Raw genomic sequence first — 940,302 nt, forward strand, 5'->3', positions numbered from 1 at the left:
GAGATGCCTTGTGGTTTGCTAGATTGACGGGCAGTAGATGGTGTGATCGGATACACGAGCCGGGCTCAGGGCGCTTAAGCAAAAGCTCTACGCGCACCCGGTTACTTAGGTGGCGATCTGGTTGGTCGCGGTACAGATACTGGGTTTCAGAGTCGGAGAAGCTGCCAGGCGAGCTCTACGTACTGCTCGCCCATCCTGCACAACCCGAGTTTTCTGATATTTAGTTTTCTGTGGGGGCTAGGCTGGCACGGCTGGGCAGCGCGGTGGACCGGTGTTGGTGAATAACACAAGATTATCCAGCCGAGAATAGGATTTTTGCTGCTGGGTGTCTTCTAGTTTACCTGACTCAGCGGAATATCAGCAGCCGATCCAAGACAAGGTGACGCTTGAGTGTGGCGCCGAGCTTTCCAATGGAACTTGTCCGTCTAAGCTAGCCCCTTACACCACCCGAGAAAGTGCGAATACGACTAGAGTACGAAGGCGTCCGCGGGTTGGATGCAGGTTATGCGTCCCCTCTATTAATCAACAGCCGTATCTCTCTACGCTGCATCAGGGCGTAATCAATCTATCGCCGGAGCTTGGCCAAGAGCGATTTGTCTCGTCGATTCTGTTGTCATGGCGGAAACGCCGTGGTGTGATACCTACTTAACGAATCGTTGTTCACCGACTCGATCCGCCGCGTAGCTGTCATCGGACAGCACCGAGTACGAACATGCAACCAAACCCGTCACGGCGGGCGCATCCAAAGACTCGAACAGGCTGTAAGACTTGTAAATCGAGGAAGATCAAGGTAAGCATGTTTGGTACTACGGCTGCGTACGGCTTGAATGCACGCGTGATAGTGGGCTGCAGTACCAGGATCAGTAGTCCTGGTCTAGAAGCCGCCATGCTTGTCCAGTGTCTCGTCCTTGGGGGCCGGGCCGGTGGGATTAAAATCTTCACTCTTCCCTCAAATGTTTAGAAACCGGAAATTGACTTACGAGACTCCTCTAGTGTGATGAGCAGCGACCAGCCTGCAAAAACTGCCTCAAACATGGCGTGGCTTGCGGCTTTCTATCCTCACCGTCACTCGACCCCATGTTGACCCTTTCTCAGCATGCGGGCGAGTTGAACTTTCTCGACCTTGAACTCCTGCATCATTACTGCAACTTCACCGCGCAGACTCTATCTGACAACCCGCTGCTCGGGGACTTCTGGCGGCTGAATGTCGTCAAACTCGGGCTGGAAACCGACTACGTTATGAGGAGCATTCTCTCGCTGGCAGCATTGCATCTCGCGAATCTAAGTCCCGACAGGAAAGACCAGTTACTGGAGAAGTCGATGCTGCATCACGAAATCTCCTCGAGAACAGCTGTTGGCTTGATGGAGCACGTCCAAGACGAGAATAAAGCACACTTGTTCATCTTCTCAGTCTTGACTATCTACATCGGTAAGAGTTCTCGTTCTCGGTCTCGCTGCAGAAAGAGTATGCTGACCTGTTTCTCCACTCCCAGTTCTAGCCAATTCGCAATATCTACACGAATCGCCGCTAGCCAGTGCAGGCCAATCTCCCGACTGGATAGTCCTATTCTGCGGGACCCGGTATCTTGTGGGGGAACCGAACGACAATCTTCTAATCTCACCAATTATTACGCGGATTACTGCACACTTCCAGTATCGAGAAGGACCATATCACCACACGCATCTTGGAGACCTGGAAGCAAATATCAACGCATCAGAGCCAGATAATGGGCTTCTGGAGATATACAACAGGGCCATCAATGAGCTCTACAAGTCTTATGGCGCTTTCTATGAGTCCGCAGAGCCTCAAGACATCACTGATGTGTTCATCTGGATTGCCATGGTTGTAGACGACTTCCTCCCGTTGCTGAGAGAGAATAGACAAAAGGCGCTGGTGATATTCTTGTACTTTTGCATGCTTCTCAAGCGCTTGCGAAGTCGCTGGTGGCTGGACGGTTGGGCAAATAACCTCTATGCAGAGACGTATGGTATGCTAGACCACGAGCATAGGTCGTGGATCAGAGATCCAGCAATGGAAACCCATGAACTTTGTCTATGAACAACACGTCTACATCTTCCACTACCCAGTGTCTATATAATTTCACGCATCGATACAGCGGGCGACGAATGTGTCAAGCCTAAAGTTCTCTCGTGTGATGCTTCTCTATCGTACATGGTCCAATCTAGCAACGCTAGACACTGACGGACAACCAGCTTTGCTGTTCTTCACCACCTATTTCCGGCCATTATGCCTTCTAGAAAGCTCTTCCAACATACAGGCACTATCGCTGGAGCCTAATGTATCTCGATCTTTTCTTGATACCTTCTGTTCCAGGTCTTCAACATACCAAACCAGGAAAATCGCCATGACCGCGACCATAAGAACGGTATCGAAGATGTAGAGAAATATTTCGTGTGAAATAAGGTACCCGCGGTTACCTTGAAGGTATTCGATGACTCGGAAGACGCTTCGTACGAGAATGATAAGACTGGTGCTGTAAAGGACCCAGAGGTATCTTCGCCAAGGGACGATCCCTTCGATGACGACCGATGTAGGCTCCCGACTGATTCGATGATGGAATAGGATAGTCGTGATGATGAAGAACCCGAAGACAACAATCTGAACTAGAAGGCCGACAATGATGATCTTCTCGCCAATATCGTAGAGCTCCAGGGTTCCCGCTGCTTGAATCCCGCCTCCTCCAGCCTGCATTGTAAACGAGACGACGTCTCCAGTGACGAAAATCTTCGTGACCCATGGCACAGGCAACAGGGAAAGGTTGTCGGCTCGGAGAGTTCGAATCAGCCGGCCGAGTATCATGTAAATCGAAGCTGCGTACAAGGCCGGGGCGACAAGGATCAGGATGGCCTGCACGACGAAGCCGCCGATGGCCATGGTATCAAAGTGTGACCATATTCGTCCGCAGTAACCTATCGTCTGAACTGCAAAGTCAAAATCAGTATCTTCAGTCCCGGCAGATGGGAGGGCAGTTCTGCAAAGCCTTCAATGGAACAAGAAGCCTCGGGAGTCCGAGTAGGGGGCAAATTCTCAGCAAGGCCACACTCACAAATACCACCAAGAGCAAAGGCAGTAAAGTAAAAAGCTCGGGCTCGATACAGTCGCCAGAGATGAAGGATGGTCAGAACTGCAAACACGGCAGCACTGACTATGGCGGCCGGAAGAGATGGCGTGTAGCGGTAAAGTCGGAAGTCAAATGCTTCCCCGGCAGCTGCCTCTGCACCCCCAGCGCCTGTCGTCGAGTTGAGTCCGTCCATGTCAGCCCCACCTTCAGAGCTTTACTGTTTTGGGGAGGCCAATGAAAGTGTAGGTTGTAGCCGATTGCTTTGAGTTGATGATCGTATGCTAGCCAAGCTCCCACACCGAGACACAGAACGACAAGTCTCTTAGAGTTGAATGAGAGTGATCTAGAGGGAGAGAATGATATTGGAACCGTTATTCTGATTCGAAATCAGGCAGTCTTTCGGGACTTTTAGTACTTCTGCCGTAAAGGAGTGTGCCGGCGGGAGATACAATACTAAGCTTGGGACCTTCGGACTCCTCGCACACCTCGTACATCACCCGAGTCCGACGTCCTCGGACTGATTGTACTACTTTGGTCACGTGAAGTCAAGGGATGCATGAGGCTTAGATATCCATCATCATCAATGATTTACGAAAGGACTCCTGCGCCACATCACAGAAACCCGAAAAGTCCGAAGATTCCGAGTCACTCGCATCTTTTCAGTCGACTGAGAGTTTAAAAGCGCGAGGGAACCGCAGCTAGATAGCCTTAAGAGAGAAATATTTTGACCTCATGATTTCACTGATCACCTCCTATAGCATACTGTTGGACGTTATCGATAATGTTACTTCAGGTCAGTGGCTAAGTGCTAACTTATCCTCATATTGTTGGTAACTTGTTTAATCCTCTGAAATCAATGCCGAGCCTTGTTCGACATATTTTCAACCACTCTATGTCTTTGGTAATTCATTCTGAATACATCATCTATGCGTTTATTTATTTTTCTCAGGGCTTGATCTTGAATCAAGTATATTAAACGTTGTTATACCGTGTGAAACGTACTGCCTCTATTTTGCAGACCCACGGTTCTAGGAATGGATGATAAGGAAGTTGGACTATCATTCGTTGCTGCCCAGCATAGAAAGATAGTATATTGGAGGATAGAATACTCGATTCGGTCAATCTATGTATGCATGTAAGCCAAAACCTTGACAGAACGGCTGGATAATTGAGTACCATACCTTAGTTCAAGACATTATTGATCGTAGGTTGTGTTAGTTGATGTAATCAAGTCATTTGAGAAATCGGTCAGGAAAGAAGTTGACTGAATATTATCAGTCAATGGAAGATGATGACCAAAAAGCGAGCGATTGTGGTAAGTACCCATTCAACAACCTAGTCTGTGTCGTTCAACCATCAACAAGTCGCGCATGAGGTTAAGGTAGTGAGCCTGCGTTGTTACGTCAGGTATTCAAATGTCGATGTTGGCCTCTTGAAGTGGAACATAGCCATAAAATCTGCCCCGCGATCAGATATGGGTATTGAACTCGGTGACTAGCACTTTGAATCCTTCGCTGTGATAAAGGCTCAAACGAAAGCTTCGTTTAATTATTCTCACAGCCGTAAGTAAATTATTTACATTTTCTCCAGGTACAGTTGAATGGTTACTTGCTGGAAAATTTCGATTCAAAACATCGCAAAATATTATATAGACTGCTCGAAGCTTTTTTTTGCTGCCTTGTCAACCTGAACTCGAGCGAACTCGTGAAAAGGTCGTCGCATTAGGAAGATACGTTGCTTACTCATTAATTAAATGCACATAAGTCGGTCTGACTTTGATTTCCTCATTAGAAGTATCATATCGGAAAATTCCAGCAATAATTTGTAGGCTGGAGGTAGTTGCCTGTGATTTCCCTTGCCAACATCGTTACCAGTCATCCGTCTCCGGGATTGGGTGTTGGCAAGGATGACTTGTTTACCATGGATTGAGTTCCAAAGGGGGTTCAAATGATTGACGTCAAGATCCGACGTGGATCGACAGTAGCACGGGGAACCTTACCTCACGTAGGGGCACAGTCGGAATTCGAAGTGTGTCGCCGCCGACTGCGTGAATGCGGGGTCAACCGTCCGAAGCGTTAGCTCCGATCCGGGGGACATCTACCTAACAACACAGATGCATCACAAACAACGCCTTATCACATACATACACTACTCTTCACCGTGGAACCATGGAGTCGAAAGAATTCATACATTTTGAGGGCTTCCCCACCGAAGTGCTCCTTCAAATACTAACGCAAATCGACGACGTTCACTGTCTTTGGAACCTCCTTATCTCCTCGCCGATCGCAAGCCGGGTCTTCAACCAATACAGTGACGACATCTTTTGGCCCGCAGTTACAGAGACCAATATTCCGTCACAGACACAGAAAGTCATACGATGTATTATCTCAATACGCTCAGGCGCGTATAAGAACACACCTCATCTCACGCTTGCCGCTAGAATCAGTGATCGCGAAGCTGGCATCGTGCTTGGCCAGAGCTCGGATTCAGACTACGTTCTGCCGACCATGGATACAACGAAAAAGCCCGATCTTCCCGTCATGCGGTCGGTACTTGCTACGGCCAGTCGATTACACTCCTTGAGCCGACTTTGCATCAGGCACTACCAGGACAGTCTGATAGCTGCGAAAAGGGAAGGCCGACTGGACGCTCCGGAACTTTCAGCTCACGATAAGCTCTCATGGTGCGAAGAACAGCGGATGATTCGAGCTTTCTGGAGAGTTCAAGTTGTACTCGAAATGAACTTGGCGGCGCGCAGATCTCAGCTCCTCGGGGCAAAAGTGGAGGGAACAGAGCCAAAGGACTTGAAAACAGAGGTTCTTGATATTCAGTCTTTCTACGACAGCACTAGTACCAACTTTAAGGCCGCTTATCACGAGGTGATGACAGCAGTTGACTATCTCAAGAGCCTTTCTACCTCCAAGACTGATAGTGCTACCGCACTCGTGGACCGGATGCCATCACCCGAAAGCTCTATCGAGGACATCTCACCTTCGTCCCGAGGAATGCCTGCCACTCCGGATACTCGTAGGTCCGCGTTGGTGTTGCCTGCCGACAGTCTATGGATCGTGGATAGCATGGGGAGGAACGCGCATTCGCCCATGAAGTTTGCCGGTTTCGAGCCGTATAGGAGAATGGGCTTCGCAATTTGGGACAGAAACAGACTTGCGAGATTGGGATTGGCTAGTCCGCCAGGTCATGGCCGTGTCACAGGATTGGGGTCGTACTTCTCGTCGTGGGTGAAGCTGCTAGAATCTCAGGACATGGCTCGAGCGGAAGGCAAAATGAGAGAGGCGGAGTGTCGAGGCGGGCGGTTGGATCCTTTACAACCCATGATCCAGGATAATGCATCCTAGGGGAGAATGAGGAAAGGGAGAAAACCAAGCTTTCATCCACAATCTTTATTCAATCGTTTGGTTCTTCAGTTAGATACATATTGCAGTGTACTTTCCTTGTACAATTCTTCCGTATTTGTTACCTGGGCTTATAGACTGTTTAGAATGAACCTTCTCTCTTGCAGCGGTCCTTGTGAGCCCCAACACGGCGTGTTTGCTGGCGACGTAAGCCGAAGCGCCGTGGCCAGGGAAACTTCTCAAATCGGGAACACTCGTGGCATTGAAGATGAACCGCCATCACTGATGCGCTTCAGATCTTCTCGCAAGAAAAACACTGTTCCCGAAAGATTGATTCCCAGCAAGAACTCCCCCGGTTGGTCAGACTGGGCCTCAAGTGGGACCTGGCTTGATGCTCCACTTCCGTCAATATTGGGCAGCGGTACGATCTAGGCGCCCAAATACTTTCTTAGTATCTTGGAACCAGTCCCGGACCTTCTCGGGCTTACTGATGTCAACTACTGCTGCTTCAACGCGTATACCAGGGATGGATGTCTTTAGCTTGTCGGCAACGGCTTTCAGGGCTTCTAACCGGACGTCAGATATCGCCAATGATGCTCCTCTGCTGGCGAGGTAAACAGCCGTACCTGTGATTGCGATGATCTTGTTATTAGATGACATTCTGACCGAAAATATGGACCCCGTACAAGTGGTTTGTGAAGAGCAAGGTAATCTCAATTCAGATGAATGCTGCCCAGGTTCTCGTCAGATGAACAGAACTTCTTTTCCCGATGGATAATACCTTTCATTTATACGAAGATTAATGGTCTAACTATGACGGTCAGGAACTGCAGGCAACATCAGCTCTTCATCAATGAGGCAAGCAACGCATACTCGTCTTCATAGTCTCTGAAGGTGTGGGGGCCACAAGCTTGGTCCATCATGTCTGCAGAATGCCATTACAACGGCCAACAGAGTGGCGGTAGAGATTCCTAGGTGATTTGGCCCGTACTGCCGCCGGCTACGGGCCGCCGTCGGACGCACTCGTCAGTCCGCGTCCGCTTCTTTTCCAGAGACGATATTTCCTGATCCGGCAGTCTAAGCGCGGAGTAAACCCACAACCCACCGGACCGTGGAGACGACAGCGGGGACTTGGGGGCGGCACTCAAGGGCCTCGACCTATCCAGTCCCAGGTAAATCGAACGTATAATCTCTATTTTTCCCCCATGCAACTGAAGTACCATCGTCGGGTAGTTGTCGCAGGGTCCGCAAACAACGTCATATTCTTGGCTTAAGAGAGTGCGGTCTCCGCGGCCCATAGCTCCGCAACGTTGTCCATCGTACCCTGTGTCGGCACTCCGCGGACGCGGTCTCATGTGCCGATCGCCCTTGTTGATATAAAGTCGCCAGTCTGCAGAAACTTCGAATGAACATGTTTTTTGACTCTCATGGTCTAGTCTTAGCCTGATATTCATTGCATCTTTGGAAATGTCAAATTTTACAGCAACAACTTCGCCCATGGACCAAATTCCGTCCTTCAGCATACTGGCTACGGCTGGCTCCACATTGCTCGTCGGCTTGCTTTATGCTCTTTACAACTACCTACTTCCCAAGCCGATCCCAGGAATCCCATACAACACAGAGGTCGTCAAGTCCCTTCTCGGAGACATCCCCAGGCTCCAGAAAGAATCACCCGAAAACCCTTTCAGATGGATGATTGAACAAGCGCGTCGACATGACAGCCCCTTGTCTCAGTTCTTCCTCCAGCCCTTCCACAAGCCGACGGTTTTCATCGCCGACTTCCGCGAGGGACAGGATATTCTCATGCGTCGCAAAGAATTCGATCGTTCCGACTTCACCATCAGCCTATTGGGCGGAGAGGCCCCTAGCTTCCACATCAACTTGAAGACAGGGCCGGAATGGAAAGCCCACCGACGCTTGCTCCAGGACCTTATGACCCCCAACTTTCTCAACAATGTCGCGGCCCCGAACATATACAAGAGCGCTAGAAATCTTCTGGACCTGTGGAAGATGAAGACGGCTGCCACTGATAAGCCTTTTAGCGCCGAGCAAGACATCTTCTACACAGCTCTCGATGCAGTCTTCGACTTTGGATTCGGTTCCAGCGTGGAACATCGAGCACTGATCCCACAGATTAGGATGCTTCAGAGTGGCAGCGAGAAGAAGGCTGGTATCGATGAGTCGAACACAAAGGCGGCCAGCTTTCCTATCGCAGCCATCCATCCAACTTTGGAGACGGCTATAAAGACGGCTGACAACGTCACCGGAGTTGCTGCTACAGGATTTCCCGACATCGCGTGGTGGCTGATTGGCCTCAAGCCCAGCGTCAAAAGCATGAGAACTTTCAGAAAAGCATTCTTCAAAGAGCAAGTTCAGAAAGCTGTCGAAAGATATGAAGGCCAGGCTCAGGACAATGACGACAGCTATGTCAAGTCTGCAATTGATCTGATGATCCATAGAGAAACTGTTTTTGCGGGCAAAGAGAACCGCAAGCCGATATATTGGTCTGATGCAATGAATGACGAGGTGAGTACTTTTTCTGGCTCTTCGCAAAGAAGTGTTGTTTGCAGAACTGACTGACGAATTTTGATGCAGTTGCTTGGTTTCGTCGTAGCAGGACATGATACCACAAGTACAACCCTTTGCTGGGGAGTGAAGTTTCTGAGCGATAATCCTGCTTGTCAGCAACAGCTTCGCGAGAGCCTTCGTGCTGCTCACCCAAACGCCATTAGCGATGACCGCCTCCCGTCCCACGAGGATATAACAGGAGCTAGCATACCTTACTTGGATGCCGTTGTCGAAGAAATGCTCCGACTTTCGCACACCGCTATCGGTCAGGAGAGACAAGCCAAGGAGGACACAATCATCCTGGGACACCATATTCCCAAAGGCACTTCCGTCTTCATTCCCAACCGTGGTCCCAGTTTCACAGAACCAGGTTTCGAAGTCGACGAGAAACTGCGCAGCGCTTCGTCTCGGATGGCAGCAGAGGAGCGCGGCTTGCGGGTGTGGGGCTCTGACGGCATGGACGACTTCCGCCCTGAGCGCTGGCTCACAAAGAACGAGAACGGTGAGGTCGTCTTCGACGCGTTGGCTGGGCCGACTTTGCCGTTTGGTCTTGGTCTTCGAGGCTGTTTCGGTCGCAAGTTGGCATATCTGGAACTTAGGCTTTTGGTGACTCTGCTAGTGTGGTCGTTTGATTTCCGGACTTGCGATGAGAGTCTATCCGACTATGATGACATTGAAACATTGACGCGAAAGCCGAAGCAGTGCTTTGTGGATTTGGAGATTCTGTAGTTAGCCATAGGGAGAAGCGAGAGCGTTGCATTGGCATCAGGATTGGCATAGAGGAGCAGGATTTGTACCTTTTCGAGTCGAATTGGAAGTCGCAGCTCAATATCACCTACTACAAAGCAGTCGTATTAAAGCACATAGTTTCTTGCAGTAGAAAGGAAATGAGTCAGGTGAGCATGTAGTGCGAACTCCTATGAAAACCGCCGCTTTTCGCTCTGGAGTCTAGATAATCGCAGCAAAGACGCGTGTGTCCATGAATTGATCCTCCTCGACATGATGCATAATGCATGCCTGCGGATCAAGCCGTTGAGAGAATCCGTTCGTTGTCTCTCTTGCATTCAGGAACTAGATCGCCTAGTTGACATGGGAAGCATGAGCCGCCCATGTTTTCAGTAAGAATAACACTCCTAAAAGCAGTATCTGAACGCCCCTCAGATGCTGACCTTAACAAGAAGCAGCTGTCTCACCGTACGAAACTGTTAGTACAGGAGTCCGAGCGGACAAAAGCAGCGATAAAGCTAACTTGTCGGGACTCCAATGAGGCGCAACGAGGCGCACCGCGGCAACCTAGGGAATGCTACAGTGTTGAAATCAGCCACGTTAAGCGCCCTGTATTTGGCAAAGTGGTTCCTGAAACCAGCCACAGTCGGCATCTGCCTAGCTGACAGTGCAACGTATTCCTGGTGACGGACGGACTGAAACTTCGTGTCTGACACGCTAGGAACATGCCACGCCTCAAAGTCCCCATAAACACTCACTCGGAGGCAGCAGGATTTCTGTTGCTATATAGGTTGCCTTCTAATCCTCCTCCCCAAAAATCATCATTTGACGCACAGCCTTCCTATCTTTTGAACGTAGGAAATACACGAAACAAATACAACGAAGAACTCTGGTGACTCCTCCCACATCCGTATCTGCCAACGTCGAATCCGCAGCTAGCCTATCGCAATCCCGCGACAATGGAACCCATCCGCGCCCGTAAACGACCCACTCCGGCGCCGGCAGCAGAAAGGTCGCTCCGGTCTGCCGACAAGGAGGCCTCCGACCGCACCCAGCTCGCCGGTTTCACAGATCTGCCCGCAGAAATCCACCTTCTCATTTCCAAGCAACTCATCTATCCCGACGCCCTCTCACTGAAACACACCAGCAGCTACTTCTACTACCTCGTTGACACGGGCGTACGACTCAAGGTTGAGTGGCTGATGGAGCGCCGCATGCTTCATCTTGAGTGTCCAAATGATAAACGGTGTGACCTTGGCAGCGACCTACGCTTCTGTAGAGGCAGTGTCCCGTATGTTGTTCCAGAATTCTATCCTGATATTACTTCTTTGCCTTTCATCGTCTCGTACCTGCTACTTCTATCTAACCTTTGGACCAGGCTTCTGATGCAAAGGCGACGTGAACACATGGAGTGCGAGTCAAGGCCGGGACTTGGCTGCCTAGTTTATGGCACTTCCGTATGCTCTCATCGACGAAAGATTGGCGCGAGGTGTTCACGCTGGTTGAGGCGGCGGCTGACCGTAGAGTTATGGTGGGTATTGATTGCCCTGATACCGATTGCTTTCTGTTGGCTTTGGATGGCAGAGTTCGCCACGTGGGCCGCGAGTGCATACAGAGTCTCTTCTTCTTTCACAGACTCAATGACGCGATGACATACTGGCTGAGGACAAAGAACGTGTCTAGTTCGGTTCTATTCCAAGTACATTTCCACTTATATAGCTTGTCAATAATGTCTAATACCTACGAGAAGGTCTGTCCCCTACGTTGGAACCGCCTGAATGAATGTGCGTGCTATCATTAGGGATACCCAAACTCTACCGAAAAGGATTCGGGAGTGCCATTACATGTTGGTGACAGGCCGACGGCAATTTTACTCTTGTTTGATATCAGAGACATTTGAGACTCATAGACGACTTCAAACAAAAACACAACACGCCCATCTCAGTTGAGAGGTAGATGATATGCGTGTATGAAGGCATCATGCTTTGAAGGCTCACATAAGAAAGAATTCTCTCTGGAGAATGCTTTCAGCCTGACAAAGAGTTCTCGGGCCAGTCTCTTTGGGGTGGAAATTTTAACATCAGGTCGGCGGCATACGATTTAGCTTTTGGTACTGTTTTCAAAATAATTGATGGCTTGGCATGAGGTTTTCTGTGGATCAATACGCCCAGCTATGCCCAGAGTACTAAGTCCGGGAATCTGACGTGTGATCCATGCTTTGCCTTCGTAGGCGTCACCATCACCAAACACTTGATACTCGAGGAGGGTCTCAAGCAAAACATGTCCATATAGCATTCAAACGAGCGCACCATTCGAAACGGAATGCCAAAAGTTGCCAACTTCATATTCAAGAGCGCCTTCCCAGGCCTTGAAGAGCTGTCTTCACGCTCTCCCAACATTTACAATCACCAGTGCATGCTAACGGAGATCCAAAACATCTTTGTCGACGAGAGCAACACTCGGCTCACAGTCTGCGACAGTGAAGGCCACGAGATATGCAGTTTATCAGGGGCTCAGTTAAAAACAACATTGACAACTCCCTCAGATCCGGCCATACCATCGCCATCTTGTATCTTTTCTGCAATCATACAGCTGAACTCTCAAGGATAAGCGCCCTTTTGTTGATCAAATTGGTATCTTTTGTGAGGGTTTCAATCCGGAAAAGTAAGACGGAAGACTGGTTGCCAAAACCAGAAGGCTACTTGTCTTATTGAAGAAACTTCTTTTCACTAACACTATGATTCTGTTGGTCCTTCCAATCAGTCATTCTCAGCTCATCTACCTGAACTAAGATCTTTGTAGACACGCTGGCCAGTGAAAGACCTGCTACACTTGCAGGAAGAATACCCAAGACTACCGACACCAACACTAAGTGCAACTGATGTCATTTACCCGTCTACTGTCATAAGTTGTGCTGAAAATCTTCACAATTAACGAATCTAAGCACTGTGGAGAGATCCCCAGACTGACTAGTTGGTGTGCAGATCTGCGCGAAAGCAGGGCTCAAAATGGGCCAACACGGAGCTTGTTATTTGTTGCAGGATACGCCATGATCTCGATAGAACAGATAAAAGATCAAATTCCGGGATTGAGTCAGAGGATTGAGGCATAGTCATAGCGTGAGGAGCTCGTACCAGCTATCGACCATGTTTCGCTATCAAAGTACGATTGCTCGCGAACGAATCAGTGACAGGTATCGATAGATTACAATCTTAAGCCCTTACGATGGTCCTGGAAGTTTCAAACTCCACATGTATGTTTGTGGAATCTGTCTCTGGCGACGCGTGCATGAGGCGACTAGACTTTGGCATCTTGCCTTATTGGCCAGAGCCCAATCAGACGACGTTGTTTGCTTGCCCTTCCGAGATGATCATATGAACCGTTGGCCCTGCCTTCAATTCTTGCTCTGAAGTCAGTATGATATCTCTCCGATAAAACACGGGTAGTCCCATGTCCATCCTCTTGTTATCGAAGCGTAGTGCCAGATGTTCCATGTCGACTTTCGTGACACACTGGCCTCAAGCAAACCTCCCCCGCTGCTGTGCGCCGACCTGCACCTCACAACCCCCACAAACGTATCTCTTAAGTTACATAGCATTGGATGTTGCAATTGCCAGCAGAGGCAGGCGAGAATCTCATATGTATCATATATAGAAATGTGTAGTGACGATGAGTTCCAGTCCAAAAGTGAAGTGCAGGAGGAACCTTCGATCCACTCAAGACAGCGAACAAGTAAGGCAAGATTACTAAGGACATCCTAGAACGAGCGGATTCAGGTGTCTATTTCGAGGAGTCAAAGAAAGTCAATAGAGCTATAGACACCTATACGCTCTTCAGCACCACCCAAGCCGGTGACTACGGCATCTTATTGCAGGGCATTTGATCTAAGATCGGCGATGAACCTTGATCCGTCGCCAGGCAAAAGTTGTAACACGGCATGGCCGCAAGCGGGGGATCTACGAATGGCAAGGCGAGAACAAGCTCATGAGAAACGTGGAAACTAGTACGAATTTGAAAAGGCCGACTTCAGAGGAAAGAGATGCTATATTAGGCCGACTGGTTTACTTTCCGTCACCGGGCAGGTGTGACAGAACCACAAGGTCAATACTGGGTTTACGTAGGTTTTCTTAGTTCCCGACGGGATGATCAATTGGCCGATCTCTTCGTGGACAATCCGCAAAATTGGACTGAGCTCTACCGCCCCCAAGAGTGGCTCATTCATTGAATAGCATGCGATCCAGCTAACGCGTCTCTGGCTAAAATATTAACGAGTCTCAAGACCAGCCTGTATTTTAGTGAAGACATTTCGAAAGTGGTATATCCAATTCAGGCGAAAGTCGGCGTCTGCCGTCTACCGAAACGGTTCAGGTTTGATAAACAGAGAAGCTAATCTGTGTGCACCTTGTATCACCCTCCAGCAGAGACAACCATCTAATCAAGCCGATTCACCGGTCATACATCAAGGGTCTCCCATCCTTATAGCCTTTCAAGCTTCAGAACCTCCTCGTTATTTCCAATTTTCGACTAGCTCTCCCCAAACCTAGCGGCCCGTTGCCAAGTGAATTAAGCTCGGGCGAAACCGAGTTGAGGTGACACTGATGTGCGTTTCCCTTCATCGGGATCAGCGTCCAAGCTTGATCCCCTCCAACAGGACCCATCTTGAAACACGCATCGCGCCTTTCCGAGGAATGCTTAAATGGTGGCACCTCTTTGTTTCTCTTCCTTAAAAGTCCGGTGCAGAGCCGCCTGGCCTTTCCCCACATCTTGCACGACCTGCTTGACCGTTAGACTTGTCGAGGGTGATGCTGTAATCATCAACGACAAGCCAAGAAGGGTATCGACGAACCCCGAATTTCCGCCCTTCCGATATATCTCAATATGCACTGGCTCCGTGCGGCTTTGCTGCTTCCTGTGGCTGTTTCTGCGACATTGAACTTGAAACAGTACAAACCATCGTTGAACCAGCCCAAGTACTCAAACGCAAAGGCCGACTACCAGCAAAATGTCGTGAACAAGGCTCAAGGGGAACCTAAGTTCCTCACAGACAAGACTAAGAGTGCGTTGATAAATGTCACTCACTGTTCGACGTGGTCTATTATCTAACAATTCTGCTCTTAGAGTTTGTCGTCAATGGAACAAAGATCCCCGAAGTTGACTTCGACGTCGGCGAGTCTTATGCAGGATTACTCAACATTGACAAGAACAATGACACAGCCGGGAAGCTGTACTTCTGGTTTTTTCCATCCGAGAGTCAGGCCGCCGACAAGGAGATCATGATCTGGTTGACTGGTGGTGTAAGTCTATGCTATATGATAACCGGGACTCGAACAGAACTAACTTGTATGGCCAGCCTGGTTGTTCATCTACCGGAGAACTCCTCTCTGAAAACGGCCCAATGCTCTGGCAGCCGGGAATGTTCAAGCCCATCCGCAACAAATGGAGTTGGCATCGTATCACCAACGTCGTCTGGGTAGACCAGCCTGTGGGTACAGGCTTTTCGCAGGGTACACCCACTGCCAAGGACGAATTCGATGTCGCCCGCCAGTTCCTCAGCTTCTGGCGTAACTTTGTCGACACCTTTGCCATGCAGGGCTACAAGGTCTATGTGACCGGATCCTCGTACAGCGGCATGTACTGCCCCTACATTGCTAGCGCCATGGTTGACAGCAATGACAAGGACTACTTCAACATTGCCGGTATGCAAATCTTTGACGGAACGTACTCGGTCGACAGCATCGGGGAGGAGATTCCTGCAGTTCCCTTCGTGGATCGATGGGAACATGTCTTCGCCTTCAACGACACATTCAGGCAGACGCTAAAGGATGCACATGAGAAGTGTGGCTATGCCGATTACATGCGCAAATGGCTCGTCTATCCTCCTGCCGGACAACAGCCTGCGACAATGCCGGGCCTAGATGAGGATGGCAACGTGAAGACAGAGTGTGACACCTGGACCATGATTCTGGAGGCTGCGACAGAGATCACCCCTTGCTTCAGCGTCTATTCTATCACAAATCTCTGCCCGTTGAAGTACGACCCTCTTGGATTCAGCGACGGCTCTATGTACAGGCCAAAGGGGGCGGGACCAGTCTACTTCAACCGAGAAGACGTCAAGAAAGCCATCAATGCTCCCTTGGACAAGGAATGGGTCTTTTGCACCGAGACACCCGTGTTCTTCAATGAAACCGACAACTCCATTGACGAAGGGCCGGGAAGTCAACCGGTCTTACCCAACGTCATCGACAAGACACGAAATGTCATTCTCGCACACGGCACCAAGGACTTTGTGCTCATTGACGACGGTACACTTCTCACGATCCAGAACTTGACCTGGGGAGGGCAAATGGGTTTCCAAAAGAAGCCCACCGCACCGCTCTATGTGCCCTATCACACCAACACTGACCCCGAGACGCTGGCCGGCGCTGGTGTGATGGGTACAGTGCACTCGGAGCGAGGCCTGACATATCTTGCTGTATCTACATCAGGTCACTTCCTCGCACAGGATGCCCCTGCCGTGGCGTTCCGCAGTGTCGAAGTATTGGTCGGGAGGCGTGAAGGTTTCGAGTCGACGAACACGTCGTTCACTATCGATCCTAACACAACAGCTCCTGTGGGAGATGCGGGTAACGGTACAGTCTTGATGTTCCCGCAATCCATGGAACCTGGGAGGGGTCAACTTTCAGGCGCCCAACCGGTGAGGAGCAGGGGGTCAGAGGTTTCTGCAGCTGGGGGTCAAGCAATGTTTGCGATGGCTTTAGCAACTATTGTCGCAGTATACATGGAGTTTTGATGGTTTTGAATGTTGGTGTTTTCAGATTTAAGAAAAAGAATAAACGTAAGAAGAATGAGCTCTAAACCCACAATACTAAATGAAACTTGGTGGGCCTACACAACACATGCGGTGTTCGCAATGCGTTTCAGCCAGCCGATAAATATAATTCTAGTTGTTCAAAGTCAGGAAAGTCAGAAGTTTCAAGAGTGTCGGATTGCTAAATCGGATCTAAGTCTAGCACATATCCTTCAGGTATGAACCCGTGCGGCCATCATTTGTCTAGTACAGGAGACCAATCGTTCTTTTTGGACCATTCTTCCCAAGTCGTCATGGGACAATCAATACCAGCCTATGCAATTAGCAGTCAATTCTCTGGCCTTAAAATAAAGCACCTCATTCTTCACGGGTTCGAGGGTTGCAGCTCTCACCTTTTGAAGATCAGCTGCGGTCAGCAAATCCATGCCGCCATCGTAACCTGGGTCCGAGGAATATGAAAACATGTATGCGACTTCGAGACCAGTGTCGCGCTCTCCAGTCGCCTCAATCATCTCTTCTGGCGTAATTTGCTTATAGCTGGCTTGTACTCCATTTACCTTTGCCCATGTCTCTAGGAACTGGGGCCAAGTGGCAGTTGTTCCTTCGGCCATGTAAGCCTTGCCGGGCGGCATTTGGGAAACGGCGTAGGTGAAGTTGCCCATATCATCGACAGGGGAGAAATGCGGGACAGGCTTGTCAGGAGAGGTTGTGAACGCCATGGTGAATGTGCCATCGGAGTTCTGATGACGCTTTAGAGATGTTGATGGTCACAATAAAGGGGAGTGGCTCACCTTGCCAAAGTATGAGTTGGGAAGAATGTTGTAGCTTGTGTAGAAGTACCCAGTATGGATGCACGACATCTTCGCCGCGAGCTCGGGATACTTTTCGTTCACGTAGCCAGGAAACACCTCAGCCTTGGAATCAAAGTGATACAGCTCTTTAAATTTCCCACCACTGCATTTCTCAGCGTGACTCAATGTTGAAACCAAAAACCCGTTCTTGTCAAGCGAGTCCACTGTCTTGGCCGCAGCATCGACAATATTCCGTCCCTGGCGCAACTCGACATCATACGCGAACTTCCGGCAGGAAATGCCCTGCTCCTGTGCCTTCGTGCGACAGTCTGGTCGGAAGAAGGGTTCCCAGTAGTTTGTGACGCTGAAGATGACATTTGCACCCTTGAAAGCTTCTTCGATGGAGGCGACATCTTCAAGGTCTGCGATCACGAGCTCCACATCGGACCCGAGAGTGGAAAGGGCAGTAGCGGATGGGGATTTGGTGTCGCGGGTGAGAGCGCGGACGCGGTAGCCAGCGGCCAGGAAGCGGCGAGCAACGGAGCCGCCTTGGTTGCCCGTGGCGCCCACGACGACGATGAGCTTTTGGGACATTGTCGTCAGTGTTGATCCGTGGCAAAGACTGAGAGGCGGTGAGTTGACCGGTGGGATAGTAACGTGATGAAACGAGGAGAGACTTTTAGGTTGAGTGTCTTGTTAGATGTAGTAATCGTTCAGGTACAAAAAAAAAAACTTCCGGCTACTACAGCATCAGATGAGTTTGCTGGAGTCCGACGTCCGTGAATTACTTCTAGAAAATGTTAAGATCGTGGGATCAAAAGTGGTCAAATTCTGCTTCTAGAGGCTTCAAAAGATAATCATTGACCCCTCTATTGCGGCCCATTCCCCGCCGCTTTCATGATGGGCCAGAAACATGCCGCTTCCCCTCGGCTGGAGGAGAGACTAGTGTGAGATAAGTGTCACTAAGAGAGACTAAATCAAGGCCACTAAGTCAGTCTCATACTTAAGCGATGTACGGAGTACGGATACATGAGGTGATATCTTAGGGTCGATATGAAGGTGGAGCTCCTTGTCACGCAAAACTCCTCAGCTATTGGCTCATCAAACTGCCATGAAGCTCACAACGTGCTCACAAGCCTTACCGAACATGGCGATGGCGATCGGGAGCGGATACCATGGTGGGTTTGGCAGCTGAGAGGAAGGGGTCGTAACGTACGGGGGCGGCACGGACGTAGCGCTCGAAGCGGAATAGGGGACGACCCCGGCAGCTCATTGGCGTGATGATGGAGGGGGCTTTATGTGCAAGGCTTTTCCCAGAATTATTCTTCAGCTGGGTTCCCGGGCGATCCGCATTCATCCATCATTTCCCACCGTGGGGTGACATTTTACTTTACCGCTTCTCCATTCCAAGGGGGACACTTAAAGTTTGGCCCTCGTCTGTTTCTCGAACAGAGTCAAATTGTCCAGGGGAAAAGCGAAACCGTTGTTCTCAAAACTCCCGTCTCTCTTTTCACTTCTCCCACCGGGAACGAACGGCTGACGGCAGACGGCCTGCCGATCACGCGCTCCCTTTTCCAATGACGTCGCGTCCGTCAACTACCGGCGGTTCCAGTACCGCGGACTCGGGACCGGCCACCGGGACCCCCTCTAGTGCCGGTCCAGTCCAAACACCAACCCCTTTGACTAGCAGCACGGGAGCGACAACACCTCCCCGTACCGTAGCACCGACCAGTATCCAGTATTTGCTTAATCCGGCGGCAGATCAGACCTTGACGCCGCTCCAAGTCGACGTAAGCTTATCACCGCCAGGGTCCCTCTCCCTTAGGAGACTCCCTTGGGACTTGAGGCAAGGCCATGTGCACTAACGTTACCTTGTGCCCCCGTATTACAGACCGAAATTACAAACCCCGGCGAGGATCATGACTCGGCCTACGGCTCCGATGCTGGCAGTGCTTACACGGCCTCCATAGCATCCTCCATCTTCCACTACCAGTACGAGAACGGGCGGCGATACCACGCCTACCGTGAGGGGCAATACGTGCTTCCCAATGACGACCAAGAGCAAGAACGACTCGACCTGCAGCACCACATCTGGCGTCTCCTCCTCGGAGGCCAGCTTTACACCGCGCCACTCCCCACACCAGAGGATCCGGCGGCCTCTGGTATGAGGATCCTCGATCTCGGTACAGGGACGGGAATATGGGCCATAGAGATGGCAGATGAATTTCCCACGGCTGACGTATACGGTGTCGATCTCTCGCCCATTCAACCGGAATGGGTTCCCACGAACTGCAAATTCCATGTCGATGATTACGAGGATGAGTGGACATACCGTGAGGAGGAGCACTTCGACTATATTCACGGCCGCGCGCTCAGCGGAACGTCCTCTGATTGGGCAAGATTTTACGACCGTGTAATGGGTGGCTTGAAGCCAGGCGGGTGGGTTGAAATGCAAGAGTACGATGCATGGATCTTCAGCGACGACGATAGCTATGAGAGAGCGCCCTGGACGAAGGAGTGGGTGACCAAGCTAGACGAGGCAAGTAAAATGTACGGGAAGCAAATCAACGTGGCGAGATACCACAAACAGTGGATGATTGATGCCGGCTTCGAGGATGTCCAGGAACTTGTATACAGGGTAAGTGTTTTCAGCCAACAGCTAAGCCCATACCTTAGGAGACGTGCTCACGCTGTTCACAGATACCTATCGGTCCATGGGCGAAAGACCCGGCATTGAAGGAGCTTGGTCGCTGCGAACTTGTCCATATGCAGATGTCTGTCGACTCTCACACTCCGGCCTTGTTCACGAGAGTACTGAACTACTCGCACGACCAAGCCAGAGTGCTTATGGAGGGTGTCAAGCGAGAGTTCCGTAGCAAGGACTACAGGCTTATCACAAGCTATCGGTTTGTCACCGGAAGAAAACCGATGGCATGATAGTAAGTTGTTGACGTAAAGATATCATCGACCACTTGCTCCTTGCAGCATTGGTGAGCCGATTGAGGAGTTGGGGTGACTTTGGTAGCGAAAACCATGGGATTGGCGTATCATAGCTCATCGATGTATCAGCGAGAGCGTTCCTTGGAATGAGAGACATATCCAAAACAACAGGAAGACTCTTTTTAATGTCCCCTTAATTCTCACCGCTTGGAAGGGTCAGAGAGTGAGTGAGATGACTGAGATCTGAGGAATAGCTCTGGGTGTTCCCCTGACTTTGAAGTAGTGAGTTATCCAAGTGAGTTATCCAAGTGAGTTATCCAAGTGAGTTATCCAAGTGAGAATTTCTGGCCGACGCAAATGAATGCGACTAGGCTGACTTACTGCCAGTGCAATGACTATCTTAGGTACTGAGTTGAGGAGCTCGCAGATTTCAGATCACTGTCCTTTCTTCTTCCTTCGAATCCTATGAAACTACGAATAGAGGCTTCAAGTTCTGTCGACGGTCCACAAATAGGGCTACTACTATCAGCGCAACAATACGCACGGGAGATCGGTATAACGACCCAAGTCACTACATGTAGTAAACGAGTGTCCGACAACCCGGTCGATGTTTCTCTGAGGCAAGCATCTGATACTCCATCTTACCAAATGGTCGGATCCGTGAGCCAATTTTCTCATGAGGCCCCGGTGCACAAAAAGAGGGGTTACACATTACGTTTTCCCAATCCGCCTTCTACGCCGCTCTCCCGCAGGACGATCTTACCCAAACCCGGCGCGTGTTGCGCTCGGCGCCATTCCGCAATGCTCCAACAGCTTCCGTATGGCGTCCAACAGCATCGAACGCTCTGTCTTGGTTGACTAACAACATCCAACAATCAAGCAACCTGAGCCCGATTCATGTACTCAGAGCCAACGCGAGAGCAAAGGGATCTTTGAGTCGCCGGGCGTGGGCTGGACACCTCGTTTCAATATGCAGGATGGCTGTTTGCCTAACAGGGGGTCTTTCACGGCCAATCAGATCTCCGCATTTCCTCTCGTTGTTGGTGCGAGTTGTCCTGTCAGATATCAAAAGCGTGTTGGTTCGCCGTTGGGCCACAGGGACGGACATTCCTCCGAAGTCTCCACGATTTCCGCCTTTCCATCGGTTCTCCCGCCTCCGTTGCGGAGTTCATTCGACCTAATGTCATAAGAGAAAAAGAAACACTTTCGCCACAACAGGCTCTTACACTTGATAAAAATCCTTGCAACCTTCATGATTTAGCTTTCGTCGCATTTGTCTACCCCGAATTTCCAGCAAGGTTCGCCATCCTCGAAGATTTAGTCCGCTGATCGACTATCTTGCCACCCTTCAACGATGTCGGCTCCAGCGGCACCGCAGCCTTCAACGTCTCTGGAGGCTAACGAAATACCAGACGATGTCTCCATGACAACATCCGTTGATGAGGAAAGCGAGCTCGAGTCCGACGGCGAGGATTCGGACCTTGACTCGTCCCTGGGCGCTGAGGTGCAACCTTCCACGATGTCTCTGCGCAGCAGCATACTCCGTTACCGAGAGGAGAATGGCCGCACATATCACGCCTACAAGGATGGTGCCTATCTATTTCCCAACGACGACCTCGAACTCGACCGCCTAGACCTCCAGCACAATCTATGTCTACTCACCCTCGGCGATAAGCTACATTTATCTCCGTTGAGTAAAGAACGGCCACCGCAACGGGTTTTGGATGTCGGTACAGGGACAGGAATCTGGGCGATTGACTTTGCCGACGAGAACCCCAGCTCGACTATCATTGGCGTGGACTTGAGCCCGGTGCAACCTTCATACGTTCCGCCTAACGTCTACTTCCAAATTGATGATATAGAAGACGAACCTTGGACATTTTCGCAAAAGTTTGATTTCATTTACAGCCGAATGAACACGGGTGGTATTCGAGACTTCCCCAAGTTGTTCCGGCAGTCATTCGCAAATCTGAATCCGGGAGGCTGGTTCGAGTGTGCCGACGGAGCGCAAGCCATGTCTGATGATGGCACACTAACAAAAGAGTCGGCACTGTATCAATGGAACCAGTTTCTTTTCCAAGGGACGGGGGAGCGGGGGACGCCGTTTGGTGGAGCTACACATTATAAGCGACAACTTCGTGAGGCGGGGTTCGTGAATGTGAAGGAGGTCGTCTTCAAATGGCCGACAAACAGATGGGCTAAGCACCCAAGGCACAAGGAACTTGGTAAGTGAAGCAGACTCTCTACATCTCAGCCCGTCTGGAAACTAGCTTTTCGTACCGCATCGCGTTTTCAACTTGCTATTTAGTTATGAACCTTTTTTGATACTAATAATGTGGCTAGGTTCATGGAACCACGAAAATGTGATGATGGGGCTGGAGGGTCTCAGTGTTGGGCTATTTACTCGGGTTCTCGGATGGCCAAGAGAGAGCGTTGATGTCTTCCTTGCCGAAGTTCGAAAGGATTTGAGCAACACGGCGATTCATGCATACTGGCCAGTGTACGTATCAGATCATCAGCAATCTGTAAATCTATACTGACGTCATTTACAGTCATGTCGTGTACGGACAAAAGCCATCATAGCGAAGGTGTTGCATTCATTGATAATGATTTACGCCATTTAGAAGTTTCCCGCATTCTTCCAGCTGGAGTTGTATAACGACGGCATTCTCATGCATGAGACTTCCCTGGAGCTTATTCATTTGTATGTACGGGTATATATGTATATATATGCGGATGTATACGGTGGTTCTTTCTGCTCTTTACCACTGTTGCTCTCGACCGTCACCACTCGGACTACATAAAACAGAGATATCTCATGGGAAAACGCTTGTGAACCTCATAGTCCCGCTTGCTGCTCTAGCCGATATTGCTAATCCTCTGAGACTACCTTCAGTAGGTAGGCTTGGGCTTCTGGTCATTGAGAGGATATATGTCATTGCCTCGCTCCTAGTGAATCTTCTGAGTTGAGTAAATTAAGGACACTAAATACGTTAGAATGCAACCAAGTTGGAATTTGCAGCAAACCAATGACCTACACATTCGACGAACTAGACCATAATTGTCAGCTTTGGTTCCATCACACGAGCAAGTTAAAGATAACTTACACCTCTTCCACCAAGGCACGATTGTAGAACTGGACGTCCGTTGCCAGGATACGAACAAGTTCGGGGAATTGGAAAGTTGCTAGATGTTTTGATGTTTTCACCCTCTTGACACTGTGTGGATGTGGTGAGCAAAGGACAAGGTCAAGGCTTCAAAAATCTTACGCAGTATGTGTTAGGCTGCAAGTCATTATTAGTGCTGCCTCCCAATGATCGACTTGAGGATCTTGAACTTACGTAGGCTCCAGGGCATGTTGATCCCGCCGGCTTGCCCCATCCGTAATTGCAGACAGCGGCGTTGGAAGACGTGGCAAGGGCGACGATGACGGCGGTGAGGTACTTCATTTTGAGGTTCGGCGGGCCTTGAATCAGCAGGAACTGTGTCGTTAGAATTCGAATGCTGCAAAAAGGGAAGAAAGATCTCGGATTTGTGAATCAAGAAATACCACGACACGTTCAGTACATACACTGATTCTAAACCTCTTTTAATTTTGATTGAGGCAGAAGATCTTCATCATATTGTAGTCTCATTAACTTAATTATATTAAAGCCTTCATCAAACCGTGGGCCAAAGCGGGCGGGCCCCGAGTCAGTTCATGGCTGTAATGCTCGCTCTTTCCACATTTGCTTCGTTTTCGGCTACAACGGTCCGCTGCCTGAGTCCGAACCAAGTAGGTAGCTATCATTTGTGCATTGCCGATGGTCAGTAATTTCAGATTATGGGCAAGGCCTGATGACAAAGGATGCCAGATCACGTCCTTGTAGCGGTTGTCTATAATCCAGTGATCGATCACACCCATCATTATCGCAGAGCACGTACGACTAGTGGGTTCCCAATACCTGGACACTGCGGATTGACACTTCGGGGCATCTACTATTAGTACACAGACCAAAAACCGATGCAGCCTCATTCATGCTCGCGTTCGCACCCATGTCTGACCCGCCTTCTCAGTGCATGCCACGATAACGAAGAGGGCTGGCCGGTCGCAACCCACCCGCGTATCGGCGTGCGAGCGCGCTCCCCGTGAATGGATTGCGCGGCCGTTTGGCGTCGGTGTAGCGGGCTTTGCCAAGCTGCCGTCCTCGTTCCTAATTTGAATTTGGATTGGGCCAGCAAACGAACGCCGATCAGAACCTCAATGGATTCTCTTTCCTACAAAAGCAGCGCCTCTCGTCACATGAATTTTGTTTTAGATCTCATCGCTAGAATTTCTTCTGGTCGAGAAAATTGGTGCAAATCATGACCAGGATGGCAACTCTTCAGTAGGAGGTTCCAATGAGAAGTGATGGATCGAATCGTTCGGCGCGGAGGCTGGAATTCAAACCACATCACGATTTAGGCAGTTGAACACTTCGGCCTGGTAGCCTGGCAGCCAATGGCATGGTTGACATTTGACAGAATGGTTCGAGGTGGGCGGAGTACATGAGATAGTAGAAGAACAGCGAGTGCGATTTTAACAATCTGCTTAGATAAACCCCCCAGGCCAGCACTAGCTTTCATTCAGTGCTTTGTGGACCATGCGGGCCTTGAAGTTTTGGAGCAGCCCAGGCTCTGCACAATGGGGGATTCCAGATTCCTGGGGTTTCCGACTCATGTTTTCATGCCAGTCCATCCATCGAAGAATACGGATATTTCGGCAAAATGGGGAACTAGTTTGAGCCGTCATATCCACGTACAGAGGCCTGATTTCACCTTATGCTGGACATTCGCATAGTGAGTGAAGCGGATGACTTCGTTATTGATCGAATCACTCTGAGTGATACATAAGTTCCGTATTCTCGAGGTCCTGGTTGCCATGAGTTCTTCTCTCTCGTCTATCGCAACCGCGCCACCACGGTTGACATCTGACGGGTATTCTGTGTACAATAGTGTCAATCTCGACATAGATTTTCATGCCCAGCCGCGACTTACATCACTGATCGGATACATTAAACTTTTAACTACTTATCCAAGTACTTCGACGCACAAAATTCGAGTGGTTGTTATGCTTAACTTCTGAAGTCATCAAGTTCGCTCTTCAATCTCCGAGCCAGGTTACGATCTGTGGCCATAGGCAGAAAGCGGGAAGCTCTTCCAATCCGTCTGCCATGAATGCCTCGCTTCTGGTCCGCTGCCTTCAGCTCGCGGCCAGATTTCGCGGAACACCTCGTGCAATAGGCCTTCTACCAAGCCAGGTACCGTGCCAGCTGTAGCTCTCCAAGTGTTAAACTTGTCCCCAACCAATAGGGCAGACACCTCCGATCTATGATCGAACCTATGGTCGCGTCGAACATTCCAAGGTCGACCAAGGATGCTGCAGAAAGCTTTGACTTCTTGCCCTTTCCCCTGCAGCTGTCCCGCCCACGACCAATCGTCAACCCGTAACTCTAGCTTTTCCAAGTTCTGATGCTGGAAAGTTCCTCCCTCTGTTGAGATGGCGTGGAAGATTTCACAAGCCAGCGTCTCATCCACCGCAACGTTGATGAGTAGGTCCCGGTACTCTTCTCGATAGTTTGGGTTCAATCTGTCCACAGCAGCATCTCCAATAACTTCCCCAGGCGCCACAGTCGCTGATAGAGATAGTGTCCTACGGTCCTGCGGAAACTGCCATCCTCGTTGCATAGGCATGAGACGTAGAGATAAGTTTCGAAGTCGTCGCAATTTACCGAGCGCCACGTAAGTAGCCATCTCTTCTTCATCTCCCCTGGAGCGCCGCACTCTTATGGCTAGGTCCTCGATCAAGGGCCAACGCTGTGCGATGAGAGCAATGACCTGGGCGTTAAATGGGTCTGTAGTATACCGGTTGCTCTGCAAATCCAAAGTTCGCAACGCGAAGCTACAAGACGGGCTGAACAGTTTTCCGAGATGAAAACTATTCCAGCCAATCACCTCCAGCGTCCAGAGCTTCGTGCGTCGATCGATAAACTGCGTGATCAGTCTTTCTCGCTCGTATTCCGGGTCGTTCATCGAAGACAAGTTGAAGATGTTCAAAACCAGGTTCTTGAGGAATGGAAATGAGTACGTGTCCAAGAGTTCGAGCCCTTGTGGGCCCAGAGGCTCTGGCAGTCTGAGGATTCGTAGAGCGTCAAAGTCAATGAAGCGCCCCCATTTGCAAAGGAGGCTGTAGTCTGACAACTGCGGATCCCATGTTAAGTGGAAAGTTCGCAATGACTTGCGGTGTTGCGGAAAGCATGAATCTAAACCCTTCGCGCCGCTCCAGGAGATCTCATGTAGCTCATAGGGGGAGTCCTGAATAGAGTCGTATGCGACGCGCACTTCCTGTAGCCCTGGTGCCGTCCTAGTAAGCATCCGCATCACGGTCGTATTGAGCTGGTTCACAGCTGGATAAAGATGAAAATGCGAGCAGTCGATGCTGTAAAGGTTCGGAGAATGCACAAGTTCAAGTTCGTATTCGTCAGGACGTGAATCCCGTAGAGAGAGTAGGTTGAAAGTGGGGAGATGAATTCTGCATCTAGGGTGGTACTGTTTCAAGGTGGCGAACAGCGAGGGAGGGAATTGAGTAGGACATGTGAAGAGGATGTCACTCAAGTTCGACAGTTCTTTGATGAGCCTGGCCATTGGTGACCAAGCCGAACTACTATCGTAGGTCCACTGGCAGTTGGCATATCCTTCCAAATAGTCACGCGCACCCACTAGGTTGCAATCGTCCATCTTTCTTGCGTCGTCTTCAGCCACCTCGGCGGCAAACATGCGACCTTGTTTCCACCCGGACTGACGTGAATCGTAACGGTTCTCTGTCAAGTAAGGGCCGTTCGCATAGTCCTTTCCGGGTGTCGGTGGCTCGCCCCAGATGGAGATCTGGCGCACTTGAGACAAGAGATCGTTTTTGCGAAGCATTAGTTCGCAACTCAGGGTATTGAGGTGCAGGCTGTGCCAGACGCCTGGAAACTCGTCATCGTCAAGGATGAAATCGATGTTGCGGACCAAGATGCCTATGGCAGCGTCACGGCATGTCTTGTTGACCGCAGAGAACGAAGCGAGACTTGGAGCGCGATCGTCATAGTATAGAATCTCGCAGATGTTGACTAAGAGCTCTCGCGGTAAGGTATCCAGAGTCCATTTGAGACGAGACATCTTTGCAGATTGAAAAGGCGATAGTTAAACTACTCAAATGACACACGAAACAGATTGCGACGTTATGGACAAGATATCTGCTCTAAAGGGAGGCAAGTTTTGTTTGGTGAAAAAATGCGACATGTACGTACGCTGAATCAGATTAACCTTCTTCCATCATACTTATGAGGACGGACGGCGCTTGGCCTAAATAGGTTAGCCCCAGCATTCGAGGTTTGACTTTGATCAAGTCACCTACCAAGTACCAACCACCTGGTAGGTCGCCACACCGCCAGAAACCACAACTTAAGTGCAGCAAGCTCATCACTTTACGACTCAAAAGTAGGACAGTCACTCTTCAGAACGAATTGAAGACTCGCTGCATTTCTTTCATTGAAGCAAAGGGTCTATCTAGGCAAGAGTTCGTATCCGCAAGAGGCGTCATTCTGGCATGCTATCGAGGCACAATCAACACGCATACGAGGGTCAAAAACAACATCAACACTGAGGGTAGACAACTATCACCAGAGACAAAAGTAAATAAGGTCCATCCAGGATTCGAACCTGGGCCTACGGAAGGTCCTGAGAATCAGAATCCGACGTCCTAACCAACTAGACTAATAGACCGAACGAAGCGAGATTGAAACCCACTGGTTGTGTGGGCTTCGGGAGCGCTTCCGCAATCCAAGTTTGATGGTGGATAGGCGAATCGGAATTGCAGCTATGGCGGAGACGGGGACAACTGTCAATCCACATGAGATCACTTCAGATAAGCCATGACATAGTCTTTTGGTCCTGTTAAGTCAGTCGAAGCTTTCTACATCAACTAGATCGACTTCAAGCAGGGGGTGACTATGGTGGGTGCGTTCATGATGACAATAAGGGTTTCGGGATTTCGCATGAACCTAGCTACGTTTTCTATGCTAAGGCGCCTTATACACCATCGGAGTTCGCGCTGTGCAGGCCAACAGGATCTAAATTATCTCATGCCAGAAGCAAACCGATAGGAGCCGGTTGCTGCAGTAAGATACTAGGTCCAGCCACGACCGTATCCAACTCAGGAGCCCCCGGACAATCTGCCAGCACCGCAATAATGATTCCCTTGGTTTCGAACTCGGCTGGAATTGTCACGTTAACGAAGTCGCCAGCTGCCCATTCGGATACATCAACCGATACACTGGTGTTCCCTACGCCGTGGAAGAAAACCGCGTAATAGCTCTTTCCATCGACAAATTTGGGCTGATCAGCCGCGTTGGTGAAGTTGAACGAAACTTCGGACCCTGGAGCAATAGACTTCGTCCTAGTCGCGGCCGACATAGCCGGCAGGTGCTGACTCGGGCTGGGATACTCCGGATTTGCTGACGGACAACTTCCCGGCACAATAAAGGCCTTTGTAAGATCGAGAATCTCGTTGGCGTAGGGGAACACGGTATCGCTCGGTCCAGAGAATGGGTTAGCCCCCCAGACATCCAGCAACGACCATGTCTCATGCCTCGACTCTACTGTCGCAATAGCCACCATGGCGCCGCGCGCAGCTTCGCTCTTAGGTTCCTGGACCAGACCAGTCAAGAAGGCCATGCTAGCGACTTCGAGATAAGTTGTCAACGCCAAGAAGCTCGTGGCGTCCACAAATGGGTACTCGTATTTGCATGATCCCGGCTTGACACTAGTGTTGGAGATCTGGTTCTGGAAGATGCGCAGATGTCCAGCCTCATTATTTCGGATCTCCGTGATGCGATCATAAGTTGTGTTCGGGAAGCCAGCAGCGACGAAGGAGGAAGTGTTGAAGGCTTCAACGCCTTGTTGGTAGAAGCTGAAGATGGCCCACTCGGCTGCCAAAAGATTTTGCCAGACTTGGTCGTCCGGGCCCGGATCTCCCGATGCTGTAGAGAGGATTGGGGCAGTGATATTCCCGGGGAACGGAGGTGCCTTGCCCTTGTAGTCGCTAAAGAGAGTCGACTGTCCTGGGATGGGGCCATATGTTGGATCAGCGAGTTTCTGAGCTTCGGGATCCGGTGTTGGTGCAGCTATGGCAGACAAAGGTAGCATTGCTAGGCATGAGCCAAGTAGCATTGAGTGGATAGATGTCCGCATATTGAGTAATCGGAGGTGAGGAAGCGTAGGTAAGAGAGGTGTGGCGTAAAAGTTGCTTGTTTACTACCGCAGAAGGTGATACTGTAAGAATGACTACATGATGGTCAATGGAGGTGTGTCGAATTTATATAACTTTCTCATTGAGCTCATGGCTAAGAAAGATGTTGTCTTCCAAATGATTTCGGCACTTTCGAGGAAGATCTCTCCTTCAATTCGACGTCAGATTTGATGTCCAAGGTGACAACTTGACTTGCTATCATTAATTCTTAGAGTTGATTGGATCACGATGCAAGAGTCAACGGTCTAGGAGCTGTCAAGACTAGCTGTAAAAGGTTGTATTCTCGAGCTCAAGGCCGGGAAGCTGGATAGCCTCGAGAAATGCTACTATTCGGGAATGGTTTCAGGACACTTTCAGCTTTAGCTGCAAGCCTACAGTGCTAAGCCTTGCCAAGCTAGCGGGACGAACGCTGATCTGCTTTGCCCATCTTGGTCGGGCTCATTCGACTAGGGCTTATCGTCCGGCAAGCCGGCACACATGACGCAGGTAGACGGCGAAGTCGCGGTTCGGCCTCGGCCAAAGTTGCGGCACAGTGTGTCAACAAGGGAGAGGTTAATTGTGACGAACATGGGCGGCAGTGACTTTGGCCACTGCCCATCTACCCCACCATCCAGTCACTGGCGTGGGCGCCCACTGCGTCTAATGCCTTCTCGTGAGCTTCTCGTTCAACACTTACTCGACCTGGTCCTGCAACTCACAAGATATGATGTTGGAGCACCGTTCTGCGGGTTTGCCGTCTTGTTTCGCAACGAGGGCCAATCACCTCCATCATGCTTGCAAATCGAGTTCTTGTCGCTGGTTCAGAACAATGGAAGAGAGTCCAAGCTTATGAACACTCAGTTTCGCCCACTTCACGGGCAAATATCCCTTGGGGGAAACAAAGTGGATTGAATCACGCAAAAGACCAAAGATCTCCAGTTTTTCTCCAAGAATACGGAGAGACAAAAAACGTTGATTGGCAAGAAACTGAGATGATCCCTGGCTAGATATTACTCCTCACTCTCTCGACCCCATCCAGGCTGTCACCCACTTGCTACCCGGTGGGATACGGGATTCCGCTGGGTGCCTTTGTCAGCCATTGCAATCTATGTACAGTACATACACAGAGTGACAACACCTTTCACAAAAACGAGATAGCCTCGGAGGTAGGGTCGGCTCCCCCACCATCGGATCAGATAAGATGCATCAGATTAGATAAACTGGATCTGATTCGAGGAGGTGCATCATGTACGAAGAGTTTTCAGTCTTGGCATTACGCTCAATTAACCGTAATTAGCTAGGGGCGGGCAGCATGAAATAGCTCGACCTTCCCCCAGTGGACGGTGATGGGCTGTTCCGCGCACCCATTCAATCCACCCCGTCCTCCGGATGCCACACTACGCAGTACATGTAGTCTCGCGGGCCGTCTTGAGTGCTGAAGATTTGCTGAAGAGGGAAAATCTGCGGATCCCCATTGCGACATTCCGTCATGGTGTACTGATGGCCTACCATACTCCGTACAAGCAAGGAAAAAAATAGGTTTACAAGGGTGGTCAGCAATATATACCGGCCGTTCCCAGCCCTCGTGAAAATGGCGCACATCTTCGCGCGAGCGAAAGTCTGAAAAGTCTGGGTGGTTTTGTTTACTTTCTGTTTGGAAAACTACGCTTCGGTGTTCCTTCTCACGATCTAGAGGCTAGTTGAGGCGGTTTCACCCCTCAACCCCCGCGCGATCGCAAAGATGGCTCTCCTCAGCTTTGTCACGTCGCAGAATTTTGAGAAGCTCAGTGTCTTCCTTCAATGGAAGCTTCTCGTGTTGGCCGCGATCCCCGTTGCCGTGGTATACTACTTCAGACGGACGAAAACCACACCGGGTATCGACATCAAGCAGTACTCTCACTTCCCGCAGCCTGAAGAGGCCGACCCAGTGAGGGGTCATTGGCCGTGGATTGAGAAGTCCGCCGGTCTGGGTGATCCTAGAAGGGCTTTTGGTACGTTTCAATCTCGGAAATCAGTAGTGAGGAGGTCCTGGCGGCGTTGCAATTGGATCACGTTGCGGCTTTTCGGAAACGAGACACAAATTTTACGACGTGCTAATGCTTTGCGACTATGTAGATGAGATTCTCTACGAACAGGCCGAGAAGCTTGGATTCCCTCCCGTTTTGCTGGTGGACTGGCGACCGATCGAAAAGTTCCTTATTCTTTTCATCCTCGACAACGAGGTTGCCGAACAGGTCACCAAGCCCTCGAAGCAGTACAGTACTAGCGTGCCGAAGCACCCCGCCATCCAACATCTGGCCCCTCTGGTCGGCGCACGATCTCTCGTAACGACGGATGTAAGTCCATCGCATGGTGCTGCTGTAGTTAGGTAGGATCGTGAGACTGACAAGACGCTTGCACTTTAGGGTGAGGAATGGAAGGGACTGCGAAAGAGAATTCTTCCCGGCTTTGCCCCATCACATCTTCTCGGTCTAGTGAAGGTCATCTTGGATAAGTCGGAGACCTTTATCGAGCTTATGGAGCAGAAGGCTGCCACTGGCGAAGAGTTCACTATTGACGAGTACACCACAAACCTGGCCTTCGATGTTATCGGTGAGTTTGAAAAGACACCTACGGAATTTGGAGTGTGTACTCATTGTTAATGCCAGGCATTGTCACTTTTGATATGGATCTGAACGCTCAAATCGAGGGCAAGCAAAGCGAGGTGTTACTTACATATCGCGCCCTATCGCAAGCCTTCAACAAGCGTATCCCCGGCAAGAACTGGATGCGCGAATACTTCACCGAGAACGAACGCACCATCAGACGTCTGGACAAGAAGCTCGACGGCATCCTCAAAGAAGAGATCAAGAAGCAGCACAAGGAGCTCCTGGCCGGTGCCGACACCACATCCCGCAGTGTCGCCACCCTCAGTTTACAAGGCATTGACGTTCTGACCCCCGAGATCCTCCAACAGACCAGCGACACTCTCCGCGGTTTCCTCTTTGCCGGCCACGACACGACGAGTATTCTCCTGCAATGGTGCTTCTACGAGCTTCACAGACGGCCTCAATCTGCCAAGGATCTGAAGGATGAGCTCGACGAGGTCTTTGGCCCGGATCAGAGCCCCAAGTCTGTCATTGAGCAACTCAAGGGCCCCGAAGCTGGAAAGCTTCTGGCCCGCCTGCCTTGTAAGTTCAAGATCTCTCCACATCATCTCTACCCTCGGAACAGCTAGCTAACGGCCGCGCAGACACCGACGCAGTCATCAAGGAAGCCCTGCGCCTGCACCCTCCCGGAACAACAGCCCGCGTCGCGCCCCAAGGATCCGGAACGACCCTGACTCTCCCCGACGGACAAAAGCTGGTCGTCGACGACCTCTGCGTGACCCCCAGAGCCTACATCATCCAACGCCACCCCAAGATCTTTGGCGAGACCAAGGACGACTTCATGCCCGAGCGCTGGCTCGGCGAGGAGGGCGCCAAGATCCCGGACAGCTGCTTCAGACCCTACGAGAGAGGACCTCGTCGGTGCACCGGATCCGAGCTCGCCAACTTGGAAGTGCGCATCATTCTGGCCTGCATCGCGAGATACTTTGAGTTTGTCAAGGTCGGGCAGGGCGAGCTGGACCTGGATGAGAAGGGACAGCCCCAGCTTGACGAGAAGGGTTTCTACAAGACGAAGTCTGTCATGTTCTCTGTGAGTAGAACCCCACTGCCCTTGCCATTGAGACGAGCTACTTGTACTGACATTCCCCCTCTATAGACTCACTTGGTTACCGCTAAGCCTGTCGATGGCATGAAGGTGAAGGTCCAGATCAAGGGGCAACAAGCGTAATCTCTCTCACATGATACCACCAATGAACCAAAACGCAGGTCCGGGATACGACGACTCGACGGTCTGACGCGTTTGTCTAGAGACGGCTGGTGGGGGGTTATCTGGGGCCGTCGTGCCCCATTTCAAACCCCATCTACCTTGTATCATAGAGAATGCTTGACCCTGACGACGATATGTTGGATGCGATGAATGTATATAGACGTTAGTGTGTTTATGACGCTTCTGGAAGAATGCTTGACTGGAACGTTACCGTGTAGCATAACATTGTCATGATCCGCGGCTCATTCGACTGTCGTCAAAGGAAACATATTCACTAAACAGACTCTCTGGGCCAACCTTCTCCGGGCGAACCCGTCATGGGTCCGGCACTTGGATTCGCAGCCTGTTTCTCTCGCCCACCACGTCCATTATTACAGAGGGGTTGGAGGGGTAGAGGGGCATTCTGCATGGGTCGTCCGTTGTCGGCGAGCTAAAGCGGACTAATGCAAGTAGATGGGGTCTGCAACGTTCCCATGTCTGGTCACTGCTTTTATGGAAAGTTATGCAGGCCCGCTCGCTTGTGATAGCGAGCGACGTCGATAGCTTCCACAAGCTAATTCACACAGTGCTTGCAATTTGCTAGCTGGGGCTCACGATCATGCATTCATCGTATGAGCTTCGGGCTCGTCTACGTGAACGGAATGAGAAGTAAGTCGACATCATCCCTCATAATTGATTTCAATCGTGTTCGCAGAGTTGGCATGTCACTTTGCAATAACAGCTGAAGAAGACAGTGAATGGTGTGTTGTACCTTCAATTGCTAACCTCTGAGGATGGTATGTGTATTCTGGCTCTCCACGAAGGTTAAGCAGAGGCTTTACAACTCTACTCTCCATGTCGACAATCTTGAAAAGTTGCCCGCGACTCCATATTATCTCCGATGATTCCTCACATCTTCCTCCAAACCGGCCACTTCCAACGGGTATCAACCATATCCAACAATCTCTGCAACTCTAGTACTCAGAACCCAAGGCTCAAAGCCTCTAGTCCATAGTCTCAATTGCCAAACCCAACGCCGCCATAGTATGGTCGCCAAAGGCATCATCCATAGGAACGCATTTGCAGACGCCGTTGCCCCAGTTGAAGATGGAAACGCCCTCCTCGTACGGCGGCAGCGGCTCGTCGGACTTGGCTAGACGGTCGTCCTTGTTCCCAAAGATGGCGCCGATGGAAACGCAGCGACAGAGCCTGTTTCTCCAGGAGAATACGCCAGGAGTCTTGTATTTGGTGTCTCTGGGTGAAATCTGGGTGGGCTGGGTTTCAGGGTCGACATCGTAGTCGCTGGTGGCGCCGTTGCCGCTGGGGTCCGACTTTGCGGCTTCTTCCTCTTCGCGTAAGGTCTTCATGTCTTTCGGGGAGGATGTTGTAGATGACTTAGGTGCCTCTATTTCGACTGGTTTTTCCAGCTCTTTTGAGAAGTCATATGCTTCGGAAACAGTGGCTGGCGAGGAACATGAAGTAGAGGCGGTGGCGGTAGGTGAGGTGGATAACATAGTAGGTGTTGCCACAACGTCAACAGCGTCATTGGCACTATCACCACTACTCGCAGTCCGCTTGACGATGATAACATTCGTCTTGGGAAGCTTCTTAATTGTGACTGAATCTGAGCCGGCAATGGCGAGCAGACGCTTGAGGTCATCCAGGTCGTTGTGGAAGAACATAACATCGCCGAGTTCTACCTGCTTGGTGTTGGTGGTGGTGATGCGGCCGTTTGCGTGCTCTTCAGCCTTCTCCACCTTATCGAAGAGGTTGTTAAGGAGCATTCCGGCAGGAAGGAGGTCCTTGAGCTGCATTGTAGCGGTGGTGGTTGCTTGTCTTGATAAGTGGTGATTTCTTGGGTTGTTGACTTCAAAGGCCTTGAGAAGTAGGGTGTGAATGGAAGACTGGGTAGTATGATGTATGAACTACGAGTATGATGATTAGTGCGAGGCCTTGGAGGGATGAAGACTGGCATCGGAGAAGAAGAGGAGTCTTGTACACTCCATGAACTGGACGTAGCCCGTACAGGTTCTTTCCGGAGATACAGTTCCATGGCTTTTGAAAAGCTAAAGAATCGCAGTGCTGAGGATTCCACGATGCTGGAGAACCCGGTCATCCAAGGTTGAGCAAGTTTCTAAGCCTCGAAAGTTGCGGACCACAAACGGGAGAGGGCGCAATGGCTCTCAGGCACGAAGCCATGATGATCGTATATAGGTAGACTTCAGGGTTCGGTCCTTGCTATCCAGAACCCTTAGGGATATTTCGAGAAAGCCACGTTATGCCCAAATGATTCATAGTTCCATTGATTTCACCACCAAAACAGTTCTATTATATCATAGTAGTGGCAATGGCAAGACTTCATCACGGGTTTCCCGTATCATGGTTGCCAGTCTAGGCGTCTAAGGAAAATGGCTGTGGTATACCCGAGGAAACGTGCGAGCCACAAACTTAGTTACTTAACTCTGAGGAAGGGAGCCAGGTTCATCAGATCTACATCTTCCCTGATCTCCAAAGACACTAGGCCTCCAGATGATCAACTAGTACTCAAACCCCTCAAGACACCTAACAAGCTCCCTCTCTGCAACCGCCCTCATCCCTTCAATCTCCTCCCTCGTCTTCCGCCTCAACATGACAGGATGCTCCAAAGCAAAAGGACACGCCAGCGCCTCCAGCCTCCTCAACCCATCCAGCGCAGCCATGCCCCTAATCTCACTAGGCCGCACCGCACCTCTCTCCCTCAACGCATCATCCCACGCTCGAGCCGTCGTGAGCTGTCCCAACGCTTCTTGCGGTAGACTCCCCCTGATCCCGTCAAAGTCGCCCGTCAACATCGCTTTACCGAGCAGACCCCCGCTGAGATCCGGATCCCGCCCCGTGCCGCCGCCCGTGTTGCCGCCGACGTCGCCTAGCGACGTGAAGAATTCGTGACAGGGGTGGGAGACGAAGGCGAAGTCGAAGTCGAGGATGGAGGTGAGTTTCTTGGTGGTCGTATCGTAGAGGGTATTGTTCGTAGCTGGTAGAGGAATGTCAGTAAGCTGGATCGGCTTGACGACGAGACCAGACTTGACCGGGGCAGTAAATAACTTACTAAGATCCCCGTGAATGAGAGCCAACCTCCCAACATCAACCCCAGACCCATCAAGATAGCTCTCCAGCCCAGACTCCAAGAACCGATCAACACGCTCCCGCACACCGTTCGGCCTCCACCCTTCCAGTGCCGGACTCGCATCCGCATCCTCCAGCCGAATTGCCAACCTCGCCTTCCAGAAATCGCTATATCGCTCCCAAGGTCCGCCTTTAACCGTCGTCATCGCACCACCCACGATTCTTCCCGCTTCGTCAATCGACAGCCCCCCGTGGGACTTCACACTCTTCGGCAAGGAAACCCTCTGGATCCCCGTAACCAAATCCGCAATCTGGCCCAGCACATCGCCCTTCTCTCCGTCGTTCATGTCGCGGAAGACGGTATCGAGAGGCACGCCCTTCTTGAACTCCATCAGACTCCACCCGTAACTGCTGCTGCCACCATCGCCCGGCACCCCCGCCTCCATCCCCGTGATCTCGGAAGGACGATAGGGTCTCCAATCATACAACGCCGGCACGAGCCCCGCAATCTCAGGCTTATACGACCCCAAACCCTCTCGCGCGAGGTGAACCGCCGCGACCTCGTTCTCAACGCGGTTGTCTTGGACTACGCCTTCTGCTTTCGGGTTCGCGATGCGCATCACCACAGTAGAAGTGCCTTGCCCAGTGGGAGGCTGGGTGTACGGGCGGCGGCGTTCATGAGGGATGGAGGATGGTGTGAGGGGCGCGGAGAGAGTGATTTTGTAGATGTAGTTGTTGTAGGCGAAGGGTGCTGTTTCATCGTAGTCTATGGGGGTGATGTCGACGGGCTTGAGGGGGTGTTAGATAGAGGTGGGTGATGTAAGGTAGGAGGGAGGGGGGTTTCTTACTTCGAGGCCGTAGCTGTGGATGACGCTCGTGACGAGGTTTAGGCGTTCTTCGTATCGCTCGTGGTTCATGATGTATGGTGAGCGAGATGAGTTCGAGTTGCGGGATAGAGTGAATGCTTTGGAGTAAGGTGATGGTTCGGCCGGTGTTGATACCTCTCGACCAAGGCAACACGAGAATCTCATGGCTTCTTTAAGTATATCCCCAAGTGAGACGACTCCATCCAATCCTCGTTACACCCTTGCCCAAACAAGAACAGTTGACTCATAAATCTCAGAGAGGAAGGAGTTTAATGCTTATTTCTCATCAAATCTTGTCTTTCTTGTTTTTCTTGTCTTTCTGTTGCAAGTTTCAAGGAACCGCAGGAAGCGAAACGATAAAGCAAACGCAAGTCATCATCGAAGCTTTCCACACATGGATGAACTTAGGGCCTTGCCGCTGAGATGATGCTGAGCTAGACAAATCGGATCAAGTCCGAGACCACTAGACATGTTTGCTCCATCGGCCGCTGATCTTAGTTCAGACCATGACATGCAGCCGTAGACTTGCCATGATCCCTGCTAGACCTTTGCTGCCTGGAGGTCATGTCCTGAAAACGTTGCAAAGCACGCGTTTCTGCCTAAGCTGTGCCGTAAAGATGCATGAGATAGCGTTTGAAGTCGTTGAACCCAGGGACACACACGGGAGACATTACGAAGTATGCGCCGAACGTCAGCTCTCGGCGGTAAGAGGAGGGTGATGGAGAGGCCGTGGTGGGTATGCCCCGCTAATAGATCGGCTCAAATGGGGACTCGCCGGCCCGACCTCGGACGCGGAGGGTCCGGGGGCCATCCTTGCCACGAGCTGCCGCGCGAAAACTCAGGGCCTGCCGGTTACGGCCTTGATAAATTAATACAGCCCCACATTGTCCAACAATCACTGGTTTCGTGGTGTAGTTGGTTATCACGTCAGTCTAACACACTGAAGGTCTCCGGTTCAAGTCCGGGCGAAATCAAACTTTTGACTTCTGGAAGGCTGTCCTGCTTTTTCCGACCGTGGGGTGAAGTTTCACTATCCACGTTGTTCTTATCATGTAGTACGGTGGCATCCCGATATCCATCGTCTCGCTGTACACACGTTTCAATCACTTTTATGCCTACTAGCTTGTCTCTATTTTTTCTGGTTATGATTTGAATAACCTCCACCTCAGCTATCAATTACACCCACGATCCGCCCAACGACGCGATCCCACTCCTCATCCCAGCGTAAGCTTCCCTCCTTGATGGCTCCCGCCTTCAAGGTCTTCAGCTCGTCCTTGCCACCCTCACTTAGAAGCCTGATCAGAACGTCGGCCAGCTCAGTAGCCGTCTCAAATCCGCACCCATTCTCACCCTCCTTAATCAGCTCGCCGAAGCTCTCATATGCCGAGTAGGCAGCCACAGGTAGCCCCGAACCAAACATGTCAACCACCTTCATAGGTAAATCAACACCAGAGCTGGATTTGTGGAGGCAGACACCGAGGTCGGCGCATGAGAGCAGCGTGGCGTACTCGCGGGTTGATAGCCACGCAGTCAAGATGGTGATGCCGGGGAGCTTACCCTCCAGGCGGAGGTTCTTGATCTTCTCCTCGTACTCGGCCTTCTGAGGGCCCTTGCCGGTGATGATGGCCAGTATCGGAGGTCGGCCAACGCCGGTCTCTGTGACGGCCTCTTCGGGGTGCGCGTAGGCCACCAAGGCGTCCAGCAGCAGGCCGAAATCCTCGTCGGGGGTCCATGATGTGCTACTGACAATGAGACGAGTGGTCCCGGCGATGATACTGTCGGCAACGTCCTTGGTCTCCTTGAGATGCGAGAGAAAGTCTTGCCGGGCTTTGGTCGATGCGATGGGCTGGAACACTTCGGCTGGCCGATCGTGCAGGGTGAAGATGGGCTTCTTGTTGCTATACGGCTTCTCCTTGAGCTGCCGTGCCATGGCGTCGGTGACGGTGAGGTTGGCCGTGGGGACTACCCTTCCAAAGTACATCTCATACTTCTTGTAGAGCCATACCAGAGGGTTCTTCTGGCTGCGGCCGGTGGCCATGATGGACCAGCCATAGTTGTGCCAGTCAATTAGCAGGTGGCTTCCTCTCAGGAGGGACACGAGCAAAGCCAGATGCAGCGTCGGGATAGAAGGAGGGTTCTGCAAAAAGTTAGACTGTGGATTCCACAAAGTAACGGCTCACTTGCCTGAATGACAATCCATCGAGCTGGGGGTGCAGTATATGCCAAAACGTAGAAGATGGAATAGGCTTGCCAGACAACTTTGGCCGGCTTATTGATGAGAAATGGCAGGGTGTTCCATTTGAAGACGGTAGGAAGAGGTGGCAATGGGTACAAAGCCACTCTTTCATTGCCAACGAGATCCGGATGGCGGGCAGTCTCCTTGTAACCAACGAGATCGACTCTACCGCCGTGCTTCATGATACTCATGGCATGGTACTGCATGCGAGGGCTCCGGCCTATATCGCCGAGGACCAGGATCTGGATGTGGTCATCCTTGGGGTTCTCAGCCGCATGGTAGCGAGTGGGCAGCAGCTTTGTGAGAAAGTTGATGCCGAGAGCAGCGACAAGAGTGGTGCAGATGCCAGCGATGACGGATAACACGAGAGGTATCAACGACATGTTGGCGATGTGCGACAGCTCGGCACCAATGTAGCAGGGTATTGACGGCGTAGGCCAAAGTGAATCTTTGTGTCTCCGTTGCCGTGAGTTGTTGAGGTGAGAAATGCGGTGGAGTTTGGGGATGGATTGTCAAGGCCTCAGATGTGGTGGTATCGGTCATGCAAAGTATCCCGTCCTGTCATCTGAAGTTGCAATCAACAGCCTTAGCGCGTGCGCGCATGGAGAGGTCCGAGTTGAAGGCTGAGCGGTGGGGGGGGGGGGGGGGTGTCCGTGAGTTTCGCTGAGTATCCTTGGAGAGGGAGGGGAGGAGACACGAAGTTGAAGTGTTTTGGTAGGTAGCAAAAAAAGGCCAAATTGCCCAGACTTGCGTGACCTGACGATGGCCTCGTGGGGAACAAATTGGAATCGCGAGAGGCCTACGAAGCTTCTTTACTGGGCTAGACTCGCACACCTTCCAAGACTTTGTCCTTGTTGGCGCCTTCCAACTTGGGCAGGCCTTTTGGGATGTTGCAACGGTGGCGCCAATGAGGGGCCGATGTGGGCGCCATGATTTGATAAGCACGATAACCGCGATAACACGGTGTCACGTGGAGAAACACGCTGAGTACCTACCCAAGGTACCTTAGTCAAGGTAAGGTACCTAGGTACACACCCTTCTGTTCCAGTCTCCTCGATAACCTCGCAACTGGATCATCAGAAAATAAGGTGATGAGGTGCGGCAGACGGTAGCTTCATCACTCTGCAGATCCCCTGCGTGGGTCTGGATCACGATTCACCAATTGTCTAAATTAGAAATCTCCGAACGAGACTTTTCGTCACCCAATTAATGGAAAACCAGCTGCTGCACATGCAAAACCGACACAGACCAACTCAGCCTCAGCACAACAAGAGAGAAGAAAAGACCATCATGCCTGTCGACTGTCTTGCCTGTGTGCCTGTCACCCGGCGACATCTGAACTCCTCTCACAGGCATTGGCTTGGCCCAGAAAACATGTCGCAACGGGGCTGGCCGCGGATAGCATTAGCAAGTGTTAGCCATCAAACCGCCTTACCCGCGACCGTCCCATCAGAGATTATCCGCCCAGACATGCCAGGCAAGCCAGGATCGAGGGTATTGCGTTGTCTTGCTCTTTGCTGATCCGTATTCATACTCTATCCCCTGAACAGCTTTATGCAGCTGCCCAGTGCCCCTCCTGATGGACAATTGGATGGCATCTTTGATGTGTCACCCAGCGAATCACAGACACGACCGCCCTCCTCGACCTGCACCTTACGTACCCGGCGCCCGGCCTCTCCCCACACGGAGAAATCTGCAGGGGTTGACGGCTGGATTCCCCTTTAGGTTCAGGTCCCAGAAGTCCACGGGTGCGAGAGATTCATCTGAAAGATTGAAAGGAGGCAGCACCCGACATGCCATGCGTCCCGATGGTTCAGCCCAAAAAACAACAACAACAACAATAACGCTGCTCCATCCTCCATCATCCATGCTGGCATCTGCTGGCCCATCCCGCCTTTTTGACGACCTGCCGTACCGATACCGATACCTTGCAAGTGGAGGCTTAGGTTGATTGCCTCTGGGAGGTAGCATCGAGGACACCCTTATTGTTCCTCTTCTTCTTCCTCCCCTCTGCATTCAATTCCTTTGCTCCCCTCCCCGCTCCTCCTTTCAGCCACACTTGGTCCTCTTTCATCTTATTAGATCTCCAAGTCTCAGCATTCGACAGCACAAGCGAACCAATCCATTCGTATCTGTCTACCTACTCTCGCCGCTTCCAGCATTGTCTGTGCGAGGCGCCGGCACGTCCGTCGACGATCAAATCTCCCGTCCCCCTCCAGCGCTCAGCGTTGAACTGCGGCGCGCAACGTCATTGACGGGGCGACTCCATTCCGGCCTTTTTAGCCTGTGCAGGTCCCCTGAACCACCACGCACCGCCATCAACTGCCAGCTCCAGGTCTTCTCAAGGTACACTGGCCCGAACACACACACGACTCTTGCTCCATCATCTTCCAGCTCCACGGTTCTGGACGTTCCACGACACCTCAATTGCGACGCTTTTCAACATCTCGTACCCGTTGTCGACCTGTCTTCGACGTACCCCAGAAAAAATTAGCGGATGCGGATAACGTCCGGCCCATGACTCAGGTTAGCACGAGATAGGGGCATCTTCGAATAGATCCCGACGCAACGGGCCCTTGGTGGAGAGGCGAACGAAAACGACCCAACGAAAATACGACAGAGGGGACACTACACAGGCCCTTTTCCTCGCCCATCCCCGCCGATACCGACACCGACAACGATCCCAGTCCCGGGTCCCAGACCGACCGACGACCGACCTCGACAACGCGCGCCGCGGTCAACATGGCCTCGTCCTACGCCTTGCCATCCTCCGCTCTACCGCACGCTCACCATCACCACATGCACTCCCACTCCCACTCGCCGCCGTCCCTTCACGCATTGAAGTCGACAATGTCCACCGGCGGGCTGCACTCCCACAGCCAGAGCCAAGACTCGACCGGCAGCAGCCACGCACATAACCACGATCATTCACACAGTCACAATGGCCACGCCCACGGCGGTCACTCACATCACCGAGCGAACTCGAGCCAGTCGTCCATTCCTCGAGAAAGAGCGGCGCCTCGCTCTCTCGCTTCAATGGATGGCTGGAAGACGGACATCACACCGAGCGGTCGTCAGTTGTTGACGCCTACAAATGGGTCCTTTTCGGAAACGTTCCAGCCTCTTGACGGCGCAATGACGATAGACGAGCATTCTCACGATCATCACGATCACGATCATTCACACTCGCACGACCACGCTCATGGCGATTGCCATGGCCACGACCATCACGGCCATTCACACGCCCACAGCCACAGCCACTCCCACTCTCACGACCATGCGAAGCCGTCTCTGTTTACGAGGGTTCTCCTGAAATATACGCCGGCGGTTCCGGTCCTCCACACCATTCTCGTGGAGAAGGACTCGAGAAGAATCTTTTACTTCATGACGTGAGTCGGACTACGAAACACTCCACCTTGAATATCACTGACATTCTGGTTTTCGCAGTCTCAACTTTGGCTTTATGGCCGTACAAGCGTTTTACGGCTACGTCACCGACTCGCTCGGTCTCCTCAGCGACACGATCCACATGTTTTTCGACTGCTTTGCCCTCTTTGTTGGTCTTTGCGCCGCAGTTACTAGCAAATGGCCTCAGAGCCAGCGATTTCCATTTGGGCTTGGAAAGATCGAGACGCTGAGTGGTTTCGCCAATGGCATCTTGCTGATGTAGGTTTCCCAAGCTGCAGCACGAGTCACAACGCTGACAAATGATAGGCTTCTTAGCGTTGAGATTATCGTGGAGGCGTTTGAGCGAATTTGGGAAGGTCAAGAACTTCACCGATTGCGGGAGCTTCTCATTGTTAGCTTCCTCGGCGGTGTCATCAACCTGCTGGGCCTTTGGGGCTTTGGACACCATCACCACGGCCACGACCATGGTCACGGGCACTCGCACTCACACGACGACCACGACCACGGGCATGATCATTCGCACGGAAAGAAGCATAGCCACGGGCACTCGCATCATAACGACAACATGGAGGGTATTTTTCTGCATGTTCTGGCCGATACGATGGGAAGCGCCTCCGTAGTGCTGTCGACAATCTTGACGTACTACACGGGCTGGACGTTTTGGGACCCCTTGGCCTCTTGCGCCATTGCGATCCTGATTTTCCTCGCGGCGATTCCGCTCATCAAGTCGTCCGCGCGCAACCTACTTCTCAATATCCCCGACGACATTGAGTACAACCTGCGTAATACGCTCGCGGGGATTTTGCAGCAAAAGGGTGTTGTCAACTACTCGGTGCCCAAGTTCTGGATGGACCACCGGAGCAGCGAGGACTCAGGGGACAAGCTGCAGGGCATCGTGCACGTCGTGGCGGGGAGAGGTGCGAGCCTAGACGAAGTACGGGATCGCGTGCGGGAATACCTCTTGAAGAACTCAATGGACATTGTAGTCCAGGTTGAAAGAGAAGGCGACGGCAGCTGCTGGTGCGGCGTTGGAAGGTCGACGGGATTGGCCACGACACCCCTCAAGAGGGCATTTTAGAGAAGCGGACAACCGACCCCCTTGACGACGATTTTTGAGATATTGGCAATCCCGGACGAACGAACGAAGCGGGAGTGAGAGTAGAGTGTCTGGTCTATTTTTCTTGTGTTTCTTCTTCATTGACTAGACAGCGGGACAGAAAGCGAAGACGAACCGCATAGAGGCTTGGTGCTAGAGAGACCCCCGATTTTGGAGACGGGGTGTTACGCGGTCGGGCTCTTTCTTCTTCTTCCTTCTAGGAGTCACGGAACGTTTATACATCAGGCAAGTCGCATCACGGAAGGCATTGCGAAACGGCCATTCAAGGAAACATTTTTTGTATGAGTAGAAGAAGCAAGTGCATACACATGGTTTTGCGCGAGGGGTGGCGATGGAGAACATGGAGAACAAAAAAAACTTGATACCCTTGAGGCTAAAGTTATTGCGCACCTATCTTACTTGATGAAATCTGTGAATGCTCCGCCGACCCGAGATGGCCTGTAAGAAGTATGCTATACGAGCGTGTGACGTCTCGCAATGAGGGCAGTTCTCCGGCCGCCCGCGTGGGGGTTGAGCTGTCACTTGTTTACTTGGACGAGACGAAATTAAGAATTCAGGCGAGGGGTTTTGTGCGACTCTGTAACTCGTCTCGGGAATGTGGTCTCACATCAAGGTCCTCATAAGGCGGGTGTATTTCAGGGAGAGGGAGAGGGGTGTTTTATGCATGCTGACCGATGATGGCATTGGGACATCGGGAAATCACATGAAAGTAACACCAACTGTCTGTGTGTGTGTGTGTGTGTGTGTGTGTTTATGGGAATTGACTTTCATCCCATTCTTCCTTCAGACCGTTCACACGATTACTAGCCAGCGGGTTCACATTATAGTTTGCATCACATAAGCATCTCACTAGCATCAATTTAGAAGCCACCTATGATTATTCGTCATCGCCATCTTTCTGCATGCGCGCTGGTCTAATTATGTACCGTTGGTAGGTGTTGCTTTGCAGGATGAAGAAAGTAGCAAAATACAGAGCACCCCGCTAGAGCAAGGCCCCGATCTAGGCCCAGGTCCTCCCCCCATTTCCCCCTCCTTTTCCCTCTCAAGTTTCTTCCTTTCCCCCAGAAAGCCCGCCCGGACCGGAGCAGCCCTTGGTAAGGTATGGAGTAAGTACCTGAAAGTAGCGGGATGGGCAGCTCATGTGGTGGGAAAAGTTGGGGGGAAAAGGAGCCCTGGCACCACAATGAGCCGAACGACCGAGGCACCCAACCATTACACCGCACTACAGTACCTATCTATGTACACCGCACCGCTGTGCCGCCAGCGCCAAGTGCCACCTCAAGAGTTGGAGGTTGCTGCAGTTTCATCCCGCGCCGCTGGGATGAGCTCTCGAGTCAATTGCCCGTAGGAACTTGAAGAAAAGACGATGGTCTGTCCTCTTTTTGGATGCAACCGGCCACTTGTCACGTCCCTCTTTCCTTGACGTTTTCTTCATTGAACCTGTAAGCAAGTCATCACCAAATAAAAATCATCACAAGCCAATTCAAGAAAAGAATCTGGGGAATTTACTACTTCGAGTGGATAAGGTACCTCCTCCGTAAGGTACACAAAATTCCCCATACTCCGGCTACAAGTGGAGACTCCCAAACCCCCCAATTGGAGTGTTGCCGAGGCTCAAACGACTGACGTACCGCAACCGCAGCGAGCTACCTCAAGGTACCAGGTCTCCCGCCATTGAAGTGATCTCGCACTCCCTCTCTCCGATCCGACCGCGCACCGCCCTCTCCAACGGACGACCGAATCCAAAACTGCAACTCCAACTACTAGTTCCCGAACGCACGAATAGTTGCAAAAAAAAAGAGCTAGCAACCCAGAAACTGCACCAGGAACGGACCGCACGGTGGTAAAGGCACACATTGGATCGCATCACAGCTTCGCGCCTAGGGCAAGCTACCGGACATCAGCAACAAAGCCAGAGAAGACGGGAAAACCCAGAGCACGTGAAAGCTCCCCCTTCCTCTCCCCAAACACTCTTCTCACCCACGACAACAATCTCACGACAACCTCCTTCTCGCCATCCACACAAAACCTTCCCTCCTCCCTTCTCCAATCCTCCTAATCAACCCAGGGTCCCCTCTCCCCCCCCCCCTTCTACCCTCCCTCAAAATGGCACCCTCCCCGACAGAAGCAACAAAATCCCTAAACCAAACCCTCCAAACCTCCCTCCCGACCCCCGTCGCCGACGCCATCCCCCGCCTCCCCGAATCCAAAGACGAGCTCAAAGCCGACACGAAAGCGGCAGCCTCGGGCCTCGCAACCCAACTCCGCTCCCTCGCGGCAGGCGGCTTCGGCGGCGTCTGCGCCGTCGTCGTAGGCCACCCCTTTGACCTCGTCAAGGTCCGCCTCCAGACCGCCGACAAGGGCGTCTACTCCTCCGCCATCGACGTCGTCCGCAAGAGCGTCGCGCGCGATGGCTTGCGGAGGGGTCTGTATGCCGGCGTGAGCGCGCCGCTGGTGGGCGTCACGCCAATGTGTATGTTTCTCCCCTCTCCTCTCTTCATGCCTCTCGGCTAACAAACCCACCCCAAACAGTCGCCGTCTCCTTCTGGGCCTACGACCTAGGCAAGACCCTCGTCCGCACAACCTCCTCCGCCCCCGACGCCCCCCTCACCATAGCCCAGGTCTCCGCCGCAGGCTTCTTCTCCGCCATCCCCATGACCGCAATCACCGCCCCCTTCGAGCGCGTAAAAGTGATCCTCCAGGTCCAGTCCCAGCGCCTGAAGCCGGGCGAGTCCCCCAAATACAAAGGCGGCACCGACGTCGTCCGCCAGCTCTACGCCGAGGGCGGGGTGCGGTCCGTCTTCCGCGGCTCCGTCGCCACGCTCGCGCGCGACGGCCCCGGCAGCGCGGCGTACTTCGCCGCCTACGAGTACATCAAGCGACGGCTCACCCCCAAGGACCCCGTCACGGGCAAGCCCTCGGGCGAGCTGAGTTTGCTCGCCGTCACGGCTGCCGGTGCGGCGGCGGGCGTGGCGATGTGGATCCCCGTGTTCCCCGTCGACACGGTCAAGTCGCGCCTGCAGACGGCCGAGGGGAACGTCACGCTTGGCGGCGTGGTGCGCGAGGTGTACGGACGGGGCGGTGTGAAGGCTTTCTTCCCTGGTTTCGGACCCGCGCTGGCGAGAGCTGTGCCCGCGAACGCGGCTACGTTCCTTGGTGTCGAGTTGGCGCACCAGGCTATGAACAAGGCTTTCAACTAAGAGGGCGAAAGGAGGTGTAGGAAGGGGGATAAGATGGTGTGGTTTGAGTTCGTGAGAAATTGAGCAGGACAAAGATGAAAAGGGGGCCTCGGTGGTGGAATACGAAGAGGGAGTACACGGGGGGGCGTTTCTAGATGGAGGCATACTCGTCATAAAGCTCTTACACTGAATAGTCTCGAGATGTTTTCCCTTGTGTCATGCCTAAACAAGACTAGAAGCGAATTATTCAATATTTCACTCATGACACAGCCTCGAACTCCTCTCGCACAGATATAGACACACACGTAAACGAGCAACTGCAGTTTGAACTTTTTTGTGTAATTATTCATCTATGCTATCCATCCATGCCTTCATAACAACTATTTGGTGGCTGTTTTTGGGGGGGAAACTTCAAAAAAGGCAAAACCCTCCTGCTAATGCCCCCCTCCCTACTGCGCTATTAAAAATGATATCATGCTCTGGAGCCACTCCAAAACTTTTTGTCCCTACGCAATGCCATAATGAAGATGAAAAAAGTAGAGATTTGTCCTTTTGCCGCCCAGATGCAGGCGTAACAGCGCTGTTGTGATTGTGTGCGCTTTTCCGCTGTAAGATAAACCTTCCATGCTGTGTGATGCCATCCTGTCCTTTGAGGATGTTCGTACGCTACATTCCATGAGATAGTCCAACGCCGCGTTGCAATGCAATCGTCTCTTGAAGCAGCCCATCAACCGCGCTCGTTCACGGTCCAACGCCGCTTCGAGGTCGTCATGTCGCGCATAATTTCAGTCTCCCCCAAAGGGCGCGGCGCTCCCCATAGACCCCCGCTGGCAAATGTCCCCAACTGAGGAATCTTGTTCTCCTCGTCCGTGCCGTCGCTCGAAGTAGGACGAGAGATCTCTTGCAATCTGAGGGGGACCTTTGCCGGGCCACCCAGCTGCGGCTCCTTTCTCTCTGGAGTCGGAGGCTTGACAATCTCCTGGCCGGGCTTGGAAAGGGCGGCCAACTTCTTCCGGTGGTCAAAGTCCGGAAAGATGTCGTCCTCCTCATCCTCCTCCTCTTCCGTCTCCTTCTTTGGTGTGATTGGCGACCACAGCCCCACGGACAAGGTCGGTGATGGCTTCGTAAAGTTTGTTGCGCCGCTGCCGACCGTGATCCCGGTTGTATTGAGCGCGGGCGTCCTGGGAAGGGAGTATGTGTTATTCGAAACCCGGCGCATGCTGCCCAGATTTGCGTTTGCCGAGTTGCTTCTACTTCCAAAGTCAAACGAGTCGGGGTTGAATGTGATCGGCGTCGGCGTATATGTGGTCGATCCTACGGTCGAGATGCGCCCTCGCGAATATGACTGTCCGTTTTGTGAGTGATTTGAGGCTGTCGAGGGAGCTCTGGATAGATTGTGGGTGGCCGAGACAGGCTGGCGCAGATGCTCGGTGTTTGCAAATAGTTTGAGATCGTAATAATGATGGACGGGGATGATTCCTTTCGTGCCGGACATTGGGTCGACGTCAGGTTCCGACATGGGCGTATCCAAGCCGGAGGGCTCCGAGTCGCGACCGGGCTTTCTGGCGGCCACGGTCAAAGAAGCCATCGCCACGTCCATCAGGACCGGCTGGTGCGTGATGGCGCCGATTAAGGCGTTGCAACCGGCACCGTGAGATACCAGGATGACCACCGGCTCTACATCGTCGTCTTCCTCATCATCGATAGCACACTCGGTGTCACCATTTTGGGAGGTCTTGACGACCTTGGTGACCATTTCCGCGGGACGCTCAGCCGTAGTGTACCAGTCCACCAGCTTCTGAATACCCTTCCTAAATCGGTGGTGCATGGCTGTCCACTCCTCACCGTACTTGCCACCATCGCCCCAGTCCAGAGGCTCCCGCATCGAATCCCATTGGTAATCTACTGACACGCAAGCATCTCGCGCGTGCGCAACATAGCCGTCGGGGATGGTGTGGTTTGGTGAAATAGCGTAGTGGGGACTGGGGGCGACATATCCGTCATTTGGGTTCGCGGGCTCTGGCAGTGTGAAACGAACGCGCTGGCTTGAGGTGCTAGCCGTACTGCCAGCCCGACTCCGCGGCAGAGCACCAGCCACGGCAGATACGTTTTCGAGACCCAGGATGGAAGGTGAGTTGGAATCCGAAGATCCAGACCTTTCGGGGGCGGGAGCGGGGGTAGCTCTGAACTTTGGGCTGTTCCACAACTGACTCTGGGCTTGGCCGACGGAATTTGCGTGGTGATGGGAGTGCTCTTGGATGTGGTTGTGGGCATGAATGTTCTCCCGTCTGAGCAGATCGGCCTTTGCTCCAGCCAGCATCATCGCGGAACCCGGAGGCGGCGTAATCATTTCAAAGTATTCCGGGGACAGCCACTCCCCCAAGAAGGCATCCAGGCGCAACGTCGATTTCTTGATCATCTTCTTCTTGGCCTGCTCGGGCTTGGTACCGTTCGCGTCGTTCGAGAGGGGATCGACTTCCTCAGCTACGGACGCTGGGAGAACAAAGGGTGAGGCTGAAGGGTTCGCGCTGGGCGAGGGCATCGAGTACGAGGGCGTACCGGGCGGAGGCGCCTGGGCCAGGCCCGCGCTGATGGCGACGGAGGTTTGGACGCATCGCAAGAACGGGGAGCTATGGAGGACAACCTTGAACTTGCGGCGCCTCTTTTGCGAGTCGACAGAGCCATTGCGGCCGTTGGAGAACTTGGAATCGGCATTGACCTCTGCTTCGGCCTGTCTCAGTATGTTTCCAATGCGTATGCCGAGTGCTTTGGCTTGCTGCCAGCCGCCGTAGGTCAGAGGAGGGTCGTAAGGTGTCGGGGACGTGAGATGCCACTTCTTGTCGGCGGCGTCGAGACGTGCGCCGTGCCTAGTAGTCTCGTCAGCCTTCCAGAAGCTTGCAAGCGTGGGTTGTGAGTAGGTCCTCTTACCTGACGACGAAAATGTACGCCGGTGGGCGCCCCATGTTGTCGGCGACGCAGGTGAGAATGCGAAAGCCCACTCAGGATATGTGCAGTAGTCGGCCGGCGTGGGGAGGATTAGGTGAAAAGACAACGGCGTATGTGACAACCTCTCACAGCGTAAGAAATACGGACGGAGGATCAAATAACGATGGGTGGAAATGCGGCTAAAGACACCATCCAAGACTTTGCGGACCTAAAGGATCGGATGGCTTGGGTAGGCGGAATAAGCTTCGATGTGCCGGCGGCGGAGGACCGAGAGGGCACGGGCAAAGGTAACAGACTAAGTTGCAGATGGCCGGGACGGTTTTGGTAGTTGATGCACTTGGGACCGTTCAAGTTGTGATATTTCGGGATGGACGGAGTTGATGTGAGGACAAGCTGGAAAGAAAGACAGGTTGAGTAATCAGAAAGACGGAACGAGTCGAGAAAGTAGAGAAGGCAAGAAGGCGAAGAAGAAGCAGCGAGGTACTGGCAGAGAAGTAGTAGGCAGGCAGGCGGACGAGGTGGAGGGCCTGGCAGGCGGATTTCAGAATTTCTGCCACGAGTTTTACGTCGGTCATCCGGTGTTTGGGTGCCCCTCTCTCCGTGTCCGACCAGTTGGCACCGACTTCGCAAGCGCTAAGATGATGGGACTATCCGTAACAGACTAACAGCAAGTAGGCAGATGGAGACCGTTGACGAGCATGCCATCGGTCGGTCAGCGGGCGGTGGAGATGGAGGGAGAGAAGAATCAAGGTGGAGCGGAGCGGTCGTGGAGAACCTGCCTTAAGATGCAATCAATCGGCACCGAGTCGCGACAAACGAGCCAGGCTTGGGGAGGGTCAATAAATGTATTAATTTGCGATCGGATCCCGCCCAGGCCCAGGTACCCAAGTATCAAGCCAGGTATTGAGGTAATGCCTCCAGGTACGGATACAAACAGGGGATGTATTTATGTACGCAGAACGTACGAAGATGTATGTATGTATGGTCCAGGCGCAGGTGCAGTCGCAGCCGCAGTCAGTCAGTCGTGCAGGTTGCAGAAGGCACAAAAGAAAGCAGCCTCAGGTACGAAGCATTTAAAGGTACATGACGGATATGTAGAACAGTGACAGAGGGTAGGTAGGTTTTTCAAGGGTTGTCAAAGGCGGGGCAGATTCTCCTCTTCTGCTTTTCTGCCTTTCTGCTTTGTCTTCTGGTCAGGGTCACATACACAAATCGTAAGTGCAAAGACACAATGATGCAAGGACTCGGAAGCGACACATCTCAGAGACTCACACCCTCGCCAATACGGATCATCGTGGACAGCCCACCGGCTACACAAGAATCGTCAAGGGTCAGACGATGGTCCTATAGTGGTGTGGTGATGCCGGGTGCGTCAGTGAGGGGGAGAAGAGTTGGAGGAGGGCGAGGTACCTTACTGAGGGTTGGAGGGGTAGCAGAGGCATAGGTAGGTTTGGCGAGTGACAGGCCGGGAAGACACTGCGAGCCGGCGAGGGAGGGGGTTGGATTGTCACTGCCATTGCCGAACATATGTCTGCGCCCACCTATGAGGTACCTATGAGGCACCGCTGCTGATTTGAGCATCTCGGAGACGAACCAGAGACGAGACAGGGTCTTGCATGTCTGTTACGCCAGGCGCGTCAGCCGTTGCTACCTTAGCTTGGGTAGTCTTTACTCTTCAGGAGGGGTCGCTGCCATGGATGACGGAGCGGTGCAGAATGCAACGAAAAAAGATTCATTTCCTTGCCTCTTTGCTCTCTGTCACTCACTCTGTCACTCTGCGGTGTGGAAATGTGCATGTGATTGTCCCGCTCTCGCTTTTTAGCGCCAAACGTAATCACGGCACGTGGGGAGACAGGAAAATTTTAAACGAGCAGAAGACGAAGAAGACTTCCTTCCTTGCTGGCAATATCCGAAAATGCTAGGTGCTAAGGCCCGGTCTACGAGATGAATAAGCTTAAGTAATCAGACTCCGACTGCCTGACACTCTCGTACCTATGTCGTCCTTCGTCTTTTCTCCTCCATTCCCAAGCAAAAAATGCAAGAGGTACCTACCAAGGGCAATCAAACCATGAGCTCTGAGCATTCCAGTGCCCCCAGATGCCTTTGTTTGGCCCATTGGTGCATTCTTTGTGTTTGATGCATTCTTTGTACTTGATCACGAGTATCCCGGCCCGTATGCAAACAGTATAGCCGCCGTGCATGTTTGACTCAAATCACACGATGCTGACGCAACTCATCAAGCTGACCATGATCAGCTTTCCCTTGCCAGCTGCCAGCTACTCCCGGCGACCAGCCCGAAGCATGAGCGGCACCGCGGCACCGCGGCAGAGACTCACCACCTCGGACATGAATCCTCCGAAGCTATCCAGGTTCCGCTCGCCGCTCGGTCCAAGGCCCCGTCCAGATCCGACCTCCTCCACATTAGCATCTCATGGATAATTAATGGATCTTTTTACCTTGATCCCTTGTCCGGAGAAACCCCACCAGCCATTTCTGGCGGGGGCCATAGGTTCTCTGGTTCGACAGTCAAACAGCACTTCGTTAAGCCCTGAGATTCAGATGAGCTAATCCCCGCAAAGCAAGAGTGGCCTGTGCAGGGCGGCCGCCAGAACATCTCCCAATTGCCTAAACTTCCAAGTACCCCAAAGTACTGAATAAACCATCATGCATGAATAGACCGGGTGACTCTTCAGAATGTCGCCGGCCAAGTGACTCGAATATACAAAAGTTCTTTTTGGTTCAGCAAGCAAGTAAAAATGTCTCCGAGCGCAGATAACCTTAAAAGCCAATATCGCATTGGAAGCTGCGGGTAACTTGGAGGGATACACCCAAATCTGATACACTTCACTCTTCGTTACCCCAGATTCCAGATCAAACGAACGCTACTACACCACCTACATCTCATCCCCACGCATCACCAGAGTGTCGGAACACAGCAACTTGCCCTTGAGTCTATAGTCACCACCTAGGAATTGAATAGAGAAACCCAATCCAAACCACAAAATGGCAACTGCACCCAAGGACCTGCAGGACTCGGCAGACATCAAGTCACGCCTCAAAGAGTCCTACGACGCCATCGCCACCGAATACAACGAATGGACCCTCCGCCAGACCTTCCTCCGCATCGAGTACCTCGAGAAGCTCATGGAGAAGCTCCTCACCGCGAAGCCCCTGTCAGGCCAAATGTCTCTCGTCCTCGAGCTCGGCTGCGGCTGCGGCCTCCCCGTCACCGAGAGGCTCCTCACCGCGCCCGACACCTACGTCACCGCAAACGACCTCTCCACCACCCAGATCGACGTCGCCCGCAAGAACCTCGCCAAGCACGGCACCGACCGCGTCTCCTTTGTCGAGGGCGACATGATGAAGCTCGAGTTCTCCGAGGGGTCGTTCGACGCCGTCATTGCCATGTACAGCATCATCCACCTGCCCCGCGAGGAGCAGACCGAGATGATCCGCCGCGTCGCCAAGTGGTTGAAGCCCGGCGGCCTGCTGCTCGCCAACTTTGCATCAAAGGACTTGCCTGCCGTTGTGAACGAGGAGTGGCTTCATGAGAAGGGATGGATGTACTGGAGCGGTTGGGGCGCTGATGCGACTGTGGAACAGCTCAAGGAGGCCGGGTTGGAGGTCATTATCAGGGATATCGTCGATGACAAGGACGACGCCGAGTTCCTCTGGGTCATGGCGAAGAAATGAGCAGTGCCTATTCACATGACTTTTGTCGTTTCAACTTGGGTTCCGGAAAATTCAACATCAAGCGGGCATCAGAGGCATCCTCCTATCATGTCAGTATACCTCTGTAAACTACAAGACGGGATATCAAGGGTTGCCCACGTCGAGGTACCTTGTACCTTGAACTGGTGGGGTTTCGCTTCTTTAAGCAAGTACTTTTCGGTATCTTGCGGTTTCCCAATGTCCTATATAGCAAGACGTTGATGGTCTAAAAGTACACAAAGTCAATTGAACATTTACTCTACTTGATGATTATTCTTCGGCTGCAGTCTACACATCATGAAATCCTAGATTGCTCGGTGGCACTGTGAGGTACTAAAGCATGGTAAAACAATCAGATCGCTTCCAAATGGCGGGGAGAACTGGTACCTGAGCCACACTGCGCTACCCCGGTCAAAGAGGCAACGGCAATGGTCTGTGCCCCAGAGAACCGATCGGCTTACTAAGGCCAACTTTATCAGGGCGAAGCTCCGTGGCGGGCCCCCTTACCAAGCTGTTGGTTGATCATTTCGATCCGTCGTGGGAATCTCTCGTTTACACTCGTCTCCCTTGCGACGACAATTCACGAACTTGTTATACTTCCCCGCCATTCACGACTTCATTGATTTGAATCACCATCATCATGAAGCTGTCACGATTTCTCCAGTTGCCAGCCCTCCTGGCTGCCTCGACCCTCGCCCCCGCGGTGCTCGCCGAGCACACCAGCAACTGGGCCGTCCTCGTCTGCACATCGCGATTCTGGTTCAACTACCGCCACCTCGCCAATGTGCTCTCCATTTATCGCACCGTAAAGCGTCTTGGCATCCCCGACTCTCAAATCATCCTCATGCTCCCCGACGACATGGCCTGCAATCCGCGCAATGCCTTCCCCGGAACCGTCTACAGCAACTCGGACCGTGCTGTCGACCTATACGGCGACAACATCGAGGTGGACTACCGCGGCTACGAGGTCACTGTCGAGAACTTCATCCGTCTACTTACCGATCGCGTCGGCGACGAGATGCCCCGCAGTAAGCGCCTTCTGACGGACGACCGAAGCAACATTCTCGTATACATGACAGGCCACGGTGGAAACGAGTTCCTAAAGTTCCAGGATGCCGAGGAGATTGGTGCTTTCGATCTGGCTGATGCCTTTGAACAGATGTGGGAGAAGAAGAGGTGAGAGGATACCCAGGTGCACATGCGCTACTGCGACGACATTTACTGACTGCTCCTCCCCCAGATACCACGAGATCCTCTTCATGATCGACACCTGCCAAGCGAACACAATGTACAGCAAGCTCTACTCCCCCAACATCATCGCCACCGGCTCCTCGGAGCTCGACCAGTCCTCCTACTCGCACCACGCCGACAACGACGTCGGCGTCGCCGTCATCGACCGCTACACCTACTACAACCTCGAGTTCCTCGAATCGCAAGTCCAAGACCTGAGTTCCAAGAAGACGGTCGGCGAGCTCTTCGACAGCTACACGTACGAAAAGATCCACTCCCACGCCGGCGTGCGCTACGACCTCTTCCCCGGCGGCGCCGACGCCGCGCGCAGCCGCCGCATCACCGACTTCTTCGGCAACGTGCAAAACGTCGAGGTCGACGGCGCCAAGAACATGGTCCTCGACGAGGAGCTGCTGGAGCTCAGCCAGAAGATTGCCGCGCTGAAGCAGCGGGCCCAGGAGGCTGATGCGGCGGCTAAGAATGCGTCGTTGGCGGAGGGTGCAAAGGGCCAGACGCCGGATGTCAAGACGAGGGCTAAGAGGGTGCAGATGGCGAAGCCGCTCACGAATGAGAATTGGTGGGAGAAGAAGATCATTGGACTCACGGCCCTGATCGGTTGCGCGCTTCTCTGGGCTTTGGGGTCGTATTATGAGGCGCCAAAGAGGAAGGCCGATGATTCTAAGATGGCGACGGGGCAGAATGGCCGATCCACCGTGAAAGCGTAATCGTGTCGTCCTTTTTTTTCTCGTTTTCTTGTACTTTATGTCTTTAGTCGACTTGCACGAGGTGCATCAAGCATGGCGTTTCTTGGGATATGGAAGGGAATGGTTCATTCATAGCTTGGGAGCTGGTTTAGGCTTTATCAATCATCAGCAGTTATAATTGCTTCAAAAACGAGAAGAAATTCTATACATTGTTCTGTATGCTCATCCTTCATTTTTATGTCAGTTGAACAGCACCCCTTTTCGATGTTTGGCTGTTGTTTGTGTTTACGCATTTATCCGAAGTATTTCCATGCAGGTCATTCCTCACATCTCCTCACCGAGCCTTTCACCGAGGTGTTTTCATCCACTCTAAAATCTTGCTGGGCAAAGTCAATGCTTTTGACGACAGTCCATCAACCCCCATACATCCTTCATGGAGAGACGTAGACATCCCGTAATCTGCGAAAATGGATAGCTCAAAGGTTTGTATAGTAATCTCCTTCCGTTCTGGTGCTTCTAGATTGGTCCTTCCGCGGCATACTGTGCTCCTTCTCAACTACATCCCGCGCTTACAACGGGTCCCCTCACCTCACTGTGGCCTCGTGTAAGTGGCAGATGGAACACTGTCGTTGCTCATTCCATCATCCCCTAAGTGCTTATCATATTGCCGCGCTTCTCTCACTCACCGGCACTACGTACCTTGTCTTCTTGCCCACCCCAGCAACCCTCTCGCAAGTTTAATCATACACTCACCTCAACATCGTGATCTTTCATCTCACACGAAAGCTCGTCATTTCCCTTTATAAACCATTATCAGCCCTCCATGAGCGGCAGGCTAGTCATACAAATCCTATCTGCCCGCTGAAGTCAGCGATCATGGACGACATCATCGCCCTTTCCAAAACCCTCACCCTCAACCCCAGAAACCACAACCAACCACTAACACCCTTGGACGACGACCAGATCCCACCCCTTAAAACCCTCACCCTCAAATCCAGGCCCCTAGCAAGCCACGCTCTCACCTTCTCCTGCGACGCCGAACTCGCCGTCGCCGCAGACGACTCAATCCACGTCTTCCTCCCCGAGTTCCCGACCCCAGAAGAACCGAACGCCAAGCAGGATCTATCCAAAGACAACAAAGAAGATGCTCAGGCAACAGCACCAGCAGATGAAGACCCCGCAGGCGTAGCAGCAGCAGCCCTCGCCGCCGCCGCCGCAGACGCCAAAGACGGCGAAAAGCTCTACCGCCAACAATTCTACACCTTCCAGCTCCGCATCCCCACCTCCCGCAAACCCGACCCGCGCATGAACGCCGCGCTCTTCGCCGCCCGAGGCCTCCCCATCCCCTCCTACGACGACGACTGGGCCGCCGGTGAAGCTGCTGCCGGCGGCCCCGGGGAAGCAGCAATCCTGGACCCCTCCTCCGCATTCGAGGGCGTCGGATCGGGCACGGTAACAGGCTACGGCGCCTCGCTGAACCAAGTCGTCGCGATAGAATGGTCCCCCGGAAACCTAGGCCGGAATCTGAGGGCGGTGTTGACCGTGATGCTGACCAACGGCGCGCTCCTCGTCATCGGCGAGGGAAGTGGTAGCGGAGGCGGTAGTACCAGCCACGGCCCCGTCGACCTCGGCGCGCGGATGAGGAATTTTCGGGACTGGCGGATTCTATGGGGCGTCGGCGCGAATCTACCGCTGCCGGACCCGGATGCCGAGGAGGGCGGCGACGAGGGGGCGCATCTGCCGCGTGATAAGGTGAGGTCGTTTGCGTGGGCGAGAATGGTTGGGGCGGGGCAGGCGCTGTTGGCGTACGCGACGGATCTGGAGGAGGTTGTGGTGTTGAGCGCGCAGTATTACCTCCCCAACGAGATGGACGATGCGTCGGATGCTGGGTCGTATGTGTGGGAGGTGGAGGAGGTTGCGAGGTTTGATGGACGGGGACCGCATCCTAGCTTGGGCGTGAGTTCTCACTCTTCTTCCCTCCCCTTCCACGATGTCCCAGAAAATTTTCACCCCTGAAGTCATGTTTGCTAATGCTACATAGGTCCTGGACCCCGATTACATCCCTTACACCTCAGCCTTCTCCCTAAAATGGAGTCCCTGGCTACACTCAGGCGACACCCGAACCGCCATCCTGTCCTACTGCGCGAGAAACTACGTCGGCTTCCGCCGCATCACGATCCCGGCGGACTGGAAGCGCGGCGCTGCCGTCGAGATTGCCGTCGAGGAAGCCGACGTCACGGGCATCTGCACGAACCTGCTCTCTGACGCGTTCGTCGAGTGGGAGGATGCCGTCTGGGACCGAAACGACGTCAAGGTATGCCGGGGCGTCATCGCGTCTCCGTTCAAGGCTTTACCTTTTCAGGTTGCGCTCAACGGGCCCGAGGGCACGGCCAAGGAGCCTCATGGGACGGGGGTTTGCAAGACGACATTTCCTGAGGATACGACGTCTCTGGACGCGACGAATCCGATTACAAGTATGTCCCCTTCAAGTTACTCTAATAGAAACTGAAGCTGACACTGCTGATAACCTAGGTCTCATAATTCACCCCCCAAACCTCTCCAAACAAACCAAAGCCCCAGGCTACTCCCTCATCCGCCTCTCAGCCACAGCGACAAACGACAATTGGTTCCAGCAAAGCACCGCCGACGGCGCCGCCTCGCCCTCTTCAGACTCCCTACCCAAATGGGCCGAAACAATCTCCTCGACCGTCAAACTCTCCGTTCCCGTCACCATGCTCGGTCGCGGCGGTGGCGCCGGCGCCGGCGCGGTAGGCGGGGACGGCGAATCCGTTGCCTCGGGAGACGACTCGGACTCGGAGGACGACGACGACGATTTCGATTTACCCGAGGACGCGGGTGAGCAGATTCACCCGCACCGCGTGCGCATGTGGGGTATGACGATGACGCCTGCGGGCGGGATGAGCGCTGTTTTAGTATCGCAGCATAGTACGCAGAAGCCGGAAAAGACTGTCAAGACGAAGGTCATGTTTGGGGGACGGGTCGGACATGGGGCTACGGCTGCGTTGACAACGGCGGCAGGTGAAGGCGATGAGATGGATGTTGACGGAGCAGACGACGGTGGTAGAGCGAGTAGGTTACAGTACTGGCAGAAGCAGAGCACCGAGGCCAAGATGTGGGATTGGATGTATGCCGGCGGACCTGCTGTTCCCGGTACGCTGTGGGCTGGTACCGGGGAAGAGGCGAGGGCGGGGAATGATGACTCGTTGAAGAAGAGATTTGAGGAGGTGAAGAGGAAGCAGACGTGTGTGTTTTGTCATGCTTCTCTTGTTGACGAGGGGAAGGAGTCGATTTGCGAAAAGGGGCATATCTTTGGTGAGTCTTGCGTTGATTTCTGTTTCAGGGGTTTTCGTTCTCCACTAACGTCGATGATAGCTACTTGCGCTTCAACCGGCCTTGCCATCCTCGCGCCTGGCATCTCGAGAGCTTGTGCTGTTTGTGGTCTGCGGTGTCTTGTGGCTAAGGAGGTGGTCAAGATCGCGCAGGAACACATGGGGCCGGATGCCAAGGTTGATGCGTCTGAGGAGGCGTGTGGTGGATGTGGCGGCAAGTTTGTGGTGTAGACAGGAGAAGCGTGCTTCTCACGATACCAAGGGAGACCGAGGTCCAAATAGAGGTAACCGGTGTAGACAAACTTCAGCCTCGCTGTATCATTGAGGCCCAGAAAGACGGGATGTTCTCCTTGGACCCGCGTGACCCAAGCCAGCTAACCTGGAGGCATCTCTGGGTTCACGTCAAGCCTCACAATGACACATTGAGACGGTTAGGCGGAAAAGGAAAGACTGAAAATAGAAAAAAGAGTCACTATTCATGATTCGAACTCGGAACCTTCAAAAGTAAAAGCCACCGGGGTCAATTACCTAGCGCTGAGGTCGGGAGTGGGCAGTCCCAACTATTACGCCAAAGGCATCTCCTCATCCGATGGGTGACAGTTTTAGCAATCTTCTTACTTATAGACCATAGGTACCCGGTGACCGTATGGCCCCTTCTGTTAAGTACCTAAGGCAGGCAGTTACTTCTCGTTCCTTCCTCCTTCCCGCCTCCAGTTACATCCACTCACGATACGTACCTACCTTACCTTCCTGACCCTTCATCCGATAACCTTTTCCACTGCCCAGTACCTACACAAGAAGCCTTCATATACGCCCCCAAGTCCATTCCTGTCACCAGCCAGCAGGCGCCCTCCTAGGTCGGGGGGTCAGGTCAAACTGGCTGGGTGGTGGAGTGGTCCATGGTCAACAATTAAAATCGCCACCCAGCCTACTCGACGACAGGCTTAGCGCATACGAGTATCACGAGTTCGAGTCCCGGAATGAGCACTACTACAAATCAAAAATTTCCCAGCATGAGCACCAAGAGATATAGCCCCCAGTTCAGCACCGGGGGGGGGGGGTGAACTCTTTTTGGTTCTTGCTTTGATTTTTTGGTGACTCTGAGATTAGGAGGTGAGGTAGCTGGTGTCGACGTTGTGATATCGTCACCTTGAGTGTGAGCTCAGTATTCTCTCGTGTACTTATTCAAGAGTGTTTCATAACAATACTTCTATATCATTGTGTTTGTTGCTGCTAGCTACTGTATTAATTGACATGAGTTTCGGCCATGTCTGCTCTCGGTCTACCTCCTAGGATTGTCGACGGTCCTCAAGCTTCGACACTTTCGTGACAAGGCGTGAAGATGACTGGCCGATCTCCTTCACCAAAGGTAGATTTAACGGCCCCTGAGTACCCACCCCATCAGGAGCACCAGTGCGCATACGATTGCCTCTCTAATAACCCCTACTGCCAGTGTTGCCATAGCAGCCTAGATTGCCATTGGTATCAACCCAGACCACGTTGGCTTGATAGAGAAACCCGTCAAAGTCAGTCGAGAGTGAGCGTATAACCAGACAGAAAAGTGCGCTTACAGATGCTGACCTGCTTGAACGCAAGGAGTTTGTCTTCCTTGTGGGCCGGATCTCCGCGCATCCAGCACTGCAGCGTGATATTCGCTGAAGGTTCTTTCCCTACCGGCACGGGCGGCGGGTTCGATATCGTGCAGATTTCACCATTTGAACCGCCACTTTTCGTTTATTCACTTTGCGTTAGTCACACATCATCTCGCGTCTCGTTGGAATAGGTTACTCGAGGATCGGTCAGGACTTTGGGTTTTGACTCACTTTTCGCGCGCGACGAGTTCGCCTTGATCGTTGGCCACGCATTTCTTGAGATCGAGCTTGCTCGGCACAATAGTGTTGTTCAACGCTTTGCTTGGACAGTCAGCGAAGAGCCAAGTTTCGTTGAACTGGCGATAGTCCACCGCCGCTCTCCACTGATTGTTCAGGTCGAAGTGGGTGCAGTTGCCCAACACCGTGTGCGCGCAGGGAAATTCTCTGTGACAAGCTGACTTGTTGTCTTCAGCGGTCGCTGCGGCAATGACGGCGAGACTGGCGATGAGATTGAAGAGTTTCATAGTTGCGACGGACTTTGTTGATCGAGCAGGATGGCTTGAAATCTGAGAAGCAGAGGCAGCTTGAAAGTTGACAAAGGCTCGTATGCGTAGCGTGGAAGTGGAACGGAGGTTTTAGAGGTCAGTAGATGTGCGCGTCCTAGAGAAGGTTTGATGGCATTAAATACTGGATTCGCGGAGTCTAGACGGTATCGACTTAGATACTCTATGCGTGAACCAACAGCGAGAGACGTCAAAAGGAGGCTGATCATGAACAGTAGATAGTCGAGAACTGGCAACAAGCAACGATGAAACAGCCCCCGACAGCTTGGGGTCGGTCTGGGCATCGTTGGCATAAACCGACCAGCCAAAGGCAGGGCAAACTGCGAGTAGGGGCATTTGGCCCTTCGCGACAAGGCAGTTGACCACTCTCGATCACTCGTTCTAGAGTGCCAAGATGGAGCGTGAACGTCCAGATAACTTCAATAAAGTAATAGCAGCATTTTCTGGCAGATGATCATTGCGGCTCATGTTTGCTCCGTATCTCCCCGGCAAGGACCGTTGAAAATGATGGGTCACGCGCGCGTCTATCCTTTCCGCCAAACTGACCAATCCCCCAAACTTGAAGCTTGTTCATACATAAAGAATCTATGTTGAACAACTTTATTACAACTTGTTTGTTAAAAGTCTATAATTAGCCGCTCGCCAACAAGGGGGCTCGTTTGGCGTCGAATGTTCCTTTGTCTTTAAAAGTGTTGCTTGGGTTGCTTCGAAAGCTCTCTTCTTTCCACCTACTTTATGTGATTGTATCTCGCGATTTGGGACTGAAAGACAATTACTCGAACATGCTTTGATGTTTCGAATTTGTGCTTAGCAAGTATGCAGTCCTCGGATACCTCTTACAGGTACTCTCGCGACACCGGCCTCATGCTTCAATCATGAAGTCTCTGAAATTCCACTGTATTGGATGAGATATGAACTTTCTTACTTGGTCCAACGAATGTGAGTTCAGCTTGGCGCCGCAAAGTAATTCAACGTCTAGATATGGCTTCGTACTTGGGGTACATGAATCGACCCCCAAACTCGTGATAAAGCCATGTCTCCCCTCTACGAGGCAACAATCTTCCAAGGACTGCGCGAGAACCGGTTCTCCGGATCATACTTGCCCTTCAACTCCACCAACCTCTTCGCATTCTCTCCAAACCCTTCCTTGACACCTACATCGCTGCTCGCATAGTTGTTGTACTGTCCCACACCGCCCCTCTCACCAGTGTGATTCTCCCCTTTGATCTTTGCCGCCAAAGACCGGTTCCAGCCCCTGATCATGCCGTCCTTGGCTGGGTCCGTCCAGCAAGTCAAGACCATGCAGTCAAAGTACGTTCCGCGGTTCGAGTACGATGTCGCCCCGAACGGCACGCTCACCACCTTGTCCTTCCTGTAGATTTCCACAGCTAGGATACTTCCCCGCATGTCGTTGCCCTTGGCCGTCTCCTCGTCGACGCGCGAGTAAAACTCGCTGCTCATCTCTTCCCATTTGGCTAGCTCGAATGGCGCGGTGAGGTTCGTTCCGCCCATCAGCCGTCTTGCGCCGGGACCCTGGAGCTCATCAAGGATCGTGTTGGCTGTTGGGTAGTCCATCTCGGCCGCCATGTTCACCAGCGGTCCAACGTCAAGGAGTCCTTTGAAGATGCCCTCGGTCGCCTCCTGTGCCGTTCCATTGTGGAACGGCTGCACAATAATCATAGGCTTCGCATCTGGCCCCGGCGGACCATAAGCAAATCCCATAATGACATACTGCCTCCCATCCATCCTCTCCACAAACTCATTCGCCCAAGTAACCAGCTCAGGCAGCTGCGAGCTAGCAAACATCAACGCCCCATACCACACCTTCCCCTGAGGAAACACCTCGGAAGTAAACCTCGTAGCAACACCAAAACTCGCGCCCGCGCCACGCAGCGCCCAAAACAAGTCCGCATTCTCCGTCTCGGACGCAGTAACAATCGAACCGTCCGCGAGAACAACCTCAACCTCCACGAGACAATCGACTGCGAGGCCGTGAAGCCCGCTCAACAGCCCCTGTCCGCCGCCAAGCACGAGCCCGCCGACGCCCGTGTGCGATACCGTCCCGCCGACGGTCGCGAGGCCGTGCTTCCAGGCCGCGGCGTCGACGTCCTTCCAGGTGCAGCCGCCGCCGTAGGTGACGAGGCGTTTTGCGGGGTCGACTGTCACGTCGCGGAGGTGGGATGCTAGGTGGATGACCATCCCGCCGTCTGAGGATGAGGTTCCTGCGGTGGAGTGGCCTCCGCCGCTGGTGGTGAAGGGGATGTCATGTTTCGTGGCGAAGCGGATTGCTGCTGAGACGTCGTGGGCTGACTTTGGCTTGACGACTATGCCCTATGGAGGCTTCAGAGGTGTTCTATACGTGCTGGGCCGAAAGGGAGTTAGGGTGGAGGGGCTTACCGCTGGTTTGATGCAGACGATGGACCATCGCACGAGGCTGTCTTCGTATCCCTCATCGCCGGGCAGGAGAACCTCGCCGTTGATGTCTGCCCTCAGGGCCGGTACTTCTTGTTGCCACGATGTCATATTTCTTGTTTATGATTGTGGATGAAGAAGTAGGTGAAGTGTGTTGTATCTTTGAGAGTTGTGGTTGATTTTAAGTGTGAGACCCTCTCAGTACTCTGTGCAACAGACGGGTATGACAACGCCAATCACCTTACAAGTTCCTCGTTCCGATAAATTAGGCAGAGAACGAGAAACACAAACACCATGGATCAGCATGATTCTGTCAAATCATTGGATGCAGCGTCAAGCAGGCCACGAACTCTCGCCTGTCAGCACTAAAAAGGGAACTAAACGGATCCTTTGTGGGAGGTATATTAGTAAGCTTGCGGACGGAGAGATGTTGTTCACTTGCGGATGCTGGTTTGCGCCAATGACTCTTGTATAGAGGATATGCTAGATAGACAGATGTCCCTAACTATCAAGCAGCTAGATTCCAAAGTCGAACCCCTAAGATTAGAAGATCCGTCTGTCCAGTTTACTTCAGAAGCGCGGGTGTAAGTCAGGAATGTCAGGTACGGGGAAGAGTTGAAGTCTAAGAGACTCTTCGAGTTCGTGAAGTGTTTGACAGCTGGCCATGGCATTTGGCAATAGCACCTCATATCCCGGATTGCTAGCCTTAACGATACGTTCCACATGTTAACGTCGATAATAGCGATGGTATTGATTCTTTGCACTGATTTTGTAGCCCAATGTATCATCAATCAAGCTTGTCTGTACGAGCAACTTACAGCTCAGCCAAACTCTCCCCCTTCACATTCACAACCCTCACCTTACCCCCACCTCTTCTCCCAGAAACAACATTAGCCTCACCCACAACCCCCTCCGCATCCCACCCGAAATCAACAACCCCGCCACCCCGGATCCGCAACCCCTTCACGCTCCCGCCGCCCCACCTCGCCGGGATAGCGGGCCCGAGCACCACCGTCCTCACCTCATCCTCCCGGGACCCATGCGGCAGCGGCAAATCCACAACAAGCATACTCAACACCGCACCGCTCAACCCGAAGTTCGCATCAATCTGAAACGGCGCTCCCGTCCCAGAATACATACTCAGCCCGTTCTGCGCAAAATTCACGTCAATCGCGTACCGGAGCTGGTCGTAGGCTCTTTCGGTATCGTTCAACCGCGCCCAGCACGCCGCCCGCCAGACTTTGGCCCAGCCTGCGTTCGCGTCGGGCGCGTTGCCCCTCCCGCGGGAGTTGAGCGTCTCTCGGACGGCGGACTGGATTGTAGCGTTGGAAGCGTAGCCGCCTAAGAAGGAGGAGATGGAGGCACCCGGGTACCAACCAGTCAGGTGGGACAAGTGACGGTGCGTAGACGGTTTATCCGAGTTATACGGCGCCGACTCGGGGAGTTTCCATTCTTTGAGGCCGCCCCATGTCGCGACGTGGACGCCTTTATCCAATTTCGCGAGGGACTCGGAGACGGAGTCCAGGAACGTTTGATCCTCAGCAGAAGCAGAGGGGAGGACGGATGCCCCGAGGAGGACGTACTCAAAGACTTGGTGGATCATCTGGTGGTAGTGCGCGCAGCCGAACGTCGTGGGGCCGGTCTCCGGGCTGTTGCAGGGGTTCACTACCAGCGTTCCGTCGCGGGAGAAGGCGTCGTCTTGGAGCTGGGTGAGCCAGAAGGCGGCGACGCCCTTGATAAGGGGGTAGCCTTGGGAGGCGAACCAGGTTGCGTCGCGGGTGTAGTCGTAGGCGTCGAAGACGTGTTGCATCATCCAGGCTGCTGCTGCTGGGTCTTTGGTGGTGTTAGTCGGTTCAAGTCTGCTATATAGGGAGGGAGAGAAAGAAAAAAAAAAGGGCGAGGGGGGATAGCAACTTACAGTTCGCCCACTCCGCGCCCTCCTTCAAAGCAGTATGTCCAAACACATTCATCTCATTATGCACAACCCATCCACTGGCATTATATATCAACCTCGCCGTCTCCGTGCCCCTCGGAACCCACGTATCCTCCATATAATCCCATAGCGCCCCCTGCGTCGCCTCCCCCAACCCCGTCTGGTCCGCGTGCCAGTAGTTCATCTGCAGGTTAATATTGGCGTGGTAATCCGCGCTCCACGCGGGCCAGAGCTGCTCCGTCCAGCGGCCCTGGAGGTTGGCAGGTAAAGAATTTGCGCGGGAGGAGGCGATGAGGAGGTGGCGGCCGTAGTCGAAGAGGAGGGCTTCAAGAAAGGGATCGCCGCCGTTGGGTGTGGTGGAGTCGTAGGAGGCGATGAGCTGGGAGGTTTCTGTTGTAGTGGAGGAGTTGAGGGGGTCCGGGAGGGTGAGGGTGAAGGCGGATTGGAGGGTTTGGTAGTCTGCGATGTGGGAGGATAGGAGATTGGAGAAGGACTTTGACGAGGCGGATGTGGAGATGGATTCGACTTTGGGGCCTGGGTCTGCGCCTTTGAAGGAGTAGGAGGAGGCTGCGTTGCCTTTCTTTTGGTCGTAGTTCGTTTCGGCGCTGATGATTACTGTAAGGGTAGTTTGGCCTGGTGATGGTGTCACTTGGAAAAGGCCAGAGGACGTGCAGTTCGTGACGGCGGCGGATGAAGACTCGGAGGTGAGCTTCGCGATGGAGTCAAACTTCATGCCCTCGGGCGGGCCGAGCTGCGTGACGCCGGTGAAGCGAACGTGGTCCGCGCCGCAAGTTACATTATAGGTATCTGCCTCAATGAGCTGATTCTCGAGACCTATCGTGACGGCGGGCAAGGTCGTTGTGCCATTGCTTGCGGCAGAAGAGGTGGCGGCGATGTGGTACACGCATACTTGATCCGGGTACGAGCAGAGATTGGTGATTTCGTAGTCTGCTGCGTTTGCAGTGAACGTCGTCGTGTGGACGCCTGTCGTGAGATCGAGGGTGCGTTTGTACGAGGTGTAGTTGCCCACGCCGTCGATCGTGACTGTCAGGTTCGCGAGAACGCGGTTGCCACCGTAGTTTGCTCCTGAGCCGAGGATGGCTGAGACATCTTTGTTATTGAGCGTTAGCAACACGGCCCTGACTTGGTTCTCAAACGAGGTTCTGTCTTTACCTCCGGTCCCATTCTCGAAGATGAATGAGCGGATTTCAGGAAGAGCGTCGTACTTTGGCTCTGTAGGGTTACCGCCGGTGTAGTTCTGACAGGAATCAACTTTAGTGAGATGTTTACTTCTCATTCGACGAGTTCGAAGACTCACCGAGGCCTCAAAGGGTCCGCCAGCCCAAAGAGAGTCAATATTCAGATTGACCTTCTCCGCATGAGGCGGACCAAACGGAATCGCTAGGAGCGTGTCAACATCATGGTCACGGATGAAGATAGTAGACTCTTAAGTCTAGACTCTAGACTCACCCCCAAGTTTGCCATTGCCAATAGGATACCCAGTCTTGAGCAAATACGTATCCGAACTCGAATCTCCGTACGTCGCAGGGCTCGAAGACCAGAGAGACCGAGCCTCACATACCGCGAAGCTGGCGCACAGAGCCAGCGCTGGGCTCGACGTAACCTTCATCGTAAATAACAACTTGACGTTTGGGTCCAACTTAACCTACACAGCTCTCCATGACTGAGACTGGCCTTGGCCTTCTTTTAAAAAGGCCATTGACCAATCCGACCCCGCATTTGAACCATTACATCAATACCACCGAGATATCGCGTGGCTGCGTAGTAAACAGCAACATCACCTCACTGCATCTCGGGGAACGCGGTTGCGTGAGGTGAAGCGGGGAGTAGCCTTGGTGTGGGGTTCGATCTGCCTGGTGCGCGCATGCATACCCGTTGTCCGTGATTTCCCTCCAATGAGGTTATAAGTTCTCAATGATGTGCAGGTTGCAGTTTTGCTCCGCTTTCTTTCTTTCTGTGCCTGGTTCAGTCACAGTGATCTCCTTACTACGTGACTTGGCAAATCTATTATGCTTTGGGGTATCCGGTGAAGGGGGTGGTTGACCGACCCCGATTCGGGCCGTTGGGGGAAATCGCTTGCTGCGTGGTGAACTGCGGGGTTGCGAGCCGAGAACAGGAATCTTGGCGCGGACTGCTCCAAGCTAGACATGAGCTGAGCGATAAAGTTGCGTAGCGAGTGCACAAGTTGCCTAAAGGCAGTGAGTGTTTCCGCAGTGTTGTAAATTGCTCTGTTTTACCCCTTCAGTCCTGCTAGACTTTGCGGGTTTCTACCTCGTATGAGCTAGGCATTGCTGGACCTCAAGCCAAGCTGGGTCGAGGATGCCACACTTGGCTCACGAAAGAGAAGCACATAGATGGAGAGCCGATCTAGTAGTTGACTTCAACTTAGGTTTTAATAGTCTATAGACCACAGCGACTAATTCTAACTAAAATTCGAATTTTCAAGTGGGGAGGGAGGGAAGGGGTGAGAGCTGCATACTTCCGCAGTCAAACCTGACCAGGGCATTCCTCGTTAATCTTGGACGCATGCAGGCGGGATGATCGTACCGGACTCGATACATTAGAGATCTACTACCTATCTGGCATGGATGACCGTACCGAATATCGACATCATCCCACTGGCTGACTGAGGTCCAACGTAGGATGGCAGGTTCCGCCAAACGTAACATATTCAAGTCGGACGAGCTGCCCAACGGCTGGTATCTACCAACCCACAGAAAAGTGCTCAAATTGTTGGGACTTTTCTTCATGATCATGAGTCTCATCTACCTCCTACCTCGATGACGAATAGGCACAGGATCAACATAGAAACGTTCTGGTGAGAGCATGTAGGCTTGAACTTGGTTGTTATTTCTTTTCGAGTACTCTCCATCTGGCAGCATGTACATGCCGATAGACTCATGTACCTCACTCTCGTCTCATCACTCTCTTTCCTTCACTCGCACACACACATATCCTCCCCTTCTCCGTGGCTTGCAAAGCCCGTGGTCTAGGTAAATACCCAAAAGGGGCGGATTCAATGTACAGTTCCTCCAAGGAATCCCGCACGTTTGGTCTTATATGTACACATCAAGAAAAGGGCGACCCTTCCTGAAGAAAAACAAGACATTATATGAATAGAAAAATTGGCACACACGCTCGAACAAAGTTTTGATGAAATGGAAAATGGTCGTAACAGGACAGTTGGCTGGCTTAGCCGGCAACACCAGTGGCGGGGTACCCTATTCGTTTTTGTCAGTATTTGTTCTTGTAGTGAAATCCGCAGCGAGTATGACTTACACCATGAGCATGTTGCGATAATGGCATACAGACAAATGAGCTGCAGCCCCTCGAGCCAATGACTCTTGCCGTCGGCAATCAGGTAGTTGACCAGAAGAACGGCGACGAACAGAACAGCAACCTGGAAAAGGTCGAAGCTGAGCGTCATGGCATCGTTGCCCATCCCCCAGCCGATGATGATCAACAACGGAATCAAGAACAGCGCAACCTGCATAGACGAACCGACGGCGACACCAATGGCGAGATCCATCTTGTCCTTGATAGCGACAGTGACAGCAGTGGCGTGCTCAGCGGCATTACCAACAATGGGCAAGAGAATGAGACCGACAAACTCCTCGCTGATGCCGCCCTCCTTGGTGACGTAATCGATGGAGCTGACCATGGCTTCGGCGCAGAAGGCGATGAGAACAGTGGCGCCGGTGAGAGTGCCGACGGCGACCAAGAAATGCAACTGGGGCTCCTCCTCTTCGTCCTCTTCTTCCTCGTGACGCTGCATCATCATGCGGCTCAGCTCCTGTCTCTCGTTCTCATTCTCTCCGCGGACACCGGTCTGAGCCATGCGCGCTCCAGTGCCGGCCAGTCCGCGAGCGAGAGCGCCCTCCTTTAGGCCGCCGCGGCTCCAGGGCTTGGCGGCGACCTTTTGTGACTCCTCGTTGAAGACAGAGTTGTGCGTCTTGAGCTGGAAGAACAGGTACGAGGCGTAGATAATGAGCAAAATGACGGCTGTGCCACGGGAGAGAGCGGCGACATGGACCGTGTTGTCGGTGCCGTCATTCTTGTCAAAGACGGTGGGGACGATGACGGAGGCAACTGCGAGAGCCAAGAGTGAGGCGGCGGTCTGGGCAACGGTGGTGTTGAAGTATTGCTCGGGTCGGTTGATTCCGCCAAAGAAGAAGCAGAAGCCCATGACGAGCAACAGGTTGGAGAGAATGGAGCCAATGAGTGACGTCTGCACAATCAAAACCTTTCCTTCGGCCAAGGCGAGAATGGCGACAATGAGTTCGACGGCGTTTCCGAAAGTTGCGTTGAGAAGTCCTCCCAATGTCTCACCCGTCCTCAGTGCGATTTCCTCGGTTGCGAAGCCCAGCATGGCTGCTAATGGGATGATGGCGATGAAGTTGACGACGAATACAGCAATCTTGTTGACAGAGGAGACGTAGCTGATGGCGATACCGGCGGGTGCTGCTAAGATCAAAATGTTGATGTATGAGCTGAGCAGGGTTCTTTGAAGCTGGTTGGCGACGGTGAATGGCGTTTTCGGCTGGACGTGCCGAATCAGACCGGACTTCTGCTTCTTGGCTTTGGGCCTCTCCTCCTCATCTTGCGGCAAATCCTCGCCTTGTGCGTTTTCCGTCTTTCGATTCCTTACTCCACCGTCCTCGGGCTTGTTCTCAAACATTGTGTCGCCGCTGCCGCTTCCTGTTCCTGATCTCGTTTCCTTGCCCAAACTGTTGCGTACTGTCTCAGAATCTCTGGGTGCGGGCTCGCTCTGGACGTGATGTATCGCCTCGTCGGTTTCCCTCTCTTCCGCGGGCACCTCGCGCTGTGCCTCAAGATTGGCGCCATCCCAGGTGGATCGTTTACCGGGTTGGTTCTCCCATGATACGTGACGGAATGGGTTCCATGTTTGCTCCTGACTCCGGCGGCTGAGGCCGTGAGCTTTGCGTTTGATATCGAAGTGGTTGACTGAGCCGATGAGTGACGGCATGGTCAGTTATGTGTTTGCAGCGGGCTGAGCGCTGGCGCTTCGTGATTGACGTGTGGAAGGGTGAGGTAGGAAACAAATTGGTTAGGTGAGGTGAGGTATGGTCAAGGGAAATGGTTCGTTAAGTGAAATAGGGTAATGACGTGAAACTAGCTGTGTGGAGTGCAGGTGGGAATGATTTGTGGAGGCGACGGAGAGAACGGGGATAGATAGTGGTGTGGATGAGAGACAACTGCTCGAGGTCACACTTGACACTCGGCGGTTGCACAGGCAATTGGCGGGAGAGAAATGAGACTAGATTGGTAGTCTAGAAGATAGTCTCCCACCTGCGAGTGGAAAGGGATGGGAATTGGAGGTAAGGGGCGGAGGGATAGAAACAACAATAACAACAATAGTCCGTCGAGAAGGGAAACAAATTAACAGAGCGATGATATGGGAAACGGAATGAGAGTGTGTAATGTGTTTTGCGAATGTTCCTTTGGGCTGCTATCCTGCCAAGAAAGACGATGCAACGGTGACTGGGGGCAAGATGGGGGGATAGGGGACGGGGGTAGGCGGGTAATGAATGGGATTTCGGTCTTTTGGCTCAAAGTGAAGACTTAGGTAATAAGGGAAGAAAGGTACTCACAGGTGTTCATGCTGTGCTGTGCCGTGCCGCGCCTGGAGGTGACGACGGCTATTCGGATGGTGGATACGAATGTATTCGTAAGGTAAAGGTGGTGTGTTGGTGACTTGGGTGTTGGTGGAGTGCTTGGGCTTGTGCTTTTTGTGGCAAAGATCAGATCGCTTCAGATCAGCGCCCAGATGTTGAGACGAAACGCGAACCGAGCTGTGAGTCGGGGTTCTTGTAGTGGCCTTGTTCCGGGATTCCTCGTTGGGGCGGATGGATATGTCAATATTGAAATGCTGGATGAGAGAAGATATCGACAATAATATTGTTGTTGTTGGTCTTTCTTATGGCGCAGATGAGAGCTTCGCGCTTTGGAATTAGATGATCAACTGTGGCGCGGGAGAGAGGCCTCCTTGGCGCAAGTCTTCCGCGTCTGGGGGCCGGGGTGCCGGAGATGAGACGGGTCCAGTCCGATAGACGGTCGGTACTTTGGGTCAAATGTGAAGGGATTGTAAAATCTGCTAAGCCAATCACCTGTGACCGCAGAGAAGACGCGCAAGCCAAGACCGGTTGCCGCCGCTATAGAGAAGAACGGTGCAGCGCTGCAGAGAGCAGGAGAGCCTAACTGACGACAACGACTGGGCTCGGCCGGGCTGTGTGAGGTACTGCGCTGTCGGTCGGCGGTGTGACGGCGGCGAAGGAAAGGTGAACAAGTGGCCGCGAGTGCGAGCTGTCTGGTTTGGGCCTTGCGCAACGGCGGGTGTGTCGACTGGAGTAGCGTATATGCAACTAGGTGAGGCAGTGCAAGTGCTTTTTTTCTCTCGGAAAAGTGGGAAGTAGAGCTGGAGGGTACGAGTGCGAGTCGTGTACGAATATCTGTAAGGTCCCTTGAGTCTTGACTCGGTTGTCGGATGACCTTAGTCAGCTCGAGATGGGACGGTTGATGGCTGAGTTCTCAGAGTTTATGTCTGATGGTCGAGGTGTGAGACTCGGTGGTGAGGGTGAAAAAAGGTGTGAGAGATGGGAGGTGAGAAGAACGAGGGACGGTTCGGAAGAGAAGAAAGGGGAGCGAGGGAGCTTTAGCTAGTTCTTGGCCCCTGGATGGCACTAAGATGAAAATCGTCACGGTCCCATGGCGACCACAACATTAACCATACTCCGTACTCAATGAGAGGCGGGAGGAGAGACGAGTGAGAGACGGGAGATGAGAGAATGGCGTTGAATGGGCTGGGGTCGTTTCACAGTGGCAGGCCCTACGTCAGATCCAGCTGTGTGTAGTGCGTCCTACCTAACCTTACCTTATTTTGTTTGCATATGTACCACCTCACCAAAGGTAGTGACCACAGCAATGAGGTACCAATAGTAGGGAAGCGCCGTTGATTGCAGCCATCCACCGATGCGCAGACGCTAATTTCCCTGAATCGGCGGCACCTTCCATTCTCATTTGAACATTTCTCATTCATCGTCCCTGCCCGATGCCACACATCAAGTGACCACCTAACGAAGGACATGAGAAGTAAGGAAAGTAGCAAGCGAATAGCAGCTTCTTACTGTTTCTCACTCCTTCCCAATCTCAGGTAGAAGGTGATGAATAGCAGGTGCAACTGCTTGATGAGTGACTTCCCCAAGTCCCCTTTCACGTCTGTAAAGCGGGGCAACGGGTCCCGTCCCTGCCAGTTGTAGCCCCCCTTTCCTCGGTGCCTTCTCAACTTCTCCCACTTCCCTTGCCATTTACACTAAGGCAATGCCCCGTCAGTGTTTATAGCCATTTCATCGAATAAACTCCCTGCGGGTGAAATCCGTCCAATTGAGCCATCACGAACAAACCATCCAAACAGCATCCAGACACATCTTCAGGACGTCGTTGATGTCGTCACAACCCCCGGTGACGTGCCAAGCCGACGCCACGCCTCTCGAGTCTCTCCCCAATCCTCCAATCCTACCCTGCACAGCAAAACAAGACACGACAGCACCAAATGCGCGCCCAAAACAAGCTTCTGCCAAGCCCCATTTTTGCCAAGCATCAGAACACAAGACTTGCCAAGGCGGTCACCAGTCGATCGCATCGTCTTGGCTATTGCTTCTTCATATTCATCAGTCTGAGATTAGAAATTGTCTTTCGTCAATCGCCAGTCTGCCACTTTTCTCGAATCAAACTAGAAGGAGGTTCAAGACAAAGCAGATCAAGTCCACCTGCATACATGGAATCACTCATTGAGTCGCATCATCGTCAGGTCAAATCCAATTCAGACTTTGAGTGTGGTGTGTGGGGCGCACAATGACATCAGCCACCTGCACTCAATTCCCGACTCAAATCGTTCCCCAGGCCAGCCACACCTTTCTTCCTTCTACCTCCGTAGTAGACTCGGGACTGTCTGACAGTCAGACCGCAACACCGCTTCAAATCAGGTAAAACCACCTCATACTTTCCCAATACCCCATCCGTGACAAGGGGTGGAACAGACAGTTAGGTAGACAGCTGGACCACCAGCTGCCACTTAACCTTTTGCCTCATCCAGGCACGCTCGCCCACCACACCAAGAATGACGGGTTCCAGACCAAGGTAGATCCCATCCCCATCCCAAACCTATCCGAGTCTTTGGGGCTCCTGGATATGTGTCCGAAGTGTGTGCTTACTATGCGCCCGCCGCTCCCCTCCGGCATCTTCCACTCTCTGCTTCTGCATCCGTAATCTTGACCCATTCGCGATTTCGAAATCGTTACACGCCCACAAAGGGAAATGCCCCGGTATCGAAATTAAACTTCACACAGCCCCCGTAAAGCCACACCTCGGTACGGAACCAACCCGCACGGGAAGTGGTGTGTGGCTGGGGTAAGGTACATCTCCCAGCATGGAACGTACCGAAAGTCAATTGGCGTTGCCGACAAGCCACCTCCCGCTTCCCGAAAGTCACATGACGCCTTGTCGACGCCACCTAGCCGGTAATTAATTCTCCGACCAGACGCCTCAACGTGGCGCAGCTACACCTGCAGAGTGCATTTTCCAGATCCCAGGCCTTTGGTCTGCACAGCTGAGCCACACATCACCTGCGCAAACTGTCTGCACTTGATTCGGAAGCAATATTGCTCATCATATCATAAGGGGCGAGGAGCGTACTATCATGACGTTCTATAGCCCCCGAGTCTTTATGAGTCGTGTTGTGGAATAAGAGATCGGTCATCATAGAAGCCACTAGGTGAGATCATGACGCTGAAAGTGACTGGTGAGCGGATGGCCTCCTTGCCCAACCATATCGCATGACTTACATGATGATCGTTCACTTTGGCAGAGTGGTCACATAGCAATTGACTCTCAAAGTAAGATCAGAGCCAATAGACTTCCTCAACAACAATGATGGTCGTGTAAGAGAACATGCAAGCCCCTCAATTGGGCAAAATATAGACAGATATCGTGAAAGATCACTGTATCAACGCTAGTACTATGTTCATTAGCTTCATAATCATCTACACAGAAAGAACACCAGTATACACTATCCACACAACCACATCCCTCCCACTCCCACCCCCACCCTCACAGTATTCTTCCACCATCACTCTCTCTCCCTCTCCCTCTCTCTAACCTCCCTCCTAGGCCCCCCACCCCCTAACCCAAGCCCATCCTGCACACTCGCCCTCCTCAAAAACTGCATCCCCGCCGCCGGACTACTCATCAAGCTCCTCGGCCCCGGGCTCGGGCTTCCACCACCAATATGCAACCCCCGGAGCCCTTCCGGTCCACCTCCACCTCCACCTGCACCTCCATACCCAAGCCCACCACCACCGCCGCCAGAATGCAAATCTCCAAGAACACCCGCCGGCAGCCCCAACATCGGTATACTCGCCTCCGGCACAGCCTCAAGCCCAACGACAGTAGGCCTCATCGCTCCGGGGGTAGTCATGGCCTGCGGCGGGCCCCGCTCCAGCGTCTCCTTGTAGAACGCCTCCAGCCCCGGCCCGTCGTTGCAAAACGCCTCGAGCTCCTTGAGGATCGGTATCGGGTCCACCGCGGCCGTTGTGTTTGCTGCCGATGACGCCGTCGCGCCAGAAGGCCCGCCAGACGCGCTGGAACTCGCTCTCATGTCCGAGGCCCTCACCGCAGGCGACCCACCACCACCTCCGGCATAGAAAACGGGCTTCACCATCGGACTGCTCATCGGCGTCGGCTCCGGAATCCCAAAGGGCGTGTACGAGCCCACGGGTATAATTCTGCCCCCACGCTCAACGACATTATTCGTACCACCACCACTGCCGCCGGCGCTACTATTCGCCTCTCTCATATCCTTGAGCTCCTTATCCCGCGCCGTCCAGGCCCGATTACTAAAAAGTCGGTTGGCCAGCACAAGGAAATGTCCCTCGTCCGTAATCTCCGCCAGCAGCACCCCGGACCGGTGGATATACTGCGAATACTTGAAATCCGGCCGACCCCACGAGTACCTCACCTCGACGTCGCGCGGGAAATTCGACGCGGCCTCCATGTCGAGCACGAAATCGAACTTCCGCATCAGCACCTTTTGATAAAAGTGTTTTCCCGGCGCCGTCTGCGGCGAGAACGAGTTGGGCTCATAGTACGTCACCGGCTGCTGGCTCGGCGGCGGAACCGACAGCTTAATGAGGTACGGCCTCCTAAACGGGTTCACCTCCGTGATGGAGCACGCCTCCTTGATGGGCACCTCGACCAGCCGCAGGCCGTACGTCGCCGCCTCGCGCGCCCAGCCCTCCACCACGTCCTCGATCAGCTTCGCCGTCACGTTCATCCAGTCGATGCGGATGTGGTAGCAGTTGTCCGGGTTGTGGAGGCGGTCGTAGTGCAGGTCGACGCGCTCGGGCCGGTACGACCGCTTGCGGTGGTCCACGTCGTATTTGATGACTTTGCTAAGGCAGACCTTGGGCACCTTTTTGTTGCTAAACATGACAGAGTATGCCGTCGGGGTGGTGGCGCCCGAGATGGGCGAGTTTCCCTCGTTGATAGACGTCGGCCGGGAAATCATGCCCGGCCGCGGCGAGTCGCGCGGGACGTTCTCTGACATGGGCGTCGAAGGCACCGAGACGTCGCGGCCCCGGCGCGAGTTGAACCAGCCGGGAGGGTGCGGTTTCGCGTACTCGGTGGCAATGGTGTAAAAGTACTGTCCGTCCCTGAACACGTGCCGGCGCTCAACGTGCTCAAACAGCCCGCCGCGGTCCTTCTTGTCGTCCGACGGCCGGTCGTACGTCTTGACCATGAGCATGTTTCCCAGCTGCTCTGCCTCCTCGCGGCTGTCCAGGTCCTCAAAGTTGTCCATGAGCCACGTCGTCATGTCGGACCCGATGAAGCAGTTGTAGTGCAACCGCAGATGCCACCGCCGGTTCTGCAACTTGACGCCGCCGTTCTCGACGGGCTGCTGAATCGCCTCGGCCAGCGCCGAGAGGTTGAGGTTGGACTTGCGAAAGTGCTCCCGGCTCGTAATGAGCTGTCCCTTGCGGTTCTCGCCCAGGCCCTCCACCAACGGTAAGTTGTCGAGCTCGGCCGCGATGACGACGGACGGGTCTTCCGTCTTGTACACAATGTCCAGGGGGTTGGGATCGCGCTTCGACTTGGCCGTCTGGTATCTCCGCTCAAAGGGCGGGATGTACCGGTACTTTTGCCATGATAATGAAAGCCGTCTGATACCCTCTAGCCGCACCTCCTCGGCGTTGTCGCCGGCTTGATTCCTAGGCACCGCCGACGACCGCGACACCATGGGGATGAGCACGAACCGCGTCCGCCAGAACCTCAGGTTTTCAGTCATCTCATCGTGGTGGCCCGCAAGATACGAGTCAATGTAGTTCCAGTTCCTCTCGGGTTTCGGCGTCGAGATGTCAACCTCCTGCGTCCGATACCCGCTTTCCATCAACGTACGGATCGCCGGCCTGTATAGCGGGCCGGAATTGGAGTTGCCCACCGTCAGCTCGGCCGGTTTGCGTATGTAAATATTAACCTCCACCTCCGTGCCATTAACACACGAAAGCTGGTGGATCGTGTTGCCCACCGAAAGGAAGATGCTCGTGCCGTCCTCCATCGCCTGGTCGCGTGAGAAAATGTCGGCGATCCGCAGCAGCCTCTGCCCAAACGCTTTTGCGACAGACGGGCCAATGACTACTTGGAAGCCTTGTGAGAAACGGAGACTGATCAGTTCCCGTAGGAACTCCTCTCTTGATTTCGGCTCCTCGGTGAGCTCGTCATCGGCATTCTGTGCAATGACATACGGCTGTCTCTGGTACTCCGTGTCGAACTGTGATTTTGAAGGAAAGTACTCGGTCGTGAGCGGCACAGCGGCCGGACAGCACAGGGCCTTCCACTTCATGACCTTCATCTCCGAAGTCCGGGGGAAAACATGCTGCCACCTGCTGTAGAGCACCGTGTCGTCCACTTTGTTCCTGTCCGGATTCGACGGGTTCAGCACCGTGAGCCAAGGCGAGATGGCCGTCGTCGGCGACAACGTGGACGGCAGTTCGGGCATAGCACCAGCGCGCAGCTTACTATTGAACATTTTCTGATTGTCTTCCTCTGCCCTAAACACGTGAGAGTTCCTCTGGTCGGGGTCCTCCCGGAAATGATCCTTGCGCGCCAGCGACGACGACGGCAGAACGGTCCCGTATCTATGCTGCTGGCCGACCGAGCTCTCGCCCCGCCGCGAGGAGGATTTCATGTTGATGGGGATGCTCGGCGTTGAGGGCAAGTCTTTGAGGGTATCCCGCGAATCCGACCGGAACAGCTGCGGCGAGAACGAGGACATGGCCGTCGAAATACTCGGCTTGATGACCTGCGGCGACGACGGGCGCGGCATCGTCGACATGACCAGCGGCATCGTGGGGTTCGTCACACTTTGCTCCGTTGAAGCCTTGACCGTCTCGAAGCTCGCCTCCGCCGCCACCACCTTGGGCGCCGCGATGCCGAAGCCCCGCAGGCCGAGACTGATCTGTCGCATAAATCTAGGAGGTTTGGACGGCGATGCTACAGACATCTTACCCGCCACGCTGTGAGAATCGGGGGTCGTCGACGAGGAAGTGGAAGACGATGTCTGATGAGATGATGTCCCCGCTGCACCCGCGGATGGTGCCGCCGGGGGGTGGTTCGCAGCCTTCCTCGCAGCGGCTACAATCTCCGCCTTTTCACTATCGACAATGTTGACCGATAACTTGCGCCCCGCCGTGACGGCCGCGAGGCTCTGGTTCGGCACAATCTTTTTCTCGGGCAGCGACGTCCCAAACAGCCCCGCGTCCTCCATCAGCTGCCGCCTCGTCGTCTCCTCTAAGTCCCTTGAGGCTCTTGCTTGCGCAGGCCGCCGCGACCTCGGCAATCTCGCCCTAGTCTCGTCATACTCCTGCAGCTGCTTCCACAGCGACTTCTCGCCCGGCTTCACAAGCCTGTCGGGCATGAACTTTTGGAACCCGTACACATGGTCCACGAGCGTGTCCTGGTGGCGCTTCAGGGGTATCATGGCGATCTCGTCTGTCCCGCTAAGCCGCGACCGTAGCGAGCTCTTAGACTCGGTCGTCGTCACAGGGAACAGCGGGTCAGCCTGAAGCGGTGTAGTCTCGATCTCGTTCGTCTCCAAGACGCTGCGCATCTGAAGATCATACATCCTCGCGCGGATAGCAAAGTCTTCGCTCTCATGGCCCTCCTTGTCCTCGGACACCGAGAGGGCGATGCCTTGATACGACAGCGCCTCTTCGGATGTCCCGGTCCAGTAGGAGACGTGCAGCCATTGTGGCACCGCATACGACCACTCGTCCTGCGGATTCGCAAGCCTGTCGATGCGGTGAGCGAGCTCTAGCCCCTTTGTCGGTGACAGCGACTCGGCCATCGACTGGTAACTGCCGATGATGGGCGTGGCCTGCTGCTTCGGCGTGCTCTCGCGGCTCCGTACGGATCTCGATCTCGACAGGCCGTGAGAGCCCTCCGAGGTCTGCGGGTTGCGGTACCGGAAGAGCGGGACGGAGTGGAGCGGCATCTTTGGCACGCAGATGAGGTCGATGCCGATTCCGTTGCCGACGAGGGCCTCGGTGGTCCGGCGCAGAGACTCGTATTCAACCTCGAATACGCCGGGCCCGGGACTAATGACCACAATCGAGATGCCCGTCCGCATGAGGTCGCGGTCCACATAGTCGTGCGCGAACTGTGACGAGGCGAGGTTGATGGCCTCGAGGAAGTTGCCGTACATGGCCAGCGACGACTCAGCCTTGACGCGGTTGGACGCGATGCCCTTGCCTCCGTTCTCCTCGGCCAGCGGCACGAACGCGCTGTTGGCCTTTTGGTGGTGCAGGCTAATGTCCCGCCGGAAGAAGTTGAACTCGCGCTTCAGCTGGTTGAGGATCGTCGTCCACTCCCCGCTCGCCATCTCACTGACAACGACACGGTAAAAGTCCTTGTACGGCCTGCGGTCGCCCGATATTTGCACGCCTGTGTAGTAGTCCCCATGCAGCGTGCTGCTCGCCAGCTCCGTCGTCAGGCCCGTGTCGTATTCCACCCTCGCGAAGAGCACGATGCTCACGAGGTGCTTGGCCTTGAGCTTGGCCCATTTCTTGAACAGCGCCGGCAGGAAGCCGTTGACGACCTTGTTGAAGAGGATCTCGCCGGACCCCTCCGAGTCGAAATCCCACATCTCCCGCGCCATCTGGATGAACAGCACATACCGCGCAGACTCGCTCCGGAAAATCGGTCTCGTATTCCTCGTGAAGAAGGCGGAGTGCGTCTTTCGCCCGTCCACGAATACTGCCGTGACCTGCGCTTTTATCGTGCCCATGAACAATATCGACTGGCCCTTGTAGACTGTCCTTTCCGTAAGTTCGCCGATGGCCAGGCGCCACATGTCGGATCGCGAAAGGTACTGGTCCTTGAACGAGAGCTCAACGTGCGAGGCGGCCGTCGCGGGGTTGTCAGCATCCACCGGCGTCAAGAGTACCTGCGTGCCCTTTTTCATGCCAAAGGCATCTGCGATATGTTTGACAACGTAGATGTCGACGTTGGGCAAGCGGCTCTTGAGCTCCTTGGACATCTCCTTTGCGACGCAGAAGTACTTCTTCCCTAGCGTCGCTCCCTCCGGCGCCGCATCGCCTTGTCCCGCTCCCGCACCTGTGTTGTTCGCAGCATTCCCGCCGCGCGCCGTCGCATGGTCCTTTATCGCAGTCTTATCGCCCTCGGTCTTGATCACGGTGATGGCCACGAGGCTCCCAGGTCTGACATCGCCCTTGATCACTTCCGGGCTAAGAAGCACCTCGTCGCGCGAGTATCCCTCGTTGACTCCGACGGTGCACCTCCGCTCAAGTCGGCGCTGTTTCACGGAGCTGGACGAGTTGTCGCCGCGGATGGTCGAGGCACTGGAGACGGTATCGGGGGATCGGGGCGAGTCGACGGACGATGTCGCGGAGGGCGGTTCGAGACTGCTTCGGCTGAACTGGCGGAGGTGGGAGGACCAGTTGGGTCCCTTGCGTAGAGAGGGTGCCGCACCGGCATTGCGAGGCATCGTGGGAGCAGAGCGTCTTGGTGGTGATGGTGTTAGTGGGGGAGGGGGGAGAGGGCTGCTTGTTGCGCGACGAGGGAGAGGCTCGTCAACGGTGGCCTGTGTGGAGGTTTCGCAGTAGCATTTCGTTGCTTGCGTTCAATTCTACTGAGTCTATTCGTATGTTTCGTTGGTAATGGGATCGTGGACCTTGCGAATGGCTTCAATCGGCTGTAGTTGAAGCTCCTAGATTGACCGTAGTGGCATCGTCACAGGGTGCAGCTCCGTCGCAACGGCAGAATTGTGGCGCCGAGCTCTCACTACGCCACACCGCCTGCCTCTCTGGCTTAGACAATCCCCAGGTTTTCGACGCTCGCATCTTCCAGGGTCTCACCTGGTCTCAATTGAGCCTATCCAATGTGAGACCCACGGCCTGTCATCGTGTTAGCCGCACGGCACAATGCATTCTTTTTGAAGGGACTTCGTTTCTGTATCAGACTCAGCTTGTGATTTTCAAGAATACTCTCAAATCAGAAGTTAATTGAACTAATAATACTCATCCAGTATTTAGAAACTTGAAATTGACTTGACTATTAGTATAAGTCAAAACTACGAGGAATGGCCTCTTTCCAGACTCCCCAACTCTGTTTATGTGACCTCGCTGCCTTAGAAGTCTTGATCGCGCTGACCTCTTTCGGTTCACCGTCACACGCTCTCGTACTAAAGCAGTCAGCCACGTCAACTCAACACCATCCAGATATACAACGAATCTTGTTCATCGTGAGCAACTGACAACCAACTTGTGACACCTTTAATCACCCCGAAGCAAACACTCTGATCCCCTTTAATTACCGCCAAGGAGGTGCATCGCACAGTGACAACGCAGCTATCCGAATCGATGCCACTAAGTCAACCACCAACCTTTCTTCCTACTCGCCTTCCTCCAAAAGTCTCAATAAACATATTCCATGATCCCAGTAGGAACGGGCGAAGTTGCGTAATATCTAAAACCTACGAGTCATCAGCCCCAAACTTTGTTTATAGAACAGAAACAACTTCCGTGCTTCCGTTTCCTTCCCGTGCCTGTATGTGCCAACCCGGGCCGGGACAGAGACACCTTTCTCGTGTCTGTGTGTGTCCCGAGTCTTGGGGAAATGACCCGGCTGTACGAGACTCTCATCCGTCGTCTCTTGTGGCCGTACGACCGCTGTCCAAAGCTCTCTTCCGTTGATGGAAAACAAAAAGATCTTGACTATAGCGCGATTTAATAGTATCCGCCTTACGCATGTCGACGCTTCCTCCTCCTTTTTGTCCTTGTTGAAGTTCAAATCAAATCTTGGTAGTGGTTTCACGATAACTTCTCCCGAACGTGGAAAAGCCCGACGAGTATGTCTCGCTTCAGGATCAACAGAAAGCGCCGTATAATCGCCGCAATAGCGATATCTGGCGGCTTCTTCATCGCAGAGCTGGTCGTCGGGTACCGCACAAAGTCTCTCGCTCTTATAGCAGACGCCTTTCACTACGTAAGACGGCGAAAGCCAATCCCCCTATTTCTTAATGTTAGTTCAGTCGGTGTATCTGACAAACGATCTAGATGAATGACCTGATAGGGTTCGCCGTCGCCTTGATAGCTTTGGTAGTAAGTCCTCCTTCTAAAAACCTGACCAAGCCGTACTTGGCCTGGAGACTGATATACCAAAAAGGTCTCAGAGAGGAAAACCCCTCCGCCTAAATCCCTACCCTTTGGCTGGAATCGCGCCCAGGTGCTGGGAGCCTTCTTCAACGGCGTGTTTCTGCTTGCGTTGGGTGTCAGCATCCTCCTCCAAGCGATTGAGAGATTCACTCAACTTCCAAGTGAGTTTTGGGCCTTTCTTGCCTGCCAGTCCTGACGGGCTTGGCCTTTGGCAAACGATAGTAACGAGCTCAAACCTTTTGACAAACATTCACAGACCTCAAAGACCCAATACTGATTCTGATCATGGGCTGCATCGGCCTCGGCCTCAACATGATAGTCCTAAGTTTCCTCCACGGTCAGCAAAATCTTCAACCAAGCCGTCTACAACGAATCTGAACTCAAGACACAGAACCCCATCATCAGGAACATACCCGAGAAACCACACACCCCGCCGAGGAGTCAAGAGACCCCCTCTCGCCCACCAATACGCCTATACCAACAACATCATCTCCCAAGCACCACAACCACACCCACCCCCTCAACATCAACATGCTAGGCGTCCTCCTCCACGTCCTAACCGACGCCCTAAACAACCTCTCCGTCATAATCGCCGCCCTCATCATCTGGAAATCTCCCTCCCCCAACCGCCTCTACGCCGACCCGGCAATCGGCATCTTCATCGCCCTAACAATCACCCTCTCCGCTGTGCCCCTCTGCCGGCGCGCAGGCCAGATCCTGATGGAGAGCGCGCCTGCGGGCGTTGACGTGGAGTTTGTCCGGGGGGAGATGCTAAAGGTAAGGTAGTTTTCCCTTTCCATATCATTATGCATTTTACCCCAAAGATTCAGAGACAGGCGGCACAAAATGCGTACATGTATCTTAACGTGTATAGGGAGGATGTAGATGTGGATGTTGGAAGCAGGCGATATGGAAAGAGCAAACCGGAAAAGACTGACAATACGTCCTCAGGTCCCCAGGGTCCAAGAAGTTTCAAACTTACTCGTCTGGCAACTAGACCAGACAACAACCCTCGCAACCGCACACATCACCATAACGGAAGACAGCATAAGCAGCTTCGCGTCTACAGCCGATGCTATTGGCTTAAGATTACAGCAATTCGGAATTCGCTCCGTCGCACTGCAACCTACCACCACAAAACGACGACCGTACCACGAAGTCCAGGAAGGAATGAAGATATCTTGATATTCAATGTTTCAAGGTAAGGTATAGAGCTGAACGCAGCTAGTTTGATACGGTCAGTGAGATGGTGCTTCAAGCCATGGGAAGGTCGGACTGGACTGGAGTGCGTATGCCCAGTCATCTATCCTCCTCTAAAGTTTCACATCACTGGCCGGGAACCATCTTCGCTCACGGCCTACTACAACTCCCCCTAAGCCTCACCAAAAAGAAACCACCTAGTCCAACTCACATTTCACATGATGACAAGAAAAACCAACGCCCGCAAAACGCTGGAAAGTAAGACTGCTGCCTGTATGCATACAACCTCCCACCTCCGTCACACAACGGAGGAACCGTCATCGTCACATCAGAATACTGAAGCCCCCCCCCCCCCCCAAAGATGATGTGAGAAAAGAAAAGAAAAGCCTTACCACCTTTCCAACTCCCAAAAGAAAATCTTGGCACAGCCTCATGTGTAGGAACCTCTTACCACCACATCATATCAAATCAAACCAAATCAACTAAGATGGGTCTCACTGCTGAAGAATCGATACGACCACGTCCTTCCGGGCAAGGTCACATCGTTAGTCCCTCCGTGCCGCCTCTTTGCCTCGCAAGTATAAGTAAGAAAAAAAAAACCCCCCCGTCCGACTCGTCGTCCAGCCAGTCCGAGTAACAAGACATGGATAACATCATCACAGTGTTTTTCCTCACCGAATGATTGGTCATGTCCGGGGGTCCAGGGAACAGAGTCACAAGACGGAGACTTGTAAGACCAGGGTAGCAATAGCAAAACCGGCACAGGAAAAAAAAGCTACGTCTTTGAGCGGAAGTGCCTCACCTCACTCAGCTGGCGTTTTGCAGTCGCCATTCCCAAGTCCAAGACGAAAGAAAGGCGAACCAGCTTACAAAATCTGATAGAGTACCTTATCAAAGATTCCAAGGACACCAAGCTGAGCTGAAAAGGAAGGACAAAACATCTACCCACCTGACCACGCCATCCACCACATAGCATTACTTGACTAGGGCGGCGTGGGGATGTGTCAAACTCGATGAACAATCACGTTGAAAACACATTGGTCATCGCCATTCTGCAATGCTATCGCCTCATCACTAGCGCTATCTCTCACCGTGGAGATTGAATTGATATCGCCGTCCCGATACCGTGGTAAGCAGTAAGCCTGGTCTCCTCTGCGGGGGACGGGAACCCGCCCCTCGGACGCCCCCGAAATGGCGTGGGGGGAGGGAACCAACAAATTTGCCGAAAAGTGGGATGATTGCATCCATGACATTGATCCAGAGGAGGGAAACGTTGCAGAATAATGCTGCATTTTCCCAAACTGCAGAATTGCAGAACCGAGATCGACCTTAGCGGCAATGGTTCCTTGGAACGATGCGAATCCATGGATCCGAGGTGTCCTCGGTTGCTACATTCCCACCTACGAGCCTGTATGTGTACGGTGTAAGTGGCTAGGGAACCGAAATCATAGGCTGGACGCTTCCAAGGTCAGCAAAAGTGCCGGTCTGTCCTGCACCCTCACATCGGCCTCGAGCTATAGCGCCGCACCCCGGGCCGAGTACAACGGGACAGTCCGTTGCTGACATCCATCCAGTACCTTTCGATTCCTATGAGTCAAAGATTAGTGCGTAGGTCTGTTTGGTTGGGCACACGAGAGGAAGCGAGAGTGCGACAGAGGAACAATAATGTGTGGCCCTATCAGCCTTTCGGCTGCGCTAATCCTAGGCATGCAGAAGCCGACCGCCTATTGCCTACGTCCCGATCATGGCCGCTCTTCAAACTTGTGTGAGCGCGAGATATGTTAGCTCCAAAAGCCGTTGTGATAACCGTCGGGAACACTACCATGATCCATGGCTGCTGACATCCCTAGACATGTAACCGACATGCCACTTTGAGGAAGATCGTCGCCATCACCGCCGTGCGTAAGCCGGGCTGGCCCGGCCCGTGGACTGAACTGACGGGGAAAACCGAGCCGGACAATGATACCTATTGGCAAGCAAGAAGGATGGTGGGAGCTGGCCGTCGGTCTCCAAAAAGGCAAGGTTGGAGAAATCATCGGAATTATCAGGGACAAACCATCGACCGTTGAGACACGGGACGATGGTCGGTTGTTGCCGGTAGGTGTGGCGAACACTATGCGATAGATGCATGGAAGATAGGTACAACCAAACTTCTATCCCAATTTGCGGGAATTCCGAGTAAATTCACCGGCTCTTCTGGATAAGTGGCGAGTTGCGAGTTCTGGATTGCTACGAGACCATAGAAATCGCAGACTTCGGTGAGATATAGCCAACGACAGCAACGCTCGCAAATTGACAAAAGCCCGAACGGGAGAAGACCACTTCACGGCTGATGTCACTGGGATGGTGAATACGGGGAACCGTTCCGCTGGGTGTCCTCAGTCGCATGGTCATGTCTGAGAATTAGGATGGCGAATAGACCGATAGGAGGTTCCCTTTACCCTGGCGCTGGACACACTGCTGCCTCTTTGCCGGGCTTGGATGGCCAATAACGGATAGCTTATTACCTGGCATGTTGGATAATGAGATCATACCACGGCCTTATTGATCAAGAAAGTTTGTAGTGTAGCTTCGCGGTCTTGGAGTTGGATATCGGTGAGGCAGGTTGCAGCTAGACTTTGCGCGAGAACGCCCGCTTCGCCGCGTGAATGCTTCCGGTTCCCGCTTGACATCTGCGGCTTGTCCGGGAGATGATAGAAGCAAATCAGGCAGCAGGACCATAGCATAACCCAGTCGAGAAGCCAAGGTGAGGCTTGCTGTATTAATGAGCGTTTTGCAAGGACAAACCGGCTGGCGACGGAAGACTACATACGACCCCCGGTGACCCGTGCGTTTGCGACTTGCTGAGCAGCGAGTGGCCCAGGAGCCTGGGAATTGGGCTGAACTTTGAAGCGGCCCCTGAGATAGACAGCCCCGAGAGAACTTGTTTGCCCGATTGTCGAGGATATACAAGCAGTGCCTCAGTAAAGGTGAGGATCATGAGCATCACGCGGGACAGTTCCGGGATGCATGATCGAGTGCCTATTGTGGAAGGTGTATCCAGCATCGCGACCTGATCAGCGGGCCCTTGATTGGCGCAGGTAGGCCGCTTCGCTTGGCTGGGAGTAACCACAAGCAATGAACCTCTGGAAAGGGCCGATGTGTGTCAAGATGGATGGATTTAGCGAGGATGTCTGCTGCCCGGCGGGGCGGTGCGTGTGTCCATACTCCATGTCCATGAATCGGTATCACGTCGTATAGGAGAAGCTCGGTTCGATTTGCGCCTCGCGTCGCAGTTGGAGGCGTGGTTTGAGGCTAACAAGAATAGGTGCGCGACGGGTGCGACTTAGAATGCGATACATGGTTATGACGCTGTTCAACGATAAAGTGCTGGCAGTCAAAACTTCAAGCGAACACATGGCGACTAGGACATCTACGCCGAATTCCCGTAGGAGACGCAGCTGTTAGCTTGCAGCCGCCCTACGTGTATGCGTCTCATCTGCAGCTTGTGCTGCATTTCAACTTGGCACTGGCGCATGGGAGGCGGCGCCTCTATCCGTAGGGGTCCCGACACATCGCCGTGGCGGTGCTACTCGAGACCAGTACGTGTACCAGGCGGGTATTCTGGTGTCATCTGGTGTGTGACTCAAGACGTAGACGACGTGTTTCCATAGTAGATGGTCTCTTTCAAGACACAATCAACAATGATCACGATGGCCACGGCACTGGCCAGAAAAGAAGCTCCCGGGGATGACCGTGAGTGACAGTTATTCTAGGTTGCGGTTCCGAAAGCCGGACAGAAGGCATATACCCTGCTGAGTTTGGGCAACGTTGGGTCGCTGGTCTGTGAGGAACAATAAGGGAAGGTCGGTGAAGCAGTCGCGTGTCGGAAAGGGACGTGCAATTAGGCTGCTGGACGCACCGAGGTCCTTGGCCGGTCGACAAAAGCGAGCATGGGAAAGCTTGATCGGAGCATGGTTGGGCGACCGAGGCAATACGTAGTATGGCGGAAAAAGACGCGGTGAGTTTGTCGGGATGATGGTGCGAGTGACAACCCCCTGTGTTGATGGCTTGTCGCAGTGACACGCTGGGAGATGATGCCTGTCGTATGGAGGTACATACGTGCCTCTTGGAGAAGATAGGTATATCCTGGAGTCTTGTTGTCGAGTGTTGCACCGATAATTCGAACTCCAAGGTGTCGGTCTCTCACCGAGGAGGATAATCTCGCTGAGTGACTGGAATCTGGAGACTGAAGCTCCGCACCGTGCGGTGCCGTTGTAACCTGATGTATGTTTCTTATCGGCCAGACGCTTGGTCATCCGCCTCAGACCGAGCCACTTTTAACCAGCACGATGGGATTCCGCTTCTATCTGGGACTTGCGGTGCTGCTCCACGCTGCAGTCATGTCGAACAGCAACATGGTTAACGTTGACTCGCATCGCTTTCCCCTCGTGCCCCTCCATTTCTGGTTTGTTTGGACCCGTGAGCATTGTTTCCTGTGGTATTGGAGGGGCTGGCCACAGCGGGGTGGGAGAGGACAACTATTGAGCTGGAGTAATTGCGAGCGATGAATGGGGCGGTGGCTGGCAGACGAGGACAAGACGAGCAGTCATTAGTCGGGAACAGGACGCTTTTGTCAGCGACTGATGTAATTTGGGGAACATTTATCGGCGCAGCAGGGGTATGCTAGGCCTCGCTGGCTGCTCGTGGTGGGTATCCGTAGAGGAGTGACAAGCAGGCAGAAGATTTACGCCTTGTTGCCAGGGAGGCGTGAGCGCAGGGATTGGGGGATGATCGACGAGGTCCGTCGGGGTCGGCTCCGAGAACCAGATGCTGACGGATAAGTGCTGGCATGCATTCGTCGAGTGACCTGATGTTGCAGGTAAGACTCTATGCCCTGTTTCTATCAACTCTGACAGTCGCACGGAGTTTCTGAGACGAGGTATCGTAAGGAATCCATCTCTTTGACGTAGTCGGTGCCCAAGTGAAGTTGAACTTGGTTGTGTATGTTTGAAGTCGGGCTGTGCCATGGGACAAGATGATGAATGCTCCCTCGGTGGCCTCAAATGACCGGGGGAAGAGGCACGGACAAGACGACGGGCGCAAGAAGATGACAAGCGAAGCGAGAACAGCCCAACATGCTCCAAGTTGATTGACATCAGCGTCGGCCACGAGGGTATAAACTTGAGCCAGGGACAGACGAATGCTGACGCTGGTTCGGGGAGTTACGGTCAGCAGTACTGATGGTTGTCGTCGTCGTCTTGGAGAGCAGGGTCACCAATGATGTTCTTGTTGCAGGGCAGTTGTTGACGAGAGTGAAACCTCGAGGTGGGATTAATGCAAGGGGTAGCCGATGAAAACAGACAGGGCTGACGAGGCAGAGAGGAAAAGACTGGTGCGCAAGAGAAAGAGAAATTCGACATGGGATATTGGAGACATCCAGAATGGTACGTACTGTGTATTGCCGTATGGACAGGAGAGGAAGTCACGGGGACAATGGAAACTCGGAGGAAAGAAGGAAGGAAGGAAGGAAGGAAGGGGTCGCCCGGGGACGGAATTAGAGGGCTGCGGATTGGATGACGGCAGGCACGGCTGAAGACGTTTGGGGCTTTGGGGACCACCCGTGACCCGGGATGCTCGATGCAATTTACCATTTGAACGGGACAGCACCCATCCTGTCACCTGTATTTTTGAGGCTATGGTAGGTACTTGGCACGATAAAACGGAATGGAGCAGCAACACGGACGAGGCGCATTGCCACTCGTGTGTTGTGATGGTCACCGCCCGTTGTTGTTTTGGATACCTAGAATCGGTATGGTGAGGTATCGCGGTATCCTAGGGATGAGTGTAATAAGAGAGGAGGGCAATAGTAGAACATGGGGAAGTGAGGGAAGAGAGATCACGAGACACCAGTTCGCCCCAAATTCAGGGTCCTCGAGTCACAAAACATGGGAACATGGGGTGCGAGTGTCAAATGGGGGCTAATTACCCCGCCGCTGTTCAGAGTGGTCGAACTAGCTTCTACAATTGAGTCTAGGGAATTAATTGCACGAGACTTGAGATTCGCTGATTTGGACGAGTCGGTTGAGACATTACCTAAGGGGACCATTCCTCTACCGGGTCTACCCCGGCTTGATACACGTTTTTCCGTCTTCTTTTCCTCTTCTGTTCGTCTTTTGTATTTTATTTTCCAATCTCAACTCTGCTCTGTATCTCACGCCCTCTTTCCCGACCCCGTGATACGACTTTTGACCTTCTCTTATTCCAATCAGCAAGCAGCATATTTTCCCAATTCGCCTCCCAGGTCCACTGTGTTGCTCGAATGCTACCCAGTTTTAGAGGGGCAGAGTGAGAGACGTCAAGTAGACGTAGCGCTAGAGCAGAGATGCAGTAGCGGACGAGGCGACACGCGCAAGTGGCCTACGCAGTACCTATATAAAAGATACGTACCTCGGATAGTACTGGATGCAGAGTGGACGCAGTGTGGTAGTGGGCGGGTTTTAATGCAGTCGATGCACGGCAGAGCAAGGGCTGTTTTGTTCACCGCATTTTTGAAGATACATCGAAAGCCCAATTACACAGCATCGGCAGGCGGCAGCCCCCTACCTAAATGTATCTTAGACTAAGGTAAGGTAGGTTTCCCCCATGTTGTTATGCCCTGCTGCCGCTCCCCATACCAGTATCAGCTCTCGGGAAAAGACACTGCGAGATGGGAGGCGGAAAGAAGGAGGGATCTTCACGACGTCCAACGACAAGCCATGCACAATGAGGTTTTGGCAGGAGGGGATGAAATGATGTGGCTGCTGCCGCCGCCTCTGCCGTTGCCGTTACTGCTGCCGCTGCCATAGCCGCTGACCAAGCCTGACAGAGTCAGAAGTCAGACATGCATCATCTTGCCGTTCACAATGTGCCTCGAGCTAAGGTACACAAGAAGGGCAGGGTCAGGTACCTCCACCACCTACCTTGCCTAAAGTGAGGTATTCTCGGGATGTGCGAGCTAAGGTATCGTAGTACGTACCGGCCGTGCCACATTACTTACATGCCTCTTTCCAAGTTTCTCCGAAGAATACCTCGGGGTGTAGCTGCGATGGGAGGGAAGGAAGTCAGAATGCAAGAGTCAAGGATGGAAAGAACGAGATACTGCCGGAAAAAAGACGGCGAGAGAAGTGACGACGACGCGGAAAGAACCCAATGGCAGACAACCTAACAGCGAGTCCATATTCTGATAGATACTTGACACAAAGTACTGTCCACTTACATAAGGCACGGTTACCCACTGCGTAGTAATCCAGATGCTATTAGTGTACCAGTCCCAGGGCTAGGCCGCCAAAGGGCAGATGGAAAAAAAGAGAGCACGATCCAATGCTCCATTCCAGCTCCACTACCCAAAGATAATCCACCTCAAAAGGTCCCAGTCGTTGGGCCGTCGTTGTGGGCATCGCCGCGTTATGAGCGTGGCGTGGAGCGGGCATCGGGGATGAACCGTGAAGACCAGGTTCCTCTCACTTGCAGTATGGAGCACTGCGTAGTACCTAAGGTAGGCTTGAAGTACCTTATGGAGTAGTACCTTACTGCATAGTAGAAAGAGAGAGATATGGAAGAAGAGAGACTTGATACTCCAACGAGTACGTACCCCACAGCTGCCGCTCCACCCACGATTGCGGCACTTCCGTCCCTCTCTCTGCCCAGTGCCATGTGCCCGCAATTACAGCTGCTGCTCTGCTCTACCTTACCTTACTCTCTCCTCCTCTCTCTTGTTGCTTGTGCTTGTGCTTCTGCATCTTCCTCCTACCAAAACACCATCATCATCATCAACGCTCGAGTCCCTCGTCACAAAACATCATGGACGCAGCACCATTGACCTGACCGCACACCCCCTTCCCGGGCCATGTCCATGTCCATGTCAATCTCTCTGCCGTGAGGTACCGACGCTGAGATTCCGGAAACCTTACCACCCTCTTCCGCACCATCATCCTCGCCGCCCTCACCACCACCACCACCATCATCCAAGTATCTACCACCACCACAACGGAGCAAATCGCACTTCACCCGCCCTCGGCCTATCCCTTCCACCCTCTCGACGTACCGCTTGCACCTGCGACTTGCGGCCTGTCTTCGTTTCTTCTGCCTGTTGACCAGGTTTTCCCGTCCACGACACATCAACTAATCCCCGCCAAGCTAAACCCGCCCTCTCTCTTTACCACGTCGGACACCACACAACTGAAATCGACATTCCGCCCACCTCCGACACTGCCAATCCTCCACCACTAATTACCACAAGTCCACAAGTACACAACCCTTTCTTCGCCTTACTTCATACCGACCTCGTCCACTTTCCGACTTCTACGACGACAATCCCGATACTATTCCGTCCAATCCAAATATCACCACCACCATCCTCGCTCCCACGCTTCACCACAATTGCACTCACTCACTCCAACACCCAACTGTTGCCACAACACACTCTCTCTGCCCCGCGTTCAACGGAAACCAGGTCCCATTCAGCGAATATTACAGATCACTTCTGCCGCCTTCGCTGCTCTTCGCCAAAGTACGAGACCACCTGCAGTCGGCACTGCTCACCCCAGATACCGAGTTCTCAAACCAACCCCCCGGCCCATCTTGATCCGCCACTGCAATCGCCGCCGCCTTTGTCCCGACCATCTGGTTCTCTTTGACTGCGTCACATTCAACTGCCTCTCACACACACACGCATTTCTCCTTCCGTCTTCGACTCAACTTTTTAACACATCCCAACCCTCTATCGTGCCTTTGCGCCGCCAACGTTACCCCCCTTCGCGCCAGCATTCCTCAACAATCATCGACGCCCGCCCGAACGCGCTCGCTCCCCCGCCCGCGGCTTCGACGTAGGGTTCCTCTCGCGACCTTTTACAACCCTCATCCCCGCAATCCAAATCGGAGCGGCAGCCGCCCAAAGGGGGAAAAAAGAAGACTCCAATTCTGCTCGCGTGCGTGCGTCTCACAGACGCGGAGAGCCTGCATCGCAACACTTCAGCCACTTCCGATTTGCCCAACCTTGAACGAACGCCGTCGACTCATCGCCATTAAACTCCGGCCCCCGGCTACCTAGACCTCTCCAACTCCTGTGCACCCCTCAACTCTGTTGGTCTCAGCCCGCCTCTAACCACCATATGCCGACTTTGGATTGAGCCTCACCCTCCACCATCACGGTTCATCGCGTTACTCACCCTCAATCACATGGAATTCCTTTCAGAAGCTATGCTTTTCCATCTGATCTATCAAAATCGTGTGCTTCGCTGAAAACATGGCACACTCCCCCAATTTCTAATCAACAAGAGTCCAGCAGTCCGTTGTAATTGAATAGTTTCCCAGTCATCTCACCCACGATGTTAGGGAAGCTCTTCAACTTGGGCACGCCGAGTGCTTCAGGTGCTTCAGCCTCATCACAATCAAATAACAACTACAACACCATCACTCACAATGAGGCTCCTATGTCTCTCGAATCCAGACAGGAGGATATCCATACCCGGAACCTCTTGTTTCCCGATACCGACGCCCTGTACCAGCACCCAAACGAGAACCTCTTTCCCTTAGGCTCTGGTCTTCCCATGGCATCCCTCGCAGGTGCTTTTGACTACGACGGAGACGTCGACCTCGACACTCGACATGTTCGCATGCTCATCATGCAAGATGCCGTTGCCTCCTTCCCAGCACAGCTGCTTTTCGATAGTCATCCTGGTCCTCCAAAGCCGACTTCCATGGCCGCAGCAGACCGTCCGCCAACTGGCATGGGAACTGTGCAGGACTCATACAGAGGCCCAACTTCGCCGCGAAAGAGCAGTCTGAACCAGTCATCGCGACCTCTGGTAATCCAGCCGGACAGCCCCCAACCCCGCCAAGGAGCGTTCGATCGCAGGGCCTCGATGCAAGGCCGAACTCAATCTCAAGCTGAGACGGATCTCCAGCGCGCACGAAGAGAGTACGCCGACGAGATCCATGCCTTTGCGGGCTCCGTATTTGGAAATTCGGAATTAATGGCCTACAAGGGCACTTCGACAAAGGTCCACATCGTCCCTACCGAAAACCGCCCTGAATACGGTGGCTCCTATCTTGGTGACGGTCGCGGCTCTATAGGTCGGTCGAGCATGCGGTCCAGCAGGCTAGCACAGTCTTACACATCGGACAACGTTTCGCCTCTGCAACCGCAACAATCCTTCACGTCGTCTGCACCAAATACACGAAGTCTTCCTGAGAGGAGGAAGATTCTCATTACCCGATTATTCCCTGTACTCTTGCCTAGCGATGACGAGGCACAGAGCGACACACCTTTGAGCCGGTTTTCGGATTACAACACCGGCTTCCCGTTTCCGCAGTCTGCCGAAGACGCGAATGCCCCCAAGAAGAAGAAGTTGCAGCCCAAACAAAAGCGTACACCAATGTATGCAGTTGTATTGGTGGTCCAGCTTCCTCCCAGTTCTGCGCAGATGGTACCTCCCTCCACTATTAGGTCAACATATCGTGGTGCCAGCTCGTATACAGAGCAGGACTCCTTCCCATCCTCCATGAGCTCCGCCCGCCGCTCAGGATGGAACATGTCTGGGTCCAATTTCCCCATTGACTCCATGGATTCCAGTTGCTCAACAGACGTCGACGACAGGATGGACACCGTCACTCAGCACTGGGACATCATTATGCGAACTTTGACGCACCTCCAAGGGGTAGTTGCCACTACGCTCGGTGTGCTACTAAAACAGGCCGATATCTCTTCGCCGGACCCATATCCTCCTTCGGCATCTTCGTACGCCAGCAGAGGTCCATCCATGGGTGGAAGACGAAGCGACGAACCTCACTTTGTCAAGCCTCCCAAGACTAACGCAAAAGTCATAGCTCTACAGCTTCACTGTTTACAGAACGATAACACAATTGTGCAAGAGGCTGATGCTGCCAGGATTCGAGTGGTGACGGGCTTGAGCGCCCAACGGGTCATCACAGCGCAGGGGAGATGGGGTATCTGGCGGGACGAAGCTAGGTGGATGGCAAGAAAGGCTGGCGAGAAAGAACACGGCTTCTTTTTCTTCAATCTTTTGACTGGCTTTCTTGCTACGCACACCGATTGGCTAAACGCAATGAGTCCAGCATGGTACCGCAAAAAGCACTATCAGCAACAAAAGGCCAAAGGCGAGGATGATCTATCACTCCCAGCACGGACTATCATCATCTCGTCAGACAAGATGATGGCAAGACGTCTCATCTTCCTTCTTTCTGCCTTTTTGCCATCCCACCAGCACCTTTCTTCCACCAGAGCTCACCGGCCGAGTACTTCAACCTCTTTTGGCGCTTTCTCCCAATCGCCACCTTCGCTGATTATCCCAATTCTCCGCGAAGAGTCATTGCGGCGCAAGATCAACCGACGAACAGGGCCAAGGAGAGTCTCGCATTCCCGTACTGTTAGCCAAAGTACACGAGCCTCCGGTGTTCCACCTCAGCTTGCGCACTTGAGTATGGAGAGCCATCATGAGAGGCGCGTTTCGGATGCTGCTTCAATCCGATCAAATTTGCCCATCCCTGGAAACGACCAGGTCAGTCGGAAAAGTAGTGCCGCAACGACGACTACAATCACCCCAGAGACGACGATTCCACACTTTGCAACCGCCCAAAGATTCGAGACCCGACGAAGTCTAAGACCTGGTAGTAGTGGCAGTGTTGCCGCGGACGACCTCAAACGGACACTGAAGCGTGGTGAAAGCTCGGGGCACGTCAGCTCGGCGAGCACAGATTCTCGCATGTCGGGGTCGCGTTGGGGTAGTGTTATTAGCACGCTGTGGAACGGAAAGAGGAGGGATTCGACAGGCTTGACCACTCCTAGCCAACCCTACAGCAGCAACCCTACATCCCCCACCAAATCAGGGTCGGGAGGACGTCGAGATAGATTGGCAGAAATGGTCAGGGAAGTCGGCCCTGAAGGTTACCGCCGAACAGACATTCACAAGACCGAAAGCAATGGCAACGGGCCTACAACCCCGCGGGGATTCGATGATCAGGCTGTCGAGGATGCTCCTGAGAGGGCCCCCTTCCCGGAGCGAGTTCCTGACCCTAGCGGCGACTTCCGTTCTCCGGTCAAAACGTCAATCAATGCGGAGGACGGTGTTATAGACGTTGACATTCCTTTCCCTGACTACATCACCTCTTTCGAAACCGCGGTCAGCTCACCGTCGAGCAGCGGCTATCTGTCTACGCCGGGCATTGGCAACGGTTTAGAGGGCTTCGAGCAGTTCTCCCGCGTTACCATTGATGGGGATTCGCCGATGAACGTTGCCGGATTCCTCCAGCGGTATCATCAGGATTTTATCCTCCAGGCAGTTCCTCCCCAGGATACCCTCATGGATGACATCAAGAGGTCTATGCGCGCCGAGCCGACCCCGTTCATCACGCAACCCTTCTACTCTGCCGAGCAGCCTGCCGATCGATGGGTCGACGTAAGCAGCGCTCTAATTGCAGACACGACGACGCATACGATCAAGCGAATTCGGTACCGCCGACTCATTCGGCCGAAGCCATTCACAGACAGATCAGTACCTCTGGGATCTGCGGGTTCGAGCGCCTATGGCAATGCTCCTATGACGCCGTCCATTCTTCCCTACGAAACGCAGCTGGACGATGAGTTCATCGAAGAGCCGATTGCAAGCCTCGATGAGGTGCTCATTGACGCCGTCGAGAGAGTCATTGCGCAGAGCAACGAAGTGAGCAAACAGAGCTCATCAAATTCGTCCCGGTCAACGAGCAAGCGGCGAGATCGAAGCAATAGCGAAGCATCGGTCTCTGTGGATTCTCGTCACACCACTCGCATGCCGGTTCCATCACAAGAAGTACCTCGAGACCAATGTAAGACGGTTGTCTTGTCCGCCCTCGATGAGATCATTCGCGATGTCATTGGGGAGCGAGACCATGACACGCCTGATGCTACCGTACACGCGGTAGATAGAGACCGCGAGAGCACTCTCAAAGAGGCTGTTCGGGTCTGGCTCGAGGCTGTTGACCCAAGCGAGCAAGATTGAACCGCACCAAACCAAAGCAGGATTCCTGCAACTACCAACAACAAGCTGCAATTTGCAGCTTTCATGATGTTATGACATCTAGCAGACAAGACTGGTCTGCTAGTCCGTGTATCACCACCAACCACCACAAATTTCCTTGGTTCGCAGAAAGACACATAAACTGAGTTGATACCCCAAGCGAGTAAGCGATGCCAGCTTCTCGAGAAAGGCACCTGCACCGGCATGGCAAGGTGCAGACGATGCGAAGGAGGCATAAGCGGCATAGGAAGCAACGGACAACATTCGAGTTTCCGTTTGGCGTTTAGGAAGGCATAGGTTTTAGACGGATGGGTTTTTTACCACTTTGTTTAGAGCGAGGGGATTAGGTATGACGAACAGTCACGCCAGGGGAGTTTTCAAATTTCGTTCAAGGTCAAGGGACCTTTTAGCTAGCGTATACGAATGAATAGGGAAATGAAATCCCTTTTCCTTGGCAAGTCTTGAACATATTTGTGTGCAGTGAAAGTCATTGTGAGACCAGGGACTGGCCATCGATGATGTCCAAGCTTGCAGCTGTAAACCCACATCGTAACTCAAGAGCACACACACATCCTTCACCATGGCTATTCGATACGGCCTCGTTGGTTGGTATTTATTGACGTTGTATCTCAAGTAACTTTCAATCCCTCGCAATCTGACTAGACGGGGGAAAGAAAGGGAGGTATCATCTTGTAGCAAAAAAAAAGAAAGAAAAAAAGAGGCAGCAGAAAATAAAAATCGAGTGGTAAAGATAAACTTGGGCATCCCCAAAACCGGCCCCCATTCAAAGAGGAACAGGACGCAGAGAGACACGTCTTTCCCCATAAGCCTCCCGCGTTCTCTTTTTTCTCATTTCTCGCTTGTCGTCAAGACATAGGAAAAAAACGCCCCTGATTTTTTTGTAGTACCCGGCCTCCTCCCCTCCATCCCTCCCGAGGTTGGCCAAACACCTCTCTCAAATGTAGTGGAACGAACGGCAAGACCGAAAGAATTTGCAACATGCCTCGCCCTGTAAATGTCTTGCCGTTCTTCATGCGACCGACCCTTCCTAAACCCATTGATGCTGTTATATGTGTGCGAATCGAAGATGATGTACATGTAAATTGTGAGAGAAAATCATGCTCGTTGCTACCCATCTATAGCAGTGGTCGCATACGTCGTGTTCGATGAAAAGCATGTTTGCTCTTAGTAACGCAGTGGTATCGTGTATGAGCACTCAGGCAAAGTCCATGTCGTCAAAGTCGCCCTCTGCATCGTCCTCGACAACTTCCACCGGATTTTTGCGAGGTCGTCCGCGAGGTCTCGGTCGAGAGGTGGAGCGCGCGCGTTTCTTGCGACCACCAGCAAGTGCGCCAGCTTTGCGCTTGCGGCCTCTTCCGTCACCGGTGGGGCCATCGTCTTCACCCTCACTAGGAGTTTCGGCTTCTTCGCCGTCCATATCGTCCTCATCGACAACCTTGAACTCCTTGTCGACGTTCATTAGTTCCACGAAGGCCTTGCATTTCTGTATGGTGGATTCCTGTGTTGCAAGACCATTCATATGAGAGTTCACTTCCTCCCAGAACTTGTCTCCGGTGACACCCTGCACTTTTGTAGGTGCTTTGCTGAGATCTTTTGCTGCCATCTTGGTCTTGGTCTCGCGTTTGCTGCCTAAGCCGTACAGACGTCGAAGGTAAGTTCTTGCCTCCCAGAGACAGAGAAGAATGATAGATCCGGAAGTGAGCTGCCGAAGCCTCTTAGGAGAAATGTTGAGCTGAGGTTGTTGCGGCTGCTGCTGCTCGCCATTGGCTTGCGGGTCCTCTGGCTTATCGAGGTCCATGCGCATGTTGAAGATTTCGGACTCAATGACGTGCGCCATGCTGGATCCAGTTGATGAGAACATCTTTTCCATCGCATGTACCGTGACCAGCACCTCTCCAACAGTTACATAGTCGAAGAATGCAAGATTCTCAATCATGAAGCGGGAGAATTCGACATGCGCAGGCAGTTGCTTGGAGACATCGAGCTTCGAAGAGTCGAAATCAACTTGGCCCACAAGTTTCTCTAGGAACTTTTGTCGGTTCTTTGACTTACTCACTTTCAGCACCTCCATCAGGAGATGAAGCTTGGATTGGAAAGGGTTCGTCGTTGCGCCACGAGTATCACCCACGATATCCCGCTGGTATTCGTAGGCTGCTTGGATGGCTCTGGCATACTCGCGTTCAATGACAGTTTCGTGTTTCTCATGAAGCGCCCGATGTTCCATGAATGCGACCTCGGATATCTTGGTCATCGATGACGTTTCGAGGGTGATCAAAGTCACTCCCGTTTCTTTGGGGTGCACAAGACCTTGTCGATTGATGCTGCCAAGTACCTCTACTGCGAGGAATGCGTGCTCGTCTTGCGACGACAGAGCGATGCGAGTGACCTCCTTGAGGAAGCGTTGAGTAGTTGCACTCGCCACATCGTCGAAGCTCGTTCCACCCATTACTGTCAGCTCGCGCTTCTTGTCAGTGTCGGCGCCGGCGGCAGCAGCGGCAGTCGCAGCCTCTGACCGCTTTTCTTCGGTGAGGAGGAATTCCTTGAAAGACCGGAGAATAGTACTCTCGAGTGCCGGAACCTTGGCTTCGAAAACTTGTTGGAACTTGGTGTACACGTTCGGTGAGACGTAGTTTCGGGGATGTGCCTGGCAGATGAGACCGATGGCGTCGAGGGCGTGCTTCCGGGCCTCCATGGGCTGTGAGGCATCTGCCCAGGGAGACAGGTTGTCGACCATGAGCTTTGCCACGGATTTGCCAGAGTACTTGGGGAAAATCTTGAGGAAGACAGCAAGCTCTGAGTCCAAGTCGCAATGCTTGCCGACCATTCCAACAATGATCGAATATCTGGCAAACTTCATGAGTTTGGTGGCGTCCATCTGTGTGTTGCGCATGCTGGCAACCCCGCGCAAACTAGAAGCACCTAGATGAGCTAGCTTATCGCGATTGTCCAAGAGAGTTGCGATGATCCATAGACATGCGACGACATCATCCAGAAGGTTCTTGTTGAGTCTGCCAACAGAGTTCTGAAGCTGTTCTCTCACTTCTCGAAGGAAGTCAGCATACTTTGCAGAGAGTTGCGGCAAGATCTGGCGATAGATGATTGTGACGGCTTTGAAGACAGCTAGATCATCAGCACCACTAATGCTAGCGAGATGGGGCTTCAGCAGCCTGATCTCTTCAAAAGTGAAAAGCTTGGGGTCTGCCTTGGCGAAGATCTGCAATACTTGCAATGCATCTCTTCCGGAAGGGATGTTAGGATCGTCAGAATCAAGATTATCGATAAGCTCGAACATCTTCTCAACCAGCTTCATGCTGACACCAAAGGGGCCACTGTGAGATTTGTTCTGCCCGCCTAGAATGGACTGAAGAACTTTGTCGAGGACTGCGCCAACATTACCAGACTTGACTGTCTGAATCATCAGAGCAACGTGGTCGGTGAGGGATGTTTTGAAGGCTGCTGTGTCGTCGACTTGGTAAAATGGAGCGAACCAGACCTCCTCAATCATCTGGCGAGCAAGCTCTCGAACACCTTCGTCAGGGTCTTGCACACGATGAAGCAAGCCATTGGCGATAGAGCTGCGTATCTCCCTGCTTTGGTTGCGAAGATAAATATCTTTGGCCAGTTTCATTGCCCTCTTCCTTACGCCGATACCGGAGTCGATAAATCTCTCAATGATTCGTTCCGCCATCTTGTCTTCAAGTCTCGGACGCAGGCCAATGCACTTGCCCATCAAGCCAATTGCCGAGTCGCGTACCTGAGGGGACGAATCACTTGAGCAGTTGATGATCAAATGGACCACCACGGAGTCTCCGTCCAGGATGGCCGGATCTGTCTCCAAGAGCTGATTAATACTCTTGAGACTCTTGCTGCGGACGGTGGCCTGGTCACTGGCCATGGCATTGAGCAGAACATTGAGCATTGCTCTAAAGTGTTCGCAGAATGGTGACCGGAGAAGAATGATGGAGTATGCCAATTTTGCGTGGTTGTTGTTGACATCTTTGAAAGTGTATTCGTTAGAAAGCCATCGACGATCCTCAATCATCATTCTGAGGCGGAAGGCAAGTCGTCCAAACTCGTGGTCCAGCGAGTCGCTGGTCTCTTGCAAGGCATCATAACCGGAGAAGATCCTTTGGGCCCAATCTGCAATCAGGAAGGAAATTGCGCCTTGTAAATGAGGGTCATCGCCACACCGTTGCTGAAGGTGTTCAAGAGTTGTTCGAAATGGTCCTGACCAAGAGACATCATGTTCGATTCGACTTTTCTGCTCCAGCGCAGAGGTTGCCAGCTCAGACAGGTACCGCGACAACTCGTTGGAATCGCTTCCATCCATGGAATAAGTGACCTTACGAACATGTGAGCGGAGTTTAGAGACTGCAGCACTCATGACACCGAGAAGTTCAAGGGCCATATTCTTGGCAGGCGCGGCTGTCCTGTCTCCCTCCCAGAGCTTCATCATGTAGAAGGTCATTTGGCGTAGAATAAGCTCAGCAGACGGCCAATCAGGTGAGTCGAGACATTCCGTAAAGTCTTCAACGAAAAGGTCAAGAAGATTGCGATATGGAGTGTCGCCAGACTTTGTGGACTTCAGCGCACGGTTGACCATAAAGTTAACCACGTAATTTGCGTTGTGTGTCGAGCCTTCAGTCAAAGGTAATGCCACAACCTTGAGCTCCTCCAAGGCGAGCACATGCTGTGAAGCACCTGCATCCTCAGACTTGACAGTGGCAGCCACCGTCTGCTTCGTAGGCTGGGCCAACTCATCCTCATCCGGATCTTCTTCTTGCATCATGGCTAGGCGACTGCGCGTGCCCTTCTCATCAACCTTGCCAGAGCTGGCCTGGACAAGGCGCATGATGAGGGCCGATACGGGCTGGATGCTACCGCCATTGGAGAGGCGAAATTGGCGAGCACTCTGTTTTCCAACCGGAAGCTTCTCCAACGATGTGAGGATGTCGTCAAAGATGCCACGGCGCTGGTCGGGCTTGGCGAGAAAAATCTGGCAAAGCATCTCCATTGCAACCAAGCGAATGCCATCGAATCGCTGTACACCAACGACAGAATCTTTCTCTAGGTAGGCATTGTCGACGAAAAGTAGGCTCGATGCGGCAAATTCTAGCATGCCAAGAGCAGTATCTGAAAGCTCTATGCTTGTGACGAGTTTGGCGAGCAGCGCGAACAGCTTCTGGCAGTTCGTGAGAATCGGGCCAATCGCCTTTTTGTGAGGCTGTAACAGCTTGAATAGTGCAGATGTCGGGCCAGTGCCCCTCATCTCGACTACGGGGATGACGATACCCTCGACAACCCCCTTGAAGACATCTGTCGACTTTTGAATAATCTCCTCGGAGTAGATTTGCTTCTCTTCCCTACCACCACACATTATGCGTAGACAAGTGCGCGCAGTCTTCAGGCCCATCTCAATCTCTGGAAGCTGATTCAGCCAGCCGGAGACTTCAGATTCACCCCAAGATTCCTCAATTCGATAATCGAGATTGAGCGTATGCGCCAGACCCGGCTCGCTCAGCTTCTGAATGTACTGAAGTTCTTCGATGGGCGCGTCGCCGTAGCTGCCTAGCTCGATGGACTTTTGGATGGCAGTCTGCAACTTCTGCTGCGTGGCCCCCGTCAAGACAGCCTCGTTGTCGGGGTTCAGCGTAGCGACCTGTTCGTAGCCAGGTTCGTTTCCGAGCACACTTCTAGTGGCATCGAGTACGCTCTTGATTAGTCGCTCAAGATCCTGGAGGGCTGCTTCCGCCCGTTGCTTCTGGTTGAGGTTGGTGCTGATATCATCCTGCCGGCTTTGATAAGCACCGTCCTGTCTTCGCATGGACAACCCCGTTGGCTCATCAGGAGAGTCTGGAGCGGCCATCTCAAGATATTCATCCTTATTGAATTCAGGAGCGCGAGGCAATTCTATTGCAAACTTCGTCTTCTGAGCTTCAACCGCGGCCGGTGGCCCTTGTGCAGTGGAGGGCGTCAAAGGCTGCGTAGGGGTCGCTTGCACGGGGACAGCCTGTATAGGGACCGGTATCGCCGAGAGCTGAGGTTGAGTAGGCGTCAGCTGCTTCGGAGTAGCCTGGCTCGGAGTGACAACTCTCGTGACGTCGGATGGGTTGACGGTAGCAGGCTGTGGAGCGGGTTGATCGGGGACCTCTACATATGCGCTAGGGTCGAATTTTTTGGATGGGATCGCTACTTCGAAGCGGAAGTTGTTTCCATGATGGCTTTCTGCACTTGCCGACGGACGCTTCGGCGGCGGTGGGGCTGATTTGGGTGTTGATGGAGGTTGCGGCTGCGGCTGTTGAGCAAGCTGGCCGTTGGCAGAGGCTGAGGTAGTACTCGTTGTTCCCGGAGGCTTGATGAATGTGGGAGCCCTATCGAACACCATCTTCGCCACCGGGGAGAGACCAGCACTCAGACTCTGGGAAGATCCAGCTGGACTATTCGCCATGTTCGGGTTCGCTTTAGGGACAGTCTTGAACTTGCTGCAAAACACAGATGTTAGACAATGATCGGCTCGGAGAAGGGTTCAACTCACAAGTAGGTCCGTTGATTGGGTTTCAAATCGTGAAGTACATGATCCACCGCATATTTCAGGTGCTTCATCCCATGGTTGTGATTTTGCCCCGTTGCTTCCTTGTTTAGACTGTCGAATTCCTGACTGCTGAACATTTGCGATATGCTCGAAGCAAGCGAGCCAGAGCCAAGTGTTGGATCGGGGATGAGATCTGAACCAAGTCAATTAGAGACAAGCGACCATATATTCAGAAAAAGACAGCCACCCACCTGAGGTAAAGGGAATGACGGAGGTTTGAGGAGAGTAAGGCAGGGCCTCAGACAGCGTAAACGGTCGCGCCATCGGACGTTGTTCTGCAGCTTGCGGCTGCATATAGCCGCCATTGGGTGGACCGTTCTGGACGGTCCCCTGGCTGTTGACCATTTTTTCTGTCTCCTCGGACCTAATCCGGGCCTCAAGACATGTTATTTCGTGAGGAGGACGGAGATTCGAAGCGACTGGCGAAGCTGATCGGCAAGGGTGTCGGACGTGGAAACGCGCAGCGGAGGAAGTATCGTTTGTCGGTCGAGGAGTTTGCAAAGGAGGGAGACTAGAGGTCAGGCAAAGGAGGGAGCCGCCTGTCGCATAGTCCCAAGCCGAAAAGTTGCAAATAGGAAAGGACGATGTGTTGCGATCGGGCGTCGTCGTTGTCGTCGTGGATGTGATGAGAAGGTCGGAAGGTTGCGACAGCCTCGCGTGGAAAGACCCTTGTCCAGTCGCGTGGTCCGTGCAGAAGCTTTAGGCGGCAGGAGCGGCCAACCAGTGGCCAGTTGTTCCGTTCTTTCCTGTTTCCCCTGGCACTTTCAAGGTTCTTTGTCTTGCGCACCTCGCAGTCTGCAGCAAGCCTGAGTCGGGATTACATAATATGCCACCAGGGTGGAGACGACCGCCAAGACAATCGATAAGATCAAAGATAACGATAAAGAGATAGCGATTGTCCGAATTTCTTGGAAGAAATATTTTGTTGGTCTGTCTGCCGCGATACTCCGTCGATCACCATACACCCCGAACGCCTGTAGACACTCGATACCGTCACACACCGATCCCACCGCAGCCATGTCCGCCATTGGAACTCTCGTCTTCTGCACCGATTGCGGTAACCTTCTACCCGCGTCAATGGGCACGGAGAAGAACACCCTCACCTGCGACTGCTGCGGTGCCGATAACAAGGGTAGGCTCATCGCCGCTGGCGTACTTGGTTGCAATAGTTTGCAAGAATTCAAACTAACAAGATCAACACAGACACTGGCGCCAAGACGATTACTACACAGACCAAGCCTTCCGATTTCCCCTCCCAACTCAGACAGAAGCTTCAGTCCAACGTTCAGGCTGTCGACAGAACCAACGTCAACACCGAGGCCACGATCAGGGAGACATGCCCCAAGTGCGGCGCAGAGGAGGTCCGCTTCACCGCCGTGCAGCTTCGCAGTGCAGACGAAGGCAGCACCGTCTTCTTCACCTGCGAATGTGGTTTTAAGTACGCCAATGCCTCCTTTTATTCCGACCGAGCTAGCTATTTCCCAACTTCATACTAACCGACTTGTTTTTCCAGGTGGTCTCATAACAACTGAAATGCACTAAACTTTTTGCCCGTCGCTTTTAAGTACCTAATACCACCCGAATATTTACCTGCCCGACCCAACTTTCCCAAAACCAAAAAGACCACCTCGTGTTCAAGCAGCCGCCTTGGCCGCCTCGGGAATCAACGCATACTCCGTCTGGCCGCTTGACTCGAACTCGGCCATGTCCAGCGCCACGATGACGCTCTCGCGCACAACCTTCTCCTTGTCGTGCAGGAACTTAAGGAGCGTCGCCTCGACGCCCTCCTCGTCGCCCAGGCTACCCAGCGCCTCGGCGGCCTCGTGCCGCACCATGCTGGCCTCCTCGGTGTTGCTGAGCGCCTCGGTCAGCGCGGGGATGGAGGCCGGGTGCGACAGCTGGCCAAAGACGAAGGCGATCTCGTGGCGGAACAGGGCGGAGGAGTCGGCGAGGCCCTTGGCGAGGGCCAGCACCGCGGGGACGGCGGTCGGCAGGTCGGGCGGTGACGCGAGGTCGCGCAGGGCGAACATAGCGCGGTAGCGCAGGAAAAGGGGCAGGCTCGAATCCATGAGAGTCTTTTCGAGCTCTGGCACGGTGCGCTGCGACTCTTCCATGGGAGGCGCGGGATCGACGGACGTGAAGTCGCTGTACAAGCACGAGGGCATAGGCGTTAGCATAGTGAATTAAGATACCCCCGTTTCTGGACTCCATGGTAGCAATGCAAGTCGTACCTCTTACGCAACTTCTCCAGCTTTCTCTGCTCAGAGTTCTCCCACTCGAGACGGTCGATGGCAATCTCGCACGTCTCAACAATGCAAATGTCCTCGCCCTCGCGGTCTCTGTACTCCCTCAGGATGTCCAGCTGGCTAGCGTCACCCAGCGCACCAAGGGCCTCGGCGGCCTCGTGGCGGCACATAGGGTCCTCCTGGAGGTCGGTCAGGACATTGCGCAGGTAGGGGACGGCGACGAGATTAGCCGTCTGGCCGAGGCAGTAGGCGAGCTCATGCTTGAGCAGGGCCGAGGGGGAGGCGAAGCCTGCGGCGATGGCCTCGATGGCGGCCTCGCTGTCGGCGCCCTTGCTATTGCAGGCGACGTGCTTGAGGGAGAAGAGGGCGCGGAAGCGGATGGGGAGAGGGGTCGTCTCGGAGGTGAGCGTCTTGCGCAGCTCGGCGATGGTCTGGGACTGGTCGGCGGCGGCGATGGCCTCGAGGGTCTCGCGCGTCTCGGGGAGGTCGGCGGAGGGTGACATTGTTGCGTTTTCTTTTTGGGTTGTGCGTAAACGGAGAGGGGTATCTTTTATTCTAGAGACTGAAAGAAACTGACAATAATGCCGTCAATGGAAGTTTGTGGTGACTCAAAGTGAGGCTTGAATGGAAAGAAAAAAAGAAGAAGGGCGTGGGCCGATTGTATTCTAGGAGGGCGGAATATACTAAGACTTACCTCCGAGGGGTGGTCTCTTGCCCGTCGGATCTGATAAAGTCGGGCTGGCTGTAGAAATTTTGCGAGGGGCATAGCGGGGTGATTGGCACCCGATAAGATCTGCCCCTCACTAGAAAAGGGAACCCTGCAGCCCCGTCCACAGCTGCATTTCCTGCAAAACACAGGCACTTCAGCTGAGAGGGCCTTCGCCGTACGTAATGCTACGGGCCTTGCAGCCCAAAGCGCCTTCATTCATAGGCTATCATCTTCATCCACTCCTTCAGAAGCCAATAGCTCTGATTGGTCTATTAGTCTAGTTGGTTAGGACGTCGGATTCTGATTCTCAGAACCTTCCGTAGGCCCAGGTTCGAATCCTGGATGGACCTCACCTTTTGCCATTGTCACCTAGGATGCGTTTCTGTATCACTGGATGTTTGTAACAACTTTTTGTTGATAATCTGTGTCCTTTTGGCTTCCATCTAGAGCAGCTGTCAAGTCCTGCAAAGCTTAACTTTTGGTTACATCAGCAAAGTTAGTGTTGAAAAGTGACTCTATTAAGTGGGGTTGCAACCGCGGCGAACTTCCAGGGCGCCATTGCCACCACTCACAGCAACTCATTTTGTCAACCGCTCTTCATCTTAGATATTTACCTTATACTTCTACCTTCGTACGATCCACAGTGAACTCTGGCTTCTCCAAGCAGCAAACGAACTGAAACTCACTTGTCAGTATTCCCCGTATAAGTCTTCAACTTGTGACGAGTTCGATCTTGACTGTCGCCATAGAACAGCTTTGCAATCTGGCTTATCAATCAACTTCACCTCACTTGGCCTCACCCCATCGCCGGTGCCGGACCTAAAGACAACTCATCCATCTCATTTACGCGCCTTCAACTTTCACTATAACCTATAGGATCTGACCGCACATCACTCGCAATCCTCCCCGGAATTCCAAACACCACTCATCTCACGAGCAAATCACAGCGCGCACACAAAGATGGCCCCCTCCCTGGAGGCGGACCCCGACTCAGCGGTCCAAGACGTCCTCGCCAACCCCCTCAAACAGAAACCCTCCCTCGTCGCTCCAGAACCAGAACACTGCCCGGGACCAGAATCCGCCGCCGCCGGCACAGCAGACTCCTGCGCCGGCTGCCCTAACAAGGAAATCTGCGCCGCCACCGCCGTAAAGGGCCCGGACCCGGACATACCCATCATCGCCTCCCGCCTCTCCGGCATCGCCCACAAGATCCTCGTCCTCTCGGGCAAAGGCGGCGTCGGGAAGTCCACCTTCACCACCCTCCTCGCCCACGCCTTCGCCACGAACCCCGACAGCGCCGTCGGCGTCATGGACACGGACATCTGCGGGCCCTCGATCCCCAAGATGCTCGGCGTCGAGGCCGAGACGATCCACGTCTCCGGCGCGGGCTGGTCCCCCGTCTGGGTCCTCGACAATTTGGGGGTCATGTCCATCCAGTTCATGCTGCCCGACCGCGACGCCGCCATCATCTGGCGCGGCGCCAAGAAGAACGGCCTCATCAAGCAGTTCCTCAAGGACGTCGAATGGGGACCCCTCGACTTCCTCCTCGTCGACACGCCCCCCGGAACCTCGGACGAGCACCTCAGCGTGAACACGTTCCTCCGCGACAGCGGCATCGACGGCGCCGTCGTCGTCACCACGCCGCAGGAGGTCTCCCTCCTCGACGTCCGCAAGGAGATCGACTTTTGCCGGAAAGCGGGCATCCGCGTTCTCGGCCTCGCGGAGAACATGGCGGGCTTCGTGTGCCCCAAGTGCACGAACCAGAGCGAGATATTCCGCGCGACGACGGGCGGCGGGCGGGCGCTGGCCGAGGAGATGGGGGTGCCGTTTTTGGGGAGCGTGCCGCTGGACCCGCGGATCGGGATGGCGTGCGACTATGGCGAGAGCTTCTTTGATAGTTTCCCTGATAGTCCTGCGTGTTTGGCGTTTAAGGAGGTGGTGAGGAATGTGAGCAAGGAGATGGGGCTGAATGAGAAGGATGTGTTGCCCGAGGATTAGATGGGAGAGGAGGGGGCTAGATATTGCTCTCCTGATCACGATTCAGACGCTACTTAACGAAAAAAATAATAAAAGATATCCATCAGCATATTGGGAAGAAGCTGTATCGGCAAAGCACATGTATTATGTACGCGAAACGCTGCATACTACCGTCCTGTTCTTCATCATGAACGGGGCCAAGCCTGTGGTCCCCTCTCCTTCGACTGTCTATGTAGATGCTCACTCCCCGCCTCGCAAATGTTTATGCCTCACATCATCTCTTTTCTTTTCCTTTTCTCCAAACTCGTATTGCCTCTTTTACTCAGCGCCCAACTTCTCCGGTATCTCCTCCAGATCCTCAGCCTCTCGGATGTCAATCACGCGAATAACCTCGCTCGTATTCCGCATCAGCTCCTTGGCGCCGGCGTAGAGCATCCGTATCTCGCTGTTGCAGGTGGTAGGGAGGTAGTAAATCAGGACGTACGGGACCGACAAGCGGCCGGAGGCCTGCAGGGAAAGACAAAAGTCATCAGCCATCAGGTTTCCCCTTTCTCCTCAACATGGATGTCCCAATGAATCCTGAACATACCAGTGTAAGCGGGTAGCTCAGCAGAATGAAGCGCGGGCTATGGTCTGGGAGGTCGTCGCTAACTTCCTCGAGGGACTTGTACACGACCTTGTCGTCGTCTTGCTTGATCTCGTGCGTGTTCTTATCAATGTAGTCTATCAAAGTAGCATCAAGTCAGCATCTAGGATATACACTTTATTGGTCCGGCGCGCAAGGTATCCCGTCGGGGCTAGTGTTTGACATAAACGAGACATACATACAAATGACAGCTTGAGCGCTGCTAGACCGCGAGGTCCCGAGGCGGAACTTGCGCAGGTGGTCCTTTGTCTCCTGGGAGAAGGTGTAGAGCCGCGATTCGGAGGCCTAATGGTGCAAATACAGCCAGTCAGTCTGGATGTTCTAGTGACAGCTGCGCTTGCGACTGGAAAGCTTGCTTACGCACCATGGTTGGTCTTCGAGGAGGGGTTGGCCAGGGAGGAGCACTTTCAAGTCTCGTTCGAGATATGCAGCGAAGGAAAGCGAGCAACGAAGTTCTCGAAAGCCCGGAGGATCGAAAAGCTGTCGTTTACAATACTGTTACGATATCCCCAAGGGTCCTTGAGGTTTATTTGGTAAGGTAGGGTAGCTTTCGTTGTCGCAAGCACTATGCACTAGAAACCGTCAGGCCGAAAGTCAAGCCACCCCTCCCCCGCCTCCGACGGAGTTGAGACCAGCGCAACGAAAGCCCCGCGCGCGCCATCTGGGTGGGGCCCCACCGAAGTGACCTCACTCATCCTCCCGCCGGACGGGAGCTTTCAAGTCGTCCAGTCCTTCCGATTATTTGCCGATGTAAGCAATGCACTTCCCATATACCTAAATACCTAAGGAACCTTAACTTGGGTTGTTCAGATATAGCATGTCTATTTTTTTAGCTGGTGATACTATCTCTGGAGGTTTCTTCCTATACTGCTATATGAGGGTTCTCTGGAAGTAATCAAGTCGTTGACTGTCCAACTGATTGACAGAACGCGGAAATATGTCAACAGAAAAGATTAAGCATCTTGCAGTAAGAGCTGAGAGTGGGATGAATGTCTGGGATTTACCTATGTCTCTGATTGATCATCTCAAAGATCAATAGAGACAGCCCAATGGATAAGAACCAGTCACAGCAGTCGCGGCAGTCTTCTAGAACCCATTCATCATACCAATAACGGGAGCAAACAGTCACGTGATGGCATACACCACAGGACCGTCCTCCGCTCACCCCCGAGCCGGAGCTCGGAGCCTCCAAAGGAGCTCCCGCACCTCAACACTTGCTTCGTGTTTTCTGACGCCTTACTCTCGATTCCGCTCTCCTCCTCCTCCTGCCCCGGCCCGTACCCAAAGAGAGACCCTGCATCGCTCTCTTCCGCCCACTCTAATCAGCTCATGGCCCCATTGCCGTAAACCTTCCCGTTTGTCGTGACCTTTCCTCTCCTTTTACCGAAACCTTCGATTTCTTCCCAACATATGACATCATCGATTCTTGTGAGACGAAAATCCACTGGTTCGAGATAAGTTGCGTAAACAGAGTTGAGGTGCACACACACATACACTTGCACCTCATTCCGTATTTACACAACACTTCACGTCGGGTATTGTTTTCTCATGTTCGCGCGACTCACCCAGCTGTCTCGGCATCTCCCCTCGGCCCAATCGATAACACAAGCCGTTAAGCCCACCGCTTTCCCAGTCTCTTCCGGCATCGCCCGCAGCAGCAGAATCATGGTTTCGGCAGACGAGCGCAACACCCGCACGATTCACACGGCGGCGTGTCTTATTATCGGAGATGAAGTCCTCGGCGGAAAGGTGAGGAGAAGTCTCAACATCGACACCACTTGGCGTCACACATTAGATGAATGGCTAACATCTCATCGTAATTCGTAGACTGTTGATGTGAGTAAACGGCACTCTCCATCTAGACTGTCAAGTAGGCTTGTAGTGGCCAATTCGTGTTAACTGATCGTCACAGACCAACTCGGCTTACATGGCCAAGTGGTGCTTTTCTTTGGGCATTGTGAGTTATTGAACATGTATTGAGTGCTTCATAGGAGTGTGGCTGATCCCGAAGGCAGAACTTGAAGAGAGTCGAAGTCATTGAAGACGATGAGAGCGAAATCGTCGAAGCCGTTAGGCGCATGAGCGATCGTTACGACTTTGTGGTAACCAGGTGCGTCCCCTCAAAATCTCAATGACACCAAGGCCCCAGCTAACATGATATTCTCAGCGGCGGCATCGGTCCAACGTAAGAAACGTGGAATCCGACCCTTGACGTGAAACTGGATGGTTGACTAGGTAATTTCACAGACACGACGACATCACATACCAGTCAATAGCAAAGGCCTTTGACCTGCCCCTCGTCCTGAACCAGGAAGCCTTCGAAAAGATGAAGAAGCTCTCCAAGCCGCACCCGGGCCAGCCAAATTTCGACTGGGACGTCGACTCGCCCGCCCTGCAGGCGAAGCTGCGCATGGTCATCCTCCCCACCGACGAGAAGCGCGACCCCAAGAAGCAATTCGTCTTCCCCCACGAGGACCTCTGGGTGCCCGTCAACGTCGTCAACGGCAACATTCACATCTTGCCGGGCGTCCCGCGACTTTGTAGGTTCCATCTTTCTGCCCGGATATGGTTCTGATCTAACATTGCTGGGAAACAGTTGAGAAGCTCCTCGACGGGTTGAAGCCAGGCATCGTGCCCCGGCTCACCGATCCCGAGGGCAAGGGCCTCTGCCGCGTGCTCATTTCTACTCCGCTCCCGGAGAGCGCCGTCGCCGGCTACCTGACGCAACTCGCGGCCAAGGTCGAGCCCAAGGGCGTCAAGGTCGGCAGCTATCCCCGGTGGGGCCAGAACGGCACCGTGACGTTGGTTGGAAGGTAAGTCATCAAACTGCGCAGAAACGTGCTCGCAGATCATAGCTGTGGATATCTCCAACATCAAAGTTCAACTTCGGATGGCTGACTTTTTTTTTTTCGGCTACAGGGACCAGGCTTACATCGAGAGCATCGTGGCCGAGGTTGTCCAGGGTGTCGAAGGAAAGCGTGTAAACGCGGAGGGTGAGGATGATACCCAGGGCGAAGCAGGGAAAGATCTCGAATAATGTCAGCAAAACCTAAATCTCAAATCAGATAGGAACCAACCCTCACGATCCCGAAGGAAGTGGCTCCGTTGCGGCAATAACAATCTTGTTCGGGATATCCGATTGTAACTCTATCATCTGGAGTATAAAGTGTTGCGGATCAATTCTAGGATGGTGTACTTTCCGATACTGGAGCAGCCTACAGCGATTTGACCACCGTGAGATCGGTTTTCTGTGAAAAGTATTCAACCGTCCCAATGTCTTTTCAATGGGATCAGCTGTCAACCTGCCAACATCATCCGCCAGCTATTAATGATGTGTTTGAGCTGTCGAACAAACTCTTCAAGAGACTTCACGACCTGACTTGTGGAGGCGCGGAGACCGCACTCGGGCACGTGGTGGAGCCCTTTCAATGGGCCACAATTTGTGACTATGGCAGAGCTCTCAGTAGAGATATCGCACGAATCCTACATGGCCTGATTCGCAGACACACACAAATCGTTGCGTGTGCATAATCAATCCCATCACTTCAGCCGCGAGCCTGCGACCAACAGCCAACCCGCGATGCGAGGCGAATGCAGCTAGAGAGTATTCGTGAATTGCAGGCATCCTAACTCGAATAAACCAAGAGATCGTTGTTGGACCCATGTCGGACGGAGACGATGGCGGATTGCGCTGCTGCAGGCCAGGGGTGGATCAAAATGATCCTCCAGGGCTTCTAGAATGACAAGCTTCTGCTGCAGCTGTTCAACACACCACGGGCCTGCAGTTCTCGGATTGCTAATTACTGCGTATGATGGCGGCCCGCGAGCGAGATATGCCAGCACGGTTACCTACCGATTGGAGACTGGCTCCGTTTCGCCAGGAGATGAGCTGTGGATTGGGGCCCCGGTGCTATCTCTGACGGTGACAACGTTTGGCTACACCTCCGTCTCGTGACGGCACAATGGGGCCGTCGCTCGCGGATCCTTATCGACGACGACGACTCTTCCCCATGGCTGAGGAAACCTCTTGAGACTCCCAGCAACCACTTCGGCCACGCTATGCCTGTTGCATCGAGTCAGCCGAATGTCAAGACTCGAAAATCGATGGAAGGTCAGTTCATGCTCCACAAAAGCATGTCTGCGACTACAACCCAGTCGTCGCATTGTCGCCCTCCGGACATGGATTTGCCATCCATTAAGTGGCCTGTCCGGAACTTCATCCATCCATGTCATGTCGCACTGTGCGACTGGCCGAGATTGGGATAGGTTCTCTAAAAATCTCGTGGAAATCAAATCGGTTTGATATATCCAAGGTGAAGCACGGTCCGAGAAGAGACCATTGCTGGAGAAGATAGCCTCGCGCGGATGAAAGGACGACACGGGACTATCGTCGCCGCCTCCTGTCTAATGGCCTCATGAAGGCGATAGTGCAAGGTACTCCTGACCAGTGCCGTGCTTATCCGCCGTTCTACCCTGGTGGCCATGCTTGCAGAGGCCAAGCTTCTAGAAACCAACGTGAACCCTCGCTCGCTCGAACTCCTTTTGGACACTGGCAGGACTGGTATGGCGATATGGAAATTTGTGGCTGCGCCTAAACCTGGGGTATTGGCAGCCTGCTATCCTGGGGTATCCCTAATGTGGATTAGATACTGATGTTGATGGCCACCGAGCATCTCTCCAGTTGTTTGAGCAGGTATGCGCCGTGGAAAGAATATTGTTCGAAGCCCTTCAGCGTGCGATAATGGCGGCTTCCACCAGCAGATCAAAGTGACATGACTTGCATCTTTGCTTCGGCAAGTGGCTGTACATCCAACAGCCCAGACTTCAGAAAGCCAGAATCCAAAGATGCAGAGAAACATGGCCCGAGAACACCCCAGCTGCCTCCACTTGAAGGCATGGAAACACGCGGAGGGACGAAGAAAAAGCGATCTGAGCGCAATGTCGCCAGAGATCAACCAAGTTGACGGTGGTGTTTGTGGAAAGATGATCGGCGCTGTCTTGCCAAGTTGCTGGTCGGGCCATGCAAGCTCGGGCGGCGCAAGAGCCAGTATGAGTTTGGGCCGGTGCGAATACCGCGACTACTCATGCGCTATGGCCTTGAAGCGTTACCGGTCAACGAATCAAAGCTGCCTCGCGCCAGAGCCACCAGTCGCTACAGCCTACCAAGCACTGCCAGGGGAAGGATTCTCTGTCTCTCGATCATCAAGGAGTATGTCGTGGACTGGTCGCTCTCTGTGCGTTTCATGGTCAAGACTCGTGAGATCTGACGTGGGCCACGCAACGTGCCTGGCGGTTGTCTGACTAGAGGAGGAGTCAAGTCAAGGCGTTGAGTTATGGCAGAAGCAAGTAAGCCAAAGTTCAGATGTCAGGGCTAGGCGTCTTGGCTCAAACCCGGGATGCAAGGGATGTAGGTAGAAGCAACATCGTTTCGGTCCGTAGTTTTGGGTGTGGTTGCGGCTAAAGTTTAGTTATATCGATGTCGGATTCCATGGCATTGAGAAGCTTCAGAATGCTTTGGACAGATGCACGCTCGACCCATTCTGTCATAATGACAGAACCTCTCTAGCGACTTTGAAGGCTGGGGTGCAGTAGTCCCAGTTGCGCCGTAGAAACGGGAAGCTTGAGGGGTTCAAATCGAGCGCTGACTGTAGTCTGGCCCCAGTACGGCTTCATTGATCAAAGTGCTCCGTACGAAGTCGGACAGGGGGTGGATCGTAACCATTGGCCCCTCATCTCTTCTTCACTGAGGACGGCGTTCCATATTCAACAAACCTTTGCTGCGAGGTGCCGTGCTGAAGTATTGGACGTAAAGTTGAGCATGTTGTTCGAGCTGGCTGAACGATACTGATCAGGACAGTTGACTCATTGAGCTCTGATGTCTGCAAGTGTGGCGCAAATCCTCTCAGTACGTAAGATACGATCATGATCTGTTGGTCTGTTTCGACGAAAGATCTTTGATGAACGTGATTCCCCTCGCGCTCCTGTTTGAGTTGTCGGGTGTCACCATTACCGCGAGGTGGTCGTCTTTCTTGGTCTACGTTGGCAAGGGTTTAACTGCAGTAGTACTGCGTAGTCTGGCACCTGGTAAATGCGCGTGTACCGTTGTACGTGGATCTGCAATGGCTTGCTGAAGCAAAGCCGCATGAGGTGGGCCTTTGTATCCGTTGATTATAGCTGCGTTCAACCCCTGGCAGGCATACGTACATCGTGGTGGCAAGGGGTTCACAACGTCGGTTGAGAATTGCCGGATTGTGACATGGTGTCCAGCACGTTTTCCCAGGGTCCTGTATCTCGACAACATGTCCGTATGCGTATGAAGTGATCAGCGCCGGCTGGTAACTTCAGACGATGTCGTGTAAGCTCAGGTGAGAACAGCCAAGGTGCTATTCTACATTCCAGCGCGTCGTCCCTTACTGCTGTCATGCGTAGGTGAGGGCGTCTTTGATGGATATCTTGGGGTGACGGGTGCGGTGGAAGGGAGCATGTGCTGGGAACTCACGGATTCTCCGTGACCTCCGGGCCGAAGTTTAGTTTGGAATGGGATTTGTGCAAGTTGAGCTGAGCCAGCCTTTGCGCCACGAACTGGCATAGAGATTGATCGATCGCTATCAGGCTGCTAGGCTATACATGTGCGGAGCAACATGATCGTTCTTTCAAGAGCGGGCTATACGACGAAGATTCACGTGGACGTGGAGACCCCGAAGAGGCTCAAGTCGGCGCGAGGCGCTGCCGCAAACAGACAGGCTCGTAATTACCTAGTGGAGAGAGTTTAGGAGGTGGCGACTTCGCTTTTGTCGCGTATGCTCAGCGCCTGGGTCATGGTGAGGCGTCGGAGACTGCAGCCTGCAGGCAGCTCACCAATTGTTGTTGCATTGGATGGGCAGGCTTTTGAAAGGTGTTAAATAAGGTTTGGGTGCTAGCAAGTGAAAGAGGTTATTCGCAGATATTCGGGTGATGCTGGACAACGGGAACCGTAACAAAATGGAATAAATGTACGTACCTGGATGTTGACCACTAATTATCAGCTGGCTCGATGGATCTCATTCAACCTCGGATCAGCAAAGAAGGTCGTCCGAGTCGGGTTCTAGACCGCAAAACCAGTATCGTACGCAGGTAAAGTGAGGGAAGGCCTCTCTGTAAGGTTGTGTAAAGTGCAGAGTCTATCAAGCGGATACGGAATACGGAGGGCGTAAGAGGTGCAAGGCTGGAGACATGGCATTGCACCTGCCGTCCAACATACGAATCCTCCCATCCTTCGTACCTGCCTGGTGTCGTAAGAATTCGTACAGTGCGGAGTCAAACAGTAAAACATCAGGAAGCCCACGTGGTCAAAGCTCTCTGCTCGCTGGAAGGAAGGAACCACTCACGCCTCGCCCTCTTTAACTACATACGGCCTCGTCTCCGAGGAAGCTCACTTTGAAGCTCATTTCAGATATGACGACGAGACGGGACGGAACGGAGACATCACAACTTGAACGCATCCCATGTTGACCATTGACTGAAGGATACGCATCAACTTCTTGTCACCAGACGCATGGCTAGGGGTCGTTCCAAAGTGGTAGATTGTCTTGAAATGTGTGAGTGCATTGGTAAGACCTAGGTGTATGTCTTGGTCCTACGCGTCACCATCGGCCGCAGCAAGCCGCGGACACAGTCGACTTGAGCATCTTGACAATTCTTGGATGAGGTCTCTTTCCTGTTCATCTATCTCATTGAGGGTAAGACTGTAGCAGGCTTCCCGCCATATGGCAAGGCAGAGCGCGTAACGGTGACAAGGAGTCTAATCGCTAAGGACCAAACCCATACTGCGTACAATGGTACACGGGTATGTAAGGAGGTAGACTCTACTATAACCTATCCTGCCGTGTTCTGCGCCGTATTATTACTGTAATCAGAAGTGTGGAGCTGTCGAACCGCAAGATGCGATACGTCCTCTCACATCGGGCTTTCTGCTCTGATGAGGTGACCGAACAACCGGGGCTTATATCCGGACATTGTATTAGGCAATACGACATGGCACCACAACGGGAGCGGTGAAGAGACCAATGATTGCGTACCTCATTCGTTCAGAGCAATCCATGCTCTTATTGACTCGGATAGGTTGGACTGCACTCATTTCTGATAACAAAAAGATATTTGTCTGCTGGTTTCCCATCTAGCTTTTTTCGTGGAGACGGTGACTGAAGTATTTCCTGAATGCGATCTTGATAGATTACATAAGGAAAAGAAAACTTCGAGCTTGACGCTTAAGTGCATCTCTACCCCACCTTTCCCTCTGGTTCTTGCCCCTGTCAGCACTTGGGAATTGCCGCTGGGGGGGTCACTCACTCGCATTTGCAGCTGTTCCTTCCTTTCCCCTGTCTGATAGATACGCAGTACGTACCGTTTCCTCCTGGTGCCTGAGGTGGGACCCCCCATCTCGCTCCCACTCGCTTCCCACAGTTCCACTCTCGCTCGCACGAACCATACACGACGCCACCCCTCTTTTTTCTTTCCCTTTGGTCCACTCACCAATTTATTCCATCGTTTCTGCGCGTCTTCTCCCCCCTTGCGCTCCATCAATGGTCCTCCCACCCTCGGCCGCTTTGCTGCTTTGTGGGCATCTGCAGGCGTCTGCACCAGGCCTCTTTTTTATGGTTCCAAGGGACCCCCCTGCTGCATCCAACGCTACTGCACCAGAAGGTCGCCGCGATAAACTCCCACTTGCAAATCCCTCTTTCCCATCCCCGGTCAAATCTCACCTTCACTCGAGCCCTCGGTATCGTCTAATTTTTCTGTCAATTCCCTTTGTCTGATGGGATTGTTCACCTTTGCCGCTGTTTCCATACTCAGCGCAGTGCGACCAATGGAGGCATGTATTGAATAGTATCACTATCAACTCTCATTGCGACCCCAGGTTCTTGTAAATGATTTGTATTGATCTTCTCCTATCCTTCCAGATGGGCCCCATAGAATCATTCAAGTGATTGGTAATGGGAGGCGCCTCGCTCGCAAATAGCGCTTCCACGTCGTTATCGATCTGCTTCCACCTGGCCCGACATGAGCTTCGTGTATCCGTAGCGCACGTCGCGTACCTCAAAGTTCGCACAAGGCATGGGCGGACGGAGGCAGTGTGAGCGACGTTGGTGAGGGTGTGTGCCTGTGCCTTCTTCGATCCAAGTCTTCCAGGTCGTCGTCAAATCATGGACCCAGCGCTAAACGCCAAACTGGTGCCAGCCAACCGTTCTTGTCCACTGCGGAATAGAGGGGTGACGAACCAGACACAAGATATCGAGATGTCTTGGCTTACCTTAGATACATGGCATTGTCGACCGCGCGATCTCATCGAAAGAGCGCCTGGTGTGACAGAAGCCGCGCGCATTGGGTCCCTCGTCTCATGAGAAGGGGGGGGGGGGTACACTTGGAAAGAGTCTAAGAGACGAAGAACAAGTGCGTGACGGACGGCAAAAAAGGACCTGGCTAGACCTGGTGGCACGCCCGTGTCGACTTGGCCGGGCACGGCAGACGAGACAAGGCCGGCGGAGGGCAAGATGGGCAAGCAGTCCTGGTGTCCCGTACCTTGCTGTGAGCCTCGAAGTGACCAAAGCAGACGGAACCAGACGTGCTCACTGCTTAGGACTGAGATGGATGGAATGGAATCTTTACAACCACACCCTGGCCAACCCAAGCCAGGCTTCACCTCGTTCTCTCACTCACTTCTCACCTCTCCCGTCACCTCTAATTCCGTCCCAATGTGTGAAAGAGACTGAGAGATGAAGAGAGAGTGTGTGGCATGCCCCCTCCCCCAGTGCGATGAAAGAGGCACTTTACTGTCTACCCTAAAGTTACGTACCGTTTCTGGACGAAGGTGGATGAACGGATACAGCACCTTCCCTGCCCTGCTTGTCTGGCAGTGGGAGAATGGAGGTGAGTGTGGAAGGAGCCCAGAGGGAAGAGGAAAAAAATAAAAATAAAAAAGGCAAGGCGCGGGAAAGAGCGAAGGGGAGCTGGGAGGGAGTGGACACGAGAAGGCAGGGACGGCAGGGAAGGCCGATGTAAGGAAAGATACAACGTGTGGAGTGAGTGGGTGTACTGCGATTTCCGCTGTGCAGCAGCTGCAAGAGCAGGTACCCCGGTATGCTTAATCAGTACCTCAGCTTCGTACCTTACCTTCCGTACCTTCCCTTCCTCCTGTCTACCTAAGCACCTAGGTAGGAACCTTAGCAGGAGAACAGAGCAGAGAGCAGAGCAGAGAGCAGAGCAGGAGCACACACACGCACCCGCACCTGCCCCAGCACACATACCTAGCACCCAGCAGCAGCGCCAGGAGGCAGGAGCAGAGGCAAGGTGCAGGCAGGTCCTTCCTTCCCTACTACTGGACCGACCCGTTCCCCCATCTCCACATTTTGCCAAAAAGCCCCCCTTAGCAACAACGAAACACCACCCCATTTGTGCCCATTCTCTCATTCTCCTTCTCGAAAGACTGTCTGCTGTCAGTCCCGGATTTCTGCCATCTACCTCGTCGTTTCACCTTTAAACTTCGCAATCCGGCCTGTGCCGTACCAGATCCAGATTTCCACCCGTCGTTTCGCTCGCTGTCAAACCACTCCTTTCAATCCCTCCCTCACGCTCACGCACCTCGCCAAAATCAACCTCGCTGAGCCCTTTCCGAATCCGTCGAGACGCCAATCGCCCGGCTGCTCCTGACTGTTTCCCGGATCTCGCCCGTATCTTCACCTCAACAGCAGTTGCTTCAAGCCATCAACATTGCGCGCGAACAAGACCTGTCGAGATTTCAACCATCAATCAACACATCATCACAGCACAATGGCGTCCAAGGTTCGTCGTCTCCCTCGCCTTCGCTCTCGTCCTCGTCCTCGTCCTCGCATCGTCGCGCGACGTTCCACTCTTCGATCCTTGTCTCGTCTCCGTCGCTTCCATCAACGCATTGCTAACCCGTCATTCTTTCGCAGTTCTTGAGAGAGTACAAGCTGGTCGTCGTCGGTGGCGGTGGTGTCGGTAAATCTTGCTTGACCATTCAATTGATCCAGAGCCATTTCGTCGACGAGTATGACCCAACGATTGAAGGTACGCTGCCTCGATAATAATCAAACTTCCTACTGCTGGTCGATGCGACCGCGAATCAATCGCTCAAATTAACCTGGTTCTTCTCAACTACAGATTCCTACCGCAAGCAGTGCGTTATTGACGAGGAAGTTGCCCTGCTCGATGTTCTCGATACCGCCGGTCAGGAAGAGTACTCCGCCATGCGCGAGCAGTACATGAGAACGGGAGAGGGATTCCTGCTCGTCTACTCCATCACCTCGCGCCAGAGCTTCGAAGAAATCACCACATTCCAGCAGCAGATTCTGAGAGTCAAGGACAAGGACTACTTCCCCATGGTTGTCGTCGGCAATAAGTGCGATTTGGAGGGCGAGAGAGAAGTCACACGACAAGGTATGTTTTTTTTTATTTGCTGCGCCGCATTGCTGCATGATCGTGCCTCCAACATATAGGCCTCTTGTCTGATGGTTGATTTAATCGATTGAATTGATGACTGATACGTTTCTTACAGAGGGAGAGGCTCTTGCCAAGTCATTCGGATGCAAGTTCATCGAGACATCAGCCAAGTCTCGCATCAACGTCGACAAGGCTTTCTATGATATTGTCCGCGAAATCCGTCGATACAACCGAGAGATGCAGGGCTACTCTACCGGCAGCGGTGGCGCCTCTGGCATCAACGGACCCCCGAAGCCCATGGACGTTGAGGGCGGCGAGCAAGAGGCAGGCTGCTGCTCCAAGTGCGTAATAATGTGAGCGGTCTTTTTTCGACTTCGACCTGGAGAAAGAGAGAGCGCGCGCACAATGGGGAGAGGGAGCGAGAGAGCAAGAGGGAGGGGTTGTGGCAGACCAAGCGGCTAGAGAGTCGTGAGATACCTTGAGCCTTGACTGGGCTGGTGGATGCCGCTGGTTGTTGCTGAGCGCACGGTTTCTTCCCCGTCTGGACTTTTGAACAGGTCCAAGCAGGCCCAGCAAATGTCGTTTGGAGAAAGACATGTTGACGTGGGGGACCAATGATCAAAATCTTGTTTGTGCTGCATCGGACGGGGAGTCGGGTTCTGACTTGCTGCACTTTTTGGAACTTGTTCTTTTCAGGGCAACTTCATGGACATGGTCATCGCACACGATTGTACGTGGCAGGGGACAAGAGAAGAGAGTCCTGTTCACAAGGCTGTCTGGCAGTATCCTCATCGTGTGGTGCGGCGGCAGAGAAGAATGGGTTGCAGACTGGCTGGTCTGTCAGCCAGAGACTGTTGGCCGCAAGACCTTGTGGAGGGTGGACTCGAGATTCTTTACTACACACACTGGGAGGGTTATTTGAGACCAAACATCGGCTTGTCTCTGTCTCTTCTTTATATCGGTACTCCTTTTTTCTTTTCATACTGTAATTTCTTCTTTCTTCTGAGACACCGCAAGGTCTTTCTGAGGTCAGAGTCAGTCGCCAAGTCATACAGATTCCCTTTACGTCAGTTCATCTGAGATGTGATATCCTGCCCTCAATGTGATTTTTAACGGTTGAGCTGTAGTTGTGTGAGGATTTGTCTACTCAGGCTTAGCGTTTTTTCGCACTCATGGTTGTTGTTCAAGATGCTACTGCAACGTTTTACGACTTGTGATACCTCAAGATGTTGTGGCTGATGATGAAACGAGGTTATCTAGGAACAGGCTAGTCTGCTTGCTCAAGAAACCGAGTGACGGTAAACAGGTGAGCTTGAATATGGTTATTTGGATTGATGGATCACAAAGAGAAGACAGATCTCTGTCGGTAAGCGTTCCACCTTCCGAATTTCCGATGCCAATGGAATAAGAAACTCCCAATATCTTAGTTCATCGCTAACATGTCACTACATTAGGGCACAAAATCACAACCCGGAGCATATGCAACTTGCTTATGACATCCCTCAACAAGTTCCCCCTCGCGACTGCAACCCACCACGGAATACATAGCCCGAGGCCCTGAGCCGCCCTGTTGCCCCATGGGCCATGGCTCCTATCACCTTACATCACCTTAGACATGCAGATGCGAGTCGCTCAGAAACATCGCAGCCATCCCTCAAGTCTCAACGGTGTACCTCTACGTTCACTCGGCCAACATCTCACGGCCCGGAGCGGAAATGTCAGAATCCGAACATTTTCTTCTTCTCTCCATCAAACGAAACACCTGTAATGCGCCATGTATGCTCCACCGCTACCGTGGTATCGACCCAACCTCATTTCTATCCGAATCCAAAGCCAAATCGGAGCAAGATACCGCCAACCAGTACTCCTCCTTCACTGTACCCAGCTTTCTTCCATGAGACATCCAGGGCCATATTCGCCTAATCAGGCGTCCCATTCTATGTCCTGCATAGGCGCCTGCAGCCACGGCTCCGAGTAGAGGGAAACCGGATGACACCCGCCAATCCACTCCTCGACGCCCGGAACGAGCTCCTTCGGGCCGTTCACGCAGACGATGCCCTCACAATTCAGGCACACGTACAACACATCATCCATTATCCCGTTCTCCGACTCCGCCATGCTCCTGGCGAGATGGCCACCCTGCTTACAAAACAAACACATGTCCGGTCCAAAGTTGGTAATCGCCCACTCGATCACCATGGACACCTGAATCATGAGCCGCTGCGCGAGCTGGTACCGGTGATGCGAGCACAGCCGCCGGCCGAGCAGCTTCCTGGCGCAGAGGCAGCCAGTCACGGGGTGCAGCGGGTTCGCGAGCTGGCCGTAGGGCATCCTGCCGCCGAACCGCACGTCGGCCTGGCGCGTGTGGGAGCAGCCGCCGCAGGCGTAGTTGCGCATGTTGAGGAACTCCATGCGCGTCAGGGGTTGCGGGCCCTCGAAGAGGTGCTTCTTGGAGGTCAGGTCGCAGCCCTCGCAGACGACGTGCGGTTTAGGCTGCGCGGCGGCGTGTTCTAGGTTTTCGCAGTGGGCGCCGTCGGGGACGTGGGCGTTGCAAATGTTACCCGGTGCGCCGGGCTTGACCTCCTCGCAGGGCTGGTTGTCTGGTTGGGCGCCGTTTAGGAGGGAGGCGTCGGGTATGTCGTGGAAGACGTCGTTGGCCGGGCGTTTCCATCGTGCGAGAGCGGCGCGGAGTTGGGGGTAGTAGGGGCCCGGGTTCCATGTTGGCGGTCCTGGTGGCTCGCGGGGCGTTTCGGCCGCGTCTTGGTCTGTGAGTTCGAGGATGACGAGGGCGGGAGGGCCGATGCGGGCGGCGGCGGGGGTTTCGGCTACTTCGGGGGGTTGGAAGTTGCGGAGCTCGATGGGCACGAAGCGGCCGTCTCGAGCTAGTTGGGCCATGAAGTCACAGATTCCGCGGGCGAGATCGGATTGTTCGCGTTGGGGGTCGACTTCGAGCTGTGGGTGAATGAGGACCGGCTGTGCCTCTGTCATTTGGACCAGGTTTTCGGGGTTTATGTCGTACCCATTGCCCATCATGTACTGGATATCACCCTGGTTCTGCGCCTGGCCTTCGAACAGAGGTAGTTGGGCGTTTTGGTTTGGGCCGGCTTGGTTGTTGCTTGCGTTGTAGCCGCTTACCCAGTCGGAGAACCCTCCGCCCGTCTGATTTGCCGCGACGGCCGCGTTGTTGTCGCCGTACAGCATGTTGTTGTGTTGGTTACGGATGTGGCCCTGGTTGCGGTAGGGGAAGCCCGGGTCGTGGTACGCCATTGGATCGGGCGGTGCGTCGAAACCTTGCTGTCCGGCCGCCGCCATGGGCCGCGGCAGTGGGGCCACGCCGCAGCCGCCGGGCCCGTTGCCGACGACACCTCCGAACTGACGTGGTTTCTGTTGCGCCGCCATGGGAGCATTTCCAACTTTGAGGGGGCCAGGACCCGGAGCATTAGCCGGGTTGGCACCGGCAGCAACGGCGGCAGCTGCTGCAGGGTCCGTCATAACCGCGTACCTCGGTCTATTTGGCCCGAGGAGATTCTGCTCTAAACACAACGTCCGATCATCGTCAATACCCTTGGGGCCGTACCCGAGAGCCATGTAATACTCTGGCTGCTCCACGCCATCCGTTCCGTTGCGTCTAACCAATTCCTTGTTCATCACCCACGAATCGCAGTCCGCCTCCGCTCTGTCGTTGACGCACCTATCACACGGCCGCTTCCGATCGCAGCTATACCCCTTCTCACGACACCGCCGGCATCCGCTAAACTTCATACCCTTGCCGTTGGCAGTGCACTTCGTCCATCCAGACCACCCGATCCTCTTCTTATCGATCCAAGGCAGTTGCCGCGACGGGTGCCGGCTCCCATTCCCGGGCGTCTCGCACACCAGGCCCCACGAGGTACACCGCACGCACGCAAAGTCTTCCTCGTCGGTGAGGGACCGGCACATGGCTTGGTTCGTCGCGCAGTTGGTGCACCGGTGCCTGCCATCTCGGAGTTTGGTCCCCTTGTCGTAGACAATCTTGTCCCCGTCCCCGGGGGCCCACGTGTACGGCGTATCGTATGTGGCCGCCGTCCAGGGGTCCACGCATGGTATGTTCTTCTCGACGCACGACGTGCACTTGTACTCCCTCAGCCGGAAGTCCCGGATCCAGGAACACGGCTTCGTCTTGCCGGGCTGACACCCCTGACACATCTGCCGCCACCACGGCCGCCGACCCGCGGGGACGGTGCCGTCTCCGGGCATAGGCCGGTTCCACATCACCTCCGCCGGCTGATCCACGTCCGGCTTCTCGCCGCTCACCTTCTGCTCGTCGTACACCCGACATAGCGCCTGATCATTCTTACACGGCGTACACCCAATCTTGACCCGGTCGTCGATATCGCACAGCACGATCCGCCCGCTGCCCTGGTGCGTCTTGCACCGCTCGCAGACGCTCGAGCTCGTCTCGGTGATCGGGTACGACGGCCGGGAATTGGCGAAGCGCTTCTGCCAGTGTTCCCGGCAGAGGACTTTGCAGATGTGGTTCGGGTCGACGAGGGCGCGGTAGCGGGTGCAGCGGTGGCACTCAATCTGGTTGGCGAGGTCGACATTGCAGCCCTGGTTCTCGTGGGGGCGGGCGCGGCAGTGGTCGCACGTGTTGTCGATGGGGTTGTGCTGGCCGACCTGGGGGGAGTGCGTGATGCGCATGAGGGGCGGTTGCCAGGGGGTTTGCTGGAGTCTGGGCCTCTTTGATGCTCTTTGTCCTTCGTCTTGGTCTTCCTCGTCGAGGTGTTTGCGGGGCCGCCCGCGCTTTGCTGGCTGGGATGGGCCCGCGGGACGGGGCTGAGCCTGGTCTTGGGGCTGGTATGGATTGGCCCAGCGGAGCGGTTGGTTGTTGTTTCGATGGCTGTTATTCTGGTGGTTGTTAGGGTCCATGAACTGCGCCGGCGGCGGGTTGAAGTTCTGGTTCGGCATCATGTTCGACACCGGTAACTGGGCTTGCTGTTGGCCCATCTGAGGAGGCACCGCATTCGATGGTCCCACCTGGACAGGCACGTTGAAGCCGTTGTTTGGCAAAGCCGGGATCCGCGGGACGGTATAGTCCCATCCGGGCCCGAAATCACGGTCATGTGGCTGCTGTTGTTGCTGCTCCGGTGGCTGTCGGCTTGAGGAGCCATTGTTTGACCTTAGTGGCATTCTCTTTGGTGAATGAAATTTCTCAAGAAGTTTTGAGCAGCTTTGATCCCAAGTGGGCTCAATTGATGTAAGTCAGCTCGTGAAGATCCGAAGAGAGTGTTGTCTGTACTTGAGATGAGGTACGTCTTGCAGAGACTTGTTTCCGGACGAATTGCGAGAGTTTCTACCGAAAATTGTACAATGTCTGTTTCATTTATGTGGATGTGTCTTTGCATTTATCTCTTGTCTTCTGTCTTCCGCGGTTTAGCATAATCTGCCATCCCCCCTCTCGTTGAGGACAAAGAAGAGAGCCATTCGCAAGTCTCCCTTGCCAGCGATTTTCTTGCAGTCCCTTGTTGTTGCCGAGGCAGCTTGGGAATCATTGAGAAGCGCTTTGTGCTAATCTAGGCTCGAATCCATCTTTCTTCCTAAACTCACAATAGTCTCTCTTCACAATTATTCGAATGAGTCGAAAAAAACGATGCATTCGGACCGAGAGACTTCTTTGATTCTGCGTTGAGGAACAACCGCCCCCAAGCCGATTCCCTCCACATCTTCTCTTATTTCCATGCTCCTGTCGTGGGCAGTGCACACTTGGATTGGTGCTACCCGTCACGGCGAGCATTCGAATATTCGAGCTCGAATAGCCAGCACTCAGGAGAAATAGCAACGGAGCATGTGAAAGAAGAAAACACGGCACCAAAGTCGTTCGCAACCCGTAAGGCAACCTGCGAGGCGACGACTGGGGGCTGAGTCGATTGCCTAGGATCAATGCAAGCTGCGGTCATATTAAGCCACCCATATTACACGGAAAGGAGCGAATGCTATCTCATTGGGACGATCAGCACTGTAGCGCAGGAGATGTGCTGCAGTCGCCACATGTATGGTGCTTGGCAGTGGTGACCATCTTGCTGACCGCAGCCATGGCCCATCGCTCATAACCCCGCCGTCCCTCGGTTTCCAGACCTATGTATGCCTGAGTTTTGACAAAGCACCAACTTTTGCAACATGGAGGTAGTTTCCGCAGCCGCCAGCGTCGCGGGCCTGCTGTCTGTCGCTGGCCATGTCCTCAATGGGCTTGTCAAGCTCAATGCCTTTATCCAGGACTTGAAGGAAGCAGATGCACGTGCGCAACGGCTGACTCTGGAAGCTCAACTACTCTCGCAGACAATAATTGACTTCAAGTCTCTGCTCAACTCGTTGGACGAAAAGGCGCTGGATAAAAACCAAGTCTTTTGGGTCCAGCACTTTGCCAATCTCTCTTCCCGTCTCGAGGATTGCGATCAGGATTTGAATACCTGGACCGAATCTTACCGACCCGGAGATGGGCCATCTTCAAAGCGCCAAAAAATAATCGAGAGAATATCAAACAAGAGAAGCCGGGAGATTTCTGAGATGAAGTCTAAGTTGGCGCGCCATCGGTCGCAGATTGTTCTTAACATGAGCACTATCAATGGGTGAGCTAGATCTGCCGTACGCAAATGAAATTTTGAAGCTAAGCTATCCTGTTTCAGATGGATGTCTCTCTCAGGATTAAGAAGAATTACTGCAGTCCATGAAGATGTAAGGAAGCTCACGGATACCCATATCCAGATGGAACACCAGAGAATAGATCGCCATCAGCTTTTCACGGAAGAAACAAGTAGAAGACAACAAGATCTTCGAGATATGATTTTGTCCGCTTCTCAAGCTACCAAGGAACATTTTACATCGGAACAACACGAAACTCGGAGTCAACTCTCTAGACTGAGCGACAGTGTATCAAGCATGGCCGAATCTCTTCAACAGCTCGTCACTCCACCCTTATCGCAAGTCCTCCCACGGCGTGGGTCGAACAATCTCCCGCGGAGACCGTCCTTATTTTTGACCTCCGAGGGGACTAGAAAACGGCGATATTCAGGCCTTGAAACAGTTTCTAGCAATGAGCATCTGCAGTCCAACTTCATTGGCAGTCCGATGGGCTGGACATGTGCCCAAGCAATAGGCATTGACGATTACTTCATCGAAACCCTGGAGGACCAGCATTTGGACCAAATGAGATGTGCCTTTTGTGACCAAGTCTTTGCAAATACCGAGTCATTCGAACGATCGAAACACGTCGTCGATTCCCATAATTTCGCAGGGTGCGATCAAGGAGTATGCTATAGGTTCGGCATAAGCTTCGGTTCTCACTTGGAGAAACACCATGCAGCCAACCCAGAGGCATTCTCCAACAACATTGCGCATTTTGAGCAAAGATTCCTCCAGTCAACATCGACGGTTCAGGACGAGAGGATAAAGTCCCTTTATGGTGAACCACAACAACTAGAGACGTCCACGGCACCCCTCATACTCGAAACCCAGCTGCGGTCTTTGATAACCGGCTTTGTTGGGCTGCAAAGGTCGACCTCGCATGGACTTAATACTTTCCATGACATGCGGCAAAACCTGGAGACGCTATCGAATGCTGCGTATTCTCCAGGGTCTTCCCTCGAACTTGCTGTAACTCTGTACCAGGCAGCCAACCTGGCGGAAGAAATGTCTGTCGGCTTCGACAGGATATTCCGGAGTAGATGGCTACCGAAACCAAAATTCTTTTTCCGAAACATTCCTCCATCCGAGGAAAAAGATGGCAGACAGCGCCCCGTGCACCTTGGTAGCTGGTTTCTTTCGTTTGACTCTAGAGAAAGGGCTTCAGTCGACTCATACAAGTCTTGCACAGAGTGCCAAAGCGGGACGAGGTACTCTAATCTGAAGAGCGCATTTCAGCATCGTGGCAGATGCCACCGAGGAAAGCACTGCATCGTTGAATTTGAACGGGCGTGCCCAGACACATCTACTGAGTGGTCTATGCTTGACCCTGTATCGAAACCTTTCCGCCTGTTGAAGAAGTTGGGAGCTAGTACATCGGGTAGAGACAGGGTCCATCTTTGGATGTTGAACACACTTCACAAGTCGGAGCATCTCCTGATCATATTGAGACATAGCGCCTTCTTCGGTGAATCGTCGATATGCTCGACAAAAACTGATGACGCGACACAAGTGGACCGGTGTTCTCCATCGTGGGGTGACATATGGAGTCGTGATTTGCTTGGGGCTTTCGACAGAGAGGAGGCAGCTCTCGACGATCATGTCAATTCAACACAGTCTGATGGGGCAGTATACAGCCGTGATTATGAGGTCTCGTCGGAGGGTAACGACCAGAATGGCGTTGACGTAGAGACTAGGAACCTACCTCTGCGCTTTCTCGATGCAAATTCGCCAGTGCTTTCTATAGAGGATGAAACTGAGCTCTGAATACATCTTCATTCGAATCGAACTCGGCTCGTAATCTGCGGACTAAGCCCGGATGAGCCCAGTGATGTTGTTGACATGTACCTATTTAACGAAGGCGAAAAACAAAGAGTTGAGATTGAACGGTACCCAGTTGTACCAGTAAACCACAGGATCTTGATTCTGACTGTAAGCATGCAGGGCACGCCACAAATCGCCATGCACCAGGATGCTTGCTCTAAGTGTCTAAGGCCGAGATGTAGAAGAGCGGGCGGCAAGATATTCTACTTCATAACGCTTCTCAAGTTCCAATTCTGCCTCTACCGCTACCTCTACCAGTGCCATTGCTACTGCCTCTTCTATTCCCTCTACTAATGCTCTTATTATCGCTTTTGCTTTTTCTATTGCTACTCTTTTTGGGTCGCTTAGGGAGTATGTTCTCTGGTGAGTATGAATTAAGTAGGTAGCTAACGAAAGTATGGATTAATGATAGTAGCAATAATAGTTATAATATGAAGCAGGAGCTCATTATGTGTATACTATTAGTGACGCTTAATTTGACTAGTTAACAGATCTCAGAGATAGGTGATAAAAACTTTTGGCCGTCTTGAAGAGTGGCATTTAGTTATTTTAGGCCAGGTGAACTCGTAAAGGTATACCTAGTAGTTCTTACCTTAGAACATATAGTCTTTCCACTTTTTGCCTCACAAATAGAAAAACTCGTTACAAGATATGTCTAGGAACATCTCTATAGCCTCTGTAGGATATGGTCACAGTCTCTTCCCTCCTTCAGTAAATTTATTATGGATTCAGGCTTTTCTCTGCCCTTCAAGTCAGCGTTAATGCATGGCATGATGACGCCACGCACTTATTTTATCCTGCTTACACGACACTTGGTGAAACGACTTGGCTCTCGCACTCAAAGGCATGTAAGGATGCATGTCTTAAGCCGATCTGACTGGTGCCACTTGAGAGCCACGTAGGTAAGACAGGGACGCGTAGGCTGGCGCGAAACGTGTTCAGATAAATGCTCGGTATTTTAGGACAAGGCTAGATGCTTGGCCCTCTTCATTTGCTATTTAATTCAGGATGTATTCACTCGTTTTATGTTCAAGTATTGTCTGTAGTATCGATCGATTCTCCTACCGAGGCACTCCATCAGGATCTCACGGATCTCTGACTCTATTCTTGATTCAACTTAGGCTTCAGTAGGCATGAGTCTACAGAAACCGACCGGCTTCCTGCCGCGGTCGACGTGGAACTGTTCTGCTGAGATAACTGCAAACCCTGATGTTAGTGGAATTGGAGTAAGAGCTGCGACAAAATTTTGGTGTTGAGACATGAAGGCTAACACCACCAGGTGATCGTCGGTTTTGTTGGGACAGGTGGACTTATCATCCTGCTTCTTACCGTTCATTATCTTTTTGCATACGATCCTACATTGGATCCGTTCCGCACTCTCAAGCAAACAAATGCAAAGACGAGCCGACCTAACTCCATTGATGTCGCCTTCTTGGGATGGTTCAGGGGACATATGACGCATTTTGGGTTCCAGCTTACTTGGCTAGATGACGCCAGACGTGCTAAAACCTTAAGAGACGCTTTTGACAAAGTAAGAGTCTCCCACTCGTGATGAAAGCACAATGTCTGAGCCTGTAATGTGATACTAATCACGGAATCAGTCCGTCCTAGCAATGAGTGATATCCAAATCATCACTGGTCTTGCGATATTAATAAGCGGAATCAGTGGACTTTTCGGAACCTTGTCAGGCTACCAGTGGCTAATTCTCACCTACACGGCGTGAGTAGTTATTATACTCGTGGTCTAAGGCTCAAGCAGAATGCTGACTGGCTCTTGTAGATGGTTCTCAGCAGTCACACATCTAGGAGCCCTCACATATCTTCGAAATTACTACATCAATCGCGCAAATCAATGTATCTGGAGACTCGCTCTAATGACTGTGGTTCTGGTCATGCTAATAGCCGTGATGATCATTGGAGTTCCCATCAGAGCAGACCTGGAACAAGGTCATGCCCCAGCTATCTGTGTCTTGAGTCATAGAAGGGAGAAATACGTTGATAATCTTCCTGAAGTAGCATTATCAACATCAATCTCGGTCTTGATGATGGCTCTAGGTTTCGCATTCCGGGTTTTGAAAATGGGCCGCTGCACATCTGACCGATTCCAGATATTCCGGGACAAGTACCGAACAAAAGTTATCAATATCGTCAAGTTAGACAGAAAGCCTCCTCAAATATGTACCGGACCATGGGTACACATGACATTTGTTGCAAAGCCGTTGAGTGCGTGCTGGCTGTGTGGCCGAACGTATTTGGAATTCTTCAACTCAATTTTCGGTGAGGTTCGTGTGGTCGCCCTAATCTCTCCTTCAATATTGTAGCTGCAGCAACTGACTCTTGTAGCTATTTTGGCTCACCTTTATGGCTTCTTGGGGGCTTACCCATCTGATTTATTTCCGGACAATTGCGGGTCGAGAGGCGATCTGGGCTATAGAACCTATACAGGATGGCGATGCTACGAGCATCCAGGACGCTTGGGGATTTGGGCAAGTGACAGCCGTAATCCTATTCGCAAGCCCGATCATATTCATTGTGGAAGCATTCTGCAGTATTGGTAGGTCTTTGAAGTCTTTGAAGTTTTCGATGTTCATTCTATTCAGGCCTGGAATTCATTAACACGATTGGCATTGGTCTTGGATCACATAGGCTCACAAGAACCGTCTTCACTGCATCAAGATGCTGCTACATCATTTCTACAATCCTCACCAGGAGGGTCACGACGAGTCACCACTGGGTTGCCTGAAGACACCATGACTAGATCTGGATCTCTGGAAACTGAGCAAGTCAAAGAATTGGCGCGGAGTCTGCAACCAAAGTCGCACATGGAGTTGGCTTCCACACGAATCTCTTCCTTAACCATTATTATCTTCAACATTGTGTTTGTGGCTCACTTACTCGTGTTCTTCTTTTATAGCCCTAAGACCGGCGGGGTAGTCATGGCATCTTCCAGGCTCGGTGCATGGTATTTATTATATCAGCCACTTCTAGTTCATCTCATCTACCTGATGGGCTTCGAATTGGAGCCTAGGATCAAAAGATCTGAACTAAGGAGATGGATTCACGTTGCTTGCTTCATCATCTTGATTTTCTTCTCTTACTTGGTCACGTCTGGAATTTGGTCGGTCGGGTCGTGGCTCAACACGTTAACTCCATTCGACTATGTTTCATCTTCAATTTTACTGGCCTTTTTCTTTGGATATGTTCTATACGTTGGTTTATCATTCGCAAATAGTAGATGTGCAGTAGCTTCTTCCCAAGGGGTCTAATCTTGAGCTTTGAGATCTCTTTGAGTCGGAGTTCGACAACTTCAGGCATCCCCACATAAATGAAACTGGCAAGACTCTTCAGAGGGCTCTCTTTCGGTTTTGCTCTCATTTGGCAGAGGTATGAGCTCGCTTGCTGTGAGACCTTTAGAAGTTTAGCTCTATCAAATGACCTAGCTAATTATCGGAGAGAAGCATAGGCGCACCCTGCGCGTCCGATGCCCGTTCGAAAGTCCAAACGCCCGATACTTCATGTCACGTCAACTGGTTTTCATTGCCCATTGTGCATAGCAGACTTTTGGACATAAGACAGTTTACTCGAAGTAGGCTAACCATGGTAACTAAAAGGAAACTCCATGTGGAGTATAAGTATGGGTCCCGGCAAGACCTATATGAGGCAAATTGTGTCCATCGTCACCAACCCAGCAACTGTCACTGGATGATCACATCCACCCATCCCCGATAGTCTAGTGGTGAGGATATCTGCTTGTCACCGGGAAAATCCAACGATTTACAAACGTCAATGAGACCTTGTTTTTTTTTTTTTTTTTTTTTTTTTGCCGCCGTGTTGTTGGTTTAGTGCGAACCATGGCATTGTTGGCATGTGCTGTGACTCGACTCCCCATCGAGATGCAAGATGGAAACCAAAATCGAGATGCTCCCCGACGAGAACGTAAGCTGAACGAGAAAAAGGACAAAGGCGATTCCCCGTCGAGGAGTTCTTTTTGCTTTTTGAGCGATGTATTGACCATCCGTACTTACCTCGATGTGGTTCCGGGCTTTTTGGCTCATGGGATTGGACAAATGCCGCAATGAGCCTCTGGGAAGAAGACACTCGGCCTTGGAACGACCACCTAACATTGGAAGGAACTAAGAACATTGCGTTACTTGTATGATCGCGTGAGGGCTTATCTTGGAACTGCTCTTTCTGGAATGTTGTTGATATTCAGCTTCATCTCGAGTCTCGAGACTCGAGAGTGGTCCAAATGGGCCGTGGCATATCCACATTGCTACAGAAATTCGACAGCAAGCTCGAGACCAATTATTGTCACGGTTAAACAGGAAAGAGCTCATCGGTGGATCAGGTTGCGGCTCACACCTTCTTCATCGCGAGGCTGGCTCTTTGGCCGGGCATATGCGAAGCTATTCGGCTCTTTTCTAGCAGAGGTACATCACACGCACACTTTCAGAAAGCTTTGGAACGTGACTCATTGAGATCGGGCGTGATCTTCTGACTGCAGGTGTTCCAGGTACTCGTGACAACATTCTCAGGCTTGCTCCACCGCTTGAGAAACGTTGACCTCTAGCTTGATTCTGCTCTTTGATCTGACTTACATCATATGGAAAATATCCAACACTGCAAGATCATCTGATAAAGTAGTTAAGATAATTCGTTCCTTGGATGACAGTTTCAGCCTTTCCGTTCTGACCCTTATCATACTTGCGGCGGAGTATAGCTTGCACAGTCTTGTCGACTATGTTGTGGGTTGTGTTCTTACCCGCCGGTGCTCACATAGAAGTAGTTCCGTCGTCTCAATAGAGTATATGTCATCATTATGTTCATTCAAAGTTAAAAGATAAATAGCCCAACCGAAAACAGAGCCTTGCCCGTAGAGATAGTTTACTTCCTGGACCCAAGATCATCCTCACTCTCGTGAAACATACTCCTCCTCAAAGTCGCAGTACCAGCCGGACTAACCGGCAACATCCTCGCACTAATATAATCATCACCATCCGATGCTCCAGTCGGTGGACTCAGAGGACTCGGATGTCCGGGCGTCGGCGTCTCCGGCACCGTCTCCGGGATGCTACGTGGCTGTTCCCGAGCAGCCGGGCCATCTTGTTCGCCACCCGACGAGGCAGAGCTGACGGTCGCTTCGCTGATATGCCGCAGGTGCCGTGCATCCTGGTCGCTGAGGCCGGAGACGTCGGAGCCGACTCGTCCGGTAGAAGTAGCGGGCGCAGCGTTGCTGATGGGCGGCGATGGCGGACCTGGGTCGGGGGATTGGGCGCGGGTCTGGTACCCGAGGACGCCCGAGGAGCGGGAGAGCGATGAAGCGTTCTCGTTGGAGGAGACGGAGGCGTAGTAGGATGACTGGTGTGTTGTTGCGGGGTTAGATGTGCCACCGGTGCCAAAGTGCGTGTGCTTGTTGATGATCTCGATGGGCGTGAGACCTGTACCGTGCAGTTCTGGCGGCCGCGAAGTGTCTGTTCTTGGTTAGTACTTGTTCAGGTAGAGATTTCAAGAATGTCTTACCCGGTAGCTCTGCAATCTGATTGTCGGCCATCTCGTGATGCACCTGTTGGGGTACAGGCGATGCCGCTGGGGCAGGGGGCGGCGTCCGGACCTCAGCCATATCTTGGGAAGAGGCTTCCTCGGTAGTGACGGTAGGCGCCTTGGCTGGTTCGCTGGGCTGGCCTCTGATCCAGGAGATGATTCTAGATCCATTGTCGTCCGTGTGTGTCGCCGTTCCATTGCCTCTTCTGAGTATTCTGCGACGACGCCACAGGCAGAAGCCGACGAGGATGGCAGTGATGAAGACAAGGCCGAGAACGACGCCGAGGACAGGGGCAACCCATTTCGGGGTTCCTCCGCCGCCGCCGCCGTTGTTGTCTCCGCCACCTGTGACAGTTGGCCGTCCGGGGTCTTTGGCTTCTGTGTATGGGTACCATGTATTAATCTTCGAGGTAACATACGGCGTCGCAAAGATGGATGCCAGTCCTTGGTCAGACCAGCCGGACGGCTCTGGGTTCGTCTTCGTCGCCGAGCCCTTCTCATTGCCTCCAATCTTGCTTCGTACGGCGGTGGGGATGGTGTAGTTTGACCATTTCGTCGGACTGTATCCATCAAGCCACTCTGCACTTGAGAGATTGAAGACCTGCATGATGCCTCCTTCAAGGCATGGTGGAGCTCCGCTTCCAGCCATCGCCGCATAGCCGCCGACGACCATCATCTGATCAGGGTAAGGCATTACGCACTGATGACCGGCACGGGCGTGCAGAGCTGTCCCCTCGTAGACCTTTGTCCACTGGAATGAAGGAATTGAGAGAACCCAGACGTCGTCACTAAAGTCTTCTTTGGGGTGGATTCCATCGTAGCCGCCGTAGTAGTAAATGTTGAAACTGGAGTAATCCTGAGCGGGCGCAAGCACAGCGCAGCCTCGAGTAAGGGCAGGCGGTTTTGTCCCGTCAACCTTCTGTTGATACCATTTATCACCGGCTACGTCGTAAATGTCAATGGTTTCCATGAAAGCAGGACTTTCACTTGCCTATGAAGGATGTTAGATGGATAGAGTAGAAACTGCAACCGCAGGACTCACGCTCTTGACAGCGTCGTCGGATTTATGACTGGAATTGACATATTCGGGATAGGTCACCCCGCCAAGCACGACAAGGATACCCTCTGCGCCAACTGGAACCCAGACGACCTCAGGATTTGCCCTGGCCTTGATACTACTTGGCAGTAAAGTCTTGTTGGAAAACTTCTCGAACATTTGGGTGGACATGTCGAGGGTGATGAGGGTATTGGAGGCGTTGACAGCGTTCAGAGAACGATTCGTAGTGCTCTGATACATGTCGCCCCATAGAGGCGACCGCATGCCGCCAACGTACCAGGCCTTATTCTCCGAGGGAGCACTGGCAGCCCCCCCATGGGCAACATATCGAGTCACGCCGTTGTCCAAGGTTCTCTGATCACTTCCATTGTTGAAGGCGGCCTTTTCTGCGCCGTACTCGTAGAGACGCCATACTAGTGCCTTGTCGCCGGGTGGAGGATCGTAAGCGTCCGTTGGTTTGGCAAAGACACCTCCGTACAAAAAGAACTCGGCATCATTGTGAAGCAGGGCACCATCGATAGTATTTGGGGCGAAGCTGTTGGCATTACCACTACCTGAAGGAGCCTTTGGGTGAGTTTCGATGAGCTTAGTGATGTTTGTTGTCTTATCGAAAGGCTTGCTGAAGTTGAGTGAGTACATGAGACCCAGGGGGTTATCTGAAGATGTCAGAAGTCGATCGCAAGTGATGCCAAAATGAACTCACCTAGGGTCGTTGGATATCCAGTCGACCCGTCCCCATATGTTGGGGTCCAATACAGACTTCCACCATCTAGCCATAGCGTATCTCGAATGACGGCAGCTTCAGTCTTGTCAGATGTTGCTAACTCGGGACGATTCGATATTGCAAACCTCTTGGTGCGTACCAATAACACATGGACGAGCTCACTTGGCCTTTCTCAAGATCCCACCCATCATATTGGGCAGTCACGAGGCCCGCGACGGCCACCAGCAAGGCGGTATTCACACAGACCATTCTCTCGACAGCGCTGTGATTTGGCTGATGCGGAAACGCGTTAGGAAGAAATTCAGGCCGCCCGCTACTGTCTCAGCGCATTGCGGCTGGAGGTGGTGCTTATTTGGGGGAACCGCACTGCGTTACCAGGAGCGGTGGCAACCTTTCTCGAAAGCAGTGGAGGGAAAGTGTCAGAGTATGGGAAACATAAGCCCGGCTGGTTTGGGGCGGTAATGACTGGCGAAGAGAAGGGCACACAATCCGGAGGTAGGGGTGTTGAGGCTGACAGTGTTGGCCGTGCCTATAGTCAAGGGAGGATACCACTGGAACAGCGAAGTTGACCTCTTTGTTCGAGAAGAGTGTGTCGAATGTTTGAGGCGGATGTTGAGAGAGCACATACACACTTCGATCGACCCCGCAATGTCGCTAACTCGGTGTGCTCAAAAAGACGAACCGATACGGTGGCAACAAGGAACTCTATGGGACAGGGCGGACAGAGCCAACAAGTCGGCAGGAAAACTGATAAGATGGTTGCCACTGCAGGATTTTGCCCAAGTGCTCACTAGAACTATGTAAGGCTGGGCCGCTGGAATACCATGGCTGGAGCAATGCCTGAGATGGAGGGTGTATGCAACTCATCGGACACCACTCTAGACCAGGCTCGGCGGTCCTTTGGAAGAACACTTGCACAGATGGGAAGCTCGTACCGACTCATAAGAGGATGGGAGGTATGTGACGAAATGATTGGTGGACAGAGAGGGGCATTGGATATCTTCGTCCGCGGTAGAGAGTTGTGCATCTGACAGAAGAGTGCTCAGCCTCATCACCCACTAAGAGCGTCGTTGTGATTTCTAGCTACATTCAGCCCAGAATATACGCCAACGAACTACAGGGGAAAACAAGGTCATCGGAGAAGACACTTGTCTTACCGGCGCAACCTCTGATTGTCAAAGATGCTGCTCCGAAGTCCAAACCTCGTATGAATATTCGGGGCGAAGGCAAACTGCACAATTACAAAAACTAAAGGTGTGTTGCAATCAGGCTACGACTTGGAACACAGCAGCAACGGGGCCACCATGTGGGCAAGCAATACGGTGTTCTTGGCATACGGTGCATACACCGTCCAGCACCACAAGCCTTCCAAGACCAGACTCGGACAACAAACACAACCCAAACAATGTGTTATGAAGTGGACGACACAACAAAGACACGCCGAAAGGAGAATTCTGGGTGCCGAATTGCCCCTGTGATGTTTGCTCAAAGTTGTTGCAAAGCATGCTGAACCTTATTGTCAGCAAAAGCCCGTGTCTTTACTCGTAGTGGTAAGTACGCCGAGGCGGCAAGGTGACTCGTTGATAGTCCGGATAAACTTGCGGTTCCAGCGGGACACTACATTGACGGAGGTGACATGATTCGAGAAGGTAAGCTACGAGTAGGTGCGTAAGCGGGAGAAAAATTCTAAATGCAAGTTGGACGCAGTAACGTGCCGTCTGTGGCTCTGATCACCACGTTGGGTACAGCGGTCCCGGCATCAGCTTGCATAGGAAATGGTGTGGTGGCAGTGGTCATTGCAGGGGTTGAGCATCTGCAAGTCAGTCAATAGACGGGTTGCCAAGTTGAACCTGCGAGGTCTGGATGGGACCAGCACAGTTGGATGCGGGAGCGGGCCAGGATCGGGGACATGGGCGTTCGGATGAGCTGCTTCGTTCGAGTCTCCAGCCTCCCAGTCCAGGCACGGATGAAGGGGACGGCTCATTGAAAAGAGAGAAAAGATGACGGTGTCAGCCCTGTGGGATTGACCAAGTAAGACTGATCCTTGTAATATCGACTGTCGGTGAGAAGGATGGTTGGTGTCTGAGCCTCTAAGGGCAAACAACGACCCATCATCGGATGGCCCGAATTCGAACGAGTTTTCTCATCGCACAATCAAAACGACGACAGTAGAGCATGAGAAAGCTCCTGGCTATGCTTTTCACCAAGGGAGCTTATCAGGAATGGAGTTGTAGCCTAGAGACATACACGATGCCGACTTGGCCGTTGGATGGAAACATTGTTGGTGTACGGAGGGGGAGGTGAAGAAAGAAAGGTGGAAACGAAATAAAGTGCCAAACGGCGTCGAAGGAAGGTGGAGTGAAAACTAAGTCAAAATGGTTTAGCGTTGATGAGGTAATGTACAATCAGACCAATCGCAGCTTCCATTCTGAGAAGGCTGGAGGTGTGGATAAGCACGGACGGAAGCGACCCACTGTTGTCCTTTTTACCCCTCTTTCCCTCCTCGGGATTAGGTCATCAAGCTATACCTTAAATGGGATGACTGCCATGAGCAGTTCCTCCCATAGGGCGGGAGCATGTTTCCCCTGTTCCTGAGCTAATCTCCTTCCGCCTTAGCTCATCTCTATTGTCACTCACTCAATCACTCATTCACTCGCTCATCCCCCTTGTTCCTGGTCATCTCATCCTTCTGTGCTGACACCTCCGGGCCTCTCTTCATGCTCACTCACACTTTGTCACCAGGCTTCAGTATTTCTCGGTCTAGCCACTCAGATGACTTACGACTACACAGGGATTGCACAATGCGGGCGGTGGCGAGTAGAAACTTTTCCTCTTCAGCAGCAATCAGATGTGCCGTGATGAAAGACCGGCCAAGGATCAGGTCCCTGCCGGAACCAAGTTCCAATCCTTCAATGACACTGAGATATCTCACCACGGGAGGCTGCTCGTGCTGACTAGCTCTCAGTCGCGACTTTCTGCTCGTCGGCAATACGACCGTAGAGTTGGAAACAGTTCTACGAGGATGAGAAGTATCTGATGTTAATGACTTGTTCTTGATTCGGGCGCACCTCCAAGATGGTACCGTGAAACCAGCCATCGAATCAATAATCGGACGGCTCATCAGACGTCTCTACCTAGACACACAAAGTCCAGACAAGATCGTCATCCATTTACACTCTTGAATCGTGCTGCAAGGTTCACCAGTGGCACCTGCTGTGCTACCCGGGCTTCTTTTCGGTCTCACCCGCTGCAATCGACCGGGCAATCACCATCCCAGAAACAAAAAGGCAAGATCGTTGCTCTGTCACTGGCGACCGAGTATCCGCAAGGGGCAGGCGGAAGTTGCTTCCCAGCTTTTCATCAGTCGCACATTGATCGGTTTTCCGGTTCATGTTTATATCTTTTGCCACAGGCTGTCACTCGACCAACTGGATTTTCGTCGTACCTGGCGTGCTGGTTATCCGAAAGCAATATCGTCTGCATATCTGGGTCGATGATCTTCAATCTTCTTCCCCCATGCCGGACCTCGACAGTTGCAGGCGCTTCGCATCCCGCATGTCTGCCACCCTCCCGCTTCCCGGCCATGCTTACTTAGTAGGCTAGGCTTTAAACTTACGGAAATCTGCCCGTTACGTTACCTTTCATCCCACCACTTGGTGATGCCCAAGACCTGGGCCCATCCGACGAGGCAATATTGCACACAGTTTCGGGGGTACGATCCTGGCGTGCAGCTCGACGGTCAAATCTTGCGCAAGAGGGCCACAGGCCAACCGCTCAGGACCTCCATCTAAGCAAAAGTCCCTTGTATGTGCATCGGTCTTGGCCCTTGCCAATGCCACCCGCCCCCCTCCCAACCCAAGGACGACAGAAACGGCCGGCCGATGCCGCCTCACGGCCGCCCGACCTCACCCCATGTGGCTCAGGCGCAGATGGGGACGAAGTCCGACAAAATGTGCGCAACTTACTGTGAGATCAATCTGTTTTACCCTACCTCACTCTTCGAGCCAGACTCTCGGCATTTCTGTCTTTTCTCGGGCCCTTCTCTGACCTGCAGTCACGCCTGTTTTCCCCGCCACGCCTACATGAATTGGGCTTACACAGTCAGGCCATATCTTCCGCTAGTGACATCTAGTGATGCTGCCGCAAGAATCTCGCAATGATTTTGCGTCGCGTATCTTATACTTGGCACACATACAGGAAAGTCTTTCTGTGAGCTGCATGCCTAATTCCTCCCGGGACGCGTACCCAAGCAGCCAAGTTACGAGCATCATAACTCGCACCCGCTTGGTGCCAGTCTTCTTGGAGCCGGAACTGTTTGCCGTTGTTGTAGCGACCTCTTTGACCGTTCATATGGCCTCCGCCTGCCTTTCGAGGAAACAGCTTGCCAACCACGGTCAATATCCCTGCCGTCATCTCTGCAGGCAGGACCAGGGTCCTGGTGGGCCGTCACACCCCTCCTCAAGTGTCCACATCCATCGGCTCTCTCGCCTTCTGTGCTCCATTGCCCTCGTCCCGATCTTGCATTTGCCAATGGCCATCAAGCGAAGCCTCATGGCAGATAATATCGTCCCCATTCACTCCGACTGCCGTCTGAGGCACGCCCCTCCGGTATGTGGCACATCGATATACGAGAGGCGACGGGGCCTAGAGCTTAGCTCCCCATGTCGCTGGGTTCCTTCGTCATCCTGTTTTCCTGCCTCCTCATTGTGCTGTTTACTTGACCAACACCCTCCCTCCTTGCCTCGAGAGTTGAGCTGGCGAGATGCCCAGCCTATAGATCGCCCACCTTTGTCAACACCATCTCGGACGGAGGTCCCGCGGAACGGACACTGCGCTACGTAGCTTACGAGGTACGGACTGCTCTCTCTGGCTAGAGCTTGCGGGGAACCTCATCCTGCTGTTGACGGGAGCCCTCCTCATCTTGATCCTGAGCTCAGGTAAGGCTGCCTTGCCAACTCAGCTCTTCAGCCTCCCGTCTTCCCATTGTACATACATATGTGCCCCCAGGTACCATCCTCAGCTTCTTTGAGCCTGTTCTGCCCCCAATCTCCAACTGGCACTCGTTCATGTGTGTTCAGCTTCGACCTGCGGCTCTCCCACACTCGTTAGTCCATTGTCGCAACGCGACCAGCTTGCATGCTGCATTGATATTGGGCACTTGGGATACCATAGTCTCTCGTTCGTCAGAAGCTCACGGCAATGCGTTGGACATCACTCCTGGCCTTGGGTGCCTTGGCCGCCAGTGTCACGGCACAAGACAGCGGAGCAGTATTTGCGAGACAGAATGATTCCTATGCTGAGCCGTCTGGCGCATACTCGGTTGCCTCTTTGCCAGAAGCCTCATCTCCGGCTTCACTTGAGCCTTCACCCTCGCCATCGCCATCGCCTGAACCTCAACAGTCGTCGGAACCGGCAGCGACGCCCTCGGCCTCAGCTACCAAGGAGCCCGTCGCAGAACCAGCTTCTTCAGTTGAAGCCCAGCCCGCTCCCACAACGACCAGCGCCGACAAGAAGTCGCCAGACTATGGCACCGATACCGATGACTGTAGCCACTGGGCCTCGAAGTGCCCCTGGGGACAGACTGTGACCGTCACCGAGAAGCAGGTTTCGACTGTCACTGAGAAGCAGGTCTCGACTGTTACGGAAAAGCAGATCTCGACCTTGACCGTTGAGAAGCCGGTCGTTTCCACGTGAGCTGCCTTCTCCCAAGGAATCCTAGGAAGGATATCTCTAGATTCTGACTGACCTCAATTAGCCTCACGATCGTCTCCAAAGAGACTGTGTACACCACGCAAGCCTTCACTACGACAGATTACGAGACCAAGACAATTGTGAAGGTCTCCTCCTACCCTGTGACTACCACGGTGGCTCTGTAAGTATAGGAAGCTCCCGCGTACATCCCAAACATTCTCAACCCACCAAGCCATACCCGGCTCCTTATCCTCTTCTATATCCCCTACAAAGATTTCAACGTCCCGCCTTCTCTATTCGACAAAGGCGCCTTGTTGAAGAGAGATGAGGAGAGGGCGCCGAGACAGAATGTAGACGACATACGGATCGTGGGTCCATGGCTTGCGATTCTGCATTTCCGAGCCCGCTATTGATTTCATCCCCCGTCTATTAATTTCATCCGGCGTCTGTTACACAATGCGGTAGAGCCTGGGATTACATGAGCTAACTCGTCTCAGTTGCGATCCTGTAGATGCCTCTGGTCCAACCACCTCCCCCGTCCCAACTTATGGAGGTGGCTATGGCAGGAAGCGAACTCCTCAGCAAGTCTGCAGGACGACCACAACCACAATTTGGAAGACGAGCACGACAAAGGTCACGGAAGTCGTCCCAGTTCCCACCACAATCGTACAGACGCAGAAGCAGACAATCCAACTCCCTCCATCCATCGAGACGCAACAGGTCACGCAGACGCGAGAGGTCACTGCTACTCGGATTCATACTTCCGTCTCGACTTTGGTATCCACCGTTGTGTCGACCGAGATCATTCCAACGACAGTGATCTCAAGCAAAACGCAATACGTGACCACGACTTACACGACATTGAAGACCTACTATATCACGGACACTATTACAGAGACTCAGAAACAGCCACCAACAACGATCTTCGAGACCAAAGAGCGAACGGCAACAATCACTCAGCCTGTGACTCGGACGGCGACTCAGATTTCAACGACCACAATCATCTCGACCCTTGTGTATACGACAAGCATCCCATACACTATTACCTCTGATCACACAATCACCAAGACTTCCTACTCTGTGTCCACTTTCACTAGTCTCGTTACTTACACTTCACCAGTGACCATAACTGCGTCTTACACGGAATTCCAAACAGCAACGGCAACGGCCACAAGAACCGCAACTGTCACGAACAAACAGACAGAATATTTGACTTCTCTGACAACGGTCTTCGTCTCAACGACTCTCTTCGAAACTCTCACTCTTTCGACGAGTTATCCAGTGACTATTCCCATAACCGTCACCAACGACAGGACGATTCGAGAAACGTTTTACTCGACTGTCGTGGAGACTTCTGTGAGAACGATAGTTTCTTCCTATCCAGTCACTCGAACAGTCACGCAAACCTCACCTCCTCAGACCGTTACTCAGCCTGCTTCAACAGTGACTCTTCCGCCAGTTACGACTACGACAACGATTTCTGGGGAGGCCATCACGATCACCTTGCCTGCTTCAACCATCACCATTCCTGTGACCGCCACTATTACAGGACCCGGGGAGACAATTACTCGTCCTGGTGAGACGATCACTCGGCCTGCTTCAACCGTCACCCTTCCGCCAGTCACAACTACGACAACGATTTCTGGGGAGGCCGTTACGATCACCTTGCCTGCTTCAACCATCACAATTCCTGTGACCGCCACTATCACGGGGCCCGGAGAGACGGTAACGCGTCCCGCTGAGACGATTACCCTGCCGCCCGAAACGGTTTTCACTACGATTGCCGGTGAAATCACGACTCTCACCCTGCCAGCATCTACAATTACTCTGCCAGGAGTCACAGATGTCATCACCGTCACACCTCCTCCTGCAACCATCACTCTTCCCGGATCGACTGTAGTTTCGACAATTGCAGGCGAGCTAACGACAATCACCTTACCCGGAACCACGTTGACTCTGGTTACCACTCAAGTAAACACGGTCACTCTGCCTCCCTCTGTGACGACTTTGCCTGGTTCAACAATTGTGACTACGGTCGTCGAGACTGCGCCTGCATCGACATTGACCATCACTCGCGACGGTTCGACAATAACCAGCATCGTGCCAGGGCCAACATCTTTCGTCGTTTCGACCTTAACGTTGCCCCCGGTCACCGTTACCTTGCCACCTTCAACGGTCACAGAGATCACGGCTTGCCCGGCCCCAACGAACACTCCCGGATTAAACTCTGCGGCCGAATACAACCCGAGGTCCAACCTGACGTGGGGCTGTCAACCCGGATACGTCTGCAACCCTCCCAAGCCGGCCGGCTGCAACCTATGGGCAGACCCGCCAGCAGACAATTATATCTGTGCCCCGCAGAACTGTATTCCAGCACCGCCTGTCACTCTAGCAAATTGGAAGGAGAATGAGACAAGCTACTATCCAGTGAATGAGGGATACTTCAACCTGAATCCAAATGCCTTTGGTCTTCCTTTTGACATCTTTGAGTACGAAGTCATTGTGACCAAGGTGAAGGGTAAGAAGGGACACAAGAAGACAACCATCACGACCGGAAACTGGGCTTCAGCTACGGAGCTAACTCACTATCCTCCGACCGCCCAACCCACGATCACGTCTTCCCCTATCCCTACATCCTCTGCTGAGATTGGCAAACACGCCTACAAGCATAAGCAGGAGGGCAAGGTCTACGAGCGCCGTGATTTCTTCGGCAAGCGAGATGTTACGATCGCTCCTGCCATCTGCTTCGACAATTGCAACAATGTTTATATCGAGGTTCAGACCGTGGGCAAAAACCCTCAGATTTGCTTAGCGGGCTCCGCCTTCCAGATGAACCTCGAGACTTGCAGGCAATGCGTGATAGACAACGCCGATGACGGGAAGGAGACTCTGCGTCTTTACATCGAACCACAATTCCAGCAGTGGCTAGTATACTGCACCGGCGAGGCACCGCAGACTTCGTCTTCCGCAACTATCCTGCCACCCCAGAGTCAAGCAAGCGGCACGGCTACACTCACGACAGCAAGCCAAGGGGCCGGTTCCAGTGATACTTCGGCCGTCCCTATTCCGGGGTCAACCACAACCACCACTGCTGAGGTGTCTACCACGATTACACCTACTCCCACTCCCACGCCGTCTCCTAGCACGAGCGTGGCAGCGTCTTCTACATCCTCGACTGCCAGCACAGCAGAAAGCTCTCAATCTTCATCCAGCTCTAGCCCTTCGGTCTCTCCCACGCCATCTGACACGACCTCCACGGCCACGATTAGCTCCGGATCCACTGCCGTGACTTCCAGCTTTTCAACAGCGACGTCTGCCGCCGTTTCGACAAGCTCGACTTCTGCTGGAACTCCTACTCCGACCGGAAGCGTCTCCTCGGATTCTCCAAGCGCTTCGAGTGCCTCAGGTACTTCAATTGCTTCGAGTCCCGCGAGCGGGTCAAGCGCTCCAAGTCAGTCGAGTTCTCCAGCAAGCGCGTCATCACTCTCCACGGCAACTTTATCTTCGGTATCATCAGCACCGTCCGGAACAGCGACAGACGGTCCCGGCTCGAGTCCGTCGGCTTCAAGCCCCTCAGAATCCGTGTCTGACGGTCCAACCACCTCAGCCGGATCAGCATCTACAGCAACTGGCGGGGCTGGAGGCTCTACATCCGAAACCTCAGCGCCATCCTCGACTGTGTCTTCTCCAAGCACCACTTCGACAGGCCCCATCACAGCCGCAGCAGTCAAGCCCGCCACCTCGACCATCCTCGCCATACTGGCGCCGCTCATGGTTCTTCTACTCCTCTAATTCGTATCCGATCCTTCTGAACATTATATAAGATTCTTCTTCGTGGGTTTGTACAATTGGCGGTAAAAGTTCATCATCCTATTCTGCACATTCCTTCCTGAGGTCTTGGACCAACATCATGTTTGGCGTTTTATGAGAAAGTGACTTATGGTTTGGCTTCTTTACAACGAATTCACGACACTCTTTTAGACTAATGAGTAATTGGGATCATTTGGCGGGCATTACTTTTTGGGCAATTTTGCATATTTAATGGGGGATACGTTTTGTTTTTTGTGGTTATGATACCCTTACGCTCCTTAACGACGCGGCTTTGAAGGCTATGAGCCATCACCTAGGTACGATGAGAAGCTTGGCGCGTCTCGATGCGACTTGGGAAATGATGGATATGGTATTTGCAAATGTTAGAATTCTGATTTGGGAGGGAACGTAATGAGCCGGGGCACTGAATAAGGCAAGGCGGCATCCTCAATACCCGGATTGTGCTTGAGTTATCCAATGCAATAATTTGTGCTTTTCTATTCCACGCGTTTCGGAGCTGCTTCTTTCAGGTCCTCTTATTTGTGAATCGCGGGTGGAACGGCCATGTGTTTCAATTTGGGAACTGTTGGTCGTGTCCATGTCTCGCTTGGCATGGCTAATGTAGTGCCCTACGATGTGACTAACAGTACTCGTTGCCTAACTCCCATGCATCTGCTCTCGCCTTCGACGTCATCCAGATCTTTTCAAACAACGTGCTTCCGTACTCCAAAGTTAGACTTCGTGTTTAGACAGAACATATGTTATCTACATATACACGTATCGAGACGTACAAGTGACCGCTGCCCAAGACTCGAGCAACCGGGCCCTCAACGATCGAATCAGTACCACAAACTCCAGACGACTCCGGAACAAAATATCACGAAAGTACTGTCCACAACTTCCCTCCCCTTCGTCCTCATGTTCTTTTCCCAAAGTCTCGCGTCAGCCTGGGAGCTCACGTTTTTCCAGGTCCCACTCATCATCTCCTCGTGGCTAGGCAGCAATGCGACCCCGCGCGTCCATCAGTTCCTGCTCGACACGGGTCATCCGTGGCTCACCAACCACGCCCGCGAGCTCTGAAGACTCCCGGACGCGACAGACTCAATGAGATCAAGGCGTGCCCGAGAGCACTCGCTGAAGCCCGTGAGTTGACGGTGGATGTATATGTCCAAACCGGAATGGGGTGGCAGACCTTGGGTGATACCTGGGACACCATAACCGCGGAATCGACGCTTCCCCCTAAGTCCTTGCCGGCGCTGTTTTTCGACGTCATGGGGAAGATGAAGAATTTGAGCAAGATCGAATGGATGGTAAGGGGCGTCGACGAGAATGCGGCCATCGGCAGGGCCTTTATCGAGGACGGGACACGGTTGCCTGGTGTGAAGCACCTTGTCTCGACCATAAATGCGCCGTGGATTGTCGGCGCTTGTCCTTCACTGACCTCTCTCGAAGCGAAACGCGATGATTTTGTCTGGGGAGAAGCTGCGCATAAGAGGGATGTGGCCTGGTTCGCTGCCGCAGGGAGACTCAAAGGCCTGAGGAAGCTTGATATGGGAGAAGTCGAGTGGACGGGCACGATGACTGATTGTGAGTACTTGGAGCGGGATATGTATATGTCAATTCTGTTTTTGACTAACTCACAAACTCATAGGCGTACTTCGAGATACCCCTCACATTGAAGGGCTCCATATAGGTGCGCCAGCCCAAGACTTCAAACATAGAAACATCAACCGGGGAAACTTGCTGCGGGTAAACCTCCCTTCAACTTTTCCCCATTCTTAATCCCTCGAAGGTTGATTCTGCCACGTGCTGCTGACCAAATGGCATATTGCGTAACCAGGATCTTATAAAATCCCTCTCTCTTCTTCCCAGCCTCACGCAGCTTCACCTCCCGCGGTCCTCTCAACTGGAACTCAGCTATGACGGGGGATCGATGTGCGGAAACGCATACATGGGCCAAAACGGTGCCAAATATTGGCGCAGTAACATGGCTCAAGACCTTGAGACAACGGAGTTGGATGGGAAGATTGTTCGGCAGGAGTTCCCGGGGTTGCATGGAGTCCACGTCGGTGGGTTCTGCGGGAACTTCACGACGGGTGCTGAGGCGGAGCAGGTCATTACCTGGGATTGGACTGGGAGTATGTACGAGTGGTTGGATGAGAAGCAGATGGCTGTCAATTTTACCGAGGAGCCTTAAGCCAGGCTGTGCAGTGTCAGTCGCATTCTAATTGATGAATCTTGCAAGAGGCGGTTCATAGGACCGTTCCTCTTCTCTCGATACCGTTTCTGACAAGTTGAAATCCACAGCACCGTCACTTCTTGTCCAAGATGAGTTTTCATCTTCTTCGTCAATGTCCATCTTGCTCGAAGTGTCTGGTATAGAATGTACTAAGCCGTCCCATGGAAAGGCATCCTTGAGGATCGTCAGGAACTTGCCTGCCCCATCGATCGAGGAAAGAAGCATTCTTTTGCGATTGCCAACAACAGCTTCGTGCCACAGCATGGTGATAAAATGGTCCGACCGGGCGAGTATTCCCAACTTCCACTGGTATATCTTTTGTAGGCTTGGCGCCCTGTGGTTCAAACTAGCGACTAAGGGCACCAGATCGTCTCTCCATTGAGATTCGAGCCATTCGTTAAATTTGTTTGGCTGATACTGGTGGCAAAATGCTCGCAAGTCAGCCTTGGTAGGCGGAAGTCCTGGAATTTTGAAGTGCTGCCGTTGCAGATGTGACGCTGCCTCTTCAAAGGTACGATAAGTTGCAGCGCCCCGACATTCGGTACACGAGGATTGTTGCTCTTCACTGTCAAGCTTACGCCATCCTGCTTGGCGAATCGCGGTGTCTTTGACGAACCATCGTAGGTTATGATGTGGGGTGGAACACAAGCTCTCTCCGGTCCACCTAGTACCCCCTCTGATCATGTCTTCGGGTATAGGAGCCCAGCTTCGGGGGAATGGCCGATTGAAGTTAACGTTCAACTTCTCTTCTAGTACCGCTGCCTTATAAAGCACCTGGATTAGCTGCTGTGGCGGGTCTTGCACCCAGAAAACACGATGAGCAATCCTCTCAATAACTTGATTCATGTCTCTGAATGCATGTATGCACGATCCCGGGCGTTTTTCAACGTACTCGGTTTCCGAAAGCAGTTGACATATCTGTTTCTCAACATACATTGAGGTCGGCTGCGAGTCCAAAGTTTGAGGTAAGCCCTCAAGATCTGTAAAGCGTTTATCTCGTGACTTGCTGGTGTCGACACGAAAGAGCTTTATAGACTTATCGTTGTGATCCAGCGATGGACGTTGGGCAGAATGACATTCGCATAAATGAAACTTGAAATATGATAAGGAGATATAGAGCTTTCCCTGATTACAGGCAGCTGGTGCGTGAACGTTTACGACATGCATTGCTTGCTGTTGCGATTCGTTGATGTCGAAGCGTTGTAGACAAAATATGCAGTGGACCAAATCCTCGTTATGGCCGGCAACAAAGTAGTCGTCCATTCCAATTGCCGAGCCGCAGGACCAAAATGTCCTTATTGGTCTGGATGTTTTTGAAGTACCCAAGAAGTCTTGAAAATCACCGTCGTGACTGCCATCCGTTTGAGAAGAGTAACTCAATCTTCTCAGTGAACCCGTCTGAGAATGCGGTTGACTGAGCTGCTCAATAGAGCTGCTGATTGAGCTTGCCAGGCCATATATACTGTCGCTTATGGCCGTGAGCGACTGTCGAGTCTCTAAACGATGCGCTTCGATTTGGTTCTCAAGCTGCCTTAGTCGATCACTCGCAGCGGTTGAGATATGGTCCCTCAATTTTCGGTTCTGAACGGCTGATTCCTCTGCCGCGGATGCCAATGACTCGTCATTCGTGGCGTTTGATTGTAAGTTGAGCTCCGTGAGCTGATGTAAACCTTCTTGAACAGCGTCAATCTTCGCCAGCCCTGCCATAGAAGAGGCGCTGTGAACCAGGCGATTAGCTGATGAAGCCTGGTTGGCTAAGAAACTCACGCATTCAAAACACTGAGGTCAAAAATCAATTGGGAGCGGTGAGCCGTCAATTTAATTTCCATATCCGAGATGCCCCGAAGGCGCTTGTTTTGAATGATGTCTAGGAACTTCCGTCGCTTCGATGTTGACTTCCCGACGCTCTTGTACGACTTGGACCATTCGTCGAGGTCCTTTCCGCAGCGAACGAGATGTGATCGGAGTGTAGAAATGTTCGGCTCCCAAGATGTCTCGATAATCGAGGCAAGGTTTTTTTCATAGACCTGGAGAAAAGCCTTTATGTCTTCTAAGGTTTCAGAAAGAAGCCCAACTTTGGCATTCAAGGACTCGGTTCGAATGTCCATTTCCTTTGCAGCCTGGACGAATCCATTGAGTTTGATGAGACCATTCACGACATGGCCGGCGACGGAGAGAAGCCCAGCGATGCTGGCCGCCGCTGAGACTGCCTCCATTTTTCCATGGGGTGTTTTGAGAACGTGTCTTTGAACCAACGGGGGTGAAGGGAATCAGCTGTTATGTAGCACTTAGAGGCCTAGACTACTGCAGCACCTGCCATTCGCTATGCATGCACGATCACGCAACACAGCCAAGGAAGGACAGTTCAAGAGACTTAATTGGCTTGACTGCTGCGCCTGGAGGAAACTTGTAACCAACTAAAGGGGCTCGTCAACATGCTCACCATGGCGAACCAGTCAGCCTCAATATGCTACTTTCCGTAGTTCGTCACAGCCTCAGGAGGGCTTCACATGTCCCCTTGTTGAGTGGATGAGGATTGATTGGACAGATGCTAGCACTCCAAGAGGCGGTCAGCTACGCAAGGATAATCGGAAGTGAGGTCGCGTTGCATCCAAATCGAACCGGCGTTGGCCATAATTTGGTGGGGGAGGGGAGGGGGCTTTCCCGAGAGACACTAAGCTATTGCGATCATCACAAGAGATTGAGGAACAGACAAGTGCACGAGAATTATCTCAGTTGCCAACAAGGCTCCTCAACTATCCTATGGGAAGTTCTTGAGAAGCATTGCTTACACTGAGACTTCTCAATCATCAATTTTTGCAAAGCGAACCGGAAGACGCAGGATGAGGTGGCGAGCGGGGAGAAGGTCATCTGCTTGCCATCTGGCAACTGCTTCTAGTCAGAATGGGGAAGAAGAAGGCGATTGACGCGATTGGTTCCTTACCGAATGGATGGTGTTATCAGGGACGTACTCATTTACTCTGAGTCACCCAATGGTACGTAGATATCTGGACAGCAGGCTTGGGAAAGAGCAAGAAACTTAGAATCCAGCTGAGCTCCCATGGGAAGAAGTCTTAGGGAATGTAGGTACTGTGGCAGATGATGAGTATTCCTTGTCATTGACGAGAAAAGGTCCAATTGTACTCACATTAGGTAGGTAATTTCGTAGGTAAGAGATCTCACTCGTGTCAGGTTGCCTAGCCCCTCTGTCCACGGCGGAAGAGCGCGTCGCGTGGCATAGAGCCTATCTGGTACGTCCGATAGGTGGGAAAGGGAAAAGTTCGAGATATGCTCGATGACTGGTGCCCAGGATTGACGGTCCTACACGACAGGCGGAAAGATCGATGTTGCTGCATTGGGAATAAACTGTGTTGAGGTGGTTCGAGTGACGATCTAAGACGTGTCAATGACTCCGATGTATCGAAAGGGAATATTCCATAGTTAGTGAATTGAAGTTTGATTTTTTGGTAAAATAATGCCTTGAGAGGCTAGGCTTTCTGACTACGAAGTGAGATGGGGGGAGAGGAAAAAAAAGGAAGGATGGAAGATCGAGAGGTCGGCTCAGAGAAAGAAGTATCGAGCCGGAGTGGCCAGGAGCGGAGTGGAGCCGAGCGAAGCAGTCACGAATGCGCGTTCTTCCGATCTGCCTGACAATTGATCCGAATGGTGTAAGTTTGGGAAGGAGAGAGCCACAGAAATGAGGCAGGACCTTGAGCGAGGAGGCGAGGAAGGCGCGAGTGGCCCAGGAAGGAACCAAGGAAGGAGCCAGTCTCTGGGTTCAGTGCTCACATCATCTCATAAAATTATTTGGACGACCTCGACGACGAGATTCAGACTGATGGCGGTTGATAAGGCCATACAAGATGGATCAAATGGTCAAGCCTCATATTCATCCATGAATCCAGGTGGCCTTCATAAGGTAGGCTCAGATTGCCACCACCACCAACACCAACCAAGCAATCAACCACCTCCAAGAAACAGGAAATGGTGTAGAAACCCTTTGGAGAAGTGCATGTATAACATGTTCATTGATCATCTGTTCGCTTCTTCGCTTCGTAAAGTACATTATTATCCCATGCAATCACGACTCGCTAGCCTTCCGCTGCTTCTCCCGAACCGAATTGATGGACGAGCTGATACTAGCCTTGGACGAAGAGTGCCTCAACGACCTCTCCGCCACAGACTCGGCACCGGAACCGCTATCCCCGCGACTGATACTTCCCTCCCTCGCCAACGGCGACGAAATATCAGGCGTGACAGATCTCGACTCAATATTGGGACGCTTCGCCTTGGTCAACGTCTTCTTCCTCCGCTTCTCCGACGCATTGGACCCGGTGCTAGCCTTCCTACTAACAGTACCATCCCCGTCGTCGCTCGTCGCGGCCAAGGACGGCGCAAGGCTGCGGCTCGAGCTCGTCGAGCTGCGGCGGTGGGCGCTGGTAGTGCTGCCACGGCGTCTATGCTCGCGCTCGATGGCGGCGGCGCGGGGGTGCATCGTCGTCTTCTCTGGCGACTGCTGGCGCGCGGGCGGCGGGCCGGCCTTGTCGATGCGGTGCCACGGCAGCCACCAGAACATGCCCCACCGCTGCTTGGCCACCTGGCGGTCGCGTGCTGCGAGCTTCTTCTGGATGAGGGCGCGACGCTCGTTCTCCTTCTCCCAGTATTCTGTGCGGTAGATTTCCCAGTTTTCTCTAAATGTAGGCGTGAACGGCTTCGCGAGCAGGAGGAGCTTGACGTAATCTCCGCCCGGGGCGAGATCCTCCTCGTGACCACCTTTTTCTTCGTCTTCGAGCAGGACCGGTAGCGTTGGGTGGCTGTCCGTGGTGAGGCTCAGCTCCTTTTCGACTTCGCGCAGGATGGATGGTTCGACGTAGCGGTAGGACGAGCTGGCGGTGTGGGAGAAGAGTCCGTAGGTCAGGAAGAAGCCAATGGTGGAGAGAAACTCGGCCCACCAAGGTCGTCGGATAATAACCAGCTTAGAATTGAAACCTCGAAGGCCTCTGTTGGAGATGGCGAACCAACGGCGTGGCCACCTGATGCCTCGCTCCCATATTCCTGTAGCCCATACCAGTATCGCGGTCATGACACCTCCCATGAAGCAAATCTTCTCGAATGTTTCGACGCCCCAGTACACAGAGCCACCAACTCCACGTCCATCCTCACGCGGGGCGAAGAAGAGAGCGTACCCAAAGCCGCTGATCCATGCGGTCAGCAAGGTGAAGAAGAACGTGTGATGGCGGCGGCGGGCGCGAAGCTCGAGGTACTGTGCGCGTAGAGAGGCCTCGAGGATGAGGAGGTTCAGGTAGATCATGGACGGAGAGCTCGGGGTATGGATCAACGGGTCGCCTTGCTTGCCAGAGTCGGGGACGACGCCGGTGGTACCGACGGCGGCCTTGGGCTCTTTGCCCGGCGGCGGGGCGCCCTTGACCAGCGAGTCAAGCTCGTCGGCCATGGTTGCGGTAGGGAGACCTGTCGTCGCTCAGAGGGGATTTCAAGCTTTTCGGTAGTGGTGATGCGGCGGTCAGGTCGCTTTGGGACGGAGGATTGAGAATTGGAGGGGCCTCGGCAGCCGCAGTCAGCAGCGGTCTGCAGACATGCGCGGTGGTCGAGGGGCGGGGGATGGAGATGCGAAGCTGCAGGTGGACGGGGCGCAGGTGTGCAGAAAGGGGTGAGCAACAAGCAAAATAAAGCTGCTTTAGCTGCACTGCCCTTTGGAGGTGAGAGCTTTCTGCGTGTGTGCGTTCTGCTGGTGTTCGAAGCAAGGGCGGAACTGGAATCTGTCGGTGGTCAGATGTCAATCCAGGCCAGCCGGGTGTGCTTCAGCTGGCGGGTTGGGGGTGGAAATTCCGCTCCGCCTGGCAGCAGGTGTGGACAGTGGGACGTCATAGGGAAAAGAGGCGGGGTGGCCCGAGCGCGGGGTGTCTGGACCATTACGATAAGCGATTGCGATTGCGATAAGGCTTGTTGGGGAGCTGCGCATCTCAGTGAGAGCTTGACACGTGCAAATCGGTTGAAGATTTCACGATGAACAGGGCTTGATTGAATATGAAGCTCGAAGAGCCAAGGCTGATGAGCTGCTCAGGGATATAAAGGGCCCCTGCGGAATACAGAGTACGGAGTAATACAAGGTTGCTCGGCTCTGGCTTGTCAGCAAAAGGCGCATTTCCACCTGTTTCCCACACAATTCGCAAAGACCCTGAGTGCATTGTGATTGATGCCCCATTGTGTGGGAGACACTGCACAGAGAAAAGACGTTTCCTCGTCCATGCTTTTGTTTTGAGCCTCAGAATCGAAACATATTCACCAAGCTAGAGAAGGAAGTTTCGTCTCTTCTTCAACTAAACTCAATTACTTTCTTCATGCAGGTCTTATGCAAATATTGACAGCATATACTAGACAGATGCTGGGTACGGAGTACAGTTGTATGGTCATGATCCGGCCACGATTCCACAGCCACGATGCTGTCTTAATTGACAGCTCCATTCAGATTGTTGCCTACATCGAGTTAGCGTGTCTATGATTGCGTAAGGTCCTGGAGAGAAATTGCACCGTCAGCTTCAGGCTTCAGCCTTGAAAGCATCATCTGACTGGGCCAACTACGGATTTCTCCAAGTTACGACTTAGTAGTCAGCAACTTAGCCACATGTCCACCGGGAAATCGGAGGCTTGTTTTGTCTCTTACCGCCGACACGGCTCAATGCAACAGCTGCCCCCACTCTTCTACCCGCCAAACTCCGAGTGCTAAGTCCATGAACCGATCCGCATCCCGCTTCTGGGGCACGTTGTTGTCCCCTTGGTGCCACCTACACAGTAGTCTTTCTCATGTTCCTCACACAATGACCCCTGCCTGCTTACGCCCCTGTCGCTCAACTGCTCAACAAGCTTGTCGGTTTTTTACGGAGCCGTTGACATTCCGGCCGGGGCACCTGGCTTGCTTGTCTCTCATCGAACCCTCCCACCTTTTTGCCCACCGTCATCTTTTGTCCACCCCTCTGCCACATCTCCGCGTCACCACTGCCCTGCACAACGGCGTCTCCGTCCTTCTTTTGTTACTGCACCTGCCTAGAACTCGGGAGGATTGCTAACCCGGCGTTAACTGCATCTATCTATCCCGCTCCGTCTAGACTGCAGCCCCCGGTCCGCATTCTTTGCTGACTGATGAGTCGTCGCAAGTTTCAGAACATCCGCGCTCCGGACACACACCTCCGCCGCCCGCGGCCACACTGATTTGACGCCTTGCGCTACCCGTACTTTATTTTGCGACTTTTGTATATAGACGGTTGGCCCCCGTCGCCACCACCCACAGCAACATCCGGCATGATACACCAACAAACCGCTTCTTCTCTAGTGAACGGGTCGCGACTCAAACTTGCTTCCTCACTAATTACGTCGTCCTCTGCAACTGTCAAATCTCCCGCACCTAGCGTACGGGCCTCTTCTGAAGACTCCGTCCCTCGCCGATCCCACCAAACAATGGCTGCCGCCGCCGCACCCCCCGCCGCTCCCAATGCGACAACTCGTCCCCCGGGAACCTACTTCCCACTGGGATACAAAGATGCCGTCTATCAATGGGTAAGCAATCCAAGAAAGTCCTTCAAATCGCGGGGTAACGTTGCTAACAAAAAGTCCGCAGTGGACAAGTGTAACTCCGCAAATGGCCGAACGCAACGTCCTGTCACACATCCCTTACCTCAAAGAAGCCCGCGAAAACGCCTCCCTCGACTCGACCAAGCCAGACCCCTTTGGCCAGCGCGTATGGAAGTCCCAAATGGTCGAGCTCTCCGGCAAGAACCGCGCCCTCAACGAATACTCCATCGAGCGCGTCGGCGAGGAGGTCGACAACAATCTCGTCATCGTCCACGGCTACGGCGCCGGCCTCGGCTTCTTCTACAAGAACTTTGAGCCCCTATCCCGACCCAAGGGATGGAAGCTCTACGCCCTCGACATGCTCGGCATGGGCAATTCCACAAGGCCGCCATTCAAGGTCACTGCCAAGGACCAGGAGGGCAAGACTCATGAGGCCGAGGCCTGGTTCATCGACGCCCTCGAGGAGTGGCGCAAGAAGCGCAACATTGACAAGTTCACCCTCATCGGCCACTCACTCGGCGGGTACCTCTCCATCGCCTACGCACTTAAGTACCCCGGCCACCTCAAGAAGCTCATTCTCGCCTCGCCTGTGGGAATCCCCGAAGACCCATACGCAGTCAACGCAGCCATGCCCGAACCCGAAGAATCGACCCTCCAAAACGAGTTCACACAGGATCAAAACGAAGTCACCAGCAACGCCTCCAACACAACAGCATCACGAAACGCCAAGCCCAACGCACCCAAGCGTCCCCTCCCGGGCTGGCTCGTCTGGCTCTGGGACGCAAACGTCTCCCCCTTCAGCATCGTCCGCTTCACCGGCCCGCTCGGCCCCCGCTTCGTTTCCGGCTGGACATCCCGCCGCTTCAACCACCTGCCCCAAGAGGAGTCCCAGGCGCTGCACGACTACGCCTTCTCCATCTTCCGCCAGCGCGGCAGCGGCGAGTACGCCCTGCCGTACATCCTCGCCCCGGGTGCCTTTGCCCGCAGCCCCATGGTCAACAGGATAGACGGCGTCGGCCGCCAGGTCATTGAGAAGAGCACGGGCGAGAAGCTTAGGGAGACGGGAATCCCCATCGTCATGATGTACGGCGAGAACGACTGGATGGACAAGAAGGGTGGCGTCGCGGCGGCCGAGAAGCTAAAGCAGGCTAGGTTGCAGGCGCTGCTCAACGGCACGGAGGAAGAGAAGAGGAGGGAGAACGGGTCAGCAAAGGTTATTGAGGTTTCCAAATCGGGTCACCACCTTTACCTCGACAACGCTGAGGAGTTTAATGACTACATCCTCAAAGAGATGGAGGATGTCCAGAAGAGCAAGCTCTAGAACTTTGGCTTACGAACGTTTCGAGAGGGGCGTGATTGGTGAAAATATGGGCAAGCTTCACAGCCTTGCCAGCCAGAGCAGCATGTTTTTGAGGCGTTTTTCGGGGGATTGCATTGCATGACAACAGATCGAGCCTTGAATTGGCCGACGGGAATATCCAGTGGGAGCGTTTGGCTTGGTATAATAGAGTCTATTCAACCGGCTTATCTAGATGAAGAATTCAATTACATGACAATCTATTCGGATATGGTTTCAATTTGCATTGCACAATATATATGCCTTTCAGAATTATAGAATCAGCGATGTCTCTTTGTCTTCCCCCAAGGCATTTCAAAGAGAGACCGGGGCCGGCTCCCGCACTTGATCGGCCCCGCGTCCACCGGCCTGCCGGACATTTGCGCAACATCGGCCTATGTCAACTACTTATAGAGGGAAGAACATGACGAAGAAACTCACTTGTTTTTTTAGAAAACATGGCTATATTCTTAAGGCGAGCTTCGCAACCTACTTCCAATTGTTGCTCATGTTCATGCTAGCATGTCTTCGACGTGCTCAAGGCTCACAACTTTAAACACTTGACACAAGTCTCGATTTCCTCGAGCAACCTACCCCTATCCTCGAAATTGTCATACTATTCTTGATAGAACTAAACAAGAAGCGGCATCTTTGACAGCCATTTCCAAGTTACACGTGATCCAACACCGCCAAACTGCCACAATGAGTCTCGAAACCTCTCTCCGTCCCTCACGATCGTCGTGCCGACCCCGTGATCCGCCCCGTCGTCTCAACTTCTCAACTCACGTGTTGACCTAGACGAGCGAGGCTCAGAATCACTTTTCGAATTCTTCAATAGCTGCATGACCGTTCGTCTGATATTGTTTGCTCGCTTAAAGGCGTCTAATGGGCGGCCTCTGAGTAGGCGGTCGAACGACCGAACAACCGCCCTCTCCCCCTTTTCCATATAAACCACCCCCCCCCCCCCCCCCCATCACCCACCCGTTACGATACTTTCACTCTTGTTTTCCTGACCATCATTTTCTTCACTCAAAACACTCTTACCAGTTTCATCGAATTCATTCTCTTCGTTCAGTCACGCCAGTATCTGGGATACTCCTTGACTAGCAAACACCCTTCACTTCTCTCTCCGCGGGCATCGTGACTCTTCGTCGTCCAGAGCAAACATCACGACCAGTCATCAGTCTCACAGCCTTGCGTGTCCCAAATTCGTCCGAACTCAAAGCCTTCATAGCTCCCAAAGATCCGTCGCAGAATACTGCTCAACAACTTCATCATGTCCGGCCCGTACAGCCAGTTCCTGGATCTCGACAACACCCGGGATCCGTACGCCTTCGAGGATCCAGACATCTTCCAGGACCCAATCCTCAACGACATGTCTCTCTTCGGACCTGATGAGTACCAGCAGTCATACAACCCTCAGTCGCAGTACCAGCAACCATACAACCCCCCTCAGTCGCAGTATCAGTCGCCATACACGAACAACTTCCAGCAGTCGAACTACCAGTCTCCATACAACAACAACCCCTACCAGCAACCCTTGAACAATAACGCCTGCATCCATCCTCCCCCTCCTCCCCAACAGACGCTCACCGAAACCGCAGAGCCCCTCTCCAAACGTCTCCGATCTCGTCACCCAAAGCCCATCCCCGTCCCCGCTCGCTCAACGACACCCGACGGTGAACCCCCCTACCACCTAACCCTCTTCTCCTCCCACAACCTCCCAGGCACAGTCTCCTCCCTCCTAACAGCCCACCTCCAAGTCCCCCTCTACACAACCCTCGAAGAGCGCACCCGCCGCGAGAACGAAATCAAGCACCTCTTCTCCGCCAACACAAACACAACTCTCCCCCCTCCCTCGCCGCGCGTGAAGAATCTCCCAGACCTCACCGACTCCTCCTCCTCGGCCACAAAGATCTACAAAATCCGCGCCGCCCCCTGCCCCCCCGAGATTACCTCCCTCCCCCCTCAACCCGACCTCGGCAAATTCATCAAAATCGACGATTCTCTCGGCCCCAAAGACGACCCCCGGCGCATACAGGCAATGGACTACAACAACCACCTGGCAGCCTTGCGCCTCCGCAACCTCAAGAACCGCAACAACGTCGCCGCGATGCGCAGCCGGAACCGGCGTGACAGGGCAGCGGTGCTCCGCGCCGAGGAGGCGAGCTTCGCGAAGGCGGAGTGTCGGTACTGGAAGGCCAAGGCTATCGCTGCTGGCGCGGACCCAAAGGGTTGGGAGTATTTGCCGGATGTGGCCAAGGAGGCCGTCGCTGCGGATTACCGTATTGACGCGTTGGATTTCTTCCAGGATGTGGGCGAGGTTGCGCCTGCTACGCCCAAGAAGGTCCTCAAGAGAAAGCGTTGAAGAAGGAAGGTCGAAGGGGGAGTAAATCGTTGAGAGAGAAGATTGTGATTTTGCTCCGGTGGGTGCTGTTGGATTATGAATGGACAAGGAACGAGGTTGCGTGGTTTGACTTTTCTTGAGAGGACTCCTTGTCATTGCTTTGCTCCCCTTTGCGAGTTTTGCACCAGCAGGGGGAATCTCCTTTCGGGGGCTTTTTGACAGAATATTGTATTTGCAAACACCGCGGGAGTTTGATACCCAGTTCTAGGCGTTTACCTGTTTGTTTCCTGCGTAGCTCTCCACTCAATACTATAACTTCAAATGAACCTTATAGTGACACCTAAAATATTCTTGACTTGAACAACTGGTCTCACTTGTTGACCTTGTGTAGGAGCGTTCAATCACACGGCTGTATCGAACAAGAGTCATGTAAGGAATTGAGGATTTTTGAGATAATGTTGCTATTGGCTCTGGGGCAGTGTAAGAGTCGGCTTTAATGTAGGCTGCCATACATGAAAAGCCTTCCCGTGGTCTCGTGAGAGTATCAACCACAAATAGGAAGGAGGCCAGGCGCACGTAGTGTCCAAGGCATGAAGCGTGTTTGCTAGGGAGTATCTCTTCAAGCAGCATTTCAGTAACCCAGCTGGAAGTGGAAATTCAGACGGAAGGCTGGGGGGTAAGACAGACACATCACGTTCAGACTCGCAATTGTAGGAGTTCACGCAAAAATAAAATTAGCTACTAATTATAGCCAGTGGTATCTCATCAAACCATTCAAAGACCAGATCATGACTCTCCCTCCAGAACCATCTGAGAGGATTCCGGCCGCGTCGATGTTTCCATCTAAACCAAAGAACTCCGTTCATTATCAAGTCCAGATCCAGCTCAAAGATTATCGCGAATTCTCCCCTTCCCGAGTCTGTTCAGATGGAACACCATCACCTCACGCTTGTGACACTTGCAGTCTGTGGAGCTCACGGCTCGTGAACGGAAGGCTGAGACCGCGACTTGCTCTCAGCTTTGATGCTCCCCATCTCCGACCCATGGCCCGTAGACACCCCATAGCAATCCGGGTCAGAAAGGCATCCCTTGATGTAATAAAACAACACAATCGTCATCAAGACCCTGAACGCATCTCGTTAGCAACTACATCACAATCCCACAGCCGAGAACATGAAAAAACGAGGAACATACCAGTTCACAGCACCGACGGCAGCAGCACCGGCCATACTACCCCCATAGCGCTTCTCCTCCGTAGTCGGCCCAAAGCACGTCCCCTGCACGCACGTATCACCCAGGAACAAGGCCGCGATGCTCGCAGACCACGCCCAGCCTGACAGCCAAAACAGGCAGTTCGTGCCGTAGCCGATGAGTACGGCGATGCGGAAGTAGAGGTGCGCCGCGAAACGCTCGAGGATCATGGCGCCGCCTAGGACGAGGAGCGTGAAGAGAGACTAAACCCGGGTGCGGTCAGTAAAGTGACATTACTTTTTGACATGCCTGGTCGCTGGGGCTGAGGATGAATAGCCGAAGGGTGAAAAGGCCCGGATCAGACGTACGACGAAGAGCATGAAGCCCGGCGGCCCGGTATAGCTGCTCGAGTAGGCGCCCAGCAGCGACAGGCAGTACGCGCACGCGGCGAGCACGGCGAGAGAGAGGACCAGGACGGCGACGCGGACGATGGAGAAGAGGGCTGGTGTTGGCGGGGCGCCTTTGCCCATGAGGCCTCTGATGTTGTTTGCGCCCGTCATTTTTGCGTTTCGATTTCTTAGTACCGTCTTCCTGAGTTTCTGACTCCCTTGTTTCTAGGTAAGGTAACCCGGTGTGTTGGCTGCGGTATGGTTTGAATGCTTCGTGATAGCTTCACTTGTGCGGCTCTTCAGATTGGGTAGGTATAAGGCACTTTAGGTATTAAGCACTCAAAACGTCGAAGCCAGCAAAAAACAGACACAAGCGAACGTGGATAGGATACACCAAACGACCAAGTGGACGGTTCATAACCACGCGCGCACCAAGGGGGAACATCCGTTTCCTTATACCTCCTCTCTCTCCAGCAAGCCCACGTAATAAAGGAGGTGTTCAAACTGCCTCCTTCAAACACGCCCAGTCCGTGGTCTTGCATGACAACGGCCCCAACCATATGAGATTTGATCCAAGATCCAAACAAGCCTGCAAGGCCTGCGCCACACAAAAAATACAGAGACCACAGACAGACACCCAGCGCAATAACGACTGGAGAACCCAACCTAAGAACAGGGAAAGTCTGATCACAGTCGGCTGAACGACGCTCGGTTGCGGTCCTCGACCACCATCACACTGGCACACCTGTGGATAGAGGACCAGAATGACGGATGATCGACAGATGGAAAACGCACTTAAAAAAAAAAAGGGGATGCATCGATGCATAAACCACCTTCATTCCCAACATGCAGGGGCCTCTCCAGCTTTTGCAGCATATAATTGGCTGACACGGCTGGTTCCTGATTTATGCTCCTTTCGTCCACCCCAGTCATCGCGGCAGTGCAAAAGCCCAGACACCACCACCAACAAGCACACGCTCGTCGATCACTGAGCCGGGATGAGAGCCGGGAGCCGGCAGGAGCGATCCAGTGGTGGGGGTGAAGCCAGCTGCGACTTGGGGATCCCATTTTCCTCCCCCTCCTATTAACTGTATTGACCTCTTCGGAGGCGGCGAGAACGATTGGAGTTAAACAGGCTTACACGAGTTTCAAATACTCACCAGCCAGGGTTCCTCGTCGCGGAATTCAATGCAAAGAGACCCAGTTGGCCCCTATTTTGAACCAACCCCTCATAACCCAGCAAGAGATCCAACAAGAAGAGAACATGGTCTTTGTTCGGCCCATGTGTGAAATGTTTCTCCCGTCAACGTACCGTCAATCCCAAAAGAAAGCGACAGAAAAACAAAACATCTTCACATCAGACGAACCTCCCACCTCTTAAAGAACTTCACGGTCTCAGGTGGGACAAGATGGAAACAAGAAACGCAGAGCAGCACAGGCAAACGCTGAAACAAAAAGAACGCGCAAGCTGAAGGTGCACCACTTCCTTTGCTGAACACTGAACAGCACTTCGTCGCATCTGTTCATTCCTTTCTTTTGATTCTACACGTATCGTTCAAAGATAAACCCACCAACGCGTCAAACACCAGACGCTGCACGTCTAAGCCCGTCTCCTGCCTCACCATCGTGCCGCCCACCACCCTCTGAAAACCTGCGACGACTCAGCCCTTGGTCAGAGACCTTCTGAACTGTCCCAGCGCCAACGCAGTCGCGATTACCATAGTACCAACAGCACGTGAAACCCAAACTCCATCCCTTTACCAGAATAGCATCTCCTCAATTCTCAACTGCCAACATCATTACCACTATTGCCATCACAGTCAGATTCCGTCTCTCCTTTTGACCCCCTTGTGCATGCCAATCCAACAGTCGCTCGTTCTCAGTGCAGTGATGTGACTGCTGCACCCCCACCTCACCAGTTCGTCCCATTTCATCAGACTGGCCATGTAACGAAACCAGGATCATGTTGCATTCCTGGCATCCTGATCGCCGCTTTTCGCCCGAACAGGTGGGAAAGGGAGTCACACAACCTGATAAGCGTGTACATGGCGGGGTAAAACTTGTGTCTGCTACCCAAGGTACTCGGAAAAAGATGATGTTGGTTGGGTTGATGTCACGTCAAAGGCCGCACCTGGCATCAAATCACGTACACGATTCAAATGGTTGATACAGATTCTATTGTGGCATCGAGGAACTAGCTTCTATCGTTGTTGCGCCGTTCCCAACATGTGCATTAACTCGTCAATTCATCCGACGATGATGATCATGCGACTACACTCCTCCCAAAGTGTACCCGCAGTCTATACTCCCAGGCTTGTATGATGTCAAAAACGACCAAAGTGAACAAGCAAGATCCCATGCCTGCCTATATCCCATGAACTAGAAATGCATTGTACAGTCTACCCGCTTTTTAAAAGTTTGCAACAGCCACCGCAATCGCCTGCGTCTCAGAGTGTGAGATGGAGACGCTAATGTCTGAAAGGCCAACCTTCTTGGCAGCAGCAGCAGCTTCGCCGTGGAGCTATCATCAAATTAGTAAACAGTCTCAAGAGTAAAGTGTATGCTGAGTGAAGCTTACCTTGACAGTAGGGGCGCCAGACTCGTCCTTGGCAATCTCAATATCCTTCAGCGGCGCACCGGCACCCTTGCTGGAGACGCCAAGAGACTTGAAGACGGCCTCCTTTGCGCTCCACCGGCCAGCGAACGAGCTCTGAGGGCTGGGCGCGGACTGGCAGTACTGGATCTCACCGGCGGTGAAGTTGCGCTCAATAAACGTCTCGTTCTCAATGTTGATGGCGGAGATTTCCTCAACGTCAACACCAACGTTGCTGTTCTTGTTGGCGACCTTCTTGGCCAGACCCTCCATCATGTCCTGGGTGGCCTTGGCCGCCGTGGAGGTGACAGTCTTCTCAGACGCCTTCATGAAGTTGGAGGGGTAAGAGATGGTGGAGGTCTTCTTGTCCTCGGTGACACGAGCATCGGGGTTCAGAAGAACCTTGCTGAGCTGCTCGTCGGTGTAAGGAGCGTTGGACTTGGGCACGAAGAGCGTGTTGTTGACCAGGCCCTTGTGGAAGAAGCTGTAAGCCTTCTTCTGGCGAGCGTTGACCTTGGCGGAGTACTCCTCGTACGTCTTCTCGTCAAGGGTGGCGAAGAGGTACTTGGGGTGCACACCAATGGCCTGGGCACCCTTCTGACCGAAACCGAAAGAGGTGACGGAGAAGGCCTTGATACCATCGGTCTGGATGGTGCGGCTGGGGTAGACAATCATGTCGAACTGCTCCATGATGGGGTCGACGTTGTCGGCGTTGCGGTTGCCCGGGACCAAACCGGTGTTGAGCACCTGCAAGCAGCCGTTCATCATCCAGGCACCGGCGGCACCCTTGGGGTGACCAGTAAGGTACTTCTGGAAGATACCCATGACGGCGTTACCCTTCTTGCGGCCAAGGTGGCGGAGCTGCTGGCAGATGACAGAAGACTCGTTCTTGTCGTTGGCCTTGGTGGAAGTACCGTGGAAAGAGGCGACCTCGAGGTCGTCGATGGTGAGACCCCAGGTAGCGAGGGCGCCACGAAGAGGAGCAATCTCCGGGTTGTTCTTCCAGAAGTTGTTGCCGAGGCTGCGGAGAACATCCTTCTCCTGGCGTTCGGCCTCCCTCTTGATGTGCTCGGCACGGTCGTGAGCGTACTCCTTCTCGTTGACCTCCTGGCCCTGAGCCTTGATAGCCTCGACCTCATCGTAGAGGTACTCGAGCTCAGACTCCTGCCACTGCTTGATCTGCTTCTTGCGAAGCTCGATCTGGCGGCGACGGTAGTTGATGTCGAGCAGAGGCGAAGGGAACTTGCCGGCGTGCTCGCGAGCAGTGGTCAAGACACCCTGGCCAGGAGCGGGAACGGATCGGCCAATCTTGTCGGTAGCAGTGGTAGTCAAGGCCAGAATACCGTGGATGGGCATGCCCATGTCAAGGGCGAGCTTGGCGGTCATGATAAGCTGGACACCGCAACCCTGGGACTCCATGAATCCGTTACGGGTGGTGGTGGTGGGACGCGACATCTCGGCGGGGGTACGGCCGTGGGCAAGCTCATCGACGGCGTTGCTGGTGGCCTTCATGTTGGCGAACTCGTAAGAGCCCTCCTCACCGAAGTCATCGAAACCACCGACGAAGACGATACGAGCCTTGCCCTCCATGATGGTCTCGTAACCAATGTCGACGGACTCGACAGCGGTGGCGCAAGCACCGACAGGGGTCTTGATGGGACCGGAGGAAGAGATCAACAACATGTTGACCCAGGCGGCCATGGTGTTGATGAAAGACTCCTGGAGAATGTCGTTCTGGACGGGCTTGTCGAGGTAGCGGTCTCTGTGCATGCCACGGAGAGCGCCAGCACCACCCATACCGGATCCGATACAGTTGCCCACCTCGGAGACGTGGACATACTTGTAGAACTCGTAGGGGTCGGTGATACCGGCCGACAACAGAGTCTCGGCAACGGAAACAAGGACGAAAAGGGTGACTGGGTCGACCTGGGAGACAATGTCCTCAGGAACACCGTATCTCTTGGCGTCCCAGCCGGTGGGAATCTGTCCAGCGACGAGTCTGTCGAAGCGAAGAGCCTTGGGGATCAAGAGAGCAGCTCCCTTCTTCATGCGGACAATGTACTCGCCAGACTCGGGGATCTCAAAGATCTCGACCTTATCGCCGTGCTCGCGCTTGAACTCCTCGGCAGTCTCCTTGGACGCCTCGAAGGGCTCGAGGTCCTCCTCGATGACAACCTCGTGAAGAAGCTGCTTCTGCTCGGGGTCGTAGCCGCCGAAGAGCTCAGGCTCAATGAGACGAATACCCGAGTGCTCGAGGATGTACTTCTCGTACTTCTGCTTGATGTCCTTGTCATCGACGGGCTCGCCAGTCTTGGCGTCGACCCAGCCGGAGTAGGGAGCAGGCTTGCCCTTGATGGGACCGTTGTGGTTCTTGATCAGACCCATAATCCAGGCCATCTCAACGCAACCCTCGAGAGAGAACTCGCCGTGAGCCTCCATCTCCCAACGGGTACGGGAGTTACCCCAAGGACCGACCTCGGCGAAACCGGTGACGACAACGACCTTCTCCAAGTCAACCATGCCCTTGAGGCGGTCGTTGAGGGGAGCAATCTCCTCCTCCCAGTCGGGAAGGGTGGGGAAATCGAACTTGAGGTTGGCACGGGGCTCAACCAGGGTCTTCTTGTAGAGAGCCTCCGAGTTGGGGCCGTTGACAACCTTGTTCTCAATGGCAGTCTCCTTGGTGACAGCGCGGCGGACCTCGCTAGTCTCCATGATGTCCTTGCGGAGCTTGGTCATGGTCTGGTTGAGGTCTGGGATGAACTGAAGACCACCGTTCAGGTCGGCGAAGACGGGCTCGCTCTGGCAGAGGTCGACAACAGCAGGAGACATGAGACCCAAAAGGTTGAAGGCCATCTCCTGCTGGGAGAAGGTACGAACGCCGAAAGCCTCGACGCCCTCGGCGACAACGTTGTTGCCGCTCATGAGACCAGTACCACGGGTCCAGCCAATGACGGCACCGCAGATGGTGAGGTACTGACCCCAGTCCTCAGAGTGCCATCTGTTGAACAGAGTCTCTAGGGCAAGCTTGGACTCCGAGTAGAGACCATCGTTGCCGAAGGTACCGTGGTTGGGGGACAGAGGCAGGACGACCTGGGCGGGACGGGTCTCGAAACCACGCTCAGCCTTCTGGGTCTTGACGCTTCCGAGAATGCGGAGCAGGTTGGTCAACATGATGCGGTGAGCCAGCTCGGAACGAGAGTCGATCTGGTCGATCTGACGTCCGTTCTCAGGAATGGCAGCGAAGGGCACAATGAAGTCCAGATCCCAGCCGAGGCCGTTCTTGGGGTCGTAGATGTAGTCAATGAGAGCCTCGCAGTCCTGCTTGCTACCCTGGTTGAAGGGCACAACAACAAGCTGGGAGCCACGAGCTCCGAAGCGGGTGTACATGGACTGGTAGTACTCAGTGACCTCGCGAGAGAATCTGCTGGTAGTGACGACGACCTTGGCACCACCGCTGATGAGGCCCTGAAGGACCTCAGCACCGATGGAACCGGCACCGGCACCAGTCATGAGGGCGTGCTTGCCAGCGAAGGTGACACCGTCCTTGGCAGCCTCCTCAAGAGACTGCAGGTAGTAGCCTGTGAGCTTCTTGCTGTAGTCCCAGCCGTGGAGGCTCTTGCGCTTGAGGTGCAGGAAGGGGATGGTCTCGACCTTGCCGGGCTTGGCCTTCTTGGAGGGGCTGTCCTCGTTGGGGATGATCTGGTTCTCGTTCATCGCGAGAGAACGCAAGACGTCGCCGTAGAGGTTCTTGATCTCGAGCTGCGAGGTCTTGGACATCTTGTGCTGCTCCTTGATGAGCTTGTAGATGCGGCGCAGATCGTTCTGAACCTTGGTGCGGTTGCCGTACTCAGAGATCTTGCCACCCTCAGCCATCTGCTGGACGTAGTGCTCCAACTTGCGGCAGCTGGCGCGGGGGACCTCCTCGTAGTTGAGGTTGCCGCGAGCGTCGACGGTGGTCTGGGGACCGGTGGGGACAGCAACGTCCTTGTAGACGGGGTTGGCGTTGAGAACCTCCTTGCAGTTCTCGATGAGCTGCTCACCAAGCTCCTTGGCGAGCTTGTAGGTCTCTCCGCGCTCCGCAGGGCAGTTGTCAATGTGGTACTGCATGAACTCGACGAGAGTGGGGTTGGAGCGGTTCATGATGCGGATGCACTGGCTGACAATCTCACGGTCAACAGCCTTGAGGCGGCCGAAAATAATGTCGTAGTACATGTGGAGGGCATCCTGGCGCGCCCAGTTCCAGGATGAATCGTAGGAGCGAGCCTTGAGGGAGCTGAAGACGGGCTGGATGCCGGCGGCGTAGAAGTCACCGTGCTCGGCAGTCCAGAGGTCGAGCTGGGACTGGAGGACCTTCTCGGACTCCTGGGAGTTGAGGTAGGCCTTGTCGCCGGCACGGAGATCCAGCTTAAGGTATCTCGCGAGGAGCTCAAGCTGCTGCTTAAAGAGGGCGCGCTGGTCCTTGGTGAGGGCATCGATGGCCGCGGGGTCCATCATCATGCCACCGCCAGAGCCGCCGGCGGCGGCACCAGCCTGGGGGGTGCTCAGGCTGATACCAGCAGTGACGGCGTACTTCTGGGTGACGTCGTCCAGGAAAGCCTTGGCATCAACCTCGGATCCCAGACGAGCAGGGGGCTCCATGGTGAGAGCGAGCAGGAGAGTGCCATCCTGTCTTCCGGAAGCCAGGCCCCATCTTGTCTCGAGGTATTTTCTCGCGGCCGTGATGTTGAAGCCACCGGGCATCTTGGAGGAGATCAGACGGGCAATAAGTGCCTGAGATTGCTTGCCAAGCTGGCCGTCGAAAGTGGCCTGCATGGAGGAACCGAGCTCGTCGAGAGGAACATCTTCGGGCTTCTCTGGTGTTGAACCGAATTCCTTGCCGAGGTCACCAAGGATTTCGTTCTGAAGGGTAGATTTGCCTGTGGAAATAGGGGATCAGCAGGTTGCTACAATGGGTAGTGGGGAGTTTTGAAAATTTCGCTACTCACCGCCAACAAGGTCCTTGATGGCCTTGCTCAAGGGAACCTCAGCCAAGGGCTTCTTGAGCTTTTGGGCAATAAGAGCTCGCAGGATGTCGATTGCCTGGACGGGGGCATCGGCAACCTGAGCGGCAGGGCCGGCGCTGGGCGCGGGGGCAGCCGCAGCAGCGGGAGCGGCAGCAGCCGCAGGGGCAGAGGAAGAAGCAGCGGCCGGCGCGCTCGATGAAGCGGCAGCTGGCTCTGGCTCCTCCTCGATGGGGTCGGCCTCGTAGTAGATTTCCTTTGCGTCCTTGTTGTAGCAGAGGATTTGACGCTGGACAGACTTGGCAGCATCGTAGGCTTCGTACTTTGAGGCGAGAGTGCGCTTGGCCATCACACCGAGGGTATCAGCGGGACCGATTTCAACCACCCTCTCGGCGGTCTTCTCGGCCAGGAAAACATCTTGGGTCTCAATCCACCGCACGGGCGAGGCGAATTGGTAGGCAAGCAGCTCCACAAGGAGAGTGTGGGCAAGCTCTTGCTCGACTTCGGGACGCATTATGAACAGCTGGGAGGAGCTGGAAAGCTCAATGACACGGAGCTGGGAGGAGAACCGAGAAATTGAGGGTATCTAGAAGCCGTCGTCGAAGTTTTGACGATTTGGAGGGGTATATGCTGTTCGTGGGAGTCCGTGGGAGAGTCGGAATCCTGGAACAGTGTGTAATGGCGTTGGTGTCTGCGGTGAGGGTATATGTGAAGCAGACAAAGCTCGCAAGACTTTTTTTTTCTGGACAGTGGGTGGTGGCTGTTCAAGGGAGAATCAAGTCCGCGCCAGAGAGAGGGAGGGACAAACTGGCGAAGGCGAGCGAGGGAGATGTAGAAGTGGTTTGGAAGTTGGGAGGACCACGGATGAAGGGAAGATGGTTGGATTTGATTGAAAAAAAAGAAGAGACAGGCTCAATGTTGATGGCTCTGGCCCCTCGATATCGGGTCACTGGCACTTGATTGACTTTCTTGGGGGGCGTCTACTTTGTGAGGAGAGGACACCAACTGGAAAGGGAGGGGATGGGATTGGGAACAACAGGTCCCGTCAGGAAAAAAGATGAATGTTGAACCAGGCAAGGGCCCCCACCGGCTCAAGGAAGATGAGCAGAGTGCGTGAGAGTAGAGAGGGAGGGAGTGTGTAGTGTACTGCGTATGGAGGGTTTTCCCAATGTCGAGGTACCTCAGGTGAGGTCAGGTACAAGGTACATGCAAGTAGGTGGTGGTGTACATTCACCAGGGACAACACTCATGGAAGTGAGGATGGATGGATGGATCCATGAGGTGAGGTGGACGGCGGGGGGGTAATGTCTCGAGACATTCGACTGGCCATCTTCTCTCTGTCTTTTTTTTTTTCTTCCTTTCTCTCTTAGCCTTCGTCCTCCAGTTCTGCCTCCCGAGGGGGTACGTGGGAGGAAAGGCGGCAGGGCCCTGGGAAAGGAACATACAAGTGGGCCCGTCTTAGCCTGCTTTGCCTCGCGATGGGAGAGCCGTGAAATCCCCGGCACCTCACGCGTTGTCCCCTTCAAGTTCCCATGTTCCCCCCATGCAGGTGGGAAGAAAGCTGCTGGCGTGTAAATTGCCTGGGAGGCGTGTGGTCACTTTTGGTTTGGTGTGTGTGTGGCTTTACCGCTGCTGGGTGCTGGGTCATGGCTTCCATTCTTTTCTTGGGTGGTTTGGCTGCAACGCCTGGTCGGTACGTACCTCGCTGTGTCGAAAGCTCCTCAACCATATTCAGACGCTTTCCCCAATCGAGCATGGTTTGATCAGGGGGGCTTCCCCACAAAACCATTTCATTGGGGGAATGCAGGGTGGGAACCGTGGGACGGGTGGAGCACATCTTTTTGGGAGGGACGGCAGGGAGGGCAATCCGCAATCCGTCATTGATGCCAAGTTGACGTTGGAGTTGAGGCGTGAGGCGTCACCTCTGCGAAAAAGGTTTCGCGTACGGATAGGCAACATCCATCCATCTAGGTATTCATGATCCAGCAAAAACCAGCTCATCAAGAAGACGTGATGAGGGTGTCACTGGTTTCAAGACTTCCAACCTCACCCATACCGATACTTTCTATACATTATACCAATTCGTACTTATTATGTGTAAGCTACCCCAACCTCACCTCTAGAGGTGATGTTTGTGTTTGATTCTAAGAGCTTCTTTCTCAATTCGGATCATCGCATCCAACAACTTACAAGCCACGTAAAGCATGAACTCTTTGGGACCAAGCTTTTCTCACCATCGCATACTGATACGTAAGATATCTTGTCACCTGGCTAGACCGAAGCCAGTCAGTGCTCCTCGTCTTCCGTGCGAGTGAACGAGCAAAGTGGCAGCTGCCGCATCATCGTCCTGCATGCATTATCCACCAGTCTCAAGTGACTCCTTCCGTGCGCCTCCTCGCTATATTATCGCTTCTCTCTATCAAACGAGGCTTTGCGCCTTGTCTCTTGTCTGCCACCTCTTCAAGCCAGCCTGTCGTGTAATGCAAAGTGCGGGTACGTGCCATGTTGCGAGGTGGGATGAGACAAGACCAAGCAAAGTAGCTGTACCTGATTTACAGCTTCACATCGCAAGGCTTGCCAGCTCTCGGGCTCTTTTCCTTGGGCTAGGCTGGCACGGCTGGGCGCTGTCGTTAGCCTCGTGTGGCGCGCATTCAATGTCTTGACTCCTTCTCGTCGTCTCTCTGCCCGACTTCTACTTCCTCGCCGTGCTCGCTGCCCTTTCCCGAGCTGCCGGAATGTTGAATTCGGGCTAGTGGCCGCCGTACCTGCCCCTCGAGTCCTCGACTCTACTTAGCGCCTGCAGCACTAGCCCTTCGCGAGGCTCTGGGTGTTGGTGATCTTAGTCTGAGACCTCCCAAGCTTCACCTCACCTTTGGCCTTGAGATGTACCCGTTCCGATGACCCTTAACTCTGATTGTGCCTCTATCAGCTCACCCTTATCGCAGCATTCCTGTTGGCTACAGTCTCTTGCGACGTTCAAAGACTACCCACACACTTCCCTTTGGAGGGGGAGAGAGCTGGAAGCTTGTTGGAGCTTTGATGCTTGGCGGGGTGTTGATACCGATGCCGATAAGAGATACGGATAGAGCTACGGCTCTTCCCAACGGCCAACGACACACACACACACATATAGCTCTGATGTGAAAAGTGTCATCAATGGCATGGCTTTTGTATACGTGTACAAATTCAGTACGACTGCGGCAAGCTGTGGGAAAGTGGTGCCATGATAAGATATCTTCTGCTCCGTCACCCAACGGGGATCCGGAAAGTAACAGCCGCAACTCCTCAGCAACAAGCCAAAAAAAGCCTCCATGTTGCAAGCAGAAGGCCATGGAAGAGTGGAAGAGGAAATGGGAAATGGAGGGCGAGGAGGGGCAAAAGTGGTCTCTGCTCCAGGAACCCGCCACGGTTCGATGGGGGTGTAATGTAGCGATACCTCCTTGGCGACTGGAGTTGTACTCCGTATACAGTAGACGACGGATTGACCCAAGCTTTTCCTGTCGAGGCTCGAATCTGCTGTTTGAGGGGCAGAAGGGGCTTGGTTTGCCTCAACTCCAGCCCTGGCCAGGCCCAGGAGGACCTAATCAGTTCGAAGTTGACTAAGCTCTTGCTGACCTTTCGGTTGCGTACGACGGGTTGCTCCAGTTCTTCAGTAGACGAGCCACGAAAGGTGGGTGAAGATGCCCAGTTGATGGAAGCCTCAGTCAACAAGCCATTGTGATGCGCAACAAACCACAAAGTGCGACCTGTGTTTGACCGCTCATCACCAGGAGCATTCTTCAAACACTCAACTCAGCTCGCCCGAGCTAACCGAGAGACGTCGATGAACAATCGGAGACCGAGTGAATGAGCTCGGTGCAACACTTGTCGATATTCGAGGATTCCAGCCCTGTGCCTCATCAGTTCATGCTTAAAAGCCTGGGCTTGGCTGGGCAGCGGGCAAGCAGTATGTCTTACTGAGATGGTGCCTAGGTACGAATCTCATCGCTATTCGTTACCCCTCCACGCATGGCAAGGGAAGATACACAGGGCATTGTGGTACGCAGATGCTAGAGCTTGCATTCCTGGACGACAGACCGCCCGCCCGCGTGGGCGGCGTGGCATGGCAAAGAGATAGCTCCCGCCTCAGCAAGCCAGAGCTGCGAGTGCGGTGTGGCGGCTGGTATCGGTACATCAAACATGTACATGCCGTTCTCCCTGCCGGATCCTCGTCCTCAGGGTCCCGCGCATTTCCCATCCTCCCCAGCATCGAGCCCCAGGCGTGGGGTGAAAGCGGTGGGGAGAAGGAGGCGGCAGAATATCGGCTACGACGCTAGAGATGCTGACCGCCTTTCAACCGGCCAGGGAGTTGCGGGAACGTAACGGGGGGCCCGGGAGTACATTGTACTTGGTGGGATCCCGCATATCAGGATCTTTTAGGGTCCAAGTCAAATTGGGCGACACCTTTTTCGCAACTCCCGGTCAGCGAGGCGACTCGATACAAGGAAGAGGCGAGGTTGGAAAACTTCTTTTCCTTTCCTTGCAAGAGCTGCTCTGAGAGGCAACTCGGCATCGAGCGATGTCGCGCAGCAGAACCCGAGATGGCCCGCGACGGCGCCTTAGTTTTGGGCTCGTTATCGTCCGTTTGTTGCATCCGGGGTAGCAACTCGGCATCTTATCGGCGTGCGCGACAAGTGCGATTCGCCTAGCATCAGCACTGATGTTGAAAAGTATGGTGCAAGTCCAGGCCCAAGAGCCGAAATGATGCCATTTGGCCGAGGATTCGTGCGTCCATTGATCCAGCACCTTGAAAGAGAGACGAGACCGGTCCGATGAGCTGAGAGTTGGCGGCAAAGATCCGGAGGCAAGATTGTGTAGACACGATCCGTTGTGGTTGCGGCGTCCCGCCATCATCCAAGTGTGGCTTGGGAGGGAAACTTGGGAAGAGGATGCTTGGATGAGTGGAAGAGAGGTTGAAGGAGGTTGCGAGGGCATGTACCGGTACATTGGCGCCCGTTCTCCAACAGCGGAACCCTTGCGGATCACTCGGGCTGCATGAAGTCAAGGGTGGAGCTGGAGGGGTGGATTGGGGTGTACGACCATCCCCAACAGAACTAAAAAATTTGGCGAGACATTGAGATTTGAGACTTTTGGAGAGATGCAAAGGCAGAAAAAGAGACGGGAGAGACGATGCTCCATACGAATGCCTACAGTACCGTGAGTACCTACCTTATACACACAGACAATTGGATTGATTGGCATTGACACACGTACCCGTAGCAATTGGTCACTTGGCCGCGCGACCAGGCAGGCACTGCTTGACGCCAGCAAACGGCCAACTGCCACCTCCCCTGTTCTTTCCGCTCTTGAATAGTGAGAGCTGTGGTGCCTCTTGCCTTGAGCCGGGAAAAGATACAAAATACGGAGTACAGGTAACGGGTACTTTCCACCCGTCAAACCGTACCTGCCTTGCAAGCGCAGTGGAAATGAACCAGATGGGGCCACAGCGTGGCAGGGACGCAGTACGTACCTACTCAGGATGCGGTCCAACGTGCCTTTCCTCCGTCAGCCCGAACCAACTGGATTCATTCCAATCCAATGTCCCAAAATGACCCCGGCCTATTTTTTTCTAATCGTTGAGTTCCATCTCGTCTTCTCTGCGTATCGGGGCCATGTACCTGTCCCTGTCCTGGGTACATCCCCTTTCTACCCCTCGTAGACACACCAAAGTGACCCAAACTGGGCCAGATACCTCCAATTACGTTGGTGGGATTGACCTCACTCTCACGAAAAGAAAAACAGAAAAAAGGGTCGAGAAGCAGGCGGTACTTCGTACGGACACTTGGCCCAAAGGTTGGATCCATCAAATTCATCATCCACTTGAACATCCACACACCGCACACCACAGCCCATGTACCTACACACCACACCCGCCATGCTTCTCTGAGTCTCCCTCCTCAATGATGGCGTGAAAGTACCGAGTCCCGGTCCTCAATCCCACAATCCCAATCAATCCATGTCCACTTATTGAGACAGACCCGGGAAGACACACACACACATACGCACACACAGACGCTCCTCACTCAACTCAACTCAACTCCCACTCCCCCAAGAAAGTCAGCAGGGACCCAGACCAGACCCGGGCCGCAGTAGAAAAAAAAGTCCAAAGGGATACACTTCAATTGCCTCGCCTTCCCATCATAACCTCGTCCAAGAACCCTCCCAACCTTCCCTTGCTCACCATCCCACTCTTCTTTAAGCTGCCATCTGCCACTCTCTTGCTCTTCCCTCCCACAACTCCACGTCAAGGACAGAACTTGCAGGCAGTCTTCTCGTTTCTTTTTCTTGTCCTTTATAGACCACCAATTGCTCTCGGATAATAGGAGAGAAAGCTCTAGACGACCACCCACGCTCAATACCTAAAGACACGACATTACTGCCGCACACTTCCTCCCTCTTCCCCCGCCATACCGGAGCATCTTGAACTAGCTGCCTCCTGCTCTTTGCTGAGTTTACGGAGTCACACACAAGGTAAGCCATCTTGCTGTTTTCCCCATCTCCCGCTGGAGAAACATCTCTGGATCGGCAGGGGAAAGAGGCGGTAAAAAAACAAGCACTCCTCGGCTAACAAACGTGGCGAGCAAAGCTCCATTCATAGCACGAAAAAAACTTCTCACCCATTCTTGATACCCCCCAAAACCGTCATCACCATGTACGGCACTGGAACAGGCCCTCAAACGGGCGTTTCTACCCCTCGATCCAACGCTTCTCTGCGACCTCTCACTCTCCGCCACGGTTCTCTCGAGACCTCCCTCCTCGTACCGACCGCCCTGCACTTCCACGCCTCTCAATTGAAGGATCGCTTCAATGCCACTCTCCCCACCGCCACAGATGAGCTTGCTCAGGATGACGAGCCTTCATCCGTTGCAGAGCTGGTCGCAAGATACATGGGCTTCGTCGCCGACGAGGTCGAGAAGGGCGAGGATGACGAGTCAGGCTCTTACGAGGAGGTTCTGAAGCTTGTCCTTAACGAGTTCGAGCGCGGCTACCTCCAAGGCAACGAGGTTCACGCCCTCGCTGCCACGCTGCCCGGCATTGACGCCAAGAAGTTGGTCGTCATCCGCAGCTACTACCAAGCCAGACAGACCACTGGTCGCTCCATCAAGGCCTACGGATCTGCGCTCTTCCGCGCATCCGATGATGGCTCCGCCGATATCTACACCATTTTCGGCGGTCAGGGCAACATCGAGGAGTACTTCGAGGAGTTGCGCGAGATCTACAAGACCTACAACCCCTTCGTCGGCGAGCTTATTTTGAACGCTGCCGAGCTCCTTCAGAACCTGTCCAAGCACCCCGAGGCTGAGAAGCTTTACCCCAAGGGCTTGGATATCATGAGATGGCTTGAGAGCGAGGACGCCACCCCTGATGTCGACTACCTCATCTCAGCGCCCGTCAGCTTCCCCTTGATTGGTCTCGTTCAGCTTGCGCACTACGAGGTCACTTGCAAGGTGTTGGGTGTTCACCCTGGTCTGCTCCGTGACCAGATCAGTGGTACGACTGGTCACTCCCAGGGCATTGTGCTCGCTGCCATCACTGCCGCTGCCGAGTCCTGGGAGTCATGGAAGGAGCTTGCCCCTTCTGCGCTCACCATTCTCTTCTGGATCGGTGCCCGCAGCCAGCAGGTGTTCCCCCGCACCTCGTTGACGCCCACCATGCTGAGAGAGTCGGCCGACAACGGCGAGGGTACCCCCACACCCATGCTTAGCATCAGAGACCTCTCTCAGGCTGAGGTCCAGAAGCACATTGATGCAACCAACAAGTACCTGCCCGCCGATCGCCATATCTCCATCTCCCTGATCAACAGCCCGCGCAACCTGGTTGTCACGGGTCCTCCCATCTCCTTGTACGGTCTCAACGCGCAGCTCCGCAAGGTCAAGGCTCCCACGGGCCTGGACCAGAACCGTATCCCCCACACCCAGCGAAAGCTCCGCTTCGTTCACCGCTTCCTGCCCATCACTGCACCCTTCCACAGCAAGTATCTTGCTGAGGCGACGGAGCTCATTGACGAGGACTTGAAGAACATCAAGATCCCCTCCAAATCTCTGGGCACTGCGGTCTTCGACACCAATACTGGCAAGGATCTCCGTGAGGCCGGCGACAGCAACATTGTCCCTACCCTCATCCGTCTCATTACCAGAGACCCCGTCAACTGGGAGAAGGCCACCGTCTTCCCTCAGGCCACCCACGTCCTTGACTTTGGTCCTGGCGGTATTTCTGGTCTTGGTGTTCTCACCAGCCGAAACAAGGAGGGTACTGGTGTCCGCGTTATCCTCGCTGGCTCCGTTGATGGCTCCATCACGGAGGTCGGCTACAAGCCCGAGCTCTTTGACCGTGACGAGGAGCACGCGGTCAGATACGCCGTGGACTGGGTTAAGGAGTTCGGTCCTCGCTTGGTCACCACATCTAACGGCGATACCTACGTCGATACCAAGATGAGCAGACTTTTGGGTCTTCCTCCCATCGTCGTCGCTGGTATGACTCCTTGCACGGTCCCCTGGGACTTCGTCGCTGCCACCATGAACGCTGGCTACCACATCGAGTTGGCCGGTGGTGGTTACTTCGACCCCAATATGATGACCGCCGCTTTGCGAAAGATTGAGGGTGCCATCCCGGCTGGACGTGGTATCGGTGTCAACTTGATCTACGTCAACCCCCGTGCCATGCAATGGCAAATCCCCATGCTCGGGAGACTCAGAGCTGAGGGTGTTCCCATTGAGGGCCTGACCATCGGCGCTGGTGTTCCTTCCGTCGAGGTTGCCCAGGAGTACATCGACACCTTGGGTCTCAAGCACATCAGCTTCAAGCCCGGCTCCGTCGACGCTATTCAAGCTGTTATCAACATCGCCAAGGCCAACCCAACCTTCCCCGTGCTTTTGCAGTGGACTGGTGGTCGTGGAGGTGGTCACCACTCTTACGAGGATTTCCACCAGCCTATTCTCACCATGTACCCTCGCATTCGTCGCCAGGAGAACATCATCCTGGTTGCTGGCAGTGGTTTCGGTGGTGCCGAGGATACCTATCCGTACCTCACTGGTGAATGGTCCAAGAGCTACGGCTACCCTCCCATGCCCTTCGACGGTACTCTCTTCGGTAGTCGCATGATGGTCGCCAAGGAGGCCAAGACCAGCCCTGCTGCCAAGCAGGCCATCATCGACGCACCTGGTGTTGAAGACAGCGAGTGGGAGAAGTCCTACACTGGACCTACCGGTGGTGTCGTTACTGTTCTGTCTGAGATGGGCGAGCCTATTCACAAGCTTGCTACTCGTGGTGTCCTCTTCTGGGCTGAGATGGACAAGAAGATCTTCTCCCTCCCCAAGGAGAAGCGCGTGGCTGAGCTGAAGAAGAACCGCGACTACATTGTCAAGAAGCTCAACGACGACTTCCAGAAGGTTTGGTTCGGTCGCAACCGTGCTGGCCAGGCTGTCGACTTGGAGGACATGACCTACGGCGAGGTTGTCCGCCGCATGGTCGACTTGCTTTATATCCGTCACGAGCAGCGCTGGATCGACCCCACCTTCATCAGGCTCACTGGTGACTTCATCCGCCGTGTTGAGGAGCGCTTCACCTCCAAGCCTGGCCAGGTCGCTCAGCTGCAGGACTTCAAGGACCTCCAGACTCCTTACGAGACTGTTGAGAAGATTCTCTCGCACTACCCTGACGCCGAGACTCAGCTCATCAACGCCCAGGACGTCCAGCACTTCTTGATGCTCTGCCTCCGTCCCATCCAGAAGCCTGTCACGTTCATCCCTACCCTGGATGAGAACTTTGACTTCTATTTCAAGAAGGACTCCCTGTGGCAGTCTGAGGACCTCGGCGCCGTCATTGGCCAGGATGTTGGACGTACCTGCATTCTCCAGGGACCTACTGCTGTCAAGTTCTCCAAGGTCATTGACGAGCCCATCAAGGACATCCTTGATGGAATTCACAAGACGCACGTTGAGTACTTGACCAGAGACCTTTACAAGGGCGAGAAGAAGGCCATTCCTGCCATTGAGTACTTTGGTGGCAAGCTCATCGAGACTGAGATCCCTGTCGAGGATGTCGATGGCCTCACCGTCTCCTACGATGATGCCCACAAGAACACCTACCGCCTCTCCACCTCGCCTTCCGCGACCCTTCCTAGCCTCGATGCATGGCTGGCCCTGCTTGCCGGTCCCGACCGCAGCTGGCGCCACGCTCTTTTGACCTCTGAGGTTGTTGTTCAGGGCCAAAAGTTCCAGACCAACCCTCTCAAGCGTATCTTCGCACCCACCCGCGGTCTCTTCGTTGAGATCCACAACCCCAAGGATGCGAAGAACACCAAGATCATTGTCAAGGAGCAGCCTCGCCACAACCAGTACGTTGATGTCATCGAGGTCAAGCTGGAGGGCAAGAACGAGATCGTTGTCAACATGATCAAGGACACCACTGCTCTTGGCAAGCCCGTTGCCCTGCCTCTCAAGTTCACCTACCACCCTGAGGCCGGTTACGCCCCGATCCACGAAGTCATGGAGGGTCGCAACGACCGCATCAAGGAATTCTACTGGCGTGCGTGGTTCGGTGACGAGACCTTCAACCTCGATGCCGATGTTAGCAGTAAGTTCGACGGTGGCAAGGCCACCATCACCGGTGAGAGCATCAACGACTTCATCCACGCCGTTGGCAACACTGGCGAGGCCTTCGTTGAGCGTCCCGGCAAGACTGTTTACGCTCCCATGGATTTCGCCATCGTCGTTGGCTGGAAGGCCATCACCAAGCCCATCTTCCCTCGCACCATTGACGGTGACCTGCTCAAGCTTGTTCACTTGTCCAATGAGTTCCGCATGAAGCCTGGTGCTGAGCCTCTTAAGAAGGGCGATGAGGTCTCCACCACCGCTCAGATCAACGCCGTCATCAACCAGGAGTCTGGTAAGATGGTTGAGGTCTGCGGTACCATCTACCGCGATGGTGAGGCTGTCATGGACGTCACCTCCCAGTTCCTGTACCGCGGTGCCTACACCGACTACGAGAACACCTTCCAGCGCAAGATGGAGACGCCCATCCAGCTTCACTTGGCCACCAGCAAGGACGTTGCTGTTCTTAAGTCGAAGCAGTGGTTCAACACTGATGACCTGCCCCGCGACCTCGACCTCCTCGGACAGACGCTTACCTTCCGTCTTCAGAGCTTCTACCGCTACAAGACCAAGACTATGTACAGCAGCGTCTCCACTCAGGGCCAGGTTCTTCTTGAGCTCCCCACCAAGGAGATCATCCAGGTCGCCAGCGTTGATTACGAGGCCGGCCAGTCCAATGGCAACCCCGTTGTCGACTACCTCGAGCGCACTGGTGCCCCTCTTGACCAGCCCCTCCACTTTGAGAACCCCATCCCTCTCAGCGGTCGTACCCCTCTGCAGCTTCGCGCCCCTGCCACTAACGAGAACTACGCTCGTGTCTCCGGTGACTACAACCCCATTCACGTTTCTCGCGTGTTTGCCAACTACGCTGCCCTCCCCGGCACCATTACTCACGGCATGTACTCCAGTGCTGCCGTCCGTAGCTTGGTTGAGACCTGGGCTGCTGAGAACAACATTGGTCGTGTTCGCAGCTTCCACGCTTCTCTGGTTGGCATGGTCCTCCCCAACGACGACCTTCAGGTCAAGCTTCAGCACGTTGGTATGGTTTCTGGCCGCAAGATTATCAAGGTCGAGGCCAGCAACAAGGAGACTGAGGAGAAGGTTCTTCTCGGTGAGGCCGAGGTTGAGCAGCCTGTGACTGCCTACGTCTTCACCGGTCAAGGTTCCCAGGAGCAGGGCATGGGTATGGAGCTCTACGCCAGCAGTGACGTCGCCAAGGACGTCTGGGACCGTGCCGACAAGTACCTCCTGGACAACTACGGCTTCTCCATCACCAACATTGTCAAGAACAACCCGAAGGAGCTTACCGTTTACTTCGGTGGCCCTCGCGGCAAGGCCATCCGCCAGAACTACATGGCCATGACCTTCGAGACCGTTGCCGCCGATGGAAGCATCAAGTCTGAGCGCATCTTCAAGGAGATTGACGAGAAGACCACCTCTTACACCTACCGCTCGCCCACTGGCCTGCTGTCCGCCACGCAGTTCACTCAGCCTGCCCTTACCCTCATGGAGAAGGCTAGCTTTGAGGACATGAAGTCAAAGGGTCTTGTTCCCCGTGACTGCACTTTCGCTGGTCACTCCCTGGGTGAGTACTCTGCCCTCGCCGCCTTGGCCGAGGTCATGCCCATTGAGAGTTTGGTGTCGGTCGTCTTCTACCGTGGCTTGACCATGCAAGTCGCTGTCGAGCGTGACGCCGCTGGCCGATCCAACTACTCCATGTGCGCCATCAACCCGAGCAGAATCTCCAAGACTTTCAACGAGGAGGCTCTGCAGTTCGTTGTCGACTGCATCTCTGAGGAGACTGGCTGGCTCCTTGAGATTGTCAACTACAACATTGCCAACATGCAGTACGTGGCTGCTGGTGACCTGCGCGCGCTCGACACCCTCACTGGCGTCACCAACTTCCTCAAGCAACAGAAGATTGACATTGAGGAGATGCGTGGCAACATCGATGAGGCCAAGGGTGCTCTCAAGGAGATCATCAAGGGCAGTGCCGAGGCTACCCTCAAGAAGCCCACACCCCTGGAGCTCCAGCGTGGCTTCGCGACGATTCCTCTCCGCGGTATCGATGTGCCTTTCCACTCGACCTTCCTGCGGTCTGGCGTCAAGCCTTTCAGATCGTTCCTTCTCAAGAAGATCAACAAGACGACGATCGACCCTGCCAAGCTTGTCGGCAAATACATCCCCAACGTGACAGCGAAGCCTTTCGCCATCACCAAGGAATACTTTGAGGATGTTTACAAGCTGACCAACTCGCCCAAGATTGCTCAAATCCTGGCGAACTGGGATCAGTACACCCAGGACGGCCCTGGCCCCAACGGAGTCAACGGTCTCGCTGGTGAGCACGAGGGCCCTGGTGCCGCAGCATAAGCTGTGTATGCGCGCTTGACAGAAGGAGCAATCGGGCTACGGTATAACGAATGATAAAAAGAAGGAGGAGGGCATTGAATGACTCTAGACGGCGTAAGCGTTGTACAAATTAGGGATGTGGTTTCTTGATGAGTGTTTTATCATGCTGCGTTTTAGAAAGCTTTGTGTTTGGTCATTCCATGAAATGTTTGGGGCGTTTATTATTCTAGAGTTTTAATTGTGGCACAAGAAGAGAAATAGAGCAACCAAGGTTCAACAAGCTGTGTAAAGTTTCCGAGAGGCGTGTGATAAAATGTCCGATGGCATTGCTTTGTCTGACGGGCAAACAAGGCAGAGGGTGATACAATGACTGATGACTGGAAAGCTAGTGGCAGCTGGCAAGCACAGCAGCTATTTTGACAGCGGGGATCTACGAAGAGTGACTGCAGGGACCCGGAACACTGATGCTTCTCCCGACTGGCGCAGCATGCGGACGGAAGGGCGGGACGGATTCGACTACCCGTCTCGAGGGGAAGATGAGAACATTATGACTTTGGGAAGAGTCGGAATGGCGGTGGAGGACCATGTGGTTTTGTGATAATGAGCCTATCCAAGAGTGTCCCAAGAGTAAGACATGGCCATGCCGTGCCGCCCTGACGAACAAAGGATGCTTATCAAACTTATCAGACGGTGGCTTGAATAGATCGAGGCGTGACTTGGAAGGGCTGAGGAACGGGGGTGATGTGGATTGGAAGAGCTATGGTGGGAATGCTGGAGAGCTATCCGGATGGAGTCAAGCCGAGGGGGATGAGAGCTGCGGTCGGCCAGCGGCGAGCGCCGTACGACGTGCGGCCGGTGCGTTGCGAAGTGGGGGGCGGGGCGCGCATTGGTGGTGTTTGGCAGCAGTTTGGGGTCGCAGTTCCGTACCTCGAGAAGACTGGTATGCAATTGTAACCCAACAAATCCTTAATTCCAGACTTTTGACTAATGCAGTTTTGTTCCTGTTGTTGGTTTAGGTAGTCACATCCAGCTACGCTCAGAGAGGAAAGCTTCTTTGCTTTGACACTTAGTCCCGTTGAGTCGGGCCCATCCCCTGTCAATCAGTCCGTCTCCGTATTCCGCGTCTTATCTCTTGGAGGGGTAAATTGGGGGGTAGCATCCTGGGGAGACCCGAACGTGGAAGGAGACGGCCGCCGGGCGAACTACGTTTACCTTGACCTTGACAAAAAGGACGAAGCACATGCTTTCTTTGGCTTCGCGTCATCTGTTGCACCGCATGTATTTACCGTGGTCCCCTTCTCTTCCTTTTCTTTCCCCCTTCGCTTTTTTCTTGCTTTTGAAGAGAGGGGTTTTGGGAAACTCGAACCGAAGAGACGATACCCATCTTTTACCTTTTCTGCCTTACCTCACTTACCTCATCCTCTCCGTACCACCTTTTGCAACGTTCATCCCGTGACTGCTGTCCTTTGAGGGAATTGACCCAGCAATTGCCATTCCGGTCCATCGTTCTGTGGTATCCTCGGTGAGAGGGAATTGTCAGCGTTAGCGATCACCTGCGGCTTTTGAAGCACACGGGGAATTGGAAACAAAGAAGACGGAGAGAGCAACGTGGTGGGGATTTTCGTTTCAACCGCCGCCGACTCTGCCGACGACAACCGAAGACCGAAGACAGATTATCCCGACGTCACGGCCACCTGCGATATAGTCTACCACCGAACCTTCATTTGGACACTTTTCTTAAGAGAGTCTCAATATCGACTCTGGTCAAAACAGTAGACGAATAGCAATAGTATAATGGGCGACATGATCAGGGACCTATCGCCCGCCGGCGCACCAGCAACGGAGACTCCCACGCAAGCGCAGTCGCAGCCGCGCAATAAGCTCTTCCTCGGCTCTTTCATCCACTCCAAGACAAAGGAGCAGCTCGAGTACCTCCACGGCGCGGCCGTCTGCGTCGACGCCGCAGGAACGATTGTCGCTGTTGAGGCGGAGTGCGATTTGAAGAAGGCCGAGGCGGAGGTTCTGCCGCACTTGGGCTGGGCAGCTGGCGATGTCGAGGTTTGTGTTGGCAAGGAGGGGCAGTTTTTCTTTCCTGGGTTCATTGGTATGCTCAGATTCTTTCTTTCTCTTCGTGCGCCCGGGATAATGATCATCTGTCTCGGGATGCTCTCCCGCCCGTAGTGAGACATCGTACCCAGAGCTAACCAACCCCACCACCAGATACCCACGTCCACGCATCACAATATCCAAACGTCGGCATCTTTGGCAAATCAACCCTCCTCGACTGGCTAAACACCTACACCTTCCCCCTCGAATCCTCCCTCGCCGACCAGAAAAAGGCAAAACGCGTCTACACGGCCTGCGTGAAACGCACGCTCGCCCACGGCACCACCACCTCGGCATACTACGCCACAATCGACGTCGCCGCAACGAACCTCCTCGCCGACATCTGCCTCGCCCTTGGCCAGCGGGCGTTCGTTGGGCGGGTATGCATGGACCGCGAAGGGTTGTGCCCGGACTACTACAAGGACGAGTCCGCGGCCGACTCGCTGCGCAAGACGAGGGAGAGCGTGGAGCATATCCGGCGGATCGACCCGGGCTTTGAGCTCGTCGCGCCGGTGCTGACGCCGCGGTTTGCGCCGGCTTGTTCGGGGGAGGCGATGAGGGGGTTGAGCGAGTTGCAACGGGAGTTGGATGTCCTCGCGCAGACGCATATTTCGGAGAATGAGGGGGAAATTGAGCTTGTGAAGGAGTTGTTCCCCGAGGCGGAGAGTTATACGGATGTGTATGATAGCCATGGGCTGTTGGGGGAGAAGATGGTGCTCGCGCACGCGATTCATTTGTCGGAGAAGGAGGCGGATACGATTGCGGAGCGGGGCGCGAAGGTGTCGCATTGTCCGTGTAGCAACAGCTCCATCACGAGCGGTGCGGCGAGGGTGAGGTGGTTGTGGGATAAGGGGATCGATGTCGGGTTGGGGACGGATATGAGCGGTGGGTATAGTCCTAGTATACTCGAGGCGGCGAGACAGGCTGCGTTGGTGTCGAGGCATGTTGCGATGGGGCTGAAGGGGGAGGAGAAGGAGAGGGCTAAGTTGACGGTTGAGGAGGTGTTGTATCTCGGCACGAGGGGCGGTGCCAAGGTTGTTGGCTTGGGTGAGAAGATTGGCGGGTTTGAGGTTGGTTTGCAGTGGGATGCGCAGCTTATTGGGTTGCCTGTTGTTGACGAGGATGGGGAGCAGGAGGAGGATGGGAATGTTGATGTGTTTGGGTGGGAGAGCTGGGAGAATCGGGTTGCGAAGTGGGTGTTTAATGGGGATGATCGGAATACCAAGATGGTTTGGGTCAAGGGGCGGATGGTGCATTCGAGAAAGTAGATGGAGAGAGCGTCGTTATGGTAGAAGGAAGGCATGAGATATATGGCGTTTGGTTACCTAATTATTTGCTGGCCGGGTTGATATCGCCTGGAGTACTCGGTTAGATGTATAATGAAGCTCAGAGCTGCTCCTCAAAATCTCCAATCACGAGTTTCTCGTTGTGAAAATTGCAGTGCACTTCACCTCGTCCAATCCGGCAATGCATGAGCAACTTGAACTTGATTGGGCGTGTCTGAATGCGCGTCAGATCACGAGGGAGGCGCGGTTCCTCCAATGCAGTCGAACTTGCCATATCACAATCAGGCTGCGTCTTGCCAAGTAAACGCACCCGACCAACGCCCCTCCCAAATTCCCTGCCACGTCAATCTTCCCTTCTGCATCGTCTCGTTTTGCCTGTCTCTGGGTGCCTCATCGTCGTCTGTTGCCTCTTTGCTCAAATCCCTCAGCGTAAACCCCACGGATCGACAACTCAGACGATCCTGGCAACCGACAACCTTTTGATTTTACCTTGCTCAAAAACTATCCTACCTCACCTACTGGGCTGGTCACCAGAAACGGCCCGCCATGTCCAGCCTCGAAGGCATCGCGGGCCTGAGCCTCGCCTGCAACGTCATGCAGCTCATCAGCTTCGGCCACGAGGCCATCTCGATGTGTCGACGTGTCTACGAGAGCGGCTCCCCCGAACCTGGTCTCTCTGAACACGCCGAGAGTCTCAAAGCCGTGTGCGATGGTTTGGAGAAGTCCATGGGCAAACGGCCGACGCCCGTTGCTACTACTGCTCCCACTGCCGCTGCCACCAGAGCACCGACAATGGAGAAGCGACTTCTCGAGCTTGCCGCCAAGTGTGTCAAGAATGCCAGAGATTTGGAGGAGGAGATGAAGTTTTTGTCTCCTAGTCAGCCAGGCAAACTTAGAGCGCTGGTCGCTGCGCCAAAGATACTGTGGCGGAAGAGGAGACTTGAGAGACTCAAAGGGAATCTGGATGACGCGCAGAAAGTCATGGACACATCGATTCTCGAGCGACTGTTCGCCAGAGTAGAAGCACTCTACCAAGCGAACAACAAGGGCTTTTCAGATCTGAGCCAAGAGCTCCAGCAATTCATCACAGACCATGCGGCTTCGAATAGCATCCTTCGAAATGCCATTGAGACACAAACGAAGGGAATTCAAGACCACGTCACCATGGAATCATCGAAGACGCAGAACGAAATCAAGTCACACGTGTCCCTCAAGCTTTCTAATCATGAGATTTCTATCAAGAATCATGTTTTATCATCTGCCCAGGATGTCCAGGATACTTTTTCACAGAGGATGACGTCCAGAGAGGACTCAAAGGCCAAAGAGCAGGCCTATCAGCAGCTTTTGAAAAGTCTAAAGTATCCTGGAATGAATGAACGAAGAAATCAGGTTTCGGAATCGCATCCAAGAACCTTTCGATGGATCTTCAGCGATTCAATGTATCTCAGCGACTCGGAGTCGGAGTATTCTACGGAAGGCAACTCTAGCGCATACAGCGATGAGCCCGTCAACGTCGAAACGTCTAGCATCATGTCCGATGAGCCATCCGAATTATCGGAGGGTTCTGACGGTGTCAGCTACTCCGTGCCTCGTCCCTGGGATAGCTTCGTCGACTGGTTGAAAGATGACACCCAGAAGACATACTGGATTAGTGGCAAACCAGGTTCGGGGAAAAGCACACTCATGAAATACATTGAAAAGAATAGTAAAACCATGGAATGCTGTAATTCAGCATCTCACTGTATTTCTCATTATCTGTGGAGACCTGGTACTCTTATGCAACAAAGTATCAAAGGCGTGCTCTGCTCTTTGCTTCATCAAATCCTGGACCTTAGGAAGAGCCATGCAATGCAAATCTTGGGAAGACAGCCGAATCTATCAACGAAGGATGCAGACACAGACTGGACTGCAAAAGAACTTGAGAAAACCCTTCTGGATTTTATACGAGAGTCAACCTGCAAATACGTGGTGCTTTTGGATGGCTTGGATGAAGTTGCTGATACACCGGACGACGGAGTTGATCGACTTCTGGACCTAATTGACCAGCTTGTCTCCACAAATCAAATCAAAATCTGCGTCTCTAGCCGCCCTGAGCCAACCTTGAAGCGCTTCCTTGAGAAATATCCGATGCTCAAGATCCAGGATCTGACCAGTCGAGATATTCACTTGCTTACGCGAAAACGCCTTGAGGCTATGGAAATTGACCTTGGATATGGTGGAACGGATGATTTATCCGAACTTATCTGTGAAAAAGCTGAAGGAGTCTTTGTCTGGGTCGTTCTTGTCTTGAACAGTCTCAAACGAGGTCTCGACAACTACGATGATGTGGACACTCTTTACAGTCGCGTGGAGTCCCTGCCCAAGGACCTGACGAAACTTTATAAGGAGATGTGGTCCCGAATGAAGGAAGACAGCGACCTCTATCGAAGAAAGACAGTACTTCTTTTTTATATGGCTATGGAGTTCAAGACACAACGTGATCGTTTTCTTATCTGGGAACCCAACGCCAACCTTCTCGGACTTGCCATTTCTACAGACGACGAGATGCTGAAGTCCTTCATGGCCGATCGAGAGCTACCCGATATGGAATTACTCTGGCAAAAATGGCATCGCTTGGGGAGAAAACTACCAGCGATGTGTGCCGGGCTACTGGACATAACTGATCCCGAAGAAGCTTTCTCGTCCCTTAATGACTACGAGCATAAATTCAAGCCTTGGGGCGAAACAGGCATTGGTTTCACACACCGGACAGCTATCGATTTTATTTGTAACAGCGAGGAGGGCAAAGAACTTTTTGGCCCTTATGTTCCGAAGCAAGACGACCTCCTTTCACGGGCGATAAAAACAGACCTGATGTTACGGCGTATCATCAATAGAACGTATAGCATAACCACTGCCACTGCTAACAAAACCCATTTGTCACTAAAATACGACACAAGCGGAGGGTTACTCCCGAGCTTTAGGCCCTTCCAACATCTGGCTAAGATCTCATCACACCGAAACACACATAATCTGCTTTCGTTCACATATCAGTGTCTCAAAATCATAGGGCTAAACTTGAAAAATTGGTTATCAACACCAGACTTAGCGAAGGCGCATCATCATTTTTTAGCAGAAGCATTCCTTTACACAGCAGCCGTCGACTGGGCTGAGGAAACACTGCAGGCAGCCACGGCAGGTATCGAAGAAGTGACTTTAGTAGAGTCGCTTGCTCTCCGAGCTGGGTGCGAAGCCATCTTGACTTCTTCTGGCTGGATCGAAAACGATGAAGCTGTTGGTCCGAAAGTCTTACAAGGAGGCAATTCTTATCGGCTTTCGATGATTCAAAGAGTACTGAGAAAGTACTCGAATACCCGACGAGGGTTGAATGATAGTATCATTCGACCACTTCAGCTGGCCTGCTACAGGGATGTCTCAACGGCGTGGCGTTGTGTTTTGAGTCACACTCTGGGCAAACTTTTGGTGTGGAAACTCTTCTCCCACCCTGCGGATGATGCAGAACGGCCGCGATGGTGGTCAAACATAGTGGAGGTCATTCAGTCCTTCTTGTCGGCAAATGTGCTGGAAGACTTGGAAGGCCAAAAGTACCTTGTTTCCATCGTACCGTCAAGCGGCAGAGTCAGTATCATATCGGAAGATCGAACTACAACTATGCGAACGAATCCAGGGGAAGTTGTTTTTGAAGTCAACGACGCTGCTATGCTAGCAGTCATCACTGAGGCGGCTGAAAGCGTTCTAGGCTCAATTTCCCTGACGAAACTTCTGCTTACGCCAGGGTATTGTCCAATAGCAGCACCAAAGCTTGTTTTCAATCAACAAGAATGGTCAGGAGGTTGGACAATTTTCAACGAGATTTTACAAGATGGAAGCATGGATGGGCAGCGACTATTCCGGCTGGTGTTAAGTGGGGAGTCACCAACATTTAATCACTGGATGTCTGGATATGGTGGGCCCTCCATTCTACGGGTACGAAACATAGGTCCTCACCGGCTATATTCATCGGCGCTTCGAGCCATCGGTCATGAGCTCAGCACCGTAAATAAGGATTATGCATGTTACTACGATGATCTAAGAAGATGGAGGGAGAGAGTAATGATAGGATGAAAGTAGATTCTTACCTGAAGACTAATGAACGGTTCTTCACTTACTATATTACCTTCTGCATTTTTCCGGCATTAAACCCGGGTAAAGTTTCCATTCCCCTCGTGTATAACTGTGCATAGCGATGCTGGGAAGATACGGCTGAGGAAGTCTAAATTAGTTAGGTAGTAACTGTGGCTCGGTTTCTTTGCACGCCTGAGTGTTGACCATTTCACAATCTTCCACCAGACTAAGTGCACATGTTACACATTTCGTAGTAATAGATCCCTCTGAACTCACTTGTATCTGCCCCCCGGGGACCTTGGTAAGGATGACCTTCTGTCTGTATAAGCTTCACAGCCACTGGAGCTCTTGAACCCGAACTCACGTGTGTCGTTATTGAATTCTGAGAATGACGTTCAAGTTGTACGTTATCTTGATCCTCAACGTGGACCACATCGCTTGTAAACTGCATTAGGGTTGCTCTGGTCTGATCAAGTAAATCATATCCAGTTTGCACATGGACGTCGCTCAATTTCAAAATGAAAGAAACTCTCAGCGTACTCACTGCGAGACTTGAAAAATTTCCGAGTTCGATCTGCCAGAAATATTTCAATGGAGGGATGCAGCAGAGAAGAGGACTCCTGCAATCGGCTAATAATTCCTTCGCAACTGACCACAGGCCGCAGTAGGTCTATCCACCCTCAGAGCCGCAGCTGGTATGTTGTTTCTATGCGAATCAACACCGTTAGAAGAAAGTTTAGGGTTTAATGAACACGAGTGGATTTCCTTAGCCCTCAGCACACGTATTAGATTCAGCATCGTGCCCGTGTGATGCGGTAAGCTGACGGCAGGAAATCGAGTGACACAAATGCGCCAGCCCCCATACAATAAGTCTGTGGCATCTACGAACAATAAATCACATGGACCTTCCAATATTGCTCGATGAATTAGCTAACATGTGGGATTCGATTATCGAGCAGAGTGCTCAATCTCCATCACTCGTACTCCCCTTCATTCTGCGATGACTCGCATGAGGCAGTCAACACACCTCTATTTGCCAAGCACACCCGAAATAACAATGCCTAATAAGCTTTTCAGCTCGCACCTAGAAGTGTCCTTTTACTACGTACCTGGAGGCAGCTCAGCGGGAAAGCCTCCAACGCAACTTGATCTCATACAGCAAGGTAACGACGAGAGCTACAACTGAATTCGCACGCTCCTGTTCGTATTTGCTATACCTCAAGTACCTGCATCAAGGGAGTCACACGGGGCTGGTGACCAGGATCTGTTTGGCCATGTTACGAACGCGGGGTTCTTACACTTTGCCTCCTCGTGCGACTTCCGCATGTTCGTCGAGAGCAATGGGGCGCAGCTTGGCGAAAAGGACGAACGCCTTGATGCGACCAATATTGGGGTGATTGTGAGGTAGTTGACGGTGAGCATCAAAGGCACGTACTTTACCCAGACTCGGCTAGTCTTGTGCCTTCGTTCGACCCTCCTAGTCTGCTACGTCGTTAGACAGTAACATTATTCAAGTCATGTCACCCCATCTAGCAAGTGATGTCTAAGACTATTTGAGCTAATTGTTTGGGAGGGGTCAGACCCGATTGCAACTTCATCACAACCGCGATATGGATTCCTCCGGCAGCAGCTACTGGCGGCCGGGTCCTCGGGGTAGGTTTTGAACCTTTGGCTACTGCAAATCAAATTTGGAAAATCGGGCGGGTAGCAGCGGTGTCTACAGAAATTTTTGTAGAGCGCTTGCAGTCAAGTGTCAGAAGTAAACGGAGACATCTGCGGCTTGAGGGAACAGGAATCATCCTGCAAGGCACTCGAAGCTCTGAGCACGAATGAGAGTCAAGTTGCAGTCGTTCAAGTAAACACGCTATGAGCCCATGTTGTGACGATCAAAGGCTAGAGTCATGAGTGAGGCAGTTTGTTTGAAACCCTTGAACCTGTCCAATGTCGCCGTTCTAGTTCAGGACTGCACGGCTTAAAGACCATAGTCTTAGACAGATAGCACCCATCATCTATGCGTTGCACAATGTCGGGTGATGAATGGAAAAGAAACCGATCTATTGAGACATTCGGGTGAGGATATGCGGGTTGCAGTTGCACAAACCACACGGTAGCATGCTTGCGATGCGGCGATTGGATCAGCTGTGCGGAACGATTAGCAATGGTCGGCGTAGGAAGGGTTGCAATGTGCAATGGGAATCGAATGCAGCCCTTTTGGAACTTTTCCTTGTGGAGGTATTCCTTCCAAGTAACATTATATAATTGCCAGAGTCTGAATAGGTTGGAAGTGAATTTAATGGCCTTTATGTTCGGCAACGACATTGCGGTCTATCAGTTCAGCTCTTCCTATGGCGCCCTATTCTCAATAGACATTCGACATTGATCACAAACATGAGACTGTATTTCACCTTCAGCATACTGGTGGCAATTGACAGTGTCAGCGCAGTTAGCAGCCAGTCACCCTCCGTCACAACTGCTCTCAGCCCGACAACTGTGTCTACACAGCAGGCGGCCCCGACTAAATATACTCTACCTAACGAAGATAATGACCTTTCCTCAAGGGCAGAGGAAATCAAACTCAAGCAACAGGTAATCACCTATGGAGAACCATTGATAGGAGATACATCCTTCTTCCCCAATGGATCGTTGGGGACCCAGATTTCCTTGCGCGATCAGAGCTTGTGGTTGAAGGATTCGGAACATGTTGCTCGATTTGCGATCAATGAAAGTGCCGCGGCGCTTGAAGACATCACCAAGGTAGTCCAAATTATGTTCATTAATGCTAATAATCGTCTGGCTAACACCTATGGTTCAAGCATGGTGGCCTCAAGCGTCTCGAGGACTTCAAAATCCTCTACGATGGTCACTGGTCAGGATCGGTCCCTGGCGGCATCGCCAAAGGCCAGTTCAGCAACTTTACATCGGACCTTTTGTTCGCTATGGAGCGCCTCTCAACCAATCCTTACATCATTCGCCGTCTGACCTACAGAAAGGACAAATTACCTTTCCCTCTTGACGATAAGACAGTCAGGAAGATTACTGGAACAACGCTCGACTCACTTCATAGGGACGGTCGTCTATTCTTGGCCGACCACAGCTATCAGAAAAAGTACTTCGCTCAACAAGGCCGATACTCAGCTGCGTGCCAAGCGCTGTTCTACCTTGACAAGCGCTCCGACCACATTCTTCCCCTGGCCATCAAGACGAATGTCGGCGCTGATCTTACATACACACCCTTGGACACGACTAATGAGTGGCTACTGGCCAAGATCATGTTCAACGTCAACGACTTTTTCCACGGCCAGGTCTATCATCTCCTTAATTCCCACGATGTTGCTGAGATTGTCTACCTAGCTGCCCTTCGCACGTTCAGCAGCCGTCACCCTGTCCTCAACCTCATGGAACGACTCATGTATCAGGCTTATGCTATCCGACCCATAGGCGACAGAGTGCTCTTCAACCCAGGCGGTTTCTTTGACCAGAACTTTGCCTTTTCAAATGTAGCCGTACGCCAATTCGGTGCAGAGTTCTATCCGACTGTTGCCGGTCCGTTTCAAAGCAATTACTTTGAGGATAACCTGCGATTACGTGGTCTGTTACACTCGCCTTCTGGCCCGAAACTTCCTCATTTTCCCTTTTATGAAGATGGGAAAGAGATCGTTGGAGTCATTCGGAAATTCATTGAAGCTTTCGTCGAGGCAACCTACAAGTCTGATCGAGTGCTGTCCAAAGATTGGGAGTTACAAGCTTGGATTACCGAATCCAATGGTCCTGCAGAAGTCATCGACTTCCCATCAGCGCCGCTGAGAAGCAGGAAGCAGCTGGTTGATATTCTGTCCCACATGGCATGGTTGACAGGTGTTTCACGCCATGTTCTGAATCAAGGTGAGCCCGTGACGGCGTCTGGCGTGCTACCACTTCATCCCCTTTCTCTGTACGCGCCTCTTCCTACGAAGAAGGGACGAATCGAAAACCTCCTCCCTTGGCTCCCCAACGAACAAAAGTCGGTCGACCAGATTACTCTTCTCGCACGTTTCAACAGGCCTCAGGTTGTCGAGAAGAACCAGACTCTGCGATACATGTTCAACGCTGAAAGTCTTCTCGCCGGGACCAACAGGGCTGTTGCGGTGGCAAATGACCGGTTCATGAAAGACATAGGTAGTATCAGTAGGAGGATCAGCGGGCGGCGGTTTGACAGCGAGGGTTTAAGTCAGGGCATGCCATTCATCTGGACCGGCATGGACCCTGGAGTGATTCCATTTTACTTGAGTGTTTAGAAACTGTTTGCACACAATTGGCCAACTTCTATGGTACCTTTCTATATGGGTCACGCAAACGATTGGGCATGGACAATAATCAGGTTCAATCCCTGCGAGGAGATGTGGGCGAACGTCAACAATTAGCAATCGGCAAGTACGACCCAGGTAAAGGGGACGCCGATAGGTTTAATAATACAACTCTAACCCATGGCACTATCTCCCCGACATCTGAACTAAAGGGGGATGAGCATGGGGACCCAACGTACCTAAGCTTTTCGAACTGGTAAAAAAATCGATACTCCAAGCACATTTGTGAGTATTCCCTAGCCTCTAGATAACGACTTGAGGTGCCCTTCTCAACGTCATGAGCGCAAAATTCTCCAGTCTGATTCAAACATTCAAAGGTGGAACCGTCGACCTTCGGACTTTATCAGTACAGAGCCTCCGCGGATCTAGACAGCTGCTGGGGACTTGGCAATCGTTGAAATATCATGGCAGCTGCCGCCGCGCCGCCGACTCCGGGACGGAGAAGTTATGACTTTCCTAATTAAGATGGCAAGAGATTCCGGGTCCCGAGTCAAGCTTCTTGGCAGATACTGACGTAATAAGGAACAGAGATGCGTATGAGTGGGTGCTGTGACTGATTCCACGGGAACGATATGAGTCGTGTTGCTGTGAATTCGACTCTTGGCTCTGCCGGACCCTTCTCGAAAATCCCCACCTTACAGAAATGCTCTTGTGGGCTGGCAAGAGGTGAAAACTTGTTAGAAATAAAATTTACCACTTACGGCTCTTCTCGCGGACTCCCAAGCTCCCTAGTAGGAATTATGGTACATGCAAAGTCATCATAGGCTCTGCAGGCCAAAAAGGACTGGCTGCCAATAGTTGAGAGATGAAAAGGGTTCTTAAGGCTACTGATATCATACCGCGTCGGCTCAAATCCGACGCGCCACTCGGGGATTCTGCATAATACACTGCCGCTCCTCTAGGGGTCAGTCACCGGAAGTAGTCTGGAACTCTGGAAAATTCGCAACCACTTCGTCAGCAGATTTAACAAGCGAAGGCTCTAGTTGATGCACCTTCTAGATTGCAGAACTTCTGGTAACTGTCGAATTGGACAGCTTCCGATTTTTTCGACGCCCGCATTCCGGTCTTGGGTTGTAATCGATGCGGATCTTGCAATGGCATTTTGCCAAGGCGAAAATCTCCTATCCACACCCATGACAACATCGGCGACACCACATCAGTGATCTTTCGGCTCGGGTCAACCGCGGCTCTCATCGGTCGCCCAATGCCTCCACTGATTATGCTTGGTCGTCGGGTCAAGGTTGATTCAACGTGCAGTGACCAGGCGGACCGCCCCTGAACTTACGCGGCCAGGAGTCTTGGCGGCCCGCCGGGGATGGCGTCCGGGTGCGGCTTGGGGGCTTCGGACCCCAGAAGTCAACCGTAATATCTGGGCCGTGATTGGCGAATCGCCTTTTACTATGCGACGAACTGCCGAATGGGGAATTGATCAGAACGTGGTTCTTCGGGATGTGGGAGCGACCTGTGGTGCGAACCCGACGTCAGTGGAGAATTGGAGATCGTGAAAGGTGGACTGCAGCTTGGTTTGGCAGTTTCACGGATCTGAGCGTGATGAGAGGGGGGCAATGGCTGACAAAAGAAACGTCCTGATGAGATGAACTTGTTTTCTGGATCCTCGTCAGGGGTCATACGGGACGAAGCAGGGGAGATGATATTTTTCGTCTATTCGTGGAAGGTGAAGAACAATCGAAAGAAAGGATGAACGTATAAATGAAGGATCAGCTCCCTCGTTGTTGATCAGTTCTAGCTTGATCAGCAGCTTAGATCTCGGTAGCTTGACTTTGACAATAGGTCCCAGACATTCTCTCGTTGAACAGTCTCTACAACACTCTTTCTCGACTTACACTCTTTTTCAACCTACAATATGCAGTTCCAGCTCCTTGCTCTCGCTACTGCGCTCCTCACGGGAGTGGCCGTTGCTCACCCGGGTCATGACCACACTCTGAGCCACTCAGAGATTGCCCGCCGTTCCAACCTCGCCAAGCGTTGCTCGGTGCAATCCGGCCAGTTCCAGGAGGTTCGCAGGAAGCGTCAGGCCGAGAAGCGCTCGCTCGTCAGCCGCTCTCTCGTTCAGCGCGACAGCAATGTCACTATTCATACTGAGGGTCCCCACTATAACACCCTTCAGAACGACACTTGCGTCCTGACGCCCGAGGTCACCAAGGGACCCTATGTCTGGCCTCAGTCTCAGACCCTGCGCCAGGATATGAGCGAAGATCAACCCGGTGTTCCTCTCTATCTGGATATTGGTGTTCTCAACGTCAATACCTGCGAAGTTATGAGCGACGTCTTAGTCGTAAGTACCCCTAATCCCAATCTGAATCATGATATTGAGCGCTGACCATCACCAGGACCTTTGGCACTGCAACGCTGTAAGTAAATCGAAAGGCTTCAACCCTCACACGTTGACTAACTGGATTGCCCATAGACCGGATCTTACAGCTCATTCACGGGCCACAGCCCCAACACTCCCTTCGAAGAGCTCCTCGACCAGCTCAACGTCACTATCGGCCCCGATCTGGACCTGCACACCGACGCCACCACCTGGCTCCGCGGCATCTGGCCTACCGACTCTAACGGCATCATGGAGATGAAGACCGTCTTCCCCGGTTTCTACGTCGAGCGCACCATTCACATCCACGCCCAGGTCCACACCGACTGGTCCGTCCGCAGCAACGGCACCGTCGTCGCTTCCAACATTGTCAGCACCGGCCAGCTCTTCTTCGACGAGCCCCTCAGCCAGCAGATCATGGCCCTCGAGCCCTATGTCAGCCACACCGAGATCAACCGCACCACCAACGACATTGACAGCATCTTTGCGGATGAGAGCAAGGGTAACTGGAACCCCAACATGGTTGTCGAGCCCCTCGACGGTGAGGATGTTACCAAGGGCATGCTCGCCTACATCACCATCGGTGTTGAGGCATAAATGGCGCAAGACGGACTATGAATTTTGTATCGGATATTCTAGAGAGGCCGGCGTCTGGGTTAGTAGATGCTTAGAAGTTCGGAGATGACAAATAGATCACCAAATTATTGGGAAATCCTCACCTTTGCCGACAATAAGACAAGCTACATATTTCTTTCACGTGAATGGGAATTGCACTTGAAATTATTGTACATTGGTATCGTTCATGTCATTATGTACTTTAAGTACACGTCGTTGGTAGTCAACCTTCGCAATGCGTGCTCATAGCAGCCTACTTCGTACTTATACCCCTTTAGCTGCGTTCACACTCTTTGCTGTTCAAAGGTTTTTGGGCTCCAATTGCTCCTCGGGAGCTTCAATGACGCGACGTCCACCCTTGGAACGTCGATCGGCGTCCAGGGATTGAGCAAACTTGGACCTCTCTCTAATGACGGGCCCCTTCCAGTAGATGAGATATACTGGAATGGTGACCATGAATGCCAGACAGGCGAGGACAGTGCTTGCATACTCAGTGTGTCGTGAACTTCCAATGTTCTCATACAGTGGAGTAGAGTACATCGCTGCAATGCCAGCAAGGAAGTCTCGTGCAAACCCATTACCACCGGTAGCAGACGCAGAGTAGGGTCCGTATGCGGCGATCATGTAATCGACCGTGCTCATGTAGATGGCAAAGTTGGCAATGGCGATGAGGCAGGAGAAGATCATGGGCGCGATCCAATGAGATTCGGGAGGTCCCATGGAGGTCCAAGCGAAGCCGAAGAGCCCAATGGTTTCGAGGGGTGCAAGATACAGCAACCACTTCAGGCGACGCTCAGGTGCGAGTGCATCAGGACCTTTCGCCTTGATGACACGATGGTCTCTGATGATCCATGGCACATAGGAGATGTAAGCGAGGATATAGCCGATATTGATTGGGATGAAAGCCCAGGCCTTTTGCAGAGTCCCGAAACCCCACTTGTTGAACACCGGCGTGAAACCTTCTTGGAAGGTGAAGATAAGGGCATCGGAGAAACCTGAAAGCAGAGAGCAGGAGAGAACGATGGGCTCTCTAAGGAACATCTCAAAGGGACGCATCCACGTGATGGCAAACTCGTGCATCGAAAGCCGAGGCTTCTTGACCTCGTTGGGTCCGTAGATATTGGTATCTTCGCCGGATGTGCGTCGCCGCTTTGCTTCCCTGTCCATGATTATGGTGGAGCGGCTCTCGGGCATGAAGAAGTGGACGGCTTGGACGACAACGCCGAAGATCATCTGAATCCACAGATTCCAGTACCACGGAAGAAACTTCTGAATAGGTCCTCCAGCGACAGGGCCGACGGAAGTTCCGAGAACGGAAGACAGAACGACGAAGAGGACTGCCCACTGCTGCTCCTCGGGCTGGTAGAGATCAGCAACCATGCCGAGAGTCACACTACCTCCAGCTGAGCTGAGACCGCCCTATTCAGATCAAGCATAGTCAGTTACTGGCTCACTAGCATAGAAAGATCTCTGACTTACTAGGGCTCGAGCGACAACTATGCTGCCGAAATTGGGAGCCAGTGCAGCAAGGATCTGCCATATGTTGACGAGGAATAGGGAGCATCTAGACTTAATATTAGTTGTGAAAAGCTAGAGTGGCCTCTCAGTGCTTACTGCAAGATCTTCCATCGTCCGAACTCCTCACTCCAAGGAGCCCACAGCTCACATCCAAAAGCGTAGAGAACTAAGAAAGCACACTGTGCACTACGTGCCGCCTGCTCACTGACATGGAACCCCTCGCTGATAGGAGTAACAGCGCTAGGAAAGACACTAGTGTTGAAGTTCATAGACACCTGAACGGCAAAAATAGAGGAGAGAAGCATCCACTTTTTCCATGCCGGCCACGAGTATCCCAGCAGATGATAGCACTCATCCTCGGTGATGACACGCTTCCCATCGGGGGTGTACTCAGGCTGCTTGCTGCTCGTTGCCCTTGCTAGGTCTTCCTGCCTGCGCGTGCCTTCAGCCTCTTCGTCTCGGCCCAAGCCGCCTTCAAAGAAGCCCCCGGTTGGCGCATCCTCGGACTTTTCGTTGAGGGGCTGTTGTGGTTTCTCGCCGTCAAAGCTCCGGTCGACGCGTGTTACGCTGCTGTCTCGGGTCGGAATCGTCTCATCGACGTTGCTTGGTCGCGAGGCCCGAGAATTATCACCAGGAGGCGCTGAAACCATGTTGACAATACTATCTCTGACGAATAGCTGCCTCGACCCAGACGGTAGGTGTGACGATGCTTGCCTTTGACGTCAGATTTAGGTCAGAAGAACCCCAAAATATTGACCCGGTGTGCGTCGCGATCGTCGATGTGAATGTGATAGGTGTGCTGACGGAAATTCATAAAATCAGGAACAACCCATCTCAGAAGTCGATGGCGAATGCTATCTAGAACATCTGCCCCAGATCTCCCTTCCCCGGGTCTTCGGGCTTGTTTATCAACTTCCAGATTTTCCACACGGAAGGCAAAGTTTCCTGCGTTTAGTTGGAGATATGACGCTATCCTGCCAAGAGTCTACTTGCGATGTTACTGCAGCGTGTCTATCGGTGAAAAAGAGGATCCGAGGTAAGGTCCAGAAAAGTCTCCCTTTCTGAGTTGAGGTTCTCCCGCATCCTCCTCTAATTCGGCTTTCCTATCCAGCGGAGCCGAAACACTGGGAACCTTTCTGCCATTTTTCTGCTCATCTCTGGGGTTTCAATCGAAGAAACGGTCGCATATCTACTGCAACCTGACATCATCATCCCGTAGAAATACTCAGATTTGCGGGTCGGCGGTGGAAACAATGACGGAAATCTGGAGCCGGTGAAGCGCGGGCCACGCAGTTCATCGGCGATACTCGCGGTGTTGATGTGGGTTTCGTTCATGTCGCCTCAACCGAACTTGGAAATTGCACAATTGCGATGGTTTTCAGCTCTCCTAACACGGGCGAAATCCCAGGTCACTCTGATGTTGTGGGATGGAGACTGGCTTATGGTTGTTGTTCAAGCGTAACCGTCTAGCTGGAGACCATGCTGCGCGATGATGTATCCAGAGAGTGGGCACAGTTGGCTCACTCTAAGCGTCTAGTAGGGTGCTTTTGCCAACGTCTGAAACAATGCGATGAAACTACAAGACTCAGGAACTAAGCTTGCGTAGATAGGTCGAGCATCAACTGATCCTGTCTTATCTTTTCCACTCGAAAAGCCTTCCGGGATGCAAGAGCTAGTATACGAAGGACCGGTCGCTCAAAGCGGGGCCGCGTCCGAAGGTGGGGCCGTGGTGAAGTCGGGTTTGTCCGTACCAAGTCAAGCCGAGTAAATACCGGATTTGGATCCTAGTCCCTTCACAAATGCGATTTAGAATGTGATTTACCTCACCTGTAATCGCGTTTGAACTCGTTGCGAAAGAAATTGGGGTGGTCGGAAAACATGTTATACAATAGGGACAGCACGCAATTTTTGGCTGTGGTCGCGAGCGATCACAACTAGAGGGACTTGCTGTAGAAGATACTTGTTCAAACAAGCAAACTTTATAAGAAATAGATACTCAAGATCTACGATAGACTGGGTTTACAGAGAGACCCTCCTGTCATGGATTCGAAAAGGTACATACGCTGAGAAACTTGTATTTCACTTGTCCCACAGACTGGAGGCATTCTTCTGTGGTCGGGATGCTCCGAAAAAGCCAGCTCAACCAAGCCAGCCAAACAGTCTTGGAAATTTGACTGGAAACTGTGGCCCTATGGCAGGGCCAGCAGAGGATGGGTCCAGCAAGTTAAACAATAACGCACACTAGTATGTACAGACTCATCATTCCAACCATGGACAGGCTAGACATTCACAGCGTTTTCGACGACTGGTTGACATAGAGGGCGGTGAAAGACCGTGAGACAACGTGCATCAGTCTTGACATGTGAAAGACAAACACGGAAACAAGCTTCAAAGATAGCAGCAACCACAAGTTCAGGAATGCTACTGCAATTGGTTGCGGAAATAGCATTAGCCGGTGATAAGGGTTGTGATGCGCTGCGGGTGCCTTGCAGCGCATGGCGTGGTGGCAGCCGGAATCACCAAGACGTGGCGGCTCAAGAGAAGGGTTCCGGATCGACATCGAACACACATTGACAGAGCCGATAATCGCCATTAAAGAACCAGAGGGGTAAGTTGGGCAAAAACTCATCTGTATTTGCTGGGATCGGAAAACGGATCCCGAAGCAAGATTGATTGAAGAGCCGGGGGCTCGTGGCTGAGAATTGCCTATTGAATCTAGATAGGAAATTTCAGTGCGAGACAAACAGTGGCGCAAGGGTCTGGACCCCTGTGAAAGTCTTACAAGTGGAGCCCCGATGACGGATCTTGGAGGCGGAAACTGCCCGGTTCTATCTAAAATTCTAACTCTCTTCTTCGAGGCATCGAAATGTTTGGTGTTCTTCAGCCCTACAGATAGACAAAAACAGCGACGGCGTAACGAAACGGACCCCCATGCCAAGATGTCTAAAAGTTTTCACTCCGTTGGGTTGAGATTTTCGGCACCACCCCGCCGGTGGCCCCCTCACGAGTCACACACTCACTTAGACCCGGCTCTTAGATTTTACCCAACAGCGCTTGCTTGACAAACATTGGGGAAGGTTCAGTGACAAGGGACACTTGTGGTGTCCGGCGTGAGATTGGCGCGCAAACAAGCCTGTGGAAACCTGTGGAGCATCGCGACATGAGAATCGCCTGAGGTCTGGGAGATGAACATGACAAAAGTCTGCCATGTGGCAAACTCTGCAGCCACTGCCCAACTGATAAGGGGTTATTAGGTTGATATCATTGCAACCCTTCTTTCTCAAGGACCGAGTCCATCGCGAACACTACATTGTTCACCGCGATTTCATGTATTTCAATATCGTGAGACGCTGATGAATCTCGAAATCGTTTCCTGTGGTTGACGTCCTTCCACATAATCTCATTTTCCCTTCTAATCTTCACTCTTTTTTTGCAACAGAGACAACAAAAGATGCCCCACGACAAGCACTCTCTTGACCACCGGGTCTCAGCGGACGGTGACGGCGAGCCTCTCGGCCGCCGCACCTCGGCGCTTGAGGAAGCCCCGACTTTCGTTCCACCAGCGGGTTACCCAGGCATGCCCGTCACTCGCCGCCGAAGCACAGTCTCTCAAACCTCGCGCGTAACATTCGAGCACGACCAGTCAGAGGACCTCGATGAGCTTGTACGAAGCGCATCTGCCATCAGCCGGCACAGGTCAAGGGATAGGCGCGAGTCCAAAGACAACGTCTTTGAGTTGCCCGCCTTCCCCAAAGCCGCGAAACCCGGCCCCGTGAGCACCATTCGCGAAGTCCCTTCCCAGTTCACTACCCCTCAATCAACACGGCCGCCGTCCCCCGTCTCCGGCTTGAGCTCGGGCCCGCCCTCACCCGGAGGTGGGTCCGGTACCCAGACGCCCGCTGAGTACGAGATCGGCGCAGGGCAAGCCTACCCGGACGTCGGCACTGTCGCATCGTTCCGAGGAGCCATCGTGCTGCTCTGCACCTGCGGCGCTCAGCTCATGGACAACATCTTCATGACGGCCGTCAATATTGCGCTCCCCGCCATCCAGAAAGACTTTAAGGTAAAGAATGCAGAGCTGCAGTGGCTGATCTCGGCATACACCTTGACCTTTGGTGGCTTCCTTCTTCTCGCCGGCGTCTTTGCGGATCGCTTTGGTCGCAAGATGATCTTCTGCGCTGGGATGGCTACGCTGAGTGTATGGACAATCGCCAATGGTTTTGCGACCTCGTTCATTCAGCTGGCCATCTTCCGAGCTTTGCAGGGTATCGGCGCTGCCATGACCGTGCCTTCGGCTGTCGGCATCATCAGCAACTACTTCATCGCCAAAGACCGCACGCTTGCACTGACAATCTTTGGTGCTGCTGGTGCCGTTGGGTTCTGCCTGGGTCTTATCTTTGGAGGCTTCTTGACTTCGTCGCTTGGCTGGCGGTACATCTTCTACATCCCCACTGCCGTCACCAGTATTCTTGGCATTATCGGCTGGGGTCTTCTCCCCAAGGACAGACTTGAGGGCACCGCGAAGCCCAAGCTCGATTTTGTTGGCGCTGGCCTGTCGACTGCTGGCCTCATCCTGCTCAGCTTTGTGCTTTCGAGTGGTGGTGAGTACGGATGGGGCAAGGCCTTCATCATCGCGCTGCTGGTCGTCAGTATCGCCATGATTGTTGCCTTCACCTACGTTGAGAAGAAGGTTGCCAACCCCATCATGCCGCTGTCGCTATGGAAGCTCGAGAACTTTGCTGCTCTTTGGATCGGTGGCTTCGGTAAGTCATACACCTTTCTTCAATACCAAGACCATGTGCTTACCCTTGAACAGTTTCATATGGAGGATATCAGACCACGATCTACTACACCACTCTCATCGCCCAAGAGGTCAACCAACTCAGCGCAGGTCAGACCGCCCTCCGGTTCCTCCCCATGGGCGCAACCGGCTTCATCTTCAGCCTCTCCATGTCCCGCATGCTCGAGATCTTCAACACTAAGCTCCTCCTTGTAATCGGCATGGCCATCTGCGCTATCGCGCCTATCCCTTCCGCGCTCATGCGACAAGACGACCTCAACTTCTGGAAGCACGTCTTTCCGACCACCGTCATGGGTGTGGCGGGCGTAACTATCGTCTACTGCACTATCACCGTCGTGCTGCTGGCTTCGGTGCCGGTCAACGTCAAGAGCCTTTGCGGCGGCATGATCAACACGGCTTTCCAGATTGGCAGCGGCGTCAGTCTCGCTTTGGCAGGTGCTGTTGTCCAGGCTGTTGACACTAGCAAGGGACATAGTGACCTGCGGCAGTACAACACTGGTTTGCTGTGCTGCTGTGGTCTCGCTGGCATCGGCATGATTGCTAGCGCGTTTGGAGTGAAGAACATTGGCAAGGCGGTGGGCGGGCCTGTGATGGCACATTAATGACTTGATGACGAACTCAAAGACAATAGAGGCATAGAAAAAGCGGCCATAACGGAACATCTGAATGTTTGCAAATAGACTGCTGCTTGTTTAGATGCATAATTTCGTATAGACTTAGACTTGGTTCAGTTAGCGATTATGATATGAGGAAAGAGCGAATCCTTTTGCGGTAGTTGACTCTTGAGCGTTGAAATCTGAAGTAAGAGATCTTGATGGCTATGCGGAGTTATTACAATGTGTTTTTCTCTCGTAGAAAGATACCTTTTGGGGTGCGAGGAGGGTTACTTTGATTCCGAGGCGATTTCAAATGACTTAACTTACACAGGCAATTGGGCCATCTATGAATTAGGTACCATTAGAGCGATACTGTTTCGCGTACCATCGATGTCATACTCAGATCGTGCCTATATGCCTACACTGGAAATTCTCATGATGCCTCAGAGACCGTTCGAAGATGTGACGGAAAGAGTTGGATCGATTCGCCGTTGCTTGCGTCACCACGAAAGATCCGAATCCTTTCGGGTCCATCCCACTCGGCTCAAAGAGTCGTCAGCAACAGTGAAATGGTGAGCAACACAACCAGCACAATCCGAGTCTTCCATCGATCGTTAGAGCAGAGAAAAGGATGCGAAAAAAAACTATGAAACCATTGCATATTCTGTAAACAAGCTATCATTCTCACAATAAGATCAACTTAGTATTGGCTTGGATCGTCCGGGCCGCCGTAAAGTTGCCGGTTTGGGCCTACCCTTGCACTCAATCAGGCCCCACTCGGCGTCCGTTTTCTTTCCGAAGGTGCTCGGAGCTTACGGATGTGGCAGAACACCGCATCCCGTCTGCTTGTTTCAGCGGCATCAATGGTTACTATATAATCTGATATTTGGATATAGGCTAACGCCTATCAATTGATCGAGTCAATTTCGTACTGAATCTCTCAGTACCACAATGGCGTTCGGAATTCCTTCAATCATGACAACCCTTGCTCCCTACCATATCATCTCTTATGGGACACTACTCGGCACGTCACTGTTTCAGACGTTTATCAACACCAAAATCTGCTATCTCGAACTTCCCAAGTCCGCATTCACTACATTACAGAAGCGCCTGTTTCCGATATACTTCCGATGCCAGGCACTTCTCCTTGTCTTGACAGTCATCACGTTCCCCCCTCATGGCCCAACATCCTTGTTCAAGGTGAAGAGCAACTGGATCCCGCTCACGGTTGCGGGGGCAACATCCTTGGCGAACCTGCTCGTCTACGGGCCGAGGTCTAGACAGGCGATGATTGATCGCACGCATCAAGGTGAGCCCGGCCAACACGTTCCTACTATCATTTCTCTCTTCATATCTAACACCGAAAAGAAACACGCGATGCGAGACGTTCTGGGGATGTCGATGAACCGAGTCCAGACATGCTTGCTGTAAGAAGACGGTTTTCAAGAAACCACGCAATGAGCATTCACCTCAACCTCGTCGCGGTCATTGCGATGTTGTGGTACGGTTTCAGCCTGGCATCTCGCATCCACATTGAAGTAGATTCATAAATGCGGCTTTGTGGGTACTACTGCTAGATTTAAGATTGATCTCCTTCCCTGTACCTCACCATCTCAGCATGTACACGTGCGCCTTACGTAGACTTAACCCGTAGCCACGAATTAACGGTCTCTCAACTCCTTTGAAATGTTCCTAGTAGCTGGATGATTTGATCGTTAGTTGCGCAGACCTGGGGTAAACTGGGTGTTGCTACGGAGTAGTGCCCTAGAAAAAAGCACTGTAGCGCATGAGTAATGCTTGCCACAGCCGAGAGCCCGCGGCGTTTTGTGACTTGCTTCTCCACATTTCGGTAGTAAAATCTAGTCACCTCGGCTTCTTCAATCTTCAAGCTGGCGACGCCTCCGAAAGAACACACCGTTGACATCGAATAACCTCGCCGACTTGCGAATTCCGTGCGCTCATCCACCTGAGATTTGACTCTGGGATAATGAGCGGAAATTCCTCTTCGACTAGTGCTGTGAAGCCTGGGATTGATCGCGCTCGCGTGGCTTGCAAAGCGTGCAGGTCCAGACGGGTCAAATGTGACGCAGGGGACGCTCATCCCTGCTGGCAATGCCGGACACGCCAAATCCCTTGCGAGCTTGTAGAATCTAGGAGGGGCAAGTAGGTGTTTCCGCCAAGCCCGATGCAAGTCCTTTATTGAAAAGAAGCTCACGACGCGCCAGATATATACGTAAAAAGCGCAACTTGCAACGCAATGAACATGAACCCCAGGCTCAATATTCACAAGTACAGCCCGGGAGAAATGAGCAGGGCTTAGTAGAGCAAGAGACAGAAGCCCCGACCGAAGTTTTCATCGAAGACAGCAGCTTCACTAACAGCCCCGTCACGTCCGATGGAATTAGTAACGATGGCCAACTCCAACCAAGTCAAACACAGAGGAATCAAAGGCAACATCCTTGTTCGGTAGATTTGAGTCTATCTTACATCGTCGAGGTTGTCCACAGACCAAAAGATGGCTCAACCGAGCCCGTCAAAGTCCACTATCCTATCCCGGCTTGCATCGCAGACCAGTCTGCCTACAATCATGTACCCAAGGTCATAGAGACGATTTCTCTTCAAGAGGCGCTCACAATGCCGGCTCCACAAATCGCGGACCAGCTCATCCGTCCTTTCTTCGAGATCATGCATGTAGCGTACCCCGTGTTCGACCGAGAGAACTTCTCACGACAGTACCGTCAAGGCCAGGCATCGCCTCTAGTCCTGCAGGCTATGTTCCTCCTCGGTTTCACGGTATGCGATGACAGTCTCATCGAGGAAGCTGGCTTCACTGATCGAGCTACGGCGAGGAGAACGCATTATCTTCGCGCCAAAGCTCTTTACGATGCGGAGTACGAGAGTGATCACATGAATCTTGTGGCTGTTATGCTGCTTCTAGGTTTCTGGTGGGCTGGCCCAGAAGACCAAAAGGATAATTGCTACTGGGTCAATTGTGCCGCGACTATGGCTCAGTCTCTCGGCATGCACAGGTCGTATGTTGCAACTAGCCTATTGCCTTTCTCTCAATCAACAGTGGATGCTCATAATGTTCAGGGTGTCACACTCGGCCTTGAGTCCACGGATACGATCACTTAGGAAGAGGATTTGGTGGGCCATCTACGTAAGTCCAATACCTACATAGGTTACTTAGCAGACTGAAGTTGATCATCGTATTCTCTTAGACCCGCGATAGACATACCTCTGCAGCATTCGGCCGACCATGTCGGATCCGTGATGAGGACTGCGATATAGAGCCTTTAACCGAGGAGGACTTTGAGTTCGATAAGAACGGCGATGAAAGACTGATACCCGCTCAGCACAAATACCACGTAGCATATGTCATGGAGATGGCAAAACTGACTACGATATGTGAGCGTCTGCCCTTGGGTCTAGACTAATGACCTCTCAACCTATTCCGGTGCGAACCTAACACACACCTTCATAGTGGGGGATATAATAGTCGCTGAGTTCAGCCCACGTCGTGCTATGATTGAGAAGTACGAAGCCAAGTCGCTGAAGAAAGAGCTCCGCCGATGGAATTCAAGTCTGCCGGCGCACCTGAGTCCAGCGCCGCTCGATGGCTCGCTCGGCGCTTCATTCTGGGCTAGCATGGTTCAGTTCACTTACCAGTAAATGCCCTGAAATCATCTTAAAATCGAAATCCTGGGTTGACGCTCTATAGATACTGCCATATCCTCCTGTTCAGACCGAAGGCTATCGACAACCTCACGCCGGCAGAGTCAGAAAGAGACAAGCAAGCTCGCATGGCAGCGGATGCCATCACTCGCAATGCAGAAGACCTACTCGCTGCTGAGAATATCAGATCCGCACAGATACATCTGTGAGAAATCCTTAAATGAGGCTTGGAATGCCGACTTCTGACAGTATCCAGTGTCCCGACATTATTTGGCGCTCTTTCCATCCATACCATCGTCATTTGCCGCAAAGACCCAATCCGCCGGCAACTAGCCGAAAATAAATCACGGCAATGCTTGCTGGCGTTGAGTCAACTGTCGAAGTCCTGGCCTGTCAGGTTATGGATATCAAAATCGTTCGTCAGTCTGATGAGGAGACTTACCGGTCAGGGGTCCATCGTCAACGTGACATCTAGCATCGTGAGTACTCTCGGTTTTTCCTCGGCACTACGTCATTCTATAGCGTGCAAGTCCTAACGGGAGTCGAAGCATGGCCCAAACTACCGAACATTTGCCCCGCAGTACGCGGGCGAAGAAGCCAATCCAGCTGTATTAAGTTCGTTCCGTGGCAGTGACGGAGTCTTGGATTCTGCAGGCCTCAATCCATCCCAGTCCGAGGCACCATCGGGAACTGAGAGCTTTCATCAGGCAACTGATCAGATGTTTTATGACACTTTCTGGGCGGACTACCTGGATAACACTTTTGATGTTGATCTTCTCATACATTCTCATTCGGGCTTTCCTAGCAATCCTTCCGAGCAGCAATGAAAGGTTATTGATTAGGTAATTGAGTTGAAGAGAATCCACTGGAAATTCTGGAGTACTACCAGACGACAGTTTATTATTAAGATCAAGCACAAGAAGTAAAGTGTAATCATCCGTGTCCGTGCATTAGACGAACCAATGCTCCCTGGTTTGGTTTGGTGAAAATCCACGCTTAACTATATTTGGGTTCCATCAAAGGGTGTTCCTTTTATGTACAAGTTCATATCTTGCTATATCGAAATCGAAATGAAGGAAAAACTGCTGGGTCGGTTTATGTCCTTGTACGGGCAATTATATACTCTTGACGAACGGCGCTCTACATTGGTTGAACGTAGCACTGAGTAGGTCGTCTGATCTGGGCATCTGTCGACCCATATGTGCTCAGGCGACTCTCAAGCTCAGGGAACTCGAAGCTGAGAAGAAGCATGCTTATCATAAACTTCATTTCCAATAACGCAATTTTCCTTCCGAAACAACCTCTCGCACCGGTCGAGAACGGCAAGGATGGGCCCGCAATGGCGTTGAATGTGCCATCGGAGCGCATCCATCTTTCTGGCACAAACTGATCTAGGGGTGCCAAGTTGGTGTCCCAGCGTTTGGATTTCCGCTCACTGCCGTACTCTGTATAGTATTCCTGTAAATGAGAGGGTCCACCTGTAACTAGGAGAACGGGGGTCCCAGCCGGGATGTTGACTCCTAGGATCTGGCACCCAGTGATCGTCTCTCTGAAAGCCACAGGGCCAGGGTACGATACACGGAGGACCTCGGCAATGAACGCATCCAAGTATGGCACATCTGTTGAAGCGATATCAGAAGCAGTTGGGAGTCCAGGTTTATCGAGCCCGAAAGCGTCAACGAGGGCGCTTCTCAGGCGTGCTTGTACAGCCTGGTTGTCTGCCAGGTGCTTCAACGCCCATCCGAGCCCGGCACTTGTTGTCTCATGGCCAAAGATGAGGAACTGGAACAACTCGTCCCTTATCTGGCCTTGAGTTGATGGGTCGATGTAGAACATCGAGTTTCTTTTCAAGACTTCCTGTAAGCCACATCTCGGATGTCTCTGGTCTCCATTTTGACTCTGAATGCGAACAAGCGCAGCATTGATCTCATAGTTGAGGATGTTTGTGACGGCAGCCTGGGCACGGCGAAAGTATGAGAGCTGACCTATAACCCACTTCGACAGACGCACACTGATGCTCGTCGTCACCCAGTTGAGACATTGGAGCAAAATTTCCATTGAGTGAACCAACAGCGGTCCATCCCTGCATGGTCCAAGATCTCCTTTGTTTAGTGATTGCGCTTTAGGGTTTACTTTTTGTATCTCTTGTTGGAGCATGCCAAGGTCTAAGCCCAATGAGATTGCGCCAATGGCGTCTAGAGCGGTTGATTTGAGGTCATCTGTAGCTCTGAATGGCTGTTGGTTGTTGGCCTTGGACCTGAGCTTCCACAAGTCGATGAGTCGTGATATGGACTCATGGAACCTGGGAGCAGCGACCTCATGGAGGAACTGCGATGAAGAAACAACGCCCCATAAGCGTCGTTGAGACTTCAACTTGTCATTTGTCTTCATACTGAACGTTGCGTTCGGCATGATGAAGCCAAACATGTCGTGGATGAGCGACGCCCTGTCCATCTCACCCAGTTTCCTCATGGCGATTTCCTCGATTTCTGGTAGGTCGGCCAGAATCACAGTGGGTCTCCTGAGGGAGAAGGTCGGGAGGAATATCTGCACGATCGGTGACTTGAGATCGAGTGATTCCCGAGAAAACCAGCTGAATGCTTCGCCGCTCAGGAGCCAGTAAGTGCCGAGGGGGGCGAGGTGTCCCGCTGGCATCCATCGCCATCTCCGTTTGTAAGGGATGCCCGGGATTGGGGGTGGTACCGTCAGGTGGATGATGAGAAGGTAGAATGAGAGTGAGACACCGAAGACCAACGCCAAGGTTGTCTTTTGGATGTCGATAATGGGGGTCAAGCCCCAGAATGCTCCACTGCCGGGCATTTTTGGAGGATGGAGATGCTGGTATCAAACATTGTGAAGTTGGAAGAAAAGTGGGTGTACGACCACCTGAAATGGAAATACGGATTTCCAGGTTGATAATGTGCAACTGACTTGCTGCAGACAATCACAAAGGAGCAAATTGTCAGTGGCGTCCTCGGCGAAGGCCCCAAATTGTGACTAGGCAACAGCAAACTCAATAGAGGGGCTCTTTAGCGGCTGCGCGGTGAGATAGCGATGCTGTCAACATCATAAGCGCTTGTCTTAGAGTGACAGCACGTAGGCTGAGCGAGGATTGTTTCATTGGTTAGTTTTGCCTAGCGATTGGCTGACACGGACTTTGATGCTCAATATAGCAAGCTGATGTTTAGTCGACGCGCCTGAGTTGTGCAGCTTGCATCCTGCGCCGTAAGACGGGGTCTGGATTCGAATCCTTGTCAGCAACTTTCACAAGATTGCCGTCCGCGTGCCGAACCACACATAGGATGACCGCGGTGGTGCCCCCGCAATCTGATTCCCGCCATCCGGATTATGTGAGACCGATGGTCGGAAAGGAATTTAGCTTTTTCGGTATTCTTACTTTGTCTCCTCTGCCCACCTCAACTGTGTCGCAAAGTCGAAAGGCGCTCTAGGATTGAGAGTACGATGATCAGCAGCATCGCAACACCACAACCCATCGCACCTAGACCCTCTCACGATCTCAGTCCACAACTCCACATGAGTCGATTTTCAGCGTCGATGGTTTAGTGGTAAAATTCTCCGTTGCCATCAAGCAGCGTCGGGGAGCCGGGGGTTCGATTCCCCCTCGACGCAATCTTTTGTACTCCGTAGTGATTTTAGAGAGATTCTTGACTCTTTTACCTTTCGTTGTAATTGCTATCATTATTTTGATTTTGCAAAGGCTTTGAACAAAGTGGATTGGAAACCTCAAAGTCTTGCTACAGAGTCCTCAGTTAACATATGCTTTTGGACCTTTCCTGACCCTGTACGAGGAAAGCTCCCGAGAAAGACAGTCTCTTTCGGAATCTTGAACCGAGCAATTAGTGACTGACAATGGCTGACTAGATCTCTGTGAGTCAGCTGAGAGTTTGGCGCTACAATGACATAGGCACGCCCGGCTTCGCCCCAGAGCTCATCGGAAACGCCCACAACTGCAACATCTAATACCCCGGGATGTTCAGCCAGTGCGGCCTCAACTTCGGCGGGATACACATTCTCTCCCCCAGATATGAACATGTTCTTGCGCCTATCGATGAGAAAAATGTAGCCCTCCTCGTCGACCCGCCCGATGTCCCCAGTCCGAAACCAGCCGTCCTGGGTGAAGGCAGCCATATTATCGTCTAGTCTATTCCAGTAGCCCGGCGTGACGCTCGGGCCTGAGACCAAGATCTCACCAGGCTCACCGACGGGAACTTCCTGGTCACCTCCGTCCACAACTCGGACCGCCGTCAACGGTCCCGGAAGACCCACTGAACCGGCCTTACTGCTAATGAGCTCTGCTGACAGCGGCATCCCAGAGCAAGTCCCCATTTCAGTCGATCCATAACCATCCACCATTCGGACCCCACGACCCAGCCACCACTTAATCCTAGCTGGAGGGTTGGGCGCACCACCAGTAAAGAGGGCTTTCAAGGCTGACCATGCCGATGGGTTGAAATTCGATGCGCCGGCAAGAGCCTCGGCCATCTGAGGCACGCAAAAGTAGTGAGTGACGCCGAGTCCGGCATCGCTAAGGCGGACATTGGTTGTTTCCGGTTGAAATTTGGAAGAGACGATGAAGGTGCCACCTCTCATGAGCGAGGGCCATATCTGGGCGACGAGCCCCATGAAGTGGAACATGGGACCGTCGCACAAGAAGACGCTCCCCGTATCGACTTCTGTCAAAATGCTAAAATTGAATGTCGTCGCCAAGATACTCTGACCGGTCAACATAACCCCCTTGGGCGCCCCAGAGGTTCCGGATGTGTAAAGAATGATGCACGTCTCGTGCAAAGGCCGCGCTTCCAGCCGAGGGCCAGGCTCTGCGGCATCCACGCTCGCACAGAATGTCAAAAACCCAATGTGGCGACAGCCAAGAGGCAGTTCTGGTGGATCGTCGTGATCTGTGAAGAGAATGGTCGGAGTGCAGTCTGCCAACAGCTTCGCGAGCTCGGGCCGGGCGAGGCGCCAGTTCAGCGGGACATGGATTGCGCCCAGCCTCATCAGTGCTTGTTGCAGAATGATCTGATGGACATTATTGACCGATACTGTCGCCACTCTGTCACCGATCTGGACCCCATGCTCGGATAGGATCGCGGTTGCGCGTTGGATGTCGGCGTTGAGTTCCGCATACGTCCACCGGCGGTTGGTTGCGAGGTCGATGCAGGCCAGACCGTTCGGCCGTAAGCGTGCATGCAGTTGCACTGGGTCTGGAGCGTGGAATTCCATCAGTGCGCTGACGTCTCTGTATCAAAAGCTTGAAAGTCTAGAAAAGGTTGAATAATTAGAATGGGGTATGTTGTACGGCGTTGGGCTTTTATTGACGAACCGTAGTTTCGGTGTAGATATCTTCAGCGAGGATTGCAATGTGACTTCTGAGAGGGAGTCGCCGCGAATGAACGTCACTTCGTCAACAACCCCTGCCGTATATGATGGTGTGTTGATGATTGAAGCGTCAGATACAACAGCCGGTTTTCCACAGGGTGAAGTCAGTATGGAGGGGCGTTTTGACACAGAAGAAAACGTGTCGGATTGTGAAGACTTTGCCGAGAGTCCTCGTTGTTGATTATATTAACAATTTGCCGTTTACCAATAGTTAGTTGAGACAACGAACGCCCGGTGATGTTCGGAGTTGTTTCCAGGTTTTTGTTCTTCAACTCCGGTGACAGTATCTGCCAACGTGCAGGAACCTATCTGCTCCATATCTTGCAACCCATTCGGTATGCGGACACGGGGAGTCGGATCCTCCCTCGCCAGCATGCAGGTCGCAAATGGTGTGGGTGGGGGACAACCACCAAGACGCTGTGCCGTACAACTCTTGATCCTTCGCATCCTACCGATGTTGTGCTGCAGCTCGACAAACCACGCATTCCTCCCATTTTGGAAAAAATGTCATAGGGGTTCATCCCGCAAGAAGATGGTGTGTTGACGTATTCTTTTCGACACTTACCACCAACAAGTCTGCACAGTGCATATTTGTGGACTCAGCAGCCAACGAAGGGGCAGATTTCACCTCAGCTTTGGTGAGAACTTTGAAGGATATCCACCACACTGAAGTCCCGTCTGACCTAAGATATGGAACGCCGTCGGGTTGTAAGCTTAATGCGGTTGGATCGTTGGGTCAACCTCGTGTTCCTGCTGTGCCGTACCTCTCCCGACCGAATCAGCTTCATGAATATCACAGGCCACATGAAAAGATGTGCGGACCTCGGAAGTTTCCTTTACGTACCGATTCGCGATGATGACTGTAGGGAGCCCCGGACAAGAACCAATGTAATCAAATTTTCCTGAATTAGCCGCCAACTCATTGCATGCCTAGATTGACGCTATTGGAATGTCAAAGGCTGATTCACTCTTGGACTCATAGCCTCGAAGTAAGCCATGTCTCTTATTTCGGTAACAATCCAGCAGATTTTGTCACGACTGAACCACAGAGTTGCCAGAAAAGCCCGCATATAATCAAGCATTGTGCCTGTTGTCGCTTTTATGGGTAGGACGCAGTGAGTATGGAAAGGGGACTGTACTATCAATCTCTACACATCGACTTGACACCATGACCAATAGCACCAAACCCCCAATGAATGGTTTTTGCAATGAGACCCATCAAGAACCCTGTCTGTATGAGCCCATCGCAATCATAGGCATGGGCATGAGACTCCCAGGACGCGTCCATAACGCTACCGACTACTGGGACCTCCTTGTCAACGGCAGAAGCGGACGTTGCCGAGTTCCAAAGAGTCGTTACAACATCGACACCTGGTATGGCAGTGGAAAAGCTGCCCACGTTCCCAGCGAGTTTGGCTATTTTCTCGATGACATCAACCTGGCCCATGTAGACCCTAGCTTCTGGTCTTTCACAAAGCAGGAGGCCGAACTCATGGACCCCCGGCAACGTCTATTCCTCGAAGTTGCTTATGAAGCCCTTGAGAATTCAGGTTCCACGAGATGGAGAGGTTACGATGTTGGGGTCTACGTTGGAACCATGGGAGAAGACTGGAGTCAGCTTGAGTCTCGCGACAGTCAAAGCCTCCAACAGGTTCGCCCTGATGTGTATGGAGACTATATCATTGCCAACCGGGCGTCGTATGAGTTTGATTTTACAGGACCGAGGTAAGTCTCTTACCATGGTTTATCTCTTTATGATTTCTCACAACATCTCCAGCGTCGTTGTTCGAACTGCATGTTCCGCATCTCTTGTTGCACTGCATCAGGCATGCCAAGACCTCCACAGCGGAGACTGTTCATCTGCCATCGTTGGGGGTGTCAACCTCATCCTCAGCCCTAAGGACACCGTTATCATGCAGCAAAACGGAGTGCTGTCTCCGTCAGCAGCATGCAAAAGCTTCGACGCCGAAGCCGATGGATTCGCACGCGGTGAAGGCGTCTCTGCCATTTACATCAAGAAGGTGTCCGATGCAGTACGCGATGGCGATCCTATCAGAGCAGTTATTCGGTCAACCTGCACTGCGGGAAATGGCAGAACCCCAGGACTGACGACGCCGAACCCTGAAATACACGAAAGGCTCATGAGAAGGGGACACAAGATGGCTGGGATCACCGACTTGTCCAAGACCGCGATGGTAGAGTGTCACGGAACTGGTACTTTTGTAAGTTTATTGCAGGAACTCTCGAAGACATGTCAACTTGGCTAAGTAAACGTTTTCATGCTTAGGTTGGGGATCCCCTGGAAGTCAGTGCAGTGGCCAACATCTGGGGTGATCACGGCATCTATATCGGCTCAGTAAGCAATTGAAAGCCATGTAAAATCTTTCGAGATCGGTTACTTACAAGATCTATTAGGTCAAGCCAAACATCGGTCACGGCGAAGGGGCTTCTGGGCTCTCCAGTGTGATCAAGATGGTTCTGGCATTGGAGAACTCCACCATACCACCAAACATCAACTTCAAAACTCCTAATCCTCGAAGTAAGCTACATTGAAGTGCAGCACCACTGGAAGCAGTCACTAATAAAATTCTGACTTAAGTTCCATGGAAGAGTGCCAAACTCAGAGTTCCCACAGAGCCTGTACCCTGGCCAGCTGATAAAGATCAGCGGGTCTCAATCAACAGCTTTGGTATCGGTGGTTCGAACGCTCACGTGGGTTTTCGATTTGATGGATCTGGAATTTCTATCAGCTGACAACTTGGTTTCTGTAGGTGTTGCTGGAATCTGCCTCTTGCTTTGGCCTATCAACTTCCACCCTAACAAACGGCCTGAGCTCAGGGACTAACGTTCCAAAACACCAACTCTTGCCACTTTCCGCCACACATCCTGAGTCAATCAGTGTTATGGGCCGCAAGGTTCAGAATTATTTGAGTCACAAACCTGCAAGCTTGGGCGACGTCGCACACTCATTAGCATCTCATCGAGAGACACACCCATATCGAGCTTTCTGTGTGACCGACGGCAGCAGTTCCTTTCAGATTTCATCAGTTGTCAAAGCAACAACGGCCCCGCCAGATGTAGTCTGGGTCTTCACGGGTCAAGGGGCCCAATGGGCTCAAATGGGCAAAGAACTTCTAGAGCAAGAGGGGTTGTTCAAAGACGGGATCGATGCCATGGATGGAGTTCTTGCAGGTCTTCCAGATCCTCCACCATGGACACTACGAGGTTGGTATATCTACGAAACTTGCTGGAATCCCACTGATAATCTGAACCTCTCAGAATTACTATCTGCCCCGAAAGGAGAGAGTCGCCTCCATGAAGCAGAGTTTTCGCAGCCATGCTTGGTTGCGATTCAAGTCGCGCTCGTCGATTTGCTTCGCTCATGGGCCATTGCGCCAGCTGCAGTAGTGGGACATTCTTCGGGCGAGACCGCTGCTGCCTATGCGGCTGGTGCAATTACAGCTGAAGAGGCTATCTTGATCGCCTATCACCGTGGTCAGATCACTCGTCTCATAAAAGCTGCACGCAATGGCAGCATGGCAGCAGTTGGTCTTGGCAGAAAACAAGTTGGGCGGTTTCTTCGCCCAGGTGTCATCATCGGCTGTGACAATTCTCCGTCAAATGTCACTCTGTCGGGCGAGAGCGATGTTCTTGAGGAGATTCTTCTGGAGCTCAGCTCTAAGCACCCAGATGTTCTCGCCCGGAAGCTCCGCGTTGAGTGCGGATACCACTCTCGTGAGTTCATGTTACACCGCTCCTGGTTTCGTATCGTGATCGCCCGACTAATGTCTACCACAGATCATATGAAGACTGCCGCCGCAGATTTCACATCCCGTCTGGAGGGACTGCTTCAGAACAAGGAGCCACGAATCCCGTTCTATTCGTCTGTGACAGGAGAGAAGAACACAGACATGTCTCACACATATTGGGTCCATAACGTCATCTCGCCTGTTCTGTTCAATACAGCGGTACAAGGAGTCCTAGACGATTTCAAATCCCCAGTTTTCGTCGAGATTGGCCCTCACTCCGCCCTTGCCGGGCCTATCCGTCAAATCCTGAACTTCAAAAACATGCCTGCCCAATACATACCGACGCTGGTGCGCAATCAGGATGCCATTTCAGCCGTTCTGAAGACTGGAGGGGAGCTCTGGGTGGCCTGCATCAATATTAACATGGCTGCCGTCAATCCACCGGGACAGTTTCTAACAGATCTTCCGACATATCCATGGCGCTACGATGAGGAGTATTGGAAAGAAAGCAGAATTTCTCGCAGTTGGCGCTTCAGGACATTCGATCATCACGAACTTCTCGGCTCTCGCGTCGAAGAGATTTCGGACGCCTGCCCCGCTTGGAGGTGTATTCTACGGCTTGAGGATGTTCCATGGCTGCAAGAACACGTCATCCGGGACAACATCACACTTCCTGCCTCTGGTTTCATTTCTATGATAGGAGAGGCTCTGAGGCAGCTTCACGGGTTCGTGGACTTTACACTGGAAGCTGTGTCCATGGAAGCAGCTTTGGTTCTCGATGAAAAGCCAGTCGAGGTTGTGACGATACTCAATCCGTCAAAGTCAAAGACTTCGAGCAAGAAGAGCGTTTACGATTTCTCAATATCCTCACTTGCAGATGGGAGTGAAGTATGGGTCAGCCATGTCTTTGGCCAGTGCAAACCCGGCTCAGATCGGAGGCATGCTGTCCCTGACATGCCTATCCTACCACGTAAAGCTTCAGCAAATTCATTCTACAACACTTGGAAAAGACATGGTCTGAACTACGGTTCCAACTTTAGGGGCTTGTCCAACGTCATTTCACATGTTAGGGAAGCCAAGGCTTTTGCAACACTGGATGGCAAGCTCGCAGGCTACACCAATTCGCCCTATTCGATTCATCCAGTTACTCTCGACACAAGCATGCACGTGGCAATGATATCCGAGGCCCATGGCCTGGAGCGAAACTTCCAAGGTCTAGTTGTTCCCACTTACATCCAAGAGGTGTATGTTGCTCGACCAACCGGACAGATCAATGTTGTCGCTAGTGCCGATAATGAGGCTGAAGTAATTGCCAAGAGCAATATTGTTGGAATTTCCGATGGACAAGTCGTGATCAAGATCTCTGGCTTAGAGGTCACTCAACTCTGTGGAGTTACCAGTGACCAAGAAGCAGATGATCCTCACGCTGGTGTCGTTTTGAAGTGGATGCCAGACATTAACTTCACGAAGCTGACTCAACTATTCCGCCGTCGGGAAATGGATGCCAGTTTCAACATTTTGAATGAACTGGTTTTGGCCTGCATCGTTGATCTGAGAACTCAGCTTCAGTTTCTTCCTGCTACGCAACCTCACTTTGTGAACTACAAGAGTTGGCTTGATGCGTCATATCGCAAGGCTATGACTGGGCGGTACGCAGATGTCCTCAACGCTTTCGACATCGCAACGATGAATCACAAGGCGAGGCTCGAGTCTATCGGTAAAATGGCAGAGTCTTGCAAGCGGACTCCTGCGTTGAACGCCTCTGTGTCGATCTTCCACGTGCATACCTTTGGCGCAGACTGCTTCTCCGGATTGCCCCATGCGATGAAGCCACTCGCACAGCCCAGCCATTTCGATGGAGTTGCCAACCTCATAGCTGACGTAGACTTCACCGACTTTGTTCGACTTCTAGGGCACAAGAACCCAGGGTTGAGAGTTTTACACATAGGCGCGAGAGAGAGCGATGACTTGCTATCGAAGTTATTGTGTTCCTATGACATCAACTTTCCATATGGTAGCTACGTTTATACCGGGGCTTTCTCAAAACCGCCGAATTCTTTGAGAAACCGTTTCGAGTCAGCACCGGCTGTTACCTACAAGCAGTTCGTGATGGACGTAGATCTATCATTGCAGGGCTTCTCGGAAGAATCATTCGATCTCATCATCTCCGAACCTACGCTATCCTCTTTCTCGAACGTCTCCATAATCAACATGCGAAGACTGCTTAGTCCGCGAGGTCATCTGATTCTTCAACATGCGAACCCCGAATCCAACCTTCTTCGATTCGCATACGGGCTATCTACTAACTTCGATTTCGGCTACGGCTCCCTGGGCAGTCCTGACATATTGCTGAATCAACTAAGTCACGCTGGCTTCGACAATGCCTCAACCTTTACCTTCGCAGGAGAGCATGGTAGGGTCACTGTCGCCACACCATTTGCTGACTTCCCAAAAATGAGCAAGGCCAGCATCATCTGTCAAGACCCAAGTCATCATCTGGTTGTTGCAGCAACAAGCAACTTAGAATCCCGCGGTATTTGCCCACAGTTCTTTTCCCTTGGGCAGGAGCTGCCCCATGGTCAGGCCGTCGTGTGTTTGTTAGATCTGGAAGGCCCCTTCCTTCATGACATGGATAGCATCCAGTGGGAAAACCTTAAGAAGTCTTTGTCTTCTGCGCAGGATGAGAGATTCCTTTGGATCACTGCAGCCTCTCAAATTCAATGCAAAGACCCAAGGTACTCTTTGACACTGGGTGTGACCCGCAGCATCCGGAGAGAATTGTCGATTGACCTGGTCACCCTTGAACTGGAATCTTACGACGGTAGCGGATGGAATGCCATGACCACTGTCTTCGAGTCTCTTGGCGACCGAAGCAGCATTGACGGCACTAAGGCGGATTCTGAATATGTCAGCTCCGGGGGGTTGATTCAAATATGTCGGTTCCATTCTGTCAAGGTTTCCGACGACCTACGCCAGCGATGCGAGGGTGCACCCAAGGTCTTGAGAATGAAGAAGCCCGGAATTTTGCAATCTTCAACATGGGAAGAGTCAGAAGCCACGACGCTGAGCGACGATCGTGTGGAAGTCTCAGTGAAAGCTGTTAGTCTGAACGCAGAGGTACGTCAACTGAAAGATCCAGAAATGACTTGAAAGGCTCAGAACACTGACCAGCATTTTAAGGACTCAAAATTCTCATCGGGTCACTTAAAAGACAGCAGTAGCGCTTGCGCCAAAATTGGCCTTGAAGGTAGTGGTGTTGTGACAGCTGTCGGGCCAAAGGCCTGTCGATTCCGAGTGGGTGATCGTGTTGCGTTTAACCTCTGTAGCTCCTTGGCCACCACAATCATCGTCCCGGAGTCTCTTTGTGCAGATATTCCACACGAAATGACATTTGAAGAGGCTGCTTCGTATCCTTACTCTTATAGCACGGTGCTTTATGGACTTATGGAGCTTGGCAGGTTGAGGAAGAACCAGGTAGGCTCTTCTTGTCGAGATAAGCACATCGTTACTTGGGCATCTGCTGACTCTCTAGACTCTTCTGATTCATTCAACGCCAGGTGCTCTTGGTTTAGCTGCTATCCAAGTCGCAAAAATGGTCGGTGCAGAGGTAAGCTCCATTCGTCCATCCTCGCGCGGACCTATTTGGGATGAAAGCCTGACTGAACTCTGCCCCAGATGTTCTGCACGACGGAGAATGCGACACAAGCCCGATATCTGCAGAAGTTGTACGGTATTCCGAGCAACCGTATCTTAAGCTCCGATATCACCTCATTGGTGCCTGAGATCCTACACGAGACAAATAGCCGGGGTGTGGACATCGTCTTCAGCACGCGTCCTGAATCTATGCAGGAGAGCTGGGCATGTCTCAAGCCGTTTGGAACGATGGTACAAGTACGACATGGTGGAGATCAAATGGCGGATACTTTGAAGAGTTGCCGCAACCGAACTTTGGTGAACATTGACCTCGAGGAAATGAGAGTTCACCAGCCCGAGGAGAGTACTCGGTAGGTCCTTGTTCCAAGACCTTAGTCTTGAGATCTTCCACATCCAAAGTTTGACTCACTAACATGAGACCTTGCAGTCTTCTGGAGCAGGCATTCTTGTTCCACAAGTTTGGACTCAATAAGCCCTCGCAGCCCATTACAGTCTTTCCAGCTTCTGACATACTGTCAGCTTTCAAGTACTTGCAAAGTGAAGGGCGTATCGGCCAAGTTATTATCAAGATGCCCGAGAGCAACATAGAGCTCCAAGCTCTTCCCTTACGACGAAGTTTATCTCTCCGTTCGGATAGAACCTATGTCATCGTCGGCGGTCTTGGAGGATTGGGTCAAGCCACCGGAAGATTCCTCATCGAAAAGGGGGCTCGTCATTTGATATTCTTTTCCAGATCTGCCAAAGATGTCGCCCACTCAGCATATTTCAAGGAGCTTGAATTTCTAGGCTGCACGGTTCAAGCCGTTTCTGGTAGTGTCAACGAGATGACGGATGTGGTGAGGATGGTTGACTCAGCAACTACTCCAATTGCTGGGGTGTTACACGCTGCAATGGTACTTCAGGTATGTCCTATTTCTGGCATTTTCTGATTTCTGGATAAATACTTACTACGCCCCAGGATGTTCACTTCGCCGACATGACTTTTGAGCAATGGCAGACTGCCGTCTCACCAAAAGTACAAGGAACTTGGAATCTCCACTACGCTCTCCAAGCACAGAGAGATCCTCTTGACTTCTTCTTTCTCTTCAGCTCCCTCTCGGGTTTGGGAGGACAGATTGGACAGGCCAATTATGCTGCTGGGAACGCATTCCTCGATGCGTTTGTTCAGTACCGGCATTCTCAGGGTCTAGCATGTTCTGTACTTGATATTGGCATCATGGAAGACATCGGTGTTCTTGCCAGGGAGACCAATCGCCTCGAAGCTCTTCGCTTAACTTCTCAGCATTGCCTTCATGAACAAGACCTCCTTGATGCCATGGAGTTGATGATTGAGAGATCTCAAGCGAAGAAGAGGACTCATACGCAGCCCTTATTGCATTCGATGGAAGGCTACTCAAATTCGAGTCAGCTTGCCATCGGAATGCGGTCTTCGTCTTCCATAAACAGAACTGGTTGGCAGCAAGATCCACGGGCCGGATTCCTAGCAAAGACTGTGTCTGTAGACGGTCCTATCGATCAGCACACATCAGAAAGTATTCTGAAAGATTATCTTCAGAGATGTGTGTTAGATCCCTCGCAGCTGGAATCAGACGAGGCGAAACACTTCCTGGCTGGGGAGATTGGTGCAGCATTGCGGGGCTTCATGATGCGACAAGATGAGGACTTCGACCTGACAATGCCGCTGCAAACGGATTCCTTGGTCACAGTTGAGCTTCGAAACTGGCTGAGACAAAAAGTTGGTGTAGTCCTCAATGTTCTCGAGATGAAGAGTGCAGCGAGTGTGATTGCGCTGGGTGGCTTGGTGGCGATGAGACTTTCGGCCGTGTACAGAAATCGTGTGCAAGATGTGGGCATCAGTTGAATAACGAAATTTATTCAAGGTTGAGGTTGGGCTGCTTCAGGAGGGTCTCCTATCTCAGGCACGGAAAAGAAAAGTTACTCCGAAGTTTTTGTTCGATTGCAAGACACTCTCGTTCTAAGATGAGAGTCTCTGCCAGTTACTTCAAATGATTACCATATTCCGTCTAGTCACTGCAAGGTGAGGCGGTCATGATTATCAAAGTAGTTGATGTTGAGATTTGGGGGGCATGGGGTCGGGAGCCGTGCCTAGACATCAACGCTTCACTACAACGAGAATCGACACTCGCTGTGGGTAATGGCGTAAATTTGTACGAGAATTGTTGCTCAGATTCCTACTTACAAGTGATTTTGATCGTGTACACCGCCCCCGGAGAGACCGGGACGGCGGGTCGGCCCTTTGGGAAATAATAAAATAAACTTCCACACTTGATAGAAGATGCCTGAGAATCCATTGCTCGTCACAAAGTTTGACCGGCTGATGGTTACAATTGAGCTCTGGCTATTAATCTCCCATCTCCATAATAGACTTTGTGATATGAGTCTATGAGTGATGTGGCGAATCATACGGTATACTACTTGATCATTGACCAATACGACGCTCAGCCCTTCGTAGGCCCCAGCCGCTCACTTGAAAGCAAATGCTATGAGGCCGACTGATTATATAAAGTACATAGACTAGTCGCACTGATCAGTGACACCAGTCTGCTTCGATCTTGAGAGAAGTGAACATTGACATAATCAAATGACTCGTCACTTTTTATTCTTTGCGGTCCTTTGTTGGATCGCTACCCATTCGGCCATGGCGGCTAGGGTAGCGGTTGTCTTAACGGATTCGAAAATGGACGACAAAGCCGGCATTGCTGTCGCACTTATGAAAACCGATATCAAGAACCCTGTGAAACCTCAATACGACCGCGTTATCTTAGTCTTTACAGGCGCTGAAGAACGCAGCAAGATGGCCCTTGCGATGTCCGATTATCTTAACCGCGCTGAGAAGCATCAGCCTGCCTTACCAGCTGGGTGGGAAACACGAACTGCATGGTTTCAGACAAAGACCAACGTTCTGGGCCAGGCAGCGCCCCACGAAAGCTGGTACAAGAACCTTCGACCTACCAAAGATCTCCCCGTGGCAACTGGAGAGTCTTTAGCAGCAGAAGTCGCCAGGGTTGGCAGAGGTTCTTTCGTGGACGTCTTCCAGGTCGCGCCCTGCGAAGATAATGATGTCTGGGATTTCATCAATGCATTACCCAATATCAATGTCTACCATCTCTTCTTTGGTTATAATTCCCGACAAGGTATCGCCACCGACGATATGACCCGAGCGAGTAGACTAGCTCTATCACAGAGGCAAGTTCAGTTTCACAAGACCCTACAGGCCCGCCTCAGCGACAAACATCCCAGCGCTCGGGTGATCTTTACCCAGAACGTCCCATCCTTCGCCAACGCCGGAGCCGGCTCTCAGGATCTGTCTTGGTGTAGGAAGTATTTCCCTGAGGAAGACATCTTAATGGCGCTGCGGGATCCTTTCTGGACCGGCCTCATCACCCTAGCCAACAAGTACGCAGAAAAAACGACGAAACTCCAGCAGATACCCGCTTCACCTGAGGAATTCATGACTCAAGTCGTGTCTGCTCGATTGAAGGAGACAACTCTGCGAGTACAAATTCTGAAGATGCTGGAGAGTGCTGTTTCAAATCAACAGTTTGCACAGGACTCGCCAAGATGTAAGTTATTATTAGTCGTCTTTCGAAAGGACTAGATCACTAACACTCTTCTGTTAGCTTATTCTCGTGTTCGCGACATCTTAGTTGAGGAGTTCACCGGAAAGCCAGCACCAACTTTGGAACTGGGAGACGCAAATCACATGGCGATCGTCTTGCAGTATCTTGACAACGAGACCAAGGACCACAATAGTTACGCAATGAGACTTCTGCCGGCCTTGTGTGACACTAGTGAGGAAAACCCCACTCAACCTCCCCGGGTCTCAGCAGGAGCGCCGGCTGCTCAAAGTCCAGATGGATGGGTTCTTGCAGGGTGTGATATCCAAGACACGAGAGGATATATAGAGGGGCTATTCCAAGAGAATGCACTGCCGTGAATGACTTTATGGCGAGGACATAATACTAAGGTAGCATGGAATATTATTCCCACGACAAATCCAAAACCAGGAATTATAAAGCCGCCAATGCGCAAGTGTGTAACATCCATATATATATTCTAGGACTTTCTCTGAGACTCTACATCTTGTCATGGAGCGCGAACTTACTCTTCCCCCTTAAAGCATTGCCATACTTGAAGAACAGCCATGGGAAGGGCATCATAGCAACTGTAAGGAATGCAAGAAGACTTGTTGCCCACTGGTGACCGAGTCTGTCATACATCTGCACGCCAAATAATGGAAACGCAGCTGAAATCGTACAGAGTTAGAGAACTGGAAGGCTCGTGGCTTATTGAGAAAACAAGACTTACCAGAGAACAGGCACCTAGTCAGTCCATTAGACGCCAGTGCCGATGCAGAATACTTTGCATACGCATCAATCTGAAAGTGTGGTCAGTAAAAGAAACTCTTGAGATAGAGGGACACATCTTCAACGTACGAGGAAGGTATAAATACCAGTAAAGGCTAGAACCGTTCTGTAGCATTGGACCGATTAGCTTTCATCTGACAAAGAACTTCCTTGTCTCCGATGAGATGATAAGTGTGAAGGAATGAGAGAATTTAGGCCTCTCCAATAAAATTTTGCATGTTCGTTGGAGTCAATAGACTTACCCGCAGCCGAAGACGCCGGAGCCGATGATTGGTACTATCCAATGGATATTGGGACTTATCGTCCAGCCGAACCAGAATAACCCGATCGGTATCAGGAACCCGCCCAACATAGCCGGCGGTAATCGGAACTCCGGCTCACTAGTCCCGTGCTTCTCCACAAGTCGCGTGCGGATGTTGGACCAGACTGGTGATGATGCTGCAGCCAAGCACATGCCTACAATAATGCCAAGGAATGTAAGACCACCTTGCCATAGGTTCATCCCATACTCCGTTCGGAAGAGGCGCGGGAACGCCAGGAAGAACAAGTACAGTATAGCCAGTAAGATTGCCGAGTATACGTTAAGGCAGAGGCACATAGGTTCCAAGAAGTTGAACTGTAAGGGTCGTAGCATGGAGGCTGCTATGATGGAAGCCTTCGACGGCTGAACATCTCCGCTCTTCTTCTCCATCGGCGCTCTATACCGGTCATCGCCAGTTTGCTGGCGGAGGTGCTTGGCCTTCATGTATAACCTGATTGGATGAAAGGTCTCGGGCGTGAAAAATACAATAATGGCCATCAAAATCGAAGACCAGATGATCATGATATAATAGGTCCATCGCCAATTGATGTTGTAGTTGATGAATCCGCCGACTATTGGGCCCACGCAAGGCCCCATGAACGGCACTAGCGACACAAGAGACATGGGGTGTTGGATTTGGTGTGGTAGGAAGATGTCGCCCACGGTCCCTCCTGACACTGAGAGGAAGGTACCGCCAAAGGCACCACTGAAGAATCGAGTAACCAGTATGGTTTGAATGTTCTTTGCAACTGCTGATGGAATTGTCGAAAGGATGAAAAGAGACCATGTCCCGAGGTAGATGGGACGTCGTCCGTAATACTCACTCAAAGGACTGATCATTGGTGGCCCGAAGGCAATACCCAAGAGGAACGTTGACAGTCCGAGAGTGGAGACAAGAGATGATGTGCCAAATTCGGCATTCATCTGGGTGTATGTGGATGTGTATGCTGAGCTAGTGCAGGTACTGGATGATCCGATGGTCAGTATCAGCTACATTTGGAATAGACTAGAGGCTGCCTTCGGGGCGTTCTACTTACACGCAAATCGTTACATTGCACAGTATTGTAACGATGGTCCACTTCCGAAACAGTGACATGCTGTGTGGGCAAAAAGGGTCGTCGATCCCATCAAAAGATACCTCGAAGGAATCCCGGTCGGTGGGTGGCCATGCCGAAGGCACGGAATACTTCTCGGCGTCATCGCCCGACTGGGAGTCGTAATTATCGCTGTCCATCTGAGCGAGACCTGAGAATTTCGTGGTTGTCAATACTGGGAAGAGAGTTCAGACGCAAGATATTCAAGCCGCTGATGTTCTGAACTGAACATAGTATGAATCGCTAGATAGGGCAGGCCCGACGGTCATTGCTTCGGTAGGACACGGAGCCTGCTTCCTTTTGAGGACGAGCAACCACGAGAACAAATTTACAGCGTTTTACCCTAATGACTCTTGAGTAAATCACAACGAATAATGTTGAAGAACGCGAAGCAGCTAGGTCTTTTATCGAGATATTGACGGCTTTCGGCATTTGGAGCAAAAGTGCGGAGAGCCAATGGGATTATACGGATTTGTCCCATCTCCCAAGACACCTCGGTGTCTTAGGCGATCGGCACAAGACGCCGGACCGAGGCCGGGCTCTTAGCATGGAAATAGTGCCTTTTTCTTACATTCATCACACTAGGCCTCAGAGTCTCATGCAATCCACCGACCTATACGGAATGCAAGGTAATATTCCTGTATCTGATTCATGTTGTCGGTATCAATATGCACGGCTCCTCGGGTGCAAAGCCGATCAGCAGACATTTACTTGAAGGCCCGAATACTACAGCTCTTCCGAAAGCGATGGCTTGTCCAGAAGACCTTCATCCAACATCGCACTTCAACTCACTCAGCACCCATCCTCAGTCATAAATATTTCTAATTGAGACTCACGGGTCGTAATGGACCAAAGTATCCTGCGCTCCCTCAGAAGCAATGTCGTAGAAGTCCTTGCAGTCTGAGAAGGAAATCTTGGGCTGTCCGGCGTAAAACTCATCAAACTTGGGATCAAGTGCATCCCGGAGGTTCTCGACGCCACCTTCAGGGTGGATGTGCTTCCATGGAAGCCTGCAAGTCTCGGCCTTGCAACTCTTGAGGACCAATAAAAGGGCATCAAGACGGTCTTGGACGACGGACAAGGGACGATCGAGAAGCTGACCTGAAGCGCTTCCGGCAAGGTTGTTCATTTGACCTGGGTCCTTCTATAACAGGAGTGAGTAACTAGTCATGATTTATGAACATCCACTCCTGAAAATCAGACTTACCTTCATGTCGTAAAATTCGCGTTCGTTGCTGCACCAAACTGAGTAGAACAGGCTATAATTGTCGCCGAGAACACGCATAGCCTTGTAAGTGTTGTTCGCAGATGCTAATAGGACGTTAGTGCCAAGTTGCTTGGAACGATCCAATATGAATTAAATGAACTGACCTCCGCCAAACGCGTCATATCCGCGTTGAGTACCCCAAAACTCAACATTGACGTGATCATGCTTAGGGTCATTCTGGGCCTTTTGGATCCCATTCTCAGAGAAGGGAATAGGAGAACCATCAAAGTCGTCACGTAGGGTGATGTTGGCCAACGAGAAGATCGTAGGAGCAATGTCGGTGTGGGTTGTGACAAAGTCCACAGTCTTGCCCTTTGGCACGCCGGGGCCGCGGATCAAGAAGGGCACGTTGATGTCTTCCTCAATCGCGCAAGTCTTTCCTGGCTTAAGACGATGCTGTCCAATGTGGAAGCCATTGTCAGACGTGAAGATGACATAGGTACTGTCGAGGACACCGGCTTGATCGAGACGCTTGACGATGGCGTCAACCATTTCATCAACGGACTGCAGTGTTTGGAGACGGCGGCGGTAGTAGTTATCACCATATGTTATCTCGGTGGCGTTCAGCTGGGGGATGATGAGACCCCAGTTGGCCATGCTCGGCTATAAAAGTAGCGTAAGCGACCAACGACCTGGATCAGCAAGTCGATAGTCTTACCTTGTCAGGGTTAAAGTTGTAAGTGCGAGGAACAGTCACGTTTGAGAAGAGGTTTTCGTGCCTCTTCGCGGGGATGGGTGGTGTCGCACCAGCACTGGTCTCGCCGCCAAGTCCGTTGTTGTGAGGACCAATTGGTGCAACACCCAAGAAGAAAGGCTTGCTGCCGTTGAACTTGAGAGCATCATCCAAGAAGCCGAGAGCTCTTTCGGCAACCAAGTCGTTACTGTACTCGCCCGGGAAAGTCTGAGGTGGGCTCTGGTTTCTCTGGAACGTTGCATTCAAGTAGAGATAGGTGTTGGGATCTAGAAGGACTAGGCTAGAGTTAGCAATGAAGCCCCGAATTCTAGGTGTTGTCAATGACTTACAGTCACTCCCAGTCCAGCCCTTGGGGAAGGGATTGTTCCAATTTTGGGTAGAGTGAGAGTTGAAGAGCTTGCCGGTGTAATACGTGTTGTAGCCAGCGTCCTGAAGCCAGACAGGAAGATACTTGTCGTTGTAACCTTGGGAGACAAATTTCGGGTAGCCACCTATGAGAATATTCAGACTATTGTCACTCTATTGGCAGTAGATGCTTAACGACTTACCGTGAGGGGGAGTAACATATGTGACATTGGTGTTGTGCGCCGCTTGCCCCGTCAACAAGCTGACACGAGAAGGACAGCAAATTGCGATCGTGCAAAAGTGTTTGCGATAGTATGTTCCCTGCTGAACAAAATGCTTCTGAACATAAGGCATGTAGTCAAGGGAACCGAGTTGCTCGTCCTGATCATCAGTCAAGATGAAGACAATGTTCGGCTGACGCTGCTGCACGCTCTGAGCGATGACAGCGGAGGCGCCGAGGGCCAGTGTCGCCAACGTTGACAGGCTAAGAATTGGCAACATGGTGAAATGTGAAGCCTGTGATCTTGCAACTTCACAGATATCTACTCCAAAACCAAGCAGGAACAGAAAAGCCGCCTTGAGATCGAGATATGTGCTTCCAGGCACTGCAAAGTAACTGTTATATGTCGCATGGAAGTGTTATGAGTGACGCAGCACCTCCATTGCCGGCTCCCACATTTCAGTAGACTACAACGGCAGGAACCTTCCCCTAAAAGCTAGTAAGAGAATCAAGCCTGAGCGTGTTGCGGTGTTAGCCCACGGGGCCCCGGTAGCTCGGTGGTATCGCTGGTGGGTCGTCGGACGGCGCCCGCTCATCGGTCGACCAACCGGCTGGGCTCCAGGTCAGCGAAATGGGTATTTCGACAATGTCAACGGCATTCGCAATCGGGTCTTGCGATTTCGTCATTTCGTCCGCTAGCCTATCTGAACCACGATCACCACCTTATCATCATTAAGAAGACCATTTTTTCGGAGCTGGTTCCAGTTCGAGGTTCAGAGCAATATGTCGGGGCTCCGCTCTAAACCGAAGAGACAGCATGGAACGACATGGCAGACAGCTGTCTTAGTCAAGGTTCTTCACATAAGGTAGGTAGTGAGACGCCATCACCTAAGTGCAGTCAAGTAACATACACTACTTTTTATCACCAACAAAGTGGAACAGGGCGAAGATGAACTTGACGATGAACATGACCTCGATTGGTGCAAATGGGCTCAGCGATTGAGAGATTACATCATTCACCCAGTAAACTAAGTCTATGAGCATTTTGCCAGAGCAACCGAGCAAGGCTCATTGGCTGTGAAACCACCTATGAATAACCTTAAAGGCTTCCCGACTCTTCGGGTCACATTTCAGAAGCGGGTGGTAAGCATTTGCTAAGAGGGATTCATGAAGGTAGGATACCTATCAGCAGTTTTGGCTCTTGTTCCTGTGTCTTGCTCTTCGGCGGCACAGGGCTTGAGTCGGGGTCCAAGCCAATCCAGCTGAAGCAATCGATCTCGCAAAGCTGTGATTGTTGAAAGCCCAAGAGGGGTTGCAGAGCGTGTACTTATATCCTGTGAAGTGGTAAGTGAGTCACTACACTGATACCCCAATTGTTAGCATATGCTGGGACTTGGAAATTCCATTGTCTTTTTACAAGCATGGCCACAAGAAGAAAAGTACATGCACACAGCTAGAATGATTCGTATTACTGCAATCCAGTCTCCTGCCCAGACCCCAGGGAATCGTTAGCAAAGCAAATGTGGGGTAATAAGGAAGATGTTGAAAGCTTCTTCACCAACCCCAAGTAGCATCGGAAGTTGGTGAGGGGAAGAAAACTTGATGCGCACTTGAAGCTTTGTCAAGCTTTTCCCCATAGAACATTGTAAAGGTTTAGATTCAATGAGAGCTTTTTGGCTTCTATGAAAGTCTTCCTAGGTAGCATTACGAACTTCTAAGGCATTTACAAACCATCGCGATTGCCCAGGACGCATTCTGATTGCGCACGGGGAAGCGTTCATCAGACGAGATGTAGCTTCCGCCGTCAACCTGCCCAATCAGCGATTGGTCAGCAGATCGGGCCGGCTGGCGCAATGGTAGCGCATCAGACTTCTATCTCGTCCGTGACGTGTGGTTATCTGGGGGTTGTGGGTTCGAGCCCCACGTTGGTCATCCTTTTGTTGTTCGGCGTTCTAAAAGCTGTTTTTGTGAAGCGGACATTCAGCACACGTGGAATTTTTGAGCCAGGCATGAAAATTGCTTTGTCATTCTGTAGAAGAACTCCTCAAAGTGTTCCCTGCATTTCTGAGAGTACCGAAAGTCAATTGGATCGAGGCGAAACTGAATTGGTGCTTGCCCATACGGATAGTACCCCTGCTTGCAACGCAACTAGGATAACTTGATAATTTGTCTTAGGATGCTTAGAGGTACATAGCGATGCCTGTTCAGAAGCTTTCGAAAGCCGACAGCTTGCAAATTGTAATAAGAAAACAGTTCAAGTTGCGGATCTCAAGTGTTGTCTTTTCTATTGCTTAAGGTAGGTACCCTGGTACGAGTTGCCAGGTCAGGGACTGCTTTCCTTAGGTACCTACCTGTGTTCAATGTTATCGACGTCATGCCGATGTACCCTGGTGTGTCTTCTCTCAGCAACGTCCGCGTCCGGCGCTGGTGGTGCGGGTGGCCACTCACCGAGCTCTCACCGAACTGACCCACTTAAATCTCCATTGTCGCATAATCGTCAACCGTCCGCGTCAAGCTCCAGCTCAGCTTCCTTTCCCACGGCAAGCTCCAGAGCCCGAATCACAAAATGGTACGTCCTCATGCGCCTCCTCAAATATGCAACATGTGGCAATTGTCGCGCAGCTGTCTCGTGCAATGAACTGTAAGCGTGCTGGCTAACGCAGCTGTCACAGTTACCCCTCGGTCTCTTGAACGCCGCCCAAGGGCACCCTATGCTCGTCGAGCTGAAGAACGGCGAAACACTCAATGGCCACCTGGTCATGTGCGATACCTGGATGAACCTCACATTGAAGGAGGTTGTTCAAACGAGTCCGGTACGTGCCGCCCGCGTCGATGCATCGCCCCCATACCCCGCGCCAGACCACTGACGAGTACATAGGAAGGCGACAAGTTCGTCAAGATACCCGAAGTCTACGTCAAAGGAAACAACGTACGAAAACTCAGATAGCGCAAGTCCCAATCACGAGCGACATGCTGACGAAGCCCTAGATCAAATACCTACGAGTACCCGACGACATCATTGACGTTGTGAAGGAGAACCAACAGAACCAGCAAGGAGGATTCCGCGGTGGCAGAGGTGGATCGAGAGGAGACCATGGCGGCCGCGGAGGTGACAGAGGTCGGGGCAGAGGCCAGGGCCGTGGAGGCAGAGGAAGAGGTAACCGTGGTGGTGGTGGTGGTGGTGGTGGGCAATGATGATATCCCGGACACGATCATGACGAGCCCAGTTGATACACGGCTCCCAGCGGCTACTTTGCACGACTTGCAAGAAGATCGACGGCCATCTGAAGGCTACAGACATCCACATTGGACGTCTCGCACGAAAAGAAATTCGAATGCGGATGCCATTCGGAATTACAACGCCATTGGATCAGCATTGCGTTATCGGCCTTTGGCCGCCCGCCTCGGGAGCACGCATATCAACATAATCATTTTACGTTCAAAAAGCAAGAAGATACTCTCATGACGCGATGCTTATCCATATGCCAGCCGTGATGCTTGTGCATGCTCGTCGTCTATCGCGAAGCGCATTCAATGTCGGGTGAGTCACGTGATCCACTTTTGCACCGGGATTAATTCGGTGAGAGAAGCTCCGAAAAGTGCAAGCTGCAGCTCTCCAGAATTTGTATCCCCCGTGCCCAGTCGCATTGCCAGCTCCATGTCGGGCACTCGAGTAATTTTCGACGGCTTATGGCGCTGTCTCTGCCCCTCTGTCGATACGCAAGCTGCGGCCAGGCTCCTCAATACACAGATTGTTCCCAGAACATCGCTTGCGACGCGCCAACGAAGTCACCTTGTCCCATCAACCCGCCATCCTGCGAATCGTACACGATGTCGAAAATACACAACCGCCACATCTTCGGCCGTGCAGGCAGAAGGACACCCGAAGCATCACGATAGCGAAGAGCTAGTTGAAGCCGACGCAGCTCGACAAACAGAAGGGTCGGAATCCGTGGACGACAATCTCCCCGCCGTGAACGAGCAGCTCCGAGCAGCCTCGCTGCCTGCAATCCTGGATGCCTTGGAGGTCCTCCGGGGCCAACCCAAAAGTTTTAAAAAGGTCGCAACAATCATCACATATCTAGTGCGGGCTAGAGGCGTTGAGCTCAGCCCAAAACTCTACGAAGACTTGATCGTGGCTACGGCCGATGTTCAAGGATCGGCGGCGTTCCTAGCACAGCTTTTTGCGGAGATGAAACGACTGCAGTTCACAACTTCGCCTTCAATATCCCATGCCGCGTTAGCTGTATGTTTCCTCAAGACGAACCGAATTGCCCCTTGCGCTGACGACGATAGGCTCTCGCGATACATCCTGATTACTTACTTCGAAACGAGATTCTTGCAGCCATGAAGCAGTCGTGGACTGAGGTCGATATCCCAGGACAGGCCCACGTTGCCCTTGGGCTACTCCGCGACGGTCAAATCGAGCTGGCTTTCGACGCAATAGAAAACCTAATTCACAAGCAAGTACCGATGGCTTCATGGGTCTTTGACATCTTCATTTTCACCCTCGCCCAGCGCGGTTTTATAGATGAGGCGATCAAGCTGGCGCATAGCAAGGTTCACTCTTCTGATGGCGAGACAGACGTTGCGTTGTGGTATTCACTGCTCGACAATTGCTCCGAGGCGTACCACTACGAGGGCACGCGATACATATGGGGTAGGATGCTGGAGAAGGACAAGGAGCAACTTTCGGACGGGGTGCTTCTCAACATTATCAACACGGCTGCCAGGCAGAACGACTATCAGCTTGCCACAGGGGCTGCGCGGCTCGTCACGCAGAGGGGTGGAAAACTGGTTGCGCATCATTACGAGGCGCTGATCGAATGCTACGGCGGAGTCGGAGATATCGTGAGCGCATTGCGGGTCTTGTGCATCATGTTCAAGGCCATCTCAGTTGCGCCATACGCCAGCACCCGTCCAATCTACCAGAGAATCAAGAAAGAGCCAGAGAGCATCGACCCGGCTCTTAACACTCTTACTGAGCTTATCCGCAGCTACAAAGTCCCCATTGCCGCGCTCAATGTCATCATTGAAGCCGCTGTCGAAACACACGGCTTCGTGAAAGCGTTGGAGATCTACCAGAATGCGCACAAGTACACCGAGGCCAGCCCTAATCATGTCACCATTCGCTACGTTCTCCAAGCGTGCGAGGATACGGAAGCTCTCAAGGCTCTTGTTGCGCAAAACCCAGAGTTGGCCCTCAAAGGCGATCGCACTGTCTTTGCCAGGGTTGTGCATGAGTACGCCGTGGCTGGTGAGCTGGACCTCGCGTACAAGTGTGTGAGATTATTCGGCGAAGCTCCTGCGCCGGTTGAGGGGCAACAACCCGAACTGGACAGTTTTTGGATAAACAGGAAGACGCTACTCACCCTCGTCAGGAAGTCCCTTGACGTGCAGGACGTGCGGGTTTGGTGGTTGATCGAGCAGGCCGAGAGACGGAATATGGACGTCCAGTCGGGCTTGTCGAAGGTGATGGCATCCGTTGCCGACGAGATCAAGAGAAGTTCCGGATTGGACCGAGAGGACACCGAGATGACATATCGCTTCCCATCATAAAAATGGCGGGTTCTTGTATATGTTGTATTACCAAGAGCACTCGCATAAACACCTCTTAAGAGAAGGTGTGCCGCACCCGGATTTACCCGCGGCGGCTGTATACTACACTTTGGCACAAGCCAGTCAAAATTGCGTTGCAGAAGCTTGCTATCATCGACCAAGTCTTGAATGCCATTTGTACTCATACGGAGTGACTCATTGTCAGCTTATAGCGTCGCAACCTTATCCCGACCACCTTGGAACACACCGAGAGGCACCGGAGGTTATCTATGTAGCCGATTACATTAATTTGGATCCGGTCTACAACCCAGCATGCAAGCCCACCGGGCCAATGTTTGACAATTTCTCAACGCGCTAATCGCGAACACCAGCATCCCTTCGTTACAAGCCTCCTCCACTGTGTTAAAGAAGCACTCGCTGTTCCATTACATCATCATAACTTGGTTTTCATTGTCTCATCAGACGACGCAAGCCATTCAGCAGTGCATTAGGAATTAAAGCTGGCACCCTGCCGAAGGCTTTGGTGCCGCCGACTGCAAGGCACTCTTCAACGGCTTGGCAAAAGCCATCGATTAATTAGTCAGGATGTGGCTCGGAGAGAAGACATGCCATCTCAAACACAAGGATCGTGCAGACCAAGTGGCTGAATCATCCGTGGGATGGCATTCAGTTCAAATTTCGATCCAGCTAGACTTAAGGTTCTTGACCGGGCAGCCAATCAGATGCTGCATGGACGGTGATCATTCAAGGGTTCCGGAGCTCGCTGATAAATCGACCAAAAGCCGGACGCGGATTAGTGATAATCTTGAGTATTGTCTGCTAGCTCGTCTTCTCCCATTCACCTCCACGGAACGGACTGGCACTAGCAGCGAGTACTTTCGCGATGTGTATGCAGAGGCTATCTCCTTGACTCTAGCTCCTAATTCCAAAGCCCGCCAACTCTGCGGCACGCCATCTTGTTGTCCCTCAACGTCATGTCAGCCCTAGCACCATGTCTCCCTATCACTCTGGTCGGCAGAATCGACGGGGACGCGCCAACTCCAAACGGACGAGAACGGACAAACCAATACCCTGTTGACACGGCACGCACGTTTAGATCTTACCATGCCCCAGGGAGAGACAGAGATTTACGACGCCTGCTTCCGCGGGCCCCCCCACCCCCTTCTTCTCTCTCAAACGAGATAGCCATCTGCACCAGACGGCTGGTTCGCGCCTATCTCATTCCGGCGCATTCGAGAAACTTAAGCCCGGCTGTGATTCATAATGCCATACGTGCTAGAGTCGCGCCGCATCGTAGTTATCGCTCGTAAGCCCGATGCCGTGGACGGACCAAATTTTGGTCCTGATCGGTCATCAGGCTAGTAGTCATGTTGCTTCTTTGGCGTTTGAGTGTTGTCGACGCCAATGTCTGCTTGGCAAAGGTTGAGATGATGGCCAGTATATTAGAAGACGTGATGTCGGTATCATCATCGTCTGTTTTCCTGTCAATCCACACACTTATCTTTCCAGGCTTATACCCTTAGCAACTGAAGACATCTCGACCGCTTCAGGCACAAGTTAATCCCCAAGTACTCTAATATCCCAAAGCCATCAACGTTCTATACATCACACAATCTCAAGCCACATCATCATCAGCCGTTTCAATGGCGCAGTTAATTCGAGATGCCCCTGTGGGCCAAATCATCCGCTTCATCACACGGAACAAGTTCCTCCAATACCCGGAAGAGAAGACTGGCTTCCAACTCCCGCAACAATGGCTTGACGTCCTCAATTCTGAGAAGTCCAGCCCGGCAGATGCAACCCCAGCCGACGCCGGCGCATCACCCCGATCCTCCGAATCGACCCACGCCGCCGATGAAGAAAATAAGCTTTCACAGAAAGAAGTCGAAGACGCCGCGCCGTACGGCACCTCGCTCCAGCGGACTCGGAGCCGGGAGGAGACGATCCCATACACTGCGGACCGGCTCGAGGTCGACGAGATCCACGAGATCCAAAAGACCAAGAGCATCCCCATCGCACCGAGAAAGACCAAAGATGGTGCCATCTTGGTGGACTGGTACTTTAGCGACGATGCTGAGAACCCGCAAAACTGGTCCAATGCGAAGCGCGGACTCATCGCTGCCATTATCTGTATCTATACCTTTGTCGTCTACATGTCTTCAGCGATTTACACGCCCTCCATAGAGGGCGTCATTCACGAGTTCGGCGTCGACATGACTGAGGTTTCCTTGGGTCTGGCGCTCTTTGTCTTGGGCTATGGTATCGGCCCTCTGCTCTTCTCGCCGCTCTCTGAGATCCCCCGCATTGGCCGTAACCCGATTTACATCGTCACCATGTTCCTCTTCGTGATCGTGTCGATTCCCGCCCCTTTGGCTAGCAACTTCCCCGGGTTGATGGTTCTCCGATTCCTGCAGGGTCTCTTCGGCTCGCCGTGTCTGGCATCAGGCGCTGCGTCTCTGGGAGACATGTACAGCCTTCTCAATCTTCCCTACGCCCTCATTGCTTGGGTAAGTGATTCTCAACTTTGACACCCATCATACGATACCATCCATCATACTGACTCTTCCGATAGGTGTCTGCAGCATACTGCGGTCCAGCTCTTGGGCCCCTCTTGTCAGGCTTTTCCGTCCCCGCCATGGGCTGGCGCTGGTCTCTCTGGGAAATTCTTTGGGCCGCCGCCCCAGTTTTCCTCGTCATGTTCTTCTTCCTCCCCGAGACCTCGACGCCCAACATCCTCCTCCGCCGCGCTCAGCGTCTCCGCAAGCTGACGGGCAACGATCGCTTCATGTCTCAGTCCGAAATCGACCAGCGCAACCTGAAGACCTCGGCCGTCGTCATTGACGCCCTCATCAAGCCCCTCGAGATCACAATCAAGGACCCGGCCATCCTCTTCGTCCAGGTCTACACCGCCATCATCTACGGCATCTACTATTCCTTCTTCGAGGTGTTCCCCCTCGTGTACCCAGTCTACTACGGCATGTCCATTGGCGAAATCGGCCTCGTCTTCCTCTGCATCCTCGTCGCCTGCCTCCTCGGCATCGCCGTCTACGTCTCCTACCTTGCCTTTTACATGGTGCCCCGCATCAAGAAGTTCGGCTTCCCCATCCAGGAGAACCGTCTCGTACCCGCTCTCCCCGCCTCCTTCGGCCCCACCATCGGCCTCTTCATCTTCGCATGGACCGCATCCCCGGCCATCCACTGGATCGCACCCACCATTGGCATCACTATCTACGGCGCCACCGTCTTCGTCGTGATGCAGTGCATCTTTGTGTACGTCCCACTGTCCTACCCCCAGTACGCCGCCAGTCTCTTTGCCGGTAACGACTTCTTCCGCTCCGCCTTCGCCTTTGCTAGCATCTTGTTCGCCCGCCCCATGTACCAGAACTTGGGTGTCGCCCGCGGAACGAGTTTGTTGGGTGGACTTAGCACAATCGGTATCCTTGGAATCTGGCTGCTTTACTTCTACGGCGGTAGACTTAGGGCGCTGAGCAAGTTTGCGGTCTCGTCTGACTAAGGGGGTTCGGGACGAAATCTGGTCCTTTTGAGTGCAGCGTGGCTTTTGATGATGATGGCATAGCATGGCCTCGTTTCTTGTTTCCTTTTGCTTTCTATGGTCGCTATAATTTCGGGAAGTAGATCGATCAAGAATTAATAGAGTAATCTCGCGAGCAAAAGTCCCATGCAAATGCCTTTGACGATGCGAATTGACTTTACAAATGGCGGATACCGGTCTTCCTATTGGATTGTACTAGTGACCACGCGATAAATCAACAGTCCTCGGATCACAAGGAATTCTTCAACCAACTTTGTAACTACAAGCCGGTACCGGATCTGAGCGACCCGATTCATGCCGAGTTTCTTCCGTCTCATCTATCTAGACCCATCAACCAGTCTGACTCCGCAACCTTATCATCGCGCAAGGGCACTAACCGAATTAGGGCATTATTTTGAGAAACTTGACAGTGCAGGGTTCCTGGCTATTGTGGCCAGCTCCGAAATGCTCTTCTCTGAGACGAGCTCAATTGCTATCGGCGTGTTCAATGCGATGTGGTGTTCCGCATACTTTAGGACTTGTTTCCTGATAAGCCAGACTGAATACAGGCAATACCTAGAGAGATGACGACTGAGACGTAATATTTGATCCCGACACGAGCAGGGGAAGAGCAGGTGTTAGCAAGATGGACTAGAACGACGGCGGATATAAAGTAGGGTGACCGCTTTCTAAGAGGAATGGGGTCGCAAGAAGCAGCGCCTGGTGCAAGCACGAATAAAGAATATTGAATTATGGCGAATCCCGAGGGAGCTACTTCCCGCCCATCCATTACCCGATGCGATGCAACGGATCCATCAACCACAACAGAGAAGCTCGTCGAGATCATCAACCGTGATGGCGGCGTGATAGTGGAGAAGTTAATCGATCTCCATCTCACCGCAGAGATCAAGCGAGACCTGAAGCCGTACTTTGACGAAGACATCCCAGACAAGTACGGCTTCTTCCCAGCAACGACGCAGAGAGCATCCGGCTTACTGGGTATCTCAGACGCCTGTGTGGAGCTCGCGTGCAACCGCTTGTATACTGATGTCGCGAATGCTATGGTCTCTTCATCGTTCACCTTCTGGAGGGGCGACAAACAGAAGACTGTCAGCGGGAAGCCCATCATCTCATCGACAGTGGGATTCCGGGTGAATCCGGGAGGGAAGCAACAAGTGCTACACCGTGATGACAAGTGAGCGTCCGTCTTTATGTCGAAGCGGAGATTCTCTGACCTGAGGCTTGCAGTGATTATCATCCCCATGACAAGCAGATGCCCGTCCTGATCGGTTGCGTCACCGCCTTGACGAAAACAACGGCAGCGAACGGCGCGACTGTCGTGATTCCGGGTTCACACCTGTGGGGTCCCGAACGTCGTCCGCTCGACGAGGAGACCATTCCAGCTGAACTTGAGCCCGGCGACGCCTTGATTTTCCTCGGGAATCTGTACCATGCGGGCGGAGGAAACGTTACTACGTAAGTGCATTGCCGGCGTATAGCAAGTAGGTATTCTTTGCTAAATTCTCATCGATAGGGATGAATACCGGGAGACTGTCGGCATCTTCCTGTGTCAGCCGACACTGCGTCCTGCAGAGAACCAGTTCCTCATGGTGCCGTTTGAGCGAGTGAAGAAGATGAAGCCGCAGGCACAACGTCTGCTGGGATATGGTTTATGCGAGCCGGGTGTTGGTTTCATGAAGTATCAGGACCCGATGCGAGTGCTCTTCGGTGTGGAGGACGAAGAGACAGTCGATTTCTAGTAGTCTCCAGTCTCAGTTGGTAGGGCAGAATGAAGTTTCCGCCCTTACTCAAAGGACGTTGATGTTGCTCATACCACAAGGACTCGCTGCCCTATGGCTTCTCTCATACGAGCGAGAGGACGCCAGTCGTTATTCTCTCCGGCCCAAAACTCCTTGAGAAAGTTCACCGCGTCCAAGTAATAACTGAAACGCGTGCCCTCATGAATTTTCATGAGAAAACCCGCAATGATTTCTTGTCGATGCCGATCTCCATGGCATTCGGTACCGGCAATGAACGTCGGCCAGGCTAGATTCTGAACGAAGGCAGCTAGGTCCTTGAATCCAGTCAGTTGGTCGAACAGACTGGCAACGGCCACAATGCGCTCCGAGGCGTGCTCGGTGGCGTAATCGAGGCACCTTAACGAGTAAAGTAGCCCCGCGTTATGATAAACCTCGACTAAGCGTATGAAGTCAAGAGACATGCTTGATCCTGCCAGTCCGAGTCGTCCGGCCGCCATCAACGTGGCGCCTCTTGCCTGCTCAAACTCGGATTGGATGAGAGGCATCGTGAGGCCGCTGCGTAAGTGCGATATTGAAGGATGAGAATCAACAGCATCTGCCGAAACTAGCGTGATGCGGTGCAAGAAAGTCAGATACCTCGAAAACAGGAGATGCTCTGAGCCAGGTGCTGGTGTGACGGCGTTGCGTATGAGGGGCAGGTCACACGATGTCGTAGCTGCCAGTACATCATCTATAGCTAGTTGATTTCGCAAGAACGCAAACAGATCTCGGTTGTTGATTGAGCTCTGGCATTTGAAAAGGTTGACAATCGTCCTTGCCGCACGTCTGTGATCATCGGCGATTTGGAGGCGGCGACGGGCATTCTCGTAGTTGCACATGATGAGAATCGAAGCCAGCATCCATTCTGCATCAACCACGTCGCCATGGTCGTTCAAGTCATCACCCTTAATAAGCCGTGCCGTCATATCTTGGGCGCGGGTTTGGATTAGACGTAAGCACCTATCGCGAGCATTCTCAGCAACGGACTCATCAGGCACCGTCATGGCGCCGTGTTGAGCCGCGAACGCCATGATGGCGAAGCCGACTGCTGGTTGATTCGCGGCTAGAGGAACAACCTGTGTTCGGTAATGGTTTTCGTCTGAGTCCATCCATACCATCAGACCGGCTAAGTTCAGTCTATAATAGTCCATGAACACGCTTGTCAGGGAGTCGGGATACTTGCAAGGTCGAGTTGCTTGAGCGATTGGCGCATTCAGAACGACAACCGAACTCATGAAGTCTTTACTTTTGTCTAGCTGGGATCTTTCAGTGAAGATGTCTTTCGAGTCCTCTTCTCGAAATGCGGCCTTATCTTCAGAAGACGGCCTCGTTGGGACGGTTCGGCCCCGCAGGTGTCCCCTTGCGGCAACCCCTTCCACCCATCGAAGTCGGCGGTCAAAGCCAGGACATGGAAGTCCTTTCTTGTCACACTTGGCGCAATGGGGTCGCCGTCGATCGCAGCGAATTCGACGACGCTCACAGTTGGCGCAGCCTGGGGGGCTAATCAGCACAGGGCATTGGCGATCGACCGAAGGAGGGGACGAGCAATTGACGCACCCTTGAGTTGCTTTGGGGGCACTTCCACAGTAGACTCAGCAGCACCTCTTTGAACTTTCCCCTCCAACATGCTGCCGAAATCCCATGGCTCCGATAATCGTGATATGGATTGTATGCGAATGAGTGTGCAATGCTCAGTGAAGCTAGCCCGCGGTTGAATAGGATTTATCAACTAATTGCGGGGTTCCTGTCCCTCGACCTCGTCTGGTGTCTGGCCACGTGCCGATTGATCAACGGAAGGGCGTCCGATGCTTTGAGTTGCGAGGCTTGTACGCTAAAACAACACCCTAAGAACAATTCAACGAACAGTACATATTCACGATGATCTAGAATTCCGAGAAGCAACTGAGACGTCCTGCCAAATAAACACGCGCTCTACCATGGCATTTGTGAGCACATAGCGTTCGAGGCGAGTCATGTTGACTGGCCACCGAAGAGGAGGATTGAATTACCAAAGAATTACTACAGTGTCTCTTACTCCGTGGTAACATTGTTCCAATCGTTCGTTTATCCCGTCGGTCCAAGTTTTCCTACCCCTCACTATTTTATCTATAAGAGTAATAATAGGCGTTGTATCCATGCTTGCCATGCTGACTCAAAAAGAGCTGATCAATTGCGGCGTAAGCTGGCACCGCGTCTTGTCGCCTGCAGCTACCTTACCTCGCGCAGTTGCCAACTGCACCAATGACCACTTAGTGCTGCCTAAAGTCTTGCATTTCTCAACCTCCTTCTGAGCTGTGCCGACCCCTCCTTATTCTCCTCTTTCAACAGACGAGTGTTCGATATCCTGCTATCTACGTTCATCCAAGCTTTGTTTCAGCGAGCGAATCGCCATGGAAGATGACTACATCCAACAAGCCAGAGTCTCCCCACACTGGGTGTCCGAGGGTAACACCTTCTGGTATCGCCAGAACCTCCCAGCCGGTAAATTCGTCTTCATATATGTTGACGCCATAGAGAAGCAGCGACGTCCAGCTTTTGACCATGACAAGCTAGCAAAGGCGCTTCAAGAGGGAACCGACCAAAAAGATGGAGAAATCGACGCTTTCAAGCTGCCCTTCACATGGATCGACCTTGAAGCCGAGTCATCCTCCGTCCGATTTCTCTATGAGGGAAAGAAATGGCGTTTTGACACTGAAGCAAACCTCAGTGAATGGGAGGGTGCGCTCAATCTGCCTACGACGCCATTCATCTCCAAAGAACGTGCATCTGTGCACTCGAACCACTCCGTCACTATCACTTTTGTCAACAACAGCAAGGCAGACTTGAAGAAGTATTGGATAGACTGGGAAGGCAAGCCAGTGCTTTATGGAGGGATTGGAAGTGGGTTAAGCAGCACTCAAAGAACTTATGCCGGCCATGTCTGGAAATTTGTCGATGAGTCGGAGACTGTTAAGGCAATCTACACCACACCCGAAGAGATTGTCTCCTCTGTGATCATTGATGAAAACACGATGGATGAGCTCGGTCCTCGGGACTCAGAAGACGGTGTTAAAGAGAGAGATGGCGAGGAAACAAGCCCAAAGTCAGACTTGAGCGAGAAGGGCCCGCCCCACCTCTTTGTGCGAGGTTTTGACCTTTGGTGCCGGAATGCAGACAAGGAAGAGGTTCGTCTTTCAGACAACGGCGCCGAAGACAATCAGTATGATGATTCAAACATCTGGATATCTTCAGACAAGAAGTTTTGTGTCGCCTGGCAATTCGTCCCTGAGGAAGAGCACAAAGTGCACCTTCGCGACTCTGTTCCGAAAGATCAGCTTGAGCCGAAGCCTAAAAGCATCCGGTACCTGAAGGCTGGAGATCGCGTCAGAGTTGATCGTCCTCGTTTGTTTAACCTAGAAACGAAGAAAGAGGTCGTTACAGACGCTACTTTGTTTCAGAGCCCCTACGAACTTCGGAACATAGGATGGAGCCGTGATTCTTCGGAATATCGCTTCATATACAACGAGCGTGGCCATCAACGTCTACGTGTCATAGGAATCAACTCAGACGGCTTTGTTAGGGCTCTAGTTGAAGAGAGCAGTAACACATTCATTGACTACTCCACGAAGCTCAATCGACGTTTGATAAAAGATACCGATGAACTCATTTGGGCTAGCGAACGAGACGGCTTCAACCACCTTTACCTTTTCGATCTTCAATCAGGGAAGTTGAAATGTCAGATGACAACAGGAAAATGGAATGTGAAAGAGTTCGTTCGTTTCGACGAGGAAGCGAGAGTGGTTTGGTTCTCAGCTTGCGGAGTAGTCCCTGATCAAGATCCGTACTATACGCACTTGGCTCGCGTCAACTTCGATGGGACGGGATTCAAAGTGCTGACCGATGGAGATGGCACACACCACTGGACAATCTCTCCGGGGCAAGGATACTTTTTCGACACATGGTCGCGGGTGGATTCGCCCCCACGCACCACTCTGCGAAAGATGGAAACTGGAGAGCTGGTCGTACATCTCGAAGGTGACGAAGGGGATTCTCATCGTTTAGAATCAGACGGCTGGGTAGTACCTGAAAGATTTAACTGCCCTGGGCGGGACGGCGAAGAGTCTATCTACGGTATGATTGTTCGCCCTCAAGATTTTGATCCCAAGAAAAAGTACCCCATTCTAGAATCCGTCTACGCAGGCCCGCATGGGTTTCACGTACCAAAGGAATTCAGTGCCCTGCGTTCGCGCCGACAGTGGGCAGAACAGGGGTATGTTGTCGTTCAAATTGATGGCATGGGAACGAATTGGCGATCAAAAAAGTTCCAAGACGTTAGTTGGAAAAATCTCAAGGATGCCGGGTTCCCTGACCGCATAGCCTGGATCAAAGCTGCAGCAGAGACTCGGCCATGGATGGACACGAACAGAGTTGGGATCTTTGGGGGATCGGCAGGCGGACAGAATGCCGTGGGGGCACTTCTGTTTCATGGCGATTTCTATAAAGCAGCCGTCGCCGATTGTGGATGCCACGATAACAGAATGGACAAGATATGGTGGAGCGAGCAGTGGATGGGTTATCCAGTCGACAAGGCATACGAGGATTCATCGAATGTGGTCCATGCTAGCAAATTGACGGGAGCGCTGTTACTAATCGTTGCAGAGATGGACGACAACGTTGATCCCGCGTCGACTCTGCAGTTGGTGAATGCTTTGAATGATGCAGACAAGGACTTTGAGTTACTCTACATGCCTGGAGCTTATCATTGTTCAGGCAGGACCAAGTATGCTCTGCGGCGGCAGGAGAAATTCTTCAGACAACATCTGCAAGCCTCGCAGTAGCAGCACGATCCTTCCAACTCAAGAGTCTGTTGAGAAACCCACTAGTTAAGAGGCATGTAGAATCTGCCACAGACAAGCGGTTACAACCCGAAGTCCAATCTTCCTGAGCTTGAAATTGGAAGACATTTCCTGTGATATGGGATCTCCCAACGCTAATTCTATTACGCTACTCTACAAATTATGATTTCCATGCCGGGCTCTAATACAGATGAAAGTCGAAAAGCTGCCGATGATGTCGGTGCAGATAAGCTCAGGTCGCATTCTTAGAAAGCACCCTAATGATCTCAGACTTTCCGTGCTCGAATCAAAACCTGATGCTCCGGATCTGGGAGCACGTTCACTCCAAATTCCACATTCTTGGATCGGGGCTGTCCATCTAAGTTTTTGATCTCATAGTTCAGAAGGAACTCCGCAAACATGAGCTTAATTTCGACATCGGAAAGGAATCTGCCCGGGCACGCATGCCTGCCGAAACCCCAACCAAGTTCCGTACGAGTGACGCTGACAAATGAGTGCTTGTGTGCCATCCCGTCTTGCTGGCGTTGACGGTACGACCGCATGCCATCGAACTTATGCGGATCGGGGTAGATGGAAGCGTCAAAGTTGATAGCGCTGGTTGGTAGTTCCATCTTCGTACCGGCAGGGATGTAAGTTCCGTCTTTTAGGGTCACAGGCTTCGTGGCCATGCGCTGGAAGGTAGCTTCGAACTCGTAAGAAACCGAACTTGATTCTGGTGGGAAGACGCCGACTTACTCAGATCAGGTGCATTCATTCTCAAACTCTCCTTCATCCAGCTGTCAAGCTTCTTCATCTTAGCAAGTGACTGCTTGGTAAAGATGCCACCAGAACTCTCCAAAACCTCCACCACCTCCTGACGAAGCTCCTCGGTGTACTCAGGGCATGCGGCAAGATCGTACAAAACTTGGACCATGGAAGACGAGGTTGTGTGGATGCTCGCCACGGCGAGAGTCATCTGCAGCAAGAGTTGTAGGTCCAGGTCACCGGCCTTATCTGCGTGTTCCCCGCTAGACAGGTGATCGAGCATGGTGGGAGGGTTCTCCAGAGGTGCACCACCCAAGGCACTTTTCCTGGCCATGGACTTTGCGACGATTTCGCGCCCTTTGGCCCATTGTTTCTCCTTCTCTAGGCGTTCCGGGAGGAAGTAGGTGACGAACGGACGCAGGAAAGGAGGCCACTGCTTGAGAGCCGAGCCGTATTCGATTGCAGTGTGTACGAATGACATTGAGAGATTGGTCCATGCGGGATTTCGGGCTGCTTCATCGCTATGCATGATTCTCGCAGACAGGATCGCCACAAGCTCGAAGAAGTGCTGATAGGGTTTTACTGGTGTCCAATCTGGAAGAAAATTAGGCAAAGTGATGTATGATAGGACCATGGATCTCACCTGTCGGAGATCCAAGAAATTTCGGAAGGTGTTCTTGGATCATTCCATGGAAGACAGGAACGTAAGCACCTTTTGCCTTGGTTAGAATTGCGCTCCTGGAAGATTATAAAGAATTCAACAAACCCAAGCTGGGGTTCATCTTTGCTAGAATCTGATGTACCCCCCAAGCGTCGACACCTCCAATGCCTGTGTAGTTGACCAAGGCATCCTAGAAAGCAATGTCAGCATACATCATGACTTATTGATAATGAAATGAACTTACATTGTCGATCGAGGCTTTGAAGCTCAATGCCGGGTGACTCTTCAGCTCATCGACACTTGCAAGGGGCAAGACGACTTTGACACCTACACAAAGTCAAAAACTTTTTCTCCAGTTCTGCAAAAAGTAGACATACCATCCATGGTGTCGATTCCAAAAGGCTTGCTTTTGAACTGACCAGCGCATTAGCTGTGAGACGCACTGCAACTGTTCTGTAAGTCTACTTACCCGCTCATAGTACTTGTCGAGTAATTTCCTGGCGTTTGCCCCGTATGACCGTTTTCTGTTGAGAATATCGGACACCTCTTCCGAAAGCGGCGTAGGTACTTTCAGTCTCCGGCTCAGGACTTGTGACAGTATCCCCAAAAGCAGCGATGAGAGTAGCAAAAAGCTTGCTGTTGAAGACAGATGATGCCAATTCAACAACGAAGCATCGATGCGAATCGTCGTGGGTAGTAGGGAACCCATTTTTCTTCGAGCTTGGGGTCTAAATACTTGAGGTTAGGCAGAAGGGATACCAAAAGTACTTCAAGGAGAAAAGAACGCAAAATTGACTTCGAGCTCTGGCCGTCTTTGAAGCGATGAAGGTTGCAGGTTCGTCTTTACAAATGCTTAAAAGTTGAGAACTGGCTGTAGTTGATTCATGAAGACACCTTTGGAAATTTTAATAGACCTTAAATAAGACCTTGGTGCAGCATGAACATCTTGCTACCAGGCGCTAGCTTAGACGATGAAGCACGTCGTGGACTGGGTGGATCCGTGAACCGGACTGGCGCAGATCGACACCGCCCACTTCGAGGCGGACTCTCGGCACGCACCGAGTCCTCCATGCCAAGTAGCGAGCGCGTCATTCAGTTTCTAGAACCTCGAGTCTCAAGCATTTCTTATCTTGGTGGACTTCAGTGGATTCATAGATACTCCGTGTCTCAGTTCGGTAGCCGGCGGGAGAGTGCAGGTTTCATACGAACTCGAGGAAATGTTGGCACGCGCCGTTAAGTCTACTGTCAGCACTGCTTAGTGTCCATGTATGCCACAATCCAATATCTAAATTTCCACCGGTAAGTCTTTTCATGGGTTTGGTAGGCTGTATGAGCATACTGCTCACTCCGAGAGCTTGCTCCAAAAGCAGCTTCCCAGGCTTCCAATAAGCGAGTGTGTTACTTCCAAATGCTACCTTATACACGCAGTTCTACAGAATCTGGGAAAAATTCTTACTGCCTGCATGGTTGATTTTGGAGTGTATGGCCTCTGTTCACCGTCCCACTGATCTCAATTACAGATAAGAACTAGGCACAGGATTCAATGATTTTGGTGCACTCCGTCGGGATTTGAATCAATACAGGTACATATAACTACAGAATGCTTGTGTTACAATATCTCAGGCTCTACGCCTTCCTGGACAGCATTAGAGATACTTGACCTGGAAGCGGATCTCACTTCGAAGGTCAGTGATTGTTTCTAGTTGTTGGTATCCGTATCACAGGATATTTGGTTCGAACCGTGGGTTGACGAAGAGATCAATTGAACTATATGAATTTCTGCGTGTGTAAAAGGGAGGTTCCAACCGTAGGTTGGGCAGGCCGCGATAATCGGAAGTATGGGCCGTAATTGGCCACTGCGCGGCCGGCCGTACGCCGAGGTCGAATTGGACTTCCAATCCGACACTAGTACTTGTAACGTAATGCCTGTAGGCAGTTGAAGTATGGGCCATAGCGACCGACAACTTAGCCACTGGCGTACTACTCTGTCCAAAAAGAAGCGGTATTAACACGTTTACCGAGCTCTAACTCACCGCTGTCAGCTTTGACTTGTTATTTTCTACGGCGATGCGGTGTCGTGTGTTTAAAGGCAAAGTGTGGGAGCCGTTACAGTGACATTGCGGGATCTGCATAGCCGTCAATGTTACGGAAAATAAGAATATTGGGTTCATGAAGCCGAACGGGGAATTTTGAACCTTCGCGGTACTGTGCAGGAAGCCGCCCCCGGGTATTGATCCCACTCATGCCGATGTGGAGTCTTTATCGGGTCTTGCTGTTCGGCAGACGGCGCCTTCGGGCGCCGGTTAATCACAGAAGACTCATAAGTGCATGCGTCAGATATTGACATCATTACCAAAGTAGAGTGTTAAGCCAAGGCTGAAATGCGGCTGGTGCTACGCTCGTACAACTTGGCAATTGGCGCAGCTTGGCTGCCGGTCCTGATGCCTTAAGCCTAAACGACAGCGCGGGTTTTTCGCTATGTGGAAGTCCGAGAGTCCGAGGTTCAAGCATAGTGTACATGATTTCTTCACCAAGCTTGTTTAGCACTTGTAACACTCTTGCACCGCATTCCATATTTTTCCTCATTCTACCCTCCTGAACCTATTTATCTTGACGCAGGTTGCGGCCGTCATGTCAACCGTGGTTTCTACCCACTCATCAACGATAAGATACCAAGTGAGCGGGAGCTAGGGTTTTCACATGGTGGGCCTAGCAACCAGAAGCCCGAATGTACTTAGTCTTAGGTATCGGCGTTCTTGGACTCTCATTACTGGAAGTCACGCCATCCATGATAGAGCTTTTATATCTTCGACGTGTTTTGCTAAATCGTCCAGATCCTATCCCAGGCCCCTTTACGCTCGCTTTTGTAGTGCTTGTTACTAAGCAAATCACCCCAAGAGCTAAGAGCCGGCGGCCTGTTCCCCCGCAAAGCGTGGTCAAGCTCTTGCGTAAGATTTTCTTCACGCCCATGCAATCAGTGGATCTAACCGGCACCCAAACTCCGTCTTCAGGACCACAATCGATCTCTCCGCTGACTCTCTGCTCCATCAACTTTGCGGGGAGGAAGATTCGCATGTTCAGAGTACGTAACGGCATCGAAACCACAACCGGCTCCGGCTCGATACCTTCATCGCTTTCATGTATTGCGTGCAGTTTTATTACCAGACTTGGAGTAGCGCTGGATCATGAGCTTAACCTTAGTAAGGGTGCCCAGCGACTGGGTTCAGTGACATTCCCGGATAAGTGTCCGGCACTTGAATGGCCAGCCTAGCCAATTCCTCCCCCTGACTGGGAGATATTTCAGGGATCTCTGGTTTCTAGTGGCGATACCGATATCAAAAGGGATGATTCCCCCGCGACCCAAGTCGCACCATCAGACCATTGGCACATTGAAAGAGTGCCGCCGGGCATCTGGAGTATAACAAGTTGGGGGCGCCGTCGGCGAAATTGTTCAATTGAGCAGCAATTGGAATGACAAGACTGCCGATATCGAAATTTCGTGGATGCCGCTACTGGATCTCTCGGGTACTTTCAGGTAGCACCGGGCCGGTCGCGTTTGGATGTCTATCTAGAGAGGCCCGCCTCGACTTTCCTCCCCAGAACTTCTCGGAGACCAGCAGCAGGCTCGTATGCACCTTCCTGACTCTCAACACGCTCCGAGCATGGATCGCGATACGAAACTCCACGACGAAAGCGAGGCCACGGCCCCCAATGTCAACAAGACACGATCGGCCGACCAACACGATGTAGCCATCAACGCGTCTGGCCACGTCCAAGAACTTGAGCGCAACTTCAATCTACTCTCACTCGCCGGTGTTGGGTTGGTAGTCGGCAATGTCTGGCCAGCTATCGGCGGCTCAATCCTCGTCGCCATCTTCAACGGCGGTCCCCCGGGCGTCCTATACGAGTTCATCGCCGTGTCCGTCTGCTACTGGACAGTCGCGGCCAGCATCGCCGAGCTAGCAAGCGCCATCCCTTCGTCTGCCGGAGTGTACCACTGGGCCTCCGTCACACCCGGCCGCCGATGGGGCCGCGTCGTGGGCTTCTTCGCCGGATGGTGGAACTACCTTGCGTGGATTCTCGGCGCGGCCAGCATGGCATCAATTTTCGGCAACACGGTGGTCCAGATGTACGCGCTCAACCATACGGGTTTCGAGGCCAAGCCCTGGCACGTCTTCATCGTCTACATCATCGCGACATGGCTTGCATGCGCCATTGTCTGCCTGGCTAATAGTGCTATGCCGCGGATTAACGATTTTGGTGTCTTTGCGATTGTAGCAGGTTTCCTCATCACCGTCATCACTGTAGCCGTCATGCCCGGTCGAGACGGACGGCCGCCGCATGCATCATCCTCCTTTGTTTGGACCGAGTGGACCGCCGACATCGGATATCCGAACGGCTTTGTCTTTGTGGCCGGAATGTTAAACGGAGCTTTCAGTGTCGGTGCCGTCGATGCTACGACCCATCTAGCGGAAGAGATCCCGAACCCGCAGCGTAATGTCCCCATTGCTCTCGGGCTCCAGCTGGGCATTGGCTTCATCACCGGGTTCTGTTATTTGGTCACCATCATGTACGCGATCAACGACTATGATGCCCTCTTTGAGTCTCCGTATCCCATCGCCGAAATCTACCGTCAAGCCACCGGCTCCGCTGCTGGCGCGACTGGGCTGCTCGCCCTCGTACTCATATGCATCGGTTTGACGCTCATGGGTCTATACATCACCTGCGGTCGAACACTATGGGCCCTTGCCCGTGACGGCGCAAGTCCCCGTCCCTCCCTTCTCGGACATGTGAGCCCAAGGCTGGGCATGCCCATGTGGTCTACAGTCTTGTCAGCCATCCTAGTCACGGTTCTTGGAGCAATCTATGTCGGTAGCACGACAGCTTTCAACGCTTTTGTCGGGAGCTTCATTCTTCTCTCGAGTAGCTCCTATCTCGCTGCCATACTACCTAACCTCCTTTCAGGGCGGAAGATGGTCGCGTACGGACCCTTCCACATGCGTGGATGGATTGGGTTCGCCATTAACGGCATCGCATGTTCCTACATGTTGGTATGGTTCGTCATCTACTGCTTCCCTTTCGCTCTGCCGACCAATGCCCAGTCGATGAACTACGCATGCTTGATATGGGGCGGCTTCACCATTTTTGTTGGTCTATGGTGGTTGCTGGGGGCAAGAAAGGGGTATGAGGGTCCGACAACGACGGGCGGTGCCGTGATAGAGGCAGCATCTCACCACCATGCGGCCTAAGCTACTTTATATTCAAAAGTATGAATGTCTTTTCAATGTCAATGACTTGTACCAGATACATGTCTACAGCTCATGCGTCCCTGCGTGCAGTAGCCTTCTTGTGACTAGCACCAACTACTTTACACAGATATGCATGCCCCATGGAGAGATACCCGCTCTATTGAATATTCAAGCGATTTGAGCACAGATCTCTCCGCTCACTCAAATGTTTCCGCCGTTATGAGGAATAAAAGTTTCCGGACAAAATGTTGTCCTGTATCGATACGGGATTGATTCAAGGCAGTCGTGGCTTGGCACTACAGCGGGAAAGTATCTAGTTCGTGAGACACGTCTTATGACACCTCAGCCGACCGTTGTGGCAGCGCAGAATCGGTTTCGCTCGGCTCGTGAAGTCGTCCAAGCTATCAACCATGTCATAGAAGCAGGAAGCTACACCACAGCCCGTGTGAGATGCACAAGACTCCTCTACCTTTCGACTATCACTAACACGTAGAAGCAAGCGTTCAGATGAATATGTGCGTATCAGTGCTTTGACTTACCGGGGTTTCAGCAATGTTTCCGGGCGGAAGGTTTTTAGGTTCACGACATGGGACAACGGGAACGGTGGGATTGAGGGGGGAAACTACGCAGGCGGCGAAATGATAGTCCGACGCGGAACGTCTACTAATACATCATTGACGGCAGTTGTCTCAACCAATCGACACCCACCCCAACATCCCGTTCCTCCCCCAGCTCTTGCACCCCCGGGCTTTCACCGGTACGATTTGATATAGGCAAGATCTCCCGTCAGCCAGCTAGCGCCAAGCATCTGCCAAAATGAGAAGCAAGGCTACATCGTCTGCCCTCAGCTCATATAACGACACCGCCTATGCGTACAACCTCGGCACATTCCATCGCGCCGTGAGTACTTCAAGCCAAGATGCCCAGGTCTGGTTCAACCGCGGCCTAACGTGGGCGTATGCTTTCAACCATGAGGAGTCAGCGAGGTGCTTCCGGAAAGTCATTGAGTATGATCCCTTCTGCGCCATGGCTTATTGGGGGCTCGCATTCGTCCTTGGGCCCAACTATAACAAGCCATGGAAGGTCTTTGATGGAGAGGATCTTGCCGATACGACCAAACGCGCACATCATACGATCATGCAGGCAAAGAGCCACTCAGGAAAGGCTACGCCGGTCGAGATTGCGCTCATCGATGCACTGTCTTGCCGTTATCCGCAAGAGAAGCCGGCGGAAGATTGCTCTAAGTGGAATGAGGATTATGCCCAAGCCATGGACTCGGTGCTTCAAGCCTACCCCGATGACCTCGACGTGGTCGCCTTGTGGACAGATGCCACGATGAACGTCACGCCTTGGAAGTTGTGGGACTACAGGACTGGAAAGCCAACGCCAGGCGCCAGGACGTTGGAGATCAAAGACGTGATGGACCGCACATTCAGGCTAAGAGGCTCTTTGCAACATCCAGGCCTACTTCACTTATATATCCATCTGATGGAAATGTCGCCAACTCCGGAAGCCGCCCTGACTATAGCTGATAATCTCCGCGGGCTTGTCCCAGACGCGGGGCATCTCGAGCATATGCCCACGCATCTAGACATCATATGTGGAGAATACCGTCGCGCCATCGCTTCCAACTCTGACGCGATCCGTGCCGACTCTAAGTTTCTCGCTCGCGAGGGTCCTCTCAACTTCTACACGCTGTATCGGTCTCATGACTTCCACTTCAGGCTATATGCCGCCATGTTGTGCGGTCAGTCCCGGGTAGCCCTCATAACGGTGGAAGAGCTCGAGTCGACCATATCCGAAGATCTACTACGAGTCGAGTCACCACCAATGGCAGACTGGCTCGAGGGTTTTCTCGGTATGCGAATGCACGCTCTGATACGCTTTGGACGTTGGGAAGCTATTCATGCTCTTGAACTCCCGCGAGACCCCAAGCTTTACTGCTCAACCACCGCCATGACACATTATGCAAAGGGTATAGCCTACGCTGTGCAGGGCCGAATTGAAGAGGCGGAAAAGCAGCGCGTATTATTCGCCGAGGCAGTTAAACGGGTACCGGAATCGCGCTCAGTCTTCAATAATACTTGCCTGTCAATTCTCTCCATTGCCGAGGCTATGCTGGATGGAGAGTTGGCGTACCGAAAGAAGGATTACGACGTCGCTTTCGCCTATCTGCGCAAGGCCGTGGAGAGAGACGACGCCTTGCCCTACGATGAGCCTTGGGGCTGGATGCAGCCAACACGACACGCGCTCGGCGCGCTGCTGCTGGAGCAGGGTCATGTCGAGGAGGCAGCGGCTGTCTATAGTGCAGACCTGGGAGTTGACGAAACCTTGCCCCGGGCTCTGCGGCACCCCAACAATGTTTGGGCACTCCACGGATTCTACGAGTGTCTGATGAAGTTGGGCAGGGTTGACGAGGCCAAGATCCTCAAGCCGCAGCTCCAGCTAGCTCTAGCCGTGGCGGATGTTCCTGTCAAGTCTTCATGCTTCTGTCGCTTGAAGACGGTCGATTGACAGGTGCGGTCCCTGAGGCCTCCATTCCAGCGTCGCCTCAGAGACCTTGAGAGAACACGTGCCAGTTTATGACACTGGTCCCTGGGCGAGGAAATGGACGGTGTAGTGAGATAGATCATTGAAACACACATCTTTAGACTGACAAGAGCATTGGACGGAACGGACATGGCCATTATCGGAAGGGACTGCATCTACGGAAAGCATTCGTTTCGCGCTTTAGCAGAACAAGAAGAGACTCCTCTTGCTTCACTGGGATTGCAATTGCTATGGAGACAGGTAAGGTCACATGAAAGGTGTTGGTTTGTGAATGCTTTGCGCGCATGCGTGTGGGATCCGTCTTCTCTTAGTCTTACCAGTTCCGTGATCAAGTCTCCCTGTCTTTAAGCATTCCAAATGATGGATACACTTCAAGGGTGTTGATTTCACTGTTTACTTCAATCTAGAGAAAGCTATAAATTTTACACAACACAGGGGTCTCAGTTCTATACACGTAGATTCCAGAGCAGAAGCCCAACTAGTTCATGGCCAGTGAAAGTGGGTCAAGGCCACCGTCTTGACGATTTACAGACTCTATTCTGCCCATCAGTCTTGCAAGCTCCAAAGAAAATATGACCTCGCATCGGCGTTTGTAACTCGCGCTGCTGCAAATGTGAGGCCACTTCACAAGTTTAGAAGATAAGGGAAGCCGGTGGGCAGCGGACTTCCGACTGCCTAATTGGCAAGTTCTAGGCCGACGCCAAGAAGAATTGCCAAGTGATGCAAGTCTGAACCTACCAATTTACTTTGAGTTACTCTCGGGGAGGAGCTATTGTGAAACACCGGTAGTCATCAAATGAGAAATCTAGCAACGCTGTACAGTCACAAAGAGTTTCGGGTCGTACCTGCAAAAGTTGAGTAGCCTGGATGAGCCAAACTGAAATTATTCGAGAAACAGAGGCAACACTTTCCATTCCAATGGTCAGTGTGAATTTTACAACTACTTGGAGGAATGAATAGTGCAAGTATATACGTGGCCTCCCGGTTGTGTATGTATAGATATGTACAAGAAGTCAAAATGGACTAGATCTAGCCCAATGTTTAGTTTTCCAAAGTTCCCGGTGTGGTCTTACAGCCGCCGGGGCATTGAACAATGAAGTCTACAAGAAACCGTGCCTTGTGTGCTTAGCCGGAGCAGGTGCCAGCCTTGGAGGGTTCGCATCCACCAGCGCAGCCGTTGTACATCTGGCACTTAGTCTTGGTGTCGGCGCAGACATTCTTGAGGGTGGCGGTGTCCTTGTAGGTCAGGTTGATTCCGGCCAGCTCTCCGCCGTTCTTGGCGGTGACGCCCTCCATGTAGACGTTGCGCTTGCACTGAGTCTTGCACTATGAAGGTTGAAAGAAAGGTTAGCTGGTCTTGTCGCGGGACAAGAGGTATATATTCCAGGAATTATCAACGTACGTTTCCGCAAGAGCGGTAGAGCTTGCCGTAGTCCTCGACGTAGTAGTTGATCTTAAATCACTATTAGCAGTGCTTATTTGAGAGCGAAGAGCAGTCGATCGATACTCACCACGTTGACGGTACCGCAGCCGTTGTGCTGAATGACCTTGTCAGAGGCGTGGTACGCACCACCACCGACAATCCAGGTCTGGGTTCCGGCCTTGTCGTTCTTGATGGAGATGGCGTCCTCGCAGACGTCCTCGAACCAGACGAACTCAAGAGTGCAGTGTCCATTGCAGTGGACACCCTCAGCCTGGTTCTTACCAATGATGGCATTCTTCAGGGTTCCGCCAGCCTGAATGTAGAAGACGGAGTCCTTGTAGTCTTGGAGAAGGGAATCATGTTAGGTACCTGCCCTCGGGCACAGCTAGTATGCGTATGATAAAACGTTGGCTACTCACCACCCTCGGACTGGCCACCGCAGGCACCGGAGCCGCGGTCGAAGCGCTGCCACTTTCCGTCGTAGACCTGACCAGCCTTGATCTCGATGTAAGACTTGGAGGTCACGGTACCGGTAGCCTTGGGAACACCGCCAGTGTAGCCGTTGCAGGCGAGAGCGCCGGGAAGGGCGGCCAACAAAGGCACCAGGCCAAACTTGAGGAATTGCATGATGAACAAGAGTATATACACTTGCAGAAAGAAAGAATGAATGTAGCAGTTGGTTTAAAGTTGAAAGAAGGTGAGAGTGATGGTCAGAAAGAACTGGATACGAATAGGCTGGACAACCCAAGGACTTATATGCAAACCTTCTCAAGACAGAGGTTCCTGGTTCACACAAATTCTGCCAAGGCTGGAAAGCTCACACTATTCCTATCGCAACTTGGCCACTCATCATAAAAGTCTAGGCAAACGGGCCATGTATTGCCTGTGTCAGGACTAGTTGAGGGGGGGTTCCCCAAACCCGCGGCTGAAGAAACGACGGATCGCACGGGGATTCGGACCATTGGTGGACATATAAACAGGCGTGCCTGGGAGATGCCTGCATGGTTGCTTCTGCTCGATGCTTGTAGTCGCTGATGGAGTCACTTTGGAGATTTGCCCCGCGTACCGGCGTCTGCGTTGGAAACTTGGTTGTGTTCTGGTCCCGCCGAATGCTGTACCTGGCAGTCACTTGTTGTCAACACGGCATGTAAGGGGCGGCACAGTACATGTAATGAAACTGCTGGGCTCAGTTGAACCCGAAGGAGCCTGACTTAATGGAAGAAGAAGCGTCCTCCACTGTCGAATCACAGGATTCTGCCATATTGTAGATTGCCACCAAGCCCTGAGTCTACGGTGTACCTGCAGATATGTGAAATACTTGATCGGATCACGGATGACGGTGTGACGGTAAGTTGTTCATCTCTTCGGCGTTCGGCCAGAGGCGACCCAATGAGACGGCAATTCCGACCTCAAAAAGAGATTAAGCTAGGTGGTAACGAATCTGGGAGCCCGACGACCAGGTTCTTTGCGCAAGGGGCTCCTCTGAGTTGGCCTCTTCCCGAGCAGTAGACGAATCAAGCGTGTCCAACGAAGGTGATACCGTGATCCTGCTGACATCCTGTCTCGGAGGTCACAACAACAGTGGTCTGTCGGCGAGGATGGAATCAACGCGAAAAAAGAGTCCATTCCATCAAATGGGTTGTTGTTGGTGGTGGTCTGTAAGGCGGAGTTGCCAAGACTCTTGTGTGCACAATGGGATGGATTGCCGCAGCTAACAACCCAGTCCGGTGCTGGATGTTGATTAATGCCAAGAGTCGAAGGCTCTTCTTCGAAAATTGCCAGGGGAACTTTGCCCCGCACACCGTTCTTTTGGGCGGTGTTTTTCCATTATTCGTATGACAATCTTGCAAGGAAAAAGAACTCACCGATCCAGTCGTCGTTCAGGACGGACTCTCCTTAAGACTGGAGTATCATCGGAAGCGGACGCCATTCATCGGCCCCACCGCGATCGAGACCGAGGACCTATGATCTGTTCTCCGGGAGTCTGTCTAACCATGCCTAACCTTATGAAGCACCCATGTCGCCAACAGTGTTCTACCAGCACGTTTGGCGGCTGTCATCTGAAGTTCTGAAGCAGCCCCGCCTACCCTTGCTGCCTTTTCCTTATTCCTAAGAATCCTGGTCACCTGTTATCGAGGTAATTGGACCAACATTCACGCTTCCCACGTGCCCAGCCCTTGGGACCTACCTGTTGCCTTTCCTCACTTCAAAGTTCAGGGGCATTTGGGGTTATCTCCCGCTTTTCCTCCATCCGAGGGTCCGTTTCTGAGGCTATGCTGGATGTCAATCCGGCTTCTCTCCGGAACCCACAGGCAGCCGGGCGAATCGTTCTCTTCCCGCCGCCTTGTGGGCGTTGGAAATGGACATGTTTGCCCAGCTCACCGTATGATGGTATCCATCACCTGAAATTTTCAGACTGTCAACGGACGCTCCGTCAGAAGCAATGATCTTGAGAATGGAGAACTGGCAATCACACAGTTCTTGGTATTTCCATCAAATACTTACTTGGCGTTTCCAACTGAGCTCATCCCCGATAGTTCCCCCAGGAGCGTCTTCTGTAACATGGCCCGACATTCCATATCAGGGAGAGGGGTTGAAGTCTGTCTTTCCAGGCTGGGCTCCCTCCTTTCCACACGCCCCACAATCTCTCTGTGCAGACCCAAGGATATTTGAGGCTATCACCCGCATATGGCTTAATAGGATTAAGACTTCGGCCGACTTTGTTAACAACGGATCCAGACAAGGAATGGTCGGACACCCTCCCCATGAGCTTCGTCCACACGATATCACTTACAGAATGGGGGCATCCACTTAAGCTCACGGGCGACCTTTGTCAAATGTGCGGAGTCCGGACCAGCGGCATCCATGCTTTGGTCACATAACCAACCGTGCTCGGAAGACCAAGAGAGAGGTTTTGAGAGGCAAAAGACTCATTCTGGCTCTCGAGCGCTCCCCACGTTTGTTTGCCGCTAGAGAAAAACCTCCTAGCTTGACCCGAGCGAAAATTGACACCACGGAGTTTGGCAGAAAAAGTCGGATGTTGTCAGCTTTCGTTATCAGTCAACACCAAGCGCCCGTTTCACGACGACCTTCCCTGCTGGGCCTGTGATTGTCTGGCCAAAGATTCTAGGTGAACTTTTCAAGCAAGTACACTACCTCCCCACGGGATACATCTTCGAACTCATATGCCCATCCTGGCGTACCTGGTAATTAACGCCGTCTGAAGACTGCTTTATGTGGTGCGATCCGAGAAAAAAGATGAGGGCCGAACTTCACACATCCCTTTCTGAACCCTGCCGCCAAGCTTTCCGCGATACCACCACCATGGATACCAGAGTCTTGGCAAATCTCAATTTTCTGCTTTCATCTGGTTACGAGCGCTCACTGCAGCAATGTCACCACGTCTTTTTCTCAATGCTGTCGCTGCCAGTAATCTTTTTATCATTTGCTAGGCCCACCAATCTCCGTGGGCAACATAAACTGGAGGAAACTGGGCCAAAACTTCCTCCTAAGCCGTTTCCCTTACGTGTCATTCCCATAGAGTTCTAAGATCATAACCTACAACCCACCCATTCGGATTCGGCCTTCAATAACTGAGCTAAATAACACTTGCTTCAGCACGAAGGGCTATGACAGATCTAAGAGCTGAGTTACTCGCTGACCAGAGGCCGGCCCAGAGAACGGAAATGCTCGCCGCGTTACCGACAGTACCGTCGCATCGTGATCTAGTTCACATGACACACAATTTTAATATATATGGAGGAGTTCTCGGTCGAGGTCTCCCTAGGATGCCTGTGATCCACTGCCTGGTATTTGACTTCCAATTGGATCTTCATCCGATCTAAACTCTATCGCTCGCCACTCTGGTGTTAACGTGTGGCCGGATCATTCGCCGCCCCCAGGTCTGGCGACCTAGATGAGTGAGGGTGAGCAGGGTGAATTAGGCATATGTGCAGAATATATGTAACTTTTCCCGCCGCGGTGTTTCCGTTCACTGATGGCTAGTCATGCCCCACCCGGGCTGAGGCTGGCTTCGCTGTCTTCCAATTCCCTGACGCTAAGTCTCAAAATATGATTGTGGCTGCTTTGAGATTGGCGGCATTTTCGTGTTGAATGATCGGAATAGACACATCATCAGGCTCTTTCCTGGAACCGAGCCACTTCATAAAATTTCATCACGGACATTGACAGATGAATCGAAATAATAGCCATAAGTACTTCTCTTCATACACGGTAAACCAATCACTCCATGATATCCATGATCCGTCTCATCCGTTCCTTGATCGTGGCGATCTCTTGTTCCAAGCGGCGTCTCAACTCGGGGTTCTCCTCGCTTTCTGTCGCAACATTGTCATTCCTGATCAGGTCAAGAACCGACGTAATCGCAGCCAACCCATCACGGACGATAGCCTGTAGCTCGGTTTGTACGTTATCCGCTAAAAGCCTCATTCTGCTCTTGAACTCAATCATGTGGTTCTCAAATAGATCCACGCGATCAACAGCATTGCGGATAATGTCTTTACGTCTCCCATCACTCCCTCCTCCTACATTCACTGCGATTAACAACATACTCCAAGATGTGGGCTGTATGATCTCAACTTACCATGTTCCGCGTTACACCTCCTGTAAGGGGTCTCCATCGCTTGACCAAGTATGGACGTTCGAATGCCGGTAAGTACGTCAATACGTAGCGAGCTATTTCGAAGATGAGTTTGAGACCTTTCTCAGAAGATTGAGCTGCTTACTTCAAGTCAGCGCCGGTTTTATCCGTGAGATCCTCTACTTGGGACTCCATGATTTTCTTGTGGCAGATCAAAGTTTCCTGGAGGAGATCGGTGACTCCAGGAAAAAGCTCAAGCTCATTTTCTGACTAACATTAGCGGAGTGATCCCAGTATGGGATTGGAAGTTCCTCACCAAGAAATTCCAGTGCCCAGTCCATCTGGCTCTGGATCAGACGACAGCTCTGCTCCAGTCTGGCCCTGCAAGATGTGCACACCGAATCCCACTGAGGCGTCACATCTCTAGCCATGGTGCAAATCAACTCCTGATTCCAATCATGCCAGCCGGCAATTCTGGTACGATGGTTCCCGAAATTGCGACAGAACGCTGAATAGGTCCCTTCAAACAGTTTTGAGCAAAAAGTCACGAGGCATCACTTGCAAACTTTGACCTACCAGGCGCCCACTGAAATCTAATTAGCTAGACACATGTGGAAACAACTCAGGCGACGTACAGGATCCCATTCCAAGGCGGCATTCGCCGCTGCAGTCCTCCATGTATTGTTGCGTCGATCTTAAACATTCGAAGTCAGACAGATTGATCGTCTGAGGAGCAGGTAGACCACATACTATCATAGATTCGTATCCTGAACTCATCTTTGATCGACGTCCCAACGAGGCTGAGATCTGAGTTCCTTCTTGTCAAGTCCTGATTACCCACTATCAGTCAAAAACTCCAAAGGTAAAGAGACATTGTGTCATTGTCTTGCGGATTCCCTGACCCTCTTCAACCGAGACTCGATCAAATTCAGCGTGTCGCGAATATGGAGCTTTTGTTCAGCACCGGCGCTTCCTGCACCAGACTCAACCCACAATGCAGCTTCTCCAAGCATAGCGGGAATGTCGTTATTGATATATCGCTTGGCAATACTCAACTGACTGTCCGCAATAATGCCGAGGCAGTGCTTTCGTAGAGCAAGGATACCGCTGAGCTGCAGTGATGGGAGGGCCACGTCTCTCGGCTTATGTCGTTCATCCCAGTATAGGATGTTGCTAACGCAGAACACCGCCAGATTTCCGCCTGCAATCTTGTCTTCGTAAGCTGTTCGAAGTTGCCTGGTGACAATGGCATTGCGGGTCTTCATCAGATACTCTTTTAGTCTATTGTGAAGGATGACATGTCAGCTTGCACTGAGGCCAAGTTTTGTGTACTTATTCGACAATTTTGAAGGCCGCGTAACTTACTCGAATAAATTCTTCTTCAAAACCGCACTGTTCAGCCAATGCGAGTTAGCGATACGCAAAAGCCTCTGTGCAGATGGGTCTCACTTGGTTCGCCTCTGTTCGTTGTGGAGTCGAATCGATTCTCTTTGTTCCTCGTCTGTCAGTTCCGTCATCTCCAACTCGTCAATTTCCGCCAGGTCAAGATTGATATTCTCAATATCTGCCTGAGTGGTTGAAACTGCATTGCTCAGTTGCTGGATACGATCTGCGTGTCGGCCTCGCCAATCTTTCATGGCTTCTTCAACTCGAATGTCCTGTGGCTCAGTGGTCAGCAAACCGCAGAAACATTATAAAAAGGTGGGAAACTGGAGATTCTAAAACGTGCTCACATCAGACTTTGTGCAGACGATCCCAACTTTGGACAACCCTGCCTGTTGCGCAAGTTCAAAGACACTTTCCACACCGACATCTGTAGTCGCCCGCCCAATGTTACATATGGCAAAAATCTCATCACATTCGACCAGATATCTTTCGGTGATAAGTCTCCGTGCCGAGTTGGAGTCACGCAGTCCTGAGAGTCATATATTAGGGATATTTGGGCCGTAACAAAGGATGCTGCACCTTACCAGGAAGGTCGACGAGGATTAGACCCTTGCTCAGAATATGTGAGGGCAAAAATACCCTGGTTCTTTCTGTTAAAAGACTTCACTATACGACCTCTGAAGTGAGGCAAGACTTACTTGATCTTACGGACGAAAGGCCAAACAGCTGGCGTTCGTGTATCTACCGATTCGGATGTCAGATACATCAGGAAAGCAGCGCAACTATCCCGCGAAGGCTTCTCATGTCTTCCTTCAAGCGGTAGGTCCACTCTCCGCAGCCAGGAACGAAAGGTTCTTAGGACAGTGGCTTCCTCCTCATTGATAAGGAAGTCTTCTCTCGCCAGCTGACCGCGGAACATGGACCGGAAAGTGTCCCGAGCGACGTTTGCTTGCTCTTCAATATCGACAACCGTTGCCGCCTCATCATTTCTCCTCAATTCTCCCGCGTTCAGGTGAAACATTCGATACGATTGAAGCAGTTCCTTCATCTGATCCATGAGCTCATCCTGACTGAATAATTCCACGTCAATAGTGAAAGCATCCCCGTCCTTATGGTGATACTCGGTGACAACGCAGGTGCATGCGGCCCCGCTATTGCTCTAGCATACGTTAACCGACGGCTGCGATGCTACGCAAGGTCTTCCATAACCTACTGTTCTAGCGAGGTTCTTTTGATCCAGAAGGGAATTCAAGACGCTACTTTTACCTGTGCTCGTAAGATAAGGTCCCTTCGATCATAGTACTAGACGCTCACCAACGCCGGAATCTCCAACAAACCCAACAGTCCGCGTCGAAGGTCCTTCAAATTGGGACAGATCCAGTGCTTGGCCATACAGTCGTCTGATTGTTGAATCGGGGTTGATGTGAAGAGGGCTGTCTTCGAGAACACCTGCCAACTGAGTCATCAATGCCTTGGCGTCCTTGATGGCATTTTGGACCGCTGGGTCGTAGAAACGACTCTCTGGCAGCTCCTCGTCCTTGACATCATGATACACCAGGGCTGCTTCAGAACGTCCCCGCGATCGACGAGGAGGGCGCGGGCTCAAGGAGTTTTGCCTAAAGGCAGGCGTAGGATTGCTTGGTTGAGGAGTCCGTCGCCCAGCATCGTCGAACAGGTTTGACAGTGCGGCTCTAATATCAGACAACCCCATATCTACTGGTGTGCGATCGAGGCGTTCGATAATCAGCCGATTCAGACGATCAGTGATGCTTCCAATCTCGGGGGAGTCCCGAGCTGGATATCGTTCCCCAGGGAGACTATCAGCAGCCCTATAGGAGAGTGAAGAGTGCGGAGCTGATGTCAGCGGGGAGGTTGATGCTGGAGCAGGCCCTGGGCGAGTAGTCGGTGTACGAGGAATCGACGCTCCAGATATTGCAGACTCTGTCCATGCCTCGGTCTCAACTGATGGAATAGGCTCATCTGGAGACACTCGTCTCGGCAATATTGGTTCCGGAAACAAGGTGTCACTTCTGACGATAGATGGAGAGCGACTCGACTCAGGAGTGAAAATTGGTGCAGACGATCCTCGAGACGTCGTCGATGCTGCTACCGACTGGTCCCTGTCTGGAAATGAAACTCGTGGAGAACCCGAGAGTGCTTGTTCCTGGGGAAACAATGCGGCCCAAGGCGGGGGTTCAGAAGCCGTGGTCCTTGGGGGACCGGCCGTGGCCGAGGATCGCTGATGGTAGTATTCCAACGTTAACTGAGTGGGCTTCTTGACGGAAAGGATTGATATTGGGGTTTCGAGGAGAAGAACTCACAACTCTTGACATCCTTTAGAACTCGGCGGTGACAGGAAAGAACCACGAAAAGCTGCGAAATCAGGCGCTTTAGCCTGGTGAGCGTGCTGCCCGCCTCTTCAAATAAGTTGGTGCTCCATTCCTCCCAAGCCGTCCCATTCACGCTAGCCCGAAAGACATAGCCTCATTGCGGTTTTGTATCCTATTACAGAGACTGATTCCGTTGGAGATATCTATTCTGGTAAAGCAAAAGCGCCCTCGCGGTGGGGGGATCATGCGGGCGAGGGCGGCGCAGACCTGTCCTGTTGGTTTCAGCTGCACACCCTGGGTCGTCGACCCAACCAACACAGATTGGTTAAGCGGGCGAAATAAGCGCCAACAGATTCTTTGGACCATGGTATGTATGCCACTGAGTCAGTCACTTGCAGAATTCTGATTCTTGGGTTGGATTCGGGCTCATTGTCACATGAACGAGTCGAGAAAGCCGAATTAGACTTGCAATCGCCAGGGCTGTCAACTTTTGTTTTAATACGCGGCCAGAGGGTCATCAGCGCTTAATAACATCAAAGTTTCTGAAGCTTGCCCGTGTACACAAGGCCATCAGGTTGCAAGTACAACCTTGTAAGTCCATGAACGGAAAAGTCTTAGGTTCGTTGTTCGGCTTATATTTCTATGATGAAGAAACCACACCTCGGCATTGTGGAAGGAGAAATAGCCATAACTAAGGCCAGTGCCATTTTGTATATGTTCTCTTTCGAACTTATCAGCTCCCCGTCTCCAAGATCTGAAATGAAAAATGTCCCAGTGATTGAAAAATGTCTCTAAGACGCGTGACTTTCCTATTTCTCTGCTCATTGTGTAGAATCCATGGTTTATAAATGATAGTGGAAATCGACCCGTAAAAGTAAACGTTGGAAAACATCATATAGAAAAGTAGAATCATGTAGGAATACCTTTTCTGAGAAAATCCTTTCAACTTTTGAGAACAGGCGGTCGCCTGGCTTTGAAGCCTCGTCTCCGGCTCCGCTAATGACTATGTCAAAGATTCATCAGCAGTCGGTGTCCATAAACTCAACATATGGCGTCTATCTTCCAAATTCAACAAGTGCAATATATTTGCCTTCCGATTTGGCGTAACATTGTGACTCTGAGGGTTTTCAAACGACCTAACTTGTTTTGCCTTTCGAAAGTTAGTGAACATCAAGCTGTCAACCAGCGAAACCTGAAACGCCTGGATTTTGTGTCAAGGAGTTCGAATCACTGTTCAGAGGATATGCTGTACCTTTTAATTGAGCTTCAACCTCTTTGATCTTTTGAAGGCGCTCTCAATAGCCAGCTGGTTTCATGAAATGCAAGTGCTCAGTGACACGAAAGTAAGCGTTGGCAACGTGGTTTTCTTTCTTCCGAGTTCATCGCCTTCAAAAATGTGTATAATTTTCTTTCGCGGCTCTGGGATTTTCTTTAAGGAAGACTAGATGCCGCCAGAACCGGTTACTCTAGTCTCAACACCCGAGACTCTAAACTTGCTCATTGGACTCTCATCAAGTTTCGCAGTGAGCAGATCCATCCTGAATTACGGCATATGGTTGGCAGGTAATGTTAGAAGTACTTGACGCAGAGACGCTCTCCTATATCACACTTTCCAACGAACTCATTCAATTCCTTAGAAATATTCATGCAAATCGTGGTCTGTTGGCTACAGACACTTTGCAGCCGAATGTCTTGATAATTGACTCACTACCCCATAGTCCTTAGCAAGGAAGTCGGCGCTTCGGGAGTTGAGAACATTGAACACCACATGGTTCAAGTATTATGTCTGACTGCTGATGTGAACGTTTCACTGCATTTTTGTCTATCGATCTGGATCTCAACCTAGTGTAAACATACAAATGGACCAGCAACCTTGGTGCTGTCAGCCATGAGCTCTTTGGCAGAACTTCACCTCTGACAACTGTCTCGGCATGACTATGTGCTTGGCAAATCTAGCCTACTATCAATTTGCTAAGTCTACTTATGTTTCCCTGGAGAAAGTGTGATGACTGACAGGTTCTACGCAACCCAGATGGAGATACCGCTTTGACTAAGAGAACATATGCTCCAACATTCCTGCATCATTCCTCACAGTCAGTAAATCTAGGTTGAGTCCACCTAGAAGACTAAACATCACTTATAAAGCTTGAACTACATCGCCCCGGAGTCAGGAAGACAGTATCAAACCGTCGCTACCATTAAATATACCAAAAAGTGGTCCAAATGCTTACACCAGACATGATTGTATCGTTAGCAATTCCTTTTGGGGAGACTATCACTTCAAGTAAGGTAACTAACTACACCTACCTCGTTGGATAGTGGATCAACTCACATTTTTACGTAGAGGCATGAGGATCTCATTATTCAAGGCTGCCCTACAAGTAGAGACTCGAAACAGTACATTCTGGGACACCTGAGTTTTGTTTGAATCGCATATTTCACTTCGGCAACAAGACGCATCAACCCACGGTCCTGCTATGAGCAACAGACACTCGGTCGTCTTCAAGTTTTCTACTCACAATTCGAAAACCAGATCGATCGGCCAAACAGCGCCGTACGTACATATTCTATCAATTGATTAAAAACAAAAGACCACGAGAACACAAAGCCCCCAGTAGGCTCATCTCTCAACATAGACACCATCCTCTATCCGGCATACAACCTACGTAGTATCACCTCTATGACTGAGCTCTCAAGTACAGAGCAACAGATCCAACCCGCTACTACGCAACCGACCCGATGTCGACTCAAGATGTGCATTCTCACCCCCAAGCCCACGTGATCGCAAGCGCCCTCATACCCCGTCCGTGGTGCCATCTGGAGATTCGCTCCTCTTCAGTGATCTTCTGAAAGTACTCTGCCTAACAAACTAGGCAAGAACAAAGCTCCCTTCTCGGGCCTGACGCTAAGAGAAGGGGAAGAGGCGGGGAGTGTCTTGCATCAACAGCTTTGCTCGCGCCAAAAACTCGGCAATCGGACTCGGTTCTCCCAAGCTTCGATCTTGGCCGACGGAGAGCGATGTAGCTGAGCATGATGGGATTGAGCTTAGAACCGAAGAATAGGTTCCATCAACGATAAACGACATCAATCAAAACTCCGCTCTAAAGCCACAAGTTCCTCGATCGATCCGGTTTTCATATTGGGTTCCAGGCCATTCAAAGTTTTCCATCCCCGGGGCTAAGAAAAACGGTGTACGGAGCTGTCCATGAAGATCGTCCCTCAGCTCCGTGTGCGTGGCTACCATAGGGGTTCTTTAAGCACCGAGGATGGTGCGGCGATATCCACGTTCCTGACGATCTCTAGTCCCACGAGGTAGAGCCGCAGAGGGCTTGGTGAAAAATCACGACCGAGAAATGAATGAAACCAATCACCATCGAAAAACACAACCTCGACCACAAATTACCTACCATGTTCCGTTTCTCTGAGCCCCAGCAACGCCAACAAATGGGGAATCCCAAAAGGCCCTCAAGCTGGTTTGGCAGCTCGGGAACGCACACAAGCTGAAACCGCCACTTGCGTAGTTGGCGTCGAAAAAACGGCTACCAATTGTGGGGGTTTAGGGAAACACCTGATGAGAAATGGATTAGCCGAGGTGGGACGGCGTCAAGGAAACAACACGTAGTAGTCGCTTGCGTTTAACAGATCGAGATCGAGATGGCGGGAGAAATTGACGCATATCCGACCGAGGGTTCTCCGCAGACGCGTCGGCCATGTCGTTGATGATGATGATGAGCAGTCGACACAACCGGCGTCGACAACGAACAAAGAAGAGGGTGCCTCCGCTCTCTGTAGCTTGGCCCGAATAAAAACATTCTCAACCGAGAGGATCTCTAAACGCGCGTGTGTCCTGTTTGCCTTCCAAAAGGCCCGAATCATACAGATAGATGGCAAACAGGTCTAAGGGGTCATCAGTACCCTCAAGAACCCCCTATGGTCCCTATCCAAATCTTGATTCGCGATGAGATCTTATCCGCTCAATCAGCCAAACTAATTAACCGAAAGGGCAAAGTCACCGAAAGGAACAGATGGATCTTGCGTCGCCGGCCGGCCGGGCAGAAAAAAAAATACACCACCGAAAAAGTAGAATGCGTAATAGGTCTTCGTCAAACAACTCCACATCAAGGCCGGCGCCGTTTCGGGCTGCGCGGATCACCCGGATTCCGACGCTAGTCGTTTTCCCCGGCGAAGATCCTCATCTCGGGCGGGTCGGCGAGCGAGAAGGAAAAGGAGCAAGGGGAAAGAAAAGTGGAGCGAGACCCGTCAAGCAAGTTATCGTTTGGTTCAACCGTTGCCGTGGCTCATCGTCTAGACAAGTATGAACCAACCACTGAACCAACCCCTTACCAGCATCCATAGTGTTCTTTTGAGGATTCGAGCCTCTGACGTCCAAATCCCGCTGTTTCCACTCCGCTTCGCTATTACCAACGTCTCGAAAAGCTGGCGGTCTGGTAGCTTGCCCTGGGAGACGAGAACGAAAACGAGGCAGTCTTTTATGAAGCTTTCGGTTCGGGCATTGTGATTCTGTCTTGCCTACGTGGAAACATGGTCTACCTTAGTTTTCGCAACGTGGAAGGGGCGTGTATGCTGGAAACGCATGAATCGTGTAGAGCAGATAGACGTAACGTTCGAAGACCGCGCTAATCATGAAGAGGGTAAGAGACGAGCAACGGTGAAGTATCAAAGAACAATGGTATTACGCTTGATATACGACAAACTTCCGCCCCGGGGGTGAGGTCACACTTCTAGCTCTACGTTCGGACCTCTCACAACTCGGCACTCCGGTCCGTCAGCGGTCTATTCCGCGCCAGTACCAGATCCACCAGCTCCTTGCCGGGGAAGTCGATAATCACGATACCCGTCATCCCGCTGTCACCCCGGTCCGCCGTCGCAGCGAGCCAGTCGCCGGTGCGGTCGTTGATGCCGGCCACCGTCCGGTTCAGGTTCCCCGCCGCGGCCTCGATGGGCAGCACGCCGACGCTGGCGCTCAGGTGCGCGAGGTAGAGGACGCGGTTAGCGTGCGGCTTCGCGGTGGCGGCGCGGCGGAGGGCGTTCTCGACGGCCTCCCACTTCATGTAGAGGTGCTCGACGCTGGGGATGATCCAGAGGTCCTCCAGGACCATGTCGGCCGACTCCCAGATGACGCCGTAAGGGCTCTCGGGGCCCTTGGAGGGGAAGTTTTGCAGCAAGAAGATCTTGCCGCGGAGGGCGCCGAGGGTCGGGTAGGGCTTGCGCGGGTTGTGCTTGCGGAAGTGGGATTTGGCGCCGGGGGAGGTGGCGGTAGAGTTGTGCAGGTAGTAGTTGAAGGCGTCCTCAAAGGTCATGCTGTTTGTGCCGAGGGGCCTGCCCTCCTCCTTGAGGCGCATGACGATGGTCTCGCTGGGGTGGTCGTCGAGGAAGTCGAAGAGGGTGAGGAGGACTTCCGTGTAGGAGTGGCCCGTGTACATGGAGGCGTGGTAGATCTCTATGGAGTCGTTGACGAGGCGGCCCCGGATGTCGAGGTAGCGCATGCCGGCGTGCAGCTGGGCTGAGAGGTTGTGGTTCTGGCATTGGAAGACCTGGTTTGTGAGGTCGTAGGTGAGGGTGTCGTGGGTGCCCGGGATGGAGAGGGAGGTGAGGTTGGCCTCGTCCGGGATGGCCTTCATCCATTCGGCGTGGTCGGCCTTGTCGACGTCGAAGGAGTAGTGGGATTCATAGCCGCGGTAGCAGTGGTTCTTGGACTTGACGAAGCAGGGGGCTAGTGAGAGAAGGACGGAGAAGAGGGCAGAGACGAGGAGGAAGAAGGAGAGGACGTAGAGGAGGGGCATGCAGTGGAAGCGCATCTTGTGAGGCTACACCGCGGTCTATAAACCGCGGGGGTGTGTGTGAGAGTGTGTGATACAGGGCACGCGTAAGTGGGTGAGTGAGTGATACACACACTGGTTTGAAGTGAGTGAGCGAGTGAGCGGGATGAGTGAGGTTGTACTGAGATGCAGAGACGCGGACGGGGGGGTGTGATCCGAGAGGTCCGCGATGCACGGATGAGGTTCCTCTCTCGGGTGAGACGCGGATGACGGAGCTCCTGGCACCTTGTTTGGCTCGCTCGCGGTGCGGTGCTCTGCAGGACTCCGGCACGGAGAGGGTCCCCACCGCAAGGCTCGGCAGCAAAGTCTTGTTGGAACCGTTGAAGAAAAGGGGGATATGCCCGAGACTCGGTTCTTTGAAATGACGTCCAATTAGGTACACAAGAAGAAGAAACGATGTACAAACAGCAAAAACCGAGTCTCCCACACGTTACTTCTCCCACACACTCTCTCCAAGGGAGTAGTCAGAAAAAGAGAAGGTTTGGGGAGGGGGACGGGGCGCGGACATGTGAGGTTCAGCTGCTTTTACTGTTGAGGGAGACTCGAGAGTGAGAAGTGAGAATGAGAGTGAGAGTGAGCGTGAGCCTCAGAGCTTAGCCGAGCGTCACGTCACTGGTTTCCTCCCCGTTGGACGTCCGCGGCGTGGCTCACCTTTGGAGGGCCCACGTGCGCCGCGTGAGAATGAATCGAAGACCGCACCAAAGTTGTTCCGGAACTGCCTTTGCCTCCGGGCGGGACGCGGGCGGCTCAAAGCGCTCCACCATCTTTTTTGCGGGTTGCCCCTGAGATTATAGGGGTTATCCTGACATTGGGGGAAGCAATCTGTGAACTTGAAAAGAGGTTGTAACGTGAGGCAAGTCGTTTGAATCCATCACGAAAATATCAGCATCGTGTACGACTGTGCCAAGCTTGGATACTGGTCCCGTAGGTACGGACACCATATCCCAAAGCCACTAGATAGGGACAGGCGATAAGACCATGGGATCAGCACATAAGTCCACTGTCCAGGGCCCGTAGGTCACGGCGGCACAACCGTACTATTACAGGGCAACGCTCTGCCCCCGCGTGCGGCATCGGCGGGAACAGCACGCGGCCGATCCTGGCCCGGCCACCGCCGAAACAACGACAGCTCGGCCCGCCAACCAATCCTCAACCGGCAGTCGGATAACCTTTCGAGTGCTCGGCTATCATGGGTTATGTTCTGCCGCCATGTCTTGTGTTCTCATGATCCCCCCTGTTCTCAGAGACAGCTTCGCGAGACGACTTCATCTATCCAGAACTCGAAGAGCGTCGCACGAAAGGACATGGTGAAATGGTGAAACCACACGGGGGAACATGCGGTGAGTCGGGCGTGTAACATCACACAAGATAAACAAGAAACAAGGCCGAAAACAAGTTGTTGGAAAAAACAGACATGCAAACGCAGCCAGCCGGCATGCTGGCACCCCGGCTGGATGGTCACGCATCTCGTTACTTCTGCTCCTCCCCCCACGTTTGCGATGGGCAAGGTGGTTGGGACCTGGGACCGTTGATCATTGATGGAGGTAGTCCCCCGCGCTGCATTTCCGACTCGTTCGGCCGGTATACTCTCATCTGCGAGTCCTTTCGAATCGCAAGATAGTCTGAATCTGCGTCTCGCGACATGTCTTACCTGGTGCTGCTGCGGCTTCACACTCTCAGTCCATTTTATGATTTGACTCTTACCGCCGCAACCGCTGTCGCCCGACTTGATTTGTTCGTAAACAAGAACCTCTCCAACCTCTCTGTTTTCATCAATGAACCAACCATATTCCCTAAAAGCGTACATTGAACCACAAATACCCCCCAAGGCCCTGTCCTGTCAACGCACATTTCCGCTGCCTGGTGCTGGGCCCCGCACCGAGCATATCTCCACCGAAAGCGGGCAGTCACGCTGCACCTGTGCGGATGCGTACATGACGTGACCCGCCGCCTTACGCTGTGATAAAGCTCTGTCCACTTGAGCGTTCTTGATATTCTATGGATGATAGAGTTCGTCGAGCACAGGTTGTGACCTGGGTTCGACCATTGACGATCTTACATCGTTCGGTGTGGCTGGATAGCGGGGGTAAGGCGTCGAGTAGCAAACCGGAATAGAGGCGTGGATGTCCGTTCTCGCGGTACACTGAAGTCAATCATGGCACCATGATGCACAAGTATTGTTGATGCAAGGAATTCTCGCATTCTTCATGAAGTTTTGGTACGGCTTATCACGCTGGCAGGATAGTGCTTGATATTGAAGTACTCTCCAACCAGTGTTCAACCATTTCAGAGGGTTACAATTGTGAGGCTGAAAGGGAACCAGAAATAGCTCAAGTCTGGATTACTATCAAGAAAAGCCTCCTCGTCCCTGGTCAAGCGATAACACCCTCAGAGTTTTTGACAACGACTGAGGAAAAGGAGGCTCAATCACACCGTCTTAACACGAAACGACGGGAAGTCTGGAGGTAGGTTAGTTAAGCTATATGCCAAATTCTTATTGGATTGCCAGGCGGTCGCAATCTCGACAGTGACAGTGGCAGTTCCCATTGGCACCTCGTAACACGAGTCCTTTCTTTGACACTGACAGGTTAGCATCGGGTTTCAGAAAAGCACGCCTTCAGCCTGGTGGTGGTAGCAGCAGCTCGTGCGATTGCCAACCTCGACTGTGATCCTTCAGGTTGATGACTGGGCAGTGATGAAGGTGGTTCGACGCTGACGAAAGACACTCGTCCACGTCGAGGAATCCTTCCATCATGACAGCGTGAAGCGAAACATCCACTGCCATGAGAGCAAAAGACTGTAACGGCCTGCAATGTGACGGCCAAGACTCCTTTCTCGCCACTTGTATACTGTACTGCGTATCACGGGCACGGCAGAACGTGCCGCGGACAGCTTGCCATCCAAGAGCCACAAGTCGAGCACGTCAGGACTTCCGCAGTCATAGCTCCTCCTCCAGCTTCAAGGCTTACCACTCAACTACTGTAGAAGCACAGCTATGGCCCCGTACAAGTCCAACTGGCAAGCCCGGCATCGCGTATCTTGGTCCGTGTTCATGGCCTGCATCACTAGTCCCCGTGGATAGAGGGGGGAAGACTGGGAGAGGAGCTCGGGAAAGGTTGTAGCCAAAAAACTAGTGCGGCGCACGAACCCGATGAAGAGGGTTTCCATCTCGAACAATGGGATGGACAGGCAGTGTAAAGTTGGAGGGTGGAGTAGAAAAGCGAGAAGCAGATGTTAGACAAGAAGCTCCCGAAATCGCCGCCGACGCCGACGCCGTCCCTCTCCGTGAGTATTCCCCTCTCCTGCCGCCGTGGTATGGTAGCGTTGAGCATTCATCCCCCAAGCTAACGAGACTCATCCAAGAAACAACAACAAGACCATGTGAGAGTCAAAGTCTGCTTCCCCCAGAAACATCTGATTCCCGAGGCCTTTTGCCGCCCGCGGAAACAAATACAAAAAAAAGATGAGATGACTTTTCTGGGTGAACCGCCCGCATGCTCCCAGCTCTCAATCCCGCCCCCCGACGGCTTCATGTGATCCGAATCGCGCCTCGTATCCCCTCAATCTTTCCGGCATCCAACCCCCATCCCTTTTCGTATGCAGGCGTCGCGCTGCATACAACCCACCATCAAGTCTGCAACCACCACCACCACCACCAACAGTACCTCCACCACAGAGAAGAGAGGAGGGAACTGCTCGTCGTTCACATCATTAGGAAAAAAAGGCCATTCGCCAATCGCGCGCGAGAGGGTAGGTCCCCTGCGATTTCGACAATAAGAGCCTCCAAGAAAGATCGTCCCCCTCCCTCCTCTCTACAATGTACATGCATACATGCAGTCACGATATGAACGGCGTCCCGCGTCTCGCTTGGCGGGTTACACCGATTTGCGGAAGAGCCAAGAAAACCCAAGAGGAGACCAGCACTCGGGACACTGAGACTCCGGGGTCCATTAGTGCGGATGAGTCTGCGATCTTCTTCGCGCTGCCGCCATTCGTTTCAATGCTGCAGGTGTTTGAATAGTGCGAAGGACTGGGATTTGAAAGGTTCAAGAAAATCAGAAGATAGAAAGAATAAAAAAAAAAGAGGTAGGCCAAAACCACCTTGTTCCTTGTACGGAGGAAACGCCGCACCTATCGGGCCTTTGGAAACCAAATCTTGTTTCTTTGCTGCCATCGGTCGATGGCAGGTAGGACCTTGTCAAGTTGTCATTTTTTGGTTACCTACCTTACCGCAGACAGTAGCCTGCTCGCTGCCGATTTTGCCCCGCAGCCGACTCCGCATCCATTGGAGATGGTTGAATTGACTTTTTGGATTTTGGATTTTTGATTATTTATTTTTTCGAGATCCTCCCCGGGGGGCCGGAGCAGATGGCTCTGTCTGCGGAAGCGATTCGGCCTTTTTGGTTTTGACAACTCCGTCCGTCACCAAAGAGTTGTAATGCGTGGGCAAAGTGTAGAGCACACACCCAAGCTTCTCGCATCTTCCAAGCAAAAGTGAAGTCATGAGCAGAAATATCGTGCAAGAAACTATGCCGCGGATTTGCGACCCTCTGTGCCAGCCTGGTGACTGTGGAGGCAAGAGAGAGAGAAACCAGCCCCCGGATCCGGCACCGCGTTCACGCATACGATTTTGCGGCATGAGGCCCGATTCGTGCCGAAATGGCGTGGCATCTACGGCAGGATTGGTCCCCTCTGTCTTCCGGGAGGCCTTGTTTATCAGATGCAGATGCAGATGTAAACCACGAGGTTGGTGATACGAAGTCGAAGCTCGTCGTGTGGTGGTAAATCGTACCCACGCTTTGTCATGGGGATGTCAGACTAACATGATGAATTCTCGCCGCATGGTGTGCCGGACTGTCAATATCATGATGCGACGCAGGTGAGCCTTGTCAGAACAAGTTGTAGCTTGTAAGGCAGTCTGGGCAGCGCATAAGATTGAGCTCTTGCCGAAAGTCGGCGAGGTTTGTGAATATGGGGCCCCGGTCTCCGATCGGAAGCTTCAGGCGGGCGTGAACTTGAAGGTTTTCGGCGTTCCGGGGGTGGTGGGATGAATGAGCGGCGGGGAATATCGTGGCACACCTATTCCATCGTCCCCTAGCCACCCGTCCTTTTCTTCTGTGAAGCATTACTGAACAGAAGCGAGTAATTATGTCTCCGGGATCCTCCAAAACAGTTGAACCAACTACTGCTTGTGGCGGGGTTCTGGAAAACAAGTGCCGCAATATTCTGCCTCTTTGCCCAGGTGGCGCATCTAGGCTGATGTTTCGAGATAACCATGGTACCAGAAGGTAGAACTTGGAAGCTTGCCCGCCACCCCTGCGGCTCCGGTTGTTTGGATGCATGCGACCATTGCCTCGAGCGTTGCCGAATGGGGCCTAAGCGCTCCCCGACGTGACCACGGTCATGGATTCGCACGGTTTCTCTACAACTTGCTGGTGCTGATAGAAGCCAGGATGCTGAGGATTTCGTCCAGTGTTCCTTTCTTTGCTGGAACGATAGCTTCGATTTACCGGACATGGGATGTGTTGAAGACCGGGATGACAAGCGTGTGTGTCCAAGGCAGAGCAACTCGGAGGGTGACAGTGGCAGGCACACACACAATTAACAGAAAGCGGCCCAAGAGCCAAAACAGCACGACCAAGTCAGTAAAGCACTGCCGCATGTGTTTGGCGCCGGTGCTCCTGCCCTGGGAAGGGGAAGGCTCGTCGATGCTCACAAATCAAAATCAATGGTTCCCAACGAGCAAAAGGGGACATACCCCTTTGCAGCAAGAGGGTAAGGTACGGTAGTCAGGGAGAGCGTTGAGGGTGTAACCTGATGCGGCGGCTTAGGCCATGATGGGGGAACTGTAACGGGGGGGCTTTTCCCATCGTAGCAGCAACGCTAACACGCATTTTGTCGCGGTGCTATGCTGTTATCGGCGCGCCAGGCGAGTGCGTGTATGGTGAATTTGAACTGGTGTGTTTGGTGGGTGTGAGTGCGGGTGAGAACGTGGGAGAGGAACAGTTCCATGACGAGAACAACAACGGACGCGATCCGGCTGCTGGACTGAATGCCTATGCAGATGGACGTGGCCTGGTATCTGGTGTAGATGAATCATGGACGTGAGCCGAGAGAACCGTGCAGAATGGAGTGTAATGGACCAGAAATGACTCGGCGTGCCAGCGGGCTCTGGCCTCCAGGTAACCCGCTCCGGGACCGTACTTGTCTATCATCGTCAGCCCGTCTGGGCGGGCAACGACACCAAGCAAGAGATACGAAAAATAGGCCGGAAAGCGGTGCGAGTAAAAAGGTATGTATTCGAAGTCCGGGGCAAGATGAGAGCAGTCGCTGACAGCCCGGCAAACAATGGGATATCCAGGCGCCATGTCCACGGCTAAGTGAGGTAAAGTATCATATAGTAGACATGTTATTAATGTCGTTTGCGCCCCCGAAACAACCGGCGACCCCGGCCATGGTGTTCCTGACCTCGTATAGAGCGACTACCTCTCTGCAAACAATATTGTTGAGGAATAGCCTGTGAGAGGTGACTGAGAGCCAACTCGTAAACAGAGAACAAGCAGGACTTCAATGCCGGATGGGGATAAGACGAGGAGAAGGTAGCAACCGGCCAAAAGGATGCGAGAAGAACCGAATGCTGGTGAGATAGACTTGGTGTCATTAGTATGAGAGCGAGTGAGTACGAGTGACATGAGGTGTTCTCAGCACAGCAACAATGGCCCCAGAGACCGAGAGGCAGGATGAGACGGACGAAACGTGGCCGCCTTGCACGTAAGAACAAGCGAGTGTGAAATGTCCGTAAAACAAATGTCAATGTGGAGGTTTCTGAATGTGGAGGTTTCTGTCTGATGGTGGATGCATTCACGACTCAGACATTTTTTGGGAACAATCAGCAAAGTGGGCGGAATAAGATAAGCAACAAGATTGAAGGGGTTGATTTAGACGTCGAAATGTCCAACCACGTTAAAGCTTTTGGATTCCCCGGAGCCGCGGGAATTGGACTGCAGTCAAGGCTCAAACATGACGCTGCAGCGCGCATCTCCGACATCGTATTCACTACGGCATGGTGTGTGTTGTTCTGTGAGTGTGTTGCCTCACTCGAGGCGGATCAATTATCCATCCACCCACCCATCCATCCATCCCTCACCGATTGAATGAGCGAATGGGTGACAGCGAGGGCGGGCGGTAAAGCAAAATAGCATGTTCCAAAGTTGGCAGTGTAAATTGGATCCGTGGAGGCGCCTACCCTTGCTTGTGTCTGGTATTTTAGCGACGAGATCATCGCTGTGGGGGAGAACTCTGTCGCTGTTCCAGCGCTTGACTTCAGCTGATGTTGTACCCGGGGGTTTGGGGTATCGGAGTTGGGGGCCTTTTGGGGAGAGCTTGAAGGCCTTGGGTGAGGGGGAAAGGGAGAGAATTTGAGTGAGACAGAGACAGCCGCTGAAGGCAGCTGAGAAGACGTCGGGCTACGGCAAGGAATGCAGGCATCATGCCTCCCGGGTACGCATGTCTAGTTTGTGTTGCCAGGCACGGCACAAGCGGCCAGAGAGACAACGTATCCATCCGTATCCAGCTGTTTTTTATGTTGTTTTTGTGCCATGCCAGATCCACCTATCAACGAGCATAGAGACAAAAGAAGTCAAGCGCTTGCTGGTCTGTGCTTTCTGGAGCTTGAGAGTGGAGAGTGACGACATTCAACATGGGCTCAGGGGATTAGGGGTGTGAAAGGAGCAGGGGTAAAGTAGAGAGGCAGCAGGGGGTTCTTGAAGGTGCATCTTGGGAGTGACAGATCATCCATCATTCATTCGAGTCTCTCTCTCACTCAAGTCCGAGACCCATACTGCGTAGATGGAGAACAAAAGATCATGAAGAAGAAGAAGGATGGAGTTGGCGGCGGTGATAAACATTTGGCTGCCGCCGCGATGCCTGCCGCTTAGACAGCATTGATGGGATTGACAGACTCTCAGTCATTTCGACACGGCGGCGGGAGGAACGCAAGATTGAGATTGACGGACGCCGCGTCTGCTCATCCACTCACACAGCCGCATCGTTGGTTCGTTCTCGGGCACTTCTGTCGGTCCGTCCGCATGCTGCGTTTGATTTGGATGTTCGTCGAGACCCCTGCAAGCTCGACTAACAGTGCGCTGCTCACGACGCCACAGCCGGTCTAAGCTACATCAGGCCGAGCTCGGGATGGATGCGCCGGGCGCGCGCGAAGCGGGACTCCTTGGGCCATCCTGCTGTGACCGGGATGTCGTGTCGACTTCAGTGCCAATGGTGGGGGGTTTGTGGTTTTGGCACCTCTCTCGCTGATTGTCCGTCGGCTGGAGATAATTAACTCCCCTGCCGTAGGGCAGCTTGAAGAGTCAGGGAAACCAGGTCCAAGATGGCGAGGACGGCGAAGGGTCGGCGAGCATTGTATAGGCAGGGCGAAAAGACGAAAGGGTCCTTTTGGTGCTGACTGAAGTACGAAGTATTAACTTCCGCTTGTTGCACTTGGTTATCTTTATGCAAGTTGTGTCGTCGTGAGGAAGGGCTTGTTATGCGGTTGGTCACAAGTGGCATAGCCGGTATATCTGCTGTGTATACGGAGTATCGCTCTCTGCTGTATCTTTGTTAGCTTGCGGCTTTCACAAGACAGGCAGGAGGCGCACTTGCTGCTATCCCAATCGCAGGGCTCATGGCCGGCCGGCCGTCCACTGACCCGGATTGGATGCGAATGCAACGGTAAAGTTGCAACGTCGTTACACACATGCTTGGGTACCATGTGCGTGGTGATGGTCTTCAATATTTCTTCTGGCGTCTCTTATTAGGACAGTGCTCCTTAGAGTATTCGTAGCTTGAGGTACTATGGGCGGCACGCGTCCACATATCGAGAGGGTTGTGGTTTGTCGCTGAGCGTGTTCCATCGACCGCCACCAGCACCGAGTTCGTCTCTGGCGGGCCATTCGCAAGCTCGCACGCGGACGAACGCACAACATGCGTGAGGATGATCCAGCGGGTCCTGCTGTTGGGTTTCTCAACTGTCGTGTTCCACTCTGATACTTGGAGAGAAGAGCATTGGCATTGGCACGTCCAATCGGATGAAAGATGCGATGGCCTGTTATTTTCTTGGGTGCAATTGGGATCGAGGAGCATTGTAAGAAACACACAGAGAAACACACAGAGCGAAGAAAGAGCCCAGAGAACGTGATCGAGGTGAGCTGAGGAGAGAGTGTGTGTGGACTTTGGACTGTTCGCAGTATCTATGTACATAGTACACAGCAGAAGCAAGAACCACCCACCCCCGTCCTGGTTCCTTCCTGGCCCTGGTCGCAATCAAATGGGGTCGTGTCCTTCCTGCCTGGTCCTGGTTTGATGGCCCCACTCCAGTCACGTAAAACCCACTTTTTCTTTTTTTCTCTCCTTCTGCAAGGCAAGTTCCAACCACCCGCTCATTGGGCTTTCCTTCCAATTCCAATGTTGCAACTTTGCTGGTGCTGGTTGGCAGGTGCTGCAGCCTGTCAGTGACTGCTGCTGCGTGCGTCGTTCTTGGCTTTTGGTGGTCGTTGCTCGGCTCGTGCTCGCCTCATTCGTCTTCCACACACGGACAGTTGCCATCCCATCATCCCAAGAAATCCACTCCATCACCGTCTTGTCTCTAGCGTCTAATCCTCCTTCCCCCCGTCGTCCTCCTCGGATTTCCCAATTGTGCCATTCTAAATTTCTACTGATACTCCTCATGCCCATGCCAATTCATGATCATCCATGGTATCCGTAGCCACCGTGACACGCCCCCCCCCCTCCATCCACGATCCCTACCTCTTCTCGCTCCCAGAAAACAGCCCGCAGCCGTGACCTGGCTTCTGCCTCTTTACCTGTAACTCCTCTTCCTCGATCCACCTTCTTTTTCGATATTGGAATCTTCTCTCCTTCTCTCTTCTTCCTTGCCTACCTAGCTAGACCTCCTTCGTTTCCCTTATCCTTTTCTTGTCATTATCGTCAACTTTTTCTTCTCTACGCTATTCCTAGTGTTCCCACCCGTTCTCTGCCTCCGCCTTCGCGCCTTTGTCTCTGTTGGTGAACTTGGTGAAGCAAGCATCCCCCGGCAAGACCGACAAGAGACACACTCATAAATCTCTGTCTTCGTACCTACGCAGTATTCGCACTCCGTCCAGATACAGAGGGGGAATACACCACCACCACCACCACCACCATCACAATCGCTTCGCTGCAGCTCTTGCCTGCACCCAGTCTCTCGTTTCCCTCCCCGGCCCTTGCTTGCTTGGGTCTTGGGCCCTGGGTCTTACTCCCAGCTAGCTACCTTAAGGTGCTGTCGCTGCTAGCCTGCTGCATTTGCCCTGTTGCCGATGCCGTTGTAGCTGCAGATACCGGTTAATACCTTACGAATTGCATTCTGCTGCTTCTGCTGCTCGGCACCAACCACCAATTCCACCTCGCTCGCTCGCTCGCTTGTCCACTTTCTTCCCTGCTCTTGCGGCTTGTCTCCTTCCCTTCGCTTCCTTCCTCTTGGCGCCTGCCTGACCATCACCACTTCTCCAACACCACCCTCACTTCACCTCTTTCCTCCACACCTTCTCCTCCTTCCCTCCTCCTCACTCTCTTCCCCTCCCCTCCGCCATCCGGGCCACGACCACATCACAGCAAGGCCGACAACCTTCTGGACGACAAAGACAGCATCGGCCCTGACTGATTGACAGACCCTGCGCATCCCTGACCCTCAGGCCACACCTTAATCGAGGGAACAAGGACGCTGTTCATTAATAAAAAGAGGGAGGACCATAATTATACTCGGACTCTTGCGCACCCGGTCGTCTCGTTGCTCTTGTCTCAAAAGGTCCCCAATTCTTATCCTCAATCATCGCGCTAGTTGTCTCTAGGGGCAATCATCTCAGTCACTGATCCATCGGTGCTTGGCTACTCTCGGCTGCCAGTAATTATTCGCCGCGTTCACTCTTGGGTTTTCACATCCGAACCCTTTCGCCCTCTTTCCCCATTCACACTCGGCGCCAACAAATCTCGTACCAAACGCCACGGCCCGGCCTACTTGCCTTCCCATTCTCCCTCTCTCCCACCTCCCGGCCTCAACCTCATTCGAGTCGGCACCTATCTTGCCGCCTTCACCCTTCCAGTTTCAAGCAACGATAGTCGATACTCGAAATTCGGACCAGCTGCGGACGACACTCAAGGTCATCGTCAACGACTCCTGCGGTCTCTCGCTTGCCTGCGTGGTCGCGTAGGACAGGCACAGCATCTTACCTTTGGGAGCACCTTTTAACCTTTCCTCCCGCCGCCCACCGACCGATCCAGACGTCAGATGTCAGCCCCGTGAGCGTCTGACTCCAGCAAGTGTAAGTCCAGAGTCCTGAGAAGTCCAGCCATTGGTTACGAGTTTATTTTGTGAACCTAAAATTACTTCTTCCCCCTCAATCTCGAATGTCTATACTGACCGAAAATCTCTCAGTACAATTGTCTATCGGGACCGATCCATCATGACTTTCACCGAACGAACGACGAGATGCTTGGGCATCTTTGCCTTGGCGCTATCATCATGGGCGACAATGGCACAGGCTGCGCCAGAACCCGAAATCCTCATGCCTCGACAATTGACGCAGAACCTCTGCTCTAACACGAACACGGCATCCATGAGCGCAAGTACGTTGGAGTCCTCCCAAGAAGACATGACATGGCAACGCTACTTGAGGCTTTCAACATCTTCGGCCAGCTCTGCCTTTGCCTTCCTCTGCCCACGCGCATGCAATGGCTAATTCACATCTATAATAGATCTCAGCACATGGCAGACGAATGGACTATGCACCGACTTCTGTCGAGACAAGAACTTCGCCTTTGCCATTGTCCAGTGGCAGTCCTGCTGGTGCTCTGATGTCGCGCCGGCCGCGTCCAGCGAAGCCGAAGTGAGCGACAAATGCAATGATATCTGTCCCGGCTACGATATCGAGCACTGCGGCTCAAGGCCCAACTACTACGGATACCTGACGCTGGCGAAGACTCCTACCAGCACCGCCGTCAGCGGAGGTGACAGCTCGTCATCGTCCAAGGCAGCAGCCAGCACTACTACACAAGTGAGTACAATCCCCTCAGCCATGTATCGTGAAGTGCATGCGTGATTCTGCGTGATCTCCATTCCCTACACGATCCCGAACCTCATCCCCAGACTCCATCGTCTCACCTCCACCACGTGTGATGCCTTGGCTTAATCGTCTGGAAACCAGGCCCCTCCGGCCCCGCCTGCAACAACCGTACAAGTCATCACAACAGTAAAAACTGAGACAATTCAGAACACAGTCACGCCCGATCCGGAAACGACGACTACGTCAACAACATCTGTATGCTCTCAAAAGTCCCAACAACATGCCGTGCCCGTAAACCTGCATTTGTCAAATGAGGGGGTGTGTCACTGACACGAGCAAACGCTGACTGAGAATCCAGACTTCGAGTAGTAGCAAACCGAGATCGACGGTTCAAACGGTGACAGCCGACGGAACCGTGAGGACCATCTTCGTTACGCCGACTGCCACGGGCACCGAGGGAGCAACGGGCGCCTCCGAACTGACGCCTGGCAGTCAATCGTCGTCGAATGGACCCAGCACCGGTGCTGTTGTTGGAATCGTGGTTGGTGTTATTGCCGCTGTTGTGGCCATTGCAGGACTGGGACTCTTCTTGTTCTTCAGACGTCGGAGACAACAGCAAAACGAGAACGACAAGTACGACGAGCCTAGCCATCGTGGTAGTTCCGCCGGCATGACCGGCTCGCCACGAAACCCCGAAATGGTTGTCACTGTTGATGGAGGACGATGGGATCCCGACGCCTCAAGCGATCATCGCCGGAGCCGCCTTCTCGCTCATGATCCTCGCCTGGATCCTCTTCCGAGAGGCCTCTACGTGCACAATAAGAGTGCAGAGAGTATTAATACCCTACGCGACGACCAAGATTACTCCCGCAAGGTTCATCAACCAGTCTTGCGGGCGACCAATCCGGATCCTGACACTTGAAGGTCGATGGAATGATCGGGCGGACCAAGACAACGAGATGTCATACACTCGTTTACGACGTACACGAATTCGGTCCAGGTACCAATTTTCGGTCTTCGCATTGCGTTTTTGAGATACCAGGACGGCGTTTCCATTCATTTAACGACTCTGCATAGAAGAATTCTGGATTGGGTGGCCCTCACGGCAACACCAGGCGTGATAAGGTTGATCAGTTAGGATCGACATCCGCCGCAGTACATTATGGGCATAAGGCCACTGAACACGAACACGAACACATCACATGGGCAACACGAACGCAGAGGACGACGGCTGCCATAATTTCAATTCTCTATCTCCCCTTTCGACTGGTGGTTTGGGAGTCGTCGACAGCCCAAAGGCGATCCTCAACATCGGCGGGGTTTCCTTACAAGGCCGAGCCAAGTGATCGTAGACGAAGAGCCCTGCCTTCCCAGTACGAGAGTCGGGCTACGATTCTTAGGGTATGACGATGGCGGCATTTGTACATACACGAGCGGGCCATGAGCCAACAGCGAAACGACTTGGACAAATTCACGATGGATGGGTGAGATTGGTTACAAATGGTAGCAGTTTTGGCACCATGCCTCTTTCCATGGGCACACACTTGTGGGTGACGATGCATCCACGACACCTAATAGAGTGACCCGGGACTGCGGAGGTTGCACGAAGCTGGTCGAGCTGAGCCCAAGATGGAGGCCTCGCGTCGAGGTTATAGGCTGTGTAGCCCGTCACCGGATGTCTTGGGGGACCGAACAGCAGACTGTGCACAATGGTCACTGGAGCGGAAGAAAAGTTCTGTAGCTGGTTGCGACAATCATAATATCAATCGAACGCGTACAAATGATGCATGTCTTCGCCATATGGTGTACAATGAGTATGTGATGATTATGAGTATCGCGTCAAGACAAACGCCGCAGTCTCGGGCAACGCTTCAAGAGTCCTTCTCGATGGGTCGGACCGGGGCCGGCGAGGAAAAGGCTCGGGGGCTCGAGTGCGTATGTGTGTGCGTATCGGATACGGGAGTACGGGGGATGGACGTTGCAACGATGGACGGGGGCACATGTTGGATGAATCATAGATGGCACAGGGCACAGGGTTTCAGACTCTTTTACTGCTTTGATTGTTCGCGTAGAGCCTTGCTGTTGCAAGGATTTTGTTTGTGCGTTGTGAGGAACCCTGAAAACTTGGAGTTGTGTACTTCGTAGTTACTTGTAGTGTGGTAGAGAGAGGGAAGAAGATGGAGGGTCGGAAGAGGTACGGATGGGTCACGGCCGGGGAGGGGGGATGGGCGGAAGCAAGGCGCGGTCGATCGCAACTTTTCGATGTGGGGTGGGTTTTGTGCTCTGAGCCTCTGATGGAAATCTCGTAGACGATAGCCCTGATGAAGATGCATGTTGGGTTTTTTGTTTACGGATACCTGACTCCAATGTATGTGTGTGTGTGTGTGTGTGTGTGTGTGTGTAGGTGGTGGGTTGATGTCATTGGTGATTTGGCCGCAAGGGGAATTTTGGGCAGCTGGTGAGCGTGATTAGATGCTGCTGATGTTTCATTCGAATTTTAGGGGGTGTTTTTTGCGGAAAAGCTTAGCGTTTAGTTTTGGATGCGAGGACAAGGAGAGAGCGGATTTCGGAGGTGGGTAATATGATCTGATTATCTGGATTCGGGGTGTGGATGGAATGAATGGAGACAGAATGGATTACTGTTCATACGGAGATTGTGGGTGTACATTTCACATGCCTAAGCAGCTACCATGTATGCTGACTCCCCCGACGGAGTTGACGATGGTAAAGTCCATTGTTCCATGTCCCCTTTTTCGTCGTAAGTTGCAGTTGGTAGTTAAGAGGGAGGTCGGTTGAGTGAACTTCTTAGCAATGGGTGATCTGATGATTCCATGTGTTGTTGTATTTGGGAGTTTGCCTCGTCACTAAGTCATTTTCCGTGTACTGTAGATCATTCCCCTTTTCCTAGTATTGTTGAGCGGAGGTTCGAGATGAGGCTCAATCAAGCCGGACGGACTGGCGTCATGCGCAAAATACTTAGGTATGCAGGATTCTTTTTGGAGCGGACTGGCAGCACTAGGAGCCTTAGTGTCTTCTTGATCGGACGCGTTCCTCGGTGGACGGGGCTTCCAAGGAAGGAGGCGTCGATGGTGGCACTATTTCCCCCCCTCACCCCTATTTCACGACCAGAATTACCTACAATGCGTTTTTGAACCGCTCTGGGGATCTGATGGCGGATTTGAGGCGTCCGTGTTTAAGTGGCATAAGCATACTTTCATCGACCGTGGGAGCCGTGAGGAGCGAGGGAAGGGATTGATGGATCGATGGGAGGCTGCATGTTTCGAAACAAAACTGAATTAGATGACGGGGGAGGGGGAGGTCATTTGGGGCTGAAAAGTAATGAGGTTGTTGTTCGAGATGGGGGCGCGTTTTAGGGTGGTAGTACAAAGTCACAGCCGAAACTGAGTTTCGGAGGTGAGAGACAATGAATATGGGCAAGGTGAGATTGGAGGGGGGGATACATACCGAAACAAACAAAGTATAATGAACAGCACACGAATGATGAATGGCAGGCTGCACTTATTCTGTGTTTGTACGGAGGAGTTGAATATGTTGTGAAGAGACTGGGCAGATTTGATGGGAGAGAAATACGCGGTCAGTTTTCCGTATACGAGTAATACGAATAGGTAATGTTGGTTTGACTCGTATTTTTGATAGAAGAGGAGCGCAAATGCCAAAATGAGATGGGCCTGGAATGCGAGAACCAAGGTACTGTCGACCGGGGCTGTATGGTATACGACGACCGCGCCTCAATTGTGGCTGACGATGTGGGAATAACCTCTTTCTGGTTGGCATGGACAGAGAGTATTTTTGAGATGGGAACTTGTACGGATATCAAGTTAGGGTATCCGTATGGCGGAGAGGTGTGCGGAAAGTGGGATGTCGTCGCGTCTCTAGGAACATAAAAAAGGAACATGGGGGCAGGCTTGGCACGTTGGCATTGACTTTTTCTGCTTCGTCGTCGTGGTCCCGGGGCCGCGGTAATTAATACATAGTATGAGTGAGGCAGAATCGCGATGATGATTTGGTGGTATCCCTGAGGAGATGGTGAATGTGCTTCTCTTTCTCACTAGTGTCTTTTTCGTGCATCGGGTTTTCCCCCGTTCTTTGGGAGGCCTGTGACGTCGCATCTGTCAGTCCGTCCGGTGTTCGTCTCATTGCGATGGGCCGTGTGTTTGATCAGCCGCCTGGCGGCTGCGAGGAGGAAGGGGGAGAGAGTTTTGCTGTGCAGGAGACTGAAAGATTGCTCGGACGAAAAGAATGACGTTGATTGAATGTGCTCGAGGTTGATCGAGGCCGAGTCCCTGCATCATCAAAAGATCAGTGCATGGCGGGCGAAATCCATCGTGCCGCTGTGCGTGCGCACCCGCTGCACATCCCATCCGCGGTGGTCATATCGGGGATTTTAAACAGCCAGTGAGAGTCGGTCTTGGTCTGCAATTCGTTCATAGCTTCGAGTCTTGGGTCGCAACATAAGTAGGGATCAAATTTTTCTAATCTGCTCTCCTTCGTTTCCGAATTCTAAAACGCCGCGCGGGAGGGACAAGATTTGAGGAAGGGGCCCAGGGAAGGGGGAGGAGGGAGCCCGGCTGTTTGGTGTTGGATCCCTGTTCATAGCCCGTCGCAGTGCTCCGTACGGCGAGGAAAAAAAGATTGAAATAAGAGATGGTAATGAGATTGCCCCGTACGAGTGACGCGTTCACATTTGCCCATACGACGTACGAGTAAATACTCTGATGATGTTGATTTCGCAACGGTGAGAGTGTGGCGTAGATGTACCCAGCATAAGGCAGACGATGCTGCAAATAGATGTCTTCGGTAACCGGCACTGGTCATAGCAAGGCGGTGACGCTCTTTTGCATTGAGCATCCGATGTTGGTGGATTTGAACAATGATGCTATTCCACGCGCGCCACGGCTGTGTACTGCGTACTTTGGTACGGCTGAGCAGCCCCAAAAGTCGAGACACAGAGGGCCATGTGAAGGGGAAACCCCTGAAGGGCGGCGCTGCGTTGTCCCGGAGGCGGGAGGGATCTCGCTGCTGACTGGATGCCGCCGTCGTCAGCGGCCCTGTAATCTTAGTGCGTCCGCTCCGTCGTCGACCCTTGGCACTCAGCCACTTGGCAAACGGCCCCGGACTCTTTCCATTGCCTTAGCACCCACTGGGCCGCTGCACCTTAGGTAATGCACCTCGAAGTACCCGGTACCCCTGGTCCCCTACTAAGTTACGGAGTACCTCCTACAGCTTGAGGAAGGAAGCATGCTCATTGCTTTGGTGCTTACCTCCTGAGTAACGGGTTGTATGTCTCTCGCCAAGTTCCCCCCCTCCAAGTCTTGCGCTTTCGTCATTCTTCTTCCCTCCTTCCAAACCCTTCACCACAACGGCCGTCTCCTTGGTGCGCGTCTGTCTACTCTTCCGATTCTACCTTGCTCTTTTGTTTTTGCTTCTTGGCCGCGGGAATCCTCCATCGATTGACCGAAACTACCTTCTTCATACCAAACTGCATTTTGTTCAACGTCACACTCCCGATAACGAAGACCGAAACGATACCCCGAACCCCGACCAACGACGAAAAGGAAAACCCCCAGCTCTGTAATTGCGCGCGACGGACCGTTAATATTTCTGTGGAATCTTGCAAGAGGAGGATCGACGTGCGACTACATTACTGGGCGCGGACTGGGGAAAGACAATCCCTTCTGAACCACTCGGCCACGATCTTCTAGCACCCACAGAAACCCACAACACAACCATCCTCGTCTCATCTCAGAGGGAGAGACACGGCGCGAATTGAAGGGAGAAATTCACTCTGAACCGGTAGAATTATAACGAGGAAGCCATCCCGAAATACGAATCCGTCGTTTTGAATTCGAAATTCGACCTTTTCCTTCTCCTCTGCGAGTCCGTTTGCGACCACGCGACCCGCCCCAAACGCAATCCAGAGCCACCAGGCGACCAAGCTCTGCCAAGACCGGCACCCGCTCTGTTCCTGCAGCGCACCAGTCTTGGCACAACCGTTAAACCCCAACCCACCAACCTCATCTACACCGACATCGTCATCGTCTGCTCCTGCCACGCCGCTTATAGTCCTCCCGTAACCCGCTGCCATAGTTTGCGGGCCTTCCGTTCCGTACACGATACCCCGTCCTCCGGAGGTCACCCCTCGGCACGGTGCTGAGCTGTCGTCGCCATGAATTTAACGTGTAATTCAACGCTCGAAGAGCTGAGGAGTATGTCACTCGACCCTGAAATCCCCTAACCCTATCCCCGTGAGACATCCGCATCGTGCAAGAAAACTAACAAGCCCTCTTCTCTCTCAGTCCTCCCCGGCTCCGAGATCCTCATCGCTGGTCCCCTGACCTTCCACGACCTCGCCCTGATCATTGCCGGCTCCTGCACCATCATCGCAATATGCCTCTCCTTCTACCTCGTCTTCATGCACTCGATCAACTATACCAAGCCCCGCGAGCAGCGTCAGATCATCCGTATCCTCTTCATGGTTCCCGTCTACGCCGCCTCCTCATTCCTTCAACTCTGGTACTACTGGCACGCGGTCTACTTCCAGCTCATGAGCGACTGCTACGAGGCTTTCGCCATCGCATCCTTCTTCTCGCTCATGTGCCACTATCTCGCCCCGGATGTCCATACCCAGAAAGACTACTTCCGCAATCTTTACCCCATCAAGCCTTGGGTCTGGCCTCTCGATTGGTTTGCAAAGTGCTGTGGAGGACAGAGAGGACCCTGGCGCACGCCCAAAAGCGGCTTGACCTGGTTCAACGTCATCTGGATTGGTGTATATCACTACGTCTTTATCCGCGTCGCCATGACTGTCACGGCCGTCGTCACCCAATACTTCCACCGCTACTGCGAAAGCTCAAACAACCCAGTCTTTGCTCACATTTGGGTACGTTTTATTTGCCCCCTAGGCCATCTGGAATTCTTCATTAACAGAAACAGGTCATCTCGATCAACTGTGTGGCCGTCACTATTGCCATGTACTCCGTCATTCAGTTTTACGTCCAGATGAGAGAACCCCTCAAGGAGCATTCGCCCTTCCTCAAGGTCCTTGCCATCAAGCTTGTAGTCTTCTTCTCTTTCTGGCAGGTCACCTGCATTTCCCTCGCCACCTCGACGCTCGACCTTGTCCACCCGAACAAAGTACTGGCCTACCCGGACATCAAAGTCGGCATTCCCGCCCTTCTTCTGTGTTTCGAAATGGCACTATTCGCCCTCCTCCATCTTTGGGCCTTCCCTTACGCCCCTTATGTCCCGGGCGCCAAGACCACATACTACCCGTCCGCGGACTCTCGAGATAGCCACGCTCCCCTCCGCGAAAACGTCCATACGGCCCCCGCCGGCGGTTGGATGGGTCTAAAGGCTGTCGGGGACGCCCTTAACCTGTGGGACTTTGTTAAGGCCTTTGGTCGCGGTATGCGCTGGCTGCTTTGCGGTGTCAAGCGCCGCCACGAGGACCCTAGCTACAAGACCGCAGCCAGCCTCGACATGGACGACCTCGACAAGGGCGGAGACACGGGGTACCATCCCGCCGGTGTCAAGAGCACCGATCACCTTCCAATCGCTACCGAATTCCGCCGCAGCACATACCTGCAACCCTCGCGACCACCTCCACGACCCCAGCGCCCTGGTAACGAGAGCGACAGCCTCATCGCCCACGCCCAACCGAATCCCTCGCAGATGTCTCCGCCACGCCGTCCCGCGCGCCCGGTGTCCCCCTTGTCGCCCATGTCGCCAATTTCGCCCTACCAAGACCAGAGCTTCCAACAGCAGACGGGCATGACGCCAGTACACTCGGCACACCCGGGGCCCAGCAACGGCGAATGGGGGAGAACGGGGCCGGCAGCACCAGCAAATCTGGGTGTCGCAGGTCCCCGCGACTTGACGCAGCAAAGGGTAGGAGAAGCGCTTTGGGGACCACCACAAAGCCCAGCAGCCGCCTCCATCATGCCAGAGAGTCCCGTTCTCGGATCGCCGATGAACGGCGCCTACGGACATCCGGCCCTTCAGCAACAGGCGTACCAGCAACAAGCATACCAGAACCAGGCGTTTGGCAGTCAGCAACAACCGCATGCCAATCACCCGTACGGGAACCAGACGCACGAACAGCAGCCGGGGCCTGGTCAGGCTTTTTAGGCCGAGCCATGTATATAAGATTTTTACTCTTGAACAAAAGTCACAGATCGCGACGGTTCACATGTTGGATAATAGTCAGCGGTCTAAGAGAAACTGCTGGAACCCTTTCACGACTATGAGGTTTGAGGTGATTAGTTTAGTCTTTTTAGGGGGGTTCAAGGTGGGAGGCAATGCATAGGAAAAATCGGCGTTTACTTGTTTTTCTTTACGAGATACCACATCATTTAGCTAGGTGGGAATGAACATACACATTTACAAACAATCTTGAATGGTCCTGGCGCCGTCAACTTGGCTATGAAATCTCTACCGTGATTGATGCTCGTTGGCTAAAGCACTGATGTATCCACACGCTTTAAAAGTAAAAGTAATCACACGCTTGCCCAGTTTTCTACATTCAAGATCCAAAAGTCGATTTGGTTTGTAACATGAGCGACAGTAGATACGCTTTCACATTCGCCGTGGTAAACTAAACACAGGATACAACAAATTTGCCTCTCCCCTCCAATAAAATATCCCATGATTTGTCCGTCCCTCAATATCCAGATCCCCGTCACGCCGAACGGGAAAAGGCCAAAAGACTCCCAGATATTTCCATTGTATACACTGTTTGAAACCCCCCTTCCCATTTCACACACACGCACACATACACAGGTCCGATGACTGGGGGCCCCCCCTTCTCCCTCCTAGATTCCTTGGAACGAACGGCGGTTGATATCCAGCAAAAACCCAAAACGCCTCGAGAAACTCCCAACGCAGATACGCTTTAGACCAGCGGGACAAAAAAAGACAAAGGCCCCCGAGTGATTCACGACCAACAGAGAGCCCCCCATGGTCCGTCTAATCAGACATCGGAAGTACCAGATCCAGACTCCGCCAACGCAGCAGCAGCAGGTCCGACGGCAGAAAACGAGTCAAACAGGGTAAAGTCCCCACGTCCTTTGTGATCATCACCCGGCACCTAGCCGAGCGACGGACTGGTCTCCCTGCTCCTCGACTCGAAGCTCTCCACCATCTCGAGCACCCTCGTCCTCGGCCTCGCCACGCTCACGACCTCGGCCGTACGAAGCGTCAGCGACGGCCGGGGCTCCGCAGAGTCTTCCCGGCTCGGCAGCGGGTGGTCGTGACCATGAGAAGACTCCCCAGAGTCGTCCTTTGGCGGGGGGAGGTGTAGTAACCTCCGTCCGCGCACCGGCGACCCCGTGCTCGGTGACTCGGGTCTCCGCGCATACACGCCCCTATTCCGGGATCCCAGGTCATCTTCGTCATCGTCGTCGAGAGCAATCTCCTTGCCCTTGCCCTTATCCCTATACTCCTCCGCGAGAGCCCTCTTCTCCAGATCCGCCCCGTCGAGCCCCTCCATCTCGTCCTTATCCGGGTCCACGAGGATCGCCTCCTCCTCCTTTTCAATCTCGGCGTTGACGACCCGCAGCCGCTCCTTGGGCACCGTGAACATGACCTGCACCAGCCGCTGCTCAATCGCCTTTTCGATATCCCACTCGTCGAGCGACTTTTGGTCAATGTCCCAGTCGTGCCGGCCCTGCTTCCTGCGCAGGAGCTCGGCGCCGCCGATCCCGGATAGCCCGACCAGCCGCGGCTCGTAGTCCGAGCTGACTTGGTCGAGGGATAACCGCCGCGGGCTCTCGTGATCGCTCGAGTCGGACGAGTTGTTGTTGACGCCGCTGCTGAAGACGCGCCGGAGACTGCCGAGCCACCCGAGTGATCGACGGGGCTTGTGCTTGCTGGGGCTGCTGGGGATGTGTACAAAGTCCTCTTCGTCGTCGTCGTGCTCGTTGCGTGGTCGCTGGCCTTGGAGGAGCAGCGAGGGACCCTCGGCTTGCAGGGCGTTGAAGGTTGTCTTGGCGGTGGAGTATGTGTGCCCGCTGCTGCTTGACGACGAAGAGGTGCCTACCCGGTTATCGGTGATGATGGTCAGGTTATTCGGTCCTGTACTATTTCGTCTCGCAGACGCCGAGCGCGTGGGTACGCTGATAGCACTCCGCGCCGACTCGGAGACGTTGCTGGCCGTCCGCTCGTCATCTGCCATGGACCGCGCCGAACGCATAGACGCGCGCCGTGTTGGGGAGACGCGGCTATTGCGGCGCGAGGGCATTCGAGCCAGGAGGGCTTCTGTAGCGTCAATGTCCGACTGCCAGTCCTGCACCTCAGTGTTGCGGCGCAGGAGGGCCTCTGGACTGGGCGTCATGGAGTTGCGGTTGCCGGGGGTCAAGATCGGGACGGAACCCGTCGGCGTCATGAACGGGTCGGCGTGCCCCGGTGTGGTAGGTGTCGCGGGCTCCTGATCCTTCCTTCTGTTGACGTGCTCGGGGTCATCTTCATCTGCTTCGTAGATTGGGTGGATGTGGCCTGGCGTGGTGAGATTCGCTGCTGGTTGGTATGCGCCTCTTGCCGCGCGAGGTATGGGTTTGCGCGGAATGAGCAAACCGGGCGGCTGTTGATATACACCTTGGTTGTTGCCCGGACCATGGCCTGTCCTTAACGATTCGTAGCCGAGCGATCTGTCGATCGTCTCGTAAGGATCGTGACCTCCCGTGTACCAAGAATGGCTCGTCCAGGGGTATGCCGATCCGCCATCCCGCTCCAACATGTCGTCTTCTGGATGCAGAAATCGTGTCGCATCTTGCGCTAGAGACCTCACCGTCTCCTCTCTCATCTCCTTCTTCTTCCTTAAATGTCTCTTGTAACAATAGTAAACCAAAAAGGCGCCGAGAACTGCGGCAAGCCCAACGCCGAGGCCGACACCCAGTCCAATCTTCTTGATGTTGTCGTTTCCGGTGGAGCTATTAGATCCACTCGACGATGTCGCATGATTTGGGTTCGTGTAGCTCGAACTCCATGCCATAGAAGTCATGTTCAGAAACCTAAGCCCGGTCCCGCTTGACTGTCTCTTCGCCTTGGATCCTGAAGTCGTGATTTCGTATCCTCCGTAAACCATCATTACATTGCCAGGCAAAATCGCTGCCCCGTGGCCATATATGCCACCATCCGGTTGCTGAGATGGAATCGACCACGTCCAGTCTCCGTACGTATCACCCATCTTGAGAAGCGCAAGCTGCGGAGAAGCAGCTTGAGATACACTGCCAACCCAGCCGCCAAGAATAATAAGCGCAGTTCCATCTTCGTTCAGCACCGCTGTGTGCCCGGACCGGCTCTCCACCTGCGTCGACGCGCGCTTCTCGACGTTCTTGACCGCGAGCTCGCTGCTTCCGACGCGCGTGGCGCTGACTGTCGCAAAGTTCCACGACTCCTCTGGCAGGTTCCAAATGGCGGCGGAGCTCATGTTGATAAAGGCCTGCTGGGTGTGGCCGCCGAGCAAAACGTAGCGGTTCTGTTGCGTGACGATGCCGGACCGGTTTGAGATTGACGGGCTCAGGGGCGTGAAGGAGAACCCCGCCTCGGCGTAGGCGGGGCCCTTGCCAGAGATGAAGCTGGCTGAGTACCCCGAAGCCACAGAGTCTGAAGGAGCCACTCTCAACATGGCTTTCGTATATGTCCCGTTTCCTTGCCACGTAGATTCGTCCGTTGTCGGCGCCAGACACATGCCGCCGAATGAGTACAGTACAGGTTCGGACATGGTCGGCGCGAGGGTCGACGAGAAGCTGATACCTGCACCAAGAGCATACGGACCTGCGTCCGAGTCCGCGCTGCTAGGTAGTGTTGCTGAAGTCTTGTACCAGGATCCTGAAGAGCTCGAAGACCCTGATGCCGCCCCTGGAGTATATGTCCAGATATCGTAGCCCTCCGCCGTCTTGCAATCCCCCGCCTGAACCACAATGGTCCCATTGTCCGCCATAGTGGGGAGGAAAGCCGTCGTCTTGGTCGCATCGTCGAGGAACGGCAAGCTCGTCGATATCGTCTGCAGGCTGGCAGCGCCGTCGACGGTAGCAGAGGCATTCACCGACAGGAGCTCGACGCCGGAACTACCCTGGTGAAAGATGTATGCAAGGCCATGGTTGCTGTTATTGCCTGATGATCCCGGCAAGGCGGAGGAGAGCAAGATTGTCGTCGGAACGTATGGGAACGTTTGTTGCGCCGAGACCAGGGAAGTGAAGAGCAGCGCGGCGGCGGCGAAGGTCGTCGTCTTGCGGATAGCTGTTTCTGGCCCCGACAAGGCCCACCGGCCGGCCGTTGCGGTCATGATCGTTCCGTAAAGGATCGTCGTTTGCGGTCCGGTTTTGTGTATTCGTATACGCCAACCGCTGAGCGGTGGTCAATTCATGTTCTTTTGCCCCCCTCTCTTCTGCGCACTCTGGTTGATCGTCGTTGTCCTCTCAAATGTTGATGCGATGTGAAGTCGGGAAGAGATCCTGGTTCTAGAACGGATGATTCCTCAGTAGGCTGGCATTCCCTCTTTTCTTCTTCCTTCGTCACTCCTTCTCGCTTCGACACTCTCAACTAGCTAGCCGGGTCGGAAAATGGGCCTTGAGGAATACGTCGACGAACCGAAAAAAAAGTGATAGGCAGGGAAAGAATAGAGGAAGGAAAAGCACGGGGCATGCGGGAAAGAGGAGGCCAGAGCTGGGTCAGGATGACCAGAGATGGAGAAAGACGAACACCCCGGACAAGGGCGATGGGAATTAATCTGGATGACGAGCAAATCGAGGGGTTGGGGTGTGGCCTGGTTTGCGGATGCAGATGCAGTTTGGACAAGGGTAGGTTTCTGTACACTAAGGGAGAAGGACAAAAAAGCAAGATGTCAACAAATCGAACGGTTTCGATGTGCAGGGGGGCAACGGAGGAGGGGTCGTTTTGGCGGCGCGCCGCGGCGGTTGACTGGCACCGGTGGGAGGGAGACGAAGGCTGAAAGGCAGCGAGCCGTGTGAGCGAGTCGCCTACAAGACCCGAACGAACGTCTATCAAAGGGCCGCGCACTTGGGAAATCCGAGAGCCAAGGATGAGCGGGAAAAGAGGGGTTGGTTAGGAAGCCTAGAACCAAGTCTTCAATCTGCGCCGCAGGCTTAGCACCGATGGATGATAGGCAGATGGGCCAATTAGTGTCCGCGGTATGGCATCATGAGGAACCCGCGGGCAGGTCGGCCCCGATCGAGGATGCTAGACCGGTCAAGGGTTGCCTGCAAATAGGAAGTGCGCTGGGTGCGTGAGTGCGACTGCGCGTGCGTGTGAGTGTTTCCAAGCTTTAGAGGGTTTTGTTTTGGCGGCGGCAGCGCAAACTGTCAGACCGTCGTCTGGGGCAACGCCCCGCTGGGTGGGAGGGTCTCGGCTACGGCGGACCCCTGCTGACTGATGTGCGTCATCCCCAATCGGGACTAGGTGTATTGTACATCCCTGCTGCCGTTCTTTGTTCGACTGGGGGGCCATCGGTGATTCGCGAACGACCGACGGACGGTTTTATCTCTCGAGTGTCTGTTTCAATCTTTCTGTCGATGCTCGGTGGGACTATTGTCACTTGCAGCAATATGGCCACATGAGTCCGGTCTGAATGGAAAAGTTAATAAATCACATGTTCAACGTGACAATGCGAATAAGTGGTTGTATGAATCATGCAAGGGTCCCCCTTACGTGCGTCCATCTGTCTTACATTGCCTCATCAACCAGGCTAAGGTAACTCATCTGAAGCTACACTACCGCAAAAACAGAAGACATCTCCGTCCAACCTCCAGCCTCCAGATTGCGCGACTTTTGCATCTCGGTCCTATCTCCGCGTCACCTAGACACTCAACTGGGTGGCAACATGATCTGCCTCTCATTACATCTGGAGGTCTTGCGTATACTTCCCTTCCCTCAGAATCACTATCACTACCAATGCTTCTGCTGCCACTGCTTCTGCCGCTCTTTTTTAGCTGAGCTTCCATTGCTACTCCTACTGCTATTCAAATTATCTGACAACTCTATATCCGAAGTACTTGATCTTCCCTTCGCATCACCATTATCCATGCTGCTCTTCTAGGTTGAGTTTTCGTAGCTATGTTTGTTTCACAAGAAAATTCATTTTGCTCAAAGATACGTTCTCAAAGCGTTGGCTTTCCCAAAATCCAACCAGCTCTGGTCAACTTAAGAGAATTCAGACCTCAAGTATCGTTGGTACCTTACCTACCTTGGCGAAAAAAAAAGGGTTCTCATTCATGTGGCAACTGGCGGACCTTTGAGTAACATGATGCTCAACGAGGTCACCTTACCTCTGTATCACCACGTATTCAAGAAAACACCATCTATCAAACTCCATACTTGTACAACCCCGTCCATGTATTCATCTACACACTTTACCACCCAAACATCAGTCAAACCACATCTTCCTCAGCCGCCTCACCACCCGCATCAGCAGTAACCTCCTCCTCCTCCTCACTCAACTCCAACAAATCATCAAACAACCCCGCAAACTGATTCGGCAACTTATCCCTCACCTCCCTCACCATATTCAACAGCCCCGTAATCTCATCCGCCTTATCCTTGACGTCCCTCTGCAAGATCGACACCGCTCTCTCCAACATCCTCGGCCCCTCGGCCACCTCGGACCGCCCGTAGTACTTCTCAAACTGCTCGTTCATGAATCTCGCCTTATCGAGCTCTGTCGCCAACATCTCATTGTGCTCCTTCATCGCCTCGCCCGCACTAGTCAACCGGTGATTCTGAATCTCCATCCGCGTCGCCTCGTCCAGCTGGTTCTTGTACTTGCTCTCCCAGTCCGACACCCGCGCAGGCCACGTCGGCGCCACCACCGACACCACCGTCGGCGTCACCTCCAGCCGCCGCGTCTGCTGCACGGCCGGGTGCTCCCCGTGCGCCGGCAGCACGAAGATGGTGCTCTTGCTCCCCTTGCCCGCCAGCCTGTAATACCTCGTCTTGACGTCGTAGAACACCAGCCCGCGGGCATAGAGATCCCCGCCTCGCTGCTCGTTCCACATGCGCTCCCCATGCGTCCCGTTCGCCGCCCACACCTCCCTCTTCTGCTCAATCTGCGCCTCCTGCCTGTCCAGCACGCGGTGCAAAAAGTCAAACACGTCGTCGCCCGCGTTGGCGAGGATCCACTTGTCCTGCGGATACGCCACCTCGCGGCCCGAGGCGGCGTCCGGCCCCATCCTCGAGAGCATCTGCATCGGCACGGCGGCCTCGCCCGCGGTGACGTCGAGCGCGTTGGCGTAGCCGAGCTCGAGGTCGTGCATGCGCGCCACGAGGTGCTGGGTGTAGAGGAGCCACTGGCCGAGGAGACTATTGCGCACGGCGGCCATCTCGTCCGAGTCGCGGTCCTCGTTGGTCGGGAGGAGGGAGAGGAGGCCGCCCGTGGCGCCGTACTCGTGGTCCAGCATCTCGAGACACTCGTTTGCGTGGGAGGCCAGAGCGGTGTGCGTGGCGTAGGGGCGGGGTTTGGTCCGCTTGTCCTTGTCTTCGTTGAATTCGTGAAGGGGGCAGTGGTGGACGGTGCCCTGGGTGTCGGACTCGTGCTGGATCAGGTTCATGAGGTCGGTCAGGGGCTTGTTGTGCCACTCGTCGTCGTTTGTGTATGGTTTCTGCAAGTCGTTGAGCCAGTCAAAGGCCTCGTTGTCTCTAAACGACTTTTGGATGCGGCCCTCGTTGTTGTTCTCATTGTCCACCTCGGCGTACTGAGATGTCGGCGCGAGCTGGGCAATCAGGATGGTCAGCGCTTGCGCGTGTTGCTTGAGGGCGAGCAGCGTAGGCGCGTGTCCATGTGTTGAGAGATAGCTGCAGTTGACGTGACCCAGAAGTTCGGTATCCATCTCGGCATATGGACCGTTTGGAGCGTCTTCATTCCCGCCACCTAGGCAAAGGATCTCCTCAATGTAGCGAGACTGGTAGGCGTCGGCATATGGTGTCTTTGGCAGGCGAGCTTGGAAGGAGGCCATGATGAGAAGTTTGGTCAAGTGTCAATCTCAAGAGAAACTCCGGTGTGCAGTGGGAAAGCCAGCTGATGAGATGGAAGGTTGAACAACGTGACGATACCGGTAAAGGCCATCTTTGAGGCAATGAGTTATTATCAATGCTATCGATTGGAAGGAATGGGCTTTTCAAAGTGGTGGCACCTGATGGAATCATTGGAACAAAGAGACTATGGAAAGGTTTCCAATGGCAAGTTCAACATTGATCAGACAAACAATAGCTGCGCTTGGTTTTCATGTTGGTCTAAGTCGGGAACAATGATAGCTCTCATTCATGGCATATGAATGCGACTTTCCTTCATTGCCAGAGTATGGAGGTGATGTCTTGTCTGAGACGACAGCCTTTATCATCCTCTAATCTAGGGGAAGGCGGCATCCTTCCTTTGTCCCAAGATCGTCACTTGTCTACAATGTCTGAGCAAGGATGAGCAATAAGAACTGAGAAAATGAACCATGAAACTTCAACCGACTTCGTTGAAAAGGCAGGCAACAACACCTAGACAATGTCATCTTGGAGCAACGTGACCATCGTCCTGCAGATCGAGATGCCCAAATGTTGGCGCCCTTAGGCACATGCATACTTTAGGATTCAGTAGCAAGGCATGTAATGTACTCTTGCTCCGGAAAGACAAGCCTCGTCACTTCAGCAATATGGGAAAGTGTATTTTAGATCAGACCACATATCTGAAAGTGTCGAAGGGATCGGAACTGTAAAGCCATGTGCAGTCAACGGCCTCTGGATAGCTTCGACCAGGCAGCACTAGCTGGACCGGCTCTAGGCGTAGTCATGAGTCTAAAAACCAGGCTGAAGTTCGTCTCATTCGGTCATCGGCAAGTGTGCTTTCCTGTCGCTTAGCAGTATCGCCAATGGTTGTTTATCGGGCGTAGTCCCGAACGGAGCCTTCAAATAGAGTTTAGAACGGCCGCCTAGGTTGGCGTTTCTCATTTCTCAACGGAGAGGTCCGGAATTGAGGCGAAGTCGTCCGGGATGTTTGATGAAGGGGTCGAGTGCGGTATGGGGGCCTGGGCCGGTCGAAATGCGGCTGGTCAGCTTGCGGGTGCGCACGTGGGAAGCGAACCTGCAAGAGGTGCAGTAATGTCCAGCTATGCAGGCTGATGAGTTGTAAACATGCAGATGATGCTGAGGACTGCAGATTGCCCTGATCGGGCTGATCACTCTTCGGCCAGGGAAGATGCCGCATAGTTGGCGGCATTGCCTACCTGTCATCGGCGTCGTGGCATTCCAGAATGCGCGTCCTTGGCCGTTTGGCGCGCAAGCTGGAAACAAATAAAGATGTCTCGGAACGGTGCAACCGGCAGTAGGCCGTGTTTAGAGGGCCACGGGCGGCTACTGTCGTCAAACGTTGTACAGAGTACGGAGTACAGTGTACGTAGATATAATGTTACAGTAATGGCTGGTGGATTGTCTTGATTCTCAGGCGGTGCGGCTTTGTCTCTCGTGGTGTTGTGGCTCACCGGCCCTGGGCTCGACTGGCCGCTGGTCCACCATGAGCGTTTCTCCCGGAGACACAATTTCCTTCGTCAGCCGAGCAGGGATCTTAGAGGTGATGGTCTGTCAATGGTAGCATGGGGACGGGTGTCAAACTGTGGAGGATTTGAGATTTTCTGGTTGAGTAGCGCCGATGTAGGTTGATAGGACGTCCGGATGCGGTTTGGGGTGGGCGACCATCGGCGCTAGGGAAGAAAACATGGGTGGGCGTCCAGCGAAGCGTTCCAGAGCAGGAAATTGGCAGCATTCGTCGAGACTCGAGAGACGGTAAGTGGCACAGATCCCATCATTCATCCTTCGTCTCGGTGCCCCGACTTCCAAGACCACCGGTGCGTTGGGTCACAGAGCTATAGCGATTTGGAGGTGCGCGAATACCAAAGTCCATACGGGCATGGCATTTTCGATGACGCCTACGAAGGGCTGCCCTGCCGGCCGGTGTGTAAACCGTCTATTCTGGGGTATCTTGAGGGCTGTCATGTTATCGACGTTTTCGAACGGGATGCGCAAGAGCCGCGCGGAAGTGGATGCTGGATTGTGCGTAGCTTGTCGATAGCATGGACAATCATGAGGGCATTGCGTCAGTGGGCGCAGCGGAATTGGGGTATTTTCTGGTAGGTACGTCGCTCACTCGGCCGAGGAAGCCAAGCCAAGCACGTTGATGTCACTCGGTAGGTTTGGTGCCGGGTGGCTGCCGTTACTCGTGCCGCTCGCCGTGTCGCCGGGTCAAAAAAGGCTTCAAACGTTGGAAAGGGCCAAGAACTTTCGAGGAAGAATTGGCGGTGGTCGGGGAAGATGCCGTGAAGGATGATAAAATGGAGGTCTGAATATTCAAGAGTTGGCCGTCTGAAGGCCAGTTTGATGGGGTTTGATGTGGCACCGCCCGCAGCAATTGGCCGGAGACCCTGCGAAACCGCGACGAGCCCTGCAGCGGGAAGGATAAAAGTCGAGATTTTAAGTGGTGAAAACCGGGAATCTCAGCCAGCGTACTTTGGGTGTCTGCCGGGGGTTTCATTTGTTGGCTGCGACGCTGTCGGCGGACGGCAGGGCTGGTGGACCACGGTGTTTCCGGGTAGTGAGCCGCGTGAATCAGGACAGGTCGGTAGCGGTAGAGAGGAAGGAGGAAATGCGACTTGTAAGGATTAGAGTGAAGACCATACCAGACCGTTTGAAGTCAAAGAGATGAACGCATCCAAAGACAAGCGACGAATGTTTGGGTGCGTCAGAATGAACGGACCTTGATGGTGTCTGAGCCTCTGGAGGTCACCGAGGGAAGGTGCAGACGGGAGGGAGCCAAAACCACAACTGTGTAGGTATTCATACTTTGCGGACTTTTGTTACTGGATGGCAATCTAGACCCTCGAGTTCGGTACAGAATTTGAAGAATACGGTACCTAGCTTGAGAAGAAAAAAAGATTTAATCAAAAAGTAAGCAAAAAAGATTTGGCAGTGCCCACAAACCGGCAACGGCATCGTTGAATCGTGAGAGATGGTTTCCAGTTAGAAAGACGTCGGCCAATCAAGAAGCGTCGCATGCGGTGTTCAGCCGACCCACTTCACCTCGAGTGGCCAGGAATTGTCGATAGGCTGTAAAGGGACCCACCGGGTGGTAGGTGCGTTTCTGTTCCCAGGATGGCAGGCGCATCGACACCAGGAAGCTGCCAGGGGATCCAACTTTCCATGCCCAACTTTGAGATGGAAGTGGGGCCAGAAGTTGGGAAGGTGCAGGTTTGCAGGTTTGGCTTCACCTCTTCCTGCCTCCAAAATGGCACATTCACATTGAGCTAGCCCCTGTCTGGACGAAGGGACTCCTATGTTTCTTACCACGCTTACGCAGTAGTGCAGTACAGTACTTCTCCCTACCTGCAGTCCTGGTGTGCACTCAGAGAAGACAATGCACTTGCAAGGTGCATGGGCTTGGTCGAGTTGGATTGGCGCTGCGTGTCTGCGTCATAGTTGACATTGGCTGGCATTTTGCTAGCTACTCCAAACCCTGCGGCGCGTCCAGCGTCCATTGAGACGGTGGCTCTGCCGACAGCTCAACCTGGAACACACCACCTCCGCGCCTCGTTTCCCCTTGCCCGCGCCACCAACACGATCTGTCCCGGCACTGTGAGGGAGCAAGCTTTGCATGTGAGGTGAGGCTTTACTCGGTTGCATGAACAAGCAGTACCCAGTCGGCCTTCACTGCTGACGGTGGTCCAAGAGGAGGGCCCAATGTAGCTGTCTTCAGCTGGTGTGTGTCGTGCACCAGCGGCATACCAGTGTGGAATGGGTGACAACCCGTTCTAGGCCACGCCGAACTGGGGGTCTCAATTTGAATCTATCGGTGGCCTCCCTCTCATGCTTCGTCCCTGTGTGCCTCCTTCCTGGTCAGTGGGAGGGCTTGTTTGAGAAGAGAGAGGACCCTTTGAAAATAAGAATAAGGGACGACGACGACCCCTCATCGGATCAAGGGTATTATTATTCATCTCAAGCTTTCGGATTGCATTGTCCAGATAGAGACATCGGACTGCAGACATTCGATAGTCAAGAGGCATTACGACTCGTGGATCACTTCCTGCCACAGACTTTATCCAACGACTCCATCCATCTGTCGGTCTGCCCATCATTCTCCACCAAGATCTGCTTGTTATTGCGTCGTGACCAACCTCTTTCCTGCCTGCAGCCCTTCATCGCTTCATCGAAGGTAAGCTCCCTCGGCTCGATCGACAATTCCTTCTCTCATCCCCAGAAACCCTCCATGCTCTACTCCCCCATCTCCATCGTTCTAGCTACACTAGACTCGACTTGAGCTGGCGCAACAGTCGTGACAGCAACAGCAGCAATCATAGGCAATAGAAGGGGGCACGAAAAGATAGACTAACACTGCCCCTAGTGCTGTCTTGTGGCGTCACCTCCTTTCAGCACAACGGGACTGAGACATTGGGAGACGCGCCCAATTTCCCCCAAGCTACCATCACTTTACGGTCACGTCACTATTTGCTTCTTCTGCTCTGCTCTTCTCTTGCGGTTCGACGTACCCCCTTTGCAGCTTTGCACCAAGTATCCAAAGCAGCAGCACACCGCACCACCAGAAGGCCAGACCACAGCAAACCATCGCCCGCAAGCGCACCGCACTACCTCACCTCACCAGCGCGCAATCAGTTACCTCAGAGCTCTGGGCACCTCGTCGCTTGTGTAACTGATCGACGCTCGGCCTGGCCCATCCCAGCATCCTGACAAGCTACGAACCCATCGTCTCATTTCCCAACTCCCGGTTTTTCAACAACGCGCACCACACATATCATCCCCCACCCTTCCCCCCTTCCACTGCTTCTTTTTTAACCCCCTGTCCCTTGACCTTCTCTTCTCTTCCCACCCGCTGCTCAGGTTCAGACTTCAGTGTCCACGGCCCTTCGCCTGTCTGAGTTTCTCCACGATCGCACACGACCCTCGATACCCTTACCTGTTTAATACCCGACTTGGCCCCAGGGACCCCCACCGTATTTGACCTCGCGTCTTCTCTCTCGACTCAACTCTGTCCCAGCACACACACAAACACCAACAACCGAAACGACCACCAGGCGTCTCAATTCGCCTAGACGCCATCATGTCGGGTCTTGGCGATGCCGAAGGCGGCCAGTCCAACCGCGGCGAGGCTCTCGACGATACCTCGGGCAGCTCCATTTCCGGCCTCGTCAGTACTCTAGCCGTCTGCGCTCCCATTGCCGGCGTCTACCTCGTCATCTTCTTGATCCTTCGCCGCAGCCAAAGGCGATTTTATGCCCCGAGAACTTATCTTGGCAGTTTGCGTGAGAGGTGCGTGGGAATTCTTGTGTCTTGATGAGTCTCAAATCCTGACTGCCTCACAGCGAGCGATCACCAAGTCTGCCCAGTGGCTTGTTCAACTGGTTTAGTCACTTTTGGAAGATACCTGATGTCTACGCCCTCAAGCACCAGTCTCTCGATTCCTATCTCTTCCTTCGATTCCTCCGCATCTGTGCCACCATCTGCCTGGTCGGCCTTGTTATGACATGGCCGGTCCTCTTCCCCGTCAATGCTACCGGCGGAGGCACCGCCAAGCAGCTCGACATCTTGACCTACAGCAACATCGACGTCGCATCCTCCTCTGGACTCAACCGCCTGTACGCACATGCTCTCATTGGCTGGCTATTCTATGGCTTCGTCATGTACATGATCATGCGCGAGTGCATCTTCTACATCAACTTGCGTCAGGCTTTCCTGCTTTCGCCCACCTATTCTAAGCGAATCTCGTCTCGCACTGTCCTTTTCGTATCAGTCCCCGACGAGTACCTTGATGAAGCCAAGTTCAAGAAACTCTTCAGCGACTCGATCAAGAGAGTTTGGATCACTGGCGACACTGAGAAGTTGGACGATCTCGTTGAGGAGCGTGACAAGGTCGCCATGAAGCTCGAAAAGGCCCAGGTGAAGCTCATCAAGTTGGCAAATGCCGCTCGTCTCAAGGCTGCCAAGAAGGGTGGTGCTCCTGAAAAAACTCCCTCGGCTCAAGACACCGAGGCTGGCGCTTCCGATGCCGCTGCTCGTTGGATCCCCCAGAAGAAGCGCCCTACCCACCGCCTTGGTCCCCTGGGCCTCATTGGAAAGAAGGTTGATACCATTGAATGGTGCCGTTCCGAGCTCCAGCGCCTTATTCCCGCCGTCGATGCCGCTCAAGCCGACTACCGTGCTGGAAAGGCCAAGAAAGTTCCGGCTGTGTTCGCAGAGTTCTACACTCAATCCGACGCCCAGGCTGCTTACCAGGTTACCACTCATCACCAAGCTCTTCAGATGACGCCCAAGTACATTGGTATCCAGCCTACTGAGGTCATCTGGAAGTCTCTCAGAGTATCTTGGTGGCAGCGCGTTATCCGTCGCTATGCTGTTATTGCCTTCATCAGCGCACTTATCATTTTCTGGGCTATTCCCGTCACAGTGGTCGGAATCATCTCCCAAGTCTCGTATCTCAAGAAGGTTTCCTTCCTTACGTGGCTCGACAAGATCCCCGACGTCATCATGGGCGTCGTTTCTGGCCTTCTCCCCAGTGTGGCTCTGGCTGTGCTCATGTCCTTGGTGCCGGTTATCATGCGTCTTTGCGCCAAGCTTTCTGGCGAGCCTTCCAACTCCCGCGTCGAGCTTTTCACCCAGAACGCGTACTACTGGTTCCAGCTCATTCAGGTCTTTCTTATTACGACTGTCTCCTCGTCTGCTGTAGCGACCATTCAGGCAATTTCCAACAACCCGGGCTCCATCTTCAGCACCCTGTCCACGGCGATTCCCAAGTCCTCCAGCTTCTACGTCAGCTACTTCATCCTCCAGGGTATTACCCTCGCCACCGGTGTTTTGACCCAGGTGGTTGCATTTGCCATCTTCGTGGCCATTCTGAAGTTCCTCACCAACACGCCCAGAGCTTTGTACAACAAGTGGTCCACTCTTGCTGCTATCTCGTGGGGAAGCGTCCTCCCTGTTTACACTACCATTGCTGTCATCAGTAAGTTCCTCCACTTCATCTCAATCCTAGTTTTCTTGCTAACTTTAACCAGGCATCACCTACGCTCTTATCGCTCCTCTGATGCTGTTCTTCTCCACCATTGGCATTGGCTTGTTCTATCTTTCTTACCGTTACAACATTCTGTTCGTTACGGACACCAAAATTGACACCAAGGGTCTCTTGTACCCCCGCGCCCTCAAGCAGCTCTTTGCTGGTGTCTACTTGGCAGAGATCTGCCTTGTGGGTCTGTTTTCCGTGTCGAAGGCTTTCGGACCCCTTGTCCTCATGATCGTCTTCCTCATCTTCTCCATCCTCTTCCACCTCACTCTGAACAGTGTCTTGGACCCTCTCTTGTACACTCTTCCCAGATCCCTGCAGGTCGAGGAAGAGTCGCTGAGTGCCGACATTGAGGGCATCGACCGCAAGGATTCCGGCAGAGGTGTTTCTGAGGAGCAGAACGGCGATTCGAGCGGCTTCATGAAGAAGATCCCCAACATCAAGAAGTTCGCCCCTGGAGGTGACGAGAATGTTGTTGAGAAGGGCGGTAACATTGTCACTCGCTTCCTCAAGCCGTGGATCTTTGCCGACTATCTTCACCTTCGCAACCTTGTTCCGCACGACCCCACACAGATCGACGAGATGTACCCTGGCAACATTCAGGATAACGCCTACTACCCACCTTCAGTCTCAAGCCTGCCTCCTCTTCTCTGGATTCCTGAGGACGCCGCCGGTGTTTCCAAGTACGAGATTGCTCAGACTAGCAAGATTATCCCTATCACCGATGAGGGTTGCACGTTGGATGAGAAGAACAAGCTTGTTTGGGATTCTGAGGGCGCCAGACCTCCCATCTGGGACGAGAAGATTTACTACTAAAGCTCGTGCTTTACCTGTCACTTGTATACCATTGATACCCTTGGGAGTATGAGCTCTCTCTAATAACTCAATGCCTCCTCGGTATTGGCCCTTTTTTACGTAGTCACAAATGAGAATTTTATAATCCCACTCGTCTGCTTCCGCCTGCCTTGCTAGTGAAATTACGTAGCACGATTGAGATAGAGGCTATAAATAAAGGTTACGGCTCTGATATGAATACACTCATGGCCAAATCTGTCATACACATATCCTTGACAAGACTCATGATCGCACGGTATTGAATTGATAATGAGGCGGCAAGATCCAGGTAACAGAGACGAACGATGCATCCAGGCCGATGTTTCTTCTGAGGGAGGTGTGTGTGCGTCGAATCACTTCTTGTCTAGAAGTTCAGGTGCTTATTGCCTCAGTGGTAGGTGCCTCGAGGAAGGAGTGGGATATGAATAATTACTGGATTGTCGAAGCCTCGCTGATGAGGCTGTACGATCATTCAGGCTCCCTTATCCACAGAGGGCTTTGCTGAATGACTTCAACTTCAACTTGCGAGTGTCAGGCTTTCTGCCTACTTACCTACGTTTCCCCCACTTGGCGACCTGCCATTTACACTATTCGTCTCGCATCACCAACGTGAGGCTTTCGCGCCTCCATATTCTCAAGCACCCCAACCTTTCTTCCACGGTCACCTTTCCCTCGTCTGTCAATTTTTGCTCTTCAAATAGCTCTAGCAAGAAAAAAGAGAAAAAGGTTCCACGAGCCACTTCACTCGCCCTTGGCCGCCCCTTGTCCGCAGCATCATAAAATGGCGGCGGTATCAGGAGATACTCCGTTGTTGGCAACTGCTATCGGAGCTACTCACCAAATGGAGATTGACGACGAAGCGACTAATAAGGTATGTTTACGGGAACCGTGCCTTAAGCTTTGCCAATGCTAAGTGGTCAGCAGCCAAGTCCAAGTAGCAGTGCTGGAGGTGCTACGTGCACCCCATCCCATTATCCACTCTGGGAACCCCCCCGCCACTCTTCTGAAGGACGCGGAACCGCGCTTTCGCGCCCCCAGCCTCTATACCAGCCAACGACTCCAACCAAAGCGTCACTCGGCTCTCTCCAACGTTGTTCCGTCACAACCCAACAATCGCCCACTGCGAAAACGCGACTTTGCGGCCTTGCCGCGTCGATCCATAGGGATCAAAGACGGAAGCCGCAGCCGACCATGGCTGAGGCCCTGCTGGGCCTCACGCCCTCATACGGAAGCGCGTCGAGGAATAAGCCGTCAATTGCGCATCCCGATGACATCCCCGCCCAACTCCGTCGCGAACTCGATCGAAAGAAGACACCCACACGATGCGAACATCTTTCCGTCACACTTGAAGTGCCCTCTACCCTCGAATTCGCCATTCGCGATGGCGACAGCGATGCGCAGGAAAATATCGACTCAGCGCTGAGCGGCCTCCGAACTCAGGTCGTCGAAGGTCAAACCGTCAAGATTATACGCGCCTACGACACCATCATCAGCCAGCCCCACGACAACCCCGTGATGCAGAGAGCCGTGGCGAAGCATATTGTTGGGCTTCTTTCTGTGGTGGATGAGAGCACATGGGTCGTCAGAGAAGTTTCGCGCGGCCAGTACGGGTGGTCCTTCACCTACAACTGCAAAGACTCTCTCGTGACTTGGAACCGGCAACATCAGAAGACACCAAATAAGATTATCATAGGAGAGTATAGTCAGAAGGAGCTTGAGCCGGAAATGCAGGGTAGGATATTGCGTCTTCGAGCGCGCATGTTTTATTTGCTAACAGCCACCTAGCCCGACCAGCTTTCGACTGTCGCGGGACGCTTACCGTTGCGTTTTCGAAGAATACCCGAACCATCAACGTCAAGTACGAACACACGCCTCTGCACAAGACTTTGGGCGAGATGATCGAGCACTTCAAACCCCTTCCTCCGGCAGCACCTCCAGCACCTCTCATTCCCGCGGGAGAAAAGTCCAAGAAGGCGAAAACGCCGCGGAAGCGAAAGAGCGAGGCCTTGAATGCGGATGGGACGCCTGTTGAGCCAAAGCCAAAGAGAAAGAGGAAGAGCGAGGCGTTGAATCCAGATGGGACGCCTATTCAACCGAAGAAGAGGAAGAGGAAATCTGAAGCCGCAAAGGACGCACAAGCAGCTGGAGACACTACCAACGGCGAGGCAACAACCACTGTTCAGACCAAGGCGGATGCCGCTGTTCAAAGTGGAGTGCATTCACATGCGGTGCTGAATGTGCCCCCCGGCGAAGCGGCTAGGCGCCGCGAGGTCGCCATCAGACTCCTCAGCGACAGCGGCTTAGATCCCGAGAGTCTTTCTACGGAACAGTTCAGTATCTTTGCCAACCAATCTCCGGATCTTCAAAAAGAGTCACTTGCCATGCTGGTCAAGTATGGTGCTGAGCGACTCCGCATCGTTCATCCCAACGATGCCGCTGCGTCCTCGACCAGCGCGTCACCCACGCCTCAGCAGGAAACAGCACAGGCCGCTGTCACGACAGCCACGTTGGAATCTCCAGCCTCAGGAAAGAAGAAGAAGCGGCCTCGAAAGTCGAAGGCCGCTGAAGATGCGGAAGAAGTGGAGTTGTTTCCGGCACCCCCAGGCACGCCGATGAAGCTGATTTCGAGAGGTGGATGCATTGCTTGCAGAAGAGCAAAGGCCAAGGTACGTGAATCTGTTTCGTTGAGCTGTCTAGTCAGAGAGACTAATGTGTTCCAGTGCGATCGCGCCAAGCCTGAGTGCGCTTCTTGTGAAGAGCAGGGTGTGGAATGCCAATATCCCCTGATTAATAAAATGCCACCAAAGAAAAAGGAAGAAAGGTCTGCAGATGTAGTGGAGGACGAGGAGGACGATGACGACGCCGAGGCCGAGGTTGAAGCCGAGCCCGAACCGGCGGAGCCTGAGATCGAAGTTGAAGAACAAGAACCGGACGACATTGAGACGATCGACTACACTTCAAACATGCCAGTTGCCAATATGCTCACTCCTGCTGCGCAGGCTCCCAGTCAGGACTACTTCAATGATGGGCCAAACGAAATGACCTATACCCATTCCGCTTCCAACGATATGAACATGTCACACGGTGTCTCATCATACCCCGAGCCTTCTGCCACCGCAACTTACGCAGAGCAGCAGGCAGTCTCCACGAGCTTTTCGCAACCGTCTCCTACCGGCACGGCAACGTACACTCAACCGAGTACAGATGCGAACAGTTATACAACCGCCAGCAATGACACAATGTCGAGTCTCAATTACTCCCAACCCTCGGCTAAGAGCCCGAGAGCGACGAGGATCTCTTCACGGCGCAGTTTGCCATCCGGACCAGGACAGCCGCATCAGCCCACGGCCGAAAGCCCTGTTCCTCTTCCCAGTTACGCACAAAACTGCCAAAGCATTTCTCCTCCCCGGACAGCGAACACAGTTTCGCCTACCATGACGACTAAGCAACACAGGCCGCGAAGTTCGACCCAGATGCCGGCTGCGACCACGGTCGCTCCCCAGGAAACATCCTATCGCAACACGCAACAGGCTGTGGCTCATGTTGCTGCACAGCAACAACGGCAACACCGTCGTTCCCCGACTCAGCAAGCAGCTCAAGTAGTGCAAACAGTCACCCCGGCCCAGGTCTCGCCATTCCAGGCCCCTGTACAAGCAGCCCGAACTAAGAGTCGAGCTGGACAGAGAGCCTCCACTCGTACTCCCGTCAATGAACCCCGTGCAACACCGTCCCATCATACCGTCCAACCATTGACTTCAGCGACGATGGACTCAGCAACTTACAATGATACCCAATCCTTGAGCAACTACAACAATTACAATACGAAGCACTCGAGCCAGAGCAATAACTCGACAGAGTTGGACACCACAAGACTCGCCTACCAGCCTTATGCGGCACAGAATACATCTGCAACAACATCTACCTACCCTTCGTATGACTACGACAGGACCGGCACCACTGCGCATACATCCAGCAACAACACGCGGTCCGGGCAGTTGTATAATAACCAATCCCAATCGCGCAACGCGCAATCATATAATAATGCCAACACCGACACCGCAGCGGTAGCGAACACTTACGCTCAACAGCCGTCGACGAACCAGCAGCAGTCGTCCTCCCTGCAGTCGTTTAACATGCGAAGTTCAGCAGCGAGCAGCACTCAGCCAAGATCGTCCTCTCGGAACGCAAATCAGCAGCCTCAACAGCAGCAGTCACAGTCGCAGCCGCAGCAGACACAATCGTATGGATCTTACGCAAACCAGACGCAACAGCAATCAACTCAGCCGGACCAACACAACTGGTATGGGTTTGGCTCGGGACCTAACACTTCTTTCACGCCAGCCAATGTCGCTGGAGGCTATGCCACGAGAGGTGCTACTTCCGCCAACTACGGCAGCGGGTCCAGCACCTCCAACCAAGCATACCAGCAGCAACATGGCTCTCTTAACATGACGGGCCATAGTTACTCTCCCGGAGACAATGAGATGTACGAGTTGTTGAAGAACTCTCTTCACGGCCCAGGTCGCTAAATGAAGGCGGGTGGCCGACGGCCTTTTTGTTTGTGTTGTTCTGCGGTACGCGGTCAAGTGTACATACCTACTCTACTACTTCAGCGACCTGCTTCTAGCAAAGGACATGGGCGTGCGTGGGTCGGAAAAGCCTGAAGGACAGGCGGTCGGAATTTTACGTTCAGGGAAAAGGATTTCAGTTTTGGTGGCACATCACCCACAGGTAGCCCACGGGCACCTTATTTGTTATTAGTAGTTTATCTGGCCATCAGTCAGTGTCTCGTGGATGAGCTCGACTGGTGGGGTTGCACTTGGACCAATGAGTGAACATGTGCTCTGATCTGGAACCAACTTTTTGTGACGTACCTGGTGTGCAGAGTCTGCGGCGCAGACTCGTCCCTGTGGAGATGCTTGAGGTCCCATGCCACCTCCAACTGGCACCTTTCATCCGATCCCGCTAGTCGGTTCACTGGTCGTCTTGTTCAGGCTTACGATGAGAGCAAGCCCAACAACTTGTGGATTTGCTTCCGAGGATCTGAGAGTTGTCCAGTGCCTTGCAATCCTGGCTGTTGAGGAAGTGATCACCGTGAATCTTTGACTGTCGTATCATGTCTGCCCGTCTGAAAGCTTGGGTGGCTCCTGTTGTTTTGGTTTCGAGAGGGGGACGGTTCATCTATTCTCTCTGAAGCGTTCAGATTGTTTTCCGTCAATCCCGTGTGGAGGTTGATAGATGAGATCATTTATCATCTCTCGGGTAGGGATGAATCGAGAGTTCATCCTTATTTGGAGCCCAACCATCGGCACGTGTCTTAGGGGGCTAACCCCTTAACGGGGAGCGCCTCTACTCGCGTGCCCGAGCTGAACGTACACCCAAGTAGGTATAATGTTCGGATCCTTAAGATTTGAGTCTCTTAAACTAGCGACTTCCTCGAAGTACCTTATGTTTTTGATTGTTTTACATTTTAAAATACAGCCTTTCTCTTATTAACTACTAGATAATATCATATATCCGTCACTAATAATACTGTCTCTAGTATCAATATCTCTAGTATCACTATCTCTAGTATCACTATCTCTAGTATTACTATCTCTAATATCGCCGTCTCTAGTCTTTCTCTAATCCTGCTCTATTTAGAATTCATTCGTGGGCGAATATGAGGGAAATAGCGCCGGGTTAGTATATAATCCCTTAGTATTTGATTTGAAAGTACGTATAGAGGATATATTAATGCCTTCTAGCAATTGAGGGAAAATACCGGATGGAAACTTCCTAATACACCCGCTCAAAACGACTTCGTCTAACTCCTAGGCCATGTACCTAGCCCCTTCCTCGACTTCGCACGGCTGAACTAGCCTCCGATGCAGGAGAGAGGATTCGATTTGCCACTCTACTGCGGTGATTCGGTTATGGCACATGCTCGTTCTCACGCACAGCTTTCCCGCCGCTTCGCTGATGGACGTGGCCTTGAGAATCCTTACTCCGCGGCCAAATTGGCAGAGTGTCACAAGCGTTTTCAGCCAGTCAACAGGTCAGTCCACTATCTAATGGCAAAGATGTACCAAAAGCCAGAACAAAGACAAGGATAGAGCGGAAGGCGGAATGATACAATCTTCTTCATCTCGAGCAGTTATTCTCAACATACTTTGATCACATTCTAGAGACGGAAATTCCTAAGCCGCAATTTTGTCTAGCTTTCCTCTCTTCACCCTTGGACTGTGGCTGTGCATGGATCTGTTGTGCTACCCATCGTTTAGTACCATATTTCTATGAGTTCAAGATCGAGAAGGCTGTGTGCCTGGAGTATTTCGCATGAGCCATTGTTTCTTGTGCCCCAAATTGGATAGGGCTAGGCGTTTGGTATCTTTCGCGAGCGGCCACAGACGTCATAGAGCCTTGCGGCCGGTGGGAGCACACGGAAATGGGCGGGCGTTGGACATAAGACAGATGTCGAAAGTAGACTGGGCAGGTGCCTGGAGCGGAAAACGGGAAAAGGACGAGGTCAAGTTCGCCCAAGGTATCTGCTTGAAATTGGAAAGTGACAACGTGAGATGGTACGGATGGTCAGGCTCAACCCATGCTAGGTGGCTGATGCAGGGGAAGTTTCTTAGCAAAACTGAGAGAAGCAGCTAACATCATCAAGCAGGTGCTAGTAAGTAGAGAGTCTTGGCCTGCGTATACGGGCACGAGGGGCAACACACTCGGGTGCTAAATATGAAGTTCTCTTGCCCTGGAGTCATGACAGATGACGAGTTTGAACTTGTTGAGACTTTGTAGGGCTGGTAAATTTGTCATCCTGCCAGGGGTACCGGAACGTAGCGTTGGCTTCCGAGCCTAACTCCAGCCTTGGAGACAGTCGCTATGTACGCGGTCACTTGCTTGTTGACTGACGGCTTTAACGCCTGCCGTTGTTCCAGCGTTGTCGAAAAGAATCGACAAATTGACCAATTCAAACCCAATTACCTATCAAATGAGTCTCGGGGACGGCTTGATAGGGGCAAGTCTGTACGACAGGAACACCGGAGTTGTCTCGTCTCAGTATGCGATAATGCCGAGTCCCACACATGCAGTCCACGCAATACCTATTGATCTATCTCAGCTGCCAAGTCTCCCTACTCCTCCGCTCCGCCCGTCCTCTCCGCCCCGGCGGGCTGTGATTGGACCTATCTCGACAGCAAAGGGCGTAAATCCTGCGGGTTCCCTCTGCTCTGTCTGGAACGTCGAAAAAGAAATTCAAGGTAGGAGGTGATATTTTGAAAGTGCTTCTCACGTCAGCTGCGTCTTCCTACGTTGTTTTGTGCGACGACAATAAGTGTATTTTTGGCCCGAACTTGACAACTTGGGCCAGCCTGCCTGCCTCTCCTCACGTCAACAGGTTGCCACTCTTCTTGGCGACAGCTTTGCGTAAGCTACTTGCCTGTATCAACCATCACCAGCTGAGTGGCTGGCTACCTGCTTTGTTGCCGGCGGCTGCAAGTTGATAGACCCACTCCGGCCGCAATGTTCGCACCTCTATCGGAGACCAGGAACTGACCAGTATCGCCGGGCGCAGAGGAGAGGGTGTCGGGCAGGATCAAGTCTTAGTGTTGTTCGTGTCGTAACACACCCTTCCTCGATCCTTGGCCCCTTTGGTGAGGCTGTCTCCTTCTATGACTTGTAAGGGGGGGAGTTTCTGATTATTGAGTGATATGCAGAGTGGGCGACAGAATATGGCCCGGAGCAGAAGGCCAGGCATGCACCTTGGCCTGCTTATTTGGGTAGATGATTCTCAATTGGCCGTCTCAGGGCAGATGCTACCTCACTCTTTGGTTCGTGGTAACGTACCTTATCCGAGGACCTTTGAAGCCAAATACTGTAATTGGGGTGGCAACAGACTACGTAGCGCGAGAGGAAGATCGTAGCCTGATTCTCAAAAGTATGGAGGCCGCCCAGAGGAGAGGAGGACATAACTCTCCGTGGAACCCTCGCGTAATGGTAGCCGGGCTATATTTGATTTTATCAACCATCCCTTCGTCGGAATTCTTTTCTCTCATACATTTCACAAATCAACCGCAACTCCGTGGAACTCAAAATCGGCAACCATGTTGTTTTTCAGCAGAGGGAAAGGGATCATTCCTCGAAGCCGCTGGAGAAGGAGTGCACTTGTCTTCGCCGCCGCCGCACTCCTCACGTTCATCATCAATCTATCCTTTGTTATCTGGGCCACGACACACTCGAGCGATGATCCGAGCGGAGTCGTACGCCCTGGTATTGGCATTATTGCAAGCGGGGAGTGTCAGAGAATCAAAAGTTGGAATACAGGCGCCCACGTCGCAATCAACATCATCAGTACGGTCTTACTAGCTGGAAGCAACTACTGTATGCAATGCTTAATTGCGCCGACACGGAAGGAAATTGATGCCGCACATGCCGAAAATGATTGGCTCGATGTTGGCATTCCAAGTATCCGGAACTTTTGGAGGATTGCTTGGAAGAGAAAGATTGTCTGGAGTCTCCTGGCAATGTCCTCCTTCCCATTACATCTGCTGTATGGTAACTTGGTGACGTTGCACTTGTGTATTGGCATATGGCTGACGGTTCCGCAGTTTCAACTCAGTTGTTTTCACCTCAACTTCAACGAATCTATACAACGTTTACGCGGTCAGTGTGAAGAACTTCGATGAAGACGACATGTCTTTAGCTCCTGGCTTCCTACCGTCCCATCTATATCCGAGAATATATACAGACACCACGCAATTTGTTTATTTAGACACCCGAAAATGCCTCGATGAATACGGAACTGCGTTCCAGTCTTCGCGTGGTGATCTAGTCGTCGTGGTAGACAACGGAACGGCTTTCCATGGTGTAGCCCGTCTCGGACTTGACTATGGTGAAGTAGAGCATCCATTTGACTGGATCTGTGGAGATTCACAACGTCAGTGGACTCGACCTTCCTGCGATGAGAAACTCTCGAAGATCAAGAGCGATGCCACCTGGACTGTGGGAACCAATAAAGTAGTAAAAGGCTGCTACAGTGAGAAAACAGATGAGCATTGCAAGTTACTTTTCAGTAGCGTACTATGCTGGACTGTAACTGCCCTTAATGTGATCAAGGGCCTCTTGATGCTTTTTGTAGCATATGGAAACACCGAAAGGCCCGTCTTAACCATAGGTGATGCTATAGTGTCTTTTTTGAAGGATGGAGATGGACACACGAAGGCTATGGCCCTTTCAACGAAGTCAAGCCTAAGGAAGTTAGGCTGGAGCTGCGATCCGCAAGAATTTCACTCGACGCGACGACGTAAATTCGCTGCGGGAAGCCTCTTGCGATGGATGACCACGATAGCTTTGTAAGTATTCCACATGACGTATGTCTCTACCAACATGTTACTAATGATATTAGATGGTTCTTGGCCATCCTCGTCTGCACATCGCTGCTAATCATAGGATTGCGTGCCAACGAATATCAAGTCGGCGATTCGGACATAAAAAAATACGGCCTCGGGAAAGCCCACGGTGACACAATTCTGGACATCGGCACGCTAAGCTACCAATCCGAAACCCTCATTACCAACGTATTAGTTGCCAATACCCCACAAGTCATCATGTCAATGATCTATTTCAGCTACAACGCCATCTTCACAAGTTTATCTCTCATCACTGAGTGGGATCGGCTTGGAACAGAATTGAAAGGTCTGAGGGTTTCTTCCCATTGCCAAGGAGACCAGCGACAGACATATTTCCTCCAACTCCCCTACCGGTACTCTCTTCCGCTCACTATATTTTCTGGCGGCCTACACTGGCTTATTTCCCAGAGTATTTTTCTGGTGAATATTGAAACGTGGCCTCCTGGAAGGACATCCTACGGTAACATCATGTCCTGTGGGTGGTCACCAATCGGCATTATATGCGTTATTGTGGCAGGCACGATTATGGTTGTCTTTCTTCTTGCGTCGGGGTTTCGTCGTTTGCGCTACGGGGTAATACCAGTGGCGGGCAGTTGCAGTGCTGCAATCTCCGCGGCCTGCCACCCGGCGCTGAATGAGGAGCCAGAGATGTGGACAAAGTCATTGCGTTGGGGTGTGGTGTCTAAGGGCAGCTCTGAGGCTGGCTCTGAGCTGCCACATTGCTCTTTCTCAAGTAGAAAGATCGGCGCCCCCATTGAGGGGGAAAGATACAGATGAGAAAGGGCATAGCGGTCCGTTAAAGTCGAGATTGGGAGAGACATTAATGAGAGAATGCGAATTATTCGGATTGATTTAGCTTGAGAAGTTACATGGCAGGTGGAGGATCACGATTCCGGGATCTAGGAATGAGGCCTTGAGTTTTTGTTTCATCTTGTAATGATAACCGATACGCCTTGAACTTTCGACAACGTGAAGTAGTCTTCAATATACCTAGTTCTTTTATCAACGGGGCGCTTGCTTATTCGGTAAGCGACTATGATGGAGTCAAAATTGTAAGGGGGCTTAGGATACTGAAGGGTGATGCGTACGTTAATCAACAGCCTTTCTCGATAGCCACCTTGGGCTCCTTTGAATAATAACTGGTCCAGTGACATGATGCGGGGACGGTAGATCAACACCCCCGATGGCCGGTTCATGACAGTTTTCGAGGCCCGAATTCAATGTTATCTCGCTGTTCTTGATACGAATTATTAACTTGCTCTGATTCGTCAGGGAAGAGACCGCTTAAACCAGCAGCCGCATAACTTCCGAGAGTTTCAAACTCTGACTCTTGGCCATGATGGCTGAAGTGGAGAAGCCCATTGTCAGGCCTCGCCAAATAGGGGATAGCATAAGGGGCATTGGGATGAGGGCCAAGCAGCAAAGGAGCAGCTCAGGTATATATAGAGCGCTGAGAGTACACTTCGAGGGAAGGGCAGATTTCAGTAATTCATCTTCTAGACCCTAACAGCAGTCGGCCTCTGTGAGCTTCTTCCCTGCGTCGTACACCTATTGACAGCCATATGGACGGCCACTGGCTGTATCGTGTTGATGTGAGCTACGAGGTACGCCTCGGCAGCCCTTGCCCCTGGCAAACCTCAGTCCTGAGTCCTGAATCTCCGGTTCGATTGATGTAGCAAGCGCAACGTACACCGCTTTCTTCTCCTGCGCGTTCATCTACTGGAAGTAGTTCCGGATGCTTCATCTGATTTGTAAGCTGAGATACAAAGCCAGAAAAGAGGCTCGAGCCATTTCTACCTTGTGGATATCCACATTTTGATGTACATCACGCTTGAAGCCTGTGATAGCCTGTCAGGGGAGGGTTGTCTTCATCCAAGTCGCATGTAGCGAAATTGACCCTCCATCACTATGTTTGCAAAACACCCGCGAAAGATTTTCGGTCGCTTGAAATGCCTGTATTTGTGCTAGAGCCTGCCCGCACTATTCTAGCTCTCCACCAATGCGGCTCGGATTTCGGTACCCGGAAAGCTCTTTACATCCAGTAACCCAGTACGCTGAGACTACCAAGTCAACTGCCCCAGTCGGAAACCTAACTGTGATATTATTCCCCTCGTACTCTAGGCAGCAGTTTAAGGCCTTTTCTTACCAATATTTCGCTTCTGATGATGTGGGGATATGGGGTGCGAGTTGCTCGGAGTTCCTCGGATAGTTTCGCGATCAACTATCAATTTCTCATCTGGAAGAGTATGTTCTTCCGTCGGATTGGCAACTCTTCTCTTTAACCCGAAAGAAAAGAACCCGAAAGAAAAGATGGTTTATGAGATTCTTAATCAGTCGAAGTTCAAGATGAACAGATTGAATCCCCGATAACAAAGTTAATCAGATCTTTTGCTCGTATTGCGCCCTTGAACTGAAGTTTTTGGCAAACTCGGGCTAAGCCACACAAGCCGCGTATACAGGGTTGGGTACGCTTCGTGTTCTGTTATCAATCTAACCCACATTTTCAATGGCGCATATTCCCATCCAAAATAAGAGATCTTCCTGATTTGATGGACGAGGCCCTTGGTCTATTATTGATGTGGTTGTTACTCCGCCTTCTCCTTCGGTTCCGTCCCATCATGGTATCACACAGCTGACCAGAGAGCCCATGTCGAGCGAAGAATTCTCCGGATAGGAAAGAAAGTCGTGTGGATGGCCCTCTCCAAAGTCAATTCGGAGCGATCCGAATCAAAAGTCTTGCAACGTAATAGCCTTGTTATCCTTCCCACTAGACCCTTGTTACACGTGTGTCTCCACGCAAAAAGGAGCAGCATACGAGAAGGACCTGGAAGGGATTTACGGTTATTTGTGACTCAAAAACTAGGCCTAAATACTTGACGCAGAGTTTCAACGGGCTGGTGACAGGGATGAATCTCTAAATTCTCCGAAAGAACCAACTTTACAACCAACTTTCATAATGTCTGAACCTATCATAGGTGGGAAATCATGGGTCCTGAGGCCGGCGAGTTATCCCACCTAGAGCCGCTACAAAGCATCGAAGGGCGCTATCGTGGAGAAACACTCGGCAGATGACCGCGCGGATGTCGAGAACACGAGTTCTAATTCAGGCATAGACTAAGACGCCATGTATCGATCTCGAGAACATGGACCGACACCGCGGAAGCTGGGTGATCTATCGTAACAAAGTCTTCGGTGATGATGTGATATAAAGTAGAGAAAGTTCAGGCTCAACAATTTTCTAGAGTATCGACAGAAATCAAATCTACAATGCGCTCCTTTCTCACTATGTATCAGCCGAAAATTCTTTCCTTTGTACTGTCTCCCATCTTCATCAAGACTCTACTTGTCACCGTCATCATTCTTACTTCTATTCGTACGATCTTTCTCTACTATGAGGTGTCTATTACCACAGCTCTCGAACACGCCGCCGCCACCTCGCCTCTTCGACCTTCAAAGGAGGCTGGCTGTCTCCCGCAGCTCTCCCCAGACCTGTCAGAAAACCTTCAACTTCTACAGTCATCATGCCGATCTTCCCTCCACGACCCAAAATCCCACATTCGAATCACCACCGTGACGGCACAATTTGGAAACATTCGAGAACACTATCAGAACGCGTTACAGTCACATGTTCTACATACCACACTTCATGGCAATGGGCTCGAAGTCATGTGTACGCCTGTTGTAGATGACCTATGGAACAAGCCAGCCTATATTTTGTCTCTACTGCTCGATGAGATGCTCAAACTACCAGAAGAACGGACCGAATGGCTCTTCTGGGTCGACCGCGACACGATAATCCTAGACCAATGCCGTCCGATATCGAGCTTCCTTCCACCCCGAATCCTTAATCGAGTTGCTGCCAGCACGAAGGCCCACGAAGCAACTCCGAAAGACGAAGACGTACACCTCATAGCGGCCGACGATTGGAATGGTCTCAACAACGGGGTCTTTCTTCTGCGCGTCGGCCAATGGGCCATCGAGCTCTTCAGCGCCATCATGGCCTTTCGCCACTTTCGACCTGGCACCGAGCTCCGATTCACAGAGCAGAGTGCCATGGAGATACTGATAAAGGAGAAGAGATTCAAGAAGGGGGTGCGAATGGTACCTCAGACCTGGTTCAACTCGTATCCTGGCAGCCTCAAGGCCTCGAACTATCTCGAGGGGAATGACGAAAAGGGGCTCTCGGATTGGCAGACGAGACGCGGCGACTTTCTGATCCATTTTGCTGGATTCGGCGAGGACGACCGTGCCAGAAGTATGAATAGCTGGCTGGACATGCTGGGGAAGACACACTTTACACTGGAAGCTGGGAGGGTGCAGAGGAACGCCACACCGGACATCGAAGCATACTGGGAAGATCTAGAACCGATAGAGATACAATAAGCGCTGGTCTAGGATTGTTGATGGTATGGAGGACCGACATACTTCGTACAACTCGTAATAAAGATTCAACCAACTTTCCTGCAAGTCTTCTGGAACATGTGCTTGTCTTATTACTGTCATCGGAACCATGTTAGTCGCCCCGCATCCCGAATCCGCGCCATCCCAACGAGAATCTGAAGTCTATCTGTCCTATTTCATCTGATGAGGGATTAAGAATTCGCTACTTTAAATAGCGGGTAAGCTTGTTCTGAGCTTATTCTCGTCCTCTATTCTTGTGTGCTGATTTTCTCAGTCGCATCCGTGCACAGGTTACTAACGAGCACATCGCTGCTTACCGAATGACGCATAAAGTTCACCACCGCGAGGTCAACGGTTTCTCGAGTGGTAAGTTCTAGAGAAGACTGCGCTAGGTTTCCCTCTATCGCGTCCAGCGTTGATTAGATTGTAGAGTGGTTGAATACGCGGAAGACGGTACTGGTTTCTAGGGAGAAAGACATTGAGTCCGTTGATCCTCTCCAGTTCTTCATCAAACTGCGAACGCTACGCACATCACCATATTCGATCGCATGCTACTACCAATTACGGATGCGTCCTGGCTCATCATGGCAATTCACTGTCGTGACCACGGATGGTCAATACGGTAAAGGGAGGACACTTAAATAGTTGAGTTGGAGTCATGGTATTTGAAATGCATTAATTCAACGCTATCCTGACTCCAAAATGGACACCAAAGGTGTCGAAGACCAGTATCTAAGTGTCTATATGTATGATTCAACTAGGCGCAGCGGTCCGATCCCCTGCTTAAGCAGAGCAAGTCCACTTGAGGGGGTCGTTGAGGTTGACCGCCTTGGTCTTCTGCTCAGGGCAGATCTCACGGTCCAAACCGCAGTTGGTGGTGCCGCACCAGTTGTTGTTGTTGCACAGCCAGACGCTGTAGCTCCAGACGTGGCGGTCAAAGTCCTTCTTGCAGCGGTTGACCTTGACGTTGTACTTCTGGTCGGGGCCGAACTTGTCCAGGGGGACGTAGGCCCAATTCTCGGTGTTTTGAGCCCACACTATTAGGGAGGTTTTGTTAGAGACTTTGGTTCAATGCAGAATTGCATCCGGCCCAGGGGGTTGGGTAAGGATGGAGGACGAGAATCAAACTTACTTCCAAAGGGACCACCGTTGGAGTTGCAGTGCTGACGGACACCAATCTTGGTGAGACCGGCCTGCGCGGCGGCGGCCTTGACGCCGGCGTCGATGGTGAAGGTGTAGTAGGAGAAGTCCTTCTCGGCGCTCAGAGGGGCCTTGATGCAGGCGGCGCCGGAGGTCTTGGGCACGCGGCGCTCCAGGCCGGTTCCGTGGGCCTCGAGCATCGGGGTGGGGTTGGCGACGACGGCGGAAGCCATAAGCACAGCGGCGGAGAAGAGCTGAGTGATCTGCATGGTTGCGATGGTTCTTAAAGAGAGTGTTGGGCTTTGAAGTTGAAGGTAAGGACTGGAATGCTCTTGGTAAAGACTGGACTGTGGTTTGGATAGTGAGACTATTCATGTTTTCATTCACATACAGGCAGGCTTTCCTTTATAACAATACAACATGACCGCAATGTTGAGCCAAAGGAACTTCGCTCGGAGTAAACCGAGAGTTGAAGAGTGTGGCCGCTTGGCGCCAAGACTCACGGGCACTGAAGAAAAGTGTAGATCAATCTGTAAATTACACCGATCATGGCGGCGAGGCGGTGCGGGTGCACGTACCAAAGCCTGCCAGAACACCTCGTGTCAGTACTCTACTCCGTACTCATGCGGTAGAAGCAGTAGAGACGCCAAATACTCTCAAAAGTTTCGTCAACTATCCGTACTAAAGAACGATCCCTTTGGAAATAAAACCCGTTCCGGCAGCAGAGCTCCAAGACCATCTACTCGTTGCCTCTTGAGCGATAACCCCCAACGTCGAGCAACTCCATTGCAATCGCTTCAAAGTTCCAGTACTCCATAGCCTATCCACAGCACGATAAACTCAAAGATTAAGTAGGTCATGTGGCACGTGCAGTGTGGACTCTAGAGGACATAGAGGTAAGGCTTCAGATGAACGCATGAATGATTGCCAGTGGTGAAATTTGGTCCTACTATATTACAGCTGTTCGGCGTCCCCATAGCTTCCAGAACGGTTGGGCAGTATGTTTGCCAGCTCAGCCAATCAGACACTAGAGACTCGTGCAAACTCGCGCTCGCACCAACTCAGTACCAGTCAGCCTCAACCAGCTAAAACTCGCCGGTTTTATTTTTGACCACAGGGTGATCGACGGCTATCAGGTGTCATGTCAAGCAAAAACCTGACTCAGAGATGAGAAGCTCAAGCCCCCAAGCAACCCTCCCCAATCTCCGGGGTGGGCAGCCCAAGCTTCTAGAAGAGTGAATCCCTTCGCTTGATCCGACGAACGATTTTCCCCAGCGTTGACAACCAACCCCCTTCAACCTTGTTCCCAGACAACAGGGCTTAGAACTCTACTCAGAGACTCTGTCAGCCCTTTTTGCCGCTCTAGCCTCTTCAATCCGAGGCGGAACCAATTGAACCTCTTCCTGGGTGTTCAGATGCTCTATCCGTATGGTACTACTCCATACATCTCGGCGCCCACGCGCCCTGGTCAGCCCTCCCACAAACTGTGGGGTGATCGACAGCTTGAAGTCTGGACCGAATAAACTGCGCCTTTCTCTTGGAGCCGTGAATGACACGAACCAGCCAGTCCCTCTTAGGAAGTGCTATCTGAAAAAAGTGCATAGTTCAACGGCTGAGAATGGATGCCAACTTCGAGTCTCCAGTTTCTCAAAGTGCAGAGGGAAGAGGGGCAGCAGAGACTCACGTCTCCCTCTACCGCCATCACACAAGACGACCAAGTGACAATGTTATTCTCAAACGGCAGCCGATTATTACACATCGTAAACATCAATCACAGTTGCAAGTCGAGTTCATTCCCAATGAGATGATCAAAATTGGGGCAAGTCTAGCAAAGGTTTTGAGCCCAGCCCGACTGAGTCCATGAACACGCTATGATGCTAAAGCCCTCCTCTCGTCACCACCACGAACGCCGCCGATGGACATGAAAGACATTATTACTCGCTCTGATATTACAACCCTTTGAGCCATGAAATGTTTCCCTTCCCATTCCCAAGAACCTTTCTCATGCCCCTTCCTTTTGTTACCAATGCCCAAAAGGACTGATGTACACTTCGCCCAGCGCGTACATGTTCGCGCTGGGATATTCACGAGTTTGCCGTCTGGTGCCGGCGTCAGGCCCCCCTTTCGTCTACTTGAGGGGCCCTGTAGCATATAGGAAAGAGACGTTTGAGGGGTATCATAGAAAAGCAGATGCTTCGGTGTCGAAGGTATAATCATAACGTGCGCTTCATGTGCGTTGGCCGTGTGCCGCGTCATGTCTAAAGTGCCGCTGCAGCAGGCTCAACCAACCGAGACTGGCGTAGCCAGCCATCCGGTGTTTCGCCTCGGTACAATGCTGATGGCGTTCCTTTTGTTCTGAACGATGTTGTGTTTGATTTTGATACAGAGTGGATTGTTTTGTGTGTGTATCTGATATTGACTTTGGTCTCCCTTCCTTTGGACCACTGGCGGTCGTGCAACCGGAACCCTCCAATGCAGTACTTGTAAATAATAGAAGCAATTGTAAAATAGTGATAATGAATGTTTCTTCTTTCGTCGGGGGATGCGGTTCTTCTCTTCTCCATTCTACGCGAATTGTCGACCAATGGCATTTTCCGTTCAACATAACTTTCTCTCGTCGCTCATCCCCTGATAGTGACTTCGCTCGCCTTTGTTCCTTCAGAAGATCAGCTCCCGCTCCTAGCGTCTCTGCCTCTTTTCTCGGTCGTTGGGAAAGCCTGCTGCATCTTCGCTTCGACGCTTTCGGCCCCGATCTTCGCGTCGGTCATCGTTCGGTCGTAGACCTCCCTCGCGAGGTCCTCCTCTGGGCGCGCCCCGCGGATTTCCAGCCCACTCTTCGTTCCTTGGCCCCGTCGCTGCATCTCCACGTCCGCCATCTCCGCGATCGGTCCGATGGCGAGTTTCGCGACTGCTTCCTGCGTTCTCCCGGCTACTGCCGTGGGTAGGGTTCGCATGCGACTCCCTAGTGCTGCCGGACGGCTCTCGACCAGAACGCCGGGATTCACGTTCGTCTCGACCAGTGGATGACTGATTTTGAGCCCCGGACCTCCTCTCCCTGTGCTCACGGGGCTCCTTGCCCTCCCTTTCGCGACCAGGACTGCGTTCTCGTTCACGACTGCTGCGCCTCGAGTGCCGACCACGCTCTGAACGATGCTCGCGACGGCTGCGATCGTGTTCGGTTTGTGAATGATCCTCACCGTTTGCCTGAGCCCTTTCTTGTCCCACAGGGTTCGGACGTTCTTGGACTGGCGTAGACACCGGTGATGCACCTGTCAGAACTTGAGCATCGGAGCCAGCGATACTACCTCTGGCAACCCCACGCCCGCGGATACTTGTGCCTCTGTTGGTCTCAGGCATGTTGGCCTGTGCTTGCTGCAAAGTGCTATTGATACCCGCAAGCTGTCTACGACTGCCGCCGCTGCGACCTCGATCATTCGATGACGGTCCTGATGGTACCCCATCGGTAGGAGCTGGGAAATTGCCTGTCGGTGTTCGGTTGTTGTTACCTTGGCCTCCTGACGGGCGGTCTGGTGTGTTGATAGGGGGCAGTGGCGGCCGAGAGTGACCGTGACTAGGTGGCTGCCCAGGAGGCGGAGGCGGTGGTGGCGCAATCTGTGCCAGTCGATCAGGATGAATACCAGGAGCCAAGGTAGGTCCTCCCGAGGCTGGAGTTGGTGAGCCTGCCGGGCCCGAGTTGATAGCACGTGCGCGATCGGGGTGTGCTGCTGGGGTCGGCGTCATGGCAGACGGAGAGTTGACGGGCGGATTAGACTCGTACTGATTACGACGTCCTCTGCCTGAGGCCGGACCTGTGGGTGGATGCCGTTCTTCAGGCGCCGCCGGGCTGTCTGCATTCGGGAAACGACCATCAGATCGTGAGTTGGGGGTGCCCGCGGATCCACCTCGGGCAGCCGCTCGACCACGACCACGGGGTCCTAGTGGAACCTCGTTCGGGGCAAGTACCGACTGGATTGGGTTCAGACGACCGTAGTTTTGGTCCTGGTGAGCAGTGCGGCTGTGGTCAGGTTCAGAGTTTCGACCAGGACCCAGGAATGCGTCTCTACCCTTGTCTTGGCCAGAACGGTCACCGTCCCTGTCGCCTATCCGTTCTGTTCTGGGGTTATAGGCAGGAGGCTCCGCATGCGTCTCTCTTCCAGAGGATCGATGATCCGAGTGATGGGAGCGGCCGTGTCTGTCATCCCTCGCAGGCTCTGCTGGTGCTTCTGGATTGAATCGCCCGTTTCTTCGCGGCGAATGACCTCGTTGGGAATTTCGGTCTCTGGGCTCATCCCTTGTCGGCCTGGCTGGCGCTTCGGCTTGTGGCTCACCGATCAGGGCAGCACGCTCAGGGTTGATCAATTCAGTACGGTCAGGCTCCGGAGCACGCTGGTCAAGAGTCCGCTGCTCGTGGCTCTGAGTCTCCTGAGTGCGCGGTCCCCGGCCACTCCGCCGGTCTGTCTCTGATGACCGAGACGGGCGGTCTGAGCGGTTAGACCTACCAGGTTGGTCTCCTTGGATCAAGGCCAGGCGAGCAGGGTTGACAGGAGGATCCTCCGCTGGCTTCTGCGTAGGTTGAGATGGCGGGGTGGCGACAGCAGGTTCTCTAGACAGTCTGCCCGATTCAGACACACGTCCATTTGTTGGAGGCACTCTATCTCGGGAGGGACGACCTTCGCGCTCATGGGGCCCGTGATCGCGGCGAGGGGGCAGCGAGTCTGGTCTCGAGGGCCAATCTTTCTCGGAAAGGCGACCAGGTTCTCTAGGTGGAGCATCTGGACCTCTCCTGTCTTGTCCAGAAAAGTCTCGACTGCGGTCGGGCCGCGATGGCTCGGCGAATCTGGGTTCTCTTGAGGGCTCGCGTGGGTCCCTGTGATCTCTGGTATCTCGAGACTCTCTTGTATCCCTAGGACCGCGAGGTTCTCGTGCATCTCTCGGTTCTCGGACCCGGTCTGGCAAAGCGTCAGGAGTGAAATGAGTACGACCGAAATGGCCAGGGATAGGGACGTCTGGTCGCTTGGGCAGGTTGTGCGCACTTCTGTCTGGTCCCGTAGGTGTAGGAGTCGATCTAGGCACATCCCGGTGGTTCATATTGTTCGGCAAGGGCGTTGCATTCGCCGGCTTTGGTGTTGGCGGCTTGCTCGAAGTGGCGGACCCGATGTCGCCACGCGGGAAGCCTCCCTTTGCTGTGTCCGGCTGGGAGGCCGAGGGCTTGGGAGGCAAGTTGGGATCCTTTTGAGTAAGTGTAGCTGGTGCCGAGGGTGCTGCTGATCGGGATCCAGCATCTTTGCTGTCTTTGACCTCGCCGTCCTTGACTTCGCCGTCTTCCTGCTCTGCCGCGGTCCTACGAACAAATGTTAGTTTAACCCCTGAAATGGGTCCTCTAGGCAAACCTACCTGGCTGATCGAGGCTGGAATTCAGTCGCGGTCGGGCGCAAACTGGTTGAGGTCGACTCGTCCTTGGCCTTTCCGCCATTCTGCACACGGGTTAGTAAGATTCTGAATCTCCGCTTGTCTTGTTGCCTTACCATATTCGGGCGGAAGCCGGCGGGTATAATCCATTTGTCTTTTCTCCTCTGTAATTCCGACAAAGCACCCTGCGCCGCGACTGACAGGTCCACGCGGTGTCCCTCCTCGCCAGCAGACGCAGTCTTCGAAGCTGCCTCACGATCTGTGATTGTCTTTAGTTGATCGATAAACTGTGTGCCCATGAAGGTGATTGCTGGGAAGTGATCGAGAACCGCCTTAAGAATCGTCATGGCGTTACGGATGTGCATCCATTCCATGCCGGCAAGGCACGACTTCAATGCCAAATTGAGCTTGCTGTGCCAGCCGTACAAGATGTCACGGAATTGCGCATGATCATAATAAGATGATGGCTGTCCCTTGTCATCGAACTCGGTAGCAAACCCAAGGAAGAAGCTGCGCTTGCCGACCGCTTCTCTGTCGTAAGCGTTCGTGTCACGATGCCACCTAGCCAAGTCTTTGAGGATGCAGTTGAGGAACCTGCCCAGGTGCTCTGCCTCGCGGACTGTGCAAGTGAAGATCATGGCCCGCAGCCTATTGACGCAGAATAGCCGATCATACAATGCCTTCAGACGGAATTTGGGTGCGCCAAGCATGTGGAGCTTCTTGATAAACACGTAGCAGTACTCAGCGTCGCTAGCGGAGAGCACCAGCCGGGGAAGTAAGCATTGCTCGAGGATCGCATCAGACAGACCATTCAACTTCTCCGCTGAACCCGTGAACCAGGTTTCCATGTGATCCGTCATGTAATCTCGTACGACTCGCGCTCGCTTCATCTGGAGATCCGCTTCCTTCGGCAGTTCGTTACTGATCTTGAGCAGCTCAGCCTTCTTGGCCTCCTTCTTGTTGATACCGCTGCGACTCATGTCGGAGCGATCTCTATCGAGCTCTTTCTTCAGGTTCGAGAGTCGCTTGTGAGCGTTGTTGTAACTGGCAGCTGGGACCTCGATGTCACCGAGCTGTAGAGCCCAGAAGAGGACATAGAACTCCGGGCTGAGCTTGGTCCATGAAGTACCTGGAGTTATGGACTTCATTGACGTAACGATGGGGTCGAGCGCCTCGTGGATTTGGCGTCCGGCGTCCTTCTTTGCCTTCTCCCGAACCTCTGCTGGCGTCGGCTTCTTCTCCTCCGCCTCAGGCGGCTCCTCAGTGGCTTCCTTTGCTTCGGTTGCGTCTTGGGCCATTGACAAGTCTCCGTCGGAGTCGATGTTGACTGTGGAGTCTTGCTTTTTGGTGAACATGTTGTATGCAACACCCTCACGACCGATGAGGAACGCCAGGCTTGCGTCAAGTCCAAATTCGTCCATGAGGATAGTGATTGCAGGCACCAATGCCTCGAACTCGTGAGGCTCAAGGTTGGTTCGTAGAAGATCGAGATACTGAACCAGAATCTGATGGCTGTCATCGATGACCGAGCCGATGTACTTGATGTGCGCCTCATCGTCGGGAAGCTTGTAGATGGCAGCTTGTCGGTATTGAGCAACGTTGATAAGCAGACGTCCAGCGAGTTTCGAGTCGACGAGAGACTGCATGAGGCGCTTGGCGCTGCGAGTCGACTCAAACCGCTTGTCTTGGAGGCTGAGCAGTGTCTGGCGTCGCAGTACCTCTCCTCCAGACATGGCCAAGATTTGATCGTCGGTAAAGTCAAGAACTTGCACAACACCTCCCATTGACGACACGAGCTCTTTGAGAATAATCAAGTCGGTCGAGTTGCCCTGGAAGAGTTGATCATTCACGTATTGAAGAATGGGTGTCGAGTCTAGAATGGAGTACCGCTTGAAGACTTTGCCGGCGAACTTGGAAAGAGCTTGAAGCCATTTGCTGGTCAGCAGGATGGAAGACTCCTGAGTACGGCTTCGCTTTCCACCCATGGAGCTCACGAGAGACCAGATCAGGACATCGTAGGCCAGATCAGTGAAGTACTTGGCGCACTCAACAAATGCTTCGATGAGATTTGCGTAGGCCTCGATCTGGCCCAGAGCCTCCTTGAACACAATGCCTGGCGACGAATAGCTGGTCTTGGCTAGCGACTTGGCCATCTCGCTGAGATTCGTGAGAGAAATGCGCTTCATCACACCTCTGGTCTCCACGCGAGTGCGAGTGAAGGCTGCCTTCATTGCCGGCAGTCGGGAAATCTGGCCTTCAAACCACTCGGCGTAGATGGAGTATCGGGTTGTGACAGGGTAAAGCTTGAGCAGGTCCCAGACGGAGTTGACAATAGCCGCATTGGCGTTGGTCATGCTGAGAGCAGGAACCAGAATGCGCCGCAAGAGGTCCTGCCACCGGTCCATGTTGTGCTGGGAGCGGTCTTCCGCCAAACTCTTCGCACCGATGCTGACAAACTTGGCCAGTAATGCAGGATCTTTGCCGATGCTTACGCCGGAAAGATTCAGGAACGTGTCGCATAATGTGAAGATGTCTTCGACAGTCTGACACACTGGGACGTTGTCTGCCCATTCGTCCCAGTAAAATCTGTAATGCTGATCTCTGCCGTCGAATCCGTCGGGGAATGGCCATCTCATAGACTTCTTGGCTGGTAAGGTGGATAGCTTGACGGAACCCTTGGGTACACCGCTCTGATCAATGTCGGCAATTGGTTTGGAGGCGGGCTCAACCGAGCGGGCGGGAGTTGGCCGACTTTCTTGGTAGACCTTCTCCACACTGTAGTTGAGAATGCGATGAATCCTGTCCAGAACTTCAGGATAGGCTTCTGGTAGCCAAGGGAAGCGGCCAAGAATGAAAAGAGATTCAGGAATGGCGCCAATGGTCAAAAGGCAGATGAGTAATGCAGCCTTCTGCTCCATGGGCTCTGGTAGCTTTTCTTTTTCGTCTGCAGCAGCGTCTACCTTGGACTCCGCATCTGCTTTTCCTGCAACGGCTCGAGTACGAGTCGTGGGGGGCGGTGCGCTGTCGTCAGGCAAGGCACCCGCCATAAGAAGGGCGTTTTGTGCGGCGCCAGGTCGGCTCTGCCTCTCCTTTTCGTCTAGCTCCTTCATCTTCTTTTCTCTCATGGCTTCCATCTCCTCGTCAAGAGGCCAGAGATGTGGGTAGATGTCGACCAGTGACATGAAGCCAACCTTGACGAGAAGTGCGACAAGGTAAAGCAGATTAGCTGGCAGGACGTCATCGGGATCTCTGGCATCGGAGGCGTAAAATCGTAGCTTGAAACCAAGCAGCTGGGCAGCGGTTCGGTTTCCCTGAGGCGGGAGGGTCTTTGTCAGCTTCATCCATGCCGATGCAGCATTGACTTCGGCCTCGGATGCAGACTCTGATTCTTCAAGCAACTTGAGGTGGTCGCCTGTGACTTGTCTTCCTCCAAGCTGGAAGAATGCATCGAGGTGAACCTCACGAGCGCGGTCCCAGAACTCGATATCGCGTTGGCGCTTTAGCTCGGCACTCTCAAGTTCAACTTCTTGGCTAGTCATCCAGTGTGACGAGTCGGGCAAAGCCCAGGGAGGTAGGCCACCTGCGTATGTTGACGAAGCAGGGTTCTGATTGCTCGGCCACCAAGAGCTGACTCTGAGAAGTTTGATGAAGAATCGGAACTGCTTGATGAGGACTGCTGCAAAGACGTCGAGTGTAACGTCGAGGACTCTTCCAACATCAAGATCGAAAGTTCCGATAAGGCCCTTGAGACGTTCAAAAGCTGCATGTGCCGTTTCGGCAGACGGGGGCTCCGAGCTACTAGTTGTGAAGAGCTCAGTCATGAGCTTGGAGTAACCTTCGCTCTCCTCGCGGAGTAGATTGTAGTTTGCTTGTCGGTAAAGAAGATTCGTCGCACGCCTGATACCAAGCTTGACGAAGGTCTCGCGGATCATGCCCAAATCTTGAAGAAGCTGAGCATCTAGAGTTTGGCGCACAAGCTCGGACGAGACGCCTGTTGCTTGAATGAAGTCGCGGAGCTGAGGTCTGAATAGACCACGATCATTATCGAAGATGATGGACAAAGTATCGAGAAAGAGAGTGTGAGGCTCGAACGAGAAAGACTCCTTAATCATTTCTTGCGATTCCGAGCCGAGGATCTCTTTCATGCAAGCGCCAGCGTCAACAGGTGATAGCCGCCCCTCAATAACGGCATGAATAAACTCTTGATAGATGGCGGCCAGTTCCTCAATGTCCACATCCGACCGTGAGTCGACTCCATGGGTGACTAGCTTTTGCCTGCTGCCGGTTTCCCATGAGGTAATCGCCTCGTCAGTGAGATGCTCATAGCAGTAGCTTGTCGGTACTGGGGAGGGCGGATGCGAAATTGGTGCCGAAGGCGGTCCTGTTGCAATCGGTGCAGGATGTTGCGGCTGCGATGGGGTAGGAGGCGGGCGAGGGACAGTCGGGGACGTGACGCGGGAAGCGCTTGCCGACTGGGTACCAGGCTGTGATGGTTGTCCCTGGGCGGAATCCCGGCGATCGTTTCTTCTAGTGTTTCTGCCACCGCGGCCGCCTCTGCCTCCGCTCTCTGAAAAATCTCGTTCGCGCTGGCCCAGCGGCATGTCTCCGGGTCGATGGGGCGAGGGTCTGCCGCCTTCGCCTGCAGGGCCACCACGAGCCTTGCGTTTAGGAGGCATCGTGCTCTCGTCGCGGGTTTCTTCAAGGTATCATTTGGGTATCGCGCTATCTCGATGAAGCCAGTCTGTAGGTCGCCAGAGTCAGTAAAAATGCAGACGATAAATTTGCGCGCGCGTTTGGAGATGGAGAGGGAGATGCCTTGCGGTTGAAAGGATTCGGAAGCTTGTCGCGTGTAGCTTGTTCAGCGAATGCTGTGCACAAAGGAAAGTTGAGGTAGCTGGTACAATCGGTTGGGTCAAGCAATCGCTTCGACGAAAAGAAATAAAGCTGCTGCGATTGCGGGAAAGAGTCGCGCTCCAAAGTTGGAGATTTTCGGGGTTGGCGACAGAAAGGTGACGATGAACGATTTCTCGCGTGAAGACGCAGTTGCAACTCCAGAGTCGAGCGAGCTTGAGATCCACTTCACTGAAAACGGGTAGCAGCCTCACGGAAGAAGGCTGTGAGGTGGAAGGTACCGGAGGAAGGTACTAAGTACCTGGGTAGCTTTTCTTTTACGGGGCATTCACCAACTGGGGGTTCTGGATTGGCTACGCGTGAATGCACGGGGGGTGATTATAGCGTACCAGCCCTGGAGACCTGCCAGCTGTCTGACTCCCAATTGACCGGATCTCGGCTGACTCATCGATCCCCTGCGGCCAATTATTCGCCGTAGAAATAACGGCTGCGATTAAGATACCGGCAAAGCTGCCAGTCATTACGCCATTTTCGGTGCAAATCTTTGGCTGCCCTCATTGAACATTGACCAGTCACACAGTCACATCGAGCAAGTGGAATCCCCAGACTCTTCATATATCTCGCATATCTCGCCATCGCGGAGGGGCTTTACTCCCAGTAACATTACCCTTGTTCTACCTTATTCAAGGCCCGTTTGTATCTTCAATTGAAGACATCCAGACCCCAGTTCGCATCCCGAACGCTGCCCCTCGTTCATTCCGAGATCGGGATGGCTGCACAAAATTTACAGAACGGCGCTCAGCCGAAGTACGGTCAGTTTATCCTCAGCCTGGGAGTGTCATTTGCCTCTCGATTCGTCTCAATCACATCATATATCTCTTCAATGCGAGCTAAGTGGCTCACTTCTTGTTCTATTGCTCGTAATCCCATCTTGAAATGTCATGAGAATGTTCTTCTTATCAAGTAATGAGACCGGTTGCTGAATACCCGCAAGAAAGAACCCAAACGCAGCCTGAGAACCCGTTTGCTACCCTGATTCCGGAGCAACAGTTCGCCATCATCCCTGAATTCACCCTTGAATCGGGAGTCACTCTTCACAATGTTCCCGTCGCCTACACGACCAGAGGCAAGCTCTCGCCCAACGGCGATAATGCCATGGTCATCTGCCACGCCTTGACCGGCAGCGCAGACGTCAGCGACTGGTGGGGTCCTCTTCTCGGAGGACCTGGTAGGGCGTTTGATACATCGCGGTTTTTCATCGTATGCATGAACGCCATGGGAAGCCCGTACGGCACGGCGAGTCCTGTCACGGCCAAGGATGGAGATCCCGAGAAGGGCATCTACGGACCCGAGTTCCCCTTGACCACAATCCGTGACGATGTCAAGTAAGTCCACCCTCTATCACCATGGCTAGATGCCCAGGGCTAACATATTCACAGCCTTCACAAGCTACTGCTGGACGACCTCGGCGTCAAGCAAATCGCCGCAGTCATCGGCGGCTCACTAGGCGGCATGTTCGTCCTGGAATGGGCCTACCTCGGCAAGGACTACATCCGCTGCGTCGTCCCCATCGCGACCTCGAGCAGACACAGCGCCTGGGGGATCAGCTGGGGCGAGGCCCAGCGCCAGAGCATCTACGCCGACCCCAAATACGACGACGGCTACTATCCCTTTGACGACCCGCCCTCCACGGGTCTCGGCGCCGCCCGCATGTCGGCCCTCCTGACCTACCGCAGCCGCAACTCCTTCGAGTCCCGCTTCGGACGCAACATCCCGGACCCGTCGAGGCGGCAAATCATCCGCGAGCGGCCCAGGCCCAGCACGCCGTCCGAGGCGCACTTCCACATCCACAACGACGGACACAACGTCAAGCGCGTCGGCCTCTCGAGGCAGAACAGCCAAGGTGGCAGCACGACAGAGGGAACGCCCGTTAACGGGGCGGCAGCGGCGGAGGCAGCTGTCCCGGAGTCACTGGACCCCCAATTCCACGGACCCCAGACGACCACAGCAACAACCACAACAGACAGCTTGACCGGAGGAGACAAGCTTCCGACATCAACCTACTTCTCCGCGCAATCCTACCTCCGCTACCAAGGCCAAAAGTTCGTCAAGCGCTTCGACAGCAACTGCTACATCGCCATGACCCGCAAGCTCGACACCCACGACGTCTCCCGCGACCGCGCCCCCACCATCGCCGAGGCCCTCGCCCTCATCGAGCAGCCCACCCTCGTCCTCGGCATCGAGTCGGACGGCCTCTTCACCTTTGCCGAGCAGGAAGAGATCGCGGAGCACGTCAAGAACGCCCGCCTCGAGCGCATCGACAGCCCCGAGGGTCACGACGCCTTCTTGCTCCAGTTTGAGCAGGTGAACCGCTATGTGCTGGATTTCCTCAAGCAGACGCTGCCGGATATCATGGAGAAGCAAGGGGAGGAGGTGGAGGAGGTCGGTGTTGGACAGCTGACTAAGAGCAGCACGTTTGGCGAGGCCGAGGTGGAGGATATTACCGCCTGGTAACGAACAGGGGGGGGGGAGTGAAAAAGGGTGTGCAATATAGGTAGAGAGGGCCAAACGGGCAGACTCTCACAATCTCTTTTCATGGGTTATTTTTTTGTTTCAACAGGTCTGGAGTCTTTTTCAACAACTCAGCGATCAAGGAAATAGATGGGGAAAATTTTGGGTTTGGATCATGCAGTGTCTTGCAATCGTACCTCTGACGTGATTGTGAAATCTGGACTACGGAGTGGAACATGAATGTAATGAATCTCATGCAAACGATAATGCCGCATTGCCTAATATTACTTGGCCCTCCTCGGCCGTGTACATAGCTTGGATTTGATTTCGGGACTTTGGTCCCTGCAGATGGACCGGAAAGATCATTCTCACGGACTACCTCAAAGCACAATATCGAGCCCATCGATGTTGAAGCGTCTCACTGGCATCCATGCTTCTCATCTCCTCGAGTGAGCCTGGCGTGAGATCTTATGAGCTAGGTATACGTTCCCTTTCTCTGAATGAACCACAAGCCATACTTTGTGGGATGCGGTTCCGCAGCTTGGCATTTTAAACTCCTTAAGCGAGCTGCCGACCGGGCGCACGAGACATACTCCTATCTCGTTCTCGGGGAGGCTCGCGGAAGATTTCGCAACCTTGCTTCCCAGGGAGCCTCAAATCCCAATCATTGCCGCTCCCCCCTCCCGAACGTCGCCGGAGTAGTTCCCATGAGCGGGAGTGCAGCAGTAAACTCTAGGCAGCCTGAAAGCTAAGCAGGAGTTCCTATTTGTGGCGTACGAAGGGCTTGCAAAGGACGAATGACACAGCAAGGAGGTTGAACGGCTATTGAAGAGACGATGCACGGTAGATGACTTGTCCATACTAAATACCTTAGCCGGCCGTAAGGGAAGAATAAAGGTACTGAAACCAAACTCTATCGCCACAACAAGAGACGATGAGCTTGTCTGGTGGTGAGGGTGGTGTGCCAAGAATACTGCTGTAAAGACGGATAGATCGTAGTCCGGATAAGCGGCATTTCGGGGGACAGTAGAAATCAGGTGAGTGTGTACGGTGCGGTGCGGCAGCTTCGTCCAAAGGCTGACCGGCATATCGCCGAAAGACGCCTTGGCCGCTCGGCGGTGATGAAATGCAGCCTTCTCCTCCCCCCTTCTTCTTCGAGACTCTCTCTACTTCTGAGGACGTTGAACGTGGCCAGAAGACTCTACAGAAGACTCTACAGAAGAGTCGCTTCGGTGTCGTGGGGTCCACGTGCGATAGGGAATCCCTAGTATTGGCTCGGGGAATCCCTGCCTCATCCCCTGCCCAGTGAGCCAAGCGAGTGCACTGGCAGATCTGGAGGCCGTGGGGGGCTATTGAGTAATTAAGTGTCGTGAGTGAGGCGTGCGGACTACCGGTGAGAGAGGGAATTATTAGGGGAGCAAATTGGCAGGAGGCCTTGTCAGTACGTGTTAACCTAACAGCCGTTGCTATACGCGAACCTACCTAAGGTAGGCGTCTGTCTGCCCGCATTTCGAGCCTCGGTGTGCCAGTCAGGTGAGAGGTGGTCAATGGAGAGACAGAGAGCAGCATTTGGTTCGTTGATCTGGGCCGAAAGAGACTGGACGTGTTTTCAACGTGTTTGATGCGACGTCGGGGATTCCTGTGCGGAAGAGATGCACAAAAAGGAATGGGACATTGGAGGTGCCGTTTGGGTGACTGCGTCAAAAGAGTTCCGTGTGGTCGGCGTTCCAGCGTCCTTCTAGAAGGAGCACCCCTGCTCTGCCGAGTCGATGTCTGGGAACCTGGATGGATCGCGGTGGGGGCGACGTTGATTCTTGGGAACTTGGCTAAGGTAAGGTAGGGAAAGAGCCACCCGCATAAAGCGCGTCTTCCCTGCCAGATCCGTCGCGCCCAGCGTCGCCCAATGCATGCGGAAAGAGTCAGACACTCATCCAGAACCTGGAAGGTGGAAGGTGGAAGGCACCAGACGAAAGCTGTTAAACGGTGGAGAGGGAAAGTGGATACGCTGGGCTGCACCTGCCTTCCCAGGTTGCCTAGAAATGACCTGATAATGCATCGTTCAGTGAGCCTGGCAAGAGCGCCCGTCTGTCGTTTGGAGCCAACTTTCCTCGTGGATGGATACCTTACAGTCCGTCATATCGCTCGCTCTGTCCTTCGTCCCAATTGTATACATCGCTATTACCCAAAATTATCCTGGTAAGCTTTTGCTGCCTCACCTTTTCCGTCTTCATCACCAGCCGCGTCCGCATATGCAAAAGCTTTAGCACTCCAGCAAGGAGGGCCCAGATCAGAACACAGGCCAAAAGGCAACTAGCAAAATGATGTGCAAGTCTACCAACGGCTGGGGGCCTGTTTGTTCTTCAACGTTCTCCACCGGCGCCCCACCGAGGCAGAAATCCGTACCGGACGGCTATCGACAGCACGTGGCATCGCATCGCAGCCTGCAGCTTGCATCCGTCGTCTGCTGCCTGACCATTGGCAACCGGCTTCCCCCTTTTACAGGCTCACGAGGTGCCCTATTGCAACCATGAGAAATACGGCCCTGGTCTTGACTGCTTTTGTTCATCTCGTCGCCTATTCTGACAGAGACAAAAGTATGATTCCCCAGTCCTGCTTCATTCGATGTTTCTTGTTAGCGCCGTGAGTTGAGACATTGTTCTTCGGGGTCGGACTCTTGCCCTTGGCTTAAAACGCAGACAAACTTTCTTCTGCCCGACCACCCATTCACACTCTATCTTATCCCTTTTCCCCAGTATCCGTACGGATACAGTACACACCCACACACACTCTCTCTGTCTCTGTGACGATTAGCTTTAGGGCTCCCCTTCCTTTGACGATGTTGGCTGCAACCGGATCCGGGATCGGTTTGACAAACAGGACGTGACACGGTGACAGATGCGAACCATTCCCTTGTTTAACATTACAATCGTTCCATCCATTCCGCCCCCATCTTTGCTTTCCCCAGCATCCGACCAATCCCCTCTTGCGTCTTTGCAAACTCTCCAACTCTGTATTCAAACGGCTATTCTTAACACGCTGCTGCGTACTGTGAGGTCAGAGGAAGGAATTACTAACAATATAACACGGACATTCTTCAAGTCCATGCCCATCCCTTCCACTCATCCAATCGGCCACGTCGCGGGCCCTCCCCCCCTTTGACTAGCATCCCCCTGCCATTTGCCTGCCCTGCCGAGCCCCTGTCACCCAACTTCAGCCCCTCGCCCCATTGCAGAGGTCTTGTAAGAACGGATCAGGCGGAATATATGTGTGGTATGCATGTCTGTGGCCCTCGGGCGTTTCCCTTTAAACTCTCCTACGCCCTTCACGCCCCGCGCAGTTGAGATCGAGTCGCCCAAACCTTAGCCGAGCCTGTGGTTATCCAACAAATTTCAGCCACGATCGCGTTGACTCTCGATACTCGAACGTCAGAGATTCCCGGTTCAAAGACACACCAGCTACGGACTTAAGCGACGACATACGCCTCGACGACGGAAGGACACGAAGTTGCGCATTGGAGAAAGGAATTGGGGAGTTATCGAGAGCTGCCCAGCACACGGATTAAGGCACTCCACAATGGCATCTGGGCGGACGACGGCGACATAGACCGGGCAACATTGCCATTGCGACGACTTTTCCATCAAACTCTTGCTTTCAACAACGCTACTTTCCCAAGATGGACGAAATGTTACCGCCGCCGATGACTCCGTCCACGGAACGGATTCATCGGCGGACGAATGGAGGCAACAAGGCCTTTCACAACTTTGCAAACGACTACTCTCACATTACAGACCCCTCGTTAAGGAGGCGATTAGCACTGAGCGAAATTGACAAGGTTCCTTTTGGCTTGTACCGTTAGTCTGCACCGAACCTTTTGCGCTTTGCGCTTCTCAACCAAGACTGACATTGGACCGCAGATGTAAGGGCTATTCTGGTTGCGGGTGTTGGTTTCTTCCTCGACTCGTACGACATCTTTGCCATCAACCTCATCACTACCCTCCTCGGCGTAGTGTTTTGGCAAGGGCCTCCTGAATCGAGTGCGCATGGCTATGGCGGTAACAACGGCGAACTGCCGGGGCCGGTAAACTCGGCTCTCAAGGCTTCAACCAGTGCTGGAATCATTGTTGGCCAAATTGTGTTCGGCTGGTTGGCCGACGTCTTTGGCAGAAGAAGGATGTATGGTGTGGAACTTGGAATCATCATCTTGGCGACGTTAAGCGCCGCGCTGGTCTCTCCGAGTCAATCGGTAAGCTTCACTGGACTGATGATTTTCTGGAGGGTTATCATGGTAAGTGCCTTGTATGTTGTTGTTGTTGTTCATATGCCATTGCTAACGACACCAAGGGCGTCGGCATTGGAGGTGATTATCCGCTCAGTTCAGTCATTACATCAGAGTAAGTCGGGTCTTAGGCCGTTAATTTCAAGAATTGGGATTGACGCGGTCCACAGGTTTGCGCCAACCCGATGGCGAGGAGCCATGATTGCGGCCGTATTCTCGATGCAAGGCATGGGTCAGCTCGGTGCGGCCGTCGTGGCTTTAGTCACTGCCGAAGCCTTCAAGGACTCCTACCTCGACGTCCACACTCTCGGCGACTGCCACGCACGATGCCAGCTTGCTGCCGACCGCTCATGGCGCATCATCGTCGGCATGGGCGCCGTGCCCGCCTGCATAGCATTGTACTACCGAATCACGATCCCAGAGACGCCTCGATACACCTTTGACGTGGAGCAAGACGTCGAGAAGGCCGATGCGGATATCCGAGCGTACATGGCGAGCAAGTCAAAAGGTGATTACGATACGGATTTACAGTTCAAGATGAAGAAGGAGACCGGTCCCGGTTACAACACTCCGGCGGCATCCTGGCCTGATGCCTGGGCATACTTCACGCAGTGGAAGCACTTTAAAATGCTTTTGGGCACTGCCTTTTCCTGGTTCTTCCTTGTGAGTCACACAACACTCGAAGAAAACACTTGGTCTAGTCATACTGATGTGCGGAACAGGATCTGGCTTTTTATGGCCTCGGGCTGAATAGCACCGTTGTGTTGCAAACCATTGGCTATGCCGACGGGGCCAACTTTTACAAGAGACTACACAACCAAGCCGTAGGGTTGATCATCTTGGCGTGCGCTGGTGCGATCCCTGGCTATTGGGTTTCTGTCTTCACCATCGACACCCTCGGCCGTAAACCCATCCAGATTATGGGCTTCTTTATGCTCACCGTCATTTTCTGCGTGCTCGGCTTCCTGCTCCATCAATTGACCGATGCTGTCTTTCTCACTTTATACATCACTGGCCAGTTCTTCTTCAATTTTGGCCCCAACACTACCACATTTATCGTTCCTGGCGAATGTTTCCCGACCCGATACCGTTCTACTGGACACGGAATTTCTGCAGCGATGGGCAAAGTTGGTGCCATCTTGGCGCAGGTTATCAGCATCCCTTTGCTCGCAAAAGACGTCCCTGGCGACTGCCACGGCGACCACTGCGCGCCCTGGCTCGACCGTCTCCTGGAGCTGTTTGCACTATTCATGTTTCTAGGCATGCTGTCATCCTTACTCATCCCGGAGACCAAGGGCATGACCCTCGAAGAACTTGCCGGCGAGACACCAACATCCTACAACCGCGGTCGCAACGGCAGTATATCGCACTACCCACGCCCGCAATCGAAGTGGAATCCCTTCGGCGGTGGCCACCCCGCAGGATTCCACTACCCACGTACAAGCACCGTCAAAGCAGCACGTGTCGGTATCATGACGTCGCCCGACCTCCTCGCAGAGGAAGAGCGCAGGAGAAGGAGTCAGACCCGGTTCTGGCGCAAGAGGCGGAGAGAAAGGGGCGGCGGCGGCAGCGGTAGCAGCATTGGCGGTGGCACGGACGAGTACCCGATGAGCATACGAAACAGCGGTGTATCTTCCGCATACACTGGAAGAAATATGGGCGCCGCTGACGAGCAGATGCCTGCCGATCCTGCGGCTCCGGGCGTTTTTCCGACATGGGGCGCTGGGTGGGGCCGGGTGGATCGCGGGGCGCAGCCGATGGAGAACGTCAAGTTACACGACGTAGGAAGCCTTCTGAGGCGGGATTCCCGCGCGTGATGGGAAAATAAAAGGCAATTAGCGGGCGTCCGGTTTTTTTTGGTTAACCCTCCTGAATGGAGAACGGGGGATTTTCATGATGACGACCTTTCGCTGGATATGGATCTGTCTGGCTACCGTAGATAGTGTATGATTATAGCATCAAGACCGCCCACGCGGTGATTCAAGATTCGCTCTACAAGCATTATGAGGTGACTTTTGATCTTTATATCATTCACTCATGTTCACATTCATGCCATGATACGCTAGGGATTGCTTGGATTGCTCCCTCTGAGGGACGTAAAAGTCGACTGAAATATACAACGCGAAACAGTCCAGCTGTTTGCCATCGCAATGAGCAACTTTATATACTTCGTCAAAGATCAAACCGGCCATGTACGGAAACCGCTTCCCCCAATCTCCAAATCACTTACCCTGACTTAATGGCCATACTTGGTCCTATCCTACATAACCCCCCAAATAGCAGCCGTCATCTCCAAACTCGCCCTCGCACCAACAAAAAACCTCAAACTTCCGCTTCAACCCTTTGTCATTCGCAGAAAGCGTCAAAGCCGGTGTGCGAAGGGAATCCTCAGTCGCCTAATGCTGCAGCCTCCGTCGGATGATAGGGTAGCGCTCGACGGCGGAGCCGAGGGCCTCCCAGATGTCTCTCTGTGATGAGGTTTGAAGGAAGATATTACATTACTTTACTCGAAGCCTCATAGAATTGATACGCGATCAAGAATGGAGTAATGGACCGACCGTATCAGTGAATCGTGTCCTTATGTGAAATCAAATTCCATCATATGTATTGTGGAATATGCAAACTCACGAGACGTGGTCCGCTGATTTGAGCTCATTGATCACAACGGGTTGTAGTAATCATTTACTTTATTTTGAGATTAAGGTATCCCACTTCAGTGAATTCATGTAAATTGATATGGCTTTTTACCTGGGGGGGGGGGGCCACAGTCTAACAGTTAGTCCACGAGATAGACTTGGGTGACTTGCGGTTTTATTAAGGCATACCGAGCTATAAAGAAAATGAAGAGCCGACGCCTAAGTCGGATATTCAATGGTAATCATGCTCAGATTCCTTGACTTTGTGTTGACCGCCTTGTTTCATGGAAGACAATCCAGCCGTTGGGAAATTGAAGACCGGTCTTCAGCATGAACTAGCCACTAGCTTCTCCCTTCTTGTCTAGAACATCCCTAAAGTTCTTTCAGATAGATCGAGGCATATCAAAAGTGTTCAAGTCATCGTTGATACATCGCAACAATGAGCTTCTTCCAAGTTGTCTTGTGAGTGAACTTCCCCTTTTGTGCGGACTGAGTTGCCAGTGCATGGTTACCAGGACAATTGAATTATTTTGTGAGTGTCTAAATTCTCCAGTGGGTCCATGAAGTAGGAGCGTTTTGCTGCGTTCGAAGTGAAGGTGTATTTCCAGAGCATCTCAGACGCGTCCGACCTTGTCAACAGTCCCAGCAACCACACAACAACTTACCCTACTTTTTCCCAATTTTCATCCCTCACTGCACAAGGACAATCTTCCATCTGCAAATACTTTTCAGCTTTTTTTCCTCTTTTGCCTGAAGTCTTCCACACACACACTTTGCGGAACCTTTCACCCTCACGCTTCCACCACCACAACAAAGCATCTCGACAAACACACACTCACCAAATCACAGTCGTCTTTCCGGTACAACCCCTCCGACTAGCATCAAATCTGCATTAATGCATTCAGACTAATACAAAGCTAATTATGCAGTACTACAGTGAACTGGGATTGCAGGGCGCCATGATTGCCATCGCAGGCCTAGGCCAGCTCTCAGCCTCACAGCAGCGCATGTGCGACGACCTCCTGCAGGCCCTCATCCCGCGCAACTACCCCGTCGACCCCGAAACTCTCGACAACGTCCGCCGTGAATTCTGGAACCGCGTCTTCGCCAAGGGCTGGACGACGAACAAGGAAAATAAGGCCCCGGGCCAGCTCCCCAAGCGCACCAACGACGAGGCCTCCCTCACCATCGGCACCCTCAACCAAGATGTGCCCAAGAACGGCAGCGTCCCGGGATACCGCCGCGCCGGCCAATCTGTCCTGCTGAAGGTCAGCATGAAGGTCGGCGATCGCTGGGAGGACGTCGATGCCAGTTTCTTCTGGGTCGATCAGCAGGGTCACCGCGGCTCCGAGCTCTCTAACGCTTCGATCAATATCGAGGGCGACCTCACTCTCGAGGAGGCCTCGGTCGAGGTCGGAATGCACTACGACAGCAACGAGAAGGAGCGCGTCGGCAGCTGGAACTGGGACAAGGTCGTCTACTGGGGCCGCCTGCGTCTCCTCAACTTGGCTCTGCAGCTTAGAGTCGCCAACACCGAGGATACGAGTGAACTGAAGCAGGTTCGGCTGGTCGAGGAGCATTGGTTGGAGAAGGAGGAGCTTCGAAAAAACTTCTTGGTCCACGAGCAGCTTTTGAGGGGTGATTAAAGGGAGATGAAAAGACTGATTGATACCCGGATTATGGATGGAGGCTGGCTTTGCTTTTTTTGGGCCACATGGAAAGGGATGATCGTAAAAGCATAGCATGAACTCTTGATTTCGCCAGAACGCCTCAATACACGTACCCGGAGGTGTTTTCATTTGTGTTTCTACTGCAAGTACTTATCTAATGATGTACTTCGTAAGATGGCTCCATTTGACGGAGGTCTTTTTCGATATCGGCCTAACATGATGATTTCATATGGAAGATGCGTTACACGTTTTGCTCCTGGACAAAATCCCAAATATTTAATCTTTTGTTCCATTGAGTTTGCTGTTCCTTCAATTCCATTTCAAACATCAGCAAACCTGCCTTCCTGACTTCCAACTTTGGATCACATCAAAGCAACACGCTTGTTAGGCGCTGGGACTGGTCGCGCAAGGGGGACAGACTCGATAAGGCGCTTTCACGACGTACCATGTACTCTATATATAGTATGGACCATCTCTTCCCTTCTTCTTTGAGTTTTACTTCTTCAAGTGGAACTCCCTAAAATGGCGTATATCATGCGACCATGGTCTTTATTTGATAGATTGGATAATGGAACTCGTTGTTCACCTAGGGATTCTTTGATTCACCCAGGTTTTCACACCATAAAAGCTCTCATTTCATTCTTCTCTTCCCATGTCTGATCATACAAACTCACGAAGAAGAATTCATTCAAATTTTCTGCCCTCCAACTTGAATAACTTTCAAACTTTTGCTAGTCAAACGCCATTGCTTTCTAACTCAACGTCAATATCACACGTCGGACGCAAGTAAGAATCTTCTACCAACGGATCTGAAGTCTTGGACTTTGGCGCCCGATTTGCTTTTGCTGAGAGGAACATTACCTGCTACTTCTCATCACAACACCTCTTGATTTCATCATGGCTTCTCCGGAACCACCTCGGTTCGTTGTCTCTGGGGCCCACCAACTCGACGATGTCGGAAAGAGGATTTTCGACAGCCTCATTGCTTGTGTGCTACTCTTTAACGACCCCCGACGACCGAATCTCGAGCTAACCATTAGAGGCTTCAGACCGATGCCAGAGATTGATGACAATATCCGCGACAACTTCTGGAAGAGAGTCTTTGCTGGTGGTTGGGCCACCGACAAGCCCAATGTTTTGGAGCCTAGGTCGAATATGAAGGGAGAATTTCCTCGCCGCATGGTCAAGCACGCCATCGTTGGCGAGTTATCAGATACCATAGAGTATGACGAAACAAAATCCACGTATCAGAGCACTGCTATTCTCGTGGCAGCCAAACCGGATATCCAGGACGACTTGGTAGACTTTGCATACTCTTACCAAAGCGGCTCAGTCTTCTCGGACTGTGAGAAGAGGCCCATTTTCAAGGAAGACAGCATGAACCAGCCCTCCCGAGTTCTAAAAGATAAAGCCGAAGCCATACGCGCTTGGGACGAAGCTCAGATGGAATGGCTTGGTAATTTGAATTACGAGAGAGCAACATACGCGGCCCGACGCCATCTAGTTGATCTGGCTCGCTACTATGGTGGGGATTATAACGGTGTCCTCTGTTGTGGAGAGCGTCATCCGCTGGAGAGTCTAGTTGGGATGAAGGAAGAAGAAACGCGACTCTTGATAGCGATCCAATCGAGCCGCGAAATTCTGAAGAGGACGAGGCTCAGACTGCTCGACAAGATTGCTTCATTTCGTGGCGAAAAGGGCGAGGATGAAGCGAAAGGCACCAGGAGGATAGCCTACGGTCTTACACATGAGTCAAAAGAGTCTGACGAGAACTCAGAAGAGCTGACCAGTCAGCTTCAGTGTCTTAAAGAGTTGGCAGACACGACTGAACTCCTGGCCGAAGTCGTGAAATATCCTCCTCCGCCTAACATTTGGTAGCGCAACTTGCAAGTAGCTCACTGGAACAACTTTTCGGAAGAGGCTAGATTAGACTTACATTGAGTGGTTTTTACCCAAGTCGTTATTTTTGATTGGAAAGATCCTGATGGCCGGACTAGAGCGTGCAGGCTGTTACATCGTAAATATCCCATCAACTGCTAGAAGGCGTCAGTATTACATCCAACTCTAATCCTTATGTAAATTTCCTACTCCATCTCGAACCTATTCATAGGCGAATGTAAGTGAGTCAGGGCTATTTCAAGTCTTCTGTTCAAGATTAATCCGAAAACGTCATTCCATTTTGTTCACAAAGTCTCCAAAGTCTAAGCTTCTGTCATCCCAAACAGGAACTCATACAACGCCCAAGCGCCAGGGTCGGGCAGCTCTTGTCCCGCCGCGTCTCCCACATACGTCGCCCTGCCAAATCTTGCCTTCAAATACCGGGTGGCCTCTGCCTTCTCAGCAGCGACCTTGACAGCAGCACCAAAGTCCCCTGACTTGACAAAGGCATCCGAGAACGGAAGCAGCACATCCATAACGGTCCGGTCACCTTCCCGTGCCGGAGTATGAGACTTGAGAGACTCCACCGCTGAAGCTAGAGACGAGGCATACAACATCGGTGAGAATGATGTCGTGGATGCGGAGTTAGCTTGCGCTTCGGATCGAAGTGACGAGGAGAAGGCGGAAAGAAGGATTCCAAGAATGGCCCCAAGAGTTCCCCCCATATCGTCGACAGCTTCGATCGTCGATTCCAAAAAGGCGAAGACGGAACCGCTAGCCGCTGAACCATTGTCGAGATTGCGCAGCAGTGACTCGCACAGGCCCTTGACCGCTTCACCACAATCGCCGTCGCCCATCACCATGTCCCATTTGGTCAAGCTCGGCTCGGCGGCGATCGCCCGTTCGCAAGCTGATCTGATGACTTTTTCCAACAGCTTTGGATCGACTTTGATGAGATCTGACTTCTGTTCGTGACCGTTTGTAGTACTAGCTTTATCTGTCGTCAGACTATTCGTCTTCTCATCGCCTGTTACTGGTCGAACCGTATTCGGCCAGTAAACTGCACTCGTGGGACGATCGAGAAGCTGGAGCAGCTCGGTAACTGCTGACTTGCACTGCCGTGCTGCAGCCGAAATGTTGCAGAGTGAAATGGAAAACCCAGGCGCGTTGAGAGACGTTTCAAAGGTACCAACTTGTGTTCGTACGGGGGTAATTGACCAGGTCGACGCCAGCTGAGTCTGTACTTCATCCGTGAGTGCGCCCAGCTCCAAAATTGAGAGACCGCCGTAGTTGTTGATGAGAAGAGTGACTTCATCTCCGTTCTCAAACGACACGAAGGCTCTTTCCGTATCATTAGGGTCGCATAAGAGCTTCAGCATCCTGTCCACGAGATCGTTTACTGATGGAAAAGGGGTAATGAGCTGTTGACCTGGCTCATTGTGGATGCCAGCACCAACAACGCAGACATCTTCTGCAACAGAGTGATATTGACGTCCTGGAACATGGCAGTGATCTAGAGCTGAGCCTATCGAGACAGTCTGGTCGTTGACGGCCTTGCCGATCTCTACACACTGTTCAAAAGAATACTTCTCAGCCGCTGCCGCACCGAGGATCTTCATAGCTGGTACCGGTTAACAACATTCCATATGGCAAGGTGATTGAACTCACTGAAAATATGACCTGGCATTCCTCTTCTTCCCACCCTGCTACTCTTGCTCCTGCCAATGGAAACATCGTCCGTAGCAGGGAGAACAACGACTTTGTCGGACAAACCAGAGGCTTTTGCCCTCTCCGCAGCGAGTCCAAAGTGAAGCCTATCACCAGTGTAGTTGGTGATGAGAAGGATAGTCCCCGCATCAGAAGGCGCCAGTCTCATCGCCTCAAGAACTTGTTTTGTACTCGGCGAGGCGAAGATGTCGCCGCATGCGACTGCTGAGAGGAGACCTTCGCCGACGAACCCACTCCATGCCGGCTCGTGACCTGAGCCGCCACCGCCGATGATGCTTACGGTCGACCGATCATTGTGAGAGTTTGCAACGACACGTTCTACCTCACTGAGAGTGAGATGAGGGTTTGCCGATACAAGAGCACGCAGAGCTCTTGGAACGAGCGTATTCGCAGCTGTGTCGGGGAAATAATGTTTTGTCGCCATATTGAATGTCTTTGAACCGAGAATATTCAGATGTCGCCTAGAAGCCATTGCCATGGACAGGAATCCGGATATATGGCACGGGTAACGTCTTCCGTATTAACCATAGCTGCCAGTTCCCCTCCATTGTAACCTCTTCATCTTCAGGTGCAACCACACATAGATCCTCATCCTCGTACTCAGAACGCCAACTTGACGCGCCTCGAGCCATGCGGGTATCCCGATGTCTGATTAATTCCTACAACACTAGCCTCACTCAGCTCTTCTCAGGCTCCGAAGCTTCGTAAACAAGAGGAGCTACAAGCGAGTCAGTCCAGGCCCCCGAGACGCGCACCCGTAGGCAAACAAGACTGGAACTAATACAGGGTACGCTATCTATCTAGCTCACTTATCCCTGCCCCCCCGGCGCTTTGTTGGGGAAATGGCAATGGTTCGTTTACCCCCGCGAGTCCCCGCACAAAAATCCCGCTCAAGTTCCCAGCTCGGCAATGCAGCTCATCAAACTCCACGGACAAGTCCCGACATCCAACTTCTTTGCAACCGAGTGCGAAGGGTCGGCGACGCTCCGCTGCTCCTCACAACTCGGAAATAGCTGTGACAGCTCGCACTCCGTACCTAGCTCTTTCCACTAGGTCACGTAGTGGTTCCAGTCCCATGGGTTGCTAGCCCCCGCATACCGTAAAGTCTTAACTCAACCCTGCTCGAACCGCGTCTCGCAGTCCTTTCATGCAAGGAACCGAGATTCGTACACAACCGCAAACACGACGATAGGCCTGCCATGACCTCATGGATGGAAGACGAGCTGCATCCGCGCTTCCCAAGAAGCGCGTCAGAAAGCCTCGGGGCCGTGGCCTACGCACCAAAACGGGCTGGTGAGTTCAAGCCTCCCCGAGCCGCACTACCCTCGACGCGCGGGTTGCTGACCTGTTGCACATAGCTTGACTTGTCGTGAGCGACACAAAAAATGCGACGAACAGCAACCTGTCTGTGGGCCGTGCAGCATCTCGTCTCGTCACTGCGTCTTCCCCCGTCTATCTCAGGACGCGGGCAGAAGAGCGAGCTCAGCTACTTCACATAACGCCCGCCCGACCACGCGTCTCGGAGACGATGGCGGTCATTCCCGGGTTGATGAGCTCCCACAATCGATCGGCTCGACAGGGTCCATCAGCCTCGAGTCGCAGACGTCGATGCAGCACGTCTCCCAGCCTCCCGGGACGTATGACGCAGCCCACGCGCCCTACGCGAGCCAGCCGCGCGTATCGGCGGGAGTTACGTTCGGCGATGTGTACAGCTACTCTCCCGAGACCGTCGCATCCGAGCTTTGGACCACCGATCTCGCCTCGACGCGATGGCTCGGTCTGCTCGCCACCGACGCGGCGCAGGCAGACAGCGGCTTCTCACTCGCACCGAGCCCCGCCCCGGAGGATGAGGAGCAGAGGCGTGCGGCGGACCTGCATGGCCCGCCCGATGCAACCAATCTCGAGTCCCGGCTTAACGAGGTATCAGATCCAGGGCGGAAGACTTGGCAGGCGGATCGGGATATCACGCTGTCCAACCGGGAGGCCGTACTCTTTCGTCACTTTACGGAACGATCGGCTCGTTGGTTGGACTTCTTGGATCCGCAGAAGCTCTTCTCCACCTATGCAGTCCGGTTGGCATTGAGAAATGCAGGTCTCATGAATGCAATCTTGGCATTGTCGGCCAAACACCTCTCAAAACTGGAAGGAGGAGGCCACCGGAACCCCAACGTGAGCAATGGAGACACGGAGGAGGATTCCAGCGGAGAATGGGTTCGATACTATTACGAAACCCTCCGCTACGTACAAGAGGCATTAACGTATACCAGCTATACTGCTTCAGAAGAGCTCAATGCCACGGCCATTGTCATCTCAGCGTACGAGATGCTGGATGAGTCAGATGGTAGAGGCAATTGGCAACGACACTTGAAGGGCGTCTTCTGGATCCAACGATCTCAAGACGTCAACGGGGCGTCCGGCGGACTGCGACAAGCAGTCTGGTGGGCTTGGCTCCGCCAGGATATTTGGGCTGCTTTTCGTGAGAAGAGACGTTGCCTCAGCTTCTGGGCCGCGGATAAAGACTTCTCTGAGCTTGATCCGCACGGTCTAGCCGACAGAGCGATCTACCTACTCTCACGAGCCGTCAACTACTGCGCATACTCTCGACTGATGGAGTCATCGTCTTTGACCGAGGTTTCAGCTTCGGGGAATAGGGCGAGGGCAGGGAGCGAAATGCTAGCTGAGATGGAGCGATGGAAGTCGTTTTTGGGGACTGAGTTTAAGCCCCTCCCGACTCCAGGAAGTCCGTCCGATGTCTTCAAGCCGCTTTGGATTCACCCACCCGAATTCGGAGTTGCTCTCCAGGCTTATTCATTCGCAAAGATACTCGTTCTTCTTCATAAGCCAGTATCATCTGGGTTTGACGGGTACATGAAAATGCAACGATCTCTCTCAGAGGCCGTAGATACGATCTGCGGTATTGCAATGCAGTCGACAGACGAAGGCTGTCAATTACTCTCAGCACAGTGTCTGTATGGGGCGGGCTTGTGTGTACAAGACTCGCTAAAGAGAAACACCATTCTCTCTCTGATTGAGAGAAGCGAAGAAAGAGTCGGATGGACGCCGATGGCGACGTGGCGAGATGACTTGAGGGAGGCATGGGCAAGTGCCGATAGTCAAAGTCCGGATGTGATGCGTTGAAGGTTCTATTATTGACTGCTATATACCCCTGAGGGCAGAGCAAATTGGACTACTTACACCTCATGCCTTGCCGGTAGACTTACACACATCCATCTGCCACTCCGTTAACTTCTGGGCTTCCTTGACCCCTTCTTCCATCAACGTTGTCAGATTCTGACTCGGGGCGTTCTTTTTCAGATGAACCAAGTAGTCATCAAGCACAAGCTTGTTCACATTGACCTTGGAGACGCCACCAGCAATACAGCGCTGCATCAGGTCCTCGGGGAAGTCATTGGTTCCGTGAAGTACGACCCGAACTCTTCCATCCACCTTTTCGCGAATTTTTTGCAGCCTGTGCGACACATTAGATAAGTAACGCCTCCGACTGAGTGTCCAAGGGGGCGGATCTTACCGGTCAAACTCCAACACGGGTCCCCTGGCGCCATACTCACCATGCACATTACCAAATGCCGGCGCCAAAAAGTCGATACCAGTAGCGATGAAGTCCTCCACCTGCTCTTCCGTCGTCAAAGCTCCCTCAAGGTCCGCCGTATCCGCGATACCATCCTCGCCGCCCTCAATACGCCCCGGCTCAGCTTCGGTCGCGATACCTCTCTCATGGCAATACGCCACCAGCTCCTTTGTCTTGGCCAAGTTCTCATCCATCTCGTAGTGGCTCATGTCCACCATGATACTGTCAAACGGCAACGTATCCGCCGCGTGTCGGATCATGGCTTCATCCTGTGCGTGGTCGAGGTGAATGGCAACAGGTACTGAGGCGGCGCGGGCCGCATGCGCTGCCGCATGGACAAGGAGCCCTGATGAGAAGGTGATGGCCCATGGGAATACTTGGATGATTAGAGGGCTCTTCTTTGCTTCGGCGGCGCGGATAAAAGCGAGAATGTTCTCAATATTGTAGGCGATGGGCGCGACCACGCCATATTGGCCATCTTCGGCAGCTTTGAGAATTTGATATGTCTTGTTCTTTGAAGGATCCCACGATGCCATATTGATCTTGATGTGTATATGCACGTAAGTGTTGCGTGCTAAAGTTATGGAGGTTCAAGTAAATCCGTGAATAAGGCGGCACTGGGTAATTTTCCCGACAATGAAGTTTGAGTTGCTAGAAAGCCTCATGTAAGTCGAAATAGCCTCCTGTCTATATGAAGCGATTTCACGCTTGATACTGCCTACCAGTAAGCGTCGTGATCCGGTGCCACTGCCTCGGTGCCCAGAGAATTACACCAAGCTAGGAGAAGTCTCGAGCCGGCGTATGCCCACGACTCGCGGTCGCCAGCCCCACTGGCCCCGAGGCGCGGACTGATGACCCATGCACAAGCTTATGTTAATGCCTTACAGACATCAATAACATCTGGTTGCTGTCTGATCAAGTGCTAGGAATGGTGAGACCTAGGATTCAGTCTGTTTCAATCTCGCGACATTAGAATCAGTCACCGAAACCCCGTCGTTTGCTAGTCGCTTCATCCGTGAACGCGGCTTCATTCTTTCTTGGTACTCCTCTGCAAACCTCTTCGTCTTACCGAGCTCTGTTTGACACCAAGCAAGCCAATAATACTTCTTCTTCTGCAGTACTCCTCCTCAAACTTTGAAAATGGCTGTAACCAACGGTCTCCGTATTGCCGTGGGCGGAGACGACGCCGGCTTCGACTACAAGGCCACAATCTCCAAGGACCTGGAAGCTGATCCGCGTGTGAGCACAGTCGTAGACTTTGGTCCCAACTCTGCAACAGACAAGACAGCATACGCGCACTTCGCTCTTGCCGCTGCCGAGGCCGTCGCCAGCGGCAAGGTCGACCGGGCCATCCTCATCTGCGGCACGGGGCTTGGGGTCGCCATCTCAGCGAACAAAGTGCCCGGCGTCCGGGCAGTGACGGCGCACGACAGCTTTTCAGTGGAAAGAGCAGTCAAGAGCAACAATGCGCAGGTGTTGTGTCTTGGTCAACGCGTTATTGGGATTGAGCTCGCGAGACGTTTGGTTGGTGAGTGGTTGGGATACGAGTTTGATCCCGTAAGTTGAGACTCCGGCTTCTTTTACACTTAAGGACCTTTATCAGCTGACATTATCCTCTAAAGGCGTCTGCATCAGCAGCAAAGGTGAAAGTCATTGATGACTATGATCTGAGGCAGTCGGGTGGGATCAAGGCATGAAGAAGGCATTGGGGGTGACAGCCCGGACAGAAATATCTAGAGAGGAGGCTTGATACCTTGCGGCTGGTCACCTGATATAGGAACCAAAGGTCTTGAGAATGATCAAAAAGAGTTTGCCCCCGGTGCTGAATTGGGGCTACATCTCTTGGTGCTCATGCTGGGATTCGAACTTGGGTGCTCGCTAAGCCTGTCGTCGAATAGGCTGGTTGGCGTATAAATCAATTGTTGACCATAAACCACTCCACCACCCAGCCAGTTTGACCCGACCCGTCGACCTAGACGGGCGCCTGCTGGCTGGTGTGAGGATTGGACTTGGATGGGTATATGAGGCACTTCACCTTCTCTGTGTATTCCGATTCTGGGAGTATTCGGCTCAAAGCTTACGTACAATTTACATGCCCCAATACCACAAAGTAACTCAACAAAACAAACTTCCTGTAGCTCTGATGCAACATATTTACAAAGGAACTGCCACCTCTCGGCGCTTGCAAATAACCTTGAGGTCTGGGTCGGCTTCCTCCGCAAATCCGTGCTTCCGCAACTTAATCTTGTACGAGTTATCATACTTCCAATCGTACTTCAGGAGCAGATGAGCGATGATGATCTTTGCCTCACTGGCCGCGAAGAAGCGTCCCGGACAGCTGTGCTCCCCATGGCCGAAACCAAGATGGTTGACGCTCGTGGTCACCAGCTGAGCAGCCGCCTCCTGCCCCGGCTTACCGCTCTCCCGCATACGTAGGAAACGGTAGCCGTCAAACTCATTGGGGTTCTCGTAGAATGCCGGGTCCCTCATTCGTTCCGTCGAGACTGCGACAGTGTGACCCTTTGGAATCTTGGTGCCGTCGGACAAAGTAACATTGGCGGTGGCTTGCCGGAACATTGAGGCTACCGAAATTGTTGGTCAGCCAAATACTATGTGCTGGTACCGAATCGAGTCTCGGGATATTTTGGATCACTTACAAATCTGGTTGGGCTTGAGGCGTTGGCTCTCATTGAGAACACTGTCGAGAAGCTTCATGTTGTAAAGCGCCGTTTTCTTCCACCCCTCTTTCTCGAGACATCCTGTAATCTCCTCTCTCAAAGGCTCAATTAGCTCGGGGTGCTGGAATATATCGACCAAGGCCTGCGTGATGAGATCAGACGTCGTGCCGATGGATACGACCGCCAGCATCAGCTGTGACGCCCCAAAATTGTACGGCTTCCCAGCAGCAAGCTCCTCGAACCAGTAGATGGTGTCGTTGTACTCCTTGCCGTCATTCTTAGCGTGACGCGCCTCCAGCTCGGCAGCGACGAGATCCCAGGCCTCCTTCACCTGAGCTTTAAGGTCTCTGCATTCGGGAATCCAGTTGGTGGCCATGGTCTTAAGAAAACTGGGCCAGAGGCGCAATTTGCGCATGCCCAAGACGCTATTCTCGCCGTAATTCACGACGAGGTCGAGCCAACGCTCGTTGCGGCATAAGTTCTCGCCGGCAAAGACGCGAGCTGACATTCTTGAAATGAGGCGGATGATCAAGTCTCTGAGAACAATCTCTTGTGGTCCTGTCTTCAATGTCAGTCTTTGCTCCATTTTTGACCAAGTCTTTAGATGTTTGCAGCACCTTTTGTATCGCCGAGAAACTCTTGAAGTGTCACTGAGCATTCATCTGACAAAGGCTGGGTGACCTTGGCTACATATGTGTTCTCTTGTTAGTCACGTATTCATCAGCAGAGCAGGAAGAAGGCACCAGCAACTGACCTAGAGACTTGGTGACACGCAATTTAACCACATTTTGCAGAGGCTTTGTAGGAATGGCGCCCTCCATGAAAGGTTCGAATCCAGGATATCTCGCCTGGAACAGCTGCACGGGGAATATGTTCAGCAATACGACACGAAACCTCATCGCCACTGACACTGACACAGCCAGAGTCACGATAATGATGATGACGAAGGATATAAATCATGAAGCTTACTTCGATAATAGGCTCGTCAACGCTAAAGCGAGGATCGTTGCGGATCTCCTCACCGTGCTGCGGCAGAAGCATGATGAATTTACCCTGGTCCGTCAAGACGCGAAACGGCGTAGCCCCGAATCTTCGCCTGGCCTCTTCGAGAAGTTCGCGCCCAGCTAAGGCAAACGACATAATAGACTCAGAGGCGGTCAGTTGAAACCATTTCTGTGGGTTGATGATGGGCAGTTTCTTGGCGTCGTCGTTGCGCAGGAGGCCATATAGTACAACGACCAAGGCAAGACCCAATAGAAAATGCGATTGATAGTCTCTGAAGCCTTCATATTGGCCGGCTACGGCTTGCGTGCTCGAGGTGGCGTTGTCAAGGAGCGTCATTGCGCAAATATGTGACTTCGAGATGTGGGAACAGCTGTTGGCTCGAACGGTATAATGAGATGATGGAGATAGATCTGATGCTGACCTGCTGGAGAAAGGGTTGACATTCACTACGGAATTGGAAGCATTTATATGGATTTTGGGCTCGACAGATGATTACCATCATGATATGAGTGTTCAAACGGCCAGACAAAGAAAACGATGGGTTTGACTAAATGCTGAACGGACTTTCGGACATGATATGGCTCCGCACTGTAACTGAGATTCAACTGAGCTGCGATCGATGTTACAGAGCATTTTCCATTGAGGGGCTAAGTGAATACTAGCGTAAGTAGCAGGCGTCCGGGCACCAATCATTTTACTGGCATTTCACCGCAGTCCATAAATGGTACCGTGCAGATCATCGTGAAGCCGGTGGGATACTTCAGGTTCAAGAACTGTCTGAGATGACGTGGAAGCTCAGAAAGAGTTTGTAGGAACTTCGGAACTTAGGGAATCGCCGCTCCCTGAAGACTATTTTGAGTTGTAAGGATCAACGACGGCTAAATAGTCAAAAGTTCGCATACTACCACAGTATATATGTTTGTATTGAGGAAATCCCTTCGATGCTCAGCCGTCAGGAGAAGACTCCACATTCCCGAGCTCCTCGAATACATCAACTATTTGCACATGCATCAATCTGCTCATTATACGTCATTGATTCTCTTAACATTGGGACCGGGTATCTTTTCCATCTCTCTTTTTCTACCAAGCACCAACAATGCCTGCTATGGGAATATCGATACCTGTTGTGTACGAGGCCGTCTCGCTCAACAAGTAGACATACGCGCCGCCCAGCTCCTGAGGCAGTGCTAGACGCGGCATCCCACCGTAATACTTCATCTTGGTGTCCCAGTCAGGAGAAGTCTCAACGTAGTACGTCAACGCAGTCTTGACGAAGCCAGGCGAGATTGAGTTGACCCGGATGCCATGCTCGGCCCACTCCATGGCCAGCGTATGTGTCATGTTGCGGATGGCACCCTTGGTCGCACCGTATGGTGCAGAGGGAGCGGCCTGCAAAGCAAAAAATGGTCAGCCAGTCAGTCAGGGAAACCCCCTCATCATCCATCACCTCAACCATTACACACATGCACACAAGGACTTACCCGGTTCGGTCTGTACGAAGTCATGCTCGCAGTGAAGACGATGCTCCCCTTGCATCCGAGCTTGATAAACGCCCTCGCGGCGGCCGTCGCACAATTCCAAGACCCGTTCACGTTGAGCTTGAAGAGCCGGTCAAACTGCTCCGGCGTGAAGTCGAGCGCGGGCTGGTGCTTGGTCGCGCCGGCGTTGGCGACCATGCCGTCGAAGCGACCCGTCACGGCCACCACGGCGTCGACGGCCGCCGCGACGCTCCCGTAGTCCGTCACGTCGCAGTGCTGGAACGCAAGTTTGCCGGGGAACCGCTTGAGCAGGGCGGCGAAGTGCTCCCCCGGCTCGGTGATGTCCAGGCTGTACACGCACGCGGCGTCGTTGGCGAGGCAGACTTCTGCGATGCCTAGGCCGATGCCCTGGTTTGCACCCGAAACTTTTCGTGGACGGCGTTAGTAGGTGAACAGCCTCCCTGCTTTATATTGCATGAGGGCACTTACTTGCGATGACTTTGTCCTTGAGAGAGACCTTCCAGTCAGCGCCGGCTGGAGGCAGTGTGCTGAGATAGGCCGGAGCATCGTTTGTGCCGTTGGTGGTGCCGTTGGTGGGGATTGCGGCGGTCCCGTTGCCGTTTTGGTCAGATGAGCCAGTCATTGTGAAGGTGTTGATGTGTGTGATGCGCAGAACAGAACGATTGAAGCCGGCTTTGATTCAGATGCAACGACTAACAGAGCTGGTGAATTGACTTCTAGATGGTATAGTAAGCTGAGAGATACAGAAAACCTTTCCTTGCCTTAAGTAAATAGAGGAGCGGGCGAGGAGAACGTTGATGAACGCAAGACTCGCCGGCGCCGTGGGGTTCGTCAGAGATCGAACAACAAGAGGCTCCCGACACGCGGTCCGGTGCGGATGCAGCTTCCGGATCGGCTGTAGACGGGTCATCGCGTGGTTACTCCGGACCGTGTTTGTCACCCACAGCCGCATGTTCCTCAACTTCTTACACATACGATAAAGACACCACGAGCCGGTGTTCGCATTGCAGGTTGCAAGCCACTCCCGGGAAGCCGCTTGCCTCGAGACGCGGTCCTCCTAAGAACTGGGCTAGTTTCGATTATTCCCAGCCCCATTCTTTTTCACTGTCCCCGAGTCGCGGCAGCACGCCCTCCCTCTGACTTGCGCTAGTTTGCTAGTTGATTGCTCTTCCGGGGTCTCCCTCCCCCAGACCCCGCAAAATTCGGAAGATTCGTCTGAGGGCCCCCGGTTCCCCAGATTGGGGGAGAAAACATGCCAAATGACTTAGTTCAGATGATCTACGAATCCTCGTTGGTCGTACGACCACCATACGAAACCAGGCTGCCTCTAGGCAAGTTGCGTGTAAGCTGGTAAGGGCGGCACGCCGCACTCAAGACCGAGGCAGGTTTTCCATCAAAGCTGACAAGTATTACTCGGACGCTATCGGTAACAAGTCTCGTTTTGATCATTCTCTTGTCTCGGCCGAAGCAAATATACGAGAGTTAGGGAGACAGTTGTGAAATACATAAGACGCTTTTCCTTGCCAGTTGCTCTCGGTTGGCTTTCGGTTGGCAACTCCGGGCATCTGTTTGGAACTCTGCTTCTATACTTCTTTTATCCAAAAGTTCTCTTGAAGATTTCAAGAGTACCAAAGGGTCTTGTTACCAAATTCCGAGTCAACTCACAGAACGTTGTCGACAATGGAGAAGAACGAGACTGCAAGCAACGAGCATGAACATGCTCTCTCCAAAGGCGTGGAGCTGGTGGGCGTAGACGACTATGTCGCCAACAGCGATGAAGAGAAGAAATTGGTCCGCAAGATCGACCTCTACTTGCTCCCTCTAATCTTCGTTATGGTTCGTAACTTGATCAGAACAATTCTCTCGAAAACACGCCCCTAACATCGATGATTCCTAGTATCTCCTATCTTACATGGACAGAACAAAGTACGGTCTCACCAAAACACAACCTCGAACCCTATGAACTGACAATATCCGCAGCATCGGCAACGCCAAAATCGCCGGCATGGACCGCGACCTCGACCTCGACTCCTCCCGCTACTCAATCGCCCTCGTCGTCTTCTTCGTAGGCTACGTCCTCTTCGAAGTCCCCTCCAACATGGTCCTAACCCGCACCCGCCCCTCCCTCTACCTCCCCGGCATCATGTGCCTCTGGGGCTCCGTCACCATCGGCATGGCCTTCACCCCCACCTACAAAGCCCTAATCGGCTTCCGCGTCGTCATGGGCGTCCTCGAATCCGGCTTCGCTCCGGGCGTTTTATTATTGCTCTCGTCGTGGTACAAGAAGGAGGAGCAGAGCAAGAGGTTCGCCGTCTACATCTCGGCCGCCATCTTGTCGGGCGCCTTTGGCGGGTTGTTGGCGGGTTCCATCACGAGCGGGCTGGACGGGGCGCACGGGATCGCCGGGTGGCGGTGGTTGTTTGTCGTCGAGGGGGCCGCGACGGTGGGCGCTGCGTTGGTTGCGTTCTTTGCGCTGCCTGATTTCCCGGCGAATACTTCGTTGAAAAAGTTTAGTGAAAAGGAGAGAGAGCTTGCGATTCGGAGGCTCCAGAGTGCGGCGGAACATCTTAGGACGGAAGAGGAGCCTCGCCTGGGACATTGGGCTGCCTTCAAGCTCAGCATGATGAGCTGGAGGACTTGGCTCTTTGTCGTTGGCTACATGGTGAGTTTGTTTTGCAGACCAAATAACCCCTTTTTTCCACGATCAAATAAAGCTAACACCTTCCCTTCCATCACAGGCCATCGTCGGCTCCTCAACACTCTCCTACTTCTACCCGACCCTCGTCTCAGGCCTCGGCTACAAATCCACAGCCGCCCAATACATGACCATCCCCATTTTCGGCATCGCCTTCGTCTCCACCGCCGTGACGGGCTACTTCGCCGACCGCCACTCGCGCTTCCGCGGCCTCATCCTCGGCGCCTGGATGACCGTCGCCATGCTCTGCGCCGTCGTCACCTGCGTCGTCTACGACTTCAAGGCGCGCTACGCGCTGCTCGTCATCATGGCCTCCGGGCTCTGGGCCTCCAACGGACTCGCGCTGTCGTACGCCTCGGTGAGCTTCGGGTCCATGCCCAACGAGACGAGGGCAATTTCGCTGGCGTTTGTGAATGCCATGGGAAACCTGGCGCAGATTTACGGGGCGTACCTGTTCCCTTCCAAGGATGCGCCTAAATATCTGATGGGATTTGGGGTAATTAGCGGGTTGTGTTTTACGGGTGTGGTGTCGTATGTTGCGCTTCATGTCTTTTTGAGGAGAGAGATGAGGTCGGCATGATTGCTCTTGCGTGGACTGGGTCGCAATGTAATAGGATTAATTAAAACATGTCTATTAAGATTCTCCTTTCCGGAGAACTCAGACGCTTATTAAAAGCTGACGTTACACAAAAGCAGCTGAATGTGCCTTTCTTATGCGGAATTACGCCACACTGAGACATCAGACAACATAGCTGACCTATAGGGTGCAAGGTCATCTTCGTTCTCTATTCAGCATGGAAACTCAGAGACAGATGCGTGTCTTACTGTCACAAGCACTACTAAGAAAAACAGGTCCGTGTCTAGACTCCATGGCGTCAAACCTCCTCATCTCCCTAGTCGTTATAGTCAGACCAGCCGCATCCGAATCCATTGTCTATTCCACACGAATTTTTTTCACCTTCTGAAAAAATTAAGTATCCCTTTCCTTGTACTTATTCATTAAACTTACAATGTTTCATTCTACGTCTCCCAAAGTATATTCCGTAATGAACACAAGGCAGAGAGAGCGGAAGAATCTATGTGACTGATTTATAATTTGCTTCGGCGGCCCGCCACAACAGTGCTAGATCGCGACACGGCGATGACTTCCGGCGGTTGCTCGCGGTGGACTTAGTACGGGCCCGGATATCCTCGTCGAGTTCCTCGGGCGCGACATCTGCATTGTCCGGCGGCATCCGTCAAGACCGTTGGCAATCAGACCAAGTAGTAAGCAGGCTGCGGGAACATAGGGCTTTACTTTTGGATTACAAGTTGTGTCTTGCTTTGTGGTAGTCTCTCTCTCTCTCTCTCTCTCTCTCTCTCTCTCTCTTCGTTATTCACGATTTATAGCAACGACAAGATGTACTCCAAGCAAACCCTTGTTGAGCAGATAGGCATTCCCAGAACATGATGGTCGGGCCGAGCAGAAGCTATTTGGGTCTTCGCCATCTGTTACACATAAGATAATTACCTAGCGGCAAGATACCTTGTCACATCATTGGCTACTAGAAAGCCTCTTTGGAAGATTGACTTGAATATGGAAGAGCATACGCTCGTTTCACTTGCATCGGCTTTGTTGTCACAAGGCTGAAGTGATAACGGACGAAATCCATAATTTCTTTTCTGTAACTCTACGAATCAAGGTTGATGATGCACACCTGATACGCTGGAAACCCAGAAACTCTGGAAACCAACACAACTTGAATCCCCAGGGAATCTTACTTGGTATTTTCCAGGTCCTGCAGCGCGAGCTTCAAGTTCAAAATGTTTTGAGTGAGAACCTCGCGTTTATCCCGCGTCGCTGCGTTCTCTCCGGCAATCATCTTGAGCTGCGTGTCATCCAGGCTCATGACCAGGTCAGGTGTGAAAATCTTGAGAGGGCTGGTCTTGGAATCGAGCAAGAAGTGAAATATGACCTGCTGCAGCACAACATCAACGAATCGCCTCCGAGCGACCATGTAGTAGCTACGGAGGGCGTCGTGGATATCCTCTCTGACCTGCTCAGCGTTGGAACGATCGGTTGTAAGCTTGGAGAGCATTGACTTTGGCACCCACCAGCCTGCAGCTCCGGAAGACCCGTCTTCTTGCTGAGACGCAAAATCGAAGGGGCTTCCGTTGTTGTTGTTCGCCCCCAGCGTGTTTTCCCCGGAAGCAGGACTTGCGTTCGTGCTCGGGTTGCGTGCAGTAGCGCCATCGACGTTTCGGACGCTCTCCGGGCCAATGGCCTTGTTGATCGCTTGCTGAAGTCTGGTGGCCTGTGAAACTTGAAGATTGCTGTCAAAGTAGTGGTTCATGGTGTAGGGCTGTCCACTAAGCTCGACTTCAAGGAGGAACTGAGCATGATCCAAAGCTCGCTGATAAGCTGCACGGAGCTTCGGCAACAGAAGATGGTCATGCAACATCTCGAAGGTGTTGCTGTCGCCTTCACATTTGCGTTGCAGTGTTATGCGAATGAACTTATGAATGACCACGATAACCTGACTAACATGCTTCAAAACCAGGGGCGCCCACCTCTGGGTCTGCTCCTTGAAGGTCTGTGCTAGCAATGAGCCTGGAAACTAGACTTTTGTTAATGCTGAGCATGATATGTTGTCAGAATGGTACTCACCGAGCCAATCTCGGCAGTGCGAGATCTATGAAAGAGAAATTCAATACGGCCTAAAAGTAAGCCTTCTACTGGCTTGGGGCATTTGAAATCCATATGCTTCAGGATATCGCCGAGACAACGAGCTGACTGCTCGTCCATAGGCACTTTGAATCCAGGAACAGGACCGACCTCCTCCTAGCTTTGGCCGTCAAACTCATGTGTATGGCCATACGATGTGAGGACCTTATTGAATGCCTCATTCAGATTGACGACGCATGTGATGAGTCGAAAGTGTACGTCGTATTGGAGCATGCCCATTCCGCTGTAATTTCCGTCCCGAGCTCGAATACAAACCTCTTGGAAACCTGATGCAATATTGGCAAGGTATCGTCGCTGAGCATCTGCTCGAGATCGTGAAGGACCTAGGCGACTGAGCAAAGTTTCAGTGTTATTGAGTCTACGATGTATATTGGCCTCGATGTTCTTATGATCCTTCTTGAGAAGGTCGCCAAGCAAGTCTCGCATACGGGTACCGAGGCCGCTAACACCAACCCGAAATGTCGATTTGATCCTGTTCCACGGACGAGCAGAGAAGAACGCCTTCTCCGATGAGTTTCGATCTGTCTTCGTTGAGGCTCCTTCGTCCTCACTCCGATTCTTCACCACACAGTATCCGAGGCGGAGGGGATGGCGTTTGCCCTCAATAAGTTCGCATACGATCTGCTGAGTGACGCGCTCGGTGGCAAGGTCGGGCTTGGTGAGAACACCTATAGTTCGAAGCCCCTCTGGGTCGACTTCTTTGGCAAGAGTCAGAGCCTCCTGGGTTGATGCGTCGACATTGCAAGGGATGACTGCCAGAATGATGGTACGCTGATCTTTGATGTATCTGTTGACTATGTTTCTGACGATAGCAATGTCATTGTTGGTGGTCAGGCCCTTTGTAGGCGTGCGGAGAATACCCGGCACATCAATGACGGTCAAGTGATATTGCTGGTGTTCCAAGGTCAGCAAGTTTCATGAATCGACAACGTCAGACTTGAACGTACGTCTGGGCTGTTGATCTCAATCTTGAGAATGTCTTCAGCAAAGATCGGTAGCTTTGAAGCATCCCCATCGTTGACACCGCGAAGTTCCATGGCTTCGTTCGCCTGAGGGAGGTCGTACTTATCAGCATCAAGACGTTGGCCTCCCAATGCGGGCTTTACTTACCTTCATAAAGACATCCGCCAACGCCAGGTCGTTCTTCTTGACAGAGAATCCAAATTTCTTCAGTCCCTCCATTCGATCCTCGTTGGAATCCTGGCTCGGAATAATAGAGATCTGGACGCTCTCATAGGCATCGCGGCGACAAGTAATTTGGGTCGCGTAACGGGTGCAGAGCTCAGGACCGCGGGGGAAGGCCAAACCCGTCATACACTCCAGGACAGAACTCTTACCCGAAGACGGGTCACCTACCACGACAACTTGCGGCAGTGGAATAAGGTCGGCGACGCCGAGATTGCAGAGTTTGTCAATAGTTCGCATGCAGGCATCGTCGCGGAGCCACACACGGGCAGGGTTGCCGTCGTTGTGGTTGCCTGACATGTTGATTCTCCCTCCGTGAATTGTCTACGATATCAAGGACCTCGAGTAGTGGAGAATTAAGGTGATGGAATAGTAGACAAAAACATGAGGATACGAAGAATAAACTCGAGACAATGTTGGATAGTTGGCAGAGGAAGACGGGTAATGTTGTCGTGTTCGATAGAGGCAAGCTGCGTCTTCGAGGTTTGTGAAGTGGCAGAAGAGAACAAGATCGAGGTAGGCAAGCACCTGCTGCTCAAAAGGAGGGAGGTGGATAGAGGCGTGCCTTCCAGTCCGCTTCGATAATAATGTGAGAACGAAGCGCGGTTTCTCTAGGGTCACGAAGAGATGATCCTTCCCGCCGTGCCCCTGTTGCCGGCAAAAAGTAAGAAGGTCGAACGAACATAGAGAGGCCAAGAAGACGCGTCTCTTCTAGGGTAGGTACTGCCTACTCGCTTATTTGGTGTATTCCAAAGCTCAGGAGCAGGCAACGGTTCTCTGTGCCTGCCTTTCAAAAATAAGTAAGATAAAACAGCCTTTGTCTCTTGAATCCCGATCAAGAAACTGGCTCTCACAGTAGGTAAGTTAGCGAATTTGACTGGCACTGAAGAGGATTGACCATGCCACAGCTTCGCATCTATCGCCATCGTAGACCTTGCGGCACGACTGACAAGTGGGTTGTCGATATAAAATGACATTGCTGATGCTGATCTACTCAAGCCCTGATTGCTCGTCGGCATCGCTACTGAATATGCTACACAATAAAACATAGAAATGAGAAGACACGTTGTGTCGTGCCGTAACCTGACTCGCTGCACTTTTCCGCCTCCCGTTCCTAGGGTATTTCCTCAACCGGATGTTGGCTTCTTCTTGTCCATGACGCCCTTCAACACCTTAAGCTTCTCTTCCGTCACCTTGATTGCCTCTTCAATCTCACGCTCATCCATACGATCCTCTCTGGCCCTCTCCTCCACAGTACTTGGCTCCATTGCTCGCTTCCGAATGGGCAAGCTGCCTTCGTGCAAGCGCTCCAACCCAACTCTTTCCTCCAACCACTCCCAAAGTTCACTCTCTTCGCGCCTCCACATCTCGTCGTACGCCGCAAGACGATCCGGATAACCATACATGCGCATGTCTCCAGACGCTTGTCTGCCAGGCAGGCCAAAGCCAAACCACGTAGCAACGAGAAGGCCAACTAGGAGGCCATACATCATGTTGCCCGTGAGTAGTGGTTTGGCAATGTCGAGAATTGGCTCGAGAATGCCGCGGACAGGCTCCAATGGACCCCAATTCGTCTTGGGAACATGTCTTGGACGAACCTGCTCGTCTTCGGCGTCTGTTGTTGAGCCGGCCGCCTTGCTCTTCTTGCTCTTCTTCTTGCCCTTGGGGCCTGAGCCCGCTCCCGCACCGCCAGCGCGAGCTTTAGTAGACACAGCTGATTTCAGACTAGCAAAAAGGTCTTTGCAGTACTGGGTCTGGCCATCATTGGCTCCCTTTTCGATAGGACCTTCATCATGTTAGCTCATGCCATCGACGTAGACCAAAACTTCAACTTACCCTTCAACCAACTCTTGCCCGTCCACTCAATAGTGCAGTTGGATTGTACTCTGGTAGAGTTGTTGTCGGCCCACGTCAAACAGTACTTGGTCTTGACGCTGAAAATGTTGCCGTTCGGTACATCTGGGGTTTGTGTGGTGACGCTAAAGTTGATGGCTTTCTCAAAATCAAGATGATCCAAGGTCTCCGTTACAAGACATTTTGTCTGCTTCGGACCGATGGCACCATTGAGAGGCTTAATGTAAGTGAAATACCGAGACTTATTGTCGAGAGTCAGCCCCTTCTTGTCCTCCATGGTCAACTCTGTACACTTGGCCTCAACAGTGAGCCATTTTGTCATCCAGGTGACCGAGGCTGGGCCGAAGAGCAAGTTATACACCTTGCCCAAGGGCGCAGGAATGACATCGTCGCCGACAATCCTGTCGTAGTGCGTGTCGGAGTCTCCGCAGTCGGTTGGCGCATGAGTGGCCGGACCAGGGAAGTCATTGCCGCCTGGAGCAGCACCGACAGCCTCCTTGACGACATCGGCGACAGCGCCATTAGCACCTGCACCAGATACCTTGCGAGAGACGGTCTTTCCACCTTCGGGTTCAGCGTTGACTTCTGACAGTTGCGTGACATCTTGCAAGTCCTCTGCGTCGTCATCTTCGTCGTAAACGTCGTCGTCATCGCCAGAATCACTTTCTTCATCGGTGCCGGACAAACTACCATCATCAACATCTGCTACCACTGCACTATTCGCGTCAACCTTTTCTGTCTTGTCACCACCAGTACCCTCGAGCTGCACTCCGTTTAGCGAGCTTTGCAGGGTCGGGTGACCAAGTTTCCAAATATTGACAATTAGGTCGTAAGTCGAGTCTCGACTGGTGAAACTGGCAAAAATATGCTTGGCATGTAGGGTCGTGATCATGAGTCCGTTCTTGAAAACCAGGGCCGTGCTGCGCTTCTCAACGCTTACTATTTCGTCAAAGCTCATGACAAGCGTGGTCGACCAGCCGAGGATGTTGCTGCTAAAGCACAAGTGGCCTTCGGATACGTACAGGCGGCCGTGCGCCAGGATCTCGCGCTGCAACGCACAGCTGTAGTCTTCGATGAGGTAATCGTCGTCGGGCACGCTCTTGAAAAATCCATGGAAATCTCGATTGCGCTTCTTGCTCGCAACCGCGAATCCCGTAAGTTTCGGTACGCTCGCGTTGGCTTGAGGGTGAGCAAGAGACGCGTTAGCCGCAGCAATGGCAGCGCCAATAGTAGTAGCCGTACCTCCCGACACAGCTGAGCTTCCTCGCTTGCGATGGCGTCCAATGGCGCTTCGAATACTTCCACTTCGTTGGACTCCTGAAATCTTGTCTTCGTGTATGCTGCCTTGCGGAGGGGTTCGGTCCCCGGCACTTCCTGGATCGTACAGTGATTGAGGTCTCGCCGCGTTTCGGCCGTCGTCTACTCCGAGGTCACGCGTGGCAGCGGCATAGGCAGCGTCTGTCGGGGCTGACTCGCTTCTAGCTCGTGCGTCCGATTCGGGGAATTTTGCTGTAATGGGCGTTCCTGCATTGCTGGCTGTGTCCGTTATACCTAATTGACTGAGGCTGAGCTCGCCCGACCCAATGGTCTTGACTGCTGGCTCTTTCTCCATGGTCGAGCCTGTTGCGGATGGAGGTGGCGGCTCGACCTCGGGCTGCTCGTCGATCTTGATATCGGGGGGTTTAGCTACGTTCTTGTTCTTGGGAGGGGTCGGTCCTATGCCGGTATTCTGGATGGTACTTGTGAGCGAGGTCGCGGCGTTTTGCGCAGCCGAAAAGACGGATGAAAAGAATCCGCTTCCGCCGGATGGAGTTCCTGGGTTGCTTGCGGTCCCGTTCTCGGGGGTGGGCGTCAAAGGCGCGAGGGTTATGTTGGACAGTTTGCTAGGCCCTATACTTCCAGATCCTGATCTACCCCTGCGGTGAGCAAGCATAGTACCCGTGGCAGAACCACCATTCGTGTTGCCTGAGGCAGTGACAGAAACTTCGGGAGCGGGCTGCGGAGCTGGGGCCGGCGGAGGAGATTGAGCGTAGGGTGCGTTGTGGTCGGTCGGTGTCGGAGGGGTGTTGACGATGACGGGCGTCTTGTCGGCGTTGGGCGGGGTTTGGGGTACGAAAGAGGTGTCGATTCGAGATGTGTTTGTGGAGGCCCTGGAGCGACGTCGCTCAGGTGAATGCGTTGTTGATTGTTTTACGCGAGATGCATCTGCGTCGCTCGTCGCATTCGGTTGTGGCGGGGTCGGATTGTCTAGAAACGGCTTTGTGGTTGTGGTGAGGTCAGAGGTGGAAGCAGTGGCTCTGCCTCGGTCTCTTGTTCTCCGCGTGTCTCGGTCGTGGTCGGGGGTTTCGTCACCGCCCAGGGACCGGTCGGGGCTTGTGGCGGCACTGGGAGTCTTTTTTGACTTTGTAAAAACACCTTTGAGACGGCCAACGGGGGATGGCGATCTCGTGGTGTTTTTCTTTGGTGGCACAAGACTTGTGAAACTGCGTTTGGAGCGCAAAGAAGAATCTGTCGACGACTCGACGGATTGCGTCCGCTTGGCAGAGGAGAGAGTGGATCGCGCCGAGGCGATCTGGGAGAGTTGGTCGTCCAGTATCTGTGGTTGGGGTTCAGGCAAATGAGTTGCCTGAACGATAGGGGAAGAAGTAGTCAAGTAACCTATTTGCGAAGGATGTGTCGATATGGCACTTGGTCGAGAGTGCTGAGAAAGAGATCTAATGAGAGGGGGCGGAAATCGTCGTGGTTAGATAGTTGGTATTGTATGGATGGTTACATGGAGAGACGAAACAGTAGGAGGTGGTCGGGGGAGACATGGACGACCCTGACCCCGTTTGTTCGCACTCGCTTGAAATGGAACATTCGTCAGGGACACGAGTTAAATGTGCTGAAGGGACCCCCAGGCAGCTGTCATACGGCGATTGCCGCAGAGAGTGGATGAGGGGGAGCTGAGACCCATGGACCACGGAGCAGAGAGAGAGGAGAGGAGAGCGCATCAGCCCCCCCTCCTCTCCGACTCTGCTAGTCTCCCAGTCCCAGAACCCCCCGGACCAGTGAGAACTGTCAGACCAAGGATGGCCAGAGCAGCCTACTACGGACGCTAAGCCCGCTGTCCTTTCTCTGTCTCTCCACTTGATATGCACAAAAGAGAGACGGCGCCGTTGCGGGTTGTGCCAGCAGACTGGGGCCGAGTTGCGTAGCACCCGCAGTAATAGCAGCTAGGTACTATTCGTAGCTCGCCTTGTCATTCGATGGAGACGCCAGTGACGATTTTGAACGATGGGGGGGAATGCGCCACGCGAAAAGACGTGGCCTTGTGAGGTGGTGGTGAAGAGCACGGAACAAGTGCGCTCGGATGCATACATATGTAAGGTGGTGGGAAGATTTGAAGGATGAGGGTGCAGAGAAGCCAGCCCCAACCGTGTGCATAGGTAGTGTAAGGTAAGATAGGTAAGGTAAGATGGTGGGTGGATAGGTAAGACGGGGTTAGGGATAAGCAGGAAAAGGTGAACATAACCAGTAGAGATGAAGAGAGACAAAACATGCGGGAAAGCAACACTACTCACTGAAGATCGTCAATATCAGGTTCGTCCAGCGACAGCATGCTCGTGGCTTCCTCGGTGCTGGCATCGTCCGCGTCGTGGGCGGCGTGGCCGTGCTCGGGGTAGTGGCCGTAGTCGTAGTCGGGAAACCCTGTCGAGCCGTCTTTTTCCAATCCAAAGCTGTCCGTGTCATGAACGTAAGAGCCGCTGTCGCGTCTGTTAGATAGATGGCTGGCATCGTCGTCTCTGAGTGCTGGAGGCGTAACAGCTGGAGCGGTAACTTCTTCCCCCTTGACCCCTATCAACAAAGCGGCCGTGGCGGCAGCGGCTTCATCTTCTTGGGCTTCTTGTTTTCTGCGGCGGCGCTTGGCAGCGATTGACTTTGGTAGCAGCTTGCTCAGAGCTCCTCCGCTTTCATTGGCGGTGTCCATGGTTTCTCGGGCCAGGGTTCTGGTGATTTCCTAGGATCGTGAAGCTCGCAATTTTCGTACTCTTTTCCGAGCAATGTGTGTCTGCAGTCTGGCGGGTTGTTGCTGTCAAAGGCTATACGCGCATTGGTTGCGAATAGTGGGCACGATGATCATGGTCCGCGGGTGCAGGGAATTGGCAGTATGGAAATTAAGGTCGAGAAGGCAAGACAAGCCTGGAGAGGACCCGTAGGGAGGTGCGATGCGAGGTAGGGGTGTAGACGGTATCTGTAGCTGTAGACCTTGTGTATTGTTTGTGTATGACGGTGAATTATTTGGAAACGAAGCCGCGGGTGTTGTGTCGTTTTCCGAGTTTATGCGATACAGACGGGGCCCCGTTTAATGTTGTTTCTTGTTTGTGAGTCTGTGAGGTGGTGCAAAGTGCAAGCGCAAGCATGAAAAGGTGAGTGAATGAAAGAATGAATGGGTCAGGCCATGGGTGAGAGCAAAGATGGGTTCGCAGTTCGCAGTTCGCACTTCACGGAAAATGGGTAAGTTTGCAATTTCTCTGGAGACGGTGCCGGAGCCGAAGGACCCAAAAGGAAGATGAAGATAAAAAACCCGGCAAGGAAGGAGGTCCAGGTTCTGGTTGCCACCTTGATTTCTATTCGCACCAAAGGTAAGAGGTTCCCGTCGCACTCCTCAAACCCAGGTCGTCAGTTTCAACTCTGGCCAAGGCAAGAACCACCAAGCCGGAGCTCTCTTTCCACGAAGAGCGTCATCGTCACTGGAGGCGAGGCAAGTTCCTGGGCCAGGCGGGTTCCTCCTTCCTCCTTCCTCCTTGGCTTGAAACGGATGGGGTACCTTGATTTGTTAGTGCAACCCCATTACATAAGCTCATCTTTCTCACCTCCTCCTGTTCTCCCCCGTCTCCTCTCCTCTCCTCATAACCCTCAAAATAACCAAATGCAAACTCACACGGGCATAACAGCCGATTGCTTCTTTCTGCCCGCTTGCCGACAGCTCTCCATTATTACGAGCGGCCTGGAATCCCTCAGAATCGGGAATCTGGGGCCGTCGATCTGGCCAGCCTCCATACACAGTAGACCTGAGCCACCCATAAACCATGTTACTGCTGCATTATATGATTGACACCCGCCACCCGTGATCCGGGAAAGACACTGCGCTGCTATTTTGGTTCAGTGAAGTGGGCAGTGGCATCTCTTTTTTGGTGGATCTATTGGCGACTGCGCAATCCCAATATGCAAATCTCCATTCCATCTCCACGTCAGCCAGCCAGCCAGCCAAACATGCCATAAATTTCCACCTGCGAATTGCACCTGGGATCTGGGACCTGCATCGGGATGATTCCGCCAGATGCACCCAAAGTCAATCTCTCCAAGGCCCCGGCAAACTGAAGAGTATGCACGGAGTAGTTATGTGGCTGAGTGTGAGGCGTGCCCCCTTAACAGAACCAAGTAGCATCTCCTGAGTTCCCGACTTCCCGTCTCGGCTCACTGCTCAGATCACATCTCACCACCGGCCGAAGAGCTCCATTCCACTCTAGCCGGATGCATCAGCACCACATGGTCTCTGGCGTACCTTAGGTAGGTCGAACCAGAGAGACCAGCAGATCCCAACCAGCGTATCAACGGCTGGCCCGGAGCCTTTCATCCCACCTTTCTCACCTACCTAGCCCGAATCAGTCCGCCAGTCCGCACTCCTCCTCCTGGCGATGCATGCACGTCTGGCAGATTTGCAGATGGTTTTCCCAGCAAGGTTTCGATGACTGACCCGATTCGGGACGGTTGTGGCCGTTGGGTTGCCCTTTTGGATCAGGTGCTGGCTCCGGGGGGGAACCATAGCTACGTCAGGGGCCTCCACAAGTGCGAATCGTGTCTCGCGGGTTACGGTCTGCGGCTTGCATTGGTGCTTCGCCCTTCTTTTTCCTTCGTCGTGATAGGCTCGTCTCTGGAGCGACGAGACACCGCGCAACTGGATATTGGACAAATGCCGTCCCCTCTCGCGATTGTCAGGGCGGGGAACAGGTGGCAGCCACAGCGCAGCCAAGTTCCAACACTCGCAGACACGATGCCCAAGTTTCTGGGTTCCTTTGACATGCATTTTGCGTCATTCAGAATCTCTCAAAGTGTTGGCCTGTCTCAGTTCCGGCACTTACTGTCATCGTCACCGTCTGGATTGACGAGTCACTTCCTACCGACTTACCTTCCAGACCTTGCACCGCTGTTACTTGACTTTTCATCAACATGTCAAATTTGGCAATGCAAGTGACGACTGGTGGCTTGAATACTTTGATAATCTAACGTTTACTATAGATACAGTATCATGATCTGCTCGACTGTCTCGGTGCTTTGTATAGCGTGCCCTGCAGTGGTACAGCGGCACCAACTTCCCTTCACAAAAGCCGTCCGAAGTCTCTTTTGAATTTTCTAGCAACATCATCGAGATGTCATTAGTCGGAGTAAGTAAAGCTAGCTTCCAACAAGTCGCTTGAGGCAATTACTAGCACTTGGTGACGTGGGATCGGTCTCTTCGCTTCCTTTGGACCTTGACGATTTTGGCAAGGTGCGTGGGTGGCCGCCAGCGGGAAGACGACGCTTTGACGAACGGAAAGCTTACGTACTCCAACCGCCCAATCTGGGCCCCTTTAGCCCCCTTCTAACTGGAAGCGAACCAAGCGTCGTCCCGCGTGCTCCTGCGCCTATTGTCCACTGCCCACCACCTGACTGCAACCGGAGAAGAGAACAAGCGGGGGCCATCTTCTAGCGACTCTGGGGAAACCTCCGCGACCGCAACACCCCGACCCAACCACCGGTCACCGAACATCAAAGGCCGGTTCGTTGGACCTCCTCCGTACCTCCATCGGCGCATATCCGTACATCCCTCCACCTCCCCTCCACTACCACCGTCTGTATCGGTCTGAGGCGGTCGCGTGATCCAAGAGCAAACGTGCGGACAGCCGACTTGGAGCAGGAACCAACCCCCAACCGACCTCCGAAACCGAACTGGCACCAGCACCCCGTCCCTTGACACATCACCGGCAGCCCACCTAGGCAGCCCTACAGTTCTTTTTCTACGCGATGGACGAGTCTTCGCTTGTCAAGGTAACCTCAGCCCTAAAAGGCACCTGTGAAACAATGTCTCTAGCAACCACTGGTCTAACAGCAAATCACCCAGGCGCATGACCATGCCAAAGCAGCCTCCAACGCCCAGCATCAATCCGAGACGACGGTAGCAATCAACGAGCACGCCCTCGCCGCCGGCGAGTTCGCCAACGCTGCCCGCTCCACCTCCAGCATCGAGGCCCTCCGCACCCTAAAGCTCCTCGAAGAGCACCACCAGCGCCTCGCCGAACTCCTCAAGATACCCTTTGACCGTCGCGCCGCCGCCAGCCAGAACCCCTCCTCCGAGACCATCGACGAGAAGCAGGAATCGCAAGCCTCCGATGCCACGAGCGATGTCTCCTCACCCGATGATGGCCGTACCAAGTCCAGATCAGGTCAACAGCAGCAGTCCGCTGGCGGAAGCCCCGTCGCCACGGTGAAGGGTGTTCCGTCTCTGGCGCAGCAGCGCCGGTACCCGAGCCGCGAGATGACCTCCTCCATCGCGAGCAACCTCGCCTCGGCGCGAGGCATCCGTGGGAGCAGGAACCGCAGCCAGCCCATCCCGCCGAGCGTCACAAACGACCAGGCGCCGGGCAACATGGAAGTCCAAGCCCGGCGGGACGGCTCGAGGACAAAGATGCAAAACGTCCTCGATCAGTCCGGCAAACCGGGATGGATCCCGCCAACGGCCGACTCCCCGCGAAGGGAGACAGAGCCCAAAAAGACGGAAGAAGTCGCCTCGCCCGCCAGCGACGACGGATACTCCCGCTTCTACAGCACCTTTGGCAACATCATCAACCGCCTCTCCGCGCCCCTGGCCTTCGCAGGCCTACCCCTCATCACCGAGGAATCCTCGTCAATCACCTCGTCGTCATCCGTCCCCGAACCCCACGCCGAGACACCTCCCGAACCTGCCTCGGCAAAGCGCAGCAACAGACTCAAACCCTCCCCAGCGGCCCCCGCCGAACCGGACCTCTCCAAGATCTACTCCCGCGCCACCCTCCGCGCAATCTCGGCGAACAACCCCAACGACTCCTTCTACGTCGTCCCAACGAGCGGACACACAATGTCCTACGCCAACATCCTCAATTTTGCAGACAAGGAGAAGCGCCGCCTCGAGGCCTCGCTCCACAGCGGCGTCAGCGGTGGCGGAGGGGGCGCAGGTGACAGCCTCATCGAGGACGACGAGGACGACTTCGTCGACGCCCGCGAGTCTCCGTCCTTGATGATGGCGGCACCAACCTCCCCCGGCGTATCCCGACGTCGGGGAGCCGCCAGCAAGCCCAAAACAGAGCAGAACCTCAAAAACACCGTCGAGGAGCTCTACCTCGAAAACAGGGGGCTCAAGGACATGCTCGACAAGCTGAGCAAACGGCTTCACGCGTTTGAGGCCACGGCGCAGAATTCGAGCCTGGCGCTGGCGGAGAGTATTCGTCTAAGACGGCCCGGGTCGCCTGCGACGGTCGGGGCGTCTCCTTTTACTACCGGTGGTGGTGGTGGTGGTGGTGGCATGTCGAGCACCGACGCCGTGTTAAAGGCGCGGAACAAGGAGCTCGAGGAGCAGATGGCCATGGCGATGCAGCGCATGGAGGCGCTGGAGAAGGAGAATCGCACCATGGCGCGGACGCTGGAAAAGTATCGCGAAAAGTGGGAGAAGTTGAAAGCTGGGGCCAAGGCGAGGCGTCAGGCGCAGGGGGGCGCGGGGGAGAGTGCCGAGGCGGATGAGGCTGCTGCTGCTGCGAGCTGATGCCGTAGTTGATGAATACTATTTAACGTAGATGACATGATGGAATGAAAACATGACCGAGGCTTGTTATACATATACCTCTTATTCGAGAGGCTCAAAGTTATGAAATCACTCGTCTCCCCTCCCCTGCGGCCCAACATAATGATCCCCGTTCCACCAAAAGCTCACGCTGAAACTCACACTCAGACTGCGGACGTAATGCCACCACCCGATGGGAATATACAACACTTCTCCCGGGCCGAGCACACAGTCCCAGTACCGCAGCCCCCGAAACTCCTCGAGCTCCATCGGATCCCGGCCCTCCGTGTCCGGGTCCCAGCCCTCCACGGCGCCGACGTCAAAGGCGCTAGTGTTGCTCATGTCCACCTTTTTCACCCCCTGACCTCTCTTTCCATCTCCATCTTCACCCCCTTCTTCTCCTTCGTTTCCATCGTCGGCGTCGAAATCGTCATCACCATCAAACCCCCTCGGACACAACGCCTCCGAATCCCGCGGCGCGTATAACCGCACGTACTTCTCCCCGACAACCTGGCACAGCAGGTTATGATACCCGTCCGTATGCAACGGGGTAATCGTCCCCGCGGGGCCAAACCACGCATTCACCAACGGCACGTCGAGCTCCGGCTTGTCGGCGGCCTTGTTGAGCGGGTGCGCCGGCGGCGAGGTGAAGCAGTGGTCCGGCGTGAGGATGTCGTTGAGCAGGTGCGGGAGCTGCGCGAAGAGTTCGTGTTGGGCGAGGTACGTCGTGCCCTTTTCTGTTCCCTTCTCTGACCCCGTTGTTGCTGTTGTTGTCCTCGTCGTAATTGGTGTCGCTGTCGATGCTGCAGTCGACGGAGACCCAGACGCAACCACGCGCGCCAACAGCTCCCGGAACGTAATCAACTCCTGCGTCCACCCCTCATCGACATAACTCCGCCCGACCTCCACCGGCACAAGCCTCCGCCCGCCATGCGTCCTCGACATCAAGTACCCAGGCGACGACCACGGTCTCGTAGAGAGCGCAGGCCACTCCGTCATCAGCGACGTCAGAACCAGCGGCTCCGGCCCCATGTCTACGTCTTCGCCCACACCTGCCTCCTTGTCTAGACGAGACCGACCGTCCAGGTACGCTTGAAACGCCGACATCGACAAGTGATCCACGGCACGAATAGGCCGGGTCACAGGCGGCGTAAACGTCCGCGAAGAAGGAAACCTCGCCGGGAGAGGCGAACGCGGTGAAGACGATGGCGCCGCGTCGTCGAGGTACCCGAGTAATCTCGAAATCGTCCTCCTCCCGCGCTTCAAGCCCGCCCCGCCGGCGAGGATGAGCGCCTTGTCTAGCACGGCGACGAGATCATCCAGCACTTCTCCTTCATCGTCTCCCTCTTCCTCACTCTCTTCCTCTTCATCTTTCTTCTCCGTCTTCCCGCCCCGCGACGCCCTCTTGGCAACATACAAAAACGCCACCGCCGAAAACTTGAGCAGACTGAGCTCCGTATACAACAACCTCCAACAAAACGGCAGGTCCGCGTAGACATAGTCGTAAAACCGGCGGTAGGTCCGCTCAATCTCTCCGTCGAGACGCTCAATCACCGACTCCGATCCTCCTAACAATGGTGACGGCGGCGGTGGTGCTGCTGCTGCTGCTGTATAGTCGCTCAAATCCACACTATAGCCCGCTGCCGCGCACAGCCCCAGAACCTCAAAAGCCAACCCCTCTACAATCCTCAAAATCTCCGGACCAACGGGTTCCAGACTGTGTCCTTCGGTAATGCTCTCAAACGGTCGCGGAAGCCGGGGTAAATCGGCGGTGAGGTGGCCGACGACGTCCGCGTAGATTGAAGCCACTGCACCGCTGCACTCTTTGATGAGGGCGGGGTTATCAAAGACGGACATTTCGAAGCTCCCTCTTCCCCCAGAGCCCTTCTTCTATGCCCTCATACACACGCCCCCTTTTACTCTCTTGGAACTTCTTGGTGATGGTATAAAAGGCTCTCATGGAAGCCGGATGCTGGATTAAGTCTGGTGGGTTTTGGCGTGGGTAATTGATGCAAAGGTACGAGAAAAAAAAAGTTGGAGATGTTTGGTTGAGCGGGTCTCCCTCCGTCTGATATGGCAATTACGTCCTGCATTTTAGCTCGGGAGCATGTCGGATGAACACCCCTACATACGTAGCTGCATAGCTTCAACGGCTGCGTTCTCAGAGTCGAAAATAGGGGGTTTTAGACTTTAGCATTGCTATGTCTAAATGTCAATATACCCGGGTCACCTCATCACATCTCCTCAGCGTTGCATTGCTTTCCCATCCTCTGCCTGTGTCATAATCGCGTTGTATTCGCTCTGTTGAAAGGGGGTTCTGTATACTCTAACATGTCCATACTCCTACAATACCGTCCTGTCGTCCCTCCACCAGGTAGCCGTCCTTGACACGTACACGCTCCACGACGGCAGGCGTCTTGCCCTCCTCGGCATCAGAGATGCCCGCACCGCAGTCCCATTGGCGGCCTTCCACCTTATCGTACACCTTTACAACGTCCTCGCCTGCTGCGCTGACGATTCTCCGCTCATCAAACATCATGCTTGTGATAGCGTTGTCGTACGCGTAGGCGTCGTAGATAGATCCTGTACGGAGATCCCAGATCTGTTGATGATTAGCAATGCCCTAGGTTGAATGAAGCAGGACCAAACTCACTCTGATGCTCCTGTCCATGCTGCCAGTCACAAGGTGAACGTCATCGAATTGCAAGCACGTCACCGGTCCTGTGTGTCCCACTAAGCTTCGGTGAACCTGTCCGCTTCGCAAATCCCACAACCGAACCATGCCGTCGGCAGTACCGCAGGCAAGAGCAGTCTCGAAGACTTGGAGGGCACCGATGAAATCGGCTTGCTGCGCGGGTGCCCGGTTCGTCTGCCTCCAGGAGCTTTCACTGCCGAGAGACGCGGATGCCTGCGCTGCAGCCCACATAACGTCCAGAGTCTGAACGCATCGGCCCTTTTCGAGATCCCACTGTCGCAATGTCTTGTCTGCCGAGCCGGACACGAGCGTATCGTTTCTGAAGTGGAGTGCCGTGATTTCGTCAACGTGAGATTGCAGGGTGTAGAGGTGGCAATCTCTCATGCTTCCTTCAGGAGGCTCAACCGGTCCATCGTCGGGGTTCTCAAATGCGATGCCATCTTCATCTTCGTCCCTTCCGTACTGGCTTCCGTGGGGGTCGTAGTGTGCCTTGCTCAAGTCCCAAAGTCGAATCGTTGCGTCCATGCCACCGGTCGCGAGGAAGTTGTCGTCAACCTGCAGTGTGCGAACTGAGGCCGTATGCCCATCCAGCAAACCGATGCATCGTCCAGCATTAAGATCCCAGACCCTGATCGAGTCGTCCATGGCCGAAGTCACCATTGTTCCGAAGGGTGCGTCAAAGTCGAGAGCCGTAATCGTATCCTGGTGCGCGCGAATTTCCCTAATAGCCGTGCCTGCTTCAAAATGCTCGTGCAAGATTGGCATCGATTTCCGGCGGACCACTCTTTTCTTTGCCTTTGATGCAGGTGTGCCAGCTGTTGTTGGGAGCTTCTCGTACACCGACTGTGACATGAAACCAGAGTCATCCTCACCAGCCAGGTCTTCCTCGGTCTTCGTAGGTGTGTTTATCGCAATCGACTCGGCTTCGTCGACAAGCTCCTGAGCGTCTTCTAACCGTGTCTCGACATCCATGACTGGAGCTAGTCAGTACCGAGCAAGTCACCTAAGAGCTCAGATGGTTGTGCAACTCACGGTCATGTTCCAGCAATGTTTCCTCCTGCTCCAAGTTGGCCAGTCTGTCCAGGATGATCCGGCGCATACCGTGCAGATTGGCAATTTTGTTGTCGATGTCACGGATCTCACTACTTGCCATGTTTTTCCGAACACCCAGCATCTCGAGCTCGTGCATCATCGAGGCCTTGTCTTTTTTCAGATTGTGCAGCGCTTGCGGTGTGCCGGCAGTGTTTTCCGTATCCTCCAAAAGCTTCCTGCCCCTCGATACCCGCCGTCGGTGCTTCCTACCTTCTTCGGTCAGGTCCGGGAAGCTCGCTTTGAAACCCTGGAAGAGGGAGTAGGAATTGTCACTCTCGGGAATGTTCGCTAGCAGTTCGTCGGGTAAATACGTCAGGGCGCGATGCTGGATCTCCGTCGTGGACAGCTTGGACCGGACCATGTCTGTCGGCGTCGTTTTTGCCATGGAAAACATGCTTCGTTGGATAGTTGGCCGCCGGAGCTGCTTGTGAACCTCGGCCAGGGCGCCATGGTAGTGGTGATGATTACTGTTCCCTTGCTCGGACAGAGGACCCATCAAATGGCTTGCTGTTGTCGTGACCTTGCGCCCGAATGCTTCTATACCGCGAGTCTAGGCAACGATACGACACTTTGGTCAATCATCCAAGTTACGACGGACAAAGTGGTCACGCGAGTGGCAAAGGTCAACTTACAGACAAGACGGATTGGTCGTCTCCGGCGGCCGCATCGTCGTGGAAGCCATACTGGTCGTGATCCGAGGCGGCCATGCGTACGTGTGCTCTCCCGTCCGATGTGCGCGACAATGAGTGGCACAAAGGGGAGGAGGCGAGGGAGGACGAACGGGGCGGAAAAGGAGGAAAGGTGGTGATTTCGCAGCTGGGCGTTGTGGGAACAGCTCGCTCCGGGTTTGTGCTTCTTGTCGACCGGATCGAGTTTTGTCGTCTCGGTCGAGAATCAGATACGTATCCACACTCCAAGCAGTGATCCCGGCAAGAACCCGGTTGGGGACGCCTCCTGTTCTGGATGACGCGCTAAACACCCGAGAAGCTCCCTGCACGGGGCACACGGGCACACGGGACACCTGGGCACGCTAACGAGGTACGAGGCTGCAAGATTTGGGGGGGCCACTTCAACTGTGAAGGATGGCAGGGGCCACTGATTGGTGCCCGCTTAAGCCACCCGATCTCTTGGGGGCAGCGACCTGCAGGTGCAGTGCACGGGGGGTCGGAGACGGGCAGCCTCGCGCTTGTGCTGCGTTGGGACGAGTCTTTTTTTTTTTTTCTGTTCTGGAGTGCCCGCCGGGGACTTGTCCCTTTTCGCTGGGAGCGTCATCGGCCTCGGTTGTCACCCGCCCGCACCCAGCCAAATCCTCACGACCGTCAAGCTTTTTCCCCTTTACGACCCGACAATAAGCAGTCCGAATGCGTTACCCGCCCCAACCCGTCGTCCAAACTCCTTCTGCGCACCAGCATCACTCCCAGGGACTGGTCTACCAATATCCAACCGGCTTTCAATCAATTGACGACGAAATGGACTCTCTCATTGACCTATCGGACCCCTCCAAGGCGTTGGATTTGTCCCGCATTCGCTACCAGTTGATGTCGGTTCCCCCTCCAACCTCCAATGTTGGTTGTTGACTCACAACTAACTACAACGACCAAACAGTCGTCTCGAAGATACCATCACTTTTCACCTTATTGAACGGGCCCAGTTTGCTCGTAATAAAACGATTTATGTCCCCGGAGCGCTCAACATACCAAACAGCGAACTGAGCTTCATGGACTGGTACCTCTGCGAACAGGAGAAGCTGCAGTCCATCATCCGCCGCTACGACTCTCCCGACGAGTACCCCTTCTTCCCCTCAGCCGTCCAGAAGCAGATCCTCAAGCCCCTGCACTACCCGCGCATCCTGCACCCCAACGACGTCAACGTCAACAACCAGATCAAGGACTTTTACGTGGACAAGTTCCTCCCCGCACTCTGCCCCGATTTCGGCCGCGAGGACCGCGGCGAGTCCCAGGAGAACTACGGCTCCTCGGCTACCTGCGATATTGCCTGCCTCCAGGCCCTCTCCCGTAGGATACACTTTGGCAAGTTTGTCGCCGAGTCCAAGTTCCAGTCCGATCCGGAAAAGTACACAAAGCTCATCAAGGCCGAGGACCGCGAGGGCATCGCCGAGGCCATCACCAACGCCGCCGTGGAGAAGAAGGTCCTCGAGCGCCTTAGGCTCAAGGTGTTGACCTACGGAACCGACCCTTCCATTGGAGCAGGCCCGGAGAACCAGGCCAAGATTGACGCCGATGCTGTGGTGGCCATGTACAAAGACTTTGTGATACCCCTGACCAAGGATGTTGAGGTCGAGTACCTCATGCAGAGATTAGAGCCTGTAGAATAGACTACGAAATGAAAGACAATTGCTTAAAATCATATTACTTCTTTTTAGGGGGGATTCCCTCCTTCTATTGAGATGCGCTCAGGTATTGCTCCACCGCCTGCACTGCACCCTCCCACTTGCTAGCCTCAATCAAGATGAGGTGGCCGTGCGACTTGACACCCATCTCCTGGAACGCGCGCTTGCTGTCCGCCACCGCCTTCTCCTCATTCGTGAACTGGAATGAGCCGTGGGCCACCGCGTGCTTCACAAACACCTCGTCCTCGGGGTGGAAGTGCCACAGCGCCGTGTCCGCCTTGGCCTTCTTCCCCTTCCTCTCCGTCTCGGTGAGTGTCGACTCGATCTCCTGGTACGTCTTGGACAGGATCAGGTAGTGCGTGAACTCGTAGGGCTCCTTGTCCTCGACCGCGGCCTCGATCTCGTCGACGAGCATGCGGTACATGGGCGGCGCGATCTCCGAGGGCATGTTGATGAGCCGCTCCGTCAGCACCAGGCCCACCTGCGCGCCGCTGTCGTTGAGCACCCGCGGGACGGCGGCGGCGAGGGCCGGGTTAGTCTGCGACTTTTCAATCATGTATTTGGCGAGATCCGCCATGGCGGGCTTTTGGCTGTGCTCTTGGACGTTGAGCGCCGTCATGAGCGCGTAGGCGTCGTTCTCCTTGCCGTCGACCTTGACTGTCGAGCCGATGGTGGGCTGGGACAGGATGAGGTCGGCGAGGCCTGAGATGTCAAAGAGCGTGGAGTCGACGTCGAGCAACTGGCGCAGGAGCGTCTTGGTGCCCTGGAAGTCGACCTCGGGGTCGAAGTTGAACCACTCAAAATCGACGTTGACAACGTCAAAGTCCTTGTTTTCTCAGTAAGTAGGATGGTCTCTGGTGTGGGAACGTGAGTGATTCGTCTCTCACCTCATCGTCGGAGCTCTCATCGGCCATCTTGACATCCTCCGCAGGCTTGGCCTCGTCTCTCTCTCTCTTCTTTCCCATCTTGAGATATGGCGTTGTGAGGAAGGGGTGTATTGAGTAAGTGGTGGTTTTTTTCCTTTTCTTTCTTGCGAAGAGGCTCGACCTGTAGACAAATGTTTAAGAGCAAGACTTTTGGCAATTAGATTGTCACTGCACCCAGCTAACTTGGCCAACCCTCATCGGTGAAGACGAATTTTTTGGTGGGGGTGCCCCTCACTAGACTGATTTGGGACGGGCCGGCAGACGGCCCTTATCGATAAGAGCGCCGCAGCCGCCGCCCGGGCTCCCGGAGCGGGTCCCGCTCCATCGCACTGTCAAGTCTCGGAACCTCCGCTTGATCAAGATCCTAATGTGGTGACGCATTCCCAATTGAACGATTGAAATTATTTTACAAAATAATCAGAAGTGTAGAGGCTATCGGGTTGAAATCCGATGTCATTTGTGTAAAGCAGAAGACTAACAGAAAGTAACCGGGCGGGCTCAGTCATGACAATGAATGGCCTTTGCCCTTTTGCCCTCCACTTTCCTTACGCCGAATCTTCCGTTTAGTATAATTCTCTTACGAGCTGCTCCTCGACCACGATACCTCTTGGTTTGGTTTGCATCACCAAAGGTCGGTCTTATCCAGGGGGTACCGTCTGCTTCGGGGAGCGATGCGGATGTCCCATGGCGTCCCACGGGTGCTCCAACGCCATATTCTTTCTTTGCTTCTCTCTCCATCTGTTAACCTATTTCCTAGCCCTTCCTTCCACCGGTCTTCCCTTCACCGCTCTCGGACCGTATTCATAACTCCCGATGAAGGCCCGCAACACGTCTCGCTCTGGTGAAGTGGAGAATCTTCTCCTGGGTTAGTATGCCTAAGCATCCCGGGATGAGCCGATTGCTTACTGACGCCTTTTAGGCTTGGTTTTATCTATTCACCATCGTCACATTGTCGGCCGTCTTCAGCGTTGAGGTTCGCTGAAATGGGGCATACTCGCAAGAAGAGAAAGGGGCATAAGAAACGAACTTCACAGAAAGAGAAGGTAAGTTTAGTGCGAATTTCCTCAGTTGCAGAGCGTACAGTGGTAAAAGTGTCTAACGAGTATTTAGCCAGATAATGAGGTCTCGACCTCGTCATCAAGTGCTCGCCGGCACGAGGCGCAGGATGACGAGGCATCTGCATCCGATTCCGACTCGGACTACGCCAACAACCTGGACCTAATTCAGGTGAACCTCAAACGCTCTCCCGCCCGTATGGTTTACCTCGTCGACCACATTCCACACATGAATCCTCCGCCAGACGTCGTTGCCACCCAAGACCCTCCATCAGAGTTCGCTTGGAAATCATGTCCAGGCTATAACATTGAGTATCTCCCAGCAAGAGAGCTTTTGGAAAAAGACAGCCCAAAAACGATAGAAGACCCTGTTCCAGTCAAGCTTGTCGGTTTTTATGTTACCCAGTCGATCGATCCAAGCGACTGGAGGATCGATTGGCGGGAACATGATAATGACCACTATAGCTCGGTAGCTTCCTTGTTTCTCAATACATCCTGCGGCGAGATAACGATTCATAACATCTACAACAACAAGCAATCCATCTCCATGTCAAAATTATTGACAGATTCAGATCATCCTGTCACTGACGAAAGTGCCATATTGGTTGGAGAGTTCAACCTCCACCATCCGGGATGGGGTGGAGATGGGGTTGCGCAAGTTGAGAAAGACGCCGAGATTCTTCACCAGGCAACAAGCATGGCAGGCATGCGATGCTTGTTACCACCCGGCCTAAGGACTTAATTACGGTCGGCTACCGACTCCGGCGATTTCTCAACCACGATTGACTTGGCCTTTGCCGGTCAGAGGCTTGAGTCTCGGGCTCATCCCACTCGAGCGCTGTCAGTACCTGGATTCGATTCAGACCACCGGCCGCTCCACACCAGGATCTCCTTTGCGCCCAATCGAGACAAGGAGCCACGCTTCAACTGGGACAAAGCAAATGAAAAGAAACACTGCATAGAAGCCAAAAAGCAATTGCTCATGATCGGCTGCCCCACTATCCGAACTGCAGCTTAGGTTGACGACCTAAATAACGATTGAGCGCAGTAATAGGATACATTACTACTTACTCAAGCGAGGTCTGCATCTTCCAAGTCAGTGACATCCTCCCAGTGGTTTTTTTACTTGTTTGTGTACTCATTCTTCAGGTACAGTAGACTAGCTGATCCCCGTCTTTCAACCCTTCCAAAGCCACAGCCAATGAATCGAGTTCATCACATTTTGTTGCCACATCAGCATTGCTGGGTAGGTCTTATCTTCTGAACGCATCACCAGCATCTAATCGTTTAGCAGTGTGTCGAAGAGCTCCAGGTAGTCGTTTGTGTTTGGTTGCCCTGTATTGAGTTGGACCAGGATACCTTTGAGGTGATCCTGTATGTCGACGATCGATCTACGGCCCGGTGTATCTTCCCCACACCGGCTCATCTCAGTGTCAAGCCATTCGACGCTGCTGCTCTCACCAATCCAATAATTCTGCCAGTGGGACTCTGAATAAAGCTCGAGGAAACTGCTGATCAGAGAAGATCCAAAGAAGCATTCACTGTCGCAACCTCTTCTGACTCAACGCCATTGGCAGCAGTGGGTGTCTCCTTTAACTTTCTCGGCCTCCCACGGGAGCTACGAGATATGGTCTATGAGCATTATTTGGAAGTCGAGGGAGGATACGTGTGTGACTCGCAGGCCTTCATCGATGGAAAATTAAGGGTAGGAAACCACGGCAGCCCCATTGAGCTGAACCTCATTTACGCTTGCCGCCGAGGGTTGCGACGGCTACTTTTGTGAAGACTTTCCCCGGGCCATGGCAGATATTGCTGACGGGGATGCAGGCTCCTCCGTTGTGCAGTGCAACTTTGACGTCGGCCAAGTATGGGTTGTAAAAAAGATGATCCACGACCACCGATCGTGGCCGCTCGAGAAGTGAAAGGCAGAGTGGCCCACACACGAACCAGCTCTGTGGGAGACTGTGCCCCCTTTGCCAGAGTGGATGGCTCTGTTGGAGAAGAACATATTAGAATACGATGAAAAGGCCAAAAACAGTGGTCGAGGAGCAGCGGTACGTACACGGCGATGAAATCATAACGACCGGCACACTTGGTACCGTCTCAATGACGACGGCTGAAAGGGTAAGGGGACACCATCCTTTTTGCGTAATGTAGGTCAGGAGCACCGTGGACTTTGATCCTTGAAGTGAAGGGGCTAAGTTGTCTGAAAGATGGATGATGTATAGAGCCCAAGGGAGACTTCCTCGTGTCTTAAAGCTCAATTTCAAGCATCTTACATGCCGTTGGCCCAGTCTCGTCAATGGCCCTACTGATTCTACGAATCCTCGCGTAATTTATTCACATCTTGTCAGAGCCAGATAAAAGATTAGGAGATGACAGATTCCTTCCACCCATGACGCCCGGGGTGGTCTTGACGTGGATCATTCTCAATCGCCTCACTCTCGCGAGAGACACTCACAAGCATGGAAACCGAGTCACATCTAGATTCAATACGTCAACCCTCTCACCAAATATGTTTCAGAACTCTCCTCTCCTCTTTACGCACATGCTTGAATCGATCGTCTTCCTCCTCGGTTCTCATATGCTACTGTACGCTCTGGGTCCGGCCAGCCTGCGAGACACCTCCCAGAGCACAGAACTCTTCAGACTATACGAAGTTCGACGTGGGTACTGACGGTCGACAAGCAAGTGCTTAGTTATGCAAGTGTGATCATCTGCATACTGGAGTTCGCCTTGCAGGCCTCCCTTGCTCAGCTAGATAATGACTATCTTCATCTCACCACCCACTCTCAAGACATCGCACACCTAAAGAGCAACAACCAAGAAAACTCACACGCGGATACTATGGAACATCTCCCTTTCTCCTTGCCAACACATGATCATTACAGCCCCTCTATCTTCTTCCCCTGGGCCCCCTTCTCGGCTTCCTCCTCATCAACCCCTCCTACGCCAGACTCCTCCAGAGCACCAGTGCTCTTCGTCACCGCCAACACAGTAGGCAAGGCAAACACCAGAGCTCCCATGCTCAACCCCCAATTCATCGCAAGCTGTGCCATGGCGCTCGCCCGCTGGGCGTTGATCCGCCACGCCATGGCCCCGCCTGCCGCCTGGAACGCCTTGTACGCGCCGACCAGCACCGCCGCCCGCCCCGTCGAGTTGGACTGCGCGCCCACGAGCCAGTAGCAATACGATTGCCACAGCGAATCGTAGGCCCCGTATAGCACATACAGCACCATGGGTCCGGCGGCTGACGTCCTCGCGCCGCTGCCCGGCGCGCCCTGCGCGTAGTCGACGTCCTGCACGTGGCCCCGGGCCCGCCGCGCGTCCTGCCACCGCTGGAACCGGTACCCGCCGCCCCAGATGGCCATGCCCGTGACGAAGAGGACGGCCCAGCCGAGGCGGGCACGCCCGGGGCGATCGAGCGCGGGCAGGTCGAGGAGGAGGCCGATGAGGAGGTCGCCGACCATTTGGGCGAGCCAGTAGAGGGCGCCGTTGAGGGAGCGGGTGCGGAGGGTGAAGGTCATGCCGTTGACTTCGTTCTGCTGGTACGAGTAGAAGACGTTGGCGCAGAAGAAGAGGGGCAGCATGCAGGCGACGCGCCAGGTGCATAGCGTCGTGGTCGTCATGGTCACGAGGCCCTTGGCCCTGGCGGCGAAGCCGGAGGCGGAGCCGTGTGAGCGATTGCGAGTCTCCTCCGCCTCGGTCACGGCGCTGAGCTGCGCGAGACGGATGCGTTTCGGGGAGCAAATGAAGAGGCCCAGGGCCCAGCCGAAGAGCATGACGGCCATGAGGGCGATGTACGTCGCGTCGTTGACGGTGCCAGTGGTGGAGGAGAAGTTTAGGCCAAAGGCGGCGAGGCTGCCGACGCCGCCGCCGAGGTTGAAGATGATCCAGAAGACGGCGATGGCGCGGCCCTTTTGCGACTCGTGGACGTAGGTTGTCATTATGGCGCCCTGGACGATCCATATGAAGGAGGAGCCGATGCCGAGGATGGCTCCAGAGGCGATAACGAAGGTTCCGTTTGCGGTGTCTTTGGGGCGGTTACATTTTGTAAGTATTGTCAAGGGGGAAAGACGGGAGAAGGGGGGGAGAACATACGGTTGAAGTTCAAGAGGCTTCCACTATAGAGGGCGTAGGTCCAGCCTCCGATGAGGAAAGCGATCTTCGGGCCTACGAGGGACAGGATTGGGCCCACAAAGAAGAGGGACGCCACGGCCGTCGTCGAGAGGAGGGCGACGGTTGCGTTGGCCGCTACTGTTGAGTCGACTTGACCGGAACCTCCTAGGCCGGTGAGGGCGTTATACATCTGGATAAGAGTTTCTGCGTCAGGATTTTGTGATCTCTCAGTCACACGAAGGAAGGGTTACTAACTCCAGGTAGACAGAAACAGATGAAGCTAATGAGGATGATTCTGCGGGCACACTTTAGCTGTTGCGACGAGGGTAGTCGGACTCTAGACGGATCCTACTGTGTCCACGGATTCGAGTACAGACTCATGAGCTTGGAGTTCTTCCCACCCTCGAGATCATGCTGGACGCCGGTTCCGGTGTGTGACGCATCGTCAGGCAGCTCTCGAGGTTCATCGGCAGTCATTGTCGATATCCTGGCTCGTTGATCGATAGGGTGATTGTCTTTCTCCTCGTATGCTGTGAACCCGAGCTAATCATGTCTCTTTTATTGCAAGATGATTTGACCAATACCCTCTATGGCTTATAACTACTGTAACATGTCCTCGACACCTGGTACTTCCAGAGGCAGCATCGAGATAGGGAGACAGGCACGAAAACATGGCAACGTTGAAGTTGAATATCTTGAGAAAGCTTGGCTTGCCCCGCCCTTCCTATCTTCGAAAGTTTTCCACTAGAGTACCATATTACTAACAAGCTTCCCTCGTCTTCTTGTTACCAAATAGGACATAGTAACAGCATGTTCTGACAGAGCGGGGAAATCGCACATGAGAAGATAAGCTGAGGATCCTCAATATTCTTCTCCACATTATCCAGTTTTTCTCCCTCGCTGGAACAGGAGGAATTCAAGTGTATCCCACAGTCATGCTGAGAGGAGGGGAAGGAATCTAGCAATAGTGTGAGTGAGTGCCTGGTCTAAGGACCTGAGGTCAGATTCGTGAAATGTGATTCGTTCATCCGCCCCAAAGAGGAGACAAAAGGAACCTGGGTCTGCCCCAGCTTTCTTTATCCGGCGCCACCCGCCGGCACGGTCCTCAATGACAAGGATCTTCCCTGAGGCTCCGCTCCGGCCCTCTTTCTTCTGACGTTGTTGTATCCGTGCACCCGTGGGATGCCCTGTTGCCGCACCGATGTCTCCGATGGAACGTGACATTGGGTCTCGGAGGTACGGACAGCACACGGCTCCGATCCAAGGCGGGATATTGCGGTAGTCGGATCTGGCGTTGCATCGAGATCTTTCATGGCCGGTGAGATGGCTCAGAAACTGAGATGACATCTGGTAAAAGTCCTATAACTACCTAATAATGGATAAAAAGTATGCCTTTCGATACCTCCTTCCGTCGCAAATTACAACATTCAACTTTATCAAAAGCTCGCACAAAATTCGAACGCTACTTGAACTATTGACGATGCACCCCGTAAAAACTCCACAGGGGAGGTTTCCTTTGATGTGCGACCACATTTGACGCGACCAGGAAAGGGTAGTCCACGTTCCATGCGGTCTGGCGTGGCAGCGTGAAACAACATACAACATGAGAGGGGGAGCGATATGGACCTTATTAAATCACCAAAGGCAACCATGCGTCATCTCAAGGCCCTGAGTGGGCTTCTTAGACCGGACGGGGTTTACTGGAACGTTACCTAAAGAAAGATTGATTGGAGATCTCATACAGGCACGGACACGATCTCCCCTCAAGAAGCAGAAAATTCAGAGAAAGAGGCATCACTCTGATGATGTAGTAAACCAGGTTCATGACTCTTGCTTTCCCCATGGGGAACATCAACGTTAACTCCAACGTCACATTTGGAAACACCCACCCCACATTCTGTACATTGTCATTCAGAGCCGAGCTGCAAGTCAATGACACTGAGCTAGTTGTACCCGAACGTTCGTTGAGACCACCCGCCCGTGTTCCCGTCTCACACCGGAGTCCGGAATCCTCGGGTCCGAGCACCCCCACCAAAGATCAGAGCGCCGCTCCGTGGGGTAAATCTTCACTTGACGTCAAGTCACGGTGCTCCGAAATAAGCGGCCGGGTGAGACTCTAGCCGAAAAACGGCGAGGAAGCCGGAGCCGTCTAGGTCGGCAGCCTGGGTGTAGGCTAGACCGGGGTCGCGCTTGTAGCATCTTGTAAGTTCGATGAACTCGACATCCTTTTGATTTCGGATCCCTCTCACTGAGTAGACTTCAGTCCGCGGTAGAACACACCAACGCCTGCATAGTGTGCTGCAACCTCACCAGGCCCCGTATGCGAACTTCTAAGCATGCGAATCATCAGGTCAGTAACAAATTCATATCTTCTTTCCCACACACCTTCCACCGTCAAAGCAAGAAATGGAAGGCTCCCTAAGACAGCGGGGGATTTGCATCGCGTCATGGGGTATATCCTCAACGCATAGCTCCCCCAAGGACGAGTTCGCTAGACGTTGTGAGCATCATTCCATGTACATGCATACAAACGGCGGATATACGCTTCGCAAACATCCCTCACCCAAAAACACGCAAAACCACAGGCGCCGGGCCGACGGCAATCTCCAGCCGGTATGGAGTACTCCTTACTGTGTTGCTTCTACCTCGTCACCGCTCATTGGTGGGCAAATATTGACTCTCATGGGGCTGTTTCGGCAAGCGATCCTATTCGCTGATAGACACAAACAACCTTGATCAATCTTGCCACCGTTTGAGATATCTGGGAGCGGGAAAATAAGTTGCGCTCTTTGCGGAAGCGAGATGTGTGCCGGGTTATCAAGGGACGATATCTGTCGTACCCATGAACAAGATTGAGTTTGTAGTTTTGGCCGGCTAGAAATGCCGATGTGTTAATTACCACGTAACCGTTTTAGGCCTTGGGATGTTGGATCCCGTGGTTCGAAATGGGGGTTTGCCGCGCAGGGGGGAAGACTTCATCCCTGCGTCCCTACTACACATGGGGAGGTCGCCACGAGGTCCCCTGCCAGTTGCGAGCTTCAGGCTCCTGCCACTGCTCAGACAAAGAGGAAAAGCTTTCGCACAATGGATTCTGTTCAACATCCAAGTTCGTGAGCTGGAACAAAGAACGCGCACTGAGAATAGCTTCCAGATACCGACTGAACAAGAACAATGAAGAACCATAACAGTGATACAAATAGCCCATGTCCTCCAGCTGAGAACCAGTAGCTTCAAATTCCAATCGATCAAGAATTCCTAAACGTAAAGAAGCGCGCCTCCAAAAGAAAGACCAAAATGTGTCAAGGTATCCAAACTACAATGTCCTGCGGCCACACAATTTTCACTCACTCAATCAACTGCGACAGCGTACACTGCCAGCAGCAGCAGCAACCCCAGCTTCAGCCCGTCTTCCTCAACGACAGCTGCTCCGCTTGCCACCGCCCCGCAAGCTACGCTCAGAACCGCGCGCGGCACGAGGCTGAGCACGCCGTGCTGATGGGTGAGTACATGCGGGCCGATGCTGCCGGTGACGAGGACGGCATGCGGCGGGCTCGGCGCGCCATGCTCGAGCACACGCTGCTGCTACGCCAGCGGAACTTTGTGGTGAGTTTGGTGAGAGAGAAGGCGGGTGGGGATGTCGAGTGGCCTGGTCTGCCTTCCCGTGAATGAAATGGTGAGGTTATTTGTGATGGTATGCATGGAATGATCTTGGAAGTGAGACAAGGTCAGGAATTTGAAAATAAAATTGAACTGAAATTGCAAATGGGGGTATAGATACAAAAATCTCAAGATGCCTCCTACACTAAATCCCCTCTTAAGCCTCGGTATGAGCTACAAGAATCAAAGACTGCCCTTCCCATAAACCAGGCGGCCTCTTGGTGAACATCCATCTCTTTCATCACCAAGGCGGGGAATACTTTGGCAACGCCCCAAGACGCACATCGCTCGGCCCCATGAACTGAGCAACATCCCATGCCGAAGGCATATACGGCATGTGACTCAGGTTCTGGTTTGGTGAATCCTGCCTCATCTGCTGCTGGCCAGCGTTCCCCTTCTGCGCCTGCACTTCCTTCTTCGCCTGCGTAAACTCCTTGACCCTAGCCGTGCCCAGCTTGCCTGCCCTTCTCTTGTCTGTGGGACAACGGAGCAGCGGGACCTGGATGACGGCGGAGAATATGTCCCGTATCTTCTGTTCCGGTTGGTTATGTCGCTTCGCCACCTCTTGGAATGGAAACATGTTGAGGCATGTGTCTGCGATGTCGACAATGATGTGTTTGGTCGTCGGTTGCATGTCGGGGACTCTGGTTGACTGAGGTTTCGAGAGGGTTGCTGCTTCTGGTTTGGCTGCTTGGGTAGGCGGCTGTTGCGTGACGTACGCCGGTGTTTGCGGGGCTGGGGAAGTAGGTCCGAGATGGAACATGTGTCCCGCCGGCTGTTGGGGAGGAATCCCGGCACCGAGATGCGGCTGTTGCGGATGGACTGCAAAGTGGCCAGCTGGTCCAGCCATCAAGGATTGTTGCAAGAGCGGGTTGTACATGGCCCCAGCCATCGCGTTATGGTACGGATTGAGTCCCAAGAGGTTTGTCCAAGGTTGCTGCAGAGACGACGGCGGAAGGGGAGCCTGACTGGGGGCAGATGCATTTGTGCCGTTTGGCAAGCCTGAGTTGACTGTCATGTTGGCAGCCTGCTGCCTCAACCTCGCCTCCACACATTGACGGCATGGTGCCTTTGCTCCCGACGCAGGGCGATCAGCGCAAGCCCCGGTCTGGATATCCGACGCGCCATGAGCGGTGTTGTGAACATCGGCATTCAGCGGTTTTGACGTATGTGTGTTTTGATGAGTATGGGTATGGAAGGGGAAAGGGGGGTCGTTGATCTTGGAACTGTGAAGGGATACCTGCTGATCCAAGAGAGTGCGAAGGTCATTCTTCGACTCCGTCTCGGCATTAGAGTGGTTCAGCGTTGACACAGACTCAGCTGTCTGTTGTAAGATAATTATGCCGTCTGCTTCTGATGCGGGCATAGAGTTAATCTTGCCCAGGTCAGTGATACCAGCTAGCATGGGAGCTGTGGGAATTGAGGGAGCCGTGGGTGTCTCCTTTGCAGTCTCAGCGTGGTTCTCGGTCTCTGCTTGCATCTGACTCGGCGTACCTTGTTCTCCTGATAGTTGCGCTTGATACACATGAGGTGAAGTCATGGTCGACAGCATAGCTGGCGGGATCGGCGCGGGAACATCAACCACCGAATCGTTGGTTCCGCTCGTGCAAACAGGTGCAGATCCATCATTCTTGTCAATTCCGAGCATGGAAGGCGAAATATGTTCGGGAAGTGATTTGGGAGACACCGGTGGTGAGCACTGTGGTCCAGTAGACGGTGCAGTCCAGAATGATTCGGAATGACAGGCCCTCTCTGGAGTCGGCATGGAGCATCCTCTCATCGGGTCAACGTCCGGCAAACGGGCCGTGGTTGAGTGATCGACCATGCCCGTGCTTCCCCGTCGTTCCGGCTGAGAGATTGGCTTGGCGGGCTCGGACGGCTGGTTGTTGATGGGGGCGGGAGTCCCCGCCGCCGGTGAGTCTGTGGTGGAATGTGGCGTGACCAGCTGATAGCCCCCGATCTTCCTCTTCTTGACAGGATTGGAAGATACGAATTGGACGTCGTCATCCTCTCGTTTCGCTGGTATCACAGGTTGTGGGTATGGTGCAAGCCCTGTTGGATAGACTGGGGGAAACATGCCCAGATAGTGGTGGGAGCTTTCCATATCGATGAGAGAGTGACAGTGATGGAGGGGAAAAGAGGGAGAGATGAGTGTGTCTTGCGGATGCGGGAGCGGGAGCGGATGCAACATCGATGAGATGAGGGAACGCCGCTAGCTGATAAGAAAACGGCCGAGCATCCATATTTGAACCCTGTGCCAACCAACAACGGGCTCTGCTGGGTACATGTTGGAGTTGACGGGGGCAGCTGAGCACATCCAGTAACAGCGAGCCATGAACAGCAAAGAAGGAAGCCAAGAGAAGAGTGTTGGCATGCTGCACAGTTTGCCTTTGAGTCGTTCTCTTTGGTACGGTGGGATTCCATCCCAGCCTGGTGTGCCTGGCAGAAAGAAGAGGAAAATCACAATGTTTTGCGTACCGTGACGAGCACCTTGATGCCACTTTTCTCGGGTCCAGGATGCAGATTGCCACTTGGCAGGGAAGGCGGCATGTGGTGCCCAAGTGAGTAAGGTACCATGACTTCAAGGAGGTGTGCAGAGCTGCCAGCGCTCTCATCAATGCTGCTCAAAAGTGAAAGACCTTGAGACTATTGGGTCGGTCTCTTGCTTGTCTATAAAGTTACAAGCTCGGACAATGAAAGCGACCGGGGTCGTTCTCATCTGAGGCACTTGCTCCATTGTCCAGTTATGGACTCATCTAGTGTCTTCGTGACCTTATCAAGGCAGGGGTCAATGACGCTGATTGAAATGGGCAGCACATGACAAGACATCATCAAGCCTGGCCTCCATGATAGTGCAAGTTACTCCAAGCTGGAATGAATTTGAACAGAATACCTCATCGCAATGAATAGTGCTCATTCTGTCTACACCAAGAATGCTGTTGATGAAGAGTGGTACATTGGTACAGAGGTACAGAGCACCTCACCTCAGTTCATGAAAATTACAGTGAGCAAAGTAGGCCCCACCATAGCTTCCAAGCTACCCGCCTTGCTTTGATTGGTCACAGATTGGAACAGTCAGCATGTGGCTTGACTCTTTGCCTCAGCCTCTCGTCATGTTAAGCTCCCGTTCGGTCTGTGGACCATGCCTTCCCCACATCGCGGGGCAGCCTCAAGGCAGCTTCACCTCCACCACCGACACCTTCCCCGAGCGACGAACCACACATCTGCAACTGTACCTGCAGCAACAACAGCAAGCGCCACTGACTTAGACAAACACCAAGCAAAAGGTCTTCGATCCAGATCGTCCCTCCCTTGACCGCCTCGTATGGTCTCAACAATCGAGTAGAAAATCCGACATCCTGTGGCGACGGCCAGAGAAGCGTCAGCCATGGCTTCCTCCGACGTGAACCCTCTCATTTCGAACCAAAAGTCCTCGGAGCTCCAGGCAATCCTCCACCCTCTGGTCCTCCTCACAATATCCGACTACATCACCCGTCATACTCTGCGGTCGCAGCAAGGACCCATTGTCGGCGCCCTTCTCGGCCAGCAGAATGGTCGCGAGATTACTGTCGAACATGCGTTTGATTGTCACACAATACCGGCATCTGAGGTGGAAGGAGGCTACCTTCTGGACTCCGGACGCTTCGGCGCAAGACTAGAGCAGAGTAAGCTCATCTGTTTCTCATTTTATACGCCTTCGTTGGACTAACACTCCCTAAGTGAAGACAGTTCACAAGGACCGAAGCCTAGACCTGGTCGGCTGGTACACTCTACTCGCAGTGACAGGCCCGACACCGACCATCCTCCCGATCCACCACCAGCTCCTCTCCGAATTCAACGAGTCGGCTCTCCTCCTCGGCTTCCACCCTGAGGAAGTCTTTACTCATTCCGTGGGCGGCAAGCTGCCCATGACCATCTATGAATCCAACTATGAGGTAGACGACCCGAGGGCTGCCGAGGCTGAGGGCGAGGACAAGAAGATGGATGACGGAGAATCAAAGCTCAAGCTACGCTTCCGCGAGCTGCCATACACGGTAGAGACGGGCGAGGCTGAGATGATCAGCATGGACCATGTTGCGCGCGGTGCCGGCAACGCGACCGCCGTCGAAGCTCCCAAGGAGACTGCGAAGCCCAAGGTTCAGCTCGTTGAGTCGGGCGGCAAGCGTCGCGTCGTCGTTGCCGACAGCGCAGATGGCGACGATACAGAGGCCCAGCTGTCTCCAGAAGAGGAAGAGATGGTGGCCGCCCTCACGGCCAAGGCGAACGCTGTCAAGATGCTTCAGGGCCGCATCCGCCTCATCACAACCTACCTCGAGCGCCTGCCGGCCGAACCTCTTGTCGGGGCGGACCAATCCGACGCCGCATCCGCCACCACAGGTGCAAAAACTACACCATCTCACACCATCCTCCGCCAGATTCAAGCCCTCGTGAACCGGCTGGATCTCGTTGTTCCCTCTGACGCGGAGGGCTTCGAAAAGGAGGTACTCTGCGAGGAGAACGAGGTCGCCATCACGTCACGTCTCAACGACCTCATGCAGAGTATCAGTGGCATGCGCGACCTAGGCAAGAAGTTCAGCATCGCCGAGTCCGCACGTGTCAGGAACCGCGGCGGTGCGGCGGCGGCCGACTTCTCCAGCTACGGCCCTTCCGGCTTCAACCTCCCGGGCGCGGGAGACATTATGATGTAGAGGGGATAACGGTCGACGACTAGTCAAGGGAGCGAAGAGTCTTTTATGGCGGCGGTTGCGCGCATCATCAGCCTATCTGGGATTCATGGGGAGGCGTTTCGGGGATAATGTAGACATGACGACACTTGCAAGGGGCATGAAAACCCTCGAAAAAATACAAACTCTTTGGTCAAGATACACCAATGTCAGTGGGTTCCTTGAACCTCCAGTTCCAGCTCCATCAGTGAATTTGCATGAGCTCAGATTTAATCCGTGGGTAGTCCCGGATGTGGAAGGTACTGCCTTAGCTACTGGACCACCGGGGCCTCATACCTTAATGTTTAATCACAATCGCCGCCACCGGCGCCTTCCCACGTCCACGCTCCCTTCCTTCATTGACGTACCTTCCTCATGTATCTCAAAAAGATAAATCCTCTCCTCCCTTTTGATTTTCTTGTTTGACTTTTTTTTTCATATGTCACAATATCATAGTTTATCATGTTATCCGTTTTTTATTTTCAGCCTGCAGCCTACCTATGCTCTTTTCTCTTGTTTTTTTTGTGTCCCGGTAAACCCAACGATCCTTCTTACTCTCTAAGTAGGTATCAACTTCATCATCATCATGACCACCTAGTCAAACTATCCAACGCTTGCTTTCCAAAATATAGTAAATGGAGAAGAAAGAAAAGAATCTATGGTACTATCTATAATCAAACCTGCATACTTGCAAACCACGAACCCCAAAAAGAAATGCAAATTTGGAATTACGCATCAAGAGAAGAGGGGCTCCAACTCAAGCCTCGATAACAACCTTGAGCACAAGCTTCCCCTCGTCATCAAACGTCCGACTCGCCAGCTCAAACGCCTTTGACGCGTTCTGCAACCCCTTGAACCGGTGCGTAACCATATCATCCAAAGGCGGAAGCCCGCCGTTGCCCTTGGCGCAGAGCAGACGGACGCCCGTCGGGTAGGTATTCGCGTACCGGAAGATGCCAAGGATATCAATCTCCCGCAGGTGCGCGACCGACAGCGGCAGAGTCTGCACGGGCGTGCCCATGCCGACCATGATGACTTTCCCGCCGGGCCGCGTGGCGTACAGGCTGGTGTGCATGCAGACCTCTTTGCCGGTGCACTCGAAGGTGACGTCGACGCCGTCGTCTTCGGCGTCCGAGTCGAGTTCTTCGGGCACCTTTGTGAGGGCCAGGATTTCCGCGGCGAGGGACTTCGCGCCGTCGAATTTGCTCTGGACGCTCTGGACGGAGAAGATGCTGGCGGGCGTCATGACGCCCGGGTCGGCTGGCGTGGAGGTGCCGGAGTTGGTCTTGACGACGTGGCCGTGGGTGGCGAAGCCCTTTTCGACGGCGTAGTTTACGCGGCCGGCATCGACGTCGGTGATGGTAACTTCGGAGCAGCCAGCTTGCCGCGCCATGGCGGCTGTCAGAAGTCCGACGGTTCCTGCGCCGATGACCAAGGCCGTTGAGCCGGGGTCCGGCGCGGCTCTGTTGACGGCGTGAATGGCGACAGAGAGCGGCTCGAGGAGGGCGGCCGCTTCGTAGGAGACGTGGTCGGGGATCTTGTGGCACCACGCCGCCGGATGGTTGATTCGTTCCTGGAGGGTTCCTTGGTAATGGGGCACGCTCTTGGCGCTAGACCGGAACTTCATCTTCTTGCAGAGGTTGTATCTGCCTTTACGGCAGATGGTGCACTGTCCGCAGGGGACGCCGACCTCGAGAGCGACGCGGTCACCCAGCTTGAAGCCCGTGACCTGGGGCCCGATAGAGACGACCTCTCCCGAAGATTCGTGGCCTAGGGAGAGGGGGTGACACGCACAGAGGTCGCCGTTGGCGAACTTCTTGTAGTAGCTGACATCAGACCCGCAAATACCGGTCCGCTTGATGGCAATCTGCAGCTCCCCGGCGACCGGTTCTTCGATGCTCCTCGTCTCCTAAGGGGTACGAGTGTCGTTAGAATTAACATGTCCAAGGCGGGGCGGCTTTTGACACATTCAGGTATAGGGATGCAATAGGATCAACGTGGGGGAACCCTCGTGTGACGAACGAGCCCACATTCTCCACGTCACAATCCATGACCATGAGCCTAAGAAAGTTGAACTTACCAATCGCAAGTCTCGAGGACCATACAAGACTGACGCAGTGACTGAACAAGACTTTGACTTGTAGACGGGTAGGTGCATTGGTGCCATCTCACCCGTTGCGACTGGGGCCATGATGGAAGTTGGATGACGCCGGCGGCGTGGGGTGAAGCGTGGGATGATGGGTTAGGGTGTCAAAGGGGGCTTGGCCTAACTTCCTAATAGGGAGGGCTCGATGAGTGGGATTGGCCCAAGTGCCGGATGAGGGGTGCCGACAACACAAAATATGCTGAAAGACACGAGGGCGAGGGTCCTGGGAATGAGGGACGGGAGGGGACCGGCGCGGGGTGTCTCGAGGACTGATAGGTTCGCTTTGGTATTTGGAGTTTGGGGGTAATTGGGGGGCCACAAGAGGATAGACAGGGTTATTTCGTGGGATGAAGATGTAAGGAACCCAAGCTAATACGATTCCCGTGCGAAAATGGAGGTGAGCGAAATAGATTATCACTTGACAGAATGAAATGATAACCGGAAGAGCAGGAGACTCGAGATAAAGGGAATTATGAAGAAACTTTGGCGCGAGGGGCCGCTGCTCCCCACCACCCCTTAAATAGGCTTGCGTGCTTGCCCGGCCCCCGGGCACTCTCAACGTCCTGATGAATGATGCTCTTGGTGGTGTCAATCGGTGATAGACCAAAGTTGCAAGGGGCTATCTTGGGTGAATGGGGAGACGGATGGACAACGGGCCATGAGCATACCTATCGAGGGTGACCATGATGGGGAGAGTTGGCCAAGTTCGCCCAACCAAACATCGACCAGTTATCGGAGCCAAGCTAAGAGCTTCGTACATGTAATCTCGGGAAATCATATGCAAGAGACATCTAGCGACGGAGCCACCTCAGCGTTCGGCAGCAGCACAAACCTTGGCCGGTATCGTACTGGCTTGCGAGGCGAAGAGATGAAAGGGAACAGAGTAGGGATGGGTAGGCAATACCGGGCGGTAGTGTACATGGTTCGGCAAGGAACGAAGCATGTCGGGCCAGGACGTGTCCGCATTTGGGCAGCAGCTGTACGCACTGGGCGTGAAATTGTCGTGGCATTGGTTGACGATGCTGGACAGGTGGAAAACAGGACGGCGGATGGAAGTAACTTTTCGCCTTTTGCGGTGACTAGGTAGGCCCCTGTTGAGCCACTTCCGAAACTCTCCAAGCATGGCACAGATGGAGGGGGCTCAACGAGCAAATGGGGAACTAGCGGCTGGTGATGGGACGGCTTGGATGGCATCAGTGCGGTGACAGATATCGGCATGCATGGGGCTTCGACATGATAGTCATAGATGCAGTGCCTCGCCTGCATGTGTCGCAGGTTGCGGTGACGGGCTATACCTGTCCTGGGTCGTGAGGCTAGTCAGGAGCCTGAAGGTAAACAGAGCGAGCACGAAGACATGACGATGGCGAATCGCAAGAGGAAAAAATGTAGGTTTGCCTCCCTCTCTGTCTCTGTCTCTCGCTCTCTGTGGAACGGCCGCATGCGCGGACTGGGATATTGAGCCAAGTGGACAGTTAAGGTATGGTCGGTGAGGTACCCGGGAGTGAGGGCCCGGAACAGAATGGACCACGACAGGGGTCAATGGGAGGGGTAGGAGGGGAGGGGAGAGCCGGGAGGGGGGACAGTTGTGGCAACGGGGATGCATGGCTCTTGATGGAGGGTAGGAAATGAGCAGGTGTGGTGAACAAGGAAGATGCCGTAGGCAAAACTACTTTGTCTGCGCCTGTATCCGTACCATGATCTTGCGTGTAAGGGTTCCGAGGGACAGATGGGACGGGACAATCGCGGATGAATTGCGACAGATGATGGACAATGAACCCAAGATGAGGCGATGAATGCCCTGGTTAGATGTGCCAGAGTTGCAGGAAGAATGGATATGGAGATAGACGGTGAGAAAGAGGAGACCTCTGACCAGGGCAGGGCACTGAGAAACGACATAGTTGGCTAATTGAGGTTCGAGTTCCGCACGAGATTCGCAACGAAGCACCGATTCGTGGCCCTCGTTGAGTGCGTAGAATCCTGCCAGGGGGGGGGGGGTCCAGTCGGATGCTCGGCGGTCGAAGGATTGAGCATCTTTGTGTGGCCAATGAGGCGACATGTTCCATCGATAAAAGTTCAACGCAATTTGAATAAGTAAAGAGGTAAGGTAAAGGCTGAGTGACATGCGAATTTGGTAGTTAGAACTAAAGTAGAGCAGGCGAAATGTCGTAAACTTCGAATTTGCATCGACGGAGGCAGATTAAGGTGTGATCGAGTCCAAGATAGCTTAAGTCAAGTAGTTGGTAAGGAAGAATTGCAGAGAAATCCAAAGATTGACTTTTTAGGTTTCCCTCTTGCCTCTCACGATCCCTGGTTGCCTCTCTTCCAAGTTTGCACTTTCTGATTTCTGTGCACCGATCTTCTGATTGAAGGAAGAGAAGGTTCGGATAAGGCGCCTTCGTGATTTCCTCGAAATTACATAATCACGCAACAGTTCGGATGGCGGGGTGCCAAGGCAGGGACCTTCCTTGTCTACTTACATCCTCTACTCCCTACGGAGTACCTCTTTCCATTCCTCTGCTGCACATTTTCAGTGCCGCCCGCCTTCATCCGTCCGTACTTCAGCACCTTCGGTTCCCCTCGAAGACACGTTATGGCATTCTGTCAAACCTTTCGTCCTGAAATGGAGCGAATCTGCAGCTTTGGCACATTGAGCTTCCCTCCCTCCGCGGCCACATACGTACGACGCTGCATGGTTGTTGTTGCCGCCTGCATTCCATCGTCTTGGCCGAACCGTCCTATCAACCAGCCGTCGGATACGTTCTAGAATTAGAGCTACCGCCTTTACAAGTTACAACAGCTTTGGTGCTCAAGACCGCCCATCCCTCATCACTCTCTTCTGGCATATGTTCTACGGCACGGCTGCGCATCTATCGTTCCCTATCCTAGCCGACGGTGGCGCACATCCCGTTCGTTCCGCGGAATGAGGACGCTGCCGGTCGTTGAAGGCCATCACCCGTCCCAGCTAGCGAAGCGCCATGGTTCGCGACATCGAACCATTTTCTCCGTCGATCGCTTAAGAAGACCAGCAAGTTAACAGCTAGAGAGACACTGCTGAACAGCCGCTGTTGACCAGCTGCTCTCTCTTGTCATGGATATGGGAACTTCATTATTGCGCCTTGCTCCCAGCGGTTGCAAAAACCTATTGAACACCAAGTATCTTCACAGAGCTCATATCCTCAGATTGAGCTGCGCACTCAATCCTGCACGTCAGGCTCCGCTGTGATGGTATGCCCTCCGGTCCCCTGGCCGCGGCGGCAAAGACCCCCAGTGGATTCCTCTGAGGGGAGGGACATGGACCGCAGGCCCCATCTGGTGGACCCCGGCTTAGTTGACGGGGCCTTCAAGGGCCTTGCCTACACCTATCCTTGCAACAATGGATTTTAGTATCAAAAGACGGCACAAGAACACGATGCCGAGGCTCTAACCGGCCGAACCAGATCATGTCGGAAGCAATGCGTCCTCCAAGAATTCAGTACTTTCTTGAACCGGTCCCGGAAAGGCCTTCTCATCGTGACGCCCTCGGTGCCAGAAAGCGTTCCTCGGGCCTCGACTTCAGTTTGATATCACTGCATCGACCAAAACGTCTATAACAGCGTATATCGAAGGCACTGCAACTGCTGCTCCTTTACCTGATTTCTGTTAGCGCTCGAGTCTGCGCCAATCTGATCGAGTGGTTGGGTCCAAGTTCTCCGACTGCTGGTATGCGGATACACTGCATGTGCACCTCCATTTTACCGGTCCTATAGCGAGGCGCTGCGCATGGCTGGTCCTGACCCCAGCCCTTGTAAGTCCTCGAAAGCCCATGACTACCTAAAATACATGGATGACCGTACCTTATCCTGATCCGCAACTCCTGACGCATCCGCAGTCGGCACGCAAAACCCTGCCCGGATTCCGGCCACTGCATTTATTTGTCAAGTCAGACTAATGATACAGACTGCGGCCTTCTAACTTGCATAGGCTGTATTGCCTCAACGGCGAAGCATCTGCAAAAAGAGAGTTGGCATATCACAGTTGGTGGCAATGCCGCCTGTTCTGATATGGCGTAGTAACTGAGTCGCAGCCCCTGGCTACACCTCGCCTGACCAAAAAGTCATGGGTATTGGATAAAGTCGTTTGAAGCTGATCGACTCAAACTCAATGCCAATCGTACACATTTTCCTGCATGGACGCGAAAGTGGTTCTCTTGATGGCAAGGACCAGTGCGAGACATCAACGTCATCTTCTGGGCTCAGCAAACTTGGAGATACATTCGAGAGCTGCAATGATCACCCAGCTACTGTTCCCGTGGATAGCACTAGCATGTACGGCGCCCGCATCTCTGAGGCGCGCCAGATGTTTGAAAGCACACTCACTACTCTACTGAACCCCAAACGAGTGATCTCCAAGTGTACTATCACACGGAGAGCCTGAGCCGGCATTGCAATCCTCAACACGGCAAGATCTACTTCTCTGCTGTGAGGCAGATGCGGGATGAATCAGGAGCTGGTTTGTCTGACGACTCAGTCAGGGCTTAGTATTGAAAGAGTCAAGAATCTCGCATATCCGCAACCGCAGGCTGCTTGGGTATCACATTCAACGGTGGCCAGCAGATACGCACTGCGAAACAAAAATTGGAGACAATTTTCCAATTCGGAGAAACCCTGCATGCTCACGCAATCGGAACGCATGGCATTACCCAGGGCCTATGCAAAGGAGTGTCGAGTGGAGCTCTTCGTCATGTCTGCCTGAAGAGAACCCATGCGCGAGGCTTTACCTGGGTGTACGTGATACTGATGAGCAGGCCGTCCTCTTCTCGGTATGCGAAAGAAGAAGAGAGAAGCCCGTCACGTCATCTCATGGGAAGGTGTTGGTACAATGATGTCGCCGAAGACGAGCGTGAGCAGCCTCGGGACGAAAGTCTGGTCAGTCCTCTGATATCACCAGGGAGAGCAGCTATAACAACTAACACGGTCCACGGAATTGTTGTCCGATCTACCAATGGACGGCCTTGACATATCTAAGACAGAGACTCTTCTCTTCTGAGCCGCATGGAATCGAGTCATTGCAGTATTGACGATGAGGGTCACTTGCCAGCGGCGCCTGGAATCATTCCATTACCGGCGATTTTCTCCAAACCTCAGGCTTCAGCTCCAGGGCAGACGGATGTCTGGATTGACACCTGCCGACGTAGTTGCCGAGTAATGACCTTGCTTCCAGACGGCTATTGATCTCGATGGAAGTTTTCCATCCCAAAAGCCGAATGGGAAGACTGGGGGGAGCATAGCTCGATACGACCTCACTAGGCCATGGCCTCTCCGCATGTACATCGTCTGCTCAGGCATATCAGCGAGGGTGTCTACCGGATCTCTGGAATAAAGTGAAACACGGCTCGCATCGCTGACAAAAATGCCAGATAAATTAGAAAGAGAGAACCGGCTGACGCCTCCGTTCCAGAAACCGACGCTGACAGACAGCGTCTGTCAGGCCGCCGGATTTTCGCCGTAATTTAGTGAACAGGAAAGTCTAGCTGGTCTGGCAACGCGGAAACGCTGCATATTTCGGGTAGGGGGCAGAAGTACCAATGCCCAAATAAGCTGAAAAGCACTATGAGACCCGATCAGCTGCATTCAGCTTCCTCGGCATGCCTTTAGAGTTTCAACGGTCAACTACATTGCATAGGGATATCGCCATGGCACGATACATCCAAGACAATTCTCAGACCGCTGGAAAGGACTTCATCAGCCAATGTAAGTTCCTTGAATCCAGACAGCGATTGGTTCTCTACCCCAGAGAACTAAACACAAGCAAATTTCTTTCTGAAGAGGTAATTAGGTCGTGGATGATGCGAGGAGGAGGAGGGGCCACTCAAAATGGTCGGAGGCGTCTGGGTGCCCAATAGAAGAACAACCTACGAACAGAACACCACCATCAAATCGAAGACATCTTACCTGCAGCCACCGCCTCAATCGTCGCTCAATTACCTTATATCAACGAAGCAACATGTGAATCTTGTCCCCCTTTTCCAGTGCGAAGCTAGCATGTGCATTTCAGCCAATCTACCACCCATTAGCAGCAGCAGCAGCCGTACTATAATAAAACTCACCTACACACACCCACATTGCGCTTCCGCATCCGCATCCGCGTAACTCCCCCGGGCGTATAATATAGCCTGCCTTTCATACCTTGACTCACACACCTCACCGCCAATCGATCAAATCCAAGCCAAGCCAACAGACAGCAACGTCCACTTCCCGAGCATTGGCAGACCAAAAAAAGACACATTGAGACCCCCCGGAAGCCGAAATCGGGGGTGGAATCGGGATCTGATTCATTGAGTCGGTGAGCGAGGGGAAACACGACATCTGCCACACGCATGTGTTTTTCGCAGTTTATATACGATTTTACCATGTGCCTCTACTGCAACCGCTACAAGACGGATGACGACGACACAGTAAGTGGGTGAAGGAGAAAGATATCGCATGGGAAGCACAACATGCCCTGGTGCATTTCTCGGTGTGTCTTTTATGTGAATGGCTGCGAAAAACGCACCCACCTTCAATTACATGTTGCTCTTGCTCTGCTTTTGCGTCACAATCAAGATACTTTCCTCAGCCTACCTCAACCTCGAGGTGCACTCAAGGTGCCTCAAGGTAGGTAGAGTCACGTTTCACCGCCTACCGCCACCGGCACACGCACGCCGAGTCATCCATTAAGAATTCCATCGTGACGCTGCGTCCTGTCAGTCATCGCCATATGCCACCCCCAAACGAGACCTTTCTCTCCAATGTTGTCTCTCACAAACAGCAGGCGAATCAAGCTCGCGCCGGATACAATCGCGCATACCTAGTCAAATGCAGAGGAGAGAATCAAGAATTACAAAAAAAAGGCAAGGCTCATACTTTGGGAATCTATGTGTATGGGAGCACAAACAGGACGGATACAGCATTACACATCATACGAGCTTTTTTGGGAGAGAAAAAAAGTGCCTGCCCCGAAAGCCCCCCCTCCGTACAAAAAGGTCTCGGTCCAAGGATCTTTCCCCCCCTCCTCCCTCCCCTCCCCTCCCTCCGAGGAGCGGCATCGCCCGTTCACCCGCACCTCGCAAACAAAGGTCGACGCGATCAGAAAGTGCTGGTCGCCAATCGGCTCGCCGCGTTTCTCGCATCCACTCGGTCCTCGTCGTCCTCCTCTGCCACACCGGACAGGCTCGCCCGGCCGCCCGCTGCGCCGAGGCCCTTGTTCTGCCCCGCACCCTGGCTGTCGTCGCCCTCACCGTCCTCGGGGACGCCCATAAGACTGCCAGACACGCTGCGGTTGAGCGTGTCGGTACGTCGTGGAACACCGCTCCATGCATCACCCTTGGGACCTTGGCTGGCTGCCACGCTGGCCCTTCTGACGGGAGGGTGAGCCTCGCGTCCCAGTCGACTCAGACCGCCAGATGCGTCAATGGCGCGGATGTCTGGTCTTACGCTCTCGAGGACGGCGAGAGCACGTCGCTCAGCTTCAATCTCGCGAATGACATATTCTCTGATGCTGAGCCGAAGGTCCGCTGCAGTCCTCGCGAACCACTTTCGGCGCTCCTGTACGAGATTTTGCGTGACACGAGTCGTCTTTTGGTAGAGGTAGGTCTCGTTTTGGCGGGCGTCATCGAGGGCCGTAATGGCCTCATCGACCTTCTCGCGCCTTACGTTGGAGCTCGCCTTCAGACGATCGGCAGCATTGAGCTTGCTACGTGTGTTCTCTTGTGCCTGGAGGAATTCGCGAATGAGGATTTGGCGATTTGTGAGTGACTCCTTGACCACAAATGAGTCCTGGGAGTGGTACTGGAAAGGATCACCAATGGTGGTAGCTTCCGCAGTAGCTTGCGCAGCGTGGTAATCACCGACGGTCTGTACGATCTTGCCCAACTTACGATAGGCATTGGCGAGACCCTGATGGGGCTCTTGGATATGCATGGAGCCGAGCTTGACGCCAAAGTCGGATTCAGCCAATCCCAGACCTAGATGATATCAGACCTGCAAATGCCCGCGCGTTGTTGGGAAGGATTGACGTTGGACCTACCTCGACGAGACTTGACGAGCTTATCGACCTTGTGGCCGGCATCCATGGTTCCAAGGTAGAAGAGCTTCACAATCGGACGAGCCTCCTGGAGCTCTGGAGTGTCGTCAGGCGGGGGAGCAAACTGCTTCAGGATCTTTCTGCGCACACCCGTCGCCGGCTGCTTCATCTTTACCATGGGGCTGTAACCGAAATCGCTCTCAACGAAGAGGACCATCTCATCGTCCCTCATAAGGACTTCGTTGCTGCACACGTAGTTGAACCACCGTTGTAATAGAGCCTTAACACGGGCTTCGTCCTCGTCCGTGCCAGCGCCGGCCGAAGTTACGGCGGGCGGTACGGTAGGTACCAGGCATTCCGGGTTGGCTGAAATCAGGTGCTCCGCAAGCTTGACGAATTCGGAATGGAAACGACGTACGTCGCGGTACTGCGTAGTGCGGAACCGTGGGAGGTTGGTCTACGGCGTGTTAGGCAATCACCTTCCAGCGCACAGGGGGGTTTGCTCCTTACATGAACATCGAACCGCAAGATGGGGTCCTTCTTCCCGGTGCGCTCGAGACCGGTGATCTTGGCCTGTAGCCTGAACTGAGGCTGCTGAGGCTTGCGCGGCTGTTGTTGAGCCTGACCGCCCGCGGCCGCGGGGCCACCCTGTTCCTGCGACTTTTGAGGCAGCTCAGGTCCCGGACCATCGCCGCTGGAGCGGGCTTCTGAGCCTATTTCGGTCCTCGACTCCTGTGTTTCCACCTCGGTGGTCGACTGGGTGCTGCTTGCGGTGTCTGGTCGTCTGTATTGCTGCTCGCCGCCAAAGCCCTCCTGGTGGTCTTGCGGCGTTGCGTTGCCGGGACTCGGTGAGTAGTTGAAGGGGGATCCAGCCGGGTCGCCGCCGAGGTCAGCACCAAGAGATGAGAAGTTGGTCTGGTTGGGCCGGGGCGAGGAGCCTGGGGAGTTTCCCCAGGGCGATGCGCCGCTCTCTTCGTGGATAGAGGCGCTGTAATCCATGGCTACGGCGGTCTCGTTGTCGTCGTTGTTCGTCGTCTGCGAAGGCGTGCGATCGATGATGTCGTCGGGTTGCGTGGACGGATCACGACTGGCCGACAAAGCCGATGCGGGGAAGAGGGAACGGGTGTAGATGGTTATTTGGGGATTCGGCACACGAGCCCATCCATTGATCGGTGTCGGAATGCAACAGTGCTTGTCGTGGGCCGGAGGATAGTGGTCCGGGTGTGTAGATGATGGTCCGTATAATCGCTGTCGTGTCGTTCGCAAGCTGAGGCGGGATGCGAGCGTGATGTCCAGAAGGCCGGGGGACCTTTTCTCCACGCAGCTGCCTTGAATTGGTTCGTAACCACCGCAGTTCAAAGCCTCAGGTACGTCGGAGGGCCACAGAGCCTACCCAAAGCCCGCGAAGCACCGCAGCCCCACTCATCCTCCGCTTCGGCTTAGCGTCCCCACGTCCTCTGGTCGCAACCTGGAAGAAGAAGCTCGGGCCAGCGCACCTAAACACAGAAGTAAGGTACGCCTCCAGTTGCTTCCGGCCGGGTTCTGTCTCTCCTTGGGAAAAAGTGACGACACACGCGCGGCAGACATCGCGCCTAACTTACCCTGACAGCTCTCAGCTTTGACCAATAGGGACACCGGAATCCCAGCAACCTCGGAACTTCAACACTCTTTTTCAGCCTTGCGACGACGGTTTTTTGACGATTGCTATCTTTACAAGGTGAAACGGCCACCGAGACGACGGCACATAGAGGGCGCAAACCATGGCGCATATGACCAACACCTTGGCGACGGCCGAGCAGCTCTACAAGCGCAATTCCTTCAGCTCACTACCGGCCGACCTCCAGGATGTCATATTCTATGCGACGCAGTGCCTAACACAGGCTGCCGGTGTGCTACTCGACCTGCCGCAATCGACAACGGCACAGGCCAACGTCTTGCTGGCGCGATACTGGCTCGTCGAGTCGCCAATGGCAGGAGAATTCAGCGTGAGTCGCAAGCAACACATTCCATACAACATCTCAATTTCCACTAACAAGATCTCCAGGACGTCTCCGCCGCAGCCCTCTACCTAGTCGCCAAAATGGGCCCCGTCCCACGCTCAACGCGAGACGTCTCAAACGTATACGCCTACCTCCTCTCCCCAGCCTCCACCCTCTTCCGCGGCGAGCCACCAGACGACGACCCGAAGAAGCGCCCCCGCCCGGATCCGACGACGTACTACCAGACAGAAGGCGAGTACGCCGCCTTCCAGACGCGGATGCTGGCCGCCGAGGCGCGGATCCTCTGGGCCCTGGGCTTCGACACGGCCGTGGCGCTGCCGCACGCGCTGGCCGTGACGTACCTCCAGGCGCTCGACTTCCTCGGGAAGCCGAGGGCGCAGGTGGCCGGGCGGGTGGTCGCGCACCTCAACACGGCGCTGTTGAGCCCGCAGATGCTGTATCTTACGCACCAGCCCAACGCGCTCGCGACGGCGGCAGTATATATCGCCGCCCGGGAGGCTGGGGCTAAGATGCCTGAGGTGGCGTGGTGGGAGGTTTTCGATGTCGAGAGGGAGGAGCTCGGGTTCCTTGTCGTGGGGATGAGGAGTCTTGAGGGGTGGGTTAGAGGGGTCAAAGAGACTGGGATGCTTGCTGGTGGTATGATTACCAGAGTTGGGATTGAGAGGGAGGCTAGGAGGAGGGCTGGTGAAGGGGATGAAGAAGACGAGATTATGGCGCTTATGGATCAGAAAGCGGCATAGAACGGTGATGAACTGCTGGCGGCTTCGAGGAGAGAAGATTGATACCCAAACAAAAAATTGACTTACTATGTCTTCCCTAATCCATACTGCATGTTGCCTCATCTCCAGTGTCACTTAACAGCTGATGGGGGACCGAGGTATCGCGATACGACAGTGGTAGCTTTGTCCCTCTCCACACTGCTTGTTAAAGAAGCTGAAAATGCGATTCGATGTAATGCTTTTTGGAGAAGCTTTACAAGTGAACAATACAAAGGGGCAAGTTGTTCTACTTAAGTAGTTACATAGCCGTAAGTGCTGTAGCTCTAATGGCGTCTTCAAGATTACCAGCTATGTGTACATTCCGGTTATATCGTGCGAACATTTACTGCTCGAATGGCAGTAACTTAGGGTGAGGGACGTGGTCTTGTGTCCATACGTATATTCACCCTAGTGAACACAATACACTGCGTAAGCGAGGAAGGTACTTGGGTCTGTTTCCATCTCTACTCACCATCAATACAAGTGAATTGAGACACTTGGCCGAGGGGCTAAGGGGGCGCCAGTGGAGCCCGTTCTTCCAGAGTCAAGTTGAACAATTGCTTAATCTTTTGTTCGGTTCCCTATGATGGAGTCTTTTTTCTCTTGCCCTCCCCCCCCCCCCTTTCCAGTACCTCAACAAAAGGCCCACTCCTAGGTAGGTCGGCCAGATTGTAGGATGTTCTTCGGTTCTTTGTCTTCAGGTTGATGTCACAATGAAGACATCAAAGGCATCCAGGATACCACCATTTGGAGGCAACGAGTATAGAGCCTACATACATCTGCGATTCCAAAACTCTGACGTCTGTTCAGAGGTACTCTGGTACCCAGGCGTGCCTGACAAATAAAAGGCATTCACCATAGAGTTTTCCGAACCACATACCTTTCCCTCAGCCCACCTTTCCCCTAAAATCAACTCAACTCCAGTCTCCTACCTCTGTTCTCTCAGTCTTCATTACCCCCAACCCTAATCTCATCTACTTAGATTTCCTCTCACTCACACATCCCTCCTCTCATCAACAACCTCCACTGTCCCCGATCCCTACTCAACGCACAACGCACAACTCAAAACAAACCTCCCGGACCTCACCACCACACTCTTCCAAAATGACCATCATCACCGACCTTACCCAGCTCATAACTAAACCCGTCATCACCGACCTCATCAAAGGGGCCGAGTAAATCTTCACCGATCCGTACAGCCTCGAGGTCCACCGCATCTAGTCCTCGCATGGCGTCCTGCTCACCTGTATCTACATAGTCCTCTCATATAAAATTAACAAATTCATGTCCTCATGCAAGTCTCGCATGTCCAATGCCGACATTGCGCTTATGGAGAAGGATTTTGAGAAGATCGAGCAGATGATCAGTAGTACTAAGATTGATGAGGTAAGTCCTTGGCGGGAGCTAAACACATGAGAGAGAAAGAGAGAGAGCCTGACTCTCGATATCGAGGTGAAGATGGATTCTGAAGAGACGGGTCGGACTTAGAACAGAGCGCTTGGATACTGAGATGTATGCACGGGCTTGCGATAGGAGACCGATATGTCAAAGCAAACTCTACACACATCTCACAAATGACTGGTCTATAATATGAACATGGCAAGGGGGGTAAATACAAGCCCGCCCAATGATGCTTTAAAAAAAAGGAGGTCGCTACTTTACGCCGTGGGTAGATTGGGACAACCTGAGGTTATGTCTTCCTTGCCCCCTAATACCCCGTTTCCCGTACCATACTGCGCCAGGCTTTGATTTCCTTTAGTGCCGGGTATTCCCCAGATGAACCCCATCCAAGTAAGTGAAACCAATTAACGCCGTTTCGTCTGCTACATATTCTTTCCAAGCCCATGGGTTTTCCACCACTCTTTTCAGCCCCGTGTCTCTCTCCTGCTCTTCGTTGACAACTTCTCCCTCAACGTTCGGGGCCTTCGTTCACAGCCTTCCGGCCATGACTTCCTTCTTGAAAATACGGACGTCCCAAACATCATAAAAATGGACGCCTTCAACGGTTTCCAGCTTGGTGTTGGCAACTATATCGGTGTCTTCATCGTCGCTGTCGCTATCCGTTTCCCATCCCGGCATGGGCAGCGGTGGGAAGCTACCCGGGGCACCTGAACCAGTGGAGGTGCCCGGGCCACCAAAGGCGCCAAAAGCAGAGCCAGCAGGCTTACTCTTGCCCTTCTTGTTTCTCTTCTCGTCGGCTTTGGCAGCCGGGGTCTGTGGTGGTGGGCGGATGATGCGCTCAACCCGGTCATCGTCGATTGAGATCCACTCGAGCTTCATGTGGGGGTGGTGGCTGAGGTTATCGACGAGGAACTTGCGGGTCTCGCGCATCACCCAGACACAGGTATCATCATTTCTGAACGAAATTACGTTCAGAGCTCGAAGGTTTACCAGCCCTCCGAGGTGCTGCATGAATGTGTGCTAAGAGATTGATTAGTTTGGAACACGCACAACATCTCAGATAACGTACCATGGCGCGAATGCCAAGCGAGGCCGCAAGCTCTTCGAGTTGCTTCCCGCGGTTGCAAATGAGCAGCATGGCCTTCTCATCCAGATCCCAGCTCATTTGAGAATCGTTCTTGATCATCAGCCGAGTTAGTGTCGGCATATGCTTCTTGAGAACAAGACGGCGGATCTGGTCCATGACGACATTTGTCTTGGGCGCGAAGCTCTCGGGCTTGTATTTGGACGACCGCTCGAGCATGAACAGTTCGGTGATCTGCTCCAATTGCGATGCAAATGTCAGGAAAGGCATGGACACGTTATCCGTGAAGATCTTGCGTAAGGGGAGCGGCTGTGCCTTGTTTTCCTTAGTCAACATGGTCCAGATGGGAGCTTGATTGCCGACATTTAGCAACGTCAGCCTCTTTAGCACTCTCACGTCAATGGCTGCCTTGAAGACAGAGGCCTTGACTGGGATGAGGTGAACACTAAAGGATCGCAGAGCGACGCCTCTGGTCGCCCGGATATACTCGCTGATTCTTTCGTCCTCGCCATGTGCTGTCGTGGCTATGCCGTTGACTTGCTTCTCCACTTCACGAATCTCGGCTTCAGTCGCATTCAGCTCGGACCGAACGTTCTCAATATCGCGGTAGAAGCCCTGCAACTGATTCTCGGCATATCGAATGTGGTCCCGGTCGAAAGCGCTCGTCGTGTTTCGCAAGTCCTCAAGTTTCTCCTGGAGACTTGTGGCTTCGGATAATAGGTGCTGTAGACGAGCAACCAATGTTTCAAAGTTTGCCTTTTGAGCTTCCAACGCGGCCTTTGCTCGCGCCGTGGTAGGCGATGCAGGTTCTTGAATTGACGAGCTCGTCTCTGGAGCGACAGCCTGAACCCGCTCGATCGCCTCAGCCTCGTCAGCAGCAATGGGCTCTTCCACGTTGATATCCTCGGGGTTAGAATCGGCTGCTGGCGTGGTCTTGATTTTGGCGCTGATATCTGCACCGGTAATAGACGCTCCCGAAACCTCGACGGTCGTAGCCGGCTGAACGGTTGTTGTCGCGGCGGATGACGATCCTGCACCAGTGGAAGAGCCCGCTTCAGCTGATGTCGTGTTTTCTTTCTCTTTCGCTGCCTCCGTCGCCGCTTTCGCCTCCTCTGCTTCCAAATACTTTCGACTGGCTTTCTCGATCATCTCTAGGATTTCTTGCTTTGACCCGTCATCCGCATCGCCTTCCGCCACGCTTGCCATCAGTTTACCCGAGACCTCTCGCAATCTATTCATGAAGGCTTCGGCAGGTGAGCCAGCCTCTTGCGTATTAGCCGGGTTATCGATTTTGGCCTTTCCTTTCAAACTCTTGCGATGCTGTGACTTCTTTGCCAGGAATGGCTCCACGTCAAAAATCCTGCCCAAAACCGACTCCTGACTTTTCCTCTCTTCTTGCGCGCGAAATGCTTTTGCCGGTCCACTCGCTTCATCCCAACCGGGTGCTGATGGAAGAGGAACAACTTGGAACTCGTCATCCTGGTCCGAGTCATCAGGGTCGGTGTCCGGAGGTGGCTTTCGCGATTGCAAAGCAAGATACGTCGAGAAGGACAATTTCAGTTTCGTCAAGGTAGACGCCGAATTGCGCACACATGACTTGATTTCTGTAACAGTATCCAAGGTATCAATGTCGAGAACCACCAAAGAATTCAGCTTGCGGAACCCGCCCAGCGTTGCGGGCTCGTTGGCGGATATCCTACGCCTACTTCGGGGCGTCGGCTTCAACGCGGGCGGTAAGGGAGGGTGAGAACCAAGGGAAGATGGGTTGTACGGCGGCGGGACGTTCAAAGACATGCTTGCGAAAGGAGGAGGCGGGGGCGGTATCGAGGAAAACGCTGGCAACGGGTCCCAATGACCTTGAGTGGATGTAGGCGGCGGTAGATTCGTCGAATACGGTAGCGGAGGGGGAATCTCGAAGAGGGACGGCCCGGCTTGCATTCGGATGTGGAGGTTCTTAAGGGTCGCAATCTGGTGTAACGCCTTGTACACAGGCCGGCTTAGCTCGACTCGGATGTTCCACCTGGTGTCCGAGCTGTCAGCGGTGACGATGCGCAAATGGAAGCCAACGCTACGTACCTGAAGGTCTCGAGGGACTTTGCATTCTTGAGAGTGAGAAATAGTAACGTGTTCATGAACTTGCCGCAGCTGGCGCTGTACAAGTACGGCTTATATGCAGCTTCGGCCTTGTCGCCAGCGCTGAGGGTATCGAGAGAAACATCGCGAAGATGCTGGGCGTAGTCGTATTCGCTCGATACGAAGGTGTCGAGGCCACCAGCCAAGCTGTCAATAGGTGAATCGAAAGACGGATCATCTTCATCGGGAAAGACGATGTGAAAGTTGCGGTATAGCTGGGCGGCAGCGAGTTCGCGAAAGTGTCTGGAGACGAGGGAGAGGCAAATCAGGTCGCTTTGGCAGCACTAGAAGGGGTCAGTTGCATTGCGACATGGGCTGTAGGCTGAAGGGGAGGGCATACATGGCTGAAGATGTCCTTTTGGGTCTCGGGAGGAAGGTCAAGAAAGCCGAGAGGTTTGGGTGCGGGCTCAGAGGCGGTGGTGGTAGCCTTGTCGCAAGACTGGGGTGAATCCATCGTGGGCGAAGTGTGGCGCATAAGTAGGAAGAGGAGTACGGATACGCCAACTCGATTCGCGATGGGTGGAACTTGGAAAGGTCGTCGGAGGCGCAGTGAAGAGGATACCAGAGACGGAATTAAAAGTAGACTGGTGAGGACAACAAGCGAGTTTGTGGAAATGGACAGAAGACGGAGACGGGTCTACGTCTGTCCTTGTCCTCTTGTTGCGTGAGGAAATGTAAAAATAAAGGTATTGGCTTGTGCCGACCTTATGTTGGGGAGGGTGAAGAGACAGACACCCTTGAAGACATGGAGACAACGAATAACGGGCAGCGGACAATGGCAAGCTGCAAGTGGACGGGAAGGAACTTGGGAATGGAATGGAAGGCGAGGCTAGGCGCGGGTAGGCGAGCAGGGGCAGGAACAGAAGAATAGTTGCGACTTGCAGAAGACTGACTGCGTGAGTGACTGGGAGTGGAGGAGGGGCGTCTTCGGAGGCGGAGGGTGCAGCGTCACGGTGGGAAGTGGTGGTGGTGGTGGGCGTTGGAGGCGAGGGGTGACGGGGCGGGCCAGCCAGACAGTGAACGATGCGCCCGCCCTCGGCCCACTGACAGCGCAAACCTACTGTGTATGTACATACCTTGGGAGCCCAGGGATGGGTGGCCCATGGGCTCCAGCCTCCAGCCTAAGGGCGTGGGGCCTTACTGCGCAGGTCACTGGCAGAAAAGATGCATGGAACCTGCAGGTAAATGGGTGGTCAATGATCTCCCCGGGGTCCCTTCCCTGTGCACGGGGCCGTAGGTCGCAGCAATGCTCCACTGGCGGGCGAGCAGCTTCCCTAGAATCCCCATCACTACGGAGTACCTACTGCGTACGGGCACTACCATCCGCCTCGGTGATGACTAAGCGTTCAATGACAGGTTCGCTGTCTTCTTGGGCGCTTCCATTTGCAGGTTCCAGAGGGAGAGATGAAGGCTTAGCGTCTCGCCTATGTAAGGTATCATCCTGACGTTCAAGGGCCACCGTATCGTGGGACTCAAGGATGGCTCGCAGCAGCACGCACAGCTCGCAGCACTCTAATCCGGCCGGCTCCACCTCCCTGCCGTTGCAACTCCCGTCCAAGGTACGGAGCAGAGTCACCGTCGTCCCCTTCTTTCACTTGTCACGTCAGGTCTTTGAGGAATCCCCACCGATTGTATTCGAATGGACGGATATAAACACATACCCTTCATAGGCATGTCTCGTCCCCCTCTTTGCCAACGTGTCGCGGTTCCGGTTCCGGTTCAACTGTCCCAGCTTTCGTCTTCTATCTCTATGCCCTTTGCCGTGCGACTACCAATTGAAAGAAAACCACACACTGTTGTCGCATACATTGTTAAATACCCTGCGCGTAACCATGATCTCAAACTCATATCCAGGCCTCTTCTCCTCAAAAGAGTATTTGCTCTGCAGCTTCCCGACATGATAACATTGGCAAATGAGACGGCCATTGAAAGAGGCTGAGAGAAACATAAGCGATGTAGTCTTGGCTACGGTAAGTTTTACGGCAGCTTACGTTTGCCGTCTGCTAGTGTCGCATCTCCGCGGTAGACATGGTTCTTTACGGGGCGCAATGACGCCCATGTGGAGAAGGGGCAGCATCAGGAAGTCTCAATTCCCTGGATAGGTACTCATTTTACTTTAGTCACTTGTAGAAACCCGGTATTGGGGTTTGAAACGGTCTTTTCAACGGCGTACCTGCTGATGGAAGACGCCTTATTCCAGCACAATAGACGGGATGCTGATGGTAAGGTAGAGAGGTAGAGAAGAGAATCCGATACCAGGCAGCCGCCATGTAAGACAGGTTCAGCGCTAGACTTGGCGCAAGCGTGAGGCGACGATCGGCCTTAGCGCATCCGCTCCAAGGGGAAATCCCCACAATCCCCCACTAGCAGGGCTGGGCTGTGCCGACTGATCCAGCCCAGCCCGCCTTCTTACCTTCTTACTTCTTACTACGTAGCACCAATGCTGCGTATGTACTCTCCAATCTCAGGTACCATTCTCCTCACGAGATACTTGTGACCCTATCTCTAGCTCGTACATAGTAGCAGAGGCCAGACCTTCAAGTTGAAGTACTAGGCTGAGCAGAGTGTCAGCCATGTGCAGATGAATTTTCGTCTCTTAGTGTAGGTACTGGTATCCGTACCTTGAAGTCTTGGACAAGAACTGCAAAATTCAGACGGGGCGAGGCATGGGTATGGGTGCCGTGCCTGGCCCTGGCGTTCCCAAGTCTACCATATCTGTGGCCCCATGCTCCTTTGTCTTTCCCATCTCTGCTATTTTAAATAAAGCAGATACCCGTCACTCTCCCTCAAAGCTCATCCCACCCCTTGCTGCTTGCTGTTTTCTGATCTGTGTTTGCGCGCTTGTGCTGCTTTGCGAACCTGGAAAGAGGGACATACCCTACCTTTTTACGGATACTTTGTACAGCTGCGTCCAACCAACCTTTGGGTCGAGTCCGAGTTTGGCCCCGGTTCCTGCAAAACCTTGTTGGGCTTCTCTTCTCACGCCTCTCCTTTCCCCATTGCCCCTCTTCCTCCTTCTCGTCAATTCGTACTTTGTACGGCTACCGTAACTTAACTCATTCATCCTTCTCTTGTCCACTATCGTTCCCATCCCCGTCCCTGTCACGGCTAAGCTTCTCGCGTCCCGCGCCTGCCAGCCTCCGACCTCCGACCCGGTGGGCCTACCAGACGGCCCCGTTCCTGTTGCCTGCCTGGCCTGACCACCAGTGTCACTGCCTGAGGCGAGCTTGCGTTCCCATCCTCGCCTTGTTTGCACCGGCAATCAACCCGAAGGCTGAGAGCTTCGCCACAATCCAACATCTCTCAACTCCCCACGTCCATCTCTGTACGTATTGGCATCAGCTTGCTACAGAGGTACAGAAACGCTGTACCATTACACTTGTCCGTGGCCGAGCCATCTTCCAGCCAATCCTTCACTGGGCTAGCATTCGTTTCCGCTCCACGGCCACACCAATAGCCACACATTTAGCTTACTGTCTTTCGTACCTCGAGTACTATTACCGTGGCAGCAATCACATTTATACAAAGCTTTCTGCAGTACCCCTCCAACTCATTTATCTGTTTCGTCAGACCACTGGTCGATTGCTCGACACACTCGCCCGTTCTCTACAGATCCAGCCCGGCAGCGATATCATCACTTTGCTCTTGACAACCCCGCCGCGCAAAAGTCCCAATCGCCTCTAGGGCTCCGTGACTCAGTCACAAAAGCCTGCCTGCTGCCTATTGCTCAATTGGGACATCGCGCCGCGATCAACACGAACTGGATTGGTGGGGTAAACACCAATAATCGACAGTCGTTTGTTTCATCCATCATTTATACAAACCACCTGTTCGCACTTCTCATCCTCTTGAGCTGCGGCACACCACCAACTCTCGCCTTTCATTCGGGCCCCCTCATTCAAGTCCCGAGACGCAACCATGGCCGACGTCGAGGAGCCCAAGTTCAACTCTTTGGCTGAAAGAATTGCCGCCCTCAACCAGCAAAAGAACTTCCAAGCACCAGAAGCGAAGGCTAAGAGGCCACCTCCTCCACCGCCGCCAACAAATCGTCCTGTTCCACGCAGTCAGACGCTCCCCGTCACCCAGAGGAATGGACTTCCCACGCCGCAGAAAAGTCCCTCGATCCCTCCTCGACCGAACAAGGCCGCCGCACCGGCAAAGCCCGCCCCGCCACCGTTACCGCGACGAACCACCGATTCATCCCAAGTCGAAACGTCAACCTCACCAGCCCCCAGGGATCGTATTGCACCTCCACCCCTGCCAACTCGTTCTTCGACCCAGCAAATCTCACCAGCTCTACCCCCTCGGAGGCCATCTACACAACAATTGACGGTTCGCCGTAACTCAAATGCCTCCGAAATTTCTAACCTGTCGTCTCTCTCCCTGAACCAAACTGTATCGTCGGCAACTAGCGTTCACTCGATTGATGGCCCAACACGAAAGCTGCCTCCCACCCTAGATCAGGCAAAGCTACCACCCTTGCCACCGACCAAGAGGGAGCGAGAAGCTGCCCAAGCAAAGGAAGCCGCTGCTCAGCAGCCCAAGTTCCCTCTGGTTTCGGTCAAGTCATCGCCCGCAATCCGACAGATTGAGCCTCCTCAGAGACCAGTACTACCCCCACGATTAACCTCAAAATCAACCACCCAGCAAGTCCACCGACACACGCTGGAGGAAGAAGAACCAGCAAAGCCACGAAGATTACCACCACCGCCAGCGGCCTACGTTAAGCCACCGCCCCCGACGACAAACCAGGATCAACAAGCCAACGACCGGCCGCCACTGCCAGGGAGACGACCAACTCCGAATGATGACGCACCTCCTCCTGTTCCTCTCAGCTCCCGGCCAAGCGCTGCGCAAATCGAGGCGGTCTCGGCCAGAGTGGTTGAGCGTGCAAACGACTGTCTGATTTGTCGCGACTTTTCCGGGCCGGATGGTGTCGCCGCCCAATACCCCATACACGTACTCCCTCGGAACGATCCAGTAGGCTACTTGGCTCAAATGCTCTGCGGTCCCTTTGCATCGCTCACAGACAAGGCGCGGGCAATTTTCACGTGGTTTCACCATAATATCGCTTATGACTGCGCAGCCTTCTTCGGTAATAACATCAGGGGTCGCTCGGGGGCTGAAACGATTCTCATGGGCAAAGCGGTCTGTTCAGGATATGCAGACACATACAGAGAAATCGCCACTCGCGCGGGTCTGGAGTGTATTACGGTGGTGGGCCACGGGAAAGGATATGGATATACCGCGCTGAGGAAGGGGGAGCGTCCGCCGCCGAAGAAGGCTGACGGCCATGCGTGGAATGCGGTACGAATCGACGGCGGGGAGTGGAAATTGCTCGATGCCTGCTGGGGTGCCGGCAACGTGTCTGATGTGACGAAAGAATACACCAAGTCGTTCAAGCCGCACGAGTTCACTCGAAGGAACGACATTTTTGGACTATCGCATTATCCAAGCGACGACAGACATTTCTTCCGACCCGACGGCAGGGTACCCTCTTGGGAGGAATACTACATTGGCCCAGTACATGGCGACAAACCCATCGTCTACACGCACGCGTACGAAGAGGGCGTTTGGGACCACACCGTCGAACCCAAGGAGCTCCAGATCCCCGTCCACAGCGGCCAGGTCGTGCGCTTCCAGTGGTCCAACAAGTGCGAGCACTGGACCTCGGAGAAGCACGGCAAGGGGAAGCCCCCGCTGCTGTTCCTCAGCATCAAGGGGCGGGACGGCCGCAAGGACGACATGGTGCCCATTCAGACGGACGGGTTCTGGCACTGGGCCGACGTCAACGCCATCGACCTCGGCGCGCCGGGCCAGAGCGTTAGCGTGGCCATGATCACCACGATTGATGGGCAGGACGCCAGGGGCATGACGGCCGACTACTACTTTTCCAAGAAGGGGAGGTGCGGCATGGCTTGGACGTTCCTCATGAAGTGGGAGCTCATTTGATGATAAAGGGGCGACCGACGCATGAGAAATGAGGAGGGGGTTTCTATTGATGACTGTGACGGCCGAACATTACATCGTTTATAAATAATGATAATGGGACTCTTTTGGATCACACCCTGTGCCTTAGACTTTGGCTTTCTGGGGGTTCTATTTTGGACCCGTCTACTTTGGTGCTGATATGCAATGTAGGTCAACTCCATTCGGGGGTCAGGCACGGGGATTATGTCTTGAGCTCAGCACTGCTAAGGTATGAGACGAAACATGGCCAAAGTGACACGAAGCGATGATTTTATCGATTGATTACAAACTCTACATCTAATGGGTATCTTGCAATTTTATCACACACTTTGTCTCACAAAGCCCAGTCTATCTAACTGACCATTTATCCCTACACACTCTCTCCGCCTCATCAAAGTTCCAACTTTTGCCACTTGCGCAAGCGGCCTCCGTACCGGTATATCAACGCCGGCACGGGGATGAGCGCAATGGCAATGAACCCCAACAGACTGTTGCCCCACCCGAGGCCGAGGGCGGCGTACATGGACGGTCCCGCCATGGGCAAAAAGGCGGCGACGACGCTGCGAAACACCGTAAAGGCCGCCATGCCGGAGGCGGCGTAGGCCGGGTAGGCGTCAATGACGTAGGCCTGGATGGGCTGCCAGATGCCGAGGATGGCGATGCCGAACGGCAGCAGGCCGACGACGGGGGCCGCCCAGTGGGTGTGGAACTGGGCGGTCCAGCCGTACCAGAAAAAGGTGACGGGGAGGAGGGCGGCGAAGTAGATGCAATCGGGCAGGCGCATCTCGGGCTCGTAGACGCCGTTGTTGGCCTTTGTCATGCGGACGACGGTGCGGTCGGAGAGGAGGGTGAAGCAGGCCATGCCGATGAGGTAGCCTAGGCCGAGGGGGATGTAGACGAGCCCCGTGGTGCCGACGGAGAAGCCGTAGGTGGAGGAGAAGACGAGGGGGATGGTGCTGAAGAGGAGGTAGAGGACGCCGTAGGCGAAGGCGCAGTAGAGGCTGACGCTGAAGAGGATGGGGGAGAGGAAGAGCATCTTGATGGGGCGGACGAGGCCGCGGAGGAGGACCTGGGAGGTGGATTTCGGCGCGGCGCCCGGGGCGGTGTCGTCGTAGACGCTACGGAGCTCGGGGCGGTTCAGTTCTTTGCGGAGGCGCGCGACTTTGCGGTCGATGAGGACGCGGGGGTTGGTCTCCTGGTTGAAGACGGCGATGACGAGAGCCATGGGCGTGGCGGCGATGAAGGCGATCCACGAGCACCAGCGCCAGCCGACGTCCTGGGCGACGAAGGCGCCGACGATGGGAGCGATTGTCGGGCCGACGAGGGGTCCCACCATCCAGATGGAGATTGCGGTGCCGCGCTCGGCGATGGGGATCATGTCCGCGATGACGCCGCCGCCGATGGCGAGGCAGCCGGAGCCGCCCATGCCCGTGAGGAAGCGAAACACGATGAGGGAGTTGAGCGTGGGCGCGAGGGCGCAGCCTATGAGCCAGGCGCAGAAGAAGAAGTTTGCCGCGGTGAGGACGGGGCGGCGGCCGTACATCTCGGAGAGGGGCGCGAGGATCAGGGGACCGACGGCGTAGCCTAGGAGGTAGATGCTCACGGGCAGCGTTCCGAGGGTGAGGTCTGCGTTGCCGTAGTCCTCGTTGAGGTACTCGATGGCAGGGGCGAGGATGGACGAGGCGAAGGGGGTCATGAAGGTGATGCCGGCCAGGAACCAGATGATGATCCACTTGCGGCGGCGGGGGAAGTTCATGGGCATGGCCGGGTCATCTTGGGAGTCCCAGCCGACGAGGCCATTGTCGAGGTCGGAGACGGGGTGGATTGTGGGAGGGAGCTGCTCCTTTTCCTTTTTGCGGCGTGAGGAGGCCAGGCTTGCTATGCGGGAGAGGCGACTTTTCGCGCTGGCGTGGGAGTGTCCTGTATGTATGCGCTCGACGACGATGTCCTGGAGATGGAGTTAGCGCAGAACGAGTATCACGAAGTATGAATGACATTAGGTTGTAATGGAATTGGGCACTCCCGGAGAAGTCATAGGAAAAGACAAATAAAGTGCCAATGGCCATTGAGCCTTGGCAAACTCTTAAGCAGGCGCAAAAGTCTTGCCAAGGAACATCTGCAGAGAATATGGAAACTCACCTCCTGGTACGGCTCGCTGTCGGGCGTATCCTCAACATCGTCGAAGCTCTTTCTCTCTTCCATTTCAGTCTTTTCACCCTTTTCCAAATCGCTTGATGCGTTGAAGTTTTGTCGAGTGTCCCGTTCCGTCAGGGTGCCCTGCTCCGAAGAGGATCCTCGGTGCCCGTGGGCGCCGGCCGGCGTCTCCACGTCCTTCTCGGACGTCATTCTTGGCTGACAAAAGTGGATGATGCCTATGAATGAGCAGTCGGTGAAAAGATTGATCAAAGTAGTTGGATGTGATACCACTTGAAATTGAAAAGTAGGAAGGAGGGGGTTTTGTAGGTGAAAGGAGAATGAATGGGAAATTGAGAATGAGGATGGGAAAGAGCAATGGGCCCGGAAGTAGTAGCCGGCGGGAGGAGCAAGCACGTATCCGCGTGCCTGGCGTATCTATCCACTTAGCAATAATACCTACTCAGTTGCGCTGCCGTGACTCTACGGCGTGAGCAGTAAGGAAAACTGCTTTAGTAATTCTAACCCGAGACCCCCCCTCTCCTCTCCTTTCCTTTTCCCCCCAGTTGCCGCATCTACCCTTGTGTACTATGTGTAGGGAAGGGCGCGAGGGCGAGGCAAGGGCGACGATCAGTTGAGGTGAATGGTGTAACGTTATTCGACCAGTACTGTCCAAAGTCCCCATCTCCATCATCTTTCGGCCGACCCCCCCTTGCGACTTGCAGGCTAAACCTGCAGGAAAGTGCGTTTTAGCCTCTCTTCCGCCGCCGGGGTTTTCGCTCCCCTCTGCGTCCTCTGAGTCGGGGCTAGTAACTCCAGATTTTTATCTCCGTACCCGCTTCGAGACGGGCATAGTTGGGGTCTGGGGGATCGGGGATTGGAGGGGCACATAGTATGGATACACAAAGAACGAGAAGAATGCAGGTTGACTCTACCTTGGGTAGGGTGTGGTGGACCTCTGAGACTAAGGTACACACTAAGGACAAGCAACCTCGGATCTTGTTTCTCAGTGATAGGCGGTGACGGCGACGGGAGAGTCTAGGACGCGGGGTTCGTTGGAGACGGAGCCGTGGATTATCCATGGAGATCCGCAACGGAACAATGGGATTGAAGCTGACCACCAATACGGCAAACCGGCAGTGTTGGGCATTCCGTCATCTCTTTGCCGTGGCATGCTTAATTCCGCGTTTTCTGCTTTAGTTTCCGCAGCTGGTGGTCATTGGTTGCGAGCTGGAATAGTGTTTGTAAGCTTCATGTACTTATCTAAGGTAGATAGCTGTCACGGCGGAATTGTGAGTTGTATCAAATGCGTATACAGCTGTAGTGTAAGTACCTAGAAGCGAGAAGACTGCTAGGAAATAAAGGATGAAGTTCCAGTTACCAATGCAACAAGAGCCTTAGAGTTTGTAATCAATCAACTGTAGAGATAGAGTTCATCTAGAATTGCTAGACTATGGATACTACAGACTCAACCACTGGTCAATGCGCCGCCTCTCCAGTACTCAAGAGCCAAGTCTCGCACAGACCAAAGGCTGCAACAGCTGCAACAGCCTGCAAGCGCAATGAGGTGGAAGGTTGTAACTTGTAACCGTTCCCCGGCTCCACTTCGGTTGCTGATTCCTCGCCTTCCTTTCCTGACGCTCCCTGAACCTCCACAGCCCACTACCGCACTGCGTATCTGCCCCGCAGCCTCCCGAAAAGCCCAGTGCCCACATGGGAAAGTTCAGCGTGGTTTCCACACTCTATCCGTCCGCATACTCCAAAAAAAGAAGACAGGAAAAGGGAAAGCCACCATCCGATTACGCGCCCCCCCTGGAAGTGAGTGGGGACCTCTTCCTCCAAACTGACGAAGCCCTCCTCCACCTTCTGCAACTGTGTCCCATCGCAAAACCTTTGACGTTGCGATCTTTCTCTTCTTTCCATTGTTGCAGCTTCAACCACTCTTTCCCGAAAACAAAACCACCTGCGCACCTGTCTACTCACCTTGCGCACAGGAGGACGATGCAATCGCACCACAGCCAAGCCTAGGCTCCTACAAGAAGTAAAGGAAACGCTACCGGAACTGAACAGAGCTGCTGGTACCACAACCACCGCGGTGGGCGCGTTCTTGCCTGCAAAACCCGACGATACCACAGCCCAAGATGGCTTCCTCTTCAACCTCCTCTCCGACTCTCACCCGAACCGAGACTCTGAGCCTGGGGGCCCTCTCCTTTGCCGCAGTCGCAGTCCTCCTCAATGCCTTCCAGGGCGAGGGCGAGCCCCTGATAGCGTCACTGGCACTCTCAGTCCTGGCCTTTGCGCTGGCCTACTCCATGATCCGATGGCTTGGCCCAGTCTTTAAACAGGCCGGCTTCAAGGGCCGCGACCTCTCAAAGCACCACCGCCCTGAGCTGCCCGAGTGCATGGGTGCCGTCTGCGCTGCCGTCTACTTACTCGTCGTCATCGTCTTCATCCCCTTCCCCTTCTACAAGGACATTGTTGCCGCCACTAGCGGTGGTGGAAACAGGGACGTTGTATTCCAGGTCGAGCACGTACAGCAGGGACGATTTCTTCATCGCTTCCCCCATAGCAAGGTCGGCCTAACTCGTCTCTCCTTGAGCGCAACGCCACGAGAGATCATTTACTGACACATCCCAAACTGCCAGCTCGCCTCCTACCTTTCCGCAATCATCTCCCTCCAGACGACCGCCCTCCTTGGCATCGGCGACGACCTCTTCGACATCCGATGGCGACACAAGTGGTGGATCCCAGGCCTGGCCTCGGTCCCCATCCTCGTAATCTACTTTGTCGACTTTGGCGTCACCTCCATCGTCATCCCGATCCCCCTCCAGCCCTACCTCGGCGAGCTCTTCGACCTCGGCGTCCTCTACTACATCTACATGTCCTGCATCGCAATGTTCTGCCCTCAGTCCATCAACATGCTCGCAGGCATCAACGGCATCGAGGTCTCCCAGTGCATCGTCGTCTCCCTCCTCCTCGTCCTGAACGACTGCCTCTACCTCTTCACGCCCTACCCCCACCCGGCCACCGACTCCCACCTCTTCTCCCTCTACCTCCTCCTCCCCTGGCTCGGCGTCTCCTTCGCTCTCGTCCTGCACAACTGGTACCCTGCCAAGGTCTTCGTCGGCGACACCTACTGCTACTTCTCCGGCATGGTCTTCGCCACCGTCGGCATCCTCGGCCACTTCTCAAAGACGCTCGGCCTCCTCCTCGTCCCCCAGCTCTTCAACTTCCTCTACTCGACGCCCCAAATCTTTGGCCTCATCCCCTGCCCTCGTCACCGCTTGCCCCGATTCAACGCTCGCACCGGCCTCCTGGAAACGAGCAAGACGCCTTGGAGCCCCGAACGCCAACCCCGCCCCCTCGTCGCGCAAGGACTGCACCTCCTCGCCAAGTTGCGCCTTCTGGAAGTAACGGTGGACGAAAAGGGCCGCTTCGTGGAGACGAGCAACTTCACCCTGCTCAACCTGTGGCTCGTCTGGAGAGGTCCCCTGAGAGAGGACCGCCTCGCGTGGGAGGTCACCTTCCTCCAGCTCTTTGTCGGCCTGTTTGGTCTCTTTGTTCGCCATCGCCTCGCTCTGCTCATCTTTAAGGAGGATAACTGGGGTATGACGACCAAGAGATACTGAGCAAACCTGCCGTGTGTTATGGGCCTCAGAAAAGAACTCTGGACCTCGCACGTTTAACAATTTTCACCAATCCTGGAACCGCATTCCATCCGGGGTATTTTGCCTCATTCTCTTGTCTGGATTTCGCATCGCAATGGGGGACGGACGGCATGGTTAGAAGAGCCGTATGTCTGTACTATACGAAAAGAGTTGGTTGGAGGTTTGAAATTGAGATACCCTGTAAGAGTACCTGGCGGGTATGTAAGACCCGAGATCGACACTCTTGAGAGATGGTCGATAAAATCAAGATAGAATTGCAAAAGTCACATCACAAGTATGGCATCAGGGAAACATGATATTGTGAGCGAAAACTTAGGCAGCCTGTTCCCAGCTGCAAAAAAAAAAATGAGCCCTCCATTTGTCATGGGAGGGGTGTAGTAGTCCCGCACCGAGGCGACTTCCACTTCGCCCGGCACAGCTAACAAAGCCTAGAAATACACACGAAAACATGCCGTTCGTGGCGAGAGTAGTTGGAACCTCCTTTCCCGGTCTTTTCATCTCGTATCGGTCGATACCCGGCTCTTCACTGCGTCTGTCCGTGTCCCCCTTACGTTACGCCATAGATCCCCCATCGAAGAAAAGATTCAGCTTTCCTGCCAGACGACAAAAACAAAATAGTGTCGAAATGGGCTTGTGTGTTTTTCGTAAGACGTGCATTTTCTTTTTGCAGCTCCTCCCAAAAACAACAGTAAAACGAAGTTCATTTGAAGACATTCCCGAAAAAGCGCTGACCGAACCCGATGAACCCCTTCCCCTTTCCCATTCCCATTGTCCGTCGCTGCCCAAACGCCAAAGTCAATCACCAGACTGTCGCCGCCCCGAAACGTTTTTGATAATATTTAGAGGGGAAATAAAAGCCGCCGTGTCATCTTCGGAACTCGTGAACCCCGTTCTATGTTACAGCGTGTTGGCGGCCGCAGCCGCAGGATTCGAGTTGATCGTGTTGCCCGTAACGGGTGTAAGAACATCCGCACTCTTCTCAATCACTGGAGAATCGACGATAGCATCGAGCGTTGGCTTCGTCTCCTCAGTACCAGAGAGTGAGGTCTTCAGAGTGCCAGCAGGCTTGGCCTTGTTCATCCTGCTCTTGGTGTAATCGCTGAGGCTCAACTTCTTCTTGACCGGACTTGGATGTGCCCCAACACCATTGACTGCAGTCGGAGCAAATGGACTGGGTAGACTGCTTGCGGAGAACGGCGACTGAATTGTCGACGGTGTTGAGGCACTGGGAGTCGCCGATGTGGGTCCGTTGAAGGCAGGGACCGGTGGCATCGTGACCCGTAACTCCGGTGATCTCATCTTCAACGGGCTGCTTGAGCCATTCGCGGGTCCATCTGAAACGCTGTCGGTCTGCAGGGGCGATTTTACCGTGCTTGGCGAACTTGTCGGAGCATCCGACATCACGACATCGCCAGCAGGAGGAGCGGCTGGCGATGTATCGCGGGCTTGATTGCCGATGTCCTTGGAGGGCGGAGGAGATTCAGCACTAGGCTTGACCTCAGCTGGTTGATCCACGTCCATGGGTGTTGGCTCCTGAGCGGAGAGAGAAGAGAGTGACTTGCGTCTCTCGACTTCATCACAGCGTAGGCGGTGTCGATTGTTGAGCAGCCGTTGCGAAAGAGATATGATACGGCGTCGTGGCCTGGGTGTTTGAACGGGCTCACTGTACCACTCGCCCTCGACAGGGTCAGTTTGTACACCGGCATCGCAGTAAACGGGACGAGGTGTGGATGATGTTCGCCCGGACTGGGAACCGACCGACTCCGCTCTGGAGGCAGGTGCCTTGAACGGATTCTGTGCCGTTGGTGACACGCCACTTGAAGGGGAATTCGACTTGCTTCGAGATGTTCCCGCATCGACGTAGTGTGTAGTGCCGCTGGATGCGTTGCTGGTTGAGCTGCGTTGTTTCGTCTTGGAAGAACCGGAAGTGGATGCCGTGCCATCGGATGTTCGCTTCTTCTTGCGTGGAGGTTGTTGCTGTTCCATTCGTCGGAATGAGTCTTCAACCATTTGAACCTTGCGTTTGTCCCTGTCAGTCGGTTCTGTGAGGATACCTGGCCGATCCAATGAACCCTGGCGTACGGGCGTGCGATCACGACTAGGCGGTTTGCTGCGCTCAGAAACTGACCGACCGTCGTTGTCGGCGTCGTCTTGGTGTCCCTCGCTAGCTGCGCGACTGTTTGTAGCGTGACCGGTGCTGGTGGGAGAGATGGTGTGGGTTTTTGGCTTTCGTTGTTTCTTCTTTGCGGGAGGCCGAGACTGAACCTTCGCTTGGTGTTGTCTGTGGAAGCGAGCAAAGGCACAGTTCGCACCCAAGTCACACGCACAGCCGCCGTACTCGGACAATATCCGATGAATCCAGCCCGATAGTGTTTGGTACTCAGCCTCGTCCATCTCAGACTCGTTCTGCGTATTGGTGTCGTCGTCAGCGAGGCCCAGCAGATGCACTAACCGTGCCTGGAACTTCTTGGGTAGCCTAAAGTCCCATGGTAGAGTAATTTGCTCGTTTGCCGCGATATATCTGTCGCTCATGAGCCAGAAGTGATACTCGGATTGGCCTGACAGGTACGTATCCAGCAGGGCGTTGGGCTTGCAGCTTCTTCGAACGAAGCGAGCCATCGATCCTTCTTTCCTGGTATCAATGTACAAGGGAAGCATGGGGTGGAAGAAAACAAAAGGTAACGGGGACGAAAGTTCCTCCCAAAGGTTTTCGGGATCTGCGCAGTAGTCCTTTTGGAATCCGATCACGCCGTTGAGTTCAATCAAAGGGACGTCTTTCTCGATGGCGGCAGGGGTAGCAAGATATTGCCATCGTAATGTCGTCTCTGGCGAGACAGGAATCTTCTTGCTCTCGACGTGAAGCTGACGCTTGCGAGCGTCAATGTCTTTCGGCAGCTTGGCAAAGACGTCGTTGAATTCCTCGCCCGTCTCTTGCCTCATACGATCCGGTTCCCGAAGCCAAACTGACAAGGTATTGGAAACGAAGAGGCTCGCAAAGGAATTGATGCGAGTGATGGGGATGTCTGCTTCTTTGCTCATGGACAAGAAGCCGTCCGAGTAATTGTGTATTTGAAAATCGCTCGGAAGGTCCGGGGGAGTAGTTGCTGGGCTTGGGGGGTGGCCGTTGGGTTGTGATCGCCCACCATTGCCGTACGAAGGACTTCGCTTTGCGTTCTGAGAACTGATCGAATGGGATGGCCGATGGGATGACTTCACCTTCTTGGTTGGGTGAGGGTGGTCGCTCGGACTTCCGTGCTTTGCATTCTCCTGGCCCACAGGGTGGCCATTCAACTGCAAGTCCGTTGGCTTTGGCTTCTTCTTGTGGCTTTTGGATGGCGGGCGTTTGGCCTTCTTATCTGGTATGGTTTCTGTCGTGGGACCATTCTTTAGTCGCCGGGTTCGCTCGATGGCCTTTTGTCGATCTAGGGGGCGCGGCTTGCAATCAGCGCACGAGTGGGCAAAGTCTTCGCGGAGGGCCTCCTCGCGACTGTGAGGGTAAAAGCAGTCGATGTGCTGCCACGTGTCACACGTCTCGCAATAGATCGTGTTTCCATCATCGTCAGTGAAGTTGCAAATACACTTGATCGTGTACGGCTCTTCTTCCTCTACCGTCTCGGCCTTGCGTGGCACATTGTGTGTTGAGACTGGTACGCTCGGGGCGAAGAGGGTCTGACTAGGAGTCGCGGTCTGCGTCGACAGCGGCTGGGGCTTTTCGGTCATAATCTAGGTTTGCCTCGTGGTGCGAATTGAAGTCGAGGTATTGGGTGAGATGATTACTGTTGCGGCCTGGGTAGCATGACGACGCCTGTCTAGACGTACAGCTACAAGCCGTCGAATGAACCACAGAAACAGCAGTACGCAGGGCCGTCGTCATCCGTCGGCGGGAAGGGTATGGTCGAGTCGAGGGTTCTCGACGAAGCTGGGTAAGGTAGGACTCGGTGGGATTGTCGAGTCCGGCTCACAAAGGACAGGTCGTCGCAGAGGCGAGGAACGGTCCAACAAATCGCTTTTCACACACCGCGGTCGTCCCGAAACCAGGAAAACACCGTTAGGTTGTCACAAGCGTGTGTTGTGGGCGTCGTGAGGTGGAAAACTTTTCGAATTGTGATCGCGAAGAGCGTGTCCACGGACCGATCGAAGCCAGAAGACGGATCAAGTCGAAGAAAGGGTTGAGCGGTTGCGCCTCGTCGACGGGGAGGGATGGAGCGTTTCGAAAAGCTGGGCCGAGTCGGGAGAATGTAGTATGAGGAGGAAATCGAGTGTTGAGGACCGGAGGTGAGGTAGAGAAGGGTATTTTGGGTCGAGCAAGTGAGGGTGGAAAAGAGATTGAAAGAGAAGAAGAGAGGGGGGCACGACACGAAGGAGAGAAAGATGGATGGGTCCCCCAAAGGAGCGTAGCAGACACCAGCGGTGGTGGTGGTGGCAGCAGCAGCAGCAGTACCTGGGTAGGAGTAGTAGGTAGGAGTGCTGGTGCTGGTGCGGTGCGGTACGAGTTGAGCGAGACAGGTCCCAGTGCAGGAGCGTGCAGGCCGGAGCCTAGGCCAAGCCGAAAAGAGAGAGAGGGCGAACGAGCAGGAACAGTGACTGCACTGCTTAGGTCGGGGGACTTGGATTCTGCGGGCTTGGGGACTGACTGGCACCTTGTGCTTCGGTGCGCGGGTTGCGGACTGGAAGATGGGGGGGAGGGAGGGCAAGGGAAGGGGGGGCGTCTTCGAAGATGGGATTTTTTGGGGGGAAGGGCGATGAGGACTCAGGACGGGTTGCTGGGTGCTGGGATGCTTGGGGAGCATCGCACCTGCTCAGCTTGAGATGCCCTGGCACCTGGCCCGCTGCCCGCTGGCTGGGGGGCACTGGCTACCACCAGCCAGTCCGCCAGCCGTCACAGCCTGGTATGGCCGGACATGCGCTGGAGGGAAGGGCGACGACAACAGGACGGGGGGAGACTAGAGACGGGAAGACAGACGAGGAAGAGAGTGAGAGAGAGAACGGGAGACGAGGGCAGAAAAGCCAGAGCCCGTGTGTAGGGAAAACAGGGTACAGAGGTACCGGTACTTACTTGAAGCTAAGCCCGAAAGGCGGTGGACACGCTGATATGAGTGGCTCCAACTGTCCAATCAGATGTCTAGCGCAGATCCATGATGCCTCAGGCAGAAGAGGTTTCAGGCCGCAACCAGACACAGAGAAAATGGGAAAGTGTGTGATGGTTCCCGTCTGATGAAGGACTGGTGAGTGCCTTGTTAGCCCTCCGCACCAGACGCGCCTGAGAGGTCGACCAGGCAAAGAAGAAGGCGGAGATGGCGAAAGAAAGAAAAAAATCCAAGTCTGCGTGATAAAAGAAGCAAAATGTTGGAGAGAAAGTGGAGTGAAGACGCTATCCGCAATAAGTGTACCGAAAACAAAATCAAGGAGGCATTCGACTAGAACAGACTCTCATCATCTTGATGAGAGCAGCTGGCGGCCACGGAACGTCGGTTTGATGTGAACAAAAACAAGAGGCAGACTCGTCTGGTGGGAGTGGAGGGACAAGAAGCGGCATGCAAAGATTTAATGAGTAATAAGAGAGAAAGAAATGGGCAGGCAGCGTGGTGTTGGTGTTTGGTGCGAGTTGGGTGATGGATCCTCTCTGGCCCTAGCAGAAACGCCGGGCGGATGTGACGGGAGGAGCGAGAGGTGGAACGACCGAGGGCGAAAGGCGACGGCAGACTGGTCGAGGACTGGTCGAAAGAGGGGTGACCCGCGCGACGGGAGTGACTCTGCGTGCGCCATACGGATGGATGGGTTCATGGATGCCTTGCTTCGCTGGTTTCTGCCTGCAAAAGAGAGGACATCCGCGTGCCATATGCGTAGACGAATAAGATATCCGTCAGGTAGGTAGGCGTGGAGGGCGTAGGCGGAAGTGAACAGCTGTGAGCACTGAATCCCTATTGCCGTAAGCCAGGAGGGGAGAAGTCGACGCCAGAGACACGGGAGAGAGAGTATGTGACTGGTATCTGGCCGACGGAAGGCTAGGCATAAGATAAGCGTAGGTTTGATTGCCTGTGTGCTCCGTACTATGAGCGGGAGAATGCCGGCGTCGCGTTGATCTCCTCGTTGAGTTCCAGTTGAACAAGCGTCGAATTCGATGCCTTCAAACATGGTAGCGTCTTTGGAAAACCAAACCAGCGAAATTCAAGACTGAGAATCGGGGATGACCATGGCTTTCATCCCATCCCGAGGGAGACGTGAGGCCCGTCCAATTATGCGCAATCTGGGTTTTCTTAAAATAGGAGGCCTTCGAGCGACTTGCCGTTGGCGCGTCGTTTCGCAGGAAACCTTTGTACCCTTGCCCCCTATTCTGCCTGACTTGTGAACAAGTGAGTGGTTGCTCTTCTCTGATTTGTGCTAGGTAGGCAGCTAGACGACGTGGGCGGGTGGCAAGAGTCACTTTCCGGTTGAGGGCAGCCCAAGTCCAACCCGCCATGGCGCCAGGGGTAGAAGAAGCCAACGGGACTGGAGAGACACTCGGGGGGCCCTCCGCTGGAGGTAAGGTGGTGAGTGGTGAGACTGAGAAAGAAGGCCGACTTCGAAGGCGCCGTCATCCACTCTGGACTCCACTGCTTCGAATGCTCTTCGCTTCCAAGCCCAATATCCACTTTCGTCTCTCCCTCTCTCTCTGATCCATCATAGAAGAGCTTCTCACTTCTCGTCGCAGAATTGTGTGTCCAGCCGAAAAGGTACGAATACGGCAGTCGAGAGTTCATCGCGTCGAGGGCTACGGAAACGAAGAGGACGCTACACCAAGGTCAGCCACCCATAGTTACATGTACGTACACACCTCAACGAGGACGGGAGTGACTTACTGGATAGATAGGCCGAGGTACCTTGAGAACTTCAAAGGAAGCAAAAGGAAGAAAAGGTACATCTCTATACGTCTCTGGCTCAGCGACTCTTTTCGGCTGCAGTGGGATCGGGTTGTATTGGATTTCCATTGGATAAAGTGGGGCTTGCCTGCGAAAGGGCAGCATTTCTGATGCTCCTTCTAAAAACCCAAAATGGTGAAGTCCCTCCTCCCCCAAGCCGCAAGTCCCACGGCGTAGCGTCGCGTCCTGCCGATTCCCACTTGTCTGAGGTCTCAACTCAACATCCCTCTCCCTTCTCTCATTGGTCAGTAGATCAATCTGGGAATGGCCGACCGGGTCTTACTGCCAGGGCCTAATATTATCGTGCATGGAGCCGGTCTTTCGCTCCCTGCAACAAGTCGCTCTTCCCCCTGGTCAAGCTGGAGACCTGCAGTTTTGCATGCGACTTTGCGTTGGAGTTTTGGAGGTGACAAACAGCTCCGACTCGGATGCGCAAATGTTGACTCTAGAGTGAGAGAGAGTCGTCTCTGCTCGCCCACGCTCACGGCTGACGGAAGCTTTCGCTGGTTGTGTCGCAGAGGTAAGTATCTTCGCCGTAAGGTCAACCGCCCGCAGAGGCGGCCCTTGATGACTGCAGCTGGAGCTCTTCCACCATCACACTTTCCGTGAAGCCTCTTGCACAGCTCGTCAACCCAAGGCGACAGCAGCATGCAGGTTGAAGTCATCATCACCGCAGGCTGATGCGAAGCTTCCCCTCTCGGCACTGGAACTTCATCCCACCCTTTCGTTCGACACTTCGGTACGGAGTAGCGTAGCTGACTCTCGCCTCCAGTTGCTCTCCTTTTTTCTCCAAAATCCCACGCCGTCGCCCGATGCCCCTTCAACCATCTGCGCCAAATGGCTCGACCCCTCACCAAGACAGACTAGGTTGGCCTCCAAGAGCTCGGTAAATGGCACGCTGCGTTGAACTCTACTGCGAACTGTGACAGTGTACACAGAAACGGAGGCATGGGGGGCGGCCCTTTGGGTTGCTGAGGTGTCATCTATCTGCCTCACCAAGCCATAGTTGCAGAAGTATCGGTACTTTGACCACGTTCAGTCAATGCTCCTCAGGTCCAGCACAATTGCGCGCCTCTAAATGCGACCACGCGCGGCGCCTTTGCGAGCAGTTGTGGTCCTTGTTGCCCTTGGGTTGACTGGTTGCCCAGAGCGCCCGGGTGCTCCAAGTACAGTACGACGTAGGGGGGGAACATCAGTGCCCGCTGCCGTCTCGAAGGCTCGTCGAGCCTTTGCCGTTCATAATAATGCTTCCTCGGTGATGGGATCGACGGGAGGAACTGCGCTATCCTTCCGCTTTCTCGCCCCGTCATCCTTCTCCTCAACTGGAGATACCGAGTAGACAAACAAAACAAAGAGTCGCGGTTTCCCGTCGTCCATCCGCACCCAGCTGGCGTAAAGGGCCCCGGCATGATTCGCGGCCGGTGTCCCTGTAGCTAGGATCTCCCTGTCCTATGATCGCGTCCTCGAGACTTGTCCAAAAGTTTGCGACACTGATAGCCAGGGCTGCAGCTGAGTTGTCGAGGTGCCCCGTACTTGTTGACCACGGTCCCCAATCATCGTCCAAGCAGGTTGGCCACACTTTCCGGTTCACTCGAGCACTTGTTTGTGCCAGCTCCCTGCACTCGACGCCGGACTGATTGGTACAAGCCGACGGACCCGTGCACCACGGTTTTCCCACCATGAAAGACGCATGAGATGGTGTGGCTCCTGGTGTGGCTACCTTTCTTCTCAGGTCATCATCCATGCCGTAGCACGACTTCTTGAATCGCGGACGGAGTTCTGTCCAATCACGAAACCTGCGCAGTCGAGACCTCGAAGATGCTTGGATCGAAGTGCGCACCAAGCAGTTCTGGCTCCGATACTGAAGATCTTGGAGGAGCCAGCGGCTTGTGATGATGGAGAGACCCTGAACAGTTTGGCTGGCACTGGGCTTTCAATGCTGAGGTTGCTGTCTGTCTGCTTCGGTTCTGTCCACGGGACCAGAGTTCCAGGGATCTTCCAACAAAACCTGGGCCGTCGAAACAGCCCAGCTGCTCTGTGTGACAAGGCTCCAGCCGTCGCATAGGAGTGAGCACAGGCGGAGGCGAAAAGTCAAGTCCATTATTGTGGCTAGAACGCCGACAGCTCCTTCCTCGTGTGGCGCTCCGTCTTGTTTGCGCATGGACGGCTCCCTCAATGCGCAAATGGTGATATGGCACTCGCGACGCAATTCCATGGTCGCAGCTCGTAATCGAAGGACTCGGCCGTTTCAATCTCCAAAAGACGAAGGCGGGAGGTAATCTGGAGCTGGGAAGTCGATAACGAAAGTGGGATCTTTGGAGGGGAACGAAGCAGAAGAGTGGGAATTTTACGGTGGCCCGTGCGACGCCGACGACAGGATTCGATGTACCTTTTGGGACATCATTCAAGAGGCTCTGTCGTTGTCTAGTGTACTTGCTTTGGTCCAGCAAAAGCATTATTTCGGAGGCTCCTTGTGGTTGTTACTTCTGCAATGTGAGCTTCCAATCAAATAGCTATACTTCAATGTACAGACCTATACAAAGGGCACTGCTTGCTCTACACCAAAGATATGCAATGAAAGGTACCTCCAATGTCGCCATGGTCGCTGGGGAAGGCAAAGGCGCTTGTCCCGACCAAGGTCCACCTAGCTCCATCCAATCAGATCGATTTGACGTTGTCCCCATGACGTTCTCCCTCCGAACCCAGCCCCGTTCGTTGCTCACCACCTACCAACCAAAGCCACTCGCAGGAACCACTTCTCTATCACCTCCCATCATCCTCACGCTAAACATCGAACCTCGGACGCCGACGAGTACACACCGAGCATTATCAACGACATCGAGACCGCCGTTGTTCGAACCGCTCATATCCCATCTTCCTAATCACTAAACAACCTCGACCTCTATCCGCGATGAGGTTCGCCACAGCTGTCATCGCCTTCCTCTCCGCCGGTCTCGCACCGGCCGGTGCCAGCGTCCTGGTCCAGAGAGACCAGTCCGTCATTGTTAACGATGACCTCAAGGTCCCCGGCGACTCGCCTTTGGAGCTCTGCCCCAAGTCTCATGATGAGGACATCGTCACAATCGACAGCGTAGACCTCTCTCCCAACCCTCCTCAGGCGTAAGTTTGTTTGCAGTAGCCCCCAGTCTATGACGATGCATACCGCGGTATCGTGAAACGGGAGCCAGCTAACATGGCGTTTCAGTGGCAAGGAGCTCGTCATCAAGGCTTCCGGCACCGTCAAGCAGAACATCGAGAAGGGCGCCTACGTCCTTCTCCAGGTCAAGTACGGCCTCATCCGCCTTATCAGCACCAAGGCGGACCTCTGCGAGCAGATCGAGAACGTCGACCTCGAGTGCCCCATCGAGAAGGGTGTTCTCACCGTCACCAAGTCTGTCGAGCTTCCTAACGAGATCCCCTCCGTAAGTCAGGCTCATCTATATGAACCTTATAAGGTTATTGACAATATCTACAGGGCAAGTACACCGTCTTTGCTGACGTCTACACCGCCGATGATGTCCCCATCACCTGCTTGACCGCTCAAGTCGTTTTCTCGCGCAACACCAAGAGCTTCTTCAGCTTGGAGCTTTAACTTAATTACAAGCATACGAAGGTTTACGATGATGGGGCATGGGTTACAGTCACACGTAGCGATACATCCAGATTGCTGTTGGGGTTTCACTTCATCTCATAACACTGGTAGCATTAGGAATTTGGCATAACGCAGTTCAACTTCGCCCGTGTGATGGATCCGTTTGAGGGTCCTTTTAGGTGTTCATTCTGCGTAGGAGTATCGGCATAACAATGCGTACGTACATAGGGTAGCGGTGCTAGGCATGTAGCTCGCAATTTATTCATGATAGGCCGGTGCGGTCCATCCAAACTCCGAATACGCTGCCGGCGTACCATGCTTTTGCCTCTTGGCCCTTACTATCCCCATAATCTGTGGAATTACATGCTTATTCGCCAAACAACCGGCGCACTCTGCGCAAAACACTGTCCTTCTCGGGGTCGTACGGGTGGTCCTTGCTCGGAATTTCGAGAACGGTCGGGAAAGCAGCAGTGTAGGTATCGACCCGATGTCTTATGCGATCGGCAATCTGTTCTTTCAATCAGTATGTGTTCTCTTGGCACAAGGCCTCCCCCCCTCCCCCCCGGGATCGCTACTGACGTGTTGGTTGATGAGGATGATGCCAATGTCCTTCCTCGAAGTGAAGGATTCAAAGGTAGACTCGATCGTAGCGGTGTCCGTCTTGCTATCCACCACCAGGAAGTTCTTTTCTTGGTCGGCACCCGTGCTGACATGCTGTGCACTTGTTAGTTATCTCGAGCCGCAATCGGAATCGTCGTGGAGTCGAAAGAGCGCACCCCAATGCCAGCGAGGAGGAGGCCGGTGACCGAGTCCTAGTTCTCAAGTTTTAGCCATTTGTAATCAGTCATGGTGTCGAATACGCGAAGTGTCCTACCTCGTCGCCAATAACGGCGAGGAACTGGCGGTCCTTCATATCTGCTTGTGAAGCCATCTTGGATGACTTGTGCGGTTGTTGGAGAGCTTGCGATGGCCCAGGAGGTCGGCGGACGGATTGACGTACTTGCCTTGATTACCTGTACCCGACCTGGCGGCGGGCTGGCAGCGCTCCACTCCAGCACCTCACTGTGGCTGAAGTGCTGTTAGCGCTGTTCTGCCAGGTACCGCCTGCTGGAGCCCGAACTGCTAACAGGCTCGGATGAGGTGTGGGCTATGCGACAGAAGCCAGTGGAGACCCCACTTGCAGCATTCCGGTACGTATCTCCCAGGTACTTTCAGTTTCCTTTCAGTTTACGGTCCATGCACATAAGGAAGGTACCCCTGTCGAAAGCTCCTCTTGCCTAGCAGCGGGACAATGGCCCAAAAATCAATAGACCCAGACTTCTTTGTAAACAATTTCACCTAGCGACGAAATCGACGACGACAACGACGACAAACGACACCGACGCACCACTCGATCCCGCCCGTCGACCACGAAACCATCGCCTTCGAGGCTTCCAGAATTCCATCCGCCCAGAAGTCGCCTGTTGATGGCAAGAAGCGCAATCTGACGAGATGCCGCGTCTAGTGCGAAAGAAGCCGCTCTCTGAGCGCCTGAAGGCCATGCTGAACCCTATGGACTTCTTGCTCTGGCTATCGGAAGAATTGGAGACGAGAGATTGGGATTCAAAGGCACTAGGAACACAGCTCGGGCTCGGCTGCAACTTCGTGTTTCTCCTTGCTAGAGCTAACTGCGTAGCATCGGAGGTCGAGGATGATGTGTTCAGCGATGGGAGCTCCGGGGGCATCGTCACCTACATTGTCAGTAGCATCGAGTCGCATGGGTTGCGCATCATGGTTGCTAACAAGTCCTCAGGTGCGGCCCCTCGTTTGGATTCTTGGCCTCCTATCTGTCGCCAACGCCTTCTATACCATGTCGAGAACGAGGCAGTACCGATTATTCCAAGTCAACGTTGAAGACAAGCCGCACACCCCCTCAGCCCAACGAGTCAAAGCCAGGTCCGACCCGGCCGTCTCTTCGCCCCTGAGACTCTTGAATAACCTCCTGTCTTCCGAGACTGCCGAGTCGCGAGCCCACCCCGACAGATCACACGACGTCTGGGAGCTAAGTGTCTGGGATCCTCTCCCGGTCTCTTTGCAGCTCTTCTGCCTCTTCAGCCCTGGCCACGTCCTTGTCTATATGATGTTCCTCCCTCTGGTGCCCTTGGATCCCAGACCGAGTGTAACAGTTTTCAACTGCATTGTGCTACAACTCATTCTTTCCGTCCAGCTGATTTTCGTCCAAACTCGGTATGCTCAGCAGATCAAGGATACGGCTATCATCCACAAGGAGGTCCTCCACGAGTACGACACCAAGTTCGTGCGGCCACGTCTTCACCCGGTTGTTCGCGATGTCGGCACACAGTGTTCGCCTGAAGAGGCTAAGGATGAAGAGTCCTTTGTCGAACTGGGAACGCCTACGACGGTCATCAAGAAAGAGTTTGTGGTTACACCCAATCCTCACGTCAAGCAGGAGGACCCGGTCCACACTCCTCCAATTAGCAGCTTCGCGTCCCGTCTCTTTACTCCGACGTCTAACAGGCGATCCGAGTCCTTCACCCCTGTGCCCAGCACTCGCTCGGTCCGGCAAAGTCTCCCGCCGGCACCCATGTACCAGTCGACCTCAACGTCCACCGCGAACACCGGAGGAACGAGCTTTGGCGGAAACTTGGGTGTATTCAACCACGCGAACTCGCCACTCAAGAAGACGTCGAGTCTTAATGAGATGAACCAGGGCTTCATGTCGCCCCGGAACTCGAGAGAAATGGCTGCTCGGGAACAACGTCGAGGAAGCCCACTGAAGCAGTCGGAGATTAGAAGATCGACTGGCTCAGATGCTCTCGACCACACGAGTGCTCCCGATTACAATCCCTTTGCCAGCGCGAAGAGGAACAGAAGCAATCAACAAGGGGAACGGTACCCTTCTAGATGGTCGGGTTTCCACTGAGAGGGCTTGACGTACGTGGCATGAGAGATGGGTGACATTGCTCTGGGAAGACTTTTTGCTTGATGGCTTCAAACTTATTTACAGCAGCATATGGCGGCGTTGGGCTGGTTCGGGCGGATGGTCGATTCCTGGGCCGGCGTTCTTCTTTGTTAATCAACTATTCAAGTCTCAAGACTGAATTTGTATTCTCTTCAATCAATCTTTCTTTGGTGAAGGTGCATTATTCCCGGCACAGTTCTCGCGAAATCCCTGCAACTTGGCGAATTGGTGACCTTGTACCTTGCGATCCTTGGATATGTCTTCAGGATATAGAAGTGACTGTATCTGCCTCCTGATGGTGACTGAGTTTATTTTGTTGTTACTGACGTTGGCTACCCAGCCAACTAAAGTCTGTCAATTCCTTCATCCTGAAGACTAGTCTCAGTGTTGCTAAATCTAGCCTCGTCGGAGATTGACGACCCTTTGGCTCGCCAGACTTAGATTTCCTCTGAGAACTTTCACGAAGACGCGTCTCATTGCCGAGGGAACAAGCTTTTCCCGGTTGTCTGACCTCTGCGATAGCGGGAGATAAAGATATGCCTCCTCGTTCCGTTTCGTTTGACACTTCTTATCCATGGAAAATACTCGCCGCGCTGTCGAATATGGTCATTTCAGTGTCTAAATATTCGCATGGGTCTTGGGAAGTCAGATGCCCTTGATAAGCCTCCGCACACATGAAAACGAAGAAAAGCAGAATAAACAGTTGAAGAGCAGATAATGCGAATTCCACAAGCTATGCTGATTCTTTCCTCCCAGTAGAATAACGAGCAAGGTTGTCAACATCGACACTTGATGCCTTTCCTCGGATGATGTTTTGCCAATCTCTAGTTCCTGTCTTCACCAAGCCCTTTGGCTATCACTCCGTTGCTGTATGGATTCCTCACTACGTCTTGCTCCATGTTCCCGCATCGTACTTCAGAAAGTGCAGGGCAGTGACATCTAGACCTCGGAAGCATGAACTTTCCTTGACCCAAGCTTCCCCACAAGCCTCCATATCGATCGCCTCGCCTGCGGTGGCGAGACGGAAGAAAGGAGAAAGGGTCATAGGCGTTGGAGGGACGTTGTGGACGGAGGTCAGTCTGATGAGGCAGGAAGGTACCCTGGATGCTCGACGAGAGCCTCAAGAGAAGGCAGGTACATTGGAGGCGCTGCACCTGCTCTCCTTGAACACTGCTCTGCCAAGAAATACCGTAGCGCATTCAAGAATGTGCACCTCATGTGATTGATAAAGTACGTTCGGTTCCTTAGAAGGAACTGTCTAGTGATGCCAATTGGAACGAACCATCTATCATTCATTGCTACCCGAGCCTCATTAACATGCCTGCGCTACGAGAATGTGGTTTCCAACCGGAATGTACTTCCTGCTTCGTACTGAACAAAAGTCTGGGTCAAATATTGGACTCTCTTGAAAGTCTTCAATTCACGATTCCACCAGCGATGAGCTCTTCGTAACGTTCTGTCCATGTCGTTGAAACACTCCTCGATGATCTTTTCGAGCTCTTGTGTGTACTCCGTCATGCATCTCGACAGGTGCGACGGGTCCAAGGTTTCGGTTCCGTCAAGATCTCTTACATCGATGTTGCATATCTGTGTATCTGCCGCAGATATCCGGCGCAGCTTGCAGCGTGTCTTTGGTGCATTGAGGTAGGAGCCAAAGCAAGAGCCATTTGAGATGTCTCCGACAACCACTGACAGAGTCTCCAGTTTCGGAAAGTAGAATGTGAGTACCCAGGCTACCAGATCCAAGAATTCTTTCTCGCCTGGGATAGCCAGATGCCTTGTCTCTTGAATGACGTGTTCGAAAGCGTCTTCACTGGCAATGTCTTCCAAAGATGCCGGACCTTGGTTCTGGCAGAACAGGGTATCCAATTCCGGCTGATAAGATCGAAACGGCACAGGAAAATCAGTCGTGTCAATGGCCGAGCGCGGACGCATAAGATGAATTCCACTCAGTCTAGAGTTCTGGACGAATTGGCGAGACTCGCGGCAAACATGCATCAGCACCGGAAAGGCAGTGTACACCAGCAACGACTGTGGTGTGTCGCATGTCGACGGAACGATGCAAACTTCTGACTCGACTTCAGGAAGTGACAGCTTCCAGATCTCAGCTCGAATTTCTGGAGGCAATTCGCCAAAGAGGGGGAAATCCATTGCGCAGGCGTGGGTGACGGTTGCTCTGGTTGACGTCTAACAATGGAAGGAGGAGGGCGAAGCACAAAAGGAAAAGGGATGGGAAAGAGAGAAATTCAATTGAGTTGGATTATATGCTGGGAAGGAGTGTCGCCAACTTACAAGCAACTGCCTTGTTCCTTGAGTCAGGGGTTGACAGCAGCAGCAGTTCGTCGAGTCGTTGCGCCTCTTTGACATTGACTGCTCAAACCTGTCGTCCCTTCCTGCGCAAGGATCTCCCTTTCCAAACGCAACCCATCATTTCCGATCTCTTACATCGCCGCCGGACACACACCTGGCAACGGGTTCCTGAGTTCTTTTGCCGGCATCGTTGTTTGTTTACTCTCTATTTGTCGTACCATGCAGCATTTCTATCCCCGCATCTCCTCGAATTGAATTATGTCAACCCACTCAGCTCCAGCCACCGGTCGACCGCCCGATGCACCATCGTTTCGAGTCTTATCTCGACGTCCTGGACAGCAAGTCTCCGAAGGGTTTGGCCGGAAGTTAAATCTAAGCGCGCGTTTGAGGGCCGTCCTCCCAAGCCGCCGGGCTGAGAAGGGTAGCACCCATCGGAATCAAGGGTACTAGGAAACCGCCGAAAACCCTCGTTCGAGATCTAGACACTCTCCGACAAGTCCACCACGAATAGGTCGAAGCTCTGACCGCATCACACGCTGGAACACGGCCAAGGAACTGGGCCGTTCTCGGAAAGCCCGATCTTCTGAACCTGAGCCTCTTCTCCGAAGAGCTAACACGATCGCTCATACACCGGCAACTAGATGTTCAAGAGAAGAACGAACACTGGAAGAACGTCGATTGATCCACCGGGAGCGCAGAACTCTGAAAGAGAGTGGAGATTACCTTGGCGTCACAGGAATCAACCCAGTCACAGGAGAACTAGACGTTGAGACACCGTCTACAACCAGCTTCAGCTCTGCTTCCTTGACTCTCGACCAAAAGCTGGAAGCTAGACACAAGTCGGAGTCTCGACGTACGCGCCGCGGGGCCGAACTCCTCACAGAAGAGGTGACCAAAAAGCTCCAGCAACGAGAAGAGCAAAGATTTGCCCGGAAAGATCGGGAAAAGGAAGCCATACGACAAGCACAGCGCAACGTTCAGTGGCAACGCCATAGACAGCAGTGGTCTTCTGCCAAAGAGCCTATACTTAGCCCGATTGCGCAGTCAAACAAGAGCGTATCGACTCGCGGTAAGCTAGCTTGTGTCGACATTGGGCTCATGTACTGACCAATGAGTCAGGTTCTGAAGCGAAAGACGTCCGATACCTGCCTGAGCAACCAAACGCTCATCGTTTGGGGATGGGCCATACTGATCCCAAATCTCATCTGCCCAAACATATCATCTCGGAAGAAAACGATGCTGATTCATCTGACACTGTGATACGAACCCCTCAAAGCAGACGATCATCCATGGCATCCACCGCGGCTCAGGAACTCGGAACAAACGTTCGAAACTTAGGCGGAGATCGACGACCTACGCAGTTGCCGCTCCCGTTGGGAAACTTGAACTCTCCTCAAAGCATCAGTGAGAGAAGCCGGCCTGGTCACTTCGCCCTCCCAGCACCAGTCACCAAAGGTCAAAGCCAGAAGGGCAAAGCCATGGAAAAGGAGCTACCACCCATACCTCAAGGACCTCAAAAAACGGTGTCTTTTTTAGGCCAGCGACGCCCAGAGACAGAGCCGGGAGGCCGGCAAGCTCTCCGGGACGTTTCCAACCCAATGGTTCTACGGAAAGCAGACGATCAGGATCCGCTGGGATACCACAGCAGGGAATTCTCAAGAAACATGTCTCTAACCTCGGGCAAAATCCCCATCCGCCATTCGAGGACAGTATCAGCAAGCGCAAACCTGACGCCTACAAACCTCTTGAGAGATCATATCCTGGGGGAAACATACCTACACCCAGCCCTGGACTACCAGCAGCAGGCAACACTCAACCGCTGGGAGGCAAGACAACTTATCCCACTGATCCGAGATATGGAAGCCCTGGACGACGAGGTGGAATTGGCAGTAGCGCCGCTAGTAGTGGCTTACCGTTCATTGATGCAAACTCACGAACTCAACGACCAGCAGGCAGCCAAGACTCGTGGCCCACCAATCACAGCGAACATATCCCCATTCGAGTCATTATTGACATCCCAGATCGACCAGAAAAGCCCGCCGCTTCAAGAGAACTTGTTGGCCCGAGAGCATATCCAGGCGCTGGAGGACAACCTTTGCAAGGTGACCCAAGAGCCGCCAATCCCGAAAAGTCTCACCTTCGAGGACCGAGCAACATCTCCAAGAAGGATGGAGGTTCGCGAGGACGTGATATGCCAGCGGGAAGTGGGAAAGATGGAGGCTCTAAAGACAAAAGCTGCCACCACACCCATCACCACCATTATTGGCTGCGGCCAAGGTCTTTCACAATCGAGCCTATGCCAAGAAGAACCCAAGAGAAGAGTCAGCGAAAGCTGGAGCATGTTGCAGAATCGACGTGTGAGTCGACAGTGCGACGAACAGATGTCAACGTCAACAGAGGACATCTCGACCGAAAAAGTGCGACATCTAAGGACCGTCAAAATAAGGACCCAGGCTTTGGCACCAAAAGGAAGCCAAACGCTGACCCTCCAGCATCGAAACGATGCGATCCACAAGGTGGTCGAGAAATACTCTGCGAGAAATTTGGCAGACAGCGACAAGCAGGAGAGCCAAGCCGAGGACCCTGTCACACTACACATGTCCACGTCTACATCACCCCTAACCGTGTTGGAGCCAGCCACTCAGCAGGGCCAAAGCAAGATCGCATCGACGGGGGCGGCGCGGGCCGCATTGGCCAATTCGGGCAACAGGACGGCGGAAACTCGGAAACAGAGCCTCCCGGCCAGCGGAACGCCCAGATCGCTGCCTACCAGCCTCAGGAAGCCTCCTCCCGACTCTGTTCCGAGTAGGAGATTGCGGAACAAGTTCAAGATCATGAGGTTCTCGAACACGAGCCCGTCAAAGTCAACAAACACCATAGCAGACGGTATAGAGGCGATGAGCAGCCGCAAGAGTTCAAAGACGTTTTGTGCCATGAAAGGGAGAAACGACAATCTACAGGATACACCAACGGAGAGCCAGCAGTTGTCAGCAGCAAGTCAAGCCAGGTTAAAAGCTGGCTGCAGCACGTCAACGACCCTGGTGAACAGCGACTCCGAAGGCGGCGACACCGGAGGTCGTTTGAGAAGAGGCGTGTTGAGTAAGCGTGTGCTAGAGTGCGCCACCGACGGCAAGCAGATTGCGGGGAGCGTGGCTCGATGGTATTGGAAAGCCATATCACCTTGCTTTGATCCGACATCGCCAGCCAGAAAGCGACTTGATGTCAACAAGTCAACTTGGACGGACGTTGGGAGGTTTCTCGTTGCGCTGAGCAGCGGCTTCGCGTTATTGGCGACAGCGGTCCGGATCGCGCAGGGGATTGCGTGGGTGATGCAGATGGTGCAAGGCTTGCTGGGGGGTTTGATTGCGATTCTCGGTTCCTGACAGCCGGTGGTGACGAAAAAGGGAGGTTGTGGAGGAAAGCTTGGCGTTGGAGCCCGACCAACCGCCGATCGGCGCTGTAGGGACTAGGTCGGCTGGGTGAAGCGCGACGAAAGCCATACTCCGTATATCGGCTGGGTTGGGGGAAAGGAATGTTTGATAAGACGGAGGCCGAAAGCGCAGCGTCAAATGCACATGATACGAGTCGAACGGGCGCTGTTTGAGCTTGTGTGGGGTAGTGGCAGGCCAAGCATGCAGCACGAAGGAGATCAACCCTTTCGAGACTGGATTACCTTGCTTCTCGAGTGCTCGGACAAGGTTGACAATGGCAGCACGAATGCAATGGCAGATGGCCCGGGTTGTTGATGGAGTTGACGCAGTATTGATATGCCGGTATGGCTACGGATACAGACATTAATCAAACAGAGTTGCACCACAGAGGGAGCAGCCCGGGTATACTTTTGCAATGCATGGTGAAGTCGGCACCTCGGGCTCGGGTACGGTTACGGGCAGTGGTTATTGGGGAGGGTAGATGTTCTCCGGATTAGCCTGGGAGCGCTTGTTGGGATGACCGCAGGAGGGCCGGCCGATGCGGTGAAGCTGCCTCATGCTGGACATTGCGTTTGCGACAGCAGTAGCGACGGCGATCGAGGCCCTATCATGTTATCGCGTAGTTCTGCAGCGTCATCATCGAGTAAGCCTCGGCGGGCGGATGTTGCATCCAGCTCCAGGATGGGATTCAGGGATTATTGATTTACGAATCACTGCCACTTCTGCTTGGGTTGAATGAACGGGCGATACTCCGTGATTCCGTAATACGGTACGTACTCCTGTTCTCGGAGGTCTTGGGAGCTAAGGTGGTAAGTGCCACTATTCGTACTGCGTATGTGAGAAGATTGGACAGGTTGGAGTCATTCTTAGTGCACAAAAAAAAGTGCCGGGGACTGGAATAAGATTGGAACCGTTGAGAGGCAAAGCGAAGTGAAATGCTGCAATGTAGCTTCGGCATCGCGTCAATTACGTACATGAGGGGGTTATGAATGATGCCGGCGCCAGCATTCGGTGTTCTGCTACGGATCTCGCTGGCGCATGTACTTGGATTGAATCTGGCATGTATATCCGTACTAATTACACAAAAACAGTTTTAGGGTCACTGGTGACCGAGCAGGCATCATAGTGAGGGCGAAAGAGAAGACCAAAAAAAAAGTCAGCAACGGCAAACGACGGAACAAAACGGAGACGGTACTGGACCCCCCAAGTAGCAGAGGGTACTTGTTGGACACATGAGAATTCAACGAGTTGCTGTTTTGGGCGGCGCTGAGCCCATTGGAGCCCATATTACTCGTCAGATTGCGGGCTCTTTGCGTCTCACGTGCGGGACGTGTAGTCAAGCGGTGGAGTATCAAGTGCCGTCGTATTCCATTATACTAAGGTAACGGTATCCTCTCCGAAAGTGGGAGAGATTTTTCCCAAACATCAACAGAGTCATACTTTGATATGATCCACGGTGAATATGGGGGGCCCCCCCTTTTTGAATGTTTCCAGTTTTTCCCGTCTCGCCAAACACCCAACACTCGAAGAGTTCTCGTCCGAGATGATTGAGGTATTACGCATAGGTAAGGTGCCAAGGTAAGGTAGTGTGGCGTGTGTTGAGGTCTCGTCCATGGAATGGCCCGAGTTCAATGTTCATGGCAGCATTTGGAAGGTTCTCAGGGCGTTCAAAGTGGGATGCGGGACCCCCGGGCCAGGGCACCTTGCGGCAACGGGCCAATCCGCGGGCGTCATTTGCAAATCAGGGCGCTGTACCCCGCGTTCACAGGTCTTCCGTCGCCAGGACCCACTGCTGGCTGGAGCTGGCGCCTCCGATCATCGGACACTTGGGAACTTTTTCGTCCCAAAGCCTCACCCACGTAGTAGTCACAGTTGATTGTTTCGTTTTCTAGGTACCAGTAGCTTTGTAGCCAGATTGATGTATTTGGTGTGTTGTGCGTAGTGGGAAAAAAGGGTTCGAGGTACCTGCGGTTTGCGGGCACTTTTGCAAGAGGGGCGGGCGGGCGTAAGTGTACCTACGTGCTTTCTCTTCCTTGTCGCCCTTGCAAGCTGGCACCTCTTTCTCGCTCCGATTTCGTACCTTGTTCTTTTTTCGCTCTCTCTCTCTCTCAGTCACTAGGTCTCTTATTACGGAGCAATTTGATTCAGGTGTTCCCAACTCTAAGCAGAGGCAAGCACCGACCTCAGACACAACAGAGGGACGAAGGCCTCCTGGTCCGGCAGATACATATTGAGCTGCTCTTCCCCCACACCCCTGACCACACCTCTCCTCCGACCCAGGATTTTTCTACGTTTTCTACTTTTTTTTCCCTCTCTTCCCTTTCCAAACGCTTCTCTTCCCAACGAACCATCTTCTCATCTCTCTCACCAAACCCTCTCCCTCTCCGTCATCCACTACCTAGACTCCCAATCACCATACAAACAGAGTCACACACGCACGCACACTCGCAGACACTCGCATCCATCGGCTGCTCTCACACCAGCTTGATTTTACAAGGAAGCTTGGGAACCACCACCCTCGCAACACCCAACCAGGTCCTTTGAATTGAGGCCGACCTGACCTGCTTTTGAAATTGCATCGCTTTTCCTCCCCGTCTCCCCGAGTTGCACAAAATGCCCGTTGCCGAAGGCACCCCGCAAACTCTCTACGACAAGGTCCTCCAGGCCCACGTCGTAGACGAGAAGTTGGACGGCACGATCCTGCTGTACATTGGTAAGTTCTGCGTCATGCTCTTCCCCCCATTGCGAACGATCTGGATCTTGGATCTGCGCGGAGAAAAGGGAAGGAATTCATTTGCTAACAATGAGACGCAATGCAGACAGACATCTCGTGCATGAGGTCACCTCTCCTGTACGTTTGACGCTTGCTCCTGTTTCTGGCTTTTTTTTCTCCTGCTTCCCCTCGTAACCCCTTCGCTATCCGCAGCCGCCGCATTCGCACTCCGGCTCGGATGACGTCGGTTGATCGACCCCACCATGACATCTCGCTAACAAAGGGCTGCAGCAAGCATTTGAGGGTCTGAAGAATGCAGGCCGCAAGGTCCGCCGACCGGACTGCACTCTCGCGACCACCGATCACGTAAGTTTCTTGTTCCACACAATCTCTCACACGCGCGCACATGCGAGAAGCATCGCTTTCGCCCGCCCAATCTCAATTCCGTAGTGGTGGTCCAATCGCTAACATGTGGCTGGCCAGAATGTCCCCACTTCGTCACGGAAAGGCATGAAGGACATTGGCTCCTTCATTGCCGAAGATGACTCCAGAGTCCAGTGCATGACCCTCGAGGAGAATGTCAAGGACTTTGGCCTCACATACTTTGGTCTCGGCGACAAGCGCCAGGGTATCGTCCACGTTATCGGTCCCGAGCAGGGCTTCACCCTCCCCGGCACCACCGTCGTCTGCGGTGACAGTCACACCTCGACCCACGGCGCCTTCGGTGCCCTGGCTTTCGGTATCGGCACCAGTGAGGTCGAGCACGTCCTCGCCACCCAGTGCTTGATCACCAAGAGGAGCAAGAACATGCGGATACAGGTCGACGGAGAGCTTGCCCCCGGCGTCAGCTCAAAGGATGTTGTCTTGCACGCCATTGGCAAGATCGGAACGGCTGGCGGTACCGGTGCCGTTATCGAGTTCTGCGGTTCAGTCATCCGTAGCCTCAGCATGGAGGCCCGCATGTCCATCTGCAACATGTCCATCGAGGGCGGCGCGAGAGCCGGCATGGTCGCTCCCGACGACATCACCTTCGAGTACCTGAAGAACCGCCCCCTGGCCCCCAAGTACAACTCGGACGAGTGGCACAAGGCCGTCAAGTACTGGAAGTCTCTCCAGTCCGACGCCGACGCAAAGTACGACATTGATGTCTTCATTGACGGCAAGGACATCATCCCCACCATCACCTGGGGCACGAGTCCCGAGGACGTCATTCCCATCACCGGCGTCGTCCCCGACCCCGAGACCTTCTCCACCGAGAACAAGAAGGCCGCCGGCCGCAGAATGCTCGAGTACATGGGCCTGACCCCCGGAACCCCCATGGAGGACATCCCCGTCGACAAGGTCTTCATCGGTTCCTGCACAAATTCCCGTATCGAGGACTTGCGCGCCGCGGCCCACATCGTCAAGGGCAAGAAGATTGCGGCGAACATCAAGCGCGCCATGGTCGTCCCCGGCTCTGGTCTCGTCAAGACTCAGGCCGAGGCCGAGGGCTTGGACAAGATTTTCGAGGCCGCCGGCTTCGAGTGGCGTGAGGCCGGTTGCAGTATGTGCTTGGGCATGAACCCCGATATCCTGGCCGCCAAGGAGAGATGCGCGTCCACCAGCAACAGAAACTTTGAGGGTCGCCAGGGTGCCGGCTCCCGCACCCATCTCATGTCCCCCGTGATGGCTGCTGCTGCCGGTATCGTCGGCAAGCTGGCTGACGTCAGAAAGCTCGAGGGTTACCAGACGAGCCCTAAGCTCCAGGCCACCATTACCCCCGACAGCGAACCCCAGGTTGACGAGCGGGTCGAGGAGAGCGACGCCGAGAAGGAGGCCATCGCCGACCAGCCCGAGGACAACGAACCCCACACCAACACTATTTCTGCCGGTAGCTCCGCTGGTCTTCCCAAGTTCACCAACCTCAAGGGTATCGCCGCTCCCCTGGAGATGTCCAACGTCGACACCGACGCCATCATCCCCAAGCAGTTCCTCAAGACCATCAAGCGCACTGGTCTCGGCAACGCCCTCTTCTACGCCCTCCGCTTCAACGAGGACGGTTCCGAGAACCCCAACTTCGTTCTTAACAAGGACCCCTACCGCAGCTCCAAGATCCTCGTCGTCACCGGTCCCAACTTTGGCTGCGGTTCGTCGAGAGAGCACGCCCCCTGGGCCCTCAACGATTTCGGCATCCGCTGCGTCCTCGCGCCCTCGTACGCCGACATCTTCTTCAACAACACCTTCAAGAACGGCATGCTGCCAATCATCATGGAGGACAAGGAGAAGCTGGAGAAGATTGCCGCCGAGGCGCGCGCCGGCCGCGAAGTCGAGATCGACTTGCCCAACCAGCTCATCAAGGACGCCGACGGCAACACCCTCGCCTCTTTCGACGTTGAGGAGTTCCGGAAACACTGCCTCATTAACGGCCTCGATGATATCGGCCTGACCATGCAGCAGAACGACAAGATTGCTGACTACGAGCGCCGCATGTCCCAGCTCACCCCCTGGCTCGACGGCACCAACTACCTCAAGAGAGATCCCAAGACCGGTCGCCTCCTCGCCAAGGCCGTCCCCGTCCCCAAGACGAACCGGGGTGAGACCAAGAAGGAGCCTCTTGAGTGGTAAGGTACTCGGAGACAGAAAGAAAAAAAAAGAGCAAACAAAAACACAAAAAACTGGATTGGCTTTTCAAAACTAGGAAACTAGGGAGTTTAAATCATGTAACGTGTCTACGATACGAATCTGGGTTACGGCTTTTTTTTTTTGCAAAGGGGCAATCTTATCTTGTCCAGAGATGACATTTCTCATCATGCTGGCGGCGATTTGGGAATTATTCAAAGAATAAGGGAGGGATTTGGTTATTACGTGGCATTTTGTTTTCTCTTCCCGAGATAAAAAAGCTGCGGGAAAAAGTTTTCAAGTTAGATGCGCAGTTCGTCACAATAACGGAGCTTTCGCAACACGTCATTCTTCACTTGTGAACCATTCGTGGGACCCGTTCTACAAGTCTGCATAGCTTCAAGAGGATATCGTGATGATGCTAATACGCTGCTTGATATAAAGCTACGCAACGGAGTATTTAGAAATCCACCGTAGCCTCCCTCAAAATCCCAACATGCACCACAAACCCAGCCTCGATCCTCAACCCCTCGGGGAGCAACGCATCCGGTACTCTCCAGGTTCGAAAGTCGCGGTGGAACGTGCCGATCCATTCCTCAAAGACGTCCGGGCTGCGGAGCTGCTGCGCCACGATGCAGACGCACGGCTCGGACCGGGCCGTTGTTGAAGAGGAGGAGGGGTTGTCGTCCTGGTCTTGGTCCTCCTGCTGGGCACGTACACGTAACCGAGCGAGGTCGGCGGTGGTGGAGACGAGTGGCTCGACGAGGGCCTCGTTGTAGATGCAGTCGCAGCAGACGACGACGTCGAAGCTGTTTGCGGTAGAAGGGGGTACGCCGGTGAGGGAGGGGTCTGGGGTGTCGAGTTCCCAGTCTAGGGGGTGGAAGGAGATTGTTCCTGGTGACGACGATGTTGTTGCGGAGGTTGCTGTTGATGAGCTTGCTGCTGCTTTTCGTGAACGGCGAGAGGTTGACGAGGACGAAGAGGAAGAGGAAGAGGCGGACTTGGGAAGGGGGTTCGCTTCGAGGTTCTGGTGGATCATGCGCGACACGTAGGGTTGGTCTGTGAGGACGTAGCGGGCGACGCGCGGGGCGAGGAGGAGGGCTGTCAGCGGGGAGATGCCGCAGCCTAGTTCGAGGATTGTTGAGGATGGTGTGAAGAGCTGGGTGAAGGGGGAGGTTGGGGAGGAGAGGTAGGTTGCGAAGAGGGGGGTTATTTTCCAGAGGACTGGTTTTTGTTTAGTCAGTTGCAGTTCAGGGGGTTGGAAGATTTAGATGAGTCGGGTTAAGCGGTTCGGGAGGTGTTACAAGGTGAGGGTGGGAGGGTGAAGTTGAGAGTAGGTTGTGGGACTACCTATAATGACAAGGGGGGTTCAGGATTGACATGGAGAATGATATGAGTGAGGTTGAGAGTAAGTTTTTGACTTTTATGACAAAGGGGAGATTTGATGGATGGAAGGATGGGGTACCGCGAAATAGGGCCGCGAAATGAGGGAGGTCTGTGATGGTTGATTCGGAAGGGGGGGGGGGGAATATAGAAATACTGACCGGCCCCGGTCGTGCCTCCGGCGCGGGTCGATGAGAGGACCGTGGGGGACTGGTGGATCGTGAAGTCTCTGCCCGCCAGCGTCAGGGAGAGTTCGGTGGCTTTCGGGTCGATGAAGCCCAGGTTCGAGGACGGGATGTTGTGGGAGAAGAGGAAGAAGGTCTCTGTTTGGCGCATACGTAGGATCTCCCGTGTAAGTCGGTTGCTGCGGGGTGCCTGTTAGGTAGTAGGATGGATGAACGCACCCTCTTCTGGGTCGAGAATTTCATCCTCTAGGGTTGAGATGAGAGCTTTTACGGCCATTGTTGCCGGCTTCGTCTCTGCGCGAGACGGGTGGGAGCCCCGGAAAGAGTTAGATGAGGGTATAGCTGGAGTGAGTAGATATGTTGGTAGGTCTACACCTTCATCTTAGCGTGTCTGTTTAGAGAACTGATGTGGTTGTACTCCGTAGTCAGGACGGTCGTAGGAGGTTGCGGACGACGGACGCACGGGCCGAAAGTGGACAGGTAGGGGGCAGTATTTTTTCTTCGGCGGAAAAAAAACATCGGGGCTCAAATCCGACGACATGTCTTCGGGCCGGGGTCCCCAGCTTAATCGGAAACCCGCGTCAGACCGTTCAACCCGATCTGCTAAACCTCTTCAAGGAAATATTCTGAAACAGAAACAAGCTTTACAAGGACGTTTTTAACTGTTTCCCGAGATACGCGTATATATCGGATTCGTCGCATTAAGCTCGGATTTGATCAATTGTCGTGAGCGTGGATCTCAAATGGCTCAGAATCAACTTTCACACGATGAAGTTGAAAGATAGTTGGAAAACCATGGTTGTTTGATGAATTCACAATGCTTTCTACCGCTATCACTCTAACAAGTTGTGGAATAGAGTAACAGAAACAGCAACTCTGCTCTCAGAGATTACAGGCACGTCAATCCTCCTAACAGGCCAAAGTCTTCTGCAGAGCCTCTAGCAGACTGTCGGATCAGCTCGCTTCCCGTCATCCCGAAAAAAGAGAAACTTCGTCCCAAAACTGCCGTGTTTGTACTTTTTGACAAGAAAAGCTCAGAATCCGTTAGCTACATTGTCACAACTCGGAAAAAGGTAGCCAAGCTCTTACAGTACACCGTCTAAGCAACCCATCCCCAAATGTTCTTGATGCTCTTGCAGACATCAATGGGCGCCTCGTTCTGCTCAAACACGAGGTCGCAGACCTGGTTCTTGGCGGGGGTGACCCAGCAGGCGTAGTTGCCGTCGAAATCGATGCAGATCGTGGCGGCGAAGGCGCCGCCGCCGCCGCCCTGGTGGATCTGGCAGTTCTGGTTGAGGGTGGTGACGACCTGGAGTTCGCGGGACTGCCACTTCCAGTTGGCGTTGTCGACGCTCTCGAAGCGGAAGCCCGTGTTGGACTTGCGGGTCTCCGGGTCGAGGGCCTGGGTGCAGTAGTCTGCGGCGACGGAGGAGGCGCCGAGGAGGATGGTGGGGAAGAGGGTGGAGAATTGCATCTGTGGGAGATGGGATGGTCAGCCTTTTGGTGATCTGAAGCGGGGACAGTTGGAGCGAGGGCTTTTATCCTACCTTTGCGATGTTGAGTTGAAGAAGTTGGGGATGTAAGTGATTGGAATGGGTGTCAGAGACTGTAAAAGAAAGTGATGATGAGATAGTGACTGTGATAGTGAGAGACTGTAAGATGCAGTGTGAGCTGTGTGATGAGGGAGCTTTTGACCGAGTGACGGCGGCAATCTTGTCAATACTTATACTCTTCAAATGAAGGCATCTCGACCATATACATCTTGGCATCACCGCATCAAGTCGTGTAAGTCATTTGCGAATCCGACAATGCCCCCAAAATAACACTCTGTTTTGAGTTGAGTGAGATTACATCTCAGAGTCCTGAACCGAGATCTCCGACCTCCGAGTCACTTGTTCACTGCCTCAGTCAAAAAAAAGAAAGTAAACTACAGTTTTGGATATTTCGTCGTCGTTCACCGAGTCAAGCAAAGGCTTGGGGGAGCCTCGAGAGGCGCAAAAGTCAAATTGATTATAGTATTTGAGTTGAGAAGGATTACTGAACAACCAGTTTGAATAGCGTAAGGCACCCTCGCCCGCAAAATAGATTCCGCATAATGCATCACCCGCCAGACGCAAGCCGCGGAGTCGGGGTTTTACCCCACTATTTAATAACGGACGGAAGACGGACTTTTTAGATACTCGGCGATGATGGAACGTGCTTGGATCCATAGGTAGGGCAGTGAGGGTGCACGATCGGGGGCCAAAAAATGATTAGAAGAGTTGTACGTGTAAGAAAACCCTCCTTAATTCATAGCCTAGTTGCGAGAGAAGATGCCGTGCCAAGATCTCATCACCTAATACTCATGCGTTCCAATCTAATAGACTCAAGGCGCCTGCTCTAATTTACAACCCAGCACCCGACGAAAAATCATAGTCACCATGTCTCTGGCCTCCTGCTCGCCGACCTGTACAGGACCGTCACCCTGATCCCACATAATCTCCGTAATTTCCGCCCCGACGTCAGCCCCCTCTCCCGCCGCGTCCGCGGGTCCGGGCCCATCCGAAACTGCTCGGGTCGATGCCCTGATCTGAAACCGCTCGTGGCCGGTCCAACTCCGGTACACATGGACCACCATCGTGCCCTGCGCATCTGGCCCGTCCGAACGACTCATCCAGCGATCGTCCATCGACGTCGGCTGGTAGCCGAGGAGGAGCTTGGCGGCGTCTGTTCCTGAGATACATAGGTGCCAGGCCGCCGTGGCGGGATTGCCGATGGGATGCAGGTCGCCCCAGTTGGAGCCGGTGACGCGTTTGGATGTTGACTCGCTGGGCGGCGGAGGGGAGGAAATGGAAGTTGAAGCGTTGCCCATGATGAAGAGGTAGAGTTGAGAGAGAAAGATAGGATACGCCGGGTACGTTCTGGATGGATTGGTGGATTGAAGGAAATTGGGATCGTGCAATGGAGTTACTTGATTTTGTATCGATGTGATGTGTAAGTTTGGAGCTATTTGGAATGGGGATATTATAAAGATGAACGTGTATTGGACCCAGTCTTTGTCTGCTGTTCGGCCCGATGCATACGAGGTCTTTGTAAGTTGGCGATCCCAGCATCAGCCTCAGGAGGTTTCTGAGATTTTTTTATTTGGGCATTTAAGACTCCATCTGGGATGGACATGCGCAGCCTTAAACCCTATTTTGTCTTTGTACGGGTCATTCGGGCTTCATCGAAGACCTGGACAATATCAGATGAATTATCGGGGTCTTGGCAGTGTACCACGAACAGTATGTGATCGCCACATTGTCAAGGTTGGCTTGCCATGACACTCGGAGGTCATTGTTCGAGAAGGGAGTTGTTCCTTTGTTCTCCCAGCAGTACCCGAAGCTATCTCCTCCCTCGACTTGGGTCTTGCCATTATAGATTATATTGTTCATTCTCCAACTTTATCGGGATGGACAAGTGCGGTTTTACAAATCACTCCGATTCCGTCTCATAACCGACTCCGGCTCCGTCGGTTTCGGATTCCATCGCCCGCAGCAGAGTACAAGCTGACAACCAATAAGAGTAGTCTTGGCAAAGATGTAAAGAGTATTGTAAGAATACGAATACCCGTAAAGCCTCTGAACTCTTTGTATACAACCAATCTATTTGTTTTTTCATGCGTCTGCATTCATACTAGACTGGTCTCGACATGACTCTCCAAAGTTGAAGTCATCGTGTAATTGTCAGCCGTTCCACGCGAAACAGCACTTCATTGAACGCCTTGCGGAAATACCGGATTCCGCGACCTGTATCTACTAGATTTCTTGTCAAGCGGGGTTGACTTATAAGATCAAGACTCAAGATATAAACCAGTCAAAATCCGTAGTCATGTCCAGATCGGAATCAGTACAGATCCAGTCCTCTGACCTGACACTCTCTTACAATACAATCGTTTGAACAACAATTTCACATTCTTTTGAACCGTCTCCCCTTACCATTAAACAATGGCTAGACAACAACCTCTTATGCTTGGGCTGACGCTCATTGCTTTCTGGGCCTTCCTCTGCAACGGTCTCGACCTCTACCGCGCAGATTCGAGAAACTATGCCACCATCCAGGCCTCCAAGGGCTTCTTGCCAAAGGGTCAGTCCACCTTTGGCGTCGCCGCCCCAGACACCAGCCTGTGGAACCACGTCAAAGGAGCCCCCAGCGGCGCCAGCAAGGACGAGGACGGCTACGTGTCCACGACCTCGGACCCCAAGCTGGCCGAGTCCTGGGTCAGCCGATTCCTGGGCGGCAACGGCTTCATCTACCGCATCCACTCGGCTCCCAACATGATTGACTGCCAGGCCACCCTCCAAAAGTACAACCCGTACCCCGAAGAGGCCGAGTTCGCCGCCCTCGGAGGCATCAAGGACAACCAGATCATCGGCTGGACCCCCGTCCGCGGCGGCGTCAAGGGCAAGGAGGAGCTGAACCCCTTTTACCAGGGCAACATCTACAGCAACATGGGCACCGGCGGCGCGCAGTACAAGCTCGCCGCATTCCCGCCCAACCACCAGGCCTGGGGCGAGGCCCCTTGGTCGCAGTTCGCTTCGTGCACGCGCAGACGTTCCGCCAGGGACCTCTTCCGGATCGAGAAGCGCGCTTGCTCCGCGTCCAAGAGCAACGTCGACTACGCCAAGGAGTACCTCGAGTACGTCGAGGCCGTCTGCCCTGGCTGCCAGTAGTGTCATCAGTCACTATGATAGAATCTCTCGGTTGGCTCAAAGCACGAAATCGACTTGGAATTGGAAATGGATATATTCATCGTCTGCTTCTGGCCAATACTTTCTGGACTTTCTGGACAACAAGACTTCCTTGATTCTTAGATATTGATTTACTATCTGTATAACCCTTAGACAGCTTGTCACGCAAAGAATGTTATTAGACTAAATAGGCGACATGTCTTGACAATTCAAAATACAGAGAATATGCTTCCCCAAGTCGGTACGAACATTTTCCCATCCAGGAACTGTCTTCTGGCAGCATATGCCCTAAACAGTGTAAGTCTGAAACAATTGTAGTTTTGTAGTCGTCTGGCAACAGCAAGAGTAAGTAAGACTAGTGCAACATATGACTTGGTTGTAGTTTCTTAGCACATGCTACTGTTCATTCCCTGCTGCCATATGTAAAATTCGTGAACTTGAAGTGTTGCACGGGAATTGGAATTGAGTTGACAGAACTAAAACATGAATCATGAGGTCAAGTGATTCAAAACGCCGAATACTTAGAAATAAGAGTATAGCCTGAATGGCTTAGTGAACAAAGCTCTCAGTAGGTCACAATGCTAGCAAGCTTTCATCGTCACTTAGGATTCCACTTTTCAAGAAAAGCTCATGCCTCTGTCTGCATGGTGGTCCTGCGATCCGGTCTGTGTTTTTGATGCTAGACTGTGATCAAGAGTACCTAGTCGACTATCATCGCCTTTTCTTTCTTCCTCATAGTTGGTGCTTCGACTTGAAGTTCTCTTGTATGTGGTTCCCAACGGTTATGCGGCTAAGAAGCTCCACTCAAGGGATCTACAATGCAGTAGCAAAAATGCGCAAGCAAAAGCTTTAACAAGAAACTTGAGAGCAGTCAACTCCCTATTACGTACCGAATTGACAGCTCAGTCTGTTCGCTAAAAAAAAGAACTATACCCAAACCATTAAGCGATACATTAGTGAAATTGCCCATCGAGTAGTTGCCGAAGCCTTTGCCGGGGGGCCATGACTCACTTGCGAATAGAAGCGAAGAGCTGTGGGGCTCTGCAATGTCTCAACCTTTCAACCCGTTTTTGATGTCGAACACGTCAGACTAGCGAAGGGCGCATCTTGAAATATTTCAAGCATACGGATGGTTTCCTAAATTCAATGGTATTTGTTAATCTGCTTTTTTGTTTTCGCTGCCAATTGGCTCTTCTTAGTATTTTAGTCGCGATCATCGTCTGAGAGAGTCCCTAGTTGGTCAACTCTCTCCAAGTGTCGACTCAACCCCCGCCCTCCTTCTTTAGACAACAATGGCGTCGAATAAGGACGAGTCAATATCAAACAACCGTTTGGAAGCTGGTCCTCCGGAACAGAAAGACACACAATATGATCATAGCAAAGGGTAGGCTAAAGGTCATTGCTCCCTGTTGCGATCACCACACCAATCCCACCCTGATTCGAAGACATAGGCTGACCTCACCTAGCCGTTATATCAGCGTTGTTCTTGTTGCCTTCATGATAAGTTTCATGACGGGTGGCCTGCAGTTCGGCTTCGGCATCTATCAGGCGCACTACGAGACGATGGCTCTACAGGACAACACCCCATTCACCGGCGCCACAGCCGCCCGGCTCGACCTCATCGGAACCCTCGCGATCTCAATGATGACCATCTGCGCACCTGTTGTTGTGGCATGGTCGAAAACGATTGGCCCTCAGAAGGTCATGTGCGCCGGTGGTCTGCTTGTCGGAGTGGCCAACGTCCTGGCAAGCTTCGGTCGGGAGCTGTGGCATTACCAGATTACGCAGGGGTTCCTGATGGGAGTGGGATCTTGCCTCTCATTCGTCCCGTCAATGGTCGTCGTCCCGACTTGGTTCGACAAGCACAGAGCGCTGGCCATGGGTATCGTCTCTGCGGGCAGCGGCGTTGGCGGTCTAGTTTGGGCCCCGGTGCTCGTGGCATGTATTGAGAAGTTGGGCTACAAAAACACTCTTCGCATGACTGGTGCCCTCGGTGCTGCGGTTGTATGCGCAGGTGGAGCAGTTCTCACCTGGGAACCTGTAATGGCGGCCAAGATACGTCATGAGAACGCGACGACATCTAGGCTCAAGAAGATGTTCAAGGTCCCGCTGCCTCCATTGAAGACTGTCACGCAACGCAAGTTCATTGCGCAAAGTCTCAGCATGTTCTGCCAGAGCGCGGCTTACTACACACCCGCATTTTTCTTTGCGTCATACGCCAAGACCTTGGGATATTCTGACAGCGATGGTGCCAACCTGACTGCCGTCAACAACGCCTGCAACGCTGTGGGAAAGATTGCCATTGGGCTCGTGGCAGACCGCATCGGAAGACTCAACGCGTTATTTCTCACAACTGTGATCTGTGCCGCCGTTACTCTCGGGCTATGGGTTCCTAGCATAGCCATAGGAATGGGCCATGAGTCCGTGGCGAGGTCGCTACTCGTCAGCTTTACAGTCCTGTACGGCATTTTCGCGAGCGCATACGTCAGCCTGTTCCCACCGGCTCTGGTTGAGCTGTTCGGTATGGAGTTGATGCCGCAGATTACGGGGATCATGTACATGATCATGGGAGTTGCTTCCATGATTGGAACGCCAGTGGCTGGTGCCCTGGTCAGAGGGCACGGTGAGATCAAGGAATCGGGTGACTACATGGGGATGGGTGTCATGGTGGGCACTTTAATGGCTGCAGCAGCCATCTTTGTGGCTTGGATGAGATTAGAGGCGACTGCAGATCGCGCTCAAGGGGGAAGGAAATGGGTTTGGAAACTGTAGGCATTGATGACTTGAGAATGGTGACGGTGCGGCTTTGAGCAGATACTCCTTTAATTGAAAGGCGCTTGTCTCCTCATGACGGGAGTTACTCACTTATCCAAAAGCAAGAACGTTGTTCAATGGAATCAGAGGACCTCATGGCATGGTCCAAGACAATGAAAGCAGCCTTTAGCTTGTCGCGTGACTGTGTTCAACTATCCTGATTCCTGGTAAGCAGAACATCAATCAAGGATTACACTCACATGTCTAGACTCCATACCCTTGAGCTTCAACCTCAGTGGACCCTCACTCACGTTGACGGAAAGCGTTTGTAGCCGAGTTGCTCCACCGCTAGGAATATTACCCGTACATAGTATCTCTCAGGCAGCCATGTCGGAATATTCTTAGGCGAGCTGAGCAGATACCCGTGGAGCCTAATTGTGGACGGCTTTGCACTTTCACAGTCATTCATAGAGCTTTTATCTTCTGACGCCTGCGTTTGTTCCCAGCCGCTTGAGCTATGCCTCAGGCAGTTCCCTTTTTGCGAAGCAGCTTGTGGAAGATATTGTGCGACGCTGGTGGAAGACAAACGCAGTAGGAACATCTTACAAAATCTTTCCTGGTCTCCAGAAACTTCCTCTCCTTCTTCCCCTCATACAACGTCTTCATTCTCAAGCTTCACGGAAAAACTCCTGACATCATCGCTGACCGCCATATTCCTCCCATTCCGACGCCATGAGACCTGCTCATTCCAAGACGCAGGCCATTGGCTTAGGAAACCGAAACCTCTTGGACAAGATAGACAAGTTGAGAGAACTTGGAATTTCCAGGCAGATCGCCCTCCCTCAGGTACCTGATCTTATGATTCTGATGACGCCTCATGCTGACATATGCCGCACGCCAACAGCTCGTCGTCGTCGGAGACCAGTCCTCTGGAAAGTCCAGCGTTCTCGAGAGTCTCACTGGATACTATTTCCCCCGATCGGTCGGACTCTGCACACGTCATGCTACCGAGATCGTCTGTCGTCGAGAACATACACCCAGCATCGTCGTTACCATCCAGCCTGACGATGCCACCTCGGAGAGAGCCGACCTTGCTAGGTCGTTCCGACGTGAGCTGAAGGACCTCAAGGGCCAGACGTTTGCGGATGTTCTCCGCGAGGTATGTTGCTTGTCTATCTCATTATTTGCTCTTCAATTCATCTTTGGTCCATTGTGTAGACTTCTTGCGTCGTCTTCTCTATCTACAGGCTCCAAGTCATAGCCGAGTTTAGCTAACCGTTACCATAGGCTGCCGGTGTGATGGGTTTGAAGAGTGCCGAGAACTCCGAGGGTGCTGCCTTCAGCAAGGATGTTCTTCGCGTTGAGATTTGCGGCCCCGATGAGGAGCACTTGACAATCATTGACGTTCCTGGTAAGACCAATCAACATTGCTTATGGCGCCCACAGCTGACATGCGTCGCAAGGCATCTTTGAGAATGCTCAAGATGGTATGAGATTACCTGTGCTGTCTCTCGCCTTTATTCTTCTTCTCTAACCTCGTGCCCAGGCGTTTCGACAGCCAGAGACGTCGCTTTGGTCAAGTCTATGGTGAAAGATTACATCAAGGATTCCAGAACCATGTGAGCCCCCTTCTCGTCTTCCCAGGTCTATATGATTGATAACACGAATCACCTAGCATACTTGCAGTCATCCCTTGCAACGTCGATGTCGCGACTCAGACTATTCTGACCTATGCCGCTGAAGCTGATCCCGAGGGCAAGCGCACTCTGGGTGTCCTCACCAAGCCTGATCTTGTAAGCGAGAACGCCACCCGAGAAGCAGCGATGGACCTCGTCCGAGGTAAGAGACGAGATATTCAGTTGGGCTACTACGTCGTCAAGAACCGAGGCGCCGACGACGCTTCCTCTAGCAAAGAGGATCGTGATGCAGACGAGAAGACGTTCTTTTCTGAAGAGCCCTGGTCCCGACTCGATAAGTCCCGCTTGGGAATCCCAGCGTTGCGCGTACGGCTGCGTGAACTGCTCATGGACCGGACCAAAAGCGAGTTCCCAAAGGTCAGACGTGAGATCAATGAGCGCCTTGCCGAGGCGAAGACCAAGCTCAAGGACCTCGGACAGCCCCGAAGCACCGCCGATGAGCAGCGAGCCTACCTCGGCAAGATTGTGAGTCGCTTCACCGAGTTGAAGAACTTTGGTATGGATGCATACTACACTGGCGATCCCGTCTTCGACAAGCGTTCAGAACTCCGCCTCGCCACTCGAATTCGCGAAATGAATACGGCTTTCTCTTCCATGTTCTTCAAGAAAGCGCACACTCGCGATTTCGATGACCTTGTTGAGAAAAAGTCGGATGACACGGAAGGCTCTCGATCCGAGGATGATGATGACTATGGCGACTCTCCACCCAAGGACTCTTCAGACGACGACGAAGATGACAGCAGCGAGGATGAGGATGCTACAAGAGATGATCTCTACAGAATCGCATTTCCAGTGCCATCTGATGAGTACGGTGAACTCGATGCAATTCTGTCGGACCCTTGCAGATGCCCTGCGCCTCTAAAAGACAGCATTCTGAAGCATCTCGAGCAGCTGTATCTTAGGTCCCGTGGCTTTGAGATGGGCACTGTAAGTAATCACTGACATCTAGTTGTCCCATGCGTAATAAACTAACAGATCAATAGTTCGGCAGTCACATGTTGCCCACAGCCTTCAAGGAGCAATCCAAGAAATGGGAGTCCATCACCTTGGGGCATGTCAGCAACGCCATTCTCGTTGTTCACCACTTCATCCACGGTGTGGTCAAAGAGTCTTGCAATGATGAGCAGGTCTTTGACGCGCTCTGGTCCTCAATCCTAGAGAATCTGATTGGCAGATATCAGGTGGCAATGGATCAGGCGAAGTTGTTGATCCATGTGGAGAGGGAGGGTCGCTCCATCACCTATAATCCTGCCTTTGACAGAGCTCTGAACAAGATCAAGGCTGCGAGATCTGCCAAGAAATTCGAAAACCTCAAAGTCTCCCTAAATCTCGAATACGCACCGGCCGATTATGTCCGATACGAAGACTTGAAGAAGCAAGTCACCCACGAGAAGGGCACCAGTGCGACGAGTTGTGTTATCCATGATGTCTTGCAGAGCTATTACGAGGTTGCGAGTGCCCGCTTCTCGGATATGATCTGTGCTCAGGTCGTCGATTACTTCCTTCTCGGCGCGGAGGACGGCCCTCTCAATGTTCTCTCTGCAAACCGTGTCTTTAAGATGACGGCCGAGCAGTTGGAGATGGTCGCGGGCGAAGACGCTCTGAGCAAGTCTGCTCGTGAGATCTTGAAGAACGACATCATGCTCTTAGAGCAGGGAAGAAAGGTTCTCCGCACTTGAAAGCAGGGTATTAGGTTGAGTGTGGGGCTGAAGCTGGATTCGTTCTGCTTCCTTAAGAGACTCATCTTCATGTCGGGTAGTTGGCTGCTGGGAAGGACCCGTAGGTAGTTCTGGTATAGACTGCCATCACAGTAATCTCGGCTTGTCTCTTCTGCTGTCCCTGTACTTTCATGGTTGAGTTTAACCTGAAGCCTACTGTCGTAATGTCTGTCAACTGAACTGATGTCAGGCCTACAGACGAGATCGTATTCCCAGTCAGGGAGATAAGTATCAGCGTAAAATGTCAAGACGTTGTGAGCAAATAAGGATGGCGCTCATGAGACGACGTGTTGAACCCCACCTCAGGCTGATGAGCTGTATTTCATCGTAGCATTGATGCAGTGTATGAGTAAGGATGATTGGATGTCACTGTATCAGGCGGGCTGATCCGTCATCGACTTACTCGTCATACCTGGTGTCGATCAACGAGCTCGCTCTCGTTTCTTGAGAGGTCGGTTGAAACATGTCGAAGTTGGGACAAGCTGCATACGTAGGTAATCAAACATCCCGACGTTGGGCAGTTGAAGCATATGGGTCTTGCACGAATCATCCCAGCTTTCAGATTTCACGTGGTCAGCATCGTCGGCATGTGGGTTGCGAACGACACTCTGTCCCGAGCTGTATGGATTGTGCTTTTGCTCTGGGACCGGGTCACTCAATCATATCAGATTATCAATCAGTTGATTCAGACTGAGGCCCCCGGCGAATTTGTGCCTCCTATGTTCTCATAGAGGCTCGGTCCCTGATCTTAGCTGTGAGTTAACCTTACTGGGAATAGACAAGTCAACCTGGAAGGTCGTAACACCGAGTCAATACCAAACACGTATTATTCATTCAACCACCATTTCATCCACCTCTTTCGGCCCCTCTAGCTCGGGGTGGCCCCTCTCTCCCTGTCGATAAGATGCGGCGAGTAAGACAACCTGAAAGCCCTCAAGGAAAGGGAAGGGATCCGCCGTGCGGTATTTTGGGGGTGGAGCTGGCAGGGAAGAGAAGCTCGACAAGGAGGAGATCAAAAAAAAGCTTATGGAAGCTTGTTCCAATTCCAACGTCGCAACGACCCACGTGACTGCGCTACGATCCTGCGAGCCAGTGACAGGAGGGCCAAGAGGGGCAGTGGCACCGCTGTGGCCCGCTCCACGTTTGGGGCTAATGTCCGCCCGACATGCCGCACCCGAGAGGAGCACGCCGTGGCCCCGACTGGGCAGTGTTGAAACGTTCTCTCTTCGCTTAAGCCAGCACAGCAAACGCAATCCCGTACCTTATTCCTCATGCTTTTTTGGCATACAACGTGGGCAACGGAGAAACGCCCAGCCAGCTCAGCCAGCTGTAGTACTCCGTACTGCACCCGCAGACATACCGCAGACATAAAGCAGAGGTCCAGTCTGATATACCAAGGTTCCCACGGACCATTTCCCCTGAAAGAAAACCAGGAGCGGACATCTGCCGTTGTTTCCAAACTACCTTCTTGCATACAACGGGACCAGTCAACCAGGCCACACGAGACGAAAGCACATCCCTTTCGACAGCTCCTCATTTACCCGTACCTTGCAGATACCTCACATCGACATCACATCCCCATACCACTCACCCAGACCAGACCCCTGGAACCTGGGAAAGAGAGGGGGAGGAACAAGGGTGTGTAGTGTTGCAGCGGGCGGACCCTTTTCGCCGTTACATACGCAAGCACGCAGGCTCACTCATTGACCCGCGGAACCACTTGGCGGACCTTGGATCCCTTTTCCTCAGTCTTTTGTCTCCTGCCAGGCTAGGCTGGTCTACCTGTCTGCCGCCGCGCAACTGCCGCGATGGGTCGACTCGCCGACGTCGCTACGTCGGCCTACGAGTCCGTGAGGGGCCTGCTGATGGGCAAGGCATATAAATACAACGCCATCCCTGACGAGGAGGGGGAGAGGGATGAAGTCGATGAGTATCGTGAGAGCCACGCTCCAGACCCAAAACGTCGACTTTGCTACCTCACAATCGCCGCCATGGCTTTTGCTATCTTCCTCTCATTAGCCTTGGGCTTCAGGTAGGTTTTGTCTGATCTAAACGATTCGCATGAATCCGCCACATATCAAAGACTTCCCGAAACTGACACCACAAACAGTCTTGTCAGCGGCCAGGCACCGCGCAACGGGCTCGAGTCCATCTCGCAGTTCTGGGGCCAGTACTCGCCCTTCTTCCCCGTGCCGTCCGACATCGACACCGCCACCCCGCAGGGCTGCGAGGTCACCTTCGCGCAGGTCCTCTCCCGGCACGGCGCCCGGGACCCCACCGCCGGCAAGACGGCCACCTACAAGGCGCTCGTCGACCGCATCCACGCCAACGTCACAAACTACGGCAAGGGCTTCGAGTTCATCAAGACGTACCAGTACACCCTCGGCGCCGACGAGCTCACCCCCTTTGGCCAGCGCGAGCTCGTCGACTCGGGCGAGGCGTTTTACAAGCGCTACCAGCCCCTCGCGGCCGCCAACGACATCTTCATCCGCGCCTCGGGCCAGAACCGCGTCGTCGAGTCCGGGCTGAACTGGACCGAGGGCTTCTTCGGCGCCAAGCTCGCCGACGGCCACAGCGGTCCGGACGGCGGCATCGTCAGCCTCATCACAATCATCCCTGAGGAGAAGGGCGTCAACAACACCCTGGACCACGGCCTCTGCACCGCCTTCGAGGACGGCGCCTTCTCCAAGGTCGGCGACGAGGCGCAGGTGCCCTGGCGCGAGGCCTTTACGCCGGCCATCACGACCCGCCTCAATGAGAATCTGCCTGGCGCGAACCTCACGGCCGAGGACACCATCGCCTTCATGCAGCTGTGTCCCTTCAACACCGTCGTCAACGGCACGCAGTCGCCGTTCTGCGACCTCTTCACGTTGGAAGAGTGGAAGGACCTAGAATACTACGAGACGCTGGGCAAATACTACGGCTTCAACGCGGGCAACCCCCTCGGCCCGACCCAGGGCGTCGGCTTCACCAACGAGCTCCTCGCGCGGCTGACGGGCCAGCCTGTAGTGGACCGCACGTCGACCAACGCGACGCTGGACGCCGACCCGGCCACGTTCCCGCTCGACAAGAAGCTGTACGCGGACTTCAGCCACGACAACGACATGATGGCGATTTACGGCACGCTGGGCCTGTACAACGAGACGGCGGCGCTGTCCAAGACGAACCGGACGTCGGTGGCGGAGACCAAGGGGTTCACGGCCAGTTGGACGGTGCCGTTCGCCGCGCGCATGTACGTGGAGAAGATGAAGTGCGGCGGAGGTTCGGACGAGGAGTTGGTCCGGATTCTGGTGAATGATCGGGTGGTTCCGCTCGTCGGGTGCGGCGCGGACGGGCTTGGGCGGTGCAAGCTCGGGGCGTTTGTGGATAGTATGGGGTTTGCCAAGAGCGGAGGGCTCTGGGACCAGTGTTTTGTGTGATTTTGTTTGATTTAATACCCAGGAGTGTAAGGTACCTTAGACGAAGGTAGACTTTGCATTGCATTACAGTACGGAGTAGCAGATGGCGGATGAATTCTACAAGGAACGCATTTCTTAGTTCACTTTGAAGGTCACGACCTCTTGGTACCAAGGTAGATTGAGGGTTGTCAAAAAAGCTTGGGATCAAAACGTGCCGAGTGTCAGTGTCAAGTAAAGTGTCGGGCTTAGGGTGGTGGCACCAAAGTTTCAGTTGACAGGGGCGCCTCAGGGTCCCGGCCCCCGGGTCCGGGTCCGGGCCTGGCAGATGGTGCGGCGGGAACGTTCGTGTTCTTTGGGTACGTGAGAGCTCGAGCCATCTGGTGGTAAAGTCGCTATCGCAGTAGAAAGTCCCATCCTCTTCATCCGTACGGGAGACTGAAGATGCAAAAATCAAAGCAAAACGAGGAAGACTTCCTGTCGAGGGGGTCTTGTACAGCCTCAGCTAAAAGGTAACCGCCTGGCTCATCCGTCCACGTTGCAGCATCTCCCTCCAAGAGCCAGACAGTACCCTTTTGCCTGGATAAAGGCAAAATTACAGTAGGTGGCATCTGCGATAAGGACTCGGCCGGAGAGATATTTTGCTGTCTCAGCTACCTAAATGCAAGGGGGTAATGGTCGCGTCCAGATACAGCCTGCGCTATGAATAGCGCCGGGGGGTCGCACGAATGCCACGTTTGGATCTCGAATTTGGCGCCAGCAAGGAAAAAGCAGGGGTTTTTCTGTATCCGCAAAGCTGGTTTCGTTCCCGGCAGCTCTCCAAAGGAACGTCATTGGATCCTCGCCTGTGGTTCAATGGCATGCAGCACCTCCAACTCCTGCGTTCAGCAGCAGGTGCGTAAACTTGAGGTCTCCGACTACTGCTGTTTATATGTGTAAGGTATGCATGGGTCAAACGTCGACTCGCGGGCCCTCAAGTTGCCTTTGTTGGAAAAAGGTCCCTGCGAAGTGTGTTGGATGGAATGAGTGCACGCATCCTGGCACTCAGCCCGCGCGCAGTCTCTCCTTGCGTTGCCCTGTCTAAGAAACGAACCTCGAGGTAACCAAGTTGGAGGAATCAAGGTATAGATGATTGGGCAGCAACAGCAGCCCTCGAATGGCGTTAGGCAATCTACCTGAAGAGGGCCCCAAGCTGCCGGGTTTTCTTAGATTTGCGAGCAGCAAGGTAAAGTGGAGGATGAGCTAGAGATTGCCCTGATCATTGGAGATGGAGATGGAGAGGGAAGAATGGAGAGGGAAGAATGGAGAGGGAAGAATGGAGACTGTGATGCGGGTGCGGGCGGGACGCTGACGGAGCCCGCGGAGCTAAAGAGGATTGGGGGCCGTAGGTACCGCGCGAGGGCCGCTTTCATTGGCAGGTGTGCCATTGGAAGCTGCAACCATGAGCAAGTTGGGTGCACCTTCTTCATCCTTGTGCGCCAACTTTGTTGCATTTTCGTACGGAAAACGGAGTACCTAAGATACACTAAGGTAGATAGGTAGCTGCCTTGCATTTGTCCTGCCCCAATCCTCCACCAAGGAAACAAGCCGCTCTGCCGAATTAGCTCAGGCAAGGTCGACCATTGTTGGAGTTGGTCATTCTTGCCAGGCTACTACCGAGTACCTTGGAGTATCCGTACGCTACCTTACCTTCAGGTAAAGCTGAAAGCTTGGGGGCTACCTACTGCTTTGCTGACCTCACCTGCCTGGTCTTGCGCGACACCTGCACCTGCACCACCACCGGACCACACTGCGCACGCTGCCTCATCAAACAAGGTTTCGCCGGGCCTGGTTTGTCTGCTTTCCTCTCAATCCACCTTCACCTCACCTCATCTCATCATACTTTTGCTGCGAAGGTTACCGGGACTTTCCACTCTACCGTCTCTTTCACTCTCTTCCCCCTCTCTACTTGCCCTGTATCGTCTGCTTTCTACCCATCCTCTCCCGGACCGGGTTCTCACTCAGCAAAGTACCCGATCTACGTCTTTGTTTCCCAACGGGCGTCCGTGTCCGTGTCGCACACACAGCCCAGAACCAAAGCTTCCCGCGACCAAACGAACAGGCGGCTCAGCGAAACACACCAATCACCAACACCACCACTGCTAACGGTTGGTCCATCTCACACGTCAGCCTTCCCATGAGCCGGACCTCCATCATTCGTCGCCCGCCTTCAACCAACATCACCTACTCTTCCATTGCCGTTGCCGAATCGACGTCTTGCTGGTGAGAAACGCTGCAGTTTCCCCCGCAACGCCAAGCGCACTTTCCTTGCATCGTCGCAATTGAATCGCAACCATGGTGTCAGCCGCTGGAGGTATCGTCATCGCCATCCTGGTCCTCGCCATTGTTGGCGGTGCCGGCTGGGTCATCTTCACCCAACTGCGCGCCCGGAGACTAGGTGTACGTAACAAGGCTCTCCCATTTCCTAGCATCCTATTCCCATCATGCTCTGTCTCGCGACTAACCTGCGTTGCACAAAATAGCTTCCACCCCCATCCCTCTCTTCCTACATACCTTTCCGAAAATCCGATCCGCCGCCGTCATACGGACCCCCGCGCCCTGCGCCGAGCGGCATCGCCGGCTGGATCAACGACAAGATCACCTCCTTCAAGAACCGCAACAACCGCTCTGCCGCCGGAGCCTACGAGCAGCCCTCGGGCGGTGCTGGTGCACCGCGCCGGGGCTTCGGACCGCTCGATCCGGATGAGGCGTGGGATGCGCGCGTGGGCCATGAGGCCGAGACCTACGGTCCTTATGGAAACTACGAGGAGCAGGAGCTGGGGTACCGCGGCGGCGGCCACAACGACAACAGCTACAGCATGAACCTTGCCTCGACTCCCAACCCCCACGATGAGCCGGCGCGGGGCCGCAGCCTCAGCCGGGATGACGACGGCGGTCTAGGTGTCCACAAGGCTGGCGGCAGAAATCCGTTCGAGGACGACGCTGAGCCGAGCAACATCAGCTTGCGCGGCGTCAGCCCCCGGCCGATTGTCGATACGGGTGCGCCGCAACAGCAGCAGCAACAACAGAAAAAGGACAGCGGCGAGAGCCCGACAGAACGGAGGTCGATCTTCCGGGAGAACGTATGATACGGTAGCGCAGGCTCGGAAACCCGATTGTGAAATTTCCCGTCAATGAGACCGCAAAGCACAAAGATGAGAAACTAGACAAGAGTTTTTAAAGAAGCAGCGGAGGGAAGTTGAAGATGAAGTTGAAGAGGGCAAATTGTCTGTTTTCTTCGGGAGGGCAACGCGTAACGAGCATCCGTACGGAAAGCGGGCCGGGAAAGTGGGAGGAACTGGGTCTCCGGGACATGTCACGATTGGGAAATGGGCAAGATATGGTTGTCTTGTGAGAATTCAAAGGCGTTTGGGCTCTGCTTTATAACCTCTATTCTCCATGTTTTCTCGCCTGATTCCATCTTTTTTGGCGCGGTAGAATATATGAACAGGTTGAACCGCCAGGGAAAAACCCTCCCAATGTGTACTACTAACCTTTGGGGGAAGAGAAAAGTTAGCATGCCCGTTTCCCGGTATCCCGCCGGAGCCGTCGGCCAAGAAATTTGATGGAAAAACCTCCGGGGGAAATGATGAGTCGACCGGGTCTCCACCAGTTGATTAGGTGACGACTTTACGAGACATGACCGATACTGAGAAATCCCTCATATATGGTAAGGTCAGGTAAAGCGTGGATGGCCTGCGCGTATTATGTCGGTCGTTCATCTAATGGGAGCCCCCCGGCCGCATACTCCGTCGGCGAAGCGCCATTGTCCCCCGCTGCGGTACATCCGCTCCTCGCTTACCGGCGCAGTGTCCCGCCGAGAAAGCCCGGTCGGTGGGAGACCGCCTTCCGAGCTCTATGGGAGCCGGAGTGGGTCGGGAATATCGGTGACCACTCAGCTCAGGTGATATAAGGTATTTTGGTACCGTACGGAGTACCTGGGTGCGCTCCAATCGCGCCGAGCTGAAGAACACATGGGAGTGGGCAGAGAGTGAGATCCGCCCGCTCTCCCCACAGTGAACCGTTGGAACTTGGACCAACTTTTTGTGACCTCATTCCTGTCTTTCCCCTCCAAACCACCCCGCCATTCATTCCGATTTACCCCCTCCTCCCATCTTCTGCCCCTCCAAAAAAAGACCTCCCCATTTGGAGCTTGCTAAAACATTGATCGACAACCTCCATCTTGTAAAGCATTCCTTTTCAAAGTACACAAGACGTCTACAAAGTCGCCAATTGATTCAGTCCTCAATTGGATTTCTTCATACGTCCCGATTGCTCTTCACTAGGCGATTATAGCTCGCTAGCTGTACAGATCCATAAAGTCACCACCAACGACAGGACACGATGGCGGACCTCAACCTCCAAGAAATCCACGACACCCTCCTCGAGATCGCGACCGAGGCGGGCAAGATGATCATGTCCGCGAACCCGGCCTCGATTGACCAGGACACCAAGCTGAACTGTATGCAGTCCCTCATCCTACCCCTTCACCCCTACATCCATTGAAACGCGTCCTCCCCCCTACCCTCAATACTCTCAAACAAGCCGCAAGATCTGGACTAACTTCTTCCACCACCTCTCAAAACAGCCGTCGACATCGTAACCGAAACAGACCAAGCCGTCGAGAAAATGGTCTCCACCCGCCTCTCCCAACGCTACCCCACCATCGCCTTCATGGGCGAAGAAACCTACACAAAAGGAACCCGCCTCGGCCCCGAACCTACCTTCGTCGTCGACCCCATCGACGGCACCACAAACTTTGTCCACTCCTTTCCCGATGCCTGCATCTCTCTAGGTCTAGCCGTCAACCACATTCCCGTCGTCGGCGTAATCTACAACCCCTTCCAGGACCTCCTGTTCACAGGCATCAAGGGAAAGGGGAGCTACATGCGCCGCGCCGGTGGTCCAGCACAGAAACTGCCACTCGCCAAGAACCCCATCCCCCTGAAAGGCCTGGACTCGGCGCTGCTGGCGTGCGAGTGGGGATCTACCCGCGACGGACCCAACTTCGACCTGAAGGCCGAGACGTTCAAGAAGTTGGCGGCGACGAAGGAGACGGGCGGTGCGATGGTGCATAGCATGCGCGCCCTCGGCTCCGCGGCGCTGAATCTTGCTGCCGTGGCGGCGGGACAGCTGGATGCGTATTGGGAGGGCGGGTGCTGGGCGTGGGACGTGTGTGCGGGTTGGTGTATCCTGACCGAGGCGGGAGGCATCATGGCGGGCGGGAATCCGGGGGTGTGGGAGCCTGCTGTTGATGAGAGGGTGTATCTTGCCGTGAGGGGGGCTCCGGGCGGGCAGAAGGAACTTGTGGAGGAGTTTTGGGGGGTGATGGGGGATAAGAAGTTGGATTACTCTGTTTGAAAGGTGGGAGATGGGAGGGGAGTTTGATGATGGATGAAGGAATGAATGAACGTGAATGAGGTTTGGATAAGGTACCTAGATGAGGAGCAAACAGGTCATAGATTTGATGGGTAGATCTACAATATAGACCATGTCTTGGAGTCTCAAATACCAAACGTCTATCCCCTTACATCAGCTGACTACAATTCCAATGTAAGATACCGTACAACCATGCTAGCATCAAAGCAAAGTAAGTTTATTAGCCACATCTAGTAAAAAGAGTTCACCCCCCCGGTGGCGATTGGGGGCTACATCTCTTGGTGCTCATACCGGGACTCGAACTCGATCGCTAAGCCTGTCGTCGAGTAGGCTGGTTGGCGTTTAAGATTGTCGACCATAAACCACTCCACCACCCAGCCAGTTTGACCTGACCCGTCGACCTAGACGGGCGCCTGCTGGCTGGTGACGGGAATGGGTTTGAGGGGGCGTATATACCCTTCCAGCCTCGTGACGGGCGGTGAGGTGGTGTGTCACGTGTAGAAGACACCTTGTGGTTGATGAGGGTGGGAGGGGGAAGGTACGGTTGCGGGAAGGTCCGGTCAACGCCTTAGGCGAGGAAGGCGTAAGGTAGGCGGGCCATGAATGTGTGAAAGGCACGTACGGTTAACAACACACGTTTGTTTCGTCTGGCCTTATTCATGTGTAACTACCTTGATTGACTTTGCCTCACTCCCATCTGGATGAGAATAAAACGGCGATGAGGCCTGGTGGTTGTGATGAAGTAGATGAAGTCCGCACCGTCTTCCCATATCTACTTGGCAAACTTGGTGTGGGTGTTCGTCCGAAGGCTATTTCCAACTCACATTAACCAGGGAGTGTTGCCACATGAACGATTTCAAAGATGTTGCATTATTTTCATCTTCAGACGATTGAACATATGTAATGTAAGACGTACCATGTCTCTTTTACTAAGAAGTTCTATCCGGACCCGGGCCAAAGCCGGCAACCCAACAGCTCCTTAGCGCCACGTGGGGGGCCGTAACCGAACGCCGTTGGTGGTCAATGCTGGATGCGAACCCCCGAACACAAAAGGCCCAACAACCCCCGTCGCAGCGCTGAAGACTACGCCCTCCATTATCGTGGACCGAGACCAGCATATTTGTGACGGCGGCGATTGGTGTCCACACAATGTCTGGCTACGGCACTGACCAGATATGAAGACCAAACAATTTACAGTCTGCGATGAGTGCAGAAGACGAAAACTTGGCGTAAGAGCCCCGCAAAAGTATGATGACGACCTGACTGACGCTCTGCTTGGCAGTGCGACGGAAAGCAGCCATGCTGCTCTCAGTGTGTCTTCTCTGGCCTCAGTTGTCCAGGGTACAAGAAACACATTGTATTTCGTCAACCCTCATCACCAGGCTCGGTCGCTTCCGGTCAGCGGAAGAAGCGGACTCGTCAAAGCAGGACACCCAATCCCGCAAGTCAGAGGCCGAAACCTCCGACTCGGGCCTTGACTTGGCCACTCAGCGACGTACTCTCAATGTGCATACAAAACTTTGTCCCTGCCAACGAGTTAGGTTCGATGTCCAGCACTTCAAAGCCTTCACAGTCTCGAATATGCGGAGCATGGGTGGAAGTTCTGCCGGGGATCGTCGGTACAGATGGGAGGCATGACGGACCTCTATCCTCCGCCATCAAAGCTCTGGGGATCTCACTGATGGCCAGAGGCCCCAAGGGGCGAGCTCCTGTCCACGAAGCCATTGAAGCGCACTCCTCGGCGCTCAAGGCTGTAGGGTGCCTCATTCCACGCGCCAATGATGATCCGAACAACTATACCGAGATATCTGCAGCCATTATGTGCTTGTTCCTGTCAGAGGTAGGAGATGCTTCGTCTCTATTCGGTCTCTTGTAGGTACCTTTACTCACACAAGACCGTCCCAGAAATTCTTTCCCACATCGAGCTCTGCAGCGACAGTCCACGCAAGGGGCATCGGTGAGCTAATTCAACTCCGCCCGCCGCAATTCTACGCATCTGGAACACCCCACAAACTCTTCGTTGGCTTCAGACCAATTCTAGTACGACAGCCTGTATTCATCACCTTACCTGTGCTAATATATCCCAGATTCTCCATGCTTTTGAAACTCGGAAATCGACCTTTCTCGGGGCGCCTGAGTGGAAAGAAGAGCCGTTTAGGCGTGTAGTCGAAGACCCGCTCCAAGCTCTCTTGAGTGAGGCCTGCGCCATACCCGCTATTTTCGAAATGCTTGATCACTGTAACGACGATAGTGAACCTGCCGCCCGCGAAGCCGTGATCCGGTTTGTGGACGTTATCAACCGCCTGGACCTTTGGCACAAGTCAGCAAACATGATGACTATGAGAGGCTTTACAAATTTACAAAAGGTCTCGCCAGCCGATACCACCAGCCTCGATTTCCCAAATATCACCGTGGCCAACTCATTGAGTCACTACTGGGCGTTCTGGATCATTTGCGTCACCCAGATCCAACGATTAACAGCACACCATCCAAACATCTCACAAGATTGTCTTCTGAAAGTCGGAGAATACCCCGCAAGTGAAGCGGCGACCCAAAAGGTTCTCCAGCTCGCAACTTATATCCTTGAGAGTACAGGCTATTTGATGCAGGAGGACATGAAACTCTATGGCACAGCATCTGCGTTCTTTCCTTTGCACATTGCGAGGGGTGCGTTGGAAATGTTTGGGTGCAGTGATGGGGCCATTTGTGAGCAGTTGGCAAGAAATGCTGAGATTATACGCCAACAAGGATATGAGGATGTGTTATTGCACAGGCGGACAGTGCTTCTTGGTTAACATTTGGTCTACAGTAGACCTCATCAGCTTATGTTATGGCAGACGTAATTATGGTTGCATAGCAAGGACGACAATGGCAGCACAGCACGGACGACGACGGCAACGACGAGAGTAACGGTCCAAGTGATATCCAATGATAGGAATGAACAACGCGCTGCTCGCCCTACCAGAAATATCTGGCCTAATGGCAAAGCGCTATGCAATATCTTTGCTCTTCACCACAGTACCGAATGCATCCGCAATTCCAGCCAACGCGATCTTTGTCAAATCCTCAGCATTTGCCCCAGGGATATCGCGGTCACCGACGGCGTCTTCCACAACGATCACGTCCCACCCCTTTTCACTCGCCTGTCGAGCAGTAGTCGAGATACAAACGTGCGCCTGCCGAAGGAAAAAAAAGTTAGTCTCTCGTAACACTTTCTTCCACCGAGCGCCTTTCTCGTCCAATAACAAATCATCGTACCATGTATCCAGTCAAAACCACCTTGTTCCTTCCAGTAGCCTTTAGCAACTCTTCCAGGTTCGTACCCGTGAAGGAGCCCGGAAAATTCTTGGCGACCACACTTTCCCCCTCGAGCGGCTTCAGCTCTGAAAATTCCTCGGCGAGCTCGGTGCCGGGAGTAAAGAGGGGGGCACCGGCCGGCACTTCGTGGACGACGTGGATGACGGGAGCCCTTGCGGCGCGGTATTTCTCAAGCAGAGAGGCGATTTTGGTTCGGGATGCTTCGACGTTTGAGACTGCTAGCTTGCCGGTTGCGTACTCGTTCTGAGCGTCGATAATGACCAGGATGCTGTCGCTCGTGGAGGTTGTAGACGCTGGCACGCCGAGCATGGAACGCATCGATACTGCTGCAGACGCCATGGTGATTGTCTCGTTCGCCGCGAAACTCTGGAAAGAAATCTGAAGAAGGCGTTGTACGAGTGGTGATGTGAGCGGATGATGTTGCTAATCGTCTGGCGACTTGTATTGTCGCTGGCTTCTGGGTCATATATTCGTACAGAAAGGTTCCGGGCTTTCGGTGTCTTAGTGTACAAGGGGTCTACAGTGGATGGCGCTAGGCCAAACAAGGTATCATAAGCCGCCAAGACAAGAGATCCCCAGATGATGGAGAACGATCGAGGGGCCTCGAACAGATGAGGTATGACCAATCGGAAGCCACCAATGTCTGCAATGACGCCGGATTAGAGATGTCTTGGCGAATTATGAATCCTATTCTGGTCAAGCGCAGAGGTGTTATGGAGGAACGCCTCGTTTACCGCTACTCGTCCTGCAACTACGATGACAGTCAAGCTCGTGACTCAATGTCGGCCCATCCGCAATCAAGGATTATTGTTTCTAAGCTTGATCATCTCCAGGCTTCTACAACTGACAAATCCTTCCTGCTGATTAGTGATGGAATGTGACCATGATTCCCAGTTGATGCTACAACAAACAGACATTCCAAATAGTTCGGCATCAAATTCAAGTATTCCGCCTTTTTGAAGTTTCTCCCTACGCATCTCAAGATGAACTCATTCCAATGAAAGGAAATTGACTTTAGCGTTGTTGTTGTCAAGCCCACAGGCCAAACCATGTCAAAAGTGCTATCTACATGTATCTCTGAAGGGACTACCTTACCAATCATTGTATGCATTTAGGTTGGTAATCGGCGTCTTACATGGATTTGTCAAAATGTCTACTGCTGAATCGTGTTTGCCAGTTGTAAATCTTGGGTTGATCAGACGTGAGAAAGCCTTCTTCCCAATCCCCGAAAGGCATCGGAACTTATACAGCATATAGCCTTCCACATATAAGGAAGACTTTGAAACACTTATTCCAACGAAGATGAACGACAACGACACTACGCAATAGCTTCTACCTTCAGTCGCATCATCTACCAACAGCCCCTCTCGAGACGTTACAACGACCGAGATTTCCATCAAACCTTCGACAATGTCTTCCAGAATCAACTTCAAGCCCAGAGTGAGCATCACTCACATTGGAACTGCGACGGCCATCCTTGATATCGATGGCGTGCGCTTCTTGACCGACCCTTTCTTTTCCCCAGCAGGCACCACTTGGGACATGGGTATCACTATCCTCCAGAACACCGAAGATCCTGCCCTCAAGCTCGACCAGCTTCCTCCCATCGATGCAGTGCTGTTGAGTCACGAAGACCACCCCGACAATCTCGACGAGCTGGGCCGCCGGCTCCTCGATGGCCGGCACGTCTTCACGACCGTGGACGGAGCCAAGAACCTCGCTCCTCGCCCGGCGGTCGTCGGCATGGAGCCATGGACAACCGTGGAGAGACGTATCGGCGGAAAGGTCTTCCGCATCACGGCCACCCCGTGCCAGCACCTACCCGGCGGTGAATGCATTGGATTCTTGCTGTCGTCGGACGACTTTGGGATTGGACCGAACAAACTGCCGAACGCCATCTATTTCACGGGCGACACGGTTTACATGGACGAGTTGACCGAGATTGCCGACAAGTTTCACGTTCCCATTGTCATGATGAATCTCGGTTCCGCCCACGTGCAGTTTCCGGACAGGCACGCGCCGCTGCAAATCACCATGGACGGCAAGCAGGCGGCTCGTCTTTTCCGAGAGATCAAGGCAGACCATTTAGTGCCCATGCACTACGACAAGTCGTGGGGTCACTTCACTCAGTTTGAGGAGGGACTAGCGAAGGATTTCAAAGATGAGGGTGTTAATGACAAGGTCAGGTGGTTGAAGCCAGGAGTTGCAGTTGAAATTATCTGACTAGCAACAACGAGTCCCTTCATGTAGTAGCATATTCTGGATAGCTTATAAACTTTCTATCACTTGAAATGGTCGAACAGAACCTGCAACAAGCATTTGGTCATCTCTCGGTCTCGACAGATGTTGACGATGCTGTGAGTTCGAAACGCCGGTATACATCATGAGGCAAAAACGCCAGTAATTTAGAAAAGAAAAAGACGGACTGTAGTGATCAATTTGAGTCTGTCACCGTATCTTCCACTCGCCGACATGCTCATGTTCCGGACTCAATTCTGGCTTGTACATAGAAGTTCCTTGATCCTACTGACCACCGCATGGAACATAATGCAGTCCGTCTTTACTCATCGCCAAAACTTTCACTCAGGAGCACCGTTCATCGGCACGAATTTCAATTCTAACCTTCCCGTCTAGGTCATTCGCACAATCTTGGGAAACCGTGTTGGTTGTTAAGTGCTATGGAGCATGGATACCATAGATCGCATACACGAATCGGGTCAACAAAGTCCGGTTTATGAACTCAACCTACACGAGACAGCCACGGATCCTGCTTTGGGGGCTACTCCCTATGCCACCAACACCAACAAGACACCGCCGTTCAACCGGTGTGTACCCAACCTCGATCGAGCTCCCGAATTGAATTTGAAGTGAAATGGGACAGTGGAGAAATGCAGGGCCCTCGCTCATGGCCTACATGGTACAAGGCCTTTACCGTCACTACGGTTAGCCTCGATGCCACCGTAGTCAGCCTGTTCAGCACTCTTTATACCTCTGGGATCCCCGGGCTGCAAGCAGAATTTCACGTCTCCAAGCTTGTCGCACTCCTAGGTCTCACCACATACCTGCTCGGAATGGCTGCCGGAAGCCTGGTCGTCGCGCCCATGAGCGAATCACTCGGCCGGCGACCGCTCTACATCGCATCCATGGCAGCGTTTCAGGCACTCGTCTTGCCGAGCGCCCTGGCTGAGAGCATCGCGACCATTATCGCCACTCGGTTTTTCGGAGGGTTCTTTGACAGCACCATGATGTCGAACTCGCCCGCCACCGTCAACGACATCGTTTCAGACAAGCACCGCGCACTTGCTTCAGGGTTTTGGTCCATAGGCCCGGCGAACGGGCCCGTCTACGGGCCATTGATCGGTGGTTTCGTCTATCAACATAAGGGTTGGAGATGGACGCATTTGGATCGTCTTGATCATTGGAAGTGTGGCCTTTGTCTTTTTAGACTCTTTGAAGAGACTTACGCTTCCGTGTTGCTGAAGAGACGAGCCGCCGAAAAGTCTTAGGCAACCGGAGACGATAGGTGGTGGACACGCTACGATCATGGGCAAGGGCTCTGGCCATTGCTGAAGATCAATTCATACCGCCCACTCAAGATGATGTGCACCGAGCCGATCTGGTAAGTCGACCTATACCGACTTCTCAGCGATTGAGAAATTTCATCTACGTCTTGATTGGCTTACTGTCAATAGCATGTTTTGGAACACATACATCGGCATTGTTTACGCGACTCTCTATCTCTGCTTCGTCGCTTATCCGATTGCATTTCAGCAGGAACGAGGCTAGGCGCTAGGGATCGGCGGACTGGCGTTTCTGGGGATTGGATGTGGCACTCTCATTCCCATTGCGGCAGAGCCTCTTCTTCGCCGCATCGTCAACCTTCATCCGAAAAACCCGGCCACGGGCAATGTCAAGCCCGAAGCCAGAGTCAGCATCGTATGCATAAGTGTCGTCCTGCTAGCAGTTGGCCAATTATGGTTCGCCTGGACATGCCGACCTGGAACACACTGGATCGTTCCCATTCTTGCTGGTGTTTCATACGGTGCCGGAAACGCTTGCACTTTCATCTACGCAGACAATTACATGGCTCAGTCCTATGGCATCTACGGAGCATCAGCGTTAGCAGGGAACATGGTGCTCAGAAGTATAATGGGCGCGTGTCTGCCGCTTGCTGGGCCATCAATGTACGGGACGCTGGGATTGAGTTGGGCTGGGACATTGCTGGGTCTTGTTGAAATGGTATGCGTCTCTGTTCCGGCAGCCTTCTACTTTGATGGCTATAAGATCCGCCAGGGGAGTTCTATGATGCAAGAGATTACTAAGCTTTAGACAACTTGAGATTGTACAATAACTCAGGAAACAAAGCAGATCTTAACGCAGTTAATCACAAAGTCAGCCATATTACCTACTCGACCACTCTGACTCTGGATCCATATGGAATCATAGTATGAAGTAGTGGGGAACTTGATCTCGGTGAGCAGCTCATCGCACTCGGGGCCGTCTGGGCTATGTATTTGGCGAATTAGACATGAACACGAGATACCACGCATGGGCAGCTGAAAAGTTGGAGACGTCGCGATTATCCAATTGGATTATGTTGCACTCGGCGCGTAGATGCATATGCAATAGCCTCCGTGGACGGCAAGGATGACGGGGATGAGCCCTATTTCGTGCTGCAACAAGGCTATTTGGCGATTGGTCGTATTGCAATAAAATCATGTGTCGAACAGTGGCCAAGATTGGAATTTTTGGGGGACTTTACATTTCCCCGCAGGCAGCTTGATGCTTCGACTTTCCCTTCCAGACCGTAACAGCCATCAACGAGTTTCACCGTGTTCAATTTTGGTTCACGCCATATCTTGGCTAAGAGAAATCGCCAGTCGTCATGTGTCTCGCTTGTTTCAAGTTCTGGCACGAGGGCAAAAAAAGGGATGTTTCCTCAACTCATTCGGCTCAGGCGTCCAATCCTCTGTCGGCATCCAATCCTCTATCGGCATCCGATTCTCTGTCGGCAGACAGCCTGCAGGAGCGCCTGTGGATTGAGGCGTATGATGCCCTTGAGGCCGGGGAAAAAAGCATAGTGGAAGCATACGAGAAACTCCTTGTACACAGGCTTGAAAAGGTCTTGGACAAAACCGAAATTACCCCGGCAATACTGAAAAAACGAGATCAAATGAAGAGATTTGTTGACGCCGGGCTCTCAGAGTCGCAGCAAATTGCAGACATTAAGGGAATTATTGAAGAATTCGGTCGAATCTTATCGCCAGTAAAGAAAGTGATGGACGTCGTCGTTCTGGCGGCTCCCCAGGCTGCTATCCCATGGTCTTGCGTCTCTTTCTCTCTCCAGGTCGGTCGATCTGGTTATTTGAAACTTGGCTTACAATCTCTAACTTCACCAGATCCTTGCAAACCCTCTGACGGAGTCCAGTATCAACCGCGAAGGCATTACGTACGTTTTGTCGACGATGGATTGGTATTGCAAACTTGTTGAGCTTCTTATGGACGGCGAGGACCGGTCGAAGACGCTTAGAGATGAACTCGAGAAACAAATTGTCGAGCTGTACAAAAGGCTTCTCCTGTACCAAATGAAGAGCGTCTGTCGTTACTACAGGTCTCAGATCCTAGTCTTACTTGGAGATGTCTTCAAGATCGATGACTGGACGGGAGAACTCACTGGTGTTAAGGAAGCCGAGGATCAGGTGCGGACCAGGCTGGGTCAATATCAGAGCTCGTCGATTTGTGGCGCGCTCAAAACCCTGGCTCGTGCCATGCAGGATCAAACCGACCAAATTCAAGATCTGTCATCTTTGATTCAGAAGCAGTATCAAGCGCAACAAGACAGAGACAAGCACCGGGATAGGGAAAACTGCTTGATTGACTTTCGTCAGAAGGTTGACCCCCATCACGAAAAGGACCGTATACAGAACGAGAAAGGGGGGCTTCTTCGAGATGCTTACTCCTGGGTTCTGGACCACGATAGGTACGGGAAATGGCACAAGGAAACTCATCACAAGATACTCTGGATCAAGGGCGATCCGGGTAAGGGGAAAACCATGCTCATATGCGGCATCATTGACGAACTAGAGACGGACCCTACTCACACCCTATCATATTTCTTCTGTCAAGCCACCGAGACGACACTCAACAATGCCACTGCTGTGCTACGAGGGCTTATCTATGGACTTGCAAAGAGATATTCGCAGGTCTATCGGCACATCTACGACAAATACAAAGATGGCGGCGGAAAGGCGGCATTCGAAGGAGACAGCGCGTGGGGAGTGATGTGCGGTATTATGAACGCCATACTAGGTGATCCACTGATGAATGGTATGCTGTTGATTGTAGACGCTCTCGACGAATGCGTGGAAGGTCGCCAGAAGCTTTTGGATTTCATTTGCGAGAGATCAAACGATTCTCGTGCCAAGTGGATAGTGTCCAGCCGCAATTGGCGGGAAATCGAGACAAACCTCGAGAGGATCACGGAACGGACGTCGGCGTTGTCCCTGGAGCTGAACGGCGATCTTGTTTCCCATGCTGTTCGCATATACATTCGAAGAAAGGTTGACAAGCTCGCTGAGAAACAACCTTATCATGACGACTTAAAACTCCGCAACCACGTCGAGAAGTACCTCAACGACAACTCGAGCGACACATTTCTATGGGTGGCATTGGTCTGCAATGCGCTTCGTCAAGACAACATTATAAGACGAAACCACGTCATCGGACCGAAAGGGGTTCTGCAAACATTCCCTAAAGGGCTCGACAAGCTATACAAGCGCATGTTCCAGTACATTTCTGGTGCGATGGATGCAGATCTATGCAAAGATGTTTTGGCCGTCACATCGATCCTAGAACGCTCTATCACATCTCTTGAACTTTGCTCCATCATGGGCCTGTCGCAGCATTTTGACGGTAAAGTTGAGACTTTAGAAGATGCCGTGCGATGTTGTGGTTCTTTCTTGAGTCTTCGAGATGGAACTGTTTATTTCGTACACCAGTCAGCCCGAGATTTTCTACTCGACAAGGAGGAAGACACCTTTGCCAATCTTTTCCCGGGCGGAGTCGAGGGTTTGCATTGGGCAGTGTGTTTGAGATCATTGGATGCCATCTCCAAGGTCATACGTCGCAACATCTATGAACTAGAAGATGTCGGCATTGCCCAAAAGGATATCATCATGCCTAAACCGGATCCTTTGGCCTCTGTTGCATATTCTTGCGCTTTTTGGATGAAACACCTGGGAGAATCAAGTACTGAGAGGGACATCAAAGACTATGAGTTTGTCAATGAGTTTCTTCGAACCAACTTTCTGTACTGGCTCGAGGCCCTTGCTCTCATCGGTGAGCTGCCGCAAGCAGTACAAGGCATACAGAAACTTCAAAGTGTGATCGTAAGTTAAACTGCAACTTCCATGAAGTTACGTTAAGATCATAAGCTAACAATGATTCAGAGAGGAAAACCAGCCTCGAAAGAGGAAAGTCTACCAAACTTAGTCCATGACGCAAATCGTTTTCTACTATATCACAGAGAAATGATTGCCGAGTTTCCCTTACAAATCTATGAGTCAGCCTTACTATTCAGTCCTGAAGAGAGTGTCGTCAGAAAGCACTTCTTCGAGGATCACGCACCCCAATGGATCTCGATAATGCTAGGCTTAGACATGACGTGGGATACGCGCTTGCAGTCTCTTCCCGGGCATAAATCCAACGTTTGGACTGTGGTATACTCACCAGATGGCCAATGGATTCTTTCTGGCTCTGCAGATGGCACTGTGAAGCTCTGGCAAGCAGAGAGTGGACATTGTGAATACACATATGGTGGTTTCGGCGAAGAACTTTACGATCGGACCAAAGGACCCCGAAAAGCCGGTGTGCGGTCAGTGGCCTTTTCAGGGGACAGTCAAACATGTACCGCCGCGTCCAGTAACGGAGTCATTAAGGTCTGGGATCTGAAAACCAATCAAGTCGAGAGTTTCAGAGGCCACGAAGAGCAGCGGTTTGTCACGACGATGGCCATCTCGCCAGACGGTCGCACTTTTGCATACGCCCTGGATAACAAAGGGGTTCATATATGGAGCATGGACAAGGAAATCTCTACGCGCACAATCATGGCTGATATCGACAATGAAGTCTCGCTAAGCTTCACGACAGACGGTCGATGGCTTGCTTCGTCACATAAAAACGAAAATATCAAGATCTGGGACACTTTGACAGGAGAATGCAAGCGAGAAATTGACAATGGGCGGTTTGGGGGGGTGAAGATCTCGGGCGACGGACAATTGATCGCGTCATGCAATTTTCCCGTTTACATTTGGGAGACAAAAACTGGGCGGCTAGTTCGCAAACTCGAAGTCGGCGGCAACAGATGGATCCGGTCTATCAACTTCTCAAAAGATGGAAGGCTTTTGGCTGTCTTGACCATTAAAGAAATCTTCATATACAACACGGCAACGGGCGACCTTACCTGGAAGACTTCACATGATAGGGGCTGTGACGCTTCGTTGGCATTCTCACCGAACAACGAAAGACTTGTGGCAGGATGGTTTGATGACACCGTCAAAATGTGGGATCTAGCAAAAGGCACTAAAAACATGGCTAGTGGTGGTTTTGCGCAGAGTTTTTGCTACTCTGATGAATATCACTTCGCAGCTTACTACCCCGACTGTCAGGAGATTGCAACGTGGGGCAGGTCGGCCGGACATGATGTGGAAGTACAGAAATTCCATGCGGACAATGTGAAGTTTATTGCCATGTCCAAGGATCATCAGAAACTTGCGTCAACTTCTTTCAGCGGTCAGGTTACTGTGTGGGAGACGAAAACCGGTGCCCATACACAGCTATTTGGCGCAAACTCAGCGAATGCCAAAGGAGATAACATAAGTGACGACATAGATGACGAAACTGGCGGCCGTTTGGAAAAGATCACGTCTTTGGCCTTTCAAAACAGCTTTCAGCTTGCCTGTGGCGGCTATAAGACGATCAGAATTTTGAACACATCTGATGGTACCATCGCGCAAGAACACTACGAAGCTGAGGGATTTGTTGAAGTCATGGAATTTTCGACAAATGGCCAATGGCTCGCCTACAGTTGTTCTCCCCTGCACGAGCTTCCTAGCCTCAGAATTTGGAACACAGCGACTGGAAAACATTTCTTATTATCCGTTCCCAGCAAGTTTGGTATGCCCACCTCTTCACTGAGCTTTTCCATGGATGGCCAGATGCTTGTGTCGACTTCATGGGGCAAATTTATTTATCTGTGGGATGTGAAAACTGGCCACTGCATACGTCAGTTGGAAATCCACGGGGCTAGCGGTATTCAGGCATCTTTTGATGCAGGCATCGAAAGACGCCTGAACACTCAATTTGGATCTCTAACCATCGAAGACCTAGGGTCAGGCTGCCTGGGCCCAGACAACTTGAATGCAAAAATCTGTGGAGATGCTGGAGCAGCGGCCCAGGGCCTTGAAATAGCACCATCTGCAGAAGTTTCAAGAGAAAATTTACTGCCACCCTTTTGCGGGTACGGTTTCAGTTTCGAGCCCGACTGGCTGGTGCTAGATGGGCGTCGATTGCTTTGGATACCGCCGGACTACAGAACGACAATTTATTCAAGACAACTGACGCCGATCATCAACCAGTCAGCAATCACATGGATAACCAGGACAGGAAGATTAGTACGACTGTCCTTTCCATCACGACACTAGACTTCGAAAGCACTGTGGCGAGGCAACATACGGTCACGATATGGATTTGAAGCCAACCAAAAATGAAAAGAACGAATGATTCCGTAGAATCGTGATAGAGAATGATAGTGTAGACATTGCAATCTTATCCAGTGCCGCGTGCCTCTCAAGGATTAAGGGGCCATTGAGTCATGAACCACATCTCGTACGGCAAAGTACATGTTTTCTCCTCTTTCTTCTTCAAACCATGAGTTTCTCAAGTTGAAATCCTGGCCGACATCGATCTCGACACGACATCAGGCAGCATAGTACCACTACTAGGTACCTCGGGCGCAGCCTGCCGGTGGCGTCGGTGAGACAACATAAAGTAACACCAAAACACGAAAACGCACAGGGAGAAGATCCGTACGACCTATTCAGATGCCTTCTCTAACCGAGAAGAAGTTAACATACCACCCAAAGACGTGAATTCTTAACCTGGAGCCAATTTGCCAGCGGACGAGAACAAAATCGAGATCAAAGTCACATACCATCGAGCGACAGGAAGCCGCACACTCACCATCGCGCGTCACACGACACAAGACCAACGCGCATCACTCCCCCACACCGGAAACCATCAAACAGCATCAACCGCATCAATCACAGCAAAGACAAGAGACGTCGTCAAAGGCGGCTCTGTTCACGACGTCGAACGGGCGTGGGGGTTGACGAGAACGTCAGCGCCCTATAGGATGGCGTGCGCGGGGTGGGTGGGGCGCGCCGCCAGGGACCATGGCACACCCTTGTCTCTGGCCGTTGAAGAGTCTCATTTTGAGAATTAAACATTTGATATCGAAGGATGTCGATGTCAAATGCCGCTAAATCATAATCCCATCAAGTTTCGAGTGGCAAACGTCGAGGTGGCCACCTTGTTGGACAGCGCAAAGTATCACGTTGATAGGCAATCATGGCGGTGTGTGGTTGCCACCTCGTGATGTGATAGGCGGAGATCAGCGCCGTTGGACGTTTCCCAGAGCGGAAAACTCCTGGAACCTGGGGGGAAAGACACAACAAAACATACACAACAGGGTGGCTAACTCTTCTAGCGTTCGCCACAAGCGTTTCCCTCCAGGTAAGCCAGCTTGTGACTCAAGACTGTTGATCTCTACACGTGTGAAAGGGCAACGATAGTCAAAGAGCGTCGTTAGCGACAGAGTGCCACCCACCCCACTCCCCACGGCTTCACACCCCTCCAAGGATTCCAAACGGGAACTAGCGCAAGTTCCCATGAGGAACCCTGTCGTGGGGCCAGCCGGAGGACGATGCCTGCAGATGGGGATGCGGGGCGGCGAAGAACAGATTCAACGTCGCTGAAACGGGAGTTATTTGATGATATTCTGGGTTGAAGGAGCGGTTCAAGAGAATGAGAAGAGGGAGGGAGCTGTGGCGAAGCAGCTATCGAGGTGGGAGACGCACTTGGTGGGAGGACAGGTTGGTCGAAAAAGTCGGTGGAGTTGGATGGCGGCCCAGCACTCGTGTTGGGACTTGGGAAGAGGATGGAGGTTCGGCGAGCTTGTTACCGAGTACTGTCCGTACGAAGAAGGATAAGCGGTAAATGCATTTAAGCCGTATTCCGGGATTCTCTAGCGGCGTTGCATGTGGGCGGTGGAGAACTAAACACGGAGCGTAGCGGTGGGTACGGGCTTGCGGGCGGCGCTAACGATCGTGGTGGTGCGTGTCACTCGAGGTGAGTTGCGAAAAGCATAATTTCATGCTGGCGTAAGAATGAGATACCTTAGCTCAGATGTGAGATAAGCTTGCAGGCAGTGCCATCAGGGCGCGAGGACGAGGAGCGTTATCTCGCAGCCGGGTAAAAGGACGACATACCACCTGCGACCTAAGGTGAGGCCATAACAACCTTGGGTTGACCTCTCTGTCTCTGCCACCGGGCAGGACGCACGCAGGCACGCAGGCACGCAGGCACGCAGGCATGCAGGGTGCACTGCAGCTATTGTTGATGAAAGAGGTGCAGCTTGGGAGATTTGACGAGCGTCGCGTCGCATCGGCCTCGAAACTGTGTGCAGCGAGCACTTGTCAAACCCGACCTTCCGTAGTGTACGGATAAAAGGGAACGTTGATGCAGAGAGCAGAACAAGGCAGGGCAAAGGCAGGGCAGCTGCGTGGTGCTTCCTTGCCTGTCAACAAATGCATCGACGGGGGACTGGGGACCACCGAGGTCGGCGCTGGGGTTGATTGCGCTAAGAGGGCCTGCAAGGTGGATGAACGGGCTTGCAAGTTGCGACCTTGTGCTGGCCCTGGTTTGACTGCCGCTCGTCCACTTTCTGTGTTGCTATTCGCTTTATCCGTACGGAGTATGTATCCGTAGTGTACGATTGTTTTGAAGCTGGGGCCAAGCTTGACTGGGGATGGCTTCTGTTCAAGATCTGCTACGTTTTGAACCGATCGCTTCACTTGTGAGCCCTTGGCCTCGGACAACCTGAACCTTGAAAGGTTCCACAACATCGTCATAGCTATGGCCCTTGCACACCGCATCTTGTCAGAAAAAGACTGTAGGAGGGCTAATCAGAGTCACAGTCCTTGGAATGGGAAATTGGTATAGTCTGGAGGGGTGGCTCTGCTCGACCCCAGCCATAAAGTAAGGCAGCAGACGAGAAGTAAGTGTTGGGTGGCATAGCGGTTTAGACTCGTAAAAAATGACAAAAATGGAATTGGTGGTTGTCAGGCGACGTGGTCTTCGTGGACGCTCCATGTGGGTTCGCAACAATGGTCTGGTGTCGTCTGAAGTGCGCACATGCTGAGTCGCAGTAGCGCATAACACACTCCAAAAGTGGTTGTCGAGGTTGCTGCCCAGGAAATGTGGACGATGCAGTCCATGGTGGCGGAGAAGAAGGAGGAGGAGGAAGAAGACTGCGAAAGACGGCCAAAGGTGGGAACTTGGAGAGTCAACGGGAGTCGGGAAGTGCTGGTGCGACGAGCCTTTGGTCCAATGAAGAGGCCCAATGACTAACGAACTCGCATACAAGGATGCGGCGCACGCTAGACGATGAGAATAGCTAGGGCTTTACACAGTGCAGAGAAAATTGTCCCAATCAGCCGTCCCAAGTGCGTCGGAGCCGCCAGCCAATAGCACCAGCACCCATGGCAGAATTGGGCCATGAATTGGAGCAAGGAGCAAGGAGCATGGAAAGTTGTGAGAAAGTGGGCGACAATGGGCAGGCATCGGCCGGGTATGTAATTTCGCTGTGCAGACGAAGCCGCCCTTGGTGCTTCAATAGACACTCTGGACCGGCCCAAAACTGATGATCCGTGGAGCTCTCAAGGCTTTTGTCGGTCGATGCTGGTCGTGTCATGCAGTATCTTGTGTGCTTGTTGCAATCCTTGCGGTGAAGTCGTTGCATTCAGCCAGGGGGACCGGAAACCAGTCCCCGGCACTCGCGTGGGACAATCGGTAGTCATCCGCTGGTGACGGGTTTCGGTGACGTTGACCGAAATCTTTTGACTGCTCATGATGATGACCGCCGCGGACTGACATGAAGAGAGGAGAGAGGAGGCGAGGTGTGCGTTGGGGCTGGTTGTTGGAGGACGAACCGGCTTGTTTTTCGGTGAAGATGAATTTCCTTTTTGAGTGAGGCTGTCGTGGTTTCGAGAACTAACAACTCATCATCCAATGTTCCAATGGAGGGAGGGGTGCAATGTCAATGACTGGCGGCCGGCAATAGTATGCGGAGTGTCAATAAGGTAGGCGCAGATTGCTTTCTTAGTTGCAGGCGGCAGTAGGTTTGGAAGATCCTTGGAGCAAGCGTGCGTGTGATGTGGTGGTGGTGGTGGTGCTGATGGTGGTCAGTTGGGTTGGAGACAAGAAAGCAATGGAAAGGAAGCCGTCGCAAGTGTCTAGTTCGTGCTACTTCCATCCGAGGAGCCGAAGACCGACAGCCGGTCTTCTTTCCTCCACCTTGATGCATCGCACTTCACCTTGATCAGCCGCCGTCAAGTCAGAACGAGCAAGAAAACCCACCACACACGACACACTCCCGTCCGAGTCTCTCACACGACACGACAATCGACGGAAGAGCTACTGCATCGACAAGGAATCGTAGTGCAACTTGTAAGCGGATATTCCTCTAGAGCCCGTGCACTCAGCATCCTGGACTCTCTGGAGCTGTGTGGTGGAGAGAACATGACAACTTGGGAACTTGCAACGAGAAAGTGACGGGAGCATAGAAAGAGAGAGAAAAAAACAAAAAAGGACGCTAAACTAGCGCAAGATCCCTCCCCCGTCACCTGCATGGAGTATCCGTAGTCCTTAGCGGTAGCGGCAGCGGCAGCGCCACTTATGTAACTATCCCAGGCCGAAATCCGCTCTTCTTCCGCATATCTGCATACCCTATCCGTACTACGCAGTAGACTGAGAGTCTGAGGTGCGGTACCCTGGCGCATGAGCTGCGTGAGGTGCATCGTTCAGTCCGTGCAGGCACAGTCCATCAGTCGAAGCTCCCCCCTCCATGGCTCCTTCCCTGTCGTCGCGCGGCCAGACTTGCTGCTTTCCTCGGATGCCGTCGGTCTGGAAACCGCAATTCCCCTGTTCTCTCCACCTGGCTGTCTCTTGAAGTCTTGCGATCCTTGCAATCCGGATCACTTAGGATGCACTCCATCCATCCCACTTGAGCAGAGAGCCCCGCCACACTGTGTCACTGTGTGCTGAAGGACGGGACGGTGTAAGTCGTATCAGACGAGGAAAGAAAGCGAGACGGGACGAAAAAAAAAAAAAAAAAACATCTCGCTCACGCCGCCCGTCATATGCATTCCTCCCACCAGTGACCTCCCGCAACTCTCTTGCATCCCACCGTGCAACTCTACTGCATCCGCCGGCTTCCTCTCCCGCTTGCATCCGCCAGTCTTCTTTTCTTCTAGCTCCATCAGGCACTCCGGGTTGCTGCAAGCGCTTGTTTCCGCCCTCCCACCCTGCGAGACTCGGGAGAAGGCCGTTATCGTACACGGATCCACGTCCAAGAACCAATATTTACCTCCCCTCCTCTCCTGCTTCCGCTCTTTGCCAACATTCCTCTTCTCTCTCCCTCGACAACATCTCTTCTGAAGACGGACGAAACATCTTCTTGTGTAGTCGCATCCTACAAGACGTCACCGCCGCCGGCCAGGACAGGAGGAAACGTGTATAAGCGTACACGCATCCCGACATTTCATTCTTCAAGTTTCCTACGTTCCAGTAGATTCTTCGTCGAGTGTTCTGTCGCATCGTAAGACTTGAACCAAGTCGAGAGACAATGGCCCTAACCATGCAGAAAAGCCCTCGCAACCCAGACGACTTTCCCACCATTCAGCTCTTCCTCCTTGGTACGTCCATCCACCACTGCATTCCCTACTGCCACAACCACATTCCTTCACCTGGCATTCCCTGTCTTGCCGCGTTCCAACCATACACATACACACCCACATACACACCCAACACCATCTCTTCTCTCCAGCCACGCATACTAACGCCGCACTTTCAGCGATTGTTCGTCTCGCCGAGCCCATCGCTCTCACATCCATCTTCCCCTACGCCTGGGCTCTCGTCAAGAGATTCGAAATCGGCAACGCTGAAGATGCATCCTTCTACGCCGGCCTCCTCATCTCCTCCTTCTCCCTCGCGGAGGCCCTGATGGGCATGTACTGGGGCGGTCTCTCTGACCGTATCGGAAGAAAACCCGTACTTCTCCTGGGATGCGTCGGCACAATGTTCAGCATGGTCATGGTCGGCTTCGCCTCCAACATTTGGATTGCTCTGGCTGGCAGAGCTATCGGCGGTCTTCTTAACGGCAACATCGGCGTCATCCAGACCATGGTTGGTGAATTGGTCACCAAGCCTGAGCATGAGCGTAAGAGTCCTCTCCCCTGACCACCAAGCCTCGCATTGTGCTAATCTTGTAGCCCGCGCTTTCTCGGTTATGCCCTTCGTGTGGTCTATTGGCACAATCATCGGTCCCTTTATTGGCGGTACCTTTGCCGACCCCCACGACGCCTTTCCCAGCATCTTCCCTGTCGACGGCATTTTCTACCGCTACCCGTACCTTCTGCCCAACCTCGTCTGCGCCGGTCTCCTGCTCGTCAGCATCATCCTGGGTTACTTCCTCCTCGAGGAAACTCACCCCGACATGCAGCCTCGCGTCTTCATGCCCGACGACACATACGCTTCCGAGGAGACTCCCCTACTGGAGACCTCGGATGCCATGAAGAGACCTGCCGTTGACCTGAGAGATGACAACTATGGAACTGTCCGTGGTCACAGCGCGCAAACCCCCGCGAAGAAGGCTGACCAGTCCTACAACATCTACACCAAGCCCATCATGTCGCTGATTCTGGCGCTGTGTATCTTCACCTACCACTCAATGACCTACGACCATCTCTTGCCCATCTTCTTCGAAGACGACCGCGCCACTTCCCCGATCACCGTTCTTACCGACGCTTCGAGCCCCTTCTACACCCCTGGCGGCTTGGGTCTCTCGCTCCGCGCAGTGGGCATGATCATGGCAGTGAACGGTGTCATCGCGCTCTTCGTACAGGCAGTCATCTTTCCATTCGCCGCCGAGAAGTTTGGTGTCTACCGACTCTTCATCATCGTCACCGTCCTCCACCCGATCGCCTACGTCATGGTCCCGAGTCTGCTGTTCCTCCCCGAGTCGCTTGTGTACACCGGTATCTACTTCTGCTTGGCTGTCCGCAACGTCCTTTCCATCATCTTGTACCCTCTGCTGCTCATCCTGATCAAGGAGGTCACGCCCACTCCAAAGGCATTGGGCAAGGTCAATGGTCTCGCCGCTAGCGCCGCCGCTGGCTTCCGCATGATCGCTCCGCCTGTTGCCGGATGGCTGTACACTTTCGGAAGCAAGGTTGATTGCACAGCTTTGGCATGGTATGGCAGTGCCGTCGTTGCTGTAATTGGTGCTATCCAGTGCTTCTCCGTGAAGCGTGAGCGCAAGTTGGATGTGAGCGAGGAGGACGCCCAGCCTTGCTTGCAGAAGAAGGAGTCCCGAGTCAGCATCAGGGAGGTGTTCTCGGATGAGGAATGAATGTGTTGTCAGATGAATGCGACGAATATGGTCTGAGCGGGGAGATTTCACGAAACGGAGTTCAAAAAAGATTTCACGACCCAACCAAAGCATGAGAAAGGGCTATAGAAGGGGAGTTTGTTTGCTTTTCTTCGGTCGAAACAGTACGGCGTCACGGATACGGGCTCGAATTTTGGAGTTGGTCTCATCCATGAGTGTCGGATAGACTAGAGACGCTTTTTTGGTTATTGGCGGGCATGGAGTTTTGTTGCATTTATTCGGCGTTGGGAGCGGCTATTACTTGGTCATTTACCATAACTAGTTAATCGATCTAATAGAATTGAAGTCATTCTGATGAACTTGGCATTTCCACTTGAATGTGAATTGGCTGGGTGATTTTTATAACTCCAAATCAACGGAATATGTTATTTAATCACTCGAATCAATCATCTGCTGCGATGAATTGTTCAGAGTAACTTCTTCTGCGCTCAAGTGAGGTTGAAGAGTCAGAATTCTACGAGGTTCGCAGCTCCTCCATGAACTCCAGAATTTGAAAGATCTGCCCAATGAAAATCGCCACCGCAAAACCGACCACACACACAAACTTCAACTCACCTCCGAATTTTTCGCTCAATCACAGGCTCACAAACAACAAGCGACAAATCTCATATGAGACTCATCAAACTCACACCACAACCTGCAACTCATTCAGCTGAGACGAACCATTGTTTACACAGCCTCTCAGACAGTTTGCGACTTGACCATTGCCAGGCAAACTCAGAAACAGAAAACACTCAGCAACAATCACACCGCAGAAAAAAAAAGCGGGGACGCATCCTCATCCCGCAACAATGGTCCAGATGGAAGAAATCACAGACCAAATGGCCGACGCCATGATCGCCGAAGTCCAGCGCCGCGACGCGGAGCAAGCGGCGGCAGCACAAGCCCAGGCTGCCGCCATCCCTGGTGCCGCCAAGGGCGCCGCTCTACCGCCCGGCCACGCCCTGCTGAGCGGCAAAACAGCCGACGAGGTCCTGGCCGACCTGAACAAGTCCCCGCTCTTCATGACCTCGCTCGAGGAGAACGACGACGTCGCGGCGCTGCAGGCGCTCGCGTACGAGGGGACGGCGAGGGAGAATGGAGAAGAGTTCAAGGAGCGCGGGAACGAGTGTTTCAAGGCCAAGATGTATGCTGACGCGAAAGAGTTTTATGGTAAAGGGATTGAGATTTTGGCGGTGGAGGAGAAGAGGAGGGCGAAGGGGGAGAAGACTTTTCATACGGAGAAGGCCAAGGTTGAGGGCGAGAGCGCGGCAGCAGGGGAGGATGGGGAAGAAGAAGAAGAAAGAGATATCGAGGTTGAAGACGACGAGGAGGAGATCGCCAAGCAGAGATCCGTCCTGGAGTCGTTGTACGTCAACCGCGCGGCGTGCCACCTCGAGCTCGGCAACTTCAGGTCGTGCTGGACGGACTGCGGTCTCGCGCTGCGGCTGAACCCGAAGAATCTGAAAGCCTACTACCGCTCCGCGCGCGCCCTGCTCAAGGTCGAGCGCATCGCGGAGGCCGACGACGCGTGCGCGAGAGGCCTGGCGCTGGACGAGGGGAACAAACCGCTGCAGGCCGTGGCGCGGGACATCATCAAGGCCGCGGAGCGCGCCGACGCCAAGACGAAAAGAGAGCAGGAGAGGAAGGCGGGGGAGAGGAGACGGGAGATGTTGTTGAAGGCCGCGCTCGCTGCGCGGGGGATCAAGACGCGGACGACGGAGCAGCCGCCCGAGATGGAGGACGCGCGGATGAGGCTTGTGCCTGACGAGGAGGATCCGGCGAGCAGTCTGAGTTTCCCCGCGGTGCTGTTGTACCCCCTGCAGATGGAGAGCGATTTCATAAAGGCGTGGAATGAGACGGAGTGCGTGGGGGATCATTTGGGGTATATCCTGCCTCTGCCGTGGGATCAGAAGGGGGAGTATGCTAGCCCGGCCGGGGTGGAGTGTTACATGGAGACGGCGGCAGGCGGGCTGGTCAAGGTTGGTAAGAAGGCTTCGCTGTTGAAGATTTTGAGCGGCGGGAATGTGGAGGTTGTGGATGGGATTGTGAGGGTGTATGTTGTTCCTGTGGCGAGGGCCAAGGGGTGGGTTGAGGAGTTTAAGGTGAAGAAGGCTGCGGAGAAGAGGTAGTCTGGCTTCGGGTTGAACTTGACTGCATGATGATTGAATGTTTAGAAGAAAGGCATTTGCTGCGGTTGCGAAGAAGGAAGTCTTGATGATCAGACATGTTGACTACTTTATTAAATGCTTTTGCATTTCACCAAACAACGTACTTAACCCCCGACTTTTCAGAAATGAAGCTGGAAAGCAGAGACAATAGACTTGTCAAGTTGATCTGTTCCATCCGGAAACATTATTTGGGCACCCAAGAAACAGAAATACAAAGTGAGTGCGCGAGCAAAAACATGGAAATCTAGAATACGTTCAAGTCGTTCGAGTCATCCATCACTTCCCTTCCCGTTCTTTGTCCCGTCCTCCCCAGTTAGTTCAAGCGGACGTGGCCCGCCGCCGCTTGCTGCGGTGCAAGTCAGAGCTGTCCAAGTCGCTCTGGTAGCCAGACTCCTTACGAGACGCCGTCTTGAGCGTCATGAGGCCCAGAGCAGCATTCTGCTCGGCAATCTCGGCGTCCGACTCTTCTTCCTTCCGCCGCGTGTCGAACTGAACGCTCAGCGTGGGGCTGCTGACGTGGATGCTCTCGCCAACGCTGCTGTCACAGCCGCCATCGCCGTCGTCGTGATTGACGGGACGCTTTTGTGACCAGGGCGGATGAGGGGCCGGCGTGTGCCTATTGTTCAGTGGCGTGAAGCGGGGGACGGCGCTGAGGTACGGATGAGGTGTATGGGCTGTGCGGTAGATCTCGTCGGCCAAGCGGTACGGCTCTGGACGATTCGCAGCCACCCATCCGGAAGTGGGTGGCTGCGAGTGCCGTGCCGGGGTCTGGTGATATCCGTAGCTGTAGCCGACGCCGTCTGAGCCGTTGCTGGACGCCGAGTCTGGGCACGAGCGATTGCCGCCCTCCCCGTCGTTATCGCTGTACGGGCTCATCAGACGAGTCGTGTTAAGTCGGAGTCTTCTGTCGTCGCGAAGGGGTCGCATGGGGCGCCGTTCAATGTTGGGCATGTGACCGAGAGTCATAGGCGGGAGAGCGCGGTGATGTACTTTTCGTGACCTGTCGGCATCCTTGATGGCGTCTTCGACGATACTGTGGTCTATCACCATGCGTTGGTACTCTGGCGAGCCTGGCGGGACGCACATGGACGGAAATGAAGGGCCAAAGATGGGGATAAGGGCTCCGGCGATATTGTAGCAGAACGTGGCACATACTGCCTTGGCACATTCGTACGGCATCCAGTACCCTGAAACAGTTAGTTTCCAGAATTCACAGTTGGAAGAGACATTTCAGCCAACCTTGAGCTGCTATTGCGCCTCCCGTGATGCTGTGCGTGATATCCTTGAGTCCAGGGTTCAGGCTCAACATCTTTGCCGGAACAGTCTGTATATGTTAGTAGAGTTCGTATCATAGAGTTACGAAGCCCTACCTTGGAATACTTGCAACACTTGAAAAAGGGAGTCATGCGGACGAGACCGACGTTGTAGTCCCACATGACAGTGAAGTCGTTGTCTTCTCCTGGCACTTTGAACTCATACTTGAAAACTAGACAGCTCGATCAGCAAAGGCAGCCGGAGAATCTCGGCATTGGAATCACGGACCTTCAAAGCTTTCACGCCCCGTCTTCTCGAAGAAGTCCTTTTTCCCGCTGTTGTATGGAATATGGGCACATGACTCCTGGATACGTCCAAATGGCGAGACACGAAAGCGATGGACCTCGCGGCGGGATATGTCGTCCAAATTCTCAAAGGGGTAGTATTTGATGACTCCACGAGGCTTGTACTTGGATACTGGAGACGGATCCTTGGACATCTTGAGCTTCGGAACGACGGGTCGGTCAAGATATGGTGACGGAGCTCTGTCTGAGTAGCAGGTTCCCGGCGAGGACATTGCAGGACTTGGGAGGAACCGAGGGGCAGGAAGTGGCCCTGAAGGCGACGGATTAAGAAGAGAAGATACGGAAAGCATCTTGCCGGCTGTTTGTCGGTGGAAGATGTCTCGAAGGTGGTGCTATGCTGCGATGCGGACAGGACCTTGGTGAACCGGCGTAGGCGAACCTGTTCCTAGAAAGAGGGGGGGACGATGGAAGACTTAAGACAAGTCCTGCAGCAATAGCGAGACCAGGTGTAGAGGTAACTGCTAGGCCTTTGGCACTCGGCAAACACTTGATGTCTTCGTTCTGGGGGTTGGCGACTCAACATCCGCGGGCGTGCAGCACGCTGGCAAAGTTTTCCAGGACAAGGGGGTTCGAGATTGTCACTTTTCTTGGAGACACGGCCAATTCTGCAACGGATCCTGCACTCCAGTACGGGGCTCGGGGCTCCTTCTTGAGTTTCGACGCTCTCGGTGCAGATTTCTTTGTTGCGGTGTCTTGGAATCGACCTCTCAGCATTGATGGCTCCGTTTGTGACCGGCCACCGCTCCTTCTTTTGCCTTATCGAGGTGAGGCTACAAAGTGATAGATGACTGGTAAGATGGTGGAAGTGGGAGACACGGAGAGTACAGACTGAAGGCGGTCTAATATGTTTTCTTGGAAGAGAACTCACGAGACCAAGTCTAATGAAGTGAGATTACTGCTGATGCTTGTGTGGTGGTCGCAAGTTACCGCATGTGTCGTCTCGGTGTTGAAGAACCGGGTAGGCCAAACGGCTCCGGGGAAGCTTCCATGCAGGAGGATCCGCAAGTCCGCCCAACTTGGAGAAAGCTCACAAAAGCAGCCAAGCTGGTGGCTTGTCGTGTGCTAACATGAGAGGTATCTGAGCTACTGAGCCATGCTGGGAGGGCCTACTTGGAAGAGGCCAGAGATCGAAGCTAGGCAGGTTTCATCAGATATCACCAGCTCAAACATTTGGTCCGTTGAGAGGCTTCACAGAAGAATGTGGAGCTCATCCGCCAAAACTCTAGAGTCATTGGGGAAGTTTGCAAGCGCAAATACAGCAGACGCTCCCGCAAAGACCAAACAGGTATGGGTCCCGTTTTTTTGGAGGCGCACTGGGGTGGGATTTGCAGAGCGGGTTCGCGGATAGGTGCATAGAGTGCCATCTGGCCGTTGACTCTAACAGCTTGTTCAAGATGGTGGAACAAGGCTGGTCATCCTGCAGTGTTGAAGATCTCAGGGCAACGTAAACCTGACTCGGCACGCGCGACCGCGGCCCTGAAGAACAGAGAGTAACCAGAGTACATGCTAAAGACGCCCAGTTGCGGTTTGCCATGACTGAAAGCCTTCGCGTTAGCGGTCGATCGTGAATACTGGACTATTCCTCTTCGAATGACACGTAATCCTATGAGCGAGCGTGGATGTTGGCCTGTCGTCAGACCGCCAAAGCCGGATCATCTTCTTTGTGGCCTGGCTATGTGCATATCCGTAGGCAGACCAGTGATTTGCTAAGATAATCCTGGTTTCTTCGAGAGAAGCATGATCCGTATCATGCTTTTGTGTGGCTCCTCTTGAAGGGGGTGGCTGCAGCTGTCACCAGAAAGCTCCTTGTTCCCCCACGAGCTTGTCTGCGTACAAGCACGAAGAAAATGTCCGATGGGAAGCACAAGAGTATGGTCTATCTTGGGTTACTGCCCCTAGAATGGCGTAGCGGGTCCATCGGCTGAAATCTTCCTTACGACAGTGGTATCGACCAGACGGTGGAGACCTTTGTTCGAATAGGTTGTCGGTCAAGCACGATCGGCCTGATGGAATCAGCTCTGGACAAATCCGACTGTCTTGACACCTTTCGCTGGGTTGCTGAAGTGATGCTACGAGTGGCAGTACTCACGAATCCACAGCATGTCGAGAATACGGAGGACGGCATTGGCCATAGTCGAGTCAATGGACCCCCTGCTTAGTGCTTCGTTAATATGGTAAGTAGGCATTGGCTTTCTGCGGCCTACCGCGCACCGCTACTTTCGACAAGCATTCAGTCAGGCGTGGTCGCGGCCCCCAGGCTGGGCAATCTTGCAAACGGACTAAATGATGAGCTGGCCGGGGTCATGGACCCTGAAAGACAGCTCATCTACTTTGCAAGGATAGAAGTAGACTTGGACGACAGCCGCTTTTGGGACCCTTGTTGTAGATTGACGAACTGATATCTAGGCGTTTGTTCAAATGTTTCGCAGCGTTAGGCGATGCCGCAAAGAGAGACGGCAACCCCGCTAGATCCTGACGACAACGAGCTGCCTTGGACCGTGGTTTTTGGGTCCAAATGTTCAGGGGCCCAATAGAGTGCCAAATCCGGCGCTGTTGAGACTCCTGAGGGAAGTACTGGTGAAGATGCCATCGTGGTTTCAGATGGCCATTCCCTGTCTCGGTGACACCACAGTGAGTGGCAGGAGAGGGGTGGCGACGTCGCCATGCGTAGTGCGACTTAAGAATAGCAGCGGTGACGGCTGTGCGCATCGTCTTCGGAATACTTTGCTCTTTTTCCATGCAGGATTCGGGAGTAAGTCGTGCACAGCGGAGATGAAAAGCGTGATTGTGTAGCTCGACCGACGGATGAGCAGCTCCACCTATGCGGCGGCCAAGAGTAAGGCCATCCGTAGTCCATCAGGCCACGGAGTTAGCAAGCAATGTTAGGGAGTGCTGGTCTCGTCGAGATCTCCTTCCGTTTCGAATCTGCAGTGAAGATTTGGTGTTCGAGTTCTCCGGGCTTGAACATGTTGATAACCGTTGTTCCTGATCACCAGAACCCGATTCTGGTCAAGGCTGTACTCTACGTTTCCAAGTAAGAGAAGCTAACATGAGGCCTCAAAATCCATTTGAAACCGATCAGGATGATGAAGGAGTCCGCTAAGCTTAAGTCGCAATTAGCAAATGACATAAATGTCTCTGTGATACTGGCCTGAGGAGGTGACGGCGGTCACCTCTCACAGTGCGACCTGATACCTCGTGGTTCTACGGCTCGCCCTCGATGCAAACTCGTCGTGGCCGGCGCTGCACCACTGCTGCGTTGCACGGCGTCGGAAGGAGAATAAATGTGTGGAGAAGGAAGATACTCTTGTGCGATGTCTGATGATATCTCCGAGAAGCTGTGAATTGAGAGGAGGCTGGCAAGGGTCGCTCTAATGTTGAGGTTGATGTAGAACGAGGGGTTGTGTCACACAACAACGGCTCGAGGACACAAGTATAGCATCCAGACAATTACCGTATCAGCGAGTAGGCACCATAGATGCTAAACTGCCTTGAGTAGAGATCTTCTCTTGGCTCATCAAAAAGGAAGCGTCGACATAAGCGACCCACCTTCCCTAGAAGTCTCGGAGACGGAGAGCGCCTTAGCTAAGCACCCGGGCCCGTCTTCTTCCCCAACGGCCCAAAGACGCCAACTTTTTGGTTGCACACCCTCTCTCATCTCCCGAACCATCTCATGAACAGGCCCGTTCATCCAGTTTCGTCGGCCCGAGTTTAATTAAGTCTTTTCCCGAAGAGGCTTTCCATTTTCATCATGACCGGCCGTCGACAGACGTTACTCGAGAACCCCACAAAGAGCCTCCTCGACCACATCTAAACCTAAATCACCAAACTTGCTGCGTCAGGCATCGAGCGCCATGATGGTACGGAGTACTGTCCTCAGTGCTCTGCTACAACTTTCGAACGGGATTCGTGCACAGAAGCCCTTGCCATTCCATCATCACCAGCTAAACTCATCGTCAGGGAGAAGTGGTACGAAGCATTGCAGTGGAAATTCTACTGGCAGCAACGCAACTCGAAAAATTGGTCTTACACGTTTGAAAACAAGACACTCGAATGATTTTAGGACTGTCATACAGCTCGGACATACTTGGGTGAAGATATTCTGGGTGCAGCAGCGTTGTGTCTCTGCACTTGGCATGGAGGCGCCATAGTCTACGCGTTTCGCCGGATGTGTGTATGGTGTGTCTCACTACCTCTCACTACCTCAGAGGCGGACTGAATTCCACACACCATCCCTTTATCGTGGCCAACATTCCTCAGAATCCCCTCAAAAAGATGGCAATGTCCTCCGAATGGGGGGATTTGTTTGTTCGTTCGCGTCAAGTGTTGCTTTTGACAGCGGCCTTGATTTATTGACAAAATGGGCGCCCTTCCACCCACAATGCAGCCCATGTACGCTTATCACAACCATGCCAGGGCATTACACGCGGTAACGTTTTTGCTTGTCCTTCTTTTCATATTGATTCAGGTTGCAAAAAGTCGACAAGATGCTTACGAAGTCATCGACGTCGATCCTCTTGTGCCGGTGGTCAAGACCAGCCAAAAAGAAACTTCTGTACATGGCAGCGACTACCTGAGAGAATTTGCGGAGCGGCACAGTCTTACACAAAACATATCTTGGTACTCTCAGAGGATCAGGGTCGTACCAGAAGCCCCTCAGAGGTTCCCAACAACAAACATCAAGCGCGCGTTTGCCGACAAGGAGTTTCAAAACATTCGTTGGGATGACGAGAGTTTCGATATGTACCCCGAGGGCGATGCAAACGATCTTCCCGTAGCCACAAGCATACTACCAGGCGCCGTCGACGCTTCCGATTTGCTGTTCGGCATCTCCACGACTTACAAGCGCCTCACAAACGCCAATGACTCCCTCATCATGGACTGGCAGCGGTGGCTCACGAACGGGCATGGCAAATCGAACGGGGCGACTGTCGTCGTGACTCTTTACCGAGCCACCAGTGGAGAGGCGTGGGAAATATACGAGAAGCTGCAAGCGTTCGGCATAGACGCTACAGTGGTGCCACTAGAAAAGAAACGGGACAAACCTTCGAGATATCTTGACTTGGTCACCATTCTCATGGATGTCAACGAGGCCTTGACCGAGCAGGAACACGGCAAGAAGTATTTTGGCCTCCTGGACGACGACATATTCCTCCCCACTCCAGGACAGCTCACCCAAAGGCTTTCCAAGTTTGACACCTCGAGCCCATACTACATCGGGCTTCCCAGCGAGCGGCCAGACTGGTCCGTCGAGAACGACACAGCAGTCACCCACGGCGGCGGTGCCATTTTCCTCACCCCGCCCGGTGCCCTACTCGTCTCTCACCTGCCATGCCGGCCCGAAGAAGGGTTCACCGGAAACCACACCAAATGGGACAGCATCCTCCACGACTGCGTGACGACCCACACCGACCTCTCCTTCCACGTTCTCCCGAGCTTCTACTCCCCCACAGACGCCCTCTACAACATCCAAGCAGCGACCTACGACCTGGGCGTCTCCCCGCTGACCCTCCGCCACTACAAGTCCCGCCACCGCTTCGATCCCAGCCAGGGCCACGCGGTGACGTCCGTCTGCGGCGAGGCCTGCTTCCTGCAGCGCTTCCGGTTCGCCGACGACTGGGTGCTGGTGAACGGGTACTCGCTCACGCACTACTGCGCCGGGTCCGAGGTCGTGCCCATGGAAGCCGATGCGGATCTCCAGGGGGCTATGCAATACGGGCAGGAGGCCGAGATGCCGCTAGGTGAGGGTATCGTGCTACACGACTCTACGGAGGATAAAGAAGTCGTGACGTGGAGGGGCACGAGGAACGTATGGCTGTTGCTGGATTCTGTTGTTGGGGAGAAGGGAGAGGTCTGGCAGGTGTATGTGAAGAGGCGAGGCGGTTCGGGCTTCATGGATGGAGAGGAGGAGGGTGAGGATGGTGATGGCGACCATCTTGATTCTGTAGTTGTGCTTATTTGGGAGTCTTGAGCTTTGCGTAGGACGCAAGTAAACAACTGACATTCAACTTCACTTTAGTGATGTGTACTCGATGTGATTCGGGTGTTTATAATCATGCTCTTTTCCGTGAACAATTTCGTGTCCTTCCAGACTCCACCTACAGATCTACAAACATGAGCTTACAGGCCTGGGTTTCGGTGGCATCGAAGCCAAGACACCATAGGCATGTACGGCCCTCGTACGATCATACTGTAAGATGACTCTGGTTTAACCTTGGAGCCCGCCCAGTAGAATAGTACACACGATTCTAGGTCTCGGATGGGCATCAAATTCCGTGATAATTAAGAATGATTTCTGCCGCTATTTCTTTCTGGTTTGATAGCTCCCTACTTAGGGGCAACATCACCCTTTCATTCTTGAATAAACCCGTTCAACGTGAGCCGCCCCTCAATCAAGACGGGAAACAACAAAGACAGAACGAAACCAAACCCAGGTCTCCAACCGCTCTCAAACAAACTTTAGACACCCTTCACAGTTCATCAAACCCCGTTCACCTCCTCCACGTCTCCCCCGTAACCTCAAAAAACACCTCCCCATCCCCCTCCTCCTTCCCAGGCTTCACAACCCCCGTCCACCCAAACCTCTTCTCAACCAACCCCCTCATCGGCACATTCCTCTCGCTCATCGTAGCGCTCACCCTCTCAAGCTGCAGCCCGCTCTCGGCGACCTTCTCAAACCCCCACTCGACAGCCAACCGCACCGCCTCGGCCGCGAACCCCCGGCCCCGATACTCCGGATTAATCATGACGCCCACGTCGCCGACTCTGACCCTCTGCCCGTCCTCTCCGTGCTCGTTGATGCCGCCGTACCCGCCGAACCCGATGACCGTTCCCTCCTTCTCCTGCTCCTCCCTCCCCCCTGACGATTCCGTGTCCCTGCTAACATCACCAACATGAACGATGACTAAATTCACCCTCCCCGGCCCGCTCACGACCTTGCCGCTCGCCTCGTCGACGACACTCGGCACGGAAGCGCTCTCCCTCATCCTCGCAATCACAATCTTGGCCACCTCGGGGGAGATAGCCGAGGCGTGCGGGTCGTACTTCGTATTTTCCGGGTCCGATAGCACGGCCGAGACGGCGGCGAAATCGGATTCTTCCAGAGTGCGGAGGAGGAGTGGGTGGGTTGGCGAGCGGAGGGTCGTGGGGAGGTGGGATGCTTGTGTCGGTGCCATGGTTGACGAAGATTTTTGGAGGAGATATATTTAAGAGGTTTTTTGGTGGGTAGATAGGTTGTCTTGCTTTGTTTGAGCTGGTGTTGATGGGGGTTGCGATATTTGCTTTGGGTTTGATGTTGAGATGAACCGACGTTCAAGTTGGAACGGATTGAGCTTCTGGGGGTTGAAATGTATGAGCTCAACTGTAATTCGTCAAGAACGAGACTTCAAGCAGGACAAACAAGACGAATGAGATGAAAAGTTATCAGCGTCTTTTCAACTCTCGAATCGCCGTCCTACAGAGCCCTCTTAAATCCTCAACTTCAATGCCCCTCACCCCGCGAACCTCCAACCCCTCTCAATATCAACAATCCGATACTCCAAGCCCCCTGCCCATCGCAATCCTCTAAACCGAATCCTAAATGTGCTGACGGCCGTCAGAATACAGGACGAAAACCCCCCACACTCGCTTTCCATGGAACGTCGCAATCGGCAGCGGCTCCAACAGCACCCGTCAGCCAATACGAGAGTAGCGTCAGCCGCAAAGATCAATCCACCCGAATTTGGCCTCACTTTTTATTCCAACCCCAAAATTGCCTAGCTTATCCTATCCCAGCAAGGGGCAGGCTGACTCATTCTCCTTCATGGCAATGTCAATCTCACATACAGTTCTCCGACTTACTTGCGCCCACAACCGAAGGATTCAGATGCCGCCCCCAATCCGTTTCGAGAAGGTCGGCGATGTCCCGGCACGGACAGCAACGAATCGGGTTTCGGCGAGGGGGCATCAAACGGTCTGGAGCCACGATGACGGATTTGATCTTCGTAGTGTACGAAGCCTACGCGCGATAATAAGAGTCACTGGTTTCTCTATTTGAACCCTGTGACTCACTGTTCATTTCAGATTGTATTCATCAGCACGAATCGAGGCAGGCGTAAACCGAGACCCAAAGTGGTCTTTGCATCAAATTTCGCGATGCAGCACCTCTCTATGATGTGCTTCTAAATGCGTGAATAATTATCCCTAGGGCTGCAATTAACCCAAGCCAATGGCAAAACTCCATCTCTTGCATCTTAATCCAAAAACTATGCCATCCTTATACCTGCTTGCCATGCCGAAAAATGTATCAAAGAATTTCCATAAAATCGTTTCGTTTCGTGTCGCCAAAAGGGATCACCACTTGTCGGGGCCGAAATGCCCTCCCTCAGGCACTGTGTTATACGAGCACGCTTGCCAGTCGCAGCCCTGCTTGTACACTTCTGTACCCCACCATTTAAAGCCCTTCATGTGCCCAGGGTAGACGAAGCCAAAGAACACCACGACGATGCCGAACGCCAGACTCGAGTCCAACGCCGCGCTCATAGTCATGGTGTACTTTGCCCACCACGCGCTCTTTCTCCTCTTGACCAGGTAGTTGAACACATAGCATACCACCGCCCATACCGAGAAGTTGAGCCCCGTCGCTGGTGGGATCCACGCCATGGACCCGAAGACGACCGGTAGGTTAATCTTTCGGAGAATGCTGTGCCTGTTTTTGCGCGCGTAGAGCCACAGGGGAATCGGCGCGATGGCTCCAATCAGGAAGCACCACACAAGTCCGCGGTACGTTGCGTTCGGTCCGAAGAACTCGCCCGGTCCAACCACACCCCAGAGAATGGAGCCGTTGAAGTGCACACGCGCGATCGGGCATGTGAAGCCATTAACAGCCTCTGGCGTACAAATACCCTTGACATTGGCAAACATCCAATTGAGAACGCCAATCTGGGTCAGGGACGACACGATCGTGGCCACCATTTGCACCGAAAACATAATGCGGGGCGGAATCTTCATGTAATGGCCGAGCTTGAGATCAGAGGCAAACTTGATGCCTTGAGCTGACGAGATGTAGCCATAGGTGACAAACACCATGTTTGCGATTGGGCGGCCAGGGAACACGGCGCCGCAGATGAGCTGGCAGATGAGGTAGATGCTGCTGTGCTGATTGGTCACTGCCATGATGATGCCATTAGGGATGAAGAATATGGCGCAGATCCCCAGTGACATGAGCAAGCCGTACCACGGGAGGTGGATGGGGTAACTATATTGTTAGCCTATAATCGATTCAACTTGTGAGGAGAGTCTTACTATTCGACGACAAAAATGCCCACTGCCAGCATCGAGACGAACGTGGCTAGATACCAGGAAAGGGGAGCATCCTTGTACCGCTTCATCAGCCGGCAGTGAACATCTTCTCGGAACATCATGCCCTCGAGGTTGGATGAAGATCTTGAGAGACCTCCGTGACTGCTGAATGATCGCTGGGGTCTGATGTGCTCAGAGCTGCCCGAGACAGGCTGGTAAACCGCCTGGCCTTCATTGCGAGCTTCCGCCATGGCCGTTTTCCACGTATTCCACATATCCTTGCCATGCCAGCAAACCGTGTGCGTCAGCAGCGCCGCCAGGGCAGCGAACTGAACACCATAGCTGAGCACATAGGTGATGGGCAGGAACACCCGACTGTACTTGCTGTATGCATCTCTGTCGAAGAGGAACTCGGATGTCAGGATCTTGCTCACATCGTAGACCTTGCCCTTGTTGTCGAATACCGCAGAAGACAAAATTGGCATATACGATGAGTAGAACACATTGGCGTAGTAGGCGATAGGCGCAATGAGCCACATGACGATGACGAGACCGCCAATGACGTTCATCGCAGCCCAGAAAGGGACCAAAAGGGGAGATCCAATATACGTGACCTGAGCCCAGTCGAAGGTCAGGGGAAACAGTCCCAGGCCAGAAACAGTGCCAAATAGGTTGGCAACCACCACGTTTTTCGGCGCAAACCACGTAATGACGTTGAAGTAGCTGAGACAAGGCATCAGAAGGCCGGGAAGGAAGTAAAAGACGAAACCGCCGAACCAAACGAGGTAGAAAAACTTCCACCTCGAGATCCTCCAGCCGTCCGCGATCCTGTTCTCTTCCTTGTGGAGAGTCCCGAACATGGCCGCAGACATCAAGGTTCCGGGCCAAATCATACCGCTGGGTCGAACCAGAAATCGACGCGTAAGGCCGGCAAAAGCGTAGCCGAGGATTTGAGTCGACAGAATCAGGAGAATTTGATAGGTGATTGTGGCTTCCTGGTGGTAAAACCTAGACTGCTCGACAATGACGTCGGTAGCAAAAGCGAAGCCGAACGAGACGTTGCTGCTCACGTAGACGCAAGTATGCTCCTTTTCGTTCCACCGACCTTGCGCAAGCCATCTGCGAAATCGGGTCACGGATCGTTTCGCTGGCGGCCGGTTCACGGCATCAGTCTGGAGAACACCATCCAGAAATTCCTCCGCAGGATCGCTGTGATATTTGAGGAGGTAGTCCCACATGAGACCAAGTGGGTGGACAAGCAACAAGGCAATGACGGGCGTAATAGCAACACTGGGGTATCGTAGCGAGAAGAACAAGTTGGTAGAGGAACCAAGCACTGAAAACAAAAACGACAGCGTCCACATTCTCGGAGTGTTGATGGACAGGGTGATATTATCCGTTGGTGGCACCGAGGCGCGGACGACTTCGTGAGGCGAATTATCAGCCGGATCCTCGTCGGGTTCGCTGCCTGTGTAGTCATCGTAGTCCACCTCATCCTCGGCCGCGTCTGATTTTGCATCCTCGAGCATGTTTGTCGTCACCGGAGCTTGGGTTACACCAAAGCGCCCCTCCAGCCCGGTTGTAAGGGCGGCAGCATCCAACTCCTCGGACAGACGAGAGCTCTCCCTTCTTGAGGCAGTGGAGAACCTCGAGGAAGCTGACCTGGTGGTGTCGGATACATATCGCATTGGATGTGCGTTTCCCGTCCTTGAATCACTCCCGGTAGGTGATACATTGCGGCTGGGATCTTGGGATACGGCGCCGTATGAAGGGGCGTCGTCGCGCGAAGAGCGCAAGAGAGAAGGTTTCGAAGGCATTATGCCGTCGTCTAGATGCGGGACGGGAGACTGAGGGATCGGTTCGATCGTATCGTCACCATGTTCGCCGGCGCTGGAAGCGTGGGAAAGGGTAGAGGGTCGGCTTCGCAAAGTGGAAGGGCGAGATCGAGGGTGGCGTGCCGTGTTATATGGGTCAGAGGCGGTTTGTACGGATGACGAGGTAGTCGAAGGATTCGCAACATCAGCTTCAGCAGCGGCAGTGCTGTCGTTCGTGGGACCGTCTGCAGGTGCAAGAAGAGGCAGAGGTTCTAGAGCCAAAGCAACCGTATCGGCGTCGGGGTCGGGAGGGAAAGGTGCCTTTGGCTTGCTTTTGTGGCCGGATGCCCTTCTTTGGCTCATGGCTCCTCACCAGTCGAGTGCCAGTGGCAGTAGCCCGGACAGGCAAGAAGAAGCAACGAGCGACGGGTCAGAAACAGAGACGACAGGGAAGCGCGAGTAGTGTGAGTGGACTGTGGACCATGGACCTTGACCGTGGGCTCTGGATGGAGGGATGGAGGGGGGCACCGCGGCGGACTGGTCTGGAGGGAGTGGGCGTGGGCGTGGGAATGGTAGCTTGGTGGGGGTGGCTATCGTCGGGGGTGTGGACGATAGAGACAGAGGGAGACTGAGAAGTGTACGGATAGTCTGTTTGTGTGCTGATTCAATGTGTGATGTGGCCCAGCTGCGTTAACGGAACAGCACGGAACCTTGACTGGCCAAAGTTGGCACAACTCGGACGGTTGAATGGAAGCCTAGACGTTGACCGCAATGAGAGGTCCTGTTCCTGTGAACTGACCTACCCTGCCTTGATGCTGCTCCCTCTCCCTTTCGTGAGCTGAGGCGTGGCACCGCGTTTTGTTTGGCAGTATTGGGCCGCTTGTCTCGGTTGGTAGACGGGGGAAAGCCACTTGGTGGCCAAGAAAAGGAACACTAGCGGGTTTAGAGTGGAATCAGATCGGTGGGAACCCCAAGAAGCTGGAGCGGCAAGTTGCAACTACTGCGCAGGTAGGGAACGACACCGGTGTCGAATTGTTGACCGGCGGCGGTTTCGCGGATGTCTAGGGATGACGGACGTGGTGTGAATGGGCTGAAAAGATGATGCAACGTAAGAGGTGCAGATGGGATTTCGCTGGCGCAGGTTGAAAGCGAGAGAAAAAACGAGTTACGGATTGGTGGACGAATGACAGTTGTCCGTGGGGGTTTAGCCTTGCCCAGAAAGGCCAGTGACCCGGGCGCAGCTCCAAGTTCCTCCAACCCATGGCCCTAATCCTGGCTGTTGGGTCCATGCTTGGGAGGCCTGAAGCCTGGAGGTGAGGATGCCAGTCAGTGCTCGGATGCGATGCTTGTCAAGGACTCAAGGGGCCTAGGATGAGGGATGAGGGATCGAGGGTGCCGCCTGTGCCCTGTATCCGATTCTTGTGCGTCTGTGTGTTTGCGGAGGGATTCCCGTCACACTTCTCTCTGTTCGTGCCCTTCTGGGACCGTGCCGTACGAAATGGAGCAACATTCCTGACTCGACTCCGCAGTCGGTGGTGTTTTGACCGTGAATAACTATGATCCAAGGTGCTTTTGGAAGGGGAAGGGAAGCATAGCAGGAAGCTTGGTAGAGCAGGAGGCATGCAATCTCTTGCTCCACGGCCAAGTCTGCGGCCAGCCTACCTCATCCCATTCCAGGTTCATGCTGCGTATGCCGCCCGCCGGCTGTCAATGTCATGTACAATATCAACAACCTTGCGGTGTGTTCAGCACAGCGGATTGTGAGAAATGATGGTCATTACAAATGCAAAGACGGTGAATGGTCCCTTGAGAGCCGGGCTTGTGTGCAACTAGAGCAAGGCACAGCAGAAGTTCCTCTAGACCCCGGTCTCATTGGAAGAGCTGTAACGGTAAGGGTGTGCTGCTGCCGCCTTAGCGATGGGTAAGATGGGCTTTCCAAGGGGGAATTGTCGATTTGCGGCGATCCCAGGCTGCCGCGACTTGCAGCTTGCCTCGCACTGCAGGCTGCAGGACGACGATCCAACGAGCAGCCTGGTCCAACGACACGGCATGCAGGCAGACTGGGCAGCCCCAGAGGAGAGATTCGGAGGCCGCAGGACGAGGTGCAGGCGTCACAGACACGGCACGTAAGCTGAATGGGCAGTATCTATGAGGGTCGAGCCAAGACCCGATCAGAGTTGGGATTGTCGAAGCTATCGACGGCTCGGGCGGGAAGCGAAGCCCATGTCCTTGGTCCCTTGGTCTATCAGGATCGGTACGGATACGCCTCTCCCATTACTAATTAGTAGCTCGTGGGTCTCTGGCGGGTAGAATGGGGGCATCAGGCGGACATGGCGGGATGACACCACTCTAACGAGCCGATTCGCATCTGCCATGGCATGCCGCATGGCCTATCCAGAAGAGAGCATGGTACAGAGTATTTGGGCCTATTGGCGTTTGGCTAATAAGCCGATGCAAAGTAGTCGTTCCGGGCAGCCCTGTCAAATGATGGGACCCCCAGAGGCCGTGCGCAACAAGGGGACTGCGGCGTCAGCAGCGGGTAATAAACCATAAGCAAAAGTTGGAGTTGACATACTAGTGTACTACGTATGTACGAAGTAGTGACGGACAAACATTGGACAAACGTGAGGAGGCTGAGCTTCCCGTCTGCGGCGACCGGCTGCTGGAAAAGGGCAAGATGAGGCGCCTCCCGTTTGAGCCCGAACAAAAAATGTGCAACGCTTCCCGAAGGATAAAAAAAGACAAAGGCAAAAGAGGAGTCCGGATGGTTACGGAGCTCAGAAGGGCAAGATCAGATTAGATAAGCGCTTAGTCCCTCGCTACGTACGGTATTACCTAAGGTAGTAAGGTGAGGTGAGGAAGGTGAGTGTTTGACAGTCGCATTCTCGTGCCGGTCCGCGCCTTCCATTGGGTGGGCAGATCAAACACATACAGCAAGAGCCGTGCGAAGACCCCTCCATGCCTTCCTTTTGCTGCTCAATCTGCTGCTTATGTTGCTTCAGTCCAAGGCACCGGCAGGCACGACATCAGATCGACTGAGCTGCAGTTGCCAGTTATGTTACCATCCCGAACCTGCCGTCTTCCTGTATGGTGGCCGTGCCTGCCTGCCTGCCCGGACCTGAGTGAAGCGCCGATCCGATATACGGAACCAGAAAGTTCCACTCGCCGACCTCGAAACTTCAGACTTTCACAGTCGGGTGTGTTCGCAAACTCTCGGTCAACATCCATCGCCTTAGTTCTCTATACCTTCTCGTCTATCTAAAGGACCTACCACCACTGGACCGACTGACAACGGTTCAGTTGCCCAACGAGTACCCTGCATTAGACGGTCATCCATACATCCAGTCCACGTACAAATGGCCATCCCTCCTCAACTGCATGGGAGCCCGAAGCCAACAAGCGCCAACGCACTTTACGATCCGCCTATAACCCAAGGAACCGGACGCCAAAAACGCTGCGGGCTTGGCCGGTGGTCACACGTCCGCCGCCAAACCACGGCATGTGCACCAGAACGAGATCCGTCCCCACTGCGCATGACGATGCCACTTGCTGCACGCATAAACCCTATTTCGCAACCCCGAGTTATTTCTCTCCATCGACCATGGATGAGACAGCCTGCCATTCTCAGCCTCTTTCACATCATGGCTCTTGTTGGCATTCAGGGTCACTGCCCTGTCCCCGTGCAAATCCGTTGTCTGTTAACTTCCAAGGCAGAGAGTGTCACTCAAAATAAAAATGCCCATCACTTGCAAGTCGCGCATGCGCTTAGAGCGGGTATCCAATCTGTTGGCCAAATCTGTCATCGCAATGCCGACGAGTCAAACCTTGAACCCTGCCCGCACTTCCTCTCGCGTTTGTTTCTTTGCTTTTTTTTTCTCTTCCTCGCCGCCCACAGACGTCGGCCGGACCAACAGCAACCCTACCCTTACCGGCTTACACACCGATCCGGCCCGGCGGTGACTGGTCGGTGGTCTCAAACCACCTCCATCGTGGAACTTACCCAACCACGCAAGTCAGCCTCCGTGGTGCATCAAGACCAGAATCACGATCCCGATGAATGCAATCCACCCTCCCGGCTCCATGTCACATCCGCACCTTGACCGCTCACGTGGTCAACTCGATGTGCCAGGCTTTTGCATGTTGTTGGTTTGAGTTAGTACGGTCTATAGCGACGATGCCACACTTTTGTCGCCACCCAGCCTCACTTCTCGCATCACGACGCCTCATACTTTACTCTCACCGCTCAGCACATGAAATATGCTGTCATCGCCTGCACGACATTTGCACCCTAGCATCGACTCCCATGGCAGCTGTGCAAGGATGCTGACGTTCTTGTATGCTTCGATATGCTTACTCTCATGGCAGGACGCAATAACTTTATTGTATCCGTACACCCTGTCTCCCCGTGGACTGCGCTCGATTCGAGAGTTCGAGATCACAAGCTGGTCCTCCGGGCTCCATCTGGCTGGTTCACATCGTTGCCCTCCGAGTTTTGGTGGCTGGGCTCCTGCGGGGCCGTTCACCGTTGACAGCACTTCACGGTGGATCCGGAGCAAGTCCCGTCTTTTCGGCGGGGCGGTAAGATTTTGTTTGGTAATGCACGTCTCTGGATTGGGCAATGCAAGTACCAAAGTGCGAGGATTATTGTTGCAAGACGTCATCGGCTGTAGGCAGGTCTATTCCGATATGGCCAATGAGTGAGGTTGGAGAATGTGTGAATCGTGATTCGCTGTTCATTCCAACATGTCTGTACATGGCACTGGCAAGGTACGTTTGGCGAATCAACTTTGATGTAATCTTCCCTTGAAGAGAATGAAACAACTCTCAGCAGACTTCACATCCTAGATTTCACAAGACGCTGCTCGGTCACAGTACTAAGACAACTCTGATGTGCTGAGGCTCTTCAGGGCTCTGCGTTCCCCCTTTCCCACACAAGCCGCCATGTCAGGTTCAGCTAAATTGGAAGAGATGGAAAGAGATTAGTTTTCAGAGAATCTGTGATGAGCCTCATCTCGTGTATCCCATAAACACATCTTTCGACACATGAATGACAATGAGGCTATTTTCGCATCGAGGGCGTAACTTGGCAAGAAATCATCACACAAGCAAAATGAGGGTCGGACAAGCAATTGCAGTCTCTTGTATTTATATTCCCGTAATCGATTGGTCACCTCTTCTAGCCATGCACCAGAGTGGCAGACCTCGGCACGTTGAACGTCTTCTTGTAGTAAGAACTACCTCAGAGCGAGCGGAAGTGAGAAGCCCAGTGAAGCTACCAAGTCGTGGTTGCTCTAGTAACTTCATCGCACTCGTAAACGAAGCAAAGTAAGCAAAATGCCAGACCAGACTTCAATCCCTTTGCGTTTGTCGGTGGTGTTGAATCCCTATCCCCCAGAACAGCCGTCATCAACCAGTAATGACGAGAAAGAAAAAATCGACCTATGCCTCAGCCCGCAGGTGTTGAACGTGCCAGCCAGGCCTCATCACACGTGTTCAACACCTGCCCCTTAGACCTCGGTTCGGATCTTCTTCCCCAACATTGTCAGGGCAGCGACGATGACAGGGATCACGCTGACCATTTCACCCAAGCCCGCATATGCGGGAGGGATCTTGAAGTGGACAGGCTCGAACGCGCCTCCGGCAAGCAAGATGGCGAGCACGTTGTACACGGCCGACCATACAAAGTTGAACACCATGCGGTGGAAGCTGGCGCGGCTGACCTCAAGCACGAAGGGGATACCCTCGAGGCCTGCAAGGAGAACTACATCTGCAGCTCCGCGTGTGACATCGCTGGCTGAAGCTGCGCTGCCAAGTTGAACGCCTACATCAGCCTGGGTGACTGCCACCGCATCGTTGGTTCCGTCGCCGACAAACATGACGATCTTGCCCTCTGACATTAACGAGGCAACATAGTCACGCTTCTGCGACGGGGTGCGCCGAGACGCCACATTGTGGATGCTAACTTGGGCGGCGACAGATTCAACGGCTTGAGTTTGGTCACCAGAAACCAAGTGAACGGCAATGTTTTGACGTGTGAGCTGAGCGACAACTTTTTTTGCTTCCGAACGAAGACGTGTGCGCAATCCAAATATGGCAATAGGGATAGAGTCACTGGTGATGACGAGGATCGTCATGTTCGACTCTTGGAAACGAATGACGGAAGGCAGAGCATTGGCGTCAGTCCACGAGGGGTTTCCGGCGCAGACTTTGAGGCCATTGTAGCTTGCTTCAACACCTGCGCCAGGGATGACTCGAGGATCGGTAACCTTGACTTCGCGGGTTGCCCGTGAGGCAAGGTATTTCGCCAGGGCTGTAGACACGGGGTGGTTGTTGCCTGCCACAAGGGCTTTGGTGATGGCACGAGCCTCGTCATGGTCGGCAAGCAGAATCTGTTCCTCGATAACGTCAAGATCGCCCTCAGTTATGGTCCCAGTCTTGTCGAATACGACATCGCTAACCTTTCGAGCCCTCTCGGTGCACTCGGCTGATTTGATGATGACACCTCCTCTAGCGGCAATGCCACCGGCCACAACCAAGACCATAGGCACCGCAAGGCCGAGTGCGCAAGGACAAGAGACAGCGAGGACAGCAATAGCGTAGGTGATGGCAGTGGAGATCGACTTCCCAGTCGGTTCACCATGAACTCTGACACCGATGACGGTCCAGACAACAAGGACAACAATGGCAACGGCCGTGACGACAGGCACGAACCACCCTGCGACACGATCTGCAACGTCCTGGATCCTTGGTTTGGAATTTGCTGCTTCCTCGACTAGTTCGGCAATGTCGGTAACGGTGTTCTTTCCAGGGAGACGAGTAAGTTGGGCGATCAGAGTGCCGGATCCGTTGATGGTGCCTGCGATCACAGTGTCACGCGATGTTTTGAAGACCGGGACGCTCTCACCAGTCAGCATAGACTCGTCGACCTCACTCGATCCAGTGACCACAAGGCCGTCTGTAGGGACAACCGAGTTCGGGAGAACTTTGAACTTGTCGCCGTACTGGAGGAGGCGGGCGTCGATTTGAACATCCTTCCCATCTTCAATAACAACTGCAGTTGACGTCTGTAGCGAACGCAGGGACACGGCAGCAACGGCACGAATGCGTGCGTAAGCAGCAGTCAAGCGGCCGAGAAGCACAAGTGTAATCAGGAGGGTGCTCGTTTCGAAGAACTCGCGGGGATCGAGTGGCCGGTCAGCCATATGAAATCCAAATCCTACAACCGAGTAGACATATGCAGCCGTGATGCTGATGACAACCAGCATGTCCATCTCAATAGCGCCGCTGTGCACGAGAGATGATATGGCTGGTTTGTAAAAGTCTGGCACGGCTATGAGCTGAACGAAAGTCGCCAAGACAATCGAAATAATCGAGCGTGTCTTGGGCTCAAGCTTCTCGCCCCAAGCGAGAACAACGACGGGAATGGTGAGAGTCGCCGCGGCGGCCGTCTTGATCAGTTGATCATACATCCTCTTTCTTCCACTTGCGATGGACGAGTCATCGCGAGGGGGAGCTAGTCCAGTAGAGTGCGGTCCTATTTTGTTGAAAAGCGTTCGAGCTCCAATAACAGCTGGGTCGTAGATGACTCTCGCAGTTCTTTTGTCAATCAAGCTCACTTCGCTTATACCAACGATCGCCAGGTCAGTCAGCGCCTTAGCAGACGGGCCCGAGGCGAGAATGTCCAGCGTCTGATCATCGCTCGACATTCGAGTGCAATGGAAGCCCGTCGCCCGTTCGGTGTTGCGGATGATGTCGTCGGCCTTTCCTGCAGAACCGTCAAGAGTGAACTCGGCGCTGCCCATGACAAAGTTGACTCGTACACCAGACACTCCAGGTATCCCTTTGAGGGTTCGTTCAAGTTTGTTCCCGCATCCAGAACAGGTCATGCCGTCGACAACGAGGGCAACGTGCTCGGATCCAGCATCCTTCTCGATGTCCTTGTCCATGTTGCCATCAATGGCAAGGTTTCCTTTCTCGTAAGCGGATCCAGGAGCTTCAACGTCGTGGCCGCTGCAGCAGTCGGACTGATCATCGCGAATAGGCTTGATGGCCATGTCATGGTCGTGAACGGCTTGCGATTTATTGCGACGTCGCTTAATCCCGTGATGATGATGATGCTTGTGTTGGCTATGAGCATGCGCGGTCGTGTGCGCCTCCGCAGGTTCGCGGCGCTTCTTCCCGGCGGAAGACTTCACAGGAGAGGCTGCGGCTGTGACGGCGGGCTTTTGCTCGCTGCAGCAGGCGGTTGGAAGACCGCGATCAAGAATGCTGCGGCAAATGCAACGGGCCGATTCGAGATAGGCGCTGTACTGCTCGAAAGCCTTGGAGAGATGGGTGCTGCAAGCAGAGGCTGGATGGCGACCGTCCTTGTCATGGGAATGCTCGTGGGCACCTACTTCTGTGAGCTGTAAGCACACTTGACGATGACCAGGATTTCATAGCATACCATCGTGGGCTGTGTCGTCTTCGCAGGATTTCTCGCACTCGACGGCGGCAGCAGCAACGATACAATTCTCTGTCGTACGGTGTTAGACAATGTACACATGACATCACGGGGAATTTCTCGTACCATCACAGTGCTCTTCCTTGGAGGTGCAGCACTCGAGCTTGATAGAGCGACAGGTCGAATCGTCTTCGGAATCACAGAAAGTTTCGGCATCGCAGTTCTCATCCAGGCAGTTCACATCCAAAGCATCTTCGCATGTTCCATCGCCAGCACAGCAGTCGTCAAGCCTGGGATTATCTTCATGTTCGTGCCCAAGGTCACCGCCGTTTACAGGACCCGCGCATCCATGGTCCTTGGTAGGCTCGTCGGAGCAGCATCCCGCACCCATCGTGTTCAAATAAGGCTGCTTTATTCGATAAGTCTGTCGATAAGGAGGAGAGTCATGTGAGGAGAGTAAGAAAAATGTTGAAGATGTTTGGGAGAGGAGTAAAATGCTGCCTCGAAAAAGTGTCCTATCAGACGTCTAAAACGGGAGAGCTCCAACGCAGCTGGGGTTTTACCGGGGTTACATGCAAGAGGAAGGCGTGGTGACTTCGGCAGTGGGCATTCCCGGATCGAACGACCCCATGTCGGAAGTTACCATCGCAAACATCATTCGTCCATTTCCTGCTTGGTGACCCTTTGCTAACTTTTGCCGTTTCTGAGTGTCCCGAATATGTGATTTTTACGTGATGAACATGCCAAGCTCGGGAACACGTCTTTTGAGATGGCCATCAGTAATACCCACCTCAAGCAGCGCAGTAGCATGAATCATTGCATTTCGACTGAAAAGAATCTGGCTGAAGGTTTTATCTTCGGCTAAAGACCGGACGAGTTAAGATGGACGGACGTAAGAGATGGTGCTCAAGATCTGACTTCAGATGACGCTTCGTCGGAGCATTCGAGAGAAAAAAGACATGGGAGAAAGCAATGTGCACGGAGCTCCAATAATACAGTCTCAAGAAAACGACATTGAACTAATTACTCTGAGTCTAATTGTTTGCAGCCAGAGCTTTTGGTCGCCTATGAGTCGTTTGATCGCCTCGGCTGGGGCTCCTCAAAAGGGCACTTGAAATCCACTGCGTCTCAACAACAATTGCGTGCGATCGTACGTATAAGCAGGTATACTACTTATCGAACCACCGCAGTGATTTCTAGAGTAGCCTCTCACATAGCCTTGAGGGAGACAGTTTTGACACCATCAGAAAACGTCTCATCATTCCAATAATTCCCCGAGCCCTGCCCGATCCTATGCTGCCGTACCGTAGGCGCCACTAGCATCATTAGATATCCAGAAAACAGACAAAGTCCGCCTCCAACCCCGTCTAGTCCATAATATTTACAACATGGTATCTTGTTCTTTCCCAATAAAAACCGTTGGTATCATGCAGAAGAAAGAAAATAGGTGGAAACCAAGAAAAAAAGAACCACTGCTTCATCCCAAGATTTCAAAACACCGCCGCGAAGCCGGTCCTTCTAGGACCACCGGCATCTTTTTCCTTCCCAAACGTAGTGACACGCTCCAGAGGTGGTTGCTGCTCCTCCGCTCTAGTGGCGAGGGTGCTGCCTGGCGACCACGTCGTCGTCGGGACAGTCTGGCCTCCTCCCGTGTCGTCGTCCGACTCCTCCCACGTCGACACAGTCGACGCCGTGTCCACGCTCGTGCGCCTGTCCCGCGGCGCATGGACACACTGGTAGAAGCCCTCGCGGCCCTTGACGGGGCGGGGAAAATTAGTGATGGAATCGTGGCTGATGCTCCGTCCGTGGTGATTATTATGCTGCTCTGCTGCGTTGCCTCCGCCGGGGAAAAGCCAGCTGGATACCCGGGAGAATGATTTCTTCTTGCGGAGGGGGGGTCTCAGGACGAGGGGTAGTGGGGGTGGGGGCGGCGGCCGGTTGCTTTCTCTGCCGCGGCTCGGGGGTGGGGTGATGAAGGCGGCCGATGCGTCGGCGAAGGCCATGCCGCGGTGGGGAATGTGCACCGGCGGCCGGGGTGGTGCCGTGTGAGGGCGCTCGGCCCCGGGGTTGAGGCGCTCGGCGAAAGAGGGTGCAGATGGCGGGAGGGCGGGGACCGTGGGGATGGGTTCCAGGTCTAAAATCCTTTTTGTTAGTTACAACGCACACGTGAGAAAAAGTGCTAAATTTGGTATTGTCTGAGCTTACCGTGCGCTGTCAGTGCCATCGAATGGGCAGTCGAAGGCCGGCTGCTGGCGTAGATGCTCTGACGCTCCATGACTAGCTCGATTTCGCGTTGGAGCTTGTCGACCTCGAGCATGGCTCCGGCAATCCGCTCCTTCATCCTCTCTGCGCTCGCGCTGGATGACGTCTGAGACCGGGCCCTCGACTTTGGCGGAATTTTCGGGGGCGTATCGCTGGCCATGGTAGCGAGGGTGGATGGCGACGCCGACATCTTCCGGGGCAGATGGAACGACATGGGGGAATAGTTGGGCTCATGCGAGGGTCCGAATACATCGTCGTCGGGATTCGGCCGGACATGGACCTGAGCAGCAGGCCGCGGCGGCGGCGTAAGCATGTCAAAGTGCGGCAGAATCGGCGAGAGCTCCCTCTTGTGCACGTATATGCTGAGCTCCAGCGGCCTAAAGGAAGAAGGGCGAGGTCGCGGCATGGGACGCGGTGGCGGGGTCCGGCCGACGTGCTGGAGGTTCGAATACTGGGGGAACTGAAAGGACTCTGAATGCAGATGGCGAAAGTTGCTGGGGGCCGATATTTGTAGTCGGCGCGATGAGGAGGACGAAGAGTCTGAGCGAGATCGCTTTCTCACAGAGAACCGCTCCCGGAGCGACGCGAAACTTCTCTTCACTCCTTTCGACTTCCCCTGCGGCTGCGGACGAGGTCCGGCTGACCTTTGCATTGTTGTCCCAGCAAAAGGCGGCGGCATGGGCACGGGCTGGTTGCGGGTTACGGTGTGTGGTGGTGACAGTTTCTCAGAAATGTCAAAGGTGTCTAAGCGGAGTGTGCGTGTTAGTCCCACCGGCAGTTGGATATTTTTTTGTGCGTATTGCTACCAGGAACCCGAAGAGCACAACTCACTTTGACGCGGCTTCTCTTCTACGGAGTCAGAAAATGGAGTGCAGCAGTTTGTGAGGGGCGAAAGCCATGTCGCATAGGCGTCTGCAAGTATGCCACTCAGACCCTTCATAATACCTGGTTTACAGATAGCTTCATGCCGGACATTTGCTGGAGACGGGGGGGTAAAAAAGACAAAAAAACGAGAGACGGCCAGCGATTTGACAGAACGAAAGAAGGGAAGATGCAAAGAGGGCGGCAAAGCACAAGAGTCAAGAGAGCGAGCGATCCGATTGAGTTATAATAGAATGGGTACGGATGACCTTGAGGCAAAGCAAGGTAAGGTATGCAAGTACCTTGGTCGTGGAAGGCGAACAGTTCCGAACAGGTAGTAGGCAATTTCAAAGGAAAACCCACTTGGGGTGTGGCCGACTTGATGTCTTTTTTGTCACGCAGTCGAGGCATTTTGAATCCCAATTCCCACTTTGGGCAAGAGATTTGAACAAGTGCTTTGCTTCATAGGTCCAGCTGAGAAGAAGATGGAGGGACATGGAGGGGACATGGGCCTAGCAGTTGTCGGCGAGGTGTGCAGTCAAGATGCAGACGGACCGTTCTGATAGGCCGGGGTTGCAGAACGGGCCAGACACGGCCGGCCAACCGGCGCTTAGGAAGCTGGGGTCTTGTCGGATTCGGATGGCTGGCGGCACACCACCATCCTGCACCAGATTGCAGGGCTCCACCAGTCGTGTAAGATGAAGACGATGGCTCAGCGAGTCGATGTCTCACCTCTGCCTTGCTCTGTGTTGCTGGACTGCCCAGCTTGACCAGCAGTTGCTTGCCACAAGTGCCCCTCCAGAGAGGGCTCCAGAGGGCTAACCAGAGGGGTGTGGAGGGGAGGGAGGCAACGAGGGTCTCGTGCCAGTCAAGAACCGTCATGCTGCGATACATCACACCTTACCCGTCACCGCCCCTTGTCATCTCTTGGGGCGCCGGGCCCACGAACACCTTTGTCGAATATCATTGACAAACAGGGCAACGGGCTGAAGCCTGGGAAGTGAAGGGTAATTCGACGCCGTGTGTGCGTGTTTCCAGTCGGGCAATTAATAAGGCCCTGTGACCAATCACTGGGCGATGGCTGACTGTCTATCCAAACAGAAACCAATAAACCTAGCCTAGTCGCTCAGTGACATGTTCCAACCTGAGCGAACGGGAAGCAATGAGAAATCATTGTTGCATGCAAGGCACCGCGGGCGGCAGGGAGGGTAACGCGGGAAGCCTACGTGCGGATTTGGGGATGTGTTGTGCCGTCACAATTCCCATCGTCGCTCAGCATGTCTCCGGTTTAATACTGCAGGACGCCATCGCCGTTGGATGGTTGTACGGGGAGGGCGAAGCCGTTGGGCTGGCCGACTGATGGCGACTGTGGACAATATGCAAGGTAAGGTAAACAAGAGAGGGTGTTGTGTTCTGTTTCTGTCCCGCTCCGCTTTGCATTTGCCCCAGTACTTGCGAGTTGCCCCTCTCGATTTTCTCTGGATCTAATAAAAGCCTCTCGGGCAATCAGCATCACTAGACGACTGTCGCGATGAATCTGACTGTAGTGGTTGCGGGACCCAGCCGGATCGTGAGAAAAGAAGTCTCCGGCGTGTGTTGACTCGAGACTAGCAAAGTAGGGTCGGGAAACCGTTGCTGGGAACTGTGGCGGAGTCCCTCGTCATCGTTTGGTCTGAAGAAAACTGGTGGACGAGAGACTTTGGAAGAGTTGCTCGTGTTACTCTAGCGCAAACAGAATGTCTCGGGCGAGCCGCCACAGTGGAAAGAGGCAAAGAGGAGATTCGGTAAGTGTCTTGCTGATGTAAGATAGCTGACATAAGATTCATTAAGATCCGTAACATGATAGTGGGTCGAAGGCTGGTCACATGATATGGTGGGTGACTAAGGCAGCTCGACCGTTTGAACCCGCGTGCCTGCCTGTGATGCAGAGGACATTTGAGTTTGGGTGTGGTCAAAGCGCCTTCCACTTGGGCTGACGGGCTTATCGATAACGGGTGTCGGAGAAAGAGATTACCGAATTTCTATCAATGGACGGGAATTGGACCCAATGGGTGGAGGGGACGGACCTTAACCCCTGCACGGATTTTTGGACCAGAAGTGAACACCTGGCTTGCTTGCTGGTCACTTTTTGTTCAAAGACCCAGCCCACGACCGCAGCTCCCACGGTCAAACTCCCGCTCATCCAACAAAAACTGATCCAGCAGTCAGGCTTCTTTCCCAATTGTCGCCGGACTCCTCCAATCCCGCCGACAACCTTGGCAGAGAACATTCAGAGTTCTTCCTCGCGTCTTTCCAAAACACTGGTTGCCTTCGAGCACTAGCCCACATTCAAAGATGTCGATGCCAATGCCCGGCCCCATGGGCCCTATGCAGATGGGCCCCAACGGCCAGCCCATGCCTTCGCCTGAGCAGATCGCGGCCATGCGCAGACAAATAGAGGCTGATGCCCAAAAGGCCGGCATGAGTGTTCCGGATTTCCTCAACCACCTCCGACAGCAGGCCATGCAGCAGCAGCAGATGGCCATCCGTCAGCAGCAGCAACAACAGCAGCAGCAACAGGGCGGCGAAGGTGGAGAGGGCGGCCATGATCACGCTCACGATCACGATCATGACCACGAGGGTCATCAGCACCCTCACCCTCATCAGCACCAGCAGCAGCAGCCGCAGCAGGGCCAGCCGCAGCCCATTAGGCCTGGCCCGCCCAACCCTGTTGCGCTTGCGCTGGCCAGCTTCCTGCGCGCCCAGGATTTGAAGCCCCGTACCTGTATTCTCAATGGCGAGCGCAAGGACATGTTCAAGGGTAAGTACTGAATAATCGTGATTTGTGTCATTCAAGCCAGTCCTGACATTCGTATTACAGTCAAGCGTGCGCTCCGCGCTCTCCAGTCCCCCGCCTACGAGAAGGCGCGCAAGAAGAACCCCGAGTTGCCCGAGATCACCGATCGTGCGTCTCTCGAGAACACCTTTAAGCTTCTTCCCATGTCCATGCTTGCCCTGCGCGTCACAAAGACCGACCCCCACGAAGGCCACGACCACGGCCCGAAGAAGACGAAGCGCATCAAGGGTCTCTGGACCGTCCGCATCGAGCCTCAGCAAGAGGCCAAGGAAGAGATGTACTACGCGTGGTTCTGGGAGGGCAGCCAGGTTAAGCGCAAGCTGTACTCCATCCTCGCCCTCGTGCTCATCTTCATCGTCGTCTGCTACCCCCTCTGGCCCCTTAAGCTTCGTCTCGGCGTCTACTACCTCAGTTGGGGATTCTTGGGCTTGCTCGGCTTGTTCTTCCTCATGGCCATCTTCCGTGTCATTCTCTTCTGCATCACCTACTTTGTCGCATCTCCCGGCCTTTGGCTGTTCCCCAACCTGTGGGAGGACGTCTCATTCATGGACAGCTTCAAGCCCGTCTGGGCCTGGCACGACGTAAGTGCCACTTTCCCTGTGCGATGAACGCCATTGGACAATGATTAACAAAAAAATAGACTGCTCCCAAGAAGGGCAAGAAGAAGAAGGCCTCATCCGCCGGCGCCTCGAGCGCCGGCGGTACCTTTGCCGCATCCACTGGCCAGCCCCTCCCGGCTTCCGCGACCACAACAGCTACGGAGACGCAGATTGCATCCCAGCCCGCGCAACGCCCCGGCTACGTCGCGCCAGCTGTGGAGGAGCTTGGTGATGATGAGGAGTAGATGCATTTTCGAGATGGACAGTTTCGCATCAAACAGGCGTTGGGGATTTTTTATTAGCTGAAGGAAGGACTGTACGAGTAGAATACCCATCGTCCAAACTAGCTGACGCGTGGGGTTGGGAAGGACAGAGGCGATCTCGGTACATAGCATTTTGGTTACCTTGGCTCTCCTAAGCTAACTCAATGGACGACAAAAAGCTAGATCGGCCCTGCGTAGTTATTCAACGTGGTTTTTTTGCATCTAGTATTCACATCATACACTGAAGTTCAGAAATGGCAGCGCAGCAGGAGATTACTGATTACTAGTATGTTTATATGCTTTTCACATGCTCAACACCATACGATGCTCCTACTGGACCGAACCCTCAGAGCGCTCATAGTACCAGATAGCACCAGGCGTAGTCGCGCAGTTCGTCACGCGCCCGCCATTAGCATCAGCAGCGACGGGCACGGCGTCCCCGCGCTGGGGCTTGCCGTGGACGTGGAAGTAGTACCAGGCCTCGGTGAGCTGGGTGTACCCGTTATCGAGCGAGCCCTTGCCGGCCTCGGTGGCGTTGTACCGGGGCCCGTAGCAGCCCAGGTAAGGGACGGCGCCGTGGCCCTCCTTGAGGGCGGCCTGGAGGTCCGAGAGGGAGTAGGCGGTGCTGTTGGACGGGGTGATATCCTTGGCGGCGAGCCACTTCCAGGTCGGGGTTTCTTGGTAGTAGTGGACGGCGGTCTCGAGGAAGTCGACGACTTCTTCGTGTTCTTGGTACTTGGGGCCGTAGCATTCCACGTCAAAGGTGCTGAAGCAGGTTGCGTGCTTGGAGAATTCATGGGCCCAGAGGACCCAGTTGGGGGTGTACTGGGCGATCCAGAATCTAAAATACGGGGAGTTTTGTAAGATTATGTTTCTCTCTGGATGGGCGAGGGTTTTGTTCATGAACCAGGGTACCTACTTCTTCATGTACTCGAGAAGATCAAACCTCTCAAAGGGCTTGACGAACTCATCCAGGGAGACGCCGGTCCAAGCGGGGACCGGAGTGCCATCCGCCTTACCGGTGGTGGTGTTGGGGGAAGGTGCCGGGTCGTACTGACGGCTGAGGTCGCAGTACTGGGTGTACGAGCCGTTGCAGAAGTCGGGCCACAGGCCGTGGATGCCCCACGCGTCGGCGGGCAGCTTTTGGCCCTCGGCCTCGAGACCGGTGTGGGTGTTCCAGAACTGCGTCGCGAGCTATTGTCCACCACAAAAATTCACAGTTAATTCACCAACATCTTTAAAAAAGACAGAATTCATTCATACCACCAAGCCTCCGTACGTCTCAACGCAGCAAGTGTCGACCTTGTCGGGGTTTGCGCCGCAAGAGCAAGACAGAATGGGTTCGACTGTGAGGCGCGCATCGTCAGTTGAGTCGTAGGCCCTCAAGGGCTCACCGAGGTCTTACCAAGAGCGCAGGTGTGGTTGGCGGTGGTCAGTCCCGGGTAAAGGCCGGCAGCGGCCGTGCGCAACAGGCCAGCGACGGCAAAAAGTCCAATTGTTCGAGACATGTTTGGGGGATTGACTGATTTTGCAGTTTTCTCTCACAAAAGTTGACGGAGACCGGAGGCAAGGGGACAGGAACGACACAACGACACAACGACAATTGGATCAACTTGCGCAGCTTCGCGACACTTTATATTCACAGTCTCCTCTCTATCTATCTTCCCAGCTGGGGCCAGCATGGTTGGAAGAAAAAAAAGGTTCCAATCTCCACACGGGAAGCGATGTTGGCAATGCTCTTGACTTGAAAAGGAAGCTGGCCAACAGTTAAAAGTGCTTGTCAGTCTTGTCAGCCGTCGTTGCCGTCGGCGGACCAGGGCCCATTTGTGGGGGGTAGCACTCCCACCTGCTCGAGATACGGGACGTGAGAGGTCAATTAGAGCGCGGGGCGATAATCGGGAGAGTGGTTTGCAGTAGCGCCAATGCGATTCGACAAGGCGTGTTGACTGTCGCGGTGTGTTTGTCTGTTGACCAAGGGGAATGGTCCGCGATGACAACTTTTTTGGGAAGTGTGGCCGTTGACTACGGCGAGCTCCGAGGATAAGGAGACTGATAAAGTCCAACACATGCCTGCGTGCCTGCCAACCTTCAATTGCGAAGCCGAGTTCCTGGGACGTGACAGGATGCACTCGCACTTTCCGCTCAGGTACTGATGGACGGTCGACCTCGCTTAGCCATGGCCCTGCAGCCGGGGCAAGAGCGGAGGATTGCGAAGATCCTTGATGAATCGATGACAGCAACGAGCAGGAGGTGATGGAAGAACCTTCTTTGGTTTACAGAGACCTTGAGATGGAAACGTCCCCACCTTCTAGTTTTCATGGTCAAGTGGCGGTGCACCGTGACAGCAACTGTGGCGTAAGCTGGTCTTCCCAGGTCCTCAATTTTGGCAGGACCAGGGCGCCGGGGAACACGTGAACAATGGGCCTGAGGAAGCTCCCGCACAGGCCACCTACAGTCACGGGGAGCCACAGCAGGTGCCGCCGTTTCACACCTTCCCGCTTCATTCTCAAGGTTGAGTCTGTCTGGCAAGAACGTCCCAGGGAGCAAATTTTCAACTACACGCTTCCTCTTCATCCTTTGGATGCCATCAAACACACCATCTCATTGTCACACATCTTCTCCCATTGTCTGCGTTGTATTCTATTCACTTTTTCGTCGCCATTACCCGCGATTGTAAGACCACAGTTCGACCACCTGTCCCTCGTCAGCTACCTCGTTCATTAAGCTCCGCATTGTATCTCATCATACTCGTCGACACCTGAACACCATTGTAAGTTGTCTTCATCCCTCACGCCCCTGTATACGAGAAACTTTCTTTCCCGCGTGTCTGCGTCCGAATACACCCCGATTGGCATCAGACAGACACCACAGCTTGGCTCATGCTGTGATTCACTCACACAACCTCACTCTCATGCCGACGATTCACTCCCGTGAACGACAACAATGTTATAAAGTAGTCTCTCTCTCATCACCTGGACGCTCATATGCCCATTTCCTTTTATGCATTCTTGCTTGATGAGATCCATGAGTGGCTGTCACGAATCGGAGTTTTTCTTCAGCTCGACTAACACCATCTAGGTCGATCCACATCACCGTACAGGCCAGGATGTCAACCGAAGCGCTGGTCGCCGCCTCGAATGGCATCCCCGAGGTTGCCACTCCGGAGGCCAAGCAAGAGCCCACGGAGGAGCAGGAGATGCCGTTCTCATGGCTGTAGGTGATGACATTGATGTCACAAGCACATTGATCTAACAACTCCTAGTCAGCCACACTCAACGTTCGCCATCGTCCTCGTCGGAACCGAACAGAAGCCGTTTGGCCTTCAGAGAGACTTCTTGTGTGCTAAATCAAAATACTACCACGATTACTTCAAAGGACAGAACGCGGCCTCCGAGGCCATTGAGAATGTGGTGAAGCTGCCACAGTACACACCGGAGGTCTTCGGCTTGGCTCAGCTGTTTCTGTTCACTGGAGAAGTCTCAGAGGATGCCGAGACGTTTCCGTCCTATGAGGCACTTGTTGGTGTGTGGAAGTTGGGTCACGAACTGGGTATTGATGGTCTCTGCGATACGAGTCTTGACGCAATGAAAGAGTGCAGACGTCTCACGCAGAACATCCCCGCTACTCCCCTTCTTGTCCAGGTTTGGAAGGACACCCCTGAGGGCTCAACTATTCGGATGCTCCTTCTCTCGTGGGCGGCAGAGTATATGCGCTCATCTGACAAGAAAGCCGAGTTTGCCAAGTCTCTCCCTCAGGAGGTTCTGAGCGAGCTGGTCGTGACGATGAGTTCACTCGAGAACCTGCCTACGCCGCCTGCAGCACCGGCCGATACTGCGTCCGCCGAGCCTACTCCTAGAAAGAGTGTGCACTATCTGGAGGAAGATAGTGAAGAAGAACAAGAACACATGTCCAAGAAGAACAGGCGGGCCTCTGCGCCGTTACCTGCGTCTCAAAATAGAGACAAGGCGTTTTCTCGCGCGCCACCTCCCCCGGTCCGCAAGGCGGCGGCTGTAGCGGCAGCAGCATCGGCACCCCGCCAAAAGCCCGTCATCCAGAAACGACGCAGCATTGCTCCGGGCCCAAGTGGCGAAATCACGACCCAGCAGAAGGTTGAGTTCTGTTCCGATCTGCTTGATAGAATGTTATCAGGACCTGGTAGGTCAAGCAATGGCGAATCATGACATGTAGGCATACAAGCTGACTCGCCACAGGCTTTTGGACGAGACTTGTTGGTCCATTCAAGGAACCTGTCGACCCAGCCGAGGATGGTGTACCCGATTACTTTGACAAGGTGAAGAAACCCATGGACTTGAACACAGTCAAGCTCAAGATGTCGCAACATCAGTACCATACAGAAGACGAGTTTGCAGCCGACGTGCGCCAGATTTTCGAAAACTGCTACACGTACTGGAAAAAGGGCGATCCCATGTGGGCGGCATGTGAGAAGTTTCAACGGACATTTGAGGACAAGTATGCCCAAATGCACAAGAACATCTCCAAAATGCTGCGCGAGCCAGTCGACTAGACTGTCATCGTCAACATGCTTCTCCCGCTGGTGGTACTTTCAATGATATGGATCGGGGCTTTACGTGTATAATATTTCATGAGAAGACGGACGGTGGTTTTCTTATCCTTGGAGCGCGCTGCTGAGGTTAATCTTAATGGGGGATGGGGGGCGGGGGCGCGATAAGAGCGTGCTATATAGTGTGTATTGTTAGGAGCAAGTTGCAAGGAATTGGGGAGGAGGAGTGGATTTGGTTTCGAGGAGGATAATACCCAGACCGGCCTCGAGCAGCGCAAGACAGACAGACCTAACTATGCCATATCACATGTATTCGTACACAACCTGAGGTAAAAAGACACTTTAGCGACATGACTGATGCAAAGTCGGAAGCTTGTCGCCATATTCAATCTCACGTGTCCACGTGCCAGCGTGGCAGCAATGTTCACGTCTCCACTACACTATATCGATTGCGAGGTGAACCTTGCTGCCACTTTATTTTCTTCATCAGCCGCCCATGTCGCAGTTCGTGTCGTTTGCCCAGATCTGTCCAGTTGTCAAAGTTGTCAAAGTACTCCGTAACGAAAGAAGGTATACCGTTCTCTTAGAAAGTGTGTCCCTGATGGTGTCATGAGAGTTGGGCATCGATAATCGAGGGAATTATTCTGATTTAGATCCCAACAAAACGTTTGGGCTTGCAATAGTGCAATCCCAGAGTCCATTACTCATTCCCATCCAAATCGTTGATTCAGTACTCTCTGGTCCCATCCATCCATGAGGTATTTTTTGTGGTTTCCCCGAAGATTAACAAAAAAGGAGGCGTCTGGCGTCTCTCCCTCCGGCCGGCGCGGCTGAGGCTCTTGCGAGAGAAACATCGTACGCTGCTACTCCGTACTACGCATACCATTACCGGCAGGCTGGGCTGGGCAGGGCAGCGGGCGACCAGACCTCGCATTAGCTGCCTCAGCTGTTACTTACTACCTTTTAACTGCGTAGCTACGTCTTAGCCTCCTGATGCATCGGACCGAATATCCACGGCGCCGGCACCTGGATTCGCGTGGGGAAGGGGACGTTAGTCTCGGCGTTACCTCTACGTCAGGTGGCAGCTAGTCTCGGTCTCTGTTTCTTCTGTGAGTCTTTAGGTGTTGTTACGCGAGTCGAGTCAAGGAATCCAAATCATTATTTTGGGTTGGGGGTTTTTTTGATGGGGCTCTTCAGGATTAGTGAGAAACTGCAGAGTCTAGGCCATTGATTGCGGTCTACGGTTTTACCCCAGTTCCCATCTCGCCACTTTTTTCTTGTCCCCTTTTTTTTTGTTCTCCAGACTCCAGACTCCAGATTTCTGCGTCGTCGCGTTCTGCAGTCTGGAGGAGTCTGGAGAATTGGAAAACTGGAGTTCCTAAAACCCCAGGATCGACAGACGTGAAGCAAGAAGAGTCCCATCATCCCCCGCATGACCCAAATGTCTCTTCAGCGGGGAGGACCAACTTCGAGGCCATGATCTCATCACATGATGCATGGCACCATTGAGTTGTTTTTTGTTCGTTGTTTCTTGGTATTCTCACATGGAAGGGCTGTTTGGTGGAGCGGTCCCCAATTTGCCAAGAGAGGTTGTTTGATAAATAAATTCTCACAACTCGGTGTTACAGAGAGAAAACAGACATATTGCAAGCTTCTGATGTGATACGCACATAACATGGCACGATCCTTCGGAGAGATGTCCGGCAGGGGCCCTGTTAAAGCCTCATTGCCCTCACAGCAGACGTGCGGCGTATAGGATTCGGCCGAGTCTCTGCTGCTCATTCCCAACGCTTTCATGACATTTCGTGTGTAACCGTATTACCCTCCAAAAGTTTTTCTCAATAACGCCATCATCCCACCGCAAGCGAAATAAAACACCAAAGGGAAAAAAAAGCCTCAACAGTCATACATGATACATGCCCGTTAACCTACAATCCTAAAGCCCACTCGCAGAGCAACCCAATAATTCCAGAGACCACTGTGAAGTAGACTAGACCGTCTCTTCTTCTTTTTTTGCGAGATAGTACCCGTAGCGCCATGCTAGATCCGGACAGGGCGAGCCAATCGTCCCCCCCGCGCGTCCTCCAACCCTCCCCCCAGTCCCCGCGTCAACAGTTGGAACCGTCGATATACTCGCTGAATTTGTGGTACAGAGTACCCGCCCCCTCCACTCTCTCTGACCGCGCGCGGAGAATGTCTCGTTCTCCACGCGAGCTTATGTTTTTTGGGTGCTTCCCCCGCACGCAGCGCCCACTCTTTTCCCCAAACCCCAAACTTCCCTCCTCCCTTTCTGAGCGTCTGCGGGCGAAAAAAAGCTGGAACCTTTCAACCTCCTCGACCTCTTGGCCCATGGGGATTCGAACTAGCGGCGTGGGCCGCCGTGCCCGCCCACCTCCCGCGACGCTTCTTCTGTCAAGCTTCTGCGGCGTCTCTCGGCCTTTTTATCTTTAGCTCCCTGCCCCCCCTGGTCGGTTTGCCATTCTTTCGCGTGCTTGGCTGCCGCTGCCCAGGCCGAGATAAGGCATGTTGGCGGCTGTCTTGCTGCTTTGCTACTGGAATGCTTTTGCAACTTGAACAGAAAAGCTATGCCTCAAGTGCCGGGGCACCTTAAGCCGTGGGTACGAAGCCCGGAAAGAAGCGCGAAGCTGGGACTGCTTGGGCCTGAGAGAGAGAGTTGCAGATTCTTTTCTCTTTCGCCTCAGTTCGCTACCACTTCCACTACCGCTACCGCTACCGCTACCGCTACCGTGTGCCTGCCCCGGGTGATCAACATCGTGGTCTCGCATCTAGAAGGCCGTCAAGAAAACGACTAAAGAGCTTGCAGGTTGTCAGTTTGTCTCTAAGGGAGGCTGGAGCACTCGAGGGTTCGTGCGCTCCGAAGTTTAGCTGTGTTGATCAGCACCATCACTTGCTTTAGCTACCTAGCCCGGCCACACATTCGATGGCAGTGGCTTTTCTACTAAGCACAGAGACTACCGAGTTGATCGATGAAGCTTGTTCTGGTGTTTGAGCGAGATCTCTGCCGTCAGGGTGGTGTGGATCTCACCCCCCTTCTCGCATGCTGTGAAGGTTGTCTACAGTACAGCACGGAGTAGACCTTTCAGTGGTGCGCAGCCAAAGCCTGGGAAAACGTGCCAACGTTGGGAACATTCCGTAGCAGGCCCCAAGGGCGAGAAGAGAGTCGAGGTGAGAGTCGTATGCGACTAGTTCGGACCAGGGAAAAACTCCACCTTAACCACGACGTCGGATCCAGCCAGGCCTAGTCGCTCAGTCTACGGCCTATGGTGCCCCCCCCTCCTCCAGCCAAGTGGCGTGGATGCTGGGCACGACGGTTTCGCCGAGTTGGAGATTTCCCATATTCTCTCTAGCTCCGGCTAGTTCTCCGCATCATCGTGGTCGCGTCGTAACCCCATGGGCCCTTGGGTCTGGGGGGGGGGGGGCTCACTCACACACCCCGGCCGGGGATTTCATGAGTATATATGAATGCGACAAGCCGCACCGAGATGAAGGAAGAAGAAATTCTCCATCAGCCAGCAGGGAACTTCCTGAGCAGTAAAGCATCTGACTCTTGTCACTCTCAAACATATACACTCGCATATCTAGCGGGGGTTTTCTGAGTGATTTCTCGCCTCATCTATATATCACCTCATCCTCATCTCTCTTCTCTCTCTCCATCCTTCTCCTCCCACTCTACCTACAACCGTCCAACACTTCCCGACTCCGATCACCACATCCGCCACAATGTTCGGCAAGAGACAGGAGCCAGATGTCAACGAGGTCCTCGAGCAGCGCCGGCCCAGCACGGCCGAGGCGACGGCGCAACAGCACCGCAAGAACGTCTCCAACAAGGGCTTGACCGGCGCGTCGGCCCTGACCGTCAAGCAGTCCATCCTGCCCATCACCTTGGTCACCGTCCTCTTCTTCCTCTGGGGTTTCGCTGTAAGTCCATGGTCCTTTTTGACGTCAAATATCCACATACTAACACACTCATTCCCAGTACGGCCTCCTCGACGTCCTCAACTCAAAGTTCCAAATCGCCCTCAACATCACCGCCGCAAAGGCCGGCGGTCTCCAGGGCGCCTACTTCGGCGCCTACTTCATCGGTCCCCTGACCTACTCGGGCTGGATCGTCCGCAAGTTCGGCTACCGCTGGACCTTCATCACCGGCCTCTGCATCTACGGCGTCGGCGCCCTCATGTTCTGGCCCTCCGCCGTCTACCGCTCCTTCCCCGGCTTCTGCGGCTCCCTCTTCATCGTCGGATCCGGCCTCTCCACCCTCGAGACCTCCGCCAACCCCTTCATCGCCACCTGCGGCCCGCCCCGCCTCTCCGAGTTCCGTCTCGAGCTCTCCCAGTCCTTCCAGGCCGTCGGCTCCGTCATCGCCCCTCTCCTCGCCGCCCGCGTCTTCTTCTCCCACACCGAGCCCAATGACCTGTCCAAGGTGCAGTGGACCTACCTCGGCATCGCCGCCTTCGTCTTCCTCCTCGCCGTCGTCTTCTTCGTCGTCCCGCTCCCCGAGATCACCGACAGCGACATGGCCCTCCAGGCCGAGATGGTCGCCGGCGAGGAGGGCCACGACGACAAGCCCCTCCGCAAGCAGTACCGCCTCTTCTTCGGTGTCGCCGCCCAGTTCTGCTACGTCGGCGCCCAGGTCGCCGTCGCCTCCCAGTTCATCTCCTACGCCGTCGAGTCCGCCGGCCTGACCCACTCCGAGGCCAGCGACCGCTACGCCATCGGCCAGGGTCTCTTTGCCATTGGTCGTTTCGCCGCCGCCGGGCTCATGATGGTCATCAAGCCCCGTCTCGTCCTCATGGTCTTCATGACGGGTATCATGATCTTCATCGCCTTGGCTATCGGCATCAAGGGCGAGGGCGGCATCGCCATGCTCTCCCTCGTGCTCTTCTTCGAGTCGTGCATCTTCCCCACCATCTTCACCACCGCCATCCGTGGCCTCGGCAGACACACCAAGCGCGGTAGCTCCTGGATCGTCGCATCCGTTTGTGTAAGTTTTTTCCATCCGTCATCCACCACTTCCGGTACTCCTCCACAAGACATTGTTGCTAATTCCTTCCATAGGGTGGTGCCCTCTTCCCCAGTCTCACTGGTCTCGTCGCCGACACCAAGGGATACCACATCTCCATGGTCGTGCCCCTCGCCGGCTTCGTTGTCTCCCTCGCCTACCCCATCTTCCTCAACACTGTCTGGAAGAAGGACCTCGACAGCTTCAGCGCCTCAAAGATTGGAAACACGGACGAGCACGGCGTCATTGGCGACCCGGCCAGAGACGACGCCTACGGCGACAAGGCCGCCTCCAAGCACTTGGAGTCATAAATACCTTTTCCTCCTCTCCTCAATACCCACCCCCATCCTCTTAAATCTTTACCCTGGATGAAATGAATGAAACGAATTTGGTGTAGATAATAAACAAACACATCGGTCATGACAGATAGAAGAGAACTTGTATATACCCGTACCATTAATCAAAGTTTCTCCTACTTTCACACTGTTGTCTCTTTCGATATTGGTGAATACCGCGCCTCCCTGGCTTGTGATATGTGTTTCCAGATGAGGGTTTGGGGATTTAGGAACTGTTATCCGGATATCAGTCTGAAGTCGAGGAGAGACAGGTGTAGTCTTCTCAACGCTGTTCTCTATATCAGAAAATCATCTTGATCATGATTCACGCCATTGTTCACGGTTGAGGAGGAGTCTACCAGCCCAATCTCTCCTCCCTCCTCTGTCCTGATTAAAAAAGGCAAGGAATCGGTCGATATTCACCACGAATCCTCGTCTCCACAAGGGCACTGTAGGCTGAGTACCTTGATGGGCCTTTACCTTCAGATGAATGGCAACCCTGAGGAAGGAAGCCTATATACCCCCCTCAAGTCCATTCCCGTCACCAACAGCAGCAAGCGCCTCAGCAGGCTTGCGAAGTCAGGTCAAAACTACCGTTTGGCGGGATGGCTACGGGTGAGCCTGTTCAACCGGCTTAGACTACACCAGGTTCGAGGTTCGAGTCCCAGCTTGAGCACCAGAGATGTAGCCCTCAGTTCAGCCCCCCCGGGGGGGGGGGGGTGGAACTCTTTTGGTTTTTGGTAACTCTAGTTTTATCCCCCCACGAGATTAGAAGTTGTATCACCTACGTATGATATGCCACCATCTGCCATACTATGTATGGTTTGGATGACAGGTAGAGTGAGTGTCCTAGCATGGTCAAGTCTCCCGCCCGAGGTCCTCCTCCTTCCGTTGTTTGGTTCATTGTAGTTAGATGAGTGTTTTGTTATCCAAAGTGAAGGATTACTCCTTTGCGGTCATGTGATCAAGTCGCCTGCATGTACATCGGTTGCTCTTCTCTGTGCGACACTTTACATGCCATGTGAGTCCCTCCTCACAACTCATTGCCTCCTGCCTTCAATCCGAGACCGGTCTTGACATATGAGGTCGAGGGTATGCCGATGCTACGGAACACATCAAGTCTGCTACCGATAGCATCAGAATGGAACAGGATACTTGTGAAGTATCAACTCGAGATGCGCCTTCCATAAGGTGTAAGTGAGCTAAGTGCTAGCAGAGCCTCAGACTTCAGTACCTCACAAGAAATATCTTGGCGCTGGCAGAGCAGTCATGCTAGTTGCGAATGGCTTCAATGGCAAAAAAAGATTTTTGGGTCCGGCGAGCTCGGAAACTTGGATCGCAATGGCCAACAAACGAAGCGAAGACCCAGTCATAACATACCGATTTCAGGAGCTTCAGCGACCAAAGCTTGCAACGAAGCATTCGCCTCCCTCTCAGAAGATGTCAGGATGATCGACGGCTCAGGATCGCCTCGGCTACGGATACAACCCCTCTGCTTTCCCACTCGCTTGCCCGAAAACAGCCGACAGCGCCAAGAGTTCTCGCATCGAAGAAAACAACCCGAGCTTCGGCTCGTCCTCTTGCAGCAGCATCAACAGCGATATGTCAATAACGCGCACAGCCAATGACACAGTCAAAGCTGTCCGGTTTACCAAAGATAGGCTGCGGCGTACGTCTGTTCGTGTGAATCCGATAGCACCATCGTCCAATGTCCGATTCAGTTTGAGTCAAATTCGCGCTGGACCCCTTTTTGGTTCCCTTTTCTCGAGAAACGCTTCGTCCTTGGGATTCAGGTGAGTCTTGAGCCCAAGGTGTCGACGAGCGAATAATGTTACAAGGAAATTGTGTTTGAGACTTGTCCATCTGCTACAGCATGCTTCTCGCCAACTTTTGTTTCCGCGCTCTATCTTAGATATGGGCGCATACGCAGCTCAGAAAAAAAAAAGTAATAATCCGATAATTTGGAAACACGACGAGACGTTGAAGCTTAGCGTCGTCACGCATTTCACGTCGCGTTACCTTAGTAGGCCAGCAACAGATTCGAAAAGGCCGGCCACAGTTTTGGGTTTAAGCCGGACCCGAGGCCATCCGGCGGCTATCGACCGTGCTAATTCCTGGTGTGGTGGTGTACGGGGTATTGTTTCCGTGATCGCTGGTGCTCTGGACTCTGTGCCACGGATCGTGAACTCGTGGTCCGTTGGTACATTGGACTGACCGTTTTTGGATGACCACGAAATTGGACGTGATGATAATCGGCGGCGCTTTCCCTAAGGGAGAGTGAATTGTACAAAAGGGATTGGGTTGGACTCTGGGGGGGATCCAAGGATGGGGAAACCTGGCAAAGGCAACGTCATGTTGCAATTTCCAGATCCCTAGGTGCATAGAGCCATCTTCTCATTTGCCCACTGCCCATTGTATCCGTACACGATGTACGGAGTACATTCCCAATAACTCTCTTTGCCGCGGCTAAGAAAGTACCTACGTTTAAAGGTGATGCTTGTTGAGAAAAAGAGTTGACCTAGGCGAACGGGCGAATCAGCACCGGGACGCCACCTGAAACGGCGTCCGATGGTTCGTCAGATGGCCGAGCTGGTGGGGGCCAAGAAGGACGAGAAAGAGGAAGGAGGGCCTTGCCGCCTTTCTCAGAGGCACGTAGATAGGACAGAGACAGACAGAGACAGAGAGGTTCGCAGCCGATACGTACTGGAGAGTGGAATAGTGCACGTGAGTGGGACAATGGCTGGGGTGACTAAGAGAATCTCATCCAGACGATTGGCGGATGATGCACGTCTGGGTTGGCCGCTGCAAGGTACCCGATGGTGGCACTAGCTTTTTCGGGACTGGATGAACAGGGGCAGCCGCGGGGATCCACCTAAAAAGGAATGGGTCGGCTCAATTGGCAGGAAGGGAAAAAAAAACTTGTGCGACTCTGAGGTGAGGAAGGCGCACGTTGGAAATCTCCTGGAAAGAAAGATTGGCTGGCGCGCGCCACCTGTCTCATTTCCCAGGCGCAGATTTCCAGCCGTTGGTCTTTCCCCTTCTGGTCTCATCGCGACTTTTGTCGTTTCTCTCTCTCTTTCTGGGTACTGGAACTGGATTGTCTCTCCCTGCCAGTGTCTGTCTGACCTCGCCCCTCTAAATGCCCCCGTCGACGCGACAAGCCTCCCTGCTGCTTCTCTGCTTCTGGGGGCGGTCACGTTTGCCCGTTTCTTTCTCAAAGGCTCCAGGGCCTCCTCTCCCACCTTCCAGGGCCCCCGGCACCCTCGCTCGGTGGAATCGTGGAGGCATCGGAGAGGGACCGCTGCAACTGGAGTCTGTATTCGTACGAGTGGACGGACTTGTTGTTGTTGCTGTTGACACTTGACAGTGGCGGTCAGCGAGGCTGGGTTGAGGTCGTGAGAATACTGCGTTGTCACCAAGTTTGCGCCAAGAGAGAAGAAACTAAAGGTACGAAATACTTTTGGCGCATAAACGACCACCAGTTCATCCCCTTTTTCTTCTCATTGCCGTCCACTTGAGACGCCGCACGAGGGCCAGTGCCACCCTCTCCAAACACTTCCAAACAGGAGCAGGAATCAACCTGGTGGGAACAGTGGCAGGCCGCTACACCACCAGTCAACCACAACCGCGTCCACTCTTCGCCCAACATGATCCATTGGGGGCTGCCGATGCTGGCTAGCATCAACAACCCCAGGCACGGTCTGTTCACTGACCAAGCAAGCGACCGCCGGCCACTGGCTGCTCTGGAAAGCCTCTGATCCGAATGGAAGCGCGCTCCCCTCCAAGCCGGGGTCATCGTGGCTGGCCCTGTCGGCCAAGCGACTCCAAGTGGTTGCTGTCCAGGCAAATGAAATTAAAAGGAGGATCCTTCCGAATCCGTGCTGAGCGCACTTGGGAACAACCATCAGCCATCATCTCTGTCTGCGTCTCTCTCTCTCTCTGTCTCTCGCCCAGTCTAGGTGTCCATCTGTTGGACTGACAGACTGTTAGTGTTGCCCGTAGTGTTAGTGTTGGTGTTAGTAACGCTTTCCCAATCCCAATCCCAGTCCAGGGCTGCCCCGTGCCACCCTTCGCCTGTCGCCGACTCATCCCCATGTCCTACTGCCCCCCGTCTCGCGACTCAACTCCCAGTCTCTCCCACTCTTTCTCTCCACTTCATCTCCAGTCTTTTCGCCGTCCCTCGCTCTGCCTCTGTCTTTCTCCCGCAACGCTCTTTGCATCGTCGCTCGCTTTTAGGTCAGGCTCCTCCAGCCCAGTCACTCTTTTACACCTTCCCGTCACGATCCCACGTCCAGAGTACTTGTCTCTCTCTCTCTCGCTCCGTCGATACTCTCGTTGTTCGTCGTCGATTCACTCGTTCCGCGTCGACTTTGCGCTCACTCTCAACATACGATCACCATTGAGTCTACTGTCCTCCGGAAATTTCCAGGAAAGACTCCAATCAACCGACTACCCGATCGAACCATTTTCAACCACCACTGAACCCCCCGGCAAATACTCTATCGCAATGCATATCCGCTCACTCGCCTCTGTGGCCTTCGTGGCCTTCGCCGCCCAGGCTTTCGCGCAACAGCAGACCAAGGTCTTCAAGCGCAGCATCACCGCCGGAAGAGATTTGGGTCTCATGCGCCGTGCCGACGACGGTTACCAGCCCGCCGACGAAGTCTGCAACAAGGGTGGTAACACCTGCGCTGAGGCTTGCGGAACCGGCTATGAGCAATGCAAGTCGACCGACCAGGCCGTCCACTGCTTCAACCCGGCCGCCGGCGAGACTTGCTGCTCAACCACCACCGGAAGTGAGTCGACTTTAGTTCTTCTACGACAGCCTGCATCCTGAATACTAACACCTACCATCAGACTCCTGCTTGTCATCTTTCTACTGCACCCACGGCAGCAACAGCGACACGACCTGCTGCCCCAACGGCATGAACCTGGCCGACTGCGCCGCAAAGCACGGCGTTAGCGGCCTCACCTCTGACCCACCCGTCGTCGCGAGCACTTCCGTTCCTCCCACCACCAGCAAGACCACCCCTCCCCCGACCACCAGCTCAACGCCGGCGCCGCCTACCACCACGTCTTCCGTCGTCGTCACCACTTCCAGCACTCCCGCCCCTTCGTCCACCCTCGCCCCCTCCACGTCTGCAGTGCCCAGCACTACCGAGGTGACCACCGAGGTCTCATCTACCTTTGTTCCCAGCGCCGGTACCAGCACAGCCTTCGCCTCCAGCAACGGCACCACCCTGGCCACGACATCGACTCGCTCCAGCGCGAGGAGTACCGTCCTCCCCTCGGCGGCGACCACCTCGGCATCCGCCCCCAACCAAAACGCCGGAAGCAGCAACGGGCCCGCCGGCATGGCGGTCCTCCTCGGTGCCGCCTTCGTCGCTGCGCTGCTCTAATTCTTTACGACTGGCCCAATTGGAAGCGCTGACCTGGCATTGACTCTAATATGCTGCCTCAAGCAATCTCATCTGTCAATACCAGCGTCAGTGTGCCATGTGTCACGAGTATAATGAAAACGAAAGCAGCCGGCGGAAGGCAGTGGATCCACGTGCTCTGTTGGGATGTTTAATGTTGGCCGGAATTTTTTGCTGATGCTTATGATTCCCCTGATCTACTTGATATGTACGGAGCGGCTTGATGAACCTTTGATGTGTTTTTTTGCAATGGTGTTTCTGGAGAGACGAAAGAAAAAGATGGATGGTTTGGAGATTTGTACTCGATCAGCGCCTTATATCCTGTTTTTGTGTTTTGTGAACAGCGTGCCTTACTTTGCGTTGTTCACCCTGTACTTACGATTCCCCCCCTTTTTTCCATTTTGGGCGAGCTTGGGAGACGCATATAATATCCCGAGCTCGATGAAAGACCCAAAAAAGTATCATAAACCTTAATATCCTTCTGGGACAACACAATAACATCACAACATTGCACGCAACTGACTTGGCTTTCTACCCCTTGACTTGCTCTTGAAGTGTCTTTTTTTGGAGAATGGCTACGTACGATATCTACGCCGTGCGACATGGTTTTCCAAAAGCCTGTAGGTTGCGTAGCAAAATTCGATAACCCCCCCCCCTTTTCAAACCGCGCTGTGTTGGAAAGAGGAGATCCGGCCGACGACTCGGGTCGTGGAAATCGTTGCCAGCGGCGGCGGCGCTGTTTGAGTTATTCGCTCGATCTCCCGTTCCGATGCCATTAGGTACCTAGCAACACAGAGCCTGGTTGTGCCACTTTCTGATAGCGAGGCCGGTTGAAAGTTGAGGGAACGCCGCCGCCGGCCGGCCGGGCTGGTAGGGGCCGGGGCCGAGGTTTCGGTACCGGAGCCGGCGGGAGGTGAATTGAATTTCTCAATCGGCCGGACCCCGGGAATTGAAATCACGAGGGGGGATGTGGAGTGCCGGCTTATAAGTCCCTACCTACATTACTTTACAAATACGCGCTCCCCCGCCCCCCGTTCCCCCGGATCCGTCGTGTGTGGTTGGCGCTTGTGTTCGGCCTTTGGGACCGACCTTGAGATATGGTTCGCATGCAGCATGCAACGGCGTCCCGACGCAAGGGGGGAGCGGGGGGGACGGAACCGATGGGACCGATGGGACCACGGCTTGGTAGCTAGCATTTGTTGTGGCTTTCCGATCAACGGCCGCCGCCCTTTGACGACTTTGGACTGGACTCTACGCAAATGAGCAACCGTGTTATATATACCATGAGAAAAATGCTTGGAAACCTATCACATCAATATCAGAGGTGTCGTCGAATACGGAGATGCAAAGTTCAAAGATAGTTGATATTAGCGCCTGCTATCCCAAAACACTATGCTACCGGGTATCATGGTTGATGCTCTCTACAATGAAAATTCCACCACTTCTCCTCCTATAGCGCCTCGAGCTGGGTTCCTTCAAAGTCCTTCATTCCAGGGCCGCCAGAACTGGTTCCTGAACGTCGGCATACACTTGACCATCGCTGGCGGCTCCTCTTGCCAGTTGATCTTTGGAGGCTCCCCATTATTCTCATTAATGGTCCAAGCCGAAGCAAACCCCCTCTCTTCTTTGATTTGTCGTCCGTCTTTCACATTATATGCCAAGCTGACGCTCGGCACGACGGCGATTTTGCCGTGACCCAGCTTCCACAAATCCTTGCACAGCAGTGTTGGCTCGCCGGTATGGCACTCCCCTTGATATGACCTCCGGAAATCAATCTGCTTCTTCAGGAAGGGCTCTCCAGTCACCGCAACGCCTCCATTCCAGCACGCAAACACCTGCAGTGGCTTACGGCTGAGGTATCGATCCTGGGAGTACGGGTGGTTCCAAAACATGTTGGCCACATCGCTCCATTGTTCTCCCTTGGGTGTTCTGTCGGGAATCGGCAAAAAGGTGTCGCCGTTGATGGCGCGAGAGATCCACGAATCGTAGAACGAGGGTTCTCCATTATGCGGCGCAAATCGGAGGAAGTGGTAGTCCATCGCGCAAGTCATATCGGCTCCCTGCGTTTGCTTCTGGTACGCCAACTCTAAAATATCCTCGGTGCATGCAGCAACGTCGTTGAGGAAAATAATCGTCGCCTTCGGGTCGTAGGCATCCGCATCTGCCATCATGGGTTCCAACGCCAGATTCCTCAGCTTGGCGAGCTTGCCGATACGATCCCCACTGTGGGAATCAATGCTGCTAGTCTGTAGGTGATAAGAAACTCCCATCTGGTCGAGGTGTGATTTAAGGCGGTATAGCGTCTCGTATGTACCATCGGTGGAGATACCCTCAACAATGGAAAGGGCGCAGTTCTCCGGCCCAATGACATTCATGGCTTCCAGAACAGCTCCTATCAACTGGGGCAGGAGATCTCTAACCTGTCGCAAGTCGAGAGCAAAGAAGTAGTGCCTCTTATCCATGTTCATGGTAGGCCGCAGAACTTCGTAGCGAGTAACATTTGTCGCAGGGCAGTTGACAATAGGAAAGCCACCATTTTTGGGGTCTAGAATTGCCTGCACATATTGACTTGCTTCGCCAAACTTGTCTGGTCGACCTTCGTAGAGAGCTGGCTGAACCCAGTTTGGCGTTGAGTCGTTCATCCAACTGCCGCCATATTCTGAACCCAAATCAGTAGACCGAGGTGGCAAAAGGGCGATTGGCTAGACTTACGTTCTGCTGTCCAAGGAATTACAAAGTATTGGACTAGCGGCTGGTGGAAGAGCAAGAAGAATCCGGTGATGAGAATGAAAACGACGATGGCGATGAAGGGCGTCCGAAGCCGCCTAGGGTTATGAAAGTTCGCAATCATCGTGTGTATGTACAGTGGTCGTCCGACGAAACCGCAATGTGCTGAATCAAGTTTGGCTGCCTGACGTGCGGCGATGGCATGCGAGTCTTCTTCGAATATAGCAGCAATAGCAGTTTTGGCGAACGATGCCAAGGGAACTATGAGCGTACGCCAACGAGACTGGATCGAGCGAATATGCAGGTTGATGACTCTAATGCAGTAAAAGAGAAGATGCCAAGATCGGTAACCTGAGAAATGGCTGAAGGTGGGAGGAGGGTGGCTAATAGTTCATATCAGGTCCCGGTGGGCAGGAGCACTGACGAAAGCTAAAGCAAAGGCGATCTGGAAGGCGAGTCGAACTCGAAACCTCCCGACAGTTCGTTTCTTTCTGTTTCTTGATCGGAACTCTCGGCGACCCTGCAGGAAGAAGAAAAGGTTATGGCATGAGGGCCAAAAAAAAAACAAAAAACAGAAAGGACTACTGTTGGGATTATAGAGTTCGGCGTGGTCGTGACCCAAGAGCAAGACAGCTCACATGGCCGGGAATGGCGAGTGCAGCTGAAGCCTGTGAGAGACCAGCAGTTCCCGCCGAGCTCCGTTATAAAAGGTGTTTAGGAGAAGAGACGGAGCCCGAGCGATGCGAGGCGCAGCGATCCAAGAGTCGGGACCAACTAGGATCTTGGTTGAGAAAGGGGGAACGCAAAAGGCATCGAGCGGTAAGGAGAGAGAATAGGTGAGATGGAGGTCAAAAGTAACGTGAATACCTTGATGCTGATGGGACGGGGGAGCATCTGCTTTAGTTTATGTTGGACAGCACGCACTCGTTGGCCCTTAAGGTAAGTTAGGTACCTTCCTTACCTTACGCACGCACAGAGAAAGAAGGCGGAGTCTTGACTCTGGAAACTTAATAACTAAGAAGGGAGAGAGACTCCTGGGCCAAAAGGGTACATCCCAAGGCAATAATGGGAAACTCAGACTGGGCTCGCCCTACCCGGATGCACATCGCACTATGTGACCCTCGAAAAGATCTCCACGAGCCAGGGCGGGTAAGGAGGGAACGGACCCAGTTCCGTCGTTGCAATTTGATAATAACCTGTCAAGTGCCCACATGCGAATCCTTCAATGGCACCATGCCAGGTACGGATACCCTGCCCACTTCATCTTTTTTCTTTTGTTGCTTCTTTCCTATCCGTGTGATTCTGCTCTTTCGTCTCACCGCAACGTATGGAGTATGGCAATGCCTTGTTGTTACTCTGCGACACTCATGCTGCGCTGTGCCTTGCCACGGTCGTTGTTCCGAGGCCGGAGTTATGTGGCAGGAATGCGTTCTCTGTTAAGGCACGGTGAATACTCCGTACACACGGTTCCTGAGTGAGAGTTCCACGCCCCGTCACAGCTTGTTTCACCCTCTGCCTCTCTCTTGCTCGCAGCCTAAGTACCTTACCGTTTACCTTAGTCCGGATACCTCATCAAACAAACAATGAGAACAATCGACGGCATTCACGACGGGGATGTTGTGATCTGCAAATTGGTTCTGAAGACAACATCACCATGGCCACTGTTCCAGAAGTTAGAACCCGTCTCTGAGGTGCAAAAATCCCCCAGTGTAACCCCAGATGACCAAAGTTAGCCAACCAGGAAAGCTAACTAGCTCATTGTGGCTTGCCCTGCTTTCTGGAGTCGCCCGGTCTAGCGGCAGCATCGCCCGGCCAAGCCCCTAAGACACGCATCGGCCCCCGGAAAGGTACAATGTTAATTTGGAGTCTGGACAGTGCCATTACAATTCAGCATATGCAGTAATTACGGCTACCATGGGCTACGGCTACCGGTGGGAGTACCGAGTATACTGCGTAAGAATCTCTCAGCTGTTTCGCTCGTGCTCTTGACACATCCGCAAACAAGATGCGCGACGAGGTCTCAGACACGCTGCGCATACAAACTCAACCCAATCAAACATCGGATCACCAAGAGGCACTGGTCCAGTCAAACACAATTGTTTCCGTCCGTCTGTGCCTCTTCGCAAGGGCCAAACCTGGAGTTCTCTCTCCGCCAATGCAGCAGTGCGTCAGCAATGCACCCTCCTGTTCAATGTTATACCGCAGTATATACATTTGACTTCTTTCCGGGATCGACCACGGCTGATGGTGCCGATCCTCCCGCCCACAATCTCCCGAGGTTGCAGCTGGGAGTTTTTGCAGAGGATTGCAAGCAGCTTTTCTCCTTCATGGGGCCTCCAAGCTACTGATCCTGTCCAGTAAGAAGAAGAAAAATGCTGCAGCCTGGCACAGGTAGCCGGCAAGTGTCATGACATTCCTTGTCATACAACCACAATACCTTCTCTCCATACCACCTAACCCTTGTCTCCAGTCTGCCGAACAACCAGGCGGCATTAACCAGCCATCGACGCGACACCGATCGGCTTTCGTCCACGCTTTTTCTGACGAACTCGCATTCATGTCGAGTTTCCCAGCAAAGCCATTGGCCGGCTTGGCTTGGCTTGTCCTGCTGAAACTAGCCGTCTTCGACAATCGAGAGTGAGGACGTGCCTCACCTCAAATCCTTTTGACAGCCTAGGCGGCAGCGGGGCAGTCCCACTTCCAAAAACAAAATAAAAAATAGTCGAAGGTTGACGTTGAGGCAATGCGCCAATTTCGCCGCGGCTGCTATCCCGACCCGACTGGACGGGCCGGCGCAGCGGCAATCAATCGACCAACATGTCCGAAAATAGCGCCGTTCTGTGTTGGCTCTCTAGCAAAAATTTTGTACCTTTACTGGCCTATGCGTTTCACGCTGTGAATACGCAACGGCCTCATCTTTGAACACACTCCAAAAGTCTTCACAGGTGTTCTATTGCGGTCGGACTGTTTTTCAGACTCGTCGAGTCTTCGGCTTTCAGCATCGTCAGATTGGAAAGCCAGATACTTCATGCGAATGAAGCTAAAGAAACTTGAACTGGATCGAGACACTAGGCAATTGTACCTCCTCGACGCGCGGATTCCGGAACCCCCACATGTACGACGAACTACACGTATACCGGGCGGATCAAGCCTGACTCGCCAGTCCAATTGACTGGTCCAGTATTCTTCTGCCTTGGACACCGGTTTCTAGTGTATTGGTATTCGGTACCAATGCGCCATGTTCCTACGCAATCATATTTCATTGCAATTTCCTGAGTAGCTGGGACTTTGGGCACCGTCCTAGATTTTGGCCGAGCCATGGTGGGCCTAGGCAGTTTGTTACCCTCTACAGACTGAGCAGTTTCGTCACCCTCTTCGCAACGCTCTCCTCGAATTCGGTCACGCCGCTCTGTAGGCGCGTCATGTTCCCTTGTCTCAACTTGTACACAAGCCGTCGTCTAGGTACCCCCTTTTCATCTTCATCCTCTTCGATGTCAGAGTCCTCGGCGAGACCCTCAACTGCTCCACGCATGAACCACCGATCGTGACTGACAAGCACCACTGCGCCCTCCCAGTCTCTGAGTGCTTCACGCATAGCAGTTACAGTCTCATAGTCGAGGTGAGTGGTAACTTCATCGAGGATGAGACAGTGTGGTCTCCGCCACAAGAGACGTGCGAGCTCGCATCGCACAAGCTGCCCTCCTGATAGCTTCCCAAGAGGTACATCGGAAGCAATGCGACCAGGCAGACCGAGGCTGCCCAGAACGCCACGGACTTGCCCCTCATCCAATTCCCCGGCTACTTCCTCCATGAGCATCGACAACGCCGTCAATGAGGGATCGCCTTGGCCCTTCTCTTGCAGAACATCGACGGCATGCTGCGAATAGTATCCCAGCTTCAGCCGTGGGTGCGTTGTCACTGTCCCTGACGTGGGCTTCGTCTCGTCGACTAGAAGTTTGACCAAAGTCGACTTCCCGGCACCGTTCAACCCGAGGATGCCAATTCGATCACCCATGTGAACAGACAGGTTTATATCCTGCAACACTGTTGGCGCCGCTAGCTTCGTCTTGACCCTAGTCGAATAACGGAATGTCGCATTCTCTACCGATATGAGAGGCCCCGGGAATCGGAGATCTAGAGGTTCCGGCAAGACGAAGCTTACTGGCCGTTCATCTTGGGGGACGTCTATATCCTCACGGGCTGTCAAGTGATAGCCAACAAGGTCGCGATTCAGCTTGAAGCGGCCGCCTTTGGCACTGACTGTAAGGCCCCATCGATCGTCGAGCTTCTTTTGGCGGGACTTGGCCTGCCGCAGCTTGTTCTGGTCATCATTGGCCTTGCCTGCCTTGATGTTGTTGGATATGCCTTGCTGGATATGAGCCTTTTGCTTGTCTTGAGCATCCTTCATCTTTGTCAACCAGAGTTTCCGCTCCGACTGCGATGCCTCGTATGTCGGAAGGTCGCCGTGGAAGTACGTCAACCCCTTTTCCTTCAGGATGAGAAGATCACTGCAAATGGTGATGAAGTCTCTGTCGTGCGACACGAGGATGAGCGTAGGGGCATCATCCATGTCTTGGAGGGACCCCAGATACCGCTGAAGCCAGATGATGCCAAGTAGGTCAAGGAAGTTTGTCGGCTCGTCCAAGATGAGGATGTCGGTCTCCTGGAGCAGCGATATGCAGAGCGCCGTCCGCATCCGCCACCCGCCAGATAAGCTGGTGACGGGTTTTGACATGTATGCCTCGGAGAACCCCAGGCCGGTCAGGATGCGCTTGGCTTTGGACTCCGTCTCGGCAACTTTCGACGGCTCAACTTGCAGTTGGAGATCTGCGAGCATCTCTAATGCCTCTTGCGTCTCGCTCTTCATGGTTTCGGCCGATATCTCATCTTGCGGCTGATCGACCCTGGCTTTTGGGTCAGTATCACCCACGCACGGAATTGGATGGGAAAGGAGCAAAAGAAAACCCAAAGAAACGTACAGTGACTGAGACTCGGCGACCTTTTTCTCAAAGGCCTTCAAAGCCTTGCGTGCTGCCAGGCCGCGGTCTCCGCTGCGCAGCCTTGCATTCTTGTCGACTTGGAAGAGATGCTTTTGGTTTCTTTCATGACGGAGAGCGCGAATGGCGCGCACGGGGCCGAGGGAGTCTGCGCTATTGATGCCATCGGACAGGGCTACGAATGTTAGTTCTGGGTCGATGAGGAAGATACAACGGCTATGTCAGGCACACCTCTGATTTCCTGTTCGACATCTGACCGCGCAGTCGCCTGTTCGATAACGTGCTCCAACACAGTACGGCTGCTTCCAGCGGGGCCATCTACTGGAGAAGTCGAGTCGTTGTCTTCGGGGCGCACGTCCGAGTCGGTATCACTGATACTGGTTTGCTGGAGAAGAGATATCCGAGTCGCCTCGGGTATGCCGGGGATTAACTTCTCAGCAATGGCTTTGAGAAGCGCTTGAACGTCGTGTCAATCATTTGGGGTTCGAAAGTTTGGTCTCGCGGCCTCTTTCGGTATGTACTTACTCGATTTGCCTGAACCATTTCTTCCGACGAGGGCGTATCGTTGGCCGGCCTTCAGACGCAGCTTGGCGTCGACCAGGATCTCGGTCCCCTCGCTCCGGGCTTTGGACTTGCCCTTGGCACCACCACTACCACTACCACCGGGTCTACGTGCCGAGGTGACGGTGATGTTGAGACCATCAATTTCTAGCTATACGAGACTTTTTGTCAGCTAGTCTGTACGCTTACTTTAGGTAAGTTGTGAAGAAAAATTACTTCTCGATAATCTGCTGTCTGGATGTTGAAGCGCGTCTGTTTGCTGGTGCAGAGGATCGTGGCCACGGACTCGGACGCCATCGACGTCATTGCTGTGACCTTTTTTTTTTCCCTCTCTTCCTCGGGTCGGACAGTTGATTGAACTCAAATAAAGAAAGGATTGATCGCGAAGGGATGGAAAATCAAAGCGAAAACCCCCGAACAAGGATGATTGAATTCGATGCCGTGCCTCGAATTTAAGGTGCTTGGGGCATTCTTCACATTATATTTTGATTCTTGTTGGGTTCTCTGGCCTGCGCCAAGAATACCTAATTAAGGTGCTTATCCTATCGGTGCCCGAATCTGCTTCCCAAGCATCTCACAGATTGAAATATCATGGCGCTGGAGGATAAGTTCGTCTAGCTTGGTGGCGTTGTACCTTTTCCCTCCAAACCTGAAGGAACTGCGCGGTACGTACCCCTCTCGCCTTCACCTCGAAGTGACCTGGAGTCGCGGTTCAGGTGAGTTGGTTTGGCTTCTCAGCTTGCGTTGGTGTGTTCTCAACCACCCCTCCGCACAGAGTGACTCACACGCCGAACACTGGACGGAGCCCTTTTGAGACGCCCGGTCGGATCTGCGGGGGATCCACTCCCCCTAAAAGGAGGGGGGAGCGGTATCCGTACGGGATAGCCAAGTCTGCGGAGTGGTCCGCCACCCTCCCTTCCATCCCCCGGTTACGGTTTTCGGCCGCGTCACGACCGGCCGGGGTGACTCAACCGCGGGGACTGGACCGACTCGCAACCCCCTTTTCTATGCCGACCTTGACTCGGTTCCGAGAGAGGTGAGCCGGCAACCACTGATGGAAATCTTCGCAAACTCTCCCACACAATCGCCCCTTCACAACAACGGTAGCGACGCCAAAAACGCCCTCGTCTCCCTCGCATACTCCGACTCCTCATCAGCAATCTCGTGAATCTTCAACTCCTTCCTCGCCCACTTCCTCGCCGCCCCAAACTTACCCGACCTCGACGCCGCGTACGAAGCATACTTGTACGCTTTACCCAGGTAATCCACCAACCCGACCTCCCCAACAAGCTTCACGAGCCGCTCCGCATCGGGCAACACGTCTCCGCCAAACGCATCGCTCCCGAGTTCCCGCTCAATAAGCCCCATCAACCTCTTCATCTCGATCCTCTTGCCGTCGTCGTCCCGCGCCTCGCACGCCTGGCAATCACACGTGAACCCCCACTGCGCAAGCCTCGCCCGCCGGCTGTCCGTATCCTGCACCAGCGGCGCGTACGTGATCGTCACCTCCTCGCCCGGCGCGATATCCCTACCCGCCCAAATCACCCTCCGCCCGCCGACCGAGGCGGACCCCGCGTTGGGGCGGCACGCGTGGTTGAGTTTCGCAATGTGCGGGAAGATGCCGATCTCGCCAGAGGACATGGTGAAGCCGTTTGTGCGGAAGATGAGGGCTTCCCTGCTGATGCCGTCGTCTGCGCCCCCCGGGTCGCGGTGCGCTGGGCAGGAGAGGTAGGCTGTGCGGCTGGAGGCGTTGAGTTGGGCGAAAGCTCCGTCGACGAGGGCTGCGATGGCGGCGAAGGCGAAGCCTTGGCCTGGGGTGAGGGCGCCTGGGTTTATCGTGAAGAGGGGGGTTTCGTCTATGATTACGGTGCCGCGGGGGATGGGGGCGAGGGCGAAGATGCCGAGGCCTTTTCCTGGGGAGGGGCGGACTTGCCAGAGGCCGGATGGTGATTTGAGATCTGGAAGTTCAGTGAGTAAGTGTGAGTAAGTGTGAGTGAGTGTGAGAGGGGGTGAGGCGAAGTGAGCTTATGAGTGAGGTGATGTTGTGATATGAAGTGAGGTGAGGTGAGGTGATGGGTGAAGTGAGATTGTGAGTGAGGTAAGGTGAACGGTGATGTGATGTGGTGATGTGACATGTAAAGAAGGACCTACTCGTTCCATAACGGACCCGCGCTTCTTCCGAGTCACCAAGTCCCTCAGGTACAACGCCTTCCTCAATAAGGGGTTCGCCTGCTGTGTCAAGGACGCCGTACTGAGATGTGTCGTTCTTGTTAATGGTGCTCTGCAATGATGCAAAAGTCAACGGGTTCGAGGCGCATATGCGATCTTGAAGCTGCTGCTGCTGCTGCGCGTCATTGTTGTCTGTCGCTGCCAGACCGGTGTCAAGGGCGCTGATGTCGTCGTGCCCGCCGTCGCATGCGAGCGCACCGGCTGCGATTGATAGCCACACGGCGATATTAGATGATCTCATGATTTGGGGCTATTGATTTGGATGTTTGCAGGATGTGCGCGGCTTCGGTGGGAGAGGGGATGAACACGCGCACGCCACGCCGAAGTTCAGATGAAAGGGACTTGAATGTGTAGATGATTTTACGTCGTGGTGTTTTGGTGTTTTGGCCCTTTTTTCTCGGTATGGAGCTGTAATCTGTACGGAGTGCTCACGGCCGATATGCGCCGTGCTGTGCATCTGACACTTCTGTTCCTTCATTTGGGGCTTGACGTTACAGGGACAAGAGCAAAAGAGTCGAAACAGATCTGCCGTCGCAGGATCGTGTCAATGCCAGGTTCGTGGCTTTCAAGGGGCCGTTGCTGAAACGAGCAGCGCTTGCTGGATAATTCCGCTCCCCTGCCCCCCTCTAAATTTTCATTAGCAGAACAAAACGGAAACATAAGTGAAATGGGTATGAATCCACCAATATCTGTCAGAATGTTCTATGAGTTTTTGTCGTTTGATAATGAAATGGAAAACGAGTTTTAGATATAAAGAAAAATTCCTTCCCAGCCTTGTGGTTGAGGGGACGTCTGTCAGGGGCATCAGTTGTTTCATCTGTCAGGGTAGGCCTCACCGGAGGGGGGGGGGGGGGTCCTGACTTCCAAACCTCTCCTGTTCCTGCTTCAGCGATACGAAGCCGCGAAATAAAACTGAATGCTGGCCATTCAGTCTTGGAAAATCTCGTTGCGCCTTTCCAGCTAGACGGCGGGCGTGAATTGAAGTAAAGTCACAGCAGTTCTTTCACTGGTCGCAACACTCTATAATATCACCGAAAGGCATGTGAATAGAAGGATGAAGCGCTCCTCGAGTTGTTGCACTTGCACATGATGTAAGCAACGGAAGCAAGGGTTCATATCCGGTTGTCTAAGTATGAGACTTGGGTCGAACACCGCGCAGGCTCTCGAGAAGGCTGGGCATGGGTCGAGTGGCCGGCCGGGCTTCTGCGGCGTCTTTCTCGGCGCTGGACAGACCCACTCCCCGAAATCCGGAGCCGCAATTGTGACCGCCCGGGCTAGAGGTGCGTCCGCCGCAGACCATGCCTCAAGAGTTCCGGCTCTGACCTAAGAAGATCACCTATGGTTTTGTAGGATGCTATGGCCTCCGATCACAGCAAGCTCTATTTCCTTGATGATGGTCGTGTACACTGGCGTGTCCATCTTCACCAACACCCTTCACCGAACCTCTTCCTTCACTCGTTATTTCGGGTGTCATTCTTTCTTACGAAGATAGGATGGTGGTTCTTCAACTATATGCGGAAATCGATCGGCCGATATCAGGGCTCGTCTTGTTTCTGTCAAGCCTGGCAATGAGTTTTGGCTTTCATAAGATGCCTAGTTCGGGAACGACGGTGTATAAGTCAAGAGCTGATGGATTCGACTACTATCTCTATAGAATTCTATTGTTAGGGTGTTTGTAATCGTAAGATTATGCCCAGAACTACAATGGTAACGTCAATATCGGAACTGCCGTGGGACGCTGCTCCCGACGCAAACTAGACCTGCATAGAGTGGCGAGAGCGACGTACCTGTGAGCATCAAGAGAATGGTAGGTGGATTCGTCTCCTGAGTATTATATATAGAGTTCCTGAGTTTTACCCTGCTTTTGATGTTATCGGTCAAAAATAGGAATTTGAGGCTTTAACACCATCATGCGTAACGGTCAGCGAATGGCTGCACAACCACCTACGAGATGTCTCCCACGTCGTTGAAACTACCAGCGTTGTTCTATTGAAAATTGTGTCTGATGTTGTAGTGATGTATCAAGTTCTAGCCATTGTACACCCCATCTCAAACCCACTGCTTTCAAGTATATCGTGGTAGACCTTCTGGGCCAAGTAACAGATGAAGCCATTGGTTCTCCGAGCCTGGAGCTGCGATGTATCAATCTACCTGGTTACTCGCTCTACCTGGTATATTCTGAGTAGCAAGGAGTTTGTGGATAATTGTGTGGCTCATTACAAACCGCTGCCAGAAAGTTTGTTTACGCGAGGAGATAGCCAACGTTCGTTCTGTCCATTCCTATGAAGCCGTATACCCTCAACTGCTATGGCTAAGCTTTTCTGCTGCTCATACCTTTATGCTCAGCGAGGCCTTTTCAGGCTAGCCAGAAATCTGGACCAGACGCCTCTCCAGTCTTGTGGCAATCTCCGTTGAAACTATGGGCTTGACTCCGATAGATTTCAATAGAGACCGGAGAAAGGGCCCTTGGCCTTACATCCTCAAGGCTTACAGACATACCCGCACCGCTGGTTAACCTTCCGTCAAGGTTTCTAACAGTCGTGTTTATTCCGAACGGAGGCCATGGCTCTCAACCTTGATGCCGAAATTTTGGTGCAACGGGCCGCCCAGGAACATGCTCACAAGGTGAAAAAACCTCCTTTGGCATCCATCAATCCCACAGGTTGAGCCTTAGGTTGAGCACGTTAGGGCACGAAGAGTCGGAATAGATTCGCGAATGCAGACAACGTAACGGCCTCGATCTTCCAGAAACCTATAAGTTCTGGCCTTTTTCCTCCTACAATTTCTCTTTTCTATTCATCCTCCAGCCATCTTACATACCACTCTCATCACTGCATCTTGTCAAGAAGTCAACTCAACCACTTACATACAACTACCCAACCAACTTGCAACCCAATTACACATACACAAGCAACCCAACTTCAATCGTCAAGATGCAGTTCTCTGCTACCCTCATCGTTCTCGCTGTCGCAGTCTTCTTCGGCGCTGACGCTGCTCCTGCTGGCAACGTCCGCCGAGACAAGCCTGTCGTCAGTGAAGGCATCCCCAACCTCGTCAAGTATGTTGGCGCTGGCGAAAAAGACAAGGCCTTCATCCCAGAGGGTGCCGGTGTGATCAACACAGACAAGGCCGTCCCTCTACAGTATGTCCCCAAGGCCAAACCAGTCCCCCCCATCACAAAAGAGGGCGACGGCAAGGTCGACGCAGGCGTCCCCACCATCAAAGAGGGCGACGGCAAGGTCAACAACACAGACATCGCAACCCCCGAAGCCCCCGACTCCTCAGTCGACGACTTCAACCAGCACGGGGGCGCACTCTGTCAGCACCAGGAGATGAAACGCCGCGTCCTCCACGCCTACTCGCTCAAGGCCTACTCGGGAGTCGACGACGCCCCCAAGGTCTGCGGCGATCTCTGGCGCAACCTCAGACGCTTCAGTGGCTGCTTCGCCGCCTCGGACGCTTCCTGCCGCGCGGGCACCGACAAGGGCGAACTGATCTGGCACTTCGTCGCCTCCACCTTCTGCAACGTCGGCATGGTCCAAGCCGCCTGGTACGAGGCTACCCATAACGAATATGGCGCCGCTGAGTGCAAGGATGTGGAGCAGTTGGGCTTCCGTTAAGGGGCACGCACACACACACACACACACACACACCTCAGGCTGAACGGTAGAGCTCGTGTCTCTTGCAGCCTGGGAGAGGTGTTGGGTTATGGGAAAGGAACCTTGGCGGACTGGCGCCTTCTCCGACTGACAATGGAGCACATGACTTTTGATGCCTTCGGAGACTTGGGTGATTTGAAAAGGACATTGAGGTCTAAGGACCTTGGGAGTTAAGATACCCTGGCATACTGGCTTAGGCTTTCGGCGTTGTGGAAATGTGTATGGGTAGTCTCTCTAATTTGTGGGGGACAGTAATAGGATGTCCTTGAGCCTTCGGGCCTTGGTGGGCGATAGCATCCACATCAGTTCGGTTTCAGCAGAATGAGATCGTGTATGGCTAGTATCTCATTCTTGTAGGCAGGCAAACAAACAGTCTGCGGCGTCGACAAAAACAGTTCGATGCGATACTTGGGACAGACAATACTGGAGTAGTGTAGAACAACCACATTAGTCCCAATACACTACACTCATACAAAATATTCGAGTTGAATAGTGGTCGTTATTGCTATGACACGAATAATCTCTGACATTGACCACCCTGAAAATAGTCTGACAGATCGGCATGATACTGCATCTCATACTTACACAGGCTGGGTCAAAGGATTGGGCGAGTGCTGAAGGTCTCTCGTCACTGCAACACATCTGGCAATAGCACTCAAAGCGCCCTATGGGCAAATTTCTTAATGTAGGTAAGCATACTCGTGTCAAATACTCATGTAGAATACTCACGGAATACTCAGCCAGAACACCCACGCACAAGGCCTCATATACCCCCTCGACCCCGTTTCCGTCACCAGCACAGCAGACGCCCTCTAGGTCGGGGGTCAGGTCAAACTGTGGCGTGGGTGGTGGAATGGTTCATGGTCAACAATCAATTTATACGCCAACCAGCCTACTCGACGACAGGCTTAGCGAGTACCCGAGTTCGAAACCCAGCATGAGCACCAGAAATTTCCCAGTATGAGCGCCAGAGATGTAGCCCCCAGTTCAGCACCGGGGGGGTGAACTCTTTTGCCTAGGCTGTTGAGGAATTATGCTTACTCAAATTGTGTGTACCAACTTATTCATAGTGACAACGACTATCTCCCACAGCAACAAATCACGCACGACTCTATATTTCTCCTCTCCCAAAGGTTGGGAACCAGATGCCTCCACCTTTCAAGGGATGACACTGGATATTTCGATTACCAAAGGCTCGATCAGGGGCTTCAAAATACCTGGAATAGGTAGGTATTCTGCGAGACATGATTGCCCTTTTCAGTCTCCTTAAGCACCGATTGGAAACCTTCTCTTGTTTGCCCGTCGACGGATAACGTGATGGGATCCATTGCACCTGCTCTGGATCTTGGTCTAGCAGCTGGGTTGACTTGCCTTGCAACAGATGGGCCCTGCTCCTCACTTCGGATTTATCGCACAGAGAACACCTGTTTCCGATCTGAGCTGACATTTCCCAAGTTAGGGGCAAGTAATACGTTATGATCTCTCAAGTTTTGAATAACAAGTGACTAATCGGATTGAGATAAACATGTCGCACCCGTGATGCCCACTTCCGGGTGTGTAAACTTTTTATAACGCAATGGCAATTTTGATATCATCTTGGCTGACTTTGCGCTTCTGGGATACAACAGCAATCGAACCGACTCTGTTTTGAACCAAATTCGAGATGGCGGATGAGTTGGCGGACTTTTATATTAGCTTTTGACTAAGCCCGGCGGATGGTCTACGGTCTAAACCAACAATTTAAGATGACAAATTTACCCACGAAAACAGACTGCATAATGGTAACGTTGATCAGTGTTTGTTAGCTGACGAAATCCGCGAAAACGAGAATGGAGATTCTCGCGATGAATGGAAAAATCGTGGCATACATCTCAAGATGTAGTACATATATCAAGACGAATCGCTCTTAGACACTTCTCTCTGTAGTTCATTCAATCCGTCCAACATCCCATTCTAGCATCTCAATCACTCCAACAGCGACATCCCATCTTCCAAAATGTCCCCTCAAGTGACCAACGTCGGCTTCATCGGCCTATCCTCCCGACCGTACGTACCTTAGCAGCCACGCTTGTCATTCCTTTGAAACTCACAGATACTAACAACGAGGATAGCGAGTGGTCCTGGGCCGTCGCCGCTCACCTCACCTACTTCATCAACTCCAAACACTACAACTTCGCAGCCCTCCAAAACAGCTCCAAAGAAACAGCACAAAAGGCAATCCGTCTCCACAACTTTCCGCAAGACACCAAAGCCTACGGCAACATCAACGCCCTCGTCTCCGACCCAGACGTTGACCTCGTAGCCGTAACCATAAGAGTCCACCTCCACGCCGCCGCCGCCGTCGAAGCCGCCATCCGCGCCGGGAAAAGCGCCGTCTTCTGCGAGTGGCCCCTGGTGCAGAACAGCATCGAGGCAGAGCGCCTGACGTCCCTGGCTAGAGAAAAGGGAGTCAGGACCTTAGTGGGGTTACAAGGGCATCAGGACCCTGCTACCCTTAAAGCCAAGGAACTCGTGGAACGCGGGGCATTGGGGGATATGCTGCAGATCACGATATTGTTCATGAGCCCTTGGTTGGGGCCTACGATGCCCGAGGCGGCGGGGTACGGCGCCGATATCGAGATTGGCGCTAATCTAGTGTCCATCTCGGCGGGCCACGCGCCGGACGCGCTGTGTTTTGTGTTGGGGAGTTGAGGGGAGTTTAGGCTACGTTGGTGAATAATCGGCCACGGGTGGTTATCACTGACAGCGAGGGGAAGCCGAAAGGTGAGATTGAGAAGACGGCGCATGATCATCTCTCTGTGGTGGGGAGGCTTCCCGGCGGCGGGGTTGCGACTGCGGTTTGCCAGGACGGTATGAGCCAGATTGACAAGAATTTCTTTTGGGAAATTACGGGGACAAAGGGGACGCTTCTGACTGAGGTTCCGATGGGGAATATCCAGGGATTCCCGCCCACGATCAAGTTCGTCAAGGCTGAGCCGAGTGCCGTGCTGGAGGTTGTTGAAGTGGATGAGGTCAAGGGGTTTTCGAATAACACGGGCAAGGCGTGGGAGGCGTTTGTCGGGGGTTCTGGGGAGGCGCCGGATTTTGACGTTGCTTTGATTAGGCATCGTATGTTGGATGCTATCTTTAGGAGCAGTGAGCTTGGTACGAGGGAGGAGTACTGGTGAGTAGCCAGGCTATTTTGGGCGTATCTGCCAATACTCGGAACCGGTTTAAGTAGAGTGCGGATGTTGACTGTTATTGCAACGATGGTCGAGATAGTCCAGGAAGAATTCGTGGCCTTCTCTGTGAATCAAGGTGGTTTGTTCAGTCAAAGCTCAGCTGAAGATGAAGTCGAAGAAGTTGGCTCGTGAAACCAAAGCTTTTGTTGCCATCTTATCATACAGGAAGTCTATACCCATCGCTGATTCCCATTTGTTGTACATATTCTATTTTATTATCCTTCTATTGCCAAGCAAATCAAGTCGCTCAGTGTCTGTAAATGGCGTCCGCCATCTTGACAATCTGGCACATCTCAACGGCATCGTGAACTCTGACAATGTCCGCACCGCCCTGGACAGCCGAGACGACCGTGGCCGCCGTGCCCCAAATCCGCTCCTGCGGCTTCGACACACCAGTGAACTTGCCGACGAAGCTCTTCCGGCTAGACCCAACCAGCCAGGGGAACCCCTCCAGGCCCGGCCAGGAACGCAACTCGTCCATGTGGCGCAAAATCTCGAGGTTCTGCGGCCCCGTCTTGGCGAAGCCCAACCCGGGGTCGAGAATGATGCGCCACCGGCGCACGCCCGCGGCCTCGGCCTCGGCGACGCGCTCGAGAAGCTCGCGGGCGATGGTGGGGATCAGGCCGTCGGGGTAGTCCGTCAGCGAGTTCATGGTCGCGGGGGTGCCGCGCATGTGCATCAGGCAGACGGTGCGGTTGCTGCGCGCCATGTAGGGGATCATGGACGGGTCGAGCTGGCCCGCGGACACGTCGTTGATGATGTCCGCGCCCGCGGCGACGGCGGCCTCGGCGACGGAGGCGCGGTAGGTGTCGATGCTGACGGCGAGGTGGGCGAGTTCGGGGAGGGCGCGGACGAGCTTTATGACGGGGAGGACGCGGGCGAGTTCCTCATCGGCGGGGACTTCGGGCCGTCCCGGGGCGGTGGAGCAGCCGCCCACGTCGACGATGGTGACGCCGGCGGCGGCGAAGGATTTGAGGGTTGCGACGAGGTTTTGGGCGTTGTGGACGCCGCCGTCGGAGAAGGAGTCGGGAGTGGCGTTGATGATGGCCATGACGTGGGTTTGGCGGCTGGAGGTGAGGGCGGCGAGGGGAGGGTGAGAGGCGGAGATGGGGGTGAGTGGTGAGAGGGGCGCCGCTGAGGGGGGAAGCTCGTTGAGGTAGTCCAGGGTGAGTTTCCAGGGGTTGGATGCGTAGAGAGGCTTTTCTGGGATGAGTCTGAGATGGAGTGTGTTAGTCGCCATGTCATGTGAGAGGACGTTTGAGAGAGGACGGACTCAGCCAGAGGTCGCAGGACGAATTCTCTCTCGGGTATGCCGATGTGAGGCACGTTGAGACGAGGATGCTCAATCTTTTCATCACCATACATGAGAATGTCGAGGTCAATGTTGCGGGGGCCCTTGTCTATCAGCTTCTTACGGCCCAGGGTGCGCTCAATGTCCTGGAGTTCATCGAGAAGAGCCAAAGGTTCGAGTTCAGTCTCGACCTGTATGTCGTCCGATCAGTCAAAAGTTAATTGGCATAGCTTCACTTCCAAGAAGTGCATGAATATCACACATAAAACCCTGAGCTCATGAACGGAGACAGAGTGAAGGAGAGATTTCAAAGAATGAGTGTCACTAACCTCACAGACTCCATTGACGAACCTATCCTGATCTAACACATACATGGGCTCCGTCTCCCACAAGCTGCTGGTGCGCTTCACCTTGATGCCGCGGCGATCCATCTCGGCGCAGGCCTGCTCGATCCAGGCAACGCGGTCGCCGAGGTTGCTGCCGAGCGCGATGTAAGCCGTGCTCGGACCTTTAGGTTTGGCGGCGCCGCTGCCGCATCCACCGCCGCCGCTGCAGGCGCATCCACAGGCCGACCGAGTCTGGGCGGCGCCGGCGGACATGACCGGCGACGGGGTCCGGCGGGAGGGCATGGTTGCTGCTGACCGGGGGCGGAAGCGGGTGAGGAGTGCGATGGCAGGGTTGGTGGAGGAGGAGGGACTACCCCGTGACGAAGAAGTGCAGAACGTGCGCGAGGAGGAAGAGGCTATGCAGGATGTTGCAGCTGCTGGTGATGCCGTCGTGAGCTGGAACCGGACAAGTCGCGGCGTTAGGGACTGGCGACGCGCATTGTTGCTCCGTACTAGGGCGCAAGCTCGTGGAAAGAGGGAGGGTTGGTGACGGAGGGGGTTTGGGGGTTTCATCACGACGGAAGGGAGAAAAGGAGGCCAACGGCAAAAAGCCCACAGTCCAGTAAGGTAATATCCAATGGGTTTGTGTGTCTTGTGTGTTGAGGGTCACTAAGAAGGAGAGAATCTTTTCTTGCAGCCAATGAGGGTCGGGTGTGCACCGTGGTGGTCCCTTTACAATCCAGTGATTAGGTAAGACGTGGAAAAGCGCGTAAAGTGGCTTTGGAGGGGTTCGACTGGAAATCAGTGTACGAAGTGAGGTATCCGTAGAATGGGCTGACCTGAGGCGAAGTAAGCTATTCCAAGGCGGGTAAGGAAGACGGGGGTCGTCGTCTAGGATACTAGATTGATAAAGAGGTGCAGACACTCGTCTGTGTTTCTAGAGAACCAAAGTCCGAAGTGCCCGCTTGTGGTTGCAACGAGGTTGGAAAATGGTTAGATCATGACATGATTCGAGCCGAGAGAGAGTTTGCGGGCTCATTTCCAAACGTTCTGGAACGGATAAAAGCGCCTGGTTGACTCGGTGCTCAGGCCCGCTGTCAGACTCAGTAGAGAGCACAACTGTTCAATTCACCCGTCGCATTCGCCGTGCGATGTCAAGATGGGAAAAAACGACCGTGTCCGAAAGTGAGTAAGAGAGAGAAAGGGGTAAAACGTCAAACACGCCTCCTACTTTAGTCCCCACGAGGCTTTGCAAAACGACTCCATTTTCACAGTAAATGTGAACACGGAAAGCTCAGACCGAGGTCACCGGTCCGAGTCCGATCGATGAATCAATCACTTTCGGGGTGGAGGGAGGGATGCATAAACGAATTATGCTTTGCCCTGCTTATGTAAGGTACACCAAACTGTACTGTATCTTGTGCTCCTGTGGCCCTTGTGAAATTGTCCCGCTTCTGGGCTGGAGGGTGGTAAGTGACCCTCGGCATCTCTCAGGTTCCCCAGATCCACCCCGCTGGACTGACCCGCCTTGCCAAAACAGGATTAGTTGCTGAGGTCACAGGCGAACCTCGGCCCAGGACTCCCAGCAGGGGCGCATGGCAACGCTACTCCGCCCCTTCTTCCCCAGAAACCAAAAGTGCCTTTGATGCCGAGCGCTACTACCACCGGAACCCTTTAAACCGCCGATTGCCAGATCTCACCTCTCCCCCAAGATTTAGTTGCTCTTCCTTTCATCTACCACTCTTCTTCCCAGGCCAAATTTCTTCGTCTGTACAGCTTCAGGACCCGATATACCCAGATCTTTTTAGCATTTATCACATCCAGTAACACAGGCACAATGGCGTCACCTCGTAAGTAACCTATCCCGCTATCCGCACCTTGCCTGTCACATGGGACAAGATGGTCCGCCTCAGAGCTACTGCTGACACGTTCCCGCGATAACAGAGCAAATCCGCACTCCCATCACCGATCTTTTCAAGATCAAGCACCCGATCCTGCTTGCCGGCATGAACGTCGCTGCCGGCCCCAAGTTGGCTGCTGCTGTCACCAACGCCGGCGGTCTCGGTGTCATTGGTGGTGTCGGATACACACCGGACATGTTGAAGGAGCAGATCGCAGAGCTCAAGGAGTACCTGGTTGACAAGAACGCCCCCTTCGGTGTTGATCTGCTTCTTCCCCAGGTCGGTGGCAGCGCGAGAAAGACCAAGTAAGCATCGAACCGCTCAACTCCACACGTCTTCTGGAGTGAAGGGCGCGCGGGCATGTGCCGCATCTACAACCTTTAACCGAGGCTAATTCCTTGTTCTTTAGCTACGACTACACAAAGGGAAAGCTTGACCAGCTCGTTGACATCATCATCGAGTCGGGCGCCAAGCTCTTCGTCTCTGCTGTCGGTGTCCCTCCCAAGCACGTCGTTGATAGACTTCACGCTGCCGGCATCGTCTACATGAACATGATCGGACACCCCAAGCACGTCCAGAAGTGCCTCGACCTCGGCGTCGACATCATCTGCGCCCAGGGTGGTGAGGGTGGTGGCCACACCGGTGACGTCCCCACCACCGTCCTCATCCCTGCCGTTGTCGACCTTTGCAAGAACACCAAGAGCCCTCTCCTCAAGGGCCCCGTTCAGGTCATCGCCGCCGGTGGCATCCACAACGGCCAGCTTCTGGCCGCCGCCCTCATGATGGGTGCTGGTGCCGTCTGGGTTGGAACCCGATTCATTCTCACTGATGAGGCCGGTGCCCCCGAGGCGCACAAGGAAGCTGTCCGCACCGCCGGCCACGACGACAACATCAAGACCCTCATCTTCACCGGCCGTCCCCTTCGCGTACGCAAGAACCCGTACATTGAGAACTGGGAGACCGAGCGCCAGCAGGAAATCAAGGAGCTCACCGCCAAGGGTGTCATTCCCTACGAAGCCGACCTTGAGAAGCTCATGAACTCAGGCGATGGTGAGGGCAGCGGCGAGAGCGGCAGCGACGATAACGCCGCCGAGGTCGATATTGACGATGCCCTCGACCAGTTCCGCCCCTTCCTCATGGGTAAGGCCGCGGCTGTGTGTAATGACAAGAAGCCCGCCAAGGCAGTCGTGGACGAATTTGTAAACGACGCCGTCGCATGGCTCCAGAAGGGCAACAAGATGATTGCCAAGTTGTAAATTGTTAAAAAGCGTAATGTTCTTTTTTTAGTTGGTCGCATATTTGGGTGTGCGCCAGGAGAAGCCTATGCCTGGCGCATCCCCAGGGCCTGGAGTTATGAGGCTCTTGTTTTGTATATTTGAGATGAACTGAGATGGATGACTGCTAGCATACCATGAAATGAACTACAAACTTCTCTTCTTATAAGTCGACACTATTTTCCTGTGACGCCATTGCGGCATTCCCAATCTGGGGAAGCCGGAAAGATGGACAATTCTCCAATTCTAAATTCCAGAGAACTTCCGTCTGTGCTCGAGGTCTGATTGAATTTTTTCTCCGACAAGTGGCCAGTAAGGAAATGGGACGTGACTTGAACGGCTGACCCCCAAAAGTCGCAACGTGTTCTCGCACTCTCTTGCGCTCAAGTTTTTTGTAGAGTTTCCGCTGCCAAGTCACACATGAACACGACGGACCCTTGGAAGGCTAAGCGCCAAGTGGATACTTCACATGCTTTAACCTCTCTCCCCGTCTCTCCACAACGCATTCTCGGCCGCAGGTCAACTCCTCAGCGCCGAGACAGAACACGCTAGACAACAGACAAGAACATGGTGATGAAGCTCAATTCTATTCATTCATACTTATGTATTAGACCCAAACCAACCAAGCAAGTGTCAATCCACTCCCCCGTCGCCGGCTTCTGTCTGTACGCCTCATGTGCCGGGATGCAATTCAAATCTCAAAAGTCCTCAGCATGCGTCTTTTCCTCCCTTCCCGACCTCGAGATCCCCACGATGACCCTCCAGGCTCACTTGATAAGCAGTCCGTTGTGAAAAAGCACACAAGGTATCCTTTTTCCGCGTCCGCCTGCTGTTGTCTAACGTTCTGCTTTCGTTACCTTCCGACTCCCCTGGCGTAAGGCATTCGTCCCTCTAAAGGGTGTGAGGCGGGGACCTTGGAATATGACCGCTTTCTATATCTCAATGGCAAAGTGAAATTCCAATTTCAATTCTGTCGTTTCCAGTGACGTCATGTCGAACCGCTCAGCTTCCGAGGTAGGCGCGGATGGCACCCTGCAGCTTCTGGCTGGCCTCGCCGGCCAGCTGACCAAGGTTCTCCAAATCGTCGCCCGCGGTAATACCGAATCTACGAATGAAGTCCTTGGCGGCGCCCTCGAGGTCGCCGTATTCCTCTTGCGGCTCATCCTCGGGGCGGCCAAAGTATGCGTTGGAAGAGATGGAGGTCGCGCCCTCGAAACCTTGCAGACGAGTCTTCGCCTCGGCCTGTTGGTTGGGGTCGAAGGAGCCCTTGCCGAAGAACTCATCAGAGGAGATTCCCTTCTGGGCGCCAAACTTGCTGCGTGCGTAGTTCTCGCTCTCATCTGCATCGCTGTTAGTTGCGCATTCGTGATTTAGGAAAGCGGTCTTCTTACCCTCAGTCTTAGCCTTGATGGGGCCAACGGAGCCGAATCCACCAGTTCCGGCCTTCTTGGGCGCTGCGGCGGCACCCTTGGCTCCACCAACCATGCCGAAGCCCAACTTGCGAACACCCATGCCCAAACGCTCCATCTCGGCGTCAGACTTTTGACGGGTATGGCTGGATGATCCGTATCCACCCGAGGGAGCAGCAGGGGTAGGAGCCGCGACAGCATCCACCTTGGCGGCTTTCTTCTCCTCCTCAGCCTCAGGGTCGTAGCCCAGCTTCTCGATGCGCTCCGCCTCTTCCTTGGCCTTCTTCTCAGCCTCGTCGAAGTCGATGATATCAGCCGTGACCTTCTTGACTCCAAGCTTGGGGGCCTTCTTAGCTCCCAAGATGTTGGCCTTACGGGGTCCGGTGGAGGTCGTAGTCTTGCGCAGGGCAGCAGAGGTGGTTACGCGGCCGGTAGTGGGCTTGTTATCGCCTTCCGTTTTGGACAGGGGCGAGGAGGATCGTGCAATATCCTTGCCGGCACCATTATTGGCGTTGAGGAAGGGAGAGGCGGTTCGGCCGACGGTCGGAGGAGTGGAAGTGCGAGAAATCGGGGGCGTAGGCTTCTTGATAGAGGGCTTATCCCAGGAAGAGAAGAAGTCATCGTCAGGCTCGCCAGCGGGAGTAGAGGTATCGGCGTCGGTAGCGTCGGTGATGACAACCTCGCCGGGGTATCTGTTTCGTCAGCTTATCTGGCACTCAAGAATGACAATTTGTATACGTACTCTTGAGCGTCTCTTGCCGCGCGGCGCTTCAGCTCGTCCTTGTACTTGGTGGCAGCGCTAGATTGGTACTTGGTCTTGGGGTCCTTGCTGTTGAGGGCAGCAGTACCTCCATTCTGCTGGAAGAACTTGGTAGCTGACTCATTGCCGCCAACCTTCATCACACGCAGCTGATCCCACTGCCATTCTGTCGTCAAGGTCAGTCAAGGGAGGGAAAGTAAGACGGTCTTCCGAATACACGTACGGTCGAGGTTGGTGGATCGGACGAAGGAGATATGGACACCGAGGTTTCGGTGGTTAGACGAGCAGTCGAGGCAGAGGTAGATGCCAAAGGGAACTGAGGTCCATGTCGGGTACTTGGCGCCGCAATCGAAGCAGATCTGTGGTGTGCGCAAGTCAATCAACACTGCGCAACATAGCAAACTTTGGGCATAAAGGGGTGCAGGGTATTGGGCATACCTTGTTCGCAGGCTTAGTCTTCAATTTCTCAAAGATCTTGAGCGACTGCTGCTTGGAAGCGAGTGCAGCCATCGTGACGGTGTTGGCAAAAATTCAGTTGTGTGCTTCTAGTCCTGGAGCTGAAAGCGCAATCTGTTGCGAAGGCCGTGATATCAAAGGGAGCGAAAGAGGGTGCAGGTTGCAGGTACAGAAATGATGCGCAAGCGAGAGCGAAGCAGGGAGCGGAGTTATCTGAATTTCGTGTCCAAAAGTTCAGGAGGAAGTCGCCGCCCTTGGGTGAAGTGGCATGTAGCCAAAACGCTAGACCTAAAAAGGCTAGATCGATTCCCCCACAGTGGGCTGGCAATTGGGATTCTGCCAAGGGCGGTCAAGAGGCTTTTGCAGAGCTCGCCCAGACCAGCTACATGGGGAGCTCCAACTTTCGACTGCCGAGCTGTTTTCGACCACTACCGTACCCTGCTTGCTGCGGTTGTACGATGGCTGACGTCGAACCACCATGATGAAGACGACTACCTGTTCGAATGCGATCCGCGCGACTGCGAGATTAGGTCTTGCGCCCCGACTACAACCTCTACTACTCCAGCGAAGCTATGCGACGCAGTACGGTCTCGGAACGACCGCCTCGACAACTAGCTCAAAACGAAAGAAAGTCACACCATTCAACGACAATGGGTCGGTACCTTGGTCGCAGCTTTCTGGGGGAGAAAAGGCAGCCAGGGCGACCCAGCAGACCTTTAACTTTGGGCTGATTTTGGCTGGTATCGCAGTGACGGCAAGTCAAATGACTTCTACCCCGCGGCAACTAGTAGCTAACGATGAGGGTGGTCTAACAGGGCGGAGTTGCATATGTTTTGTGGACAGATGTCTTCTCTCCGGACAGCAAAACTGCTGTCTTCAACCGAGTCGTTGACAAGATCAAGGCTGATCAGAAGTGCATCGAAATGCTGGGAGATTCGAAGAAGATTGTTTGCCATGGCGAGGAAACGTATAACAAGTGGCGACGAGCACGTCCGATTGCGTATGTCGCTTCTCCCATGACAAGGATCATCTAAGTCTGACTTGATTAGCTCTACTATCAACACGGATTCGAGAGGCCACGAGCATATGCTCATGCATTTCCATGTCGAAGGGCCCCTCAATAGGGGTGTGGTTTACCTCCACATGATCAAGACGCCCATCTCCGGCGAATTCGAATACAAGTACCTCTACGTTGATGTGAGAGGACACCAGCGACATTACCTTGAGAACGCAGATACGGCGACCGGTTCTGGAAAGAAAGGCGTCAGGTTCCTCGGCATCAACTGGGGATGATCCCGATATGCAAGAAGGCAGTGGGTTGAAATGAGAGCATGTACGAGAAGCATTTCCTTGTAGTGTAAGATATCAGCATCCTTGCCAAAGCTTGGAGGGCGTGTAGCATACGTATTGATCTATTCGAATGCTTTCAGCTTGGCATCGTTATACCGTAATCCATGATTTTGCCCCAAGAATCTCGCTCTCGCCACCTTCAGGCAACGCAGTTAGATGCAAATGTTAGTCTAAGAATGCACGTTTGCCTTTGTTCATCCCGTTACCGTTCCGATCAGACACAAGTTGCCTATCATCTACTACTGCCAAGGTCATGCCAAAACTGTAACAGGCACCGTACGCCTTGATCTCCTTCCTTACCACGATAATTCAGGGATAGGTAACACAAACTTCACATCAGCCCATTCTCTCGCTATGCAACGAGGCCTTATCATCTCTCTTCAATGGCCTGTGCCTCACTTGTCTTTGGTGATGCCACTGAAAGTCGGGTTGCAATGACGCCACTAGCAGCGTTGGGTGTTGTTGGACCTGTGGCGCTAGATTTCTGAGGCTCACCAACCTGCTGACCAGCTCCGAGAACCGAGCTGGGGGTGTACGTTGCCGGAATGTTTGCCGCTACGGTCTTCTTAGCCTCGTGGTAGAGACTGAAGCAATAGATGAGAGCCTGGTCAACAGACATGTTCTCTGGGACAATGCCAGTGTCGAGGATCTGTTTGAGGTGGTCTTCGACCTCGTCGAACTCCGCCTGGTCGGAGCGGTAACGGTCGGGCAGTCCGCTATTGTGCAAAAGTGCGAGTATTCCAGCATTGATAGTGTTCGTAGCCGCAATTATGGTGATGGGAGTGCCGTTCTTGAAAGACATGGAACCGATTGCGGTAAGGATCGCTCCGAGAATGATCTGAAGAATGTAGGCAACCCATCGAATGGAGCTCATGCCATGGTACATGTAGAAATACTTGGTCCGATGCCAGATGACATCTCTGTACAGTCCATTCGGGATTTCTTTGGGTGGATAATACCAACAGGAAGGATGAAGGGCAATGTGGCCTTCGGTATCATTGACACCGCCGATTCCATGAGCAACGATGGCCCATTCAGAGGGAGTGAGAAAACGATATCTAACCCGATGTTGCTTCTGCTTCTTCGAGCGAGGCCGAAACGAAGACTGATTAGGCTCGTTTGAGCTCTTCGAATTGTCAGGCCGTGTGTTGTCATTATCCATCTCGGCTTCAATGCCGTCGAGCTGCAGAGGAGGGAGTTCTCGCATGACTGTAGTCTAGGTGGTGCGAAGGAGAGGAGAGTGGAGAATTGAAGAGGAATGAATGCAGCTACTGGTCTCTCAAAAGAGTCAGTCCAGCTCTGTTACAGATCTTCATTGATACAAAGACTTACAGGATGCCTTCGCATAGAAAGCTGGTTTGCGAGACAACGATCCAAAGACACAGCCGCGACTCGACAAGAGAACCTAGGGGGATGGAGGAGAACAAGTTGGAATTGTATGGAACATCTTCACCGTTGGAACGTTAAAAACAGCAGGTTCCAAGTTTGGGAAGGTGTTGGCCGGCGTTCTTTCCAGCTGCCCTCGTGTGTCAACGTTCATTGGCAAGAACAACTCGACATCCCCTTCCCTCAACCGACTGGGTTCTTGCCGATTGCGGCTCGTTCACGAGATGGCAATAAGCATGATCATAACCGGAAAGGGTCTCAACTGCGTCTTTGCGACACCTCCTAAGGGATAGTTAGGGATTGGGATGGTTGTCTGCGTAGCAGGAACGTCTTCTTTTTCTATCAATTGACTTGCTAGCCTTACTTTCACGGAAGGACATGAAGAAATTGTGATTGTTTGCCAGAAAACTGCCTCGAGACCTGTCAGGTGCATACCTGAGGCACCTAGGATATCTCGTAACCGTCTTTCCCTGTCGTGGGTTCAGGTGAGGCCCTTTCACGCTCGCTTGCCGGGTGACTCAACACACCGCCCACACCCAGCCTTTCACCTCACATCTTCAACCTCACCCCGAACACAAATCACTCACCCTTATTCCGATTGCAATTGAAGCTATTCCATCAAGAAGACATCAACAGACAGGCCGATTGGTCAAGTGGTAAGATCCTTGCTTTGGATTCAATGAATTATCTGCAAGAGTCCCGCGTTCGAACCGCGGATCGGCCCCTTTTTGATGGCTATATCTCCCTGTGAACCCGCCGATCATTGATCTAAGGCATGGCGAGCATATTAAATTGAGCAAGAAGGTCTCTAGCTTCTCTAGGACGTATTAGTTTGTGATCAACTTGACTAGGCAGTATGATAAGAGCATTCATATTTCTCAAATAATAAATGAAGACTGCCTACCTAGAGCAACAGGTTATTGTTAGGAACGAGTTAAGAGTATTTTCTAATCTAAAGGTGAATATTTCATGAGTAAACACTATTATTTTAAGATGATTGATATGAAATCTGGCTTACACTGTGAATTTGCTGTCTTCGGGTCCTGAAAAGTAGTCAAGCCGTTGCTCAGTTGGATAGGGCACCGAGCCTGGCAATGAACATCGTCACTCGAAAGAAGTTTGTAGTTGCAAACATGATCCTTCATTCGAAGGGGCTGGTCTTCGAGAAGACTAGGCATGCATGATATGATCAGTTTCGTTGACGGAAGATGTTCACATGTGCTTCTTCCAGCCGAATGCAATAGTTGGGTAGATCTACTAATAGCAGTTCCAAGAAAACTTTACACCAGTTATACATCATTTCGCTCAAAATGACTAGTGTTCTATAGCTTTTCTCATAATTTTATATGAAGGTCTACCTTGGTGTCTCGGTGCTAAGACTCTGACCAAACAGTCAAAGACTTACTGTAGCCTAAAATCCCATCACAAACTTCGATGCACTTGCACCAAAATCCGACGCGCATGCTTCACCATAAATTCAACGCTCGGAACCATCCCTTCCAATTCGGGCTTGATCTGATGCAAATGGTCAGACGAGTGCTGCGCATCTCACTGCTTGGCTCCCTCACGGCCGCGTAAGCGCCGTGAGCAGCGCGGCTGACACAGACACTCCTGATTTGCTGGCGCTGCACTTCAGCTCTGTTGCCTAGAGGCAGGCCCCTCCAAAAGCCCAAAGAAACAACTTCACAAATTCCCCTCTGCCATCCCTCCAGCACGCTTCCGATGCAACATGCGTCCATATCAAAGGAAACTCTCTCAGGCAGCAACTTGTAAGAAGGAACGGCAGGGGTTTACAGGTACGTTGACGTCAAAACAAAAGACCCTTGGTGCGAGGCATATTCGGTGGGTAGTGGCCCAGGAATGGTAGGGCTGGAAGAGAGACATATATGTGATGATGTCCATCCCATGCTTGGTCAGGCAGACTCTCTGTACAGCCACAGTCTACTAAATCGCTTGGAAGTTTCCCATCCCACTTGCCTGCCTCTTTAACTTCGCGTTCCTTGGTGCCCGCCAGTCGCATTTCGTCTTCTTCCAATGTGCATCCCACGTCCACGCAGACACACAACGCAATCCACCTCACCCATCACAAAACTCCCCTACCAACGCCTCGATTCCCCTCCCCCAACGCCCCGCATGGTCCCCAAACCCAGCGCCATCGGAACCGTCGCCGCCATGCCCACATCGCCGGCCCGGACACCGGCTCTCGCCAACCCGCCAGCCTCCTCCTCCCGCGTATCCCTCCAGCACGAGCGCCTCCTCCTCGAGCTCCTCCCCTTCAAAGACGCCACAAAGTTCCACGACTGGCTCGACAGCAACTTTGTCCGCGGACCCTGGAACGAGTTCAACGCAGACTTCCTCTCCCGCGCCATCGCCGACGTCGCCGCCGCGGGCCCCACCGGCGGCCTACCGCCCGGTCCCAGCGCCGTGCCGGAGCCGGACAAAACCCGCACGGCCCAGGCGGCGCGGGAGGCGCTCAACGGCCGCAAGGCCAAATTCTGCGTCTACCGCCCGGACAAGAGCGCGTGGACGGCCGAGGACCACCACGTGCGCTTCATCGTCACGCTCGTCGCGGACAACATGCTGCAGAACCTGTGGTACGAGTCCGAGTGGAAGAAGAAGGGGCTCGACATTGCAAAGGCGGCGTACGAGGTGCTCATCTTCCTCAAGGCCACCATGGTGTACGCGGACCCGAACCCGCCGAGTTACTCGGCATGACGCCCCCGTGGTTTCAGAATTATGGTCCGTATTGTTGGGAGCTTTTGGTCTCTGTCTCTTTGCATTAGCGTGGGGTTGAGAAGTGTGGTGTCTCTTAAAATCGTTGAATGAGGCTGTAATCGGTGCAATGGCGTTTTTCTTACTGCGTATCAACGGCGTCTTTTGGTTATCTGGCCTATGTTTCTTCTCCCCTGGCAAGCATTGGGAGCGATTTGGGTTTTTGGGAATGTTCGACCAATCGTAGTCGTCCTATTTTGGGTACATTAAATCTACAAAACGAAACTGTCTCGAGAAACATTTCACATGCAGAACACATCATCGGCTGATAAGCTAATCACGCCAACGTTCGATTCTGATGTAGAGTTCGGAGCCCCTCCCCGGTCTTGGTTGAAAGCACGTGTTACTTCCGTCTTACAGAGAGAGGAACTTCCTGACTGCCTTTCCGATACGGCGCTATGTCGGCCTGAACAATCCGGAATGTGCTTCCGGAGCCAATGTGAAGCTGTGATGCTTGGGTTATTCCGCTAGGAAAATGATGTATTACCCTTGCGTCTCGAAAGGGACTTAGCAATCATCTGCCCACAGTCTCTATTGCGATGTAAAAGGATTCATGCCATACTGGCCACTACTGCGTACATGGCGTCGACATGTGCTTGAGAGACAACAGAATGAGTACAGTTGACTTTTGATAAAAGCCCATGTCCGTACCCGTATCTTAGCTTCCTCACATGAATGCTCTCCAAATTCCAATCTCAACGCCGAGGCCGAAACGAGGGAATGCCGTCATATCCTTAGCAGGAAAGCTTCTCCTCAACACATGGCAATTATTCCGATTGCTAGCGAAGCCATCAATCATGCAATTGACTTGCCGAGAATCGAGCACCTGCCACGAGGGATTCCGGAAAAAAGGTCTCGACCTTTCCTTCGCCGGGAAGTCTGTTATTTTGTTCTTCATGCAGTATGAGCACACTTCAAGGAAGCATGAGCATGAGCATGAGCCAGCTCTAATATTGCGGGGCAAACGGATGGGTGAAGGGGAAGGGAGGGGTTAGAGACAGCAATCAGCAAAAGAAAATGCTGTTCAATTGACATGTGAAGGTGTTGATAGACACATTTCACCCTAGCAAAAAAAGGGCACTGACGTAAGGTTTCCTCCGTTGGAAGTGCGGAGGAATAGAGAGCCGCAACCACCACACCGGCACCGCCCAGCCCTCTCTCCTCCCGACTTACCGTAGACTTCCCGAGGCGAAACATGACAAACTGTGTCCCGACGAACTCTCTGAAAGTTTTCGATCCAAACTGGAGGAAAGCAAAAATCCGTTGGTTTCAATACGCGCACGCCCCTTCCGTCCCCTTCCCTCTATGAGTTGTCAAAGAAGGGATAGAGAAGCCGAGCATACCTGCCGTGGCCATTCAGAAAGACAGGCTCAACTTTCTGAATACCCTCGGTTACTTCTGCGTTTGAAATGTCGAACGAAATTCCTTCTGGGTAATATGTGCGAAAGACAGATTGAGCCCTGTGTGTTCGTACTCTGTGCGAAAGCTTCCGAGAAACCCAAATGATCAAGGAAACGGTCGACCATCTTCCCATTCCGACGTTTGTCGTGTTTCCCGTTGTAAGAGCAGTCCACGGTTACACCTGCAACTGGACCAATGCCTTTCGGGCCGGAAAGAATGTTGTAATTGCGACTTCAGCTATAACCGTTGCTATTATATATTTGCCTCCTTTCAGTATCACGGGAAACAGCGGTCTAGAATCTCATTGTCCTCCCCGTATATGCAGGACGATAATCCGAGAGACGAGGGGGAAACCCAAGCCACAAGCAGCCAAGATGTGCAAATGAGCAAACGTAAGCAGCATTGGAATCCAGTTTCGGCAAGAAAAGACGTCTCTCTCCCTCTCTCTCCGTCTCGCCGAGCACTTAGCGAGCTGCTCCGGCGGCGATAGGAGGAAGGGGCTCTTGGGAGTAGAGGGGAGAAAGTAACTTGAGGGTGTGTTGACGGGCGGGCGGGGGAAGCGGGATGTGTGCATGATCGCTGCAAGTCATCCGCTGCAAGGTTTGCAACTCTACTCATCCTACTGTTACGCAAGCAAGTCTGTCCATTTATCCTAAATACGAGTTTCTGTTTCTGTTTTCTCTTTCTTGTCGTGCGTGTGCTATATTCATCATATACTTACACCACATACTCTCATAGGTCTAGGTAGTCCTTGAACTCTACCTTTCTCTTAGATCAAACCACTGCTGAGTGCTCAGAGTATGTGTAAAATAACAAACATGCACCCAATCTAGAAAAATAACCCGCACATGAAGATCTCGGCAGTGGTCGCGGCAACGCGGGCCAGCGGGAGCGGCGGTGTGGGGGAGGTGGGTGGCACTGGGGCCATCGAACGACTCCAGGCGGGGGTGCCACAGAGCCAAACTGCGGAGAGACAACTGCGGAGACAACAACGAACGAGAAGGCAATGTTGTCAAAGACTTCGCGGGCATCAAGCAGAGGCGCAACGCGTATATCGGTACCTGAACAGCCTAAATCGTGTGATGGAAAGACAGGAACGAGCCGACCTTATAGGTTAAGTCTAGTCAAGTAATGCTGCCCATCGATGCATAGCAACATGGGAGGGTCTAGAACGAGGTTCTGTAGCAGAGTTGCGTGCGTTGTCACATTGCGGCTCCCGCCAATGAAGATCAGAACCCGGGGTTACTACAGTCGAACTTGGTGCTTAGTCTTGCCTTTGCTATGTCATTAGGTTGTCCCTCGAGTCTGAAACTCGCGGCTCTCGCTCTTTGGGGGCTACTATCTTGGGCTGTGGTCGGTGGTAGTTGTTCGTCTTCGCCGCCGCCGCCGCGGCGGAAAGCCGGGAAACATGGAGCCAGTGTTAGACGACGTCCGCACGATTAAGCGGCGTTGTGGGCTGACCAAGGAGCGGGAGGCGCCTACAGTCTTGCAGCAGGAATCGTCTCAAGTCCCTGATGTCACCCTCCGCTCCTCGAGTCCTGATTGCTTGCTGCGCGCTATATTCGTATGGAGTCAGGTCTACAAGTGGGCTGGTAAAGAGGCCGTTTCTGCAGGACCACGAAAATCTGGGACCGCGCATACAAACCCGTCCCCGTCCGCAGGCTCTGATAGGCACGAATAGCTATGCAGAGAGAGAAAGAGAGAGGCCTTAGCCACCATCCGCCCCCGCGGTTGCATCGGTGTATGCGACCCGCGGCGAATGGGCGATCTGTGCAGTAGCTTCTCCCGCTGAAGGTCGCTCGCCCAGTTATGTCTGCAAGTTTTGGAGGCTCAGAGGCTGAGATACGTGTTCTGCTTGTTTGAAGAGGCGTAAGTACCTGCTTCCCGTTGCTTTTTGTACACGCAAGAGTGCTGTGCCACCTATTTCCTCCGCCGGAGCAGAAGGTCTGTAATTGAATCTTGATTTAATCATTACTTGTGACGATGTGAGCCTATGGCTGCAGAGACAAAAGGACACTACGTGAATTTTGGCCGTGATCGGTTGTAGATGGTGGTTACGATGGAGGTCATGATGGTGGTGGTTGCCATCGACGATGTCATATCAAATATGTGACTTCCTCGATGCGGAGAAAGAAAAATGGAGGGGAAAGGACACCAGTGGCACGGTCGATCTGCTCCCCCAGACCAGATCACCCAATCTAGGCCTCCCTCTTTTTCCCCCTTAGATAATGCCGCCGCTTGCCTTGTTTGTGACATACTACAGAGCGGTTCCGCTGTCTGGTGCGGTTAGAAGATACATCATACATCACACACAGATAAGGAAACATCGGCTGATGATGGGTAGAAACATAGTTTCAGGCGGGCCGCAACTTGAGATTTCTCCTGTTTCCTTCTCTCCGGCGTCAGCCGATAGGACCTCGGCCTAGCTCAGCCGACCGGGGAAGGGGGGGTGCTGCGGCGGCGGCGGCGGAAGGGGAAGGACGGCATTGTGCAGTAGTTTGGTTGGGATTTGCTCCTCTGTACGAATAGGCGCACCTACTATTCTACCTTGAAGCTGGAACCTCGCTGCATTTGGGGGCTGTGGGTGTTGGCCTAGGATCTGGATGGGCTACCTGGCGTTGGATGTCTCGATTTTCGGCAAGATCGTAAGATACAATATGGCCTTAGGACTCCAATGTTGTATTCGTACGAGCAAAGAAAACAAGCGGAGAAGGGAAGACTGGCTGGGGCAAAAGGGCGGGGAACGCGGGAATTACTTGCGGCTCGCGAGGTGCAATTTGGACGTCTGTTCAAACTTCAACGTCCCATTGACGCCAGGTTTTTGCTTCGGTTCAAGTTTGTAACTGAATCCAGCAGTGATGCAACCGCAGAGGACCCATGGTATGTATGTATGCCACCTTGCATTGGAGCGATGCCATGGATGCCATAAGTGCAATACACAATTGCGACAGGTCTTTACGCAACTTGTACCTACCCTCCAGAATTATCTAATTGCTCGACCGCTTACTTGCTGTGGATTACCGCGTTTGGCTTGTAGAGCGAATTGATGCCAATAATTGCGTGAGAGCCAAGGTTAGAAATGGCATCATTACCCAGAGACAAGTACAAAAGAAATCTCACTCGGTCCGTACGTTGCAGGGTTGAATAACACCTAACAAACCATTGCAGATTCTCGGTGCGGGCTCGATGGTGAAGGTGAACCCTGCTGCGCCTGCCGGAGAATAATAAATGAAAGATGTACGTACAATATACGTGAGTTGCAGCCCGGGCCATGTGGGAATAACTTCACAAAAGCCAGGTCTAATACCTACCAATGCCAATGCCCAATGCTCGATGCCAGTGGTTCCAGACGGGGAAGAGATCCACTGGCTTATGTCACCCTAATTGGGTGGAGAAGGAGGCTACTTCGGTCTGGAGTCGATAAGCAAGGTACACTAGGTGCGGATCCGCAGCGGCATTAAAAAAATCAAGAGGCTGAAAAACAGACCAGAGGGTTGAAAATGAGGTACCTCAGACTCCAGAACTCCAGTCTCCATAGAGGGAATTTTCACCTGCCAGCGCGAGAGGGAAAAAAAAAAAGAAGTAGGAGAGACAGGGGATCACCCGTCGCAGGGCTGTGACTTGTTCATTGTAGGGACCAGGAAGCAGGGTAGGTACCTTATGCCGTGGACGGGAGGGACCAGGAAAGGGGGCGTGGACGTAGCAAAACGTGCTCGGAAGATCTGGGGCGCCTCAGATACCTACCTACTGGACACTTTACTCCAGAGGCTCTGACGGAGCGCGAGATGGTCGCGAGAGTGGAATGCGACCGGGGGAAAACACCTTACTCGAGTTTACCACAAAATCTCAAAAGTCACTTCTTCTCCAGAAATACTTGTGTAGGCATCTCGTCAATACTGCACACCCACGCAAGGGACGAGAGCGAGCGATGTGGAATCTACCCTGTGTGACAGTTCTGCTGCAAATACTTTACCTTTCCAATAGCACCGAGTCCAAGGGCCGATAGGAGACCCGTAGAAATCCAGCTCTCCAGCCTGTGTGCATCTCTATTGACCCTGAATATCAATGATACGGCGGATAGGCACCGTAACCTCCCCCTGAAGGCCAGCGCTCATAGGAACCTGGCAGCGCTTGGCGCGTAGCTGAGCCCTGCAGAAGTGCTTAGCCAGCGCAAGCAAATAGCGCGCACACCTTGGCACCCTCCTCTGTGACCAATGTGCACAGGGTACAAAATTACCTCGACGAGCTTCGAGAGAGCAGTGTGTCCGCGGACTGCAGAGCCCGGCGCTGCAGAGCGTGTGGGGTCCCTCGATCTGACGCCATTTTTTCCTTCGAGAAGAAACGGGGCTCTCAAGGGGCGGGAGAAAAAGATTCCCCCACGAAAACCCGTCACTCCTCCCCAGCAATAATAAGTATCCTGAATCTCAGAGTGGAAAGTCGCGCTCCCCGATGAGTAAGCCAATGGCTCCCTCCACCTCACCTTCTCACCTCAGCCATCATGGTCCTCTTTTTTTTTTTTTTTTTTTTTTTTTTTTTTTTCCTCTTCCCCCTTGATGAGCCAGCTGCATCCGGACTTGCCCGGAGCACCATGACAACACACACTCATCTTCGCTCACTCACTAAACTCACTCACCCGCTCACTTAGATCTCACACACTACTCCCTAGCCGGCCAGCTCCATCTCATTCCGCACTCCCAAACTCACTCTGGGTCTCCTTGCGACTTCCCAAAGAGCGCTACCGCACCGCAGCCACTGCGGCTCAACCAAACATGTGGGCCCCACGATGCCCAGGTCGGGGTCGGGGCCCCGGACGAGCCACGGCCTATTATCCCCATCTCTGCCCCTGAGCCCTGGAAGTGTCTCTGAGCTGGTGCTTCCAAGCGGTCCGCGTCAAGCCGACATTTGGCCGATGGTGACGATGGACTTTTCATGCTCTCGGTGGACCCGGCTCTTGACCGACCATTGCTTCTTATCGGTCCTTAACCGCTGAATCTCTACCTGTGGCGGGTCGTCCGTCATATTTGGTGGAGTTGCACTAGTTTTTCCTTCCTCTGTCTTTTTTCTCTCGCCTCACCCTCAACTGTGAAGCTTGAGTATTCGTAACATGACACACTCCGTAAGTCTCGGAATTGGCTCCTGGTTGGGTTCATTTTTTTTCATGACCAGTCTCCAAATTCGTCAAAGTCTGAGGCTGGGCAGCCTAGGCTGAGATTTTGCCAGGGCCGCCAAGGGGAAGGCCGTCAAGGGACCACATTCCGTACCGTATTATCGATTCATGCTCGTCCTATCTGTCGGCCAAGCTCCGGTCCTTCACCCGGAAATTTTCCACCATGGTCCCTTCTCCGCCATCCCTCTTTACTGCTCGGCCAAAACCTGGTCATCTCGGCCGCTAGTCGCTGCCTCACCCACATATTCTGCCTCGTCGTCTTCGTCATCACCGTCGCCGCCATCGCCGTGGCCGTCTCCGTTGCTACCCCGGTCATCCTCGCTTTCGGCCGCCTGGGTCCCCAGAAGGATGTCTTCGCTGCCTTGCCACTGCGGCGGCGGGCCGGGAAGCGCCGACTCGTCTTCTCGTGCCCATCCGTATTCTTCGTCATCTTCCTCGCTGTCGGGCACCTCGAGGCCAGCCTCTGCCAGCTTGCGTTTCGCTCGTGGAGCCGTTGGAAGGAACACCGATGGTTGGCTAGTGTCGTACTGCACGCCAACCAAGCCCGTCTGTCACGATAACGAGCCATGTCAGCAAACCACATAACCTCATGCCTTGGAAACTCCGCTTTTGCGAAATTATGCCGGAATCGTGACTGCCCAACGAAAATACTGACCGCCTCAACTCTAAACGCCGCTGCGCTCTGCATCATGTCCGGCCCAGCCTTGCCGTCTAGCTTCTGCACACCGGCGAAGCATACAGACCACGGTCGCTCTTCCTTCCATACCCAGTCTCTGAACAGCACTACGCGCGTCGACATGCCCTGTTCCCATACCCCAGCATTAATGGATGGAATCAATGTCGCGCTCCGTTCCAACTGCATCTTGGTTGCACATTGTGACAGGACCACCACTGCGCAGTCGCGTGTTGCTGCTAGTTTCTGTAGGGCACTGGTAATATACTGCAAAGCTTGCAGCCGCTTCGCTGATAGACCTGGACCTGCATAATATGAGTAGACAACTTCGATCTGGTCCAGGACAACTGACCTTTACCGCGCGACTGATCTTTTCTACCGTCGGGCGCTTTAGGAAAAACGTGATTCACCAAAGCTGATAAGGAGTCTATCACAACCACAGCCGAATTCGCTGGCACTGTCGCCGCCGTAGGACGGCAGAGAAGTGCTATCAGGTGAGGCAGGCTGGGGCAGCTATAGTGTGCAAAGTGATTCGTGGCCGATTTCACCGCTTCGGGGTCTTTGGATGGCCGAGTTGATTCCACTGCCTCGATCACCGCGTTCAGTCGATGGCCGCAAACTGAATACGCACAATCTTTGATATGTGTGTCAGTCTCGTCGTCGTCTTCCCGTGCATGGTAGTATTAGATGAACCGACCTACCCACACAGCGCCATGCCTCTCGCATAGCGCATTGGCGACCAGTTGAATACTTTGCTGATGGGTCAGTCATGACTACATGGCGTCGTCTGCAGGACAGCATAATGGCAACTCACCCTAGGGCAGTCTTGCCTGAGCCTGGTGGTCCCCAAATCTCCGTAACCTGTCCTCTCTGGAGGCCTCCCCCGCTTGTCGGATCTGGTGCCTGAAGAGATGAAGAAGATATGAGAGCCCCATCTAGTCGTCCAATACCTGTAGAGACATATCTAGCGACACCGCCATCTAATTCTTCCAGTGCGTCAGCGGCGGACACTGTAGGCAATCGATCTGCACTCTGTTAGGAGCTGTGATGTTTAGAGGACGGGGTCATACATGCGTGTGGAAGGGAGGTCGAAGCTAGAGATATCCTCCTGATGTATGGAGTGGTATTTCTCCATTGCTAGGACCTCAAATCTTGCCTGACGGGGTTTGATATGTCCCGATTGAAGGCGTGAAGTTGAAAAAGTCGCACAGTACGAGTCTGTGAACCTCACACGTGTTCGACATGAGGTCATCAGCCACACCCGTGGCAGGCAGACATGTGGCTGAGGGAATCTGCGCACCTTCTTGCTGTGCGATGACAGGTTGCCTACCTTGAAGTCTACCTGCGTTATTTCAAGATATCTTACATCATCTTTTGGTATTTTCCCAACTTCAGCCCAAACTAAATCCCAAAGAACAAAAGACCAGCCTTCATCATTCCGATGAGGAGCTGCGCTGCGATCCTCAAACCACAGTCGAGTAGACGTGCCGAGTCGCATCCAACCTCATGACTTTGACCGCCAGACCAGCGGCTTCAATCAAGCACCGACACCTCCAGAATTATCGTGGTTTCTGCACCTCTTTCTTTCTGAAACATGTACCAGTCATGGGAACGATTGGCACAAGATATCTTCCATTGGGAATCCTTAGTTGCCGCCTGAGTCCGTCGATGCTACTCAGTAAGACAAGACGTCTAATTCGAGCCGCCTCAGCTTTTGCAGCCTTCTGGTACCGACCATCCGGAACGTTCAGGACTTTTCCGGGGCCTTGGCCAAGTTTCGGACGACAAGAATCGCCAGCACTGACGGCAGTGTTTCCGGGCCAAACGGGTGGAACGTGGCCGCCAGGGTTCATTGCTCGAGTGTGCCGTTTTGCGTATGCATTTCCCTCGATTCCTCATCGACGGCTTCGCGAGTCTATTTTCACAGCGACTCGGAACGTTCTAGGACCCCTACGGTTTCACATCTTTCCAGACCGATAAGTCTAGCGAGCTTGGGCTCTCTGGTCTGGTATTACCTCAGACTCGTTATTGCCTGTAACCCTAGCGCTCGATTCTCTTCACTCGTGGTTTCACCTACCGGACCATATTCGATCCTGGTATCGACACTTACTACTGCCGGCAGGCACTGTGCCTGAATATGAGAAGGGTTGACTAGAACGCTGCTGATGGTAGCACTCGTTCGGGGAAAATGCCCCGGAAAGAGCCCCCAATCGCTTTGGTTCAATTATGCTCAATAATTCGGATTAACCTTCATCTATCACGGCATGATCCAACCTGGGGTTTGCGGGGTTTGACATGCTCAGGCCGAGGAAATTTCCGACTTGAGGCCACCCCCAAGTATTCAGGTGAACGCAACTACGTGTAAGTCGGGCCGCGAAGTGGAAAGCTAGTCTTCGTATTTGTACGGATACCCGGAATCTGACTCCGTACTACGTACTGACCGGTTGAATAGGCATTGCTCGGGTCGGAAATCGGAACGGCTAACCACAGAAAAGCCGGGCTTCTCACGAATGTACAGCAGGATCCTTGCGGAGATCAGAGATGTGTCCTACATACCCGACAGCGAGGGCCCGAGGTGCCTTACATGTATGCGTACAGTCACGGCTAAATATTGCCCTAAAGCCTGAGCCTCAACACTTCTCAATGCAATAGACTTCAAGGGTCTACCTGGCGACGGTGCTGCCAACTGTCAAGCATGATGGTATTCCGTACTAGGAGAGCATACCGGCTTAGCTGCCAATGCCCACAGCCTAAGGGCCATAGGTGGAAGTGTAAGCCACAATACCTTTACCTCTTCCTCTTTCCCGATATCCGAGCTCGGGTCGACGGATCACGTTATATTCCAGGACCCAGAGGCAACGAATCCTCATTCCTTCGCTGGCATTGACACCGCACACATGTCGTTCATCTTGCAGGCTGGGGTAAATTGCTGATGAGGACCCTTGGTGGCTGCTGGGGTCACTCGTCACGAGGTGAAGAGACCTGGGGTCGATCGTGGAGGGTAGGCGGAGTTTCTCTCATCCGCGGTTTTCATTCCACAGATTTTGTGGAGAGACGATATTGGGGCTCGGGCTACAAATCTACGGCGCTTCAGATTGCCTGGAGTCGCCCGCTTACAGGTGCGGCTAACAGCCATCAACAAACTCTCGTTTTCGAACGGCAATTCTGGCCAGACCCTCCCACCTCTGCATGTGCGATGCAAGGTACGCGCTTCTCCAGAATTTACATGTGGAAGAGTGTTACCGTTTCTCCAACTTGCTGAATGCGGTTCCAAGCTTTACCGCTGACATCATGCTAAGGTTTGTTCTCTCGCGAAAGGGGACAGATTGCTTCTGGGGTACCCCCCTCTCTATCTGCTTATCTTTCACATGTGATAGGAACGAGGGGCAATCCAGGGTTCAAAATCTCCTGGGCGATGTTCCGTTGAGGGACGACTCTCAGTGCCGTCAATTCGTCTGTTTGCATCTCACCTAAGGCATCTAGGATACAACAGAGATTTCATAAGCGCCACTCACATGCCGCCAGCTATTACCAAACCAAACCTCTGCTTCATGGGATGAGCAGTTGGCTTAATTGTTTGCTTGTGCTTTCGGGGAATCTCGGGATTTCGACCTCCCTCAGAAAACTGGGACTCGGAACCAAATCAACACACCACGTTCAACTTTCACACCTCTGGGCGTGCTCCCTTCTCTCCCCACACTTATCTACATACCCTGTATATCAACCCCCTAGTGAAGCGCCATCCCCGGCTCATTCCCACGCCTTCAGATATTGCCCTTTTCAGGAAGCTGGTTTCAAACACGGGCGTGTCCCGGCAAAGAAACTCGGGTCAATCTTCACCCAAGGCAGAAAGCACATGATACCGGTACGACCCTTGGCCCTTGGATTCTAGCTTCGAGAGCTACCGCCTTGGCCTCTCCAAGTACTTTGCGGGGATGTTCAAAGTGAAGGGGAGTCTGGGGAAGCATGAGCAGATCCAATCTGTCTCTGAAGAGCTCGGTTCATTTCCGCTCGACCGTCGAACGCAGGAAGCAACAACTGACTCATGCTGGGCGAGTCTCGCAATCGATTCTGAGGACAACTGCGGAAGCCCACAGTTCCCCCGAGAAAATTGAGCGATAATGCGCCCGCTGGCGGCATTGCGAAGTCTTACAAGAGCCAGTCATTCCGACGCTTGTCCAGAGTTTTAACCAGTGCACTCTTTGAGTTCATAGCCCCGGACTCTGGACTCGCAGGTCTTATCTTTCAGCCGTCATGAACCCGGTCCAAGCGAGACACGGAGGTTTGTAAAGCAACAACAGAAACGCCCAAGTGAGGGCGTCCGCCCGCGGTGGAAACAGCGAACCAGCCAGCGGGGTTCTCCCCGCGCGAACAACAACGGGCCTGTCTCATACAACAGCACGATACAAAGCAAGATGCAACTCAAGCTCCAGGACTATGCGTTATTGCTATTGTTGCCGCTGTTAAAAATGTAGAGGTCTCGCAACCTCCGCGCATGCGGTACATGCGTGGTATGCAAGTTCGTCGTTGCAGCCCCGCGAGATCCATCGGAAATTTCGAACATATTTGGTGGAAGCCTCCACAATCATGCGATGAGCGTATGATTCTTCGCATGTCACAATTGCGTCCCAATCCAGCCGGAGGGCGACGCAAGCTATGCAGATACATGTGCAAGTTGGAGTGGTCATTTTCCAATGGTGGTCGAGATATGAAAGCTTTTTCTAGGACAAAGACGGGAGTCCATGTTAAGTTGCGGGCGAGCCTCGGCGACATGTTCAGAGAGAACTCACGAGCAAACCATATCAATTTAATTGTGGTCTCGACATCAACAAGGATAGCCGTGAAAGCTATCTGTCCACTGCATAAGCTTTATCTCTTTGCTGGGTATGCTGGGGATGGGGACGAAGCAAAGAGCCGCAGGCAGAGTCGACGTCCAGCTAGCTGATACCCGACTCGAGATTGGCGCCTTCCCGTTTTTTGATACCCCTGAGAAAGTCACGACTCGACAGAGCACCCTGGCTTGTAGATTGGACAACTTCCATTCGCTAGTCCGCTATCAATGCTCGTCAAAATGAACGGAACAATACACGACATTCAGGATTCTGCACGACTAACCAATCAGCCAGAGAGGGCTTGGTTTGGCGCCCGTGGACATGTCTGCGAATACCTAGATATCTTGCCATCCCTGGAAATACGAGTAGCGCAGCAATCAGACGTACCGGCCAGCCAGATCTAGACGTGGAGAAGTCCGGGGGCGGGATAGAGGTGTGTGTAGCGGGAGAAGAAATTCGACAGATTTCTGGACTCTGGACTCTGGACTCTGGACTTCTAGAGTAATGGGGCGTTGGAACTGTTTGACAAATCCAATAGTGGAGGTGTCGACTCCATGGCAGTTTTCCCTTGCCAAACACATTTGTTTCCATCAAACGAATCACCTCATTCTGTCGACCCATGCCATCACAGAGTGCCTAGGCGCCCCGAGTATCAACAGCCTGACTCGGTTTACACACGGGTACATCGCGATAGCAATGCTATGTTTGGCGTACCGGAGCATGCTTTACGCCATGGCTCACGGGCTCGGAGCCTCTCGTCCGACGAAAATCAAGCAATCCACCGGTGAGGAGAAAGAATCTGGGGATGAGAGATCTCACAGCACTGGGTACCCCAAATCTTGGGAACATGGTCAAAAGGGTCTCCCCCGGAATTCCTGAATCGAGCTTAGCGCACCTCGCAGCCCGAGGGACCGTACGGAGTAGGCACCTGGATAGAAGGAAGTTTGAACTGGAAAGGCAGTTCAACGCCCGGCCGACAATCTGGCCAGCTGGGCGCCCGTGGCACCTGGGGTTATCGCATGCAATTACGGACCTGGCGCTACTGCGCAGGGAGGCAATAGAGGATGTGGCGCCGCTCGAAGATCACAGGTCTTGCGACGCCAATGGGAGACCTGGTGGCTTGATGGCGATATCCTAGGACCAGAGCTTCGGATGGTTGTGGTGACACGACGCCCCCACGTTCTGTCCCATTTGGATTATGGGGGAGGCTCTTTTCTGGCTAAATGAGGGGTCCTTGGTCTTGCAATTACCGCAACGAGGACACCCTTCTCCGATGCTGGATCCTGGAGGAGCGACGCCTCTCCTGTCGCTAGAGAGGATGCATTCCCGCTTATCCGTCGAAGACAAAAACGGAAACCCGAGGCTGGGAACATAACCAGTGCTACATAGCGGCTCCTGGAACAACGGTACAACATAGGCGGGACTAGAGTCTTTCTGAATCTTGCTCCTGAGAAGGAAAGAGTCAAATGTTCTGATTCCGACGAAGGTCCGAAGCTCGGCGGCGATAGCTGGTGACTCGGTGAGCGCGGCTTCACTACGCAACAGCCAAGGGATTGCGGAATTTCATACGCCATTGCGTTTTCGCAGACCGAGAGGCGAGCCGAGGGCCAGCGGAGCCTGTTGTCCTCGGCCAGTGACTACCGAGGGCTGCCGAACCGCAGAAGCGCCTACCCTGTGTCAAGCCTAGTGCTCGGTGAACATATGCACAGGGTGGAGGAACAACAACCAAGCCGAAGAGAGTCCAGAGAGCCCCAGCGATTACGGATACTATGCGTCTTATCTATTGAGGATCACGTCTCGCGCTGACGAGCGCTGAAGAAGTCACGATGCGATGCGGAAATTTGACTCATCTGCGACAAGGCTCTTTTCTCGCGCTTAACGCGCTGCGGAGTCGTGACAGGAGACAACCGAGACACACAAGGTTGCGAGGTCGAGAATCGCACCAACGAATGCTGATTCTCTTGTTGGCCTCATTCTTTGACTGGGTCGGCTGAGAGGTTTGAGATTTGAGACTCATCTTGGGCGGCCCGGATGACCAAGGCCCCATTCACATTGTTGTATTGCGGTGAGGCAGATCAACTTGTGTGGAGGTAATTCTCTTGTAGGGTGTCTGGTGATTTGGACGCCTGGTGGCTTTCATGGTGAAGAGAGACAATGTGCGCAATGGCTACTGGGGATCCGGTACCGCTCCAGACTCTTATCTCGAAGGAGGGAAGCTAAGAAGCAGCGGCCCCCACACCCCCGCCGGGACCCCGGTGTTGAGGTAAGGGCTCGGAATTGCGATCCAAGGACGCTCGTAAAGACGGGCCAACACATTGCGATTCAAACGAGCCGCTCTCGCTGGGCTTTGCTCGGCCCTCTGAGTGATAAGGCAAGAGTAAAGTAGGGCGACGAGGCGATGGGCAAGAAAGCAGATATCTCGACTTGGGCCGCAAAGTTACATCTCAAAGCGGCGCTTGTGAGTTGGTACAGTCACCATTTGCTAGCTGCCTCTCATCCGCTGGCCAACAGTTCTCATCGTCTTACCAGTGCAAGCGCAATGAAGCGAGGAGCCCCCCACACCGCGGGGTTACAGTCCCGACATCATCTCATGGTGAGCTGAGGAAGTCGAATCGCGGCACCGTGCCAGCTCGGACAGGCTGTCCTGCGCCCTGTGATACGACCTGCACAAAGATAGGTCTACCTATAGACGCCTGAGGACCTGCCGCAGGCTCCGAGCAACGATACACGAGGACTGCGGCTTGGGCGAGGAAGAACAGCATCGAACAAGCTTATTGGGCTCTGTCTCTTCTCTGTGTGCGCTTCGCCTTGCTTAGGCCTGACTGACAATGGCGGCCATGCCACGATGCGGCCTGGATTGGCACCGCGGCAAGGGGCATGGACGATCCCCCGGTCGGGATTGAGGCGAATTGAATGCCGGCATCCTCTCTCCTCAGCTGATACTCGTGAGTTGAGGGCATGATTGGGGATACCCCGTGGAGAAGAAAACGAAATATTGTCTCTGTTTGGGCCGACATCTTCCCCCAGATTTCCTTCTTGCCAATAAATGCAGGCGCCCGCGGGTCAAGGTTGTGCCTTCATTCCCACGGGGTAAAAACTGGCGATGAGCGGAGAGCCGGGACAATTGTGCCATGGGCGAGGTGACTTGGGCGGCACATTGCGTGACGAGGGGTCCTTTTCCCCCTGCATTTTTCTTCTCCTTCGTCTGCCTTCGTCGTTTCCTTTTTTTCTTTACTTCCCTGAATAGCTTCCCAAGAACGTGGCGGACCAATCAGACACGAGGATGGTGGCACAAGCTTGGGGTTTATCAAGAACCAAGCCACCACTCACTTCCGTTGCCTCACCGCCCCCCCGCGTCCGCCCACACAGAAATTGCAAGTCAGGGTCGTTGGTGAGGACAAGCCGGGACCAGGCTGGGGGATGCTAATCTCGGTGGCCTGGGGAAAGGAAAGCGGGATGGCCAAGGGCCATGGGATGAGATGGGCGAGGCGTGGAGGGAAAAAAAAAAAGTCTCTTTAAGATTACTGACGATTGTGCTGCCCACGTTGCACAAGGGCCATGTCGTATTATTCACGATGCTCGCCCCATCGATACTCCGTCCTGAGCAGATATTGACCGCAGAGAACTAAGCACGTGTCGGCAATAGACCGAGATGTGGTTCACGATGTCTTTAGAAAATTGGTGTTGGGTCCTGGAGGTCAAAGTGGTGTGGGGATTCTCGAGCGGCGGGAATAGCGGCGGCGATGCCAATACGGGGGACCACGACTGAAGTGCTGAACCACGAAGGGGGCGGACGGATACGTTGGGTGGATAGGCAATATTGCGAATGAGGCCGAGGATTCACCACGGCCAAGCTAGCAAGTCAGGCAGGCCGCAGGGCACCGTTTGAGCATTCCCACCACGGCCGCCATACCAAGACGGACTACGCAGACCCGGCATGACAAAAAGGAAGAGAGAAGATTTTTTTTTCTTTCCTCACAGTCCTACGACTATTACGGAGCACCTACTTCTGCTGAGGATAAGGGTCCCTATGCCTCTGGCATGGAACGATGGTGTAATAGTGCACCATGATTTGGGCCTTGGGCGGGAACGGTGAAGGATGAGGGTGTGAAGAGTCGGAACACACGATGGGCACCAACGGAAAAAAAAAATCCTGTCTGCCTGCCTGATTGCGCACTTTGCTGACCGACACGGCGGTATGGTTCCGTTCCCTTCTTCTTGTCTGCCTGTGCTGACTACTGCGGAGATAATGGTGATGGTGGTGGTGGTGTTGGCAATGATGGCGGTGATGATGCCACCACGATTTGCCTTTGGGTACTACAGCAGAGGTGCTTGCCTTGTCGGATGGTGCCAACAGAGCCGGGCATAGCACAAGGTAAAAAGCTAATGATGAGCACAACTGTACGGAACACAATCCGTACTCCATACAGAATCTGTATAGATTGACAGGTGAAAATTATGGACCGGAACACAACGAGGCGAAGGAAGAGAAAGAAAAGTGTGGGTGAAGGGAAAAAGCTGAAGAGAGAGGGTACGTACTGATCCCCAGTTTCCCCCGACCTGTCGCAAAACCACGTCGGTATCTGATGGTGCGCGTACCTTACCTTACGGAGTACCTCTCGCTCTGGTGCGGAGATACCTGATGTGTCTCAGGTCTTGAGTCTGGATAGAGGTATTCGGGTACTTCCTCGTTCGAGGAGGGAAAAAAAAGAGCATTGGATCCATCTCTAACAGGGCCGATACGTACCGATCTCTCCGGGAGAGCAGAGCACGTCGCTCTTGGCTTTTTCCTAGAGTGGGGTTGGAATTGTGGAGAGTGGGGTCCAAACCCCCGGCTGCGACACGCCCTTTCTCTTTCCAAAGTACACGCCTCTTCACTCCCCGTCCTCTCTCGGGCTCTTCCTCTCTCCCCTTTCACCCGCGTAAATAACGTATGGGAAGAGAGTCAGTATCGGTTTACCTCACGCCCCCCTTTCTTCCCACCCACATGCTGGACTCCCTGCTGGTCATCATCGTTGACTTCTTGCTGAGGTTGTAGCGGCGTGGCTTGTGGTTGACGACACACACTCGCAGTTTCACACACACCAGCGCGCTCTCGCGGTATCTTTCTCTGCCTCTCTCTTGGCTCCTGGCTGTGAGGTAGCCCTCATCCACACAAGTCTCACACCCGGTCTATTTTCTTTCACAGGTGCTCGCTGCCGCCTCCTACCACGGTAAAACATCTATCCCTACCTGGCAGTCATGACTGGCCTGTTCCTCCCCCCGTTGTCACTTCATCACGGATATCTTCCGTCTACGACGTACCTCATCCAGTCCATGGCGGTTTAGCCAAGCCTTTCCCCCCGTCTTTTACGCTCGTCCTTCTGCGAAGCAACCAGTACTCCGTACTTCGTCCCCGTACCTTACATACCGAGCCTCTTCCAGCCCTGTCCGATTACTCCACGGCTGCCGCGGCCGGTGTGAATCTGACAGTCTGGGATTCTGTGTCGAGTGTCGACTAACGAATATCCAGCCGGTAGGTACCCCATACTGTACACCTCCATACCTACCGTAGAGAAGTACCGTACTGCCGCCGATGCGCCCACAAGGTATAGCTGGGCCCCGCCGCGCAAGTGCGCTTGCTCTCTCTGATGCTGGCGGGTTTGACGCTGAAATGGGATTATGGGGTGAGAGGAAGCCATGGGGGCCCGTATTCGCACCCGCACCCAAAATCGAACCCCGTCATCCTTTCCACAAAGTATCGCCCACTTTTTGGTGTACCTTCCCTCTGCGCTGGTATTGGATCCGTATTTTGCGTCGTAGTTGGTGGCTCCCGGGCTTCTTCTGGTGCCCTTCTCTGACTATTCGTTAGGTAACTGGGGGAGACAAGTTTGTATCAAGAGCCCCGTTTTCTTCTCTTGGGGAGCCCCAGAAGGGCATAGAGACACGGTTACAAGTATGGCCAAGCATGAGCACGAGCAAAGAAGACCGGGGGGGAAGATTCCAAAAGACAATGGTGCGAATTCAGTAAAGAGCAGACTTCCTTAGCAAACCTTGGCTGGCTGAGGTCGAAACTCACACATGGCAGATTGCAGAGTGTATCTACACATTTCAGTACGGGTTATTCAGGAGCCAAGCACAACTTAGGGAGTACTTGTGCGGTGTACCGTCCATGGGAAGCCAGTCAGGGTCGGGACCGGGTCCAGGAAGTCTTCGTACAGGGACGACCAGTTTCCAACAAGGCCAGGCCGAGGAAGTAGGTGAGAATGAGAGTGAGAAAGAGCGTCCGAGAAACTGCCCACGCCCTGCTCTGAGGTTCCTTCCCTTGCCCTTCTTCCTCCCCATTTTGTCTGGTCTGGGATTGGGACTGCGATTGAGACCACCCACACCCCATCCCGTCATCCACACCGTCCACACAATCCACACCCTCCTCGCCGTCTCTCTCCCACCTCGTAACTTGAACTGGAGGTGACTTGCACACACACCTCACTCCCTACGTCTCTTTCTCTCTCTCTTTTTTTTCCTTCTCTCTCTCTTCCTTCATTACCTGCTTTTCCTCTCTCTCTACCTTGGGAATACCGTAGCACCCTGTGCCTGTCTACCTCCACGCATCTTCCTCTCCTGTCTCTTTTTAACCTGTTGCCCCGTCCCTCCCTCCTTCCCCAACTTTTACTCTGTTCCTCTTTTTGGAAGAAAATTATTACGCCAACCTACTGTCATTGTCATCCCTCCCAGGACCAGCCAACTTACCCCGGGCCACCCCCCCGTCCCCCCCCCCCCCCAAAAGCCGCCAAGCTTTTTTTTTTCCACCCCCCCCCCCCCCCCCCACCCCCACCCCCCCCCCCCCCCCACCCCCCCCCCCCCCCCCCCCCCCCCCGCCCCCCCCCCCCCCCCCCCCCCCCCCCAAAAGCCGCCAAAGCTTTTTTTTTTCACACACCCACCCACCACCACTGCCACTCAACCTCGCATAACTTATATATCCAGCCGACCTCCCACACCCATCTCATCCGCACTCTCTCGACTCCCTCATCCACGCCCACTTACCACACCACAAGCAACATACAGCAACTCGGAACCGCACTCACGATACTCGAGTCCGGTTATACAATACATATCGACGACTATCATCGTCGACTACCATTGGAAAGGACAGAAAAGGAGAAAGGGTTCGACTACTCCGTCAAAGCGGCCCAGCTCTGGATCATCAGGGCAAATGGGCGATCACATGCAGCAGACACAACCATCTCCTTTCAACTTTTCAAGTTTACTCAACCCCGATAAGAACGACACAATGATGTCCGGCGATGCCATGGAAACTACGAGGCTTGGTCCTCTCAACGAGCTGAAGCCCAAGGGTCCTCTCCCCGGCCAGACCGCCGAGAACCCGAACGAGCTTCCGCGTCCCTACAAGTGCCCCTTGTGCGACAAGGCCTTCCACCGCCTTGAGCACCAGACGAGACACATCCGCACTCATACTGGAGAGAAGCCTCACGCTTGCCAGTACCCTGGCTGCAGCAAGAAGTTCTCTCGCTCAGACGAGCTCACCCGCCACTCAAGAATACACAGCAACCCTAACTCAAGGAGAGGCAAGAACCAGTACAACTCTGGTCCTCAGCCCCATTTGCCCCAGGATGGCATGATGGCTCCTCCTCCCGCACCCAAGACGATTCGTTCTGCGCCTACTTCGAGCTTGTCCTCGCCTAACGTCTCGCCGCCGCATTCGTTTTCTCAGTACGTCTTGCCCGCTCACCCGGGACACGGCAGCCCCTTTGGCCGCCAGATGCAGGGCCAGTCCAACATGGACATCTCTATCCTGGCAAAGGCTGCGAACCAGGTTGAGCGTGAGACGCTCACCGCACCGCCTTTCCACGGCTCTTCTGCCAGACATCACCCTTACTACTCCCACAGCCTGCACAACTCGCGCGGCCACCTCCCCTCTCTCTCAGCCTACCACATGTCGAGATCGCACTCCAACGATGAGCACAACGATGACCACTACGCTGGCTCTCGCCACGCAAAGCGATCTCGCCCCAACTCGCCCAACTCCACGGCACCATCCTCCCCTACCTTCTCCCACGACTCCTTGTCGCCTACTCCCGACCACACCCCTATCGCTACACCCGCTCACTCCCCGAGACTTCGTCCCATGGGCTACGAGCTGCCTTCTCTCCGTAATCTTTCCCTGCAGCACGCGGCACCTCCTGCTTTGGCTCCTCTCGAGCCTCACCTGGAGACTCCTTACTTGCCTCCCCCTCCCGCGCCTACCAGCGCCGGAACCCCCACTCGGAACGGTGCTTCTCTGGCAGACATTATCAGCCGGCCTGACGCCGGTAGAAAACTGCCAGTCCCCAAGATTGGTGTTCACCAGCTTCTGGACGGAAACGACGGTTTCCAGAGCGGCAGGAGTTCCACCACTGGCAGCGTCGCCGGCGGTGACCTCATGGATCGGATGTAACGGGAACGACAACCTTAAAGTGGCATGACCTGACGACCTGGGCAATAGACGGGATAGAAGAACAATGGCGTTTCCGGGTATTTTTGAATTGGCAGAGTTGGCCGACCACGACTTCTTTATCTAATCACCAAACAACAAACAAACCAAAGAATTCGATGGGCTCCTCTTTGCAGTGGCGGCTACACACAATCTTATAGACTCACTCCTACCTCGATGGACGAACAACCAGAGATCGGAAATACGACTGCACCCTCACCCCTCAACAACAACGAAAAGCAAAACTCATTTTTCTTGTGTCTTTTTTTCTCCTCTCTTTCTTGTGTGTGATGGATATAGGGATTTTGTGAGTGTGTGTGTGTGTATGAGAACGTCAACGGGTCGTTACAAAACCCGTCCTTTCTCATCTGTGTCACGGATTTGCTTGTATCGGCGATGGGACGGAGACAAACCAAGATATCAACCTATAGACGGCGGGAACAACTTTGGGCGGTGTACGCGAGAGGATTTTCTTCCTCTTTGGGCGGGTTTTTTGTTTTTTTTGAAGCGCAGAGACGGCGCTAACACTCTGGTCTACTGGTTTTTTTTATGTCTGGATTTTCTTTACGACGAACGTCGCCGCCTAGGCTGGCTGGACGAAAGCTTGTTTTCCTTTACAACTGTTCTTAGAAAGAGATTTACTCGACAAACCCTCGACAAACTCGAGAAGGAGAAATCCAAACAGATCTTCCCCCCACACTTTCAACAGCATTCCAACTCCTCGCCGTTTGATGTGATGAATCTAGTGACCTAAAACGGGACTCTATCTGCTTGTGTGTGTGTGTGTCTCAAACAGTGGACTGATTTGTTCCCCCCCTCGTGTTTGCAAATGTGATGTGTGCGAGGGTGCATCTGAGGTGTGACCAAGAAACACCCACCACCGATGATCGGAACCCGTGCCCAGGCGGCCGTTTGTTTCCCTCTCTCTCTCTCTTTTCCTTATGATGGGTTGGAAAGGGGGGGAGGGAGGGAGGGTGTGGTGGACGGTTTTTGGTGGTGTCCGGGGTTCGCGGGCTGCTGCGCGGGCGTTTCCCTCCACCATCCCATCCCTCTCTTACTTTTCCCCCCGGGGCCCCCCCACCCCACACACTTTAGAGGTAAGGTAGGTACTAAGGGGTATGACGCCGTACGTAATCTGCGCAACTTTGCCCAGACGGGACTTTACAGAAATGGCAAGTTCAGAGTCAAAGTCGCTAAGCATCGTTTTTCCCCCACAAACAGCTGCCAAACCACGAGAATGATCGTCGAAAGAGACGATTAATCATGGAGGGCCTCAAGCCACACAAGAGATTCGACCCTTTTGGGGGGGGGGGGGGGATAATCCAAAGGGGGTTTTTTTTTTCTGGGGTTACTGTGGCGGACTGGGGAATTATTTCTGGGGAAGATGAGGCGCTCTTTTGACCAAGGTTACCTCAAACTGGCGGCATGGTTCTGGGGGAATTGGAAAAAAGACAAACCAAAATCCTCTCTCCCTCTCTCTCAACTCCTCTCAAGATCCTTTGTTGCCCAGATCCGTACATCTACATACCTTCCCCACCGGACTTTGTGGAACAATTCTGATGGAATTTCGCTCGACTATCACTGAGTTGCAAAGAAACAACGGGGGGGGGGGGTAGCCTCCCCCTTCTTCTAGTTCGTTCAAGTACAGCTTTTAGTACACTCACACCCTTTTCATAAGGCAGGAAGTTCGGGTACTAAATCTGAATACTATTTAATCTTGATCCCGCCTATTCCGCAGGACTTGGTTGTGTTTGTTTCCCGAGGGTGTTGCGTAAGTGCCTGTATCTCTGCGCGGGTATGCGCGGGTGGGTGTCATCGAAAGGGCCAACGCAACAACACAACTTTCTGTTCTTTTGCCAAACTTGTCATTACCTGACCTAAAGTGAGTATAGATAGCGTAAACAGGTAACAACTTTACGTATGGATACTCACTCCCCCCCCGCCCTTGCCAACCAACATTAAGCCCTGTGAGGCAGAACCCTTCATAAAAAAAAAAACCAAGGCACAGATGGGATCTTCCAGCCCCCAGCCCCATCTCCAATTCCAGCCCCAGCTTTCCAACTCCATTCGTAAGAACACAAGAAAAAACTGTAGGGGATTTGTATTTTTCCAATGTTTTAGTTGGTGTTATTTGTCCCATTCAGGCCCTATCTTTCACCCATTTTCCTTGGCACCATGTCGTTCCATGGCTGGGGTTGGTGGGCTCTTGGGCGGTTAACTGACACATGCATACACACGCCCCCATCGAGGTAGGAGACACCACTCAACTTTCCATACCTACCTACCCCTTTGGATCGTCGTCTGCACTGAACGGGGGGCTTGTCACTTTGAAGCGGATAGATACGGATACATTGATCAAATCGTATCCGCAATCTGCAGTTTATTAACCTGCAGGCTGGCTGCATCCAGCATTTTCCCATCTTTTTGCCTGCCGGATTCACTCCAAGCGCGCGTTTTCCCCGGACTCTGAGCACCAAAAAAAAGCCTAGAATTGTACTGCTCAATCGTTCGACATCGTCATCGATAGTGACAATGCCTAGGTAGTCCGCCTTTCCCCCCGACTCATGAACGCTAGTAGATCCTGATCGACCGAGACCCGTGGAGATAAAAAGGATAGAGCAATATGGGGGCGTTAGAGAAATCTCGGCCAAGACGTGACTTGACTTGAGAGAACGGGGCACGCGAGACCCCATCCTGCCAGTTACCTACGTCAAGATGGGTTGGAAGGAAGGGAAAAGGGTAGGAAGCGAGAACCACTTTCTCTGCTTGTGTCGTGCCATATCTCGGCCAAATCCCCCCCATGCCAACTTGCACGAACATTTCGATAAACCTGATGGAATGATGCGCTGGTGTGGAGTTTCGGGGCAGGTGCAAGAGTCAGTTCCCCTGGAGGCCCAAGGACCCCTCCAGCAAAAGTCAACAACCCTTTCTCATGCCGCACCCCTCCTCCGGCTCTCGAGCTCTCTTCCCTACCATTCTGTCCCTCCTCGCCAGGGATTCAGGAGAGTGAAAAAAGGTCTGGAACGGACGGCATTACGTATTTCTCTGGGGGATGATATCACACCCGGCCCCACTGTCCCTGGCATGAAGGCGTTGCGTTGGCACCTACTCTGACACTTTGCTTCGTTTCCGTGGGGAAAGAAGAAAAGCCAGAAAAAAACTGTTTGCCAACTCTATAGGATCTTCGTGGCCGGAAGGATGGATTTTTTTTTTTTTTCCTCCCCCCTCCCCGACTAGCGCCCTGTGTATATCAGATCATTGCGACGACACAAGCAAAATGTTGTCGGCCAAGAATAGCATGATCCGGAGCCTGCGGATGCTGTTCTGTGCAACGGAGGGGCCAAAAGGGGGCGCGGCCAAGACAGTGACATTCAAAAATTCCCTGAGTGTTCCCCAGTTTCAAACGGAGGTGGGTGAATGATGACTCAGGAAATGTCACTGTCATGTTCCCCGTACTATGGCGGGGGGGATGGCGTGGGTTAGCTTTCTGGGGATGGTTGCTTTTTGCCCTTGCCGTATCCCATTTTCGGCCACCAAGGGGTGGTGGGCTCGGTAGTTGGGTGGCGAGATGCTGTTGGGCCAGGAACGCAACTCGTAAACTCTTCCGGCTCATCAAAATTCAGCTCCTTTGGTTTGTGCGCCGAGAGAGCAGCAGCAGCAGCAGCAGCAAAAGCCACCAAACAATGTTTCTTGCACAAGTCGGACTGCCAGATTGCGTTGCGGTTCCTTTCCGTCCCTTTCCTCAGACGATGACAACTCCGGCCTGATTATCATGCCCCAAGGTTTTGGGCTGAATCGTTGAATGCCGCCCACTTGTTGTCGGATTCACGAGTGAGTCAAGGCACATGCAAACTGCCAGTCCTTTTCTCCCTGTCGCAGCTGAGGCGGCGCGCGAACCACCTCGCCAGCTAGAGTCTTTGAGCCAGGTCCGGTGTACTGTGTAGGTCGCATTTACGAGAAGACTCGTCACATGTGAGAGCGTCAGCCATGGCTTGCTCACCGGCTATTGGCATACCAGCCCTTATTCGCAAGTCCTGGCGCATCACCACTTCCGACGCCGTAAAGCAGTCCTGTAAGTATGGTTTCGGACGCGGTGCAACGTTGGCGTTTAGCCATCGCGATGTGTCCTGTAGAGCGGCCTCGAGGGGGCGTCCACCGAGCGCAGGGCGGCATGGCGATGAGGGCCGCAATGGCGGTAGTCCGTCCGCTGCAGCTCAATGGTGTTATCTTCGGTATCAGCTACTGGAAACCTATCCAAGGCAACGCGTTTCTGTTGTGTCTCTTCTGAGCGCTGCCTCGATGCGCACGACTCTTGTCTGTGCCTGTTTCTCTAAACAGAAAATCAAGGCCACGCATGCGTGGTTTACCTGCCTATTTCCTCACCGCCATAACATTATGAAGCGATAGGTCGAACTGGACACACACTGGCACACGAGATGGTGTGGTAGATGCAGGCCTCTCCCACAGAGGGTGAGAGGATAGACTATACGGTACGTACAACCTATGAGCATGGGCGTGGTGATTTCTGAAAAATCGATCGCCAAAGCCACGAAGCAAGTTGCAAGAGAAGTGGAGACCGGGGGAGTCTGGGGGAGAGCGGCATGGCGTCTTTGGCCTACTTGGAAGGCGTTCCGATTCGAAGAGCCCTGAGATGGAATTGCTTTTCGAGACAGCGCATGCGGGCGAGGCCGCCCTTCAAAGGATTGTGCACTGTCGCCTGCCGTGTAAGTTCAAGCGGCCAATGCTCCCGGGGAAGGACGGAAGATTGGCTGGTGCGGGAGAGAAGAGATGAGACATGACGCGGATATCCAGGTGAATGCTGACATTTAAACAATCGAGTAAATGAGATGTGTCCAGTCGTTGGGAAGAAAGCTGGGTTGCTTGGCTTGTGACAATGCTGGCTAGATAGTTTGCTTGCTAAGTGACGGCCCGACGCTCATATTGCGCCCCCGAGAAGGATGAGAAAGTCAAAGAGAGTGAGCACTGCTCGGTGGCACACCGGTATCTGTTTGTTTGACTTCAGGAGCCAGGTCCTTTGCTCGATGAGCTCGTCGAAACATGATCTCGAAGTTGAGACACCTTCGCGGGGCGCTTAGACAAAAGGACAGATACTCTTTCCTCTTGATCGTTCCTCATGATCGTTCCGCCTGACGCTGAACCAAGGACTGGGGTTATGGTGTGATGGCGCTAATCTGCGCTTCCAACAGACCACATGCGCTAACTTCCTAGACAAGAAGGCCAGCTGAGATGGAAAGTTGTCTTCTTCTTCACTTGGCAAAGCCTCCCGGGTTATGAGAAGAGGGTGTCGCAATTTGTCGCGGTTGCAGGGAGACGCAAGCCAGGCTGACCAAAGTGTGGGGGGATCTGATTCGAATCTCGTCGATGAGGCGTGTAAACGAAGCAAAGAAGATAGGAGATGCTGCGCCTGTCCGATGACCTCCAAGGAGCGCATGCCTTGGTTCTCTCTTTACTTCGATATGTCATCGCTAGTGATGTAGGCGCCGCTCACGCCTGTTCCCGCAAGCAAACGCCGCACTCTCTCCGGTTTCCGGGGTTGCTGAAGACTACATTCCGATTGCGCCCGAAGTTGGTCTTATCGTAACTCCGAAGGACGTGGCTGGGCCTCATCTCGCTTTCTTCGGCATTAGCCATCATCGTATGGCACACCACACCCTCTTCAAGCGGCGCGGGCAGGCTGGTGTGTCGGGTTTGTGTGAGCCCCCCACGAGCTGCCCCACGAAATTTACCCCGGTATCTAAAGCGCGTTTTGACGTCGTTTTATGGAGTTGTGGGGGAAAAGGCGTGCTCTCATGCAACCTTGTTGGGACAGCCGGAATCTTGCGCCAGAATGGGCGATAAGCAACCAGATCCATCCATGGATCTCTTCAATGACGCAGCCGCCCCATCCAAGTTATCCCAGAGGATAACACGGAGTCAAGACTTCTCTGAAGAATATCATATGTATCCGTACGCCCAGCTCTTGTCCTCTTGGCCTCTCCCACAGGCTTAACCGTAGTTTCGTACCGTGGCCTCGGCCCTGTTTGCTGACAGGCCAGCATGCCCCGTGTCAATCAGACTCTCCCGCTGTGTGTCAGCGAGCCAGGGCTTCGGTATGCCGATGACAGGCTGACAGTAAAATCAGGACCATCCCTGGATTGAGGCGAAGCTGAAGCCTGTCCCGTCCCATCCGATCAATATCCGTGCCGTCAATCCGCGGGATTGGAAACCAACATAGTTGATATCCTCGCACCAAACAAGCGTACGGATAGTCTTTGGGACTTGGGATGCTTGGTGCCACGGTGCCTTGGTGAAGGTTTCGCCCGCAACTCCCGCTTCATCCAGTAATTTGTCGGACCTGTTTCCCTGTCCAACCAGCCGTGACTGGTTAGTATGATGACTTTTTCCCGCTGTTGGCGTAGCTACAAGTCTATCAGCACGCCATGACTATTGACAACGCAAAATCGGGTTGTATCTCGGCATCTCTCTCGGGCACCATGCATCCGCTGTGCTTCGGGAGCTCGAAGTAGACGCACGCTCCGGCTGAAGTTATGGTGCGACGGATCGGCAGGATGAACTGGCGCTTTTGTGCTCTGCAGTGTACCGGTTTTCCGTAGATATGTCAAGTTGTCACTCGCACGCTCTAAATATCATCCAACGCCCTAGAGCCCATTGCCTATTGTTTTGGCGTTGTGTTGCTGCCGCAATATTGATAGATCAGCATACCCCATCGTGGATTCCAACCTGCTCAATAACTTCAATCCTGCGGGCGAGGTGCAAATTGCCTAGCTGAGTGTGGGGGAGAGTCATGGCATGTTTGATATTGATTGCCCAAAAAACGTCTGGGGAATCGGGGATTTGACAACTTTCTGAAGTCCCTAATGATGCCAATTTGGCGCAACGCATAGTCTTTTGACGATTCTAGGTTTGACGCCTAATTAGCGACTAGGACTCTGGCGAATATTTCACCGTTGGCCAAGGCGGTTGCAGATAACGACAGCCAGCGACAGCCAAGCGCTACCATAGTGTAAAGCAAGCGTTGAAGGTCGCGGAATGGTCTCTCCAACGAGAACGTAGCGGAGGGTCGATCCTCCGAGGCGGACCACGGGTCCGAAGACTCAAGACACCCATTGAGACACCTTGGAGGATGTGAGGTCTGCGCATATCAGCTGTCCAGGCGTCGTTGGGCCAAGGGACGTAATCCTCCGCCATGGGGAGTTGACACCAAAGGTCTCCTGTCTATCGTCATCAGTCATTCAGAACCCCCCAGATAAGAGCTATGCAACAAGGAGTTGGCTGTTGCGACGCATCAATTGGCCATGTCTCGAAGAGTTGCTGACATCAGACACTAGGCAGCTCAATCTGTAGATATGGAGAGCCAGCAGGAGACGCTGTGATTGGAGCGCCAGTTTGGCAACGGGTAGTGACAGGCGGCGCGTTGAGGTGGTTTGGTCCTCGGATTGGCGGCCGCTGTATCTAAACTTTGGCAAAGCAAAGGGCAAATCGGCCGTTCCAGGCCAAGGAAACCCCCCGCATCCTGCTCAGTCGCGCGAGCCAGGTTCTAATTACCCCGGCGATACCATTGACAAGCCTCATGCGACGAGGTGCTGGTACTCGGTAGGTAGTGTACGAACAATTGGGTGCTAGTTCTCTCAACCAAGCGTGGTAGGCGGGTAAATGTGCAGCGAGCGGAGAAGCGGGACGAAGAGTTGGTTCGATGCCGGCTGAGAAGGATTGAGAACAGTGTGCTTTGGTGTACGTAGCCTGTAGGGAGATGGGGACTGATTCTTGATCGAGAACAAAGTTAGAAGGGACACAGACCGTGACAGACGAGAGGCCAGGAATAGATGAAATGGCGAGACACGGGGGAGAAGCGGAACGGTATCCGAATAGTCGATTTCTGGCATTCTCAGATTCAACCCCTTGCAGGCCGTCAAGGCTGCCGAGATGCACAAGCAGTTTGTGTTTCATTGTGCTCAGGGGCGGTTTGCTTGCTTCCCGTGCGTGCATGATTCCGTCGCCGGATATCTAGGGATTGCGGGCGAGAGTGTCGAGACCCTGAATGGAGTCGAGAAGAAGACGATGCAACGTCGAGGCCCGGACCCCAGAGAAACACCATGGCTGGACTGTGTTTCCGCTTTGGGCAATCCGAATCAGGTGGGGGAGAGCCTTCCATGAGGCTATGGGCCCTTGATGAATGAGCAGAGATAGGCAAGGAGCTCCCGAATATCTCCTCGGTCTGGAGACTGGCGATACCGCGGTGGTTCGGTGGAAGCCGAATCGAGAGAAACGGAGGGCAATTTCCGTCAATCAGCAACGGCGAAAGGCGCCAGGCCTGTGGTACCGTCTTTTTACGGCAGCCCCGGTCCGTTCTGGGGGAATGGGCTGGGGAAAGCAGGGAGCATAGGGGGGGACCTAGAGGGGGGAAGAAGGCACGACGGGATTGACAAGGGGAGGGGCGTGTGGAGGATGGGGGGAAGGTGCAGCTGTTGGAAGAGGTAGCAGGCGCGGCAGGATCTTTGAGCCTCCTCTGACGCCGGACGGGTCTGACCTTATCTGTGGGGAAACATCGAAAGATGCTCCCCAAGCGGGCCAGGGCGGGTCCTGGCCTGAGGGTGAGCCGGTGAGGTGTTGACTGCCCTGATCATCGCCCTGATCATTGATGCGCCCAGAGGGAGGCAATGGCTTCTTTCCTTCCATTTTCCCATTCCTGCCCGGTTTGCATCTGTGGGTCGAATCCCGGCTCCCGGTCCCATTGACCTCCGGATTGTCACCTCGACTTCCAAGCTTCTCTCTTCATTCCTGGTACCACGATTCACACCCCTCGATCCCCTTCCGAGCAATCACCAAACCCCTTCAGGCCTATCTCCCGCGCCCCAGCTTTCTGTCAATGATTTTCGGCTTGCGGCATGGGTATCCAAGATGGCGAAACTGGTAGGGGACTCTTGATGGGAATACCCGCCGATTCACTCCACTTCCTCTTCTTCCTCTCGGTGCTTCCTCTTGCCTAATCCGACTTAGATTCTCTCACTCTTCTCGGCCTTACTTGACATTACACAGTACATTCGATCCAAGAGCCCCGTAGCACTACAGAAAGCCCGCACTACCGCTAGAAAAGACCCTGCAAACGCTGTCGCCATCGCCGAATGGCTTAGCTATCGCAAATGCAGTCTATGGAGCAGACTACTCTGGATTTGCATTCGCACATTAAGACTCAAATGAATTCAGCCGAAAAAAGGGCCTCCCATTGCCCAGATGGAGAGCGCGCCAATGGAACAGCAGCACCCGTGCTTATCAGCGCAAAACAGCTTTCAAGTGCCTGGCCCCTGGATGGCGGTTGAAACTCCCTCCCCTGGCCTTTAATGCCTTCCTCCATGGACACTTTTGCCGCCTCAATCAGAACTTGTGGCCCCCACCGGCGCCTCGGTGTGCCCTCAGCCGCTACTACTCACCGTCCCATCCGGTCCCTAACCTGCGTCGATACGAGCCGAGATGCGTGGGTACCATGCCCTCGATGCGAGGGCCAATCCAGAGTGCATGGCATGTCACCCTGCCCAATTTGGTTCGCATCTCGTGCCGTAGAAGTTCGTTTGCTCGCTCTCAGGGCTTTGATATCCTCATAGAGATTCACACGGGGTACCTGACATGCGTTGATGCGCTTGACAAACTGTCCAGGCCATACAATGATGGTGCCTTACGTGTGTACGCACCGCTCTCTGGAGACATCAGCTTGGCAATGCGGCCCGTCTGTATCAGCGAACGATGTCTGCCGGGCATAGTTTGATAGATACCATGGTGATGCTATGCTTACAGTGTCGTGTAGTCACAATGCACGGCAAGATCCAGTTTCCTAACATCGATCGCCTGCATTGCCGTCGTGATCTTCCCCGCAAGCCAAGCATCTCTCGCTACATTTGAGCCGATAGTATTATACAACAAAAGTATATCCTTCATATAGTTCATCCAGATTTGCCCGCCGGTTCCCATATTCTCTCACCGGCCCCTCCACCCCGAGCAATCTTCAAACTAGCCAACTACAAGTCCGGCCAAAGGAGCCTCATCCGCCGCTGTACGTTGGGTATCATCGGTCTTCTCCACGATCTTGGGATCTGTCTTCTCCGGATGCCGGTCCGGAATCCGGCTACTCTTTCGTGCGGGGGGCTAGTCTGCGCCTCTTTTCCCCAATATCATGTCGTGCAGGTACGTTATTTACGTGGAATTACGGCCCGAGGAAAGCGTTGGTCTTGATACCGGCTAAGAAGCCCGTCGGGGGATGTGTTTGGCTTCACCGAGTGTGAGGAAACCTCGTCACCGAAACATAAGTCTTCGATATAACCGGCTAATCGGTGGTTTGGGACCGACCATGTAACCATGCAGAACACACTCTCAAGAACGGTTGCCGATTTACCTTGCTCAGTAAATAGTGTGGTGGCGTGGAGATTTGACTGGTTGGCGATTTAGGCCTTAAGGAGTAGTGTAAGAAAGTAAGGGATAAGGCTCAATATCTAAAGATGCAGATATGTGTAGACATCTTATGCCTTGAATCTAACTCCAGTTCACTCACTGTTTGGGTCATGCATGACCAGCTATCCCACATGCATTTTCAATCGACTGCTACCACGGTCATGGAGAAGCATATACGCATTTGCCCTCCCAATACTGGCAGCTATCAAAGACCACTTTATGCTCATCACACATGAACCTGAAGGCCCAGCCGAAAGCTGGGGAATGGTGCCCGACGCACTCAACTACAGACTATCAACGACACTGTATGAACCATGAATACGTCTTTAAAATGTCCATGACGATCGTCTGCCGGCGCCTTTCCGCTCAGTATGTTTTCCGGATTCAGTCGCTCTAGACATGCTCTCGCTTCAGGTAATTTGCTTTGCCTATGAAACTCTGGTCCGCCCCTCGTCAGAGATTATACTTGTGGCGTGTTCTCCTTGGAAGTTTGATGCTCTCGTGCACATGATCCTTATCTGCCTCTAACTATGAGGCATGGCGTAGCTGGGAGGGCAGTACTACCTAGGCCGGATAGAAGCTCTCTGATGATCTCGTTCCTGGTCGTGTCTGAAATGCGGTTGGGAAGTAAAGTATGGCCGAGTAGAAGTGAGAACAAGCAAAATTTATCACAGCAAAAATAAGACCAAGGATTCTTCTGGTTTCACTGAGGTGGACCTTTGTTTTTGGAGGTTATCCGGACAGCACTTAACTTCACCGTTAGATGAGAGTGAACGGCGGAGCAAGAGAGCGAATAGACAACTTAATCAACTCCTGGCCATAAAAGCTCACAATATGGCATCAAAATGTCACTCAGTCAACTCGTAATGAATACTAGGCCTAGAAGTAGTCCTACAGACTCTGAGGAAAGTATCCACGAACGTCATCTAAGAATGATTGACGAAAGAGCTAACAGACACATCTTGAGATTCATATACGATCATGGCAATGTTTCTAATTCAATGATCTAAAGATCCTATACGCCTGCACTTCTCACAACGCAATTCTGAACGAGGTATTCAGAGACATCTTGCAACCGATGACACGAGAATTGGTGTAGGCTTACAACTAGGCATCTGCTAAAGGTACTACTAGGTTGAACTCATCAAACTTGGAGAAAGCTACGACAAAGCGTAAGAAGCACTATTCGAGATGAATTGGGCCAGTCTCTCAGCAAAGGGTAACTAACGTATTGAGATGTCTCGACGGCACCTATTGGCATTTCCGACTTGAGGGCTCGGCAGAGCTCGGTCTGAGAAGAGCCGAGCACTGCATAAAACGTACAATGCCAACCGAGTCAAAAGCTACAGAACAAAATATAACCCGGTCATGCTCGGAATGAATAATTCACAAATAGCCGTTGATCGATAATAGTAGATTACACAGCTTCTGGTTGACTTTCAATTCTTCAAGCCAACATTCATGGAGCCATGGGAGAGAGCAAGCAAGGTTGAGCTTGTCGCTGATGACTCACCGCCTTTGGCAGAATGATTGGACCCACTGAAATTTCTCTCGCCGACCAGCGACGATGTGCGACTTGAATGAGCCGAATCGACAAAGGCAGACCCAAAATTTTGAACCATCATATGACTGCATGTTGAACTCATTTCTTCAACGAGCTACACGCCAAGGCACACGCGCTGCGAGCCGCCAATTCTGTACACTACCCTTGGCTTTACGCCTCCAATCACTTCGATTGACGGAACCTTCATCAGCCGCCTCTTTCACTCGCGCAGTGTACAGAGGCAGTGCGCCGCCACTCATCAGATTCTGCAGCAGCTGTCCAACTACCCAAAGTGGTGAAATTACCGTCAAAATGAGCGGAGACGAGCAGATCTTCACCTACGATGGCAAGGACTACAAGGGCGTGACCGAGGGCAAGGCCACGATCTTGGTCCCCGCGGAGGTCAACGACAAGAAGGGCCAGCAGGTGTTCTACAACCCCATCCAGCAGTTCAACCGAGACCTGTCCGCGCTGGCCATCAGAGTGTACGGCGAGGAGGTCGTCGAGAGGAAGGCTGCGCAGGCCGCCAAGGCAGCCGAGGCCGCTGCCAAGCGCAGGGACAAGAAGAGACGGCGCGCGGCTGCGGACGAGGGCGGGAACCGGCCGGCCAAGGTGCAGGTTACGGACGACGGTAAGGCCGCTGAGGTCACCAACGGCGGGGAGCCGCAACCCGAGAATGGCGTCAATGGCACTGGTGCCGAGGCCGAGGTGCCCGCAACAGTCACGGAAGCCAAGGAGGGCCAGGCCGAGGGTGAAGACGCAAAGGCCGTGCCAGAGAAGGAGTCGGCGCCGCCTCGCTTTACCATCTTGGACGCCCTGTCTGCCTCCGGTCTTCGCGCGTTGCGTTACTCTCACGAACTGCCTTTTGTGACGTCAGTGACCGCCAACGACCTGACCAAGAGTGCGATTGAGTCAATCAAATTGAACATGAAGCACAACGGTCTGGAGGACAAGATTGTGACGAGCCACGACGATGCGATTGCTCACATGTACCGGCGCATCGCAGACGACTTGTCGAACAGGGACCGGTTCGGTAACCCCAGCAAAGAGAACAAGTACGACGCCATCGACCTGGACCCGTACGGAACGGCCGCGCCCTTCCTGGATGCCGCCGTGCAGGCCGTCAGAGACGATGGTGGTCTGCTTGCCGTCACCTGCACCGACGGCAGTCACTGGGCAGGCCACTGCTACGCCGAGAAGTGCTTCTCCTTGTACGGAGGCGCACCCGTCAAGGGCCTTCACTCGCACGAAGTTGGCATCCGCCTGATTCTTCACGCCTTGGCGAGCGCCGGATCAAAGTATGGTCTCACCATTGAGCCGCAGTTGTCCCTCTCCATTGACTTTTACTGCCGAGTCTTTGTCAAGGTCCGCAAGTCCAAGGACGCGGTCAACTACCAGGGCGGCAAGACGATGATCATGTACAACTGCCCCGGGTGCTCGGCTTGGGAGACGCAGCCAATGGTCCGGACGCGCGCCGCGCCCAAGAAGAAGGAGGGTTACTTTTACAAGCACGGGCTGTCCCAGGGACCTCCTACCGACTCGCATTGCAGACACTGCGGCTCAAAGATGCACATCGCAGGACCCATGTACAGCGGCCCCTTGCACAATGCCGAGTTCATCCAGCGTATTCTCGACGTCTTACCGACGGTCGACAAGAACGTGTACCAGACGACGTCCAGAATCGAGGGCATGCTCCAGACAGCCCTCGAAGAGTATCTCCCGGGCCCGGAGCCTGCAGAAGATCTCGACCCCAAGGATAAGGAGCTGGCGAGGGTGGACCACTACCCCTTCTTCGTCATGCCCTCGCGGTTGGCCGGTACCTTGAGCACGCAGCAGCCGCCGGACGACATGTTTAGGGGTGCTCTCAAGCACCTCGGCTACCGCGTCACCCGAAGCCATTGCCGGCCCGGAAGTGTCAAGACGGATGCGCCGTGGGATACGATTTGGTTCGTTATGCAGGAGTGGGTTCGCCAAAAGGCGCCGGTGCGCACGGAAAAGATCAACTCGCAGATGCCGGCGTATAAGCTACTGGGCCTGGACAAGACGGATAAGGCAGCCAACGGGAACGCCACGGAGGTCAAGGAGGCTGATGCCCCGGTAGAGGTGGTCGAGGTGGAGGAGAAGGAGGAGGAGGCTACCAACAAGGAGGAGGAAAAGACGGCGGATGTCGAGATGAAGGACGGACCGGAAGACAAGGCCGAAGAGAAGCTGTCCGAGGAGGCGCTGCGTAAGACGCTCGTGTTCGACGAGAACCTCGCCAAGCTCGGAAAGCGCAGGGAGCAGAGAAAGTTGGTCAGATACCAGATGAACCCGCGGGAGAACTGGGGGCCCATGACGAGGGCGAAGGGCGCGTGATCGGACGGTACACAGCAGGAAGAAGAAAAGCAAAGTCGACTTTAGCCGAGATGAAGCATTACCAAAGTTTTATCAACACTTGAAGCCGTACAATGTGAGGTAAACGGTCACCATTTTATTCGTCTGTTCGAGAGGCTGCAGACTGACGCGACTTCGTCCTAGATATCTGTATGTCTGCAACCTGACCCAGCCTCCTCGCCTTTGGTAGTTATGCGCCTTTCATTTGCACCTGCTTGGACAATCAATGCATCGATGTCATCTCCCGGGCATTTCTTCCTGTCCGTGGTCTCATTCGTCCCTTCTCGAACGGGCTTCTTCGCATCGGGGTGGCGGTCGCGCGAATCGCCAATACCGCGACCAAGCATAGGCGCCAAATCGCGCCCTCTAAACCTCAAGTTGCAATCCTTGCGGTGGGATGGCCGAGTGGTCTAAGGCGACAGATTTAAGCTTAGTCAGCAACTCTGTTACTCGTGAGAGTGCGCGGGTTCGAACCCCGCTCCCATCATTTTAGCTTTTTGTGACATGTGTTTGAATTTGCGGGGTGTTGGCGATTGTTTTTGTGCATTAAATAAGTGCGCAATTGGGTGACTGGGCCGAATTGGCTGTGTTATCAGTAACTTAAGGTCAGGAAAGGTAAAAAGCCGGCCTGTGCAACATGGTGCGGGCGGCGTTTCGGGGGTCGATTGGTCGGTCTTCCGGATGGTGGCAGCGGTTCGGGCAGCCACCCGGCCCCGGCTGGCTTGGCTGCTGGACTCGCTACCACAGGCGCTGTTTCTGGGTGCTTTTGGTGCCCCGCCGCCCTCCCTTTCGCCGGGGTGACTACCTTAGGTAGCTTGATGAGGTGCGTCTGGTATCACTTGCAGAAATAACGCAATCGCTGGGTCTATGGCATATTTCCCACAAACTCATCCACAGCACCAGCCACAGTTTTGCAAGAGGCGATTTGTAAGTGAGGTGTGTGTCTCAACGCCAGGTTGGAGGGCAACACGCACGCTTACTATTCATCGCTAACCGGGGTTTTGGGATAGGATTGCCAACGCTTGCGGTGCCGGTGCATCCTGGCTTACTCCCAAGGTACTAAATAACCCACGCATCTCACTGCGTTATAGAGGAGGAGGTACTCTTACGGCCACCTGCCTGAAGAGGATTCGTCTCGTTTTTTGGTCCATCAGTGCTTTCCTCAGTCCCTGGTGGCTAGCTGCCTGCTTGCACCTTCAAGTGTTGATAAACCTCGCATCAACGTCACCCGTATATCGCTATATTCAAACAGCTGGCAAAGGGGTTTCGAGGTGACAGACCTACACACTTTCTAGCCCAAGATTTTCGAATCAACTCTTTTCTTTCGAGATCAAGGACCAACATGAGCAACGTGGACGGCGCCGAGCCTTTGGGCGTGCCCCGCGCTCACGGTTTCGTGCCCCGCCACGCCCGCGATGCCGCCTTCACCGACGGCAAACTCACCTTCACCACGCAAAGCGGCAGTGAGTCCGCTCGCCCGGAGGAGATAGTCTTCATCATTCCCGCGAGAAGCGATCCGGTCTCGGGTCCTATCATCTGCGTTCTCAAAGAAGACCCCGAGGCCAAGGAATCCCCTTATCAGCTCGACATCATCCTGCTCGTGGAGAGCCAACTGCCTGCCGAGCTCACCAGCCGCGGCCTCCTGCTCCCACAGCTTCCGGATCATCTCACGCCCAGGCCGGAAAGCCACGACGTACACTTTGTCGTCTCGACTAAGTCTGGTTTGGGTCACGCGCCAAAGTTCTGGGACGGCGTCGTTCGGCCTCTGATCCTGCTTGCCGGCCAAAACACGACGTCTGGAGATTTGGCATCTACTCTCTCTCCAGAAGGACTATCGGCCGCCCATGGCCTGCCTTCCAGCTTCAATGTCCTGATAACGGAAGACGCCGACAGCGTTCGCAAATTCGCAAAGGAGAGGTGGGCCGCCAGACAAGCCACCTCGAGCTCCGCCTCCTCACCCCGGGCCGAGACCATCGTTCTCCTCAGCGGCGACGGCGGCGTCGTCGACCTCTTGAACGGGTGCGAGGAGGAGGAGGAGGAAGAGGAGGGGAAGAAGGAAGCAGGATCATCCACCGCCACCACGACACTACCGACTCTCGCCCTCCTACCCCTCGGCACGGGCAACGCCTGCTTCCACTCCCTCCACAAGCCCCTCTACGTCGAGAAGGGGCCATCACACATGGTTCTCGGCCTCCGCACCCTCTTCTTCGGCACCTCGCGCCCACTACCTAGTTTCCGCGCCTCCTTCTCCCCCGGCGCCCGTCTCATCTCTTACACGGCCGACCCGGGCCCGCACGCGCCCCCAAGCGAGAGCGAGGGCGGTGGCGATGGTCACGGTGACGAAGAGACGGCGCTCTCCCGCCACGACACGAGCGTCGACCATCTCTTCGGCGCCATCGTCGCCAGCTATGGTTTCCACGCCCAGCTGGTCTGGGAGAGCGACACGCCCGAGTACCGCAAACACGGTGACAAGCGCTTCGGCATGGTGGCGCAGGAGCTGCTCAAGGAAAGCCACGCGTACGTCGCCACAGTCGAGGTGCGGTCCCCGGGGGCGGCGAGGGGAGAGCAGAGGTGGAGGCGCGTGGAGCGCGAGAGGTTCGGGTACGCTCTCGCGGCCATGGTGTCGAACCTGGAAAAGACGTTCACGATCGCGCCGGATAGCGGGCCATTGCAGGGCAGGCTGAAGCTGGTGCATTTCGGGGCCGTGGGCGGGGAGAAGACGATGGAGATCATGATGGCTGCGTATAAGGAGGGTGCCCACGTGGGTATGAAGTGGACGGATGCGGAGGGGAGGGAGGATTATCTCGGGTACGAGGGCGCGGAGGAGGTTCGGGTTACGATTGGGGAGTCGGATCCGCGGTGGCGGAAGGTGTGTGTTGACGGGACGATTGTTGAGATTCCTGAGGGCGGGTGGATGGCTGTTGAGACGCTGGGGAGGCCGCTTTTTGGGATTCTTGCAGATCGGTCGGTGGTGTAGGTAGGCTGGTAGATGAGGAAGGGGCACGTTTAAGAGAGTGTTTGATTTGACTGATGTGGTGACGGGGCAAGATATCTGTGGTGATAATGACTCGGCGTTTCCTTACGAATTATACAAGACGATAGATGGACTAGCTTTCGGTAGTCTTCAAGCTATTGAGACTTTTTGTTAATGACAGCAATTCTTCCAATCTGGAGAGGCCTTTGGAGCATCTTGATCTCCCTATCGCTGGTCCTTTGACATGCTATCGATGCCTGCACTTGAAATGCGCCGGCTGATATTGGTCACATCCCGAATACAAACAAGCTATAGAGCTGATGTCCTAGAACCTGCACACGAATTCACAACTCTCAACAAGGTAAGCAACTTCTCCTCCCTCCCACTCGGCCCATGCTCTGCGGGAAGGGGGGACGCCTGCTGCGCAGACTGCAATGGCTTGCTTACACGCTGACAAGTCAGGAGACTCAGATTTTGGTACAGCAATATATGTTTGAATACCAACGCCGCTTCTGTTCTTTAAAAACCCCCGGTTTTAAGACAATGTAGTGTAGAGAGATTTATCCCCCCCGGAGACCTGAGAATCACACCGGTGCTGAAGCAACGTCTCGGTTGACAAATCCTTGAGAAAGCGTGGGAGGATGTGTCGTTCTACATGCCGGCGCGGGCAACTGAGGCGAGTTTTGCGGCTGTCTCGACACAAAGGGCGGAAGGAGACGAGGATCAGTCCTCAAAAGCAAAACGAACGACCTCAATTTGCAGTTGTCTTTGTAAGGGGTTCGTTCATTGTTCACGCCGAGGAATACGTATCTTGAACGTATGACAATATGTATTCATGCTCGAGCATTGGATACACACATGGCAGCACTTCTCAAAATTTAGGAGTGGAATAAGTCCGTAAAGACTTCAGAGAATGAGACTGCTGTAAGTTCTCAGTCATGGCTCAACAACCTGAAACTCAGTTACGTTGGTCGCTGAGTAGGACTCGAGCAATATGTAGTTAAATGCGGCCAGGTTCCTAAATCGAGGTACCTAGCAAGTAGAGATTACAAACTTCTTGCATAGTAAAACTTTTTTTCAGATCATGATTCGTATGAGAGATCCTCTCATGTTTGAGCAGACAAGCCACAGGTGAGTCGGCACCAGCTCCGTGACGTTAGAATTACACGAATATGATGAGCAAACTACAAGCGCCGGTGTCCCAACAAACGCACAGCGTATTTGCTTAATCTCTAAAGCTCTCTAAATCGATTACGAGGTTGCACTAAAGACGACTGTAGACTATCCTCCAGGATATAGTCAAGGAGCGTTTGTGAATAGCAAGTCTCTACTCCCCCCTCGGACTGGCTCACAGGAAAGACCAGGAACACAAACGCCGATGGAAATGGATACTTTCATCCCACGTTTATCATGCCATTTAGTAACACTGAGTAGTCATATCAAGGCAACGAGGTGAGAGACTTTAGAGGTCCCAGTGTCCGTAAGACCAATCTCAACATCCGTGGTATATCATCACCAGCAATTCGTAGACGTCAATTGAGGAAGGATCTTCTCTCTACCTTGTGCCTAGGCTTCTCGGTTCATGTGGTCAACAATACTGAGCTCGAGGCATTCTCACACATCCAGTCAGAGGGCATGAGGACCATCAGCTACAGCGATTTCTGGACTAAAAGACCCGTGAATGTGCGGATGTAGTCCATATTGCAGCTCGCCGAGACTCGATTAGTCTCCTTAAACCCCCCTAGTGCTAAATAGATTATCAACTGTCGTATAGCAGGCTCTGTTGAGCATAGACAGCCGGTTATCGTGCATATCTTGCTCAAGAAGGTCTACTTCCTTGAGGTTCCTGATGATACGTAGAGCTCTCAGTCCTTGTAAAGATCTCGGCTTGGGATCTGATCTGTCGTCTTCCCAGATTGATGCTCTGCACTCAATGTGGCAGCAGCAGCAGCAGCAGTAAGAAATCAAACACTAGTCAAGTTGCTCCCCTCCCTTTGTCAACTAGGTACTACCGTGGATGCCACGACGCATCGTGTCTGTACCATTTCCCTTTCCAAATCTCGTCGAGCCTCTTAGTAAGAATCGCTGGAGTGTCAAACAAAGTCCTTGCTGAGTTGAGACACAAGATTCGAGAACATCATGCAATGTGCTGATACTTTTCCTTTCTTTTCGCCGTGGCAGCGTCATAAACGCATGTGTCTCCCAATCCACAAATGTGTTTTGATCGTCCAGCTGACATGCATTGGCCGTGATCTTCCTGGGGTTGCAGTGACGAGAGAGTTATTGAGGGCCGTGACAATCTCTCGATCGCGTGAGCCGTGATGAGACGTCTTCCTAGAAGAAGGTTTGGCAATTGCCTGGCTTTTCCATTCTGTAAATCGATATAGAGAAAGATAAGTAGCCGTCAAGCCTCCCGGCCGGATCAGGCAAGCACATGTTACTGCGATATCTAACTCGATGGTGTGAGGGGAACGGAACCCATACATGGATGTTGAGATACCTGTACATCTATAGGTTTCCCTGGAGACTTTGAAATATAGCGTGATCACATCAAGGGTCCCCTTACACGTGTATTCCTTGATGTATCTACGGATTGAATTACGTATTCTGAGGGTATTCTCAGGGTATTCTCTTGCCTGCTCTTCGACAGGCCATGTCGTTCTTCGAGTACTCTACCGGCCTGTATCTAAAATTGTTCCCTATGAAGAAAGAGAAGATGCAAAGAGAAAATCTTGAAAGCAAGGCAAGCCAACACTTCCCTTGACCTAGATACCTCATCGCAGGCTCAAAAGCTATACGTCTGAGCTTTGACCATGTCATTGGGGCTCTTGCGCCATTCAAATGCCTCCCACTTTATTTGGTCCTCATATCTTTCTGCAAGAAACCCCCTCCAAAATGCAAAATGACAACGAATACAGTTCCTCAAAAGATTCAATCGAATTAACCCATGTGAAGCTCAATCTCATCTACGAAAGCGGGTCATTTACGACAGAAGAGAGCTTGAAAGAAGCTTCTGCCACCTCCAAAGCCGCATGAAAGCCTTGAGGCAGCCTCAGTGACATATCAATAGAAATTCGGTACCCTCGGAGCCCAGACATCCCACTAAAAATGACAAGAGGAGATTGAACTGAACCCCCCCAAGAAGCATGACGTCTCCGCGTACGCACTTTAGCAACAAAAGTAAGGAGTCGCGCCCCCCCCCCCCCCGTTCAGCCTTGACTCTAGATACCATAGCTGCTCATCAATAAGCAGTATACGATAGTAGCCCCCTCTGGCGGAAACACAGTAGCCGATGTTTGGGTGTTTCGAGGCACCTGACCACATTTCCATGATGGACTGGAAAGACAGGTGATGAACTACCCCCTTTTGGATCCCCTGATTCTCCCTAAGACACCAGAGCAGAGAGTGAGTCTTGTCTTCCTTCCCATTGCCAGGGACAAGGGATAAGGGACTGAGACACCGCGTTTGGAGACCCACATTCGCGCAAATGAAAGTAAGACTCTCATGGCGTCACGAAATTTATGATGGGGGAAGGGGGGGGGGGAAGGTTCCAATTCACATACAGCCGGACCCGAAGCCCTCTCCCCCCCCCCCCTCAAAACAGGGAGCCGGCAACCCGCAAGCCACATGGCGCTTGTTTTCCTTGGTCACCACTTCACTCCCAGCCGTGACCCAGCCACAGAGACGTTGCATTCTTCGGCAAGAGGGATAAGGACCGGGAACGAAAACAAGTTGGGAAGACGTTTTCCGTTCTCGGCCCTAGGTAAGCCCGTGGAGGGCATGGAAAAAGAAAAGAGGAACACGGCTATTGCCAGTAGGGCAGCAAACCCGAGTGAGTAATTCATGACGCAGGCCGTAAATGCCCGCTGTTGTGCACCCCTCGGCCCGACGAGATCGTAATCAGCCATCACCCCTGCCGCCCCATTTGAACATGCCTAGATCGTAAGAGTGGCTGTCCCCTTGAATGTTCGTATTTCGCGCGTAAAGCCACTCGGCTTCGACGATACGTAGCGGCTCTCGATTGAGTAAAAAATGTCACGAGAGGCATCGTATCGTTGGGGGTTCCTGGGAAGGACGGCATATCGAGCGGTGATTGAATATATCTGGCAGATCACCGAACGAGGCACCCAGTAGGAACGTCCTGTGTACTCTGTTGCTCAGAAAGGAGCATCATCCGCAGATTCAGTGCAACTGCGCGCTGCAGGGATCTGGCTCTGAGTTTCTCAGGGATTATGCGGCAAGTCCTTGAAGCTGGAGCTATAACTCTTGCCAAGAATGATCGTGACATTTGAGGAACGAAAGGCGGCTAGAAAGCGCCGGGACTCGAATGACCACCATGAGCTAACGACGACCAAGGAACGGAACGGGGGGTAGCTTGGCAAGGGGAATCGCCCTAGACACAGTGTGGCGGCATTTCAGGGTCTTCCCAGCTCGTTTGCGGCAGCTTTACCGCTGGCTGAAAGACGCGTGGCCGGACTTCGTGGATTTGGTGAAAGACTAGAGCAAGAGGGTGACACGGTGGGCAATGCCAGCTGAGAAGAAGGAATGGTGACCATTGTGTCGTCGGTACCATGTCACCATGTCAGCGGATGACGGCGTGGTGAAGGAATCCAGAGGTTGTGATCTGCATGTGGTAAGACGTAGGGGGGATGGCGTCGCATTCCTTCCAGGAGCGCCGGAGCGCGAATGTGCCAGCTTAGAGGGGTCAGATGTGAGGATCTCTAAGGACATCGGTAAGGCTGAGGAGGATTGAAAGTTTGTACAACGCCAGCACTGGCTCCAGTTACATGTGGAGAGGGGCGAATTGAGTTGCTTACTACTAGCACTAGACGCCGACGAGAGACAGGCTGTGTAAGTGTTGTTCTGGTTGCCAGCTGGAGCTGGAATGCCCTGATGAATTGGGGAATTTGGCGATGAATTCAGCGGTGAAATTACAGTGAGTAAGTAGATGATGGAACGCGGCCCTGAGACCGTTAGCCAGGAGCGGACGAATAACGTAGGAGCAGGATGATATTGCCGAGACAAGGGCAAGGCTGGAAGTAAGACTCGGGGAAAGGGAGGTGACCTGCCATGGAGCAAGGGTACGAAATCGATGACGCTCTGAAAGGGTCTGAGATCGAAGCCGACATTCTGTCCACAACCACGTTCAAGTCCAATTCTGGATGCAAAAGTGTGATATGGTGGCTGATATTGAGAAGGATGGCGCATGGTCAGGGAAGAAAGAGATTGGAAGGCTGGCGTAAGGTAGTGTAGATGGACCAGGTCAGGCAGGCAATGTGTCAGAGTCCGAGAGAGAGCCTGGGCCCATTGAACGCAGCAAGTGACAAGAGTACCTTAGGTACCTTAAGGTAAGCTAAGGTAAGTGAGGTGAGGTGCCATCTTTGTCATCGGATCATCCCTTCGGTGTTCGGTGAAGGGTACCCCGCACCCGGGCCGACCACAACCTTCCCGTCTGGTGGACGCTCACCATCACCAGGTCGCGCCCTGTGCACTGTGCACTGTGCAGCCTGTCCAGCATCCTAGCGCACCGTTCGTCCCATCCACTTTCCCATCCAGATTTCACCGATACTCGACGACGTGTCTTTTCTGGAATTCTTATAAGCCAAGGCTGGTCGTTAGTCGAGCTATCTCAGCGCAGACCAAAGACGGAATTAGCCGTGGCATTTTCAACAAAAGCTAATCTGGCTGCAAGCGGCCGCACTTATAAGATATGCCGGGCTGAGAAAATTGATCCCCGCCACGGGACGCCGTCGCTGTAGCTAGGCGCAAGCAGGGCCTGGACCCAGCTAAGGTGGTAAGCTCCTACCTAAGCAGTGCTACCTTAAGCAAGCTAAGGTGAGGTAGTTACCAGCCCCCTCATGCCCAGGAACGGAGCAAGTTGCAAAACACATAGGTAGTGACATGCTATCGATGCTTTCTCTCGTGCAGTCTCTTTCCCCAATGTCACCTGTTTTTTTTTTTTTTTTTTCAATACAAAACCTCTGACTCGTCCGCGTAGACTCGGAAATCTGTCGAGGGGGAACCGTGAGACAAGTGAAAAGTGAGAGACAAAAATATGGCACGCGGGGATTGAAAGCCCGCAATGATAAAATATCTCAGACATTTCTGCCTCTCAAATCTCTTAGCGGAGATACCTCCGGGGGCCCCTCTTCGGCCGCCCACCGTACCTCTAGGCTACCTTATCCCTCCCATCTCTTTCTGGAGGTGCTCTCCTGGTCTCCCCCCCACCATAGTCAGGCCCATGGTGCTAAGTCCAACAGGGACAAGGCTAATAAGGCCCAGTGGTCTCGGAGATGCAAGACTAAGTAGGTAAGCCAAGCCCATTTCGCATTCCATTCCGTTCCCCGTCTGCCACGCGTGCGCGCCTCTTAGTTTACCTTTCTTCTTTTTCTGCCCGCCCGCGGAAGCTGCCTTTCCCATCCCCCCTAGACCAAAACCAAAAAAAGTAACTCGAAGTTTCCTAGCTAAGCTCCTTCCTCCCCTCTCTCCACAGAATGTCACTCAAAAACCTTAATTGGACATCGATCCAAAAAAAAGTTGTGGAGTTCTTTCCCCAAGAATTTGCTCACAAAACATCAACCACCAAACGTGCCTGCCTCACCTGCACCCATGATCTGATCTTAGGTAAGGTAGCAGCTACCTTGGGTGAGGCTGGGAAGCAACGATGAGCTTATGGAAGGAAATGACAGGGGATCATTGGTAAGCGAGCATTCACAAAGATAAGCACCGGCGAGAAGCAGGCTCCGAAGATCCGAGGAGACGACGAATAAGACAAGTTATGCATTTTCGGACCTGACCTCCGTGTTCGAGCGTATCCTTTCATTCTGTCGCCTTTCAAACCTGGGCAGACTCGCAACCTTGCGATGGCGGGTTCTGCACCCCCCCCCCCCTCCCCAGTGGCTAGGGTATAGAGTACAGGACGTCGAATCTCAACCCTCCTCTTTTCCAGCCTTCTCATCTTACCCTTTTACACCCGCTGCTATTTGCCCATTTATCGAACAATGGACAAAGCCAATCTCGTCGCAATTTTCGAATCTGGTAACAAGAGGCATCAGCCGAGATTGCCACTTTCCGGCGATTCGGGTCGTGCATACCGTCATCTGCGTATGCTTTCGGTTCCTACAACTGCCAACCACGGGTCACTCCAACCGTTTCTTCCCTTACCTAAGCCCGTCACCCGTATCCCCTGCCTTCCTCTCAACTGCTCTACTCCGTACTCCACCTTCTCCATCTTAAAAATACTAGGTGGGTACGTACTCTGTACCGGACTTGTATCTCTTAATCCGGGCTCTATTATTACTGCATGCCTCAAGGTAGGTATGGACAGGAGGTAAAATTGCTTTTCCTTTCCATCCCACTTTATCAACCCCACCACATCATCGCACCGAAAAGAACTACAATAATCATTCATCCAAATTTTGGCATCTACATGCACCCATACGACTGGGACCTTGGGGCCCTCATCCGATCACAACGACACAGCCCCCCTTAGATCACAAAAAAGATGATCACAGGGTAGGCGCCCAATAACGCAACTGACGCCGTGCGACAAATCCACCCAACCAACCATCCGATGGAACATGCCTCTTTCCGTCACCCAAGATACGCACACATACATACCCCCCAACATCAAACGGGTCACCGCGTCTTTTGCACAGCCCAAGAAGCCTGAACATCCAGTCCAGTAGAACGGGGACTAACAGAGCCAAGAAAAGAAAACCTCATCTCCCACATACTTTACCCCCAAAACAAATCGTTCCCAACTCCTTGAAAAGTGAGGTAATCAGATACCTAACTCGATCCGCATGCGCCCGTCGGCGTCTCCCGCTCACGCGCATGAACCAACGGCTTCCTACATCACCATCGCTCAAATTCTCTCATCATTCCCCCATTCCTCCCAAGCCCCCCCTTTCCCCTTCTCACTTACAGCTAATAAGTTTGCAAAGTTCGCGATCCCGTCTGCCCACCCTCTCCAAAATAGCAGAGCACCTGAACAACTCTCTTCTGACCGTCTTCCCGTCGTTCATGCTGTGTTCCTACAAGGTTCGTATAGAACCATACCGGCGGGAATTCAACTTCTTCTCCTTTCTCAGCGACCAATTTCCCTTGCTTTGCTTTTTGCACAAAGGATCACACTCTTTCTGCAACTCTCTCTTTCCATACCCTCCCGTACCCTCTTTACACACTTTCCCCCCTTCTCGTCGACTTCATCTCTCCGTATCCTTCTCCTCAGTCCCTCGTCCTCTTCTAACTGGTTCGCATAGGGTATGTGACAGAAGGCCCAATGGAACCATCCCCTCCCCCCCTTGAACGAGAGAAAAGAGACAATTCTGCAATCTGCGGGACCTCACGACAGTCTTGACCCCAAACAAGGCCCTTTTCCACCCCCCCCCCCCCCCCCCCCCCCCCCCCCCCCCCCCCCCCCCCCCCCCCCCCCCCCCCCCCCCCCCCCCCCCCCCCCCCCCCCCCCCCCCCCCCCCCCCCCCCCCCCCCCCCCCCCCCCCCCCCCCCCACCCCCCCCACCCCCCCCCCCCTTTCCCACTTCCCAATCACCCCCTGCCCTGCCCCCCTCGTGAAACCCACCACACCACCCACGAACCCGTGAATGTGCCAAACTAAACACCACCACACCCCCCCCTTCTACCACAGTAGACCAGACCTGCCTTCCAGCCATCGGGTAGGTGAAGGGCTCATATTGGGTGGAAATTAGCAAGGGCTGGCTATGATCTCCGGGCCAAGCCGACAGAGGCAGCTCGTGCAGCTTGTGCAGGGGTAGGGATACCGGTAAGGAGAAAGGGAAGGCATGTCGCAAAAATTCCAAGTTTGCTTGCCTTTTTTTATTTTTCTACCCTGCATTTTCCTAATTCTCTCTGGCACTTTTCTCGTAGCTTGCGAGGGGGGAAGAAGGAAAAAAAAAAACGGGCGGGATGCTCATCCTCGCCCACCCTTCCCACTGTCATCCCCCTTCGGGCTGTGCCCAGCCCAAGCCGGCCTTTCCTTCCCTTCTGCGCGGCTGCGCATCCTGTCGCATTTCAGCCATACCCGTCGTCGGGATTTCTTCAAAGACGAACAAAGAGACGTTTTCGCACTCTGTCCAGTCAGACTGCCGTAGCGGACAATAGATCCAGAGCTCATTCAATATGCGGCACAACTCCCATAGATACATAGAGACACATAGAGCATGTCAAGGCACCACGTAGGGCATCACGTTTTAGGGGTGGGATAACAATGTCAGAATTTTCGCCGCAAAGGACAAGAGTATGTGGGAAAGGGTCAAGAGCTCAAGCTTAAAGTTGCCACAATTGATACACCCCCTCAAAAAATAATAAACAAACCAAGTACCTGGCATTGGCACCCGCCGCTGCTTCCCCAGTACCTGGCCCTCCAGAAGAAACTACACTCAGTCCGTTCCGCTTCGAAACTTCGTATGCCATCATCCTCCCACCTTCCCCGTCCATACGTTCGAGCACTTCGTCTCCATCCGTTATCCCCTCATGTCGTGGTATCTTTCTCTCCTTAGTATCCGACTCGATAGGAAAATAAAAACTTTGTCTTTGTTGAAGCGAATGTTCCTTATCCTCACATTATTACTACACCGCATGGCCTTTCGAGAAAGAGGGGAGGGGGTGGGGTTACAACAGAGGAGGAGGAGCCGTGAACGAAGGAAACCCCGAACAGGAACGGGAAACAAAACAGAGAACAAGATCCCAAACAACAATGCGCGGCGGGTATCCCTAACAATGTCTGTCGTTCACCGTGTCCCGCCTCCCCCCCCCCTCCCTCTGGCCGCCTGGCCGACAATGTCCTTTTTGTTTTTCCCAAACTTTTCCTTCCCAAGATGTTTCAACGTCGGGGTGTGCTGGGGGCAAATTTCCCTCCATCCCATTTCAAACCAACAATTATCTTTCTCTTTTCCGCGCGCCAATTCGCCGTGATCCCTTTGTTTTGTTTTTCCCTCACCCATGTTGTGCTTACTCATTGTCAACGATGCATTCAGTTTCATTCGGGTATCGAGTGGTGTTCCTGATGCCTGTGTTGCTCCCATACGCCAGAATCTCGCCTTCGTGTTTATGCCAAATTTTTATTATTTCCTCGGAAAACGAAACCAGAAGAGGACCCGAAGGAAAAAACAGCTGTTTGCTGATAAACGGTTTGCCCGCTTTTGCTGGTGGGCCCAACCGCTGCAGGGTTCCTCATTGTACAGACCGCGATCCACCATGGCGGCCTTGGTGTTCGCAAGAATTGCTTGTGTTCATGTCTCTTCATGTCATGTTGGAGACATTGACACCGGACGGGGGCACCATTGTTGGATAGTACCCACCCGACGTCGGCTTGCCCTCAAAAGGACCGCACTTTTGGTTCGACATGAGTGCCCCAGGTTGGAAAATGCTTGGCAACATCGCCCCCTCAGGATCCCGCTTGACTCTGTCGTGGAGAGGGTCGTAGGTTGGCGTCATGTGCGGTACCAAGTTGTCCTGCGCGTGGCGGCTATGGGTGAACATTTCCACGCCACCCCTGGAATCGCTCGTGTCGTAAATATGACCCGGATAATATTGGTATTCCTTCGTCGTCTCGATGGCTTTGGCGTCTTCTGGCGGCAGCATGGTTTCGAGTTCTGGATGGTGTCGTGTCGACCCGTAATGGGCGCTTCCCCGGGAGTCGAAGCCTCCCCCGTATCCGCTTCCGACCATCGCACCTGCGGACCCAAAGTCGGGACCGATGATCGAGTTATTTGGGTATCCGGTGAAGCTCCCGCCCGAGCCTCCTGGCCCGCTGCTTGTGCTGGCGCGCCTCTCGCTCTGATAGTGCCCTGGCGACCGGCCACGCACAATCATCTTGGCCGACTTTCGATAGGCGACCCGTACATAGTTGTCCGGGCCTTGCGATCCTACATCGGCCCACAACTCAATCAGAAGGTGATAGTACTGTTGGGCAGCTCGCCTCTTCCCATTGTTTGCTGTAGCCTGCTTGAACTGGATGCGCTCAAATGTGTGTTCTGTCTGGTACGAGTCACCGCCACCTTGTTGACCAATAAATCCACCTGGGGCGTCATACCCGCCGAGTCTTGACGAACCTCCTATCCCGGTATCGTGGGAGTAGAGGCCGAGAGGATGCGACATTTGAGGATGTTTCGGGTGGAGGCGCACTTTGCCCGGTTTCTCGACGGGACCTTTGTCTCTTTTAGGCGTATGCTGTACGAGGTCGATAACGTGGGTATCGTTCTCAGCAACAACAGCAGAGATGGACATGGCGAAACCGAGAACTGAGTACGGTTGTGTCGAGCCTTGCGGTGTGAATTGTAGACCCTGACCAGGATAGTGCGGGGTCAGGCCGAAGGAGCAGATGCAAGAAAAGTAGTTCCTCCTGTAGCAGGTCCAGTCTCCTTCAGACTGGAAGAAGCCCTTGTCGATATTGCCTTGTATGTCAATCTTGACTTGCCCCATGTTTCCTTCAGTGTATTGGAGGATGCCGAGGGGGTTGATGCTGCCTAGTGGAGGCACGCTCGCCTGTGCCCTCGAGGAGGACGAAGGGTAGTGACCGGAGTCCATCCTCAGAGCCGTGGGCGCCGTGAAACCGGTAATGGGACTAGACGTTGGCGAGATGGGGTGACGGCGTAGAGCAGTTGGGTACGATGGAGATCTGGGCTGGTGCTCCGACACCCTCCTGAAGGATGGCGTCGCTGGAGAGTACTGGTCTCGAGTGCTGATGTGTGTGCCAGGATGGGGTAATGCTGTGGAGCGGTGGGCATGTGCCATACCCGTTGAAGAGGTGCTACTGTCAAGTAAGTCTGTGAGTTTGACCATGTCTTTCTATCTTGACAGCATAGGATCGATTCCATCTGGTAGCGTGTCGGAGAGGGGCAACAGTGTGCAACCTACTTTGAACCCAGGCGAGGCCTGACGACGTCCAGGCTGGGGTAGACGTGAGAGGTGGCTGGATGGTAGAAGCCGCCGTCAGCGGAGTACGGAGTGGTGTTGCTTATAGGTGGATTGAATAGGTTTAAGAGTGTCGACTGTTGTGGCGGGCCTTCGATCGTCGACAGAGAAGCATTGGCGTTGTGTTCGTATCTGATGTTCTCGTCAGCCCGAGTGGCTCCCCGAAAGAAGAGGCTTGTACAAAGCAAAAGGGTTGGAGCCTGGCACGACAACTGCTGTACCGCATCCGCATGCGAGACACAGTGTCAGTGCTACCAACTCGTCGTACTGCCAGCAGCGTGTTGCACAACGGCCAGCGGATACAGGATCGGGTCATGCGAGGATGCACAACCATCTCGCTGCGATAGGCGGGAACGCCTGCGGATTTCTAGTCGCACGTTGGTTGCCAGAAGGCAGCTACCCACGCCTGTCCATCCTTCGCCGCTGCAAAGATCAGATGCCCTTGTCTCTGCATACGTCTTTTCCGCGTCCAAGGCACGCCAAACTAGGACGCTGAGCCGAGAACCGATCAGAAGAGAAGAATTCGAGCCAAAGAAGTCTGTATCTTTAGTAGGGCTCGCAGAGCGAGGAGTACGATTGCCAAGTCGGTGGTGGAATTCTGACCAGGGCTCCAAGTGACTGGATACCCTGAAGAAAGCCATGACCGACCAGGCCTGCACACCGCAGCACCACGATCCTGCAGTCCCGAGAAAGAAGCAGAAGCCATGTCCTGGCAAGGGCCGGGCAGGAGTCAAGATCAAAATCAAGGAGAAGTTTACATACCGCATGTCATTGCTCGAAGCTGCCTGCATGTCAAGGTAATCATAGCCTGTCGACGGTTCGAACTCCTGTTTGGATGGCAGCACTTGTTAGATCATAGCCTTTTCTTCTTTCTTGGAAGAATGAAGATGATGGGAATAAGAATGAGATCTCGCAAAGTGATCTGGATGCTGTGCCGTTGCTGGAGTAGTAGCCGGGGGGGAAGCTGTGTGGGTGTTGCGGGGGCGAGACGCCTCAGGCGTGATCCGCCACAGACAAGCGGACAGAGGGGACAAGTGAGTGACCTGCGGCGCAATCATGGGCGATAGTTAGCTGGGCGTGCCAAAGAGAGACATCTTCCCACAAGGAGGTAACATGCGATAAACTAGTTTGAGAATGAGGTAGAAGAGGGAGGGGGTGGGTGCTGGTATTGGGGTTGACCGGTCTGGGCCTGGTCGGTCTCGTTGAGCCCGACCGATGAGGAGCCACGGTGGATGCAGCGGCGGCAGAAGAACAACAGCAGCGGGAGCAGCAGCAGCAGCGGAGGGGGAAGAGGGAGACAGCAGTAGGGGAAGGGAGAGAGAGAGAGAGAGAGACTGAGTGAAAGAAAGAGAGGCTAAGAGACACAGAGACAGACAGAGACAGAGGGAAAGAGAGTGAGAGGGACGGTGTGTGCGTGTGTGTGTACAGGTGCGTGTGGTGTGTGTATGTGTGTGGGCGAGTGAGAGTGAGAGTGAGAGTGAGAGAGCGTAAGAGAGAAAGAGAGAGGAGAAGAGGCAACATGGGAAAGACACGGTACAATCCAATACCATCAGGCACCACAGTGTACTTGCTTGCATGACTTGCAGATGAGCGAGCCTGCCGACAGGCCAAAGTGATAAGTCTTGCAGAGCAGACACACACTCATACACACACTTATCTGCATGCTCACATCTCCCTCTCAAGCTCACACGCCCGGCTGCACACCTCACATCAACCCGGGAGTGAGCGAGTGAGTGATTCAATGAGTGCGAGGCACATCGATGCCCCCTCCCCAGCAGCGCGCCTTTTGAGTGTCGGGGGACAAGGCATTGATGGTGGTGGTGGTAGTACCAATCGTCTCCGAGTCTTATGTTCCTCGTCCCATCAGATGGGCCTATGGAAGTTCAAGGCCCCAAAGGAGAGCGACAGAGTGAGAGAGAGAGCAAAGAAACGAATAAAGCACAAAAGCATGCGACTGGAGCAATTGCATGCATGTTGGTTGTCCTCGAATGGGGGCCCAAATGTGCTCTGTTCTGCTGCATTGCTCTGCTCTCTTCCCTCAACCTTGTTCTTTTTTTTCTTGCTTTTTTCTTCTTCCTCCTCTTGCTCTGTCTGGTCTGAATGCAATTCCAAGGGGAGGCAGGTGATTTGAGATGGCGAGAGGGAAGAAAAATGAGAAACAAGACGAACTCAAAGTGCCGTCGACGAATGTGTGCAAGGCAGGAGAGACATTGGAAAAAGCAATAAGAGCCAAATCGCGTACGCACCTTTTCGCAAAGCCTCACTCGGCCCGCTTCCTTGCCTGTCCGTACTTCGGGACAGGTTCAGGCCGTCGGGACGTGGCTAGGAACGTGGATCTGGGCGTGGACCAGCCCTCGACTCGCCCGCCCTTCCTTGCCTGCGCCACCCGTTGAAGGCGTTGTTGGTTTCTGCGCGTCTGTCTCGCTCGTCTTGTCCTGTGCGTAAAATGTCTTGTCTTGCAATGTCTCGTCTTGCCGATAATGCTAATTTGTGCCGGATCGTAATCGTAAATGTGCTGCTGATGAGCTAAGTAGCTGTGCAGCAGATCCGACCCCATCCGCCGACCGATGGACGGGTTCCTGGCCGATTTAATCAATCAAAGTTGATGAACATGCCGGTCCATTGTTGTTATTGTTGTTGGTATGTTGCAGCATCCGCCGCAATTGTTGCTCCAGCTGGTTTTTTTCGATTTCCGGGTACGGAGTATCCGTAGGGCACAGCGTCCGTTGCGATCCGATGTAAAGGAAATGGGAAGGGAAAGAAGGGAACGGAAGGGAAGAGGGCTCGGGAACGAAGCGTAAAAGTGACATTGCAGGGGGTTGTTATGGTTGTTCGATCAGGTAAGGCAGGCCAACCAGGATAGGAACATTGTATCCATAACGAGTTCCCCCTCTTGGATAAGCCTGAAGGGAAGCAAGCGAGCCGCGAAAAAGGGAGGGATTCCGAAGGGAAGGAGGGGGCAGAAATAGGATGACGGATAACACGGTACCTTTGGTAGCTGTTGAGGATTCATACGACGGTCGTCCGTGCCGGCCACGAGGGGTGTCGTGCCGTAGTAGAGGGGCGGTGATCTGGTACTGATGCTGGCGCTGGTGCTAGTGCTGGCGCTGGAACAGCGCTCTCGTCGCCCCAGTTCCTCGATCCTCTGTTTCGACACCGCAACTGTCAGCACACAATGTTCCCATAACAAACATCCTGGCTCCATTTCCAACCAACCCAACCCAACCATCCCACCAACACACCCGACAAACTCGTCCAATCCTCTTCCACTGACTTGCTTCTGTTGCCTTTCCCTCTCAGATATTCGGCAGGTACTGGCTTGATTTGCCGCGATGCTCGTCTTGTAGACTATTCTGCCTCTTCGCTCGGCTCCAAGAATCGACTCGAAAGATACTCTTCCCAACACTCCACGCGGGCTCACGGGTCTTCAATACTCACCGGTTGACTCTCCAAGAGTGCCCCTGTCATGCCAAGGGTTTGCGTGCAGCTCTTTATCCTGCTTGACCTAGCCAATTCGAATCTGCCGTCAGCAACGGACCCAACTTGCGTTTCTGTCAGAAACAAACGTGGCCGTTTCTTTTTGACCCATGAGCGCATCTCCCACTGCTCCAGTATGATCGATCGATCGTGTTAGAGACACCGCCGTGGATCCACGCGTAGGGCAAGAACAGCATCGCGCCGTTATAGCTGTGCCGTAAACATTGACAAATCCTCTGCGCGGATTCCAAGACTGCCTTATGCAGCGCACATCAAGCTGCTGTCTTTCCCGCCTATCTGGTTGCGCATTCCTATTTGGAGATGGTCTGGCTGGGTCGTCCTCCTCCACACTAGGTGATCAACGGAGAGCGCGGTCTCACTTACTCGCAGGAAGAAGAGCACGACAGATTGCTATAGGTACCTGAAACGGAGTTAGTTCTCATTTATCTTTCAGCGACAGATTGTGCAGCTGCCTCATCAACAATGGCCAGCAAGCCAGTGATTGACCCCGTCCTCAATCACCGCGAATCAGGTTCTGACGCGGGGGAACCGGCAAGATGGGTCCTAGCCAACGAACCCCGGTGCAAATCGCCCTGGGTGGCCACCCACAACTTACGAAGAGGGAGCATCGCGCCAAAGAGACCTAGTGATAGTCCACGAGGGGGAAAGGAGGAAGAGTTGCGGTTTCCACTTACTATACGACGATTCTCTCGTGTTTCAACTTTTCGTGTTGATCAGATGTTAGACTGTTGTTGGCTAATGTCTTGTCCCTCCGAGTATCGGATAGGCTTTCGAAGTGAATTGTTGTAGGCCGTAATGTGAGGAAGGTGGAGTAACTCGAGCAGTCGAAACCAGTAGCTTCTATTCGTTCTAAACAGATATCGAAGGAGTCTCTGTTCTGGAGATGTAGTTGTCTAAGTCGAAGAGTCTACGAGAGGCCCAAAAAAGTGCAGGATCTTGGAAGCAAGGTATCTATATACCCTCCCAGAGAAACCCCAGATGTGGCTGGCTCAAGATCGCACAGAGAGACAGAGATGGGTTGGAGGCTCCAACTGTGACTGACTGCTGGACACAGTTGCACAAACCAAGAAGCAGCAGACAGCTGGATTTCGCAAGCAGAGGTCCGGCTAATGTCCTAGAAGCCCAAGGTGTAATGGATACAATATACAATATCGGAGAGAGGTAGGGCGGGGGCCTCCGCGCGCGAGCAGCAAATGGGTTGTGCAGTCTCTGAGACAACGGCAAAAAGAGACATTCAGTCGTGCGGCACTGCGGAGAGCTCCCAGAAGCCCCGGTCGACTTTTCGAAAAGACGTGCTTTTCCTGCCTTTGGTGCTTCCTTTGCTAGAATACGATTACAGGTGTGTGAACCGACTGCGCAGGGTAGGAAAACTTCCCATCGCCAAGCCGTCAAGCAAAGGTAACGGGTGTCGGCTAGGGCCAAAGTCGAGGTATTTTGGTCAGGGGGGTGGGAGTCTGTACAACTCGACTTTGCTGCTGGCCAAGCTTCTCAATGGCCCAGGTCCGTGGGGCTATTCAGGCAAGCAAGTCTTTGTGGCCGTGTCTAAGGGTGCAATCAAGGTGGAATGATGCTATACCGCTCATCAATCCGCGAGCTGACAAGCGCTCAAGCCTGATGGCTAGAGACTCTTAGCACAAGCAACGTTTCCATCGCCATAGTCTGCCTGTACATGATACAACAGATGGATTCAGGCTTAGATCAAGGCGCCTTCTTCGAACCAAGGAGCGGAGGATCTACTGACCTGCATCGGCGTGTAGCCGGGTCAGTCGAGGTCGTTCGGTTGGTGAGTGGAAGACGACGCCTTCCAAGCCTCGCTGAGCTTTCCTTCCATGCAGCAATTCTGCACCTACCCGTTGATCAAGGGCCTGGATGAAACGCCACAAACAACCCCTTCAGATAGGGAAAGGATTTGCCCTTGGCGACGAGGAGGGCTATCAGCGGCAGCTTGCAGTCGTCGTGAAAGGAGATGGGCGTTTAGCGGACAATCCCGGCCATTGAGATCCAGGTGTTGGGATGACGTCCAGAGTTGACCGACACCCTGCGTTAAGTGCCGTTGGATTGGTTGAAACAAGTTGATAGTAGCGAATTCGTTGCGGAGGAGCTCTGACCTCGTGTCATCGGAACAATTGTATGCAGCCAGAGAACTTCAAGTCTAGGCTGACGACGATGGTGGAGGCAGCCTCACGTCTTCTACAGCCACACCAAAGACACGTTTGGCAAAAGTCGTGGTCTTGTTGAAGATCCACCACGTAGCTTTCGGCCCTAAAACCGCCCATGCGACCCAGCATCCTTTGGTGGCTTGTCTATGAGCACAACGCTCGAGCTGCCGCAGAATCGGTCCTGATGAACCATGATCAGACTCGACTTGCAGAGACGTGTCTCTGCCGGCCGAGACAGGCTCGCCACATGACACGTGCGATGAGAATAGGGTTTCGCCTTAACCTGGTTGACAGCTTGCCATCGGACCATTTCTCTCCACGGCGCTGTGTTCTTAGGTTGTCCGCGCTTACTTTGACTAGCGGCTTGAGTGACCGTACGAATACTGAACGCCTCTCCGAGGCTGGCAAGACCGAACTCATCATCCATGGAGCCGAAGCATGACAATGCAGGATTAGAACAAACTTGAGCCGTGCCTCTTCGTGAGGATCCAATGGGATGTCGCAATACCCGAGAATGGGAGAAAAGCAGGCAATGCTAATTCCAAACTGACCCAAAGATGGTACGGACCGGCCAATCTTTTGCCTGAGGTCGTCAATTCTAGTGTCGGGAAGATAGGCTCTGCACCTCGTGTTCAAAAGTGCAGACTCAATTTAGGCCGATGCGTTAGCTGACCAAGTCGTTTGTGCAGGTTCCCGCTGACTAGTCCAGAAAGATCTAGACAATTGTACCTGATGCGCGCGCCACCATACATGAGGCATGGAACCAACTTCATTGTTTCAGAAGTCTGATTTCCGGGTCTTTTCGGGCCACCGGACTGGCCGGTTGACTTATGGCCTGATATCCGCTGGAGGGAGAATCATTCCAGCAGGGCAGGGTTTGCATGTTGGACACTTTGCTGTACACAGCCAGAGCCACGGCCAGCACTCGTGAGACGAAGCTTGACCAAACGAAAGCCGATGGTCGAGGCTAATTAGTAAGTAGCTGGTCGAGGATGATCCAGTCACGTCGGATCGGGCCGCTCGAATTTAAGTGTGGCCGTTTCTTTGGCTCGTTTCAACGCCGTCGCCGCTGCTGCCGCTTCTACTGCTACTTCTGTTGCTACTACCGACGGGACGGCAGATGTGTGAGGGGGCGCTGACGATTGCTCTGTCGTGTCCAGCAGCATGTCATCGACATGTAAATCATAATGCAGCCCCCCCCCCCCCTCCGATTTGACTGTAGCTTATTTCTCCAGCAGCATGTGCCGGATTCTTCGTCGTCGCCTGCGAGATGGAAGTGTAAAAGGCACCATTTCCCCATGTTTCTTCCTTTGCCTGCTTCCAGAGATCAGATCTTGTGTGATGTGACGTATCACGGACACCAGGGTCCTCTCAGTGATGGGCAGACACCGGCTGAGTAGCAGAAGATTTGACGGCGGACTTGTTGCAGTAAAGAAAGATGTTGCTGTGGTTGTTGCTAATGGTCTGGCATGTACAAGGCCATAACAGGGGTTTCGGCGAGGGTGGTGACACAAGGAAGTGCCGGAAAATTTGGAGAATCGCGGGAATAGAAGATACTGCAATTAGAGGCTAGGCGGGATGCAAGACTCTGTTCCAAGAATGGTGTCTAGACGTCGTTGGTGTGCGTCTGCGGATTGATGCGATGCGCCTTTGAGGCATCCAGGCTATGTCGCAACTTTGTCAAGCATTCGACCTGGATAGGATCAGACCCCGTATCTAGAGGCTACAATAAACGCACAAGTTGAACATTTGGGGGTTGGAATGAATCGAATACAGGGCTGGCGAGCGATCCATCGTCTGAGAGGCGAGTGGAACGAGCTGAGGGCGGCATAAATATTGCATTGTCGTCTATCCATAGGTTTCTTGCTTTCGGCTTGACGAGCAGGCCCAGATACCTAGGTACCGATACGTATGCACAAAGCAGCTGTCGGTACGGAGTATTATGAATGCTTTCCTCGTTCAAGGGGACGACGTTGACTTGCTCCTAGGTGCCTTGTTGGAGATGATGAGCGCCATAGCTCGAGCAATCAATGAAATGCTGTACAGTGGTCAGCAAGGAGCCATGCATTTCAAGCCCCTCGAGCAAAGGAGGAAACAAACATGTAGGTACATGCGGTGTGGTGTGGCCGGCGGGCGTGGTCGATGACCAGTCGTTGACCAAGGTGGTCAAGAGAGCTTGCACTGTCTGGGATTGGTGACGAGGTGAGAAATGATGGCGGGAATTGGGATGGAGCTGACAGTACTGGAAAGGAAGGCTCTCACACGGTACGGTGTAGAAGTGGAGCCCTCAGGTGAATGTACCGATAGTCAAGTGGGTCTTCCAATTGGCTAGCGGGAGAGTGCCTCATTTACACGGCCCAGCCTGCATATCATCGACCTACACACGCCTACCTTACCTAAGGTACCTCATACCTACCTACCTAGTCTTCATCTTCACAACTGCAATATGTAAGGTAATATAATATGTGGTACGACACAATGCTGAGGTGGCATTGGGCTTCCATTGTCTACGACCTCTACCCGTACCTTACTCTTTGATCTCCGGTACGCCGAGTCGCCGACCAACATTGACTAAGCCCGGTAGACCTGACGCAGGCTGCCTGCCGGAACGAGCTGCTTCCTACCTACTTACCTTAAAGTACTATACTGCTCGCACACTGTGCCTTCCTGTGCCTCCGGCCCTATGAGGTAAAGGCAGGTAGGTACTCACACCCACGCCCTTGGTACATACATCTAAACTCTGCTCCTTGACTTGCAAGTTCCTCCAAGCTCTCAGACATCGTCTTCTTCACCTCACCTTACAGAAAAGCTCAACGAGATATCTGCTTGCCGTGGCTACCGCTGAATCTGTTTTTGGGCCTCATCCGATCCCTTGGCTCTCCTTTGCCTCGCTGCATCTCTCGCTGGCACTACCTCCCCGAGGCTCTTTCACCGACTCTTGAAAGGCACATTTACTCCTTAGCCATGCGGCATCGCGCCGCCATCGGCACTCTCTTCTCCCTTCGTTTCGTGTTTCTGGCCTTTTTCTGGCTCTTGCCTTGCTACACCAGTCTGAGTACCTTGTGCACGAATCTCTCAAGCCTCCTTCTGCACTGATACTTATCCGGAAACATTGTTTTTGCTGGACAAACACCCACCCCTTGGAGGCCGCAAAAACGCAAACCATGGCAACTATGCCGTCAAGAACCTAGAACAGGTCTGGTACCATGTCTTCGTCAGATCTCAGACAAGTTGAATCAATGCGACTGGTCTCGCTCCATTTTCCAACACTTTCGTAGCCTAAGCCGGCCATCAGCTCCAACATACAGATATCACAGCTATGTGACTCACCAACCAGCAGATCTCTCAAAACGAGGACTATGTTTTCATACTTTCGACAAGAGCAGCTACCCATACAGCATGTCTATTGAGAGTCCGGGTCATGGCCATGGCCATGGCCATACAGCATGATTATTAACCGGACCGTGTCCCGAACCCGCCCCATGTACTACTTTGTATCTCTAGGGCCTTTCTGGTACCATACGACGGCTTGCCACATGTTCTCTCTTTCGGTGTCATTATTGCCAAGTTATCTTGGGATAAGCCATGCCTCCGGATCACAATCTATCGCTGACTATTCGGGTCAGGCGTCCTGCTGCTGGTATCAACCCTACTTCTTCCCGGCCCAACATCCCAGGAATGTCTCGCAGGGCGGCCTACAGGACGACAGGAGAGCCAAACGGATCGTCTCTCTTACATATCCGGCCATCAACCCTTGCAAAGCAATAAGTATACACGGACCACTTCGACAATGTGACAGCAGCTACGGCGACTGTGAGGGACCGGGTCCTTTTCATCATCGGACACTCGGTAACAAAGAAGCAAGTATGCAGAGAGAGCTATCAAAAGGTTATGGCTCTGCTCCCCGGTCCCGCAGAAATCTCCCGCTATATGTGGCGTACGCGCCGCAGACTCGACAGGGTGTGGATTTCCAATGAGGCTTCTATCAGCAGGCTTTCTTGCCTGGATATGTACGAGACCTGTACAGAGGCGGGAGAAGACAAGGTGGAACAAAACCTGAAAGGAGTGACTACGTGACAGCGGCCTATCACTTCTCGTCTCATTCGACGCGGGCATCTAGGGTCTTGACTTGGCTTATAATGAGCCACCCCCGTCTCTCTACGGATTGCGACAGAAGGACCCGGTATGCTGGTTGCCTCGCGAAATTATCAAAAAGGCGGTCAAGAAAGAAATTTCCAGCTCTTGTTCTACGACGAGCAATCTCGTCAGCTCCAATCCCTCCATGCTCACTTTCCGATGTTCTCGCTGTCTTCGCGAAACTCGTCTCTCGCGCAAGGTCAACCCGGCAAGCGTAAGCTCCTAGTTGAAAAAGCGGGTTGGCCAAGGCGCCGTGAGACTACCGGCCTAGGTTTCTTTGCGCCATTCCAACGACAGGAAATTCTCTGTGACCTGGAGCCTAGGCCTCGTGACTACCGAGCATGCCATACCCCCTGCCGTTGCAGGACTGTACCCCTCGAGCCAGCAAAATTCATTCCAGGTGACACAAGAGGGCTTTGGCCGAAAGGGCTTCCACATCATGACAATATGGCAGTCGAAAAGAGAAAAGGAACTGGCAGTCTTAGGGAAGATATCCAGAATAACACACTCAGGATCCGATCGCTGTCTTTCGGTCTCGAGTGCCAGGCTCGTTCCGAAAAGCGCCAGCGTATCGCTCAAGACACCGGATTTGGTTGAGTCGTGGGTGGCATAGGCAAATCTTTGGGGGCCGATAACTCACATGTCGCAGATCGGATAGTGGTTGTTACTACCATGGTTGTTACGAGGCTACAAGGGGCACATGAGCATTCACCTTGGAGCCATTGCCTCGGGATCGTCACGACATCATGGGCTGTAACTGCGCATCTACCGAAAAGCCCCTCCTCGATGACCCCCTTACGGACAGGGTTTTCATCACGTTGCCTTTGACGTCGAATCTGGCCAATGTTGGAACACAGATTTCCGAATTTGTTCGCTTTCTCCTTCCAGATTGGGACTGTCAATCTCGAATTGTCAAACGTATAAGACTCCGTCAGCAAGCCTTTTTGCCACCAAGCGCCACCTCATGTTTCGTCTCCATGACCGGGCCCCTGACCATGTTGTGTAAGGCTTCTTACCTCCCCGCTGAAGGCCTCCTTCACAACACGAAAGGGTGATTGGTAAAGGATCAGGACCGGTCGATCACCCAGGTTACCCGCCCCGGTTGCCCTCGGGCATCCCTGAATACCGTCCCAGACTATCCACAAATCTCCATCTGCGGGCTAGCAGCATGCTCCTGACCTGCCTGACGTCTTAAGCGTACAAGAGTACCAGAATTTAATATGTCGCGCCATTGGCAAAAGTCAACGACGAACACCGTGTGCATCCGAGACGCACGTTGTTCAGCAGGCCAGTTTCAGGCCCGCCTGTCAGGAGCCTGCCAAGGGCTTTTGTGGATGCAACGTTGGACGGGCCCTTAATGATAGATCCATGGATCCATCGGCTACCGGGCCCTTTGGATGTCGAGGCAAGCTCTGCCACGCTTTTGACGTGGCTTACCTGGCTGGGGTATCATAACAACTCTGGCTTCGTACGCCAACATCTGGGTCTAAGGGAAGGCCTAGCCCTCGATGAGGTCAAAATGATGCGATATCTTCAACAGGCTGCTGACTCGTGATTGTGATAGCCCAATAGGATGACGTGAGGAAAGTCAATCCGATAGAGCCAGCTGTGCGGCTACCCGATCTTCAAGGCGCGTAGCAAGAAGATAGACCACCTTGCCCGGCTACCACGATGTTCCTAATATGGATCCATCACTGATTCGAGACAATCGTTGACAGCAACAGCTGAAAAGACAAGACAGGCAGCCTATTTCAAGCCCTGGATAGGCCCAAGAAGGTCACACAAACACTATCTAGCCACGAGGGCGGATTTGGCGAATATGATGAGTTGTGATATAGCGGCTTCTTGCATCGAAACTGCCATAATAAGCCAGTCCCAGATAAGAGGATGGTTCGAGGTTCAATGGTTCTAGGTATCGCCATCCATCCGTCGGTGCTGGTGGCGTCCATGACATGCATTGCTCACCAGTCACGCCCCGCATTAGAGTGAATGCTTCATGGACAGATGCTAGGCAATAATCTCTCCTCTTGGAATTCTCTGTTGAAACATTACACGAAATAGGGGTGACACAAAGCTGGCGGACGCAGTCTTAAACTCTAAGGTGTTGTTAGGTCTAGCGGCAGTCGAGTTTGCCAGGCGAGGACCTTTTCCTCACATTGCTCTATAGTAAAAAGTGATGGACAGAGACAATAAAAGTTGATTGGGAGACGAGGGGGGGGGGGGGTTGGAGGGCCAGAAGCCCGTCAGTCGGGCCGTAGAGGTTGTTGTTGTTTTGTGGAAGGGGGCCCGAGTCAATTTCATTCCTGTAAGTCAAGGTAGTACCTTACTTTAGGTCTGAGGTATCGGAAGTGGGTCAAGCCACAAGGTCGTGGATTGTCAATTGTTCAGGACCTGCCGAGCCGTCGACCGGCAGAGCGGGTCTTGCCCGTGTCCGGGCCGGGGCACCTTCTTCGCACATCCGAACGCTCAGACCATGCGTTTGCCCCAAGGTGGAAAGGTCCTGCTCTGGCGTGCTCTGCCCTTGCCGCCCGACTCATTCAGTGATTCAGCACGCACTGAGCAAGGGCACTTGGGAGTCTGGGATTTGGAAGTCCGTGTAAAACCGGGACTCACCTCAGGCTGAGAGTCGCTGGACGCCTGGAGTGGAGGGGAAAGCAGCGTGCGTATTAGCGCTTGTGGGCGGATCCAGTTGGCAACTGGCGGAAGCTGACAAACAACAAAAACGAGGCGCATGAGGGGTGCTTAGGTGCTGCTTCTCTCCCATTTGCGGCATGACGTTTGTAACGTTTCCCCCCCTTCCAAGCCACGCTACGGCCCTTATTCGATCCTAAAAAAGCTACTACCTAATTAGGGCATCAATTAATTCTTTGGTGAGCAACACCTGGCACCGGGGAAAGCGATGCAATGACTCTGCCGTTCTCACCTCGCTCTGCAGCTTACTGTGTATGCTTGCTGACTGACTGACCAGATTGCCTTGTGACTCACAGCAGAAAACAAGACCTGAGCAACTGGCGACTCATCTCGTTGTTGCTGACGCTTGCCCCAAGGCGGATGCAAAAGGCGGAAACAACATTCCAGAGTACAGGGAGTACATAGCAGACAAAGCCGCGCCCGCTAGAAGCTTGTTTGTTCTGCTCTGCTCTGCAACAACAACCATCATCGACGACAACGAAGAGAAACCTACCGTACCTGGCTTCTCCACCCCCGCCTACACCTCCCATCCGGAAGCCTCCTCACACAGCTTCCCCCTTCCTTACCTTACATTCATCTCTCACCCGGGCATGACTAAGAAAAGGCATCAAGCGTTATACTCGAAGCCGCAGTCAACTGCACCGTCTTCATTGGGTGCCTCAGCTTCAGCCTCTTCTTCTACTCGTAAGTCCAATTACAACCCCACGCCCATCGCGCACACCCCCCGGGCCGCGGCCCCTCCTCTTCCTCCTCTCCTCTCTTCTCTCTATCCCATCCTCCCCTTTCCTCTCTCACCGAGCTCCTTTCCGTGACGTCGCTTCGGCCACTGACAATGTTGCAACACAGAGACCCAACGTAGGGGCGTCAACGAACTTTTGGCTGATCTTCGCCGATCATCCTCCCGTGCTACCCCGACAGCATCAGCAGCAGCATCGGCAGCGACCACGCCCACCGTCCCGCCCGCTCTCCGACAGATCCTCCAGATCCCAGAGACGCCTCCGCCGGCCCCCAGGCGTGTCCCAAGATTCGACGCCACAGGCAGACGAGTACCACCAGGCCCGCCACCTCCACGCAGCTGGTTATCACCATCCAGCCATGTCCAGCGCGCACACGCGACCGCCGCCCACCGCGGCGCCCAGGCCATGGAGGGCCTGCCTGGCACATACGAGCCGGACAAGGGCAGCCTGATGGATCTCGTCCTCCGAAGGATGGCCTTGAACTGGGAGCTTCATAAGGATTACGATCGGTACTACTTGCACACGCTGCCCAGCCGCGTCAGGGCCTCGTTGGCAAAGTATGTTGGCGTATGGTACGAGGGCGGAGCATCCGCTACAGACCTGCACAACATTCTGATTCCTCCTGCGACGCACGACGGCCAGCAGCCACTTGACGTCGATAGCCTGGTGTCCCTGAACAACGACGTCTACTCCCTCGACCTGACTGGCTCGGTGGGCCACTCCATGTCCGTCAGGGAGTTGGCCGACGTGCTGTTCCCACAGCAGCTGGCGAGCGCCGCCGAGGCCGTGCAGGATTCCTGGGACACAGCAGAGGCGCCCTCGCTCCCGCCGAAGCTTCTCCCCAATATCACGCATCTCTGCCTCACCGTCGCCCCTAGCGCACAGCAAGGCGGCGGGATGCCCGGCGTATCGTGGAAGCAGCTCCTCTCGCTCGCGGCGAAGCTGCCCACGCTCACGCACTTGAGCCTAGCGTACTGGCCCGAGCCGTCGCTGACGCCCAACGCAAAGTTCTCCAAGATTGTCTCATCTGACGGCCGCGCCGAGAGTTATTCAGGCACGGGGGCGTACGCGCATACCCTGGACGATGACTGGTCCGAAGCCGTCATTCTGCTGAGGAAGCTGAGCAAGTCCCTCTACGGGCTCGAGTATCTCGACCTCACAGGCTGTGGGGCGTGGTTCAAGGCGCTCATGGCCAACGTTGACGGAGACCACATCGACTGGACCGGGCCATGGGGCAAAGTAACAAAGCTGAAGTTGAGGTATGGGTATGAGATCGGCGTAGACACACCGATTGCGGACCACGAGAGGTTCCGTGAGGCGGCGCACATGGCAAAGGCGATTGAGAAGTACATTGTAGCGCAAAGAGCTGGAAAGGGGAGATTTATCAACGTGGATAGTGATCCGATAGAGGATGCGCAAATGCCGTTGATGCCGTTTATATTTTGAAGAGATAGGAAATCAAGTTACAAATTATTCCCAACACAAATTCTCGAGTATTCAGTCCTCTCCCAATTCAAAGTGCATTCAACATCGTGTACCATAGGTTTCCTCATTCATCTTGTCCACCAGCCTGCCGCCGACTTGCATCCCACAGCTCCCTGAACTTGCCCCGTCCCTGGCTCAACAGGTCCCGGGGGTTCCCGACCTCGACGACGCGGCCCTTGTCGAGGACCACGACGCGGTCAAAGTCGACGACCGTGTCTAGCCTGTGGGCGATGGCGATGATTGTGTGGTGTTTGAATTCGTCGCGGATGAGGTCCTTGACCATGCGCTCCGTGTGAGCGTCGACGCTGTGTAGGTAGGTATTTGTCAGCGTTCCGGCTCTCAGAGTTGGAATAGAATAGGGGCGGATGGGTAACGATGAGTAACAGTATATGGGAGGAGGGGGTTAGCATGAAGGGGAAAGGGGAGAGGGGAAAGGAAAAGGAAAAGGAAATGTGCTTTACCTGCTCGTCGCCTCATCTAAGAGGAGGACCCGTCCGACATCTTTTCTGAGCACCGCCCGCGCGAGGAAGAAGAGCTGTCTCTGCCCGTGACTCAGCGCCTCTTCCGCGAACTGGGCCTCGAGTCCGCCGTTTTCGCGGATGGTATCCCACAGACCGACGCGGGTCAGGGCGGAGACGAGGATGTTTTCGGCGGCGGCGGCGGCATCGGCATCAGCATCGGATACTAAACCCAGCGGATCGAGGTTCTGGCGAACCGTGCCCGGCAAGACGAATTGGTCCTGGGTGATGGCGACGAGGGCCGATCGTAAGGGCAGGAGGGGCAGGGCGTCGAGGGGGACCCCGTCGATGGAGATGTTGCCGGAGGAGAGGGGGAGGAGGCGCAGGAGGGCGAGGAGGAGGGAGGATTTGCCGCTTCCTGTGCGGCCTACGATGCCGACTTTGGAGCCGGCGGGGATGGAGAGGGATATGCCGTCCAGGGCTTTTGTGGTGGTTCTCCCGGGATGGGTGCCTTGGTTGTCGGGTTTGGGCTCTGGGCGTGTCTGCTGCTGCTCGTACGAAGCTACGATGTTGTTTATCTCGATGGCGCCGCGGGAGGGCCAGCCGTGGACGATTGTGGCCTCTGGGCTCTGCTGCCCTCCGGCGGCAGACCGAATCATCAGTGCCTCCCTCCTGAGCGCATCCGCCTCGGTCTCGTCCGGCGTCTCCTCGGCAAAGTTCTTAATACGGGCGACCGCGCCGATGGAGGTCTCGAGCGAGGTCCAGAACTGGATGAGCAGCTTGAGCGTTTCCGTGAAGGAGATGAGCTGGACGAGGGAGACGCCCGTGAGGGCGACCGAGACGGTGTCGCGGAGATGGACGGCGAGGCCGACGACGAGGAGGGCGAGCGCCGTGGTGGTGAGGTCGAGGACGAGGGTGAGCCACTGCTGGGTGAGGAGGAGGATGTAAAAGGGGCGTTGGGAGCGGTCTATGAGGGCGTGGGCGTGGGTTACGGAGGGGTGTGTGAGGGCTTGGGCGCGGATTGTGGGCAGGCCTGAGAGGGTTTCGAGGAAGTGGGTGCTTTTGGAGAGGCTCTGGTTAGCTTTTTCTTTTTCATCGCCTAGACTTGGAAGATGAGGATCTAGGGGTTTGGTGTTAGGGAGGAGAGAGAGAGAAATGGAGACTTACTAGACGGGGGCTTTTTCTTCGAGGTCTAAGAGGCGGAGTTGGCGGGAGGTGCGGAGGTATGCGCGTTGGATGTAGTAGAAGATGAGGATTAGGACGGGGAAGCTGATGGCGATGTACCATGAGGCGGAAGCTATGAGAAATGCTTTGCCGACGCAGGTGAAGAAGCCTGTTGATGATGCTCGGGTTAGATGCTGCCGCCTTGTTTTTCAGACCAGAGAAAAGGGTGAGTATGGCTTACTTGCGAGCGAAATCACAAGAGCCAGGGGAAGGCTCCTGTCTATCAGACCTACGTCTTGCGAAAATCTAGGATGTGTTAATACCATGGGAATGAGGGCGGCGTGAACGCAAGCTTACCGGGTGGTGATGGATCCAGTATCTGTTTTCGTGAACAGAGATAGGGGCGCGCTTGACGAAACATTAGAATTCATGATCTATCGTATGAGGGGTTTACGGACGGTACTCACTGCATGACGGCTTTGAGTAGACGCTGGTGTAGACTGATGCCCGACTTTGAAGCGACAGGAACAAGAACAAACCTGAAAGAACGAAGTCGTCAACTTGGGGTGCCTCTCAACTCAAAGAGAGAAAGCTTCTATTTTACCAGATGAGTACGGCAAAACACAACACACCGCTGATTTGGAAAGCGGCATACACCCCGAGGTAGTAGGCATTATGGCTCGCTGGACTTTCTGCTTGAGAGTCCGTCCAGAACTTCAACCATACGGCTGGTCTCATATATTAGACATGCTTTTGTCGAGGAGGTCCTATTAATGGGTTGTTGAGACTTACTCGGAAACGTAGAAAAGAATGCCCACGTCACCTCCAAGACCATCAAGACGGCCACGAGAGCGGCGCCAACGCTACCAAAGTAATAGCCGTAGACACTCCAGTCGCCTAGCTGTCGTCTCTTGTCATCCTGGTCTTTCAATACCTTGGCGCTCTTCTCTACCGGGGCGTCACGAACAGTCCCGTCTGCAAGCTCTTCTGACTCGGGGATGCTCTCGTCCTGTTCCTCGGTATTGGTGGAGATGAGACTTGAGACGTAGCCCCCAGCCTTTCGACAATCCTCAAAATTTCCTTTCTCTACTACTTTGCCGCTCTCGAGGGCGATGATCATATCTGACTGGGATAGAAAGCTCACTACACCTGCTTATTAGCATTATGTATCATAAAGGGTGATGAGTATTGAGAAGTTGATACCTGACTGAGTCGCAAGCACAATCGTGGTTCCCCAACATCGGAGAATTCCATTCTTGGCACTGAAGACGCGCTGGAACACTGCCCTGGCCGTATGGTTATCAAGCCCGCTGAAGATGTCGTCAAATAGAGCGATTCGAGGGCGTGAATAGATGGCTCTGGCAAGTGCCTATGCCTAGTTAGTCGAAGGAGGTGAATCCAGCTAATGAATTGACATACGACACGCTGCTTTTGACCACCACTTAAAGCAATCCCCTTGCTTCCGATCAATGTCTCGTCTCCATCCGGGAGCTGAGCGAGGTCCTTCTCAAGATCACACGCCTGGAGAACTTGCTGATATAGTTTATGATCAAAGTCAGAGAAGCAGATGATGTTCTTTCGAATGGTGCCGTTCTGAAAATCCAGTTAGTGATGCTGTTATATCCTGCCCCGGAAGTTCACTCACAACGAGCCAGGAGCTCTGCTCACACCAAGAGATGCGATCGCTGGACAGGGCAACTGTTCCAGTGACGTGTGGCAGTTCACCGAGGAGACCTTTGAGAAGTGTACTTTTCCCGGATGCAACAGGTCCCACGAGCATGACGAGTTGGCCCTTTGATATGTCGAAACCCATTAATTCAACGGCGGGAACCGTTTCGGGCTTCCACGCCAACGTCACGTCTTTCACGCGAATAGCGATCGTGCCTCCGGACTTGGTATCTGTTGATACCTGCCCTTTGCGGCTTTCCAGATTCTGGAGTCGCACATCTTGAGCGTCGGAGCTCGTACCTCCAGAATATCTAGCGGGTGAGTTCGACGGAAAATCTCGATACTCTGTCCGCGGCGGTTCACACAAGTACTTTTCGATGCGGTTGAAGCACCCCAGAGCCGCACTCATGTCGAGCACGACCTCGAACATCCAAAACAGCGGCTGGGCCAGCAGGATGATCAACGATAACGCGGCGAAGAGCTTCGTGGCGTCGAGACCTTGCCCATTTTTGGAGGCAATCGTCGTGTACATGGCAAAGGCCACGACGGGGGCGATCATCAGGGGCACTTGGGCGACGGCGGACGTGACGGCGCCGATCACGCGGAAGGGGGTCGCCGCTCGCATCTCGGCGAGCCGGAGATCGGCCAGAGTCTGGGAGAGTTTCTGGGTCAGGCCTGACATTTTGATGCTCTTGATGTGGCCTATCATGGCCGACGTGATGCCTTTGAAGGAGAGTCAGCTAAGAATGTTTTTTTATCAGGGAGGAGGATGCTACAGACCGATGCGCTTCTGAACCTTCTCGACCCAAATGACCTGGTACTTTTGAGCAGAGGGTGCGAGGAATACGGTGGCACCCAGCGCGAAGACTGACACGATGATCGGACCAGAGGCCGCATAGCCGAGGTGAGTGCTGAGAATCCATGTGGCGAGGGCGATTTGAATGGTGTTGGCCCAGAACTCGTGAATTTCGCGCCAAGCACGAATGATAGCTTCAACCTAAGTGACGAAAGTCAGTACTGATGTCGATGATGGGAGGTGAAAAACTGCCATGACTTACATCGGTCGACATGAGGGTCACAGCTGCAGAGTCGTCTCCTGGAGCGACACGCAACTCTGTCGTCTTGGTATAGATGGCAGCGACCAATACGCCCCGTAGCATGGTCAGGCACCGGAAAGCGGCGTGCCAGTAGAAGCTCGAGGAGATGGAAATGCCCAGGTACACGAGCCCATAGGCACCAACGAGACCGTAGCCGTAGTTGGCCGTCTCGGACGGGTTCTGCAAAAAGTCGAGGAACCGATTCAGGATCAGGGGCTGGCAAATGGTGAAGCCGAGCAGAAAGAGCCTGGGTAGGACCACTGCCAGCAACTGCCATCTCAGCGTGACGATGCACGTCCTTATGAGACGGTACTTGGACGATGATCGTGATGCTTCACTAGGCTGGCCGTCGCCGCCCGTCGAGACGCTCGACGGGGGCGACTTGCTCCAGTGAAGCCAGAACCTCTCATTCAGCGCAGCAGCCGACATGGACCCGTCCAGGACGAACAGGTCCAGCGGCTTCAGGAGACGACGGAATCCCGTCAGCAGCAGCGGCGTAAGCCACCAAAAGAGACCGCGGCTGTAGATGCCGCTGGTCTCCTCGGGGCTGTACGACGACGATGGCGACGGCACGAGATATCGCGTCTTCTCCTGGGCTTCGAGGATCACGATGGCCGCCTTGCACGCGAAGGACGCGGCGAAGACAGCGCTGATGGCGACGCTTAGGTGCGACAGCCACATGGTGCGGAGGATGGCTCCGTCCAGCACCAGGGACACGAGGATATATGTATTCAGGATGGACGAAGGCTTAAGGCTCTTCGCGTGTTCTATGTACGAGAGTCCGGCAAACATGACGGTGGCCGCGAAAGACGCGCACGAGGCGGCGATGGAGACGGCGCGCAGACGGCTTCCGCTGCTACTGGCCCCTTCCCCGCCCCCGACGACGACGATGTCGCCGCGGTGGTGCGTTACCCACAAACCTATGAGAACCAGTTGCAGGATGGCGAGGAGGGCGATGGCGGCCTGTTTGGTTAGACAGAGCGTGGTGCCGTTGACGGCGTAGGGAAGTTTGCCGAGGTGGCGGAACCGGAGGGGCGCGATGAGAATGAGGAGCGAGGCGGGGAGTATGGTGAAGAGACATTGTTCAAACGTCAGGGTAAAGTCGAAACCGTCGCGACAGTGCTGGACGATTGGTCCAAAAGCATCGTCGGCAGTGAGGGAACAGCCGTCAGAGGTTGAGTTGGCCATGATGAGTGTGGTATTCAATGACGGTAGAAATAGTCAGGAATTGTTTTGAAGAAGCAAATGAGCGAGACTGAAAGGGCATGAGGGGGATGGCTCGTTTTAAGGAACGGGAAATTAAGCTACACGTTGCGGCACAGTCAGCCAAAGAGTGTTCCCCTGAGACAAGTCTGTTTGAGGAAGGTAGATAAGCAGAAAGACTAAGTTGGCTAGCGGTATTCATCAGGTGACAGCAGAAGAGATGAATGAAACTAACAGCACTCAAGAATTGGACAGAATAGTGAAGCTATCCGCAACACCACATACTGCAGCTATCTCGACTGTGGTCTTCTGCTTTGGACAACGGTGCCAAAAATGGACAGAGTCAGTTCCTCTTTGCTCCCGGTGGAGTGACGATCTAGCCTGGAACGAATGCTTCCAGAGAGTCAAGGGTCAAATCAGAGTTTAGCGCTGGCCAAGCTGGGGGACTCATGGTCCCCTGGGGCTACGGGTACGGTGACTGCACCAGGAGACAAAGAATAGAACATACCTTGAGCCTCCACAGGCGGCAAACGACCTCAGAAGCAAGACCCTGAAGAGTCTTGACTGGTTATGGAGGCTCCAAAACTTGCTGTCGCATCCTTGTTGGTCTCCTGTTCTTGTTGTTCTCGTCCAAACAGGTTTCCCGGGTGTCATCCGATGGCCGGCTGGTGACGGGGCCCTGTCACCCTCGTTGAAAGGGTACGTACTCTGTATACATCCAATAGTGTACCTTAGGTCTAAGCGTAGCCCCCAATCGGGAAAGAAATGCTGTGGCTCAGTAGCCGTAGAAAGACCGATGACGTAAACTTGGATATCGTCCTACACAGTACCTGCACATCCACAACCCGAACAACAAGTCACCAACCACACACCCTTCTTCCATGACTAAAGATCTTGGCCACGTCAGGCTCGACCTAGACCTGCTGTGTTGTTCAACGCCTCACCAAGCAAAGATGATGTCTCCCTGCCTGTGGATTCTTGCACTTGTTCGTGGCACCCACGTTGTGCTAAGACGCCCAAGTTCCAACTACCGCCCTACCTTCCACCCCCCGTAGCATATGCGCCTACTCTAATCATGGTTTTGCCCCCAGTACAGGCGAGTGACGCTGATGGGGCCGCGGGCCTTGTTCCTGTCCATCGTCTCCATCACAGCATTCTTTCACCTCCAGTCAGGGTCCCCTCGGTTGCATCATTGCCGGTCCAGGGTCTTGGATGGCTGGTTCGATATGATTCACCCATTGATCCTAGGCTACTTGGTCTTCCTCAATAAGGCCTGGACCCCTTTGCTACCTTTAAAGTCTTTCAGTCGCGGGGCCTTTCGATTTTGAACACCACGTTTCCAAGTGACAGGCAGTACCTACCATAAGTCTCTCGACAAACCTCTGGTCCGCGGTCACAAAGTCCCGCTGTGTACCCAAACAATCTACAACCAAACCCCGTCTCCATCCAACCATTCTTTCATTTTTTCAACGCGAGCAAAATCAGCCAATACCGACAACATGCATTTCACCGTGATAGTACCGTTGGTACTGTCCATCGTGGCATTCGTCCTCTCATTCCTCGCCCTCTTCGCCGGGCACAAGGAGGGATTCATGGAGGACTACGACGTCGTCCGCCTCAACACCTCGACCCTGGGCCACAACCTCATCCCCTCCGCAACCTCGGAGGCTGATCCCGCTGCTACCACCGGCAGCTTCCTCGACAAATTCATCGACGGCGTAGGCGATAAGGTGTCCGACGTCCTCAACGATATCGGCAATGATGTCGCTGACCGCCTCGCCGACGAGTTGGGAATCTCCGAGTGGTACTCCCTGCACCTGATGGACGTGTGCCACGGCCAATTTTCGCCCAACGTCACGGCGCCCAACGTCTGGCTGAACGTCACGAACTGCACCCAGCCGTCCCCTGGTCGTAAGTAAACTCCCGCTAGTACCTTGCCCTATCGTCTGTCATGGAAGCTAACATGGAAACACTAGCAAACGTGAACCTCACCAAGATGCTGGACCAAGAACTCGAAATAGGCCCTCTCAGCCTGAGCCTGTCTGACCTCAACTGGCCCGACACCATCGAGGACGCCATGGACAAAGTCAACAAGGCCCTCCTCGCCATCTTTGTCCTCTACGTCATGGGCATCGGCTTCTCTGGCCTCGCCATCCTCGGCTCGCTGGCCGCTTTCTTCCTCGGCTTCAAGAAGCGCATGACGCTCACCAACTTTGCCTTCGCCTTTCTGGCGGCTCTCGTGCTCTTTGCCGGCAGTCTCGTCACGACTATCGGCGCGAAGGAGGGCGCGAAGCAGATCACCGACATTGGCGAGGACGTCGGCATCTCGGCAAAGGTCGGGCAGAAGTTTATGATTATCTCCTGGGTGGCCTTCGCCGTCATGTTTGCGGCGTCCGTGTACTGGGTCACGCAGTTCTGCGCTGAGAGGCGGTCGCGCAGAGCGCCGCGCGGTTATACCGAGAAGCGCCATAAGAAGGGCAGCTTCTAAGATTCGAAGCAGCATTCTCGCCGGTTTGACTCGTCAAGAGTCGTCAAACCATAGGTGCGCCTTCACTTCTCTCAGATTGAGAAACCGCAGTACGAAAGCGATGTATTTGAAACGATACCCTTGTCGTGTTTGCCCCGATAGCTGGCATATCATGGCTATTCCCGACGTCACGATCCTTTTTTTAAACCCTGTCCAAGATACCATTGTCGCGATATATAAAACCAGAGTACACCATTTCATAGCATTACTTCTAGAACCACATCAATAAAGATGTCATCATTCAAGGAAACCCAGTGCCGGCTGTTGACACTCCCAGTCCATCGTTGGTGAGACTATAGCTGTGATTGTAACTTCCTCTGTATAAATGAATATGAGTCAAGTTCAACTTCAATATGAGAACTCACGAATGAGGTATGATGAGCTGTCGAACTTCGTTCACGCTCTTCAACATCGGAATCTGCCTTCGGAGGAGACCCACCCCGGCTCCGGCGTCACGCACCCCGGAATGTGGGGTACGTCATTCCTCCCCAAACAGGCAACAACCACCATGTCTCAACCTTGGTCAAACGGACCCAACCTTGACCGTCGCCTTAGGCGCGCCACACTTCAACTACACTTCACCTCAAGGGCGCTTCAACTCTCTTACTTCACCGCCGTCGCACCGTTGCATACCACGCTTTCACGGCTGTGAAGTTCCGTATCTCCTCGTTCTCCTTTTTACCCTCAAGTATAGTGCGTCTCCTCCCCCCTGTCGGTAGAGCACCGTCAAGATGCCCTCCCTCCCGTTCTCAGACCGCATCTCCTCCGCGGCGAACATGCAAGGCCGCAACGACAACGGCGAAGAGGAATCCCTCCTTGGACGGGGCCAGCAAAAGGTGCGGCGTTTCTGGGATGGCTTCATCGACTTTGCCCTGCAGGGTAACATTCTCGAGATCGCCTTTGGTTTGATGTAAGCACCTATCCCCCTAATTATGCTCGACAAGCATGCCATCCCCAAGTATGAGGAGACGACTCAAGAGCAGGTCCCTCTTATATCAACAACGCTTACATGCAATAATGTTGTTTGCGAGTGTCAGCCAGCTTCATGTTGGACTTTTGCCAATATGAACGGGGATCCTGGTAGATTGACACATACTGCTTGATAGCATCGCGGCCGCCTTCACGACCCTCGTCAACAACTTTGTGCAGAACATCATCATGCCGCCCATCTCCGTCATCTTCCCACTCAACCGCAACATGGAAGAAAAGTTCGCCGTCCTAAAGGGCGGCCCGAACTACACCCACGACAACAAGTACACGACCCTCGAGCGCGCCAAGGATGATGGTGCCGTCGTCTTAGCTTACGGGTAAGATTCTCCTTTAGTTCACGCACCTTAACTCTGCTTGATCATCACCACGGAAAGACTTCATGTGGTATCGGGTTCGTCCTCGTCCGGAAACATCCGCATTTGTGACTCTGAGGGATTACACACCCAAAGAAACTCGCTCAACCGTCTCTAACCCCCACATAGCTCATTCCTCAACCAACTCGTATCCTTCCTCTGCGTTGGCATCTCGCTCTACGGACTGGCCCACGTCTTCCAGTTCTTCTCCCGGGAGCCGATTATTAAGCATACCGTTAAGTGCAAGTATTGCCGCAAGCGAATCAGCAATAAGGTAAGCCCTTTCTTCCACCCCCCTTCCCTCGGGTCTCAGGCACCCCTGAGATGACGGAAGAAGAGAGCTCGTTGAAGCTAATGTATCGAGCGTAGGCACAACGCTGCGTCAACTGCACCAGCTGGCAGGACGGACGTGAGGACCGGGCTCATCAGTAATGAGGCCCTCCTCTAGTTCTTCTTTATAATGTTGATGGGATCGTGCTCGAGGGGTTTTGCTTTTCTTTCTCAAACTGGTATTCAAGCATGTCAGGAGTGGGTTTGGCAGGGCAGCATCATGAAAGTCGGGTGTTGGGTGTCGGTGTGTCCATGAGTATTATTCCAGCATAGCAGGGTCTGGAGTTGACAGAGTTCAGTGCCGTTTCGTGATTTATAAAGTATTCACAGCATCATCATTGAAAACCAAGTCCATATTCTTTCTTCAATGAAGTGACTGAATCTACTTTACCACATATTCATATCCGTGTTAATCCAAACACTCTCACTACTTGATGAGATGCGGCTACGTCACGCTCTGCAATACCCCTCTACTCTACTCGCCAACACTGTACTTTCCCAAGGATCCCATCTCGCACCGTTATACGCACGCTGTTTTTTTTCTTTGCCGCTTCATCAAACACCAGGCATCGTTTCTTCTGCAACGCCCCCGTTCCGCCTGAAATACTCCTTTTGCGCGCGCGGCGACATGATGTGGCGGAATGTTATGAACGCTACACAACAGAGGATGAAGACACCGCCCACGCACGCTAACGCGATACCGGCCTGCACGCTGGGTTCCATTGCTTAACTTGCTTCTGTAATTCTGCGAGGAGAGAGAGAGAGAGAGAGAGAGAGAGAGAGAGAGAGAGCGGGGTCCGAAAAGAAAGAGATTGTTGTCCCTTGGCTTGCAAGTATGAATTCAATTCCTGGTTTGAGACTGTGGGAAAGGCGAGACGCGGGCAGTTTGCAATCTTTCATCTGGCTAAGTGGTGGACACTGGGGAAGTAAGAGGTGGGAAATAAATTATGCTTCAATAGGATTGTATCTATATAATATGCTGCTCATGTACAAGAACTATCGCGATTCATTGCCCAGCTGTGCTGAGACTGGTTCGGCAAACAATTCTTTGGTTGTCGTCACCATGACCGCCAAAGAGAAAGAGAAAAGCCTTTCTTTGACTCACACAAAGTCAACGAGGTGAAGGGAAATCATCGCCACAACAGGCAACAAAAGGTCATTCTTGACAATGAATGAGAAACAAGCATGTTGTTATAGTTTTGACAGTCATTATGCGTCAAAAAAGGCCGCAAAATTATTCGCGAGGCTGCCTGTTGCTGTTCCCATAATATACCCAATGCTCGATGCCTCGACCGAAACAACATCTTCAAAGACCTGGCTCTGCCACCAGCATACTTAGAACATCATGAACCCAACTGCAGCAATTGCGCCAGCAAGAAGACCGTCCCGGGCGACACGGGGTGCAGCGGCGTTAGGCGTTGACGTCGAAGAGGCCTGCGCACTCGTGGCCGATGCAGCGGACCCGGACCCGGACCCGGACCCGCTCTGCGCCGATCCCGAGGAGGACGCCGTGGCCGTTGCAGTCGCAGTCGCAGTAGCGCCGGTCTGAGCTTGCTGCAATTTCTCCAGGCCAGCGGTGACGGTGAGGGGAACGTAGAGGCTTGTAGCCGTCAGAGGCGAAAGTCTCATGTTGGCCATCATGGCGGTGTTTCCGCTCTTTGTGACAATCTGCTGGTAGTCCAGGCCATCACCTGAAACGGTACCAATGTACTCGATTGATCTGGAAAAAAGAATATTCAGCGACCATGGTCAAGATTTTCAACCGCCCACTATCGGATGCGCCTGGGTGACGGAATGACGAGTAGATTAGAGTGTGGGGACGACTTACACTCCGCTGGCAGTATGGTCAATGTGAAGTTCCATGGTCGACGGCCCTCCCACGAGGGTCATCAAGGCGGAGGGGTCGGCGCGACATTGATAATTCGTGCTGTTGGTCTGGCAGCTCACGATGTACGTTGTCGCGGTGGGATTAGCGTCCTTGATGGACGCGTCGTAGGGGTTGTCACCGAAATAGGGGTTGAGGACGCTGATCACGGACGTGGTTTGCGCCGCGGTGATGCCCACGAAGGCTAACAAGGCTGTCGTGCAGTACTTCATCTTGTGATCAGTACGTAATTAAGAGGGCAAAGAAAGATGTCCTCGTAAATATCGCGGCGAGGCAATGTTTTTTCCTTGGCTGGCCATGGTGGTCAATTTCCCGGCAAAGCTGTGCCGCAGGCTTACTGGAGGAATTGGGCCCGATAGTCCATGGCCATTTCTGGTCAAGCGCTCGTGTCATCGTGTGTTGGTAGCGAGAAAAAAATAACAATAAACCAAAGCTCCAAAACGGCAGTCCAGACTGCTGTTGGCAAGCAATACTCCGATTGGACGCAGCGCAACAACGTTGGCTGTCATTCTGATGAAGAAAATCAAACGTTTTGTGTTATGGAAGTGATGCCACAAAACGACTTATTGCGAACCCGAATGATTGAGGCTCGCTGGCACACTGAATAGCTTCGCACACTATAATTTCTGAAAAATCGGACTGTGACCTCTGTGCACCACGCAATTGTTTGTACGAAATATGAGGTAGCTGGCAATATGTTGTACTCGTCCCCTAGAGATGCTCGTTTTGGTGGAGTGCATCGTGTATCCTGCACTAAAAAAGGCATTTATTGCTGTTAACTAATACGCAGGTTAAAACTCGTCTAGCATCGGCATGCTGTAGACAGACGTTAGCGATTGGGCACTATGGCATGGGCGTGGTAGTTGTGCAAGTTGGAGCTGAGTTTATTTTGACATCTTCCGGTCTGCGACTCTGCGGGCCTAGATTCGCCGAACTGTAGCAGTGAGTTTACTAGGACGCTTCAGTTGCAGGATGCCCCGGGCGGGAGCAGGACGGGTCGGATGAAATGGCAACATCGAAAGCCCTTGCTGGTTGAGCTCGGCGTGAGTGATGGGATGAAAGATGGAACGAACTCGTTGGAACAGTCGCTCAGAATGATCTTGTGGCCAGTGCACAGAGACGCACACAGTACAGATCGAGACTGAGTTTAGCAGTGCGACTGACTCCAACGTTGAGATGGTCACAAAGACGAAGGCGTGGTCACCGGCGAGAGCCGAGATAATCGTCTACCGCGCGTGGGTAGAAAGTAGATGCATCTGCAGCGGTGGATAATGACCACACATTGGGTCCTGCCTAACACGGATGAGGGAGTTGCAGCGAGCGGAAAGAGGGCCCCGAGACTCGCAGTCGGAGCCTATCAAACAGCAAATCGAGGCGGAATCGGCTCCCACTTGGACTTCACTTCCACTCGGGGTCCAGATATCGTATGTTCCACGTTGACGAGGGCATGGTCAATTCTGATCAGCTGCGATCGAAAGGTATCCAGGAAAGATCCGACAAAAGGAACCGTTGGGTGGCGGGGAGGTGAGACCGAGACCGTGATGTTTCTGAAGAGTGATTTTCTGGTCAGGCCGGGTTGTGGGCATGAAGTCCCGGAGTGATGTCCAGCATTAACGACGGGATGGGAAGGTGCTGGTGTTTTGGTCGAGGTTTCCTCATGGGATGCAAGTTACCTAAGCCTCCTCTGGCAAGGCATGACCGCAAGAGTCACTGTTGTGAGTTGCGACTTCCTCAGTAGCGCAGCGGAGCGGGGACGAACGGGCATGACGGGGGCATGGGGAGGCCACGGGGGGGAACAGCCAACCCCTGCCGGTTCCTGCCTGGCTGGCAACGTCCGGCCAGTCAGATGGCCAGTGATAAGAGGACCGTCTCCAGTCCGGGCGCCCGTGCCCACCCAGCTCATATTATTATTTTTTTCGAAATTCGCGGTCTTGGCATTTCTTGGCCTTCTTCCCTTCCATCCTCTCATCGTCGCCCGTTTTGTTTCCCTCGCCCAGCTGCCAATGTCCACCACTAGTATTGGATGATCCAGCAGCCATCGGCCCTTGGCCATCAGGCGAGCCGCGGTGGATGCTACGGATACAGTGGTACACGCACACACTGCAGATACCTACTCCGTACGCACGCTACGGTTACCCAGCTATTATCGCACGCATTGAATCGCCCCCAAGATGGAGGTGCTCAGCTCGCATTACACCCACTGCCTGCAATGCAGCAGCAGGTCTGCTGCTGGGTTGCCTTTTGGGAAGGCCGTTGACGGTTGAAGTCTCAACCTGACTGAACTGACGGGAAACGCCGTTGTTACGAGGAAGCCAGCCTACGGAGCACACCTTACGCATACAGTGAGCATGAGGTCTGCCGAGACAAGGGCAAGCCACCTTCGTCTCCCGTGGGTCGTGGACCTTTGACCCTCTCACACATTCGCCGAGTCTCCAAAGGGCGCCGTACCATCTTGTCCAAAAGTCTTGGCTTTCGTCCCATTTTGCCAAAAGAATGCCAATCGCTCACCTACTCTCCCGCCCAGCCTTGGCCGGCAAGGACGGCGCATTGGCAAAGGCTGCAAAGTCCTCAATCTCTCTCCGACACGTCTTTCTACTCACCTGAAAGTTGAGCCGCTCCCCTTTGCTCGCAATACTGCTGTCACGACAGTAAATCTCCTTCACCGGAAACCCCTCCTCATTCTCTCGGCTCCGTTCCTAGCTTGCTCTTTTAAGGAAACGGACCCCTCCGACCAAGACGCAACCTTTCCCTGCTTGCTGACAGCTTCCGCTTTGCTGTATTCGTCGTACCTTATGCCATCGCTACAACCGCGAAACACCCGCTACGACCGTCCCATGCTATAACCAGGGTCGCTCACCACCGCCGCATACGAACAAACCCACTCTCCGCCCCAAAGAACGGCCAACGGCCTTTCCTCCGACCTTTCTCCTACTTTGACAGGGAAATCAACGGCGTGTCACCGAGTCCCCGTCTGGCTCCCCCAGCTTCAACACCCGCCCTGTCAGCCTGGTCCGCTGCATTGCATAACCTTGCCTTGCCAGTATTGGTAGCTGTCCGACCCATGAACCGCCTCCGGTGGCTAGCTCGTTGACGTCAAGCACTGCTGCACCTTTCGACCGGCTCGAGACTCGACCAATCCACATTCTACGTCGCCACGATGAGGTGCTCGCAGCCTTCCGCCGCTCTGCTGTCACTGTGTTTCCTTTTCTCGAATGCCGTCCTCGCCGATGATACGACCACTGTTCCGATCTACCTGCCGCACTATGATGCGAATAGCTGGTCGCAGCTGCGGGGGAGTGTAATTTCAAGTGTATGAGCATCCCAATGCTGCCGGAGCTTCCTATCGAATGCGATTGCTGTGATCTAACTATTTGCGCCACCGTAGAATGCCAAAGAAACAACATATACCGTCTTCTGCCCGCCACAAACAAGCCCCAATTGCGACCTAGCCATTGAGTTCCCCTTCGTCTTCTCCGAGGGCGAGAGCACGCTTCAGTTCCACGGCACCAAGACATCAACTCTGTAGGTTCTCGCCTCCCGCAACACGTGCGTCGCTTGGGAAGGAGTGGGACAACTAATTTTGACGTGGGCGGACAGCATCGCCGATCTGGGCTGCACATTGAGCGGGACGACAGCTGCGACATGTTCAGGATACTCGAGTCTGAAGAGCGGATACATTAACGGCAAATTGACGGGCCCGACCGAGGTGTCATGGACATCGACCATGACCGGCTCTGAGGTGGAATGGGGTATTCTCACTATGGCCGAGGAGCCCGCGGCTACAGCAACCCCAGCGACGACAACAACTGCCGACAACTCGAACTTTGACGACTTCTTGTACACGGATAGCCTGTCGCCTTCATTACCTGCCGAAACCAACCCGAGCGCTGCCCCTCGTCTTGGTCGCGGCTGGGCTCTCATTGCATCAGTATGCAGCATGGCAGTTGTCGCGTTGGTGGCATAACCGGCGACGTTTCTACGCTCTCAGACTACCTACCTACGGCACACTATACCCACAATGGCGATCACAAATGATCCGCTACTCGGAACCCGAAAGAAAACGAAATAGAGAGCGGCATCATCATCATGGAAAGGCAACATACGAAGCAGATCAAAACTAGGAACCTGGATCTCGGGACAACGATTTGGAGAGGGTGACACATTATTGGAGTTTTGCCCTCATGTCAGCATAAAGGGGGAAGCAAGTGGAGTGTCGTTGGCGAGCCCATTGTCTTTTCTACCCACAGAGCTTTGTCATTTCTCGCAATGTGCTCCTTTTTGGAGTTATACCCCGTATCGGCGTTGAATTTATTTACGATCAAGGGCTCAACGGCAAATATAGACATGGAAAGGACAGGAGATGATTCCTAGTCCTATGATTCTTTGTGCAACCAGTTTCATCGAAAATTCATGTCGTTTATCCACCGAGAACATGCCCATCAAAACAATCTGTCACTCATCTCATCATCTTAGAATGAACGGATCCTTCGAGCAGTCACACGTTTGACAGGATCCCCGCCAGATTGGTCGGCAGTCCTGCGTTACGCTCCACGCAAGACAACATGTGCGAGGAACGCGGACAGCTATTATACTCGCCTCTTGGACGATCGATTCTTCACTAAGCAGCAGGGCGACAAGCATGATGTGTTAATTTGAGGTCTTGAACACTAGAAACTTTCAGGGGTATGTATAGTCTTTCATATGTTCAGAAATGATGCCTTTACCCAACGCCAGTTACGCCTATTTTCCCTAGATTCCTTTCTATACAAGAGGGAAATGCCAAAATAGCAACATGGCGCCCAAGACGCTTGTGTATGTACATTTGAATAAGATGTTTACTGCGCCACTTTGGCTCGGGACGGTGGCGGGAGGCGGGTCAGTGGTCGAATTACTCGTCGAGTTGTCGGTTGCATTCGTGAGGCTGGCGCAATGCCCGTCAGCGGTTGATCCCCCGTTGGCTCATTATCCACTGAATGCACAGCGCAGGACACAGAAGGACGCAAAGAGGGTTGGTTTCCGCAACGGAGGTTGTCGCAAAAAACCTACTGGCTAACGACGAGACCCTGGATAATCTCGAGCGCGCTCATGGTCTGGCCCAGGCCGTAGCTGCCGTCGTCGCCGTCGACGTACCACTTTTGCCCGCACGTCACGTTGCCCGCCGTGGCCTCGCAGACTTTGGCCGCCGCGAGCGCGCTCGGGATCAGGATCTCCTTGACCTCGGGCAGCAGGGCGGGCATGACGACGGCGGACTGCCACATGAAGCGCGAGAGGTAGCCCTTGAACGTCTTCATGTCCGTGTTGCAGGTGCCGACCGTCTCGCACGCGGGCTCGTACATGATGTTTGTGCTGTTCTCGTTGAGGGAGAAGAAGCTCTTGCGCGCCGTGGCGAGCATCTTCGTCGCGCGGTCCGCCCAGAGGGCGTCGCCCGTGTGGTTGGCCATGACGGCCGCGCCGTAGAGGTAGATGCCCGTGGAGTAGGTGAAGGAGACGTAGTTCGTCTTTGTGCAGTTGTCGCGCGAGTCGGCGCCGTCGTAGACTTTGAGGTCGGCGTCGAGGAAGCCGACGGCGGCGGACCAGTCCCAGACGTACGAGGCCCAGTCTGCGTAGCGGGAGTCGTTCGTCGCGGCGGCGAGGCGGGCGCCGAGCTGGAAGAAGCCGCCGTTGCTGACGCTGTTTTTGTAGTTGAGGCCGTTGGGGTTGGACTCGTAGATTTGCCAGAGGAGCCCGCCGCCGCAGTGCGTCATGTTCCAGCGGCCCGCGAGGGAGTTGAAGATGTTGCGGCCCATTTGGAGCCAGGCGGGGGCCCCCGTCGAAGGATCGGGGTCGGGGAAGTTGCGCTCGGCGGCGGACATGACGGCGAAGCCCCAGAAGCCGAGGTCGTCGTTTCCTTCTTCGAGTTCGTGCTCGGGGGGCATGAAGTCATAGTTGGGCCCCGTGTTTACTTTTGCGGTCAGGGCTTGGGTCAGGACTGCGTTGTAGGTTGCGTCGCCTGTGTAGTGGAAGTAGTCCATCATGATGCCCCAGAGGGCGCCGGCTTGCCACCAGTAGTATGGTTCCGGGAGGTCGCCAACCATCTATGGAGATTGTCTTGTCAGTTCTTGTACTCGATGTCGAGACTATCCTTCTCGTTCGTGGAGACCTGAATTGTCTGTTCTAGGTTGTCATACCTTGGGATCGCTGGAGACGTTTCCGCTGTAGTAAGACATGGCACCGAAAGCCAGACTGCCGGCAATAGCCTTGACGGAGTCTTGGGGCTCTGTTAGCAAAAAGCCTTGCACAGTTGAGACTTTGGGCACCAACCTGCGTTATTTACATCGAGCGTCTTGGGCGATGTGAAGGCGGAGACCGCCGTAATAGCCACGGAGGCGATGAGAGCGGGCTTAATGAGGACCATGGTGATGATACCAGGAGCTGATCTACAGACTTTGGGCGCGGTGGGTTGTCACCGTTCTGATGATAGGACAGTGTCTTCAAGAGACCAATTACTTATCCAGCGCCTTTCACAAAGGAATGTTTCGGATATAGCAAAGTAGGGAATACTCCGTCAAAGAGGGACGTAGGGTGAGAGAAGACAGTATTTCCTAAAGGAATGGCTTTTTTGGGTGAAAGAGGGCGAGAAACAAGCAGCGAAACAGCTCACGAGAAACGAGAGAAGGTTGAGAAGCGAAAGTGGCAGCGTATAGTTTAGGTAATGAACAGGCAAGAAAGTATCCGATCTACATACAGGGCAACCGAGGCGTTCCTCTTAATGAGTGAAAAGGAACGTCGCAACCAGGGGGGCGAAGAGGGCAGTTCGCTGTTCAGGTCCCGGCGCGCGGTTCGTGAGGTGGCACTAGGAGCGTTGAGGGGTGAAGTTCAAGGAATAGACGGCAGCTCCGGCCAATGGGGGGGGGGGGCCACTCGCTGAACTTTTGGTTCGACTCAGCCCACCTTTCATCCCATGTTCCATCTCTTTTAGACTTCTTGACAACTGCTCGTACAAAAAAGTCTCCTTGCCCACATGAATCCCGCCGGTCTCCCCCCTGACTCTTAGGGCGGGCGGTTGTGAGCTTGGGTGTAGACAGGGGCTTCGACTGGGTCATCTCCCCATGTTTTGAGAAGCGCGGCGGCGGCCTTTAGTCAGGTACGCACATACGGATGTATATACTTGCAGACTGGAGACGCTGCGCTGTCACTGGGCTGAAGAGCTGAGGAGGAGGGGTGGTTGACTGGTCGAAAGGGGAAGTTCCAACGGGACCAGAGCCGCCGAAAAGGGGGAGGGGGATGCGGGAGAGCGGGGTGTGGGCGGTTTGTGTGGTTCTCAATGCAAGCTTACAATGAACAAACTTGCATGAAGAAAGGGTATTTCGAATTGTGATTGACAGGCCAGCGTTGTACCGGGACAACCCATGGCAGATCGAAAGAGGATGGGATCATAGAAGGCCTCTGGCTCTTTTGGAGTACTGCTGTCCAGACATGTTGCAAGGCCAGCAATAACCAGGCAGGATGTCGACGATTGGGTCAGTGATTGGGCGCTTGTTTGGAGGAGTGGTGAGAAACCCTTGGACGGGATGATCTACTTGAGAGCCGCTAGCTCGGGTTACCGTTACCTCCAGCTCAACACATGAAACAGCGACGGCACCCAATTTTAGCCCTTGCCTAATGGAGAATGGCGGGGGCCTGGGGGTGCCTATCGGCAACCATGATTTCTGGAAATGGTTGACAAAACGGCGGTTGTTTTTTTTCCCTCTTCTGTGGTGGCGCCGTGCCAAATGCCGGGTCTCGTAAACAATGTGGAAAAGGTAACGGATTGGTTCTCGATGGCGCGTTGCTAGCAGTCCATTTCTCAAATCTACTTGGGTCGTCGATTGAAAGCCAGGCAAGCACTGGCAGGGTCAATGGGCAAAGGCGACGACTCAACTGGATCAGAACTAATAAGGCAGATTATCAAGTCCTCATGGCTGTCGACATTTCGAAGAAACCCGGTGTGATAGCATATGGCTCTTGTCCAACGGTTGCGATTGATTGATTGTCTTGCCCGACGCAGTTGCTCAAAATCACGTGATCATGATGGGGCCGAACGCTTGAAGCCATCACGATCATCTCAGGCGTTTAAGATATGAGAGCTGGGGGCCGTACGCAGTAGTACATAATTATTTCTGAGATAAAGAAGTCATCACTCTGCTATTGGAAACCTATAATGACGAGCACTATATATTTCAAATTAAGAGTAATAAAACAAAACGTAAAAGAAAAAAGAATGGTCAATGGAGGTTCCAAAGCAGGCGCATCACGGACTACTTAAGACTTCACGACCTTCTCCCCTCGGCCACCTAGGCGGCCGACCCTTTTGTCGGGATAGTAACAAGAATAGTTCTCTATATTGCCCCTTCGGCTGTCGTCTGAGGTTGCAGATTGATGCCGCTCACATACATGCAGGGTGCCCAGCTAAACACTAGCAAATTCCCTATTATCTTGACATTAAAGGGACCTCGTCAATGCCTACCTACAGGCAATTTCCCCGAGATAATACTTTAATACTTCTTGTACGGCAAGGAGTAGGGGTGAGTTTCCCACACCCCCTAGTGAACGAGACCCGACTTCTCCTACTCACGAGACATTTCGTACGCACATGGTAAGAATTAGCTGGAGATACATAGGAAACGTCTGGGGCATTGATTTTCCGTGTTTACTCTGGGAATATGCTGCGAACCCATCTTCAACAAGATTGTCATGGGGCACACAAGACTGATACATACGTCCGAATAGCACTTTAATCTTTGCTGCTCATGATATGAAACAGCCCAAATTAGAGTGCAGTCATCTCCAACCTGAAGCAAAGAAAGCTTGCGCAGTCAGGGATACCGATCCTGGTGGTGGTGATTCCTTTCTACATGTATCTCATGGTGACTCACTCCGGTCTCTATCAGCGACTCATTGATCCTTCATGTCAACTGACAATATAGATACATGATAGTCATTAAGATAAAACAGCCATCCTCAACTAAGAGGCAACTTACACACGCCCACCTACTGCTTCGTCATCGCTTTAAGGCAGGTGATGAGGTTGTTGTAGTGGACGTTGATGTCTCGAGGAAGACGCCGGAAGAGGCAGCCGAGGAGATTCTCGATCATGTGCTCAAGATACAGAAACAGACGCCAGTCCTAGACGTTTAATTACGAATTCATCAGAAAGAGAAAACTTGGGTTAAGGCATAAATGTCTAATCTTTATGCCTCCATATGATTTCCCACCGTCCCATCGCCCCGACCGAACACGTTCAATGCTATATGAAACACTTTTATTTGGCCGTCTTCCCATCATCTATCAATGCCTCGTTATAAACCAGTCCCATCTATGCGACCACCCCGTTCGCCGCCGCCTCCTTCTCCTCGTCCGGCTGCCGCGCAGCTCCGCGCACCTCGGCCAGAACCTTGGCAATGGAGGCAAGGAACCTCGTGACCTCGTCCTCGGTACCAATCGTAATTCTCAAACACCCAAGACAGCCGTGCTCCTTACCGCGGAACCGCACTACGACGCCCTTGTTCTCCGCAAGGCGCTCATACACGGCCAACGCCGTGACGTTGTCCGGCTGGCCCGCCGCGTCCAGCATCTCGTACAACAAAAAGTTACTCTCCGTGCCGCCGCGCAGCCTGCCGACGCCAGGTACCCGGGGAAGCTCGGCAATAATACGGTCCCGCTGCGTCAGAATCTTGGCGCGGTTATCCCGCATGACGGCCAACCCCTTGTCGGAGACGGCGTACTGCGCGAGCGCGCTGGTCGGCGTGGAGATGTTATACGGCGCTTTCATGGCGTTGAGCAGGCGCGCGACGGGCGGGGAAGCGAACGCGGCGCCGAGGCGGATGCCCGCCATGCCGAACGCCTTGGAGAGGGTCTGCATCACGACGAGGTTGGGCCACTCGAGCACCCACTCGGCCATGGAGCTGCCCTCGGGCGCGAAGTCGATGTAGGCCTCGTCGAGGACGACGATGCCGTTCCACGTCGGGTGCTCCAGCACGCGCTGGACGTCCTCCTTCGCTAGCACGGATCCCGTCGGGTTCCCGGGGGTGCAGAGGTACACGAGCTTGATGTTGTTGTCCGGCTCGCTCAGCGCGGCGAGGATGCCGTCCGTGTCCATGCCGAATTCGGGGGCGGCCTTCAGCGGGACCTTGACGATGCTCACGTCGTTGATCTGCGCCGAGACGGAGTACATGCCGTAGGTGGGCGGGCACGTCAGGATGCGGTCCTTGCCGGGGGCGCAGAAGCAGCGCAGCAGGGCGTCGATGGCCTCGTCGCTGCCGACGCCGACAAAGAGGTTCGCGGGGGCGAGGTCCTTTGCCGTGTGGGTGTGGGTGTTGCGCAGGCGGCAGAGGAGCTGCTTGAGTTCCGGTTGGTGAGGGTCCGGGTAGCGGTTCAGGCCTTTGAAGTCGATGCCTAGGTTGCCGGCCTCGAAGTCGGACTGCAGCGAGGGCCCGTAGGCGTTTTCGTTTGCGTCGAGGAGAACGTTTGTGCCGTCATCTTTGTAGTCGCTGAAGAGTGGTGTCAGAGATGGGGAGTGTTTATGAGAGTCTTGTGAGTGAGCTTTTTTGGCGAGTGAGAGAAACTTACTCTCTTGCGCAGCGATAAGGCTCGAGGGCTAGAATATTCGGGCGCGCACACGTTTCGAGGTTAAAAGGCGACATTGTGGCTTGGGTATCTGGAGAGTCTATTCTGGTCAGATGCTGTGAGGATACTGAAGCGGAGTGAATCCTTATATCACCAGTTTCTCTCTCACTTGAGTACGATAGTTGACGTCGGGTTGAGTCAACTCTCGGCCACTGTAAACTGGGTCCCGACAGCTGGGCCCGCCGACCCCGGAGCCATACGTCGGCACCTGCCCGGGCCTAAGCGGGTTATCAAGAATGGCAATTGGCCAATGGGGGTTCGATATGTTGCCTCTGTCAATCATCCGAAAAAATCGATTTCTGAGATGCTCACAGGGCTCAGCGCAGATCGAGGCAACACTTGCGCGTGAAACCTGTAGGAATACTGATCGTGACCTGTTGCAATATCGGCTCAAAACAGGCACTCCGAAGCCGTCTAGCTCGGCATCGGCTCAATTTCAACGCGGGACATGGAGCAAAGTCTGAAGTGATGAAGCCGATTGATGATTTCAAGCCGCAAGTCAATGTTCGCAGACGACCTTAAGTGAGTACTGATTCGTCATACTTCTTATAATTCCAGGCTTCCCACAGAGCCGCAATTCTGATATCAAATGGACTGCATAGAGAATAAGCACTTAGATTCCCCTCCCCACGCAATTATGCAGTTGAATGAATGCATGCTCAAGTATGCTCTCAGGCTAACTCAAAAGCTTATTCGGATTCCCAAGTCAGCTTCATCCTCGTTTTCACCGGGCAGCATTCTGTGATCTTCACCATACTTACACAGCCGAGTCTTAGCATTTCGATTCAATTCGTCTTTGGGGCCAATGCCACTAGATTGAGCATGCATCTTGATCTTACCACTGACCAACCCGGACTTATGCCCCGCTCCTGGCCCGGGGTCGCGGGTCAACTGCCATCGCCTGCATTCAGCCTGAATATAGACGAGCACGCCAACACCACGGGTCTGGTCCAATTCCAAGCCAGTTTTTTTCTTGAATTACGGCAATGTCGGATGTTCATGTCGGTAGGTAGGAGAAAAACAAACAGGAAACCCCGCACAACCTATGTAGAATCCCTAGTTTGCATGACGAATAAGCCAAACAGCCCCCAACCCATTCTCCAAGGATCAAGAAGCATTTCCAACGTCGCGCCTCACCTGCCGGCCCTAGCTCCTCGCGTCGGCAGCTCGACAGAACCAAGCTAGTGCTGGACCGATGTGACGGGTATGGAGCTCGAGGATATGTTTTCCCCAACTTACCCCTCATCCATGATGATGATGGGATCTGGGGAAATTACAGATATTTGATATCTCTTCTACCGAACTCCGCATCATGCGGGTTCGTCACCGCTCTCCCGCCCTGTACGCGGGGGGAAAGCTCCTACTATCTACGATCCGGCCCATTTCATAGGCGGCCATTCTTCATCCGTCTCTGAATCGGTCGAGCTTCCCCCGCCCCTCCCGATCCTAGTGTCCCGGATGAAAGGACCTATGGTCCATCATGACGCAAGGATGTGAGGCTATGGGGGTCAAGCCATGGGTGAGAGCTATATGAACATCAATCCCCAGATACCGAAGCTATGGCGGTTGCTTATTCTGGTCCCCGCTGCCCTTCCTGACCTTTCGAAAGTGTCTGCCCGGCCGAGTGTTTTCGCCCTGCGAGTCTCTAACCGCCGTTATGCTTCCCCTCGTCATCGCAGCTCTGGCCTCGGTGGCTACGGCCTCCCAATGCGGTCTCAAAAAGTTTGAGAACCTAGTGGCCTTCGGCGACAGTTACACCGACGAAGGTCGGCTCTCGTACTTTATCAACAACAACGGCACGGCTCCCCCAGCCGGCACTCTGCTACCGCCGAGCAACTCGACTGCGAGCGGCGGCTATGCCTGGGGCCGGATCGCGGCCAACTCGACGGGAGCGAACTACTACGGCTACGCCGTCAGCGGCGCCACCTGCTCCAACAAGATCATATCGCGCGACTTCGCAGCCATCAAGCAGCCGTTTCCATCCGTGCTCGACTACGAGATACCGGCGTACAAGGCTGACACGGCCTTTGAGACGCTCTATCCGAACAGAAAGGCGGACAACACGGTCTACGCGCTCTGGATCGGCACAAACGACCTGGGCTACGGCGCGTTCCTCACCGACACCAACGCCGCCGGCACGACCATCTCCAGCTACGTGGACTGCATCTGGGAGGTCTTCGACAACGTCTACGAGACGGGCGGGCGCCACTTTGTCCTCTTGAACATCGCACCACTGGAGCAGTCGCCGCTGTACGCCGCGACGGGGCCGGGGAAAAGCGGGTTCGGGAACAGCCAGTTCTGGACCAACAAGACGGCGTACAATACGACGGAGACGGAGTTCAAGATGCTCGAGTACAGCACCAGCGTCAACACCATGTTTGACTACGGCGCGCCGTTCCACCTGCTCGTCAAGAAGCGCTGGCCCGGGGCGAGATTTTCAATCTTTGACGTGCACTCTCTGCTGCGGGACGTCCACGCCGACCCTTCGAGTTACCTATCGTCGCCTGCGAACGTGACGGCACCGTACCGGACCTGCGATGCAGTGACTAGGGCCTGCGTTGACTCGTCGGAGGCCAAGTCGAGCTTTTTGTGGTATGACGAGTTGCATCCTTCGGAACGTGCGGGTAAGTCTAGGGTGTTTAGCGGGCTCTTCTTTTTGTATGGATGTTGGGCTAACGGAAGTGATATCGAAAGACGAGATTATAGCGCAGAACTTCATCGACGTTGTGTACGGCAACTCGACGTACGGCACAACATATACGTCGTGAGGGCCTCGTATCCGGCCAGCTACTGTCGGGTGGGGTTTATGCTTGAAGGATCCATGGGCTGGTGGCAATGTTGGAGGTAAGATTAATGGGTAATGGGATGAAGCCTTTAGGATGTCTGTCTTGAGAGAACAAGAGTCGGCATGTAATGGTAGGAAATACAAGGAAGTCTAGGAACTGCAGGAAGGTCGATCTGGCCTGGTCCCTGACCTGGCATCAGGGCGTCTACTTAGCTTTCGGTGAAATACTAGGTACTTAAGGCTCCAGCAGGTACTGCGATGCCAGACCATGCGAGGTGCTTCGTCTAGCGGCAGACACCTTCCTAGTCTCGACATTTAGACGTATTCAGAGGTGCCATATCACATCACTGCAAAGCGATTCTCAATCTTCCCAGTGTGACTTTGAATCATGCTAGTCTCTTACTTGCAGGATGAATGCTCTCTGCTAATCAAATTCTCGAGCATCAACAAAGGTACGGCTACAAGGTACCGGTAGGTAATTGATTCAATCGTGCCTTCCATTATTCTTCAGAAGTTTGAGGAAGGGGAGGGAAGACATGACCCTTGCCGACTGCAGGCACATCCCTGTCATGTTGGAGTGGAGTCTTCGCTTTAGTCCAATCAAAGGGCAGTTTCGCCTCGGCTCTTCGACTGCTCGAATAACGTCCCGAGGTACGTACTGGCCACCTTTCGCACCTTCTGGGTTCCAAGCGCAGGTTCGCAACAGGTTTCCAATGACCCCGGCGCGTGCCCCCCTCCACCCCTTCCAAGAACGCCCCGCCGTTTCTCAAGCTCCCCCAAGGGCCCATGTGGAAAAGCAACGCAGGAAAATTCTGTTTCTGCCTTTCCACGTCCCTCTTGCCTATGAATGCCTGGTTGACACCTCACACAACACGACACACCGACACCCCGATATCTCGCTCGCTCGCTCCCTCACACACGCGGCTCCCTCATTTCTCACACACCCAGACAATATTAATCGCCGGATCGCAACTGGACTGGAACTCTAGACAAGGTTACCGCCGCGCCGCCACACCCGCTCTCACCTTTACCTCACCTCACCTCATCTCACCTTGCCTTACCGCACACCGACACACCGATACCGTGCCGTGCCGTTCCACGCCTGGCCTCCCTATCCGTACCTTACCTTACCTCTCTCTCTCTCCGCTTGATGCTCCACGCCCGCCGCCACTCACACCAAGGCCGAATCTGAGGTCCTTTCTGTTGTCCTGTCGTCGTGTCAAACGTACGCAAAGGGTTGCTTTGCGTCCTGTCCCTTCGCTTCCAACCGCACCCTACCGTGCCGTCTTGCGCCAGCCACCCACCCCTTCCGCTCTCCGCGTATCCTTCTATCTTACCTTTACTTTCTAAAAAGGTACCTACCGCGTGGGACCTTGCCAGCTTGCCTACCTTACGGATACTCCGTACCTTATCCAGCTCGACGTCGTTCCTGATTCAAGTGGCAGCCCGGCGCAGACTACCACCCGATTGCCATCTGCTTGCTCTAGTCTTGTCTCACCGGCCCGCGCTGTGGCACTTTTTGGGGACGCTCCTTGGCTCCTTCTTTACCAGATTGGACATTGTCAATCATCGAGCAATTACGGATACGCTTCTCACAATCCCTTCCTGCCTCATCTCTCACTGGCAACCTCTCATCTGGCGCCCCATCACTCCACGTCATCTCCCACCCATTACCCGTACCAAGCCCTTCACCCTTTCTCACCGTACCCATCTCATTCACTTTGGACCCCTGATTTCCACATTCTCACACCCCCGTGTGCTCTACTTCCCTCTACTTACCTACTGTACCTACTGAGAGGTTTACCTAAGGTAGTGGACGAGTACGGACGAGACCGAGACAAACAGGGCCGGCCTCATCCCAGCCCCCAGGTACCTTATACCACTACGCCATACCAAACAGCCAGGTACCCCCGAGTGCAGAGACAGGAACTGCTGGATTCGCTCCGTATGCATGGTTGTACCTTAATACGCAATACATCCATCATTGGCAAGTCGCAAGCCGATTCAATCCGCTCCTAGGCCAAAGAGTCTGGCTGTCAGTTCGCTCACAGTCTATCGAAGAGACAAGCCAGCCCATTGACGCCGGACGATACAACCCCTGTCCCCCACCGCTCATCACGCACGTCAAGCAGCAAGTAAACGAGCCAGTCATCCCGCCAGCCTAACAAACCTGCGGCCCGGACAGGCCAGGACCACCTCGCTTTACTCCACGCACTCCCCGCCGCCCGCCCGCCGTTCTTCTCTCTTGTTGCGATCGACTTGACGAAACGTCGCCCGCCCGCTACGGCCGCGCCTCTCCCTCACCTCCTCCGCCCAGTTTAGGCCAACCCAGTCCAACCCAGCCAAGCGCGAGACAACAAGCGAACCAGCCAGCCAGCCAGCCAGCCCGTGTCTGACCGAGTCTCAAGCCCGAGTCTGTTGCTACAGTACCTTATCCGTACGGATACACGCTCACGCTCTTCTCGACTAGGCCCCTTGGGACCCCCCCGTTCAACCTGTTCCTTGGGACCATCGCGTCAAGCAAGCCCCGTCCCCCCAAAACCATAATAATAATAATAGCTCCGCGCCCATCCTATCCCATCCCGTCCCAGCCATGTACGCTCCCGGCTACGGCTTCTCCAATGTCCCTCCGAACTTCAACACCAGCGCCCCACCTCCAAACCAGAACCCTCACATGCAGCCAGGCTCTGTCCCAACCCAGCCGGGCCAGCAGATGATGTACAACCCTAATCAATTCGCTGGTATGCCCGGAGGCCAGCCCGGCTTCGTCGGCGGTCCCAATCCCGCCATGATGTCGGGCGCTGGCCCTGCAGGCATGATGCAGAACGCCGGCATGCCACACATGGCTGCCAATGGTCAGAGTGAGCTCCCCCTTCCTTGCCCTGTCTTTGCCCGTGTGTGTGTCCACGTCTCGCCATCGGTCAGAGAGTCTCGTATCTGCGTCACGCCCTCTGATGCTGCCTCGTGGCAGCATGTATTGCCCGTCGATGATCGAGACAAAGATCGTGGTGCCACGAGATCGCGTCTGTCTTGCAGTCACTCCGTCACCATAGTCATCATCATCGTCAACGGACACCCGCCAAACGACATGGCACCACAGCATCTTCCAGCATCTATCCATGGGAACACGCGTTTGCTAACATCAATGTCTCTACTAGTGGGCTTCCAAAACCCTTACCAGGGCAATCCATACGGCGGCAACATGCCCGCGCCGGGCAGTCAACATCCCAACTTTGGAGGAATGCAAGGCTTCCCGATGAATGCGGCGGGGATGACGCCTCAACAACAGCAGCAGATGATGATGCAGCAGCGCATGCAAGCGCAGCAGGCACACCAGCAGCAGCAACAACAACACCAACAAGGGCAGGGACAAGGAAACCATGGAAACCAAGGCGGCATGCAGTTGGGCTCGACACCTCAGAGGCCGATGAGCGCGGCGCAAGGTGGACAAGGCTCTCCAAACAATGCGATGCAGCAACAGCAACAACAGCAGCATCAGCAGCACCAACCTCAACATCCCCAGAACCCTCAGCAGCAACACCAGCAGAACCAGCAACATCACCAGCAACAGCAGGGTCAGCAACAGCAGCCGCCACAATCGCAAAACCAGCAACAACAGCATCAGCAACAACAAGCTCAACATCAACAGCAACAACAGCAACACCAACAGCAGCAGCAGCAGCAGCAGCAACAACACCAACAGCAGCAAGCACAGCAACAACAACATCAGCAAAACCAGCCTCAACAACAACAACACGCGCAACAGCAACAGCAGCAGCACCATCCCACATCGCAACCTCAATCACATGGCCAGACTCCTGCGGCGTCAGCGCACCAGCACTCGGCTTCCATCGCGTCCGTGACGACCCCTCAGACCCCGACATTCCCTCAACATAACCAGAACCCGACTGCAAATGGCACATCGTCGGTATCGACGCCACTTAGTCCCGGCAGCGAGTCCCGCGAACAGGAGAGGTTTTCACTGTTGTTGGAGATCAATCAAGAGCTGTTGTTCGAGTCGATGCAGTTGCAACACACGCTAAGTGAGTTGAAGAAAGAGACACCAGGAGAAGGAGATCAGGCGAGGAAACCGACCCAAGAAGAAGGGTCGGTTCAGCAGGACTACAGCCAGTAAGTCACTAAGACAGACATGAGATGGAAAACAAAGGAATACTGACACTTTTCTTTCACAGTTGCATGCGACGACTTCAAGCGAATCTCGCATACCTAGCCGCTTTGGCCGATCGCAAGGGAAACGTCCAGGTTCCTCCATCGCCCGCTTACCTATCCTCCCCGCCACTGAATATGGCGCTCAAGATCCGAAACTCAACTCCGCCAGGCGACATTCCCGAGAACAATCCAGACCCGATGACAGACCGCGAGGAACGATCCAAATACCTATCTGAGCTGTACAGAAAGCTTCAAGCGCTGTTTCCAAATGCGGACCCCAAGAAGGAGCCACCGTTCCAGGCCGCGGGCCGCCCTCAGGGTCAACCGGGGCAGCAGGGACAAGGTCAGCGGCCGCCGAGCCACCACGCGAGCCCCGCCATGGCTCAAGCTCAACGGCCCATGCAAATGCAGAACATGCCCGGAGCACATCAGCAGCAGGGCATGTCTCTATCATGATCAAGGCGTGAGGAAGCGACATGGATCGGACTCGGCCATTGGGTAACATGGTGGCGTTCAGGACCCTAGGGAGATGTATAAAAGAAAAATAAGTCACAGTTTTTGGCGCGGGTGGCGGGTTCTCCCGCTGGCGCCCTCTACGTTGGAGAGCCATAGCTGGAGATGTCCGCTACAAACTTTGTTGCGTTTGGAGCTGTACGAGGTGCAATCGCGCGGCGTTTGATGGATTTAGAGGAGGCCGTCAGCCAAGTTTGCATAGACTATACTCTTTGGAGCCGATGGAGTTGCGGCATACTGTGTGTTATATAGGTCGGCATAGGGGAAGCACATTGGCTCGAAAGAGGTGGATGAGACGAATTGAAGATTGGATAATCAAAGGGCAGGGGCTATGTTGTCTTGTGAATTGTCACTGATGTGTGTGCTTATTGGATCCTCGCGACCCCAGGATCGGATATGTTCTGACTCGGGCCGGTGACAACCGATACCGAGACAGCTTCATCGACGGCCGTGCCATTCTATGCGGTTTGTTGCGGTTGTACAGACATTAACTAACACAACGCGATGAAGTCATTCATGGATGTGTATCATTGAGAGAGAGGCATATGTGCCAACACCATCGAATTGTCTTAACTTGGATGATATTCACGATCGTATTAGGATAGATCGAGATATATTTTATGTATACGATAATCTCTCGATACCAACATATCTCTATCTATAGAGTCTATGGAGAGGTGCGCTTGGGGCTTGCGCAAGGACAACAGGCAGGTGGTGTAAGGAGAACCTCATAATCCCGCGCCACGGCAGGTTTTGTATCTGACGCTGTCTGTCCCGAGTGAATGGCATACTCTTACACGTCTGTGGGTTTTCCGAAGGGCCGTGGGCTGGAGCTATGGTACGGTGCCACTGGCCCCCCCCCCCCTGCTGTCCCATCGTTATGAAAAAGGATTTGGGATATGCAGACTCTGGATGGAAGCTACGGGATCTGAACCGTAGTGTCTGTGTGTACATGGAATTCGGAAATGCAAGAAAGTCTCATGGTGGCAATATTGAGAGTTTAGGCAGCGGAGATACGTAGTGATGGCATTCTCTGTACCTGCGCGGATACGCATGTTGCGTGTATGCGTACCATGCCTTGTCTACGAAGTGTACATCTTTTGTGGATCGTGGATATCCAACAGGTTTACGGATGCTGTGAAGTCACTGTAGTACGAAGGCTGAAGCCGAGGAAGGACCCCTTGGACCGCTCGTTGGGCTGGGCGTTTGTGGATGCGGTTGGGTACTCGGTAATACCCGGCAAATGGGAGGAGGGAAGAGAAGAAAATCACGAAATGATGAACAGAGTGGAACCCGAAAGCTCCCCGCCGGCGTGTTTAATCCCAGCGTTTGTCATTCAGCCTTCTACTTCGTAGATGTTAGACTCTGGACTGGAGGATGGGTTGGGAGATGACGGAAATGTGCCTGCCGTCGTGCAGCACGCGTGGAAGCTTGTTTCTGTGCAGGTGTGCTGCAGCTTGCAGGAGGGGGGGGTGGAGCATGGCCCGTGATTGGATTGCTGACGGGTGCTAGCGGTCCCGTACCTTGCAGAAAGTGGCTGCTTGTTTTTTCCCCCCACGCGTGCCTTTTTTTGCTGCTAATTTCGTCTGAGCTTTCGAGATGATTTGTTGTATTTTCTCTTGGGTTGGTCTGGCCAGCCACGGTCTAACAGATAGATAGCTATTGGTCCTTTGTTTCGTTGGCGGTGTTGATCCTTTTTGACCGTTGGTGCTAGAAATAGGGGGTTTGGTGATAGGAATTGCCATACTCCGTACAATTGATGCTGTTCATGATCAAGCGAGGTACGGATACCCAGGTAGGCGAGCGACGAGCGGCGAAGTGATGTAAACAGTTCCCGGGTTACACGTCAGACAAGAGGGCGAATGAGCGCGTAGGATTCGCGGTTTTTCGTTTGTGAACCCTTACCCCCGGTGCCCGCCCCCTTGGGAAATTGAGTTCCCCTCTCTTGCTATCCGGTTCATATGAAAATGTTGTCATCAATTAAAACGCTTCTTACCCGGGCATCGCGTCGTTTGTCAACTCGCTCCATGGCGTCCGAGGCTGCCTAGCTGCATTCTGGGCAATAGTCATCCGTGGACACACTTCGTACATGCATAGGTAGTATCTTGTTTGCGAGCTCCCTTTCTCTCATGACCGCCCTGTGATGTGACCATTGAATTCCATACCCAAACGATGAAAGGGAAGCATGCAAGTGGAAAGAACATGCCACAGCAGGGCTCTAGGTATCATCTATCCGTAGTTCCCTTTCCCCAGCATGGATTCCCGAGTCCCCCTTTGACCGCTCACTTCATTCCAGACCAGTCGAGATTCGCCCAATCCCCATTGCCAACGCAACCCAATCTCATCTGATCATCACCCCTCTGCCTTGCCCCCTGTCGCACATCCCGCATTCTTTCGTATGTGCCTATTCATCAGACCAAGACTTTTTTACTACCCTGTGAGACCACTACTCCGTACTGCAACACCACCACCACCAAAAAGCCGCCACCAAGCCCTTGGGGATCGACCGGGCTTGGAAACAAACGCCACCTGGTATCCGCGGTGATCTTAGCTAAACCACACTCGAGCTTCCCAAGCTATCCGCGCTAGAATAGGCGAACTCTTTGGCCCTGGCAACGTCTGAACTGCCACTGCCTGACTGCTCAGCTGTGGCTGCCTCTTTCTCTCGTTCGGATCTTTCAGTGACCGCCTCCCCCTTCCCAAGTCCACGTCTCCCGGTGGCACAGGGCCTGTCTGTAGTAGTAAATCCAAAGTGCAAGTGGAGGAAGTACCTACGGATTACAGAGGGAGAAGCTGCCCGCTGCTGCCCTGCGGAGTACTCTGCAAGAATAGACTGAGGTGCTATCCAGGAGATTCGAGAGGCTGCAATTGCCAGTCCATCGGCATCCACCTACCCTGGGCCGCCCACCCCAGCGTTTCAGCGTCCTTGGCCCCTCGATGAAACGACATAACCACAGGAGCACTTGACCAAGTTGACTGACACGCCTGCAGGCCCAATCCCAATCTCAATCCCCTCCTGTCGCCGTCCAATCCTTTCTTGATTCTTCCAGGTTGACTCTTCCAAGCTCCCGGTTCTCCCTCCAGTTCCCATTCAATCCCTCAAAGTTCGCCCTTTGCCCTCTCGACTGTCCCAGGCTTACCTACTCATCATCCTCCCCCCGACTTCGCTCGTGGCTCTTCCAAGGAGGCTGCCCATCTGTGGATTCCCCCCCGTTTTCTTTTTTCCCCCTCCCGCTGCTGCGCTGCCGTGTCGTTCGTTACTCGATACCCCCTGGCTCTCCATTGAACAAGGAAACCGTTGGAGGAGATATTTCGGGACCCAAAGCCACACCCACCCGCCGTTGCAGCAAGCAGCAGCCAGCCAGTCACTTTGTTGGACACAACCACCACCCGCACCGAGTCTTGCTCTCTCTGCTTGCTGTGTTACCGCTGCCAACCTTGTGCACATCCCTGATCATCCGCATTGCTTGTGGCTTTTCAACTCATTCTCCTGCCGCTCGCCCTCCTCCCCCCTACCCCGTACGCAATTCATTGGGTACGACAGTCTTTGGGCTCGCGAGCCGCCCACCGAGAACGTTGAACCACATCGAGCTTCGAATTCGGGGAACTTGTCGAGAGACGAGATTGGCCTGCGATTTTATGAGTCTTGGAAACAGGGCCACGGCCGCGCGCACTTGTCGTCGTTGACCGTCCTACACGCATACTGTAGGATCACCTTCGACGAGTCCACATTCCAGTCCCTACTGTGATTTCTTGTTGCGAAAACACCAATCAAGCAGCCGGGCGGCCTGGCCATGGACCTGGCGCTGCAGCAACGGGATGAGGTCGACCACAACACCGAGCTGACGCATGCCAAACCCGACACGAGACCCGCTGCCGCCAACGCCAACGCCAACCAAGACGACGACGACCACCGGGAGACGACGCCCAAGATGTTGGCCCACGATTCCATGGTCACTGTCAGGCTTTCCGAGCCGCCTACTCTGACCCTCGACACCAATGTTGGCCCCGATTCACCCCCGAGGAGGAGACCTAGCACTGTCAAGATTGAAAAGCTTCCCTTCCCGACAGAGACGCTAGAGGTCAAGGCTCAGAATCAGCCAGAGGACGAGACCGACGACACGCCACCCAGCGACCCTACGACGCCGTTACCTGTTACGAACGCTACTCGGAATCTTCAAGACGAGCTTGTGGACTGCGAGGACGAGGCCGAAGAAGAGGGAGACCGCATCACTTCACTACCAGCTAGGGGAACCCTACTCGAGACGCCCATAGAATTTAAGAGGCCCGTGGTGGACGAAGCTGAAGAAGAGGACGAGGAGGAAGTCAATTGGGACGAACTGCAGAAATCCGAAGCACAAGAACCTAGGGACGCGGATACAGACAGAGTAAGTGCATGCTGTGGCTACTCCAACAGTAACTTTGTCGAGGCTCACAGTTCCTAGTCTACAGCCATGTTGCTGGCCATGCTAGAGCAGGAAAACGATAAGTTGGCGACGAACCCCAAGACCATCAAAGTTCAAGCCGTGGAACAAGTGGCCACTTCCAATCGCCCGAGACCGCCATCAATGGCACAATTACGACACATGGTCCACGGGCCAACGCCACCGGCATTGCGATACTCGATGCTCCCGCCGCCACCAATGACCGATCTCGAGTTTTACGCCGCATTGGTCAAGGACTATCAACAGACGGCAGCTCGATTGCCAACGCTTCTATCGAACAAGATACGCAAAGGCATCCCCCCTCCGCTACGAGGCGTTGTATGGCAAAGCATGGCAGGCGCAAGAGATTCCGCACTCGAGGAGCAGTACGAGCGATTCACGGGCGAGTCGAGTCCCTACGAGCCCATTATCGGCAAGGACCTTGGTCGGAGTTTCCCTGGAGTCGACATGTTTCGCGACCCCGAGGGCGACGGACAACGCATGCTCGGCCGGGTTCTCAAATGCTTCAGTCTCTACGATACGAAAATTGGTTACTGTCAAGGGCTGGCTTTTCTTGTTGGCCCTCTCTTGATGCACATGCCCGATAAACAGGCATTTTGTGTTTTAGTCCGGTACGTGTCAAAATCCCAAAAAGCAAACCCGACCAGCCGCCCGACCCCCCTCACCCGATTTCCTGGGAAAAGGGGTCCGAGAGAAAAAGCAAAACAAGGTTTCGATGCAAATGCAAATGCAACGTTGAGGCTAACATGTTGAGATGGGCAGATTGATGGAACGATATGATCTGCGAAGCTGTTTCCTGCCAGACCTGTCAGGACTGCATGTCCGCATCTACCAGTTTCGAGAGCTTCTTCGAGAGCACATGACACCAGTATCGAACCATCTGGAGGAATTGCAAGTCGATCCGGCGTACGTTTCACAATGGTTCCTCAGCTTTTTTGCTGTTACATGTCCCCTGCCGATGCTGTTTCGCATCTACGATGTCATCTTTGCCGAGGGGGCCCCGGAGACCCTGATGCGGGTCGCCCTATCCCTGATGCAGAAGAATCAAGCCCGGATTTTAGCGTGCACCGAGCTCGAGGATGTCATGCAACTTCTCCTTTCGAGGGGTCTGTGGGATTGCTACCATTACAACGCAGATGAATTTGTGCAAGACTTTGTCAGTTTATCGGGCGTTGTCACCAGAGAGACATTGCTACAGTTGGAGCAGGGGTACAGAGACGCGCAAATTGCTAGCGCTAATGCGGCGCGTTCCTCCGACGTGACCACTGCAGCCTCCCGATTCCTCGGCCGCATTTGGGCTTCCTCCACCATCATCTCCCCGAAGTCCTCCTCCACCCTCAGCCCGGGCCTCACCGCTCCGTCACGGCCTTTGAGCATGCTGCGCAGGAGCACATCGAAGCAGAGCCTGGCCTCCACCCTCAATTCGATGGAAGCCAGCTCCGTCAGCGTTCTCAGTTCTGCATCCACCGAAGCCACCACCGTCTCCCGAGATTCATCAAACACCGACAGCGCATCCATCCGCGAATCGACGCCCATCCCTAGCGGCGGCAAGGCCTTCAATGGCGGCAAGAACAACAAGGAGAATGCACTGCACACCCAGATCGAAGACCTCCTCACTGCATTGACCGAATTGCAACGAAACCATGCATCGCTCGCAAACGAACTCCAAAAGGAACGGGAACAGCGCGAGGACGATAAGCAGGCCGTCCGGTCGCTACTGGACGGTCTGCGCAAGAAGGCCAGCAACGACTCTGTCGGTACCGATGCGAGCGTCGATACTCTCAAGGCGACCGATGACCCCGCAAATGAGGCACGCGAGGGAGGCGAGGGAGATGTGTCCACTGCCAAGACAGGCGAGCAAGATACCCCGTCACCAGGAGACCTATCACAACTCCTCGATAATGTCGAAGAACGATTTGGGCGCCATGGCGGCGTCGGCGTCGAACGCAGAATGTCCAGAGGCGAATCCAAATCGCAAATGCAACAGGAATTGCAGCAACTCAAGGACCAGCTCGCCAGCGCGGTATCACAGTCTCAGGACTACAACCGAAAAATGCACGACCTAGAACAAGAAATTACAACACTTAAGGATCAAGTGCGGGAATCCCACTCGCATACACGCATCTTGCACCAGGACAAACAGCGACTGGAGAAGCAAATACACACGATGAGAGCGCGGGCATCCGCCGCCGGTGCGGAGAGTAATACTCAGCCCGATGGTGATTCGCCTGTGAGGAAGAGTTCTGCTAGTGGTGCGAGCGGCTTGAGAGAGTTGAAGCTTGGTAGGAGCAAGTCAACCCCGTCCCAAGCTGGATCGATATTCAGCAAGCGTTCCTCGTCAATGCCGAAGCCTCACGACTCGACGCCACCACCGGCTACACAGGCGCCGCCTCCCGTGCCGGCTCCGCCACCGACGGATGACCAGCACGAGGCGTTGCTGTTGGAGCTTGTGCAGGCCAAGACTTCCGAAGCTATCGCCAGGCAAGAGGCCGAAGAGACGAAACAGAAGCTTGAGAGCTTAAGAAAGGCATACAGCCTCGTTACTGGAGAGGCAGCACAGGCACAACCTGCAGCAACGGCGGCAGGAGCGGCAGCGTCAGCGGCCATGGGCGTATTTGGTCGCCTCACGGGAGCAGCGGCAGAGCCCGTCAAGCCCGTCAAGCCTGCCACGCCGACGCCCGCCCCAGCAGCAGCAGCAGCAGCCGCAGCAGCTCCCGCGCCCGCGGCGGGAGGCTTCTGGGGTTGGAGGAGATAACCAGGACCCTGTTCGACCTCTTTCATGATCACATCGGCGTTCCAAACCACAACAAAATTAGAGGAGCATTCGGAGCATCTAGATTATTTTGCATTCTGGTTCTTGCAACGGGTACCAGGCCCGTCTGCTTGTCACACCTTCATCACTGCATTCGGAAAGACAGGGCAAGATGGCGGCTTTTTGCATCTGTGGAAGTAGGCCTGCTCCACGCCTGGAGGAGCATTCTTTTTCTTCTTCTTTTCGAAACACAACCCATTGCACGGCATTGGCATTCTAGACTGTTTACTGATTTTTATTATTCCATTCATACCATTCATGGCATCGGAGTTGAAGAAAGGGCACTTTCCAGACCCCGACGGCGGGAGCGGACGGATTATCGTCTCCGCCCTTTATGAAACTAGGGATGCCCGCCGGCCCCATTTGTTTGTTTTCAAAATCCTCTCTCCTCCTCCTTCCCCCCTCATGAGCAGGGAGGGATTTGGAGGTTGTATCGGAGGAGCAGGACCTTTTTTTGTCAAAATACAGATAGTATCAGAATACCAGTGGGAAAGAAATTCAGAGTCATGAAGGGATAATCAACCAATACCATGAATCAATCCACGATACGCTGCAAAGTGACTGCCAATGTGTCCTCTCCTGAGTAGATTAGCTACAAGGCGATCTCCATAGCATCTGGAAAGTAGAGCTGTAAAAGTGCAAAGCTACCCTTATCAGTGGTCTGTGAGTTCAACACCCCCATGCCCATGCCCATGGGGGGGGGGGGGATGGGGACTGGAAAAGGCGAACCCCTTTTTCTTTTGACCCGTTTGGGCAACATCGTGGGTCCTTGATGTTGCATCTGCAGCAGTTTTGGGTTTGCTTGGCTTTTGGGTGACCCATGTCGTGAGTTAGGTATCTGTTCTGTCTGTGCTTGGGACCACCCTCCAAAGTGTGGCGGTGCGGTGCTGCGATGGTAGGATGGTGTTGTTTTCACATGTGATAGCTGTGGCGCAGGAGACTGATTTATTTACTTTATACACTACCCTAAGAAAAAAAAGCTGGGATGTTGCTGGTTTGGCGTGCATGTTGCCGTGGTAAGAGTGGATTTCGATGCTCTGTTTACTATCTTTTTTTTTTTTTTTTCCTTCTCTTCTGATATTCGTTGTCTAAGAGACTGATGGGTCACTTTTGGTGATGGAGAATATCGACGCTCTGGTCAGCTTTTTTTTCTTTCCGTTTGGTGGTGGTGTGTGTTTGACCGAGACATTCTCGCTCGCATGGGAGGGTTTTGTAAGCCCTTTTATTCGGCTGGATAGATGCAGCAGCCACGACTACCTTACCGTAAGGTAGATTACAAAAGTGGTACATGTGGTCCCGTGAAGAAGCATACCTTAGCTCTAGTGTTGACTTGTCACTTGGAAAAAGACATGTCAAGTGTCAAGTGACAAAATGAAGAACACGGTCTCTGTCAAAACCCATCCATCGCCTTATCAGGGTCCGGTGGCAGCGTTTGGCACGTGTAGAGAAGGGTAGCTGGGGGAGCTGGGGCACGTGCCGCAAAGACCGGGCGTTCAGGTCTGATTCACGGCCGGCGCGGTAGAGAGGACGGACGGCCGGTGCGGGCTACGACTGATGTTATTTTGTGGCTTGCCTGTGCTTGAATGGCAAGTAATGGAAAGGATGGGTTCGTCTGATGGCTGTAGCTTCATTTGCAACGGCGAGCTGGCGTGTGAGCGTTGCTGGCGGCGGGGATCATAACGAAGTCAAGGAAGCCCTAGCTGTCGTATCTCAGAGGCTATGAGTGATGTGCTGGCAGGTCGTCAGCTTTCAGATGTGCTCGGGATGTCCTGGATCCAAAGGTTGGGCGTCTGAGCAACGGATAAGAAGGCTCTTTGAAGTTGTAATGTACGGGAGGGTCGAGGTGATATCGTGAGTTTTTTTTTTCTTGTGGTTGCTTGGGAGTGGTGGAGGGGCTGAAAGTGGACGGGCCACACGGCGGCGCTAGGGAGTGGGTAGCTTGTGTGTTGCTTGTGAAGCTAGGACCAGGCTCGATCATCGTGGGTACCAAAAGTAACAAAAGTGAGTACGCAGTAGTAGGTATGCTTCTCCAACCTCTTTGAGTAATGTGCCACGAGAGGAGGGTTGGGTGAATGAACAGGCTGGCTTCTTTGGTAACGACGTAACCTGGAACGGGAATCACGGTGGCTTGCGTGCGTGGCCCGTCTGCAGTTGTGGCACGGTAATGAGGACACAACGAACGGCCTGGCGCAAAGGTGAAGAGACTGAGAGAGAGGAGGGTGGCGGGCAGCTTGCATCAGATATCAGCGAGATGCCATGGTTTCAGGATTTCCAGGATTTTGAGGTGATCCCTGGTCGCTTCAGCCGCTGCAGTCATTAGGTAGTGTAGAATACCTAGTGGGCAGCTAATTCTAGACCTCTGTGAGCAGGAAAGAAGGCTGGCAGCAATGGGAGGAAGAGAGAGGAAAATGCAGGAGCACGTCACATGCCTGCTGCATAACTAGCGGCCAACGAGGGACGCTACGCAGTGGGATGACGCCAAAGACGGAGGGAAGACTGACATGATACTTCGTCATTGGCGGACACGGCGTAGCAATTGTATGGCGGCAGAGCCCCTTGGAGCGCGTCTTGGGGGGCGCCTAGGGAGGTAGTCCGTAGGTACCGAGCGATTGGTTGCTGTGGCATAGCTTTTGCGTCATCACAGGTCGGAAACCAAGCTGGGCACGCAGTACCTACGCAGTACGCAGCAACTTGACGGGCACTAGCCACACCCCGACCCGCCGCCCCTCTTTTTTTGTCGTTCCCCGTCTGCGTGCTGCGTGCGCTCGCCAGTCTCTCTCTCTCTCTCCACTATGCAGTCATTGGTATTCGTGCTGCAGTGCGATACCTTGAGTAGGTGTTCGTATACGGAGTACCGGTGGTGTAGGAAATGGTGTAGGACGAGCAGTACTACGGGGTATCTTTGACGGGAGTGTGAAATAAGGGAGAGAAAGCTCCTCTACGTGGGTCTTTTCCCGGCTAGTAGGTCCTGTTTGGGAGAAAACAGCGTCACTGCCTCTTGCCAAATTCCCAGACGGGACGGAGGTGACGGACTGATGGAGTTTCCCATTGCTCCTTCTCGGGTCATTTCTTACGCAGTACCTTAGTCCTGCCGCTGTTGCTTTGCTTCTTGAGGTATTCTTTGCTCCCGCTGGCTGGCCCGCCGCCGCCCTGGGCTTGTCCTGGCAAGCCTGGCCTGCCCGGCGTTGGCACGGACGCTCCCAGTGGGCTCTGCGGTGCTCCTTTCTTCTTGATCTTCATTTACATCACTGCCACCCAGCAGCAGCACCACCACCAGCAGAAGAAGCAGTAGCAGCACTGCCAATATTCGTACCTTACCTTCCTACCAACCGAGCCACCTCTCTCTCACACACAAAGTCTTTTTTTTCCCTCCCCCCCCCGTCCTTGCCCGTGCTTTTTTCCCTGACCTTCCACCTCCTGCTGCCGGTCTTGCACCCACCTGGACCTTACCCACCCACACAATCACAAACACACGCCCTCACCTTTCCGGTTTACACCTCTGCCTGAGCTTCCAGACCTACCTTACCTACAGGCTACACACATCATTGCAACAAAAACACCTGGCCTTCCTCTCTTCTCCTCCTACCTACCTACAAACCTTCTTCTACATCTCAAGAACTTCTCAATACCCCAAAGCTTCTGCCACTTGCTTCTTACCAAAGCTACTCTCTTCCATCCCACCCAAGCTTCGATTTCTTGAAACGCAAACAAGGTAGCTTTCTAGCAACTCCACCATCACACGACACCTTCCATCCGCAACTGCCCGACCGCAGTATTTCCTCTCCTAAACAACAACACCACACATACATCGCCAGAATCCTCGTTGCGATCACACACAATGTCTGACTTCCCGGACGCCCCTACCACGGCTCCTTCTGCCAACGGTACTTCCTACATCCAGGCTACCAAGGAGAGTAAGGTACGTTATCGCTGTCCCTCGAGATCCCGCCATTCCCGCTCCAGATCTCCCCCCTCATGCGAACATCCGGCTAACTTGTGCGAATAGTGTTTCAAGCTTCAATCCCCATCGCCAGCGACCATGATAAGCTAACAGTTCCCTTCCAGACGCTGCCGCTGCCTACCAGCAGGTCGCTTCCGGTACGTTTTATTTCCCCACGTCTCCCTCCCATGACGTCTTTGTGGCGCATCGTCAAATACTGACCAGAATCCTCCCTTTCAGGCCCCGTTGCCCAGAGTGTCAAGGACCAGTCCGCAAAGACCTCAAATGAGTTCGGCAACCTTGCTGCCTCTCGCAAGACGCCCGCCAACCCCGCTGCCACCGGCCAGCCCTTGACTCACTACCACTCCTTCTTCTTCGAGCTTATCTCGTGGAACAACCCTCGTACGTGATAGCTCGGACTCCTTCCGGCCCCCGACCCCGACTGACAAACCACCCCACAGGTGCCTCGGCCATTGCCTACTCCTCCATCGTTGCCCTCATCTTCGCTGCTCGTTACCTCGATGTTCTGCGATACAGCTTGAAGCTCACCTGGATGGTGCTCGGCACCACCGTCCTTGCCGAAGTCGCCGGCAAGCTCGTCCTCAACAACGGCCTTGCTACCCAGCTCCGCCCCAGACGCTACCACGTCATTCCTAGAGAGACGCTCGATGCCGCCATAGGAGACGTTCACGAGCTGATCAACTTCTTCGTGATTGAGGCTCAGCGCATCGTCTTCGCCGAGAACATTGGTGCTTCTGCTGCTGTAAGCTGCTCGCGTGACAATCTCCACAATTCTTGACATCATGGTGACTGACGCAATTTCTTACCACAGGCCTTCATCGGTTCCTTCATTGCCTACTACCTGGTCAAGATTGTTCCCTTCTGGGGCCTTTCTCTGATTGCCACCACTGCGCTCTTCATGGTCCCTCTTCTCTACACCTCCAACCAGGAGCTCATCGACGCCCAGCTCAACCGCGCCGGTGAGGTGATCAACCAGCAGACCAACCAGTTCCGCACTGTCGCCAGCAAGCACACCGCTGAGGCCACCAACATCACCAAGCAGTACATGGGAGATTACACCGCCAAGGCCCAGCAGCTGCTCGGCCGCCGCTCTGCTTCCCCCGAGGCTGTTTCCAAGCCCGCCCGTGTTCCTTCCGCAGACACCGCCATCCCCTCTGTGGAGGAGAAGGACTTCCCTTCCGCTCCCAAGGCCGATTTTGAGAGCACCACCACGGAGCCCGTTGTCCCGGGTGCCGCGGAGAAGACCCCTATGGTCGCCTCCTAAACATCTCATTCGTTTGGTTTTCTGAGTGTATACAGGCCGGCAAGCATTCGCGATTTTCGCGTTATGCCACCGGCTTGACGACAACGGAATGACTCACGAAGAACATGAATGGGATCATGCACACCACTTTTTCTCTCTCTCTCACTGCGACTTTATCGGCGTGGTAAGGTTTGCGGGCCGGTTCTCTGGAGTTTAGTTGCACATAGTAAGCAACAAAAGGATAATATCACAAGAGTGTCTCCAAGCGGAGGCAAGGGTCGTTGAACGGATTATCGTGTACGCATGTAGTGTATTGGCTTGTAGTTCTCTCTTCATGGCACACGGCTTTGGCGAACGGGGGATCATCAGATTGTCTAGGGGACGCAAAGAAACATGTTACTTCTATACTGGTTCATACTTTGGTGATTACTGCATGCCAAATCTCGGTTGGCAGTGTTTTCCTGAAGTTGTTCGTACTGGACGCGCCTTAGGAGCATGTGATATCGGTGTATCACAGCTGACTCGCAGTCTAGACACATCAACCTACTCGACAGCACAACCCCGCGTGCTCGGGAAGCCACTACATCAACAAAACGTTCGTAGCACGTAAGCTGGCGATCGTAGGAAGGTAAAGATGATTTTGACTAATGCCGTTTCTCCCTCCATCTAAGAGCGTACCTGATCAACCACGAAAACCCAGTCAGATGATTGATCAAAACCCACTCGTTCACTATATCAAGTCTTCCTCTCCTCCCTCTCTTCCCCTTTCCTCTCTTTTCTGTCTGCAGATATCATGCTCTTTACCAACGAATAACTGAGGCGGGGTCTGCCATTTGATATAATGGTATCCGTCTCCACCTGTTCTACCTTCGAACGGATCATATATCCCAGGCCAAAGGGAATGTTTCCATGCATCTATTTGTGTAGGGCAACAATCATGGCAACACCCTTGCAAAGCCGGTTCAAAGATGGGGCGAGTTGGATGGCGGTCCCAATCTACACGTCAAGCTGCGGTACATCACTGTGAGAGACACGACATCTAGTTAAGAGACTGAATTTTCGGTTCTCGTTACAGCAAGCAGTATGTAGGTATACCAGAATATAGGCATAGACTCACTGCCGCCGGGGCCTGTCTGCATAGGTATCGAAAGAGAAAAAAAAGGAGCAAGAGATGCTGTTTCCCCCTTGAGTCCTCTGCCAAAAGGAGAAAAAACAATTGTGAGCAATAAAATAGCAAAGTAGAAAGGTTGCAGCAGTAATATCTGTCCTTCCGTGAAACCTCCCGCTGTTAAACCCATTTGCCTAACCTGGCTCAGTATACACAGCACATGTACGCGCTCACGCGTCATTTAACCCCGGGCCTTTCCCCTAATCACTATCATCCATGTCGAACGGGTCCTCGCTCTGGTCGACGTCCATCTCACTGTCATCCTCAATGACGTAGGTGGGCTTCGCCTTCGCCTTGGTCGCAGCCGCGCGCCCAGGTCTGCTTCGAGCAGCGGGACGAGGCGGGGACTCAGGGTCTTCCATGTCAACATCATCATCCTCGTCGTCGCTCACCGCACGCTTCGTCGCCTTCTTAGCAGCATAGGCCTTGGCGGCGGGTGAAAGCGTAGGCGGCTTGGGAGCTGCCTTTGCCTTGGGCTTAGCCTTGGGTGCTGGTGCTGCTTCGGCGTCCTTGGCCTTATTCTTCGCTCCAGCGGGACGACCGCGAGCCTTCTTGGCCACTGCAGCAGCAGGAGCAGCCTTGGAGTCCTTTGCCTTGGAACCCTTGGTGGCAGGAGCACCGTCATCGCTCAAGAAGCTGTCAATGTCGTCGCCCTTGTTGAAGGTCTTATGAGGAGACGACCGAGCCAGCATCTCGTAGTTGGTATCGTCGACACTATCGTCGTCAAAGGTCCTCGAGGCCTTGGTCTTGATCTTGGGCAAGGTGGAGTCACGCCCATTGTCAGGACGGTTCATGGCGAACAAACTAAGTCGGCCCTTCTCAGTCTCTGACTTGGGCGCGCCGATTCCGCGGACCAGAGAACCAATGTCTCCAATGTGGTTTTCCTCCACCTCGGACTCCTCAGATTCATCGTCAATAACGTACTTTGACTTCTTGGTGGTGGTCGCAGCCCTCTGGTTTCTGCCGTTGGCGGCGGGCTTTGCAGGCTTCGGTTCAGGGGACGCGCTCATCTCGGCAGCACTCTGAAAGTCGTCATCTTCGTCAGATTCATCCTCAATGACGTACTTCTTCGTTGCAGCGGCGCGCTTGCTCTTGGGTGCAGGCTCAACCGATGCGGACTTTGATGCGGCCTTGTCGCTGGAGGTCTTCTTGCTGCCAAGGTTTTCAAAGTCGTCATCATCGTCGCTGAGCAACTCTTCCACCTTGGGCGAAGGCTCCTTGGGTGCAGACTTCTTGGGCGCAGGCTTCTTGGCCGCTGCGGACTTCTGGCTCTGCGAAGAGTTATCGTCCTCGACCGCCGACTCCGCCGGAGCAGAGGTGCTCTTGCCAAGGCTAGCAAAATCTTCGTCGTCGTCATCAGTGTCGCTCAGCTGGTAGACGGGCTTCTTCTTGGTGGCGGCGGCTCTGGGGCGGGTCGGCTCAGCCGCGGGCTTGGCAGCATTCTTTCTGCCACCAAGAGCTGCAAAGTCATTGTCCGAGAATGCGTCCGAATCAGCATCCTCCTTCTTTGGCTTCGTCTTGTCCTTCTCGAACATGGCGGCGAACCTGTCAGCAGCCTTCTCGGTGACCTTGGCGGCAGCCTTGGCTTTGGGCCCAGGACGCTTCTTCTCCCCGGGTGCGTAGTCATCGTCCTCCTTCTTCGTCTTCCGACCCTTGCCAGCACCAATCTTCTTAGACACACGCCTACCGAGTCTCCGAATGTTGGTCTGGATTTCAGCGTCCATGGCCATCTGGGTCTCCCACTCGGCCACGAACTCGTCGAGATCCTTTGACCAGAGGTCCTTCTCACTAAGAGCAAGAAGTGCATCGTGCTCGGCCTTCTTGTTCTCAATTTGCTTCTGAAGTCTTTCAAGACGCTCATAAGTCAAGTTCCAAATGGGCATCTAGAGATAATTGTTAGTGACGAGATTTGGTAAGTGAGGTCAGGGGATACTAACAGAAAGCAAGTAGTCGTAGCCGTTCGTCTGCTCGTCGGCCTCCTCCTCTTCACCGTCGTCATTGCCCTCCATGTCTTCGTCGGTCGACTTCTTCTTGACATTCTTGTCCTTGTTTCTGGGGAAAGGCTCGTACTTGCGCTTGGCGAGCTCCTCGACGAGAACCTGCTTCTTCTTCTTCGCAACGACGAGCTTGCCGTCGATGATTTCCCTGATGAAGCGGGCTTGCTCAGAAAGCTTTCTGAAGTCTGAGTGGTAGACACCCAGCCAATGCTTCTTGCGCTGGGCGTACATATCGAGACGATAGTGATAGAACTCCTCCAAGATGTCTTCCACCTTTTCGTACTTGCGAATCTGACCGTTGGTATCAAAGGCGACCAAGTTGGAGGTTGCGACCTGCTTGGAGAGCTTGAAACGCTCCATGAGGCCGTCCTTCATCACGTCCTTGACTTGCTTGTCGTCCATTTGGATAACAAAGTGGACGTTCTTGTGGTCGTTGAATTCCTTGTAGTCCTTGATCCAAACTGGGCCTTTAGTACCGCTGATGACTTCTTCGAGCTTGGCCTTGAAATCATCTGTCCACATGCGGATAGGAAGCTCAGTGATGATGACCTCACCAGTCTTCTCATCAAGCTCGCAAATGCCGTTGAACTTATAGCGATCCTTCTCAGCCTGCTCAGGGGTGCCCTTCCAGCCACGGAACCAAGGCATCATGGTCTGGAACACGCCATCCTCGCCATCCTCACCATCGAGGCGACCCATGCGTCTTTTCAGGTTGTTGACAATGTCAATTGGATGGTAATTGGGGATGGAAGTACTCCAACCAGTACCGATACCGTCAGCACCGTTGCAAAGAATCATGGGAATGATTGGCGCGTAGACCTTGGGCTCAATCCTCTTTCCATCTTCGTACTGGGAGTCCAGGTTGGGCTCGTCGAGGGGAGAGAAGATCTTCCTTGCAAATGGTGACAGTCTCGTGTGAATGTAACGAGGGCTGGCAGCATCTGAACCACCGGCAAGTCGGGAACCGAAGTTTCCGGAGGGCTCTAAGCAGTTGATGTTGTTTGAACCCACAAAGGTCTGGGCGAGTCCAATGATGGTCTGCTGCAGAGACACTTCACCGTGGTGGTAGGAAGTCTGCTCAGAAATGTAACCGGCCAATTCAACGACCTTCTGATCTTTGACCAAGTTCCTCTTGAAACAGGCGTACATGACTTTACGTTGACCGGGCTTCAATCCGTCCAGAACAGAAGGAATGGAACGCATGTTATCAGCCATGGAGAAGAGGATGAGTTCCTTGTTGACAAAGTCGGTGTACGAGATGGTCTTGGTAGACTGGTCGAGGAAAGTACCGGGCACAAAGCTTCCGAGCCACTCTTTTCTGGCGTCCGCCTTCTTCTTGGAGAAGGCAAGGTCGAAAAGGTCGGCCTCCTCAGTCTTCATCGTGTCGAACTCCTTCAGATGGTCATCAAGGTTGGTAAAGTAGACTTGGGCGTCTTCGTTTGAACTGGTACCCAGACCCTTGAAGTACTTGTAGTGCCACCTGGAAAGATCGTTCCTGTTGTTATCCTTCCACTCCTCGTATTGAGGTTGAGTGAAGAATGACTTGAGGCGTTGGGGTTTCTTCGGATTGGGTCCCTGCCAGACCTTGACGATAGGAGTAATAAACTCCCGGAAGAAGTCGGGAATCTGCAGCAAGGATGGGTACTGGACTTGCAAGAAGTTGATGAGAAGACCCTTGATATGAGAACCGTCGTGGTCCTGATCGGCCATGATCATCAGGTGACCATATCGCAGACTCTTGGTGTCGGTGTATGTCTGCTTGTGCTTGAGACCCATGAACTGCTTGATGTTCTGGATTTCGGCGTTCTTCGTAATCTGGTCGATGGACGCATCTCGCACGTTGAGCATCTTACCACGAAGGGGGAAGACTCCGATGCGATCGGGATCCAGGATCGCACGACCGGCGACAGCCAAACTCTTGGCAGAGTCACCTTCCGTGAGAATGAGTGTACATTCATGGCCGTGGCGAGTGCCAGCCAAGTTAGCATCAACTAGTTTCGCGTTGCTGATGCGGGATCGCTTGTTTCCGTCGCTCTTGGCCATCATCTTGTCCGCCTTCTTCTCGGCAAAGTCGATGATGTTTTGAATGGCGTCTGATTTGGCGATCTTCTTTAGGAATTCCTCAGTGAGCGGACACTTGCTACCAAACTGGCTGACCTTGGTGGTCATTTGTTCCTTTGTTTGGGAAGTGAAGGCTGGGTTGTTGACAAGACAGTTCACAAAGATAAAGATGTGATTGCGGATATGGTTCTGCTTGAGGGCGTGGCCCTTCTTCTTCTTGTCGAGAGTTTTGAGCAAGGAGCCGGTGATTTGGTCGGCAACATAGTTGACGTGTGTACCACCTGACGTTGTGGCAATGGAGTTGACGAACGAGACTTGCTGGAAGGAGCCGTCAGATACGGTGAAAGCAATCTCCCATCGAGGGTGCGCATCGGTCTTGTCAACCTCGACAACGACCTTGGGCTCGACGCCCTCCTCTGCGCCACGTTCCTTGGAGATGGCCTTGGCATACATCTCACAGTAGCCCTTGAACGCGAGCTTGATGTGGGTGCCGTTCAAGTACACCTTGATACCGCGAACAGTACCCGCCATGTCGTAGACGCGACGGTTGATGAGAGCCTCCAGATCATCGTCGATACCTGTCATGCTAAAGCGCTTGAAGTCAGGCTTGAAGGTGACGCGGACAAAGTCGCTAGTCTTGCTGCTGGAAATCTTCGCCTTGCCACACTTGCTCATGTTGTCGGTCCAGACCTGCTTGTATCTCTTTCCGTTGTTGGAGTCCTGGCACTCAAGAGTGAACTGCTCACTGAAGACGTTACACAGCTTGGCTCCGTAACCGTTGCGACCACCGACCGTCTTCTTCTCGTCGTCGTCGTAGTTGGAACCAGTCAAGAGGTGACCGAAGATCATCTCGGGGATATAGATCTTTTCCTTGCCGTGAATCTCGACGGGAATGCCTTTGCCGTTGTTCTCAACGGAGATCTCGCCTGCCTCGCGATCAACGGTAATCTTCATGGTAGTCATGGTGGCATCGCGCTGCTTGTTGTCGGCGGCGTTGACAAGGATTTCGTCAAAAATCTTGTATAGACCAGGGACGAATGTGACTTTGCGGTACTCCATGAGCTTCGTCTCCTTGTTGAAAACCCACATGGGTTGTTCAGTGGGCTCGACGGAACCAATGTAGGTATCGGGACGCTTGATGATGTGCTCCAGCTGGGTGAGCTTCTGGTAGGTATCGGTGGCATTCTTCTTGGTCTTTGGCGCGGCAGGCTCCTCGTCGTCGATCATTACGCTGTCGTTCTCGATCTCTGAGAGGGGATTTCCACTGGACTTCTTCGCAGCGGGGGCTTTCTTAAGCTTCTTGGCGCTAGGCGGGGTGTTAGAGAAAGTTGAGGCGCCATCTTCGTCGTCGCTCTCGGGTTTCGCGCGCTTCTTGGGTACAGCTTTCGTCTTCAGTGTAGTCTGCGTCAGCTTCTTCGCTGGCGCTTTCTTGACCGCAGCTGCCTTTGCCTTGGGCTTCTGTGACGGGTCAGTACTGGGTCGCGTGATGATCCGAGGAGCAGTTGGCAACTGGCTGGGTCGCTGTAGGATCGGCATCTTGCCGGGAGGGCAGAGGAGGTGCGGTGGTCAGGAGGTAGCAAGGTGCCAGAAATTTGACCGCTGGTAGGGGTTTGGAATGCGAAGAGCTCGCGCAAGTAGACGGAGGGCAGTCGTGAAGAATATTCTCGCGGCTATGAATTGCCCTCCTGAAAGGTTTGCGACAAACGAGAGTCTGTCAATGTGGAGGGCAGGCAGAGCGGGCGCGGCGCACCGCCAGATCTGGGTACAGCCCATGATGAGGCAGGCGCGACGACTGCTCTTTCCCCGGATTGCGATGAGGGGCACGAGGGTGAAAGTGAAGGGTCCCGGCAGAGACAGGAATACTCTGCAGACAGAAAAAAGGAAGCAAACATACTGCAGGCGCAAAGTCGGACTCCTCTCCCATACTAAACACGGACGCTTCGTCGGACGACATCTTGTACAATATACGCTCCCCGAGGCGCGGGGAGGAACACGAGAAATTTCGGAACGCGGTAGTAGTCGGTACACGTGGTGATGGAGGAAACGGTCGAGGAATCGCTCGGCGACACAAGGACGAGGAGGGTACGACAAGATTTGATCCGAAACGGCTAGCTGGGCGGACCAGGCGCGCAATTGGCACGAAAGTTGATAAGAAAAAAGAGAGGGAGGAGGGGAGCGAGTGTGCCAGCTCGAGCAGGGTCTTTTTACATTGAAAGGAGGGTATGGTGAAGGGAGTTTGTGTGTTGCGATCTTGTCGGGACTAGATTGGGCGACGGGATGATTTTCCTTGTTGTTGGTAGCAACCCTTTTTGGGATGTTGATGTTTGGCACCTGGGCAAGTAAACAAATTGGGAACCTAACGGGTGAAGGAAAATGGAGTCGCGACACCTCCTTGCTCTTTCTGACTGGACCGCGTCGGGGCCCTTGGCGCCTTTCCCCCTTTGTTTACTGCCTCAGGCCCTCCTACTTGCTGTGCGGCCACTACCACCTCCCGTCCTACGGCGTGGCGCCAGAGTACCGGCGCGAGCGGGGGAAAAGCACGTACCTTACCTCCCGGCACCTGCCAGCTGCACGCTCTGCCTCTGCCCCGCCGCCTGTCCAATTGAGGTGTCGCGGTGGCACTACGTAGTAGATTTACGCACAAGACCAGACCAGCGGGAGCTGCCAGCCAGACCCACAACCTTAGGCCCAAGACACAACCCGTCAACTTTCACTCACCACCTTCTTATATACTACCTACCTAAAGTACCTTACGGTCATTAAGCATTGATATAGCATCAATAGCAGGAAGAACCAGAATGTCATTTCTGGCATAAGTTGACCGAATCCGAAATAAATAATCATATCGCCGTATCATCTCTTCACTCACACTCCCATTCATATCTCAAAATGACATTCAAGTACTCCCTGAGGCACCAACACAATCAAACGCCTCTCTACACCTTCCAGCCCACCAAAATACCTAGTAAACTGACAGCCCGCAACCCTCAAACAACACGCCTCGTCCTCCCCGTCTCAACCTCATAAACCCATCCGCTCAGAGTAACACTCTCCGGCACCAACTTGGACGCCTTGATAAACTCAATATCCTTCTTGACAGCCGCATCCAGCTCCGGGAAGGGGAGGAAGTCTGGGATACGGCGCGCCGCCTCCGAGGAAGCCTCGGCACTGACCAAAGCACGTTAATGCAATAAAAGAGATGATGTGAACATGGCAACTCACCCAAGATTCTTCTCAACGAGACCAAACGCATCTTCGTTCTTGAAAGTCAACATGCCGCAGCCCGTATGCTTGACCAGGACAATCTCGTGCGTGCCGAGGAGCTGCTGCGAGATGACGATGCTGCGGATCGCGTCTACGGCTGAAGCGCCGGCCTAGGATTTTCCATCTCATAGTGAGCCAAGGCGGATCTAGCGTGAATGCTTGCTTTTCGTGAGGTATATATAGCTTACATTGCGAATGACGTGCGCATCGCCCAGCTCGATACCAAAAGCCCGCGCCGGATCGATCCTGGCATCCATGCACGTCAGGACGAGGTACTTTTTCGCCGGCGGGAGGGCGAGGTGGCCCTTGTCAAAGGTCGACGAGTAGGTTTCCGAGGCGGCCTCGACATTCTTTTGAATTGCGGACATGTTGAATGAAGTGTGAGGTGGTTCCTGTTTAAGACTTCCTGTGAATTATGATATGTGGGACGTTGAGTTTTGTCTTGATTCTACCCGAGTAGATATGGTATATAAGTTGTTTGACAAGGGCTGTCTCGGGATTGTAAGAGATGGGAGATCCCCTGGCCTTTACATATTCCCCTCTTTCTCTCATTCTGCCACGAGCCTAACTTGCAGTTCTCCAAGTGCCGCGCCTGTGATCACTGATAACCACTGAAATCCTGTGATATCTGAATGTGGGTATATGGCGTGCTTTCCGGCCTCTGTGCACACCGAGACGTTCAACCAACGAGCTTCGCCGTCTCACGCATCCAAGAGCAATAGTTCGGTCCCGGCTGGGAAAGGTGAGTGTGCCCAGATACCCCGATTCCAAGGTGGGGTTCGATCACGGCACCGATCGACAGTATTGGTAAGCCGTCACCTCTGTCACCGATCTGGTTGCCAAGCCTTCGCCCACGCAACCCTGCCTCCACGACGTTCTCGATACGCAGTCGTTGAAGTGCAAAAAAGGTCAATGTCGGCATTGTATCATCCCGAAGAGCCGTCGCCGAGCCGCTCCGACTGGCCCCGCAACGCTTTATTCGCACGCCGGGTCACCTCGAAACAGCGGTGTCGGGATCTCGAGAAGGTGGGTCATGCGTACCGGAATCTCACTTGATTCTGCAAATCCCGTCCTCGTCCGCACGGGAATCAATAGATGACGTGGGTCGCCTCCGTCTTTGTAATAAACTATCTAGAACAGACCATCAAACCCCTCAACGCCGTGGAATCTCTGGAAATGGAAACTCCCTACGTCGAGAGCTGCTTGTAGAAGAAAACCTGATCCTTCAACTGTCGTGGAACGGCCGGACTGATGCCGTAGTTTGGAATTCTGCCGACCTCGACGTATCCGAATTTTCTCCAGACATCCTCTGCCGGGCTACCCACCTCGGTATCAAGCATCTAAGCATATCCCGTCAGCGTTTTCCTCAAGGACTATAGTTCAATGTCTCGAAGTTCCTTACCAACAGCGTTCGCCCCCTCCTGAAAGCCTCACCCTCTAGAGCACTCATCAACATCCTGGCGCCACCACGCCGGCGGAATTTGGGGCTGATGAGAAGCTTCTCGACGAAGCCGCGGAACGGGCCCGTCTCGGAGTAGGGCATGGAGAGCATTACGACGCCCATGAGCTCGGTGCCCTTGAACTTGCTGCCCGGGTCGGATTCGTCGAGGAGGATCAACATCATGCGGGTGCCTGCAGTCACTTCTGCTATGCGCTCCTTCCACCATCCTAAAAGCTTCTCGTGTGACAGAGGGGGCAAGAAGGTCGCGAGAGTCCGGTCTGAGCTGATGCAGCCGGCATGTAGTGCTGCCAAGTAGGGGATCAAGTGGGTGTGGTCCGCGGGTGAGAAGATATACGGTGTCCCCGAGCTTGAGGACATCTTGAAGGCCCCCTTGCCTCGTGCGTGCGCAGGTAGCGTGCTCTTTTGCCGTCTCAATAAAGTATCGTCTGTTAGAAATACGATAGGGGCCGTAAATTGGGCCAAATGGCTCAGAAACTGCGCAGCCAAGCCAGACCAGAGCAGAACAAAGTAAGAGCTAGTAGAGATCGACAACGCAGGAACAGCGCAAATTCAGCCTCTGACCCTGTCCTGCTACTGAGGTCTAGATGGTGGTTAGATGCACGCAATTGAGACCGGTCACACAGTATCTTTCAAGTCAGTTAGTTAGGGTAACTTGGTGTCTGTCTCGTGTTGGCGCAGCGAGGTCGCGTGTCTGTTGTAATACTGGATGAGGGGAAATTTGTCAAAAAAGCTCACCTCAGCTTTAAGAGACTCAGCACGAGACGTGAGCAAGCGTGAGGTGGTCAGATTGCTCAAGAGAGCTGTCCGTATGGGTCAATGGGTCAATTGATATGGACAAGGTTCGCCAAAAGTGTCAGGAAACGGGAAACAAGTAGGGAAATGGGCACTCGAGAGACGTTGAGGTTATGAGGACAACGGGGAAGAATTGGTGACAAGAGTCAACTCGTGCAGGTAGGTTCTTTTTTTTTCGATGGTTCCTGCCAAATCCAATTGGGTCCAGCCTAGGTGTCTTTAAGGTGGGATTAGCGGCTTGGTGGCCCAAGCCCAGAGGCAGAGGAAGCCGCTACGAGGGAATTCCCGGCGCAAGGCACCGGGGCCTAGAGGAGCCGGCAGAGAAACAGCCCCCCGCATAGAGTGGAAGGACGCGATGGATTGTGACATTTCAGCCAAGTAAGCACCTGCAACAATTCACCTTGGCAGCGCCAATCTATAAAGCAGAACCGATTTCGTCGGCCCTACGGATACATGCCTGAAAGGCCATTAGCAGCCGCAATGACTTTCAGGTTTCTGTATGTAGGATCCCTTTGCTTCCACATATGTTCGCTTCCGTTAGCCGTGTCTCATTCATCAACGCTCAACATGCCTACGTATTCAACCCGCTTCTTAAGCCGGACTCGGCCCTACGATGTGGTTTGTCTCCGGAAACGCACGGCACGTGTCCGAGTCGGAGTGCTTGGCCCAGCTGCCGTTCGACCCCTGGATGATCTGTCTTGGAAGTGGAGCAAACAAGCTTAAAGCTGATGCTGAAGATAAGATGCCAATTCCATCTATATGCAGCATGCGTCGTAGTATTGTCGGGTTTGCTATAGTTGTATAGCAGTAGCAGCACACATTGACTTATGTCAGGTAAGGTGAGTGCACCGATCTGCTCACTTGACCATGTTTGCTCCATGGCCCGTATTCGTTCTAGACTGCCCCTCCAACGTCAGTATTTCCATGGGATCAAACTTGCTTTCTTTGCATTGAACATTCTATTCAGCTTTCGGACGGACAAATCACAGCTGCCCACCAAAACCCTTGAACCCCCCCCCCCCCCACGACATGAGCCTTTGATAGGCTGCACAACCAACTCGCGGTACCTTGCTGTCAGGTACCTCATTGCCTTTACATAAGGTAGCTAAGATAGGTAGGAAGAAGAGACTCCCGTCCTATCTAAGATACCTACACAAGAAGGTAAGGCGTTGCAGGTCCATAGGTGCAAGCATTGAAGGCCACCCACTCACGGGAGTTCGGACACACGGACCATCCGCTGGTGTCGTCTCACCTTCAGCTGCCTTCACCGCATCTACCTGGGTCTAGAGGTCCTGAGGTGCATGGTCCCATCTGCAAAGTACCAGGGGACAATAGGTGCTACCCAGGGTATCCGTAGCTATCTCAGCTTGCAGTTGGCTACCTCCCAAACTCCCCTCGCACTCACATGCACCTACCCCTCTGACGTCGCTGTCTAGACCCTGTTTCATCGCCGCCTTTACCTAACACCAACTCCGAGTTCCCCTCCTCCTCCAAAGCTTCCTTCAACGACACTCACCTATCTTAGTTTGAGACTCTTACGACTCCCACATTCTCTTTTCTCATTTTCACCATTGCGTTCACACACTCTCCTATTTCGGCCTCATTTCAGCTCAGAAGCAGCTTCCTGCCGTCATGGATCACATCTTTCGCAAGGTGGAGCGGGGCATCGACGCCCTTTTCGGGGATGAGCGACACGCCCACACTCACTCAGGCCACGAGTGCCATGAGCACCATCCCGCCGGTCACGCCGAGAACAGATTCCAATCCTTTGCGCCGCAAACCACTGGTAATGCCAAGTGGTATGTCGACGGATGTTCATACTTCTGGGCCGTTTCCGAAGCTATCGAACGTAAGCTTGCACCACGATGTTACCAATTCCCCTAAGCATCAACCATCTTTCTCTGACCATGTGAGCTGCAGAGGCCCGAGAGAGCATTTACATCTTGGATTGGTGGCTGAGCCCAGAGCTGTACCTGCGCCGCCCTCCCTCTCAGAATGAGCGCTATCGCATCGACAACCTGCTCAAGGCTGCCGCCGAGAGGGGTGTCAGGATCAACATTATCGTCTACAAGGAGGTTGAAGCCGCCTTGACCCGTGAGTGACCCCGGCCCTGAGCAGTCGTCTGAACGCCACACTAACGACCAACGTCAACTAGTCAAGTCCTCTGTAAGTCAACATCACTTATATCAATATATCAACAATGTGTGCCCATAGAACTCGAGTCATGCTGACACTCTCATCAAGCACACAAGGACCTACCTGGAAAGCCTTCATCCCAACATTGGCGTGTTTCGACACCCTGACCATGTGCCCACCGGATACGACTTCCAAGCTGAGCTCAAGCAGAACTTCGCCAACATGAACGTCAACACCTTCACTCTCTCCAAGGCTTCCGGTGATGCCATCAAGGCCATCTACGGTACCGCTACCGATGGAGTCACCCTATTCTGGGCTCACCACGAGAAGCTCTGCCTGATTGACGGCAAGATTGCCTTCATGGGAGGTCTCGATATGTGTAAGTCATAATGCCAAGCACGCACGCCACTCACTAATAGTATCGTAGGCTTTGGTAGATGGGATACCAACAGTAAGTCGAAAGCATCTTTCAGGTCCCCAGGAGCCGTCTCTAATGGAAATAGGCCATCCCATCGCGGACGCTCACCCCGGCAACCTGGATGCCGTCATCTTCCCTGGTCAAGACTACAACAACGCCCGTGTCTACGATTTTGCTGACGTTGACAACTGGGAGCAAAATAAGCGTAAGCACTAGAATGATATCTGCTCCTGTCTTTGCTAACATCCAACCAGTCGACCGCACCAAAAGCTCTCGTATGGGCTGGTCCGATGTCAGTCTCAGCTTGAGCGGGCCCATTGTGGCTAACCTGGCAGACCACTTCGTTGATAGATGGTCCGTATCAAACTAGTGGTCCCGACGGGTCTAGAGTTGCATACTGACAATAAGTAGGAACTTCATCTATGGCGAGAAGTATGGCAAGAAGAACCCCGGAAAGTACCAGGCTCTCGGAGGAGGTGCTGCCAACGCGGACGCTGGCAGAATCGCCGAGAACGAGACAGATAGCGGCGGTTTCTTCGGCGGAGGTGGCCATACTAGCCACCTCTTTGGCGATCTCTCTGACCGTATCAACCGAGGCATCAGTCGCATGGCAGTCAGTGACGACAACCAAGATGAAGGCCCCCGTAGAATCGACCGTGGTGACCGTGCTGCCAACATTCAGCTCACCCGAAGGTTAGTAATTATGAGCCTCATCCTATTAAATCAAGCTACTGACGGACTATCATAGCTGCACGGAGTGGTCTGCTGGTCACCCAACCGAGCACTCTATTGCGAATGCTTACATGCATGCCATCACCAACGCCCAGCACTACGTCTATATGGAAAACCAGGTAAACCTCACTACCCCCTTTTCCACAACTTCATTCACAAGGCACTCTAACACACGGCAAAGTTCTTCATCACGGCCACCAGCAAGGAACAGCACCCCGTCACCAACAAGATTGGTCGTGCCATTGTCGACCGCATCATCCGCGCCCACCAAAATGGTGAAGACTTCAAGGTGGTCGTCGCCATGCCCGCCGTCCCCGCCTTCGCCGGCGACCTCAAGGCCGACGACGCCCTCGGCACCCGCGCCATCATGGAGTTCCAATACAACTCCATCTCCCGCGGCGGACACTCCATCATCGAGACACTCCGCTCCGAGGGCGGCATCGACGACCCGGGCCGCTACATCCGCTTCTACAACCTCCGCAACTACGACCGCATCAACATCTCCTCCACCATGGCCGACGCCGAAGGCCGCTCCGGCGTCCGCTACGAGGATGCCCGCCGCGAACACGACGACAACGTCGGCGCCGGCTACGGCGAGCAGGGTCAGGGCTACGGCACCCGCGGCGACTCCCAGTACGAGCGCTACCAGGAGGCGGCGTCCCGCGTCTCGGATCAGACCTGGGACACCGTCTCGGCGTGCTACATGGACAGCGGCCGCGACCTGCACTCGGTCCCCTGGCACGGCGAGCCCGAGGCTGAGCTCGACGCCTTCGTCAGCGAGGAGCTCTACATCCACTCCAAGCTCCTCATCGCCGACGACAACCTCGTCATCTGCGGCTCCGCCAACCTCAACGACCGCTCCCAGCTCGGAACCCACGACTCGGAGATAGCCGTCGTCATCGAGGACCCCACGCCCATCGAGTCCGAGATGGCGGGACGCCCCTACACGGCCTCCAAGTTCGCCACCTCCCTCCGCCGCCAAATCTTCCGCAAGCACCTCGGTCTCCTCCCCGACCAGCCCTGCGACCGCCCCAACGACAACTGGACCTCCATCGAGCGCGGGCCCAACACCTACGACTGGGACTCCCCCGCCGACCGCCTCGTCCGCGACCCCATGTCCCGCGAGTTCTGGGACCTCTGGGAGGGCACCGCCCGCACGAACACGGAAGTCTTTACAAAGGTCTTCCACAACGTCCCCAACGACCGCGTCCGCACCTGGAAGGACTACGACGAGTTCTTCTCCAAATACTTCATCATCCCCGGCGCCAAGAAGGAGGACGACAAGCAGAAGGAGGAGGAGGCCAACCGCGGCAAAGTCGAGTACGGCCACGTCGTGCGCGAGGAGTTCCCGGGTGGCGTGCGCGAAGTCAAAGACTGGCTGAACCGCGTGCGTGGCAACATTGTCGAGATGCCGCTCGACTTCCTCGTCGATGTGGACGATATTGCCAAGGAGGGTCTGTCTCTCAACAGCTTCACTGATGAGATTTACACGTAAAAACAGATGGAGGATGGATTCGGTCCGAGGCTCTCCGTTCACAACCAGAAACGCCAAAGAAAAAGTAAGAGAACAAGAAACACAATGTCTTGGAATGTGTTACCGAAACAAACGACACGGTGATTGTCCGTGTATGGGTGGGATTTGGAATTAGAGCTGGGGAGGAAACAAATGAATCATTTCTTCTGGGTGGGATTTCAAAGCAACCTCGTTCAGTCCAGAGTCTCGTGTGTAACAATGAAGCAAGCAGCCTATCATTCAACCGAACCTGCCTCTATGCCCACATCTCCTGATGTCTCGTCTCCTCATGATCGCAAGCCACAGTGAACCCTATCAGCTTAGAACTTGATGTCATATAAGCGACAAATTATCCAAGAAAAGTCGAAATCCCCGTACCAAAGGTATAGTATGGATCCAGGTTGAGGATTCTAGTGAGTAAATGTCAAATAAACAATGGATAATCTGTCAAAGTGGCACGTAAGGTAGACGCGAAAGGCGTTGTATTCTCCTTCCTCCTTTCCCGCCACCACCGCCAAACCTATCAAACATAAAGGAGTATTTATTATACAGACCTCTAGGCCTCATCGGCCAAATCCCGCACCAAAGAGAAAGACATGCAACGGGAAAAAGAAACACTAATAAGAAAAAAGAGTCCCCGTCAAACTCCGTGAGTATTCACCTCAATGCTTTGGGTTTTTGGTACGTCATTCTGCTTTCCTTTCGTTGAAAGCAAGAAAAAAAAAGACAAGCACAACCCACACACTTTTGACGTTCAATGTTCCCCAAATCGTCGTAGCCTCATTCATGGCCTTTCCCATTAGTCCAACTTGCCAAGATCATGCTGTGCAGGGCACCGCTGCTGCTCCTCCAGCTTCTTCCACTCCTGTTCGAGCAAGCACAACTTCTAGTCCACCTTGCCGTTGCCGCTGGGTCCCAGGAGACCCTCCTTCATCAGCTCCTTGTTGCCCCATGATTCTTCCAGGCGGAAGTGGCCGCCACGGCCCTTGCGGGTGCGGCTGCGGAACCATGAGAAGGCTCCAAAGGCCAGGCCGAGAATGCAGCCCATGGTGAGATAGGGGTGCTCGACAAAGGTGACACGGATGTCGAAGAAGATCTTCTCGAAGCTCGAGATGGTGAGCTTGGGCTTGATCTTGGGCGGCGAAGAGACGACCTTGTTAATGGTTTCCAAGATCGATGTCCGGGACAAAAGGATGTTGTTGCCAGTAATAGTGGTATCCCAGTAGCGGCGGTTCTAAAAATCAAGTCAGTCTGGCTGTTCACGTGCATGTGTGCGTCGGTTGTACTTACATCCTCGTCATTGATAATGACACGGTCTCCGTCCTTGGTATCAATGCCATAGGTGGTGCGAATCCATCTCTGCCAGAAGACACTATCAACCCAGGCAAAGCCAACCTGCTTGCGGTCCGACTTGTCCATGTTGATGCGGATGGCCTTGGCCGCACGCAACGCACGCCCGTCGCCGCGGTCATCGGCCTCATCGATTCTGAGTTGCTTGGCATCTCGAAGCTCTTGCCTTTCGTGCTGGAAGAGAAGGATCTGCTTATCCATCCACTCGTTGGCAGCACTCTTCAACTCGCGCTTGGCTCTAAGGAAGCCCTCCTGGTCTTCCCTGTTGACGATTCCGAGGACGACAACCTTGCCGTCCATGATCTCGCGGGCATTGGAAGCGGTCATCTCAGGAACAATCGGAAGCCATACTGATTTCATCCAGTTCAAAACTTGGTGGATATCACGCATCTCCTTGGGTGTCAGCGGCTGATAGTATGTAGGGCGGCCCTCTCTGGAAACGAGCAAGCGAGGCCAGGTCGTGATCTTGTAACGGGCGAAGAGAACGGGATCCTTGGTCTTCACGAGCTTTGCCTTGCCAATCAGGCTGAGAGGGATGCGCTCAAGAGCCATGAAGTCCTCAGAGGTAGTGGCGTGGTCGTAGAAGTAGATGAAGATAACCTCTTCCTTCTCCTCGAGAGCTGCCAAGGACTCAGCGTCTACATCCAGTACTCCCTCGCTAATGTCGATGGCCTTGTTGGCGTAGTGAACAAAGTCGCCGAGGCCTCTCAGACCATCGTACTCGACACGCTCGCCACCCTTGAAGAAGAGAATAGTGGGGTAGCCGCGGAGACGGACGTCCTTGCAGAGTCTGGTCTCCACGTCGCAGTTGACCTCTCCGATATTCAGACGACCCTTCATCTCCTTGGCCAGTTGCTGCCAGTTAGGTGCCATGGCCTGGCAGTGATGGCACCAGGGCGCGTAGAACTTGACAAACCAAGGGTCCTGGGTCATGGTGACCAAGGTCTGGAATCTTTCGGCACTCAGAGGCACAGAGGCACCTTCCTTGTTGGGTGTGACTGTAGGTTTCTTAACGACGGCCTTGGTAGGAACGGCGATAGCCTTCGAGGTGGTGCTAGGCTTTGCCTCTGCCTTGACGTCGGCCTTTGCGTCAGTCTTTGTCTCAGTCTTCGTGTCGCCCTTGGCATCGCCCTTAGTATCAGCCTTCGCATCGGTCTTGCCTGCAGGCTTGTCGTCCTCCTTCGCGGGAGGAGCCTTCGGGGGGGCCTTGGTCTCTTCCTTTGGCGGCGTCTTCTCGTCGGCCTTTGCGGGAACCTTGCTATCAGTCTTGGCGTCCGTCTTGGCGTCGGCCTTGTCGTCCACAGGCTTCTTCGAATCGTCGGCCTTTCCTGGAGCCTTTTCGGGGGAGGTCTTGTCGCCAGGCTCGGGATACTCGAGGCTGCGGGGCCTGGTTCCGGGCTTGGCCGCCTCGAGGTACTTCTCGATGATGGGGCTGATCTGGTCAATGTCCTTGACACCCTTGATCAACTCGGCCAGCTCGCCATTCTTGTAGAGGATAGTGCTAGGGTACGACGCGACGTTGTGGGAAGCGCAAAGATCAAAGTAGGCCACGCAGTTAATCGTGGCGAAGCGAAAATCGTAGAGCTCGGTAAAGGTCTTGTCCTCCTTGGACTCGGGCTTCGAAGTGTAGTACCACTCGTAGAGGGTCTGGTATATCGGCGCATAGTCTATGCAATGCGGGCAGTAAGGGCTGTTCCATCGTCAGCACGTTGCGCGAAGGGCGGGTAAGCGATAGCATGATCGGGTACCTGTAGTGCTTGATAAGCATGAACTGCGAGGCCTTAACCTCCTTGTCAAAGGTATCCGGTGTCAACTCGAGTATTGGCGGCACTTTCATGGAGTTGAAGTAGGTGTTCTCCCGTTCATCCTTGTCTGCCTCTGCTGCTTGAACCCCGGAAAGGAGGGTCGAGCCCAAGAACAGGAACAAAGGTGATAACCTCATTGCGGCGATGAGGGTGCACCGCGTGAGTGCGATGACTTTGGAGCGAAAGATGGAAAGCAAAGTCTGTCTGGCGATGCCAATAACGACTGCTGGGCAGACGCAATCAGTCCAGAGGGCGCAACAAAGCGCGGTTGTGTCGTCAATTCGCAATGGTAAGGTGCAGCGTCAGATAGGTGTGGATCGGATCGGAAGTCGCGATTGAGGTGGTTCGAGGGGTTTGCAAAGGGTTTAGATAAAACCTTTTAGATCGCCGAAGACATGGAGGGTAGAAAAGTCGAGAAAGAAGCTAATGTTCCTTTCGTCGTCTGGGTCAAAGCCCCCCGAAAATCGTCCAGCGGCGTCGAAATGAAGGAGAAAAAAGGGTGGTGGTGGCAGGTTAGATGGGTGGTTGCTTCTGGCAAAGGGGGAAGCCAAGCAAAGGGACCAGCGAAAGCGAGCGACAGGACTGGCAGGTCAGGAGAAAGACCGTGTGTCAAGATTCTGTAGCGCGGTCCAGGTTCTCTGGCTGGTTCTGGTCCTTGGTGCCAGCCGTTGCGCAGCCAGACACGGGAGATGTATATTGCCTTAAATATGAGGCAACAACGGCTGCTTTGTGCGTGTTCTTGCTAAGGCCACCGTCTCCAGTCAACCTCCAGCTGTCCGTTCTTGGTGTCCCCTGGCAAAGCCTGGCGGGCGGGAAGCGGAGAGTGTGGGAGAACAGCGGGAACTTGTGGTGCCAGCTGCCCGCCTGCTCGATCTGCCCCCACTAAACATTGGTTCATTTCGCCATTCGAAAGTTGGGCAGAGTTCAATCTTGCAGCAGCAGCGAGGTGGATCTGGGTTGCGATAAGAATAGAATGCTGCTTACCTAGCCTTCTCCATCTCGGATCGCCACCTCAAAATCTCACTACGCGTGCCACGCACCACCCACTGCCATGCAACAAACTCGAGAGCTATGGAGAACTGTTCCAGTGGCACGTGCGGATCGTCATCGCATCTCACGAGGGAGAGTAAACTCAAGCTGGGGGCTTCTCAACCCCACGAAAGGACCCTGAACACCATGGCATTTATACGCTCAATTCTAGAACCAAAGGGTTACTGTATTGCATTTCCCATTCCTTGATCTGGCTGAGTCGACAACTAATCCACATCGTCACTGGTGCTGCTCGAAATATCGCTGGAGCTGACATCATCGACAATGTCCATGCATTCATGTCCCAACAAGAAGTCCTCGAGATTGCGTTCTCGAATCTCTTCTAATATGTTCTTAAAAGCCAACCACTCGTCGAATGTCGGCACCGTCTCGCCCGGCTGTCTAGAGTCTTCCTTGCTATAAAGCCTGGCGGTCATTATCTTCATCGGAGTATCGCCAGCCGCGTTTGCTTGATCAGGGTTCAATCCGCGGATACGAGCATCGCTCAAAATGTCAATTAGCTCCTGATTTGCACTCTGGGCCGCAAAGTGGAGCATCCCGGACCCCTTTTTGTCGACGGCATCGAGTCTGGCGCCGTGCTGAATCAGGAGCTCCAACAACGCTGCATTGCGCCACAGAATCGTGTCGTGGATGGGTGTTCTGCCTTCGAAACCCCTCTGTTTGGACGGTACATTAAGGTCCATGCCGGCGTTGCAGAGCAAGTCGAGAGATCGATCCCAGTAGGCCCTCCTCGGATCCCAACGGGAGACGTTACTTGTACGGCGAGCCCTGTACGAGAGCGGGCACACCCAGTTTGTGTCGGTCTCAACCACCAAAGCGCTTCCTCTCTGCAGTAGTAAGTCTACAACATCAGGGTTGTCGAACGCGAACATGATTGCGGTCTCTCCTTTGGACCCACGGTAGTTGTCGATCTTGGCATCAATGTTCGCACCAGCGTCGAGTAGTGCTTTAGTCATCCTCACCGAACCAGGAGATTCATATCGCGCTGCGTAATGCAGAGGTGTCCACCCGTTCCTGGTAGTCGTCTCGAGACTCGCACCGCGATACAGCAGCATATCGAACGAAGCGTAATCGGCCAGATAGATTGCCCAGTGCAGCGGACACCATCCGTAACTATCCAGGCTATCAATATCAGAACGAGCTAGCGTGATTGCGTCTGACAAAGATGTCGGGACGGTCCCGAGCATCGCATCGTGAATCAAGGATGATGTTTCAACCTCTTGAGAAAACGTCAATTGCTCGAGCATCCGACCATGCTCGGGCTTGAGAGACTGTATCTGGCTTTGCTTCGCCGCAAAATAGAGCATGCGAGAGCGGCTGGCAGCGGTCCTAAGACGAGTCAACCTCGAACCGTCAACCAAGTATTAGGGCACCGGATCAAGCTAGCTTACCAGCGAGTAACATTTTCAGTGTGCAACGGCCATCCTTGCTCGACCAGAAATTCCGAAAGCGTCAAGTTGACGTCGCGTAGCGATATCTAAAGACGTTGCAACAAGGTTAAGAAACTAGGACGATCTACAGATATCGATACACACGGACGTACCATAAGGAGCGAGTTCCCATCCTCATCTATATCTGTAGGCAGTACAGCTGAGTTGATGATTCCTCTTTTTATCCAATCGATGTCGAAGTTATACACAATCGATATCATTTGGTCGCGTGGGATTATTCGCGGGATACGGAGGTGAATCGAAGAGCCGATTCCGGTCAGACTGTCCCGTGAAGCAGCGACAAACAGGGCACGCAAGAGGAACCACTGGGGAAAGATGTATATCATCCGTGTCGAATCCGGTGCTCCATCACACGTCTCAAGATCGCACTTTCTGGGCCCCAGCAGTGATTTTCTATTGAATTCGAGGAATAGGGTCCCCAATATCAAGCGTAGCCATGTCGGTGTCTGTAGCCTAGAGTGTCGATGGCATTGACATTTGCAATACGATGTGCATTTTCGGTCGACTGGTTTCTGGACTGACCGAAAGGGGATACCTCCGGTCTTTATGTAGCGTAGACCGTTGCTCATCACAATCGAAGACTGGTCTCTTCCTTGCATCGAGTCCTCTGGTTGCAAAGCCTTGGCAAGCATCTGGTTGAGAGAGGCCTTGATATCGTTCAAGTCGGCTTGATTCATGATTTGCATCTGTCGATGTATCCTGCCCTCCTCTTCCAAAGTCATGAAGGAAGCCTCAATGAGCTGGCGAACTTCCAATATGGCCCTGGCGTGATGGGAGCTATTCGAGTCAGCGACTCGCTGAATCGCACTCGCCTTCAACAGTCAACTTGCGCTTACCTTTGTGAGAAGATGAGAGCGCCAAAACAAAGGATTAGAGATGTCTTGGTCTTGCTTGCCTTGCATCTCAGCTTGGCAACATTACTTCTCTCCCGGATCCACCTCGACATTGAGACTCGAAGTTGCCCGCTCATTTCATCGCCAGGTTTTGTTCCCGTGAGACGATGACACAGAGCTAGCAACTCCTCTTGTATACTCTCTAGATCCTGTTTCAAAGCCAGCGTCGGGACGACGTTCAACGCCGGAAGAGCAATATCCTCCTTCCCCAATTCCTGAAGCGGGCTCTTGACCTGCTCGATAACACCCTGAAGGGCCGTCAACTCATCAACGAGCTCGCAAAAGTCCGCCGGAGCATGACGAAGAGAGAGGAGTATCTTTAATCCTTTTCCAACAGCCGCCGATGCCTGTATCAAGGCGATGATGCTTGCGGCGGTGGAAAGAGGATCCATGTTGAGTTGACCGCTAGAGGGGACGAAAGAGAAAGGCTGGATGCACCGCCAAACTTGAAGTAGGGCGTGATTGGGAAGGATGCCAAGCCTATTCAGCCGGCCCGCATATCAGCTGAAAAGGTTCGACGAACCATCTTCTTTGAAAAAGTGAAGCCGGCCCAAATGGGATCAATACGGCGGAGGCACTGTAGGTGCTTGCAGGCAAGAGCTCAACCTATCACATCGCGGGCCAGGAAGCTTGAGGCCAGGAGAGAGGCCAGGAGAGAGGCCATGCTTGATACATTGCTGGAGCCATCATTTCAATTCAGTTGCGAATTAGCGGAAATCCATGGCATTTTTATGAGAGATGAACAAGTAGGCTTGGAGTACACTTACAAGGCAGTAAACCGAGATACAGTAAATGCACTTCGAAAGCAATAACGTCACTACCCTGCTAGACTAGCTTCGAGTGCTGCAATAAAGACAACGGGTGGCTTTGAGAATTGCCAGAACAATGCATAGATAGGTGTTCTTAGCTATATACCAATATACGCAACTCAATTGTTTGACTATAAATCCAGTCCAAGAAGTTTTGGCTTATTTCATGGTTTTTTTGGGTACAGAAGTAACCGCAAGGGCTAAGCACGCCGCGGTTGTGTGCCTAAACGGATCTAAGCCGGAGCCACCTGCCTAGAACAACGATTTGGCACATCTCGCTCCTTCCATCCGTCCACCTCATAAAGTCCCAGCCACCAACCCCGTCTCGAGTAATCTCGCTCCCCTGGAACAAACTTTATCCCCCTTGGAAATGCCGTACACGATTACTCATTGATCCCATTTTCGCCATGGAGCGAGCATTCAAACGACAGCGACGTGCCGAAGACTTGGAGGGGCCGCCGCCGACAACTCAGTCAGACCATGTGGAATCCCTGAACCGGCCTATAAGTCCTCCCATGAAGAGAAAACAGCCGGGCATGCGTATCAAGTCGCCGTTCCAGCTGACAACCATACGGGATCTCCCAGAGGCTGCCAACCGCGACTGCGTCGGCCTCGCTGACATCCTGGGCGATCCTATGATTGCAGAGTGTTGGGAGTTCAACTTCCTGCACGACATTCACTTTCTCATGAGCCACTTTGACGAGGATACCAGGAACCTAGTCAGAGTTCACGTCATTCACGGTTTCTGGAAGAGAGAAGATCCCAATCGCATAGCCCTCCAGGTCAGCCGATGATAACGAGTATAAGCCACTGAACAGACCTGAACGCTGACGTTGAAAAGGAAGAGGCAGGAGCGTATCCCAATGTTGAGCTACACGGGGCTTTCATGGCGGAGATGTTTGGCACTCACCACACGAAAATGATTGTGTTGGTCCGGCATGACGACTCAGCCCAAGTGATCATACATACGGCCAACATGATCGCCAAGGACTGGACGAATATGACCAATGCTGTCTGGAGATCTCCAATTCTGCCACTACTTCCCGAAAAGGTCGTTGACGAGAACGACTCAGCGGGTAGACATTCTTTCGGAACAGGGGAAAGATTCAAATACGATCTGCTGAGCTACCTCAGAGCGTACAACACACGGAGACCAATCCTCGTAGACTTGGTCGAAAAGTTGCGCAGATATGACTTTTTAGGTGTGCGTGCAACACTCATTGCTAGCGTCCCCGGCCGACATCCCATTCACGACACTTCGCAGACAACCTGGGGATGGCCAGCCCTAAAAAGAGCACTGCGGAATGTTCCGGTCCAAGAAGGGAAGTCTGAGATTGCGGTTCAGATATCGTCTATTGCTACTTTGGGGGCCACTGACAGCTGGCTCCAAAGGTGCCTCTTCGACTCCCTAGCCGAATCCAAGAACAAATCCCTTGCGACACCCAGGCCAACGTACAAGGTCATCTTTCCTACCGCGGACGAGATTAGGCAAAGTTTGGACGGTTATGCTTCAGGAGCATCAATCCACACTAAGATTCAATCCCAGCAACAGGCGAAGCAATTGGCTTACTTGCGGCCCATCTTCTGTCACTGGGCAAACAATTCGCCTAATGGCAAAGGTAGGGTGACGGGTCTCAACCTATCAATACACAACTAACATCCCATAGCGTTGAGCGATGATTCAGTTGTAAAAGAAGCCGGCAGACAACGGGCAGCACCTCACATCAAGACATACATTCGGTACGGCGAGAAGTCGATAGATTGGGCCCTAGTCACATCTGCCAATATTTCCAAACAAGCGTGGGGTGAAACGGCAAGTGCATCGCAGGAAGTCAGGATCGCATCGTGGGAAGTCGGAGTGCTTGTGTGGCCTTCGCTCATCGCAGACAAAGCGACCATGGTGGGGACATTCGAAACAGACTTGCCACCAAACGATGCGGGGGACGGCGAAGCGGTAGTCGGCCTGCGAATTCCTTATAACCTACCTCTACAAGCATATGGAAAGGACGAGATCCCTTGGGTGGCGACGATGGCCTATGACGAACCGGACAGGCTAGGAAGAGCTTGGGGTGCTTGGGAAAACTGAGTCCACCCGTGCGCGCTTGTTCACATGTGACTCTTGTTGACGTTGGTATCATTATATTGATCCTCGCTCTCCTGCTCGGCATGTACTCGAGCAAAAGGAAGCCATTGCTAATCCATATCAACCCGTTGTCGTTTCTCATGGTCGTCAGAAGCAGTGCGTTGGAGTGCGGTAACGTTTACGCGCCGACGGCCTCGGGCTCCTTGTTGGCGTCGTAGCCGTACTTCTCCTTGAGAGAGTTGACGAGGGCGACGTACTTTTCCTGGGCCTGCTCAGGGGTGAGGTTGTCGTCGACGACCTTCTGCCACGCGCTCTGCTTCGCCTTGCCCTGCAACCCACGCAAACCAAACGTCAGCTTTCCATCACGTGCCAGAATCGGTTAGGGGGAGCTCGGGTCGGCCCAGATGGTAGTGCTTGCGTACCTTGAGGTCGAACATGCCAGGCTTGGGGGCGCTGGAGATGTCCTCGCCAGTGCTGACCTTGTACAGGCCTATTTTCATCATCATGGTATGTTAGCTACGAAAGAAGCCGAGGTAACAGTGGTGGGGCTCGTGGGAAGCGACGCACCGTAGAGCTCGAGAAGCTCGTCGTTGCCGGGCTTGGAGGTAAGCTTCTTGCTATCGGAGACAGCCTGCTTGAAGGCTTCGCTCTGAGGGGCAGACATGATGTTTTGTTTTTAGGGGGGGTCTTTGGTATAAGGTTTAAAGAGGTTTGCGTGGTTTGTGTAGTAAGTGAGGATATATCCAGGGAAGGGATTGTTGAGCTTCTCAGTGTTGGGAGGCGGAGGAAAGGGTTGGACCTTTTGGCGGGGTTAGCAAGGAAGGTCCCACACGCCCGCTTCATCATATGCTCATATGCGCGGGGCAGCTGATGCTGTCATTGGGTCGGCCCTTGCACCTTGTACGTTGCACCTTGTGCCTCTCAGACCTATTGCACCGCCACATGCAACTCGGGTGGATTGCCACAACCTGGAGGAGCATCGGCTCAATGTCAAGCCGCCTTCTCCGTGACATCGGCCCGGGGTTCGAGTACTTGCCTGACCTAGGTAGATTACCTTGAACAAGTCATCGAAGCTACTCGGAGCATCTTTGAACCTTCGCTCTATCCCTGGTTAAAAGGTCAGCCTCATCGGCTTCGAGGGTGGTTTCTTTGCTCTGCCCGGGTGGAAATGCTCCCCACCCAGTACAATGCTTAGCTACCTAGGCGCTAGCAGCTAGCATCTTCCCTTAACCTGCCGCCTCTGAAGTCAACATTAACCGTTCGACCGTGCTCACGGCACTCAGCAGGACTGACGAACTGTTTGCCCGTCCGCCTGGTGCAGCCATCTCTTGCATCTGGCCAAGCAGCCGCCCTGATGCAAAGCAGGACATCCGAGCGCTTGATCTCCCCAGGTTTGATATCGCACGTCTGCAACGATGCACGTCTCTCCAAGCAGAGATGATGGATCAACATCTGAAATGTTCCCAGTCACACATCCGTATTAATAGGATGCATGGCTCGTGCCTTAAGCGGAATGAGGGCAACTTGACTACATCGACCAAAGGATGGCTGGCTCTCTCCGGGAGGGTGTTCGGAATCGCTGTTCCCCCCTGACTAACGAAAGTCTGCCTCCCATTGACAAAGTCACACCAAACGGGCTGATCCGAACTGGACGAATCGGGAGTGACAGCTACACTCGGGTCCGACGAGTATGCCTCGAGAAGGTGCATTGAGGCTCGCTCGAATAGCTATCGACGCGAATAAGAACATTTACCGCGAGGAAACATCGTTGGAAATGGCAAATGGTATCAACAAGCCCTACACCACCAGCAACATACCCGAGCCTGGACCGACTATCGATGGAGCGATTCCGGTCGAAACTCAACCTTTTGTTTCCGTCTCTTCTTTTTTTGTTTGCTTGTGCAGCTACCAACTGTGCCAACGTCGTCGAATGGCAATCCGTCATATGCGTGGTCTGGGCGTGGGGAAAGCCGAGCGGACAACGGGGGATCGACAGGCCCACCCACCCCAGTGACGGACATGAACAATCCAAAGTGCTTTTTCTGTCTGACCTTACCTACCTTCCTACCAACCACATGTTGTGTTACCCTAACGGCACGGACTTTGAGACTGAAACCTGGACCAAAAGTACTAATGGCACCAATTCGCGTTCTTCGTTGGCATTAGCGCAGCTTAGTGAGGGGACGCGCATTCCGGACTTACATGAGATAGGATGGGGAGACACAGGATCTATGCCGCAAGGATGCCACCAGGCTTTGATGCATCCCGGGCTCGAGCAAGCTATGGAGGGGAATAAATAGCAGTCGTCTCGCAGCTCTGGTTGAGGGGTGTCTATTGATCTAAAGATACCCAGCAGCTCCTCGACGGGCCCATCACCAAACAGTACTTTGACAAATCGACTAATAACCTCTTTTAGCTCCATCAAGGCGAGTTATTCGTCCATTACTCACCTCATCAAATCAAGAAGCTCAGAGTCTATTTGAGGACGAGTTGGAATAAGACATAGTCAATATGGTCAAGACTGTCGTCGTTCTCGGCGCCGCGTACGGCGGCCTGGCCGTGGCTCATCGTCTGCTCAAGCACACACGCCAGACAGAGCCGGACCTCAGAGTGATTCTGGTTTCAAAGGTGAGAGGGAATTTTCTACACTATAATTGGCACACATCAAGCTACTTGAAAATTCTCGATTCTCGAAATCGGACGACCTCTACAGAAGCTAGGGGTGTCACCGAGCTCCGGAGGCCCGTGGGGGCGGCGTAAGACAGCTGCAGGCGACCCACACTTATCTCACCTCTGCCTCCATCAGCGTTCAGAGGAGACGAAGCAAAAATGAGATACATGAGGACAGGAGTTGGGCAGTGCCTTGGAAAAACATGAAACGGAAGGGAAAAGAAGTCGTGCGCAAAGGCTGATAAGAAAATGGCAGACAACTCACTTCTACTGGAACATGGGCTCCGTCCGCGCCATCGTGCCGGGCATCGTCAAAGATGACGAAATCTTCCAGCCCATCGAGTCCGGCTTCGCATCCTACCCCAAGGAATCCTTCGAATTCGTCCTCGGCACCGCCACGGGCCTCGATGTGGCCCGCAAATCCGCCCTCGTATCGACCGCGTCCGGCCCCAGGTCCCTGCCATATGACTACCTCGTCCTCGCCACCGGCGCCCGCGCCGCCTCCCCCGACATGCCGTGGAAATCCTCCAATTCCCACGAAGAAACCCTCCGCCTCCTCCACGCGACGGCAGAAAAGGTCAAGTCCGCAAACCACATCGTCGTAGCGGGCGCTGGTCCCACGGGCGTAGAAGTCGCCGCCGAGATCCGCTTCGAGTTCAAGGACAAAGAGGTCCACCTCTTAGCGGCTGAAGACGAGATCCTCGCGGGCGACTCCATCGCGAAACCTGTGCAGAACGAGATTACAAGGCTCGGCGTGCAGGTCCGGAAGCACGCGCGCGTCGCGAATTCGCGCCCGCTGCCGGATGGCAAGACCGAGGTCAAGCTCATGAGCGGCGAGGTCATCCGGACGGATCTGTACCTCCCCACCATGGGCCTCGTGCCGAATACGGAGTACCTCGACCCCGGGATGCTGAACGAGCGCAAGTATGTAAATGTGGACGAGTACATGCGCGTCAAGGGCGTCGAGAACGTCTGGGCGTGCGGGGATATCGTCTCGTTTCCGAGGGCGGGCTTCATGCTCACGGATAAGCAGGTTCGTCGCCCCCAACCCCCCTATTCTCTATTTCTCTCACAACCTTCCCCTCTCTCTTATTAAACATGACTAACATCTCCCCAAAACGTACCAGGCCGCTGGCGTCGTAAAGAACATTGAACTCGCACTCAAAGGCAAAGACCAAACCGTCGTAAAAGGCATGCCCGTTGACGTCTACGTCTGCGCCACGGGTCGCAGCCGTGGCGCGGGCCGCATCGGCTGGGTCAAGGCCCCTTCTCTCATGATCTGGGCCGTCAAGAGCCGGAACCTGGGGTTGCCCATGGCCGTGCCGTATGCCAACGGCGGCCAGTGGTAAGCTCGTGATGATGAGCTAGAAACAGAAACAGAAGCAGAAGCAGAAGCAGAAGCAGAAGCAGAAGCAGAAGCACGGCTTCTCGGTGTTTGGTGTTTTGGTTCATGTAATTACACTTATACGGTTCTATCCAAATAATCTGATACAAACTCGCGGAGAAGCGGCTACTAGTCTGGTCTCAATACTCTTGCCATTACCTCAATCATTCCCAGCCCCCTCTCCTGTACTTGAAAACTGCGCTCTGATCATTTACCAGGACCGATGACTCCCGAATGCCTCTATAGGAGAAGTAGGCCGCCAAAAAATAATGAGAAAGTAATCCGTTACTTCAATCCCCATGCATTATTTGCTAAGCTTCTATATTCTACCTCTTGGAAGCACAATCTTCAACTACAAGCCCCGCCTACCTCCTCTGCATCTCATCAATCTAAGCAGCGGACCGGGAAACATTGTAGTCTTACATGCACGTGGAATATGCATCCAGATGGAATGATCAACTCCCTGAATTGAACGTGAGAAAGGGGTACCCAAATCAGACCGGGCCCGTCATCCCTACCTCGAAAGAAGACAACATATAAAAGATAACCCAAGCAAGCCGCCCGCCCTGCACCAGAAACAGACGCTGTCAAATTTGGATTTTCCTCTCCCTCCCTCCTTCACCCCCCCCCTCCCCCACCAGCTCTCATCTTCATCTACTCGACTTCTCATCCTCAATCTCCCTCCGCAGCTGGTCAAGCACACCCTGCCGCGACGCGAGATGCGTCTCGAGACCCTCAACCTGCTCCTTGACCGTCTGTAAATCATCCGCTACCCCCTTCAGCCCACCACCGCCGCCCTGGCCCTTGCCGGCACCGCTCTCGAGGTCCTTGAGCTCCTTGCGCTTGTAGTCGAGCAGCTGCTCGAGCTCGCGCTTGACGAGAGCGGGCTTGCCGTCGCGCTTACCGCCCTTCTTGCGCTCCACGTCGGCCTCGATGCGGGCCATCTTCTCGTCCAGCTCCTGCAGCTGCTTCTTGAGGCGGACCTCCTCCCAGTCGTCCGTCTTGGCCGTGGAGAAGTCGGTTCCGCTGGACTTGAAGCCGCTGCGGCCCAGGCGGGTGAGGTACTGGTCGCCAAACTTGGCCTTGCGGCCCGTCGCCGTCGAGTCGTCGGCCTTTGTCGCCCATCGGGAGGCGCCGGGGGTCTGGTTGTCTAGTTGGTAGTCGATCTGGTTGCGCTCAAATGAGGCCCGGAGGGAGGCGGGGACGGTGCGCGGAATGCGGAAGCCTTCGTGGCGGTTGTTCAGGATGTGAAGGAAGGCGAGGCAGGCATCCTTGTTGATGGACTGGCCAGCTGAGGGGTTGATGAGGTTCCAAGCGGAGCGGATATCGGTGTCGGGAACGTCGAGGGATTCGTAGAGGTCCTCGAGAGCAGTGACTGAAACGAATGCACTGTTAGTAAAAGTAACACGGCGAATAGGGGCCCGCGCAAGTGAACCTACATGCTACTTGTCCCCGTGCGTCCCGGTTCTCTTGGTATATCGACTCGTACTTTGACTTGTCCGCTGGGCTCATGTACCAGTCGAATCCATCCTTCAGCCCTGGGGAGTCTGGATCGTCGTCGACTTGCTCAAACGCCACTTGCCTTCCTGTGAGCGCGCGATTCGCCTGGACGAGATGTGCCTTGGACTCGGGGACGAGCCAATCGGGGAGTGTCGTTGGGACATCTGAGTATTCCTGCCCATCCGAATGCGATTAGCAACTCTGCGCCATTCTCTCTTCCGCTGCACATCCGACTCAAGGTATACTCACGCCATTCAGGATATCAAAAATAACTCTCATGGCAACGCAAAACTCCTCAAAGTCGAGATTTCCATCATTGTCGACGTCGGCGAGATCCCACACCCTTTCGAGCTGGTTGTCCGTCAGGCCGCTATTCTTCAGCACCGGCGCGGCCTGTTCTCCCGTCAGGAACTGGCCGCCGCCCGTCCGGGTGGAGAAGATGTTCCAGTACGTCTCGATTTCTTGTGCTTCGATGCGAGGAGGCGCCATGATGTGCGGTATGTGTAGATGTGTTCGTGTACACGGAGGAGAGCGTCGGTGGACGGAGGTTGACGAAGGGGGCCGGGCGAGCTTGCTCGGGCTTCGTTCGTGTGGCGGGAACTGCGGTGCGCAGATAGATGATTTTGTCTTAGGAGACTGCTTGATGTAGCAATTCGACGGAGGTTTGGAGGATCTCGTGAACCGGAGATGCTGAAGGCTTGGCCGGAGAGGTGTCGTTGTTGCTGAGTGGATCGTCGTTAGGCCGCGTGGGACGGGAGCTCGGCCAAGGATGTGGATTTGGGGTAATCGGCGGGTTGGAAGTGGGAGGCAGTGCTTCTGTAACTTGGCTGAGCGTGCGCTCGGTGAGGGAAGCTCGGTGATGCAAGGTCGACCCACAGCTCGCCGTCACTAACCCCTGTTCACTTAGCTCAGCGCTAACTTACATAATACTGGTGGCATTTCTGATGGCCCGGATCAACGACATCTTACGAAGCAGTTATTACATCACGAACCAAAGTGGACTTCATTTTGGGCAACCTGATTTTTTTCCTAACTCACAACAAATCGCACTGATGCGATGGGTATCTTAACAAAATTAAGGGGCCTTTTCCCCAAGAAAGCCTTCCCGAATTCCAAATGGGTATCATCCTCCGAACCAATGTCATCTGCAAGCCATCCATAGAGGTATGTGCAAAAGAGAAAGCCACCCGAATCCTGAGTCCTCCCCAATACCGAAACCAAATTCTCCAAGTAGGAGCGCGATATGCAACGAAGACCAAAATCCGTCCCGTTGAAAAAGTGAAAGAAGCAAGAGAAAAGACCGCCGATGTAGCAAGAAAGTTCTCGCAAACCAGGAGACCCGATGGTCGTGTGTCTGGCATCTTGGGTCAACTTTTCTGCTGTAATGGTGTTCTTTTTTTTTTTTTGTGCTTTTTTCTTTTATGGTGCCTTATAGTAGGCAGAGTATGTCCCGCGATGCAATTGATGTATTCTTGCCGTTGAGCCAGACTTGCAACCTTTCGCTTCTTGATACTTTGATGTTCATCGATGCTACTAGATCGCTGTAGGAATTCTCTAGCAAGGTCATCGGCCGAATCACTTGTCTGCCTGTTCGTTTTCTTTGCGCTTCTGAGCGGCGGCGGCCTTCTCAGCTTCAATTTCTCTGCGAATGCTAGCGGTAACGCCCGGGAATGGGGTTGGCGGAGCATTCGGCTTGTAATGAAGCGAGTAGATGCTGTTGGGCCACGAAGCCATGTTCATAGCAATGCGCTCTCGGGCAAGCTGCATGGCAACGTCAGAAGGCCACCCCTTCTCGACCATCTTCAAGGCATAGTCCGCGCCATCGGGCACCGATACCCAAAACTCCTCGTATGTCTCATACTGAGGAGGGAACAACCTACCAAGCTTGTCCTGGCGAGGAGGTCCTGGGGCCTTGAGATCGACTTTTCTCGAAGAGTTGTTTGAGGCAGCAGTATGCGATGATTGCTGGAAAGACGAGCGTTTCAGATCTGGCGCTATGGCTGGCATGGAGGGCTCTAGGATCTCGATGTCGGGATGGGGTGTAAGTGCCGGAGGGCGAGAATAAGCTCCAGGAAGCGATGACTGACGCTCGACAGTAGCAAACGGCTGCACCGTAGAAGTTGACGACGCGGGCATACGCTCTTGGCCTCCCGGCTGACGACTGTGAGTTGTGAAATCGGTCACTAGAGCAGAGAATGGGTTCGGATTCGAATAGGGACTAGGGACCGAGGATTGACGCAGATCACTAGCTGACGACTGCATGCGTGAAGCAGAAGCCGTGGGCATACGCTCTTGAATTTCATCCTGACGACGACTATACTCTGTGGGTGCAGTTTCCATAGCAGTGTATGAGTTCGAAGGTTGATAGGCTCTAGGAGTCGACGATTGACGCGGCTCAGCAGCAGATGAACGTGTGCCAAAAGAATCAGGATGAGGCTTGCGCTCGTAGCTTGTCGGTTGACGGACACCAGCTCTGGGTTCGGGCGCCGGAAAAGTAGCGTATGAACTCAAAGGCTCATAGGCTCCAGGAAGCGAGGATTGACGCAAGTCAGTACCAGACGGTCTCATTTCAGTAACGAAAGACGCGGGCATACGCTCGTAGCTCGTCGTTGGACGAACGTCAGCTCTGAAGTCGGTATATGAGTTCGAAGGCTCATTGCTGTATCTAGAGACTGGGGTCATTCTGTCCTGATACTGGGCAATTCTCTGCATGTGAGGCTGATCAACGCTAGCTTGACGGCTGCTCTCGGTAGACTGGTTCGTCTTCGGTTTGTTTCGACGTCTCCGACTCGGCACGGCACCTTTGGCCGCCTGCGGGAGCATTGGCTCGGTGCTGGGAACTGGGTTGTTCGCCGGAGGTGTAGCAGCGTTCAGAATGGGAGAACTGTTCGCGGGGGTCTGCATAGTCGTCGACTGGTTTGTAGCTCGCTTCACGGTAGCTTGGCTCGCGGTAGCTCGGTTCATAGCAGCTTGGTTCGTGGCAGTCTGGTCCGTGGCAGTCTGGTCCGTGGCAGTTTGGTTTGCAGCAGCTTGATTTGCAGCAGCCTGATTCGCAGCAGCAGCAGCAGCTTGCGCGGCAGCGATGTTTTCAGGTCTGGGATACTTGCGGGGACGTCCTCGGCCACGCTTGACGGGTATAAGTACTCCGTCAGGACCCATCACCTGCGGTTGGGGCAGAACGGCCGCAGCCTTCTTCGCAGGGCGGGCTCTCTTGGGCTTGGGAACATAGTCACCATCGCTGTCATCAGCCGCACGTTTGCGGGATGGCTTGGTAGAGCTCTTGGTGGATGGAGCTTCGGGACTATCCATGCGCATAGCCGGAGTTCGGGCTGTGTTGGTGTTTCTCGAGGGAGGAGCGACCACGGGTCTCGCTGGAGTAGCAGCCATAGGTCTCGCAGATTCATCAGTCAAGTCAATGACAGTGCGTGGGCGCGAGTCTCTGGCGACTACCGCAGGGGTGTTGTAGAAAGTGATTTCTTCCTGGACTGGAGGCATGGGGGCCTTCAATGCGAAGCGAGGCTCTTTCTCTGTAGATACCGCGGACACCTTAGAGCTTCCAGGGACTCTAGATACCTTCGAAGCCTCAGAGATTGTAGAGCTCTGGGGAATATTGGCGACTGCAGAAAATCCGGGGGCTTCGAAGAGCTTGGGGGCGTGAGAGACCGCAGGTGCTTCAGAGACTTCAGACACTCCAGGAGCTCCAGACGTATCGGTGCTCGGCGTCGGATGCGAAGGCTCCATGTTCAAGTTGGAGTTCGGGGTGGCGCTCGGGTTGGCGTTCGCGGCGGCTTTCGAGTTCGTGTTGGAGTTCGCGTTGGAGTTGGCATTCAAGTTGACATTCGAGTCCTCCTCAGTATTGTTCTCCTGCTGGGTGGCCTCCTGAGCAACACTCTGGTGAGCAGTCGCCTGGATAGCGGGCACCTCCGGTCGAACAACTGGAAGTAACATCTCGTCGACGAACCAATCGGGGTGGTTGCTGTAGAGATGTTTCTTGTAGTCAGCTGACTGGAAATATTCGTAGGCAGGTGAGTCGGAAGGCTTCCTGTTGGGGTCCACCTCATCAATATAAGAAATGAAGGGCTGAGGCACCGCTGAGCTTGCGCTCTGTGGAGTTAACTGGTCCTCATCATGAGTCTGCAATACGGGGAGAGACGGGTTTGTAGAGATGCGAGTATGGTCCACGGGTGGCTCTGGCTCTGCGAAGAAGGGGCAGGGCATGAGATCCTCTGCCTCGGGCAGGAGTTCTTCGAAGTGGAACAAGTGGGCGGCCGGCAGATTGTTGTCTTGAGCCTCGTGGGATGCTTCTTTGAGTGCTTGATCATCGGGAAGCGGGTACTCCTCATATTGATCATACTCCTGCGCCTGAGTGACTTCAAGGTTGCCATCGGCAGCAGACTGAAAGCTCTCATAGGAGACAGCGGGGCGGTTGCGATACTTGTGGACTTCGGTGGGATTGTAAAGCTCGTCCATGTCCAAGTTATCAAAAACCCATGCATACTGCTGACCGTTAGCCCAGTTCTCGTCTTAACTTCAAAGGCGAGAGCCACCGAGGTTCACGTCAAGAACAACGGACGAATTGCAAAGGAAGACATGAGATGAAAGAATAAGAAGGAGCTTACCTGGTTGTTCTCGCCAAACATTGGGTTGTTCTGAGCGTATACTTGACCGGCACTGTGAGGCTCACTCACTGACTCTGGAGTGGGAGTGCCATGCTGCTCTGTGGGATTGGTCGCAGACGATGTGCTCGCCTGGCTGCCCTTCGTCAGATCCAAAGGAGGGAGGTATGCTTGAATCTGCAATACCCTGTTCACCAACTCATGGTACTTCTCGTCGTACTGATCGTGCCAAGTTTGCGATCCGTTATGACCAGGATTGTCGATTTCGTGCACATCTGGACCATTCTTGCCTTTCTCAAGGATGGCAATGCAGGAGGCCAGAATCTCCCGCTCAATTGGAATCTGGAGGAAGCCCTCTGAGATCCCGCGGCACTTCTCAAGTCCTCGGATGTGCTCGCCTAATCCTGTTTGGCACAAGTACTGGCAGGCTCTCTCGTACTCGTCGGGCTTGATGGTGTGAGTGGGAAGATCCGGCTGGTGCAGGAAATTCACGACGTCTCTCGATGGCCCTTGGCCATGGATCAGGTCGGGGAGCTCAGAGACGCCCATCTTGTCGCAGGTCTCTGCCCACCCCTGGATCAGGCGGTGGTACTGGATGTAGGCCACAACAAAGTCAATGACATCTGGAGTGGTTAAGCCCAGAGCCCGGGTTGCCGAAGCAAAGGTCTCGGAGTCACAAAGGACCTCCAGCAAGACCCATTGGGCGCCGTGGCCGAGGTGAGCCCAGGCAATGGGCTCAACCTCCCCAGGCTCTGGGCTGCCCCAGTCCATGTTTGTCGAGAGCCCCTCGCCCTCGTCCTCGCCCTTGGCCTCACGCACGCCCTCCGGCCGCTCGTCCTCCTCCTTCTCCTCTGCGGCTTATTAGCGGGATATACGATGAGTAGGAGTAAGAAGTAATTACCGTCGTCACTAAAGTGCTCGGGGGAGGGGTTCTGCTCTCGCAGCCAGGCGTCCAGCTCGCCCCGGTCTCTCGCCTCCACATACTCATCCCCCGGACCGCGCTGGTCCAGGGGGATGGTTGGGAAGGACGCCCAACGAGCCGCGCCGGGGTCAAAGACCGGGTCTGGGTGAACCCAGGCCGGCCTTTGAACCCCGAGCGCATATGGCTCCTGGTACCTACCCCTCTGAACTGCCTGAGTCGAGCGCCGCAGCGCACGCTTCCGGCCGCCCGCTTCCTCCATCTTTCGATGGGTATTAGTATGCGATATTCCCATGGGGGGTGGATTGGGAGAGCAGCGGCGACTACTTACTTCAGTGGTGATGGTGAGTGTGATGAATTTGGAATGGCGGATGAGGCAAAGTGAGAGGTAAGTGGGAAAAGTGAGGTGTGGGTTGAGAGAGTGAGAGAGTAGGGCTTGTGTGAGAGTGAAAAGAAGGATTGTTGACAGCCAAGTGAGATTGTTTGGACCAGAAATCTCGCGTTCGTGAGAGGGATGTATGAAGAAGGAGCAGTGGGGCCCGGAAGAAAAAATTGTCGAGGCGGCTGCTCCTTCCTCGTTGCCATGGAAGGGTTGCGTGTAGGGTGAAGTGAGATGAGATGAGTCCTGCGACCTGAGGTTCACCGGAGGTCGGTCTCTCCCCATGGGATAGCCTCACGCAGGCTTGTTGACTGGCCCAGGGGGTCAATTTCTACCCCGGTGGCATGGTGTAGTTGCACTGAGGATGACTACAGCGAATTGGTCCTTTCTATATCATGATTCGCATCCTTTCGATGGGTGATCTACCGAGGAAACACTGAGAATATGACAATAACAGCCCGTGGCCTATCCTAGAAGAAGAATGAGTGAATAATATCTATATGAAAGTTTCATGAGACCAATTTGACCTGCATACTTGTCTATTACGTAAATAATTCAGACCATAGTCATTATATGTGTGACCTTTTGTACTGGGCGTGTCTATCTACGCAATAAATCATCTTAGAATGGGCACAATTTGAGATAGTGTAAATGCTGGAATCTGATAGCGGTGAAAGCAGGTCTAAACTGCCCTGAGAGAAAGTCGTTGCCGACTGAAACGGGTATACTGACTGACACCTTTGACGCCTATCCATGTTCCCAAAGCAAAGTTCTAATTCCCCATAATGAGTCTGCTCCTAATGACGGCTGAAGGCGGTCTTCCTGCTGACGCCATAATCACTGATGCAATGCCTCCGCTACAAATCTCTTCAGCTCCAGGTCTCTGCGATCGACTAGAGTCGTCCCTACGCGACTGTATCCCGATCACGAAACGGGACAAATTTGCCCCTGTCCTGGTACCGCTCACGATCCGTGGCGAATGTCTCATATCCTCCGCCCTGCCTGTCCTCGTCGTCAAGAGTCGTTTCGATACCGCGCTTGCCGCCTCCACCGGTGTGTCCTTGCGACTGGCCGGCTCGAGGAACATCTCTGGTCACACTAGAGACACTTCTTTGGGCATTGAGGATGTCTTCGTATGCTTGTAGCATCCTCTTCCCATCCTCGTCGAAGTTGGCGGAGAATCGTTGCATGGAGACAAATTGCACGGATGAGATCATATCCTTTCCGTACATGGTCATGATGTAAGCTGCAGCAACGAAAGCTGACCGGTCGTTTCCTGTTTCGCAAACAAGGAGAATCTTGCCACTCCTGAAGCTTTCATCATCGACTGCCATCCGGCCTTCCTGCGCACCCACAACTTGACTGCGATACACGTCGATCAGATGCCCATTGATTTTCCTCACCACCTCTGGGAAGCCACGGATCAATTCAGAGTTGTCCAAGACGTCTAAATATTCGACTTGTATGCCGAGCTTCTGCGCTACCTTGTCGACACTCATCAGTCGAGCTTGAGCCACCCTGGCATGTCGTGTAACAATGACCATGGTGATTCCCTCCTTGGCAAGCCAAGCTTCGTCGCGAGCAACAGATAACGGACCGAGATATAGGAAGTCCAGGAGCGTCTGTGCCTTTCGTCGAGCCTCGTAGTTCCAGCCAACTGACCTGTCTGTGGCAGTCTGTGTCTTGTCCCGAGTTATGATTCTGAGATCCTCGCTCGTAAGGTGCATGGCATCGACATTGTTGAATGAGGGGGTAAAGGCGCAAGTAGCGTCGCCTTTAGCAAATGTCATGGGAATGGGTATATAGGGAGGACTGGGGGGCCTGTGGCTATATGGAGCTGTGGCGATGGCATGCTCTTTCGGCTCCTGGGGTTCCTCCATGTTTGCTGATGCCCAATGCGGGGTTTAATGAAAAGCAGTCGGCAATGAGATGTGTTTCGTTGTGGGAGTGCAAGACGCACTGACTCGAGGCAAGCAGTGCAAGATGCCTTTGTTCGCAGTGTTCGTATGTTGCTTATACTGTCTTGGCACACAAGCAAAGCTAGATTGCCGAAAAGTTGATCAAGCGAAGAAATGGGAATCAAAGCAACGTTCCGGGCCCAGTTATGAGTGAAATCGAAAAGGATAAGACGTTGGCTGAAGCGGTGGTGGTTTGGATGATGTTGATGTAAAGTTGAGAGGTGGAGTAGGAAAGTACAGAATCTGGGTTGCAGGCTTGCGGGAGGTGTCGAATCGGCAGACTGGACCGGAGCGAGCTTAGACCCCCTGTGCGGCGGGCGTCTGTACATACAAACCCGCCCCACTCTGAAGCCTAGACCCATCGGAGACGTCCTGGAAGCAACCTGACCATGTGCCAATCCCAATTCCAACGTCGCTTCCCCAGAGCAGAACCTTTATGGAACGGTTACTTGCCATCGCATGCACGTCAGTGACATCACTTCAGTATCCTCCTTACCTGCCAAGGTTCGCAAGTCTACCTTAAGGTAGGAACGAGGGCAAGACTGCAGTTGAGAGGCATCTTTGGGCGGGGCCCATGGAGCTAATTTGATTAGATAACCAGGCGACTTATGCAGGTACCTACTTAAGTTTTCTGGAGACCTTAGTCGAGCCATCTTTCCACAGAGCCTCCAAGAGATGGCAACCTGCCTATTGGGACCGTGTCAAGTCAAGTCATTGAGAGTTTAATTCGTGCTGACTTTCTCTGTCGCAAAAGAAGACGCCAGTGGGCGACCAGGACCACTTGCTGACGGTTCGTTGAGCCAAAGCCTTCACTGGGATATCAACTGTATAACTGAATGCAAAATGTAAGCTTGTCGCACACCAAGACGCAAAGGTGATGCTGCTCTTCTTCACTAGACAATCCAGATAGCGAGTCTAATCCGATAATAAAATGAATGAGGATTTCAGCCTGTATCAGAATTAACTTCCGTGTAGACTTATCAGTGAAAAATGATATTAATCAAATATCGATATCTCGCCATCCGCCTATGGGTGCCTCCTTCCAGGTTCCGGATGAACATCACTGTACTATTGATGATTCGGCCGCCTTTGCGTAGCAAACAATAACTACACGCGATTGCAGAACAGCTGCTCGAAAGCCCGCTATTCGGCTTTACGGAGTAACCTCTCTGCCGTAAATGGGCCGTAAAATAAGAGCGCCAAAGGGCAATTCGATCATATAAGCAACTTCCATGGGCGAGCGTGATGAGACGTAATTTCATCGCATGAAAGCATCATCTATTCAAAATACGTAGGGCATCATAACTAATATCATGCGTATGCATCATTCATCCAGCCGTTTACAACTCCTCGGAAACCTGGCCTTGCTTCTCCAGAGCGGCGAAGTCGGTGAAGCCAAGCTCGTACACGAGACCAAGAGTCATCTTGGCGTGCTCAAGCATGTGGTCAAACGACAAGTACTTAATGTTGTCATCAGTGCTGTGAATGTGCTTGTCAGAGTCCTCGAAGGCAGACTCGATCACGAAGGCGGAGGGGTAGCCAGCCTTGCTTGCAGAGGCATGGTCGGAGCAGGCGTATCCGCACTTGGTCTCGACGTAGGGAACCTTGCAGTACTGCAGTTATGTGAGTACAAACTCGTGTCGGCAACTATGGGATTCATTTTGACTTACCTCGACGATGACCTTCTTGATGAAGCCGGTCAAGCCGGGATCAACAAAGTCGGTAATGACACCGACGCTCTCAGGCTTTCCAGCATCGAGCGTTCCTTGAACAAATCCAGTCATATCCTGCTGGAGCATGGCCTTGATGTCGCGTCCATCCTGCTCGTAGGACGAGAAAATGGCCTGGCTACCAAGCAGACCGCCCTCCTCGGCGCTGTACCAGTGGAACTCGATGGTGTTGTCAGCCTTGCCAGAAATGACATCCTTGGACTTAAGGAGGGTGCGGAAAGCCTCGAGAATGGTCATGGAACCACTGCCATCGTCATCGGCACCGGGCGCGGCGAGAATGGAAGGCAGCCACAGGTTGATGGAATCCTGGTGCGCACCGATGACGACGGTGCTGTTAGACTTGCCCGGGATGGTGACAATGATGGAGCTCTGTTGCCAGGTGTGGGGGAAGGCCTCGGCGTAGACGTGCTTGTCGGCACCAGCGTCCTTGATGATGGTGTTCAGCTTTGCCAGAAGCCATTCGGAAGACTGGCGGCCGTAGTCGGACTTGAAGTAGCGGGTGTGGAAGCTCGTGAACTTCTCCAGGTTGGTCTGGATCTCCTTCTTGTCAAGATCCTTGATGAGAGGCTTAACCTTGTCCTGGAGGCGACACTTCTCGGGGAAGACGCTCTTCTTCGTCTTGGTGTGGAGGCGGTTTGCACCGAATTCCTTGTGGTCGGTGATATCGAAGAAGCGGTTTCCGTTCTGCGAGGCGTCGTGTCAGCACTTCTGCAAATAAAAGGAGCGGCGATGAGGGGAATCGTACTCTACGAAGCTCCCACTTCTCCTCCTCAGTCACCCAGCGAGTGTTGCCTGGGGCGAGTTCGATGAGGTACTTCTCGGGCTCGGAGCCGGCGGGATACAGCTGGACACGGTTGATCTCCTCCTCAGCAACAAAGCGAGCGCTGACCGAGTGGGCCAGCACGGCAAGAGGCAAAGCTTTGGCGACCTTCATCTTGAATGAATAGTAAGGGTTGGTGATGATACAATCTGGGGATGATGTGGGAGGTATGTAAGGTACTCAGGTGGATGTTGTTGAAGGGGACGGGAAGATGGCTGGCGTCATGTCGGCAGCACTGATAGGTGCCTAGATAAGATAAGGTAGCTAAGCGTCAGCAGGTCTGCGACAGCTCGGCAAGCTCCCCTGTCTCGAATCCATCCTCACACATTCCCCGCGGGTTGCCTGGGTGCCTGGCACGCCACCAATGCTTGCAAGCGGGTACCTTGCCTTAGGTACGTACCTCGGATGTCCGTAAGACCGGAACAGATGAGATGCCTTACCTAATCATCCAGCTCCCATCCAGTAGGTACCTGACTGAACGGTTTCCTTCGCCTTCATCTGGCAACACACAGTTATGTAAAGTTGCCACTGCTATAACATTGTTGACGGGTTCCTTAAAAGACTCGATCTCGCTGTTTCGCAGCGTGTTTCCTGCAGGCAACGTGGGTTTTTACCCTTCTGTTTTAGGCGGACCCCCAAGGTATTCGGGCGACCCGATGGAAAGCTCCAAGGTAGGTAGGTACCTTAAGGCTTACCTTTATGAGCAACTTTTGGCTCAGCGAGCCAATCAATGCGGGCACCTTGTGATCATGCTTAGCCATCAATCACCCTGAGATTCTTCATTGCCTCCCGCCAAAAAGCAAAGAGGAATACATGCAACACCAGGCATTCGCCGGTCGTCTCCGACCCGACTACTACTCTGGCCCTCGCCGGTTTATCTAGGAGAGAGCGGACGGGATCTCGAGTTCTCCAGCGGGTGTGGTCGCAAGTACTTGGGTTGGCGCCTGGGGAAGCCCAATTCCGCATCCCACTGGGCTACCGGCACTTACTGCTGACGGATGCTGGAGCGTGTCGGAGCGGGTCTACGTGCCCCATAATGTCTCGGACTCGGCGTCTGGTCCGTTGGAGGATCGCGGGGCCTCTCTGTACTTAGTAGGCACTCATAGGATACCTTGACTACTTACCCAAAAGATGCTGAAAATTCTGTCGTAAGATCTCTAGACCCGTAGCCCAAAATTGATCGCTTGGTGGGTTTGTCAGCATGAAAAGACACACACGGTACCACCCGTTTCCAAGCCTGCCCGTCGTCCCGTTCGTGTGGAGCTTCGGTGCTCATCGGACACCGGTACCGACTTACCTCTTTAAGCTCGTCTGAACACCAAACATCGACAGCCGCTACCTTACAACATGGAGTGCTGTCCCGAACTTCCGACAACGTTTAATGGGCGAACAGACGCCGGGCTTGGACCTGTTCCTTTGCCATCCTCAGGCAGTAAATGATATCATGAGGGGAGCAACCGCAGGTTCCCCAAGCACATCCCCGCCGCGTGTATAAAGTGCCGGTTGCAGCCGGCGCGCATTCCTAGTGAGATGACCTGCATGTGTTCCTCCTGCATTCGTCCGACCTTGTGAGCCAAGCTAGGTAGGCTCACGATATATCTCGACGACATCTCTTGAATCTAGCCATCTCACACACCAGCACCACATCCATCTAAGCTCAATCGCGCACGAAACGAGTGCTGCCTTCTAAGATGGCGGCCTCCAAATCCGAGAAGCCAAACTTCGACCTCATCAAGCGCGGCGTCAAAAAGTCCAATGTGCCAGGAACCCTCACCTTCCTCGGCCTCCGCGGTCTCGACCCCTTCTTCCAATACAAGCTCGTCGCCGGCGGCTGGGGCGCCGCCGCCCTCGCCAAAATCGGCATCAACACCATCCCCCTCAACGTAGCCGCCCTCTCCACCACGGGCGTCGCCATCCTCGACGACCTCCACCTGCCGCTCCCGCACCTCATCCTCCTCGGCATGTCCGTCGGCTCCTTCGTCAAACAAGCCTACTGGCTCGTCGGCATCTCTGCCGAGGAATTCCCGCCGTCCTCCGCTGTTGGCGTGAGCTTCTACAACACCCTCGTCAACAGCGCAAACTCCCTGCTCCTCCTCGCGGCGTCCACCTCCGTCCTGACTTCCCCGCGCGACTTCCCGGGTACCTCTCTCCCCTACCAGGTCGTCCTGGGAAGCGTCCTCTACGGCGTCGGCATGTTCCTCGAGACGGCGTCCGAGTGGCAGCGCAAGCAGTTCAAGGCCCGGCCCGAGAACAAGGGCAAGGTCATGCGCGGCGGGCTCTGGAAGCTGGCGCGGCACATCAACTACGGCGGGTACGCGCTCTGGAGGGCGGGGTACTGCATGGCGGCGTCAGGCTTCATCGGGGGTACGATCATGGGCGTGTGGCAGGCGGTGGACTTCCTCACGCGCGGCGTGCCGGCGTTGAATGAGTACTGCTCCAAGCGGTACGGCGAGCAATGGGTTGACTTCAAGAGGGAAGTGCCCTGGGTTCTGCTTCCCGGTATTTACTAGTTTGCCGTAGTTGGTACAATCATAATACTTTTCCCACATATACAATCGCTGGTGGCCTTCTGGGAACAAGCATGGCCAAATGATGAGAGTCTGAAATGAATCCCGATCATCGAGATGTGTTGTCTTGACTGAGCCGAAGAATCATGTCTTGAACGAGGCTGGTTTATATACATAGACCTTTCGACCAAGATATGCGAGTTTCCCGTAAATGCAGTCCTGCCGTAGCATCATAAACGAACCCAATGCTCATGAAAAGACGAAAAGGGGGCCGTTGGCGCATGCCACCGCCTAGATACCCCGGACGGGTAACATATAAGAAACAAGTGAGCCCCCTTTTCCCAACAGCTACAGCCATGACGCAGCCCAAGGCTGGCAGCAACCCAGTCAAAAAGGGGACGGGCAAACGGGGTAAAATGCTTTCCCTCTGACGTTAAAACAACGCTCGCTTCTACATGCTGTCCTCCATCTGCCGACTCCGGACCTTGGCCCAGTCGTCGCGCTCCTTCTTGCCGCCCTGCTGCTCCAACCCCATACCGCGCTCAACCCACTCCTTGCTGCCCATGTGACTCAGACGCGACAGCGCGCGCGCAAACGCAAACGCCTCCTCGTCTCCCGAGAACAGGCCCGACATGCCCTTGATGGAATCAATATTATGGTCCAGGTCCTCCAGGAGATGCGTCGCCGCCGCGGTATCACCGCCGCTCTGCTGCTGTCCGGCCTCATCCTTCTTCCCTTGCTTCTCCAACGACTCCTCTAGCTCGGCGCGGGAGACGAATAGCTCCGTCAGCGGCTTCTCCGTTGTCAGCACCAACTTCGCGTGCGACTCGTACACGGCATCGATGAAGGTGATGAAGCGTCGGGCGAGGTCGCGCTGGCGGTACGTCATGCCGGGACAGTCGGTGATGACAAAGGCGTCGTAGTTGCGCACCAGCTCGAGGTAGTCCGCCGCCGACGTGGCCTTGCCGATGAGCTCGTCAAAGGTGAACCACGCGCAGCGGCCGCTCACGCGCGGCACGTGGATCTCGCGGCCCCAGACGTTCTGCACCTCCGGGTGCGGCTCCGGGTTCTCCGGGTCGCCGAGGAAGCGGAACCACTTCTCGGCGTGGGAGGTCGCGTGCGCGTCGAGCGGGGTGTGGTACACGCCCGAGGGCGGTCTCGGGATCTTGCGGTAGTCTGTCGGGGAGTCCAGGTTGATGACATGGAGCCTGCTCTTGAGCAGCTTGATCGCGGGAATGAAGGATTCTCGCTGGATGCCGTTCTTGTAGAGTTCGTCGGGGTGTCGGTTCGATGTCGTGACCAGTACGACGCCATGTGACATGAGCGCTTCTAGTAGTCTGCCCCCCGGTGTGTCAGTTTGCGACAGTGTTCCCTTTTCGCGCGCGGTTCCCCTTTCTAGCTCACCTTCTCAGAATCATGGCGTCTGCCACGTCGGTGCACTGGAACTCGTCGAAACAGAGAACGTTGCCCTGCGCCGCGATCTGCGCTGCCACAAAGGGAACGGCGTCGACGTCGTTGCCGTGCTGCATCTTCATCTTGTGTAGCCGCTTGTGGACATCCTGCATGAAGTTGTGGAAGTGGATGCGCGTCTTGGTCTTGACGGAGCTCGGCAGCGTGTCGTAAAACAGATCCATGAGCATCGTCTTGCCGCTACCGACATCGCCAAAGAGGTACAGCCCGCGGGGCAAGTTGCTCGGGATCGCTCCTATCGCAGCCTCGGCAGCCTTTCCCCCGCCGAACCAGGATCCGAACATTGACTTTGCGGGCTTGATGGACTCGAGAGTCGGCTGCTTCACTTCGGGCGCATGGTAGTTGACCAGCTCGTCGTGGAGGTGCTGGAGGCTCTGGATGATACCTGTCCCTCGTCAGCATGTGATTCTCCCCCCCCCCTGCCAATGTCGGCTCCTGGGAGCGCAAACTTGCCCCTCTGATGCTCGTCGTTGCGCAAAATGCCGTTGTCGACTCGGCGGTCGTATTCTTGTATCGGGCCGTGTTCATCTTTTGCAGCTGCCTTCTCATTAGCCCCCCTTGCGCCACCAAACTGTTTTCGCGATTCTGATTCCCTACCCCTGTTTCCCTCTGTCGCTGTCGCTACCGCCGAAGCCGTCCTCCTCTGGCCCCCATTTCTGGTTTGTTGCGTAAGAATACTCGGTAGCGGACGCAACCTTCCAGCGCTTGTGTTGTGTCTATTGGCAAGGCAAGTTGTGCAAAGGGAGCGTCGGTTGACGGCCTGCTCTGTGATGCCTCGGGTTGGGGCGGCAGAGCCGTTGAGCGATGCGCCCACTCGGCGGAGGGGAAGTGAGGATGCAGCTGCACGGCGCATGGTGGCTAGTCAAGAGGGACCAAGGTGAACAAAAGTCAAATGGAGAGAAAAAAAAGTCTAGGGGTATTAACAAGAACAATGCATGTTGCAAGCATGCGCGCGCTGTGAGATGATCGTTGTCGCAGTGTTCTGGGGACACAACCAAGCGGCTTTGGAGATGTCTCGTGGGATTGAAGGTGTGTGCGAAATCAACAAAAATAGACTGGTCGGCCGGTAAAAGATACCGGAGAAAATGACGCTATTGCCTGCCCGCGGGCCGGCTCTCACAACTGGCGCCCGAATTGACACTAGCACTGGAGAGACGATGGAGAACCTATAAGAGGCCCAGAGGCCTCTATCCGCCGTAAATTCGACGGTGGGGGAGCCGAAAGATGCCGAACTCCGGACCATGCCGACTTCGGTCTGACTGACTGGATGGCTGCTCACCGAAGGTGAGGTTTCTTAGGGTGACGCTCAGGCCATGATCTGACTTCCAGGTCGTCTCTTTCCTCCCGAGCTTTCATCTGAGGAGAGGATTGGCACTGGCCAAAAACGAATTGAAAGTAATGCTCAAAGTGCTAGATGTTTCTTTGGTGGTCTTACTTTCTTATTTACCCTGAATTTTGTCTAATTGCATATGTTTTCGAAGGAATCGAGATAGGCAAAATAATCGTGTTATTCACGACAGCTCGTCAAGCAGATCCCATAAAGACGCCGACGAGCAAACAAGGAACGGGTGTTCCATCTAGCCTGCCCATATCTTTCTGATTTCACTCATATGTAAAACGTTTCTTTTTGAAAAGCGGACTTTGAGTACACGCATCATATCATCCTAAGCCTTTTTGTTCAGGAAAGCGAGCTTACCTAGACCAAGGTTTGCTGGGAAAATGTTGAACAACAAGACGACGCGAATGAAGAATCGACAAAAAGATGTACTGATTAGTACCGCTTGTGGCGCATCTCGCTTATGGTCAAAGGCAGGGAGAGAGGCAAGCGATCTAAATTCTGTTCACACATACATAGTACTCCCTGTGCTACCAGTCAAGCTACCCGCCTGTACCCCATTCTTGCATCATATTGTTAGATGGTCGTGTTGAAATTCTATGTTTTTATAGATCAAAGAACTGTCATTTTGTGGATTTCGATGTGGTCCGGTATTACTGGATATCCTTGCTTCCAGGAAATGGGAGGGGCGGGTCAGGGATTTTCGATCCGTGTCATCTATCTGCTCAAGTATGCTGAAGCAAACACTGGCAATACTGGCAAGTCTGTTCGAGTTTCATTACGCCCAAGACCTATAACCATCCTTCTGTATATGTGGATAGAAATATGAAGACTAAAGGTCCTCGCGGCTCGTCTCGCTACCTCAAAGAAGACAGCGGTATATATAAACTCCGTGGCATGATCTAGCCTCATAGCCCCTAGATCCGGTACCGTTGAGCGTGGGAGTAACATGCTATCCGACTTTTCAGAGCTACATTACCCTTTGATACATAGAATGGCCAAGACAACTCAAAATCCCCACCAAACTTTTCCTTCATCTATTTTTACCCTAATTTGCGTAAGTCCAAGAGGTGAAGCTACACAGTTGAATGGGACACTTACAACATTACTCACATATCACTATTCTCCCGTTCTTCAATCTCAGTTAAAATTGGGAGAAAAACCTGTCTCTGGGTCTGCCCACGCCATAAACATAGGTTCGCGAAAAGGGGGGGCCACTGCGAGGTTTCGATCCTCCAAACATCAGCGGTCCTTCCGCGCCCCGCCAGCCAGCCAGCCAGCATACCTTTTGCAGCTCTTTGCGACATCGCGCCCGTCTGGGCAAGAGCTTCGCCGTCTCATGCATCAGACCCTCGCGAATGACGCGTCTGTATGGCTTGTGGAAGCAGTGAAAGGGATGGGGGGCACCCCAAGCACCCACGCACTCAACGCACTCTCGCCGATCTTTGGTCGGCAAAGGGGCTGGCCGGATGGACAGGCCGCAGCACAACATCGCGAACGCTGTGCAACATCACTAATGCAGTAGGAAGAATGAGGCATTGAGAGGGGGTCATTGCTTTGCTTCGTCACAAGCATACCTATGGCTTGATTCTGATCCTTCATTCTTACAATGAGCTGACTGGAGCATCCTCTCTTGTGCAGATTGCAGCTTGAGCTGCTTGACAACGCCTCGTGTCTAGAACGAAGGCTGTGGTCTGGGAAGCGGTCTGCCCGCTTCGACCCTCCCTAGCCCAAAGTCTAGAAGTTGTTGGGCTTGAAAATCAGTAAATCCTGAATCCCGGGACGGGTCTCAGAGGTATGTCTGAATAGGGCAGTGATACCTAAACGCCTGTAAGTGCAAATGTCCAAAGGCGGGGGAGAGCGGCCGATGCCCATTCTAGACGGAGAGACTTTCCCAAACCTCGAGAAAAAAGCCTTGGCTATCGCACGCTATAGCCTCGGATCACTCTGGCATTCACCATCGAGATCTAGATCACGATGTGAGGAGGCAAAGAGAAGAGTCCAGAGACCTGGACGTATGTTGACTGTGGCCCCGCGTCTGATCCGAGTCTTACGAATGCTTCAAGTCGACGACGGAATCCATGACCAACATCCTGCGTATTTCGTGGATGTGCAGGACGCTAACCGTCCTCTTAGTCACAAGACTCCCTTTACAAAAAGCGAGGGAGAATTCTGGGGTTCAAGTTTCCAAGGTTACCCCGGCGGCCAGGCCATGTGGTTGAACGAGCGAGCTCGTTTCTCGTCAGCCATTTGCAGGACCACACGCAAGACCACACTGGCTGCTTTACTACCACAGCGTGTACAGTACATTCCTCTCAGGTCCCAATACACTTGGGTGCGCAGACGAGGCCTACAGCCCAAAGTCCGGCGGATTCGTTCAGCAGAGAGCATGTTACCTTGGATAAGGTACAGAAGCTCATGTCCACAACCATTGGTACTGATTTCAAGGGAGTCTCCGAAGAGCGAATAGGTGGCAAACAAAGGAAAGCACCAATCAGCCCTCGGAACACATCCATCGCAATGGCTGGGCTGGAACTTGATGGACCAATTTCGAGCCCTCCTAGAGCGAGGTGGCGAGGCGAAAGCAAGCCCCAGTGATTTCCTGGCACACTTCTTCGATGCTGTTCGGAGGCCGGGAGCTCCGACCTCCATAGCGTTTCTCGAGTGAGGCTGTCGTGTGGGTATGTGTTGGTAACGACCGTTTCATGACTTGGTAAAATTGCCATAGCTCAAAGCAGGGCAATAATTCAAGTAGGCCCTATTGCTGGCGAGTGTTTGGATTCCTTCCAACGTTCACACCACAACAATTCATGCTGCTTGCTGTGGTCATTTGGAATTGTATCGTCAGTGACCAGGAGATTGACTGTTCATTTCTCTGAGCCCTGTCCCGAAAAATGGGGGAGAGAGAGCGCTCACCGAATTGCTCCTCTCTAAGTACGCACGGATGAGGCGTGGCTCCTTGTTTTCAGTATTCTACTGGTGTTTATTCTTAGCTTACCTTTTTGTTCCTCCAGTGTCGTTGTTCTACGACACAAAATATTGTGCGATGTTTCGTGGTACTGTCTTTCTTGTTTATGAGATTGTGAAGAGGGAACTTTAATGAAAGTGCGGAAATGTTCGAATAATGCCTCCTTTTCTCCTCGGGGATTTAATCATTCAAAGGAGTTGCCGGACCTTGCGGGCTCAATTAAGAAATCCAGTACCAGACAACATGCCTTCCATCCAAGCCGTCAGCAATTCGGATGCCGGCTCTAACGTCTTGCTCGGTATAGCACGTATTGAAGTACGGAAACATGTCGCCACAGCGAACGATGGTCAGCATTCCGGACTTTGCAATTTTCTCGGCCCCGATATCTCACGACGAGGCGTAGTGAGAAACGTGGGAACGATGAGGATTCTCGGCTGAAGGATACATTTCTTCCGTTTGTCAGCGGCTGGTTGAGGCCTCAGCGGCCCGAAGTTCGTGATGCGGGGAGATGTTCTTCCCCAGCCCGAGAATCACCTTCCTGATTGACAAGCCGGGAGATCTTGTCTGTCAAACTTGCCATCATAGTCATTTGGGGCTCCGTGGTAAGGCAGAGGCGAGAGGTCTAAACGTGGAGCTCTGGGACGGTGTCCCCGCGATATTGCCCTGCAGGCACATAGCTTGAGATCAGTGTCTAGAGACGTGGAGCCAGGCGAATAAGAGCTGTCCATTTCGTCGATAACAACTCAATCAAAGCAAATTCGGATCAAGTCCAACCCCGGCATCTCTTCAGTCAAAACATAGCATTTACGCCGAGCTCGATACCGAATGGAGGTAGCATACCGAAATTGTGATATGACTGCTACACTGCCGCTCTCTGGGTTTCAGCTGACGTACGGTACCGAGTTTGCAAGCACTGGTTCGAGCAAGCAAGAATCAGGTACCTTGTGTACGAAAGCCAGGCAGATGTCAACATCCTATTACATAGGAAAAGTCGATTTTGAGAAGGTGATGGTAGAGGAACTTTGGAAGAAAGCCATCATGAGTTGGCTGACCCGTTGGTCAAAGCGACTCAAAGCCTTGAAGGAAGGAAGGAAGGAAGGAAGGAAGGGAAGAATGCGCTGGTTAGAGAGGCGACAGCCGAAAGGAGTTCTGGTGGGCAGCGGACCAACGGAGGAGCTCCGATAGCCGTCCACGGTCCAGTGGCTGTTGGGCAAAACATGCGGTGAAAAGGGTCTCGGATGGCGCGTAATCGTGGCAATTGCGCTCCCCAGCAAAAACTGCTGCCGAGACGTATTCTCCCCAGATTTTCTTTTCTTGGATGACATGTCGTTGCATGCTAGGCATTTAGAACTGGTCGCAGCCGGTCTGGTCGTCGTTGACACCAGGCCATGCTGTCAAGACTCAATGGCGAACTTTGATACACATATCTTCCAAGGACCAAAACCTGTTTGTGCTCGTTGTAGGCCGGCGTTAGTGAAATTGTATAAGTATGGCAGGCGCCCGTATGGAGATATCCGTTCCGATGCTGACAGGTTGCGAAGCCTTTCGAGATCGATGGGGGGCCGGGGTGACGATCCGGAGGTGTGTTTCAACAGTCGTCTTCATCAGGCTCATGGATGCGGCATCCACAATAGCGACCACGCGTTGGCGGCATGGGCGGAGAGGAACAAAGGTAGCAAGAGCAGGGCTACTGCATGAGCTTCGCAGCAACGGAACGCATCCGCGAGTCCGTCAGAATGCCAAGAGTTTGCGGGTGCACAGACACCACAGATCCAGGGCACGTCTTATCCGACGTGTGCCAGGGCCCGCTGACCGAGGGTCCAGTTCTCGGAGCGAGGTACCGGCGGGGCGGAGAGGAAGGAGGGGAAGGGCGAGACCGTAGGCGAGAGGCTAGAGCCTATGCCTACCTAGAAGTACGGAGAGCGGTAGGCAAGGACGAATGGGGGCGAAAAAATAAATAAGAAGCCGCATGCTGAATTCTGTAACCGAACTTAGTCAATGTGAAAAAAAAAAAAAGGAATCTTTAGAATTCACTAGCCACAATTGCGGAGTTTCCCATATGGAGTAGGTATGCCTGACGTGCCACAGATTACGGCCGTGGACGATCCGAATGAGTGGAAATGACGTCTCGTTACGTAGCCGATTATGTCCGTTTGTCGTCAAAAGGATGGTGAAGATGGAGAGCCCTTGCTATGTTGCCGGGTTCGGGTCAAATGCATTCGAGGCTGCGTGGAAGAAGAAAAGAACTGGAGAGGGTCATGATGTGAGTGTTGTGATGGGCTGGTGGTGTTCTGGGAGGCCGGAAGTTGGTACGATTCTGGAAATAACGAGTGGGTCCGGACGTAGTTTCGGACACTTTACTCCTCGGTTGGACGATCCTTAGCGCCGACGTCGCCCCTCTCCTCCCCGGTCGAGGAACCTGGGAGCATCAAGCAAGCAAAGCAAGCGGCACTGAGCAGGCAGCTGCCAGCACCCATTGTTTCCCAGGAATGTAACTCTGTGAGTGATCATAGGAAAGGTGGGGATGAGTAGGACGTGGGGTGGAGTACAACCCGGTGACATATCCGTATGTTGTCGGCGAATACCAATGGGAAGGTACGCTGTACACTGCAGAGTACGTGTATGCGTAGTAAGTACGGAGTAAGTAGATACAAAACTACCTTAGTGCCTTACCTACACAGTAGAGTACGGGTAGATTGTACGGATACGGGATACTCCGCGCGGGTGCCTCCCCTTGGAGGCTTGGGTAAGGTACCTTGTCTATTGCCTTTGCAGACTGCATGGCGGAGGGTATCTTTACCTGCCATTACCTTACCTAACTTAGTGCCTAGTGCGGCGTGCCTGCCGCCTGCGGCCGGCCCTCGACATCAAGCCCGCTTGCTGTTGCTGTTGGTAAATCACATCTCGACTTTTTACAGTTGGTTCTTGGACCCCGGTACCCAGCTGAAGCTGTGGCGTGGGCGCCTCTGTCTCACCGTGTGCTCTATCCGCTTTCGTGACTAACCCGAACTCGATCGCTCCATCTAGACCTGCAGAAAGATACCACGTTCGACCGGGTGGATGGGGCAAGACTAAGGTAAGCAAGCACCTGATGCCCAAGTCTTGCCTGCCGGCTTGAAGTCCGCTGAGCAAGTTCTAACGAATCACGTCTAACACATAAAATGGACCCTGAGATACCGGAGGCCGCTCGTGGCAAGGGCTTGGCGCCTTGCCATTTCCATTTCCATTTCCATCAAATCATCCTCTCAACATTGTCCGACATGTTCAACATCCTTGGTGACGGGCCTCAAACTAACGTAAACTAACACTCTACTACTGCTACTTCGACAATCTGACAGGTAGCATTTCTGCCCGCTCTAGATCCTGCTTGCCCTCGTTGGTCAAGTCGAAAACCCACCACAGTTACAAAGGAGCTATTCTTGTCGTCATTTCCGGCCATCACCGTTGCATCGTGACACCAATCGACAAGCCCTGAATCCTTCAGTCGATCAGGCACAGCAAATCTTCATGATTACTGATGTCTAGGAGCAAAGAGGCATCTGTATCGCAATGTCATTCGTTGCCTCGTGCCCACCTATCATCCCCTCGTCCATCGCCACCAATCTGCTGACTACCTGCGATCCATAGAACAAGGACAGGCTCAATCAACTTCTGGGTCCGCATCTCTCGTGGTGTGCGTATGCCTAACATTACAGGACAATGATACCTGCGCAAGCGTCTGCTAGATGGCTGTGCTCCTCGTCGAAGAGTCGCCATCTCCTTGAGACCTCCGACATATGGCACGTTGCCCAATGGCAATTCTGTTACAAATCTCGGCTTTATCTTGTGCTCTCGAGCATCCACTCCAATGAATGTCTTGCAGCAGCAAGAGGCTATCTTCGAATGGTGCAGCCAACGGAAGGGGAAGCGTCACTTAGATCCAAGAACCGGGAAAACAGGGTGTTCAGGATATCACGGTTGGCGATCTGTGGCTTGCCGCCAATGACACGCCTGGATTCTTCCCCATTCAAGCTTATCCTCTCAGGCGGCTGTTGAGCATTCCGGATCTGTCATTCGTTCCCCGTTGAAAGTCAGACATCCCGCCCTGTCCTCCCAGACAGTAGACTTCGCCCCCGGACCCGGCATACATGGGGGCGAAGGACGCTCCAGCCCGACTAGGAAAAGCAAATATGACATCCAGGGCGACTGCTGCCTTCGGCCACGGCAGCCACGATCAAACCTGAACCTGTATCCGTACCGTTGCACTGGGACCAGCATCGACCAAAAGTTCCAACTCCCAACGCCGTGCCTCAAGTGACGATCCCAGTCTATCTTGGAGCCTTTTTCTTCGACGGACCGCGACAGCCGAAGAACAAGGCGCGCGTGCTTTTACGGAGTCATCGTGCACGGCTCAGGGGCAATATCACTGGCCGAGAGCACGTAGGAATCGAGTCCATATTACCAAGACCCTCTGTTCTGATGGCTTCCTAGCGTCCAAACCCCCAATTTTCCGTCGAGCCTGTCGGTCAGGGTCCACCGACAGACGCGTACTTTTGGGGTCACGGATGGTTTTTCGTATGAGGAGCTCGCTTACTCCGGCCGGCTTTGTCTCTCCCTCGGTAGTCTTGAGCCGCAAGAGCTCAGCTCACCTGAGGGCAAATGTCCAAGCTTCTATGGCTAATCAAACCCACAGATGGAATGTGTTGATCGGCTTTGGTAGCTCAGAGTCTTCTTGGCCGGAACAACACTTAAATCTAGATTCGGCATGTACGTCGATTGGCTGCGCAGATACAAGCAAGATCTCACGACAGTCAAGTAAATCGGAGTTCCCGTTTGGTCAGCTGCGTTGCCTCCTCATTATGCCTAGTGGCTTGGGGTCCGGTCTGGCCTCTTCCTGGATGATACCCCTACCACCTCAGCAGGAGACCTCGCAATCCTTGCTCTTCCCCTCTGTCGGACCAGTCTCGGCCAGGAAAAGTCATCCTCCACCCGTCTCTCAAACAATTTCAGGCCGTCTGTGATTTGCCGGCCCGTTGCGCTTTCTTTTACTGCAGCAACATGCCAGGCCTAGAAGCCCTTGGTGCGGCCTCGCCAGCTGATGTTCTTGTTCACATTCCCTCAAGTCTTTCTGATGAAACAGGCGGCAGCTAAGGCTCTAAAACCCCACAGTCTCTTGCACATGATAGATGCCCAACCTCCTAAGACGTACGGGTTACCTTCCGTCGTATGCTCCTAGAAGAGAAATGCCAATTTCTATTCCGCCATCTACGATCATCATCATTCCCTCTGAAAGCATAGTTCCCCATATTTCGAAAGTGCGTCGTCGTTGTCGTCTACCCGCACAATAGCCAATGGAAGCGGTTAGTGACCTTTTGGTTCCAAAAGAGCTCGGCGTGGAGCTCCACAGGGCAACATTCTCCCCCAGCGGATGGACAACTTACCAACCCTTTCAACATAGGAAAAGGAGAGGAACCGCATCCGGGATAACCAGCGCCGTTCGAGGGCTCGGAAGAAAGAGTACGTTCAAGAGATTGAGCAACGTCTTCGGCAATGTCAACTTCAAGGAGTCGAGGCTTCTGCTGAAGTACAGCAGGCGGCACGCCGAGTTGCAGATGAGAACCACAAGCTTCGACAACTACTTCAACATGTAGGCTATGGCGACGAAGTCGTTGATCAGTACATTCACACCGGCAAGCTCGCTTCTCCAAGTCATCGCGGCCTGCATATTGCAAGCTCGAGCGGCAGCTTGGTTCCTGAGAAAGCGACAGAAACGTTGGAGGGTCTTTTGGTTCCACGGCGGCCACCTTGCCTCGATATCCAGATGCCGATTCTACCAACAAGCAGAAACACAAGCCCAGACCGAACCCTGTCATACGGTCCTACGCCAGACTCGCCTGTCGAAGAATATGGTTCTCCGTCGGAATCTGTCCATCAAATCCATGGTTCGGCGGTTGTTTCACCGACAGACTTTGGCTCCCAACAGGTCTACGTTCGCGCCGGCGACATGAAGAACCGAGATTACGCAGGCCATCACCACCGTCCACTTGAGGTCGAGTGGGCAAATACCCACCAAAATCAGTCACCCCATGGTATTTCATCAAATGTTCAGGGATTCGGGGCGAATCAGGCGCTCGATTATCATCCGCCATTCCCGGGCATCGATCCTTCAGCAGGCATGCTACCCCCAACATGCGGCGGACCGCCATCCATGCCGTACACATCGTACCCGACTTTTCATCCCCAGCCGCCAGCGTTTGTCGCAGCTGCTACTGGTCATATTGGACATGTCCCCGTCACTGAAGGGGATCCTGCTATTGAGGATCGCAAACCTCAGTATAGACACCCAGAAGACCATTCTTGGTCATCATCGGACCCCTTTACCAGATCGCAATACAATCCCCGACACAACTGAAGCGGCTCCGAGTGTTGTTGTTTGATGATATCGACGCAAATTTAGACCTTATTAAACAAGGCTCTCGAAACCCAACACCGACAATGGAGAATGGTTGTTGTAAAGTCAACAATAAAGGCTGAGCCCCACTGGAAATTCAATGGAATACTCGGCCGAACAAATTGGCCGGGGCCTTATCTTGAATGGAGATCTCGAATAGCAACTCGCAGTGCCTTGGCACTCCTGTTTTTGGAGCCGTACGTTGGCCTTGCCGTGTACACAATCAAGCACAGACGAGGTTGGTCAAAGGAAACCAGTCTTATTGTTCCCTACCCATGTCACCGAGGCTGGCGGGAAGGAAATGGAGCATAAAGGCAACGAAAGCTCGTGGCCTTTGGCAAGTGCTGAAAACGTTGCGTTCTCTATGGATACAGACCAAGAGTCTTTATCTCTGCTGCAGCGTTCTTTGTATGAAGCATGCGCATGGAGCAGCTAGATAGAGGGCATTCCGGCGCCCTATTAAGCCAGTTGAGAAGGTCCAATGCTGTCAGCAAAGGGCTCACGGGTCACAAGATGGAGGAGTTGATAAGAGTCGTCTTTAATGAATCTAATGCCCACGGTTACCACTCAATTCTCTTGTTTTCATTTCCTCACAACAAAGTCAACTCAGTGCGTCTACTTGACGGAATATTATCCACATCCTACCCCTTTTACATCTTACCAAAATCATAGATCATTCAAAGCTTCAATGTCGGAATACTACAGCCAAGAGAGGGTGGATTTGGTAGCGATATTGGCTACATCACAGCGAATCGAGTTTGAGAGATGCCTTGCCGAAATCAAAGGACGCAATGGAGGTAACAAATCCGACACGATGGGAGTGCTCCAGCGTCTAGCTAGCGAAGCCGAAGACGCCAGCAGCATTCTGTTAAGTCTTCAGGCAGAGAATATCGGGGGCTCATATGACATGATCCATCGTATGCTAGCACAGCAGACTCTACTGATCAAGACGCAGCTTCTGGAGGTTGCGGGAGAGATGGGGAAGCCGTTCCTACCGACGCCAATGTCTAATCCACGGTTGGCACAACAATCGATGATCCAGCAGCAACAGCAACAGTCACGCCAGGAGGAAGAGGCGGAATGGGAACACCGAAAACCGCGGTCCCCTTTACCAAGACCTCCTAGGCTGCCGAAAGTAAAACTACAATTCAATCAGCTTCCATTGTCTAGACGGCTTTCTGACACTACGCCGACGCTTGACGCGATGGACCGGTCTCAACCCCCTGAGAAGCAGAAGTCCCCGATCCGTGAGATCAAGGGGTTCCCTCCTCGGATCACGAGAAGGCGGCGTCGTCCTCGACAACAAGCGCCAGCAGAAAGTGGTGGAAGAAAGGACCATGGGACAACTGGTCCAAGGGGAACGTATCAAGGAGGGAGTGTCCGTCGTCATGATCAGGCTAGTGTAAGTCCTGCCCCCGAGAAAAGACTCAAGCTGTGGCCCACCGCAAGTAACAAATCCTCGCGTCCAGCGCTCGGAAAACCTCTCTCAAGAGCGAATGAAGAGCGAGACCCCTTGAGCCGCCGGAAGTCGGGGGATGTGAGCGGTGCGGTAAACCTCTGCAGACTACAGGATGAACAGGAAGAGAGAATCGATGCGGCTAACGTAGAAAAGTGGTCGAATGATCTCAATTCAAGGACGGAGAATAAGGACGAGGGCGAAGCAAAGACGGAGATGGAGAGGGGAAATGGAAGTAAGACAGGGGACGAAGGGAAAGGGCGAGAGGCTCGCGGGAGGAAGAGGTCTGCAGAAAACGACTTGTCCCCATCGACTGTCAAGAAACCTCGCTCTGAGCCTCAGGGCGGGAAGAACGGTGGTAGTCCAGGGCGTATCAAAAGGTTCCTAAGCTCCCTCAACCCCTTTCGGAGAAGACGAACTAAGTCTCAAGAAAGCAGAGACGCCGAACCGACCGCCATTGTACCGAGCATACCAGACTCGCCGAAGCCAGTGGGGTGCTGCATCTTCGCGGAAGCTCTCAACCCAAGATACTTATTTGGCACCGGAAAAGAGGACCAGAGAGCCCTGCACTACCGCGACGCCATCGAAGAACTCATCCAGCTCGTCGAAGACGCGCCGCACGCAATCACGTCCAACGACCCCCTCATGCGCGAATACCACGCAAAACAATTCAAAGACATACAGACCGTCCTACGCAAGATCCCGTCCAAAGCCATATCGAAGAAGATGATTGACGAAAAGCTCCTGGCGATCCGGACGGAGGAGACGGCGATTCAAAAAGGGCAGATTCCACATCTAAGAGGGATAAAGGCGAAGGAGGCCAGGGCGGAGCGTATACAGCAGCTGACGCAGGAGAAAGAGGTCTTGCACCGTCGATTGTGGGCCTGCAATGAGCTGAATGACAAGATTTTCGCGTTTGGGGAAGAGGGGGCGGCGATTTTTGCGGATTGGATCGTGGAGATGAAGTTACGCGTCGCGGGGGAGCTCGAGTTTGCGGAGAGGGCGCTGATGATGCCGTATTTTGGCGGGGTTCAGGAAGATGGCCGGGAGTTCTATTGTGTTTGAAGAGGAGTGGAAAGTTGAGTTTGTGGCTTATAGAGGGTTGGAAAGAGGAGGAAGATGTATATATCAGTGACGATGTGCGCCGTGTCAAGTTAGCTGAGATAGATATCACAGAGGCGTTTGGTTTGACCTGTTGAACGAATATCAAAAAACGATGCATGACTCGCGCCAACTCCTATTAACTCCAGTAATCATCCACCGACCTTTATACATACACGATCAGGGGGAAACACGTAAATTTTTGCCCAGCAACGCTGACCATTCCGTTCTCTGTCTTTTTTCGCTATTTTCATCTTTAAATGTTTTGTGCCGTTTTGAAACAATAAAAACGCTTTGGTATCGTCATTATACCGAGAATGTCTCTCGCCTCCACTGGGGGAGAGAGTCCGTGACCAAACCACCTCACCCTTACAAAAAGTAGTCCGCCACGGGCTTCTTCGCAGGCATGCCCCTAGAATCCTGCGGCGCGGCCTGGAACACGCGGTACCTCCTCGCGGGCCCGGGGAGGAGTACCTGGTCGTCGGTGCCCCGAATATTGCCGTCGCTGCGTCCCCGATCGCCGTTGCTGCGCGCAAAGACGCCCGTGCCCGAATCGTCCTCGGCTAGCTCGAGGATGGCCGCCACGTTGCCGCAGCGGTAGCAGTAGTTGGGCGCCGACCACACCGTCACGATGCTGGCGTCGAACATCTCCTTGAACCCTTCCATGACCAGCTGGTGGGCGCGCGCAATGAGCGAGAGGTCGTTCTTGTGGTTGAAGTCGCGGACGATATCGGCGCCAAAGAGGAAGCCCGCACCGCGCGGCGACAGGCCCCAGCCGTCGATCTCGTCCGGGTCGGACCAGAGCAGATCGCACATGGCGCCCTCGTGGGGGACTTCCTGCTTTCTGTCCAACAGCCGGATCTTATCTACGCTGTCTATAAGCGGGGACAACCCGCCATGAACGCACAGAATGGCTCCGGCGGGGTTGCCTATAGAACCTGATGCGCTTCCTGATGCGCCGCTTCCTGGCGGGCCTGTCTTGTCGCCGCCGGACGAGGGGGCACCGTTGGGGCTATTCGTAGGTTGCCTTTGTGGTCGTCTCTGTCGGGGGAAGCGGCTCATTGTTGAGCCGTTCTGATCGCAGACCTCAATCTCAGTATCTTCGCTGATGGGGTCTTGTCCCGGAGTGGAGTTGAATGTGTGTGATGCGCCGAGAACGATGGCGCCGAGGGCGAGGTAGTCGAATACGTCGCAGCAGTACCGCCAGACGTTGGCGGAGCCGTATTTCCGAAGGCACTCGTCGTAGAAGCCGTAGACGGTAGTGATTTGGCGGGATTCGTGGTTGCCCCTGATAAGGGTCATGCGGTCGGGGTAGCGGACTTTGAGGCAGAGAAGAAGGAGGAAGGACTCGAGGGAGTAGAAGCCGCGGTCGACAAAGTCACCTATACGAAGGAAGTGTCAGCACATCCGATAAGTGCCGTGGGTAAGCGAGAGATCATGAGGGCATACCCATGAAGAGGTAGTTGGTATCGGGAACATCCCCGCCTACTCGGAAGAGCTCCATGAGGTCGTGAAACTGGCCGTGAATATCGCCACATATCTAGTCCGATGTCAGCGTCTACTCGCCGGAAATTTACGGCGGGGGTTCCTCATTGTACCGTTACGGGGGCTGTAACCGTGACAACATTTCCTTCCTCAATGAGCAGCTCGCGCGCCTTGTGGCATAGCTCTCGGACTTGCGCTTCGGGTATCGGTCGACAGGCGCGCAGTTGTGCGATAGCTCTGGGTTAAGCGTCAGCGCCTTTTCAGTCATGAGAGATAGTATGCGATCGCGAGTATGCTCACTTATCGAGGTCGCTCATTGTGGAATTTGAGGAGGGGTTCCTTGGTCTGGGTCGCGGCGCCCGAGGCTGAGGACTCGCGATATCGAGGTGGAAAGGATGGCGGGTATTCGTTCTACTTTATAGCATGTCGCGTGGAGTATTCGATTCGGCGCGATCGACGGCAGCTACCTTAACGTCGTCGTAAGAATGCGGATTGAGCACTTGCGTAGGGGCGATCAGGGCTTCGAGGATGGGATGGCGTCAGTAAAGTTCGAAGAGGTGCATGGTTGCCCTTTAGCGGTCGCCGGTCGCCTGCCAACCCCCAATTCGAACTTCCAATCGCGCCGGGATCTGCAAAAAGTGGATAGATGGCCAATGCGTCGCTGTGGGTTCTCGCTGGAGTGCATCCCGGCCCGGGGAATTGTTCAGGGCTCCATCTCGGGGATTTAGTTATTGCGACGACCGAAGATTAGATCCTCAGGCTCGCGACCTGCAGTCGTCGGCTGGCATGTCACGTCGCCCAGGGTGGACCCACTCCGGGCCGCCGGAATCCAATCAGAAGGCCTGCATATCAGTTCGGGTCATTAAGCTTCACTGCAGGTTTGCGAGAAAATCATCCGTTGGCCATCGTCATTGCGAACCTCAAGCCTTCGTTAAGGGGACTACATTCGGATCCGTCACCCCGTCGCGCGAGCATGGTGCTGTCATAGGTGAGGAGCCTCAGTCAATTGGGTCATTTTGATGAATTTCAAAGTCGCTAACGTCCAATGGCACGCAGAAGTTCGAAGCCTCCTTTTTCCGAACACCAAAGAAAAAAATCGCGATCATGCCACCACACCCCCTCCACCCGAGGTCGCGCATGACCTCTTCGCTCTTTGCAACCACGGTTGTCGCAAGCTTCTTCGTAGTCGGCATGCCGCATCTGTTACCGTGTCCGGCACCGAGAGTCACATACGCCGATGGAGAGATAGTGGTGGGCGAGGACGGTCGCCGAAGGAGGCGCCGCCGTCGCGAGGCAGCCCCCGAAATCAACGACGGCGTCGTCAGCTTCAATCAAATGGGCGACGAGGAAACGATACGAGCACGAGAGGAGCGATTGAGGAGGGAGTGCCCAGTACCGAAACCTGGCGGCATTTTGGGCGAGTGGTTGGGATTCCACGGGCCGAGCAAAGCAGAAGACAGCAGAGCGGGAAGGTGACGACAGCGGATGAACATATGTACAAATAACTCAAAGATACCATTTACGATCAACAATTGCGGTCCCAGCGGCATTGGATGTGCGATAACGATAGACGGGGTGACACGCAGGAGATGGTCAATGTGACGAGCATGCAATCACTCAGCGAACAGTCGCTCTGCCGAATTAAGAGGATATGGGTTAAGGACACCCGCTTACGCCAGAAAAAAAAAGAGTTCACCCCCCCCCCCCCGGTGCTGAACTGGGGGCTACATCTCTTGGTGCTCATGCTGGGATTCGAACTCGGGTACTCGCTAAGCCTGTCGTCGAGTAGGCTGGTTGGCGTTTTAACTGTTGACCTTGAACTACTCCACCAACCAGCCAGTTTGACCTGACCCCCGACCTAGAGGGCGCCTGCTGGCTGGTGACAGGGACGGAATTGAGGGGGTCTATATGGGCTTGCTCTTGTGGTGTATTCAGTAGAGCTGGGATGAATATACGTACACGGGATGATTCACTGAAGGTGGCTGATGCGCCGCGAAGAGTTTGGGAACAAGAGCCCGAATTAGGAAGTAAGGGTGCCCAGAATCATGAATCCTCCAGTATACCGCAGGATCTCAAGAGCCCTTGCTCAAGTGAGCAACGCAACTCAGCCTTCCCACTGATGCCGCAATTGTTGCCTCAAGTGGCGTGTTCGACGATATCTCAAGCGTTTAACTGAGAGTCTAGAGTTTTCGAGTCTAGGGCACAGCATGGCAACATCGGCTGCCGCGCCTTTGCCGTTGAACTCAAATGGGCGACCAGTACGCCGCAATCACACTCTCGGGCTACGTCGAGACAGATGGTGGTAGAGGGCCTCCGATGCAGAGGTGCTTTGGACCCTACCCTATAGCCAAATAACGATTCAACTTCTTCAAGTCACGGAATCGACAAGCAACCCATCGTGCAAAATATTCCATGGCCCAAGTAGTTCGCGATGTTCAGAGTCACGCACGCAATGATATACCTCTGCTACCACTACTTGGGGGCTGTTGGTCGGGGCTTGCCAAGTCTAAATAAGCAGTCATCCTAAAAAACAAGGTTATTTTGGAATTGACTGCGCCTGAAACTTAGGTGCAGTTCGCCCTTGCAGAGTTGCATCCTCTTGATCCTTGCGAGCTTCGACCAAAGAAAACGGCTAGGGACAGGCCCAGCGAGCCGTTCTTGGTGAGAACAGATGAGTGTCTTGCTCGAGATTTTTCGATCTTCACAGTCCGAACGCTGCTGGCTGTATTCCTCGAAAGTCTTCAAATTGCTATTTTCTCCGAGTCATCCTCGCTGACGACGATCAAGATCGCCGCTCGTCTTTCTCTCTCATGTTCCGTTTCCCAACGAAGTTCTCATACCCCTGAATCTGGTGTAAGAAGTGCCGTGAGCTTATTACGTATGATCTTCCGGGAAATTTTACACACAGGATTCGCCTCGCCTCAACATTGAATCTAATGCCTGCCTTCGTTGCCAGGGCATAAAGTAGCAATACTGAAGGCTCTACCAAATTTTCCACGGCTTTCTGGTGTTCCGTCCATGACCGGGCGATCGTAGGGGATGAGACGTCGGAAGAGACTCAGGCAAGTGATCCGTGCTGCTAGGCCGCGCCCCTGCCTCCGGCCCGCAACCTTAACACCCGCTAACAATATCTGACGCAGGGAGCCCCTGATGGACGCCTTGGCGTAGAGGAACGCTGGCCAACTTTTTAGTCATTGTTGCTCCCGCAAACCACTCACACACATACACAACGACGCATATACCCTCGCGAGGCTTCACAGCCTCTCCTCGTGGTTAAGAGTGACAAGGTTGTGTCTTCTTCAGGCTTGTGTGCGGGGCGGAGGTGTACCACATGGGCGGCTTGCGGTCTGATCTTCAAAGTGCCAAGAACGGCTCTGATCAGTCGAAACAGCCGGGAGGACGAATCACGAAGAACGCCTGGAGCCTTGGGCCCATTGAGATTTTAGCATCGCGGTTTAGAGTTGAGGTGACGGGTGCCATCTGTTTTCTACCGGGGCACGAACTGAGACCGGATTCAGCACACCCATCGTATGCCGGTCTTTCAAGGGTGGAGACCTTGCATCCTGCTTCGCACCTTGGGGAGGCAACTTGCAAGACGCCACCAGCCTGGCAGACCGTTGGCATGTTACGCAACCCGAAAATTCCGGATGGCATCTGTCTCATGAGCCCTGGTAGATGCCATCTGATCAGCAGAGGCTCTGGGCTGGGGGGAGGGGAGCGCCAGCCCGATACTGGGCCTGGTCCACACAAAGACTTATGCTTAATGACAGTCCGGGAAGATGTGAAGTTAAATAGACTTCATTTCCCCGAACCAGAGTATGTTTTGTTCCTCATCCCTTCTCTCAGGACAGTGTCTTTTTTCTACATTAAACTTTTCAATTCTATTCTTCAAGAGCTGTGCTCTATTTCCATTCATTCTCAGCTTCTCTGTCATTCCTTGATACCCCAATTGTAAGTTTTCCTCCCATCCAGGGCTGGCTAGAAACACAACGCTGACTATGATTTCCAGTTTGTACCGTTTTCTCTTCACGACAGTCATTCCACAATGAAGTCCTCCATGATCCTTCTCATTGCTACCGGCCTGGTGTCGGGTCTGAGCATCCCCAAGCAGCTGGACACCCGCCAGGCCATCGCCCAGGCCCCGGCCGCTGCTCCCGCAGCTGCTGCTCCTGTTGCTGCACCTGCTGCACCTGCTGCTCCCGCCGCTGAGGCTCCCGCTGCTGCTCCCGCGGACGCCGCCGCCGAGGAGGCGAAGAAGAAGGCTGAAGAGGAAGCTGCCAAGAAGGCGGCCGAAGACGCCGCCAAGGCTGGCGAGGGCGCTGCCGCTGCTCCCCCGGCCGAGGCCGCTCCCCCGGCCGCCGCCCCTCCTGCTGAGGGTGCTGACGCCGCCGCTGAGGCCGCGAAGAAGGCACAAGAGGATGCCGCCAAGAAGGCTGCAGAGGACGCTGCGAAGAAGGCACAGGAGGACGCGGCCAAGCAGGCCGAAGACAAGCAAAAGGAGGCTGCCAAGGAGGCTGCTAAGCAGGCTGAGAAGGCTATGGGAGACTACCAGAAGGGCAACAACAACAACAACAACAACGACAACAAGGGCAACAACAATAACAACAATGGTAACAACCGCAACAATGGAAACAACCGCAACAACAACAATAACAATAACAACAACGCCCTATTGCTCCAGAACATCCAGCTCCTCCTCGCGGCCATGAACCTCCAGAACGTCGTCAACGTCCAGGCCCTCGCCCAGCTCCAGGCGCAGCAGCAGCTCGTGATGCTCGCCCAGCTTCAGCAGCTCGCCCAGCTCAACGCCGTCGGCCTCGTCAACCAGGTCCAGGTTGTCGCTCTAATGCAGCAGGGTCTCGTCCTCGGCGGCGTCCAGCTCGGCGGCGTCCAGGTTGTCAAGATCCAGTGAACAATTTGCTGCAGAAGTTTAGGGGAGGGAGCATACAGTGTACAGGGCGATGTAACTGCAAAAATGTAATTGACACAATTTCTACGGTGCAAGGAGCAATCATTCAATCAGTGTTTAGCACCGGGGGCGCCACTGTGTTTGTTTAGATGTCTCATGCGTTGCGGAGGTGTGAGGGAACCCGCGCCGCGTGATCGGTTGGGTTTGACATCCTTAGTGGACGGTCTCTACTGAAGGTTGAGGTGACATTGGTATGGCCCTGGTAGCACTCAATGGTCTCCTAGAAAGGGGTTGGGAATCGGTGGTCCACATGACATGGGAATGGGTAACGGTGCATTATTCAACGGCTCTACATATCAGACTAGGATTTGGCAAGTGCTTTAATGTAGTTTATGAAAAAAGTGTCACTGATCCACCTGCCAAAACCTTCGAGTTTTACGTTGAGTTTTACCTTCCTTCCGTTGATAGTTGTGTCTGTCTCAAAACTTTGCTGATGTCGCGAGGGAGTCATGTTTAGGGCGGGATATCCCTGTTCGAATGCCAAGTTTGTTGACAGCATATTGACTTAAGCTTATCCTCGATGAATTTTCCTTTGATCGATCTGATTACTTCTGACTCAGCACCATGTTTGCCATACCATGTCACCTTCATTTTCATTCCAGTCGGCTAAAGGTATTTGACGTCTAAATCCAGCTCACCTGATTAGTGAATGATTTACACTTAGGTAGGAAAGGGTTCTCATCGTGATGGTGGACGATATGACGAGCACATAAAATCCGTTCGCCTCCTCACTCAGTTTTTGCATCAAAAGTCGACAGTCATGTATGGTACCGAGATGCCCTCGTCAAACGCAAACCCAACCCTCCTCTTCCCGGAAGCGTAGAACATCCGGATTGCGGGGAAAGGGGACGTCAAAAGAAAAGAAGGTGAAGAACCAGGGTGTGACATCTGCAGCCCTGTCGCGCGTTCCCTTGTCGTCAATGCCATGGAGGGAAGATGCCTCATCGACAGAAGCCTGAGACACTTGGAGGGGTTCGGGGTTGGTGAGCCGAGCAGGGGGATTCCGACGACAGCAGGAAAAGGGTGGCGGTAGGGTCACTGTGTGCTGCACATTGCGCCCGGACCGCTTGTCAGTGACGCTAGAGGTTCTGACTTGCTGGAAGAGGAGAATTGCGGGGTCCGTAATAGCCAATTAACGCCTAGTCAAGACTTGCGGGGGCCGTACAGAGGTTCGAGGGATGCTGATGGGCCCCACTGACACGAGTCTAAACAGCCACTAAACCTTAGTTGAGCCGCTCCGACGTCAACGGTCCTTCTCCTCCCGTTTCTCTCGATTCTCTGCGTTGAGTCCCTGCTTGGAGTATGCCATTCACAACCACTCATTCCAATACCAAGAGCGAGAAGGGAATGATGTCCTCACACCCCAATTCGATGATCAGTGCCACCCTGATCCAACGCATCGCCGGCGAGCCGGCTCGGCAGTCTCCTAAGGCACAGCCGAAAATCCTGACGCAAGTGCAACGAGACCAACTTCATTCATCCCGTCTTGACTGCTGTCAGAGACCCCAGCGGGCCCAGCCTTGGGACGACCCATCGGACTTCTCATCACCCGGCCGAGCATACCAGTTGTTCCAGCTCGGTACGCAGGTCTTTTCGGATGACACACCTGTCATCGCAGCATCGTCCCAACTCGCAAGTGTCTGACTGAATGCCGCCACACCGCCGCCCCTTGCTTTTCCACTTCTTCTTCCAACTTCCCTCCGCATTGTCGTCGCACATACCCAACACCACCCTCACAAAACCTGTGATCAAACCAAGTCCTTTTCCACCACTGCTTCTCATCATCAGACCCTACGAAACAGATTTTTGGCTCGGTTCTATGTGTAGATCTCATGAGTCTATTCCAGTTTCCGTCCCCCGTCCCCTGTCTCCCTTCTCTCACACAAAGTCCGCGGGAAGGAAACTGGCTGGAAGGGCCATGTGCCGGCTTGGCGATGGCTGGGATGAAGAATTTCGTGTCACCATTTGCCGTCGGCCGAGTAGCCGCAGGACCCGCCAAGTAAGGTTATTTGGGCATTGCGTTACATTGCTTGGCCCACAAGAGCCTCAATGGCCTTGTCTTGCTTCGTTTCCTCACCATATTCCCTCCCCAAGAAACTTTGATTACTAGGTCTCGTCACAACCGAAGGGATTGCGAGTGAATCTCTTCTAATCTGTCTATGCTTAAAAATGAATTTCCATCTCCAAAGATTATATCTGGAGATAAACGCCTCACGAGAGACGCTGAAGTGTACGTGTATAGTGATATTGCCTTCCTACCGTAGTCCTTTAACTCGCTTTCATTCAGCTCGCAATCATCCTAGCATAAGTCGCTAGATCGTGCCAAGGGTGGCATCGCTTCCGTCATCCGAAGAAACGTCCTCTCTTCCATGCTCTACGCGTCCCCTCACGACCCCTAGTCTCAATGTTGGCCCCCCCTCCCCCTGTCAACCCGTTTGATCCAACATTATTCCGTACCAGCGATATCGAGACTCTGATACGCATCGGATCACTCGTTCACGACTCTTCCGAGCGCAAATCGTACCTTAATTCGCACTTGGCAATGGCCCAAACGCCTTATGCCTTGCTGAAGAGTTCAGACGTCTACGTACAGCACTCTTGGCTCCGAGTATCTTGGCTTCTGCTCTCATCGACATATAAGCCACCCGTCCCGCCGCGAACATCACATATTCTTCTTTCTTCTCCATCCACACGCATTCAAGTCTCTTCATCCAGTCCGATCTTACTCATTCCCTTCATTCATTCTCTTCAGAGGTGGGTCTCATCTCAAGACCAGATGAACAGGATACCATACTAACCAACAACCAGCTGTGCTCTTTGTTCTCTTCACTCCTTTCAGGTCGTTTACAAACAAAACCAAAACCACTCTTTACAGGAACAATCAAGAGCTGTGCTCTCTTCAAACATAATACATTTTTAATCAAACCCCCCAATCCACCAATCAGCCAAAATGCGCTTCTCAACCATCATCCTCTCCACCCTTACCGCCTTCGCCGCCGCGGCACCCGTCGCCGACACCCTGGAACCCCGCCAGGGCAACGGCAACAACAACAACAACAACAAGAACAACATCGACCTCGCAAACCTCAACAACCTCCAAGGCTTCCGCAACCTCGACCTAAACTACCTCCTCGCCCTCAACAACCTCAACCTCCAGGGGCTCGGCCAGCTGGGCCAGGTCAACAACCTCAACCTCGCCGCCTTCCAGAACCTGTTCGCCGCCCAAAACTTTGACCTCAACGCCCTGCTGCAGCTGCAGCAGCTGTCCACCGTGCTGGCGATCCAGCAGCAGGGCGTGTTTGGCAACGTCAACCTGGCGCAGCTGAATCTAGGTGGCCTCAACTTGGGGCTCATTGGCGGGGTCGGGCAGGTGAACTTGGGACAGTTTATTGACCAGGGCTTGGTTGGGCAGATTAACCAGGTCGTTCAGCAGTCTTCTGGTACGTTTTTGGCTTCGCATATGGACTATTGAAATCTTGAGTGCTAACCAGGGGGTCTTCTTCCGCAGTCGTCGTCGTTGCAAAATAAGCACTCTACGTCTGTCCTCCAGGAATAGGCGATGCAATGCATTTATGAACTGGGCTACGGATTGCCACATTTGGGACACGGTGTTTCAACCTGCTTTTCTTTTCTCTCTTAATGACTGGCGCATGAACTTTCCTTGATTCTGCAAACTGAAGGGGGACTGGTCGATACAGGTACTAGAATCAAGATGACAAGATGGCATGTATGGATATAGGTACCGTGACAAATTTACGAATCTTCATCCAAAACATTTCTCTGTGTACCACTCTCAAGTGAGGCTACGGGCCGAGTGACAAACGTATACAAAAGTTTGATGAAGCTTCTCTGATCAACCCCCTTCTAGGCCTCTCAACTCGAGTCCAAAGTCAAAATTTCCAGAAAGAGATACTCAGACGGGGTGCAGGTAAGACTCGGGTTTGTATTCGGCATTCGAGCTACTGACAGGCCTCATCACAGTCGCCAGTACATGCAGTACTTTGATATTCAAGAAAAAGTAACAGCCGTCAAGCGCAAGAGTGCTCGCGAGTGCTCAAGAGTGGGCTTCTGATACACACTAGGTATACCAGAATCCTCGCAAAGATCCAGCAGGTGCTTTTACATTTCCAGCCTAGAATCTCTGGTGTCTCTCATCTGAATTCTCAATCATCGAGACCGGCGATCAATAAAGCCAAGAAAGACCTCTGCCTAGTCCTACATTTTATATTCCATATAAACGGTACGTTTCACGGCCCCCCCCCCCCCTACTAGCTCTCCCATCACAGGCACAGATCTGCCCCGAACCTCGGACCAAACAGTACCTCTTGCTTCCCTTCCTTCATGATATTCTTCGTCGTTGACTGACTGCCCCCACACCCCGAAATGAGTCCCTTCACTCATATCTAGCATCGAATGTTCTGTCTAACCGTCTCAGTCGCAATAATATACAGCATTCAATGGCGCGGACCCAATAAGAGATCAAGTCAAGATCATTCAAGGGGTTTAGCGAGTCCGATACCCCCGATTCAAGCCTGATACAGAATCCCACGAGAAATAGAATTTGGCAGCCCCCCCATCCGTTGCTCGTACTACACCATCAGGACTGTCTCAAAGCAGGCCAACATTGTTCGTTAGCCCAACCATAGCTGCATCACAGGAGTTTCGTTAATACCAAACACCCTCTCTCGCCGACAAGTATCTCGCAGTCGCTGTACTTCGCTGTACTGACGCTCAACAAGGGTACTGCCCGATCACTCCGTCAACGCCGGCTCTACAAGTCAACAATAGATAAGCTATTCCAGACGCAAAGAGTATATGATGACTCTTCATTTCAACAAGCGATTGCTCACTGACCAATACCGCACGAGAATGGGACACCGTAAACATCCAGCCTGCTTACGAGGTCCAGGTCCCAGGTTGGAACATATTCCAAGCACGAGAGGACGTAAAACATACAGCAACGCCAAAGTCCAAGTTTCTCATATCGACCCTGACCTGTTGCTTACGAGACTTCATTCCTTTCAGTATCGCCGGTGGATATCAGCACCCAAGCAAGCACAAACTACATTCGTTGGGAAAGTCATACTCTGCCGCCAACACATCATCATCCAACTCATCTTCGAAATTGCCTAGCGCTCGGCTTGTACACGACATCATATGTCGTAAAGAACGATATTGAAAGCTACACGTATTATTTCCTCTCTATGAGATCACTCACTGTTTGCGTAGCACGTGTGCCGCAGTCAACATCTCGTGAACACCATCACAGCATCAGCCCCCCACTTCCCACTTCATCCCACGGGCACAGTTCCATCGCGTTGGCCCAAGATAGCAATTCATGCTTCCAGAAAACGAGCGAACCACCCTCCAGGAGAAGTATATCCCGTCACGTAAAGAACCTGCCTGATGGTGGTTATGTTACTTCGTCATATTTCACGTATACGTTCATCCCCGGAAGAGCACGTGGTCACTTCCGTACACGTATACAAACACAAACCTTTACGGATACCCTATTGTTAAATCTCCTTGCACATGATCTGATTTCGTACCACACTCCCACAAAGCACGCACATACATATCCCCGACAAATGGAGATACAAACACGTCCCCCATCCCCAGAATTTCGCAACTCCGACCACTGACATCTCCCCTCCCCTCCCCCAGGTGTAAACCTGCACGAGGGACTCAGGTAGAGACAGCGACCCGGAACTGGCCGACCTGCGTATGTGGAGAGGTACCCCGTACGGAGTATACAGGAACCAAAGAAAAAAAAGGAAAGAAGAAAAACGCTCACCTAAACACGGGAAATCTTGGCGGGGAGCCCGAAGATCAATCCCCCGCCCGCCCCTCCATTGACAATTCCCTTGCGACTGTCGATCTTTCGGGTATAAAAAGACATTTTTGTGGAAACATACGAATTTTCTCAGGGAGAGGAAAAGAACGTGGGGAATAAAACAACCCCAAAACCCGTTACCCGCGTGCCCTGCTTAGGAGAACCGGACCGAAGGGAGTGTTGCAAGACAAGGCGGGTATCATCTGTAGGGATGTTCCCAATGCTCGGCGTTCCTGGAGACGGTTGCCTCCCCCTCCCACCCGCCGGAATACGAAATGCATTGGCATCTTGGCAAGCCTTGTTGCGGAGACGAGCATACGAAATCCGACAGCGAGAGGAAAGAAAAAGAAAGCAATTTGGCCCAGAAGAGCTCAGAAGGGGGACCTTGTCTCGAAACTGCTGATGCGATGTCGCCATTTGTGGCAGGTCTGCCAAGTCAGGGGAAGAGGTGACCAGGAATCATTCCTGTTGGGCCAGAAACGAAATTTCGTGGGCGCATTTGTGAGGCTGACATCTTTGCAACGGGATGGCGCAGCGCAGGTCTGAGATCCCCTGAGTGAGATTTGCTGGAATTGTAATTGTAGGTCAGGCTGTCAGCTTTGGGAGCTGAAAAGAAAAAAGCCTCGTCAGGTCAGACTTGCAGTAAGCATATGCACTCGCTACATGTGCAGCTTGTCGAAGCCTACCAAGGAGCTCACACGACAAACGTGTGTTATCCAACCTCCCAAGCAGGGCCTTGTTTCCAATTTTTTCCACTCCGTTCTGCAAATTTTCGGCTTGGGCGTTATGATAAAGCCAACTGAAGTATGCTGCCGCACGCACACGGGGGACACGTAGAGCCCGTGACTTGGCCCCGGGCCGGAATCCTCAGTTCGTGCCCGATCGGTCGGGGTGGACCTAGGCGGACGTGATTGGACTACCTCTCACAGTCACAGCCCGCACGAACGGGACTGCAGGCAAGAGGCGGGGGAAAGCTCTAAATTTTCGGGACAAGCACGCGTTGCATGGGGCCGAGGGAAACCATAACTTGCAGGTGAATATCGGGGTGCATGCATGACAGACTTTAGATGCGGATCTTTGGCGAGCCGATCAGCTTCGTAGGTGCAGACGACTGATTTCGTACATCGCGGTGCCCGCGGAAGTGTTGCGTCCCTCACGGGCAGAGATTTCTTCGCTGGCTGCTCCAGGGTTTGACGACGAGTGGACGAAGGAAGACTGGGCAGACCTCATTGAGGTTTGGTTGCGCGCTCGGACGACGTCCCGTGGGACGGCCGTTTGGCAGGCCATTTGGCATTGCCAGCGAGGCCGTCAGACGCTCTGATGGATATGGCCGCGCCTAATGACCCGCTAAGAGCTCCCTCGTGGCTGCGTGGCATCCCGCTTGCGCCGCTTGCGGCGACAAAGCTTCTGTCGGGCGTCTGTTGACCGAAGCCATTACGCCTGTGTTAAGCCACTGGCTCAGGTAAGAGTGCTGCGATGGAGGCACGAAGGTTGGGTTAAGGTCATATGCGGCGGTTCAGGGCAACTCCCGCGAATCCAGACTCAACCGCTACAATTCCACCCATCCAAACGTCATGTTAGTCGTGGGTTGTAAAGCCAAGTATGGGAGAAACTTGGTCAATTGGGGCAAGGTTCATAGGAATCGCTGATTCTGCTAGTACCCCGTAGACGGCATACGCCGGCGAGATTAAGATCGACCCGGAGTTATGGGAGGTGGGAGTGAACGACTACGGCATCGCCTTTTTTCGACCCTTGGAAGATCTGGACCCTGGATACTTGATAACCCACCCGGAAACGAGCAGACGTCTGGTCGAGACTCTGAACTGCGAAGCGTTCGCGGCCAACGTCGCTTAATGCCAAGCTCCATGTGCCGATTCGCATCATAGTGGCGGATATTTTCAAACAAAGAGAACGGAGCTCCAAGGTACTCCGTGCCGCAAAGCTTTGGCTCTCGTAGACGCAACCGAGCCATAGGCAAGCAGATGGGCGATTTTGGACCCTGAGCGATGGATGAGTGACGTGGGGAGGCAGGGAATCAATTGCCTCGCAGTGCAGGAGCTTCGGGATGAACAGAGCTTCCCATTCTGACACACGACAATCCGCAATACGGCCGTGGCTGACGGCCACGTCCACTGCTATGGCGACACGAATGCACTGACGGTAGGAATTCTTGCGCTCGCAGGAGCAAGGCAGCAGAATTGTGTTGTGGGGAAAGCTGTCTCTGGAGGAAGGCTGTGCGTTTGCTCGTCCATAGTCTGACCGTCCGAGCTCGAGGTGTTGGGAGTCTTGGGGTGGGAAATAGGGGATGATCTGACGTATGGTGCATTGTCGATGGGCCGAACAGGGAGCGGGTTTATGCAGTGACGCGGAGCGGAGAGTGTTATGCAAACTACCAGCGGTTGGTCTCTGATCTCTGGCGCTAGCAGAGGTTTCCAAGGCAAGGCTGGGGCCCCAAACGATGGTGGTCGGGATATGCTGTATGTCAGTGGTTCTCCTAGAGTCTTGGTTGCTCAGTGCTGTAGGGGCATATGCATGTCAAGTTCAGGTGCTCTTGTGTAGGTAATCCATCGTCCCATCAGTTGCGCGCGTGAGATGGATGGGACGGTGTGGTTTGTGTCTGCATGGTGGTTGCATTCTCGCGAAGCCGGTTGCAGCCAAGTCAGGTACGGATGCATGAGGTGTGGGATGAGGTTTTTAAGTTTGGTTGGCTGGAAGGATCATCGAGATATTCGCAGCCCGAGGCCAAAGTCGACCACGATGCGATGCAGATGCAGATGCAGAGCTGCAGCACCGGCCGTACTCGAACGAGCTTGATCTGTTGCAACAATCGAGCACTCGCCATTTGCCGATCCCTTCCGTTCGTGTCGGGCTTGCCTAGACCACGATGCAGTGGGGATTGGCCATGATCGTGGAAGCAGGTCTCGACTGTTGATGTCAAATAAGAGAACAAAGAGGGAGAGGCATAGAGTATCGGTATCGACCGAATGACAGGAACAAGAAGCCGCAACGGGAATAGTTGAGGTTCAGTATTGGTAGCGCGATGCGGTTCAAGACCCGACGACTGTTGCAATCGCGCTTCGTAGCGTCTACCTCGTTGGACCAAAGGACCGAAGTCTTTACCCCAGAATGCCGGCCTCCAGGTGGGGGTGGAAAGTTGGAAAAGAACAAAGAGACGGGCGAGGCGGCCTTGTCAGTCGTTGCTCCCTGGAATGCTGAACTGTCGCTTGTCTTCCATCGGGCCCAAGCATGTTTCCTCAAGGAGGGAAAACATCTGCCATTTGGCGTGGCCGTGGCTGTGGCTGGATTAGCACGTCACTATACGTAGACGCTACGCTGAGACCAAGGGTCCCAGCGTGCCGAACACGGCGTGCTGCAAACCCACGGAGCAGACTTCAAGGGTTCACGACCGTCGACACTGCTGTGATGTTGGCCACGATCCACGTAAAGATCGAGGTTGGCGGCTTCGTGGCAAGTTGGTTGAGGTGAGACCGTGAGAAGTTCGTGAGCAGTCTGGGCGAATGGACAGACGGGCGGCTTCCACCACGGGAGATCAGTTAGACTGGACCTTGGGCTTGTGGAGATGACAAGATGTACTTTGGAGGTACCTCGGGGAGTTCCACCACGATATGAAGGGTCGTGGTTGTTGATGAGCGTATCCGTACTGTTTCTTTGCAAGGAATCTTGGAATCGGACAAGCAAATGAACGAGTCGATAGGTTGTTTGGACGCCTCTCCTTTACCCTTGACTCTTGACTGTCGTGTGAAGAGACTCTGGGTGAGTTGGGACTGACCGCCTGCGGTGAAGAGTTGCCGCCTTTTCCATGCAGAGGTTTCGAACCCACACAATCGGATAGTCGCATCAGATGTTGTCTTGTTGGAAAATGGAGAAGCTGAGGAGGAAGAGATCCATCTGGCAAAGTGACAGGTCACAAAAGGCGTCCCCGAAGTGCGACGAGGCAGGTACGGAGTACCGGAGACGGGTACTTGCCTGGTTGGTGAGTCCACCGTTGCTCCTCTCACCTCACCTCTCACCTCCAAGTACCTTTGGATGTACCTCCCTCCACCACCTCACCTCACCTCACCTTGCCTCACCATGGGCAGCGCAGGTACGCTGAGGCAGGTATTGCATTCAAGGTGGTTAGCTGAGGCAGCTTCGGTTGATCCTCGCCCTCACTCAGTGAGACACTGATACTGACTGTGAGCCCCTCAGTGAGGGGACCCAAGCAGTAGTGTACGTACCCAGCCTCGCTCCGTCACCAGCTCAGCCCAGCTTCCAGCGGGTCCTTCGGGCCTGCAATCCCCACTACAACCCACTGGACGAACACCCTTTGACACCCAAATTAGCACTCGCTGAGGGTTGTCGTCACGGTGAACCAGACAAGCCAGAACAACATGGCCAGGCTGTCCCTGGTTGCCATCCATGAGATCCAGGAACCTGCCCCCTTCTCGAAAAACAACACACTCGCAACATGAACGCGCAACACGCACGACACCACCACCACCACCAATGTCTAAAGGGCAACTCGTGCGAGAGATTCTCCTTGGGATCACCTTGGGAAGCCTGCCTACCTTAGGTATTCCGTGACTCCGTAGAGGAGTGCAGCAAGGTTTGCTTGGCCTTTTCGTATCCATGTGGTCCATCGGAAAATACCACCAGTCAGGATGCAATGGATGAACAATGGCACCATCTGATCGACCATCCGTCTGACGAAAAGCCCGCCGTTCCTGGATGTGCCACGGTGATGGTCAAACAGAACTGGACCGCTTGTTTGAGCCCCAGAGGCCCTTGAGCAAGCCTGTCTTGCCTGTCTTGCCCTTTTTCTTTTCCCCGATTCGATCCCTTTCTCGGATAGGCAATGAGGCACGGGGGTGTACTTTTGTGAGGGGACGCGAGACACGGGAACTGAAGAGCTGCCACACCAACTCATCGAGGCTTCCTTTGGCATCTGATTGAATGTCGACAGCTGCAAGCTCCAGGAGAGGGATTCGGTGGATGATCTGAGACTCAGACGACGGAGGCAGGATGAACAAGGCCCGAGACGGGATGGCAGCATTGGCACTGTCATCATCAGGATGGGTTGATGAGGGGATGCCAACTGCCGTCCACCCATCCAACGTCATCCTGTACTAGCATTCTGAAAGACAGGAAGGATAGCTGGACGTGTTATGATCTGAGGCCAGGGAATAAGCCAGCAAGCACCATCATCAACACCACTGACTGCGGCGGCATGCGGCGGCGGGCCTGCCTTTTTTGCTGCCCAGGGTGCTCACTGCACAGGACTGACGCGAGCGTTTCGTCTACAATGGGCAAAAGGGAAACAAAATTGCCAGCCATCGACGCAAGATTCCCGAAGCCGGGATGCCTGTCTCGTTCGTTGCGTCAGCCACCGTCACATATTATCTTGTGGGATGGGCAACACAAGGCGACCGGAGTGGTTGGGATGTAATTTGAGTGCGAGTAACTGAAACGATTCTTATTTTTTTGAATTTTAATCCTGCGTCTACGGATACTGCGTATGGATCAGGTATGCCTGGGTATCACCGCTGCTGGGTAAGGCAACCTGTGCCTGTGTAAGAGTGGGATTTGTTTGGGCCCTGTTCATCTGATTCTTATGGATAACATTAACAACAAATCCATGCCAAATGGGAATTCAGCGATGATGTGAAGTCTTTCTGCCCAAGGCTCGCATGTTTGGTTTGCCATGACCGGACGATAGTAGTCGATAAACCATGCACCTAGATGCAAGAGAATGGGCACCTATTCAGACCCATCCATCAGGTATAGAGTACCCATACGTGTGGTGATGAGTGGCCATTTTTGCCCGCATTTTGTCACTTTGTTTTGTGCCCGCATTCCCAATTTCTCGCTTCTCTTCTTCTTTTCTCGACTCCATTCAGTGATCCTCGCCCACATTGCTGCTGCCCCCCCCCCCCTGCCGGGCCTGCCCTCGTTCTTGCAGATACGCTAAAGAGCCGAGAGGGAAAAGAGGACCATTGCCGGGGTTTCCTTCTCGTTTTCCCTTGCCAAGTTGCCGTTACACCCCTGTCTTGGTGCCCTCTTCTCGGCCCTCGTCCACGTCGTCTTCGGTTCTCACCTACGGGTTATCCGCACCGCCTATTTCGTCCACCACCACTTGCTAGCTAATACTTGCCATCGTACGGAAAGCAATGCTCCCGGGGATCGAGACTTGTAGGGGGTGTGCGAAGATTAGACTGTAGAAACAAAAGACAGCAAGAGAAGATAGACCAGAGAGAGAACGCCAAAGCCAGATGATCCCGCTCAGACAGCGCGCTAAAAGTGAAGGAGTGAAAGAAAACCAAAGTTGCCAAAGAAAAGGTACATGCGAGGTACGTCCGAAGAGTACAGGGGGGAGGCACTGGGGGGCTTTGGACACAGAGCGCAGCATTGCATCAACACGGACCATCCTGCACTACTGGCGCAGAACGGAGTACCTACGCCTCCACCCCAACCTGCCTGTAATGGCATGAGCGATGGGCGATGAGAGGTTCCCAATTGTCCTTTCCATGTCTTTCCTCTTCTTCGTCTCCAACTTGTGCTTGTTGTGGAACCCACTTGGTGCAACGCCCACCGCCGAAATACCCTCTCTCTCTCAAACAGAGAGTACCCCGTACAGAGTGCCAGAATCCCAGAATCCCAGGCTCTAGCCCAGCCCGCCCGTCCATCTTCCCGCTCGCGACTCGTTTCCCAAACCCGACTCAGCCTTACTTCGCTTTATGAACCCTGCATAACTTACCAGCAACGGCATCTGGGATCCTTTCTCTCTGTGTCTGTGTCCAAGTTCGAAGCCCCTTTCTGATGTACGGATACACCCATTGCTACTAGGTACGGAGCATGTACTCGGACCTGGCAATCCCAATCCCAATCCCAAATCCAATCCCACCACGCCCGTCCATCATCCACCTACCTCACTACATATACCGCCCCGACCTCCCACCTCATCCAAGCCTCTCTCCTAGTGCTCTCCTACTCACCTCTCCAACCCGACGTTGCGTGATCACATCATCCCCTTACGACCGAGTACGAGCTACTGCCCTAATCACACACCCGATTACAAGCTGCATACGAATATGAGCAGCACCCCCTACTGCTCAGGACCGAGGACAGGAAGAGTTGGCTTTTACGACGTTTACCACCCACGACCGACACGATCCACCAACAGATAATTTTCTACTCGTTCCGCTATTGTTACTGTTATAAAACAGGAACCACTTCGCATACACCCACATTCCAATACCAACAACTACCACCAGGCCCAATAGTCAGAGCCGTGAGCACGAGACACAACGACAAGATGGGCAACATGGCGAGACAGGTCCAGAACACCGACTACTCGGACGACGAATACGGAGCCGAGGACGCCTACTTCACCTACCGACCCCTCTCCAACCTTCCCACCCCGCCACCTTCATCCAGGAATTCTTCCGCCCACCAGAGCCCGAAAACGGCCTTGGAAGAAGGCGACATCCTGCAAGAAAAGTTCCTTGGTACGTGCAGCCCGAATTACGTGATGGCGGATGGGGAAAGAGCTTTGGCAACCCTTACAGACTTTACCCCGTCTTGCTCCAACGCTCGTTCGTTCGATGGGCATGCTCCAAATGCAATATATTATATGCAATGTAATGCTAACCTCCGCGCGCTTACAGGCCCCGCCATCCACCTCGTCAACCTCGTTCCCACGTCAGCTTCCCTCACGACCCCGTCGGTGCCTCTGGTCCAGGCCATGCTCAGCCGGTCCGGCCTCCCGCTCGAGACCATTGCCTTGGCCGTCTGCATCCTCGACTCTCTCAACTCCAAGTTCGCCCTGAGCTGGCGCTTGCAGTGCCCCCTGCTCGTCGACGGTTCTTCCTACAACAAACGCCACACTCTTGGCCACAGCCCTCTCCTCGATCGCCGCCGCCAGCAGCAGCTGCACATCGACTCGGTCCAGCCCGAGCTCATCATCCTGTCTGCCCTCATCATCGCCGCCAAATTCACCGACGACTGCCACGACTCGACGTCATACTACTCGTCAAATTGGGGCAAGGACACTTGGTCGTGCGAGCAGATCAACGTAACGGAACGCTGCATCTGCGAGAACCTTAACTACCGCATCAAGCCCCTGGTCGACGATGAGGATCTGCTCGCCGACACTATGGTTGACATGCAGCTGGCCGCACGGCACTACAACTCGGCCCGCCCCGTCCAACCCCACGAGATGGGACACAGCAAGAGCAAGAGCATGACGATCGGTACGGCCGTGATTGGTCTGGGCCTGCAGCTGACGCCCGTCGACACGCCCAAGTCTGAGGTCGAGTCGTTTGGTGACGAAGTGCGTGCGGCTCTTGAAAAGACGACCTTTGGCGGGGATTACATGTCCCTGACCTTTTCCGGTAACGACATGGGTCTGTCTCCAGTTGGCGAGGAGTTTTGAGGAACGAAGATGGAAAACAAAAAGGGACGACGGGACAATCAGCGAGCGAGCGTTTTTGTTTGATTGTCATGATGGTTGATTTGCATGCCTTGTGGGATTCCGAGAGGATATTTCGCACATTTGCATAAGTCTCACTGGCTTATTGTATACTGAGGGGGCGACATCATTTTTTCCAAAGCTTGAACGTTTTTAGGATACCAAAACCTCGGCCTTGACGAGGGCTTGACGGGTTACGCATTTTGTAATTTTTCTTGAGCGATCAAACTGGGCTGGCGTATATGGTGGATAAGGGGTTTCATCGGTATCGGATTGGGGGGTTTGGGATCAGGGTCGCGACGCTGGAAACCATGGTTCGTCTTTTTATCATACCCTATTTGGTAATGTAGTCCAGGAAAGACAAATTTTCTCACTTTTACACATTGTTCCCTCGCTGTGATTCCTTATGATGAGTGATGGTATTTTGACTTAACAACAAAAACCAGAGTTCACATGTCTAACCTAGAAACTACACCATCACCGCCTAAGGGCTCAACCTGTTGATCGTCCACTTATCCTCCTCGCCCTCCACCTTGTCATACACAAACCGGTCATGAAGCCGACTATCCCTCCCCTGCCAAAACTCAATTCTGTCCGGTACGATCCTCAACCCGCCCCAAAACTCGGGCACCGGAATCGTCTCCTGGCCCTCGAACCGCTCCTCCACCTCCTTCACCCACCCCTCCAGCTGCGCCCTCCCATCGTCCTTCTCCCCCTCCTCGCCTCTCACCCCTTCCTGCGGCTCCAGCACCTGACTCTGCCGCGAAGCCCACGCCCCGATTCGGCTCCCGCGCACGCGCGTGTCGTAGTACACCTGACTCTCCTCCCTCGTCAACCTCTCCGCCCTGCCCTCAACTCTGACCTGCCTCTGCAGCGCCTCCCACCAGAACGTCAGGCTCGCGTGCGGGTTGGAGGCGAGGTCGGCTGCTTTGCGGGAGGTGCCGAGGTTGGTGTAGACTACGAAGCCGCCCTTGGCGTCGAGTTCTTTGAGGTAGACCATGCGGGCGGAGACGCGGCCGGACGGCAGGGAGGCGGTGGAGAGGGTCGCGGTTTCCGGGTGGGAGACGGCGTGGGTTTGTTGGGCTGCCGTGAACCAGGTGTTGAATTGGTGGGTTGGCGAGGTTGGGTGCAGGGAGGGGAGGGAGAGGCGGCCGAGGGTGAATTGGTCTGCGCGGGTGTTTTGGGAGGAGCCGGCGGGTGCGACTGCGATGTTAGTTTTGGTGTTCTGTGGGGGTTTGTGGTGAGGGGGTTGGTGAGGTGAGATGGGAGGGGAGCATGAGAGTGAGATGAGGGCCGTTCTTTCCCGGCGTCTTCATCATCCAGTGATCCGGTGATCCGGCCTTTTCACTCTCGTCGTGCCTCTTCACCCGGGGATGCCATGCTACGCAGATCGAAAGGGCAGTGGTGAGAACTTACAGATGAGCTTCTCGCTCTCGGGAGGCGGGTGTAGAGCCATCTTGAGCGATCTCGAGAATCTGTAAGCGAAGCCGGGCCTCATATGCGAGAGGTCAAATGTTCACCTTGGCTAGTGAGTAAGTGGTCTTGTTTACCAGAACTTCCTCATTACCCAACTTTCATCAGCTGATGGAGAACACGGGCAGAAGAAAGTTGATTGTTTCGTGACTCAATGAAAAGCGACTCACGAGGAAATGCTAGGATCGACGTCCAGATCAATTGCAGCTTGGAAGTTCGCGCTTAGGTACGTAAAATGTCGAGAGTAAGTTGATGCGGTGTGTTTGATGTGTGTAGACCAGCGTGTAAAGGGTGAGGTGATTTACGCCTCTAAAAAAAGCGGTTGCAGTGTCATGTCATGACTTGGTAACTTTCCCTCTCATGATGCTTGCATTTGGAGTGAGGGGCACCGCAAGCTGCAAAAAACGCCCCACATTCTCGGAGCACGTTGCTAAGGGTGGACAGCCGCAGAATGTTCCACCCGTTCTTCTCCCCTGCCCACACACCTACAACGTAGACACTCAAACACCCAGACATCGGATTGTATGTAGGTAGGCGCAGCCGCGCAGCGCGCAGAACACCCACATTGCGGAGCTCAAATACGGAGCAGGGATCAGCCCAGCACATCAGTCTTCCGATCGGACCACTTGATGACTACACATTGAGAGACGTCACAAATAACAATAGAATACACACAAAACACACATACACGCAAGACACACACATAACGCAACAGACCAAACAAACGTATTTCATTCCGTACATACGACGGGTAGGGGGTATCATATCGTAAACAAACGTCATCCAGGTACGCAAGATACGCAACGTACGCAACAAACGTAGCGAACGCAACGCACTATACGCACTACCCAAAACACCTCTAAACCCAAATAAAAACATGTAATCCCTCTTACACCACGACGTCGTGATGGCGCGAGCCAAACAACGGACGTCTTGACGGCGCGCTTTCTTATACGCCAATTTTGAGGAATAGTTGCTTCCTACTTTGTGTGTGTGTCTATACTATCATCCCGATGAAAAAAGAAAAAAGCCCGAAAACCCAAAACACCAAACTGTTCTAAAAACTTTTTTGCACGTGTGCATTTTTTGTTCTCATGTCCAAGTTCCCCGTACAATTAGGAAAGAAAGCCAAAAGAAAACTTCATCTCTATGGTGCCATAACCAACGCAAGCAAAGCCATGCGGCAGTACAGACCATATCTCATCTATGCAACTTGTCAGCATTCTGTTCAAACCTCAAGGGTCAAGGGACTTACCTGTCTGAAGTAAGCCGCACGCTGGTCAGTGTCAACCTCGGGCGCAATCTCCTCGTTTCTCGGGAGAGGGTGCAGGATGCACATGTCTCTCTTGGCCGACTTGAGGGTGCGGTTGTCAATGCGGTACGAGTTCTTGACCTTCTCGTAGTCCTCCACCGTCGGGAATCTCTCCTTCTGGACGCGAGTGCAGTAGAGCACGTCGCTCTTGGCCAGGATCTCGGGAGTAAGCTCCTCAGACTCGCAAAGGAGCTGGCCAGACTCGACCAAGAAGTTGCGCACGTCGGTAGGCAGGGCAAGTCCCTTGGGAGAGACAAGCTGAACCTGGACACCGTAGTCGCGGAGAAGGTAGATCAGGGAGTGGACAGGGCGGCCGTAGAGCAGGTCACCAACGAAGGTGATGGTAAGACCCTGGACGGTACCGAGCTCCTCACGAATGGTGAAGAGATCAAGGAAGGCCTGAGTAGGGTGCTCCTTGCTGCCGTTGCCTCCGTTGATGACGGGAACGGGAGAGTATCTCTTAGCAATCTCCACGCTGTGCTCGTCAGGGTGGCGGAGCACAACGGCGTCACCGTAGCAACCGAGGGTGCGCAGAGTGTCCTGGAGAGACTCGCCCTTCTGCACCGAGGATTGAGAGGTGGCAATGGCGACGGTGCGGCCGCCAAGTCTCTGCATCGCGGCATCGAAGGAGGCAGAAGTGCGGGTCGAAGGCTCGTAGAACAAGGTGCACAGGACCCGGCCCCGCAGAACGTTCAAGACACCCTCGCGCTGGACGCCCAGGCGCATCTGCTGAGCCACAGTGAAGAGGTGGTGAAGGTCAGCACGGGTGTACTGGCTAACAGACAGGCAGCTGTGGCTCTTCCACGACGAGGGCTGCGACAGGAGGTCCTGAAGCTTGGAGCCAACGGCGGGATGGAGAGGGGCGGGAAGACCGAGGTCCTCGAAGCCGCTGTTGCTCTTGTTGGGCAGGTAGCCGTCGGTGGGACGAAGCTTGGTGGGCCTGGAGGTGTTGAACAGCGACGGGCGACGGTCACGAGGGCTGTCAGGGTTGGTCAAAGACTGCAGCTGAGGCTTGATCGCAGGGGACATGGGCAGAGCACCGTGAGTGGACATGTCCTTGCCAAGAGCAGGCAGAGCCAGCAGCTCGCCATCCAGGCAGACGGTCTGGTCCTGGAAGGTCACACGCTGGACCGAACCGCGCATGGTGCGGCCAGCGAAGGGAGACCAGCCGTTGGTGTTGTGGACAGCGTAGGGACGGTCAATCTCAACCTCGACGCTGGTTCCAACCTGTTCATGGAGCTCAAAGATCTCCTTGGGGTTGTCGTAGAGACGAGCCTTGATGTCGTCGACGGTCAGCTTGCCCTCAGTAACGGAAGTGAGGAGCAGGGGCAGAGCGTCGGCGATGCCAACGGAAGGATCGGCGGTCTTGCCCAGAGAGCTGGCAAGCTGGTAAGGCAAGCTGCCAATGGAGAAGACGTCGATGGTGCTTAGGTGAGCCCAGAGAGCGTTCTGGTCGGCCTTGGTGGGGAGCAGGGCACAGTCGGGGAAGTCATCCTGCGAGAGGTACAGGGAGAAGATGGACACGTCGCAGGTGACCTTCAAGCCCTTGGCCTTGCTAAGGGCAATGAGCTTGATATCGTCCTTGGTGGAGACCGAGGTGACGTGAATTCTCCGGTTGTGCAGGCTGGCCAGGAGCAGGATGGAAGCCAGGTCGGTGAGCTTGGCATCAGTGACAATGGGCTTGTGCGCAGGCCACTTGTCAAAGTGGGCAGTCACGGCAGCGACCTTGCTGATGTTTCCAGACAGGTGGTTGAAGGGGATGAAGAGAGATCCGACCTCACCGGTCACGTGGCTGATACGGTCAGAGTTGTCAGAGGTGGCAGTGACGGAGAAGTTGAAGTCGCAGAATCCACCCTGCTTGCTGCTCTGCTGGGCGACCTTCAGGCTGACAGCATCGGTGATTGAGCCATCGACGCCGACAGGCATGATGCGGACCATGCTGAAACCGGCGGAGAGCGAGGCCTTGGTAACAGCCTTGAGATCCTTGCTTCCGGCAGTAGCAATACCAGGTACAAAGGCAGCGACGTTGATCAAGCCAGGCAGAGAGATGGTGCGGTGGCTGGTCTGGAAGTCGCGGCTGCCGACCTCGAGTCCGAAGTGGCGGGCAATGGCCTCAACGAGAATCTTGGCGTTCTTGACGTTGGTGACCAGAGGAACCTGGTAGTCGACGGCCATACGTCTGGTCTGGTAACCCTTACTCATGTAGTTGGCGGGACGGCGGTACTTGTTGTTGGAAGGCAAGTTGATGTAGAGATCAATCATATTCTTGGCCAAGTGCTGCGTAAGGGAGAACTCGGAACGCTGGTCCTCCTGCTCGTTGGCAAGGACTTCCAGGTACTGAACGGGAATGTTGTGCTCCTGGAGGAAGTCGGCAGTACCGGCGGTAGCGAACAGCTTGTAGCCGAGGCGGGCAAGCTTGTCGATGGCGGGCAGCATCTCCTTCTTGTCCTTGTAAGAACCGATGGACAGAAGGATGTTGGCCTTGGGGATCTTGAATCCGGTGGACATCAAAGCCTTGAGGTAGGCTTCGTACTTGTCGACACCGAAGCAAGCAACTTCACCGGTGGAAGCCATCTCGACACCCAAGACGGGGTCTGCGCCGGAAAGACGGGAGAAACTGAACTGGGGAACCTTGACACCGACGCAGTTGGGGGCGATATCGGTAGCAGGGTAGGCCTCGAATGGCTTGCCAGTGATGGCCTTGGTGGCCATCTCAATCATGTCGACACCCATGACCTTGGAAACGAAGGGGAACGATCGAGAAGCACGGACGTTGCACTCGATGACCTTGATGTCGTTGTCCTTGGCGATGAACTGAATGTTGAAAGGGCCAGTGACGTTCAGAGCAGCACCAATCTTGCGAGTTGCCTCCTCGATTCTGGCAATGGTCTCGGGCTCCAAGTCCTGAGGGGGCAGGATGAGAGTGGCGTCACCAGAGTGAACACCGGCATTCTCGACGTGCTCAGAGATGAAGTGGCCAATGACAACACCGTCCTTGGCAACAGCATCCATCTCGATTTCCTTGGCGTTCTCAATGTACTTGGTAATAACGACAGGGTGCTCGCGGGAAACCTCAGCAGCCTGGGCCAAGTAGTTCTCGAGATCCTGCTCGGAGTAGACAGTGTTCATCGCAGCACCCGAGAGGACGTAAGAAGGTCGCACCAACACGGGGTAGGAGACGGCGTTGCAGAACTTCTTGGCCTCGTCGAAGCTGGTCAACTCCTTCCAGGTGGGCTGATCAACACCAATGGTGTCCAGCATACGAGAGAACTTGTAGCGGTTCTCGGCGTTATCAATCATCTCAGGAGAGGTACCAAGAATTTTGATGCCAGCGCGGTGGAGCGGCAGAGCAATGTTGTTGGGGGTCTGTCCACCCATAGCACCGAGGACACCACCAGCGCCTTCCAGCTGGTAGATATCAAGGATGGACTCCAAGCTGATGTTCTCGAAGTAGAGCTTGTCGGCCTCGTCGTAGTCGGTACTGACAGTCTCCGGGTTGTAGTTGACCATAATAGTCTTGAAGCCATCCTGGCGCAAGGTGCGGATAGCGCGAACAGAGCACCAATCGAACTCGACGGAAGAGCCAATGCGGTAGACACCAGATCCCAAGACCATGATGCCGTGGTCATCAAAGGACACATCACTCTCGGTCGCATTGTAGGTCAGGTAGAGGTAGTTGGTGTGAGCAGGGAACTCAGCAGCAACGGTATCGATTTGCTTGACAAACGGCATGATGCTGGCCTCCTGTCTCAGAGACCGCACGGCGATCTCGTTGGAGCTCCAGAACTTGGCGAGCTGACGATCAGAGAAACCGAGTCTCTTGGCCTGAAGGAGAATTGCAGGGGACTTGGAGATGTCGCTGGTGGTGTAGTTGGTCATGTTCTTGGCGAAGTCGCTCAAGCCCTTGAGCTTGTTCAGGAACCACTTGTCGATCTTGGTAAGCTCCCAGATCTTGTCGACGGTATAGCCAGAGTGCATAGCGTTGGCAATGGCGAACAGACGCTGGTCGGAAGGAGTCTGTAGCTCGTCATCGATAGACATCAAAGCCTCGGTCTCGTTAAAGCCCAGGTTGTGGAAATCGATGGCACGAATTGCCTTCTGGATGGCTTCCTCAAAGCTCCTGCCGATGCTCATGACTTCACCAACACTCTTCATGGAGGAACCAAGCTGAGTGGAGACGCGGGTGAACTTCTTCAAGTCCCAGCGGGGCATCTTGACAACAACGTAATCCAGGGAAGGCTCGAAGCAGGCGCAGGTGGACTTGGTGACGCTGTTGGCAATGTCCTTCAGGGGAATACCAAGACCAAGCTTGGCGGCGATGAAAGCCAAGGGGTATCCGGTAGCCTTAGAAGCAAGGGCAGAGGATCTCGACAATCTGGCGTTGACTTCGATAATGCAGTACTCCCTAGAGAAGGGGTTCAGGGCATACTGAATGTTGCACTCTCCGACGACGCCCAAGTGGCGAATGACGTTGACAGCGGTAGTGCGGAGCATGTTGTAGTCCTCATCAGACAAGGTCTGGGAGGGAGCGACAACAATGGAATCACCGGTGTGAATACCAAGGGGATCGAAGTTCTCCATGTTGCACACAGTGATACAGTTATCCTGAGCATCACGAACGACCTCGTACTCGATCTCCTTCCAGCCCTTCATACTGCGCTCGATAAGCACTTGGGGACTGGCGGCGAAGGCCTTGTTGCAGAGATCCATGAGCTCGGCCTCATTGTTGGCGAAACCACTGCCGAGACCTCCAAGAGCGTAGGCGGCTCTGACAATGACGGGGAAGCCAATGTCCTTGACACAAGACATGGCCTCGTCAATGTTGCTTGCAGAAGCAGACTTGGCGCACTTCTCGCCAATGGAGTCCATGCTGCGAGCAAAGAGCTCACGATCCTCGGTGGTGATGATGGTATCAATGGGGGTACCAAGGACCTGGACACCGAGCTCCTCGAACTCGTCCTTCAACTGGATACCGACTGACAGAGCAGTCTGTCCACCAAAGGTAACGTAAATGGCATCGGGTCTCTCGTACTGGATGACCTTGCGGACGAACTCTGCGTTGACGGGAAGGAAGTACACCTTATCGGCAAGACCCTTGGAGGTCTGAATCGTCGCAATGTTGGGGTTGATGAGAACGGTGTAGATACCCTCCTCCTTGAGAGCCTTGATGGCCTGGGAGCCAGAGTAGTCGAACTCTCCGGCCTGTCCAATGCTGAGACCACCACTGCCCAGAATGAGGACCTTGCGAGGGTGGACGCGGGGGTGAAGACGCTCGTTCTCCTCGATGGTGCCACCGGGAAACTTGACCGGGGCGTTGAGCGCCTTGGGGTCGGCGGCGCACTCCTCAATGGTGCTAATGAAGACATCAAAGAGGTACTCGGTATCGCGAGGACCGGGTGTGCTCTCGGGGTGGAACTGCACACTGAAGTAAGGCTTGGACAGATGGGCAATACCCTCGTTGCTGCCGTCGTTGGCATTGACGAAGAGCTCCCTCCAGTCGGCCGTCAGTGACTTTGAGTCGACAGCGAAACCGTGGTTCTGGGAGGTGATGTGGCACTTTCCGGAGATCATGCTCGTGCAGGGAATGTTGTGACCTCTGTTGCCGAACTTCATCTTCTCGGTGCTGGCACCGGAGGCACGGGCGAGCAGCTGGTGTCCCAGGCAAATACCAAAGACGGGAGTCTTGGTCTTGTCCATGGCAGCCTGGATGTTCTTGACGGTCTTTTCCAGCATGGCCGGGTCACCGGGACCATTGGAGAGGAAGAGACCATCGTACTCTTCGCCGGCCTGCTTGACCAGGTCGTGGTCCCAGGGGCAGACCAGGACTTCGACACCGCGCTTGAGGAAGCACCTCAGCTGGTTGTACTTCATACCAACGTCCAAGCACAGGACGCGGATAGGTCGGCCGGAGGGGTGCTTCTTTACGGCAACGCTCGAAGGAGGCTTGTACAACTTGGGAGCCTTGATTGATACTAGAATGCAGAGTAAGCAAAAGCCGAATCAAGAGAATTGTTGGCAGAACTCACCCTCAGCTACGAGGTTCTTCTCGTTGGGGTTTACCCAGTCAACGGCCTGGAAGTCCTCAATGGAGAAGGACGCGACACCATTGACGTGACCGTTGGCGGTGCCGTTGGTCAGGTTCTTCTTTTGCAACAACAAGCGGCCGAGGGTGCTGCCCTGTGACCTCAGGTACTTTGTGAGTTGTCTGGTGTCAACGCCGTAGATGGCGGGGACGCCCTGCTCCTTGAGCCAGGTGCCAAGTGATGACTCTGCCAAGAAGTGGGAATAGTCCTCGCCCGAGTAGGAGTGGGCGACGAGACCGGCGATGTGAATCTGGGACGACTCGAAGTGAGCGGGCAGGTCGCCCAGGAGCTCGTCAATGGTCTCCCGCGAAGGAACACCATAGTTGCCAACCAGAGGGAAGGTGATAACCAGGATCTGGCCACGGTACGAGGGGTCTGTTACCGACTCCGGATACCCCACCATTCCGGTCTGGAAAACGAGCTCTCCGGCGATGCTCTTCTGGGCACCAAAGCTGTAACCCTGGTAGACGGTGCCATCGGGCAGCTCCAGAGCCATGAGGCCCTCGTCATCGGAGCCGACAATGCGGGCCGCAGCCGGGGGGTAGACGGTGGGCGACATTTTCGGTTGTGGAAGGAGGAGTTTCTTCTGGGTGATGCGGGGCACAGAGAAAATTGACGGGTGAAGAAACTCTCGGAGGGAAGAGGGTCTAAAGCAACAACGATGTGAAAGAAAGAAGTGCTAGAGAAAGTGACAGCAGCGAGCTCGTCAAAAGAGTCTCGTAGGTTGGTTCTGGAGCTCCCCAGCGATCATCTGCCACGATAGATCTTCGGGAAGTTATGCGAGTTTCTAGACAACCATTGTCGGAGAAAGAAAAAAGGAAAAAGAGAGAAGGAAGAAGAGAAGAGCCAAACAGCAGGACCCAAAGACTTTTACCTTGCTCTGACAGTGAGAAAAAAAAAATTCATCTGGTTACCCCCCTCCTCCATGCTCAGGGCCTTCCCTCGCTGGGGGAGGAATTTAAGAGTGGATTGACCAATGATACAGGCAAAATCCCTGGACGGTGGAGTCCCGGCTACGTTGACACAGATCTGCAACTGAAAAATTACGGCTTGTGCTTCACCGAAATCGCAGGCGGTCAGTTATCAAAGGTCTAGCGCTATCTACCAAGTGGGCAGAAAGTGGCAGAAAATGGCGGTAGGTTTGGGTCATTGCCGCTTCTAGCCATAGGGCGGGGGAATTAGCCCCGCGTCACCAACACCAAAATTCACCAATGCCACCAACAGCCCGCCCGGATGGCTGAGGTTGCAGAATTTTGTCGGTCTTGTCCCTGCAGAAATTTCTTTCCTCACCTCAAATTCACCTAGCTTGAGTGGCCAGTGGTGAAGAACCTAAAGCTGTGAGAAAACGGTGGCTGGCCACGAGTGGACCGGCCGCTTGTGAATCACTTCCAAAATTGGCCGAGTCCACGATTGGAATGGACCAGGCTACTTGCAATAGTATGTCCCCCAAATAACCTTGCAAATCGATACCTTGCGATCGATGTGGTGATTTAGTTCGAGGGCGTACCTAGGGCCTTGGGCTTACAAGCGTTTGGTAGCCGTGGCTCTTTTGAAGCATTGATGTGTGTGCTGGCTTGTAAGCTTATTGCGTAATCACTTCCATGTTACTACGTACTAAATATGAGTGGAAAATCCGATTTTGACCTGCGCACACCGGCCAAGGTGAGAACAGCTCTCACCTGTTTTCACCTGGCCATCGCCGATGCCGGTGCTGAGTTTTTGGCGGGGCATTCCTCTCGATTTGGGGTAGGTATGGGCAGCTGGGGCAACAACCCACTCCCCGGACTGGAAAATGCTTCGGATTCATCGAGACCTCGCAATGTCTAAATACTTTGCTTACCACATAGTTTCACTCTGAGTAATCACACCTTAGTTCTTTGCTTGAAAATTGGGCATGAGAAAATCCAGATTGGCAATGGCCACTGGTAGAGTGTTACGCATATGTATCTCGCCTCAATGAGTAAATAAGCCGTCGCGACAAAAAAAAAAAAAAATAACACGGTGGTGTTTAAACCCATGCTTTGCGTTTTACACGGCGCCAATTCGAGTCCAGCCCCTCATCAAATACCATTTTTGGAGCATCTTTGGAGAAACTCTCGGCACCTTGGATTAAGGAACGAACAATGCGGATGACTTGACGTACTTGCACGTGCCATACTTTTGTCTTATACTGGTTGATCGGAATGTGATATTCTCACTAAGTAGTTGAAATAAACGGCAACTGAGTGTTGTAGCGTGAGTAGGCAGGTCAAGTGACGGAAGATGACATTCCATTGGACGCTTCTAATGGACCCCACGGATCTCACCCAGCCCATCATCTGACAGGGCGGCTCCCCTGTAAGCAGGACAGCTTACTAGCTGTACGAATAAGCAGGACAACTTACTACGCAGTAGCTGTAAGCAGGACAGCTTACTAGTCTCGGAAGAGCCTGGAGCATGAATGCTTGGCTAAGCCAGTTGGGATTTAAGAGGTCGAAAGGAGCCAAAAAATGGGAGCAAGAACACAGGCCGGCAAGGTGGAGGCTTGACTCGTGAGGCTTGTACAATGCGAGGGAATTTGCGAAATTTGCTGTTGCCGGGCCTGCAGATTTGCGCTGCGGTGTGGTCAATTGGTGGAACGCATAGAGTTCACGATGCTGGCCTGGGTATGGCGACCTCTACCCTGCAATATCTATTCGAGATCTGAATCGACATAAATCGCCGATGGCCGTGTTGGTCTCAATGTAACCTGGCATGACGGGCGTCCGCTGAGATTCCGTGCATGGCTTGGACGAGTTGATGAGAAGCACACCAACCATCTCATTCTCTCCAGAAGGATTTCGGCAACCTTGTGTAAGTGCGAGCTGTGTGAAGGTATCGTTGAGTCTTGTCACGCGTACTATGTTCTTGAGCCAAATGTTTTGTGCGCCTGCCTCAACTTCAACTCAAGTAGCTGTGCCTCTGATCGCTCTCGGGAACCAAAACAGCGCAAACGGGAAGCACTCCCTTCCCGTTCTTTGAAGGCGGGATTGCCACCACAAGAAGAAAAAAGGACTGGAGGAGTAGCATGGAGTAGAAACGACAATGGTGTGGAAGCAGGGGCCGTCGAGAGCAAAATCCCGGCGGTGTCCCCCAAATGCAGCGTCGCACCCTGGGCCAGAACAGGTGCCATCTGTGCATCCGTGTGTGTGGGATGCCAATGGCGGTGACGGCCCCCGTAGGCCAATCAAGCGAGGGAATGGCTCGAGGTGTGCTGCTGATCCTGTGGGGGGCTTGAATTCTTGGAGCTGGAGGATGCAACTCAAGCTTCACTGTTGCGACTCTGGGGCTCTCGAGGTGAGGTTTGCTTCACTGGTTGCTGACCGACTCGCCCTGTTTCTCCTGCGAACTGTGCTAGTTTTCAGGCTAGCGGTGGAGAGACATGTCGCGTTGGTTTTGTGACTGTCTTGAACTGAGGATGCCAAGTGAGGCGTTGTGATTCAATTTTGGAAAGCAACGGAGGAGAACCGCGAATCGACCCATGACAAGGGCCCAGCCGCCCAGGCCAGTCAGTATCCAAGCATCGTGTGTCACGCATGTCAAGTGACGATGCGCGGCCGCGGATGCAGCCTATCTGCCAGGTCGAATTTTTGAAATTGGACCTCGCATTGCATGGCAGCTTCGGCAACTCTTGGGTCTGCTTGGTACGTCTTTTTGTTCGATCCCCTTCTCATTCTCGCCCTTTGGCTGCCGAGTGTAATTACATAGCCTGCCGGTTGTTGTAGAGGTGACCATACAGGATACTGGGAGAAGAAGGAGGCTACGGATGTTGATCCGGACGACGTCGGGGAGGAAGCCGCAAATACAGTCGTGGATGCAGAGGCACGAGAGGCAGACGCAGGCACCTGTACCTGTGTGTCTGGCGGTCGATTGTCTCTTGTCTGACAGAGCGGGACGGGGACGGGTGTCTGAGTGCGTCGGGTCTTCGGAGTGTTTGGCGCTTGTGTGTCGGGGTCTCCTTCTTTTTCGTCCTAACAAAGTCATGCGGTTGCATGTCTCGCCCGTTTTTCGTCTGATGTCGTCGTCGTCGTCGGTCTTTACTTTTCTCGTGTATGTGCGTGCCTTTGCAGAAACGTGGCTTAACTGACATGTTATTAGCATGCATGTGCAGTGTATTACAGAGTATGCCGATATGGTATGGACACGGATACTGGGGGTTTTTGATTCGGAGACTCGGCAATATGTATCCCTTTTCCCCCCTTGCCCTTTGTTGTTTTGATAGCAAAACACGCCTAACTGCACCAAAGGCAATTAGTAGTTGGTAAGTTGATGCGACGGGAGTCTTGCAAAAGACCTGCAAAGACTCGGGCGGTCTACGTACTCGTGCTAGGGAGGTAGTTTGGCGTTAAAACGTCTAGGCTGGACGATGGATCGGCTTTCAGGGTAGCAAACGAATGTCGACACAGACATGGAGCTCCCCCGGGCCTTTTTTTGATTGTGTCATTTCGCAGAGCGGACTGGCCCCGGTGCGTACCCAGTTGCGGTGCTGCGGCGATGCGTGAATGTGGACGTGGGCATCATGAAGTTCCGGGGTGTATGTGCTAGGATGAGGGAGCACTTGCAGCCGCAGGCTCAGGAAGCTTCCATTGGATTTGGGTCCTGCCTCCAGTTTTCCCACTCCGGTCTCCAGTGCTCTTTCCAATTGACCACTGACCAGAACGCTCTTGCAAGTTGAGGTGAAGCAGGAAGCAGCAAGTCAAGCAGCAGGCAGAGGCAGGCAGAGGTGGGCGCATCTTGCCTGACGCATTTTCCATTGTGGCGCATTGGCAGCGTTGGAACCCCCCACTTTTTAGAGGCCAACTTCCCACGCCCAGGGATCTTGCGCTAGCCCATTCCTGACTCTCGAGCGGCCCAGGCGTGCCAGGCGAGAAGCTCTGGATCTTGGATGCCCCGTTTACTCACTCCATCACTGCCACTTTTGTTCAGTTCCATTTGATCCTGGGAACTTGGAAGGGCAAGCCCAGCCTGCCACGATGCGAGCGACAACCACGACATTTCGCGACGCTGCATCTCCGCTCGCCCCAGTGGCGCGCCGCGTTTCCTTTCCTTGATCCTCAGCTGCGCACTTTACACACGTACGGCATACTTCCATGTGTGTGCTCATGTTCGGTTGTTGGTAAGTTGGTTAGGCTGTGTGGACAAGACATCGGATGGTGGGTGGTAAACGGTCTTGAATGGCTAAAACCCAGACTCCTTATCGCAGTCTCTCCCCTCTGTCGCTATCGTCACCGGTTATGATTTCCTCGTTGCAAGAGGTCATCGATGCAGGCCATCTTGCTTTGAGATGCTTCGCTTCTGGCCTGCATTTGCAGCTGGGGTGCATACCTACGTACATACGGAGTACTATGTACGGATACGTCCCATACCTTAGCGATTCAAAGTATACATGCATACGGATACTTGGAAATATATACATACCTAGACAGGAGGTGAACATCATCCCATACATAGATCCATACCTTACGGGCATCCTGTTACTCGCCTATTCCTTGCCTTCCCGTCCCCTACCGGCGTCGACTGCCTCATGCAGTATCACTCGCCTTTTAGCACTCTACCTGTCCGACTACGCTAAAAATCGCATCGTCCTCGTAAGAATCTCGATCCGCGCTCCACGCGCCTGTTGCTTGCCCGTGTCTCTTCCTAACACTCGCCCACGTCCCTTTTGCTCTCTTTACTTTCCAAGGATCAGTGTCTTTGCTCCTTGTCACTTGGTCTTACTGTACATCCCTCTTCCTGGTCTAGAAGAAAGGCTCTTGGCCAGCTTCCCCACAAAACAGTGCATCGATTTCTTCGTCTCGACCACGGGGAACCCTACTGGCCTACCAACCTGTCTGTCCAGCACTTTCTTATTTACCATTGTGCTCGGCCAGTCTATTCCGACCTGACTTCACTTCCTATTTCCTATCCTCCTCGCCGTGCTTTGGCCTGGTGTTGCTCCCAACAACTTCTTTTTCTCTCGCTCTCTTACGTATTCCTCGAGGATTACCGCAAACCGACTCGAAACGAACTCCTGTGTTTACGCGAAAACGAACCCCCCACCCCTTCTCCTTCCCGCGCACTCTCGAATCGTCTCCTACCCTTCCTCTATGGCGCCGTAGGACACGATAGCATAAGGCGGCGGGCTGCATCTCATCCCCACTAGACAATGTTTTCCTCTCTGCTTCGACCCAAGCAGAACAATCGCAGCCGTCGCGTCGACCGATTTCACGATAGGCAATCCCCTTCCCCTGGCCCTGCCTATCGCCACTACGTTGGCGAACCACCACGACGCGCAACCGGAGACTTCACTGAGGCCGAAGATGACGACGAAGAGGACGAGGATGAGGACGAGGAGGACGACGGCCTAGGCCAGTCAGGGGACGACCACGACAACGTCGACGACGAAGACCGCATCCAGCGCTCCTTGCCTGTCCTTCCTCTCTTCTCAGAGACATATCTCGGTACAAGACAACCAGAGGCCCTGCATGGGCTACCCCTATAAACTCATGACCTCAAGCTGACCGCAAACCTACAGATTCATTACCCATCTATAGCATTACCCACGCGATTCGTATCATTGTTCAGACCCGTACCGAAACGACGTTATCATGGGACCAAATACGCTCCCCCCAAGTCTCCCAGTTCCTGGTCAAGCCTATGCAACAGCAAATCAGGACTCAGCAGTTTAATCGCGCCACCCTATACTGCCTCATGGCCAACTGCCTGCAGTTCAATAAGGAGGCCCAGATGTACCCAGGGAATGCTGGAAACAGCTCTACCAGGGCTCTGGTTTGCGAATTGTTGGCTCTGAAGCTCCTGAAAGAGTACAACACCCGTGAGCTGATCGACGCTCTATCCTACGATTTTTACCCCCTTCAGGGCCTCCCTGGCGCACAGCCAGCAAATGCACCGAAATCGGACCCAAGGACCAAGGCTCGCCTTACCGCGGCCCGGACCTCGACACTCGAGGTTGCTATTCGTGCTTCTGCCAAGCACTTCCTCGCACACCCTCTGGTGGTGCAGCAGTTGGAGGCTATCTGGAACGGTGCCATCAGCTTTTACTCATCTGCAGACAGCTTGCACAGAGAACCCCCTTCTTCGCCTGGTGGTCAGGGCAAGCCCGATTCAAGAACGCCGCTGCTTGGCGGCAACAGCCAAAAGGAGGGCCAGCAGCCATCAGTACCGGGAAGAAGGAGTGTGGTTCTCTATGATCCTCGCCAGGCGTCCCTCTTCAAGCTCTCACGACTTCGCGTACCGCGCTATAGGTTCTTTCTCTCGACGCTGTCACTTCTCGTTCTCATCGCCCTGTTTCTTGCTGTCTTGGCCCAACGTGCAGCGCGGATCAGTTCGCTGGAGTTGATATTCTGGTTTTGGAGTGCCGGTTTCATGCTGGATGAGCTTGTTGGGTTCAACGAACAGGGGTTCTCGCTTTACATCATGAGCTTTTGGAACGCTTTCGATTTGGGAATCCTCCTCTTGTTGATCGTCTACTACTTCATGCGTGTCTATGGGGTCTTCCTCGTGGACGCAAAGCACTGGAATGACTCTGCCTACGATGTTCTCGCGGCGAATGCCATCTTGTTGCTGCCCCGCATCTTCAGCGTGCTGGACCATTACCAGTACTTCTCACAGCTGCTGATTGCGTTCCGCTTGATGGCCGTTGACCTTGTGGCCGTCACTGTCTTGATTCTCATCTCGTGCAGCGGCTTCTTTGTCTTCTTCACTCTGGCCGACGGTAATAACAATGCTGCTGACATCGCCTTCCGGATCTTCCAGCTCCTCATGGGCTTTACCCCGGCTGCTTGGGAACTGTGGCCAGGGTATAACTGGCTCGAAAGGGGGCTCATGGGCTTCTTCCTCATCATGTGTCACTTCGTCATTGTGTAAGTCAAGTCTGTCTCTAGCTACGGGCTGTATCTAACAAAGCCAGCACAATTCTCATTACGGTCTTGACCAACTCATTCATGAAGATTGCCTCGAATGCTAAAGAAGAGCATCAGTGAGTAATCAGACACGCCTCATTGAAAAAAATAGCTTCTAACAAAATCCAGGTTCCTCTTTGCAATCAATACTATCTCCATGGTCAAGAACGACGCGCTCTTTTCCTACGTTGCGCCAGGAAACATCTTCGCGTGGCTGTTGATGCCTTTGCGTTACTGCATGCCACTCAAGCATTTCGTCAAACTGAACAGAACAATCATCAAGGTCACGCACTTCCCTCTTCTGTTCTTCATTTTCCTGTACGAAAAGTACTGGCTCGCCCCGTCAATGTACGAGCCGACGGATCTTGTCGAAAATCACCACCACCACGGCCGGGATCGGACAATTTCCTTTGCAGACCCGGCAAGTCGATCTGCTCTTTTCAGCCCCAACGTGCGCGTTCGCGAAGAATCCATCACTGGCTATCAGAAGGATCATGCCTTGGAGGAGGTCTTCCGACGAGGTCCTGGCCTTGCGACTCTGCGAAACCAAAGGCGGAACGAGAGAAAGAAGACCCAGCATGCGGTCCGAAACTGGATGGACCGTAATGACGAGGAAGAACCCTCCCCTCATCTCCAGCTTTCCCAGTGGCCGACCCTGGAGAACGGAAGCACAAGTGCTCGGCCAGATTGGCATAGAAGGCTCAGCCTCTCTAGAGAGCTGCGGACACAGAGATCTCGTCAGATATCAGATGTCAGATCTGCGGCTAGCGACCCAGCAGAGTTGGTCTCACAGCCTGCCATCGGCTCCTTCTTCCGGAATGTTGTCGCAGCGGCTAAAGCCAAGGAGGAGGAGAATCAACAAACGGATGCAGACGGCGACGATGAACTCGTTACGAATGATGAGGAAGAGGAGGAAGATATCGCAACGAACGCTGGCGACAGCCGTCGGGGACCCGTCATACACCAAACGTCGATTGACGATTACTTCAATACGACGCCCAGGACGAAGGGGTTTGTACCACCCCCGGCATCTTCATCATTGGGATCAAGTGGTAGGCCCTCCGTATCGGTTACTCCTCGATCTGCGCGTCGCATGCCACACAGCCGGACAATGTCAACAAACACGATTTTGTACGCACCGCAGGAGTTGCGTCGGCCGCCTAGCTCATCCTCTCATTCTTCGCCCGAGCCACCGCCTACGCGTGCGCGTGTGCAGAATGGTCGCCCTACAGTAGTTGAACCGGCTACGGCTGGTGGCCATCGTTCCCCTCGCCGGCAAACATATGTCACCAACACGCGGCCAAGACCTATCATGCCACCAAGGGATGCAGTACAAACGGCGCCGAACCGAGCAGCTCTCACGGGTATCGATCAGCGCTTACAGCGCCCGAACCCCCTTAGAAGGTTGTCTTCGGTTGACATGAGCATTCTGTCCGAAAACATCGTTCCTGATGACCCAACGGGAGGCATGCCTTCAAGCTTCCAAACACAGATGGCCATGGCTATGATGAAGGACGCACGACTAGGCGGTGCGGGACGAGGCCAGGATGCCGGTGACAGCAACCGGATGAGCAAGCTTGTCCTGGCGCGCATGAAGACCTTGGAAGAGAGTTTCGCAGACGTCGCGAGGGAGCTGCGCGGGCTGAAGACGACGTCCAACTCGACGGCGCCTACCACTCGCCGCAACTCATCAGGCGAGGAGCTGCAAAAGGTTGCAGGGCTGACGAGCCCCGAGATCGCAAGACAGAAAGAGGGAGGCGGCGATAGACCAAAGATGGTGAGAAGAACGACGGGCAAACGCCCGGCCAGCCGTAAGAGCAATTTGGGCCCCTTGGACAAGCCAAAGGGCAAGGGTAAGGAGCCGGCACACTCATCAGGCGACGAGTCTGACAGCGAGGGTCCGGGTATGGGACCGACGAAGCGAAGCTCAATGTGAAAAGGGGAGGGGAGTCGCGGTTTGAAAATTTTGCTGGGCATTTTCCGGCGCGCTATACCAAGGTCATGGTTGGTGATTACCGGCATCCGCATCACTGGGGCGTTTGGAACCAAGAGAGACGATTTTTGTTTTCCTCCCTCTGGAGGTTAGTTGTATTTGTGCATTTTTGTTTCCCCTGCCTTTCTTGTTTCTGTGTTATTTCTTTTCTTTTTTCCGAGGCATGCCGCATATACATCGTTAGCTGGCTGCGATTGCATTTGGACATGTGGATGGAGTAATGATTGTGGAATTTTTGGTCTGTTATTTTGATAGATCTGGTTCTGGATTGGATCTGAGTGCCGCCATCCCACTACAGATCATCCAAGTCTCCTGTATTCATACTTTACATAAAAAGTCAATTTGATCATCGCCCCCCATTGATATGCTCCTCAGATACAGCCGTCTAAGACTGAAGGTTGTTTGCAGCATGTTGTTTAGGTTGAGGTGATGAGTTGTGAGGTAACGCCGTGACAAATATTCATTGAGATATGTGATTTCCCAGTTTCCCCTTATACCGAACCAATCCGTGTCTCGTAACCGTTTGGGTATATGGTTTTGGTGTTTGTGTTTTTTTTCTTTTTTTTTTTTTTCTTCTCAAACTCGAGGGTTTTTAGACTCTAGATCCCGCCGCCGCTCCGGTCGACGCTGACGTAGTAGGGATTGCTGGAGCACTGGTTCTGGTCGTTTGTTCTCCGGGAGAGGGCGGTGTATCTGAAGCTTACGGCGACGGCTGTGACGGCTGCGGTTACGACGATGAGGCCTCGGTGGCGGCTGTGTATGGATAGGTTAGTTTTCTTGTGTTGAATAATTCAATGAAGATGACGAAGATGTCGGCGGCTTTTTGGGAGGAGGGAAGGAGGGAGTGTGAGCGCGGAGGGGAGGAGACGTACATTGCCGGGCGGATCTGAGGGACGGGCATTGCGGCTTTGGGTTGCATGGTAACAGGTAGGTAGGTAGGTAGGTATGTTTTGCTGGATGATAGCTGGCTGAGGATGGTTGATTTGTTCACGATGGGATTTTCACTTCTCAATGTGGTATTTCCAAAACTAGGTACATGGAGAATGAGCAGAAGATCGAGAAGGGGGGTTCTCCAGTTAAGTAGACGGCTCGACGTCCTCGATAGCTCTTAGCCTCTTAGCTAGGTCCATCCCTAGCTTTGCCGGGGGGCGGCGGCGGCACACCAGCATACGTGGAGAGGAAGAGGGAGGGAGGGGAGGGGGGGGGGGGCATCATCGGTAGACATACAAAGTGTTTTTGTTGGGGAAGGACGGGGAAGATGTCACTAGTGCCGCTTGGTGTGTGCGTTTGTGTTCAAAGGAAGCTTGGGGATCGGACGGCTGATAGGTGTTAGGTACTTATTACTAAGATGTGAGAATAGAGGACAAAGGAACTGGAACTGTAGCTCAGATCAGCAGAGTGTGAGTGTGTTTGTACCTAGACCCTGCCTGAAACTGGCAGACTGACAGACCGGGGGATGGGAATCCTGAGAGGGGGGAAATTTGACGAGAGGAACGAATGCCGTGGTATGGGTTTTGCAGTGCGGTCAAGGGAAATGGAAAGGGAAAGGGAGATATTGCTGCTGCGAATAGGGAGAGACGGAAGCGAGAAGTAGAGGCAGTGTGAGTGGGTGGTGTGTTTGGTCTGGAACCGGTGGCGATGGGTACCTAGTGGGCAGTGGTACGGTGTTTTGCTGATGGTGGCGTGTGAGAACTTTGGCGGGGGGAAGGGAGCTGAAGGCACACGGGGACATGGAGGGGGAAGCGGGACACGCGACATGCGGGACACGCAGGTTGGCGGCGGGCGGTGCGGTATCTGATTTCTGGGGTCAGGGGATGTGATTGGACGGTTGGGGTTTGGAGCTTGGCTGGTGTTGGGTTGGAAGCCGAGCCGAGACCTTGTCTATGGGGTAAATTGATACCTGCGCCCAGCTACCCTTATCCTGGGGACAGGGTTGCGTGGGAGGCACAGGTTTGAAGAGGTAATGGCGGTCAGGGCGACCTGAGTGATCGAGGCATAGACAGAAGACTATGACGAAGCGTATCTGGGGATGTGAACAAGACTGAGGATGTAAGAAGACTGGGGATGTATTGGGGACGTCGAATGAAGTGCATATTCGGACAAAAGGGAGATGCTTTTTCACTGTACTAAGATATGTGTAATACTGCTGCTAATGTACCTAGACTGGATGACTCTCTCGAGACGGCGCCAACTGGCGGCACGTGTGTGCAGCTAGACGCAAGTTGCGCATGCATCCAATGCGTGATGCGGAAGCATGCGCTTCGCTGGTCTGGATTGTTTGATTTTAGAGTTGGGCCAAGTTTCAGCCGACGGCGGGGGCAGGGAATAGAACTTGGAAACAATGCCACACTGATAAGAACACCACTAAACTCAGGTTATTGAGTCGATGACCCTGCCGAGTGCGGGGGAGCTCTTGGGAAACACGCAGCTCTGGAGTGAGTGCTCTGAAGCTTGAAGCGTCAAGCTGTGGGAATCTGGGAGGAGGGGGACAGGATGCGTCGTGGATGTAGGATGAGATGAGAATGAACTGACGATACTAAGTTTATGTACACCGACTGCCAATCGGGAATCCCCTAAAGCAGGGGAATCATCCTGTCCATTCCAACTTTTCTTTCCTTTTCCTCTCCTCTTTCGGAAGGGAGGGTGCTCGGATGAAGATGAATCAGTGCGGAACGACCCTTCTGGCAGCGGGCAGAGCTGCCCTACCTGAGGAACCTTGCTTCTGGAACAAGCTTTTCTACGGGAGCTTCCTGAATCCTACCTAATGATGCGGCAATTGAAAATTTCGTGGGGTGTGAGTCAGGGTTGAATAAGCTTATCAACCTATGATTCATGAGGGACCCAGGTTTCGTCAATATTATTACATTTTGGGGAGAGTGATATGGTTCTGACACGATCCCTCGGAATGTTACCTCGGCAGCCGACTTTTGGGGCAACGGATGAGTGGGGCCGGTATTCGGGGTCCGCTCCGGGGCTCAGCCCGACCTTCAAATTCTTGACCTCACCCATAGGTACGTGCCTTTCAGAATACCGCTTGCCTGTGTTGCAAATATTTAGATCCCCAAATGTTCAAATCAGACATGGAAGCAACGTATCAGCATGAATTGGAAAAAGCTGGCTCCTGACCGTCCAGTTCACGGTGAGTTCGTAGAGCTGATCTGGAGCATTATCTGGACCAGATCAGCTCGAATGAATCCCTCCGTCACTGTGCTTCTGTCTAGAAAGGTGTCGGGGCAGGCTTCTTGGCCTTGGTGATCTGGGTCATGATCTCCTCTTCTTCTGAAGCAATTGCTTCCAGATATTCTGGCTTGTTCTGGACGAGCACATCACTCAGAAACTCTTCGATGGTTTCCGCTTCAAGGTTGATTCCTTCGGGATCTTTCCGAAACAAGTTTTCCAATTTCTTGAAGAATCCCTCGACAAAGCCTCGCATAGTCTGGCTTTGCTGCAGCCATGCCTTATTCTTGGCGCCGCTGGGAGCCTTTCCTTCGTAGAAGCCGTCTACAAGGGCCTTCCCCATCCTCTTGAACTTTTGATTCGAGTGGTCTTTGGGATTGTTTTTCATGTATTTCCAGAGTCCACGCTTCTCCGTACGACACACATCTTCAAGTTCCCTGGAGGTGTTTTGAGGTCGATTGAGACACAAAGAAATCAGTCACTCACGGAGGGCAGAAATGTCGGCCATTTCGCGCATGAGGAACTCATCGATACGAGCTGCTTCCTTTCTGTTATTCTTGACCAGATGGTCGTCAATCATTGCAAAGATCATGGCGTGATCAAAGTGTTTATAGTCGTCTGGCTTGCCCATCATTTGATGGAGACACCAATCGAGCGGGTCGTTCTCTAGAGCCTTCTTTGTGTTCGGATTCGAGTCCCGCGACAAGCCGCGAGCGACCCTTTCAAGGGGTACGCCAGGTCTCTTGGACAGGCTGTAGTGTTTCGCCTGTCCTGCGGACCAGGGCATGAGAGATTTGAAGCGGCGAATCCGCTCCAGGGCTTGGTTGACGAGGAGAAGCTCCAAAGCGCCCAGTGCCCGGTCGTACTTAGGAGGGATCGGCTGGCCGGGATGCGTACTGTCTAAAAATCTGTCGTGTAGGTCCCGCACATGCTTGCACTCAATCTCAATCCAGTACCACCAGTAGTATCTGTTATACTCCGTGTGGATGTATCGAGCCACCATCATTGCCGTGTCCTCGGTATCCATCACACGAAAGAGCGTGTTGCTGAAGAGACCCTTGATGTGACGGCGAAGATATGCTGGGTCGCACCGAAGATCGATGAGATGGTCGATAGCCTCTTCCTTGCGCGTCTGGGCCATGGATACCATGCATCCCATGTTGAGCTTGGGAGGCCGAGAGAAAGCTGGGTTGGTGTAGGGAGACCAGAGCTCGGTCTCCCCCGGGTGTCGGAAACCGATCGACGTGAGGTCCCTCCACCTATCCGTCTTTGCACTGGCACCTGCAGCATTTGCACCCTCGAGAATTTCATCCGTGATTCTGGAAAGCGCGTCCATGAGGAAGGCTTGGGCCTCAAGTAGAAGTCGCGCGCGAGGAAAGCCCAGAGTGTATCCGGAGTGCGCCCATTGGGCGTCCCAGTCGACAACATCGCCTTACCGTGGTCCGGACATGACGACGCACTTGGCAGAGAATTCGACGTCAAAGTATCCATAGGCCCATGATAATTCCATCTGACGACAGTCTAGCGGAGCGAAGTCCTCTGGTGGATATAGAGTCCGATAATGGAGGAGGGCGAATAGGATGGCCGGGCTCGTCTTGAGCACCTCGACATTGAGCCATGGAACCAACAGTTGGCGTCGCCTTTGTACAGTTCGCTCACCGTATCGAAATTTTTCGTCGCTATATACGTATCTGGAGTTGATCCACTGCGATTCCTCCAGCTCAGGCACGGCCTTGTGCAGCAGCTCGCGACGTTTTTCCTGGCTTCGCTTCCGGCAGCGGCTCATAAGGAGATCAGCATGGGAGTCAGGTCGATTGGTGATGTGCTTTCTGCTCTCCTGAAGTGCTTTGATGTATGTAGAGGCTGTTTTGATTGCAGAGGTATCTGAGATACTGTGATGGTAGGAATGGATGTACGCACGCTGTTCGCTCTCAGTGTAGTACCCCGTCTGACAGTCGGGGCAGTCATGTGGCGGTGGTCGTATGGATCGTTCGAGTTCTCCTAAATTGCATAGCCAGCCCTCCGTTACTTTAACGAATCTGGGGCGTGTATCCGACATATGTAAGTCAAGTGGATGCGGTATCCCTTATCGATGTAGGACTTTGTAAAGTTGAAGGCAGAGGCGCGCTGAGGATCCCCAGTAGTTGAGTGGCCGATAGAGCGATAGTTGTCGGGGGCGTTTGGGAGAAATTCTGGTGATTGAAATGAAGAAATTTGAGGAGTCGAAGTTGTAAACTTGAAGAAGATACTTGAATTCTTTTTGGAAGCCCGGAGTGCTGTAGTTAAGGTAGGTAGCCATCAGTCGGACGGCTTATTACCGTTGGAAGCTGAGGCATCCAGTCACCGGACAGTGAGTGGGGCCATTCTTCTGGATTCTTCATCATCTTGTCTACTGTGTGAGCTGTCAGAAGGATTCTCTATTCAATGCCGTACAGATGAGGTACATGCGAACAACCATCGGTATTAGAAGGGTTCCAGCACCATTACAAGCTCCCAATAATAGATATCAATGCATTGATTATGGGAAGCCGTAGAGGAACAGCCGTCATTACATCACATCGATACGCTTCAAACATCAGATTTTGCCCTTGTCCTTTGTTCTGACAAGCGGTCAGCTGAGGTGCTTATGATGCCATGCTGTCGTTAACCAGACAAAATGGAGCCCACGCTCAGTATGAATATACAGTGGAGGTGGTATCTCTCCGATGTATCTTTCAGTCAGGCAGAATAGATCTTCCCAACAGAAGGGACTGGAATATGTTCTTCTTTCAAGAGTCGCTTTGTCAAGCCCGTCGGTGTGGAAGTGGGGCTAAGCAGACCGAGCCTCCAGCTCTTGGTCCACACAGCGCCGGCCGGCCGGAACGGAGCTGGAAGCTGATCCCCGGGCGTGGTATTTGGAGACACCTCAGGTAAGCACAAGGTACGTCACCCGCTTCCCCCACTTTTGGCCACCCGAGCAGGCAACAGCGGCACGGAGGCTAAAGTATCGATGAGTCTTGGGAAACCTTGGTTATGTGCGGTGGTTTTTAAAAAGGTCGCCTTACTACAAAGCCACGAGGAGAAGATACTTTGTCCATTTCCCCCCCCATCTGTTGATGGTAGGCCTGCCAGTACAATAGGGTGACCCTTTCGAGGCTTTCTTCAGTTACTACTGCCTGGTTTGGGCTGATAGGCGCCCACCAACTCTATCCCGCATCGCCTTCATTACTTTGAAGAGGAAGGGGAACAGAAGTGTGTTCGGGGTCCGCTGTTAGCCGTCTTCTGTCGCCTAGATTGGCCTCTTTTTGCACTCACCTTTGAAAGCTCTGAAAGACTCACTGGCTGCCAATGGTTCCTCTCGGTTTTATTGTATGTGGCCACTCCGGAATGCTGAGAGCTTTGTCCATCTTTATGTACCTTAAGTACTGGAAGTAATGCCACAGCTGTATCCCTGCCCCTCACAAGGTGTAAGCCGAGCCAGATCAAAGCACCTCAACATACCAGTCATGTCTGCACCCGCAGTAGAGTCACTCAAGTCACGAGTTGCCTACCTAATACCTGGTCATCCAGTCATCTTTCTCGTTCCCGCAGTCTACTCACCGTACCCAATGTCCGAACACTTGTACCTAGTTTGGTAGAAACCCACGTTGGTTTTCTGCATAACTCCTAGACACGGTCTCATGTCACCGGGGCACAGTGAAGGTACCTTTCTTACCCCTCCATCCATGCTTCTCATCTTCCTGTCAACCTTCACTGTCACAGCTTCATTCTTTTCCTTCTGATTACATCGCATTCTCGTTGCCCAAAAACCACCATCATACAGCATCGCAATTCATCAGGTGATTCTCGCGAGCGGCTTCTCTCCAGTCATCTCCTCTTCGACGCTCTTGGTAGGATAGCCTCGTGGCTGAGGCAGCCGGCGGTGTTTGGAACCGTGCTGAGTGGCATCTGACTCCCTGGGACCTTGCTGCCTGGACAAGGCTACGCACCCCCGCCAATCTTCATCTTTGAATATCCAGACTGCGAACTGGCGGACTTGTTGCCTTGCGATTCTTCAACTCTTTTCACCACGCTTTTTCGCCCAGCCAGTTTCGATTGCCAGAGAAGCTACTCATACCTTTGGTTGCTACTCTAACTTCGACGTCGTCAATCTCCCGGCTGCTTTGGTGTCAGTCATCATCGGTGTGAGAGCTCAGAGGACCAGATCCTCCTCATCTCAACATTAACTAAGTTCCCGTTGCCTATGTCCTGATCTCTTCGCAGCAATGGCCTCGGACGAGAACAAGGCGCCACCAGCGGCTGCAGACAACGATTGGTCACCTGTAGTCATGGACTGGTGGGAGGCCCCTCAGGACGGAGATCAAGAAGAAAGCCGGGGCGGTGCTCAAGATGAGCCCGATCGCGGTGTCACGTACGTTGGGCCTCCGCTCCGAGAGCAAGCTGCTGAGGAGCCTTTGCTTGAGCGCTTGGCTACAGAGCTATTTCCTATAGCAACATTCCGTGAAGGAACATCTCCCGAAGAGACAACTGATATCCCGGATGCCTTTGCAGTCGTTGATGTCCCGTCGCAGACACTCGATACCTTCAGTAACTTTGTACGATCGCAACAGGGACCACGCGCCACTGAGAACAACATGCCGCACAGTCAGGCTCGCCGATACTCCCAGTTCCTTCTCCACGACATTCAGAATGAACTCAACGAAGGCGATACCTTGATCTTCGTGGACTTCCCTGCTCCTGCGAACCCAGCAGACAGCGTTGATTGCTTCATCTACGCATGGAACTCGGTCCGATTTCGGATGCCCTCTGAGAAGCTCCTGGCCACTGGATCATCCAAGTTCGCGGAGATGCTGAATCCTACCTACCAATTCCGTGTCCAGCGTCGGCGCAAGATTGCCAAGAATCTTCCTCCGGGCATCAAATACGTCTTGGACCTTACCCCTCCTTCCGAGGGCGATGATCTCGTCTTTCAGATGACTGAAGCCTCGCTGACACCGGGCATCATGAACTGGTGGACAGCTTTCGACAAGCACGATGTTGACGACTACGTCGTGCGTGGCCATGACGATATCTGCTCTTGTTGGAAAGAAGCAAAGGTCGATAGCTTCAACACGATCATCGACAAGATCTCAGCGAGCGAAGCGTCCCGAGATGAGAACAAGGAACGGGACCCGGAGATGGAGTACGCCATCAGTTCGGCTATCAGAGAGAGTCTGCGCGATGTCATTCCAGAAAACGGCAAGAATAAGGAGAGGCTTTACAGTGAGGACAAGGGATTGGCCGCCAGGGTTCTGGAGAAGAAGTCTAGAGGAGACTTTTCTGCTCCCGCAGTTCCCCCCTATAGACGCATCCCGGACTACTGCCCGATCCGCCATCGCGTCAACATTCTGCGCCTCATGTGCATCATTGCAAACAAGCGAGTTTTCATCGATTCGGCCGCTCGAGTTTGGACCCTGGTGGCAGTTGCCAAGATTTTGGACTGCACCACTGTTGTGGTGAGTTTCTTCGCCACCCTAATCGACTTTGTTTGATTCTAACATGATCAATAGCGCGATCTAGTTCTTCAATGGATCACGTCTCCCAACAATACCTCCTTCATCGAAGTGTTGCCCGAAGAGAGTCTTCAACTCGGTGTCGCCCTGAAGCTGGAGGCTGTCACCCGCTCAGCGTTCCGAATCCTGGTGAATGAGCTTGCTCTGGAAGAAGCCGCCGATGTGAAGGGAACGCCCAAAGCCGCAACCTACACCGTTTTTGGACGCAAGCGTCACGATCCCGGCGACGACTTGAACAACCTCATCCAGCACGCGGCCAGAGCCATGGTCGAGCGCGTCTCCTGGCCCGTCAACCAGCTGGTCAGCGACACCATCTTCGACGATCTGCAAATTCCGGAGTGGACGCGGTTGCAGAACCTCATCAGCATGCTCTCGAGCTGCCCAGATGACCCCGTCATGGTCAAAGCCAAGGTCTCCGCGATGACGGTATCGTTTACGCTGAAGACTCTATGGGAAAACCACGTGGTCTACAAGTTGCTTAGAAAGCCTCTTGACGCCGATGATCTCCAAAAGATTGACGACCACCGAGCCAGCTACGTCGACATTCAGAACTTTAACCGCTTCGAAATCATCTACAACCAGTTCAACAACGTGCAGAAGGCTCTGTGCACTTTCATGTACGAGACGGTCGGAAACAAATGGGTGTCTCTGTCCGAAATATACACTTCAAGCGCCTCGGGCCAAATGAATGTGTACAAGTTGGTCACAACCTTGTGGGACCACTTGAAGGAGGTCCTCGTCGCGCACCCCGAATTCGCCTGGGACGGCGCCTGGATGGCCGTTCTGAACCTCCCTCGCCCCCTCTCCATGAAGAACCCGTTCGACACCCGCGAATTGGATATGATGGGGGCCTACAGATACGCGTTCGACACCCGCGAATTCCAAAAACCCCTCCAGGACTTCCTCAAACCGTTCTACCAGGAATGCGTCCGTGCCGACTTCGAGATTAGGATGAACTTGACGCCGCACTTGCTGCTGAAGCTGCACCACAACGAGTTGAAGTTCTTGCCTCTCTGGGCCGGCGGTAACGACGACGGTACCGGAGGCGTGTTTGAACACTCCCTGCCTCCTGCCGATTATGGTCCAGCCGGTCCGGGACCAGCCTATCACACTGGTATCACGATCCCCTCGGATGCTTCGAGCACCTCAGGCTCGGTGAGCAGCGTCTTGAGACAGCTTCGTCTGGAGGGAAGCGGTAGCACCGTCGGACCTGGCAGCGTGGACGTGCAAGACGGCATCTCGACCGTCTTCAACCCGAACAGGGTCATCGCCGACGACGTCTCGATCCGCACAGAGTCCTTCACGGACGGGGGCTCGGAGTACGGCAACGCCAAGTTCGCCATCCCCGCAGACGGACAGTCTGTGGCTGAGGCCATGAGCACAATGGTACTCGATGAGAGTCACGACCAGTCGGACACGGGCACCAGCATCAACTTCGATACTGACGCTGACGAGGACGACGAGGTGATGACGGAGGTTGGTCCAGAGGACAGCCGCTCTCGCGAACAGACTCCCCAGTACGTCATTGAGGGTTCCGGTGCTCGCGCGGCATTCTCCTCTCGCGAGAATCAGCCGGCCTCTGCTGCGTCGTCTTCCAAGAGCACCGCTTCTTCTTCCCTTCTTGACGACGACGACGATTTAGTTATGGTCTAGATCATTGTATCAGAAATGCGGGGTTCAACCAAATACTCATGAATAACGATGTGGACTTGGAATTTGTTTGAGGCGTTTTGGCGGAGTACTAACAATTTGCATTAAGATTGCCAGGGTGGCAGATTCATACTGGATTACACAGGGAACAAAAAGGGGTCTACTGTTGATGACACTGGCTCTCACTTATAGGGCAGCACAGATGAGACCGGATGTCTGGGCAAATGCGTTAGATGTTGATAATGCTGTATTGAATACAAGAATTCAATGAAGCCTTCTTGCCGTTCTCACCATAATGTGAACTCCCAAGGCCGTCGTCGTGTCGTGCGTGGTGGTATCCTCCTACGTTCTTTTTGGTCTATGCATCAAACTCTTCCAAATTACTACTCCCACCCGATTGCCCGAATCCCCATCCCTGATCCCACTTCTTGAGCCTCAGCCCCTGTTTAGCGTGTTTCCTGAACCCTTTGGATTCGCCTCGACAAACTCGTCCCACGCTCTCGCCTTCATCGTCTCCTCGTCCGCCTTGTCAAAGTCATCTTCGTTAGGCTCCGGGCGGTGCCAGCTCGCGTCGCCGCCGCCCTCGATGATGCCGCCCCGACGCGCCTCTTCGTCAAGGTACTCGTCGATGCTCATCGTAGGCAGATTGTGGCCGGGGCGAAAGACATCTTTGGTCATCTGTTGTCTGTTCCCGACGAGCGTGAATGGCTGCAGCGGCTTGCCCTCCGTAGACAGTATGGGGCCCCCTTGCCCAAACATGCTCTGCAGCCGGCGCGGGGGCTCGAGACGCTCGGTGTATCCCGCAGCGCCGCGGTCTTCGGTGCGGCGGCGCTCATCCTCCTCGACGGACGTCGGCGAGGGCATCAGCGGCACCGTGGCCTGGGCCAGGACCTCGAGCTCGCGGTTGATGCCCTCGAGCCCCTGGAACGCCATGTGCGCCGAGTATGCGACGTGCGCGAGGTGCAGGTCGCGGGCGACCTCGTCATCGCCGTCCTCGTTCTGGTAGCGCGGGTTCCGGCGCAGGGCCTCGAGGCGGTCCTTGAGGGCCTTTTCCGACTTGAAGTTTGCGATTTTGGCGTCGCGGCGCTTGGCGGGGTCGTTGGTGCCGAGAGTGGAGAAGGCGAGGGGCTCGTCGGTGTAGCGCTCATAGAGCATCTTGTTCGTGTCGGTCAGGAGGTCGTAGGAGTCGAGGGCGCCGAGAAAGGTCTCGTAGGACTCGCGGGCGCGCTCGAGGGCGACGCGGCGCTCGATGGGCCGGCGGGAGGGGAGCTTCTGGTGCAGCTCGGCGAGGTGGTATGTGATGAGGAGGTAGGGGAGCGAGGAGGTGGAGAGGTCCTCAAGGGACTCGTTGGAGGAGAAGAGGGCGGCGCGAGAGACTAGGTCGAGGCATGTCTCGTACTCTGCGATGGCGGTTTGGAGGTCATCGAGGTAGGTCGGGGAGGAGGCCTCGTAGGAGTTTTCGAGGGTGAGGCGCTTTCTCTCGGCCGACGTGAAGACGGATTTGAGTGTCTGGGGTTGATCCTCGTCTGCCATGATCGCTGTTCGGACTGTGGTTGTTGGCTGTCGGGAGGTGTCCGTCCAGAGCGTCGTTTGTTGCTTGGTAAGGTAAGTAGTGGGGATGGATGGAGGGGTGGAAGGTTGGGGGAGAATGTGAATTGGAAATTGCGACGAGTCGCAGGGAATACGAGAAGAAAAGGTCGAGGAGAGACTTGTGGCCCAACACAAAGTGTGATAAAATCAAGCTGCAGCGACGATCAAAGTATCATAAGCTGTGGCGTGTGAGGGGATTCATAGCTAGCTTGAAATCTACTGCAACGGTTCGCCTCTTTGCGCTTAGAAGAGGCTATCGAGAATTGGCACCAAACTTTAGGTTCCGTCGTTCCAAATCCTTAGGTTAGGTTGAGTGGCGACTTGCATTCTCGGCAAGGGTCCTTATCTTATCTAGGGGACCACCCACCACATCCCACCTCAGTGCTCGCTCATGGCGGCGGCGGGGGAGCTGAGAGATGGAAGGTGGGGTAGTAACAGGGGTCCATGTCGGCAGAGCTCTCGACCGAAGGGCAAGCTGGAGGTACCTAATGCTTACAAACATCAACCTCAGATTCCGTGAGCTTTATAAACGACAACTCTTCAAGAGAGACAGCTCACCAGATAAAGCAGCCTTCCTGTTCACACCCCCGCCTGAGTCGTCACCTAGACGCCTTTCCATGGAGAAGCAATAATTCAAAATGCTCGGGCCTTGTTGAAAGAATCAACCACCCAGCTCCATGGGCATTGTTTGAATCTTGGCTCATGGGAAATATGGGCGAAATCTTCACCTGTTTTAGTTCGATTGCTTGCCTCATGCTGCTTGCCGCGCCATGCCGGCAGCAATCGGAGTAAAGATGTGTCCTAGACTGACCGGTACTCTCTTGATGTTTTCCATTTTCCTATTTCTAGTCTTGTTTCTAGTTTCTATTTCAAAACTTTCGATTTTTAATACCGTTACTGCTCGTAACATCCAAGACATCAAACTTCCTTCTAAGCTGGTTCAGTTTCGTTGTGAACACCTGTGCTTCGTTGAGAGTCAAATCACCATTAGGAACAGCGCCATCCGATGCATCTGGAGCGGGTTCTTTCCCGACTTCTCTGGCACTCATACCTTCCATTCTTGAGTGGAAATACGGGAAGGCAGACGGCCAGAGTTTTCTCCCCTTCTCATACCATATCCTTCTACCATCACCTTCCCTCACTTTTCCCTCCATTACGTCCACTTCACTTCGGCCCTCCGGCCTTCACCTCATCAGACACCACAAATAAGCCAGACGTCACCAGCTCTCAACACATAGGCTAAGGTAAAACTTGTCTCACTGAGAGGTGCCTATTTCTTTACATGCCCTTCTCCATGAGCTCTCAAGACTCTTAGGCTCACACTATTTTTCTTACCTCCTACAGTGATCTGCTTCTCCTTCGATTTGGCGTCAAAGTTGATGATTGGCGTTGACTTTTGCGCACTTCCGCTGCCTTGAACAGAGACGGAGTTGTTTCAGAAGGAGCCATCCCCCTCTGGGTTGATCCGGTGTCGCGCTCTATTCCCATTCATCTTACATCCACTCTCCACGAAACCTCTCTGCCTCCCGATAACCCAACGCCATCATCTGCAAGTGTGTTCCCTCGTCAACAACGATACTGAGGCACACAACTCTTCTCAGAAAGTATTCGCGCAGATATGGACACATCCAAACGTCAAAGAATCGGGGATTGGCCTCTCATCGACGGCCTAGGGGAGCTCTACTTGACTCCCCTTCCCTCAAAGCCCTCGACGCCTGTGGAGAGAAGCCATAACCCGCCTTCGACGACCGGACTAGGAGGAACCTGCCCGGCAATAGAGTTTTCCACCAAGCTACCCTCTCCGAGCTGTTCAACCGCGACTTCCTCCAGGCATGATTCCGTTGTCAACACAGACGACGTCGAAGAGCAGGATCAGGCAGATGAGGATGAAGAAGATGACTATCGTCGCTGGAGTGTCAACCCTGAGAGGCCGCGAAAGATCTCAGAGAAGAAGCGTCAGGACCACGCCAAGTTCCAGTCTTGGATCGAATCGAATCAAGCCAAGGTGCTTGAGGCAGCCTCAAAGACCAAGGCACCGACGCATGGATCTGTTGCATACTTGGTGAAGGAAAGTGAGAACCGAAGAATTATTCAGACTCCTCGCGAGTACCAGATCGAGCTCTTCGAAAGAGCGAAACAGAAAAACATCATCGCAGTCCTGGACACGGGCACCGGCAAGACCTTGATTGCCGCTCTTCTGCTTCGTCACATACTTGAGAAGGAGGTCGAGGACCGCACACACGGAAAGCCTAAACGTACGGCTTTCTTTCTGGTAAGCCCTAGTAGACTGATGGCCAGCAATTGTCCTCAGACTAACGTATTTATGCAGGTTGACAAGGTGTCGCTGGTCTTTCAGCAGCACGCGGTTCTCGAGTGCAACCTGGAGCATTCTGTCGCCCGGTACTGCGGTGACATGGTTGACGAGATGTGGTCAAGCGAGTTCTGGGCTAAACAGTTTGAAGAGAACATGGTCGTGGTTTGTACTGCGGCCATTTTGCAGAAATGTTTGATGCACTCTTACATTTGCATGCACCAGATCAACCTCCTCATCTTCGACGAAGCACATCACACGAAGAAAAACCATCCCTACTCGCGCATCATCAAGGATTTCTATATCAGAGAGCCCGAAAAGGAGAAGAGACCCAAAATTCTCGGCATGACTGCGTCACCGGTTGACGCCCAGACGAACATGAAGGTTGCCACTGCTCAACTAGAGTGCCTCCTACACAGCGAAATTGCAACCGTCTCCGAGGAATCGCTGGCTTTGAATTCCAACCAGCGGAAGATTACAGAGAGGGAAATCCACTATACGCCTCTAGTGAGATCGTTTGAATCGGAACTCGTGCAGAAGATACGGGCACTTGTTCGCAGGAACCAGCTCTTTGACAAGGAGCTCCAATGGACTACCACCGCCATGGCGGAACTCGGTCCGTGGGTAGCAGATCGCTTCTGGAAGCTCTACCTTACCGACAACACGATTGCACGACTGGCGAACAGAACAGATATCAACTACTCAGGTTTCGACGGTAATGGCAAGCATACAGCGGCAGTCCAAAAGCTTCGGGATATCATCCAAAGTCACAACTTTAAGCCACCCGCGCTGTCTTTGGATGATGTGTCAAGCAAGGTCCTCCGCCTTTGGGACGAGCTGAAGGTCCGATTTTCTCAGCCAACTGATTATCGGTGCATCGTATTTGTGGAAATGAGACTCACTGCAGTGATGCTCGCCGAGTTGTTCAAGCAGGACGGCATGGACTTACCACACCTCAAGCCGGCAGCACTCGTCGGCAGTCAGGCCTCTGCAGGTCTCGGCAACATGTCTTTCAAGGAACAGCTTTTGACCATCACAAAGTTCAGGCGGGGTGAAGTCAATTGCATCTTTTCTACCCAAGTTGCTGAAGAGGGAATAGATATTCCTGCCTGCAATGTGGTTATGCGATTTGACCTTTATAAGTCCGTCATTCAGTACATTCAGTCGAAGGGACGCGCAAGACAACAAGATTCAGAATACCTTTCCTTCGTCGAGATAGGTAATGGAAGACATACTCGAGCGGTAGCGCAAGCCACGTATGATCAAAGCGTTCTCCGCCGATTTTGCAGTGCGTTACCGGAGGACAAGAAGATCATGGGCATGGACATCAATGCCAGCGTGATGCAAGCAGAGTTGCACTACCAGACTTACACCATCAAGGAGACCGGCGCCAAGCTGACGTGGATGTCTAGCCTAGAGGTGTTGGCCAACTTCGCATCATCACTGCGCCAGTCCAGCGATGAAGTCTTGATGCCAGAGTATGTGGTGACCAACCAGGGACAATCCTTTATCGCCGAGGTTCAGTTACCGGCAAAGTCCCCGATTCTTAGCATGACGGGAATGCCACACAAGAGGAAGCAGGCTGCCCGCTGTTCTGCGGCATTCGAGCTGTGCAAGGAGCTGGTCAAGAAGAAGTACATCGATCTCAACTTACAGCCAATCTTCACCAAGAAGCTACCTGCGATGCGAAACGCCCGTCTAGCAATCAGTTCCAACAAAAGGGCAGAGTACAAGATGCGTACCAAGCCTGAAATCTGGTCACGAGTTGGTGTTTTTGATCATCTGTACGTCACAGTACTGGCACTTGGTTCGCCAGACGCAGTTGGCAAAGAGTCGAAGCCGCTGCTTCTCCTCACCAGAGAGAAGTTGCCCGACCTTCCTCCTATACCACTGTTTTTTGGAAACGATCAGAAGTCTAATACTTTCGTCGTGTCCCTGCCGAAGCCGATCAATATGTCTCCAGCAAATTCAGAGCTTCTGAAGAAGTTCACCCTTCGTGTGTTCAAGGACGTTTTCAGCAAGGAATACGAAGCTGCGGTCTTCGATATGCCTTACTTCCTCGCTCCGACCGCACAGAGTCATTCCGCCGACTATCAACATGCCGACGCAGCTACACTAGTTGACTGGAACCACCTTCAAGCGACCAACGACAAAGACTATCTAGACTGGGACGACAGCACCTCAGATGAGTTTTTTACTGACAAGCTCGTAATCGATCCTTACGCGGGATCTCGCAAGCTACGCTTGAGGGGAGTTCGCAAAGACCTGAAGCCAATGGATCCCGTGCCCGATGGCGTTCCTGACCCTGGCCACAGGCCGTGGCGCGACTCAGCAGTGGAGAAGAACATCAAGGAGTACAGCGTCAGTCTCTGGATGAAAAGTCGTCTTAAGCGAACATGGCGCGATACGCAGCCTGTGGTCGAGGTCGAAGTGATCTCACTGAGACGCAACTTGCTGGATGACTTCGTGGAGGCCACAAATGGAGAGTCCAAGGTCTGCTACGTGATATTGGAGCCCTTGAGGGTCTCGACTGTAAGTTCAGCTCCCTTTAACCGAACTCATAACCTAACTATCCCTAGTTACCTATGGAGACAGTCGCCATGGCATTCACATTTCCTGCCATCATTCATCGCATGGACCAGGTCTTGATTGCCCTCGACTTGTGCAAGTTGCTCAAGCTCGACATCCGGCCTGACCTGGCCCTCGAAGCCGTCACCAAAGACTCTGACAACAGTGACGAGCATGACGCAGAGAAAATCAACTTCCAAGGGGGGATGGGCAACAATTACGAGCGCCTGGAGTTCATTGGCGATACTTGCTTGAAAATGGCCACCACTATCGCCCTCTTTACCAACAATCCAGACAACAATGAGTTTCAGTATCATGTCGAGCGTATGCTGTTGATCAGCAATCGGAACCTCTTGAACAAGGCTATCGACCGGAACTTACAGGAATACGTGCGATCAAAATCCTTCAACCGCCGCAGCTGGTATCCTCAGGGTCTCCGTCTCATCCGAGGCAAGGAGGGCACTGTTGATGCCAACCATGCTCTTGCGGACAAATCCATCGCTGATGTCTGCGAAGCCCTGATTGGCGCCGCGTATCTCACGTTCAGCGATTCGAACGACTTCGACATGGCCATCCAGGCAGTCAGCGCCATGGTGAACGATAAGAACCATCGCATGACCTCATGGGCAGACTACTACGCAGGGTACAAGCCTCCCTCTTGGCAGACAGAGCCAGCCTCCGCAATGTACCAGGATGTGGCCAGACAGGTCAAGAACAAGATGGGATACGACTTCAAGTCACCTGCGCTGCTGCGAAGTGCCTTTAAGCATCCGTCGTGCCCTCATAATGTATGCTCTCTGCCCAACTACCAGCGTCTCGAGTTCCTCGGCGATGCTCTGCTCGACATGGTCTGCGTAGACTTCCTCTACCACAAGTTTCCCAGCGCGGATCCGGAGTGGCTGACCCGCCACAAGAGTACCATGGTCAGCAATCGCTTCTTGGCCTGCCTCTGCGTGAAGCTGGACCTCCACAAGCACATTTTGACGGCGCAGGCATCGTTGCTGAGCCAGACTCAAGAATTCGTTGCCGCTCTCAGATTCGCCGAAGAGAGCGCCAGAGAAGAAGCTCTAATGGAAGCAGTTCAAAACGGAGCTCCCGCCGACGGAGAACAAGGAAAAGAAGCGCCTGTGACCAAAGCTACAGGGAATGCCACAACCGCCGCCCCGGTGAGCTACTGGCAACACGTAGAAGACGCGCCCAAATACCTCTCCGATATGATGGAAGCGTACATCGGCGCCGTCTTCGTGGACTCGGACTACGACTTCGGCCAGATCCGCGCCTTTTTCGAAGCCCACGTCCGGCCCTTCTTCACCGACATGTCCCTCTACAGCGACTACGCCCTCAACCATCCCGTCACCAACGTCTCGCATATGCTTAGCAACGATTTCGGCTGCGACGGCTGGCGCCTCATGACCAACGAGGTCGTGCCGCCCGTCGAGGCCGGCGCTGGTGTCATTACCGAGACGCAGGTCCTCTGCGGTATCATGATCCACGGGCAGGTGTACTTCCACGCCACGGCTGCGAGTGGACGGTACGCCAAGGTCGCGGTCGCCAAGGTGGCTATTATGAAGTTTACGGATATGGATAGGGAGGCGTTTAGAAAGGAGTTTGGGTGTGATTGCCAGGATGTGGAGGGTGAGTGTGGCACACAGCTAGTTAGTTGATCATGGAATCGCCGCCTGAGATTGGGAGTGGCGATATGAGATGGGTTTCATGGACAAGGGATGGAAGTGATCCGGAGGGGCTCATGATGGATTGTCATCCAGGTCATCCACGTCGAGCCGCTCAACCCCGTATGGGTAATCTGCGCCGCCGATACACTATTCTCTAGGAGCTCGCTCTGCTTACGGCGCCCTCATGAAAAGATACAGGCGTTCTTCTAGCGAGGACTTCATATCGCTCCCTATAAAAGCGAAGACAGCGAGGACAGAGATAGAGCAGCATGTTAACACAGAATGAAGACTCGTTACCCCGTCACCCCTGCCTCCGTCGTGAACAAGGTTCAACGTAGTTTCATCGCAGAAGAGCACATCACCAGGTTGGGAAGACGCCAGAAGTGTAGTTTGAGGAAACAGTCAAGCCCAAGTTGATTTGGCTCTGAAGATAGACTATACGACGACACTAGTCCACAAAGTTCCCTCCATCCATCCTCACCAACTCATCTATCCCCCTTATTTTTTTGACGCGCCGCAGTCACCTCATGCTGCAATCATGATCAATCCTTTTTCCTCCTCCCTTCCTGCGTTTCGTCGTCATTTCCCTCATTCCATAGCATACACGGCTTGTGTTGCTGCTATCCAACGTGAAAAAAGAATTCCGAACACGCTTGTGACAGACAAAAAGAGAATTCATCTCTAAGTATAAATAAAAAACAGACCCGTGTTGAAACTCCTTGCTCTCTGGTTGTTTGTGTAGTTCTCCCGGACCATTTTCTTCTCGTTGGGGAAAAGAAACTTATGGTCCGTTTGTATGGGGGTATCGTTGAGATATATGCATTTGCTCCGTTGCTTTCCCTTCCTGTCCGTTTCCTCTTCTCCTTGACTTTTGTTGTGTGGTGTGGTGTGATTTGTGTGTTCGGTTTTTGGTTTCTCCTCATGCATTTACCGCTTGAATGCCATGGATAGAAACATGCCACTTGAAAAAGTTTTTTGTTGAAAAAACAAAGTTGACCCCCTTTTGCCCTGTTGAAAACGCCGCTCATGATGCATACTTAAGTAAATAGTAGTAAAGGGGGTGTGTTAAACACAAGTCAGAATGAATCGTTCGTTAGTTTGCCGCAACTGCGGCGGTAGCAGCGCTGCCGTTGGTTTGTTGTTCCTTGACGGCTCCGTTTGTCTGAGGCTCAGCCGAAATGTCGCTGTATTCCTTGACCTCAAGGCCCTCGAGCAAGTCGAAGAGAGCTGTCTTCTGGTGGAAGTCATTGTTCACTGGGTAATGTTAGCATATGTGCTCGGCATGATCAAACTGGCGAGCAAGACTCACCAATGTTGATGAGGTACCATTCGTTCATGATACGCTCAACAAGGGTTCTACTGGGAGACCCAGCCTCGAAGCAGTGTGCCCAGTCGATGCCCAAGCGGAAAGCCTCGTCCTTCCAGGCCATGAAGCTGATACCCTCGACAATTGTGGGCTGGACAATCTCCTTGCCCGGGAAGACACCCCATGTAACAGCGTTGGGGCTGTCATTTGAAGCGTTGTACTTCAAGTTGCCATTCTTTGTGGTGGCGTAGTAAGTCATGTCAGGGTTCTTCTCGACGCGGGCAACGATCTCATGGTACACATCGGGGTGAACGAGGAGTTCGAGGTAAGCCTTCTGGTAAACGTAGCCGTTTGCCGGTCCCCAACCGTGTACTGGATGGGTCGACTTCACGCCGTCGACAGCAGGTTGCGAGTTGATGGTCAGGAGGCCACGCTTGTTCAGTCCAATGAGCTCTTCGCGAATGGGATCGGCTTCGCTAGTGAGAGGTGCCTCACTCCAAGGCAATGAGTCGAGCTCCGTCTCAAGGTATCGGACGAAGATGTTGGCAATGTCCTTCACTGACTTGGGCTCGCCCCACTTCTTTCTGTTCTGCTCGTTCGTACCGGTCAAGCCAATGCCGTAGGCATCCAGCTCACCGAAAGCGGGAGACCGAGAATCACCCCAGCGTCCGTTGGGGAACTCGTCCCAGTCCTGGGTACGAAGAACGTAAGACTTGTTACGACCCTTCCAGAAGATGGGGCGTACATCCTCCTCTCTGCGTCCGTGGGCCAGGGACTGCTTCCAGGGAAGGGCATGCTTCACAGGGCGGTCGCTCGTGGGCATCCATTCCAGCTCCTCGAGAACCATTCTGGTGGCCTGGGCCAGGTTCATGGTGTAGAAGTGCAAGTGGTGAATGCCAGCAGCAACAATCTTCCGGCACATCTCGGCGACCAGACCCTTACCGACCTCTCTAACAGCAACGTCGTCGTTCTTGATAGGCTCCAGAGCAGCCATCCACTCCTCAGGCACCTTGCAGTTCATGTGCTTTGCGCGGCGCAAGAAGCTGGAGTAGGTGGCAATTGGCATAATACCGGGAATGATGGGGACGGTAATGCCACGCTCGCGAACCTTGCCGACCCAGCGAACAAAGTTGTCACCGTCGTAGAACATCTGTGTGACAATGAAGGTGGCGCCCATATCGACCTTCTCCTTCAAGTGGTCCAGCAGCTGCTCCTCGTCCTTGTTGTCGTCGCAGCCCTCGGGGTAGCCAGCGACACCAATGTCGAAGTGGTCGTGGTAGGTGGCACGAATGTGCTTGACCAAGTCCTTTGCGTAGCGGAAGCCGTCGTCGGTGGCCTCCCACTTCTCCTGCTCTCTCGGGGGGTCGCCACGCAGGGCTAGGATATTGGTGCAACCAGCCTTGTAGGCCTTGCGCAAAGCGTCGTTGACCTTTTCCAGGCCCATGTCGGTACAAGTCAAGTGCATGCAGGTCTCGAGACCGTAGATGGACTGTGCCTGGAGGACCATCTCGCAGGTGAGCTCGGCGATGCGGCCGCCAGCACCCCATGTAATATCGATGAACTTGGGACCGAAGTGGTACATGCGCTCCATACGATCGTAGAGGTTCTGGACACCCTGAGCCGTCTTAGGAGGGAAATACTCGAAGGAGAAGGAGGGCTCGCCCGTCCTCCGGGACTCGTCGAGCATAGCCTTGATGTGCATATTGGCGGTTGTGTAGGTGGAAGTTTTCTGAGTGGTTCAAAGGCAGAGCACAGGTGGAAGTATGGCCGCCAAAGGGCTCGCTAGAATCGCCGGGTGTTGCTAGAAGCAAACTTGTCAGACTCAATTGACTAGAGGAAGCAAAAAACAAAGAGCAGATTGTGGGAGCGAGAGTCCCGTATGGAAAAATGAAGCTATTTAGAAGTGGCGTGGAAGTGCCCTGGGTAAGGGAGACAAAGTGGCGGAGAGGCTAGAAGTAGCGGGGTGGAAGTGGAATGGTGGGCGGTAGGAATGGAATGGTGGAGGGGTAAAAGGCGCGTGTTTAAGGAACGCCAGGAGAAAAGTCTAGACATTCTGAAGCAAGGGAAACGAGAAGTCAATAACTCACCAAACAATCTCGTTGGCTAAAAGCGTATGGTACGTCTCTCCTAACACACCGATCCCCGGATCTGCGCAGTAGACAATTTCCCAAATGTCCCAAGAAAAGAAAAAAAAGGCACTTGAAGGGAATTGGACTTTTGAGGTATGAAGGGGGGAGAAGTTTGGAAATTTTGCAGCACCGGCCGAGATGTGCTACCTCAGTGCTCAAGTCCAGGAAAGTAACAGACCGGGGAGAAGAAGGAGAAAGTGACGGAGGGTAAAGGTACGTAGATACGGGTGGCATCTAGTTCCAGACCCTCTTACCCTTCCCAGTGCTGGATCCCACGCTTTTGCTGCATCAGAGCTCCGAACAAGGAGGGAATCTACGCATGAGAGGGTCCAATGATTGGCGACTGCCCCTCCATTGCGAGGTACGTGGGTACCTAAGGTACATTTCACTGGACCTCTCAGAGATCCATCATCCATGGATGGTAAGGTAGGGACGGATGTCGCACCGAGCACCGCGAGTCTTCCATGACTCTTGGAGAGTAAGAGTGAGAGTAAGAGTGAGAGTGAGAGTGACTCTGAGACTTCCATTGAGCGAGTGAGTCCCCCCCACCTTACTACCCTCAGTGACCCTCCATCGATGAGGTGATCGTCCCTGCCCTGTGCAACTGCGGGGTGCGGCAGAAAAACTGTCAAGTCTCCGTAGAGGTGCTCACTCTGTAAGGTACGAAAAAAACTTGTGTTTCTTGAACTTTCCGTCTCATTCATCTGTGCTCTCATTACACAAAATAAGGTCGTTGTGTGAGTGAATACTATCTATTCCAAAGTCCCTTACAGCAAGGACTCACATTAGTGACTGTAACAGGTGTCCTGATGGCATGTGCCCGAGGTGACGAAAGGACCGGATACTTTCTCGCCCGCCTCATCCCTTCACCGCCAGACGGGACGACCTACGTCAGGTACACTGCACCCTCACAAAGTCACAACCCTCTCCCATGCTTCCCCGACACACACACAGAAACACACATGCATACCTCTACACACCACTATACACCAACCAAGCCAGCCGCTTTCGCACCGTGGAAGTTTATTCCAACCAGGGCTTTCCCTTCCCATCCTCGGGTCCGTCGTCGGCGGTCGGCCACTTCCAGCCTCTGGCGCCTCGCGCGCTCCACACAAGAGCCCACCAGTCTCCGACTGTTCGTCCTCCAAGAGCCTCCATACTGCGTAGCTCCAAGAAGGGTCTCCATTTCTCCAGATACCGCACCCTTCTGCTACTCGATATTTTTTGTTTTAGTTTCTACCACGTATTACGTGATTGCACACAGATGGGGTTTGTCAACTAGTATGATTGGCGGATCTCTCGCTGAAACGCCTGCAACCCGTTGGCTCAAGTTTCTCTAAAGCAACAAAACGGTTTCCCAAATCTCGGGAAACAGGAAACGGGAAACCGGGAAAAACGGGGAGATCAAAACACCAAGTTCCTTCGCCCAAAACTATAAATCAAGTCGCCGCGAAGGCTTGTTGGGCAGTATATCCCGGGAACCCTTTTTCGGAATGGCGATCGTTTGTCGCGGTCAGTCACCCACATGGCAGAGGCAGAAGTCCCGTAAAACGAGGGATGGGATTCTGTGTCATGCCTCTCGACTGGATAAAGTTGGTGCATCGGGAAGCTTTTGATACTACATCGAGCCATCGCAGTAAAAACCCCCCGTCACACCAACGACCGATATCCCCGGATCACTGCAACCGAGTCCGACGGTGACAACGGCGCAAAGCTCCGAAGTAGTTTGTAACGCACAGGACAACACAGTACGCGCAACGCTTCTCTCAGATCGGCCACTGAGAGTTCAGCAACACCATTTTGCTCTCCCTGCGGGACGTTCAGATTTCGGAGCGACTGACTTGCTCCCGCATCTTGCTTCCAAGCGAAGCCAATAAGCTCCGGCCAAGCATCTCGCCTTCCGCGACTACATGCACTAGCCCGGCCGCCCGTCTGCTGCATGTCGCGCATCTAACCTCAGTCCGGCTGCGCATGCTTCTTCTGGCCCATCCATTCGTTCGTAGAGAGATGCGAGCTTGATGCTGATGCCTAGCAAGTCCCAGCTCGAACCCGGCATTGACTGTGGCAACGGACTTTTCTCAAAGTGAACGGAGCTTCACTTTCTCCGACTGGGGCGTCAAGAGCTCACGGGTGAGTCCAGACTAATCCTCGGCAATACTCAAGTAGTGGTTATGCCGATAGTATTGATTGGACTCTTGATTTCGCCTCTCAGTCGGTCTAAATGTACTCTATATGCCTACGACCTGCAAGACGCTTAAACGGCATCAGTCAAGTCAACCACACTGCCCGGCCGCATCTCCAATGCCTTGGCACCCCTTAATGACCGCCACCTATTGCTCTGAGCAATAACACTCCTATCAAACAAGAACCACCACCTCTCAAACAGTACCTGACCAACCTCCCAGCTCGACGCATCATACGGGTCCCCACCCCATATACGCGCCCCTTCGCTAGAATCCTCCAGGTCGTACGCAAAGTTGACCAGGCCCAGCTGGCCCCGAGCCGCAGGCGGTCTCGCCCCGTCAGGCAGACTGAACAGGTTGATGATCCGATCACGGACGTCGGGCCACGGCAAGAAATCCATGATAGGGTGGTGGGGCACCAGCACCTGCGCCGCCGTCGGCTTCCACGTTGCGGGCAGCTGCTCGACCGGTGTGCCCGCGCCCACATTGAACGGCGACGTCGCCGCCGGATCCCACATGACGGATTCGGAGCCCAGTCGCGTGGCCACTCGCAGCAGTCCGGTGAGGAGCTTTAGGTCGCTCAGGGGCAGGAGGTAGCTGTCGGAGAACTCTGACGGCGAGAGGGACGCGCTGCTGTCCATGAGGGACGCTGGGTCGATGGTCGAAGGCGGACTGGGCAGGACCGTCATCGTAGTCTCGCCGCTGTCTGAGCCGTGGTCGAACATTGGTAGGTTCGTACCGTACAGCAGCTCCGATATCGAGCTGTCGTCTGAGAGATCGGCTGGCCACGCCGTAGATGCGTCCAGATTGAATACCACAGTAGCGCCGCCATCCGGGTCAGCGTTCAATGGAAGGCGGCGGTCTGCAGTCTGCTCAATCGGGTCGACGGCATCAGGAACGGGTGGAGCAGCAGCAGCCGCTGCCGGAGGAGGAGAGCCGCCGTGGTCGACGCATGTCTCAGACACCCGATGCTCTGGGCCATCGGCGCGCCTCTTCTCTCTGGCGAGGCGGTCTTGTTTCTTGCGTTCGCCTATCCTTTCAGAGTAAGTAATCTTGTGAGTCCCTTTTGATGCAGTCGAGATGTGACAACTTTGCGCCATGCAGTAGAGTGCATCTGACCAAACGATGGGAGTTTCCGGCGAGGCGGTGAAAAGCCAGACAACGTACGGTATCTGCGCTGGGCCAAAACATTCAACACCCGCTTCCTCTCCGGTGCGTCTTCCTCGATATTTGGCACGTCCAGGGCGGGAGGTGCCTTGGGGAGTCGTTGCCGCGTTCTGGGGCGGTTGCTGTAAGTCGTGGGGACAGCCGAGCTCATTGTGTGCTGCTCCACTGCCAAGAGGTTTCCTATGACGGTGACGAGTAAATTTGTGATGCTGCGCAGTACCCCTGAGGATTGTGATTTGAATTGACTTGGCGAGTTGCAGTGAGGTGATTCGTGGAGAGAAAGTAATGATTGAACTTCAGGAGCGGATGATGAGGTGTAAGCATGTCGTTGAGTGATGAGGGATGCTGTACAGTGTCATAACATGCGTTATGTTAACTGTTTGAGCATAACGGATAAGCATTTCGGTTCAAGTGTGGCCTGTCTCTTAACAAATTCGCCTCGTTGGCTGAGACGAGTACAGTCTGAGACACAGTGTGCTCTTAGTGCCGTCCATGATCTACCAACCTACACCAAGCCACTTCTGTGCTAAGGAGAGAAAAGATATATCGTACACTCTATGCCTACTCCTTCTCGAATATCATGGACCTGATACGCTGTACATGAACATCGAGTTACCAGCGCCTTTCCTCTCATTGCCTTCGTCCGGAGGGAGGGCTGCGAAAAAGATGGGGGCAGTAGACATGAAAACAACCTGAGAGAATGAGTACTTTGTAGCTGGCTATAGATGAGAGCAGAGACCCAAAGCCACATGGGAAGATCTAGTTTCATGATGTAAGATGAGATTTTATTGGGTATACAAGCTCAAAAACCAACAACCGTAACCAAACGCCCGTCATCCCGTTCCTGTGATCCCGTTCCGTTTACTTTTCTTTCATCGACCCAGTTGAACGTCGGGCCGTCTGCCTCTGATTTTTTTCAATTATAGGATAGTGCGTCGTAGAGTCATGTGTAGAGAACGTAGCAGAGAAGTTGCGCCCGCCACCTCTAGGTCTATTATCACGCAGGCCCCGCGCCGGTTCCGAAATCCATCCCCATGGCCACGTCAAGACCCTCCAAGTCAGCCGCACTCAGGTCAAAGTTCATATCCTGCAAGATATCATTCATCTCCGCGTCCGACAGCGTCAGTCCGGGGGTGCCCGAGGATGCAACAGCGGGAGCGGGCGACACCGTCGGGGCAGAAGTCGCCGTCGCCGTCGACGCCGGCGTGGGCAGCGGCCTCGGCTGCGGACGGACAAGCACGGGCGCCTGCTGCTGCTGCCGGCCCGGAATCTGGCCCCTCGTCATCATCCACCCCTTGAACTTGCCCAACAACACAGGGTCGTCCGCGGCCGTCTCGGCCGAGTTGAGAATCATCCTCGCCTTGACCCGGATCGCCTCGTCGTCGGGGAACGACCCCGTCAGACTAATCTCCGACTCGACAAACTTGATCAGCCCGTCCTCGAGCTCGCGCGCGCAAAAGATGGTGGCGGGCTTCGGGTACCGCGTCTTGAAGGTCTCGAGGTACTTGTTGGTTATGGTGGAATCCGTCTGAAAGAACTTGACATTGCGGATCGGCACCTCGGTCGTCTTCTCGCTAAAGGGGGCCATGTCGCCCTTGGGGAAGGCATAGGGCGGCGCGAAGCCCGTGCCGCCTTGCTCGAGAGACCAAGCGTCGCCGGGCGGGAGGCCGGGGCCGGGCTCCGCGATGATACCCGCATCTCTCTTGAAGCGGCGCAGCCATTCTGCGTTATCGGCTGCGGTTTGGTTCCATGGGTCGTCACTGTTGGGGCTTTGGTTAGCTACACGGTACTTTGTATCTTGTGGTCTCCGGATTGAAACTTACTCATCGTATAGAATGAGGCGTGCTTGGAGTTGTAGCTCGGCATCGGACGGCGTATGTTGGTGGGGGTTATCAGCCGACATGGCCGCCACCGTGTATTTCTTCAACGTACGCGCCAAACGGCGGTAGCAATTTGCGTCGTTCAAGAAGAACGGACCCGTCTTGACGCCACGAGGCAGTGCAGCCTGATCGGGTGGCAGATAGGCCGCAGCCGTGTCGGCCGTTAAGAAGGAAGGCAGGTTTGCTTGGAAGTTGACAGGCGAAATACCGGAGCCAGAATGCTGCAGCGATTGTTGGCCCTGAGACTCTGGCGAGGTGGTCATACTCGACCCCGACGCAGAGACGGGCTGGTGGCGTTGTCTGAAGGCCGCGAGCCACTCCAAGTTGTCGGCTGCGGTCTGGTTCCAGCCGTCGTCGAATTCGTAAATGACCATCCTGGCCTCGCGCTGCAGGGCTGCGTCATCCGGTTCGATCCCCAAAGCCCTCTGCTTGTCCATGAAGTCCGCCAAGGAGTGTTCCAGCCTGCTGTAGTTGTGGATAGTCGAGTCGATTTTGGTGGTATCCGTCGATCGCTCGTTGACCACCACAATGTCCTCGGTTCGGGGAAGATGGGCTCGTTGCCGGAAATTGGCGAGCCAGTTGGTCGAGGAGAAGATACATCTTACGAGCCAACTGGCAATGTGATCCGAAGGACTGATCGAGACTTCCTCAACACGTCCAACAATCTCTGCTGCCGTTTGCTGAAGCTCATCATCCATGGCGGTGAGGCCCAGTAGCCTCTTCGCTCTAACGAACTCGTGAAGCTGATTTTCCAAAGGACAAGTCTGGAAAATGGTATCTTTGGAGGCTAGTTTCAAGGAAGACAGCCTGTTCTCAGCCGCTTGACGAATAGGACCGTATTTGGCTGATAGTTTGACTTCCTCGTCTGACATGATCAGATCACGCAGCCAGGAGAATTCGGACGAGATTTCTCGGATCGACAGTATTTCAGAGGCGAAAATGATACGACAGGCTTCCAGCTGCATCTGTCGGTCGTCCGGTAGGGTCTGGTGCTTATCGTAGTGGTTTTGCATAAAGTATGCCAGCTCGATTTTGATCAGCTCGTACGCGTTGCGAGGGGTCTCGGCTGGGGCGCCACTGGCTTTGTACGGATAGGGCGAGTTGCGCTCATTGTCAATGAGATCTGTATTACCACAAGTTAGACTTTGGGAGCTTGTCTACGGGATAGCTTAGGGGTCGGTGCATACATGGCGGGATCGAGTTCTCGACCATCTCGAGCACCGGTGCTTCAAAACCCCAGTCACCCTTCCAGTCCGCCATGGTATTTCCGTCACTACGGTAATGGTTGGCAATGTGTTCCACTCGCGAACCCCAGCTGTCCAAGACCACGCCGCAGAAACCGCATCGTGACCGAATCTCTGGCGTAGCGACCTTCCAGGCCTTCATGGACCAATCGACAAACTTGCAGTCGTGGACGAGGCGCAAGTGCTGATTCAGATGATCCTTTCGGTAGAAGCATCTCTCTTGGAGCAGCCGCTCCTGGCATGCCGAATGATTGTGACTCTCAACATGGGCGTTGTCGGGATTGGCCTCCCCACAGAACACGCAGGCGAGCTGATTCGTCGCCGGGTTGACTGCTACAGGCCCATCAGGGGCACACACCCACCTCTCGAGGGAAAGATGGAGAGACTTCTCGTGCCGTTGCCAGTCGTGCTTGGTCCTGAAACTTTCGGTACAGAATGTACACTGGAAGGTTTTGGGAGGAGCGGCGAGAGCAGTCTTCTCTTCGACCTTGGTGCCGACTCGCCTCCTGCGGCGCCTACGGCCGCGGTTGAAAGACCCAAAGGACCCGAATGAGCCGCGAGAGGCATGGGAGTAGGCAGATGCGAATGAGCCGCCGCTGGAGTGGGACGTTCCATGGGACGTTCCGAGAGAGCTGGCGGAGGAAGCATTGCAGAGAGATTTGCCCGATCCGTCGTCGGTGAAGTTGAAGCTATACGGGCTCGTAAGACCTGGAAGGAGGTTAGCTTCATGATGCATGTTGTTCAGTCAGATGGGAAGAGTCATACCTGATGATGATGTTCTAGAACTAGACGCAACGGCCAAAGCAATGGCAGAGACAGTAGCGGGTTCGTTTTCGGGCGGTGAGTCAACCCAACGCTCCAAGGGATTCATGTTGCGCACTCTGCCGTCCGGCGCCGGAGTTCCTCGTCTCTGAGGAATGTCGATGGCACCGCTGTAGCTACGCGGGTGGGGAGAAGTAGAGCGAGGAGCTTGCGTTTTACCCCTACGACGGGCATTGGCAAGCCAGTTGGTGATCTGAGTTTTGTTGAGGCCAGTCTGGCGCTGAAGCATCTCTTTCTCTTCGTCGCTCGGATAGGGGTGACGTGTGTGGGTGGAAAGCCAGTTTTTCAAGATACGGACAGACTCGCGAGAGAAACGAGCGCCAACTTTGGCCGGAGTAGCTGTTTTGGCTTGGGCAATCTCCACGGCAGGCTGCTCGGCTGAGGCGGTCATACCTCTAAGTAGATCTGGTGTCGATGTCTCGGGCAGACCAGCAGCGATAACGTTGTCCTCAAGAGTGCCACGAGGATGATCACCCATCGCCGGCCAAGCGTTCAGAGATGATAGCAGGTTCATGTGGTCATCTTCCTGAACGGCGCGCGGATGGTCACCCATGATGGGCCAGGGGTTTTGGGAAGGGATGGCATCAGATGTGTCGAGGTCGGCCAGGCCGCCAGGCAAGTGCTCGGCCAAGCTGCACTCGCTGCGAAGAGCAACACAGGAAGTACAGTATGACTTGAACTTTCCCTCCTTGATCTGTTTGCACGAATAGCCACCAAGGATGCAGTTGTTGCATGGCGTTTCGGGAGCGAACCACCAGTCCTCCTGGGCGCTGGACAGTTGCGTGTCAATCAGTTCGAGGGGGTTGCCATCAGTCAGACCAGCTCCTGGTGGTGCAAGATCCCCAGAGAAGTGCTCAAGGGCGACGAATCCGAAATCGTCATCGTCGGCATTCTCCAAAACCAGGTCCAGATTGGGGTCGGTGGGTGGCACGTCCTGAGTGGGCATGTTGAAGATGTTGCCCACCTCGGTAGCGGCAGCCTCCCAGTTGACGAATTCGTCCATGCCCGTGTCCTCGGGGATGGTTGTCATTGTACTGACTGGCCCTTAATGAAGGGCGCGGGCTGATTTGGAAAACTTCCTGAAGGGCGTGAATGGCATGGGAGAGATCTCCTGCAGATGGAATTGCAGATCGATAGGGCGTAGTGGTGCTCCAATGTGTCGCGTCGATGTCGATGGTGCTTGTCAGTCGTCAAAGAGACCGGAAGGGCGTCGGTGAGCCCCGCTCCGTGTAATCTTCTTGAACGACAAGTTGACAACCAAGAACGGTCGAGATGGTGAATAGGCCCGGGCTCTTTGGAGTCTGTGACAAATCCAAAAGTCCCACGGAGGCAAATTGAAAAAAAGGTATAAGAAAGAAAAGGGTACAAGTCGGGACAGACGAGTTCCAGGCGACGAAATCTTTTATTCAAAAGGACTATCCTCCTCGCTCAGTAGATCGGATCAAGCCAGATGGATTCTGGCGTTCGAGGAAGCGTCCAAGTCGGAGTCACCAATGGTTGGCTCGCCAGACCGGGATTACAATGGGTCGTGTCATCAGAAGGGCGCAAGTCGCATGTCTTTTGACAAGTTTACTATGCACACCCTTCGGACGGGGGGGAGGGATCACCCCCCACATCTCTACTGCGTACGAGTCTGCGCTTGCGCCGGCGTCTTCCTTGTGCGTCTGCGTATGGGAAAGGCTGGTTCGCGTTCTGGCGGAGGGGATGCGGAGTGTAAGCAGTAGTAGCTGAGATAGGGCGCCGTCAGTTGGCCGGCGGCTTCTCATGTCATTGTGGGATTTAAGTCAAGATAAAAAGATCCTTAACATCAGATGCTCCCAAGGGATAATATCGCTTTAGACTCAAGTTGCGCAGACTCATTCATCGTCGCCAATCGACACAAGAGGAGGGTGTTGATATCGTAAGTACGAACAGAACAGATCCTTGGGAACTTTCGTACTAGGACGCATACGGATACAGCATGGCAAGGCAATTTGCAGGGTGCTTTCTAGAACCATCATGCTGTTTCTACATTTCAGAAGGCTGAGGTGGTTGCAAAGGATGCAATGGACTCGTCGCTCTCAGCCGATAAGCTGAAGATCACAGCATTGGCTCGCTCTTCTATTTGGCAACTTTGCCTGCAGTAGGTTACTCCGCAGCCTACCCATCTCATGGTATGTTCCGCTACTAGTCAATGGGGGTGTTGAACATGTCCGTCTGACGGTAAGGCCGTTCACACCAGAAAACGCTGAAGCTAAACACTATAGCCAACCCTACGGGGGTGCTTCTACCCAGGCTGTTCAGCCAATGTCGTCCTTCTCAACATGGTCCTGTGTAACCGGTATTAATAATTGACCCGCCTTCTGCAGCCATCCACCCAGAACACCACACTTCAAGCCACGAGCAACTGCGCCGGCCTTGGCTCTTGAAGGACACCAAGGGCGTAGAGACTCGCATTCCCGTCTTACACCCATGCACAACGATTTCTTTCAACGTCGTTATGTCGGCCGGGACCTAGATGAGCGGCTTGTGAGTCAAGGTCGAAGCAGAGTTGAGGTATATGACCATGACAGAGGTTAATCCTGTGAAATCTCTGAGCAGAGATGGGATCTACCCAGCCAGCAGTAATTAGCCGGTCAAAGGTGGAAAAGGCGACCTTCCACTATCAGGTACTTTTGGCAACCAAGACCGACACCATCAGACTTGGTAGGAGAACGAGGTGCGGTCTCAAGCCGAAGCCGATTCCGCGTTTTGTTCCCAAGCTTCCCGCGACTGTTTCTCCGCGGCTCTCCCATGTCCATGTGGGCATGAAAAATGCTTGATTGCAACTTGCAAGCCCGCCCGCCCGTCAGCCGCACCCCCGACGACCGCTGACCGCTCCCCCGGCTTGGGGGATGAGTCGAGAACTCGAGATGCAAAACGACCACCCACCCATTCCGTCGGTCCAAGTTCTCGGCGTGCGCTAGACCCGGGTTGCTCACCCACTCCGGACTCCACTGCCGTACGAGGAGAGCCTCGGAGCCTCGAACAAAGGCGCTTGTTAGGACCCTTTGTCAATTGCGGCTGCGAAATCGGAGGACTGTCTAGGTCAAAGCTTACGGCGCGATGGCCCTTCAGCCGACCGAAGATGGCTTCCATCGGTCTGTAGCGGTTTGAAGTGGATAACTCGGCCGGAAGGATTTCTAGGATTGAAAATCAAGTTTTGGCATGATCACAACTATCCCATGGGGTCCCCTTGGACTTCATCGAGAAAGAAGCGAGACCGGCGATCCTAAGAATGAATCAACCGGGCCAGGCGGAGGTATCTCCAAGTTGTTTTGGCCCTCAGCATTGCAGCAGTGACTCGGATGAGCCTAGCCAACAAAACACAATACCGAGGAAAATGGTCTCATGTTGAGGCTTTGGAAAGTGCGAATCATTCGCAATCATTGGTTTCAATCTTGCTTAACGTTCATCCATGTATAGGCTAACTCTAACAGCAAATCGCGTCAACCGCTTTCTCAAAATATTCATTCCCAGAGGCCTGGTTGATGTACTTCGTGGCAAGCTCCTTCAGCAGCGTCATCTGCGTATAGTCCGCCAGACCAATCTTGTTTTCCCCGAGCGTCGGGTTGAACCTGATATATGCCGTCTTGGGGCCCTTTTGCCTGCTGTTGAGCGCCGCCATGTGCCTCGAAAAATCCTTACCCTTGGCTTCCGTATTGGTAGCGAACGCCATCACCGTCGCCGCGACCCCCGTGAGACGGAACCAAGAGTCGTTTGGCGACTCCGTCTTATTGTAGCCCGTGCCGAGACTGATCACGCACGAGATCTTGGGCTCCTCGACCCCTTCTTGTGCTTCTCCCGGCTGAACGAGATCGTACCGCGCGTTCCACAATTGATCGATGGGGTTGTTGTTCAAGAGTCCTCCGTCCCAGAACGTGAGAGGCTTCTCTGCGCCCGCGGGCCACTTGACTTCGGGAAAGTACGTCGGGGCGGCAGAAGTTGCCCTCGTCGCGAGACTCATTGTGATTTCGTTTCCGTGGCTCTTCATGAGGTTGTTTACTGTCGAACTGGTGTACACGTTGGTGTTCTTGTACGTCTTCATCAAAACCGTTTCGCCTCTGTTTTGGGCCGTTGTGCATACAAGCCTTGGTTTCAAACGTTAGAATCTTGACGTAGTCTGAGGTGTTATGGGAGTTTTTATCGACTTACAACTTGCCGGCTGCTGGATGTTGAAGCAGAGCCTCCCCCTTCAACCGCTTGTCGTCCTTGTCCAAGCCAAGTTCATCTACAACTCTATTGATGGCGGCGATCAAAGACGCGTCGTCAAAACGACTACTCTGCACCACGGTCTTGCTATTGTTAACCCAGGACGAGAGCGTGTCTCCGAGGAATCCAATGCTCCAGCCATATATCTTGGGCTTGAAGACGTCCGTGGCAATGATGTCGTACTGCTTAATGGCCTCGGTGGCCGTCATGCGAAGTCGGAACAGCATGATGCCGATGATGCCACCTGTGCTAGTTCCGGCTGCGAGCTCAAAGTAATCCACGGGGAGAGGCTCCTTTTCCAGCTTCTTTCTCACTTGGACGCGGCGCATGAGTTCTTGTAGAATCATGAGGGAGACGACGCCGCGGACGCCACCTCCGTCAAGGGCAAGGAGGCGGGCTCCGTTAGGATGTCTTGTGGCAGGTGATCCAACCATGATGGAATTTCGATAAAGGTATTATACAGATGCGATGAGGAGAAGAAGATTGATGCTCAAGCCGCCCGCTGGGTGAGTTCGTCGAGGGATTCGGCCGTCATTTTATGTACATTGTTGTGACAGGCTTGCGTCGACGCAATTAGACAAGCAACGAATATGCGACTCGTTTTCTCCTCATTCACCTCGAATCTAGACCTTCCAGTGGCGGCTTCCGTTGAAGCTGATGAAGGCTTTACACGTCAACATCGACCTGAGCTGAGAGCCTGAGACCGGCCATACCGGGGGTCTGGTTCAGCTCGTCTGCGTGCGAATCGCGCTATCACCTGCCGATGGGGAAATATTTGATAGACCCTTGTCGGGTTATTCTAACACGGGCAAGTGCCACTCCCATTCCAGCAACACTTAATGTTTAGCTCCAGTGAGTGCGCTTCTCATATGCAAACTAAGTGGAATGTCTGTCCTCATTTGCCCACGAGATAGCCAGTTTCGGGGGGCTCAGCTCCTCGAAAAGGAATGGCGAGGGATAGCGTCCTACGACGCGCCTGGAATAAGACTGACCACGCAGCAAGAAATGGCCAATTTCAAAATGAAGATGAAGTCTTTCCGTCATGACAGACAGACCTCAACGGACTCTGGCTTTCAAGGAAATCACACGATACGGCGCATGATTTGAATACATAGTGCTCATGCTATGCCCCAAGCTGGCGCTCAACTCGAAGCAGCAATTTCAATCCAGAGAAGATACGATGTGATACGGGATCGTGAGTACGCTGTACTCGATGATGAACATGCGACATACTTCACTTCTTACTAATAGATGTGAGAACATCTGATACACGCAACATGATATACCGGCTCCCATTCATCACTATGGACGCGCCTTAACTCGAAGCCACGGCAATAAAGTAACTGAGTCGGACGGACTGGATGGTAACATGATTCTAATTACTTCCTTGAATCCATCATCAGAAGTTTCCCTGGGTCGTCCTTCATTCAGCTGCAATTTGAATTGACGATGGAATTGATATCTAATGTTGTGATTGTGACGATACTCACCGACTGTTTCTGATGGCGGCCAGTCTACCGGCTGGAAAACATAAAGAGCTCACGAGTTCGACTATAGAGTCCGCGGGAACTCTTCATACTCAACCTAACGCTGTATAAGATGCACCGATTGAAGTTTGTGAGGTTGTCGTCTTATTCATCATGATGAGTTGAGCTGAAAAGCTTACGGCCGTGGCATCCTTCTCTCCATGGGCACACTTGCCTGCCTCATATGCCTCAGATGCCGCATGCCAAATAAGACACAGCCCCAAGTCTCTAGTATGAAAGTTGCTTCGTTTTCCGCGACGGCTTCTGGCTTCCCAATGGCCTCCTTCTAAAGTCGTATTTGAGAACCCTGTCTGAGCCGTACCGAAATCACACTCCTTCCCACTCGCTCTCATTCAATCCGATGCGTCGAATGGTTGCAAATTCGGGAAATATCCTTATCACAGACTCAAGCATCACTCCCATCATCGAATCATCTGATCCAATGCACCCTAAAGACCACCCGAGGCGTGAGATATGCTGTTGCACGTAGAACATCGTGTAAGACTTGCGTCGACACAGTGGGCTGAAGGGAAGAATTCTCTCATATGCCACTTGACTTTCCAGGCAAGTATGTTTGCCCTGCCCATATGCTTTAAATATCCTTTTGACGCCCCAAAAATTGTGTCCACATAGTACACGTAATAATCTTTTCCAGATAAGTGGTATATAGAATGAGAAACAAAACACGCCCCGCGCCACGCCATCCCAAATTACAAGTGAGGCCTGGACTTGACTCTCATTAGGTTTGATGGAGAACCCCAAAAAAAATTAGCTCATGATGGCGGCATGGCACTCGGTCCCGATATTGGGCGTCTCCAAGTTCCCCTTGGTCTGGTTCCCCGGCTTGAGGTAGCAGTTGCCCGGCGCCTTGCCCTCGACGGCGCCCGCCCTCGTCGTCCACAGCGGGATGAAGCTAACACCCGTGCACGACGCGTTGCCCTCGAACCCGGGCTCGTAGTTTGTGAAGGATGCGCAGGCGTCCATGCAGTTGTCAAAGTTTGCCGTGAAGAGCGACATCAACGGCGAGTTGGGTGCGTTTTTGTTGCCTTGAGGTAGCATGTCAGTAATGCGCAAAAAGTGAGATGGGATCTCTCAGGTGCACTACTTACAGTACATGGTGAACGTCTTCTTGCCGAAAAAGTCAGTCGTGTACGTCTGGCCAGTCGTCGTCTCGCTCGAGTCGGTGCAGCCGTTGGTGAGGGCGTTGAACCCCGTAGCCGTCGCTGAGGCGCTTGTCACCGTCACCGTCGTCGTCGCCGTCGTCCCGCCGCTCGTCGCTGACGCCGACATGGCCGCCAGCTCCTGGATCGCGTTGTTGGCCCGGCTCGCCTCAACGCCGGTGCCGGCCGCAAGACCGATGACGGCGGCCGCCAAGACGGCGATGATGACGGAGAGGAGGAAGACGAGGAACGTGCAGCCGCAGACGGTCTTTCTGGACTTTTGAGGGGCAGTCTCCCCGGCGGCGTGGTTCTGGTACTGGTTGCCGCCGTAGACGGACTGGTCGACGCCGGAGGCCGGGTACCCGTACGTCGAGCCCTCCTGCTTCATCGGCGTCACGGGTTCTGGCTGTGGCGAGGCCGAGTACGACTGCTGGGGTGGCGGGTGGTAGACCTCGGGGTACTGATGCTGAGGTGCCAGCTCCGGGCCTTCATCGTACTGGTGCTGTGTTGTAGCCATGATCAGTTTTTCGGTGGATCGAATAAGATCTTTGGTGAAGCTGTGAAGAAACCAAAAGAGATGGGGAAAAACCGAGAGAAAGGAGAGCCAAGAGGAAGGGGAAAGCAACCAAGCGGGGAACTTACCCTGGGAGCCATTTTTAAGTACTTGACGGTACTCATAGGAGGCAGAGAGAGGGACAGACAGACAGGCACCAGAAAAGAGCCGGAAGGATTGGACAAGGTGCGGGACGGGAGAAGCATGAGCTGGGATCGAGAAGGAGGAGGAGCAGGAGGTAGATCAACGAAGGAGCTGGAGTGGCCACGGGTGGAAAGACATGTTAGTCTAGCGTTGCAGTAAAATCTGACCCCGGGCAATGGCCCCCCATGTTACCCATCCTTTGGGCTGATGGTTGAACTCTCTTCAACGTCTGGGCGAAGAGTTACCACGGAGTGATGAGCGTGATGGTGAGAGTGAGAGTGAGCAGGGCATGGCATGGCTACCTAGCTTGCTACACTAGTAGAGGGGGGCCAGCACGGGTCGCCGGATCCAATCCTTGAATCGACCACACTCTCGCGTATGTAAGAAGATAGATATTGCAGGGGTCCCGAAGAACGGGGTCGAGACCACCACCGCTGCGGGCACCGGTGGATGGCTGACGGGCCAAGGACAAGAAGAAGAACGTGAGGAAGAAGAAACTTCAGACGGGACCGACCACCATTGGTGATGGAGCTGATGGGCTGAGGCTTTGCAGGGTTCCAGTTGCCTACGTGGGCGCTAAGTTCTCTCCTTTCAAATTTGCCGTGGTTCGTAGGATTTTAAGAAACGAAGCTTGTAGCGTACGCAGTAACATGTAAAATAGCTCCCAGCTGGCGCTTCCTTCGCATGGGTTAGCCGCGAGGAGCACACCAAGAGTCGCACAAGGCCCAGCCACGAAAGCTTGACAGGAGCGTTTGTGCGCCGTTGCCCCTTGGGAGACTTGGTGTTGGAGAGTTCGGCGCAGCAAAGACACATGTTTGTGATTTCTGGCCACAATGTATCCCGGCACCGGATACGTCTTCTGCGGGAGAGACAAGCGTTAATGTTACCATGCAGGCGAGCGGATCGCCCCAGGCAGCTCTTATGCGCTTCTTTTAGTCGGGTACGAGATGGGCAGAAGATATCTATCACGCCCTGTGCCTCTCTCTCTTAAGGAGGGAAAAACTTGCCTCAAAAGGACCATTGCCTCATGGATTGGCATCAATGATTTCCCAGAACAATTGGATCCGCGGAAAGGAACCAATGGGGTAGTATAGTCAAAGTTGACAAAGCAGAGAGATTGCCAACTCAGTGATGAGCATCACGACATTGTGCTCTCTGGGTTGCTAGTGCTTACCAGCTGTGGGACACAGTTTGACAAGGGCCACCCATGGATGCTACATTGCTACCACATTCGACTTACCCAATAACAGGGTTTGTGGGAACGGCGGGCCTGCGGGCTGAATTTGTGAGGTTACAATTGATTGCCTATTGCAACGCTGAGTGTATCCATGATTCCGCACATTCTCAATTGTCGATGGCTGCCAGATCTGAGGTTTACCTCGTCAATGGGAAAACCGAATTGCTTTTCAAGATGGGCATCCGTATAAAGTAAGGCAAGGTGAACGCCAGCAAAGGGTCCGGGATTAGAAGGTTGAATGAAAGGGACCAGCTAGCAGACATAGTCAACCGCGCCGTTGCGGCGCCTTATTGCGCCTGGGATCGTTTTTAGCAAGAGGGCCGAAGCGGCAAGCCCTTCCCTTGGATGGAAAGGTGGCACGCCGCACGCCGCACCACCATCTCTATTCTCTCCTGGGCTGGACCGCTGGGCTGCCTCGTCCGCCCGTTTGCTCAGGAACTCGCGCTTCTTGAGGGCATGGGCGCTCCCGTTGCCAGGCTGGTTGGTGTGTGTGGTTACTGGTGTGTGCGTGACCACGTTCGTTATGGAGACAGAGGGGAAGAGGAGATGAAAGGCTATCTTCATCTCTATCTCTGGGCGAAAGGGTGGAACTGTGTACTCCGTCGTTGTGGGGTTATCAACTTATCACCCACAGGCTTTCTTCCGGATGTTGAAGAACTCCGAAATCAAAAGATGGAGGTTTCTGCTCAGCGACTGCGGCAAGATGCAGAAATTTTGAAAGGGGAAGTAGATCAACACACGATACCCTGTAGTCGCCGACGTGGACTGGGGTGGTATGGTCCATCAACGCCCGCAGGCAGTGCTTAGAAGTTCGAGTCTTGGAGATGTATAGATCGATCTTTTATCGACTCTTTTCGTTGACAGACGTTGAGACGTTGCTGATGAACCAGCAAGCATCCATATCCTCTCCAAGACTCAACTCTGAGCGGTTTGTGAGGAAGAGAAATACGACGCATGGACAACCAAATCATCCAAGAGCGGGAAAAGGCTTCTCTTCTGGGATGGCCCTGAGAGATTGGCCTGAGCTCATCCCACCCCCTGGCCGAGTCTGCGCCTCTGGCAGGATAACCCCCGGCGGTCCGACTAAGCTTCTTTCAGCCGTACGAAGCAGCCGTCCAATCGCCCCTCGGAGGAGCTGCTGGGGTTCTTAACCGCCAGGCAGACCACAATTTCGCCAACAGAACCAGAGGAGAATCACTAATCATGAGTATTTTCAACATCCGCATCGGATCGGGGGAGAAGGATTGTCTTCGATGAGAGGGAGTCTCGTCAATCTTGTTTAGTCTTTGCGAAAGAGCTTTGCTCATCGACGCCCGGCCCATGGCCCAACCCAGCCGAGAGGAACTTGCTTCCAGAGATATGATAAAAGGGTGACCTCACCTCAATTTAACGTCAGCAAGACCATGTGACGAGCCGTCCTCATTTCTCGTAATCCTGCGGCACAGCAGCAACAGTAGAGGCTATGCCACCACGGTTCGAGAGCCATTGTTCCCATTGTGGTTGGTATCTGCCGTGACCAGCTTGTTCTTTTTTGAAGGTCCAGACGGGCTCATCTTGGAAATTCCCTGAACGTCCCAGGCGAGCTTGAGCGGCACAAGCAGCCATAGATATCGCGGTAACACCTTTATCCCCTCACCACTAAGGAAGTACTTAGAATATCAATTGGTGATGACCATTTTCTCCCAGGGTCATCGAGATTATAAATGTCTGCATCCGACATTGCAAGTCGCAAGCTGGGTCGATACGGATGCTCCTGCCAGCGTATTTTGAAGCTGGTATCGTGAGATCAGCTAGAATGACCTCAACATCAATTCGCACTCCTAGGGTTTGTTCCTTCATCACCGGACCCATGAGCATATCTCAATTAAGCTCATGGTCCTGCACCTCTACATTGGGCCCCTGTCAGGCACAGTCTTCCCAATGGCTGGAAGAATATTCTCCTCCGCACAGAAGTCCCTTTCGCTTCGCGACCCCCGTTGGTTTAAGGCAGACTTCACTGAAGTCACAACCAACTCTTTTGCCAAGCTTCATCGAAAAGTTATTTAAAAGGGGGCCGCTTTGTCGCTCTGAGCTTGAGTTACTATGTGAAAGACAACACCTGCAACTTACAAGTGCCTCCGCCCGGCTCCCGGAAACATCATCAAACTTCACGCCCTGAGCAATCCTTCTGTTACGATGAAGACGTCGTCGCTCCTTCCCGCCGTCTCGGCGATGTTGGCTCTCGTCGACGCGCAAACGACCGCGACATCGACCTCCAGCGTGCAGGCTCCTCGAGTCACATCATCCGCTAGAGCTTTCTTTATCTATGATACTCATCCGACCGGGAGTCTCGAAGCATCTGTCGTTGCGTACGAGCGTGAGACGGCAACATACCAAGTTGTGTGCCCAACGGCCGATGCAGCCTGCCAAAAGGAGGGTTACTGGCCGGCCAACGTCACCCACATTGAGGGCTCTAGCTGGGTCGGAAGCAATACGGCCACGTCCGGCATCGTGAAATATTGGGACTGCCGGCTCGGCACTGACGGCCATCCCGTGATTTCAGATCAGTATGGACGGTGCCACGTATCAACGTCAACCCCCTCGCTCAGGACCGGGACTGTGGATGAGGAGCTCGCCGTCAACACATGCTTCGTGGAGGCGCGCTCTGTCGTTGTGGCCATTACTGCAGGATTGGAGAAGGTCGAGGCAGTCCACCGGATACTCACGGAATCCGAGTACGTTGGGGCTTGGGAAGCTTCGTCTCTAATGTCTCTGATGAGTTCTCGAAGTGCGACCGGAACGTGTTCGCCCTTCACAAGCCCTGCGCCTTACACCGGTTCTCTTGTCACGGGGAGCTCAAGTTCGTCGTTACCTGCGGAGACAGGTGCCGCAACTGGTACGGGAACGGGTGCGGGAACGGGCTCGACGACAGGTGCGGCAAGTGGCACGGCAACAGGCACGGCGGCGACTGGTGCGGCATCGGGTGCGGCGACTAGTGTAGCTTCGAGTATGTTGATGTTGCTTGGAGCGGCGTTTGTGGGGTGTGGTACTCTTTGGTGATCGGCACATCAAGTGATGGGATGAAAGCTACGATGGAGTAAAGTAGCATCCATGTAGCAGATCAAGACATGGCACCTTGGTGTTCAGTCATCATTGCCGCTAATAATATGGTATACCGCCGCGTGCCAAAGGCCAATCTACCCCGCGATCCTGTGACAACATCCGAGAAAGGTCGAGACTGTGCGCGCGATGCCGCAGCCGCATGTGAGCTTCGGGCCGGGAGGGATGAAATGTCAGCCGGGCTTCTTGACAGCTTTCTGTCGTCGGAAACGCGCCGCGCGAGACAGACAAGACAGTGGCATGACAAGGCAAGACTGCGTTTGTTACCCCACCTGTTCGAACTTTGGATACGAATGCTTCGGGACGTCCTCCTCTGGACTGTTGCCGGGCGCAGGGATTAAGCTTTCTAGTTCCCTCTGGCCAGTTTCAAGACGGCTTGAAACCCGGTGCCGTCAGTAAAGTTGTGCTGAACACGTATGCCTCCATCGCGAATCTCAAATCATGTTGCGGCTGTTGATTGGCCGCCGGTGGTTTGGGTTCGAATGCGAGTGCTTCTTGCAGCTTGTCTGTGGGCAAAGGTTGAAAGTTGGTGTCAAAAGTTATCAAGTATCCTGTCTGTGTTGAGATGGATAGCAAAGCTAAGATTGATGGCTTTGTCGATGCTGGTTATAGAGTCTCGGTTTCGTAAACGCCGTATAGGAGTTGTCGTCTCAACAACTTGAGTTGGATGCCAAGGAAGGAACACAACTAATAGGACTAACAGTGCGCCCTACCTGTAGATAATCCAACTCAAACCTCGGTTGCAACTGACAAAAGCAATCAAGGTTCAGCTCGGAATTGAGGCAAGCCGCAAGTCGCAAGAACGGAACGCAGAGTGAGGTAGCATGCCGAGTGGGCCTTAATTGCTTACCTAAAGCCAGCAATTGCCTGCGACTGGAGGGGGGATTCAGGGTCGGGAAACAGCTCCGGGGGTCCTAGTTTCATGCATGTCATAGCTTTCCGTAGGTATTGCTGTGAAGATCTTCCATTGTCTGTCTCTATCCGTACGGGGAATATATAAGGCAAGGTACCGGGTCTCGAGGATGGGTTACTGGCATATACTTTGGTTTACTATCGATCGAGTTAAGATCGATTCGAACCGAGGCGGATGGTCACGAAAATAGTGACATCTGATGCACTCGAAAGCGAGGCACTAGCAGTCTGCAGTGTCCAGAAGAAGGCCTGTTCCCGTGTTCCATGGGCCATGGCACTCAAGGCCGTGGCTAAGCCCCCATGATCTCCATCGGAGCACAGACAGCCCCAGAATCTTGAGCCTCCAGTGAGGGAACGGAGGCAAGGAAGGATCTTCGAAGAATCAGACACTTTGCTGTGTAAGGTGCATGGGAAAAGCCACACACAACAGCCAACCTGCGATCCCAGAACGTACATACTTACGTACCTAGTAATAGGTACGGATAGTGGAAGAGCTCTCTCTCTCTCTCTCTCTCCCGGCCACACGTCCCGGATGGTGGCGCCTGCCAGATCCTGGGTGGCCATTTCTTATTGGCATATTTTCTTTCCCGTCCCTTCCCTCCAGCAGCACAGCTCCCCAGTCCAGTCACCTCCAGCTTCCCTTTCTCACTTCTCGACATTCCTCTGCCTCACGCCTTGCTGTCTCTTCGCCTGGCCTGATCTTGCTCTTCTTTTCTTGCTTTTCCCGCCCCGATTTGCACTTTATCCATTGACTTGTGGCCACTCACACTTCGCCTTTCCAATTTCACCTTCCAACAGGCTACGCCGCTTTCGACCTCCCCAGTCTTTGTTTGCCCCCCCAAGGAGCAATATTTCGTTGGGCGTCAGGTGCGCCGCAGCCCAGCGTGCGATGCGACAAGCTATGTTTCCTCGACTACAGCTCGAATAATGCATTGCGTACCGTTCAACTCACCGTCGAACCGGCAATTCACAACACCTGACCCCTTTCTATCTTTCTGCCAGCTTCTCCCATCTCCAACTTTGGCTCAACCCCGTCTCGGGTCTTGTACTCCCTGACGCGCCTCTCCTCTCGATAGGACGTACGACACCCATCACCCGCTACGCCTCTTCCACCTCTCTGGCGGGTTTGGGCTGTCTAATTCGTTCAACCTGCTCACCTCAGCCAACAACACATCTCTCGCTCTCGACGCCGCTGAATGACGACAAACCCGGGCAAGCGACGACACTCGATCTCGACTTTGGCAAATAGAAGCTCTCATCCGACCCCTAGCTCGGAGCTCTCCACCGATCTGCGCTCGTTATCGTTCCCGTCTCCCCCTGAGCTACCTGCTTAGGCCCCGCCACATACCGCTTCGTCCTATCTTCCACAACCCCTCCCCGCCCATCCCAAGCTTTATCGCGACTACCCACAATGCCTACCTACCTCTGCCACGGATTTCGTTGGGACCGTCGAAGCATCCGCGTCTTTGTCGTCGTCCAGAACATCGACGATGCTGCCCCCGAATGGATCATTGCGCCAAACTCGTCTCCTGCCATCCTCGAGTCCTTCTACTCTCTCTTCGACTTCCTTCCCGAGCCCATACCCGACGAAACCGAGGCCCAACGTGACAAGAAGAAGCGCAACAAGTCCAAAGCATCCAAAGCCGCCGCACTGCGCAACGAATACGATGTCCCAGCCTCGACCGTGCCGCCAGAGGAGGATGACGTCCTGCAGAACGACTGGAGTGCTGTCAAGCTGCTCGAGGAGTATGACCCGACTGATCTAAGCTATGTCAGCCGTCCCTACGCATATGTTGCCGACCACGTAGTACGCATTGATCTGAGCAACTCAATAACGGAGGAGATCATGCGGTACGAAGAACGACTGAGCGAGACCAAGGCGATGGCAAGCGCCCCTAGCGATGAATTCTACAAGGCGAAGAAGAGTTCGTCAGGGAAGAAGGCTGGCTGGTTCGAAAAGCTGAGAGATCAGCTTCAACGAGGAGAGGATATTCGCTGGTACATTGTGGTATGCGGCGACGAGGTGCGCGATTTCCCTGAAGACATGGGTGCGGCAAGGGCAGAAGAGGAGGAGTTGGATAGGGAGGCTGAAAACGCGACACCCCGGCCTCGCGACCGCAGTGCAGGTCCTTCAACATCGAGAGGAGGGGCATCACCCCGTGAGTACGTGTCGAGCGTACCAGCGAGTCAGTTCGCAACAGCCATGTCGCCGCAACAGCTCTCACCAAAGGAGGCGGGTCTGCCCTACGGCACACTTCCCCAGCATCCCAACATGGTTGGCAATTGGACGGAAAAGGAGACGCCAACACTACAAAGCAAACCTTCAATGGACTTTAGGCCAAAGACACCCAAGGGCGGCGGCTTCAGAAGATTATTCGGAAAGAAGGGCGATGATCCATAGGGAGGCGGCCTCGGAAGACTGTTCGGGAAGAAGGGCCATGATGACATTTATTAGAAGCTCAATGGTGGGCGTCTTTGAGGCAGCTCTCCACGACCTGAGCCTGTATTTGTACCACTGTACCGTGTGCTGTCTTAGGTACGACACGCCACGGCATCCTCCGTTTTAAGCGAACCATCCGCACGCCTACGCGGCATTTTAGTAGACACGGTTTCAAAGCGAAGGCGTTTACTTGTATAATTGACTACTTCATTGAAAACAGACAAGGAGAGGAAGAAGAGAGAGAAAGGGAGATTATTAAAGTCTTCATCTTTTATCCCTGTCTGCTCCAACATCTTGCCGCACATCGTCCCGACACCCGCAACCCGCAATCCGCTAAACCCAGCCGCAATGACACCTTGGAGGATCCGCAGCTTTCCCTTTCACTAACAGCTGGAGTAGAGCAGGGGTTAGCTTGCCAAGGTACGTCACTGGTCGTGGGACCTCTCTCGATCATCCTTCCACCGTTCCATGTATTTCAGTAGCAACGCGCCCAGCTCGCTCTTTCAAGACATCAATCTTAACCTAGCTTCGTCGGCAACACCCACCTTCAATGCGGCGGAACGAAGACCTGCATTCATCGCGGACTACGGCCTGCAAGCCAAACATCTGCACAGCATCCAATTCCATGACTTAAATTGCTCCTGCCTGCAGAACAGTCCCCAGGTGACCGTGTGTCCTCGACTCTGACGGGACGCATGACGTTCCCCTCCCTGTGGTAATGGCCGAATCCTCGAGGCTTCAGACACCTAGCCGTTCAAATCGCTCTGGCGAAGCGTCACCGTCATTTGCGCAGACCACGGCCGAGTTCAGTCTCGACAGCGACCTCGATTTCGACCCTGACGACGACGATGATGATGTCGAGGACTTGCATTTGCATGAGGCACAGCTTGGCGGTGGCCAGGCCTACGAGCTGAAGAGCCTAAGTGCATCACCTGCGAAGGATACTGACGACGGATGGGGTGATGAAGTGACGTCGCTGCGGAGAAGAGCTAGCACCAGCACCGTCGCGAGCTTCCAGCTTTACACCCCTGACGAGGAGAGGTCCGTTGTTCGCAAGCACGACCGAAAGCTGGTGGTTTTTGTAGCACTGCTATTTATGCTCAGTTTCTTGGATCGATCTAGTATGGCATACCTTGAGCCGCGGCCATGTGATCTTGCGACCTACTGACAGCCCCTCCTCTCCAGATATTGGCAATGCGCGCATAGCTGGTATGGACGAGGATCTGCAGACGAATCCTCCGTGGGACGGTTGGTATGAGTGGACATTGACGGCCTTCTATATCTCGTACATCTTCTTTGAGTGGATGTCGCTGTTATGGAAGCTCATCCCTGCCCACATATACGTCTCCATGATTGTCCTCTCATGGGGACTGACTGCCTCGCTGCAGTCCGTCTCCGTCTCGTACCCTACGCTCATTTTCCTTCGGGTTTTGCTGGGTATCGGAGAGGCCGGCTTCACAGGCATACCGTTCTACCTATCCTTCTTCTTCAAACGAGAGGAACTAGCATTTCGTACCGCTATATTCATCTCTGGTCAGTATCTCGTCACTCCAGACGACCGTTCCAACCGACTGATTATGGGCAGCCGCGCCGTTGGCAACAACATTCGCATCGTCCTTGGCTTGGCTCATCACCAACTATGCAGAGGCTGGACCCATAGCCCCTTGGCGTCTCTTGTTCCTCGTCGAGGGCTTCCCATCCGTTCTCGCCGCCGTAGCCGCGTGGCACATCATTCCCGATAGCCCGGATACGGCGCGTTATCTCACTGCGCGGGAGCAAAAGGTGGCTCGCCTTCGACTTCGACGCGAGAAGCCGCGCCAGAAGAAACATGGGGGAAAGGGTCATAGCAATCTCAACCTTGGTGAAGTGTTTGCTGTCTTGTGCGATCCCATGGCGTTGCTGACCGCGGCCATGTTCTTTCTTACCAACATGGCGTACTCCTCCTTACCCGTATTCCTGCCCAAGATCCTCACCGAGATGGGCCACTCTCGCCTCGCATCGCAAGGCCTTAGTGCTCCTCCATACTTCCTGGCCTTTCTTGCCGTACTTTTCACAGCGCATCTATCGGATCGGGCGCAAACCCGGTCCATTCCCATCATACTGCATGCCCTCGCATCGGCCGGCGGATACGCCGCGCTCGCCCTAGCAAAGCCTATCGGTCTCTCGCCATTGCTGCGGTATCTCGCAGTGTACCCGGCGGCCATTGGCTTCTTCAACGTCGTAACGCTCACCGTGGCATGGAGCATCAATAACCAAGCGTCCGAGAGTAGGCAGGGCGGGGGGTTCGCCCTGATGCAGATTATTGGGCAATGCGGACCGCTTGTGGGGACGAGGTTGTACCCGGATCGAGACGCACCTTTCTATGCGCCTGGGATGCAGACCTGCGCGGGTGCGATGCTCGCCGTGGCTGTCTTGGCGCTGTCTCTGAGGTTCTACCTCTCCTACTTGAACCGCAAGACAGACGTCGCTTGCGCCGTTGGTAGCGAAGCCGAAGAAGAGGAGGGCTTGGTGGGATCTGGGGGCCGTAAGAGGACGGCCAGCGAGGGGTTTCGATACATGCTGTAAAGACGAGAGGACAATATTGTAGTAAAGTGTCTATATCCACAAGCCATGCGTGTCAGTGGATAGTTGTGAATGTAAGCAGGTAAGCACCTTAGTTGCAGATGAAGGCATGGGATGAACCTGTCACCGCCGAACCTGCCACCGCCAAGCCTCCAGGAGAAACCTATAAAACTCCTTGATTGAACTTTTGTGGTGAGAAACGCCAATAGAGAACTGTCGAGTCTATTATTGCTCGTCCCATGTTTCTTGTAGTTTAAGGTAGCAGCCACCCTGACAGCCAATAAGGCTACCCGCAACTAGGTACCTTACCTTACGTGGATGTGGTGACATGCCGCGTGCCAACGCACGGGCCCGATCTGATAAAAAAAGACCTCGGCTCTTTTCCAACTCAATTGAAGCTCTCAACCTGGAACTCAAAGAACACCCACAGCTCATCACCAACCGGGTCTCCATCAATATCATTGGACTCCGAAGTCGCTCAATTCAATAGTACATGTCGTCAAGATTGAGTCGCTTGCCTACGCATAACATTCGACAGTATCCAAAGATTTTGAAAGGGCATCAAGCTTTAAGCTCGTAAGGATAGGGGACAGCAGACCGCAACAATGAAGTCGGCAAACCCAGACGTCCAGCATTTCCTGTCCTTCCCCTGGTGCGCGGCGCACCTCAACGAACCAGACACAGTCCGCGACACGGCGCCCTCGCGGTTCCCCAAACAAAACACTGAGGACCAGCTTTTTTCAACGACCCTCAACACGACGGATACGATTGCCGCGTACCTGACCTTTTACAAGCGGCCGTCGTCGTCGTCGTCGTCGTCGTCGTCGTCGTCAGCATCCTCAAGTACCTTGACCTCAGACATACCAAAGGACGACGACGCCGGCCCCACCATCATCCGCCAGCTCAAAGCCCTCCTCACGCTCCGCAGCGGGATAAACGGGTACCCGGACGTCTCGCACGGCGGCATCGTCGCCACGATTCTGGATGAGACGATTGGGCTCGTGTTTCCTGTCAACAAGAGTAACGGGTTGATTCCCGACGCGGCGTACATGACGGCGTATTTGAACGTTACGTATGTGAAGCCCGTGAGGACGCCGCAGACGGTGCTGTGTGTTGTTGAGGTGACGAAAGTTGTCGGAAGGAAGTGGTGGATTGATGCGAGGATCGAGGATGAGGGGGGCGCGGTGCTGGCGAGGGCGGAGAGTTTGTATGTGAGGTTGGTTGAGAAGCTTTGAGAGTGGGCATAGAGGTGAGAGCGTAGATGTTTGAAGTTTGCTCTGGGAGGGTTTGATTGGGTTTCGGCTCAATTGTCGTGATTAGGATGGAAGGCGGCGTACATGCTATCTTGATAGAGGTGTGCAGCGATTACACATACCACGAGTGCATAGAATCTTTGCTCCGAACGAGTAGCAGAGCTTGCTAGATTAGAAGTTCAAAAAAACTCTTCACACGATTGAATACTTATTTGTTTTGTGGAAAAGAAGCAGGCTACGTACTTTGACAGACAAGGAGGGAGAATCACGTCAATGGGTTGTCCGATTTTGGCTACTTACCCGAAGTACAATATTGCCAGGTGAAGAGTCAGATTCGTATATTGACATGAGTGGTTCCAAGCACTTGTAATCTGCTCTAGCCGTCAATCGGTATGTGGATGGAGTTTCAATGAGTGTGATTGATTAGACTCTGCTATGGAACCGTATCGATGCGTGCTATTGCGAGGTGAAAGTCCAAGGCTCACGAATATGTGGCTAAGTCTAGTAGTATTCATGGGGATGGAATACTGTCGTAGAGGCCGCAGGTTAGCGTCTGTATCGAGGGATTGCGAGGTATCCCATATATGCCCCCCTAATCTCATTCCTGCCACCAGCCAGTAGGCGCCCGTCTAGGTCGACGGGTCAGGTCAAACTGGCTGGGTGGTGGAGTGGTATAAGGTCAACTTTCAAATCGCCAACCAGCCTACTCGACGACAGGCTTAGCGCATACGAGTATCACGAGTTCGAGTCCCGGAATGAGCATCAAGAGATGTAGCCACACCGGCGGTGAACTATTTTTTTGAAATATTACTACTAGTACATTGATGGGCGGATGCTCCTTACCTAGGTGTATTAACGTTATCCCGAACTGAGCTGCGACCACATCCTTTAGTTCTCTTGGAAACGTCTACTTATGATCTGAATCCGGATTTAGAGAAACTTCCTCATCATATTTATTATCAAGCTTACATATCTCGTGTTGCAGAGAAAATGGTGCTTTCTCTCTTTGATGAAGAATAATTTCGGATAGGAAATCGTTTAATGCTCCGAATGCGAGTGTCAACTTCGCAACGAGGTGCCAGATGACGGTTCCTCGAAGAGATCGTCCGCTCTGAGAGGTGAGGCTCACAAGGGGTCCTCAACGCTGCTAAAAGCTTGAAGGTAAGTCATCGCACGTGTAGAATTAGCTCTCGAGAATCTGTCATAGGCTCTTTTCTCGCAGGCGGTTTTGTTCATGCTTGCTTGCCGTTAGGTGGATCCCGGAATGTGAAGTCCGATAGCCAGGAGCCGGGGAGGGCCCACAGTCCACAACGTCCAACGCGGATCGCACTGGCCAGCGGAGAAAAACGCGCTAAGCTACTTTCGTCTCACTTTTTCGAACCTCTCATCGCAGGATCCACCTAAAATTTCATCCTTGCTCAATCGCTTCATCGACTTCATCAACCTTTCTCACTCTCATACAAAGATCTTACACATACATCGTCTGCAAAACGAATCGCACCCGCCCGATCCAGGCACGTTCAAAGCGTCTAGTCCATACGAAACTTCATTTATCCAGGGTGGGACACCGCGCCTCGCTCGTTTCCGACAGCTTGACCGATTCTCGCCCCATCCCAGTCTCTCTCTCACTCACCATCACCACCCCAAACCATGGCTCCTAAACGCGCCGCCGAGGGTACATCCTCCTCAAAAGACCACCAAGTCAAGAAGCGCAAGGGCTTCGGACCAAACACGCTCCCTGAGGGTCCATGGCGTAGAAAGGGTAATGAGCTCACACGTCCCTGAACCTCTCAAATGATCATCATTCACTAACCTCCACCCTCACAGTCGAAAAGAAGAAAATCGAGCTCATCCACAAGGCCAAGATCAAAAAGGCCTACGCAAAGATCAAGGAGCGAGAACTCGCTTCTCGGGAGCCCTCCTCCTCCTCCTCAAATGCGCAGCAGCCCGCCGCCGCGCTGGCAAAGGACATCTCAAGCGAAGATGAGCTCGACTCCCTCCAGGACCCCTCCAGCAAGACGGGATCTCCCGCACCAACTTCAGCACCAGCAGCGGCAACCGCATCATCATCAGCAGTAGAGACAAGCACATCCTCATTCTCATCAACACCAACACCGCCAACAACAGCAACAGCAACAGCAACAACCACGCCTCACCCCTCAAAAGAAGAAGTCCACCCCTCCCGCGCAGAAATGCTCGAAAATGACGGCGAACCCCCCAACCCAAACACAATCGCCGTCAAACGCAAGCACGTGGCGGAAGAATCAGCCGATACCGCCGCGAACGAGGACACCGCCGGCGGCGACCGCTACGAACCCCGCCAGCAGCGCAGACCCCGCAAACCAGGCTACTACGAGAAGCAGCTCGCCCACGCCGAGAAGAAAAAAGCCGAGGCCGAGGCCCGCCGCGCCGAGATCCAGCGCCGCCGCGAGGAGCGCGAGCGCAAGACGGCCGACCGCGAGCGGTACCGCCGGGCCATGGCGAAGGCGCGCAAGGGGTCCGAGAACGGCGGGCAGCGCAGGCTGGGCAGGGAGAGCGCGCTGCTGCTGGAGAAGGTGAGGCGCATGGTTGGGGACTCAAAGTAAAGGTGCAAAAACCGAGAAAAAGAAGGATGGGAAGAAGGAGCGGGTCAGACCTGATAAGTAGTCTGGCACGCCCTTATACAGAGCTTGATACCACATTGTATATATCATTATCACATTGTTAGGGCACCACGGTTTATAAAAGTTTCGGCTTGGCTTTGTTCAGATACAAAGGATGGGCTGGGCCATCCATGAGATATTTGCAGCGTCACTAAACTTGGAATTCCATCTCGCCCGCAATGACTCCATGCGCAAGTACCATGCTCTTCAGCGTCGTGCTCAGTCGTCATCCTGTCACGTATGACTCGTCCTACTTCTAACCAACTGCAGAAACCTCGCCACAAGATTGAACTGAACCGCCCTCGACACCTCATGGTTGGACGAGGTGAGATCGCGCTCTCGCAACGACAGTGAAGACGTCCCCTCAGCCCTGAATCCTAAACCTGCCTTCGAGAACCAAAGAAAACTCCATTCGTGCCCCGAAGCAAGAAGTGTGGATATCATTAAATTTCCCTGGCGTGGAGAAATACTCCCGTATTGCTGCGGTCATGACGGCGTTCGAACTGTTCGAATCCAAATGTGAGGTAGTAATAAAAGCCGTCAGGCGTGTGGAAAGGTTTCTCCGGGCCAGATTCGTTGAATAAAAGGGGGTCGAGGGCGTCAAGTCGTGGGTGCGTTGATATGTACATGAATTTCCAACATCATTTTTGTCCATCCAAGCCAATCTTTCAGTCGGTAAAGATGGTGTGGCTATTCTCGACAACGAATTGCACAGCCAGGTTCTTGGCGTGCATGTCTGTCATCTCACGTTCCAGGCTCGTGTCCCGCATGATAGTGGGCGCAAACACGACCGCCAAGTTCTTGGGAGACATCTGTCATATCAATTAGCTTAATTGCAACCTTACACCACTGAAATGAAAGCTTACCAAGTTCTCAGGCTCCCGTTGAGCAACCCGCGCAAGATGAAACATCAAGAACTCAAGACAGTCGCGGTGTCGCTGTGGCATCGTGCTGAAAACCTTACGAAGATGGTCACAGCGTTCAGTCTGGTCTGTGATGGCTACCAGGCAATGTCAGCTTAGAATTCGGGCGGGAATGTGTGTATATCAACTTACCATTCGACTCCAGGACTCTGTCGTACACCTCGTACGTTAACAACGGCATTGGCAGCTTCCTGAAGTATTGCTTCAACACGCTCGTCACCGCGGTGATGTCTAGGCCAGGGTCTGAGATGTCGTAGTCCTCGCTCTTGTCGAATCCTTCTTGAATGACCTTCACCAGGGAGTTGCCGCCCGTCTTTCTGTAGATGCCTTCAATATCCATACCGCGAAGCTCAACCTCTTCGATACAACGTGTTACTACGCTTGGGATGGTGCGCCTTTCGTAGTCAGCTCTTTCAGTTAGGTCTGAGCCGAACAAGGTGGTGGGCGCCTCTGCGATCGTGGGCGTCGACACGTTGGTCGTGGACATGGACTTCTGGTTATTCTTGTTCTTGAAGAAGCCAAAACCTTGTGCTTGCTGCGCATTCTTCTGCTGCGAGGCAGCTCCAGGAGCCTGGGTACTGGGTGCTTCTACTTGAGAAACAGTCATATTGTACGGCAGGCCGATGCTGTCTCCCGTCAGGCCCTGATGAGGACCGCGTTCGCGCTCCTGCTGGAAAGCCACGACGGCACGGTTTACACCCTTGGCCACGCTTCCTGCGAGGCCCTTGGATCCCTTCTTCCAGTTGAACTTCTTCACCTGGCCCTTCCTGATATCAACCACTGTCGGTCGAGCTTCAACAACTGGCTCATCCGTCTCATGAACGAGAGTCGTGGTCATGCTCGCCGAGTCGGTGAGGTTCAGATTGGATGATGAGAAGACCTTGCTCTGGCTGTAAATGCCAAGGCCGTTGGGAGACTTGAGTTCGCCTCCAATTTGAGACTTGAACCGTTCTTGGATCTGGTGGGTCATTTCGTTGTTCATGTCCGCAAGCTGGGCGTTCTTGGAAGAAAGCTGCTCAAACTCCAGCAGGGCGCGGTCCCTGTCGGCCATTGCCTGGTTCTTCTCGTCGACTAGCTCGTCGCGTTCCTCGTGTAGCTGCTCGATAGCTGCGCTCATGGCCTGCTTGACCTTGTCAAGCTTCTGCACAAACTCCTTGATTGCAGAATCTTCCAGGTCGCGGGGATCGACAGGTGTCTTGGTCTCCTTTGCGCGTTCGACGTATCCGGCGAGAACTTCCAGCTGACGAATCATAATCTCAGTCTGAGTATCCAACACCGAAACTGTTTTGCGCTTTTCAATGAGCGTCTTGTTAAGACGCTTCAAGTCCTTCTCCGTAGTGAACTGTCTCTCTAACTCGGCAACACGATTCTCTGAGTTGCGCAATTGCCTCTTGAGGAAAGCCGGATCGTCGCTTGAGTGCAGGGAAATAGGGCTGCTGATCTCATGTCCGTTGGGATCCTCGGCAATCGGGGTCTTGGGCCAGCGAGGAGAAGCGGTACCGCGGGTGGTCTCACTGATGCTCCTCGTGTGACCTGTGACTCTATGAGGATGTTGAGTCTGAGAATGACCACCCTCGGTACTGTTGGTACGTCCGTGACGGACGGCATTTGATACACGACGAAGGATGGACGACGAATCTGCGTCGGTGCCAAGTATCCTCGCCATGTCCTCGTCCATACTGAAATCGCCACCTGCACTCCATCTAGGCAGCTTAGGTGATACCTTTCCTTCCTCGTTGACGTTCGCCTGATCCTTTGCGGGAGGGTTGGGAGAGTTGGCAGGTTTGCCGGGCGGTTGAGGGGGTGCTCGAGGCTGCATGTAAGTATCGCTGAGCTTGTGCTCAGTCATATTCGGTCGCCCGGCTGCGAGACCTGATGAGGTTGTCTCATCATGTGTGTTGGATCGACCTAGAGGTTTGCCGTTGGCTGTGGGAGAGTAAAAAGAAGATTAGGTCGGTGCGCCTTGCATGATGGTAAAACACGGGTGCGAAATTGACTTACAGCTACGCGAGGGAAGCTCTTTACGAGCAATGGATTTGCCAGCAGTTGTGTCTGTTCGCGAGGAAGAGATGGAGTCCATCGAAGGACGCACCTCGCCCTCATCGCGCTGTCTCGAATCTTGAGACGATCGGGCCATGCGTGGAGGTGAATCGGACGAAGGCAAGTTAGGAAACGGCTCCTTGTCTTTGCGTAGAACACCTTCGCTGCTCTTGGCGCTGCCGCTCTCTGGGGTCAAGGCGGCCGAGTGAGAGGCACTTCTCGGGCTAATGAGCTTCTTGCTCTTGGGCGCATCTTGCAACTTAAACTCATCAATCGATGGCGAGAGCTTGCCGGTTGTAACCTTGTGCGATTTCTCGTCATTGATGACCGATGATCGCCCGTCATGCCGAGATGACTTTGAAGTCTTGCGTAGCGGCAACTTAATGGGCCCGGACTCATAATCAGACGACGGCTGTCGACCCTTCTCCTGAAAAGCAATATGGGGTGTTGAGGACTGGGATTCGCCCTTTTGATCAGTGCTGGCTCGGGGCACGCTGAAGTAGTCCTTATCCTTCTTGGATGCGCTGGACACGTTCTCCGATGTCGATCGGGGGGTAGCATTCGATGCCGGGTTGTTATCCAGCGCCACCGGAATGAAGAAACCGTCGTCACCGCCGTTAGTATCGGCGTTGTTATTAGGAGCATACATGGTCGAGTTGCGGTTGTTGCGGTAGTTTGCAGCAGGAAGACCCAAGCCGCTTTCCCTGGCGGGCTCGGAGACACGCTCAGGGGAACGCGAAGGCCGAGTGCTATTTTTTGACGAAGAATCATTTCTGCCGTATGCCGGTCGCGGTCTTGGGGACAGCTCGGTCGGAGTCTCCTTGTCTGAATCGGGGTCGACTTTGGTATCGTGGAAGGCATTCGGAGGAATGGCATTGGGTGGCAAGGCGGGAAGTGACTTGTCGGTAATCATGGGGGAGCCGTCCTTCTCTTTCGACTTGGCCTGGGCTGCTGCTTTTGATTTTTTCCTCCGTCTTGCCATGAGCGACTCATGACAGCTCATACAGAAAATACCTTGCGAAGTTCGAGCATATCGCAGGTTCTCGATCTTCCGCTTGCAGTTGCGACACCTAAAGCACGTTGCGCAGAAGGCCTGATCCCCGGTGAGGATGGCGAGGTCCTCGATCTTGTTGTTGCAGGCACTGCAGCTATATGTACAGTTGTTGCAGATGAGCGAGCCGTCGCCGAGGAGTAGCAGGTTCGCATCGGAATCGAGAAGGGTGCCGCAAGTATTGCAGCGGAAGCAGTTGAGATGCCATCGGTTGCCAGCTGAAGGAGGAGGAGACTGGTTAGCCTGGTTGAACTTGGAGACTGCGGACGACGCCATGGCCACGGAGGACATCATGGCCACAGGGTGAAGCCAGATGATGATGCTGCTCAGAGCATATTACAGAAACAGAGAATAGGGCAAGAGAGAGTTGAGAAGAGAAGCAATTGTAGGGAACATACCAAGTTCGAACGCTTTGCCCTCTTCTAGGATCTAGTCGGGTAGGGTACCGCCATCAGTACGTGCTTGCAGAATAGTCAGAAGTAACGGGGGTGGGCCATCGTACCTCGCCGCAACCTTTGCAAGGGAAGACGTCGTCATTGTCCATGGGACTCTCCAAATAATCCTCCACGACAGCAGTCATGACGGGCAGAATGTCCTTTTTTCGTAGGACGTCGTCACGACAATTATCTGGCGAGCAGGAAGACGACTTTGTCGCCGGTCATGAAAGCAAGTCGAAAGCAAAATGATCGATAGGCGAAGGATCAACTGTGAAAAGCTGTATCATGGACGACGAGAGATGAGGATCGGTCGGCAGGCTGTGCGGTTCGTGCCAGAAGCTCGACAGGAAGGGCGTGTACGACGGGCAAGAGAGCTTGTAGTGGATGGCGCTTCGAAAGGGGGTGTGTGCTCAGAAGCGCGATAGCAGCGAAAGCAGAACGGCGGTGCGGGAAGTGAATGTCGAGGTGGTGAGAGTAGCGAGGGGCGTGAGCGGTGTCGTGGTAGTGGTAGCGCTCGTTTGATTTCGTCTGGAGGGTTTTGGATGTAGTTCGCCAGCGAGAAGGTGAGAGGTTGTACTCGAGGGCTCGGGGCCTCTGGGGGGAGGCGTAAAAAAAAAGGAAAAGGCAAAAACCCAAAAAGAAGCGACGCGGCGCCGGTGACGAAAATCAGGGTTAGGTGAGGTGAAGCAAGGTAATGAGGTTAAGTGGCAGAGGCCGTGATCTCGCGGTGGCAGTGGAAGCGAGAGCAAAGCTGGGCGCGGGCTTGTCGAATTGGGAATTGTGGTGACAAACTAGGCCCTCGAATGGTCGGTTGGATGAAGAGGTGCGACGACGACGTGGAGGACGAGCGAGACGATGGCAAGCCCTGGGCTTGGTCCGTGGTACCGGGCTAACAGCAACGGGATGATGAGGACCGAAGCTGGCGTACCTGGGAACCTACGCAGTCAGGTAGCAAAGGGTGGGTTGACGGGTTCAGGGGGTTGTCCAGGCCCTTAGAAAGGTACAAGAGAGTTTGATGGGGGAGGAGAGCTGAAAGGCCTCTATCGCGTAATGGAGGAAGGTGCTTGTAACGCGCGGACCTTGCCTTAAGGCAGTGACGGGTCGTGTACGGAGTACAGAGTAAAGGCAATGTGGAAGGTAAGGTAGATTGCTAGCGTGTACGAGAAAAGCGAGGGGTGGAACTTGGAAGATTGTCCAAGTACCTTTATCCGTTCCTAAGGGAAGGAAAGCACCAAGTAGTACTCCGTACCCTGGGTAAATGACAGTAGGTGTGTATACCGACATACACGCTACAATCAAGTGAGGGAGAGAACGCGAGAGAGGAAAGGAAATGTCCCTTCCTCGACACACACATACACACACACACACACACACACTCACATTCACGAAGACAGAGAGCGAGGGGGGGAGGGGAAGCGCGAGGAAATGATCACTGGTGGATGGCGGTGGCGCTCGTCGTGGAATTTGGGGGAAACTCGGGGGGGGGGGGCTCTGGATGGAACGGGAGACTGATAGCTTGAGGTGGAGATGGAATCGGGGACTGGAACTGGATGAGAAACGGGGCTAGACGGACTGGAGGTGGAACAGGATGATGGGACACTCACACACAAACGTTGGCAGATGTGATGGATGGTGCGGTGCTGTGGTACGGAGGGGGTGATGAAGTTGGGAACAGGGCGGGAGTGATCGGTACCTTGGAGCCAGGTACTTCCTGGTTCCCATCTCCTTCCATAATCCATCCACAGGTACCTACCTACCGCAGCAGGTAGCTTACCCCCTTCCCGGGCAGGCAGGGCAAGCAGCGGAGTGGGTGTCGAGAGTCCAACACTTTTTTTTTTGGTCCATACGGCAAAACATCGTTAACTTCGCTCGCCAAACTGATAGCATCATTCAGTTTAATGAAGACGCTTCTCATGAGATCGAGGTGAAATGAGAGATCCAGTCTCTGATTCTATGCCAAATCACGCAGATGGCTTTCTACATCAACCTATGTACCATAGAGTATAATGTATGTATCATCTGATGCAGGCATCTCAGGGCAGACAATGTCCCACGTGCCTGAGCTAGGCAGGACTCGCCAGGAGGCGTCTTTTCGCAGTGTTTGGGCTTGCAGTGTGTCCGTTTTACACAGAGTCACAACACTTTGTAGCATGAAGAAACGGAAAGGAAAAAAGAAGAAGAAAACAAAAAGACAGAGACAGAGACAGATAGAAGAGGGATTGATGCTATTTCTTATTCTTATTTTGCTGGTGTCTCTCGGGCACCCAGACTGGAAACCCCCCAATTTGCGACTCTTCACTCTTATTGTCCTACAACTCCAAGAGATGCCGGGACAGAATAAAGAATACATGGCATGACACCTATCCGCGAGCTAAGGTATGTGGGTGCGCATAATCCGTACAGATATACGCACATACGAACACCACACAGCCGTCACAGCCCAACGTGAACGGGACGTGGACATAAGAAAAGAAGATGAGCAAAGGCCCATCCCCTTCTGTGGCACAAACAGTGGAACCCCTCATCACTCAAACCCCCCTCCACGAGTCCACAGTCCACTCCATATCATCATGTCTGCTGCTGGGGTCATCTCCCGGCGGCGGAGCGAGGGACTCAAGTCTCATGGGAATAAGACGTGGGGTGTTCCGCCAGGAACCCACGCCTGCTGACTGGCCACTGGCCGCCAGGGGCTTCGGTACCTCCTGGTGCCATTTACCTAGGTATCTTCGTGCCACTTCAGAGTGGTAGAGTACTCGATCCAGGGGATGGGAGAAGTTGATGGTGACAAGTGTACTTATAATATCCAAGTCAACAGACAGCAGTGCAAAAAAGAAAAAAAGAAAAAAAAAAAAGGGACATGCTGGGCAAGAAACTCGTACGCCAGGCTTCAGCACAAGTGACTCTCGAACTGTACCGCCAACAAATAATGCCGACCAGCGGTGCTATGTAAGCCCGATGAGCTGCTACACGTACTTGATGAAAGTCACCGTCGCTCGTTCCATGGGACCGATTTCGAGTGCCCGCATCGAAATTACAATTCGTATTGTTGACTACATCGAATTTCCAGACTGATGAGGTGAAAAGGGTGGGCCAGACGATAATAAGCAATGGACTTGGGGCGGTACGGTAGAGTACTTCCTACCGACGTCTTTGGTGACTTACACGCTCAGGCCCATTGAATAAGAACCGAAGCACAGGAGGTGACGGTGTTGTGCTAGGCGAAGCATAACAACGACCACCATTGTGCTCTGTACATTGGTGGCCCAGAAGCGGTAACAAGCTAACAACTCAAAGCTCGTCTTTTCCTAGACCACAAGCGATCACCGGGTATATGGAACTATCCAGGCAATGATTGCAAGCCTTGAGTGCAATTGCGAGTAGCCGGTACGGATACTTGATATGTTGGTCGTCTCATGCAAACAAATGACTGCCGTGGCTATCCACCCCGTTCGGCAAGCCGTGGGAGACACATAAGAGAGCCACCTTAAATTGAGCCCAGTTAGACGGAAATGAAAGGGTCGTTGCACTTATTACAGCAGACTTGATTGAGGGTTGATTTTCCTCCGCCTTCTTTTACTCTGGGGGCTGTCTAGTGGATATCTCAGATGGCAACCCATGCCTTACTGCGGCTCAGCACCAAGGTAGGACGACAATGTGTTGTTGTTGGTCGTCTTCGCAGTAGAGTAAGCGGCAAGAGTTGAGACGGCGTAGGCTGGGATGGGTCATAAAAAGGGCTTCTCTGCAGTGTACCGCAGAGGAGCTACAGCTCGTGATCCAAGCCCATCATCTCGAGGAGCCTTTATTCCTCTCATTGTCTGCATCTCTCGCGCGTCGCATGCACGTAAAAGGTGCGGTGTGTTGTACCTGAACGGCATCTGACGGGATGTCCCTATGCGCCGTTAGCTGCAGGTCCAGCTGAAGCACGGCCGAGGCTTGGGACACCAGCCAGGCCCAGTCGGTGATCCGTTCGTGTTTCCTAAGCAGCTAAGTTCCTGCGGGTAAGCTCCGAGAAACTGCGAGCGAGCTATGAGCTGGCGACAAGACTCCAAGATTGGGTTTGAGCTTGATAGCAATAATGACTCGAAGCTGACGCGAGGGTTTGAAGTGGGCTTCTCCCCGAACCTAGTTGCCGACCTTTGGGCAGTCAAAAATCCAGTCGAAGGTGCATGAGCAGAAGAGGCAAACCAAACGTGTAGTAGAAGAACAGACAAGGCACGTTGTATCGCGGAGCACGGTGTATCAACCGTATCAGGATATCAGACGGAGAATTGAAGCGGCTTAGATACACGACGGATTGAAACCAAGTCGTTTCCCCTTGCCCGTGACTCGAGCTGTGGCTGTCACATCCACGTCGTATGTCATGTGTGCGTCGTGTGTCGTTCCAGCAAGGCGAGGCAGGTCCTGATTTGACGTGAACCAGCGGGACGCCAGAAGCTCGAGGTATCTGTAGTTCCTAGGCATAGGAAAGTCGGTACTAAATTTAGCGAGACGTGTCGTTGACTAGGTACCACTCAACGATCGGGATTTGCCTCTAGCAATGTAATAATATCTGTCAGCTTACACAGCACAGTACTCCGAAGAGAGGCAGAGGAACGAAGGAGCTGGTCGGCTGTTGGTCTGGCCCTTCTGATCAGCGACCAAGCTCCGACCCCCTTACAGCTCGCAGCATGTGGCTCAACAACCCTGCTGTTATGTTAGTGTAGCGCCAGGCTCGGAATCGGAGATCAGCAGAGGATGAGGAGCCGTGTTGGACCGTTGAAGTCGAGGGAAGAAGGTCGATCAATACTTGCAGCAGTGAAGAGGATGTCTGGAATAATCGGATTGGACACAGTGCCACTGTGGCACACTGTAGGGTTGAGTTGTGGTCAGTGGTCGTCAATCGAGCATCTCACGGAGACTTTGTGATGTTGGGGTACGATGCTACGGATAGTGCCATGCCAAGTATTAGATGCGCCGGAGCTTTGTGAGAGGAAATCAATCTTCAGGAAAGGAGGCCAGTTCGGGGTAGGATCAAGTCTGTAGGGACCGATCCAGTGGCAGACTGTCATGGCAGGCCCTGTGATTGCAATTGATGCTGGGAGTGAACGTGTGAGAACTGGTCAGCAGTAAGGTACGCCAACGACATTGAACCAGAAGATGCCTTCAGAGTAGGTAGGTACTATGTAAGATAGGTAGGCAGGTACTTTCTGAGGTACGTATGCTGGTCGTCGGGGTCGGGGAGGGGTAAACCCTTGATTTTGGGTACGTATCTCATCTAAATGAGAAGTCGAGACGGGTGAACGACTGGACGTGGAAGGCGTAAGTGGAGATTCGGTGCTACTGTTTCAACTAAACGCCTCTCCGCTGCAAACGCCACCAGGTCGATCCGGATCCTTCTCCTCTCTTCAGTCTCTCAGTCTTTCTACACAAAAAAAGAGGGACGGTTTGAAGCCATCCGCACTCTGCCGCTACTCATCCACAATCCATGCAGTCGATCCTTCGGGCACCAAGACTACATACCCTTTTCTTCTCCATTTGCAATTTGCGAACACAACGGCGCGGCAAAAGGCCGCACAATTGCCGTCAACATGGTCTCATCACATCCATTGGCAATCACGAAGTACTTGAATGCCTCAGCATCTCAAATGAGCCGTGGATCCGTCCATTATCCGTTATATTCATCAAGGAACGTTCCGCAACAACGTGATCAACCAATGATGGACCTCCGAACCAGCAGAGCACAGTTTGCTTCCGGGTCGGCGGTGTCCATCAGCGGGGCGTTGGCCAACGTCGTTGTCAAACAGTCCAGCACACTCGGCGTGTGTGGGTAGATGGAGCAGGTTTGCTGGCAATTTCATAGTTCTTCTGATAGTCGTGGTCAGCAAGATTTGACCCTGTAGCAGTGCTCATCGCCTTCTCGCCCAAGATCTCTCGCCTGATGTTGACTTTGGCCTCGTCAGCCAACCATGATACCTCTTGCCCCTCAATGCCGGGACGACGATGTCTTTCACCCCCAGGTACGAAAACAGATTGGGCTTGGCGTCTTCCCTATTTATCCAGACTGGTTACGGAGTATCACTCACGGAATAACTCTTGGCGACAAGCCGACGATGTGCTTCACCAGCTCCCCGCCTTCGTTTCAAACACCATTTCCAATCGCGCCAAGTTGTTACCCAGTTTGCCAGCCCGCATCCTCATGTTACATGGTGTCGTCCTACGTACAGTTCTTTGATATCCCCAGAGAACCGCGATTGGGGAAGGAATCGGCTCCGTTGGGTTTCAGGCCCTCAGTTTCGGTACCACTACTACGTACAGCAATCCCGGACCTGGCTCATCCCATCCATGATGTTAGACCTGGAGGTAGCACACCGCTTTTCGCGCAGCCTGCTGTTCGAATTTTCGTCATTGTTGGGGTCTTGCAAAGTTGCAAAGCATCTCAATTACTCAAGAGGTCCAACCCTACGGATACAGCTGTTAGTCAGTTTCCTTCACTCGTTTATCAAAGCCGGACTGCAGCGGCAATGAGAACCAACATTCTGGCCCTGTTCCATCGTGGACGCAAGATCGGCATTTCTGTGGGGAAGGCGATCGAGTTAGCTATTCCATACTAGGCCAATACTGAAGCCCGACGAGTTGACGACCGCGGATAGGACTGCAACTAATACACCGTGGAACCTCGTCTGAGCGAATTTTCCCCTCAGAGCCCTACCAAGACTCTCTAACCTCGACAGGGAGTCCACGTCGATGAGAGCACATATGGAAACTCTCGGCACGCTCAATCATTTTGACAGCTCAGTTGCCTTAGCCAACGACCCAACGTCAACCTCCTCGTCGCCTCGGTCTCGATCAAGTCCAACCATGCATACGGCTCTCCATGGCCGCTACTGGGGCCGCCGGCAAGCATTTTGTTCCCCGAATTTTCATGAAGAGCACCTTGCGAGTTGCAACATTAGAATATTGCAACAGTCTACAGAGACCCTTTGGCCTAGAAGGTCAAAAGGTGGAGTTGCAATCCACTGATGCGCTCGCTAAAAAGAACCCATGTTCGTTCTTCAACATCTTGTCAGCGTTGGAGTTTAACAACTGGCCCCAGTGCTACGCTGTAAACATCACCCAATTTGTTGATTGCAACGCTCTCATTCAATCCTAGCCTCTGAGGAGCGCTCCTTTCAGCCCAACTTGATTCAAACGCAGCACTCAGTTCGCGGAAGCATTCACCCAGCACGTTCTCAATCGTTCGATTGTACGGATACAATCGATGGCTCGCCCAGCCCCCTCGCCCAATGGTCGATAGATGCAGGCATCATGTCCCGACTACAAGCTTTCAACATGGGACCCGCCAGCCCTCCCGTCAACCGCTCAAATTCCTAGAATTTTCACCGACGCGGGCGGGATGCCGCAGGGGACCGCGTAATCCTCGGCCTCTGCAGATGCGTTGTCCCTTGCGAAACTCGAGCATTTCCGCGCTGGTCGCCCATGGACACTCCTGGCCTACTCGTCCAATTTTGGACATTCAGATTGCCGATCACCTCCCTTCTCCTTGAGGACTTTGGACGGTTTGCTCAAGGGACGGGCAACCTCGCGTCGCGTAAATCCAAGCAACGGGGATAGCACATGGCGTTACGGGATGCTCAAATGAGGAAACGTGGCAATCGCCAACTCCAACCATAGGGGCGTCACTGCACGTCCACAGTGTCATCGGTGAACCGTCAGCTATAATTGACATGTTTCCCAAGTACTTGGGTTCGCCGCACACATCCAGCCGGGCCGACCAGATCTACTGCTATCCAGTATGTTAGTCCAACAGCTGCGGCTGCTTCTGCAAGTCCCAGAGAGCCGTGCCCAAGGATCAGCACGGCCGTCTCTCATGCGGCCGGCCCTCCCACTTCCAGAAATCTCAACGCCGCCGCCCGCCCGGCAGCCCGTAGGCTTATTCTCCGAAGTTGCATTTCCCACCCGGGCGGGCCCCCCTTTCACAACAGCAGTCGGAGTCGCCGCACGTCATACGATTCCCGACCTCGCCGCAGCTCCAATGCAAAGACTAAGACTGCCTTTACACAAACGTGGCTGAGCGTCAACCTTGTGATAGAAATACCTAGCGGAAGACATGAATCTTTTCTTACTACATAACGCTATCTTTTCCAAACCGAAAAAGGGGGACTTTGCCTCCTGGAACATCCCTCACAACCCAATATCCCCCACGATCCGGGGAAGCCCGCGAGCCCTTGTCTTCAGCCAACATCCATGCGCCCGCCGTCAATGCCTTTCTCTCCCATCATTCTCTCTTTGGCCAAAGAAATAAAACCCATTAAACTGAGTTTCTCTGACAGGTGTCCCCGCGTTGCCCGCGCCCCCTTGTCCAGTGGCGACATGGCCTGACAAGTGAAAGTGGTCTTAGTCAACCTGATGCAGGCATACTTTTTTCCATCTTCTCTTGTGTTCAAGCCATACCCTGTTCCGTCCCATGTTCCCCCTTTCCCCGATGACAGTGGCCGTGGATGCCACGGAGGAAATCTCCTCCGTATCTGGGCATCCGTGTCCGCGAGCCAACCAACCTTTGCCAGGTCGGCACGTCAGCGCAGGTGATCGCAATGCTCTGCTGCACACTCAGCCCTAACCAGACCTGACCTGACCTTACCTCATCCTCCCATCTCTTTCTGTCTTGAACGCAATGATACCCTTGACCCAGCCACGTCTCTATCAAGATGCCAGCTGCGCCCCTCCCCTGCCCTACCTCATAAGAGAATGAAGAAACCTCGCGCCGGTCTCGGGCAAACACCTCCTTCTAAACCGGCCCGAGGAACTTGGCTCCGAGACTCGGGCATCCGGGCGAGAGCAAAGTCAGCATCAAGTCTGGGCTGTGCTGCATAATACTACTCAATGTCTCTGGAAGCAAAAAATGGCCGGGCCATAAGAACAGAGAGGCCATATAGCAGGTCGAGAGAAACGAGGTTTCATCAGAATAGAATAGAAAGTATGTTGGTACAGTACACAGCTTATGCCGAGCAGCTACAAAGAAGGCATACAAGAAAGGCTTCCAAAATGTAAAATACGCAGAACCCAAAAAAAGAAGAACCTCGCTTTCGCCTATAAGCTCGGCCCTCTGTATTCTTTCCGTTGCCCAGCCCCTTTAAGCAAACAATAGAAACTCCATTTTCACTTGTTTTTTTTGAGGCACATGAGGTATTACCCATCAAACCACCCACACATCCCGACGCCGTTTTCCAACTCCTGCAGCGATACCGTATCTCTTAGTGGTACATCGACGTTCCTCTAGGTGCACCGGTACCTAGGCTCCGACGCTGCTCTCCCGCTGATGCTTCGCGATATAGTACGTGATGAGATTCTTCGGGTCGTCCTTGGCGCCTTTGATAAGTTCCCAGAACGGCGCATCACCAATCCGCGCGTGAAGAGCAACGCAGAGTTGCACAGCGCCCATGCGAACACCAGAGTCCGTTGACTCGAGACAGCGGCCAGCGAGGCCGGCAAGCTGTGCGAGCTCATTGTCTGAGGGCGTGAAGCCAGTGCGCTTGTCGAGAAGCTCCTTGAGAACATGCAGACCTGTAGCAAGACAGCGGCTGCCCTCGATCGTAGTGTCCTGCTTGCTTTGCAGAAGCTTGGTCATGACCACAACGATCTCGGGCGGGTCTCCGAGAGCTACGAGCTCTTCTGCGAGGAGCTCAAGACCGCTGACAATGCGAGTGCGTGAGTCATATGCGCTGCGCGTTGATACGAGAGACTCGAGGCCACGTGAGACGTGTGGCTGGAAATTGTCCCGTTCCTTCTTCAGCAAAAGCTTGATGGTCGCGAGGATCTGTGCCTTGACGTCCTGAACCCTCTCCGGCGCGAGCGTCTCAAGAGGTGACTCTAGATACTCAAACAGTCCTCGAAGCAGCGCCTCGAACTTCTCATCCGTGAAAACAGCCTTGTTGTCTCTGATGATTGATTGTAGCTTCCTAAAGCCGTGGACGTCCAGAGACTTCGCCTTAACTCTCGTAACACCGCTGTCAAGCAGTCTCGACGTCTGACGGGCTTTTTCGGGAGTCTCGGGCGTACCGTTGGCCTCAAATCCATTGCTCAGCGCTGGTGCAGCAACCTCATTCACGGGCTTATCTTCCAGAACGGGGATAGTGATATCTGGGTTGGCAGTTGTACCGTCATCGACGAAGGGGTCCTCGAACACCTTCAGTCCATTCGTTGACGCCGGCTCCGGTTCTGCCTTAGCCATCTCCTCTATAACAGGAGAGGGGGCTAATCCTCCCGCCGCAGCCTCGGCAGGAGCTTCCACGGCCTCCTCAAGCGGTGCCTCTTCGGTCTCGGCCGCTGGGGCCTCGGGTGAGGTCTCGGTGGGCGCTCCTACAGCAACCTCATCTTCAGGTTCTTCCAAAGATTGCTCGGCAGGCTCCGGAGTGGGCTCAGGAACGGGTTCAGAAGATGCTTCTTGTGCTAGCTCGGCCTTGGGCAAAGGAATCTCCGCCGCAACCTCCGCAGGCGCATCTGCCTCAAAGTCCGGTACTGTCGGCTCCTCTGTCGCGGCTCTTTGACGTCGATCCAAAGTTGGAGGCGACCTCAAGCTCCCGAGGCTCGGCACCACTAATGTAAGATCTTCATTGTCCCTGGACGGGCTACTCGTCGGGATTGTGGTCTGCATCCTCTTGGGCTTTGCAGGACTTGTGCGGGGCGAGTCGCGAGGAGAAGAAACAGATTTCGAAAGGGTTGACTTGGCGCCGGGTGACGCATGAGATGTCGCAGCACGAGGCCTACTTTGAGCTCTCCGTGGGGAGGCCTCGGTCTTCGGCCTCGTTGTGGTGCTCCTAGACTTGGGGTTTTCGGGACTAGATGTCTCGGCGGAGGGTCCGTCATGCGTGCGTACTGAGTAGGGTCCAGCCGTCGCGGGTCGTGCCGCCATTTCTGGCCTTCTCTTGGTCGGTCTCATGGGCCGAACGGACATGCCTCCTGAGGCTGTCGGCTTAGCGGACGGCGCTGGGCCGCTCGACGAGCTGGACGCCGCTTGTTGTGGTCGAGCGGGAGACAAGTTGGCCATTGCAGAGCCTGGGCGAGGCGGCAACTTTTGTGATGCTGCCATCGTCGCCTTCTTCTGTGCCATCATAGTCTCACGCAAGGTCGGTTTCCCAGTGCCCATGGTGCTCTTTGACAGGCCCAGGCCTGGTCTGGCGCGTGTAGCCTCGACTTCCCTCTTAGGGGCGTTGGGGTTGTTGGGGTCCTTGTCGAGGAGCTTCTGCGCTGTCGGTTCCAGCGTATCCTTGAGCCTGTTTTTTTTCTGTCAGCAAGATGCGTGGCAGATCGGAGCACTCTCGACTTACATATCTGCCCTGGGTGGCCAGATTTTGGCAAACACCCAAAAGGTGGCACGCATGCGCTCCCTTACACCGGGGTTCGCGTCATTGAGCCCCTTCTTGATGCATTTCTCGACGAGGTCCAGTCCTCCGCCGTGCTCAATGTGACTCTTGTGATGTGCTTCCTTGGTAAGGATCGTCTTGAGCCAACCAGTGGCATACGTTCGGGGCTGGACATTTTTGTCCTGGCAAGCACCCCAGATATGCTGCATGATGCGCGAATTGTAGGTGACTTTGCCGATGATGATGTTGACTGTAGTATCTGCCTGCTGGGAAGCAATCTTCTTCGTTGCCGCGGCGAGTTTGATGAAGGTCTGCATAAGAAGCTCCACCAAAGGATCCATGCCGGGGCCAAAGGTCATGGCGATATCCTGTACGAGATTGCAGCCTTCTTTTGAAAGACTGGTCCGTAGCGAGGTGATGGCCTTGATGATTCCGTCGAGTAGTCCCTTAAGACCCAGCAGGAAGGCGTCGGGGAAGTCTTGGGGGACGTTGCCGGCAATCAACCTGCGCAACTTTGTCATGCTCTCTTCGCGCTTCAGCCAATTCTGCTCCGACTCCCTGCCCTCAAAGTACATCATCATTTCCCTAAGAATGTCTTCTAATTCACGCTGGGTGTTGGCATATGACGGCTCGACCTCGCTTCGCGTTTCGGGGGCTGGTGTAACAGGGCGCTCGCTCGCAACGGAAGACACACTCGCGGCAAGCTTCGGTCGAGGGGCAGGAGCGGGAGCATCGAGGCCTGGAGTCTTTGGTCGGTCGGCTGCTGTGGGCGCAAGCTCTTTGACAATGGCTTGTTCAATGGCGGGGCGGACATTGAAGTTCTTAAGCTGTCTCTTGAGGTCAGACTTGGCCGCATTGGGAGCATTCCTGCATTATATCAATTAGCGCGAATCATGCGATCGAACCCGCGTCCAGGAAACATACCGGAACAGCTCAATGACGGTGCTCTTAGCGACGTCGCGCACCATGCCATCAGCGTCTTCGAGCAACTCCATGAGAGTCGGGACGTAGGCGCGGAACTGGGTGCCGTGCTCCTGGTGCATGTACAACAGCCAGTGCATGCTGGCCTCCTTTGCCCTCGGGTTCTTACCAACCATGGCAACATTCTTGACGGAGCGCTCGACGTCCATGGGGGCGGCTGTGTAGATGGTGGTCAGTGCCTGCGATGCGAGGCTCCTGAACTTATCCTTGGGGTCGCCGAGCTTGTCAATGACCAGGGGAAGTGTGTGTTTCGCATCCTTGGCAATGTACTTTGGCTCCTGTCTCGACAGTCTTGTCAGGAGGTGGTTGAGGGCCGTGAAGCCGGCATTGACGAGGACGGCGTGCGGCGAGGTAGAGGCGGTACGGAGGCCGTCGAAAACTTGTGGTACGAGGACATCGGGAACGTTGTGCTGCTTGATGCCGGACTTGATGCCGGTGACGTGCTGGACCTTTTGATCGACGCTGGCCTCGCTGCGGAGGATCTTCAGCAGGTCGTCGACCTGTTCTTCGGTGATTTTCTCCGCCATTCCCTGCAAAACGAGGGTTGGGCTCGGGGTGGGTTGTGCCTGGTGCGAGCAGAAGGCAGTGTCAGCAGTTGTCTGTATATATCGTGGTCAATAGTGGTGTCGTTTGTCGTCGTTGTCATCACAAAGGAAGCTTGGACGAATGAGACGGTTTGCGCGCGCGCGGGTAGGTAGCCAGTCAGGACAGACGAGCGACGGGGAGGTCGACGATGAGCGAGGGTATGAATCGTTTAGCGCACCGGGGGAGGGGAGGGGGGTGTGTGATATCGTTTGAAACTGGTAGGGCAGAAGAAAAACGCTTACAACTATGTGCAAATATGCGTTGGGAAGCGAGCAGCAGCACGGAGGAATATCCCAGTGCGAAGAATGTGGCAGATTGGGGCCGGGTTGCGCAGGTGGCAGCAGTGGCAGAATGGAGATGGGCAAAATGGGGTTGTTGTTTATGGATGCGGTTGACGTTCTCGAAACCAAACAACAAAGGGGCATCGCAGGTTGTCCCGTGCACCAGCAGCGCCCAGCAAGCCCCAGCCCGGGCGACCATTGGCTGGGGGTTCCGCTCCTGCGGTGTTGCGGGACGCTAAGAAAGACCGCGCTAGGTCCTTATCCGCTTATCGTGAGAGGGCCCTGAGCAGTGAGGTGAGGGGCGGCCACGGGGCCCGGACCCTTACCCCTGCAGCCGCGGGGGAGGCACGTTCCCACCCAAGCAGCTAAGCACCTGAGGTACGTCCCCCGATCGGGAGCTACAGTTGCCTGTCATGCTGCACCTTACGGCGTATGGAACAGGGTCCTCCGTCAAGATGATGTGGACTCGTGGAATTCCTGTTTTCCTTCCCTCATCCACCTCGGACATAAAGGGAGGAGCGTTTCCTGTTTCTATGCAACCTCTCGAAAACGAGATCGTAATGTTAATTATATGAGAAACACCGGCGTGTAGTACAACCAGCATCCGCTTCCGCATGCAGCTACTTATCTTACCTCAGGCGTTGAAACTCGAGCAAAGTACGGATACCTGCGTCCCATTACAGTGATCGAAACCACCACTACCTCACGCTAGTTGGCTAGGTACTCACGAAACCAAGGTACTCGGTAGCTCCAACAGGTACCCTACCTAACTTCAAACTATCCGGATCCGTAGGGCACATCATCTCGAGCTACTACGTCCCTCAAAAACCCCCCTCGCGGGTCGCTCTCTCCTAGATGGTCCTCCCACCAAACACCACGCCCAACCCTGATCCCATCGCCATCTTCCTCCCAGCCATGTCATCCGCCGTCCCAGAATCAACACCAACCTCCGAGGCACCGGGCCCGCCCCCGGCGCCCCCAGCCGCCACCCCGCTCCCCGCCCACCTCAAATCATCATCAGATCAGCAACCGCTAGCCCCCGCCGCCGGCGCCGCCAGCAATCACCCCCGTCCCGTCCCGGACTTTGCCCTCCCCAAGCTCCGCCTCGAGATCCGCGACCTCAACGACCCGGCCGCAGCCCACTTCCTCTCCGCCGTGAACGCCAGCACCGCCCTCGCGACCGCCGTCCGCTCCGTCCTCACCCTCCTCTACGAGTCCCCCTCCAACCACACAACCCACGTCCCGCCAACCCGCTCCGTCACCCTCATTCTCCGCCCCATGGGCGGCGTCGCCTACACCACGGGCTCCGACCTCGACGACGACCACAAGGAAATCCACTTCTCCATGTCCTACATCGCCGGCATTCCCGCCGACCGCCGCACCGCCGAGATCATGGGCGTCCTCACCCACGAAATGGTCCACTGCTTCCAGTATAACGCCCACGGAACCTGCCCGGGCGGCCTGATCGAGGGCATCGCTGACTGGGTCCGCCTCAACGCCGACCTGAGCCCGCCTCACTGGAAGCGCGACGCCACCGGGAACTGGGACGGCGGGTACCAGCACACGGGCTACTTCCTCGACTACCTCGAGGGCCGCTTCGGCAAGGGCACCGTCAGGAGGATCAACGAGAAGCTTCGTACCCAGCGCTACAAGGAGAAGGAGTTCTGGACCGAGATCGTGGGCAGGCCCGTCGAGCAGCTGTGGAAGGATTACGGCGACAAGATGAAGGAGGAGGAGGCTGTGATTGTGAACAAGGACGATATTTCGGATGATGATGTTAGATTGGGAAGGATCCGAGCTGCCGACGAGGTTCCACAGTGAAGAGCTGTTCCACTACCATACTAGCGTAGACGAGGAGATACACTTCCTGTCATTTTTGGAGTTTGTTAAACTTTGATTGCCGTGGACGCGGCGCTATGCGATGATCTCTCGAAGGCAGACCAACAGGGAAGACACGGGATCACGGGGAAATGCATTTAGAAACCAAAGGTTTTATTTCAAATCATGTGCCTATCCGCCCAAAATCTATTCGTGCTCTGTTTCCCAGTCCTGTTGATCCTTTTGCGCCTTTCCCTGCTATTTCCGTCGCCGTGCTTAGCGAGCTGACTGAATCAATTGTGATGTACCAAAGAAAAGTTGAAGAGAAACCGCGTTCATGCGTGGACAAGGGCCTGCGCAGTTTCGCTGCGAGTCTCGCTCTCGCTGACAACGCTTCCAACCTCGGACCAGCTAGCGGGAGTCATCATACCCTCGCTCTCACTCAGCACATCGTAGTAGCGGCTGTTGTCACCGGCTCTAGACGAAGCGGCATCGTTGGCGACGTCCTCGCCGGAGCCAGCGAGGGAGGCCGAGTCGGTGGGGGTGAGTTCGCCTTCGCTAACAAGCTCGGGTTCGGACATGGGTACGGGAGGCGACATGGGAAGCGGTGAGTAAAAGTTGGAGGGGCTGGACCCTTGTGCCCAGGCTTGGATGGAGGCATAGGCTTCTTCGCGGTTCTCTTGGCCAGCAGTCATGTACTCGTCGGCACCGAGCTCGCGGTCGAGAGTCGTGGACTTTTCAGATTGGGATGAAGTTTCAGAGACGTCGACCAGAGGGGGCATTTGGGCAATGGTGGCGGCAATGTCTCGGGGGCGTTCGTCGGCGTCGCGGGTGGTGGCGCTGTAAATGTCTGACACGGCCTCGTCGTGGGCGGGGGACAGGGAGCTGGGCTCTTCCATGACTGGCAAATCTTCCTGATCGATCTGGTGTTCGTCGGCGAAAGGGTTGGCGTAAAGCGAAGCGTTGAGGCCGCGGACACCCTCGGGACGGCGTCGAATAAGCCCCTCGTCGTTGTAGGTGGTTGCGCCTGTGTTGTAAACGAAGGATCCCTTCTCGCCACTCTTGTCCTCGTGCAAAAAGTCATCGAAAGATCTGCCCCGCGCTGGGCCTGGTGGCGGCAGCTCCCGCGATCCGGATTCTTCGGCTTCGATTCTCTCCTTCTCCTTCTTGGCCAAGGCCACGGCATTCCAATACAAAATCTCCTCGCGCTGGCGGCGGCGTGTCTCGTCATCGGCGTCGACTCCGGCTTCAGCCCCTCCACGGGACTCTAGGAAACCCTGGGCGTCCTCGGGTCTGTTGAACATGGGCGGGCGGTCGTTGGGCTCGAAACCCTCGCCCAAAGAGTGTAAGGCCATGGCGATGCGTCTCCGGACATCGTTGGCATATCGCTGAAGTTCTGGTGACTCGTAGATGGCAATAGCAGCTGCAACGGCAACAGACACAGCAATAATGCCGGCTGAAGCCAGGGCACCGTTGTTAACACCAGGCATCGTCAAGCGTCGAGGCAGTCAGAGTTGTAGGGAATGAAATGGCGAGAAACGGTGAGGTAGCAGGGAGCGAAACAGGTTGGTTGCAATTTTGCAAAAAAGGCAAAAAGAAGCAGATGAAATAGCAACCCGAGAAACGAAACTGTCAAGCTCTAAATTGGCCACGCGCCCGAACAAGTCGGGATTGCGTGGTCCTGGATGCCATTTGCCACAGGCCTGACCACCTCAGGCAAGCAACGTGATTCGCAAGAGCGCTGACGCGGGGTAGTGTAGGTACGTGTATCAGTAGTGTACTGTGTAGGCTCCGAAGGAATAGCAGAACAGCAGATCGTCGGGCGGTGTTTGGGGATGCGGGCATGGGGGGGATTCGGGGGAATTTCCATCCATTGAGACGGAGGGGCGGTAGGCGGTACATGGAAGCGAGAGGCGGCGACAAGGGGGTGGTTGTACAGATGAATGTCACTGACCTTTGGCGGCGATTGGCACAGGCATTTCGAGCAACCTCTGATCAGCAGGCCAAACGCACTTTGAAAATAAAGTATTGACCAGAGGTTGTAGATGCGAAAAGAAAGAGTGTGTGAAGGAAGTACGGTATGTAGGTGAGGGAAGTGGGAGGAATCGGAGCAAAGTCAAAGGAAGCGAAGAGAAAGGGAGATGGTGTAAGTGAGAGGGTGCGTTGCGTTGCGGCAGGCTGGCGACTTAGATACCTCTCTACGACGGTACCTTTCTTACCTTTTCTCTCCTTGTCTTTTCCCTTCAACGGTGCGGGTTCTCTTGGGGGATTGCGTATTCCCTTACCGCAGCTTGAGCTCCCTCTCGCCGCATATGGACCTTGGTAGGCATGCCGCAGCCGTCGGGTACCTAGAGATAGGTCGGCAGGACGGGAGGCCTTGAAAGTACCTTGACGAGCGCTCTCGGTGGCCCCGTACTACTATTCTTCCAGACCCAGTACCTCTTCTGCCCTCACAAAGTCGGATCCAGGGCTGCCGCAAAGGGGGAAGGCCAGGAACGTCCAACCAATAGCCCGCTGCTGCTTGACCATACTTGGCGGGGGATCCCTGGACGTGACTTGCGTAGGGGGCGTCCGAATGGCTTAGCACCGATAAGATGGTGACAGTTGGATTTTTGGGTTGACTTTGGTGCCTCGTGGTCCGCCTCGCCGCGAGACAGGCATGGACACTATCGTCCGAGTCCGCGGCGTGCGGTCAAACGTCCAACGAGTCACCCACCGCTTTGCCAGAGAGCCTAGACTTAGAAGAGGGCAGAGGGGCACCTGCGCGTGCTTGATGGTCTTAAGTTGGTCCATGTTTGGGGGCGCCGCCGCATGGCAATCCAGGCACCCACTCACGTCGCTTGACTCCCTGAAGGACCTTGTGGATTGTGGGTTGTACTTGTTGCCACCCACCGCAAGCTTCATCACCTATTTGCTGCCAGAGCCTCCAGCTGCGCCCGGCTGGAGGAAGCATGGCGTCGTTCATTGTCTCCCAGCCAAGCTGGAGGTGAAGCCTCTAGGGTGCGGCATCCTTCCGTCGGTATTGCGAGAATGCGATCCGCGGCGCGAACATCCCGCTGGTAATCGCCGAGCAATGAGCAACCAAGCCGAGATAGCACTCTCGTGGTCGAGAACGAGACGGGCATGTCCCACAAAAAATCTGGCGGGGGTTGAGGGCCGAATCGCCCGCGTGACTCGCTAACGCAAGGTCGGTGTGCAAGCAACGGCTGTCACGATAACATGCTCCGGTACTTCATGCAATAATAGTTTGTTGAGCTGGTAGGGCGTTGGGGAGAAATCCTCGATCGACGTAGCCTTCGAGAGCCACTCTCCTCTTCTCCTCTTGATCAGACCGGTTCTGGCGCTTCGCAGCTTACAGATCGGACGTCATCCGCCATTGTAAGATGAACGCGTCGAGTTGCACGATGAGGGTTTCAGTCATTCTTCTGATGTACGTCGGTATACGTCTGGAGGAAGGCACCTTACTCTGTAATTGTTAGTGTGCTCTTACTTGAGGCTTGGTGCTGCCGCCCACCGGCTGCGGGTCGCCACTGAATCCGGACATGGGAATCCACCTTGTAGTAAGGCAGCAGGTCGGCTCCGGGAACTGTTCGGCCCCGCTCCGGCTGCAATTCCGATTTTGGTACAACCCTGTCGGCAGAGCGGCCCAACGACCCATCCGGAGGGCCAAATCAAGAGTACGAGGTCCAAGAAAACGCTTCAGTCTTGCTTGATGCAACTTGCTCGCGGCACAGCCTAGTTCCCCTGCCGACAGTTGATCAGCGACAGTTTACCATACTTCAGTGGCCGTGATCCACCGTCCTCAATCCCCCCGTCCTCAATAACATGAGAAACTCGCTAAATGGTTGATTTCTATGGCTTAAAAAGACACGCATACTCGTTCGCAACATACTTAGGCCAAGGATCATATTTCATAGCGCCCTGCTCGTGATATTGCAACACCTTCATGGCTCGATGTGAATGGTTTTTATGTAGATATACTCCCAATTTGCGCGTACTAGTGTACATACTCACTGAGATTATATTTCATGGAGTACTGGCTGGAATCCCCAATCTGCTTGCTAGCGAATCTTGCCGAAGACTACACCTGAGCAGCCTCACCAAGCGAACGCCAAAGATCTCCATAGACGAAGACGCAAACAGTAACATTAGACTGGCCAAGCAAGCAAGTAGATGATTCTGGCTGCAAGGCTACTGAGCTTGAGGTTTTGTGTATTGGAAATATAAGACGTGACACAAATAGCATTCCAGCTGTTGACTTTCACCATGTTGGATTCCAATGTGAGGGGCAATTACCGACTTTTGGAAGAGGTTGTAAAAGGATGGTGATTCTGGCGACCGACATTTGATAAGCTTATCTTATGAACTCAAGTAGTCGCGCTGAGGGAAAATCTGCGCCGAAAGTAAACCGAATGCTGTTTGAGGAGTTCTTCGGTTGTATATCGTCGAAGAGCACTTGTGATATTAGCGTCACTCACCGCCGAGATACACCTGGGTGTCGACAACTTCATACATACCTTATATGTACGTATGCTTGTGCTAGCTCTCTAGCACCATAATAGGTGCTATATGGCCGTGAATTGGAACCCAAAAAGATCGGTATCACTCCCCGAGCTTAGCGTGACCTCCATGACAACCTCAGATGCCCGCTCTATCTGGTCGTATCTGGTCCTTAACAGGACTTGACGCTATACCCATATGTCTGTACAGATTTATTCTTGTGCAAACCCGGAAAGCTGATGTAGATGCACCTTGTTCCCGCCATTAATGAAGCGAGGAGGAAGAGTATGTAGTAGAGATTCACATTCAGCGCCATCCACACTACCAAAATGATCCTACTAATTCAAGTATTCTGGCAAGGCATCGCAGGGCAACTATCTAACCACCGGTGCTTATCTACGACAGACTAAAGTTCACATCTCTCTGCTGCTAACTTCGACTGTATTCATACCTTGCTTATCCATGCTTCCCTGCAGTCAACTAGCTGTACGCTATCCTTCGCTGCTCTAGACGGCATGAACCACCGGGTGAACATCGAGCTGGGAACCATCAGGGCGTGTGGTAGTATAATAACGAACCGTAGTACTTCAGAAGACACCGCAGAAATCTTAAAACGCTCGTTTGCTTGTAAGTATTCGTGATGTTTGAGGTGAGGTATCAACGACTGACAAAACCCACTGCAGGTCCACCACATGCAATTATCGTGAACCCACCAAAACCACAAAAACATACAACACCAGGTATTCGCTGGTCGTCACCGACCCAACTACTAATCCGGCCCTCATTGGCTTATCTATGGGAGAGCGGACGGGATCCCGAGTTTTCCAATGGGTATGGTCGTATGTGATGATTCGATTCGGGGGAAGCACCCATATGGTGAGATTGAGGAAGGTTGAAATGGATGTTTTTCTTGGTCAACACAAAGAGATGGCCGTAAGAATTGAGTTTTTCTCAGGATGGAAGCTAGCTTATGTCCCAACTGGAATGTAGGCCTTTCGTGTAGAGTCGACAATTGCTCGATTGTCCGCTTTGTCGAAGCCTGTCGTGTTATCATCATCTTTCTACTAACGAAACATAGACCCGTAAGACTTGCATACGCGTTTGGCGGCCGAAAATATAGAATTTCAAGAATCAAACAGTTCGACCTCGTATTAAATTTCAAGAGCTTTCATCATCCCAGCAAGTAATACTCGCCAGCTTGGAGGGGGGTTCGCCACAGGAGTGATATGTCACCCACTGAACCCCCTCAAAGGCCGACGGCGCCCTCAAATCGTCTCGCATGGCTAATGGGATTCGGAAAACAATCTCTCAAGTCAGAAATCCGTCTCCGTGGCATATTTTACTCGGCAACTAACTGATGGCACTGTCTAGTATCCGACCCCCTAGCTACTAAGAAGCAGACGAGCACTGGTGAGAGTAGAAGAGCTACCAATCTTCATCTTAGACTCGTCCGCCGGACCACGGCATTATCCGGCAACCGGACGGTCCACGACGATGGAGACAACGGATTTTTAGAACACCGTCCATACTAGGCCGTAAGGACTGGCAAATCACGAAGTCGGCGGTCAAGCAAGACCGACCCCGACAGACATAGGAATAAGTCGGCCAATTTTTTCTTTCGTTTGCCGCACTACGTTGTCCACCGGTTCTCGGGACCGACTCGGTGCTCTTCGGTGAGGTACGCTTACTTGAGAGCAGCGGGGGCTCTCCGAATCACGAATTCGCTGCTCAGACGTGGAGCTAATGTAGCCCTACACGATACAATGTACAACATGGCCGCCCACGGCTCTAGCGGGCTCGAGACTAGCGGGATCAAGAAAATGCTTGTATCATGGCCAACCGGTGGCGTTAGATGACTGTTGCTCAGGAGCAGGCGACAAACATCGACCCAAAGGAGTCTGGTGGAGCTGTGTTCTAGAGGAAGCCGTCGACACACCGTCTGGATCAGGGTCCGCCGGACGAGATCCACCGAGTCAACGTGGGATCAAATTTTATGCCCTTCTCAATAATCTCATGCTGCCATGCATTGCATGTAGAACTTTCGTGATCGGATCGGGATTCGCTCTCGCTGACTTTGGTCTCCGGAAGTGCCGGATGTTAGGCTACCCGCGGGAAAGCGTCTTTTTGATGGGTTTGACGGATCTGGTCAGTGACGATGTACACAGTATGCAGTTTAGAGTGAGGTATAGTGAAGAACAAGTTCATTGCCCATCTACTTCCAGAAGAAATAAGCAAAGAAGACAAAATTGTCAGCTGCGAGCTGCTCTATACGCCAATATTTTCCAAACCTCCGTGCAGACCCTGCTTTCGCCCTTCGCCCTTTCGCTCCAATGCACACCGGCGTGTTGCCATATACGTGCTTCGAGTAATTTCTCACGCACACCGGAGCTGACGGATAGCATGCCCCCGAGTATTGGTTGTGGAGTTGAATATCTTTGCCGTCGGCTCCGATCAGAGGTCGCACGTTGGTCCTCAAGGGGTTTCCTATTCCTCCATATGTCGTGCCTATGTGACACCGTGATTGCGCCGTTTAAACAAGTGGTAGGCTTTCACCACCCTATCCCGTCACCGTATTTGACCGCGCCGTCTTCGAGATTTTTCTTTCCCTGCCCGACTTTCTTAGTTGAGATAGTGTTAAGGCCTTCTTCTAGTGGGAGCTGCTGATGGTCGAAGCAGATGATGAGCTGGTCTGTGAGTCGGTAGAGTTTGTCCTCGTCGCCTTCGTGCGCTCGCTTGGGGACCGTATTAGTGCGAAATGTCAGAGATCGAGCACTGTTGCTTCACTCACTACGTAGAGCGGTCCTGTAGATGACACTCATACTTGGCACTGCCAGTCTTGAACTGGAAACGGATGCCCTTGTTCTCCAGTACGGTCTGGAGTTGACCCTTCTGAGCGTCGGCGGAAGGCATGTTGAAGTTTGCGGAAGAGGATGCTCGAGGGTGTTAAGTTGCGGTTGTCTTTGGAATGTTACGAATGGTGTAAAACGATTGTCGGTAGACAAAGTCAGCAAGATACTGTTCGGAGAGAGACAATGGAGGCAAAATGAAGGGAGCAGCAGCTTGTTTATATATTACAGAGCAAGGGCTTTCGCAACACTAATACGGCTGCCGACTTCTCCAAAATCGTTGGCCACCCGCTTAGACTCGCAACAGACCTGCGCGGAAGAAAAGGCCCCAGCACTGGCGAACCCCAAGGTTCGCCGATTCGGGGACGAGGACTACATATTACATGGAAGTGGTCCACCCCGCAAAGATCCACTGCTAAGGCAAGGAGGGCAAGGGAAGCCGATATGAGCGATATTCGAATTTGAGTTGGAGACTGGGAATGGCCGTCAACCCCGAGTTTAATCGAGAGATGGTAGGTATTTGTTCATTTAGCCTGCATGGTACCCCATATTGCTTAGCTTACGGACCACTCGGTCACAGTGTATCCCAATGCTCATCTACATGCTCAGGTACCAAGCACCAACATTGGGTCTTAGTCTTGAAAGGACCTAGACTAGATTCTGGAGTATTGTTTCTGCCCCCCCATCCCATCGATTCGTAGTAGGGTTCTTGGGCACGCGACATCCTGTATCCGGTACGATGGTTATCAAGGACCCCATTAGGATCGACACTCGGTTTTACAACACCAAGAGGTATTACTCGGGCAAAGTCCTACTTCGAACCAATTGCTGACTACCATCTCTGCGCGTGATGTACAATACACCGCCGGGGCTTTCTTCCTGGGGCAGCTAGAGATGACCGACCCCTTTCTCGGTTATCCCATTCGCATTCCGTGAAAGCTCTACAATCACTTGTCTTCGGCTTGCCCTCTGTATCGTAACACGGCAGTACCCGTGACTTAACCCTTATAGCTCCTCTTGACTTTCATACTCGTACACGTCCAACAGTTGATTACAAGTCGTCACTCTCCAAGCTTACGTTTCCCTTCCTTCTGAGTGCGACAAAGTACGCCTCTTTCGAGTCCTGTGAACGAGTCAGCGTATTCCCATACACAATGTGGCTCTCTGTCCCTACACTGCGAGATGACTCTGGCTTCTCTCGAAAAACCTTTGCAAACAAGGTCTTCAGCTTCTGTTCAAACTCTCTGTCCTCGGAGCCTTGATAGAACTTGCAGACAAAATGCCCGCCGTTCTTGAGTGTGTCATTGGCGAACTGCAGTGCCGCTCCGCATAGATCCTTGGTTTCTCACCTCAGTAACTTGATAGACAGCAGCAGGGAAGAGAAAGATACGTACCATACTCCCAGCGTGGTCTCGGAATGCCATGCCGCTCGTGTTCATCATCCTATGATAGGGATTACTAAGACTGTTCACGCCGAATCCACTGGTCTGGTCCCAAGGTGCTGACATGTCACTCAACACAATCTGGTCCTTACGTCAGTTTGCAACGTCCTAAAAGATCTTGATGAAGGGGGAATAACTGGAAAGACTCACATCCACCAATCGACCTTTCTTAGCTTCCGATCCATCCTTGGCGGTACTTGAAGTTTCGGACGCTGCTCTCTCCATGTCGATGTAGCTCGGTTTTTCCTCAATGACTGTAGCCTCGCTATCCGCAGGTGATTCTTCTTCGTCGTTCTCTTGTTCTTCATCTTCTTCTGCTGGCAGTGAGTTCCGCTTGCGGTGCCTGGCTCGCTCGAGATAGTCCTTCACCATGCCCTGGACGTCGGGTGAAAGGAAGTTGCCTTGGATTGTTGAGACGCCCTTGGGTGGCTGTGCGGGTATGATGTCGATGCCCAGGATCTGGCCATTTGGCTTCGTGCGCTCGACAGCAACCTGTTTAGCGATGTTACACGTACTCTCCCCTGACGCGCGACTCTCCGTTCATCTAAGAAGTCTTCTTAAAAACCGACGTACCTGAGACCAACTTCCTGGAGCATACCCCTTCATCGCTTTCTCAGCCTCATTGCCTCAATGACTCTTGAAAGGGACATCAAGCTACTCTCGGAGACTCACCAGATCTACTACCGTCTGCCCTTTGCGAAATATCTTGTATTTGGCATCCATCTACAATCTTCGTTACCATTTTTTGCCCTTGATTGACTTCATAACAAGATTTGATGGTTTCGTACCTCTAGGAGCTTGAACGCAGCCCGACTCTTGAGCCCCTGCACCTTGGCCTCGCGGGCGAAAAAGTCTTTACCCTGTCTCATCTTCCACCGCGAGTTGGAAGAAGATGCGCGCGTCTGCAAAGTCTCAGGAAAGCTTTTTTGACATTGCTTACATGTTGTGAATATGCTGGAAGAGGGTCGGCGCAAGGCAGCGCTCCACAGAGGGCGATATGCTGCTTCTGACATTGTGCGGATGTGTTGTGACAATGGTGGTTAGGATGAGGTTGGGCGTCGTCTTCTCAGTTCTCATATGACACGTCAAGACTGTTGATAAGAGTCGGCAGATTTGACCACGCTTGAGCGTTCAAAGCCGCTTTGTCGCCCGATGCTCATGAAATGAACGATGAGAGACGTTGAAGGGAAGCTTCTGCAATGGAAGGTGAGCTGGGAGACTTTGTTGGCCCAAGCTTCTCGGATGCGACTAGGGGTAAGACTCTAAGGCGACCTCAGGTTTTGACAAGGTATTGGCTTCACTTCTTTCCGCGTCCAACATCTCCTTAGGCACAACTGAAAGCCCTCGGAGCGCTTAATTACACGGATACTTGCAACAAAAATCATTGATCAGGACGCAAAATTCTGGCAAAATGGCAACCGCATGCGGTCTCTTAATTGGGGGCTTAGAAAACCCTACTTTATCTTTACATAAACCTCACAGACTAGCCAACCCTGAACGTAAAAACAACCGACCGAAAACGCCGCCGATGCATTGCCCCTTTTGACTCCTCCCGTTGAGCTGAAATTCCAAGGAAAAGCATTCTTCGCTTGAAAGCACAATTATTCAAAGCCAATCACGCCAGGAAGCTGGCACCGACTCCCCTTCTGTCCTTCTTGAGCGGCGAGAATGACTTCTTGCCAAAAGCGCCAGCGTTCCTCACCATGCTAAGATGAGTCTTGCCGAGAGCTCTGCCGGCACCCATACCAACCTTGCCAGGCCGCTTGGTAGCAGCGGGAGGCGCTTCGCCGTCGTCATCATCGAAGAGTGTTGCAGTTTCACCGCCCAACTTGCGCTTCTTCTTCTTGACTTCTTGTTCGCCCTTGCTAGCAGCGGGAACCTTTGCGGGAGCCAGATTCTCTGGCTCGTCAGAGTGAGGCTCCTCCAGCACCTGCTCAAGAGGAGCACTTGATGGAATGTGAGGTTTGTCAGCCGCAGCCGAGACCCCCTGCACAGGCATATTTGGCGATGTTTCCGTCAAGGCCTTCTTTGGTCGGCCACGGGGCTTCTTTGCTTCACCATCATTCTTGGATTTCGGCTTTGCTTTCGTTGTCTTGGTGGGGGCAGGCTTATCCGCGGATTCTTCCTGCTCTTCAACCTCCTCCAGCTGTTCTGGCGCATCTGCAATCTCGACCTCGGTCCTAGTATCGATCTCGACCTCTTGGGAATGAGACTGGTGGGACAGAGGGATATAGCTGACATCAGCTTCCTCATCCTCTTCGGCGACGGCATCCTCGACATTGAGCGTCTTGGACTTGGCCAAGAAAGGAGTAATGGAGAATAGTGACTTCTCGCCCAACATCGTCTGCTCAAGACCCTTCTTCTTAGCAGGGCGCCTGCCGCGAGTGATGTCTTCTGGCGTGCCAAGGCTCATGTCGTTCATGGTGACCTCTTCAACTCTTCGCTTCTTGCCGGCCTGCGCCTTTGCGCCTCCGGCACGCGCAGGAAGCTGTGCACTCGGTATCACTGCTGGTCGAGCTCCCAACTCCGCACGAACGGCCTTCAACTCATCCTGAGCGTTGCGCAACTTGGACTTGACCGTGTCTAGGCGCTGTTCGAGCATCTCATTTTGCGTTTGGGCCTCAGATAGAGCCATCTCATGTTCTTTTCGTAGCCTCTCCCGCTCCCGCCTCTCGACTGAAAGCACCTTCTCCATCTCTTGGATCTTCTGAGCCAACTCGCGTTCCGCCTTTTTGGTCTCTTGTCCAGCCTTTGCGGCTGAGACGGCAGCCTCAAGCTCTTCCTGCAATTGTTCCTTTTCACGCTTCTCCGTCGTCAGCTTCTTCTCGACGTCCTTGAGCCTGCGCCGCAAATCGTCTTCGGTCGATTTGTCGCCTTCCGCTTGTGCCGTCTGCTGTTCCCGTGCTCGTTTTTCGGCAGCCAATTCTACTTCAGCCATATTCAGCTGACGCTCTAACTCCAATTTCTCGGCGATGACATTTTGCTGGTGGGCGACTTGCGACCGTAGATGCTCCAGTTCAGGTTTCATGGCGTTCACCTCCCGAGAGAGGGCAAGCTTCTCTGCAAGGACTTTCGTAGAATCTTGAGACAGGCTGCTGAGGGATTCGAGTTCGGCCTGGCACATTCGAGGTTAGGATAGTTCGTCGGGTGTTTCCGAATCGGCGTTCACACCAACCTTGATGTGACCAAATTCCCTCTTCTGAGCCTTAAGCTGTGTGTCCTGATCGCGATTTGTCGCCTTTAATGATTCCAAGTCACTGCACGTTTGGTCGAACTTTTCGGACAACTGGTTGACTTGCGCTTCCCTTTCGGCAAGCTGCTCGCGTAATGTCGCGTTCTCATCGAGAAGAACTTGTTTGGTGACCTTCTGTCTTCGCGTGTCTTCCTCCTTGACGATGAGCTGTGCTTTGTGGATGTGTTGCTGGTGTTTCATCTCGAGCTCGTGAGCCGCAGCGGCCCTCTGTGTGAGAAGTTAGAGACATACCATTATTTACTGTCCGACTACTAGACTTACCTCTTCCGAGTCCATGTTCCTAGTCTTGCAAGGCATAATGGCGGTGTTGTGCAGTTGCTTCTGCGCTGGAAGCGCGTTGACGCGTTGGATTCGGAGGCCCCTAAAGAGGTGTTGTGTCGCTTGAAGCTACGGCGTTATGGTTCAGAAGTCTTCTTTCACCACAATGCGCGATAGTGGAGATGCCCGCGCGTAAATCGATTGAGGTTCGCGATGTCGATGTTGAGATGGTGGTGTGTTTGGGTTGATTTTGAAATGGAGTACCAATGGGCAAGGTAAACATGGTTCCCAAAGCAGTTAGTTCATCGACGCTCCCCCCCCCCCGGCTCCAGGCAGACTGTCTCCACAGTTTCTGAACTATGTACTCCGTACGCTGATGTCTCGGTAAACGGTTTGACGGTTCAGGGTGACATAACACTGGGATAGTTCAGGGTACCTGCTTCCCCTAGGAAGAACCAAAATCCGAATCCGAGCGAGCTACCCCCGACAGCCCCGATCGTGCTTTCCTTCCACACCCCAATCGAGGTACCTTGCCGTACCTTTCGTACTTAAGCCAAAACAGGAACGATACGTACACAACCTTGAGACTTGACCCACTTCTCTGTGGGTTGTCTGCCGCTGTTGAGAGCTGTCCAGTTCGAGCTGTTGAAGTTCAGTGTGTGGCATCTCGACGACACTCGCGGCGCGCACCAGTTTGTTACGCCAGCCCGACTTCAATATCACCAGCAACGGCCAATTGGCCACATCCTCAACCTTTCGATCGCCTCCCAAGCTATTGTTGCGTCTGAATCACCGACGCATCCCTAAAAATGCACTTCCTTCGCTCCCTCCTAGCGGGAACCTTTCTCGCTGCCGGCGTCTTCGCAGCCAAGAAGACCCCCGAAGAACGATTCAACGATTTCCACGCAAAGGCCCTTACCTCGTCTCCGATCAAGCTCGCCGATACCAGCTACAAGTCTTTGACTTCTGCTCCCCGCGATTACACCGTTGCAGTCCTCCTGACCGCTCTCGAGAATCGATTTGGTTGCCAATTGTGCCGCGAGTTCCAGCCGGAATGGGATCTTCTGGGCAAGACCTGGACCAAGGGCGACAAGAAGGGCGAGTCGCGTCTTCTCTTCGGTACTCTCGATTTCTCTGATGGCCGCGAGGTCTTCATGTCGGTAGGAAAACCCAGCCCGGAACCAGGTGATAATGGACTCGGCCAAGAACTGATACGATCACTACCAGCTCGGCCTCCAAACCGCCCCCGTCCTGCTCCTGTTCCAGCCCACCATCGGTCCTCACGCTGTTGCTGCTGTCGATCCTCTGCAATACGACTTTACCAGCGGGTGAGCTATCTGTCTCAAGAACGGAGTACCTCGTAGAATAAGCTAACGACTTAAACAGACCTCAGTCTGCTGAACAGGTTCATGCCTGGCTGTCGAGACACCTTACTGACCGACCTCACCCTCCGGTGAAGCGCCCGATCAACTGGATGCGATGGATTTCTAGCATCACCATTGTCCTTGGTCTTGGCACTGTCCTCGTTACTGCCTCGCCTTACATCCTTCCCGTCATTCAGAACCGCAACTTATGGGCCGCTATTAGTCTCATTGCCATCCTGCTCTTCACCAGTGGCCACATGTTCAACCATATCCGCAAAGTTCCCTACGTTGCTGGAGATGGCCGGGGTGGTATCAGCTACTTTGCCGGTGGCTTCCAGAACCAGTTCGGTTTGGAGACCCAGATCGTAGCTGCTATCTGTTTGTTTACACCCCCCTTCACGTCAAGTCTAAAAGCTAATCAAAAGTAGACGGTGTCTTGGCTTTCTGTGCCATCTCTCTCACCGTTAAGGTGCCTCGTATTGGCGACAACAAGAGACAGCAGGTTGCTGTTCTGGCCTGGGGTGGTGTTCTGTTCATCATGTACAGCTTCCTTCTCAGCGTTTTCCGCATCAAGAACGGTGGCTACCCGTTCTCTCTGCCTCCTTTCATGTAAGGATGCTATTTGACAAGCCAGCACTATCGGAAAGAACGACCTGCGCTAGCAACTTCTCGTCTGGCTTCGAGTTGTTCGCCATCGCTGTTCGCTAGGATAGCCATACCTTGGCAGTGGCCAAGAGCCCCGGTGTCACCATTGACACAAATGTAACATAGCGGAAAGAAGTCACCAGAAACTCATAGAGGGGGTGATTGGACGTGGTAAAATAACGTTCCACGAATTGAACTACAAAAGCATCGTAACGCATTTTTCCACCTCTGTTGGGATTCGTTCACTGTAGTTTCGTTGAGCAAGGCACAAGGGAATGGCTTATGCCCTATCCACAAGTCCCCCTTTGATCGCAATGTGCTTGTGTCTCGCGGTGCTTTGACATTTATACCAGACCACGAGTCGACTCTATCTTTGCATTAGACCTAGGTGATTGGTCTATATTTATTGAGCTCCTTCTCAGTCGCCTCTAGAAACCATGTTCACACGCCCAATGCCTCTTTTGTCCCTCTATCGGGATGCTGCCTCAAGATCAACTAGGTTATTGTCTCGAACTTCCAATTGAATAGTATATTGCGTGAATAATATGAAGCTCCGAACTATCAAGCAACCTCAGATTGGGTTAAACGAGGTTCACGGGACTACGACGCATGGCCTTCACTTATCCAGGTGACTCTTCGGGCAGATTGATAAGCACCGAATTCTTTATTGCTTGTCATGCTGACAGTTGTCTCCTGCCTAACGAGGTTGAGCCCGGGGCCGCATGGCAGCATTTAATATCAATGAATTGTCGCACCATTCTAACTATGGAGGCGAATAGAGGAGGTTTCATCCGGCAGCACCTGACCAATTTACAGTTGAAGTAGCCAAGCCGTGAAGCTAGGATCGGAGTTTTTAGCCGGCCAAGGAGAAATTAAGCACTCAGCACGAGGATTGTCCCCCCGCTGATCTGGGGTTGTTGCCGGCTAAAGTGATGACTACCACCCTAGCTCGTAACACTTTATTTTGTCCTCAGGAACTCTAGAGGAACGAATCACTTTAGTCAGGATTGGTCATTAGCCACCTCGTCTGCTTGGGGTAATACTGTTTTGACTGGAGGCTCTGGGGTGTCTGGAATAATTAGACTCGCCGTATGGTACTGTAATTCTTCGGGCAACATCGATTTCGAATATGCGCACTAGGTCTGCTTCAATTTTCTTTCACTTTCATATGTTTTTGCTATACAACACGTATTCAAAAACAAGGGGATGGGGATATGTGAAAACAGCTGGAAAAAGGCAAGTGAACTGCAAGGTTTACTAGAGCATCAAACTCTCTGCACCTACTGCTCGCCATGGTAAAACAGTTACGCCGGGAGTACTGGATATCTTACGATATCCGGTTAAGACGGCCCGTCCTCGAGGAAATCTGCCAAGTTGGATGGCACCATCACTCGTCCACGCTTGGGATAATTGTGCAGAATAGGAGATCTGCTCTCGAATGGTCGAAACGGAGGTTGGTTTGACGAGGTGACATTTCTAATATTGCAAATACCACAATGTTCTGGGTGCTCTAACCATGATACTAGACTCGTAAGCCAATCATTCCTTGATTATTAGATGAAGTTGTCAATCTGGCGGTGATCTTTGCATCGAGAATCCTTGATCGTGAGGTGCTTTGGTGGACACCGCGTAGCATGAGTTTTGTCCGATTGCAGTCGTGACAGAGCCCATCACCTTGCCCATGGGAACCGCTCCCTTGGCTGGACATTTTTGGTTCGGAGGCTTGAGACCGAAATCAATACAGCCACCGGGCCTGGTGCCTGATTGCCGTTACTCGGAGGTTCAGGGATAAACAAAATGCAAGACTTCGGAGGTTGACCATTCTTTCAAGGTATTACCAGTGTAGATAAATAGTGTCATGGCTCCCGGTGCAATCATGGCTCTCATTAGAATCTCAGCATCGCTACTACAGAGCTCATCATCTTAAGAGAGTATTATTATCATCAAGATGAAGTTCACCGCCGCTACATTGGCGGCTTTGGCCTCAACAGCCATTGCTGCCCCTTCTCAGACGATCAAGGAGCAACCTCGGGCAGCAGCCGCGGCATGCTCTGCCAACGTCTCCCTGGATGCGAAGACCAATGTCTTTTCCAAGTACACCTTACACCCCAACAGCTTCTACCGTGCAGAGATCCAGGCTGCAGCTGCAGCCATCTCGGACAGTACGCTCAAGGCCAAGGCCCTGAAGGTTGCTGACATCGGCTCCTTCCTCTGGCTGTATGTTGGACATCTACGAACCCTTCCTTACGCAATATGATACTGATATTGCAGCAATGCAGTGACACCATTGCCAACATCCAGCGTCTCACGCCCGCCATCGCTGATGTTCCCTGCAACAACATTCTCGGTCTGGTCATCTACGATCTCCCCGGCCGTGACTGCGCTGCCAAGGCCTCCAACGGCGAGCTCAAAGTCGGCGAGCTGAGCCGCTACAAGACGGAGTACATTGATCCCATTGTCAAGATTTTGAAGGCGAACCCCAAGACCGCCTTTGCTCTCGTCATCGAGCCTGACTCTTTGCCCAACTTGGTCACCAACGCCAACCTCGCAACCTGTCAGGCCTCGGCATCGGGCTACCGCGATGGCGTTGCATACGCCATACAGGCTCTCAACCTTCCCAACGTCGTCATGTATCTCGATGCTGGCCACGGAGGTTGGCTTGGGGTAAGTTCAACATCACATCCGTCCAAGCGACATGTTCTCGCACAGTCTTGCTTTTCATATCCTGATCATGTTGTCTGATTGGATTCATAGTGGAACGACAACCTCAAGCCTGGTGCCGAAGAGCTCGCCAAGGCATACAAGGCCGGCGGCAGCCCCTCGCAGCTTCGAGGCATCGCCACCAACGTTGCCGGGTGGAACTCTTGGTAAGTCTAGCTCATATGCTCAAACCTTTGAAAAGTAGGAAACAACGCAGCGAGAGCCATTTCACTGACATCGCGTACTTACAGGGACGCCGAACCCGGTGAGTTCGCCAACGCCCCAGACGGCCAGTACAACAAGGCCCAGAACGAGAAGAAGTACGTCACCCTTCTCGGCGCCGCCCTTCAGACGGCCGGCATGCCCAACCACGCCATCGTCGACACGGGCCGCAACGGCGTTCAGGGCCTCCGTCTCGAGTGGGGCGACTGGTGCAACGTCAACGGCGCCGGCTTCGGCCTCCGCCCCAGCGGCAGCACCGGCCTCGAGCTCGCCGACGCCTTCGTCTGGGTCAAGCCCGGCGGCGAGTCCGACGGCACCAGCGACTCGAGCGCCACGCGCTACGACTCGTTCTGCGGCAAGTCGGATGCCTACAAGCCATCTCCCGAGGCTGGTACCTGGAACCAGGCCTACTTTGAGATGCTGCTCAAGAACGCCAAGCCTGCCTTCTAAATGGGAAAGGAAGGCTTCCGCTATTCTGGCCATGTTGACCGCAGCGAGAACCCTTCATTGTGCTGAGAAAGGGGGCCTCTGCTGAATTTTGTCTTTCACACATGGCCTAGTTAAATTCTCTTCGTATATATACAATGCCAAGTCTTCATATATCTGTATCATTCGTGTCTTATTCTAAGTGATCCAGTGAGGGGCATGGGTCTTGAAAAAGTTGCGACTAGACAACATACGAGAAAGAGACTCGGTCGTCACATCTCACAGCAAGAAGGCCATCGTGCTCATCATGAAGGTAGTTGCTTACCCTGTGTTCTGCATACCATGGGGGGATAGTCGTTGCTAAAATGTCAAGTCTACAGACGTGACGTTGAAGGACGAGTTTTCACAGTCATCACTCAAGGCAGGATTGATGCGAGTGTGAGCTGACCAAGTCAACATCACGAGTTGAATGAACGAGAAACAGGATTTTTTTGAGTTTGCCAGGATCTTTTGATTTGGGCGTTACGGGTTCATGTCCGAGTCCTTTCGTGGGCTACCTATAAGCCAGCCATGCAGTCTCATCCCCAATTTTTCACAAATCGTTTTGACCCTGCGCATCCCGAAAGACATAACGAGGAAGCCAGCCTAGGACGCCCGCCATGATCTACCAAGAGAGCCCTTTCCCCACCACACTTCGTCACCATCATCGCATAACCCAGAGAGAGAGAACAGAAGAGAGCTTCACGCCCGTTTATGCTCTCGACATGACACCCCAGGCACGGATGATGTTGTCGGTGTAACCGGCGAACAGGGTCTGGCCATCGGCGGACCAGGCCAAGCTCACGCACTCAGGCTCACGGCTCTTCTTGCCGACAGCAGTGAACTCGGGCTTGAGCTCATCAACCTTGCTCTTCTTCTCAAGGTCGAAGATGATGATGCTGCTGGCGGTAGCAGCGCAGAGCCAGTAGCGGTTGGGGGAGAAGACAAGGGCGTGGATCTCGTCGTTGGCGTTGAGGGAGTAGAGGTGCTTGGACTCGTTAAGGTCCCAAAGCATGGTGGTACCGTCCTTGCCACCGGAGGCGCAGAGGGATCCATCGGGGGAGATGGTGACGGTGTTGATGTAGCCGGTGTGGCCGATGTGGTCAGTCTGCAGCTTGCAGGTGCTGAGCTCCCAGACCTAGAAATTTACCCTTGTCAGCCATTCTGATCTCTATGGAATTTTCCACAAGGCAAAAGATAAAAATTGAAGGTGCGAGATCAGGGCAATGGTGAATAGTGGTCTCATGGCCTGCACGGCAGGCTCTGAAGTAGCAAATACTTTGGTTGCAAGCATCACGTCGAATCGAGTTGTTGTGGCGATTTCTCCTGGAAAACATAGAAGGGGGTGTTTGAAACTAACCTTGACGAGCTTGTCCCAGCCGGAGGAGACAATGACGGGGTTCTGGGGGTTGGGGCTGAAGCGAACGCAGGAAACCCACTCGGAGTGACCCTTCTCGGAAATGGTGTACTTGCAGTCACCGAGGGTGTTCCAGAGCTTGATAGTGCGGTCGCGGGAGCCAGAAACGATTTGTCTGTTGTCGGCGGAGAAGGAGACAGACAGAACGTCGTTGGTGTGGCCGACAAAGCGGCGGGTGGTGGTGCCGGTGGCAAGCTCCCAAAGGCGGAGAGTCTTGTCCCAAGAGGCAGACAGGGCGTAGGCGCCGTCCGAGGAGATAACCTATTTTCCTTCCCATCAGCCCAGAGTTCCCAGTGATCCTAGCCCAGCCAAAGAGGGCGAAGGAGATTCTTCGTAGAAATCGGAGGGGTTCGAGAGACGTACGCAGTCGGAGACGATGTGGGAGTGGCCCTTGAGGGAGCGCTTGGGGTAACCGTACTGGGACTCGTCACGGGTGAGGTTCCAGATGATCAGAGTCTTGTCACGGGAAGCGGACAGGAGCATGTTGGGGCTGTCGAAGTGTTAGCGATTGCTGTCTTTCGAGATTCTTGGCCTCCTCCCCCGCCGCCGCCACTGTGCAAAGGCTCGCATGTCGTTGCCCATTTCGAAGAATCCCATCCTTCTCGAAAATCAACGTCGGCGGCAGCGGTAGCCAGGTAGGGGTGATCGCAAATGAAGAGGATTGTAGAAATGGTCGTACTTCTCCATGGAGGTAGCCAGGCTGGTGACCCAGCCATTCTGCAAAAAGCATCGCCGTCAGCCTCAAGCACAACGCAAAAATGACCGGCGCAACGCTGCGGCGTGCGGGCAAGTGAGACGGTAACAACTTACGTGGCCCTCGAGGGTACCCTTGAGAATCAACTGCTCAGCCATTGGGAAATGAGGCAATCAGGTCGATTGAGTGGTGAGGGAAAGGTAGAAAGATTGGAGTTGATTCTGAGCGTCACACCTTTGACCCTTGGGGAGCTTGAGCTGAGATTCCGGATTTTGGGTGTGGGTGAAAAAAATTAGCAAACTTCGCTTAGGGCCTGGCAGGTGGAAAGAGCGCCAGCCTTGCTCCTGCTGCGCTTGGTGTGGGTAATCGAGGTGGGGCTTGAGCCAATGGGGATCGCTCGTGGCTACGCTTCTTCTGAAATGCTGACACGAGGCTGATTGGCCCCATATTCGAACAGAAAGGGACGGTACATTAGTACCGACCTCAGAAGAATGATAGCCGTGTCCAATGTTTCGGGCCCATCACAGGAAGTTCAATTCTGCATGTCACTCGCTGCAGGGGCTCGCAGAATAGCAGCTGTTCACCTATCTTTGATCGCAATATGACAAGTCCATGACTGGCGAACTTCCCGCAGATGTACGCGTTTCTCATGCAGATGTGGTCTCCACGAACCCAAAGCTCACTCTCACGACTTGAATCAAATAAATGCCAACGCTCCCGACTCTCGTCCATGACCACTGTTGTATCCTCGGTTTCTCCTAGTCACATCATAACCTTTTATGCGGGGAGCTACTGCTAAGCGCTCTGGGATTGCTGATAAAATTAAGGGTAATCTTGATGATTCGCTAGCTGCCCACGCAAAGTTTCTCACAGCTTTGCTTTTATCCATGCGGTCGCTGTAAAGTGCTCAACCGGATAATCGTATGATCCTCCTCCTGCGTCCCATCTTCATTCCCGGCCAAGAAATGATGTAATCTGCTGGAACTCGTCCACACGATGAAATACCCAAACGCCTTGCTGAATGCATGTCCATTTCCCGAAACAACCAACTTCTGTGTCTGCCTTGACTGGCACCCGACACACTGGCCTATGCAACCCAAGCCCATAAGTTCTGATCATTGCTCATCCTTTTTGATTATGTGGTCGTCCTTGGAAGCACTGGACTCGCGCTTCCGGCCTCTACCGAGAGAGGACGACTAGCTTTGCCCGGCGGCTCGTTTGCTTTGTCGCTGCACTTCTCTGCGCAAATGCCGGGCGTCCGAGTTGACAATCATGCTATGATCGGCAATCTCGAGTTGTTGGCCGGTGGCGCCGCCTTCCTTTTTGACGAAACCTTCCATAGCGGCAGCCCAAAGCGAATAGCGCTCCTTGGTCATAGGATCGCGCTCCGACAGAGATCTGATTTCCTTCTGCTTTCGGACCTTTGCCGCTCGGACCAGGCCTCGAAGGGCCTCCTCTCCTTGCTTCGAGGCCTTGGCCGCCTCTTCCCTTGTCTTTTGGGGGTCACGACCGTTGTCATCTTCCTTGGGTGTGTATTTGTAGGTATGTTTGCTGGGAAAGTCGGGGAAGGACTTTGGTATGTACGACTTGGCTTCCTTCTCGGGCTTGCCGCTCAGCTCCTCGCCGAGGAGAGGTAAAGTTGTATACGCATCCGGATCATCGACCAAAGGATTAAAATATTCCACGTCCAGCTTCGCTTTTGGTACGGGATGACGGAGGTGAGGCCTCAGCGCCTTCGTCTTCAGAGTGTAGCGTCGCATCGTGGACTCGAAGTCCGCTGGAGTCGGCTGCTCCCTTCGTGCTGCTAGAGCGACACGTTTGGTATCGGCGATCATGGAGGCCATGTCTGGACGTCGAGTCAGCGCCGAAAAGCATCAGTTTTCACACAACGTCTCGTAATCTCACAGGTCTCTACGGCCCCCAAGAAGCCCTGCATCGCTTCCGGGGTAGCGGAATCAAAGCCAACTTGCTGCAGTGCCAGTCCTATACTTCTTTCGAGGCCACTTTTTGCTTGATAATCCAAAGAAGGAATGGTGACTTTGGTCGCGCCAGGCAGGCTTGGCTCTTCATCGTCGGCGGCAGGGGAACTTTTTGCCGCGTCGCTATTCGTCTTCTGTCTTTTGATGATTGGGTTCTCATCTTCACTAGACGAGCTCCGCTTGATCGGAGTCGTTGCCGCGGAAGGTGAAGACATGGCCGACGTCGAACAGAGCTCGAGGGTGATGGAGGCGTGTCACGGCGAGGTCGCAAATGTACGCGCAGATGTCAAGAACAGAAGAGTCTGGGCACTTCTATAGATTCAGGTAGAGAAATGCGCGACGGTAATGTATACGGCGCGCGCTCCAAATGTTGGATCTGGGCCTTGGAACGAGGAAGACGCGATGTTGGTGGGAGGAGGTTGTTCGAGGTCCGAGATTCGAGATTGTTTGCGCCTCGGACGGAAGGTACATGAGCTAAGCTACCTAAGGTACCTTAGGTACGTTGCGCGCGAGAATAGGTACGTACCGCCGAATGAGAAAAAAGAAAGGGATTTGGGATGAGGCTCTTTCTCAGTCTTTCTGGGGCTCGGCAGTTGCCCCGCGGCTCACCATCCACTGTAATCGGACTTGCATCCACCCTTCGGGACCCCTTTCAGCGCCTAGGGGCCCTAAGCCAATCATGGATGGGTGGGGGATGACCTGGACATCAACACCCAAGGTGGACGTCCAACACTTTTACCAGAAAAAGGAAACGACTCAGGAAGAGATTATTTATCTCGATGACATTTATCTCTTTATCGCATTACTAACCACTCGCAAGCCCAGAGCGGTGTTTTTCCGCGTTAGATCCCAAAGTAGGATCTCGTCGCAAGATGTGGCATCATCAAACCACGTACTATCCAAGGGGGGGTCTTTGAGCACTTTTGTCATTCACTTTACCTCAGGTACTCTCATTACTATTCTCAAGTCAAAAATGCACTGTCTTCTGCATTCACATTTTCGCAGAGACACAGAGGATACTGTCTAGCGACAAAAAGCTCGCCCTTTGTCTTTCAGCTAGGTAATAGCAGGCACACGTGTAAAACAGGAGGACTTCGTATCTTTACTCACCTTACCCTACATAGTCTAATTAATGCAAGGAGACCCATCTCAGCCAGCCTGTGCTCACTATCTTATCTGAGTCAAGCGCCTCGATGCACCCCTTTCACGACCCAACAATACCTTAGACTTCCTCATAATTTCAATGTCCTAGTGTTCAGTAGCCCTCGTAACTTGTGTCACTCTCTTTTGCCTTTGTCGTTGTCTTTGCTTCCTTAACCCTCTCCGAACTGGCTTAGGGGTGGGATTGGGTTTCTACCTGTCACTTCGGTAACACCAAATAAAATCGCTCACCCGTCCAGTGGCTATTGCAATAATGCAGGATCTTGAAACTCTGCGCAATGGAGGCTATCGCGGCCAAGGTCTGCAAAAGCTCAAAATCACCGGCACTTTAGACCATTTCCCCTCGGAAATCCTAGATCTAGCCGAAACCCTCGACCATCTTGACCTCTCCGGAACCGGGATTTCTGTTCTCCCCGATGACTTCAGCCGGCTGCGCAAGCTCAAGGTCGCCTTCTTTTCCGACTGCCGGTTCGCCGTGTTTCCCAAACAGCTATCAGAGTGCCCCGAACTCGACATGGTGGCATTCCGCTCCAACGGCATGACGACTATCCCAGAAGATTCCTTGCCACCCAAGTTGCGTTGGCTCATCCTCACGAACAATAGCATCGAGGCACTGCCCCGAAGCATCGGCCGCTGCTCTCGGCTCCAAAAGTGCATGCTTGCCGGCAACAATCTCACAAGCCTCCCGGATGACATGGCGGCCTGCAGTAAACTTGGCCTACTCCGCCTCTCCGCCAATAACTTTTCCGACTTGCCAAAATGGCTGTTTGAGCTCCCCGAGCTCGCCTTTCTGTCTGTTGCCGGCAATCCCTGCTGCTCGGTTAGTCTCGAGGAGGAGCTTGCTCTGATGCGCAAAGTGGACTGGGAGGATGTTGATATGAGGGAGTTGCTGGGCCACGGAGCCTCTGGCGATATCTTCAAAGCGAGGTGGATGCTCGCCGACTCGGTGGTAGAAGAGGTAGCCGTGAAGTTGTTCAAGGGGGAGGTGACGAGCGATGGGACACCGCTAGATGAGATGGGCGCCTGCTTGGCAGCAGGTTCGCACGACAATCTCATCAGCACGTTGGCCAGCATCAAGGGCCATCCAGAGAAGCACGGCCTCATCATGCAGCTCATTCCTCCCCATTATCAGAGTCTCGGCCTGCCGCCTTCCTTGGATACTTGCACTCGAGACCGGTACGCACCAGGCAAGAAATTGTCAGGCAAGGTCATTCTTGAGCTTTTGGGTGGCGTTGCCGCAGCTGCTCTTCACCTTCACAGCCGGAAAGTTTCTCACTGCGATCTCTATGCGCATAACATTCTCTTCAACGATGACGGACACGCTTTGCTGGGCGACTTTGGCGCAGCGACGATCTACGAGCACCTCGGCAAATTCAACTTTGAGAAGCTGGAGATACTTGCATTCGCTCACCTCATTGATGACATGATCGGTGTTGCTCATGTCGACGAGAGTGGTGAAAGAAAGCAGATTCTACAGCGCTTGCAGGAGTTGCACATCCGCTGCTCCAACTCAGTCGTCTCTGAGAGACCTACCTTTGCTGACGTCGTCGATTCTCTCCAGGCATTGGCATGAACCCCAACAGCCTGAAAAGGCGATCTTAGCCTGTTGTTTCGGCTTCTGGGGTTCCATGCGGCGAGGTATGCATGGCGGGTCCAAGAGAGGTTTCTGGGCAAGGACACATTAGCTGTGCAGATGCGAACTTCACCTGAAGTCGAGTAGATGGAGTCTTCATAACGAATAGACGCAAGAGATACGACGGGGATGAGACATGGCGCTATAGAATTAGACACAACCTAGACTTAGACGCATTTAGATCCCATCCAAAACAATATTGAGAGTGACCATCTTGATATTTTCCAGTATTTCTTGGAGAATTGTCAGATAAAAACGATAATGCGATTGAGATTCATTGTTCAGGTGAGCTTTGGAACTTCTGCAGTTGTCAGCAAACTGTTGAGCTTTTTTTCTGTAAAGTCAGCGGTAATGACTGATGTGTAAGGTAGTACAGGGACCGGACAGGCGAGAGTAGATAACGGAAGAGCTTGTCTTCACATAGTCGAGATTCTGTTCAGCAATGGAGGGTGGGTAACACGTGTGTGGTAGGTTGCTTCTGTAGAGTTGAAGCTTCTACACTTCCTACTTCGACTGTCACGATGATAGGTAAGAAGGCATGTCCGCCTCCCATAATCCACCCCCCCCCCCAAAACCCGCTACGCCTGTCTTCTACTGTATACACTATGTACTTCAATGTGAGCTGATCAAGGGTCCACCTGTTCTAGCCCTACTGGACCTGGCCTGAGTCCCTGGCCTGACTGACCCCCGCCTACGGCACCCTCCGCTATTCGCAGGTCGCTAGCTCCCCGCTGGACCCACTTCCATATCGGACGAGAGCCGATTCGAGCAGGCGCCCAACCCAATGCCCTGCGCTTCAACCCTCAGTTGCACGATTACGGTCTCGCCCAATTCAAAGACTCACTTCACCGGCTCAGACTTCATCAACCTTCGAGTGCGATGCTCGGTACGTAATAATACGCTACCGAGGACGCAGCATATTTTCACGACGACTGATCAGAAAGCCCTCGGCCTCTGTCCCGCTTGCTTTCCTTACGGTATCCTCTCTTCACTCACCGTACGGTCACTCTCGGCCCCAATTCTACATACGACCAAGACAGCGAACTGATGAAGCCTGCAGCATTCTGTGTACTGGAAACAGCGGCATCTTGGCAGTACCGAGGTGATTGGTTTTCCGACATTGGATAAGCTTATGGGATAATTTACTGCACTTCAACCAACTCGATAAACCCAATTCGAGAGAAGGAAAGGCAGGGAGGTCCCGTCGCCCTGAACACCATCTGATATTCACCACCCGGTCACCACCACAAGTCTGGCCTGGTCCAACTCCCGCCAAGATGTTTCCTTTCGATGTGACCGCCATGCCCACGCTACCGACGCGCAAGGGTCTGTTGGTGATTGACTTCAACAACGATTTCATGTCTGCCGACGGCGCCCTACCAGTCACAAACGGCAACGAACTAATCACACGTACCCTAGAGCTGGTAAAGGCCTTCCGCAAAGTCGGCGATATTATCTGGGTGCGCAGCGAATTCGACAAGTATCGCCTTGCCGCGGGGGAACAGATCTGGGCTACCGACACAATCCCCAAGCCCAAGATTCTCGAGTCCCGTGCTAGAAGAAGGATTGGAGGCGCATCTAAGCAAGCGCCCGAAGAAACTTTCGATGCCGACCCGGAGGCTTTCCTCAGCCAACCTGGACCCAAAGTCGTTCGTTCTGGCACCCCTGGTGCCGATTACCCCGCCGCCGTCAAGGAAGCAATCGGCAAGAGGGATATCAACTTGTCCAAGTCACATTACTCGGTCTTTTCCTCCGGCCAGTTGATCCAGATGATGCGCGTCAAGTTCGTCCACGAGCTTTATATTTGCGGATCGCTCACCAATATCGGCGTCCACGCCTCAGCTATGGATGCCGCCACGTTCGGCTATTCCATCACCTTAGTCGAAGACTGTTGTGGTTTCCGCTCCGATGTACGTCACAACGCTTCATTAACCAAGCTTGTCGAGGTGACGGGCTGCGAGGTGATGGAGAGTGAGGCTGTCATTAAGAAACTGCAGCCCAAATCCGAGTCAAAGCCGGCGGCCCCGTCATCACCCGTCGTGCCCAAGAGGATCGCGGAAGCCAGTGGTGTTAAAACGCCGCCCTCGGCTGATTCGTACAAGACGAAACTCGAAGAGCAGTTGGCCAATCTTTCAATCAAAACTTTAAAGTCCTCAACAAGCAAGCCTCCCATCTCACGCCCATGCCGAGACTTGTCAGGCCTGGACTGTGCAACCGCTTCCGATGTTTTGGAGGTGGATGTGGACGCGGGTCTAGTCAGTGACTCAGACGACAAAGAGGTTCACAAACGATCAAAGAGTCCAATGGTAGGCAAGGGCAGTCTGGAAATAGAAGTAGACACAGACTCGGTACCGGAGAAAACACCTATAAAGAAGCAACAACTTCCTAAGAAAATCGCCGGCGAGAAAGCATCTTCCACGTCCGACATTGAACTCGAGCCAGACTCAGGCCCGGATTTAGAGCCAGAACCAGCCAAAAAGCCTGTTGTCATGAACGATAAAATTGAGGTCGATGACTCACCGCACGCTACCGAACCTCTATGCGAGGGTGACACCACCGTCATTCACAATATACTCCCTTCGACCATGGCCGAGTGCATCTTCGAGAAGGTGAGAGACGAGGTCTCATGGCAGAGAATGTCCCACCAGGGCGGTGAGGTCCCTCGGTTGGTCGCCGTGCAAGGCGAAGTAGCCGACGATGGAAGCATGCCAGTATATCGGCATCCCTCAGACGAATCACCTCCCCTCTTCCCCTTCACCCCTACAGTACAGAAGATCAAGGCAGAGGTCGAGAAGGAGCTCGGGCATCCGCTGAACCACGTGTTGATCCAGTTCTACCGCAGCGGCACCGACTACATTTCCGAGCATAGCGACAAGACCCTGGATATCGTCAAGGGATCGTACATTGCCAACGTCAGCTTGGGTGCGGAGCGCACGATGGTGTTCAGGACCAAGAGGCGGGACAAGGACCCGTCCGGCACCGCAACACCGTCGGGCGAGGTCTCTCTGCAGCGGCAGGTTTGCCGTGCCAAGCTGCCGCATAACTCTCTCTGCCGCCTAGGCCTGGCGACGAACGGTCGATGGCTGCACGCCATCCGCCAGGACAAGAGGATGGATCGAGACAAGACGCCTCCCGAGTTGGCTTTTGACGGCGGACGCATCTCGCTCACCTTTAGACAAATTGGCACCTTTTTGGACCGGGATAGCACCCTGATTTGGGGTCAGGGGGCCACCAGCAAGAACAGAGAGACGGCTCAAGCGGTCATCAACGGTCAGTGCCCACAGGCCGTCGACATGGTCCACGCCTTTGGCACCGAAAACCACTCATCTGACTTCGACTGGGACAAATTTTATGGCAAGGGTTTCGATGTTCTGCACATGAGCACTTCGCCGCGCCTCTGCGCCTCGGCTGATCCTATCACCAACATGCGCATCGCCCTAATGTTAGCCGAGTACGGCATCTCGTACGGCAAGGGAAGCATTTCGCCATCCTTCAACTGGAAGGACAGCAATACCGGCGGCAAGGATCCAACCGCTATTTCTGCATCGCTGCCGATTCGATTCGTCGACAATGACGTAGCAAAATCCACGGTTCAGGGCGAGTTGGCCATCATGCTCTATCTGGATTCCGTATACGGCTCCGAAAAGAAGGAAGCGGCAGATAAGTCGCAAATAGATGTTGCGAAAACATTCACACGTTTCCAGGATGGCCTTGCGCTCCTCGACAAGTGGCGAGGGCTCGAGAAGGACAGCAAGTCAGGAAAGCGTGACCTCGCACCCTTGAAGAGAGAACTCGCCACCTGGGAGGGATATGCAGGTGAGGCCGACTTCATTGCGGGCTCTAGTATGTCGTTGGCCGACTTTGCAGTATGGCCGGTGTTACACGAAATCTCCAAGGACGCCAACACCGAAAGTCTGGAAGCGACCAAGAAGCTGAAGGCGTACTACGAGAGAATCAAGTCCACCGAGTCTGCCGCCAAGGTCCTTGATGCAACCCAACCTGATACCACTGGGGCTGTATCGGCGGACCCAAAGACTGAAAGTGTGATCGAGGCATCAAAGCCGAGTGAGAGTCCCTCAGGCGAGAAGTTGCAGAAAGACTGAGCTACAAAGGGCGGTTCCAGGATGCAGGGCGAGCTTCGAGGACGAAGTGTTTAGATAGCGGACATCACATACTTGATAGCTTTCCAATTACACTTTGTAGCCATGCACTGTCCTTCCTTTCTCACAGCTCTGGTCTTTATAGTTTACCTTTTCCGTGAACGGGTTGGTTATGTGAGAGACATAAGTTTACGAAATGTCACAACTATCATTGAATAAAGCACGAATTTAAGAACGGATTTTCCTGCAGCTGCAATTTCTATTCCACCATCTCGTTGAGGATGGTCAAGTTTTGTCAACGCTAATTGGTCTGTGCAAGTCCCCCTAAACGATGCATATGCAGTTTGGGGGAAGTGGGTACCCTCACGGATATAGACCCGTATTTGATATGAAAATCAGTAAGGCTGGATGGAACGATGAGACCGAAATCGTTCTCGCAAAGCCTGTCCTCATCAAGAATGCCCCCATAGAACGCCGTAAAGGAAGAAGAGATCCCGTGCCCAGTGCCCATTTCACGACGAGTTTCCATGAACTATAAGCTCGTCGGAGCTGGTCTCATCGCATCGCTTAAGAAGAGTGGGCGTCCCACGGCAAAGGGTAAGTGCCCACCCAGTCGGCCACCTCGGACCTCAACTGAACAATCTCGGGATCGTTCTTACCATCACCAAGATGCTGCATGTAGTGTCTCAACAGACCAGGCTTCTTCTCTCCCTTCTCCTCGGCCGCCTTCTTGGCGCTCTTGTTGACGCGAATAGCGATGGTGACGGCGCGGTCAATAATGTCGGCCACGCGGCTGAAGTCCTCCTCAGTGAAAGCTCTCGTCGTCATGGCTGGCGTACCGATGCGCAATCCACCAGGCACAAGTGCCGACTTGTCACCTGGCACGGTGTTCTTGTTGGCAGCAACACCAACGAGCTCCAGCACACGCTCAACGCGGCTGCCATCGATGCCCTGGGGCTTGAGATCCACAAGAATAAGGTGGTTGTCGGTGCCGCCGGAGACAATGCTGTAGCCCAAACCTCCCTTCTCCTTGGGAGCACCCAGTCTCTGGGATAGCGCCTTCGCGTTGGCCAGAACTTGAGACTGGTAGGCCCGGAACTCAGGGGCTTGAGCCTGCTTCAAGGCAACGGCCAAGGCGGTGATAGTGTGGTTGTGAGGGCCACCCTGGTGGCCGGGGAAGACAGAGGCGTTGATGGGGCCCTCGAGGTTGTACATTTCGTCCTCCTTCTTGGCATTCTGGCGACGCACTCCCTTGCGGAAGAAAATCATGGCGCCACGAGGTCCTCTCAGACTCTTGTGACTTGTAGTGGTGACGATATCGGCATAGTCGAACGGGCTGGGCATGACCTTGGCTGCCACCAGGCCAGAGATGTGGGCCATATCGGCCACGAGGTAGGCGTTGGTCTTGTCACAGATCTCGCGGAAGCGCTGGTAGTCGATCAAACGGCTGTACGCGCTGGCTCCTGCGACAATGATCTTGGGTCGGTAGAGCATAGCAAGCTCCTCCAACTTGGCGTAGTCGATTTGTCCAGTAGCCTCGTCCAGCCTGTAGGGGACTGTTTCGAAGTACTTTGAAATGGCGGAGATCTTCTTAGTCGGTGTCTGGTAGCCGTGCGACAAGTGACCACCGTGAGGCAGGTCCAGACCCATGAGGCGATCGTGGGTGTCCATCAACGCCGAATAGACGTACAAGTTGGCCGGGGCACCGGACAGAGCTAGAAGAAGGTGTAAGTAAATGCGTAGGAAGCGGGTCCCTGTGTTGTAAGCTGAGCGCACCTTGAACATTGACACCCCATTGCTTTGAGTCGAGACCGAATGTATCAAGAGCACGCTGCTGGCAGAGACGCTCTGACTGGTCGATGAATTCGTTGCCGCCATAGTATCTTGCGCCAGGATAACCCTCGGAATACTTGTCTTGGAAATAGTCTTAGCTTCCGTCACATCTGGAGCCAGCAATGGACATACTCTGCATCACACTGCCCAAGGCATCGAGGACGGCCTGGGAGGTGAAGTTCTCCGAGGGAATGAGGTTGATGAAGTGCTTCTGTCTGGTTTTCTCCTACGTATTTCCAACCGTATCAGCGGATATGTCGTATGGGAGCATCCTCGGCGCACAGGTTTGTGTGCTGGGAAGCTATCGGTGGGCTTGGGCGGGCTCGTACCTTTTCGATAATGTCGTAGACGGCGGGGTCAGCCTGCTGAAGCTTGGCTGCCAGCAGCTGTTGGTTGTAGAGTCAGTTGAATAACGTTCCCGTTTGTATGCAACCGCGATAGGGGCAGCTATGCGCACCTGTTGCTGGCCCTCCAAGCTCTTGGTCGAGATGAATCGCCTCACGCCACCTGCGCAGGGAACTGACGCCGCCTTCGGCAGGAAGCGGGAAGCACGAGCTGTGCCTCGAAATGCTGGAAGTGACATGACGCCGGTATGACGAAGGAACTGTGAAATAAGAAATCAATTGCCTGTTCCAAGAGTTGTTGTGAAGCTTGAAAAAGGTTGGAGGATGCGAAGGAGAATAAGTTGGGGGGTGAGACGAAGCTGGTGGCGGTTAAGGAAGGAAGGCGGTCGACATACTGGTGAATAAGGTAGGGACGGAGCTTACAACTACAAACCAATTGACCCAGCTACAACAATACCATGATGTAGCGGCGGCGGGTGTGCACAGGCATGAGGAGACCGCGGTACATAAGGACCTGGGGATTGGGGGGTTTCGGGGGACAACTGCCGCTGCTTCAGGCGGAATGTGACCCGAGAACCATGAAGCAAAGCAAAGCGCCCGGTGTGGTGGCCGAGCTGCTCAGTGCTTGTGTTGGTGGTTGGCGGTTGGAGCCGGGGTTCGGCTCAACTTCCGACCTCGCACTTGTCCGTCGTGCACTGCATTCCAACTTCCATCCTGCTAGCCATCCTGCGCTCCGCGCTGCGCGCTTATCAGCACTTATCGCATCGGCCCATCGTTGTGGGACAAGAAACACACCCGAGGCACTGATATCGTTCCAAGCCTTCAAGGACCTTTGGCATCCGTCCTCCGTGGAAAGTTGAGAACGTTGAGCTGAACACGCACGGACCCCTCGGTAGCGACCCGCCGCACTTGCCCCAGCCCCACAATCTCTACCCTTTTTCAAGGCCGCGTTGTGAGTTCGAGCTTTTCCTTTCTCTTCTTCTCTTCTTTACAACTAAATTGGAGATGACGAGCACGCTTATTGTCACATCAGCTCTTCCGCTTCGGCGGGTGCATGATGAAATGTTCTGGCGTCCTCACCACCTTTTTTCAGGACAATATGAAACAATCTGATCCAATCCATGTTGTGCTTCTTTACTCATCTGTTTACCTTGTCTTTGAAAAATTTCAACCTTTTCCATCCTAACTCTTTGTCGGACGCGACGGACACGGTTTTAGAACCACATTCCATCTTTTCCGCCATCAGATAGAATCAATATTAGAAAAAAAATGTAACTCGGAATGCCATCGGGGATGGGGATCCTGGCGAGTGCCACGGACATTCTTCCAGACCGATGAAGCATCTGGTTTAGACTGCCTACTGTGGAGATGTCAACTGGTTGTCCGCAGCACATTTTGAAGCAATGGTAAGGACAGCCCAGTAGTCCTTTGTATGCTTTGCCGTGGCCTTGTACTCTTCTGGTTGTGGTAGCCCAAGCCACAATGGGCTGACGCCGTCTGGAGTAGTACGGATGGATATCTTTAACAGCTGCGGGGACTCACTTGTAGTCGAATCAATGAGGATGGCTTAGATGCTGAAGTTCCATACGTCTCATTTTGGTTGGAAACATCTGTGTGGCCAATTTCCGATGTCCGTCGAACCAAACATTGTTTAGCCCGACAATCCCATTGGGTTGGTGGCCCACGCTTGATGAGTGCGGACAAGCACGCGGTGTATGACGCTTAGACTTCACCGAAGAGAAAGACGAAAACTGGCCCAGATGGTGAACGATCTTGAGAAGGGTTGAAAAAGGGTATCTATCGTCAGACATGACCAGGAAAATGTCACGAGGACTCTCATGAATGTAGAACCGTAAAAGAATTGCTGCTACTCATTTTCGTTCCCGTAATTTGCCATGTCATCGATTTCCATTTTTCAATGCTACATGCCAAAGCCCTGCTGCGACAATAGGGACAGTAGGACGTAAAAAAAGAAGACCCAACCCGATGACTCCGAATGCAGCCGCCTAAGGACCGAGATCGATCGTGATCATCTATTTGGCCTCCTCCTCGCCCTCGCCCAACAGAGCGTTTCTCTTCGCCGTCTGTCTCTCCTGCTTGCGCTCGCGGGCAGCCTTGGTCTTCGCACGCTTGGCGTCCATCTCGTCCTTGAGAGCCTTCTCGCGGGCCTTCTCGGCCTTGGCACGGTGAATCTGTGAGGTATCCGGCGTCAGCCCACCACTCATCTCCAATATTGCAATCCAAAGATATAGTTGGGGCGAGACTTACGTGCTCAACGAGAGCACGCTTGTGCTTGAAGGCGTTACCCTTGCTGGAGTGGTAAAGCTCGTGGTAAAGGTGCTTGTCGATCTTGCCGGAGGCACGGTACTTCACCAGAAGACGGCGAAGGACACGGAGGCGGCGCATCCAGAGGACCTGGCTGTGATGGGGTCAGTATGAATTTCCGCCAGATGTATCAAATCGGTCCGCGAGCCGGAAGACTTGTGGATATCGTTGTCGAACGTTCAAGGGGGTTGCCCAAGTGATATCCCAAGAGTAACCTCCAATAGCGGACCGATCGATGGGAATGGTGTCGACGAACCTGGGCATACGGGCCTCAGCGGTACCCTTGCGCTTACCGAAGCCACGGTGGCGACCGATGCGGCGAGCCAAGTTCAGCTCACGGGCACGGGACCGCGAGTGCATGGTCACGGGCTTGCGGATGATGAGGCCATCGGCGACGAGCTTGCGGATGGTCTGGCGAGAGTTGGCGTTGGAGATCTCGTTGACCTCGTTGGGGTCGAGCCAGATCTTGCGCTCACCGCAGCCGATGACCGACGCGGCAAGGCGCTTCTGAGTTCGCAGATTGACCCTGTGAAGACATTGGGCATCAGCAATTTGTCCTTGGTGGTGGGAGAAAAAAACATCGTCGTCCCGCCGTCGAATTGATGGATGCCGTCGTCGGTTTTTGTCGCCCCCGCGTGTCCCGGGCTTCGATAGACCCTAAATAAGGCTTGCCCGGTGCAGTAGGCGACGCAAATCGATTTGGGCTCGGTGGAAGAATGGTGTAGTGCTCGTATCGTGATAACTTACATCTTGAATGCTGTCCTAGTCGATGGTCGTACCTACCGGGGGAGTCGAGGGTGTTGAAATTTCGAGAGGGGTGACAGGAGGCCAATTTTTCTGAAAGGCGAAGTGTGAGAGCAGAGTCGGGGCTGACTCTGTGTGGGCAATGTGGGGCGATGGGTAAGCGAGCCCGGAAAAATCGAGGCCACACTTTCGCTCTTAGGTCACGTGTCGTCAACGACATAGGCCCTTTGGTGTGTCTTAAGGGGCCGGTGCACGCAAATGAGAGATACATCAGGTACTTGCACTCCATGTTCAGGGCACCTCTGGAAGATTAACATTGCCCGGCAAGGATCCCAGCATATGTACCTCAGGTACCTTGAAATCTAATGTCGTCTTCCTATCCTCGCGTGAACGCTGGTTGAGGTGGTTTGGAGAATTAAACAATGAAATGGTTCTCGCCGAATTCATTGAAAATACTAATACCTTGACCCCGGCAGTCATTCAGCGGTAGCTACTGCACGAGACACGGATTCATGTTTAGTCTCGCTCGTCACTTTTGATTTTCTGGAGATATCTCAACTTTGATGGAGCGTCATCTCCATCAGATAGTGCAACCATGGCATACCTTCGTCTTCCAGGGCCGCAACAACTGCCTTACTCATTTTAACCTCAAGCTAGAGAGCGAATCATCTTTTTACTCAACAAAGCCGCTTAGTGATCACGTAAAACAAAACTTTTAAATTTCAATGTTTGCCCCTTCCTTTTACTACAACCTTCATGCCCTATCTACTTGCCAAACACATCCTCACCAACGTCGACCTTACCCACGCTCCAGATCTCCTTCTCGTCCTCGACCTCGTCGCTAGACAGACCCAGGCCCCCTTGGCCACCCTCAGCCTCTTTCCGCTCACGTGCTTGGGTCCCCAGCCGCATTGTGACGCGCTTGAAGTAATCCTGCATGCTCCTCTTGGTGTTCGGCGGCAGATTGGCACTTTCGACGTACTTGTCAAAGACTCGTGTCTCATCGTCCACCACATTGAACAAAGCCATAAATGCAGCTTCGGCGGCTAGCTTGACTGGAATAACAGGGTCCCTGACACTGGCAAAGATGGGACCTGCAAGCGCAGCAACATGCGGCCTGACCATGTCCATGTCCACGCGGCTCATTGTGCGGACAATAACCAGAGCAAGTCGGCGCGAGTCGACAGGGCCTCCCGGTTGAATCGTGTTGGCAAGTGCCTCAAAAATCTTCTTGTTCGAGTCGAAAGACTTTGTCGAATCTGAGAGGAGATATTTGCCCGTGGCAAGGATGACATTGTCGGCAATGTAAGGCTGTGATACGAGTTAGTTTTGCGTTACTTGGAGGCCATCACAACGAAGTACTTACGTTCTTGTGGGACATGCCCTGGCCAAGGAGGTCGGGCAAGTCGTCCGCGAGAGGACTTTCAAGGAGACTCTTCGGAGACTCCACGAGCACTGCGTTCAGCGCCAGTGCTGAAGAGTGACTCCAGTGGCTAGTCACAACTCTGTTCTTGAGCAACCCATTGGCAGCCTCCTCGGGAACATTCTTAATCAATGCTCCAAGCAGCTTGGCGTTTGTGATTGTCATAGCATCGTCCCTCTCGTCGGTATCCATGTCAATGAGACCCAAAACGGCGGTTCGCGATGTTTCGCCCATGTTGGCGCCAGCTTTGCTAATGACTTCGTAAAGTGCGCTGAGCATAGCCGTTTTGACACCGGGGTCTGATGTCTTGGAGCCAGTGACGAGCTCGGCAATGAGCGGATCGATACGTGGCGTGTACTTGATAAGAGTACCCAACGCCTTGGCCGCGCGGGCTCTGAGGACCTCGCTCGATGTGTCTGCAAGAGACTTAGCGAAGGTGCGCTGAAGCTGAGGCAAGAATGGCTTCAGTGCCGCAGGCATCTTTTCCAAGAGGTTGTTGAGAGTCAACAAAATGGCAGACTTGACGTCTGTAGACCTTTCGGAAACAACACGAATGAGTGGACCTGTTATTTGTGTAACAAACGGCTTCAACGAAGCCTCGCTTGTCCGGTCGACGATATCGGAGATAGCCAGAGCTGCCTGTGTTCTCTGCTCCGGCGTGCCATTCATAAGACCCTGCAGGAAGATGGGCAGGATGGCGTTGATACCCTTGGGGAGCTCGAACCCGGGCAAGTTCGCGCCAGCCACACCAACCTGCTGGAGAGTTTGTCTGGTGGAAATAACCAGGCCCTCCATCTCTTCTTTCTTGAGCTTTTTGGTGAACTCGCTAAGTGCAGCCCAGGCACCCTTGACAACGCTTGCGTCTCTATCATCGAAGGAGATGAGAAGCGACCGCACAATATCTTGATTGTAGCGCGAATAATCCACTTCGCCAGCGGCAAAGAACTTGCCCAGGTGGCGGGTCGTCGCTGCACGTTTCCGGTGATCGTCGTGCTTTGTAAGCTGAAGTAGTACGTTCATCACTGTATTGAGTCCGTCATACTCGTCGATGGACAGGATCACAGTATCGAAAGATGTCTCGAGATCCTCTCGCAAAGCCTCGTCCTCGCAGGTAATGATGTTCTCCATCAATGAGTTGATGATGTTGGGCAGGCGGCGGTTCATAGCAGCACCGGCCACCCTCGACAAGGAAGCGAGAGCCTTGGCGTTGAACGCAGAGATGGGAGGGGTAATAAGCGTGGGGATAAGATTGGGAAGAATGATGTTTGAGCGAGTCGTCTCAGTAAGGAGGGTAAGCAGGGCTGACAAGGCGTTGTCGGCGTTCTCATCGGAGCGAAGGAGGTTGAGCAGGTATGGAAGCACCTGGTCCACAGCTCTCTTGCCCAGGATCTGCTGGAGAGAATCGAAGGCTTCTGCGGCAGCCTCTCTAACATCAGCATCTGAGTCAGTGAGGGCTGTTCTGACGACAGAAATGAGCGTCTTCTCGTGGTCCTCCAAGGCATCCTCTGAGGCCGAGGCAATGAGTTCCTTGAGGGCAAGGCAGATACCCTGCTTTGCGTCTGTGTCGGTGGAGGTTTGCAATCCCTCCTCAAGAGTAGGCAGCAGGGTGGAGAGGACACCATCACCGGCTTTGCGGATCAATTCGCCAAGGGCATTGCTAGCAATGACCTTATGCTCCATGTTGGAGCTTCCCAAACGCTTGATGATGAGTTGAGTAAGCGTCGGCACCAACTCCTTAAGAATGCGAGGGCTGGAAACCAAGGCCTTCCACACAGCAACGGCAGCGGAGCGGACGGCGTTGGCGGTATCGCAGCGGCAAACATAGAGAGCAGAGAGAATCTTGTTTCTCTTTTCTTCGCCGAGGACCTCGCGAAGTGATGCTCCTGCCTCTCTGGCGCTCTCCTCGTCCTCCTCTTCATCCTCGGCCTTGCCACTGATACCTGTGAGGTTGAAGAGAAGGTCACCAACAAGCTCGACTGAGCTAAGACGAATGCGGTAGCTGTCATCGGCCAAGCCGCGTTCAAGCTCTGGAAGTAGCAGATCAACAGCGCGAACAGCAAAGTTCTTGACAAGGAGACGACCTGCACGAAGAGCAGTCTCGCGGATAGACTCCACATCATCAGCAAGACCAGACAAAATGGGAGGGATGATTCTGCCCAAGTAGTTTGCAAAGCTGTTGCCAAAGCAAACAGGGAGAAAGATGAAGAGGGACATGAAGCCTTCGCGAACAGCCGGCTTGGTCGACTCGACGTTTTGCAGAATGGTCGGGAGAGTCTCTTCGAGTCTGGTGGTACCCAAACCTGCGAGGACCTCGCTGAGAGCTTGGGCGGAACCGAGACGGTCGCCAGCGCCGTTGTCTGCCTTGAGGGTTTGCATAAGGCCAGGGATGAGATCCGGCAGGGCATCTTCTCCCAGCTTCTCCACAAGCGATCCCAAAGCTCTTGATGCGGTGGCACGAGTTGTGGGGACAGGATCGACGATGGCAAGCTTGAGTCCGGCAACAAGGATTGGCAAATGCGAGACCAAGTCTTTTCTCTCAGTGAGATGCGCAAGACTGCCAATGACTTGTGCTGCTTTGCGCTTGGTGTTTGAACGGTCGCCCAAACCACGTTGCAAGATTCTTGTGACCAGCGCCAGTGACGGAGCATCCAAGTAGTGCACGAATTGGACCTTGATCAGAGAATCCAAGGCATCATCCGTGTATCTAGTGGGGTCGCTGAGCGCTTTGAGAAGGATGTCGACAAGACCCTTGATCTCAGGGTTACTGATTACCTCGCCAAATCTCTTCAAGCTCTTGTTGGCACCCGAGCGGACCTCCTTGTGACTGTCGTTGAGAACACCAGTGAGAGGGGGGATAATATCGGGCAAACTCTGCGCCAGTTGGTTGGGGTCAAGATAAGCCATGGCTCCCAGCAGGTCACAGGCTCCCTTTTTACTACGCCATTGGTCATCGTCCAAACCGTTGAGTAGGGTAGGAAGGATCTTCTTGACACCATATGAGCTCAGCTTGCCGAAACAGGCCTTTGCTGCTGCCAGACAGGAGTCTCGGACGTTGGCGTTGGCGTCACCAAAGCCAGTAAGAAGCTGAGGAACGATTTGAATGACGTAGGGTTCGAAGAGACGACCTAGGATGGTGGAAAGAAGCTCGTAAGCCAGGAGGGCGGCTTCTCTCTGGTTCGGCTCCTTTTTGTTTTCCATGGCACCCCTCAGTGTCATCATAATACGCTGGTCTTTGAGTGACGAAATGCCACGACCCTGAACGAGACCGGCAAGACCATAAGCAGCACCACGCTGCTCGGCATACTTCTTTGAAGTCAATAGGGTCTCAAGGACCTGAGCGAAGTACTTGGATGACTTGTCTCCGTAAGCCCGGACTAAAGGTGGCAGGCAATCAGCAATAGCATACTGCACGGTCTCGGAAGGCGTGCTCAAGGTCGCCAGCAGTCTGTCGATGACCACAGGAAGTTTTGAATCACCTGGGTTCAAGTGACGCGCAAGCGCACCATACATGATGATGACAGCTTCGTTAACACGGTCTGACGCTTCGGTATTCTTATCCGGACCTTCGAGCGTACGCTCGAATACCTTCATCAACTTGTCAACCATTCCCTTGCCATGCAGATCAATGGCGTGGATGGCTGCATCTAGCATCTCGCCACGGACGTTCGCGTTCTGGTCACCCAAAGGCCCCTTCTCAATCAAGAATTCAAAGAAAGGATCAAGCTGCTGCTTAGCCATGTGAGGGGCCAACTCCTTGAAAGCAGATCCAATGCCGTGGCGCGATTCCCAAGGATCTGCCAGATTGGTTTTCTTAGGCATGCCATATTCATCCAACTGAGGGACACGCGGTTTGGCGAGGTCGGTGTATGAGGCTTTCAAAGACTCCAAGATAGGCTCCAGCGTCGAGTTGTGTGCCTTGCAGGCTTCAGCCAAGGCCCGGGCTGCGGCTCTACGGAGCTGACCGTCAACACTATCCAAGTAGACGAGCATCTTGGCTGGAACCTCTTCAGACAGGGCAAAGCCGCTTTCTTCCCAGATCTCACGACCAAGCTCCACATTCTCTTCGATGTCGTCGTGACATGCGATCCAAATTTCGTTGGAGAAATTGGATTCGCTCATATCAACTTCGGAGCTGATAGCCTGCAGCACAGCGGTTCTCACGCTGACTTGAGGAACGATGGATCCCTTAGCCAGGGCGGCGATTTCCTCGGATGTCATGTTAGGGGCAACGCATCGGCACATGTCAGCGAAGCAATCCTTGATGATCTTGTAATGCTGAGTATACTGCTGCATGGCCATTATCAGAGAGGATATAACCTCCAAGCGAGGCGTTGCCGGGTCTTCGCAGATATTCGTATGGAAGGAGAGAAACTCGATGGCGAGAACAAGTTGAGCATCTCGATCGTCAGCAGATGAACCGAAGCCTCCGCTTGCGAGAACGGTAAATACTAGGGGAAGGGCGTAGATGAGAGACACCGTATCGAAAGGACGTTGCTCGCCGGCAAATCGCAGTCGGTAGAGCACTCGAGTGACGAGTACGTCGACGGGCTCTTCCTTGTAGTGCTCGGGTAGGGCACTAACCTCACGAGCGCGCAAGGTGGCCACTCCGACGAAAGGTCTCATAGGACCAAGGCGGCTGGTGGTACGGTCTGAGCATGCCAGGTAAGCCAGGGGAGCAGCATCGCCTGTGAGAAGACCAGCACCAGCGTCAATGACGTCCAGAAGAGCCTTGACAGCAGGTCCAATCCAAAGAGCGGACTCGGTTGGGGGTCCGGTTGCAAGACTCTGAATAATGCCAATGCCGCGTAGGAGTCTTCCCTCGATACGACGAACCGTGTCGCGGATTCCGGCCTCCTTCTTAAGCTGAGCATTGACCTTCGCTGTTTCCTCGGCAGTAAGCTTCTTTTGTTGGCCCTTTTTCTGGGCCAATTGCGATCTCAGCTCAGCCTCCCACTTCAGAATATCGTAGTCCTTATTGTTCTTGTCGGGTACAGTTGTCTGTGCCTTCTTCGCGAGGACATCCACGAAAGCAGTTCCCTCGGGGGTTCGGAAGATAGCAGCTTCAACCGGACCAATGGTGCGCAATTCCTCGGGTTCCAGATCTCGGCGTATAATCTCGACAATCTTGCTGGTCATGGTATCGGGAGATACAAAGGCAAGCTCTGCCGCGGCGTTGCAGGCGGCTTGCTTCACTGCCTCTGATTTCTGGTCGATAGAAGTCCTCTCTGAAATCTCCTGCAGCAGGTCACCCTCAATTTGGCGTGCCATTTCTCCGGGATCTCTTTCAACACGCAAACAAAGTTCAATCCAGCTTGCGCGGGGAACAAGCTCCTGTCTGGCGAGTACGAGCAGTGAGCAGAGCTGTTGATCTACGGCCTCTCGCACAGAGGTCTGTGAGTCTTCTGGCAGGCCCTTTGAGTTGACACATATGGCACGAAGAACAAGATGAAGGTTCGATTTGTCGGTTTTGGACAAGATAGCCGCGCTATCCTTGTCACCACTTTCCAGAGTTTCGAGCCAGTGCCAAATGCCACTCACGATAGCCTGCGAAACAAGTGCAGGTCTGATGACATAAACCTTGGTCAGACTATCTGACGCGATCTGTCTCGTCTTGGGGGTAGCCACAGAGGCCACAATGGCGTAAATGAAGGCCTCGGCCCAGGCCACGGCAACGGGCTTCGGTGTCCTCTCGGATACATGCTCCGCAGCGGCCGCCAAAGCTCGGGAGAACCAAGTAAGCTCGTCTTCGGCTGTGATTTTACCGTATACACGAGGATTGAGCAGGAACGAGGGCTTCGGTTCAAGAGCGAGACACTGTCCAGTAACGGAGACTTTGGCAAGTGCTGACTTGAGCGCTGATGAAACATTGGGTTGCTGCGACCACAACGTAAGGGTGATAGCGATGAAGGCGCCAACCGTAAGGTTATTTTGAGCTGCAACCAGAGGGTTGGCGACAATCTCGTTGTAGGTATCGAGAAGCTTGGGCACAGTAGCTTCGGCAAACTTGACAGCGTTTGCTGAGAGAGCGCCAGAGGCCGAAGCCAGGTTGTAAATCTCACCAAGGCGCAGAAGCCAGATGCGCCGTGTGGGAAACTTCTTGTCAGAAATACCCTTCAGGCATGCGTCAATGACCGGCTTGGCCACTTCAACGTCATTTTGGACTAAGTAGCCGGCCGATCTTGCAAGGGCCGACGTCTCAACAACGAGGGCGGCTTCATTTCCTTCCTTGGCTGAGACGGCCGCCAGAGCCGTTGCAATCTTGTCGGCGGTAGTCTTGGATAGTGGAATTGCCTCTAGCATTTCGCAGTGAAGGATTCTGTGGTCTGCTGATGCCAGCTTGCCACCCTTGACCGGCCCTACAATCTCCTCTGATATCTTTTCGAGTGCCTTTTCCTCGTGGCTCCGGGCAGCAAGGGCGTTGAAAGCCTTGACTGCCCCAGTACGAGTAATAACGTTGCTGGACTTCACATTCGAGAGGATAGGTTTCAGCAAGTTGCCGACCAAGATTTGAGAAAGGTCGTAGTCCTTGGGAAGGCAGCCGATCAAGGGGATAAGAACATCGCTCAAAACAATCTCAGGGGCCCTGAGCAAACCCTTCTCGAGAGGTGGGATGATCTCCTTGGTGAGTTCTTCAAGAGTGACGAAGTCAAGGAAGAAGTCCTGGAGGCCGGACGCTACGTGGGCCGGTAGTGCCGTGCGTGAACCAATTATTTCTCTGACGTAGAAAGTGAAATACTGGGATTTCTGGGCCTCGAGGGCTGGCTTGACGGCAGCGATTCTCGAACTGACGCCAGCGATGATGCCCAGAAGAGGTGCTTTCGCTGCGGAAGGCTGCGCGGCCTTGGCCGTCAGGAGTTGGACAGCATCTTTGAGGGCCTTCTCGGGGTTTTGGTGCTTCGAGAAGAGCTTGCGCAGTCCTCGCCGGGTGACGATGATGGCAGAATGGGCCATACCACCCTTGGCGGCGGGTTGAAGACACTTGTCCAGAGCATCAGCAACACTCAGGAGAATCTGAGAAGCGAACTTGTCCCAATCAGAGGTCTTTGCAAGGTGCTGCATGAGCAAACTGCACCATTCGACGAGAACAAAGGCATTGCTCGCGGCGATGGCAGGTTTCTGTGACTCTGCGCGCAACGCAGCGACGAAGGCACTGAGGACATCAGGCTCAAGACCCTTGTCCAAGATGGCGGAAAGACATTTCTGAACAGCGAGTCGCGAGGGTCGGTCGGTGTAAAATGCATGAGTCCAGAATAGTAGCTGGACAAGCTTGCGGGTAGATGCCGCGTCGGTGTCTGTAGCAACAAGATAGATTCAGCATCCTGTCTTGGAGAGATGATGTGCGCGGTGGCCGTGATAGGAACGTCACGGAGGGCAAGGGCGCAAAGAAGAGTTCGTACCGGCGTTGGATATCCTTTCCTCAAGAGTGCGCAAATGCGCTATTCTTGTCGAGGTTGAGGAGGAAGTCAAGGCGGATCTCGTGGCAGCGAAATCGACAGAGCCAGAGCTAGAGCCATTGGCGACGACTTCAGTCATTTTGGCGGAATTAAGGGCGGACAGAAGGCAGCATTGGGGGCAAGTCGGCCAGCTGAACGGTCGACAAGCAGGAGAAGGGTCGTCGTCGGATTTCGTATGCGGATCGGGGGAAGGACGACGTCAAGTTGAGCAGAGGAGTGAGGTAGTGATGAAGTGAAATAAGAGGCAGAAACAAACGAGAGGTTCGCCGTTGGCACAAATTGTCAGGCAGCGGAGAGAGTGGTACCTCGAAGTAGCCGTTGATGCAGTTGGGTACGGTGCAAGCGGATAGGGTCAGGTCAGGTCACCTTACAGGTACTTTAGCACTGGGCTGGGATTATTTGCAGTTGTGCCGCCCTCCTTAAACCTCAGTCCAGTGGGAATACTTTTTCTGCCGAACGCAGCTTGACGGATGAGGTACCTGAAGTTCAGGTACTTGGGTAGGGTTGTGTGGCCCGGCGACCGAATCGAATGGGGTGGAGGGGTTGCTGGTCCATATGAGGCAGGCGGTGACCATGGTATCAGTTATCCCACCTCAGATATGTACAAAGTACCTGCCCTTTGATACGCAGCGACTAATGTAGGTGGGAGGTTCCAGCTCGTCGTGGCGGGGCAGAGGTGCTTGACCAGCGGCTACGATCACTCATGATGGCTCATCCAGACTCACCAATAGCCATGCGTTCGTTTGCTTCCATTATCAGAGATGACCTGAGGTAAGGTTATGATACAACCTCTATCTCGGTAGGCTCAGCTCTCGACGAAGATAAATTTGCCTGTCTCTACGTCCCCCCGAACCATCATACAATCACTCGTCTTGTGATGCAGACAATGCATTTCTTACTTCTCTGCCACCACGGGCACAATTCATCGTGCTGGAGCTCTCTCAGAACCTTGACTGGTGACGCAGGGGCAGCTCCCATGAAGCCCTAGCTCAAGGCAATGCCCAGGTATCTGCTAGGGAGCCACAGAAGTTAGGGGATTGTTACTGACCGGTCTGACTCAAAGAGGAGGGAAAATATTGAATTTTCCCGTCTTTCACACACTCCAGCCACATTGGAAAAGAGAGGAAAGTACCTTATTCTCCACAGAAAAACTGCCCGGTCTTACTCCTACGTACTGCCTGACTTATTAAGGTCGGTTGGGTAGGTAGGTTTTGCTGGATCCCCCACCATTTAGTACCTGATGGGGCCTGAGCATCTTCCAGACTTTCATCGGTGGTTGTTGTTCGGTTTGGCCTTGGGCGCAAAATTATTACCTTTGCATGTCGCGACCTATCTGGATTATAAGCCACGGGCAGTGCAGCATACCAACTGAGCAGTAGGTAGAGAGGAACCCGTATCAGCTCAAAAGCTACCGGAGACACCTGCTGCCTACCCATCTACTTACCAGATTATCTCCTCACAAATACATCATCATCATCATCCATCCATCCATCCCGTCCTCTACTATTTCGTGGATCCAGCCAGACATGGTAGCGTAGGCCACGTTTTAGCAACCTCAAATCCACCTTAGCCTTGCCAATTCCCAATACCGCCGACGGCCTATCACTCCGTCCAGAATTTGGCGCCCAGTGTGCCAGGCAGGCACCCGACACCCGACTTTGCGGCAGAGACACACTCTCTTTGGGCTCACTCACTCACAAACACCCACTCACTGAGGTGCTTTACGCGTTGCACTCACTACCTTACCTCGCCTTCGCCCCGTCTCTTGCAAGCAATTCTGCCAGGGCCATTTATCAACCCTGACAATGCTAGGAGCCCAGCCACACCGTTGACATCACTCTACCTTGCCTGCCTACTCTACCACACTTAAATCGCCTCACACACCAAGCTACCAGGTAATTATTGTCACCTTCATCCCGGAGTGTGCTTGGTTTGCGCTCACTTGCCTCACACACTCAACCATATATTCTTGCTCACTCATGATAGGACCTCAGGAGGATTCAACGCCATCTCCGGCTGCTTCACCAGTCTTTGCCTTCCTACCGCCCCCTTCCGGTCCTTGGACCCTTCATTTTCCGCCTCCGTCTCCGCCTTCGCCTCTCGGCTCGGCTCCCTCTCCAGTCCTTCCCGTTTCTTCGACTGATTCTCCAACCTGAACTCATACCCCAAACTGCTTGCTTCTCACTAAGCAGCCCTCACACTCGGATTTTTGGACGCCACCAATCTTGCTTTCGACATTTTGCAGACTCACAAAACTCGGACCGGTTGCTAGTCGCAACTGATACCTCCTTCTCCTTCTTCAGCTTCACCCTACCGACCTTATCATGGCCGGTGCAAAGAAGAAGAAGAAGCCCGCCGCCAACCCGGCCAGAGGCTTCGCCACCACCTCCGTTGCATCATCCAAGCCTCGGACCGAACCCGCTGAAGGAGCCGATGCCGCTGCTGCGGCCCGGGCTGCCACTGTCGCTCCGGATGCTAGTTCCAAATCGGATGCCCCGTCAACTGATCCTCAGTCTTCCACCAATGGTGCTGGTGACAAAGCTGCCAAGGCGGAATTGAGCCCCGAGGAGTTTGAAAAGCAACTTGACGAGTCCGAATTGCAGCTCATGGTGGAAAAGTATGCGCAAAAGACCAAGCGGGATGCTCAACGCCAGCGCACCAGGCTTGAGACTGATCGCCGCCTGCTCAGAGGCCAAGCCGACACTGTCAACTCGAGGAAGTGGTTGCCTCAGGAGTTGATGGACCAGGTCCTTGATCTGATTCAAGCCGAGAGCCGCTTTGCATCGTCAAGTGTATCTACAGAGACCTCTGCGAATGGAAAGTTGCTGCCGGAAGAGGATATGACCATCAAGCTATGGACACTTCAACAGACACTCGCTAGTGTTGGTTTTCCAGAGGAACGAGTTCAGGCTGTGATGCGGCACATTCTTGACATTGCGCCGAACATTCCATCTTTCACCAAAGATAGCCTTTGGGGTCTTGAAGAAGCCCTTGACTGGCTGGCGAGAGAGTGTCCAAGTGATGAGTTGCCTGATTACGAGGGTCGAGGGAACAAGAGCGTTAGACAGTTAGGTAAGCTACGATTTTGTGAATTTCAAAGCTCTTGCCAAAGAAGCAAAACTGACCAGACTCGTCAGATACACCGGCTGAGAGCCCCTTGCCTTCAGGAGCCACAACTCCTGTACCTGATGGACGCCAGAAGCCTGGTCAAGCATCCAAAAACGGCAACAAGAAGAAGGCCGTGGTGACTTGCGACATTGACATTGAGCCAGATGAGCTGGTTCCTGTTTATCTCGAAACAAAGATCAAATTATTTGAGCTTGAGAAAAGTCAACAAGGAAAACGAAAGCAGAACAGCAACAAATTCGAGGCAAGTGACGGGGCAGATCTGCAAGCCGAGCTCCGCGCCAAGATTGTGAGGATCGAGAAGGACGTCCTCTTCGACAAGTTTGCTGCGGAGCAAGAGTGGAAGACCAAGAAGGTGGTCTTGGAGAGAGAGTTTGCAGCCGCAAAAAAGCAACAAGCCCAGGAGGAAAAGGAGAAGGAGCCTCCAAAGGCGGTCGCCGAAGCATCTGGATCTTCTGATGGAGACATCAACGACGAGGCCGAGCGTATCGCTGCTGAGATTCTGGCCCAGAACGACGACGATGACGATGGCGGTCTTGGTGATCTCTTTGCCAATCTGCCTGTCACCGAAGTAGACGCCACGGGCAAATCAAGCACGGTGCTTAACGGCACAGACGGCGTCAAGATTACCATTCGGGATTTCGGAAAATGGACCGGTGTCTCCCCTATGCGGGCTTTGGAAGAGGCCTGCAGAGCGAGGTATGGCATTTCAATCACTGATGCTTGATACTCATGCTGACTTTGTTTCAGGGACGCCTCCACGAGGATCAACTACCGCCTCATTTCAGAAGTTCCTTTTGCTAACCGTCACTCTGTCTCCATCACCTGGGCAAAGCCCCAGGAGGTCCCATCCGCATCTCAGGACGATACAGTTGACGTCGTCAATATTCCGTCAAGCTTCAGCTTCAGCATGAAGTCCATCGCCACTCCCGACAAGAAACAGTCGGAAGCATACGTCGCAACGTGGGCCTTGTTCTACATCTTCGGCACCTCAGCAAAGGAAGAGAAGGTCGGAATGAGGTTGCCTCATGTATGGCGTGAGTTATGGGATGAGCTTGCAGAAGCCAGAAAAAGCCAGCTGGACTCAAAAGACCGAGAGGCAATTAAAGAGTTACGGGCTCTTGTGCGCCAAAGACAGGATCAGGAACTGGAGGATGGCGTCATTCTCCCCAACGCCTTCAGGGGAAGGGCCGCTGCCCGCAACCAGAACGACAACAAAGACGAGGCAGCTCAAGAGGCCGCCAAGCGTCTGTCCAATGGGCCTGAATATTATCAAAATATTTGGGCTCAGAAGATCAACACTCCTAGGTATCAGACCATGCTCCAATCCCGCATGCAGCTTCCCATGTGGAATTTCAAGCAGCAAGTCACGGATGCCGTGGACAGAGAGCAAGTCGTCATTATCTGCGGAGAGACTGGCTGTGGCAAGAGTACCCAGGTGCCGGCCTTCCTCTTGGAGCACCAGTTGGCCCAAGGTAAGCCATGCAAGATCTTTTGCACTGAGCCGCGTCGAATCTCAGCCATCTCGTTGGCTCGCAGAGTCAGTGAAGAGCTCGGTGAAGGCCGTAATGATCTAGGCACGCCCAGGTCATTGGTAGGCTACTCCATCCGTCTCGAAGCCAACACTTCTCGCGAGACCCGGCTAGTCTTTGCGACTACAGGTATCGTTATGCGAATGCTGGAAGGTTCGAATGATCTTCGGGAGGTCACTCACCTGGTCCTGGACGAGGTTCACGAGAGGTCCATTGACAGTGATTTCTTGCTCATCATCTTGAAGAAGCTAATGCTGAGACGCAAGGATCTGAAGGTGGTTCTCATGTCAGCCACAGTCGACGCCGAGCGTTTCTCCAATTACCTCGGCGGAGCGCCTGTTCTGACAGTTCCCGGACGTACATTCCCCGTTCAAGTCAAGTACCTGGAGGATGCTATTGAAACAACCGGTTACACCGTTGGCCAGAACCCTCAAGAGAAGATGGTTGATCTCGACGATGATGTTGTCGAGACGGAAGCCGAAGGACCCAAGTCCACAGTCGGAGCTGATCTTTCAGCCTACTCCGCCAAGACCAGGAACAGCCTTGCCCAGATGGACGAATATCGAATCGACTTTGATTTGATTGTACAGCTAATTGCCAAGGTCGCCTCCGCGCCCGAGTACATCCCCTACAGCAAGGCGATCTTAGTCTTCCTTCCGGGTATCGCAGAAATCCGGACCCTGAACGACCTGCTCTCCGGTGACCCTTCGTTTGCGCGCGACTGGCTCATCTACCCGCTACACTCCACTATCGCGACCGAGGACCAAGAAGCCGCTTTCCTTGTGCCGCCTCCCGGCGTGCGCAAGATAGTGCTAGCAACCAACATTGCCGAAACCGGCATCACGATCCCTGACGTGACTTGCGTTATCGACACGGGCAAGCATCGCGAGATGAGATTTGACGAGAGAAGACAGCTCTCCCGCCTCATCGACACCTTCATCTCCCGCGCCAACGCAAAGCAGCGCCGCGGGCGAGCCGGACGTGTACAGGAGGGCCTCTGCTTCCACATGTTTACAAAGCACCGGCACGATGCCGTCATGAGCGACCAGCAAACTCCCGAGATGCTGCGTCTCTCGCTGCAAGACTTGGCGATCCGCGTCAAGATTTGCAAGATCGGCGGCATCGAGGAGACGCTGAGCGAAGCCTTGGATCCGCCTTCGGCCAAGAACATCCGCCGCGCTGTGGATGCCCTCATTGATGTCAGAGCCTTGACGCCTGCCGAGGACCTGACGCCTCTGGGTAATCAATTGGCCAGGCTGCCTCTGGATGTCTTTCTTGGCAAGCTCATCTTGATGGGTGCGATCTTCAAATGCTTGGATATGGCCATCACAGTCGCCGCAATCCTATCCTCCAAATCGCCATTCACAGCACCATTCGGTCAGCGAGCTCAGGCCGACCTTGTCCGCAAGGGCTTCCGCAGAGGCGATTCAGATCTCCTTACCGTCTATAATGCCTACCTTGCATGGAAGCGCGTATGCCAATCGAACACCGCTTCTGGTGGCAAGGACTTCCAGTTCTGTCGCAAGAACTTCCTCAGCCAGCAGACCTTGGCCAATATTGAAGACCTCAAAGGTCAGCTGCTAGTCTCGGTTGCAGACTCTGGCTTCCTCATGCTGACTGACGAGGAGAGAAGAGCGCTCAATAGAGTACGCTACGGATCCAACTCGAGAGGAGGACGACGCAACCAGAGCTTCTTTGACATTCCCCAACGCGTGAGCATCAACAGCGAAAACGATGCCATCACCACAGCAGTCATCACATGGAGCTTCTATCCCAAGCTTCTGGTGCGGGAAAGCCCGGGAGCCCGAGGTCTGCGCAATATCAGTAACAACCAGTCAATCAGTCTTCACCCATCCTCTGTCAACAAGGGACACAATGAGCTCAAGTGGCTGTCTTACTACCACATCATGCAATCGAAAAGGCAAGTTTCCTTGTTATTCAGCCTACGAAGTGCATAGACAAGAAGCTAACAGACCAACAGCGTTTATCATGCGCATGAGACGACGGTGGCTGATCCCTTTGCCATTGCTCTCCTGTGTGGTGACGTCCGAGCCGACGTGAGTATCTCCCTTGTCAAGCTTGAAGCCCAATTTCAGGAACTAATCCATTTCCCCCCCACATAGATGTTCTCCGGTGTGCTCGTCCTCGACGGTAACCGCTGCCGCTTTGCCCTGCCCGACTGGAAGACGATGCTCGTTATCAAGGTCCTCCGCACCAGGCTTCGCGAGCTCCTCACTCGCTCCTTCAAGCAGCCCGGCAAACTGCCGTCGGCACAGCATGAAAGATGGTTGGCCATCTGGCAAAAGATATTCTCGCAGGAGGCCAATAAAGAAAGGGACATGACTGCGAGTGTCAGCAAAACATAGAATGTTTGCAGCATTCGCTTGTCCTAGGACGATAACCGTCTACACGGAGGCCGTCCTTCTGGAGGGGTGAAAGGAAGCAAGCAGCCTTGTGCATGATCCTGTCAAGATGTTTCTGCCTTTGTAGGCCCAGGAGATCCTGTTGCTAGCTGATGTGTTGTATACACGAGGGCGGTACATTGTACGATGCCTATGGCCATGCATCTTTTCATCTGGGGAATCATTTGGAGAGTCAGAGCAGCCAAAGTTGGATGAGATAGCATGTCCATTGATGGATACAGTCCTTGGATTGGCCGCGAGGCCAACATCGCTGGCACTGTTTCACCGAAAGCCATTGAGGGAAGGCAGCAAGCACACTGAAAAGAGCACCAGCTGTGCCTTGTGTATGGTGGACAATGACAGACTACATGTAATTATCAAGCCAACAACCGATGCTTGTACTTGTGTCTCGCTAGCCTCACTCCACAAAGTACACTCTGCCTCTTGCAACCGCATATCAGTGGAAGGTTCCGAATCACAAAGGATGGCTTGTACAGCAAACAGACCAAGTTAGACGCAAGTACGGAACCTAGGCTAGCTGGGGGACAAGTCAGTCGAATAATTAGATGACAGAGCATTAGGCACTTGATATTAACCCCTTTGATGTTGAGGCATGATAAGATATGTATAAGTGTGTGTTTCTGTGTTTGCCAGGACTCCAACTCAAATGCAAGAGTCATAATACCATTTTCCCATAAACGCCGTAATTATTGACGGTCTTCCACGACCGGACCACTGCCATTTTCCCCCACACTTTCTCCGTCCTTGGGCGCATTAGTTGTAGTAGTTGTAGACATAAGCAGAGCCTTGAAGTCGGCATTGCTCTTCATCGGTTTCCGAGTCTCTGTTTCCACACCAGCGCCATTGACTTTGGATTCTGGTTGTGGATTTGCGGCAGGGCCACCCTCTCTCACGCTCAAAGCCTTGGGCATAAAACCCAATCCTCCCCTCTTGGCACCGCCCAAGACTGGCCGCTTGACAGCCGTGGAAGGAGGGATAAAGGTAGGGCCGGTCCCAGCCTTCTTTGGTGCCGCAGTCTTGTCAGTCTGCTTCTTGCCGCCAGTACCGTACACAATCTTTTCTGTCCGGAATTCTCCTTTTGCCCGTTTCAGCTCCTCAACAGATCCGGTTCGCAACTTGCGACCATCTAAAACATAGCCGTCGAGCTGGAGCATGGCGCGACCGGCACTTGGTTCGTCCTCGAACTCGATCTTGGCGCCACCATGACTAGGCTGGAGAACGAAGCTCTTGAAGCCCCCCACCTTCTCAACAATTTCCTTCACCCGCGCGTCGTTGACAGTGTCTGGGATATCTAAAAGTGCGATGGTCCGTGAGGCGATCTCGGCGCGACTTGGCCCACCTTGAAGGCCAGTCGCATCACCGTTGCTGTCTCCCATCGTCGCGTCTCCGTCATCGTCTCGACTTGGCGCCGGAGATGCGCCCTCTTTCGAAACAGCCGCTGACCTCTTGTAGATGCTGGGTGTTGACACTTGTACGGCGATGACGTTGCCGCGGAAGTTGACGTTGTTCAGCCCAGAAGCAGCCTTCTCGGCCTCCTCCTTGGTTCCCATTTCAACATAGGCTGCTCCATGGCCTTTACCTGCCATGTTTTTCGGGATGCTGACGCGCTTCACAGTTCCGTATTTCTCGAAAACCTTATGGACGTCATCCTCGCTGGCCGCAGGGTCGAGATTGGTGACGTGAAGTTCTCTGCCTTCCTCGATGGCGCCATCACGCTTCTTCGCACGGGACGGATCAGAGTACATGGCCGATAATTTGAACTTTCCATCGAGAAGAGTACCATGCTTTGCAGTTGCTTTAGCAGAAGCCGAACGATCGCGAAATGTCACGTAGCTGAAGCGTCGGCGAACGTTACCCTTCAAGCTGGGCATCCTGATACTCAGTATCTCGCCGCAATCCTTGAAGAGGCTTGCGATGTAGGCCTTGTCTGCTGTGGGCGGGTAGTTGGTGACGAAGAGGGTCAGATCAGTTCCGGGTTTGACGTTGATTTGGGCCGGTCCGAAGTATTTCCCGTCTCGGAGCAGAGCCGATTGAGCCTCCTCCGGGGTCCTGAATTCTACCATGACCGTCTGGGTGTTGTCTGAAGGGTCAATGGCAGGGTCCGTAACGTCGACAATGTGGCCGTACTCTTTGAAGTATTGGCGTATTTTGGTCTTGGTTGTTTCCGCAGGAAGGTTGCTAACGAGAACTGATGTGTTCTCTCGATCCCTTTTGAGGCTCTGATTCTTCAAGGCTGTCTCGGCCTCTGTGGCCTCACTTCTGGGTCGTTTGTTGGTAGTATCATCGGCTGTATCAGTCTCCGCTTCCCGCTTCCTCTTAGAGCTGGAAGACGCGTCATCATCCACCGCTTGAACTGCATAGGCATTTTGCTGTTCTTGCTGAGCAGCATAGTACTCAGCGGCTTGAGCTGCCTCTCTCTCTCGCCGCTTGGCGACCTCCTTGCGGGATTCGTAGACCGTGTCAATAGCAATGCGAACCGTACTGGGGAGCTCGTAGTCATTGCAGTGCTGGACGTAAACGTCAATGACCCTCTCAGGCCAGTCTAAGCTCTTACGCTTGATGGCCCTTCCGAGGACAGCTGTAGCCACCGACGGCACTCTTAAGCCAATCGCCGCGGTGGACGGTGTTGGGCTGCGGTCTTTGCCGTTGGCGGCAAACACCATCATTTCCCAAAGGTAGTAGTTCAGCCAGAAGTCATAGCTATCGGCATATAGCTGCTTTTCGGCCAGCTTGTGCCACTCGCTTCTCGCTTCGTCGACGTTGCGTTTCTTCTCGGTTAAATACTGAATATAGATGCGCTCCAGACGGAAATTAGGATCGCCTCTGTAGCTATCGCTGTAACGGTGTTTGGCCTCCTCAAGAGATTCAAGTGCAGCGCGCAAGCCCATATCAGCGACATCAACATCCTCGTCGGTTGCATTCAGATCCATTGCCTTTCGCTTGAGGAACCCGCACCAGGCCGCGTACATGTCGATGAGCGCCGTCATGCCATTCTTATAAAGCTCAGGGTTGCTCGTCGCCTTGTGTTTGATCTGCTCGATCTCGTTGAAGGGGAGCTTGGCGTCTTCAGCGGTTAAAATGTAGCGCGACCAAATGGCCCCTGACCACGGGCAGTGGTCAACAGCCCGACGCAAAACATCAACCATACCCTGGGGCGATTGTGCATATGTCCCAGAGGTAGATAGAAAGCGGACATATTCATTCCATGTGGTATCGTCGAAGGCAAAGGTGCCGGTCAAGGCTCTGGCGTAAAGTCCCCGGCAGAGGTCACCCGTAGCCTCTGCCTGCTTATTGCTTCTCTTGCTCTGAGCGCACTCCCACTCAAGATATTCTCTGAGAAGATTGCGGTAAGCTTCGTCCTTGCCCTCACGGGACGCTTGGCGCAGCTTAAATTCGTAGTCGTCACGATCCTCGGTCAACTTCTTGGCCTCTTGTGATTTTGGATTTGCAGTAATTCCCTGCATAGTCTCCTCCCAGGCGGCTTTGTTATAGGTCGATAAAAACTCGGAAAAGTCTTGCATGGTACTGTCGCGGGTTACATGTGGAACCTGCAGTCGATCGGTGTAGAGGAACGTGATGCGGCGGATTCCCTCGGCGGTGCGCGAGCGTGCGAGCAGCCCACTTTCCAGTGATATCCATCGGTTCCAAAGTTCGTGACTGTCGTTGATTCGGAATAGGATGGCCTCGTAGCCTTGCTGCCATAGCGAGAGGGCAGCGTTGAGAGAAAAGAGCTCGCAGCCCATGCGGCGTTCCTCGTCGGGCCATCCTGCTTCGTAAGACTGACTGTCGACATAAAGGGACCAAAAGTAATCGCAGTATGCGCGCCAGACTTTGACGCTGTTGGGTTCGGCCTCGACGGCATGTTTGAACAGCTCGATGACATGAACGCGCTTCTCTAGATCGTTGGCGTGTCGACTGTTCTCAGCGACGTAATCCAACCATTTGTCCTCCCCTACCGGCAGGGTCGCCATCTTGCAGAAATCGTGAGGTCGTCAACAGACGAATCATGGGAGGAGCAGTCGTCACAGAGTGTGGTTCAGTCGTTCGCTTGCGCCAGACTCATGCACCGAGGGTGTAAAATTGAGGATGATGCGATGCCGACGGCGGCGACGAGGGGAGGTGGGTGTGGTTTGTCAATGGGGACGTGGACGACGAGTTTTGTTGAAGAAAAGTCAAGCTTGGACGGTCGGCGCGTGTACGAGCTTCGGAAGCTGCTAGCAACGATGAGTATTCGCAATCGAAGAATTGAAGTCGCGGTAGCGGCAGCGACACAGACTGCGGCTCTAGTTCCTCGCAAAAGGAGAAATACAGTGTTGGCCAGCAGCAACGACGAGAACGGATTGAAAATTAAAACGTGGTCAACAGCAAAATGGAAACCTTTGCGCCGGTACGAGACAGGGCGGGCACGTAGGCAAGCAATGTCTATTCAGCCCGGCCGCCTTGCTCTCTCCCCTTTTTTTTTTCTTTCCGTCTTTGCTTGGTACCTACCAGGCTGTGAGCAAAACAATACAGCAGGTACGTTAATTGGTTGGGGTACCTTGGGCGTTGTCGCGTTGTCGGCAAGTACACGGGTACCTCAGGTACCTACCGCGAAAAATGACAAGAACGAGAAGGAGCGCTAGTGGAACTTGGAGCTGCAACTGGCAGTCATAAAATCTTCTTTTGCGGTGGAAAATGCCCATTATCCTCATTTACTGAGTTGTCCTCTGGTTCATTTTCTACATTTCCATATGATACGAAGGTTGCAGCATTCCAAAGTCGAGTAAGCTCAGTGTCGATACTGCCTGGTTACTCTACTGTACTGCTAAACTTGCCGATGTGTACCTTACACAAACTGGGATGATGCATTCTAGTAAGAGTCAAGCCCTAGGCTTGGTACCAATTGCCCAGCCGACTTGCTTATGCTTAAGCATACTTGAAGACATCGACTGCTGCGACGTCTCATTCATGGTTGCACGGAACCTTGGACATTGGGACTCTCCTAGGTGAAGGTACCGTGAACGCCCAGGACTCTTATGTAAGGAAACGCCATAGATCGAAGACACGGACCCAATCACGGCCAATTGAGGCAAGGTAAAGTTATCTTACTGGTTTGCATGCTTTGCGAAAGCGAGCGTCAACATAACTTGCGGGAAGCTCATAGAGGCCGGGGTATCGAGAGGTTGAGAACGAGGGAAAACCACAGCGAAACTACACGAACCGCCCAGTCCTGCCTCGTGTTCATTTTCCGCACATTCTCGCAGACTTGTCGATACATGTAGCTCGAACCAATACTTAGCTTACCTCACGCCCACGTAATAGGTCACCAGCGCGTCCCTGATCAGCTGAATTGAGATGAGAAGTGGAATGCCGGGCACATCTTGTGGGGAGGGAGAACCAGAGCCCGCCTATTCCCGGAGCAATACTACGCCGAAGCCCGGCTGTTATATTCTGATGAATGGACACGGCCAGCCGGGCAACAGTCCTTATCGCCGTACAAATAAGATGTTAAGTAAACTTTTGGTAAGAATTTTCCAAAGGGGCTGAACTTTATCTCGTTTGCCTTGCCCGGCTGTTTAGCCGTTTTTCAGATGGCTGAGGAGTAAGACACCAAGCCGTTGGCGAGGCCAGTGGGCTTGGCATTGGTGAGGTCATGCCGATGTGCCGCGAGAATGATGCGACGCCCAAGAGGCTCTTGACCTGCTGGGTTTTTCCAACTCTTGTGTTTCCTTCCATGCGTCTTGTTTCTGGCTCCGAGTACATTTCCAGGTACAGCCGATGTCTCCCCCTTTCTATGCACGTTTTGCTGGTCGAATCGGCCATCATGATCGTGAACTAAGCATCGCTATTTTCAAAGCACTTGAGCCCAGCTATTCATAGCATTCGTAGTGATCTCCAGCGCTAGTCTCCCTACCTTGCGGTATGGACTCAATGGAGTCATGAGCTTACTCAAAAAGTCATACCAGTGCTGCTTACGGGTACTTGCCTTAGCCCTCAAGGGCCTTAGCCCGCAATTTACGCGAGTCTATCTGTAAGTCGCCTAAGTCAGAAGTCTAGACTCTGATGTCTGGTCAGCCGGCTCCGATCAGTCTCGGCACCGGAATGAACTCCGAGTCCGGATCTGACACTTGAGTCTCAACAGAATACCCGTCAACGGCTTCTAAACTTTGACTTCCCACCACTATGAAACCACGTGATATGCAATCGACGCCTGTAGATGTATTCGCTGTATGCTGGTTTAATACGACTGTCACTCGGGCGGGTGGTAAAATGACAGCTAGTCAGCATATGATTAACCCTCTTTCCAATACCGTTCCGATTTTCCTTGTTGTCACAGTCTCGCTGAGGTACCGTTACTTTGAGGATGTTGTAGAGAATACCATCGAATAAAGAGGGAATAAGTGTAATTTAGGGCATTAAGTTGAGATATCGATAGAGGCAGAGGTAGTTATGAAACGTAGAGACATGGGATCTGTCGATGCATTCCGTCACCCAATGACCTGTCAGTCTACAACGCTGGAGCCGTGGTCCGGTTTAGCGGAGTCAGTAGTGACGAAGACGGGCACTCCGGCGCCGTCTCAGCCCAACGAGATCAGCTACACGACTGTGAAGATTTCGCGAAGCTGTCTGATTTACTCATAGAGCGAATATGACATCCTACTCAGTCTGCCGCCACGAACATTCTGATAAGCCCATGTTTATCTGCATCAAGTTGGCAGCTGTGCCAGGAAACAGAATATCCAACTAAGGGCATCACTGTGTCTTTCTGCCATATGACCGGGCCTCAAGAGATCTGGTGATGGAGAACTTGAATAGCAGAACCAGCCATCAGTATCTTCACACCGTTACGCAGTCGCGAAGCAACGAGAGCCGGAACGACAAGTTGGCTCAGTCATCAACATGAGACCGCAATGGAGAACCCTGAAGATTTCGGGCAGGCGGTCGTCAAGAAAGAAAGAAGAAGAAAATAAGAAGAAAAGCTCCACTTTTGTGGTGCTTGTTACAGCGCGCCCCTTCTGATTTATGCGCAGGGGATGTCTATCCTAGGCAACGCAAGCCACATATAGCAGAACAGCCGAATTATTGCCATCGAGATGTAGCCTTGTTTGCCAGTAGCCGTGATGCCGCGAGGCGCATGAATTCGCGACAAGCGAGTCCATTTATCGACGGCAAAGCCATGTTCAGGTCAAGATGAAGGGGCAGAAAGAAGCAAGCGGAGAATGCGGCAGGCGACAGGGCAAGCTGTTCGACATTTGAATATGGCCTAGCTGTTATGGGGCTTTCGCAGTCGAATGTGTACGTTTGAAAAGAATGAGTGAACTTCTGGAGATGCCTCCATAGGTACCGGTTGTAACCATGATACGGCCGCGACAGAGAATGGCCTACGCCTTGGGCAGGCGTATTGTTCCGGCTGTGCTCCGTATCTTGGAGTTAGCAGCAAGAAAGTGAGGGTCAAGTGCAGCAACGGAAAAGCCGAGAGATTTGGCAAGCACTGTCCAGGGCTCCAGGCCGCTGAGTGTGTGGATAGAGGCTTCCCGTTCCGACTCAGGAGAGCGCTGAAACAGGGGAGCGAGGGGTCATGACAGCGGTACTTCGTTCTGTCTGCCCATTCGAATATTCTGTGCAAGGGCCAGCGGTGGAGGCCAAGTAACCGGCGGTAGACACGCAAGTCTCCGGGACTGCGGTGCGAGGGAAGGCATACGGACGCTGAGGATAGCATGCGTTTGGTGGGAACGAACAGGATCGGAAGAATGCTGTTGGTTGAATACGAAAACACCCTCAGCTCGAGCTCACAAACTTTTCAACTTATCTCATGTTGGTACCTCACAACGTCGTTAACATTTATTCATAGAACGTTTGTCTTTGAGCCCAGGTTACCTTGCATGGGATTGGCATTCAGCGCGTTCCTTACGACCAGTCAAGTAGGTAAGCGGCACAGGTTTGGGGTCTGGGTATAGCAACTTGCTTGAGGTTAGTAGTTAGAAACCCATTGGTCCTGTCAGCACTGTCGGATGACAGCTTACATAAGGTACTTCCAGGGCAATGGAAGAGAGGAATGGAGACCAAGGTGCCTTAAGTAAGGCCGTCCAAGTCCCCATGCCGGCGACGGGAGTGCCGCACCGGCATCCGCAGTTCATGCAGCCCGATGGAACATGGAACTCCCAGGTTCCTGCTTTCCTTTTCGGGCACCCGGTTTGTCATGCTGCAGTCTTGTTCCCTTGTTGGATGACGACGGAATCCTCGTATCATGGTGCGCAGTGCGCACAGGCTAAGCGAATAGATCGGAAAAGGAAGTCTTGTAGCATTCTACCTTACTTACCGTGGACTTGGGTGTCGGGATGGATTTTGAACGATGCGCTCCGAGCCCGTCGCGGCCGTCTCCTTTTCCTATCTTCCGTGCCTCCCTAAGTCTATGGTGAAGCGATTGATGTGCGGTAGCTTGCGGTGGCTTGCGGCGGCAAGATACACGACCTGCCTAGCGCAGATCAGTCTCGGAACCAACGACAGGTGGAAGCGGTCGATGAGTGTAGGTACCTAGGCACGTGCTTGACCGTTGTAGACCCCTCATCGGCCAAGAGGACAAAAAGCGCAGTTCACAGGCTGGATTCGCCCCCTTTCAACCAATCTGCCGCCAACCTTCGTTTAGGTAGTCTTTAGCTGGGGCACGTCGCGCGAGGGGGCTTTGACTGTGCCCCGTGTCGCAACTACAAGCAATTCCTATCCAGCCAACCAACCCCTGGCTGCGACTACGACTAGGGATCGGACGACCAGGCAAATAGCAGGTCGTTGGGGACGGATGGGGCCAGCGTTCGCCAACAATCCGACAAGGTCCTGTTAGAGACGGGGCCGAATTCGTGCGTGGCTTATTCTTCAAGAATAGCTTCGGACGATCTGTAAGATTTAATAGGACGACGCAGGTGCAACCCCACGGCGGCACACCTATATCAGCGCTACTTTGATGTGCAAACATGAGCCAACGTTATGCGCCGCAAACTCGACCTGCCGTATTGTTCCCATCATTCTTACTCTGTAGTCCGTCGAAAGTATTGTGACGAGGGAATTGGACATGGAAGCTTCACGTCCAGATTGTGCGAATAGCTCACCAAGAAGAGTGGATGTACGGCTGAGTCGTCTTTGCCATTTACCGGGCCTCCCCCTCCATTGAACGTCATCCCTGGACCCCCATTTCCATTTCCGCAACCCCTGTCAAAGCGGGCTCATCCTGGCATGGCAGCTCGCGGCACAGACTCAGAGTACGTGGTAGTCTCCCTCAGATCGGGCCCAGGCCCAGTTGGGGATCCTCCACCAGAATCCATGGCGAGCCGCCGATGTGACTTGCCTCGACGGGAACTTAGCCTCGTAGGTACACCGTACTACGTACGCATAACAAGTCAAGGGTGACGAAAAGGCCAAGAGTCTCCCACTTCATTTTTGCCTGACCTCGGATGGGAATCTGGATCCCATGTGCGTCTTTTGTTAAATCATCGGATGACGCAGCTTTTGCGGTGATGCTCTAGGTATCCGTAGGTTGATCGTGTTAAAAAGCCAAAAGACGAGAAAGACAAGGACATGCAAGAGCATGATGCAGCCATACTAGACCGTCGGGACCTCTCCTTCCTTTTCCTCGTTCCAGTCTACGTTGCCCTGAGGTGAATAAGGTAAGGTGCCAAGGATGCCTACCTCAGGTAAGGGATTACCTGAGTTTACCTCAACCAACCTGGAAAGCGCCCGGGCCTGCTCCCTTCTCAAACCCGTCCACCCCTCGCATCAAGATACTTGCCAGTTAAGGTGCGTGTCCGTCACTTTTGTCTACCTGCTTGCTTGAGGAAGTACAAGTAAAAAGTAAGGTACCTACCTACCTTAGCTTTCCTCTGCAGAGTTTAGAGAGGACTATCCAGTATCAGCCAGCAATTGGCCCGACACGCCTGTCACCATCATTATTCATCTGCCGCAACTTACCTTGTCGACCTTGGGTATGGGTCTGCTGACTCCAGACTTTATACATCAAAGGTACGCAACACGTCGGATGCCATTAAAACCGACGGAGAAGACAAATAGTTGAACGCGTCTCCGTCTATACCTCTATTTGACGCGACTGTACTAATTTAACGTGGACACGACAAGGTCCACGGGCTGTCAACTGCCAACGTCGCACTTGCACCAGAGGGAAACCCCGGGCTGTCTTCACAGCCTCCTGCCTGTGCTCGTGCCTTTTTGGTCCCCTTCTATTTCTCGCCCCACCCCCTTTCCCCTGTTCTTGACAAAAAGAGGAAGGAATGCCCCTCGTCATGAGTGACATGGCTCTCTGTTTTGATTTCCTCGTCCGATGATGTATCTGGATTCTTTGCTCATGAACCAGGGCAGCCCCGTGCATCTCATACGGGGCCAACAGTGCCTTCCATCCCATGATCCCATCGGATCGGTTGGCCCCTGCCATGACTTTTGGCCCACGTCCTCCCGTCCTTTCTGCATGTGGGTAAGCCACCTTGGTAAGGTAAGTTGCACTGCTCTCTCTGTGGAGGCAAGGTAGTCCCTCCCTGGACTGCCAGTGTAAGTGCAAGTGCGAGGGATATGTGGGTGTGGGAGTAGGACCGTGTTCCTTCTTCAATACGGCAATATCCCTCCTCCCTCTCTAAATCTGAAATATTACCCTCACTCCCCGCTCCCTTCTCATTCCCCCGGAACCTCACCTGCGAGCTTCTTCCCTTCTTTTCTCCTCGCTCGGTACCTTGTTTCTTCTCTTCTGCCCATTCGGAATCTTCTTCAGCTTTTCTCCCCGGTTCGTCCCACGCTGGCTTTTCTCTTCCATTCCTCCCACTTCGCCTTGACCGTTTATCTTCCATTCCAGCTTTGGTCAACTTGTTTCGCTTCTCCCGCCCCTTCCCGCTGCAAGTCCATCCAACTCGACTTGACCTGACTTTCTCTCTCTCTCCCCCCCCCCCCTCTCTCGCGACGTCGACCATCTGCCGCCAATCTTGGCCCGGATCACTTCAGCCATCTACCTCACTCAGTCTTGGGGGTTCGCGTTCTTTTGTCAGCTTCGTCGCCTCTTTAGTCACCTTGACTGTCTGCCGAGCAGTCTCACACGTTCTCTCTGAGCCTATTTCGCGCCACGTAACGAACGTCCTATTTCCATACGAATATCTGCGCCGTGCCGGAGTACCTCACCAACCACTTGAACTCGAGACAGATCATGATGTTCTGTGCGACACTCTAAAAGATCCGGTCTTATGCACAACAGGTGTTAGGAGGTTCCAGAAAGTGACGCGCCGAAGTTTTGTCTCCAAGACACTTCAGTTGACGTTAATAACATCAAGTATCCTGTCGCACTTACGTTCACCATTCTCATCATGAGACGTCGATTCTGGTTTCGGGCTTTCGTCATTACGGCCCTTCTTGGCAATGTCTGCGCGCAACTGGATTCATTGCCACCATGTGGTGTAAGTCTTTGCCGAAATAATCATTCAGAGACATGATTGGCTGCAATAAGACACATTTCTAGAAAGCTGAGCGAGTATCAAGGACTAACACGCTCTTGCCCTGCAGATTACCTGTGTCAACAATGTTATTGCCAAAGGATTTGGTTGCGCCTCTGGAGACAATGCCTGCCTCTGTAAACAACAAGACTTCGTGTTTGGTGTTCGCGATTGCGCCTCGCAATCATGCGCCGCAGATGTAGCACCCAAAGTCAATGAATATGTCGCGGGTCTATGTGCAAGTGAGGCAACTTCTTTCCCTGATCTAGTTGAGACGTCACTGACTTTCCATGATAGCTGCTACGCAAGCACCTCCTGCTTCGACACCGCCTGCGTCAAATCCGCCGGCGTCTACACCCGCCGTTCAGCAGACAACACCCCCGGCGGTGCTGCCGTCGACTTCTCAGCCGCCTCCGTCACCATCAAGCTTGAGCGAGCCGCCGAAACCCAGCGCCGCCGAGACTCCCACTTCCTCTGAAGTCGTCAAAACAACTCCATCGGAAACCTCTAGTAACCCTGTCACTGATACTGCTCAGGCCTTCCAGCCGTCGACTGCAGTTCCGACCACCCTCGTAAGCTTAATGTTTTCAGTCTCTGATGATGTCTCTAGCACTGACTAACTCATTCCAGGCCACATCTACCAGGTCATTGTCCTCAACCTCTTCGAGGTCGACGTCGACATCTACCGGAGCTCGCCCATCGCAATCCGGCTCAGCCTCAGAGACCGGAGCGGGCAATCTAGAGAGCGATGCGGCAGGCCTCTCTTCATCTGCTAAGATAGGTATCGGAGTGGGAGCAGGTGTAGGTGTCCTAGCCATCGCCTTGGCCCTGTGGCTTCTCATCAGACGACCAAAGAATCGTACAAAGTCTATGCAAATTTCGGGCCCAATGCCTGGCTCCGGAAGAGACTACACTGGAGGTTTCATTGGAATCAAAGACAAGAATCACTCGGAGCTGGAGATGAAGTCGAGAAGGTACGAAGACATGTTGCCGCGCCAGTCACCCAGGCGTTTCGAGTGAGAGGCAATTCACCGAGGCATTCGCCATGCCTGTCTTTTCGACTGGCCCATCTCAAGCAGATGAGCAGTGCAAGCGGATGTCTTCCACTATATGAATTATGACTAAATGAATGTTAATGAGCGGTTGCGGTGGAGTGGGGTTCAAAGGCGGTTGTCGAAAAAAGGTCAGCATTATACCACGGGATATCCTATTTCTATTGCATACATACACCCAAAGGCACCGGTAAGGTAAGGGGGATACGCAGCGAAGATGGCGTAAAGGACTCTATGACAGCTTTTCATTGTACATATTCTTACAGGTTTTGAGTGTGTTACAAGATGATATCTCAAGCACTTCCGGTTATGTGTCTTCCAGTCGTGACCTTTGTTTTTTTACCATGAGTAGTAGGGTCTCTGAGCCGTCACTGGCCGGTCAGGCAAATGCACCCAGGGCTTTCTCCTCGCCTGCTTGGCCAACTTCTCCGTGTGCTCTCGTATCCTCGTTTTTTCCTCCTTCAAGACGATTGAGATGCCTGCAAACTACTGTTAACCTCATGACGGACAAGATTGAGTGGTAGAATGGGAAAGCATCAAACATACTGGTTGAGGGCGACTGCATGATGCCGAATCTGCCTCTGCCCTTGTAATCGAGCTCCTTGGCCCTCCAAGGTCCTCGACCAACCCAGGCTTCAGCAACATAGAGTCTTGTCGGGTCTGTGATGGTCATGGTCTTGCCTTCCTTGGTCTGGATTTTGATGGACTGCACGTTGGTGGCAACGCGACCGATGCCCATGCGGCGGGTGACAACAGCCAAATCTCTGGCCTCCTCCAGCTGGTACTTGACTTCGGCCGCCATCTTCTTCTTGGAGTACGACATCTGCAAAACGGCCTCTTCGAGGGACTTGCCCTGGATTTGGCGCGCCAGATGCACGAGCTTCTTGACGCTGGTCTCCAAAAAGGGGCTCTTGTGCGATAGCTTCTTCTCAGTCTGTGCGATACGCTCCTCACGGGTGACGTGGCCGTTCTTGCGCACCATCTGGATGACCTTCTTTCTCTCCCAGCGGAGACGACTTCGCGGATCGGGGTCGAGGCGCCACGCCATCGTCTCTGGTGTCTTCACCGACGCTTGGGCAGCTTGAGCCTTGGAGCCACCCTTTTTACTGTCCGCGACGACATCGTCGACTTCCTCCTCGAAGATTGAGCTAGACATCTTGGGCTGCTGTGACTCGGCAAAGCGTTCGCGGACCTTTGGGTCATCGAGGTTCTCGCCCATCATGTCATCGGAAGCTTGGGCTCGCCTGCCGCGACGGCTGCCAAAGATACTGCCGAGAGTCCATTTGCTTCGGACCTGAGTGGCTGGTCGAATGGGTAGGATAAAGGATCGAGGAATCGGTCGGGTGATGGCTTGAAGTGTCGAAGGAGCTGGTAGTTCAGAGAAAGTTAGCTACTTAGGGAGCCCAATTCAACAGGTGACAGCGATATAACACAGTGTTGGGGGCGAGAACGAAGCCGAAATAACATCAATTGGACATACCGGCTGAGGCCAACCGCCTCGTGGGAAGACTCATGGCTGCTACTGGTGTTGTTGATTCAAGCTGATTGATCGTCAACCAGCTTCAATCCCACCCGTTACGGGGAAAAAATGCTCGGAAGATCCCATGCGCGTTGATGGTCGCACCTGGGCCACGTCCCTGGGCCTGTTTAGCCGGTATTCCTCCGGCCAGTCTGCTTACCTAAGTTTTTTTTTTTCCTGACTGAGATGCAATGGTAGACGCCATGGCCAACCAGGGCGAAGCAGTTTCAATCACCGAAATGCTTAGCTAAGGCCCAGCAGCCGTCACAAAGCCATTACCTTGGTTGAAGAGGAATTGAATATCACGTGATGTTTCCCGTCGCGCGAATTGATCAGACCATTCGAGCTACCAGCCAAATATCTCAGCATCGTCAAACAACCCTCCGATTACGAACTCTCGGCTCAATCGACTACCACAACCCTCTCCGCACTACACATCACAATGGCCGGCGCTACTGCTGTTAAGCCCATCACGGGCGTGCGTTTTTCCCCCTTCCGACTATAGAATTTCCGCCGGAATCTCGGAGGAAGAAGACGAAGGGCAACGGACTGTGGGCTAACGACAATTGACAGATGCTGCGACGCAACCTCGTTCTCGACCTTGGTATCGCCCTTGGTAAGCCTTTTTCGTGGGCAGGGCTGGAATTTGCAGATTTGCTGCTGCTGGATTGAGGCCGACATGCGTCAATTGAGCCTCTTGGCTTCAGCATGCAGCGATTCGCTACTCCAGTGTTCAACCCTTGCTTTCCGACACAATCCGAGAATGACTCAATTAACGTTGCCTTTACAGGTCTTGGTTTCGCCATGGCCAACGTCTACTGGTACGCGATCGTCGACTGAGTTCTACAGAAGTCCCACCCCCGAAAACTAAGATTGAATCATAGGTACGGCTTCCACATGCCGCGCACGAATGCCCGCGACAGCTACTACGCCAAGCTCGAGCAGCAGAAGGCCGAGGCCCGCAAGGCATAAGCGACAATCAAACAGCCGAGACGAAGCGGGAACGGAGCGAATTGAGATGGTCTGTTAGATTGGGCGGAGGAAGCACGAGAGGGCATTTGCAGTCATAGACAAGATACGGGCTTCATCAGTTGATCATCCAACCCCGATTGTACCATACACTTCAGCAATTGAACCAAGAGCCTCTTTATGTGAATTGATTGGATGCATGCGTCGATGTTTGTCGCCCTAGTCGACGGACCATTGTCCACCAGTCCATGTCACTTGATTCATGCTGCCTCCACGTTGAAGGTCTTGCTTTGCCGAAACCTCGTGTGAACCAAGTGCGACAGACTGCGGTACGATCAAGAGGACTTGGCTTTGCTCGTCTGATTATCTCATGTATCCAGAAAATACAGGCTTCATCGCTCGAGACCTGTGTTGGTGATACACATGATCGACGTTGGAGCGTTGCTGCATGATCTACGGATATAATTACAGCCTTGGTTTCGATGCACTCGGATCGATTATCCACGACTCAATCTAGCCGGGCCGTATCATCATACGGTCGGCCAGGTGCGCGTACTGTGTGCTTCGAATGAGATGGCCAGATAAAGATACCTGGATGACGTGTAGTGTGCGTCTAGACGCCATAGATACCCCGGAAACAATGATGCCCTGGCTCATTCATCCTCCCATGCCTGAGACCATTGATGGTATGATGGCTCACTAGAATGGCCGTCTTGCGATTTGCCGTTGCCTATAGCTTGGGAGTTGTGACGGGTGGTGGTGGTGGGGTCTGACTTTGAACCCTCCCAAGCTGTGGTCTCAACCATGAACGTGCCCTTTTTGTCTTGACATCTAATGAATCACATACACAATCAGCTTACAATATTCCCGACGACAGATATTTGTGCGACACTGGCAAGCAGAAGGTATTAGAAGAAATCAAAACTCACTGTCGGAAGAGCCGGTGAATTGGCCAGCAGCGGACCGGGCTATTCCGGGACTGCGAGTTCTCGACAAAGCACCTGTACTGCGTCATCTCCTTCAACGCACACTTGGTCAGGTCGACATCGGCGCCTCCTGGCAGCTTGCGCTTCTTCCCCTTGACATCTGCCTGGACGTGCACATCCAATTTTGACGGTGGGAACGCGGCACACGGCGGCGACATTTGCTAGCGGCGACGGCGACGGCGACGGATATGGAGATGGAAATGCCCTCGGTGGCCGCTTTAGCCGGCGCAAGGCTGCTGGGCGAGATCGAAGAGACGAACCTGGACGAGGTACGCAAGAATCACGAGTCCGTTCTGTTTGCGCAAGCTGTGGGTTTTGGGTTGGGGGGATGCTTCTTCAATTGGTTCCGGTCGATGAAAGCTGGATGAGTGATGTTTCCGTTCAACTTTTCGTCCGTGTAGCGAACGCCGAAATCCCCATGACCGTTCCTCACCACCACCACCAGCCATCTTTGACCCCATCACTTGTACTCACGCCCAGCCCCGCATCATCCAAATGACCACAATGAAGTCGCACATACGCACTAGCACTGACATGAAGCACCGCAGATACTGTATGCTCTCCGCATAGCGATTGATCCCGATGCGCCAACAAACAAATCGAAGCATCCAAAGTCATACCCCGTTCCTGGACTTGACGATCTTGTCCAACGGAATTTTCGTGCAACAAAGTCTGCTCCATTGGCTGTGACCGGCCGCCAACTCCCGCTCGTCTACGCACTCGTCTCGGCCCTTTTGTCACATCCACATAACAAGACGGTACTGATCCTCGATACGGAGCACCGTTTCGACGCAACTCGCATCCTTGGTGACCCAGATGACCTGCGCCACGCCTACGTGCATCGCCCAGCTCGCCGGAGCACCACTGTTGATAGCCGCAGCGGCGGAAGCGGAGGCGGGGGCGGTATTAGCATCGGCGCGGAGCAAATCCGGGAGCTCGTCGCCGCTGCGGAGAATTGGATGCTCTACGGCGGACACCACAGCGGCGCCCGGGAATGGTGGGGAACCATAGTCATCGGCGCACTCGGGGCCGGCGACGTGACTGCCGCCTGGAAAGGATGGCTGCGCGTCGACCGCGAGTACGTCCCGGGATTCTCCCTCGGCTGCAGCGCGACGGAGGCTGTGAAGGACCGCCAGCAACGCCAGGAAGCCGTCGAAGCTGCGTCGTGGGCTGCCTCTTCGCAGTGGGGCAGTTTCACATTCACAGAATCTCACTCTAGCACTACGACGTCCGATGCCAGGGATCCGAGGCAGTCGAAGCGTGTCACTGGTACCGACCGATAAGAGATGCGGAGGTTGCAGAGGGACTTCCTGTAGGAACTCCTGGAGGAGCGAGAAGACGGAGACGAGCCAGCACCATGTGGAGGCGGGGATGGGGAGGAGTGTGCACATAGCAAACAAGCAGACTCCCACTCCTCTCTGCGACCACCTTTTCGTACATGTACTTCTGCCATTCTTTTCTCCTCCCGAGTTCCATACTCGTGCGCCAATGCCTCCACTTCTTCCCCTCCCCTCCTCCATCAGTGATCAACAACCCGCGAATCCATTTCTGCCCGTGAGGAAACCCACGCGCGCGGTGGGTTGCCTTCTCCACAGAAGCAGGCGAGATGCGAGGGGGGAAACTGGCGACGAGTTACTCTTTGGAGACAATCTTCGTCTGGGCAACATCTGAGATGCTTTGCCAAGCAAAGACGTGTTCGGCCACTCGGCTTCTCACGGGTACCAATTCTCCAATGAACAGTAGCGCCAACGGCGGGATCAGGAAATAAACAGAGGGATGCAGCTTATATTCGACCCTGGCCGGGTCCTTAGCAGACTTGTGCGGGAGGCGGCGCGGCGCCAGGTCCGTGAATGACGGTGTTCTGCAGGCTCGGGGTTGGCTCGTGGGGAGGGGGGTTGCCAACAGCATGCTTTCATGAAGCTTGCTTCCCTTGCAGTAGTATTTCCGTTGCCCGGTTCGATGTGCATGTTCATGTCGAGGCGGTTGTGGCGGAAGAATTACTCGCAAATGCTAGAAATGGTGGACTATGATGAACTATCGCTAGCCGACGTGTGAGCTATCATTCACCGCTATAATTCTCTCAGTAAATCACAAGACGGTTAATCGGAAATAATAAGAGTAATCCAAAAATATTTGGCGGCTAATGCGCCTGTAGATTTGACCGATGCGAATCTGCTGACAAGCTATTTATGACTCTAGCATCTATCTGTAGTCGTGATGTTCATTGCTGACGCCTTTGGTATCACACTTTTACTCCGTCCAAGTGAATAATCAGATTCAGAAAATGAGGGAGCTCTGAAGAGAGCTTTGGCAAAAAATAAAAAACCGCTGATATCCCGAACATCCCTTTTTATCGCGCAAAGTTGTAAATGCTGAAAAGTCGCCGTTTCTTTAACCCAGAATTGGTTGCGAACGCTCCTCAAGGGGAGTGTAACACGCGCTACCCTTCTCCTGCATGGCGCGAAGGCAGTCTTCTTCGCCGAGGATGTCCTTGCGCAACGAGGTGACGACCCGCTTGCGGATCTCGCGCTGGATACCGTAGCGCACGGCGTCCAGGACGGTGTTAACGGTAGCCTTGGGCTTGTAAGCCGGCTCCGTACCATCTTGGTAGACACCGGTCTTGACCAGGATGCTGTGCCACTCGTTGTCCGCGTGCTCGTCGTACAGGTTTGTGCCGCGAATATCGGACTCGGGAGTATCGCCGACAAAGTAGACAGTGTCGGGAGGGGCGTCGAGGCCGTGCTGCTGGCGTCTCCATTGTTGCAAGAGCCTCGTCGCAAACTCGAACGTGCTGACCTGGGGCTTGCCGAAGGCGTGTGTGTGGAGCTTGCCCTTCTTCTTGGTAACGTCCTTGAAGGCGACCTCGAGCATGCGGCGGAGGGCACCCATGCCCAAACGCACGTTGTCGTGGGCCGCGGACCAGACGACGTCGTTGTGGGAGAAGTAAATTGGTGGGCCCTCATCAAAGGTCTCGCTCAGAGTACCGATCTTGCCGCCCTTGGACATTGCGATATCGAGCATGATCTGAATGTCACCGGCCCAATCGCGAGAATCCGCGAAGACGAAGACGGCCTCGATGGTAACGTCAGTGAAGTCACGCTCGCGAGAGTTCTTGAGCTCGTCGGGCGTAAGCTTGCGGAATGGTGTTGTGGCCGAGTTGTGCTTGATGATATCGCCGGGCGTGATGACGTCCTTGAAGCCGTAGCCTTCAGCAACTTGACGGCACTTCTCGCCTTCTCCACCGACAACCAAGACAGTCTTGAATCGGTCGGCCATTTCCCTCATGGGAGTGTGGCCACAAATGAACTGTGCGGGAGAGATTTCGATCTCCATTTGTTTTGACAAGTCGCCACATCTTTCTTCTTCGGTCTTGCCGCCTCCGTTCGTGAGGAAGATATAAGGACTAAAGAGTTCCATGTCAGTTTCGGATGTAGGTCAAGCAATGAGTTGGAAGCAACTTACATCTGAATGCCATATTCATTCTCGCCGTTGAGTACCTTCATAGCCTCAACGGCCTCGGGAATGGCACGGCCACCACGGATAAGGACACCATCAATGTCAAAGGCGAAAGCGAAGCTATCGGCCACGGGAGCATCGACTCTTATCGAAGGGGTGACGGGTGAAAGAGCGCTAGCAGGGCTTCCGACAGGAGAGTCGCCAGGGGATGATGCTTCTGAACCGTCGAGCGAGGAATCAGGAGTGCTCAGTGCCATATTGTCCAGTTGCTTCCGGGCAGCTTGAATGCTCTCGATGAAGCTGCCGGTGGACGAAGCTCGGTGATTGGGAGCCATGGTGGGTGGTGTAGAGAGTGAACCTCCTCAAACTGGTTAATTGAATGTGGGTAAGAGCTGTAAGCCTGTAAATGTCCAGGCTAGAGGGGCTGACTTGGGGAGTGAAAATTGAAGCTATATCTGTCAAAGACGGAGCTTTCGACGAAGATGATAAGTTGAGATTGGGATGAAGTGATAAGACAAACAGGTGTAGATAATTCAAAAGGAAATCACGGGGGGGCTGCCAGATTATATACTCCCGGTATGAGAGCATCTTGACTTGATGCTGACGTCTCTGATCTCACTCTCTCTTACTCTCTCTTACTCTCTCCCTGCCCCTCGCTTTCAGAAATGCGCGCTTTCGAGGCGCCCCTGCGCTACCCTCTTCCAACATGTGGAAGTCTCCGCTAAAACCAGGCAAACGCGGGTCCTTGCTCAGTGACACCCTTGGGATGAGTTTCTTGAGTCGTGCATGGTCGTGGATACCGTGGAGGCGAAGTAGCATGAGAAGTTTTTTTGGATCCAAGACCAGGAGAGGAGCCTTGCTCCACTCTGTACACACAAGGACCTTACCTGGTGGTGAAATTTTATGATTACGACACAGAAGAGGATAAAGACACTGCCCTTTGTTGCGAGCAGCATTGCTGCAGTAGACGTACTTACGTACAGAAGAGTACCGCCAAAGGGAAACGGACCGGGATGCGGCTACTTGCCAAGAGGGAGAAAACTCGTGTGGCACCAAAGGTTCCTCCATCTCACCGCCAGGGCAGACTTCTAGTCAGTCTAAGTAACATTTGTTCCTGGCTCCTACGGGTTTTACCAACACAGATAGATCCAAAGTACAAAGTACAGACGTAGTGCAAGTCACAAAACGGGCGAGTAACCCAGCGAGCCACCAACAAGAGAAGGGCAAAAAGCATGTTTAGGAGGCTCCATAGGCAGAAGAGGGATCCATCTTGCCAACCGTCATGGTGGAGACTTGGCTTTTCGGGTTCCTCGTTGCGGCTGCAAAAGATTCCGCCGTGTGTCGCGCAAGGCATATGGCTAGGGGCCTCGAAATGCCCCGAGCAATGATGATGATCTGGGTACCGATGCGGCAGCGATCGACCCTTACCCGAGGCGGCCTTGGCGCGACGACGAAGCACATGCGAGCCGCCGTCACGGCCAGCCGTTGGACCCTGAGGCAAAATGCAAAGGCTTATTACAGCATGCACAAAGGCTATTTGGTGTGTTCAATTTCTCTCACTTTTTCGTTCGGGCATGTACCGGTATCTATCTCTTAAGCCCAAACATGGAAGGATAAGCCAGAGGAACTCCAGGGCTACTTGGCCTTGTCACAAGGAATCTTGGTAGGTAATTCGGACCAGGACCAAGGACGTCAAAAGGGGGAAAAGGTAAATACCATGCGGCGTTTCGTATGTCGAGTACCTTTATCTGTATAATGGCACGAAAAGGTACTCCGTAAGGTAGTCCGTGAAGCAGACCATGCCTAAGTCAGTCGGTCTCGTCGGCTTCTTGTCTTCAGCATCAGATAAAGCAGCACCGGCGCAATCTCTGCCCCTCCTTCGCCCGCCTCCTTGAAGACCCCTCCATGACTCCCATTGGGCGTGTGCCTACTCCTTATCGACGACTCCTTACGATACGGCAGGCTGACACAGGGATGGTGCCCGCAGGAAGTCGTGATAGCGCCGGTGGTGGTCCACAAATGCGAGAATGCACTTGCACCATGAGGTGAGAGATGTATCAAGGAATTTTGCCCGTGTGGTGGCCCAGCGGGTTCCATAAAAGCGGGTTACGGAGACCCCGTAGTGACGTCACCGTCAGTGGGGCCCGGGGTCGCGACAGCAAGGATTGCGATGAGAACGCCCGTGGCTCGGATGGCTACATCTCATTGGTCGCCGTCATGGGCGAGAGGCTCCGCTAGACGGCCCGAAGTGGCAGTCGTCTCTTCCGGCGGCTTAGGTAATAGTAGAGAGCCTTTCTAGTGCCCCCCTATGGCAAAGAACCGGGCATCCAGCGGCATCGGGTCCGGAAACCCCTCGGTCCCTTGGCCGTTCGACACCGGCCCTGCATGATTGCGCTTGTCTCACCATCATTAACTAATTGGGACATTGAAAGAAAACAGAGGCAAAGTAATTGCGGAGAGGCGAAGAAGAAGGGGGGAGAGAGATTCTTCTGTTGCTGACTTTTTTTTCAGCTCCAAAGAGGCCACTTCGCCGCTCATCACTTGTGTCATCGCCCCGAAAGAGCGCTTAGATACTATTCTAGGTTGGTTCATGACTCGGCGAATGACGTCCATCTTTCCCTTCTTCATCTTAAAGTAGGAACACACTATGTACGCAAAGTCCAGACTGAGTACGACAATATTCAGGGTAGTTGCGTGAACAGGGCCACAAAATATCACCAAGTCCAGAACATTGATACCCAAAGAAACCACGCATCTCCAGACCATCCACTTATGCTGTACCCGCTCACAACATGTGTATTTTGTGGCCTGTTCCTCTAAACAAGTCCGGGGGTTTCATTATTCTGTGACCGACGGTCGATCTCGACGTTTCTCGAGCGGAGAATTGGGTATAGCATGGACACGGGCAGTGTATCTAGTGAACAGACGTGAATCTTGGTGTATTCGTAGCATGAAGAGGTTTCGAGATAATAATGTAGCACAAGCGCAGTTGCTCAACAGCTCGATACCCGTCCTGCCGTATTACACGCTTCACCGAACACTCCCGAGATTCGCGGTTGTACCGGTAAACGCCCATTTCCCGTCGCGGGCCTTTGCTTCCTTTGCGGCCGGCCTCCCGTCACCGTGTTTTTTCTTCTTTTCCTCCTTGCTGCACAACTACGCCATTATCCAGCATTGCCGAGCCGGAGGAGAACGCCCACCCACGGCCAACCAAGCGTAAACCAGGCTTCAGCCCGGCGCTATTACTGTCGCGTCCCGCTGCCGCCATACACGCTACTCGTCAGTTGCATTGTGATGCCGTCACCGTTGACCAGACTCCATGCAGACACCCCTGCCCCTGTCCGTATCCATACTGTATGTATGTAGGGATGGAGTCCGTCACTCGTTCAGCCAGTCGAGTGCACCTATCAAGGCCGTCTTATTCGTCCGTTGCCCTCGCTTGGACAGTTGGAAAACCACCGAAGACGGTGAAATTGGAAACCGGAACCACATTTCGCTCAAACAAAGAGCAGACAAACGACAAGTATGAGGGATGGGCAGAAGGGGGGCATTGGCTTGCATACGGAGGCCTGATCCTTGTCCAGTAATATGAGGGTAAGAGCGTTTGATGGAAGGGGAAAGGAAATCAATGGATTAGCGTGACTGGCCAACATGAGCACGCAAGTGGATTCAAGGAATAACGCTCACTTGCTAATAATCAATCATACATTCCTCAATCCTTGGACTTTTGTTTCATCCTGCGGTGCTTGAATGCGCCGGTTGGAAAGGTAGGCGGTCTTTGCAATTGTGTCTTTTTCTTTTCCCATCCGTGCCCTCATAAATCCCTCATCCCGTCGTACTTTTGAGTCCTCCATGGGCCAGCATTCTATCTGCTACTCGGCCAATAGGCGGGATACCCCGATACCAAAGCACTTTAAACCAAACAAAGCAAACTCGAGCTTGATAGGCTGAGAGCGCTTTATTGAAGATTAACAAAGAGGCCGCCGTCGACCAGCAACTGCGCGCCAGTCACATAACCACTCAGGTATTCGCAGGCTAGGAAGACGGCGGGCCCGGCGAGGTCGGACGGCACGCCGGTGCGGCCCAGTGGAATGCGGCCCTCCGTGTAGGCCCGCTTGGCATCGTCGGCCAGGTCCTCCTCGTTGAGCTGTGTCTTGATCGTACCGGGGAGCAGAGCATTGCAGCGAATATTGTACTTTCCCAGGGCAACGGCAGTGCTCTGCATGAGGCTGAGTACACCAGCCTTGGTTGGGGTGTAATGGGTCTGCTGGCCGCCACCGACGAGGGCGGAGATGGACGAGATGCCAATGATGCTACCACCGGCGGGCGATTGCTGGCTCATCTGGCGAGCGGCTGCCTGTACGACATAGAAGGCGCCGTCGAGGTTGGTACGGACTGTCTTGGTGAACAGGTCCGGAGTCAGCTCGAGAAACTCGGCAAATGTGCAGATGCCAGCATTGGAGACGCAGATGTCTAGACGGGCGTTGCCGGAATGCTCGACGGCACGCGCTACCAACTTTGCTGCCGTCTCGGGCTCGCGAACATCACCAATTATATCGGCCAGACGACCCGCGTTGGGGTTCTCTTGCTTTGCAGCAGCGGCGTCGGCAACGAGAGCATCAAGGTGGGGCTGGTCCTTTTCAAGACCCAAATGGTTTACGACAACGTTGGCACCCTGCTTTATGTATTCCAACGCAATAGCCTTTCCAATGCCAGTGGTGCCGCCCGTGATGATGGCAGTCTTGCCAGCAAGCAAGTTCGTCGGGGCCATGGTGCACAATGTGAAAATATAGCAAGCTTTCTTGAAAAGGAAGGCTGTCGTCGATATATAGGATGTCGAAATGAGGTCGTGTGCGGGGTTGCCTTGGACGGCACGGCGTCGATACAGATCCTGGTAATTGGATCAGCCAAAGAAAGGACCAAGCGGTGAACGATTGGCGATAGATGGCAGACGATTGGCGAGTGATCGTGTTCGTCTGTAAATCCGTGGTAGGCTTCGCTCGTGCTCGTGCGTGAGGACGGGTGGTCGGCAAGTCTATATTTGTAGTTGACGATACATGCCTGAAAGAATTCTGGTTGGTGCGGAGGAGGCGGGACAGAGCTGTGAGGACGGAAGGGGGGGTTATTATGCAGCGAGGGCGGCTCAAGTGAGACCCGATGACCGAGCCACGACTGCCGCCCGCTCCAGGAGGTGCCTTCCGAGTCCCACGATACCTACTCGGGGGGAGAGAGTTGGGGGATCTTAGGTAAGGAAGGCTGCTTGTACGTATTCATTTGTGACCCCGGGGCAGCTGCCGATGACAGACCCCTTCCGTGACCTGCGTGAGACCGTGGCACGCGTGGGTACCCTTTTTATTCGGAATTCCCCATGACTTGCGGGCATCCCACTTTCCACCCCGCACTCTCGGTCACAATTATAGCGAGCCTCACCCCACCAACCACCATGTTGACCATATTGCGTATCCATCCCACCTGAGATGCTTTATGCTCTTCCCAGGGACGGTGTTTCCTCTGTGGTGTTTGTGATTTCGTCACTCCGCCCTCACTGCCTCCCAACTGGTTCCTTTCTCTTAATGATACACATCGAGGATGGGAATCGTAGGCCAAGCTAAACATAGAACCCCCACTCTCCGTGTATGTCGCGCACGGCTCCGCGAATCTCAACTTCATCGCCACAGATCAAGTCGAAGCCTTTGGTTCCGATACATTTTATGAGTAATCCCGAGGGTTTCTCTGCGGCCGTAAGGCAATTAATGATCATACTATTGCATCCTTAGCCTTGGTTACAGAGACAACAAATCCAGTTCGTGATGGTCACCAACATTCCATGTAGCTGCTGTAAACGTTGTCATAAATCTATTTTACGTGGTAGCTAAGCATACCAGCTGATTCGCCATGTACATTGCGCCAATAAGTCATGTCCAACACCGCTACATAGTTGAACCCAACCGCCCCGGTCTAAGTATTCCCAATAGCCGTGCAAGTGGCATGCTATTTTACTTCGACGATGTCACGGGCCTTTAAATCTGGCCGCAACATCATGCATAAAGTTGCTGTTTAGTTCGCCTCCGTCTCCTCCACCGACTTGAGGGGCCTCTCCTACGCAGTTGTTAGCACATCTGATAACACAATGATTTGCGACTTTCTGTCCACTTACGGGGCTGGCATTCAACAGGGCCTTGCCCGAGATCAGTTTTGACCTGACGGCGGGGTTGAGCGTCAGACCGAAGCCGGGCTTGTCAAGATCAGCCGTCGTCAGGAAGCCCTTTGTCGGGATGGGCTCGTCGAGGAACAGGTCGCCGAAGACGGGCAGAACGCTCTTGCCGTCGGGCGAGTTGGCGAGGTACTCCTGGAAGGGCGTGTTCGGCTGCGAAATGACAAAGTGGTAGCTGTAAGGGCCACTGGCGTGAGGCACAACAGGGATGTCGTATGCTGAGGCCATGGCAGAGACCTTGAGCAGTTCCGTGAGGCCACCGAGCCACATGACATCGGGCTGGATAATATCCAGGTTGCGTCCCTCAATGAGCTTGCGGAATCCGAATCGAGAGTACTCGTGCTCGCCAGTGGTGAACTTGATGGTGGGGTGCGCGCGCTTGATTTGCTCAAAGCCGTCCGTGTCATCGGGCGACAGACACTCCTCCCACCAGTTGATGTTGAGGTCCTCACAGGCCTTGACAATTTCGATTGTGTAAGACACATTGAGACTCATGTAGCAGTCCACCATAATGGGGAAATCGGGCCCAACGCTTTCGCGGTGCTTGCGAAGGAACTCGACGTTCTTCTTCAGGCCGGCGTGGCCATCCTCTGGGCAGTACGGAAGAGGGACCTTGCCGCCCCAGAAGCCCATCGTCTTGGCTGCCGACGGTTCGGGGCCAGTGCAGTAGAAATCCAGGCGCTCCTTGGTGGCGCCACCAATGAGCCTGTATACAGGCTCATTTCTCACCTTGCCAAGCAAATCCCAGATGGCGAGATCGATGACGGAGATGACGGCAAGAGGAAGACCCTTTCGGCCATAGAACATGGAGCCTCTGTACATCTGCTCAAACAGCAGGTTTGTGTTTCGGGGATCAGCGCCGATGAGGAAACGCTCAAAGTGCTGGTGGACGAGCCAACACGCCGGAGGACCTGCGCGGGATTTGGTCAGCAAAGTCTTCCTCAGCCATGTGCTCTCGTATTATGTACAAGACTACGCACCTCCAAAGCCAGTAGCAATGCCGACAGTGCCGTCTGTCGCTTCGATCTCGATGAGGAATGAGCCCAGGACGTTGATGCCCCAGCTAGTTCTTGAGTTACGGTACTGCTCCCATCGCGAACAGGGAGTGGAAATGGGGCTGTCAATCAGCCTGTTTATTGCATTGTTAACTCATGTCGTTCTATGTGTGACGAGGCTCATTCAGAGCAGCGCTACAAACGTACCAGTGGCCACCCTTGACATTGTGGTAATCACCGCCGGAACCAACGCCGCCAATGACGAACGTCCGAATCTCCTTGATGGAGGGGAAAGATCTCACGGACGCCATTTTGTTGCCTCCAGAATCCGCGTCTGCCAGTGTAGTGAGCAAGGAAGGGGAGGAAAGAGGGGGCTTTTGAGAATGCGCAGGTGAGACACGGTATGATGATGGAGAGAGCAAGTGAGGGGGAACGGAGGGGGATTGGGTTTATGGGCGTCTTTTAAGAGGGACGGAAGACCACTTGTCGCCGGGATTCCAAGACATGTGAGCGCAGTGAACAAGACAGGAGTAGAGGAGCCATGGCGACCGAATCGGACGAAAGTCCACGTTAGTGGGGTCTAGACACAGCAGATTCAAAACGAGTCGGCTCGGAGCCAGACTGCTTTGTGCCATTGTGGTGGACGGTGGTGGACGGGAAGGTTTTGGAGATCGGCAGCAGATGCACCGACAGGCGGAAACAGGGGCAAGGCAGTGGGTTACGGGAAAGGACCCCTCCCCCTCATCCAGTCCCCATCTGCCGGCCTCGGATGTCGGGTGTCAATGACATGGCTTTTCCTGAGGCTTTCAGACTTGTGAATAGTCTAAAGCGAAGTAAGAAACACCGTGAGACAAAAATATACGGGCGTTCGAGGACCATCAAACAGTGGATGGGCACTTGGGCACGTTTATTGTGCACCAGCTACGATGATCAATGCTTCATACACATACAGCACGAAAAGGGAAAATCGTGCGTAGATTACACCTCAATTCTCTAATGGCTTCTCGCTTAGTCTCCGGCCAGAACCGATGACACGAGGGCACAGGGCCAATCGGACAATTCTGGGCGTTGGACTGGCTAGGCCAAGTGTCTACTGCAAGCATTGCTGCAGTCATTGAGTCGTCAATGAGTTGAGGGTGTGTGTGTTGGTTGTGTGAGAGGGCGCATGGTGATGGACAAGATCACCGTGGGGGCACGGGGGGAGTATCTCTCTCGTCTGGGGGTAACGAGCAGGCCAATTCAGTCCCATAGTTGAGTGTATCCGCACAAACATAGGCACTCAGTAATTGACTTTGGAGGCGGTGGTGAAGCGCACAATCCCGGTTGCTCGGGACGGGAGAGGCCGTAGCTGCGAAGGCTTGTGGCACATTACCTTATACCATGGGCTAGCTAGCGTATGGTCCAATGGAAGGTATGTACGCAAATAATGCCATAATGGCTATCTTGACTCTTGAATGTTTACTTTTTCCCCTCTCGCCTCTATTTTGTCGGTACCTAGGTTCTACGGTGGTGAAGTTCGTGACTCGGTCAAGCTGTATCCCAGCAGTATCAAACTGCACGCGATTCCTCTTTTCAAGTACCCACCGCTGGTTACGGGCGACTTCGGAGACGTGGGATATCTTTGCCCGAGAACTGCACCGAATTGCCCGATGTGGGTCCTACTCTTGCTGGTCCGAGGCATCGCACGCTTTCTCGTCGAAATTCCTCTGCCTCATTCCATCTTGCCTTGCTCCTCTCAAAACATTTTCCTCCGAAGCACGTTACATAAGACATCTTACCTAAGGTCGGAGGTAGGCCGACAGTGAGAGCCAACATAATCAATCGAGCAGTGAGCGCAGAGAGCGTGGCACCTGGAAGATGAATGATAACTGAAGAGGCTGTTCATTGACGCAGGATAGTCAACCTGATATGACTGATACTGTATGGATGGAATCCGAGGCTGTACAGAACAAAAGACTGAGTCTTGTTTTGTGTTGGTCTGTGGTAGGTATTCACATTAACATACTTAATTTCTTCTGCGGCGTGCCATGGTGACCGTCTCACATTATTCAAAGTACGTACCGATGTCTGGGCCCACAGCCACCTCCACACTCTGGAGTCTGCTGTGGCTGGGTGTGGGATGTCTCATCCAATGAAAGAGACTAATTCATCCCGCACATTCCAGTCCCGAAGGTTTCATTGGATAAAAGCGTCCCAAGGACGGGGCACCTCGTTGAGCCTCGGAAGGTGCCAATCTGTCAGCGATTTCTCCGCATTTTCGTCGCTCTCGTGCGGGCAGTGGTGCGGGCAGTGGTGCGTGCGTGCCTGCTTCCTTCTTCTTCCCCACACAATCCATTTTCGATTCGGCCGCCCCCAACCGCCGGCAACATTCGCTCTCTACCTGTCGCTTCATCCCGCGTTCTTTCTGATCTTGTCTTGCGCCTGATATTATAGTGGTCGTCAATTTGCTGAGCTGCCAAGGGCGAGCGCTCTCTCACAAAGACCCTCTAGCACGGAAATCGCGTCGTCGCCTGACGTTCCTGGGCCCTTCACGTTGTCTTGACAGCTCGTTCCTAAGGTATCATTTCCGGGTGACACCGAGTACCTACGAACGTGCTTGTTGTTGTAATCTGTTCCCGCAGCCCACGCGTACAGGAACCATAACGAAAGCAGACCAAAGAGAAAAACGACTACTAGGGACCAGACTCCGTGTTCTGCATTAAGCTTCCCAGTTGCGAGGCAGTAGTATCAATTTATCTATCCAAGGTAGCCAAGAATTTATACGTCTACACGCACCTGGGGTAAGCACCGCAAGGTAAGGTACCGTACCTTCCTTTAGCCCATTGGGACAGTATGTTCAGCTCGTCAGGCCCATCCCTCTTTCCCCATCTCTTCCAGTCCAATTAAATCCCATCCCGGTCACGTATTTCTAGCTCATCCTCTCCACCTCCGCTTCCTTCCCCTCCCCCGAACTTGCTTCCCCGCCCCCTTCCTTGTCGTTCTTTGTCTCGTGCAGTCCTTCTTGGTGCCTGTCCAACAGTCTGGACTCTCACTGGAGTGTGGCACGTGTGGGACAGAAAAAAAAAACACAAAAAAAAATACCCCGAGCCTCTTCTTTCCCGACCCCAGCCTCCGGTGCCCTTTTTTTTCTCCCACCCTCTGCTCAACATTAACCCGAGATTCCCAAGCTTCTCCCGAATCCGCGCGTTGGAATCTCGCACAAACGCCTGCGACTCCAACTCATACGCACGCCTACGCGTTCGCCTTCTATCCGTGTGTGTGTGTGTGTGTGTGTGTGCGCGCCCGCCCGACCCAACCATTCGGCTCTGTGCCTGCGTCACACTTGCTCTTCAGATACACATCTCTCGGCCTTGTTTTACCCTTCCGCCAGCCATTGCTCGGAGACTGCCACACCGAGGATGCAGCACAACGGTCACTCCCTCAGCAGCCGGTCACCGCCTGCAGCTAACATCAAGTCGATTCAGCACAACCGTAGCCAGAGCCATGACCAAAATCAGTCTCATAGCCAGGACCAGGACTCTGACGACGGCAACCAGCTGCAAAGCGGAGACGAAAACGATCTTGACCAAGACGATCAGGATGTCACCCGCCTTGGGAAGCGCAAGAGACCCATATCTGTCTCGTATGTCGTTCCCCGTCCTAGCTCATCCCACCTTACCTCTCACCCCATGCCATGCCGCTCACTCTCACTCAACCCTATCACGCCTCACTCATCTCAACTCATATCAAACCCGGCTGCTTGGGTGCCTTGCTCCCTCTATCCACTTGCTCACCCACCTGTCTCTCTCCCTCCCCTTTGCCCAGTTTCTTGTCTTTAATTGCCCTCTTTGGGCTTTGCCCCCATGTCCCTCGAACCACCATCGCCTGAACCCGTGCCTTCCGAGCAGAACCCTGAAGCTAACAATCCAACTCCAAGATGCGAGCTATGCAAGCAGAGAAAGGTTACACGAAGTCCCTTTTCCTTTCCGTCTCTCTCTTCCTTTCTACCTGAACCTCAGTTTCCCATTATACCCTATCACTGTGTCATGCGTAACTCGTTCACAAGCCGAGAAGTCACGAACTACTCTCAGAGATATCCTCTTTGTTCTTCTCTTCTTGCGCCTCAGATGACCTGCTTAGCTCTAAACCTGGAATCTGTGGCTGACTCGCCTCGACTGAGTAGGTGAAATGTGACCGAGGACAGCCCTCCTGCGGCTGGTGCAGCCGCAATGGAGCCTTGTGCGAGTACAAGGAGCGCAAGAAGCCCGGCCTCCGTGCTGGCTACGGCCGCGAGCTGGAGCAGCGACTAGACAAGCTTGAGGAGATACTCAGAACTCACTCTGAGATTCTCCAGGCGACTCTGACATCCAATCAACACCACGGCGTAGCCCCAAGCATTCGGAATAGCAATCCAAGTCTGCCGAGTGATCATGGCACACCACGAGAGACCAATGCCTTGTTTAGGCCATCTGAGTCCCATCGAACGCCGCAGGCGGAAACGGCTCTCTTCCTTCAGAAACCATCATCTTACCCCTCAACTTCACAATCTATGGAGTTCGGAATGCCGCCTCCCACCCCATCCATGCACGAGTTCCAAGGTCAAATGCCCATGACCAGCATGGCTGCACCCCCAAGCCATATCACTGCCATGTCACACCCTAGCAGTGCGGCACAGGAATATTACGGCACAAACCAAACGCAATTACATTCTCCAGATGTTGCCATGGCACAAAGTCAGGCGTCAACGGCGCCAGACCAGGAGCTGCCGCCCTACGACCTGCTTTATGCCCTCGTCGATCTTTACTTCAAGCACATCAACACCTGGTGTCCTATTCTGCATCGAAAGACGACCCTGGATTCTTTGTTTGGCCCATCCACCCTTGAAGAGACAGATCGTATTCTGCTTCATGCCATTGTTGCCACAACACTCCGATACTCTACTGACTCAAGACTGACCGAGGAAAGTCGGCAGCATTACCATTCCATATCGAAGCAGAGGGTCTTGCTCTATGGCATGGAAAATTCCTCTGTTAAGGCCCTTCAAGCCTTAGTAATTCTTGCTCTGGATCTCGTCGGTAGCAGTAATGGCCCCCCTGGTTGGAACATTATGGCCCTCATTACTAGGTCAGTTGTTCAGCTCGGGCTGGCCGTTGAGAGCACTTCCTTTTCAGTCTCGCCAAATTTTACCTCCATTTATACACTGAGGGCCATGATTTTACCAGAACCCAAGGACTTCATCGAGGAGGAATCTAGGCGGCGGCTCTTTTGGATGATTTACCTTCTCGATCGGTATGCTACTCTAGCCACTGCCTTCGAATTCGCTCTGGATGACAAGGAAGTTGACCGGACCTTACCGTGCCGAGATGATCTATGGATCAAGAATCAGAAAGTTGAAACCCGATGGTTTAGGACCCAGGACCATTCTGAGGACACGAATCCTGAATACGAGATCAACAAGCCAGAGAACCTCGGTGCTTTCTCATATTACATAGAGATCTTGGCAATACTGTCCAAGATTCACAAGTTCTTGAAACAACCCGTCGATATAAGCGCTCTCAGCGACGTGGAGCAATGGCAGATGCGATACAAGGAGCTCGACAACATGCTCACATCCTGGAAGTTCGGCCTTCCTGGGGAGTATGGCAATATGGCCAAGTTATTCCAGCCCGGTAATAAGACGCTGAACTGCGGCTGGGTGATGCTGCATGCAACATACCACACGGCTGTGATCCGACTGCATTCATCGGCGGCGTATCCGACAACTCGTTCGCCAATTTTCACCCCCTCATACAGTGCCTCGCAGCGCTGTCACGGGGCCGTCGAGAACATTGCTGCGCTGGGTGAATTCGTCGTCAATAATGGCCTTTTGGCAAAGCTAGGCCCTCCCTTCGCATTCACCTTATGGGTAGCCTCGCGTCTGTTACTAGTCCATGGGTCTACCGTTGAGCACAAGCTCTCGCCTCAGATTCAATTCTTTGTCGAGACACTACGCGAAATGGGACGCTACTGGCCTGTAGCTGCGCGATACTGCGGCCTCTTGCAACGTGTTCTGGATGAACATCGCGACAGTGAGCGTCAAGGGGATGGTGTCACGCCCAGTTCAGTTAAGATACTAGCCGACATGCGTCGCACAGCGTTTGACCTCGACTTCTTGATATCCCGTCAGCCCCGTGCCAACGGTATGCCAAATCACAGCCGGCTTCCCAGCGTCACACCAGCCAGAACACCAGCACCAAATGAGCTCGAGTACCTGGACGTATTCGACTTTTTCAACGTGCCACGCCTACCCGCTGGCAACGAGATTCAGCATGGCATGAGCGGCAGTAACGGGCAGAACGGGACCACGTCGGGCATGGATGCTAGTAGTGAAAATGGCGGATCCAATGCGCCACCAGCCCCGGGCAACGAGTTCAACATTACGAATTTCATGGTTGATGCCAACAGTGATTGGCTCTTCAAGCAGGAGGGTGCCAAATTTCTTTCATGAGCGGGGTAGTAGTGCCACGACGAGGAGACATTCGTGAATAGGGTCCTGAGCGTGGGTGCTACTTTACCGGGTTTATTGGGGGCATCATTTACGTAGGAGCTTAGCAAAGTCTCCCACTTTTGCATTCGACTTAGCGAACTTTACTTTTGAAATGGCATTTGGAGGCTTGTATGATCATGATGGACTTCACGGAAGGATGAGCGTGAGTGAAAAAGAAAACTAGGGCTGTCATACTAGTGAGGAAGATGAGGATGAACAAGCAGTCAGTGGCTTGGGGACGATGTCTCGGAGGACAATAATGAGAAAAAGAGGATGACATGAAGCACTGCCACCTAGTCTTGAACGTTGCTCTGTGTCCATGTTTGTTTGACCCACGTCCTGCATCACAGGCCGCGTCCCGGCGGGCCGTTCGGCCTCTCGCATGAGGTAGGTACCAGGCAGCGCTAGCCGCCTTGGACACACCAACCCCAGCTGAATGCTGTGCGACTTATCAGCTATTGAAGTGAGCGCTGAGAATGTCGGTAGAATCCAATCCATTTCTATAAACCAGTAGATGTGAGAGGACGTATGACATAGAGTATTGCCCGCAACTAAGATAAACGCCATATGATTATAGGTAATCTACAATGATGAGGAGTATGACGATACTGTTTGGTGCGTTATCTTTAAGCATTGGTATAACCACACAGAAAATTTTATTGAAAAGACTAGTGAGGATCACGATGTAACGGAAGTACATGCGAGACATCAGCAAGCTTGATGATCTGGCTGAACCGCCTGACCACCACCGTATGTACATATTGCTATGGGCCATATGGACAAACTTCAAGCATAATGGAAATGGTTCCAGTGATCAAGCTCGCTGTTTCGGATCGCTAGCCTAGAGTTGACCTCGGAGGTATACATAGCCTATGGTATGACTATGCCGGTGGTGATGTAGCGGCTGCTTGGGTCTTCGATGAAGCAGTATCAAATGTGCAATAGATTGAAACCATCGTTGACCAGTGGTCGGCGATTATCACAGATACAGACTCAATGAACCACTGCTGTGGACAGGCAGCAAGGAGCATCTCAAATAGATCTGCAAAACCATCACATTGCTCAGCCTTATGAAGGGTTAGATAAGGTTTGCTCTTGTGCCGAGATTTGTTCCGGATACGAGAGCAGTGACTAGATTCATAACTGCAGGAAGAGGCAACTTCATAATTTGCCATGATGAACCAAGAAGTAGCAGAACGAATAGAAGAGCGAACGCAAGAGACAAAGGGTATTGATTCATTATGTGCACGGTTTTGAGCACCTTGCAAATTGCTACCAAACCGAGGAATATTAAACCTCACGCGACAAATAGCAGACATATGCGCCACCAACGCCCCGTCATGAGACGCCTTTTCCAAACGCTCGTTGTAAAATCAGAATGCTAATTCAACTAGGTCACCATTCTCTCAACCGCAGCAGACACTTGGCTCCTCAATTCCAACAATGTTATTGGGAGCTGCGGGTGCCAGAGCCTCCAGAGTGACACGAATAACAAGCCAATCGCAAAGGAATTTGCCCAAGCCAGCGCCGATTATGATAGAAATGATGAGGTAGCCATTGTAGTACATGGCCAGCAACATGACGATGTATGCCAATCCAAAAGTCGCGGCGTGAATTACAGATCGGATGAGCTGCTGCAGTGGCGATGCACGGAAGACAAGCGTCTGAGGGGCGACAACAGTGGGAGGTTCGCAGCAGTCCGTCTCCTTGGGCATACGAGCTTGTAGTTCGGCGGCGCGGGCATGGAACTGGCGCTGGATGAGGGCGTCGTATTCTTTTCCGAGTCGTCGGAACACTTCGAGGAAGACGGTGAGCAGACCGACACCGATGCAGCTAGCGGCGAACATGCCGGCGTTCTTGATCTGCCATGAAGATGCGAGGAAACCTATCGCATCGGCTCGTTAGCTTGTTTTCCGAATGTGTGGGCTTACAGCACAATGCTGCACTGTGCCTCGAGAAGATACTCTCATTGTACTTACATGCGTCAATGGTATACCAGTTCCACAACATCTAGTCGTTATATTAGATGAGCACATGTACTCGGAGGCCGCGGACAGTAACACACCGACATCTTGCAGTCTGTTGAGCTGGCCATCGAACTGTGGTCCATAATGGGCTAATTTGGCAAGCCAGAAGCTTGTATGCGAAGGGAGAAGAGACAGGGTTGAGCGACCAAAAGCAGGGGAGCCTGGCGTTGAATGAAGCTATTCAGAGTAGCAAAGTCGATATGGGTTGAGGCGTCGCAGGTACGATTGGACGGAATGGGATACGATTTGTTGAGGCGGTCGATGGAGACGTTCGTTGACGAGGGCGATTGAGCAGCGATGTATTGCGAATGGTAGTGAGGACTGGTTCGGGTTGAGAGCGTTGGAGTGAAGTAGAGCGCTGGCAGACGTAGAGATAACTCCAGCAGGCACCCCGCAGGTCGCTCGCGCCGGAATCGCTTGATATCTATACGGGCTGAAGACCCGGAGTAGGCCTGGAGGCTGGATGGGTGTTGGGTGGATATGAGAGAGTTGAATGAACGTCCCACAGGTACAGGGTCAGCACGGGCCGAACACTCAGCGATTGCAGGATTGTAGAAGTGACAGGGACCCGGAGAAGAGGGAAATGGCACACATAACGCAAAGAGAGGGCAAAGAAGGTGTGCGGAGGGGGATGTCACTACTTATGGGTTAGCGCAGATATGGCTGGCAGATCCTGGTCAGTCAACGGCAAAGGTAGTGCTGCGCAGGTTTCAAGAGGGGTCGGCATGGGACATGAGCATGGAGGGATTGAGTAAGGACTTTAGGAGCGTCTGTTTCCGCTGCTGACGATTCAAAGGGTTCCACTCATGCTGCCTTAGTCAACCGAAAGGATGTTACGATGGTATGGAAAGGTTGGGCGTTGGATAGTTGGCGTATATCCGAATTACGACAGCAGACCCTCTATCTTGCTCACGCTAATCTGGCCTCAGTGTTTGCCAAGGGAAACAGAGTAGGAATAGACACCATTAGCAACTTACCTGGTCTTACCTAAAGCTGCTGGATAGCAACAGACTGGGAATGTGTCTTTCCGGAAATGACTCGAATCTTTTTGCCACCGGATCAAGTCAGATTAACCACAGGCCATTGTAATATGCGACTCGATACTATGTCTTTGACAACGATACTTGCTGAAGACAATCAACGCAACCCCTTCAAGGGAATCTTGAGTGAAATGGTTTGAGTTTTCTCTTGAGTTGCACAATAAGATATCTCGGGTGTTACCCATTATGTCCATAACGCTTTCGGCGTTCAGTTGTTAACTTGACCGTCATCGCAAAAGCCACCCGACCCGAGGGCGGGTCTCCCGTTTTCCAGGTTCCGCTGAAATCATCTCGGGTGAGCGTTCAGCCTGTTGGGCCAGCCCTAGAACATACCTTATTGAGGTTTGCCCGCCCTGCTGGGAACAACGACTCGATGCCAAAAGAGGCAATGGCTTGGACAAGCTGGAGATGATCCTTCACAGCATCAAGAGATATTGGTGAGATGACTGGTGGTAGTTCGGGATGAGGGGAAACATGGCAGGAAGAGCCTTGACGGTCCCGAGAGCCGCGCCGCTCCTGCAGCCCGGCCCCATACGCCACGGTGGATCTCGTAGTTAGGTTCCCACGCGAGACCCCGGCTCGGATCCACTTTCTAACAGAAACTTGCTCAAAGATGCTCAACTTGCTCACTCCTCTTCTACCACACGATCATAGTTTCCGTGTTTTACAACATCTTCACAGCACTGTCGCTGACTTTCACCCGGCTTATGTTGCCCGTTTTGTTCATAGAATACTACCTCACTGAGCATTTGATCCCTCGATTCTCCTAGTCCACATGGCCATTCTGCCACTTTCTAAAGAGTCCTTTCGCTATGGGTCTCCAGAAGTTCACAGTTCCGGCTCATTCCCCGCTAATGTGCTCCAGAAACCAAACCAAGAACCCTTGTTCCTTTTGCGAATAGCAGATCTCCAACCTGGCCAGCCCCTCCCATCGCCCTCCAGAACTGGGGAGTAATTATTGCCTTGGCCAGACTCAGCGCAGCCATTCTTGATGACACAGAAACTTGCTCAAAAAGCAACTGTATAAGCGGGTTTCAATATGGGGATTCTCTTTAAGAGTGACACCAGTGGCCCCGTTGCCCTCCTTCCGGCTCCAAACATCGCGGAGCCGCCCCAAACCCGGAAACATTACCAAGACCCCTAGATTAACTAGCCACCTTCGCAGACCCCATAACCCGCCGTAAAGACGTCCCGGAAACCTTCTCAAATCCCGCCCGGTCCCGTTTCTTCTTCTCGAATGATGATACTACCGGTACACTCCATCCTCCGTGCCACACCATCTTCCCCTTAAGAGTCTCTGCCTCGCTGGCTGCCGTTTATCTACATCTGCTCTCATCATCTACCATACAGTCCCCCGACTTCTTTTTACGTTGTCCTTCACATTATCCTCGGTCCATATCGCAAGATCTAGTATTCTTTGCTCCCGGGAAGCTCATGACCTTGATGTTGTACTGAGACCGGCACTTCAACGGCACTTATAATTACATCCACCATCTCAACCACATGCGCACACGCATCTCTTTCAAAGTAGATTACCCCCAGAAAACCGAAGTATCAAGACGGCGCTGAGCGCTGTCGAAAGATACAACCCGACCCTCGGTCGACTCTCACATCTGGTCTTCTCACAGCACCTCCAAGAACACCATGGATTCTCAACTCAAATCTCAAGTGGCGGCACGCCACATCCAGAACTTGAGCGATGCCACCACGATAGAGCCTCACTGGGGCTACGTGGATCGGGCCCTTCCATGTACCAACGACGCCGGGTCCTGCGCCTATCTGGATGTTGTCTACGCCTCTCATGATTTAGGCATGCTATACGTTGGTATTTTGTGGGCGGTTATTGGCGCCATCTTATTGTTATGGGCCGTTGGTCGACGGTCATTGCCGTCTCTCTCCGAGGAGGATGTCCTTCGAGCTGCTCTCCTCGAGGATACAAGAGCAAGCAAGAGCTTTCTCAACCGCCTTCGTCAGACTGCCTCGTCCGCAATCAACCGATACCTCCTCCCCGACTGCGTCCGTCCTATCTTCGGTAGGACAACCCGCCTGCAGGTACTGGTCTTGGCCGTTTTGTCCGGTTATCTCTTGATCTTCTCCTTTGTTGGTATCATCTACAACACATGGATCACCCCCGTCAAGAAGATGCCAGGCGTGTACAATACTAGAGTCAGTCTCGGTCCCTGGTCTGATCGTATTGGAACACTTGCCTACGCCCTTACACCTTTGTCTGTCCTCTTCTCGACACGAGAGTCAATCCTCTCCCTTCTCACCGGCATCCCCTATCAGAACTTCAACTTTCTTCACCGCTGGGTTGGCTACATTATCGTTGTCCAGTCCAGTTTGCATACCATCGGCTGGCTGGTGATTGAGGTCCGTCTATATCAGCCTCAGCCCACGGTAGCCAACGAATGGATCTCCCAGCTCTACATGATATGGGGCTGCATTGCCTTGTTCTTCCTCATGGCCCTATATATCCTCAGCTTGCCCCCGGTCATTCGTCTGACCGGCTACGAATTCTTCCGCAAGTCGCACTACGTGCTTGCCATGTTATACATTGGTGCTTGCATCGGTCACTGGAAGAACCTGGAGTGTTTCATGATTCCAGCTCTTGTCATCTGGTTCATGGACCGCTTCGCCCGTGGTGTAAGAACTGCGCTGATGCATCACAACTTCATTGAGGGTAAGGGTATGGGCTTCTCTGCTGCGCAGGCGGCTATGACAGTATTTCCCGATTTAGAGAATGGCGACGTTGTCCGACTCGACTTCAGTCACCCCCATGATGCCTGGAAGATTGGTCAGCACTTCTACTTGTGCTTCAGCGAGAGTAGCATCTGGCAATCACATCCCTTCACGCCTCTCAACGCCCCTGTTACTGTGAACGGAAAAACGAAACATTCCTACATTTTCCGCGCAAAGGGTGGTGAGACGAAGAAGGTTGCTCAGATTGCTGCACGCAAGCTCGCTGCCGGTCCTGTTGAGAAGACTAACGCCGGCCTAACTACTCCCGTTATCTTGACTGGACCTTACGGCGACCCAATTCTGAGAAATGTCACCTCAGACGTCAACATTCTGTGCGTTGCTGGTGGTACCGGCATCACCTACGTTCTCCCTGTTTTGATGAGTCTGAAGAAGCACTCTAGGGCATCTCGAAAGCTCGAATTGGTCTGGGTTGTGAGACATACAAACGACGTAGCTTGGGTGCAACCGGAGCTTGATGCTTTGGAAGCTGAGCAAGGCCCGAAGGTGGTGGTTCGCATCTTTGCCACACGCGACTCCGGCAATGCCTCCTCTCGCTCCGGAGGTTCCGGGGACATCTCGGAGTCGGAATCTTCGTCTGATGCTGGTAATAGTTCGGGTGAGAAGCAAGTGCAGGTGTCAGCTCGGGCGATAGACCAGGTCAGCGTCAACAACACCCACCGCCATCCCGAACTAGCGACAGTTGTCCGAGAATTTGTTGACGCCACTGTCGATGGGCGAACGGCGGTGTTTGCAAGTGGCCCTGGCGGACTGATGTCCGACATGCGACAGGCGGTGGCCCAGTGCAACTCGGTGGGCAAGGTATGGAGTGGCGAAGAGCGGTATAACGTATCACTCATCCATGACGAGCGTATGGAGCGATAATCACAATAAGGCAGCCCGACGTGGGGCCAGTGTGGTGGTCAGTTTTGATTTGAAATGCATTTGAAGCCTTATGAGTTACTATATACCCTAGACGAGCTATTTCTCGTCTTTTACTCAGATAAATCAACTTCTATCGTAAACCGGCACATTCAGATATCAGTGAAATATTTAGCAAAGGGTATATGTGCCGCACGTTTGCCAGTGTGGCATCAAGCCGGTTAATAGGCATAAGACTCAATAAGCACTTATCAAATTCCGTGATCAGGACCTGGGAGAAGCTGGAAAGAGTTAGACACAGGTCTCTAGTTCCTTTCGAGCAATAACCAGGGGCAATAGACTATAGGAGCGGCTCTGCGAAGTACTTAATAAATACCTTAAGATAATAAGTAGTTTAAAATATTTTACTAAGTATAATATAATATAAAATAAGTTATATATAAATAAGAGGTAAGTCTATTACGATAGTAGGAGTATTTATTAATACTATATATTAATACTATATAATTAATTTTAAAAACTACCCGAGTAGTTAATAAAAATAAAATATATAAATAAATAAATAAGAAGTAATTATATAATAAAATGATAATTATTTATTTTTATATTTTATTTTTATTAACTACGTAAGTAATATTTAATATTAATTACTTATTATTATATTTTATTTTTATTAATTTTTACTTTTATTAATTACTTAGGTAGTTCTTAATATCGATTATATAATATTAATATATAATATTAATAAATACTCTTATTATTTTAATAAAATTTTTTTTTTAGATTTTTAACTTTTTTAACTTTTTTTTTTATAAAGTTTAAAATTATTTATTTTTGTATTCTACTTTTACTAGCTACTCGGGCGATTTTCGATATTAATTATATAGTATTAATATATAATATTAATAAATACTCTTACTATTTTAATAAACTATTTTTTTAAATTTTCTATTTTTCTAACTTTCCTTCTTATAAAATTTAAGATTATTAATAATAATACTAAACGCCTAACGCTACTACTTTATAAGCCTACGTACTTAGCTAAGTTAGCTACCTTTTTAAGTATAATAGCTTATAATAATAATATTAAAAATACCCTCGTCGCCGTTATTGAATAATATTGACCTTTATAAATATAATATTTAGCCTAATACTTTTAATTTTATTTATATATATATATATATTTATTACCTCGTTTTTTATATTAAAATTAAAAAACGCTACTTTTTTTATTTATTATTATTATTATTATTAAATCGTTTATTTTAAATATATATTATCAAAATACTAAGATACTTAGTTATTATCGACCCCTAGGGCTTTTTTAATAACTAGAAATTTAATTTTATAAGTATTATACTAAAGGACCCCGAACTATAGTACGGTTATTTTAAAAAATACGGATTAAATATTATTAACTTAAAAATTAAAAAAAAATATATCGATATAACTATTACCTTAATAAGCGCCTAGTATTACGACTTAATATATATAACTAACTTAGAGGCTAGCCCGCCGGCCGTAATAGCTAGGTATACTATATATATAAGTAAAATAAGGATATAGCTACTCTTCGTAGAACGAAAGAACTATAAATAAGTTATATATTAATAAAATAAGGATTATTTTAAATTAGAATAATCTAATATAACTTAGGGGCCGAACGATTATTTTAGATTAGAATAATCAGGGACGACCTAAGGGATAAAGGATATATTTAAGAACGAGACTTATATATAATATAGACTCGAGCCGGGCTTAAGGATAGACTTCTATAGCTTCTTTAATAATTAACTTAGTATTAGATCTTATAATCGTTTTTAACTATTTTTACTAAGAACCTCTTTTAATAAAACTATAATTAATTACTAAAGCCTTACTTACCTTACGACTTATAGATATAGCTTTAGGGAAGCTATTTATAATTATAATACTATTTACTTAGTACTCGTAACCTTAACTTTTATTAATATACTTATTATAACTAGCTAGTTATAATACTTTAATTACTCCTATTTAATAAGTTAACCCTACGATACTTACTAAATAATAAAATAAATAACGATATTTTCTAAGACCCTAAGTACCCCTTTATCTAATTTTAAGTAACCTATCGACCTAGTTAGCGAGCTAACTAAGGCCGAGGATAATAAAATACTTAACGTTATTTATAACTCTAATAATAATACGGTTCTTAAAAAAATAAATTATAAAAAAATACGACGTACTATTAAAAAGAGTAGTAAATAAAATAAGGAACTCGCAGAGCTTTTTAATAATAATTCTATTTAAATAGCTACTACCTTAATTAAGAATAATAAAAACATTACCGCCCTTTAGAATATAGTTAATAAACCTATAACTAACCTAAGAATTAAAAAAAAAAAAGTAGACGACTTAGAATAAGAAGTTAGAACCCTCTAAGCTATTATTAATATTATTAAGACCCCTACGAATAGATAAGAAAAACTTAAGCTTAACGTACTTACTACTTTTAATAAAATTATTAAACGTCTTAAAGGATTTTTAATTTAAATTAGAACTTATTAAACGTTCTATACTACTAATTTCTAAAATAAAACTAAGTAAGTTATTTACGTAGTAACCTTTTTTAAAGGACGAGTTTTAAAATAGTTCGAGCCCTTTTAAAAAGAATTCTTTAATAATAACGGTTATTTACTATATTATAAAAAAAAAACTACGAATATTTTTAGTAATATAATAGGATTTTAGAACGCCCTCGAATCCCTATTTTAGGACCCTAATAAAAAGTAATAAACTAAAAAAGACTTAGCTAACTTTTAATAAACTAAGTCTACCTCGTATTATACTACTAAGTTTAAAAAACTCGTAATACGACTTAATTTTACTAAAAAAACCCGTATTTTTTTATTTTACTAAGAACTAAAAAATAAGGTTAAGGACGAACTTAGTAAAATAAAAATACTAATAAAATTCCTATAATACGTTAAACTTATTATTAAAATCGATACTTAACTATATAAACGACGTAAAAAAAAGGGGGAGGTACGACGCCCTTAAGCTAATTCTAATAAAAAATACTAGAGCTATAATAAACTACTAAGTAATTACTAAAATAACCTAAAAAATTAATAATAATAAAGCACGTTTTATAAATAATATAGAGGACTTATAAACCTTAGCGTTACTAAATATAAAAAACTATAATAAAAAAAAAACTTTAAATATTATAACTATAATAAGCTAAGATATATAGCTAGAGATTACTAATAACCTAAGCATATTTAATACTAACCCGTCCTAAAAAAACGAGCTAATATTATAAATAAAAAAGTCCCCTATAAGTAACTTTTATAAATAGCCTACTATAATAATAACTATCTTATTTATTAAAATAATAAAAAATAAATAGGATAGTACCTAAAGTAACCTAAAAATAATAAACGATTAAAATACGGTACTACCCTACCTCTAGTTAAAACCCTAATAATAATAAAAAAAAAAAAAAATACCTACTTACTAACCCTATACTCTTAAAAAAAATAATATTAAATACGTTATTATACTTTCTTAGATTTATAAAAATATAAAAAAGAAGGCTAAAATAGACCCTATTATAAAGGACATACTTTACCTTCTTAAAAAATAAATTAAATAAAAACTCCTAGCTAGTATAAAAAAGTAACTCTTTAAATTTAAAAAAAGAGGACCCGATACTAAAAAAATTATAAGTAGCCTCGTTTATATAATACGATAAAATTATATAAACTAAAAATAATCTATCGAATCTAAAAAAGAACTTAATTCGGACAAAACCCCTACTAAGTCTATTTATATAATATAAAAAGTAAATAGTAATAGAAAATTTATTTATAAAGTTAAAAAGTAGCTTAAAAACCTCTTATATAAAAATAAGATCGAAATAATTAAAAGACTAACTTTTAATTTTAGAATTATAAAAAAAAGAAAAATTAACTTTAACTTTAAAAAAAAAAAAGATTTTAAAATAAAAACTAGCTCTTTCTATTTTAATAAAATAGAATTACCCTATAATTCGGATAAACCTCGTAACGTTACCTAATAACGTACTTAAATAAAAATTGATTATAAAATACTACTTAGTAATAATAATACTAACTTTAAAAAGGATAATAACGAACTATAATATAAATATATTTATCTATTTAAAGATAACTAAACCGTTTAGTTCTATAGGACTAAAGAACATAAAAAGGTCGTAGTAACCCCCTATATAAATAAAGACTACTCTCTACTTAACTCCGAAGATCCTTTTTATAAAGAATTATTTTAGGCAAAGTACTTAGATAATAAGTACTTTTAATACCTCGTACCTAAATAAAATAGTCGCTTTTATTTATAAAAGTATAATAATAAGCTTATTAAAAACGTCTATATAAAAGATTAACTACTTAGCTAGATATTATTAAATTTTAATAATAATAATAAAGTAATATTTAGCCTAGACCCCAACTTCCCTATAAAATACCTTAATAACGAATATATAAAATAAGAAGACTATAAATACGACTAATACTAAGTCTATTACGTTAAAAAAGCTAAAATATAAAGAGAATAATAGGAATTATTTAAATAAGGCGCTTAATAAAAGAGGTATATATTAAAAAACTAAAAAAGCTAATTATAAAAGAATAACGAGAGATAAAAATAAAAAAAAGGTTCTTATATATAACTAGATAATATAACGACGTATACTTATAAATTAACCTTAATATTTATAAACGAGGACTAAATACTATTATTAATAACGGCATATAAAAAACTTATATTTTATTAAGAATAGTAAATAAACTTAACTTACTATAAGTATAGAAAGATAATCTATATCGATTATAAATAGTAAAAGGAAAACGAGTTAATTATAACTATAGATATATTAATTAAGAGACCGTATATTTCGTAATATATATTAATAATTAATAAGAATAACTATAGTACGATATTATAGAGATCGGAAATATTAATATTATCCTAAGAATCTCGTAATTATAAAAGTATAACCTATAAATAAATTAAATTACTAACTAGGTCCTTTAAAAAAATCTAGTTACTAAATAACTTGAAAAAAAAAAGGGTTTAAATAGATTTTTAATAACTTTTAAAAAACGAGAATAAGTACGATATATAGCTTTTATTAAAATAGTAAAAAGCTCTAAAAAGTTCGTATATAGTATTAACGATCGAGGATCGTAATAACTTTAAACTATACCCGAGGAGTACTAAATATATATAAAACTATTTATAGAACCTAAAGAAATAGGATTATTAAAATATAGTAGCTAGGATATAGAAATCGAACTTAAAAAAAGAATATAACCTAGGTTCTATCCGATTTACTTAATAAACTAAGAAAAATAAGAGTATCTTAACGAATATATCGATAAAAAACTTAAAAAGGGATATATTCGATTATTAAATTCTCCCGTAGGATTCTTTTTATTTTTTATATTAAAAAAAAGTAGAAAATTAAGACCTATTATTAATTATAAGAGACTTAACGAAATTATAAAAAAGAATTATTACCCCTTATTATTTATTACTAAGCTTAGAGATTTATTTTACGGAGCTAACTAGTTTATTATTATAAATCTTAAAGAAGTATTTAATTAGATTCGAATTAAAGAAGGAGACGAATAAAAAACGGTATTCTGAACTCGTAAAAGACTTTTCGAGTACCTCGTTATACCCTTCGGACTTACTAATACTCTAGTAACTTTTTAAATAATAGTTAACTACGTACTCTGGGAGTACGTCGATATTTTTATTATTATTTATATTAATAATATCCTTATTTTCTCCCCTAACTTCGAAATATATAAAAAATATATTTATATAGTATTTTAAAAGCTCTAAGATACTAAATTATATACTAAACCCTTTAAGTACGAGTTCTATATATAAAAAGTAGATTTTTTAGGATATACTATTATATTAAAATAAATCTATATATAAGTATTAAAAATAAAAGTAGTTAAGGACTAGCCTATATTATAGAATATTAAGGACGTATAAGGATTCTTAGGATTCGTTAACTTTTATTAATAATTCCTTAAGAACTATATTAATATAATTAAACTTCTTAATAACTTAATATAAAAAGATACCCTATTTATTTAGGACCCTAAGTATAAAAAAGTATTTATTAAAGTTAAGAATATAGTTATTTTTAAACTAGTTATTATAATTCCGGACTTTTAAAAACCTTTTAAAATCGAGACTAATACTTCGGACTTTATTATAGGAGCAGTCTTAAGATAACGAGATAAGTAAAGAAAGCTTTACTTATATTACTTCTATTTTAAAGTATTTTATAAAATAGAATTAAATTAATAAATCTATAATAAAGAACTAATAATAATTATTAAAATATTTTAAAAATAGAGACTATAGTTATTTAGAACTAAGTACGAAGTTATAATCTATATAAACTATAAGAACCTTATAAACTTTATAATAAATAAAAATCTAAATAAATAATAAGTTAAATAAAGCGAATTCCTATCTAAATATAACTTTTAAATTATTTATTAAAAAAGTTTAAAAAATAGTAGAGCGGACGCTCTTAATAAAAGACCTAATTATAAAGTCGTAGTTCCTAAAAAAATATAAATTATTCTTAAATAAGAGAAGGATAGTAGCTTTATACTAACTACGAAGCTTTTTATAATAACTAAAAGGATTAATACTAGCCCGATTAAAAAAATAACCCCTAAGCTTATTATAAAAATTTATAGTATACTAGCATACGGTTATTAAAAAATAATTAAAATATAAAAACGGATTTATTAGTATTATAATAAATCTATTATACGTACTAAAATTATAAAAATAATTAAGGACTGCGTAACTTATAAAAAAAATAAAAATAACCTATATAAGCCTTATAGCGAGCTATAACTACTATAACTATTAATAAAAATATAGTAATTAATTATATAGGACTTTATTATTAAATTACTAAAGTCTAGGGAACTATTTACTAAAATATAGTATAATAATATCTTAATTATAATTAACTAACTTACTAAGTTTACGTATTATATTCCTTATAAAAAATTAAGTACTATAAAAGACCTAATATACGTATTTACTAAGGTTATACTCTCGAACTATAGTTTATTAAAAAAAATTATCTTAAATAAAAATAAGCTATTTATTTTAAAATTTTAAAAATCTTTAATTTCGTAACTTAATATAAACTATAAACTATTAATATTATTTTACTCATAAACCGATAGATAAATAAAAAGGATTAACTAAATCCTCAAAACATACCTTCGTTATTATATAAACTACGACTAGGATAATTAAGTAGTACTTCTATTAATAGCCTAGTTCGTATATAATAATATAATTAGTAAAAGTATAAAAGAATCCCCGTTTTACCTTAACTACGGATTCTAATTAATAATATATAGAGAAGTATAATAAAGACTATAAGCTATAAAAGCTATAATAAATATAAATAAGCTTAAAAAAATCTATAAATAAGCCTTATTAAACCTCGAGTTTATATAATATTATATAAAAAAAAACGTAAATAAATTAAAGATTAGAGGACTATTTTTAAAAAAGGGGGATAGTACCTATCTCTTTTATTATAATATTAAAACGAAACGACTAAGTAATAAATTAGATTATAAAAAACTTAGACCTTTCAAAATTATTAAAAAAGTCTTATTAATTAATTACGAATTAAGACTACTAAATATAATACGATATTATCCCGTCTTTTATATCTTATTATTTAAACTTATACTAAGAGGTTTATATACGAAAGACTATATTATTATCGAACTAAACTAACTAAAATACGAAATTAAACGAATTATTAACTATAGAGTTAAAAATAAAACGCGAGAATTCCTAATTAAATAAAAAAACTATAGATATAAAGAGAATATATAGGAGCTATATAATAACCTCTAAAACGCCCAATAGCTTCTTAACAATTATAAAAGAATAACTAAGCCCCGGAAGGCTCGCTCGTAGCTAGAAGCCCTAAATTTATAAATCTAGTATTAAAAAAAGACTAGTTAGTTTTATTTAAAATACCCTAAGTAACTAAATTTTTTATAATACGCATCTCTTATATTTCTAAGGATTTCTTTTTAGCCTCTTACTCTTTAACTAATTATATTTTATAATAAATAAGATCCGAACTATGCTCCTTAAAAAATCGTTTTTATTTTTTTAAACGAGATAAACGACTAAGAATAGTTATAAGTTAAGTTTATAGGATTTTTAGAACCTCTTTAACTTCCTATTCCTTAACCTCTATCTTTTTCTATTCCCTAAAATAATAATTTATTATAATAAATTAGTATCTTATAAAAAAAAATAAAAAAAAAAAAACTTATAAGCGTTTATTATATTACTACTATTATAATTTAATAAACCCTAAGTAATATACTTATTATAACGCTTAGAATTTAATAAGTTTATTTTATATACTTAGTTATATTAAAAATAAGGAGAATATAGTATTACGTTATAACCTTTATACTTAATAAGAATATTAAGGGCTTTATAATTATACTTAATCTTATTATTATAACTTTTGCAAAAATCGGATTTTTAAATATAACCTAATATAATATTAGAATATTATAGAAATAAACTTAACGGACCCTAACTTAGGTTATAACTACTTATTTATAAGTCTATAGGACTAGACTTTTAAAAAGAGAAACTAATATTACAACTTAATATATATAATTAACTTAGAGGCTAGCCTACTAGCCGCGGTAGCTAAGTATATTATATATATAAATAAAATAAGGATACGGCTACTCTTTATAAAATAAAAGAACTATAAATAAGTTACGTATTAATAAAATAAAGATTATTTTAAATTAGAATAATTTAATACGATTTAGGGGCCGAACGATTATTTTAAATTAGAATAATTGGGGATAATTTAAGGGATAAAAGATATATTTAAGAACGAGACTTATATATAGTATAAACTCGAGCCGGGCTTAAGGATAGACTTCTATAGCTTCTTTAATAATTAACTTAGTATTAGATCTTATAATCGCTTTTAGTTATTTTTATTAAGAACTTTTTTTAATAAGATTATAATTAATTACTAAAACTTTACTTATTTTACGACTTATAGATATAGCTTTAAGAAAGCTATTTACGATTACGATACTATTTACTTAGTATTCGTAGCTTTAACTTTTATTAATATACTTATTATAACTAGCTAGCTATAATACCTAGCTTATATAATACGAGCTTAAAATACTTAATTAGTTTTAAAATATTATTAATATTTTAAAAACGTAGCGTAAAAATAGGTTAAGAAAAACTAAAAGGGATATTTTAGAGTTATTAAATAAAATAAAAAGTAGGGGGTAGTTTTTAACTATTTAGAGGGCGATTAATATATTATAATAGGATTATTAATATCTTAAGTTTAGTTAGTATTAATAGTTAATAACGGCTATATTAACTATAGCTAGCTATTATTAATTAATATAAAGTCTTATTAAAATACGTAATAGAAACTTAATATTAACTTTAATAAACTAGCTTGCCCGTAAAAGCGAAAATAGCCCCTAATAAGGCGGGCCGGACCCCAAAGGGAAAGTTTAAGATTATTAATAATAATACTAAGCGCTTAACGCTACTACTTTATAAGCCCGTATTTAATTTTATATTCTACCTTTACTAATTACTTAGGTAGTTCTTAATATCGATTATATAATATTAATATATAGTATTAATAAATACTCTTACTATCTCGATAAACTATTTTTTTAGATTTTCTACCTTTTTAACTTTCCCTCTTATAAAGTTTAAGCTAGATATATTATTAATAGCACTTCTCTTATTATTTATTATTATTATTATTAAACTGTTTATTTTAAAAATATTTAAAATACTAAAACGTTAACTCGTTAACTTATAAGGATATTTTAAGGGCTAGTAGTTCGATCTTATTAATATTATATTTAATAATCTTAATTTATAAAAAAATTATTTAAAGGAGTATAAACTAATCATTATTAATTTAAAAATTTAAAAAAACGTATATATTTTTATAGATATTATTATTATTAATACTTAGTTTATATAATATAATAACTTTAAAATACTTAACTAACTCTTAGGTATTATTAATATTTTAATATTATTATAATAAAATAAGAAACTTAGAGAGATTAAAAAGAAAAATCTAGAGTTATTAAAAAAAGTAAAAAGTAGGGGGTAGTTTTTAGCTATTTAAAAAGTAATTAATATATTATAGTAGTAGGGTTATTAATATTTTAAGTTTAATCAGTATTAATAATTAATATTAACTATAACTAGCTATTACTAATTATAACTAGCTATAACTAGCTATAATTAGGTTTAAAATCTTATTAAAGTAATATATAATAAAAACTCAATATTAACTTTAATAAACTAGCTTACTTATAAAAGCGAAAATAGCCCTTAATAAGGCAGGCCGGACCCTAAAGGGCTTAATATTAATATATAATATTAATAGCCCCCTCATAGAGCAATCTGCTAGGGCTATATTATATATTACGTATTAAGGAAAATTAGGTATATTACGCTCTATACTTAATTACTAATTAAAATAGTAATTAACTAACTCGACTATTATTTCTTTTTTATTAATAACTCCCGACTTTTTATTACCTATTTAAAAAGCGAGCTATACTTATTTTAACGTATATAAAACTTTTTAATATTAGTTTATATATATAGCTAAATTTTATATTATATACTTCTTTTTATTAAAGATTAAGGGACCCTTAATATATTCTTTTATATTTATAATATAGCTTATATTAAAAAGATTTTTAAGTTTATAAAATATAATTTTTAAATTCTTTTTAATAAAGTAATCTACCGGGGCCGTACTATATATTACGTATTAAGGAAACTAAGTATAATACGCTTTATACTTAATTACTAACTAAAATAGTAGTTAACTAACTCGAGTATTATCTCCCTTTTATTAATAGCTCCTAACTTTTTACTATAGTCCTCTTAAGTTCTAACTACTTATAGGGCGAGCTTTACTTACTCTAACGCATATAGGACTTTTTAATATTAACTTATATAAGTAGCTAAGTCTAATATAAGCTCTTTTTTTATATAAGTATTATTATTACTTAGGGGGTTTTATAAAAACTATTTAAAATACTAACTTATTATTTTAATTTTATATATTTCTAACCCGTTTATTATAATTATTATAACTAAGCTAGTATCGATATATTAAATTTTAATATATATTTATATTTATTATATATTTTTATTAACTACTTAGGTAGTTCTTAGTATCGTTTATATAGTATTAATATATAGTATTAATATATAGTATTCTAGCACGGATAGCTATAATAAGGTACGGGATATTCTTATAAAAGAATATATAAATATAGGGGTAATAAGCATATATAAAAGAGGTTTTTATAGTAAAAAGAGTAATATAGTTAAATTACCATATAAGAAGTTACTTACTTAACGAAAGGTCTAAGTAGGTAAATACACGCCTATATATAGGTATAAAACCTCCTACTAAAATATTCTATAGCTTATTAATTATAATATAATTAATAAGCGTATACGTAAGTAAATACGTAATCGTAATACGTAATTCCGTCTCGAGAGGATTCTAGCTTATTCCGTTACTTTTTAGTACTTTTTATTACTTACGTAAGCTTATATAAGCAGTATTGCTTATATAATTAATCCTTATAATACAAATAATAAAGTAAATAAAGTTATTTTTATAATAAGTATTAATATATACTCTTACTATTTTAATAAACTATTTTGTTTTAAAAGTATTTTAATTTTTTTAATTTTCCCTCTTATAAAGTTTATAATTACGGATTATTAATAATAATATTAAGTACTTAATATTACTACTTTATAAGCTTACGTACTTAGCTAAGTTCGTAACTTTTTAAAATAATAATAGCTTATAATAATAATATTAAAGATGCCCTCGTTACCGTTATTAAGAATAATATTAACCTTATAATATCTACTCTAATTCGTTACCTCGTTTCTTTTATTAAAATTAAAAAAAGCTTCCCTTACTATTTATTACTATTACCCTATTACTATCGCCCTATTACTATCGCCCTATTACTATTACCTTATTATTATTACCCTATTACTATTACCTTATCGCTATTACCCTATTATTATTATTATTAAATCGTCTTAAATATATATTATTAAAATACCGAGACGCTAACCCGTAAACTTATAAAGATACCTTAAGGGCTAGAAGTTCGATTTTATAAGTATTATACTAAAAGACCCCGAACTATAATATAATCGTTTTAAAAAGTATAAATTAAATATTATTAAATTAAAAATTAAAAAAAAGATATATTAATATAGTTATTATTATAATTAATACTTAGTATATATAATATAATAGCCTCGAAATACTTAATTAATTCCTAAATTATGAATATTTTAAAATCGCTATATAAAAATAAATTAAAAAGGATTAAAAAGTTAAATTTAAAGCTATTAAAAAAAGTAAAAAATAGGGGGTAGTTTTTAGCTATTTAGAGGGTAATTAATATATTATAATAGCGGGGTTATTAATATTATAAATTTGGTTAGTATTAATAATTAATAATAATTATATTAATTATAACTAGCTATAGCTAGCTATTATTAGTTAATATAAAGTCTTATTAAAGTACGTAATAAAAACTTAATATTAACCTTAATAAACTAGCTAACTTATAAAGGCGAAGATAGCCCTTAATAAGGCGGGCCGGACCCCAAAGGGTATTTAAACCTTTTTTTATTATTTTTAAATATAAAAACGATTTTTTAAAGTAATTAGCTTTAATAATATTTATAATATTAATTATTTTAAGCTCCCTCTTTTTTGAGCTACTAAATAAACTTATTTTAAATCTATTTATAACGCTACGTTCGGCCTTATTAATAATAAAAAACTAAAGGGTTTCCGGTTTTTCTTAATAAGTATTTACTAACTTATAAACTAATACTTAACCCGTTAGCTTATTATTATTATTATAAACTATAATAAATAAATACCCTTTGGGGTCTGGTCCGCCTTATTAGGGGCCATCTTCGCCTTTATAAATAAGCTAGTCTATTAGGGTTAATATCGAGAATTTTTATTACGTACTTTAATAAAACTTTATAACTAACTTTAGCCGGCCGTAGCTATTACTAAATACTAACGATCTTATTATAATATATTAATTACTTTCTAAATAGTTAAAAACTACCCCCTACTTTCTATATTTTTTAATAATATTAGATTTTTTTTTAATCCTTCTTAATTTACTTTTATATAGTAATTTTAAAATATTAATAATATTTAGGAGTTAATAAAATATTTTAAAATTATTAAATTACATAAACTAAGTACTAATTATAATAATAACTATATTAATATTTTTAATTTTTAAATTAATAATATTTAATCCGTATTTTTTAAAATAATCGTATTATAGTTCGGGGTTTTTTAATATAATATTTATAAGATCGAATTTCTAACCCTTAAAATATCCTTATAGATCGATAAGCTAGCGTTTTAGTATTTTAAGAGTATATATTTAAGAATAAATAAACGATTCGATAGTAATAATAATAATAATAATAATAATAATAATAATAATAATAATAATAATAATAATAATAATAATAATAATAATAATAATAATAATAATAATAATAATAATAATAATAATAATAATAATAATAATAAT

General features: G+C 52.9%; 294 protein-coding genes across 294 annotated transcripts, besides 1 other annotated feature; 153 read left to right on the forward strand and 141 right to left on the reverse strand.

Annotated features, from left to right (window-relative positions):
* Positions 1 to 1,077: 1,077 nt before the first annotated feature.
* Positions 1,078 to 2,059, forward strand: CPAR01_04695 (C6 zinc finger protein; the record flags this gene model as incomplete). The annotated part of the gene is made up of 2 exons (XM_060488975.1): positions 1,078 to 1,429; positions 1,494 to 2,059. The coding sequence occupies 2 exons, from the start codon at positions 1,078 to 1,080 to the stop codon at positions 2,057 to 2,059; spliced, it is 918 nt and encodes a 305-aa protein (XP_060353181.1).
* Positions 2,060 to 2,233: 174 nt separating this feature from the next.
* Positions 2,234 to 3,276, reverse strand: CPAR01_04696 (RTA1; the record flags this gene model as incomplete). The annotated part of the gene is made up of 2 exons (XM_060488976.1): positions 2,234 to 2,943; positions 3,069 to 3,276. 2 exons carry the CDS (start codon positions 3,274 to 3,276, stop codon positions 2,234 to 2,236), a joined length of 918 nt encoding a protein of 305 aa, XP_060353182.1.
* A 1,975-nt stretch (positions 3,277 to 5,251) lies between these two features.
* CPAR01_04697 (uncharacterized protein) lies at positions 5,252 to 6,439 on the forward strand (the record flags this gene model as incomplete). The annotated part of the gene is made up of 1 exon (XM_060488977.1): positions 5,252 to 6,439. The coding sequence occupies one exon, from the start codon at positions 5,252 to 5,254 to the stop codon at positions 6,437 to 6,439; it is 1,188 nt and encodes a 395-aa protein (XP_060353183.1).
* Positions 6,440 to 6,926: 487 nt separating this feature from the next.
* Positions 6,927 to 7,052, forward strand: CPAR01_04698 (uncharacterized protein; the record flags this gene model as incomplete). Its single annotated transcript, XM_060488978.1, has 1 exon — positions 6,927 to 7,052. The coding sequence occupies one exon, from the start codon at positions 6,927 to 6,929 to the stop codon at positions 7,050 to 7,052; it is 126 nt and encodes a 41-aa protein (XP_060353184.1).
* Positions 7,053 to 7,903: 851 nt separating this feature from the next.
* CPAR01_04699 (cytochrome P450) lies at positions 7,904 to 9,733 on the forward strand (the record flags this gene model as incomplete). The annotated part of the gene is made up of 2 exons (XM_060488979.1): positions 7,904 to 8,962; positions 9,032 to 9,733. 2 exons carry the CDS (start codon positions 7,904 to 7,906, stop codon positions 9,731 to 9,733), a joined length of 1,761 nt encoding a protein of 586 aa, XP_060353185.1.
* A 956-nt stretch (positions 9,734 to 10,689) lies between these two features.
* CPAR01_04700 (F-box domain-containing protein) lies at positions 10,690 to 11,236 on the forward strand (the record flags this gene model as incomplete). Its single annotated transcript, XM_060488980.1, has 2 exons — positions 10,690 to 11,021; positions 11,209 to 11,236. The coding sequence occupies 2 exons, from the start codon at positions 10,690 to 10,692 to the stop codon at positions 11,234 to 11,236; spliced, it is 360 nt and encodes a 119-aa protein (XP_060353186.1).
* Positions 11,237 to 12,052: 816 nt separating this feature from the next.
* Positions 12,053 to 12,340, forward strand: CPAR01_04701 (uncharacterized protein; the record flags this gene model as incomplete). Its single annotated transcript, XM_060488981.1, has 1 exon — positions 12,053 to 12,340. The coding sequence occupies one exon, from the start codon at positions 12,053 to 12,055 to the stop codon at positions 12,338 to 12,340; it is 288 nt and encodes a 95-aa protein (XP_060353187.1).
* A 2,268-nt stretch (positions 12,341 to 14,608) lies between these two features.
* On the forward strand, positions 14,609 to 16,520 carry CPAR01_04702 (serine carboxypeptidase; the record flags this gene model as incomplete). The annotated part of the gene is made up of 3 exons (XM_060488982.1): positions 14,609 to 14,786; positions 14,849 to 15,024; positions 15,081 to 16,520. The coding sequence occupies 3 exons, from the start codon at positions 14,609 to 14,611 to the stop codon at positions 16,518 to 16,520; spliced, it is 1,794 nt and encodes a 597-aa protein (XP_060353188.1).
* Positions 16,521 to 16,773: 253 nt separating this feature from the next.
* On the reverse strand, positions 16,774 to 18,602 carry CPAR01_04703 (NmrA-like family protein; the record flags this gene model as incomplete). Its single annotated transcript, XM_060488983.1, has 4 exons — positions 16,774 to 16,851; positions 16,931 to 17,278; positions 17,330 to 18,005; positions 18,472 to 18,602. 4 exons carry the CDS (start codon positions 18,600 to 18,602, stop codon positions 16,774 to 16,776), a joined length of 1,233 nt encoding a protein of 410 aa, XP_060353189.1.
* A 304-nt stretch (positions 18,603 to 18,906) lies between these two features.
* CPAR01_04704 (methyltransferase) lies at positions 18,907 to 20,266 on the forward strand (the record flags this gene model as incomplete). The annotated part of the gene is made up of 3 exons (XM_060488984.1): positions 18,907 to 19,119; positions 19,221 to 19,967; positions 20,030 to 20,266. The coding sequence occupies 3 exons, from the start codon at positions 18,907 to 18,909 to the stop codon at positions 20,264 to 20,266; spliced, it is 1,197 nt and encodes a 398-aa protein (XP_060353190.1).
* A 1,357-nt stretch (positions 20,267 to 21,623) lies between these two features.
* CPAR01_04705 (methyltransferase) lies at positions 21,624 to 22,852 on the forward strand (the record flags this gene model as incomplete). Its single annotated transcript, XM_060488985.1, has 3 exons — positions 21,624 to 22,494; positions 22,613 to 22,769; positions 22,822 to 22,852. The coding sequence occupies 3 exons, from the start codon at positions 21,624 to 21,626 to the stop codon at positions 22,850 to 22,852; spliced, it is 1,059 nt and encodes a 352-aa protein (XP_060353191.1).
* A 451-nt stretch (positions 22,853 to 23,303) lies between these two features.
* Positions 23,304 to 23,718, reverse strand: CPAR01_04706 (uncharacterized protein; the record flags this gene model as incomplete). Its single annotated transcript, XM_060488986.1, has 4 exons — positions 23,304 to 23,319; positions 23,377 to 23,480; positions 23,539 to 23,553; positions 23,611 to 23,718. 4 exons carry the CDS (start codon positions 23,716 to 23,718, stop codon positions 23,304 to 23,306), a joined length of 243 nt encoding a protein of 80 aa, XP_060353192.1.
* A 1,690-nt stretch (positions 23,719 to 25,408) lies between these two features.
* Positions 25,409 to 27,448, reverse strand: CPAR01_04707 (uncharacterized protein; the record flags this gene model as incomplete). Its single annotated transcript, XM_060488987.1, has 1 exon — positions 25,409 to 27,448. The coding sequence occupies one exon, from the start codon at positions 27,446 to 27,448 to the stop codon at positions 25,409 to 25,411; it is 2,040 nt and encodes a 679-aa protein (XP_060353193.1).
* A 963-nt stretch (positions 27,449 to 28,411) lies between these two features.
* CPAR01_04708 (uncharacterized protein) lies at positions 28,412 to 29,476 on the reverse strand (the record flags this gene model as incomplete). The annotated part of the gene is made up of 1 exon (XM_060488988.1): positions 28,412 to 29,476. One exon carries the CDS (start codon positions 29,474 to 29,476, stop codon positions 28,412 to 28,414), a length of 1,065 nt encoding a protein of 354 aa, XP_060353194.1.
* Positions 29,477 to 31,299: 1,823 nt separating this feature from the next.
* CPAR01_04709 (cytochrome P450 52A11) lies at positions 31,300 to 33,374 on the forward strand (the record flags this gene model as incomplete). Its single annotated transcript, XM_060488989.1, has 6 exons — positions 31,300 to 31,549; positions 31,674 to 31,894; positions 31,964 to 32,150; positions 32,207 to 32,728; positions 32,791 to 33,236; positions 33,303 to 33,374. The coding sequence occupies 6 exons, from the start codon at positions 31,300 to 31,302 to the stop codon at positions 33,372 to 33,374; spliced, it is 1,698 nt and encodes a 565-aa protein (XP_060353195.1).
* Positions 33,375 to 34,396: 1,022 nt separating this feature from the next.
* On the reverse strand, positions 34,397 to 35,206 carry CPAR01_04710 (uncharacterized protein; the record flags this gene model as incomplete). The annotated part of the gene is made up of 1 exon (XM_060488990.1): positions 34,397 to 35,206. The coding sequence occupies one exon, from the start codon at positions 35,204 to 35,206 to the stop codon at positions 34,397 to 34,399; it is 810 nt and encodes a 269-aa protein (XP_060353196.1).
* Positions 35,207 to 35,929: 723 nt separating this feature from the next.
* CPAR01_04711 (phosphotransferase enzyme family protein) lies at positions 35,930 to 37,528 on the reverse strand (the record flags this gene model as incomplete). The annotated part of the gene is made up of 2 exons (XM_060488991.1): positions 35,930 to 37,285; positions 37,346 to 37,528. 2 exons carry the CDS (start codon positions 37,526 to 37,528, stop codon positions 35,930 to 35,932), a joined length of 1,539 nt encoding a protein of 512 aa, XP_060353197.1.
* A 1,000-nt stretch (positions 37,529 to 38,528) lies between these two features.
* Positions 38,529 to 39,982, reverse strand: CPAR01_04712 (glycosyl transferase group 1; the record flags this gene model as incomplete). The annotated part of the gene is made up of 2 exons (XM_060488992.1): positions 38,529 to 39,500; positions 39,557 to 39,982. 2 exons carry the CDS (start codon positions 39,980 to 39,982, stop codon positions 38,529 to 38,531), a joined length of 1,398 nt encoding a protein of 465 aa, XP_060353198.1.
* A 2,176-nt stretch (positions 39,983 to 42,158) lies between these two features.
* On the forward strand, positions 42,159 to 44,085 carry CPAR01_04713 (cation efflux family protein; the record flags this gene model as incomplete). Its single annotated transcript, XM_060488993.1, has 3 exons — positions 42,159 to 42,988; positions 43,047 to 43,265; positions 43,314 to 44,085. Coding segments are annotated over 3 exons (1,821 nt in total), but the record flags the coding sequence as incomplete, so codon positions are not given.
* Positions 44,086 to 46,230: 2,145 nt separating this feature from the next.
* Positions 46,231 to 47,324, forward strand: CPAR01_04714 (uncharacterized protein; the record flags this gene model as incomplete). Its single annotated transcript, XM_060488994.1, has 2 exons — positions 46,231 to 46,597; positions 46,657 to 47,324. The coding sequence occupies 2 exons, from the start codon at positions 46,231 to 46,233 to the stop codon at positions 47,322 to 47,324; spliced, it is 1,035 nt and encodes a 344-aa protein (XP_060353200.1).
* Positions 47,325 to 48,030: 706 nt separating this feature from the next.
* Positions 48,031 to 50,266, reverse strand: CPAR01_04715 (phosphoglycerate mutase; the record flags this gene model as incomplete). Its single annotated transcript, XM_060488995.1, has 2 exons — positions 48,031 to 50,170; positions 50,232 to 50,266. 2 exons carry the CDS (start codon positions 50,264 to 50,266, stop codon positions 48,031 to 48,033), a joined length of 2,175 nt encoding a protein of 724 aa, XP_060353201.1.
* A 2,329-nt stretch (positions 50,267 to 52,595) lies between these two features.
* Positions 52,596 to 52,688, forward strand: CPAR01_04716 (uncharacterized protein; the record flags this gene model as incomplete). The annotated part of the gene is made up of 1 exon (XM_060488996.1): positions 52,596 to 52,688. The coding sequence occupies one exon, from the start codon at positions 52,596 to 52,598 to the stop codon at positions 52,686 to 52,688; it is 93 nt and encodes a 30-aa protein (XP_060353202.1).
* A 564-nt stretch (positions 52,689 to 53,252) lies between these two features.
* Positions 53,253 to 53,942, forward strand: CPAR01_04717 (methyltransferase; the record flags this gene model as incomplete). The annotated part of the gene is made up of 1 exon (XM_060488997.1): positions 53,253 to 53,942. One exon carries the CDS (start codon positions 53,253 to 53,255, stop codon positions 53,940 to 53,942), a length of 690 nt encoding a protein of 229 aa, XP_060353203.1.
* A 658-nt stretch (positions 53,943 to 54,600) lies between these two features.
* CPAR01_04718 (peptidase C13 family protein) lies at positions 54,601 to 55,915 on the forward strand (the record flags this gene model as incomplete). The annotated part of the gene is made up of 2 exons (XM_060488998.1): positions 54,601 to 55,136; positions 55,201 to 55,915. The coding sequence occupies 2 exons, from the start codon at positions 54,601 to 54,603 to the stop codon at positions 55,913 to 55,915; spliced, it is 1,251 nt and encodes a 416-aa protein (XP_060353204.1).
* Positions 55,916 to 56,770: 855 nt separating this feature from the next.
* On the forward strand, positions 56,771 to 59,475 carry CPAR01_04719 (uncharacterized protein; the record flags this gene model as incomplete). The annotated part of the gene is made up of 4 exons (XM_060488999.1): positions 56,771 to 57,850; positions 57,936 to 58,368; positions 58,427 to 59,227; positions 59,288 to 59,475. The coding sequence occupies 4 exons, from the start codon at positions 56,771 to 56,773 to the stop codon at positions 59,473 to 59,475; spliced, it is 2,502 nt and encodes an 833-aa protein (XP_060353205.1).
* A 1,296-nt stretch (positions 59,476 to 60,771) lies between these two features.
* Positions 60,772 to 61,360, reverse strand: CPAR01_04720 (uncharacterized protein; the record flags this gene model as incomplete). Its single annotated transcript, XM_060489000.1, has 2 exons — positions 60,772 to 60,970; positions 61,068 to 61,360. 2 exons carry the CDS (start codon positions 61,358 to 61,360, stop codon positions 60,772 to 60,774), a joined length of 492 nt encoding a protein of 163 aa, XP_060353206.1.
* A 1,083-nt stretch (positions 61,361 to 62,443) lies between these two features.
* On the reverse strand, positions 62,444 to 63,922 carry CPAR01_04721 (uncharacterized protein; the record flags this gene model as incomplete). The annotated part of the gene is made up of 2 exons (XM_060489001.1): positions 62,444 to 63,730; positions 63,797 to 63,922. 2 exons carry the CDS (start codon positions 63,920 to 63,922, stop codon positions 62,444 to 62,446), a joined length of 1,413 nt encoding a protein of 470 aa, XP_060353207.1.
* Positions 63,923 to 64,625: 703 nt separating this feature from the next.
* CPAR01_04722 (uncharacterized protein) lies at positions 64,626 to 67,374 on the reverse strand (the record flags this gene model as incomplete). Its single annotated transcript, XM_060489002.1, has 4 exons — positions 64,626 to 65,644; positions 65,730 to 67,002; positions 67,063 to 67,145; positions 67,215 to 67,374. The coding sequence occupies 4 exons, from the start codon at positions 67,372 to 67,374 to the stop codon at positions 64,626 to 64,628; spliced, it is 2,535 nt and encodes an 844-aa protein (XP_060353208.1).
* A 1,583-nt stretch (positions 67,375 to 68,957) lies between these two features.
* CPAR01_04723 (calcium/proton exchanger) lies at positions 68,958 to 70,752 on the reverse strand (the record flags this gene model as incomplete). Its single annotated transcript, XM_060489003.1, has 2 exons — positions 68,958 to 68,986; positions 69,045 to 70,752. The coding sequence occupies 2 exons, from the start codon at positions 70,750 to 70,752 to the stop codon at positions 68,958 to 68,960; spliced, it is 1,737 nt and encodes a 578-aa protein (XP_060353209.1).
* A 4,158-nt stretch (positions 70,753 to 74,910) lies between these two features.
* On the reverse strand, positions 74,911 to 80,841 carry CPAR01_04724 (domain found in Dishevelled; the record flags this gene model as incomplete). Its single annotated transcript, XM_060489004.1, has 1 exon — positions 74,911 to 80,841. The coding sequence occupies one exon, from the start codon at positions 80,839 to 80,841 to the stop codon at positions 74,911 to 74,913; it is 5,931 nt and encodes a 1,976-aa protein (XP_060353210.1).
* Positions 80,842 to 82,205: 1,364 nt separating this feature from the next.
* Positions 82,206 to 83,695, forward strand: CPAR01_04725 (cation diffusion facilitator family transporter; the record flags this gene model as incomplete). The annotated part of the gene is made up of 6 exons (XM_060489005.1): positions 82,206 to 82,340; positions 82,412 to 82,456; positions 82,521 to 82,671; positions 82,767 to 82,847; positions 82,902 to 83,287; positions 83,462 to 83,695. The coding sequence occupies 6 exons, from the start codon at positions 82,206 to 82,208 to the stop codon at positions 83,693 to 83,695; spliced, it is 1,032 nt and encodes a 343-aa protein (XP_060353211.1).
* A 2,556-nt stretch (positions 83,696 to 86,251) lies between these two features.
* CPAR01_04726 (uncharacterized protein) lies at positions 86,252 to 86,629 on the reverse strand (the record flags this gene model as incomplete). The annotated part of the gene is made up of 1 exon (XM_060489006.1): positions 86,252 to 86,629. A coding segment is annotated over one exon (378 nt), but the record flags the coding sequence as incomplete, so codon positions are not given.
* A 6,428-nt stretch (positions 86,630 to 93,057) lies between these two features.
* Positions 93,058 to 96,726, forward strand: CPAR01_04727 (uncharacterized protein; the record flags this gene model as incomplete). The annotated part of the gene is made up of 1 exon (XM_060489007.1): positions 93,058 to 96,726. One exon carries the CDS (start codon positions 93,058 to 93,060, stop codon positions 96,724 to 96,726), a length of 3,669 nt encoding a protein of 1,222 aa, XP_060353213.1.
* Positions 96,727 to 97,960: 1,234 nt separating this feature from the next.
* On the reverse strand, positions 97,961 to 104,053 carry CPAR01_04728 (AT hook domain-containing protein; the record flags this gene model as incomplete). Its single annotated transcript, XM_060489008.1, has 3 exons — positions 97,961 to 103,247; positions 103,301 to 103,490; positions 103,549 to 104,053. Coding segments are annotated over 3 exons (5,982 nt in total), but the record flags the coding sequence as incomplete, so codon positions are not given.
* A 321-nt stretch (positions 104,054 to 104,374) lies between these two features.
* Positions 104,375 to 104,853, forward strand: CPAR01_04729 (transcription factor S-II; the record flags this gene model as incomplete). Its single annotated transcript, XM_060489009.1, has 2 exons — positions 104,375 to 104,489; positions 104,561 to 104,853. 2 exons carry the CDS (start codon positions 104,375 to 104,377, stop codon positions 104,851 to 104,853), a joined length of 408 nt encoding a protein of 135 aa, XP_060353215.1.
* Positions 104,854 to 104,991: 138 nt separating this feature from the next.
* Positions 104,992 to 106,106, reverse strand: CPAR01_04730 (deoxyhypusine hydroxylase; the record flags this gene model as incomplete). The annotated part of the gene is made up of 2 exons (XM_060489010.1): positions 104,992 to 105,502; positions 105,589 to 106,106. 2 exons carry the CDS (start codon positions 106,104 to 106,106, stop codon positions 104,992 to 104,994), a joined length of 1,029 nt encoding a protein of 342 aa, XP_060353216.1.
* A 1,166-nt stretch (positions 106,107 to 107,272) lies between these two features.
* CPAR01_04731 (uncharacterized protein) lies at positions 107,273 to 108,310 on the forward strand (the record flags this gene model as incomplete). The annotated part of the gene is made up of 1 exon (XM_060489011.1): positions 107,273 to 108,310. The coding sequence occupies one exon, from the start codon at positions 107,273 to 107,275 to the stop codon at positions 108,308 to 108,310; it is 1,038 nt and encodes a 345-aa protein (XP_060353217.1).
* Positions 108,311 to 108,607: 297 nt separating this feature from the next.
* On the reverse strand, positions 108,608 to 109,302 carry CPAR01_04732 (GMF family protein; the record flags this gene model as incomplete). Its single annotated transcript, XM_060489012.1, has 4 exons — positions 108,608 to 108,796; positions 108,879 to 109,012; positions 109,118 to 109,220; positions 109,300 to 109,302. 4 exons carry the CDS (start codon positions 109,300 to 109,302, stop codon positions 108,608 to 108,610), a joined length of 429 nt encoding a protein of 142 aa, XP_060353218.1.
* A 1,181-nt stretch (positions 109,303 to 110,483) lies between these two features.
* On the forward strand, positions 110,484 to 111,972 carry CPAR01_04733 (molybdenum cofactor synthesis domain-containing protein; the record flags this gene model as incomplete). Its single annotated transcript, XM_060489013.1, has 7 exons — positions 110,484 to 110,684; positions 110,848 to 110,892; positions 110,951 to 111,045; positions 111,103 to 111,120; positions 111,183 to 111,475; positions 111,532 to 111,748; positions 111,855 to 111,972. The coding sequence occupies 7 exons, from the start codon at positions 110,484 to 110,486 to the stop codon at positions 111,970 to 111,972; spliced, it is 987 nt and encodes a 328-aa protein (XP_060353219.1).
* Positions 111,973 to 118,748: 6,776 nt separating this feature from the next.
* On the reverse strand, positions 118,749 to 119,216 carry CPAR01_04734 (uncharacterized protein; the record flags this gene model as incomplete). Its single annotated transcript, XM_060489014.1, has 1 exon — positions 118,749 to 119,216. The coding sequence occupies one exon, from the start codon at positions 119,214 to 119,216 to the stop codon at positions 118,749 to 118,751; it is 468 nt and encodes a 155-aa protein (XP_060353220.1).
* Positions 119,217 to 119,741: 525 nt separating this feature from the next.
* On the forward strand, positions 119,742 to 120,731 carry CPAR01_04735 (Ras family protein; the record flags this gene model as incomplete). The annotated part of the gene is made up of 4 exons (XM_060489015.1): positions 119,742 to 119,753; positions 119,888 to 120,002; positions 120,096 to 120,371; positions 120,490 to 120,731. 4 exons carry the CDS (start codon positions 119,742 to 119,744, stop codon positions 120,729 to 120,731), a joined length of 645 nt encoding a protein of 214 aa, XP_060353221.1.
* A 1,566-nt stretch (positions 120,732 to 122,297) lies between these two features.
* Positions 122,298 to 125,543, reverse strand: CPAR01_04736 (uncharacterized protein; the record flags this gene model as incomplete). The annotated part of the gene is made up of 1 exon (XM_060489016.1): positions 122,298 to 125,543. One exon carries the CDS (start codon positions 125,541 to 125,543, stop codon positions 122,298 to 122,300), a length of 3,246 nt encoding a protein of 1,081 aa, XP_060353222.1.
* Positions 125,544 to 126,530: 987 nt separating this feature from the next.
* CPAR01_04737 (uncharacterized protein) lies at positions 126,531 to 128,798 on the forward strand (the record flags this gene model as incomplete). The annotated part of the gene is made up of 2 exons (XM_060489017.1): positions 126,531 to 126,979; positions 127,442 to 128,798. 2 exons carry the CDS (start codon positions 126,531 to 126,533, stop codon positions 128,796 to 128,798), a joined length of 1,806 nt encoding a protein of 601 aa, XP_060353223.1.
* Positions 128,799 to 129,988: 1,190 nt separating this feature from the next.
* On the forward strand, positions 129,989 to 132,121 carry CPAR01_04738 (uncharacterized protein; the record flags this gene model as incomplete). The annotated part of the gene is made up of 5 exons (XM_060489018.1): positions 129,989 to 130,081; positions 130,135 to 130,328; positions 130,636 to 131,137; positions 131,199 to 131,409; positions 131,502 to 132,121. 5 exons carry the CDS (start codon positions 129,989 to 129,991, stop codon positions 132,119 to 132,121), a joined length of 1,620 nt encoding a protein of 539 aa, XP_060353224.1.
* A 1,618-nt stretch (positions 132,122 to 133,739) lies between these two features.
* Positions 133,740 to 136,368, reverse strand: CPAR01_04739 (kelch repeat protein; the record flags this gene model as incomplete). The annotated part of the gene is made up of 5 exons (XM_060489019.1): positions 133,740 to 134,326; positions 134,376 to 135,387; positions 135,439 to 136,109; positions 136,157 to 136,302; positions 136,340 to 136,368. 5 exons carry the CDS (start codon positions 136,366 to 136,368, stop codon positions 133,740 to 133,742), a joined length of 2,445 nt encoding a protein of 814 aa, XP_060353225.1.
* Positions 136,369 to 139,364: 2,996 nt separating this feature from the next.
* On the forward strand, positions 139,365 to 139,772 carry CPAR01_04740 (uncharacterized protein; the record flags this gene model as incomplete). Its single annotated transcript, XM_060489020.1, has 1 exon — positions 139,365 to 139,772. A coding segment is annotated over one exon (408 nt), but the record flags the coding sequence as incomplete, so codon positions are not given.
* A 1,604-nt stretch (positions 139,773 to 141,376) lies between these two features.
* CPAR01_04741 (glycoprotein X) lies at positions 141,377 to 145,660 on the forward strand (the record flags this gene model as incomplete). Its single annotated transcript, XM_060489021.1, has 3 exons — positions 141,377 to 141,867; positions 141,933 to 142,049; positions 142,366 to 145,660. 3 exons carry the CDS (start codon positions 141,377 to 141,379, stop codon positions 145,658 to 145,660), a joined length of 3,903 nt encoding a protein of 1,300 aa, XP_060353227.1.
* A 1,196-nt stretch (positions 145,661 to 146,856) lies between these two features.
* CPAR01_04742 (uncharacterized protein) lies at positions 146,857 to 147,875 on the forward strand (the record flags this gene model as incomplete). The annotated part of the gene is made up of 3 exons (XM_060489022.1): positions 146,857 to 147,265; positions 147,330 to 147,427; positions 147,519 to 147,875. 3 exons carry the CDS (start codon positions 146,857 to 146,859, stop codon positions 147,873 to 147,875), a joined length of 864 nt encoding a protein of 287 aa, XP_060353228.1.
* Positions 147,876 to 147,902: 27 nt separating this feature from the next.
* On the reverse strand, positions 147,903 to 150,133 carry CPAR01_04743 (uncharacterized protein; the record flags this gene model as incomplete). Its single annotated transcript, XM_060489023.1, has 2 exons — positions 147,903 to 149,634; positions 149,685 to 150,133. The coding sequence occupies 2 exons, from the start codon at positions 150,131 to 150,133 to the stop codon at positions 147,903 to 147,905; spliced, it is 2,181 nt and encodes a 726-aa protein (XP_060353229.1).
* A 1,865-nt stretch (positions 150,134 to 151,998) lies between these two features.
* Positions 151,999 to 153,369, reverse strand: CPAR01_04744 (uncharacterized protein; the record flags this gene model as incomplete). The annotated part of the gene is made up of 1 exon (XM_060489024.1): positions 151,999 to 153,369. One exon carries the CDS (start codon positions 153,367 to 153,369, stop codon positions 151,999 to 152,001), a length of 1,371 nt encoding a protein of 456 aa, XP_060353230.1.
* Positions 153,370 to 155,390: 2,021 nt separating this feature from the next.
* CPAR01_04745 (uncharacterized protein) lies at positions 155,391 to 156,825 on the forward strand (the record flags this gene model as incomplete). The annotated part of the gene is made up of 2 exons (XM_060489025.1): positions 155,391 to 155,489; positions 155,551 to 156,825. 2 exons carry the CDS (start codon positions 155,391 to 155,393, stop codon positions 156,823 to 156,825), a joined length of 1,374 nt encoding a protein of 457 aa, XP_060353231.1.
* A 1,291-nt stretch (positions 156,826 to 158,116) lies between these two features.
* Positions 158,117 to 159,208, forward strand: CPAR01_04746 (uncharacterized protein; the record flags this gene model as incomplete). Its single annotated transcript, XM_060489026.1, has 1 exon — positions 158,117 to 159,208. One exon carries the CDS (start codon positions 158,117 to 158,119, stop codon positions 159,206 to 159,208), a length of 1,092 nt encoding a protein of 363 aa, XP_060353232.1.
* Positions 159,209 to 160,161: 953 nt separating this feature from the next.
* CPAR01_04747 (uncharacterized protein) lies at positions 160,162 to 160,938 on the reverse strand (the record flags this gene model as incomplete). The annotated part of the gene is made up of 3 exons (XM_060489027.1): positions 160,162 to 160,312; positions 160,382 to 160,641; positions 160,747 to 160,938. The coding sequence occupies 3 exons, from the start codon at positions 160,936 to 160,938 to the stop codon at positions 160,162 to 160,164; spliced, it is 603 nt and encodes a 200-aa protein (XP_060353233.1).
* Positions 160,939 to 163,177: 2,239 nt separating this feature from the next.
* CPAR01_04748 (fatty acid synthase alpha subunit) lies at positions 163,178 to 168,874 on the reverse strand (the record flags this gene model as incomplete). Its single annotated transcript, XM_060489028.1, has 3 exons — positions 163,178 to 163,288; positions 163,346 to 168,276; positions 168,346 to 168,874. 3 exons carry the CDS (start codon positions 168,872 to 168,874, stop codon positions 163,178 to 163,180), a joined length of 5,571 nt encoding a protein of 1,856 aa, XP_060353234.1.
* Positions 168,875 to 175,049: 6,175 nt separating this feature from the next.
* Positions 175,050 to 181,361, forward strand: CPAR01_04749 (acyl transferase; the record flags this gene model as incomplete). Its single annotated transcript, XM_060489029.1, has 1 exon — positions 175,050 to 181,361. One exon carries the CDS (start codon positions 175,050 to 175,052, stop codon positions 181,359 to 181,361), a length of 6,312 nt encoding a protein of 2,103 aa, XP_060353235.1.
* Positions 181,362 to 183,134: 1,773 nt separating this feature from the next.
* CPAR01_04750 (guanine deaminase) lies at positions 183,135 to 184,714 on the forward strand (the record flags this gene model as incomplete). Its single annotated transcript, XM_060489030.1, has 2 exons — positions 183,135 to 183,444; positions 183,561 to 184,714. The coding sequence occupies 2 exons, from the start codon at positions 183,135 to 183,137 to the stop codon at positions 184,712 to 184,714; spliced, it is 1,464 nt and encodes a 487-aa protein (XP_060353236.1).
* A 564-nt stretch (positions 184,715 to 185,278) lies between these two features.
* CPAR01_04751 (uncharacterized protein) lies at positions 185,279 to 188,836 on the forward strand (the record flags this gene model as incomplete). Its single annotated transcript, XM_060489031.1, has 1 exon — positions 185,279 to 188,836. The coding sequence occupies one exon, from the start codon at positions 185,279 to 185,281 to the stop codon at positions 188,834 to 188,836; it is 3,558 nt and encodes a 1,185-aa protein (XP_060353237.1).
* A 2,388-nt stretch (positions 188,837 to 191,224) lies between these two features.
* CPAR01_04752 (manganese lipoxygenase) lies at positions 191,225 to 193,110 on the forward strand (the record flags this gene model as incomplete). The annotated part of the gene is made up of 2 exons (XM_060489032.1): positions 191,225 to 191,590; positions 191,650 to 193,110. 2 exons carry the CDS (start codon positions 191,225 to 191,227, stop codon positions 193,108 to 193,110), a joined length of 1,827 nt encoding a protein of 608 aa, XP_060353238.1.
* A 1,467-nt stretch (positions 193,111 to 194,577) lies between these two features.
* On the reverse strand, positions 194,578 to 194,808 carry CPAR01_04753 (uncharacterized protein; the record flags this gene model as incomplete). Its single annotated transcript, XM_060489033.1, has 1 exon — positions 194,578 to 194,808. One exon carries the CDS (start codon positions 194,806 to 194,808, stop codon positions 194,578 to 194,580), a length of 231 nt encoding a protein of 76 aa, XP_060353239.1.
* Positions 194,809 to 195,043: 235 nt separating this feature from the next.
* CPAR01_04754 (protocatechuate 3) lies at positions 195,044 to 196,108 on the forward strand (the record flags this gene model as incomplete). Its single annotated transcript, XM_060489034.1, has 3 exons — positions 195,044 to 195,475; positions 195,531 to 195,551; positions 195,608 to 196,108. 3 exons carry the CDS (start codon positions 195,044 to 195,046, stop codon positions 196,106 to 196,108), a joined length of 954 nt encoding a protein of 317 aa, XP_060353240.1.
* A 318-nt stretch (positions 196,109 to 196,426) lies between these two features.
* CPAR01_04755 (major facilitator superfamily transporter) lies at positions 196,427 to 198,294 on the reverse strand (the record flags this gene model as incomplete). The annotated part of the gene is made up of 3 exons (XM_060489035.1): positions 196,427 to 197,545; positions 197,606 to 197,690; positions 197,741 to 198,294. The coding sequence occupies 3 exons, from the start codon at positions 198,292 to 198,294 to the stop codon at positions 196,427 to 196,429; spliced, it is 1,758 nt and encodes a 585-aa protein (XP_060353241.1).
* Positions 198,295 to 201,095: 2,801 nt separating this feature from the next.
* CPAR01_04756 (major facilitator superfamily transporter) lies at positions 201,096 to 203,047 on the forward strand (the record flags this gene model as incomplete). The annotated part of the gene is made up of 2 exons (XM_060489036.1): positions 201,096 to 202,407; positions 202,461 to 203,047. 2 exons carry the CDS (start codon positions 201,096 to 201,098, stop codon positions 203,045 to 203,047), a joined length of 1,899 nt encoding a protein of 632 aa, XP_060353242.1.
* A 945-nt stretch (positions 203,048 to 203,992) lies between these two features.
* Positions 203,993 to 204,591, forward strand: CPAR01_04757 (uncharacterized protein; the record flags this gene model as incomplete). The annotated part of the gene is made up of 2 exons (XM_060489037.1): positions 203,993 to 204,350; positions 204,410 to 204,591. The coding sequence occupies 2 exons, from the start codon at positions 203,993 to 203,995 to the stop codon at positions 204,589 to 204,591; spliced, it is 540 nt and encodes a 179-aa protein (XP_060353243.1).
* A 604-nt stretch (positions 204,592 to 205,195) lies between these two features.
* Positions 205,196 to 206,925, forward strand: CPAR01_04758 (uncharacterized protein; the record flags this gene model as incomplete). The annotated part of the gene is made up of 5 exons (XM_060489038.1): positions 205,196 to 206,073; positions 206,135 to 206,201; positions 206,263 to 206,449; positions 206,526 to 206,709; positions 206,763 to 206,925. Coding segments are annotated over 5 exons (1,479 nt in total), but the record flags the coding sequence as incomplete, so codon positions are not given.
* A 931-nt stretch (positions 206,926 to 207,856) lies between these two features.
* Positions 207,857 to 209,536, reverse strand: CPAR01_04759 (cytochrome P450 monooxygenase; the record flags this gene model as incomplete). The annotated part of the gene is made up of 1 exon (XM_060489039.1): positions 207,857 to 209,536. The coding sequence occupies one exon, from the start codon at positions 209,534 to 209,536 to the stop codon at positions 207,857 to 207,859; it is 1,680 nt and encodes a 559-aa protein (XP_060353245.1).
* A 924-nt stretch (positions 209,537 to 210,460) lies between these two features.
* Positions 210,461 to 211,960, reverse strand: CPAR01_04760 (AMP-binding enzyme; the record flags this gene model as incomplete). The annotated part of the gene is made up of 1 exon (XM_060489040.1): positions 210,461 to 211,960. One exon carries the CDS (start codon positions 211,958 to 211,960, stop codon positions 210,461 to 210,463), a length of 1,500 nt encoding a protein of 499 aa, XP_060353246.1.
* Positions 211,961 to 212,806: 846 nt separating this feature from the next.
* CPAR01_04761 (uncharacterized protein) lies at positions 212,807 to 213,022 on the forward strand (the record flags this gene model as incomplete). Its single annotated transcript, XM_060489041.1, has 1 exon — positions 212,807 to 213,022. One exon carries the CDS (start codon positions 212,807 to 212,809, stop codon positions 213,020 to 213,022), a length of 216 nt encoding a protein of 71 aa, XP_060353247.1.
* Positions 213,023 to 213,284: 262 nt separating this feature from the next.
* On the forward strand, positions 213,285 to 221,380 carry CPAR01_04762 (beta-ketoacyl synthase domain-containing protein; the record flags this gene model as incomplete). Its single annotated transcript, XM_060489042.1, has 11 exons — positions 213,285 to 213,841; positions 213,894 to 214,338; positions 214,404 to 214,472; positions 214,532 to 214,655; positions 214,716 to 214,828; positions 214,888 to 218,982; positions 219,037 to 219,339; positions 219,398 to 219,472; positions 219,541 to 219,869; positions 219,947 to 220,421; positions 220,478 to 221,380. 11 exons carry the CDS (start codon positions 213,285 to 213,287, stop codon positions 221,378 to 221,380), a joined length of 7,488 nt encoding a protein of 2,495 aa, XP_060353248.1.
* Positions 221,381 to 222,217: 837 nt separating this feature from the next.
* Positions 222,218 to 223,477, forward strand: CPAR01_04763 (uncharacterized protein; the record flags this gene model as incomplete). The annotated part of the gene is made up of 2 exons (XM_060489043.1): positions 222,218 to 223,103; positions 223,161 to 223,477. 2 exons carry the CDS (start codon positions 222,218 to 222,220, stop codon positions 223,475 to 223,477), a joined length of 1,203 nt encoding a protein of 400 aa, XP_060353249.1.
* Positions 223,478 to 223,616: 139 nt separating this feature from the next.
* Positions 223,617 to 225,442, reverse strand: CPAR01_04764 (uncharacterized protein; the record flags this gene model as incomplete). The annotated part of the gene is made up of 7 exons (XM_060489044.1): positions 223,617 to 223,786; positions 223,849 to 223,862; positions 223,911 to 223,918; positions 223,977 to 224,013; positions 224,150 to 225,198; positions 225,246 to 225,305; positions 225,347 to 225,442. 7 exons carry the CDS (start codon positions 225,440 to 225,442, stop codon positions 223,617 to 223,619), a joined length of 1,434 nt encoding a protein of 477 aa, XP_060353250.1.
* Positions 225,443 to 226,028: 586 nt separating this feature from the next.
* CPAR01_04765 (sulfatase) lies at positions 226,029 to 228,109 on the reverse strand (the record flags this gene model as incomplete). Its single annotated transcript, XM_060489045.1, has 7 exons — positions 226,029 to 226,083; positions 226,139 to 226,446; positions 226,510 to 226,613; positions 226,674 to 227,172; positions 227,228 to 227,538; positions 227,593 to 227,754; positions 227,812 to 228,109. The coding sequence occupies 7 exons, from the start codon at positions 228,107 to 228,109 to the stop codon at positions 226,029 to 226,031; spliced, it is 1,737 nt and encodes a 578-aa protein (XP_060353251.1).
* Positions 228,110 to 230,024: 1,915 nt separating this feature from the next.
* Positions 230,025 to 231,023, forward strand: CPAR01_04766 (small nuclear ribonucleoprotein; the record flags this gene model as incomplete). The annotated part of the gene is made up of 4 exons (XM_060489046.1): positions 230,025 to 230,066; positions 230,501 to 230,641; positions 230,707 to 230,757; positions 230,817 to 231,023. The coding sequence occupies 4 exons, from the start codon at positions 230,025 to 230,027 to the stop codon at positions 231,021 to 231,023; spliced, it is 441 nt and encodes a 146-aa protein (XP_060353252.1).
* A 463-nt stretch (positions 231,024 to 231,486) lies between these two features.
* Positions 231,487 to 233,387, forward strand: CPAR01_04767 (pentatricopeptide repeat domain-containing protein; the record flags this gene model as incomplete). The annotated part of the gene is made up of 2 exons (XM_060489047.1): positions 231,487 to 232,074; positions 232,125 to 233,387. 2 exons carry the CDS (start codon positions 231,487 to 231,489, stop codon positions 233,385 to 233,387), a joined length of 1,851 nt encoding a protein of 616 aa, XP_060353253.1.
* Positions 233,388 to 234,754: 1,367 nt separating this feature from the next.
* On the forward strand, positions 234,755 to 236,901 carry CPAR01_04768 (major facilitator superfamily transporter; the record flags this gene model as incomplete). The annotated part of the gene is made up of 3 exons (XM_060489048.1): positions 234,755 to 234,824; positions 234,975 to 235,894; positions 235,960 to 236,901. The coding sequence occupies 3 exons, from the start codon at positions 234,755 to 234,757 to the stop codon at positions 236,899 to 236,901; spliced, it is 1,932 nt and encodes a 643-aa protein (XP_060353254.1).
* Positions 236,902 to 237,671: 770 nt separating this feature from the next.
* CPAR01_04769 (uncharacterized protein) lies at positions 237,672 to 238,679 on the forward strand (the record flags this gene model as incomplete). Its single annotated transcript, XM_060489049.1, has 3 exons — positions 237,672 to 238,114; positions 238,168 to 238,395; positions 238,454 to 238,679. 3 exons carry the CDS (start codon positions 237,672 to 237,674, stop codon positions 238,677 to 238,679), a joined length of 897 nt encoding a protein of 298 aa, XP_060353255.1.
* A 68-nt stretch (positions 238,680 to 238,747) lies between these two features.
* CPAR01_04770 (uncharacterized protein) lies at positions 238,748 to 240,345 on the reverse strand (the record flags this gene model as incomplete). Its single annotated transcript, XM_060489050.1, has 2 exons — positions 238,748 to 240,210; positions 240,276 to 240,345. The coding sequence occupies 2 exons, from the start codon at positions 240,343 to 240,345 to the stop codon at positions 238,748 to 238,750; spliced, it is 1,533 nt and encodes a 510-aa protein (XP_060353256.1).
* Positions 240,346 to 241,108: 763 nt separating this feature from the next.
* CPAR01_04771 (uncharacterized protein) lies at positions 241,109 to 243,535 on the forward strand (the record flags this gene model as incomplete). Its single annotated transcript, XM_060489051.1, has 1 exon — positions 241,109 to 243,535. The coding sequence occupies one exon, from the start codon at positions 241,109 to 241,111 to the stop codon at positions 243,533 to 243,535; it is 2,427 nt and encodes an 808-aa protein (XP_060353257.1).
* A 284-nt stretch (positions 243,536 to 243,819) lies between these two features.
* CPAR01_04772 (uncharacterized protein) lies at positions 243,820 to 245,667 on the reverse strand (the record flags this gene model as incomplete). Its single annotated transcript, XM_060489052.1, has 7 exons — positions 243,820 to 244,235; positions 244,289 to 244,891; positions 244,941 to 245,009; positions 245,064 to 245,148; positions 245,203 to 245,285; positions 245,336 to 245,372; positions 245,428 to 245,667. The coding sequence occupies 7 exons, from the start codon at positions 245,665 to 245,667 to the stop codon at positions 243,820 to 243,822; spliced, it is 1,533 nt and encodes a 510-aa protein (XP_060353258.1).
* A 2,953-nt stretch (positions 245,668 to 248,620) lies between these two features.
* On the forward strand, positions 248,621 to 250,207 carry CPAR01_04773 (amino acid permease; the record flags this gene model as incomplete). The annotated part of the gene is made up of 1 exon (XM_060489053.1): positions 248,621 to 250,207. One exon carries the CDS (start codon positions 248,621 to 248,623, stop codon positions 250,205 to 250,207), a length of 1,587 nt encoding a protein of 528 aa, XP_060353259.1.
* An 816-nt stretch (positions 250,208 to 251,023) lies between these two features.
* CPAR01_04774 (TPR domain-containing protein) lies at positions 251,024 to 252,721 on the forward strand (the record flags this gene model as incomplete). Its single annotated transcript, XM_060489054.1, has 1 exon — positions 251,024 to 252,721. One exon carries the CDS (start codon positions 251,024 to 251,026, stop codon positions 252,719 to 252,721), a length of 1,698 nt encoding a protein of 565 aa, XP_060353260.1.
* Positions 252,722 to 253,882: 1,161 nt separating this feature from the next.
* On the reverse strand, positions 253,883 to 254,807 carry CPAR01_04775 (pectate lyase C; the record flags this gene model as incomplete). Its single annotated transcript, XM_060489055.1, has 4 exons — positions 253,883 to 254,083; positions 254,160 to 254,210; positions 254,269 to 254,522; positions 254,600 to 254,807. The coding sequence occupies 4 exons, from the start codon at positions 254,805 to 254,807 to the stop codon at positions 253,883 to 253,885; spliced, it is 714 nt and encodes a 237-aa protein (XP_060353261.1).
* A 3,615-nt stretch (positions 254,808 to 258,422) lies between these two features.
* CPAR01_04776 (uncharacterized protein) lies at positions 258,423 to 262,115 on the reverse strand (the record flags this gene model as incomplete). Its single annotated transcript, XM_060489056.1, has 16 exons — positions 258,423 to 258,724; positions 258,784 to 258,875; positions 258,926 to 259,046; positions 259,097 to 259,300; positions 259,357 to 259,366; positions 259,416 to 259,474; positions 259,531 to 259,609; positions 259,683 to 260,061; positions 260,146 to 260,172; positions 260,230 to 260,438; positions 260,514 to 260,695; positions 260,751 to 260,806; positions 260,865 to 261,325; positions 261,380 to 261,432; positions 261,481 to 261,995; positions 262,078 to 262,115. 16 exons carry the CDS (start codon positions 262,113 to 262,115, stop codon positions 258,423 to 258,425), a joined length of 2,787 nt encoding a protein of 928 aa, XP_060353262.1.
* Positions 262,116 to 267,259: 5,144 nt separating this feature from the next.
* Positions 267,260 to 268,315, reverse strand: CPAR01_04777 (phosphatidylinositol-specific phospholipase C; the record flags this gene model as incomplete). The annotated part of the gene is made up of 1 exon (XM_060489057.1): positions 267,260 to 268,315. One exon carries the CDS (start codon positions 268,313 to 268,315, stop codon positions 267,260 to 267,262), a length of 1,056 nt encoding a protein of 351 aa, XP_060353263.1.
* Positions 268,316 to 271,512: 3,197 nt separating this feature from the next.
* Positions 271,513 to 271,721, forward strand: CPAR01_04778 (uncharacterized protein; the record flags this gene model as incomplete). Its single annotated transcript, XM_060489058.1, has 2 exons — positions 271,513 to 271,625; positions 271,700 to 271,721. The coding sequence occupies 2 exons, from the start codon at positions 271,513 to 271,515 to the stop codon at positions 271,719 to 271,721; spliced, it is 135 nt and encodes a 44-aa protein (XP_060353264.1).
* A 1,504-nt stretch (positions 271,722 to 273,225) lies between these two features.
* CPAR01_04779 (uncharacterized protein) lies at positions 273,226 to 273,853 on the reverse strand (the record flags this gene model as incomplete). The annotated part of the gene is made up of 2 exons (XM_060489059.1): positions 273,226 to 273,611; positions 273,769 to 273,853. 2 exons carry the CDS (start codon positions 273,851 to 273,853, stop codon positions 273,226 to 273,228), a joined length of 471 nt encoding a protein of 156 aa, XP_060353265.1.
* Positions 273,854 to 279,828: 5,975 nt separating this feature from the next.
* Positions 279,829 to 281,350, forward strand: CPAR01_04780 (uncharacterized protein; the record flags this gene model as incomplete). The annotated part of the gene is made up of 4 exons (XM_060489060.1): positions 279,829 to 279,991; positions 280,121 to 280,419; positions 280,636 to 280,683; positions 280,787 to 281,350. 4 exons carry the CDS (start codon positions 279,829 to 279,831, stop codon positions 281,348 to 281,350), a joined length of 1,074 nt encoding a protein of 357 aa, XP_060353266.1.
* Positions 281,351 to 282,228: 878 nt separating this feature from the next.
* Positions 282,229 to 282,573, forward strand: CPAR01_04781 (uncharacterized protein; the record flags this gene model as incomplete). Its single annotated transcript, XM_060489061.1, has 1 exon — positions 282,229 to 282,573. The coding sequence occupies one exon, from the start codon at positions 282,229 to 282,231 to the stop codon at positions 282,571 to 282,573; it is 345 nt and encodes a 114-aa protein (XP_060353267.1).
* Positions 282,574 to 286,186: 3,613 nt separating this feature from the next.
* On the reverse strand, positions 286,187 to 286,534 carry CPAR01_04782 (uncharacterized protein; the record flags this gene model as incomplete). Its single annotated transcript, XM_060489062.1, has 1 exon — positions 286,187 to 286,534. The coding sequence occupies one exon, from the start codon at positions 286,532 to 286,534 to the stop codon at positions 286,187 to 286,189; it is 348 nt and encodes a 115-aa protein (XP_060353268.1).
* Positions 286,535 to 286,615: 81 nt separating this feature from the next.
* On the forward strand, positions 286,616 to 288,576 carry CPAR01_04783 (uncharacterized protein; the record flags this gene model as incomplete). The annotated part of the gene is made up of 3 exons (XM_060489063.1): positions 286,616 to 286,655; positions 286,746 to 287,329; positions 287,377 to 288,576. 3 exons carry the CDS (start codon positions 286,616 to 286,618, stop codon positions 288,574 to 288,576), a joined length of 1,824 nt encoding a protein of 607 aa, XP_060353269.1.
* A 958-nt stretch (positions 288,577 to 289,534) lies between these two features.
* CPAR01_04784 (uncharacterized protein) lies at positions 289,535 to 292,732 on the reverse strand (the record flags this gene model as incomplete). The annotated part of the gene is made up of 1 exon (XM_060489064.1): positions 289,535 to 292,732. One exon carries the CDS (start codon positions 292,730 to 292,732, stop codon positions 289,535 to 289,537), a length of 3,198 nt encoding a protein of 1,065 aa, XP_060353270.1.
* A 2,101-nt stretch (positions 292,733 to 294,833) lies between these two features.
* On the reverse strand, positions 294,834 to 296,414 carry CPAR01_04785 (uncharacterized protein; the record flags this gene model as incomplete). The annotated part of the gene is made up of 1 exon (XM_060489065.1): positions 294,834 to 296,414. The coding sequence occupies one exon, from the start codon at positions 296,412 to 296,414 to the stop codon at positions 294,834 to 294,836; it is 1,581 nt and encodes a 526-aa protein (XP_060353271.1).
* A 2,237-nt stretch (positions 296,415 to 298,651) lies between these two features.
* On the reverse strand, positions 298,652 to 299,119 carry CPAR01_04786 (uncharacterized protein; the record flags this gene model as incomplete). Its single annotated transcript, XM_060489066.1, has 1 exon — positions 298,652 to 299,119. A coding segment is annotated over one exon (468 nt), but the record flags the coding sequence as incomplete, so codon positions are not given.
* A 391-nt stretch (positions 299,120 to 299,510) lies between these two features.
* CPAR01_04787 (uncharacterized protein) lies at positions 299,511 to 299,969 on the reverse strand (the record flags this gene model as incomplete). The annotated part of the gene is made up of 2 exons (XM_060489067.1): positions 299,511 to 299,712; positions 299,818 to 299,969. 2 exons carry the CDS (start codon positions 299,967 to 299,969, stop codon positions 299,511 to 299,513), a joined length of 354 nt encoding a protein of 117 aa, XP_060353273.1.
* A 485-nt stretch (positions 299,970 to 300,454) lies between these two features.
* On the forward strand, positions 300,455 to 301,176 carry CPAR01_04788 (uncharacterized protein; the record flags this gene model as incomplete). Its single annotated transcript, XM_060489068.1, has 2 exons — positions 300,455 to 300,643; positions 300,796 to 301,176. Coding segments are annotated over 2 exons (570 nt in total), but the record flags the coding sequence as incomplete, so codon positions are not given.
* Positions 301,177 to 301,546: 370 nt separating this feature from the next.
* CPAR01_04789 (uncharacterized protein) lies at positions 301,547 to 304,318 on the forward strand (the record flags this gene model as incomplete). Its single annotated transcript, XM_060489069.1, has 3 exons — positions 301,547 to 301,755; positions 301,809 to 303,445; positions 303,498 to 304,318. 3 exons carry the CDS (start codon positions 301,547 to 301,549, stop codon positions 304,316 to 304,318), a joined length of 2,667 nt encoding a protein of 888 aa, XP_060353275.1.
* A 799-nt stretch (positions 304,319 to 305,117) lies between these two features.
* On the forward strand, positions 305,118 to 308,865 carry CPAR01_04790 (uncharacterized protein; the record flags this gene model as incomplete). Its single annotated transcript, XM_060489070.1, has 4 exons — positions 305,118 to 305,207; positions 305,261 to 306,068; positions 306,122 to 307,002; positions 307,057 to 308,865. The coding sequence occupies 4 exons, from the start codon at positions 305,118 to 305,120 to the stop codon at positions 308,863 to 308,865; spliced, it is 3,588 nt and encodes a 1,195-aa protein (XP_060353276.1).
* A 3,558-nt stretch (positions 308,866 to 312,423) lies between these two features.
* Positions 312,424 to 314,505, forward strand: CPAR01_04791 (uncharacterized protein; the record flags this gene model as incomplete). Its single annotated transcript, XM_060489071.1, has 3 exons — positions 312,424 to 312,869; positions 312,928 to 313,671; positions 313,725 to 314,505. 3 exons carry the CDS (start codon positions 312,424 to 312,426, stop codon positions 314,503 to 314,505), a joined length of 1,971 nt encoding a protein of 656 aa, XP_060353277.1.
* A 2,508-nt stretch (positions 314,506 to 317,013) lies between these two features.
* CPAR01_04792 (uncharacterized protein) lies at positions 317,014 to 318,111 on the forward strand (the record flags this gene model as incomplete). The annotated part of the gene is made up of 1 exon (XM_060489072.1): positions 317,014 to 318,111. One exon carries the CDS (start codon positions 317,014 to 317,016, stop codon positions 318,109 to 318,111), a length of 1,098 nt encoding a protein of 365 aa, XP_060353278.1.
* An 801-nt stretch (positions 318,112 to 318,912) lies between these two features.
* CPAR01_04793 (uncharacterized protein) lies at positions 318,913 to 319,538 on the reverse strand (the record flags this gene model as incomplete). The annotated part of the gene is made up of 2 exons (XM_060489073.1): positions 318,913 to 319,166; positions 319,262 to 319,538. 2 exons carry the CDS (start codon positions 319,536 to 319,538, stop codon positions 318,913 to 318,915), a joined length of 531 nt encoding a protein of 176 aa, XP_060353279.1.
* A 2,410-nt stretch (positions 319,539 to 321,948) lies between these two features.
* On the reverse strand, positions 321,949 to 329,354 carry CPAR01_04794 (THO complex subunit 2; the record flags this gene model as incomplete). The annotated part of the gene is made up of 3 exons (XM_060489074.1): positions 321,949 to 324,610; positions 324,664 to 324,743; positions 324,795 to 329,354. The coding sequence occupies 3 exons, from the start codon at positions 329,352 to 329,354 to the stop codon at positions 321,949 to 321,951; spliced, it is 7,302 nt and encodes a 2,433-aa protein (XP_060353280.1).
* A 1,141-nt stretch (positions 329,355 to 330,495) lies between these two features.
* Positions 330,496 to 332,043, forward strand: CPAR01_04795 (homoserine O-acetyltransferase; the record flags this gene model as incomplete). The annotated part of the gene is made up of 2 exons (XM_060489075.1): positions 330,496 to 330,914; positions 330,969 to 332,043. The coding sequence occupies 2 exons, from the start codon at positions 330,496 to 330,498 to the stop codon at positions 332,041 to 332,043; spliced, it is 1,494 nt and encodes a 497-aa protein (XP_060353281.1).
* A 3,670-nt stretch (positions 332,044 to 335,713) lies between these two features.
* CPAR01_04796 (H+ symporter) lies at positions 335,714 to 338,133 on the forward strand (the record flags this gene model as incomplete). The annotated part of the gene is made up of 5 exons (XM_060489076.1): positions 335,714 to 335,891; positions 335,955 to 336,325; positions 336,382 to 336,431; positions 336,487 to 336,979; positions 337,039 to 338,133. 5 exons carry the CDS (start codon positions 335,714 to 335,716, stop codon positions 338,131 to 338,133), a joined length of 2,187 nt encoding a protein of 728 aa, XP_060353282.1.
* A 1,742-nt stretch (positions 338,134 to 339,875) lies between these two features.
* On the forward strand, positions 339,876 to 340,598 carry CPAR01_04797 (uncharacterized protein; the record flags this gene model as incomplete). Its single annotated transcript, XM_060489077.1, has 1 exon — positions 339,876 to 340,598. The coding sequence occupies one exon, from the start codon at positions 339,876 to 339,878 to the stop codon at positions 340,596 to 340,598; it is 723 nt and encodes a 240-aa protein (XP_060353283.1).
* Positions 340,599 to 341,519: 921 nt separating this feature from the next.
* CPAR01_04798 (uncharacterized protein) lies at positions 341,520 to 342,500 on the forward strand (the record flags this gene model as incomplete). Its single annotated transcript, XM_060489078.1, has 1 exon — positions 341,520 to 342,500. One exon carries the CDS (start codon positions 341,520 to 341,522, stop codon positions 342,498 to 342,500), a length of 981 nt encoding a protein of 326 aa, XP_060353284.1.
* Positions 342,501 to 342,823: 323 nt separating this feature from the next.
* CPAR01_04799 (uncharacterized protein) lies at positions 342,824 to 344,652 on the reverse strand (the record flags this gene model as incomplete). The annotated part of the gene is made up of 2 exons (XM_060489079.1): positions 342,824 to 344,121; positions 344,169 to 344,652. 2 exons carry the CDS (start codon positions 344,650 to 344,652, stop codon positions 342,824 to 342,826), a joined length of 1,782 nt encoding a protein of 593 aa, XP_060353285.1.
* A 783-nt stretch (positions 344,653 to 345,435) lies between these two features.
* On the forward strand, positions 345,436 to 347,366 carry CPAR01_04800 (uncharacterized protein; the record flags this gene model as incomplete). Its single annotated transcript, XM_060489080.1, has 2 exons — positions 345,436 to 345,521; positions 345,587 to 347,366. 2 exons carry the CDS (start codon positions 345,436 to 345,438, stop codon positions 347,364 to 347,366), a joined length of 1,866 nt encoding a protein of 621 aa, XP_060353286.1.
* A 60-nt stretch (positions 347,367 to 347,426) lies between these two features.
* Positions 347,427 to 348,353, reverse strand: CPAR01_04801 (uncharacterized protein; the record flags this gene model as incomplete). The annotated part of the gene is made up of 2 exons (XM_060489081.1): positions 347,427 to 347,697; positions 347,758 to 348,353. The coding sequence occupies 2 exons, from the start codon at positions 348,351 to 348,353 to the stop codon at positions 347,427 to 347,429; spliced, it is 867 nt and encodes a 288-aa protein (XP_060353287.1).
* Positions 348,354 to 348,957: 604 nt separating this feature from the next.
* CPAR01_04802 (ribose 5-phosphate isomerase B) lies at positions 348,958 to 349,514 on the forward strand (the record flags this gene model as incomplete). Its single annotated transcript, XM_060489082.1, has 2 exons — positions 348,958 to 349,374; positions 349,440 to 349,514. The coding sequence occupies 2 exons, from the start codon at positions 348,958 to 348,960 to the stop codon at positions 349,512 to 349,514; spliced, it is 492 nt and encodes a 163-aa protein (XP_060353288.1).
* A 457-nt stretch (positions 349,515 to 349,971) lies between these two features.
* CPAR01_04803 (uncharacterized protein) lies at positions 349,972 to 351,836 on the reverse strand (the record flags this gene model as incomplete). The annotated part of the gene is made up of 5 exons (XM_060489083.1): positions 349,972 to 350,399; positions 350,475 to 351,053; positions 351,113 to 351,181; positions 351,250 to 351,352; positions 351,465 to 351,836. The coding sequence occupies 5 exons, from the start codon at positions 351,834 to 351,836 to the stop codon at positions 349,972 to 349,974; spliced, it is 1,551 nt and encodes a 516-aa protein (XP_060353289.1).
* Positions 351,837 to 352,580: 744 nt separating this feature from the next.
* Positions 352,581 to 353,621, reverse strand: CPAR01_04804 (uncharacterized protein; the record flags this gene model as incomplete). Its single annotated transcript, XM_060489084.1, has 3 exons — positions 352,581 to 352,889; positions 352,982 to 353,403; positions 353,468 to 353,621. 3 exons carry the CDS (start codon positions 353,619 to 353,621, stop codon positions 352,581 to 352,583), a joined length of 885 nt encoding a protein of 294 aa, XP_060353290.1.
* A 1,058-nt stretch (positions 353,622 to 354,679) lies between these two features.
* Positions 354,680 to 356,274, forward strand: CPAR01_04805 (uncharacterized protein; the record flags this gene model as incomplete). Its single annotated transcript, XM_060489085.1, has 4 exons — positions 354,680 to 354,835; positions 354,897 to 354,925; positions 354,980 to 355,661; positions 355,738 to 356,274. 4 exons carry the CDS (start codon positions 354,680 to 354,682, stop codon positions 356,272 to 356,274), a joined length of 1,404 nt encoding a protein of 467 aa, XP_060353291.1.
* A 1,177-nt stretch (positions 356,275 to 357,451) lies between these two features.
* Positions 357,452 to 359,904, reverse strand: CPAR01_04806 (interferon-induced GTP-binding protein Mx1; the record flags this gene model as incomplete). The annotated part of the gene is made up of 5 exons (XM_060489086.1): positions 357,452 to 358,291; positions 358,342 to 358,515; positions 358,675 to 359,310; positions 359,367 to 359,468; positions 359,530 to 359,904. The coding sequence occupies 5 exons, from the start codon at positions 359,902 to 359,904 to the stop codon at positions 357,452 to 357,454; spliced, it is 2,127 nt and encodes a 708-aa protein (XP_060353292.1).
* An 827-nt stretch (positions 359,905 to 360,731) lies between these two features.
* Positions 360,732 to 365,428, reverse strand: CPAR01_04807 (GRAM domain-containing protein; the record flags this gene model as incomplete). The annotated part of the gene is made up of 3 exons (XM_060489087.1): positions 360,732 to 361,390; positions 361,441 to 364,172; positions 365,022 to 365,428. The coding sequence occupies 3 exons, from the start codon at positions 365,426 to 365,428 to the stop codon at positions 360,732 to 360,734; spliced, it is 3,798 nt and encodes a 1,265-aa protein (XP_060353293.1).
* Positions 365,429 to 367,106: 1,678 nt separating this feature from the next.
* CPAR01_04808 (uncharacterized protein) lies at positions 367,107 to 367,528 on the reverse strand (the record flags this gene model as incomplete). The annotated part of the gene is made up of 2 exons (XM_060489088.1): positions 367,107 to 367,151; positions 367,199 to 367,528. 2 exons carry the CDS (start codon positions 367,526 to 367,528, stop codon positions 367,107 to 367,109), a joined length of 375 nt encoding a protein of 124 aa, XP_060353294.1.
* A 977-nt stretch (positions 367,529 to 368,505) lies between these two features.
* CPAR01_04809 (uncharacterized protein) lies at positions 368,506 to 370,276 on the forward strand (the record flags this gene model as incomplete). Its single annotated transcript, XM_060489089.1, has 2 exons — positions 368,506 to 368,529; positions 368,591 to 370,276. 2 exons carry the CDS (start codon positions 368,506 to 368,508, stop codon positions 370,274 to 370,276), a joined length of 1,710 nt encoding a protein of 569 aa, XP_060353295.1.
* A 108-nt stretch (positions 370,277 to 370,384) lies between these two features.
* CPAR01_04810 (JmjC domain-containing protein) lies at positions 370,385 to 372,151 on the reverse strand (the record flags this gene model as incomplete). The annotated part of the gene is made up of 1 exon (XM_060489090.1): positions 370,385 to 372,151. The coding sequence occupies one exon, from the start codon at positions 372,149 to 372,151 to the stop codon at positions 370,385 to 370,387; it is 1,767 nt and encodes a 588-aa protein (XP_060353296.1).
* Positions 372,152 to 372,620: 469 nt separating this feature from the next.
* Positions 372,621 to 374,986, reverse strand: CPAR01_04811 (mitochondrial division protein 1; the record flags this gene model as incomplete). Its single annotated transcript, XM_060489091.1, has 4 exons — positions 372,621 to 372,896; positions 372,948 to 373,963; positions 374,022 to 374,631; positions 374,714 to 374,986. Coding segments are annotated over 4 exons (2,175 nt in total), but the record flags the coding sequence as incomplete, so codon positions are not given.
* Positions 374,987 to 375,550: 564 nt separating this feature from the next.
* Positions 375,551 to 376,416, forward strand: CPAR01_04812 (chorismate mutase; the record flags this gene model as incomplete). Its single annotated transcript, XM_060489092.1, has 2 exons — positions 375,551 to 375,621; positions 375,687 to 376,416. 2 exons carry the CDS (start codon positions 375,551 to 375,553, stop codon positions 376,414 to 376,416), a joined length of 801 nt encoding a protein of 266 aa, XP_060353298.1.
* A 64-nt stretch (positions 376,417 to 376,480) lies between these two features.
* CPAR01_04813 (uncharacterized protein) lies at positions 376,481 to 377,396 on the reverse strand (the record flags this gene model as incomplete). Its single annotated transcript, XM_060489093.1, has 2 exons — positions 376,481 to 377,257; positions 377,319 to 377,396. 2 exons carry the CDS (start codon positions 377,394 to 377,396, stop codon positions 376,481 to 376,483), a joined length of 855 nt encoding a protein of 284 aa, XP_060353299.1.
* A 944-nt stretch (positions 377,397 to 378,340) lies between these two features.
* Positions 378,341 to 378,931, forward strand: CPAR01_04814 (uncharacterized protein; the record flags this gene model as incomplete). Its single annotated transcript, XM_060489094.1, has 3 exons — positions 378,341 to 378,400; positions 378,468 to 378,797; positions 378,878 to 378,931. 3 exons carry the CDS (start codon positions 378,341 to 378,343, stop codon positions 378,929 to 378,931), a joined length of 444 nt encoding a protein of 147 aa, XP_060353300.1.
* Positions 378,932 to 381,297: 2,366 nt separating this feature from the next.
* Positions 381,298 to 383,008, reverse strand: CPAR01_04815 (uncharacterized protein; the record flags this gene model as incomplete). Its single annotated transcript, XM_060489095.1, has 4 exons — positions 381,298 to 382,445; positions 382,514 to 382,721; positions 382,787 to 382,826; positions 382,884 to 383,008. 4 exons carry the CDS (start codon positions 383,006 to 383,008, stop codon positions 381,298 to 381,300), a joined length of 1,521 nt encoding a protein of 506 aa, XP_060353301.1.
* A 959-nt stretch (positions 383,009 to 383,967) lies between these two features.
* On the reverse strand, positions 383,968 to 384,183 carry CPAR01_04816 (uncharacterized protein; the record flags this gene model as incomplete). Its single annotated transcript, XM_060489096.1, has 1 exon — positions 383,968 to 384,183. The coding sequence occupies one exon, from the start codon at positions 384,181 to 384,183 to the stop codon at positions 383,968 to 383,970; it is 216 nt and encodes a 71-aa protein (XP_060353302.1).
* A 1,642-nt stretch (positions 384,184 to 385,825) lies between these two features.
* Positions 385,826 to 386,200, forward strand: CPAR01_04817 (uncharacterized protein; the record flags this gene model as incomplete). Its single annotated transcript, XM_060489097.1, has 1 exon — positions 385,826 to 386,200. One exon carries the CDS (start codon positions 385,826 to 385,828, stop codon positions 386,198 to 386,200), a length of 375 nt encoding a protein of 124 aa, XP_060353303.1.
* A 229-nt stretch (positions 386,201 to 386,429) lies between these two features.
* CPAR01_04818 (uncharacterized protein) lies at positions 386,430 to 388,292 on the reverse strand (the record flags this gene model as incomplete). Its single annotated transcript, XM_060489098.1, has 1 exon — positions 386,430 to 388,292. One exon carries the CDS (start codon positions 388,290 to 388,292, stop codon positions 386,430 to 386,432), a length of 1,863 nt encoding a protein of 620 aa, XP_060353304.1.
* A 1,284-nt stretch (positions 388,293 to 389,576) lies between these two features.
* On the forward strand, positions 389,577 to 390,876 carry CPAR01_04819 (signalosome subunit; the record flags this gene model as incomplete). Its single annotated transcript, XM_060489099.1, has 2 exons — positions 389,577 to 389,853; positions 389,909 to 390,876. 2 exons carry the CDS (start codon positions 389,577 to 389,579, stop codon positions 390,874 to 390,876), a joined length of 1,245 nt encoding a protein of 414 aa, XP_060353305.1.
* A 772-nt stretch (positions 390,877 to 391,648) lies between these two features.
* CPAR01_04820 (alcohol dehydrogenase GroES-like domain-containing protein) lies at positions 391,649 to 393,082 on the reverse strand (the record flags this gene model as incomplete). The annotated part of the gene is made up of 2 exons (XM_060489100.1): positions 391,649 to 392,800; positions 392,972 to 393,082. The coding sequence occupies 2 exons, from the start codon at positions 393,080 to 393,082 to the stop codon at positions 391,649 to 391,651; spliced, it is 1,263 nt and encodes a 420-aa protein (XP_060353306.1).
* Positions 393,083 to 396,112: 3,030 nt separating this feature from the next.
* Positions 396,113 to 397,450, forward strand: CPAR01_04821 (uncharacterized protein; the record flags this gene model as incomplete). Its single annotated transcript, XM_060489101.1, has 5 exons — positions 396,113 to 396,262; positions 396,681 to 396,736; positions 396,784 to 396,821; positions 396,998 to 397,085; positions 397,216 to 397,450. Coding segments are annotated over 5 exons (567 nt in total), but the record flags the coding sequence as incomplete, so codon positions are not given.
* A 2,690-nt stretch (positions 397,451 to 400,140) lies between these two features.
* On the reverse strand, positions 400,141 to 402,664 carry CPAR01_04822 (PX domain-containing protein; the record flags this gene model as incomplete). Its single annotated transcript, XM_060489102.1, has 4 exons — positions 400,141 to 401,018; positions 401,081 to 401,534; positions 401,588 to 402,405; positions 402,574 to 402,664. 4 exons carry the CDS (start codon positions 402,662 to 402,664, stop codon positions 400,141 to 400,143), a joined length of 2,241 nt encoding a protein of 746 aa, XP_060353308.1.
* A 173-nt stretch (positions 402,665 to 402,837) lies between these two features.
* CPAR01_04823 (cyclin domain-containing protein) lies at positions 402,838 to 403,817 on the forward strand (the record flags this gene model as incomplete). The annotated part of the gene is made up of 2 exons (XM_060489103.1): positions 402,838 to 403,062; positions 403,122 to 403,817. The coding sequence occupies 2 exons, from the start codon at positions 402,838 to 402,840 to the stop codon at positions 403,815 to 403,817; spliced, it is 921 nt and encodes a 306-aa protein (XP_060353309.1).
* A 1,947-nt stretch (positions 403,818 to 405,764) lies between these two features.
* CPAR01_04824 (F-box domain-containing protein) lies at positions 405,765 to 408,928 on the reverse strand (the record flags this gene model as incomplete). Its single annotated transcript, XM_060489104.1, has 4 exons — positions 405,765 to 406,256; positions 406,306 to 408,340; positions 408,397 to 408,737; positions 408,794 to 408,928. 4 exons carry the CDS (start codon positions 408,926 to 408,928, stop codon positions 405,765 to 405,767), a joined length of 3,003 nt encoding a protein of 1,000 aa, XP_060353310.1.
* Positions 408,929 to 412,371: 3,443 nt separating this feature from the next.
* CPAR01_04825 (transglutaminase-like superfamily protein) lies at positions 412,372 to 414,405 on the forward strand (the record flags this gene model as incomplete). The annotated part of the gene is made up of 1 exon (XM_060489105.1): positions 412,372 to 414,405. One exon carries the CDS (start codon positions 412,372 to 412,374, stop codon positions 414,403 to 414,405), a length of 2,034 nt encoding a protein of 677 aa, XP_060353311.1.
* A 409-nt stretch (positions 414,406 to 414,814) lies between these two features.
* CPAR01_04826 (major facilitator superfamily transporter) lies at positions 414,815 to 416,769 on the reverse strand (the record flags this gene model as incomplete). The annotated part of the gene is made up of 2 exons (XM_060489106.1): positions 414,815 to 416,371; positions 416,563 to 416,769. 2 exons carry the CDS (start codon positions 416,767 to 416,769, stop codon positions 414,815 to 414,817), a joined length of 1,764 nt encoding a protein of 587 aa, XP_060353312.1.
* A 1,928-nt stretch (positions 416,770 to 418,697) lies between these two features.
* Positions 418,698 to 420,185, forward strand: CPAR01_04827 (glycosyltransferase family 4; the record flags this gene model as incomplete). The annotated part of the gene is made up of 2 exons (XM_060489107.1): positions 418,698 to 419,087; positions 419,202 to 420,185. 2 exons carry the CDS (start codon positions 418,698 to 418,700, stop codon positions 420,183 to 420,185), a joined length of 1,374 nt encoding a protein of 457 aa, XP_060353313.1.
* A 936-nt stretch (positions 420,186 to 421,121) lies between these two features.
* On the reverse strand, positions 421,122 to 423,944 carry CPAR01_04828 (PHD-finger domain-containing protein; the record flags this gene model as incomplete). The annotated part of the gene is made up of 1 exon (XM_060489108.1): positions 421,122 to 423,944. The coding sequence occupies one exon, from the start codon at positions 423,942 to 423,944 to the stop codon at positions 421,122 to 421,124; it is 2,823 nt and encodes a 940-aa protein (XP_060353314.1).
* Positions 423,945 to 424,234: 290 nt separating this feature from the next.
* Positions 424,235 to 424,937, reverse strand: CPAR01_04829 (uncharacterized protein; the record flags this gene model as incomplete). Its single annotated transcript, XM_060489109.1, has 2 exons — positions 424,235 to 424,808; positions 424,855 to 424,937. Coding segments are annotated over 2 exons (657 nt in total), but the record flags the coding sequence as incomplete, so codon positions are not given.
* Positions 424,938 to 426,553: 1,616 nt separating this feature from the next.
* Positions 426,554 to 427,125, reverse strand: CPAR01_04830 (uncharacterized protein; the record flags this gene model as incomplete). The annotated part of the gene is made up of 2 exons (XM_060489110.1): positions 426,554 to 426,995; positions 427,064 to 427,125. 2 exons carry the CDS (start codon positions 427,123 to 427,125, stop codon positions 426,554 to 426,556), a joined length of 504 nt encoding a protein of 167 aa, XP_060353316.1.
* A 1,785-nt stretch (positions 427,126 to 428,910) lies between these two features.
* CPAR01_04831 (uncharacterized protein) lies at positions 428,911 to 429,579 on the reverse strand (the record flags this gene model as incomplete). The annotated part of the gene is made up of 1 exon (XM_060489111.1): positions 428,911 to 429,579. The coding sequence occupies one exon, from the start codon at positions 429,577 to 429,579 to the stop codon at positions 428,911 to 428,913; it is 669 nt and encodes a 222-aa protein (XP_060353317.1).
* Positions 429,580 to 429,721: 142 nt separating this feature from the next.
* CPAR01_04832 (uncharacterized protein) lies at positions 429,722 to 430,012 on the forward strand (the record flags this gene model as incomplete). The annotated part of the gene is made up of 1 exon (XM_060489112.1): positions 429,722 to 430,012. The coding sequence occupies one exon, from the start codon at positions 429,722 to 429,724 to the stop codon at positions 430,010 to 430,012; it is 291 nt and encodes a 96-aa protein (XP_060353318.1).
* Positions 430,013 to 430,034: 22 nt separating this feature from the next.
* On the forward strand, positions 430,035 to 430,715 carry CPAR01_04833 (ML domain-containing protein; the record flags this gene model as incomplete). Its single annotated transcript, XM_060489113.1, has 3 exons — positions 430,035 to 430,243; positions 430,329 to 430,545; positions 430,599 to 430,715. The coding sequence occupies 3 exons, from the start codon at positions 430,035 to 430,037 to the stop codon at positions 430,713 to 430,715; spliced, it is 543 nt and encodes a 180-aa protein (XP_060353319.1).
* Positions 430,716 to 431,082: 367 nt separating this feature from the next.
* CPAR01_04834 (V-type proton ATPase subunit F) lies at positions 431,083 to 431,646 on the reverse strand (the record flags this gene model as incomplete). Its single annotated transcript, XM_060489114.1, has 4 exons — positions 431,083 to 431,223; positions 431,295 to 431,429; positions 431,492 to 431,527; positions 431,590 to 431,646. The coding sequence occupies 4 exons, from the start codon at positions 431,644 to 431,646 to the stop codon at positions 431,083 to 431,085; spliced, it is 369 nt and encodes a 122-aa protein (XP_060353320.1).
* Positions 431,647 to 432,206: 560 nt separating this feature from the next.
* CPAR01_04835 (uncharacterized protein) lies at positions 432,207 to 433,638 on the forward strand (the record flags this gene model as incomplete). Its single annotated transcript, XM_060489115.1, has 2 exons — positions 432,207 to 432,452; positions 432,508 to 433,638. The coding sequence occupies 2 exons, from the start codon at positions 432,207 to 432,209 to the stop codon at positions 433,636 to 433,638; spliced, it is 1,377 nt and encodes a 458-aa protein (XP_060353321.1).
* Positions 433,639 to 435,003: 1,365 nt separating this feature from the next.
* CPAR01_04836 (uncharacterized protein) lies at positions 435,004 to 435,828 on the reverse strand (the record flags this gene model as incomplete). The annotated part of the gene is made up of 1 exon (XM_060489116.1): positions 435,004 to 435,828. The coding sequence occupies one exon, from the start codon at positions 435,826 to 435,828 to the stop codon at positions 435,004 to 435,006; it is 825 nt and encodes a 274-aa protein (XP_060353322.1).
* A 417-nt stretch (positions 435,829 to 436,245) lies between these two features.
* Positions 436,246 to 439,370, forward strand: CPAR01_04837 (uncharacterized protein; the record flags this gene model as incomplete). The annotated part of the gene is made up of 3 exons (XM_060489117.1): positions 436,246 to 436,430; positions 436,485 to 437,056; positions 437,107 to 439,370. 3 exons carry the CDS (start codon positions 436,246 to 436,248, stop codon positions 439,368 to 439,370), a joined length of 3,021 nt encoding a protein of 1,006 aa, XP_060353323.1.
* Positions 439,371 to 442,031: 2,661 nt separating this feature from the next.
* CPAR01_04838 (3-isopropylmalate dehydratase) lies at positions 442,032 to 444,735 on the forward strand (the record flags this gene model as incomplete). The annotated part of the gene is made up of 4 exons (XM_060489118.1): positions 442,032 to 442,131; positions 442,238 to 442,269; positions 442,423 to 442,497; positions 442,615 to 444,735. The coding sequence occupies 4 exons, from the start codon at positions 442,032 to 442,034 to the stop codon at positions 444,733 to 444,735; spliced, it is 2,328 nt and encodes a 775-aa protein (XP_060353324.1).
* Positions 444,736 to 445,189: 454 nt separating this feature from the next.
* CPAR01_04839 (uncharacterized protein) lies at positions 445,190 to 446,574 on the reverse strand (the record flags this gene model as incomplete). Its single annotated transcript, XM_060489119.1, has 3 exons — positions 445,190 to 445,953; positions 446,274 to 446,435; positions 446,517 to 446,574. 3 exons carry the CDS (start codon positions 446,572 to 446,574, stop codon positions 445,190 to 445,192), a joined length of 984 nt encoding a protein of 327 aa, XP_060353325.1.
* Positions 446,575 to 447,396: 822 nt separating this feature from the next.
* On the reverse strand, positions 447,397 to 447,771 carry CPAR01_04840 (uncharacterized protein; the record flags this gene model as incomplete). The annotated part of the gene is made up of 1 exon (XM_060489120.1): positions 447,397 to 447,771. The coding sequence occupies one exon, from the start codon at positions 447,769 to 447,771 to the stop codon at positions 447,397 to 447,399; it is 375 nt and encodes a 124-aa protein (XP_060353326.1).
* Positions 447,772 to 448,662: 891 nt separating this feature from the next.
* On the reverse strand, positions 448,663 to 449,148 carry CPAR01_04841 (uncharacterized protein; the record flags this gene model as incomplete). The annotated part of the gene is made up of 1 exon (XM_060489121.1): positions 448,663 to 449,148. The coding sequence occupies one exon, from the start codon at positions 449,146 to 449,148 to the stop codon at positions 448,663 to 448,665; it is 486 nt and encodes a 161-aa protein (XP_060353327.1).
* Positions 449,149 to 450,262: 1,114 nt separating this feature from the next.
* CPAR01_04842 (cholera enterotoxin subunit A2) lies at positions 450,263 to 450,988 on the forward strand (the record flags this gene model as incomplete). The annotated part of the gene is made up of 1 exon (XM_060489122.1): positions 450,263 to 450,988. The coding sequence occupies one exon, from the start codon at positions 450,263 to 450,265 to the stop codon at positions 450,986 to 450,988; it is 726 nt and encodes a 241-aa protein (XP_060353328.1).
* A 1,386-nt stretch (positions 450,989 to 452,374) lies between these two features.
* CPAR01_04843 (uncharacterized protein) lies at positions 452,375 to 453,778 on the forward strand (the record flags this gene model as incomplete). Its single annotated transcript, XM_060489123.1, has 1 exon — positions 452,375 to 453,778. One exon carries the CDS (start codon positions 452,375 to 452,377, stop codon positions 453,776 to 453,778), a length of 1,404 nt encoding a protein of 467 aa, XP_060353329.1.
* Positions 453,779 to 454,492: 714 nt separating this feature from the next.
* Positions 454,493 to 457,136, forward strand: CPAR01_04844 (dynamin family protein; the record flags this gene model as incomplete). The annotated part of the gene is made up of 7 exons (XM_060489124.1): positions 454,493 to 454,606; positions 454,665 to 454,919; positions 455,048 to 455,171; positions 455,224 to 455,247; positions 455,307 to 455,379; positions 455,436 to 456,384; positions 456,441 to 457,136. The coding sequence occupies 7 exons, from the start codon at positions 454,493 to 454,495 to the stop codon at positions 457,134 to 457,136; spliced, it is 2,235 nt and encodes a 744-aa protein (XP_060353330.1).
* Positions 457,137 to 458,983: 1,847 nt separating this feature from the next.
* Positions 458,984 to 460,594, forward strand: CPAR01_04845 (histidine acid phosphatase; the record flags this gene model as incomplete). The annotated part of the gene is made up of 2 exons (XM_060489125.1): positions 458,984 to 459,207; positions 459,286 to 460,594. 2 exons carry the CDS (start codon positions 458,984 to 458,986, stop codon positions 460,592 to 460,594), a joined length of 1,533 nt encoding a protein of 510 aa, XP_060353331.1.
* A 2,310-nt stretch (positions 460,595 to 462,904) lies between these two features.
* On the forward strand, positions 462,905 to 463,698 carry CPAR01_04846 (uncharacterized protein; the record flags this gene model as incomplete). The annotated part of the gene is made up of 2 exons (XM_060489126.1): positions 462,905 to 463,009; positions 463,093 to 463,698. 2 exons carry the CDS (start codon positions 462,905 to 462,907, stop codon positions 463,696 to 463,698), a joined length of 711 nt encoding a protein of 236 aa, XP_060353332.1.
* A 1,255-nt stretch (positions 463,699 to 464,953) lies between these two features.
* CPAR01_04847 (inositol monophosphatase) lies at positions 464,954 to 465,970 on the forward strand (the record flags this gene model as incomplete). Its single annotated transcript, XM_060489127.1, has 2 exons — positions 464,954 to 465,071; positions 465,198 to 465,970. The coding sequence occupies 2 exons, from the start codon at positions 464,954 to 464,956 to the stop codon at positions 465,968 to 465,970; spliced, it is 891 nt and encodes a 296-aa protein (XP_060353333.1).
* Positions 465,971 to 467,163: 1,193 nt separating this feature from the next.
* Positions 467,164 to 468,783, forward strand: CPAR01_04848 (uncharacterized protein; the record flags this gene model as incomplete). The annotated part of the gene is made up of 5 exons (XM_060489128.1): positions 467,164 to 467,303; positions 467,371 to 467,494; positions 467,562 to 467,828; positions 467,894 to 468,028; positions 468,076 to 468,783. The coding sequence occupies 5 exons, from the start codon at positions 467,164 to 467,166 to the stop codon at positions 468,781 to 468,783; spliced, it is 1,374 nt and encodes a 457-aa protein (XP_060353334.1).
* A 195-nt stretch (positions 468,784 to 468,978) lies between these two features.
* Positions 468,979 to 469,645, reverse strand: CPAR01_04849 (uncharacterized protein; the record flags this gene model as incomplete). The annotated part of the gene is made up of 2 exons (XM_060489129.1): positions 468,979 to 469,164; positions 469,247 to 469,645. The coding sequence occupies 2 exons, from the start codon at positions 469,643 to 469,645 to the stop codon at positions 468,979 to 468,981; spliced, it is 585 nt and encodes a 194-aa protein (XP_060353335.1).
* A 1,071-nt stretch (positions 469,646 to 470,716) lies between these two features.
* Positions 470,717 to 471,529, forward strand: CPAR01_04850 (uncharacterized protein; the record flags this gene model as incomplete). Its single annotated transcript, XM_060489130.1, has 1 exon — positions 470,717 to 471,529. One exon carries the CDS (start codon positions 470,717 to 470,719, stop codon positions 471,527 to 471,529), a length of 813 nt encoding a protein of 270 aa, XP_060353336.1.
* Positions 471,530 to 472,194: 665 nt separating this feature from the next.
* Positions 472,195 to 473,635, forward strand: CPAR01_04851 (major facilitator superfamily transporter; the record flags this gene model as incomplete). The annotated part of the gene is made up of 2 exons (XM_060489131.1): positions 472,195 to 472,690; positions 473,160 to 473,635. The coding sequence occupies 2 exons, from the start codon at positions 472,195 to 472,197 to the stop codon at positions 473,633 to 473,635; spliced, it is 972 nt and encodes a 323-aa protein (XP_060353337.1).
* A 556-nt stretch (positions 473,636 to 474,191) lies between these two features.
* CPAR01_04852 (uncharacterized protein) lies at positions 474,192 to 479,007 on the forward strand (the record flags this gene model as incomplete). The annotated part of the gene is made up of 3 exons (XM_060489132.1): positions 474,192 to 474,653; positions 474,706 to 476,694; positions 476,755 to 479,007. 3 exons carry the CDS (start codon positions 474,192 to 474,194, stop codon positions 479,005 to 479,007), a joined length of 4,704 nt encoding a protein of 1,567 aa, XP_060353338.1.
* A 2,052-nt stretch (positions 479,008 to 481,059) lies between these two features.
* Positions 481,060 to 481,518, reverse strand: CPAR01_04853 (uncharacterized protein; the record flags this gene model as incomplete). Its single annotated transcript, XM_060489133.1, has 1 exon — positions 481,060 to 481,518. The coding sequence occupies one exon, from the start codon at positions 481,516 to 481,518 to the stop codon at positions 481,060 to 481,062; it is 459 nt and encodes a 152-aa protein (XP_060353339.1).
* Positions 481,519 to 484,268: 2,750 nt separating this feature from the next.
* On the forward strand, positions 484,269 to 486,053 carry CPAR01_04854 (major facilitator superfamily transporter; the record flags this gene model as incomplete). The annotated part of the gene is made up of 3 exons (XM_060489134.1): positions 484,269 to 484,338; positions 484,497 to 484,862; positions 484,915 to 486,053. The coding sequence occupies 3 exons, from the start codon at positions 484,269 to 484,271 to the stop codon at positions 486,051 to 486,053; spliced, it is 1,575 nt and encodes a 524-aa protein (XP_060353340.1).
* Positions 486,054 to 486,883: 830 nt separating this feature from the next.
* On the forward strand, positions 486,884 to 488,203 carry CPAR01_04855 (uncharacterized protein; the record flags this gene model as incomplete). The annotated part of the gene is made up of 1 exon (XM_060489135.1): positions 486,884 to 488,203. The coding sequence occupies one exon, from the start codon at positions 486,884 to 486,886 to the stop codon at positions 488,201 to 488,203; it is 1,320 nt and encodes a 439-aa protein (XP_060353341.1).
* A 357-nt stretch (positions 488,204 to 488,560) lies between these two features.
* CPAR01_04856 (APSES transcription factor Xbp1) lies at positions 488,561 to 490,151 on the reverse strand (the record flags this gene model as incomplete). Its single annotated transcript, XM_060489136.1, has 4 exons — positions 488,561 to 489,429; positions 489,482 to 489,566; positions 489,613 to 489,728; positions 489,785 to 490,151. The coding sequence occupies 4 exons, from the start codon at positions 490,149 to 490,151 to the stop codon at positions 488,561 to 488,563; spliced, it is 1,437 nt and encodes a 478-aa protein (XP_060353342.1).
* Positions 490,152 to 494,221: 4,070 nt separating this feature from the next.
* CPAR01_04857 (uncharacterized protein) lies at positions 494,222 to 495,832 on the forward strand (the record flags this gene model as incomplete). The annotated part of the gene is made up of 1 exon (XM_060489137.1): positions 494,222 to 495,832. The coding sequence occupies one exon, from the start codon at positions 494,222 to 494,224 to the stop codon at positions 495,830 to 495,832; it is 1,611 nt and encodes a 536-aa protein (XP_060353343.1).
* A 520-nt stretch (positions 495,833 to 496,352) lies between these two features.
* Positions 496,353 to 497,036, reverse strand: CPAR01_04858 (acetyltransferase; the record flags this gene model as incomplete). The annotated part of the gene is made up of 1 exon (XM_060489138.1): positions 496,353 to 497,036. One exon carries the CDS (start codon positions 497,034 to 497,036, stop codon positions 496,353 to 496,355), a length of 684 nt encoding a protein of 227 aa, XP_060353344.1.
* A 1,156-nt stretch (positions 497,037 to 498,192) lies between these two features.
* CPAR01_04859 (OPT oligopeptide transporter) lies at positions 498,193 to 501,317 on the reverse strand (the record flags this gene model as incomplete). The annotated part of the gene is made up of 2 exons (XM_060489139.1): positions 498,193 to 499,096; positions 499,144 to 501,317. The coding sequence occupies 2 exons, from the start codon at positions 501,315 to 501,317 to the stop codon at positions 498,193 to 498,195; spliced, it is 3,078 nt and encodes a 1,025-aa protein (XP_060353345.1).
* A 1,003-nt stretch (positions 501,318 to 502,320) lies between these two features.
* On the reverse strand, positions 502,321 to 502,464 carry CPAR01_04860 (uncharacterized protein; the record flags this gene model as incomplete). Its single annotated transcript, XM_060489140.1, has 1 exon — positions 502,321 to 502,464. One exon carries the CDS (start codon positions 502,462 to 502,464, stop codon positions 502,321 to 502,323), a length of 144 nt encoding a protein of 47 aa, XP_060353346.1.
* Positions 502,465 to 506,461: 3,997 nt separating this feature from the next.
* On the reverse strand, positions 506,462 to 509,788 carry CPAR01_04861 (copper-transporting P-type ATPase; the record flags this gene model as incomplete). The annotated part of the gene is made up of 3 exons (XM_060489141.1): positions 506,462 to 509,352; positions 509,401 to 509,469; positions 509,524 to 509,788. 3 exons carry the CDS (start codon positions 509,786 to 509,788, stop codon positions 506,462 to 506,464), a joined length of 3,225 nt encoding a protein of 1,074 aa, XP_060353347.1.
* A 1,099-nt stretch (positions 509,789 to 510,887) lies between these two features.
* Positions 510,888 to 513,402, reverse strand: CPAR01_04862 (uncharacterized protein; the record flags this gene model as incomplete). Its single annotated transcript, XM_060489142.1, has 5 exons — positions 510,888 to 511,531; positions 511,603 to 512,403; positions 512,491 to 512,604; positions 512,951 to 513,032; positions 513,076 to 513,402. The coding sequence occupies 5 exons, from the start codon at positions 513,400 to 513,402 to the stop codon at positions 510,888 to 510,890; spliced, it is 1,968 nt and encodes a 655-aa protein (XP_060353348.1).
* Positions 513,403 to 514,854: 1,452 nt separating this feature from the next.
* Positions 514,855 to 516,200, forward strand: CPAR01_04863 (Sec62 family protein translocation protein; the record flags this gene model as incomplete). The annotated part of the gene is made up of 3 exons (XM_060489143.1): positions 514,855 to 515,320; positions 515,381 to 515,937; positions 515,997 to 516,200. The coding sequence occupies 3 exons, from the start codon at positions 514,855 to 514,857 to the stop codon at positions 516,198 to 516,200; spliced, it is 1,227 nt and encodes a 408-aa protein (XP_060353349.1).
* Positions 516,201 to 516,548: 348 nt separating this feature from the next.
* Positions 516,549 to 517,726, reverse strand: CPAR01_04864 (ribonuclease T2 family protein; the record flags this gene model as incomplete). The annotated part of the gene is made up of 4 exons (XM_060489144.1): positions 516,549 to 517,059; positions 517,138 to 517,412; positions 517,482 to 517,564; positions 517,624 to 517,726. 4 exons carry the CDS (start codon positions 517,724 to 517,726, stop codon positions 516,549 to 516,551), a joined length of 972 nt encoding a protein of 323 aa, XP_060353350.1.
* Positions 517,727 to 519,324: 1,598 nt separating this feature from the next.
* On the forward strand, positions 519,325 to 520,743 carry CPAR01_04865 (uncharacterized protein; the record flags this gene model as incomplete). Its single annotated transcript, XM_060489145.1, has 3 exons — positions 519,325 to 519,431; positions 519,481 to 520,373; positions 520,430 to 520,743. 3 exons carry the CDS (start codon positions 519,325 to 519,327, stop codon positions 520,741 to 520,743), a joined length of 1,314 nt encoding a protein of 437 aa, XP_060353351.1.
* Positions 520,744 to 524,481: 3,738 nt separating this feature from the next.
* On the forward strand, positions 524,482 to 526,071 carry CPAR01_04866 (glucose/galactose transporter; the record flags this gene model as incomplete). Its single annotated transcript, XM_060489146.1, has 3 exons — positions 524,482 to 524,679; positions 524,738 to 525,742; positions 525,817 to 526,071. The coding sequence occupies 3 exons, from the start codon at positions 524,482 to 524,484 to the stop codon at positions 526,069 to 526,071; spliced, it is 1,458 nt and encodes a 485-aa protein (XP_060353352.1).
* A 4,531-nt stretch (positions 526,072 to 530,602) lies between these two features.
* CPAR01_04867 (uncharacterized protein) lies at positions 530,603 to 531,494 on the forward strand (the record flags this gene model as incomplete). Its single annotated transcript, XM_060489147.1, has 2 exons — positions 530,603 to 530,891; positions 530,953 to 531,494. 2 exons carry the CDS (start codon positions 530,603 to 530,605, stop codon positions 531,492 to 531,494), a joined length of 831 nt encoding a protein of 276 aa, XP_060353353.1.
* Positions 531,495 to 532,987: 1,493 nt separating this feature from the next.
* CPAR01_04868 (alpha-1,3-mannosyltransferase CMT1) lies at positions 532,988 to 534,363 on the reverse strand (the record flags this gene model as incomplete). The annotated part of the gene is made up of 2 exons (XM_060489148.1): positions 532,988 to 534,171; positions 534,225 to 534,363. The coding sequence occupies 2 exons, from the start codon at positions 534,361 to 534,363 to the stop codon at positions 532,988 to 532,990; spliced, it is 1,323 nt and encodes a 440-aa protein (XP_060353354.1).
* Positions 534,364 to 537,585: 3,222 nt separating this feature from the next.
* On the reverse strand, positions 537,586 to 540,103 carry CPAR01_04869 (ABC transporter; the record flags this gene model as incomplete). The annotated part of the gene is made up of 5 exons (XM_060489149.1): positions 537,586 to 539,143; positions 539,219 to 539,411; positions 539,468 to 539,692; positions 539,762 to 539,948; positions 540,014 to 540,103. The coding sequence occupies 5 exons, from the start codon at positions 540,101 to 540,103 to the stop codon at positions 537,586 to 537,588; spliced, it is 2,253 nt and encodes a 750-aa protein (XP_060353355.1).
* A 786-nt stretch (positions 540,104 to 540,889) lies between these two features.
* Positions 540,890 to 542,267, reverse strand: CPAR01_04870 (SET domain-containing protein 5; the record flags this gene model as incomplete). Its single annotated transcript, XM_060489150.1, has 2 exons — positions 540,890 to 541,755; positions 541,949 to 542,267. The coding sequence occupies 2 exons, from the start codon at positions 542,265 to 542,267 to the stop codon at positions 540,890 to 540,892; spliced, it is 1,185 nt and encodes a 394-aa protein (XP_060353356.1).
* A 2,692-nt stretch (positions 542,268 to 544,959) lies between these two features.
* On the forward strand, positions 544,960 to 545,646 carry CPAR01_04871 (uncharacterized protein; the record flags this gene model as incomplete). The annotated part of the gene is made up of 1 exon (XM_060489151.1): positions 544,960 to 545,646. One exon carries the CDS (start codon positions 544,960 to 544,962, stop codon positions 545,644 to 545,646), a length of 687 nt encoding a protein of 228 aa, XP_060353357.1.
* A 2,035-nt stretch (positions 545,647 to 547,681) lies between these two features.
* Positions 547,682 to 548,852, forward strand: CPAR01_04872 (oxidoreductase; the record flags this gene model as incomplete). The annotated part of the gene is made up of 3 exons (XM_060489152.1): positions 547,682 to 547,731; positions 547,797 to 548,354; positions 548,432 to 548,852. The coding sequence occupies 3 exons, from the start codon at positions 547,682 to 547,684 to the stop codon at positions 548,850 to 548,852; spliced, it is 1,029 nt and encodes a 342-aa protein (XP_060353358.1).
* Positions 548,853 to 549,153: 301 nt separating this feature from the next.
* On the reverse strand, positions 549,154 to 550,826 carry CPAR01_04873 (dihydropteroate synthase; the record flags this gene model as incomplete). Its single annotated transcript, XM_060489153.1, has 3 exons — positions 549,154 to 550,120; positions 550,180 to 550,388; positions 550,527 to 550,826. 3 exons carry the CDS (start codon positions 550,824 to 550,826, stop codon positions 549,154 to 549,156), a joined length of 1,476 nt encoding a protein of 491 aa, XP_060353359.1.
* A 115-nt stretch (positions 550,827 to 550,941) lies between these two features.
* CPAR01_04874 (uncharacterized protein) lies at positions 550,942 to 551,073 on the forward strand (the record flags this gene model as incomplete). The annotated part of the gene is made up of 1 exon (XM_060489154.1): positions 550,942 to 551,073. One exon carries the CDS (start codon positions 550,942 to 550,944, stop codon positions 551,071 to 551,073), a length of 132 nt encoding a protein of 43 aa, XP_060353360.1.
* A 1,287-nt stretch (positions 551,074 to 552,360) lies between these two features.
* Positions 552,361 to 553,680, forward strand: CPAR01_04875 (2-nitropropane dioxygenase; the record flags this gene model as incomplete). Its single annotated transcript, XM_060489155.1, has 3 exons — positions 552,361 to 552,373; positions 552,468 to 552,729; positions 552,834 to 553,680. The coding sequence occupies 3 exons, from the start codon at positions 552,361 to 552,363 to the stop codon at positions 553,678 to 553,680; spliced, it is 1,122 nt and encodes a 373-aa protein (XP_060353361.1).
* Positions 553,681 to 554,700: 1,020 nt separating this feature from the next.
* CPAR01_04876 (uncharacterized protein) lies at positions 554,701 to 556,377 on the reverse strand (the record flags this gene model as incomplete). The annotated part of the gene is made up of 4 exons (XM_060489156.1): positions 554,701 to 555,799; positions 555,850 to 556,033; positions 556,091 to 556,226; positions 556,306 to 556,377. The coding sequence occupies 4 exons, from the start codon at positions 556,375 to 556,377 to the stop codon at positions 554,701 to 554,703; spliced, it is 1,491 nt and encodes a 496-aa protein (XP_060353362.1).
* A 424-nt stretch (positions 556,378 to 556,801) lies between these two features.
* On the forward strand, positions 556,802 to 557,616 carry CPAR01_04877 (uncharacterized protein; the record flags this gene model as incomplete). Its single annotated transcript, XM_060489157.1, has 3 exons — positions 556,802 to 557,071; positions 557,139 to 557,323; positions 557,373 to 557,616. 3 exons carry the CDS (start codon positions 556,802 to 556,804, stop codon positions 557,614 to 557,616), a joined length of 699 nt encoding a protein of 232 aa, XP_060353363.1.
* Positions 557,617 to 558,043: 427 nt separating this feature from the next.
* On the reverse strand, positions 558,044 to 558,880 carry CPAR01_04878 (uncharacterized protein; the record flags this gene model as incomplete). Its single annotated transcript, XM_060489158.1, has 1 exon — positions 558,044 to 558,880. The coding sequence occupies one exon, from the start codon at positions 558,878 to 558,880 to the stop codon at positions 558,044 to 558,046; it is 837 nt and encodes a 278-aa protein (XP_060353364.1).
* A 2,312-nt stretch (positions 558,881 to 561,192) lies between these two features.
* On the forward strand, positions 561,193 to 561,774 carry CPAR01_04879 (uncharacterized protein; the record flags this gene model as incomplete). Its single annotated transcript, XM_060489159.1, has 1 exon — positions 561,193 to 561,774. The coding sequence occupies one exon, from the start codon at positions 561,193 to 561,195 to the stop codon at positions 561,772 to 561,774; it is 582 nt and encodes a 193-aa protein (XP_060353365.1).
* Positions 561,775 to 568,587: 6,813 nt separating this feature from the next.
* On the reverse strand, positions 568,588 to 570,925 carry CPAR01_04880 (uncharacterized protein; the record flags this gene model as incomplete). Its single annotated transcript, XM_060489160.1, has 5 exons — positions 568,588 to 568,926; positions 569,055 to 569,377; positions 569,425 to 569,585; positions 569,887 to 570,097; positions 570,673 to 570,925. 5 exons carry the CDS (start codon positions 570,923 to 570,925, stop codon positions 568,588 to 568,590), a joined length of 1,287 nt encoding a protein of 428 aa, XP_060353366.1.
* A 10,249-nt stretch (positions 570,926 to 581,174) lies between these two features.
* CPAR01_04881 (uncharacterized protein) lies at positions 581,175 to 582,338 on the forward strand (the record flags this gene model as incomplete). Its single annotated transcript, XM_060489161.1, has 1 exon — positions 581,175 to 582,338. The coding sequence occupies one exon, from the start codon at positions 581,175 to 581,177 to the stop codon at positions 582,336 to 582,338; it is 1,164 nt and encodes a 387-aa protein (XP_060353367.1).
* Positions 582,339 to 586,361: 4,023 nt separating this feature from the next.
* CPAR01_04882 (uncharacterized protein) lies at positions 586,362 to 587,620 on the forward strand (the record flags this gene model as incomplete). The annotated part of the gene is made up of 2 exons (XM_060489162.1): positions 586,362 to 586,446; positions 587,604 to 587,620. 2 exons carry the CDS (start codon positions 586,362 to 586,364, stop codon positions 587,618 to 587,620), a joined length of 102 nt encoding a protein of 33 aa, XP_060353368.1.
* A 7,070-nt stretch (positions 587,621 to 594,690) lies between these two features.
* CPAR01_04883 (N2,N2-dimethylguanosine tRNA methyltransferase) lies at positions 594,691 to 596,733 on the forward strand (the record flags this gene model as incomplete). The annotated part of the gene is made up of 1 exon (XM_060489163.1): positions 594,691 to 596,733. The coding sequence occupies one exon, from the start codon at positions 594,691 to 594,693 to the stop codon at positions 596,731 to 596,733; it is 2,043 nt and encodes a 680-aa protein (XP_060353369.1).
* Positions 596,734 to 598,093: 1,360 nt separating this feature from the next.
* Positions 598,094 to 599,728, forward strand: CPAR01_04884 (diacylglycerol kinase catalytic domain-containing protein; the record flags this gene model as incomplete). Its single annotated transcript, XM_060489164.1, has 1 exon — positions 598,094 to 599,728. The coding sequence occupies one exon, from the start codon at positions 598,094 to 598,096 to the stop codon at positions 599,726 to 599,728; it is 1,635 nt and encodes a 544-aa protein (XP_060353370.1).
* A 10,259-nt stretch (positions 599,729 to 609,987) lies between these two features.
* On the reverse strand, positions 609,988 to 611,529 carry CPAR01_04885 (NDT80/PhoG like DNA-binding family protein; the record flags this gene model as incomplete). Its single annotated transcript, XM_060489165.1, has 1 exon — positions 609,988 to 611,529. The coding sequence occupies one exon, from the start codon at positions 611,527 to 611,529 to the stop codon at positions 609,988 to 609,990; it is 1,542 nt and encodes a 513-aa protein (XP_060353371.1).
* A 1,125-nt stretch (positions 611,530 to 612,654) lies between these two features.
* Positions 612,655 to 613,182, reverse strand: CPAR01_04886 (uncharacterized protein; the record flags this gene model as incomplete). Its single annotated transcript, XM_060489166.1, has 1 exon — positions 612,655 to 613,182. The coding sequence occupies one exon, from the start codon at positions 613,180 to 613,182 to the stop codon at positions 612,655 to 612,657; it is 528 nt and encodes a 175-aa protein (XP_060353372.1).
* Positions 613,183 to 614,497: 1,315 nt separating this feature from the next.
* CPAR01_04887 (uncharacterized protein) lies at positions 614,498 to 614,866 on the reverse strand (the record flags this gene model as incomplete). Its single annotated transcript, XM_060489167.1, has 1 exon — positions 614,498 to 614,866. One exon carries the CDS (start codon positions 614,864 to 614,866, stop codon positions 614,498 to 614,500), a length of 369 nt encoding a protein of 122 aa, XP_060353373.1.
* Positions 614,867 to 621,209: 6,343 nt separating this feature from the next.
* On the forward strand, positions 621,210 to 621,673 carry CPAR01_04888 (uncharacterized protein; the record flags this gene model as incomplete). Its single annotated transcript, XM_060489168.1, has 2 exons — positions 621,210 to 621,383; positions 621,440 to 621,673. 2 exons carry the CDS (start codon positions 621,210 to 621,212, stop codon positions 621,671 to 621,673), a joined length of 408 nt encoding a protein of 135 aa, XP_060353374.1.
* A 2,686-nt stretch (positions 621,674 to 624,359) lies between these two features.
* CPAR01_04889 (tafazzin) lies at positions 624,360 to 626,329 on the forward strand (the record flags this gene model as incomplete). The annotated part of the gene is made up of 3 exons (XM_060489169.1): positions 624,360 to 624,398; positions 624,503 to 624,830; positions 624,993 to 626,329. 3 exons carry the CDS (start codon positions 624,360 to 624,362, stop codon positions 626,327 to 626,329), a joined length of 1,704 nt encoding a protein of 567 aa, XP_060353375.1.
* Positions 626,330 to 626,432: 103 nt separating this feature from the next.
* On the reverse strand, positions 626,433 to 631,943 carry CPAR01_04890 (uncharacterized protein; the record flags this gene model as incomplete). Its single annotated transcript, XM_060489170.1, has 13 exons — positions 626,433 to 626,673; positions 626,830 to 627,930; positions 627,994 to 628,159; positions 628,232 to 628,296; positions 628,348 to 628,398; positions 628,458 to 628,529; positions 628,595 to 628,718; positions 628,783 to 629,133; positions 629,194 to 629,359; positions 629,410 to 629,583; positions 629,636 to 630,381; positions 630,439 to 630,655; positions 630,717 to 631,943. The coding sequence occupies 13 exons, from the start codon at positions 631,941 to 631,943 to the stop codon at positions 626,433 to 626,435; spliced, it is 4,701 nt and encodes a 1,566-aa protein (XP_060353376.1).
* A 1,514-nt stretch (positions 631,944 to 633,457) lies between these two features.
* Positions 633,458 to 634,446, forward strand: CPAR01_04891 (SUR7 protein; the record flags this gene model as incomplete). Its single annotated transcript, XM_060489171.1, has 2 exons — positions 633,458 to 633,869; positions 633,935 to 634,446. 2 exons carry the CDS (start codon positions 633,458 to 633,460, stop codon positions 634,444 to 634,446), a joined length of 924 nt encoding a protein of 307 aa, XP_060353377.1.
* A 770-nt stretch (positions 634,447 to 635,216) lies between these two features.
* On the forward strand, positions 635,217 to 636,260 carry CPAR01_04892 (large conductance mechanosensitive channel protein; the record flags this gene model as incomplete). Its single annotated transcript, XM_060489172.1, has 4 exons — positions 635,217 to 635,395; positions 635,592 to 635,792; positions 635,958 to 636,102; positions 636,198 to 636,260. The coding sequence occupies 4 exons, from the start codon at positions 635,217 to 635,219 to the stop codon at positions 636,258 to 636,260; spliced, it is 588 nt and encodes a 195-aa protein (XP_060353378.1).
* A 1,233-nt stretch (positions 636,261 to 637,493) lies between these two features.
* Positions 637,494 to 638,255, reverse strand: CPAR01_04893 (uncharacterized protein; the record flags this gene model as incomplete). Its single annotated transcript, XM_060489173.1, has 2 exons — positions 637,494 to 637,878; positions 637,987 to 638,255. The coding sequence occupies 2 exons, from the start codon at positions 638,253 to 638,255 to the stop codon at positions 637,494 to 637,496; spliced, it is 654 nt and encodes a 217-aa protein (XP_060353379.1).
* Positions 638,256 to 641,200: 2,945 nt separating this feature from the next.
* CPAR01_04894 (uncharacterized protein) lies at positions 641,201 to 642,007 on the forward strand (the record flags this gene model as incomplete). Its single annotated transcript, XM_060489174.1, has 3 exons — positions 641,201 to 641,353; positions 641,429 to 641,565; positions 641,641 to 642,007. 3 exons carry the CDS (start codon positions 641,201 to 641,203, stop codon positions 642,005 to 642,007), a joined length of 657 nt encoding a protein of 218 aa, XP_060353380.1.
* A 1,078-nt stretch (positions 642,008 to 643,085) lies between these two features.
* CPAR01_04895 (glycosyl hydrolase family 76) lies at positions 643,086 to 644,437 on the reverse strand (the record flags this gene model as incomplete). The annotated part of the gene is made up of 3 exons (XM_060489175.1): positions 643,086 to 644,117; positions 644,211 to 644,299; positions 644,344 to 644,437. The coding sequence occupies 3 exons, from the start codon at positions 644,435 to 644,437 to the stop codon at positions 643,086 to 643,088; spliced, it is 1,215 nt and encodes a 404-aa protein (XP_060353381.1).
* A 2,940-nt stretch (positions 644,438 to 647,377) lies between these two features.
* CPAR01_04896 (histidinol-phosphate aminotransferase) lies at positions 647,378 to 648,704 on the reverse strand (the record flags this gene model as incomplete). Its single annotated transcript, XM_060489176.1, has 2 exons — positions 647,378 to 648,551; positions 648,631 to 648,704. The coding sequence occupies 2 exons, from the start codon at positions 648,702 to 648,704 to the stop codon at positions 647,378 to 647,380; spliced, it is 1,248 nt and encodes a 415-aa protein (XP_060353382.1).
* Positions 648,705 to 650,344: 1,640 nt separating this feature from the next.
* On the forward strand, positions 650,345 to 651,455 carry CPAR01_04897 (acetyl esterase; the record flags this gene model as incomplete). The annotated part of the gene is made up of 2 exons (XM_060489177.1): positions 650,345 to 651,311; positions 651,382 to 651,455. 2 exons carry the CDS (start codon positions 650,345 to 650,347, stop codon positions 651,453 to 651,455), a joined length of 1,041 nt encoding a protein of 346 aa, XP_060353383.1.
* Positions 651,456 to 652,258: 803 nt separating this feature from the next.
* On the forward strand, positions 652,259 to 652,822 carry CPAR01_04898 (uncharacterized protein; the record flags this gene model as incomplete). Its single annotated transcript, XM_060489178.1, has 1 exon — positions 652,259 to 652,822. One exon carries the CDS (start codon positions 652,259 to 652,261, stop codon positions 652,820 to 652,822), a length of 564 nt encoding a protein of 187 aa, XP_060353384.1.
* A 1,243-nt stretch (positions 652,823 to 654,065) lies between these two features.
* Positions 654,066 to 656,098, forward strand: CPAR01_04899 (uncharacterized protein; the record flags this gene model as incomplete). The annotated part of the gene is made up of 2 exons (XM_060489179.1): positions 654,066 to 655,603; positions 655,666 to 656,098. The coding sequence occupies 2 exons, from the start codon at positions 654,066 to 654,068 to the stop codon at positions 656,096 to 656,098; spliced, it is 1,971 nt and encodes a 656-aa protein (XP_060353385.1).
* A 2,974-nt stretch (positions 656,099 to 659,072) lies between these two features.
* On the reverse strand, positions 659,073 to 659,438 carry CPAR01_04900 (uncharacterized protein; the record flags this gene model as incomplete). The annotated part of the gene is made up of 2 exons (XM_060489180.1): positions 659,073 to 659,233; positions 659,315 to 659,438. 2 exons carry the CDS (start codon positions 659,436 to 659,438, stop codon positions 659,073 to 659,075), a joined length of 285 nt encoding a protein of 94 aa, XP_060353386.1.
* A 511-nt stretch (positions 659,439 to 659,949) lies between these two features.
* On the forward strand, positions 659,950 to 663,355 carry CPAR01_04901 (TBC domain-containing protein; the record flags this gene model as incomplete). Its single annotated transcript, XM_060489181.1, has 3 exons — positions 659,950 to 660,543; positions 660,601 to 661,211; positions 661,363 to 663,355. The coding sequence occupies 3 exons, from the start codon at positions 659,950 to 659,952 to the stop codon at positions 663,353 to 663,355; spliced, it is 3,198 nt and encodes a 1,065-aa protein (XP_060353387.1).
* Positions 663,356 to 667,250: 3,895 nt separating this feature from the next.
* CPAR01_04902 (uncharacterized protein) lies at positions 667,251 to 668,637 on the forward strand (the record flags this gene model as incomplete). The annotated part of the gene is made up of 5 exons (XM_060489182.1): positions 667,251 to 667,326; positions 667,478 to 667,510; positions 667,593 to 667,754; positions 667,814 to 668,115; positions 668,185 to 668,637. 5 exons carry the CDS (start codon positions 667,251 to 667,253, stop codon positions 668,635 to 668,637), a joined length of 1,026 nt encoding a protein of 341 aa, XP_060353388.1.
* Positions 668,638 to 669,984: 1,347 nt separating this feature from the next.
* CPAR01_04903 (topoisomerase IV) lies at positions 669,985 to 675,378 on the reverse strand (the record flags this gene model as incomplete). The annotated part of the gene is made up of 2 exons (XM_060489183.1): positions 669,985 to 671,667; positions 671,722 to 675,378. 2 exons carry the CDS (start codon positions 675,376 to 675,378, stop codon positions 669,985 to 669,987), a joined length of 5,340 nt encoding a protein of 1,779 aa, XP_060353389.1.
* Positions 675,379 to 676,829: 1,451 nt separating this feature from the next.
* Positions 676,830 to 677,474, reverse strand: CPAR01_04904 (carbonate dehydratase; the record flags this gene model as incomplete). The annotated part of the gene is made up of 3 exons (XM_060489184.1): positions 676,830 to 677,010; positions 677,065 to 677,216; positions 677,295 to 677,474. The coding sequence occupies 3 exons, from the start codon at positions 677,472 to 677,474 to the stop codon at positions 676,830 to 676,832; spliced, it is 513 nt and encodes a 170-aa protein (XP_060353390.1).
* An 819-nt stretch (positions 677,475 to 678,293) lies between these two features.
* CPAR01_04905 (acetyltransferase) lies at positions 678,294 to 678,925 on the reverse strand (the record flags this gene model as incomplete). The annotated part of the gene is made up of 2 exons (XM_060489185.1): positions 678,294 to 678,446; positions 678,509 to 678,925. The coding sequence occupies 2 exons, from the start codon at positions 678,923 to 678,925 to the stop codon at positions 678,294 to 678,296; spliced, it is 570 nt and encodes a 189-aa protein (XP_060353391.1).
* Positions 678,926 to 679,813: 888 nt separating this feature from the next.
* On the forward strand, positions 679,814 to 680,083 carry CPAR01_04906 (uncharacterized protein; the record flags this gene model as incomplete). The annotated part of the gene is made up of 1 exon (XM_060489186.1): positions 679,814 to 680,083. The coding sequence occupies one exon, from the start codon at positions 679,814 to 679,816 to the stop codon at positions 680,081 to 680,083; it is 270 nt and encodes an 89-aa protein (XP_060353392.1).
* A 909-nt stretch (positions 680,084 to 680,992) lies between these two features.
* On the forward strand, positions 680,993 to 684,141 carry CPAR01_04907 (uncharacterized protein; the record flags this gene model as incomplete). Its single annotated transcript, XM_060489187.1, has 10 exons — positions 680,993 to 681,209; positions 681,281 to 681,454; positions 681,516 to 681,526; positions 681,575 to 681,875; positions 681,924 to 681,947; positions 682,000 to 682,119; positions 682,169 to 682,268; positions 682,326 to 682,607; positions 682,663 to 682,765; positions 682,828 to 684,141. The coding sequence occupies 10 exons, from the start codon at positions 680,993 to 680,995 to the stop codon at positions 684,139 to 684,141; spliced, it is 2,646 nt and encodes an 881-aa protein (XP_060353393.1).
* Positions 684,142 to 685,045: 904 nt separating this feature from the next.
* On the reverse strand, positions 685,046 to 687,451 carry CPAR01_04908 (thioredoxin; the record flags this gene model as incomplete). The annotated part of the gene is made up of 3 exons (XM_060489188.1): positions 685,046 to 685,393; positions 685,450 to 687,199; positions 687,258 to 687,451. 3 exons carry the CDS (start codon positions 687,449 to 687,451, stop codon positions 685,046 to 685,048), a joined length of 2,292 nt encoding a protein of 763 aa, XP_060353394.1.
* Positions 687,452 to 688,570: 1,119 nt separating this feature from the next.
* CPAR01_04909 (uncharacterized protein) lies at positions 688,571 to 691,100 on the reverse strand (the record flags this gene model as incomplete). Its single annotated transcript, XM_060489189.1, has 4 exons — positions 688,571 to 689,693; positions 689,756 to 689,841; positions 689,908 to 690,592; positions 690,652 to 691,100. The coding sequence occupies 4 exons, from the start codon at positions 691,098 to 691,100 to the stop codon at positions 688,571 to 688,573; spliced, it is 2,343 nt and encodes a 780-aa protein (XP_060353395.1).
* An 824-nt stretch (positions 691,101 to 691,924) lies between these two features.
* On the forward strand, positions 691,925 to 693,603 carry CPAR01_04910 (tyrosyl-DNA phosphodiesterase; the record flags this gene model as incomplete). The annotated part of the gene is made up of 3 exons (XM_060489190.1): positions 691,925 to 692,299; positions 692,359 to 693,136; positions 693,185 to 693,603. 3 exons carry the CDS (start codon positions 691,925 to 691,927, stop codon positions 693,601 to 693,603), a joined length of 1,572 nt encoding a protein of 523 aa, XP_060353396.1.
* Positions 693,604 to 693,778: 175 nt separating this feature from the next.
* CPAR01_04911 (acyl CoA binding protein) lies at positions 693,779 to 694,264 on the reverse strand (the record flags this gene model as incomplete). The annotated part of the gene is made up of 3 exons (XM_060489191.1): positions 693,779 to 693,955; positions 694,023 to 694,090; positions 694,168 to 694,264. 3 exons carry the CDS (start codon positions 694,262 to 694,264, stop codon positions 693,779 to 693,781), a joined length of 342 nt encoding a protein of 113 aa, XP_060353397.1.
* A 1,847-nt stretch (positions 694,265 to 696,111) lies between these two features.
* Positions 696,112 to 697,900, forward strand: CPAR01_04912 (uncharacterized protein; the record flags this gene model as incomplete). The annotated part of the gene is made up of 4 exons (XM_060489192.1): positions 696,112 to 696,228; positions 696,527 to 697,303; positions 697,398 to 697,615; positions 697,873 to 697,900. The coding sequence occupies 4 exons, from the start codon at positions 696,112 to 696,114 to the stop codon at positions 697,898 to 697,900; spliced, it is 1,140 nt and encodes a 379-aa protein (XP_060353398.1).
* Positions 697,901 to 698,304: 404 nt separating this feature from the next.
* Positions 698,305 to 699,643, reverse strand: CPAR01_04913 (uncharacterized protein; the record flags this gene model as incomplete). The annotated part of the gene is made up of 3 exons (XM_060489193.1): positions 698,305 to 699,029; positions 699,094 to 699,328; positions 699,404 to 699,643. The coding sequence occupies 3 exons, from the start codon at positions 699,641 to 699,643 to the stop codon at positions 698,305 to 698,307; spliced, it is 1,200 nt and encodes a 399-aa protein (XP_060353399.1).
* A 1,086-nt stretch (positions 699,644 to 700,729) lies between these two features.
* CPAR01_04914 (uncharacterized protein) lies at positions 700,730 to 704,951 on the reverse strand (the record flags this gene model as incomplete). The annotated part of the gene is made up of 3 exons (XM_060489194.1): positions 700,730 to 703,651; positions 703,774 to 704,621; positions 704,672 to 704,951. 3 exons carry the CDS (start codon positions 704,949 to 704,951, stop codon positions 700,730 to 700,732), a joined length of 4,050 nt encoding a protein of 1,349 aa, XP_060353400.1.
* Positions 704,952 to 705,973: 1,022 nt separating this feature from the next.
* CPAR01_04915 (dual specificity phosphatase) lies at positions 705,974 to 706,948 on the reverse strand (the record flags this gene model as incomplete). The annotated part of the gene is made up of 1 exon (XM_060489195.1): positions 705,974 to 706,948. One exon carries the CDS (start codon positions 706,946 to 706,948, stop codon positions 705,974 to 705,976), a length of 975 nt encoding a protein of 324 aa, XP_060353401.1.
* Positions 706,949 to 708,366: 1,418 nt separating this feature from the next.
* Positions 708,367 to 709,690, reverse strand: CPAR01_04916 (peptidase family M28; the record flags this gene model as incomplete). Its single annotated transcript, XM_060489196.1, has 3 exons — positions 708,367 to 708,639; positions 708,697 to 709,440; positions 709,502 to 709,690. 3 exons carry the CDS (start codon positions 709,688 to 709,690, stop codon positions 708,367 to 708,369), a joined length of 1,206 nt encoding a protein of 401 aa, XP_060353402.1.
* A 1,577-nt stretch (positions 709,691 to 711,267) lies between these two features.
* CPAR01_04917 (uncharacterized protein) lies at positions 711,268 to 712,086 on the forward strand (the record flags this gene model as incomplete). Its single annotated transcript, XM_060489197.1, has 1 exon — positions 711,268 to 712,086. The coding sequence occupies one exon, from the start codon at positions 711,268 to 711,270 to the stop codon at positions 712,084 to 712,086; it is 819 nt and encodes a 272-aa protein (XP_060353403.1).
* A 448-nt stretch (positions 712,087 to 712,534) lies between these two features.
* On the reverse strand, positions 712,535 to 714,406 carry CPAR01_04918 (AFG1-like ATPase; the record flags this gene model as incomplete). The annotated part of the gene is made up of 3 exons (XM_060489198.1): positions 712,535 to 713,420; positions 713,488 to 713,938; positions 714,151 to 714,406. The coding sequence occupies 3 exons, from the start codon at positions 714,404 to 714,406 to the stop codon at positions 712,535 to 712,537; spliced, it is 1,593 nt and encodes a 530-aa protein (XP_060353404.1).
* Positions 714,407 to 716,945: 2,539 nt separating this feature from the next.
* CPAR01_04919 (uncharacterized protein) lies at positions 716,946 to 717,487 on the forward strand (the record flags this gene model as incomplete). The annotated part of the gene is made up of 2 exons (XM_060489199.1): positions 716,946 to 717,224; positions 717,296 to 717,487. The coding sequence occupies 2 exons, from the start codon at positions 716,946 to 716,948 to the stop codon at positions 717,485 to 717,487; spliced, it is 471 nt and encodes a 156-aa protein (XP_060353405.1).
* A 4,914-nt stretch (positions 717,488 to 722,401) lies between these two features.
* On the forward strand, positions 722,402 to 722,857 carry CPAR01_04920 (uncharacterized protein; the record flags this gene model as incomplete). Its single annotated transcript, XM_060489200.1, has 1 exon — positions 722,402 to 722,857. One exon carries the CDS (start codon positions 722,402 to 722,404, stop codon positions 722,855 to 722,857), a length of 456 nt encoding a protein of 151 aa, XP_060353406.1.
* Positions 722,858 to 723,187: 330 nt separating this feature from the next.
* Positions 723,188 to 724,248, forward strand: CPAR01_04921 (uncharacterized protein; the record flags this gene model as incomplete). Its single annotated transcript, XM_060489201.1, has 2 exons — positions 723,188 to 723,196; positions 723,295 to 724,248. The coding sequence occupies 2 exons, from the start codon at positions 723,188 to 723,190 to the stop codon at positions 724,246 to 724,248; spliced, it is 963 nt and encodes a 320-aa protein (XP_060353407.1).
* A 727-nt stretch (positions 724,249 to 724,975) lies between these two features.
* On the forward strand, positions 724,976 to 726,808 carry CPAR01_04922 (uncharacterized protein; the record flags this gene model as incomplete). The annotated part of the gene is made up of 1 exon (XM_060489202.1): positions 724,976 to 726,808. One exon carries the CDS (start codon positions 724,976 to 724,978, stop codon positions 726,806 to 726,808), a length of 1,833 nt encoding a protein of 610 aa, XP_060353408.1.
* A 405-nt stretch (positions 726,809 to 727,213) lies between these two features.
* Positions 727,214 to 728,646, reverse strand: CPAR01_04923 (calcineurin-like phosphoesterase; the record flags this gene model as incomplete). The annotated part of the gene is made up of 4 exons (XM_060489203.1): positions 727,214 to 728,226; positions 728,294 to 728,384; positions 728,443 to 728,566; positions 728,630 to 728,646. 4 exons carry the CDS (start codon positions 728,644 to 728,646, stop codon positions 727,214 to 727,216), a joined length of 1,245 nt encoding a protein of 414 aa, XP_060353409.1.
* A 787-nt stretch (positions 728,647 to 729,433) lies between these two features.
* CPAR01_04924 (uncharacterized protein) lies at positions 729,434 to 729,805 on the forward strand (the record flags this gene model as incomplete). The annotated part of the gene is made up of 1 exon (XM_060489204.1): positions 729,434 to 729,805. One exon carries the CDS (start codon positions 729,434 to 729,436, stop codon positions 729,803 to 729,805), a length of 372 nt encoding a protein of 123 aa, XP_060353410.1.
* Positions 729,806 to 731,660: 1,855 nt separating this feature from the next.
* On the forward strand, positions 731,661 to 732,378 carry CPAR01_04925 (uncharacterized protein; the record flags this gene model as incomplete). The annotated part of the gene is made up of 2 exons (XM_060489205.1): positions 731,661 to 732,280; positions 732,339 to 732,378. 2 exons carry the CDS (start codon positions 731,661 to 731,663, stop codon positions 732,376 to 732,378), a joined length of 660 nt encoding a protein of 219 aa, XP_060353411.1.
* A 2,568-nt stretch (positions 732,379 to 734,946) lies between these two features.
* CPAR01_04926 (uncharacterized protein) lies at positions 734,947 to 735,408 on the forward strand (the record flags this gene model as incomplete). The annotated part of the gene is made up of 1 exon (XM_060489206.1): positions 734,947 to 735,408. One exon carries the CDS (start codon positions 734,947 to 734,949, stop codon positions 735,406 to 735,408), a length of 462 nt encoding a protein of 153 aa, XP_060353412.1.
* An 840-nt stretch (positions 735,409 to 736,248) lies between these two features.
* CPAR01_04927 (uncharacterized protein) lies at positions 736,249 to 736,770 on the forward strand (the record flags this gene model as incomplete). The annotated part of the gene is made up of 1 exon (XM_060489207.1): positions 736,249 to 736,770. The coding sequence occupies one exon, from the start codon at positions 736,249 to 736,251 to the stop codon at positions 736,768 to 736,770; it is 522 nt and encodes a 173-aa protein (XP_060353413.1).
* A 2,572-nt stretch (positions 736,771 to 739,342) lies between these two features.
* CPAR01_04928 (uncharacterized protein) lies at positions 739,343 to 739,534 on the forward strand (the record flags this gene model as incomplete). The annotated part of the gene is made up of 1 exon (XM_060489208.1): positions 739,343 to 739,534. The coding sequence occupies one exon, from the start codon at positions 739,343 to 739,345 to the stop codon at positions 739,532 to 739,534; it is 192 nt and encodes a 63-aa protein (XP_060353414.1).
* A 2,256-nt stretch (positions 739,535 to 741,790) lies between these two features.
* CPAR01_04929 (uncharacterized protein) lies at positions 741,791 to 741,973 on the reverse strand (the record flags this gene model as incomplete). Its single annotated transcript, XM_060489209.1, has 1 exon — positions 741,791 to 741,973. The coding sequence occupies one exon, from the start codon at positions 741,971 to 741,973 to the stop codon at positions 741,791 to 741,793; it is 183 nt and encodes a 60-aa protein (XP_060353415.1).
* Positions 741,974 to 743,876: 1,903 nt separating this feature from the next.
* On the reverse strand, positions 743,877 to 744,251 carry CPAR01_04930 (uncharacterized protein; the record flags this gene model as incomplete). Its single annotated transcript, XM_060489210.1, has 1 exon — positions 743,877 to 744,251. One exon carries the CDS (start codon positions 744,249 to 744,251, stop codon positions 743,877 to 743,879), a length of 375 nt encoding a protein of 124 aa, XP_060353416.1.
* Positions 744,252 to 745,267: 1,016 nt separating this feature from the next.
* Positions 745,268 to 745,537, reverse strand: CPAR01_04931 (uncharacterized protein; the record flags this gene model as incomplete). Its single annotated transcript, XM_060489211.1, has 1 exon — positions 745,268 to 745,537. The coding sequence occupies one exon, from the start codon at positions 745,535 to 745,537 to the stop codon at positions 745,268 to 745,270; it is 270 nt and encodes an 89-aa protein (XP_060353417.1).
* A 906-nt stretch (positions 745,538 to 746,443) lies between these two features.
* CPAR01_04932 (uncharacterized protein) lies at positions 746,444 to 747,562 on the forward strand (the record flags this gene model as incomplete). The annotated part of the gene is made up of 2 exons (XM_060489212.1): positions 746,444 to 746,636; positions 746,796 to 747,562. The coding sequence occupies 2 exons, from the start codon at positions 746,444 to 746,446 to the stop codon at positions 747,560 to 747,562; spliced, it is 960 nt and encodes a 319-aa protein (XP_060353418.1).
* Positions 747,563 to 748,082: 520 nt separating this feature from the next.
* On the reverse strand, positions 748,083 to 749,054 carry CPAR01_04933 (pyridoxamine 5'-phosphate oxidase; the record flags this gene model as incomplete). The annotated part of the gene is made up of 2 exons (XM_060489213.1): positions 748,083 to 748,801; positions 749,015 to 749,054. 2 exons carry the CDS (start codon positions 749,052 to 749,054, stop codon positions 748,083 to 748,085), a joined length of 759 nt encoding a protein of 252 aa, XP_060353419.1.
* A 1,164-nt stretch (positions 749,055 to 750,218) lies between these two features.
* Positions 750,219 to 757,025, reverse strand: CPAR01_04934 (carbamoyl-phosphate synthase; the record flags this gene model as incomplete). Its single annotated transcript, XM_060489214.1, has 3 exons — positions 750,219 to 750,275; positions 750,327 to 756,355; positions 756,410 to 757,025. The coding sequence occupies 3 exons, from the start codon at positions 757,023 to 757,025 to the stop codon at positions 750,219 to 750,221; spliced, it is 6,702 nt and encodes a 2,233-aa protein (XP_060353420.1).
* A 5,604-nt stretch (positions 757,026 to 762,629) lies between these two features.
* CPAR01_04935 (integral membrane channel protein) lies at positions 762,630 to 766,321 on the forward strand (the record flags this gene model as incomplete). Its single annotated transcript, XM_060489215.1, has 4 exons — positions 762,630 to 762,924; positions 762,981 to 764,346; positions 764,394 to 764,462; positions 764,515 to 766,321. 4 exons carry the CDS (start codon positions 762,630 to 762,632, stop codon positions 766,319 to 766,321), a joined length of 3,537 nt encoding a protein of 1,178 aa, XP_060353421.1.
* A 656-nt stretch (positions 766,322 to 766,977) lies between these two features.
* CPAR01_04936 (uncharacterized protein) lies at positions 766,978 to 767,297 on the reverse strand (the record flags this gene model as incomplete). The annotated part of the gene is made up of 2 exons (XM_060489216.1): positions 766,978 to 767,131; positions 767,251 to 767,297. 2 exons carry the CDS (start codon positions 767,295 to 767,297, stop codon positions 766,978 to 766,980), a joined length of 201 nt encoding a protein of 66 aa, XP_060353422.1.
* Positions 767,298 to 769,595: 2,298 nt separating this feature from the next.
* CPAR01_04937 (uncharacterized protein) lies at positions 769,596 to 771,939 on the reverse strand (the record flags this gene model as incomplete). The annotated part of the gene is made up of 5 exons (XM_060489217.1): positions 769,596 to 769,924; positions 770,042 to 770,874; positions 770,992 to 771,418; positions 771,613 to 771,831; positions 771,900 to 771,939. 5 exons carry the CDS (start codon positions 771,937 to 771,939, stop codon positions 769,596 to 769,598), a joined length of 1,848 nt encoding a protein of 615 aa, XP_060353423.1.
* Positions 771,940 to 773,799: 1,860 nt separating this feature from the next.
* On the forward strand, positions 773,800 to 776,739 carry CPAR01_04938 (uncharacterized protein; the record flags this gene model as incomplete). Its single annotated transcript, XM_060489218.1, has 2 exons — positions 773,800 to 775,029; positions 775,084 to 776,739. 2 exons carry the CDS (start codon positions 773,800 to 773,802, stop codon positions 776,737 to 776,739), a joined length of 2,886 nt encoding a protein of 961 aa, XP_060353424.1.
* A 432-nt stretch (positions 776,740 to 777,171) lies between these two features.
* On the reverse strand, positions 777,172 to 778,269 carry CPAR01_04939 (TAP42-like family protein; the record flags this gene model as incomplete). The annotated part of the gene is made up of 1 exon (XM_060489219.1): positions 777,172 to 778,269. One exon carries the CDS (start codon positions 778,267 to 778,269, stop codon positions 777,172 to 777,174), a length of 1,098 nt encoding a protein of 365 aa, XP_060353425.1.
* Positions 778,270 to 779,944: 1,675 nt separating this feature from the next.
* On the forward strand, positions 779,945 to 784,869 carry CPAR01_04940 (RNase3 domain-containing protein; the record flags this gene model as incomplete). Its single annotated transcript, XM_060489220.1, has 3 exons — positions 779,945 to 780,598; positions 780,656 to 783,169; positions 783,217 to 784,869. 3 exons carry the CDS (start codon positions 779,945 to 779,947, stop codon positions 784,867 to 784,869), a joined length of 4,821 nt encoding a protein of 1,606 aa, XP_060353426.1.
* A 1,102-nt stretch (positions 784,870 to 785,971) lies between these two features.
* Positions 785,972 to 787,886, reverse strand: CPAR01_04941 (methylenetetrahydrofolate reductase; the record flags this gene model as incomplete). The annotated part of the gene is made up of 2 exons (XM_060489221.1): positions 785,972 to 786,132; positions 786,188 to 787,886. The coding sequence occupies 2 exons, from the start codon at positions 787,884 to 787,886 to the stop codon at positions 785,972 to 785,974; spliced, it is 1,860 nt and encodes a 619-aa protein (XP_060353427.1).
* Positions 787,887 to 790,567: 2,681 nt separating this feature from the next.
* Positions 790,568 to 791,814, reverse strand: CPAR01_04942 (uncharacterized protein; the record flags this gene model as incomplete). The annotated part of the gene is made up of 2 exons (XM_060489222.1): positions 790,568 to 791,526; positions 791,664 to 791,814. 2 exons carry the CDS (start codon positions 791,812 to 791,814, stop codon positions 790,568 to 790,570), a joined length of 1,110 nt encoding a protein of 369 aa, XP_060353428.1.
* Positions 791,815 to 792,660: 846 nt separating this feature from the next.
* CPAR01_04943 (uncharacterized protein) lies at positions 792,661 to 796,639 on the reverse strand (the record flags this gene model as incomplete). The annotated part of the gene is made up of 4 exons (XM_060489223.1): positions 792,661 to 793,423; positions 793,487 to 794,666; positions 794,731 to 795,495; positions 795,553 to 796,639. The coding sequence occupies 4 exons, from the start codon at positions 796,637 to 796,639 to the stop codon at positions 792,661 to 792,663; spliced, it is 3,795 nt and encodes a 1,264-aa protein (XP_060353429.1).
* Positions 796,640 to 797,096: 457 nt separating this feature from the next.
* On the reverse strand, positions 797,097 to 797,375 carry CPAR01_04944 (uncharacterized protein; the record flags this gene model as incomplete). Its single annotated transcript, XM_060489224.1, has 1 exon — positions 797,097 to 797,375. The coding sequence occupies one exon, from the start codon at positions 797,373 to 797,375 to the stop codon at positions 797,097 to 797,099; it is 279 nt and encodes a 92-aa protein (XP_060353430.1).
* A 1,685-nt stretch (positions 797,376 to 799,060) lies between these two features.
* CPAR01_04945 (uncharacterized protein) lies at positions 799,061 to 800,273 on the reverse strand (the record flags this gene model as incomplete). The annotated part of the gene is made up of 2 exons (XM_060489225.1): positions 799,061 to 799,718; positions 799,783 to 800,273. 2 exons carry the CDS (start codon positions 800,271 to 800,273, stop codon positions 799,061 to 799,063), a joined length of 1,149 nt encoding a protein of 382 aa, XP_060353431.1.
* Positions 800,274 to 802,133: 1,860 nt separating this feature from the next.
* On the reverse strand, positions 802,134 to 803,042 carry CPAR01_04946 (uncharacterized protein; the record flags this gene model as incomplete). The annotated part of the gene is made up of 2 exons (XM_060489226.1): positions 802,134 to 802,411; positions 802,475 to 803,042. 2 exons carry the CDS (start codon positions 803,040 to 803,042, stop codon positions 802,134 to 802,136), a joined length of 846 nt encoding a protein of 281 aa, XP_060353432.1.
* Positions 803,043 to 806,634: 3,592 nt separating this feature from the next.
* On the forward strand, positions 806,635 to 807,498 carry CPAR01_04947 (uncharacterized protein; the record flags this gene model as incomplete). The annotated part of the gene is made up of 2 exons (XM_060489227.1): positions 806,635 to 807,173; positions 807,228 to 807,498. 2 exons carry the CDS (start codon positions 806,635 to 806,637, stop codon positions 807,496 to 807,498), a joined length of 810 nt encoding a protein of 269 aa, XP_060353433.1.
* A 2,383-nt stretch (positions 807,499 to 809,881) lies between these two features.
* Positions 809,882 to 810,871, forward strand: CPAR01_04948 (uncharacterized protein; the record flags this gene model as incomplete). The annotated part of the gene is made up of 1 exon (XM_060489228.1): positions 809,882 to 810,871. The coding sequence occupies one exon, from the start codon at positions 809,882 to 809,884 to the stop codon at positions 810,869 to 810,871; it is 990 nt and encodes a 329-aa protein (XP_060353434.1).
* Positions 810,872 to 811,628: 757 nt separating this feature from the next.
* On the forward strand, positions 811,629 to 813,475 carry CPAR01_04949 (major facilitator superfamily transporter; the record flags this gene model as incomplete). Its single annotated transcript, XM_060489229.1, has 3 exons — positions 811,629 to 811,951; positions 812,082 to 812,443; positions 812,496 to 813,475. The coding sequence occupies 3 exons, from the start codon at positions 811,629 to 811,631 to the stop codon at positions 813,473 to 813,475; spliced, it is 1,665 nt and encodes a 554-aa protein (XP_060353435.1).
* A 602-nt stretch (positions 813,476 to 814,077) lies between these two features.
* CPAR01_04950 (thioesterase superfamily protein) lies at positions 814,078 to 814,707 on the forward strand (the record flags this gene model as incomplete). Its single annotated transcript, XM_060489230.1, has 1 exon — positions 814,078 to 814,707. The coding sequence occupies one exon, from the start codon at positions 814,078 to 814,080 to the stop codon at positions 814,705 to 814,707; it is 630 nt and encodes a 209-aa protein (XP_060353436.1).
* Positions 814,708 to 816,375: 1,668 nt separating this feature from the next.
* CPAR01_04951 (uncharacterized protein) lies at positions 816,376 to 817,310 on the forward strand (the record flags this gene model as incomplete). Its single annotated transcript, XM_060489231.1, has 2 exons — positions 816,376 to 816,502; positions 816,553 to 817,310. The coding sequence occupies 2 exons, from the start codon at positions 816,376 to 816,378 to the stop codon at positions 817,308 to 817,310; spliced, it is 885 nt and encodes a 294-aa protein (XP_060353437.1).
* Positions 817,311 to 818,035: 725 nt separating this feature from the next.
* On the reverse strand, positions 818,036 to 821,672 carry CPAR01_04952 (RhoGAP domain-containing protein; the record flags this gene model as incomplete). Its single annotated transcript, XM_060489232.1, has 4 exons — positions 818,036 to 818,179; positions 818,234 to 818,367; positions 818,423 to 820,216; positions 820,292 to 821,672. The coding sequence occupies 4 exons, from the start codon at positions 821,670 to 821,672 to the stop codon at positions 818,036 to 818,038; spliced, it is 3,453 nt and encodes a 1,150-aa protein (XP_060353438.1).
* Positions 821,673 to 829,589: 7,917 nt separating this feature from the next.
* CPAR01_04953 (uncharacterized protein) lies at positions 829,590 to 829,868 on the forward strand (the record flags this gene model as incomplete). The annotated part of the gene is made up of 1 exon (XM_060489233.1): positions 829,590 to 829,868. The coding sequence occupies one exon, from the start codon at positions 829,590 to 829,592 to the stop codon at positions 829,866 to 829,868; it is 279 nt and encodes a 92-aa protein (XP_060353439.1).
* Positions 829,869 to 831,086: 1,218 nt separating this feature from the next.
* On the reverse strand, positions 831,087 to 834,665 carry CPAR01_04954 (uncharacterized protein; the record flags this gene model as incomplete). Its single annotated transcript, XM_060489234.1, has 3 exons — positions 831,087 to 833,067; positions 833,122 to 834,024; positions 834,082 to 834,665. 3 exons carry the CDS (start codon positions 834,663 to 834,665, stop codon positions 831,087 to 831,089), a joined length of 3,468 nt encoding a protein of 1,155 aa, XP_060353440.1.
* Positions 834,666 to 835,859: 1,194 nt separating this feature from the next.
* Positions 835,860 to 836,825, forward strand: CPAR01_04955 (plant Basic Secretory protein; the record flags this gene model as incomplete). The annotated part of the gene is made up of 1 exon (XM_060489235.1): positions 835,860 to 836,825. The coding sequence occupies one exon, from the start codon at positions 835,860 to 835,862 to the stop codon at positions 836,823 to 836,825; it is 966 nt and encodes a 321-aa protein (XP_060353441.1).
* Positions 836,826 to 837,157: 332 nt separating this feature from the next.
* On the reverse strand, positions 837,158 to 838,312 carry CPAR01_04956 (uncharacterized protein; the record flags this gene model as incomplete). Its single annotated transcript, XM_060489236.1, has 1 exon — positions 837,158 to 838,312. One exon carries the CDS (start codon positions 838,310 to 838,312, stop codon positions 837,158 to 837,160), a length of 1,155 nt encoding a protein of 384 aa, XP_060353442.1.
* Positions 838,313 to 839,481: 1,169 nt separating this feature from the next.
* Positions 839,482 to 840,003, forward strand: CPAR01_04957 (uncharacterized protein; the record flags this gene model as incomplete). Its single annotated transcript, XM_060489237.1, has 1 exon — positions 839,482 to 840,003. One exon carries the CDS (start codon positions 839,482 to 839,484, stop codon positions 840,001 to 840,003), a length of 522 nt encoding a protein of 173 aa, XP_060353443.1.
* Positions 840,004 to 841,837: 1,834 nt separating this feature from the next.
* Positions 841,838 to 842,169, forward strand: CPAR01_04958 (uncharacterized protein; the record flags this gene model as incomplete). The annotated part of the gene is made up of 2 exons (XM_060489238.1): positions 841,838 to 841,949; positions 842,012 to 842,169. 2 exons carry the CDS (start codon positions 841,838 to 841,840, stop codon positions 842,167 to 842,169), a joined length of 270 nt encoding a protein of 89 aa, XP_060353444.1.
* Positions 842,170 to 843,969: 1,800 nt separating this feature from the next.
* Positions 843,970 to 844,232, reverse strand: CPAR01_04959 (uncharacterized protein; the record flags this gene model as incomplete). Its single annotated transcript, XM_060489239.1, has 2 exons — positions 843,970 to 844,054; positions 844,111 to 844,232. 2 exons carry the CDS (start codon positions 844,230 to 844,232, stop codon positions 843,970 to 843,972), a joined length of 207 nt encoding a protein of 68 aa, XP_060353445.1.
* A 987-nt stretch (positions 844,233 to 845,219) lies between these two features.
* CPAR01_04960 (FtsJ-like methyltransferase) lies at positions 845,220 to 846,623 on the reverse strand (the record flags this gene model as incomplete). The annotated part of the gene is made up of 5 exons (XM_060489240.1): positions 845,220 to 845,504; positions 845,563 to 845,691; positions 845,761 to 846,102; positions 846,283 to 846,333; positions 846,399 to 846,623. 5 exons carry the CDS (start codon positions 846,621 to 846,623, stop codon positions 845,220 to 845,222), a joined length of 1,032 nt encoding a protein of 343 aa, XP_060353446.1.
* Positions 846,624 to 847,225: 602 nt separating this feature from the next.
* Positions 847,226 to 849,787, reverse strand: CPAR01_04961 (uncharacterized protein; the record flags this gene model as incomplete). The annotated part of the gene is made up of 5 exons (XM_060489241.1): positions 847,226 to 848,725; positions 848,786 to 849,070; positions 849,125 to 849,250; positions 849,487 to 849,494; positions 849,670 to 849,787. 5 exons carry the CDS (start codon positions 849,785 to 849,787, stop codon positions 847,226 to 847,228), a joined length of 2,037 nt encoding a protein of 678 aa, XP_060353447.1.
* A 143-nt stretch (positions 849,788 to 849,930) lies between these two features.
* CPAR01_04962 (OST3/OST6 family protein) lies at positions 849,931 to 851,193 on the forward strand (the record flags this gene model as incomplete). The annotated part of the gene is made up of 5 exons (XM_060489242.1): positions 849,931 to 850,281; positions 850,349 to 850,449; positions 850,508 to 850,863; positions 850,914 to 851,094; positions 851,148 to 851,193. 5 exons carry the CDS (start codon positions 849,931 to 849,933, stop codon positions 851,191 to 851,193), a joined length of 1,035 nt encoding a protein of 344 aa, XP_060353448.1.
* Positions 851,194 to 853,078: 1,885 nt separating this feature from the next.
* Positions 853,079 to 854,502, forward strand: CPAR01_04963 (exoglucanase-6A; the record flags this gene model as incomplete). Its single annotated transcript, XM_060489243.1, has 4 exons — positions 853,079 to 853,347; positions 853,410 to 853,794; positions 853,885 to 853,997; positions 854,082 to 854,502. The coding sequence occupies 4 exons, from the start codon at positions 853,079 to 853,081 to the stop codon at positions 854,500 to 854,502; spliced, it is 1,188 nt and encodes a 395-aa protein (XP_060353449.1).
* A 727-nt stretch (positions 854,503 to 855,229) lies between these two features.
* On the reverse strand, positions 855,230 to 856,786 carry CPAR01_04964 (guanine nucleotide-binding protein subunit beta-like protein; the record flags this gene model as incomplete). The annotated part of the gene is made up of 5 exons (XM_060489244.1): positions 855,230 to 855,655; positions 855,878 to 856,195; positions 856,298 to 856,424; positions 856,614 to 856,651; positions 856,745 to 856,786. The coding sequence occupies 5 exons, from the start codon at positions 856,784 to 856,786 to the stop codon at positions 855,230 to 855,232; spliced, it is 951 nt and encodes a 316-aa protein (XP_060353450.1).
* Positions 856,787 to 857,824: 1,038 nt separating this feature from the next.
* On the reverse strand, positions 857,825 to 858,822 carry CPAR01_04965 (uncharacterized protein; the record flags this gene model as incomplete). Its single annotated transcript, XM_060489245.1, has 2 exons — positions 857,825 to 858,474; positions 858,534 to 858,822. The coding sequence occupies 2 exons, from the start codon at positions 858,820 to 858,822 to the stop codon at positions 857,825 to 857,827; spliced, it is 939 nt and encodes a 312-aa protein (XP_060353451.1).
* A 1,199-nt stretch (positions 858,823 to 860,021) lies between these two features.
* CPAR01_04966 (serine/threonine protein kinase) lies at positions 860,022 to 861,341 on the forward strand (the record flags this gene model as incomplete). The annotated part of the gene is made up of 1 exon (XM_060489246.1): positions 860,022 to 861,341. One exon carries the CDS (start codon positions 860,022 to 860,024, stop codon positions 861,339 to 861,341), a length of 1,320 nt encoding a protein of 439 aa, XP_060353452.1.
* Positions 861,342 to 862,678: 1,337 nt separating this feature from the next.
* CPAR01_04967 (isochorismatase) lies at positions 862,679 to 865,504 on the forward strand (the record flags this gene model as incomplete). Its single annotated transcript, XM_060489247.1, has 1 exon — positions 862,679 to 865,504. One exon carries the CDS (start codon positions 862,679 to 862,681, stop codon positions 865,502 to 865,504), a length of 2,826 nt encoding a protein of 941 aa, XP_060353453.1.
* A 564-nt stretch (positions 865,505 to 866,068) lies between these two features.
* On the reverse strand, positions 866,069 to 867,917 carry CPAR01_04968 (serine hydroxymethyltransferase; the record flags this gene model as incomplete). Its single annotated transcript, XM_060489248.1, has 5 exons — positions 866,069 to 867,216; positions 867,278 to 867,415; positions 867,467 to 867,560; positions 867,664 to 867,720; positions 867,792 to 867,917. 5 exons carry the CDS (start codon positions 867,915 to 867,917, stop codon positions 866,069 to 866,071), a joined length of 1,563 nt encoding a protein of 520 aa, XP_060353454.1.
* Positions 867,918 to 869,711: 1,794 nt separating this feature from the next.
* On the reverse strand, positions 869,712 to 871,388 carry CPAR01_04969 (ribosomal protein L19e; the record flags this gene model as incomplete). Its single annotated transcript, XM_060489249.1, has 5 exons — positions 869,712 to 869,903; positions 869,947 to 870,097; positions 870,260 to 870,529; positions 870,783 to 870,972; positions 871,352 to 871,388. 5 exons carry the CDS (start codon positions 871,386 to 871,388, stop codon positions 869,712 to 869,714), a joined length of 840 nt encoding a protein of 279 aa, XP_060353455.1.
* Positions 871,389 to 871,512: 124 nt separating this feature from the next.
* Positions 871,513 to 879,703, reverse strand: CPAR01_04970 (uncharacterized protein; the record flags this gene model as incomplete). The annotated part of the gene is made up of 3 exons (XM_060489250.1): positions 871,513 to 872,058; positions 872,114 to 879,462; positions 879,568 to 879,703. The coding sequence occupies 3 exons, from the start codon at positions 879,701 to 879,703 to the stop codon at positions 871,513 to 871,515; spliced, it is 8,031 nt and encodes a 2,676-aa protein (XP_060353456.1).
* A 2,245-nt stretch (positions 879,704 to 881,948) lies between these two features.
* On the forward strand, positions 881,949 to 886,648 carry CPAR01_04971 (helicase associated domain-containing protein; the record flags this gene model as incomplete). The annotated part of the gene is made up of 5 exons (XM_060489251.1): positions 881,949 to 882,696; positions 882,762 to 883,449; positions 883,501 to 886,215; positions 886,264 to 886,339; positions 886,406 to 886,648. 5 exons carry the CDS (start codon positions 881,949 to 881,951, stop codon positions 886,646 to 886,648), a joined length of 4,470 nt encoding a protein of 1,489 aa, XP_060353457.1.
* Positions 886,649 to 887,391: 743 nt separating this feature from the next.
* Positions 887,392 to 890,676, reverse strand: CPAR01_04972 (RNA recognition domain-containing protein; the record flags this gene model as incomplete). Its single annotated transcript, XM_060489252.1, has 1 exon — positions 887,392 to 890,676. The coding sequence occupies one exon, from the start codon at positions 890,674 to 890,676 to the stop codon at positions 887,392 to 887,394; it is 3,285 nt and encodes a 1,094-aa protein (XP_060353458.1).
* Positions 890,677 to 897,060: 6,384 nt separating this feature from the next.
* CPAR01_04973 (uncharacterized protein) lies at positions 897,061 to 897,648 on the reverse strand (the record flags this gene model as incomplete). The annotated part of the gene is made up of 1 exon (XM_060489253.1): positions 897,061 to 897,648. One exon carries the CDS (start codon positions 897,646 to 897,648, stop codon positions 897,061 to 897,063), a length of 588 nt encoding a protein of 195 aa, XP_060353459.1.
* Positions 897,649 to 898,035: 387 nt separating this feature from the next.
* CPAR01_04974 (uncharacterized protein) lies at positions 898,036 to 899,181 on the forward strand (the record flags this gene model as incomplete). Its single annotated transcript, XM_060489254.1, has 4 exons — positions 898,036 to 898,125; positions 898,232 to 898,403; positions 898,459 to 898,733; positions 898,792 to 899,181. 4 exons carry the CDS (start codon positions 898,036 to 898,038, stop codon positions 899,179 to 899,181), a joined length of 927 nt encoding a protein of 308 aa, XP_060353460.1.
* Positions 899,182 to 899,592: 411 nt separating this feature from the next.
* Positions 899,593 to 900,727, reverse strand: CPAR01_04975 (uncharacterized protein; the record flags this gene model as incomplete). The annotated part of the gene is made up of 2 exons (XM_060489255.1): positions 899,593 to 900,581; positions 900,694 to 900,727. 2 exons carry the CDS (start codon positions 900,725 to 900,727, stop codon positions 899,593 to 899,595), a joined length of 1,023 nt encoding a protein of 340 aa, XP_060353461.1.
* Positions 900,728 to 901,174: 447 nt separating this feature from the next.
* Positions 901,175 to 901,704, forward strand: CPAR01_04976 (the record flags this gene model as incomplete). Its single annotated transcript, XM_060489256.1, has 4 exons — positions 901,175 to 901,210; positions 901,306 to 901,348; positions 901,523 to 901,553; positions 901,617 to 901,704. 4 exons carry the CDS (start codon positions 901,175 to 901,177, stop codon positions 901,702 to 901,704), a joined length of 198 nt encoding a protein of 65 aa, XP_060353462.1.
* A 650-nt stretch (positions 901,705 to 902,354) lies between these two features.
* Positions 902,355 to 902,845, reverse strand: CPAR01_04977 (uncharacterized protein; the record flags this gene model as incomplete). Its single annotated transcript, XM_060489257.1, has 2 exons — positions 902,355 to 902,532; positions 902,631 to 902,845. 2 exons carry the CDS (start codon positions 902,843 to 902,845, stop codon positions 902,355 to 902,357), a joined length of 393 nt encoding a protein of 130 aa, XP_060353463.1.
* A 30-nt stretch (positions 902,846 to 902,875) lies between these two features.
* On the forward strand, positions 902,876 to 903,970 carry CPAR01_04978 (uncharacterized protein; the record flags this gene model as incomplete). Its single annotated transcript, XM_060489258.1, has 2 exons — positions 902,876 to 902,995; positions 903,236 to 903,970. The coding sequence occupies 2 exons, from the start codon at positions 902,876 to 902,878 to the stop codon at positions 903,968 to 903,970; spliced, it is 855 nt and encodes a 284-aa protein (XP_060353464.1).
* A 1,108-nt stretch (positions 903,971 to 905,078) lies between these two features.
* Positions 905,079 to 906,478, reverse strand: CPAR01_04979 (HAD-superfamily subfamily IIA hydrolase; the record flags this gene model as incomplete). Its single annotated transcript, XM_060489259.1, has 2 exons — positions 905,079 to 906,090; positions 906,150 to 906,478. The coding sequence occupies 2 exons, from the start codon at positions 906,476 to 906,478 to the stop codon at positions 905,079 to 905,081; spliced, it is 1,341 nt and encodes a 446-aa protein (XP_060353465.1).
* Positions 906,479 to 906,849: 371 nt separating this feature from the next.
* On the forward strand, positions 906,850 to 907,050 carry CPAR01_04980 (uncharacterized protein; the record flags this gene model as incomplete). Its single annotated transcript, XM_060489260.1, has 1 exon — positions 906,850 to 907,050. One exon carries the CDS (start codon positions 906,850 to 906,852, stop codon positions 907,048 to 907,050), a length of 201 nt encoding a protein of 66 aa, XP_060353466.1.
* A 1,506-nt stretch (positions 907,051 to 908,556) lies between these two features.
* On the reverse strand, positions 908,557 to 908,909 carry CPAR01_04981 (uncharacterized protein; the record flags this gene model as incomplete). Its single annotated transcript, XM_060489261.1, has 2 exons — positions 908,557 to 908,589; positions 908,655 to 908,909. 2 exons carry the CDS (start codon positions 908,907 to 908,909, stop codon positions 908,557 to 908,559), a joined length of 288 nt encoding a protein of 95 aa, XP_060353467.1.
* Positions 908,910 to 910,101: 1,192 nt separating this feature from the next.
* Positions 910,102 to 910,914, reverse strand: CPAR01_04982 (short-chain dehydrogenase; the record flags this gene model as incomplete). Its single annotated transcript, XM_060489262.1, has 1 exon — positions 910,102 to 910,914. The coding sequence occupies one exon, from the start codon at positions 910,912 to 910,914 to the stop codon at positions 910,102 to 910,104; it is 813 nt and encodes a 270-aa protein (XP_060353468.1).
* A 1,286-nt stretch (positions 910,915 to 912,200) lies between these two features.
* On the reverse strand, positions 912,201 to 913,663 carry CPAR01_04983 (mandelate racemase/muconate lactonizing enzyme domain-containing protein; the record flags this gene model as incomplete). The annotated part of the gene is made up of 4 exons (XM_060489263.1): positions 912,201 to 912,242; positions 912,301 to 913,268; positions 913,338 to 913,486; positions 913,560 to 913,663. 4 exons carry the CDS (start codon positions 913,661 to 913,663, stop codon positions 912,201 to 912,203), a joined length of 1,263 nt encoding a protein of 420 aa, XP_060353469.1.
* A 458-nt stretch (positions 913,664 to 914,121) lies between these two features.
* CPAR01_04984 (uncharacterized protein) lies at positions 914,122 to 914,349 on the forward strand (the record flags this gene model as incomplete). Its single annotated transcript, XM_060489264.1, has 1 exon — positions 914,122 to 914,349. The coding sequence occupies one exon, from the start codon at positions 914,122 to 914,124 to the stop codon at positions 914,347 to 914,349; it is 228 nt and encodes a 75-aa protein (XP_060353470.1).
* A 2,401-nt stretch (positions 914,350 to 916,750) lies between these two features.
* Positions 916,751 to 919,818, forward strand: CPAR01_04985 (fungal specific transcription factor; the record flags this gene model as incomplete). Its single annotated transcript, XM_060489265.1, has 2 exons — positions 916,751 to 916,974; positions 917,556 to 919,818. 2 exons carry the CDS (start codon positions 916,751 to 916,753, stop codon positions 919,816 to 919,818), a joined length of 2,487 nt encoding a protein of 828 aa, XP_060353471.1.
* A 1,445-nt stretch (positions 919,819 to 921,263) lies between these two features.
* On the reverse strand, positions 921,264 to 921,967 carry CPAR01_04986 (ctr copper transporter; the record flags this gene model as incomplete). The annotated part of the gene is made up of 3 exons (XM_060489266.1): positions 921,264 to 921,742; positions 921,837 to 921,867; positions 921,923 to 921,967. The coding sequence occupies 3 exons, from the start codon at positions 921,965 to 921,967 to the stop codon at positions 921,264 to 921,266; spliced, it is 555 nt and encodes a 184-aa protein (XP_060353472.1).
* A 94-nt stretch (positions 921,968 to 922,061) lies between these two features.
* Positions 922,062 to 922,468, reverse strand: CPAR01_04987 (uncharacterized protein; the record flags this gene model as incomplete). Its single annotated transcript, XM_060489267.1, has 2 exons — positions 922,062 to 922,242; positions 922,275 to 922,468. Coding segments are annotated over 2 exons (375 nt in total), but the record flags the coding sequence as incomplete, so codon positions are not given.
* Positions 922,469 to 924,568: 2,100 nt separating this feature from the next.
* On the forward strand, positions 924,569 to 926,545 carry CPAR01_04988 (ferric reductase like transmembrane component; the record flags this gene model as incomplete). Its single annotated transcript, XM_060489268.1, has 1 exon — positions 924,569 to 926,545. One exon carries the CDS (start codon positions 924,569 to 924,571, stop codon positions 926,543 to 926,545), a length of 1,977 nt encoding a protein of 658 aa, XP_060353474.1.
* A 12,935-nt stretch (positions 926,546 to 939,480) lies between these two features.
* Positions 939,481 to 939,558: a sequence feature (Short protein (CPAR01_04989, KAK1544356.1) was converted to a misc_feature.).
* Positions 939,559 to 940,302: the final 744 nt, after the last annotated feature.

The sequence above is a fragment of the Colletotrichum paranaense genome, assembly GCF_030867605.1.
Source record: "Colletotrichum paranaense strain IMI 384185 chromosome Unknown Scaffold_3.1, whole genome shotgun sequence".
Lineage (NCBI taxonomy): Eukaryota > Fungi > Ascomycota > Sordariomycetes > Glomerellales > Glomerellaceae > Colletotrichum > Colletotrichum paranaense.